Genomic DNA, 1077473 nt, shown 5'->3' with positions numbered 1-1077473 from the left:
GTGCCTCAGAATTTGTCTGTCGACTACTCTTTACTGTGCTTTAAGTTAATTTAAAGGCGCAGGACAAGCGTAGTGGCTCCTTAACCTGGCTGGGAAACACCGTGTATCTGTGTCCAAGAAGGCAGTTTTCCTGAAATGCTACCCGGGAGAACTCCTCTTCTGGTGTGGTTCAGTACCCGCTGAAGTGCAACAGCTTTAAGCCCACTTTATGGAAATGGGAGTCTCCTCCCTTGCTTGTTCCAAGGGCCTTATGGCTAAGGGCAAGCAAAACTCAGGGGCATCTGAACCTCAGGCCTCTGGGCTTGGGCCTGGAAGTAGGATGCCCGCCAAAGGTTTTCATCATTTCATGGAAGGGTCGAAAGAGACCTGAGCAGATCATTGAGTCCGACCCCCTGCCATGGCAGGAAAGATCACTGGGGTCAAATGACCCCAGCAAGGTGTTCATCTAACCTCCTCTTAAAGACCCCCAAGCTAGGAGCCAGCACCACTTCTCTTGGAAGTTGGTTCCAGATCCTAGCTGCCGTGACTGTGAAGTAGCGCCTCCTGATATCTAACCTAAACCTACCCTCTGCCAGCTTGTGACCGTTATTCCTGGTCACTCCTGGCAGTGCTCGGGGGAACAGGGACTCCCCCAATGCCTGGTGGCCCCCTCTGACTAGTTTGTAACAGGCCACTAGATCCCCCCTCAGCCTTCTCTTGTGGAGGTTCAGGTCCCGTAGCCTCTCCTCATAGGGCCTGCCCTGCTGCCCCCTGATCATACGAGTGGCCCTCCTCTGGACCCTCTCCATGCTGTCAACATCCCTCTTGAAGTGCAGCGCCCAGAACTGGATGCAGTACTCCAGCTGCGGCCTGACCAGTGCCACACAGAGGGGGAGGATCACCTCCTTGGACCTGCTCGAGATGCATCTGTGGATGCATGACAAGGTACTGTTGGCCTTCCTGACTGCATCCCCACACTGCCCGCCCATGTTCATCTTGGCATCAATGATGGCTCCAAAATCCTTTTCTGCCCCTGCACTGACGAGAAGGGAGTTCCCCAGCCTGTAGGTATGGTGCTGGTTTTTCCTCTCCAGGTGCATCACCTTGCACTTGTTGGTGTTGAATCCCATCGTATTCTCATCCGCCCATCCCCGTAACCTGTCTAGGTCTGATTGTAGCCTATTCCTCCCTTCTAGCATACCCACATCTTAGTGTCATCAGCAAATTTGAGCAGGGTGCTTTTTACCCCCTCAACCAAGTCACTGATGAAGATGTTGAACAGTGCAGGCCTGAGGACCGAGCCCTGCGGAACCCCACTGCCCCACATTCCTCCAAGTCAAAAATGACCCATACACCACCACTCTCTGGGTGCGGCCCTCCAGCCAGTTGGCGACCTGTCTGACTGTGTGGGTGTTGACACGACAGTCCCCCAGTTTCTTAATGACAGCGGGGTGAGAGACAGTTTCGAAGGCCTTCCAAAAGTCCAGGAAGGGTATGTCCACTGCTACCCCTGCATCTAAGGATTTGGTGCTCTGGTCATAGAAGGCCACCAAGTTGGTCTGACAGGAGCTGCCTCTAATGAACCTGTGTAGGTTGCCCCTAAGCATAATCTCCCCTGCTGGCCCCTCATGGACATGTGCCAGAATAATTCTCTCAAAAAGCTTACCCAGGATTGAGGTAAGACTAACTGGCCTATAGTTTCCCGGGTCCTCCTTCCTCCCCTTTTTGAAGATGGGAACCACATTGGCCCTCTTCCAGTCCTCTGGCACCACACCAGGGCACCACAAGCGCTCATAAAGCTGTGCCAAGGGTCCCGCAATGACTTCAGCTAATTCCCTCAGTACTCTAGGGTGGAGATTGTCCGGACCAGCTGATTTGAATACATCCAGTCCCTCCAGAAGTTTGCTGACTAGTTCCTCACTAACCCTTGGCCTAAGTGCGCCTCCCCTGGGGTCTAAGCGGGGCCCAGAGTGGGGGTGGCTGTTCTGGTCCCTGCTCAGGAAAATGGAGGCAAAGAACTCGTTAAATAGGTTAGTTTTGTCGTCTGGTATGACAACCAAATTTCCTAGCATGTCTTGCAGGGGCCCCACATTAACCTGGAATCTTCTTTTTGCCCTCATCTTCCCCTTCCCCCAATTAGCCTAGTTTAAAGCCTGCTGGAGTAGATCCGCCAACCTAGAAAAAAACACATGCTTGCCGTTAGGGGAAAGGTGGAGCCCATCCCATCTGAACATGTCTCTTGCCATGATGTGTGGGTTGTTGTCGAGGAAGCCAAAGCCCACCTTGAGGTACCATTCCCGAAGCTGCCAGTTGGTCTCTGCGATGCATGTCCACGTTCACTCACTGGTAGAACAGAAGAGAAAACCACCTGTGCACCCACCTCTTTCAACACGCCCCCCAGAGCGTGGTAGTCTGCCATCAGGTGATCAGGGCTTCTCCTGGCTACATCATTAGTACCCACATGGATTAGGACCATGGGGTAGTAATCGGTGGGCTGGATCATGACCTGGATCATTCCCTTCATGTCCTGAATCTTTGTTCTGGGTAGGTAGTAGACCTCACATGTTGAGGGGTCCTGGTGACAGATGGGGCCCTCTGTACCTCTTAGGATGGAGTCGCCTATGACGATCACTCAACACCTTTTCCTCCAGGACTGCTTAGCTCCTCCAGCCTGCTTGGGTTGTGGAGAGTACGGAGTTGCCTCCTCTCTGGTTGCCTCCTCTCCTTCCTTCTCCTCCAGAGTTGCCAGGGCCTCGTACCTGTTCTGTAGCTGGACTGAAGGAAGTGGTACTGTTGTGTTGTGAACAGCTCTGGTTCTGGAGGTGGCCGTCTGCCACTCTGCAGTGGAGGGCACTTCCCGAGGTGCTTCTTCCTTGGTTGTGTGGCCCTGCAGGGAAAGGAAATAGCCGTCAATTTTGTCCTTACATCCCTGATTCCTCTCAGCCTAACCTCCTCCTGGAGCTCCCTCACCTACACCTCCAGGGCCCTAAGGCGGGCAACCCCCGCAGGCCCGGGGGTGGGGGAACGCCAGCCCCCCCATGGGCTCTGTCTGGGTGGAGGCCTTAGACAAGCCCCGGGCCCTAGCAGCACTCTGTGTCGACATGATCGTAGGAGTTGCTGCTTGTTTTGAAAACATCTGAAGATCCATGTGTGGGTGGAGGATGTTTGCTGGTAGAAGGGCCACTTATGGTTCTGGATACTTGCATTTGGCATTAGTTTTGGCTAATTTGGCCATGGATACAAATTAAATTTAAAAAAAAATTACAGCTGGAGAATTTTTAGTCAAATTCTACTTACATATTTTCAGACTTCTAAATATAGCAAGCTGGGGAGCAGAGCCCAAATACATGGGCAGCATGTATTGGTTCTCATTGGTTCTCAACCTTTATGATCTGGCAGCCTTCCCCACCCTAGTCCCCACCCCAGCACTGTCCCTTGGGATCTGTTTCCTCTTTGCGAAAGTGCTGAGTGCCAGGCTGTCCCACACACACTCGTTCCAGCACAAGAAACAGCAGAGTCATTTGTGCAGCTCTTAGCAGAGTTAAGCACCCTGTTCCCTGTGCTAGAAGTGCGCAAAAGCAGAATCTTTTGCATGGGGTTTTGGGGGGCGTTTGGCCAGCCCCCCTTGGTGCTACTCATGTAGTCCAACAGTTGAAAACCACTGGTCTAGTAGCCATGATACTGGGTTGGGACTCCAGAAACTTCTCCTTCTGGTTTTTCCACTGGCCATCAGCAACTCATTTCACCTCTCTTTTTTCCTTCCCGCCCTCCATATGGGTTGTGGCACAGTTATGGGGCTAAACTGCATCTCTGACCCCACCTGTTCTCCCATGCCTCAACCAGTCCACTGTATCTTAGGCTACAGTCCTCATGTGCTAACCAGGATTCACTTTGCGGTCTCCTCAGTGTCTATGAAAACTGAGTAACATAGTGAGCAAACAGCCTTCTCAAAGTCAAATATGATTTATTTAGAACCAAAGCATGTAAAGGACAAGTCTAAAAACAATAAACCAGTCTACGTGCATGCCTTCTCTTAAGGCTTACCCATGTCCAGGTCTGGAAGGACACAACTGCTGCTGACACTCCACAGAATCACTTTCTGGGTCAGTTGGGTCATCGTTGATCTGACCATTGACATCATCTTGCCTGACAATGCAAGACACTGGATTTGAGGGGACTCACGAGATCCCGTCTAGATCTGTATTCCTCTTCTTCACCTGAGAAGTGCTCTTTAATTTCTCTTAGTCCTTTGATCCATTTCCCTGTTCAGCAAGTAGCTGTGTCACTTCAGACGGATCCTGGAAGTTAGTCATCACCTTGTAACTACCCCTTCAGTGCATCTTACTGTTTATTAGGAAGTTTGTTTTCCTTCTTGCTCTTTCAACAGCCCATTCTTAAGTTAGGTAATATATTCATTTCAGAAACTAATAAGCCAACATACTTAGTCCATGCATAGCATTTGATGAAGTAGGCTGTTACCTATGAAAGCTTATACCTTTCTGAATGAGTTAATCTTTAAGGTGCCACCCTGCCCTGCCTTCTGCCATACCTCTACAGTAACTTTGACTCACTGACCAGGTCACTCGTAGTATTATTGAAGTGTATTCTTCATCCATTACAGTATGCTCTTTTGGTCACCAGCTATCTTGTACTAAATGTTTGCAAAGAGTTCAGGAAATGGATTTCCAAATTCAGTTGGTCCTCTAGGTTTTGTTGTTACACAAATTACATCTACTACAGTTACAAAAATGATGGTTCAAAAGCTATTGACTGAGGCAGTTAAACAATAAGAAAATAAACCTACTTATCTTAACAGAAGTTTAATAAAACAGTTGTCTGTGGCCTCTTAGATTGATCATTGAAACAAAAAGTAGCTTAATGAAGTTACATTAAAATAAATTATAATGCAAATTAAAGCTATAATTTCTTCTAAATTCTATGCATGTGCTTCCTTTCTATCTTATCCCATTCCAACTGTAAAAAAGACTTGCCAGAAAATGCAAAAATTATTAGAATTCCTGCACTTGACTCTGAAACTAAGACTTTCCTCTGAAGTTCCCTGGGAAGATTCAACATCCGCGTCAACAAGACTCCCCAAAATACATGACCTTTCTCTCTCTTTAAACCTCTTTTTAGGTTTCATTTAAAATAACTGATTTAACTTACATATCCAGTTTTTATGCTGTACAGCCTCATTCTAGCAAGCCCTGTTTATAACAAATACTGCTTTTAGCAATCCCAACAGAAAGCTTATTTTCACTATTATGATACAGCACATTGACTAACTATAGTATACTCTCTTTGAATGAGCTTTTCTCCTAGTCTCGTGGACGTTTGTTATCATGAGGTTGTTCTAGAGCAACGTTTTAGGTGTATGAACTAGTTTTCACTGTTTCAGCCTTTGTCATTCAAGCAACGGGCAGGATTTTCCTGACATAAAGGATATGTAAAAACCATGCAGTTGCAGCTCGATCCCAAAGATTCATAGATTAGTATTAAATTCCAAAGTATATTCAGAGACAGTAGCCTTCCAAAAGGCCTAAAGGACTATGGAGCTGATGAGTTGTTTTGACAGCATCCTAGCCATTGCCCCATCATTCCCAAACACCTCCAGTCCTTTCCCCAGCATCATACAAATCTTCTGAGTCCTCAGGTGCTGTGCACCATACAAAGTGTGTAGGAGAAAAACTTGAAAGCCAGCGGCAGAAAATGTGGGTTGAAACAGACAAGTTGAGCATGGTAGCTTGTGCCTGAAGCAAGTGAGCTGCTGGTAGTATCTCAATGAGGCTTAAGATGTGAAAACAATACTTTATTTACAGGAACTTCTATGAAGAACCTTACAGTAAAGAATGAAGTTATGCTATTGTCTTTGCAAGGGTCTGGGACTTAACTTTGTGACACAGGATTTGTTTCACCTTGTGCTGCTGCTACTTGTCCTTGGGGCACGCCTGTGCCACATGCTTTCTGGCCCACAGCTGGTTACCCCAGGTGGGATAGGCAAGGCTGGGACTGGCAACTGTGCTGGCCCCAGCAGCCTCCCCTGGGGCTTTGAAGGCCTTGGGGAGCAGCAGTTGTGATGCTCCTGCTGCTCAGAGCCTGGCTGGCTGTGAGCGTGGATCTGACCAGCCACGCTCTGGTTTTGGGTGGCACGCACTGCCTCGACGTGAGCTGCCCCACTTTTGTTTCACATGGGTTTTTTTGACCCCAGGATCTCCCAGGGTCAAAAAATCCACCTTCACTGCTACCTTGCAGTGTGGGGAACACCTGAATGTGTGGTGTGTGGTGCCACAGGTGGGTCTGCGGTGCCACATGCTGCACGTCCATGCTCATCTGGACATGGCCAGAATGCCCAGGAAGTATATGGTATTCCAGGATCAACGTGGATAAGGCAACTTGCACCAGGACTGTCTTGGTTCTACATGTTCTGGACATGCTGTGTTCCCAGGAGGACTTACTCTATGCCATACAGTTGACCATGACTCTACATTTTGCTTTCCAAAAACCAAGTGCATGTTTTACTGAGAGCCTTGTTGTATGGGGAAATGTGGTATGCATTTTGCACCTCTGAACTATAGTTTATTTGATTGTTTTTCATATACTTCAACTAGAAACTATGAGGTAGACTTTTGAAGAGAGAGTTGGCTGATTGCCTTTGAAAAATATAGCCTATATACTCAGTAAGTTACCTACAAAAGGACTTCGAATAAATACTAGTATTTACAATATAAGTTACTAGTAAGTCCTTTCCCCCCATTATTAGACCACTGAAAACTGATGTGCTACAGGTCACCAGAGGATAAAACTTCCTGTGGTGAAGAAAATCAAAAAAGCTGTATTCCTCTGTCAAAACTTATTCTGCCCCAGGGATAGTTTTATGTGCAGCTACTGGCAGAGAAAGTGTTGGTGGATAAAATCTTTTTTTTGTGTGTTTTTTTTCCCACCAGCTCACATACATTTTTCCCCTTGGGGAAGATATGAGAGAGAGAAAAAAAACCCACAAGTAACAGATAGCCACATTAATCTACTTCTTGAAGGCACTCTCACACGCCCTTTTGATGATGACCATAAAAGAACCAAAACAGAATAAAATAGACTATCTAGACTTTCTCCAGGAGCCAAACATCTCCTTTTAGGTACTCCTCCCAAGTATTAAGAAGTCCTGGAGAAGGAATTCACAACCTTACTTTTGCGCCTTTAGTAATGGTAGCCTTTCACTATTCACCAGCCGGCCTTTTCCCTGGACACAAATTATCTAGCATTTAAGTGCTGGAAAGGGTGGGTTGGCAAAGGAAAACCTGAAGGAGGGGGAAGAGTCAAGGGTCTACAGTTAAAAGCTGGGCTGCATGATCTTTGTTTATGATCTTAGTTGTGGTAATGGTAAAAGGCCTATCGCATGCTGTATCACTTTCTCCTTCTGTTAAAATCTGAGCTACTGTGGGTGAGCTGCTTTTCTGTTTGGAAAATTCCTAGATCGTTGTGCTTCAATATAAGAAAGAAACTGCACTGTAAACTCAGAAGTGTTTGCTGCAAGCCAGGGCTCTATCTGGCTCAGTCAGGAACGGCACAAAAGGCAAAGAAAATTATGTCCTTACTTCAGTGATCTTACAAGCTGAGGGTCCAGTCCTGAAGGGTGTTGTGACTGTTGCCTCCCTTTGACTTCAGTGAGAACTGAGAGCGTTCTGCCCCTCAAAGAGTAGTCATCACCTCTGCTGGTTCAGCTGGTCACTTAGATCCTGATCCTATGATGTGCAGATTACAATTTTTTTAAATAAGTGTCTAAGGGTAAGTAACTTAAGTAAGTTTGGTGAAAGAAGTGCATTTGAAGGAGGGCATGGAACACAAGCAGTACATGGAAAATGGAGCTTTTGTGACATCTGTAGTCGGTTTAGGAACAAGTGGAAGCTTTGTTACGTACAAAAAAACATTTGCAATTCACAAGACATGTTTTATTATTTGAAGAAAAAAATTAATACAGAATAAAGCCTAGTAAGGTTTCTGTTAGGAAAACATGTTTTTGTCCACAAAGAAAAGCATGGAAAAGGTTTTCCAGACTTTTTTAAAAGTACATTTATTCATTTCAAGCTCCTACTAGTGTGTGCAAAAAATATGCGTACATTGTTTTTATATTCTTTCCTCTGTCCAAATTCATGAGTAGATTGCCAAAGTAATTTAAGAACATACGCAATGCCATTCTGGGTCAGACCGATGGTCCATTTTGACTAGTATCCTGTCTCCAGCAATGGCAGGAGTGGATGCTTTAGAGGAAGAGCATATGAACAAGGTATATCTAGAGTGGCCATTCACCACCTTTGGAAAACATTTCTAATTATCTGAATTGGTCTAATAAAAGATCGGATTTACCCAAAGAACCCTGTCTGTCTTTGAAAAACATGCTCTTGAGTCTGGCACCTTAGACCACATGGCTGTTTCATTTATTTCCTCTACAGAATTTGTCACTTGCCTGGAAAAGCAGCTGGTTCTGGTCATTCTTTTAATTACTGAAGTTTAGTAAAGATTGTAATGTTCGCCTTCCAGTTTCTTGATAGAATGGTCATAAAGTCTACAGACAAGCTTCACAGACCTGAGTCATCCAAAGTTAGGTTACAAACAGGCAATGCAAACAACATACAGTAGTATCTAGTCTTCAGAAGCTGAGAGAGTCCCAACCTCTGTCCAGGGCAAGGACTCTCTCTTTCTTCATTATATGTATTAATATTGTACTTCTAATTATTATGCCTGACTAGTGCCATCACATGTGACCTATAAACATCTCAAACTTTATGTGTAGTTTGTACAACTGTCATGACCCTGATTTACAAAAACATTCAGAGCTTACAATAGCTTTCCAGAAAGTTAGTTGTTAGTGGGTGAATCTCTCTATTTCTAATACATGAGTAATCTTAAATAGTTTACAAAACCTAGGTTTTTCAGTCTTACATATGGTCCTACCCAGTATAGTTAAGGCAATGCAACTGCTCTTGACCCATTTGAAGAAGGGCAGAGATTGCTTTCTAAAAGCCTTTACATTTAGTTAAAATAGTCATAATTTGAAAATCTGCTCTGTGCTTTCCCCTAAAATAAAGGGCAAGCTTTTAAGCTTACTAGCAAAATGAAAACATGTAGTTCTCCTCATACCCTCAGTTCTCTTTACTGTCTCAGACCTTTGCCAGTTATTAGACTGCAGTCACTAATTACAGGAATTGTTGTGATGGACTTCACAGTTCTCTTTTGTACTTTTCCCACAATACAATGTCGGGTTGCTGGAGAATTTCAGAAATTTTGAGTCACTTTCATTTTTTAAATTTACTGTAGATAAGGCGAGCTTAGATAGCTGAGGTCTGACTTTTGTTCCTGCTGCTCTTTTAACCCAGTCCTAGTCACTAGTGGACACTCGGTATATATTGGTATAATTCCAGTCACAGGAAAGAGAGAAAGCTGGCTTCATATCCAATACCCATGGAGAGTTTAAGGTGGTCAAAAACAGTTTCCAACTCGGTTTGCTAGGTTCAAGTACACCAAATTAAATCCTGAATGATTAAAAGCTCATGGCAACTCCCTATATTTAGGAAGCAAACTAAATATTGAGTATGTCCAGAAGGTAAAGCTGCATTATATGCAAAGCACAGCAGGACATTTCCAAGAGGTTTTGAACATATCTTGTATGTCAGTTTAGCAACTTCTGAGAATTAAGTACCTCCTATGCCTTTGTTTTTAGCTGAATTTTGTGTGATGCCCTGTACCTAGCAGAAGCACTGCATCTTCAGCATACAACACATGTCTGTCAGCATGTTAGAACTGGTTTCAGGAATCATTAAACCTTGTGGCTATGTATAGTTAGTTATGTATAGTTAGTTATACACACCCACAATATGTAATAAATGAAATATATATCTTGGCCTAAAGCTGTATCTATTCCCCGTTTTTTCTTAAAACTTCCCACCATGGCACTGCCCCTGGGTCACCATCACTGCAGGCAGTAAAAGAATATAAATGCTGCTAGTGATATTACTCCAGGGTCATGCTGCGCTGCACAGGAACAATGGTAAAAATGCCAACCTCTTCACTTGCATTCCAACTTCTGCTGCTATGCATGGAGTCACACCAGTGCAGTTGGGGTAATTTTAAGTTAAAGCTCTAAGCAGATGAAGGCAAACTGACAAAGAGCTAGCTAAATTGACAAAGAGCAAGCTCCTTGGTTGTGGCTGTTGCTGTTGCTTTCTGAAGGTGTCTTGGCAGTGGAAGAGGAGAGAGTGGAGCCACTGTTTTTAAAGATCCTGAGGAGCCTCCTCTTATAGCCTCTGAATGCAAAGAAATAAATGATAGGATCAATGCAACAGTTCATGTTCATCATAGCCACTGTGACTTGTAAAGACATCTTGAAAGCTTTCTGCTCCAAGCAGGATGGCTGGTACAAGATCTTCCTGATCATGAACTGAATGATATTTACGTGGTAAGGGCTAAAACAGATCACAACAGCCAGGAGCACCACCACGATAACTGTGACAGCCTTTCGGTGGTGCCCATTCTTGTCGGTCAGAGGGTTTTCTTTGGCTGTTCTGCACAATTTGAGGTTGATCCGCACGTAGCAAACCAATATAATTCCGACAGGCAAGAGGAACCCCACCATGCAAGCTCCCAGGAGGATGATGGGGAGTTTGGGAATCTCTTCAAAGTTGAAGTACTCCATGCAGGTCAGCTTGTCTCCCATCACCTTTGTCATGGGCCGCATGAGCAGTGGCATCGTCTGGATGAATACTAGCAACCAGACCACCCCACAGATATATTTTACACGGCTGACCCTTCTGAACTTGCCCAGACACCGGCTACGGACCACTGCAATGTAGCGGTCCACACTCACGCAGGTCATGAAGTAGATGCCCACGTAGGTGTTCATGTAGAAGATGAAAGCTGTCACCCGGCAAAACACGTCCCCAAAGGGCCAATTGAATTCCAGGAGATAGTAGGCAATTCTTCCTGGCAGTGCAAGTGTGAAGAGGGCATCGGACAGAGCCAGGTTGATCAGGTAGAGGTCAGTAGAGTTGATTTTCTTCTTCCCTCGCTGAAAGGTGACACAAAGGGCAAGGATGTTCCCACAGGAGCCAAAGACCAGCAGGATTATGTAAAAGCATGAAAAAATCACCTTTGCTGTGTAGCGGTGGTGGTGCACGTTGCAGCCGCTGTCACTGCCGTTGGTGAGGTTGGCGAGCAGCAAGGTGGCAGCAGCCATTCCGGGTGTGTGATTCTGCTTGGAAGAAGAAGAGACAGTGACTTACAGCAAGCAAGACCCACAGACAAAGCAACCAGGCTGTGAACCACAGCACTCTCTTAAGCTTAGGAGAGTCTAGTGAAGGCTCGCTTCCCACGAGCCAGGAACAAGGCTGCTGTCATTTAGAAAACTCTGATTTCAGTCACATTCTCAACAAGACTGTGACTCCCTCTCTGTCTCTTAAACCATTTCTTTTTCAGCTAAAGCCAAAGGGGGGTGTAATCTGTAAGAGAGCACCTTTGAGAGCTGTTTGGACAGTCGATGAGCTGTGATGTCACTGGCTGCTGATTGGGGGGAACGTGGGATTTCAAACCAAAAAGTCCATAACCAGAGAGGGGAAGTTTAGAAGAGCAACATCCCTCACCAGACCTGTGTTTTTCTCTGGTTTTGAAAGAAAACCAGGAAAAAAAAGAGAGAACAAAGAGAAAAATGGCCATTTCCAAATATTTACTGGGATAGGTCAGGATGAACCCTCTTGCAACATCTATTTATCCTTGTTTAAAACCCTGTACAACTGAAAAAAAAGAAAAAAATAACATCTCTAAAGGATGTCACCCGTGGCCCATGGCCAGATCCTGAAGCGCTTGCTGGGTCTGCCTGGGCTGCTCCCTCTGGGACAGGTCAGGTTTGGCGCTGGGGTAAGCGGCGGATGCTCTGGCCCTTGTGCGCTCCGGATCCCACTTGCTGCTCCCAGCTCTGCCGGCGGGCGTGGGAGCCCGGGGACCATCTGGCCATGGGGCACCTGCTCTCACCTGCCTCCGCCTGGGGGGATCCCGGGTCCTGCACCGCTCCCAACCCTGATTTGATCCGGGGGAGCCGCTCCTGCCCCAGCCCCAGGCACTGTGCGTCTCCACCCCGGCTCTTCCCCCTGCTCTCAGCAAGGCGCCCGCGAGCTGCCCGGCGCCGCCCCCGCCCCCGCGCCTGCCCCTTGCCCCCGCCTGCGCACGTGCGGCCACGGCGCGCTTACCCGGCGCGGCGGCGGCGGCCGGCACACAGCGCCCCCGCCCCGGCCCCGGCCCGCCACGTGCCTGGCCCCGGCAGGCGAGAAAGCCCCGCGACTGCCCCGGCGGGACTCGCTGGAGCCCCCCGACCTTTCCGCCCGGCTCAGCGCCTGCGGGCGCGGACTGGCCGCCCGGCGCCGCGACGGATCGGGGCTCGGCGGGTGCTAGTCGGGGCAATACGGCCCTTGGGGGTGGGAGAGAGGCAGGGAGGAGCTCGCCCCCCCGCCCCCTCTGCGCTTGCGGCCCCTGCACTCGGCGGCTGGGGGCGGGGGGAGAGTAGGGGGGCCATCACGGGGCGGGGCCGGGTTTCTGCTACTCTTGTCCTCTGTTGATATGAAACCCGACGCCTTTAGTTCTTCAAGAGAAAAATAGAGGACATAAAGCCGTCAGTCGAGGTCAGAGGGCACCCGGACTGGCCTCTGCGATGGCGGCCCTAGAAGAGGGGTCTGGGCCCCAAGAGGGATGTGATTCAGGCGTCCGCAGCCCCACCGTGCCCTGGCAGCCAGCGGCCCCGCCAGCCTCTGCCGCTATGAAGGGGCAGCAGTGAAAAGGAGCGGAGAGGGGGAAGATCACAGTCATAGAAAAGTAGGGCTGGAAGGGGCCACAGGGGGACATCTAGGCCACCCCCTTGCTCAAAGCAGGATCAGCCCCAACCTGGTCATCCCAGCGCCCAGCCACTACTGTCTGCCTGGGTCTTAAAAACCTCCAAGGATGCAGATTGGGAGAGGAGAGGAGGAAGATTTATGCCAGGGACTCTGGTGTGCACCCTGCTTCTCTTCCCCTGCAAAAAATAGTAATAATAAAACTCACCGAAGTGTTAGCACGTTCTCCTCCACAAATGACCACCTGGGGGCTCCTTCAAGGACACTGAAATTCTTGATCTACTTTCCTGGATGTCCACTGACTGGATAAGACCAGCTGTCCCAACCTCCTCCTCCTACTACACAACATGCATGCTCTGTATTCACGTACAGTTGTGACAGTCGTTCATAATTATACCTCCATCACAGCTTTGCCTCCTCCCCTCCCACTCCTCCCCCCTCCCGCCTGTGCTTGGCACCCTCCCTTCTGTTGTGCTGCCAGGCACCCACCCACCCACTGCCCAGGTGCCCAGGTGTGCGGGGACCTACAGCTGGCTCCGTCCGAAGTGTGAGAGCCCCAGGAGCTGCCCTGCCCCACAACAGCTGTGATGGAGGTATTACTATGGACAGTAATTGTTTTTATAGGGTAAAGGATATCTTTGTAACTTTTTTATACAATACATAGAGGAAAATATGTTCGTTTGACTGTGTTTGCTCTGAAGTCCCTTCTAAAACCTGGACATCTTTGCCACCTTTGGGTTTCATTTGAAACACAGCAAAAGTATGCCAGCCTCAGCAACTGTGCCACACACTTTAAAACCAAAATTGTTTTGGGGCACATCCTTAGCTGGCCAGGCTCCATGTAGACCTGCTCCTTACATCCAGGAATGGGTCCTGAACAAGAAGAATGTGTTGAAACCACTACTTATTAACATAATCCTTCAAATTTCATCATTAAAACAAATCTGAAACAAGAATACTGCTGTAGGTAGCATTGTACTACCTTGGGGTAGTATAATTTGTAGGTGAAATCCTGGGTTTTTTTAAGTCACTAGCAAAAGTACCCTGGACGAGGATGGAGCCTAGATTTCATTCTTTGTACATTCATACAATATTACTCAGTAAAAACAGAAGAGCAGGATAGCACCTTAGAGCAGTGATTCTCAACCAGGGTACCACAGGACTGGAGTCCCCTGTGGTTCAAGTCCTGTGGTTCAGTGGTAGACTCCTTGTCTGCCACATAGGAGACTTGGGGTCAATTTGTGGATGCTTATACAAATACAGCCAGGGAAGCACCAAATGTCTGGCCTTTGGACTCTGTCTCAGTGACCTAAAGGAGGGATGGAAGGTCTGGGCAGCCTCCACTCCTCCAAAACTCCTGCCTAGGGATATGTATCAAGGGTCTGGGTGACTGCACATGCATATACAGTGAACTGGAAGTCTTAACAGCTGCCAAACCATAAACTAAATCACAAGACCCTTTAAAAGTGCTGCAGAGTATCAGGCAATGTTAGCTTTGCAAACTCCTACACATGATTCACAAGATAAGAAATTTGAAATAGAAATCCGTGCCATAAACATTCTGGTCTATTGTGTTCTTTGGAACAGAAGAATTACTCTATTATAATTTTTTTCTCAGTCCAAGTATGGGTGAAAACTTAGAGCTGATATTCTGTGAGGAGAACACTGAATTTAAACGGGGGTACCCTGAATCTAAAAAGGTTAAAAATCACTGCCATAGAGACTGAGTCAGAGAGGCAGTAGACAACAGCTTGCTTTGTCAGTTGCTCTAAAATTTGCAGAAGGCTTCCTTCTCCCAAATAACTGGGATTCTATCACTTTTTTTTTTAATTACATCCTTACTGGTATCTGACAGCAGCCTGCATAGAAAGAAAATCAGGCAGAATGCTTTCTGCAAGTCCATTCAGAGCATCTGACAAAGCAAGCTGTGATCTAGGAAAGTTTGTGCATCTCTGAACCAGCTAGTCTCTAAGGGCATCTTACACATGTCCAGGGTGGAGGGGTGCTTTATTGGTCATTAAAGTGCCAGCAGAGTCACATGTATTCATTGTCCTGTGCTTCAAAATGCCAGCAGGGGAATTTTAACTAAAGCTTATTGGATGAGCTTTAGTTAAAGCACTCCCACTGCCATTTTGAAGCATGGGGACACTGATACATGTGATGCATCAAATCTGCAGTAGGAGCAGATGTCCGGCAGGTGTATAAGGTACTACCCTGCCCTGCCTTCTGCCTGATTTCAGAATAACACACTAACTACCTCCCTCCACTCTGCAAAGATACTTTCAAGGCTGTGTAGTATGACCCCTGGACAATAAAAAGCATCTATTTGCTCCTTTGGAGAGCTGGACTGATCTTTATGTTCCTACAGTGCTTCCTACATTTCCCAGGGGCTCTGATCTTTAGGTGCAACCATGTTGCAAGTAATACAAATAACCAGGAATAGTGTTTTGCTCAACTGTCTCCTACACCAAGGTTGGTGCCAGCTTATCTGCATTCTAAGAAGCATAACGAGGGGCTCCTGGGCCGTTCTTAAAGTGTGAAGAAATGGAGGTACAAGCTCTAAGGGTGTTGCCGAATTGCAGAATCTAAGGGTGTTGCCTTGAGAAGTTGCATATCTTTTAAGGAGCAAAAGGGTATGCAGTCTAGAAGGTGGGCTGAAGGAAGACTTGCCCTGGAAGCACCTGGGGAGGTCTTCTGCTGGGGAGAGCATTTTTCACACCTCATTGTAGAGAAAGAAATCTTCACCATACTCAGGTGCTTTTGGCAGGGTGTTGGTGAAATGCCTGGCAAAACGTGGTGCTTCTAGAACAGTGGTTCTCAGCCTTTTTAGACTCAAGGCATCTCACAGAAAAAGCCAACTCTTAGTTTTCACTCATGTTTTGACTACAGAAAAATAAGAGAGCAAATGTTCTGATGCAAAGAATTTAGAAAGATCATAACAGGTCAGAACGTTTTTAACCCTGTGGCTTCCTATTTGAAATCTTTGGGCATATTTTATCAATCATATTTGTACACCTAACAGTGCTAACATTGCATAGCACCCTGCAACACCCTTGAAAGGATCCTAAGGCACCCCAGGGCACGTTGGCACCCTGGTTGAAAAAAAATCACTGTTCTAGACTCTCTCACAGGCCGTCAAAACCTAGAAATCCTGAAGAGTGAAGCTGCTTCTTTTTATAGTCTTATTCATTCTACCCCTTTTTTTCTTTAAGCCCTCCCAGTAAACTAGGAAATCCTAGGCAAAAATTCACAGGAAAGGTTGATAATATTGCATGGTAAAGTCTGAAACTGGGAAAACAGCAAAGGCAAAGGTAACTCTGCCCCTCTGTCTTTGATTATGCAGTGTTTTACATACTATTCCTAAAATGAAAAAATTACAGTTTTTATCTACAAACTTTAACACACAGAGACATCACTCCATGTATGCCAGCTCTGTGAGTCATTTTTATAAAGCTACACAGCAAACGATACTTGACACAAATTAATACAATGAGTTCGGTATAACTGCTTAGAGTAATAATGAAAATTCACTGCAACCCCTTACTCCAGCTTTATAATTAAGATACTACAGCAGTCAAATAACTTAGCATTGTATCTCATGTTAGGAAAGGTCTGCTGCTGGGTGAATAACTGCTGACTAAATTATGAAAACACATAACTTAGTAAGAAGGGAATTTACCCTGTACAATTCTGCCAATAGCTATCTTATTCTTATTGTGATTTATACAGTGCTCTTATGTGCCTGAGGCACCATATGTGACCATAAATAGGCTGCCATCATATAAATGGCATGCATGTCCTAGAAACACTTTGTATTTCAGAAAAAGTCTGAGATGCTATAGCTAAAGACGGGATTATATTGCACAAGTTCTGCAAAGGAAGAAGAACTATGCTTATATATGCAACCCTGTGGCACCTACTGATTATCATGTGCTTACGTGAGCATCTCTAGTGTTCTCTCTACCTAGAATGTTGTATGAAACACACACGGTGCAATTCTGGCTATATTTTAGTCAGTGTTAGTTTTGCCACTGGCTTCAACAGAATCAAGATTTAACCCACACCACACAAACCTTAGTGAAATTGTTAACTAACTGTGATAGAAGTTTTGCTGGAGAAGGTTTGGTTCCATAGGTCAATGGAGGATACCTTAAATTGTTAAGTACTTTGCAGGATTAAACCTTGAATAATGTATGACAGCCGGGTGTACATAACATAGCATCCATTGTGATGCAGTGTAGTAATAATTCATGATAGGCACTTTCTTGATGGGTTAAATCTTCCTATTATAATTCTGTATACAAGTAATAATATTAAATATGTATCTTTTTAAAGTATTGCAAACCTATGAATAGGAATCCTATTCACTTAAACATAATTGTCTATGCTGCTAAGAGTATAGTTGAATCCCACAGACAGTAACTATGAATGCACCTTCGCACTTGCTGCAAATCAGTGAGCATGCTATGGCCTGGAGCACTTCTACTGTGGATGGGTGTGCCTCAATCAAATATCAGATACAAATAAGGTAGCAGAGCTGGAATTGTGGTTTTAGCCTGCATTTGCAAAGTACCTTCCTTTCAGCAGGTACAGGAGCAAAGCTAGTTATTCATCAGTTGCATAAGAGGGGCCCTTTGCCAAGGTGTAGGGTAGGCAACTAAGGTTTCTGGGCTTCAGTTTTTGGAGTCAATCTGCCTAAAAAGTAGAATTAAAAACAAAAAGATAAGCTATTAAAAACCATGCCACCAGTCACTGGGATTAAAGAGGAATAAGACAATATGCCTTCTCTACCTTATTTTTTCAATACAAGTCAAAGGAAGTGGGTTCTTCTTTTGTGCAAAACATGGCTCTGCATGCTAATCAACAGGTGTTATGTTATAATAGCGAAAGCAAGCTCCACCTATTTGCTTCAGCCCAGCCAAAATTCAGAAAGCAAGGAGCCTTTCCCACCACCAATTATATTTGACATATTCAAAAACAGAAACATTCAGACCTGGTACCAGAGGATGCAACTCCATTTTCTAACTTGCGTGATTGCAGTTACCACATCAGAAATCCTGGCTTGTGGTACCGATTTAGATAAAAAGCAAATATGTTTATCAGACTGTGAGAAAATATGGAACCCACTATATACAACTTTCCTACTAATCCAATAGCTGTTTATCTTGAAAAGAACTGTTACCCCTTTATCACCTGAGCAGCTAGCTAAGATTTGAGGGCTTATCAGTTATTTCTGGAAGGAGATAAAATTAAGTTGTACTCGGGTGTTTCTCTGATGCAATAGTGTTTATTGACAAAGAAAGTACAAACCCCTATTTCCTGAATACAGTAGGAGTCAAGCAGCAAGAGGAAGTTTCTTTGATAAACGTTTCAAGCTCCTTTCCAATCAGAAGTTAACCTAAGTGTTCTGTCTAAGCTTTTCCAGTACTTATTATTGCTCTATTTGTCTTTGGCTTTCTACTCCCTCGACGTTTCTGTTTGTCTGGTATTTCTCACTGTGTCTCATTCATACCCATAGACATAAAAGTCCAATTCAATAAATCCCTGAGATCTAAACTGGTTACATAATGAAGTGGAATTCCCCGCCTCCTTGCTATGCCGACATAGCTAACTACTGCTCTGGCTTTTCATGTGGCTTTGTGATGGGCGGAGGTCCCCGTTGTTTCAGCTATCTGTTCCATGAAGGAGCTCAATTGTTTTTAACATGTATCATCAAGAAAAGCTGCTTGTTAAAGCCACCGGTAACAGGGAAGTTTAGCCCAGCCCCACTCGCAGGGGATGGCGCTGTGCCAGCCAAGTGCTGAGCCGGGCTCTGGCCCCATCCCTGTCCCCATCCTCATTCCCTGCAAGTGTCACATCCCCAGCTGAGCACTGAGCCTGGGCCCATCTCCAACCCCATCTCCAGTGCTGCTCGCATGGGTTTGTCGGCAGCAGTTTTTTAAGTGGCATGCTGTATAAATCAGGTTTGATTTTTAATATACCAAAATTGGGCTTCAAAACCCAACTTATACACTGTGAAATACTGTAGGTGGGAATTAGAGATAGAAGTCCACAGGAACAGTTCAAATTGGCCACCACCTTGAATATTCCACATATGCCTATATCTGCTTTGCATCTCCATTTGAAACTACATGGGTCCCTAAGCAGCTAAACTCACATTTGTACACCTATGCAATAGCAAGCTGGGACCCACACTTTGGAGACAGACTCTCACCTAAGCTCCAGAGTGGCTCAAAATGGCTCTCAAAGATGCCAGGCTCCACTTCAGGAGGAGAGAGGGAGCAACCCTGACAACACCCAGCACCCAACCCCTTGCAGGCAGCTTGTACTGGGGCTCGTACCCTAAAAATCCCATGAGGCACCAGGTCATTGCAAGGCAAGCATTAGGTGTATTGACTGTGAAACTGAGACAGAAAGGGCTGCATGAGAGTGGGTTCTGGAGAGACTGGTTAGCTAGATAAGTTAGCTGCATAGAAGTAGGAAGCAAGTTAGAGGAGCAGAGCCTGGAGAGGACTTCAGAGGTGTGTAGGGATGGTGATAGGAATGCTTGGGGTCATCCAACTGGGCATGGTGGCTGGTAGTGCACCTATGCAATGAATGTGAGGCTTATCTGCAAGCCTGCATGGAATTAATGGATGCTTTCACCACCTTGTGGGTTACCTTAATTTGGAAAAGGATAGGAGGAGCATACCTCAACAGAAAAGCCCTTGGTAAAGGCCAAAGAAAAAAGGATAGAGGGAAATAGGAAAGCAGGTTGTGAGGCAGCTGTTATAGAGAGAGATGTGGAAAGTGTTTAGAAAGAGAGGAGAGAATAAAAGATTAACAGAGTTTGAATGCTACAGCAGGTAAGTAAGAGTAATTTTAAAAATGACTGCTTTAGAGCAGGGAAAATTACAGTTGCAATAAGAAGTCAGTAGCAGAAAAGACTTAAGTTTTGTGCAAGAAACTGTGAATGTTTGTAACAGAAGTAAAGCCTAAGAAGTGGGCTGTATTGCAGAGATTGTTGAGGTGTCTGTGCAAAACAAAGAATGAGCGGTGTTGTATGTTTGCTCTGTGTGTGTACTGCAAGGCAGAAAAACTGCTGGAAAGAGATATCTGCAATCTCATTGGTAAAGGGGGTGCGAAATGTGTTGTTGTATTTTTTTAACCTCCCCTCACTCTTCACAAATAGTGTGAATCTTTTAGAGAGAAAAGCGTTAACAACTTAAGGCAAAAAAAGGTAGTCTGGAAACTTGGTAACAACTATTAAGAGTCTTGCTGTAATTAATAGGGTTAATCAAAACAAATAAATGAATGCATTTCCCAAGGTGCAGGCAGAGTTAAATGTGGCAGAATAGACTTATGTGTTTTGAATAAGGAATCAAACTTTCCCCATAAAGGCAGTGTAAATATTTATTAAAGGCTAAAATAGAATTATACCTTATAGTAGATAATTTACGTTAGAAAATGATAGTATTCATGTTTAATATGTATAGTTCCCTCATGTTTGGTCTGTTTTGAGGGCAAACAAGAAAACCTGAACACTGACAATAAACTTCAGAGCTTTAAATGCAGTAACAACTGTTGTAGCTCCCGGTATGGCAAATTACTCTGAAGTTCCAGCAGCTATAGTAGGAAGGGTAAAATGATTTTTAATACTGAATTTTACTAATATAATATTGTAGTATTTCCTTGGCACAAAGGTGCTGGTATAATTTGAAATTGATATCCATGGGAACAATGGATTGTGTTTTGTAAAGGTCCCAATTCCAGTTTCCAAAATGGTGCAATGAACCATTGAAAATAGTAAAATAAATGGAAATAAACCTTGACTTTTAATATATGTGTATGTACACAAGAAAAACACCCCAAGAATTGTAATAATATGTGCATTGTTAGAGTCATAGATAGATTTGTAGATTCATAGGGTCAGAAGGGACCTCAGTGGGCCATCTAGTCTGACCCCCTGCCCTTGGCAGGCAAGAAAAGTCATCAAACCTGGGGTCTCTTCACAATTGCACATCAGCACTGTAAATCTGTAAATATGAATAATATTTTACTGTGAGGAGTTTTCCTTGGCAGGTTTGTGTGGGTTTTTTTTTCTCTCTCTCTCTCTTGCAGAAGCTACCGTGTAAAATTCAACGTAGTAACAAAGGTGACTGAAAGACTACGAGGCCTCATTCCTATCAACAGTGTTTTCTTCACCTAAGCCATGGTTTTATCATCACAGCAAAATTGTTTTGTCTGTCTGTTTTGTGTTGTTTGTCCTGTTGTGTTGTTTCTGTTTGTTTGATTGATTTATTTTAAATTGGAAAAAGTTTAAATGTATATGAATATCATAAAGATGTGATAAAAGTAATTGGTAACACTCTCTCTTTAAAAAAGTAATCTGTCTGTGGATCCCAGACCAGAACACTTCCATCTGGCTGGAGTTATTCTAAACTTTGAAACAAAGAATACCAATTCATATGAAGTTTTTAAGTTGTAAAGTTTACTTGTTTAGCAAAGTGGCATTTAAAAATAAAAGTAATATGTCTGTATTTAGTAAACAACCTGATAAAATGTTGTAAAACTATAAAGGAAATCTAATTTGTATTTAGATACTACTTATAACACCAACATACCAGGATGTGTGTGAAAACTGCATTAACTCATTGTTTTATAAGAAAAGATTGGCAACCCATTTTATGGGAAGTTGATGATCAAATAATGTCTTTATAGCTGGGTAACCTCCCCCTCACAAAAAACCCCCCCAAACCCAACATACTTTGGATTCCAAGTGAATTGGACTGGTACGTATCATTAACCATCTTAGTACAGTGGTATATGAAATATAATTGGAGAAAAAAATCAAAATGGGTACATGTGTTTCACTTAAAGTTATTCAGTGATGTATGAAATTTAATGTATTACATTTATTTAAAAGCCACAGGATGCCAATGACACCAATGGCCTAAAAGACCAGTGGCTGTTAAACACCAATGAAGAAGAACAAGTGTTAATTTGTATTTGTTGTTGTGTTTTTCTATTTTTAATATACTTGTGTGTCATGATACTTTGACTTAGCTTTGCTTATTGCTTTTTTTTTGCTTTGTTAAGATTTATTAGCATATTGTTATGTTTGTATTACTTTTCTTTTGAGCATTTGGATTGTGCAAGCATCTTAAAAGAAAATCATCCCTGGAGATGGAATAATGTAATTAATTTTCATTTCTCTTTAGGAATAATTGAGACTATCTTAAATTATTGATTACCAAAAAAAATTAGCAAATTAGCTATCTTACTAGTACAATATGAAAATACAAATGATGATACACCATTGGTATGATATTTTCACAGGCTGGGCCCCATCTGGAACAGCAATCTTGAATGTTCTGTTATACCCTGTAAATGTATTGCTTATATTGCTTGGAATAATGTTCTTTATAAGGTGTTATATGTGTTGTTAAATGAAATTGTTATATCCAAAACTCCAGACCTGTCAATCAGAAATGAAATACCTGACCTTTCAACAAATATAAAATGTAACCTATTCTTCACTATCATTTGAAGGGTTAAAGGGGGGACGTGTAGCATGAACTGAAGCTGATGTTAACATAGAGTGTAATAGTAGTGAACCGTAACCATGTTAGTCTTGTCCTGTATTCTTTTGCTTAACATAAGTGAATGAACTTTGCATGCCATTTATGTATGAGTGTATGTGAAAGGGTGAATGGTGGGAGAATGGCATAGAGACAGGAAAAGAAGATTTAACTGTGTTTGTAAGCATCTAGATACCAAATGTGTAAGTTACTAGTCAGTAAACTAATTAATAGATGGTGAAGAATCCCTTTGAGGTCTAGGGGACAAAGGAGATAACAAGGAGGAGGAATGCACAGATCCTGCCAGATGGACAGCAAAGACACTCCAAGGCTGAAATACCAACTTTTATGACCAAACCGACCTCAGGCTGAGATAAGCAGAAGATGGATGAAAAACAACTGCAAAAGCAGAAATTGGGTATGGAAAACCCCGAAGTGCAAAACAAAGGATGCCAATCCCCATAAAAGAGGACTCTGGAATATACCAGGTGGGTGAGTGTTTCTCAACTGCTGCTTTCTCTGGAGCACAGATGTGTCTGTTCACTCCGCTCCGGTCTGCTATCTGCATCTTCTCTCAGTAGGCCTGGGCTGGCCACCCAGTACTCCTGTTGAGCACCTGCTGCTGGTTACTATAATATCTGAATGGAATGGCTGGTTTGTGTTTGTATATGTCTGAGTATAATGATGTGTAGGATGATTTGTGTGTGTCTGTATGAGTGGTGTGTCCAAACCTCTATGTCTAATTCATGTAATCAGTAAACATGGCATTTTGCCTTATCCCCCTTTATAGGGTCTTGCTCTTGATTTGATAAATTGGTAATTCAAAGTAACACTTGGAGGAATGGAAACAAGCCAGCTTAAGTTGTTGGGCTTGAGGACTGGAGTCCCAGAGGGGGTTGCATTTAAATTAGGACTGGTTAGGTTGCTGTTTTGTTTGAGTTTCCCCAAAGGACCCAGGGGGTGACTACAGGGGTGGAAGAGACCATGGGTGGAGGGCCTGGGAAGCACTCCCCACTATCAGGGACTGGAAATAGACCTAGGTTGAGAAGGCTGATGCTGTGATAGTGAAACTGGAGCCTAGGAGAGGCTGCAACCAAGTCCAGGGTGAGGTCTGGAAGGTGAGGTCTCAGACAGTGGACCAGGGCTGAAGGCTTGGCTAGAGAAAAAGGGGGCCAAGGCTGGAATGGCTGAAGCCCTGACAGATGTTTGGAGGCCAGAAGGGTGCTGTTTTGAAGAGTAAGTGTTGACACTGGATTTGGACTCAGCACCTATACCTTTGTGCTGGGGGAGCACAACCTTCAGACTGACCACAATACCTGCCAGTCGATAATAGGCAAATTTATTGATACAGAGTAAGAACAACAAAGAAACAATACAAACAGTCAAACAATTCTATATCTACCAGTCTGTCATCAGTCAAAGTATATCTGGTCAGGATGCAGACTCCATTCTGAGGCTCTCTTTCTTGGGTGTCAGCAGTCTGAATGGTGGGATACCGAGGCCCACAGCCCCCCTCCAGTGGGGTGCATGAGATGAGATATGCATTTGGTCCATGGTAGCCTCAAGGACCCTTCCCAGGGGACAGGGATGGGGATAGGGACCCCTCTCAAGGAAGAGAAGGAGAGACAGGGAGGGACGGGACAAAGGGAGCGGAGCCCCTTTGTTAATCTCAAGTCTCTGCTTTTGTATTCTCCTTCCCCTTGATGACTCCTGATGACTTAATTCATGGCTATTTCTGGTTGGTTGTCTCTCTGTGGTCACACGTCTATGTAGCATTCTGGGCCTTCTCCTAATTTGGTCTGTTCCCCCCAAACGAGAACTTAGGCCCCCTTGCTCTCTGAGGCCTTGTTGCTGGTGTCACTTGTCTTGTGTTATGGGACAGTATGGTACATACTTCTTTGATTCCCAGGCTGTTTCCTAGACTATGTGTCTTTGTTGGCCTTGTTGTGCTAGACAACCTGTCTACTTCCAGGGATGTGGGAAGCGGTGTGTGTGTCTCCCAAGCTCTTTAGAAATATATTTAACCCTTGCTGCCCATTATAATGCATATATCTATACCTATAAGCCAATTCCCCAAAAAACAGGCCTTTATATACTGTTATACATAAGTACCCCCAAGGAAGCACAGATCCCCTAGTGTGAGTGTAAACCTAGCAGCAAGAGAGAGCTGGCAGGCAAAGAAACCAGAGGAGCTACTCCCACCCCCAGGGCCTGCTTCTTCAATAAACACAAAAAATCAAAAAGTGGCAGGTAAGAGACTGGAGGTGATGTGGGCCTGGAGACAGCTGGTGGGCAGGTTGGATACCAGGGGTCATGAGGTAGTGGGGGGTGGTAGACCTACAAGGCCTCTTACAGTCCTCACCCTACAGTCCTGGCCCTCCAGTTATCCTGAAACAGGCTGCTACCTTGGTTAGGCAAGACAGAATCCTTTCCTCTGCTATAAAGCTATAATATATAGGTGCTATTAGTTTCTACTGTTGGTAGTAGGACAACATGTCCCCTGCATACCAAATGTCTGCAAACCATTTGATTCTTCTAAGTTACATTGCTATAAGGGGACTTTCCACAAGCAAATTCACAGGATCATAAGAAAGTGGAGCTGGAAGGGATGTTACAAAATTATCTAGTCCAGACCCTTGCTCAAGGCAGGATCTTCCCTGACCAAATCAGTTTATAAAATATTTTCTTGGTATTTATTATACAGCTACTCATCCACAGTCTTGGCTGTCAAGAATTCTTCCTTGAATTCTAGCTTAATTTTTTAGTTTCTGGATGAAGGAATGTTTCCCTAATCACAGTCTCTATTTAAAACTAGTTCAGTTGTGTGATTTGGAATCCCTTATTCCCAAGTCTTTTTAACACTTCTGTTTTAATGACCGTCATGTTTGAACAACTGTGTCTGTGTCAAAGAGTATAACATGCATCCAATAGCCACATGTCCATCACTATTAATGACCCTGACCTAAACAAAAATGATGATGCTGATCCTGGTACTTTCATGCTCTGACCTTTCACCTTGGTGTTCTCTCCCATATCCCAAACTAAGGAGGGGATTTCACTAGGCACATTTACTGTTCTGTGTGGTTCAGTCTTATGTTTATAATAGTCTTTCTGTTTATGGTCACTTTTTCACTGGGTCATTATTTACCTGAGCCATTTCCCTTAACTTTCACAACCTGGCTTCTCAGAAATGTCACTTTTGTCTGTAAGTCATCTCTCAGGTCTTTCAGGGGAAACTGCAGATACTGCCTTTATTCCTTTGGTGAAGTTTTCAGCTGCTGCTTTAGATCTTGTTTTAACACTTTTTCACTGGGTCATTATTTACCTGAGCCATTTCCCTTAACTTTCACAACCTGGCTTCTCAGAAATGTCACTTTTGTCTGTAAGTCATCTCTCAGGTCTTTCAGGGGAAACTGCAGATACTGCCTTTATTCCTTTGGTGAAGTTTTCAGCTGCTGCTTCAGATCTTGTTTTAACACTTTTTGTGAAGTCTTCAGATGGTTCAGACCTTGTTTTAGCTGCTTGTGTCTATCTATGAACATCTCAATTTTATGTTCTGCATGGCTCAACATGAATGTAAGCTCAAATGTCCCTCCTTGGAAACTGTATCTCACTCCTTTCATTGGTGTTACCCTTTTTGACCTGTACACTGAACCAAATTCAAAGTGCAGCAGCTCAGGAGTGTGTCTTTAGGAACTGATGTTGGACTGGAGGATTCTTTGTTTCCATTTCCCTGCATCCTTCTTCCCTACCCAGACACACTGTTCCACTCTGATCAATCCTCTACCTCTGAGTTAGCCAATAGGGCTGCGTGAAGCTTCGGTAGCCGATTCAGTTCACAGGAGATTTGGCCTAATTCAGCAGCTGAATCTCCAAATCCGAATCAAATCAGGAGACCAATTAAAAGGTCTGAATCGATTCGGAAAGATTTGGAGATTTGGAAAGCAGGCTTGCAAGAAACAGAAACTGAAATGAGGGAGAGGAAATGTTAGGGGGAAAGATTCCTCAGATATTGACATCTGTAGCTGGCCAGTGACTGTGATCTTTCTCTGAGTTCCCTTCCAATCACAGTGCTCTGGGGGAGATATGTAGAAACAGCATATAAGGCTGTCTGTGAAGTGGTCTGTGCCTTTTATGAGCTGTGTTTCTTTTGGACCAGCAGCAGTTGAAAGGCTCTGGCTTGCTATCTAGTTTCTTGGTAGCTAGTCTCTCTTCTTCTGTGTTTTCTCTGATAGTGTGTCATCACTGTGCAGGAAAGCACAACATATATTACAGACACACATACGTTGTGCAGCACACCAAACATTATGAAACTTGCTGGAAAGGCAGATGCCAGGTGTGACGGGCTTGCTGGCAGTGACCTGGCCCAGGAGTTTTGAAAGGGTAAAATATGTTTGAACGACTTGGGATTCCCTTTCTGCACCAATCAGACCCCAGAGACTCACCCACCGTGTCCCCTGATTGGCCCCTTGAGTCACCTGGAGGGGGATAAAAGGGGCAGCGTGGGCTGACTCAGGAGAGACCAGCAAGGGACAATAAGGAAGGAGCTTCACAGAGCTGAGCCAGCGGGGTAAGAGCAGTGTCCCAGAAGAACCTGAAAGAGCAGGACCTACAGGCAGCAGTGGGACCCTCAGCAGCACGGCATGCGGCTGGCAGGAGAGGCCCCCCACTGGGCTCCAGGATCCCTTGGGAGAGGCTGCAGCCAGCAGGAGAGGCTCCCCTCCACTCCAGCAAGGATCTGAGCAGCAACCTGAGAGGCTCCCAGCTCTGCTCCTCCAGGAAGGCCAGGTAGCTCAATGTGAGGCTGATGCTCTGGGAAGGTCGAAACCCCTAGCAGCCTATAATAGTGCTACTAGTGGTGGCTGTGTGGCAGTGGTCTTGCCTACTATGTGAAAGATTTGGGTTCAGGTCTCACTAGAGGTGACTTGGGTTGAGTAAGCTAACAAAAAGCAAATCTTTTTGCAGTGGAAAGTGGCCATTGTGCTTTCTCCCCCTCCAGGTACCAAGGCCCTATATTTCCTTGTTATTTGACTTTTTGCCTTTTTTATATTTCACAAACCCATATTGTTTGTTCTGCTGTTTGTGTTTTATATTTTGTTAACCCTGTTTTTTTGTCAATGATTGTAAGTGTCTAACCTTTGTTAAATTCTGCCCCCTTGGGGCATTGTAGTGTCTACTATACCCTCTGATTTATGTGTTCCCAGTATTAAAAGGTATGTGGTTAAGTCCCCATTGGTGGTCTGGCTCTGCTCTATAGGGGGAGGAGAGTCCCTACACTTCCCACAGTGCCTGTGCACCTGCTTTGATCCCTTCAACTGGAGAGGGGGTACCTCTTGGAGTACCGCCCAGGTTATACAGGTCTTCTGGCAAGGGAGGGAGAGGGGGCAGAGGGAGAGCTGCAAGTCCCCCCACCAAACGTAGATGCACCCACCTTCCTGGCAGCAATAGGTATTCTACTGCTAGTGGGAGCAAGGAGGAGGGAGCAGTGTCTGCACCTGCACCACCTCCACTAACACCAGTAATAACCACCAGCACCAGCATGATAGTCTCCACCTCAATTTGAGTTCCCAGCGTGAGCCTTCCAGTGCCAGAGGAGGACCTGGATCTGAAAGCAGAGGAGCTGAGTGTCATAGTCAAGGAAATTCTGGGGAAGGAGGGAGAATCTGAGTTTGTGCTCCACACACCTCAAAGTTCCCCTACAGGCAGGTATCTTATGGAAGGCACTTCGGAGGAGGTTGTGGAGGTGGGTGGCTCAGCTCCTCCTGTTGTTGTGCCTCTGCCTGGTGAGGAGGAAGATAAGGCAGGAGTGGGTAGGTAGTGTAGTGTGGGATCATTCTGAGGTGGCAGATGATCCGAAGTATGCTACCTGCCAGCACTGCCAAAAGCAGATCAACTGGGGTAAGGAGGTGAAACACTTCACCACCAGGGCAATGCTGCTGCATCTCAGGAGGCAACACCCCCTTGCCCTTATTTCTCTTCAGCCTCAGTGCTGGCGATACCCTTCTTAGCCAGGTGATCCCCATAGCGAGGAAACTTGAGAACCAAGTGGAGAAGTCCCAGGGGATCAATGTTCCTGGCTGGGGCAAGTCGCTGTCACCAGAGATGCAGGCACTGGTGAGGCAGCTGAAGGAGGGCATCAGGAAATAGCTGGATCTGTTGCAGTCCAGTATGGTCCACATGCATGTGCGACCCGAGAGTGAAGGGGAGCATGTGCTCTGGCAGCACCAAAACCCTCGATCATTGGATGCAGGCACTGGTCAACAGAGTCGGGGATTCAGAGGGACGTGGAAGAGGGGGAACCATTTTCCCAGCACTACCAGCAGCAGCCAGTCTCCTCTACCACAGCTACTGCCAATGTGGGCCAAGGTCATGACTTCAGTATTGGGGACCAGAGGCACCAGACCACACTATACGGCAGGTAGCACAGAAGCCTTGGTGACTACCTTTCTCACTGAGGATGTGGAGCCCCTGCACAGCAACCCCTTGGCTTATTGGGCAACCTGCAGCCTGGTATGGCAGGATATGGCCACAGTTGCCTGGGAACACCTGCCCTGTCCACTGAACAGTGTTCCAAGCGAGAAGGTGTTCAACATCACTGGTGATGTTGTGACACCCCACCGCACCTCCTTGGATCCTGGTTTGGTTGAGAAGCTAGTGTTCCTGAAGGTGAACCTCCCACTGCTGGGGTTCGCCAAGCTCCATGTGCAGATGAAGTGTGTGCCACCCTCCTCACTTTGCACCTATTTGCTTTTTTTATTTTCATTCAGAACCATTTAATGCTCTGCTCTCAAAGCTGGAGGCAGCAGTTTAGTTTATCACCAGCCAGGAGGGGAAGAACATCTCTCTGCTAAGCTCCCATGCCAGGATGAACTTGAAGGTATGGGCTGGGGCTATGGGGAAGGAGGAGACCCCAGGTCCTGGGCATGACCTAAAACTGCACCCTGCCAGGCTAGGGGGGCCTGGTGGTACTGCTGGTGGTGCAGCAGCCCCAGAAAATGCCAGGACTGCAAACCTCCCTGGTGAAAGGTGGGTTGGGGGTGCCTGATAACCTCCAGCCACCACATGCATGCACAGTCCTGGCTGGGGAAAGCCCAGACCTGTAAGATCTTTGAGAGACCTCAGACTTACTGGTTGCTACAGAGTTGTGAAGGGGAGAACAGCCACACAGCTCAGATCTGACCTGAGGTACCCTTGACTGGTCTGTGTCGGGGCCAGGACCCAAAGGCAGGGTCGAAAGGCCAGGGCCCCACCACGAGGAATGCCTAGAGCAAGAGGCTCAGGATTCTGACTGGCCTTAAGGTGGGGCCAGGGCCTAAGGGGGAGCCAAAGGTCCCAGAGAGGGGACCACATCTGGAAGAGGTGAAGGATGCAATCTGTGAGGCATGGGCTACAGTGTAAGGAAGGTATGGAGCTGTGGAATGGATGTCACCCCCAGACATCAGGGACCTAAATGGGGAGACTCCCGCCTGAGTAAAATCTGAATCAGTTTTCCATCATGGCATGGCAGAAAAAAGAGGGGTGGGCTGTTGCCACAGAAACATGTGGGCAGGCTGAAATCTAACTGGCACCAGAAAGGCCCCCGTTACAGACTACCATCTCTGCTGAATTCATCTGACTCTACCTTAACACACACAAGGCAGACAAGGTTCTTTTGGTCAATCTGATAACTTTTATTAGACCAACTGAATAGTTGGAGAAATATATCTTGGCGGGCACTTGGGTTTAAAAACCCTTTGTCAGGCAGAAAAAGTATCTGCAGTTGCTTTGTGCGCTCTTTTGGATGGAATGAATAGTAAAGAAGCCAGAGGCTGGTAAGCCAGTCGGTGAAAATGTAAATTGAAGTGTCAGGGGGTAAGAGACAGGCTGGGGAGGGAAGGCTGGGGGGTGGGAAGTGGGGTGTAGCAGGTAAAAGTGGAGAGGTACCTGGAGAGTCAGATGTCAGGCAGGTTATAGAGTGTCATTGTAGTAGACACTAGGGTGCCTGCTACTGGCAATAGTGATGCGGGCTTAGCTGTCAGTCAACAGGGCAGCACAGCCGGGGGTTGCTAAGGTGACCGATTGGGTCAGATGACCAGAAGGGGGCAGGGCCTGGCCCTTTATAAGCAGTCAGGCTGAGGCCAGGAGTCAGTTCCATCTGGCAGCCTGAGCAGCAGGAAGCTCTGCTGCCGAGGTGAGGTGAGGTGAGGTGAGGTGAGGTGAGGTGAGGTGAGGTGAGGTGAGGTGAGGTGAGGTGAGGTGAGGAGCCTGACCACCTGAGCATCGGCATTATGATACGGGGTGGAGAGAACCCTGACAGGGAGATGGAGAATGGCCAGGAGGCTTATTTTGAGTTACAGCTGGCTGGCTTATAGCTCTGAGTTTCTGTTGGGTTGTTTGTGTAAAAACTGGAGGACCGGGTGAGGCTGTAGGGGAAGGAGGAGGCCTCAGCGGAGCGCCCCAGTTGCATGGGGGTTCCTGGTGCCCTTGGAGGGCACGGCAATTTGGTGCCAAGGAGGGCACAGCAGGTGGTGCGCTGTAGGGTGGCGCCGTGTTGAGGGGTGTCCCGACCCCAGCCCAGTGGGGTGACATTGGGCAGAGATAGTGGGGTGTCCTGACCCCTGCCCAGTGGGGCAGTATTTGGGAGTAGAGCCCAAGCAGGGCATAGGACCCAGAAGTAGGGTCAGGGGTCAGGCACGGCTACAGGCCCCAGTGAGGGCAGGGGAGCGCGAGAAGCGCGAGTGTAGGCCCCAGTGAGGGCAGGGGGGACGCAAAGCGCGCGAGGTAAGAGCCCGGGGAAGGGCGAGCGCACGAGGTAAGAGCCCGGGGAAGGGCGAGCGCATGGTGAGAAGCCCCAGAGAGGGCGTGTGCATATTGGGAGGCCCTGGAGAGGGCATGTGCATAAGAGCGAGACAACCCAAGAGGGGACACTAAGGCAAGTGTTGACACGAGAACGTCCGGCACACCTGTGAGGCTTGGGGCGTGCTAAAGGGGAGGTTCGAGGCACGCATAGCCCATAAGGCTGGGGTGTACCAGGTCACCCTTTACTGGATAAGGGCCAGTATAAGAGCATCGGGTCCAAGGGGCCAAGTAAGGCAGCCTCCCATTAATCCTATAGGAACAGCAAAGTCGTGGTGGGTGAGATTGAGGGTGCTAAACAGGCAACTTGGCACGGTAGGGGCGCCAGGGGAGATCACGGCCGCTCCTGGTTCCCCGCCCCGTGTCAAAGTGGTGCATTGGCCGGGAAGGCCGGCCGTGCGCGGGCAAGAAACCTGTGTCCCTTAGAGGGAAAACGAACCCAAGGCTAAGATAGATGGACGCTTATAAAAAGAGAGGAGTGCCACCGTTCAGTGGTGGTGCAAAGGGAAGATACCCATTGCTAGGAATTTGGCAACAAAGACTGAGGCCCTGACCTAGGGAAGGTAAGGTCAGGGTGGAAAGGTCTCATAGGGAAATGACGGACGGCCAGGGGCTAGATAACTTTGTTGAGCTGTTAAGGATGGAAGGAATGAAAGAAACGATAGCCCAACTACAGCGCGACCTGGCTCTAGTGGAGGCCCAAAGAAAGAGGGTCGAGGCTAAAGTGGCGACGCTAGAACGACAAGTGTCACCAAGTAAGAAAGAAGGGGGAACAAAGGAAATCAGATGCCTGATCACGGTGGAAGCAGAGAAAACACGAGAGATAGAAAGGTTGTTTGCTCAAGAAATTCAAAAAGGTCAGGAGAGGGAGAAAAAACTACAGGAGATGCAGGCAGAAATGACGGCCTGGATAGTACAGTCTCCTGAGGGTAGTACAATTCCTGTAAAGGAACAGCGGGAGGTGCAACAAAAGTTAGAAGTAGCTAAAACCCTAATAGGGGCCCTCCAGCAAGAAATCTGTAGCCAGGAGGACCAGATAGAGGATTTACAGGAAGATCGAGAGAAGTGGCAGGAGGGATGTTTGGAGGTGGAACAGTTGGCTAGACAGCTGCAGGAAGATCTGGACAAAAACCGTGCCCAAGCAGAGAAAGACAACAAAGTATTAGGGCAGGAGATGGAGAAGATAAAGGCTTTCATGATAAGCCATGAGGCCCTGCGTGAACAACATCAGGCCCTTGAACAGGAGCAAGAGGATAGGAAGAGGAGACAGAAGGGTTAAGGGCTCAAATACAGGGACTGGAGGCCAGAAGAGAACGCCTGGAAGAACAAGTCCAATCGCTCAAATCCCTTTTAAGAGACAGCCAGGCCAAAGAGACTAACCTAGTAGCAAAGAAAGAGCAGCTGCAAACGGAGAGGCAGGCGCTGGAGGAAAAGGTACAGGGACTGCTGGGGATAAATTCCCAGCTGACCCTGGAAGTGCGAGAGTTCAGGGAAGCTGAGGCACTGAAACAGACAACTGTAACGGAGCGTGAGTTGCAGGTCCGGGAGGTCATAGACTTGCTAAAAGAAAAGCTGGAAGCATTAGAACATCAATTAGCCAGAGATGGGAAAGCCATCGAGGCTGAGTTTAATGAGAGAGAGCTGCTCATAAAGGCCTTAAAGCAGGTAGAGTCTCACGTTAAGAAGGCCCGGCCTAAATCAATGCAAGGCCTAATGGGAGAGGGATGGCCTATTGCCGAAAATCATGAAGGTCCTAGAGAGAGGGCTGGGCTAGAACAGCCGGGGAGGGGTCCCAAGGAGGAGAGCTCCAGGAAAGAAAAATGGGAGGCCATAAAGAGAGAGGCCCTGTTAGAGGCTAAGCAATATTGGGACCTAAGATGGGACCAGTGGCGGGAACGCCATGTCCAAGAGATGGATTAGTTAAGGGCCAAGTGAAAGAGCTATCCTTACGACAGAGTAAGGTAGAGGGAATCGTACATGGGTCAGAGCAGCCAGAAATGACCAAATTTATAGAGGCACTTCCCCTCAGAGTGAGACTTCCTGCCCAATGCTAAAGGGAAAGGCAGCGGACATTCCTAGTCCAAAGCTGCAGAAGCCAGAAATGGGCTTTGTAAATAGGGAAATAGTCCAGCCCAAGACAGAAGATAGAGCTGAGGGTCTGGAGAGAAGGAGGAAGAAGCAGTCAGTTAAGAGGAGAACTGAGGCTGAGAAGAGACCTCAGCTATATGTGAATGGCCTGCCCAGGAAAATCAGATGGAGGACACTGAGAAGGATCCTCGAGGCCAGAATAGAAAGGGTGGCCTATGTCGAGATTTATAGGGGACCTGGAGGGAGGTCCACCGGCCAAGGGAGAGTAGCGTTTTGGAGGGAAGAGGATGCCCAGAAGGCGCTAAGGTGCCAGTGGGAGATCTGGGGCAGGATCCAAGACATCCAAGAAGCGGAGAAGACTTCAAGAACCCAACACGTTATTGGGAGGGAAGGACCCAGGGAGGCGGAAAAAGAAAAGCAGCTTCGGAGGGTAGACAGAAGCTTAGCCAGCGGAGAGAGCAATATACCAAGGGTGGCTAATGTGGGGGGACTACCTGTGGCGGGTATATCCCGAAAAATCCCACGTGGTGCGCCTTGGGGAAAAGGCGAGTTGGGGGCGCCTAAAAACCTCCGCCCGCAGTACGTGAGCTGGTGGAAGTCTACTGAAAGACCAAGAGGAGAACCCTCAACAGATGCTACACCTCGGGGAAAAATGAAGAGCGGCCCCGGTGAGTTACGAACTTAAGGGGGGGGAAAGTGTCACAGGGCACTTCCGCACCCCACTCCTAAGGAGGCTTAGACCCGGGAAGGGGACACTAGGGTGCCTGCTACTGGCAATAGTGATGCGGGCTTAGCTATCAGTCAACAGGGCATCACAGCCGGGGGTTGCTAAGGCAACCAATTGGGTCAGATGACCAGAAGGGGGCAGGGCCTGGCCCTTTATAAGCAGTCAGGCTGAGGCCAGGAGTCAGTTCCATCTGGCAGCCTGAGCAGCAGGAAGCTCTGCTGCCGAGCCGAGCCGAGGTGAGCAGCCTGACCACCCGAGCGTCAGCATTATGATACGGGGTGGAGAGAACCCTCACAGGGAGATGGAGAATGGCCAGGGTGGTGCTGAAAGTATGTTATAGCCAGGAGGCTTATTTTGAGTTACAGCTGGCTGGCTTATGGCTTTGAGTTTCTGTTGGGTTGTTTGTGTAAAAACTGGAGGACCGGGTGAGGCTGTAGGGGAAGGATGAGGCCTCAGGGGAGCGCCCCAGTTGCGTGGGGGTTCCTGGTGCCCTTGGAGGGCACGGCAATTTGGTGCCAAGGAGGGCACAGCAGGTGGTGCGCTGTAGGGTGGCGCTGTGTTGAGGGGTGTCCCGACCCCAGCCCAGTGGGGTGACATTGGGCAGAGATAGTGGGGTGTCCTGACCCCTGCCCAGTGGGGCAGTATTTGGGAGTAGAGCCCAAGCAGGGCATAGGACCCAGAAGTAGGGTCAGGGGCCAGGCACTGCTACAGGCCACTCGAGCCCCGAGCGCGAGAAGTGTGAGCATAGGCCCCAGTGAGGGCAGGCGGGGCGCAGAGCGCGCGAGGTAAGAGCCCGGGGAAGGGCGACTGCATGAGGTAAGAGCCTGGGGAAGGGCGAGCGCATGGTGAGAAGCCCCAGAGAGGGCGCATGCATATTGGGAGGCCCCGGAGAGGGCGTGTGCATAAGAACGAAATGACCCAAGAGGGGACACTAAGACAAGTGTTGACACGAGAACGTCCGACACACCTGTGAGGCCTGGGGCGTGCTAAAGGGGAGGTTGGAGGCATGCATAGCCCATAAGGCTGGGGTGCACCAGGTCACCCTTTACTGGATAAGGGCCAGTATAAGAGCATCGGGTCCAAGGGGCCAAGTAAGGCAGCCTCCCATTAATCCTATAGGAACAGCAAAGTCATGGTGGGTGAGACTGAGGGTGCTGAACAGGCAACTTACCACGGTAGGGGCGCCAGGGGAGATCACGGCCGCTCCTGGGGCCCCATCCCGTGACAGTCATAAATCTAATGTCAATACTGAGTCCATGAATTTTTGTATCTAGGAAGTTGATGAAGTGAAGTTCACAGGTTCTTCTGTGAAAAATGTTTTGTATATTCCCTTTGAGGATCAGGACTGAGAGATTGGAGAGCGAGTGGTTTTCTTGTGAGAAATGTGCACCCACTGATAATTGGGTGTTCTTGTCTTTAATAGATTTCTGATGTGCATTTATTCTGGTGCGCTGTTGTTGTTTGGTCTCTCCTATGTATTTTTCATCAGGACATTTGGTGCACTGGATAAGATATATAATGTTTCTGGAGGTGCAGCTGTTCCTATAGGATTAAGATCCAGGAATGGCGATGGTTCTGTTATAGGGTGTAGTAATTGTGGGAGTACTGGAGATACCTTGGCAGGTTTCGCATTTTTTGTCATGGATCCATTCAGTGTGTTTTGAGCTGTAGGAAGTTTGCTTCTGGTGATGAGGTTAGCAAGGTTTGGTGCTTGTCTGAATTTACCTGTGGGAACGTATTATTATTTTCCCTATTTAAACTGATTTTATTTCTTTTCTGAATTTTTTTTTAAAATAAAAACCAAAAATGTGGAACACTAATTATAGACCCGTCTCTCGCCTTTTTATCTGACTTGGATAGTAGTAAGGCTTTACTTGCTAACAGGGAATAGAGGTTCATTAAGAAATGTGATTTTTATTTTTACTTGGTTTACAAAAGGTATAATCAGTAAGAAAATTGTAACTGTCCCTGAATTCTGGATCTAAGCTTGCAAAAAAGTCCTGATCATAGCCTGTAGTCTTCAAAGACTAAATAGTACAGATTCCCCAGGATTTATGCTGTACATGTGTTCCTGGAGAACGGTGCATAAATTGATTAAGTGAACCCACTTTACAATGTAACAAATAGGGATAGATTCCCACCACAGTGAGGGAGGAAGGGAGTGAGGCTGGGACTAGGGAAGGGGTGGGGGGAGGGCTGCTACTCCCAGGGCTGCACAAGGCAGCAAAGCAGAGCGAACAGAGCAGCATTCACCCCAGCCCCAGCTACAGCAGCCCCAGGAGCAGCCAGCACCAGCTGCCTGCAGCTGCTGGGCTGCACCACGCTCTGTCTGTTCCCACTCACCTCTGCTCCTGGGCTGCAGCTGGTATCGGCTGCTCCTGGGGCCGCTGCAGCTGGGGCTGGGGTGAATGCTGTGCCCCGTGTCACCCAGGGTTCCGCTTGTTCGCACTCGCCCCAGCCCATGCTGGAGCGGCCCCGGGAGCAGCCAACATCAGCTGCCTGCACCACGGTACAGGACAGCCTAAGAGCTGGGGTGAGCCCAGGCACAGGGGGACATGGTGCAGCCCAGTGGCTGTAGGCAGCTGGTGCCAGCTGCTCCCAGGGCCGCTGCAGCCAGGGCTGGGATGAGTGGGGCCATGGCCCTTTCCCCTCCCCCCACAGACTTACCTGCTTGCGGGGTGGGGGGACATCTATGCTGATCGCATAAGAGTGAATTTACTTCACATATAACAAATTATGGATTTAAATATGCTCATTGCCTAAAGAGTGAATTCACATATAAAGAACCCACATAAATTGAGGGAAACCTGTATTTGGTTTGTTGGTTTGGTTCAAATTGTTATAATGGGTTATTTCGGGTCATTGCAGATGCCGTTTATGAAGGTCAAATTGGACTTCCCCAAAATTCAGGGGGATTTGGGATAATAGGAACACATCAAATAAGGATGTTTCACAAGAAACAGCCCTACAAAGTATTTTTGTCTCTATCTTATCCTTATTTCTTCCTTTTTTCCTTTCTCTTTTCCTTTCTCTTCTGCTTATCCTTATTTCTTCCTTCCTTTTTCCTGGAAACCTATTAAATGACCAGAACCAGCATCTCAGATCCAGATACCTTAAGTTACAATGCGGAGGAGCAAGGAGCTTCAGATTTCAAAACCTGGATCTGAATTAACCCCTACAAAACTGGAAGAAATATATTTTTTCCAATCTAGTTCAGACATGGCCAAAACACTGGAAGAGCTATAGTATAGAAACCTTGTTTCAGATAATAGAAATCTGTCTCCCCACCTTCCCTGTCAGAATCCCTATAAAAAACTCAGCAGCTTTGTTGAGATTTCTGCTATTTCATGACAGAAAAATCTCACTGAAAAAATTAATGAGACTCTGGTGTCCTGGACATCTAATCTGGATCTAAATCCAAGTTTTGGATATCTATGACTATTTAAAATAAAATTTTACAAGTTCCCTATTCATGAAGTAGCATGGTTAAAGCTTTGTGCATAAAGCAATAGCTGTAAAGACTGTGATCCAGAAATTAAAAGACTGACAAAGACCTAGTGATAGAGTGTTTTTTATCTAAAATCCAAGCTAGCCTTGATCAGTTGGTAATTGAATGTTGGCACAATGCTATCCAAACTGGTCTCTAAGAAGATTTCTCTTATCCATTATCTTGCATACAGGGCTGCAGGAATGACTGGTCCCAGCCCCACCCAGCTGCAAAGTGTTTGGTCATATTGCATGCTGGGAACTGTAGTTCTCATTGTAATGGCAATTGTGGTTGGATTTATGTTATGCAAGTTAGAGGCAGTCTTGTGTTTAGATAAATAAAGGCTGGGCATGCTGATAGTAAAAGTACCAAGGAAATTCACATTATGAAATCACTTCCTCCTTTAAGCATGAAAGCCACTTGTTCCCACATTGCTATAGAACCTCCCGGCTCAGTTTTGATTCTGTAGCAGTAAGATGAAAGTTTTTCAATATCTGATCTGTGTGGTTAAAAACAATGTTTAAGCTCTTCTTAAAAACAATTAATCATATGTCACGTCTGGAAAATTGAGACCCTGTCTGTACTTTTTTTTTTTAACACTGATACTATGTGGCCCATATGTTGCACCCATGAAATTACATTAACAGAAAACTTTGGTACAACACTACAAAGTACCCCAAAGTGCCAGAATTAAACCTTAATTAATTTCCTCTGTATGTATGGGTCTTTAATTATGTTATTATACACTTTTCTTTTGTTGATGACATCACTTCCTCATTGAGTGGTTTGTTTTTTTTCCTTCATTCAACATGTAGTCTTCAGTGGTATTTCACACACATCAGCCAAACACATTGCACCTAGTACAAAATAACACATTTCATTACAGGCATTTCTATGGTGCTCTCTTCATACTATCTGAGCATTTCACAGTCAAAAAATAATTTATCTGCATAGGACTTGTATGAAATTAGGTGAGATGATTCCCAATTTACAGTTGGGAAGTGAGATATAGACAGCCTAAGGTAAGAATGATCAAAAGTGACCTCTAACTTTGGATGCCCCGATGTAGATATCTAGGTCTGAATTTTAAAAGTAATTCATATTTTATAGCCATTATATGTTCAAATAGAACTTGTAATCTGACCCCAGGTGTCTCAGACTGGGTGCATAATATGAGGAACAAATAATTGCTGGACAACTGTGTATATGTTTACATAAGTTATTTGCCCAACATCACACATGGACTCTGTAGCTGCAGGAAGGATAGAAGCCACTTATACTTAATCAGAAGATTTTTTCTCTTTTCTTCTTGTGATCTCCTGGCTTATTTACTGCATACCTCCTGAGTTCTGCAACAAATGAAACTGGGATCTTGCAGACAATGGATTCCTTCCCTACACAATCTTGATTCATGCTCAGAGCATTGCCCTTCCTTTGCAGGAAATAAAGCACAGTTTTGTGGAAAAATGGTATGTGGTTCTTGGAATTAAAGTTTGCTTCATAACACACATGCAAATGAAGATTGTTTGGACAATCTTAATCCTGGCAGTTCCTAATCTATAAGACTGTAATTTGGATGTTGCTTCTTTCTGATATCCTGGTGCCTTTAAAAAAACAAATGGAAAGTTTCACTCCATCACATGGAGCCGTAATGACTTCCAATTTCAGTCATCAACAGGGTTCAGCAGTTTAGATGCATAAACTAGGCTTGTAACCATCGAGCTAACGGAGTAACTGGTAGCAGTATAAAGCTGTTAACCTCTATATGGACCAGATAGCAGAGGGGGGTGAGATGCACTTTGCGGGTGGTTTTCCTAAGTGTTTATTGACAGCAAAGGAATGTAGAAAGTTGAGTATCAGTTCCAGTGTCCATAGTGAAACATACTCTGTTATAAACCATTTTGCCCCTCATTTTTCCATCATGGTTCTTAACCTCTTTCCGGTGCTCTTAACCCCTCATTGTTGCAGCAGTTGTGCTCCCTTTGGTGCTATCTGTCCCCCACACAAGCAAAACCACTTTTTCTCTTGCATGTCTATCAAATTACATAGGACCCAGCTGCTGCTTCTCTCCTCTCTATTCATATCAAATCCCCATTGCCTGACTCTTCCCTTTTCCCTCTGCACCCATATATGTCTGTTGATAAATAGACAGATGTGTGTGTGTCTAAACTAGGGCAAATTTCCTTACTAGTCAAGCCCTAACTGGACATTGCAAATAAAATGGAATCCACCATTTTCAAACTGAATTGCAAAGCAAAACTCCCAATGGGAGAAAAGTTTTTCTAAATACCCAGAAGGATTTCACAGAAGGGAAATGAGGAAGTAAATATGCATCTGTATCTTGTGCTAATGGTTAGCAGGAAAGTACAACTCAGAAATTTCTACTTATCTTAGATTTTTCAATTTTTTATAGTTTACAATTCATCTGTCAAGGGTCATGTTTATATAAACAAGATTTGTTTTAAGACCACAAAAACAAAACCACTTGGTAATGGGGCTTCCTTAGGGCTGGAGTTTTGTTATAGCTGTGATGGTCTAGGACATGTACAAGAGGCAAGGGGATTTCTGTGGTTTTTTCCAACCATACAGTTGGTCTAATAAATGATAGAACAAAAAAACCCCAAACCCCAACTTGCCTCTAGTGCTTATGTCTGACTTGTCTAAGTATGTTTCTATATGATTGAAATATGTTGGCTAACAAACCATAAGCAGGGTGAAATTCATTTCTGGCTACTCGCCCCTGGAGTGGAAAACTGGTGGAAGATTCAGATGAAAGGCTTCAGCAGGCTTGATGGTACCAAAACTCTTTTTAACAGATGCTCAGATTAGTTGTTGACTGTCTTGGGTTCTCTTCCCTACACGCTGGTTTCTTTCAGTCAGAACTTCTCCTCTGGCATTTCCTCCCCATGGCTCTTAAGCCCTCCCTCAGGTCTCAGTGGTCCACACTTCTCAATGGCTCCATCCACTGCATTCAATCCGGGCACCATATTCTACCAAACTCTCCCTGCAAGTCTCCTTCTCTCTTCCCCTACCTCAAAACTTCAAATGAATTCTCCTCCTCCTCCTCCTTTTTCCAGGAATCAGCTGCAGCCAGTCCTATCTCTCTCCTTTAAGCTGCCTCTTTCCCATCCAGCTCTCTTACTTCAAACCACTTCCCATCCCATCCAGTCCTTCCCTCTTTTTTGCTTCTTGCTTTCTCATTACTTTCATTCCACCAGATCATTCTTTCTCTCAAGGCAGCTACTTTGTTGACTTCATTACAGTCTCAACAACCACCTTCCCATTGCATGCATATGGAGACATGCCCCATATGCACACAGTAGCCCTATCACCCCCATCTTCCACTAGCCTAATGACCCTTTTCCTGCCTATAAGTATTTAGTAAAAAAATATTTGTAAACAGAGTGGGGTGGATGGACTGAAAGAGATGCTTCTTCCTCTTATACCAAGGCTGTAAAAAATATAGTGTGTAGTGCATATCTGGCCTGTGGAGCTGCATGATCTGGCCCATGAGTCTCAGACCATTTCCACATGCAGTATGCAGAGCCAATGTGGTCACAGGCTTGACCCAACACCATGACCACTGATTGCAGCACAGAGGGCACAGACAGAAGTTTTAGTTGCCCACTGTAACTCGTGGCACTTGGCAGGAAGTGCCATGAGTTACAGCTATGCCCAGGACCCAACAGACATTTGCTGTTCGGCCCTGAGGTTTGGGAGATGAGCTGCAGTTTAGAGTGGCTGTGTCTTTGCAGCCACTCTCCCCTAGTAACAACCCTCCCCACTCTCAAACCCGACGGTGTTTGCAGAATAGAAGGGGAGGAAGGGAGCGGAGGGAGCTCATTCTGGGGGCTGCCCAGCCTGTGCTGGAGAGTGGGGTAGGTGAATTGGAGCCCCCTAAGGTGGAGGAGCTGCAATCCACCCATCTTACACTCTAGCCCTGGCTGGGCAACTCCCAGAATGAGTTTCTTCTGCTCCATTCCCCCCTCCCTGTTTCAGCCAAGCGCTGCTTCCAGCCATGCTGGCAGTTTTTAATGAAGGCACTCTGCTTTGGAGCACCTTCATCTGTCCCCTTATATAATGAGGGTTCAAACTGTTGCACAATTGGGCATTTTTAAAGTGCTCTGCAACTCTTCGCTTCTGTGAGTGGCTGGCTGTAGATTGCTTTCAATGGCTGATTGCACAACGAACTGTCATGTCTGTCAGTGCCTACAGAGTCATTCTGGAGTGTGAGCTGTGTGCTCAAAGAATTAAAGTACTTGTGAAAAAACGCTGATGTTCTGTACTGTTGAAAGAGCTGAAGAAATCCATGAACCTATTACTAATATAAGGCAGGGTCTAAAAGAGCTAGTGTTGTACCTGAAGAGGATTGGGGTGGCAATGCCCCCTAGAGGCAGAGGCCGGAGCGTTTCCACGTATCAGAGTGGCAGCAATTCCAGTGCTGGAAACCTTACCCAGCACTTACTAATTTGGCTGGCATAGCTGGTAGAGGCTCTGGGTGGGACTTCTTTCCCAACTGACTGTGTGGTTGTAGCCTCCTAGGCTGGTTTGCCAGTGACTATGACTGTGATCTGTTTTGAGTTATATTTGAGGTTTAGTAGTTATTTTTTCCCATATAATATATGTTTGTTATCCCTTTCCATTGTAATAAACCCTGTTTTAATTAACATTTGCTTGGAAGTGGGAAGTTTGTTAACATTAGAACATGAACGCCATGTGCCCCCAGAGGCTGGGGGGCATGGCAAGCTCCTGCAGGCAGTGGCAGCGCTGTTGGCAGCAGGAGCATGGCAGAGGCAAATGGGGACCTGCTGCAGAGCTGTTGGCAGCAGGGGGTGGGGAGAAGGGGACTGAATGCCGACCACAGTAGTCAGCGACCACCCACAGACACTGTTGGTGGCAGCCAGCAGTAATCGTGGACTGCCTGCGAACGCCGCTGGCGGTGTCAGCACCAGGGAGGGGGTGAGCAGTGACTGCCTGCAGGCTTTTCTCAGGGGGTGCACCGCCATGCTTAGGGGCTGCACATGCACCTGTGTGGCCCCCCTATGCGTCACCAATGCATTAGAACACCCAGTTAAAATTTATTTTCCCAAGTTCTGTGTGTGGGCTTGAGCTACATTTTGAAAAGTTCCTGTAACCCCCTAAATTTGAACCTGGCCTTTGTTACTGCTAGCCAGTACCTGGCAGAAAGTTTACAGCTGCTAATTGCCAGTTTCTTCAGTGAAACTACTCATAAAAGTAAGACTTGATCATTTCTACCCATCTATGTACTTACATGGTATCCTCCACCACACTATTCAAACAGATTTATCTATCCTTCAACCTCCCCTGTGAGAGAGGGTAACATTATTTGTTTCACAGATAGGGAGCAGATGTACCAAATGATGTGACTACTGAGGTCAATATCTGGTTTGGTTTATTTCCTTCATAAATGTCAGTTTTATATTGTAATGCCACAGATCTTAACTATTAAAGAGGGACCACTTTAATTAAATCACACTAGGAACTTTTTTTGTAAGTGTATGGTGACCAAACTTTCCTACGGCTTAGTGCTCCATGGAAGCTTTTTCCTTTGGATTCTATTCCTTACAGCAGTTATTCTGAACCTCTTTAGATTGAAGGCATCCCTTGGAAAATTCTAGCCCTTAGTTTTCAATCTTTTTTTTACCCTATGGAAAAATACTAGAGCAATTCTTCTGTTGCAAAGAACTCAGAAAGACCACAATAGGTCAGAATATTTTTAACAAAATAGATTTCTATTTGAAATCTCTGGGTTTATCTTGTGAATCATATTTTCACACCTAACACTGCTAAAATTGTGTGGTGCTCTGTGGCACCTTTAAAAGGATATCAAGGCACCACAGGGTGCTTTGGCACCCTGGTTGAGAATCACTGACGTACAGCTGTACTAATGGAACTTACTTCCAGATTCCCTAAAACCAGGATGTAACTTGCTGAGACTGTAAATAATCTTCACATACAGGCCTATGCCTCCACACTTCTTACTTTGCCTGCATATTCCCTATTCAAAAAAATCCTTATTAGTCACAAGACCATCCTTATTACATAAGTTTTAATATTAGGTGTTTGACTAACAGTTTTCATACTAAAGAATAGAAACTACTATTCAAAGTGTTCATTATTACTGTCTGATCTTTTAAATTTTTCAGCACTATAAAAAGTTGCAATTGTTCTGTATTCACATGTCTTTAGTAAGTTGTGTTAAAATGAGTCATATCTTATCTGATAGAAAATGGGAATACAAAAAATACTTTAAAAGGGCAAGAGGCAAATGATTATGTTTTCATATGTTGAGGGAAATTCAAAAGGCTCAGTAATTTCCCATCTCTCCAATGCATTAGTCATCTGCTTACTTGAAGTGACCTTGAATATCAATCATTTAATCAAAGTTTCACAAAAGATGAGCTGATTATCATGGTTTTACTAGATTAAAAATACATCAAAATGGGTTAACTGTGACTCTAGATCTATCATTCCTAACAATTCTGAATTAAATATCAGCTTCAAAGGGGTAAAATCAGTGTTTATTAAGGAAGTGTGGTTTCATATGCTTAACTATTTAAAATTTGTTGCTTACATAGAGAGGCTAGGTAAAGATTATCATGGTCTCTCTCTGTCTTCTGCTTTGCAATTGAGCATTTGAAGCCTGAATAAAACTAATGTGTAAAACTTACATTCTTGCTAAGTGTGTAGTAATTCCCTTGTGTAATTCCACAAAGAGAGCTAAGAACTCCAGGAGGTGAGTGGGAGTTAGGAGATTAGGAGGAGAGTGGGTAGGTTGTTGTGTTGGGTGATTTTCACTCTGGACTTATCTACATCTCCTAATGTCTACAAGGGACATGGGGATTTATTTTGTTTTGTTGTGGATTCTAGGTTGTTTTGTGAAGAATAAAACCTGCCTAAGAATCAGACAGTGGAGCTGACTTACCTGTTTAAAGAAGCAGGGTAAGAGACCTGCTGTCACTTAGATGGATACCCCGTAACCACGATGGTGTAAAAACAATCACTGCCCCAATGTACTTACAGTCTAAGGGTTTAATTTTCATGTTGTGCTAGCCTTACACTAAGAGATTCTGCTGATTTTTAAGTGGGGTTATTTCTAATTCACAGCACCTCACCAAATAGTAAGAGAGATTTTAGCTAAGGGGGGAAGAGTGTATTTCTTTCTTTCTTTCACCCTTGGAGAATCTGGCTTTTTTGTCCATGTTACATATGAGTAGCCAGAGAAAATACAGTAAAAAAGCCACCACCTTTAGCAATGGCCCTTGTATATTATCTGAATACTTTCAGTCCTGCTCCAGCCAAATGCATATACATATGCTTTACTCTGAGTATGTGAGTAGTCTTATTAAAATTGATGGGACTACTTACCTACCTAAGTAAATCCTTTACTATGTAGAGATACATGTATTTTTCTTTTGTTTAAACTTTTTAGTCAAGTAACTTTTAGAAACAAAATTCCAACACAAAAGGAAAGCACAAGAATGAAGTATTGTATAAGGTTAAAATTCCTGTAACTTTCAATATTTTCCCATGATTTTTTTAACCTATATGCTTATGTTTTAATATCAGTGTTGACAAATCCTCTTCCTCCTTGGTTCTTTCTTTTGTTTTAAATGGGTGGCTTTGCTAATAAGGTTACCCCTCATCACTGCTTTGCTAATATCCCATAGCATTTTCTTATCTATTGTATTTTCCCTTTATCAGTTTGTCTTTTAGATTTTTCTAAAATGCCACACACCATTTTTTTCACAGTTGGGTCATAGAGCAAAGCTGTATTCCATTTTCACGCATGTTATTTGTTTTCTAATTCCCAGTCTCCTAACATCAGATATATACATTGATGAGAGATCAGAACAATGGATCGCACACATAGATGTTGAGATTTATCAAGATGTTGTATATATGGAACATACCAATCCCTGAATATGTATCATGTGGTACAAAATAATGTGTAGTCCATGTTAAGGATTCTTCATTCTCAAAATATGCTTGTGTTCATCTAACAAATCTTTTGCTAAACTTTTGGATTTCTTACTCTAACTCAAGACCATCTTGACCTATCAAGGGCTGGATTCATAACCTCATAAAATCTCTACCAAAGAATCATAGAATCAATGAGTAGGAAGGGACCTAAACATATCATTGAGTCCAACCCCCCGCCATGGCCAGGAAGGAGCACTGGGGGTGGCAGGGGTCCTAAGATCCCAGCCAGGTGCCTATCCAGTTTCCTCTTGAAGATTTCCAGGGAAGGTGAGAGCACCACGTCTCTGGGAAGCCTATTCCAGGCTCTGGCCACCCTTACAGTGAAGTAGTTCTTCCTAATATCTAACCTAAACCTGTCCTCTCTCAGCTTGTGGACATTGTTCCTGGTGACTCCAAAGTGGGGCCCTGGTGAACAGACTTTCCCTGAGTCTCTGCTGCTGGCCCCGATAAGGTTGTAGGCAGCCACAATATCCCCCCTCACTCTCCTTTTGCAGAGACTGAAGAGATTCAGGTCCCTCAGCCTCTTCTCATAGGGCTGGCCTGGCACAAACCCATGTTGGTTACCCCTCAACATCACTTCCCCTGCAGGGCTCTCACAAATGTGGCCCTTGATAATTTTTTCAAAGACCTTCCCCAGGATAGAAGCAAGGCTGACTGGCCTGTAGTTGCCAAGCTCTTCCTTCCTCCCCTTCTTGAAAATAGGGACCACATTGGCCCTTTTCCAGCCCTCAGGGACTTGGCCCAAGCACCAGGAGTCCTCAAACAAGTGTGCCAATGGCTCCGCAATGACACCAGCCAATTCCCTCAGCACCCATGGATGAAGGTCATCCGGGCCCACTGACCTGGACACATCTAAGCCCTCCAGGTAAAAGGTCACTTTCCATTCTCTGAATGTTTTGGGGAAGTATAAGGTAGCTGTTGTGATTAATTTTCTTCTTAGGTGTCCTTTGATCAGAATGTATCTACCTTCTTTCTTTAGCATCCTAGACTATGTTTAGATATTCAAATTGCTGGCCTTTTCCTATTAAACTATCTTGGGGAGCAATGTGGTGATTGTACCTGTTATCTACTGAGTGGTGGGTATATATGTGTGTATGTGGGTGTGTGTGCACTCTCAGGTACTTTTTGCACCTATTTTATAAATGGGTTTCTTGCAAAAGCCCAATACAAGAGCTATCTCTTTTTACTGATTGCAAAGCCTTTTCTCTTTTAATAGAACTATTCAGCTTTTCAGTGTTTATAGAAATAATGCCTATTAGCTCACCTGTTCCTCCACAGTTTACCAGTTTGTATCCTTTTCATATCTGAATAAAAATGCCCTTAAAATCAGCTGAAGCTTTGCCAACATTCTTCTAAACTGTCTGATTTCAGCAGCGATCATAATAAATATGCTAACTGAAACTGTCTTCATGTCTCACAGTATACGTGTATTATTGTATTACATTACTATATTATTGGTCCCATCTCCTTATACATTCTAGCCCTAAAATTAACTTAATTTGCTGAAGTCTTGACCCACCATCTTCCACTGCCCTTATTAGTTACCTAATTTCCCACCCATTTAGATCCTCAAATGATCTTATTTTTAAGGCAAGGATGCAACCAAATGAAGAAAAGCTTGAATTTGAAAGTTTGTCTAACTTTATTTCAGCTATGTAGTTGGTTCAATAAAAGATACCAACCGAAAAAAACCTTACCTCTCACATAATACCTGGATCATCATGGCTACAGCTTTGCTTTAATACTACCTTATTTTTATAGCCTTTTCCTCTTTTTCCTTTCCCAAAAAGTTGAGATTTACCCTAATACTCAAACAGAGAGGGGGTTTAACTTCTCCCCACCTAAATATTGAACTCCTTGCTGGAGGATTCTTGGCTACCACCCCAAGGGGACTGTGGCATTATATTATAACTAGCCAATTGCCTGTCAAGAATGACTGCGTGGGGGAGTGGGCGGGGACAGAGGCCTGTGTCCCTCCCCTCTGCCTCGGGCCGGGGCTGGGGCTGTTCCCCCTCTCCCCAGCCCCCGCCTTGGGCCAGGGGTGGGTTCTGGGCTGCTCCCCACCTCCCCCCTGTTGCTTTGGGCTGGAGTCTGGGCCGTTCCCCACTCCCACTTCAGGCCTGGGCTGTTCCCCACCTTTTGCCACTGCACTGAGCCGAGGACAGGCGCGCTCCCCACCTTTCCTCCACCCTTGCTGCTTCGGGCTGGAGTCTGGGTTGTTCCCCACCCCCTGCCACTTCAGGCCAGGGGCTGGGGCTGGGGGCTGGGGCCTGGGCTGTTCCTCGCCTTCCACCACTGCTGTGGGCTTGGGACTGGCATGCTCCCCACCTTCCCCACCCCCTGCTGCTTTGGGCTGGAGTTGGGTCTGGGGCTGCTCCCCCTGATGCTTTGGGCCAGGGCCATTTCCCCCACCCCCTGTTGCTTCAGGTCAGAGCTGCTCCCCGCATCCCCCCACTGCTTTGGCCGGGGCTCGCAACCGTGATAGCATTCATGGTGGCAGCGGGGCACAGCCACCAGTAAGCCCCCCTCCCCTTTCTGCTCCCCTCCCCCATCTGTTCCTGCCACCTCTCCTCCCTGACTGCTGTTGTTGGCAGGGGGGTGCTGGCCCCTGTCTCCAAGGAGCAGACCTGGGGGGGCAAGGCCAGCATGCTCCAATCCCTGTCTTCCCCCTCTGCCTGCAAGACAGCCAGTCAGAGTGCAAATAAAGCATTATGGACAGACAGACAGACTTAGGCTTTTATAATATTAGAATTCTTCAGATACTGTTAACTGGTGAGAGTTACAGCAAAATGTATTTCAGGCCTACCTCCTCTCAATTTTTTCCCCTGTTACACTATATTTATAATCCTTCTCCACTCCATGCCCTTTGTATTTAACCTTCGAATATGCCTGTACTACCCTATTTCCCTTATTAAGTTTCTAACATTACTATTTTTATCTATTTTCCCCTTGTCATGTCCCCCCCTCCATTTTTTTTCTTTTCCTCTCCCAAACATATATTTCTTATGATAGTTCATGTTTCTAGACCTTCACTTTTTTTGGATGACATGTCAATGTTCTTTTTACAGATTTAGATATGTAGTGGGAAGAGGAAGTGGTTACTTTGATGAAGTCTCAATGATCCTCTGCAGGGCAATTATACAATTTTGTGCTGTGTTTAATACAATAGTTGCGTTACTTGTATGTTTTTGGGGAAGGAAAACTAATTATAAAAGCCAGACTAATTTTGTGAGGAGGTAAAAAAGTATCCCACGTTAGCTAAGATTTGAAGCCATAGAAATGAATTTCCTGGCTCCTTCTTAGACAGTCTTAATGAAATTGGGAAGACCCTTGCCATTAGTGAGTTAGAGGGCTCCAAGATGCTCTGATTAGAAGGGAGATGGAAGTTGCTAGTGAGAAGAACAATAGGCGAGAAAACTGGCTGCGGATTAAAGGCTGAGAAGAAGCCTGTTGCTATTTATTTATTTGATTTATATGCTGTCCTCTCCAAAAGAGGCTCAAGGTAGCTTACAATAAAAAATAGATAAATTATAAATACAGATAAAAATATTACTGTATGTTGGGCCACAGGGCTTCTCTTGATGAAAACCAAGCTACAGGTAGGTATAAGAGAGCCATACAGTAGTAGATCTGGATTGGCATGGAACTGTTCTAACAGTCTGAGAACTGCATCCTCATGATGAGTCTAGGGTGATGCTATATTTCTTAACACCACCAACATGGTAGCAGGGCATTCCTTATAAGATATACATTAGTGAATACAATGGCACATCAACGAGCCTTGTGTGTGCAGACCAGCAGCAGACAAGTGTATTGTATTCTGTAGTAGAGTAACAGCTAGTGAAAACATTTGAAGCACAGGACAGTTCATGCCCTCTATTGAGCAAACTAATCTACTGGCTTTCACATAGTAGTAGTTCCATGGCACCTACCACCCATCTTGGTAAAACTCTGGAAAGTTTAAATAAAAGACTGGTGCACTGAACTCTGTAACAGGAAGTCTTCAAAGCCATGCATTATGCTTTTGCTGAAAGCAGTTTTTTTTATATCAGTTGTCAGTGTCTGTACAAGACAGAGTTGTGCTGGGGCATGCTGCGCTGCCTCTGTGCACACCACTTCCTAACCAGAAGCTGATCTAGGCCAAGTACAGACATTACATTTTTACTGGTATAAGTAATCAGAAATTGGTCTATACCCATAAGAGAATAGAAGTTTGGCACAAATAGGCTCGTTTAAAATTGGTGGAATGTGATCGAAGATTTGCTTGACTCCACCAAAGGATGAATGTGTGTTCTGTTCGCTACCCATCTAAACTATGCCATGTACAGAAAACTACATAACTTAGATACATTCTGCCTCAGGCTTTTTGAGTGTCTGTGCCTAGCCTTAGTGTGGAGCTGTGTGCAGGGTAATGGGCTCTGGTTCTCAGTAGAGATAGGAAGTGGAGGAGCTGTCCCTGATCCTCACTGTAGGGGAGGGAGCAGACCGGTTAGGAGGCATCCTAATCAACTGGGCTCCTTCTGCTCTGTCTTCCTTCTACCCCTCCTGTGAAAATGATGCGGGGAGGGTGGCTGTGTGGTGGGGCAGAGACAGCTTCATCTGCCTCCTAAGCATCTTTGATCGTCTGCTAATACTTTTGTCCTGGGCTTGAACAATAGATACCTAGGACTTGGTTAATTAATCTCTTGTCACATTTTCTTTTACTGATGGAGATGATAACAAATAATAATGGTCACTACTTTTCCTGGTTTTTTTTCTGTATCTTTTGTAAGTTTTGTGTATTAAGATGCCACAAATTCTTCAGTGTAGTTGTTTCAATATATTTATCCTTCCAAATCACTGGGCAGCATATTCCACCAAAATTAATATCCTTTCCTACAGCCACTAGAGGTCAGCATTTAAACAAATTATTGACATTATGCAGCTAATTCCATCCTTTTTGCAGAAGTAAGGCTACTGATACACAAGGAAAATACCTCTTTTTCTTTGGCAATCTCTTATAGTTGAGGATGAGTGTCTTCCATGAATGTCTTGTCTATGCATTCAAAAATGGCTGATGCAACAGAGTCTGTCAATCCTGGATTGGCTTCAACTCAGGGACATGTTTCCATGTGGGTGGGTGGCTCTGGATTCTTGATGTGGTCCACAACACATTGCTTCTGCTGCTCCCACTTTTCTGTCTCCTATTATCATAAAGTTTCAAATTATTGAGAATCTTGCAACAGACTCTTCATCCATTTGGGGCCATCTTGGGCCATAGTCTCCCATGAGTTGATGTCAATGTTGCATTTTTTCAGGTTGGCCTTAAAGATATCCATGAAGTACTTTCTCTGCCCTCCTCTTGAGTATACACCTTCACTGAGCTGGGAGAGTAATGTTTGCTTTGGGAGACTGGAATCAGACATCTGGATGATGTGGCCAACCCAGCGAAGTTGATGTTGAATGATCATTGCCTCAGTGCTCATGGTGTTCACTTGCAAGAGAATGCTGGTGTTGATGCATCTATCTTCTCACTGGATTTGAAAGATCTTCTGCAGTCAGTACTGATGGTACTTCTACAACAGGGTTGGGCAAAATGCGGCCTGCCACGTTATTCTGCTCAGCCCATGAGGCCCATAAAATGTAGAAAATGAATGTTTATCTGTCTCTGGCTGCCTGTTATGCGGCCCTCAATGACTTGCCAGAACTCAGTAAGTGGCCCTCCGCCCAAAATAATTGCCCAGCCCTGTTCTACAACAACTTGAAGCATCTCCTGTATGTTGTCCATGTCTCAACACCATGCAGTAAGGGGGGATCACAACTGCTTGATAAACCATGAGCTTTCCTAAGGTGTCCAAAGACTGTACTTGCACATTTGAGACAATGTTGGATTTCTTTGTTGATGTCAGCCTTCTGCAAGGTATGGGAAACACGCAATAATCTCCAGAGTTTTACCATAAAAATACAGTAACAACAAGAAAGAAATACAGTTTACAATACATAGGATATTGCTAATGTTTACATACAAAACTTTCAGCATGTGAGGATATATTCCCAATTTCTACAAATATTCTGTAAATGGTCTGTTTAAATTAGCGGGGCTACTCAAGGAGTAAGTTATAAATCAACATAAATAAGGAAAGCAGAAACAAGCATGAATATTAGAAGTTCTTCAAAGGCAGGGGCCTTATTTCCTTTCTATTCTTTTGTCACAGACATTAGAATCAGAGTCTTGAAAGGGCTCAACACCAAACATCTCTCATTATTTAGGCACCTAAAGGAACAGGCTAGATTTTCAAAACAGTTAGGTGCCCAGCAGCTCCAAAAGACACCAGTGGCACTAACCAGGGTGGGATTTGCAGAGTGCAGAGTATTTATGAAAATAGGACCACCTTATTCAGCACCTACATGAGAAACAAAATCTTTTGTAAATCTGTCTGTTCCTGTGTGACAAGTAAAATACAAAACAATAAAAGCAATAGAAACACATGCACCTTCCTAAATTTTCTTTGGTCATATTGTTATATTTGTCTTGCCATACTGTCTCCGTTTTGTTTGTTTATTACTCATCTTTGTCTAATATTTAAGCTCTCTTTGAGGAAAGGATCTGGCATATATTGTTCTGTTAAACTGCATCACAAATTTATGATTGTGTAGGTAAGAATGAGTAACTTGGGGAGCACAAGATCCGTTTCAGTTTGAATTTCTGAGTTAATTCAAACGCAGAACTCAAAGCAAAAGTGAGAAGAAGATTGGGACTGACCTCAATGAACTTAAACTTCGGACTTCCTCAAAGCTCTGCTTATTACTAGAACAAAATTATTCATAAGCTATGTAAAGGACGAAGGCTAAATATTGCTCACACTGTAAAATTGGGGCAACCCCGGTAAATTAAGTGATGAAACTAAGAACAGAATGTGCTTTCAAGGGACTTCTTTATATTTTTATTGGTAGAAGAGTAAATAACTTTTAATACCTAAGCCAAATAATCAAACACTCATTTTCTATAGATAATATTCTTCATTGCTCTCTAAGGCTTTCCTGAAATAGAGGAGGAATTTGATGTTTAGGGTTTTTTCCCCTTTTTGCCTGCTTGGTGATCTAGATCTCTCTTTCTCACTCAAACTTCCTTATGAAACTGTAAAACTGAAGATCATATGCAAAAATAGTCTGAGAGGCTGGGGAATACAGATGACCCATAGGAATTTAAGAGTTGTTTTGTCACTGTCAGAAAGAGCTGTGGGAGTATCCAGGGTTCTCAAGAAGCAAGACAGCACCAAGAAGGCCAAAGGCCACTGAGATCTGGGGACAGTGACTGACTCAGTGAGCAGTTGGAGTTCAGAGAAGTCTCTCACAAAGTTCTTTCCTAAGCCTCCATAGGAAGCAGCTACAGAAATTCATGCTCCACTTATATTTCTTTCATTTGACATTGTCTTGACCATGTTCTATAAGTATCTAGAAACACTTCCTGCATAAATTCACAGAAGTATTTGCATATGGACTCACAAGATTTTTAGCTGCATAGCAGTTCACAGTTTTTGTTCATGATAATGTACATGGATACTTTTGCTGAAATCCCATCTTTATTGTCACCGTGGGAACAACCGTTGAATCAGCTACTTCCTGGTAAACAAAACGTTGTCAATGCTTTTAGAAGTGAAAATGCTTTCTAATAATAATTATCAGCATCTCTCAGCCTCTTACATTTGAAAGTGGTGGTGTAGGCTGTAGAGATGAAGAATTACAGTCATAATGACAGCAAGGCCAACGCTTTGAGTCTGCAGCGTGTCTGCGTTACAGGAATATTCAACCATTTCACAGTTGACGTGATCATAAAAATAAAATGTTAGAATTACCAGAAAGATTATTTTTCAGCCAAGGTTCTCAAGACATTTAACTGTCTCTACAAAGTATGGTAGATATTGTTATGCTAATTTAGCATCTGGGGAAATTAAGGCATAGAAATTAAGGCCCAAATGCTATCCCTCTCACATACATTGAGCTAAACTTTATTCTTTAGTTCAGTCCCAATACAGCAGCTATCACTATTGACCAAAGCACTTAAGCACATACTTAAATGTTTGCTAAATCACACTTTCATCCTATCAGTTTCAATTGCTGTCACTCAAGGAGTAGGTGCTGCTTAATGGGAACAACAGTTGCAGAATCTAGTCTTTAGGGACTTGCTCAAAGTCAAGCAGAGTCAGTGGCAGAACTAGTGTCCCTACCTGCCTGCTGTGAATATTAAATCACACTATCTCCCCTTCCATACTTAAAACAAAGTCTCCTACAGGGAATCCATAAGAAGTTCTGAAAATAAATAATGAGTTTGATACGGTTAGAATTAGCAAAAGTCAGTGCAGCTTTATTACATTTAATGTCAATTTTAAATCTGCTTTTCATTGACTACTGAAGGCACATGACTCACCTGATTAAAAGCAGGCTAGAAGAACTAGGAATGAAAAGGCTAAAGAACCTGGGAGACCTACTTCATTATAGTAAAGGTGCTGATCAGAGACTGTAAACACCAGAATAGGAGCTAGGCAGTAAGACATGTTGGAGAATATATGGCACATAAAAATAATATGAGACTTTGAATTGCTGTTGACATAAGACTACTTCTGGCACAAATTGTATACAATCAGGGCTTTTTCACATGAAATGTAATGAAGCCTGTAGAATATTTTTTCAGCTCATATTCATGTAAGTCCAGGGTGTGCATGTAATATAATACCCTTTCAGTTTTGTATCACTTCTAGCTATGACATTGACAAAGAGCTGCAAATTGGAGAAGGCAGCAGCAGTGGGGAAAAGTGCATATTTGTTATTTTCTTTCTTATTTTATTTCCTGTTTTTTTCAAGGCTTTGAATTGAAATACATAAACCCTCATTTGTTGAAGACAAAATATTTTCCAAAAATCTTGAGATTACAAACTAGGGCTGTCAAATTATTAAAAATTTTGATTGCAATTAGGTGTGTGATTAAAAAGATTAGTCGTAACTAATTGCAATTTTAACTACACAGCTTAAAAACTCAAAATTATGTGCAGAAAAACTCAAATTATGCAAAATTATGCAGTTACTTTGTATGGTTGGGGGGTATATGTGGGGTGTGTGTGGGAATTTGTGAAGGTGTGGGGGGCTGTGGGTGTGTGGGGAGTGGGGCTTGGAGCATGATGAGGGCGGTTCCTGCATGCCCTGGCAGGATGTGGGGTACTGTGGGTCAGGAGTGAAGGGCAGCAGCAGGGCTGGGGGTGGCTGTGGCTTGGGAGTGAGGGACAGACACACAGAGACTCACACAACAGCACACACATACAATGGCATACAAACATAACAGCACACATGCAGACATGATTCCACAGGTAAATCTGTGGAAGAGAAGGAGCATGAGGGAAGGAAGGGGTGGGCAGGGGTAGTGCAGATTGAGGCCCCCATGGTAAGGGAGGGAGTAAGGCAGGGGTTGGGGTAGATGAGGGGATGGAGTTGCAGTCCAGGTGTGGGGGGAAGGTGCAGCTCCTGCCACTGCACATACCCCAAGAAGAGGCATGCAGGGTACATGTCCCGAGATTTGTGCACATGGAGGAGGTGAGCTGCATGCTGTGAGCTCGGGGCTCTGTGCCCCACTGTGACTGCCCTGGGAGCTGTGTGATGCCATGCTGTGTCCCACCACCAGGTGGGCAGGGGACGCACAGCACAGCCAGCATGTGGCTCCTGGGCCAAAGGCAGCAGGGTGCAGAGAGCCCCAGCCCACAGTGAACCTCCACTAGATGCACAAATCTGAAGGGCACATGCCTCTCCATCCCACAGCCTGCCCCAGCCCAAAAGCTCCATTCACACCAGCTCTTGCCCCTGCCCCACTCCCTCCCTCACTGTGGGGGCCTCAATCTGCCCCCCTGCCCCTTTCCTCCTCCACAATCCTTCTCCCCCACAGACTTACCTGCTGGGCAATGCTCTACACGCTGCTGGGCTGCATTCCTGGCCAAGTGCAAGCTATGACTGCTCATCTGTATCTGTGTGTGTCCCTCCCCGACTATTTCAACCGCCCAGAGCCCGTACCTGGGCTGCCCTGAGGTCCTCTGTGCTGCCACCATGGCCCTGCTGGGCAGCCCAGAGGCAGTGGTGGTGGTAGTAGAGCAGGGCCTAGGCACAGGCTCCAAAACCATACATGTGATTAATGCATTAGCAAAAATTAACGCGAATGCAGATTAACATGTTAATCACACATGTTAACCACAATTAAATTGACAGCCCTATTACAAACTAGTCATAGAAAATGTATACAATAAGTGCTGTCTGGCAGCCAAAGAGGATTCTTCTTAGAAGCACCATCATCATATAAGAAAAAATATCTTCTGGCAATATGTCCTAAGGAGCATGTTTCCAGCATGAAAAAGCTCTGCCTTGCCTGACCCATGGGACACAATCCAACTGATTTTATACTTTTCAGGAAAGTTCATGGATTATACTTCTCAGCTTCGGACTGGCAACACCAAAAGCAGATGATAAAGCTTTTTTTTTTTCGGGATGACCAATCTCTCTATGGAATCTGTGTTATCAGCCTCCCTCCTCACAACAGCGTTCAGCCATTATGGCTGAAAAGCTATCTTCACATGTGCAAATAGCTTCCATAGTTAGCATTACTGCATCTATAATAACAGTGAATGTGCAAGTCATGGCATTTTTTACTAAGAGTGCATTGAAATAATATGTGAATGTAGCAGGGCACTAAGGTGCTTGCTACTTGAAGAGTAGGAATGGCCACCAGGTGCCGGTTGCCAGGGCAACCAGGAGGAGCTAGGGGCCCTCACCTGGTGAGTCAGCTGAACGAAAGGGGCAAGGCTGACTCCTAGAAAGCACAGGCTGGAGGCGGAGAGAGGGGTCTCGGCTGGCAGCCAAGGAGAACCAGTGGTGCCTGACTAAGCAAGGGGGTAAGGCCTGAACATGAGCAGTAGGTTATGCTAGTGAGGGATGGAGCACCCGCAGAGGGCGACTCAAAGGAGGTGAGCTGAGCGGTTTAGCTTTACGTTATAGCCCAGGGGTTTGTGTTATTGTCTTGTTGTTGTTGTAAAACTGGAGGACTGGGTGAGGCTATAAGGGGATGGAGGAGGCCTCACAGGGGAACCACATCAGTGTGGGAGCCCCAGCCCCAGCCCCAGCCCCAGAGAGAGAGTGGGCAGTGCGAGAAGCCCTGAGAGAGGGGGCAGTGCGAGAAGGCATCTAATAAGACTGAAGAATGTCTGGTACATCTACGAGGCTTGGGGCGTGGTACAGGGGTGGTCGGAGCCACACAGAGCCCATAAGGCTGGGGCACACCTGAACCCCATTCTGGAGTACAGGCCCAGTATAGGACAGGAGAACCATGATCAAGAAGACTAAAGGTAGCCTCCCTATAATTCACATAAGACCAAAGACATGGAGGGCAAGATTGTGAGGTGCAGATAGGCAGCTTGGCACGATATAGAGGGTAACTAAGGGGGAGCATGGTGACCCCGAGTTCCTGTCCTGTCACAGTGAAGTTATCATATATATGGTTTAAAATGTGAAGTTATCACATATACAGTCGTTAACTTACATTCCTTCACAGATGGCAAAATGAACTTTAAAAAAAAAAAAGACAAATGGTTACAATATTACAGTTTTTTTGCCAGAAGCAGTGGAAAAAAATCTGAAATAGAGGCATATAGGACTCCACCCGCAAAAGAAAATATGGCCTGCATTGAGGTTGAAAAGAAAAACAATGAGTTGCCTAAGTCAGAAGTTCACAGACTTTTCAGTCACAGCACCACTCTCTGGAACATGGGGCATGTCCAGTTGAGAGCCACATTTATGCTCAATTTACCTCAGTGGTTCTCAGCCAGGTGCTGCTGCCACCACAGATAGGTAAAATTGCCCCTGGGAGGGCTGTAGCATGCACATGCTATCCTGCCTTTTAGGTGCTCTGATAAACCTAAGCAGGCAGAAGAGCTGACTTACATTACCATGCTCCCCATTGTGAGCCTATATGGTGTTTCCCAGAAACAGACGGGTATGGGGTAGGTAGAACTGTCCAAGGGACCTTTGTTTCCAGGAGGAATGGGGTGGTGGGGGGCAAGACCAGGAAGGACTACAGCACGAGTTGGCTCTTCCGCTTCCTTTAGGATTATCCTGCATATGAGACAGTTTTATCTAGTCACTGCTGTGGTGCCTGCATCATCACAGCACCTCTGAGTGGGGTCTCACAACACCTAGAGATGCCGTGGTACCCCAGCTGAGAATCACTAGTTTAAGGGTTGTAGGTGGAATAAAGGTAAACAAATCACAAATGAGGTAAATATATTAAGTAAAGTTTGATAGTGTGGCCACCAAATTAAATATATATATAAAAATACATTAGTTTTTATTTCAAGAGTTTGGGACTTAATCCTCCAGCCACTGAAGTTAATAGGAGATTTGCTATTCAGTTAGATGGGACCAGAATCAGGTACTTTGTAGACTTGTCTATTTTATCTTTTATATGGAAATATAGCTTTTTTAAAAACATGCAGTTTTCTCTTAAAATATTAAAAAGTAGAGCAAATAATTACTTTAGAGACTATAGGCTAATCTCCAGAGAATTAATACAAAGGCTGCTAAGCTATAGCCGACTCTCACTATTACATTTTTACTAGTACCATATGCCTGTTTTGACCTGCCTGTTTTGTATAGTAAGCTTGTTGGGGTTTTTTTCAAAGCAACATTCAATATATACTTAAAAGGCAAAATCATGAAGCACTGAGGACCAGGTATGTGGTCCATAGTGTGACAGAATCAAAGAAGTTTGAACTGGAAAAGATCTGTGAGTTTGAAGAATTTATCGCCTGCAAATGCAAGATTGTTGTCACCTGTATAGTTTCTTGTTCTTTTTTCAGTGGTTAGTGCTGCTTGCTGCCATGTGAGAGAGCTAAATCAGATTTCCTGTGTTATTCTGAGCATACTTCTCTGAGTCAATAGCAAGAGCACTGGTGGGTATGGAAAGGCAACTTTAACCAAGGGAGGTTTGCTGTGGGGAAGTTTGCTGAAGAAACAGGAGGAAAGCCTTCTGCTGATGAAAGAAGTTTCTCAGACAACGGTCACAGCAGGATCCACGTGCAAAACAATTTCATCACATGAGACTGACTAAATATACATTCAGCGCCATCTAGAGACTAAATTAGCAAATGTTTCATAATAAAATCTACCCCAAAGATTAATCGCCAACAAAAATCTTTGGCTAATGCAGAGTCAGCGTCCCCTCTGGGTACTCATATCCTTCCAAGAGATTGAGTTCAGAGACCCTTAGACCTCTGGAAGCTGGGAAAGGAGAGTAATGATACTTCAGATGGAAACTTCTGAAAACCAGGAAATATGAAGTTAAGCTCAGAGCAATTCTATCCCCCCTGGAACTGGCAATAATCACTGGGAATTACATGCATGAGCTCCAGCTTCATCCACCGCGTTGGATATAGCTGTACTGGAGGGTGTGGTGAAGGGGCTTTGGTGTCCATGATCTTGGGGAGATCTGAGAGGGCCATGCTCCTCTTGTTGAGTCTGACCCTCATATAAGTGACCACAAGAAAGATCCAGGGCAGCTCATTTAAGGGTGGCATAGGTCGTGCCAGGAGAGTTCCATAGGTGGTCCTTGCCATGGGAATTGTCAGCAAGGAGGTGGAGTATCAAAACAGCCTGTGGGTTTAATGATTACTGAGTAAAGACTATTGGTGGATGAAACCCTTTGGAAAAGAGCAAGTGCATTCTAAAATCAGGTGAAAAGCTATAGACCTTAGCAAGCGCAGCATCGTTTCTGCTCACCTAAACACAAGTCTTATAAGTGCCCAGAGAGGACGTTGACTCTGCATTAGCCAAAGATTTTTGTTGTACTACAGTTATAGAGTGCCCTCTTCTCTGGGCAGCATGTGTAAACACAGGATTATGATGTCAAAAAAGGCAGACTTGGCATTGGGGTGGATCCAGGGGCAGCAGTAGTGCAGGTGTGAAGTAATATGCCCAAGGTCCACAAAAAAAATCTGAAAATACATATTTAAAATAAGACTACTTGATTTCATCCATATTTCTAGTAAAAGGCCAGTAAGGTAGGGTCATATTTTCCAAAATAGTTTCTATGCACTCAATTTTGTATATTCAAAATGTTGACTGTGTATATTACGTTGAAATATTGTGTGTGCCAGCACATGTGGGAATTTGATGTACACAGATTACTGCCTGTCTCAGAATGTCTGGTTCAGATTTAGAGACCCTTCTGATGATCTGGCCTTAAGTGAAGAAGTTCCTAGAAAACATTAGGATCAGTTGAAAAAATGACATTAAAAATGTTTTCCCACCCTCTGGAATCAAAACCCATGGAAGAGGTAATATCTTTTATTAGACCAACTAGATATTTGCAAACAAATTATTTTATTTATTTGTAAGCTGCTGACTATGAAAAACTATGAAAGCTTGGACAGTGTCTCTTGCACAAAAATGCAAGACAATGGCTGGGGGTAAGACTGGGTTGTGGTAACAAGACTGCCACAAGAAAATCAAACTTCTTTAATAGCTTGCAACTCATTAGGCATTGAAACAGTGGAGCTTGAGATACTCAATACCAGACCCATGCCATAAAATAATAAAAGTGATGGTTAATATTGTAGGCAGAGACCTTACACATTCATCACATGTGTATCTCCAAGCTAAGAAAGCCAGAGAAAGAGGCTGAGCCAGTGTAACTAAAGAAGGCAAGGAAACTACATGTGCATTTCAATTAAACTAGCAACTAAAAAAGACAAAAGACTAAATATACATTTCAAGCAAAACCTGTAAAAGGTGTATTAAATACAGGAAAAACATCCTGTATGCGACATCCTCACATTTCTCAAAGCAGGCATCCAATGTTTAAAGGTGTTACGAATGTCTCAATCATTCAATGTATGTCTGGAGTTTTGTAAATAGACCATCACCAGTACAAGCTATTGTGAATTTGCCCCATTGATAAACAAATACCCAAAGACAGGTCCGATAAGCAACACCTCTAAGCATCCTGTTTAACCACTGAAGGCCCATCACATGTGATTAAAACTATAACTGCAATGGCTGTGAGAAATACAAGTCTTTACACCTAGACAAACCCAAAAACAGGAGCCAGACAATTTAACAATTGTATTTTGATGGTCACCCTTTTCCTCCCTGTTTTGTTTAGCCTTTAATCAATCAACTATTAGGGAAAAATGCTGTGAAGCTATACAATTAAATGGTATAAAAACTACGCAGATTTGCCAGCAAGGTATGTACAGTCCAGGGAAGATCAAGAAGCCATCCTGCCACCCAGCCCATAAGTGAAGGATCCATGCTGTGAGGCTATATAAGAACTGCTTTCTGCTTGCATTGGGTAAAGATCTCTTTGTAGCTAAGATAATCCAAGGACTGTAATAGCTCACTTACTAAATATTAAGGAAAAGTCTTTTTGTTTTTCTGTCATTTAGTTTTATAATTTGTTGGTAGTTGTTAAAGCAGGCCTTTCTGCTATTCATCAACCGAATCTTGCGTCAATTCCTAGAGTACTAGGTTTAAAAATTCGGTTTGTAAGTGCAATGCAAGCTTTTGGGCATACTCACCCTTTATCAGTTGTAAATGAGAGCAGAGATTGTAAAAGTTCTCTGAGGCAGAAAAAAAAATTCATAGCAATGTAGGTCACTGTAAACATATTATTTTCAAGCCTTTGCTTCACAGTGGCTTCTTGTGGACTAAAAAAGCTAGTTCATACTCTGTATGCTCCTACTTAGAGCGCTCCAGAAGCTTGTCCCATCCACTGTGCACCATGATGTCCCATGACAGCTGTGTTACTTCAGAACAGTGCAACTGTGCAACAATAAAGAAAGAAGGCCTTGTACAGAAAAGACGGAGCTTTCACAGGAGGTGGATCTAGCCACCAGGAGCCAAACTTTTTGGTAGACATGCCACAAATTAGCCCCACACCCTCTCCAAGTACCACTCTCATCGCCTTCCACTGCCTGATCTGCTCCTCTGATTTTTGCCTGTAGCACTATGCTCCATCCTACTCTGCTGCTTTGCTTTCTGCTTCCTGTCCTATCTGCCACTGTGTTGCCTCTTTCCCCTGCTCCCTGCATCTGCATGTGCCACACACACAGGCTGCCAATGCCACTTGTGGTATGCAGGTTGCCCACGCTTGATCTAGACAATGGGATTGACTGCTGCAAGAGAGAAAAACCACCAGGAACAATAGAGCCAGATACAAAACTAGTTGTTGGCATTCAGAACTTGATGCAAAACTAATGGAATTAGCTTTCCCCACTGAGTTCTCTGCTCACACGTACAAACATTACCCCCTGCAAACTGCTTATTCATTCAAGAAAATTCTGTTGAAGAAAATGATACATTTTGTTACTGTTATGTCTAATTTTAAATATTTGTGAGGCCTCTGGGTACTGTAATCATGGAAGATGAAAGCAGAGCCTATACAGAAAAATGTTTTCTTCGTTGCTCTGGATAAGATATCAGTCAATTCTTCCAGTAACTGTTTGCTCTAGATGAGAGATTTGCCTTCCTGTCGCTGTCTAAATATTCACTGCTGTCATGGTTGGCATAGACTGCTACTTCTAACTCTTTTATGGTCTTTAAGATACATTTTACAAAAAACGTGAGTTAGATCCAGGTGGCTGAAAGATTGGGGTGGGGGAGGAGGGGAGGGAGATGTATAGGAAGTAAAACAAAAGCCCCAGACATAGTTCTAGCCAGTCTCTAGGTAAGGAAGGGCTCAAATTTGTGGAAGGGGATCTGGATGACTGCTCCTACTTCTAAAGGAGAAAAGTCATAGTACCACAAGGAGTATGTCAATTGCTTGAAAATGGGGGTGTGGCTTACTGACTGCTTTGCAAACTGTTGTGGCTTAGTCTGTGCTAAGCAGCAGTTATCTTCTGTTTTCTGCAAGCACTTTCGTGGTTTGTTACAACTCAGTTGATAGGTAAGTAAATAGGTAGGGAAGTTAAGAGATGCCCAAAATCATGTAAAATACAGAAGTGGGTAGCTTTAAGGCACTAACTTGTTCTGACAATTTTAAATGTAGACCTGTTTCAGGAAACCAATTTATCCTACAAACACCATGCAAACATCATGGCCTCAGTAAGGGCTGGACTGTGACTACATGCTAAGTAAGAAGCTCTGCATGGCTGTGGTCTCCAAGAACTGGATGCCAAGAATTGACTGTGACCCTGAGGTGTGTCTCTGCTGCTGCATATCCTAGTGTATGCTACTGTATATCCCAGTGAGGGCAGGGCTGAGCACACCCTGTCCACCCAAGTCCCTGACCTGGGACTTTCCCAGTGATGTTGCTCCAGGCTGTGCACCATATAGGGGATGCATACAGGTGCACATGCAGCCCCTGAGCATGGCGGTGCACCCCCTACAAAAAGGCACTGCTGACACTTTAGGCAGTGCCAGTGGCATCTGCAGGCAGTCCACAGTCCCTGCTGGCCGCTGCTGATGCTGGCAGCGGCAGCTACAGGTGGTTGTCATCCCTTGGTCGGCACTCACTACTCCACCCCGCTGCTGCCAACAGCACTGGCAGTGTCTGTGGGAGCTTCCCCACTTACAGTCGCGCCGCTCCCGCTGCCACTGCCATGCTCCTGCCACCGCCATGCTTCCCCAGCCACCGGGGGGGCATGAGTCATTCATGCCCCCACCTCCCAGCTCCACTGTTGTCTCTAGATGTGAGGGGGAAGAAGGCAGGGGAGGGAGATCTTCTGAGGTTATCTCAGCCCCCCTCCACCCCTCCACTCCAGCAGGGCTCCAATCCACCAGCCCCCTCCCACTCTAGCAGGGCTGAAAGAAACAGAGAAGACCTCCTTCTGCTCAGGGTTCAAACTACATATGACTCTTGGAGGGGATCTGTGGTAGTGGCAGCCAGAAGCTGGAAGGAGCCACCGCTGCCTGAGGTGAAGGGCAGGCCAGGAGGGCTCTCGTCTCTTATGGGAGAGCTCTCATCTCTTATGGGGGGGCTCGGCCTCTGACGCCCCCCATAATTTGAGCCCTGCCTCCCCTGCCTTCTCCCTTCTCCCATCCAGAGACAGCAGCTGCAGCCAGAGCAGACAGAAATTAATTAAGTCGCTCCACTTAAAAGGGGCTTCATTTGAACCCTCATACAATGAGGGTTAATTTGTCATACTATCAGAGGGCTCTGCAGCTGTGCACATCTGTTTGGGCATGGCTTTAGAGCAATTTCAAGGGGCTGATCATGTGACAAATGTCATGCACCCTAAGTGATCAGTATAAACTAACAAGGCAGTTACAGATAAAACTACAGCTCCATTGTTAGGTTGTCTCATTGAAACAAAGCATCCCAAGATTCTCCACTTGGCGTCTGAATATAGCTGAGGAAGAAGTAAGGGCAGAGTGGGACCTAAGTACATTCTCTTGTTTTTCTGGTTATATAACAGACTAAGTTCTATTGAAACACGGTTTTATGTGCTAATTTCCTTATAGTAAAACTCTTACTGTATAATGCTCATTGATGTCAAGAAGTGTACACATAAGAGTGGACTGATTTGTGTCTTTACATTACAGGTTTTATAAGTTAAAGAATTACAATGTGCTTGCTTTATTTAAATGGTAAACTTTTTTAATGAGCCTAGAGGGTCCTTTACATAAAAGTAGTGGCTCTCTCTTGGAATCTCTTTTCATGTTTATTAGAAATGTGTTTTACTTTACCACAAAAAAAAACCCAAGGAAACATTCAGCCTTAAAGTCTAATGAAGTAGTTTCTTGTGCAGTCAAAGTTCATAAATTTTTAATGCATTTAATTTATAAATTGAAAACACAGTGCACACCAGATTTTTTAAGATTATTACTCACCACAGGGGCCCAGGAGAGTCTCTTGGATACGTTTCTTGCCTATTTTCTCTGTAGGCATAACTCAGGTCTTCATGATTTTATCATATTCATTCTTATGTTCTGGACAAGATGGAAAAAAACACCTTAAACTCTTAAAACTTAAAGATCTTTGCTTAGTTAGATGTTTCTTTCGTTTCAAATAAAATAGGATTCAATCTTGATCTAGAATTCTAAGAGGGGCCCTTTAATGGCTCGTCCTTTCTGAAGACTCTCATTCTGGTCTTAAATGACATGTTTCTTTCTCAGTAAGGAGCCTGATTCTAATCACTCACCAATATATCCTCATGATCAATTATGTGGAACCGACTTCAAGGGGATAGTAAGGTAAAAATTTGCTACCTTTCCCTTTCTTCCCTTCCCAAAAACTATTATCCACAGCAAGGATGCTTTGTACCAATATTTTCACAGAGTTGAAATGTTGGCCTGTTGACTTCTACAGAGCTACTACTGATTTTCCAGTAACAGGTCAAAATTAGGCCCTGTCGGCAGCAGATTTGATACCTGAATATTATTGGTCAGAATTTTATATAACTGGAGCAAACATGTGATAAAACACAGCAATAAGACCTCAAAAAAGACACTTATGTTACTAAATGACTGACTTCTCAAGTTTATATAGCAAATTATTTTTAAAAAATGACAACTTATCCCTGAAAAAAAGTTCCATTTTCTCCCTCAATTTTTCTTTTAATTAATTTTCATGTATGACTTTAAAAAGAGGGGTAGTGGCACACTGGGGGAATCTGACTCCATAGCTCATGCCTTAGAGGCAGCTTGTTCTAAGAGACTGACTTCACAGCTGGAGCCAGGCACCCAGATACTCAGTCTGCCTCTGTCACTGATTTGCTGTGTGGCCTTGGGCAAGTGTACGACAAAAAATCATGGTGCCTGCCTGCCTGCCTGAAACAATTTTTAGTCACCATATGCAAAGAGCTATCTGGTGTTATCTTTTATTCATGAAATTACTGGTTTAAAAGCAGCCAGTACTAGCAGCAGCAGAATACGGCTGTCAGGGGTATAAACAGGACGTGAGCAGTTGTGGCTTGACACTAGAAGTCAGGAGCAGGCAAGGGTCTGAACTAGAGGCATGAGCCAGAGCATCTGGAAAAAGAAGCTAGGATCCAGACTCAAGTCACAAGCCAGAACTGGGAATCAGAAGCTGGCAGGCAGAAAACAGCATTAAAGGGCAGGGATCTGGCCTGGAGTCATGAACAAGGAGCTAGCAGTTTGGAGGTGGGAACCCAGTCTGGAGCATGGCTAGGTGCAGAGGTGCTACCCAGGAACACATCTAGGCTGTTAAGTAGCCCCCTAAGGTATTGAAAGGGCTGTTGCTTCTATGCAGGTAGCCACCAGGGCCAGCTGGAATTAAGTAGGTTGCTGGCGCTAGGCCCACTCAGGTAGTCAGGGCCAGCTAGGAACTAGTTGGCCTGTCTCCTGGCCCCTACTACATTCTTATCTAGTGACTGCATAGAAGCCTTTGTGGCCTGGTCTTCACTGCACATTAACCTCAGGCTCAACCGTGGTTTCCTCTTTACAGAAGCACATCTGTGCCAGCATTGTTTAATGAGGCAGACACTATACTCTTGAGTTTATTGGACAGAGCACAAGGCAGCTTTTACTGCATATGGCTTCCTCTAAGGTTAACGCAGTGAATGTGTATAGCTATGAGCATCTACACCACTTGTCTTCTCATGGTGGTCCAGTTTCTTGGGCATCCAGCCCTGAGTACTACCTTGCCAACTACCTGTGCTGTGATCCCTGACTGAAGTGGTCTGTCTTGCACTTCAGCAACTGCAGGTGTACCCTGCTTGCAGTTTTGTTCAGGCTTTCCTTTCCTGGTGTCCACAACAGAAGAACAATGGGTGCCCACAAGACTGTTACTGTGCAGCCATTTGACTGTTTGAGCACATCAGTTTTGGTGCACTTCTGGTCAGTAATAAAAGAGCTGGGGAAGAACATGGGATCAGTTGGTCAGGACAGCAGTATAAGGAGAAAATAAAGGGATGCTAGGGACGGGGAGGCTGAGAATAAGGGCAAGAGACCATAATATTATTATGAAGAACATGCTGGGTTCTTAGTCTGTAATCTGAGCTTCAGTGTCAGTTTGAGGGCACCCCAAACATGTGGGTTTTACTAGGGTACCTAGGGAAGCACACAACCCCATCACAGCATGGGCCAATCTATGGAGCCAGGTCTGACAGTATGCAGTCTAGATGTCTTCAGCATTGTGACCCAAATTGCCCTGGGCAGCCAGCAATGAAAGGGATGAAAAAGGTGGAAGAGGCAGAGAGAGCATTTGCTTCTGTCTAAGAGGGGAACTCATCCCATTCAAGGAATGGGGATGAGCTGTTTTCTGCCCTAGCCTGGTGGAGATTTCCTAAAAAAAAGAACTGGAGGCAGAGAGGATTTAGAAACACAGGTTGGTAAGAGGGAGGCTGCCATCTTTAATATTATTATGAGGAATGTGCTGGATTCTCAGCCTGTAATCTGATCTTCAATGTCAGTTTGAGGGCAAATGCAGTGCTATTACTGGTACACTTCTCTCCCATTCCCTGCTTGTTCCCTGCCCCCTTGTTTAATCATGTTGTTCCAACTGGTTGACAAGTGGGAGAAAAAAAAATGCAAACAAGCAGCTTATAGCAGCTGCATGCAGTATCCCTTTGTGTGTATGTTGGCCTATAATCCTGGCTGTGGTTTCAGCCAGGGTGATTGTTGAAAATGGTAGACAAGAGGGAGAAACAATGAAAACCAGAACTCTATAGTGGCTGAATGCAGTAGACTTTTTTAATGAAAAAAGTGTCTTGTGTGATCCAAGTGAAAATATGAATTGCTTCTAAAACTGTGCATAAAGCACTCACTACCATCCCAAGACAGTCTGATTTTTGCCTGTTGTTGGAGATCAACAAAATAGAATTTTTCACTCACCATTTCTTTGAGATCCTTGGGAAAGAAAGAAGCTTTCCTGTGCTGCCTCTGTAACTTGCAAATCCTGCTTAGTAACTTTTCAATTCATCTGCCACAAGACCAAAAAAAGAAGGCAAGGCAAGGCATCACCTTCTCTTTAAGGCAGAGTCACTGGTGCAAATGGACTGCTTTCTCCTCAGTTCCTGGGAAAACTGATTTGCCTCCATTCTGATATTTGACACAGCACAACTTGTAAGGTGACATCAGCTTGGAAAGACTGCAATACTCTATTTCTGCTGTGTGTTCTAGCACTTTGACTTCCCATCAAACCTCCCTCCCCCCTTGATGGTTCTTCCAAATAACAGCTGGAAGGCAGATTTGACTCACCCATTTGGTCTTGGAATAACTGCTTAAAGAAATTCAACAACACACAACAGTGTTGTGGCAGGGTGAAAACGCCCAGGGAATAGCATTGTTTTGAGAGAAATCTTCTATTGTTTACTTGCAACTGAGAATAAAATTGTATGAAATTCAGGTCACTCACAATTTATGTATCCATCCATCATGAACAAATACAACTTTATTTTATTCTCCAAAGGGAGACTCAGCAACTAGAAGACCATACAGTCATGGGCAAGCAAACAAGGTGTAGTGAGTTAAAAGGCATGGTGACTTTACCATGAGCAGCTGACATGGTAGCAACTGGCTGTATACCCACTCCTACCCTGAAGGTGGTGGAAGCTAAACTCTGGAAGCTTAGTTGTTCACACAGGACTAAGCCATCCCAGTTTAGCACCAGCTGTAGTTGTTCCTAGATAAATCCCATTCCCATTAATTTACTACTTTGTTTATTCATGCACTCAGTATCAGTAATAAAGAAGGGATGGATTGATAATGGAGCAAGGAAGACAAGAAACAGAAGACAAAGGGGTTCTAGAGAATCAAATGTAGGAAAAGGGTCTGCTTTCAGTGTCTTGTGGTGATGGTGAGATGAGGTAATGGTGTTTCATGGGAATGTACTCGAGAGAGTAGGTTCATGAGCCATAGAGGTAAATCATGAAGAACGAGGACTCCCCAAAATCACCTCCATATTACTATGTACAACAAAATATGGTGAATAATTCCTGGCAGAACCAGACAACAAGCCATGAACACACCATCAGGAATATAACCTCAACTCTGCATCTGGTCCAAAGTGCTACAAAGAGAACAAGTACACTAATGGGTTTTATAATGCTAACTGCAAGCAACTGCCTCTATCTTTTCTGGCCCCAGAACAGCCTTTGAAACACCTGCCAAAAGTTTCCTGGCAATGGCTGGTGCACAAGCATGGAAAAACCACTGTCTCTAAAAAGAAGCCTGAGTGACTGTCATTAGGGAGAGGAAGATTTATACCTTTAACATGCAACAGCACACTTCCACACTTCCTGTGTTGCTGCCAGGAGCTAAATGTCACAGTCCCAGAGTATTTCATCCCACAATCCTGTAGTGATATAATTGATAATTTAGACACTCCCTTAGAAAACTACAAAAGTTAGGTTAGTAAGCAAGAGACCAGGGGTCTGCAGAGGTTGCCTACTGCTCCCCAATAAAGTTCATCATTTAGTTCTTCTTATGCCTGTGTTTACTGAATCCAGTGATCACTACAACTCCCAAGGGTGAATAAACAAGTTACCCCCTTTGCTCTGTGAATACTAGCATAGAGTAACATAGTGAGTTATGAACCAGCTCAGACATCTGAACTGCTTGCCATGGCCATATACAGAACATGAGCAGATGCGGGAGTGACAGAAGTGTGCTAATGGCAAGAGTGTGGTTCCACAGGAGCTTGAATAAGCATTGTAGTATTGACAAACATGCAGTTTCTTTTCCCATGGTTAGCATGTAGTGTAGACAAAGTCCATGATATATGCTTAGACTCCAGTTATTTGTGAGTAGGTATATAAAATGCTAAGGGTCATCTTAAACAACGGTTTCAACTGAGAGACCATGTTGAACAGTCATGGACACTAACTAACCTCAGCTCCATCTCAGTCTTTCAGGTACATAGTTGGCGATATGTCATGTGACAGTAGGAGGGTAGAGATTTCTATTACTGATCTGTTCACCATAATTTTTACAAAACAAAACTCTATGATATGATATTATTTCTAAATTACAAAATTACCATCATATAGATCCTGAGATCTTCCTTGCTAAAAAGTAAGCTAACAGACCAACAGATCTTGTAATATATTCATAAAGTACAGCTTCTGTCTTCTGCTTTTTTTCCTACCCAATATGTAAACAAAGGCCCTAAAAGATTTATTTTACTTTTCAGCTGGATGTGTCTATATTGAAAGAGTCATGGCCATATTGCTGTATTTTCCAAATTGTTTTCTACAGCATTTTGTAAGATGGTCTCTCTCTCCCTTCTTTTTTTTTAAATAACACACATTAACACACATTAATTTTCCTCCTCCAACTGACATGTCCCTTGCCAACTTCAGAGTCAAATTCTCTGTATGGTCACATACTGCACAATCTCACTGACTTTGCTGGGTTGCAGAAGGTATAAATCAACACACAATTTACTTGTTTATTTTAAAAATTCACAAAGTTTTACAGGATCCCTTTGTTTTGCAATGAATTTTAGTTAAAAAGAATAATCATGGGATAAGAATTTATCTAGCCTCCTAGTTGTATATTATATAAAACCATGACTTTTGAATTCTATAAATTACCATTTGGATTAAGAATTAGAGTAATCCTAACCTCGTTAATGACTAGGGCAAATCAATAAAAGATTTTGCATTCATATAAAGTAATGCCTGGGATAATTTCTCAGAAGAAAAATCAACAGAAAGGCCATCTGCTCCTGATGTCTTTCCACTTCTCAGTTGTCTAATTGCTCTTAATGCAGTATTTTGCTAGGGTCAAAAAAGGGCATCTAGCAAAGAGGTTAAGTAAGTGAGGACAAATTAATCTGATCTAAACAATTTTAATAGCATTGCTTGAGTCCTCATAACCATTCCCTGCAGAAGCCACAGAGAACATCCATAATATTAATACCTCAATTTCTTTAACGCTTCAGTTTCCATGCCTTAAAGATCTAGCTTATAGATTTTTTTATACTGGAACTAAAGATAAAGAGATCTTCTGTACTGATAAGGCTTGCTATTATTCTGCTTGGTTTCTTCCCTTATCTCGGTGAACAAAGACACTAGTGCAAGACTCTCCAAGCCTTTGTTAGTGTAGGTCACATCCACATTAATTGCTTCACAACCCTTCCCAAACTCCTGATTACAGTTACATCTCTGTAGTAGCTACAGCAGTTATTCACACAAAACAATAGTGTGTAATGATGTATGTATTATTAATTACAAGTGGTTTTGCCCTTTTAGAAAAGAAATTACACTGTCTTCATGCCATCTTCCCTCTCCTATCTGTCCTGTTTTCTCTCTCTCTACTCCCTTCCACAGGGTTGTCTGTTTTCTGCTTTACCTCTCTCACATGCATATTGTGTTGTTTGGAAATTACCTGGAGCCAAGGTCTCTGACAGAGCTCTGCTTCATTCAGCAACACTTCTAATTCATCTCTGTTGCTTGATAAGAATTTCTGCTCAGCATAACAGCCAATTCCAACTGGCTCATGCAACAAGCTCTCAAAGAAGATAGTGTTCCCCACACCTTTCTTTTGTTTTGTTTTGTTTTGTTTACTTTTCTTTTCTTTTCACAGCAACAATTAACAAACAGAATTCATAGTATATAAAATTTCAAATACTTCTCTCTCTCATTTCTGCCTTTAGTCCCATTCAAGTGTTGGGTCAGCTGTTCAGATCCTTTCTTCCATTTTTATTTTCTAGTTAAGGGGTGACCAACTTGCTTCACACATGCCACAAGTGGCATGTAGCAGACTGAAGAGGGGACAGATAGCACAGTGGCAGATAGGGCAGGAAGCACAAGGTAGGAAGTAAAAAAGTAAAGCAGCAGATCAGATAGGGAGCACAGGACAGGGAGCAGAAAGCAGAGCAGCCATTTGGGCAGGGGAAGAGGACTGGAATGACACTTGGGGGAGCATGGAATTAATTTGTGGCAACCTGCCAGAAATATTGTCCCCCTCAGACACATCCCAACAAGCGCGCACATGTAGTTTGTACTTCCTCAGATCTATCTGAGGTGCCTCAAACTGCACGTCGTGTACATGCACCCGTTCACAATGCTGCCAATTAGCAGCGTGGCAATTTTTGTTGACATCAGGAGATCCCAGTGTAAAAAAAGACTGGTCTGTGAGGGCAGCTATGCTGGCAGTGGTCTCAACTATACTGTCATCTACCTGCCTTGCCATGTTATTTTTTTCTACATGTATGTTATTTCTGTTCTGCTGAATGTATATTTTTGGTTTTTGAGCTGTAGACCAGAAGCTTTTGTCTCTTTCCAAAGCTGTTTGCAGACTCTATGCTCATCTAGTGCGTATCCCCAAATTAGTGTCATTTATGTGGACTTTAATTTTTATAGCAGGGGTCAGCAACCTCCAGCACACATGCCAGAGCATGGCACATGAAGCCATTTTGTCTGTCACACCACAGCCACCCCGAGCTCTGGGTAGGCTTCTGCTGCCCACCATGGAGCCCAGGCTGCTTGCAGCAGGTGGCAGGGAGGCTGTAAGATGCTGCACTGGGGTCCGTAGAGCCCCTGCCTGGCTCATTGCTGGTGGCAGGTACAAACGTGTCTCAGGGTGGACAGAGGGGAAAAGGCTGGGACTGTCACAACAAGGATCAGGTCCCTTGTGGCTCCCCCACCATCCACTCCTGGCATGCCAACACCTTGCAAATTCAGGTTAGGGGGGAGGGGGTCGGCACTCTGCCCAAAAACGTTGCCAACCCCTATTCTGTAGCATCGACATGTTGTTGTTTCATCTGCTAAAATTCCCTGGGTGCCAAAGACAATCCAAATGCTAGTTTGAAGAAACCATGTCTCCCAAAAGAAGGGCTACATGTGCACAAAGGTTTAGTCTGTTTTTTTCTTCTTTTTTATGGCTGCCAGCCATGTTCTATCAAATGTAAAACAATATTTGGCATCAGGCATCTTAACCAGAATTTCTCCCCTTCAACATAGTTGAAATCATTCCCATTTCACATAGACATACACATCCAGGAGGGGCCAGCAGGAGACTGCATGCTTAGGGGCAACCAACATGGGTTCATCAGTGGAAGGTCCTGTCAGACCAACCTGGTGGCCTTTTACGATCAGATCACCAGATCGTTAGACGCAGGGGTAGCAGTGGATATAATCTTCCTGGACTTCCGGAAGGCTTTTGACACTGTCTCTCACCCTGTTCTCATTAAGAAACTGGGGGGCTGTGGTGTAGACACCCACACAATCAAATGGGTCGCCAACTGGCTGGAGGGCTGCACCCAGAGGGTGGTAGTAGATGGGTCCTTCTCAACCTGGAAGGACGTGGGCAGTGGGGTCCCCCAGGGCTTGGTCCTCGGGCCCGCACTGTTCAACATCTTCATCAGCGATTTGGATGAGGGGGTAAAAAGCACCCTGACACTAAGATGTGGGGGGACGTGGGTACATTGGAAGGATGCAACAGGCTGCAATCAGACCTCGACAGGTTACAAGGGTGGGCGGACGAGAATAGGATGGGTTTCAACACAGACAAGTGCAAAGTGATGCACCTCGAGAGGAACAACCGGCACCATACCTATAGGTTGGGGAACTCCCCTCTTATCAGCACGGAGGCGGAAAGGGATCTGGGGGTCATCATTGACTCCAAGATGAACATGGGCCGGCAGTGTGGAGAGGCAGTCAGGAAGGCCAACCGCACCTTGGCATGCATCCACAGATGCATCTCGAGCAGGTCCAAGGAGGTGATCCTCTCCCTCTATGCGGCACTGGTCAGGCCGCAGCTGGAGTATTGCATCCAATTCTGGGCGCCGCACTTCAAGAGGGATGTCAACAGCATGGAGAGGGTCCAGAGGAGGCCACTCGTATGATCAGGGGACAACAGGGCAGGCCCTATGAGGACAGGCTGCGGGACCTGAACCTGTTCAGCCTCCACAAGAGAAGGCTGAGGGGGATCTTGTGGCCTGTTATAAACTAGTCAGGGGGGATCAGCAGGCATTGGGGAAGTCACTGTTTCCTCGAGCACCGCCAGGAGTGACCAGGAATAACGGTCACAAGCTGGCAGAGGGTAGATTTAGGTTAGATATCAGGAGGTGCTACTTCACAGTCAGGGCGGCTAGGGTCTGGAACCAACTTCCAAGAGAAGTGGTGCAGGCTCCTACCCTGGGGGTGTTTAAGAGGAGGTTAGATGAACATCTTGCTGGGGTCATTTGACCCCAGTATTCTTTCCTGCCATGGCAGGGGGTTGGACTAGATGATCTGCTCAGGTCCCTTCCGACCCTACAAACTATGAAACTATGAGACTATGACATAGATTTCATAGACATAGACATTAGGGCTGGAAGGGACCTTGGATGATCATCGAGTCCAGCCCCCCATCTGAAGGGCAGGAACTCAGCTGGGGTCACAGGATCCCAGCAAGATAAGCATCCAGTTTATTCTCGAACGTGTTCAATGTAGGTGCTTGAACCACCTCTGATGGCAGGCTGTTCCAGACCTTGGGGTCTCGGATAGTAAAGAAGTTCTTCCTTATGTCTAGCCTAAAACGGTCTTGTACTAGTTTATAACCATTTGACCTCATCATCCCTTGGGGCACTCTGGTGAACAAACTTTCCCCCAGATACTGGTGGTCACCCCGATAAACTTATAGGTGGCCATCAGATCACCCCTGAGCCTGCGCTTTTCCAGGCTAAAGAGCCTCATGGCTCTCAGCCTGTTGTTGTAAGGTCTGTTTTCCTGACCTCTGATCATGTGCGTGGCTCTTCTCTGGACTCTCTCAAGCTTCTCCACATCCTTTTTGAATTGTGGAGCCCAAAACTGGATGCAGTACTCCAGCTGCGGCCTCACCAAGGCCAAGTACAAGGGGAGAATGACGTCCTAGGATTTGCTTGAGAAGCATTTATGGATCCAAGCCAGCGTTTTGCTCGCTTTACTAGCCGCAGCATTACATTGAAGTCTCACGTTCATCTTGCGGTAATGATGACCCCCAAGTCTCTTTCTTCCGTAGTGCTAGCCAGCGTAGCACTGCCGAGCCTATAAGGGTGCTGCAGGTTTTGCCTCCCAAGGTGGAGAACCTTGCATTTTTTGGTATTAAACACCAACACATATCTGTCTTGTTCTTTTGATGTATACATACGAGAAGGTTCTATCCCTTTTTCTACAATGATCAGTGAGTGTGCTGTCTGTTGGTTATTATACTTGCTCAATAATTCCTAGAGTATTGAGTATATCATGGTTCTCTTTTAGCCTCTGCTTAGGCTAAGATGACCTTTCCTAAGGCCATGAGTCATGGAATGATTGTGCTGCCTCATCTCTAGTCTGTATTCTACTGAGAGCTTCTATGCCACCTGTGCCAGCCTGTCTGGCCCATGAAGCTATCTTGTCCAGCTTGTAGGGCTCCCCTTGGGCTGCAAAATTTGGTGATGGGGATGCAGTGACAATTTCCTGCTGCCAAAATTCCAGCCCCCAACCCATATAATGGTTACTCCTTTCCCTAGTGAAATTACACATTTTATCATTTCCAGTTCTTGTTTACCCACACATTTAGTTCATAGTTCATAGTCCGTAAATGTTCTGGGACCTAGTAGTGGCAGATATATAGTGAAACACTGTTCACATCTTTTCCATTTGCCCGCCACATGTCTAAATAGTTTCAGCTCCAGTGCAGCTATTAATGGTTCCAGTATCCCAGAGTATTTTCTTTGTGTGTTTTATTGCCTGGTACCTTGTGTTGTTCATAATGGGAGTCAGGAGATAGGCTGAGAGAATTCACTGTGGCTGGTGTATGTGTGAGTCGTTTGAGGCAATTGCCATACCCAAACAGAGTCTGGGAAGTAGACAAGCTGGGAGGTCTGGTGTGGGCTGGGAGGGCCTCCATCCCCCTCTAAACCCCACCCAGAATGAGAGGTGGTTGAGGACTGCCTATTGGAAAGGTAAGATTTTGCATGGGACATCTAACAATGGAGGAGTTATGGGATATTCTACCCCTGAGAGATAAACTAGCTAAATTGGAAGGACTCTCTGTAGGAATTATAAAATGTAACATAATTATGGAATAAGTGAATGTGAGGTTTTATTATATTGCATGCAAGCATGACAATTCTAGGAATCCATGATTCATGAGACAGAGGAGATACATGCACAACCAAGTAAAATGCTAATGTTCTGCTAATGTGGAAGAAAAGATGGAGGCAATAGAAAGGAAATAAGTAGGTCAGGTTGGGTGTGTATGTGTGTCTAGGAATTGGGCTCCAGAAAGTGTAGGAGAAAGCCCACCAGGAAGAAACAAAAAAATATGATGGTTTTGTGTATTGGGAATTACAAGATAAAGTCTGTGTGGAAATTCATGCTAGTTCTGACCAGTTCCTACAGCTCAGAAGGTGATATCATGAGAAATCTAGGAGCTTGAAATAAAGAGACAGAGTTTCTTTGGTAGTGTCAGCTGATCTGCTGGAACCAGCCAGCATGGGGCAGCTAGCATATCCCTCATTAGCTCAGTTTTAAGTATTCTGATCAAATGCTTATAATTGTAATTACTGTGTGAGTGTAGTCATTAATAAATATTGTGACATTGCTATCTAATGTATGGTTGATATTTTGTTATAATACTTAGAAATTTCCTCTTAAAGTAACTGTACAATTGGCTACTGGCCAATTGTACAGGTATTGGCCTTTGGATTTAATAAAGACATTTTAGCCATCCTTGGAGGAGGCGCTGGGCTGTTCCCAGGGACAATGCGGGGTGTCTGGAATGACTAAACCTTAGTCATCTTAAAGTCTGAAGCAATCAAGGATTAGTTAGCGTTTCAAAAACAAGCACGTAGCCAAAAACCAGTTTGAACCAATTAAGGGTCTCTCAAACTGACCTGATATCTTGTTTTCTTTCATAGTGGAAAATTCCCACCTGCGCGCGCATCTTGTCTGCAAACTATAAAATGCCTCTAACAGTTTTATTCGGAGCCTCTGAGTTCGCTCAGGGTGCCCAGAATGCTGAATAAATTTTGAGACAGACAGCGACTCTGTGTCTTTGGGAATAGCTCCACAAGGGGTCACAAACTCCTCAACAATTTTGGCGACCCAGATGGGACCCCTTGTGTGCTGCCCTGGCTGCTCGTCGTCCGGACCAGCCTTCCCAGCCGGCATAGGTGAGTTTGTCACCATTCGGAGGGCTCGGTCCGGGCGTCGGGTAAGTGGGGCCCGCCGTGAGGCGTAGCTGTTCCGAGGAATTTATAGACCAGAGTGCTTGAGTCTTGGGAGGATGGGACAATCGGCTTTAAATGTCCCACCGGGATCTCCTTTAGGGAGGCTTCTCCAGGTTTGGGGAGAAGGGAATCTGCCAGTGCAGTCTGGCATGGGGAGGAAGCGCGCTTGTATTTTGTGTACACAGGAGTGGCCTGTCTTAACTCAACAAGGTGCTCCAGATAAACAGTGGCCGAAATTTGGCTCATTTGGATCGGTCTCGTTTGGCATTCCTTCGAATGGAATTTGTAGCTTTAAAACCTCAACAGATGGATTATTGGTACCTGTGGGCTGAATTGGCTGAAAAAGCCCCAAAACCGGTTCTTTACTCTACCACTCCACCTCCTTATGATCCTCCAATTTCAGTCTCTGTGGAGTCTGAAGATGACCCTGAGCCTCTCTACCCTGCTCTCCCTGTCCCTGGTCAACCCCTGCCCCCTGACGAGAGTGCTGCAGCTCCCGTGGCGTCAGCACCGGCTCCGAGCTCCGGACTCCCTGCCTCTAGAGGCTTTTCTTTGGTCTGGACCCAGAGCCAGGGTCCTGTGGGAGAGGCATTTCCACACAGACAGGGGAAGGAACACCCGAATGCGGTGGTTCAGGCTCCTTTGCGAACCTACCCGGTCCCATTTGTGGATGATGGGGGCAGCTTCCAGGTTCACCCTACTCTAATTCACGTGCCTTTCACCCGAGGGGACCTCCTCATTTTGCAGCAACAAACCCCCCCTTTTCGGGAAAAACCTGATGAAGTAGGACGGACTATTCGGCACATAGGCCATACTTATGACCCTTCTTGGTCAGACATGCAGGAACTCATGGATGCCCTGCTGACCCCAGACAAGCGGGCTAAAGTTTTAGACTGTGCCAGGGCTGTTGCCTCAGCAGCAAACAGAGATCCTTGGCCTTCTAATGAACCTAACTGGGATTACAACACCCCTGGGGGAAGGGCATCCCTGAGGGAAGCCCGGAATGATTTACTAGCAGGCTTTGATGAAGTGAGTAAAAAGCCTGTGAATTGGGGAAAATTCCATGCATGCAAACAGGGACCCAAGGAGCAACCGGATGCCTTCTTTACCTGTTTGTGTGAGGCAGCCAAGACATACGTTCGTCTTGATGTAGATAAACCAGAGCATGTGCCTTCGCTGGTATCAGCCTTTGTAAACCAGAGTGCTCCCGATATTAAGGAGCATTTCTGCAGATATACTCCAGGGTGGGAAGGAAAGAGTATGTTAGAGATAAGAAACATAGCAAGCTATGTGTTCGATGGGAGAAAGGAGAGGGAAAGAAAGAAGGAGAGAAAGGAAGATTTTAAGCTAGTAGCTGCAATGGTTGAGGGAACGATGCACAGAATGTCAGGAAGAGGATGGAACAGGGGAAGGGGCCAGGGAGGGTTTCAACGAAGGGGATTAGGTCAGAGAAACCAGGGTGAGGGGTGGTCCACAGTTCAAAGGGCCAGCGAAGTATGTTACCACTGTAAACAACCTGGACACTTCAAACTAGAGTGTCCCCAGAGGAAGAGGATGAACATCGGAGCCATCTCAGAATGGGGGCCCCCTCCGGACCAGTGATGCAAGGAGCCGGTGTCAAAAACTACTCACAGGAAAGAAGGACTCAATGACCCGACTGACCACCCTCACCCAGTCTGCCCTGCGGTAACTATAAATTGCAATAAGAGCGACCCTGTTGCCTCAATTCAGGTAGGAGAGCAACGATATGATTGTTTAATTGACACCGGTGCTACTATGTCTATGTTATCTACAACTCCTGAGCGTGCAGGTCTTATTGAGGAAGGAACTGAGAATGTGATGGGAGTGGGGGGAGAATTGTTCAAAACTAGCAGAAGTGCCCCTACTCAAGTCCAAGTGGGACCCTTGTTGTGTGAACACTCCTTTTTGTTGTCTGCCCGTGCACCTATGAATTTGTTAGGACGGGACTTACTGTGTAAGCTGAGGGCCACTCTACGCTGTAGTCCAGAGGGAATAACTTTAGAATTACCAACTGACAAACTGCCTTATTTCACCGGGGCATTGGTCTCGGGGGGGGTGGGGAAAGGGAAATTTACCGGTGGAACTACAACGATTGCCAGCCACATTGTGGGGCTGGGAGTCCACCGATGTAGGACTGCTGAAGTCTGCCACTCCCGTTGTTATTCAAACCAAGGGGGGAGTCCCACCTTGCGTGCCTCAGAACCCGCTGAATAAAGAAGCAGAAGAAGGTTTTCAGCCCCTTATAGATGAATACATCAGGAAAGGGATTTTAGTGGAGTGTCAGTCTCCTTGCAATACCCCTGTGTTACCAGTCAGGAAACCTAAATTAGGAAAGGATGGCAAGCCTGTTTATCGTTTTGTACAAGACTTATGTGCTATAAATGATTATGTGATTCCCAGAGCTGCCATAGTTCCTAACCCTGCCACTATTGTTACCTCCATCCCGTGGTGGGCCACTCGATTCACAGTAATTGATTTGTGTGCTGCCTTCTTTTCAATCCCAGTTACAGCCCAGTCTCAATACCTTTTTGCCTTCACTTGGAAGAGAAAACAACATTTAACCTGGACACAACTTCCCCAAGGATACACTGAGAGTCCTACTATCTTCAGCCAAATCCTGACGAGAGACTTACAAGGTATCATACTTACCTCGGATACAGTGCTTGTACAGTATGTAGATGACCTACTACTAGCATCACGGACTCAGGTAAGCTGCCAGACGGATACTTTAAGACAACTAAGGTTTAGTCATTCCAGAGTCTTATCAGGCTGTGTTCGTGAAATGCTGAGTCTTGCTTTGTAGTTGATTTCTACAGTATTATCTATGATCTTGTTAGAAAATTTCTACACATGCACGCGCACTTAGCCCCGCCCCCAGTTCTTTTCTGTCCCTTCGCCTACGGTCTGAACATACAACAAAAAAGTGCGAGTCCTATTTGGCTGTGGCCTGGACATTTAGAGCACTTACACACATGTGGGGAGCCTGTTCCAATGTGCTGGAAATCCAGCAAGTCGAGTTAATTGATATGCTCTGGCAGTCTTGTGTGTCACCTGTATTAGTGGCACAGCGCACCTCTGTGCTGGGCAAGCGGCAGTGATGCGCTTTGAACTAAAACATGTTCTATATGCTTTAGTTCAAAGTGCACTGCCGCCATTTTCTCAGTGCAAGGTGTGCTGCACTGCTATGTGTGACATGTGGGTGCTTTTAATTAGTGCTGCTCGCTAATTAAAAGTGCCCATTGCCACATCGGAAATGCATATAAAAATGCCCTCTGTCCAAGATACACTGTTATGCTGAGACCTAACAGCTATGAAGCAACAAAAAGAGGCCAGGCCTATCATGGCTTGGGCCTCAACTACAACTAGTCCCCAATCACACTGCTTGATTGGGGCATAAACTGCAAAAGGGACAAATAAGGCCCAGGCCTATTTCACTAGGCCTGAATTGGGTGGCAAAAAGCTGGCCAGGTCTATGCTGCACTGAGGCCTGGATAAACAGCAAGAAGTGCCAGGGCTTCACCCTGGCCCAGATTTGCCAGCCAAACAGGGCTGGGGTTCAGCCCCACACAGGTGGGCTGAAATGCAACAGTTATGAAACAGCAAAAAGGGCCCAGGCTTATGGCTGCAGCATGGACATCCAGTCTCAGCTATACCACCATGCTGAGACAATCCCCAACACAGGGGTCAGTAACTGCCAGGACCCTGTTCCTGGTCAATCTGCACTAGGACTTAATACACTCATGGCATCACCCCAAAACTGCCAGCAAGATATGCAGCTGGAGTTCAGCGACAGAGCTATGCTGAACCAAAAAGAAGTTACAACAGCAACTAAAACATGCCAGTCTCTCAGCCCTGGCCCAGGGCGTGCCAGGCTCCAACCTTGGCTAGTTTGCTGCAGGGATTGATACCCCTCCCCCTCCACCCACGGCCTCATCCCACTCAAAACTCAGAAAAGATAAAAGGAGAAAGAAGAGGGAGAGAACATGGTTAGTTCAAAGTGCACTGCTGCTATCCTTTATTCTGGTTTCAGGTAGATAGACATTCTCAGACTTTGCACAATGCTTAGTACTGTACTCTATTCTCTGGTCTGAGCAGTGTATGAAAGTAACTGTAAGGCAGCAATGGGCTAAAAGAGTAGTTCCTTATCTAGTCCTTTCCTCCGAATCTGAAACTTTGAAGTTTTAGAGAAAATGGGATCTAGACAGGAATTATCTGTTTCTGTCACACAAGTATAGCCATTCCTAAAGAACCAACCCCATAGAATATTTTGAGTAATATTTGGATGTGAATACTTCTGAAAATATTCACTTTGGGAAACTATGGTAATAAAAAGGAGCTTCTGCAGGATACATTCTTTAGAGACAAGGACATTATTTTGCCCATACTGGCTGGAAGTTGGAGAGACTATCTTCTCTTAATTATGGCCATGTCTTCAAATCCTAATTTTAACATGAAAAAATACATTGTGATAGGTCATTCATAAGCTTCAGTAGATCTTTGATCCTAGATGTAAGATCCCACCATAGCTGTATGTTCTGGAATAACATTCCTGCCTCACTTTCTTTCTGCTTTTTGAGGCTTTCTCCCCTTCTCAGCTTGTTCTGTGTTTCTTCTGTGCCTCACTTTCCGATGTAGGCTGTCAAGGGGAGAGCAGAGTCAGGCTCCTGCAATGAAACGTTTCACCTGCAGTGCCTGCTGTGAGTGAGATTGGGAAGTACAGCATAAACCAGATCAATTCCACTCACAGCAGGTGCTGCAGGTGAGCCTTTTCCATGAAGCAGAACAATGTTACTAACCCACCAGTTTCCAGCACAAGTTGCTAGCTGGTATCTGCTCCAGCCACAAACCTTTCACTGGTTCCCTGTGAGATACCAGTTGCTCACAACTTCTGCTTTAGAGACATGGATCAACTTAGTAAAAACAAATAATTACTGTTAGCATGTTAGCAATGTGTATAAAGGAGTACCCAAACCTTGGATGTTTATTTGAAGTTTAACCAATCCATTGAACTGAGTTTGCAAGTACAAGACACTCTTCCACAGTTATCATCTTAGCCATGGTCTACACCTCTTAGTCTTTCCAGAGGACTTTGGCTTCTACTAGCAAACCTGTGAGTGCATTCACAGTTCCCCAGTGGCAGCAGAATCTCTTCTTTCTGCTGGTGGAGCAATGTCTGCAATTAAAAGGCAGCTTCTGTCACTAGGGGGAAGCCTATGGAAAGTATATGTAAGTATGCTCATGCTTTTCACCAGCTCCTGTAATAGCCAACACCTTCCAGGGTGTAACATGACCCCTGCTGGCAGGGGTCACGGAGTGGAACCATGTAGATCTGGCAAAAGTTGCTCATGTGGAAAGGTGCTGTGGCATCTGTCTGCTGGCAGAACTTCTACTAGTAGAACAGACCAGCTCTTAACAGAGAGGGGGGACCACAGTGCCTCCTTCTGTCTGTATTAGCTCTGTAGGCCCAAGCCCACATTTAATTTCAATAGGTCTGACACCACTTCATCTAGTCTTCTGGTATTAGTTGTCCAGGTGGCCTTCTCCCTTCCAGTCCCCGCAAGGAGCACTTTCTTTGGTGTCCCAATAGCTTCCATTCTTATAACGTGGCCCAGCCACTATAGTCATTGCGTTTGGATTTCTTGCATCAGGGTTGGATCTCTGTACAATTGATATACCAGGTATGTCAGGTACTGTGTCAGGTACTTAAAACAAGTACAGTAAACATTGAGTTACTACCTGATAGTGTAATTAGGGCAGGGCAAGCACAGCATCAGCCTCAGGCATCACAATTTACAGATTGTGCCAGTAGTATTATGCAATGCTCCACACCCTGACTTTGCCCTCTTTCTCCCCTCTCCCCCACAAGGTACAGTTTAGCAATTGACAGAATTTCTATCCAGGGTGACAAAATTGCCAATTATGCCTTTGTTTCTACATCAACTACACCTTATTCTTGATCTTTGTTAACAGGTGCGTACATTAGTTGGAACTGGGTTGTGGACCGAGGAGAGCACCTGAGCCTAAACGTTTACCCTGATCCAGAAAAATCAAACTAAAAATACAATTTTTGACCCTCTCTAAAAAAGAAATTTTTCATCTCTGTTCTCAGTGCATCTTGGATGTCCGTGCTCTGTTTCAGTGAATCACTCTGGCATACTGGCCTTCCTGAGCTGTTTTTTGAACTCTTGCATCTTCCTTTTTATAAAATGGTCTGATAGATCAAAGCAATCAGGACTCATGGTAGAAGTGATATTTTTTATTAGGCAGCTCAATTTCTGCAAAAAAAATCTTAGATTGCAATAGTTGATCTAATAAAATAGTAATAGTTGGTCTAATAAAAGATACCACCTCTACCACGAGTCCTGATTGCCAATATGACTACAACCTTGATATCTGATAGATAAATGCATTCATAAGAGCCATTGAATTTACAGTGCCAAAGATTGAGGGCCTCTCTCTGTTTAGAAGTAAATAATTCTTGTGTGAACTGTAATCCTAAGCAGAGCCCTTTTCAGATAAGTGAGTGTAATTGCCTGTGTGCATGTGATAGGGTAGGTGGTGTGGAGGAAAGGTATCAAGCGGACATGGTGAAATACTTAGAAAACTGATCACAGTGAATTAACAAAAAGTGAATAGTAGGAGAGTGTATATCTGACTGCAGTTAAAATAAAAAGAAGCAAGTGTTGATATAGATAATTATATGATCATTTTTTCATCAAATTTATTTTAAGAATAAATTCAATGCTTGTCAAGGGTGCTAGACAGACAGACCTGCAGTTGTTTAAGGACCTGAAGAAAACACTTTCTTCTGACTCCAGTTTATAAAGGTTTATTTTAGTCTCCTTCTGCAGTTACTGATGCTAATAAAAATACACCAAAAGACTGATTTACAGACTCTGAGCCAGCCTTAGTCTGTGACGTGAGGAGATTGCAGTACAACAGGCAGCATCATAATCAGCTCCCCATGCTCCTGTTTTCTGCTGGGGATGCTGGGTTTAAACTCAGTCAGAGTCCTATAAACACTTCAAGTAGAAGCTGCTGGAAGGAGTCATTAATACAACACATCTCATGCTTAAAACCTACTCCTCAGGCAAAGCTACTATTTCTTCTTTGCTCTGGACTAACTTGTCTTCTCTCCTCTACAGAGGAACTTTGATCTTATCCACTTCAACTTCCGTCTTTGGCAGGCTTTACAGTGTCCTATGTGCCAAAGGAAAACAGCATAGGTCCAAAAAAGTCCTAACTATACAGCTATGGCAGTATCATTTTTTTAAAACTTTTTTCACATGGATGTAATTCCATAGAAGTCTTGACTCAATAAGGCTTCTATTTGCTTTTCTATTGTTTAATTTATTCTGATGTTTCTGTTCCCTTCTCTACACTTGGTACCATGAGTGACTGGTGCCTCCCAAATCTGGGGGGCACCTGCAGAAGTTGCCAACAGCAGCTGCCCTATCAGGGGGGCCACCAACCCTACCGACAGCATCAGTGTCAGTCATTGGCGGGGGGGCACATGCATCCCTGTGCACCCCCTACCAGTCACCTATGCTTGGTAAGTTAGATGTCAGATTTAATGCATAACTCTAGAGTTCTAGGAAGCAACAAGATATAAAGAGGAAATTCTTGCCACCTGTATTAGTCTTCCCACACCCAAAATAAAGTTACCAAGCTAAATATTAATTTGAAGCCTGTCATAAAATTCCTCCACAATCTACCCACTGAGCAAGAATTCATAAACCAATAAAAATTACATAAAACTAGACAAAAAATGACATTACCATTGAGTAATGTATGCTTCCCAACTCATCTAATTGACGTAACAAATATTTACCTACTGAATAGTTGCATCTACACAAGACGCTTACTGGACAGTAGCCTAATAATACAGCACAGTAGCGTGCTGGTCAACATTGTGCTAATACACTACTGTGCAGTTTATTATTAGGCTACTGTGCTGTAAGCATCATAAAATAACTGTGCACTGGTGCTACTGCACAGTAACTGTAGTTACTGTGCATCCAGTTAGTACTTCATTAAGCAAGTACTAAACTAAATGCACAATAACTACTGCACATTAATGAATGTGTAGACATGCCCAGTGAGTACAAAATATTTTCATGCAAAAGCCTAGGAAGGCTTAAGAAAATGAATTTAGCTTTTCTACTGACATTTTGATTTTATATTTTGTAATACCTGTTTTCCATTTCCTCAAACATTCTGTTATGATCCTTTAGAAAGTGATCCTGTGAGGTGCTAAGCTCCCTCCACCTCCAGATGACATTCTCATGTAGAAAGAGAAACTGGAGATTAATGATTTCAGGCTGTAAGAATTTTTGCTTCAGTTCTCAGTATTTACCTTTCCTTGAAACTTTGATGCAACACTTCACAATTCTTGCAGTCTAAAAAATATTAAACAGTTTTCCATCAAGGCTCAATATCATATAAGCATGGGTGGATCTAGGATTTTGAAAAGGGGGTGCAGATGGTCATATAATACAACACACATTTTTATCCAGTTAAAAAGAAAATAGAAGCTTCACTAATAACTAGTGGCCTCTTACTCAGTTTAAGACCGAAGCAAAAAAAACAAAAGACCTTTATTAGAATGTGCCTAAATTGTATTGTATATAAAAATACAACAGACTAGGCAAAAATAATCCGAAGATGTTGTTTCATTAGTCCTGGAGTCATTATAGATAAATGTACATCCCTTTTTTAAATTCATAAAATAAATCATGCTTTTTCCAGCATCTGGGCAGTGCCACCAAGGTTTCATTTAAAGTGATTTCCACATCTAACCTAATGCTTACCTGAATTAATATTTTCACACCTAAGTTAATGTTTTAGTTAGAGTTAAAGAACAGTCTGCAAGGCTGTGGAAGTTTAGCTACATTACTAGGTGCAACTAACTGACAGCAGCATTGCACAAGTAAGAATAGCTGGAGTAGAACCATCAAGGACCACTTACAAGGAAAGAGGGTTGTTAACACCTGTGGAATGAAGAGTTTAGAAGAAATCAAGCAAATTATGAGTGGTTAAGGCAACCAACTCCCTCACTGCTGCCTGAATAAAAATGCTGCTGCTAGGCAGTTGGCTTTAAACTTTGGATGAACAAGGAATCAAAGGGAGGTGCAAGTGCACCAGTGTACCTGCCTAGATCCACCCCAGTGTATAAAAGAGTAATGTCTGTCTGACGTTCATTAAAGTGAGGCGTACAGAGAAGAAAGCTTTGCATTCTAACAAAGCCAATGGGGTAACAATGTAGCTGCCACTACACCCCTGCACTGTAAAACACTTTCCCTCTTGAGGGTGGCTGGCAGTCAGTTAGGGGTGCGGTAAGAACAAAAGTGCCATACTGGGTCAGACCAATGTATCCTGCCTCAACAGTGGCAGAAGTAGATGCTACACAGGGAGAGCACCAAGTCAGATATTTCTAGAGTGATTTATTCCCTATTCAGTGCCCTCCCTGACATCCACAATTTATTGGGTTAGAGACGCCAGAGGAAACATCTCCAACCATTCTGCTCAGTAGCCATTAACAAATCTATCATCCATGAATTTATCCAGTTTCTTTTTGAAACTGGCTATGTTATCTGCCTCCACCACCCCTTGTGGCAATGAATTCCGTAAGTCAACTACAAGTTGCATAAAAAGGACAAGTGCATGGGGATCTGTACAAGTAAAAGGGCAAAGGTACAAGGGGATCTGTAGGAGCAGATTGTTTGGTACTGCTGCCATTTGCATTTTGCCTGCTGATGTCAGAAAGCTGAGATCAGTGTTGTGTCCCCATCTCCCACAAATTCTGTATGCAGCATAACTGCACTGAGACCAGTGTAAGGGACACTAAATGGAACTGAGAAAGGACTGGTTCCTAAGAGTTTTATCCACAAAACAGACATAACTGCTTAAGTCCCAGTTTTATCTCTCTTTTGAGGTGACCAAGTCCAAAAGTGTGATCCTAAAAATCCCTGGTCAGTTGCTGGCTTCCCAAGAAGGCATGTAGATGCCTTAGGTCTTGTGAGCGAACTACAAAGTTGGCTAAATACAGCCAACACTGAGCATGACATTGTGGGCAAATGTGCTGATGAAAAGCAGTTTGACAGCTGGGATAAAATTAAATTCAAATAGCCATAAAACTCGTTCACTTAGAAATACCTCTCGACGTCATTCAATATTTCATCCTTTCAGCTATTTTTTGTCTTTCCATGTTTCAACTCAAACTTAACCTCCTCACATCACTTTTCCAACATTTTGATGGCACTCTGTTTGGCATCTTCTAAATTGTTTTAAAACTGCATGAGCAATTTTGTTACATTGCAAAGTAAAGTTGTGGCTTTGTCAAAGCACATGTCTATAGACTGTAGGCACTTAGAAACAAAATTTATAGTTTCCAAAATTTTTGTTTGGAACACTACAAGAAATAAAAATCAAAGCTTCATAATATTTTCTTTAAATATGAAGCTTTCTTACGTTTTGCAACCTTGATGCTGAGGAGAATTATTCTGGAAAGCACCTCCATTATATCAAAGTAGCAGAACTACAAAGCAATGAATGATTCATTCTGGACAACTAGCATGTTGAACATACTCTCTTCGAAGTAATGTTACTGAAAGCTCTGAGACAGAAGCTAATTCAGATAATATGGCCCATCACTTTATGCTATGCCCAAAGAAAGCGCAGACTTTCAATCATCTCATAAAAATGTTTTATTTCAGTTTTTCCCTGAACACAGTCATTAAGTAAGGGTCAGACTGTGGGCAGCACAGTATACATATTCTGCCTTTCATTCTCTCACAGATTTTCCTGTCTGAACTCCAGAATAAACTTCACTCATATTTGCAGCGTTGTCATATCCTTGACTTGATATGTCCAACCCTTTCCTTTTGATGAAGTTCACAATTTCCTGTTCAAGACCACACCATTTTGATCAGATATTGTGTGAAATCCCTGAAAAGCCTCATTGATTTTTCACCTCAGTTCCTATATTTATATCATTGGTTTCTACTGCTACTCAATGAAAAATGTGACTTACCTAGTCATTTTTTGCAGCGTCTGGTGTTGCATCCATAACAACAGAGAAAAATGGCGCACTCTTTGATTTGGTCAACAACCTCTCTTCCAATACTTTCCAGGAATAACTCAATGACTTTGTTCTGAATTGTTTACTGAAATACCAAAAAAACCTCTTTGGTATATTAATTAGCTGTTTCAGCCCTCAGTTACATTTAGCCAAGAGTTCAATCCTTGAGAGAAATTTTCCATTGTTAACATAATTTAAAACCTCCCTATGCTCCACTTTATTAAAGTCATATTGATGAGATGCTCAAGTACTTGCCTCCAGAAGTTCTTTGTGTTCTCTTTCTCATGATCTGCATCAAGAGTACTGTGTAGTCTCCACTGCTGAAAGACTACAAAATTATTTAAATGCAAATGTGAAGCTTCATGGCTATCTGTCCTTTCAGTTAAAGGATGCCAGCCTCTAACACCTCTCATCCATGCCGCATTATACTGTACATGGAAGAACTATGGTCAGCAGAGAGCCAACATGCCTCACGGTACTATCCAACTTAGGTGAATAACAAAGCCACGTACAGGGTATGCTTATACCAGCCTTTGTTCCAGTGGCAATACCTTTTGGAAAAACACCACCTAATTTGCTTTTCATCCCATGGAAATGATTCTTTGGGTTTACATAAATCTTGTGAAATTATATATCTTTTCTTCTGACTGCCTACATTTTCCTAACAGGAAATGTCTTAGAAACATGAGCTATATTTCTTCTTGGTACTCTAGAGCTGCGGGCCCCTGCACTCCAGATGAGTGGTGCTGGGCTGATCCACAGGCCAGATGGGGCCCACAGACCCCTTCTGCTTCCCACCCCCTTCTGTGAACTCAGTTATTACTCTTACTGTTGCAGTCATAGCTGAGGTCAAGCTGTTTCCTTCAATTCTGAGACAGGATGTTTGGGTTTACAGAAGGCCTATGCATAGAATCATAGAAAATTAGGGTTAGAAGGGACCTCCGGAGGTCATGTCGTTCAACCCCTTGCTCAAAGCAGGACCATCCCCCAACTAGATCATCCCAGCCAAAGGTTTATCAACTGGGTCTTAAAAATCTCCAAGGATGGAGACTCCACAGCCTCCCTGGGTAGCCTGTTCTAGTGCTTTACTACCCTCCTTGTGAAAAAGTCTGTCCTAATCTCTAATTTAAACTTCCCTTGCTGCAACATCATCTCCATCACCTCACCAGCAAGTTTTGGGTGAGGGGGAGGTCTGGGGAAAGCAGCAGGGCTTACTCTTATGGGGAAGTAATATAACTAGAAGTAATTTCAACAATGCAGGGTGAATCTACATGTGCATTTTACCGTGGAGTCAACTAATTAAGTCCTCAGTAAAGCATCACTATCTACATATGCAGTGCTATTAGGCTGCAGTAAACTAATTAACTATGCTGTAAGACAGTACAGCTCCACACAAATACTATCCTATGGTGGATCAGGACTCGTCGTAGAGTTATCTTTAATTAGATGAACAAGATTTTTGCAAGAAAAGTTCTTTAGAAATATTTTTGCAAAAATCTTGTTCGTCTAATAAAAGATATCATCTATACTGTGAGTCCTGATCTCCTTTTCCTTTAGACCAATACAGCTACAACCTAGATACCTGATCCTATGGTGGAGTTATTTACTCCACTATAGTGCACATGTAGATGGTGACCAGGGTTGTCTGGGGCATGAGGATGCTACAGTGCTGGTGCTGCCTGCTGGCTAGCCTGTCACTGTAGCACCCTCAAGCCCCAGCCAGCTCCTTCGCAGGGTCCAGGGCGGTGCACCCACGGAGTGCCTTTCCAAAACAAGCCAGTATTTATTTGTTAATTTGAATACAGAAAGCAAAGTCCTTGAGTTTGAATGGCCAAGGTAGACTATCACAACAGTAGCAGGCACAGCAGGCCAAAGACTCTTCAGAACCCATATTGACTCTAAACTGTGTCTCTGAGAACCTAAAGCAGTCAGTAAATTTAAAAGCCTCCTTGTGCTTAGTGGCTTTCTTCTCAGCTTTAGGCCTCCCAGTATCTTTTATTGTCTTTGCCAAGGAACTCCTTGGTTTATAGCCTAGCTCTTGAGGGGCTTGAGAGGAGCTCGCTGCCCCCCCTGCCCCCCCCCGCAGTCCAGATCTGACCTACGGTGAGTTTGACACCCCGTACCCTTGAGGCAGCCCCTGGCATTGACCTTTGCTGAATGTCCTCCCACTGTCTAGCCTTCAGGAGGTGCATGTGCACCTCCTGAGATTGGCAGTGCATCCCCTGTGATTGGCCACTGCTGATGCTGCTGGCAGCGCCTGTGGGTGGTCGCTGCTTGCCCCCCACTCCACTGCTGACACTGCCATGGCTGTCTGCAGAAGCTCCCCTCTCACTGCCACCATGCCCCCGCTGCTGCCACCTGCAAGCTGTCACCATGCACCCTAGCCTCCGGGGGCATGTATCATTCATGATGGGGAGGGAATGCTTCTTTCCCAACACCTGAATCATTCAGGAATACAGGGAAGGAGGAGGTCATAGATTCATAGATGCTATGTCTCCTTCTCTTGGAGACCCTCAAGGTAGGGGAGAGCACCACCTCCACTGGAAGCCCGTTCCTGATTCTGGCTACCCTTGCCATGAAGAAGTTCTTTCTGATGTCCAACCTAAATTTACTCTCCATCAGCTTGTGACTGTTGTTTCTGATTATTCCAAGGGGTGCTCTGCTAAACACAGCATCTCTTATTCCCTGCTGCACCGCCCCCGCCTGGACCATACATTTGTATACTGCCACAAGATCTGCTCCCCAGCCTTCTCTTGCAGAGGCTGAAAAGGTCCAGGTCCCTCAGCCTTTCCTCATAAGGCCTTCCCTGCAGGCCTCTAACCATATGAGTGACCCTCCTCTAGACCCTTTCAAGGTTGTCCACATCCTTTTTTTGAATTGCGGTGCCCAGAATTGGATGCAGTACTCTAGCTGTGGCCTGACCAGTGCCTCATAGAGGGGGAGCATCACCTCTCTGGACCTGTTTGTGATGCACCTACTAATGCATGACAAAATGTAGTTAGCTCTGCTAATTACTTCTTCACATTGATGACTCATATTCAGCAACTCAGCAACGACTCCAAGATCTCTTTCTGCCACAGTGCTTCTGAGAAAGTCGTCCCCCAGCCCATAGGTGTGCTGGTGATTCCCTCTCATTAGGTGCAGCACCATGCACTTGTCCTTGTTGAACTGCATCTTATTGTTCTCTGCCCACTTCTCTAACCTGTCCAGGTCCACCTGGATTTGGTTTCTTCCCATCAGTGTATTTGCTTTGCCCTATAGTTTGTGTCATCTGCGAATTTGGACAGAGTGCTTTCCACGCCCTCATCCAGGTTGCTGATGAAGGTATTGAACAGCACCGGCCCAAGGACTGAGCCTTGGGGGATCCCACTGCCCACATCTTTCGACATTGATACTAACCCATCCACCACCACTCTCTGGGTACGACCCTTAAGCCAATTTGCCACACGCATGACTGTGTAGTTGTTTATGGCACAGCCGTTCAATTTGTTTATAAGAATAGGATGGGATACCATGTCAAAGGCCTTCTTAAAGTCCAAGCATCTACTTCACCTCCTGCATCTAAGCTTTTAGTGACCTGGTCATAGAAAGAAACAAGGTTAGTCAGGTAGGATCGACCTGCTATGAACCCATGCTGGTTGCCCTTCAGCATTATATTACCCGCTGGACTTGTACAAATGTGATCCTTGATAATTTTTTCAAGGGTTTTCCAAAAGATGGAAGTGAGACTAACTGGCCTATATTTACCCATATCCTCCTTCCTCCCCTTCTTGAAAATAGGGACCACATTGGCCCTTTTCCAGTCCCCTGGGACTTTACCTGAGCACCATGAGTGCTCAGACATGACAATGGCTCTGCTATGACACTGGCTAATTCTTTCAGGACCCTTGGATGGAACTCATCCGGTCCTGCTGATTTAAACACATCCAGACCCTCCAAGTGTCTCTTTACTAGGTCGGTGCTGCCAGTTGGTGGGCTGGTGTTTCTCCTGCTTCTGTCAGTAATGCATTTTGGAGATTTGTCTACATCTGAGTTCAAGAATACAGAGGTGGTGCTCATGGGTGGTTCAAGGATTTAAAAAAGGGGGTACAGATGCTGTGGTGCAACACTGCATGTAACATAACCCCCATTTTTTTCCTGGGTAAAAGAAAACTAGAAGGTCTACTAATATGCTAAGGGCCTACGGCTGTATTCTTCAGTTTAGGATCAAAGTAAAAATGAATATAACTTTATTGGAATGCACACTAATTTATTACATTGTATATTAAGTTAAAAAAACACAACAAACAAGGCAAAAATAGTCAAAATTCACTGTAGCCATTATAGTTAAATGTACATCTCTTATTCTGATTTGTAAAACAAAACTTACCTTGCTGTCTTGTCAGTGCCTCCAACACTTCACTGTCAAATACTTCCCCACTGAGTTTTTTTAGCTCTCAGAGCCACTCTAATTAAAGTGCTCCCACCCCCAGAACATTTGTAAAAGTGCCCCAAGACTGCAGAACAAGGGATAACTTCATTAATTGAACCTTAAGACCATTAAAAAAGGAAAAGGGGTCATTATCCCTAACATGAGCAGGAATGAAGCACATTATAAGGAACCATGAAATCAACAGACTCCCTTCGCCCTGCCTAAAGAGAAACGTTGCTGTTCCTCCCAAAAGGTGGGTTTTAAAGTTTGGGTAGAACTGGAATTGAAGGTGGGGCAAGAGTGTACTAGTACACCCAAGGTCCTTGTTACATATTAACTGATTAATCCTGCAATAAATTTAGACAGGCCACAAATGCAAAGTAACTGCCATCACACAATTCAACGGTGAATCACACAATAAATTTAGACCAGCCACAGGTGCAAAGTAATTCACATAAAATAAAAATGACTACCTAGTTATAAAAAGAGCCCACCAGCTTACGAAGGGAGCACTTGAAGACATGTCACAACTCTGGCTGGTTTCTATGCAGCTCTGATTGGATGCCCCTGCTACAAATTCAGATTAAAGCTGGAGAGCAAGCAGCCAGGGAGCTGTGACACATTTTCAGACACTCCTTGTGCAGCTGATCAGCTCTTTTTATAACCGGGTACTCATTTTTATTGTGTGATCTTTACTCTGCATGTGGAGCTGGCATACATTTATTGTAGGATTCCCCAGTGAACTGCGCAATGTATGTAACATGTAGCAGGGACCTGAGGGCCTACCTAGTGCAGAGGCACAAACTTCCCTAGGCGACAGCCTACTAGCCACAGCTGCACTCATCTCATGGCCTGTCCCTGCCTCTGCACCAGTATCCCCTAAAGTGCTGCACTCCCTTACCAGTGTGACCTAGCCCAGGTGCTCCCTACATGCCCTGCCCAGTGTTGCCAGGTCTAAAATATGGAATTATTGTATTTGAAGCTCAAAATTATTAAGTTTGCTGAAAAACTATGGTACACTGAAAAAATATGCAAACAAGTTTGGAAATAAGTCTTATTCGTGTTGCTCACTGGAAGTCACTAGTTGAGTGAGTGAGAGAGAACTGGGTCAACGTCAAAGTTGAAGCATTTCATTATTTTGAGGCAAGCAGTCATAGGAAAGTGCTGACAGCAAACCCAAAAGTCAGTTAAGACTCCCTAAGAGTGACTTGGATTTTGCATATACTGCATCAATTAACTGCCTCAAAAGGTATGGTTACCTTTTGAACACTTTGTTGCTATTATCGAACATACTTCCTAGAAGGGTTGAAATTATTATAAAACTAAATAATGATCATATACCTGGCAGCACTGGCCCCAAAGTGTTATTAGGTGACTGCACAATAAGCCTCTCGTGTAGACCTGCCCACTCAGTAGGTAAATATTTGTTACATCCATCAGATGAGTCAGAAAGCATATAGATACTCAACAGTAATGTCACTTTTTGTCTAGTTTTATGTCATTTCCTAGTAGTTTATGAATTCTTGCTCAATAGGTACATTGTGGGGGAATTTTATGACAGATTTCAAATTAATATTTTGCATGTAACCCTTCTACCGGCAGCACAAGGGCCAGGTTAACATTTTGAGGTACCTCATAAATTATACTTGTGGCTCAAGCCCCCACCCATAAATCTGGGAACACTAAATGAATTACAAGGTGTCCCACATAAAAACCCCCAAAAGAAAACCCTCTCCTCACAAGCAGTGGAACAAATAAACAAATTTAATACAGAAAGTAGGGAAAAACACCAAAATGTGAAACACTACTAATTACACAACAGAAGTCTATAGGCTGTTCTGCACTAGGGGAAGCTGCTTGAGAGCACAGATCCTTTGGTGGTGCAAGGGGCCCCTTGGTGCTGCTTGGAGGGATAATGGTGTGGCAATCTTTGCTCCCATGGAGAGGCTGTATATGTGTGGGAAGCGACTGCAGCTCCAAACAGCATACACACAACCCACACTGCTGAACCGAAAACTGCAGGAAAACTGGTTGATTAATGGTTGCAGCTGGCCCCAAACAGGCAGGATTAGAAACACCCAGGTTCCAACCCTGTTTAAGTTGCCAGGCCTGAATCCTGGCCAGCAAACATAAGGAGCCAATACTCTTCCTCCAGGATTAATGCCTTAAAATCTCAAACAAGAAAAGGGGAAGAAAAGGAAGAGAGGAGTTCCGAGACAGTGGGACAATTCTCCCTCTATCCCCCTTTAGTTGAGCTTCCCTTTTCACTATCTGCAACTCACTCTCCCTTGAAAGAGACATTACTCTTCAGCGGGGATCTTGGTTTTCATTGATAAAAAGTCCCCAATTTTCAGATTTAAAAAAGTAACCCCCAAATCTACATTTTTCTGTGATTAAAATGAAGCATCACTAAGACAGATAGATAGCTACATAGATAGATAAAAAAGTGTTTGGATTCTTATCTTGCTGGAATCATTTGACCCCAGCAGACTTCCTGCCTAAAGCAGGGGGGGCTGGACTGGATGATCTTGCGAGGTCCCTTACAACCCCTAATGTCTATGAATCGATATATACTGGTGGCATTTAATTTTAATCACAGAAAAATGCGGATTTTGGGTTACATATTTTAATCCAAAAATTGGGGATTTTTTTTTCCAGAGAAAACCAGGATCCCTGCTCTTCAGCAACTGCTGGTAGCTTCTCCTCCCCACTCCCCCTCTGCCTCAAGCCAGCTTAGCTCCCCTTATATCCCTTGCATGACATCACCCTGGCTGTGTCCAGTCAGCGAGCACCACATTGCAATCTCTCTCCCACCCAATTGGCCTGAAGAATCCTCTGCTTCCCCTGGCCAATGAGGCTAGAGGGTTTTACATATTTACCCCAGATATAGGCCCCACTGGCCATGTGCTGAGTACATAGCCAAAACACAGGGGGCATCTTACCCACATAAAAAAAAACACACACACACAAAAAAACACAGCATACACCCAGCGTGTGTGGGGCTGTTACATGCATACAATGAATTTTTGCAACCAGGAGATCTGACACCATTTTCAACTCTCCTGTGAAATATGAATTTTCATTTCTACAGGGAAAAATTTTACAATCCTTGCACTCTCCTATGCCTGAGGAAGGGCATGTGAGTCTGAAAGCTTGCAAATAAAGAACTTTTGCAACTATCTAGTTGGTTTAATAAAAAAAAATTACCAGGGATCCTAGTTTTCTCTGATAAAAAAATCCCTAATTTTTGGATTAAAAAAAGTAACCCAAAAATAAAGTTTTCCATGATTAAAGTGAAACATCACTATGCATATATCTATATATTAGTGGTGTCTTATTTTAAATCACCAAAAATGTGGATTTGGGGTTATTAGAGATAGATGGCATTTTTGAAAGAGCCACCTGAAGATTTGCTGCAGTACAAAAAGAAAATCCTCACAAATGGGACACCATTAGTTATGACGTATCACCCTTCCCTGGAACCTACATGGAAAATCCTCAAACAATTGCAGCCCGTACCAGAAGATGACCCAGTTCTTAACGAGATCTTTCCAGAACCACCCATCCTAGCCTTTAAACAAGCACTGAACCTCGCCAACCTCATTATCAGAAGCAAAGTTCATATGCCCCAAACCACACCAAATAGATCCAGACCATGCCATGGCAAGAAATGTAAAACCTGCCAGCAGATCTCCACCACCCCCACTACAACAACAGTACCATCAGCATTCCTGGATCTTACAGCTGCACCTCCAGAAACATTATATATCTTATTCAGTGCACCAAATGTCCTGATGGAAAATATGTAGGAGAAACCAAACAACAACTGCACACCAGAATGAATGCACACTGGAAATGTATTAAAGACAAGAACACCCAATTGCAGCAGAGATGGTAGCCTGTAACAGGGGGCCTTCCCAGTGCCAGTTCCATCTCAGCCCACCCACCTGTTTCTGGGCTAATTGCCTACCTCCCTTTCCTGCCACACCTTGATGGAAAACTGATTTAGATGTTACCCAGGCAGGAGGCTGCCTATTTAGGTCCCTGATGTCTAGGGGTGACATCCATTCCACAGCTCCGTACCTTCCCTACACTGCAGCCCATGCCTCACAGATTGCATCCTTCACCTCTTCCAGATGTGGTCCCCTCTCTGGAACCTTTGGCTCTCCCTTAACCCCTGGCCCCACCTTAAGGCCAGTCAGAATCCCGAGCCTCTTGCTCTGGGCATTCCTCGTGGTAGGCCCCTGGCCCTTCAACCCCCCTTCAGGTCCTGGCCCCAACACGGACCAGTCAAGGGTACCTCAGGTCAGATCTGAGCTGCCTGACTGTTCTCCCCTCACAACTCTATTGCAACCAGTAAGCCGCAGGCCTCTCAAAGATGTTATAGGTTTGGGCCAGGACTGTGTGTGCGGTGGCTAGAGGTTTTCAGGCACCCCCAACCTGCCTTTCATCAGGGAGGTTTGTGGTTCTGGCATTTCCTGGGACTGCTGCACCACCAGCAGTCCCACCAGGCCTGTCTACCCTGGCAGGGTGCAGTTTTAGGTCATGCCCAGGACCGGGGGCCTCCTCCTTCCCCACAGCCCCAGCTCATACCTCCAAGTTTGTCCTGGCATGGGAGCTCAGCAGGGATGTTCTTCCCCTCCTGGCTGGTGATAAACTAAACTGCCATATCCAGCTCTGAGAGCAGGGCACTGGAAATCTATCAATGACAAAAATACCCAACGGTCCTGTGTGGGGGGCACACTTCTCACAGGACAGTCAATCCCCCTCCGAGCTCTCAGTTCTAATCCTCAAAGGGAACTTACAAAACACCTTCCGTAGACAAGCCTATGAACTTCACTTCATAAATCTACTGGGTACAAAAAATCACAGATTCAATACAGACATTGGATTTATGACACATTACAACCTGGCTGACATCTGATTAACCAGATACTTGCCACACCTGTGTTCGGGGCGTGAGCCGGGTTGCGGCTGTTGCCCCGGTGGGTTCTATCCCCAATGTTAAGTTGCGAGAGGGAGAGGCGGACTCGCAGCGGTTCCAAAACATTTTCTTTTATTTATTTAGTTGATTTCTTACTTGCGCACCACTGATGTAAATGTGGCTGCGCAGGCAGTTACACTTGGGTCCGTCCTGGTCCGAATAAGGGACGAATTAACAAAAACAAAACTGATGGATCCGATTATTTACACACCACCAGTGTTGAATGTGGCTGCGCGTTCTGTCCTGGCTCGGGAGAGGGACGAACGAACGACAAACACATGATGGATATGAGAAAGCAAAATGATCCATCCCGGTTCGGGTAAGGGACAGATGTAAAACAAAACGAAGGATCTTGGGTCGGGTGAGGGGCGAAAACAACAAAACGATGGACCTCCCGAGAACCAAAACAAACTGATCGGTAAACAGTTGCTCCGGAGACAGGAGAAGCCGTGGGAAGCTGGCCAGGCCTACCCAGTGAGCAGTGGAAGCTCTGGCTTCTGCTCTAGCTGGCTGACGGAGCAATGGATGCTCTGGTGTCTGCACACTCTCTCTCTGGTGTCTGCCCTCGGGTGGAAAACTCCACCCCAGTCTTTATAGGCCAACCTCAAACCCCATTTGGTCAAATTTTCCCGTCAAAATGTTTGTGGGTTTTTTCCCAGCACATGGCCAGGGGCCATGCAGCAAACCAAACAGGGGCTTTCCAAACTGTGAGGAGAGAGAGTGCTTGGCGGCATCTGTTGCTAGGCAAAGCTGGCAGACTCCAGCTGGAGGTGACAACCTGATCTCTTGCACTTTTCTTCCCCCACCCTTCTCCCACCCAACTTTTTTGTCCTTTGTCTTCCTGATTTCCAGCTATTTACCTTTTTCACAGAGAGGCTCTTTTCCACTTTGAAACACCACCACTGTAGACTCTCCCCTTACTCACCTTTGGCTTTCTTTCCCCCTGCTTTTTTCACCCTTCCCTTCCCTGCTTTACCTTTTGTTTTCCTAATTTCTACCTATTTACACTCTCACTGACATCCTGCCACACTTTTAGTTTCTCTCAGTTTTTGGTGTCTCAGACCAGCAGACACTCCCTGTGCCTTTTTTCCAATTACCCAGTTGGTCTAATAAAAGATATCACATCTACCTAAGGAACCGATGTGGGGTTACTTTATTTTAATCCGAAAATTGTGGATTTTTTGTTAAATCAGAGACAACCAGGATATCATCTCCTGAAGTGTTCTGATTACTTCAAATTAATATTTAACTGGGTTGCTTTACTTCAAGTGCGAGAAGAGGAACGCACGCGGCAGCATCGCCTCTTCCCATGTTGGTGGGGGAGGGGGGAAGAAGGGAAACGAGGCTGCAGGGCGCCGCGCCCCCGTTTCTATGGCAACCAGAGGACCCGGGCCACCCCGGAAGTAGATCCATGGCGCGGCGCAGGGGGTGCTGGGAGGTCGGCGCCGGGTGACGTGTCTGAGGCGGAGAGGCCGGAACTAGCGGCCGGAGGAGCCGTGCGGAGAGCGTCCACCGCCGTCACCGGGCCCGCTCCAGCGCAGCCGCCATGTTGCTGCCGCGGGCGCTGCTGACGGCCGTGCTGCTGGCGGCCGCCGCGCCCCGCGCCGAGGCCTTCTACCTGCCGGGCCTGGCGCCCGTCAACTTCTGCGAGAAGAGCAAGGAGACGGCCGACTGCAAGGTGCGCGCCCCTCGCTCGGCCCCGGGCCTGGCGCCGTTCTGGCAACCCGTCTCTGGGCCCCGCGGAGCCCGGCCCAGGGCGTCCCCGCGGGCTGGGGCCAGCTGCTGGAGCACACCACTATTGCCCCTGCTCCGTGCCCGTGTCCGCTGAAACGGCCGGGATGGGTTCAACGGTTAGCCGAAGCGAGGGGGTCGGGCGTGAACAGTTATCGTTTGTGGCGGGGCAGGGAAGCTGCACAGGGGGTGGGTGGGAGGAGTCAGAAGAAGGGGAGGGGCAACTGGGGACCGGGTACAGATGCTTACAACCTCCCTGCTGTCTGCCACAAGCAGTATGGGCTCTGGATGTGGCACGGTTCATTGTTTCTGTAGGGTTGCAGGCCCTGGCAGGAGCAAGATGGAGGTAAGGGGGCTGTGCTGCTGACTCAGCCCCACCTGGGCCAGGTCTGGAGAGGCCCTCCTCTCCCCTGCCCCTGTGGAGCCGTTGAGTCTCCCTCTGGTTTCCTGGAGTCTAAAAAAAGGCTGAGAATGGTTGCCTTCATTCACTAGGAGAGAGAGGGAAACCCCAGGTCTGGGTGTGGCACTCACCCTGTCTTTGATCTTTGGTTCATTCTGCTTGGGTCCCTGCAGGTCTGTTTGCCAGCCAGGTTTTTAACTTTGTGCAGTACATCAGTTATTTTAAATAAGATTTTTTGGTTTAACCCATGCTAGGTTGTTTTTGGATGGGTATGGGCAACGTGGATCACTATTCGATGCTTTGACAGGTAACAGGAGTGCAAATTGTAATGAAATAGGTAGGTGTTTGTACTAGAAAAGACAGAGGAGTCGGAGGAAGTCTAACTGCAGTTGCAGGGTTCTGATGTCTTAGATGTCCCAGGGTTTAAAGTCGTTATTTCATACTTGCTAGATTCTTTACTTTAACATGGTGTACACTGCCAGCCCATGACTCTGCAAGAAATCAAGCAGCAAAAATATGACTTAGAGTCATGTCATTCTGTTGAGCACCTGATTGTTGTTTTTCTTCTTTTATGTACAAAATCTTACTCTGAGGCTAGAAAAAGACATTGTCAAGTGGCTCACCTGTGCCAGGATACATCTCAGGATAGGTATTTCACTTTGTGAGGAGAAACACGTCCCACAAGATCACCAGGGAGGACAAAGTGACAACAGGCGACTTCTTCCTTGCTTCCAGTGGTTCACGCCTTGGCAAACTCTGGGGTTCTTGGAGATTGCTGGGGGTACATCTCTGCAAATGGGCAAAGGCGGGACACTCCCATGCAGTTCTTACAGCTCCTGGACCGCACCAGAGCATATTAAATACTCCAGTGCGGTCCCGGGGTTGAGACTGCCAGTCAGTTGATTGGCAGTCCCAAGTCCCAGGATTGTCCTGCCTTTCTCCAGTTGCAGAGATGGGCCCTCAGCAATCTCTGGGCCAAGTCTCTAGAAGCATGGGGCCTTGGCTTTCCCTGATTTTGGAGACTTGCCCCAGCAATTGCCAGGGGCACATCTCTACAAGTGGAGAAATGTGGGCAGGCACTCTCATGGCCTGAGGGGCCCAATCCTGAGCAGGAATTCCCAGAGCATGCAGGATGACCCCTAAAGCCCCACAAGAACCTGCCTGGAGCAGCTGGAGAATGTGGGTAGCTCTGACTGCCCGTGCTCTCTCACTATAAAGCAAATAGATGTCTGCTGCAATAAACTGGTGCAATTTTACTACCTTTTTCATGGCCACATTTTGGCGTAAGAAAACTTATGGATGTATATTTGCTGTCACTTTGTGCCAGAATAAAAAAAAAAAATGTATGGCAGCACAAAGGTGATGAAAGGCAATGTCTGTTTTCACTTATTTGATCCAAATTCTGCTGTGAGTCATTAGGACAAGGGAGGCAGCCCATCTGTCATGAAAATGTAGTTGATGTAACTCAGATAGAATATAGGAGTAAACTCAGACAGAATGAATAAACAGTCCACAGTTATCATGGAGGATTAATGATGTGATATCCTGCCTCCTGATATCCTGTAAAATATAAACTGTCAATAATTGCCTTTTCATAATACTAAAATCTATTTTTGTATTTTTATTTTTACTGTTATCTATCATCAATAATTAATAATCTATAATACAATTTAATATGTATATGTATAACTGGCAAATATGCTAGGTCCTATAGAAATTTAGCACATCAGAGCTGTGTCATGAAAAGGTGATGAGGAATGCTTTCAGTTGGTACTCCATAAGATGTAATCTTTTAAAGTCAGTTTCAGATAACTATTAATGTAGACACAAAATATACTTGCACATACCTTGGAGTGTAGCAAAAGCGGATGTTTTACTTGCCCTCTCAAAACAAATAACTTTTGCATAGTTGATCTAAATGGACAGCATGCATCCCAGGGATTTGGTCAAAGAGATAATGAAAATTTGTTTAAACCTATGCCACTGTAATGTAGTTTCTTAAACCTGGTATTTTGCTTTTATAACTATCTCAATTTTTATCCAGTCTGTGTTAAGCTGAGGGAACCAAAAAAAAAAGCATTTTTTGTAACCTGGTTGATAAACTCTGCTTTAAATACTCTTATCCAAAGCCAGTCTCTAATCCAAGGATATTTGCATATTCCTCCAACCTCAGGAATATTCTACACTGCAGTTTCTAGCTTAATTTTCTTTAGTTGGTCAGCATTTCCTTTTCTACAGTGATTCTCTTTCATACCCTGTACAGATGAGCTATATTGCATGTTGGTCCCCTCCAGTTTCTACGGCTACGTAGGCATGCCACTAGCCTGCTTCTGGTGGGCCAGTCTGAATTCAGATTCTAATTTGGAACATATTATTAAGGTGTGCTCTAGATCAGTATCTTGACAGGTGGGAACACTTGTAGTTTCTGCTGTTTCCTCCCACCCTTGCTTCTACTGGACTGGTTACTCTCCTCTGATATACTGCACTTAATATTATACCAAGGTGCATTCCAGTTCCTTAACCAGAAGACCCTCCTTTCTCTTCCTGTGTGTCCCTCTATCTTTCTCTATGCCTCTTCCAGTTTCTAAATTAAATGAGGGATGAAGCCTGCAGATTATAGTCTTAATATATTCTCCTATGCTGACTTGTGTTCTGGTGAGGTGCCGGAGGACTGGAAGAGGGCCAATGTGGTCCCTATCTTCAAAAAGGGAAAAAAAGAGGACCCGGGAAATTACAGGCCAGTTAGTCTTACCTCAATCCCGGGTAAGCTCTTTGAAAAAATTATCCTGGCACATATCCAGGAGGGCCTTGCGGGGGAATGCATGCTCAGGGGCAACCAACACGGGTTCATCAGTGGCAGGTCTTGTCAGACCAACCTGGTGGCCTTTTACGATCAGGTCACCAAATCATTAGACGCAGGGGTTGCTGTGGATGTAGTCTTTCTGGACTTCCGGAAGGCTTTCGACACTGTCTCTCACCCTGTCCTCATCAAAAAGCTGGGAGACTGTGGTGTCGATGCCCACACGGTCAAATGGGTAGCCAACTGGTTAGAGGGCCGCACCCAGAGGGTGGTAGTGGATGGGTTCTTCTCGACCTGGAAGGACATGGGCAGTGGGGTTCCGCAGGGCTCGGTCCTCGGGCCCGCACTGTTCAACATCTTCATCAGTGACTTGGATGAGGGGGTAGAAAGCACCCTGTTCAAGTTTGCTGATGACACTAAGATGTGGGGGGATGTGGGCGCACTAGAAGGGTGCAATAGGCTACAAGCTGACCTTGACAGGTTGCAACGGTGGGCGGATGAGAATAGGATGGGGTTTAACACTGATAAGTGCAAGGTGTTGCACATGGGGAGGAAGAACCGGCACCACACTTACAGGTTGGGGAACTCCCCTCTTGCCAGCACGGAGACGGAAAAGGATCTTGGAGTCCTCATTGACTCCACGATGAACATGGGCCGGCAGTGTGGGGAGGCAGTCAAGAAGGCCAACCGTACCCTGTCATGCATCCACAGATGCATCTCGAGCAGGTCCAGGGAGGTGATCCTCCCCCTCTATGCGGCACTGGTCAGGCCGCAGCTGGAGTACTGCGTCCAGTTCTGGGCGCCACACTTCAAGAGGGACGTGGACGATATGGAAAGAGTCCAGAGGAGGGCCACTCGTATGATCAGGGGTCAGCAGGGCAAGCCTTATGAGGAGAGGCTACGGGACCTGAACCTGTTTAGCCTCCACAAGAGAAGGTTAAGGGGGGACCTTGTGGCCTGCTACAAACTGGTCGGGGGGATCAGCAGGTATTGGGGGAGTCCCTGTTCCCCTGTGCGCTGCCAGGAGTGACCAGGAATAACGGTCACAAGCTGGCGGAGGGTAGGTTTAGATTAGATATTAGGAGGCGCTACTTCACAGTCAGGGTGGCTAGGGCCTGGAACCGGCTTCCAGGGAAAGTGGTGCAGGCTCCTAGCCTGGGGATTTTTAAAAGGAAGTTAGATGAGCACCTTGCCGGGGTCATCTGACCCCGGTGCTCTTTCCTGCCAAGGCAGGGGGTCGGACTAGATGATCTTCCTAGGTCCCTTCCGACTCTAGCTACTATGAAACTATGAAACTATGACTTGTTCCCAGCCTGTATGCTGGGGAAGGGTGAGGAAATACATGATAGCAATCATCAGATTAACTTGAGGCCTCAGATCTTTACATTCTCAATATAATGTGTAACCCATGCCTCTTAGAGGGTTGTTATAGTCTGTGTCAGGGGTGAGCAAAATCTGGTCTGCAGGCCAGATCTGGTCTGCCAAGGGAGTCCATCCAGCCCATGGCAGATACCTCAGCCTGGCTCAGCCCAGTGTCACCACTGCTGGAACTACTAGCCCTAGCCCTAGCCCTAGCCCTAGCCCTAGCCCTAGCCCTAGCCCTAGCCCTAGCCCTAGCCCCCTAGCCCTAGCCCTAGCCCTAGCCCTAGCCCTAGCCCTAGCCCTAGCCCTAGCCCTAGCCCTAGCCCTAGCCCTAGCCCTAGCCCTAGCCCTAGCCCTAGCCCTAGCCCTAGCCCTAGCCCTAGCCCTAGCCCTGTTGGCTGGACACCCTGGCCTGTCTGCCCTGCACCCCCTGCTGAGGCACTTGATGGAGTGGGTGGGTAGGCAAAGTCTCCATGGAGACCAGCTCAGGACCCATGTGAGCAGGGCATGCTCAGTCAGTTGGATGGAATGGGACTGTGGGTGGGTGGGTAGTGGTGTCTGGGAACAAGATGGGCAGGGCCATGGCTGGGGACAAAATTGTGGGGTGATGACAGTGCGGGGCAGGGTCACAATCTGCTGCCGGCATGTCCCTGTAATGGGCACCAGTTCTGTAGGCAGGGGTATACTGGGAGCAGATTGTGGCTCAGCCACAGGCCCTGGCCCCATAATGTCACCACCCTGAGATCTCGCCCCAGCTCTGCCTGCCCATTCCACTTCCAGGCACCACTCCCTGCCTGCCCACAGCCCTGTCCATCTGCCTGGCCAAGCGGGCCCTGTCTGCACAGGTCCCGGACCAGTCTTCATGGAGACCCTGGGATTATTAAGTGGTGACAGCATAGGATCAGGCCCTAGGGCAGAAGCACTTAGGGAGTTTTGTTGAGCTGTTATTGAAGGAGCAGGGAGTGCTGATCCAGTCTGTGACAGCTCACCAAAACTTCCTCGGTGACCCTCAGGCCAAAATTATTGCAACCTCCTCCTCCAGTCTATGTGGACTGCCTGTCCTTTTATTCATGGCACCCTCAGGTTCTGTGAGACCCTTTAAAAAGTGCTTCAGACTGCCATGCAATGTTAGGTGGGCAAACACCCCCACATGGTTCGCAAGATAAACCCAGAGGTTTCAAATTGGAATCTATCTTTTCAAAACGTACTGACCTATTGTGATCTTTCTGAGTTAGTTGCAATGGAAGAATTTCTTTCTTCTAATTTTGAAGTCAAGAAATGAATGAAAGCTAAAAGTTGGCATTTTCTGATGGTGCCTTGTGTCTAAAAAGGATGAGAATCATTTCACTGGAGGAAGGATGCAACACATTTTGCCAGCAACTTTCATAGCTATATGTTGACAGCAGGGAAATGTTGAAATTCGGGACTCAAGCATTCAATTCCAGGTTTTATAGCAGAGGTGGGCAAAATGCAGCCCGGGGCCTGGATGCGGCCTGCCAGGCCATTCTATTTGGCCCCTGGGGCCCCTAAAAATTTAGAAAATTAGTATTTATTTGCCCCTGGCTGCTTGTCATGCAGCCCTCAATGGCTTGCCAAAACTCAGTAAGTGGCCCTCCGCCTGAAATAATTGCGTGCCCCTGTTTAAAGGGTTTTGTGAACTGGAGGTCAGAGAATGTTCTGCGTGTCTTCTCTATGACTATATAGTCACTCAACTCCTCACATCATCTTTCCCTGTCCCTCTATTTTACCGTGGCTGTACACCCCTCATAGTTTGGGTGCCCTCAGAGACAACCTTTAGAACACAGGAGAGGACAATTTACTAGAGCATTTGAAGTCTAATCAGTGTATAAGAGATGTATAAAGGATGGAGTATGGTTAGGGCAGACAGAAACCTCAGATAATTCAGTTGCCATATTTTAACTTGTATCATAAACCTGTATAAACCAGTGGATTTTGTTGTTTGTTTGTTTTCTTCTTTCTTTTCCCCTTCCCATTCCCCTGAGGCTTCTTGTCTGGCTAAGCATAGGTGACTTTTCATCAGGATGAAAAATGACAATTTTCTTATCAGTTCCAAGTCCCTTTGCCAAAGTGTTGAAGTGCTAGAGCTTTTCAGTGCAACTTTAGTAACATGGGCAGTTCAATTTAAGTTTAAGCTGCAAATGCTCCACTTAAAATAAACTCTGGTTTTGGAAAACAAAAGCCCAAATGGTTAGGCCTTTTTGGCATTACAGACCTCTGCTGGAAGAGCTATTTTGGCTACAGAGTATGAAAAAGGCACCTAATAATTGCAGAATATTCCATGTGTGGACAATTTTGTCAGAAGAAAGCAGTTGTTGTCAGCAGAGCTTCTGCTGTTTAGGGGAGCTGTTAGAACTTTGAGGGTGGAAAAACTGCTGGTAGAGCTGTATTTATGTCTACTGTAATATATTGCTGCACCTTAAACAGTAGCAGCCCTCATAGTGTATATTAAGGCTGGTATTGGCAAAAACCATGGTTTTATTATAAACAACTGAAAATTGTTGGGCAGTCCTGACTGCAGGCAGCAGTGTCAATCTCCAGCTGTAATCATGCATGTTACTTTGAAAACTTTAGTCAGTGCAAGTTGTGATGCAATCAAAATTTGCTTCCTTTGTATGAAAAATGTGACCTGTGCTAGTGATCTACCAATGACTTAACTAAGTGGCTAAACTGGTGTACATGTTTTGGAGTTCTAGGTTAGAGATACTATTCCTGAGCATGATTCTCTGCTGCTTTGCACTTTATGTAGTTGTACAGGTCCAGAGTAGATACAAAATGCTGTCTGCCTGATACTGTAATATTTGCATCAGTTTTGATCAGATGCAAACTAACCATGCAATGTCGAAGGCAGGGTTTTGTTTTTTAACACTGTTTGTACCCAAATTCATGCCTAATGATATAAACATAGTTAGTTACACTAAATTGTCTCTCTCTTTCAGGCTGAGATAGAGCTGTTTGTCAACAGGCTTGACTCAGTGGAATCTGTTCTTCCCTATGAATATGCTGCGTAAGTATTTTAAACTTGGCTTTATGTGAAACTTCATTAGCTTTTTCTGCAAAAAAGGTGAAGTCTTATTTTCGTATAATACAGTATATAGAAATAAAGTCTAGAAAGCTGGTAGAACTACAGGGTGACTAATTTTGTTCTGGTTTCCACTGTTGACTGTTTTGTAACCTACATTTTCTGGTCTAGAATACCCTTATTCAGAAAAAAATTACTTCCTGGTGTGAATCATCATTTTATTGATCAGAGTACCACTGCTGTGTGAATTGCCCTGTAGCCAGATGAGTGGGAGTAGTTGTAATGAAGTGTGACCTTCACCCCTATTATTTTAATGAAGTGTTAACTTGTCTGTTTTGTAACCAGCTAATACTTGATGGAAAATGTGCATGGTGTACTGTGGCAGTTAGTTTTGAAAGGGAGTTGCATCTCTGTTTTGAAATGGGACAAGTGTGAGGTATTGGGATTTAGCCTAGTAAATTTTAAAGAATTGTTCAAATCTAATGGTAAACAAAGGCATAATACAGTGGATTTTAGTTTGGTTCCCATGATCTGAAACTTCATGCAGTATTTTCAACAAGCAGCCAGTATGTTTTCTTTTCAGAGCAGCAGCTGTAGAACATATCAAGATTGATTTAATCCCTGGCTAAAAAACCTCATGTGTATGCAAAATGGTAATATACTTAGTCAAATAATTAAAATGTTGAAATTTAAGTTTATTTGAGTTTCAAAAATACTTCTTCAATTATTTCTAATCAACAGTTATAGACTTCTATATTTTTTGAGAGTTTGGGGGAGAAATTACGGAAGCTCTGAAAGAAATTCTACAACTTTTTAGTTTAGATTTGAATGGCAGGGATTTGAAGGAGTGAGAAGAAAGTCCTACAGATTACAGTTCAAGCCTTAATAAAATTTGTGTATTCTCTAATTCAGGTTTGATTTTTGCCAAAATCCAGAAGAAAAACGACCATCTGAAAACCTTGGTCAAGTATTGTTTGGAGAGAGGATAGAACCATCGCCTTATAAGGTTGTGCTTTGCTAAAGTATTTTCTGTTAAATGGTTCTTCAGAATATAAAACTTTAAACTAAAAATGACTACTATTCCTGTTGTTAAAGATCTGTAATGGAAATCTGCCACTATTTTGTGTACTTTACAATTTTTAGCTGTTCTGCTTGTTCCTTATACTCCATAATCTGTTTAAAAGCTAGAAGATTATGGTTGCAAAGGGAATCTTGAGAACGTGAGCTAAGTGTAAACTGAAAGAAAATTGTCTTCCTCCATTCGTAGAGAGGTTGAAGCAACAGCTCTGAAAGCTGTAGGTAGTTCTGGCAATTTCCATCAGGCACTGGCGAGTGTCCTGCCCAACTTGGGATTTTCTGACATGCTGCAGAGTTCAGGTTTTATTTCCTCTGTAATTTGACATTTTTGTCTCTTTCTTTCTTGGACTTAACCAGCCCCTGATTCTTGCTTTCCATATTAGGGAAGGTTGTCTATATTACAGCAGGTATACTTTACATTTTTTTTTCCATGATGCCAGAGCTGTAATCCTATTTGTAGCTCGGGAACAGAGAAATGGGAAATGTAAGCTAGGTGTCTGTCCAGAAGATGTGGAATAGCCCTGAAAATGGCTTAAGTGTGCTATAGGCACCGCCCTAGAGGCCAAGAAACGTTTGTGCCAGGAAGTTCCAACCAACACTGACCAGGCAGCTATTAGTAAGGTCCATGGAGCTGGTTCAAATGTACAGTAAGTATATTGTCATTGTTGAATGTAGGTTACAACTGAGGGGTCTCGACCTAGAATTAGTAGTGTCTTGATTTGCTAGAAGCCCCATAATACTAGAGTTAAAGCTGTTCCCTTCTGGAACTCTGAAACATCTAATCATACAATCTTGATTCTAATTACTATAGGATTTGTTTTCTTTAGTATTATCTAAAGAATTTGTCTAGCGTGATTTTGGTATTGAACAAACTGTTGACAGTTTTTAAAACCCTTTTCTCTGAAATCGTGTTTAATTCTCTTAGTTCTTATTTAAAAAAGAAGAGACCTGCAAGACAGTTTGCACAAAGACGTATGACACACAAAAACCAGAGCAAAAACAAAAATTAAACTTCTTGAAGAAAAGTATGCTACTGAATTACCAACACCATTGGTAAGTTAAAGTACTTATATTTTTAACAATTTAGTGTATTTGTATTAATGGCTAATAGGGATGGTACAAATTTAACACTAAGGCCATGTCCATATGTGGTGTGGACATTTGGTTCCCTGGGACAACTAGCAGTGGCGTACCTTTTGCTGCCACTCTTTGTCCCCAGGGAGTGTCTGTGCCACGTGCTGTCTGGTGCATGGCAGGTTACCCCGGGTGGGTTTGGGGAATCAGGGACCAGCACTAGGCTCGCCCCAGCAGCCTTACCTGAGGTCTTGAGGGGGCCCCTTGGGTCTGCTGCAGTGCCAATCCTGCCACATGGAGCCTGGCTGGCAGCTGCAGCATGGCTCTGGCCAGGCAAGCTTCACCTTTGAGTGGTGCACGATGCCACTGCATACACTACTCTGCTTTTTTTCTCCATGGGTTTTTTGACCCCTGGATATCCAAAAGGGTCCCAAAAAGTGGTGTTCCCCTGCAGTGGTCACATACCACACAGCTGCGCTTTTTTGGACACAGCCTAAGAGTGAATACCTATCATACTGTTCTTGCAAAATATTCCATGTTGTGTTATTTTGTTCCTTAAAATTTTGATGCTGACATTCTAATATTATAAAAGCCTTTGTCTGTCCGTAACACTTTATTTGCTCCAAGAACGTTCCAGGCAGGAGGTGGCAGTGGCACAGGGTGCTGGCTGAGGGGGGACAGAGGGGCAAGTGTCCCCTGCCCCCCACCCCCTCTGCTTCTGGGAGGTGGCAGTGTGGTGTGCTGGTGGTGCAATGCTGGCATTGCCCCCCACTGGGACCTTGCTGCCACCGCTGGGCCCTGACAAAAGCCGACAGGGAGGAAGGGGAGTGGGGAGCACAGTGGCAGTACTCTGCCATCAGGCCCTGAGACTGGGAGGGAGGGGAGCCAAGTGCGGAGGAGGTTGTGCATGGCCAGATGTGCAGTGCTCGCAGTGTGGGGTGCTGTGTGGTGGCCGCTTCCTCCCCATCCCCTGCACCTGGGAGGTGGTGGCACCATGGTGTGGGAGGGGTGGACGGGGCTGGAGGCAGAGCGGTGGCAACGTGGGCTGGTGGGCGGTGGTACTCCGCCCCCGCCCGCCCCCAGTTTCCTCTCCCCTCCCGCCATTCTTGACAGGCAATTGGCTAGTTTTTCAGTTAAAGCAATCATATACAGAACAGCTTTGGTAAACCTCATGGTTCTGGCTTTTTCTCTTGTGCTTTTGTGTTAAGACAGCATTTAACATGTGGTCATTTCCTTGAATGTGCAACACTCCAGATATTGCATTCACTCTTGAAAAATCTACTTTCTGTTTTGTCTACCTTTTCTTGATAGTGATTATATGGGCTGGAATTTGTCTGTTTTGGACAAATGGGTTCTAGTCAGAGATTGGGAAAGGCAGGCTGAAATGTAACGTGGAAACTTTAAGCTTAATAATAGGGAATAGTTGCAGCCGGTGAACAGTTCTTTTCACTGCCCAGCCATCGTGTAATCTTCATTTTGAGGGAAGGAGTGGCAAGTATTTGACTTGATCTTTGTAAGCACTCTGCTCCCCTTCCCTACTCCTTACCCTTTATTACAGGTACTTTACTGTCTTGTACTAGTGGCAAGATTCTGGCTCCATTCTAATATAATAAAGGGCTTAGTCTGTGTGTCTGTCTGTATGTCTTGTCTGTCTGTAACACTTTTGGCCAACTGCACTTGTGCAGCGGAGAGGGCAGGCAACGATTTGCTTGTGCAGGCTCCACTTCCTCAGGCAGGGAGAGAGCCGCTGCTGCCTCATTGTGGGGAAGAGGTAGAGGCAAGTGGGGGGTGGGGAAGGAAGGAGGGGGGAGGCAAGGTTGGTCTGACACAGAGTGCAGCCAAAAATATGTATGTGCATGTCCAGATGAAAGATTGTTCAATCAAAAGTTTATTGTCTCTTTAAACATAAGTTAACAGAAACTCATTGGTCATGGAAACTGGTATAATGTTGTTTAATAACTGTTTTCAAGTTTGAATATTATGGAGGTTTTTTTTCCTTGAATCAAATGTTTGTTTCACCAGTATATTAATATAGTATCATGTTAAATTAGTACACATGGCATGGTGGATTTTTTCATTCATCCAGAAGAGATATAGCTCCTCTGAGTTGCGGATGTGGAAGTATCCTTTTAGAATATTGTGTTCTACATTTGTCTTGTATTTAATTTAATCTGCAACTAGACTAGATTCAGCTTTCTGTCACTACAGAATCCAGTGGTGACAAAGCCTTCTGGATTGCTCTCACGTTCCGTGCTCCACTGTAGCCATTACACCTTAAAGATGAGCTGGCACTGTCTATAAATTGGGTATAAATGGATGGTGGTGGACGGAATACATGGGAGACCAGGGTAGACGTGAATGATGCACAGGGAATAAGATTGGTTAGAAGAAATGGGGCTACAAAATCCCTTGGATGAACACAGGTGGTCTAAGAAACACCCTTGAGATTTGAACAGTCACTTAATCAGTTTGGGAATACAGGAATTACTACATAGGATCAGATCTGGTGTTGTTCAGGGGTCTGTGCTTGGTCCGGTGCTTTTCAACATCTTTATCAATGATTTGGATGTGGGGATGAAGAGCTCACTGGCCAAGTTTGTGGGTGACACCAAGTTATGGGAAAGCGTGGTTACACTTGAAAATAGGCTGCAGATACAGGTGGACCTAGATAGGCTGGCAAGTTGGGCGGATCAGAACCAGGTGAAGTTCAGTGTTGAGAAATGTAAAGTGCTCCATTTTGAGACTAACAATCCCCAACATACTTATAGGATTGGTGGCGGCAAACTGACTAGCACCACGACTGAAAGGGACCTAGGGGTAATAATGGACCATAGTATGAACATGAGCCATCAGGGCAAACAGTACTCTGGCATGCATCAACCGGTGCATCTCAAGCAAAACCAGGGAAGTGATTCCACTTTACTCAGCATTGGTGAGACTGCAGCTGGAGTAGTGCATCCAGTTCTGCATCCACTTCAACAATGACGTGGAAAAGCTTAAGAGAGTCCAGAGAAGAGCCTGCCCATATGATCAGAGACTTGTAAGGCAAGTCATACAAGGAAAGCCTGAGGGACTTGAGTCTCTTCAGCCTAAAAAAGAGAAGGCTGGAAGGAGACTTGGTATACTTAATTCCCCTTAACGCTATACCAGGGGAATTACAACTATTCACCAGGACACCCTTGGGGAAAACCAGTAGTAATGGCCACAAACATCTAGAAGACTATTTCAGGCTTAATACTAGGACAAACTTCTTCACAGTTAGGGTGTCTAGACGGTGGAATAAGCTCCCTCCAGAGGTGGTGGGAGCTTATTCCACCTATCTTGGAAATCTTCAAGAGGAGACTGAACTGTCATCTCACTGGGGTCACCTGACCCTAGTTGTCTTTCCTGCCTAGTATGGGGGGCTGGACCCGATGATCTTGCAAGGTTCCTTCCAGCAAGGCCCTGACAATCTACGAATCTGGGGTTCAACTAGACTCATGTCTTGTCCCTAACAGTAGCCAGCACCAGATTCTTTAGAAAAAAAAGGTGTAAAAACATTACCATATGCAGGTAACTTCACAGTGTAAACCAGATTTTAATTTTAGATTAAGGTAAGGGATACTGCCCTTGTATTAGAAATTAGGAAGCTTAATATCTTTTGTGAGATATGTTAACACTTAGCACTTTGAATATTTATGTCTTCCGTGTAAATGTCCTGTAGTTCTTAAATGTTGCTAAAGTGTTGTCTTCAGCTTTCTGGAGCAATATGTTTCATGGTCTAGTTTATGCATTTTTAGTTTTCAATTTACAGTTTTGCTGAGTTTCCCTTTTTCTTGTGTTGAGGTAGAAAAAATCAGGACTGTTTAACTCAAAAATGAAATTGGAATGAAAATGATAAAAAGATAATTGGTCTCAAGAAGGGAGGGCAGAAACTTCTATCTCTGCACACAAAAGCTGATCTGTGGTGCTGATTATCCTCTTCCCTCCTTTGGGCCTGTTCTGGTTCTTCAGTGCTCTTTTTGAGATAGGTCAGCCAGTATTGTATATTTGCATATTTCAGAGAAGGCACACAAAAGCAAAAGGTAACATCCAGGACTTAATATTATGATAGCAACCTTACAAATGGAAGCAAAGGGTAGGAAGTTGCAGTCTCCCTTATAAAGTTTAAATTTATAAGCTCTTACTCAGGTGCAACTGTTGCTATGTCAGCAGCATAGTATAATAATGAATAGGACAAGACTCTTGCTGTTCCTGTTCAGGGACCTGCAGTTATCTTTTAGAACTGTTGAACCCACTCAGTTAACTGCTTTACTGCTCTTGTCTATACCAAGAAACAGCTAAAGCAGGTGGTAGATACATATGTGGAAATAGGACCAACTTGAAACCAGAAATTATGGAGAGTTAGGTTTTATCTCTCCTCTTGCTACATGACAATAGCTGCCGCAGCATGAAATTAATTAGAAGTCATATTCTCAAGCAGGATCCAGGGGATGCAACATAGTAGAAATCCTAGCTGCTTGCATAGAACTGAGTTGGGGAATCCATTGGTCCATAGTTGTGGTGGGGATCCTACCCTCAAGTTTTGTCATCAATTTCTGTTTATCAGGTTATAACTTTTTTCCATCCTAGTCTGTTGTTTAGGGTTACCTTTGTAGCCGGTTTTCCATGCAGCAGTCTGGCACATTGGGTCCTCTCCTTTTCCACTGCTGAAAGCAAGAAATATTCTGCCTTTCACTACATCTCATGGAGCTTGGAGGCAGTGCTGCTCTGCACCATGTTGCAGAAAGGGATAGGAACAGGAACCTGCTGGGTGGGGAGTGTTAAATAGGCAGTTGCAACTATGTATGGTGGTGAAAAAGGACTCTCTCTTACTAACTCAGTCTTTCTCCTCTGGATTTATTGAAGTGTGGTTGGGAAAGCTGGCCTGGCAATGCAGGTATTTTTCTCTAGGGCTACTACATTTAGTCCCTGACTGAATAGGAATAAGTGTGCGCATGTATACCCCAAAGTCCTGATAAGCACCATTTTGTTTCAACTTCTCTTTTGTTTTGAAGCACTGTTCCATTTTGTTTTGTTGAAATTTTTGCTGTTTCGATGTGTTTTAACGTTTCACCTATAGGCTATAATGGGGAATCATGCAAATGCTTATAACTTTGTCATTTCTTGCCTGATTCAGATGAAAATTGCAAGGATGGCAGTCCCTTCTGAGGGCATGAAGCCTGCCGTGTTTCAAGGAGATAGGTGCAGAGTTTTTTGTGAAACTGCACCTCAAACAGTTGAAAGCAGAACTCATACCGCTTACAGGCAGGCAGCGTCCAACCCTCCTGGGACTCAGTGGCAGTGCTGGGAAGGCTCAACCTGCCCTCCCAGCCCTCCTCAACCTGCCGGTTGAGCTCTGTGGGGCTGGTGGAGCTGCTTGGAGTGCAGTCCTGGCTCTCCCCGCCTCCCACTGCTGGGCTGCGATCTGAACAGCTCTGCTAGCCCCACAGAGGTGAGCCTGGTGGCTGGAGGTAGCGGAGAGCCACTGGCCAGGGCTGTGCTCAGGGCCAGGGCTGCACTCCAAGTGGCTTTGCCACTGGCTGTCCCACCACCGAGCTGAGCTTCGTAAGGAAGACCCCAGCACAGCCCCCTCAGCCCGCAGCTCTCCCATTGCATCTGCCTCTAGTGGCCCCCTGGGAAGAGTTGGGGGAAGCAATCAGGGAGTTGGGGAATCCAACCAGGAACTGGGGGAATGTACAGGGACCTGAACCTGAAGCTCTGATCGCTTTCCCCAGTTGTTCCTGGGGGGTGCGGGCCCCCGGACCTAGGTGCTGGGTTTCAGCAGGCTGCTGCTGCAGTTGTAGTGGCGGCCTGCTGAAACCCCACGTGCAGATCGGGGGCCCACATCCCCTCCTGGGAAGAGCTAGGGAAATGATCACAGAGCTGGGGAATCAAACAGGGAGCTAGATGTCAATATCAGAGAACAGTTGTTTTCCCCTCCCTCTCCTTAGTTTCTGTTTAGCTGGAGCAAGCCTAGGTTTGAAACTCAAAACGTTTAGAAAGTTTCGAAAAGTATTGAGTACCCTCGTTTCATTTTTAAGCTGTTCCAAAGCCTTTTGTTTTGTTTCGATTTTGCTGTTTCAAGCTCGAAACACGTCGAAACAGCTTCAAAACAAAACACCTGCCTAAATTTTGCACAGCCCTAATTTGATGGATAAATGCCATTTGGGGACAGGTGAAGTTGTGAGTTAGCCTGTTTCCCTGAATAGTTTTGGCCATAGAAATTAAAGAAAAGGTGTTGAAAGAATGCATTTTTTTGATATTTCCAAAACAAAATGCTTAGATTATTTTAGGCTGTATTCACAATGGTTTCTAGGTTCTATTCAGAAAACTGAGCTGATGGTATGGACCCAATTCAGATTCCCTCTAAATGATTCAGAGAGGGGACCTCTAACTGAGCTCCGACCTCCTGCAATTATAATCACTGGCTTGTTGATGTTCTGGAGCAGGTCTTTCTCAATCTACCTGTGGAAGCCATTGCTCCTTGTTACAAAATGTAGTAGTGGGGCCAGAGGGCATAAATAATAGGCCAATGTCCTTCTTGTTAGAGGTACAAATTTTAGAAGCGAAGTTGTTTTGGTTCCTGCTCCAGTGAATGTTTAGCTACTTATACGAAGTATAAGAGCTTCTTTGGGCAAGACTGAAATCTGCTTCAACTCCTTATAGCAAAGGAATTTTTCAGAGGGGTGAGAGAGATTCCATGTACAAGTTCCTGCTTTTTCAATGGCATGTAAGTCCTGTTGTGGATCTAACCCTTATACCGTCCAGATTGTATTTAAAAGGTTGGCTAGAAATATCTGAAAGTGCAGCTCTGCATTTAAAGTCAAGTGCAGAATTTTTTACCCCAAATGGGTTTCTTTTCTTTAATCTGTTAGTGAATAAAAAAAAAGTAAACTTACAACTCTGAGGTTATGCTCTGTGGTGTGTGATTATACTGTCCTGGTTATGGCAAAACGTGTGTCTGTGTGTATATATAGAGAGAAGGAGTGGATAATGTGAAGTTAGGTTACTTAACTGTATTTTTTTTTTTCTTTCTATGTGTGGATTTGTCAGATATGCTGTGGGGCTACCCTAATTGCTTTCAAAGCAAAGCTTTTGTGTATTAACTTACTAATGCTAACAATGGATCCTATAGATGTGTGGGGAGCAGACTATTAATCAAGTCTGCTGGAGCATGGAAACTGGCACTCCCCAGCAGCCTTCCACGTCTCATGTATCAGCATCCCTGTGCCGAAAAAGTGGTGGCGGAGCACTTTGAACTAAAGCTCACTGTACCTGTTCTGGTTCTAAGTCCCCACTGCCATTTTTCAGCACAGGAACACTGATGCACATGATGTGCTGGAGCCTTTAATTAGCATGGGTTGCAAATTAAAGTGCCTGGTACCATATCCCAGAACACATGAAAATGCTCCTAGTGCCTGAGTAGCTGTGCAGTGGTCAAGCCAGGTTGAAGGATAGGTGCTGTTTTTACTGTATAGAAGTCATCTTGTAAGATAAGCCTGACAGAAAAGCATAGACACCAAAATAGGAAGTTTTGCCTGGCAGAGAGAGCAAGCATATGCAGGGATGAACCTTCAAGCTTAACTGTTTAAAGAAAAAATTTAACTTGTAATGAATTGGGGGGGGGGGAGAGGGAACTATGGGTTTTTTTCTTAAAAATTACATGATATCTGAATCTTAATGTAGGTATACAATATACTTCCTTCCAGGGCCTATTTCAGACTTCCTATTAAACGTAGTAAGAAATCAAATAAATTATGCAGAACTGAAAGGGTATAAAATCTCGTGGGAAGATCACTTAGCAAAATCCGAGCGGTCGCAAAGCTTTCTCTCGTGCGTGGATGACCTCTACTTGACTCAAGAAGTCTATGGGCCAATGAGAGGCAAAGCGCTGCTTGACCTGGTACTGGCTACGGGGGACGACCTAATCGGCAACCTAGTGATCGATGGGAAGCTGGGTGACAGCGACCATGAGCTGATCACCTTCACCATCCGCTGTAAAGCTGGCAAGTCAGTCAGCATCACAGAAGGCCTTGACTTCAGAAAAGCCGACTTTGACAAGCTCAAGAGGCTTGTCGGTCAGGCCCTTAGGGACCATGACCCCAGGGAGTTGGGAGTTCGAGAAGAGTGGTTCCTTCTCAAGGAAGCGATCCTCAATGCACAAGCTAAATCTATTCCAACCCGGAGGAAAGGCAGCAAGAAGGCACAGCAGCCCTCCTGGCTCTCCAGGGACCTAGCGGACCTCCTGCAGCTAAAAAGGAAAGCCTACAAAGGATGGAGGACGGGATTCACCTCCAAGGAGGATTATTCTGCACTGGTCCGGTCCTGCAGGGAGCAAACCAGGAAAGCCAAGGCTGCAACTGAACTCCAACTAGCTTCAGGCATCAAGGACAACAAAAAGTCCTCTTTCAGATGTGCAGGGAGCCAGAGGAAAAGCAAGGGCAACGTTGGACCCCTGCTAAACCAGATGTGGCAACTGACAACTGACGCCCAGGAAAAAGCCAACCTATTAAATAGGTACTTTGCGTCAGTCTTTCATCAGTCCCATGGGACGTCCATGCCTGCTATGGGACAGGGAGATCCGGGTGATGGGGATCCCCTACCCTCCATAAATGCTGACCTCGTGAAGGAACACCTTGAGAAGCTGGATACCTTCAAGTCAGCCGGCCCTGACAATCTGCACCCCAGGGTACTCAAGGAGCTGGCGAGCGTCATAGCCCAGCCCCTGGCACGGATCTTTGAAAACTCCTGGCGCTCTGGTGTAGTGCCCGAAGACTGGAAGAAGGCCAATGTGGTGCCGATCTTCAAGAAAGGGAGGAGAGTGGATCCGGCTAACTACAGGCCCATTAGCCTGACTTCTATCCTGAGGAAGATCTTAGAAAAGTTTATTAAGGAGGCCATCCTTGATGGACTGGCCCAGGCTAACATCCTAAGGGAGAGCCAGCATGGGTTTGTTGCGGGTAGGTCTTGTTTGCCCAATCTCATTTCCTTCTATGACCGGGTGACCTATCACCTGGACAAGGGAGAAGAGATTGATGTCATATATCTTGACTTCAAAAAAGCTTTTGATCTGGTATCCCATGATCACCTCTTGGCCAAACTGGCCAGTTGCGGCCTTGGCTCCACCACGATCCGCTGGCTGGGAAACTGGCTCCGTGGTTGGACCCAGAGGGTTGTAATTGATGGCAGTCACTCATCGTGGTGCCCTGTGACCAGTGGGGTCCCTCAAGGCTCTGTCCTTGGACCCATCCTGTTCAACATCTTCATTAACGATGTGGACATTGGAGTCAGGAGTGGACTGACCAAGTTCGCCGATGACACCAAACTTTGGGGCAAAGCATCCACGCCAGAAGATAGGCGGGTGATCCAGGCTGACCTGGACAGGCTCAGCAAATGGGCAGACAAGAACCTGATGGTGTTTAACACCGAAAAATGCAAGGTTCTCCACCTTGGGAGGAAAAACCTGCAGCATCCTTATAGGCTTGGCAGTGCTACGTTGGATAGCACTACAGAAGAAAGAGACTTGGGGGTCATCATTGACCACAAGACGAACATGAGCCTGCAATGTGATGCTGCGGCTAATAAAGTGACCAAAACGCTGGCTTGCATCCATAGATGCTTCTTGAGCAAATCCCGGGATGTCATTCTCCCCTTGTACTCGGCCTTGGTGAGGCCGCAGCTGGAGTACTGCGTCCAGTTTTGGGCTCCACAATTCAAAAAGGATGTGGAGAAGCTTGAGAGGGTGCAGAGGAGAGCCACGCGCATGATCAGAGGTCAGGAAAACAGATCTTACGATGATAGGCTGAGAGACATGGGACTCTTTAGCCTGGAAAAGCGTAGGCTCGGGGGTGATCTGATGGCCACCTATAAGTTTATCACAGGTGACCACCAGGATCTGGGGGAATGCCTGTTCACCAGAGTGCCCCAAGGGATGACGAGGTCGAACGGTCACAAACTCCTGCAAGACCGTTTCAGGCTGGACATAAGGAAGAATTTCTTTACTGTCCGAGCCCCCAAGGTCTGGAACAGTCTGCCAGCGGAGGTGGTTCAAGCACCTACATTGAACACCTTCAAGAGTAAATTGGATGCTTCTCTTGCTGGGATCCTATGACCCCAGCTGACTTCCTGCCCTTTGGGCAGGGGGCTGGACTCGATGATCTCCCGAGGTCCCTTCCAGCCCTAATGTCTATGAAATCAATATCGTGTGAAATTTTACATAATCCGGACACCTACTTCTAGAACAGTGGCTTTCAACCTGTGGCCCATGGGCCGCATGTGACTCAGTCAGCACACTGCTGAGGCCCATGTGACATCCAGTTTTAAAAAATTAAATAAAATAAAGATTGTCACCTGTGGTCTGTTAGTCATGGATCCAGGTTTCCATTCCCCATGGAAAAAATGTGGATTTGCCCCTTTTTAGGAGAAAACTGTGGGAAATGATGGGTTTCTTCCTGCTTGGGGCTGGGGAGAGGGAGAGGAGGAAGATGGAAGGCAGGAGGTGCTACATGCATGTGCGAACACATGTACATGGCAGCCAGGCAGCATGGAGTGCAGCTCCCTCCAGGCAACTATGTGGGGGTGGGGGCAAACTGAGGCCCCCACAGTGAGGGAGGGAGGGAGGGAATAGAGTAGGGCAGGGCTAAGGCTGGGCGCAGTGCCCATCTAGGTCGGTGTGTAGAGTCCAGGTCTGGGGTGGGATTGTGTGGCTGTGGGGCCCAGCCGGGGTCAGGCTGGCTCCCTGTTGCTGCACACATTCCCAGGGAAGGAGAAATGCGGGGGTGGGGGTGGCAATTGCCACCTCCCACTGACAGCAAGGCTAGAGTGCTGGGAGGGGGGGAGGGGGGTGACACAAAGGCCTGCAGGCCCTGGCCCTGGTCCCATAGCCATAGCAGTTGGGTTCCCCCTCAGCTGTGGGGGAGTTGCTCACATAACACGTAGAGAGCTTCAAGTGTGGCCCACTGTGGCAAATAGGATCTGTTGTAGTGGTTTTTTGATCTCTCAAAATTCTAAATATTACTGTGGCTTAAAATGGTGTAAGCTTTTATTTATATTGAAGCTTTCTCTGTCTCCTGAAATCTAGTGAAATGTTAGTGTTCTTTATGTAGGATTGTTGACAACATGCCTGTAACATGGTGCTATGATGTTGAAGAAGGTCAGAGGTTCTGCAATCCTGGGTTTCCTATTGGTTGTTATATTACAAAAGACGGCCATCAAAAAGACGCCTGTGTCATTAATGTAAGTTTAAAGACTTTTCTGCTTCATTTTCTGCATGAAATCTCTTTCCAGATTTTTCCTTGCTTTCTGATGCTTTGTTCCATGATGGGTTTTCCTTCATCTTCAGACTGGTTCAGGAAATGATGGAAATGTGCTGTGGACTCAACTTAGATGAAGTTAGAACAGATTTACCTGAGAAACTTCAGGCTGCTTTCCACTGTGGGGTGTAGAAGGCTGTGAAGGACTGGAGGGAAGGAGATGCATGCACGTGGCCAAGTCAATGCAACATCCTTCCTTGACCCTGAAAATTTCTCTCTAACTGCTGCATGGCTGGGGCTCTGGAGTTTTTAAATAAGCATGTTTCTCTGAGGAGCAGACTTCCATGCAGTGGCTCTGTTATGTGCCTTTTCAAACCTAGCAAAAGTTGACATAAGCTAATGCTTCTTGAAGGAATTAACTTCCCCTCCACTGAGAGGGCTTATGCATAGTTGTTGGAAACAAGGCATCTTAGTAAGAGTCCTGTGTGACCTGTGTCACTGGAAGTAGCGTGAGAAAAATTCTTTGTGCAGACATTTCTCATTCTGTTAAAATACTGACTTTGGTTCTATTTTTAAGTTGCGGTCGCATGTCACAAACAAACTTATTACTTAAGCAAGCGATGCTTGATATTTTTGCTCAGAGGGTCAGGTGGGCAGTGGCCTGTTAATCCATGGGTGAGATCTGGCTGGTTCTTCTGACCAGTAACCAGTTTAGACTTGGTGGGGCCCCATCCAGCCATGGGGGGACTGGGGGCAATCTGGCCCTTAACCAGCTGTGTGGTGGAAGGGGGCCATAACCCAGCCCCACAGGGATGGGGGAGGAAGCATGGCCTGGCCCGTCAGGGAGAGGGGGTGTGGCTCTGTCCTAATCCAACTGTGCCAGGGGAAGGGGACATGGCAGTGGGTGAAGTGGCACCCACTGTCAAATTTTCCAACCCATGGGGAGCCCTACAGGCTAGATGCCATGGTTCCATGGACTGGATTTGGCCAGTGGGCTGGAAGTTGAACATGCCTGACGTAAACACTATATAGCTATTTGATAAAGTAGTATGTAATCTAACTGTTTTGGTTAAGGTTAGTTTGAAAACAGTGCTCTTAACAGGTTTTTACATTTATTACTCATTTAAAGAGGTAAAGCAAGAAAGTGCTTCTCTGAATAGTCCAGAATATGTATTTTAAAAAAATGTTGAGCTTCCAACCCGGTAGCAGATAGATTTAAAAAGTTAGGACATGCTAATCTTACAGGCTTAACAAAATTTACATTTTAGAATTCTCCTCTCTATGTCTTATTTACTTCTGTGTTCTGTTTTGCAGTCAGAATTTCATGAGAGAGATACCTTCTATATTTTCAATCATGTCGACATTAAAATATTCTACCATATCGTAGAAAATGGAGCAACGGGAGCAAGACTAGTAGCTGCTAAGCTTGAACCAAAAAGGTGAGTATTAAAAATTCAACCTTCTTACAGTATGACCTGTCACTAAACAAAGATTAGCTTCAAGAATTTTACTCCAAACCAGTTGTCACTAATTGGTGGATCTCGATCCACTGATAGATCTCGGAGCTTTTTCAAATCGATCCGAGACTGGGATTGGGTGGCTGAGTACCCAAGTACATGCATCCTAGCCCATCAGGTCAGTCTGTGGGGGAAGGAAGGGGCAGGGGCTAGATCAAGGCCCCCACAGTGAGGGACAGTGCCGTAGAGGCAGGAGCAGTGGTTTTCTCCCTCTGCCTTGATCTTCTCCCCCTTCCCTCCCCACAGACTTACCTGCTGAGTGGCGGGGGGATGGGACAGGTGGTGGCGCATGGTAGATCTTGGGTTGTTTTAAATGCCAAAGGTTTCATAGATTTCATAGACATAAATCATCGAGTCTAGCCCTCTGCCCGAGGGGCAGGAAGTCACGAGGAATCATAGGATCCCATCAAGATAAGCATCCCAGTGTGTCTTGAAGGTATTCAAAGTAGGTGCTTGAACCACCTCTGGAGGCAGTCGATTCCAAACCTTGGGGGGCTTGGACAGTAAAGAAGTTCTTCCTTACGTTCAGCCTGAATCGGTCGCGGCAGAGTTTGTGACCGTTCAATCTTGTCATCCCTTGGGGCGCTCTGGTGAACAGATGTTCCCCCAGATCCTGATGTACTTAGGCAGCCGCCAGTCCCACCTGAGCCTGTGCTTTTCCAGGCTGAAGAGTCCCATTGCTCTCAGCCTCTCATCAAAAGATCTGTTTTTCTGACCTCTGATCATGCACGTGGCTCTTCTTGAATGGTGGAGCCCAAAACTGGACACAGTACTCCAGCTGCGGCCTCACCGAGTACAACAGGAGAATGACATCCCGGGATTTGCTTGAGAAGCATCTATGGGTGCAGGCCAGCGTTTGGCTCTCTTTACTAGCCGCAGCATCACATTGGAGGCTTATGTTCACCTTGTGGTCAATCGTGACCCCCCCCCAAGTCCCTTTCGCCTGTAGTGCTAGCCAGTATAGCACTGCCGAGCCTGTAAGCATGTTGCAGGTTTTTCTTCCCAAGGTGGAGAACCTTGCATTTTTCGGTGTTGAACACCATCACGTTCTCATCCGCCATCTACTTAAAAAGGTTGGAGATCAATGCTCCAAAACATTTCTCTTTAGTTATAAGATGTGTTACAAAAGGCAGAAGTTGAGTTTTCCTGCTGGAAAAAGTGATCTGATTTTAGGATGGTATAAAGCAACAGTTCCTTTTTCTGACAGTGGACTTTTATCTTCAGCTGTAGTACCCAGAAAATACTTGGTGGTATACTTTTCAATTGGCAAATGGGAGGGGGAAGCATCATATCATGTGCTCATTATGATTCCTGTTTATTCATCAGTGTTCAAAGCAAGGGAAATAAATTCACCTTGCTTTTTTATCTTGTCAGTATTAAATATTTTAATAGAGTTAGGCTCCTTTATGCTATTTCAACTGTCCTGCTGTCTAAGAAAACAACACATTTTGTAGGCTTACGATCCATTACCATTAACATCCTTCTTTCTAGTCCCTAAAATGTATTTACCTTGCTTTCCTTTACTCTGTCAGTATAACTGAATTTGCTGAGTTGCAGGTCAGATGTTCTGATCTTAACCACCTAATGGTTTTTAAAGGAAAATATGAATTTTTTCTTGTGTATAATAACTAACTAATCGACTTGTCTTATTTTTTGTTGAGGTTTTTTTAATATTCATCATTTCTTTAGGTTTCACATGATGGAAGAGTATGATGCTTAAAATTTGAGGTATTTTAGGAAAATTTGTCTTTGCTATACATTGTTAGGGAACAGAAATGCTATTTTTGATGTTCATGCCACAGCTTGTAGTCTCTGAAACTTATAAATATTATTATTTTAAAATTGGATGCTTGGAAGAAAAATTCTAAATGAAATTGCTAATTAATTAAATGAGTAAACTTTAACACTGTTGCTAGTCAAATGAACAGCTTTGAATTTTGTGCATGTTTCTTTCCATAGCTATAAGCATACAAATCCAGAAAACCCTGACTGCTCAGGTGTGCCTATGGATATAAATAACCAGGCTAGTGGGGAGATCAAAATTGTTTATACGTACTCTGTTACCTTTCAGGTGAGTGTTTAAGGTTTTTTGTCCTAACCAGTTATTTCCCATCTTCTCTCTGTGTATTTGATTGTTCCTTTCTAAGTGTAGAACTTTACACTTTGTTCTTACTCAGTTTCATCCTATTTATTTCAGACATTCCTCAAGAACAAATCATTTGTTTGTTATTTTAAGTTTTAGAAAATGAATGGCTAATGTTGCTGCAGAATGTTCAATGCAGTATTGTTACTAAGTGTAGCTAAAAATGCAGTCCTCTTTCAAATCAGGTTTTTAGTTGCAGTTTAGGAGATTTAGTTGCACAGCTGTTGTTGCATATTAATGGGGTTTTGTGGCCAAATTACCTACTGGAATTTTAGGGGGCGGAGTGGGGAGAAATCTTTTTCATATCATAGAATCATAGAAGCAATGAGTCGGAAGGGACCTAGACAGATCATCGAGTCTGACCCCCTGCCATGGGCAGGAATGAGCACTGGGGGTGGGAGGGGCCAGCCAGGTGCCTATCCAGTCTCCTCTTGAAGATTTCCAGGGAAGGTGAGAGTACCACCTCTCTGGGAAGCCTATTCCAGGCTCTGGCCATCCTTACCATGATGTAGTTCTTCCTAATATCTAACCTAAATCTATCCTCCCTCAGCTTGTGGCCATTGTCCCTGGTGACTCCAAGGGGGACCCTGGTGAACAGACTTTTCTCCGAGTCCCTGCTGCTGGCCCCTGATAAGGTTGTAGGCAAGACTGAAGAGATACAGGTCCCTCAGCCTCTCCTCATAGGGCTGGCCACAGAGGCCCTCAGCCCTACCAGTGGCCTCCTCTGAACCCTCTCCAGGTTCTCCACGTCCTTCTTGAAGTGCAGCGCCCAGAACTGGACACAGTACTCCAGCTGCGGCCTGACCAGTACTGCATAGAGGGGGAGCAAGACCTGTCTGGACCTGTTAGTGATGCCCCGTTGATGCAGGACAGGGTGCGGTTGGCTCTGCCTATTGCTTCGTCGCATTGGTGACTCATATTCATCCTGGAGTCAATCCTGACCAAGATCCCTCTCTGCTTCTGTGCTGCCAAGAGGGTCAGCCCCTAACCTATAACCACAATGCTGGTTCCTTCTCCCCAGGTGCAGCACCCTGCACTTGTCCTTGTTGAACCGCATCCTGTTCAGATCCGCCCACTTCTCTAACCTGTCCAGGTCTGCCTGGATGCGGTCCCTGCCTACCGGTGTATTCACTTTACCCCACAGCTTGGTGTCATCAGCGAACTTGAACAGGATGCTCTGCACACACTCTTCCAGGTTGCTAACGAAGATGTTGAACAGCACCGGCCCAAGGACTGAGCCCCAGGGGACTCCGCTGCCCACACCTCCCAGGTCAACTTCAACCCATCCACCACCACCCTCTGGGTGCGCCCCTGGAGCCAGTTTGCCACCCATGTGACTGTGCATTCATCAATGCTGTAGTCCCTCAGCTTGCCCACCAGAATTGGGTGAGACACTGCGTCGAAGGCCTTCTGGAAGCCCAAGAAGATGACATCGACTTCCTCCTTCCCATCTAAGCTCTTTGTTACCTGGTCATAGAAAGAGACCGGGTTAGTCAGGCAGGATCGGCCTTGCACGAACCCATGCTGGTTACCCCTCAACATCACTTCCCCTGCAGGGCTCTCACAAATGTGGCCCTTGATAATTTTTTCAAAGACCTTCCCCAGGATAGAAGTGAGGCTGACTGGCCTGTAGTTGCCAGGCTCTTCCTTCCTCCCCTTCTTGAAAATAGGGACCACATTGGCCCTTTTCCAGTCCTCAGGGACTTGGCCCGAGCACCAGGAGTCCTCCAACAGCCGTGTCAATGGCTCCACGATGACACCAGCCAATTCCCTCAGCACCCACAGATGAAGGTCATCCGGGCCCACTGACTTGGACACATCTAAGCCCTCCAGGTAATCCTTAACTAGGTCTGAACTAACAGTCGGGGGACTTGCATCCTTCCCGGGCCTCTCTATGCTGTCACCCGAGAGCACCCCATTGTCAGCAGACAGGAGCATGGAGGCAAAGAACTTGTTGAAGAGTTCTGCCTTCTCTCGTGCGTCCGTGACCAACTGCCCTGCCCTGCCTCTTAGGGGTCCAATGTTACCCCAAGACTGCTTCTTGCTACCTATATACTTGAAGAAGGACTTTTTGTTATCCTTAATCCCAGAAGCTAATCTAAGCTCTAGTGCTGCTTTCACCTTTCTCACCAAATCCCTACAAGCTCAGGTAAGGGAGGTGTCCTTCTTTGTCCCTGCCCCCTGCTTCCACTGCCAGTACGCCTTTTTATTTGCCTTCAGGCCAGCCTGGATCTCCATGCTCAGCCATAAAGTTTTCTTGGACCCTTTTCCCGCCTTCCTGCGCAGAGGAATTGTGTCCTGCTGTGCCCCAAGGATAGCCTCCTTGAGGAAGGACCACCTTTCCTGGACCCCCATACTAGCTACCCCCTGGGCTCTGAGTGCCTCCCTGACTACTGCCCTGAGCACATTGAAGTTGCATAAGGTGTAGGTCCTGTACGCATGTCAGGAACCTTTGTGAGTGGCTAGACCTGGCCGACTGCTCCTCCCAGTTGACGTCAAGGTAATTCATATTGCCCATGACCACAATCTCCTTTGCACACATGGCCTCCCCAGGCTGCCTGAAAAATTCCAGATCCAGCTCTTCCTCCTGATGTGGTGGCCTGTAGTACACCCCTACCACCAGATCCCTCTCCCCCTGCCCTCCTTGAAGTTTGACGCACAGGGTCTCAGTTAAGCCTTCCTCTGGTCCCATTTGGAAGGTAGAACTGGTATACTGTTCCCTAACATAGAGCGCAACCCCCCCACCTGTTTTTCCCCTTCCTGTCTCTTCTAAACAACCTATAGCCCTCTATGTGTACTGCCCAGTCAAATGTTTCATCCCACCGTGTCTCTACTTGTCCAACCAGGTCGAATTTACTACTTGCAAGCACGAGAGCAAACTCCTCCTGCTTGTTCCCCATGCTTCTTGCATTAGTGAAGAGACACCTTAATCCCCCCCGGGAGCCCTGGATACCCCCCCCCACCTGAGAGACATCTGGTCCCTTGGTGCATACCTGAGCTCTTACCTGGGCAGGTCCTACACCTGGTTGAGTTTTTTTTTCTTGCTCCTGTGGATCCCCATCCCCCAATGAACTTAGTTGAAAGCCTGCCAGAGGCTTTAACTTGGAAAAAGAGTAATTTGCCCAACACTAAATCTGTGTTATGCATGTTCATCAAAGAAATGTGAATTGTAGGCATGTTCATGGCAGGCTGCACAATTCTGGGATCAGATGCTAGAACCAGATTGTGTCATTACCACTTGCAAGTGCAGGGGGAGCTCAGGGTCAGGTGTTTATTGGTCCCAGCCTTGGGACAACTAGACCTTCTGTAAATACACCAAATACAAAAATTAAACTATTTCAGGAAATAAATTATTTTTATTTGCTGGATGACCCACTTTCAATGTTTTAAACAATGAATGTTGTTATAAAGAAGATTCTAAAAATGCCTCGTCCAACTGTGTGTTCTGCTGAACTTAGCCCAGTATGAGGTTGTAAAGGATGCTTTCCTTGAAGGTCTAAGAAAATGTATTGGGTAAGGCAGGCAGGATAGAAGTAGTCAGATAGGAATGGCAAATGTGTAAGGTGTCGTCTTTGTTGCGTTTCTTGCATAGGAACCTAGTTTGTCTTCTGGTGAACTGACTGCAAGTGTCATCTTGCCCATCACCATTTTTGGCATCTTGACAAAATACTTTTTAATAAACAATTTTTAAAGCACTCAGTTTTTCCAAATAACTATTTTTAAACCATTGATTGGTCTTGTTAGTTTATTTATTAAAGTAAATCATAAGCGAGAAAATAAGTGGTTAATTTATTATGTCTTTGTTATGAATGGATGATTTTAGTAGTTTATTTTTATATCAAGATGACTTCCAAATGATAATCTCTGAAAAGTAAATTTTCCCTCCCTGTAGAGTTAATGGCTTAAAAATATTAATTTAAAAAATATTCATGTGATATTTATTAATCGTTTTGAACAAACCTTCTGTTTTGTACTAACACACAGTGGGTGTGTCTACATGTACATTAAGCATGCCTAAATTTCATGCGCATTAGGTTACTGCGCATTAAGTGGATTTAGGCAGGCGTCTACATGTTTAGGCATTAAAGTGCATTAACGCTGTGTATCGACTGACTTTAGTGCATCTACATATCCGTTAACATGTCTAAATTTGCTATCTTTCATGCACATTAACAGTGCGCATGTGTAGACATGTGCCCTTAATGCACATTAACTTAGGTGAATGCACATTGAGGCATCGTGTAGATGCGCTTTGTGTTCCTTATTTTAGGGAATGAGGTCATCACTTAGATGGGAAAATTTGTAAGCCAAATTTTCATGCTGCAAAACGGTTGTGGTAATTCAGTAGATAACTCCGAAATATCAAGTTAAATTCTTGAATTGATATCAAGAAAAGCAGTTAAATTAACATACTTGGAATGTTGTGCAGCTGTATGGCATAGTCTCTCAATAGTTGTGAAATGCGAGCCTCCTGTGTGCCTTAAAGATTGTAAATCAAAGGTTTAACAGGTTAACTCCTCTGTGAAAGATGTAGAGTTTACTTGATATAGTTTATTATATTCCAAGTAAAGTAATTCAGTTCTGTATGATCTTCCCAAAAGATGCTTAAGTTGGACATGGTGGTGGTGATCTAGTTGCACATAGAAACTAAAACTTGTTGTTGATAGACGGCTTGTATATTACGTTTTAGATTCTCTTATCCTAATTCTGACTTTTGGTCTTAGAGCATGGTCATTAAGGTCTTTCACTGAAGCCTGTGGGGAATTATTTTATAGGGCTTTTTTGTTTTAAGGTTTGAAATTGTTTTGAACGTAAGTTATTTGATTTAAATAGTTCCAAAACGTTGTATGGAGGTATGAAATGATTGAGTCACTTATTTGTTTCTTATAAAAATCTAACTGCTGAAATTTTAATTTCCAGGAAGAAAAAGGCATAAGATGGGCATCCAGATGGGATTATATTTTGGAATCCATGCCACATACACATATTCAGTGGTTTAGGTGAGGAGACTTTTAGTCCTCAAATACTATAAAGTGGAGAGCGCTTTTTGCTATAGATATTGATTTTTTGAAGCTTTTTTTTTTTTCCCCCCATTCCGCATAGCATCATGAATTCCCTTGTGATTGTCCTTTTCTTATCTGGAATGGTAGCTATGATCATGTTGAGGACACTACATAAAGACATTGCAAGATATAATCAGATGGATTCTACTGTAAGTCTGAAGTTTCTAAAATCACTATTGGAGCTGTTTGTTTAACTTTGAAAAGATGTATGTGTTTGTTGTCAAATGGCATAAACGCGTGTTTTAAAGAATAACCATCATGAACAACTATGAGGTTCTAGTTGATGGTTGTGGGGTTTTTTGTATGTCTTGTATATGTGTGTTGAACCAGCCTTCTGGACTACTTTCCATTCAGTTTAGGAAACCATAGTTGTAGTTGCCAGTGATTTAAATGTGGTCTTGTGAAATGAAGTTAGGCACTTTTTTGCAAGCCTGCAACCAGTTTGAGCTATGTTGCCTTACTGTAACTCCTCACCTCATTTTTATGTACATTCACAGTGGACTTTGTAATTTTCTATTCATTTTTACAGCGTTGAGCCGTTTAAGAGAATCTACAGGTTTCCCTCGATTTATGCAGTACATGCATTCCCGGAGAACCGTGCATAACATGTAACAAATAGGGATAGGTTCCCATGGCAGCAAGGGAGGGAGGAAGTGAGGCTGGGACTAGGGAAGGGGTGGGGGGAATGGTGCCGCTCCCAGGGCTCCACAAGGGAGCAAAACAGAGGGAACAGAGTGGCACTTGGCCCAGCCACTGTGTAAGTGAAGAGAAGAGACACTGGGGTTTGAAGGGTGATTGCAAGCAGCCATCCCATCGCTGATAGTAAAGAGTAACTATCTGCACATAAGTTAGGAGGCTGTTTAAATATGAGCCAGTTCATTTTTTTTAAAGCCCTGGTGGGGGCTAACCAGGATTAAGTATGTTGTGACTTATTTGAGTCAGAGGCATATCAAGGACTCTGATGGACTCTGGCAGATTATATGGGCTATAAGACCACACCCAGTGGAATGGGAGAGGGTATAGGGATTGATGGAGCCCTCATTACTAAGGTGGACATAAGGACCAATTGTGCAAGAAGCTTCATACCCAGGCATTTCTTTTTTTTTTTTCTTTTTCTTTCCTTATCAAGTCGGGGCAGGAAAGTGTGGGTGTGCGGAACATTTCATCAAGAAGGGTCCTGGCAGTCTTCAGCCAGCTGGCCTTAAGAGCATTGACTGCTTTAGTAGAGGGAAAAAAAAGAAAAAAAAGCCTTATCGAGACGGTGATAAACATCTAAGACTAATTTATTACTCTAATTGAGATGAGATGAGATGGACATCAATTACACTTTAGTGTTCCTCGGAAACACTGGGCTGTTCCATGCTCCATCTGTCCTCCCAGTTCCTGGGCTCTGCCTGTTTCCACTCACCCCAGTTTCTGGGCTGTATCATGCTGTGGTGTAGGCATCTGGTGTCAGCTGCTCCCGGAGTCACTGCAGCAGGGGCTGAGGTGAGTGGAGACGAGCAGAACTCCGGGTAGAGCCTGGTGCAGCCGCCGGCCCCAGCCTGCAGTGGTAGCCTGCTGTTGTCCCATATGCAGATCCGGGGGCACAGAGCAGGAAGAGGCACCACCTTGCCCCCTCTCCCTGCCCTGTGCCCACTGATGGTTCCCTCTGCAACTGGCACCAGCTGCTTACGGGGCTGCTGCAGCATGGGCTAGGGGGACTGCAGACAAGCTATGCTGCACCCTATGCTGCCCAGGGTTCTGCTTGTTCCCACTCACCCCAGCCCCTGCTGCAGTGGCCCCAGGAGCAGCTGACACCAGTTGCCTGCACCAGGGCAAGGCGCAGCCCAGGAGCTGCAGGGAGTGGGGACAGACGAAGCACTGTGCAGCCTAGCGATTGCAGGCCACTGGCACTGGCCCCACAGCCCTTTTCCCCACCCCTCACAGATTTACCTGCGTGGGTGGGTGGGGCACCTATGCTGATCGCATAAGAGGAGATTTACCTTGCACAGAATGCATCATGGTCTAAAAATGCTCATTACATAAGAGTGAATTCACATATATAGAACCTGCATAAATCAAGGGAAACCTGTATTAGAAGGCCAAATAATTCAGCAGCTGTATTGACAGAACTGCTAATTTGGTGAAAAAAGAACAAAAACCAAACAACCCTACAAATATTGTACAACCAAAAAAAGATTAAAATTGAAGATTTTTTTTTCTGAAATCCTTATTTATGGTTCATTTACAGATATCCTAAAAAACATTGGAAAAATAGCAACATTTATTTTCTAAATGAATAAAGCACAAAATATATGATGCAGCTCTGAAGACCCATTACAGCAAGACTTAACTTTTGATTTTCTAAATTTTAAATTAAATGCAAAACAAATGTATATTTTTAAAAGTACTGAAACACTTTTTTCAGAGTTTGGAATCTAATTTTACAAGCCATAGTAAACCAGATTGGTGCTATTAGATATTTGTTTTAAGATTATAATCTTTCATCTTTTTTAAAGATCTAATTAGTTCATTAAATTGTCCCATACAGATTTGATATTTCCTATTATGTTAGTGAGGGTGAAAGAATAAAAGACCAGCAGTAATTTGTTTTAAAAATGTGCCTGTATATCACTGATGTCATATAAATTATAAACATTATGAATTTTAAAAAGTGTCTGTGTCTGCATACACAGTTTTAAAACATGATGTTTTAGATTTGGCCATTACCTTAGTTTTGCCTCACTCTGCCCTTGTTTCCATGTCAGCATTGCCTTTGTCCCAATTCCAGGTGTAACTAAAGTTAATTAGTTTTACATGCTTCTGTCAGATCCTGACACTTTTTTATTTTTTGTATTGGTACTGAAAATCTGTCTCAGAAGCTTCTGTATGTATAAATTATCCAAATATTACTCTCTGGAGTGGAATGCATTTGATTTGTGATTGCAGGGTTTTACTGCCTCTTGCACTAGCACTGCAAGTCTAGCGACCCACTGACTATTACAACTTCGAGATCAGGACCAAGCTTCACAAATTTGTCTGTTTTAAAATAGTTACAGCTCTCCATTACTTATAATGGAGCAGTTATAACTACTCAGTTTGCCTTTAGTTGAGATCAGCATCTTTTCATCAGAGTATACCCTGGTGATACTGAGGATACTTTCAGAAAAGATGGTTGCTGCTTTGCTATGTTTGGGAAGCTAATACTGGAAAGAGAGGTATAAAATCATAAGGGTGTGGAGGAACAGTAATGGGGATATATGAACAAAGAGAGGGAGCAATGGATGTGTGTTGGAACTGGAGTATAGAATATGATGTCCCAGCCTGAAGCTTGGCTCCAAGCGATGCAATTGTAAGACTGAGCCTTGGATAGGGGAAAGGGGAGAAAGGATAGAACATCAAGCTGATTATCTATCTGCTCATGTCCCTTCCGACCCTACAAACTATGAAGTGTCCCCTGGTAGCAAGGGAAAGGTAAAAGTAGTTTCTCTTGGATAAACAAAGGAGAGGTCCTGGTTTTTTAATACATTTTGACTCTTAAACCCTAGAAGTTAGATGGCTTTCCTCAAATCTTGTAATAATGGTAGTTGGGAAAACAGTGCAGTTGTCTTAATTTTATGTTTTTTTGTATTGTATGCGACTTGGTATGATCCATGTTTTTTTTTTAATGTTTGTGCATGTCAGTATAGTGGATTACTGGGTTTGCAAATTTGTAATGGTTATTACCAAATTTATTGTTTAAATCTTTGTACATCACATACTGATAACTTGCCTAACTAAACATCTCTTTTTCACAATAGTATCTTTTAAATTAAAATTTAATAGATTAAACTGGGAATATTTCCTTTCTAGGAAGATGCCCAGGAGGAGTTTGGCTGGAAACTGGTTCATGGTGACATATTCAGGCCTCCCAGAAAAGGAATGCTGCTGTCTGTTTTTCTAGGATCTGGCACACAGATCTTAATTATGACATTTGTTACTCTGTGTAAGTGATGGGGGTAGGAGATGTTTTAAAAGAAAAGTCACCTTTACAGCTAATGGCATGAAACTATTACTGTATTTACCTGATTCTTAGATGAGTTTGAATTTAAGATGACCCACCAATAATTAGAGTCTAGACTTATGACATTTATAAATTTGTTGTAATTTTCCATGCCTAGACTCTGATTACTGGGGCATTGTCTTGAATTTTTTCCCCCACACCTCCCCACTGCTATGGGGGGATTTATGGGGGCAGGGGCTTAAATAGCCTGACCCTTGCCCTGTGCTGCCTGTACCTCACACCCCCCTGCTGCCTGCACACTTCACACTTGTTCTCCCCAGTGCTGCCTATGTCCCCCATGCCTGCTTCCATCCTTCTCCCCCCACCCTTGCAGTACCTGTGCTTCTTGGTGCCTGCTTCTGCCACTTGCCCTACCCCCCCATGCCTGTGCCCCTTGATGCCTACCCCTCACCATGGTGCTTGTATCCCCTGGCACCTGTCTCCCAACCAGTACCTGCCCTCCATGCTTCCTCCCATTACCTTCTGGTCACAGTTTCAGTTCTGGCTGAAGCCCCACTCCAGCCTGGGATAGGGAGCATGTGCTGGTTACAGCCCCATCTGGACCACACAATAGCAGCTGCAGTGGCAGCAGCTCTGGCCTTGGAGCCAGCATGTGCTCCATGCTCCCTTCTCCTGGTTGGAGCAGGGGCCCCAGCCAAGCTGTGATGAGAAGATAAAGTGAGGTGGAGAGCAAAGAGCTGAGGTGACCTTGGGGGGAGGAGAGGAGATAGATGCTGCAGGGGGTAGCAACTACAACTCTGACCTCAGGCTTGGTGCTGGAGCTGCAATTGCTACCCTGCACCGTCTCCCCTCCCTCCTGTGTCCCCTTCTTGAATGTGAATCTAAGAAATTGAGGCTCTTTTTTCCTATGTTGGGTTGGGGGGGGAAAAAAACGTGTCTTTGGATTTGAATATATGGGGTAATTGGAAATGAAAGATTTCTATGTAATATTTGAGGCCAGAATTGGAAACACCTTGTTTGTATCTGTGCAGTAGTTCTGTATATTAATCTTTATACATTTTCAGGATAGAAATATAATGATAGGCATAATATAAGTAATTAAGCATCTTGCATCCTGCTTGTAGTTTTCGCTTGCCTCGGATTTCTGTCTCCTGCTAACCGAGGAGCGCTAATGACCTGTGCTGTAGTCCTGTGGGTGTTGCTTGGAACTCCAGCGGGTTATGTTGCTGCCAGATTCTACAAATGTAAGTGAAAATTATTTAAAGTGAAAGGTTTTAAATTCATTAGTCTAGCTTTATCATCACAACAATAATTATTTTTGTTCTGCATGTTCCCTTGGGCAGCATGGATAACAAAGATAACTACAGAAAAGAAACATGGAGCACATACATGGTTAGCTTGTTCTTGGTGAAATAAATCTTGAATAAGAATTTTATGACCTTTTTTCAGAGTTCATATCCTGTTTTGTGTTTTGAGATCTTGTGACTTGCTTTCATTTTTATACACATATACATATTTTTATGGATGGGGAAAAAACAAAGAGCAACATGTTTATACTGAACTGGTGACTTGTAATTCACTGTTTTTTCCTGTACTAAAATATTGCCTTGATTTGCTTAATTTTTCCTTGGCCATGTTGCCATCTACTTGAAATTATGGCAATTTTGATTTTTCTCTTTCCAGTTCATATTTGTAGTCCCCATCAGGGTGTGCTTCTAATGCGGTCAACAGGGAAATAAATGTAATAAGGTCTCTGACTACGGAGGGACTTCACTTTGGTGTTTTAGTACCTCATTACGGTGGTCCCTCCAGCTGGCCGATCCAAAGTCTGCAGGAAGCTAAGTGGCTCTTCTTGTATGCATATGATTGGCGGGGGGGAGGGGTGCAGAGGAGACATACCACTCAAAACAGTTTTTCTTTACCTTTGTTTATTCTAAAATACAAAGTGCTTATGAGTGTAAATGGTTGCATGGAGTATTTGGTGCTCAGTTTTCAGGAGTTGTTTCACTATGGATAGATTAGTCCTTGGAAGGAATTCCACTCCCATATTGCAGGTTAACTCAGAGGTAGTTAAGATTTTAATTTTTCCAAGCCATTCTGGAATTTGGGTTGTATATAGCTGGTTTATTTTTGTCTTGCTGTATTACATGCAGGTTGTGAGGGTTGGTGGTACGTAGAGGGTAAGGCAGGGGAGAAATAATATGCTTATTTATGCAAGTATGTTTGAGTTGCTCCTGCAGTTGTGGTTTGTACAGGTAGAGAGGAAGGGCTGGGATAAAGTTGAAAGCAAAATGAGGAATTGGGTCTCAGACAGGCTGCCTCGGGTAATGCAACAGAAGTCTGAGGGATTATGGCATTAAACCTAATTCCATATCAGTCCAGTAGTAGGCAACTAATAGATCCCCCAATGTGTTCATTGATTCTGAGAGTCGTGCTTGTTAGCCAATATTTGGATAGTTTTACCAAACTGTTGATGAATAGTTGCAATCCACGACAAATAATGCAGCTAATATACTGAACATCATGTAAATATAAGTAATACGTTACAGTATATATAAAAAAAAACCACATACAGAATGAAAAAATACAGCTATATATACTTACAAGGAAGGTTCAACTTCTGCTCTTTCAATGATAAAGTAAAAAAGTTGAAAAGAAAAATATAATGTTGATGATGACTACCAGTTCCTACCAAGATGTCAGTTAAGACACTGTAACAGTAATCATTTTTTACTGCTGAAATAAAGCATATCATGATGACACAGCAGAGGAAACTATCAGTTTATTTGAATTCAGGCAAGATATTTGAGGGCATACTGACTTAAAGTCGTGCCAGATTTATGAAAATTCTAAAGTGTTTTTATAAAAATTTTATTTAGACTTTAGATCAGGAGTCAGCAACCCCTGGCTCATGCGCCAGAGCATGGCATGTGAAACCATTTTGTTCAGCATGCTCCTACTCTGGGCAGGCCCCTGCTACCCACCATGGAGCCTGAGCTAGACGTAGCAGGGCATATGTTCTGCTGTGAGCAGCCTGGGCTCTGGGCAGAACCATGCAGCTTGCTGCAGAGACCGGGCTGCTCACCTCAAGTGGCAAGAAGCCCAGGTCCCATGGTGGGTAGTGTCGTCCTGCCCAGAGACTGTTGCAGCAGAAAGCCACAAGGCTGCAAGCAGCTGTACTGAGGTCTGGAGCCCTGTTCTGGCTTGTTGCCAGCGGCAGCTGCAGACGCACCTTGGGGTGGACAGTGAGGGACGGGTCTGACTTTTGGTGCCCCCAGCATGCCAACATCTTCCAAGTCCAGGCTGCAAGGACTTTCTGGCACTCAGCCCAAAAATGTTGTTAACTCCTGCTTTAGATGTTACTGCTTAAAAATATTAAGACTCAGGAGGAAGGTATTGCTTACTATGCACAACTTTCTGATTATGATAAGTTGCTCCTGATTTTAAAAAAAAAGTTTTACTTTAGCATAGTTCAGTACTTTTCTGACTTTTATACCTATTTTCTAACCATTCCTGCTACCCAACTGAATAAGGGTAAGCCTTGAGTGAATGAGTAAAAGGTTACATTTTCTAAGGTGCGAGTGATTTCCAAATCAAGTTTGCTTTTTAACATAAAGTTCTGAATACACTATGGATAGGGATCTCCATAAATCACGCCTGGACGTGACCCCCACAGCAGCTCCTTTCATGTTTTTCATTTGCCTTACTGGCAGATCGAGGCAGGGGGCTGGGACCTGCTCCATACCTGCAGCTGTTTCCAAACTGTGTGTCTCAATCACCTGATTGGGCCATGGGGCTGGGACCTGCCCTGACCAGGACAGTTTCCAGCCTCCACCCTGCACGCAGGGTGGAGGCTGGGGAGCCTGTTCCTCACTCAGCTCTACAAGCACAGAGCTGGATTGGGAACAGGCTCCCCATCCCCTGCCAGCAGGGAGCTTCCAGCGCTGGCTCTGCATCATGGGGCCAGCACTGGAAGACCCTTATCTTCCAGCCTGAGCTCTGTGGTTGCAGGACCAGTGCTGGGAGATAAAGGTCTGCCTCGATCTACCAGATCTGTGACTGTGGAGCTACGCAGCCCCCACTCCACAATTATCTTGGAGCAGGGAGACAGTCCCTACTTCGGCTCTGGTGAGGGAGCCTGCCCCAGCAGCAGGTAGCTCCCCAGGAGCAGGGAGCAGTCTCCTGCCCCCTGGTGGACAGCTGACGGGGAGCAGATTTGTTCCCAGATAATTGTCTACATGAACACTGCTGTGCTGTTACTAATTGAAAGTAAATTTGCTATTTGCATTTGTAGGTAGCAGATTTACTTGTAATTAACAAGGCTTACTGTGTAGTAAGCATGTGAATGTGTAGATCCCGTTGACTAGCCACAGCTAGACACCTTTCGAATATCAGAGCTAACTTGGGTGGAATGTAGACATACCCCATAGTGTATTTTAGCTTTGTAGGGAGAGGGGAAGAAAAACAGCAACTTTTTTTACCCTCCTTTATTTACTTGGGATTTTCTAAAATGGTAATCTCTCACTTGCCTGCAACTGAAAAAGCTATGTAGCAGAGGAACAACATGATAAAGGAGGTTTGTTTTAGCAAATTTAATTACATAGTGTATTCCTTTGATCTTAATTTTCAAATTTCAAATGATGAATTGATAGCGCAACAAATTGTAGCTCTTGATGTACCGCTAAAATAAGGTATCGTCTCCATTGATTGATCTATGTATTGATACTGCTAAATGTTATTTTTAATGCAGCGTTTGGTGGTGAGAAATGGAAAACAAATGTCCTGTTAACATCATTCCTTTGTCCTGGGTAAGTTAAGGATGTAATACACATTTAAAAAATTGAATTCTATCTCTGTCTTAGTTAATTTTTCTAAAGCTTTAGTTATGCTTGAAAACAATGTTACATTATTTCTTTGTGGCAGAAAATAACTTGAACAGAAGATACATTTGACACAGACAAATTTGCTAATTACATAACATCTTTTAGCTGCTTTGTAAGTTTCGTTTACTCCTGCCACGTGGAAAGGTTGATTAAGTAGTAGCAGTATGACTGTAGTAAGTTTTAGACAGGCACACTTTTTTTCATTTATTCCTATTTTTACTTTCTAGGCTGTTTCTTTGACCACACTGTAGTTGGTCTTGCATGGTGTCATGCTGTACAAGCACTGTGTTAAATTTTTCTACTTAATCACAGCAAGCAGTCTTCCCCTGAAGTGTAGTTAAGACAAGCATATATTTGAAATTGTTTAGCTGTAGCGTCACCTCCTGCTGGAGTTCAGTCCCTCTAGATTAAGGAAGAAAGGCTGGTTTGACCTCTTGGTTTTGTTATATTCTGTGCATCAGAATATATATCTGATTGTAACATCATATTGACACTAAAATATGAACATAGTAATACAGTTTTGATAATGTTAAAATTAATGTTTTTGGGCATCTCTGGGGGTTTTTTTGTTTTTTTCTTTTAAGCATGTTGTATATTTTTCAGAATTGTATTTGCGGATTTCTTCATCATGAACCTAATTCTTTGGGGAGAAGGTTCTTCAGCAGCTATTCCATTTGGTACTTTGGTTGCTATTTTGGCACTTTGGTTTTGCATATCTGTGCCATTGACATTTATTGGCGCCTACTTTGGTTTTAAGAAAAATGTAAGTGATTTATTTGTACATTCTGCACCATACTGTCATATGGTAATATACAAGGCAAAAGTTTTGGCAGGGCTATGAGACAAGATTCAGCTCTAACCATAACTGAATCCCTTAGCATTGCCGTAAGCAACTAATTTAGGATTCTACTCTTTCGTCAAATTCCTTAGGCATTTGTTTAATCAAACAGGTTTTTTTTTAGTTTAATGTTACATGTTAGCATTAGTTACTCTGGTCAGTAGATCTGACTCCTGGGCTGCTTCAGAGCAAACACTGTTTTGGGAACATAGTTGGTCTCATTTGATCTCTCTGATTCCCAGCAAGATTTAGTGCTACGATAAGATATGAGGGAGACTGCTTATCAGTGCCAGACTTTCCTTTCTTATATCTTTTATTCTGAAAAGAAATGTTTCTACTGAGGAAGCAGCTGGGTCTGAGGTGGGACATTTAGCAATTCCCTTGCCTAAATGAGTATTGTTATTGAACCTCCCTCCTGATGAATTTATTTGTAATTAGCAGGGATCCTGGCTATCTCTGTTTTAAAAAAACAAACAAAAATTCTCTGATAAAAATCCAGAATTCTCTAACTAAAACCCCCCAAATCCATATTTTTCTGCGATTTTTTTTAAATGAAACACCACTATATATGTATCAGTTGGATACAGTGTTTTATTGATATCTATAATTTTTTAAGCAAATTGGAAGCCTAGGAGTGCCTTGATCATTATAATAAAATCAATTCTAAATACAGTAAAAGCTCTGCTATCTGGCATCCCCTGGGTATGGGGGTTGCCAGACAACAAAATATGCTGGTAAATTGGGTGGCCCAGGCCGCCGTTTCTCCTGCCGTGTCTGGGGCATCCTGTTGCCCCTCCTGCAGCATCACCACCCCTCCTGCGGGCTCTGCAAGACAGGGAGCCAGGCCTTGTGCCCCCAGGGTGTGGGGGCTTGGCAGCACAGGCTGCTTTGCCCCAGGCCCTGGAGGCTTGGAGAAACTGGAAGTGCCACAGCGGGCACTTTCAGTTTCACTTCATCTTACAAGCTGGCATGCTCAATTAAACGGCATGCCGGCTTGTAAGATTCTGGTTAACAGAAATTTTACTGTACCTATATATTTTCGTGTTCAATTTTGTTTATTTATCATAGAAAATTAGAGCTCTCCCTGCCCCTTCACTCACCAGGACACAGGTTCAACTGCAGCTCTCCCTCCTGCTGCTTTTATGGCACTGAGCAGTCCTGATATGTTAGTGGCCTGCCCCTGCCTGTCTTGTTGCCCCTCACTCCTGACCTGCTACCCCCTGGCCCTGCCAGGGCCCCTCACTCCCAATCCACAGACCTCCCACTCTCCCCAACTGTGCTGGTGCCCTTGACTCCCAACCTGCTGTTCCCAGCCCCCCAGTGTAGGGTCGGAGGTGGGTGTGTGGGCACAGGCATTGGGGTGGGAGGTATGGGAAAGCACATGCCCCGACTCCAGATTTCTGCACCCACAGTGGGGCATGGGGCTGCAACCTGGCTCAACTGGCACCAGGCAGGAGCAGCCTCTGTAGCCCAGTGGGCAGGACCCAATACAAGAGAGAGTGTGAATCACATATTAGATCCTATCACACCTTTACCTACATGAGTAGAGGGGGGCTTAAAGAGGTCAGTTGTTATACTTTTTTGGGTAGCAATCTTTCAGAAAATGGTTTGTGTTTGGCCTGAGGTTGTTGGTAATTTGACTTGGAGAACATAGCCATATGGTAAGTGATATAATGGGCCCAATTACTTACTAAATACACATTTCTGTGGCTTTTGTTCCTAAAAGAGTCAATATTAAAGTAAAAGTGGTGATGTAGTTAATATATTCAGAAATCTCTTATTTTCTTTAAAGGCTATTGAACACCCAGTTCGCACTAATCAAATTCCTCGTCAGATTCCTGAGCAGTCATTCTACACAAAACCATTACCTGGTATTATTATGGGAGGTATTTTGCCTTTTGGGTGCATCTTTATACAACTTTTCTTCATTCTAAATAGCATCTGGTAAGTGAATTGTAAGATTTTTTTTTTTTTTTCCTTTTGAAGAAATTCTTATTTAGAGAGCTTGACTCCACTTTCTGTTGTTTTCTAAAGTATTGTTTCAGTAATAAGAAATGCAAATGTTAGTCATCTTGATATTTTGCATCCTGGAAGGCACACTGTGCTGATTACTGTTGCCCAGCAGTATAGAGAAATGACTGTGTGATATATTTAGCTTACAGATGACCTGCAGTATTCAGACAGTTAGATTTCTCACGCTACTTCTGTGTATTCATGTAGAAGCGCCTCTGAAACTGTCATATACTAGGTATTTGAAAATAGTTACCAAGAAATTAAATGGACGTATGATCTATAAAACAAAATTTGGCATAGTATTACCGCTGAGAAGCAAGGACTTGGTTTTCCTTTCTTTAAATCTTCATAAAGGTATCAAAGAGTAATTTCCTTAACTACTCAACTAACCCACCAAATCCTAAGTGAATTTTGATGTGTACTCAGAATGCGGTAGCTAATTGCTCTGCGGAGAGGAATTTCCCTTTAGCACAATCTTTAAACTGTTGCTGAGCACTGACTGCGTGCTTATATTCAACATAGGTTGACCTACACGCTTTGGTGTTTCTTTCTGTTTTACCACTCTGCATCTTTTGAAGTGTAGGTTGATGGTCCAGACCCATGGAAATCAATTGTGAAGCTGTAATTGATGTCATCAGAGCCAGGATTTTACCTGGGATGTCCAGTCAGTTCTTCTCTCATTAGGCCCCCAAATAATAGAAGGAAGTTCTCAGTTCTGATCTTGTCTGGTTATCATTTTAGAACTGTAAAATTCCATATTTACGGTTTGGAAAGCAAAGGATGAGATGATTTCTACTAACTATCCACATTAATGAAACCAGTGGATAGTGGGAGGGGAAAATTTATTATTTAAACTAAATTAAGAATGAATGTTGTGCTATTTCTTTATATAATTTAATAATGTAACAATATAATATATAAGCAACTATCCTTTGGATTCTATTGCAATATATTTTATATTATTACATTAGAGACCTTTTATGGAGAGAACTATTTTGGAAGAAGATACAATTTATTTTAAAATTTTGTTCTTTGCTTGTTTATAGGTCTCATCAGATGTACTATATGTTTGGCTTCTTATTTCTGGTGTTTATTATTTTGGTCATTACGTGTTCTGAAGCCACAATATTGCTCTGCTATTTCCATCTGTGTGCAGAGGTAAGAGATTCTTTGCTACTTGCAGGTTATATTTTCAGGATGTTTTGACTATATTAAATTTTCATACTTGGAAATTGAGCAGTACAGAATTTAACAGAAGTAGGATAATTAAAGTTTATTAAAATATAATTGGATGACTTCCTATCACTGCTGTCTGGCACAGATTAGTACAGATATTGATATTATGAAAACACATATGCTCTAAAAATACCAGTAAGCTAGAGAGTTGTGTAACTGAAAATGGGCTACCTACTTTCTGAAGAAGTCAGTTGACTAATTTGAAATAATTTACTTTTGTCAGTGTGGGGTTTTTTTGCATGCATTTAGGACCCTTTGTCTTGTGTTACTTGGGATTGAAGGATTTGGGTTCATATCTTGAGCTTCTCATTTGTATTATGAATTGCAGTTTGTTTGTTGGAAATTTTGTCTCTAGCAGGTTAATCTGAAAAACCCAGTAATTTAATAAATTAGCAGTAGAAGTTCCTCTGTTCTGAATTCAGCAAGTTCAATTTTTTATATAATCATGACACATCAATGTGTTTTCCTCCTCTTCTAGGATTATCATTGGCAGTGGCGTTCATTCCTTACTAGTGGCTTCACAGCAGTTTATTTTCTTATATATGCAATCCACTATTTCTTTTCTAAACTACAAATCACAGGAACAGCAAGCACCATTTTGTACTTTGGTTACACCATGATAATGGTTTTGATCTTCTTCCTCTTCACAGGTAATTATACTGTAATCTAAGTTCTTAATATTATTCTTTGTATTTCTAGTTGTTTACAGCAGACACTAGAAAAATCATAAATACAGGTGCATGAATCTGCATGCAAAAATAATAGTAACCCCTTACTTTCCTAATCCTTGAGCTCTTATTTTTTTTTGCTGTTAGTGCAGTACTGTGACCAAAGCGTCATCTCTCTCATCTTATATAACAGAAAGTGGGCTTCATTGAAATGTGCTGGTCAAAAACGGGTTAGAAATTGCTCTTCCCACACTTCCACACTGCTAGATACCTCACATCCTCCTCCCAAAAATCTTAAACGCTAAGTGCTATGCCTCCAGAACCTGTAAGTACTTCTCATGAAGCTGCAGTGTTGGCACCTGAGTAAGAAATAAGAGGTTTTTCAGTGGTTCAGTTCCACGGTTGGAGGGAAAAGCTCAGCATTTCCCTTTAGTGTCTGATACACATCCACTTCTGATGGTTACAAGCTTATAACCTCCAAGGGCTTTATTTGAGGCTTCACAAACTTTAGGTAGCTTGCTCTCAAAGCACTTGATAAAGGTCACACTACAGTTGTGAGTAAAGTCTTTCCAGGTCTACTTGACATAAACAAGTATGAATAGAATTTATTTCAGGGATGTACTTGGTAGAATTTATTTGGCACTTATAAAGAAAATTCCCTTGAGAGGAAAAAACTCAAGTTTGAGAACATTATCCCTTTAAGTGTGTAGGATTTTTTTAATTAAATGTTTTGTGACTATTTTAAACTCAGAGGCATGTGCTGATAAATAGAAGAGACATTCTAGGTCAGTGGTTTTCAAAATTTTCTCATTTGTAGACCCTTTGGGAAATTTTGAATAGAGGTGCGGACACCTTTGAGTTGTAAGTGTGGGTATTCACATACTTTCAATTGATCATAGTCATCTTTCACAGACCCCTCTGACACAGTCTGTAGATCCCCATGGGTCCATAGACCACAGTTTGAAAACTACTGTTCTAGGTCATAGATTTCAGCTGCCTGCTATTGCATACCACTATGTAGTATAATCCCTTTAATAAACTATGAAGCTGTATGCTAAAAGTAGTGGTTGCGATTTGGTGTTCTAGTTTTGAGGGTTATATTTTTTTTTCTCTCTGCCCCTTGAATTGAAAGGTTGTCCTCAAACCTCACTAAATACCTTTACCAATATTTAGGCCTGAGAGTCTGCTCCTCTTCATTCTACCATCCTGGTCGTAACTTGTATTGCATCTTTTCTTCTAATATTCGTTTATGGTCAAGACACTCGGCATCAAACTGTACTTGGGAACTCTGGGCTGTTTTGAAGTAGAAAAGTTGCACTATTGCAAGTAGATAAATTTAAGTAGACAGAATTGAACTAATGCAAGCTCCTAACCTCAGAGCACTTTTTAAAACTCCTTTTAAGCCTTGCTTAGATTAATCAATCTTAGCTATTCCAGTGTAGGTTAAGGCTTTCTTATGCCTTGATGGTATTTCAGTTTTGACCGGAAGCATACCTGTGTTCCTACACTGTTGTCCAGCCAGAGATTTTTCCTTTATTAGGTCTATTCTGATTAGGCAGGACCAGGTATAGTACTTTGGGTTCTGTACAGCCAAATAGGGGCTTTATTTCCCTACATGGAGAAAGAAGCAGATTTAGCATGCTTACCCCCACAGTGACAGCATCTCCACCTTGACCAGCACAGAACTGTCAGCTTCCACTTGCCCTTCTTCTACAGATCAGTCAATATGTCAGTGGTATAATCTCAATGCATAAAGATGTATTGCGTGCACCTTCCTCTTTCTCTGCCCATTCTGCATGGATCACACATGCTAATCAGCATCTGACCATCAGGAATCAGTTGTACAATGTTTTCTGACAAATTTCAGGACCATCTTCAGTAGGGGCTCAGATTATAGATATTTCATGCTTGATCTGTCCCGGCACTTCGTCAGTAGCCCTTTGGACCTGATGCAGATTGACAGAGGTGTGCAGCTTCTACTATGCGATTAAAAGGCTGCTTGTGGAGTTCCTGAACTTAGTTTGTTATTTTATTAGTGTTCAACATGCAGTTAGTTAGATGAAGACACTCTGAAAATAACTTTTTTCCTAGTGTGCAGACTTTCAAAAGACGACATATTTCTGTCTTATCTCCTACATTCCAAGACGAAAATCCATGCTAGAATAGATTTAATGTTGTTTTTAATCATCTGAAAATAGGTGTGCTCTATGGAACTATTAAAACCCTTTTGGGATAAGACTTTTCCTTATAAAAGAGAAGGTTGAGGGGTGTATAGTTCTTCTCGTGACTCTTAAATAGAACATCACACTAGTGATTTACCAAAAACTGGTCCTGAAGGCAAATAGCTTCCTATGTCAAGATGATACAGGAGCTAAAAAGAAAAATTTATAATTGTTGTATCAAAACTATTCTGCTGCTGCTTACTCATCTGTTAAAAATCGTCAGTATCAGGAGCAGTTTTGATGATGCCCTGCTGCTGTGGCATTGTAGCACATGCTTCAGGCACTTGCTTCCATGTTGCATTCCAGGTCATTGATCAAACTCAGCAGGCAGAATACTGGGAGTTACATGACAAATCTTTGTGATTCACAGCTGGGACCACAACTACGTATCATAGTAAATGAGTCAGTTAAACATCAGTAGTTTAGTAAGCATGGAAGAAATTATCATGATATCATTCATGATTCTTCATGGGATTTCATAATGAATGAGTTGTCATAAAACATCATCATGTTTAGTTTCAAATCTTAAATCAAAAAATGATGTCTTAGACTTTACGTAAATTAATGCTTCAATAATATGATAGTAAAATTGGATTGTCTGGAGGGATTTTTGTCATGCTCTAATTTTTTCTAAGGAAAAAGTCATTCCCCTAGTACGTATTCTGGACTGCCTCCAAGTCCTCTCTTTTTGGTTTGGGTTGTCATTTGAGGGAATAATTTTACTATAATTTGAATGTACCTTCATCCATCTAGCTAGTTTTGAGTCTCAGCCTGTATTAAAATTGTAGAATAGAAAACTGTTCTATCCAGCCTTGAAGAAGTGTAATAGATCTGTTTTAATTCAAAAGCCTCTCACAAATAAGGGGAAGCAACCTTTAGTCGTTAAACATCAACTTAAAACGTTCATTCTTTTTATTGTATAATTGAATTGTTTTTCAAAAAAAATGTTAAAGTATATGCTGTGAAAATATTTTACTCAAGTTTGCTCATTTGCAGGTTGGGAAAAATGTAGGAAAGGAAGCCAATTGATAAATTAATTGCTCCAGGGAGGGAAATGCAGCAGTCTTGAAAGACTTGGTCTAGAAAAGTAAGAGAGCAAGAAAATAAGGAGGTAGCACTCATCAATTAAAATACACTTCCACCTGAATAATGATGAACATATTGAAGCACTTTAGAGTTCCATTATTACATAAAATTTGTACATAAGTAGAATGTGGCCTTTACATTTATATTAGTGGGGGATTAGTTATGGACTGAGTGTACCAGGTCATTTTAAAACTTATATTCTGGTCTACAGACTGACTTATCCAGAGACAGAGTTTGACACTTCTGTATTAGGTTCTTGTTTAATTATACTAATGTGCTGCTTTTCCTTTTTTTGTAGGAACAATTGGATTCTTTGCCTGCTTTTGGTTTGTGACCAAAATATACAGTGTGGTGAAAGTTGATTGAAGAAACGTTGTAAAAAGTTAACACAGGAGAGATTTAATTTTAATCAACATAATTTAAAGACCTGTTCTGGTGATGAACTTAAGCTTTATCAGAAGTATTAGCTTTCCTGTTCTTTGAGAAATTATACTGAATGCCACAGGCTCTCCAAAACCCTTTTTTAAACTAAAGCATTTGGTTGTGATTTTAATGGTCTCTTTTCATTCAGATCTTAGTGAAGATCACAGTTAAATATTGTATGCATTTGTAAATATAACTACTGGAATAAAAACTTTAAATTTTAATGACAGATTAGAGGTGGCTGTATTACATAACATAAAGATACTTCTGAATAAAGTGTGATTGTAAATAAGATTTTTCTAGATTGCTAGGTGGGATGAATTATTTTTCTTTGACGGGAATAAGAACTTTTTATGCTAATTTGGAAAGTTGACTCAAGGTATACTGCTTTTAGTTTGGATGTGATTTTTTTTTTTTTTTTTTTTTGGCACTTAGGATGTCCATAAATATTCCAATTTCTGTGACTTAGTTTGAGTGTTCTTGGCCTTTTAAACTATGTGCCTCTAAGTCCTTGAATTTATACATTCATAATCTTAATAAATATTGTAAAAATGTCTTCAGTGGATCATTACATATTATAAATAAGTTCATAATGTTCTGTAAATACAAATATATTGACAAGGGGTGTTTAAAATTATGTAGAGTATTTTATTGAGGTTTACTGTGTTTGTTAATGTATATTGGCACTCCTTTTGATCTGGGAGAAACTCAGTTATCTGTGCTACATGACTGTAATGCTAAAATGTGATTGTGGTGCATGAAGATTAAATCATAACACGTACTACCTAAGCACACTACAGCATTAATCCAGCCCTTAATCCCAGACATCTCTTTCTTTATAAGACTGTTATCATAAAAGCATTTATATGTTGAGAAGATCTTAGTAGGTCAGCATTCATTGCTGACTTTGTTTTTAAGGATCTTAATGATACATACTCTGTAATGCAACCATTGTTTGTTTTACTTAATGTAGGTAAAAATTAAAGACACAGCCACTATTTTGCCTTGTATTAAAAGAAACTAATATCAGTTCCTGGTGACTGAAATTTTAACATGGAATATTATTTTAATAGAAATAATTGAATGTTTATATTTCATTCAGTAATTTAGGTCCGTAATGTTGTTCATTGGTTTGCAAGGGCTATGTTCCCCATCAGTCTGACAAAATTTTATTAAACTTATGCTGCATGTAGTAGTTGTCACTTATAAGTTATTAATAGTTTTTTGTCCAACTTTTCTAATGGTATACTTTTCTAAGAAACCTTAACCTAATGATGCTTGAATATTGAAATCAATAAAAAATATCTTTGGTTAAGGTAACTTGTCATTATTAAAAATCCTCTAACTTCATATGTAAAAGTATTTAAGACAGTCTGTGTATTTATGACATGCTTTGTGTTCAGAACAGTACAAGTTTTGGTAACTCTTCTATTCCCGTTTTATCAGTTAGAGCCTTATTCTTAGATTACTCTGTGTCCCAAACCTTGTATGCAAAGTTTTATCGTTATGATTTTCAACATGGCAAGTACAAAATCTGAACATCTTGGTAACCATATTGCTTGCATTTAATATGCTGCTCACACAAATCAGCATTACTTATTAAAAAGTGTGTGTGTTTGATTTGTCAAATATAATCTTAACTGTAGAGATTATTTTATTTTGGTTTAGAAAACTTTCTTTAGAGGATTCATGTAATTGAAAAAGTTTCAATTTAATTGCAAATTGATATTTGGTAAAATATTTACAATTGCCATATCTTAATGTTATTTAGTATGATATGTATCTAGACTTTGTAGAAGATAAATACGCTCTCTCCTTTTTCACAACAGTATCATTTTTAGATAATAGCAGTTCTTTAAGTAGTTCACTAATTTTGTCCTTGGATGTCCGGTTATATAAATCAGTTCCTGTCATCAGCATCTGTAAGGCACTTGCACCATCCATGAATTAGAAAATAAGGATGTTCATAAAATATATATTTTCAGAATTTTCAGTACTGAAGTTCTAATGGACTGATAAATTCTCCTCCTTCCCATTGCATTATAGATTCAGAAAATGAGCTGTTTCAAGCTTTGTAACATCAGAAGGACTTGACTTATTCCCACTGTTCAGAACAAATTGTTGGTGTAACAGTTTTTTAACTGAGTATCCCAAAGCATGGAGTTAATAGATGCTTTAAAATCATTCTGTAGGCATGTGGGAGTGTTTCTGCATCTCCATAGTGCTTCTGGGAGAGCTTTGGATTAGAATCTGTATAGTTTCCAAAATACTGGCCTCTAGTCCTTGAGCCTAAATTAAGCTGTATAGAAGAATCTCTGGTTGTATCCAGTTGTAGACAACCACTGGGACTATGCACTTGTACAAATAATACCTGACGAAGCCCCCACTGAAATATGGAAGGGCCAGAGGGATACCGGCTGCACATATCCTCTGCTCTGGTATTCAGAGTAGTTGTTGGTTGGAGCTCAATCCTGTTCCTTTATGTATAATATTTAAAAATCTTTGCTTTTGCTTAATTGTAAGATTGCTTCTTGAAATGTAGCCAATTCACGGGTTTCCAAGGAGATTTAACTGAATGGAAAGGTTGAAGGGATAAGAACAAGCTGTTGAGTTTCAGGGAGCAACAAAGCCATGTTGGACAAAAATCAAAATTTCAAATCCATGTCAATGCAGTGACCCATACAAAAATGGATTCTCCAACATTTGAAGTACATTCTTCATTTTCGTTTGCCAGATCTATTCTGTAAGCAGTCTTTGGGCCTGCCTCATTTTCCTGGGTCAGTTGTAAGGATAGTTAAAAATTAGCTCCAAGAGGGAAACCTGATCAATTCTCAACTATGCATAAGCTACTTCATAAAGATCAGGTTAGTTCCAGGCCTTTTTCAGGTGCATATTTTAGTTAGTACATAGCTGCGCATTTTAAGTAGTTGTGTATGAGCAGCCATGTCTAGCTGAGGTTATGTCTAGACTGGAAAGTTTTATCAGCTGGCAGTACTGTGCTGCCAAAGCACTCATATGCTTAAGTGTTTTGTTGGTACTTTCTCATTATGAGCAGCAGTGGCACCTGAGGATGAAGTTCATCATGAGTTGGCATCCCATTAGCTCCTACAACACGTTTTGCTCTAGTACATTGTGGGACATAACAGCAGAGATGAATGCAGCAAAGGCTGAATTAGTAAAAACCTGTTCAATTAAATCTGTAAAGATAAAGGCAGCAGCATCAAAGAGGCGGCAAAAAATGCAATGTGCCCTTCAGTGCAAAGCCCCACAGCTGTGTACAGAGGCTTGTAGTTCTTGCCTTCTAACTGTTGAGTGGTACGTGTCAGTGGTGATACTGTTTGTGCCTATTGTGAGGTAAAACATAGGTCTCAAAAACACTATTTTTCTGTTGGATGAGATGGGTCATTCACTACAGTTTTCTACAGCATCTCCAACTACTGTTTCAGGATCTTTGTTATGTCTGTTTCATCTATTCATGTGCCACCCTCTTCTGCTTCTCCTGTTCCTCTTCATTTCCAGTCTTCAGCCTCTTGCTTAGCCTTGTCTGCATGGTGCTCTTTGAACTTGCCCTTCCTGGAGCATCTCTTGTGTTTCCCTGTTAATGTTGAGCTTACTGTTACTGTTGAGGGAGCACTCGTGAAGTTCACCCCGCTGAGGAGGTTGATTTAAAAACAAGGAGCCTGTTGCATTCTGCACAAAGGGAAGAGGTAGCACAAAAGGAAAAGATTGGAAGTCTTTAAAGTTCTCTGGTATATTTGATAAGGCCAGACTGCTTATGGGGCAGACTGCTAAGAGACAACTCATTCCTGAAGGTGATCAAGGCTGAGGAAAAAGCAATTGCTGTAGGCACATAATATATCACTGCTCTAACCACTTTAACAGCACAGTTGTGCCTGATTAGAAGTACCTGTGTGGTACAGAAGAATCTGTTATAGTGGCTGAAACATGGCAAAGATTTCAAGAAAAGGACCAGGAAGTTCGTGCTGGATCACTTCAAAGACTGACTTTCAGGCCAATGTCGGTACAAGAGCCTCTGTAGGGATTCATTTGCTGGACAAGCAGCTCGGCATTACTAGCTGGAATCAGCATGAACCATGGGACACCACCTCTACACCCCTTGCCTCCTTCCTCCCCCCTCTATCTCAGGAAGGCACATCAACAAAACCCTTGTTCCATGGCTGCAAACCATCTTTTCCAAAAAAAAGAAGCAAAAATAACAACTGCAGCTGCCACCTTTCTTTATTGTGGACCTTGGAACTTCCTTCCCTGGGGTCCCATGAGGAATCCAAATGTGCATAAATGGAAGTGCCTTTTAATAGAAGGGTTACATCAGTAAGCACCACCAGACTTTTTGTTCTGTAGGATCTCCCTGTGACACATCTACTGAAGATCCTCAGCTTGGGCCCCTTCTCATCCCACATGATGCCCCTTTACCTTGATGTCTTACTTCATCTTATAAATGTCCCTGTTCTATTAGTTCCTGCATGGCAAGGCTTACACAGCTTGCTTTCTCTACCAACAATACCTCCTTCCTGCTACAGAAAGGAGCACAGGGTTTCAGGCCCCAGTTCTCTTTGCAGGAAGTAGTAACTGTCTGTAGAAAAAGATACTATTCCAAAAACTAAAGAGGGTGGGTGCAAAAGCTTCTGGCTGGGTTGACCTCAGTTAATAGGGTTCAAAATAATGGCCGGAAAAGTCTGTGAAAGGCATTCTGGTGTTTCTGCTGGAGAATTGCAAATGAAAAGCATAAAGCTTTGGTTACACTGGGGTTTTTTGTCAGTGTCCATATAATGCCTAAGGACTTGTCACTTGAGGAAGTGGTTTTATTCCACTGATGCAGACCTTGAATGTTGCTGGCTTACAGCTACTTCTTTTATGCAGAGCCTGTTGACAGTTTCTGAACTCTGTTGACAAAACTTCTAGCATAGACCAGACCTTTAATTCCATCGGGTTTCTAGTCACTTATGGCTGCTGCTGGCATCCAATGTAACACTGCCTCATTGTGCTTTTTGGTTGCTTTCAGATCTGTCTTTCTCAGGTGCTGCTATTGTCTCCTATTGGATTGGAGGAAGCCTTGTTGCCTCATTTTATGTGGACACTAAGAATGAATCGGGGCATTGATGCTTTGCTTTATTTCTCAAAGGACAGGTTGATGACAAAGGACAGTTTCACTCAAAATGGAGTGCTTCAACGTCCATTGTGCATTTTGGCACCAAGCACTGCCAATACAAATGGCTGCAAAAAATAGCCCCTGTACTTACAGAAGCATCAACACCAGGGTTAACAATCCCATACCTGCTGGACCTGCTGAGGTCCTTTGAATACTAACAAGTTAATTTAAGCGGTTTCACATTTTTATGCACAAGTTTTTCATGTTTGTTTTGAGACGGGCCCTGTCATCTTTTTTTTAAAACCAACCAAGACCCACTCCTGTGATTTATTACTGACTGAATTATTAACAGGATGGTTATGTTACACTTATGCATAGTCCTGACTTTTAGTATTTTGCATTTAATTCTGCATAGCCTAGGTGAATAAAAATATAGTTTATTTTCACATGACAGCAATTTGATATATCTTTTTATCCATTCACCCACCACACAAAGCCCTTACTCTACTTTTCAGTCTGTCTACTATAGAGATAAAAAGTTACTTATTGCTCACTTTTCTTTCAAATCTGATTCATCACAGTTGTGACTATTATTAAATGATGGTAATAGGAAGCAAGCATGGTAGCTAGTGGAGTGTTCTCTGTTCATTCTTCCATGGTGTGCTAGCACTAGTTCAGTCAGCCTTGAAATGCTTCCCTTCATGAGCAATTCTGTACCTTTTACCTCTGTTAAATTTTAATTCTAATGTCATTTTTCATAATTCTATACTACTTTAATTCATAACTGACTACAGCTTTATTATGGTCTTGTTTGTATAACCATCCTGTCCGTTTGCAGAATTATAATGTGTCTGCCTTTAGGGAAAGGAGGACAACTATATATTTGCCTGTACACATAGACAGGAAGCAATTGACTGTGACCTACATATACTGAAGAAAAAATTTGGAAATATGGTAGAAAGTGCGTTTGGCTTTTTGTGTTGCTTTCCTTTGATTTTTGGGACCGATGTACTTTGCAGTTAAGAAAATGGGAAAATAGCATAAATGCACCAACACTTTAAATATTTTGAATTAATGCATTCTTTTAAATGAATAAGCTACCCAGTGTTTACAAAAGCTGTTTCAGATGGCCATGGGTTTTTCATGTTAACGTAGTAAGTCGGGAAATAGGGAGGGAAAACCGACTTTTCAAAGAGTTATGACTCATATTGGATATAGTTGAATGTTGAACTACATAGTAGGATCACAGAATATTAGGGTTGTAAGGAATCTCAAAGGTCATCTAATCCCATTACCTGCAAGATTGGCTATTCCTAGAAACCCATCCCCATAGGTTTTTTGCTACTGACTTTGAAACGTGACACACAATTAGCAGACGTTACCATGAACACCTCAGTGTCCATTCATAGTTTCATAGTACGTAAGGTTGGAAGAGACCTGAGCAGATCATTAAGTCTGACCCCCTGCCATGGCAGGAAAGAGTACTGGGGTCAAATGACCATAGCAAGGTGTTTGTCTAGCCTCCTCTTAAAGACCCCCTCTTCCAGTCCTCTGGTACCACACCAGAGCACCACGAGTGCTTGTAAAGCTGTGCCAGGGGTCCCGCAATGACCTCAGCTAATTCCCTTAGTACTCTAGGGTGGAGATTGTCCAGACCAGCTGATTTGAATACATCCAGTCCCTCCAGAAGTTCCCTAACTAGTTCCTCACTAACCCTTGGCCTAGGTGCGCCTCCCTCCGGGTCTAAGGGGGGGCCTAGAGCAGGGGTGGCTGTTCTGGTCCCTGCTCAGGAAAATGGAGGCAAAGAAATTGTTAAATATGTTAGCTTTGTCATCTGGTGTCACGACCAAATTTCCTAGCATGTCCTGCAGGGGCCGTACATTACCCGGAACCTTCTTTTTGCCCCCTATGTATTTAAAAAAAGACTTCTTGTTGTCCTTGATCTGGGAAGTTAGTCCCAGTTCCATCTCTGCTGTGGCCTTCCTGACGGCCCCTCTGCATCCCCCAGTGACTGCAGTATAATCCTCCCTGGTGATGGGCCCTCCCTTCCATTGGGTGTACATCTCCCTTGTAGCTAGGAGACGCTTCCGGATGCTTTTGGTGAGCTGTGGGGGCTTTTGCGCCCTCCTGCCCCCTTTGATCCATGTTGGGATTACCTCCCTTTGGGCTTGGAGGATTGTCTCCTTAAGGAGCGACCGCTCTTTTTGGACACCTGGCTCCCCTCCCCCGCCGGGACCTCAGTGCTTCTCCACCTATCCTCCTTAGCTCGTTGAAGTCCGCCCTCCTGAAATCTAGGGCTGCTGCCTTGCTGCAGGCCCTTGCCACCTTGTGCTGTATGGTGAATTCCAGCAGGCGATGATTGCTGTCACCCAGGTGATTGAGCACCCGCAGCCCCCTCACCAGGTTGTCGCCAGTGGCCAGCACCAGGTCCAACAAAGCGTCTCCCCTGGTGGGGCTGTGGACCTCCTGGGTTAGATGGAGGTCCTGCATTCTGGCCAAGAACCTACGTGAGCGGTCAGACCTGGCTGACTGCTCTTCCCAGCAGATGTCTGGAAAGTTCAGGTCACCCATGATGACCACATCCTTTGACCTAACTACTTCCATGAGCTGACTTAAGAATTCCTGGTCTAGCTCTTCCCCTTGGTTGGGTGGCCTGTAGTAGACCCCCAGCGTTAAGTCTCTTTCCCCTTGACTGTCTTGTGTTCTAACCCAGAGCACTTCAGAGTGCCCCTCCTCTGATTCTTTGCTAATTGACGAGGATGGGTATTCCTCCTTAATGTAGAGCGCCATGCCCCCATCTTTCCTCCCTGTCCTATCCCTCCTGTACAGCCTATAGCCCTTGATATTCACCGCCCAGTCATGCGTTGGGTCCCATCATGTTTCAGTGAGCCCCACTATGTCTGTGTTGGTGTCAGCTAGTAGGAGGGTAAGTTCCTCTTGCTTGTTTCCCATACTATGAGTGTTTGTGTAGAGGCATTTGAGGCCTCCTGAGGATGTGTACTGGCCCCCTACTTTCAGTTGAAACTTTATAAATTAAATGCAAGTTAGTACCACATTAACTAAATTAGATTTACCTCTACTGCTCCAGATACTCTAAATTAGATGTGTTAGGAATTTAATACATTCAATAATTTTCATTCTAAACCTGCAATGTTATGCTCAGTTACCAACCCAGAAAAAATATTTTTACTGACAATTTGCAAATTTCTTACTGGGAGCATCTACACAAGATGCTGACTGCTCAGCAGCCTGATGCTGCTGTGCTATAGTGTTACATGGCAAAGACTGTGACATGACACTACTGCAAAGTAGTATTAAGCTATTGCACAGTAGTGCCACAAAAAATGGTGTTTGCCGGTGCTATTGCACAGTAACTCAGGTTACTGCACATTTATTTAGTACTTGTTTATACAAGTACTTGTTTTACAAAGTAACTATTGCACAGTAGGGTCTTGTAGATGCAGCCACTGACGACTTTTTTTTTTATTGACATGTTTTACATCAGGGTGCTCAACCCTGTCCTGCAGGCCAGATCTGGCCCCTGGGGGTAGGTCATCCAGCCCACTTGTGTGCACAAGTGGGCTAGATGACCCAGCTGGATGAGTGGTGCAGCGGTTTTCTTTGCTTCTGTGGTACACTTCCTATCCCTTCTTTCCGTTGTTCATTTTTTGATTTCTTTGTATTGCCTGTAAGCATACTATAGTCTTTTGAAATACTCATTGTTTTCTTATAGAAAGGGAAATCACTTGGGTATGAACACTGCAGTTTTGCCCTTTCTTATATTCCATCTAATTTTTCCTTTCATTATCAGCCTCCTGCTGTCCTGCTTTATAGCATACTCTTAGTAATTGTCTAAAACAGCGGTTTCCAAACTGTGACAGATTGTGTACCACCAGATTTAAAACAATACAACCATAAGTACCACCAACAAATTTTTGTCATATAAAGTAATTATAATAAATCTGTTAACGCATACCACTGACAGGCTGTCTGCATACCACTGGTGATACCTGTACCACAGATTGGGAACAGCTGGTCTAAAGCTTTTTCTTCTGCCTTTATAATACTACCTGCAGAATTCACTCTTATCTTTCTCTTTATCCTGGACTTTAGGAAGGCCTTCGACACTGTCTCTCACCCCGTTCTCATTAGGAAACTGGGGGACTGTGGTGTTGACACCCACACAGTCAAATGAGTCGCCAACTGGTTGGAGGGCCACACCCAGAGAGTGGTAGTGGATGGGTCATTTTCAACCGGGAGGGATGTGGGCAGTGGGGTCCCCCAGGGTTCGGTCCTTGGGCCCTCATTGTTCAACATCTTCATCAGCGATTTGGATGAGGGGGTAAAAAGCACACTGTTCAAATTTGCAGACAACACTAAGATGTGGGGGGGAAGTGGGCACACTAGAAGGGAGGAATAGGCTGCCTTTGGACCTAGACAGGTTACAGGGGTGGGCGGATGAGAACAGGATGGGATTCAACACTGACAAGTGCAAGGTGATGCACCTGGGGAGGAAGAACCAGCAGCATACCTACAGGCCAACATGGAGAGGGTCCAGAGCAGGGCCATTCGCATGATCGGGGCAGCAGGGCAGGCCCTACGACGACAGGCTATGGGACCTGAACCTGTTCAGCCTCTACAAGAGAAGGCTGAGGGGGGATCTAGTGGCCTGTTACAAACTAGCCAGAGGGGACCAGCAGGCACTGGGGGAGTCCCTGTTCCCCTGAGCACTGCCAGGAGTGACTAGAAATAATGGTCACAAGCTGGCAGAGAGTAGGTTCAGACTAGACATCAGGAGGCGCTACTTCACTGGCAGGGTGGCTAGGATCTGGAACCAACTTCCAAGAGAAGTGATACTGGCTCCTACCCTGGGGTCTTTAAGACAAGGCTAGACAAACACCTTGCTGGGGTCATTTGACCCCAGTACTTTTTCCTGCCATGGCAGGGGGTCGGATTTGATGATCTGCTCAGGTCCCTTCCGACCCTACCAACTATGAAACTTGCTGTCACCGAAGAGAGAACAGTGGTCTAATCACATTAGCCATGCAATGAGAGGCCAGAAGACTCCCCGGAAAACCCAGAATGATTGAATTACAAAGTATACTTGAAAATCTACAGGTCTCCATCTCTTCTAATGTATGTGCAATGTAGATTTTTTCTTGCATGCCTAAAAGGTATTTTAGTATCGCTTGCTGGTAAAGGCATTTACAAGCTAATTTAAAGCACAGGAGTAGAATTAAGGGTAGCTTGGGGACCTTCAAGTTTCCCAACCTACCACAGCATTGTTAATGTAAAATCAATCCAAATTTCTGTAAATATCCTAAAATTCTAGTGTGATGCACCCTGGCCCCAGGTATGTTCAGGCAAGCCTTTAACACACAATTCTGGGGTTTTCTCACACCTGCAGGTGGGTGCTTTTTAGCTCCAAGCCTCTCTGCTGTCTTCTGCTTGGCCACAGATAGCAGACTGAGATACTCCAAAGGTCACTTCCTTGTCCAATGGAGGCTCAGCCATACCCACCTCAACTAGGTCTTGCCAACTCTAAGAACTGAGCCCTTGCTAGGTTGTATGCTCAGAAATGACAGATTTCCTTCCCTGGCTTGGAAGAGCCCTGCCTGTATGGCTAAATGCTCTGAAAGCAAATTTACCACAAGAGTAAGTTATAAAAATAGCAAAGGGATTTATTGTAAAAATGAGGAAAAAAAATCAGTAACCACACACTGAGATGCAGGCAGAGATAAAAGAATAAACAAATGAAAAAACATGCCACAAGAATAATATGATCTTACCCAGCATTTTAAACATACTTAGCTCAACAGTTTGGAAACTAGCTCCTGCCTCTGAACTTCATGCTGGGTCTTCCTGAAAATTCTCCTGTCAACCTTTCTCACTCAACTCACTGGCTGAGGGCCTGAAGGCATTTCCCTATGCCCAGGAAACTAAAGACAAACAGCTGCTTTCAAGGCAAAGCTTAAGTATGGTTTCTTCCCTGGCCATTTACGTGCATTATTTATTGGAATCTTGGGGAACTTGTACTGTGCATATAACTTTCTTCTTCCCCAAGGGTGACCCACCACACTGAAAGCATTTGTTTGCCAAGCAGAGTCAAAATGTCATATGAGTAAAACAAACAAAAAAACCACATATGACATTCCACAAACATCTCAAAATGTTGTAGGTTCATGATGCCTGGTTTCTATGGTCCTCAGCAAATAGAAATTAATTTGTGACATCTTCATGGCTGACATAGCTCATGTATTTGTGAGCATACAGCTAAAAGAGCACTTTAATTTATTTCAAACAATCTTGCTTTAGTATAGATTCAATGATCTTTTACCCTGTCCTACTCACACACATAGGATCCTTGAAAAGTAGGGTTGGAAGGGACCTCTCGAGATCATTTAGTGCAACTCCCTGCTTTAGGCAGGATCATCCATATATGTAATATATTCATTTATTATAAGTATATATAACTATATTGTATGTAATAACATTCATGCCATATTAATACTTATTATATTGCAATATTCTTGTTTATAGTATTATATTATGCAATATACTATTATATTTTAAAGTTCACAAGTAAGGGAGCTTCCAAGGCAGCCCCACACGCAGTTCTGAAAAGTTTGACAACCTGGATGTGTGGTTGCCAGGCTTTTGATTCCCAATTGCTGCATCCTCATTTTGGAATAGTTCATAATTATCCCAACTCCACTGCTGGTGACACACGGTTTGGTTTAATTTGGTTTGATTTAGTTTTTTTTTTAATTTTATTTCTTTTGATCAAGTAAAGAGGGCTGACAGATTTGCTTTGAATTTTTGCCCCTTCTTTGCAGGGCATTTTTAGGTAGCCCTGTGTTTTTCATTGTTACATTAGTTAATGTACTTTTCATGATGTTTTACCTCTCTGAAGCTTCCATTTACAGGCCATCCTATTGTAATGTTTCTTGGTTTGTGAAAAATAACCTGACTTAATCTCTGGACACTTACACTATTAATAACATGTAAAAAGCCACTAAAGATGTAACCATTATGATAAAGTGATATGGCTGTCCACATTTTGCAATATTCTTACCAAAGAATTCTGTTCTCAGGTAGACCTTATACTTACTTTAGCTTAAGATGTGAAGGAGCCCACCAGAGAAGGAAAGGTAAGAACAAGACTGAAGACGCAGAAAAAAAGACGCCAAGAACAGCCTGTGGGGCTCTTCCTAACCCACCATGTTTGATGACCATTGGAGCATCCTGCCTCAGTGATGGCTTCTCATCCTCCCCGGATTTACTGATAATTCAGTAGCAAGAAATAATGTCTCCTCTTTTTTAGGAGGCTGAAAAAGGAACAAGTGGGCAGGTCATCTTCCTTGCTGGAGGATTGTAAAGAGCACTGGAGATGTGGGTTGTCTTCATGTGCCACCCCTTCCCTGCCCAAATACACTATTCACATCTCCTTACAAGAGCAGCTAGAAGGCGAAGAATTAATGGGTTGCCTAGATCAGATACCATCTGTTTCTCTCTGCAAGCCCTGTCTCTGGAAGATGAAGCAAATGGAGGCAAGCAGAGGATGAATCAGTCTCCATTCTGCCCTTGTCATCAATGAAACATAAACTGAAAGGAGCAGAAGAACTTCCCTACATACCACACTATCATTAATGCTGGAGCAGTGTAACCCCAAGATATGGCACATAGTACCTTTGAATAGAATCCACAAAGGAGAAAGAAAAGACTGTATGCAAGGAGACTCAGCAGTACTGCTGGCCAGGAACGTATTGACAGAATGTTGTTCTCTCAAAAGACAAATACTTAATGGGAATGCATCAGTTTCAATTAAACATTTTGGAGGGAAAGGTTTCTTAGCTGCAGAATGGAATTTTTCCAGCAAGTGAGAGATTGATTTTGAAACCCTAAAGTTTCCCTGGATAAGAAAACTCTTTCCTGCCCAGTTCTAGCCATCAGTGAAATAGTTGTACGTTACTTTCAATTAAAATATGATGTTTGAAGTACTCTTTCAAAATCAAAGACAAATTAAGTGACAAACTGCACCTCCCTGCATACACATGGGAACTAGCAGCCGACACTACTAATGTAGATCCAAGAAGTGCCAATATCACGGCAGTGTTGGGAGAGAAGAATCATGGTCATAGATTCTTAAGTCAAAATAGTGACATAAGCATAAGATCTAGATAACAGGAGCCATGGGAAAAACATTAGGATTGTGCTCTATATAAATTGTAAATTATGAGAAGTGCTGCTTCTGCTCTATTCAGCACTGATGAGGCCTCAATTGGAGTACTGAGTCCAGTTGTGGGCCCCCCACTTCAAGAAGGATGTGGGCAGTTTGGAAAGAGTCCAGTGTAGGACAACAAAATAATTAGGGGCCTAGGGGACCAGATTTATGAAGAAAGGCTGAAAGAACTAGGGTTATTTATGCTGGAGAAGAGAATGAGGGGTTCTTCAAATACCTGAAGGGTGATTATAGAGAGGATGCAGATAGGCTTTTCTCTGTGGCTGTAGGGGCCTACAGTCTCAAGGTGCAGCAGGGAAATTATAGGCTGGAAAGTAGGAGGAACTTTCTGACCATGAGGGTGGTCAGGCATTAGAGTCAGCTACCTAGAAAAGTTGTGGAGTTTCCATGCTGGGAAACTTTCCAAAGTATGTTGGACAGACACCTGGCTTTAGTCAGGCGTGGTCCTGCCTGGGGCAGGGGGCTGGACTACATGACCTTATGAGGTACCTTCTGGCCCTCCTTTCCTAGGATTCTATGGAATAATTACAGGACTTCTGGAACGGACCAAAGCAAGTATCCCATTTGGTACATTGAGAATTAAATCAAATCAAATCAAGATTGAAAAGGTACCTCAGATTTGTGTAGTAGTGCACAAAAAAAAATCTGACTAGACTCTGGCCAATCTTAATATCACTATACAACTGCAGGAACAGTCTTGATGTGCCAGAAAGCTGAAAGTAATGAAGAGAGAGTGAATATTTTTCTATCAGGTTAATCTAGAGGACTGCAGAGAGAAAGGCTGAATTTACAGAAATTAGCTATTCCATAAACTTTGATTTGCTCTGGCAATTCTAAATATATATATTTGGTAGGTCAAGACCACTTTCTACACACCAGGGGAAGCCAAAAGCTCCGGATCTCAGTGTTGGAACAAAATGTAGCAGACCAGGGGTGGCCCACCTGTGGCACATGTGCCATAAGTAGCATGGGCAGACTGGAAAGGGGACAGGCAACACAGCAGCAGACTGGGGAGGGAAGGAAAACAGAGCAGGAAATCAGGCATGGAGCACAGGGCAGGGAACAGAAAGCAGAGCAGCCAATCGGACACAGAAAGAGGATGGGACTGGCCTGCAGGGAATGTGTGGATCTAATTTGTGGAATGCCCGCCAAAAAAGGTTGGTCCCAATTGTAATAAATCAATAACGTGTAGCAAATGATTAGACTTAACTGAAGGCTGACTTAATCATATTCCAATTAAGTGCAGTGGTTATATACTGTAAGAAAAACATTGTGATGACAAACATTTCTATAATGATTTTTTTTTTTTTTGGAATATTGTTAAATAATAGCTTTCAGCAAATAACTACCAGAATTAATATTCAGAAAATTTCTAATATTTAAGCAGATAAAAATATAGTGTGAAGTACAAGGGGGAAATGAAAACTATAAAGTCTAGAATATAGGTTTAAGGTTACATGTTACTGGGGACAAGGAAGATGATGATAAATATTGCCGCAAGAATTAATTCTGTGAGTTCTGGATGGGGAAGGGATGTTGTGGAAAAAGCCACAATGAATATTCTGAGGAGTTAGGTTAAAAACAAAATTGGGAACTATTTCTAGAGGATGGATGCAAAGTGAGAAAGACAAAAGCAGCATGCTGTAAGTCTGGACTCCAGCTTAGACAACATATGGATCTGTGAAACTTGTAAAAAGCTGTGTCACTCTCAAATTGGGCTTGTCAGTAGGGCTGTGTGAAGCTTTGGTTCCTGATTCGATTCAGCAGAGATTCGGCCCACTTCAATCTAATCTCTGAATCAAATCAGAGGACCCTTTAATATCCAAACTGAATTGGAGCCCTCTGACTTGATTTGGAGAGATTTGGAAAGATTTGGCGATTTGGACATAGACACAGCTTTAAATGTTTTTTCTACATACCTCTAGGTACCAGGCAGCCGGTGAATGCTGTGATACTGGGGCGCATGGAGCATCCCACAGGAGCGTGGGGGGCTCCCCAGCACGCTTGGCAGTAGACCCAGAACTGGACCAGAAGCACTCCCTTTCTGCACCAATCAGGGCCCAGAGACTCACCCCCCGTGTCTCCTGATTGGCGCCTTGGGTCACCTGGAGGGGGATAAAAGGGGCAGTGTGGCCTGACTCAGGAGAGACCAGTGAGAGACAACAAGGAGCTTCACAGAGCAAGAGCTGAGCCAGTGGGGCGGGAGCAGTGCCCCGGCAGAGCCTGGAAGAGCAGGACCTACAGGCAGCAGTGTGCAGCTGGAAGGACCCTCAGCAGCGCAGTGTGCAGCTGGAAGGAGAGGCCCCCCACTGGGCTCCAGGATCCCCTACGAGAGGCTGCAGCCAGCAGGAGAGGCTTCCCCCCACTTGCTCCAGGAAGGATCTGAGCAGCGACCTGAGAGGTTCCCAGCTCTGCTTCCAGCTCCTCCAATCAGAGGCCAGGCAGCTTGATGTGAGGCCAGGGCTCTGGGAAGGTCAAGACCCCTAGCAGGCTGGAGCAGTGCTACCAGTGGTGGCTGTGTGGCAGTGGTCCTGCCCACCATGTGGGAAATATGGGTTTAAGTCCTAGCTGAAGTGACTTGGGGTGAATGTGCTAACAAGAAGCCAATCTTTTTGCAGTGGAAAGGGGCCATTGTGTTTCCCCTCCCTTTCTCCCCCTCCAGGTACCAAGGCCCTATATTTCCTTGTCATTTTGCATTTTGTGCCTTTTTATATTTTACCAACCCGTGTTGTTTGTTCTGCTGTTTGTGTTTTATATTTTGTTAACCCTGTTTTTTTGTCAATGATTGTAAGTGTCTAACCTTTGTTGAATCCTGCCCCCTTGGGGCACTGTAGTGTCCACTATACCCTCTGATTTATGCCTGTTATGTTCTCAGTATTGCTCCGTCATTAAAAGGTATGTGGTTAAGTCCCCATTGGTGGTCTGGCTCTGCTCTATAGGGGAAGGAGAGTCCCTACACCTCCCACAGTGCTTGTGCACCTGCTTTGATCCCTTCAACTGGAGAGGGGGTACCTCTTGGAGTACCACCTGGGTTACAGGTATTTGGAGGTTCCTGTACCTATGTATGAGAAGATAATATCATCTCTGTGCCACACGTTCAAACTGACAAGTTATATCCTCACTAGGCATAGCTGAGGATCTTGAGGGCCTGCAAAGAAAATACTGTTTCAAAGAGTAGACCAGTAGGTGACAGAGCCAAAGTCAGTGCCCCAAAACTGCTGTCCTGATGGCTCACAGGGTTAGTTCTTTAGTGATGAGTCAAACACCTTTTCTCAGACAGGGCAGCTTTCTGAGTTGGTACATCCAGACGTTCCACACATGAAAAGAGCTCATACAAGATAAAGTTCATAATGTGTCTGACATGAACATACCCCATAAAATGTTTTGTATAGGATCTCTTCCTCATGCTTATTTCTCCACGTTTATTGTGGGCAATAGCAGCCTTTTCTGTAACCACTTACAAGGAAATATTCTGGGCCCAACAGGCAAGCACAGTGGCCGAAGAAGACACAGTACAGTTTGCATCCTCTTCATGCAGCAATGGCAGTAGGTCTAACAAGTTACAGGATGATGATAGTTATAACCAGCCTTTTGTTAGAACTTTTGTCAAAAGGTTCCATTACTTTACCACCGAGTCTGACAGCTTCTACCTGACAGCCAAGTTTTTTTTACATTTGGTGCCTCCCATTGCCACAGAACTTCCACAAATGCCTTCTCAAGTTTAGGTGAAAAACTACAGCCAATACACTTTGTAGATTTAGTGCTAATGATATCATCTAGAGTTCTCTAACATTTGACAGTCCCCACAGTGACAGAAAGGAGAGAAATATGCAGTGAAGGTTGAAAGCCTACAGGCAAAACCAGAAGCATCCTGCAAGTTAATTTTCAACAAGTTCCCTAAAATGTGGTAAAAGAAAAAGCACTTCCAAAAACATCAATCCTGGAATAATTGATTAGGGCAGCTCTTATGGGCCACAAGGCATATAGGGAAGGAGTCTTAGCTGCCTTCATTTGCAGTAATAGTGCAAATTACTACACCTCCCCCAGATACAGAAAGAAAAATGTTTCAGTGTCTATCCTAAAAATGGATTACCTTGAAAATACTGAATAAACAGAAAATACAACACTGAAAATGCTATGTGGCTTTCTCCCAGAAATAAAAGGAAAAGCTTAATTTTAGTTGTGTAGCAATACGTGTTTCTGAACTTTCTGAACATGGCTTCATTTTTAAACACTTACTCCTAATGTTTCTTCCAGCATGTCTATCATGAAGTCTTTTATTCCACCCACAGTTGTAGATTATAGTAATATTTCTATTACAAACCTCTGTTCTGAAGAATTTATGATCCCATCAATAATAAGGTGCTTCATCAGGAAACATAGACAGCCAAAGACCAAAATTGTTTGGAATTTTTTGTTTTCAGTTTAACTTAACTTTAATTGCTTAGAGCTAAGCCTTTTGCACTTGCGTTAAGCTGCTTTTTTTTTTTACTTTAGAACCAATAATTTGCCTGTTTCCTCCATATCACAATATGTTGTCCACACAGGGCACACAGTGTGAATTAAAAACAAGCAGGCATCTTATCGGGGATAAGACACAATGCCGCATTTATTGGAACATAAAACATGCAACATGAAAAGAACAGTAAGGTTATCTGCTTCACTCATTCCCATACATATTCATTCATTCATACAAAATAAACAAACACACACACAGATAGTTAGTGAGTCCTGCAGAGGTTAAGGTGTTACCAAGTTCTAAAGTTTCTCAGGTCAGTCTGATGGCCAGCCAGACCAACCATGAGGGATGGAGTCAGGTCTTGTTGGACATGCCCAAAACCCATTCCTGCAGGTGGACAGACCCAAAGCCTTTTCTTTGTGTTCATTCTTTATAGCAATACTTGTCCATACATGGCTATGGATTTTGCTGAGTCAGACATGAAGGTCGTCCTCCTTGTTTCGTTGGCAGGCTGTGATTGGTAGGATGTGATCTTCTGGCCTTGTGGTCTGCAATCTTTTTTTTTTTGGGGGGGGGGAGTGTTGTTTGTAGTCTTCAGCCATCAAGGTGAAGGCACGATTTAGTACTTGGTAATCCTTAACTGTTGACATCACTGCAACCTTTAACTGTTAAACCACAGAAGTCTATTTTAACCTGCTGCAATAAGAGTGTTTTCCTTCATGTTGTCACATACATACATCATTCATTCTTTCATTACCTCTTTTCAAACATGCCAGACATACCACAGACCTTACATAAGCATTTTTCTTATAACACATTTAAGTTTTAAAATCATGAGACCAATAGGTCAAATATATTTATGCTAAGCAATAGGAAATTGAAAATAGATGGTTAATTCCAGAACAATAACAACTGATAAAAATATTATGAAAAGCACATCATAACAAGATTAACTTTATCTTAATGGCTAAATAATTCATTATAAAAATAGCAATATAAGCAATTAAAGCAATTATAGCTACTGAAATACAACAAGTAGGGTTTGAAAGAAGTAAAAAAAATGATATTTTAAATTAAGCTGTTTGAATGTACAGCTAAATGGTGGAAAAGAGAAGTAATTTAAAAAGGCATTAGAAAATATTAACATAATGTGGCATATATAATAGAATTTTGGGGATATTTAAACATATGATAATTTTTCACATTGGTTCTACATTGGGGGTTGTGTGTGTGTGTGTGTGTGTGTGTGTGTGTTCAGTAAACGCTATAGCATCAACACCTGGATAAAGAGCATATCAACTGCACTGGCATGACTGCCAGAGTATAGAGTCCTTGGAATGTATTTTGCGGGGCTCTAAGCAATAGATTTTATACAGTTGCAAAAAGTATCCTTATCACACATGTCTAATTTGTTCAGAGTAGTTAGCATATGTGAGATGGCATTTATTAGCAAAATTCCCTGTATGTTCATGCTGATTATTAGCACAAATAAAACTTTGTGCCTGCTAATTAAGTAATTTTACTGAACATATAGCTTAAAAATGTTTAGCCATTAGTGTGTTTTCCAAACTATTCAGGAAATAAAAGTAATTGTAAGTTCATAGTTTCATAGTTTCATAGTAGCTAGAGTCGGAAGGGACCTAGGTAGATCATCTAGTCCGACCCCCTGCCTTAGCAGGAAAGAGCACCGGGGTCAGATGACCCCGGCAAGGTGCTCATCTAACTTCCATTTAAAAATCCCCAGGCTAGGAGCCTGCACCACTTCCCCTGGAAGCTGGTTCCAGGCCCTAGCCGCCCTGACTGTGAAGTAGCGCCTCCTAATATCTAATCTAAACTTACCCTCCGCCAGTTTGTGACCATTATTCCTGGTCACTCCTGGCAGCGCACGGGGGAACAGGGACTCCCCCAATACCTGCTGATCCCCCCTGACCAGTTTGTAGCAGGCCACAAGGTCCCCCCTTAACCTTCTCTTGTGGAGGCTAAACAGGTTCAGGTCCCGTAGCCTCTCCTCATAAGGCCTGCCCTGCTGACCCCTGATCATACGAGTGGCCCTCCTCTGAACTCTTTCCATATTGTCCACGTCCCTCTTGAAGTGTGGCGCCCAGAACTGGACGCAGTACTCCAGCTGCGGCCTGACCAGTGCCGCATAGAGGGGGAGGATCACCTCCCTGGACCTGCTCGAGATGCATCTGTGGATGCATGACAGGGTACGATTGGCCTTCTTGACTGCCTCCCCACACTGCCGGCCCATGTTCATCGTGGAGTCAATGACGACTCCAAGATCCTTTTCCGTCTCCGTGCTGGCAAGAGGGGAGTTCCCCAACCTGTAAGTGTGGTGCCGGTTCTTCCTCCCCATGTGCAACACCTTGCACTTATCAGTGTTAAACCCCATCCTATTCTCATCCGCCCACCGTTGCAACCTGTCAAGGTCAGCTTGTAGCCTATTGCACCCTTCTAGTGCGCCCACATCCCCCCACATCTTAGTGTCATCAGCAAACTTGAACAGGGTGCTTTCTACCCCCTCATCCAAGTCACTGATGAAGATGTTGAACAGTGCGGGCCCGAGGACCGAGCCCTGCGGAACCCCACTGCCCACATCCTTCCAGGTCGAGAAGAACCCATCCACTACCACCCTCTGGGTGCGGCCCTCCAACCAGTTGGCGACCCATTTGACCGTGTGGGCATCGACACCACAGTCTCCCAGCTTTTTGATGAGGACAGGGTGAGAGACAGTGTCGAAAGCCTTCCGGAAGTCCAAAAAGACTACATCCACAGCAACCCCTGCGTCTAATGATTTGGTGACCTGATCGTAAAAGGCCACCAGGTTGGTCTGACAAGACCTGCCACTGATGAACCCATGTTGGTTGCCCCTGAGCATGCATTCCCCCGCAAGGCCCTCCTGGATGTGTGCCAGGATAATTTTTTCAAAGAGCTTACCCGGGATTGAGGTCAGACTAACTGGCCTGTAATTTCCCGGGTCCTCTTTTTTTCCCTTTTTGAAGATAGGGACCACATTGGCCCTCTTCCAGTCCTCCGGCACCTCGCCAGAGCACCACGAGTGCTCATAGAGCCGCGCCAGGGGTCCCGCAATGACCTCGGCCAGTTCCTGTAGAACCCTAGGGTGAAGATCGTCCGGACCAGCGGACTTGAACACGTCCAGCCTCTCCAGAAGTACCCTAACTAACTCCTCGCTAACCCTTGGCCCAGGCGTGTCTCTCTCGGGGCCCGAGGGGGGCCCAGCAGGGAGGTGGCTGAACTGGTCCCTACTTAGGAAGACAGAGGCAAAGAAATCGTTAAATATGTTAGCTTTGTCATCTGGCGTGATGACTAAGTTGCCCATCGTGTCCTGCAGGGGCCCCACATTACCCGGGACCCTCTTTTTACCCCCTATGTATTTGAAGAAGGACTTCTTATTGTCCTTAATCCGGGAAGCTAGTCCTATCTCCAACTCTGCCTTGGCCCTCCTGACTGCCCCCCTACATCCTCGGGCGACTGTAACATAGTCCTTCTTGGTGATGACCCCATCTCTCCATTGGGTATATGCCTCCCTTTTAGCAAGGAGACATTCCCGGATGCTCTTAGTGAGCCATGGGGGTTTATGTGCCCTCCTGCTCCCTTTGACCCTTGTTGGGATTACCTCCCTTTGGGCATGGAGGATCGTCTCCTTAAGGAGCAACCACTCACCTTCGACATCCGATTCCCTTCCCCTCTGGGTCCTCAGCGCTTCCCCAACGATCCTCCTCAGCTTGTTGAAGTCAGCCCTCCTAAAGTCTAGGGCTGTTGCCTTGCTGCAGCCCTTTGCCACCTTACGCTGGATGGTGAATTCCAGCAAGCGATGATCGCTGTCTCCCAGGTGGCCCATCACCCGCAGCCCCCTCACCAGGTCATCACCCGTGGCCAGCACCAGGTCCAACAAGGCGTCTCCCCTGGTGGGACTGTGCACCTCCTGGGTTAGATGGAGGTCCTGCACTCTGGCTAAGAACCGACGTGAGCGATCAGACTTGGCTGACTGCTCCTCCCAGCAGATGTCTGGGAAGTTCAGGTCCCCCATGATGACCACATCCTTAGCCCTCACTGCCTCTGTAAGCTGACCTAAGAATTCCTGGTCGAGCTCTTCTCCCTGGTTGGGAGGTCTATAGTAGACTCCCACCGTTAAGTCTCTCTCCCCTGGACTGCCTTTTACTCTAACCCAGAGCACCTCAGAGTGCCCCCCCTCTACCCCCTTGCTAATTAACGAGGAAGTATATTCCTCCTTGATGTAGAGTGCTACTCCTCCACCTTTCCTTCCTATCCTGTCCTTCCTGTATAGCCTATAGCCCTTGACACTCACCGCCCAGTCATGCGATGAGTCCCACCACGTTTCTGTGATCCCTACTATGTCAGGGCTGGTGACAGCTAGGAGGAGGGCGAGTTCCTCCTGCTTCTTCCCCATACTTCGAGCATTCGTGTAGAGGCATTTGAGGCCTTCAACGGTTGTGCCCACTGACCCCCTAGTCTCAGCAATGCCCCGTCCCCCATCGCTTACCTGTTTCTCCCTTTTGACCATTGGTCTGGGCTCAACATATTCCTATGCACCACCAAAACCTTGTCTACACACACAACTTGTACTGAATTAATCATTTTAGAGACAAAAGTAGCAGGTAGCTAAAATTTGGGGGTTTACAGGTTATTCTAATTAAATAGGTGGTGGTGTCAGGGATCTCTGATGCAACTGGATGGCACCAAGCTGTGGGGGGAGTAGTAGATATGCTGGAGGGTAGGGCTAGGATTCAGAGACACCTGGAGGACTGGACCAAAAGAAAGTTCATGAAGTTCAATAAGGACAAGTGCAAAGCCCTGCACTTAGGGCAGCACAATCCCATGCACTGGTACAGGACTCAGTGGTTAAACACCAGGTCTGCAGAAAAGGACCTGGGGGTTACAGTGGACAATAAACTGAAGATGAGATAACAGTGTGTCCCTTGTTGCAAAGAAGGCTAATGGCATACGGGGCTGCACAGGTAGGAGTGTTGCTGATTGAGGGAAGTGATTATGCCCCTCTATTCGGCACTAGTGAGGCCAAATCTGGAGTCCTGTGTCCAGTTTTGGGTCCCCACTACAGAAAGGATGTACACAAAGTGGACAGAGTCCAGTGGAGAGCAATGAAAATGGTTAGGAGGCTGAGGGATGTGACTTTTGAGGGCACGTGACTTCTGAGGGAGGCTGAGGGAACTGGGCTTATTTAGTCTAGAGAAGAGAAGATTGAGAGGGGATTTAGTGGCATTCTTAAACTACCTGAATGGTGGTTCAAAAGACAATGGAACTAGATTCTTCTCAGTGGTGGCAGACAACAGAACAAGGAGCAGTGATTTCAAGTTGCAGCAAAGGATGTTTATGTTAGATATTAGGAAAAACTATCTCACTGGGAGGGTAGTAAAGTATCGGAACAGGTTACCCAGAGAGGTTTGTGAAATCTCCATCTTTGGGAGTTTTTCAGACCCAGGTAGACAAAGTCTTGTCTGGGATGATATGATTGTGGATGATTCTGCTCTAAGCAAGGGATTGGAGTAGATGACCTCCTGAGCTTTGTTCCAACCCTAATTTTCTATGATTCTATAATTGTTTGTTTATTTATAAGTGTGCACAAAGCCCCACTTCCTGACACAGCAGGAATCAAATGAACAGTTTCCTTGCTCATAATGCCAAGCCTTTTCTACCCTACAGTGCTCCCCCACTAGGTTTAGGGTGCAAACATACATGATACTTAGACCAGGTTCAATGCAGTTTAAACCACAAATATCCAGACATATAAGCCAACTTAGAACATTTTAAACCTTCTAAGCTGTTTCAAGTTGATACCTGGATGATCAGGTATTATTCTGAAATAATTCTCTGTGAAGAGGTTTAGTGTTATGTGTGGACACCAAATTTTCTGTGACTAGTGTGTGGTTAGTCCTCCAGGCATCCCACAATACATTGCTCCTCAGCCCCCCACCCCAACTCCCGCTCACCAACCAGCTGCTCTTGTACACAGCCCAAACTCTATTGCCCCAACCTGGCCTCAGTATCCTTGGCTGTGGGCTCTTTGGTCAGCTCTCTGCTGCTTTTAAATAACTGGTTAGTTTCCTTCAATTGGTGGCAATTAACCAGGGGTCTATGCACCTCAAACTTATTTGGGGTGAGAGATGACTAGGTGTCAGGCAGGGGGCGTGGGCATCTGATTCTGTGTGCTTGGGAGCTCAGGGGGTTTCCTTCCAGTGTTGGCAGTAGTCATTTGGGTAGTGCCTCTCACAGAGCCTCCACCCCGCCAATCAGCCTGGGATTCACCAAACCCTGGTCAAATTCCAGAAATTGAAGTCCATTGACGAGTGGCTTAGGGAAAAGTTCTCTTTAAAAGTCACAAAAGCTCTGGCAGCTTTGGAGCACCCATCTCCCAGGAACCTAGAGGCAGGGATCCAGGAAGCTCTCATTCTACATACACATACCTAGTCACTCCCTATCAGAGTACCACCACACAGATTTCCCACAAATCATTTGATTTGCATCTATACCTGTAATTTTTGGGGGAAACACATACATATTCCTCAGAGCTATCCTAAATGAAGGGCAGCAGTTAAACCTACCCATTCCAGCAACATTTCATCTGACTTGATTAGTCATCATCCCATGTTGCAGGCCTTGTTTGTGCCACAGATTTGTTCCAATTTTAAACTAGATTGCTTTAGAAACTACTTTACTTTAATTGGTGTAATCACTTGGTGTGAGCACTTGTGAACTGAAGAGTACACACACTGAAGGGTTGCATCAGTCTAACCTAACTAATTTTGAAATGGTTTTATTGTGAGTGGGACAATATTTTCCCTGTGGATAAGGTCTGAACTATGGGAAGAGAGCTAATTTCAACAAAAGGCACCATGACAATTTAGCATTTTGTTACAACATCACCAGTGAAACCAAGAAGTAAATGGAAATGGAAAGTGAATGATTTGCTCATCCTGTGGCTATTGTGCTGCTCCTATATAGTACAATCACTTTGATGTAAGTACAGTGTAGTCTGAGGAAACTATCCTATCCCTGTTGAACCTGAGGACTTTAGTCCAAGGTATTTCAGTTTAGACCATCACCAGTCAGAATTTATGATAACCTTGCCTATAGGCAAATTTTCAGAGAATTTCCCAGCATTATAATTCAACAGGATGGTTTAATTGGCAGTAGACAATATGGCAGCACCATAGGTACTGTCATAGGCAGATAATGCATAGGCTGGTAGGGCCCCAGCCCAGAGGCCCCTGCCAATCAGGAACCCAGAGCCCCAGTAAATCTTAATCCACTACTAAGGCACTTCTACCACTGGATCAAAAAATGCTATTGTATACTTATTCTTAAAAAAGAAAAAATATGTTAGCCAACCTTTTACCAAGGTACCATATAACATAAAATCTACTTATCTACAAGGGATTTTGTTTCCTTCCTGTTGGAGACTGCTATTAGAACTGACAATAGATACCTGTGTAAAGTCCTGTTGAAGTCAAAGGTCATCCAAATGATCATTCTTTATTGATCATTTATTTGTGTGGCAGGATAAGGGGATGTTGTGACTAGTTTTCTACTAGTCTATAGCCCCATCTTAATATCCCTCATATTTATGGACATACACACAGTTTTGTAAAAACAAAATCAGTTCACTTGTTATTTCTCACAGTGAAGACATTTATGAAACCTTAGCAAATATCTTGCCTTTCAAATTTAGTATTTTGTTATAAGTGTTCCCAAATAAAATCACTTTATTAAAATGCTGCAAGAGAGAAGCATTTGGATGTTTAATGTTCCTTTACTTTTTAAAAATTTGGGATAGGCTGCTCTTTTAATTGAGTGATGATATTGCATATATTCTCCTTTTCAAACAGGTTGTTTTTTGGTAAAATTTACTTTTTGGCAGGTTCAGTAGTTGATATCCTATTACATTGTGCAAAGAGCCATTTTTTGATTTTCTTTTCCTATTTTTTATTCCTTCAGTATAAAAATAAAATACAAATTTTACCGTCTTTTAGATGGGCACTTCAAACATTCAAAAAATTGGGTAAGGTGTATTAGAGTGTTAGGTATTTTACATTTCACTCGTCTAAGACTTCTTCAAATGTCTTTTTCATTTATCCATATGTCAAAGCAAGTGTTTTACAGCGTGTAATGCTTTGAAGCTAGCAGTGGCTGCACCCAAACTGTTAGTACCAGAGGGCTAAATTAGAAGGCCTTTAAAAAGAGATAAAAAGTAAAAACTAAGTTCTACAAACTCTTCGTTTAGGTTTTTAAACAAATGCAGTATTTTTTAAAAGTCTACAATGAGAAAGCTTTGTGGTAAAAAAAAGTGTTCTTCAAAGATCACAAACCTTATTTCAGAGTTTTTCTTCAAGCTTCCAGGAGCTGATTGCCCAGTTCTTATACAGCTCCAGGAGCTTGAAATGTTTTTCAGAGCTGGTCTCTAGGACTTTCAAAGGTATTCTTTTTAGTCTTACTATCCTTACAGACTTAAGCCTTATTTTTTTTTTAAATACGCAGCTTTTATTTTCTGAATTGCAGTATCAGACAGCTTAACTGGTTGGAAAAATTGTCACAGTTTGCAGGCAGAAGTGGCTTCACAGAATGTCACTCCTTTCTGTATATGGAGCATTGCTTTACTGATAGATTGTGTCACAGTTTCTACAAACTGTGATCTTCTGTCTTACAATTTCAAAAGATTCTGGCAAAACATGTCATTAGATATCCCAGGATTGTAAAGACGTGGAAAGTGGACTTTAGAAGTAATGTAAGAAAAGGGGAATACTTTTGGACTTATGGTCCAAAGAACAGAAATCTCTAGCACAGTGGAATTCAGAGAATAGTTCTTTTTAAAGAAAATACAACACATTTAAACCTCTCTTTCCAGTTCAAAACTATGCCCCTTGTACAGTACAAAATTGAACCATTGTGGAGAATAGTTAAATGTTAAAGCACTGTGGCAGACTTGTAAACAAAACCAAGTGACACAATTATACCTCATATACAAAAGCCAGTCCTCCCCTCCCACCCCCCTTTCAGCTAGTTAACAGCTTCTGGCTGCAGATTTGATCCTGGAAGAGATTTTGAAGATTCCAGATGACCTGTCCAGAAGCCTGATAATCCTCAAATCATCTGCTCTCTTTGCTAATATAGACATGTCACTGAAAAGACTTGTTGACAACCTTCTGTCCACTGTGCTAAATATAATTCTACAAAACTGTGAATATGCTAGTTAGGCTTTAATACATAGTTGAATAGAACATTTCTGACAAATTCAAAAAGACTCGGTAGTGAAAAACTGCATGGAAAAATACTTTATTTTGCAATTTTCTTTGATTTAGATTAAACTGACTCCAATTGTATCATCTCTTATAGAAACAATTTCCTTTTTTTTTTTTGCATTTTTTAAATGTTTGTATTTTTAAAATGGTAGTCATATCCTTTACTTTCCATACAAATTTCTGTACTGTTTTTATTATTTTCATAAATATATTAAAATTATATTAATATATATGCATGAATATTGTAAGAAATACTGAGTTAGTTACTTTGTCTTTTAAGTTTTCACAGATGCTGATTATTATATGTAGAGCCTGATTTGATAGGAAATAATGTGGAAAAGGCTATGATCATAGCACCCTACAAATCATGGTATTATCAGCTTCAACCAATTCCTGCTAGAGTAGGTAAAACAGGTTTTGTATTAAGTAATGAATATTAAGCCCAGCTAGATTGTTTTATTACATATGCAGCATGATCTGGTCCTGACAAGCTGCTTAATCTTCTGTTTGAATAACAGTCAATGGATTAAAGGATCTATACTAACAACAACATTAAAAAACTAAATTAAGTATCTATAGGGTACAGACAGACTTGATACTTAGACCTGTTTCAATTTAATTTAAGAATATGTATATATGGTGTATATGATCCATTGTAGGGCAAAAGAACCACGGTAACATGGTGGTGTCAATGATCTGTAGATTATCTACTGGATTTCAGCACATGCTACAACAAATGAGGCTTTCATGTATTTTCTTATATTTGAAAACACTTATAAAGTATACCAAAAGAGAAGAATCTGGAATAAAAATGGAGAATATAAAAATAGAAACAAACACTTAAACAAAATATGCCATTGAAGACAGCTTAAATTGAATTTTTAAAATTTGTCAATACTACAATATTTATGATGTAAATTACAAAAGACAAGGAATTCCCTCTCTTACCTTCTCCAAATACCAAAGCACCCTCTTTTTTCATTCTTCAGTCTATATTGTCATTACTATAGCTGTAAAATCACAGTTGCTATAACTGTCCAGCTATTCCATAGAGCTAATTCACTGCCAGACCCTTCTTTCCTAAGTCAAAAGAGATCCAGTTCAAACATATCCACTGGCTGCAACTCTTACTATTTCAAGAGCAAGCAGCTCACTCACATAGCAAGATCCCAAACCATATAGTCCTGAAACACCTTAAATTCAATCTAGAAACCAAAAGACAGCCAGTGCAGATCATGGAACAAAAGTGTCATGCTCTGATGTTGTGCAGAACCATTCAACAGGCAGGAAATAGGCCTACATAGTTTGTTTCCGTATAGCAAAAGGTTGACTTAGAGGTGGCAGTGGGAATGGCACTAGGGAAGGTGCTTTTCAAAGTACTCATCGATGATGAGTATGGTAATGAACAATAAGATTTCAAAATTTGCAAATGACATAACAGACTGGAGAGAATTGTGATTAATTCCACAGAAAATGAAGACAGCCAGTTGGGTAGCACAATATCTTTTATTTTCTTCAACTGTTTTTAAACAGTGACTAGTGCTGTACAAACAATTATGGGTGCTCATACCATGCATTAAAAACCACAAGATAAGCATAAATGAAGGACTCCCCATATCCCTATATCTGTGCATTAGCAGCTAAATGGAAGAAGTAGGACTACTGACACAGGATGTGAAACCAGACATCAAAGTGGAGATGGAGACCTTGTAGAAAAATGACTGAAGAGTATGTGCTGTGCAGAAAGACACAAAAAAAGGTAAGGGAGGTAGACTAAAATTGTAATAATTTAACCAAAGAGTGGTTTTATGGGGGAAAAAACAGCATCGGCTCTGGATCCCTGGTAGGATGTGGATATTGTTAGAAATGAGAGTAATATTATTTGTGAATTATTAGAATTTGCCATTCTCAAGGGACTTCATGAAGTTCTCGACCTTGATTTGATTCATTTCCCACATTTTCTGATAATTCTAGATATAGTGTGGCCAGTCATCCAAGATCCACTGGGGAATAGGGACTACCAATGTCGTGCCACCCTTCAGTGCACAGTCATACATTATTTCTTCTGTGAAAGTTTTTTCATATCCACTTTTAAGTCTATGATTTGGGAAAGAGGCAGCAGCTTTGCCCTGCTGTTCCCTCAGCTCTCCTGGCAGGGACTATGGGATCCAGCTTTGAATGTACAGTGTAAGGGGGAGTGTGAGCCTACAGGCACGTGGCTCTTAAGGTGCTGTGTAGCAGGGGAGCCTCCCCCCCTCCCCCCCCAAGCACATTTGAGGCTGGCACCTATGTCCCTATTGGTTTGCCCCACTGTTGAAGAATAGCTGCTTTCTTCTAGCTCCTCAGACTGAGGGTCCCCAGTCTGGGAGGCAGGTGAAGGGCTATGCCTCGCTGCTCCATTTCCCCAGGACAGTTGCCATTCTCCATGCCTAACCCAGACCGATTCTCAAAAATTTCCACGCTAGAAATGACAGTGTCTCCATGTTGTGGGACCTCCCCTGCTACATCATTTAATATAATTCTTTCTTTTATTAGAAGTTCCCAGCAATGGGGCGAGTCACACTTATTGAAAACATCAGTCATCCTGATCTATTAAGATGGTGTGTCATGACGCTCCTTTTTCTTCAAGAGAAGACCGAATGGTGCTTATGCAACTTGCTAGACCACAAATGGTGAAGGCTGCAAGTAGGAGAGGAACAGGGAAAAGTGTATGTCATACCCGTTTCACTTTCCCTTTCAGCACCCGCTCTCTGTCATTATGTGACACAGGATACTGGGCAAGTTGGACTTATGGTCTGACCCAGTAAATGGCAGTTTTTATATTCTTATGGGGGTGCAAAGGAAGTGAAGTTGCAGGGTCTCTTGGTCCAGGAAGAGACCAAGGATGACATGGAGGAGCTTCCTCCTTTATAAAATTATTCTGATAATATTCAGCCTTGAGGATTTCTAATCTTAATGTTCCTACTTCTATTTTTTTAGAAACAGCCTAGCTTTAATCATCACCATCTTTTTCAACAAACATATTTCTCATTCATGGTAGATTGGCTCAAGGCAGTGGGGAAGGAATATCACTATAGTAAAGATCATGAATTGTTAGCAGCCAAAATCTGTGTAAAAGAATAATGGTACAGCTTGATCTTCATAACTGTTGATGACCAAGAGCAGGGCTGTCCAACTGGCAGCCTGTGGGGGGTTAAGTTGTGGCCCCCACAGGCTCCTGCCCAGAAACTCTTCCCACCAGCTTCCAGGCTTCCACTCTTTCAGCTTTCACTGCATGCCCCCATGCCAGGGGGCAGGGCAGTGTGGCTGGCCAGGAGAGCGGAGGCCTGGGACTGCATGATACAATGTGGGTGGGGAGGGAGGTGGTATGCACAGGCACATGAAGCAGTGGTGAGGTGGGGCTCCTACATGCACAGGTGCACAGGTACAGCCAGGGAGGACAGGGGCCTTGGTGTATGCATGACACAGCCCATGGCTTGCCCCAGAGAAGCCACAGGCCATGCAGCCCCTGGACTCTTAGTTTAACAGCCCTGACCAAGATACAGAAATTGGCACATAGATTAGCATTCATGAACTGTGCAAACAATACAATAGGTTTCAAATTTTCCAAACCAAGAGGTATTTCTTAAAGGGCCCACGCCTGCAGATTCTCCACACCCTCATTACCATAAAAGTGAATGGGAGTTGAGGGTGCTTGGACATTTTCAGGGTTGGTGTCAGCTCCTTTCCACTCAGCTCCAAAGGTTATTTTCACTAGAGGATGCTTTAATAGCACTGTAACTCCACATTTTTTCTCCATCTGAAAGAAAAGCAGAAATCTGTCCAACTTGATGTTAACAGTTTCCTATTTTCAGACAGTCAACCAATTGAAGCATCTGTTAGTGTTCATTCAATCAAGACAAATATACATCATTCTTTGATTGTTAAGATGCTCATTTCTTTTTTGGAAATCAAAGTAAATGAATATGAAGAGGACACTGATGTGAAGTAGCCTTGTCATCCTGAGGCGGCAAAAGGCATGTCTTCTTTTTTTAAATAAATGCAAACTGCAAAGTCCAATGAAAAACTGTATTTTTATCTCTGAGTCTTGTTAATAGTTCAGTATTATTTTAGTATTTTTCACTTACTATACTGTTGTGTCTTTTATTTTTTCAAAATACCTGCTTTGGTCCTTAAGGACAATATTCACATCAAAGTTAGCATAGATCTGTTATTCTAATTTCTTCCTTAGTTATGCATTTCAGTTCTGCACAGGAATGGGTGCTCCAAAACTCCTGTTTCCTCTATAACTCCTCCACTCTTCTATCATCAGAGAGGAAAACAGATTAGTGGATCTGTTTTGGAACTCAATAAAAGCTATACCAAAAACATAGTTGAAAAGGGTAATGCACGTATGATGCACAACTATTAATCTTAATCCATTATCCTATTATTTCTCACTTTTCATGAAAACTGCTAAAATATTCTTAAGTATTCATATTATGAAAGGTTCCATTTTCATAACTGAAATTTGTGAAGTTGCAAGACTGATCTCTATGATTCTCATTTCTTACAGCTAATATCACTCATTCAGCTTCAATAACGTAAGCAACATTAGGAGCTTTCGTATAAACAAGATGTTGACTGTAGGCATCATTTTCAGCACAGTTGTTCTTTGTATTCCAGTAGTACCTTCTTATAGTTTCATAGTTTCCTAGTTGATAGGGTCGGAAGGGACCTGAGCAAATCATCAAGTCCGCCCCCCTGGCATGGCAGGAGGTGTATGTCTAGCCTCCTCTTAAAGACCCCCAGGGTAGGAGCCAGCACCGCTCCTCTTAGTAGTTGGTTCCAGATCCTAGCTGCCCTGACAGTGAAGTAGCGCCTCCTGATATCTAGTATGAATTTACCCTCTGCCAGCTTGTGACCGTTATTTCTAGTCACTCCTGGTAGTGCTCGGAACAGGGACTCCCCCAGTGCCTGCTGGTTCCCTCTGACTAGTTTGTAACAGGCCACTAGATCCCTCCTCAGCCTTCGCTTGTGGAGGCTGAACAGGTTCAGGTCCCGTAGCTTCTCCTGGTAGACCCTGCCCTGCTGCCCCCTGATCATACGAGTGACCCTCCTCTGGACCCTCTCCATGTTGTCCACTTCCCTCCTGAAGTGCGGCACCCAGAACTGGACGCAGTACTCCAGCTGCGGCCTAACCAGTGCCGCATAGAGGGGGAGGATCACCTCCTTGGAGCTGCTCGAGATGCATCTGTGGATGCATGACAAGGTGTGGTTAGCCCTCCTGACTGCATCCCCACACTGCCCGCCCATGTTCATTTTGGCATCAATGATGACTCCAAGATCCTTTTCTGCCTCTGTACTGACAAGAAGGGAGTTCCCCAGCCTGTAGGTATGGTGCCGGTTGCTCCTCCCCAGGTGCATCACTTTGCACTTGTCAGTGTTGAATCCCGTCCTGTTCTCATCCGCCCACCCTTGTAACCTGTCTAGGTCCGACTGTAGCCTACTGCTCCCTTCAAGAGTGCCCACATCCCCCCTCACATCTTAGTGTCATCAGCAAATTTGAACAGGGTGCTTTTTACCCCCTTGTCCAAGTCACTGATGAAGATGTTGAACAGTGTGGGCCCGAGGACTGAACCCTGGGGGACCCCACTACCCACATCCCTCTAGGTCGAAAACGACCCATCCACAACCACTCTCTGGGTGCAGCCCCCCAGCCAGTTGGCGATCCATTTGACTGTGTAGGTGTCGAAACCACAGTCCCCCAGTTTTTTAATGAGAACAGGGTGAGAGACAGTGTTGAAGGCCTTCCGAAAGTCCAGAAAGACCAAGTCCACTGCTACCCTTGCATCTAAGGATTTTGTGACCCACCTGAAGTCAAGGGCTCTTTTTCTAGCCCTATACATATATTTTAAGGCCAGATTTCATAGCAGGCTGTATAGTGCCTTTCATCATAAAAACTTAGAGAATGCTACTACATATCACAAATAATAAAAAATCCACAGCCCATAAAAATCAGGATGCCCTCAGAGAGCTAGTGATTTAAACAGACATGATACACCAGTGGAAGAAAGGAAGTACCACATTTTATATATGGAAAAGAATGCAGGCTGATTTTAATTGACTTTCCCAAGTCCCACATCTACTTGCCAAGCTACTGAAAATGCATAGGCAGCTGAAACCTAATCTACAATAGGCCTCCAAATATTGCTAATACTGGTTTAGACAAGGCCTCTGTTAATTAGAGAACAGGGTGCATGCCTACATAGTTAGATCTCAGTGTGACAGGCTTGCTGGTGGCAGCCCAGCTTGCCAGTTTGAGCCAGATGGCTCAGGCTGATTGGTGGGGGCATTCCCCTTCCACACCAACCAGAAGAGAGGCCTGCCCCACCCTGACCAAGGGGCAAGGTGAAAAAAGAGGACCTGAAAGGGAACGAATGCCTCAGGCTTATTCATTGGTCAGTTCCCAATCCAGAGGAAATAAAAGCCCACATGCCAACGAGGGATGATGAAAAGGGCTACAGAAAATCTGGTAGAGCTGACCAGTGGAGCAGAGCAGTTGCCCTTCAGGGGAGAGCCAGGGGTCTCCACAGGAGAGGAGGGGCCCCGGTATTCAGGGGAGATTTTCGTGCCCCTCGAGTCCAGCTAGTAAAGGGGATTAGGGGTGGATAGTGTTGTCCCTTAGGGGTTACCTGTTTTCCCTGTGTATCACTCCTCCATGCATCATGATTACTGTGCATTATTGGTTCTGTATGTAACTGTTAAGGTTTATGTAAACAATTATGGTTGCCTTGGGTCCATATAAATGTGGGGTGGGCTGTAAGTTGCATTTTCACTGTGAATTTATTTAATTTGATATTGTATTATAAGATCCCAGCAAGAAAAGCATCCAAATGTGTTTTGAAGGCGTTCAAAGTGGGTGCTTGAACAGCCTCAGGTGCCAGTCTGCTCCAAACCTTGGGGGCTTGGACAGTGAAGAAGTTCTTTCTTATGTCCAGCCTGAACCGGTCACAGTGACCATTCAATCTTGTCATCCCTTGGGGGGCTCTCGTGAACAGTCATTCCCCCAGATCCTGATGAACACCCTGATAAGCTTATAGGTGGCCACAGATCACCCCCGAGCCTGCGCTTTTCCAGGCTGAGTAGCCCCAGTGCTCTCAGCCTCTCATCATAAGGTCTGTTTTCCTGACCTCTGATCACGCGCGTGGCTCTCCTCTGCACCCTCTCAAGCTTCTCCACATCCTTTTTGAATTGTGGAGCCCAAAACTGGACGCGGTACTCCAGCTGTGGCCTCACCAAGGCTGAGTATAGCGGGAGAATGATGTCCTGGGATCTGCTTGAGAAGCACCTATGGATGCAAGCCAGCGTTTTGCTGGCTTTACTAGCTGCAGCATCACACTGAAGGCTCATGTTCATCTTGTGGTCAACCATGACCCCCAAGTCTCTTTCATCTGTAGTGCTAACCAGTGTAGCACTACCGAGCCTATAAGCATGGTGCAGGTTTTTCCTCCCAAGGTGGAGAACCTTGCATTTTTCGGTGTTGAACACCATCAGGTTCTTGTCCACCCATTTCATGAGTCTGTCCAGATCCGCCTGGATCACCCTCCTATCCTCAGGTGTGGGTGCTTTACCCCAGAGTTTGGTGTCATCGGCAAACTTGGCCAGTCCACTTCTGACATCAATGTCCACATCATTGATGAAGATGTTAAACAGTATAGGCCCTAGGACAGAGCCTTGTGGGACCCTGTGCACTAAGACGATTGGCTCCCGTTGACCACCACCCTCTGGGTCCTACCGTGGAGCCAGTTCCCCAGCCAGTGGATCGTGGTGATGTCAAGGCCACAGTCAGCCAGTTTAACCAAGAGGTGATCGTGGGATACCAGATCAAAGGCTTTTTTAAAATTGAGGTATATGACGTCAATCTCTTCTCCCTTTGTCCAGGTGATAAGTCACCTGGTCATACAAGGAAATGAGATTGGTCAAGCAAGACCTACCCACAACAAACCCATGCTGGGTATCCCTCAGGATATTGCTGTCAGCTAGTCTGTTAAGGATGGCCTCCTTGATAATGTTTTCCAAGACTTTCCCCAGGATCGAGGTCAGGCTGATGGCCCAGTAGTTTGCCGGATCTACTTTCCTCCCTTTCTTAAGGATAGGCACCACATTGGCCCTCTTCCAATCATTGGGCACTTCACCAGAGCGCCAAGATCCGTGCCAGGGGCTGAATTATGATGTTTGCCAGCTCCCTGAGTACCCTTGGGTGTAACCCATCAGGGCCGGCTGACTTGAAGGTATCCAGCCTGTCGAGGTGTTCCTTCACCTGGGGGTGCCGTTGGTGCCATGGAGAGAAGCACCAACCCCTCTTCCCCCCCTGCAGCTCAGGGACTGCTTGACCCACTGGGAGCTTGTCCTCCCCTCCTTACTGCCAGAGACACAGGTAAGAATTGGGCCCAACCCTTGCGTACATGCCATGGGGGTTTACTTCACCCTAAATTAAAGCAGCATTTTTAAAAACCCACTTCAGTTTAGGGAGAATTAAACTGAAGTAAACCCCTGTGGCATGGGCAAATGGCTACTGCGCAGTGGTGTGTCATGGCAAAAACCACGCTAATAGTGAAGTACTATTAGCAGGAATTCCAGTTTTCTCCGAGGAAAAAAAAATCCCGTTTTTGGAATAAAAAAATAACCCAACATTCACATTTTCCCCACATCAAATGAAACATCAATATATAGATCTCTATGTATATACATCGATCCCCCTATGCATTGCTTATGATCTATCTATCTATATATATGGTGTGACACAGGCCTATTAGTCACCCTTAAGAATATGGGGGGGGGGTGCCTATGGTAATTGTGCCTGCCTGTATTAGTGGTGCTTCATTTTAGTGGGGGGAAAAATGTGAATGTTGGGTTATTTTTTTATTCCAAAAATAGGAGATTTTTTTTTCCTCGGAGAAAACTGGAATTCCTGCTAATAGTACTCCACTATTAGCATGGTTTTTGCCATGACACACCACTGCGCTTTTTAATCAAAAAAGAGGGAATTTTATTTATCAGAGAAAACCAGGATCCCTGGTTCTTAGGCTAATGCACAGAAAGAGTCCTTAAATAACCATGCACCAGCGCTCCTGGGCAGTTACTCCAGTGACTGCTTATTCGGTTAGTATTTCATTAAGGAAGTACTAAACCAAGTGTGCAGTATTTAAGGCACATGAATGAATGTGTAGAGCTGCCCTTATAGAGTGTGATTTTTTTTTTTTCTGTTTTTTTGCACCGGTCCTGGAAGCACTGCAATACCAGGTCAATGCATGGAGTGGATGGAGCACGCTCCGGTTCCACCACCCAATACCAAAAAGAATCTGCTCAATATAGACCTCTTACGGAGGACATATCAGAGACAATTACCCTGGGGAGCTCGCCTACGTGGTCACGCTGCTTCCCCTGCCAGGTAAGTATAGAGTGTGATTGATCGGCCAATCGCACCATAAACGCAGGCGAGGGCTGACACGATAAAAAACGGCGGATCCCGCTTGCAAGGCCCTCTGCTTTCAGCCCAGGGGGTTGTTTGGTGTTCTTTTTTTGGGGGGGCAGCGGTGCCATCTTTTGAGCCCAGGGCACGGGTGGGATGAAACCAGAACAGGCCGGGCTGTGCCACGCCGGGCAGTTTCCTCGGGTCGCTCAGCCCACAACCCCACTGGGAAGCAGCTACACCCGGCCCCCGCGTCCGAGCCGGCAGACAACCCCACGCTTCGCCGGCGACCTGGGCCCAGGCCACTTGTGCGACAAGCCCCGCCCCTCCCTCCGGACCAATCCACTCGGCTGGGGGGCGTGGCGTGGCGCTCAGGTTCGGAGCCCCCCGCCTGGGCCAATGGGCGGTGGGGGGTGGTGCCCATGGCGACAATGGCGGCGGCGCAGACGGCGGCGCTCGGGCTTCTGCGGGCCACGTCGGGCCTAGGGGGGCGGAGACTGTGAGTGACGCTAGGAGCGCGGCACGGCACGGCGCGGCGTGGCGCGGGACGGGACGGGACGGGACGGGGCGGGGCGGGCGGGGGGCGCTGAGCTCGCAATGCCCTAAGCCCCGCCCCCCTGGCAGACCCCGGCCCGGGCCGCTGCGCGCGCTGCTGCTGCGCCCGGGTCCGCTCGCGCTGCTGGGCTGCCACTGGTCCCTGGCGGCGGGGGCACGGGGCGCTCTGGGCCCGCTCGCACGTCGCAGCGGGAGGCTGAGCCCTGTGTGGCTACAGCAGCTCCCCTGTGCCGTCCCCGGCCCTCACCGCAGGGCTTTCCCCGGCTTGTCCCTGCAGACCCGGCCATGCCCGAGTGCTGGAAGGAAAGCGGGTGCAGCGGGAGCCTGGCCCGGCACTGCCGTGGAGCTGCGGTGCTCCAAGGCGACCTGCTGCAAAGCCCGCAGGGGGCAGCTGCTGCCAGCTCCTTCTCCAACCAGTTGGAGCCAATTCATTTTTTGTATTTATTTTTTTAAGCCTTTGGAGAGTAGGGAGCCAGGGGGCAAGGTGCCTGTGTGCCGCTGCAGTCAGATGTGGTGCTAGCACACAAGAATACATCATTCTTGAAGTTGTAGGGCTGCGGGCGGTGTGCTGGGTGAGGGCAGCGAACCAGGGTCTGACCCAGGGCATGGGGTGGAACAGAAGAGCTGCCATTGACTGGGTCAGACCAGAGCTCTGTCTTGCCCGGTCTCCTGTGTCACACTGTTGGGCTCAGTGGAGGGCCCCTGGACACTGGCCAGCGTGCTCTGTTCAGTGCCGCCTTCTGATACCCCAGTTCATAACCTATAATCTCACTCCCATTCCTCTTTTCTTTATGGTTCTCCCAAGCAATCAAGTGATGTGTCCTTAGTGGCCTCCCTTAGTAAGGAAGGCTTATAGTTCCCATGATGGGCAATAGCCCATGATCTCATCAAGGCTCATCAGAGAGGCCTGTGTGACCACTGGGCTCATTTGGGGGCCAGTGGGTGCTGTCCATTGTGCTGTGCTCAGTGTGCCCCCTTGGCACGCTTGTTTTGAACCTGTGACCACTCATCCCTGTTTTTTTTTTATTACTTGTCCCACAGAATGTGTTGGCACTTTCTCCTATAGCCTTCCCGCCTCGGGGGGCTAATAAGAGGCTTGGTGGGCCGTGCCCATGTTCTTAAGGATGACTAATAGGCCTGCGTCACATCATTGGACTTACTTGCCAGCCAGTAGGCAGTGTCCGGTGTGCTCTATTCAGTATCTCCCCTTGGCACCCTTGTTATGAGCCTTTGACCAGCACTCCTGTCCCTTTTTCATTGTTATTTGTCCCTAGCATCAGTTGTTACGTTTTCTACAGCCTCGCTGCCTGAGGTAAGCCAATAAGTTGCTTGGTGGGCTTAGGCCCACGTCCCTCAAGGTGACAGATAGGCCTGTGTCACACTGTTGGACTTGTTTGAAGGCCAGTGGGTGCTGTCCAGTGTACTCTGTTTGGTGTCGCCTCTTGGCATCCTGTTTATTACCCATTGACCTCCAGTTTTCATTATTATTTGTTCCAAGTAATCTATAACATGTCACTAGTGGCCTGCAGTACTAAAGTGGGCTTACAGTTTTCCTGGTGAGCTTGTGCCCGTGACTTTCTTTGATGTGTTAAAAGTCCTGCCTCATACCACTGGATGCATTCGAGGGCCAGTGGGCGCTGTCTGATGTGCTCTGCTCGGTGTCCCCCTTGGCACACTAATTATTAACCTTTGACTATCACTCCCATCCCTGTTGTTATCATTTTTCCCAAGCAATCAGTTGGTGTGTTCTCAGTAGCCTCCCTGTTTAAGGAAGGCTAATAGTTAACTAGGTGAGCCTAGACCCACAATCCTATAAGGTAGAGGTTTCCACCCTTTGGGTCACGCTACCGTTTGGGGTTGTGTTGCACAGCACTCAGGTGCCCTGCGCCTGAGAGCAGAAAACAGCTTGGGAGAGACCGCTAGTGGCAAGAAGGGGGAGGCCCAGCTGCCAGTTACCAGGCAGCCAAAGTAACAGGTGCTGGTTGCCAGGACAACTGCTGGGGAGCCAGCTGACAGGAAGGGGCAGGGCCTGGCCATATATAAGCCCAGGCAGGAGGCCAGGAGGGCAGTTCCCTGCTGGTGACCAAAGGGGGAGGAGCTCTGCCAGTGCAGACAGAGTGGAGAACCCTGACTGTGTGAGTATCCCCTGGTTGCTGCTGGGGTTGGAGTGTTTTCTTGGTAGAGATCGAATGTTGTTTGGCAGGACGGTTTAGCTTTTTATGTTATAGCCCAGGGGCCTTGTGTTTTTGTGTTTGCTGTTTTAACCAGAGGACTGGGTGAGGCTGTTAGGGGTTGGAGAAGGCCTCATAGGGGCTCCATGGTAGCATAGGGATCCTGATGCCAGAGAGGGCGCAGCATTTTGGGGTGCGTTGACCCCAGCCCCAGAGCAAAGGGGGCAGTGAGCAGCCCCAGAGAGAGAGGGCCATAAGGAGCAAGATGCCCCAGAGCAAAGGGGCAGCAAGAAGCCCCAGAGAGAGGGCCGTGAGGAGCGAGACGCCCCAGAGCAAGGGGGGCAGTGAGAAGCCCTTGAAAGGGGGCCACGAGGAGTGAGAAGCCCCAGGGTGAGCGGGCAGCAGAGCGCCAGGAAAGCATGGGATGAGACAGGATAGTGGAAGCCTAGGGAAGTCAAAGAGAGGGCCGAATTACAGCAGGGCCCAGGTCAAAACCACGTCAGTACCATCTGCGAGGCTTAGGCTGTGGTGCAAGGGAGGAAAAGGAGCTGCAGATAGTGCCCCCTGGCACCGGGGCAAAAAGGCAATGGGCAGCCTCCTGCTAATTACATCTATTGATTAATCAACTAAGATCAAGGCGTGGCAGGATAGTAGGCAGGTGGTTGGCCCATAACAGGAGGGTGGAGCCACTGATAGAAAGGCTCTAGTAGAAGTACTTCTGTCACAGATTGTAATGATAAAAAAAAAAATAAAAAAATGGGGTTGCAAGATGCTTGACGGTGTCAACCGATTTATGATGAATATGCTTCCTGTTTATAAATATGCAACTCTCGCACATGTATTAGTTCATGCACTACAGGCACTTGTATGTTTCGGGAAGCTAAAATCAGTATGTTGATACTGGCTGGCTGAGGTACGTTTTACACAACAAATCTAGTATCAGTGCTTTTCTCTGAAAAGTTTCTGCTTCAAGTTCTAGCAGTAAAACTAATGACAAGAAAGAGAGAGAGAAACAAAAGGAGTGCACGGCACAAAACCAGAAATTGGTGAATCCTTCCTTGTTAATCTTGTCTGCATCATTTTGTAGTTGCAAACTATTTCGGACATTTAAATGGGTTCACGCAGACCTATTTTTTGCCTTATGGCAGGGCTTCCCAGCCTTGCTGAGGAAAAGGCTGGGAAGCCCTGCTGTAAGGCAAAAAATAGGTCTGTCTCTCACTGTTGGACTTGTTCAAGAGCCATTGGGCACTGTCCAGTGTGCTCTGCTTGGTATCCCCCCTTCATGCACTCGTTTTTAACTTGTAACCTTCACTCACATCCCTGATTTGTCCCTTTGTTGTCCCAAGCAATTACTGATGTGCCCCTTGTGGTCGCACCTCATCCAGGGTGGGGGAGGGGGTGTTATGTCTCTACTTTGGGGCTCTGGACCATGTTTAGCGCATTGAAAGGCCTGTGTCACACCATGGCAGAGTGCATGCCAAAAGGGAGAGTGAACTGGGTGTGACCAGGGTGCTTTTCCACTGTTCCTCTCTCACTTGGAGCCTCCAGCATTTACGTTTAGGAAGTTCTGATTCAGAGGCTGTACCCCTAACTCCCATGCTCAACAGCTACTGCTACCCCTTTCCTCCAACAACTTGTTCAGTCCCTTCTTGAATCCAGCTTCCTCAGCATCTGGTGGCAATGAGTCCCACAGTCTTTTCACGCTGTGTGAAAAAGAAAATACCTGTTTTCTCATGAGCTGCAGGATGCTCCCCTGTTGGGGAAGATCTAAGTTTCATGCAATTTCTTCAGGATTAAAGATTTTAATTAGAGTCCAAGTTGCTGGCTGTTACACTTACAAAGATAACCTTGCAAATGCATGCAAGTGTTTTCATGCAGTGGCTGCCAGTAAAGGCTTTGTTTATGTTCGTAATTTTTCCAGGGAGGGTGCAGGGCGGAAGGGCGATAATGACATTTTGATCAAGTTTCACAGCTACTATTGGGAATGCTCTGAGCCACAGTGAAGTGTCTCACTTGGCTACTGCTTGGGAGAGGTATCACTCTCAAAAGGGGAAATGGAAGAAATGTAAAAATAGAGGTGGGGAAGGAGTGGAATGCAGGACACTACTCCTTGGTACTGGAGGAAGACTGAGGTACAAAGATCTGTGCCATCAACAGACAGGTATGGGAAAAAGTCACACAGTCTGACATTCCTACCTTCTTAAAAACTGCTTGTGGCTTATGTCACGGTCAGAAAAGATGTCCGTCTACTGTTCTACAAGTATTCTTCTGCCGTGAGCTTGTTGACCCCTTGTGAGCTGCAGGATAGTTTTAGTCTTCACATCCATGAAGTCAAGATGGCTAATTAGTTGGAGTTGTGAAGATGACATGCATCCTGCTGTGACTGATCTGAAATCACTTGATGCTTTGATGTAAGTCACCAAGTAGCCTGATGCATTGTACCACCCTACTCCCAGGGGCAGGGGGAGAAAGCAGAAGCTGGAGAAGGGAGCCCAGAGATCCCAGTGGCAGTAGTACCAGAAGCAACTGGGGTAGTGGAGTCCAAATGGGAGCCCAAGGACTGTGAAATGACTGGATGCAGGCTGCCAGTTGGACAGCCCTACTTTACAAAGGCCACGTTAGATGATGGCAGACAACTTTATCTCCTATCTTCAGGTCTTTGCCGACCAGGAGTTTATGTAGTTATGGAAACAATAACAGCAAACCTGGGATAAACACCCAGATAGACAGTGGGTGTTCAAGGTCTCAGAGCAGTAATTACTATGGGTTCTTGTGATCTGCTGGTTTTTTTTCCTAGCTGCCATTATTCCCCTTTCTGGTCACTGTGATATGATTGCCTTGCTGAGAAGATGGGAAATGTGATATTCCTGTTGTTTAACTTTAAAAAAAACCCTTTAAACACACCTTCTTGGGCAGGTGTACAATGAAAACAGTGGGGACTTGACATTGCTATGGTTCTTGTGAGGGTACTACTGCATTTACCTTGTTTGAACAAATATGTATTATTCATATAACCATTTGAAATTATACACAAAGCATGTCCCAAACAAAATCTCCTTTTAACTTCAACATTGCACACTTAAACATAGAAGAATTGTTCTGTTCAACTGTTTGAGAGACCATTACTTTCAAACACATGTGACAACTCTTTGCAAGGTCAGAAATCATGTGTTGGATCAAATACTCTGAGTCAAATAAACACCTATAGGTAAAAAAACCAAAACCCTTTGAAAACCCTGCCATTGGCAAAACTCTGCTTGAGTTTGTCTGTAAAGGACCAAAGCAAGCATAACAGATTTCAGGTAATATGAGGCTTAGTGGATGAAAACTATTAGAGGAGTGTAAATGATTATGTTCATGTTAGATCCTGTTCAGAGACCAAGCATAGTTGGTTTAAAACTACTGCCTTTCAGATGAGAATATTTTATAGTGTTGAAGATGTGCATAACACTTTCATACCATGCTGCCCTTTTATCTTACTGCTGGAAACTGCCTCTTTCCCTTTTTCTCTAGGAATGCAAGTTTTTCGGCTACTTGAAAGCCAATATCAGTGTTGTTTTTCATAGATTGAACACTGGAGGGGGCTAAAGCAATGAGAACTGAAATTATTACAGGAAATTACAGTGTTCCTTTTTGTTTTGCTAGTCAAGAAATAATTTGGTTCTTTGTTGAAACATTTAAATGAACCCAAATAGAATATAAATAGCATATTTTGTTCAGGATTTTTACAGTCATTATTTTGAGAGCGTCAGTGAAGTATTATGAGTGCCTGAACAGACAGGGCATTCCTTTCCTGAACACTTAGTGCAGGATCATGGATTTCATGTTTGACACATTGTAAAAAAGCATGCTGTTTGCTGTTCTGGTCTGGGTTGAATTTTGTTAGAAAGCGTGACTTCCTGTTGACGAAAACCTTTTAAACTGGATAAATAGCTAGAGAGTGTTTATCAGAGTTTCCATATTACATCTGGTTATTTTGAGCCATTTAAAATAATATTATCACCCACCGGAAGTTGTAAAAGCTAGATAGTGGTTTATTTGGAACAAAATAGTTTTAAACAGTTGTGAATTCTGGTAATGCTGCCCTTGATCGGTTCACTGGAAAAACCAAAGTCAAAGCACCAAGGACTCTGAGTCTACTTGAAGATGTGGAGTTAGTTGTTCTTAATATATGTGACAAATCATATCCAAACTAAGTAGAATTTGATACAAATACACATTCCTCGAGCAGTGCCAACTTATTTTTCCTTTGGCAGTCTCTTCCTGTGACTGGCAGCTGAGTGACTCCGCCTCCTGTTTCCCTTCCCAAACATGTCCTTGGGTGTGATGCTGTGGAACAGACTCTACTTGCTTTCTTATTAGTCCGTTTCCATATTCTTTTCCTTTTATTTCCATTTGTCAGATGTAAAATTGCTTCATTCTTATTTTACTAGTTGTTTCTTTTGCCTTTTAAGTCCATCTCCCCTAGTGGATGCCTCTCCTCCTATCCCAAGGTCTTCCCTTTTCCAGCGCCCCATTCAACAGAAGACAGTGATGGGTGAGGAATAAGACCCTCCATACATCAGCGCTAGACTCTCCCTGGGATGCGTGTTCTTTGAAAACATTCCCAAAATTATGCGTTGATAAAGTCCAAACATAGAAATATCTTTCCAGTTCTAGGGGAGTACCTGACTTTCTTGCTTGTTTTGGAGGTAACGCCAATACTTGTTGAAAGTTTACACTCTTTTCTCAAGGTGAGTTATAATCGGGGATTATGGTCACTGACTAAAAAAAATCCCCAATTTTTGGATTAAAAAATGTAACCCAAAATCCACATTTTCCCATGATTAAAATGAAACACCACTTAGTAGTGTGTACACACGCATGCATATGTATATGTGTGTGCACGCGTGTGTGTGTGTGCGCCCGCACGCGTGTGTGTGTGCACCCGCCCGTGCGCACGCATGCATACATACATATATATATATGTGGTGTTTCATTTTAATCACAGGAAAATGTAGATTTTGGGTTGCTTTTTTAAATTTGAAAATAGGGGATTTTTTTATCGGAGAAAACCAGGATCCTTGGTTATAATAGCTCAACAGAATGGGGGTCTTAAGGGAAAGTGCGTGTGTGGTGAGACAGGTAATAAGTGGAAGTGTTGCAGTTTCAGGTAGGCAGACAGTACACATCTCAGAGGAAGAAGTAGTCCAGCAGCCTGAAGACAGTTAGCCCCACTCAAGTGTATACATGGTTTTCCAGGTAGGATGAGTAGGCATTCTCTTCCTCTGTAGCCATGCTTGTGAGTAGTGCTTGGCATCATTTTGGCACTTGCCCTGCTCACTGAAAACTGCACAAGTTGTGATGCCAGAAATGTTTCACCTGTACAGTTTGTGTCCATATTTATCCTGAGTTCCTTTCCACCAGTGAAGTTTAGGATTAAGCTATGCATGACACTGTAGGCTGCTAGATGTATTTTGCAACGCACAAAGCCCCCTCTGGCTCCCATTAATTTCAACAGGAAACAATGGCACACTCCCTTTCTTACAAGGTGCTCAGCAGCTGGTGAAATTGAGCCTGTGTCTGTCCTGTTTCTCTACACTGGTTGCCTGTGAAGTGCTGAGATGATTATTTTTTTTTTTTTTTTTTTTTTTTAAGTCAGCTCTGAGGATTTTGAAGCCATAGGTGGAGAAGCCACGGGCAGGATTTGACCTCTTCTCTAACCCTCATCCTGGCAGGTAGATGCTTCTGGACATTAGCACCTTCTCTAGGTGTTTCATCATCCCACCTTGGACCAGTTCATAATGGAGTTTATCATTCTCTGCCCCCCAAGCTGTGGTGGGGTTTTCTTCTTGTCACTTATTGTGGCTTAGCCTTTCCTACTTATATAAGCAAGGTGTTCCTGGATTTAATTTATAAGGTGTGTGTTTAGTTTTAAGCTTTCACAACACCAGTGTAAGATTCCCTTCCCCACCTCGACCCTTTCTAAATTAAGTCATCTTGTTTGGAGTGTTAACATGTTTTATTCAGCATTTTAACTGTTAATCAGACTAGGTTTGAAGCGCTTGTCCGAGGCCCTGAGTACCTATCCCAAGGGGGTGGTGTCACTTAGTAAAATAATGATTAGAGACATACTCTTCCCACTTCTGTTTGTCAGGCTGTAAAGCACAGGAAGTTTGCAAAGCAATGCAAGAAATGGATGGAGAGGCTAACTTTGTTATCATTGAGCCAAATTTGAATTGGTTCTTTCTTGAATTTTTCCTTCCTCCTCCCCCTTTAATTTACTTTGCTTTTATTTATTACCTTTGAGTTCTCCAGCTCTAACATAGCTGGCATAAGTTTGTGTTGTCTGTTAACCTTGGATAGACTAAGTTCTGGTGATCTCTGCCTTCCCTTCTGCATCCCTGCAGGACTGGATATATCTGGATTAGTGAGCCTCCTTTCTTTTACACTGTTATTTTAATTAAATATAGCTAGAATTGGGAGCTCCACAATACTGAAAAGACAGTGGTGAAACTTTGAAGAATTTAGGATCCAGGATTGATCTCCAAATGTTAATGCACTCATTGCATTTAAACAGTTAATAGATAATTTTATATTGAGCTTTCAGGTGACCTGATTTCCCTTAGTACTGTACATTTAGCTTCATACATCTGCACCTAATTTGTAAAAAGGACTTAATGAGAAACTTCAAACAGTTTAAATGTCAATTACAAAGAAAGCGAGGTTTTAAAGTTCCAGTAATCTGTCCATATTGGTCATCGAAACATGATCCCAGGTGGATGTAATTCAAGACAGATGGCATTCCAGAGGCACAATTACAAAGAGCTTATATATTTTCAGCACTAACAAGCTGTCACGCTATGTTGTAGCTACACTTCCAGTACTGTATAACTACAATTACTGCTTTATCTGGTGTGGACTTGGTACTAAACTTTTAATTCCCACTCCTTAAACTGTCAGTAGGGTTTTTTGGGTAGATAATGGGGGGTGGGAAGAATATTTTGTAAGGATAAGTTAGATTTACTGATTGGGGGGGCGGGGCTCAACCTAGCATATGTTATTCACGTAATAGAAACAAGTATTGGATATTTGTACAACAAATAGCTCATCACAGAATTACTTTAATTTCATTTCAGTAGCAATTAATTTTAGTCATAGTGGTGTCTAGGAAATAGCTATGATGACTTGGTAAAATCTACAACGTCCTGCACATTTTTGTGACATTTCTGTCTGTGACTGTTTTAAATGAGAAACTATGAAATAAAGTTCCCAATGATTTGGCATATAAAAAGAACCAGAATTCAGAAGAATGGAAGCAGCACCGCTGAAGTCAATCAGGAATAACATGGCTAGTATATAAAATTCCAAACATCATTTTACATAGGGGTTTTTTTTTCACATGCTTGCAAATTACTAAATGAACTTACTTGGTACATAGTGTAGAAAAACTATGTCCTTTAGGCCTGCTGAAAGAAACATGATTGTCTGTATAATTTTCTTTGTTCGCATAAGGCTTTTTTTATTTAACTTGACTGCAAGACTTCAAACTGTTAATTCAAATATTATTACATTTGTTTATCTTTAAAGTTGCATAAAGCATTAGGGATGAGATTTAAGATTTTTTCCTGTTAAAATATTTTATTTATTACATGAAAGTTGCACAGACATACACAAACCTGGGAGATCTTTGTAAAGGGGCATTTCTACTGAAGAGCACACCTTTTCTGCTAATTCAGCTACTACTCAATTAAAAATAGAAATGGAGAAGGACGGACATGCTTCTTAGTTGAAATGTCAGAGTTAAGTAGCTGAATTTGCCTTTTAATTTAAACAAATCAACCCATATACTGTTGTAAAATGTTCTTAAATCTTATTTTCATACTCAGAAAAAGATACAAGATACATGGACAGTCTTCTGCCAAGGCTATCTGTACTTGAAATAAAGTATCAATTTGACCTACGCTTAACTAGTTTTCCCTTAAGTTGTGGCAAGTGAATGTTTTCTAGTAATTGTTTTTAGGGAAACAGACAAAACTTATTAGCACTGTATTTGGCATATCATGAATCATTAAAAAAAATAAAAATAAAAGAAGATTTTGTATGCTACAACTGATTTCTGAATATATAAAAATTAATCTGGGCTGCTTAGTTATGATCAGTTTAATATGTAGCATGTCAGTGGCAGAATAAATATATATTAGTGTGAAAAAGTGTCATTATGACTGTAGGAAAAAATTGCTTTTGGAGGCCATTGTTGTTTGGCTAAATTTTGTACATGGCCAACCGCACCTTGGTATGCATCCACAGATGCATGTCGAGCAGGTCCAAGGAGGTGATCCTCCCCCTCTATGCGGCACTGGTCAGGCCGCAGCTGGAGTATTGCGTCCAATTCTGGGCGCCGCACTTCAAGAGGGATGTCGACAGCATGGAGAGGGTCCAGAGGAGGGCCACTCGTATGATCAGGGGACAACAGGGCAGGCCCTATGAGGACAGGCTGCGGGACCTGAACCTGTTCAGCCTCCACAAGAGAAGGCTGAGGGGGGATCTTGTGGCCTGTTATAAACTAGTCAGGGGGGATCAGCAGGCATTGGGGAAGTCACTGTTTCCCCGAGCACCGCCAGGAGTGACCAGGAATAACGGTCACAAGCTGGCAGAGGGTAGATTTAGGTTAGATATCAGGAGGTGTTACTTCACAGTCAGGGCGGCTAGAGTCTGGAACCAACTTCCAAGAGAAGTGGTGCAGGCTCCTACGCTGGGGGTGTTTAAGAGGAGGTTAGATGAACATCTTGCTGGGGTCATTTGACCCCAGTACTCTTTCCTGCCATGGCAGGGGGTTGGACTAGATGATCTGCTCAGGTCCCTTCTGACCCTACAAACTATGAAACTATGAAAAGGAAGGAAAACACTTCTTACCTTATCTTCTAATTTTGTACAAGTAATTTTGCAAACAATGTCTTCTGTCTGTAGTTGATCTTAACATGTCTTGATCTCTATTTTTCCCCTTGGAGTCATCCAAACTCTAACTTACTCCGTGTGATTGGATGGGTAATATGAGTTAAGCTAATTGTTAAAGACTAAATGCAAAAGTTTCTTGCACCTGGAAAATTAGGAGAGCAGAAGCAAAAGACATGTATATATCTTTTCCCTGGTGGTGGTTCACCTGTGAGTTTGAACGGTGGTGGTAATAAAAATTTTGTGGACCTCATTTTATGTGAGATCATTAAGTGACAGGAGAGTTGGAGACTAGCTCCCCTTCATATTTCAGGATACAAAAAAGTGCCATTTATAAGCCTAAAGTGCCTGCAGAAAGGAAAAACAGGCTTGTATACTTAAGAACTAGACTCTAGAAAGTAACCCATTTGCAGTGTTGGCTACAGACTTGGATTATCAAAATTGCAAAAGTGTTTTATGAAGCTTAAAAAAACCCTGGAAAACATCTGCCTATTAAAAGCTGTTGTAATGACTTGTTTTTCATTCTTTTGGCTGGTGTTGCTGTCTCGTCATGAAAAAAGACATGATTGTGAATGATCTTGGTAGAACCGTAAATGGCTGTTGCAGTTCCCAGCTGTTGGAGCCTAGGACTTGTTGTTATTTCCACTATAGCCAACTGTTTCACTTAAATAGGTAATTTAGTTATAAAGCTATACCTTTAGTTGTACCTTTGTGAGAAATGGGGAGGCAGTTGACCTTTCAGGGAATATTTTGCAGTCTTGAAGCTCAGGAATATGTCCATCACATGGCCTTTTTGTACTATAAATGTCCACTTCTTATTTGTTGAAAACTAATACCACCTTATGCACAGCATTTGCTGTTATTTAAGCACAGTTTTTTGTTCTTATTAGTATTGAAAATAGCGTGCAGCAGAGAGAGATGCTATGAAATCAGATTTCTATTTGTACTGATGGTTTTAAATGGGGAACATTATCTATTGAATGAAGTATATTCTAAGTCTCTAATTAAATTTAGAGACTGGCAACCCAGGGAAACTGAAGTACTCAGAACAGGTACAGTTTTCTATACCCTGTTCCATCACAGAAGTTCATCTCAAACCTGGGATTGATCATTTTTAGGAGTAAGAAATTAAATGTTTACCTTGTCATAGAGCATTCTGAGACTGAGTTCTGGTAGTGATTTTTGTAATTTGGTCACTTGGGCTAAGAACTTCAAAAGAAGATACCTAAGATCATGGGTCTAAATCATTATAGGCAACCCCTGCTTTACATGGTTTCGCTTAGCGCTATTTTGCTTATTTAAAATGAATACCTGATTTCACTTAGTGCTGAGCCAATTTCACTATAGTGCTCAGTGAAGCAGCAGTGGCAGCAAAAAATGGTGAGTGGCAGTGAGTGGGCGGGTGGGAATGAGTTCGGGTCACAGGGCCAGGGCCAGCAGGGGCCCAGGGCAGGGCAGCAGGAGTGGGGGTGGGGTGGGGGGGGAGAAGCGGTGGTGGCAAGAAGCAGCAAGTGGGGGGCAGGCATGAGTGCAGGGCCCCTGCCAGAGTGTCAGAGCTGTCAGGAGCCTGGGCTGTGAGCTGGCACATGGGGCTGGAGCAGCCAGCAGGCAGGCACAGGGATGGGGAGATGTGGTGGCGATGGTGAGAAGCTACAGTAAGAAGCAGCAGTAACCAGTTATTTCTATTTATATTAACACCTGTGGGGAAATGGGTTTCGCTGAACGTGGTTCTGCTTAACGTTTGGTTTTCCCGGAATTGATTAAGAGCGTTAAGCGGAGGTTGCCTGTACTTGCTTATTGAAGTAAATGGGCCGCTTTTCATAAATGCAAAGCCCTCATGCGCCCATTAATTTAGGTTGGGCTTATTCACAGGGTGTATGTAGGATTTCTCATTTGAGTGAACTTATTCAAGTGCATGGCCTTACATTTAGATGAAGACAGTAAGCTAGAGTCTTTAGGATTCAAGTTTCACCTGCAGCCTCTTTATGCTAAATTATCTAGGTCGGGGGTAAGCAACCGACTGCCTATGGGCTGGATCTAACCTGTGGATGTGGGGCTTTGACAGTGGTCATTCTACCCATACTGCTATGGGAAGAAGCTGTGGCTGTGGATGGTAGCACCTGCCGAACTGACCCAAGCTTGGGTCACAACATGAAAAGGCTTATGACTCTTGATCTAGGTCAAAGACCTGCATAAGCCTGGATGTCTCATTCAACTATCATGGCTAAGGCAGGGCAGTTTGTGTAGTCAGTGGCATGCAAGGAAGCAGTGTGTCTAGCATCTCATGTAGCTACCTTTGACTCCTTGCCCAAGTCACTAGGTACCTATTTACAGCTAGATCATCTGGCTTTTGGTGGAAGTCTAGAACAGGGCTTGAGTTTATTCCTGTGGTTCTCTGATAAGATGCCTAACCACCTCTGCCCCATGGCCCTTTGATAATCTATGTCAGAGGTGAATTAATTATTGCTTTTTATTTTCATTTTATTTTAATTTTTTTTTTTTTTTTTTTGCCAAATTGAGATTAAGGGTATTTATTTGCAAATTTTCTTCAGCAGTAACTGGTTGTATTTGAATTTAGATACTGAATGATTTTATATTACATGTCTATGGATACAATCCATTGAGCATTTCACAGTATTTAAAAACTCTTGTGATTCAGAAAATATTTTATTACTCTGTTCTGTCTTAGTTTCTCTATTGTCACCTAGATTGACACATTTGAGACCCAATACTTTAGGGCTTAGTGTGACCCATAAGCCTTTGTGGACCTGACTGCTGATTTCAAAACTCTATAGCTACTACAAAAAGACAGTTATGTAGCTGCTTATAGTTAGAGCTCAGTGCTCTGCAGCCTATAGATATGTTGTTAGTTGATTATATTTACATTTTTTTTTTTTATGGTTGAGCACCCTGGCTATTACTTTATAGTTCACACATGGTCTCATTGACTATTCATTATTCTAGATGAGTATCACAATCTGTCTCTGGAGTTTTTTAAACATTATGTAGCAACCTATACCTGCAGAGGTGCAATAAAATCTGTATTTCCCTTGTAAAGTTCATACAATTCCTAGATGGTATTTCATCAATATATTTTAAATGCCTAGACTCTTGTATTTTTTTTACTTTTAGCTTCAAACCCTTGTTAATATTTAATTGTAGCTTTTTACAACTCATTTATCTGGAATTACTTATTTAGGGTGTATTTAAATATTTGTGTTACGTATATTACTTAAATAGTATTTAAAACAGTTGTTGGGTCAGTTCAAAATATTGACTTCACTCTATTGGAAGCATAACATCTCTTTTCTCACTAGCTGCTGTTTTTAGAGGTTGATGGATATGGAAAACACCACTTTTCTTTTTCTTCCCTAGTTAAACTAAGCTACTGAGGAAATCTTCCTACTGCTACATGCTGCAATATGTCAGTAACACCGTTATGTTATAGTCGCATCATTATCTAAAAGGAAAAATTGAGTGTGGGTTGGAAGTCGACAAGTGATGAAAGTAGCCCTGAGGTTGTCAATTAGAAAGCCAAGGCCTGGAACTGATAAGTTAATAGGCAGTTCTCCCTTCACTTCCCCCCACCCCTTTTTTTAAAGTGTGTACGATCTTTATTTCTCAGGATGTAAACAGAAATGTTATGTTGGTCTGTGTCCGAAATGGTTTCCACTAATAGCATACAGTCCTTTCAGATTATTACAATGTTATTAGCAGAAATAGTTAAACACTAGGAAATAAAAACATGTCAAATAGAAGAATCAAAATAAAAACAATCTCACTCTTTTTGTCCTGTTTTGAATTTTTCTTTTTAATATTAGACTGCTGGAACTATTTTTCCAGCCCACTCCTTTGGAGCATGTAATGATGTTCATCTGGGTTACAGAATTTGTTTCCTACTCTGTGTTTTCTTGTAGGGTTGAAAACAGGAAATTTGATTATTATCAGTCCAAAAGAGTTGTGTGTTCCTTTGGAGGGATGACATTTTTCTTTTCTTCATGAAGTGGGTTGTTGTTTGCCAAATGTACTATTTTTGTTGGTTTTAGGATTTTTTTAAAAATCAAGTAAATTGGTTCCATCATTTTATTTACAAGTTAATATTTTGAGGTAAATTGTGCTTTGAAATTTACAGAGAAAATAATAAGCAAATGAAGCCTTTCTCAAGTGGTACATTAAACACAATATATGCAAGACTGCATGCTTCTTTGAAGAAAAAAATATAGTCCAGCTTCAGATTTTGAATATTTACATCCTGTGTGAATGTTCAGTGGTAATTGTACAAGATTTTTGACTGACAGCCTCAAAGCCTGAGATCCTCTTATGTGTCTCTCAAGTACCACAGCGAAAGTGGCAATACAAGATTTTCTGCTTATTTCTGTCTTAACCTAGAACAGTAATTCTAGGTCTGGGTAGGTAATTACATTTCTACATATATTCAGTCCAGGGCCTGTGTTTCATTGACTAGCAACCATCCTTTGAAGGGCAGGGATTTGCAGTCACAAGTGAGGCTATTGGGTGCAATAGGGAGTTCTTTTAAAAACTGACAGCACAGTATGACTCCGGGTTTGAATTTAGATTTGTCATCTGGAGTTCCGTAGCTTGCCATTACTAATTCTGTGAGCATTCACTCTCCTTTTCCACCTAGATACAATTTTAAAAATAAAAATACATCTTAGTTTAAAATAATACACATCAAAAATTGCAGTTCAAATATGCTACTGTCTTAACTTCAATAAGAGCTGTCCACGTGGTACTTTTGCGTGAGATACTTAGAAGTTTTTGCTTCATATACATCGCCAGAAGTCAGAAGTAAGAGTTAATATAAAAGGGAGCTTTAACCTAAAACAATTCTCTGTTCTTCTCGTACCTAACCTTAACTTGCCCCCTGAAGTATCAGTGTTTTATTATAGGGTGTTTATAATAATGAACACCTTTGGAAGAGATCATTCTGGGGCTTGGTCTATGCAATACTGAAATGAGCGGGTGCTGGCCTGTTTCAAGGAGAGCTCTGGGAGAAGTAGTGGTATTTTTCTGGGCCAATCGTTTTGTTCTGTTTAGTTTTCACATCCACCAATTGGCATAATCCGTAAGTTTCCTTTCAGCCAAACCATTCCATGGATTGCGGTACTGTAGAATCTGCATTCCTGGCAGGGTTTGAGATGAGGGTTTCCAAAGTAGCTAGGGATATATAGGGCTATGCGAAACAGCACTGTTCCATTTTGATTTGAGTTTTGATGTTTTGCTAGAACTGTGTTTTGTTTCAAATTTCATTTTGAGTTGAAATGGATGTTCTGTTTTGCTTCGTTGAAACAGTGAGGCTGTTTCAACGTTTTGCCCATTTGCCATAATGGGGAAGCTCAAAACAGCCTCTCTCATGTGGCAGGCAGATTGGGACCCAACCCTGGGAGGGCTGCTGGGGCTGTGCCAATCCTCCCGGGGCTGAGGGCCCCCAGTCTGCCTGCCAGATGAGGGAGGGATGCCAGTGCTGCCGCCAGGGACTTGGGAAGGGAACTGAGCCCGATTGCTCAGTTCCTCTCCCCAGTGCTAGATCAGGCTGGGGAAAGGAAATCATCCCAGCTGGGCTGAGGTTCCCTCCTCAGCATGATGGTTGCACTGGGGTTGGGAACTGAGCCCAGTTGGGATGAGTTCATTTTCCCAGCATGATTGTCGGGCTGGGGAAGGGAACTCAGCCCAGGTGGGCTGAGTCGGCTGGGGAGGGAAACTTGAATGATCCAGCTCAGTTTGCTTCTCCAGCCCAATTGCAGTGCTGGGGAGGGGAACTGAGCCAGGGATCAATTCCCTTCCCCTGCTCTGTGATCAGCTTTTCACACCCCAGTCACAGGAGGTGGGGAGAGTCAGCTCTCAAGCCGCTGGAAGTGCAGCCCTAGTTCTCCCCTGTCTCCCACCACCTGGCTGCTGGCTGCTTCAAAACTTGAAACATTTCAAAAAATTTTGACTAGCTTCATTTTGTTTCAAGGCTGTTTCGAAGCCCTTCATTTCATTTCGATTTCACTGTTTTGAGCTCAAAATGAGTCAAAGCAGTGTTGAAATGAAACGGCTGACAAAATTTCACACACTTGTAGTATACGTGGCTGCAGCAATCATAGCTGCAGATACAGCTGCTGAGGTGCTCCATCTGTTTGCTGTTGCTTTTATTTCAGAGTGGACTGGTTATCTGATCAGCTGCATGGGACTGTTGCTGTGCTGCAGCTGAGTAGAGAAGCAGCACCCTTTTGAAGTAATAGCCATAGCAAACAGCTGAGCAGCTTGTTCTTTTTTGAGTGTATAGGAAGAAGTAGCTCTGCTATGTGTGCATGCTCACTGTCAACAGGAGCAGTCTGTGAAGCCTTTAAATTTGTTTCTTGAATGAAATAGCATGAGCAGGTGATGTCAGGTCAACAAAACACATCTTCCATGAAAATAATTACATCTTTCCAGACTTCTGTTTCTTATTTTCTCTTCCCCACACTTTGCATCTATGTATCTGCTGGCCCAGCAGTGCTGTTGGGCAGGTATATATACACATCTGCCATATGGAGGCAGGTTAGCCAAGCTTTCCTGTTGCCAGTCACTTTGCTGTAAAAAGCAAATATGCCAAAAAATCTGTAGTAAACTGTTCTTGTCAGTTTGTGCAGCAGCACATTGCTTTCACTGTTGGCTCTGGGCATTTATACACATGGTCCAGGAGTTGGGGGGGGGTGGGGAGGGCACTTTAACTAGAGTGGGTCCTAGGTACACTTTTAATTAAAGTGCCTGGAGCATCTCTTGTACCAGTGTCCCTGCACTGAAAAATGGAGGTGGGGGTTCAACAAGCGTTACTTAAAGCACCCCTGCCACCATTTTTAAGTGTGGGGTTGCTTATATACGAGACCCTGGACAGGAGTCTGGTGGAGCATGAAAATACCATGTTCCACAAGACTCAATTAATTGAGCCTGCTCCAACATGCTGTAATTGGAGCATGTCAGAGCAGCCTTGCTGCACATACATAGGTGCCCTAGGTGCCCTTTGTTTTTAACCATCTCTTCTTACTCTTTATAATCTTTTCAACCCCTGTGACTGATTATAGTAGATATACTAATTATTCTAGCTTTAAAAATGAAACAACACCAAAAATACAAACAATCTAACAGAAAATACATTATAATTTAGCATTAGCATTACTATCCAGCTGTACTTGCCCGTTATTGAATGAGGATAACAAAATTCATGCTATATAACATGAAATATGGATCACTTGAATGAAAATGGGGCTCTTTTGCTACTGTAGGCCTCAAAGCTATTTTGAAAAGTTCTCTTCTCAAAAGGTCAAACCTTAAACTTCCTTCCAGACATTCTGATACTAAATGAATGACAGTAAAGGTCTGCCATTTGGGCAAGAAAGGTTTATAAAGCATGTTCACTCCAGAACTTGGCAAAAAAAAATTAAAATGAAGTTTTGAAATTGTCAGGATTTAACAGTATTTTTTCTTTTCAACTATAGAAAACTTTCAACTAGCTCTTTCCTCTGTTTAAAAAAATCTAAAATAAAAATGCAGATTAAAACATTGTAATTTAAAAATTTCTCTTAACTCTATTAATATCTAGTATTAGCAGCAGTCCCTCAATATGAAGATGACAGTCTTCCAGTAAATAGGGTAGTCATTGATGAGTCCATAGATGACTGAGGAGGTCAATATAAGATCTACATGTTGACTACAGATGTGGCAGTAAAGAGTAGATCCTGGTGATGTGGATCCCTTTGTCTCTCATCTATCTACCTTCATAGTGAGGTGAGCTTGCTTCAAAAGACTGATGTCTTTTTGTACATTACAGCACCATTTACTTGAGTCTACCAGGTATTGATGTTAATATTGCATTCCTTGAGCCTGGCTTTCAAAGTGACCTTGATTTCTCTTCTTTTTTCCACCTGTACAGAAGTGACTTGCAGCAAGTTGGGAGTATAGGACCTGTTCTGGGAATCATTTGTTGGGCATCCTTATGACATGTCCTGTTCAACAGAACTAATGCCGTATTAACAAAATTCTCTGAATAAATGTAGGTTAAGGTACATAGTTGCCTAGAAATGTTATTGGAGAGATCATTGGTCCTTCTGGGTTGTATAAAGAATTGCAAAATCTAGTGGTAGAGCTATCTTTAATAAAAGACAACATGCTTTAATGGCAACTGGCCAGTGAGAACTAACCTTTTTTTAGGAACATAACTAAAGAGTAAAAATCCAAAGTAAAGTTGAAATTGATGATTTAAATGAAGATTTTCTGCTTTATGAATTAAATAATGTTTAAAATCTGTGATTTTAGTTATCAGGATTTAAACAGACCTATTTTGATGTTGAACTGTCTTGGCTGTGTCCAAATGCAAGCTTGATACAACGATCCACATGGTCAGCTAGAAACTGTGGAACCAGGAAAATGGAAAATGACTTTTTCAATCCTTTCTATACGTAACATGTAGAGGGCACTCCATAATGAAACAGAATGACCTCTTCATCCACTAGGAAACTCAAGGAAAATTGCTCCAAGTACTGAGAACCTAAGAGACGGAAGATAAGCCTTCCACCCTAGCTATCATTTTTAATTTACTGTTGAGATGCTAACACTTCTCTATGATCTACCCATATTTTCTGCACATTTGTTAAGCTATTTTAACAAGTACTTTCTGCCTCTTCCCACACTGCTCTTTTAAACTTAGGATTGGCTCACCAAAAAACATCCCCAAACCAACATGCAGTCTTCCTTCAGATTTCACGTTATCACTTATCATGTTGTCTTGAAAGCCACCTGACAAAATGGTTGGCTGCTTGTATGTTTTGACTACTATTTACCACCTTCACTAGTATTGTCTCATTGTTTCCTTTTACTCCCCGAGTTGTCCCCATCTGTTATTTCTTGTCTTACATTTTAATTGGTTTCTGAGGGCAAAGCCTGCCTTTTTTATCTGTATTTGTACAGCAACTAGCACAGTGCTGTCCTGACTAGGAGCCAGACCTTAGAGGTGCTGGATGCTGCGGTTAAACAAATAAATAATATTATTTAAGTGACCTGGACTGAGTCAAGATAGTAAGCCTACTTCAGTCCCTCAAGGCCATAATCCAGAGTTCAGTGCCATCAGCAGGTATTGATTTAAGTAAGCTTAGGGAGGACCTCTAGCCAGGTAATTGACTTGAAGGTAAAGGAAAATGAACGCCCATCATGACATTACAAGAACTAGACAGACCCATCTCATAGCTGAAGCAGAACCAGTATTTTAGCCATGTACCCTGTCTTATACACTGGCTCAAGGACCATGCCATCATCAGACCCATCTAGATGAGCCTAACTGATCATATATGGCTCCTACTAACTTCTAGGGCTACGAACAGACATTCAAAAAGCCCAAAATGGACTAATCTGCAAAGATGGAATCAAACCTGTGCAGAGTGAATCAGTTTCTAAGTGGATAGACATTCCCTTTTCCATTCTGGAAATGCAGGCACATGCCTGGAGTGGCTCAAATCAGAAGTCCAGGGGCGCTAGAGCAACCCTCCCTTGCACAGGGAAGCTAAGCTGAGGAGGGGGGAGGGGGAGGGAGGGGAGACATGGCTAGGCCCTGGCAAGCCCACCCCAGTGTCTTCCTGACAGCTGGGAGCAATCCTGGCACATAGGGCTGCCCACCCCAGAGAGGATCTCTTCCCCCTTCTTCTCCCCCACCTCTGTGAGGCTAGGAGGTAGTCCCAGTTTGCTGCTGGGGGGAGCTCTTCTCCTTCCTCCTCCCCTCCACTCCCCCCTGCCACTGTGGAGTGGGGAGGGGGGGCTCTGTGAGACACCTGGCCCCAGAGGGGGACTCTTCCCTCTGTTTCTCTTCTATTGCTGTGGGGTGGGGAGGGGGCTCTGTGGGGTGCTGCCCAGCCCCACAAGGGGACTTTTCCAGGGATCCACTTCCTGTGCCTGCAGCTCCAGCACTTGCAGCAGGAGAAGCCCTGCACTGGAGCCTTCTGCCTCCCTTGCTCCCTGCTGCACAGGTCCCAGCACTCTGTTGGAAGTGCAGGGAACCTCACCCCTTGCTTCTCCATGGAGTCTAGCATGGGATTTCCTGTCTGCAAGTGTGGAGTTGCAGGCACATGGTGCTGAACCCTTGTGATAATGGCAGCCAGCACTGCGCTGGGGGTGAGGAGCACAGCCCTGCGCAGCCTGCCCAGCCACTTCTATCCCTGGGGCTCCATGCCAGGATGCTAAGGGAGTTTGGGTTAACTTAAACCAGGAAGGGGTTTGAGACAGACATCACATAAACTGGTTTGTGCTTGTGGCGGGCCAGTAGAGGGTGCTCCTGCGCGGAGCCACCCATCTCACTGTGCCCAACCATGTTTCAGGCTCCCAGTGCCTCCCTGGGGGTGCCTCACATCTGGCTGATCCCCTTCCTGGAGCACACCTGCTAGCCTGGAGGTAACATCGCCACCACCCAGGGTCTGGTCTGATCCTGGCCCTGTGTCCCCTGGGAGACACAGGCCTAGTAGTCCTTGAGAGTGCTTGACTCACTGCAAGAACTTGGGGTGCTTCCCTCAGTCTAAAGCACAAATAGTAGTCTCCCTTAGTTAGCCAAACCAAGGGGACCCCAAGGCATAATCTAGACCCGTTCCCAATAAGTCTCCCATGCTAGGTGCAAAGGAGAACTTCATTGGTTACAAAGAGTAGATTTGGAATAGGGTGCAGGATAGAGCAGTATCAGGGAAATCCCACAGAGCAAACAGGGTTGCTGGGTAGCCTCTGATCATACATCTGAGTTACTGAAAGATATATTTCTAGTTGGATCTCAGGTAGCTTACTTACTTACAAGCATCATCCAGAGGCAGGTGGAGATTCCCTCTGGAGGCAAGAAGTTCATTGGTCATGTGTTTCAAGGAAGAGCAAGCTTCAGATGGTCCAGCTTTTCTCTGAGTTTCCTTTATGGCTACTGCCCCTCCTCCTGAGCAGTCTTTAACTTATATAGCCCTTATTACCCATTTACCTGGTCCAATGGAGGCCAGCACCTGTTGGCTGTCAGGCAACCAATTTGAAATGCATCACTGGTTGCTGGGTAAACTGGCAGGGTCTTTAGCCCCCTCCCAGTCAGGTTGGCATCGCTTAGAACAATAGGGAGCCCAAGCCCCTCACCGAGGTATGTGATGCCAGTCATGTAGGCAGAGGGAGCAGGTTGTTCCCCTCACTCAGGAATGTATCCAGCTCAGGTTACAACTCATAGTCACATGAAGAGATGGGGAAGAGGAGTGACCATGGTAACAAATTGTCAGGTAGCAAAGTTTTGGAGAGAGACAGGGATGGTATTCTGCCACAGAGCCAAATCAGTTAAGGCTGATACTACATTCAACTATGTTTATCTTAAGCTGGTTTTGGCCATTTTGAAACTGCTTTATGTGCACTGAGTGTCTGTTCTGTTACGTGTAATGTCTGTCCCTAGCCTGGAGGGTATTTTAGTTTAGTCAAAAATCATCTCCAGAGTCAGCATGTATTGAAGACTCTAGAAGATGTTTATATCAAATTGCCCTCTGATTTTTCAACAAACAACTAAACCTCATTGTGTACAGTTTGCAGCTTCACTTGGACATATACATATTCAGCAGCTTTTTGGACTATTTCCACTGACTCCCCATGGCTTTGGATCAGGCCATATCATAGCTTTTCATCGTGTTTCCTCCATCAATTGCAGAACAGTAACCAATAGGCCTTTCTGTCCCTCTTCACATTGAAAATGGTCTTGTAAACCATCATGATGACACCAGCACAAGGCCCTTGTTTGGTCACACCAGTGTCTCTTTCAGTATGTATTTCTTGCCTGTTAAAATTTTAATTCCTATTAGGAGAGTTCATGAACAGGCAGGTTTTCATAAAGGGATCCTGTCTCAAATTCCTGCTTGGTTTGGTCCTCAGGCCTTACCTTAAATCCCTACCAAACTTAGCACTCTCTTCAGACCAAGAAATAAACCCTGCCAGCCTTGTTTCTTTTCTGGTTATTTCTTCACTTGCTATGTCTTACTGTACTCCATATTTCTAGTTGACTTTTTTTAGGGGGTTGTTAGTTTGTAAGCATTGTCTGTACTATTTGTCAGTTGCATAAATGCATATTTGGTGCAATCAGATACTTTGATTGTCCTGTATAATAAGTACACAAGGAGTGCATAGCAAGTGCCTGGTTATCAGTTTGTTGGATACTAGGGCTGTACAAAGCTCCGGTCCCTGATTCAGTTCGGCAAAGATTTGGCCAGATTCAGTGGTGGGATCTCTGAATTTGAATCAAATCAGGAGACCCTTTAATTTCTCTGAATCGAATTGGAATCCTCCAAATTGATTTTGAAAGATTCGGCGATTTGGATATAGACATAGCTTTAAATGTTTTTTTCTACATACCTCAAGGTACCAGGCGTGGCTCATGAATGATGCAATGGTGGAGTGGATGGAGCGTCTCTCACAGGAGCGCGGGGGTCTCCCCAGTGTGCTCGGCAGCAGACCTGAAAGTGGACCAGAAGCACGTCTGGTCCACTTCCAGGTCTGCTGGGAAGCATGCTGGGGGGGCCCTGCACCTCCCCCCGCTCAGTGACTGGTGCCTCCTGGGTCTGGATGGCACCCGGGGTCCCCCCATGGCTGATCAACAAGTCGGGGAATGCAGAGGGGTGCCCCCATGCATTTCTCTGTGGTAGACCCGGAAGTACTTCTGGTTCACTTCTGGGTCCATCACCGAGCATGTGGGGGGGAGGGCACCCCGTGCTCCATCTGCCCCAGCATTGCAGTGTTCATGAGCCACACCTGCTACCTCGAGGTATGTAGAAAAAACATTTAAAGCTGTGTCTATGGCCAAATCGCTGATTGACCGAATCAGCGTCGAATCTTCAGATCTGGCTTTGGCTGAAGCAAATGGGGGACAGTGATCTGAATCAACAACTCAAATCACTATCCCCAACTTGGGCCTAATCTGAATCCAATACAGCCTGTTTCGCACACCCCTATTGGATACTATGGTTTTTTTTCTGTGGGTTCCTCCATCTCCTTTGCCTTCTTGGTGTTAGAGCTGACCAATTTAGGGTGTTGAGCTTTTGGGCCTGGTGCTCTGTCTTAATCAGTAGGTAAGATAGATGACGCTATATAAATAACACCGTAGTGTGAACAAGGGTGTTTAAAGGGCACCATCATGAATTTCCAAGTTTTCCTTTGCCCTGTGTGTATTCTAAAATTTGAATTTTATTAAGTCTTATAGAACTTCCACATTAGACTAACTGTATGGCTGGAGTCTTGGGTCCTTAGATATGTTAAATCTCTCCAGTCCCACTGAAGGAGAAATCCAGACTCTGTCTTCCACTCCTATGCATACAGGCTGAAAAATTAGCATAGCTTAAGGCTTCTTAAGACCAATTTCCAGGATAACTGAGACCATTTTTCCCCTTGCAATGCTTTTCAAAGCTGTCAGCATAAGAAACTTTTCTTATTCTGCATGGAGAAGAAATGTTTTTAAAATAAAGCTTTTTTAAGTGCTTGTAAACGGTGCCAGATTTTAATTACAGTTGGCATTTCTGAGTATACTTCTGGCAATGGCGACCATCTTGCTGCAAAAAGGCATAAATTTTGACACTGGCAATATGGGAGCCCAGCATAAGAGACTGTAAACCACACTCCATTCTGCTTTATTATTCTAGCTTAAGGGAAGATCTTTGATGGTTAATATTTTAAATAGAATGCTCTGTTTTAAATAAAAGGTTGTTCTAATCTCAGATTGGATTTGTATAGTGATTCAGATGGTTGAGATCAGAATATGCAATAGATTTATATCAAACAGCCTTTAAATAAGCATGCTTAAAGTGGGAAAATAGGATGCTTCATTACAAGAAATGAGGTTGGCATCTACCAGGTTTTCCATTAAGTTCCAGGTCACAGACAAATAAAGGAAGTATGTTGGGGGGAGGAGGGAGAACCTTTTTAAAAATAATTAGGGAGATGTCTGTTTTGTTCACCAGATGGAAAATCAGTAGTTGTGGGTGGTCTGTGCTGGATGGGGCATCTCACAATTGGCAGAAGTATGCCTTTAACTTTTGAAGTCCTGGGACAAATTGTGAAAGTAATTGACTGTTCAAAATGCTGCTTTTCTGGATACTTAACAATCCTTTTAAGATCAAGATTTGGTGAGTTTGTCATTTCTTATAGGAATACTTAGGGTGGTGTGTATGTATTAGTCAGGCCTATTTGTTATTTTTGATAGTTGTTTATTAGGGAAGTTTGTCTTACTGTGATTATATGTGCATGCTTCTGTTTTGCTTGCACATATCAGACGTAGTAAGAGCTTTAGAATTCTTCATCAGTGTCTCCTGCTCATGGGGGTTTTGGGGTGTTTCTTTTCTGCAACACTTCATATGTTTGTATTGTCTAGGACATTGTAAGTTTTGACATCATTTTATTTCATTGTTGTTGAGCTGATTTGTTTTTAAAATTTTAACCAAAAAGTTTACCAATATGCCAACATGCCCCAGATGAGAGGACAAAACTGAATTCCCTTATTTAAAAGCAATCAGATTATTTTGAATGTGGAAAAAAAATCAAGACCTTGCACAGAAATAGAAATAGGCAGTGTATAATACTTTTAAAAACACAAATCCAACTTCATATTTAATGTGGTGATTTTAAATGTGAAAAGACCTTAATGTAGTTTGCCAGGGGGCATTGATTGCTGATCTGTTGAGAAGGAGTCTTAGGCCCATTTTATTTAGTCATTAGGTTAATTAGATGCAAAATTAAAATTTAGAGAGAGGGGCTAAAACATGTTTATGCTGATTTAGATCCAGAGCAACAGATTTTATTATTTTAATTGTTTAAACATTTTTGTCCTGTTTGGGATCACCGGTTAAAGTAAAAAAAAAAAAAAAAAAGTACATAATCTATTTGAATAATAACAAATAAGTGCTTTAATGTACAGCTTACTGAATTCCAAATAATTTTCTTGTAACCTATGTTTAGGTATAAATACCTATGTTTATTCCTAGGGTTTAGATAAAGCTTATAATGCCTCTTATAATTTATGTGAAACCGATCCTCTCAAAAATAATGAATGAAAAGACCATTTTAATACAAGTGTGTGGTTTTTGTATATCCAGCTACATAGATGGAACTGCAACTAATTTCCCTGTAATTAAAGCTAGGCATTAGAGGAATTACTTGGTCTGATGCAAATGGACTGTGTGAATTGTGTGTACACAAATTGTGTTTACAAAGTATGAAATGTACTCTGGGTTTGGTTTTGTTTTTTAGCTTTTGTTTTTGTTTTTTTTCTAAACTGCTTCCTAGGAAATACGTTTTTAACACTAGCCTTAAGAACCTGTGCACTGCTTGCACTGTAAAGCAATGCTTTTATTAAAGAGATAATTATAATATAATATGGTTTAATATTGTTAATCAGCCCAGAAGGAGTATCACTGAAGAGTTATGCTGTTATGCAGGATGCCTTTTTAAAGAGAATGCCTTATAGTTAAGGACACATATATAGTGCAATATGCTTTTTGATGGAGCTAAACTTAATGTGAATCTTTAAATCAAATATGTAGTGTCACTTGGGAACAATTACAGTAAAACTAAAGGGGTCCTTCTTTGCTTTCTCCTTCTCCAGGATTCTTTGATGGGAATTTCTTATACAGAAACGCATTGTAACTATATTGGGGTTTTCTTTAAACTGTCAAACTATATTAGTGGATTCTTTAAAGAAATTATAAAAAAATATAAAATATAAACATGTTTGAGGAACAGACTTTAAGTGGGTAAAAAACCCAAACTGGAAAACAAATGGTTCTTCCCAGGCAGCAAACATGCTTGGCTGTTGATATGCTATAATTTTCTGCTTTACTTAGTAAAAACAGCAATTACTTATTTGTTCCATATCCCCCCCCATAGCACAGATGCTACTCAGTCTGTCCATTTTCTGGGCACTGAACAGGGTTTTTTTCTTTCTTTTTTTTAACATAATTTAAGTCAAGTTTTCCACTTGCGCACTGAACTATTAATAGCATCTATTTGACGCTCATGCCATTTTACTACCAGCACAAGACAATGGTGTGTTGGAACTAACCGTGACTGTGAAAATATTGCTTATCAGCCTCTACATTGTACTGTACAAATGTTTGCTTCCAGGTGCAGTTTTCTGAAGAACTGAGCTAATCTTACAAATCAGTACAAGAGTGAATAAAAGCTACTTGGTCACAGTAGTTAAGATAGCAACCTAGTTAACCCACTCTTTAGTATCATGTTTGTCTACAGTCATGGTTTTTGTAAAGTATCTCTATTATTAGTAAAATGTACATACTTTCAAGGCAGTCGGTCTTACAGAAGTCACTGGCAAAACTCCCACTGACTTCAGTAAGTCTAGGATCTTACCCTTGGTTTCAAAACCAGTTCAGGTTTCTAAGGGAAAAAAAAATCACAGAATTTACAAAACTATGTATGTAAAGCAAATATGTAAATAGATAGGACATGACAAATCTGTCATTTCCCAAATAATAAACACCATTATTTTCACCAAATACAAAGAAATGTGCATTTATGCACAACATAACAACCTGAGCTGTGGGTTTTTTGTTTGCAGACTATAATTCCCTATCTAAATACTTTTTTGTAACGGCTGCTGTTGAATAGGAAATTTCCGTTATCATGTTTATTACTGGTAGTAGGATTTTTAATAAGGTGAATAATTGCTATTTCTAATATAATGTAGATTTGTTTTAGTAGGAAAGTGTATTTATTGATTGCATTTAAAGTAAAATGAGACATCATTATGAACATCTGGTATTGGTCGTTAACTCTTGACTTCTTTGCTCTAAAGTTTACAGGATTTTTGTCTCCGATTTGAGGTTACAATATTGGGCCCTAAATTAATATTACAGATAATTCTTCTGTAGAAAACTTGCAACACAAAACTTTCCCTGTAGACAAATTTACATGTAGAGTCATGTGTTACAATTTAATTTGTATGTTGCAGCACAAATTAAAAGCTTCCTAGGAGGAAGGACATCTTTTCTGCAAAGCTTGTAAACTCAAGCTGAATAGCTACAGTTCAATGACTTTGCAAGTACCTCTGGCAAAACTAGTAGAATTAATTATCTCCTGAAGTCTAATGGTTCTGGATTTTTTTTTTTAATTCTTCCTTTATCTTGGTAGAAAAATTAAAATATAAAATCCCAAGTTATGAGTTTAGATGATCAAAAGTCACGAAATGAAGAATGCTAGGTTCCCATTGTAATATTAACTTGGCTACATTCTATTGCATATGGTCTACTGTCACTTTCTTTTACTATTTCCCCCTTTTACAACTGTTTCTGTTTAGGAAGTTTATATGTTCTGCACTCATTAGCCCCCAATTGCTCTTTAAAGATGGAAGGATATATTCTCCATCTTTTTCTGTTTGGCAGGTGTGATGTTGCTTTTATAACCTACCCTTCTCCTCACAAAACAGAGAAAGGGGTAGCAGGAGAAACAGTGAAACTAGGATCATGTAGCAAGCAGAGTTGCCTCCAACAAAGAATAAAATGAAAGCGTGCACTGTCAGAAGAAAGCACTGAGACAGAGGGGCTTTGGCTTGGAAACAGGAGAAAAGATAGAGGAATGAGGGTACATCACAGGCAGCGATCACAGGAGTGAAAGGCAAGCCCAACGAAAGGACTGTGATAATAGCACAAGGGATGGGGTGGTAAAAATTAGCACTCAAAAGTTAAAAGATGCTAAAATTAAGGTTGTCTGTGCAACCATATTTTGCCCTCTGTGTGTATGCTTTATGATACAGTTGCTAATTACATGATCACATCTATCTTTTTGCACAGGACACCCACTTCTTACAGTGTGCTGGATTTCAGTGTTTTATGAATAAGCAGTTCTTCAGTAGTTTGTTTTTCCTCATTGTTCAGTGTGGCCTTATTTATGCATGCTACTCAAACCCTGCTGTGAAGACAAAACTGTTCATTTCCTCAGGAGCTTTTCTAGGGCTGTTGGCACTCTAAATACCATATTTTTTGCATACAACACACTTTTACTCAAAAATCTGCTGCTGGAAATTAGGTACTCAGTATAGGTGAGAAACACAATAAGAGCAGTTTTTGTTGTTTGAGTGAAAGCAAATGTAAAATCTGCACGCAACTTAGGCAGTAGAACAATGAACAGGTTCTTCTCCTTAGCTGGTGTCCCAGAGTTAATTAACATAAGGAAAGATATTTTTCCCTTCACTCTGCCTTTTAAAAACAAGGTATGTATTATATTTCTGTGATATGTTATATACAAGAAAGTAGGACACAAGAATGCTTCACCAAGATAAATTAATTATCCAGAATTCTTGCCTTGAGAAGGGATGGCATTATGGTATTTTATTTTATTTTTATGAATAGGAAGCTGAAGTCAAACAAATTAAAGTAAAAAAAAAATACTTTTTGGGTGTACATTTTGGGAACATCTGCAGAAAGGATACCAGCATAACAGTGCTCAGCATTGGAATGGCTTGCCAGTGCAGCAAAATACACAGCCTTCAGTGAAGCAAATCATCTTCCAATGCAATATATGGCAAGAGTTAGCCAACTAGGATTGGACACAGACAAGGTTAGCTGTGTAAGCCTGAAAAAAGGCAGAAAGTGGGGCGGGAAGACTGACTTGTTGAGATAGTCATGAGATTTCTTAGCCTAGTGTCTTGTCCATTCTCGGCAGACTAGCATCTGACTAATGGACAAACCAGTATCTGTTCATTCCTAGCATGTAATAAAATAGGTTGTTGCCTGTGAAATCTTATGCCTCTCTGAATCAGTCTCTAAGGTGACACCTTGCTTTGCCTTCTGCAGCTGGGGGACTGTGTTTCCCAACAGCCAGTCAATAGGGAATATTTTGCGGAGGGGATTAACTTCAGTCTCAACCTGTCCATGATTTAGATGCCTTGTGGCCTTGGTAGACATTGGTGTGATTTGGTGCCAGACATTCATGGCAAAATACACAATATTTGGGATGGGGTCTAAAATTCCTCAGATCTGAATCATGCTACTGTTCTAGATGCCGGGGCTGCCCAGGACTGGTGCTCACAATCAGGAATGAGAGAGGTGTTCTGAGTGGCCCAGCACTCGAGAGAAAGGCACGGCCCAGGGCGTGCTCAGCAGTGGAATTTTAGGAGGCTTTAAAGTTGGCATTTGGGGATGTAAGGACTTTTGGCACTGTAATAGGCATGCAAGCAGAAACTGATTGTAAGCCTGCCTCAGAGGATTGAGCCAGCTGACATGGATAATTAGCTGGCCCATGGGAGTTGAATGCTCCCAGAGGAGAGCTGAAGGACACTGAGCTAGAGAGAGCAAGCAGAGTGCTCCCGGATGAACCCCAAGGGCTATGCCTGAGTTGCTACTTTCCTGGGAGTCTGGGAAAGGGCCTTGAGTGAAGGTGAGAGACTAAGCTGCTGGAGAAAATGAGAGAGAGGGAAGAGTGTGGGCTACCAGTGGCAAAACTGAGTTCAGGCACTCTTTCTGAGTCTGGGAAAAGACCCTCTGCTATTGAAGTATTTGTTTTGCTGTTTATGTTGATTTCTGCTGGGAGGGAGTTTAGCCTGGGGAAACAGACTGTAAGAAAACACTGAGAGACTGAGCTATCCCTGACCCGCTACAGGCATCTTCAGGGTTAGCCCACTCCTGAGTTACGGGGACTGAGCATCTCAATTTTGGACTTATCGAGCCCCAAATGGGAATTAGGTAGAGCTCAACAACCCAGACTCTAGAATCTGATTTTCTCAGAGTACTTTTCATTCCATGTTACTTTATATTCAGTCACAATAGCAACCACGAATACCTGGGACTTCTGTAAATCAGGCCTTGCATCTCAAGTTGACCACCCAGAAAATGAGGAATACTCACTGATTACCTGTGAGACGTTTCTGTTAAGTGACTGGGTTAACAGCATACAGGAATTCTGTGTCAGTGGCAGGCATAGCTCATTTTTTCCAGAGCAGCTTTCAAAAACCTGAACCATGAAACCCTCCTTTCTAGTTCCCTGGCTCATTCACTGTGCACGGCCACCTTCTGCAACAAATGAAGCTGGAGTTCTACAGACCCCAGGTTCCCTTTACTGGGGTTCCCCTTACTGTGCTGCCGCCCCTGCCCCTGCCCCACGCTGCTTTCCCATGGCTGGTTGCATGTGCAGCTCTGTGGGCTGCTGACAGGCAGTGCGTGATTGGCTGGGCATGAGGCCTGTCAGCAGCCCGCGGAGCCGCACAAGCAACTGAGTGTGGGGAAAACTGGGTGCGGCGGCAGGATGGGGTGGTAGGTTGTGGTTGTGACAGTGCAGGGCGGGACTGTTGGTGGCAGCAGCTGTGTGCGAACCAGCCCCTCCCTGGCTGCCACCATCAGAACAGGTACACTTGTTAAAAAAGGTTGAAAACCCTGTTCTAAGTGGATTGGCATCTCTCTTCTGTTGACTCTGACCCTTTCTGTTCCATCCTCCTACTTGTTCCCATGTCTTTCCCCACATATACTCCTTGTTTCAGTCCTGTTCTGTGCATCTTATCCCAGTCTCCTTGTGTACCAGTCCTAAGGTTCATTTGGATACTCACTGGTGAAGTACCAATATACCACTTTACCACACTCCTCATCTGTCTCCTGCCCTGCCATCCCATGTTCCTTGTCCTATCTCTGCCCTCCCCCTTTCTTGTTCAGCCATCCTCCAATTCCTTTTTTTCCTCATAGGCTTGTAACAGCTCCCCAGCTCCCAGTCTGAACCTCTATTACCCCTAGGTTCATAAGTTGCTTGCCCAGTTGGTCCCAGTCCCAGTTTTTTCCCATCCTCTCCACCCTGTTTCCTTGCTCCAAACAGCTCCTTTCTATCCCCCCTATTCCAACTTTTGTTTGTTCTGCACATGAATTGGATGGCTTCCCTCTCCAGGACATTGCTTCAACAAGAGCACAGGGAGAGACACACTTGCTCCTCCATTTCAGTGTCTAGTCTGACACTATCCAAGAATCACTGGGAGCAGCAGCTAAAAGGGAACTGCGTCTGTGTCCCTTTTGCTGAAGTGAGAGAATGAAGGATGTTCAGAGAGTAGATTTTTAGTAGCATGGATGTAAGAAATCTCTACTGTGTGCTAACTTCAGTTTTGATGAGTTTCTCAAGAATGAAAAATGGCATATCCAGGAAATGAAGCTCACCACTTGCCAAATTTAAGGTCCAAAGCAAGGGAACATTAGAGGATTAAAAAACAGTCTCAAGAATTTTATAACATCTGTAAAATAATGGATTTTCCCCATTCCTGTTCTCAACAATAGCCTACTGTTGGCTGAAATATTGCACACACAAGTCAGTCTGAGGGAGTTAGTTGGCATGGAAAATTCAGTCCACACTGTTAGAGCAGCGAGGCAGTGGAAGAGACGGCCTAGGGAAGTTGTGGAATCTCCATCACTGGAGGTGTTTGAAGAGGTTGGACGTCTACCTATTCACGAGGATGAACACGTAACTATGCCTGTGTTCTACTATGGGTATTTCCCATGCTTCTGGGCGTTGCCACATGAGTCTGGGAGGGAATTTTCTTCATTCCTGGTGCTACATTTTCCTTGCAAACTTTGGATGTTGGCTGCAGCCAAGGCTGGGGATTTTGACTGGGAAGTGCCAATGCTCTTCCTGGGACTTAAACTTGGAGGCTCCTGGCTAGAGGGTCTTGTCCCTCCACTCAGGGTCAGATGGATCACCATATCTGGCTGGATGAGGACTGGCGGCAGTTCTGGGTGGCAGTCACTGTGATCAAGCTCTGCCTCTCTCCCCTCTTACCCCTCCCCCACCCCACCCCCGCATCTAGCCAGCACTTCTGTGGCCACTGCTTTTACCCCTCCCACCCTTCCCCCCAGCTCTCTTCCTGGGAGGTGGTGGGTGGCAGATGGCAGCACTCTGTCCCCACCTGCCTGCATGTATCCCTTAAGGCCTCCCCAAGTACCTGCTGGGACAACCTCTGGCATATAGGATAGTAAATAGTCAAAGTAGTCAAAATTCTTCCCTATGTAAGGTGCTCAGCACAGTGGATTCCCAAGCTCAGCTGAGGGCTGTAGGTTCTAGTATAAAGTAAATAATAGTAACAGTGTTAACAACAATAATAATGTAATAAATAAAATGTGGTGGTATTGTTCCCTTGGACCTGATAAATGCCCTGGGAAATAAAAATGGACCTGAGAATCTACCGTAATCAATGCCCCCATCTTCAGTTTGAAAAAAAAACCAAATTTTAGATATCCTGAAGACTTCTTAGAAGACCAAAATTAAATTCATTCAATCCCTGGGCATAAGTTTTAGTGCTCAATATTTAGCAAAGTAGGTTACTTTCCCGCTCCAGAAGACAGCACACTAGGTCAATAATAATAGGAGAGATGTCACAGGGATGGGAGCAGAGGGTACTTTCTTATATGAGCTGAGTTATCCATGTCAACTCCCAACAAGAGATCAGCATTGAGATTCTTGTGAGATGGTACTGTACTTCAGTAATCTTAATTGTGAGGGAGTGCATGGTAGTTGCAAACAGTAGCCGTGTAAGAAATGGAGTATTTTAATGACTAAATGGAGATGTGACAAGAACTAACATTTAACGACTGGGATTTGTGTTAATGGAGATTTAAAAACTACAACTGCAGGGTGCTGCAGTTGAAATTCCCAAGCCATGAAATAATGAGAAGGGTGGGGGCAACAACTTAATGTATGGGAAAGCTGCAAAATTTCTCTGTCCTAACAGGTATCCTCCTACAACAAAAGGACTATTTAGTAACAATATGAAGGAACATCTTGTTGCAGTTGTGCCCTTTTTATCTTTGTGAATCTTATTTGTCGCGTCTGTGATCAAGATTGAGCTCATAGCAGAGAGCATTAAAACTTGTGTTAAAAATTTAAAAAAATAATTTAATAGAATTGTCCCTCATGCTGTTGAGTTTTGCAAAGGTTTGTCTTTATAAAAACCTAAATTTGGGGCCAGAAAACTGGAGCCAAAATGAAAAATGAGTCCATTCCCACCCACTGATTCACAGATGAATTTTACTTTTAATGGAGTAGATGAACAAAACTGTTTTCCAGCTATATAAAAACAAAATGTGAGAGAGTTGTGGCATGTAAACGGTACCTGGTAAATGCGCCATCTGTGCACTGTAGCAACTCTCAATCTCTCTGTGTTTCCTCTTTCTTGCACTTGATAACTAACATAAAGGGGAGGATAATCTCAGATTGCAAAAAAGCTATGTGTGTGCTGCTGCCAGACGCTCTGTTACTGCTGTTCAGCATGATGTGCCCTATGTGGCATTCCAAAAGACCTTCATGTCCTTTTCCCATTCTCCATAGCTCTCTGCACCCCCACTGATATGGGCCATTTTCCCACTCAGGTAGTATTCCTATGGCAGTGGAAATTGGCTCATTTTAATAAAATGAAGTTTTCCATAATAATCCTTGTAGAGAGCAACTTCATCTAATGTATGGAACTCCCATTTCACTGATACTAGTACTGGTAAAAAGTGGAAAGCAAATTATGAAAAATTTTGAGAAAGTTGAAGCCACTTTTGTCCTTTAGCTTCAAAAAGAAATGATTGTGCCCCCTTCCATGAAAAAAATGTAACACAATTTTTGGCTTCCATGTTTTCTTCTCTCTGCCCTTCTCTACTTTTCCTCTTATGCTTTTTCCCCCATTTTCCCATTGAAAAAAGGGTAAGAGAGAGGGGGGAAAAAAACAGAAACAAGGTTGTATTGGTTGCTTTTCAGGTCCTTTGAAATAACACAACTTCAGAACGTGGAAAATTTTGCAAAAATTTCCAATTTTGAAAAAGTGGCTATTTTATTAGCACACATTTTAATTTGACAATTAAAGTGGTTCTACCATCTTTATGAGCACTTCCTCACATTGCAGTATCTATAAACACCTGTAGACTCTCTTTGTAAAAGATACAGGTTTGTATCCTGTGTTTACATGCATTACACTGTTTTTGTAACTATTACAGCCTATCTAGTTCAGAATTCCTCTGTTGCCATGCTCCACTGCTTCTGTTGGTAGTGAAAACCCCTGCGTCTGAGGCTCTTCAAGAAGATGTCTGTCCCTAACCTAAAGTACAAAGCCATGAGGGGCTATAGTTCAGGCCCATAATGTTCAGTTGTACACAAGGCATCTCTGGGACAGACTTAGCTTGGGGAGAGGGGGTTGGTGAGAATACTGGATACCTGCTATCAAAAAGCTGCAATTGCCATCTGGTCCTAGAGATCATTTTCTTCCACAATTGGAAGAGAAGTATGTCCTTTGGTAGCATTTTTAACTACTGGAGTGTTAATCGGAGCCAAGGTATAGGTCTGATGATAATTGTCCTCTCTGTAGGGACTGTATGAGCCATGTGATTAGTTTCAGGAATCACACTAGCAATGGTTGATTTCCTCCTGGTGGTCCTGCTACAGATGCTGTTCTACCTTCTTGTCGACACAGGCACTTGGGCTGATGAACTGTGCAGTTTGACAGGCAGGGCTTCTCTCCCAGTGTAGCGTGATGCTTGCTCATGCCCTGACTGAGTGGGTGAGAGGGAGGCAGTTGGGCAGTCTCACAGGTGGAAGTCTGGATGAAATCTTGGTCCTATTCAAGACAATGGGGGTTTTGACATTTACTTCAATAGAAACATACTTTCATCCAGTGTGTTTCTTAGTGTTGAGGAATCCAGTTTTTCTACATCAGTAACAGGATTCAGAAATGCCTGCCTACCAATAAAAAAATAAGCAAATAACTTATGATTTCTGCTTTGGTTTTCCTAGATGTGATAAGACACTTGCATTCCATTATGGGGAATGGAAGAGGAGCTGGGGTTGGAACTGCCAGCACTCCTCCTTACTTCCTTGTGTGATATTGCTCCAAGCACCATGTCCCTCTTTCAGTTGGCATATGTATATTATGTCTGGAGAAGTGTGAAATAGGCCATAGTATTACTGTAAACTCCTCCCCCGCTGTGACAGGGCAGAAAGTCAGCCTGTTGTTCCTCATGCTGGTTGTTGCCTTCTAGTTATTATTTCTCCATATCAGCAGGATCCCCCCTCTCATTATTTTTCATATACTTAGATTTAGGATCTTCTTTGGTGGTAAACCGGCAGAAGATAACTCATCCTTAACTAAGCCTTCTACTCCACAGTCTGCAGCATCAACACCCATCCTCTGTGCAACACCTCCACAGCCTTTGTTTGGCTCTCGTGAATTTTTTCCTCTCCCCGTTTGCTCTCTCTCAGTTATACTGGGGAGATCAAGCAGATATTTTTCTGCAGCAGCATTCTGCAAAAACTGCCTGTCTTGTGCATGCAGATGTGACCCTCAGGTAACAGTGCCTCCTTTAGAGACCTCATTACTACCCCCAGCCCCCTTCCTTTGATTAGGGTTGCCAACCCTCCTAGTTTGGCCAGGAGTCTACTGGAATCAGCACTGCTTTCAATAGTCACTGGGAGATCAATCTGGGAGCTTGATATTGCGAATGGTTTGAACAGTACAATTAATGACATTGTCATGTTGGAAAGAAAAATCTCCCACAATAGCTTCAGTCAGAGTTGACAACCCTACCTCTGATAATTGCAATGAGCTATGCTGTTGTTCTAGGTACTGGGACCTTCTCCTTGGGCAAGAAATTGTTCTGGTGCCTTATTCAAACACCAGAGGCCTATTTTTTTATCAGGGTGAGAACCTTGCAAATACAGCAAAATGTGATGATAATACCAAGTAAATTAAGATCTAGTACAGTTTCCTGGCTAGTTAAGGAAGAATTAGGAATGCAGGCTTCATTTAAAGAAATCAAAGCATAACAGCTTGCTGGCATGTATGTAAGAAAGAGAGGATTAAAAAAGCAGTGGCTTAAACATATGTGAATGAGGTCTGACTCCAACATCATAATACAGCCTTAGTGGCTGGACCTAAGTGGAAGTATAGGCTGGCTTTAAGGGAGAGGAGGATGCAAGAAAACTTCCTTCTACTTGTGCCTTAGTGGAGTGGATAGATGCTGTCTGGTGTTTCTGTTCAAGCAGCACTAATGTATATGGCTTGGGACAGACATTAAAAAAGCCAGAGCCAGAACTGATCTGATATTTGCAGGTTAGTCTAACATCTCTAGATTCAACCAATTTGCAAGTGAATAGACATTCACTTTTAACTCAGGAAATGCAAGCATATGCCTGCAGTGACTGAGGCCAGAAGCTGAAGGGCACTAGATTGCTCCTTTGACTGCAGAGAAGCTGTGCTGAGGGCAGCATAGCCAGCTCTGGCAGAAGCCTCAAGTGAGTTGGCCAGGGAGGGGATTTAATTCCCTGCTCCCTATCCCAGCAGCATGGACCCAGGCTGGGGCTCCCTGGTGCTCCCCCCTTGCTGCTGCAGCAGCAAGGGCAGGAGCATGACCGGACACCAGCCAGCATGGCCCTCTTTGGCAGAGGGGTCAGGCAGGGAGTTATTCCCCACTTTGTCCTGAGGGACTGCAGCCAAGGTCTGTCAGCCCCAACCGCTGCTGCTGATTGCTCCTTGTGTGGGGCAAGCAGTGGAATAAGCTCCCTCCCTGATCCCTTTTCCAGATACCGAACTGAGCGGGGGAAATACCCCCTCTCCCTGCACCTCACCTAAGGGACCCATGCCCACCAGTCTCTGGCCATGCCACTGCAACTGTTGCTGGAGCGGCGAGGGAGCAGGGACCGTGACATTAGCAGCAGCCCCTGTCATGGTTTCTCGGGAGCAAAATCCTCTTCCTGGCAGGGGTGGGGCTGCGCTACAGGCAGGACAAGGGTGGAGTGGGGCAGTCAGAGCTGCTGCAGACTGCACAGGGCAAGTGGCAGGAGTGCTAGGGGGACTTGGGAGGATATGGCCACCCCTCTTGAGTTCTGGTGCTGCCACTTGCCCTGCACAATCTGTGGCAACTATGCCTGCCCTGCTCTCACCCCTGCCCACAGCACAACCCCTCTGCTAGGAAGAGGCTTGCATTTCTGGGAAACCATGACAGGGCCCGTCACGATCCCTGCTCCTGCTCTGCTCCAGCAGCAGGGGTTGAGGCATGGCCAGAGGCTGGCTGGCATAGACCAGGGGGCAGCTAGCCCTGGCTGCCACTGCCGATTGCACCCTGCACGGGGCGAGCGGCAGAATAAGCTCCTTCCCTGCCCCCTCCGTCAGACACCAGAGGGAGTGGGGAAATAATGCCCCTCCAGCATCGGGTGGAGGGGGCAGGGAAAGAGCTTATTCCATTGCTCGCCCTGCACAGCATGTGATTAGCAGCAGTGGCGGTTGGGGCTGGCAGACCCTGGCTGTAGTCCCCTGGGAGTGGAGAGGGGGAATAAACCCCCTTCTGCCTTGGGGCTATGCTGACTGGCATCTGGCCAGCATCCTTTTCCCTGCCCTCCCCCCCCCCCCCCCGGCAGCAGCAAGGAGGGAATGCCAGGAGGACCCTGGTTTGGGTCCGTGCTGGTGGGTCAAGGAAAGGAGGGGGAATTAAACCCCCTCCCTGGCCAGTCCACTTGAGGCTACTGCTAGGGCTAGCCATGCCCCAGCTGCTGGAGCAGTGGGTAGAGAAATGCCTGATGGGCTGCTGCGCCCCTGCCTGGCAGACCCTGTTGTGCTCCATGCTGGTGGAACAGGGAAGTGAGGGAGGAGAATAAACCTCTTCCCTGCCCCCTTCACCCTGGGGGAAGTCAGTGTCTGGCCACGCCCCCACCCCTGTCAGCCCCTGCTCTAGCTAGGGAGCAGAGGGGTGGGGCCAGCCCTGCTCTACTGGAGCAGAGAGCACAGCCCAGGCTAGGGCTGAAGGGGATGCTGGGATGCTGGGGGACTCTGGTTTAACTTAAACCAGGAAGGGGTCTGTGACAGAAGTTCCATAAACTGGTTTGAGCTCAATCAGTTTAGTCTGATACTACATTCAACCAGGTTTATCTTAAACTGGTTTCAGCTGGTTTGAAACTGGTTTATGTGCACTGAATTGATGTTTTGTTACACCAGTTTCTGATCACTTAAAATGGTTTATGTGTAACTTCTGTTCCTGGCCTATAACACAGGAATCAGAGGAGCATGGCCCATCTGAGTGGCTCATCTCCAAACTGCCCCTACGCAAGTCAGAGCGAAAGCCATGTGCTGAAAAGAATGGCACAGCAGTTGTAGTCTTTCAAGTTGCCCAGAAGCAAAAGGCATCGCGCCTGAGCTGGGCACAGTGCATCGCAGTGCTTCTAATGGGTAGTGGACTTCTGCATCAGCTCCTGAGGAAGGGCTGTACCTCCAAAGGCTCAGTGAAACCATCTACCTTATTGGCACAGGCAGGAGCGAATGAAGTCTTTGGAAGAGGGAAGGTTGCCAGTAGGAATACTGAAATGTGCTGAAGAAATTGGAGAGGCCAAGAGGGGGGACATTTAAATGGCTCCACAGGTGGATAATTTACAGGAGGATGAACTGGAGAAATAGGCCTCACAAAAGCATGTAAGCTTCTCTGAGAGATCTAAAACTTTACTCCTTGAGAGTTTCTCTGGTAAAATTTGCAGGTGTTTCCAATTCAAAAGGAAAGTTATGGATTCTCAAAAATAAAAAGCATATGTCCTCTAGAAATATTAATAATGATTAATATGATTAAAAATGTCACACACTGTATTGCACTTTGGAAAATGAGGGAAAAACAGATTCAGTGAGCCATATCCTCAGGTATGTAATTCACTGGAGCCAGTAAAGCTACCGAGCTGAGAATAGGTTCCCAGTGTTTTTCTGCAGAAAGCAGTTTAGCTCTAACTTTTTTTGGGGGGGGGGGCGGGGAGTATATTGCCCTCACAATTGAATACGCAAAGGGGCATCATCCAGGTTAGAAACTGGAACCGCTACTGTGTGATTTAAATTGCATGATGAATTTTAGCAAACAAAATGTGCAACTCTAATGAATGCTGAAACCTGCAATAAAATTGTGACAAACAGCCAACTGATCTTGAATATTCTACTCTTGATTTTGACATTTTTATTTTCTTAGTAGATCATATGGCAACTAACTGTTCATGGGAACTCCACTGATTTGGAGAGAGAAATCTGTGACATCCACCATAAAACTGAAAATATTCTATCAGTTTAATATTTTTCTGTAGTTTTGATATCTCAGCATTGTTACTAGTCTAGCATTTATAGGCATTTGTGCATGTGTGGTGGTGTCCTTGAAGCAGCATAAATGATGTCATTTTTTGCTGGCCACTAGATGGCAATCATACATTAAAATTAAAGTGGCATCTAAAACAGTAATGCTGTTGGAAACAGGGTTCTGGTGAATGCTTTGATGCTTTTGATCGCTAATGATAACTCTACACTGATTTTTATAGTTAGTGGCCTTGAGGGAATGAAATTCATAAATAGCAGAATATCATCAAATCTTTTCCCTTTTTTAACTTGGCATATTTTACCTTTAGCCAAAGTAAATATTTACGTGGCAATTTATGCATTTGTAAAGTAGTTGACAGTGGCAAATGGGTATCTTTCTTTTACTATTCTGACATTAGCACAGTGACAATAAAGAAAAAGGGTGGGGTGGGAAGACAAAAGCTGTCTTTTTTTCTTAAAATACATTTGTGTGCTGAATAAAACTACTTTAGGAAAGTGCATCTGAAATACTTGGCTCTTCCTTCACAATCAGCACAACCCATCAAGAGTTTAAACACTACTTCCCAGCTGTCCTCTAGCTGAGCGTATTACTTCAGCCCTAATATCCAAACATAATCCTAGGTTGCACTGTAAGTACAATTACAAAATAAAAATATCTCTGAAATTCATTGCTGGTTTTGTTAAGAAACTCTCTTTTTATTTGTTCAGTATTATTTTTAGGATGTCTCTGGCATAAATGCTGTATGTTTTTTTTTTCTTTAAAGAAGCTCCTTTATTAAATGTGAATAAATTGTCCTTTTATCAAGTTTTTGTATTTTCATGTAACGACCAGTGGAAGAATGAGTACAGAGAATACCTTGTTCCATACCTTCTGAGGAAATGAGAGAGAGCGCGAGAGAGAAAATATAACAGGATACAGACTAGAAACAATGGACAAAATTCTCTGCCAGTATAAAACTGCTATAAAACTCTGTTGTTTAGAGGAACTGAACCAGCAGAGAATTTTGTCCACAATTGTAAATCGGATGATAACTGACACCACTTTCTTTCAGAAGAGCTACATGATATCAAAGGAAATGTATATTTTACATTTGATTTAGTATACAGTTTTGCCAAAAAAAAAATGAGAGAATGTTTCAGCCAGCAGCTCCATAAAGATTAATTTGGTTGTTGTGTGATGCAGTTCGGCTTTTGTTTCTTGGTGAGATGTTCAGAGCATACATGCAAAAGTGATTCATCTCTGTACTTCTTAGCTGAGATAACAGGATTGCAAACCCTACTGTTAAGGTTAACCTGTACAGTGCATAAGGACAACAGATGGAAATTCTGGTTTGGAGCCACTGCAAAAAAATAAAAACATGTTCCAAAGGGAAAAGGATCTTGTATTTCTGTGTTTGAACCTTTGATCTTCATTCACATCTGAAGGGAAGAGTAGACCTTTTGCTGAAGACACATGGCTCTGCATCTGTGAAAACACAGCTGTATATAGCAAAACAAAACTAGTGAAAAATACAATGGTTTTGCTGTGTCAGTTTAGCTACTAATGCTTAAATTCTTTACAAATATTGTTTTTTGATGGATCTTTCAGAAACTCTTGACTTTACACTGTTGTTTACTCAAGTTTTATTCTACAGATTTTGAAGTTCATAGAAATGATGGAGAGACATCTGCTATCTAGCTTTTTAAAGCAAACTTATGAAATAGTTTGGCACATAGTCAACAATACTATTTTCCTAACTGTGTCCTAAAGAAGTTAAATGAAGATCTAAAAACCTATGGAAACAAATGGATAGAGTAGCCCTAAAAAAAGACAGCTTCAACACAAAGGAGTAATATTTAATCTGTGTCTTTGCAAAGTGATTTTTCTGTAATATAAAGTGTTTTTCCTGAAGTATCTCAAGGCATTCTTGTCATACAGGAGTATCTTCACTGTCTCTATTCATGTCTCACTACATCTTAGCATTGTGGCAGAACTGCTCTTTCCGTTTTCCACTGCTTTCTGGTGTATGCAATGAGATGTGACTATAGCAGCAATATCTTTAAACAATTGCACTGGTGCCATGTTCGTCTCATGCAGTTCACAACCGCTCTCATTCAACATCGCCGACCCTTACAATTCTATCCCAAGTCTCGCAATATTTTCCCACTCCCTCCCCCCACAACATCCTCTGTCACTGGCACACTGAGAAGAAAACTTTAAAACATTAACTGTGTATATTCGAAAAAGTAAAAAGAGCCCTCAAATTGTTCCTTTTTTTTTTTTTTTTAAATCTCTTGATTTTTTTTTTTTTAAGCCCAGCCTGTTGAATGTTGGGAGCAATGATTCATCATTTGTTTTTAATTCTTCAGGCTCCTAACTCTGCTCCTTTTCCTAGCCTTAAGACAATTTTTCACAGGTTTTTAGGTGCCTAAAAATGCAGGTGACTCGTAATGGAATTTTCTAAGGAAGGCAAGCAGGTTAGGCATCTGACTCCAATTGTAGTGAAATTACAGGTACCTAGTGTCCTTCAGTATGCACTTCATCATTAGGTGCATACATACCTTTGAAAATCTGACCCTTAGTCTCTCTAATGTCCTCTGTGCTCCTTCAGCTCAGCTGATAGTGGTCTTATCACTGTGTGTCCTTACAGTCTGGCCGTTATTGGTGCGGGAGCTTTCTCTTTTGTAGCTTCTGATATTGTGAAGATTCTTGCATTTCTCCATCCAAGTGACGCTTCATCTATTTTCCAATCTCATTTGAGTAGCTAGGTCTGCTTTCCCTTGCCTCTACTTGTTTTCTCTCTCCTCCTGGATATAATTTAATTCTTTGATTTTTTGTAATGCATTTTGTTTAAGAAATGCTATACAAAAGAGAGATGCATGTGACGATGAAGAAAGAATCGCATTATTCTCATGTATCTGGATACAAGGAGATTGAGGGATTTTGTCATCAGTCTCCCTTTAACCTTTATGCCTCTTACCAGAAGGATAATGGGGTTGATGGGTCTAAAAGAACAGGCTACTGCAATCAGAATATTAAAAAATTAATGATTGGATCTGCCACAGACTTCTTTGAGTAGTATAGTTGTGTTCCCCACTAGTAAAACAGGGACGTTACCCTTCTTTAATGCATTAATCAGTGTTTGCATAGTGCTTTGAAATCTTCATGTGGATGATGTGGGAAGGTGCAGAGCATTATCCTGTTATCCCGGGATGCGCCCCAGAACTCCATAATGCCACAGACCCAGGGTGAGGAATGTGAATTGAGAAAGCAGAAAGCTGTTCAGTAGCTCTTTGCCATAGATTTTTTTTTTCTTTACGGGAAGTAAATTGCGTACCTCCACGGCCATGCATTGCCTCCTAGTTTCCCATAATAATAATAATAATGGTTTCATTAGCAAGTGGAAAAAAGGAGAGGATTTTAAATTAGAAAAAGAAGAAGAATACTGGCAACAGTGAGAGGACAACTTTGTGTCTGCACCAAACAGAAAGTTTCCTCTTTGAAGTGATTGCTTCCCTCCTCACCCCTCCAGGAGGGAAGGGGGAAAAAAAACAATTGTAAAGATCTAAAGCGAGTGAGGAATGCTGAGCTGATGCCTTTCCTCTCCCGCGCTCCCCTCCCCCTTGGCACAGCCAGCTCAGAGTCTTAGGGTTCTGCATGTAGAGGAGCCTGCTGTAATATGGCAGTCTCTCACCATGGCCGGTGGGTGGTGGTATAGACATAAAGACAAGTAAAAGGGAAGAAATAAAGAGTTAGCTGGGGTGAATGTGGGGGTGGGGAAAAAAAACCCCTCAATACAGGCACAGCTGCTTTTAAGAAACAAAACCAACAACTGCATTTTGTTCCTGCAACAGTGGGTGTCACCACAACCTCTGCTTTTAAGGCCTTCAGTACCTTGTAGGAGAGCTGTAAAGTCTATTATTTTTTTCAGGTACAATGAATCAAGATAGTCTTTTGATGTGGCGATTGCCTAATTTTATATCCAGGGGTGAAGATTTGTCCATTTGTACTCTCCTCCATTTTTGCATAATTTTAAAATCTATTTTTGAAATAGACATGAAGTATTTGTGTGTTTAGGTGTTTAAAAAGTAAGAAACAAAGCAAAACAAAAACCGTATCCTTTCCAGTGTGTGCCTGGTGCTCTTAAAAACTTGACACCCATATAACTATTTAAAAAAAAAAAGTGTAATGATTCCTTCCTTAGCTATAGGAAATACTACCTACGCTGGGGATTGCAAAAAATAGCTATATTTATGTATTCAGCTATATATTTGGCTCAATATTGTTATCTCATAACATCATTTAACTGTTTTAATCTTCAATAGAAGTTATTAAATGGCTGTTCAGGTTCTTTCCTATACATGTGTTTGTCTAAATAATTTTACTTTAAGAATTAGTGAAAATATTGATTTCTAAAATTTCTTGCTAGTTCAGACACATTTAATTGCTAGCAGCCTGATTTTTTTTTTTTTTTTTGGTTGCTATTTTTTATTTTAAAAATAACATAGTTTGTACTATCTTCCAAAGTGGTGGGTTATCCCTGTTCCCATACTGTAACTTTGCAATGCATTCACAGCAAATTGCAGCTCTTGAAAGCAATTGAGGGTTTCTTCTAACCTTATTGAAATGCATGGATATGTTAAGTAGGAAAAAGTGTCTTCTGTTTCACTGCATATGCTGAAAAGTGCAGCTTGACTTTTCCTGAGCATTTGTTAGTCACATCCTGTTGCCCATTGTTTTGTTGTCTGTAGCTGTGAGTGCAGTTTATTTAATGTTAAAGGGCCAGCTGTTTTTCCCAATTTTTCCAGTATGATATCAGAAATAATGAGACTTAATAAAAATGACAGTGGAAAATTATCAATTGAAGGATTGTTATGCAATTCATACTTTTTATGAAATACTAAGTGAATGAATAAAAATGTGTACGATAACTCTGCCCTATTAATTTTTAAACATGTAAATATTTTTAAATGTTCCTGAGTGTTTTGCAGTTGGCTTTGTATGATTTTACTGTATTTTATATACTGCATTTTGTGTACAGTACTTGTTTCCCTTTTCTGTAAGCCCTAGAAGGTGGTCATTGGTCATTATAGGATACTTATTTCTTAAAAAAAAAAATCTGAAAGCCACAAGAAAAGCTGTTTATACAACAGACCTATTTCCAAGGTTGGAAAGGAGGAGGTGGTACCTTATTTTCAGATCATGAGTTTCTTAGGGAAAGAGAACAAATAGTCTCCTTGACAGAAAGGTGTGAACTGAATAAATTGAAAAACTATATTGGCTTTCATAGTATTAGAGTTCCAAAATGATTTTATTTAAAAAGGCATCAGAGAACAAATGTATGATGTTGTTATGGCAACTGAAATACTTAGGTTGAAATGTGCATATCTAGAACATAGGATTGTAAGAAGCCAGTAAAATAAGCTCTACATTGCATTTGGGGGGAGGGGGGTAACAAATTGAACAGTCATAACCAAATATTATTTGTCCTGCATCCATCATTCATGATTACTGTAGTAATCTGTATTTTCATATGTCTTATGATGATGAGGCTTTAATGAAACTGACTGTAAGGAGTTAGTGTTGCTGCCATTAAATGTAATTTGGGATTTAAGTTTATTATTTTTTCCCATTGACCTGTTGGAAGAGTAGTGTTTCATTACGTTTTGTATTTATTTATTCTGTTAGAACCTATAACTTAATGTTATATTCCTGGAATCACACATCTTACTGGTCCCTTTTCGGTCTGTTGTATATTCTCCCTGTTGCCTCCCTCAGGAATATCAAGGAGTGAAAATAGCTGAATGCTCTCCTTAAATCTAAGTTTTCACTCTCTATCAAGCTTTTAATTTCATTGAGTGTATGAAGCTATAAAACACGGACTTAATTTCCAGTCTAAAAACTTTGTTAAAAATGTTTATCGCCAACATTCATCGCTCTGTATTGTGACACGCTCAGGAACTAAAGCTTTTGTGCAACATCTGAACTGGATGGATTTGCCAAGTTTCAGGTTTCAGAGGCTTGCAGTACATTTGTAACTTGCTGAGGTTTTGTTCCGGAAAAGTTCATTGATTTGGATATTTTTTAAGTTGTGTTTAATAACAAGGAGATGGAGTGTTAATTTAAGAAATCTTATAGCATTTAGCAGCCTGGAGCAATGAAAAAAGGCAAATGCAACCACATAATTTGAAGTCTCAGAAGTTTGCCATCACTTATTCATAAATTGTGAACTTGATCCTACAGAGTCTTATTAAAGTGGAACTCTGCTTGAAATCAGGGGAAATTATGTCTGAGTAAGTACTACAGAATCACAGCCTGTATTTGGAAAAATTTTAAATAACTTTTTCATTGTTTTTTTTCCTTATTTTTACATGTGTTGTAAATTTGCACATTAATGACTGTGCTTTAGGTTTTCCATGAAATTACTCTGGTAATGAAGTGTTCTTAACAGGAAAAACAAGGGGGAGGAAGGGAAATATAGTTTTTAAATAATACTATATGTTTTTAAAACAAAACCGAGCAAAACTAAACCTCCTTCCAAGTGAGAATTTGTTCTTAATCTGAATTAAATCTTAACAAAAGGTTTCTGAAAAATTAAAGCTTATTTCCCTAATGTTTTGTGTCTAAGTGTTTAGTATTTTACGACCTAAAATTACTTGACATTATTTAATTGGACATGAGGGTGTAATACAGGAATTTCCGTTATGTGATGGATTAATTGTTTTTCTAATACTTTAAAGGCTGAGATCCAAACATTTTTCCATTCTGTTGCAAAATTAACTGCAATAAATCTGTCAGACCCAATTATTCATTTAAAACATTCCACACTGATTAAATCTGCACATTTGTTTTGTGTGTGTGTGAGAGTAAAAGAGTGGAGGGAAGAGGTGTGTTTAGGGAGAATTCCAGGTTTATTTTGTTACTGTTCTTTTTTAACCCCCCCCCACCTAAAACTGCGGTAGATTCAGAAACAAGTAGCTCAGTTTAGCCTGAAAAATATGATTCGTTAAATATAACATGATGAACTAAATGTGTCTTGACCCATGTCTATAAATCTCACAGACTTCCCCACCCACCCACCCTCCCCCCATATTTAAAGATTTAAGGAAACAGAAGGAAACAATATTTAGATGTTCAGTGCTAAGGGAATAGATAGTATTTTATTTCGGGTAGGTCTTTTAATAGTTTGTTGATGTTTTCGAAGGCTCTAAACAAAAGTCAGATGTGTTAACAGTCTTATTAACAATGTTAAAATGGAATTAACAGCTTGTGGATACCTCTAGAGTACAATAGCCTGCCAGCCTGCCCTGCTCCCTTATAAATTGTACCCCGCTGTCTTTCTTTTGTTTCGTGTCCAATCAGCAAACTAAAGTTTTGTTGAGACAGAAGGCAGTTCAAGTGTTTCTGCTCCATCTGAGGGGAGGAGCTAATGTGGAATTTATCATCAAACCAATCAAGGCACAGAGCTAGATAGAAGAATGACCCCCAAATCTGGAAGAAGGGCTTTCTTGACCTGCTTGGCTCCCTGACCTCTGGCTTGCCGTTTTGTCAGTTTAAAAAGCTTTTCCTATGTTGTAGTTTACTTTTATGGTCCTTTCAATGCAATAACAAAAGCTTTTGTTTATTTAAGATGTATTTTAGTTTAGATTTCTATAAATCTTTGTGACTTTCACAACACTGGTGCTTTGTAAAGATTTATCACTGTAATAGAACGGTATCTAATTTTATGTTGAAAGCATTAATGAGAAATTTTGAAACGTATTGTAAGCCAATTAGAAATATTTCTCAATTTCTTTGCCTTTGATAATTAAAACTAACAAAATCCCCTATTATTATTCAGCTCGAGTTTTTTGTATTTAGAATAGAATCTAAGAAATAGACTTTTTTATTTGTGACTTGAATTTACTACATACAATCCTCATTGAACTCCTCAGAAATTGCATTTGCTAAAGAGTTGCTGTTAGGTATAAAACTAGTTGCATAATGAAATCCTAGTTTTTATTTCATGTGACTAGAGTAATGCTGAATAATTTTTTTATAAGAAATGTATTTAAAGGGGAGAAGCATCCCAAGTAAGAAAAAGATTAAATATTTTGCACTAGTGATGGTAATTATACTTTCGTTCCTGTAGCAGGTTTCAGCCAATGATTACAAATTCCTAATTGAGCCCTGTAAAGAAGGTTAAGTATTGTGGTGCCCATTTTGTAGTCACAAAACTGTCTCAGATAGGTCATACTGTGCCCAAGGTTGCCTTCCATGTCAGTGGTAAAGCCTAAAATTAAAAACCAAATGCTTGATTCCCAGTCTTATTTTCTAACTGCTTGATCACATATATTGGGGTAATAATTTGCTAAATTGTACAGCAGATATTTAAGAATGAGTTCAGTAACTGTAGTGCTGTTAGAAACTTTTTCTAGAAAAAAAAATCAGCAAAGTTATACAGAATAAGTATTCTTTAGAATGCTGTAAGTTTTTTTCCTGGAAAATAGAACTTGCGCGGAAGAATGTGAAGTGTGCATGTGTTTAATTTGGGTTGTGGAATACAGTGGGTATACACATTGAGAGACGCAACAGTACAAGTGTACATGCCATTGGTACAGCAGGAATTTATTAAAGTTGACATTAAGACATAAGGAATTTAAAAATGGAATAGTATGCAAAATAGGTCTTCTGTTCTGTCAAATTCCGGGGAGAAGCTAGACGTTATCAAAATGACCATATTGGCTTATACAAGGAAGAGGTTATAAAGTATTAACACTTTTTTTTCTTTTGGCCAATAATTGGTTATCCTTAAGTACGATTTAACAGCTATCTTGTACTTTGAAGAATCAATACATCAGCCCTCAGTGTTTGTAACTCTTGAATGTAGAGCTACAGTAAAATATTTAAATCTAATTTATTTATAAATAGCCCTGAGTTACCTATATGAAGATACATTTGATAATATTTTTCACTTAAATGTAATTTGGTGACTTGGTTACTTAGGTTATTTTCTGTGGCCATATTAGAACAAGTCTGTGGCTATTACACCACAGCAATATCAACATATAATGGCTTCCCTCTGCAGAATCACCTGCTAAACTAAAAACTTCCTGACTAGTCCTATCTTTTCATCATCCCATGGCTTTTGCACATCTGTAGTGTTCATCATCCTGATTTCAGTATAACCATTAGATGGAAAGTTATATGAATTTCAAGATGGGCCAAATAGTATATGTCATGACATTCTGAGAATTCCCACTAGAATTGGATATTTAAAAAAATATTAAGAAACTGCATACTGCCACCACCTCCACCAGGAAGTATGCTAACATGACCTGAGGAGAATGCTAGACTTTACCTATGATTTCCATTTTGGCTGGTGATGATCATTTTGACTCAAAATATTCCAGAATTTAGGTTGTTTTATATTTCTAGGACATATGAGGTGTACATTAAGGCTTTATAAGCAGCACTACCTGAGTCTATATGCTTGGACCCAGAAAAAAAGACTTTGTGCATGGAGGTCTAGTCCAGTATAAGCTCCTTGGCTTTTAAACCAATTCCAAAGAATTGGGCCCTGCTGTCCTAAAACTTTTCTCATGTTTGCATATGCAAATGAAGCCAAGTAATTTTGGTCCCCCATTCCTCACATGTATCCTGTAAACCTTGAAGTGGACGCAAGGGAATATAATCAGCCAAATGTGGTTTATTGAACTTGTTTTAGAATGTGGCTAGAGGGGTGCTCTACTTCTAATTTGCAAAACTTGTAAAGATTATTTACCTAAGTAGTTCGTATCATAAATGCATTTTGTACTCTCAGCCTGAGAAGTATAATGGCCAGCTACCAGTGTGCACAGATTCATCTCATGTTGATCTAAATAAAACTAGAGTCTTTTTTTTCTTTTGCATACTACTGTCTCCATTTTGGAGGTTATAACTAGTGATACAGACAGATAATGTTTACTGTTATACTAAACAACTTCAGTGTCAAGCTTCTTTCTTCTGTCTTGCATATCCAGGCTATATTCATCTGCTCAGCACACCTTATTCTTCAGCTTTTGGGAACATCCACAGGGTTATTATATACATGTATCTGTAATTACTTATTTTTACTTAGTTGTTTCAGACGGTTTGCTTTATTGTGTTTATGTTTTTGGCAGAAGATTACATTTTTACTTTGGAAAATACAAACTTAAAGGAGGAAGCCTGTACAGGCTGTCCAGACCTTTTGGGTTCATCCTGCATAGGTATGCTCATTGAAGTTAAGCTGAGAATGTTCAGCTACACAGACCCAGGGTCTTAAGAGCTGTTCAGTGAATAAGGTAAAGTACAGCTTCTTATTTAAAAAAAACACTGGTACAACAGCTCTCAGGTAGGTTATTTTATGCCAGCTTTATGCAAGATAAAATTCAATATCCAGTTTACATGAAGATGTTCCTTAATGCTGAGTAACTGAAATAATAAGGATCTGTTTTAATACAAGTTTAACTTTATATTATTTATAGGATTTTCTTCAATATTATTTAGCAGAAATACAAAAAAAATTAAGCCTCTCCAAATAATTTAACCTAGTACAGTGTAAAATGTGAAGGTCACGTACGTGCTTTTTTTCTATAACAAAATATATTGTAGCTGGCTCTATTTTAAAATTTACAGAAATTGCGGAGAAAATAATTGACTATATACAATTTTATCTATTGAATGCTGTGCTTAGTAGCTGTGCTTCTGGTCTTGAGAGCTGCATTGTTTTTCGCTTTTCTGTAATATGCATCTAGAGAGTGAATAGCTGTTAACTAAATCACATGTTCATTAATTAGGAAAAATAGTTGTAGTGGGAACCAATAATGGGATTTAAACTTAAGAAAATATCTTGTGTTTATGAGAATTTTGTGTTACATTAATAATATAATAATAGTAATAATTTTATTTTTGTACCCCTTCTTAATGCAAGGTTTTTTATAAACAGCAAGGGCTAAATTTTGTCACCGCCTGTTACATCAAGCTATTTCTACAAGGTACTATGCAGTACCATGCAGAGTACCAGAATCATTATATCCACATTAGCACTGTGCTCTGTTCAGGATAGCACACCACATTTCTCAGCAGGGCTAACTAGCTCACAGGCGGGTCATACTGGTGTGACTACTGCTTCCAGATAATGCAGCTATACTACTTCTTCTACCCAAGCTAGTTTGGGTATCTGTACATAGCATTGCATTGCTCCTTGTAGACATACTCCAAGCCTGTGTGTTGTCTTATTGCTTACAATGAGATTGTAAGAGCTATGAGGTTCTATTCAACATGAATAAATATGGTAAAATAATATACATATGGGCTGTATCCTTCTAAGGAAGCCACCAATAAAACCTGTATCATAATTAATTATATTAATTTAGATAATGCCTAAGAACCAATCAGGAATGGCATACCATCATGCCAGGTATGTGCTAACACAGCCTCATTTGACAGTCTCTGCCTTACTGATTCATTACTAATCAGGTGCTGAGCATCTGCTTCAAGGGGATTTCAGTGGGAGTTGAGCAGGCTTTTCACTTTTCAGGATCAGCCCCCTAACGATACATAGGTTTTATCTCCATTTTATTGATGGGAACACTAAGGCAAACGGCAGTTATGGTTTGCTTAGAGCTGCACAGCAAGTCTGTAGCAGAGCCTGAAAAAGAACCTCGATTTCCTCATCCCCAAATGTGTGTTTTAATAATTTTAATTATATAACATTTCCATTCCTGTAAGCTACCTAATGATGAATAATAATGAAAACGTGGCAAGGTTTCTCTTTATTTTCTTGCCCCTTTCACTTTTATAAGTTTTAAGAGTACAGGAGCTTATATTAAAGTTTTACACACTTCGTGAAGAACAGCTTGGTCTATATACTTTTAACATCTGTTAATTCCATATACAAGGCTGTGTGTAATATTTTTAAGAATAAATTCTTCTCTTGGTGGCCATAAATTGCTCCCAGTAATGTGAGTAAGATTTACATGAGTAAACTGAAAGAATAAATTCCTTCCCAAGCTAAACCACACAAGTTTTAAAAGAAGTTTAGTACAAAGGGGGGACTTTTTTAACTTCAAAATACACTTTCAAAGTTTCATAGTTTCTAGGGTCAGAAGGGACCTGAGCAGATCATCGAGTCCGACCCCCTGCCATGGCAGGAAAGAGTACTGGGGTCAAATTACCCCAGCAAGGTGTACATCCAACCTCCTCTTAAAGACCCCCAATGGTAGGAGCCAGCACCACTTCTCTTGGAAGTTGGTTCCAGATCCTAGCCACCCTGACCGTGAAGTAGCACCTCCTGATATCTAGCCTGAATCTACCTTCTGCCAGCTTGTGACTGTTAGTCCTGGTCACTCCTGGCGGTGCTCGGGGGAACAGGGACCTCCCCAGCGTTGCTGGTCCCCTCTGACAAGTTTGTAACAGGCAACTAGATCCCCCCTCAGCCTTCTCTTGTGGAGGCTGAACTCTCCTCGTAGGGCCTGCCCTGCTGCCCCCGATCATGTGAGTGGCCTTCCTCTGGACCCTTTCCATGTTGTCCACATCCCTCTTGAAATGCGTCACCCAGAACTGGATGCAGTACTCCAACTGCGGCCTGACCAGTGCCGCACAGAGGGGGAATATCACCTTCTTGGATCTGCTTGAGATGCATCTGTGGATGCATGACAAGGTAAGGTTAGCCTTCCTGACAGCATCCCCACACTGCCGGCCCATATTCATCTTGGCATCAGTGATGACTCCAAGATCCTTTTCCGCCTCTGTACTGACGAGAAGAGAATTCCCCAACCTGTAGGTATGGTGCCTGTTGTTCCTCCCCAGGTGCATCACTTTGCACTTGTCGGTGCTGAAACCCATCCTGTTCTCATCTGCCCATCCCTGTAACCTGTCTAGGTCTGATTGCAGCCTAGTCCTCCCTTCTAGCATACCCACATCCCCGCACATCCTAGTGTTTGGGGATGTTTGAACAGGGTGCTTTTTACCCCCTCGTCCCCTCTGCTCTGGCCCTGTGTCCTGCCTGCACCTGGACACAGAGCCCCCTACCCCAGCCCCAGTGTGGCTGGTGAACTCAGATTGGAATGTCCCATGGGAATGGGGCTGTGGTGGGGTTTGCAGCTGTCTGGCAGCAGGGGGTGGGGGGGAGGGTTTGCAGGCAGCTGGGAGCAGTGGGGTTTGCAGCCTTCCCAATACCGGCTTGGAGTGCCTGGCCAGCTGCAACCCCCCCCCCCCCAGCTCCCGTGGGATGCTCCACTGCCCCACCAGTCTGAATTCACCTGGCTGGGGTCTGCCCAGATAGGAGGCCCATGCAGTGGGAATTTTCCTGCACCACTGTCCCTGCCCAGCTGACCTGGCTGGCTAGGTCTGGGGGGGCAGGGTTCAAGCAGCAGGAGCTTCTGCTTTCCCCCCTTTGCCCCTGCTGTGGTGGGGCTGGGGCTGGGTTCTTTGCTGGCTTCCCCACTCCCTGAGGCTGACAGTAGAAGGTTGGGGGCATGTGCTGTGTAGCTGAGCAGAGATGGTCCCTGCTCGGCAAGGCTTGACTGCCCTCAGCAATGTCTGGCCGGCTGGAAGGTGTGCAGGAGCACCCCCTGCCTTCTGGCCGCTGCCACTGCAGGCAAATGCCTGCCTAGTGCCTACCCCATCTGAAGGGCAAACATGAGTTCCGTTCGCTTGCAATCCAATCTGCGCAGTTAGAGAAACCCGCGTAGATTGGATCCATTCTGCCTCAGGCTTTTTCAACATCTGTACTTAGCCAAAGAGTTTTAGGTCTTGAGGCAGAAGACTTGCACAATATTTATAGGTATAAGGAATACCACTGAAGGTAAAGTTAAGGGTGAAAGTAAGCCCTTCCAGGATCAGGTCTTTACTGTGGATTGCTATATTTGAGAAACTATTTTTGCCACTTTACATGAGTTTTATCTGTTGGGACAGTCAGCTGCCCAAAATATTGCCAAATAACATATCTGTACTGCTATTCCTAGAGTTAATTGTTAGGAGAATAAAGCTCCATTTCAGATTCAGTGAGTCAAGTGACTATGCAAACAAGACTTTAAAAGAGCAAAGAGAAGATACTGGTTATTGTCCATACCTATTGTTTGGATGAAAAGATTAGGCAAAGCCAAGTTAGTTTGGGGAAAACCATACAGGATCTTGTACAAACCCTTCTGAAGTCAATACTACTGTTTCTATAGTATTGTTTATATTGATTTCTGTGGACTTAAGATCAGATGAGTACCTGCATTACTCAGACATCTAACTTGAAGGGTGAGTTTTATGAAAGAGCAGAGAAGTCTGGTTATCCTGCATAACAAAAAGTCACCTTGTCACCTAGATCTTGTGATGCACACATTTCTGAGGCAGGACCCCTCCCCACCAAGACATTGGATCTCTTGTTGTCAGCTTGGCACTTGGTTGTGCCGTGAGAGAGAGATTATGAAAAATATAAAGGCTTTGGGTAACTTTCCCAACCTTTTTTGCTAAGCTTAAAAGCTTAGCTAGCTGTATTTCTCTGAGTGATTAGTGTAGTTATGCTTTTATTTTCCTAAATATTTTTTTTCAGGCAAAACAAAACATTAACTATCCTGCATCAAATAAGTTTGACTCCAGACAGTCTGAAAGCTATTAAATAGTTGCAGTTAATTTTCCTTGGCGGGAAACTAGTTGGCTACTGACCTTAAGGGAGGTAGAAACAGGAGGTGCCAGCCTGGACATTTCTACAAATGCGGGGAATTCATAATTTCTCTTTACAAATGGTAGTGAAAGAGGGTCGGTGTGAGCCAGTGATGTATGAGGGGCAGAGGGGGGATTTTACAGCTACAGGGTTAAATTATAAATATATGTTTTTGTCTCCCAGGCTCTTCTAAGGTGTTGTATAGGTCATGTAACCCAATGATTGTATTAAATAAATCCTTTTATATCACTGTATTCTGTGCATCCCTGTCAGAGAGCTATTGCAATAACTGCATATCCATAAGAAAATAATATTGTCTTCAAGATTGGTTTTACATACACATTTTGGACATTTTTGAATCATAAGAACTAAAGGAATAACAACAACAAAAACCTAGAATGCATTTTGAACCATTACCAAATTTAATTTGGAAAAAATGACAAATAGATGTTTAATTTAGGGAAGTTAGGAAAACTCGTAAATGAGGAAGCGGGTTTATTTATTTATTTATTTCATTTTAGATAAAACAGATGGGATTCTCGGATCATGCACCGTTAAGCCTTTCTTTGGAATTCGCGCCACTGTGACCAGAGAGCCCAGATGGCGCTTAAATCTGTCATTTTTTAACAACCCTACTTTTTTGATTTTATACCCAAACACATTGAGCAATTCTGAGCGATTAATTACTGTCCAGATATGTCTGTGCTACCATAACTTACTTGCATGTGCCAAAGATCATTTCTTTTGGAGCAGCTAGCTGGGAGAAGGCTACGCAAGTGAAGAAAGGCTCACTTGTAGATTATCTATGATAGATAGAGGTGCTGCATCAGTGCAGCCTGAGTCTTCAAATATGTAGGCTGCATTCTAGAATGGTGGTGGCTTAGTGAAAAAGGTTCCTTTAAGAACTTGTTAGGAGGTATTTTTTGGTACATCATAATATGTTGAAAGTTGTGGATGAGTGTTCTAGTTTCCTGATTTACAAGTTTAAAATTCATTAGGTCTCCTAATTTCAGAGATTAGATTAAATCCTAGCAAGGGGACAGACAAATTATCTGACAGGTATCGATATGGCCTTTCAGAAATTTTGCTCTGTTTTACATCAGGGTAGCAGTGATGTGTCCAGTATGATAACAGACAGATATTTTACAGCTGAGAAGCTGTTAATTTTTGTCTCCAGGGAGGTTGAGCCTACAATGAAAGAATTTAAATGTCATGGATCCTTAAGATTAGTTTCGGCTTCCTATTTCATTTTTAGTTTAAACTTGTCATTCTCCTGATTTTACAGGAAGCTTTTAACTTATTTTTTAATTCAGAAATCTGACCCCTCCCCCCTCCTGCAAACCACTACTATCTTTACTTGGTAGAAAAGTCCAGGTTCATTACAGCTAAATGCAGTTGTAGCCTTTATCACCTGAGTGTCATTAGATGCGACTTGATGTTGTTTCCTTTTCCTAAACTGTAAATGGACTGGCTGTAGATATGGAATTCCTGCATGCAGCAAAAGCATTTGACTAGGCTAGTTGGAGCTTTCTTTTTGGCATCTGAAATCACTTGGTGTTTCAGGGACTTTTGTCCACTTTGCATAGGAATTGCACTGCTCTTGTCATAAGAGAATGTGCTCTGATCGGCTGTCTAATTCCTTATCATAGCTAAGGGGCACTCAGTTGGAGTGAGCTCTATTGCCCCTGTTTTACACATTCATAACTGAGCTGTTAGCCCCACAAATAAAAACATCCAGTAATGTGAAAGGTATCACTGTATCCTGACTCAGTCAAAGGACATTGAGTTTTACAGATGATATATTATTGTTCCTAAGTGAGGCTGGAATTACCTTGCTGCATATGCTGCAGGAGGCCTAAGGATCTCTGGTGACAAAGTAAATTTGAACCAATCTTTGGTACTTTCTTTTTCACGTGAGGTCTCTAAAGAGGTGTTTGTCCTGGACAGCTTTCAGTGGGCTCAGAGGAAAATTAAATGTTTGGGAATTCTGGTAGCTTGCTGACCTAAGGGATCTATTTTGAGTTAACACTCAATTTGATGAAGCAGTGCATGGTATTTATTTGAATAGACAAGTAGACCTCCCTCTGGTTCTGTCAGGTTGTATTGCCACAGTTGTAATGAACATGCTCTTCAAGATCATTATATCCCTTCCAGATGGTTCTGTGATGGGTTCCATGGATGAAACTCTCTAACAAGTTTTATTTGACAAAGTCTATTTGGAATAAAACATCCCAGATTGGTCAAGATGATTTTGTACTTTTGTAGGGTAGATTTGTCATTGCCTACTTTAAAATTTTACCTTGTAACTCCTGAGGAGGTGTGCAAGGCATTCTATGTATTTCCAAGTAGAAAGTCCCCGTCAAGTTTAAACCAATTAACTTTAGTTCTTTTGTGGATGATTCCTCATCTTTTGATCAGTATGTATGGAATGGGAAAATAAAATCTACATACTGCTGGCAGGCGATTTTGGGCAGAAATTGATAAGGAAATCCATTTATTAAAATGAAATTAAAGGAAAGCTTTGTTTTTAGGATACAAACGGAATTCGAAGACTGAAACAATCGAGATCCAGTAACAAAGGCAAACATTCTAGAACTGTGAGGCCCCTTAGGTTTTACTGTTTTCATAAAATTACATTTTCTGTTGTTTAACCTTAGGGAAAAGCCTGGTAGACATTCCCAGCCACATAAAGGTGTGCTGTTATTTTTTAAAAAATTTGTTTAGCAGCCAAATTGCCCTATCTGTTGTTGTCTCCATTAATTCCTATTCCTTTGTTTTTATGTTGAAAGAGGGCACATGATGTAGGGACAGGCATTCATTCCCCTGATGAATCTGAATGGCTAGTGGGACTCACTAATGGGAGATGATGGGATGCTGCAAATTGGAGAAAGCTGAGAAAAATATTATAGAACTGATTTCCAGGACAAAAAAAATCCCTTTTCTGAAGTATGGAGCCTCAGAAGTGAAGTCACTGTTTTCTAAACTGCAGTCATATGTTGTCCAGCATCATTCGGGAAGCATTGATGGGCAACTTGTTAAATGTAATCCTCCTTTCTCTCAAATCCAGATTTTCTTTCCTGGTTGTAACAGTCTGTAAGGTCTTACTTGTAGTAACTTACAAAGCTCTCACAGTACTTTAAGGTTTGTTTTTTGTTTTATGTTTTAATAAGTTGAGAGACCATTGAGTGGGCTCTGGCTTTTAGGAGAATAGATTTATTGGCTTTTAAGGACAAGGGGTCTGGGTTAGTTACTGTTTCTTTTATCATTCTCTGTAACTAATCTTCACATTTGGCATATAATTTTATGGTTAGGAATTTAATTGCTGAGTTAGAAAAAATATTCTTCCCTTTTCCAGTTTATGCCGTAACATGTAGCAAGAAGAAAGCAAACTTCAGTATTATGTATAGGATTGAATTAATTTTTAGGACCAGAATAGAAACCTGAAAAGAAGAGATTTCCCAGAAAAGCTGATATGACATTACATTAACATTAATATTGCTTTACATTAACATTAACATTAGTGCCATTGGCAAGGTTATAGTAAACAATTGGGTACTTTGGTCTTTTTTAGGCTGCTAATGGTCTTAGTTACAAGTGGCAGTTGGATGCTTTTTTCTTCTTGTGAATAATTTTGTTTAGTAACAACTTTCAAAACATTTAATGACAGTCTTGCACATTTCTGTTTAAATGAGTCATAATGATACTATTGTGGTTTATCACTTCACTATGTCTTTCGATACTTAGAAGTTTGCTTGTTGTACTTTTTCTGGCATATGTTACTTTCTGAACTGCCGTTAAAATCCTTTTGTAATAATGAGCATCATGTCATTTCTTATGTACCTTTTAGGTTCTCCTGAAACTTAACAGTCAGTTTCTAAGACAATGAGGCTACTGTTTTATTTCTCCATTTTTAAATTCACATATGTTATATTCAGATTTGCAGTTTTGAACACTCGTCACATTTTTACTTCGCTATAAACAGCAACATTTCTTATGGTTCATTGGAAAATTATTGTGTAGCTTTTTATTGTTGCTTTCTGTGTGCAACCCTCCTTAGCTGAAAGTTACCCCAGCGATGTTTTAGCATTTCAAAAACTCAAACTGGCCGCTGAGTCAGATTTTTTTGTACTGAGAAAATCCAGGTGTTTGGACTAACTAATTGAAGCTTACAAATAGGTTTAATAATTCACACTTAAACTATGTTAAGCAGTCAAAAAACAAGAAGTCTAAAAAAACAAACCCTATATTCCTGTCTGAACTTCTTAAAACTCTAAATAGCTTGTGATAGGCTTTTTCCTGATTTCCTCCAATATGGAAGACGTTTCTTAATAATGGAAGTCCCAAAGGATAAGTATTTTGCAAGACTAGGCTTCTATTTTTCACTAGTCAAGGCCTGTATCTCCCAACTCCGTTGTTTAATTTTTCTGGGCAAAAACATGAAATAAATTCCTTTATTTCCCCAACTGTATTGTAGGGATAAGATGCAAAGGATGGGTGAGGAAGAAGAGACAACCAATGTTCTGGGTTTTTGCTCTGTTTCCTCTGGGGATAATCCTTTATAACATCCCAAGTGTTTGACTCTTCAGGATGTTGTTGTAATCAGAAGAAAGTAATCTTTTCATGCGTGAGGTGTTTTTTTTAACCTTTCCATAATAAGTTCCCAAGTGCTTTTTGGCCATAGATATTAAAACCTGTGTGTTTGCAATTTCTCTGGCAAACTGCCTTTAGTAGAGAGGATATAGTGTTTTCTTGGTACTTTGCCCAAAGTAATTTTGCAAAAGGCTGTAACTGTATTTAGTACATGTCATTCATTTGAGACAAGTCACTGTAATTGCATTTGATCACCATCAGTTTATGGCTGTTTTATCATGTTTTCATGCTGCATATCTACTCAAACATCATAGCAAAACTTAATGGCTACTGTTTTACCTCTACATAAAATGTTTTATGGCCTGTTTGTGCAGTAGACATCAGGTTTCAATCAACATTGCCCCATAGAGAGAGAAAAAAGTTGGATGAAGAACTATCGAAAAGCCTTAACTACATAAAATTTTATTTTGGGTCAACTTCCCATAAAAGATATTCAATGTATTTTGTGGTTTATTTTTCATGTTAACAATTTAAGAAGGGCTACAATATTTTTGGAAAACTATATGAAGGATGGAAATTAATTCATATAAGATGTTTTATATTTGGGTTTTCCATTGTACAGTATATGCTAGCTTCTTGAACAGCACCTGGATAGTTCCATATGCACATTCCTCAAACTCCTTTAAAAGCTAACTACTGAAATTATAAAATTGGAATCTCTGACCTATACAATGACTTTTAACCGTTACTTTATGTTTTTGGAACTCATTCACAAAAAAGAGCACCATTCATGATACTTAAGTAATGTATTTTGGTATCTGAGCCACCGCTGAAGTTCTCCATTGAAAACTTTAATTAATGAGAACTCTGACATGCTACTGAGAAGATCAGCTTGCATATAAAAAGTGCCATAAAAGAAAATTTAGTTCTAATCTAATTAACACCAATTAAAAGATGTAAAAGAATTTACACCAGTCAGTTGTTAATTATACATCAGTTTGCCTTTCATGTGATAAAACGGGTAAAAATTTGCTTTTTTGTTTTAATATATCAATAATGTAATGATTACTGTAATTTTTCTTGTACATTCAGTACAATGGTAACACTTATTTAGGGTCCATCAGGGTTTTCCTTTGTGCTCAAGATTTTATGCTGAACACAACTTCAGCTTAGTTACTTTCTACTTTCTAGCTCAAGAACTATGTAATTCAATTAATTGTGTGTGCATGTGTAAAGTGTATACATACTATACCACTTTGTTGGTTTAATTTTTCTGCTATGATGCCAAGAAGAGAATTCTGTGGATCTTATGAAAACCCCAAAAAGTATTTTTGGAACTGATGTTTTTTTACAAGTTACTGTGCATTTCCTTAGGTGGTGAGCTGACTGATGCAAAGGTTTGCTTGTCTATAAACTACTTATTTTACGATTTGGATGCAGACAAAAACAGAAAACATTGTACAGTCTGCAGACACGCACCAGTTTATATGCTGGGGTCCCACATCCTGCTGAAGGCTGCTATTTTTACTTCTTGGAAGGCTGTGGCTCTGAAATTAAATTTTCTAATGTAAAAATCCATTTTTCTTTCTTTTAAATTTAGCTGTGGCAGATATAAAGTATAACTGAATTATGCAAGTTTATGAACTGCAGAATGTGTAGCTCTTTTTATTAAAAAAATACATGTATTGCCAGGGTAGCACAACAGTGATTGGACACTTAAGTGTTTTTATCTTATGTTAATAGTTGATCGAGATTCTTGTTAAGTAGTCCTATATACAGATACCATTTTATTCCTGATGCAGTAGCTCTGTATTGGCTTTTCAATGTCAAGAACACTCAATTTGCAGTTTTTCATCATTTTTACCTAAGACTAGGTTTCAGCTGTAAACAAAATGTCTATAATGCAGCTCTTTACTCTGCTGTTTTCCTCAGCTATACCAGTTTGAAATCAACATATCAGAAAGAGACTTTCCATATGGCAATGCCTATGACAACAGCAAATGTGGAATGAGTTGATTTATTTTAGAGCAGTGGTCTCCAACCGTTTCAAGTAGAAGATTTACCTTTGGCATTTTAAAAGCAACCCAAGATCTACAGTGTGCTGCCGCCACCACCCTCCCCCGCCCCCACCCAGCGGGTAAGTCTGTGGAGGGGGAAGAGAGGGGGGCAGCTCAAGGCAAAAAGAGAAAAAATAATTTGGGAGCACACCTCCCCAGCAGGTAAGTCCCACTCAGCCAGGGACCCATTCAACTTACCCCTGCTCCTACCTCTGTGGCACTGTCCCTTACCATAGGGACCTTGATCTACCCCCTGCCCATTCCTTCCCCTGCAGACTGTCCTGCTGGGCTGGGGTGCGCACGTGCATGCACACAGACACTCAGCCCCTCAACCCAGCCTCGGATTGACTCCAAGAAACTCCGAGATTGCAAGAGGCTCTAAGATCTATCGGTGGATCGAGATCTTTTAGTTGGTGACCACTGTTTTAGAGTCATCTTCTTACTGGATCTCAGGAATAGCATTGCTGAACATCTTCCATGCCCAGATATCAGAACATACTAAAGACAGGTGTGTGTCTGAAATCCACCCTCTTTCCCTTTAGGTGCTTCTCTCTCTTTGTGAGAGAGAATCTAAATCATGTGCGTAGGTGTAGGTACCCAAGTCATCACATCATGTACAGGTGAGTGGGGTGATCCTGGTGTCTTTCTTTATGTAATAGTCTAGTATAGGGGTATCAAAAATATGGCCTGAAAGCTGAATCTGGCCCATGGAGTCCTACAAATCCAGCTTCTGGGTCTCAGACCAACATTGCACATCATGGGCAGGATGTGCCAACCCTGGCAGATAAGGGGCTGGTCTAGGGTGTGTATTGCATGCAGCATGTGCACCAGACAGACCCTGTGTGCTGGCTCCAGGGCCAGTCCAGATCAAGCTCATAGAAGTCAGTATGTAGGGCCAATCTGGCATCATATGTAGCACATGACCTGTGTAGGTGCCAGGATGGCACATGCTGCATGTGGTGCATAGGGCTGGGCCAGGTATATGGGGTGCATGCAGCACGGGGCCGATCTGCGGCATGCACTGTTTGCAGCATCTTGTCATACTGGCCCTGCATACTGGCTTTGTAGTCAGTCTGGATTGGGCTTACAGCCTGGCCCCACACACTAGTGTTTAGTTTATGAGTCCTGTACAGCTTTAGACATGAATAGGCCCCTGAACATTCGGTTCAGCTAAGATGGTGGCAGTTCTGGGTATACATAGTAGCAAAACTTTTGGCCTAGGGACAGACATTACACATAAACCGGTTTAAGTGGTTAGAAACTGGTTTAAACCTCTAATAGAACAGATGTTCAGTGCACATAAACCAGTTTGAAAATGGCTAAAACTGGTTTGAGATAAACCAGGTTGAACGTAGTATCAGAATTAACTGATTTGGCTCAAGCCGGTTTCTGCAATATCTGTCCCAGACCCTTTGCTGGTTTAAGATGAACCAAATACCCCCAGCATCCTGGCATGCTCGCTGGGCTGGGTGGAGCCACCCCTGCTCTCTTCCACAACAGGGATGGCCTCTCCCTTTTTACTTCATGGCTGCAGCTCCAGCACAGACTGTGGACTGCTTTCCCCCCCCCCCCCCACTCCCTGCTAAGCAGGAATTCCCCCTTCTCCTCTGCCTTGCTGAAGAGGTGTCTGTGTATTAGTTAGCAGACCACATGCTGGCTAGGTCAGTGATGAATCAACAGGCAGAATCAACAAGTAGCTGGTAATGTCCCTCTGTTGTTTTCTTAATTGGGTGATAAACACTGTTATCAATTCCCTGCTGGGCTAATCAGAGCTCCTACAGGAGCCTGGCCACATCCTCCTTGGCTCCATGCTGTGGAAGGAAGAGAGGGCTGCTCTAGCGCCCCCCGGCTTCTATCCTGAGCCACTGCAGGCATGTGCCTGCATTTGTCCAGTTACAAAACTGATTTAACTTAGCTAGGTTTAGACTATCCTGCAAAGATTTGAATCAATTCAGGCTCAGGCGTTTTGGATGTCTGTCCCTAGCCTCGGTGCCTAAGTAACTTTAGTGGCAAAAACTTAGGCCCCTATAGGTGCCAAAGCAGGTGATTTTTGTGAATCACTCATTTGGTCTCAATCAGGTAGAAGGCAGGGCAGGGTAACACCTTACAGACTAGCTCATTCAGAGAGGCATGGGCTTTCATAAACTGCAGCCTACTTCATGCTATGCATGGATTAAATTACTTACATTTCTCCTATGTTGCACTGTAGGCATCTGTGTCCTGTTTTGGATCTGGCCTTAAGTAACTGCTTTTCCCCTTAACTACAAAGAAAGTACAACCTAAATCTCCTTTGTATTTTTTTTATCCACCCCAGCACTGCTTTTACTCCTTTCTATATTGCAGACCTGTATACTGGAAAGTGTATTGCAAGAACTGAGATTGCACTTCAAATTTTTTTTGGTACAGGCAAAGCTGCAATTTGCTGAGATAAATTGATGTGTTAAGATTTAAAAACTTATTTACTAAGGAGATGAAAGTTATGTCTCTCTGGTAAGATAGTTTGGGGAGAAAGGAGTATTTGCATCACCACTGGCATGCCGGAAATATCAGTGTGTGTTTTGAGCTAAGGTGATATATGTGTGTGAATAGCAAATTCAGATTATTTGTTAACTCTGAGAGAACCAACCATGGGGTATGTGTAGAAGAGCTAGTTACTGCAAGGTAAAAAGGGTGGAGATGGAGCGAACATCAGTTGTTCCATGGTAACTTTATGTGTATGCTGTTATTTTGTAGTCGAGGAAAAGTAAACTGTGTCCTTCAGTGAAAGAGAGTTAAGCTCTCATGGTTAGTTTCCATGTACCTCAGAGTAAGAGCATGGGTATGGCAGCTGTCATGGGGCAGCAGCCTCACAGTAAATTCCCATTTTCTTTTACGTCACAGAAGCTAGTTCATCTTGTCACAAAATTAAAATCACTAAGATTGATTAAGTTATGCACATTTCATTTTATTTTAATGGATTTTCAAGCATGAATGCAGTGTGCCCCCAGAGGCTGGGGGGGTATGGTGAGCTCTTGCAGGTGGTAGCAGCACTGGTGGCGACGGGAGCATGGTGGAGGCAAGTGGGGAGCTCTGCCGCAGGCCTGTCAACGGCAGCGGTGGCAGTTGGCGGCCACTCATAGACACCCGGCACCACTGGCAGTGCAGGCAAGTGGGGAGCCGCCACAGCGCTGTCAGCAGTGGGGGGTAGGGATGGCGAGCACCAACCAGTGGTCAGCAACCAACTGCAGATGCCGTTGGCAGTGTTGGCGGCAGCCTGCGGTGATCGTGGACCACCTGCAGACACTGCTGGCGGTGTCAGCGGTGAGGTGGGGGGTGCCAAGGGGTGGTGAGCAGTGACTGTCCACAGGTGCTGCCTTTTCACAGGGGGCGCACCACCATACTGGGGGTACATGTGCATCCCCTGGGGGTACATGTGTATCCCCAGTTTTTTCAAGTTAGATTGTACATAGAGACAACAAGAACAGAGCGTGCCAGAGGGAAATACCGGTATGATAGTGTTTGCTTTGTATCAAGTATTATGGTAAGGTAAAAAAACACTTTAGTTATAGTACCCTGTTTTCAGTAATTTATAACTCCCAAAATTAGGCAGTACTCTAGCTATAGCAAAAATATATCACATTACTTTTCTATATGTCCTTTCCTTCATGTGCTACCATGGTGTGCTGTTCTTTACTCTTCTGTCTCCTTTTGTGCAAAGCATCACAAAGGTTTTTTATAAAGAAAACAAACCAGGAGCTAGAACATTAAGAGTGCATTATATATTTGACCAATCATTTTATAAAGTCTAATGCAAGCCTTTAATCTGAGATCTTTGGAGAATACTTTAGTTTTTAATATTTCTATGACCTTCTCAGGGGGACTGAAAAATTACTTTGAAGTGTCAAAGTGGTGCATGGAGTTTTAGCTGTGTGATTCCCATTAAAGTCTGTAGGAGCCAGGTAGCTGAAACTCAACACAGCTATGAAAACATACTCCTTGTGTAGTGCTAAGTAGTAAGGTAATTCTGTGACACAGCCATGGTATTTTTAGTGCATTTGTTAGCTTTATATATCCATCCAGGGTTTGCATTTATACTGAAGTTGTACTATTCTGTGAAAATAATAAAGAAATATACCAAAGCATGCATATGGTAATCCAGTAAAAGCTACAGTTTTGATAAGCCAGTTCTTTGTACATGTGTCTGTAGGGAAAGGAAGGAAGAAAGAAAGACTGAAAGAAAAGGAAAAAAATACAGGAATTTGTCACTCCAGAGTGTTTCAGCATAGGTCTTATCAACAGTCCTCTGGTCCTGTATTCTTTAGAGATCCCAGAAAGTACTCAGGCAGACGAACTCTTTGAGCAGAGACAGTATCTTTTATTAGACAAACTAAATAGTTGCAAAAAAGTTGTTCTCTGCAAGCGTCCGGACATAAGCGTCCTTCAGGCCAAAAAAAAAAATTTTAAATGGTCAAAGAAATTTCAAGATGGTTAGAAATCTCTTAGGTATGAAAAAGCCAGTATTGGAAAGCTATTCTGTAGGAATGCAAATTTAGAGGAGTAGCAGGTAACAAAGGCAGGCTGTTTACCTGGAGGTATCAGGTGGCAGGCCGGCTGTGCAGGGCCATAAACTAGATGTTAACATTTTAGTCCAACATGGCTACAGCCTAGAGCCCCAAAATAGAAAGCAGTTGGGCATTATCACCAATGGATACAGACTTTTCTTCAGACTGACAGATTATGAGGCCTAGTTACTGTACAGCATAACAAAACAGGCTAATTCTACCTCTTACAAATGGACCCTGGAAGTAATCTAGAAGGGGAAGCCCAATCTAGTATAAAGAGCATCTTCCCTCTTTCCTTGGTTTTTAATTTGACATGCCTCTAAATTTAGCAAGTAAATCTGTAAAAGCGGTGTTATGGCTGTGACACTTCCCCAAGCATCCTCAAGTTTTCTGTGTCTCCAGGAAGACAAGAGGTTTCCATCTGTTGTTAGTTCATCCCTGTCAGGAGAATGAGATTTTTGGATAGAAAGTTTAGCCCTTCACATTCAGGACCTTTCCCTTGAGAACTTGCTGGATAGACGTCAAGGAAATCTGTCAACACAGCCAGATCTGACTTTTTGTCATTGTCAGTTTTGATTGTCAGCTGCAGGCCTTCACTTTGTGGCAGATTTCCAATCTCTTCCATTTTATGTGAGCTTCTGATAAGAGTCTCTCAACAGAAAATGGGTCTCTTCTAGCAACGGTAACTCTGTAAGCCAAAGACCTTGGGTCCCCATTTTGTCCTCTTCTGAAATTTCAGGACTTAATGTCTTCATTTCGTAAGCAACAAAGTTGCTGGGTTTTTGGGTAGCCGTGTTGGTCTAAGGACATAGGCAGGCAAGGTTCTTTGAGTAGATGTGATATCTTTTATTAGACCAACTGAGTAGTAGAAAGAAACTCTTACAAAGTAACTTATACTGGGTCCTCTTTGCATCTGGTTCTGCCAAGATTACAACTGTGTAGTCATCTGGAATGTGAAATGGAAACTTGCTTCTTCAAGAATCTTATGAATTTTTTATTGAAATGTAGAAAATTTTTGCTTTGAAAATAAAAGAATATGGGAAATTTGGTTTATATAGTGTGATAGGGAAGAGAGAAATCTAGTGTAATTTTTCATCATAGAATACCTTCTGAAATTCTGGAATATCTTTCAGTGAGATTTCACAAAACTGAATAAAAAGAATAAAGCCTAGTTTCACTTTCGCAAGTGACAAACCTTTGCCCTGGTTTTGCATCTGCATATAACTTCAAGATGGTTTAACAGTAGAGATCACCTAGCTGTCAGTAGATGTTGTCCACTGGAACAGGAATCTCATTCTTCAGGCACTAATAATTACAACCCTTAGCTGAAGCTGCTTTGTTTTTTTCCCCCCTGACAATTAGCTATTTTTCCCCTAGCCATAATCTGACAAGAAGAATAAGTATTATGAAGTGCTTTCAATCAAAAGGCTTTACCTATAGTTCTTTTCAGATAAAGTAATGTTTTGTTCAACACTGGATTTTGTCCACCTTAGAGTATCTTTTAGAACAAGGGGACCTGCCTTGTAACCTTTTACCCCAACCCCAATCTGTTCATATCACAATCAAAATAATAAGTGACCTATGAAGTTTTATTTATGTTGGACTAAAATGATGAATCAGGTGTTTTCTGTTCATTGTATAGAAAAGGATTTAAGACTTCTAAATCTACCATTTCACAATAAATTCAAATTGTACTTGACAGGTCTGTCAGTCTACTGACAGGGAGTTAAAGCTTGTTGAAACACAGAGGATTGCTATATCCCATTCAGGAGAAAGAGGTACATATAAGACCATGTTTTTTTATTTACTTTTATTAAACAGTTGGAGAAAATAGATTAACTGTCCTGGACTGGTGCCTTCCTCAGCCATAGAATACTTTAAACTGAAGATTAGAGAGTCACGTGTGAAGGTAGCTCCATAGTTCCAAAAGATGGGCATAATATCCAATGAATGAGAGAGTAAAATTACAGGTGGGTCCAAAGCAAATGCCTCTGTCTGAACATAATGACTTGGATCAATCTTTAATTGATATGCCCCAATTATGTAAACACACATAATCATTATATTATTCACTATTAAGTGAATAGATCTACTAGCTAACTGCTTAGTTCCATCATCTTACTGATGAATGTGCTTTATGCAGTCTTGATAGTTGCCAATGGAAAGCTATCATTTAAAGCTGTTCGAGACTACTGCATGTGTTTTGTATTTGATACATAAAGTAAAATTGCATTCATTTTGACACCCTTTTTAGTGTACTAAAAAGCTTGAATACCGAAAAGCATATCCCGAAAACCCCTTGAATGAACAATACTTATTTCTAGTTAACCAAAAAATAAAATTAATATGAATATTAATTTGAATAACAAATAAATTGCTGGGTGTCTGTATGAGGTTTATAGCATTGAGAAGATTCATTTTCAAGATAGGAATTTTGTTTTTTCTAGTGAGTAGGGAAATGGATTGAAAAATAACCAGTTTTAAACAATATGCTGAGAGAAGTCTGTGGATCAGTCTATTCTGGATGCCCAAGTAGTGTCTCAGTGATAAATCACCAAAAACCCAAATGTTGCACTCGGTTTTCATTAAAGAAATAGGAGAATGAGGTGTTATGTCTTTAATATGGGTGCACAACTGTATGAGTGGAGGAGGACAAATATATAGTGCTGATCTCTAAGAAAAGGAAGAAGGAGGATCTGGGGAACTACAGACCAGTCAACCTGATCTTGATACCTGGAAAAATTGCAGAGCAGGTGCTCAAGGAATCCATTGTGAAGCACCTGAAGGAGAACAAGATGATCAGGAACAGCCAACATGGATTCACCAAAAGCAAGTCATGCCTGACCAACCTGATTACTTCTATAATAAGGTGACAGCCTCTGTGAATGGTAGGGGTGGAGGTCTCATGACAGTCTCATTAAGGTGAATCACTAAGGAAATAAAGGTTAGATGCAAGTACTGTAAGGTGGAAACACAATGGGTTGGATCATTGTGCTCAATGTCTAGTTGGGACAAGGTATCAAGTGGGCTGGACCCCAAGGTATCCCCAGGGGTCTGACCTGGGCTCAGAGTTGTTTAATATCTTAATGATTTGGATGGTGGGATCAAAGGCACGCTTAGCAAATTTACACCAACAAGAAGTTAGGTGGCATTCCAGATAGCCCAGAGAGCAGAGGTAGAATTCAGATTTACATGAATAGGCTGGAAAGATGTTTTGCTATCAATCAGGTGAAATTCAACAAGGATAAGTGCAAAGTCCTGCACTTAGGACAGAATAAGTGCATACATAAATACAGACTGGGGAATGATTGGCTAGGCTGTAGTACTGCAAAGAAGGACTAGCAGGTTACAGTGAACCATAAGCATAATATAAGCCAGAAAAAGCCAACAGCATGCTGGGTTGTATCATCAACAGGAATGTCACTTGCAAATCAAGGAAAATGATTCTACCACTGTTCAGTACTGGTGGGTCTCAGCTGGAGTTCTGTTTTGGGCTGAAACTTCAAGCAGGCTGTGGACATTTTAGAATTGCAGAGTAACAAAAATGATCAGGGGCCTGAGAGATGAGACTTATGAGGAAAGACTGAAAGAACTAATGGTAATTAGCCTGGAGAAGAGGAGACTGAGTGGGGATTTGATAACAGTCTTTACCTGAAGAGCAGTTACAGAGAAGATGGAGATGGCCTTTTCTGGGGACAGGACTAAACAATGGCCTGAAGCTGCAGAAGTGAAAATTTAGGTTGGAAATTAGGAGGAACTTCCTGACTATGAGATTGGTCAAACACTAGACAGGCAACTTAGAGAAACTGTAGAATCTCTATCCTTGGAAGTTTTCAAGAGTAGGTTAGACAGACAATTGGCTGTCTAATCAGGGATGATCCTGCCTTCAGCAGGGGGCTGGACTAAATGACTTTGTGAGCTCCCTTCCAGTCCTCCTGTCATCCTATGAACTTTAGTATTGACTGATGCATATGCATTAGATTTCTTGAGCTTGCTTTGTGCTTTTAAGTACCACTCCCAGTCATATTATGAAATGATTGACCTACATCATATAACACAACCATAGGTCAGGTGTCCCCTGGAAGGTCCAATCTGTGCGTCCCATGCATGTTTATTCTCCCTGCTGGAGAATTCATGATAATTTTGTTCACTGTATAACAATAGAGAACACCTTTCATCACATAGTTAGTCAGTGCTGACATTTGTGTAATAGTTGGCATCATAATAAAAATAAAAATTTGATTAATTTAACAGAAAAGACAATTTAGGGAAATTTCCCATCTTTGGCTTTCTAGAAAGTAGCAAACCACTTGTGAGCAGTAGAATAAATAAGAAAATTATTATATTAGTTTTAATAGACTTTTCAGATTTAAAGACATAATGGATTATGGTTATGCTGTTTTAACTGAAAAATATTTTGAAATGTGTAGAGACTTAATCAAATTTTCATTATGTACCTGGTCAGGGACCAGGCTAAATGTTGTTATTTTAAGCAGTTTGAAAAAAATGCTTATTGAAGACTTGTTAAGTTGCGTGAGAATATGTATTAAATGCTTATCTCTCCTGTGGGTATCTACGTATCAGATACTTGGTTTACTGTGTGAGGTTTAATGCTTTTTTTCTAATTTCTAATGAACTTTACCACCAGACTACTTGATCATGACTAAGCCTATGAACAATGCAAATGGAATTGCCCCCTGATGGTGAGGAATGGGGCCCAGATGGCCCTTAAAAGGTGATAATTAGGAAATATAGCATATCTGAGTAGCTAGAAAGAGAAATTTGTTAAAGACAGTCAATCTGTTTGAAGCAATGGTCTTTCCCTTAATTATATAGATTTTTATTTAGGGTTGCTCTAAAATAAATTTTCCCTGCAAAATGTATTTGTTACTGAAAATTAGAAAACACTGATTGTGCTTCTGTCTGCTTTTAATTGTTTTTTGAAATCCTTTCTTTTTATATTGTTTTTTGAATATGAGTAACAGTCTTGCTATGTGTGTTTAGAGCAGTGTGTTAGGGCATCTTTTCTCTTCTGTTGTATAACTGTACTGAAAGTGAGAAATATTTGTTGCAGGTTTGATGTGCTGTAGAAAATACAGTTTACCAAGATTTTAAAACTTTAGCATCACTTTTGATATGCTTTGGGATTCTGTATAGTGTTAGAAAGATCATACCATGTTTCCTTAGTTTTATAGCCTCTCTGAATTCATAAAGTTCAATTTGTTTTTCTGTTTAACTTGGAGATTATTAAATCAATGCCTTCGAGGAATATCCTTTTCTTTCCATTTTTAAAGAAGATTTTTCTCTTTTGCTTGATGCCAAGCTTTTCAGCTCTGAAGACCGTATTAGTGATGTGGGGTTGGTCTGTGGACAGAGCCCAGTTCATGAGCCTAATCTGGTATGCTAGGTTGGGACCCAATCTAACACGAGGAACTCTAGTGGTGTGTGACCCCAGCCCCACACGGTGGATCATGCCCCAGTTCCATGCACTATATCACGCCCATGGCCCTGACCTCCTTATGCTGAATTGGGCCATAGACTAGATTGTGCCTATGGCAACAGACCTGCATGCAGAGCCATGTCATTTGGTCCGCAGGGAGCAATGGCAGTTTTGATTGCCACCGAGCCCTACCACCAGATTTCTGGACCTAAGCCAGATTCTGGGCCAGATGATCTGGCTCTGTGGACTGAACTAGACTTACGGGTCAGAGCTTAAGTACCACCGGTATAGAACAATGTAACTTATAACTAGGGATCCTGGTTTTCTCTGATTTAAAAAAATCCCCAATTTTTGGATTAGAAAAAGTAACCTCAAATCTACATTTTTCTGTAATCAAAATGAAGAACTACACATATATATCCACATCGTATTGGCTTATAGGTAGAATTAGTGGCAGATACAGTGAAGTTTACTTAAGGGTTTCCATTAGCTCCCTATTTGCATTTACTTATGAAATAGTTTTATGTTCTCACTACATTTGTCCTGCTTATTGTGCAAATTGTTAGGAAGTTACATCCAGACTGCTGCTTTTGAGGGTAAAATTAAAGGGAGGAGTGAAGGAGCTACGGATTAAATCCACTCCTTCCTTGAATTCCATCAACTAACTAATCGGGTGTCCTGACTAAGAGTATAATATGTCTGTATACCATGAACAAAAGTATATGTGTAAACTATTTCAGTTCTGAGCATAGAACCCAAGGTTGAATTGCAATAGCATATTAAAATACTTGCCAGTTTTTTCAACTGAAATTTCTTAAGAGGATTTTTTTCTTTTAGTGAAATATATTAAATGTGCATGATAATTCTGGTCAGAAATGGTCCTCAAAACAGAGGGCTGGATTCATGATTATTTTGGAGATCTCACTAACAGACTATTTTGAAAGGGCATAAATCGGGACAATTCTTCCACAGGGACTTTTTTCCAAACCTTTCATTTTAATCTAGAATCTTCATCTATGAAAATAGCATTAGACTAGATCCATGTATTGCTCTGTAGTCCTAATCTTGTCCATGAGGAATCACAGTGCAATTCCATGGGTAACAGACCATCAGATTGGATTGTACTGCATTTTGATCACCATGATTTTATTTTGCATGTTGTCCTCTCTTGCTATGTCTATGTGGCTACAATTCTGACACTTCTGGTCAGATTCCTAAACATTATTTATATTTGTCATAATGTCAGTTTTTTTAATCTACACATATAACTATATATTATTGAGAAAATAAAAAGTGAGGGTTTTTTTTTTTTGTTTTCTTGGTTTTTTTTTTTTTACAAAGTACACTTTTTTTTTTTCTTAAAAGGAAGAGTAGGAAAAGGAGGACCTGTACAGTTCTTTTGTAAGAGCAGTACAACAGTGAGCAAGCTGCCGGGGGAAGTTGTGAAATATCATTCACTAGAGGTTTTCAAAGAAATGCTGGATAGGCATTTCTTTGGGATAGTTTACAAAATACAAATCCTGCATCTGTGCAGGGAATTGAACTAGATTAGGAGTCAGCAAGTATGGCCTACAGGCCAGATCTAGCCTGTCAAGTAATCAGATCTGGCCTGTGAAGCCCAGTGTCCTCAGTGATTTTGGTAGAGGGGAATGTCTACACTGATTCTGGGGGAAGTCAGCATTGCTGGGAAGAGCAACGGCAGAGGAAGCAGTAGCGGCACGGTTGGCTGGGTCAGCAGTGGTGGCCCACTTTGAGAGCTAGGTCTGTTCACAGATTCATAGATGTTTGGGTCCAAAGGGACCTTAGCAGATCATCGAGCCTGACCCCCTGCCCTGGTTAGGAAAGAGTGCTAGGGTCAGATGACCCCAGCCAGGTCCATGTCTAGCCTCCTTTTAAAGACCCCCCAAGGTAGGGGAGAGAACTACCTCCCTTGGAAGCCCATTCCAGATTCTGGCAACCCTGACTGTAAAGAAGTTCTTCCTGATGTCTAACTTAAATCTGCTCTCCGTCAGTTTGTAGCTGTTGTTCCTAGTTACTCTGAGGGGTACTCTGGTAAACGGAGCATCTCCTATTCCTTGCTGCTTTCCCCATGATGAATTTGTAGGTGGCCACAAGATGCCCTCTCAGCCTCCTCTTGCGGAGGCTGAAGAGATCCAGGGCCCTCAATCTCTCCTCATAGGGCTTTGCCTGCAGACCCCTAACCATACGAGAGCCCCTCCTCTGAACCCTCTCAAGGTTGTCCACATCCCTCTTAAAGTGCAGCGCCCAAAACTGGACACAGTACTCAAACTGTGGCCTGACCGATGCTGCATAAAGGGGAAGTACCACTTCCCTGGACCTGTTTGTTATGCACCTGATAATGCATGATGAAGTGTGATTGGCTTAACTGATTGCTTCGTCACATTGACAACTCATGTTCATCTTGGAGTCAACTATGACTCCGAGATTTCTTTCTGCTTCCGTGCCGCTGAGAAGATCTCCCCCAGCCTATAAGCGTACTGGTGATTCCTTCTCCTTAGGTGCAGCATCTTACATTTGTCCTTATTGAACTGTATCCTAACTGCATCCGCCCACTTTTCCAACCTGTCCAGATCCTCCTGGATTCATTTCCTACCTACTAGTATGTTAACTTTACCCCATAGTTTGGTATCATCTGCAAATTTGGACAGAGTGCTTTCCATGCCCTCATCTAAGTCACTGATGAAGACATTGAACAGTACTGGTCCAAGGACTGAGCCTTGTGGGACTCCACTACCCACATCTTTCCAGGTCAATACCGACCCATCCACCATCACTCTCTGGGTACAACTTCTAAGCCAAATCGCCACCCGCCTGACCATGTAATCATCTACTTCATAACCTCTCAGTTAGTCTGTGAGAATAGAATGAGATACCATATCAAAGGCCTTCTAAAATCCAAGTAAGTAACATCTATCTTGATTCCTGCGTCTAAGCATTTTATGTCCTGGTCATAAAAAGAAACAGGGTTGGTCAGGCAGGATCTACCTGCTATGAATCCATGCTGGTTGCCTTTTAGCATTGCTTTCCTTACTGGACTCCCACAAATGTGATCCTTAATCATTTTTTCAAAGGTTTGCCCAAGGATAGAGGTGAGACTAACCGGTTTATAGTTATTCAGATCCTTCTTCCTCCCCTTTTTGAAAATAAGGACTACATTGGCCCTTTTCCAGTCCTCTGGGACCTGACCTGAGCACTATGAGTGTTCAAACAGTTGTGCCAGTTGCTTAGATATGACACTGGTCAGTACCTTCAGCAACCTTGGATGAAGATCATCCAGGCCTGCTAACTTAAACGCAGCCAGCCCCTCCAAGTGTCTCTTCACTAAGTCAGCACTAGCAGTTGGTGGGCTGGTTTCACTTTTGTGCCTGTCTGTGATCCAATTGGGAGCTTTGTCCTGATCTTAGTTCAGGAATACAGAGGCAAAAAACTCATTGAAGAGCTCAGCCTTGTCCCCCACTATCTGTCACTAATTGCCCTAGTTTGTCCTGTAGGGATCCTCTGTTACCCTGTGCCCTCTTTTTCCTCCCTATATACCTGAAGAAGGGCTTTTTGTTGTCTTTAATTTTTGTTGCCAGCCTAAGTTCCATTTCTGCTTTGGCCTTTCTGACTGCCTCCCTCCAAGTGCGGGCCAAGTAGTTATACTCTGTCTTGGTTGCTGCCCCCTGGTTCCACAGCCTGTATATCTCCTTTTTTGTCCCTAGGCTTTCCTGGATTGCCCTAGTATCATAGTACTTAGGGTTGGAAGGGACCTAAACAGATCACTAGGTCTGACCCCCTGCCCCAGGCAGGAATGGGTACTGGGATCATATCACCCCAGCCAAATATGTCTCCAGCCTCCTCTTGAAGATTCCCAAGGTAGGAGAGAGTACCACCTCACTTGGGAGCCCGTTCCATAGCCTGACTGTAAAAGTAATGTCTCCTGATGTCCAGCCTGAACCTTCTCTCTAACAATTTGTGGCCATTATTCCTAGTAACCCTGGGTGGTTCCCAGGGGAACAGAGCCTCCCCCAGTTCCTGCTGGTCCCCCCTGGTGAGTTTGTAAACAGCCACTAGATCCCCTCTCAGCCTTCTCTTGTGGAGGCTGAATAGATTCAGGCCCTTTAGCCTCTTTTCGCAGGGCCTGCCCTGCTGCCCCTTGACAATGCGAGTGGCTCTCCTCTGGACCCTCTCAATGCTAGCCACATCCCTCTTGAAGTGCAGCGCCCAGAACTGGGAGCAGTACTCCAGCTGCAGCCTGACCAGTGTTGCATAGAGAGGAAGGATCACCTCGCTGGACCTGCTTGTGATGCATCTATAGATGCACAACAAGCTGCGACTAGCCTTACTGACTGCTTCCTCGCATTGGTGGCTCATGTTCATCCTGGAGTCAGCAATGACTCCAATATCCCTTTCTGCCACCGTCTTGACAAGAAGGGTGTTCCCTAGCCTATAAGTGTGTTGCTGGTTCTTTCTACCTAAATACAGTACCCTGCATGTATCTGTGTTGAATTCCATCCTATTCTCACCCACCCACTTCTGTAACCTGTCTAGATCTAGCTGAATTCTGTCCCTCCCCTTCAGCATGCCCACCTCACCCCACAACTCAGTGTCATCAGCGAATTTGGACAGTGTACATTCCACACCCGCATCCAGATTGTTGATAAAGATGTTGAACAGTACAGGCCCCAGGACCGATCCATGGAGGACTCTACTGCCCACATCCCTCCAAAACTGCCCATCACCACTCTCTGCGTGCAACCATCTAGCCAATTTGCCACCCATCTGACCGTGTAGGCGTCAGTGCCACAGTCACCAAGTTTTTTTAAGAGAATGTGGTGGGAAACCATGTCAAAAGCCTTCTTAAAGTCCAGGAACATGTCATATGCCCTGACACCCTTGTCCAGGGACTTTGTGACCTGATCATAAAAAGAAGCCAGTTTAGTTAGGCAGGACATGCCCTCAGTGAACTCATGTTGGTTGCCCCTGAGCATTACCTTCCCTGCTGGGCCCTTGGAAATGTACTCCTGATAATTTTCTCAAAGGTCTTTCCAAGGACTGAGGTAAAACTGACTGACCTATAATTGCCGGGGTCCTCTTTTCTCCCCTTCTTGTAAATGGGGACCACGTTGGCCCTTTTCCAATCCTCTAGTACCTGGCCAGTGCTGTATGAGCACTCGCAGAGCCATGCCAGGGGCTCCGCTATGACCCCCTCCAATTCGCTCAGCACCCTTGGGTGAAGAGCATCTGGACCTACTGATTTCAACACATTCAGCCCCTCCAAAAGTTCACTAAGTCATCCCTGACCCTAGGCATGGTGGTGCCTCCCCTGGGTCCATCTGCAGTTCTAGTGGGGGAGATGTCCCTGTTCAGGAATATGGAGGAAATTTTGGTTTCAGATGCCAATGGCAAAAAGGTCAAAAGGCTAACATAACATATTTCGTTATTATAGTTCCGTATCCAACCCCCCCCAGCATAAATGTAAAACACATGCGCAGTCAATCTCGCATGAAACCTAAGAACACATAGAGTCTGCTCACAGTCATGATTGGCAGTCCTATAATTATTCAAACCTGGCGTGTTGTAATAGGCTACCCAGTAAACTATAACTTTGGAAAGACCTCCACACACGCCCAGGAGACATAGTCAGTGATTTGGCCAGTCGCTGACCTCTCCCCACCTATGGTAAAAGTTTTCGGGTGTATCCATTCTGCCGGCTTGTTCGTCCAAATTTGTCACCTGATTCGCGCGCACACGAACTGTTAACGCAACTCCGTGAAACCTTGGAATTAGAGGGTCATACGGTGACAAAGTGGACTGGTCCCAAATGGGACAAGGGGAAAATGATTAATGTCTTGTTCTGTACTGTGTCTATCTTGCTGCGTGAGGTTGCGAACTTCGACTCGCAGCTGAGTACAGCCAGTAAGAATGCTGAGGAACTGGTGATAAAATGCAGCACTTCACCACCACCCAAAGATGGTGCCGAGCAAAAGCAGAAGTTACAATTAGAAAATGGCGCTGAACAAAAGGGGAAGCCAACGCCCAAAAATGGCGTCGACAACAAACAGCCACACTCTGAAATTGGTGCCGAGCCGAAGAGGAAGCTGTACCCGAGCCTGGAGGAACTGAGGGTGAACCACGAGACGTCATCGAATAAAGCCACACCTACCTCTGGGCAGGGCGATCCTCCTGTCACCGCCTCACTGATGAAGAGCGATCTGACATCACCAGATGTGATGACGCCTACCCCCTGGCGGGGTCGTCCTCCTACTCCGCCTGTCCTAGCAACCTCACCGCCCCCTCCATATCCAGAGGAACCTGATGGTACGCGGTTAATTAAAAGCAGAAGTAAAGCTGATGAAAAGGAACATATAACTTCAGCTCTCCCTGTCAGCGTAGTCAAGTATACTGCAACGGGGGATGGACAACCCCAGGCCACAATAACAGTCCGCACTAGAACTCGAGCAGAAATGAGTGATCTTCACAAGGAAACGGGGATCCAACCTGATGAAACCCCCATTGTTTGGATGGGCCGCCTTGTAATAGAAGCAGCAAACCAACTCATCAATGCAGAGGAAGCTATTCACCTCATTCGAAACACAGCCTGGAGTAAAGGAATAGTTACAGATCCACAATCCATAACAGCAAATGACCAATGGCCACTAGCGTTGCCAGCCTTAGTAGCGGACGCAATTATGAGAAAAATGCACATCTGGCATGATGGTGGTTCCAAACAACCTCATGCTGTCCATTTGATCCATGCTGTGATTGGAGCGTCCTATGCCCAATGGAATACAGTTATGAACCCTTTGAACTTAACAATATTACAGCAAGCTACAGCGTGGCCCCGCTGTTACCTAGAAAACCAAGGCCAAGTTGTTTGCCCCGGACAGTATCCGAACACGTATTAGGTCATCAAGGATGTCGACGGCCTTACAGGGCCCCCGCACCTTTTAGCACATCACAATTGGTTATCTAGGTGCGCTGAGCAAAAAGTTACATGAATTATGTAATATTCTTGATACTGCTGTTTTTATTATCTTTTGTAGGTAAACACCATGAGACCCATTGCGACCCTCATCATATGCTGTGTCGTGTATTCCGTCTCATGTATGCTTCAACACAACTCATTTTTAACGCTGTTGGCTGTTTCTACCACCGAATGCCATAACTTTGAAGAAACCGGAAACTCAATGATAGACTACTGACTATGTTTCCTGAAACTCACAGCACCAACGGACACTGGCATTGTCACCCATCTTGGACGACCATCTTCTAGTTTTAATATATCTCACTATCTTAATCTCTTTCGCTGTAATCTCCCTTCAGCAGATGTTTCGGGATTACCTTTTACTATTAGTGCTTCTGTGTTTATCCCCACGCTTAAATGGCTATATGTCTGTATTGGACCATGTTGTCCTGCCGATTACCATTAACTGTTCTACCCCCATAATAACAATTCTTGAGGCACTCAGCATTACCCTAACTAATAACTCTCTTTCACAAATTGCAGATTGTATATATGTTTTTCAAGTTAATTGAACTGCCAGCCAAAACCATTCCCTAACAGAGCCAAAAATGCAACACAATATACGCATGTTATGTGGTATTCTTCACGCATTATGGCCTCAGTGTCCTACTTATGATCCGCTAAGTCCCAAAGAAAAGAACCATCCTAACTGTCATAAAACTAACAGTTCAACCCCAGTTTGGCTAATAACACTAAATTATCTTGTTTACGCTCAACGCTGTAACGGTGCATGCAAGCGCTTCAGACCTAAACCTTGTCTGTTTCCCAGCCCATGGCCAGGAGTTCTTTATACAGACCTAGCCGTTCCTTGTCTTTGAAGTCACTTCAAAAACTCCATTAACTTTACTAAAATGACCATTAAAGAAGACTCACCCTCTTGTAATTACCCCATACCAAATGGACACTTACCCCCCAGTTGGGTTTGTTAACCTCAAAACCAATGTTACCAGTATATACCCTGTTCTTACCTCTGATGAAACTCTAATGCCTGTAACCTCCTTGTGGAGCCTAAAAGGATTCCAAGTAGGTCAGAAGAAGACCACCACCGCTATTCATAAAAAGTCTAATCTTTCCCGTACAAAGCAAGCCTCCCTCACACACGAACAAGTTGATTACGCCTGGACTCTAATGGATTCTTGGGACAAAGTAGGCATCTACTTTCCCTGGACGTATGGATCAAAAATGACTACATTCAAAATTATCCTTTTAACTGAAACTATTACCAACCTTACCAACCTAGTCACTGAAGGGTTCCAAAATATAGATGAGTCATTCAAAAAAGTTCAAGCAGCAGTGTATTATAATCGATTAGGCTTAGATTATCTTTTACTTGAGCATGGAGGCTTATGTTAAAAATGACTCACATTGTTGCCTTGAATTTACTCCCCAGGATGGAGGTAATTTGACCCAAGTCTTAAATAGTCTTGAAACGCTTTCTGCCCAACTTCGAGAAATGACCACGGAAAAAGATAGTTGGTTAAATGATCTATTTGATTGGTTTGGCTTTGATATCTCCAAATGGTTTTTTCCCATACTTATACTATTTTTAGTGGTTTTATTTTCATATTAATAATATGTATTTTTTCTTGCCTTTTTAACGTAATCAAAAAAACGCATAACCACACTTTCTGCTTTTGTATATACACGCTTGCCAATTGTTTATGAACTTGACGAGAAAGACGACCAATTCTAAACGATGTTACCAAAGTTGCCATCGGCATGGGGGCATGTCAAAGAAAAATCTTTGGTTTCAGATGCTGATGACAAAAAGGTCAAAAGGCTAACATAACATATTTCGTCATTATAGTTCCGTATCCAACCCCCCTGCCTAAATGTAAAACACATACGCAGTCAATCTTGCATGAAACCTAAGAACACACAGCGTCTGTTCACAGTCATGATTGGCAGTCCTATAATTATTCAAACCTGGCGTGTTATAATAGGCTACCCGGTAAACTATAACTTTGGAAAGATTTCCGCCTTCTGCGGAGACCTCCACGCACGCCCAGGAGACATAGTCAGTGATTTGGTTAGTCGCTGACCTCTCCCCACCTACAGTAAAGGTTTTCAGGTGTATCCGTTCTGCCGGCTCGTTCGTTCTTGCCAAGAGCTCACAGAAATCTTCAGATCAAAGTTACGTGTATGCTTTGCTTAAAATCTGCACCATGCAGTTTGTAATCTGTGCAGTGAAAACATCTGCAAGCTGAACTGAACAGCTCAACTTCTCTTTCTACACCGCGCAACCACAACTTCCTCCCTACGCTACAATCTCCTGTAGTGTAAGTAAAAATAAACTTTCTCTATAAACAAGACGCGTTAAACTTCCTGACTCCTCTCGCTTACCCATCTACCTAATTACCTTACCCCACCCGCGTCCAGCCGGTCGTGCTGACCCAGGCTCACAGGTCAAGGGTGCACCGGTCCTCGGGCGCGACATCGATTAGTTCCAAGTTCACTTAATTTGAGTTAGTACATTATACACGCCTATGTTGATAATGTTAGAAGAACATAAACTGTTTCTCACAGTGATAAGAAAGAAACTATGTAAAAGCGAGCTCAAGGCAAGCTTAGAATGCAGAGAAAAGTTCAAATAATAAAGCTGTACAAAAACATAAGCAATGGTTAAATAAGGCTGAATATAAAATAAAATTTTGAATAATACTATAATTCACCACTTAGGTAGATGAAACTAAAGCTAAATGTGACAAGCTACCCTAACAGCAGGCCAGACAAAATCCTGCAATGGGCCAGATGGAGCCCACCAGCCGTATTTTGCCCACCCTTAGGTTAAAGGGCAAGGAAAGATTGCTGAGTTACAGTCTTTCTGCTGCTATTAAAAACAGTTGCATATTAAGGGAACGCTAAAAAAGGAGAGAATGTTAAGAGAGGAACTGGAAGAAAACAATTCCTCCTCTGTGTGTGTGTGTGTGTGTGTGTGTGTGTGTATAATATGTATTTTTTTTTAACTACAGAAGTGTCAATTCAGTCTATAAGCACACCTCTAGTATTCTGGTGCCCATATCCTCTCTTTGTGGTCACCCTTCTAGAAAGCAGCATTACATTATTTTGAAATACCTTTGAAAAGAAATCTTGATTGACTCTTTGCTGTAGATGCAAGTGTTCCTGTGAAAGCTGAAAAATATTGTCTGTTATTCGGTAATGTAATTTTTTTTTCAGTTTAGGCCCCCACTTCCCTGAATCAAAGCTGGAATCATGGAAACAGTTTGGGACAACTAGTCTATACCTTTAAACACTTAGAAATTAGAAATTATTAATATATATTAATTATGGTAAATAGAATTATTCTGGCTTCACATACTAAAAATTAAAATAATGCAGCTTTAGGAGATGTATATACTTGACAATGAGTAGCATTGGCAACGTGTAGGGGGTGCACATAAGTGCACGTGCACCTTTCGAGCGTGGCGGTGCACCCCTGTGAAAAGATGCCAGTCACTGCCACCCCCACCCCCCCACCGACACTACTGGCGGCCTCTGTGGGTGGTAACCAACCACTGGTCAGTGCTTACCACCCCCCACCCACTTGCCTCTGCCACACTCCTGCTCCTGACAGCACTGCTGCCACCTGCGGGAGCTTGCTGTGCCCTCCGCCCCCCCAGCCTCCGGGGGCACGCGGTGTTCATGATGAGTAGCAACAGAAGGGTTAGAACCTACATGTATGGTTGATTCTTCCTCCCTTTCTTAAGAGGAATGACACTGTACTTCTGAGTCACTGTGACTGCATGTAACGTGCCCAGAGCCAACCAGAGCAGGGTGCAGGACCTGAGGCAAATCAGCTCATGTGGGGCCCCACCCTCACCCTGATCCTCTGTGCCCTGGATATGAAGAAGCTGCCATTGGCAGCAGCATCGGCGGTGGGGGGGGGAAGGGGTAGTGAGCAGCTGGCTATGAAGCTGGTGGCGGTGGCGCAGAGTCATCACAGCCACTCAGCGCAGGGCCTGGGGCACTTGCCCTGATTTGCCCCTTGGGACAGCCCTGAACACACCCATTGTGGAACTGACTCTAGATACAGATGTTTTATTCTCTACCTGCCCAAAGCTGGTTGCCTGAAGTACTAAATAGTAGGATATAGCCTTATGAGAAAAATGGCTTTTTTTAGGTATTATTTTGTGACATACTAACATAGCATTGCATATTTAAATTAAACTACTGCTGCCTTAAAAAAAAAAAATTAGTTCAAGTTCCTGATCCTGCACACACTTAAGTATGTATCTGATTTTACTCCTACAGAAATAAATTGAATTACTCGTGCAACTGAGGTTACATATATGTATATGCACTTGCAGCATCAGGGCCAATGTGATGTGTAGTGGATGTCTGTGTATAAGAGACGGCTTGAGTATTCATAGGGTTTGGGGATACTCTCAATTAAAAAAAAAATAGTATGAATGTCTTTCAGACTTGTATTTCCTTTCTTCTGTATGTGTATGTTGTCAGCTTCGGAAGGTTTTGCCTATGTTTCCTGCTTTAAGGGAAGGCTTTGTTGTCATCTTGTTGGCTCTCCAAAGTCTCTAGGGTGCTATATTCTTTTTTGTTCTAACTGTTTTAAATCAAATGAGCAAACCACGTCTGCTGGTTACAATTGAGCCGCTTCCTATATTTTCTGATGAATAAACATTTTGAATTTCTTTCTGTTTTATGTGGAATGTTTTCGTTTCTTCTGTTCCTCTTCAGCAGTTGTTTAAAAAAAAAAGTGATTACTTTTGTTTAGGCTAATAAGAGGCGGAGTTCTTGGTACTCTCTTTCTACTCGTATCCCAACCCATCAAAACCACCCAGAACTGTATTTTATGATTTTACAAGTAATTTAAGGATCAGTTTAGTTTTGCACAGCTTGAAGGACAAGACAGAATTGGTTAGTTACTTTGTTATAGGTTGATGGAATTATTACTGTGCCGGTTCTGTTTATTATGAGTTGGGAGCGATTAAAAGTACCTAACAGCTGCACACTATATGGTGCTGATATTTATATGGGACTTTTATATTCTGTCTGAAACTATAAGCATAAAGGGTTTCTAAAGAATTAATATAAGGCTTTGCTTGTAAACTTCCAAGTTTTATAGTGTGATTTCTTTAGAACAGATTTTTTTTGTTTTAAATGGGTGGATACTACCTAGAAACAATCTCACATGTTTCTGATATATTCCTTGTGTGTTTCTTCAGAAGAAAGAGTTGTTTTCTGAGAAGAAAAAATTAAAAACCCATTTCTCTGACTGTGATAGTGATACCCTGTTTCTATAAATAGGGTTCATTAAAGGCCTATAAGATGGGTGAGTAAACTTGGCACTGTGTGCAGTCAGCCACCTTACTATTACACTGGTAAACTGAGGCAGACGTGAGTATAGGGAATAATGCAAACATCATCCTTGTTCTTTACAAAGGCCCCCACTGGACAGATTATGGAGAAATTTGGCTGATTTCTCTTTTGTTCTTTCCCCAAGAGAACACACACATCTATTTTCTTTATGACATGTCTTAGATCCTCATTTTTCTGTGGTGTGAAAGATGTAAAAAGGAGAGTGCCCATCTAGGCACATGAACTTCAGGGAATTCACATGCATCTTTTACACATGCATCCAGCCCTAGCTGGATAGGGAGAAAAAACCCTTGTTTATACCCTTGATGGGCTACCTCAGCTTTGAATGGACCTTTGACTTTTCTTACCTCTCCTCCACCAGCATAGTAGCTGGCCTGTGACAGTGTATTTTAATTTTGTTTCTGGTTTAAACCAGCAGGAAAATTTTTATACTGCCTCTTCAACTGTATTTACCCAAATCCAAGATAATTTCAGATTTAAGACAACGCCCTAATAACTGAATTCTATGTATGGAAAATTGTAAATATGTTAGTCAGCGGCAGCAGCCCATGCTGGCAGAAGTAACAGTGGCAGCTCCAGGCCTAGGCGGGTTGAGACTGAAGCTGGAACTAAAGGTAAGTGGTGTGTGGGGTAGGGAGAGGGGAGGCATGCTATGCGGTCTCCTCTGCCTTCCCCCCAAGCTGCACACTATGGCTGTTCCCACAAGTGCAATATGCATGAACCACCACACTCTCCCCCGTGCCAGGGCCAGACACAGGCATGGGTGACCTGGGCAGACAGAAAGGGGGCCTGAAAATGGTAATTTAAAGATTATTATTATCATTATCTCTGGTGAAGCGGGGCCTGATACTAAACGTTTGCTTGGGGCCACCAGGAGTCTAGGTACGGTACTGCCCCATGCTCCCCTGGATGCTTGCTCCCTCCTCCAGCACATAAGCCACCTTAGCCTGGGGCAGGTGGCAGCACTACTCCAGTTTTGGCCTCAGGTGTGGACCAGTACACATATATAAGACGAGGCTTTTCTCCCCTGTGTTGATTAGATTTGAATAAACATGGGATTTTCCCTTCTTCCTCAGTCCACTCCCTGCACAATGAGAAAACAGGCATGGAAATGTATGTAGGAGAGGTAGCTCTGAATTAAAATGCTTCCTGGACTAGTTGTAGCATGGGAAAGATTACACTCCAGCCAGTCCTCAAGGCTGCACCTTACAGCAGGGGCGGGCAGTTATTTTGGGTGGAGGGCCACTTACTGAGTTTTGGCAAGCCATCAAGGGCTGCATGACAGGCAGCCAGGGGCAGATAAATATTAATTTTCTAAATTTTTTAGGGGCCCCGCGGGCCAGATAGAATGGCCTGGCGGGCTGTATCCAGCCCACAGGCCGCATTTTGCCCACCCATGCCTTACAGCCATACTTTAGCTCTAAAGCTCAGATATTCAGTAAGTACTACCAACTCCAAGCATTAAAACCATCAGATTTTAGTAGTAGTTGTGGTAGTTATTAGTGGTAATTAGAGAAATTTTTTTTGCCTTCTGGTTTTGAACCATTAGGGTTCATATTTCAACCTTTTTCAGAAGCCATGAAGGCTTGAAAGTTCCTTTTTTTAATGGAAAGATAAGAGGGACCCATGAAATAATCCCATGACTCCTGGAACTGAGGTTTTAAGAAAAAAATCAAATAGTGGGTACTATAATTCTGACAAACTCAAAGATCAAAGGCACTGTGTTAGAAATCTCAAAGCTGAAAGACACAAATGCCCTTATTAGCGTACCAGCCCAAGTACATATCCACTGTTTAATTTGACTTGTTTATAGGAAGAAGTTTCTGTGAAGGCACATGTCTGCAGTAGTGGAGTCTCTTTCTATGTTTTTTTAATCCATGTGGCATTATACAACATACAGCAACGTTTCTACAATATAATTTTTCTTTGCACGTTTGCAAATTAATAGCATTAATAGCAGTTAGCACACATTCAGGAAAGAACAACACTTTTTTTGCCCTATTTGTGACTAAAAGCTTGCTTTTGCTGTTGAAAAAGAAGAAAAGGCTGTGTTTTGTTTTGTTTTTTTAACTTCAGGGTAATTAACACATGTTGACTATCCCCAGGTAGTGAAAAGAAGGCATTTTAGTTTTGTCACAGGCTAAATTGCCTGGGGTTGACCTCAGAGGTATTTCCTCCTAAAGTGCCATGTCTTCACTTCATGTTTTTTACCCAAGGAGAGCCAATGCACATTAGTTAGCCCTGGGTAAAAAAAAAAAAAATGGAGCTTTTCTAACAGGGAAGACAAGTCTTGAGGCCCTAGAGTTCTCTGCTTTTATAATATCTTACAAAAATATAAATGACCAGGCTCTGATTTGTGCAGAAGGTTTAAGGCAGATTATTTTAAGAACCATTGAAACCTGAAGTAGCAGCCTTCTGATCATACTCCTTGTCTGCATTTGACACAGTGCAGTAATGATTTCTAACATCTATTTTAGTTTGGATTTAGAGAGAAAGCGCCAACCTACACTTGAAGTATATTATTACCAAGCTCTGACTTGTGAGCATTGTGTAGGAGGTTTAAATCAGATTATTTTAAGAACTCTACAAGCCTGAAACAGCATTTTTATGATTATAGCTCTTTTTTTATCCTTTACACATAGAGCAGAAGTGAATTCTCACATCTCTTTTAGCTTGGATTTAGAACCAGAGCCAGCCTACACTGAATTGGCTGCTTTTGATGCTACAGTATTGACTGGGGGGAGGGACAGATGGAACAGAAGTCCTAATTGCCCACATTTACAATAGGTTCCCAGCAGCAGCCATCACAAAAGAAATGTTAATGCAGTAAAAGGTAAATGGAAGGAAGCTATACCCAACTTGTGGACAATTCAAAACCCACCTCAATTTATTTTAAACAGCTTCCTGTAGACTGTGAACACCTTACTTGTCATAGAAGATTTTTATTTGTTTTAATATTAGTCATCATCCAGAATGCCGTGTTCTACCATTGAGATTTGGAAAATAAACTGGAAAATGCAGGCAAGCACAAGGGACAGAATATTTTCTATAACCCTTTACCAGCATTCTTGAAGTTAGGTGATGCAAATTATCCATTTCTTGAGCATGTTTGTTGCAGCTGCAAATGGAATGTTATTTTTTTTGTGTGATAAGAGTTGAGAAATATCAGCAAATACAACAGATGGCTGCAGTGTTTCCATGTTTCAGCCATGAAGTGAGGGGGCAAAATGTCATCCACCAAGCATCCATCTATCTATCTAGCAACAGCTTTGTTAACATGTCACATTGTTTTTATGTTTGCCCAGTTTTGTTTTAAATTTCTTTGCACACGTGCCCTTACCTGTATCTCTACCATGTTCCTTTTAAACACAATTCTCATGTTTGATGTTATAATTAGTTAAGTGCACACTGTAAACTGAAAATTGCTTTGCAAGAAGCATGTGCCCCCGTTCCATGCTGTGAGAATCCCCTTCTAATTAAACACGTTTTAAGAGTTCTTCTTTTCCATACATGCACTGCACATCATTACCTTTTATGATAATGGGTACAACTGGGGATTGACATCTCGGCTCTTAGAGTTGCATATAAATAATTTTTACATGGGTTGCAGTAGTGCCTACAAACCCCTGGCCATTGATCATAATTCTGCATGTACAAAAAGAATGAGTGACTGTCCCTCCCCCAAGGGACTTAAGTTAGCAAGTAGTTTAGTACATTTTTTTAAAAATTGGTTTAAAGATGTTAGTGTCTTAAGTCAGTCAGGTTCCTCTGCTATATCAGTGGATATTTAGAATGGCACTTATCCAAGGAGCAAGTAAAACTGTCTTTTAAGATGTAAGCAAATAGTGAATGGCTACCTATTTAGAACATATTTTCTTCTCTTTGTAACTGTTTCTACCAAAATTGCTAATGGTACTTTGTTGGATTGGGCTGTATTGTATATATACAATCCTGAAAACTGCTGCTTTGCTTCATGAAGCCAATGAAGCTACTCACAAAAGTAGTTGTGTGAGTTAAGCTATGCATGTGCGCAGAGGTTTAAAGATTAGACCTTTAATTAGTAAGCAGCATTAGCAATGAACTTTAGTAATGCATTCATATACATTGGTCATGAATTCCAAGTCAGTTCCTTTTAGCATAACGTGAAAAAAAGAAAAAGTCCACCATTGGTGTAACTTAAAATAAAAAGGCAACTCCAGTGTTTGTCTTAATGTGCACAGATGTGGGGCCCCATTGTGGAAAGTGCTGAGTGCCTCCTGCCAGGTGTTGAGGGATTTCTGTACTTGGTTGGAAAAACTTGGTGCATTGGAAGGTTAAGATTTTTAATATGGTTCTGGTAGTTATTATTTGATACAAATTGAATTGTTGCTTGATGCCTTTTATTATCAATAATGCAACAAAACCCAAGCTAAGTATATTTCTGTTTTTAAGGAAGTGACATTGTTTTGCATGAGAAAAACAAATCCTGTAAATTATGATGCATTGTACAGAATTATTCTTTGGAGGGGGTATGTCCATGAATGCTTTATCAATTTTGAAAATACTAAGCAATGAAGCTTGCAGCACTGCCCTCAGGAGCCTGCGCCACAATCTGCCAGACTCCCCTCTCTCTTACCCCCACCAGTATTCAACTGACATTTTCCATTGCCCAGTTTCACCACATCACTAATAGCTAGAGCTGATTAGAACACCCCCCGCCAAAATAGTTTAAAACAATCAATCTTATAGTAATATTCATTCATGAGGTTTTGAAAGGGAGCGTAATTTTAATTTTTCTTCAGCTGTTTTTATTGAAAGCGTTCGGGTTCTCACAGCCACGCAGTGATCAGATCCCCAGCCAGCTAGCACCTGTCTTGCAGTATGAAGCCTGAGCTAGCCGATAGTGTACCTTTGCTTCTCTTTAGAGGAGCTTCTTCCATGTGTTCCAGCAATGAACCATCTTTCCTGGTGCCAGATGGATAGTTCCGGTAACCAACGCGAAGCTGGCAGTACTTCACTCTCTTTGCTCCCCTCCCCCAGCACAGCTTCTGCAGAGAAAGCAGGATTTAGCCTTTAATTATAAAGCCTTGTTTATCACCTCTGCCAGATCATTAACCTGTTTTCTGCTGGCTGACTACAGCATTGCAGCAGTGGCATTTCTCAAAACATATAAAAGATAACCTAATGGCAAATTGTCACTCTTGTAAGAATCGTGTAACTTACATCACATAGAGGAGTGGAATTGGTAATAATGTTATTAAAAGTAAGGTCTAATACTAGTCCTCGTCCCACTTGGCTTCTTAGGGTTTTTTCCAAATTAAAAGTTTTGCATAGAAACTTCTGTTCTTGTGACCCAGTTTAACATTTTAAGTGTCTGGGTAGGCTCTAGATTCAGTGCCTTGAAAATCATGTCACTTATTGGTCCCCTACTAGATAACTGAATGTACAGACCTTGAATTGTTATAAGAAGTCAAAGGTTAAATGATTTGGGAATTAAATGTCATTTAATGAGACAGAAATGAGCCCTCTGATGCTTACAATACTCCTGGGTTTTTCTTTACACGTGCAGGTTTGGTGTTAAGCAATCTTATTAACTGAGGAGGGAGAAACATATTATTTGCTAACTTTTTTATCCTAATTGCAAAATTTATTGTGTGTTGTTTTGTAAGTATTTTAAACTGGTGAGATCAGGAAGGCAATGAAAGTAAAAATTGAACATGTTTTTCTTTTGTAGGTGTTATTTAAAACATTGTATGAGTAGTCAAAAAGATTAATTGTAGCTTGCAGCTAAACAGATGATAAATTTTAAAATTATATTATTACAGTGTGTCAGCATAAAAGCTTTGTGTCCCAAGTGTGTCACCTTTTTATGTTTCTGTTGACAAGGTTCACATTTTATAGCACACCACCAGAAAGTGTTGACACATATTCAGATCACTGATTAAATGTTTTAAAAACGTGCCACTCAGAAACTAACCCTGATGGTCTTTGAAACAGGCATTTTAGGAGTTTGAATTCATTTTCCTTCATCAGGCATGCTGTAGTACCAGTAAGCAATATTAATTAACAAACTTTTTTGTATATTACTATTTTAAATACAGACCTATGGATAAAATATTCTCAGATACATCCTTTTTTGGTATTTCAGTAGGTTTTTTGTAAAAGGTAATTGGTATCTTATAAAACATCCCTCATTAGTCAGCTAGTGAAACTAAAATGCAAGAAAACAAATTATCTTACTGTTCTGGGGTGTTCTGGGGTAGGGTTTTTTGCGGGGGGGGAGTTGTTTTTGTTTTTTGGTTAGCTTCTGTTGTTTGGACTCGTTCGTTCATGGTCATGCCACAAGATGTTGTTATAAAGTATACTGAATTACTACTTCCTTGTAATATAATATGTTAGACCTAAAAGATGTCACTCCATATTAACACTTTGTAGGTATGATTTAAGTATCAATCCTGCAATTTAGTCTGAGTCAAATCCTTGCTCCTGCTCAGAGACCCCTTGAAATCAGTGAGGTTCACATCCAAAAAGGGATTTAAGCATAGTGAAACCATACCTAACTTTTAGGCACCTGGCTGCTGGGGTGGAATCTACAGCCCTGAATTAGGTGCCTAAATCTCGTACAAGAATGGGATTCACCAGAGCCAGCATGCTTGGGGCCATAGGGAATGAAGAGATCACTAATCAAAAACAGAACAGAGCAGCATGCCTGAAGTCATGCTTCTTTCCTAGACATATCTTCTGCCCTGGGTTAGGTGCTGGTATGAGATTGGACTTCACAGTCTGAATCCTAGGTACCTAGGATGCTGATAAATGTGGGGGAAACCCCCCTATACTTTACTGAAAAAGCTGACGTGTTCATTCAGCCTGGCTCTGCAGTGTCTGTATAGATTGGACGCTTTAGCGGAGCTTTTTGGCAGTTTTATCTAAACCTGTTTTAATTGGCCAGTAGATAAAAGCCACCAAATCTATGCAGCCTTTTGGCAAGCTGTGTCTAGCTAACGCAGTGCTTCTTCTGGGCATGTGCTGCACTCAGCACAAAGGCACACTAAGCTTAAAGTAAAGTACCATTTTGGTTTCTTAAAACTCCTTCAGGGTGGGTAGGGCCTCAGACTCAAGTCATGTTCCATTTCCCAGGCTGGTGCTCTCAGGTACATGCAGGTGTTACATTTAGATCAACCTAACTAGGGTTAGCTTAATCTAAATGCCAGTCTGTGGAGACATTTGGGGGTTTATTTGGACCAAAAATTGAGGGCTTAATGTAAATTAGTTCTCCTGAGTAGGTGAACTAACCTAGATTGGAAACAGATTAACCTGATCCAGCAAACATCTACAAATGTTTGGAGCACAGGACTAGGGCTGGGAAAGCCTCCCCACTCACTCCAGCCCCAGGGATGCACTCTTCTAGACTCTCAAACTGCCCCCCCCCCGCACCCCCAATTTAAGCCATCAATCCCCCTACCCCAAGATGGACAACCCCCTCCAATGGGCCCACCAACACTGCACACAGACCAACCAGCCTCCCCTTGATCCACCAAACCGCACCACCAATCGCACTCCTCCCACCCCGTGTTATTTACGCCAGGTTCCCAGCACAACTCCCAGCACTGCTAAACATCTGCACACACTGTTCCCAGTCTATGATCAAGCAGTTTAACGTAAGCTATGTGATTATAGACTATGTGCAGTGTACATATGTAAGTACCCTTAATCATTAGGCTGTTAACTTGAAATCACACTTAATGATGTTTATGGTCAAATGTGGCCATTACTGCTGTGCTTTGTAGTGAACCAAGTAGTGCACGTGTGTGTTAGGCATGACATGAGCACAGCCACTGGATCTCAGATCTCTTTGGGGACTTAAGCATGAATAAACATTGTCTGATTTGTTAATCCCAAACTGGCTTAGAATACATCCATAAGGGTGATCAGGATCAGGGCATAATTTTACATGTAGTATGGAGAGTGGTGACAACTATGGAGGCAGAGATAGAAGACAAAGATGTTCAATAATATTGGTTAGCTTATGCTCCCATCAAAATCTGCATACATTCAATGCTTTATTTAATATAGATAAGAGAGATTTCCTGCTGAAAGCAAATACAAACTAAAGACAAGACAAAACATGAGATAACAGTTCAGTGGCTGGGTCTGTGGTGTGGCCCTTTGAACAAAATACCATATTTACTCCAATATAAGATGACCCTGTTTATAAGGTGACCCCCAATAATTAGATTTTATAAATGGAAAATTGATAAATTTGCTATAATTTTCCAGGTATAGAAAAACCTCCTAATTATTGGAGGTTTGCCTTGAATTTGTTCGCTACAGCAGGGAAAATAAATTTGGGGGGGCATCAGGTAGGCCCCTTGCCTTCTGCCTCCCCACAACAGTTTCTGCCTGCCTCGCCTTCACCCCCACTTACTGTTATATCCCATTCTTCCTGCGCACATGGAAGTGAGGAGCAAATATGACAACAATGACCTTGAAATATGCAAATTACTATAGCTATGTCTATAGTACCCATAGACTTAGTTAATCTAGAATTGATACGTTACCTTTTTGAAACTGCTGCAAGTTTTAGCACAGGTAAACGCACTTTTAAGCACCACTTTTGTACCTTTAAAAATTTTTTTTTCATGTTCCAAGCCAAATCAAGTCCAAATCCATGAGTCAGTTCAGAACCATAAGTGGCCCTACAACTGGCAAACATCCCCCACCAGGGGCTTTAGATATTTCCAAAGTTTTTTGACAGGCATCCTATGTGCAGGCCCAAACCCGGAGGCTTGGGGTTTGGATGCCCCCAAGTTTCACCTGCCCTCAGCCATATGGCCACAGGAACAAGTTGGGGAGAAGCTTCCCATTTCCATAAAATGGGTATTAAGCCCCAACACCTCAGTGGGTACTAAACCACACCAAAGGAACAGTTACCACTGAGAGCATTAAGGAAAACTGTCTTTTTGGACCCTGATACATGGTGTTTCTACTGCTGGGTCACAAGGATAGGTTATCACAAATAAAACCACTTTTATACCTACTTAAATAAACTTTTTTTCTTTTGTACAAATATATGTCTCTCTCTATGTAACGTTATATATATCTATACTCTACTGTTACATCACAAAAGGATTAAACCTTTCCTATTACAGAAACCACACCTGCACAATGGCCCACTGGCCACCCGTACCTGTTACAATATCTGCAAACGCGCGCAACACACACAAAACAACACCGGTCCATTCTGGTCCCTCCAACCAGCCCTTCCTTCGTTTTCACCCTTGCCCCGCTTCCGAGATCACATACTCAGTTCAAGTGGTCTCTCTGTCATTGTCGCTTCAGCTTCCGCTGGAGGACCTCCTGCTGCTGTCACTGTCCTCTATGCCGCCTGCCTGTTCCTCTTCTCTGCTGTTTTCATTACCTTCTTCACTGAGGGGGTGGGGGGAGGGGGGTGTTCTATGGTCCTATGCCATGTGTCTCCTGTGTCTTCTCTGTCCTCTGCTACCAATTTCTGGTAGTAGGTCTGGAGTTTGCTCAGCACCATTTTCATGCAGCCCACTACTTTTACATCTGTTTGTCTGTACAGCAGGAGGTTCCTGGCTTTCTACAAGGCACTCATGATGCAGGATGCAAACTAGTTGAAATGGTAGGACGGGCTCCCCTGGTGTTTGGTGAGGTGCTTGTACAGTGTGGCCTCACTGGTTAGTCAGCTGACACTAGTCTTTTTTTTTTTCTGTTTTTTTGCACGGGTCCTGGAAGCACTGCAATACAGGTCAATGCATGGAGCTGACACTAGTCATGCATTGTATTAGTGTAAAGTCAAAAAGCTTATGACTTAACTATCTACTTCATTAGGATTGACCCTAACAAAGTCAACAGCATTTCAAGCCGTGGTGACTTTACAGCTCAGCACTTAATGGTATGCAGATCAAGTGCAGGGCTACCTGCTCTGGCTCCACGTCATAGAGGGTGGGTGACACTAATAATATGTGACAGGCTAAGAGAGGGAGTGAGAGAGGGATTCTGGATAAACTGTTTGGGATCCCATTTGGTGATGTTTGCCAAACATTTAAAGCTGGTGAAGAAACAGGAATGATTGGAATGGGAGGGAAAGGCACAGCTCGGCTGTGGGAGTGAAGAGGAAGTTGGAATGTATTCAATGTAGTGGCTCACCATGATTGGAAAGAGAGTTGGTTCTGATAGGAACTGCCTTCAGTGGGCTTTATCATGTATCTTATTTAGATGGGTTGAACTAACTTATCCTTGTGGTACCACGTTGCTTATTTGTAATCAACTTCTTAGTTGGTTTCCGTTACTGAGCCCTTGCTGCTTGTTTTTTTGTTTTTGTCAAAAATAAAACAAGGTTTTTTTTCTGCTTAATTTTATCCGTAAAAGTTCAGGTCTTTTCTGTCTTAGAAAACTCTACTGAAATGCTGATGTCAGTAGAGGTAAGAGTAAATATCAAGCAATAAGGGAAGGGATTTTTAATCAAAATATTTTAAACTTTTTGAATGCTTTATTTGTGTATTTTTAAAAAATTTCAAGGTTTCACAGGTGAAGCAAAAAAAAAAAGGCTCAATCTCTTTTAAATACCATGAATACAAATTAATAGTAGTATTTATTTAATAAAAAATCTTTTGCAAGTTTAATTTTTAAGGAAGGATTTGCAGAAGGAAGTACTTTTTCTACTTTTTGAAAGTCAAATCAGTTCTGAGGGAAGTGCCCAATCCCTGCAGCTTTGTGACTGAGACCATGGATATTCAGCTATGATTCTAAATGGTAAGTAGGAGGCAGAATAGAATTGCACTTTCTAAACTAGCCAAGTATATGTATATGTGTGTGTATAATATACATAGCACAAGCTTCATACATATAGCATGTCTCTCTAAATGTTGAGACGGATGAAATAGCTGAGAGTCTTGCCTCCTCAAATTAGATATGGGGTTCTTTTTGTACTGAAGATTTGTGGGTGTTGTAGTGTGATTTCTGATTTGGTGTGTGAGAAGGGCCAGAGAGCACATTTATATGTAATGCTCCGTCACCATAGCAACACAGTGTGGTGCCGTAGCAACAAGCAAAAAGTGTGACACCACAGCTATGTCGCCGTAGCAACGCACTCCCTCATTATAGTGAGCTGCTATGGCGATGTAACAGCTAAAAATAACCATGCGTGGCCAGAACAGCACAGTACAGGGTGTTACTGCTCCATCATTTAGTGCTTCCTTTTGGAAGTACTAAAAGAAACAAATCTACCGTCCCCTCTACCCTGCCTTTTGGAAGTACTAAATGATGGGGCACGGTAACAACGGCACCCTACGGCCATGTGTAGATGTGCCCAATGCAGGTGTTCTTTTGGACAGGTTTTTACCACAAGGTTGCCTGTGATCACTGGAGCCTGGACTCAGTGACCCAGGAGTTCCATTCCAGTGCTGTGTGATCTTGATCTACTTGTTGTTTCCCTTTGTATTACACTACTGCCAGACCCCTTTCTTAGTTATCAGATTGCAAAACAAGCATGTGGTTGTGATGTGCTCCATTAATAATGTATGTACAACACTCCTGTGCAATTTGAGAAGGAAAAGTTGGTCCTCCTTCCCACCCACCTACAGAATGGAATCTACTCTCTACAAGAGTGAGAATTTTCAAGTGCAGTTAAAAGGGGAGTACAGTGCAGTAGAGAGTGAATTTCCTTTCCCCTGTTTCTCCCTTCTCATAAATCTGCCAGGCTTGTATCCTTTCTGCTGGCAGAGCAGAGAAGATGAAATGGCTCTGGGATTTAAAAAGGTTCATCACTCTACTAGAGAAAATAATAAGATACTTGTTAAAAGGAGTAATGCCAGCAGTGTTCCAGAAAACAAAATTGAATGGTCTCAGATGCACTATATTTTAAAATGACTGGAATGGGAAAATATTCCCATGATAGTGTGGGAAGAAAAGTGATTACGTTAGTATTCATGGAATGATTGTTGGACAGCAGATCAAGTAATAACACATTTGTGCAGCCATTTTATTACGTCAGGAATGCTTAAAGACCAGAAGACTTCATGTGAGAATCTGTGCTCCTCCAAAGAAAGATTTACACTGTTGGGTAAAGGTAGTTTGTGACAAGATATAGTTTTCATAGCAATTAGGTCTCCTAGGAGGATAGTTCATATGGCCAGAGACTGACTTGATAGGCAATGTGGAAAACATACAATAAACAAGGACCAAATTTACAACTTCACACACAGATAAGCTGTGACTTATCATATGCAAAGGTGGAACTGTAAAGATTATAGGGTAAAATCCTTGTCATAGTTAAATCAATAGCAAAACTTCCCATTTTATGTGTAGTGTCTGCTCACCCCACCAAGAAAGAAAATTCACATGCATCCTATATTAAGATTAGATAAGGGGCCAGACTCCTTGTTGACATAACCCCATTGACTTCAGTGAATTTATACCACCAGAGTCAGGTAATCATGCAGAAGCATGAAATACTTGATTGTAGCTTATGGGGTGAGACTTTCCAAAAACACTCATCTTTGTCATAACTGTTCTAATTTAAATTAATGGGATGCTTGTTGAAATTAATGAGAGGATATTAACTTCAATAAGAGCAGAGTTAATAAAAGACAGAGTAAAAATCTGGATTTTTGTTACTGACCTCAGTGGGGCCAGAAGTACTTCTGAAAGTCCCTCACCCTTTCTATATGATAAACAGATGATCACAGAATATTTGGAAAGAAGCCTCATATTTGAGGAAGGAACACAAGCAGTGGAAGAATGTAGCTAGCTAATGGGTTCAGTTTGGAGGTTGTAAGCTAAACAAGGAAGCCTTATCTCCTACATGTTTAATAGATGTTCTTTAAAAAATGTTCCCCCAGAGATAACACATGAAAAAATTGTGGTATTACCAGCAGAGAACAGAAATGAAGTCTTCTCTACCTTTCTACTTAATGCTGATAAAACCTCTGCCCAAACTCCCAATCAGCTATTCTTTTCCAGATTTACAGCAGAAAGAACAATGTGAGGTTGTAAAAACAGAATGGCTTTTAGCAACAGTGAGAGCCATCTGCACATACCCCACCAAAGCACAACAGGGACCTTCTCGTAATGACTGATGTGGAGAAGACCTTTCACAAAACAATATGGAAATTCTCATCCAATGTCTTAATTAATCTGGGATTTGGAAACTACCTTCCAGAGTTGGGTGATAGTGGTTTTAAAAAAAAACAATAAAAAAGAAAGAAAATGGGGGGTAGGTGGATAAAGGGGGTAAAAAAAAATCTAAAGTGGCTCCAGGAATAAATGGTATAACATCAGATTTATGTCATCTGAAAAAACAGCATTACCCTTTGTTACGCTATTGTTCTCCCTGTCAGTAGATCCCTTAGTTACAGCCTTTTATAATAACTTGTGTCAAGAGTAATAACAGGGAGAACACAATTGGTCTATTTGAAGATAGTCTGTTTTTATGTATTCTTGAACTAGCATCTACACACACAAAAAATAAGAGGAAAAGAACCAAATAATGACTGCCCTTGCTGGGGTGCTCCCAGCTTGCCCATGGAAGAGGCAGTCATAATTTTGATGCCTATTGTCCTATATTGGAACTAGAGAGTGGTCATCATTGCTTATAGCACTTCAAGTTCCCAGAGAGGGTGCTCCTATGGTCCTACTTCCTGGTAGATCAGCTTGCAGCTTCAGGGCATTGCTGGAGAGCTCAGTATACACCTGAAGAAAAGGTTAATACCGTATTTTTCGGACCATAAGATGCACCACTCCTGGAGCCTCAGTCTCCGCGGCAGCGAGTCCCTCCTTCGGACTCCTACCCCATCTGTTCCGGCTGGCCATTTTTATTGCTGGCTCCCGGCCACCAGCACGGGCACCGGCTTCCGGTGTAAACAAGCGGCGGATGTCCCGCTCGGGCTCCACCGCCTCCGCGGGCAAACTCCGCCTTGTCTCCCCGGGACACGGCATAAACAAGCGGCGGGTGTCCCGCTCGGGCTCCGCCGCCTCTGCGGGCAAGCTCCGCCCCGTCTCCCCGGGACACACACCTTCGGACCATAAGACGCACCCTCGTTTTCCCCCCACTTTTGGGGGGGAAAAAGTGCGTCTTATGGTCCGAAAAATACGGTAACTACCATCCCTCCTGATGACATGGTATTATTCCTACTCCTGACCTCCCAGGCACAGTGCCTCTAGCTGCCTCTGCAGCAATAGCACACCTCCTCCATTTTCACAACCTGGCTCAGGGCTTTGGAAATATTAAAAGCCTCTTAAAAGGAAATTGCGAGGCTGGTTCAAGATTCATATGAACTGTATCTAAATCTACCTGTGAGAGTTAAAACGCTTTTAAACATTACACTTAGTAAACTTCAAGCAGTTTGTTAAAAGAGGGTTAACAAATTAAAAATAACCTCTCCCTTCTAAAGCAGTTAGATTTTTAGTAATCCACATACCTAAGTATATTAGCAAAAAATAATTTAATAGCCATATTAAAAGCTGTCATGTGAGATTTTAAGAACATGGACAGACCTCAGTTTCACATTATATCGGATAAATAAACCTTACCAAAATATACTTTCTGCCAAGGGTTCTGTGTTTGTTTAGACTTGATACTGTTGTATCTAACCCTAAAAATAAGAAGAGTTAGAAAAGGTCTGCAGAGAGTTTCTTTTGAATGGAAGAGACTCATTTAATTTGACAAAGTTTTATCTTCAAAAAGACAGTAGGGGCTTATGGTGCCCATATGGAAATTGTATAGTACAGGTTGCCAAGAAATGTCAGCAGAGGTAACACTTGGCTTACAACATGAAAAAAGTCATGTAGCTAGCCAAGACTTGGATACCCCAGGGCAACCTGTAACTCAAATACTGACCCACCTTCTTAAATCTCAAGGTCACTATAGTTGGGGGAAGGAATTTGGAGGGTCCCATCTGATCTTAATTTTGTGAATTAAGTTTGAAGTGGAATTGAACATCTGACACTCACGCTTGGTGTCGGAGAGAACTGAAAGATTTGGCGAGTAGGTGGTGAGTCATTTGAAGTTCTTTCTTGAAGAACTGAACCAGCAACATGGAATTCAATACAAATGGTGTTTTTATGTTTCTCCTACTTATACATTTGTTAAGAACTGAGTAAATAAAAGTGAATTGAACACAGCAAACCGAGTAAAATAAGGAAAACACCTCTGCTGAAAACTTCTAAAGCTTTATGGTCAAAATTTTGGGTTCTGAAATCCCACAATATAAGTGAAATCAAACTCTTACATTATTATCACATAACATTTCTGTCTGAATTATAATTGCATCAAAAAACAATATTATATTGTACACAGACTTACTCATCAGGATGAAATCTTACCTGTTTTGAGTTTGACATTAACTTCAGTGACCTGAGATTTGAGCTCATATGCACAATATCTGAAGACTATTCATGGTGTTTATGGTTATGTTGAAACCTTCAGTGTTTTGGAAGCAGATATATTGATTCCTTATGTGTGTGCTGGGGAAAATGTCATTCTTGAACTATATAAACTTGTCCTAGTATAAAGAAGTGGAGGGAGTAAAAATAAATGGGAAAAGTTAACTTTACATAAACTTGTGGTTAAAAGGCTGGCACTGTCTTATCACTTAAATAGATTCTCCAGCATGGCAAACGTAGATAAATCTAACACAACTGAAATTTCTGCTTACTTATGCTGGTGGAAACTAAGTCAACATACAAACTCTGCTTTTTACTTGTGGAAAACATCGATCACCTCTAGAAATTATTATGGAAGAGGGGGAACAGCACAGATGTTCATCCCCCTCACCGCTGCTCCTTGTGCCTTCCTAAGACTGGGTGTGAACCTGTCACAGAGGGACTGGAGCAGCAGGGCAAAGTCCCCTGCCCACTTCTCACACTGGGGACTTCAGAGTTGATTCATCTCATCAGTTGGTCATGGGAATTAAAGTCAGACAGCTTTATAAACTAGTATTCACAATATTTTAAAGAAATTGCATTATATATCAAATACAGCATGGACTTTGCTAAAATGGACCAATGGGAACTATATTTTAAGCTAACTAGAGCAGATGCATGGGCCTATCCCTGCCATAAGCACCAATATCTTATGACATTCACTTCTCAAGATGTCTTGATGGCAGTATGCTGTGGATAAGGCCATTTGAAAGCACTATGGTTCACATCCTTTCCCCCCAAAAACAGCCTATTACTGCTGATTCTTGATTTTATGGAGGAGACGCATTCCTTGACACCTCTTCAGGAAATGTATATGATTTTGTTCTTTGCATGTTTTGCAATGAGACTGTTATGATTTATTTTAAAGATAAACAGCTTTGTTAGTTACTTTGTTACTCTGTCTCTTTTAGTTTTTCTGCCAGTCTCTCTTTCTCAGCAGATTGTTGTTCTAGTCTTCACATTCTGTTGGGTTTTTTATTATTTAAATAACATTTTCGCTTAATACGAAGTCTGCTGTATAGGAGAGAAGAAGTGGCATTTTATAGAAAGAAAAAACAGTTGTGGTTAATATAACTAACTAAATAACAATGTCTTCTTAAATTGGTTTTAGATAGGAAGAGATGCAAAAGGGATTCTTCTTTTTGACGTTAGAAATAAGCAAATGGCATTTTTTTTCTTGTTTATAGTAGTAGAAAGCACTGTAGCCATTTATCAGACAAGTATTATTTCTGTATGCAATGACTGACATATGGTTACTCTGATTAACAGAATATGTTCTGCTTTTTTGTATAGACATTAACTACATCTGTCTTGTATTCTTCCATTAGTCTTTTCAAATCTCCTTTTCATGTCTATTTGACCAATTAATCTTCTCACTAAGTTTTTACTGGCTTATTTATTTAATTGTAATTTAGAATGTGTAAGCATTTAAATTATGTCTGTTTGGGAGAGAAATCATTTACTATTAAATTAGTAATCCCCCAAAGCCCTAGGGTCATCATTACCCTTTCCTGTGCATGTCTGTTTTTGACTCCACTTTCACACAGCTGTTAAAAAGTGTTCTAGTTCCAGCCTAGCAAACCATGTTCCTCTTGCCTTCTTGCCCTGTATCCTTCACTAGCCTGATGCTTAAATGCTTCAAGGCCACACTAAAACCTGGTGCTTCCTATGTGGTTTCCTGTACTTTCTGCCATGCAGGTGGGCCAATCTGGTTAGATTTTTTTTTTTATGGAAACATTCCTGAAATGTGGTGCTTAATCATCTACATTCATGCATTAGAATTGTTTTTGATAAAGTTTCACTGTAAATCCACTGTTTGAAAAGACTAGAGCCCAGCTCTTAAACCCATGCTTAAATGTTCAAAAGCCAAGCACCTAATAGCTCTGTCTAAGTGAAGAGCTTAAATACATATTTGTTGTTTGGCAATTGTTTATTGTATGTGCTGGGTGAGAAAGTACAACCAACCGATTAGAAAAATTCTGGTTAAAGCTGTAGCCTGGTGCTTTTCCTGCTGCTGAAGACTTGTAGTTCCAGAAGTGTGTCCTGTCAGAGTAATTTGTTCTTTTTATACCTGAGAGCACGTTTCTGGATTTTTACCAGACCTGTAATTGCTTTCAGCAGAAGGTGGGGAAGAGAGAGAATCTTCATGAAGTTTGCCATGACCTAAAAAGCATAGCACTGCAGGAGCTATGCACAGCTTTTTGGCTAAGTTCAGCAGCTGAAAGGCCTGTAACTCATTTTTTCTCCAGCTCTGACAATGGCTATGGATAAAATTGTCTTTTCTGAAAGTTCCAGGGATCATGCTGAACATTCAGCTGCTAGCATTCTTCTCCTCTTTTCTTCCATCCAAAATGAAGAGAGTATTTTATAACAGTGGAAGAGAGTATTTTATAACAGTGGAATTTTGCCTTTTAAAATGGCAGCCTTTTACTTTGTAGATTTCTTTTTTGGACTGCCACAGAAATATTTCTTGTTTTACAGGATTAGACTTTACAAGACAGTGGAGGGACCATGAGTTCTTGGTGAAAAAAATGCTTGGGAACAATCACAGCACTAAACGCACATCATTTAGCTGTGCATGGAAACTGTACAAGACCTGTATTTCACAGAATATCCTATGAATACAGCCCCAGGTGCTGACTTGGGGTGAGGGGCCAGGGGAATAACAGCCAACATTGCATCTGGCTGGCTGTACTACTGGCACCAGAAGCTGGGTGCTGCTGATGTCTCATGGCTATTGCTGCCTGGGGTACCAGGCTGCCCTGGTACATCTTACCTTGCCTCAGGGCAGCATGAGGTTTCATAGCCTACAGCCTACTTTGTCAGATGTAGCCTATGAAAGCCCATGCCCCCGAACAAGTTAGTCTGTAAGGTGCCACTCTGCCAAGCCTTCAGAGTATCCTGTTGTTGACTGTCTCAAGGTAGTTTGATCATTGGACTCGCCTTAGGAACATGGCAAGGATGGAGTGAATACCCTGGGAGGACAGGGAGGTGTCATAGCTGAGATACTCACTCTCTCTTCAGTATCACCTCAATTCAGGTACAGCCTCCTGAGTGATTTGCAAGTCAGGCAGACAGTCAAGGAATGTGCAGAGTATATCAAAATGGTAATGAGACATACAAAAAACTAGAACTCTTGGTTCCAAAATGAAAGCCGTCTCCCTCTGGGTCCATGAGAGGGCCTTCCATCTGCAGCTGCTTCTGTGCAAAAATGAAGTTTATTTCCTACTTATGGGGACTCTTGTACCATCTGTACTTTTCCCAGGCCCTGATGAAGGGACTTTGATCCCAAAAGCTTGCAGAAAAGAACAGTTTTCTTGCTATTTCCCAGTTGGTCTAATAAAAGGTATCACTTTGGAACCAAGAGTTCTAGTTTTTTGTATGTCTTCTTGTCTCAGACCATCATGGCTGCCAAGTACACATCAAAATGGTAATGCACTGATAGGCCAGAGAAAGGAATAATTTCTAACTCTGTGCATCCATGTACTAGCTTCTAATTAGATGCTTCAATGAAGCATTTATATATAAACAAGTATGTTTTTGGAGAGTTTTTTGGATTTGTGTCCCCTGGCATGTATCCCCTCTGTCAGCTGAATGGACCAGCCACTGGACTGTTAGTGAATAAAAGCTCTTTGTTTTCTGTTTGGTTTGTTTTACTTGCTGATGAACCTACAGCAGTGGGACCTGAAGAAATGTCTTTGTAAGTTGTGTGTTTTTTGGATTGTAGTCATGTTGGTCTAAGGACATAGGCAGGCATAGGAGACACCCTATGTCTGAGGATGGTTGATTGTGCCCGAAAGCTTGCTAAGAACTTTTTTTCACCTGCTCAGTTGCTCTAATACAAGATGTCACATCCACCCAAAAAACCTTGCCAGCCTTGAAAGTTTCTACACCTGTGTTCCTAACTTTTTAGTGTTGAAATTTTAAGACGTTAGAGGCTAAGTGTCAAAAAGACCTTTGTGAATCTGGCCCAAAGTTTTGCAGCTCCTTTCTCCACATCAGTTAGAGAACCTGACTCTTTCTGGCTCAGTGACAATGAGCCAACAGTGTGCTTTTGTTGTGAAGAAGATTAATGGCATACTGCGCTGCATTAGTAGGGGTCTTGTCAGTGGATTGAGGGAAGTGATTCTTCCCCTTTCTTTAGCACTGGTGAGGCCACATCTGGAGCACTGTGTCCAGTTTTGAGCCCCCCACTACAGAAAGGATGTGGACAAATTGGAGAAAGTCCAGCAGAAGTCAGTTAAAATGGTTAGGGGGGTGGGGCAGATGATTTATGAGGAGAGGCTGAGGGACCTGGGTTTATTTAATCTGAAGAAGAGAAGACTGAAGGGGGATTTAATAGCAGCCTTCATCTGCCTAGTTTCAAAGAGGATGGAGCTAAACTTTTCTCAGTGGTGGCAGATGACAACAAAGAGCAATGGTCTCAAGTTGCAGCAAGGAAGATTTAGGTTAGATGCAAGGAAAAGCTTTCTCACCAGGAGGGTAGTAAAGCACCAGACCAGGTTACTCAGAGAGGTTGTGAACTCTCCGTCCTTGGAGGTTTTTAAGACCCATGGACAAAGTCTTGACTGGGATGATCTAGTTGGGGATGGTCCTTCTTTGAACAGGCGGGTTGGACTAAATGACCTCCTGAGGTCCCTTCCAGCCCTAATTTTCTAATGTTCTGTGACTGAAACATTTGTTCATATCCTGATTATTATTGATTTTGTTATCCATAAAGCATTTAAAAGTGTGCTAGCTATCATATGAGCACATGCAAAGTCATATTCTTACACAGAAGAGTTGAAAAGACAGGCAAGGTGGGGAATGGGAGAAGGGGAGCAAAGGTTCCCTGTCATAGATCATGTGATGATATAGGTTTGCTGTGTGACTTGTGGTGATTTTATAAAATAACTGCAGTTATTTTATAAAACAGTAGTTAATGTCTCAAAGAGCTAGGGTGGTGGAACATTTGCAAGAATAAAGAGAGGGGTATATTCCAGGGGGGAAGGAAATAGGGAAGAAATAGGAGGAAAGTTGCAGAGGGATACAATGGGAGGATTGAGGGTAGTAAGGGAGAAGAGCTGGGTGAGTCTTATAGAGGCTATGGGTGTTTAGTGGAGAACAAAATGTACAAAATGTAGCACTGGAGACCCTAGAAGCCCTTGGCTGCCTCTACTACCATCATCCATTTTTGTCTGTTGTGTGACTTCATCCTCCAGTCATCCAAATTGAATTTCTGTAGGTGTGTCACTATATCTTGTAGCCATCTTGGTTTTGATCATCCAGATGGTCTTCTCCCATACAGCACCCTGAGGAGCACATTCTTTGGATTGCTTCCATTCTTTCCCCATGGCTTAGCCAGTATCATGGAGTGGGGAACAAAGGGAAAGAGTTTAAACAAACATTTGAAGGGTTTCACCCTTCCCCTACCCCATGCAGTTTGCATCCCCTGTTAGGTAGTGTAAGTGAAGAAAGGAGAATTTAAAGGAACAAAAATAATGAACATTGATCTTAATGCAAGATAGTTGGCAGAACATGGGAAATGACCTAGCAATAATAATGAGCAGCAAGATAAAAAAACTGCAACAAAGTAGAGCAACTGGAATTCATAGATTCATAGATTCTTAGAGGTTTGGGTTGGAAGGGACCTTAGCAGATCATTGAGTCCAACCCTGTGCCCTGGGCAGGAAAGAGTGATGGGGTCAGATAGCCCCATCCAGGTGCATATCATGCCTCCTCTTAAAGACTCCCAAGGTAGGGGAGAGCTCTACCTCCCTTGGAAGCCCATTCTAGATTCTGGCAACCCTTACCATAAAGAAATTCTTCCTGATGTCTAACTTAAATCTGTTCTCCATCAGTTTGTGCCCGTTGTTCCTAGTTACTCCAAGGGGTGCCCTGGTACATAGAGCATCTCCTATTACTTGCTGTTCCCCGCTGATAAATTTATAGGCAGCCACAAGATCACCTCTCAGCATTCTCTTGCAGAGGGTGTAGAGATCCAGGACTCTCAATCTCTCCTCATAGGGCTTTGCCTGCAGGCCCCTAACCTTACGAGTGGCCCTCCTCTGAAGCCTCTCAAGGTTGTCCACATCCCTCTTGAAGTGTGGTACCCAAAACTGGACACAGTGCTCCAATTGCAGCCTGTCCAATGCTGCATAAAGGGGAAGGGACCTGTTTGTCATGCACCTGCTAATGCATCATAAAGTGTAGTAGTTATGTAGTTATTGCTATGAAAGCCACTGTATCATGAATGTCTTTCTATCAATGTATAATTACTTTTGCTTGCAAGACGTACATTACAACCCTCCCAAACAACAGTTTTTTTTAAAATCTACTGCAGCAGAAACAAACTTTATACAATGGGATAAGGAAGGCCTAAGGAAACCAGTTTGAGCAGGTTTGTCTGCAGAATGTGTTTGGAGCATTGGAAGGTTATTTGTAAGGCTGATTACAGCAGCCAGATTATACCACAGAACTTTGAAATGCTAAAAAACATGGTATTTTCTTATATACACAAGCACCCTTTTTTCTTTTAAAAAAAAAGTGGAAATTGGAGGGTAAGAGCGATTTCTGCTGCTTACCAGGCAAAACTGAAAGGTAATTCTGCACAAGATACAGAAAGAGCAGAACAATTAGCAGATTTGCCTCCCTAGCTGCTCCCATTCAGTTTCTTTCTTCAAAGAAATATTTTTCTTCTTTATTCTGCTTGATCGGGAATAGAGAATAGGGTGGAGTTGCATCTTTATAAGCTAGCTAAATCAGAGACATATAAGTTTTCTTAAGCAGCAGCTTACTTCATCAGCAGGGATGCGGGTTGTGCCTTCACCATGGAAAAATGCAGTAAAACCTGGATTTTCTCATTTTAAGGCCAAAAAAAAAGATTTTCTCCTTTAAAGGAGAAAAATGTGGGAAATGATGGGTCTCCCCTTGCAGGCTGACAGAGTTCCAGCCTTTCAAGGACTAGGAGGAGCAGGAGCAAGGTGATCAGGCAGGGGTCACCATGTGCATATGCACACATACACATGCACATGGCAGCCTGGCAAGCAGATCCTGCAGATATGTCTAGTGGGAGGGACCTGAGACCCCCCACAGTGAGGGCGGGAGGGAGTTGTGGAGGGCTGGAGCTGCTGCCCAGCTGGGACAGTGTGGCGGCTTGGGGCACAGGGCCAGAATGTGTGGCCACAGGGCCTGCGCGGGGAGCAGGACAGAGCCATGGGCAGCTCATCTGGGAAGCCTGGCTCCCTGCTACTGTGCACACTCCTGGGTGGGGAATGGGAAGCAGGTGCCCCCCAGATCTGTGAATAGGGATGGGGTGGGGACAGACTGCCTGCTGTGGGCTCAGTGCAGCAGGGCAGAATGGGGCGGGGAAGCTCGGTGCCACCACCACAAGCCCTGTGCTGCCATAGTGAGGTACCCCCCACTCACCTGGCAGCAGCAGACGTGGCGTTGTGGAGTGTTTCCTTCTCTGCTGCTGGGCGGGTAGGGGGCATCTCATGATGGTGGCACAGGCCTCCCAGCAGCAGCACCAAGGTTCCCCACCTAGCCCTGCTTTGTCCTGCTGAGCCAGGTCTCGCCCACTGAACAACAGAAGGGGAAGGCAGCAGGGTGGGGAACCCCAAGCCTGCAGTGCCCAGCCCGCATCTGTACCCCACCTCACTTCACAGGCTCTGCTCTGGCCATGCCACCCACCCGGGAGGAGGAGCCAGGCTCTGTGTTCTGGCTGCAGCAGCCACTGCCCTCCATGGGCAGCAACTGAGGTTCAGGCACTGCTGTGTAGAGCAGGGGGTCCTTTGCCCTGTAGTCCTGGCAGCTGGGGTTGCCCACCAGTAGGGCTGAGGAGGGTGGGGGGCTGTGGGTGGGTAGTGAGGGGCACCATCAAGGGCGGGGGGCTGTGGTTTGAGAATGAAGGGTAATGGCATGGGTAGGGCACCGGCATATCAGGACTGCTCAGTGCCACAAAGCAGCGGCGGGGGGAGCACAGCCACAGCTGGGCCCACATCTCGGTGAGCGAAGGGGGCAGGGGGAGCTCTGATTTTCCATGATAAAAAATCCAAAATCAAATGCCAAAAATGTATACGTATTTAAAATTTATTGTATTATAGTGATTGAGGCACTGGTAGTCTTCCAAATTGCTTTAAAATTGTAACTATATAAATAAAACGTGTTCAACTGATACATATATAAATAGTGGTGGGTGTTTCATTTTAATCACAGAAAAACATGGATTTGGGTATTTTAATCAGAAAATTTGCAATTTGTATCAGAGAAAACCAGGATCCCTGCATCAGATCTGATTGCGCAACCTCTGCTTCATCCACCTACTGTAAACAATCTGGAAATTGCATAGAACATATAGAGGCCCCAGTTGAAATGCAGAACACATTTATTCTAAGGAGCTCTAACCCAAATACTCTTCAATGTGGTTCAGTTTGGTCTGAGATTGCCTGCTTGGGGCTTTGGTGGGTTTTAGGCACCTAAGTCAGCAAAAAGCATTCTGGTATGATTCTACTCCAGCAGGCAGGAATCATGTTAGGTGCTTGGTGCCAGTAGTTTGCATCTCTGGGATCCCAAGGTATTTCTGTTTTGGCTGGTGTGATTGCCCAGAAGTGCACCGCTGTGAGTACCCAGCTACTCAGGCCTTTTCTCATTCCTCTGCCACTGCTAGCGGTGGGTCTGCCCACTTCTTGTCCCGTTAGAGCTTAGAGCTAAGTGCTCTGGGAAGTGGGGATATGTGGGTTCAGAGTGTGGACAGCGTAGACTCCGGGTTTCTTGCTTCCTGAACAAGCTAACCATAAGGCTGTTAAGTGGAAGGCTTGACTAACTGCCACGTAGTCTCCTGACCCCAGAAGCAAGGCAAGTTATAACAAATAAGTGAATGGAGGTGCTGAAATGTGGGCATTCATACTCACTTCTTTGCTTACTGTTTTGTATCCACTACTTTTAGGCTTTCTGAATTGCACTGGGGGAACATACCCTCTCCTCATCTAAGCTCCATCAAATGGTGTTTTAGTTACAGAATTGCAAGCTTTCTGGATTTTTTTGTATACTTGAGGAACGAGTATGTGTTAAAAAGTAAATGAGAAGGGCAAGAATTTATTGCGGTTATATCTTTTATTGGATCAGCTATGTAGTTGGGATAAGGTTAGACAAGCTTTCGAATGCAGGACATTCTTCATCAGGTCTCTGATCACAGGAAGCCAGGCACAGTTAATCACATAATTACTGCTTTGTTCCAAACACCTTTCGGTTTTAGTGGGGTTTCTTGGTTGGGGAAAACCAAAAGCACCCTTTTCATAGAAAGTCACTTCAGTTTTTGCATTTTCTATAGATGGAGAACAGTTAGATGCTTTCAATATGATGACCTTTGTTTTTTAGATTAAAGAAAACTGTCAAGAACAAAGACAAAGTCTTCAAGAGAAAGTGGAGTTAAATGAAGGACTTGGTCAGTAGCAGCAGTCATTTTTAATTATTTCCTTCATACAGGGAAGGGGAAGCAACTAAAGGCACAATGGAGAAGAAAGGACCTAGAGCTACAAGCACTACACTATTAAATGTGTTTCATTTGGAACACATCATTTGGAATCCTACTTTCAGGCCCTACTTTATGTCAACACACAAGCACTTCTCCAAACTGAAAATGAGTGGATAGGCTTCACTTCAGAACTTGTTAGTGCCACTTCTTGACTGTCCTGGTGGGTTTGCATTGAACAAGCAACCCAAACCAAAATTATTCCTCTGCTCTGTCACCATACCGTGAGGCTGAATGACTGACTTGCCTTTGCATCCTGTGTCTTTTTTCTATGCACCTTTGCAACAGGTGTAGGTTCACTTGCCTATCTTGAAACTTACCGAGGTGTAAAAAGTTGTAGACAATTACAGCAAGTTATTTCCAGTTAAAAATACCTAAACTGAAGAGTAAGAGTGGTGGTGTAGCCATGATGGTCCAGAAATGATGCAAGGTAAGGATCGCCTAGGGTGACCACAATGATGTGGTTGTGATAAAGTTAGGCATTCGAAAACTTGTCTAACTTTATCCCACCTACATAGTTGGTCCAATAAAAGATATCACTCTAAGAAATCCTGATCTGCAGTGTCATAGAGTTTAATGGTAAATTCTCTCGTTTAAAAATGACATGTACTTAAACATCTGGTTCTGTTAGTGTCCTGCCCACTGCTTTACCTTGAGAGCACCAGCAACACAACTAGCAATTACCAGCAGCAGCATCCTGTTAAAGGCAACATTGGATGCATGGAGAATTTACGTTTCTCTGAGAACCTATCTGTAGAGAGTTCACAGTGATAAACTGAAGAGCACTGGACTTCTTTGAGGGGTAAAGAAGTGGGAGGATAATGGAGTCATTTAACTGCCTCACATTGCTTGATGTATGAAGGTGGATTCATGAGTCGTTCCCATAACGTTTTGCTGGTGGTTTAATACACAGCATCATTACCAAGAGAAAAGGCTAAAGAACTCCAAAGGACAGGACACTGGGCTTGGGGGTTTTTTTCTTCTGTTTTTAAGAAAAGCATGTCTTTGATGAGATATAGCTGCAGGCTATCGTTTTACATTTTATGTCAGCTACCTTTTGTCAGAGACTCATTATTGATGCTGTACTCTGTTTTAATTCACACTTCTCTGCTAATCAATTACAGCGTTTATCCATTAATCAGGTATTCTGACAGGGTCAATAACTGCTTTTCAGTTTTGTGGGCTGCTGCATGTTATCAACCAAGTAGCAACAGTCAGTAGATTAGTAGTTTAAAACAGTACTATTTTCACAGGCTGGTGGACATCCGGAGGGGTAAACATTTAATGAGGCTTTTGGAGATTATCCTGTTGTTGGATTCCTTATCAAAAACCTAAACCATTGACAGATCTCTTTCATTGATGTGAATGTGTGTGTGTGTACATGCATGCACATGTATGTGTGGATGTGTCTTCCTGTCCAGCTGCCTGTCTGCCTGTCTGTGTAATCTCTATCCGTGTATATATATCTTGTATAATGTGCCCACTCGACTATATAATTTATAACAGATTTAGTCGTGGTAAATTATCACAGGAATTAAAGGTTTTTCATTTTAGCGAGTGGTGTAGATAACAGAGAGGGCAACATTTAATTGGACAGTTACAGTTTTGGTAGTTAAGTTACTGTCTATAATGATGGTAACAGGTTTCAATTATCTTTTTTATGACAGATGTACCAACATTTAATTGTTTCTCGTCAAGTGTGGAAAGAAAAGACACTTCTGTAGATTTTTCAATTCTTCGACATGTCACTTAGCTGTCTGCACCATTGTTTGAGCTCCTTTCTCTCATCCTTTTTGCAGCAATGAGTTGTGTCATTCCCTCATGATCAGCACTTTTGTTGTCTTTGTTTTTTGCTGTACCTCAGAAGTCCATCTTTTCTTTCATCTCCTTCCCATTCATGCATGAGGGAACAGTTGTGCTCTGTTGTGGGGATGTTCCGCTGGATTTCAAACAGTAGGGTTTCTTTTTATTCTCTTCTAAGTAGTACAATGGGGCTGAATGTCTGTTGCAGAATGCACACACTAATATGCCAGGTTATTTGGTTTCTAAGAAGTCAATAAAAATGCTACATTTAGGCTCAGTACTTGGCTTGCTTTTTTGTTGTTTGCCTTTCAGTCTTCAGTTATAAATCTGTTTGTTTGTTTCTGATTATAAAATATAATCCTCTATATTAAATCCAAGAGTGGAATCAACAAACACTTAGCAAAAAATGTTACTGGCGGTGGAGTATTTTCACACTAGCAGATTTGGCAGTCTGCATCATCCCTGATAAGGAAGTGAAAACTGCTGCCAGATCTAATTAATGGGGATTGTAACACGGAGAGAGAGAAAAAAAATGATATGATCATGAGTTGGTTTTGGCAAAACTTTCTTGGTTTTGGATGCTTAACAAGTCTTTGCATTGAGAAAAGGTAGCTTTAATAGATGAAGTTTTGCAGGATTTTGGAGGGGGTTTTTTTTGCTTGTGTGTACACTTGGTTAATAAACACTCATTCAAAAGCCATCACAACAGCAAAAGGCTAAAGACATAAAAAGCTAAAGATATCTTGAGACACTTTGTTCTCATATTCAGGAACAATCTTCAAAATCCTTCTTAATGAGGTCATAAAAGAAAAAAAATCGAACAAGTGGTACTTGTGTACCTCTCTAGGATGTGTCATTGAGGTCACTTGCCACTAGGTTATCCTATTTAAAAAGGGATTGGGATAGTTCAATCAAGCATTGCATTAAGAGAGGGACTTTGATTAATTCCTTCTCTTCTCTATTGTGCTATAGATAATTTCAGTAAATTTGTGATACTTTCTTCTTAGTCAATGTTGAGGCTTAACGTTCTTGATGCGTCATGCTGAGTATTAGCATTTATTGGGCCTATTTGGCTCTAGTAAAGAGGAGTGTAGACTGCAGACAGCCCTCTAATCTTTGACAAGTGAGGCCATTCTTTCAACATTACTGTTATCTCAGGTTATAGAGAGAAAGTGTTCTGTTACAGGTTTGCTGCGGGAACACATATTGAATATAAAGGAAGGGAAAGAATAAACAGTAAGTAGGTTAATGATTTATTGCAGATTTCTTTTGGAAAACAAGATCTGCTTTTATGTGGAAATCCACAGTCTGAACTTGTTTGGCTTGTGCTGCAATAGGGAAAAAGTAGTGAAATACAGACTGAAGCTGTGCTCCTTAACTTCTGATGTTGTGGGGTAACTGAACTGAAGCAGAGCAACTCCAGATCCAAGTGAGGTTTTATTGTTATTGTTTTTATCACTGTATCTTATTTTATATGTAGTTAACTATGGTTTATAAATTCCTTGTTTTGCTTAATTATAATTTTTTTAAAGTATATTTTTGACAATGTATAAAAAATGATGGATCTAAGAGAGCAAATGAGTGACTTAACAAAATGTATACTTTTATTAGGCATGGTTAAATATGCATTTTTATAATCTGTAGAATATGTCTTTTAAGCATTTAAAATTTATATATTTACCTTGTTCTCTACTTTCCTTTTCTCTTTCCATGCTCATTTTGAAAACGTGTGTAGTAGTTACTCGGGAGACCCAAAGCCTACTGGGTATACACATAGTTAGGCGCTCTTTAAAAAGTGGATTTTTGACTTGATAGACCGTAACGGCTCCCAGGGCGCCACTATGGTCATTGTGTAAATCCTTCTTAGTTTTCGGTTTACTCACTTGATATACCGTAATGGCTCTTAGGGCCGTTATGGTCTATTGTGTTAATCCAGCTGCTGCACATGCGCGTGAAACCTTTGTGCCTAAAAATCCTCAGGAAGTTTTGTTGGGAGAGTAGCGTGTGTACACAGTATTGCTTCCTTTCTGACTGAAAAGCACTAAAGCTTTTCCTTATTTTCTTATGGCAACAGCCAAAAACACTACAACACAGTGAAGACTAATGGGTTGTCAAGCATTAGATTTTAAAAATAGGCCCTTTTGAGTTATAAGCATTCAAAACATCACCCAAGCCCCTACATATAAAGAAAGATGCTAATAACTTTTTTTTAAAGCCACATTTATTTATTTTTTTTTAATTTACACCTAAGATGTTGTATGTCAAGCTTCTGCCCAGAGGGATTTTTTGACAGTCGAGTTACTGACCCTTGAAAACAGGCAGTTGTAAGTGAAAGGATGACACAGTTGTAACTATAGCAACACTATCAGTGTTGCTGTAATTATTAATTTTTTTAAATAGAAAAATTAAGACCTTTCTCTTCTAAAGAAACTTTTATTGAATACTAATAGTACCACTGTATAAAAACATTGTATATTTCATACGTTTCCTGCTCTGTTACAGCAATAATTAAAATACTTGGAAAAAGTATTGAAAAGGGAATGAAAGAACCAAATGTCATTTGCTAGTGTAGATAAAGTTCTTCTATTCAGGTACACAGGAACCCATTTTAATAATTGCTTTGTGCTATATAGGTCAAAATGAAAATTGTGTACATGTAACTTGCAATCAAGTGTGGTGCAATGAAAGACTAATATTTCTAAAGTTTGTCCCTCCAGTTATTTGGAATTAATTCTCCATTATGGAAGAATGGCTCAAGGTAAAGTAAACGCTCTAGCTTTTGCCATAAACAGTTTTATTGTCCTCCACGGAGATATTGCTGTAAATGGCTGGTGGGTGATTCTGTGACGATAAGCACTGTGAGGCACCGAACCTCCTGTGAACATATCTCATGCCCTCTACAAGACCATGAAAACTGGCCTATATGAAAACTATATAAACAATCAACAACCCTGCTGTATTAAACCTTGCTTTTACTAAACAACCCCATAGGCTTGTGGATACTTTGTGATGGTAAGATCCTAAGAAAGTATAGGAGCAGACCTGTTACTTTGCATACCAAAGTTTGTCTGTGGTATGTATCATTTTGGATCAATTGATAGAGTTCACAAGTAGCACATTAGAAAATGAAGCTATTTTTACTGTGGATAATTCCTAGTTTTTTGGAGACTGTTACCAAAAGCATTAGTCCTTTCATCAGTTTAGGATTTTTCAGAAAGTCTTGTGTCCATGGTAAGAAAAAAGAAGGCCATCACCTTTAGTGGGATCATTTGTGGAGCAAGCTGCTTGTCTTGGTCTGGACAGGCTATTAATGCTTTATTGGTTCAGTTTTATTTAAAATTTTTACATGCACTTTCTAGAAGAATAGTGACTGTTGTATATAAATTGGATCCTCCATATTTCAGGTGAGCACATCAGGTATTTATTTAATACAGTCATAAATGACAATAGCTCCCCCATTTTCTTATCTTTTGGAATGCCCAAAACATTGATACTATTATATTTAATTTAGTTCTCTAATTATTTCCACTCAACGGTCAGTTGCTAAGCTTCCCTTAGCCAGTTTTTCAGATAATAGTTTTTGGTTTTGCACAACCATCTGTCCTTCTATTAATTGTACTTTTTCCCTGGTTTCCACCCAACCCAGAATTCTATCAAAACGATTCTCTAGAGCAGTGGAGGCCAAGCTTTTTGGCAGGCATGCCACAAATTACCCCAAACTCTCCCTGAATGTCACTCCAATCCCCTTCTCCTGCCTGATATACTGCTCTGTTTTCTGCTCCCTGCCCTTTGCTCCCTCCCTAATCAGCTGCTCAGCTTTCTGCAGTGTCTGCAACTGTGCGTGCTGACTTGTAGCACACATGGTGCAGGTTGGCAACCCCTGTTTGTAAAGCATTCCAGTTGAAATTTCCTTTACCTCTTTATCTATTGTTCAAAATTGCTATGGCACAAACACCCAGCATCTTTACTGTTACTAGCCACTGAAACACTGTTACTAGCCACTGAAGAGGACTTCCGTGTTAGTGGTTCTGCATCATCAGAGGATATAGGGCAGGGGTAGGCAATTATTTTGGGTGGAGGGCCGCCTACCCAGTTTTGGCAGGCTGTTGAGGGCCACATGGGTAGCCCTGCCCCTTAACAGATGCCCCACCCCCTGGTCACCATCTTGGGACCAATGTCCCAGGGCCAGCACTGGTGGGGCCCAAAGCAGGGCACAGGCTGGCAGGGGTCTGTACAGCCGGGCTGGGCTGCACCAGCAGGGAGAGGGGGGAACTGGCCTGGCTCCATAGAGCTCCTGCCAGCTGGGACCCTGTGCTCCTGCCGCCCTGCTCTGGGCCCCACCCTGGTGTGGGCCCCATGCTCCCACTGATTCCCGCACCCGCTTACACCCAGTGCCCCCCAGCCCTGCAGTACAGGCGGGGGGCAGCACACAGCCCCGACCCCCTGCTTAGCCATGGGGCAAGTGAGGGGCTGCTTTTCCCCACACTCACCACCAGCTTGTAACCTGGCCCTGCCACCAGCCTGGGCTCTGCAGCAGCTCTGGGCTTACCTGTTGGCGGCAGCAGCTGCGGCCCCCCCACTTGCCACGCTGGGCAGTATTGGCTGCTGCTGCCTGCTTGGAGCTTGCACGCTGGGAAGCCCATAGGCAGTGATGGCAAACACTGCCTGGCACGGCAAGTGGAGGGGCCGCAGCTGCTGTCGCCATGCACAGCCCCAGCGGGTGAGACTGGAGCCAGCACAGGGCCCAGGCTGGCAGTGGGGCTGAGTTACAAGGTGGAGCTGAGCATGGCGGGGGAAAAAGTGGCCCCTCCCCCACCCCATGGCTGGCACTTCCTGCTGCAGCCACTGGCAGCCTGCGGGGCTCTCTGGAGCAGGCACAGGCAGCCCCAGGTGGGCTGCAAGTGGCTGCAGCATAGGGCACCGGCCATGGGGTAGGGGAGGGGACACTTTTCCTCCCCCACACTCAGCTTTTCCCCGGGCCACTTTTTTCCCCATGCTCCTTCCCTGCCCAGGGTCTTCCCCTGTCCTCCCCGCCCCCTTACCTGAGGTTCCGGTGCTGTTGGGGCCAGTCTCAGGCCAGAAGCCCCAGCTGGGGCTTCCGGCTTGGGGGGGCAGGGCCCCGCTGGCCCTGCTGTTGTGGGAGCCTGCTGGGCTTCCCCTGGGTCCTACTGCCCTTGGTTCCTCTCGTTTTTAACAGGAGCCAAGAGCAGATAAATATTAATTTTCTAAATGTTTTAGGGACCCCACGGGCTGGATAGAATGGCCTTGTGGGCTGGATTCGGCCCGTCGGCCATATCTTGCCCACCCCGATATAGGGGTACCTTTGGAAGCAACTTAAAAAACAACTATCTTTATTAGCTTTAGGCAGCATTCAGTACTGACAAAATCATGTTAGTGCCTTTATCAGTCAAAAGACTTGATTGTTAGCAGCAAATTAGTATGTAGAGCCCTCTCTAAGGACTGCCACTTTGATGAGGTGGAGAGGCTTGTATGGGCCAATGATTCTAAGAACAACACCATCAGGAGTCTAGTACTCCTGGTAGGATCACTCATGAAGGGAAGCTCAAAGGTGAGGTATCAGATGAAAAGCAGTGCAGCACAACACAAAGACTGATGAGGAGATCCAGTATAGGTTCCAATGTGCCAGCTCTGCCTTCAGAAGCCTGTATGATTGTGTGTTCAAAGATCATGACATCAGGACTCAAACAAAGCTCCTATTATATAATGCTGTGGTAACCCCAACTTTTCTTTATGGCTGTGAGGCTTGGGTGACCTACAGGAACCATATGAAAAGCCTAAAATGCCTTCACCAATGCTGTCTCCAGGAGATCCTTGGCATGAAGTAGGAGGATTGTTGCACAAATGCCAGTGCTAACTCCATTAGTATGGCATTGTTAATTATTCAATATCAGCTGTGATGGACAAGACATTGTGTGGGCATGCCTGATGTATATTTACCCAAACAACTCCCAACTCAGCCAAGGAAAAAGGACATGCAGGGCCCAGAGGAAATGTTTCAAGGACACCCTCAAGGTAAACATTAAGAAGTGTGGCATTGACACCACAAATTGGGAAAAACTAGCCTGGGACAAGGCTACATGGTGACACCTTGTGAGAGAAGGCACATCTTACTTTTGAGGAAAATGGTCTGAAGGCAAAAAACTGACAAAAATGGAAGGAAAGGAAACAAGACTGAAAAATCCACAGTTCAACCCTCCTTTTAACCACCACCTGTGGTGCCAGAGAGTATGCAGCTCTAGGATTGGCATTCTTAGCCATCAACAGACTCACCTACAACCCTTTACGTGACCTGTAAAGGGAGTGATCATCCTTGACTATGAGGGATCACCGCTGCCAACCATGTGGAGCAGTTAGATGTCTTGTGAAATTCAGATGCCAGGGCAGAGCTACAGGATTTCAAAAATGCTCCCTCTTAGGGCATCATCTGCCAAGTTCCTATTTTGTTTTAGTTCACTTACTGGACTATTATTTATTCCATGTGGTTTACCCCTTCTCTGCCTCCCTGGTCATTCATTGTTTTGACCTAAGGTCTGATGGATGCTTTACTAGAACTCATCACATGCCTAATAGTTTACTTGTGCTGAATACCTGCCTGAATCAAGACCATAATCTCTCCTATAATCCCTCCATCTTAATATATGGTTTTCCCATTATTCACCTGTTTGACCTTTGCACTTGCCCTTGCCTATCTCCTTGCCCTCACTTCGGGCTCCTTTCCCTGCATAGATAAGTATACTCTGGTTTGTCCCATACTTACTGTACTTACCTTAGACCTTTCCTATTTCTCCAACCATTTAGTTTCCTGCTTATAATTATTGCATTTCCTCCTTTGACACAGTCCCTGGATCTAATTCAGACTAGTTTCTACCTTTTAGGTATCACAGAAATTGACTCTCAAAAAATCTACATTAACTTTGTCCTCAGGACCTCTTCCCTATCTTTATTTTCTTTGACTTGCTTCCGACTTCGATGGTGTTGAGCCCTCTTTCCCATGTGACATGCTTCTTTTCATTTTGCGTTTCTCAGTAGCATCCTTTCCTGCTTCCCCATCTGCATCTCTGGCCATTCTTTCAGTATGTCTTTTCCTGGTTCCTCCTTTCTCCTGTGGGAGTTCTCCATATCTCTGTCCATATAACCAAGTCTTGCTTTTTCTGTTGCAACATTTTTAAAATGTAGCCCTGCCTCTCAGTCCCAACAAGTATACCATGGATGTTTGTGGCTGCATTATCTCCTGCTTGACCACTACAGCCTTCTCTCATTGGGCCTTTTGAATACCAGCTTTGCTGCATGTGGTCTAAATGCTGCTCACTCTGAATTGCTTCCATTGTGCTGCACAACAGTTTTCAACAACTTGTCCTTGGTCTCCTGTTCTTATCTGGCAGACCTGGTTTCCTGCAGGATATGCTTTCAACTCCATGAGTCACACCAGCGTTCATACTCTTTTCATCTCTGCATCTCACAAATGCCCTGTGCTTTCTTCCACATTGCCCCTTACATTGAATGGCCCTCCAAAAAGCCTCCACTTTCACCTCATTCAAAGCACTCTTAGCAGTCCAGTTCTGCAGAATCATCTACAAGAACACGAAGTGTTTATAAGAGAATAGAATATTAAATAAATGATGTTAAATAGTTTCCTTTTAAAATCTAACCAGTGACTTATTTTAACTAACTGACAGAACAACTTGCAGAGGCAAAAATAAATTTCACTCCTAATGTTTTGAATGTAGCATATATGGGGCAGACGCTAGCAACATTCTTGGAAGAGTCAAGTGAAAACAACTGTTAGCATGGAGAAGACATCTTACAATATAACTGTTAGACAGCTGTGTAGGTCAGGAGCAGAGAATATTGTATCTTAAAGGTACCATCTACACAAATATTTTGTTAAGAGGGAAGAAGCAAGAAAAGCTGACTTCTTAGGACAAGTGGTCTTTTGAGTAATATGGACAATTGGCTCTGTGTGGCAGTGCCCCTTTGGGTGCCTGCCACTTTAAGGGCAGAGTCAGGCATCTGCCAGGTGCCTGATGGCGGCAGCCATTTTGAGAGCCAGGTATATAAAGGCTACAGTTTGCTGCTGCCAGCCCAGGTTGAAACATCCTAAAACTGCACCCTGCTGGGAATGGGTGTCCTGGTGGGGCTTCTGGTGTCCTGGGAGTCCCCAGGAAATGCCAGGCCAATTAGCACACTTATGAAAGGCAGGTCAGGGCACCTTAACCCCTAGCTCCCATAATTCCCACAAATGGCTACGGCCACCTGAGCTTTGGGGAGGTGGAAGACCCCAGGCGAGGAGTGAGGGCCAGGCATGGCTTTGGCCACCTGAGGCCGCAGGGAGGATGACCCCGGAGGCCCCTGGTTGGGGATAGTTGTGTGGCCATGGAGAGAGAGGGCAGTTGCGAAGGCCTAAGAGGGCATGGATGTAGGTGGCCCTGCACAGAGTAGGGTTGAATGGGAGTAGGCCTGGAGGACTGTATGTGAGGGGGGCTGAGTAGGGCTGAACAGGAAGTAAGCCTGAAGTAGTTGATTGTGAAGATGATGAGAAGACCCCAGGGTGGAGCATGGTGTAGAGGCCCCAGAATGGCTATAGTAGGAGCCCCACATGTAGGGAAGAGGCCAATGTATTTTTTCAGATGCCTGAGGCCGCAGTTGAGCCTGAGGCCAAGTAGGAGGGGCTCAGCCTCAGAGTTAGGGACAGGTCCTGACCCTGGTAAGTCCTCCACCACAAAGAGGCCAAGTGTGGGTAAAAAATTACAGAAAGGGAGAGCACAATGACCTGCTGCTCCAGGGAGGGAGAGAGAGTCCCTGTGAGATCCAGGAGCACCAGTTGTGGTGTGAGGGAACATCATTTGGGCTTGTGTCATCCGCGAGGCTTGGGATGCAATACAGGGGTGGTTGGAGCAGCATACAAAGGCCCAGGAGAACAGGGCTGCCAAAGGGCAGCCTCCCACCTAATTAAGACACCAATTAATAAACAATAAGATATGACAGGTGAGAGAGGTGGGCAGTTAGCCCAGAAACAGGTGGAAGGGGCTAGGAAGGCCCACCTGTTATAGGCCCCAACTTGGAAAAACATGAAGAAAATTCAGAAGTACTAAATGGAGAATGGTCCCTTTAAAGAAATGATTAGTGCATGTGTGCAGGCATTTAATTTATCACAATCTAAAGAGATTAGTAATCTAAGTGGAAGGAAAACTTGAACCTGTGCAAGATGAAACAAAATGTCATGGATTTCTATAGCAGGAAAATGTTCTGGTGAAAATTTCCATCTCTAATTTGAATGAACCTCAATGCTATGGTACAATTCTAATCTAGGGTGACCACCTTGTCCAAACTGGAAGGTGGGACACATGCCCACATTGCTCCCTGCCAGTGGTGGCATGGCCAGAGCAAAGCCTAGTGGGTTGGAGGCAGATGTGGGTTTCGCACTGCAGGCTTGAGGCTCTCTACCCTGCTGCCCTTCCCCTGGGAGCCCCGTGCTGGCTGTGCACCCCCTGCCCACCCAGCAGCAGCGGGGAGGTGGGGTGGTGGCATGTAGTTGTATTCCCAGCTGCTGCCAGGTTGGCAGGAGGCGTGTGGCTAACATGAGGCTCCCAGGGGAAGGGCAGCAGGGTAAGGAGGTACACAGTGGACCCACAGTGGTCAGCACGCATCTACCTCCACACAAATCAGGGGGGCACATGCAGAGCTGACCCAAGCAGGGTGCGGGGCCCAGGGCAAATCAGCCCATGCGGGGCCCCACCCTGTTCCAATCCAGACCCCGGACCTGAAGAAGTTGCTGCTGCCAATGGCAGCAGCATCAGCAGCAGTGGGGAGTGGGGGTAGCGAGCGGCTGGGCACAGAGACACTGCTCCACCCAGCTCCGCACTGCTGCTGCTCTGCCCCACCCTATAGGGCCCCCCAAAGTGCAGGGCCTGGGGCAGTCTCCCCAATTTGCCTCTTCAGGGATGGCCCTGGGCACATGCCCCCCATGCTCCCCTCCTTGTGGGGTGCATGTAGTGGTGGGGAGCCACCCCCCCTTGTACCCTCTGGATGAGCTGCCCCCAGGGCTCCATCCCTCTTCCCACCCTGGGGCCACATGCACCACCCTGCCTGGGTAGCATCCCCAGTCCCTGCTCTACTACCCCCCTCACCCTCTCACCATGGGGGCCTTGATCTGCCCCCCCGTGCCTCCTCCCCCCACCCTCCCGTACCCTTATCTGCAAGGAATTGCTCTCCAGGTTACCCAGCTTATCCCCAGCCATGTGCATGTGTGCAGGCATGCATGTGCATGTGGCGCCCCCTGTGTTCCGCTCACAGCACCACCAAGCAGTCCCTTGCAGGCTGGAATGCTGCCCACCTGCAAAGGGAAACATGGATCCCTGCACAATCCTGTGAATCTGGGACAAATGCTGTCTCAAAGTCATGCAGCCTGTGACCAGGACCTGATCTCACTGAAGGACTGTCCCACCCAATTAGGGACAGGTGGTCACCCTGTTCTTACCTGGTGTGAGACTGAGGCTACAAATATGAAAAGCATTTAAAATTCCTTCTGTATTTTATAAGAACATAGCAACTTCTTACACAGAAGACTGCAGGACTGAGTAAAAAATGTGGATCCTAATCCTGTGAAGAGAACCACACGGGTGGATCCCTCTACATACATATTACTCCACTGACTTCTCTGCAGTTCTATACACGCAAGGATCTGCCTGCTTGATTGTCTCTTGTAAAATCAAGGCTTTGCATCCTGCAGTATCCCAGGGATTTGAATTGAGAAAGGCAGGCCTAGGATTCATAGAAAATTTCAGCAGCATCCTTTAAACAGATCATCAGTTGGGTTTCCCATTTGTTCTGGCTTGTTCTGTTTAATTGAGGCCCACATTTTCAACGATACGTGAATATGGACTTCTGCATCCATCTTGCTTGGAGATGCAACTCCCCCTGAGTTATGCAGGCATCCTAAGGGTGTTGCATATGCTTACCTATATTCCATTGTCTCGTAAGTCAGTGATTCTCAGCCAGGTGCCTGAGTACCCTAGGGTACTGTGAGTTTCCTTGATGGGTGTTTTAGGCTGCTGCTCAATAGTAGTGCTATTAGGAGTGCAGACAAATACACATGATTAGAAGGATAAATCCAGAGATTTCAAATAGGAACCCACAGTGCCACAAACAGTCTGATCTGTTGTGGTCTAAGTTCTTGCAATAGAAAAAATGTTCAGTTATTTTTCTATAGTCAAAAAATGAGTGAAAATTAAGAGTTGGTGTTTTCTGAGGGGTGCCTTGAGTTTAACAAAGTTGAGAGCCACTGCTCTAGGTTCTTGCACAGCTCTTATTGCCACAGTGTCAGAGATCCTTCCTGCAGTGCATTAAGTACTTGGACGAGGGGGTGGAAAGCACGCTGTCCAAGTTTGCTGATGACACTAAGATGTGGGGTGAGGTGGACACACTTGAAGGGAGAGAGAGGCTGCAAACAGATTTAGACAGACTACGAAAGTGGGCAGATGAGAATAGGATGGGGTTCAACGTAGATAAATGCAGGGTGCTGCACCTTGGGAGAAGAAATCCACAGCATACATACAGGTTGGGGAGTTCCCTCCTTGAAAGCACAGAGGCAGAACGGGATCTTGGAGTCATTATTAATTCCAAGATGAACATGAGCCGCCAATGCCAGACCGGCCAGCAAAGCCAACCATACCTTGTCATTCATCCAAAGATGCATCTCAAGCCGGTCCAGAGAGGTGATGCTTCCCCTCTATGCGACTTTGGTCAGGCCTCAATCGGTACTAGGCACCGCACTTCAAAAGGGATGTGGCCAGCCTGGAGAGGGTTCAGAGGACAGGGTTCAGCTTGGTGAGAGGGCAGCAGGACAGGCCCTATGAGTAGAAACTGAGGGACCTGGACCTGTTCAGCCTCAGTAGGAGGAGGCTGAGTGGGGACCTGGTGGCTGCCTACAAACTCATCAAGGGAGATCAACAGCAAATAGGTAGATCCCTTTTCTCCCCAGCACCACTTGGGGTGACAAGGAACAATGGTAATAAGCTGATGGAGAATAGGTTTAGGTTAGAGATCAGAAGGCAATATTTTACAGTTAGGGTGGCCAAAATCTGGAACCAACTTCCCAGGGAAGTGGTCCTCGCCCCTACCTTGGGCAAATTCAAGAGGAGGCTGGATGATCACCTGTCTGGGGTCTTGTGAACCCAGCATCATTCCTGCCTGTGGCAGGGGGTTAGATGATCTGTTCAGGTCCCTCCTGAGCCTAGCTACTATGAAACTATGAAGTAACATGACCAGAATCCCTCACATGCTTTTTCTTCTCTCTCCGCAGAGACAGAATTGTTGGTGCAGCAGAGTGGTTTTCTTTTGGGGTTTTTTTTTAATCTAGATATCTGCATGTTTAGAATGGAGAAGACAAGCTAAAGAAGTGTATTTTGCACTTGGAACACAAGGTAGTGAGGGCTCAGAGCTCTACTGGAAGTTCATCCACACTTTTAGGGCACATGCAGACATTTGCAGGACCTGATCTACGATCATGTGGCTCATTTTAAGCCATGTGATCATAGATCAGATCCCCAGTGTGCACATGTTTAGTGGTGCCTGGAGCAGTGCCATGAACATGATCTAAGTAAGTTCGGGCAGAGGAGGGGTGGGCAGGATTGTGGGGGTTTTGGCAGGTCTGTGGTAAGTAGAAGGGGTCTTGGTGGGTCATGGGGTAGGGGTTGTCCATATGGGGGTGGAGGGTTGGAGGGCTAAAAATAACCTAGTAAGGTGAGGGGAGGGAAGCGCAGCCCCAGACCTGGGGCAAGAGTCTCAACTTCCCCAGCCCTGAGGCTGCTCTCTGAACATGTAAACGTGTTTGGTTAATTCCAGCATGGGTTAGCTCAATCTGCACAGTGCACCTCCTTAGGTAAACTAAGTTAGATCAGGCCGGCCATTTCTTGCCTGTTCTAAACTCCCCAAACATATGTACAGTTTGGCACCTAGACTGATCTAACCCTAATTAGGTTGATCTAAGTGTAATGTCTTTACATACCCTTGGAGAAGCTCCAAGAATTCTCTTTCTCAGCACAGACAAGTGTCACCCTTCAGGTAATACGTGTAGATGCACACAGGTACAGGCCAAATAAATTGCATCTGTAAAGGGATTATGCCTCTTTGGTTTTGGAAAACAATCTGATTTCAATACCTCTGCAGCTCTGAATGTGCTCATGTCTTCTGGGGTCTGACTGTGTTGCGGGGCACTCCCGCACCCCGCTCCTAAGGAGATGCCCCAGGAAGAGGAGAGGTGTAACAGGGCACCAGGGTGTCTGCTACTAGCAGGAGGAATAGGGCTGCTGAAGCACCCTGGAGCAACACAGATGGGGGTTGCTAGGGCAACCAGGCAGGTCAGGTGGCCAGGAGGGGGCAGGGCCAGGCCCTTATAAACAGCTAGGCCAAAGCCTAGCTGGCAGTACCCTTCTGGATGCCACAGGAGCAGGAGCTCTGTGGCTGAGCTGAGCGGCCAGAGTCGGGGGTTGCAGCCTTACCTTACTGACCGGCTGCAATGATGCTAGGGACGAGGACACCCTGATAAGAGGTAGGGCTGGAAGCCTGAGAGGGGCCGAGAGTTTGCATTACGAGCGGGTAGGCTCTTTGTTGGTTTTGTTACAGCCGTTCGGGCTTGGCTTGAGTTATAGTTAACCGGAGGACCGGGTGAGGCTGTAGGGGAGCGAGGAGGCCTCAGCGGGGCTCCCCAGCAGTTTGGGGGCTCCGGGTGCCCAGTAGGGGCACAGTGTCAGGGGGGCACAACTGTTTGTGCCGGAGTGGCACGGAGCACGGGGTTGGACCCCGGCCCGTAAGGACGGCACTTTGCCCAGTGGGGCAAAAGACCCAGGAAAGGGTCAAGGGGGCCAGGCACGGCTAAGGCCACCTGAGCCCCAAGCCCGGAGAGGGCGCAGCGCGGTGAGCGCGGTACAGGCCCCAGAGAGGGCGAGGCCCGGAGAGGGCGCGGCGCTGAGAGAACGCGATATACAGGCCCCAGAGAGGGCGAGGGCCCAAGAGAGGGCGCGGCGCTGAGAGAGCGCGATATACAGGCCCCAGAGAGGGCGAGGGCCCAAGAGAGGGCGCGGCGCTGAGAGAGCGCGATATACAGGCCCCAGAAAGGGCGAGGCCCCAAGAGAGGGCGCGGCGCTGAGAGAGCGCGGTATACAGGCCCCAGAGAGGGCGAGGCCCAAGAGAGGGCGCAGCGCCGAGAGCGCGGTACAGGCCCAGAGAGGGCGAGGCCTGGAGAGGGCGCAGAACAGAAACGACCCAGGGAAGGGTCAAGGGGGCCAGGCACGGCTACGGCCACTTGAGCCCCAAACACGGGAGATCCGCAAGCGCGGAGGATGCGGCAGAGACCCCGAGTGGGGCCGCAAGTGCAGAGGGTGCGGCGGAGACCCCGAGAGGGGTGAGAGGAGCTAGGGAGACCCAAGGGCGTCAGTAATAGGCCGGTGGGTGAGAGCCCGGCCCAGGGGCGCCAGGTGGGTGACGAGTCCAGGGTGCCAGAGGGAGAGCACCTGAGGGGCAGGGGACCAGACAACGTCCCCCGGGACAGCTGCGAGGCTTGGGGCATGCTAAAGGGAGGTTTTGGAGGCACGCATTTGCCCATAAGGCTGGGGTGAGAGTACCCCCACTTTGGAGCGGAGGTGATACCATCAAGGTGCCGTTAGGTGTGAGTAGGCAGCCTCCCATTCTGAACCTCAACAACAAAGACGTGGCAGGCGAGTAGAGGGTGCCAGACCACCCTAATTGGCACGGCAAAGGGGCACTCGCGAGCTCACGGCCGCTCACGGGGCCATCCGTGACAGACTGCTAAGGGGAACTTTTTCCCTTTACCATATGCCTTGAGGAAGGGATGATATACAACCCTAGGAATGGACCAGAGAATGAGTTGTGACAAATGAATGTTCGTTCTTTTCCTAGTATGTAGTTGAAGTGTCCAGGAAATATGAAGAACCAAGGGTGTTTTGTGATATCTTTTATTGTGTGGTTGGGAGAGATGATAGACAAGCTTTTGAGCACAGTGTCTTTCTTGAGGTCTGGGAAAGAAGCAGGTCAGAAAGAAACCAGTAAGGGGTGATGCTGCACCTTCTTGCCATACACTTACACGCAGAAAAAGAACACCGAGTTCCTAATATTCCTACCATGACCAAGGATGTAATCTGAGCACAGAAGAGAAAGGGTCATTTCTCTCTCTACTGTGCTGCATAGTAGGAACATCAGTTGAATAAAATAGCTGGTGGCTTTGTTTCTTCTGCTAGGGATGTTATTCAGGCACCTGGCAATGATGTTTAAGACAGTACTATGTTGTGGTTCATCCATGCTTCAGGCCAGATCTTTAGCTGCTATAAACTGAGATTGTTCCACCCATTGTGAGCTGAAGCTTTCTAACCAGTAACTGGTACTGAAAAGTATTTCTGCCTGGTTCACCTTTCTGCCTCAGAATTGCTGTTTTGCTGAGACTTTCTGGGTTAATTATATTGTCTGAGGCATAGGAAGGGACAGAAGTGATCATAATAAAAATAATCAATAATAGAAAATGATTTTATAATAATTTATATGCCTCCAAAATTCCTCATCATTTATTATTTTTGTGGGAATCAGCTTATCAGCAGATTTAATATACACATGCATTTTCTATGTGGATATGACCAACAGAATCTGACTGTAATGTGCTACCTTCCCTTTTTCAACAATCAAAACAGGTGGATTCTAGTTTCAGTGTTAATTGTTTATTATAAATATAACATTTAAAAATCTTTAGACCTCTCTATAGTAGCGTATATATTACTTCGCGTTTTCCCCTCAGATGACACAAGATAAAAGGAAAGCATTTGCTCAACTGAAAGAGCATTGTGCAGAAAAAGATGCACATGTCACAATTTCATTTTTCCAGGAAAGCTGATAGTAATCTAATCTCTGACAACTGTTCAGATGGTGTCAGAGATATTATCTAGGGGTGCACCAATAGAGATTTTGGGGGCTGATACTAATAACCAATTTTTAAGGAGGCATATCGGCTGATACCGATCCAATTTCTGATATAGCTGCGTGCAGCTGGTAACTCTGTTGTGATGGATGGAGAGTGGGGAGGAAAGGGGTGTGAAGGGGCAGATCAAGGCCCCTGTGGTGAGGGAGGGAATGAGGCAGGCGCTGGGACAGGAACTGCCCAGCCGTGGCAGGACACGGAGAGAGATGGAGCCATGGCCACGCCCTACCCCACCCTGGCTGTGCAGCTCCCTACTCCCTCCCTCACTGTGGGAGCCTTGATCTGCCCCCCCCACACGCACTCCTTCCCTTCCTCCAGCCCTTCTACTACAACAGACTTACCAGCTGCACGCAGCTCTCCACGCTGCTGGGCTGTAGTCCTCACCATCTACGTGCTGCGCTGTGGCTGTATGTATACATGGGGCATTTGTTGGCCAAATTGTCAGCTACATCAGGCTGATTTCCAGTACAATCACTTTTCTTTATATCGGTGCTGATCCGATATTGGACCAATGTATCGGTGCACCTCTAATATTAGCTCAACTAAAATGTTATTGGACATGATCAAAACTGAAAACTTCATGGCATTTTCCATCATCAGTTAAATAGATGATGAATGACAATGTGTGATTGGAAGCTGAAACTGTTTCAGATCTCCCACATAATATTTACATAGGTCCTTTTAGCTTTAATTGTGCACTTCTGATGTGTTATGTATCAGTATTAAAACATACTTTTATAGCATTATTTCTCTTTTGTAATAAAGTACAAGTAAAAGGATACCCAAATGAAAAAGGACACAAAACCATGATTTCTCCTTAATTAAGGGGGCAGAGAGACTCCAGGATATGACAGTATTTCCTGCCCCTTTAAAAGTTACGTCTGAGCATGGGATCATAGCAGATGTAGCTTTTAGGGATGTCTTGAAGGAGGACAATGTGGGACTTTTACAGATCATCTCAGGGCATTTTTTCCATTTCTTTGGACTAGCCTAGGGGAAAGCACAAATATGAGGCAGGCATGTTGCTGGGTTTTATGCAGCTGTCCAACAATGGGATACCTCAGACTCAAAACTGACTCATCTAACAGAGAAAGAAAACGGTTGCAAACAAGAAATAGGCCTGGTCCTATATCTTTTTGGAACTGTTGTCTATTATATAACCCAGAACACACACTTAGTAATTATCTACAAAACCATAAAACATAGTTTTTTGGTATCTATCTTTATTTTGTGTAACTAAAAACTGAACAAGTACATTTTCTTTTTCTACTAATATTAGAGTAAGCATTACACAGTGCCAAGAACTTATAGGAAGCCCTTCTAACCTTGTGGCAGTTTGGATGATTTCTTCCTCACTCTCTTTTTGAATAAAGCATTTGCCTTTGTGGTCCATTACCACCTCCTCCTTTTTTCCCCACCCCCTCAGCCATATCCAAAAAATGTGAAACATACAAAGGAAGCAAAGTTGCTTTTAAAGCTTATTCTAAGAAATGAATGTGTTAATTTTATAAATTACTATTATGGTATCGACATTTATCATAAATAGTTCCCTTTTCTGTAAAATGAATTATGAAACTTGTGGTCTAATACAGAAAACCTGCATTTTAACACACTTGAAATATTTGGCAGAAAGAAATTCCAGTAAATGGGGCAATTTGGGAGGTGCACAACTTTGACTCCTGTTAAAATGTATGCAAGTGTCAACTGACTTTGTTGTTAGTTCAGCAACCCACATGCAATTATGTTTGGTACAGCATATATTCATAAGGTAATCTTACCTGTGCAACACAGATAAGAAACTCCCACAGAGCGTGTAATATGAGCAGTTGTACTTATGTACATTGAAACACCAAGAGGGTAGTTTGGGCTTAGCCGAATGAAAAAAATACCTGTTTTTCTAATGGTTAATTTTATTTTTCCTAAAAATATTTTACTGTTTTGCACAAAACCTGTTTCTTCCCCTTCATTATTCTGTCTTTGATTTTAAAAAAAAATCGTATCTGCATGAAGTTTAAATGCAAATTTCTGTATTTTAGAGCTGGTTGTGGCTTCTTTGAAATTAAAACAGCCTGAAATGAGGCCCTGGAGTCTATCTTGTGCCCATTTTGTATGCCTTCTGAAAATGTGAGTGAAAAAAAAGAGAAACAATTACTATTACTACCAAAGTATTTAAAAATACATTTTAAGTATAATTTTCTTTCCTGTTGTTTATACTGACCGCTGCAAGGCTTAATACTGAAATTTGTCGCATTACCACTTTTCCCCCTTTCTGTCACACACATATACCATCTGCTCTTGCGTATGTACATATGCACATCTACAAACAGGATTTTTGTCTTAGAAATTGTGTATCTGGGGAAGTTAAGGTGTAGTAAGCTAAGATGTGAATTTATCATCATCCACTAGCTCTTTGTCACTAATTCCCTGCATGGACTTCACCGGTATGCACCAAGTATGATGTAAAATGGAGTGAACTGTGAAGTGGAGAGACACTTATTCTGCATGTCCACATGTGGAATTACTGTGGACTGTGTACAGATTCATACTGTAACTTACTGCACACCAATTTATATATATGTAGACAGCCCAGGGGGCTGCTCAGGAATAGCTGGCCTAGATTGCCTGTATCTACTTGGTGAAAAGACCCTTGAGCCAGTTGTTTTGAAAAAGGAAAGTGAATTGTCAACTTTCACAATATTATCAATTGTTTCACAATGTTTGATAATTTTCTTAAACCCTCAGCCCCCTATTATTATGTTGTTCTGTGAAAATCTCGGCTTTCATTTTCAGAAAGTAAGTTTCTGGTTCTTGTGGCTACAATAGAAAAATGTGAAAATAAAAAGCCCAGGTGTCCAAACTACAAAAAGCAACCAAAAAGAACCTCCAATGATTTTTTCCCCCAAAGCCGATTACTTTTGAACCCCCCCCTTTTTTTTGGGGGGGGGATGGGGGGAGAGGGAGAGGATTTCATAGACATTTGGGCTGGAAGGGACTCCAGAGTCCAGTCCCCCACCCCAGGGGCAGGAAGTCAGCAGGGATCATAGGATCCCAGCAAGATAAGCATCCAAATGTGTTTTGAAGGCATTCAAAGTGGGTGCTTTGAACTGCCTCAGGTGGCAGTCTGCTCCAAACCTTGGGGGCTCGGACAGTGAAGAAGTTCTTTCTTATGTCCAGCCCGAACCTGTCACAGTGGAGTTTGTGACCATTTGATCGTCTCATCCCTTGGGGGGCTCTGGTGAACAGTCGTTCCCCCAGATCCTGATGAGCACCCCTGATAAGCTTATAGGTGGCCACTAGATCACCCCTGAGCCTGCGCTTTTCCAGGCTGAATAGCCCCATTACTCTCAGCCTCTCATCATAAGGTCTGTTTTCCTGCCCTCTGATCATGCTCATGGCTCTCCTCGGCACCCTCTCAAGCTTCTCCACATCCTTTTTGAATTGCGGAGCCCAAAGCTGGACGCAGTACTCCAGCTGCGGCCTCACCAAGGCTGAGTACAACGGGGGAATGACGTCCTGGGATCTGCCTGAGAAAGGAGGGAAGGGGGAAGGGGCAGGGCTTACTCATGATTTTTTGTATTGCTTGGAGTTGGCAGCGCATTAAGAAAATTGATGCAGAAATGCTTCAGGTAGAGGATGGGGGGATGTGAAATTTAAGGCCCATCACTCTTGGCTTTTAAATGTCGCCTATGAAAGTATGATTAACCCATATAGAAATAAAATAAAGCATTTGGTAGATTTCATTAACTTCTCAAAAATATGTAAGTTAGAGGATAGAGACCACAAACTCTCTGTCTGCCACTACTTTTTATTTTTAATGTGTTAAACTTTAAATAGGAAAGCAGGGATGGTCAAAGCATGAAACTGGGAGTCTGGATTTATTAACTCTACCATGTTGTAAAATGGCCATAATATCTCTCTTACAAGGTTCTTTTGAGGCTAATTAATTTGTAAATTAAGTATGCTGTGGACATGCTTATAATTATTATTGTAATTTACCATGGAAAGACTTCTACAAATTGTTAATGATGAAAAGTGATAGGGGCATAACAAAACTCGTGATTGTATATAATTTTTACATGGTGAATAAAACTTGCATCTGATATTTTGGTCTGATAAACATGCTGGCAATTCACTGCAAGAAGAAATGAACTTCTAGTGCTTTAAGTTAAGGAAGAATTTTTTTATTGCTCATCAAGAATTTAACTGCAACTGGAGCACTTTAAGACAATGTTATACTGTATTTAAGGAACATTATACTACAAATAAGAGTGATATTTCTTTAATTAAAACAGTATGGATATTGCTTAATGAACGCATTTATAAAGCTAATACATGGGGATTAAGGATTCATGTAGTTGCCTTTATTAACTGGTGGAGTTAGTTAAAAAGCTGGTTAAAGAGCAAGTCCATATCAGGCTAGTATTAAATTCTTCTATAGAAATTTCATTGCTCTTATAAATTTGACTGGTTAAAAAAACCCAGATGCTTATTTTGTACTATTCTAAATAATATTACAATATAATTATTATGCATTTGTCCAATTTCTGAAATAAGCTAAGTACCATTTAGAGGACAGGGATATTTGCAAAGCATTTTTGTTCACCATCTGTTTATCTAAGTATTTTTAAAATTCCCATCATCTGAATTAGCAAGTGGGTATGCATTGCTTAGTATAATGATTACTGTTGAACCAATGATATGGAAAGAGAAATACAGTATTTTCGTATCAGTTTATAAACACATTGTGATGCATTTCAGAGATAAACTGTACTTCTCAGAACCCATATTAACTATATTGTTTTTAAAATATATTATTCAGTATCCAGTGTCCTGAAATGTAAGCCAGCCCAGATGTGTTTAACGGAATACAGAAGAAGTCTGTAGTCTAAAATATTTAGAAGAATGGAATCATATTTTTGCTTTTGAGTTTACCCCTCAAAAATATTATAAAATATTCTTCCTTCCTTCTTGGGAGTTTTTTATATATCAATAATGTGCAGACCTTGAAAGGAAAGGCAGACTAGCCTAATTACCTGGAAATTGGACTGTTCCAGAATCCAGAAGTAGCTCCCAATGCTTCAGGCTCTTAAACACGTGGTTCATTTTAAGCATGTGAGTAGTTGTGTGGATACCATTACAGCTATTCATTTGCTCAAGCACATGCTCGAGTGTTTGCAGGATTGATGCTTAAAGTGTGGGAAAAGGACTGCTGTATTGTTTTGCTTTCTGCAGTGAAGAAATACATAGACGTTATTTATTATGCTGTAACTATAACTTGCAGACATTTCTAAGAAGCGCAGAAGAATCATATGGCCAGAGTATGCCTTGACTAATAGTAGAATGGCAGAAGTTGCAAGATGGACTATAACCTATTATTTATGAGTTTCAGTACACAAGATTTCTATAGATTTTTTTTCACTTGAACATAAATTGCAGAGAAATTTGGTAAAAGGAACATGAAGTTCTGTAGGAGAACAAATAGTTAATGTATTTATTTGCTTGTAACTTATCTATATACATGTTCTTTTAATAGTAACTTTTATTTAAATATTTGTTTTATCTAAACATTTTCAACTTCTGAATAATCCCATTTTTGAGTGTATCTTATTTTCACTTGCAATGTAAGTCAAAGTTTTCCCTCTACTTTATGTTATGTGTGCATGACTATCCAAACTGTGTACATTTCAGGGAAAATAGTCACATTATACCAGTGTTATTATTTAACAACCTGAAGTGGCAGTTTATAGATTTAGTTTTTCTCAAAAATATGTGTTTGTTCTTCTTTCTTTTAATTTGTTAGCAGGTCACTCCTAAACGCCTCTGAAGGCTTGGCTGCTTGGAACTCAGATTGTAATCACAGTAATTAGCACTGAATTTTCAAATCTTGATCTCGATCTTGACCCTGCAGCATTTAGCCAACATGTACACAGCTGGATTAGTGGCAGGAATTGAAAGAGCTCAGTTGTGGGGCTGCTCCCTGTAACCTGTTATGGGCATCAGCTCTGAGGAAACAGAGGGGAGCAGCAAGAAAAAGAAAGTGGGGGGGGGGGGGGGAGGCTTAAAACCAAAAAGTGTTACCAGCAGTATTTTCACAAATATTATTACTGTTTTATTGGCAGCATTTTACACATGTAATTCTAAAAATTATGTATATTTATATAAAATGTAGTATTTTATCTGTGGAGAGCATCAGAATATTGGCTGTAGTGAAAAAATATGAATATTTTTCATGTTAAACCAACAGGTTTGTGGGTTTTTGGTAGTGCTTACATAAAGGAAGTACAGCTTCCCAATTCACCCATTTTTCAAAGTCATCCGTTTCTGCATCAATGCCATCCATTATATAGCTGCATCTATTTTTATTATGTATATAAATATTATAAGATAGAACTTAATGCATAATACCGTGTGACCATTTTGTGCGTCTCACTACAAAAAATTCCAAGGTTCCTAGACCTGGGAACCATGTTGTTTTCCTTTTGTTGTATAGATCTGAGCACACTATTGGTCCAACAAATTTTTAAAAAATGATAAATAATAATGATAAATAAGATTATTAATATATGTAATTCATTCTTGAAGAGTATTCTTATTTACTGCCTTAGCACTTATACATATTTTTTCTGAGCTAACATGCGTCATTCTTTTAAACACCTTGATGCATTAGTGAATTTAAATATATTTAAATAAAAACATTTTAATTAAATGTATTAATATTCTTGTCTGACCATAGGAATTAACTGCATTATGTTTTGCTGTAATTTCTTCCAAGACACTATGCACTGAACGAATACATTATATGTTATCCCTTCAGAATAAACAGAGATAAAAAGCATTAACATGTAGAATGCAATTAGTAAAATGTATGTAAACTTTGATATAGATGAACACTTTGATGTTTCTTTAGATTGCATTTGAGAAGAAATTAAATCCATATCTTAGGCAAGTAAATGATATTTTTAGCCCGTATCTTCCTTTAGTTAATGTCTCTCAGCGGACTTTATTTTCTGACAGACAATGTGGAGTTTTTGCATTGCACGTTAGTGATTCTGGTTCAAATAAGTAGCAGCTACTGTCTCAAGGAACCTGAAACTTCAGTAATGATGATAAAGGCAAAAGGAATGTAGGCGGCACAGTTCCAGTCTATAATACTTTAGTGGCCTGACAAAAATTATTCCAGGGTTGCTACAGTATAAGAAAGAGAGAGAATTGTCAAGTATATGTTACATATGTTAAATCTGTCCAAAGCAGGTCACCAATTAACCTTGGATGATAGCAAATATGTACACACAGAGTTTTTGATGCAGGCAGGCTGTTGTCATTAGCAGGTACCATGCCTTGTCACCTTCATTCATTATTTAATCCTCTACAAAACTGACCTGTTTTCTGGTTTTGTTTTGATGTTTTTAATGAGAGGCAATACAAGCTTCTAGTTCTTCTAACGCAAACGAGCAAAAATAGTTTATTAATATATGAAAATTGGTACATATCATTTGAGGGGGTGGGTTTAAGCGAACAAATGTGTTCGTCAATCTAAACTGTGGGGGAGTCTAGAATGATTCTAAACAGCAGGGTCAAACATAGTTGAAAGAACATGACAGGGTAAATAAAAGGTCATTTTTAGGTTTAGGACTGGTGGGAGGAGTAGGTTTGGTTAACTATTTAATCTATGATAGCCTTTTATCATTTTATGGTTTAGGGATCCATTATTTTCAGCCTTTCTCAGTTAGCTTCTGGTTTGTACACAGTCCTTTTTTTTTCTCTCTCTCAGAAAGCTTCTGTTTTCCATTTACATGGACTAAATTGGTTTTACTTTGGTATAAATAGTAACTAAAATGAGACTTCTATACTGAAATGGCTTATATATAATTTGTTTCATTTTCTAGTTTAAATGCTAGAACTGTCTTGTTCTGTACACATTTTTCTGCCTGGCAATTTTTTTTTAAAGGAGCATGGCTTTTCTTTCTCGTTTTCTTTGCCAGTGTATGTTTTGGTTATAGTATAATGTCTAGTAACTGCTTACAGAAGTGTATTTGGAAGTCCTCTTTTCATTTCTCCCCACTACAGTTTTTCCAGCAGGCTACTGCTGCTGTGAGTGACCCCCTCCAACCTGTCCTTTTCAGATCCAAAGCTGTTGCTACAGAGGTTAAATTTCTTAATTCAGTGACTAGTTTGAGCGCTTTTTCTGTCTGCTGCACTGAGTACTCAGCCCTGAGCCTAGGGCAGTATTTTTAACAGGCTTGAAGAACTGTTAACATTTTTAAGGTGAGCATCTTAAAACTTAGTTGAGGCCAGAACCCAGTTCTGATCTTTGTTTAATGTGGTTTTATTAACTGTATAATTCATCTACTTCTAGGGAATTTGTCTTAATTTACATCAGTTAAGGCTCCATTGTTTTGTTAGAATGAAACCATGCATCTTTCAAAGGATTCTTTTACTTATAAGTGATGATTGCTTTTCAAAAGATTTGGAAGCACACAAGCCAGTCCTTTCTATTTTCCCTAGCAAGTAGCTGTTGCTTTATGTTTTGGGGGAAAGTGTATTCTTAGTATTAAAAAAGAGCATCAAGGAAATGACCTCCACTGATTTAGAACAAAGGGAGAAATCACAATGGAAAGCTGTGTGTTTGATATGTTGATAACCCTTAGTTTTGATTTTAGCATAATTGGATCACTCTTAATTGAATTTCCTAGGTAAAAAGTACCTTACCAAAGTTCTGACTCTATTTGAAAGTAGATATCTTGCCTTATCAAAATAACTCTTTTGAAACAAATCATAAATGTACTCTGAATATCCTTACATGAGGATAAATGTGGATTGGAGAGAGCCTATATTCTGAGTTTTTCAATTTATAAAATTATCTTTTGTTTCCAGTTAAAAAGAACTTTAGCATTTTTCATATTAAATTTTTAACAATTGTGAGTAGTTCATTTTTCTGTAAAACTTCAGCCCTTTTCCTTTCCTTTCCTTCTTGATATTTTTATTTCCCTTTTATATGGATACTTGTAGATTTTGTCACTTCAAACGTTAGCTGTTCCTCCTCTTTTCTTTTGCTTTACAATACTCTCTAGGAGAGGTGTTTTCCCCTATCCCCACCCCCCACTTTTTTTTTTTTTTGGTGCATATTCCTCCTCTCTTCTGTGAGATATTGTAGTTGACCAAATTTAAAACACTACAGTATTTAGAATCCCTGCAGTGCCATTTTAAGTATTTGGACCTGGAAAGTGCCCCAAGCAATAACTACCTGAATTGCTTTTAATTACACAATATAGCTGCATCATTTTACTTCAGACTCTTTTTGATTGATGCTGTAAGGCAATTGTAACCATGGATGATGGGATTAAGTGCCTCTTGAAGTGACTTTAGCTTCTTGTGGGAACAAAGGGAAAGAAGAGAACACTTAGTCCCTTTTTGAGTGAACAGCCTTTTTTCACTTGCTATATAAAGAAATACAATTAACAAACATTATCCCCAGAGGTGAATTGAAATGTACATGCAGACAAGAACGGCTCTTGACTGCAATTAGACATATATGATCTGAGGTATTTTGGCCATTCATTAGTGCTAATTGTTTGAGAAACAAGCCCACAGAACAAATGATTAAAATGTTAGTACCATAACTGGGATTATTAGCATGTGTGATAAAATGCATGCTCTGCAGCTGTACCAATAAAACTCATAGGAAAGTCTCTTTGATTTGACAAATACTGAGCTTGGCTCAGTTGCCAGCTTGTTAGTATTTGCATGAGGCCTGCTGATGTTTATAACAAACAACTTATATCTTCTTTTCTTAATTAGAAGGAATTACTATGCAAATGATTGTGCTTTGTAATTTCATATCACTTTCCTTGGACTGGGTCTTTATTTGTGTTGTTTGTCAACTGATTCCTAAAAAAATAAAGTAAAACTAAAAAGAGACCTTTCTCTATTTTGTTCTTCCTAGTTATTTTTATTCTTTTTTTCATTGACATAACAGGAGAGATTGTTAGCTGTGTTAGAAGTCAGGCCAAAAGCAGAGTAGAAATGCACTTGATTAAAAGGTACAAGTTTGATGCTTAGGCTGCCCAGACTGCACGTGGTCTTTGGGTCTTGTTTCACTTCTCTAAACTTGACCTTCATGAACATACAGGCCAAGATCATGTGTCTGTGAGTTCAGAAATGTGCAAAAGTATCACATGAAATGAACTGTTTTGTTTATTGCTTTATTCAGGCCCCTAGCTACATTTTTTCTGGAAAAATTGGCCTGTATATGTTGCAAAGGTTGACAGAACAAGAGGTTTGGCATAACAACATAGCATGTCTGCCGTGTGTTAGAAACAATGTGGTGATGCAGCCCTTCCAAAATGATTTGCCTTGACTAATAAATATTGAAAGGACTGAGATATGGATTCAGGCCTTGATCATACACCAGTTTTTGCATGTTCAGTGTTATGTAATGAGAGTAGTTCTGTTGACTCTGAGATTATGTAAAATGCATAGAATTAAGTATATGGGAGTTTGTGCAAGATCGGGCCCTGAAACTGTAGTATATGCTAGGGAGATTTGGTGTCTTGCATTACTCTCACTAATTTCAGTGACAGCATACAGTTTATATTTGCAAGTGTCATATCTTCCAGTAGTCAGGGTTTTTTTTCTATATTCAGCAAGATTAAATATTTTGAGGGATATTCTATACATAGAATACCTATGAATATTTCTCACTTACCAGCCTTTAAAAAAAATATTGGGTGAACAGAAAGGTACAGTGCTGGATTTGTTAATAACATTTAGATATAATGCCAAGACTTGTCCAGAAATCAATATACTGCAGAACAATGTGATATGAATGAACGTAAGCAAGTTGCAAAGCAAATTAGTAGGTTTTGCCTAATAGCCTCAGGGTGACTGGTGTCTCCTGAGTCTGGGCGGGCACAATTTGTGGGTGAACCTGGGAGAGGGCCAAAAGCCCCATGTCCACTCCTATACTTCTGTGCCGTGGCTTAGAGGCCCCCCATGCCACATGCCACTGGCCCACGTGGCAAAAAAACTGCCCCACCCTGAGCAGTGCCAAGTTGGGGGCCAATCTCAGGGGAGGCATGTGCCCCCCCATGCTCCTCCCTCCACCAGTCGCCTGTGAATAGCCTCATCTTCATATTTATAAATTTAAAAAAAAAACATTAAATTGACAAATTTTCTCTTGCTTTGTGTCCATTTATTTCATTTTAATCTCAGTCATACTTAGTTTTGTATCACTAGAAAAATACTTACACAATCCAAAAGATGCATGTGAAACAGTGTTCTTATTTATGCTATGAGGCTAATAAAAACAGATTTTTTTTGGATATGCAAGTATGTATCCACATAAATGGGACAACATTTGGAAATAGTATACCAATGTATTGACATATGCAGTACTCTAGGCTTTGGTCTTGCCATTGTTTCTCTGAAAGAAATCTCCAGGAAGAGCCTCACTGATGACGGAAGGTCCATTATTAGCATTTCGTTTCTTTAAGCAGCAGAAAAAATGAAAATATGCATGTGCAGAAAAGATGCTATGGGAAAGTAGAAGAATTTTCTTGAGAAGTAAAAGTGGAAACCTATGTGCTATACTTTCACTTGTCATTCTCCTTGATGTATCTAGTGTAGTTATAGTTATCATACCAATACTTGTTACAAATATTGTATTACATTTTTGGCTTACCTTTAATTTTATAGAGAAAATGAGAAAAATAATTTTATGCCTATTGGATGGTCTTTTTTTTTTTTAAACAGAAAACATAGTTATTTTGTTTTTAGCTTTACTTAACTACTTCCAAGACTAGTGACTTGACAAATGGACAGGACAATCTATAATAATGTGAGTTACGAGCAGGGATCTTGGTTTTCTCTGATAACCCCCTCTCCCTCCCCCCAATTTTCAGATGTAAAAAAGTAACCTAAAATCCACATTTGTACATGATTCAAATGAAACACCACTCATAAATATAATTTCATTTTAATTACAGGAAAATGTGGATTTTGGGTAACTTTTTTAATCCTGAATCTGGGGATTTTTTTTTTATCAGAGAAAACCAGGAGCCCTGGTTATGAGAAATGTATACTGAATGAACAGAGTGCTGAAGTTGATGGGCTGAAGGGAAATTCCTAGTGTTCGCTGTTTAAAACTATTCTCAGTCTTCTCAGTTCAAGTGATGGTATTTTGATGGATTAAATCCAGTGCTGCTTTAGAGTCAAATATTCTTTTGGTGGAGACATACTGCTAAACTGCCTACACAAATGCTTAAAGGCATTAGTGGTGGCAATTGACTAGCGATTTCTTTATCTGGTCTAAAGGTCATGGTAGTTTTTTCCTGTTAGATGTTGTGTTACTTCGTGCTGCACTCAGAGAATCAATGCTGAAAAAACTAACCACTGTCTGTTGATAGACAAGAAAACTGACTGGTCAGTTACAGCTAGCAAAGAGTCTTACATAACATGTTTGACAGGGGATACTTCCCAACTTTGTGTGCTCTGGGATTGTAGATTTAGTCTCATCTATCAAATTAGTATGGGTTAGACAGTTACTAATAGACAATCATCAAGAGTGCTTCAAGGGGTACTTGTCTCTGGCATTATAGGTAACTATTAATGGACTGAGTTCTTTGACTTTCTTGTGCCTTTGGGAGGCGCTGGTGGAAGCCATCACAGAAAGAGAATAGAAACTAATCACTTCGTCCCCTTGTATATGTTTACTGAAAAACTGCAGACTTCTTTTACTGACCTCAGTGTCACTCTGAAAAAGACCCTCAATCTTTCTTTAAAATAAACCCGTCTTCTTCTTCTTCCTCTTCCCCCAAAACGTAGTGTATGAGAAAGTGGAATTAAATGGAATTATCTAGCAGCTGTGCTAATTGTCACAGGTTGTGTTTTCTTTCCCACTTTAGCACAACAATATTAGTTGTTTAGGGGAGGAAAAAAAGAGTTGACAAAGGAGTGCGACTCTCAGTTGCACGTCTCCTAGGTACCGAGTGTCAAGATCCCTACTGCATGTTTCTTGAAGCTGCTGCAGTCCTAGATGAAGAAGATTTATTAATAAGGGTAGCACCGGCACTTGTAATAAATAATGCATCATTTTTATTTAACAGGAAAACTGCCCTGTTGATTAGGCCCCATTAAGCTTTACCAGTCATATTACAAACAAGAGAACAGCAGCAGCTTTTTCTGTGCTGCCAAGGTGAGTCCACCGGACAGTTACAGGACTGGCAAGGGACATCTTGGTATGGTTGTCATTTCCAAGGAGGTTCATAGAATTAAAATGACAAAAGAGATTTTTCTTACTCTTTTAAAACATTGAATCTATTATTCATTTTGAAGACACAACCTCTAGGAGAAGAAATCAGTTCTTGACGGGCTGAGTTTTTCAGTGCAGGTCTGACACCTTTCTGCCATTTTTGTGATTTAAATTGACTGGATTCATTTTGGAGTGTTCAGGAAGGGTCAGTGTAGAATTTGAAGCAAACTTGTCAAAGTATGGCAAGTTGGAAGATACTCTATTAATGGAAAAATGAAAAGGTATGTACCAATGACATTTAAGTGTGTTGATTACATCTCCCACATTGAACTTAGAATGGTTTTGCATTATTCAGATATGCTATAAGGTGCTATATCTGCATGGGATAACACATAATAGTGTGGTATGGTAGAATGCTTTTATTTGGATGAGTGAGTTACGGACATCATTCCAAAGCGGTGTCATTAAAAATTTCATATCACACTGTGCCATCATGTGGTTTTAGTTTTTGTTTTATAGGCCACAGTTTTTACAGTGGGATTTCTTATTTCTGTTCACTGAATGGATCAGCTCTCCCTGGAGTGCTGGACACCTCCCCCTCACTTATAATTGCGCTTTCCCTTTTCTCCACAGTTTCCCAATATCCCTGTGACAACTCCTGTAATTGCTCACATGGAGAAATAATACCCTATTTTATTCTGCCCCTCTCAGGTTCATACATCTTGCCTGCCCATCAGTATGGTATGAGAGTCTTCCAGTTGTAAGCAATGAGTCTAGCATCTATCTGTCATTGCATTCTCTTATCCCCTTTCTCCCTGTATTTGTTTGTTGTTTATGTGTACTATGCTACGTAGGCAAGCAAAGTATTTTATCTGCGTTTTAATACAGCTTGGCAGTAAGTAAAATGGTAATAGCTGATACATTTACTTTTTCAGTTAGTCCCAGAGGTAAGCTGAGAGCTGATCATATGCAAAAGACCTATGACCAGAACAAGCCTGGCACACACACATTCCTTCCTCGTTGTTTTATATGAAAGAATGTATTGATTACCTACCTTTGTTGTAAATTATTTCATTTTATAATAAAGGCCTTAATTAACAAAAGAAAATGTAAGCCTAATCATTTTCTCTCCAAGCTCCAAATCCCATTGATGTCTAAATAGGAAGCCACCTGCTTGCTTGGTCCAGTGAGTAAAATGAAGTACAACTGATGTGTTACATCTAATAAGAAAGACTCTATTCTAGGCACATATGATTCAGAAAATACATTTAAAAACAAAATCTGCTTGAAACAGTGCTTAAACAAATACATGCTTGAGAGAGACAAAATGTTTGCTATGGCTAGTAAAGCCCTGCTTGCACAATATTTGTATCATATTTGAACTCTGGATTGGCTAGGATTGTTTTCTGACCTGTACAGACAGGGCTTTTTGGGTGGGGGGAGGGCCTGGGGTTATACATTTATTTGTTTTTTTCTTGTAATAACAGTACTAAACCATGGCATAAACAAAGGTTAGCCAACTATGGCACAAGTGCCACAATTTTACATGAGCAGCCACTGTGCATAGTAGGTGGCAGATAAGGGAGGGGAGAGGCAGCACAGAGAAGGGAGCAGAAAGCAGAGTAGCAGATTGTGTTGAGGAAAGGGATTGGAATGGCAATCGGGGAGAGTGTGGGGCTAACTTGTGGCACACCTGCCAAGATGGTTGATGCTGGTGGTTTCACACTGGTGATAAACAATCAGGTTTAGTCATTCTTCAGCTGCAGCAGTGACAATCCCACCAAATCCTGATCCACAGTAGTCAGGAGTTCTTGTTAAACCAACTGCAGGATGGACAAACTACGTTTGTATTATGTGCTTTGTTTGATTTCAATCTCTAAAACTTGCTGGTGTGACTTTTACTTATTATTGGCAACTGGAATTTACACCTATGTTTAAGATTTGCTAATAGTTTATATTAATCAACTTTTGGCAATTATAATTGTCCCATATTTTAAAATCCGTTCAGGTTACTTTTTCATGTCCTCCTCAGACTGTATTAATTTGGAAAGTTTCAACTAAAATAGATAAGTCACTTCTAGGAGAAGCATTAAAGGGAAAATATTCTGCCCATGATACAAAATTATTACCACCGTTTTACAAGGAAGCTTTGTCACCTGTATGCTTTGAAGCAAGGACTTAAAATTTAGCAGATAGTCAGAAATATACTTCTTGCTGTCCTTGTGAAAATCTGCCATGTTATAAACCTCTGAAGAATCCCAGGTTCACACACCCTCAGTAGAAGTTTGGTGGAAGCTGCTTCTATTATTCTCTGAAAAGTCCATTTTGTGATGGCCCATCCCCAAACAGGTCTCACTCTTGATTACACTGCTTCACCCTAGGGAGTGGAGGTTGAACAGGAATTCTTGTGCAATTCTATTGGGCACTGCAGTGGTGGGCAGAGAAACTGTTTTATTCTTCTCATTTAATTATTTGTACCATGTTGTCTTTCCAGTGCCCCAACAGCTAGTGCCCAATAGAATCGGAAGAAAACGAGGCTCAGCCTCATTGGCTTCAATGTTGAGAGAATGGAGACTGAAAGGGCTGGGCACACAGGCCTCGTGTCAATGCGGAGTTTGTGAAACATACTGGCACTTTCTAGAGGTCCACCCTCACAGAGGCTAACTGACCTATTGGTACAACCAGTAATAACATTTCTTCAAGAGGCAAATGTCCGTGCTTTGGTTTTAAAGATACCAATCCTAGTGATGAGTCCTGCTGACGTCAGTGTCATTCCCCAGGATGCGATTCGTTTGGTTTTTGCTTTCAGTTTGCTTATATAGCAACAGGAATTTGCACACAAATAAGCTTTATCAAACAACATTCAGGTTGCAAAGTCAAGCTCTTAGACATTAGAAAATGCCAGAATTGCAAAGCTGAAGTGACTTGACCAGCTTGCCATCAGAACTCATCAGCAGAGGTAGGGTTATAATTCCATTCTCCCAAACATAATCCATTTAAAATATGAGACCGTTTCTCTCTGGGTGGTTTCCTGCTTCATTCACATTTCAGCTTCCACAACCAGTGGACCTCTGTCCTACAGACAACAGCCTCCTTTATGATACCATTTTGATATATTCCCAATGCGCTCTCCAGCCACTGCACTGATGGAGATGGGTGGAAAAAATAGAACATGATCATTTCATACAAATTGGTGTCTGCATTATGAACAAGAAGACTAAACCAAAACTGAATAGGCAGCTTTTACTCTGGCATTTCCTAAGTTTTAAATACTTGAGTTTGCAAATTGTATTTTTAAAGTTGTAAGAAATTAAGAGCTTGTATCCAAATAGCAATGCTCCTTTTTAAATTAAAATATGTTAATGTGTTTTTTTTTCAAATTATGGTCAGGAGTCTAACTTTGGCAACATCTTTTACAGGAAGAGTGCTTCTCTGGCAGCTGGTGTGCCTAAGCTTGGTTATCACGTCCAGTCTTCTCACAAGTATGTGCCCAGGAGAGCTGTGCTGTATGTACCTGCAGATGATAAAAGAAAGATACAGAAAATCCCATCGCTCAAGGTAGATTGTGCTGTATTGGACTGTGAAGATGGTGTGGCTCTGAACAGAAAGGTAACTAATATATTATTTGTGGAATGCCACATAATCAGTGCTATACAAAACATACTGCACTAGCCCTTGGGTGTTTATATTTCAAAGAGACAAAAGCAACTGGTAAAGTACCATATAACCACTAAAGAGTTTCTTCATGCAGCAATGGTGTATATTTTGAGTGGGTTAGTGGTTACAAACATTGAAAGACTTCTGGCAGGCTTTTGAATACCCCATTTACCTAGACTGAGTAACAATTTTAGATAAACAAATGGACCACAGCTTGTTGAAGGCACACAGAACCAGAATACATCCTTGGCCATGGACGTCTTGAAAATACTTAGAGGTATTTGGTTTTCTGCAAAGCAGGAGCAGGTATCAAATTTAGGTGTGAATAGCTAAAGCATTTTAACACATGTGTAGATGCACCTACGTGCATTAATGCTGTATATGTCGACTGATTTGGGACTACCTTGAGTCCCAAGTTGGTCCGCCCACTGCATTAATGTGCCTTAGCATATGCATGTGTAGACACGTACCTAAATTGCCTTAATGCACATTAGGCAAATGTGCATTAAGTTCAGGCATGCATAAAAACGTGCAGACACGCCCTTTGTGTAGCAAATGTGTATGTATGCGTTTCTGGTAGTGGGGAGAGCAGATTAGAATATTTCTTGGACATGTAGGGGATTGGATAGCTTTTTCAGGTGTTGGCTTTATGGAACAAGTTATGCTATATGTGAAAGAAGAAGGCAGATTTCCTTGCCTGCTTTTCCCATAGTCTCATAGTACATTAAGGCAGAATCCTATTTCTTCAAGTGGACAGCCAAAGTGTAGTTTGACATTGACTCCAAGTTGCTATTGTGAAGGAGCAGGGACAGATTCAGCAGTGGTGTGGCAGTGTGATGGCACCCCCTTTTTACTGCATAGCTCAGCAAGCTCTCGCACCCTTGGCCAATGGGGGAACAGTGGGGATTCAGGCAGGGAACAGGCACAGAAAGCAGCCAAATCCAGCACCCCAGGCAGCTGCTCTTCACAGCTGGAACCTCCTGGGCCTGTGGGGAACCCAAGGGGCTGGGCAGTGAGCAGGCACATGAAGGGAGGGTGGAAGGAGCCCCAGGGCTGCTTCTGCCCTGCTCCAGCCAGGGCTGCCAAGAGTGGCTTTGGAGGGATGCCAGACTAGGCTGGGGATGATTACAAGTGAGTTCCCCAGTCCAGCACCTGCAGGAGAGGGCAGGGAGTAGGCACAGGAATGGGTGACCTGCCCATTGCCACTGCTGCTATCCCTGGCCAAGCCCAGCACCCAACGCAGATGTCTCCAGTGGCCCCAGTCTGAACCGAGGGCAGGAGTGGCCTTGGGGCTTCCCACACCTTGGGTCAGCTGAGGACAGCAGCAGATGGGTTCTTTCTTTCCCACTTCCTGCTCTTGCTCCCTGCCTGACCCTCCCCGGGTTTCTCCCACTGGTTCACAGCTCCAGCCATACCTTGCCCACAACCTCAGCATTGTCTGACCTGTAGCACCAGTTGTATCTGCTGTATCCCCCTTTTCATAGAATCAAGGATTTTCTATATCTTTGATCTGCCTTTGTGTAAGAGCATGCTGTCACCCCATGTGGGCAAGCAAATGGGCAAGGGAAATTAGAGGCTTCTTCTCCAGAGATGCACAGATATCTACCTTTCCTGTAATAATTACACAATAATTACCTGCACAATGGCCAGGTAGTTCCATTAATCTCCAGCTGTGTTTTGGCTGTCATCTGTGGCCCTGGGCCAGATCCAGGCTGTGCATGAGGACTCACACAGTGGCCAATGCAGCATGAGTCCAGGGGTGGCAGAGGGCCAAGCTCACCCATGATGGCCATGCCCAGAGTGGCCAAAGGGCACCAGATTCTGTGGCAAACCATGCCCCCAACTTCTGTTGCTTGCCAGTAGCCCAGTGGGCCAGACTGAGGGTTCTGCAGACCTGACCTGGCCCACAGGCCATGGTTTGACCCAACCTGCACTAGGTGAAACTGAATTCTGCCCTAAGAGTTTCTACCTGTGGGAATGTTACACTGAAGATGGGGAAGACATACTTGAATCTCTTCCAAATGATCTTAAAAGCTTTGATAAGGTCTCATTCTTATTGTCCAGAGTTCCTTCTTCCTAATAGACTTTTCATAATTCTTACAGGAAGTTTAACCTATGAGGTGTCCCAAGCATGTCAGAAAGAATAACATGCTACCGTCTATCATAGTGGCTTTAACAGTTAATTTAAAATCTAGGATTTGAAAAGTGAAAATTGTGTTAGTGAACTTTCCAGCATATATGCACAGTTTATGAGCAATACTTGACAACTAGGGAAATGTCATATAAAAGATAGCTGAAAAAAAGACATGAATAAAAAGAACCCCTGTAACTACTGTAGTAGCAGATTTGTACTGCTTGGGTCATATTTGGGAGGTTATAAATGTAAGATGACAAATGAGACGCAACTCTGTTCAACTGTTATTTTTAGGTGCACATCAAGTAAAACAATGGCAAAAGCATCTATTTGTAGAAGAGAATAATAATGAAATAAAGTTTACTATCAGGATGGCAAAGATAGTGAAAAAATCTCTAAGCTTAAAGCTCTGGCCACTGAAAGTAATGAAAGTTTTGCCAGGGACAACTTTGGAAGCAGAACTTCAACCCATAACAGTTGAAATTGATGGCAAGTTCCATAATAAAAATTTCATAGATTTCATAGACATTAGGGCTGGAAGGGGCCTCTCAAGATCATTGGGTCCAGCCCCCTGCCCAACTGATCCCAGAAAGATAGGCCTCCAAGTGTTTCTTAAAGGAATCCAGAGTAGGTGCCTGCACCACCTCTGTGGGGCGTCTATTCCAGGGAACTTGGACAGTAAAGAAGTTTTTCCTGATGTAACACCTTAATCCAGATAATTTATAAACACATTGAAGAGTACAGGTCCAAGAACAGAGCCATGGGGGACGTCACAGATTACAGTGCACTAAGCTGATTCAGTTAATCAACTTTTGATGGTCTCTCCATCAACTATTGATGGACTCTCTGGGTCTGTCCCTGGAGCCAGTTCCCCAGCCACCAGACTGAAATTGTCTAGGCCTTAATTTCCCAATTTTTCCACAGGGACATCATGGGACACCAGGTCAAAGGCTTTCCTGAAGTCCAAAAATATGATATCCACCTCTTTTCTCCTTTGTCCAGGTAATGCATCACCTGGTCATAGAAAGAAATCAAAGTTTAGTGGAAACATGATCTTGTAGTAAAATGTACAAAGAAATCAGAGTCTCAGTTTCCCTGGATCTTAATCATTTTGAGGCTTAACTTATTAATGTTTATAAAGCAGTCTTAGACCAGACGAAAGAGGCTATTGTAGTATACACTGTCAAATAGTATTTGGTGCCACACTGAAATTCAAACAGTTGGAACAATCTAAAGAAAATTGAGAAAATGCATCATAGTCTTTTCTTTTCTTGAATTGGCTACCAAAATACGGTAAATGCAAGCAACTGTGTACTGATTAAGATATTGTCATACTTAAACCTCTGTGAATTTTTTGCAGCTGCTACAAACATATTATTGTTCTGTTGATATTAAGTAGCCTAGTTGCAGTAGTTAGGTGCAGTTTACCAAGTATCTTGTACCAAGCTTACATGCATTCACTATGTTTTTACTTGCATGGAGGCCAAACAGTAAGTTTGAACCTCACCATATCAGACTTGCTTTATAAGATATGTAGTGTGTGTTCTTGTCTCAATCCATTTTACTTGTTCATTACAGATAGTGAGGGAGGGGAGCTCTCCAAATTCTGAATTAGCGAACTTCAGAATTTACAGCAAATATAGCAGTTACTCATATACCTGTAACAGGTGATTAGTACGTTTAATTTAGTTAAATGCAGCATGTTCTTTTTTTCCTAGAAAGGTCTTTTAATATCTCTTGGAGGCCTCAAATTAAGGGGAAGGCATTTTATTTGCCTTTATCAGTATACCATTCTGGAGTCAGCTGGGATGCATTTCTTCCTGCCATCAAGGCAACTAACAGCAGTCACCAGACTGATAGTGGTATCTGATGCTGCCTATTGGTCCTTCTTTCTATACCATCTATTGCTGACTGTTGTTCTGATTGTACCAGAAATAGTTGCAGCAAGAAGTTCATGAGGAGAAAAATGTCTCAACATTTAATGAAAGACGAGAAAGAAAAGGCTGGAAAACAAAGCAAACAATGTGCTGAGTTCAACACTCATTGTGAGAAGACAGAACCTGACCCTCTGGGAGCATGGCACGTACTTTAGACTTGTCTAACATGCCTATCCTCACCTTGATTGGGCCTATTGTATCAGCTTCAAAAAATTCTGTATGAAAGAAGCTAATACCTTCTTACCCTCACATTTATGAGGAGAAAGTGCCCTAACCATCAGACTAAAAACTAGGACATCCTCCATCACGCCTCTTGAAGCTGAGCCACTAAGGAGAAAGGACTGTTAAGTCATGGGGATAAGAAGAAAAGAAAACAAAAAGGGGGCTGACAGTCAGCCCACTGAGTTGGGCACTTTCCTGGGAAAGAGGGACACTAGATTTGGGGCTTGCTCCCAGTGATTTTTATGCAGTTCATTCAATGATTATTTAATACAAAATTCCAAGACTCCAATCCAGTGACCTTGTTCTTTTATTCTTTTAGGCCTGCACCCCAAAAAATGTTATGCCTCTGGGCCAGGTCAGCATAGCATGAACTCTGCCAAAGAGCATACCTTTTTGCTTATGCTGTGCTATGCTATGCCAGTATCTTTAGGCCCTTAACGAAAGTTTCAAAGCATTTTAATATAAATTAAATACATTTTGGAATAAAAAGCCTTACAAAATAAGATGTAGATGTATTCCATCCTGAAAATGTTGAAATGGAAGGTTCCATGGTATCAAAAATAATCTTTGAATTTTAGTGCAAGGCTGCTCAATGAAAAGAGCATTTAGCTACAGAAACATTTTACGTGAGTAGTTTTTGGCTTAATAGAAAGAAGAAAATAACAGCTTTTGGCAACATCCATGCCATTGTTTCATCTTTCATACAGGATGGAATTTTATCTTTGGATGAAGCATGTGGGATTACTACTACAGATGGAAGTAGCCAGTGCAATAAGAAATATAATCAAAGCTTATATATTTTCACTGGCTCAAAAGGTAAAAGGCCATTGTCTGGAATGGCTTACAGGTGTTCTGACACACAAACTGGTCAAGTAGACCCTACAGAAAAATGTCTTACAGTAAAATATTTATAGAAGGCTCAGTTTGATTCTAGGAAAGTCTACAGCCTCATTTTTGCCTCCAATTATTGCACGAAATCAAGTCACCCAGATACTCTTATGACTTGAAGTTCTGGTGCCAGCACCTCAGTTGAAACTAGACCCATCTTTCCCAGGCTGCAGTTTCTTTACCTTCTAGCTGCTGTAGTAGTTCCATCACAACTCCAGGTCCTGCTAGACCTCTTCAGGAATATATAAAGTGGTGTTTCATTTAAATCATGAATAATGTGGATTTGGGGTTACTTTTTTAACCACAAAATTGGGAGTTTAAATCAGACAAAATCAGGATCCCTGCAGGTAAGTTCCAAAGCCTGAAGAGGAAGTGTTATCTAGCAGGACCTGGAGTTGTGAAGGAATGACTACAACAACTAGAAGGTAAAGAAACTGCAGCCTGGGAAAGATGGGTCTAATTTCACTATATATATAGTGTTGTTTCATTTAAATCAGGAAAAAGTGGATTTGGGGTTACTTGTTTTTAAACCAACCATTGGGAGGGGGGTTTAAATCAGAGAAATCCAAGATTCCTGTTCATCTATCACAGCCAGTGACGGTCTTTGCCTGACAATATATGTCCTTAAATACGTTACTGATCTCAATATGTCTTTCCTATCTGGCTAGTATAAAAGTATCCTTTTCTAGGTTCTCTCTGATCCAAGGTCTCTGCTCCCTGAGGGTCTCCTCTCCTTTAACAAAGCACTTCCTCACCTGCTTTCAAAATAAGGTCTGGGCCATGTACATGGTCCCCCAGAAAGAGCATAATATTGTTAAATAGAATTTCTTTTCTTCATATCTTTTGTGAAAGGTGTAAAAATGCATCCTTATTTCTCTACATTTCCAAGTACACTTTCTGCAAAAGAATAGGTGCAGCCCTTAGTTACTTTTCTAAATTTTAGCTTATATATTTAGATTCTGCCTTGCCAAATTCACAGTTATTTGTTCACTTCCACTCCTAAAACACTTAAAATATAAAGTTGCATTGGTGTTCTTTTCTCATTTCAGAGGTGAAAAAGTAATGTCTATGAGTGCATCTGCATTTGGGGGAAGTGCTGTGTATTCCTTTGACATGAAAAGCCCTCTAAAGAAAAATGAAGTTTTTCTGTTCTTCATGGCTAGGGACAGACATTATACATGAACCAGTTTAAGTGATCAGAAACTGGTTTAAACCTGTAACAGAATAGTGCACATAAATCAATTTCAAAATGGCCAAAACTGGTTTCAAATAATCGTGGCTGAGTGTAGTATCAGACTTAACTGATTTGGCTCAAACTGGTTTATGCAATGTCTGTCCCAGACCTGGGCTGCAGGGAAGGGAGAGGGAAGATTAACCCTTCTCCCTGCCCCATTCCCCCCAACAGGTTCATGCTGGGTACGTTGTCCCACAGGGTTGGGAGGGGGGCTCTGTTCTGTGCTGGGGGGGGACTCTTCCTCCCCTACTCCCTTTTCCTAGGGTGGGGACAGGGACTCTGTGTGGTGCTGGATAGGAACTCTTCCTCCTCCTTCTCCCCTTCCCTCCTGCTGCCATATGGCTAGAAAGGAGGGGAGGGCTCCATGCGATGCTGCCTAGCCCCAGAGTAGGGATGGGCAAGGGGAGGCTCTGTTCCATGCCAGGGGAACTCTTCCCCCTTCCCCTCCCCCAGAGGGGCAGCGGGACTGCAAAGCTCATCTGGGCAGGGTGTGGATGTGGGTGTGAGGTTAGGAGGTGTAGGGACCCCCCACGTACTCCTTCAAGGCATGCGGCCCCATCTGCCTGGCAGCAGCAGCATGCAGGGAAGTCAGAGTGTTCATGTGAGGCTCCAGCCAATACTGCACCAGGGGAGGGAGCGGAGTCTGTCCTATCACCAGGGCTCTGCTCCCCATGCCTGAAGGCCTGTACAGGAGCCTGCTGCCTCCCCTGCTCCCTGCTGTGCAAGTCTCTGCACCCCGCCAGGAGTGGAAGGAGCCCCACCCCCTGCTTCCCCGCAGAGTCCAATGTGGGGCTTCCCCTCTGCGAGTGAGGAGCTGCAGGTGTGTGGCACAGAGCCCTGGGGATAGAAGCGGCCAGGCAGGCTGCGTGGGGCTGTGCTCCTCACTCCCAGCACAGCGCTGGCTGCCTCTATTGTAGGGGCTCCTCTCTGCACATCTGCAGCTCCACACTTGCAGAGGGGAAACCCTCACTGGACTCCACGTGGAAGCAGGGACTCCCTCCACTCCCGACAGAGTGTGGGAACCTGCACAGCAGGGAGCAGGGGAGGTAGCAGGCTCCAGTGCGGGGCTTCCCCTGCTGCAAGTGCTCCCGCACAGCTCTGGCTGGAGCCATGCCTATGCTGGGCATGAGTGCCCTTACCTTTCTGCCTGTTGCTGCTGCCAGGCAGCAGGGGTTGCATGCCATGGAGTGTGTGGCGGTGGGGAAGAGGGAGGAGGGGGAAGAGTTTCCCTCTGGGACCTGGCAGTCCTGTGTGCTGGGATTGCTCCCAGCTGTCAGGGAGCCTCTGGTGCAGGCCTGTCAGGGCCTGGCCATGTTCCCTGCCCTCCCCGCCCCACCTCAGCTTTCCTGTGGAAGGGAGGGCTGCTCTAGTGCCTCTGGGCTTCTGGCTTGAGCTACTGCAGGTATGTGCCTGCATTTCCTGAATAGAAAAGGAATGTCTATCCCCTTGGAAACTGATTCACTCTTTGCTAGTTAGACTAACCTGAAAAGATTGAATCAATTCAGGCTTGGGCTTTGTGAATGTCTCTCCCTAGCCCCTGGCTGTAATCAAGGAGATCTCCTTTAACCAATAACAATTGCTGGCATTCAGTGCTGCATTGTGAAATCAGCTGAGGGTGTTTATACACATGCTTTGGAGCTTCTCATGTATCAGCATCCCCACACTTCAAAATGGCAGCAGTGGCATTTTATCTAAAGCTTATTGAATGAGCTATAGGTAAACCACCTCTGCTGCCATTTTGAAGTGCAGGGACGCTGATACACAAGACATGGGAGGCTGCTGGAACATGGTAATTGCCATGCTCCAGCAGAATTGATGTGCTGGAATTACAGCACATCAGAGCAGTCTCTCTGCTCATGAATAAGCACCCCAAGAGCCTTGTTATATGTTACACTCTGAACTGCATAAATGTTGATCGGTGTCAGTGCTAGCTTGTGGAGCAGTCACAGAAGACTGAAAGGTAAGAATCCCCCACCTCCCATTCTGGGCTTCCCCCTACCCCTGGGCCTCCCTCCTGTCTCTCAAGCATCCCCTTCTTCCCCCAAGCCCTCCCCTTCCCCTGCCCAGAGAGAAGCAACAGTGACAGCAGCTGGGGAGGCAGATTAACTGTTCCCTGCCTGCTCCCCCAGTACAGACATCGTGGGCAGCCACAAATAAGCAAGGAGTGGGAGGGGGATCAACAGTGAACAGAAATCTGAGGTGCTTGCTGGGGAGGGAGGGCCAATGGGCCCGTGTGGGCAGCTTAGAGCAGGGGTGGGCAAAATACATTCTATCGAACCTGAGGGGCCCCTAAAAAATTTAGAAAATTAATATTTACCTGCCCTTAGTTCCTGTCAAAAATGACAGGAACCAAGAGCAGTAGGACCCAAGGGAAGCCCAGCGGGCTCCCACAACAGCAGGGCCTGTCTGGCCCTGCCCTCCCCAGCCAGAAGCCCCAGCTGGGGCTTCTGGCCTGAGACTGCATGACTGCCCCATGCTGGAACTGCAGGTAAGGGGGAAGAGGGGGAAGGGAAGGCCAGGAGAGGACAGGGAAGGAGTCTGGGGAAAAGCTGAGTGCGGCGGGGGGAAGCAGCCCCTCCCCTGCCCGGTGCCCTGTACTGCAGCTGCTTGCAGCCTGCTTGGGGCTGCCTGTGCCTGCTCCAGACAGCCCTGTGTGGGCTGCAAGTGGCTGCAGTGTGGGGCACCGGGCACAGGGTAGTCAAAAGACCTCTTCCCCCACCCCCACTGCCAGCCTGGGCCCCGCGCCAGCTCCAGGCTTGCCTGTCGGGGCTGCGCATGGCGGCAGCAGCTGTGGCCACCCCACTTGCCATGCTGGGCAGTGTTTGCCAGCACCACCTGTGGGCTGTCCAGTGCGCACTCTGGGTGGGTAGCAGCACCCAACACTACCTGGCATGGCAAGCAGAGGGGCCACAGCTGCTGCTGCTGCTGCACTCAGCCCTGATGGGTGAGCCTGGAGCTGGCTCAGGGCCCAAGCTGGCAGCAGGGGCAGGTTACCAGCTGGTGCTAAGCGCAGGGAAAAGCAACCCCTTGCTCACCCCATGGCTGACTTCCCATGCTGCAGCTGCTCACAGCCTGTGTGGAGCTGCCTGTGCATGCTGCAGACAGCCCGGTGTGGGCTGTGAGCAGCTGCAGCAGGGAGTGCCGGGCATGGGGCAGGCAAGAGGCCACTTTTCCCCGCACTCAGCACCAGCTTCTTCCCTGCTGGCGAGCAGGAGGTTGGGGCTGTGCTCTGCCCCCCACCATACCGTGGGGCTGGGGGGCACTGGGAGTGAGTGGGAGGGGAGCCAGCGGGAGTACAGGGCCCACACCGGTGTCCCAGGGCCAGTGCTGGTGGGGCCCAAAGCAGGGTGGCAGGAGCCTGGGGTCCCAGCCAGCAGGGGCTCTATGGAGCCAGGCCAGCTCCCCCGTCTCCTTGCTGGAGCAGCCCAGCCCAGCTCCAAAGACCCCTGCCAGCCTGCAACCTGCTTTTGGCCCTACCAGTGCTGGCCCTGTGACGTTGGGCCCAAGACATTGGGACATTGGTCCCAAGATGGTGACCAGGGGGTTGGGCACCGGTCCAGGGGTGGCACTACCCATGTGGCCCTTGACAGCCTGCCAAAACTGGGTAAGTGGCCTTCCGCCCAAAATAATTGCCCCCACCCCGGGCTACAGTGTAGTATAGTGTAACACGAGCTAAATAACACTAGTCAGAGATAAACCTGCCCTCATGGGTGACTGGTGCCTCCCGATTCTGGGGGGATACCAGATTGCTGATGGGGGGGGGGGGTCCCCCCAGTGGCCAATCACCAAGTCAGCAGTGAAACTGGAAGTGCACTTCCACCGGCACTTCCGGTTTTGCGGCTGGCACTTCCAGGGGCTACACGGCCAATCTCAGGGGGTTCGTGTGCACCCCCTACACATCGCCAATGCCTGCCCTTGAACTGTATAATTTTGAGTTGCCTAATAAGTAAAACTAGTTTCAGGTGTTAATGTGCAGACAGTTCAGGTATGAAGAACTGCAGGAGCAACCAAAAATTACAAGGCCCTGAAGCTCACTGAAGAGCTTGCTAAAGCTCATTCAAATAGAGCTTAAGCATCTCAGTTCCTGTCTTAATGTGGGTAAGGATTAAATTGCTCTACCCCAAACTACAGAGTGCATTTACTCCCCCAGATTGCACTTGGGAAGCATAGGTTGGTAAAGGCAAATGCATAGACTTGCTGTTTCCTTATTCCTACCCAAGTCCTTGCTTATACTGAGGAGTAGCAAGCATGGAGTCACTTCGGTTCTCTCTGCTATCACCACAGTATTTGTCACCACAGCAGTAGTCAAAGGAAGTCCTATACCGTCACTATCCTCAACATGGACACTTAGGCCCTAAATAAATAAATATTATATGTATGTATGTGTGTGTACTCCTAAAGAACTCTTTGATTTTTTTCAAGGTTGGGAACTAAATTAGCAATGAAGTAAAGGTGGATACTTGTGTATGTGTGTATAATATAGATATATCATGTACTATATTATAATTTTGTAGTATCCACCTTTAGTTCATTGTTATGCTGGGACCTTGAAAAAATAAATTAGTTCTTTAGGAATATCTGTTTAAAAAAAAAAGAAAAGAATTAGGCCCAACTATTTTTTAGACTGTTCCTTTATAAATAACACATAGGTAAAAGATGACTCCAGGTTCATTACAGTTAAGAGCAGATCATCTGCATACATGCTGATTTTTATAGTAATTTCATCCCATGAGCATGCCTTCTATATTGCACTCATCATCTGATCATGGGGTTGGAACAAACAGCACACTGAAAAGAGAGCAGCCATGCCTTACAGTTTCTTCCTAATCTGAAGCCATCTGACCTATGGATTCCTTATTACTGATGAAAAGGGGCTTTTGCATATTGAATAATACATTAACTAAATTTGGGGTAGGAGATAAATATATAAAATGGGTCAATGTACTAAGTGAAAAAATATTAGACTACCTTGTTGAAGGCTTTTGCAACATCAGTAGAAAAAGCTGAGTGGGTTTCCACAAATCTTTGGCTACTTTAGTTAAAATCAACAGTTTTCCTATGTCGTAGTGATGTTAATCTGCTTTGAATAAAGCCAATGTGATCAGGATTTAGCTGTGCAGAAGGTATTTCTCTAGGCTCATAGTGAGAGTTTTAGCTAGTATTTTACAGTTACAAATATGAGACACATTGATAACTAGGTTGTTTTATCAGGTCCTTGCTTTATTTATAATAAGCTAGCACTGTAGCTAATTGTATTCCTCCTACGGGGGAAAGCGTGCTGATGAGTATGTAAAGAATGATTAAATGTACACAAGCGCATAGTGGGGTGACTTCTCTTCAAAAGATGCACAATATTAGAATAGGACTGCTGCCTTCCTGGTGTCTTGCCATTATTAAAAGATTTAGTAGTTTGGGAAATTTCTTCAATAGGAATTGAGGAGTCCAGGAGTCTCTGTGGTTTAGTGTAGGGAGCCTGAACTGTACAGAGAAACTCTGCAAGGTTTTTTTTGATCCTTGAAGAGTTCTGATGGATATACATTTTCATAAAAGTTAAAAAGTATTTTAATTCCCTTATTAATCCCTCCATGGTTCTGGACAATCTGCCACTCCTGAGTGGTAATGGTGACAATAAAAGTTTTTTGTTCCTATTGTTTTACTCTCCAAGCCAATCATCTTTCTCATATAAGGATTTAAGGTACCTCAAGTAAGGTCAGAATATTCAGCAATTTTCTTCTTAATGAGCTCAACAAAGCCTGTATCTTATAGTGCAGACACTTTGAATTGCCAGTTATTTCTTTTCCTGCGATTCGTATGTATCCAATTAAGTTTGACTTGGGCATGATCTGATGTAACTGACTCCTGACAGAATTGTGTCAGGTAATTTAGGGAAATATGTCTTGGCTCTATATTAACAAAAAAATCATGCAGGAACATATTAACAGACAGGGGAGAAGTTTTTTAAATGTGTTAATGTTTGCATGGCATTTTAAGCATTCAAAATGCTGTTAAATCCCTTGTGATGCCAGAATCATTACCATATTAAAGAAAGGAGATCAGATTCCAGCAATTACGGTGCTGTATTTTACACTCTTGTCCATAGCTGGGAAGATCGTTTCCTGCATTCTCCTCAGTAGACTCATGTTCCTCACTGAGGAGATTCTACCCAAGTCCAGATGTGGTTTTAGAGTACTCAGAGGTATAATAGATATGATCAATGTTGCTAGACAGCTGCAGAAGTGCCTCAGGCAACACTGAGATCTTTACGTAGCCTTCATTGAGTTGACTAAAGCCTTTGATTCAATCAACGGAGGCCCTATGGAAAATCCTGACAAGATTTGGCTTCCTGCCAGCATCCAGTATTACATGGATAGGAATCTCTTTAACATCAACTGCTTACATTCCAAATCCAAGATAACCAACACCTCCATTACCAATCTTCAATATGCTGATGATTGTGTCATGTGTGCTCATTCAATTAAAGAGCGCCAAGTCACTCTTGATTGCTTCTGGGAAGCATCTGAAATGTTTGAGTTCACTATCAATCTCATGAAAACCAAGATTCTTTACCAGCACCCCCCAAATCAACCAGCTGCTCTTCCATGAAATAGAAGTAGGGGGCAATCCTCGGAGGATGTTGAGCATTTCCCCTGCTGGGTAGCTACCTTTCCTAAAAAGTAAATATAGACAATCATAGAAAATCTCCTCTCAGTCTTCTCTTCTATAGACTAAATAAGCCCAGTTCCCACAGCCTCTCCTTATAAATTATGTGCTCCAGTCCCCTCACCATTTTTACTGCCCACCACTGGACTTTCTCCAATTTGTCTGCGTCCTTTCTGTAGTGGTGGGCCCAAAACTGAACACAGTACTCCAGATGTCGCCTCACCAGTGCTGAATAGAAGGGAATAATCACTTCCCTTGACCTACTGGCGACACACCTACCAATACAGCCCAGTATGCCGTTAGCCTTCTTTGCAACAAGAGCACGCTGCTGTCTCATATTCATCTTATTGTCCACTGTAATCCCAAGGTCCTTTTCTGCAGAGCTGCAGCCCAGCCAGTCAGCCCCCAGCCTGTACTGGTGCATGGGATTGTTCCATCCTAAGTGTAGGACTTTGTAGTTGTCCTTATTGAACCTCATGAGATTCCTTTTGGTCCAATCCTCCAATTTGTCTAGATCACTCTGAAACCTAGCCCTACACTCCAGTGTATCTACTGCTCCCCATCAGCTTAGTGTCATCTGCAAACTGGGTGAGGGTGCACTCTATGCCATCTTCCTGGTTGTTGATGAAGACTTTGAAAACTGGCCCCAGGATCAACCCCTGGGACTCTCGACTTGCTACTGGCTGCCAGCTAGACATTGACCCATTGATTACTACTCTCTGAGCTCAATGCTTCAGCCAGTTTTCTATCCACCTAACAGTCCATTCATCCAGCCCATACTTCCTTAGCTTCACTGCAAGAATGCTGTGGGGAGACCGTATCAAAAGCCTTGCTAAAATCAAGGTATACCACATCTACCTGTCTCCCCACATCCACAGAGCCAGTCACCTCATCATAGGCAATCAGCTTGGTCAGGCATGACTTGCGCCTGGGGAATCCATGCTGACTGTTCCTAATCACCTTTTTCTTCTCCATGTACTTAGAAATAGATTTCTTGAGGATCTTCTCCATGATTTTTCCAGGGACTGAGGTGAGACTGACTGGTCTGTAGTTCACTGGATTCTCCTTTCCCCCTTTTTTTAAATATTTGCACTATGTTTGCCCTTTTCCAATCATCTGGGCCCACTCCTGACCACCATGAACTTTCAAAGATGATAGCCAGTGCATCCCATCTGGCCCCTTGGATAAAATCTGCCAGTGGTACCTTAGGATATCTCTGAAATCGTGTCTTTAGTGATTAGGAGATCAGGACCCAAGTCAAACTTCTCACTTACCAGGATGTTGTCATCTCTATGCTATTGTATGGATGTGAAACTTGGACAGTATAATGGAACATGTGCAATCTTTGGAACATTATTGTAAGTGATGTTTCTGGAAAATTCTCCTTATCAATTGAAAGGACAGAAGAACATCAGTGTTCTGGCTCAAGCAAACACCCAACAGCATTGAAGCCATGTTTATATGACACTAGCCCCATTGGATAGGACATGTCATAAGGATGCCTGACAACTGGCTCCCAAACTAGGTCCTGGACTCCCTGGTCACCACTTTAGAGGTGGGCAAAAGAAGGGATTCAAAGACACCTTGAAAGCCAATCTTAAGAATTGCAATATTAACATCAGTACCTTGGAAATTCAAGTACTGAATCATCCCCAATGGTGCTGTGATATAGGACATGGCATCAATCACTTTGAGCAAATTTGCCTTGCTATGGGGGTGGATAGACAAGAGGGACAAAGAGAAAGAGCTGTGACCCAACATCACCAAAATCTGCTCCTTCCTCCCGGAACTATTTGCCACATCTTCAGTTGAATATGTGGATCTCGGATAGATTTCCTCAATCCTCTGCAAAATCACCGATGACTCCTGTATTTCCTGGAAGACTGTCATCCTCAGATCAAGGGATTGCTGTTAATGCATGCGGGGGTGGTGTATATATGGCAATAATATCCAGAAGCCCCAGTCACAAACCAGGACCCTAATGTAATAGATGCTATGCAAACACTGAATAAAAATGAACTATGCCCCAAGGAGTTAAGTATCTACCCTCCCCACTGTTCCCCTGTGCATGGAGGGAGTATTGGCAACAGAGAGAGGTATGTATGATGTAACAGAGTTAGAACTAGAGTCAAGGCAGGGTTCAATCAGCGTGTAAAGAGTGGGATAAATCACTGAAGCTGGTGAAGCTAGTTTTAGCCCCTGCTGGTCCAAGGATTGGGGAAAATAGAAAAGTGACTTAGATTTACTTTCTCCTGTGCCCCCCCCCCATTTGACTAAATTGAAGATTAAGTCTATAGAGTATACGTACTAGGGCTGTGCGAAGCTTCGGTAGCCGATTCAATTCAGAGGAGGTTTGGCCCAATTTGGCGGCTGAATCTCCGAATCCGAATTGAATTGGGAGACCCATTAAAAGGTCTGAATCAAATCGGAAACTTCTGAATTGATTTGGAAGGCTTGCGGGAGGGCCTCATGCCCGCACAAGGGGCTACCATTCCTGCTGTTTTCATCCTGCTCTGCCTTAACACACACAAGTGACACGAGTTTTGCTTTCAACAGTTTGAGGTGCACTTTCACAGAAACCCTGCACCTATCTCCTTAACATTTGCCAGGGTTCATGCCCTCAGAAGGGGCTACCATCCCTGCTGTTTTCATCCAAATATGTAAAAAAAAATGACAGTTATAGGTATTTTAGTGATTCCCCATTATGGTCTATAGATGAATCTCCAAACCAATGCTGAATCTTTGAATCTGAATGGGATTAATAAAATCAGGACAGTGATTCAAATCACTGAATTGAATCACTGTCCCTCCAAATCGGCCGAATCCAAATCCAAAGCGAATACTTGCTGCCTCACACAGGCCTAATATGCACTGGATCCAGATGTTTAAATATGGAATCATAAAGAAGTTCCATTAAATAGACATACAGGGATGCAAGTAGCATTACGTACAGCAAGAAAATATAAATATATATGTGCAATAGGGCTCTAGGTGAGAGAGCTGAGTTTTCGATGCAAGTATGAATTTAAATGACTGAAAAGATGAAACAATACTATTTCATGCTGGAAATATGGAGACCTATGGGTGGATAGTCATTGTGGCTTTGGGTTCCTTGACCTCTGTGGTTATGGACAGAGGAAGGCAGGATTACAGTATTTATAAGGAAGCAATGTAAACTGGGAACAGGATGTTTATTTTCTGTTCCATTATTGGTAATCTTTCACCTGTTGTTTGTCCCAAGGTTTGAATTGTCAGGAGACGTTCAGTTCAGGTTGATTAACCTTCAGTTGGTGGGAAGCTGTCTGTTGTTTAATAAAAAATGAAGACCATCTTCCTGCTCCCTCCAGTCAACTCATGATTTCCTGGTTGCTCTGATAATCTTGGGCCTAAAACATGTAGTTTTGGGATCACTTCATACAGCTAGATGCATGTTAAATCTAGATTTTAGACTGGAATTAGAGGTTAGGTGATTGGATCTTAACAACTAGCCCACCTCCTGCACTTCAAGGTTGCGGGTTTCCTTCTGGGGTCCGGACTATTTTTGATGGTCTACCTTTAGAGGTTCCAGAGCTGTAATGAAGAATCTTGTTTCACAAACCAGATCATTCAGTGCTTTAATAGGACACTGTCATACTGGCTTTGCCCTCTACCACTGATGAGATTTCCCTTAAATGGCCTCTTCACCAGCTTTGTTTTTACAAGGTGCCCTGATTCATGAATGAAAGGAGAGCAAAGATAACTAGATTGTGGTTGTGGAGCAAAAGGATTGTTTTAACACTCTTGTCCTCCTGCACTGAAACAAAAACATATTTTCTTCCACAGAAGCATTGGCAAACTCTCAGAGAGCAGATCTGTTTCTGATGGTATACAACCTAGTTAAATCCAGACTGTCTCAGCTCCATATCTAATCTGAATCTCCCCTTTTGTAAGGAAATCACTTCAGCTAAATCAAGACAGTCAAAAAGCCTGAACCTGAATCTATCCAGTCTTTGCAAGTTAGTCTAAACTGCAGAGATTAAACTGAAAAACAAGTGACAGACATTCACTTTTGATTTATGAAATGCAGCCACGTGCTTGCAGTGGGTCAGGCCAGAAGCTGGGGGGGGGGGCGCTAGAGCACACCTCCCAGCCTGCCAGCCACTACCAAAAAGAAGGCACTGAAGCTCCAAGGCTTTTCCCCACTCCCTGCTTGAGCAGAGGGACTGTGGCCAGGTTTATCTCTAACCAGTTTCAGCCATTTTGAAACTGCACTTCTGTTTGTTATGGGTTTAAACCAGTTTTTGATCACTTAAACCGGTTTATGTGTAACTTCTTCCCCTAACCATTGTTTAGCAGACAAAATGGATGGATTCATGGATCCAGTTGTGGGTTATCTGCTTTCTGTGGTGTCAGAGCAAGATTGGGCTGGAGGCTGAAGGGGAGAGCAGGAGAAGAGGGTCATTGTCTTTGCTAGAGATCCAGTCAGTGATGTTCAGTGAAGTGCTGAAAGAACTTTGCCTCCAACTTGTGGTTTTAGCTGTATACCCTTCTAGATGGTGCAGTACAGTGGGGAAGGACTAGTTCACTTGCTTGTGAAATTCTCAGAGTCTTAGAGAGAAGCAGACTGCGTATTGTTCTGAATGAAACATTAGTGCAATTTCCATTAAATACCAACTTCCATTACATGAATCTGGTGTAGAATGTAGTACCTCATGTTAAGAGGATCTGGGAATATCTCTGACGCCCATTCTAGGATATGTGTGGGCTCCCCAGTCCTCACCAGGCTGACTTCAAGTTGTTGGTTAGGACTATAAAGTTCCAAATCGTGTGTACCTGGCTGCCTCTCTCCCTGTGCTGTACTGCAACAGCTGTGGTCAGCAGAAGCATTCAACCCAGACCCCTCTCACTATAAGAGAGGCAAGATCTTAGAAATCTGCTGGGAGGGCATTCATTGCAATAGCTCTGGGATTCTGGAAGGTATTCCTCAGTCTGAAATTACCTGAATTTGATTAACTTCTGGACACCCTAGAAATTGTATATTCTGTAGGGTTTATGGGAAGGGGTGAGGGGTGTGCTTGTAGAATGATGGAAAGGAAAGGAGCATTTCTCTAAGCAATCTGGTAGAGAATCTGTTTGATTAATTTAATGTTTCTGCAATGTTTTTGTACCGTTAATTACATGCTAAGGGGCATAGAGCCTGGTTTACCATCTTTTATTACCTTGGCCACAGTAAATAAAAAGGTACAAATGTTTGTTTTCCAAGAAACTATATTAGCTATTAATTAATGATAGGCATATAAAATGTGTACAAATCTGTTCTGTGTTGTTATTAAAAAGTATGTAGTTTTAGCTAACTAATTAACATTTACACAGTGCTTTCAAAATGTAGACTGAACTAAGATTGAACTTTAAATTAAGATTTCTGGGGGATACAGAAACACTGACTGGAGCATGCCCAGGGACCAGTACATAAGAAAGCCCAAAAGTTGGGGATAGCAGGAGAGCCACTCTTGCAAGAGAATCGAGGGTCTCAGTTGGAGGACTCGGATGCCTGTACACTAATGCCAGGAGCATGGGGAACAAGTAAGAGGAGCTAGCTCTGCTACTTTCCAGTGGGCACTACAATCTAGTAGGGATCACAGAGACCTGGTGGGACTCGTCACATGATTGGAACGTGGCTATAGAGGGCTACACCCTGCACAGAAGGGACCAAGTAGAGAAAAAAGGTGGAGGTGTTGCTCTCTATATGAGGGAGCAGTATACCTCCTTGGAGGCTGACGTCATCTCCAAAGAAGAACAGCTCGAAACCCTCTGAGTCAAACTACAGGGGGACGTGGTGAGAGAAACCTAACTGTAGGTGTATACTACAGACCAGCAAACCAAAGGGAGGAGCTTGATCTGGAGTTCTCTTAAGAACTGGCAGAGGCCTCATGTGCATGGGACATAGTCGTTATAAGTGACTTCAATTATCCAAACAGCTCTTGGGAGGAACACTAGGTTAAGTCAGATTGGTCATGTTGCTTCCTGACATGTATTGAAGAGCTCTATCTGACTCAGGAAGTGCACAGGCCAACCAGAGTTAATGCCTTCCTAGACATGGTCTTGGCCAAAGGACAAGGAGATGATACACAGGGTAGCCTGGGTGACAGCAAACACAAAACCATCACATTCACTGTCTGTCACAAGGCAGGCAAATCAGCTAGTAGGGTTGAAATTTTGGACTTCAAAAAGGTGAATTTCAACAGGCTCAGGGCAATAGTAGGGGAAGTGCTACAGCATCTGGGACCAAAGGTAAAAGTAGTGCATGAAGAGTGGTCATTCCTCAAGGACACAATCCTCAACACACAAAAGAAGTCCATTCCCGTACAGAAGAAAGGTAGTAGAAGGGCTGGTAAGCCTTCTTGGCTTAATAGAGATATGGTCCTCTTGAAAAAGAAGAAAGAGGCATACAAACAATGGAAGCTTGGAACAGTCCCCAAGGAGGCCTATACAACAATGGCCCGTACTTGTAAGGAGCAGGTTAGAAAGGCTAAGGCAGCGGCTGAATTTAAACTAGTAACATAAATCAAGGACAATAAGAAGTCATTATTTAGGTATGTAGGAAACAGAAGGAAAACAAATGAAAGTGTGAGGCCATTACTTAACAACTCAGGACACCTGGTTACTGATACTCAGGAGAAAACTGAACTCCTAAATGACTACTTGGCTTCGGTACTTCACCTGACAAAGGGGAAAATCATACTAGATAAGGTTTGGAATGGGTATGGTGGGCATAACCACCTTCCTACTGTTGACGTTGAGCTGGTGCATGATCAGTTAGAAAAGTTAGACATTTATAAGTCAGCAGAACCAGATGAACTTCATCTGAGAGAGCTGAAGGAGCTGGCCGAAGTCATCGTGGGACCTCTGGCAAAACTCTTCCAAAACTTGTGGTGCTCAGGGGAGGTCCCCGACGACTGGAAGAGGGCCAATGTTGTGCCCATCTTCAAGAAGGGGAGGAGAGGACCCAGGCAACTATAGGCCAGTTAGCCTAACTTCTATTCCAGGGAAAATCCTGGAAAAATTAATCGAGGAATCTATATGTGATATGCTTGCAGAAGGTAGGATTCTGAATGACAGCCAGCATGGCTTTGTTGAGGCCACGTCTTGTCTTACCAATCTGATCTCCTTCTACAACCAGGTAACTTGCCACCTGGATAAGAGAAAGGAGGTCAATATTGTATATGTAGACTTCCAGAAGGCCTTTGATCTGGTATCCCATGATGTTCTCCTGAGAAAATTGGAGGATTGCGGGCTTAACTGCAAGACACTTAGGTGGATAGGAAGCTGCTGCAGAGTAGAACCCAGAGAGTTCTAATGAATGGATCCGTGTCATCCTGGCAAGTGACCAGTGGTGCCCCTCAGGGGTCTTTGCTTGGTCTGGTGCTTTTAAACATCTTTATCAATTATTTGGATGTGGGGTTGAAGAGCTCACTGGCCAAGTTTGCGGATGATACCAAGTTATGGGGAAGTGTGGTCACGCTTGAAAACAGACTGCAGATACAGGCAGACCTAGACAGGCAGATGGGTTGGGTGAGTCAGAAGCAGGTGACGTTCACCATTGAGAAGTGTAAAGTGCTCCATCTGGGGACAAACAACATACTTACAGGCTTGGTGGTGCCAAACTGACTATCACCATGACTGAAAGGGACCTAGGGTTAATAATAGACCATAGTATGAACATGAGCTGTTAGTGCAATGCTGTAGCCAGCAGAGCAAACAATATTCTGGCATGCATCAACCGATGCATCTCAAGCAAAACCAGGGAAGTGATTCTTCCACTTTACTCACCATTGGTGAGACCACAGCTGGAGTACTATGTCCAGTTCTGGGCACCACACTTCAACAAGGATTTGGAAAAGCTTGAGAGAGTCCAGAGAAGAGCCACCCGTATGTTCAGAGACTTGCAGGGCAAGCCATACAAGAAAAGGCTGAGGGACTTGGGTCTCTTCAGCCTAAAAAAAGGAAGGCTGAGAGGGAACTTGGTAGCAGCTTACAACTATATCGGGAATACATCAAGGGCTCAATGAACAACTGTTCACTAGGGCACCCTTAGGGAAAACCAGGAGTAATGGCCACAAACTCCTGGAAGACCATTTCAGGCTTAACACTAGGAAAAACTTCTTCACAATTAGGATGTCCAGACTGTGGAATAAACTCCCTCCAGAGGTGGTGTGATCACCTACCCTGGAAATCTTCAAGAGGAGACTGGATGGTCACCTTGCTGGGGTCACCTAACCCCAGTTGTCCTTCCTGCCTAGTGCAGCAGGGCTGGACCCAGTGATCTTGTGAGGTCCCTTCCAGTGCTTTATAATCTATGACTCTAGAGTATTGGATATGTGTATTTGTTTTATCAGGTATAAATCTGTAGTTTAGTGTAGCAGTCTGTAGTATCTGTCCTACAAAAATCATTCCATTTGCTGAAGGTGCTTAAGGCTAACTCTAACACCTCTTGGAAGATAATGGGAGTTTTGCCCATTGTTTCAGTGGGATTTGGGTGAAACCTATTGAAATTTTCATTCTGATTAGTCAGCTGTGTTGGCTTTACCTAACTCAAGTTTACATGTGAAAGGTATGACATTAAAGACTTAATTTAGTCCACTAGACATGGTTTGAAAGCACAATAGGTGTCCACCTAACATGTTTCAGCCTGGTGACTCTATTCTTTGGAAGTGTGTAGCAAAAAATGCAGAGAAGACAGAGTCAGTGTTCTGATGCCAGTAACTGACAGAGATAAGAAAAAAGTCATATTTAGCCACTTGGGAGGCACAAGTTAAAGAAGAAAACTAAAGAGTAAATCTAATAACTTTATTTGGGTATGAACAGTGGAGTCAACCTACTGTTCATCTTCAGTTGATAGAAATTCCCAGTACCTTGTGTAAGCATGGATGTATGAATGCCAACACAATTCTTCACTGAATCAGAAAGTTTTGCTTTGAGTGAGGGAAGTAGAATTAGGCCCTTAAGCACTTCATGCTTCTGTATGGCTAATATAACCCCTCTTCCCTGCTTATACTGCTGTATGTCTGAATGAAAATCTTGAATCCTTCTAAGCCTTTCAGATATCCATGATACTCAATACTCTTGTGTTCTTTCATATCTCCTTTTTTATGAGAAAATATTAAGTGTCATCCTTTTTAACTGTGCGCTCTTGATTCCTCAGACAGTCTCTAACAGCAGAGTTTTCTGCCCTTGAGCCGTAGACAGTCAGTTTACCTTCAGAACTTGACAGCATTGCCAAGGGTTCCTTAATGGCTGTTAGCTCTAATTGCATTTACACTCTGGTGTTGCCCACTTTTAAAAAAAAAATAGTTTCATACTGCCCTCAATGTAATACAACAAGCCATTCCCAGGAGAAAGAGTGGAGCCCCTCAAAAAAAACAAACCAAAAAACCTAAAACATTTTTTTTGGCGAAAATCTAGTTGGTTTAATAAAAAATATCACTTCTACCATGAGTTCTGATTCCTTCAAAAAAAATAACAAACCCAGCATTTTATTACCACCTCCAACTAAGTACACCCCATGATCCTCTTTAACTTAGAAGTAACTTACCTCTGTTCAACAGAAACAACACATTGGTTACTACTGCTTAAAGCTTTGGTTCTTACATAAGCTAAAAAAAATGATCCCAGCTCTGAATCATGAAAAGACTGTATATTAAACAGCACTTTATATAACAAAATATACTCTTATGTTGAACAGGCTGAATTTGCCATGCCCAAAATAACTACAAAATCATGTCAACGTTACTAAAAACTGGAGAGCATCCAGCACTATGAACTCACTAGCATTAAAATACTCAGACTGAACCAAGCAAAATTGTCTGGGTTTTTCTAGTCTGTATTTTAGAACTAAAAGTCACACCAAATGGGGACCAAAACTTTGCAAGCAGAGTAGCAACATGCTTTCTGCTCCACTAGAGCCATGCAGCTCCGTGTGCCCACGCAGAACTCAACAGCCATCCTAGTGCTGGCTGTAGAACCACCAAAGCAGCTGGGATGTGCCCTGATCTCTGCCAGTGGGATAAAAACCAAAATCCCAGTTCCTGCTAATTACAGAGTTGTTTTACCAAACAATATAAAGCATAGGGTTTCCTTCCTGTTTTTAAACTACTTTTATAAGTTAAGACAACTCACATTTGATGATTACAGCATTTTGGCAGCAACTTCAGTGCATGTGGATGAGCACAATTGTTGTTATACCTAGGTGTTATTGAGCTACATAGCGAGAGCGCGATATATATAGTGGATATTCAAATTCATGAATATACTCATTCCCACAATCATATAATAGGTTTTGGTATTACTGGAACCCAGTACTTTCAAGTTGCCAGTATTTTCTTTTGGCCATCAATACTACACAGGAAAATTGTAGTCTAACTGTCTTCCTGTTTATTGATAAACAAAGTGGCCAGCCTAGCAGTAGAGTCTGATTAGCACTTTTCACCCTTTGTGAAAGGATAAACAGAACCCTACTGTCTTCTGTGTGTGACTGCAATTTGCATCTTTAAAGAGTCTTGTTTGCGTTGAGATTCATGTTTCAACTTTTGAATGGCTGACTATACTTTGATATGTCACATATTATTGCATAAGCCTTCTCTTTTACTTCCTTTTATTGCCAATGTATTTCTGTTCCCATCTCCAGAACAATGTACTTACTAGAGAGGTTGTTAGCTGTATTAGTCTGAAGAAAGTCAGGAGGCTGGGTAGAGATGCACTGTATAGACTAACTAAATCAGATGGCTAAGCTCTTCTGAGCCAGAGCTCACTTCATCAGATGCTACTTCATGACCAGTGAATGATATTTACTAGTAAATATCTGTCTAGAATAGGGGGAGGAGAGGGGTACCTCTACTTATTATTGTCCCTTTCTGATCACAATACCAGAACATCACAAATCCTGTTAAATTCGGTAGCTTCAGATAGTTGGAGCATCAGATGCATAGAAAGCTCATTAAGTGACCAGGATGAGGGGAAGTGGTGTAGGAGAACATCAGTGACTAAAAGGGAGGGCTTGGGAGGAAAGGGAAAGCTTGCTTTCTCGGGGTACTGCTACTATTGCTGCTGCTGCTGCATGTAGCAGTGTCAAATCCACTTGACAGCACCAGCCCCAGTGGCTGGGGGGAGCTGACCTTAGGGCCCTGTTTGCATCTTCTCCCCCCTCCTCCCCTGTACATACTGGGTTCAGGGCTGTGCCTGCTCTGACAAGGACTTCTGGGGGAGTGGAGAGAGGAGCATTGTTTCACTTGCTCCATTCATCCCCCACCCTCCAGATATGCTTTGTTGCGTGGTGCAGCACTGTCCCTGCCATGGCAAAGACTTCCTGGAGGGTGATTCTGGCAACCCTAGCCTCATAGTTGATGCCTGGGGCTGCTACTCCGCTCACCGTGCCCTAGTTATGTTGCTATAGAGCATCATTAGGAAAGCAGTCCTTTCCTCATTTTCTCCCCATTACTTTTTATCCAGTGTGGTATATTGGCCAAAAATGCCCATTCTAAGATGCTTGAATGACAACCTTCAGAAAATGTAATTCCAGATATTGTAGCCTATAGATTCAAAATAATGTAACACAAGAGAATTATGTTCTGCAGGTCTGCATTTTTTTTCAGATTAGTCAAATTATCAGACTAAATGTTTACCTTCAGTACCAACTGCTGTCCTTATTAATCATAGGATCACCGTAACAGTTATTTTGGAATGCATGGAATATAAATCATTTTAATTTTCATTTTATGATAAAAAGGGAGACTTAATTCATGTAAACATGGATGAATCTATTTAAATAAACTGTCCACATAATCTTCACAATATGTAAACAACATTTGTTATGCCTTAGAGAGAGCATATTATTGGACTCATGAGACCCCATTTATCTTACTGAACACTTTCCTTTATAACTTCAAAGGGAATTTTATATATTTATAGCAGTAGCAGGGTGTTAAGTGTAGCTAGACAGAAATTATACCTCAGCTATTTAGTTAATGCCAATAGGGATTAAATTAGATTTTATAGCTGTTAGTAGAAGTCTGTTTTGTAGCTAACAAGTGGGATTTTTAAATCCTGGAAAGCATAATCCTATTATAAAACTGGCAGCTGAATTAACATTATCGAGGAAGCAAGTCTTCACGGATTAACATTTTTTGACATTAACAAAGAAAAACTAATGCTACAGGGATATTAGATGCTTTTCCCAAAAGTAGGAAAAAAGGAATGTGAATATAAGACAAGATAAATGGTACAAGTCTGCAGCTGAGAAGCATATAGGAAAAGTGAAGGAAGGATATGGACACAAGAAATGAAATGTGGAAATGTCATTGTACAGTAGTGCCTGTAATACACGTGCAATGGATATGAAAAGGTGCTTCAGTGGCTATTTCATATGTTAACATATGCTTTGATATATGCAATGCGAGTTGAGACTCCTTGTAGGTAACATTCATCACTTATTGGGAACATGCCCATTAAGACCAGGTCCCAAACTTGATAAAGTTCCCATCATTTAGACAGAAGGACAAATATAAAACATTTGTTGGCCTCTGATAAATTTCACGAAGCAATCAGCGATTCATTGGAGTTTAACATTTGAAATATCTTGAAACATTCCACTCATGAATAAAATGGGAAACGCTAGAGATAAACTTCTAGGGTAAGTACCCATACCTGTTTGAAGCAACAGCTCTGATCACAGTCTTAGTAGCAGCACAAACTGTTCAGGAGGATGTATTTAAAGTTACAAAACCAATTTTGGTAGCTTTTCTTAAATTTGTACTTCTCTACAGCATGAGTTGTTATCCATAAATATAGCATAAAGGTCATGACAGGAAAAGTGATAACTTAAAAATTATATTTTAAAGAGAAGTCCAATTCGTAATCACACCACAATTACAGAAAGTGTGAGAACAATTTTTTTCAGAATCTGTCTGATATGATAGCTGAAGTTGTGACACAGTATGATTCTTACTGTAATAATCTCTTTTTCTCTGGCATGTTTCCTTGCAAAATTATTCATTTTTTCCAGATTCAGAATCTAGATGATTATGCCGAACAATGATTAATTACTAGTGATGGGTCAACTTTGGAACATTTTTTCCCAAACATTTTCTCACAACCTCTAAACTTTGTTGACTCAAGCAAAATGAAACCTGGATTTGAGCCACAGTTAACCTGGAATTTTGTTATCCTAAACCAAAACCTAACTGTATTTTTACAGATCTAATACACGACTTAGTTGGCCCCTCTTTAGTCACTATGTGGTGACAAATCATATTGCTTTGCTGTTTAATACTCACTAACACTGAATTCATAAGGACATGTATCATATTACGAGGATTTCATGAATAATACTTATGCAAAGCCTGAATATCTCAGTGTGAACTGGATGTTCCAGCTGATTCAGACTGAGCTGAGTGTTTGTGTGGTTGAAGTGCTGTGCCCAAACCCAGCACCCGGGTGCTTATCATGCAAAACATTACAATATGCTCTTTCAAAACTCACTGTTTAGATTCAGTTTTCAAAGAGCCTCCATTTCATGCATGCCAAAAATTTGCAGTGGCATGAGTGTATGAATTATTACATGTGTGAATCAGTCATTGAAGTCATCAGGGCAACTCATTTGTTTAAAGTTAAGGACATGCTTAAGAGGGTTTTGGGGGGATGGGAGCCCAGGTGCTCAGCTGCACAGTCACCTGTCATTCCAGATCACTGTGCAAGATTTGTATGCAAAACACAGGCCCTTCTTTAAAATAAGGCCAGACATGTCTCATTAGGCTTTTCCATTGGGAGGACATATTCACATATAAAATACAAAAAGAGTGTACAATTTATAAATTACCAAACTCTTTTCTTATAATGCATTGGTATTGAAAGATTTTGGTTAGTATCGTAGAGTAAAATACTGGCTCCATGAGAGTCAGTGGTAAATCTCCATTGAAGCAAATGAACTAGCTTCAATGAAGCAAAGACCCATTCTTTGCATGTTCCATACATCTAACATTAAAAATAAGACTTTTATTTGGAAGCAGTAATAGGTGTCTAAATACCTTTAGGGATCTGACTTGTAGCCTGTTGCTCTTCTCTCAAAAATCTGTGCCACAATTCATCTTATAAATCCACTGATTTTATCTGAGGACATGGGCCACTATAACCAGGGATCCTGGTTTTCTCTGATAAAAAAAAAAAAAAAAATCTCCAATTTCAGGTTTAAAAAAATAACCCCAAATCCACATTTTTCCATGATTAAAATGAAACACCACTAATATATAGATTTTTTCCATGATTTTCATTTTAATTATGGAAAACTGTGGATTTTGGGTTACTTTTTTAAAACTGAAAATTGGGGAGTTGGTTTAAATCAGAGAAAACCAGGATCCCTAGTTATAACTAAAGTAGTTGTACTTTTAGAATTAAAAAAACATCACCCGCCTATGATTTAGAGTAGTTACTATCATATGTAGCTGCTGTTTGGTCTTGCAAGTGTAAGATCTGTCTTAAGGACAGAGGAGGAGGTTGAAAATGATCAGAGTTAACATTGTAAGTGCCAGCTTTGTGTCCAGATGTGCACTTTTCATTATGCTTGCATCAGATGTCTTGTTATGGGGCTATAACAAAAATAAAAACTGCCAAATCCAAACAAGCCATGGCTGTGATGTGGGCTTCATTTTAATCCAATTCTGGCTTCTCGTATTACCAGTGAGGTAGAATGAAATGGGTGGAAACAAAAAAAGAGCCGGAAGTGTAGGAGAACTATGCAGTACTTGACACAATTACAAATAGACCTGACCATACAGGGTGTTTACAGTCATAGGGGGAAAAAATACCCTTTACTTTCAGTTTGGTGCACACCCACACCAAGCACAGTATATGCCTAGAAGAGGAATTACGTCAGTTTGACTTGGCTCACCCAGCGTCTGTATAGCTCGAGCATGTCAGCGGGGCTTTTTGAAACTTTTATCTAACAGCTGATGAAATCCTCCTAGATAAAAGCTAATGCTGAAGCGCTCAAGCTATACAGACACTGGGGAGCTGGGTCAAACTGATGCGATTCCTCTTCCAGTAAAGCGCTGTTTTGTTTTGTTTTGTTTTTTCCACGTCTGCCAGAATCTATAATGCTCATGTTTCCAGTCCATAGGGACTGAAGTTCTGAGTAACCTTTAAACAACATTTGATTCGGCTTAAAAAAAATAAGAATAGATCAAAGCACTCCTTATTTTCAACTGTGTAGCAGTTGAAGCTCTAAGATTCCTCTCCATTTGAAAGCAACTATAAAAATAGCAAACGTTTCCAAGCTAGGTGGTTGTAGCAGCATCAGGTATTGTCTGTACTCCGAGAAATGTGTGTTTTTAACATGCATTAAAACCCTACTGAAGACAATAGCATCTCTGTCAGCATGTTAAAACTACAGAATAGCTGACCCCAAGAACAATCACATGCGTTTTACCTGCAAGAAGGAGTTGCCCATGTACTATTTCTTACCACTCCTTTCGAAATCGAATTCACATACATCTTGTAAATAAATAAATTACCCTTAGAAAAACCTAACTCCGTAGTCATCAGTTGCTAAATAGAAAACTGTAAGACCTAAAATTCTGCAACTGCTCAGCAAAAGAGCAATAGCAACATATGTTGAAGATCAGTTATTGCTATATGATTTGACTATCTGTACGTAAGTAAAATAAAGCATGTGTTGAATAGTTTTTATTTTGTTCTAATGTTCAGCTTCTAAACGTGTGGATGTATCATAATATGATAATGGTGAAATTTTGAAACATCAGTTTTGTAATCAATCAAATATCTGACTTTCACTCAATTCACTTCCAGGAAACAACTTTAGGTTTATGGAATACGTAGAATTAATCATAAAATCTTAGAAATGCATAGCTAAAAGGGACCTCAAGAAATCATTTAGTTGAACCCTGTAAACTGAGTACTGTCAATTATACCTTACCTGAGAGATGCTTACGTCTTACCTTTTTTGAAAACTCTCTAAGGAAGATGATTCTAGCAACTCTGAGTAAATCGCTCCCATGTTTCACTGATACCATATCCTTTTTTTCCCTAACAACCAAGTCATCACTGCTATAAATTTAGCAGATATCATTTTGTCCATCTCCAGTGGACGTGCAAAACAATCCATCACCTAAAATTTCTTTCATAACCCAAAGGTATGAGCCTCCATAAGCCCTCCAAGTCTTGGCCCTGGGCTGCCCCTCTGCAAACAGCACCTCGATGTAGGAGGTATGGCTCTGGTTGCAAAGCAGCCAACTCCCCCCCACCCCAGCGTGGCCTGACCCGCTCCCAGCCTCAAGCCAGGAGGCACGGGAGACGAGAAGCCTCTGACTGATCATCCCAAGTCTGCTTCCAGCCCCCCCGCCTGCAAGGCTGGAAAGTTAGGTAAGGGACCCACAAGGCCAGGGGCCAGGGACTCCCATTGAGGGATAGAGGGCCAGGAATGCAGGGACCTATGTGCTGTGGGGCCAGGCTGGGTTGGCCCTGCACACTGCAGGAGCTGCATGCTATGGGGTTGGGCCCTTCCACATCCACCCCGCAGCCTGTCCCACATTCCACCCGCCATACCCACACCCACACCCCCTGCACTCCCCCACCACACACCCATTCCCCATCTACACTTCCGCCACAAATACCCCCTTATCTGACACACAAATACAAGAATAAAAGTGTATTTTGAGCTATTATGCAATCGACTCTAGATACACAATGCAACGCACATAAATCACGACAAAAATATATTTTAAAATAAAATTACAATAAGTTATAGTAGTTCTTTGATTTTTTTTAGTATATGATTTTTTTTTTTCTAGTTTCAAGATGGCAACCCCCTCCCAAAAGGAGTACTTCTGGGGCAAGGGTAGGGACTTCCAGTGGCAAAGGTCAGGGATTAAGGGGTGGGATTTCCAATCCCAACATGGCAACCAGTAGCAAAGGTCAGAGGTTAGGGTGTGGGACTTCTGATTCCAACATGGTGACCAAGGGGTGGGGCTACCCTTGTGGCCCTTGAGAGCTCACCAAACTTCATTAAGCAGCCCTCCAGCCTCTAACTGCCTGCCTCTCCTCTAGATGTATCAATTCAATGATCTCTCCCTAAAGCACCCACTCCTGCTTTTGTCAGAGACAGGCTGTTGGGCCAAATGACCATGGGTCTGACCCAGTATGGTACTACTTATTTTTTTTCTCTATTTTGGCTAGTGCTTCTAAATGTGAAGACTGGAAGAAAGAAAGAACAGATTTCTTTTTCCTCCTTTTCATCCTTCGGCTTTTGTATTGGTTTATTTTTTCTTAATTTCTTCTGAAGTATTAGATATTGTTCTTGGCTGCAAGATGGATGTTGGTTTAGAGGCTGTGGTGCTCCTGATAGTACTGAGAAGCCTCTTGGGTGCTTGTCTAGTGGATCTTGCTCACAGGCTCAGGATGACGCTGATTTCCAGATTTGGATTTCATCCAGTTGGATTGGCAAGGACTGCTGGAGGGGTTTTTTTTTTCTTTCCTCTGTTGTGGGGTGCTAGGCCGCTTTCTAGGATCATCTCAGCATATTCTGTCCAATAAATTCTTCTTTGGTGAAATCATTGTTTCTTTCTGTGGCACACTGTAGGTTTTGCTTCTTTCTTTTCCATTTGTTTTGTGACTGGAGGGCAAGGGGACGCTCAAGTGGATGTTCTTTATGGATCCTTTTGGACAAACAGTTGCCTGGAAACACAGGGGACTGGAATTGATAGCTTGTGAGTTCCTTTCCATAATATGTTTCTATGAATAATTCAGCCTTTTCTACATCATCTGTTGCTAGCTGCTCCTCCCTGTTCAGTAATGATCCTATATTTCCTTGTGTTCCTCTTACTTTTCATGTATTTATAGAACCTTTTTGTGTTGTCTTTTATGTCCCCTGCTGGTTGTGACTTATTTGGGGGCAGATTCTATTCTATCTATGAAGCATGTAAGTGGGCTTAGGTTCCTAAGCATGATCCTGTTCCACCATGCACAAGTCCTTGAAAAATGGTTAATACAAAAGATGGCTGGGTGGTCCTCCTCTGCGCTGATTTTTTTGTGATTCAGTCATAAGGGTCAGATGACAGTGGATTACAAAAGTAGATTCATTACTGGATTTTCAAGCACTTGAAACAGAATTGTACTTATGCACCTAAGTCCACTTAGACATCCAGTAGGTGGAATAAGATTTGGCCTTTTTAACTAAGACTTTCTGCTTTTATCCTAGCAGGCTTGTGCTGTTCTTTTATAATCATCCTTATTCATATGCCCTTGTTTCTACATTTTGTGCAATTCCTTTCTGACTTTAAGGTTTTTAACACCTGATGCAATCATAATGGTCTCTTACTATACTTCCTGTCTTTCTTTTCCACTGCAATAGGCTGCTGTTGTACATTTAATGTAGTCTCTTTCAGTAACTTTCAGCTCTCCTGAACTCCTTTATCCCCTTCCATTATCATCCCAAGAGAGCCTTCCTACCAGTTCCCTCAGCTTGTTGAAGTCTGTTTTTTTGAAGTCTGTTATCCTTATTCCGCTGTTCTCATTCCTTCCCTTTCTTAAAATAGTGAACTCTCTCATTTCATGATCTTTTTCACCCAAATTACCTTCTGCTATTAGATTCTGAACTAGTTCCTCCCTATTAGTCAGAATCTAAAATAGCAACTTCCTTAGTAGCTTCCTCAATTTTCTAAAACTTAAAACACCTTCCAAAGACTTCCTGGATGGTATATGTCAGCGGTTCCTAAACTGTGGGTTGCGACCCCAAATGGGGTCACAATGTCAGCGGATGGGGTCGTGTCATGGCACTGTCTCCCATGCCAGGTCCCGCCCTCTGGTCTGCAGAGTAGGACAGGGAGCCTGAAGCCTGCAGCAGGCAGCCTGCATCCTCCCTCCCCTACCAGAGGCTCAGCTCTGGCTGTGCCGCCCATGGGGGAGGAGTAGGGCGGCCACCATAGAGGACATTCCAGTTTTCTACTACTGTGTTCTCTGTTGATATGAAACCCAACGCCTTTATGTCCTCCACTGCATAAAGGTGTCCTATTTCTTATCAGTAGAGGACAGAGGACAACCAGACAGTCCTCTATGATGGCCACCCTAGGGAGGAGACAGAGGTAGGGAAGTGAGGAGCTGGCCTCTGCACTCTGGCCTCAGCAGCTGCTGCTTCCTGTAGGTGGCAGCCGGGGCTCAGGAGCTGGTGGGGGGAGCGGGGAGGGGGCTGCAGGCCCTGGCCCCTGCAGATTGGGAGTGAGGGGCACCAGCAGGACCAGGGGACTGTGGGTTGGGAGTGAGGGCCCATGCTGAGAAAATGGAGTCATAAATGGGGACGTGATAAGGAAAAGTTTGGGAAGTACTGGATTCTGTCCTTCCAAATTCTTTTCCTGATAGATATCTCTATAAATAAAGTCCTTCATTATTACTAGGTCCTGTTTTATGGATGCATGTAGGGCAGAGATAAAAAAGATGGATTCTCATTTCACTCTAGCTCTCTTACACAACATTTCTGTGGTTAGAGTACAAGATGTCAGACATGGGTTCTATACCCTTCTCACTGGGAGCCTGTATAGACCAGGGGTGGGCAATTATTTTGGCTGGAGGGCTGCTTAACACGTTTTGGTGAGCTGTTGTAGGCCACAAGGGTAGCCCCACTCCTTGATGGGTGCCTCACCCCCTGGTTGCCATGTTGGGATTGGAAATCCCACCCCTTAATCCCTGACCTTTGCCACTGGAAGTCCCTACCCTTGCCCCAGAAGTACTCCTTTTGGGAGGGGGACTTGCCATCTTGAAACTGGAAAAAAAAATCATATACTAAAAAAATCAAAGATCTGCTATAACTTATTTTAATTTTATTTTAAAATATATTTTTGTCCTGACTGCATAATAGCTCAAAATACACTCTTAATCTTGTATATTGTGTGTGGAAGTTGTGTGTGTGTCTGCAGGGTTGGGGTGTTGGGAGGTGTATGGGATGTGGGTGTGGTGGGGTATGGGTGTGGGGTATCTGGTTGGGGTGTGGGGTATGGGGTTTGGGAAGGCGTGAGTGTGTGTGGAGCTATGGTGGGGGGGTGCGAGTGTGTGTCGGGGTTGTGGGAGGTTGTGGGTGTATTTGCAGGTATGGTTGCGGGGCGGGGTAGGGGGTGTGGGGGGTGGATGTGTGGGGGGGAGGGCGGTCTTCAGAGTCCCTGAAGCTGGATGTGATGGCAGTGAGCAGAGTCAGCGGTAACCAGCCGCAAAGTGCACAGCTCTCCACACTCCCATCCCAGTCCCCAGCCACAGGTGTGGCAATGTGCAGGGCCAGCCCACCCAGCCCCATAACATGCAGATCCTGCCCAAGTCCCTGGCTGCACATGGTGGCAGTGTATGGGGCCAGCCCCACCCAGCCCAATAGTACTCCCACCCAAGTCCCCAGCCACACGTGGTGGCAGAATGCAAGGCCAGCCAGACTCAACCCCATAGTGTGCTGCCCCTGCACTCCTTCCTCAGTCCCGAGCCTCACTTAGTGGCAGGGTGCAGGGCTAGCTGATCCAGCCCCATAGCATGCAGGGCCAAGCCAGACCAACCCCATAGCACATGGCTTCTTGCACTCCCAGCTCCCCCAACAGGAGTCCCTGGCCCCCGGGGCCTCGTGGATTTGAGCCCTACATTACTAATCTGAACTAGGACTACGTCTTTAACCAAAACAATATTGAAGTCATTGGGATGATGCTAGGAAAATACATGTTTATCTTTTTGCTTAATAATATGCAGCCTGCATTAACCTATGTTTCTGTTTTGAACATGGTTTGGATTGCTTGTATGATACGAGGAGAAAAAACATATATTTTATTTACAGCTATTACAGCTGTTTATTCCCAATGTTTTTGGTTCCTCCTTCACCCTTTTCCTAACATTTACCAGGATAACTTTATGCAACTAGATCCTGCAAAGTAGTTTCATCTGAAGCTGGCTTCAGGCTGTTGCCTTCAGTAGAACACAATTAGAAGTGCATAACCCTCAAATTTTATGTTAAAGAACTACTCTGGCAAAGTGTGCCATGCTCTCCTTTTGCATGATATGGAGCCATTGTTGCCTTTGTTACTTCACTGGGGCTGTCCTTACCCCTTGGCCACAAGAAAGACCTTCCTTCTCCTAGGAGTGAATGAATACAGCACAGCTATTCCCTTTTGTAAAAGGAAAAACCATGAAAAGTAGATGCAAGTTAAATTCCTCTAAGTGTTATCCTAAGATTTACCATTGTCTTTCATACATCATGGCCAGTAGTCAGGGAATGATTCATAAAATGCATCTAGGCCTTGCTTGCTTCCAAAAAGAGTTGGAGAATTATTCTTTGAAAAATTTCGTTTGAAAATTAGTCATATTAATTGTTACTGTAGTCTGAAATGCTGATTATATATACATAGATACCAAACAGCTGAGACTGATATGCCTTAAACATCCTACAGTCTAAGGTGATGAAAATTTATACCATTCATTTACTTATGACCTTAATAAGAAATGAAGAGGCCTGAATTATTTCCTTAATTACACAGACCATATATGGAAGTGAATACTTGCATTTTTTTTTGGTCTTTCTATATAAGGCTTAAGGGGAGGGTTGCTGCAGACTGGGAAGAACTGTAGTTGGGATAGATCAGGGCTCTTGGCTACCCTGCTGCTATTGCTGTTGATTAGCTGTTTTCAGTAATTATGCATTTCCATCAGGGGTGCAATGGTTATCACCTCTGGTAATGAGATTACTCCCATTTCATAAGAGTGTAATGTTCTGCTGGTTCCCTTTTGGCACTTTACACATTTCTTTCACTCTCATTCTCAAAGCTTATCAAGGTAGTTCAACATTTTCTCCTTTCTGGAGTTACCGAGCCATACAAACTGACTCCTCATCATTCCTGGCAGTCTGTTGGCAGTCACCAATAAGAACGTCAAGGTAGTATCACAACACCAACAGTGTATAGCTTTCTAAGCAGCAACAGCACCAATGGACTAGTTCTTTTTTCCCATGAACCACTAAATTCCCACAATAAACTATCAGAAAAATTCAAAGAAAGGGATATGCTTCACTTGTGTGGGGAATCTTGGTGATATTGATCATGGAACTATATGTTTCTAGGCTTTTACATCCCCATATCCCACATGAGAAAAAACAGATAACACTTTATCCTTTCACTCCAGTATTGAAAAACTTGAGGTCATGTGCTGAGATTAACAGAGCTTGAGGACACAGCAGAGCACTATTTTCCCCAAGCAATGTTAAAAGTTGTTTTGCCAGCCAAATGATAAGATAGGAAGTTGGATGCTGTTTCAGCATCTTATTTTCACGTAGAATCTCTATTTCCCCTGATGGGTAGTAATCACCTTAGAAATTCCTTAAATAAAAATAATGACATGTCCCTAAACAGGGCAAATAAATCATGGACTGCCTTGAAGAGGATAGCAAAAAGTAATAATGCATGTTATTAGAGTGTAACAGAGAGGAAAGATTATGTGGTGAAACATTATACTGTAAGAAACTGTAAATTCCAGGCATTCCTTTTGGCAGAGCCTATGAAAAAAGGACATACAGAGGCTGTGCACCACTTTTGAAGCAACTTTACAGGTCATAGACCTGGCCTAAGCACAGATCTCTTTTCCAAGCTTTTATTCTTCCAACTCCAACATCAGAGCTCCAGCAGAGTCCTGTAAGCAGTCCAGAAAACCATTCTGATAATGGTCCTCCCTCCTGTCTCTAGGGAGAGATTACTCAAATTCCAGGTCATACATCACTGTGAAAGTACCTGAAGGTCTACTTCATGGGACTCCTTGTCTTCCTATATGTTCTTGAATAGTTATTTCTTTCCATTTAGAATGTGACAGGAAAGGATGCCTTTGTAGACTGCTAGCCATCTATTCCAAGTAAAGGCCAGCATTGCAGTCTCCTAATTGCAGAGATTCCTGCGAGTGTGTTTATTGTCCTGCATGGTGTTCAGGAGAGTAGGCAATTTCACCTTGTATCAAATAACAAGTGGCTGAATGAATCATAGACTCATGGAAAATGAGGATTGGAAGGCACCTCAGGGGGTCATCTAGTCCAACCCACTACTTAAAGCAAGACCATCCCCAACTAGATCATCCTAGCCAAGGCTTTGTCTAGCCATGTCTTAAAAACCTTCAAGGATGGGAAGTCCACAACCTGTCTGGGTAACCTGTTCCTGTGTTTTACTACCCTCCTAGTGAGAAAATTCTTCCTAATATCTAACCTAATCTTCCCTTGCTGCAACTTGAGGCTGTTGCTCCTTGTTCTGTCATCGGTCACTGAGAGCAGTCTAGATTCATCCTCTTTCAAACACCCCATCAGGTAGTTGAAGGTTGTTATTCTATCCCCTCTCAGTCTTCTCTTCTCCAAACTAAATAAGCCTGGTTCTCTCAGCTTCCTCACAGGTCATGTGCCCCAGCCCCCTAATCATTTTTGTTCCTCTCCACTGGACTCTCCAGTTTGTCCACATGTCTTCTGTAGTGGGGGGTCCAAACCTAAACACAAAACTCCAGATGTGGCCTCACCAGTGCTGAATAGAGGGGAATAGTTATTTCCCTTGATCTTCTGGCAACACTTTTACCAATGAAATTCAGTATGCTGTTAGCCTTCTTGACATCAGGGACATACTGTTGACTCATATTTAGTTTATTGTCCTCTGTAATCCTGAGGTCCTTTTCTGCAGAGCTGCTGCTTAGCCAGTCAGCCCCCAGACTGTACTGGTGCATGGAATTGTTCCCTCCTAAGTGCAGGATTTTGCACTTATCCTTACTGAACTTCATCAGATTCCTTTTGGTCCAATCCTCCAATTTGTCTAGGTTACTCTGAATCCTAGCCCTATCCTCCAGTATATCTAATACTCCCTCCAGCTTGGAATCATCTGCAAACTGGGTGAGGGTGCACTTTATGCCGTCTTCCAGGTTGTTGATGAAGATATTGAACAAAAGGAGTCCGAGGACTGACCCCTGGGGCATTCCACTTGATACCAGCTGCCAACTAGACATTGAGCATTGATTACTAGTCTCTGAGCCTGATGTTCCAGCCAGTTTTCTGTCTACCTTAAAGTCCGTTCATCCAGCCTGTACTTCCTTAGCTTGGCTCTGGGAATGTTGAGGGAGACCATATCAAAAGCCATGCTAAAAATCAAGGTATAGCACATTCACTGGTCTCCCTGCATCTACAGAGCCAGTCATCTCATCATAGAAGGCAATCAGGGTGGTCCAGCATGACTTGCCCTTGGTGAATCCTAATCAACTTCTCTTCCAAGTGCTTAGAAATGGATTCTTTGAGGATCTGCTCTATGAGTTTTCCAGAGACTGAGGTAAGGCTGACCAGTTTGTAGTTCCCTGGATCCTCCTTTTTCCCTTTCATAAATATGGGCACTATATTTGCCCTTTTCCAATCATCCAGGACCTCTCCTGATCACCATGAGTTTTCAAAGATGATGGCCAGCAGCTCTACAATCACATCAGACAACTCCCTCAGTGCCCTTGGGTGCATCCCATCTGTCCTCATGGACTTGTATATGTTCAGCTTTTCTAAATAGTACCTAACCTGTTCTTTCACCACTGTTGGCTGCTCACCTCCTCCCCAAACTGTGCTGCCAGGTGCAATAGTCTGGCAGCTGACATTGCCTGTGAAGACTGAGATGAAAAAGGCACTGAGCATTTTCTGCATCCTCTGTCACTAGGTTGCCTTCCCCATTCAATAGTTGACCCATACTTTCTCTGATCTTCCTTTTGTTACTGACATACTTGTAGAAACCCTTCTTTTTCCCCTTCACATTTATTGCTAGCTGCAACTTCAATTGCCCTTTGGCCTCCCTGACTTCATTCATGCATGTCCAAGCAATGCTCTTATACTCCTCCCTAGTTTTGCCCAAGTTTCCACTTCTTATAAGCTTCCTTTCTGTGATTTAGTTTAATGATCTACTAAGCCAAACTGGTCTTCTGCCATACTTGCTAGTCTTCCTGTGCATCAGGATGGTTTATTCCTGTGCTCTCAGTAAGGCTTCTTTAATGTACAGCCATTTCTCGTGGACTCCTATCCCCCTCAGACTGGTTTCCCAAAGGATCCTGCCCATGAGTTCCTTCAGCAAATTGAAGTCTGATTTTCTGAAATCCAGGGTCCTTACTCAGCTGCTCTCCATCCTTCCTTTCCTCAGGATCCTGAACTCAGTCATCTGGTGCTCACTGCTGTCCGAGTTGCTATCTACTAGTACATTCCCCACCAATTCTTCCCTGTCTGTGAGCAGCAGGTCAAGAAGAACATGGCCCCTAGTTGGCTGCTCCAGCACTTGCACCAGGAAGTTGTCCTCAACACGCTCCAAAAACTTCCTGGAGTGCCTGTGCTCTGCTGTATTGCCCTCCCAGCAGATGTCAGAGCGATTGAAATCCCCCATGAGAATAAGGGCCAGTGATCAGGAAACTCCCATTAGTTGTTTGGAAAAAGCTTCATCCACCATTTCCTCCTGGTCTGGTGGAGTATAGCAGACCCCCACCATGGAATCACCCTTGTTGCTGTGTTCTCTGACCCGAATCCAGAGACTTTCAACAGGCCTATCCCCAGTTTCATACTGGAGCTCTGAGCAATCATATGGCTCTTTTACATAATGTGCAAGTCTTCCTCCTCTTCTTCCTTGCATGTCCTTCATTAGGTAGATCCCATCTCTTCCTAGCAGTCCTTCTTGGAACACCATCCCGTGGTCAAAGCAGCCAAAGCCCTGCTGGTGACACCACCTGTGCAGCCAGCCATTGATCTGCAGGATGTTCCCGCTCCTGCCTAGGTCCTTTTCCTTGACTGGAAGGATTGAGGAGAACACCACCTGAGCCCCTGAGCCCTTGCACTCAGAGCTCTGTAGTCACTTTTGATTTGCTTAGGGTCTCCCCTGGCAGTGTCATTGGTGCCCACATGGATAAGCAGCATGGGACAGTAGTCAGAGGGCTGAATGGGTCTCAGTAATCTCTCTGTGACATCTTGGATCTGGGCTTCGGGCAAGCAGCAGACTTCCCGAGACAACAGGTCAAGTTGGCAGATGGATCCCTCCATTCCCTGCAGAGGGGAGTCTCCAAACACTACCACCCATCGCTTCTTCTTGGTGGCTGTGGTCTTGATCCTTCCCACCTTGGGGAGGCCTGACCTGACCTCCTCCACTAGTGTAATGTTCTCCTCACCCTCTGTTGCTAGGGCTCCAAATCTGGTCTCCAGAAGAACTGCTGCAGGTGAAGATGAAGATTTCTGCTTGCTGCCGCAGGTCACAAGCTTCCATCTTCCTGAGAGTCCATGTTCTCTCCCTTCTCTAATGCTGCCACTAGTAGTTCTTCCTCCACAGTCCTGGAGGTCTCCTCCAGCATCAAATCAATGAACTCCTCATGGTGGAGGAGGCTTTGGAGCCTCACCATCTCCTTCTGTAGATCTTTTGCCTGTTCCCAGAGAGACACCACCAGGAGGAACCAGTCACACCGCAGGCACCCCCTGACCTTGCCATCACTGGAAGGAAGCTGCAAGCTGCAGTCCCCATGGTGCCAAACCCAGACCTGGGTGGAAGCCTTGATGATGAGAGGTCCTGCCTGGACAGAAACCTCACAGGTGCAATCAGAGACAATGTCAGTGGCTCTGGCACTGCAACGTCCTCCAGCCATTTCCCTGGGGCTCTTCATCTGTCTCTTCTTTATTACTGCCCTTCTTCTAAGCACACCTTCCCTAGCAAACTTGTCTGAAATCTGGCCTGTCCTTTGTTCCTTGGCCCCAAAGAGTTCCTTTTTCCCTGCTTCCTCACACCAAGCTGAAGTCTCTCCCCTCAAAGAGAGGTGTGGGGGTGAGCAAAGGGACCTTCAAACTGACCAGCAAACTGCCTTCAAACTAAATCTTCTTCATAGCCTGCTGGGCCTGGACTGGCTCTGTCCCCTCATTAGGGCTTCTGTCAGGCATAGGCAGCAATCACTCAACAATCAGCAGTCACACAGCTTTCAATACTCCCAGCTTCTCAGAGCACAGGCACCAAACAAACAAACACTCAGCAAGCCAAAGGCTCTGAATCACTGACCTTCTCTGGGCAGGATCTCAGGCCTGGTGTCTGGCTTCTCTTCCCCTTCCTCTCCCTCCTCTTGCTCCCAGCAAACTGTCTGCAAACTTCTTGTCCTGTTTGCTGCCCTTGCGCTTGAATATTTGTTGCCAATGCAAAGTTTGCTTTATGGCAACTCTGGAACTTCTGGACTTCTTTAGCTGTCTGTGCAACTCTGGTGGCCGCTGTTCTTCCAGTATTTTCTCTGATCCTATAAAAACTGCCCCTAAAGACAGACTAAGGAGAATCCCCAGGTAAATGAAAGAACCAGAATGGTCCGAGATTTTATCAAGGAACGAGAATATGTGCCAGCTCAAATACAAGTGAGAACGGCACAGAAAACTTCTGGTTCTGTAGAGAAGGGTTCTCAGTCAGATAGTACTAATACAACTGGATAATACCTCTGACTTAGTGTATCTTAGGGGAAAGAGATGTATAGTGTCTCCTTTCTTCAGGAATTAGTGTCCCTGCTAAGTTGGACAGAAAACAGTCTGACAGCTGTTGGAGAAAGATGCATACAAAACCAAGTTTGTGCCATCAGTCCAGTGTGGCAGGAAAGCAGCAGCTCAATCTCTTGGTGAAAATTTGGGTTGATGATCTCTCTGTCAAGATATCTTACTGCTGCTTAAGTGAACTGAAGGGCCCATGCCTCTTTCAACAAGCACAGAGACAAAGGAGCAGTTCTTGAAGGAGCCTTCTCCTATAGGGCACCATTATCTTCCTGCATTTGCGTTTATCCTTTCTCACCCATGTTTCTTGTTTTCAGAGTGTTAAAGAGAGACAGGGCAGTGCTAATTCTAATCACTCTCTTTTGACTTTGAAGGGGCCGTTCTTGGAACTCATATACCAGCTGTGAAGTTAAATCAATAAGATTTACATTTCAACACACTAAGCCATGTAGCTTGTCCTTGAGAAGTCAGAAGCTCTGTTCCTGACACTCTCTCTTAAGGGAAGATTTGACTGCAGTCTTTAATCCAGTTTAATCTATCCAATCATGCGTCCATTTTTACTCTAGTCCAGGAGAGTAGTAACATTGAAAATATTGCAAAATTTTGGATATATTTCCAGCATTGTACGAGATCAGTAATCTCAGAGCATGTAAATGCTGTGCAGGCGACACCCTGGAGTTTTAATAGAAAGAGCTTGATATAAGGGATTTATGTTGTATTAGAAGGAAATGTGCTTAGAAAAATTCTCTAGAAACCTGTTACTTCATAAAAGGTAGCAGCTGCTGTAACAAAAAAAAGTCAAGTCTTATTTCCTGGAGAAGTGGGCAATGATAAATCGTATTTAAATAAAAATTGTATTAACATTTAAGAAATTAACTCTTTCAGATCCTAGTACAATTCAGTGATATCTAAACACAGCTGTACAGGACAAGTGCCAATTTTGGCATGAAGGACCTCTGAGAAAATTCCCCATTTGCCAAGACTGTGACATTGCATTCTGCTGGAAATCTATGTGGCTCAGTTTCATGCATACCTAGCAGATTTAGCAGATTGTGAAAATGAATGTTTTCCATTCTCATGGCTGATTTTTGCACGCATCTGTTCACTCATCGAAACCTTAGTTACATGCTGATATAAGAATGAAAGGGTATAATTTTTTCTTTGGAAATTGGAAGAGTTTCATGCACCACAATTTCTGCTTAAAATCCTGCACAGAAATTATGAAACACTTGTCTTACTATTGTCTTAGAAAAATCAAAGTGATAGGGACATGTTTACTTCTCATTCTGCATCCATATCCCATCTTGATGTTGACAGGAATTTTGTGCATCAGTTGAAGGGAGAATATACCCCCTAGAATATAAAATATCTGTTGCCATATGCTATAAACATAAATATTTAAACATAGTATTTGCATGTGACATTAATAATCCTATTCTGGTTATGTCACAATTTTGATATGTTAATTCATGGTGCTTACATTGTATGTCACTTTCAAGCTACTTTAAGAACACAATTGGAAATGTTTGAACGTGTATATGTATGAATATTATATCCTGTTCATATTATAGGAATTAGGCAAGCACAGATATAGCAAATATTTTCTAATTTATAAAAATGATGCTGAGCAACTAGCAAGGCAATGCTGGACATAAGCTGGGTCTTGAAACTAAAACTTGCCTCTGATTGTGACTCTTCAAAATGGTCAGCAGTCATTCCAAATTTTAAAAAAACAGATGCTTGTGACATCGTAACTTATGACACGGTCTCTTACTTACGACGTGATGCTTTGTCTGAGCCTCACTTCATGACACCAAAATTGAAATGCCCCATCCAAAAGGAAAAGAGGAAGCCACAAGGGAAAAAATGACATCAATAATAGTACTGTGCCCCACTGAACTCCTGTAACACTTTGATGCCTATGCATTCAAAGCACCCATTATACCTTAAGACCCTTTATTGCTCTTCAGAGACCGTCATTTCTTTTTCCACAACGTAAAGTTTACTGGTTCTTCATTTTGCTAGGTCACCTTCTGTGCTGACTAGTGGCACAAAAGGAATAAAACTTAAAAAGTGAGTGACAATAGTCATGCTGGGAAAGGGCCAATGAAATGGATTTCTAATTATTACTAATGTATTCAAAGGTAAATTGTTACACTGCAAGTGGGGTGTCAGTAGGGGGCGATGCAAAGTTACACCAGCCCAGCAGGTACTCAGTGATGTGTAATATTTCCTGATGCAACAAAGAATATTTAGATCAAATCTCAGAGGAAAAAAATCCTAACTGGAGGAGCAAGTAGGGTAATAGATCAAGTTGCCCAAGGAAGTTGGAGAATCTCCTTCCTTGGAAATTTTCAAGTAGAGACTAGATAGGGATCTATCTGTAATTCCTTCTGACCCTCTAATTCTGTGATAGAGCAAAGTGCTAGTAGGCATGTTACACAATACTAGCATGTTTTCTTTTTTGTTTTGTAAGTTATCTAGTAATATTAATTAGAATTATTTAACATATGATCACACAGTTGAGTTTGTCCTGGGCAGCCCAGACAGATATCACAGTTGGACTGAGGACCTCCAAGACATGTATGTGAGATCAATTCATAGCATGGCTTCATTTCCTGTGATCCAACAAAAGAGAGGAAAGCAATACAAATGGATCAGCATTCATATTACTCACACAGTCCTTTCAGGGGTCAGGGTGTGAAGCAGGTGAGATAGTTGGTAGTTGGTTTCTGCTCTTGTCTTTTTTCCCACTTTGAGCTCCTAATCACATCCTATACTTTCTACACCATGATATTCTACATATGCATAAGCATTGCCCATTTTAACATTTCCTCACTCCACCAGTTATAGTGCACATGCTTCTTGTAAGGCACTTACTCTAGGTTAGTGGTGCTCAACCTCCAGATGCAGCCTGTGTGGCCAAATCATCCTGCCCATGTGGCTTCCCATGGAAATTTGGCTGCAGGAGAGCCATGGCAGTGTTAATTGCCACTCCCCTGCTGCCAAATTTCCAGACCCATGGGCAGCTCCACAAGCCAGATGACATGACCCTATCTGCTAACTGGTGCTGGTGTGTGGGATCGCTTGGCATTCAGATCCAGTTCTGGGGGCAAGCTGAAGTGCATGGCTGGGCTGGCACATCAGATCACATCTGTGGACTGACCCTATGCACAGACCTACTTACCTGAGAGGCTGGAAGATTGAACAGCACTGCTCTGGACCCATTGTTAACATTTACATTATATTAGTGTTGGCTTGTTGCTATGGAAAGTGCAGTTAAAATGTGTTTGGAATTTTGTAAAAATGAATGCCTTTACTTCCTTCAAAATTTCCCTGGATTATAGAATACATCTCTTCTAACCACTTTTCCTAACCACTTTTTTATTGTCTGAGAGGTAGTTTTATGACTATGAGTTAAATACTGGTTGTCTGCTATTGCTTATTAGGCCCACACCTGTGACTTATTCAAGCTAAACTCTTCATTCATGGGTTTTCAGTCCTGTTTATTCCCTACTTATGCTACATCTGTATCAGTGCTTTGCAAACCTTTAAGACTCAAGGCATCCCTCACTAGATTCAAAGCGTCCCTCAAAAATGCCAGCTCTTATTTTTCACTCAGTTTTGACTACAGAAAACTAATAGAGCAATTCTTCTTTACAAAGAACTCAAAAGGCTACAGCCAGTGAAGAATTTTTTTTAATAGTAGAAATTCCGATTTGAAATCTCTGGATTTATCTTGTAGAAAAATGTTTTACATCTAACAAAGCTAACATTGTGTGGCATCCTTGAAAGGATCTCAGGACATCCCATGGTGCTTTGACCTCCTGGTGGAGAATCACTGAGCTATATCATTTCAATATTCAATTCTAAAATGAAGCTTTTTTCCTCCATATTGAATGGGGGGAAAGAACCTTGTGTTGGAATCAAATAAATATGAAAAGAAAAGAAAAATAAAAACGTACATTTGTATCTGGGGGCCTCCTAACTGGAACAAGCAACACATTGAACAAAGTTGCTTTTGTGACTGTTTGATTTATAGTTGTCAGAAAAGTGGGCAAGAAGAACCCATTGGTCTATGATCAGATTCATTCTGTGTCATATTTTAGAATTTGTGGATGTCCGAATATTGGCAGTTTTGGAAGCAGAGTCAGTCTGTGTCTTTACAGGAGGGCCAGCTTCTGTCTTAGCTCTGGCTCTTTCCCTAATAAGGCCACCCTCTTCTTTGTGCAGGGGAGTTCAAATATTTATTTTAAAATGCTGTGTGATCCCTGACCACAGAGAGCCTTCAAGAGTCTACTAAAGGCAATGGCTGAGATTTTCAGGGGCATTCATTCAGCTATTTCAACCCAGCCATGAAAATCCCAACTAAAGTATCTTCATGTCAGTTTGAAGCACCTAGCAGTAGTGCTAAGCAGCATTGACATAACAAGATCTTGAGTGGAGTGACCCCACCAGAGGTGAAACAGGGAAATTCTGCCCCCTGAGAAGCTTCTGCTGCACAAGACAGCACCAGCTGCTGATGGCAGTAGTGCAGTCAGCCACTGCAGCTATTCCCCACAACCTTCCCTCACTAAAGGGTGGCACCCAGTGCCAGGGGCAGATCCAGTGGGGGTGTAGTGGTTCAATTGCACACCCCCCCTTTTGATTCCTGATCTACCCACAGTTTAAAATGAACTGCCTGGCATTGGCAGCAGCATCTCTATTCAGGGAGCAATAAAGGAGTCACCTGATTTATGGCTCTTATAATCCTATCATTTTATAATCTCACTGATTCCTCCTAAAACAGGAGTGGGCAAAATATGGCCCATGGGATAGATTCATCCCACCAAGCGATTTCTTCCAGCCTGCGGTGGGTCTCTCAGCCCTGGATAGCCCAGGTGTGGGGGGCAGCCTGGGCTATGGCACATGCGGCCGGTTCCGCTGCCCCTGGGCACAGAAGTGCCACCTGGTGCAATCTCCCCTATTTCCATACACAGCTCTCATGAAAACTAGGAGGTGTAGTCCATGGGGCCAGGGAGGGGGGTGGTGTGGCACAGTGGCTGGACTTGTCTTCCTGGCAGCCCCCACCACATCCTCCCAGGGGCAGATACATACCCTGCCACTGTCCACCCTGCACCCACCTCTGGGGGTGCTGAGTGGAGCAGGCAGGTGGGATCTCCATGGAGACCAGCCCAGGACCTACCCTCCCCAGGCAGAGCATGATTGGCTAGGTGGATGGGATGGGGCTGCAGGTGGGTGGGGAGCAGCATCCAGGAGCGGGACAGGTAGCAGGCTTCAGGGCTGGGGTCGCAGGGCAGTGACAGCATGGGGCTGGGGCTGACAACACTTGTCCTTGTGATGGTTGCCAGTTCCCTGCTGAGACATGCAGGGAGCAGATTTTGGCTTTGCCTCAGACCCTGGCTCTGCGCTGGCCCTGTCCTGTAATCCCAGCCCTGGCCCTGGCCCAGCCCGCATGCCAGTCCTGCTTCTGGATACTGCTCCGTGCCCACCCACAGTCCCATCCCATCTGCCCCGCTGAGCATGCCCTGCCTGTGGAGATCTTGGGCTGGTCTCTATGGAGACTCCACCCATGCGCTCTGTCCAGCCTAGGAGAAATTCGAATCTCCCCAGGCTCCCCTGCCCACCCCCACTGTGTAGTGGAAACAATTGTGATAGTGCCAAGGCTGGATCAGCCCCTTTGCCCTCTCCCCCACCACCAGCCCTCAGCAAAACTCCTTATGTGGCCCCTACAGCCCGAACTATTTCCCCTCCTGTTCTAAACTCTTCATTCAATGGTTGTTAATGACCCTCTCTGCTTTTTAATGGTCTTAAAGTTCTCCTAATCAAGCTCTTCTACAATTCTGCTGTTTGTTAGCTGCTCCTGGTAATTTAGCTCCTATTTCACAGTCCTACTAACTGTTTTTAACTCTAGCTAAAACCCTTAACTCAGGTGTGGAAGTAACTTTCAGTGAAGCATTGGTTTCACTGTCAAGATGCTCAAGAAGGCTTGCTTTTGTTTTATAAATCTGAAAGAGATGTACATTTAATTCTAATGATTATAGGACTAAAGAAACAATACCTTTTGAGTATTTTTCCCTTGTTTGTTATGTTTTTAATACACAACGTAAGATATAGAAAATTAAAACACATTCCAATAAAGTTATATGTGGTTTTGCTTTGACCTTAAGGAATAATATAGCCCTAGGCCCCTAGTATATTTGTGAAGATTCTGGTTTCTTTTTGCCTGCATCATATCATCTGTACCCACCTCTTCAAAATCCTAGATCTGCCCATGTACAGGACTGCTGCCCAAGTCCTTCCCCATTTCAGTTAAGCTACTGGTCCCCACCTCCCATGCCAAAAATTTTGAAATGAAAAGCAGCATGCTATCAAGACTGTGAACATCCTCTTTGCCAAAGCATTCTAATAAATCAGGTGGATTTTAACTCCTTGGAGGCTGGCACTAATCATTCCAACTCCTGTACTACTGGTATTAAAATTGGCTTTCTTTTGAAATCAAAGGAAATCTAAACCATAGAAAATTGTATTATTAAAACCTAGCACTCATTACATCCCCGCCTGAAATCATGCTTCATGAGTACTTTCAATGTAACTATTGCAATTGAATTCAATCAAATTAATCACTTACAGTTAGGATATTTCTTACTTTTACAACTGTATATTTGAACATTTAATCAGTGATGCATTTTTATTTCCACTACCTTTTTTCTGTGTCCATTTCTGTGGAGTTGTACATACTTTGTTTTGGCAGGATTTTAAAAAGTGCATATATTTGTCTCACACTTATCTGAAATTCCATGAGTTCTACTTAAATTGTGAGGGTACTACAGAACTTTTGCTAAATTGAAACATCATATTTTTAAGGCAGTATTTTGAATGTGAAGGCATACTGATTTATTTATGCATTCCTTCCGCTCCTCTCCTTTTTACTATCTGAGGTGGAGAGAACTACAAAGTAATTAGAAATGATGATTTTCTTTGGGCAAGTAAAAACTGTTAGTAGTTGGAAAGTTATGTTTTCATCATGAGTTACTTATAAAGCGCACCTCTTTCTGCCAAAATCATAGGCTCCAATTATTAACATTTCTCCAGTCTCTTTCTGTCCATCTCTCTTTCTGTCTCTGCACAAGCCTCTCTCAGAACTGGAGTCATTTCTGGCTGTTTTGTTCATGCACTCTGTCAAAAAATGTTTTCTGCAGCTCTAATTTCATCAATATATGCTTTGACTGGGATTCATTCAGAGTTCTCCATGCTGTGTTTGCAGCAGCTGGACAATTGAAATTTCAGTTAAAAATCAGTAGCTGGTTACAATGTTTGCTTATGCTTTGTGCAAAACTTCTCTTGTGGAACTGCCTATTTTTAACACTTGTGTATACTTGTGTACATTTGATGAACATTTGTGTAGTCCAGTGGTGTTCAGCCTTCCAGTCCTGTAGGCTGGATGAGCAGTATACAGCAGGTCTGCAGGCCAAATCCCACAGCCAGGGTGGTGAGTGGGTCAGTCCACAGGTATGATCCTGACCATACTAGCCTGGCCCTGCATACTGGATGCAATCGTGGAACATGCTGGGAAAATCCAGTACATGAGGCTGTCATCCAGACCACAAGGCTCCCCATGGGTGGTAGCACTATTAATTGCTGCAGCTTCCAGATTGCCAGGTTTCTGGACATGTAGGGAGCCCCATAGACCAGACGACAGGGCCCTGTGAGATGGATTCCACCTATGGGTTGAAGGTCAAGCACCACTGGTATTGTCTGTAAATCTGTTGTATGGAGAGAGCTATAGAATATACAGCATCCCATTTAAAAGTATTTGCATTGGAGAAGGCCCTGATAGATATCCAGATGCGGTTGTTGCTTTTCCATTCTTGGGAGATGTGCCATTTTTGAGAAATAGAGAAATCACCATCATCTTTTACCTTGCTTCAGTAGGAATAGCAAGGATTATTTTTCACTGGGTGCTGCAATATACTGATTTTAAATTATAACAGTTTACAGCAGGGTCATGCTGAATAAATTTAATTGTTTTGTCTATTCATTCCTGTCCATTCCTAAGTAGAGCTAAATTGCTATAACTTTAAGGCTGTTCCATTTATGTGTAAAATTACAGTAGATTAGTTTAGCTTCAGCTATAACAGTATAGGAGGGGACAAAAAAACCCAGTTGTACTACTTCAGCTGATGCATGCTCCTGAGCAATAAATTCCTGCTCCGCTTTTAAAATGGTATATTGTTACAGTTGTCCACAGCCCTAGACAGTTATCTCCTATATTGATACAATTTCTAAAATGCCCATCACCTGGGTTAACAGTCAGAGGTACCACAGTTCAGGGTTCTGTTCTGCGTTTAAGTGGAGTACCATGTACATCTGTTTTCCTTGGCTGTTAATATCAAATTGACAGATGAAATTTAATAGGATCATTTTCTGTCTCACACTAGTGGATTGCTTTTATCTGAACTGGAAAAAGATTAGCATTGTGCATAACCTCTTAGCTTAATAAATGTCAAAACAGCAGGTCAATAATGAGGTCATTCCAGAACCCTAATACCATCTCTGCTGGTCAGAGGTGAGATTAACACTAGATGGACAAGGGTTTGGTTCTAAAATATAGTCATTCGTTCTCAAAATCAGGTTCATTGTGGGAAGATGTGATCACAAATTTTAACCATTTTATATGGTAGCTTAATGGCATATCTGAAATGACCGTGAAGATCTCAGTCCAGTTTCACAAGGAGCAATAGTGTAGAAGGGAAAAAAACATAATTGATACCCCTTGGTCATCTTTTCTGGAATCCCAGAAAGGGGGCCCAGAGTAGTTTGGGTATAGAAACCAACCTCTCTTGCTCCAGGGGTGATACCTTTATCTCACGGCTAAAAGGTACATTTGGGAAAGCTTGCACAAGCTGCACACTTTCTATATATCTTGAATCTGTTAGGGAAGTCTAACATCTTGGAATTTAATTACAAGGTAAAGCCCAACAGAATCAAAATGTTAACAAGCTTTCCATTGGATAGGACTGAACTCTGTTTAACTGCGTTTTTCAGTTGTACCATAGTCTTGAACTGTGGAGAATTATAGCACAGGTCACTCCTGTGTGCTGCATGACCCAGCTGTTGTTTTAACAATGCCAGATTGCTGGTTTGTGATGGAATTCCAAAATGGAGCAGTATTCCTAATGTAGATGAGATTGGAGTAGCTAGGACCTGCCACTAGTATGTTCAGTAGCATTAAACTGGCAAGTCCTAAATAGAGATGGATCAGAAATAGGAACATTTGTCATATTTGTTACAACTTTCCAAATTCCTTATTTTTCTAACAGGTCTAGTCTAAAACCAGTAGTTGACCTACTGGGCTGTATTTTAGTAGCTTGCACTATGAGAAGGTACCTGCTGCTGTTACTGTTTATTATTGCTGTTATCATTCCCAGCATCCTGGCTTTGGTCTTCAAGCCCAGAGGTGCTGGAATTGCAGTGAGGGTGGTCTGAGCTCAAACATTTGTCTTGTCTCTCTAAATAGTAACCTCTCCAGCCAACTGATGGATTCCAAAGGGAGTCCTAGTGAGTCCTTCATGGGCAAAAGTTGGCAGTAACTCAAGGTTGGGACTTATAAAGCTAGGGAAAAAGTACCCTCCTGTGACTTGAGATCCTGTGCCAAGGCCATCATCCTTCCAGCCAAGAAGCATAGGATAGGACTCTCTTGAGAGCTTGTCAGTCCCTTTCATTAGTCAGCCAGAGGGGTTGCTTCTGAATGATACAAGTCACTTCCTTTTCCCAGGGGCTGTGCATGCTGCTTTCACAGTGCTCTCACTCCTTGCCAGCTCGGGGAACAAGAGGCTGGGAATGATCAAACTGGTTTTCTGTGTGACTATGCAGAGAATACTAACATTAGGCCATTTTTATAAATATGATAAATGTGTTTTTTCCCAGCATAAGAGATTTTGCTCTCATCCTTCATCCCTCCCCCTCCTTCCTTTGTCAGAGGTGTGGGTATACAAGGAATTATTAACTTCACCAGTCAAAGCCTGCATGCGGGTTCTGAGGTTTTGTCCATCTCATTATAGTGAATGCATCACCTGATTGACTCAAGTCGTTCTTCAGCTGCCTGGGGAGTGAGACCTACAGGAAGAGTTGCGACCGTAATCCTTTTTCATTGAGGTGCATAGCATTGCTGCTGTGAGAGTAGGCAAGCTAGTGAAAGTATAGTTTAAAAGCACCAATAATATATCTATTTATAGGAACAACTTTTTTAACTAAACTCTTTGTTTGAAACTTTTATGGACAGATTAAATTAAATTACATGAATTTTAAAAAGAACACCAGAAAATTGCAACACACATTTTCTTCACCGAACCTGTATTTTGAAGTATGTAAAAACTTGACAAATAAGGTTATGCAGTAACAAAAGAAAAATAGGGTTGCGCAATTGGTTGAAAGATATGATATTCATAATGAAAAGAGCCCCCCTATTTTGTCTAGTTACTTTTGCAATATATATTTTCTTGCACTCTAAGAAAGCCACTGCACATTGGTAATACTTCCTTGATTATAATATTCCACATTCTTTTAAAATTATGGGCTGTTTTCTAAAGAGTTCTTTAAGTCCTACTGCTTTACCTGACCATCCATTCTGAAAGTCATAGGGAGTAAAATAAATCTTGGATATTTTGCAGAGTGAATCATTTCTGTTATGGACAAGCCCAGCAGTACACTCTATAGCTGAACTGAGATTTTTGTTTTCATAAATACATTTGCTAGATTTAATATCACTGAGAATTCTTTTACCCTTAGAAGAAAACCGCCATATGCATGGGGGTGATTTTGAAATTGGCCTCTTTCCGCCTGCATCACAAGTGTGCAGTGGAAACGTTCTGAAACGGGATAGGATCCAATACTGTAGGGGAATATGTAGGGAAATTGTTTGTGGGAATATGTGGTTTTGTACTTTTCTGGATTTTTATGGATCATCTGAAAAAGAGGGAAAGTCTATTCCACATTAAGGCCCTTTGGTACAAGAAGATCTCTTTTCCCAAAACAGCACTCCCATATCTACTTGTATATATCTTCCATAGCCAATATGCAAATTCCAGGTAAAACCCTTTGCTGTTGAGTATTTAGTCTTTCTACGTGACTTGTTCTGCTGTCCTTTTTCTGTCAGTAGGTCAAAGGTTTTGAGGAGGCTACTCAAAAAATACAGTGGTATTCAGTATAAGTAGGGGTTGCAGATTTAGACTATTAGTGAAGGACCTTTGGGGCCATGATGAATCAATAACATAATGTGCTACTCCTATAGAGGCCAGATATGTTAAACAACACACTTAAGGACTCTATACTTAATTTTTTTCCACATTTTCAAAAATTTGTTTTTTGTTTATAACTTATCCTTTTTGCAGAGATTGAAGATTAGTTTAATTTTTTTCCTAAGGGATATTTCAGTTATTTTAAAAGAATATAAATCATTTTAATTCCATAACTCATAGAAATGAAAGGATGGAAGAAACCTCCAGAGATCATATAGTCCATTAGAGGCAAGATCAATTATATACTAGTTTTACACTTGTATGAGAGCTGATCTGCAGTTTTCTTTGCTGTTTAGGAAAAAAGTAAAAGATTTTACTGTAAATCAAAATTGCTTTGTTCTGTATTAATCTAGTGTGTAATTGTATCTCATGAAATCTACAGTGTTAGAGAGAGTAACTGTATTGCCCAGTACTGTTTAATGAAATAGGAGCTGCAACCTTTTCTCTTGATACAAATCTCTGAAAAGTACACTTGCTAAAACTAGCAAATTATGTTTTCTGAAATAATGAGCAAGGATCCTGGTTTTCTCTGATTAAAAAAAAATCCCCAATTTTCAGATTAAAAAAAGTAACCCAAAATCCACATTTTTCTGTGATCAAAATGAAACACCACTAATATATAGTTATTTAGCATATGTACAGCGCTTCATTTTGATTGTGGAAAAATGTGGATTTTGGGTTACTTTTTTAATTGGAAAGTTGGCATTTTTTTTTATCAGAGAAAACCAGGATCCCCGATACTGAGTAACAAAGGGTTGTAACTCTTCTTACATGCTCTCTTGAGTTGGAAAAAGGAAATAACATTTCAAGTAAAAAAAAATATACATTTTTACTTGTATGATTTCATCTATATAAAACATTGTACACTGTATTGGGTCTCAAAAGTCCTCTTCAGTACATTTCAGCACAGGGATATTATTAGCCTCTTAGATGTCATTCCCATAAAGGATTACTTTATTTATGTTTAAATGGGTCTGTCCAAAGCTTTAGGAACTTGCATATGCAAAAAATAAATAAAGAGATAAAATATAGTAATTAAGACCATTATTCAAAACATGAAATCTTCCTACACACAACCTAGGATTCCCTCATCATCCTGTTTCTCTTATGAGTCAGCCTGTTATTAGATCCTGGAAGCTGGGAGGAAGGTGCCGTGTAATTACTGCTGACTCATAATGGCAAATGGGTACCATAAGCCAGTAAGCACGTCATTGTAGCTGAACCTGATCTCTGAGAGACTCTACAGTGGAGGCCTAGAGGACAGAAAAAATCCATATGGCTCTCTTTGAAATATTTCTTCTTGGCTGTTCTGTGAAGGAAATAACACCTAACCCTCCACTTCATGGCTTTGAGCTAGCTACCAAATCCTATGCACTCTCCAGGATCTGCCTAGATCCTGGGTGGTTTCATAGTAGTTTCATAGACATTAGGGCTGGAAGGGACCTCATAAGACCTCAAGGGGCAGGAAGTCAGCTGGGGCCAAAGGATCCCAGCGAGATAAGGTTAGTGGGAAGCCAGGCCACAGCTTGGATGCCTAGAGCCCTGCCCAGCTTGATTGTGCAGGTTCAGAAGAGTCATGTTGCCAGGACTCCTGCAACCACTGGTGATTACTGAGGTCCCCCTCCATGAAAGAGACTCCCTATAAGGAGACGGTATGGAAGGGATAATATGCCCAGAAGTTGTATTTATTTCACTTTAGGCTTCGCAAGGGTAATGTCCTTTTCTGCCCAGCCTGCTTCATACACACCTGCCCTCATCTGCTACTTTACCTTTTTCCTTCCCTCTAAACCTCTAAGCAGGGGAAATAAGGAACACTGCCACTGAGGTGACCTGTTCCCTCCCTGCCCCCATTTTATTCTCTATATCTGGAGGCTGTAGTATGAGTGTATCTCAGGGGGTACAATTTGGCTGTTCGCTCTTGTTTCTGATTGGAGGGCAGAGCGGTATGACCATATTTTAGAGGGTTCACTGCAGGAACCTCTTTCTGAATAACAGATGTCCTTGCCAGAGCAAGGCTATTCAAGCTTATGTTTTGTTTATGAAAAATGTTTCCTAAATGATTGGATTTTTCTCTCCAATTCTCAGTATTAAAAAATCATATTATTTCTTACATATGACTGTGTAGTTTAAATATAATTAAAGGAAAACTAGTCTTTTTTTCCCCTCCTCTGAAGAGCAACATTAATACATTTTAATACCAAGATGTTCTCAGTGGGGAGCTGGAGTCTACCATTGGCTCTTACTTCAGGCAATACAAACTGAAATCTAAAAGAAAGCTCCCCAGCACAGAGAAGAAGTGAATTTTAGATGCAGAGGGAGAATACAAGGATGTAGACCATATCTGTATCTATAAAGCTGGAGATAAAAGGCTTTCTCCTTTCTATTTTCTCTTTATTTTTTTTTAATAGTGCACTACAATACAAACATTACAACCTGGCTGACTCCTGCAGAGATGCCAGGCACAAGCATCGTGTCCAAAAATTAGCTTTATACATATGCTAAATTAAAGATTGGCAGCGACAGCAGCACAAATCCCATATTGGCAGCAGTTTGCAAATCCCACGTTGGCAGTCTTCTCAACATGAAAGAAGAGAGGAAATACAAAGGGCAAAAAGCCCAAGAGAATCTCTCTATCAAATAGCAACGGGTACAACATCTAAACTATATGGAGGAAAAATCCCCAACTACTTAAAATAGTAAATCTTTACCCAGGTTAGGTACCCAGGTTGTTTACCCAGGGTTCATTCACTGTTTCAGAGAAAGAGGGCGTATCTACACGTGTCGCTATGGCGATGCTACTGCACAGTAATTTAGTAGCTCTTTTTGGAATACTGAATCACGGTGCAGTAACAGTCGGCATGCACCGACTGAGCTGTATGCACAGCGGGCAGTTATTTTTAACAGCTACTTCGCCATAGCTGTGTGGTATACCAGTAGAGCTCATCTCTATGGCGAAGTAGCTGCTGGTCACATGTAGATGCCCGTGGGTGCTATGTTGCTATAGCACGTTGCTACAGTAATGTAGCATCACATGTAGACACTCCCAGAGCCTTCCTCTTGGTTATACTTAGTGAGAACATCTACATAAGAAGTTTACTACTGTGGAGCTCCTTATTAGCTCCTCAGTAAAGTCTCTGTGTCTACACATAAGGCCGTATTAGGTCACGGTAAACTAATAAATGCTGCTGTAGGTTAGTGCTCATAAATACAAGTATTGTCCTGTGGCAGTGTTATTTACTGTGCAGCAATGCACATGTAGATGCTGATGGGCTGGCTGGGGCATGAGATGCTTCAGTGCAGGGGCTGCCTGCCAGCTAGTCCCACACTGGAGCACCCTCATGTCCCAGCCAGCCCTTCTCCAGAACATGGAGCTGGGTTGGAGCATCCCCAGGCTGGCAGGCTGACCCCCCAGGGTCCCTGCCAGCTGGGGCCGCTCTGACCTGGCTCAGCATGCTGTGGTCTCAGGTGCATATGTACAAATGGTGCCTGAGAGCAATAAACTCTGGTGCAATATGCATGGCAGTTTATTGCTTCACATTAATCACACATATAGATGCACCCTGTGACAGTCAAATTTGGCCCTGGAGTGATTGTTGCAACTTCATTGTTTTTGGAGGATTGCACACATTTTCATGTCAGGATGGATCCAATCCTTCAGTTACACCCTGTGAATCAGAAGTGGCTCCACTGAAGTCACTGGAATTACACCACTGTAACACCTGAGTAAGTATAAGAATATCAAGTCCTTGGTGTTAATAACAATATCAAATTCTAGGGGTAGTATAATTCAAGTACTCCTTTTTAATAAAATGTATTGATCTGATTGTCAGTAGCAAACATTTTTCTTGTTGAGGTGACCTGCACCTTTCATACACTAATCTAAAATTCTGGTTTTTTGTACATAATTAGTTTTTCCAAATTATTTCCAACTACTGCTCTTTTCAGTGTGTGTTTTGGAGCAATGAACAGTTTCTCATATGTACATATGAAATTGTGACAACTCTTTCCCCTGCATGCAGCTACTCTGGACTCAGTATTTCGTTCCTTCACAACATGTCTATCTGGATTATTTTAAATTGGATTGCTCCCCACTGGATAAGTCATTGAAGCTTAAAACATAACACACCTGTGAAGTAGTTCATCCATAGATTTTTTTAAAAATTTTTTTTCAATCTACATTTGCCTCTGCCCAGGTTTTAGAACTTTTGCATCCAGTTTGAAAACAAAAGTAGAATAACAAAAAACAGGGATGGAAGGGACCTTGAGAGGTCATCTAGTTCATACCCCTGGCACCAGTCAGGATCAACAATATCTAAACTAACCAGTACCTAACCTACTCTTAGAAAGCTCCAGTGATGACAACTCTGATTGTGTCAATCTTTCCTCACAGGTATTACTTTTTAGACTTCTGATAAAGGTATTTCCCCTCTCATCTCTGGCAGTTAACCAGTACTCAGGACACTGCTGGAGTGTTTTCCAGTTATATGAACCACGTTTTTATTTGATGTCATCTCATTAATTTACAAAGAATGGGCACATCTACAGAAGATGCCTAGCTCAAGATTAGAGCTAATTACTGTGCAGTAGGCATCACTGTCTACACGCGCAGACACAGTGAACAGTAATTTGCTCTAATCCCAAGTAAATTTGCTACCTGTAAATACAAGTATCAAATTTACTTAGGAGTAATTACTGTGCAGTATGGAATGTATATAGATGTACTCCTGGTCAGCTGGGCAGCAGAGGGCATGAGATTGGTCCCTGCCCCTGGAAGCTGCCTGCTGTTGGGGCATGCTCCACTACTGGAGACCAGATGGGGACAATCCCCCCTGTCCCAGCAGCAGAGAGCTCCCAGCCCATGCTCCTTGATTGCAGAGCAGGGCTGAGAGATTCTTATCTCTAAGCCTTGGCTCCGGGACCACAGAGGTGATGCTGGTGTTGCACAAGGGGCCGTTCGAGCTCCTGGAGGCTAAGTTCCAATTTGGTCCCCAGAAGTGAGTCACACCACAAGCCACAGAGATAAAGCCTTTATTGCTTGCAAGCAGGTCGGCCTGGAGTCATGAGACTCAGATCAAAGCCCGACCCTGAGTGCCTATTCTCCATTGCTTATATACTTGATTACAAGGTATTGGGAAAATTCCATTAGCACAATCGCATTTCAAACTAGCATAGTTGCGAAGCTAAGGACTTTCCAACTGCAAATCTGCGGTTTGCATGTTTGCACAACAGAGCGGGAAACAAGCTGCATGTAGATGCTTCCTAAGTTCTCATAAAAGCAAACTGTTTTCAGCCCCCCCCCCCCCCCCCCCCGCTTTTCCCACACTGGGAGATTCTTACAAGGAGATAAGAATCTCCCAGCCTCTGCTCTGAGGTCCTGGAGCCAAGGCTCCACAACAGCAACTGCAGAGTTGGGGCTGGGAGCTCCCTGCTGCCAGGGCAGCGAAACACTGTCCCCACCCGGGTTCTGGTGCCGAGCCTACCCCAACAGCAGGCAGCTCCTGGGGGCAGGGAGCAATGTGCCAGCCTTCACCAGGAGACAGCTGTCTCCTGGCCCTGTGCTCCCTGCCAGCCCCTGAGCTAGCACCCAGGGGGAGCCTAGAACTTCCCCTTGCTGCTGCAGGGGGGCAGTGCAAGATTAGCAGGGATGGGAGCAGACTGCTGCCATGAGCAGCAAATCTGCTCCTGCTTTCTCACACATGTAGATGCCTGCCCAGGGAGTGTTTACTGTAGAATAAATTGCTCTAGAGTAAGCCCACCCTGATCATTTGCACATACAGATGTGCCCAGTATTGTGTAATAAAACAAACAGGAGGATTTTTCCACACTCAGAATTCCATGTTTTTTATATGATAGAAGGTAGTTCTGTGGAGTCAAGTATTTGTGGTCCCAAAGTTTATACCCAAGGGGTATTAAGCTAGCTCTGTAGTGTGGAAGGTTTCTGGTAATCCTATGCCTTAGTCACTAAATGGGGTAAGGAAGGAATTCTTTTCTCTCATGAATGCTACTGGCTTCCAGAGTTTGGCACTTCTGGAATTCTGGCTTCCTCTAAGGCATGGGAATGCTGGCCACAGCTAAGGCCGGGGGTGTTTGAGGAATATGGAATGATGCTCCCGTTGGTATTAAAAAAACAAGAGATTCCTGCCTAGAGGGTCTTGCTTTTACACTAAGGTCATACCATCTCCAAATTTGGGGAAGGAAAAAAATATTTCTCCTAAGTCAGATTGTCATTGTCAGGGAAAGTGAGGCTGGGAAGGGGCTTGCTTTCCTTTGTAGCATGAGATACAGCATTCTTCTTAGGAACATATATTAATTACTTCCCAGTTGTTGCTGTGGCAGTGCCTTTGTCTCCTCTGCTTTTATCTATGACATGTCTTAGGGTGTTCTTAGTATTTTATACTTGTGAGTAAGGGACCACATGGTGGTTTTGAGGATTCCTTTGGTTAAACACTGCCTGCAAAAGCAGGAGGCCCCTTACTGTCTTACATTCCTGTGTCATCACCCTATCCAAAAAAACCCCAAGGTCTTTTGGCTTCCTTTCTACCACTCTGTCTATGCTTTTCTGGCTTCTCCAGCTGTTTATGCTGGCTTTCTGATTTTTTCCCTTCCCAGCATTTGGTGAAATAACCTCTCTCCTCACAAAAGCTTATGCATATCTACCCTGCCTTCAGCCTGACTTCAGACTAACACAGCTAACTAACTCTTTCTGATTCTGACGCACACAAACTGCAACCCACTTAATATGCAACCCCTGAATTTGCAGTAGGTTCCCAATGAAATCCACTTTAGTTTCCCTGAGCTAGTGCTTGTACAGGCCTTCTATATGGCCAGTACTTTAGACAGTGGTTGCTATTTTTTCAGCTGTTTTACTCTATATTGGAAATTAATTGCCTCTTCCATTCAGCTGGAATGAAGGGCAGATAGAGGCTTTACTGCAGCTGACAGGTATGCTAATTGCCAGTGGGTGCATCTATACATTCATTAATGTGCTATAGTTACTGCACATTAAATTTAGTACTTGTATAATCAGATACTAAATCGGGATGCAGTCACTAGTGCCACTGCATAGTAGTGCCAGCACGTGGGTTTTTACACCCGCTTTCTCCAAAACAATGAATGAACCCTTTGGTCTCTGTCTAACTTGGGTGAAGATTTACAATTTTAAGTAGTTGGGAATTTTTCCTCCATATGGTTTAGATGTTGTACCCATTGCTATTTTATAGGGAGATTCTCTTGGGCTTTTTGCCTGTTTTATTTCCTCTCTTCTTTCTTGTTGAGAAGGCTGCCAATCTTTAGCCTAATACTACTGTGCTGTAGTGTATTAGCACAGGTTTTGCCCAGCACGCTACCTCACAGTGTTATTAGGCTACCGCGCAATTACTGTATCATGTAGATGTACCCAGTAAGTCACAGATGTACTTGCTGGGAGTCATCAGCAGGGTCGTCTCTAGGAGGGGCGGACTGGGGCAGCCACCCCAGGTCCCACACTTTGGGAGACCCCGTGGGCAGTGCTGTACAGGCCCTGCTGCAGCTGGTGCTGCTGGCTTTAGCTGCTTACCACCTCCTCCCCTCCGCCCCACCCCCCTGCTGCCAATGTTGCTGCTGGTTTCTGCGAGTAGTCGCCACCTCCACTCCCTGGCCCCACACGGGCTGATATACCCCGGGTCCTGCACACCCCTAGGGACAGCTCTGGTCATCAGCAACTACACCATGACAATAGGCACCTTATCTTACATAGATGCCTAAACTTGAACAAAGACATGGTGTGGGTGGAGTGAAAAGTAGCTTCAAAGTAGCCATTTCATAATTTCCCCTAATACAGGGCTATCACAAAAGGTGATTTACAAGATACAAACATGCAGGAATAGAGAGGTTGGGAATATATTACTCTATTTCCAAAACGTCTTTTATTTTTTCAGTCATGACCAGGGATCCTGGTTTTCTCTGATTAAAAAAAAAAAATCACCAATTTTCAGATCAAAAGTAACCCAAAATTCATGATTTTCCATGATCAAAATGAAACACCACTAATACATAATACATTAATCATGGCAAAATATGGATTTTGGGTTACTTTTTTAATTTGAAAATTGCAGATTTTTTTTAATCAGAGAAAAACCAGGATCCCTGATCATGACTTCCTGATGCAGCACTTGGACATCCTGATACCTTCTCACTTGGTCATACTACATTTTGGATTTACCTGCCATAGTCCATCTGAGGTTTTTCCCTCTTCAGTCTCAGAGCTCTGGCAAACTTCTCTTCACTAATCTCGGTTGTGGGGGGTGAGGGGGAGAGTGCAGAGTTCTTCAGGCTCCCACCCATTGCTTTGCTACTTCATCCCTCATCTGGAAAACTTTCCCCTTTTGCCCAACCTCTTATGCTTTATGGGCAGGAACACCTGCTCCATTAATTCCACAAGTCTGACAAACAATCTCATCAAGTGCCAGTAGCTCCAGGGACTTGGATGCCTGTGGAAGTCACCTCAAGAGGGTAGGCATTCTGTGCTTGGTGGTTTTTTTATTATGTCAGTGTTCAGTTCTCACAGTATTTTCATGATCCTGGAGCATTTTTTTCTTTCTTATGATCTTGTAAAAAATTCCTGCAGCTCCAGGTTTCAAACTGAGCTGGAACTGATGCTGCTGCAGCCCCTAGATACCAGCACTGGCAAATTCAGCTGTAGATGTCTGTCTGCCATTCAGGCTGCCACCAAAAGAGGCTGCTGCAGAAATGTTTTTCCTCCTCTGGGCTTTATTCCTTCATGACATCCAATCTGTAAAGATCAGAGAAAAAGAAGACAGAGGCAGCAGAGCAAATCATACCTACCCGCTTAATTCTCTGTATCGTGCTGCACCAGGGAGGCATGCAGGTGATGTGACTGGCAGGTTGTGAAGAAGAAGAGGCACTGGGCTATATGCTGCCTATGTCACCCAAGGTGATAAATTATTGCTGTTATTCACTAATCACAGTGGCAGGATCACAGCAGGAGTGATTATGGAAGAGCATGTCAAATACAATACAAGCCATTGTTTCTCCAGTCTAGAAAAGCAGGGTCATTTGAGTGGGATCAACCTGAATCTGACTCATTCTCTGTTCCAGAATATGAAGAAGCAGAACTGAAGTCACCCAGAAGTCCTGAAGAGTGTGTATCTTGTATATGCCACCTCCTTACTGTTGGTCCTAATGCTACAGGCTGAAGACAGACAACTGGTTTGTCTCAAGGCTGGGCTTATCCTGGGCTTTCTCCTAGGGAAAATCGGTCATTTGTTTATAGCTGCATAGATCCTCAGCAAAAAAAGAGATTCTCTAGCTTTTTTCCCCGACTTCTGTTTTTGTTCAGCCTTTAAACATTGGATCCCAAAAAGGCATTAGTATATCTCACTGTGTTCCATACCTAAATCTGGTAGAAGACTGTGCCAAGGACAATTTAGGACAAAATTTGATTTTGCATGTTCCATGTCTAAGTCCCAGCCACATTCTGTTCTGCCTCCCAGGTGCCTAAGCAGCACTAGGTGCCACTTCCACAGATTTTTACACCATATTCCACCCTATGTCATTTGATATGCCTGATTGTGCATGCGTAGGAGCAATGCAGAATGGCTAAGTAGCCATCTAATTGTGAATGCACCTGGGAAACCACATCTATTCTGTGTGAGTCTCCAAATATGCAGTTGGAGAAAAACCGCAACTAGAAGGAGATGGGGAAAGAGGAGAAGGACCCTCCCATGTTTTCGCCAAATAGCCTAGTGATTAGAACACGTGTCCAGGAAGCAAGAGACCAATGTACTAGAGCTCCTTGTCTAAGTTGTAATCTTGGTTCTTTGCACCTTTTTCTTTTCTGTTCCCTTTATGCTTAATCAATAGTTTGATATTGTAAATGCCTAACATTGTATTAAGTCATATTTGTTAAGGCCTGGTCTTGGTCAGAATATTTAATTACTGACGTCCCCCAAGCAAACTGTCAACTTCTCTATCGTAGTCTCACCTGAAGCTGACTAAGAGTGACAAGTATAGCTTTTATTCCTTTTTTAATTTGATCCAGTTTAGGATTCTGTAGATCCTCCTCCAACTCAGTCATCATCATCAATAGAATTTTTTATTCATTTCCAATTCAACGGCCAATCTCTGCTCCTAGTTTTACCTACACAAACCTATTGAAGACAGTGAAACTACCTGTGTATAGCTGAGGACAGTATTTGGAGAAGGAGGTTGCATATATATATATGCTCAACTTGATGTGCACAATCTGTTTTAGTATGGAATCTGTTTGCTGGAGATGTCAGTAAAACAAGTCAGAAAGAATATAACTGGCATTTGCTGGGATCTCAGGTTTGAACTGGCAGTCATTAAAAACTTTTTTACTTGTAAATGGAGAAAAATTGAAGTGGAAAATTGATATTGTCAGTCATGACAATAACCATTGAGCCCACAATACAGTTTATCGGTTTCTTTTTAGAGTAACTTTATTCAGAAACTTATTTTTTGTCTTATTTGAAATGTAACCCCTTCAGAGCTCTGGTTATATTTTAAAGTTTGAAATAAATGCATGACTAGTTTTTGACTAATCTGGAGTACTGCATGTAGTCTCCTTCTTTCTCCTAGTCTATCAAAAGCACCAGTTTAATCTGATGTTCACCTTTACCATGAAGATCTGCTGTTTTCTTGGGGTGATACATTTCTGGACTTTCTGATCCTGGATGAAGGCCATCAGCCAGGTGGACAGTTTGGATCAGGATTCAAAGTGCCCTTCTGGGTGTCCAAATGCAACTTAAATGGAGTTGAGGAATCAAAGTTTCAACAAGCAATTCAAAATGGCCTCATGCCAGCAGCCATAAAATGCATTAGGTGCCTGAAATTGATTTGGTGCTTACATTTCAGCTTGCAAAATTCCTGAAGCATCTGCACTAGGGCTTCTGTACATGGTCAGCAGAAATTCAGGTGAAGTGTTTAGGCACAGCATGACAAGTTTCTTTGGGTAAATGTGATATCTTTTATTAGACCAACTAAATAGTTGGAAAAATTGTTCTTTGCAAGATTTCAGGTACAAACACCCTTCTTCAGGCATGATGGTGTTTATGTGCTCTCCTGGATGGAATAGAAGCCAATATGCAAAATGCATGTGTGCACAGCATGGCATCTCACTTGGGCTGAAGCTCCATTGTTATTCTGATTGATTCTGATCCTAAGAATCACCCAAACTACCCAAATTATTCTAGCAGCAGGCAGAGAGGGGAAAAAAACACATCCAACTAAACTCAGAACTGGTGGTGCCCATCTTTTGCCTACTAGATGGAGCATTCATCCAGGAAGTGTTTATACATTTTACAGTAGACAGTTATAGAGTAAAAACAAAACTATACCTCGCAGCAGGAACCAGAATCCAGAAATCTCCTCTCTCACAGGCCTTCTCCTGTTGGCTTGCTGTCTTTCTGGCCCTATGACATTTACGTTCTTGGCTCTTTAGCAGTTCAGCTTCAACAGGAAAGTTGCAATGTTCCTAACCTCACCTGTTCTATACCCTAATGCAGGGGTGGGCAATTATTTTGGGCAGAGGGCTGCTTACCCAGTTTTGGCTGGCTGTCAAGGGCCGCATGGGTAGCACCGCCCCTTGACAGGTGCCCTGCCCCCTGGTCACCGCTTTCCTCTGCACAGGGAAGGAGCCCAGGGAAAAGCTGAGAACGGGGGGCGGGGAAGCGGCCCCTCGCCCACCTCATGTCTGGCACTCCCTGCTGCAGGCACTCACAGCCCACACAGGGCTGTTGGGAGCAGGCACAGGCAGCCCCACATGGGCTGCGAGCAGCTGCAGTGCAGGGCACCAGCCATGGGGTGGGGAAGGGGCCGCTTCCCCCACCCCCACACTCCTTCCCTGCCCAGGATCCCCCCCCCCCCGCCCTTTCCCCCCCACACTTCCCTGCAGTTCTGGCATGGGGCAGCCACTTGCTCCCAGGCAGGAAACCCTGGCTGGGGCTTCTGGCTGGAGAGGGTGGAGCCAGGCGGCCTGCTGTTGTTGAAGCCTGCTGGGCTTCCCCTGAGTCCTACTGCCCTTGGTTCCTGTCATTTTTTACAGGAACCAAGGGCAGAGAAATGTTAATTTTCTACATTTTTTTAGGGACGCTGTGGGCCGGATAGAATGGCCCCGCAGGCCGCATCCAGCCCATGGGCTGTATTTTGCCTACCCCTGCTCTATTGGTTAGGGCCCTCTCCTGGGAAGTGGGAGATGTGGGTTCAAATTTCATGAGTGAGGTGGACCTAGAATCTACCCTCCCACCTTTTAGGTGATAGTTTTAACCACTAGAGAAAAGGTGGGTATTGAAGAAAGAGTACATATTGTAACTCACCAGTCTTTAGAACCCAGTTACAATGCTATCTCAGAAGTGGGATTGGCCGTTGTGAGTTTCAAGTGAATATAAACTGAAACACGTCCTTCATAGGCAGTGCAAGGGGGAGCTAATGGGGCTTAGCCCCCCACAAACATGGGGCAACAGTAGGGATATAAGGCAACCCGGCTGAGGGCTTCTGGTGACTGCAGCAGGGATGGGGAGGGAGTGGGGCTGGGGGAGGGGCAGGTGCTGCACAGCTGGTGGGGTGTGGGACAGAGCCACGAGTGGCTTGTCCAGGGGCGCAGCTCCTGTTGCTATGCTCACCCCGGGAGGTAGGGGGGGCTGTGTACCCCTGGATTTGCACAGGGCAAGGCAAGCTGCTGCTCTGGGGCTGGGGCTGGCGTTGTGCTGGGTTCTTCCTGGGGATGACTCAGAGCGGGGTAGGGCAGGCGCAAGGGTTCCGGGGGCTCTGTCTCCTCTGGCCCAGTGGTGCAGCTGAGTGTGGCTCTGCTCCAGCCCCTGACTTTGGGTCCCCTCGGTTGGTGCGGGGCCAGAGCTGGGACTGGGGCAGGGAGGCAGCTGGGTCCAGTGCTAGGCTGGAGGATGGCAGATTTGTTGGCATGGGGAGTGCCAGCACCAGGCAACAACCCCGGGCATGGGGGAAGGGGCAGCCACACAGGTGCAGTGGGCCCCTGCTCCAGCCTGATTGTGGGCCTGGCTTGGCTCCGTTCCCTCCCAATCCCTGCCTGGTCCCAGCCCCAGGTCCACTCCCTCCCACCCATCACTGTCCTTTCCCCTCCCTCCGCCCCTTTCCCCACAGACTCTTCCGCCTGGGGGAGGTGATCATGCACACTTAGCCCCCCCATTTTTTCTCTCCCTCTGCTTATGACATCCCTGGGCTTTAGCACAGTGGCTCTCAAACTTCTTTGTACCAGAACCCATTTGTAAACGTTGATGGCCAGTCCTGACCTAGTGCTCCTCACTCCTGACCCAGTCCACAGCCCCCCAGTGTGCAGGGCAGAGGGTGGGTGTGGGGGTTTGGGGAGTTGTGAAGCACGGGGAGCCCCAAGCAGCCCCTTGCAGGTTGGAACTGCAAGGGCAAAATCCAGGAATTCCCATGATTTTCTCCTTTAAAGGAGAATCCTTTTTTAAAGTTTGTTGATCCTTTTTTGACCCCTGATATCCAGCCCTGTGTTGCTATGGCAACCCCCCCCCCAATGCTGCTCCACTGCAGCACAGAGAGCATCTGAACTTGCAGTATGTGGCGCCACAGATGTGTCTGTGGTGCCACATACCACACGGCCATGCTCGTCTGGATGCAGGCTATGTGTCCACAAATGAATTGCTCTTAAGTGTCTCCAGAGGCTCTCTATTGGCTGTACAGGGATCCTAGGTGCTTAACTAGGTCATTTTGAAATGCTCTCCTGGGGCAGGCACTCAAAATGTCTGCCACAGTGAAGTGGGGGGGACACTGTGGCCAAGGTAAATTCCTATTTTTACACAAGTGCCCTGAGACCTTTAAAATTATGCTGTGCAAATTGGACTTTACTGCTGGGGTTTATCCAAAGGAGTCCTCTTTCAGATAAATGCTTGAAATGTAATTGATCTCCCCTGGAAGAAAGGTGAGAGTCAGATCTACTGGGATGAGAACCTCGTTAAAGACTCAAGGTCCGCAGGTACATAGAAATCTCAGGTGGAGCATTTGCTCACAAGAACTGCCTATCTTATATGCAACAAGAAGCTGCAGCTGTTCAAACAGATCATGTTTATTTTAGACACCTAAATATAGGTGTATGCATCTTAGCACCAGCAATTAACCTTGAAAATGTCCTTAATTTCCTCTTAGTTGCATGTATTTTTCTTCCTTATTTTTCCTAGTAAAGACTTTTTTTTGAGAAGTTGGTTAGTAGCACAGATATTTCTGACTTGCAGCTGTCTTTGTCTTGCTTCTCATTGTATAACAGAGTCCAGTAGGTATCTGATACTGAGATTCTCATAATAATGTTTGTAAACTGGTAGCTAGTTCTCTGATGAATAAACTTCACCTTTTTAAGACAGATTTAATACTAAGCCTTCTACCTAGTTTTTCAGAAATCATGAGCTTGATTACGTTGATATTTGAACATGTCATTACCGAATATAATGAGTAAAATAATTAACCTGTTATGCAAATCAGAACTGTGCAATCTTCTTAGTTAAAGTAAATATCACAATTCAGCTGCAAATTCAAATAAAATACACATTACATCATTCTAGATGATTAAAGATTAGAGCCTCATTCTCAACTGCCTTGTACTTTGTGTAGTTATTTACCAATGCAAAGTGAGTGAAAACTGCTATGAAATCCAAGTCATAACATTTTATATCCACTTTGCACAAGTATAAGGACAAGATGCAAAGCACTGTAGATCCAAGCATATGTATATTTCCCAAGAGTTTTAGGAAGAGATTCTAATTTCAGATTCATGGCGCACACTTCTCCATACCATTTTATTTTCCTCAAGCAAGGGTATTACTACATTTTATATGGTTTAAAATACACAATTATCAAAATCATGCAAATATGATATAAGGACTTGTATATGAGTATAGGAGTGAAAGACAACCTATGTGATCAACAGGGATCCTGTTTTTTTCTGTTTCAACTTGCAAATTCTCTGATAAAAAATGTGTTGCAGATTCTCTGATTAAAAATCCCAAAATCTGTGATTAAAATGAAACACCATTATATATATAGATATCAAATTAACACAATGTTTTATTGATATATTTACAATTTTAAAGCAATTTGGAAGCCTGCCAGTGCCTCAATGCCTATAGTAAAATACATTCTAAATACCTTTAAATTTGGGTGTTTGATTTTGGGTTTTTTATTATGGAAAAACAGAGCTTTCCCTGCCCCCTTCACTCACCAGGACATGGGTCCAGCTGTGTTGTTCCCCTCCCTGCCCCGCTTTGTGGAGCTGAGTGGCCCTGACATGCTGCTGCCCTGTCCCTGTCATTGCCCCTCACTCCACACCCACAGAGGGGCCCCCAGGTACCAGAGCTATGGGGCCAGGGACCCAGCTCAGCAGCACCCTGCCCCCACAGCAGTGCTGCCCATAGGAGACGGTGGCTGTTGCGGCCCCAGCAGGGAGTGGAGCCCAGCTCCCTGTCCTCCATGGGCGTCACTGCCAGAGCAGAGCCCGTTGGGGCAGGGGCTGCCCACTGCAGGCTCGGGATGGGCAGAATGGGGGCTGGGGTGGGGAGTTCAGTGCAGCTGCCAGCCCTGTGCTGCCATGGCAAGGCACCCCCTGCCTGCTTGGTATCATCAGGGGTGGTGGTTATGCCCCCACTGCTGCCAGGCAGGCAGGGGGCATCTCACTATGGTAACACAGGGTTTGGGCAGTGGCACGAACTTACCTGCCCCGTTCTGCCCTGCTGCAGCAGGTCCCACCTGCTGGGCTGTGGGGCCCCAGGGGGAGGGCAGCAGGGCAGGTAGCCCAAGCCCACAGCAGGCAGCCTGCATCAGCCCTACACATAAACTTGGGGGACATGTGCCCCCCCATGTCCCATACAAGTGCATGCAGCAGTGGGAAGCCAGTCCCCCCCTGACTCCCAGATGAGCTGCCTGTGGCTCTGCCCTGCTCCACACCTGGGCCCTGTAGCCACACATGGCCCCAGGCCCCAAGCCCCACACGCTGCCCCAGCTGAGCAGCAGCCCCAGCCCTGCCCAACTCCCTTCCTCACTATGGGAGCCTCAATCTCCCCCTCCCTGCCCAGACTTACTGTGGGAGCTGCTCTGCAGGCTGCGTGGTGGTCATGTGCATGTGTATGTGTGCAAATGCACATGGTGCCGCCTGCCTGACTGCCTTCCTTCCACTCCCCCCAGCCCCTTGCAGGCTGGAAACCCTCCTTAACCCACATTTTTCTCTTATAAAGGAGAAAATCCAGGCTTTTCTCCTTAAAATGAGAAAATTCAGGTTTTACAGAACAGAAAGCCCAGATCCCTGGTGTTCAATTGCATTGAGAACATTTCTGTGGAGAGTAACTATGAAATTTTAGGCATAACAGAAACTAAATTTACAAGGAACACCCACCCCAGACATAAGTAAGGGAAGTGGTACACAGGTCATTAGATTTTATTATTATTTAGCTTAGTCAGGTGACTCGTATTCAAATTTGTACCTTTGGAAATTCCTCCTTTTATACATGTGATACACCAATTCTTTCCGCTTTTGTTTTAATTAAGTGTGAGAAAAGCATTTCATCCTACTGGTAGTTTCTTTATAGTTATGCTGTGTTTAGGTGTGCATTTAAAACGGGATTGAAGTTCCACTCTCTAGTATTTTAATGATAGTCATTCTTCCTTTGTGGTCTTTTTGACTTTTATTTTGGTCAAATATTTTCTTCCTTGGATCTCTTGAACAAACGTTAACAATCTTTGAAGCAGCAGGACAATGACCTCTGTTGTTCCCCTGATTTACTTGTGGCAGATTAGGGTGCTGTGTCTTGTGGTTGTGTGACAGGGTTAACTGTGTAGCTTTAGTAATAGGTTAGAGATGATGATTTGTATGGGATGGCTTGGATAAGAATGATCCTGCCTCATGCAGGAGGTTGGACTAGGTGACCTCCAGAGTTCGCTTGCAGACCTACTTTTCTATGATTGTATTATTATAATTTTGACAGAAGGAACATTTTCAATTGAACCCATTTAAAAATTTCAGATCATAATGTTTTCCAGACACATCTAGCTAAAGAACCATAGTCCTTAAAAACCACTCATAAGGTAATTCCCAAAGCAGCTTAGACACAGTCTTTTTTTACAGTTTACATATAAAAGAGTTAATTTCCCTTGTTTGTTATAACCTATTTCATCTCTGCACAGAAAAGCTGACAGGTTCAGACAGCCACTTTCACTCTCTGGCACTATTAAACTGCCTGCATGGATGGGCAGGAGGGAATGTGGAGACAGTGAACTAGGGCAGCATATCTCAACCCATGGGTCATGACCCAAAAGTGGGTTGCAAGAATATATTAAAGGGTTGCAAACAAACTTTAAAAATGGATTCTCCTTTAAAGAAGAAAAACATTGGAAACTATGGCTTTTCCCTTGCAGGCTGGCAGACTTCCAGCCTGCAAGGGGCAGCATGGGGCCCCCCATGCCCTAAACCGCCCGGGGTTGTGAATGGGGGGTACTGGGTCTAGACTGTCCATCAACATTTACAAATGGATCCTGGTACAAAAAAGGTTGAGAACCACTGGACTAGAGGATAGTTGAGGACAGTTCTCCAGTGGATCATGCAGCAGAATATTTAAAGCAGGAAAGAGAGAAGATTTGACCAGAAGGGAATTTTGGAATAGGATCAGCAATTTGTTTAAATTATTTTCCTTTTCCATCTTATGTCCCATCCCCCGACTATTGTTTCCTCCTGGGTACGTTAGAGGTTATGGGATGTGTGTATGTGTTTTCTCTGTATTAATCTTGACTAAAGAGAAAGTGTATGTATGGGTTGGGCCTTTATAACAGCCATTACTGGAAGTATTTTGACTCCTTGTCTCCATTAATTATTTTGTTGTTGGATGAAGATGAGGAAAACTATGCCAGACCAAATCACTGTTATGCGATAGTTGATAAGAAGGCTGAGTGTATCAGGCTGATTCTATGTACGACCATTAAATATTAGTAATTCATTTGAAGTGCTTTTTTTCCACCCATTTTATCCTTGCTTTTCCTATGGTCATAATAACTGTTGCTGCAGCCAATGAACCCTGTAAGCATTCTTCTGTTCCAGGTACACCCAGGTGTGCCACAGCAGATTTGAGTAAACATCTTCGGTAAAATCAACATTGCCTTGCAACAGCTCCATTAGTTAAGTTGCACAGTACCAAGATTGCAGTTGTTTTTCAAATCTATTTACACTTTTTGTGGCCAACATAATGAATTCAGAAATGAGAAATCAGCCTGCAAAAACAGTCCAAATTCAAATAAAATCACCCCCACACTAGACTATAACAGTGGCAGATGGACAGAGGAAGAAAGTGTATATAGTCATATTTTTTGCCATTATAGTATAGACCCTTTCAGATTGCAGCAAGCAACTTACCATCTGCAAATCTGAGTCTTTCCTTTTCTGCTGAGGCACTGATTCAAGATTCATGATTTCCTAAGTTTGAGTTAAAGTGTTAAGTGGTTTGTTTTACATTTAAAGGCATATTGTCCAATGTTATTCTTTATGCTGGAGAAAAGCTCCCTGAAAAATTCCATAGAACTGCTACCTTGTCTTCCTTCAAATAAGTCCTTAAGCCTCACTTCTGCTGTGATGAATACAGAACCTGTCAGATGATAATAGTTAGGCAGGTGGCGAGCGAATATTACTGCTTCTCACTGGCTTTATTGCACCTATGTATTGTGCATACAGCTAGTCTGTAAAGCATTTTCCTGATTGTTACCTCCCGCTTGTTTGTTTGGCTCTGGGGAAACTGTTGGGAGAAGGGCTGTCATGTAGTTTATGTATGTACAGTGCTCAGATCACACTGAAGTCGTGACTTGGTGAGATCCTCTAGATGTTACTGTAATGCAAATAATGAATACTACTGATAGCTGGTTAGTCTAATTCATCCTTTTAAAATGGTTAAGAACCTGACTGGCACTTAAATGTGTAATTCAATTCTAAGGGCAGGATCCTTAATTTGTGTAAATTGTTTTATGCTGATTTTATGCCAACCGAGAATAATGCCTGTGTAAAATATAATCACAAACAAAACATTGTGTATATTGAATACTATCACTGTGAATAACTGAATTGCACATGGCATTTTACCATTACAGTATCTAGGACCATGCTGATACCATGTGATCACCTAGTTTCTATTATACCTCTATGGAGAAAAGGTATGGAATATGTGAATCAGTTTGGTGGACAGGGTGTTGTTGCTTATTCTGATATTCATGGCTCTCTCACTCTCTTAATCTTTTTTTTTTTTTTTTGCCTCTCTGCTCAGTAACCTGACACTTGCTTTAGTGGGAAGCTCCTTCATGGGTGGAGGCCTCCCTTGAACTTGCCTGACAAGCATAGAATATAGTACAGATCTGGCAGTTCTGGTTCAGTTCAGCATATTTGTCTAATTTCTGCTGAATCAGGATTAGTCTTTGCAGGTGCTAAAATAAAGGAGATGCTAGGTATGATTCTTTTGTAGACAGTAGACATAAACCTATATAGAAAAGGAAACAGCAACATTTTTGCTCTAGTTCTAGACAGATAACCTAAGGCAATGAAACGTCTACCAGAAGCAAGGAAAAAAACAATTTGCATGGAAATTCATAAGTCACCAATTAGTGTAAATAGAGTCAAGAAGCAAGGCTATGACTTGCCTTTTTGTAAAAGAATCATTTTTGCATCAGACAAGTGGCATAGTAAGCCTTCTACCTGGATCTTGTATATGGGATCCAGATTTCATTTTGAAGCGTGATTTTTACAAACTGTTTAGTGTTCATGTGTCATTACCACTGTTGTGCCAGATTGCACCTGGCATCGATATAAACAAAGCTTTGGCAAGAATTCTTTCCTTTGGGATGGAGACATCTGATTTTCAAGCTGAAAACATGTCAGCGTTGCAAGACACTCCAAATAGCCTGTTTTACCAGTACAGCAAATTAACCCGCCTGGTGTAGTGTTAAATGCTTTACAAACATCGGCTGGAGGCAAGGGGGGACATGGCAAAAAACAAACAAAAACATTTCAATAACTCGTTTGTCTAGAATCAGTGAAAGAAATGCAACTAAAGCAAGAGAAGTATGAGATGCCTGAGAGTCAAGAAGGCAGAAGGTCAAGGTGGAAACCAGACATTTCTTAGTGTTTCCTTGGGTTTCATTTACAGAATTCTTGAGCCAATGTTATCAAAAAGAGAACTGAAAGGTTTTGAATCAAACAACTTATGAGATAGAAAGGAATCTCTCAGCAAAAAGCTTCATATAAGAAATAAATTGCTGTAACCAGCAAGCAGTGGAAATACTCAGTATATCATTGTCTTTAAGAGGAAGGTTTGCTGAAAACAGTTAAATATAACTGGATTCCCTCTAAGACTGCAAGCTTTCTATAAATAAGTAGAATCTAGGCAAAAAGGACATATACTACTAATATAATTATCAACAGTAAATTTGCTGACCTGACATTCTGGCATGCAGAATTTTATAGATTACAACTTCTTTTGGGTAGGTTCTGTCTTTTACTGGAGGTTTGAACAGTACTTGGGAGAATAAATCTTAACCTGCTTGTGGCTTTTTTATACTCTTGCAACATAAATGCTAAGTGATAATAATTATATTTTATTAATTATATATATATGAACAAGCAGGGCTAAATCATCATACATGCTATCTGGAAAAGGCAGACATTTGTCCTTAGAAAAATCTTGCTGTTTGTGAACACATGGGTTGAAGCTATTTTGCTATTGCTGTCTTGCTATTTTATTGTTCTAATATCTATCTCTGCTCCAGTGTGCATTCTACAGGAATGTACATACTGTAAATAGACTAAAATAATTAATTATCATTCCTAGTGCACGTTGTGGCAAAGTTTATGTTCAAGTGAATGATAATTCCAAAGAGAATTATTTTTTTACTTGGAAAAGATGATTGATTCTTGCTTGGACAGACATTAAGGACTTAGCTTCCTTACTGGCAGAACTGATATCTGGTCAACAGGAAATGGAAACTGGCCAAGAAACTGCCAACACAAAATTTGAAGCTGTGAAACCTGGTCAAAAAGAAATAAAGCCAAATAAGCAACAGATGAAAGATGATCTTAAAGCAAAGATCAAATCACTCAGTTGGAAATGAGAATTATATTGGAAGAGGTGACTGGAGAATATGAAGGGACATACAAAGAGTTGTTTATTATTGTTGTTGTTGTTGTTATGTAGACTGTAGTGACAAACATCAGTAATTTGAAAGAATGGACCTTAACATAGTCCAGGAAATAGAAAAGATACAGAAAGTTTTAAGGAGGTTAAAGATATTCTGACAAAGAAATATGGAGAACTTAGGAACTTTGAAAATCATTTGGAACTGAATAACTGAGGTTTGGAGATCACTTTGGAAGTTAACAGCTTGAACAAGGAAGCAGAAAAGAAAGAGACTTCAAGTAAGAAAGAGATTTTGACATTTTGCAACCCTTTTCTGCTACTATTATATGATACCCCGAAACTTCAGAGCAGTTTGCAGGGCTCAGAAATCTATCACCTTGGAATGCAAGATTTCCTAGGACATTTATGTAGCCTAATATAACATTCCATGTCAAAAGAATGGTGGGGAAGAATACTAGGGTAGGGAGTTAGCTGGTAATGTAAGCAGGCTGGTTCTAATGATGTTGCAGATTTTCTATATAGAAAAGAAGTTTGAGTTCTCCAGACTTAGTGAAAACCCTTGGTGATGAGTGCTTTAAGGCCAGCTATCAGGCTGAGTTGGACATAGTCCAGCTGAGAGCAAAGAGAAGGACAGAAGCTCACTTGAGCTCACAGAGAATCTGAACAGATTGATACACATACACATGACAGGAAAGGGAATGCTAATTAAATACAGGAAATACTTGAGAGGTTTGGTGAAAAGTAAGAAGTAGTTTGCAAATTAAAATAACTTATTGGTAGTGCAATAAAAGGCAATCAAGTCAGATGCTGATGCAGGAAGACAGCTTGCCATAAAAAAGAAAGTACATTTAAGCTGGAACAAACTTTCATAGGTGTCTGTTGGCAAATCTTTACTTCTTGGTTGATACCAAGTCAAAATTTGAATTACCTATTATAGACAGGTCTGTTGTGGTTTTCTTAATTCATGCAATTAAATAATAACTGAAGTTTGAGTGTGACACTGAAAATGTGAAGTAGGCAAAACTTGTGAATATGACTTATATTTTAACTTATTTGTTTAGAAATTGATCGAATGAATGCAGTCTTGTAATGTAGAAATGGTTTTACTGATGTAAGGTTTTTATATTACCGTAGTTTATTTGTACACATTTATGAGAATAAAATATACAGTTTTGATTATTTGTAACCATACCAAGGTATTTAACACCTTCATTTTGTAAATTGATATAGCTAATTCAGTCCAAAACCTGGGTGCAATCCAGAGTTAAGATTTATTAACCCAGATTTACTGCAACTGTTAGGCAGTTGTCCAAAACTGAACACCCTAAGTGGTCTCACACTAATGTTGATTTAGGAAAAAGCACCAATCCAAAAACAGAGAGAAATGGTTTAACAGCTGGACCTGTGGAATTTGAATATGAGATACAAGGGAATGATATAGTAAGTAGGGCTGCGCGAAACTTTGGGTGGTGATTTGATTTGGAAGACAGTGGACCGGATTTTGTGGCCGAATCTCCAAATCCAAATGGAATTGGGTGACCAATTTAAAGGTCTGAATAGATTCAAAGCTCTCCGAATCTGTAGTAGGGAGGGAAAGACTGCAGCAAGACCTGGATAGCTTACAGGGGTGGGCTAACAAAAACAGGATGCGCTTCAATACTGACAAGTGCAGGGTGCTGTACTTGGGCAGTAGTAACCAGCAGCACACTTATAAGATGGGAAACTCCCTTCTTGAGAGCACAGAGGCAGAAAGGGATCTTGGAGTCATTATTGACTCCAAGATGAACATGGGTCGACAACGCGAGGTCACGGTTGGCAGGGCTAACCAGACCTTGTTGTGCATCCACAGGTACATCTCTAGCAGGGCCAAGGAGCTGATCCTCCCCCTCACGTGACACTGGTCAGGCCACAGCTGGAGTACTGTGTCCAGTTCTGTGCGCCCCACTTCAGGAGGGATGTGGACAACATTGAGAGGGTCCAAAGGAGGGCCACCTGCATGATCCAGGGCCAACAGGGCAGACCCTACAATGAGAGACTGCAGGACCTGAACCTGTTCAGCATTCACAAGAGAAGGCTGAGGGGGGACCAGGTGACCATCTATAAACTCACTAGGGGAGACCAGAAGGGTTTGGGAGAGACCTTGTTTCCCCTAGCGCCCCCTAGCATAATAAGGAATAATGGCCACAAGTTGTTAGAGAGTAGGTTTAGATTAGACAGGGCAGCTAGGGTCTGGAACCAACTTCCAAGGGAAGTGGTGCTGGCTCCTACCTTGGGGGTCTTTAAGAGGAGGCTTGATGTCTACCTGGCTGGGATCATTTGAGCCCGGTTTTTTTTCTCCTGCCCAGCCAGGGGGTTGGATTTGAAGATCTACAAGGTCCCTTCTGACCCTATTTCTATGATTCTATGATTCTGACAGTCCCCGGTGGCTGCAGCAGGGAGCTGCAGCCAGACTCCAAGGTGCTAAGTACTAGGGGTGGAAGAGGCAGGGAAGACCATGGGGGGACCCCTGTCAGACCCCCAAACCCCCCAGCACCCCCAACCCTTCCCACTCTCCAAGCCCCTCCCATGGTGGCCCCACCCATCCCAGCTCAGTACTTTAACAATAAGCCCAGTGCTGCTGGGTGGAGGGGCCATTCCCGCTGCCCCCTGCTGCCCCATGCTGCATGGGGGGGGCTCTGCCACAAGCTCCCCGACCCACACCCCTGCTCCCCTGACCCCCCCCCATGGGTGCCCCACCTGGGCCAAGTCCAGCCCTTTAAGGAAAAAAAAATGGAAAAAAGCCCTGGGAGTCACCGCTCCTGCAGTGGCCGTCACCGCTCCTGCAGTGGCCTTCGGGATTTGGGGGCTTGTGCAGAGTCCCCCACATGGCGGGGGCCAGCGGGGATCACCCCCCACTGGCAGAAGCAGTGAGTCTGGGGGGGGGGGTTGGGTTTTTTTTTTCTTAAAGGGCTGGAGCTGGCTGGACGGGGCACCCATGGGGGGAGGCTGGGGGATTGAGGGAGGAGGGTCGGGGGACTCGTGCAGAGCCCCCCATGCAGTGTGGGGCAGTGGGGGCAGCAGGGATCACCCCCCGCCCAGCAGCACCCGCTAAGTCGGGGCTTTTTTTTTTAACAAGTGCCAGGAGCTGGGGCAGGTGGGGCAGCCATTGCCGGGCTGGGAGAGTGGGCAGGGGATGGGCCTGGCCTGGCTGATTCAGAGATTTGGAGATTAGGCAGCAGCCAAATCTCTAAATCCGATTCAGCTGAATCAAATTGGGACAGTGATTCAAATCACCGAATCGAATCATTGTCCCCCAAATCGGCCAAATACAAATCTTAAGTGAATACTAGCTTCTTCACACAGGCCTAATAGTAAGTGGGATCTGTCTTGGGTTTGGATTTTTTAATGGCTAACACTGTGTAGAAGGTTCATGGAAGGAGTTGCTTGGATGAGACATAGCTTGCATCAACAACTAACCCATTGTAAGCCATCTAACTTCCAGAGGCCAGAATCATAACTAGCTATATGCTAAAGTTTAATTTTCCAGCAAAGTTAAAACGGGGATTTGCCGAGGCTTGGTTTGAAAATGGGCCTTTGTTGGAATTGTAGGTGCTGATGCTAAGGATAGAACTGAAAGAAGTGAAAATTCTAAGGTTGTTAACAATTGTAGGAAACTGGGAAGAAGTGACTCTAATGGATTCACCGTAGTGTAGGAAAGCCAGAACTGGCCTTTCTTGGGAGTCAGACTTCTAGAATTCACTCAAGGTGTGTTTACACATTTAAGTCTTATCCTTACAGATTATGAATTCAAGGCATATCTTTTTTGCACTCAGCTGCCACATACGGACATTCAGTTTTTCCTGGGAGAGTCATTCCTCTCCCAGGAGAAACCACGACTATACAGATGTTCAAGATTTTTCTCACAGAGCAAAAATGGGTGCTTAAGGAAAAATATAACCTGGGTACAGCTAGGGTTAAATCACTCCCCAAAGAGTTTCTTCTGGAAGAGCAAATGTCTGTATATATTCTAAGAAAAGCTGCACTACAATCCCACAGCTTCCCACAGTACTTTGCTCCTGCCATCCTGCCCCCTGCACCCCCCACCCTAGAAGGCAGTGAGTGCATCTAGATGTGCACCTGACTGCAAGTACTAAATGTAAAGCACTAAATGACTACGCAGTAACCACTGGTACTGTGAAGTCCTGGCGCTACATGGGATATTTCCAACCCTACTGCACAATAGCAACAAGCTTCCAAGGATGGAGATTCCACAACCTCTCTGGGCAACCTGTTCCAGTGTTTTACTATCCTCCTAGTCAGAAAGTCTGTCCTAATATCTAACCTAAACTTCCCCTGCTGCAACTTGAGACAGTTGTTCTTTGTTCTGTCATCTGCCATCACTGAGACCAGCCTAGATCCATCCTCTTTGAAACCCCCCTTCAGGTTGCTGTTAAATTCCCTCTCAGACTTCTCTTTGCCAGATTAAATAACCCTGTACCAGTGCAGGGGATTGTTCTATCCTAAGTGCAAGACATTGCACTTGTCCTTATTGAACCTCATGAGATTTCTTTTGGTCAAATCCTCCAATTTGTTGAGGTCTCTCTGAAGCCCTACCCTCCAGCATATCTACTCCTCCCCTCAGCTTGATGTCATCCACAAACTTGCTGAGGGTGAACCCCATCTTCCAGATTGTTGATGAAGACACTGAACAAAACCAACCCCAGGACTGATCCCTGAGGCATTCTACTTGATACTGGCTGCCAACTAGACATTAAGCCATTGTTTCCTACCCTTTGAACCTGACAATCCAGCCAGTTTTCTATCCACCTTACAGTACATTCATCTGACCTATACTTCCTTTGCTTACTGGCAAGAATGTTGTTGGAGACCATACCAAAAGCCTTGCTAAAGTCAAGGTATATCACATCCACTGCTCTCCCAGCATCCACCAAGCCAGCCATCTCATCATAGAAGGCAGTGAGGTTGGTCAGGCATGACTTGCCCTGGGTGAATCCATGCTGACTATTTCTAATCACCTTCTCCAAGTGCTTAGAAATTGATTTCTTGAGGAGCTGATTTTTCCAGGGGCTGAGGTGAAGCTAACCAGTTTCCAGTTCCCCAGACCCTCCTTCTTTTTCATAAAATGAGCACTATATTTGCTCTTTTCTAATCATCTGGGACCTCTCCTGAGCACCATGACTTTTCAGAGATAATGACCAGTGGATCTGCATTCTCATTAGCCAACTCCCTCAGCACCTCAAGCACATCTCATCCAACCCCATGGACTTGTACACATCCAGCTTTTCTGAATAGTCCTTGTTCTGGTCTTTTACCACTGTAGCTGCTCACCTCCTCCCCAAACTGCGATGCTAGTTATAGTAGTCTGCGGGCTGACCTTGCCTGTGAAGACTGAGGTGAAAAAGGCATTGAGTACTTCAGCCCTGTCTGCATAATCTGTTACTAGGTTGCCTGCCCCATTCAGTAAGGGACCCGCACTTTCCCTGATTTTCCTCTTGTTGCTAACTTACTTACTTACCCTTCTTGTTGGCCTTTATGTTCCTTGTGAGCTGCAACACAAATTGCACTTTGGCCTTCTTTATTTCATCCCTGCATGCCATTGGTGACATGTTGCGGGGGGGCTATGAGGGGTACCTGTCCCCCAGAGTTAGGCACTGACAGTTGAGCACAGGGCTGCAACCTGGCCGGAGCCAGGGTGCAGCAGCAGTGGGGGTGGTAGCAGCTGCATAAGTTCTGCATCAGTGGTGGGGTGTGCGGCTGCAGCCTGGCCAGACGCAATGCCTGGCAGCAGCAGGAGCAGTGATGGTGCCATGGAGTTGTGCTCCCCACTGGCAGCAGCATGAAGTTGCTCCCCTTCCCCCACCCCCTACTGGCAGGACTTATGCATCAGCTATGCTGCATGCCCACCCAATAATCCTCCCTAGTCGTTTGTCCAAATTTCCACTTCAGATAAGCCTCGTTTTTGTGTGTTAGCTCACTGTGAGTTCCCTGCTAAACCAAGCTGGTCTTCTGCCATACTTGCTAATGTTCCTGCCAACAGGGTGGTTCATTCCTGCACCCTAGGTAAGGTTTCTTTCAAGTGCAGCCAGCTGTCCTGGATTCCATTCCCCCTCAGACTGGCCTCTTAGGGGATCCTGCCCAACAGTTCCCTGAGCAAGTCAGAGTCTACTTTCCTGAAAACCAGGGTCCTTACTTTGTTGCTCTCCATCCTTCCTTTCCTCAGGATCCTGAACTCAATCATTGTGGCTAGGGACAGACATTACACATAAACCAGTTTAAGTGATTAGAAACTGGTTTAAACGTGTAACAGAATGGACGTTCAGTTCACATAAATGAGTTTGAAAATGGCTGAAACCAGTTTGAGATAAACCTGGTTGAATGTACTATCAGACTTAACTGATTTAGGTCAAACCGGTTTATGCAATGTTTGTCCCAGACCCCTTCCATGTTTAAGTTAAAGCAGACTCCCCCAGCATCCCAGCATGCTCTCTGGGCAGGGCAGAGCTCTTTGCTTCACAGGAGAGCTGGCCCCTCCCCTCTCCTCCCTGGCTACAGCTCCAGCAGAGACTTTCAGGCACAGCAGAGTGCCCGCCTCTCCCTCCCCCCCCGCACTCACTGCTAAGCAGAGATCCTTTCCTCCTCTCTCCCACAGCACAGACCATAGACAACATATGGTATGCTAGCTAATGCTGTCAAAAGCAGATCAGATAATGTTTGCTTAGGACTTTTTGGAGCTAATCAATAGCTCAGGTGTTAATATCCTTGCATTCCTTCCTTTGGAAAAATCTGTTTAAAAAGATTGAACTAATGAGCAAGGCTTTGTTTTCTGATGGCAGTGGCGGTGCATAGGGGGTGACCGGCCATGCTCGCCGCTTAGGCGATGGGCAGGGGGGGCAGGTGGGAGTGTCGGTGCCTCCTGTAAAAGTGCCAGCTGGGCAGTGGGAGCACTGTGGCACTCCCAAAAGTGGCTGCAGTGATCAGCTGCCTCAGGGTCAGCCATGGGGGCCCCCCTGGTCAGTGAGATCGACCACAGGGGACCCCCCCCAGTCAGTGTGATCAGCTGCAGGGGGACTCCCCCCTGTTAGCGAGATCAGCCACTGACTACTCACTGGGGGGAGTGGGGGACACATGCCCCCCCCGACTAAGGCGGCACCAGTTGCCCATGTCTGATGGGGTGCTAAATGCTGATAACAGAGTTGATAAATGATCTGTTATCAAGGGGGGGGACCCCTCCCTAATCACAGCATCCTTCTGGGGCCTGGCCATGCCCCCCTCAGCTCAGCTCTGTGGAGGGGAAGGGAGGGCTGCTCTAGCACCCCCTGGCTTTTAGCCTGAGCCACTGCAGGCATGTGCCAGCACTTTTTCAGTCCAGAGCGGATGTCTGTATGGTTACAAAGTGATTTAGCCTAGCCATATTAGACTAACCTGCAAAGATTAGGTCAGTTCAGGCTCAGGCTTTTTGAATGTCTGCCCCTAGCCCTCATGGTCACTGCTGACCAAGTTGCTATGAGCTTCTACATTCCCCACCAATTCTTCCCTGTTTGTGAGCAGCAGGTCAAGAAGAGCACAGCCCTAGTTGGCCTTTCCAACACTTGCATCTGGAGTTATCCCCAGTACTCTCCAAAAACGTCTTGGGTTGCCTGCACACTGCTGTATTGCCCTCCCAGCAGATGTCGGGGAGATTGAAGTCTCCCATGAGAACCAGGGCCTGTGATCTGGAAACTTCCCCTGGCTGTTTGAAGAAAGCCTCCTCCTGGTCTGGTGGTCTGTAGTTGACACCTACCACAAACATCACCTTTGTTGCTTTCCCCTTTGACCCTAACCCAGAGCCTTTCAACAGACCTGTCTCCAGTCTCATGCTGAAGCTCTGAGCAATCATAGCTCTTTTACATAAAGAGCAACTCCTCCAGACCTCGTCTTCTTCCCTGCCTGTTCTTCCTGAAAACAGTTTTTACCTATCTATAACAGTACCCCTGCCATGCAAGCCAAGTAAGTCTCTGTTATTCCAGTCACATCGTAGTTCTGTGACTATGCAAGGACTGTCATTTCTTCCTGCTTGTTTCCCAGGCTCTGTGCATTCATGTACCTGAGGCATCTAACTAATTGCCCTGCTTTCTCAGGAAGAATGAGAAGGCCTCCTCTGTTCCCCCATCCTGCTTATTTAAATGAGAAGCAAATTAAATTTTTGAAAAACTCTCAGATAATCAGGATTTCTGACCTACTCATCCACAAAGATATCTGCTTTACTGAACTGAATGCATACAACACACAAGGGAAGGGTTATCTTATCCAACATCAACCTCTGCTGCTACCACTCTCAGGTAGAGCATTGTTCATAGTGCTAGGGAACCACAGAACCATGGAAAAATAGGGTTGGAGGGACCTCAGGAGATCATCTAATCCAACCCTTTCCTTAAGGCAAAACCAAATTTGTCTAAACTATCCCAGGGGCATGTTTCTGTAACCTTTACTTAAAAGCTTCCAGGGACAGAAAGAAGAAGAAGGATTGTGTCACTGGATTGTGTTTAGACTCTAATAGATTGCTGTCCCTTACCATGAATAAGTGAATCATAGGGTTAATCTCATTTTACACAGTAGGAGCTCAGTTAGTCACTACAGGAAAACACAGTATGCCTGCTGCTGCACCCCAGAGAGATATTTTCCCCCAATGCAAGACATTGTTGCTCTTCCTTCAAGAGTTCTATCAAGAAAGGATCCATTTAAATTGTCACTGAACATCTTTGGGGGACCTACCAGCAGGAGTTTACCCAGAAGATGTATCAGACTCTGTATTTGAGATCCACTAGCCAATGGTATATGGAGTTCGTAGTTTCTTTCCATCACCACTGTCCTTCTCTCATTGGACTTTTCTAGCAGTGGAGGTCCAGCATTCTCGATTGTTCTGGCAGAATAGATCCATATGAGAAAAAGCAGTCTCATTTTGAAGGGAGCCACTAACTGTGGTAGAGCTTTCAAGATCAGTTTTTCCCACACTAGTCCACAGAGCACTTTCTTGTGGTCTGTGGATAGATAGATGGTCACATGCTGCTGGCCTGTCCTTATTCCAGGTTTCTAAACTGAAATAACAAAAATCAATGCAAATTATATTAGATAGTTCCCTAATACTACTCTTCCATGCCACAAATTACTGTAGTTGCTGCTTATGTTATGGCACCATGAATGGAAATTGAGGTAAATCACACGATCACAAAAGGGAGATCAGAGAGATCTCATGGTCCATGAGAAAATATCTCGATATTAAAATATTTCCAACCCAATAAAGAAGTTTAATAATCCATGTTCTAGATTATGCAGTACTCTATCTGCTTTTGAACAGTTCTTGTAGGCATTACTGTACGATATTCCTCTACCAGCATCTTATAGCTGGTACTACTGACCTCCTGTTACAGGGATTGACAGTATTTCCCAAATGGACCCAACTTGAATCAAAGTGGTCTAGTGCTAGGACCTCGCCATAGCTGCCACTTTTCCCTGACTGTTTTCTCTTCTGCCCAGCAGTGGGGCAGTGTGGGCAAAGTGCCCAACACTGGTGTGGGCACAGCTCACCACCACTCAATGCCACTGAAGCCCCCAGTCCACAGGCCAAATCCAATGGCTCCATAGGCCATACATTGCCAACCCCTGACCTATTGTTGTTCCCTGAATCCTCTAGGCAAGGACACATGCATTTACAAATTGACACTGTTGAGCATAAACATGTACATTTGAAAATAAACCTCAGGAAATGGGAGCTGTTTCAAAGAGGAGCAATTTCTGTAGTAACATGATGAGTGAGAAAAAAAACATCTGCTGATTAAAAAGAATATAGAGGCAATGCAGAGAGAGCACCAACCCAGTAGTCCTGCAGGGTCTGATTGGTTTCTGGGGTCTTCAGAGGATAGCAATCCCCTCTTGACTCTCAAACCCCAGCAAAGGGGGACACTACTATTTTGGCCATTTGAATCAAGTCAGCCCCAGTAATGGGGAGGGTGGTGAAGGCAGGTCAGAGGTGAATCGGAGCTTTTCAGGGGAACATGGTAGCCAAAGTAAAAGCAAGACATGGGGTTTATCCCCCACTGATTACCCTGGGCTTAGACTCTCATAGCACAGGACAGTCATTTGCCACACAGCTTGAATGGCAATTAACTCGAATTAACACTTTTTCCTTAGGACAACTGGGGCTGTCCTGGTACTTTACAAATACTTCACAGGTACTTAAAGTGGGACAATGGTCTTGTAAGTCTGTAGGATCCCAAAATAAAAGGCTTTATCCTACCTGGGGATATCTTCCCAGCTTCTTCCTGGAATGGGGAGCTTCTCTCCTCCTGCTGCTTCTACACCAAGATAACTTTTCCTCAGACTAAATTAAACAAGGTTTATGGAGCTTTTTGAGATTTACGTGCAAGCTAGTGCTTTCTAAATCAGCATAAGTCTTTTGGCATTCTTTGATTTCTGCTGAAGGAGCTGTGTTATAGTTCAAGGATTACCATGGGAGCATTGGCTTGTTTTGCAACAGATGCTTTTTTACAGTGGCAGTTTCTGAGTTCTTTATTTTCTGCAACTACACTGATACTCATTTTTAACTTTATCATACTTTGCTTTCCTTATTTGGCTTTCCTTATTTATTTATTTTAATCTTGGAACATCTTATTCAAATAACTGATCAGTAAATGTAAAACAAAAATAACTGTAACCATGCTCTCAGCTTGGAAACAATTGATCAGTGCATCTCTTAAAATAGTTTCCCCCGTGCCCATCCCCTGCATATTGATGATGTCAGTTTTTCTCTTGCTAATAAGACTGTAAACTGCATTCAACTGGAGGACCTGGTGGCAATATGGTGGGGCTTTTTTTGACAGGGTAGCTCCTATAAAATACTACCATGTTGCAACCTCAAGAGTAAGGCAAATATAGGCACCTCAGAACCCAAGCCCCACTTTATTATGGGTACTCTCCTTGGTTGGAGAAAGGCTAAGGGACATCACCCTGACAGAAGCATGTTCTCTTTGGGACATTAAGCAGTCCAAAGCAGTTCTTATCTGTTGCACTCTGGCAGAAACAACAGCCATCAATGCACTGATTGCCTGAACTTGGTCTGGCCTTTGGATTCTGCTTCAGTGGTATAAAGGAGGGATGGTAGCTATTGAGCAGCCTCCAGTCCTTCATACTCTTGTCTAGGTATGTGTGTCAAAGGTCTTGTTGTGATGGTCACAGGACTCCGTACAAGCAGATTCATCAGACATCTGACTAGACCTTTTATGTGTACACCATGATCCAGAGGATCGATGATTGCCTACTATTCAGTTTTACTGGAAAGCAGAGGATTATTATACGTTAATTAGCCAACATAAACCAAAAAATACACTTTTAAGTAAGAACAACTGTGATTACAAAAACTATATGGAAGGGCAGACACAAACATTTTCATTTTTAACTTATTGCACATGACACAAAAGCAGCATTTCTTAAACAAAACTAAATAATGAGGACAGATGGTTGAGTTCCTGTGTAACTGTAAAAATGTTGCAGTGTTTCATTATTGATTACATCAGATTGAATATTTTGTTGCATCATTTCATCATGCAGCAGCTCATTCATATTGTCCAAGAGACTAATTAACACTAATGCTTCTAAAGAATTCTCAGTTGTGATGCTAATCTGTCACAAAGAGAAAAACATCCTCAGAAAGCTGGAAAAAAAGTATAGGGACTGCATCTTGCAATCAGCTTAAATAAGTGTTAGCTTGATTTGTTTTAATTGAAAGATTGTTTGCAACTCTTTCAAAAGTGTTTACAAAGTTGGCAGAAAGAAGAATAGCCTTCTACATATGTGGACAAGATTCTTTCTTGTTAGACCTATCGTACATAATACTCTCATTAAAAACTTGTAAATGCTATTGTAACACAGTCCAAGGTTGTAAACCTATATATAAAGCGTGCACACACAAAAAGTACTAGATGACACCTAGGCAGACAAAGTTCTTTGGATAAGTCTGATATCTTTTATTAGACCAACTGAAATAGTGGGAAAAAATCTTCTAGCAAGCTTTTAGATTTAAATAACCTTCATCAGGCTGAGGTTGGTGTGTGCTCTTCTGCAATTGGTGTGCGCTCTTCCTGGATGGAATGAATAATAAAGAAGCCAGAAGCTAGTATGCATGCAAGAAAGGCAGTCAGTGAAGATGTAAATTGAGGAGTCAGTGGGTGAGAGACAGGCTGGGGGAGGAGGGAGAATGAATGTAGCAGGTAAATAGTGGAGAGGTACCTGGGGAGTCAGATGTCAGGCAGGTTGTAATGTGTCAGAAATCCAATGTCTATATTTAGTCCATGATTTTTTGTATCCAGAATGTTGATGAAGTGAAGTTCATAGGCTTGTCTGTGAAAAGTGTTTTGTAAATTCCCTTTGAGGATTAGACCTGAGAGACTGGAGAGAATGTGGTTTTCTTGTGAGTAATATACCCCCACAGGTAGTTGGGTGTTCTTGTCTTTAATAGATTTCCAGTGTGCGTTTATTCTGGTGCGCAGTTGTTGTTTGGGCTCTCCTACGTATTTTCCATCAGGGCATTTGGTGCATTGGATGAGATATATAACATTTCTGGAGGTGCAGCTGTAAGCTCCAGGAATGTTGATGGTTCTGTTCTGGGGTGAAGTAACTGTGGAGGTGGTGGAGGTATGTTGGCAGGTTACCCCGATGACACCTAAGCATTGTTTTTATCATACATAGAGATTTATGTTGTATCTTAAGATGACCTGTGGGCTTTTATAACATGTTGATCACGTATTAACCTCTATCACAGACTATGTTGCTTTGAGTATTTGAGACATAAAACAGTCTGAAAAATATTTCTTTTTAAATCATAAAAATATTGACACTGCTTGCAGCATTTTTCCCATCATCAGATCCACAGTTGCTGTAAAGTTTCAGAAGGCTTGCACAGTTTAGCATCCATAAAGGCTTAATCAGGACTTATAAACCCTTAGGCCTGTGGTGCTGGTGTGGCTTTGTGGAAATAAGATTCTGTTTTTTCTGGTTCTCCCTCTTGTGGCATCTCAAGCTGAGGTACCTCCTGATGGCTATATATGGAAGTTGTCCAATTCCAATGATGTCAGATGAACGCCACTGAGCACCTTCAGGGAATGTGCTTGTGCCTACATTGGGAGAGAAAGCCTTTGTGAGCCCAAATGGCAGCAAGCAACTGCCAATCAGCTATGCAGAACATTAAAGGTTATGGTCCTTAAAAAAAAAAAAAGGTTCTGCGAGGTTATACTGTTGAATTGTTGGACTGTACATTAAACCATTTAAAAAAGGTCATTACTTATGTTTCCTCAACCAAGTATAGTTAACTGCTTTATCTCAATGCACTGTATACCAGTTCACTATACCAGCCATAGTGCTGGTGCAAAACAGAAAATAGGCATCATGAACTATATATGCTGTATTCAGAAATATTCAGCAGATAAATAAATGGTTCTGCCTTGATGCCTTTGAAAAAGAATGTGATTTCTGTTTTACTACCACTTTTGCTATAAACATGAAACTAAATAACCTAATTTTTTATAGAGCTTTCTCGTGTTGAAGGAAATTTGTCACAGAAAAAGAAGTTACAAGTTTTTCCTTTCCAGAAACTAATTTTGCCAGAATATCATTCATTATTATGCATCTGCATTTATACTTTTACCGGCTTGTCTGAAGAAAGACAGAATCCCGATTTGTGTGTCGTGTGATTAAGATTTGCTGATGTCAAGCTCTAGAGACAGTTCACTAGGGAAATAACATTAAAACACAGTTATATGTTCTTATACCATTTCAATGCTATCAAAAATACTTGTGACTATAGTACAAAGTTATTATAGCCATGGGGATGATATATTGTGGTCTACCATTTTAAGAGATCAGATTTTCTGCATTTTCATAGCAAAGGTTACTGTAAAGAGATATTATCATGAATTCTCTCAGAGTGAGTTTAGCATAGTTCTATTATTTATTTACTTAATCTCTTTATACTTTATTATTACATGTATGCCTGTTTCCTGTCTTCACATTAAAATCATATGATCTTGAGGAAAAAATGAGGAGAAAGTCCAGAAAGATGAGGTAAAATAGAGCTGCAACTCACAAAAGACAAGATATATATCTATAGATACATGCCTCTCCCCACACCCAAAAAAGATAATGATCCTCCTACAATTATAATAATAGAAAAAGTTGATTGCAGAATATGTTATCAACTTGAAAAGGACACAGAAAATACAGTTTTGACTCTGTTATTCTAGTTCTAAAGATTCCATTAATCCAAACATTTGGATTTTTTATTTCTTTATTAACACCGTGTCCCAGGTGTTTATGAAGTTCCATGGCATTCCCCCGGTTTTATAACTGGAATTTCTATATGTTGGCATGTAACTTAAAAAAAGGTACTAATTCAGATGTTATGGAACTGTGATAATGCTGTTATTTAAGGCATTTATTTAAATGTGTTTATACTTTGTGGTTTTATAAATAAGCCCAAGGGCCTTCTTCTTAGTTGTCACATTCTTCCTTGAATCTCGTATTCTGTCTGTCTTATCCTATCCGACAGTAGAATTGATACCACTCTAATCCCTGGAAGTTTGGAACTAATGAACTAACTGCTGAGCTGCCGCCACGGAGCTTGGTCCCAAACTATACTGTACTTCACACTCGATTTATTCTCCAGATGGCGAGACTGTGCAGCCCTGCCGCGAGGGACCACCTCTTCCACTGGAGTGTAAAAGTGGACGGATGTTGTTTTCTTTGCAGATTTGATAATTCAGAGCTAGAAACTTGTGAGGATGATTAGTTATTAGCTTTAATGGGTGCCAATTGAACCAACTGCACGCATATTCTCTTCTTTAATTTCAGTGTCTGTGTGCTTTGGTGATGGTTGATTTATCTGCAGTGCTACGTCACTGAAACCTTTTATCTTCTCCATTTGGTAGCAGTACATGGTAACAAAAGTCTTAATATGCCCTATTCAGAGTCATATATTAGGATGAATATAATAATATGCTTATTAGCTACTGTTTCTACATTTAAGTATCCCCAGAATGGATTATCAAGTAAAAGTTGCAAATCTGAATACTGTATTAATATCAGTGTGGAATAGGAACTGTTGGTCATCTTTCTATTCTTCCATTTTATGAAATTCCCAGTCAGCTTTGAACCTAGATATGAACTGGGATACAATAATTCCAAACTACCTCAGAATGGATTAAGTTATTTAATAATAAGGTTTATCTCTTTATTAGTATTCATTCATTGCATTGGTTGGTACCACTCTGACATCAAGCAGAGTATATACTTGATCTAACTGTTCTTTCCCCAATTCTTATTTGATCACGTGTAAGAGAGGATTTGTATGTAAGCAGGCTCATTCTTATTTCAAGTACCTACCTGTATTTATATAAGTGCATCAGGTATCAACATTTTCTCTATTACTAAACAGAGTAGTTAAACTAACTAAAAGTTTAATAATTTTTCTGCGTTATGTAAACGTACTAGTGTCTGTATTTGATTGCACAGTGATACAGAAACAGCTCTCCTTTTTTGATGTGTTCAATGAGGTTTTGAGTATATTTTCATATTTACCCACAAAACACTTGTCTGTGGGCCTGATCTTGCTATTCCAGTGACTTCAGTAGTTGCAGGTTTGTACAGCTGACTGATGTACCTGAAAGCTTCTAGGTAGCTGGTACCTATTATTTTAGTCATAATTAATCTATATAGTTGAATTTTGATTTGGAAATCATAGGGACTGGGTGAATTTAATCAAATAAGAGAATCTTTTCCAGTGCTGGGAAATCTCTCTCTCTCATGCTGAAGCAGACAGAACTATAAAATTTAATGGCTCTATGAAATTGAATCTATTCTCAACCCAACAGATGGCATGGGTGTGTTAACTAACACAGCAACATATTTCTCTATTAAAATATGAAAAAAACCCACATTGGTTGGTTAGTATGAATTCAGTGAAGTTGGTTATTTTTGGGATGTGTACCAGAGAGTTGCACACTTAGTTTATGCAAATTGCTAAAAGCAACAGCCTGTTAATAAATGTTTTGTATGGAAATATACCTAGAAAGACATGATCTGTCTTTTTGGGGGGAAGAGGGTTTACAGCCTCAGGGGAAAAACAGCTCACAAGAATGTTTACTGATCATTATTCTAATCAGAATAAAATAATGAATCAGAATGTAGGTTTTTCAGTGATCTGCCTTCAATTGGAATTGGATGTTTAATTATAGGGATATCTAGTGAGATTATTTTACACATTGATCAGTATGTGCTAAAACTGTGATAATCTGACACTAATTAAAAGCATAAATTGGTTTGGAGAATGTTTTTTCAAACTACCTCTCTGCACTAAATCTAAAAACTTTCAGGCTAATTATTCCTGCTCTGACAAGGAGAATTTAGTGGTTTTTATATTTACCGGTGCTGACACCATATAGTTCAGTTTACAGAAACCAGAAGACAAATGATTTTAGATAGCTGCATGTTGGAGCTTTCTTCCAGCTAAACGTGCTTGTAATAAACTAGCTGTTCGTTGGTTTGTGGATTTCTTAATGGCTGCAATTAGGTTGCATTCAAAGTGGCTATAATACTTTCTTAATGTATTTGTATTTTGTGGTAATTAACACTGAATGTAGTCTTTCTCATAACATGGGAGGGTGTTTATCTGCATGTGTTGCACATTGTCCTTCTCTGCCCAGCTGATGGGCATATGTTGGAGAAGCATGGATGGGAGCACCAAGCTGAAGGCTGTGCAATTCAAGTTTCATTAACTTTCTGCTTCATTATTCTTTCAGTTTAACTGGTTAGAGTCATCACTTGCTTTTGTCTAAACTTACCCTAATTATTGGCAGTCCAAGCCTTGTAAATCAGTACACTGAAGAGCTGTCTTAAACTGGTCTTGGAGACCATATTCTGATCTGACCTGACAACTGTAAGCTACTGTTTCCTCACACTGTTTAACTCAGACCACATTTTGAAACCTCTTCTGTCTCTACTCACAGGCAAAGGTTTGTATCCATCTGGTTTAAATCTACTGTCATGTGTTGTCTCACTGATTAGTATTAGAGTTGGATATTAACTTTGATGATTTTTTTCTGAGTTTGCCTGTACTTCTATTCAAATAGCTGTATATTGTTAAAGCTGTTTTTTAACATTCATGAGTCAGAAGCTTTAAAGTTTTATTAGTACCATAAAAACTCTTCACAAATGAAATGACTTTTGATAAGTGTTCATTTTGACAATGAAATTTGTTAAGGGCTTTTGGCAAGTTGAAGGAATTTTTTTTTTAAACTGAAATTGGCAGGAAATAGTGAGCCCAAGTGCTTTCCTTTTTGCCCCCCTCTTTCTCAAGGCCAATAAAAGTGTTTCATTTCAGTAAAGTATTTAAGTATTCTGAATGCAGAATAAAGATGGAGTCCATGTCTAAACTTTTTGTCCTTCATCATGTTTGTGATGTGTGTGTCAATGGGAAAAAACAGGGTTTTTTCAAGTTTGCTAGTAATGCAGAGTACCTTTTATGACAAGTCAAAGCTTCTAGGAACATCTACAGGTTATTTTGCATTACATAGCATTTATTTTCACCTGGGAGTTTTTACCTAAACTATAAATTTGAACACAGCCAAAATTAATGTAAAAAAAAAAAGTTTTGTATAGAAAGACCAAAGAAATATAGACACAAGCCTGTATTTGCTGACAACCACATACTATTCAGGTATATAAAGGTATGAATATGAATTGGAAGTATTATTTTATGTAGTTTCAAACATTCCATCTTCAGAGGGTGTAGAAAGGATTATACCAGTATAATGGGGGGGTGTAGGCAATTTAAAGTCATTTTAAACATGATCGTTTTCTGCAAGTATTGTTCATCATATAAGAAAATGAATATTTATATGTCAAGTATGAAGACTGATAAAAATAAACTTATGAGGTATTTGCAAGTAGCTTAATAAAAGGCAAAAGTGATGGACATTTTGAAAAAATATATTTTCTATTGTTGGTTCTCATTTTGTTTCTGCAGTGTAACATGTCTGCTCAATGGGCATCTATATCAATACAACATAAGCTATTTTTTAAATATATATATTCTAGAAAGAAGCAAGACAGACAGTTGTGAAAACACTAGAGGAGTTTGAGTTTGGCCAGACTGAAAAGTGCATTAGGATCAATTCGGTGTCCAGTGATCTTGCAGAACAAGATCTGGAGGTGCTTCTACAGTCCAGCATCCTTCCTTCAAGCCTGATGCTGCCAAAGGTTGAAAGTACAGAAGAAATAAGATGGGTGAGTAACATGCCATCATCATAGCTTTGATTGAACTCCTTGGGCCAATGAACTTGAGTTATAAAGAATGTTGCAGTTCTCATGGGGCAGGATTAGATTTTGGTACTAAGAACATAGGGAAGCATTTCATTATTATATGTATGGGTTGGAGTTGGACAAAGAACATACATAAAGCAATGGTAGTTTTTAAAGACGATTACTTTTCTTCCTACTGCTATCAATGGAAAATGAATATTGTTGTTGCAATACATTATCAAAACACAGAAAATGAACAAGAATTTGACCCTTTTCTACCAAACTCTGAACCATCTCTAACATCTTAAAAAGGATCACCTATGTGTGTTTTATATACATGCATTGCAAGCTATAGATGGCAAAAACATGTTAGCAACATATGAAAAAATGGGTAGGGGAAGGAAAAGGTCACTCCTTAGGGCAACTAGAGGAACAAACAGGAAGCTTTTAACTAGTGTTTTTAATTAGCACAGATATTATTTCCTGAGCAGTTCTCTATTTCTTCCTTTTTAATTGCTGACAGGTGTGTTTGTGTTTCATGACTGACTTTTCAGCCAATAAAAACCTGAAATGTAAATGGTTGGCATGTCAAATTACTTAAGAAAACTTTGGAATAGGCCTAATTATGCTATAATCGTTTTAATTGTCAAGAAGAGGTACATTTTATTTAGAGATACCATTATTTCTGCAAAATACCACTAGAGGAATAATGTTTAATTATACCATTCTGTACTTAAAAGTAAAGTAAGCACCTAAAATGTGTGCAAACTGTGATGAAAATGGTTAGATGTATTTATACCTGTTTTAATCTCAGCACCTAACCCTTGATCAAGCCTTTAAGACAATATATGCAAGCAGAATTCAACGACTTTGTTACCATGTTACAGTTCTTTCCTATTTCTTAGCAGCATACTGTCTGTCTCCCTTTTTTCTAATGAAGGTTATGTCCCCTTACATGAACATTTAATTAAATTAACTAGAATATACCTCTCAGGGTTTACAGCCATGTAAGTGTTAGACATAAGTTGTCATTTATGAATATTCATGCTTCCAAAATGGCAGGTCCCTCACTACCACCAAATATGTTTTTACACTGATATAAAATGAAAAGATTCTTTGCCCTCTTTTCTTGTGGCTAACTTTTATTTCTAATGTCATCCTATTAGAAAATAAACCGTTTGCACTAGCTTGTAACTTATTGTCTATATTGTTGTTATGTTGCATTCTGTTAAACCCTTGGATGCAGAGAATGTGTTGGAGTTAATGGCATTGTTTCTATATATACAAATATTTTTATATATATATATACACACACACACACACAATTTTGTTTGAGATTTGTAGTGTAACAGAAGCTGTTTATTTTTTCCCCTCATTTTTATTTATGTGAAGCATAAAACCTGGAGGCTGATGCACAACTAAAAGATGGGCTTACTTGTTTTCTTTTGTGTGAGAATCTCTTGCTTTCCTTTTGTCCCTAGTATGGGTACTTGTTTGACTGGCATGGCTTATTGGACTATAACAAGCGTAACTCTCCCTCCTTTGTCATGGGACAATTCTCCCACAAATCCTGAACAGTGTGCATTCTTCCCAACACACTATTGGGTGTGCACTGGAATTGAAAGAATTGCTGAGGCCTGCTACTTCATCCCCTCCCCAATCTTTGTTTTTTTCCCCCCTCCTTCTTTTTTTCCCCCCTCTCACTGAAATGAACACTTTACCAGGCCGGAAACATTTAATTGTCTCCTTTTGAAAAAATTAATTGAAACTTCTCCACTAGTTACCTTTTGTATTGGTGCTTATAGCAAAATTTTAAAAGGAAAAGGAAGGGCAACAATATTCATTAAACATTTTCTCTCCCCCCTTCAAAACAAAAGATATTAAAATGGAGAAAGTCAACAATGAGACTTTTTAAGTGTTTTGAAATATACAGAGTTCTATCTCCTAAATGTACGTGTAAGAGATATACCCAGTAGCATCCTAAGAACTAAAGGAAATGAAATTATTCTATTCCACTATTTCCAGTGTTCACAGTCTGCATGTGAAAAGTTTACTATTTTCTGTTGCTGTACCTATGATACTGTACACATTTACATTTGCATGGCAGTGAATTTCTAGTTGAATTCTTTTCTCCAGGGTAAAGTTACAGAGGTGATGGTGATGATAATGATGATGATGATGGTGATGATGATGATGATGATGCAAAGAAAATATGGGGAGGGCAGGATGTGATTTATTTTGGCCTAATTGTAAAGTTACTGCAAATTGCTCAAAAGCTTTTTAAAGATCTCACTGATTAGATTTTCCTTTCTTTTTGGGAGGGGCGAGGAGGGAAGCTAAAAGGGGAAATAACACCTCTAATCCAGCTTCTGGTAAATAGGCTGCCAGCTTTTAAAATGAGTTTCCTTTCTATTAGTCAGAATATTATGCTAAGCCTTAAGCATTAGTTTTTTATGTTGCCATAGCAGCCTTATTCCTGCAGGGTTGTGACCTGTGATGATTACAGTACAAAGCTTATAGGGTCTTGAAACCCCCTTTGAAGATGAAAAGTCTTTGATGGTTTATATTTATGCAAATCTCTTAGATATGATTTACCCAACTGAGACTGAATGGAGAGATGATTAAAATTCCCTTTCCTTTGATATCCATTAATGGTTGAATATTCCTTAAATTTAAAATGGATGCATGTGTTATTTTTGTCTTTATTTACTAAAATATTTTTGCCATACCTGTGATATGTTTATCTCCTCACAAATTACTTGATCTAGACGGACATAATAGATTTACAATATAGGTTGTGGGGTTTTTTCTTTTGAAAAGGGAAAAATCTGTGCAGGCGCTTTTGTATGTTTCCAGATGATAGATTTTGGAATTTGGGCTACCCCACTGGCAGCTCAAAGCTAGCTGTGAACTGGTCTCATGGAAAAAATTGGAAAGCTTTGGTCTTCAAAGAATTAAACTTCCTTTTTAAGGCCTTCCTAGGTAAGCTAAAAATTATGAAGAAAAAGACTCCTGAACAAAGGGTAACGGTGCCGTAATGCATAATACGGATGCCACTTAGAAGGCTGCGGAACAGTTACAGTGATGTCAGTGTTAGACCTGAAACAAAACAGGATGTCAGGTATATCAATACTTCATTGTTTTTAAGGGCCTGCTGATTTGCATTTAACTAAGTCAGGGTGATAGGTGTTAAGTAAATATTTTTGCAATTAAACCTTTAAACTTAAAAATATACAGTAACACCACAGTTCAAAATTGTAGGCCTCAAAACAGACCTACTTTAAAGGTTTTATTATTATTATTATTACTACTACTATGGTTCTGGTTTTCTTTGTAATTAAAGCCAGGTAGAAAAAAATTAAAAGGTATGAGTTCAGGCAGTTATTAGTAAATTAATTTTATTCTGATAATTTCTGTTCTGGTTTTAGTTTTCAGACAGATTTTTACATCACTTAAAAGGTCGAACACTTGTAGAACCAATGAATTTAATCCCTTTTGTGGAAACTGCAATGGGGTTACTCAATTTTAAGGTAAGGAACCTTGCTGTAGTTGAGGAGTAAATATTTTAGCATATCTACAACCTGGGTTTTAATTAGACAGTCCATGTCCTTTAAATAAGCAGTTTCTCAAAATGAGAGAGATAAAATTAATAAAAATTATTAATTGCAATTCCCTAAAGAGTTTGAATGTTTTATGTCTCATAGTCTTTATGTGAAGGCCTTCATATGCCAATACCAGACAATACATGCATAACATACAATAAAACTATATGCATTCGTTTTCATTTCAATTTTACATTAAATTTTTATTACAATATGTAGCTATGCTCTGAAATGATCTGGAGTGCGCAAATTAATGTAATAAACTTAACTAATTAGGAACTGGCATAAGTGACTATGTATTTGACTTTTATTTAGAAATAATCTGATCATTTCATTAATCTTCCATGGTCTCTTTTACAATGGATTTTATTTTAAAAATTTCTCCCAAATTTCATGTTACTGATTTGAGGACAAATAACAGCTTTTCATTTCATGTGTATAGATTGTATACATTGTTAAGTGTTGTTAGAAGTGTAACTAAAGTTCTAGATTACATAACATCTGCACAACGTACAATTTTGTTATTTTCAGATTCACTTAAATTGAAATTCTGTTTTTATTCTTCCCTGTGTTTGTTCCAGTCTTAGTACTCCTCTTTATTTCTACATGGGAAAGAATGCATTGATGATGAAATTGAAAATCAAATGCACTCACTGGAAATGCAGTGTTCTCCTAAAACTTCAAGGGAAAAGTTTCCTACCATTCAGAACTTGTTATGAGAGTTTTAGGAACTGCTCAAGAGGCCTTATATGGTCAACATGTTTATTTAGCAAAGCCATTCATTCTGATTAGGCATTTTAAATGTATCTCAGAACATGGTTTGAAGCATGCTAAACAAACATGCTAATTTTTAGTACATAGATTGAGACTCCATTTTAAACATTTATACATTGTTTTCACCTGTGATATTTTGTAGCACAGTGTTTAATGCCACAGTTCTTGGTTTGTCAAGACAGTTACAGTTTATACTTTAAATAATAATTTCTTATGCCAGCACTTGCCACATGTGAATGCTTAGTAGCAATACAGTTTGTAGTTACATCTATCTCTTTGCATGCATTATGTTAGAAATATTAATAATAGTAAAACATTGATATAAAATAGTAATGCTTTTGATATAATTTTATATAATGCCCATAATAACAAAGTGCTGCTTACGTTTGCATTAATGCATTTCAGGACTACTTGCTGCTTTTTTTTTTTTTTTTTTTTGTGCTTCTGGTAGCTTATTTAGTTGTACTGAACAATATTAACATTTTTAAATTCACAATATACATGCTTTGAAACATCCAACTACTATTTGTTTCATAACAGACACTTTCATCTCTGTTTCTGTTTCTTGTACAACATTTATAAATACTAAAGTATAAATTAAAGAAAGCAGGTATGTGTTCATTTATGGGCAGCATTTAACAAGTACTCAATTTACTACTATTGCATGCATTTTTAAAGTGCCAGTTGCCGAAGTGTCCGTGGCAGTCATAAGTTCATTCATATTTGCCCCCTCAAAAAAGGCAAAAATGTAAGATTGTCTGCTGTAACTACAGAGTATTTGTTCGTATACAAACACATTGATATATGTTTTGCTGAGTCATTTTAAAATATTAAATGCAAGAAAGTACTGACAGTAGTTTATTTTTCTGAAGTAATGTTAGCCAAAAGATTTTTTTTAATAGAATAGGACAGTATAATTTGCTCTCTGGGATCCCTGAAATTCTGTAAAAATGAATACTCTGTTCTCATTTGAAGGCAGTGTGTGAAGAAACACTGAGGATAGGACCCCAAGTTGGCCTTCATCTGGATGCAGTAGTCTTTGGAGGAGAGGATTTTCGTGCCAGCATAGGTTCTTACCTGCCTATTTATTATAAATCATAATTTATATCATTTACAGTTCAGATTACTGCTGTTGTTTTACCCAGTGGCTAAAACACTGTAGGGAGATTATTCTGAAGTTACTTTTCCTTTCTCCATTATTTTTATTATTTTATAATGTATTGCTGATATATTGAAATGTTCCTGCTAGAGCTGTGGCTTTATAGTACACTGATCTTTTTCTGTTTTTGTCATACTATAGCAAAAATTAAAAAACTGGTAAATCACTAAGATTATTTTTAAATGTAATATTAATATGAACCAATACTTGTATATACTCTTAAGAAACGCTTTTCAAGTGACATGCTCACGTTTCTGATTTTAGCATAATTTACAATATTATATGCATATCCATTCAATATTTTGACATTATGCACAAGTAGTTTCCTGTTATGTTTTGTGTTAGTATATTTACTGTAAACATGTGCCATGTCAAAACAGCCTTATCACTTCAAGGACCTACATTTAGACAATATTACCATTCTTCCAAAGCCATTTTCAGAATTCCCTTTATAATCTGCTAATTTTCCTTTTGTTGTTCTGATTCGGCTACAAAACTCCTTACAACAACACGCATAGTTCAGAAGTGCCAACGTCTAACCAAAGTATAAATATTCTACTATTAAATTAGCAACAAAGTTTTAAATTATTCTATATGACTTGATGATCCACATCTAGGCAGTGACCCTAAGGAAACGAGAACAGATTATTATTTTTTCACACCAGCATTCATGTGAGAATGTTTTTTATCTGATATACTGCGGGCACATGAAGTCTTGTGAATGCTTTTTGTCCCTCTCAAAAGTCATCTGCCATAATTTTTCAAATTTTCCCATCCAAATACTAAAGCTTGAACATTTGGCTTAGGACATCCGTTGTGACAAGAATCGCAACCAAGGAAAGTGCAATTCTGTTCTCAGTGTGAATTTTTTAACCATTTCATTGTACACAGTATGTCCATTTGTATAATGCTTCTCTTGGTGTAATGCTTTTCAGTACCATTACAATAAACAATAGAAGCACATAATTACTGAAGGTGGGTCCCAGCCCTGCAGTCCTTGCTCAGCCAAAACTCCCATTCATTTCAATACCAAAACCTGTGATTTGAACTAAATCACACCCTACATTTTAGAAGCTAAGATCTGAAGATTTTTTTTTGCCTGGCAGCAGCATATGAATGAATTCTCTACATGATTTTGATAGTGTAACTTTGCATCCTTACGTCTTTCTTTTTCTTTTTAAAAATTTGCTTAAATGAGAATTCAAAGAAACAATTACTTTTATATAGGAAACCTTTCAAATGAGAAGATTATGAAACTAATTTCAGCTTCTTTTCTTTGTATTCATGGTTTTTTTTAGGTGCAACAAGCAGTAAGGAAACTCATGATATTCTATATGCCAGGCAAAAAATAGTCGTCACTGCAAAGGCTTTTGGCCTACAAGCTATAGACCTTGTATACATTGATTTCCAGGATGACGATGGGCTCCGTAGGCAATCCAGAGAAGGTGCCTTAATGGGTTTCACTGGTATGGTTTTGACAATGTCTAAAAAATATGATGCATCTTTATCAATTAGTACATACAAGGGCATTATATAATTTAGCCTACTAAATGCTTTCTCAGAGCACTTCTGCTATAAACTACATCCCCAGTAACTTGTGCTTTTAAAAATGCAGACAGAAAATTCTGACTGCAAAATCAGAGACTGTTTTTATAAAATCAGCCCGTCACAACGACCACTTTTGTAAGAGAAGCTTTGTTATAAGATGTGTACTATGCAATTCTTCCTGCCATCACAATTCAGGTGTGTAGTATTGTGCTCAGTGCTGAACAGTTTGAAATTCTTTTTAATGTTTTTTATTTCTTTTTCATATTTTTAACCAATTATTGCTGAAGATTTGTGGGGGAGAAGTGATTTTTTAAAAAAATCAACATGTTAATTAGGACATGAAAGTTATTTTCTTTGATTTGTTTTCCCATATTCTGACTCCCCTCCCAGTAAGTGCTGGTGACACCTACGGGTGCTGGCAGACAGCAAGACCAGCAGGCTCCTTGCAACAGAGTCCTGTAATACAGACTGTTATTCTATGATTGGTGTATAAGATCACTCAGACACCCTGATGAGACAGTGCATCAACCAAAAAAATTGTGTTGGGTTGTTTTTTTTTGCAATAGAAATCTGCCATTTGACACATACATTACAGAATTCTAGCAAATAAAACCAACAATTTAAATTACATAACTATACATTATCACTCAAGTTAGATTTTAAATAGTTATATATTTGTTAGTTTTTTATTATTGAACATATATGACTTGTGGTTGTGACCTAAGAGGAGGTGACCTTTTTAACATACAGTGGCACAGTGTACATTTAAGCACTTCTATTACCTAAATAAACAAACAAATCGAATAAAACAAAATCGATTTAAGTGTTTTAGACATTGCTTTTAAAAACAATAGTGGATGGATAGTAATTCTGGACTCTCCAAGTTATGCCATGTTGTCTGCTGAACTTTTCTACTTGCAAAATCTGTATGTTGATTCAGAAGCAAAACTGTTAATTGATCACAACTATGGAACACTACTGATGTGTGTATATATAGACATTCAGGCAGGATCCTATTCCTTCAAAAGTCAATAGGAATTTGATAGGGCTCTTGAATTCTAGCACCTACTGGTGGCTAAAACATTTATTCCAACATTTTCTAAATTAGTTACCTGAAGTTCTTGAGCATCAAGATCTCTTGTTGAAATCATCTACAAGTGGTTAGCACTTCCAAAAATTAGGCCACTTTAATTGTTAATGCTTAATACAAGTTTATATGTATTACGATACCTAATTCAGGTCCCTAAGTGAGAAAATACTTGCCATTATCAACCATGAAGGTACTTCAGACTGTGGCAGCCATATATAGGGGGTCATCTGAAAGCAGTATAATAGAGTTTGGGAGAGAGAACTGTGCAGCTGGCACTAAGCAGCTACTGATCATTTTAAAGCTGGAACTTCCTCTGTAAAAAGATTTTTTTTTAAATTAGAATATAGAACCCAAAGAATAGGGCTCAGGTATGTCATGAGTATAGAGATCTACATCTGAGAATTTACGATGCAAAGGTAGGTCAATTCCTCACTCAGCCATGGAGGGTCTTTAGAAGTTTAAAGACCGCCAGGGGGTGCAGCGCTCATTAACATTAACTGTAGCCTCTGCCCTTACTCTTTCCATGGCTTTAATCAACAAATCTCAAAAATTCCATGCCCCAGCATAGAGTCCATTTCCATATGGGATCATATTTAGAGATGGACAAATAACAGGTTTTCTGGGTTGAGGCCAAGCCAAAAAAAAAAGAAAAGACAGGGAAATGATTCAAGCCAATCCAAAACAGAACTTTTTGGGGGGGGGGCTGGCAAAAACAAAAATCAAAACAGGTTTTTTGTGTTCAGTTTCAAATGCTTTGTTTGACTTAAAACAAAATGTTTTGTTTTCATTTTCATATTGTTTAACTCTTTTAGTAATATTTGTGTTTCTTTTTTTAATTTACTTTGGGCTTGTTGTTTTTTCAGTAGGTGTATTTTTAAATTAAAAGAAATAGCCTTTCAAGGCATTAAAAAAATTAAAAACAATTTGTAAGTGTCAAAATAAAGTGTCAGCATTTCAAATTTTCCACCATTTTCTTTTGCCTGAAACTTAGTTTTTAAATGAATTTGCTATTTGCTGAAGTAACTTCTCCTTGTTCTATTCTTAACCAATTACCTTCAGCTAAGCAGAAGCCTGTGCCTCTTCTAGTTGCCTATTACTATGATGATAACATCGTAATGTCTGGTATTAATAAGTAGTTCTGAACCCTGAATTCTTGCACATTTTGTAATGTATAGGATCAAAACTCTTTATTTTTACACATATAAGTAGTGCCCTCAAAGTAAATGGGTGTTAATAAAATAAACTGAGCTAAATCTTTCACAGAGCTCAAGAAATGGTTTTACTTATTAATTAGCAAGGTACATATTTAAAGATGACAAGATTTACTGCATCCTAAACTAATGCAATTCCATAGTATTTTACAAAGCATGTGCACTTAGGCCTGTAGTGAATTTGGGGCCTTAATGTAAAGTTAGCAACATATATTTAATGAAGTTTAACCAGTATCAACATCTCCAAAAATACAGTTACTCAATGGAAAGAGGGTCAGTCCATCTATATGGATATTAGTGTAGACCTTATTGGCGCAGTTCATATGTTTTCTTTTTTTCTTTTTTTTTTTAACTACACCTGGCAGCCTATTCTTTCTGTCATACACATGTGTCTTCATGTATTGTGCATATTTCAAACATATTTACCCAGTGCGGTTTTTGAAAAAAATACATTTACTTTTAAGACAACATATGTTTTACAGTGCCATGACATATGGATTTAAAATCAGTTTGTTGACTATATAAATGGTCATCAGCTTTAGGAATGTTTGTATAAAAAAAAAGAAGTAAAACTTGGAATAAGCTTTAACAGCTGACTTAGTCATTATAACTACTCCAGTACTACACGCTGAGAAGCTAGATATAAATATGAAACACTATAGGTTTTCCTCTTTTTTGTAGTCTTTTGTAGAAGACAAAAATGACACCATCATACAGTTACCTAAAAGACTTGACAGGTATTGATTTAAAGCACGATATATCAAGTAGTACTGTAAAAAGGATTTCATGGTCATAAATTTTAATGTCTACCAATTTTGCACTCTCTCAGTAACTTGTCAATAACAACAGTTCAGTTTAAAATATTTGCTTCATTCCTGCATGGCATTAAAGCCTATGATACAGTTGTTTGGATATATAATACGTAACAAAAGACAAGCTAGTGCCATAAATCAGATGTTAGATTATATTTTCTGTAATCTGTTTGCTAATGTTATAATGGCACAAACTGCAAATTATTACAAGTACCTTTATTAAAACTATTTGTAATCATAGAAATACAGTTGCATTTTAAATATAATTTCTACACACACTTTGATTATTTTCTGATTTTAACTTTAGTTTCTGGCAAAATTGTAAACACATAATACAAATATTTCTCCCTAAAAATTAAACTTTGTATGATTCACTATGTATTTTACAATCTTTAAGATTACTAATTCAATCATTAACTATAAAGTTAAAAAGGAGGAGGTTAATAATTATATTGTGAAGCTTAGCATTTGATTTCATTATAAATGCCTCTAACTGTAGCTAAAATTAAAAATACTAGTGAAATCTGCATTTCATTTCATTTCTAATAAAGAAATACTCATTAAATAATAAAAATATTCAAACAAAAATTTTAAACCACCTTTTCTATTGTGGCATTACTGCAGTATCAGAATCTGAATTTATTGACAGCCTGGTTTTCATAAATAAATTATTGTGTAATAAAAAATAAAATAACACTGAGCTTTCATGGCACATTTTTTAAATATAATAATCCTGAACAATTCTTATTTGCTTATTTCTAAAAATTATACTACGCTAAATAGATCCACAAGAGCATCCTTCAGGTACTATTTCAGTGTATGAAATTATTGCCAATGATTGAAGGTAATTTTTTCTAGTTTTTAAATCATTTAAAAATGAATACATCATTTCTAGGGCAAGGCATAAAATAATTTACTTGTCATTTATTACACCTACATATCTCTTACTTTAAATAAGAATTATTTTAGAAGAATTTTTCTACCTAAGACACTTTGGACCTAATATGGCAAACTTTTACTTACATGTGCCCTGCTCCTCCACTGACATCCACTGGCATGTGTTTCCGTACCCATGCAGAATGCCAGAGGACCAGTGGCCGCAGCAGGGGGACAGGGGTCAGTAGTAACAGATCCTGAAACTGGATTGGGGCCATGAGGAGTGCTTATTCACATAAGTTGCCTGACTTGAGTAGCCCTTACCCATGTGAGAGCTTCCATTCTTCAGTGGGGATGTGGATGTGAGTAAAACATGTGAAGAAGGATGATTTCAGCTGAGTAAAGCGTTTGCAGGATCAGGCATCTATTTTCTACTTGCTCCTGCTGTCTGTAAACGAAAATTAACTTTTCTTGCCTGGACATTTAAGTAAATGGGGATAATATAATAACATTTGTTTCTAATAGCGTTTTAAAATTTAATTTAAAATATTTAGAATACACACATTGCTGTAAGGTATTTATTTTGAAAAACAATAAAAATGTAAAATGTCGCACTTAAAATTGTTAATCAAAATATATTTGAACGTAACTATGTGTAGTAATGAATTAAATCTGAATACCCGACCAAGCAATCAGATGTGAGACATTAGCAAAAATAAAAAGCTATGTTTATTCTTAGTTTATTTATTAATATTTATGCAAGGGAGAATAAAAAAGCTCCTTTGATATTCATTTCATTTAACAAATAACTATGAGAAAAGTAGGATAAACTTACCACCTACTAACTAGCCAGCACAACTAGTACATAAAAAAATTCTGAATAGTGTTAATTGGTAAACAAACCATTGGGCTCTAGAGAATAACACTTGTATAATTAAGAAAAGTTATCAAAAATAATATGTACTTTATTCTTTAAATATAATTTTCATTAAAACTGTACTAATGAGTTGCTGCTACCATTATTTATACACTTACAATTCATATATATATATATATGTATATATTTAGTACTTCAATTGTTATTGACTGGATTTGTCTAAGAAACGCACCTGAAATGACAAAAGAAAAATGAATGGATTGAAATGGGTGGGAAGACTTATGTTCTTTTTTTTTTCTTTTCCAAATGATATTAAATACAACTATTGCTTGGTTATATTTGTTCATATAAAATCCATCAGGTTTTCTGCATGTTGTTCAGTTTAAAAATGTAAAAAAAATCTAGCAAAATAAGTAGTTAAGTAATATAATCTGTAAGGCATTTGAGAGCCTCAAGTGGTTGGAACATTTTGTTTGAACATCTGTTTGTCAGTGAATGATTCTGGTGTTATTAATCTTCCTTGTAGGTAAGCAGGTGATTCACCCTAACCAAATTGCTGTTGTTCAGGAGCAGTTCTCTCCAAGCCCTGAAAAAATAAACTGGGCACAAGAATTGATTTCTGCTTTTGAAGAGCATCAGCATTTAGGAAAGGTAAATATTTTGTAAATATTGTATATAGAAGCCAAACTAAAATGCTTTTTTTTAAATTCAGGAGGAGAGGGAGTGTCTGCCTTTTATAATTAAAAGTACAGAGTAATTGATTATATTACTAAAATATATTTCAAGCTAAAATACTACCAGTATATTTCCTATAAGCGTGGCACTTCACAAATCCATTTACAAATTCCATGACTTTCTTTTTTCTCCCTTCTCTCTTAACTGTAGTCCTTTGAATAAATAGATATTCCGGATTAAGAAATTAAAATGATCTTTATATTATTTCCTAGAATCACAATGATATTGTCGTATGAAAATATTTGCAATCAAAGGGCAGGCAAAACAGAAGGAAAAAAAAAACAGTCTATTTATGATAGTATTATGTATGGAAAGAAAGAAATAGTTTAGAGTCTTCATTTTTTAAAGAATAGCCATAATATCTTTAGTTTTCGGGTCTGATATGCAAACATTGACATACGAGCAAATTTGCTGATGTACGTAACCATTTGAATATCCTAGTTCTTAATCATTAAAAAGCGGGAATGTTTTATATGTATTTGTACCAATTTCTGGACCTGAAATTTGGATGGAGTAGAACACAAATTAACACTAGAATATGATTGTTCCTAATTTAGTGCATCATTGAGTCTCACGTTTCCTGCTCTGTGGGTTTCTGCTATGTAAATATTGCGGTGGTGATGCACAATCTGTCTCCACTTTGTGCCAGTAATACTTAAATTAGGGGTCGCCTGAAGGAAGATTTTATGCTAGTTGCAGCATTGTCAGTTAATTATCTTAAAGGTTATTTGCTATAATCCAGTTTGCCTCTTTTTGAAAGAAAAAAGTTACAACTAAATATGTTTATCTTAGTTACAGCCAAGCTCAATATTGCTGAAAAGCCAAAGAAGTTTTACTGTCCAGAACAGTTAGGTGCATACAAACAGAAATGTTTAAGTGTGCTTATACTAAATTTCAGTGAAAAACAATTAATGAATCTAAACAGACAAGATTTTATGTAGGTTTGCACTTTTCATTAGTAGAATATAAATATTCACAATGAATTTCTTTGCTTTCTTATGTATAGTGATACAATGGAAATTATAACTTCCCAGTTTATAAATGTTTCTAAACCTATAAAGGCTGCATACGAGAAATTCTAAACAATACATTGCAGAATTACAGTTCATTTGTACATTCACCTTAGAGTACGGCTATTACAAGGTATCAGTTATTAGTTTGCCCTTTGCTAAGCAAGGTTACTATAGCCTGTCTATAGTACCTAGATGTTTCTAACATGCCCATCACTATGATACCTGGGTGCTAGCCTGAATGCTTGTTTCAAGGTCACTATCATTACATTATTTTTCTGCATTTCTTTGTTTTGTTCCCTTTATGCGTACTGTAGATATTTAATGATGTAAGTAATGCAGAGAGAGAAAATGCATGCATATTTGCTCACTTTGTTCTGATTCCCACAACCTGGATCTCTTATAAAATGCATTCCTATATTCATCTGTGTGTTTTCAGTGCCAATAGAAATATACAAGTTGGAAAATATTTTCCAAGGAAAATAAAAAGCAGATGCAGGATCAAAATATTAAAATGATAGACGCGGCAGAATGCTGTGTAAGTTTACGACTTGTATGGCAAATCAATATGAACTTAATGTCTTATCCAAGGAGTACACCTGTAATATGAACGGGTGAGAAAGGAGGAATAAACTGTAATTACAAAACTAGTAGCATAAAATATGAAATGTCACATTAGATTTTCTTTCCATTTAAGAGGTCAGCATTCAAGCATTACTTCTCTAGAAGAGTTTTTCAAATGGTGAATTGCAATCAAATAGTTGTATCCACACTTTATAATAAAGTTACTATATTAAATATTTTCTAATTAGATGGTAAGCATGATAACTGTATTTGATATAAATTTAGTAGACACGGATTTATATAGATCTGGGTTTTTTTTCTTAGCCAGTTTTCATGTTATATTTTGTCTATAAATTTTATCAAAAATAGGTAAGCATATTAATTTTTGATCTGCTGTATTTCTTAGCATTAAAATTCTGTTTGACTTTTGTAAGAAAAAAATTAGTAATAGGTTTCTGCCTGTAGAGCAATGTTTTCTGTGGACTCCTTAACTGAGTTGGCTTTACAGTATTATAAATATGTCAGTGAGAAAATCCAGGACAGTCTGATTGCTTAATTTTTCGAAAGCTAAGGTGTCTCTCAGGAATAGTCTCATGTTGTCTGTTCCAGACAGATGTTAAAATTTCAATAATAATTCTTCCCACTGCACTAAATTGTCTATATTGCTTTTAGAAAATGCCAAAAAAATGAAGTAAGCTCCCTGCTTTTCTATTTCTTTTATTAAATTAAAACTTTTTGTGCCACTAGGAGCAAATACTTAGCTCTCATTTGTATTGTTGAGTCTTCTTTGTGTTTTGTTTTGTTATTAATCAAGATTGAGAGCCTGGAAAAAAATAAATGAAAGAGATTTAAGTGGCAAGTTTCTTGCAGATAAAATATTTGTCTTCAGCCTCTGGGATCACAGTTTGTTATTAATTACTTTCAAAGCCTGATGGCTTTAGTCACCAATAGTTTGCATTAAAGTAGGATCAGCTCTCAGAATTTATCACAATTTGATAGATATAGGAGTCGTAGTAATCTTCATTCGAGGAAAGCCTGAACCCTGGCTATTATATTTTGGAGCTTGAAATGCTTTGACATAATAGTCCCTGCATGAGACAACTGAGGTAGAAATTATAGGTGGGCACCAGGGAATTTTAGACACTTCTATAGTGTCCTGAGAGAATTTAAGAGATTTGGGTAGTCCAGATTATTTAGAAATATATAAGAAAAGATCAAATCCAGCAAAAAAAAAAAAAAAATCAAATTTAGGATACTTAATATATGTCGCTGAGGAAATGCACCAGGAGTTTTATATTTCAAAATCTACACTTGTGTCATTCAGTGAGCCAAATTCTGCTCTCTTTCACTGATTTGAATCAAAAGTTCAACTATGCATTAAACGGAGATTCAGTGTTACAAATCCAGATTAATTGCGGACAAAAACTGGCTGGAGAAGTATACAGTATAGGATAGAGGTAATCGTAAAAGCTACAAGTAAGCTGTACTAAAATTCCCCCCCTTCTAATGTAACTAACTGACACTTTGTTATGTTGATTAATTTTCCAATTCACAAATGACTAATACGTGTGACCCATTAGTATATTAAAAACAATGTATGCTATTTGCTGTTAATGTGTAATAAGAAAGTAAAATATTTAAAAGCTATCTAAATTGAGAGTTCTTGTTCAATTTGAGTTGAAAATGCACCATAGTGTAATTTCAGTAATGGTGTCTTTTTTCAGTTCCCCAGGGTTTTTAAATAAGATCCATCAAAATGACAATACATAAAGATAAGAGTAGGTCAATTAGTTGTTTACATTGAATAATAAGTTGTAAATATTTTAAGGGTACCTGACTGGTCAACCAAGGAATAAAGAATTACGCGCTGCGTTACAACATCGCATAAAAAGTAACGGTTATTTAGAGTTAAGTAATTCACAATTCAGAGCTGTAACTTGCTCAAGTACTTCAGGTTCCAAAAGGTAAAATGGAAAAAATGTATGTATTTTTCCATGTATGTATGATGTTCTTAGAAGCCTTTGGCATGCAAATGCTGTATGAAGTCAAATGATTTGACAAAGTATGCAGTAGCTTTTATGGCTGCCTGAAATCCTTTTATTTACACGGTATCTCGTTGGCAAAGGAATTGCTGACAATGGCCCTGTCAAAATAGTCTTTGTTTAAAAAAAGCCTAACCCAGGCTACTGTATCTTGGAAACAAAGTGTATTGTAGGACATGTATTTGGGCCTGATCCAATTGGCACCTGAAGGCAATAAAAATATTTCCACTGAATGTCATAGGATTGGGGCTTACCCAAGAGTTCCCCAGGAACACAATGTAAGCATGCTGTATATCTCTGACACCCAGTTCCACCACCTCTCCAGATAAGGGCTCCTACATTATTAGCCCATGTAGTGAGGTGTGTGTGCACGTCTCAGGTAAGCCTGCACACAGTGGCCCCCAGCCTGTTCCTTGGCTCAGTCAGCCTACAGGCCTGCTCTGATCAACACTGTTTTCTTGAAAGGCTCCAGTCTAGAAGCATTGCTGTTGTGATCTAGAGAACTGAGGAAATGCTCTATGCTGTTCTGGTATTGTTAAGTTGATCTGACAGTAGTCCTCCAGAACCCTTTAATAGTCTTCCAATCCTACCCGTGGCTTTGTAGCTCACTCAAAGGTAAGATATGCCACATTGTCCTGCAGGGCTTGACTAGAAAGCATCAGGGAGCACCTCTCCACCAAGGGCCTGACCAAAGGGCCAAGGACCAAAAGGGTCAGCCAAGGACCAAAAGGGTCAGAGCTCGGCATCTGGCTAGAGGCTGGCAATCCAGCTGGATCATCTCCTAACTAGTGTCAGGAAGCAACCAGATTCAGTCCAGGATAAACCTCAGCCAGAGGCAGACTTTCAAGGACCGGCCAGTTACCTGGACAGCAGCCCAGGGAGATACCAGTAGCATGAGGATGCCTGTGTTCCAAAAGCTAGTGCTAGGCTGCAGCTTTGTCAGGTTTAAGCTCCGGTAATCGGGGCATTTGCTGTCATTTATGTAAATAGCTAATGCATATTCCTCATAGGTTCAGATTAGTGAGTTCAGTGATTTGCATGAAATTTGGTTTGTTTGTTTGGGGGGGTTGGGGAGGGGCAGGTTGGGGGAGGGAGGTTTGCTATGTTCAGCTCCTAACAGGTACAAATTAGGTATCTAAAGTCAATTAACATAGAACATTAGGATTTTTAGGGCATTATTATTTTCTTAAAAATCCTGCCAATGCACCATGGAAGAAATAATAAGAAAAATGCCAGTAATCTAATGTTAAACATATAGTCATTGTTATTAAATAAAATATCATTTGGAGGAGAGAATAAAAAGGTGTTCTGTAGCGCAGGTGGTAGATGTTCTCTGATGGAAAGAAAGATGTAGTGGTAAATTCTGAATCTCATTTATGCAGTGGGAAGAGATATATTAATTCCATTACTCCCAATTAATGTGGATTTCCACCCTGGCCTGACCAATCCTGCAGACAGTTATGTCAGCTCTTGAGGACAAAAGATTCTTCATCTGCTTAGCAGTTTAGACTTGTAGAAGCTTACAAGAAGATCAAGAACTTGTGCAAATTATTTCCTTGCCACCCCCTCCAGCAGGGACTCTGTAGATTCTAATCCTTCTTCCTCATCACTGACATCCTGGAGCTGATACACAAGCAGAGAGGAGAAATAGGATGACTCTATGAAGATTTCTGTAATAATAAGTTGGCTTATGAGTGTGGAGAAGGGGGAAACACAGAAGGAAGCACTCTTGTGCTGAAGGAGACCTTCCCTCTGCTGGTCTCTTTGCTGGAGTGGTAGCACTGTGCAGAAACTAGCCCTTGAAGTAAGTGGCAGGTGACCCCTTTAAGGTCCTGAATTGCATACTAGCACTCCTTCTAGTCATGCACAAGGCCTCTCTAGTGTCATTCTCAGCCTCCAAGCTGTGAGCCTGTGGGCTGCATCATCTAGAGTGGGTGCAATGCAAGCACTATGCAATTTGTGTCTGAGGAAGCTTCCCCCTCTGGATACCCCATTGCAGTGCGTAGTCATGGAGTCAGGCTTAGCTTTTTATAGACATGCTGCAGCACATAATAAGACCAAAGTCTGACCTGCATTAAGCAAACCACAGAAGCAACTCTGTACCTCTCAGGTATGTGCTTTCGAAACATGTACAAATGTAATGGTGCTCATGAGTCCTATTTCCATGTCCAAAATAGGGTCTAAAAAATAATAATAATGTTGAGGCCAGGTGGCCTACCTGGAGATTACTGAGAGAACTGAAAAGAACACTATACAGCCAAAATATTGTGTCAGTTAACTTAAGTGGCAGCAATCCCACTGTCTTTCCATTTCACTCTGTGTTAGCTGGGGTTTTGCTAGAATTAGGAAACCTTTTTTGCTAAAGCTCTGTCAACCGGAAATAATATTTTTGTCAAGATTCTCTGTTTAGTTGTATTCTGAGGGATCTGAGAAAAATACAGCATACAAAAGTAGAAATGTTTCCATTCTGGTCAACTGAATCAGCCCACTCTTATTATTTCCCTTTCTCACTTTGTATATTAATTCTAACTGCCCATTGAATATTAAGTGTCCTCTGTATTAAATGTCTTCTGTATGTCCTGCAGTCATGAATTTCCATCTAGAATTTTGGAGGGTATAGTTAATAACTTTAATTTACATTTAATAAATCTGATAATTCAAACAGAACTGGCCTATTTGGCTTCACTGGAGGGCTGTTCCCAAAACAATAGTGTAGCGAGATAGTGTTGAGGCAGTCTTTCCCTCTCAAGCCTTTGTGTCTGCTCCAAGGGGGAGGCAGGAAAGATGCCCTTCAACCCTAGTTAAGGTAGGTTTCTGGCATCTACCAGCACCACAGGGTCAGCACATCATCTAATCCTTCTCAGGTCTAATGGGGGTGCATTGAACCATTGTAGCAACAATGGAAATGCTTTCAAAATTTCCCTCTGGCAGATGCGATGTAGGGAAGTCTCTTAAGAAGACTGGAGAGACTTTCAGAGGCATGTTTGTCACAGAATTCTCTCCCAGTCTGCCCCTTGGTTCAGGTGGGGAGGGCTTTAGTTAAAGCAGCTCGGAGAATCACTCTAATTAGGGGGGGCAGCAGAAATATATCTCCCAGCTAGAACTCAGGATGATTTCTGCAAAGTGCTCTGAGTTGTAGCGTTACCCCAAACCAAACAGACATTCACTGTTGGCTCTAGGGGGAGGGGAATCTCCCTGGGGACTGGGAGCCTGCAGCCGGGTTCCCACAGTAATGGCCAGGGCTCTCTGCCTATGCTGTCTGTTTTCAGAATGGGAGGGGGAAAGGCAGTAGAGGAAGCTCATTCTTGGGGCTCCCCACATGGTGCTGAAAGGTGGGGTGGATGAAAAGGAGTCCCAATATACCCACCCCACCCTCCACGGGGGCTGAAAAAAACCCAGACTGAACTCCCTCTGCTCCCTTTCTCCCTCCCATTCTGAAAACAGCCACAGACTCCACAGACAGAGTTACAAAAGATGCTACATTTTGAAACTTCTTTCTCTGATACGTCATGCAATGGGGAGGGGGGGGTCAGATTTTCACCCGATTGGCCATTTCTTAAGCTGTCTGCAGCCATGCACTTGTTTGGTCATGGCTATAAACTGCTTTCTTTGGCCAGATCAGGTAAAAAATGTCAAATTGTCTGCACCTAATTGCTACCACATCTCCTGTATCAGCATCCCCATGCTTAAAAACGGTGGTGGGTGCACTTGAACTAAAGCTTGTTTGAGGAGCTTTAGTTCAATCAAGTGCCCCCACCACCATTTTAAAGCACAGGGCTGCTGATATATGAGATGCAGGAGACTGCTGGAGGGTGGCAATTGCCACACTTGAGCAGACTTGATTGATCAAATTTGCACCAGTGCACTGGAATTCCAGCGTGCCAGAGCAGCCTCTGCGCTCATGTAAAAGTGCCCCATGTGACTATCCTGCTGCCAATCTGAGGGTGTCTATACATGTGCTCCAGGGGCGGAGGGGCTCTAATTAAAGAGCCCTCAGCATCACATGCATTCAGTGTCCCATGCTTCAAAATGGTGGTGGGGGCACTTTAAGTAAAGTTTGTTCAACAAGCTTTAGTTAAAGCGCCCCACCACCGTTTTGAAGCTCGAGAAGGTGAATACATGAGATGCTAAGTGTGCCTTAATTAAGGTGGTTACTGAGAGCAGCTCTAATTCAAGTGCTCCCCACCCCAGAAACACACACATGTAAAGATGCCCTTACGCAGTAAATATGACTTCCAATGTCGCCTCTCCAGAAAATAGACCTCAGCTTTCTTCCTCAGGAAAGTCATTCCTTTATCGTCAGGAGACCCCCTTTTGAGCATAAACTTAGTTCTATTCTTGAGGAAAGCTGGTGCCTATTTCCTTTCCTAATATACCTGGAAAAAGCCTTCCTTTGGGAACTTTATTCAGTTTGCTGGGTGTCATAATGAATTGGGGGAAGGAAATGAATAGCAGTTTTATCCCCCCAACTTCTGGTCAAAATATACATAGCTTCAGTGGCAAGCCCATTGGGATGAGGAGCTAATAAAAGTAATCATACAGTGCAAGGCATATTGTCTATAAGGAAAAAAGTGTTTTATGAAAACATCATGGAGATAGAGGAGAAAGGGGGCAGATTAGTCTTATTGTACAGAAGGTTATTATTCTGAGGAAAGCGTATCTTCGTATAGCATTTCAGCATGACAGTATTGTGCATGTATCAGCAAAGTGGCATGAGAAACACAACCTGCTACAGAAGTCTGTTCCTTTTGCTTTTCCAAATGACAGGTACCTGTCTATTACTTCCACTGTGTTGGTTTCAGGTCACCATAACTGTTCACCAGATTATTTCAGGAAAGTGGTCCTGATGGCAGAGGTTTTTCAACAGAGGCACACAATGTCCACTTTAATCCCATTCATAACCAGATTCCGGGCCAAGTGCTTCTTTTTAGATTTCAGATATCCTGCCATGTCACATAACTTTCCTCCTACTGGAAGGCCCTAACAAAGGCTGATGGTCATGGTACCGATTCCCCTGAACTGGCTCAAGTCAGTTCAGCAGATAGATCTGGTGATGGTCTTGTAAGATTCTTTTTGTCCCTTTGCTGATTATCTTACTCAGCAAGATTGAGCAATGCTAAGTTCACAATAAGGACCCATGCAGATGTTGAACGTCTCTAGCATGATGGTCCTGATCATCCTGTGTATATATATAAGTGGGCATGTGTACACATGTGTGCACACACGCACACACACACACGCTCTACATAACACTTCTTTTGCTTTCTTTTGTATGTGTTGTTTCCTGTGATTCAGGGCAACGGGTTGTGTTTGACAAAAGTAGGCCAAAAGCTTAATTTAGATTTACTACTGGTTTTAGCCTACCCCCTTCAATATTCTATGGTGATTGAAGCCTTGAGTTGAGGGCCAAGAGAGATCCAATAGAAGAGGGTTAACAGGGGCATCACATATGGGGACTATAAGCAAGAACACATCTATTGATCTATGGCCAAGGCAACAAATACTGGAAGATACAGTTTCTTAGGAAATCAGTTCCTAAAACACAATTTAGAGTTTTAATGGTTGTAGCCGAATAGGAAGCAGTACAAGCATTGAAGCTTGGGCATAATAGTCTTGCCTTGGTTTAGGAAAGCAGGCTGCTACATTCATAAACCTCCCACTGGGTGCGTCTACACGTGCACCTGACTGTGCGGTTGATACTGTGCAATCTTTTAGTACTTGCTTTAGCAAGTACTAAATGACTGCCCAGTAACCACCATTACTGTACAGTCCCAACAGCTCATTGCTACTGTGCAGTAGTGTCAGTGTCATGGTTTGTGCATGCCGACACTACGTCACCATAGCTCATCACTACAGCAACATAGCATCTCATGTAGATGTGCTCACTGAGTACATTACAGTAATCCAAAGCAGTGCTCACAAAAGCATGGGTGATTATGGCAGGATCAAATGAGATGAAACAAAACTGCTAGCCAATAAAGCCACTAGCTGTTTGAGGTCTTGACGTACCTCTTTATTACACATCTCTTAAAGTGTGAACAAACACCCCAGTCACAACTGCAAGTATTCTGAAACAGTACTCTGGATTTCTATAATTTGCACTTTTCATTCAGGCATCAGTAGCTGCCCAAGGTTGGTACTAGCTATAAGTTGTCTGCATACTTACTGTCTTGCCCAAAATGTTCACTAATTTACCTACTAGTACATGTTGAACATATATTGTATGAGAGGAATTAGGGGAAAGCAATTTTATATCATCTTATAGGATCTGAAAAAAAAAAGAATGGAAGAACTTCTGCCCAGCCTTCTCATACAGCGTGTATTCAAGTCAACAGGGCCTGATTGTGAGGGATATCAAAACACTGCTGACCCACCTAAAAAATTAGAATTAACACTCCTCACTGAAGGAGACCACCAAGTCTTTATAATCCCCATATTGCACCTAGCCTGAAAATTTGATTGACAGAGATAAAGAAAACTAAAGGCTCCAGATTATATCAGCATTGCCCTATACTATCACCTCCGTAACCTTACCAAAAATGCAGTTTAGAGGCTGGAAATGGTTAACAAGATCAAAGTCCTGTATAGCATTTCATGAGGAAGGACTAATGAAGACTTCTTTGACAGAAGATGCACTTTATCATTCTCCTTTCAGCATTATCCCAACCAAAACCAGACCCCTTGCCTTCCTGCTTGATTTTATTTTCCAGAAAGAAAAGAGTTCCAACTCAAAGTTGCTCATCAAATTTTTTCCAAAAGCTCCACAAGAAAAATTGATTGAAACTGAACCAGAGATGTTTGTCTTCTTTAAATATAGAAATACTTTCAACAGAATGGCATTCCATCCTGAACCTATTTGTAGTCTAGATTTACCAAGCTGCTTATCACCCAGAAAAATTTTATAAGATAAAACTGATGTCATGGTAGAGAAGAAAAGCTTCACCTACTGAAAGCCACACTGTAAAACAAAAGCTTTCTATGATGAAATATTGTAATGTAATACACCAAGCTAGGAGAAGTCATAGATACATTGGAGGATAGGGCTAGGATTCAGACACCTTGACAAATTGGAGGATTGGACCCCAAAAAAATCATGAAGTTCAATAAAGACAAGTGTGAAGTCCTCCACTTAGGGCAGAACAATCCCATGTACCAGTACAGGCCGGGTACTGACTGGCTAGACATCAGCTTTGCAGAAAAGCCGCTGGGGGGTTCCAGTGGACAATAAGCTGAATATGAGTCAACAGTGTGACCTTATTGCCAAGAAGGCTAACAGCTTGCTGGGCTGCATTAGTAGGAGTGCTGCCAGCAGATTGAGGGAACTGATTATTCCTCTGTATTTGGTACTGGTGAGGCCACATCTGGAGTACTGTCCAGTTTTGGGTCCCCCACTACAGAAAGGATGTGGACAAATTGGAGACAGTCCAGCAGTGAGCAGCGAAAATGGTTCACGGGCTGGGGCACATGACTTCTGAGGAGAGGCTGAGGGAACTGGGCTTATTTATTTTGGAGAAGAGAAGACTGAGAGAGAATTTAATAGAAGCCTTCAACTCTTCTTCTTCAGCAATCCCTCACAGCTGAGGATGATTGTCTTCCATGACTGTCTTATCTGTGTGTCAGAAGATGGCTAACAAGGTCCGTCTGGGATTGACAGAGTCTATGTAGCCTTCTAGCCTGAAGGGTGGTTCCAAAGAGGAAGGAGCTAGGTTCAAAGAGGATGGATCTAGACTGGTCTCAGTGGTGGCAGCTGACAGAACAAGGAGCAGTGGCCTCAAGTTGCAGCAAGGGAAGTTTAGGTTAAATACTAGGACTAACTGTCTCACAAGGAAAGTAGTAAAGCACTAGAACAGGTTATCCTGAGAAATTATGGAATCTCCATCCTTGGAGGTTTTTAAGACCCAGCTACACAGAGCCTTGCCTGGGATGATGTAGTTGGGGGTGGTCCTGCTTTGAGCAGGGGGTTGGACTCAGTGACCTCCTGAGGTCCCTTCCATAGGTTCCTGACGTCCCTCTTCTGTGATTCTGTAATACACCACAGTGGAGCTCTTTATACCGTACCATACCATACCATACCATACCATACCATTTAGTTCTTTTGTCACAAGTCGAGGAAAGCTATGGGAATGATACATAGACAGAATGCCCAGGAGCCACTGCTGCAGTGATCCAGAACCACAGCTGGTCATGGTATCCCACAGGCTATCAACAGAATAACCCACCAATTGTATGAGAGAGTCAAGGATCATTGTGGGTGATATCTTTTATTGCACCAACCACGTGGTTTGGAACAAGTAAGGCAAGCTTTTGAATACGTGGCATTTTTCATCCGGTGACTTTGCATTCTTTTTTTCATGCAAGCCTTTCCTAATTTTATCATTTGTGTTCTCTGCAGAAAAGCAGTAATTTTTTTCCTGCTTTTTGAAAAATGCCTTTCCAGCTTTGTTGTCTCACTTTGCTGAGAGTTCTCTCCAGATGCAGAGTCATTTTGTAAGACTGTTGGATAGAAAACAGAACACCCTACTGAACACTGCCCACCTGACGTCTACATTACCATAACATCTATAAAATACTTTCGCTATTTTGAGTGAATGTAAGTTGGAAATTCATTGAGCCCACGTGTGGACCAGGGCTGTACACTGTGCTACCCAGTGGCTTGGAGGCTTTGTGTGGAGGTCTAGTGGGCAAGAAAGCTGAGAGCAGCCAAGCAGCCTCACCATTACCCCCTGTCAGAGCTCTGAGCCCTCTCTACATGTTATAGGTATTGCACAATTAACTGGTTAATTATGCAGTTACCATAAGACCAAATACATGTGCAAAGGAGCCATAAAAAGCTCCAACCAGTTATAAACTTAGACCTCAAAATTGTGTACTAACTTGGCAGCTGGTTGCTGTTGAGCTTTAATCTGCATATATAGCAGGGTCTCCCCTATGACTGGGAGCCCCATCATCTCCCTGCTGCAGGGGTGCACCATGGCAGCTTGGAGTCCCATCAGCACCATGCCCAGTGTGAAAACCCTGGGCCTGAGGGATTGCAGCAGCCGTGATCTCTCAGCCTCAGCGGTGTATAAACCCCCCGGTGCTTGGACGATCACAGCAGCGATGATCTCGCAGGCGCTGAGGTGCATGAAACTCCTGGGTCTGAGGGATTGTGGCTGCTACGATCCTCTAAACTCAGGGGTGCATGAAACCCCTAGGCTTGGAGGATCATGGCTGCTGTGATCCACCAGGCTCAGGGGTGTGTAGGGTAACTCCGTGGCTGGGAGCCCCTCAATGTGTGGCATGGCAGGAGGTATGATTATGTGGATCGCATATTAGATCCCATTGGGCCTTTCCCTTCATGTGTTGACGAGGCCTGAGGGATAGCTAGCCATGTTAGCCTGAAGTCACACAGAAGGCAAGGTGGAAGCGTACCTTATTGGCTACCTGAATCAGCAATGCATACGCTTTCATGAGCCACAGCTTATGCTTATGCATCTTTTCTGGTTAGTTTATAATGTGCACCTCCACCTTGCCTTCTGTCATGCTCTGTTATAGAACTAATTGCAGAGGAAACATGAGTCTTTTTCCCAACTGTCAACTAGGAATAAACCCCAACCACTCGCTGGGAAGTGCTGCCTTATGTTTTTTGCCTCTCTGATGTTTCCCAGAGTCTGATTATCACATATAACACATAAATTTGTAACCAATTACATTTCTCCTACTTCAGGTCACCGGACTTCTCAATTACTCTGACTCCTGCAATTAAATACTCTGGAAACTTGCAGAATCCTTTTTTTTGTAATGAGATCATGATGCTTTCATAGGGACAACATTTTACAAGCATTCTTATATGATCTTGGCAAAAAGGGCAGGATTCTTTCATGTTCCTTCTTTCTCTCTTCCCTTCCCTCACCCTGCCCCCTCTCTCCAACTCAAGTATGTTGACAGCTAATTTACTGAAGTATTAGGCACTATCTGCTTTCAACAAATTGTATTAAATATCATTCATGCTTAAAGAATAACATCAAATCTCCAGTAAGTGAGTCTTGAATAATCAGAAAAGCCTGGTAGCTGGCTTCTTGCTTTTCTATGGCTGGGAAGACTGAACAAAAAAGAGATGAAGTAGAAGGAAGACATGGAAGGGAGCAAGTCTCAGCACCTAACAGGATATGGCTCTCAATCAGCCTAGTGCTTGAATGAACAGTTTAGTATGATGTTTTATAATGGGCAAAACAGCAGCACAATACCAGCCTATGCTGACCCAGACACAGGTTTTGATGGTAGGATCAGGAATAGCAAATTAGCTAGTTTGGAATCCTTGGTCAGTCCTATCAGCATCAAGATTCTTGCTCTTTTAGACGCACCCCCTAACAAGCCTTTGGACGGGTCAATAAAACTCCATTTCACAAGTCTCCTCTCTCACTCTCCTGGGTGAGGCAGTGAAATAGGGATGTCAGCAGGTCTACCACATGGTATATATATGTAGCAAATGGGAAGTGATGTATTAGGCACATATTTCATGCAGCAGCAGAATAGCCACAACTGGAACATACCGTTTGCTCAGAAATAAAATACAGGTTTCCCTCACTTTATGCTGTATGTGCATTCCTGGAAAACGGCACATAACTCCAATTCACATAAAGGGAACCCACTTTACAATGTAACAAATAGGGATATGTTCCAAGACCCCAGCTGTACTGACCTCTAAGCCCATTTCTACCACTTTTACAAGACAATTTTGGTACACACCAACAGCACACAATACACACAAGCACAGTGTGGTGGTGACCATAATGGGGATGGCAACTACAGAAACACATGTTGCAGACAATGAGCAATGAGTACAGGAGACTATATTTTGGTGCATGTCACTCTCACAATGCACTGCACAAAACAGCTGACTGCAGGCTTCTACCACACCGATCGCATAAGAATGAATTTACCTTGCATATAATGAATTTTTGGTATAAAAAGGGTCATTGCATAAGAGCAAATTTCCACATACAGAACCCACTTAAAGTGAGGGAAACGTGGAGGTGAAGCCTTACCAGTCTTAACCAGTCCTTTCCACCAGCATCAGGGCTGGTAGACTTAACCAAGGAAAGAGAAGCAATATAGTATATTTCCAGTGGAAAAATGAGCAGGAAAAAGGGAAAAGCAACAGACTGGGACTAAGAGAGAATAGTGAAAACTACAGAAATTGCATATCTAGGATAGAAAAGCTGCAAGGCTTGTGAAAGCAAACAGAGTGTATCTGTTAGCTGCTCAGAAAGAGAAAAAAATATATATATAATATGTTTTCTTCTGAAGGAAGTAATGTCCCTTTTGCATGGGACTAAACAGGAACTGCACCCAGTATTGGCCCTTCCTAGGGCAAGGTTGTGGCTGGCGCTTAAAAAGGTGTGCTAGAGGAAGAAGGAAAGAGCTCTTTATCCTCCTCCCTTTTTGATGTAGAGCTTGGTACAAGGGCCACTGCCATTTGCAGTCATTGCATTCAGAGCTCCTCCATTTAGGAGAAAAAAAATCAAGCCCTCACTTTGGAAAGTTGCACCACATTCATCCATTGAGCTGTGTCAGGAATAAGGGTCTTCTGTTCACTCCCTGGTCAAGGCATTCAGAATGGCCAAGGAATACAGATGTGCATTTTGCATGCTGAGGACCTAATTTTCCTCCCAAATCAGTTTCTCCCTGGGAAGGGAAATAGGACTTGGATTTTTAGGAATGTGTGCACTGAATATGAAACAAGAGTCTGAAATCCCCAGCATGAGTCACTAAATTGCCTGGAGTTCTTGTGGATAGAAATAAATGCTGACTGCAAGACACTGGGTTCCAAGGCTCACCTGTCTGTCGGAAAGGGTGTGATTGTAATCTACAACTGTTGCTACTACAGTAGTCTCTAGTTCCTTCCATCCTATGACTGCCCCCATGCCACACCAGTTGACTATCAGCCCCCTTACTTTGAAGGGTTCTGCTCCTTAGGCCAACAGTTACGTTGGCTTTTCAATTGCTCTCCTGTTGCTGTCAATGCTAAGTTTCAGGTGCTCAGATGTAGACATCATTTAAATAGAGAGCAGGCTCAGCAGAGATACTTCAAGGGTTGCTTGAGCTCTAGGGGATTATCATGGGTTGGGAAAAAAGGAAGGATCCTGTTGCAGAGCTGTGAAAAAGAAGGGGAAATGAAGGGGAGAAAGAGGGAAACTAGTGGATGTTTCTGGGAGATAATGCAGAGAAAAGGATAGGATTCCAGAAACCATTGAAGAGAAGAGCTTATATTCCAGAAGACACCTAAACAAAATCCCCAAACCTTAAAGGTTTGCCTGTCACTCACTCTAAGAAACATTTTGAAAGCTCTGTTATGCTAGAAAGTATAGATTTTTTTTCACAAGAGACTGAGGGAAAACTGATTGACTTATACCGGCTCTATGGAGAGTGAGGAAACAAACAGAATGCAAGCTGTCTCAAGCCCAACCTGACACCAATCATTCTTTCAGTTCATGCTGAAAGTTTGTTTAAGATTAGTTCTCTGATTCAGCAGCTTAACTACAAGAAAACTTAAGTACAGGCTAGAAATGTGAGATTATTAGGACTGCTTGCCAAAAAGAAAATTTAACCCTGGGACTAAATTAATCCCTAGCATAACTCCATTGAAGTAAATGATGTTTATAGAGACTCATATTTTCTTTATATTAACGTGAAGGGGGATGCAAAAAAAGGCAAATTTCACCTGGGGTAATTGGAAAGGAGAATGCAGGGACAAAACCACAATTACTGGTATTTTCTATCTGTTGAAACGTGGGGGTGAAAAGAGCTACCATGAATAGAGTATTTTCAACGGTAGCAAAATTGGTTGCTTTTTTCTGGACTTTAGCTCAATATTGTAAATTAGCAGGAAGCAATTAAACCTCAGAGTGAATCAGCAGAGAAGCCAACTACTATTTAATGTTAAAGCACATATTTCCTCTTAATGTGTAAGTAGAATGCTAATAAATACCAATCAAAGTTACCTACGCATATGGGGAACACTACACCTTAAAACTGTCCTATTTTCATATGTGCACGTGCTGTTTCTTTGTTTTTTCTCTTTAAACTTCCAGCCTATTGTTTTAACAATAACAGATAATAAACAGGAGCACCATATATTAAAATGCTATCTTCTGAAAGAGCATATAGTGTATGTCCACTTACCGCTGTTATGATACATCTGAATTAATCCTTGGAACACACATTGTTCCAAACTATTAATTAGCTGATTTTTACAGCAAAATAGATACATTTGTAAAGTGGATTTTATTTAACAAGAACAAAAAATGTTGTTCATTATTCAAGACCACAGAACTCAGTATTATTTTGAACAATGAGGTAAATAATAAACATGAAGTCTTGAACAATGAGGTAAATAATAAACATGAAGTCTTAAAACCTATGTTTCATTTCTTCCAATGGCTGATAAGTTTAGCAAGTTATGATCATGTCAGCTTTTTAAAAATGCCTTACAGAACAAGTCTAAGCTGCTGCCATATTGTTAAAATAAGATTACTGTGACTATTATTTATTAATGTGACTATTATTATATTATAGAGCTTATAGCAAGCTGAGTGCTTTAACAAGAAGACAAATGTGATACTGTTATCATCTACATATCAGCTTGATTTGAATTATGTCATTGCAGACACCCCTTTCAGTCAACAAGACCTGTTTCGACGATACTGTAGTGATGTACAAGATTTGAAAACCAGAATAAAATAGAATAGAATAGAATATCAGGGCTAATGATTTTAGAAATAGTTTGCATAGCCACATTTCAAACAATAATAAATTATATTACTGACAATATAAGATTAAAATTTTGCTTAGTTATGCTAGAATTTGATTAGTATTTAACTAATACTTAAATCAAGCTAAATGTCAGAGATCACTGAAACAATAGATTCCATAAACATTTTTTTTAAATGGTAGATATATAATTTTACTTGCTGGATTCCTCAGTTTAGTTTCAGTCCTTACTAGATAACTAGAAAACAAAAGTTTGTTTCATTTTTAGTTCCTCTCCCCACATGCATACAACACACAACCAAACAAGAATGTCTTTCCTCACCCTATGCCTTTGTTGCTGTTTCTTAGACAGTCATTGTACTCCCTCTAAAATTAAACCATGATCTTATGTGTATTTCAGTAGAGCTTCAAGTGGGTGCAGCAGTCCACCTGAAAGCACTTGACACAATGGAGAAGTAGGGTCTTCGTTTTCTCAGGGAAGGGACTGCATCCAAATGCCCAACTCACTTTTGGCCACAGTAGATTTTTTTTAAGTAACCACAGTTCTTTATATCTATTTTTAAAATTGTTAAAAGGGCCCATGGTTCTTGTGGGAAGCAGGATTCCTGCAGTATCAGCTTTTGGCTATTTTGCTGCAAAGCATTTTAACTTCAAAATGCTATTTCTTCAACACAAGCTTTAGAGCTTACTGAGGGGTTTGATCAGATGAAAAGTAGAGTAAAGCATCCACAGTGGGGGTGGAGGTGGGCAGGTTTAGGCCTATTGAATGATGCAAGATGCTTTTTTTTTTTTAAATGTGGCTTGCAGCTAATTATCTTTGTATGACCACGTCTCATTAAGGCTCACTAAGCAGGTCAAAAAGCCTAAAAACCTCCACTACCTCTTGAATGTTTACTCTTCTGATACTTCATCCAAACTGGACATCAGTAGTCTGTTTCAGTCTCCAATACTGTAGAATAACTGAATATTGTATGCCATACTTTGTTAGCAGTATTGATTGCGGAACCTTAAAGCAACAATTATTTGCTTTTGCCAATTATGCCACAAATCCTCGTTGTGATCTTGGATTGAACCTACCAATGAAAACGGGAGCCTTTGAAAAGAAGAGTGATGCCAGCAGTTCTGGACTGGCAGCACAGAGCCACCGGAATTGACTACAGCACCATCATAGATGTAACTGAAAGAGATTTTCCAAACAGCCTAGTGTTCAACACATCTGCTTCTATTTTTTATCTATAGAATATAATGCTGCCTCTATGTGGTTGTAATTAGTTTTGTATTCTACTAATGGAAAGTGCTATTACCCATGTGCAAAGTACTGCATCTGCACAAATGTAAAGAATTTGGGCTAGTCTAGTACCACGTGCACATTTAAATAGAAATCAGCTAATATACAGTGCCACTAAACATAGACTAATATTCTTAGCCATTCCAGCCGCTTGCTTTTATGTGATGATTTCAAGCTTATGATAAAGAGATAAGGATGGCCTTATCTTACCATAAGTAGAAGCCTGATCCTGTCCAAGCTTCTATGGCCTTAGGATTTCCATTACAGCTAGTATGGGTTGTTTCCTTTGTCAGTAGAGAGTTTCTGGACTAATCTGCACAGTACTTTGAAGTTCACTGTCCACTACCATGTGGATCATCATTTCCGCCCTGGTCCATTTTTCAGACTGAGGGGCTAATAGACAGGCTCCATCCCAGAGTGTCATGAAAGGTGGGGGTTTTATTCTCATCTTGTGAGCGCTGAACTCTCCTACCCTTTTCTATGTTTTTGTTTTCTTTTTCTTTCATTTTTTTCTAGAATTTGCCTTTTAATGTTTAGTTTGGCTCTTGCCAGAGTGTGCAAGAAGAATTGGTTTGATTCTTGTGGGATGGCATGTTTCTTCTACAGATACAGAGCTATAAAAAACCGCACTCTTTAATATTCAAAGGTTCTTTCAGGAAGTTTATATTCTCTGTTTTCCAGGGCGCCTTTACTTTCCATGGGAGTATGATAGACATGCCATTACTGAAGCAGGCACAGAACATTGTTACGCTTGCCACAGCCATCAAGAAAAAATGATCTGTTAAATGAAGCTCTCCCCATGCGGTCACAGTAGCTATTTTAAAGAATGACTATAATACTTCGGGGGGAAAAAATTAAATATATCAGACTTAAGCAGAAATCCATTTACATTTCACCGATCTGTCCTAATTTTCTCACCAGCCTTTCTAACTACCAAAACGCCACAGGATTTTTATGTAGGGCCGAGCCTGGGTCCCGGTGGCCATGAAGTCAGAGTGTTGTGTGGCATCACCGCCATCCCTGCCAAGGCAGCAGGATGACTTCACCGAAGGAGCAAAGCCACGGCTGGGCTGGGAGGAAATCAGCCTTTTTTAGAAAAAGGAAGTTGGAACAGAAAAACCAGGTCCGATGCTTCTGGCTGCTCCCGTCTTGGAGTCCAGGCTCTTTGCCTGCTTCAAAGAGGTTAAATCGTTGGTAGGAAACAAATTACCCCCGGAATGTACCCGACCATTAAAAACCAATGCCCCACGCCAGGCTCCTGCCTCGTTTGTAAGCGGGGGCGATGCCGGGCCGCGCCTCGGGGGAGCGGGGCGGAGCGGGCCGGGCCGGGCCGGGCCGGGCCGGCGAGAAACTTGTAGCCAGCGGCGCACGCGGCCCGACGGCGGATTTGCATCACATTGGAGATAGCGGCGCGGGTCAGCTGGGCCGCGCGGTTAACGGGCTTAGTGAAGCTGTTGTGAAGAGGTTAACCCGGCTTGTAGGAAGGGTAAATAAACATAACAACCAGGCATTGTTCCCTATTCAGCATGTACTCTTACAGGGGAGGCGAAGGGGTATTGAAGCCGCCGAGGATCAACTTGTGGTTGCCAGAGGACGCCAATGAAGTTGGGGACGCCAACAAGCGGAGATTTTGTTTCTGCTCCTCATTAAATCACGGGCCTTTGTGCGCGGCCCAGGCCTGACGGCTCCTGAGGGGGCTGCAAACCCCGCGCCAACCTCTGCGTGACCCGCCCGGCAGCGGGGAGGGCGCTTCTGGCTGCTGAACTCGGGGCGAGGAGCCCCTCGCCTGGCGCTGCGCCCCGCCTCGCTACGGCCCTCGGGGCGCCCGGCCGGCTCCCCCGGCAGCGCGGGGCAGGCGGCCGGGCCCGGCGCGGGGGCTCGCGCTGCGACCAGGGGCCGGGGCCGGCGGAGGAGCCCGCAGGTGCAGCGCGCGTCCCGGGCAGGCGGACATGGGGTGGTTGTTGCCATTGCCATTATTGTTCTTACTGGAGATGGAAATGGTGCGGGTATTATCATCATCATTATTAAGGAAGGTGGACATGGCATGGTTCTTGTTCATCAGAGCAGCGGTGATGTAACGCTGCGGGTATCCCCCTCGGAGAGGAGCAGTGCTGATTTCGAGTCTGTCGTCATCGCCGCGCTATTGCGTCACCGGCCCGCTTGGACCCTGCGTGGGGCAGAGCCCTGTACCCCCCGCCCCTGCCTGCGGGGAGGTCAAAAGCACCTTCCCAGCTCCGCCGAGGCCCTAAGGGCCGGGCCGGGGCTCTCGTCGGGGGTTCCCGCGGGAGGGGAGGTGGCAGCAGGGCCGTGGCCGCGCGGGGCCGCTCCCTCCTCCTCGCCCCCGCGGGGCCGCAGCACGTCATTTCCTGACAGGTTGGCCCAGAAAGGCGCTGGCTCGGCGCCGGCCGGCTCCGCCGCTGACCCCTCGTTGCCTTCCTAATTCTTTCCCCTGCCCAGAGGACAGCCCCGCTCCCCCGTGATCTGCAGCCGCTGCGATGGGCTCCGTGGGTTTGGGGAAGCCCCCCCACCCCTTCTCCTCGCGCTCCCCGCTCTCGTCCCGGGGCAGCCGAGCAACGGGCGGAAGAAGAGGGGCGCGGCCGGGCGGGCGGGCCGGGGCGGCACCTCGGGGCTGCCTGCACACGCGAGCCCGGCGCAGAGAGACCCTGCGAGGTTTCCACGTGGGGGCTTGGGTGTAATTACCAGCTGAAATGTTAAAGCACTTATGCTTTCTCCCGGCCTCTGCTTAGCGGAGGGAACCCGGGTGGAATGGAAAATAAATGACTTCCAAATAAGTAGGTGAGCGCCTGAATGCTGGGCCATGCGCTTCCTGATTTTTTTTTTTCTTTTCAATTCTAGCAATTATTGCATGGGGGAGGAGGGGGTTGCTGAACCTGCCATGCCAGCCTCACACACGCAGCAGCGGGCGCAGCCTTCCGGAGCTTGGGGTTTATTTGCCTTTGCAAAAGAAAACCCCAGTCCGAGCGGCTTTCCCTTGGGGCAGCCTTGCAGGTGCAGCAAGGGGGTGGGGGCTGTGCTGAGCCCCTTGCACCCACGCTCCAACAGAGGCGGGCACCGCCTGCCCCAAATGGCACCTGCCGCTGGATTTGAAGATGTGGAGGGATCCCGCCTTCCCATAGGGCAGCCTCTGCTCGGGTTTGCCTCTTGCTGCCTCCCCCACACCCCAGTCGATGGCTTTCCCTCTTGGCAAGTTCCCCCCCAGCCCAGTGTCTCATACTCTTGGAGCTGGGCGGGGATGCCCAGGCTGGCATGAACCTTGGCGAGATCAGGATTGGGCAAACTAGGCACATGCCTAGAGCCCTAAGTGAAGAAGAGGCCCAGTTGCGTTTATTTTACTGTAAAATAAGCACAACTGAGCCCCTACTTTACTTAGGGCCCAAGGCATGTGCCTAGTTTGCCCAATCCTGACCTCACCAAGGTTGACATAATTACTGAGTGAAAAAAGTAATATAAATATACAGTATTTAATAGGGGCCCACAAGTTTGTTTGGCTAGGGCCCAGTAATGGGTTAATCCAGCCCTGACCTTGGCAAACTTTTCTGCAAGCCAGTCCCCTGCCCGGCCACCCCCAGCCTGGATGGGACCCCCTGTCTCCTGCCCCATCCCTCCTCCCAAAGTGGCTTTCAAATCCCCTCAGAAATTCAGGCAGGGAAAAAAAACCCTGTCAGAGGCATGTTTTTGAACCCCAAGATAGGCTTTGGTGCCCCCCCGGCATGTTTCAGGCAAGGTGGCAAGGCCAACGTGGGACCACAGCCGGCCAGGGTGGTCCCTGCCCGCACCCCCCACCAGCCTGGGTGCCCCCGGGGAGACGATGGGCCTGCGCCACTGGCGCTGCAGTGCTGCAGCCCCTGCCTGTGTGTCTGTCGGTCTGTCTGCCTGCAATGGTGGCAGATCAAAGGCTGCCCCGTGTCCCCGCGGAGCCCGGGACAATCCCGCTCCTTTGTCTGCTGTTGCTAGGAGCCCAGGGAACTAAGAGCAAGTGGAAGGAGCATGTTAATCAGACTCGTTACAGTGCAACAATAATGTCTCTCTCCCACCGCCCCCTCCCCGGCACCTCAGCGCACCCCCTTTGAGCCCCGCAACCGGGCATCTGCACCCACAAGGCCACCTGCCCAGGGAGTGCCTGCAGCACTCCCACACTCCCTGCCAGGGCTGCCCTGCCCATCCCAGGGCACCTCCCTCCACACCGATGCTGGATGCTCTATGACTGCTCTCCCGAGCACCTTACACAGCCTCACAGCCTCCTGGTGCTGAGACGATGGAGGTTTGCCCCTGGCCTCTCTGTCAGCACTGACTGAGAGTCCGGTTTTGCCCAAATCTGTGCCCCTCTGGCCCGCCTGGCTCAGGGGCCACATGAGCAGCCTGTGTCAGGACACTACAGACAGCTCCAGTGCCACTCATGGCAAACAGATCACAATGGGGGAAAGAGGCAGAACATCAGTTAACATCTACACTGTCCTTATTTAGGCCAGTTGCATTATTTGGCACTGCAGGAAAGGCACAGCCAAGGGCAGCAGTAAAGAAAATTAGTATTGGCTGTGAAGTGTCGTGCAGGCCACACGCTGAAGAGTCGCTTGTGTCCCAGGAGCCACTGGCTGACTATCAGGTGCCTAAAGTTTCTGCCATGGGAACAGGTTTCAGCATGGGCAAGGGAGTGGGGGAACGGGGGCAGTGGGCACCGGTGAGCGGAAATAAAACAGCGTCTGCATGCATTAGGATTTGTGCTGTTTCAGATGAAAACCCAAACCAGAGCTAAAGGCTGCTTGCTGGTAATGATGATATCACTGAGTGTTACTCCAAGAATGTCATGTGTGTCCCCCAGTCCCCAGTGATTCAAGTGCTTTCATTCCCACTGAAACCAGCAATCCTAGTAAATTCAAAGGGGAGTTAGGTGCCTAATGCCTTTAAGGATCCAGGCATTTGAGACTTCCAGGCACTATTGTAATACGTAAGTTGCAAGGTATCAAAGTAACCTTCAGATGTGGGATTCCTGGCCTTTTACTGCTTGCTTGCTTCTCTTTATCTGTGAACCTACAGGGTAGTGGAGTTGGTGCAGCATTGGTAACTGCCATCCATGTATAAAGATAAGGGCACACATAATCATTGTACATACAGACAGAAATCAGATGTGTTCAGTGGCGTATAGGGAAATGTATTTCCTTTCCTCTCTGAAAAGCACCACTACAGTCCTACTTTCCTAGACTGACCACCATTTTTTGTCATGGAGACCTTCAAGACTGAAGAGCTTTGGGTCAGATTCACAAAAGTATTTATTTAAGTGCTAATGCCTAGCTTGGCATCTGACTTACTCTTGAAATCAGTGATAACTTAGGTGCCTTAAAAGGAGGTTCATTTGGGAATCTGGGTCATAGTCCTTAATAAGGAGAAAGCCCTTTGCTTGGTCAAGGAAGACAACACAAAGACAAAGAACAAGCACCAGTGAATGAAAAAATCCCTTCTGACCATGCTCAGCTGACATCATCTAAGATTATTTTTTTATCAGAGCCAAATGAAGCCCTATGCCTTTTGTGACATCATATTGAGGAGCAAGAGTGAGAGAAGCCCAGAGTTGCCACAGGGATAGTTTGCACAAGTCCATGTCTATTGTACAGAAATATGATACTTATATTCACATATTCAGCTTCAACAGCATTAGCAATGGCATAGACTCTAAAGGAAGCCAGGCTCAGGCATAGTCAGCTCCATGTCATAGAACTCTGCATTGAGACTGTCTTAAAGCTGGCATTGGACTAGATGACCTCCTGAGGTCCCTTCCAACCCTAATTTTCTGTGATGCTATAATTATATGATTATTGGCTGCAGGCAATCTCTTTCCTTCTTTATCTTCTTGCCTGCAAAGATACTTAAACCTAAACATGCACACACTCGTCATGCAGCATTAAGATTTGAAATGTAATACAATATCACAGTTGCATTCAAAAGAGATTCAATTCAAAAGTTAAAGTTCGCACACCCAAATTAATGTCATGTTGCTTGAGCAAAGTGTTTGTTTTCTAAATATGTATCAATTATGCATGGACACCCAAACACACCCAGCAATGATAGCGCACACATTTCCCTCAATAGCAAACACATGTCATTCAACTATGCCATGTCCTTAACAGCTTATTACACATTCTGTCATATTACAGGTTGTACCTACATGTGTGAAAAAGTGGGTATGTGAAGAGTATGTGTGTATAAAAGCAGGGAGACCAAGCATAACACAGTGAATATATATGTATTCTTGTGTATGTAGGTGTAAATAAACCATGCATATGGGGGTAGCCTTTCTAAGGAAAGCCCCATTTCACGTAGTGGAGAGGTACAGTACAGGCTTCTTTCATGCTGGCTGAGTTCCTTTCACAGGCATGTGTGTTCAATGAAGTTTGCTGGGCCGTTGTTGAAACATTGCATTTGTGGGTTGAGCATCATAAACTTCTTTTTATTGCTGCCTTGCCTATAAATTACCACACGTTGGGCTAAATTTTACCCTTGAAGGAGAGCACAATTGACAGCAGAGCTTAGGGGAAGTGGGCAGGGGGCTCTGAGCCCCAAGGCTCTCTCCTTGTGTATTGAACCTGAGCAGAGGGAGGCCTCTGGTGCATCCCACGAGGTGATGGGCACTGAAAAACTACCACAAAACAACAGGGATTTTTATGGTGCAGTGTTTATGCAGCTGCTCCTTCCTCACTCCCCTCCCCAAATACATTATTTCATGTAAGAACATTGTATGAAAATAAAAACAGCACGATCTCTCCTTGCATAATGACTCCATGCAGAAATAGTCCAGAAATCATTCCAGGCTTTTCTAAGGTGAATTTATTCATTTGGACTTACAAGATTGTAGTCATATGCAAATGCATAAATTGCATGTCACAGTAAGGGAGCCATGTACCCTTGTTTGTGAGGTTGTGAGGCTAGGTCTGAAATATATTGCATGCACTTTGCCCTCAATCTTGTGGTCTTTGCATTCCCGGAATCCCCACCGGTGTTTAAGCAGCTGATAGAGTTTAATGGGTGCCGGCCTCCTACTTTTCTAGTAAACTGTCTCAGCCTTTTCTCCCTAAGGTGCCTGCAATTCAGTTCATGTGACCAAAAGAGCCTTCCTAGAGCTAAACCATACCCCCTGATGGTAGAAAGAGGAAGAGGAAGTTATTCTGGATGTATTTATGCAAACATCTTAATGCATTCTTGTTGGGGTAAAAGATTCACTCACTAGAATGGATGAAGAACTGACCATGAAGGCCATCACTTTATCACAGGCTCTACAACAGTCTTCATCACACATGACCCTGCAGAGTGTTCACCCCAAAGAGATGTAAGCCATGTAACGTGAGCTGACTGAACATGTGAAAATCGTACCAATCCTGTCACATATTGCCAGCCAGCTTTCTCCCTTCCTTGTGGCTGTCAGAGGCACACCTCTCAAACCAGTCTTCTCCATACAGGATCAAATCCATGGGGAGTTAGAGCCTCTGGACAGTGGTACAAGAAGTGAGTTCGCATATAATGCAGTCCCATGGCTCCCATCTCTAGACAGTCACACTGGAGCCAGTTTTCTGCTCACATCTGCACAGCTGACTGTGACAAAATATAGACCCATAGACTGAGCACAGCTGTGCCAAACAAAGAATAGGTGTGCAGCAGAGAGTCAATGGGAGCTTCCATCAGAGGTTTATAAAAGAATGAAAGATAGGAAGGGAGAGGACAAATGAACAGAGAAGCAAGAAAAGAACAGAGGAAAAAAATAAGTTAAAAGCATAGATTATGTACAATAAAGGCTAAAATACTCCCCCTTCAACAGCTGTCAAAATTCTCCTGTCTGCCATTACAGCCACCACATTATCCAACCCAGTGTGCTGTTCCTCACATTAAAGATGAGGTCCTCCTGTGGGGAGGCCATGGGTTTCTTCCCTCCCACTATATTTTACTATCCAAAAAACTGAAGAATTTATGTATGTTCACTTCATGTTTTCCTATCTCCCTCCACAGCTTTCTCTGTGTGGTTGTACCCTTTGCCTACAGGGAGGGTGTTGCAGAGGATGGAGTGGAACCTTCTAACACCAAGTGTCAAACGTATGTCAGGGCATCTGGGAAAACAGCCTGTCCTTAACTCTACTCTCTACTCTCTTCAGAAATCAGGGTGCTATAGATTGTCCCACGTTTGTGTGCACATCAGTTACCTCCAAGCAGGAAAGAAAAGAAAAGCACCATTCATACTGAAACTAGTGATGTTTCCTCTCATAAGCAGTTCTGCCTGGTGATATCATGTTAAACAGCTGTCCCAAAATACTATAATAAAATCCATCCAAACCAACTATGCTGTGTTTCCACTGTAAAGCACTCAGAGGCTAGAGTGAAAGGGTCTAACACCATTTTGGTCTTGCAAACCACCCTTCTGTGCTTATAAGACTATATAGTTGACTTAAACAAGCTTTGACCCCTTTGACCATAAAAAAATCAGATGATACAGTCACAGAGATTAACTAAGTTAGATATTGATCTCCTGTTGAAAGCTGAAAGTAGATGTCCTCCTGTCCACCATCACGTCCATTTCCACATGCAGCATTCCCACTGGCTCCCATTACACAGGTAATATGCATTCAAAAGGACAGAAAAATACACCCACATTCAAACACCACTTTCTTCTTCTATAGCAATTGTCATGTAAAGGTCTCAAAGGCCTTTACAAGCAGTAAACTAACCCTTAAGCATTCTGTGAAGTATGTATTATTCTTTTCATTTTACAGGTGGAAAAGCATGGAGAGGTTAAGAAACCTGCCCACAATCCCTTAGGAAATCTGTGGCAGAGCCAGCGATATCATCCCTACCCACCTTCCCTGACCCAAGAATAAGCCTCAGCCTCTTGCACTAACCACTAACAAAAATGATCTCTTCTTATCCCTTATAATAAAAATATTGCTACTGGAAAGACAGTGGTCCTAGTATAGGGCTGAATTGCAATGTGTTAAATAATGAATTCCTTCAGGTCAGTTCTATGTATTGAGCAACTGACATTGGCAGATGCAGAAGTAGACCTTACTTAGTGCTAAAGGTGTTCCACCCTGTTCCACACTACTTGAATATCAGTGACCCAGCAATAAATCCATTAGTACCAGCCACAGTGGCTGACTATTGGTAAAACACATTCATCACTGCAATGTGATGCTGCGGCTAATAAAGCGACCAAAACACTGGCTTGCATCCGTAGATGCTTCTCGAGCAAATCCCGGGACGTCATTCTCCCCTTGTACTGAGCCTTGGTGAGGCCGCAGCTGGAGTACTGCATCCAGTTTTGGGCTCCACAATTCAAAAAGGATGTGGAGAAGCTTGAGAGAGTCCAGAGGAGAGCCACACGCATGATCAGAGGTCAGGAAAACAGACCTTATGATGAGAGGCTGAGAGCACTGGGGCTACTCAGCCTGGAAAAGCACAGGCTCAGGGGTGATCTGATGGCCACCTATAAGTTTATCAAGGGTGACCACCAGGATCTGGGGGAACGTTTGTTCACCAGAGCGCCCCAAAGGATGACGAGGTTGAATGGTCACAAACTCCCGCAAGACCGTTTCAGGCTGGCCATAAGGAAGAATTTCTTTACTGTCCGAGCCCCCAAGGTCTGGAACAGTCTGCCATCGGAGGTGGTTCAAGCACCTACATCGAACACCTTCAAGAGTAAATTGGATGCTTATCTTGCTGGGATCCTATGACCCCAGCTGACTTCCTGCCCTTTGGGCAGGGGGTTGGACTCGATGATCTCCCGAGGTCCCTTCCAGCCCTGATGTCTATGAAATCTGTGAAATCTATATTACTGCCCTTGAAGTTCTAAAAAATGCTTAGAATCTATAAAGTGCATTTTAGCTTACATTTTATTGAAAAACAAACTAATTACAGGTAGAAGGAACAAATATTTCTCTCTACTAAAAACAAAATATTGAAATAATCTTGCCAAAGCATTAAACCATATTGACCAGTTTCAGTCTGATTGTATTTAATGGCTGTGTCTACACAAGATGCTGACTGCTCAGTAACTCATTACTACTGTACAGTCAGTCTCACCACAAAGCCGTTTGGGGAAGCTACTGCGCAGTAACTAGTGTTACTAGGCAGTCATTTAGTACTTGTAAATGCAAGTACAAATGACTGCTCAGTAACAACTGCGTAGTTAGTATCTCTGTAGACCAAATCTAGTCACTAATCCTTATTTTTTTTATGTGGCATTTAAATGGTGTTTTTTATGTGCTCTTATCTATTCAGATTGTGTAAAATGTTCAGTCTGCAGAACTGTGAAGTGTTTTGGGGGCATTGCTTGGTGTGAGAGGCATTATCCAAATTAAAATGCATTTTGTCCAGAGCAGTGTCCTGAATGTCCAGGTGGGGAGAAGCATTTTGCACCATTTCCAAACTGTAAATTGTGTTTGAAATTAAGGTGTTTTTTTTAATTAAAATCAGCATTGCTAAGCTTCCTGCTGATGGGCATCATTTTGCTTAAAAGTGACATCTTCTCTATCATTGATGATATGGGGCTCAATAGCGTATATTTTAAACCAATTTCCTAGTGCTATTTAGAAATCACAACTTTACAGTAAGCATGAAAGTCTGGTTCCTGTATTCCCTGAACACTTGAATAGCATAATAGATTTGAGAACTGCAAAGAATGTAGGACGGAAATTCTGAGTTTCAATGAGCAAAGTACTTTTTTACTGATATACCAAGTTATAAACCATATTACCAATTGGCACCAAGTTGATGAAGTCACAAATTATGTCATTTTTCAGCAAGCTGTTAGGCACCAGCAGGATACTCAGAAATCCCAATCTGAGTTTATAGTTTGTGGCGTGCTCACCCAGTGAAGTTAAAGGGAATTTTGAACAAAATGGCTCCACTCATTGGCATTCTGTATGCAAATAATGTATAAACTTTATCCAGAGATGAGCTTTCAGGCACACAGCTAAGGAAAATGGGTACAGCAGCACTCATTTACCTACATGCACACACACACATGTATACACACACACATCTATATATATATCTCTGTATCTCTATATCTATCTTTGAAGTGCTGCTGTGCTGCCAGTGAGTCTTCTTTATCAGCCACTTTTATTACTTCCTGGCCTTTACAATTTTTATTCATAATCCAGTCCTATCAATCTTTGAGTCATTTCACACAGACTTCTGAATGACATCAGAGAGTTTTGCATCAAAAATGGAATTAGGATAGTTCCATTCTGTTCCTCTTTTAAAGTTAGATTTTTGTTATGAGGGTAGAGAGTTCATATAAAATAAAACTAGCATCAAGTTGTCAAAAAAAGGAGGAAGAGATTAGTATCAAGTTTCTATTTAACCATGGGATAAACATTTTTGAGTTCTTGTAAAATAAAACATTAAGAATGTGAAAACAAGTGTTTAATCAATAAAGCAGAACAGCTTGGAAACTATTCTTGTCTGTTTGTTAAACAATATTACAAAAAGAAAAAGAAAACACTGTCTTTACAACATATTAACCCACTAGAGTGGAATATTTCATCGTATTCCTCCTACAGTGTTGGTATACCCAGGAGACAGTGCTAGCTGGCTTTTGGGATAAATAATATGTATTATATGACCTGAGGTTGAGAGGCAAACCAAGAGAAGGAATGAAATTCCAAGCCAAAGGTGACAAGCTCATCATTTTGTGCTTTCGTGCTCTCACAATGGTGTGAGCCAAAAATGGTATGCTAAGCTTCAGCTTTACATTTCCTCACTTTTGTCAGTGTCTGGTGTTAAGGGAAAAATTTTGCTCTGGTAGAAAACTGGATTAATTGTCTGACCAGGTATTTCCCATCTCTAATATCACTAATTATTAATTCTATAGTTGGAGATAGAAACTAAAGCAACCTTCTCCACTGTGGAACTTCCTTAGTTTAGTTACTCATACAGCAGCTATTAGTATTCACCAGTATCTGAGCAATAAACATTTTCACTTAGACGTGATTACAAGATTAGAATTATTGGACCCTAACTGAAACTAGTGTTATGGTAACATAATATAGCATTCCCTTCTGGTAAAGTAGCGTTGGCACCTTTGGAAACTACAGTGACCTAAGGCATCTCTACATCAAAGGCCATTTCTGCAATCTGCGCTTCATTAGCTTTCATAGTTGAAGTTACAGGAGCAGTACTTCCTCAGCCTATAATGGGAAACACTCTACTCCATTTGCTGTTGAAGTGTTAAAAGTTCCTCTTAACATCAGTTACTGTGCTAGGACTTCACTGGCATCCTAGTAAAATAAAACAACTCGGGGAGTGCAATCTGAGTTCAAGCTGAAGAGCTCAGTGATGCAGTCCTTACTCAGGCAAAGCTCCCTTGTTTTGGCCATGGGCACACGAATGGTTAAACAGTGAGAAGCAAAGCTCAAAGAATAAAGCTAGAGCAAATCACATCACAACAGCTGTGCACAGAAAAGCCACAAATGAACATGAACACAGAGCAGGGCTTGCCACAGATTGTGCCAACAGAGGAAGAGTTAGTATCCCAAGGTACTTTGCAGTGCTGCTTCCCAGTGCAATGTGGGATGCCTGCCACAATACGTAGCAGAGCATCTGGAAGAAGGTAACTCGTAGTTTCCACAGTCAAATCTGTGAGTCCTATATAAATATCCCAGGATTCACATGGCAACTTCTTTCCAGTCTTACCCAGTTAGGGCAGCAATAGGATCAAGTATCCTACTTTGATCTTACCTGCTGCATGGCAACCATCAATAGATTGTGATGAACTATCTGGCTTCTCACCACTGAGCCTGTGGTTTGCTGCAAATCCTCAGCTGCCTCAGTGAAGAGCTTAAGAGACAGAACCAGAGAGCTAAGGCAGACAGTTCTGTGTTTGCCTTGTAGTTCCACAATATGCCTTGTGGTTGTGCACTGGGGTTGTTGTGCAGTTCTAGGAACAGGTTAGGCAAGTATGGAATGGGATGGTTTCAATAGGGCTGAACTTGTCTTGAGCAGGGAGTTGAACTAGATGGCCTTGTGAGGTCCCTTCCAGTACTATTTTTCTATCATTCTATGACCTCTGCATAATTTCTGAAATGCAATTTCTAGAGCCTTGTCCTAGTTTTGGAAAACCAGTGTTGGTAAGTTTTCTTCCAGCCTAGCTCCTGGCCATGTTGGGGGAGGTGAAAGCTGATTAATGAATCAATAGGACCAAGCTGCAGCAATTAATGCTTCACAGGGGTGATCTCTTGGAATGAGCCCTAACTTCTGCATTTACTTCACTGCTGAAATGTCTTGACATAGTAAGATGGATCCCCATCTGCATTTTCTGTGTGAACAGGAATATTGCATGTTCCTGGAATCCAGGAATGGTGCTTCCTGAATGGCATTATCACCCTGGGGTACTCAGAGACCCTGAGGACATGGCAGTACCATGCTGGTGCTAACTTCTACAGGTTGTCCCAACCTTGCAGGATATGTTCATGCTCCGTGTCACGAAAAACAATAGAAGTATCACTTGACAAATCTAAAGTGAACTGTGCTTGTTGCTGCTCTCTAGGACAGTGTCTACAATGGTCCAGGCAGGAATGGAAGAAGGCTGTCATCAGCAATCCCTTGATTCGAAGATAATCTCTACCATGGCAGGATTGGGCTCTGGTGTCCCACACCACCCCTGCCTGGGCCCATGGACTGGATGACACAGTTCTGGGGGAGCATTCTTGGCCTATGGACTGGGAGTTTAGCACCCCTGTATCTCCAATTTATTTAATCTCCAAGCAGATATGGTTCACCAAGCTATACTTAGCTGCACTGACTGGTGACTACCCATACTATTGGTATCTTAAGCCATTTAATTTGGTCTTGTGCAAGGAAGGAGTCAAAGAAGAGAAAGGTTGATCAGAAAGGAAAATACTTTTGGATTGAGGCATCTGTCTGGGGCTCAGGAGAGTTAGGGTCAAGTCCTGGCTTTACCATAGTCTTCCTATGTGTCATGGGCAATTCACTTAGCTTTTCTGTGCTTCTGTCTAACTGATTTAAATGATAAGTTTTGAAGCAGGGATTCACTTCTTAGCATAATGTGCTCCAGCCTCAGCTGGGGCTTGTAGACAATACCATGAATAATTGATTGCTGGGGGTAAATTATTGATTAGCACAGGAAAGCCAGCTGATGGCTGCTTGGTGTTGGAAAAACCTCAGAGTTGATTTGGCTGTGGCTTGTTCAGGGAGGGGAGAAGACCTTGGTTCCCTAAAATTGTATATTTGCTGTTTGAAAATGATAAAGCAACACAGTCTGTCCCAGTGAGGCTGGAAGCACAGGTGTAAAGGTTATGCCAGGATTAAAGAGATAAAAAATGCTATTTCTATTCAAATTCCATTATAAGTCTGAAAAAAGAAATAGGAAAGGAAGGGGGGTTGGACTAAATGACTTCTGGAGGTCCCTTCCAGCCCTACTTCTCTATGATTCTATGAACTCGGCTGTGGGATATACATCAGGTTGGCTTTTTCCTTTCCTTTTAATTGTCCTTCTATAGAAAGATTAGAGAAGCAGGTATCTTTATCTCAGGATAATGTGTCAGTGGAGTTTATTTTGGCCTTGGTCATGACCTTTTTATGAGTTATGACTGTTTTTTTGAGCCATGACAGGCTCCTGGCCATGACCTTTTTTGGGGTCAGGTGAAGGAGGCTGATCAGTCAGGATGTATCAGAGGTGGAGTTAAGGGATTACAACATTAATCTCTGAGGATCACCTGCTTCCTTTAGTTTGGATGTTTGAATTTCTGCTTCTGGTCTGAAGAGCCCATTTTAACTCAAAAATTTGAATACAGTCTGGGATCAGATGTGCCCTGGAGATGGGAGCAGGGCTTGGAGGTTTTCCAACTTAAACAGTTGATAAAGCTCAGAAAATTGCTCCAGAACTAAGTTTAGCTAGCTCAAGCTCTTGTTCTAGCTTTAGGAGCTGTTGCAGTCAGTCTTAACCTTCTTGAGTTCAGTCCAGTTTCAGAAGCTCGATTTTAGATTAGGAGTGTGATCCAGATGAGAGAACAGACCTAAGTTTAGAGTTCAGCTAAACTTAACATTCATCAAGCTTTTCAGTTAAAAGCCTTGTGACCATAACAAGGAATGCATCAAAAGGCATTTCATTTATCATGAAGCTGCTTCTGGAATTCTGCAAATTCAACTAGCAAGCTTCCAAAGAAATCTTATACAGCAGTGGTTTTCAACCTGTGTCTGCCGAACCCTGGGAGTCTGCAGACTATGTCTAAAGGGTCTGCAAAAGATGACTATGATCAATCAAAAGTATGTGAATACCCACATCTACAACTCAAAGGGATTCACACCTCACAGATTCACAGAAGTTTAGGATTGGAAGGGACCTCCATTCAAAATTTCCAAAGGGGTCCACACCTCCATTCACATTTTTAGGGGTTCACAAATGGAAAAAAAGGTTGAACACCACTATTATATAGAAAACAAAGAATTTTAATTTTTTAATGGAAACCTGACTCTTTCCAGTCTTTTCTGTCACCACCCTTTTGAGTCTTTGACCCCATAGCTTGTGCCCTATGACAGTAACCTGATAAATGATAATTTACAAGCCTATGGGTGCATCTACATATGCATATGCCTCCAGGACTGCAGCATCTTGAACAGCCCCAGGAGCAAAGCAGCCCCAGTTAGCAGGGAGCCCCAGCGGGGAAATCAGCCTGCCAGCCCAGGGCTGCTCTGACCCAGCTCAATGTGCTGAGGAGAGGCTGGTTGGGGCATGAGCATGCTCCAGTGTGGGAGGCTAGCTGGCAGTCAGCTGCTGCACTGAAGCACCTCTGTGCCCTAGCCAGCTATGTCAGCATCTATATGTGAGGTGCTGTGAAGTAAAAAACTCTGCACCAGCATAACACTTGTATTTACAAATATAACTCTGCTGCGGAGTTTATTAGTTTCCTATGTCCTAATAGGGCTCCATGTGTAGACACCAAGACATTTACTGTGGAGCTAATTAGGTAACTCCACAGTAAATGTCTCATGTAGACATGCCCTATATGTAGTGAATGTTGTTCTGATCAAAACTAAGCACTTATTTTCAAACTCTGGTAAAACTGGTCAATAATAATGTCACATAAGAACAAAAGAATACAAGAACTGCATGCTGGGTCAAACCAAAGGTCCACCTCTGACAATGGTAAGTTAGGGGATGCTTTAGAGAAAGAATATAAGAAAAAGGGTATGTAGAATGATGCATCCCCTGCCAGACCCTCCCATCAGTCGTAGATTTAGGGATGTCCTGACCCTCAAGTTTTATCCCTGACTGCTATGTTTACTATCTCCCGTTAGGTCTACCCCCCCCACAGATTTGTCTAATCTCTTTTTTAACCTGCTTATATTATGAACCTCTGCATCACAATGAATTCCACAAGATAAATATGCCTTGTGTAAAAAAGAGCCCTGCCTTTTTTAAAATTGCTGTCTGATAATACCTTTATCAAATGCTGCTTAGTTCTTCTGATTCTAGTGGATTCTGTGTACATTTGTGTATGTCCAGGATGAAAGTCAAAATAGAAAGGCACTGAAAATGAATCCAATTAGTCTTTTGCTATTTTTTGTTATCATGTAAATATTGTTCTTTAGAGTCCATAAACATGTCTTCCCCCAGGAGTGGCTTTGCAGTGGTATACATTTCATTAGGATGCCAGTCCCAAGAGTTTCAAGGTACTCAGCAGGTGCAATATCATGTTTTTCTAGTCAAATCCAAAGCCCATTTAACTCATTGGAAGTTCTGCATGTGACAGGCTACTAAAGTCTAAGAGGTGTGCAAATACAAAATCATCATCTCTCTCCTATAACAAAGAAATCCCTTCCTCCATGTTGCCAGCAAGATTTGACTGAAGTGAAGGAAAGTGATGCCAAGAATATTTATACTCACCTTTCACTCTGTGAGTAACAGTAAGCCCTGCCAAACCCATCAAATTCGTAGAGTGCCTGGGGTTTACAGACTTCACTCAGCTACCAAAAGCAAAACCACAAGCCCATAAAGTCTTTTCACTAAAAGTTTTTGCTATTAACCCTAAACCAACAAATTAGTCTTTTTAAATAAAGCTCTATTTTAAGTTTAGAGATGCCTCCTCCTCCTCCTCATACCCGCTTTCTGAGTGCTCCCTGTATTACACAAATTGACAGTTGCTCAAATCACAAGCGAGACCTTATAAGGGGGGATAAGGTAAAGTGCCGCATTTATTGATTAAGTGTTTAAGTTTGTCCTGAGTCAGGGTTTCAGGAGAGGCCCAAGGTTTCCACACTGGCTTCAGTCCTATGGTTAGTGCCACAGTGTAATGATGCTGTAGCATGGCTCACCACAATCCCTGTTTTCACCATACTGTGGAGTCTTCTCCATCCCTCTTTTTCAAGATGATGCCATGACTTGTCCCCCTGCTTCTCACAGGTCCCCAACGGTTTCATGGCTTCCTCTCTTGCCTAACTATGCAGCATCAGCTCATACCACCCTTTGTTCTTACCAATTCAGTGACATCAATTATGGAGAAATGGAGGCTCTGTTCAACAGAGGTAACAGTCAGTAGGTCCACAATGGTGCTCAGTTGGTGTAACAGCTACTTTTACACAACCAGTCTCCTACCTTCAAGAACAGGCAGTAAGAATAAGGTTAGGTACAGCTCCTGGAAAAAGTACTAGAACTGCCAAGAGAGTGGTCTGCTACTTTTTCAGTCTCCCTATCCAGAGTCCCTTGCGGCTCATCTCCCTGTAAGGCTTCTACTATTCTCACCTGCGTCATTCTTTTACTATTAAAATAGAAGGTCTCATTTTATTGCTACCACTCTCAGTCCTAGTTCTCATGATTGACTAGTTATACCTATCATCACCACCTGCATGGGACTAATGAAAAACAATATTCCAGCTGATACAAGTCTCCAGTTAGCCATGCCATAGACCCTTCACTTCTTGAGGACACTTGTGAGACAACAATAATATCACTGTCCCCAGGATGGGAGAACAAATACTGAATGAGGGGCCTTTTTAGCCTCTCTCGCGTCTAATGCTTCCAAGAATCCATGCCTTTGAAACTGATTTATTTTGATTGACATTAATACTATTGCAAGGATAAATCATGCCCTGACTCACACACCTGAATTTTCAACTTTATTTTGGGTTCATTCCCACTGGTATGAGACTTTGGCTATCATCTAGATGAAATAACATAGCACTTAATTATATTCAACACAGTAGATGACATATCACCCTAATCCTTTTCTATACCCTTTGTGCTTATTATAATTGAAAGTTACATGCTCAGATATCACATTGATAGAATGACATAAACACCTAGAAAAATAAATAGTTTATTATTTTTTTAAATTTTGACAAGAAGGGATAGTTTCAAGTTTCCATTCATTCAGTCTAGGTGGATGTTTTGGCAATTGTTAAGCATAGATATAGCCAATAAAATCAGAAATAAAGCAAAACATAGCTGAAGAAAATTCTCCTATTACTGTAACTAATAGTATAATCAAGATTAAAGTAGAGCTTTAAAAGAATATGTAATGAAATACAGATTTTAAAACCTATCCATAGAAAGATGCATTGTAAAATGAAATCCTGTTATATTGCATGTCTGTTTTAATTTAGATTACATAACAGGATCATCAGATTCATAACCAAAAGCATGTTTAAGGCCCAATCCTCTAAAGATTTATGCTCATGAGGTTACAAATCTCTTTGCTGGTTGTCCAACAACCTTTGAAACAGCAGAGGACAATGCAGAGGGTCTGGTGCTTACTCTACTGAAAAAATGAATAGCAAATAACTTGCTAGGATGCTATATTTGACTTGCTGTCTGCTGAAATGTGAAAAAGAAAAGCAAAGCTGAGGGAATGGAACCACAATATGACATGTTATCTTGGGATGTAAAACAACTGGCTTCAAAAAACAGACGTCTTCATAGAGACAAATGAAAGGATCACAACAGAAAACAAACAGCTATCAACCAGGTACATGGCCACTCCCTCCATGTGTGGGATCTTCCCAGGAGGTGAAGGAACTGTATGCATTACATTTAAAAAGCCCCCAAAAGCATTGTGCCATATTACAAGTGGCACAATGGTGGCACAAATGGCACAAATAAGAAAGGGTAGAACTAAAATATGTGCTCTGTTGTATGCATGTGTGCGCACATGAATGTGTGAATGTGTGTGAAAGAACATGGATGTAGTGGTGGAAACACCCAGCAGGATAGCGTAAGATAAATTGACCAGCATGGGGCATGGGTTGCTTATCTCATACCTTCTCATTACCTCTTATTTGATGCTTTTCCTGACTTCTCCATACCCCATCAGTTTGTAGACTGCATCAGCTTGCACTTCATCCCCTACACTAGGTCATTCATGTCAAGGAAAAGCCTATGGCAATGCCATTGCCTACCCTCAGTCAAGGTTTCTGAGTTGTGCTGAAGCTTCCACTTTCTCCAAGAAATATACAGGGATTATGGTAGGTAGCAGAAATTATGAAAAATATGTTTTGAACCAGTTCTGTCCTAGGCCTTCAAAACCACATCTTTGCAATTGTGGAGAGATTTTGGCCCCCTACATTTATTACTGGTGGTGATGGACAAGTTGGAAAGCAACCTAGTTTTATTTTCAGATCCGGGGTTAAGTCTGCAGGACTAGCAATTAGGAGAACAGCCTTTTTTTTACTTGCAACCTGAGCAAATATGGTCAGGAGTCATCGAGACACAATAAACGAAGAATTACATGCTGTCAATTTTAATGAGTCACACTTCAGAGTAGATCCAGTCCTAAGGGGACATGGGAGAGTGGTGAAAAACGTTTACATACTTGAGAAAATATTCAGCTTGCCTTAATTTCTAAAAAACAGACTCTAGTTTTCTGTGGCACACAAAAAAATGAAGTGGTTGCCCCCCTACTTGTGGTTATACAGGTAGTACTAATTCCAGAACTGTGCACTTTGATGTTGACAAGCATTGATTATATTGGTGCACACAGAGCTGATGTCTATGCAAGGCAGCCATTTTGGCTTCTACTCCTTTGGAAAGAAATGCTTACCAAATGAAAAGAGAAAACATTGGCAGGGAGAGAACTTTAATTTCCAAGCTTGAATGAAGATACTGCAAGCAATAAAGAGCAAAAATAATGTTCATATGGACTTTCTGGATTTATCTTTTGGGCCTGATCCTATACTTTTGTACATGTTTGGTATTAATTAATTTTTGCAAGAGGCAAAAAATAAAACACAGATAGCATCTCATTCCATGATTGAAAAAGGCCTCTCATAGGAGAAATTAGAAAAGGATGCTCCTTTCAGGCAGACAGTTATGAACATGTCATTTCAATCACCAACACCCAGACCCGGGTTAGTATCAATGTTTAGCACACATACAAAGTTGTTTATAAAATTCTGTATTTCTTCAGCTTGTCCAACAGAACCATTATTACTGAGAAAGAAAAAGGTGAATGGAGAGAGCCCATAGGATGCCTTCATGATATAAAAGCTCATGCCTTAAGCCTAGCTTTAAGTCCCCAGGAACAGACAGACAAAGACAGGCAAGGTGCATGCTGAAGTGCTGGTTCCCTCTATTCTCTGACACATTACAGTAATCAAGATCTGGGCACTTTTCTCATGAGGAGAAAGCCATCAGCAGACCTTACTTATCACTTAAACAGCAGCCTTTCCCATCCCTGAATGGGGGCAGAAGTATTCACACTGGCAATTCTATTTGGTAAACTGACACCAGCATTGGCTGATATTTTTTTTAATTCCTTCCTTTTTCATTTTTTTTTCTCTCTTACCATTTTCCTGAGAAGTGTAAGTGCTCCCTTAGCCCCTGATTGAGTGAAAAATAAGAGAGATTGTTTTGTTTAACACATTCATATAATGATACAGGAAAAGTGCATGGACAAGTGACTGACCCAGACTAAAGGATGATGGAACATACAGCTTATCTCCGAACATTTGGAGATGTAGTTATGGTAGGACTCTGTTTAGACTGGATCTATGTAAGGGCCAGAGCTTTTGGATTCCTCCTAAGGCATCGTTATAACCTGAACTTTTATATGTTGAATCATTCTTGTATTTTTGGCATTCTAAATAAAATCATGTTTTTAAAAATAAAACATTAGATCCTTAATGACCTCTGTCTTTCCTCCCTTCACCAAACAAAGGCCAATCAACACTAGATGGGGACAAGAAGCCCAATATGTAACAGCATTCAGTCTCTATCATCACAGGATTGGAAGGGATGCACCGTAATCCAACTTCTACACAGATACAGGATTCATTGTTCTTAAACCGTCCTAGGGAGAGGCCTACGCAGCCTTGTTTCACAACCCTCCAGTGAAGAAACTCCCACCATGTCCTCCATTGTTCTACTGCCCTTAAGAAGCCTTTCCTGAGCTTTAAACACAGGAATATTGACTGTGATTTGCAAAGAAGCTCATGCCATAGTCATAGCTCTGGACAGAGTTAAACCAATGTGCTGCTGACTGGGATTTATTTCTAGTGTAAATGGACCTTAACATCCACCCTTCACATTTTTGTGCTCCAGCTATAGCATGACAGTTTTATTTCATATGCTCTATTCAGGTAATAGCCTTTCTAATTCATCATACAAATTATTAGCAGATGCTGCAAAGATGGCCTCCAACAAATGACTGGAACCAAAGCACTGAAAAAGGTCTTCTGCTGTTTCAGTTAACCTCCACTACTTTAGGGCAGATTGAGTAGGGCAGATAATACTGCAGCCATACCAGATCAGAGGGGGCAGGTAGGGGCACTCTGTGCAATTAATGTCATTGCTATTGATGCCCAGGAGGCCTAGGACATGTACTCTGCCCCAGTGTGAAGCTATAAGCATGATGATTTCCTCTAGTTTTAAAAACAATTAGACCAGCTTGTAGGGAACCAAGAGGGATCAATAAGCTGTGTGATACCCAGCACAGCACATGGAGAAGACACAGCTCTGCTGATATCCTACCAGCCCCCTTGAAGAGTGAGCCACTGATGCACAGCTGCGTATATACCCATTTAGGATCAGGCTTTAAACAGGGAATGGTAGAGTTGTATGGGCCACTTAATGGTATATGTAAAACAGGTAATTTTAAGTGATGGCCACAACTACACATAAAACTCCAGTAAAGTAGAGCTATCTCTATTTTCCATTACATGAAGACAGAAAGCTTTCAGATTGCATGTGAATAGAAACATGTGAAAATGGATTCCATGCTTGCTATAGCTCCTTGCTATAACTGCAGGAAGGCTGGGGGGGTCCCGACAATAGGCACAACTTGTTGTAGGCACTGTACAAACAGAGTAGAGGCAGTCCCTGCCTTGCAGTACTTCCACTCTAGACAAAAGATAATAGAAGAACCATGTTGCCCAGCTCATAACACAGGAGAGTAAGAGAGCTGGAAATAGAACTCAGGTCTTCTGATGCCAAAGCCTCTACTCTGGCAGCAGATCTTAAAGACTTTCTGAGGCAATTTTTCACATGGTCAAAAATTAGAAAGTTCTTTATCTGAGATATGACTGACAAGGGGCTTTCACAGTCAACAGTACTTTTCTGTTGGTCATTTTCCAATGATGATAGCAGGCTTCAGTAGTATCACTGGTTTTCTTAGACTGGCATTGGATGATGATATACTGTACTGTTCTGTGGGAGGTGTTGTTTTGCTGGACAGTTCCCCAGTGACACCGCACATAGCAGCAGCAGTATAGTAGCTAGAAGAATTGTCTTCTCACTCCATTTGATAGATATTACAAAATATATGGAAGTGGGAATCAGGTTAGTGTCTATGGCCCACTTCTATTTTTTATATACTGTTCGTTATTATATTTGAGCCTCAAGCCTTTGTGCCTTGTTTCAGATGGGAAAAAATTCTCCTTTGTTAGCTCTCTAACAATTCTTCAGTATTAGTATGTTTAAAACCCCCCCCACTCCAAACACAAAACTGTACATTCAAGTGCTATTTAGGAGTTTCCCATTTTTCTCTTCTCTTCATCCCTAGAGCTGCTGGATGCTTTATGAAAGGTGGTGAAAACACCTAAAAGTGCTGTTTTACATTGCCTCCTATGCAGACATGGCTCTGGGATGAGACAGGTGTGCATCCCATGATGTCATGATGCAGCATCCCTAGCAGGATTATTGCTTTATATCAGCAACAGTAATTTTGGAACTTTCAAAAGTATGAATTTTCTGCCAGCTCTGGGGCTCCAAAAACACATTTCAAGACTAATGGGCATAATCCAAAGTGAGCCTACTAGGCAAACAGCAGTAAGCTTGCAAGCATTAGGAAACCTGTTTGCCAGGAGGCCAAATGGTTTGCTGCAGCTCTGGAAAAAGGCTATTTCGTGCTTGAAATCATTAAAGAAAACAAAGGATGACTCCTACATGTCTACACATGAGATCCTGGAATATTATGCTGTTGTATAAAACTTATGCCAACTGAACTGTAATAGCAGCAAAATACTTAGGACTAGAATGTTGTGATCTGGCTGCAATCACAAAATATAGGCACAAACACACATACAATGATGCTTTTAATCTTCAGACAATATTTTGCCAATATTAACCTGGCAATAGAATTCTTATGATGGAAAGAAGCATTTCATATTATCTCCATTTTATAGATGGGGAAAGTGAGGTTGAAGTAATTTCCCAGAAGGGAAATGTGTATTAGAGATGGGATTAGAATTCAGGGCATCCTGCCATACACAGCTCATTAGAAATTGCCTCTCTGAACACATTTCTGAGGGAAAATTTTAAATTTTCTGATGCAGGAAAAAAATATCTTCCAGTTTATGTTTAAGGGAATTATTACCTTAGGAAAGAACTCATTAGAAATCTTTCCATTGCCAAGTTGTGTTGTCTCGAGGGCAGTCTTAGGATTAGCTGGGTTAAAAATTCACACTATTGAGTAAAATTAAATGTTGTCCCAAAGTGGCCCAATGTAAGATCCATATTTTCAAGCAGGAAAAAGACCATTTGTAAATAATAATCAGCAGTAAATGGAAACAGTGGATACACAGCCTATTAAACAGTCACATTCTGCTTGTGGGTGGGAGTAATAACCCTGTCGCCCTGTAAAAAATACACAACCAGTGGTAGTCTTTACCTGCTTTCAGATTTTGCTTTTGTATTGAACTTTCACACCTTCATTTCTGTTTTCAGTCATTTACCTTTTAGGAATTATTCCTGTTCTCACTGAAGTCTAGGCTAGAATTTCCTGTGACTTTAGTAGAAATGTATATAGGCCCTGAATTCTTGGTACAATTTATGATTATCCTTGCCATTTCAAAGACAGGGACAAATTGCCCAGGAAGCGCTCACTAAATCTAGGAAAACAAACAGGTGCATGGGTTAAATTCCTGTGTGATCAGAATTTGAGTGATTCTGTTGAGTGAGAAGCAAGTTACTGTACAGAAAAGTGAAGCTAATGATCCTGAAGTCCTATCTGCTCCTGCCTTTTTCTCTACATCTCTCAAGCTGACTTCATCACTTCCTCTGCACTCCCTTGAGCTTTCCAAAATGAGAAATTGTGCCCTGGACTGGATCTCCTGCTTGGCATAATGGCTCCTCCAAAGTCCTATGCCAGCTGGCTTTCCCCTTTAGGATGGGAAGACACATGTAACTTCTAGCTTTTTAGCTGTCATCTAGAAGCTTTCTGAAAGCACTGCAGAAATTAGATTGTACTTTGGCACACAGGCCTCCTTTTCAAATGTAGGAGATCCATTTATAATCTCTATGCTGAAAGAAAGATGTGGTTTGTGTATTCTTGTAAGCAAGATAACAATACGGTAGCTGAATTTGCTTCTGATTTACTAGTGTTCTGTTTATATTCTGTACCTAATCCAGCTTAGTTATGTGCGATCGTCTTCTGTTACCCTGCTTGCTATTTTAACACTGCCCCAGTTAATAACACCTGCTGGTGAGACAAGGTATCTTGGCAAGGTAAAAGTACGAATTCTCAGGAGTAACTGTCTGAATATATATAAGGTACATATCTAGTCATGATTGCCTCCGCCTTATTGGTCATTTTCAATATTTTATTAACAACAAAAAAAAAGAGTAGAGTCTCTGTAGGTAAGTTTAAGTTTCAAATACAGAGCTCTAAAGCAACCAAATCGCTAAAAGAACAAAATCAGTATTATGCACTACTCTGTTCAAGTCTATTTTAAGGAAACACCGCTCATGCACATGCAATCAACAATCTGGGAGCAAATAAAATGACAAGGAAGGATTCGTGTACCTATGCTCCTATTGCATTTATATACTCATTTTCCGGAGTTTTCTCACTTTCCATATCAAGTCTTACTCCACTGTATTCTGTAAATTGCTGATAGAAAGGTATGCTTCTTATTTTACTCCTATATTCTCAGCACTCTTTTCTCTACCTGTTTTCTCTGCACAGCTTTACGTGTTTGCAGTTTTACTCTCCAAACACCTTAATTAGAACATTATATCCCCAAACAGAAATATTTTCCCCTATTTTTTCCTGCAGGAGATTGTTTTATTCAGAAGCAGGAACAGAAAGGCAGCAGACAAATTATTTTCCAAGTTCCTCCTCTATGTGCAGAGTTTAGACAAATTATAGTTGCAAACATGGAAAGCAAAGCCAGCACCTGCACTGTGAGGGAATGAGTCAATTGCCTCTGTAACAATCCTGGATTTTCAAGCAGCAACTAGCTATGACTTTATTTAGCAGTGTTTTGAACGAGGATTTTGATAAAGTCCCTGGCTCTCTGGAATTGGGTTCCTTCTCAAGCACTCAGGGGCCTGGGGCACAGACTATAAATTTGGGTAAGAGCCAGAATGTTAATTCATCCCTATTCCATGCTGCTGAGTTGTGGTGATCAGCTTTGGTTTGGTGAGTGATAGGCTGACAACTGCAGGCAGTGCCCATGGCTCAGGCATTTCTATGCCTCAATGTCCGCCCTCCCTTCGTTGTTACTGCACACACTGTTGCTGTTGTCCACGAGCCAGGATTCAGCAACACTATGAGAGCTGAGGGGTGGAAGGATGAGAAGGGGACATACTGTGGGCTGGGGTGAGGGGAGCCTGAGACAGTATGCAGGCTGGAGTCACCAGCAGTACAACCTTGTGGGAGGATGTGATAATGCTGAGGGAAAGCTGCTGCTGCTACTAGGCATCAAGGGGGAATGAGGGGCAGTGCCACACACAGCCTATGCAGAGCAGAGCAGGGCAGGGCAGGAAGGTAGGAAAGTCCAGGCCTTCCCCAGGCAAGTTGAGCACTTGAGCAGTGGCCTGAGCCCAGTGGAATGGCAGAGGTTAAACTTACTGCCCTTCCTCAGTGCCCATGTGAGTATGGGGCACCTAGGTGTCTTCTCAGTGCTGCTCCCATGAGGGGCTTGCCCTGGTCCCACTGCTCAGCTGCAGCCTGCACTTGCCAGGCAGGAGAAAATTAGGATTGTTATTAGTAACTAATTGCCGTGCTCTCCTCCCTCGCCATACCACACACCCTGATCACTCCTTGTCCTGAGACTCCAGGGCCCTGGAAGACCTCTGCAGGGGTGGGGTGGGGTGGGGGGCACAGAGCAAACCCCTGAGCTGAAGGGGAGCCGTGCCTGGGCACAGACTACACTGCTTGGTCCTCAGTTTCCTGAAGCACTGGTATTCATCTGCCCACCGAGGCCCTTTGGGAAGCATAAGGGCTGCAGGTGGCCTTGTGGGCATCTTGTATGTGCTGTGGCAGGCCTGTGTGTGCCCAAGCCATGGGCAGGCAAGCTTGCTGCTCACCCACTTTGGAAGTTGGGTCAGATGGAGTTGGGTTGGAGGTTTTTTTTCTCCTTACCCCAGTCAGATAAATGCACATTATAGAGGACGGACTTCGCCAGCAGCTAGGTAACTGTAAGCAAGAGACGGAGGGGTGACTTTGCTTAGGGAACAGCAGAGTGCCAGAGTTAGTGCTACCCAGCAAGACAATTCACATAAAGGTGCATCTGCCCTTAAATAGGCCCCGCACCCCTCACCACTCTGACTGTTGGAGTTTGCTGTGCCCTTCAGGGACTGAAGGGAGAAAGAAAGCATTCAGTTGGGCTAGGGCGAGTATATTGACAAATGCCAGCCAAATAGCCTTTATTCATTTTTGATGTATCCTGGAGAAAAAAATGGCTATGGATTTCACCTCTCTAATGAACATGATCCTGAGGATATTTGGATCATGTCCGACGATTCTGCTATTCCTAATTAAGATACGTGTGTACGGGGGGAGGGGAAGAGGTTTCAAGTTGTGAGCCTAACAATAGACACTGAGGACACTGAAACAGCCGCAACAGACACGGAGGAAACAATGCCTATTTCCACAGAAACATACCCGAAACCCTGCCTAAATAAACCCTCTAGCTACAAATGCTGCTAAATCATCAGCTCTCCAACTGATCCACGTCTCCAAGAACTCGGGACATATGCTTCAAGATTTAGCTATGCCCTGGGAACTTGACGATGTGTGCAGTTTCCGTTTGGAAAGATCCCCCTTCGTTTCTGGGGCTATTTATTAATGGTTGTCCGCCCCGGCTCGTATTAGTGTTGGGGTCGGTCTATGCAGCCTTGAAATGTCGCCTGTGCTCCCCGCGGGGCGGGCTGTGCCCGCGGCGCGGGGGCGGCGGGGCCCTCGGGAAGGTGGGCCCGAGAACCGGCTGCATTTCTCCGACCTCCGCAGGACGCATCTGCCGCCCGGGCGCGGCCAGCTCGAGAGGACACATGCGAGTGGTGACAGTCGATGGGCACAGTCACACCCCGTGCAGCTTGGTCGGGGCTCGGGCGGGGGCACGGTCCGCGGACTGGTCCTGTGCCATGGAAGCACAAAGCCAAGGGCTGTCCCTGGAAAGGAGGCACTATTGGCAATGCTGCTAAAAACACCCGCTCTTTGCTGGCCCACGATCAGCAAACTTGAACTCAAAAGAGTTGGTTTAGTTTCATACTTCCTAAGTGCCGTTAAACAACGCCCCCCCCCCAAAAAAAAAAACTCGCTTTTTTTCTTCTTTTTTTTTTTCCACCTGGGCCTGTCCACAATCCCCGGGCTTTTTGACAGGATTGCAAAGGCGAAGTTTTCTGTCGGGGCGCAGAGTCTGCGTGTGCGTGGGCTCCGAGGCGTTGTGTCGGAGCGGGCAGGAAAGCGGCATTCATGTCCTTTCCCCTGCTCGTTTCCACGTGCTCCCTTGCGCCTGCAGTAACCGGGCGCGGAGACGATAAAGAGGTGCTGGGAGCCGCCTCCTCCCGGGACAGGGGCCAGAGGCAGCCCCGGCGCCGGGAGGCGCGCGGTGGGGTGCGGGGCAGCCGCTGGCCTCACCCGCGCGGGAGGAAAGGCGGCTCGCAAAGGGCAGCGCCACCTCCGCGCCCGCGACTTGCTCCTGCGCCCAGTTCAGAGGCTCCGCCGGAGTTTGCGGCGTGGGGGGTGGGCGTCCAGCACCGCCGGGGCCACCGCGCCCTCGGGTGCCGCTCACAAGGCACGAAAGCCCTCTCAGCCCCCTCCTCACATCGGGCAGCGGCTGGCCCCCGCGCCCCGCGTTTGAAGGAGCCCCTGCTGGCCCGGGCACGGCGCCCCGCAGCAAGCCCTGCGCGCCGGGCCCGGGGCGGCCGGGGAAGGGCAGCGCGGCTGGCTCGGCCCTCCCGCCGCCCGGAGATCCCGGGCACAGCCCGGCGGGGCGATGCTGCCGGCTGCACGCCCGCTAGCAGGTCCTGCGGGCCCGCTGCCTCGGGGCGCCTCACCTGGCTCATTGCTCGGGCTCGGGAGCTGTAGCGCGCGCAGCTCCCAGCCCCGGCCCGGCACACGGCACCTCAAGTGCTGCCCCGCGCTCGTCCCTTCGGGAGCATGGCTCGGCCCGTCCTGCAGTCGCCGGGCGCGGCTTGGACCGGGGCACCGAAATATGCGTTTCTCGCCTTAAAACACCACTGCGGTGCTTTTCTTTCACAGGCTGTCCAGCAACTCGAGTTGCATTGAGCTGCAGTAATCCCCTCCTCTGCTGCAGTTGTGCGCGTCCCTCGTTAATACCGCATTAAAGCAGCCCTAGCTACTGTCTTGCCACAAGAATGTCTGGGCCGGGCAGTCGCTGCCGTCGTGAAAAAAGGAAATTATATTTTAGCCGGGCTTTGAGTCCAGATTTGGTATTGCTGGGGCACTGAACCGAATGCTTTCCAAAAGAAGGGGGCTAAATCAGGGGACTGGGCTTCCTTTTTAGCCTTTCCCTTCCTAAGGTAAAAACAGAACATGACTTTGGGTCTCTTCTGATTTCAGTAACTTAGACTAGACATGAGAAGCGCACGATACAAGCCACATTTTGGCTCCGCTCAAAGCACATTGGGAAGCGGGGGGTGGGTGGGGATAAGACCAATTCTCCATCAAAAAGGAGGTGAAACGACAAAAACACGAGCCTGCACATAAAGCCCAAACCGCGTTTTCCACCCCTGTAAAGTTGGGTACACTGGTTTCAGTGTTTATTATTTTAGAGACAACCTTTTAACCATTACTCCTAAAAATCCTGGCATTTCAATTTGTCTTGGATTTTGATAATCACCTGATTGTGCATTGGGAAATAGTTTTGAAAACCTTCCCCACATTGAAATAGAGTGTAGTCATGCAAGTCTGTATTTGTACTGCTGTTTGTACTCGTGCGTGTGTGTATGTCTGTATATATATGTGTGTGGTGTGCGTGTGTGTTGGAGTGTGTGTATATCTACACACTTATTTCAACGTGCACATATGTATATGTATATGTGCATGTGTGTGTATAATATATACACATATACGTATACGTCGTAAGTCCGTATTTGTACCTATTTAAGGCGCACATATGTGTCTATGCATATATATAAACATATTTGTGTGTGTATGTGCATGTACATACACGTCCTTAATTTAAAGTGCACATATGTCTATGTGCATGTGTGTGCACACTATGTGCACATATATGTATAAGTCGTAAGTCTGTATTTGTACTTATGTTAAGGTGCATGTGTATGTGTGGTGTGTGAGCACCTTAACATAAGTACAAATATAGACTTATAAGACGTATGTATATGTATTTTTTAAACCGTATCAGTTTCCCTAGCAAAGAACACCGGGGCACTCCTGGGTTCCGTTCTAGTTTTCCTTCTCGAGCCGCTTGCTTGTCACCTGTATTTGAGGCCATGGAGTAGGATCTGGTTGGGATGCAGAAGGGAACAGCTTTGGGACATCATGCACTCAGGCGGTCACTTACACATGCCCCTCATGCAAGCAGGACAACGGAGCAGCTAGAGGAAGCGAGTGTCCCTGCATTTCCTCTGCGGTCCTAACGAATATGTTTCCGGGCTGCATATTTATAAAGCGATTAGACACAGGTCTGTCAAGTGTGAAATACAACCCCGTAGATAGCTGAACACCCAGCTCTTCGCCAGACAGGGCTTTAAAAGCCATTAGGTCAGAAATAAAGATAATGAACATTACATCATACGTCAGCGATTAAAAAAAATATATGTCCCCCGCTCGCTGCAATGTTTTGGGAAGGTCAGAGCCTCATTAACCTTGTCGATTTGAAGTAGCTAGGGGCTGGGCTCGGCAGCCCGGGGGGAAAAATGTATGTAAAGTTTAATGGTTTAAATATGGTCCGCACCAGAGGACGAGACCCGGGGATTCCCGAAGTGTCTGCGCCGGAGCTGAGAGAAGTGCCCCCCTGAGACGGCGGACACACGGCTGCGCCGGGGCTTAGCGATGGCTTAGCTGTGCCGGCGCGGCGCGGCCGGCTCTCCTCAGGGGCGCGCATGGCCGCAGGCAGGCGAGGAGCCTCCCCGCGCACGGCCGGCGCAGCCGCCCCCTTGCCGCGGCCGCAGGAAGCTCGGTGAGTTGCTGGAGCAGGGCCCGAGCCGGAGAAACGGCGCTAGGGGCGCAACAACAACCCCGCAACGCCCCCCGCGCACAGGTCCCCCACAAGCCCCCCACCCCATGACCCGCGCAGAGCCCCTCAGCGCCCCTCGCCCCGCACACAGCCCCCTCCCCGCGGCCCCAGCGCCGGGCCGGCCTCCCCCGGGGGGCTGCGGGGAGGGGGCGCGGAGCGGCGTTGCCAGGCCGCTGCTAGGCGAAGGGGGGCGCTGGTAGGCCCCGGGTTGAACCCAGGCCCCCCCCCCCGGCCCGCAGCCCCCGCAGGAGGCGGCCGCGGGGCCGCACGGGCGCAGGGGCCGGCTCATGCCTGCGCCCGGGCCCTCGCTGGCCCGAGCTAGCGGCGCTCCCGGCCCGCGCGCTTGCTCCCCCCGGGCCGGGATGAAGACGTAAAGATCAGAGCGGGCGAGTGACGGGCGGGGGATAGCAGGAGCCGCCCCCCACACACCCCACACACCCGAGTGGGGCCCGGGCTGCGGACGAGCCGAGGAGGATGCGGCCGTTCCGCTCCGCAGTGGATGCGGTGCCCCGGGCCGGGCGGTCCCGCCGGGACACGTCGGGGCCGGGAGCTGCAGTCCCGGCTGCGCCCCGCTCCCGCCCGCGGCCCCAGCCCCGCTCGCCGCGTACTCACTCGCTCGGCCCCGCAGCCCGCGGCCTCGCCAGCGGGCGCCTCCCGCAGCGGCCCGGCTCTAACTAGAGAGGGGGCGGCCTTGCTCTGCTCCGGCGAGGCGGCCCCCCCGCCCCCGCCCCACTCCGCCGAGACACTTAAGCTGGTGTGTGTGTGTGCCAGGTAGGTAGGGCGCGGGGGGTCTTGGCACGACGCCTGGACGGGGACGTGTGCCCAGTCCGACTTGAAGGGTTTGCCGGCTGAAAGGCCGCTCGGCTGCTCGCGGGGGGGGCGGGGGGCACAGACGTGTGTTTAAAAAAAGAGAGGGGGAAAGAAAAAAAGGAAAAGGAAAGAAGCGGCCGCCCGAGCTCCGCTCCCAGCCACGCTCCCCCGGCGGGGCACGAGCAGCGCAGCCCCGGCGGGGCGAAGGCGGCTCCGGGGCCACAGGCAGGTCCTCGAGCGGGGAGGCAGCACCCTGCGGGAGGGCCGATGGGCGGCTCGCCCCCAGACGTGCTCACACCCTGCCCTTCGCCCAGGTGTGTTTGGTTTTTGGATGGTTTTTGCCCGGAGTCGTCGCTTTCCAGCGTGCCCTGCGAGGAAGCTGCTCCTGCTGCCCCTCCATCTCCCCAGCCCTCCGCGCACACCTCCGCCTTCAGCTGGAGGCTGGCTCCTTTTAGAGGAAGCCCCACCTCGGTGCGTGCGCGGGTTTGCGCCGAGCTGGCAGTCCAGTAGCTGCAGGGTTTTAGAGGGCGCCTGGTAGAAACCACAATTTCCCCTCTCGCCCAGTGACCTCATCCCCGCTCACCCAATTTCCTAAACCCTCTGCAAAGCTTGCGGTAGGATCGCTCCTTACGTAAACAGGGGGGCGGGGGGGGGGGACAAACAAAAACACACCGGCTGTCTTTGTCCTCCAGTTATCCCGAATAATGCCCATTTGCTTTCGAGTCTCTGCTACCTCGAGCAACGCTGCCGCCTGCAATTTGCGCTTTGAGAAATACCGACAATCGCTCACAGCTTTCCTGTATAGCAGAAGCTTCGATTTTCTAAACGGGTATTTGAGACATACACTTACAGACACGCACGCACACAAACTGTCCACACACACCTGCAAATCTGTGTGCGCACGTGTATATATGCACACACAATGTGTATTTTTGTACATACCTGCATGTATGAGCCGTGTGTACACGTACTCACACGTGTATAGACGTGCATATATGTACATAGCCAAACTTAGCTTTATATCCTGCGTGCAATCTTTATTTTTGTACACACGTATGTATGAGGCGTGTGTACACGCACTCATACGTGTATAAACATACATGTGTACATAAACGTAGATTGATATGCTACATGCAATATGTATTTTGTACACACATATATGTATTAGCCAATAGCCATACGTACATGCACTCACGTGTATAAAAATGCATATGCACATAAACTTAGATTTATATCCTACGTGCAATATGCATTTTTTGTACACACGTGTATGAATAAGCTGTGTACCTACACTCACAGGAGTATAAGCATACATGTGTACATAAACGTAGATTTATATGTTACATGCAATATGTATTTTGTACCTACATGTACACACACTCGCACGTGTATAAATATACTTGTGTACATGAACAAATTGATTTATATGCTATGTGCAATATATATCTTTGTACACACATTTAAGTATTAGTTGTGTGTGCACTCACACGTGTATAAACATGAATATGTACATAAACTTAGATTTATATCCGACGTGTACGTACATACATGCCCCGATGTAAATCAGAACAGTAACCACAGCTAGATATAAAGTCTGCATTTATATCTCCATCCTTGTGTCAGAAGGGGCACACGGGCTTGCACATGGATAAATCCAGGGCTGGAACATTTAGACCACCGAAGGGCACGGGAAATTCTTTCCTGTTTGTTTTCACATCATTTCGGGAGGGATTTTTTTTTTTTTTTTTTTACGATTAATTTGAAACAAATGAAGCCCGCATGTCCCTTGTTTGCCAAACACGCTCTTGAAAATGTGCAAACACAGCCTTTCACTGCACAGCTCTGCACCCACTCCACCATTTGCTGCTGGTTGAATGCAGCTCAGGACCCAACGCCACCCGAGGCCCCCTCCTCTCCCCTCCTCCCCTTCGCCCCCAGCGCCCTCCCTAATATTCCTATAATACCAGTTGATTACTATATTCACGTTGTCCCTAATGTACGATACGGGTTTCTCTTCAGCTTCAAAATAAGAAGTGACACATGCACCGCTAAACCAACGTGTGAGGAAAGCTTTTGGTTCAGAGGGCTATTGACAAGAATCCTGCAAAGAGACAAAGCTGGAGTCTAGTGGAATCAGAAGCAGCCTTAATTAACACCATCTTAAATAGTCGAACAGGCACTGAAGACAAAGTTGAAGAAAGACTTTAAGGCTGAGTGCCCCTCGACAAGCTCTTTTTTTCTCGTGTCATTCAATATTTAATGCACTGTGCTTGTAATGCTACTACTGGTGCTCCTTTCTCAGCAAGTACATTATTTTTTCACGGTGCCCATAGCCAGGGAAAGCCCTTTAGGCAAAGAAAATCAAAATGTTTGTTGTTTTGGATGACTTATAACTCTTGTTTAACACAAGCACTTTCAAGAAAGTATAACAGGCGCAGCCTCTAAAGCAAACAACGAAAGCCTTGTGACAGCGTCCGACACAAAAAGCACATTGTGTTATGGACTATCCCTTTTCTCTGGTGCTAGATGGGTGCCTGTCTGAGACTGAACACCACGATGCCATTTTACTTTTGAACTATTGTTTTTGAGTTATGCCATGTGGTCAAAAGGAGAGAAGGGAGGTTGTTTCCAAGCTCATAAGACAAACGAGTTGCCTTTCATTGCACTACCCCGGCGCTCCTTTAAAACGAGGTTTAAATGTCACCTCCATGTTTTTAATGGACGCAGGGCTTCAGGGGCGACCCTTCAAAGCGCCTTCGTAATAAACGACCCTTATTAAATATGTCTCTGCCTGGGAAAATCACTTGGCAGGAAAGGGGGCTGGGGGTGGGGAGAGGAGCTGGCCGGGTCCCCGGCCGCATGCAGGGCCGGGCTGGAGGCAGAGGGTCCCATCTCCAGTGTGGGTTTTGCTGAGGCTGGGGACGGGTGTGCGTGCAGGGAGGGGGCTCGGGGGGAGTTGTATTACAACCTCCCTTTCCTCCCCCATCCCCAACCCCACTCCCCCGCACCCTTTGCCTCCTGCCCCAAAAGAAGAAGCTGAGTGAAAGGTTGGGGTGTTTTCCTCCTGACTTCTTTTTGTCCTTAGGAGAGTGGCGTCTGCAAGTCTGAGCTGGAAAGTTACTGATTTGCAGGCTGCATGTTAAGGCAGCCCATGTAAGTAATTTCTACGGGCATCCCAGCAAAGGAGAACAAATCGTTGACAAAGGAGAGCCCTTTCAATTCAGCAGCGTCGTTAGGGCAACCAAAAAGTATTCCTCCTATAATAAGTTCCACTTCAAAGGATTTCTCATTCAACGGTGACTGCCTCGCACTTTTATTAAGTCCGGGCTTTTTCACTTGGAGGAATCATCTGTTTGGTTATTTTTCATCGTGTTTATTTTTCACCATTCACACAGTACTTGTATTAAATAAACAAAGAACAATCGCTCTGCAAATAAAAGTGCTTAGGTGGAAGGAAAAAAGAGGGGAGGGGTGGAGGAGGAAGAAGAAGAGGAGCAAGAAGAAGAAGAACTGGAGCTTTCTCCCCTAGCATTTATTTATTTGTTTGTTTATTTGTTTGTTTATTTCCCTGCGTTGGCAGGGATGGCGAGGGTCCTACAAAGGGACGGGAGAGAGGCCAAAAATATGAGAGGCTCCTGATGAAGTGAAAATTGACTGAACTAACATGGCATGAAACTAAAGGTCAATGCAACTGTATCTTAATAGAGTGTCTCGAATCGAGGTGGACTGTTTTGAATGCAGCCTGCTTTGGCTGTGCTCATTGCCATAGCAATACTAACGCTCCATGTTGATGTACCATAAAAGCAGTAGTTTGAATTTCAAAGAACCTGCCTTTGAACTTCTCCCTGCCTGATTAGGCACTTGCGTTGTGTGTGAATATGTGGCGGTGAGTGTGTGTGTGTGTGCGTGTCGGTATATGATGTGTGTGTGCGTGTCTGTTTAAGGGCTCTGGAGCCAGGGGCAGAGATGGACAGCTAGGAAGAGAGGCTTTAGGAGCTTGTCTGAATGCGTATGGAAAGGATAACAGGACGGGGTCTGACTAAAACTCAAAAGGTGTGGATAGGTGTGTGTCTTTAGCCCGGGAGTACCTGAAATACTTACCTTGAAGGAACAGCCACGGGATTAAGCCTATTTACAACTTCTTGTCTTAATTTCTCGTGGAATACCACATGGAAAGACAACCTTTAAAACAAAGCCATATTCCTCCCAAAGCGTATCGATGTGGCGGCACACACGTACACACGTGCGTCCCTGCGTGCGTGCGTGCGTGCGTGTGTGTGTAAAACCTACCCTCAGTGCCAGGCTCGCCACTGCTCTGTACATGGCTCTCTAAGTCACCCCCTCCTCGAGTGCCTTGAAATGTAATTTCCCACACTTGAGAATGTCCTTAGTATGTTGGCGTTTGGTATCACAGCTTTACCCTTAAAAGATCTGAACGCAAATAAGAATGTGTGGTGAAATGTCTCACAGTTCCTAATACAAAGGTAGATGATTTAAACAGTGTTTGTTAGGAACACGTTTTGCCTAGAAAAGATGAAGTCTTTGATGATGGCCAACTTAGTGTCAATAAGTGGCTTTCTTTGAGACATATTCAGATGGGAACGTCTTGCTTGCCAATTGCCATAGAAATCTTAACACACCATGAAGATTGTCCAAGCGCCAAGCCTTCCGTTCTGGGCTAAATTACTTTGAAGTGGCGCAAGACGTGCACTGGTCAATTTTAACTCTATAGACTGGACAGAGAACACTAGGAGTGGGAGATTGTGCGTTTTAAAGCAGAAAATAAGAAGGGGAAACTTGTTTTATACACTCTATACAAGGTTCTGCTCATTGTCAGATATCTTTTATCTTTTATATTTCCCATGAATGATTCATGTCTTGGTGGCTTTGTGTTGCCCTCCTTTTCACAAGAAACTTCATTAGAGAGCTATAAGTTTTCCCATTGATTGGAGCCCTCATTTATGAGTGTTTTTCTGCTTCGTATGTTGGTTATTGTCATTTTGCTTGAAACAACTCTTTGCAACCTGTTTCACCTTTACTGCATTTAACAAAACTGACTTAAAAAAACACTATAACCTTTTGGTGAAACTGTTATTGACATTTTGACCAGTCATTTTCAAAGATTGGAAAAACACGTTTGAAATTCCTGGGCTAGCTTTATTTACCACCCCCCAAAAAAAAAAGGAGGGGGAGGGGGGCAGAGTAATCTTCAATAATGCTGATCTAACGATATTTTAATTTTATCTAAAATTATTTATAATAGATTTAACTGAGCTTTCATTCTTTGAAGAGACACTCATTAATATATAGATGCATACTTTATATTTTTATAAAGAATATTCTTATACACTTTGTATTTTTATTTATTCAGCTCCTAAAAACTTTTTTCCGTTTAGTGATCTCTTAATATTATGTATAACAAAATGAGATCAATTATATATTCACAAATAATTTGCTGGTACACTTTTAAACTAAAATATCATAATTGAACCATTCCATTGTCTGCATGAGTTTTGTGTCAAAAGAATGATAGAAAGGCTCAGCAAATTACTAAATAAATATTAATATTTTAACTGATTAGAGCTGACGGTGTTTGATTATTATTATTTTGAAGGGAGGAGTACCCACATAGTGTCTTTCTGTCTATTTATCCATCCATCCACCCACCCATCAGTCCATCCATCTATCTTATCTCTGCATGTAAAGATAATAGTATAATAGTAGAATGTCTTATTGTTTCATCATTAGAAGCCAAATCCTGTAATTCCTTTTGCTTTATTCACAGGATTAACCCGGCTGACTTCAATTGGAAACTACTCACGTAAGTAAAGACGACAAAAATGGACGGTAAAAATGGACCTATAAGATCAGCTCGTTCCATATATATGTATATATATACATATATATGGAATGAAAATAAAATCTAAATAACAAGGAAGAAACATTGTTTACGTTGTGGGGGCTGGGAAAAATAGTATCTCTACTGGAAAAAATAATTCTAACGTTTGTCTTACTGTTCTTCACCTTTATCCTATAATTTACCATTATCTATCTATCTATCTATCTATCCTCTACGTGAGTATGTCTGGTTTATACCTGTCTCTCATCTATCAGTAAAGAACATGCAATACATAAGAATAATATTTTTATTTATTTGCTTGATAACCATTTTTGTTTTTATGGTCCAGGTTTACAAAGATGAAGGCTTTCTATTTAGGAAGTATCATGTGTCATAAAATTTATGGGCAAGTGTGTGATCGTATGTGTGGCAAAGTACATAAAAATAGTAATATATCCCTTAATTTCATATTTTAAAAACCCTGTCATGTAGTAATGTATAGTGCAATCTATTGTTGGAAAATTGTATAAATTAAACAGTTCGTTATAAATCAGCAAGAAAAATATTTCTATTAAGATTACATTACATAAATTACCCTTAAAAAGTCCATAATAAAGTAATAATACTTCATTATTTTCTATTTATTAGAATGGGCTTTGAAAATGAATAAAAAACAAATCAAATAAATTTTAAAAAATTATTTTCTATTCAAGTTTTCTTGTTGTTTGTAAGGAATGTCTGTATCTTTATATTCACCATAACAATATGAAGACAACGTTTAAAGGCTTCCAGAGTGACAGCACCATGCACTGTACTATTAATATAATATCTCTATAAACTATATATATCATCACCACCACACTGCACAGAAAACATGCAGGAAGAGTCTGTTTTCACATTACATTGTTCATTCAAGTAAGCTGAAAAATATAATGTTCTTGTTTGTTTTTTCTTTTTTCTTTTTTTACAAACCATGGAATCATAAACAACAATCTATCACCAAAATTAATAATATAATTCTTTGGTGTGTTCTGTACTCTTCCAGAAAAGGATGATGTCCGAAAATAAATTAATTTAACTGTACAAAATAATAGCATTCACATACAAGTTATTAACAATGACAAGACTACATCAACCATTCACAGCACACAAAACAAATTTCTACAAACCCTGGGGGAGGGGAGACTACCGGTTTACGTATTCAGGGTCTCTGAGGATAAATTAGTGCTCTTTAGTTTATTTGTATGATGTTTATGATGGACTCACATTTTGCATGTGAAATGTGTCGTACCAACCGCAAATAAATTGACTAAGAGTTATTGTCGTAGTTCCTTGACCTTTTTCTTTAATAGCTTGACAGCTGTGCCAAAGGTCATGCACTCATCAATTTTTTTGCTCTAACTATGAACCTTTTAAATTTTAATATTTATGACAATTGTTTTCCTCTCTTAATGCAACTGAACACTACACGTGGTCGTTTGGATATTGCATTGGTTGTGGAAAAAATGAATACAAACATGATTTCAGATGTTGAAAAAATAAAGCCATTTAAACCGGGAATACACAATAGTAGAAAAAGAGTTTGAGTATTCTAAAATATCACCATTCAAAAAGTAGACATCACAACAGTGTCACAACTCCTCATTTTGATGGAATAATGGCGCTGAAGTCCGAAGCATTTTGACCTAACAACAGGCTACTACACACATGGTCTAGACATAGCAAGATGCAGGATCTTCTCTTTTAGACAAACTTTACAAAAAGGAGCTGAATTTTGTGTGCTTTAGAAAAAATATCACAGTATCGCAGTTGTCAAATAGCAGCAGTTTTTCTTTTATTTCCCGGTTGTGTTTCAGGACTCCTGATGACAGGACATGTTAAGAGAAATGCTGCATCTTTTCTTTTCTTTTCTTTTTTTCTTTTCTTTTTTTGTTTTGTTTTGTTTAAACCGTTTTCACATCGTGTAAAACTAAGGGATAAGGAAACAAGTCTGGGTATAAAATATCGGATTTGGCTGAAACCCAACGCTTCAGAACAGAAAGGAAAATTATCAGAGATTTGAACCTAAACAGAAGGGGGGGAAAAACCCTTTTTTTGGAGGTGTACCTTGTCCCCGATTGGTCGGAGATTGAGCAGGTGCTGGTTTACAATCAAGAGGCCATTGCGGAATTGGGGCCTACTCCGACTACAAAGAAGCCCCGGGAATGGGATCTAAAGGATTTAAGAGCCACTCCAGGCGTGGCTGAGGGCTCTGTCAGCCTGCACAACGCACGCCCTTCCGCTTCCCCTGTTGCAAGAGACCTATTGCATTGGCAGTGGCAGCGTATCATCTCGATGAACCGACCTGTCCACGGAGCTCCCTTGGCATCTTCCCCATACCTACAAACATGCAACTTGGTTCGCTGAGAGAGTCCAGCTGGGAATTATGATTATTATTCATAATAATATTATTATTTTTTCTTTAAAAAAGGTCCAAGTGTCTTAATTAAATTAGTTACCGCGTACAAACACCATAGGGTTTCATACAGTGAATAAATAGTGCCAGTGAAACCGGATGGCATCTTTATGCCATCCATTTATTTCAGGCCTTGAGTCACTACACTTCAGGAGAGTCGTGCAAGTACTCCCAGGTCAGAAACTTTGCTGTTGCTTCCCCCACCCCTCCCCCCTTTAATGGATAGTTCTTGTATCAGAGTTCCTATAAACCTCTTCATCTTCGGACTCAGAAGAGGACACATTGCTGGAAGGCGTGTGAAGGTTGTTAGGAGCCCCACTGGCCTGACAGACGTACCATTCGTTGAGGTTGGTGACCTGAGGGGAGAGATTGGCAGAGCGTCCCCTGGCTGAGTCCTGGACAGGGGAGAGCGGGGCACCTAGCGGGGTACCTGCAGATTGGTAACCGTGAGATCCGGGAGTCGGAGAAGGTGGCGGGGACTTGCAGTGGATCTTCATGTGCTTCCTCAAGGAGCTGGGGTGCGTGTAAGATTTATCGCAGCCTCTGACTTTGCAATAATACGGTTTGTCACTGGTGTGGACGTGGGAGTGTTTCTTTCTGTCACTGCTATTGGCAAACTTCCTGTCGCAGCCATCGAACTCGCATTTAAAAGGCTTCTCTCCTGCAATGGAAAACAAGAATCATTATCTTCTGGCCGTCTGCATTTACATTCCGGATCAGGACGAGAGGTAATTTGAGCAGCAGCAGCACCACCACCACCACTAAGCGGAACGTTTCACAGCTCCTAGAAAGCGCTGTCTCCATAGAGAAGCGCACTGCAAAGCGTTTCTTTGCTTTTCAGGAAGAGACCCGGGCCGTGGCTGGGAAAAATGATACCTGCCAAGAGTTCGAGCTGCATTCCTGTCACATGCGAAATAGTTTGCGAGCTGTAAAATGTTCATTGCGGTTTGCAAAAAGACAAGAGATCACATCAGAAAGCAGCGATTCTTTCTCTGCAGAAAATCCTCTCGCAGATATCTCTCTCTACACACATACATATCTATGTACACACAGGCACACACACACACACACAAACACACACACATATATATCTACACACACCCACACCCACACACACACACACACTTACACATTCACATACATAGATATACACAGAGATACAACATATATATGCATACAAACACACATACACACGCATATATATACACAGACATAGATATATACACATACACACATACATAATATATATGTATGTACATGTCTCACAGCATAACAAACATAACCGAGGCACTTAATAAACAACGAGAAACATCTGGATTCGCCTACTGATTGGCACTTCTTGCCCTTATTGGCACGCAGCAGTTTATAAATACAGGGAGAATCTTTGGTTTTCGGAAATAAAAACGACACCTGTTTAAACACACGGGCACAAAGCGGAGGATTTCACAGGCAGACGCCGGCTCTAGTCTGAGAATAAAACAGTAGCTTCCTACTCTCATTCACAACCCGCACGTTAGCGAGAAGAACAGCCTGTGTTAGCAAGCCACACTAATAATGAGAGCAGTGGGGCTGCTTTTGCGGTGTCTATTTACCTGAGGTTAATTCGTGTCTAAAAATCTATGGCAAATCATATTTTAATAGCTTCAGCATTGCTTAGCAGTTAAAGTGGTTGTGAATATCCCCCCTCAGCCCTTTGTGCCTAGCGTCCCTTTAAATCCTACCAGGTCTTGTAATACAGCACCCTTTGGTGCCTGTGTATTTGCTACATATTTGCTAGATAGCTGTGCTCCAGACAGTTTTTGCCCCGTAGTTGTTGCATCGGCGACGGGCAAATGCCTAGTACGGAGAGAGAGCGGCTGCGGGGAGAGACGCGCCGGGTCATTTTATTCCGGCTGGAACCACATTGCGAGCAGAGCAACTCTGCTTCAGCCGTCACAGCCCTGCAAAAGGAGGACGGGCACGGACCTCGTCCGCCCCAGCTAGATCATCTCAGCCAAAGCTCTGTCTAGCCGGGTCTTGAAAACCTTTTGCATTTTGCAGAGCAGTAAGGGCGCGGGCGGCGGATCCCCGCAAGCCTTCAGGCGCCTGTGGCAAAGGGGCATTGAAGCCGCTTCCTTCAATCCCGCTTTGCTTCCACGCGGTCACAAATGCCCCGGTCCCACGCGAGCGGCACCGCGGGGACCTGGCCACAGCCTCAGGCAGCTTCTGGCAGCGTGACTCGCCGCGGCGGCCGCTCCGCTCGGATCCCGCGCCCCTCCGAGCCCCGCGCCAAACAAACCCGCGCGCGCTTGTGTGCATGTGTGTGTGTGCATGTGTGACGTGGTGTGTGTGAGTGCGTGTGCGGGAGGGCTGTTTTTAGGAATCCCGGTGAGAAAACGCAGCTCCTGCGTTTGCGGCGGAGCAGCAGCGCCGTCCCGCCCCCCACCCCGCCCCGCCCCGCCCTGCGCCGAGCGGCGCCGCTGCTGAGCCGGAGGAGCTGCCTGGGGCCGGGGCCGGGGTCGGGCAGCGCCTGCTCGCGGCGGCGGCAGGAGCCGGGCGGAGCGTGGAGCGGGCTCCTGGCAGCGCCGCCGAGCCGGGAGCGCGCGCGGGCCGGACGTCACAGAGGGACTATGACGGAGCCCGCACGTCACAGCTTCGCCATGGTGCGCCTCCCCCCGCCCCGCGCCCCCCGCTGCCCGCGCCGGGACTGCGGCCGGCTCTCCTGGGACGGGCTGCTCGTGCCGCCCTGCCCCCGGCTCGGCCGGCAGGGCCCCCCCGGGCAGGGCGAGCCGCAGGGAGGGGCCTCCCCTCCGGGCGGGGCTGCAGGGAGCGCGGGGCCCCAGGCGCCCGCAGCCCGCACAGCCCCGCCGGCCAGAGGGACGTGGCTGCCCGGGCCGTCGTGCGGGGCCTGAGCCCTCCAGCCACCGCCTCCTCCTCCAGGAAACAAGGCGCGCCCCCGGGGACGGGACTTGGCGCAGCCTCCCTGCTCCTGCCAGGCGCGCCTGGGCCCGGGCGGCGCGGACTGCTGCCAAGGGTCCTCCTTCGAGCTGCGGCGGGAAACGTCCTTAAGGCCGCACACACCCCGGTATATAGATACACACACACACACACGCAGACCGGTATATAGGCGCGCGATAAAATGACCCCATACACACGGCCCCGGTATACAGGTATATCACACGCGCGATAGGATGAGTACAAAGACACACAGCCCGGTATATAGATGCCTGCATGCACACACACACACGGTGGGATGAAGCGACAAGCACAGATAGGATGAGCACACCCCCGCCCCCCCAGTATATAGGCGTGTGCACACCCCCACACACACCCCATGACCACACACAGCAGCGCCACCCCGCTCCCCGCGCCGCCCTCGCTGCCCCGCAGCCGACGCCCGCAGCGCGGAGCCCCAGCGCGGCCCCCGCAGTCACACAGCCCCGGCCCGGGGCAGCCCGCGCGGCGGGCCGTGCTGCTCTGCGTGCGGGGGGCGGCGCTGGAGAGGAATCCCGGCCCGTCACACCCCACGAGGGAGCGCGTGTAAGGGGGGGCTCCCTCTCGTCCTCCTCCGGGGCGGGGGGTGGGGGGCCCTCGGCCTCTCCCGCCGGGTGTCCGCTCCCGGGCCCGGGCCGGCAGCCTGCGCGCGTGTGCGTGTGTGTGTGCGCGCGTGTGTGTATGCGTGTGTCCCGCGTGCCGCCGGTTTACTTATTCATGAAGCAGTCACATGTGCGGCCGCGCAGCAGAGCAGCAAGGCGGGGAGGCGGTAGCGGGCCGAGAGGCAGGAAAGCGGCGCCCGGAGGCCGGGGCGCAGGGCAGAGCAGGGGGCACCCACCTGTATGAGTGCGCTTGTGGATCTTGAGGTTCTCGGAGCGGGCGAAGACCTTGCCGCAGCCGGGGAAGGGGCAGGGGAAGGGCTTCTCCCCCGTGTGCACGCGGATGTGGTTGATGAGCTTGTACTTGGCCTTGAAGGGCTTGCCCTCGCGGGGGCACTCCTCCCAGTAGCAGACGTGGCTGCTCTGCTCGGGCCCGCCGACGTGCTCCACCGTGACGTGGTTGACCAGCTCGTGCATGGTGCTGAAGGTCTTGGAGCAGGGCTTCCCGGCGCCCGGCGGCTGCTCGGGCTCCAGCCACTTGCAGATCAGCTCCTGCTTGATGGGCTGCCGCATGTAGCGCAGGAAGGCGCCGGCCGCCGCCGCCGCCGCGGCGCCGGGGTAGTGCGGGGGATGGTGGTGGCCGTGGTGGTGGTGGTGGTGGTGGTGGTGGTGGTGCCCGTGGGCGGCCGCCGCCGCTGCCGCCGCCGCCGCCGCCAGGCTCACGTTTAAGTTGACGGCGCCGTAGCCGTGCAGCGCGGCCGGGGCGTAGTGCTCGGCGCGGGGCCCGCCGTACAGCTCGGCCGCCGCCAGCCCCAGCCGCATCTGCCCGTTGAGCGGGTGCGGGGGCCCGGCCGGGGCGGCCTGGTCCTGCAGCGCCGGCGGGAAGAGCGCGCCGTCGGCGGGGCCGTAGGTGCCGGCGGAGGAGATGAAGACGCCGTGGGGGTGCGGGGCGTGCGGGGCCGGGTGCTGCGGCGAGCCGGCCGCGGAGTGCTGCTCGCCCAGGCCCGCGGGCAGCTGGTCCCGGCGGAGGCCGAAGTCCCGGGCGGAGCCGCTGGTGCCGGAGGAGCTGGAGCCGGCGGCGTAGGCCGGGGGGTAGCCGGGGCCGCTGTGCGCTGCGGGCGAGGCGAAGCCGGCGGCGGTCTGCGCCTCGGGGTGCGGCGGCAGAGGCTGCGAGGGGCTGAGCTTGAGCGCGCCGGCCTGGCCCAAGTGCTCGGGTCCGAAGGGGGTGAGGGCCGCGCCGGGGTCAGAGCCCAAGTCCGCGGGGTGGAGGTGGTGGGGGTGCACGTGCGGGCTCGCCAGCCCCGGGAAGCCTGTCATGCTCTGCTGAGGATGGGGCTGAGCCGCTGCCAAATCCGCTAATCTCAGGGCCGGGGTCCTCTTGCTCAAGGGGGGCTCCATGCCTGCACAGCCAGGCCCATGGAGGCTCGGCGGCGGGGTTTTCCCCCCTCTGCCCGCCTTCCCCAACATGTACGTGTTAAGCGGCTCTTTAACTTCTTTTGTCCTCGCTCCCAACTCCGCCATCCGCTCCCCGCTCTGTCCTCCAGCGATTGGCAGAGCGCTCGACCACATTTGAGCCGCGCAGTGGGGACCAGAGTTTGGAAATGGCACGGGTGGGATTGGAGGCAGCCGGATGATTGGCAGGGGCCCGGCCCGCGCGATTGGCTCCCTTTCAGGCCGGCGGCGCAGCGGGGATCCGCCCTCGCGCTCGCCTCCCCCGGCTCCTCGCCCGAAGTTGCACTTGCACAAAGTTGGCGCGGAGCCCGGCTGCGCCCAGCGCCGCGCCGCCCAACCCGGCCCGGCCGCCCCACCCCACCGCGCCTCCCCGGGCCGCGCCGCGGCCCCCGCCTGCTCCGGCGCCCCGCGCGGGTTTGGGGTCCCTGGCGGGGGGCAGTGTTGCAGGAAGCCGAGCGCCATGAAGCAGGAGAGGGTTGAGTCCCGGGGGACCGCGGAGCTCTGCCCCTTTCTTGGAGAGAAAATGGCACTGCTCGGGCCTGAGGAGAGGGCGGGGGCAGGCCGAGCCTGGGCTTGGAACCCTACAAAAAAAAATGTAAAAGAAAGAAAGAGAAAGGCACGTGGCACAGGTTAGGCACGAGCGTGGGGGAGGCTGCTCCGCTTGGCCTGGGCCAGGCCAACCCCCTGTCCTGGACCTGTCCTGGGGGAAGGAGCTGGGACCCCACCGGTCACTTCCATTTGTCAGCGCCCAGCCACCCCCACGCCCGTGCCTGGGAGGGAAGGCTGGGTCGGCCCTGCAATCTCCACTTGGCGGGGAATAAACCCTGGGCGTAAAACTTCGACATCCTTTTTCCTTTTTTTAAACAAAAATTGCCCGGGAGAGCCCCGCTACCAACGCGTCCTCGTCCACCCTTCAGGGCACTCGGGGTTTGGGCTGATCTCTTGTTCCCCCGCCCTGGGCTGGGGGCCACTAGCGAAGCCTGGCACAGGAAAGCTGTGCAAGCTCCGGGCTGCTGTCGACTTGTGCTTGGGAAACAGGTGCATTGACAGCCCCATAATATCCCTGCAACTTTCCGGTGGGTTGTACCGGGAGAGTGTTCTGTGCCTGGCACGGAAATGTGGCCAGCCTGCCAGGTCCTTGGGAATGGAAGCGAAGTTGTTACATTGTCTCTCTTTAGGTCATTCCCCCCGCCCCCCTTGATCCCTGCCCAAGGCGACGAAGGTCTCCTTGAAGCATGCAAAGGTGGCTCCTCCTGTCTTGGTAGGGAGCTGGCTGCGCGGAAAGTTTAGCTGAATTCTGCTGCAAACCATATTAAAAAAGGAATAAAAGTTACCTTACAAGCGCCGAGGTGTAAAGCCAGGAATCGCGGTTATTTAATGTCCCGGCGCTGGCCTTGGCATAAAGATGCTGTTTGCTCTCTCCAGTGCAGTGGCCCTGCGGAAGCAACGGGCATCGTTTTGATCGTTTACCATAGAAATAACAGAATCGAAAAATACTGCAAGGAAACTTCCAATCTGGCTCTGGGCGCGAGGAAGGAATACTCCTTTCTCACGCAAGCAGAGAGAAGTGAATCGGGGATCCCGTGAGCACTGGCAACAGAGTTCAAAGCATCCCTATCTAACCAGTCCTATTGAGAAAAAAAAAGTGATCGATTACCTAGTGTCTCGGGTCTGTTGTGATTATTTGCTCCCCCACACACCTGTTTTCTGAGAGCGTGCCGTGGCTATTCTGCGATTCTGCTTCAGGGCCAAATCCTGGCCTCCCTGCTCAGGGGGCACAGCCCCAGTGCAGCAAAGCCACGACTCATCGGGAAGAAGCAAGCAGGATCTGACCCGTGATCCCTTCCCAAAGGCAGGGGGATTGGCTTTAAATAGCACCACATCAGACTGGGGTTTTCTCAACACATTGGAGCTTTGTTCCAGCCAGAGACACCTGCACAAATGGGTTTCAGACCTCCTGCAAAAAAAAAAAAAAAGAGGGAAAACAAAACAAAACAAAGAACTAAAAAGGCTTCAGCACCTGCCCGAGCAGGGCTGCGGATTTTAGTCAGGTTATAAGGAAAAGACCAAAAATAAACAACCCCTTGCTTTTAAAAAGGGCTGCTTGATGTTTTTATTGCGCAGTAAAACTTTTTTTTCTCTTCAAAATAGCTTTTGACAAAAAAATTCTAAGCACTGTGTTTTATTGAATTACTGAGATTTAATGGTTTAATGGGTGAATGCGAGGAGGAGAAGCTGTAAACCTGAATAATAGCATCGCAGCTATGCGGTATCTGGTACACGCCTCCTTGTACAACTCTTGTTAAACGCAGCGTGATCTGTATCTGTCATGGATTTAATATGTCTTAATTCAAATATATCTCCCTGATCAATTTCTTTTTATGAGGACTGTAAAATAAAGAAAATATTTTATGGTTAAATAATAGACAGTTAAATGCGGATTGGCAAGAAGGATGCGATCACGTGGAAACGCGGCGGGCTCCGCGGTGGGTAGGGGAACGGCGGGATCTGCCCGGGTCCTTCCAGTTTGGACGATGGCATTTTTTAGAAAGCACTTCGGAATTGAACCCCATTCATTCTCCCCCCTCCAAGCCCCAGGACCATTCGGATGATTTCCTACGAGGCCTAAATACTCCTGAAGGTGCAGTCGGGGTGGTGCATTGTGCCCCTGCGCGCTCGCAATCCCGTAGGCATGCACACATGTGCACACGCACACACGTGAACACGTAGGGATGCACACACGCGCGCCTACTGCGATGAAAACCCATCTGGCCTCTGAGCCCCGGCTTTAGCCCTGAAGCCAAAAATCCTACCGAATGCTCGGGACTCTGCGACCGCTTGGGCCAGCAAAAACTAGGACCAAGCGAGGCGCATGGAGCAGTCGGTGAAAGGCCGTATGAAACGTGCCGAACCTCGAAACATCTGGGCTGTGGGAGGGGATCCGCTTCCAAATACATGAAGATAACGGCCTCCGCGATGGGGCCGGGGTGGCATCTTTTTGTGCCAGCCGTATTATGCAAATGTATGCTAATTACCCCGCGCACCACTTACAGACAATCGTCTGTAATGCGCGCCTTATTGATATTTAGGGGAAAGAGGGCGATATTTTATACCGTGCGCACAGGCTCCGGGGGAACCATTCAGATGAGAGGTAAATTAAAGCTTTCCTCAGCAAGACCTTCAAACCTGTTAGTACACCCTGGCTAGACGAGATTAGCAACACGCACTAATGCAATTAAATTGCGGGGGGGGTGGGGGGCAAACAAGTCAGCACCAGACACCCCCAGCAAGGCTCATCCCCGCCAGCGGTGCCAGGGGAGTGGTGCCAGCCCCAGGGTTTCCATCTCCCCAGCGGCTGAAGCCGAGGCGCAGCGAGCAGGGCACTCCTTGGCTGCATTCACATCTGGGTGCTGTGGGGAAGGGCAGTGCCGCTGGGCCGGGGTCGGGGCCGGGAAGGCGCCTCTGGGCCGCCACGCGTGCCTTGTGCCCACCTTTCTGCTCCTGCCAGGCCGGGCAGCGCGCGGGAGCGGCGGAAACTCTGCCTCCGGCTCTGCGCGCCCCCCTTGACCTCGGGGCTGGGGCACCAGCGGGTGCCAGACTCCTGGAGCAGCCTCGCCAGGGCTGAGCTGGGAGGGCCACCAGTGTCTGCAGCATGGACACCCCACGCCGCCCGGTCTGCGCCAGTGCACTCCAAACTGGCCCGCCTCGAGAGCAGCCCGCGGGGCAGCCCACTCGGAGCGAGTCCCCTGCGCGGGACGGGGCGGGTCCTCGCGTGCCCCAGGCGGGGGCCGGCACTGCCCGGGGCTGCGCGGCGGAGCCCCCCCCCGCCCCCGCAGGCTTTGCTGGGGTAGCACGAGGCAGAGCGGGGCAGGGGCGGCTTTGCCTCGGCCGGCTTTCCAGATGCAGCGTCATGTGTTCTTGCTTGAAGTGCGCGGAGCGCAGGCACCTAAGGGGAAAAAGGGAGAAAAAAAATATCACATCTCATCAAATCAAACCAGTCCATCGGAGTCCCGGGTCCTTGCTCCCCAAGCGGATCCGCAGCAGAGATTTTACACGTGAGGGGATTCCTCTAAGAGATAAACTGTAGCTTTCTGCTGCCTCTTTCCCTCCCCCCCCCATCTGCGAGGGAAGGCGAGAGCCTGTAGGAGGCTGAGGATCTCCCAGCGACTTTCTGCACGAAGCTGCAGCCGGCCAGTCCCGCGACTCAGGGCTGATGGGGAAAACCAGAGCGCGGCGCTCACTGAGGACCCGGGGGAGAGCTCCTTCCTGCCCAGCTTCACTTCTGCTCTGGCCACAAAGTTTCGAAGCAGTCATTCCTAGTGCACTCCCGCTTCATAAACGCCCCTAATAGGTCTCTAGGTGCACGTCCCACTCATTTATTTCCTAATATTGTAAAAATAAAATGAAATCAAATCAAATCAAATAAATTAAAACATAGGCCAATCGTGTTGAGCTGGTTCCCGTGCTGATGAAACGCTGTATTAACAAAAAAAAGGTGTATATTTTTTCTGTCTGTCTGAGCGTCAACATTTGAAGAAGCTGTTGAGATAAATCAAATAGTGACACTTTGACGGCTTTCCTTGTATAAGCAATATGGTTACCATATGGCATTGTTATTTATGAATGACAGCATAAATCGTATTACAAAGTCCATCGCAATAATAGTGCATTTTATTGGAAAGCTGCTCTGTTGGCACTAGGCTTTACGTGGCAACCTCCGTACGGGCAAGGGGCATCGGGAAAAATCACGCTTTTTCCTGACGGAGCTTCAGTGGGGTGGTTTTTATTTTTACAGTTATTAAAAATGTTGCTGCAGGAGGGGAAGTGTGGGGCTAGCGAAGAAGCGTGCAGCGCCGGGCAGCAGCACCATCAGGACTGCTAAGATATTATCCAGAGAGCCGCTTTTACGCGACTGATCCTTCCTTCATTCCTTTAAAAAAAATACACACGCGCCCTACCCTGTTTCACTCAATCACTGGCGAATGCATTTTTATATAGCAACCTTTTATAAGCACAACTGAGAGAACAATAAATTTTAATGGTATGAAAGAAAGGTGCGCCTTTGTAAGCTCCCCCGCCCATTGTGGTGGTTTTTAAAAAATGGCATTTAAAAAGTTACAGCTTTGGCTGAGATTTTCATGATTTCCCTTTTCTTTTACATTACACTCCTGTGAAACTCTGACAAAGAACTTTTGTTCCGAAGTGTGTTTTACAGAGGGAGGCTACAACACAACACATGTGGTCTTCACGGGTCATAGGTCGAACGGCCTAGAAGTGGCTAAGATCGGCAAAATCAAAGGTAACCTGCAACTTAATATCCTGTTGATGATCTTGTTGAATTTATGAGTGTCTGTGATACAGACAACGGGGCAAGTGATTCTGTTAAATTGCTCTGTTCTTTTCAGGTTAAACAGCCAGCATCCTCGCCCTCAGCCCAGCCCGCGCCCCTCTCTTCGCTCCAGAGGGAAACAAAGCTGGAATTTGGCAGAGAAAGCATGCATCGCATCTCCACTTTCAACCCCCCATCCCATTCCTCTCGTCCCAAAGATACATGCATCAAGATATAGTTTGTACACGTACGCATATCAATCCGGCTTCACGCCACCTTTCATTCCCCGCAGAAGGTCCATGGCAGTATTTTGCAATACCATCGGCGCACATTTCCGAGGCGAACAGAAACCTACTGACCAAACAACGATCAGGTGCCGGGTCCCTTCCAATACTCAGCTGTCCTCTGGAAAGCTGATGATCACCACCCCAAGGAGTGGGAGATGGTAAAAGACGAAGACGGTCTACGCAGTGAGAGGAAAAGCTCTGCCTCTCACCCCATCGGGATAAGCAGTCCGTAAGCACGAGAGGAGAGCTGGCTTAAAGAAAATTTCGGAACAACTTACAGGCAGGGAAAAAGCTCCCCAGCGAGGCTGCCGGGGGTGCTGCGGGCCTGGCAGTACTGCAGTGCGTGCACCTTCCAGAGACCTGTTGAAAAACTTATTTCACTAAAACACTTTACCACCGCGTTTGCCCGGCCGCTCTCTTCCTTCTAAAGAATGAGCTTAAGTCTGCATTTCTGGCAATGGCCCTGAAAGCGACTGCAGGGGTTTTTTCCCCTCTCTCTCTCTCGCTCGCTCTCTCGCTCTCTCCCCCTCTCTCTCTCTTTCCCTTTTCACCCTGTGACATGGGGAAAGGGGTTTTGCGGTTTGTAGAGAAATAAAGCACTTCTTAGAGGGGACGGCGACGTGACTTTGAACTTGGATCAGCTCCTCTGTTTCCTGCAGAGAGAGAAGAACTGGAGCCTTAAAGAATAGCAAAGAGCGTCCAGCCTGCGGGCTATCGGGCTGCAATGAACGAATTCCCTCCGAAGTGTCCCAAAGCAGCCTCCCGGAGCCAGCACGCAGAGCAGGGGGATCTGGGAATGGGGGAGAGGAAAGAAAGAAAGAGAGAGAGAGGAAGGAAGGAAGGAGGCAGGCTTTCTTGGAGACGTTAGCATTGTTTTTCCCCCCTCCATGCAATATGCTCAACACCGCATTTTTCTTGGAGGTGTTTGGGGCCTTTCCATTCTCAGAGGCAGGATCTTTCTTCAAACTCTTTGGCCGAGAAGTGGGGCTGAATAAGTAAGTGGCTAATTGTCTGGACGATTATTCAGCTATCTTGGAGGCTGCCGGGGTGGGAGACTGGAAGTGCCAAGCTGCGCTCCCTCTCTACCGCCCCAGCCGTGATTCGGGGGCACCCCTCCAGCCCTCCTTTCGGAGACGGGCTCGAGAAAAGGACAGCCCGTTTGCTCGCTGGCTGTGCCCGCAGGCTGCAGGGTCAGTTCAAGGACAGCGCACGCCCTGAATCTCCAGCCTGGAAAGACAACTTTGGGGAGCAAGCGCTGCTCGCCAGAAAGACAGGATCAAGTCACGGCTGGAGAGAGGAGGAAGAGACTTCAGCTGACGGAGGCGTCCCTCCGCATTCATTTGGCGTTTACCGTCCCCAGCGCTCAGTCCGGACTAGCAGGACTCCCTGTCTTCTGTGCATGAAACCCCGCGCCGGACAAAGAATTACGCACCTCCGATCTGCGTAGATTTCACCTTGTGAACTGGCATTTCATCTTATTGAGAGTGGGGGATCTCCATTTGAACAATCAGATCAGAGAGGGAAAAAAACTGTTGGCAAAATTACCTTTCCTGCACTTATCAATAGACGTCCTAATCCCTGTCTGTCTGTCTAGTAAATACTATAGATCTATGACCCAGTAAATATGTATATGAACACACAACCAAGCAGAGACCGACGCGAAGCCCGTTTGCCAGCCTGTCTCAATTCGGTGCAGGATGCACTGACGTGAGGAGTAAAAGGGATGTCGCGGGGAAAAAAATTTAGTCCGCCCCTTAAAATTATATATACACATACACACACACATATATCCACAGACTCCACTGTATTTTATTTTTCTTCTCTGGTAAGCACGAGCGTAAATGTAGGGGCGAAGACAGGCTGGTCAAGACCACAAATGTTATTTTTTCTATATATATATTATTATTAAGGGGGGGGAAGCCTTGTGTGCTACAGCCTGGCCCCAGACGAGTATTTTTCACCCACTACAGAACAAACCCAAGCAGGGGCCAGACGGGCATTGCCTGGAGGGGGAGGGGACGAGGACTTGCCTGCTCTGCCTGGATGTGTGCGGGTGGGATTGTGTTTATCCCTGCCCCCGAAGGACCCGCGTTTCAAAAAGCAGGACTTGTTGGTTTGTGAAAAAGGGAAAGAAACATTTTAAAAAAAGAAAAGAAAAGAAAAAGAAACAAGCCAATCCTGGCGCCTCTGCTTGCTCTGCTATGCACACCCACATGCAGATTGATTCCTCTACCCTGCACAAGTGGTTCAAAACACCCAGCAGCCGGGGCTATTATTCCTTCTATTCCCCCCAGATGGAGTCGCATCGTTAGCCCGACTTTGTCCGCTTTCCCTGGCTCTCCGGGGCTGGCTCCGGCCGAGGGCGAGGAGGCGAGTCCTCCGATCCCGCCCCCCCCAAAAAAAGATTGTTGGCGTTGGAAGCGCCGGGCTTTGTTTGTTTGCTTCCCGAGGAGGCGGCGAGTGGCCAAGCGCAGCCTGGCTCCGTGTGCCCCCCTGGCTCCAACCCCCCTGCTAAGGACCCCCCCCCCCACAAAATAATAATAATACTAGCCCCAGCCCCCGCCGTGCGTGCTGGAAGCCGAGCCCCAGCCTGGGTCGCGCTGCGCGGCGGCGGCAGCAGCCCCTCTCCGCCTGGCCGTGCGGCAGGGCTGGGGGCGGGGTGGCGATGGGGATGGCGACGGAGCTGGGGGCGGGGAAGCTGGAGCAGCTTCGCGGCCGCCGCCGCCGCCGCTGCTGGCCGGAGCCGGCGCGGGAGGGGGAGGCGGGAAGGAGCCCGGCAGGCGCGAGCCGCGATTAGCCGGGCCGGGGGACGCCTGGATTGATGGGGCCAGCCCGGCCAATGAGCGGGCGCCGGGAGAGTGACCGCGCTGCTGTTAAAGGGGGCGTTTGAAGAGGCGCTGCCAGTCCAGCCGGGGAGTGCGAGCGAGAGGCTGGGCGGAGCGGAGGGGGTGGGGAGCTGAGAAAAATAAAAGCGGCGGCAGCGGCGCCCCGAGATAAACCCCGGAGGAGACAGACAGACGGACTGACGGGCGGGAGGGAGTCGCAGCGCGCCCGCCCCCCGCGCCCCGCCAGCTCCGGAGAGCCCGCATGTGCCGCCCCGATCCCGCCGGAGCCAGCGCGCCCGCCGCCGCCGCCGTCGCCACCGCCGCCGCCGGGCTCTGACCCGCATCCAGCCCCTCGGCCTTCCTCCTCCTCCTCCTCCTCGCCTCCGCCCCTTCCCTCGGCCCGGCCCGGCCAGCCCGTGCCCGGCGGAGCGGAGCGGGCAGCGGGCGCTGCGGGGCTCCCGGGCAGGACGGCCGCGCGTGTGCGCGTGCCCGCGTGCCTCGCGGCACAGGCGGGGCTGCCCCCCTCCTCCTCCTCCTCCTCCCTCCCCCCTCCCTCCCTGCGCTCCTCTCCCCACTCCCCCTGCTCCGCCGCCCGCCCCCGCCTCGCCTGCTTTAATACACTTTGGGTCCCCGCCTGCTCCGGACTCTGCGCTCGCTCGGCGGCGGCTCGGGGCAGCCTTGCTCCCTGGATCTCGCGGCGGCGGCGGCGGCGGCGGCGGCGGCGGGGTGGTGCCCGGGCGGGGGGCGGCCGGCGGACCGCGGCGGCCGGACCATGCTGCTGGACACCGGGCCGCAGTTCCCGGGCCTGGGCGTGGGCACGTTCGCCCGGCACCACCACTCCTCGGCGGCGGCGGAGATGCAGGAGCGGGAGCTGAGCCTGGCGGCGCAGAACAGCTTCGTGGACTCGGCGGCGGCGCACATGGGCGCCTTCAAGCTCAACCCCGGGGCCCACGACCTGTCGCCCGGGCAGAGCTCGGCGTTCAGCTCGCAGGCGCCGGGCTACCCGGCCGCCGCGCTGGGGCCCCACGCCGCGCACGTCGGCTCCTACTCCGGGGCGCCCTTCAACTCCACCCGGGACTTCTTGTTTCGCAGCCGGGGCTTCGGGGACTCGGCGCCGGGCGGCGGGCAGCACGGGCTCTTCGGGGCGCCGGCCGGCAGCCTGCATCACCCGCACACGGACGCTCAGAGCCACCTACTCTTCCCGGGCATCCACGAGCAGCACGGCCCGCACCCCTCGCAAAACGTGCTGAACGGGCAGATGCGGCTGGGCTTGCCCGGGGAGGTCTTCGCGCGCTCGGACCAGTACCGCCAGGTCTCCAGCCCCAGGACTGACCCCTACTCCGCGGCGCAGCTGCACAACCAGTACGGCCCCATGAACATGAACATGGGCATGAACATGGCAGCGCACCACCACCACCACCACCACCCCGGGGCCTTTTTCCGCTACATGCGGCAGCAGTGCATCAAGCAGGAGCTGATCTGCAAGTGGATCGACCCGGAGCAGCTGAGCAGCCCCAAAAAGAGTTGCAACAAAACTTTCAGCACCATGCACGAGCTGGTCACCCACGTCTCGGTGGAGCACGTCGGCGGGCCCGAGCAGAGCAACCACGTCTGCTACTGGGAGGAGTGCCCCCGCGAGGGCAAGCCCTTCAAGGCCAAGTACAAACTGGTCAACCACATCCGCGTGCACACGGGGGAGAAGCCCTTCCCCTGCCCCTTCCCCGGCTGCGGGAAAGTTTTCGCCAGATCCGAGAACCTAAAAATCCACAAAAGGACGCACACAGGTAATGCCGAGCAGGCGGGCTGCACGCCGCGGCCGCAGAGCGCGGGGCCAGCTCGCTCGGGCAATGCGGTGCTCTCGGAGGCAGGGGGACAGGCTCTCGTGTGCCCAGGCTGCCACGCCACCCCCGCCACGCTTGGCCTTGGCGGGCTGGGGGTCGGTATCACCATCCCCATCATCACTACCATCAGCATCGTCAGTTTATTGTCGTTTGCTATTTTTTATCATATATCCACCTCTCTCTCTCTCTCTCTCTCGATCTATATAGATATTGATCGACATAGATTTATATCTATTTAGATCTATATATGTACATCTCACCTCTCTCCTCGCAGGGCTGTTTTATGCACCCCTTTAATCGTGCTGATCAGAAGCGTGGAAGTGTGCCGAGGCTCGAGGCACTCTTCCCCTCTCCCTGTGCCAGGCGAGGCCGGCTGCGTTCATTCATTCATTCATTCCGCTCAAACGCGAGGACGCATGGATGGGGCAGGATGCACTCCCTGCCCGGCTGTCATCGCCTGGTTTGGGGGCGTGTGCGCGCGTGGATGTGGGCTTGATATACATCTCGGAGCAAGCGGCCAACTGTCCCTTCCTGGGAAGGCTGCCCATTCAATTTTAAATGGTGGGAGCCAGGGCAATAACATTTCCTCGTTGGGGAAGAAAAAAAAAGTCTCACTTGAGGTGGTTTCGCCACAGTTTATTATGTACTAGGTGACAGAGGATCTGAGGTTCAGGAACTTGCACACGCACACACACTCGCTCCACTCAGTTGCGCACACACGCAGAAACCAGGTCAGACAGGAGAGAAGGGCAGGACGCGCGTCCTGGTGGCAAATCGCGTGAGCTGAACAGGAACAAAATCAACGCATCCTCCTGCTTCATATATTATTCATTTGCTACTGCTCCCAGCTCGGATGGTGCCAGACTGCTTCATAAAAGGCAGGCAAATATTTTAGCAACTTCCACCCTAAATATTGACTCGGATCCGGAGCACATCTATAGGCCCATTGTTTCCTGAAGTGCTAAGCGGGGATGCGAGGTGCGAGACGAGCTTTAACAAGGTTTAAAATTCAAGGAATGTATTTGCATGAGGTGCCCGCACTCGAGGCATTGTGTCGGAGCGGATGGCCGGCTGGAAGCGAGGATTGAGGTGCTAATGGAGTTGGATGTTCAGCGCTTCCCCTCCGAATGGGGAAGGCTGGAGTTTCTCACCTCCCCGCCGCTGCGAGCGCCTGGAGGGCTGGCACCGGGGAGCTATGCGCAGGGATGAGCCGCGGCTTTTTGCAGGCTCGTTCTTTTCCCTGCGGGCCTAAGCATGTGCGCGCGTGTGTGTGTGTGTGTGTGTGTGTGCGCGCGCGCGCGTGTGTTTACTTCCAAGATGCGCCCTGCAGGCGCCCCGCCCTCCCTGTGCTGCGGGCCCAAGGGTTACAGGTTAGCAGGATGTTGCATCCCGGGAGGTGCGGGCCTCTCCGCAGCCCCCGCAGTCGTCCGCACGCAGGGCGGTGGTGCCAGCTTCTGGGCCCGGCCTGGCGCGGCCCGGGTGTGTTGTGCCAGAGATGGCGCCTCGACAAGCGCCGGGCAGATGCTGCTCCCCCGTGCATGGGGCGGGGGAAGGGACCGGGGGCCTGTTCCCAGGGGCAGGGAGGCCGGGCCGTGGGTAACCCCGCTGTGTCTTGCAGGGGAAAAGCCCTTCCAGTGCGAGTTCGAGGGCTGCGACCGGCGCTTCGCCAACAGCAGCGACCGCAAGAAGCACATGCACGTGCACACCTCGGACAAGCCCTATCTCTGCAAGATGTGCGACAAGTCCTACACGCACCCCAGCTCGCTGCGCAAGCACATGAAGGTAGGGCCCGCCGGGGGGGCTGCGGCCGGCTGCTGCTGTTGCTGCTGCTGCTGTTTTGGGGGGCAGGCCCCGGGCGGCCGCCGCCCCGAGCCCACCGCGCCCCGTCGCCTTTTGCTCCGCAGGTCCACGAGTCGTCCCCGCAAGGCTCCGAGTCGTCCCCGGCCGCCAGCTCGGGCTACGAGTCGTCCACGCCGCCGGGCCTGGTGTCGCCCAGCGCCGAGACGCAGAGCACGGCCAACCTGTCCCCGGCGGCGGCGGCGGCAGCGGCGGCGGCGGCGGCGGCGGCCGTGTCGGCCGTGCACCGGGGCGGCGGCGGGGGCGGCGGCGGGGGCAGCGGCGCGGGCGGCGGCAGCGGCGGCGGCGGAGCCAGCGCCAGCCACAGCGGCCTCTCCTCCAACTTCAACGAATGGTACGTGTAGGGCGGACTGCTCGGCCTCCCCGGGGCCCGGCTGCGGCCCGCTTTGCCTTTCTTTTTAGCCCGCCGCGAGGCTTGCAACCCGCAGAGGTCCTGGAGCCCGGGAGAGAGCCGCCCTCCCGGGCGAAGGGCGACGAACGAGTCTCCCGGGGGCCGACGAGCCGTGTACATAGAGCAGCGCCGGCCTGCTCCCGCGCGGCGGTAAACGAAGTTTTCTTGGATTCTTGGTGTATAGAAGTTGGTCCCGTTTGTAAACTACGGCTTGAGTTCCTCCCTCCCAGCCCGCCCCGAGAGCGAGGGACTGCTTTGCTTTTTCTTTCTTTCCCTCCCTCTTGGTTTTGTTTTTTTGTTTTTTGGTTTTTTAGTTCACCCGTTTTAAAAAAAAAAGACAAAAAGGAAAAAAAAAGTAACGTGGAAGAGAAAAAAAAAACCACCCTGGTTTCTTTTGTAATTGTGCTATTGAATATTGTGTTCTTTTTAAGAGGCAACTTGATTGTAAACTGCATTTAACTCTAGACCGGGGAAAAAAAACCAAACCGTGCCAAAGTCTCCATTCTGTTCCTCCGACACACGCACCACCACCACCACCAACGCTTGTGAATGTATTTTTTCTGTTAGCTGGGTTTACACGTGATGTTTTAGTGCTTTTGCCAGTTCGATTTGTTAGTTCCTGTTCGGAAGATTGTGAGGAAAATAAACGTCGTGCCGTTAGCTTTTTCCGTAATAACACCCTCCCTCCTGTAAATATCTGTTACCATATTTATCCATTTGTAATTAAATTATGGTATTAACTTGCTACAGAGGAAACAGTATTTATAAAGAATGTTTCTTAACTATAAATATGTACAATTGTGAGCATAAACTGTTTCAGATTTTTTATTTGAAGGTCTAAGTGGTTTCATCATTTTCTTGTGATATGTTTTGAGAGTAATGCATACAGAAATATAATAAAACGTGTTGAAACTGCAGCACTGCTTCTTTTTTTATGTTAAAGACTTTCTTGCATCGAGGACCCTGCCTCTAGGGAACTAAATTCCGTTTGGGCAGATTATGAAAAACGGTTTTTTTTTCTGGTTAAAAAAAAATAGCAGAAAACCTTTCAGGTGACATTTCGAAAACCTATATACCATCAGCTGGCCTTAACTTTCCTTTCAAATATCTCGAGTGAAAACAAAATAAAGCTTCATCACATGCTGGTACAAGGACAACATTTCAGAAATGCCTCTGTGGTGACAAAAAAAGCCCTTTTCAAATGTATTATGAAGATGTCCTTCCTTAGAGAGAGATTTAAGTTTATATCTAGGAGACCTTGACTTTTTCTTCCGGACAGCACCCACTACAATTTGTCCTCTGCTTTGCTTACAATTATCTTTATCTGTATGTTGATGTGAATGTGGGTTTTTTGATTTTTGCAGGTGGGAGTATCCAGCCCCGTTTCTGAAAAGTGAGGGATTAGAAATATCCAGCTGGTGCTTTTAAGCTTGGCATTTTAAATGTAAAGTGCATTCTGTCAGACCCTTCAAATATTTTTTTGCACAGGCCCAGACGCCCTCCAAAAGGATAGGATATCAGCTTAATTTTCTCTCAGAGGTTTTTCTTTTTAAAGCCATGCAGAGATTCTTATTATTTTTATGACCGTTGTGATTTTAAAATGAGCTAAAGAAATAATCAAGAAGCAAGCACAAGGCTAAAGTATGACTCCTGGCTTTGCAAGGGGAGATAACAAGAAGAACGGCTGCTCTCCTTTAACTCTGTCTTGCCGCTAGGTTTTGGTGAGGAGCACCCCAGGGCGTGGACTCCCCGAGCCCCGGGGCTTTGCTAAGGAATCAGAAAGCCATTCAAAAAAAAAAAGTGTGTGTAGGGAGGGGGGGCACGCCACCCTCTGCCCTTTTTTTCGTGGGTGGGCAAGATGCAGCTTTCTCTGCACACCGGAGCGATCGTGGCACGGGCTGGAAAGCCCCGAGGTGGCCCCAGCGCGAGGCGCCGAGCAGGGGCCCCTTCTCCAGGCAGCATCCGAGCGCCCTGCGGTGGCTGCGCTGCTTGCAGCAAAGCCGTTCAGAGAGCGCGGGGGCGCTGCCAGCCCCGCAGCTCTCCCCGCCCCGAGCTCCTTGCCCCTTCGGCGGTTAAGTGCCAAGGGCAGTGCCCACGATGCGCGGGGAAGCCGGGGGCTCCCTGCTCTGTGATTTTTTTTGCGGGGGGCGGAGGGAGGTGCAAGGGCGGCTGCGGGGAGGGAGCGGGAAAACCTCTCGGAGGGAACAAAGTTTTGCCGGAGCCCGGAGCTCCCGCAGCCTGCCCTCCGCGCCTCCGCTTGTTTGGTGGCCGCAAGTCCTCCAGTGGCTCTTCAAACCGAGGGCTGCCCCGTGCTAATGGTCCGCGGAACGAGCGCGGCCCTTGGCATCTGCCGCCGCCGCCTGGGGGTGGCTGGGCCGGGGCCGCGGCTCCGACCCAGTCCTTTGTCCGGCTGGAGTAGCGGGATCGTGGCCCTGGGGCGAGGGCGAGGGCGAGCGAGGGAGCGCGGTCCGGCCTCGGCAGCAACCGCGCTGGACGCGCTCGGGAGGCGGCGGCGGCCCAGCTCCAGCTCCAGCTCCCGGCAGACAGGCCCGGCCCTCCGCAGCCCCCGCCACTGCGGCAGGGCGGGATGGGCTCCCGTGCACTGGGGGCTTTTCCCCTCGGCTCCCGCCGGCAACAAGAGAGGCAGCCTCCGGGCCCCGGAGATCCCGCCTCGGGTTTCTCACCCTGCGGCCAGGCGCCTTAGCCGAGCTGCGGATCTCTGCGCTGGCTGGGAGGATGCGAGGGGGTGTTGCACTTTGCTTGGGTTGAGCTGCGGATCCCCTTCCCTGTCCCCCAAGCACACGCTGCCCCCCCGGGCTGCTGGAGCTGCGGCCGGATCGCTCGCAGCCTCGCCTCCCTTGCGGCGCGAGATCCCTGCCGCAGGCCGAGGCCCCAGAACCAACGGAGTGGAAAACAACCCTCCCCGCTCCCCCCGCACCAGCCTCATGGCCCGGGGCCGGGCTCTGCCAGGCGGCAGCGACAGGCCACTCCAAGCGGTGCGGCTCCCCGGGCTGCCCTTCTCCGCAGGGCCCTAGGGAAAGGACGGCCTTGGCCGTGAGACTCTCCCCCCTCCCCCCACCTCGCCAGGCTGGCCATGAACTTGAACTTGGACTTGGCTCGCCTGCCCCGGAGGCAGCCACCGCCTCCCCCACCTTGCCGGCCCCACCGACGGCCGGGGCCCGCGGCACGATCACGGCTGCTCCGGGCCCGGCGGTCGCAGGGGGATTGCCGCCGCGTGGCCCCCGCTGCGTCCCGCGCCGTGCCTTCTCCTTCTGCCCGCTTTCTGCTTCTCGGTCCCCGCTTCTGCCCCTGCCCCCAGCCGCCCCCTCTGTTCCCACCCCGTGTTGCTCTGCAAGCGGCCGGGCTGCCCCCGAGGGCAGAGCCCGGAGGTGCCCAGCAAAGGGGCCCGAGCGGCTGAACCAGACTTGCTGCCCCCTCCCCCCCCAACACCCCGCAGTCTCCCGGCGGGTTGCAGCAGGCAGCACACCCGCTGTCCAGCCCCGTGTGCACGCAATGCAGGAGACCCCCCCGCCCTTCCCCGAGCCCTCGGCCTGTAGCAAATCAGTCACCTTTCATTCCCTAGCTATGGCAGCAGGGCCAGGCGGGGAACAGCAAAGGGGGCTGCGGGGCACCAGGCCCCGGGGGGTGAGCCTGCTTTTCTGAGCCCCCGCCCGGCCGCAGGGCCTGTGGGGCTTCCCCCTGCCCCCCGCCAGCCTCTGCAGCTCACGCCTTGCTTGCACCGGCTCTGAAGACGTGAAGCGCTCCAGCCCCGCCAAGCTGCCCGGGCACGTGTGTCAGGGCCGAGGCGGTGCCCTGCCCTGCGGCCTGGCGCAGGAGGCCGGGCCGAGGCTGGAGGCCCGGGGGCCGCCGCGCTCGCTCCGCACTGGAGCCCCGTCGCCGCCGCCGTCCCGGCAGAGGAAGCGCCGCGCGGCCCGTCCTGGCGAGCCGGCTTCCTCCCGGGGCCCCGCGCCCTGGCCTCCAAGCGCTTCACATGGCTTTTCAACGACGCCCTCGGGAGCAGCTTTGGCCCCGCTGCCCCAGCCCCTCTCCTGGGGGTCACGGGCCAGGGGGTGCTGCCTGCACAACGCGCCCCCGAGCCGCTCGGGCTGTCCCCTCTCTGCCCGCGGGCCCAGCACGCAGAGGGCGAGGTCATCCGTGCATTGCCAGGGGGCGGCGGACAGGACAGTGGGGGGGCTGCGGGTTGGAGCGGGGCTGCTGAGGGCAGGGGCGAGCCCTGAGGGCTCAGGCTGCCCCCGGGGAACCTGCTGCTGCCCCTATCCCTCGCACGGCTCAGTGCCCCGGGCGGGACCCGGCCCGGCCCGGCCGCTCCCGTGGGTGGGCCCCTCTGCGGGGCGGGGCGGGGCGGGGCGCGCCCGGGGGAGGGCAGGGCAGGGCAGGGCAGGCTCCAGGAGAGCCGGCTTCGCACAGCCCTCCCGGCTGCAAGGGCTTCCCCGCGGCCGATCTGCTCCAATAACCTGAGCCGGGATCTTGGCGGAGCTCTCGCAGGAAGGAGGCAGATGGGTCGGGGTCGGGTTGGCTCCCGGTTTAGGGAGCAGTTTGTGGCAGAGAAAAGAGCAATATCCATCCCGAGTTTGGTGTGTGTGTGTGTGTGTTTCAAGCCCTAACTCCGCCGTGAGGAGCCGCAGCCGCCCCCTCCCGTTCCGCCGAGCCGCAGCCCGGAGACGAAGCCTACGTTTTAATGAGCGCGGGGCCGGCGCTGCATTAGGTGGGGCTGGTTATGAAGACGCTCTGCCCTGTTTTGATGAAGACGCTCTGACCTGTAGGGAGGGAGTGAAAGGTCAGCCCCATGCAGTGACCAGATTTCTGCTCTTTCCCGGCACATGCTGCTGCGATATTGATCCGGGGAGAAAGATCAACATGAAAGCTAGATCCTATGTCATGAATACTAATGAACGCGGGGTCCAGATTTTAATTGGTGTTGACTCCCCTCCGTAACATTTATGGCAGACTCGGGGAGGTAAATATTTTTGCCTCCCCCTACCTCCCACCGCCCCTCTCCCGGATGTCTCTTTTCCGTCATCCAGCTCTCTTCTTGCAAATCTCCAGAGCAACTTTCCTGCCCTGGCAGGGGAAGCGTCCTCCCCGCCACAGCACTGTCGGCCCCCGAGCTACTAGGGGATGCTCCCAAACCAGCCCAAAGGTGGGACAAAAATCAGGGCGTCGATGGTGCCCCGTCGCCACACTGGCGAATGACCCACTAGCGTTTCTTCTCTCATTCTGCTTTAAACTTCTTGTTTTCCCTTCCCCCTTAAGTATTTAATTTTCCTCTCGGGCCCCTGGACCAAGGCGCCGAGTTCAAACAGGGGAAGACTTTTTCTTAAGAATCATCCCAGTTTCTTAAGCTACGAGACTGGTTTTTTACCTCCAGCCCTTAATTGCCGCAAACAAATGGCATTACAGCGGAGGAGCAGGCATTTCCCCGCGATCTCCCTTTCTCGTTTTCTGTTTCTGTCTGTGCAGAGCAGAGGGGAAACGCCATGTTTTTTCCCTTAGGGTGTGCAGAAGCACGTCACTGCCAACCAACTTTGGGAAGGTTTGGTCTTGGGGCAGTGGGTAAATGCGCTGTGAAGCAGGTAAGGTGGGGTCTGCACTGCCCGTTCAGGCTGCTGTTCCCTAGCACGCCCAGATGGCATTAGCACGGCACACTCCGTCCCGCGCTCCTACAGCAATTACCTCCCTCACTCTGACATTTAGAAATGTAGGAAAAATTAAACCTCTAATTCCCGTGGTTGCAAAGCAATCTTCAGGCAGGTAACTTCTAAGAGATTGTTCCTGTCTTTCACTTTTCAGTCTTTTTTTTTTTTTTATCCCTGGAGTGATTTATTGTGTAAGTAATTTTAGGGGATACAGTTTACAGCTTGAGTTATTAGAGCGAACACCTCTGGCTGACACCACAACGCCTTTTTTTTTCCTGCCTGCAGCTGTGAGTCACAACCCCATTTTCATACCCAACCGCTGCACATTCCTGTACAATGTAGACTTCCTCCTTGCAAAGATCAAACATGCTACAGCCATCGTGTTTATTTTAAAATACAGGAAAATTAAAACTAAACATAGGCTCACAAGGAAAAAAAAATCCCTAAAAAACAAAAGCGTCATTTATTTCCCTGTCCTCCCCCCCCGACTAAAAAAATTAAATCAAATAAAACAAAACAAAATAACCCCGAAGCCGCATCGCCATCGTCCTCTGAAATGAAACTTTCTCGCGACAGAGTCAAAACAAGTGACTTCCAGGGAAGGACTAAGACGAGGGTGGATCATTTCCAGGGGAGGACTGAGACAGGGGTGGATCGCTTTGCTTTTTAATAATTGTTATCGTATGTGTGTTTTCACGTATACTTGCAAATGTCAGGGAAAGATGCTGTGCCCCTAGTTTCCCAATTGCCCTATTTATTTGATTGCGGTGCTGGGAGCCCAGAACAGATTAAGAAAAAAAAATGCGGGCAGTGTCTTGCTTGGTAGCTGGAGGGAGGGATCCGGGAGCAGAGCGGCTGTCCCGGGGCCTGGGCCACTGCCTCGCCTGGCCGGATCGGGCCCGGGAGGAGCTCCTGCCCCCGCACGGAGCCTCCTGCGGGTCCTCGTCCTTTCCGCGAGGATTGCTGAGTTTCGGTTCCGCAATGAGGGTGAAAAAGTCCTAGCCGCCGGCCTTACTTCTAAATCACTTAAGCCTTGTAATGCGGGGTTTTAAAAGCTTCCTTGCTGACTGGCCAGGCAGACACGGGGAAGCTTTCCTTTTCCCATCTCTTAACATCTACTTTGGGGAAAGGTGAGGAGAGCTTTTAGCTGGCTGCTGTTAGGGGTAATTTACTGTCCGCTTCTCCAACTGCATCGCTTCGACTGGGGAAGGGATTTCCCTCCCTGTCTTTAATAAAAGCCTAAATGTCTCCCCCCTTCCCTCTCCAGTGAGGTGGGATCTCAAGGTTTGGCTTCCCAGTCCCCAGCCCAGCGGCACGAGACGTGGCCAGGCAGGACGGCGGAGATACCCTGTCCCAGCCAGACCAGGGCTGCTCATCAGCAAAAAACCCTTAAAAACCCAAACCAAAAAAAGTCCGGGATCATGCACACTAAACAGTCAATAATCGGGGAAAGAGGAAGTTATCTTGGAAGTAGACAGGGCACTCGGAGAAGGGATTAAAAAAGCGTGCTGGAACTTTGAACAAATTCGCCAGAACTGAATTCAAACCCCGAGCTGCAGCGGTGTTTTTCTGGGCAGCTTTACGAGCTCGTTAACCCGGGCAGTCCCCCTTTCCCTGCATAACCCACTGCGGACACGCCGATCACTCGGAGGCAAAATTAAAATCCGTCGGAGCACCTGTGATCCCATGCGGTGACCTCTGGTTCAAGTGCAAGGCAGTCTCACCCTGTGCAATGAGTCTGCTTTAAAATATAGGCAGTGTGGGAATGCCGCTTTCCAGGCGCTGCCCTAAGTTCCTCAGACAAATCTAAGCCCTGCACAGACGCGCCAGGTAAAGGGTGAGACCAGGGGACAGGTGACTTTTCTTCCTTCCGTTTGCTGGATTTTAGGGATCCACATACGGATATTATGATAAACTGGAGATTCCCACCACCACCACCACACACACACACACTCAGTCTCCTTCCTCCTCCCCCGAAAAGGCTGAAGTTCAAGTTTTCAGATTTTGTATAAAAGTCAAAGACTTGGCAAAAGCAACAAAGAAATCTTTAGCCAGCCAATTCCGCGTGGAGGGATCTGCTCCAGGAGCGGATGAATTGCAGATTTGGATGGACTCGATCATGAGATTTTTCTCCTTCCTTGTCTCAGCCGGACAATCGTGGCAGACCTGGGATGAGATCCTGCGGGGTGCTGGTTGGCCAGGGGCAGCCCCGGCAGGATCGGGCCCCGCAGGACTGAAATGATCCCCGTGCACTATTTACTTTTTGAGGCTTTTTGCTCTGTGTGTGCGTGCGTGAACCAAGTCCAGAGCAAGCGGCAAGAGTGAGCTCCCAGTAGGGACCACAGATCGCGGAGATGGGACGTCTTCTGCAGGGGACATACCTGGCTCCTCCACCACACTGTGAGTCTTCGCTTTCACAGCACCAGAAACGCGCCCTGCGAAACAGCGCTTTGGGGAGAGCCTCGTGCAAAAGCGATTTGGGATCAGTAAACGTAGTGCCAGGGAACAAAACAAAAGCAAACCAAAAAAGCTCTGCAGCTGGGAGGTACGTTAGGGACAGACAGGCAGGTAGGCACATTAGGGAAATGCTATTTCTTTTCCAGATCCCGGAGCTGGGCAGGGGCTATCCCGTGTTTACAATGTAGTTCGCTACACACCAGAAATACTGAGCTGGGCGATTGGACCTGATTTCCTGAGGGTCTCTAGGGATTTTTTTTTAGTGGAGGTTTCCTTGTGGAGTCGGCCAGTTCCTGTGGACTGGGGCTCCTGAAACCGCTGTCCTGGCAGGTGTTTCTGCAACTTCTGCTCTCTCCCCAGCCCAGCGGAGCAGCCAGCCTGGGACGGGTCAAAGGGGGCTGCTGCGGGCTGGGACGGGGCTCGGAGCAGCTCGCGCGGAGCCAGGGGGAATTCGCCTTCCCTGTGCAGCTGGGGCTTGCCTCGAGTGTCTGCTCCGGGGACCTACCCCGGCATTTCCCGAGCGAGCATTTTCAAGTGGCCCCGTGCCTCGGCGCTGCTTTGCCTTCGGGAAGCCGTTGTTGCAGGTGGGATGCAGCAAAACTCAAGGCAGCCGGGCTGGGAGCAGAAGAGCCACGGGGCAAGCAGTTTCCTCCGCAACGAAGCTGCCCCCTCGCCCAGCCCCATGCCTGCGGGCTGCCCGTCGCCCTTGCTTCGGGGTGCCGCCCGCCCGGATCTGGGCACCGCGGGGCACCAGGCGCCTCTGTCGCCACCCTCCTGAGTCTCACACGCAGTGCTTCACTCGAGGGCAAACCAATATTGAGCATGCCCCTGGAGTGCACTCAAAACCCAGGCGGAGGGGCACGGGCTGCCCTCTGGAGAGCCCGCTCCGGCTCAGCCCGGCTCGGCTGCCTCCTGGGTCAACCGGAGCCGAACGAAACACCCGGCGGGGGGGGGGGTCGCCTCGCCCCGGGGAAACGTGCCGCCCGCCTCGCCCGCCCCAGCCAGGAGCACCCTTCGCCCCGGCCCCGGGTCCCCTGTATCATGCCCGCACTGTTGGCCAGCCCTCGCTGCTCCAGCTGAATGTCTGGACATTGTGCCCAGGGCTGTATGGGAAGCAGACAAGGACGTACAATACAAACGCGTTTTGTTAGACCCGATGGATGCTATTTTTCCTTTAATAGGTTTGTAGCAAACTAACACAATCGCCCAATGTATTCCTTTTCAAGGTGCATTGTTTCTACAGGTCTATTAAGAGGGCGTGCAGCTATTTCTCGCTCCCATTGAACAGTCTGTTGCTCAAACACAACAGCCAACAAGCGCCAGCTGCCTCAACAAAAGTAGAAACCTAACCCTTTTATGTAATGTTTTAACAGAAAGGGGGAGCTGTGTTTAATTAAAAACATTGATGATTCACTGAAACAATGGGAACTCGAGTTCAAGTGGTGCTCTATTGATTTAAGATGATTTTACTAGCAATGGGTATAATTCCTTCTTTCTGCTTTCACTCGTGCTAAAGGGCCCCTTCTTTCGGCATTATGTGGGTGAATGGCGAAAGACAGAGGTGGCTATTGCCTTAGAAACGTGCTGAACGCAACTCCGCTCCGCCACAAGGTGTTTCGCTGCTCCGGGCACCCCATCTTTTTTTTTTCTCCCCCCTTTGGCAGCTCCTTCCCCCTAGGAAGGCTTGCAAAGTCGCTGCTCGCAGCAGGTTAAGAAGTGAAGTATGCGTCCTGGCATTTCCACGCCTTTGTTACTGTGTCAGGGCAAGTTGTTGGGAGCCGCCTGAGCGGAATACTAAGGGCGGGCAGCGAGGGGCGCAAAGCCCCTTTGTGCGTCTGTCCGCACTCGGCGCGTCGCAGGGGGCTCCCGCGGTCCCCAGGAAGCGGGGCTGCCCCTCCCAGCCGCCCAGAAAACAGCGACCGCGCTTTTCCTCCCGCCTGGGAACAGGGCAGCAGGGGATGCGCCTCCCCCTCGCTCAAACGAGAGCCCTGCGGGGAGCGCGGCGCAGCCGTGCCGGGGACGGGGGTTTGCTCCGGGCTTCGGCCACCTCCTTCTCTGGGCGGCATGGAAACCCCGGGGGCGCCGGGCTCTGGGGGCGAGCAGCCCCGCGCCCAGCTCCCGCGCTAAGTTTGCCCCGCGGAAGTTGCTCCCACCTCGCCCGGTCCCCGGCCCCGAGGGTGCTGGTCCCCTGGGCGCCCTCTCCCTGCGCTGCCCACGGCTGCCCGGCTGGCTTTGCTCCCCCCGGGGAGGCTGGACCCGCACTGCGCCTTTCGGGCAAGACAAAGCAGCAGCCGGTCGCTGCACCCCCATGCCAGAGGCGCAACCCGTCCCGTCCCTTCCCCGCCAGCCGGAGCCGCTTTTGCCCGCGCAGAGATGCTGGGGCTCCGTGGCCGGGGGCACCCCCGTATCTCTGTCCGGGGTCCCTCTGCTGGGAGAGGGCTGGGCAGCTAGGCTGGCCACAGACCTGGAGCCCCGGGACAAGAGCAAGAGCAAGGGGCCGGCCCTGACCCGCGAGGCGTTTGCACAGAGGGCACCGATAACCCCCCACCTGGTCACCTCTCCCACCCCCCTCCCCTCGCCCATAAACATTCTCTGTGCCTGGCGTTACTGGCTCCTGTTGTCAGGAAAAGGGTTTCTTCCCTCGGAAAACAGCACCAACAAACAGATTTCCCCCACCCGAGTCACTTCATCGCGTGGGGACCCTGGCCCCCTCCTTCCGAAAGGACACGCTGCCAGGACTGGGCGGGAGCGGGGCCGGAGCATCGCCCCGCCCGGCTCGTGCCCAGCTGCAAGGCAGGGTCCCACGTCCCCGCGCGCCCTGGCAATCGCCTCTGTTTGCGGAGGGGACTGCACGGACACGACACCTTGGCTCCCATGCCGCCCTCTTCTCAGGGTCTTCATAACCTGCCCCAGGGTTCAAAGCGGGGAATTTGCACGGCTAAGAAGATTTGAATTGTTTTAAAGAATTACGTTGCAGAAACACCAGGCAGTGCTGACTCCTGGGACTTCTTTTTGCCCTCTGAACCCTGTAACCAACATCCATGAATAAAGAGCTCTTAAAGCGGTGTTTAGAAAGGTGTCCCAGACTCCCAAATCGGGCAGACCCAGGGGACTTGCCATCTCTTCTTACTTCTCACTTGCAGAATAGCCCGAAGGTTTCCAGTCCGGGACCAGGGTCCCGCTGCCAGGCGCTGTGCACAGCCCCGACTCTGCCAGCCCGGACAGGGTCGCCCCTCGCTGTCTGCTGTCTTTGGAAGACATCACTAATGTTTGACAGAGGAGACAGAGCAGTAAAGATGTTCGTTTAAGTTTCCCGCAGAGCTGAGGAGTGTAGGCTGTAACCCTGTTAGTCTAAGGACGTAGGCAGACAAGATTTTTTCCCCCCAACCATTTAAGTTGGTCTGATAAAAGACACCAGATTCACCCCAAGAACCGTGTCTGCCTCAGGGACGCGCGACGAGAGCACGCCCCTGCTCACATCTCCCATTAACGAGTGTCCAAGCACTGTATGTCCACACATGCAGATGTGTGTCGTGTTTGAGCTCCAGTTGCTGTGGGATCAGTGTCTGGGCACAATCCGTATGAAACAGGGTGGTGAAAGAACACCGTCCCAAGCTCCCACAGCGGTTAGGGTGCCGAGACTTTCCTCCAAGCCTGGGGCAGAGCGCGCTCTGTCCTGCGTCTCTGGACAGCGAGCACATTGCCCCTTCTTGCAGCCCCCTGTCCCCGCTGGCCACCAGGAGTGGCCGGAGTCTGGAAAACAAACCAGATGGTTTAGTGGCAGCAGTGCAGTACTCCTGGAGGTCAGCTCCTACTCCTAGCTCAAAACCAACGCAGGGCAACCTGCAGCTAGATCCCAGAAGGTCACTCCGGGGCCGGGGGCACGCAGCCTTTATGCTTACACTAGACAGATGCGGGAAGAGCGAGCAGAAGGAATAAACTATCAGCCTGGGTGTGACAAGAGAGGGGACAGCCACCCCTTCCCTCCACTCCCTCCGAAGAGCCCCTGTTGCTCAGGGGCTGCAGCGGAAGGCGGACAAGGAGGCGAGGGCGTGCGGGAGCCCCCTCCCTTCCCCCCCGCGCTCGCTGCCCCGGCCGCAGCTCCCCCAGGGCCGGGCGCGCGGAGCCTCTCCAGCAGCAGAGAGGGACACCGAGCCAGGCTGCTGCCAGCCTTGCTTGCCTGGCTCACAGTCTGTCCGCCTTCCCGCGGGACCAAGACGGGCAGGATTTGATCTGGGAAAATGTACACCGGCGGGTTTCATAGTCATATCCTGACCCCATTCTGAAATCGCATCACGCCCCGTCCAGTGCTGCCGGGTTGACAAGGCAGAAATCTCGCATCAGAGCCACAGCAGGCTCGCCTTTCATGAAAGCCCTTATCCTCGACTGAAAAAAAGTGAAGACTGTGCACATGGTAAAGGCGTCTCAGCCTTCAGATAGGGCTATGCTGGCTTGAAGAGCAGCTGTTTGATCACTGCGCTCCTTGCCACCTCTCAGGCTCTCATGTCTTAGTCCCGTGCCACTTCAGAAGGACAGCCCTGCCTCCAAGCCAGCCCTTGTACCTGAGGGCTGACAAAACAGTGGAAGGTCCTCAGAGGTTTTATCAAACACGGGTTTCTTTTGAAGGAAAGCGCTTTCTGTATCTCCCCGAAACTGCCTACCTTTTGGCACGTTCACCAAAGGACGTGCATCCTTCAAGGATAATTCCCTCACCTCTGGCAACACGGATCAGCTCTGAACTATCTGATGCACCCCAGCAGATGCTGAATCCCCTGCTGTTGCTCCTCCCTGTAACACACCCTATGTCCTTGCTGTTCTGTCCTCGTGCTTGATAAAACCGCCACTGAAGTTGATGGAAAGACAGACTCCTGTTGACTTGAGCTGGGCAGGATCCAGATGCAACACAACCTCCTTTCCACCCACCTGTGTCAAAGGGAGGTCACCTCCTCCATTTGCAGAACGTGTCTTTTTAACCATTTGAGTCAGAGCCTCGCATTCACTTGAAAAGGAGTAAGCAAATAAATAGTGGTTTCTTTGTCCTAAGGTTTATTTCTAAGGCCCGACTAACATTCAGAAGCCCTTGTACTTTAATTTTTGTTTACACGGTTTTCATTTTTCGAGGCACTGGAAGAACACCCACGCAGGAAACAATCCTCAGCACAGCACAAACATCTCTGCTGAGAGTGTAACAAAGGCTCTGCTGTAGGACTGTGCAGTGGAGCCAACGATACTAGTTACAGTAACAGAAACAGCTCTGCTGAAAGGGTGACTGTCCAGCGCACCCAGCCATACACGTATTATGATATGTATTTAAACTGTTACCTGTGGAAGAAATAAGCAGGTTTAAAGAGTAATGTTCTATGGCACAAAAGGTACAGTGAAGTATAGTATTAACTGGTGATGGAACTGTTATAAGTTAGGGGTGTTCTTTTCTTTTCTTTTCTTATGCAATGCCAATGCTTTCCTCCCAGTGACATTCTGTTATATATTATGGTCAATGAGGATTTTCCAGTATAAAGATGACAGGATCACACCCTAAACAACTGCAAAACTTCTAAAACATTTTGCCTGTGTTCAGCTGAGTTATACATTTGATATGACTTTTATTCTCCTACCAAACACCAGGAAAGTCTCTGTTAAACTAGCATAGCATGTTGTAATGTGATACTTTAACAGCCTCCTCTATATGACAGTTGTAAAAATAGGAGATTTATGGTCCAGCAGAATTCATTTGGATCATAAACCACACAAGATATTGTATGTCAGTCTGCATTAGCTACTGTTACAGCTATGTGTATCATCATAAGATCCCGCCCCATATTTAGGTCAGTTGGAGGCATTGCTAACTTAAATAGTTTTAACTTCTCAGGTTGAATATCTGTGAGATAATGGAGTACATAAGATTGACATATCAGCACAGGTTACCGGCCGGAAATCGATGGGTTTCTTTCAGCAAACTTGCCTAGAGAGGTACCCATAGCTCAAAGGTATTCTTATTCTTAAAGTATATACCCTTAATAGCTTTAAATAATAGTCCTTTAAAATATTCCTTATTCCTTTAATAGGGGTTAAGTAGATTATAAATGATGCATAGATCTTGTACTCCTCCGCAAACAGTATGTTTTATCCTCTGTGACTAGACATTTTGACAAAGAACTCAGGTGATAAATGCATTAGAAATACCTAGAGAGACAAAACAATCCTTGAGGCTATAACAATTAGCTGCTGAAGAGATAATTATGATATCAGGAGGCTACACATGTGGAATGAATATCAGGAATAGCATAACTTTAAACAAAAAAAAAATAATTTAGTTCATTAATAAAGATGAAAAGACAAATACAGAAAATCCCCATATGGCAACAGAGATGTTTCTTCAGAGAATGGTTTTCATTAAATGCCAATAGCCCTGTAAGCATTTATTTTAGAATATTTACTTTTCTAGTTATTATTTGTCAGTGTTGTGACATATGCTTCACTTGACCCATCCTGATTGCTTGCTATTTGTTGCCCGTAGGCACCTCACATTACGTTATTCTACAATCTTCAAAGCCGGACTCCTCATGTATTACATTGTTGTCTCTTGAGCATCGTGGGCAAAAAGGATCCCTATTCTCTGTGTTTCCTTTCACCTCATTCAAAGAGCTGACAAGGCTGTCTAATCCAAGGGCCATGTCCTGTTTCCCTTGAGCAAAGTGGCAAAAGTCTTATGAAAACAAAATCAGACACCAATAAAGAGTTAAGCTCTGGGGTGTAAGCAAATATTCCAAAATATTGATACACCAGTTATTTCAGTAAGACCCCTTTCAAGCTTTTAAATCTAGATTAATAAAACAACAACCAAACATGCTGCTTAGGAGGCAGCATTTCCTGCACAAAATGAGGTATTAACAGGTTCCCCTCAGTCCCTGATTTTAATTGGTTGTGGGAGGTAGTAAGCTGTTTTAGTCTGAAGTAAGGCATAAGGCAGAGTATACACACACCTTCTAAACTAACTAAATACAATATATATATACATATATATATTAGTGCAATCTTTTGTGAAGTCAAGGTCATTTAATCAGTTGGTCGTGACAGTAGGTCAGAATTTGTAGTGAGCATGGATAGCTAGTGAAGGCTTGTAATGTCTGAAAGCTTGTACAACAACTCTCTCAACTATGTAATCACAAAAAAAAAAAAAAAAAATCCTTGCTTCTATCATGTTTCTGGACCATCACGGCTGCAACACTCTAACCTACTATGGATAACAAAAAACATTTTTCTTGGATCTGTCCTAACAAACTATAAATGTTAAGATCAAATTAAACAAACACACTTACAATCTCTTAGACATATTTAATGTACTTTATTTTATAATGTTAGTTAGAAGTGCTTTCTGTTCCCTTTGAGGCAAATCCTAGTTCTCATGGAGTCAATGCAAAAATTCTTGTTGACTTAAACAGACATTGAATTTGGACCACAGACTTTAAAAGTGAGTTCTCAGTATGTGATGGTAGCAAAGTATTGTCTTTACTTAACAACCCTACACTCTCAGACCCATTCTGGTGAGCAGGTGCTCACATGACAAAAAAAGGACCCCCCTCAAAAAACCCACACCAAAAAAGTATTGTTTGATAAGCTGGCTAGCAGTGTCAAGAGAAGAAGCCAGGTATTAACAGAGTGTAGAAACTGACCTGCTTTCTCTCTCCAGGAGGTAGTTCCTCTAGGTCAGGATTAAGGTAAGTAGTAGTGCAGGTTGGTGAATCCTGCAGTGCTGCCAATCCAGAATCTTTCATGGACACTAAATTCACATACACACAATAGCAAATAGAGGAGAATCTATGTTAATTTACAGTTTTCAGACAGAAGACCTACTGCATGTTTCTTATAATAGGACTGTATATCCATTTGGAAGAAAAAATACAGTACACTTGCTTGTAGGTATAAGCATATAGAAATATGGCCAAGATATTAATGTCCTCAAAATGCAAATAAAACCACATGTCCCTCACAATATTTTTAATGGATTTAAAAATGTGGAAGACACCACATGAGCTCCTTTCAGAAAGCACTGCTTTTATTTTTTTAAATGCTTGGCCAGGAGACTGTTGCCACTTTCAAGAACATTAAATTAAGATTAATTATAGAGAATATATATGAAACTGCATAGCCATTACGGGGCTATAAATACCATTGTAGAATAAAGTCTAAAGTGAGATACAGCAGATGTATAGTGAAAATAGTGTACATTTCAGCTATACATTCTGATCAGTGTGTAAGACCGAGTCATTTTTCAAGTTCCTTTGCAACAGTACAGGACATAATAGATATTTTCAAAGAAGGGCAAACGCCCACAGGCACAGCTTCATATTATTCCAGAGATTGTTCTGGCTTGTGTGTAAAGGCCACATAAATTGATTTTTAAACGAAGCTTCAGAGGTGCAAAAGTAAGCAATAACTAAGAAAAAATAGGTTTAATAATGCTTTGTTGTCAATATGAGATCTAGTATGTTACCTACCCCATGGTCAGATCCTAGACTAAATTGGCATAGCTCTATAAGCTGAGGTAGCCCTAAGTGACACTGAGCAAATTCTAGCAACTCTAAGGACCACGGAAGGGCAAGGATAACATTCCAACACCTGTGTCCAAGCTTTTAGTGCTTCTATTAAGTATGGATTTGCCAGAGGTGAAGATCAAGGCTATTATATTTTAGTGTCACCTGAGCATTTTCATTAGTCAGTTTGTATCCATATTACCTTAAGTTGTATTCTCTCTAGTTTCCTCTCAGGAAACGGAGTACTCTGATGGGGATAGCTAAGAAAAGAAAACAGGTGTAAGCAACACCCTTTTATCTGGGTCAGCAATGAATGATGTGCTAGAATGGTTTAAACAGGCCCCTGAGGAAGTTATGTTTTACTGTTATAATTCCATAGTGTTTTTCACAACATTAAGTTTTTACCCTAGTACAGTGGGGGCCAATCTTTTTAGCCAGCATGCCACACATTAACCCTGCACTTTCCCAGAGTGCCAATCTGATCCCCTTCCACTACCCTATCTGATGCTCTGTTTTCTGCTCCCTATTCTGTGGTCTGTGCCTGATCACATCCTCTGCATTCTGCTTCCTGCCTTGTGCTCCTAGCCAGATCTCCTGCTCTGATTTCTGCTTCCTATGCTATCTGCTGGTGTGCTGCCTGTCCCCTCCCTGATCTGCCACATGTCACACACAGAAGCTGCCTATATCATTTGTGTACTCATGCCACAGGTTTACCACCCCTGGGCTAGTATATTGGTCCAATGCCAGCTAGGTTGTTATTTTCTGTCTACCTAAATGTTCCTTGAGGTTTCACATGGAGTAGTTCTTCCTAACTTTCCTTGTCATACAGTATTACAAAACTGCTCGCATCTTTTCCCCACCTAGTTAGGTGAGTGCTTCCTATGTAGCCATGATTAAATAATTCCCCAGGGTTATGAATCCTCCATGACTAGAAAGAAGAACAAGTGCTGCCCCTGAGGCACGGTTCCCACTTCCACTGACCCCTGTGGAAACCACTGTGCTGTGTCCTTACAGAGGGCATTCTGTTTAGGAGGAGGATTATGGGACTGGCCCTACTGTATCCTATATTGCCCAATATGATTTCCTCATGGAAATCCAGGTAACGGAATCATGTGAGTGTTTTAGTCTGGTGGTTCCCAAACCTTTTCATAATGCGGACTGACAAACATATTTAAATTTAATGTACATATTTCAATTTAATTTTTAATGGGCGAGGGTATGGGAGGATCAGGAAAGAAGGGGCTCCGCTGCCTACCCTAGGAGCAAGCAGTGGAGCTGCCTCCCCACTCTCCATCCTGGGCATTTCCCTGCCTGGACCCTGCCCCCCCCCAGCTCCTAGTCACAGGTGGGGCTAGTGGGTCCTGTCTGGCCCAATGTGGGCCCTGGTACCTGCTGCGTGGGCAATGCCTCGCCGGGCATGGCCATGACAGTGGGAGTAAGAGAGGGTGCACAGAGCCGGCTCCCTCCCTCCCAGGGCTGCCCTGCTGCCCAGCTTTAACCCCTCAGGTAACTGCCAGTGGCCCAGCAGCCAACCCTTTGCAGCTCGGTACTGGGCCAAGGCCTGGTTGTCGGGAACCTCTGTTTTAGCCTTCTCACATTTATTGCAGTGAGATCTGTCTGGCTTAACTATTTTAAAGCTGAATATGAAACCCCAAATACAAAAAATGTCAGCCTCAGGGATATCACATAACTGTTTGACACTCCTTATAGGATCTGGAATGCATGAAGTAAAGAGCAGATTACCATGCTCTATTCATTTAGTATTTCAGTTGTCAGAGATATAAACTTGATCCCATAGTCTCCACTTTTCACATGTCTTCAGGAATATGTATGGGAAAATGCAGCCTGATGGAATTTTATTTTAGATGGTAGTACAATACATATGTCAGATTTACAGTCTGGGATACATGTTTAGTATATCTCATCCCCTAGTATATGCATGTCAAAACTTACCAGCATTCACTATAATTAAGGTTGCCAGATATTTTCAACCATTCAAACTCCTTCCTGCTTTCTCATTGCCATAACTTTCTAAAACATCTTTCTTTAGGGTTACATTTTTTTTATTTTTGGCCTCTGCCCAAAGATTTTTTTTGTAAGTTTATATACAACTCCTTCAGCTACTTCTGAACTTAGTTAAGGTGAAAAAAATATAATTCTTCCTATAGTAAAAACCTATCAAAGTTATAATAATAATTTTCTTGAGAAAGAGTTATAGCGAAAATGACTCAAGTTGGAAACTTGAAATATATCATGAAGATGATCCTCAGTGATGGCCACCAGTGCCTTCCAGCCCCAGTGCCTTCTATCCAGACTCAACTTGGCTACATTGTGCACACACTGAAATCAGTGGGATTAAACAAGAGGCAAAAGATGGCAAAATGTTGCCCTTTTCTTTGAAAAACAGTCCTTTGATATAACAAATACATGATAAAAACTGGGTACTAAGTGTAGACATTACTCACTCTTAAGGTGAACATATAGGCTTCTTAAGTGCTCAGTTTCTTACTTTTGCAATTCTTGGTTCAAAAAGAGAGTTTGTATTTTCTATCGAATAAAATAGCCTTGGAGGAAGGAATTTACATGGTCCAAAATTATTAGTTCCAGATTGTTTATTCTTCCTCTTCCATGCCACACATCTTTTTAAATTTATTTTCCTTAAAAAGTATATGAAACTAAAGTCAGAATGCTAGCATGAATGCAACATTAAGGTTGCAAAAGCAAGCATTTTGAAGTCAGGAAACTTTCATAGTTGCTATCACATGATCTTTGTCTTCAAAATATTTAACAAGTTGCTATAGCATTTGGGTCTGGATTCCAGTCATCTCAAAATTCAAAGATTTTCAGATTAAGATTATTTGTTGTACATTATAAAGCTAGGATCAAATACAATTTTAACTTCCAAATCTGGGTGGAAATTTCAGAAAAGGTGGGGCCTGATTCACGCTCACGTCTCATTCTAACTGAAGTCTAAGGAGCTGACCATTCCAGAGAGAAGTCCATATCAAGCTTTTGTTTAGTATTACCAGGCAGTGGGAAGGGGGGGGCTATGATAAACTTGTGCCACACAAACTTCCATGAACCTATTTTTTAAAACTTGTCTAATGAATCCAACTTATTAAATAACAGTCTATGAGCATTTTACTTGAAAAGGCAGAAGGTGGAGATAAAATCCCTTATCAATGACAGTGACCAAAATTACTTTTTACACACAATATTTTAAATTAATTCAAAAAATGAGACTTCAATTAATGAAAAAAGTACTTGGCCCCACATTTTAGAACATCTGAATATAATCCTATTCAACTGATTTTTAAAGGTTCTTTTTCATCTTTTTGATCTGCTCTGGGGTTAGAAAAAGGTAAACAAACACAAAAAAATACTCTTGTAACAAAAAAATACTCATGTAATGTAAAAGCAGTGGAAGAAGGAAACAGCAACCATTCCTACCCAGCTAAGGAACTTGTTATCAGTAATGTTTCACTTAAACAGATTATTTTATAAACAATAAATAAATGAGAATAAAATTTGGGAACTATACAAACAAGTAACTTTTTGCAGTTTCTTTAATGTTAGTATTATCAGCCTCATATTAATTAAAAGTTAGTAAGCCATTTTGTGTTTCCTAATAGTACACAGCAAAGTCCAGTGAGTACAAAATTGAACAGATATATTAAAAACACTATTGTATAATATTTTGATAGCACAGAGAAGAATTTGGGGGGGGGGTTTCCAACCCCCCTTCTTCCCAGTACTGCTGTTGTTTGCAATCATCAGATGCTACTGAATTTTGGAGGGAAATATAGCATTTCACGCTCACTGTACACCATGATGGAATGGCTGTTAGCTGGGCTTCTGGTGGTAACAGTGGGGTGAACAAACCATTGCACTTCTTAATACATGTATGATAACTAGTCCACCCGTATCTGAAAAAATACTATGAATACAATGGAGTCCTAACTCAGTGCTAAGTCAGGGCTTCATTTGAAAAGGCTAGTTTGATGTGCTAAAGCAGTGGTACTCAACCTTTTGTCTCTGCAGATGGGATGAGTGGTGTGGGGCTGGTCCACAAGCCAGGTCCCATGGGCAGGGTTGGTCCTGGGGCTTGATCCTGCGTGGGGTTGGTCCATGGGTGCAATCTGGCATGCCAGCCCAGCCCCGCATGCTGGATCCAGTCACACAGTGACCCTGCCTACCAGCAGAATCCAGTGCTTTGTGTCATCTGGCCCAGGGGGCTTCTCATAGGTCCAGAAATTTGGTGGCATGGCAGTGGTGGCAGCATTAATTGCCATGGCTCTGGAGGTATATGACTGTGGGGTGGGAAAGTTGAGTACTGCTGATACATACCTGAGGAATCAATGTTGGGACTGTGTTGTCTGCCTTAAGTTCTGGAACTTCTTGATTTCTAAAACCTTATACCATAGTTAGATGTTTTTTAGGAAATATAACTATAGTCCAAAACTGTCACATTTCAATGCTGGTGATTAAATATCTAACCAAGAAGGACTGAAGTGATTTGTAGAGGTGCTGCATACATGGGGTCTATCAGTGGGAGTTGGTTGTACTGAGCGCGTATGATTACCAAACTTTACTTGAATGCCTATTTTTAGGTTAAAAAGCATGAAAATGTGAAGTATGTTCCCTCTATATGCAAAATACTGGAAGAGATGTGTTCCCTTCTGTGAAGAACCATGTCCTTGTTTTTTTGTCACCAAGAACAAAAAACATTCATTCAAGAATGGAAAATGAGACTGACACTGACGAGGCTTTTACAAATGTATTCACATACTCACACTGAGGTTTCTTGAGGAAAAGTTGATAAATCTTAGAACATCTTTTCCTAGAAAGAGGTGGCATGAAATGTAACAGTGCAATATTTGCCAGTAGCTTGAAAATCATGTTAAAGGCTCCAAGTGGAGAAACATTATGAAAAGCCTAGTTTGAGACAGAAGATGCTATTTCCTTATTAACTTGTAGTGCAAATATTAGGCATTATGGAACAAAGAACATTGTGGATATTCTACTGAATGTAAGTTATGGACAGACAAACAAATTATTCCACTCTTTTATGGTAACTGTTGTGTGTGTCTGCTCCTATCTGAAGGCTAAACTGGGGTACTTACTCCTGAATGAAGCATATTATTTTATTACATCTGTTTAATTCAGAGACAGACTGCCCAAGGACATATTCCATTTAACAAGGGATAGGAACATATGTACAAAACACTTATTGTAGAACAGCTGATATGCAGTAAATTCCACTCATGCCCCTTTTAATTTGGTATAATTTCTTCATGCATCCATACCTACACATAGGCAGAGATATCACAGAGATTCATGTATGGTAAGACAGGACTGTGAAATAAGATAATAGAAACTAATGGAATAAAACTGGAGAGCTTTTACATTGTTGTACATATAGTACACTCACTGAAGTTAGTTGGAATGATGTAGGTGGGTTAATGGAATTAATCTCTAGCCTTACACTACCTTATATGGAGCCTTCCGGGAAGGAAAAAAAGTCACTAGCAAAAGGATCAGATTTGGACCACATTTCTTTGCGAAAACAACATGCATGGCATAATGCAAACCAAGCTGTTTAAAGTTTACAAGTAACAGCCACCATGAGCAACAATGCTGAAAGCTTCAAAAGGATTAGTATAATCTTAGCAAAGACTATTTGACGCATATGGAAAAAGTATGCAGTAAAGACCTAAAAAGGGAAGTTTCCTGAATGGTTAAGTTTTGGAGCATAATATCCAATGATCCAATCCTACAAGATGCTGAGTCTCTGCTCAACCTCCCTCTACAGGGTCATCAAGGCTTGACCCTATGCGATATCCTATGGGAATGCTGAGCACCTTGTAAACTGAATCCATAAAATGCTCTATACTGGATGTATCTACATGAGATGTTTTACTGCAGGCTTGTCCAACATATGGCCTGTGGGCGCCATGCGGCCCTCCAAACTGTTTTCTGAGGCCCGAGGTGCTGCAATGGGAAACAAAAATAAACACTGTACTTTCATTCTGTGGGGGAGTGTGTGTGATGTGATACCGCTTCCTGTGAGGTCTTTGAATATGGCTTGCCGGCCCACTGGGTGAAAAAAAGTTCATGATCTGGCCCCACATTCAAAAAGATCGGACACCCCGCTTTACTGCATAGTAGACTAATCAACTGCAAAGTGAAGTGTCACTATGTAACTTTGCGCTGAGATACTGCACAGTAAAATAGGCTAATGGGCAGGAAATCTACCACCTGCATTTACTTCCACTAATGCACACTAGTGCACGTGTAGACCCTGACTGAGAGCAAATTTGTTCCCAGCCAGCCAGCCAGACCAGCAGAGGCCAGCCTGCTGCCAGGGGCAGAGCAATGCTGGGAATCACTCCAGCCATGAAGCAGGTATGGCTCTTTAGTAGTCCCTAACTGGCTTTTAGAGCCCTGACTTGACTCCTGGGGCCTTGGCCAGCTGTATGCTGTTGTGGTGGGCACATGCTGGTTGCAGCAGTGATGCAGAGCCCTGGCCTGACCCCCAGGCCTCTGCTGGCTGCTCCCTGGCCCCTGGGCACCATGCCCATGTGCTGTGGGTATGTGCTGGCTCCAGCAGTCCTGCAGGCCATCATGTGTGAGTGGGAGAGGGACTGGAAGGACTGCATTTTCTGGGATAGGCTCCTTGCCCTTGAGGAGAGACACATTGCCCTCCTCAACAGGATGGAGTGACAGTGGAGTTCATGGTCACCCACCACCCACCCACCCCCAGCTCTGGCCCTACCTGCTGCCTGGCAGCCACCTGCAGTCCCCTGCCAAACTCCCCCGAGGACCTGGAGGAGGTATAGTGGTGCTTGTGGCAGCCAGGGCTCCCTGCCCCTACCCCTGAGCAGGGCCCCCAGCAGCTAGGCCACCCACCTGGGCTGCTGCCCACCACTCACTTGCTTACCATGTGGCCTTGAGTTGGAGAGGAGGGGGAGCAGGTTGGACAGCACCTACCTCTGCCCCAGGCAACTGGCTTTGCTGTGGTGTCTGCACCTATGGTGGTGCCACCAGAGGGTGAGGTGCTAGGTGCCTCTCCCCAGGCTCCATGCCATAAGCACCTGCAGCCCATCATTCCCCCCAGTGTTGCACCAACCACACTCTTGTAAATAGTTGCATGGCAAAGAGAATGATTTATTGGTGGTAGGTGTTGCGGTTTGATGCTGTTGTTGGGGAGGGAGGGTGGAAGGAGTGTGTTGTTGGGGAGGGAAGGAGTGTGTTGTGGTGGAGGGAAATAAAGATTGTTGATTGGAAGTTATCCAGAATGCACGTGCTCTTGGGGGTTCATTGTGGGTCTGGAGTTTGTGGGAAGCCACCCAGGCACTCTATTGTGAAGGACGAGATGGTCGGCATGTGCCTTGTGGTGCCCTGTCTGCTGTCACCAGGAGGGAAGGTGAAGAGTGTCCATGGTGCAGTTGTCAAAGGCTACTGGGACATCATTCCTGGCCAGGCTGAGCCTGCCCCTGCTTGAGTTCCCTGCTAGCCAAGCAGCTGCATCTAGAGCCTGCAGCTCCCCTTGACTGCTGCAGGTCAGAGCTGGGCAGGAGCAGACCTGGATCTGCTTAATACTATTAGGAGCAAATCTGCTCCCAACAGGGTGGACATGTAGACATCCTCCCAGAGCTGGCTTATTGCTCAGTTAATTACTGTGCAGTAAGTCTAAATACCATTAATTGTACATGTAGATGCACCCAGTGGAGCATATTAAAGCAGTGCATAAAAAAATGTGCTATTAAGCTAATGCATAGTAGAATAGGCTACTGCACATTGTGCGTCACCTAAAAAGTGTGTGTCTGCAGTACTGCACATTGGGGCACCCTAATGCGTATTAATTTAGTATTCCACTTTGGAGGTACCAAACTGAATGTGCATTACTAAAAGCACATTAATGCCCATGTAGACATGCCCACTGTGTAGCAAACAAAACAGTAGAAGACATACATGTTTTATATGCAGCTAAGATATATGGTAGCCAACTTTCCTTCTGAGCATACTGGGAATTACGGTTAACCATTTGCTGTATTTGTGCAAAGTACAACTTTCAAAGCCTTGTAAGTCAGCCAAATCTCTCACAATTTTCCATGGAACATTCAAAGACATTTTCAGTAAAGGACTATCTTTCTGTAAAATTTATCCTTTCAATCCCCAGCCCTTTTGCCTGTAGAAAATTGAAAAACAGCTTTAATAGTTTGTTTAAAATGAAGGGGAAACAAGTAATTTTCATTCTCTTTAAAGATTGGGAATTGGTTTGCTCAAACTTTCAAATAAAAGAAAAAAAAATCACCCTTGAATCACCCTTGAGCAGAAAGTGGGAGAGAGAGCACCTGGAAAATTTCAGCTGAATAGGTGACACTTTTGGAAAGTTCTGTGTAACTAAAAACAGCGGCAACCTTAACTATAGCTCTAGTATCCCAGATGTAATGAATCATTAGCAAGGTCTTGCAGCACCTAACATAGAGACTTTAATTTAATTACAACTTGTTCATTAAAATACATTTTATTGTTCTTTGGGGAGTACAGTCTAGAAAACCCAAGCACATTATCTCTTAAAGTGTTAAGCAATTGTGAGGAACAGCTGAGAAAATCTACATTAGCAAAGTTATTGTGGGGCATTAATTAAAAATTTCAAGAATAAAAAATAGTTTATATATTTCATATTTGAATACTTATCCACAGGAATATGACAAACACTGAGGACTAAAAGAAAAAAACTGTGGCTGTTTAACAATACTGAGAATTAAGTTCACTGAATATAAACAACATTAATTAAAGAGAATAATAAAAACACCTGGAATTTCATGCCAGATGGAATTATAAAACACAAAAGGAAGTAAAAAACAAAGGAAAGAAAAAGAGAATAGGAATGTTCTCTCTCTAAAACAAATGGTTTAGGTTTACTTGGACATGCAAAAATCTGTGTGAGAAATTTTAGCCATATTTGTACACATAATTATCACCATAACAAGTACACATTAAGCAATTTGAAGTTAACATACAAGAAGACAAGCCTATGTTCAGGGGCAGATCTAGAGGGGATGCAGTGGTGTGGTCACACCCTTTTCAGACCATGCAGCAGGAGCAGAAGTTGCAGAACTTTTAAAAAAATTCCTGAGGCGTGTCTACACGAGAGGTTTACTGTGCAGTAGACTAATTAGCTGCACAGGAAACATCACACATCCACATGTCCCTCTATTAGGCTGGAGTAAACTAATTTAGTCCACAGCAGGTTAGTATTTGTAAATACAAGTACTACCCTGCTGTGGAGTAAAAAACTCCACAGCAGTGCATGTGCAGAAGCTGCCCCAACTGGCTGGGGCATCAGGATGATTCAGTGTGGAAGCTGCCTGCTGGCTAGCTCCCCTTGTGCCCCAGCCTGCTCCCACTGCAGCACAGTGGGAGCAGTCCCAGGATGGCAGGCTGACCCCTCCAGTCCCTCTGCTAGCTGGGGCTGCTCTTAGTCAGCTTAACATGTTGTAATCTTGGGCACACATGTATACCAAAATGGGTAAGAATTACCACCCCACACACACCACTTCCACCTCTGTGTTCAGTGGCATGTTGTCTTCCCTCCGATTTCCCACCTCCCCTGCTCACCACTATCACTGTCACAGGCTGACCAGGGGCAGTGGGGGCTCTGGAGCTGCTCTTACCTTTCTCCAGCTGAGCTGGGGTAAGAATAGCAGTCACAGCAGCAAGAGGGTTTCTCCTCCCCGCCTAGTTTTCCTGGGTGTTTCTGCCAGCCCAGAAGCAGGCTCAGAGAGCGAGAACCTATCTGCCACTGCTGCTGTCCTTAGCAGAGCCCAGCTCCCTGTGCAACCCAAATGGAGTGGGACAGGAGCAACTCTGGAACTCTACCTGCTCTTGGGTCAGCTACGGAAAGCAGCAGTAGTGTATGGGAGGAGGAGGAAAGGGAGGGGAGGTGATGTGCTGCTGAGTACAAAAGGGAAGAAAGGGGGTGATAAGAGACGGGGTGGATTTAGGGATTTAAACAAGTTTTGGCTGCTGCTCCCACAAAGTTCTGACTGTCCCAGTAGGGGAGCAGGAGGAGGCTGGGAGCAGGGGATATAGCCACTGTACAGCCCTGATCACTGCTCTGATAACCACATTTATAAAATCCCATACGTCTGCCTGATTAATGTATGTAATTGTAACTGTTACAGATTGTTTAATCTTCATTGAAACAGATAGGCATAATCACTGCTTTTGGTTACGATAGCTAGGGTTAAAATATGTGAGATTGGGTTAAAATATGTGAGATTGTACCCAAACTATTCAAATGCTCCAAACAAAGTTTGTCAGTTGTTGCCTATGGTGTGTGGCTCTATGCAGTGAGATAAATTACAAGAAAAAGAAAGAAGTACACATACATGGACTAAGCAACATAGGAGACAGAGGGCATGTAACATCTGAAAAAGTGAAGGTGCAGATGTGTACACACACACATAATATCGCACTTCAAAATTACTCCAGAAAAAAGGAATAATTTACAAGTGGTTTATTGTAAAACACTTCATGTTATGTTTGCACCCTCCATCAAAGCGTTGCAGGGAATTGGTTGGTCTTCCTTAATCCCACAATATTTAGCTTCCTCCTTCCATATCTCTGAGGAACCACTCCTGTTACTCTCATCCAGCTCCACTGCCCTGAGGTCATAGGATTTGCCTGGCGCATGTCCTCAGCTATTTATTAGCAGGCACAAAGGCACACTGTATCCTCATTTTGCCTGACACCCACCCTGAGGACTTGGCACTTGCTGTAGCAGCACAGTTTCAAGACTCTAGAACCCTTTTGTCACATGTGTCCTGTGTCATGTATCCTGTACCCAAGATGTTGGTACCAGTCTCTTCTGCTTTGTCTGCAAGGTACTTTATCAACTGGAGGCGGGAAGAGAGAACAGGTCCCTTTCCCATCGGGGGTGACAGGCAGGATGGACAGGCACATAACCCCCTGGTGAGTTGATAAGTCTGGGCTTTCTAAACCTGATTGCTGGAAGATGCAATCAGAGTGGAGCAGGGGGTGGAAGATCCTGGACATGCCCAGTTCATCCTCCCTCTTAGCATACATATTCTGTAACTTTATAAGACAGGATAGTGGGCTAGATGGACTTATGGTCTGACCCTCTGGCAGGACAGGTGGAACAGCACCTCCTTGTGCTTCTTGTGAAGGGATTCTAGGGTAAGGAGACTTTGGGGATCTGTTCCTAGCTGCCTGGCGTGGCCATGTAGCTGATAAGCCTTTCCACAGGCCCCCAGTGGCAGCCGAGTCCCAGAACAAACTGGGATGTGTGTGGGGGTGGATAGACAACTGTCATTGTCTTCTGTGCTTGGCTGTCTGTTTGAGACCTGAAAGTCATGCTGGGATGTCTGCTTTCTAGCCCCTTAGCTGCAGAGCCACTCTGAAGCATTTTAGAAGGGGGTAGGGGGAGGCGCTGTATGTTTGCACTATGCTGAAGTGCTCTAAATTTGAAATACTTCAAATAAGTGCCTGTCCATGCCCAGAGGGCATGTAAGAGTATAATTCTGAGAAAAAACTATAAAGAAAGTTTTGGGGGTGCTGGCTTAAAGAGAGTTGGGGCAATGAGCAAGGAAACTGTCTAGAGCTCCTGAATGCTCTTGTGTCATAAAATGGGACTTTTTATATTCTTTGTAAATACATAAGATTATCTAAGTAATTCTTAACTCAGTCATCACATTTTGTAACTGTAAGACCTCACTTTTTTGGGTAATTTCTTGGGTCAAAATGGGATAGTACAATAAACGAAGAGGCAATGGTAGCTGTGTAACTGTATGCACAATTTTGTGTGTAAACTTACATTTTCCACTCTTAAAAGTGTAGATCCATTAGTCCAAGTTATTTTTAATTTTTCTCAAGGTTTCTTATGTTTTGGCAAACTTTTAGTTTGGCTACAGGTTTTCAGATGCCAAAATCTGATTGATTTTTTTTTTAGGTAAATTATTGTAAACACCAGACGGGTTTTTCTCACAACTTCATTGTGTTATGAAATGACAAATGATGTGGAAACCAAAGCAGATCAAACACAATTACAAACATTGCATTTCTGGTACGAATCCATTTCTTATCACAGGATCTCACTTTTGGACAGATGCCAGAGTATTACTCTGAATTTAATTTTATATTTAACTAAAAGAAGTAAAAGGAAGAAATGTGAAAAAGAGATTGAGATTTTATAGCAGTGTAATAAAACTACAGAAGTAAATAAAATTTATTTTAAATTCCATCTTTTTAGAGTTTACTATTTTTTGATCTTTAGCACATTTAATGTATTGGAAATACTGAAGACTTTTACTTCAAATAACTAAAAGGGTGTTGATGATATGGCTGGACTTTTTTCTTTTAAAAAGCTATTTGTAGCTAGTAATTAAATTAGCCTGGATCAGTTCTACATCCATTAGTAAGAATTTGTACCTCTGGTAAGTTGGTCATAGGTTATAGCACTCAAGTCTCTTAGCTTTTGTAGATTATTCATTTTTCTAAACAATTGTTAAACCATTAGCTGCCTCTACATCTGTATTCTTAAATTTTCTAGAGATTGTATTTGTTGACATTGTCTGTTATCCCTACTGCTAAAGGCCAGGACTGATCTTCCCCTTCTTTCTAATACATAGGTTCATATCATATACACTGTAAAGCCATAGCCTGTTTAAAAGATGTTTATATTAAAGTTTTTCCATATACACAGAAATAGAAAACATGTTTTTAAGTAAAGGAGAACTACACTATACTGCTTCAGTTTTCAGAAACTTAAATAAAATGATTGCCAACATCTTTTTTTCATGTATCTTCTGGAAAATTCAAGGCCAAATATAGTTATGTAAACTGGATAACTGCACCGAAATCAGCTCAGTTTTTCTGTATTTGCACCAACTTAAGGGATACTAGAATTTGCTTCTCTTGGTTTTTAAATACTTTTCTGGGACATAGACCACCTTTCTAAACCCTGCCAGAGTTTTATAGCCAAGTAAAGACTTTTACAAGATTAGGAAGTACTCCCCCGCCCAAATAAATAAATAAATAAAATAAAAATGTTTGCATAAAACTATGCTGGAGCCTTTGCTTTGAGGAGGGTAGCACAGTTTCACTAGCATGGTTCTCACACAGAAAAATCCCTGCCTATATTGGGCAATAAACTATACTACAAATATACTAGCATAACCTATATCTAAGAAAGTTCTTCTTCTTATTATTTAAGACATAGAATAATTAAGAAAAAATATATATATTTACACCTCTCCCCCACAGTCCCAAATGGATGGGACTGTAAACAATCATCTCTCAAAGCACAATGCATCTTAGAAATGCAGGTGCTTTTAATGTAAATATACTGCACAAAAATACACAGCATTCTGAAATTATCAGAAATTAAAGATAAAGATTTTATATAATTTATCCTGAATTGTAATTTGGGCTGTGCTTAGAGATATTCTTGTTAAAGTCACTCAGCTGTTCTGTAATCCACTTTATCTGTTGAAGAAAGATGATAATAATAAATTATATCAATTGGGTTTAGTAAGGATTAATTAGTTAATATTTTACCGTGATAAGTGCTATTTTATTAATAAGTCGTTTGTGATTTATGTTAAAATGTACATGATGAAGAGCAGGATGGATACAGAAATTAGTCCTTAATTCAGTTCAGCTGCAGCTAAGATTCTACTACGTTCTACTATAGGGCACAGCGAAGTATATTTATATGACAAATACTAAGCAGGCATGTTGTTTTAACCCATCATAAATATTGCTGCATTTTATAAGCTCATTTTCTTTAGCCAAGCCAAGTTTTGTTTTACTAGCATGTCACTATGTTGCAGTTCATATATAATTCTCAAAACACAGTCAAAGCATATTTTAAAGGAGTACTTCAGTACTAAAATACAACAGAGCTTCTCTCTCCATATATCTTCTACAATGTTTAGTCTCTTCCCTGAGGTGTTGGACTTCAGACATGTTTTATTAACATTCTAGAGTTGTACCCTTCTGACTAACCAGCCATTAGCTGGCTCACTGATCCTTAACTGCAGATCTCTCTCTCTTATATAGGCTGCATTTCCCTTAGGTTCCAAAATAATTAGTCTCACGGCTATGGATGTGATTTCCGTTTAAAAGAATGTAGAAGAAGCACCTCAATCACTGCTGGTGAGCATCCTTATTCACATTATGTTCCTTTTGGGGTTGGTATTTATAAACTACTGTATTATAATTCTACTTAACAATTAGGCTAATACCAGACATGGTTACATTTGCCCTCCAGCACAATTTTCAGCACAGTAAGCAAGGAGTTACACACACAGAGCTCCCATAGCAACATGTTATTGTTAACAGAAGTTGTATGCATAGCTCTGTGTGCTAAAAATTCACTGAGGACCAATTCAGCTGTTGGATACACAGGTGCAACTCCCATTAAACATCAGTGGAAGTATCTGAGGGCAGAATAATCCTATAAAATATAACAGTCTTTTACAGCAACACTGCCCAAAACACTGCAATATCACTGTTGTAAGCCGTACTGTTACTGTATTGTGCTCCTTTTTTTAAGGGTTGAACTTAAGGTCTTTCTCATTACAGACCATTTGAGTAATACTTCTCGAATAGCAGTGAACTGAAAGCCCATAAATCTGTGGTACTTCTATACCAAGAATATGGCAATACTTTCTAATTCGCTACAACTGCCCTGAATGCACTGCTGTCAGAAAGAGTAGAGCTTTTATATCAGAATACGTACAGGAAACAATCATGCAACTGAATAGTGATGACACTTCTTAGTCTGTCCAGCTAGATTTATTAATCTAAAATATCAATATTAAAAAGAACCAAAAGGAAATGAATTCAAAATATTGACTGAACAGCAAATTAATTAATCTATAATTTTCATAATACATGTAACCAAACCAAACCAAACCAAACCAAATCAAAAGTTACATTTAATATATGGGCATTTAACAAAGTCCAATAGGTCCAGTCAGCCTACTCAGAGTAATTGGATCCCAAAGCTGCACCACTATTTTTAATTTATTATTAGCTCATACATGTTATCCAAAGTCTTTCAACTCATTGGACATATCAAAAGCAGTCCTCTAACAGACTATTTGATTATTGTAACATCAAGATAAAAACAATGCTATTAAAAGGATGTGTTTTCTTATTGTCTCTCAGATTAACATGTTTACTGATGTTACCAGTTTTTGATGACAAATTAGGCAACACTTTTTACACAAGTAGCACCAATTTAAGGATGTCATTCAGCAACATGCTGAGTCTCTCCCGAGAAGTGCTGAGTACCTTCTATTTCCACAGAGTTCTTATGAAGGGGAAGGGGCTATAGTTAGGAAACCTTTCAAAAGATTTGCCTTTAAAGTAAATACCAGCTGTTAGTGGGCAAAGAAGAGACATAATACTTTCTGGAGATTCCCATGTAGTGGTACAGCTCTGACTCAATATGGGGATAATTCATAGAGTCAACCTGTATATTTTACATTTAAAGCTAGATTTCCATGAGTGACATGTATTTTCAGGTGTAATTATGCATGCCCAGATAATCATGGTAATATAGACAGCTATCTTACCTGCAGATACAGCAACTTGCTTAAATGTCTAAATGCTGGTATTTCCACCTGCAAAATAGATTAAGGACCTTTAAAAGTCAGAATCATAATTTCAGTGTCTGTTACTGTGCTATGGGAAGGGAAACATATCAAAACCTAAATAAGATAGACAAATACATGTGTATATGTGTACACACGCATGCGCACATCAGGTAATAATCTAGAAAACAAATATCCGTCTTTCTGTGAATGTTTGTGTACTGTATCTGACACACCTCTGTTTCTTTGTGTGGAGAATATTGGGACAATCTGCATATTAATGTTAAACTATCTTGTTTGATTACTCGTTAAAAATGTCTGTTTCAAACAGTGCCTTTGATCTGCATTCCTGGTAATTAAATTGCTTCCCTTTAAATTTTCATAATTTAAAAAAGCTTTATTAAGACAATTTCTCCAAACTTCAAATATTAGTTTTCAATTCTTCTATGAAGGGAACAAATCATAACTCTGGATATATTCACTTAAACAAAGTCAGCTTATCCAAAACTAGGAAACTGATTTTTCTTGCTCCTCGTATTAACTAAAGGCATGATCTAGCAAAACCTTACTTCTGTAAGTAGAGGTCTTAGGCACACAGTAGTTCCACCTATTTCACTGAAGCTATTTATATGAATAATACAAACTCATACGGGTATGTCTACATGTGCATTAATGCACTTTAGTTAATGTGAATTAAATCTAGTACCATTTCTACAGTAGAAAATATAAGGGGAAAGATCATGCCTACTGGGCACAGCCCATATTAAGTAAATAAAAACTTTATTTCTTTCTTTTGATCTCAAGTAAATATAATTGCATATTTTTATTGTTGCAACATAGGGAACATGTGTCATTTATGAATTCTATGTGCTATTGGGGCCTTTCCAGATATATTTGTATAAAACTACAAACTCCGTTTTTGACCATGGGGCTTATCTGCCTTCTCTGTTGTCTTTTCCTTCCATGGCTGACTGATGTTTCAAGGGGTAGTGACACAGGGATAATAAAAGTGGCTTCTTAAACTTTGAAGGTCCTCTATTCACATGGAAGGTCCTAGGGACAAAGACTTGGCTTTTATCTAGGGCAAATCCATTTTTGAAGTTGGGGATGGAGGTAGCTAAGCAATGGATCACCTTCCATCAGTTGAGAAGGATGAATAGGGGTCACCTCACAAAGGGGACTGGAAGCTACAAAAGAAAGTGGATCTCAATAGTCACTTTTTTGCAGGGAAAGGAAGAGAGAGAGAGAAAGAGAAAGGAAGCAAGAAGGGGCAAACAGACTCCCTGTGAGGAGCCATGAACAAGAGGACAGAAGAGTAGAAGAATCTTGGATTTTTAAGAAGACTAAACTCAGAAAACTTTTAAGAATGGTGAGGAAATTTAAAGCAGAGAAATGTATGTGGATGATTATTTATTATTTTGTTTAGATTGCTCTATTTTTTGTGATAACTAAAGTAAAGAGTGATTGGTTTTGGAACCTATTACAAAATGTATATCTTGTTTCCATCATCACATGCCCCAAAGAGCTGAACTGTAAACACCAAGTTCCCACAAGGCTAGAAAGCTCGGAAAGGATATGATTAGGCAGCACTGAGCCAGGTGGGCCATTTTCATCAAGGAGTAACAGAGATCTTATGCTCAGAAAATGTACCAGAAAGGCCAAAGGCAAAACCAAGTGCTGTAGCTTACTTACATCAATGATCCCAGTGGTGGGATCCAAATGTTGAAACCTTCTGAGATTTGAGCTAGAGAAGTTCTAATCAGACAGATTGACAATCGTATTTTTTAAATATAAATCTCAGCTTTTTTTGTTACTATATATCTGAATATATGTGGTTGTTTTAATTGTGTGGTTGTTAAATATAACTCCACTTTTAAAATCTGTCATACAGAATGAAAATAAAAGATTAAAAGGTCTTTTGTTCAGATGGAAATACAGAAAACAACATTTTGTCGAAGCTGGATTTGATATTCCTCTATTCAAGTGATGAAGAGGCTTTTGTCAAACAGGGCTTTCATCTTAAACATGCAGTACTACATCACAGTGTAATTACCCTAATTTGTATTCCACTGTAGAAACAGGCTTTTTTTTCAGTTTAAACAAATTAAGCAATAATCACTAAGCATACATGACCAGCATTTTTTCAGGTAACCCATTACCAGCTCTAGCTATGGATCTATCTTTATTAACTGGAAATCCCCTTTGTTTTTTTCATTTGTCCTCCAAAGATTATGTTAGCCATATTGTCTAAAAAGGCACTGCAGTTTACAGTTTAGAACAGAGGATTAGAAATCGAGAGATTATTTCCCACTCTTTTACTGACCTTGATCAAGTTACTCTAGGTGAAAATCTTCCCTGATTTAGGCCCCAGTTCAGGAAACCACTTAATCATGTGCTCAACTTTAAGTGTATGCATAATTCCAGCCATATACCACAAGGCAGTTATGCACATGCTAAAGTACATATGTGCAACTGGAACGAAGACAATCCATTTTTGTTTATTGCAGTTAAAGGCTGCTGATAATATATCTCCTGAATATGACAAGGCTATAAACTTATAAGCTATTATCTTATCCCTGTGCAACTCTGGACATTCTTATTTCTCCATGTAAATATTTCAGAGCATGAAATATCTTCTAAATGATGCAAGTTTGGAAGAAATTTCCCCAACATGCAGTGTATTTTATAATCATCCCCTATGCAGGGGCAGATTAATGCATGGACCTGTGGGCCCCTCCCAATTAGAGGTCCCCTGGAGTGCTAGGGGTAGTATGGCCCAGGCTGTCATACTGGCCATGGGCAATCAGGGAAGGCAGCACATGCCTCCTCCCTCCAGCTGGGCCAGGGCCAGGGCCAGGGCCAGGGCCTGGCCAGGAGCTAGAGGCATGTGTGGGGCTCCCTGCAGGTGGCAGCGGCTGCCTGGGGCCATCTGCTGCTCTGTGGGCAGCTGCCAGCACCAGACCCACTGGGACAGGATGGGACAGCCCTGCCTTGCCTATGCTGGCAGAAGGGTGGGTGGGTAGCTGGGGGCAGAGCTCATGTCCCTCCCCCAAACTGGCCCCAGACCATCCCATGGCTCTAGCGGATTGCAGCTTCAGCTGCGTGACACCTGCAGGGGGAGGGGCTGGGGCCTGGGGCCTGGGGTCACCTTCACCTCAGCAGTGCTCGTGCCCCTTGGCTTGTCCCAGACATGCTGAGGAGGTTGGGTGAGCCCAGCCACAGCCCCCTGGCAAGCACAGAGGGAACCTGCCCTTTCCTGGTGGGGGGTCTCCAATTTTCTGTTTGCCCAGAGCCCCAGTAAATCTTAATCTGCCACTGCCCCTATGACATTTCTTGTGCTTCCCTTGAAGCATTTCGTAGTGGCCACTATCAAAGAACGTATACTGCATTTTTACCAGTACAATAATTCTGGTGAAATGTGTGGTGTGTAAATTAGACATAGTATCAAAAGCAGGCCTGATACTTCAGGGCCTGTTTTCAGCAAAAGAACTATGCTTGAATGTTTTCCTGAAATAAGCCCTCCTCCAGAAAGTAAGCGCTCATCTATGCAGAAGAGTTACTGTGGGCTCCCCAGTTCATACAAAATTGTGGCCACATAGTGTAACCCTTTAAATTAAATTGGGAAATCTTATCACTGTTTCATTCCTGTACAACTTCCTTTAGGATCAAGTGACATCAGAGGAATATTCATGTATGGGCTTCCTTTTTCTTTGCATTAGTGTTTTGTCCATCAGCTGTGTTCTCACATGAAGTAACTATCAAGATCTGTACCTTGGGTGGCAGTGGTGGCTGGGCCAGTTGTGGCAGGGGCTGGGCCAGCTGTGGAAGTGGCTGCTATTTTTATGCCCTCTTTTGGTGGACACTGATGGCTGGGGCCCTGTCTCTCACCCCTCATTATGCTATTGCCTACAGTACTGCATGCTCTCCTCTAGTCAGACTATTTACCTATATTGCACCTCCTGCACCATGGCATGAGAACCAGCTGCCCCTTCTTTGTTTAAGTGCTGAAATATGTCCAGGTTCTTTCACTCTGTGCTCAGACTTTCCAGGGATTAACACTGTGGTAGCTCATCTGTGTATTGTTCTGAGTTATACTTCCGCTCAGCCTTTGAACATACCTTCTTGCTGTATCTGTCTCTGTGACTGGACCTGTGTTAAGAAACTAGACCTTTTACACTGTAGGACAATGACAAGGTGCAAGAAGCTAACACTACTATAAGCAGGAGGTATACCAGGCCATAGTCAAAGAGAGGGCAGTCTGAGGCTGCTCGCATGGTGGCATGCAGTACTTCATGAACACAAAAGCCTGAGAGTGAGCCTACAATCAGTGAAGAACATGCCACCTGTCAGGCATTTGGGTGAGCTATCTCTCTACATGAGGGATTGGGCAATGTCTTGGCAGGGAATACCTGGATAATGGCAGATATGAGGGAAGAACTGTGAAGATAGTGGAGCAGAGCAGTCCTCAGATGAGGATGTGCCTGGCAGCCAGGAACTGTTCATATTGCAGATGTTCAGCTGGGTACCTGTAACAGGGGCTCCATTCTAAGTATGAGAGAGAAGGAAAAGAACCCTTTAAAAGAATGAGAACAGTCTGAAGCCCCATCTCCTTGAGAGATATAAGGGAAAGACCTCATCAGGAAAGGGCAAGAGGGCTTTGAGAGTAGAATTACTAACAGAGAAGGCCAAACCACAGGCATAGACTTTAAGCAGAAGTGAAGAAACCTGATTAAGGCCCCAGTGGATCAGAAGGGTAGTCAGTACTGGAAGGTGCTTATCTGAATGAGGAAAGGAAGGTTTTGGGACCATGGGCAGAGTATAGGAGACCTTGAATTATGAGACATCATAGGTGTTAGCTGTGAAAGGTGCCACATGAGATGAGCAATGCTTCTGTAATGGGGCCCCTACCTTGATACTGAAAAGGAGAGAGAGCCAGGGAGCAACCACCTGGGTCTAGGTTACTGGAGCGACTAGTAGGAGCAAAGAGCCCTTTAAGAAAAGTGGCTGTTCATCCCAGGTGTAGAAAATGCAATCAGGGCAGGGATTGCCAGGCCTGGGACAGAAGTGATGGGTCAGGTAATCTGATGGGGGGAGGGAAGGGGAGGGTGTACAGGCTTCTTATGACCACAACGGGCCTGACCTGGGAGGTCAAAGGAGCCCCAGACTGGGAAGGCTCAAAGGAAGCTCCAGTAGTACCAGGCATCAAAGCTAAGTCATTTTGGTCATGTGTATTTGTTACTGTGGTGATGATGCAACCCACAGGCTGGCGGGAAGGATTTTTTTTTAGAAACTGTTTTGGCTTAGGCCTGGGTTTGTGTTTAAATACCAGTGGACTGGAAGTGGCTCTGAGAGGCTTGGAGGCAGTAGGCAGCACCAGGGGGGTGCACTGCTACTATTAGTGGAGGACCAGGCTGCAACAAAGGATCCAAGCCTGTAACAAAACAAACTGTAGGCACAGGCCCAGACCATAAGGGGGAAGAGGTAGGCTGACCACCCATCCCTAATTGGACAGGATAGTCCTGAAATGGTATTTGTCCTGGATTCGCAATATTTTGCAGGGATCTGGATTTTCTTTTCACTGTGGGAAACAGCACACTTACCCTTGCAGACTGGCAGCATTCCAGCCTGCAAGGGGCTGGTTGGGGCTGCCTGGAACAGGATGCATGGGGCATTATGTTCATGTGCACACCTGTACACATGCGTGTGTGTCGCCGCCGGGACGTGACTAGCTGTTCTCAGGCCGCTCTTCCCTGGGTGACTGGTGTTGTCCCTTGCCGGCATTCCCGCCTTTGGCCAAGTGGATGTTCTCTACCCGACTCCCTGACCCCGTTCCTGCCTGCCACGACTTGATGTTACCAGTGTTTGGGGTCGGTCGTCATGCGTGCCCGTGGCCCAGGGTTCCCCCGGCGGTCACTCTCAGGGCTCTGCCACCCCTACACCCCGGCCTCCTTACGGTGATGCTAAGCTGTTGGTCATCTTGCTCTTGGATTATTACCCCAAAATGGAGTGCCAGCTTCCCTCCCTGTAACATGAGACTATGCCTACTACAGGTCTAGTGCCCTCTGGTCTCCCCTAGAACTCGGGGAAAAGACAAACCTAACACGAAACACAAAAAAGGCTCAACACAAACTGGGTGTACCGCCCCTTTAATTGCCCCCCCACGCCTTACTGTAGCCCCGTCTGCTTCGTGCCTAGGCATTCAATCTTTGCCCATTCCCCAGCACCTCACAGTCCAGGGGCAGCATATCCTCCGGAGGCACCTCTCTCTGGGCTTCCCCATAGGCTGTCCTCCTCAGGCTGCCTTCATCGGGGATATCCTCTGTGGTGACACAGGGGCGATCCTGGATCTCCCTACCTGTCATGCCAGCAAAATTGCTCCCGCGGTGTCCTTGACTCTTCTCACCCCCGTCCAGGGTGTTTCTTCCCTCGTGTTCGGGTGCTCCTGCCTGTCCAAGGGGTGAAGGCGTTGGAAGTAGTGTCTCCTCCTTCTCCCCCCGTCTCGCAGTGTGTGCCGCCATTTTTATTTGTGCCAGCTGGCACTCCATGCTTGTGTCGCCGGTTGGCCGCAGCTGGATAAACAAGCGGCTGATGAGCCGTGCGGGTTTTGCCTCCCGTCCTCCGTTCTCCGTCTCAGGAGGTACAGGTAAGTATCTTTGCGTCCTGGGACAGTGTGGTTGGCAAGACAGCTAGGAAGCATGGAGAGCAGCTCCCTGCAGGTAAGTCTATGGGGGGGGGAGGTACATTGAGGCCCCCATGATGAGGGAGGGAGTGGGGCTGGGGCTGGGGGTGCTGCCTAGGCAGGGCAGCACATGGGACTGCAGCGTGGAGCAGGATAGAGCCATGGGGGGATCGCTGGGGGGGTTGGCGGCTCCCTGCTGTTGTATGCACCCCCAGAGGGTATGGAGGTGCATACAGCATACCCCTCCCAGATTTGTGCACAGGGCAGGGGCAGATGTGGGCTGCCAGCTGTAGCCTCAGTGCTCCCTACCCTGCTGCCCTGGTGCTGGGAGCCCTGTAGTGGCTATACTACAATGGCAAGGCCCTCCTGGAAGCAGTGGGGATGGTGGCGGTGTGAACTTGTGCCTCCCATGCTGCTGCCAGGCAGGCAGGGGGTGCGCAGGGCTCCCAGGGGAAATGCAGCAGGGTGTGTAACACCTTTTTGAAAAGGTGGTTACCCCACACAGAGGACAAGAGAGGGTGTGAAGCCTGAAGGGTGTGTGTGAAACCAAAGACTGAAGGTACAAGCCCAGAGCCAGAGAGGGCAAGCCTGGAGCTGGGTGGAGCCAGGAGCCTAGGGTCTATGGTAGTGGATCTCGGGCTGAGGGGCCCAGTTAGAGCAAGATGGCTAAGGCCAGAGGGCTGAAGCCCAAAGGTTTAAGGCCTGAGATGTTCTGAGGCCACACCCTTGAGATAGAGACTGTGGTGTGCATCAGGGTGGCCAGTCATACTGAAAGAGAATCTAGGCAGAAAAGGTGCCCTGAGCCCACTTAGCTTGAAGGGCAGCTTCCTTGTTCAACTAACATTGAGACATGGCAAGTGAGATAGCAGGGTAGACCCCTCAGATGGGGAGGATCCACTGGGCAGATGGTACCCTCAGGGTCTGATTAGTTACAGCTTCTTTGCCCAGGTGTTTGTACACTGATAGAACATCAAGGTGCAGCAGGTGAGTGAAGTGGAGAACTGGGAATGAGAGGGGGACCTGCTTGGGATGGAGACCCTGAAGCCTGCAGTCTGTCTGGAGAAGGAGGCAGTGGTGGGTGGTCACAAGATCAATATGTCCTAACCTGGAGACTCATTCTACCTAGTCCCTTTGCAAACAAGACCAAACTGCTAGCCATCCTTGGAAACTAAGGGGAGAAGCTTAAGCATGCAGGCCTTTTTATTAGCTGTTAGTACTGCCACTTGTTTTTATTACCAGTACTGGGTACACCTTCATAGAGAGATGTGAGACAATATACCTTCTGAACTTTGCTCCCTCTCTCTCCATGCTGCAGCCTGCCTCTGTGCATCCAAGGTGTAGACTGCAGGTGGTGATCACTGAAAATGCACATCTTTTCCCTAGTATTCTCTTTCTGCTCTTCTGGTTGAACCAGTCTCCTCATCCCTGCATGGCATGCATTGGCTGGAACTCCACTTCCAACTCTTCTCCTGCTAAAAACATTTCCCTGGCAAATTCAAAAAGCAATTAAAAGTATTTTTTTAACTGTGGCTTATTGAAATTTTAGGAAGCATTGTGCTAGGAAACTGGTGCAGTGCTGTTTGGATTTGTGAGCCTAGAAAAAGTCTTGTACAGTTTTTCATTAGCTCTGTAAACATTTTTGTATCAAATTGATTCCAGTTTCTCAGTTATCTTTTGGCAGAAATATACCTTACAAAAGGATTAAGAACCATTAAAAGCCATTACCTATCCCACAAGCAGATAACAAATTCCAAATTACAAGCCTTGAATGCTAACACTGTAGACACCATCACTATAGTGATATTTCATAGACATTGATTTCATAGACATTAAGGCTGGAAGGGACCTCAGAAGATCATCTAGTCCAGCCCTCCACCTGAAGGGCAGGAAGTCAGCTGTAGTCATAGGTTCCCAGCAAGATAAGCATCCCATTTACTCTTGAAGGCGTTCAATGTAGGTGCTTGAACCACGTATGATGGCAGGCTTTCCAGACCCTGGGGGCTTGGACAGTAAACAAATTCTTCCTTATGTCCAGCCTGAAATGGTCTTGCAGTAGTTTATAACTGTTCGACCTCATCATCCCTTGGGGCACTAACTATCCCCCAGATACTGGTGGTCACCCTGATAAACTTATAGATGGCCATCAGATCACCCCCTGAGCCTACGCTTTTCCAGGCTAAAGAGCCTCATAGATCTCAGCCGGTCGTTGCAAGGTCTGTTGTCCTGACCTCTGACCATGTGCGTGTCTTTCTTCTGGACTCTCTCAAGCTTCTCCACATCCTTTTTGAATTGTGGGGCCCAAAACTGAACACAGTACTCCAGCTGTGGCCTCACCAAGGCCAAGTACAAGAGGAGAATGATGTCCTGGTATTTGCTTGAGAAGCATTTGTGGATGCAAGCCAGCGTTTTAGTTGCTTTACTAGCCACAGCATTGCATTGAAGGCTCATGTTCATCTTGTGGTCAACGATGACCCCCAAGTGTCTTTCTTCTGTAGTACTACCCAGTGTAGCACTGCTGAGCCTATAAGGATGCTGCAGGTTTTTCCTCCCAAGGTGAAGAACCTTGCATTTTTCAGTGTTAAACACCATCAGGTTCTCGTCTGCCCATTTGCTGAGCTTGTCCAGGTCAGCCTGGATCACCCTCCTGTCTTCTGGTATGGATGCTTTGCCCCAGAGTTTGGTGTCATCGGCAAACTTGGCCAGTCCGCTTCTGACTCCAATGTCCACATCATTAATGAAGATGTTGAAGAGTATGGGTCCAAGGACAGAGCCTTGGAGGACCCCACTGGCCACAGGGCACCATGATGATTGACTTCTATCTATTACCACCTTCTGGGTTCGACCACAGAGCCAATTTCCCAGCCAGCGGATCGTGGTGGACCCAAGGCCACAGTTGGCCAGTTTCGCCAAGAGGTGATCATGGGATACCAGATCAAAGGCTTTTTTGAAGTCAAGATATATGACATAAATCTCTTCTCCCTTGTCCAGGTGATAGGTCACCTGCTTGTAGAAGGAAATAAGATTGGTCAAGCAAGACCTACCCACAACAAACCCATGCTGGCTATCCTTCAGGATGTTGGCGTCGGCCAGTCCATTAAGGACTCTTTAACATACTTTTCTAAGACCTTCTCCAAGATAGAAGTCAGGCTGATGGGCCTACAGTTTGCCAGATCCACTTTCCTCCCTCTCTTGAAGATAGGTACCACGTTGGCCTTCTTCCAGTCTTTGGGCACTACATGAGAGCGCCAGGAGGTCTCAAAGATCCATGCCAGAGGCTGGGCTATGATGCTTACCAGCTCCTTGAGTACCCTGGGGTGTAGATTGTCAGAGCCGGCTGACTTGAAGGTATCCAGCCTCTCAAGGTGTTCCTTTACGAGGTCAGCATTGATGGAGGGCAGGGGATCTCCCTCACCTGAACCTCCCTGTTCCATAGTGGGCATGGGCATCCCATGGGACTGATGAAAGACCGACGCAAAGTACCCATTTAATAGGTTGGCTTTTTCCTGGGTGTCAGTTGTCAGTTGCCCCATCTGGTTCAGCAGGGGTCCAATGTTGCCCTTGCTTTTCCTCCGGCTCCCCACATATCTGAAAAAGGACTTTTTATTGTCCTTGGTGCTCAAAGCTATTTGGAGTTCAGTTGCAGCCTTGGCTTTCCTGGTTCCCTGGAGGACTGGACCAGTTCAGAATATTCCTTCTTGGAGGTGAATCCCATCTTCCATCCTTTGTAGGCCTTTCTTTTTAGCCTCAGGAGGTCTGCTAGATCTCTGGAGAGCCAGGGGGGCTGCTGTTTCCTCTTGCTGCCTTTCTTCCGGGATGGAATAGAATAGCTTGTGCATTGAGGATCACTCTGTTGAGGAGCAACCACTCTTCCTGGACTCCTCTCCCCCTGGGGTTGTGATCCCTTAGGGCCTCACTGACAAGGCTCCTGAGCTTGTCAAAGTCAGCTTTCCCAAAGTCAAGGACTTCAGTGTTGATTGCTTTGATGGGCAAGGGTACTCAACTTCTGGTCTGGAAGGCAAATGTGGCCCATGGGGCCATGGGATCTGGCCTGTGGGCCTCCCCACAGGCTGAAAAATGTGGCACTGGGGGAACAGTGGCAGTATTGTCACCTCTCCCCACTACCAAAATCCCAAGGTGTTCACACAGATGCATAAAGTTCTGCAGAACCCCAATATTTTTAATTAATGGGAAGCACAGTTAAAATTCATAGCAATATAAAGATATTACAACAAAACATTATTGTTCGTACTTTATCTGATTACAGGCTCTTGGAAGAATACTCATAAGCAGCATTCTTTAGCTAGGACAGTACAAATATCAACACACGATGCACTTTCCTCAGAGAATGTGCACAAATCCTCCCAGAGAACATGCTCCTGGTGGTTGTCATTTAGGAGTGGATGTCCTATGGACAGTTCAAACTGTCTTGCAAGTCTCTCTGCCCTTGGTGGATATTACATCCTTGTTCTTAAAGGTGTAGTGCAGAAGGAAGCAGACAGTTAAAAACCTAGACAGGTATTGCTCAGATGCTTCTAATCTTCCACCAAACACGTAATGTCTAGCGTTTAATCTTCCAAAGACATACTCTGCTGTCATCCTGTAGCTGTTTATGTAATAGTTAAAGGGTATGTCTAGACATGCAGTTAATGTAAAGCAGTAAGCTTCAATGCTTAGTGCACTGGAGTTTATTGCTCTGCGCCTTTTGAATGCGTGCCTGGGACCACAGCACGTTAAGCCAGGTCAGAGCAACCCTAGAGGTCAGCCCGCCAGCCTGGAGCTGTTCCTGCCTGGCTCAATGTAGCACAGAGGGGCTGGCTGGGGTATGAGGGTGCTCCAGTGTGGGGCTAGCTGGCAGGTGTAGACAGCTGCATCAGTGTCTACACATGCAATCATAGGCAGTGGAAGACCAGGGCAAACAGGGCTTAGTCCCTCCAAATGTGGGGCAGGCGTGGCAGTAGGTATGGCTGTAGGGCAGCCTGGGCATGGACTCTGGACAGCTGCAGTGGTGGGGAGGGGTGTGCAAAGACATACAGCCAGAGCCTGTAGCAGCTCAGCAGCAGGCACAGCACTGCCCAGCACAGCCACAGGGAAGTGGTGTGAGGGGGCAGGTGGAGGTCCCCACAGTGTGGGAGGGAGTGGGGCAGGGGCAGGGACTGTTGTGAATGGGGTCCTGGGGCCAAGGCAGGTCATGGGCATGTGCCCCCCAGATCTGTGCATGGGGTGGAGATGGGATGTCACTGCAGGCTGGACTCTGTGCCCTGCACATGGCAGGGACATGGTGTTGCACTGCTCTGGAGCAGCGGCAGCATGGCACAGAGCCCAGCCTGCAGTGGCAGCCTGCCTCCACCCTGCATACAGATCCACGGGGTACGTGCCTCCCGAGCCTCCGCTGGGGTGTGCGCAGTGGTGGGAGCCCCCCCATGCCCCTACATAAGCCACCTGGGCTCTAAGCATCCCACAACCTGCCCTGGCTCTGGGGCCCCATTCATGCTAGCCCCTGCCCCTGCCCCTATTCATTAACTGTGGGGGTCTCCATCTGCCCCCTCATGCCACTTCCCCATGACAGACTTACTTGCTGGGGGGGTGCATGTATGCATACTCAGCCCCTGCAAATAATATCTTCTTCCTCTGCCTACACATGCAATGCTGTGGAGTAAAAAATCTGCAGCAGACTAGTACTTGTAAATACAAGCACTATCCTGCTGTGGAGTTAATTAGTTCACTCCTCCCTAATAGCACTGCAAGTATAGATGCAAGACATTTGCTGAAGAGTAAATTAGTTTACTCTGCAGTAAGTGTCTCAAATAGACATGCCTAAACACTTTTTTTCTGGGGTCTAAATGGACAGCGGTCATGAAGGATAAGTGGAGAGACACTCATACCATTAGTCTAAATGCTGCTTGCCTTACCAAATGGATTTTTTTTGACTAGTGAGAACAGACAAGAGTTCCTGAACATCATGAATTTTTTTAAAGACAAATCTACAGTGATTTTACTGAACCCATGGGCCTTGATCAGCCAGGCCTTGGAGAAGTGTTCATTTCTATTTACGAACTCTGAGGCTTTGTAGGGAACAAAGGAGGAAAGATGTCACTGCTCATGTGGCAAGGGGCCAAAGATCAGGTGCTTAAGTCTTATAGGATTGGTCTTCTAGAGAAACCAACACTGAACTAAACAGCTTGATCATTATTAGCATGACATGAGAGGAAGAGAAAAGCAGATGTTAAAATGGGATTAAGACTCAAGAAATTTTACTAGATTTGGAATTATATTTAGTGATATGCTACTCTAAAGATAGGTGAATATAAATGCTAAATCAGGGTCAAATTTGGTGCCCAAATATTGGTGTAAGCAATACATCCATACTCAGATTCACAATTGTGTTCCAGCTACTTTACATCTCTTATGTGGTGCCATAAAGCTGGTTTATCCAGCAAATAAATGGCACATACTGATGTTTAGCATTGCCTGAGAAACTCAAAGCATAGTGGAGGGTAGTGGTAAATCAAGGCTCTAACGATTGGAAACACAATGTAGGTCGTTTTGAACTGGAAAAAAAGTATAAGTTAGTATTCAGTGCATATGGAAAAACCAAATAAAGCAAATAATAAAAAGACTCAATGTAATTTCTACCAATTTTGTATTTATTGGGATTAAATGTAGCCTTGTTATGGAAGGGTGAAACTCTATCTGAAATAAATGCAACCCACTTAAAACTAGGCTTGAATTTGGACTCTGCTGGTATTAGAAAGAGTGTGACCCTTGTGAAAGTTAACTTACGTTACCTTTCACCTTATTGTGGGTAGTTTGTAAGACAGTTATCGTATGTTTTGCTATGGAAAGTACATTAATTTTCAACATGCGCTGAATGGCAGAGTGGCACAAGCATTAGTTTTACTTTAAGTCTCTTCCTGGGCAATATTTATCTGTTATGTAATGTACAGTATTCTATGTTGCCACTGAACTGGATTCAGAGAATTCAGTAATTTAGGAACTGAACATCTTCATACTGTAGGTTGCAGTCAGATAAATCTGCCACTTATAGCAAGATTAGGGGACAAAGGGATTTAGTTATTTTCCCACCTAAATTTAGGTGCCCGGCTTTAGAAGTGGAATTCACAGTCTGAAGTTTCCTGTACAGTACTTAAGTTCCCTACACTTTAGATAGAGGGACTTACAGAGCTGGGAAGGGGATTTACAATACAGAGCATGCTGACCAGAGTGGGAGGGAGGACCTAAGCCAGAAAATGGAAAATGCTGAAGAGAAGTTTTACCTGGCTATCTAGCCTTTCCCAGACAAATCTAACCTCTACTCAGCCTTGAGTAAGGTATATATGTGGGCCTGGGATTCACAACCCAAAGTCTATGCCTAGATTTACACATTCAGATAAGCCTTTTTAAAGCGATTGACTTACTCTCTTTTAAAGCCCAGTTAGAAGAGGGGGTCACCTTTTATGTAATAGCCTCATGGTCAAAGGAATTGACTAGGAAATTAGAGACCAGGGTTATAAGCCTGTCTCAGCCTGAGTGGATTGAAACCCACACATGCTTCCTTGTAGAGTGCCCTAACCACCACGGTAGAAGGTCGGATAGCCTGTGGGTGGACACCCTGCACCTCTTTTGTCAAAGCTGAGCTATTTCATTGAAAGGAATATAAGATTGTATGTGTGGTAACAGTAATAAGCAAGTGGGTTTATGACTCATGGAGGGCAACATCCACTGGAGGAAAGAGTCCTTAGCTCTTGACCTTATTTCTAGTGCCATTTAATTATTTTTCCAATTATTCTTTAATGTGAATGAAACACCAGCGTTGGAATCAGGGATCAGTCCCTTTCTTGCTAGGCTATAAAACCATGCTCCTTCTTGCTTACATGCATTCTCTCTCTTCCCCCACCCCCACCGCCCTATGCATCTTGCATTTCTTTCTATACAGTGAGTCAGTTTCAGCAGGAGAGGTGAATGCCATTAGATCTGGCTAGGTCCTAGTTTAGTTGTAAGAGTGCTTTCTGGCAGTGAGAGATGCGGGTTTAAAACCCTTCAAGCTGAGGAGAATCTAGAACTTTCCCATTTCCCAAAAGCAAGGTGTGTGGTTTTTTTTTGGTTGGTAATATCTTTTACTGGACTAACTGCATAGTTGGGTCAGATGTTAGACATGCTTTGGGGCACAGAGTGCCCTTCCTCTAGTTTAAAAAACTAAACTGCTACTGTGTTTTTAATGAAAGTGTCCATGAATACTGAATTAAATGCTGTCAGTGTGCATTAGGCATGGTCTGAGTATGCCTATCAAATCATCCCTCAGGGCACTTTAGTGCAGGGACAACTCTTGTGAATCCTGAATGGATTTTGGCTGAAGATGGGTACTGAGGCATTTAGGGATGTCCAGTAGCTGAAGCAGAGATACTTAAGTAGGCTTTCTGGTGAAAACTTAGGTGCCTAAGAGGCTTAAGAGGTTTAGGCACCTAAGGGAGCTAGGTAGTATTTATGTGACTTGTTCTATTAAACATAGGTGCATAAATTCCACTTACGTCCTATCTTGGGCACCTAAATTTTTGTGGGTCTCGCCACAGTATCTGTTCCCATTCTAGAACTGTTGTGGATAACTGAAAGACAGATGTACATAAATATTGACTTCACTGAATGGAAGACTGAATTTCTGTCTCTTGCAGAGCATTGAATAGAATGCTAATAGGAAGGAACACTGTTTGCAGAATATGTAACACACACTTCAAAGGTTTCTTCTAGCACCAAGTCTTTTTAGTCACTGATGTTTTGTACATTATAGCTTTTACATGCTACACCACATTCTGTTTCACCTGTTAGCTAGACAGGAATATTACAATACCTTGTAATAGTTTCCCCTGTAGGTTGCAATTTAATATGAAACCATGGTATAGTAGCTTATGTTATTCTGCTAAATTTGGAATGAGAGAACAAAAGGTATTTAATAATTACAATTTTTCTTGTTTGTAATGTCTAGTGCTATAGTTCCTTTGACATATATTGGATATACTGAGGGAATGATATGGCTTCAGTGTCTTACAAACGTGCTTTATTTTATGTACATGAATTCCCCCACTACTGGAATGGGCGATATTTTCCTGAGTTGATTTACCCATGGGCTTAACTGCTTGCAGAATTGGTACCATGCATTTTACAAACAATTTGATGTCCCTTAATATAAATTGATGTCATTTTCTCATTTTTTTTGTGTGGCTGCTGTAGTAATGGATATTTTTAGTAGACTTGCCCCCCCCCTTGTAATTTTGATCGAGTATAATTAAATTAAGGATAGAAGCTGTGTAGAATTCTGTTATGCTTTAGTATGTTCCCAGTCTCTTCTTGTGCAAAGGATTTATGCCCTTGCTGCAGAGGAAAACTGACTTGCCTTAGTTACCAACTGTATCAAGCTCTTTCCCCACCCAGCTGGCTGTAGAGTTTTTCTTTGCAGCCATGTCTGTATGTAATCTTAGCCAGTTTCCCTTTGCAGCTGTGGGGTGCCTCCTTTGATGTTGCACTGTAGGTGGCTGCCTATGCCTAAACCACTGCCTCCAAACAAAACCCCTTTTGCTGAGGAAAGAAAACACCAGGCAATACTATGTGACTGTTTGCTTTATATGCTGAAGAGGAACTGACGTCAGTGATTCAAAATTTTATTAGATAATTTAATAACATTATACTGTGGTATCTGTCTATGTATATCTAATCTAATCCCTGCAGCTAGAGACATCTACTCTACACCTCTCTTCTGCTGTTTAGTCTTATTTGTAAATTGCAGGTCTTTCCAAGGAAAGAGGGGTGGCTGCTTGGAGGGGATTTATAGTGAATTCTTTATTATTCCTAACCCTGATGGATTAAATATATTATGATGCCAATTTAGGCTGTAAGGATGTTATCAGTTTATTTACATGCGCATAGCTTGGTCAGGCATTTTTAATCAATCTAAAGCATAGAATGAGGACAAGGTAATGCCACTTGTATTGTTGCTGGCCAGCTAGATGATGAGTGGGACCTTCAGAAGTCAGCAGGGATGAAGTTGTTATTCCATTGTCCAGCGTTATGTGCCCTCTGTCATTCTTGCTCTCTCTCTTTCTGCTTGCACCCCAATAAACATATTGGCAACAGAATCCAGAAAAGTTCAAAATCCCAAGTAGGTGCCACAAGGCATTCAATCACCTAAGTCAGAAATGAAAATACCCTCCTGTGAGAGGCAAAGATTTCTTAGGGTGATCTCTTTTATTGGACCAACTACTTAGTTGGGATAGTGAGGTTTTTAGGTCTTTTGAGTAAGAACTGAAGATGAATGTCTTAAAATTAGGCAAACTTTCAAATATATTGATGCCAGGATGAACATGGGCTGGCAGTGTGGGGATGCAGTCAGGAAAGCCAACTGCACCTTGTCATGCATCCACAGATGCATCTCCAGCAGGTCCAAGGAGGTGATCCTCCCCCACTTTGCGACACTGGTCAGGCTGGAGTTGGAGTACTGTGTCCAGTTCTGGGCTCCGCACTTCAAGAGGGATGTGGACAACATGGAGAGGGTCCAGAGGAGGGCCACTCGCATGATCAGGGGGCAGCAGGGCAGGCCCTACAAGGAGAGGCTACAGGACCTGAACCTGTTCAGCCTCCACAAAAGAAGGCTGAGTGGGGATCTAGTGGCCTGTTACAGACTAGTCAGAGGGGACCAGCAGGCATTGGGGGAGTCCCTGTTCCCCCGAACACTGCCAGGAGTGACCAGGAATAACAGTCACAAGCAGGCAGAGGGTAGATTTAGGCTAGATTTCAGGAGGCGCTACTTCACGGTCAGGGTGGCTAGGATCTGGAACCAACTTCCAAGAGAAGTGGTGCTGGCTCCTACCCTGGGGGTCTTTAAGAGGAGGCTAGATGAACACCTTGCTGGGGTCATTTGACCCCAGTACTCTTTCCTGCCATGGCAGGGGGTCGGACTTGATGATCTGCTCAGGTCCCTTCCGACCCTAGAAACTATGAAACTATATCCCCATGACATAGTTGGTCCAATAAAAGAGATCAGGCTAAGAAATCCTTGCCTTTTGTATAATTTCTGGACTAGCACGCCTACACCATCACTCTTAGCATTTCCTCCTGGGAATTTTCAAAGCTCTTGTTTGTTTGGCTTGGTTTGTTTGTTGAATATGCCAAAGCAATCTGTGGAAAAAGGGCACAGGTTGTTGGGCCCCAAAAGAAGCTTCAGCAGGGATGCTCTAGGAATAAACTTTGCATTTGTAGCCAGGGCTTGAAATGTAGATGCAAGGCTCAGCCTGAAAACACAGGTTAAAGAAGCTGAAGCACTCCTGCCCCTTCCCTGGCTGTTCTGTAATCCCTGTTCTTGAAAAATATATACTTCCTCAGGGAATGAGGTCTAAATTGGTTCCTTATTCCCCATGATCCCAGCTTCATGTCAGTTCTTTCTTCAGGGTGATGTACTTGACACATGGTATCACTTTACATTTTTATTAGTAAATATACATATCAGATGAAACTCAAACTCTAGCTTGTGTAATTCATTGCTAGCAACCTTCAGTGCTATGAAGATTAGCTCTAAAAAAAGACCCAGGAACTGGGAATAAGGAACCAATGTCTAGGAGGGGAGAAGCGAGAGCCAGTGGGCTGGGGCGTGGCAGCAGCAGCCACACAGGGATAACAAGAAAGCCTCAGATCACTTGTCCCTTGGGGTCAAGGTGCCTTTCTTCAGCAGGGCTGTTGGTTGTAGCTGTGTTGGTCTAAGAACATAGGCAGACAGGTTCTTTGGTCTTTTATTAGACCAACTAAACCAGTGCCATAGCAACAAAATTTGGCACCTGGGGCAAAGCCCACAGCGGCAGCCCACCCTCACCCCACACACAGATCTGGGGGGCACCCTCCCCATGGTTGCCTGGGAATGCACACAGCAGTGGGAGCTACCTGTCCCCATGCACCCCCAAACAAGCTGCGCATGTGCCCGTCCTGTGCTCCGCCCTGGTTGGACAGCACCTGTTGCTGCCCCTTTGCTTTGGTGCCTGAGATGGTCACCCCGCTTCCCCTCCCTTGCTATGGCACTGAACTAAATGGTTGGAAAAATTGTTCTTTGCAAGCTTTTGGGCACAAACACCTTTTAACCAATACAGGCCTCATTCCCTGAGCTCAGATGAGGTAAGGCTGAGATTATGGGGAATGAGGAATTTATTGAGGAACACATTAGGAAGGGACCTCATAAGATCATTGAGTCCCAAGAGGCAGGAAGTCAGCTAGGGTCAAAGGATCCCAGTATCCAAATGGTTCTTGTAAGTGTTCAGAGTAGGTGCTTGCAGCACTTCTGGGGGGGAGTCTATTCCAGGCCTCGGGTGCTCAGACAGTAAAGATTTTCTTGTGTCCAGCCTAGAATGGTCTTGGAGGAGTTTGTGATTGTTGGACCTCGTCATCCCTTGGGGCGCTCTGGTGAACAGGCGTTCCCCCAGATCCTGATGCACACCCCTTATATACTTATAGGCTGCCACTGAGTCACCCCTGAGCCTGTGTTTTCCAGGCTGACAAGCCTCATAGCTTGCAGTCTTTCCTCATAAAGCCTGTTTCTCTTGCCCTCTGATCATGCGTGTGGCTCTCCTCTGGACTCTGTCGAGCTTTTCCACATCCTTCCTGAATTGTGGAGCCCCAAATTGGATGCGGTACTCCAGCTGCGGCCTCACCAAGGCCTAGTACAGTGGGAGGGTGACATCCTGGGTCATTTCCTGAGAGAGTATATTTTTGCAGGAGCAGGGATTGCAGAATAGCCAGGGAAGGGGTGCTTCACCTTTTTTAATCTGTGTTGTCAGGCGGAGACATTAAAAGTCCTGGCTGCAAGTGCAGCGCCTTGGTTCCTGGGGATTCTGCGGGTGATGTGTGCGCTGTCCGGGTGGGAACAGAAGCCAGGTCAGCAGATGCCTGACGCGGCAGAGGAAGGTGGCAGGCACTGCGGGGTGGGGGTCCGCAATCAGCGCCGGCGACCCCGACCACCCCCCGCACAGGCGCGTCTGGCGCCGGGGCCGGATGGGGGCGCCCCTCACCCCGCCCCGCCCGTTGGGGCCGCGTTCCATGTGGGGGAGGGACGCCCCGCCGAGTGCAGCCAACGGCCGAGATCGCGCTCCGAACCCGCGGCCAAGTACGCAACCGCCGCGCCGGGCGGAGCGGAGCGGAGGGGGAGGGTGGTCGGCGCGGCCGCGGATTGGCTGCGCGCGCGGTGCAGCGGCCGGGGTGAAAGGGCGGCCGGGCTGGCGATGGCGGCTGCGCGGCTGTGTAGAGCGGCGGCGGGCGGCTGGCAGGAGCCGGGGCGTCGCGGGACCCTGCGGCAGCTGCTGCTGCTGTCGCCTGCGCGGGAGGTGAGAGGGGCCCTCGCCGGGCCGCCTCGGGCGCCCCCCCAGCCAGTCCCCCCCTCCCCTGCTGCGCGCGGCTGGAGTGGGTGACGGGGCTGGGGTCCGCGGGCGGTGCTGATTGGTCCCCGGCCTCTGACGTATTGGAACGTCGGGGCCCCTGCAGCCGCGGGGTGCCCCCCGCTCCCGGGCCGCGCTTCCCCCCCGCGCTCACACCCCTAGGCCGTGCTGTGATGAGACTGTTTGCTTTCTAAGTTGATGTCAGAACCTCAGAATCTTATTAGATCATTTAATAACACGATACCGTGGTGTATATCTAGGTATATCTAAGCTATGTCATTTAATCCCTGCAGCTAGTGAAAAATACTCCACACCTCTCTTCTGCTTTTGGTCTGATTTGTGAATTGCAGGTCTTCCCGAGGAAGGAGGTTTAAAGAATTTGGGGTGGTGGCTTGGCAGGGATTTCTAGTGACTTCTGTCTTGTTAAATGGGTTTGTTTGTAATACTAATGGAGTCGATGTACAGTAACGGATTCATATTATAATACCAATTTTAGGCAGGAAGAATGCGATCAGTTTATGTAGGTCTGCATAGGTTGGTTGGGCATTTTTTTTTTTTTTTTAACGAATCGGGGCCTGGGGGTGCCTTGCTGTCTGCTCAGGGGTGCCACGGGGTGTTGATGCTGGGAGGCAGGCAGCCACAGGGCACTGGACTGGCACTGAGGTTTCCTGTATGAATCCATCATCTTCAGCCAAAAGTTCTGCCCCTTGTTGTTGCAGCCATGGTCTTCCTGAGTTCTTTGCAAAAAAAAAGCGGGGCTGCCTTGTTTTTCGGTAGCCAAAAAATGAGTGGAGGCCAGGGGCTAGCCATTTCTCAAGGGTGGCTGGAATATGTGGTGGGGGGGAGAAGGGGAAAGCTTGAGAACCGCCTTTTGACTGAATGCCACAGGACTGTGGACATCTCGGAAAGGCTGTCTGAAGCTGAAGAATGCCTGCTGTTTTATGAGGAGCTGCTGATGTGTGTCGTCGCAGAGGGTGAAAATGGGCAGCGCCAGACATTGCGTTTGCACCACCATGAATGGTTTTATGGCTGTGCAAATGGCTTATAATGGATGTCCCTACCCTTTCTCACACCGCATCAGTGATCTGGGCTTAAGGTCATGTTAAATAGCGCTGCTTTATTGTGGTGGGCATGTATTTGCTTTAGTGTGAGCATCTGGTAGCTCCCCATGCTCTTCAGCTGCCCCAGGCAGGTGTACTGGGGGCTAGAGGGGCCTGGGCCTGCACATCCCAAGAATTCCTGCTCAAGATCCATCCCCTCTAGCCCTGGAGCCCACCTGCCCTGGGTAATCTCAAGTTGCCTCTCTAAGCAGGGGAAGTCAAGGTTTTCCACTAGTGGAGACCTGCCCTGCTCCAGGGCAGCATCTCCAAAAGCTGGGAAAACTTACATGGTTCCAAGAGTGAAGGCGTAGAACCTGGGGAGTCCCTCGTGCCCCATGCCTCTGGGTGGCCTCTTGCCTCTACACTGGGACCCGAATGGCCCATGTCTCTGTGCCGGAACCTGTGCTCCACATACAGGCATGAGATGCCAGGATTTCCCTGGATCTCATACCGTTCCATGCTGGGACCCATGTTGACATGTACTTCATATGGCCAAGGGTAGCATGTGATCTGCAGAATTTCCAGTCCCTCCACACCAGGTTCTGCCCTGACCCATGTCTCTGCATGAAGTGTGGGTGCCAGTGTGGAGGCATGGGGTGCCAGTAATTAACTGGGACCTGCACTAACTTGTGCCTCTGTGTGGGGCATGGGTCAGCATGGAATCCGAATCTTAGGTGTGCAGGGCATTGAGAACATGGGGAAATTCCCAGGCAAGATGAACACATTGCCTATTTTGGGACAATGAGTGAGATGTGCTTTTTCACCCAGTAAAGTGAATTGCCTGTAGCAGGACATGTCCTGCCACAGTTTGATTGCTTAATCTGGCAATGTCTTTTTACCCTAGGGCAACCAGGCTTTGTAAACTATTCCACCTCCTTTTCCCTTCCTCCCTCTTGGGTTCCTTACTTGTTGACAATATAGTGGTAACCTTGTTTGCCACAAATATGTAGAAGTTCTGCCCATGCGTATTTTTAATGGAATTTTCAGCAGTAATTATTTAGTATTTTTTTTTGTTAAAGAATCACTTAAACACTTTATTTGTGCACAGAAACAAATGTTCATCACAAGTAAGTTATACTTTATGGGGCAAATTTTAACCTTTGCAAGTTTTGACAATATACAAAATTGAAAATGGCTGTTATGGCTTGAATTGTATCTGTGTTTCTTTGTACAGGGGGAGAAGAGGGTCTCTTTCAAATGGAGATATTTTTTAATGCACTATCAAGTCTATGTTTTAGGTAAGGGGTTGCCAGCCTATAGCCTGTGGCCCAGATCTGGCCCCCAAAGAAGTATGATCTGGTACAGGGAATTGGTGGTGTGGAGCTGCACTATGCTGTCCGTCTCCTCTGCAGCATTCCTCTCCACTGCAGAGCCTGGTGCTCTGCTGTGTCTTCCTTTCCCTCACTGCAAAGGGGTCAGGAATTTACAGTGAGTGCAGGCAGCTAGTTGCTTCAGCCTGCAGCCAGGGCTGGGTCTGAGGCTCTGGCCTTCAACTAGGAGAAAGCTGCCCACCTTTTGCTGTAGGTAAATGTAAATCTGAGCAAGTGCTTATTCAGAGGTGAGTTTATGAAAGGGAAAATAAGTTACTTGTCTTTCTTTCCTTTAGACTCTTTTGCATTTTAAGCCAGAGGTTGGCAATGTTTTGGCAGACGTGCAAAAACACCCCAACCTCGACCCATGCCTCTACTTGGCATGCCAGAGGCAAATGGTGGAGGAGCCATGAGGGGCCCAATCCCCATTGCTGGTGGTGAGTGCACATGTCTCTGGGCAGATGGTGAGGGCGGGACTGGGGTTGTGCTACCCCAGCCCCTTCCCTGTCATGTGCCCTGAGGTGTGCATGCAGCAGCTGCCACCACAGAGCTGGTGCTGGGGCTCTGGATCCCAGCACAGCTGTATACAGCCTACCTGCTGCAGCTGCCCATAGCCCAGACTGGCTATGGCAAGCAGCCGGGCAGCTGCAAACAGCTGCACCGGGCTCTAGAGCCCCGGCTAGGCTCCATGGCAGCACTGGCTATGCCTTGGGGCACATGGCTGGGAAGGGGCCTGGGGAAGTGCAACCCTGGCCCCACCTCTGCTGTCCACCCTGAGGATTGGATGCAGCTGTTGCCTCCCCGGAGCTAGACTGGATCCTGGTAAAGCTGTTTGGAGCCTCCCCGTTGCCTGCCATAGCCAGCCTGGGCTCTTGGCAGCTGTAGCAGGTGGTGGGTAGGCTATAAACAATTGTGCTGGGATCTTGAACCCTGACAGCAGCTCTGTGGTGATGGTGGCTGCACATGTGCTTTGGGGTGCATGGTGGAGGAGGGGCCAAGGTTGCACTGCTTCAGGCTCCTTCATGGCTGCATGCCCCAAGGTGCATGTGCTTCTGCTGCTTCCATGGAGCCTGACTGGTGCTCCAGCACCTGTGCACCAGTTGCAGCTTCCTGGCTACCTGCTACAGCTGGCCCTGGCTCTGGGCAGCTGCTGCCTGTCACAGAGATCAGGCTGCTTGCAGCAGGGCTTGCAGCCTGCCCACTGCCTGCTGTGAGCAGCCCGGGCTCCACAGTGGGCGGCAGCTGTCCGGAGCCCAAGTCAGCTGTAGTGCTGGACAAAATGGCCTTGTGTGCCATGCTCTGGCACGCGTGCCGGGGGTTGCTGATCCCTGCTATAAACTGTAATATCAGGTATCTTTTTTACAGAGGTAACAACATCCATTAGAATAGGGTAGAATGGCAGATGCCTGTTACTCTCTTGTATAGTGATGCTGATCTTTCAGAAATGATAACTTTTGGATATCGGTTTCTTGATTGATTGATTTATATCCTCTCCTACCCAAAAAAGACTCGGGGCAGCTTTATAGTAACAATTGCTATTTGCCATCTTAAATTAATATCTTTTTTTCGCATGCAACATGTACCCTTCCCACCCCCATGGGGAGAGGGAGGACATATGTTAGAAGGGGAAACTATTTTTTTTTTTTTTTTTTGCTGGAAAAGAAACACCCTTGAAGACATGCAGCTGCCAAGATGGGGGCCACTTATGTCTGCTCAGCAAACTGAAGAAGTGGAGTCTTGTGTTAACCGTCTCAAAGTCATAGCTGTAGCCTAAGCACTGTAGCTTGTGCTCAAGCACTGTGTGAGTTGTTGGTATTATCTTGATGAAGCTTGTGATGTGGAAACGATACCTTTATATACAGGAATGTATGTAAACTACTTACAGTAAAGAAGTAACAACTTTGTTACTGACTTCTGCAAGGCTCTGAGGTCTAACCTTGTGTGATGTAGAGGGTCCTGGAGGTGTGGCACTGCAGGAGAGAATTGCCCCACAAAGAAGTTCCTGATGCCACACTTCCTGGACACTCTGTTTCCATGGGGATTTACTTTGTCACATAGTTGGCCAGGACTTTGGAAAAAAATCTTTGGGAGGAAAAAAGGCATGTGGTTTTTTATTTGGAGGTGTGTTGTGTATGAGAAAATATGGTAATTAAAAGATCCTTCCAAACACTATCCCAGGACTAAACACTGCTTGCTTAAAGCCTGTCCAGATAAGAAGCTCTTGCTGTGCTTCTGAATGATATCCAGGCTTGGGCTTTGGTGAGTCTCAATGGAGAGGGGATTCCAGAGCTGTGGAGTGACTACCAAGAGTGACTTTTCATGTATTTTTCGTGAATGAACTTGATACATAGATGGAAGTTGCAGAAGGTTGCACTTAAGTGATCTTGGTGATTGTAGTGTATGTGACTCGTGACTCTGCCTGCAGTCATGGGTTAGTGACTTTGACTTTGTGGGAAACAATTTCTTTTCTTTCATTTGCACTTCTGTAAGGAAGTGATTGATAAGAAAGAATAAAAAACAGAAATTGTAGGAGCAGCCTCTGGTAACAAGACTTGGATCACCTAAAGGCATTAATGTTTGCTCCCCAGGCTTTCAAATTCTTGGTTTAAGTGGGGAAAGAAAAACACCCCCCTCAAACAAAACCTCAAAAGACTTGTCAACTACTATACAGCTATTCATGGTTTGTGAGTTATGTAAAAACTACAGTATGTGTAAAACTATTTGTAGATAATCCTTGTAACTAGAGGATGGAATTGATGATTTAAATGTAGCTCCTCTGGTATTGCTGTATCTTGAAAAGGCTGTGTGTGAGAGAAAAGGTAGGTCAGTTAGATCTAGGGTTCTCATTAACTTGGAGAATGTTAGAGACCCTGAGTACTTTCTTTCTAGAGCTCTGAAGTGTAGAGTAACTAATAATATTAGACTAATTAAGATGATATGAGGAAAAATACATTTGGGTATCAGTGTAATTAGCCATAGTTAAGGCTACAGTGTGAAAGACTACTATGCCTGTTCTTCCTGAAACTTGTTTTCATATTTACCTGAATCCAAGATGACCCCGAATTTTAAGACAACTACCCAATAATTAGATTCTAAACATGGACAGTTTATAAACTTACTAAATTTTTCCATGTCTGGAATCTAATTATTGGAGGATCTTCTTAAATTTATCCCCACCACCACTTCCTTTCCTTTTTCTTGTCCCCGGGACAAGGTATTTAACAGGATTTGCAGATTAATTGGAATCTGACCAGGCTGTTCTGTGAATGCTTCTGCGGCCTCACACTTGCAACCTCTGTGCTGTCAACTGTGCACCTTAATGACTGCGCCTCTCCAACCTCCTTCTTCCCTGCCTCCCCCCCCCCCCCCCCCCCGCAATGTGGAAGGCAGTGTTTTAGGGGGCAAATGGTGGGGGAGATGGAAGGAGGGCATGAAGTGCAGGTGGTGGCAGGCACTGGGGGGATGTGGTGGGGAGGCAGTAATGGGCAGGCGGTATACTTTAAAGAAACCATACTGAGAGTGCAGGAGTAAATCATCCCAGTGTTCAGGAAGATTAATGAGTATGGCAGAAGACCAGCTTGGCTTAGCTTACTGAAGGGTTCCCTGCTAAACTGCAGAAAGGAAGCTTATAAGAAGTGGAAACTTGGACAGACAACTAGGGAGGAGCTTGGACATGCAGGGATGAAGCCAGGAAGGCCAAAGCACAATTGGAGTTGCAGCTAGCAAGGGATGTGAAGCATAAACAAGAAGGGTTTCTACAAGTATGTCAGTAAGAACAGGAAGATCAGAGAAAGTGTGTGGCCCATACTGAATGGGGGAGGCAAGCTAGTGAGAGAGGATGCAGAAAAGGCTGAAGTACTCAATACCTTTTTCACTTGAGTCTTCACAGGCAAGATCAGCTCCCAGACTATTGCACCTGGCAGCACAGTTTTTAGGGAGGAAGTAAGCAGCCAAGTGTGGCAAAAGAACACGTTGGGAACTATTTAGAAAAGCTGGATGTACAGAAATCCATGGGCCTGGACAGGATGCACCTGAGGGTGCCGAGGGAGTTGTACTTCAGTGATATCAGAGTTACTGGCCATCATTTTTGAAAAATTAAGATGATTGGAAGATGATTGTAAAAGGGCAGATCCTGTAGTGCCCATATTTAAGAAGGGGAAAAAGAAGGATCCAGGGAATTACAGACCAGTCAGCCTCACCTCAGTCCCTGGAAAAGTCATGAAGCAGGTCATAAAGGAATGCATTTTTAAGTACTTGGAGGAGGTGGAGGAGAAGGTAATTAGGATCAGTTTGCATGGATTCACCAAGGGCAAGTCATGCCTGACCAACCTGATTGCCTTCTGTATTGAGATGACTGGCTCTCTGGATGCAAGGAGACCAGTGGATGTGATATACCTTGACTTCAACAAGGCTTTTGTTACAGTCTCCCACAACATTCTTGCAGGCAAGCTAAGGGTATACGGGCTGGATGAATGGACTGTAAGGTGGATAGAAAACTGGCTGTGTAATATGGCTTGGAGGTAAGTAATCAATGACTCGGTCTAGCTGGCAGGTCGTATCAAGTGGAGCACCCCAGGGGTTGGTCCTGGGCTGGTTTGTTCAGTATCTTCATTAACAATCTGGAAGATGGCATAGAGTGCACCCTCAGCAAGTTTGCAGATGACATCAAGCTGGGGAGTGTAGCAGATACACTGGAGGGTAGGGTTAGGATTCAGAGAAACCTAATGAATTTGAAGGATTGGACCAAAAAAAACCCTCATGAGGTTCAGTAAGGACAAATGCAAAGTCCTGCACATAAGAAGGAACAACCCCATGCATGAGTACAGTCTGGGGGCTGACTGGCTGGGCAGCAGCTCTGTAGAAAAGGACCTGGGGGTTCCAATGGACAATAAACTACATTTGAGCCAAGAGTGTGCTCTTGTTGCCAAGAAGGCTAACAACATACTGGGTTGCGTTGGTAGGTGTGTTGCCAGTAGGTCAAGGGAAGTTACTATTCCCCTCCACATCTGGAGTTTTGTGTTCAGTTTTGAGCCCCCCACTACAGAAATGATGTGTACAAATTGGAGAGAGTCCAGTGGAGGGCAACAAAAATGGTTAGGGTGGGCTGGAGCACATGACTTATAAGGAGAGGCTGAGGGAAATGGACTTATTTAGTCTAAAGAAGACAAGACTGAGTGGGGGATCTAATAGCAGGCTTCAACTGCCTGAAGGGGGGTTCCAGAGAGGATGGAGTTTAGACTGTTCTCAGTGGTGGAAGATGATGCAACAAGGAGCAACTGTCTCAAGTTGCAGCAAGGGAAGCTTAGGTTAGACATTAGGAAAAACTTTCGTACTAGGAGGATAGTAAAACACTAGAACAGGTTATCCAGAGGTTGTAATGTAGACTCTTCATCCTTAGAGGTTTTTAAGACCTGCCTAGACAAAGCCTTGGTTGGGTTGATCTAGTTGGGAAAGTTCCTGCTTTGAGCAGGGAGTTGGACTAGATAACTTCCTGAGGTCCTTCCAACCATAATTCTTTATGATTCTATAGTGTGGAGGTAGGACAGATCCTTCTGGTGCCAGAGCAAGGGTAAATGGGGAGTGCAGGGAGGGGTGAAGCAAGGGAGAGGCTAGGTGTGCAGGGGCTGATCGGGGTGGGGGGGAGGTAGGGGCAGGTAAGGAGAGGTGGCAAGGGGGTACCCAAGAGCTGCGGTACCAGCTTGAAGCCAGAGCCACAGCAACTGTCTGCCCCTCCCCACATAACCTGTGCCACATCATGCTTGATTCCAGAACCAAGGGCTTCCCCTACCATGTTAAACAGGGGGGAAAAAACCTTGTCTTGGAATGGAATAAATATAAAATAAGATATATCATTTCAAGGTAGTTAGCACTCTTATGAATTTCTATCAGAAGATAATTGTTTTGTTAAGTCTCCAAGCATTTTGTAAATATGGATGATATAGAAATGCCCTAATTGAAGTGAACATATTGCTGTAGGCTCACGTTTATTACTGACTTTCATTGTATAAGTGCATGTGGTGCAGTAAAAAATCCTCTTGTTTTAGAAATTTCTGTTTGATTTGTATTCTTTTCCTGATACCTTTTTTAGAGTGAGATTATATTTGTATAGCTACATCAAACTCAGTTCAGTTGCTGTCTAGCTAACTCTCGGTGTAAGTTTTTTTTTATTTACTTCAAACTGTACAAACATTAACTAATGTCCTATTTTAGAGAGAAATGACTGGCAGACAGTTCACTGTCAGACTCTTAAAGAAGTGTAACTTTTCTTTCTTATATAAGTATAAAAAAAAAAAAAAGGAAGATCTTTTTTTAAAATGATTGGAATGTTTTAGCCTCCACTTCTGTTTCAAACCTAATAGTGACTTTATCATGTTGCTTCAGAAAGTTGGGTGCAGATGACTATGTAGTTTTGTACTAACATTGCAAGATGTTGCATCTTTTTCCTGGCCATAGTCCCCATTTTCTCCCAGCCTCTAGAACACTGGTTCTCAAACTTTTTGTAGCAGAACCCATTTGTGAACATTAATGGCCAGTGCCGCTGACTCCCAGCCCACTGCCCTTCACCCCCAACCCCCCAGTGTGTGGGAAATGGGGGGGCCCCAAGCAGCCCCTTGCAGCCTGGGCTTCTGGCAACTTGTAAGGCAGGGATGGGCAATTATTTTTGGGGGAGGGCCGCTTACTGAGTTCTGGCAAGCTGTCAAGGGCTGCATGGGTTGCCCTGCCCCTTGACAGGTGTATGCCCTCTGGTTGTCATCTTGAGACTGAAAGTCCCTCCCTCTGAACCCCTCCCTTTGCCATGGGAAGCCCCTCCTGTTGCCCCCAGAAATACTCCTTTCAGCAAGAGGTTTTGTCATCTCAGAACCAGAAAAACACCAAATTATAGTCTAAAAATCAAACATCATTAATTTGATTAAAAAAATACTTTTGTCCTGATTTACATGCGTTTTGTGTAGTGTACATAGACGTGATCACACAATAGCTTAAAATGAAGTCTTACTCTTGTATGCTGGGGGGCATAAAGGAGTGGGTATAGGTTTGTGGGGGCCTGTGGATATGTGGGGGAGGGTGTGGGTATATGTGTAGTGGGGTGGGTGGGTGTAGAGGGAGGGAATATGTGGGGTGTGGGTGGTTATGGGGTTTGTGAGGGGAAGGGTGGCTGGGGTGTATGAGTGTGGGGGTCTGCGTGTATGGCAGTGCGAGGGGGGTATGGGTGCATGTGTATTGTAGGGGTACTTGTGGGACACCCTACGAATACACACATGCTGTCATGGGCATCTGATGCTACCTTAGTCGGGGGAGGCATGCGCACCCCTGCGACCAGTCCCACTGACTAGAAGGGGGTCCCCCCACAGGCGATCCTGTGCTCTGGGGGGGACACCCCCCCGTGGGCGATCCTGTGACAGCTGATTGCTGCGTTCGCTGCAGCTGCTTTTGGGAGTGGCTGTGGCTGCTTCTGGGAGCAGCTGCAGTGAGCACAGTGATCAGCCGGCACTTGAAGGTGGGCACCAGCATTCCTGCCTGCCCCCCCGCCCATTGCCTAAGCAGTAAGTGCGGCTGTCGGGGGGTGCACGTGCACCCCCTACACATCACCACTGCACTGTGTGCTTTGCTCACTATATGTACACACTGCTTTGCTCACTACACACACACACGCGCACTGTGTGTTTTGCTCACTACAGATACTCTCTCCTTCCTTCCCTCATTGCTCTCTCTCTCTGTCTCCCCCTCCCTCATTGCACAGACATGCACACAACCTCCCCTTCCTCTCCCAGCCCCGGGGTACCAGTGCACCCCTATTCCCATGGTCCAGTGATGCAGCCAGGGGCCATGTGGTGCTGGAGCAGCCCAGTGCAGGGCAGGGCCAGCCTGGCCTTTTTCTTGACTTCTGTCAGCTTCCCCTGGGTCCTACTGTCCCTGGTTCATGTCATTTTTGACAGGGAACCTGGAGCAGATAAATATTAATCTTCTGAACTTTGTAGGTGTCCCACAGGCCAGATAGAATGGCCCTGCAGGCCTTATTTTGCCCACCCCTGTTGTAAGGGAAAAGCCACAGTTTCCCTTGGTTTTTTTTCCTTTAGAGGAGAATCCATTTTTAAAGTTTGTCGATCCATTTTCTTAAAGTTTATTCACGACCTTTCCATGCGTTCTTGCAACCCACAGGTTGAGAAACGCTGCTTTAGAACACTCTCACTAATTCAAACTTGAACAGATATCCTAGTATGAGTCTGTTTAAAATCCTTTGCATATTAGAGTTGATAATGCGTTTCCCCATCTTACATTACAGACTTACATGCACTACATACAGCATTTGAGTATTGTTCACAAACAAGTAGAAAATATCAGTGGAAACAACTTATTTCATGTTGATGCCTAGTACAGTGACAACCTGTAAATAGAAACAGATTAGAATGTGGGTATGGCTGCACATGTGCCCCTCTGTGCAGTTGGTAATGCGCAGTCTGTAAGTACTTACTTTAGCAAAAGCAAGTACTAGCTGACTGCTCAGTCCTGATGGCACACAGGTTGTTTCCAACCCTAATGCATAGTAGCAATGAACTACTGTACACTAACTGGTTGCTACTGCGCAGTAGCAGTGGGGTCACACGTAGTGCTCACCAACGATACATCACTGTAGCTCATTGCTACGATGACGTAGCGTCTTGTGTAGACACACCATCTGTGTGTCATTTAGTCTTAGAGGTCCTTGTTTTACTGTAAACCAACCTTTTGGTTTTGTGTACTGCTGGTATATTAAATTTGTTGTTTTTCACTGAAAATAGCAACCTTTTTACAGTCATGGTAAAAACTGTATAAAGCTTTTTCTTTCATTTGAAGAGTTTTATAGTGGACTAAACCCCAGGGAGTTAGGAAGAACCATATGAAGTAATCCTTAGTAAAGGCTTTCATTTTGTATGTTGGTTGCCTTCTTTCAGTTTGCTGTACTTTAAAAATAAAAGCCTGATACTTTGGTATATTAACTAGCTGAATGATTTCAGAGTTAAGAATTGGAAGTGGTGCTTTGTAAAGAAATAGTTTATACCAGGCAGCACATTAGTTGCACTTCACTTCCCCAACTTCCATATAGACTAGGTGCTTTAGTGGGGCTTTTTTGGTCCTTTTATCTAATAGCTGATTGAACTGGCTTTAGCTGAAAGTGCCAAAACCCCCCACTGAAGCGCTGAATCTATACAGACACTGCTACGCTAGGTCAGAGTAACACATTGCTTCTTCCAGTAAAGCATGTTTGTTTGTGCCATGTCTTTCAGTGCCAGAGTGGCCTACTTTACCTCTCTGGAGAGTCTTTCAAAGATTAGGCCAGTGTTTCTTAACCTTTTTAGGCTCTACACCTCTCATTAGACCCCTTGGGAAATGCCAGCTCTTAATTCTTCTGCTCGAGAACTTGGAAAGGCCACAAGTCCAGAAAGTTCTTAACTCTGTGGTTCTTATTTGAAATCCCTGAGTTTATCTTGTGAATAATGTTTGCACACCAAACAGGACTGATATTTTGTGGCATCCTTCAGCACCCTTGAAAGGATCTCAGGTGCCCTAGGGTGCTGTGGCACCCTGATTTGAGAATCACTGGAGTATGGCATAGGCTAGAATAACGGGGAACATTTGCATCCTGGAGAAGCTGTTCCATTGATTGGAAAATAATTCAATTTTCACAAGGTTAGAGACAGCAAAACAGCGAGATTCCCACCTCCACCTCTCCAACCACCAAAATAAAACAAAACCAAACAAAAACCAAAACAACACAAAAACATGTTGTTCCTTGTATATGTTGAATTTGGCATAACTATGCTTGACATTTTTAGGTGTGATTATTGAGGGTGTGTCTTGTTTACGGTTGGTGCTGCTGGGCTTGGCCTCTGACTGTTCTGTGTGCTGCAGGTTAGGTTTGTGTGCCTAGAAGGAAAATTTGAGTACTGAGGGATTTGGACATGTGTGGGCCTATGCCACAGTTGAACAGCAGTTTTGGAGCTTCTGTAATTAAGTTCTTTTTTGGGGTTTGTTTTTCTAATGGACCTAGCCTTATGTCCTTGTCAATTTTATTACAAAATCTTCTCTCTTTTTTTTTTTAGTAAACTTTTTTCTGTCCAACATATGAGTAGAAGCAGACCTATAAGCAGTATTTTCTTGAATGTACTTGCTTTCTTGAAGCAAATTGACTTTTGATGAGGTGTTACTGTGTTTTTACTGGACTAGGTCACTACTGTATGCTGTGCTAATACAAACATACATGAAATCATCTGGCCACAGCTAGGCACTACAGAACTGGGCATCAACCTGTAAGTGGAATAAGCTAAGTGCTGTTTGTTATGTCAGGTATAGTCTGATAAGATCAGAACAGAGCATGCCCTACTCAAGTATGCATTCTTTAATGAGTCATCTTAGGCTGTGCAGAAATTTATATTTCCACATTTTTAAGATGGTATCATTCTCAAGCATCCTAAGATGCAATTTTTTGAGAGAGCAAAGGCTTCAAAGTATCTTCATATTTGCATTGCTGAAATCTATTCTTGACAATACAGGCATTTAAGTAAATGAAACTAGTTGGAGAGAAGCCTAATTTATGAGAGAAGATGCATTTGTTCTTTTCCTAATACTGCTCTTATGATTAAACACTCGGAAATAATCTAAAACAACGCTCTTCCCCTTCCCCATCCCTTTTAATGAGGAAAAAAAATGATAAAAAGTGATCTTGTAAGTTGGGGCAATGTACACCGTGGTTGCCATTGATGGACTTGAAACATCAGTTTAAAAAAATGTAATAACTTCCTGTGCTTGTAAAACAAAACAAGCCCCCCCTTCCCCTAAATCCCTGTAAAAACTTTCAGACTGCTGAATGAACACAGTGTTTTGTCTTAAGATCGTTCAGTGCAGTTTGAGGGTCTGTATCTTTTTTAAAGCTCTTGCTTGGGTATCTAAAGTGTCTTATCCTGCTTAGCCCTCTGATTCTCTGAAGATGATTTCAGTAGTTATTGTGGGTAAAATGAAAACTGCTTTTTTGAATATCACTATACTAGATGGGACTGGGGGTTTTGTATAGCCTAGTTAGCTACAAGGAACAAGTAGGCCAGAGAGAAATCGAAGCCTGCTGTGGAATTCTTATATTTTGAATTTACCGTCTCTTTCAATTTTGGGTAACTTCTGCTATTCATGTCTGAATACATGTTCCCAGACATTTTTCTCTGTAACACTTTGTGCTCTTATAGACATGTGGGGAGCCTGCTCTGACGCAGCAGAAATCCATTGCAATGGAGCAGACTTGATTAATTAAGTCTGCTGGAGCATGGAAATTCATGTGCTCCAGCAGCCTTCCATGTCATGTATCAGGGTGAGGGACTAGATGTATTTAAATCAGCTGATCCTGACTATCTCCACCCCAGAGTGCTGGGGGAATTAGCAGAGGTTATTGTGGGACCTCTGGCACAGCTTTACGAGCACTCATGGTGCTCTGGCATGGTGCCAGAGGACTGGAAACGGCCAATGCGGTTCCCTTTTTCAAAAAAGGGAGGAAGGAGAACCCAGGAAACTATAGGTCAGTTAGTCTTACCTCGATCCTGGGTAAGCTTTTTGAGACAATTATTCTGGCACATGTCCATGAGGGGCCAGCAGGGGAGATTATACTTGGGAGGCAACCAACACGGGATCATTAGAGGCAGGTCCTGTCAGACCAACCTGGTGGCCTTCTACGACCAGGTCACAAAATGCTTAGCAGGGGTAGCAATGGACGTAGTGTTTCTGGACATTAGGAAGGCCTTCGACACTGTTTGTCACCCGATTCTAATTAAAAAAAAAAAACTAGGCGACTGTGATGTTGACACCCACACAGTCAAATGGGTCACTTACTGGCTGGGGGGGCCACACCCAGAGAGTGGTGGTGGACGGGTCTTACTTGACCTGGAGGGATGTGGGCAGGGGGTTCCGTAGGGCTCGGTCCTCGGGCCTGCACTGTTCAACATCTTCATCAGCAACTTGGACGAGGGGATAAAAAGTACCCTGTTCAAAGTCACAGACGACACCAAGATGTTGGGGGGGAAGTGGGCATGCTAGAAGGGAGGAATAGGCTGCAATGGGACCTAGACAGGTTACAGAGGTGGGCGGATAAGAACTGGATGGGTTTCAACACTGACAAGTGCAAGGTGATGCACTTGGGGAGGAAGAACCAGCACCATACCTACAGGCTGGGGAATTCCCTTCTCATCAGTACAGAGGCAGAAAAGGCTCTTGGAGTCATTATTGATGCCAAAATGACCATTGGCCGACAGTGTGGGGACATGGTCAGGAAGGTCAACCGTACCTTGTCATGCATCCTCAGATGTATCTCGAGCAGGTCCAAGGAGGTGATCCTTCCCTTCTATGGGACACTGGTCAGGCCGGAGTTGGAGTACTGCATCCAGTTCTGGGCTCCGCACTTCAAGAGGGATGTGGACAACATGGAGAGGGTCCAGAGGAGGGCCACTCGCATGATCAGGGGGCAGCAGGGCAGGCCCTATGAGGAGAGGCTATGGGACCTGAACCTGTTCAGCCTCCACAAGAGAAGGCTGAGGGGGGATCTAGTGGCCTGTTAAAAACTAGCCAGAGGGGATCAGCAGGCATTGGGGGAGTCCCTGTTCCTCCGAGCACTACCAGGAGTGACAAGAAATAACGGTCACAAGCTGGCAGAGGGTAGATTCAGACTAGATATCAGGAGGCGCTACTTCACTGTCGGGGTGGCTAGGGTCTGGAACCAACTTCCAAGAGAAGTGGTGCTGGCTCCTACCCTGGGGGTCTTTAAGAGGAGGCTAGATGTACACCTTGCTGGGGTTGTTTGACCCCCGTACTCTTTCCTGCCCATGGTAGGTGGTCAGACTTGATGATCTGCTCAGGTCCCTTCCGACCCTACCAACTATGAAATGTCCTCACACTGAAAAAATGTTCAATGAGCTTTAGTACAAAGTGTCCTGCTGTCATTTTTTCAGCATGGAGATGCTGATACATGTGATGCATGGGTGCTTTTAATTAGCACAGCTTGCTGATTAAAGTGCCCAGTGCTGCATCCCAAAGCACATGTAAAAATGCCCCTTATGTACTTTTCTCTGGAGTAAACAGCCCCATCTCTCTTTCAGTTTTTTCCTCTGCCCTAGAGGCTCTTCCATATGACTATTTTTTTCTTATTTATTTCTGAACCCTCTTTTCTTTTGCTCTGTTCTGAGGTAGTGGGTGACCCGACCTAAACATAGTCTATCATGTGCTTTCACCTTTTATAATAAAATTGTAGGTAATTGGAAAATGTTAATACTAGAGGAGCACTGATGTATCGGTCCATACTGGATTGGCACCCATAAAAGGAAAATTGACATTATCGATAGTTTATTTATTTAGTTTAGTTTGGTATAGCCCATAATGTCACCAATTAAATGCCGTGTGTGTGCTCAGCCACAGCATGCATGTGCCCAGGAATGTACCCCATCAGCTTGGAGAACAGCATCTCATGGGGGAGGTGTAAGGGGAATGCTTCCTCCTCCTCCAGATTTGTGCATGGGGTGAGGGCCTGCTGCGGGCTCAGGGCAAGAGGCTGTGCCAGCCTCTACCTGGTGGCTGGTTGGGCTGGGACTGCATTCAGGGTGGGGGTGGGCAGCAGCAGTCCTGAGAGCTGGGCTATGGGGTGAGCTATAGCCACCCCAAAATTCACCAGTCCCCCCTTCCCAGTTCTGCTGCCCACCCCAAGCGCAGCCCTAGCTCAGTTCCTCTGCCAGGAAAAGGCCAGCACAGACCTTGCCCGAGCCTGCAGCAGGCAGCCCGCCCTTGCCTTGTGCACAAATCTGGGGGGCACATGCCCCTCATGCCTCCCTTGGGGGTGTGTGCAGCAGTGGGGAGCTTCGTCCTCTCCCTGCCCCCCTGCACTCCCCAGATGAGCTGCCCATGGCTCTGTCTCTTGCCCTGCATTGCCCCGGCTGGGCAGCTGCAGCCCCATTGCTTCCTTCACTCTGGGGGCATTGATTTGTTCCCCCCATGCCTCTTCTCCTGCACAGACTTACTGGCCATATGCTGCTTTCCAAGCTGCTGGGCTGCATATTGGCTGTCGGACTGGTGTTGGCTGATATGGCTAGTTAATAATTGGGCATTGGTATTGGCCAAAAAGATCTTTGGTGCACCCCTAGTTAATACTAACAGCTTGATAGTTTTGGCTGTTACGTAGTCAGCTAATAGCCTTCATGAGATAACCACAGTGATGACCATGTACTTTCTGGCTTGAAGTATCTAAGTAAATGAAGCTTTTTAATTTGGTGTGGATTTTTTTCTTTTGTTAATATTGAGTTGTAACTTTCTATTTTGTTGCTAAGTGTTGTATCTTGGAGAGTAGCTCTTGGGGAGAGTTTCTAAACTGAGACTGTCAGTTTAGTGGTTAATTTTTGGCCTGCAGAGCCTCACTTGGACACCACTCCCAATTTGCTTTTGCTGCTCCTTGGATCTCTGGGTTCCTTCCTCCATCTTTTGCTTCCTTCCCCCTCCCCTGGGAGTGGGGTAGTGCAACCCAGGGAGACCCCTAGTTACTCAGAAGTTGGGAAGTACCTATGTTATGTTAGTATTTGTTAACGCCTGCTCTTGCTCCCCCTTCCCCAAGGCTACAGTCATGAGGTAAAGTTTTTTACCTTGCAGGTTTGGAGGGTGGAAAAGGAGAAACCTTTATTAAGAAATGAGGCGTGGGGTGGGGGGAAAGAACACTAAGCTGATCATGTAAATATCTGTAATTGAATACATTATATACTTTCTTTCAGTGTGGTGTACTTCATTCAAGATGGTGCCTTATAACTTCCCGTTCATTATGTTCAGCTATATATGATCCAAATGAGAAGGTAAGTTGTAAAATCTTCTGATATATTGTAACATTTAAGTAAGGCTTTCCAGTGTCTCTTCAGTGTCAAAGCTTAAACAAAAAAAACAAGTCCTTTTCAGGATATTTGTGCAATAACCAGAATTGTTGCAGCTTGTTCATGTCATGTAGTGCCAAAAAACTTTAGGTACCTATTTTGAGGTACACTTAAAGTTAGGGTGAACAAAAGGCAGTAGAAAGAACTCTGCATTAGCAGTTTGACCTAATTAACATTAAAAAAAAATCTAATCTCTTACCTTCTCAAGTAGGAAGAAGAACTTTTTTTAGAGCTTGTCTGTCTGACTATTCAAAAATGCAGCTGGTTCAATAAAAGGTACACAAAATTCTTGCTTTTCACATAATTTCTGGACCATCAGAGCTACAACATCATTCTAACACTTCTATGAGATCTTAAAGTGACTTAATATCTGGTGAATTTAAATATTTATTACAAGCCTTGAAGCGGTTTCTTAATTGAGACCTCTTTCCTTCCCCTTGTTCTTTTCATAGAGCTACACTAGCAAAGTCCATGAAATGAGGTGCTTAGTTTCCATTCACACGCTAGTTGTTGATCACATAACCACATGTAAGGGAGATAGGGGCTCAAACTTTATGTGCGCCTTTGTAGATTATTATTAATGATGCTCAGATATAATATTAAACTAATTAGCTAAGAAGTTCTTAAATGACAGGGCTAAAGAGAAATATTACATATTGGTTAAAAGGATTATGTAACTTTTCTTTCTGGACACAAATAATGAGTTTCAGCATCTGGAACAAGAATCCAATATTTTCCTATTAGTGTATTGATTGCAGAATAAAATAAGTCAAATATTTTTCTAACATTTTGATACTTGATGCGAGTCTTATCTTGCACTATGAAGCACTTTATTCTTATTCAACTACATATTCAGGCTGGGGGTTAAGTTTATTCATAATGTGGAGGACTCCACAATATGAAAACTTCAGAACAGAAGGTTACACTTCTGAAACTGCCTAAAGATTGTGTCCTGAAAGCCTTAGTTTGGATTTTGGATCAGATCCCTAAACACACAAAGCAAATCACAACCAAAAATAAAGTGCTGGATGTTTTCACTCATAATTGACATTAGCACAACTTGTATCTGTTTAGCACCTCTAAAACTCAGTTCATATAAAGGATGTCTGGGGATGATTTTAGAATCATTTAGGTCCTGTGTATTCATGGTTATGTACACATACTTGTGTACGATACATAATTGGCCTTCCTTCACCTTGAACTATACATATGGCTCATAATGTGTAACTCAGCTTGGCAGGATTTGAGATGAGAAACATAAACCCAATGTACACTTATCTTGCCTAACTTTGCTGCTTTAAACCCAAGACTCCATTAATGTCCTTTCACTGAGTCATTCCTCAAGGTACTCTATGCAAATGGATTTTTTCCCTCTGGATTTTTGTTGGCTGTGATTCCTGTGGTGGTAACTCTGGAATAACCATAGATATCCTGAAGTCCTACAAAGAAATTGAAAATCTGGTGCAGCTAGTTGACCTGGCTATTACTAGATATACCCGAACTCTTGTTCTTACTGACTGCTGACCACTTTGCACATTCTCAGTGATGATGGATTTGCATTGAATGCTCAGCATCTAGGCTGAATATTTTTTTTTATTTGGAGAAGGGTGGTGAGATGGGGTTCACTGTTTTGGTAATACTATCTAGATTTCATAGAAGTCATAGACATTAGGGCTGGAAGGGACCTCAGAAGATCATAGAGTCCAGCCCCCCATCTGAAGGGCAGGAAGTCAGCTGGGGTCATAGGATCCCAGCAAGATAAGCATCCAATTTACTCTTAAAGGTGTTCAATATAGGTGCTTGAACCACCTCCAATGGCAGGCTATTCCAGACCTTGGGGGCTCGGACAGTAAAGAAGTCTAGGGAGCGATGGTAGTGCAGTTTGTGCCCTTTACAGGCATGCTTGCCACTGGGAGAAAAGAAAGTTAAAATCTTTTGTTTGAGGCTTGGAAAGGGTATTTAAAGTTGGCTTATATGTAAATTGTTGAACTGCCTATGTTGGATAGGGACTTGTGTGGGTGTCTCTTGGGTTTGGTTGATATAATTATGCTAGTAAAAACACTAATGAATGTGGAGCCATCAGTACAGCTTATTTTAGCATGTGAATTTAAAATAAGCCACATCACATAAGCAGTTAGAGTTAACCAACGCTGACATAGGTTGAGTGACAAACTTCTAAATGTAGACAAAGTCTAAGAGTCCGAAGCCTGGTAGTAAAGCAAAAGACTCCAACTCAGAGTTGAAGAGATTTATACAGGAGACTTGATCATAGTTTCATAGCTCATATGAACTGATTGAGTCCTCCTTTCAGTCTGAATAATGAAGATGAGACTGTAATGAGTTCAGGGACTATTTAAGTAGCAGAATAGTTTTTGAAAGTTCTGTACACAACATAGGCATGTCAATAAAATAAATGTTGACTTGGTTGTGTCTCAGAATCCATATTTCTGTCTTTCCTTTCAGACCTTTGAGAAACTCCTCATTGCCAACAGAGGAGAGATTGCTTGCAGGGTAAGTATTTAAGTTTCCCCCCTCCACTACCACTACCTCCATTTTTATCTGTGGTCTTTATCTGAAGCCTTTATTTTAAATGTAACTGTTTGTCTTTTATTAGGTCATCAAAACATGCAAGAAGATGGGCATTAAAACAGTTGCTGTGCATAGTGATGTTGATTCCAGTGCTGTAAGTACTGCTAATTTGGAAAGATATATATTTTTAAATTCAGAAATCCCAGCTATCTGAATCCAACTGCCAGGCAACCTTGTTTATCACGATAAGCATGCTAGTAACTATGGAATATAGGTATATCCCCTCTCTGAGACAACTATGTAGTTCAGTAGTGTGTGTGTTCATGAGTTTTCACTAGGCTGTCCAAACTATAATTGGTTGCTGCTAGGTTCCTGGACACAGTTAATGACTCAAATCTTAACTAGAAAGGGCAGAGAGGCTGGGGAAAAGGGGATTAGTTTTGTATACAGGTAAGACTCATCAAAAGCCTGTAGGCTAAAATAGAAGGAAGCCAAGGAGTGGAGCACCTCCTGATGAGGATTTAAGCATCCTGGAGAAGACCAGGATTAGGGGCTTCTAGCACAAATATTAAGAGGAGCAATAGGAAGTAAAGAATTTTTTTTTCCTAATGCATATGCAAAATATTACATGCTACCAATGATGATGAAAATTTTATCACAAAGGAAAGAAGAAGAAAATGGATAGCCATTATTTAATTCTGACATCAGCATTTAATTCTGGCTATGTTTTATGGGGAAGAGGGATGCGGGAAACAGTTTAAAGTGAATTTTTTTTTTAATAGTGAAAAAGAAAGGCAAAATGCAACTATATAAAATTACATACTCAGTAATTTGGAGCAGGAGCTGAAAGCTGTTTAGCACAACCTGCATCTTTAAATGGAAGTTGCAGATTAGGTGGATGTGGAGAATAGTCTGCTGTTCCACTACATGTGTTCATCTTGCTGAAGTTGTGATGTACCCTGAATCGGGCCTAGAGGCCAGGGACTAGGGAATGGGAATAAATTCTGTAGGTGTGTTGTGGTGGTGAACGGAGGTCAGTGGTTTAGTCCAATTTACAAGTATTAGTTCACTCTGAAAGAGTAAAAAAAAAAAAACCCAAGAAAAGATCAAGTTAATTTCACCCACCATTTTTTGGGGTGGGACACGGGAAGAATAAGATACTTTCAACCAATATTTTTATTTATATAAAGGGTATAGAATTAGTTATATACACACCAAGGTGATGGAAGTATTAGAGAATGTGCCCAAAATATGAAGCAACTGAGAAAAAAGAAATCCTGCCTTTAACATTCTTTCCTCTTCAAACAAAAAAAACCTAAATGGAATTCTAATAGCAACAAAGACAAGATAGTAATGAGTAGCCAGGGAGTAATGTTGCTTATAAGGATTTGAATATATACAGAAGAGTAGGTCATGATGCACACTTCAGGGTCTTAAAATGCTTGGCTGATGCTTTAACCACAAAGTTCTTTTGGTTAAGGCCAGGAAATAAGGTTCTTTGAGCTATTTGAATGCAAAGTAGATATCTCTAAAGTCTTAACAGGTTAAATGAATCTTCTTCACAGCAGGATAGCTACTCTCTGGGGAAAAAAGCAGTGGGTTTTGCCAGAAGTTTTAATTGAACAAATTTTTGGGGGTAGAGAGCAACCAGATGTTTCAGATGAGGGCAACCTCAATTTTTTTCTCAAATGACTGAAAATAGACTTGGGATGAAAGTACCACCTCAATTGTAATGATAACACAACTGGAAAAAATGTTGCAAGGAAAAGCTAAGGAACTATTGCAGTACCTACATAATCCGCTAAAGGTTTATGATAAATGAAGAACAGGCTGACACTAATTGGATCTGAACAAAAGAAGGCATACAATAAAGTAGTGAATGAAATCCAAATTTAATTTGGCATTTTTTAACGCAGCAGAGACTCTATAACCATAGAACATAATGAACGGTAAATGACTAGAAAAATCCTATGGGAAAGTAATATAACTTCTTTGAGCTCTGGAGTAAAAGATGACTAATCACACCTTAATGCAGTGATTCAGTTTTTTGTCTGTGAAAATCAAGATATTCCAGGTATTGTCTGTTTCTATATCAAAGTATTTTAAAACACAAACATCTTTCATGTTAACTTTTTTTCCATGTGAATTTAGTGTTTACAGTTACTGCCCATTAGAACATACTTTCCCTTGAGCAAAAATAAAACTGAGAGTGCCCATGCTGCTGTGGCTTTAGAATTTACAGGTGGTTTTTATTAGTATAAAACTATTAAATGATATTCACATACCTCTACATTGCAAGATTGTCTTCTGTGAAAGTGGTGGGTGGTAGGGCTGTGCGAAACGGCTGTGTTTCGATTGGTTTTGAATTTGGCTCTTTCAGAGGAGGGTGATTCATTTAGGTGTTTTGGATCACTGTCCTGTTTCATTTCAGCTGAATCTCCTCTGAATCTGTTTTGAACGGGCTGCAAGGGAAGCTTCGCACAGCCCTACCCATCAAGGCAGGGCTTAGGTGCAGGGACGTGGAGCACAGGATGGGGTCATGAGTGGCTTGTCTGGGGGAAGGCCGCTGCCCTCCATGCAGGCAAGGAGACCCCTGCGTGGATCTCTGATCCCTGTTATACTGGGGTCGCGGGCCAGGGAAGCAGCACAGAGCAGTGAGCAAGACTGCTGGTCCCTGCCATGCGACTTGGCTCCGCAGGGAGCAGAAATCTGTGCTGGGGTCTCCTTACTGTTGCTGCCCACCCTGTGGTGCCCCAGCGATGTGGGGCTCTGTGGGGTAGGCAGCTGTGGCAGGGAGACCCCTGGCGTGGATCTCTGCTCCCTGCAGAGCTGAGTTGTGTGACAGGGCAGCAACATACAGCTATTTCCCTGCAAGCCCAGCTCCGAAACTTTGAAGTTTTCCAAAACCTTTCTGAAATGTTTCAGATGCCTCAGGTTTTTTTAGAGATGTTTCTGATTCTTTCATTTTGATTTTGGATTTGGTGTTTTGAGTGCCAAAGCAGCCTAAAACACCTCCAAAATGAAATGGTTGCTGAAATTTCCCACAGCCCTAGAGGGCAGCAGGAGAAACTGTGTCCTGAAAAGTGTTGCTGACTTCTGTGAGTGTCTTCTCAAAAATAATTTTAACTTTTTTTCAAATTTTCAAGCAGAAACTTTTTTTGAAGTCTATGTAATATAACAAGATATAGATCCCTTGGATCCTTTGTTTGTATGCATGCAAACAAATTTTGTATTGAGAGATGCACTGGGATAGTTTTTCCTACAATTTAAAATAATTCTTTGAAATCCTTGGTTCCTATTGTCTTTAAAACTGATTAGGAAAAAAAGTTTAATGTAGTGGAATCTAGAATTATTTATCAATTGCCCACTATTTTGTAAACAAACAAAGTGTACCAAAGCTAGATATTCAGTGGTTTACTGTTGAGATGTCCATTTACTACCAGCTCTCTGCATTGCTCTCTATACAAATATTGTCTTTGGACATGTAAAAAAAAAAATCCAACACCTCCTAATGTAAAACCTGTCTATTCTAAAATGCATACAGTTTTTTCATATTGAATTGTTACAAAGCAAATGATCTTGTTGTCACAAACTTATTCCAATACTTATCCAAGAAGACAGAATTCTAGAGTTTTGGGTTTGGATACAACAGTGAAGTATGGGACTGAGCTAGGTTTCTGTATATTAAAAAAAAAAAAAAAAAAAACAACAACAACAACAAACCAAACCAACAGGAACAACACAACAACAAATAAACAAACAGACTTTAGTGCTAGAGTTGCAGGGATTGACTCTTGGAGTGGAATCTGGTGCCATGAGGAAAGTGCCTAGGCACCTATACTTAGGGTAACCATACATCCTGGTTTGGCTGGGACACTTCCAGATTCCCAGGCCATTCCTGGCTGATTGGTCAAAATTCCTAGGCCAGAGTTTGGCAGAGAGGTGGAGTGCCATGGTGCACCAGGCAAATGGACAAGTAGGCACTGCTGCTGCTGTGCAGGAGCCAAGGTGTGCCATGTGTGCGTGGCATGGTGCCTGCTCCAGTCTGCCCGCCTTGTTCCTGCACAGCAGCAGCAGTGCCTGTCCGGCCTCCTGCATGGTGCACCATGCCACTCTGCCTCCCCATGAGACTCCAGCCTGGGACTTTTGACTAGTAGTCTGGGACTGGGCTGCAGAATCTGCGAGTGTCCTGGCCAGACCCGGATGTATAGTCGCCCTACCTATACTGTGCATGTGAAGCTGGATCCCTGCTTGGGGAAAAACGAAGGCACTTCAGATGGGTCCCAAGACAGCAGCATGTCAAGCAAGGAGTTGCCTGTAGCTAATATTTTAAACCAAGCAGCTTTTTGAAACAGCAGTTCTGGTTTAATAATTACAGTGGTCCATTCCTCAGAGGTATCTTGTATCACCTAATGCTTTGCATTGCCCTTGCTGAAATCATTTTAGTACAGTTCTACAAAATCTAAACCAACATCAAGCAGAAGAATCTTAATTAGCTTGATTCATTAATGGCTCCTGACCTTTCAGGTGGGTTTAAAAAAAATGACTACCCACTTGACACTATATTAAGCTTGCATATGTTACTCTGTATGAAGAGGTGAACTCCTGTAGTCTATTGCTTGTGCAGAAAATGATTATTCGTTGCCTAAAACTGACTTAGTGTGTACGTTGTAACACTTTGTCACTGAATGGAAGTGGAGTGAACAGCAAGATGTCAATGAAACATGACTTGTTGAGTTACTTACTGGAAAAATGTTGAATGCATTGGGGTATTCCTTATCTGGAAGTAGTGCTAACATTGGTAGTGTTCAAGGTTTTGCTACTTCTCCTGCTTTATTTATCCCATGGATAAATATTCAGGAACAAACAGCATACCTGGATATTAACAAATATACAGGTTTTCTCATATAATGTTTAGCCTCATCTTTCATAACATTCGTGACATTATTCAAGTTAGAAAGTTTATCCAACTGCTTACTGTAAGATGTTTCATTGGCATGTGTTTTCTGAAAGAGTAGGATTTGGTGCTCATGTTCAAGAAATTAGTATTTGACTTTGTATGGGGAGCTTAGATGCAATATTATGTATTTTTCTATGCTCTGTGGTGGTTTTATGGTGCAGAGTAGGAGTTGGCAGTGTTTTCCAGCTGTGGGTAGGAATGGCTTTTCTTGGGTCCTAGCACTGGCCTGCTTTGGACCTGGCTGCTGCTGCCCTTTTTCCTTGCTGCTGCTTCTCTCTGCCACCTGGTAGGTGAAGCTCATTGTTGCTCGGCTGTGCATGGTGTAGTGTAGGCAATGTCCCTGCTTCCAGTTACCACTAAAGCCCCAAACTCTGCTGACTGGATCTGGCCCACTGGCTGTAGGTTGCAGACTCCTGGTATAGCAAAGTGACCACACAGAACTAGGATAAGACACCAAAATTGCTTTTGCTTGTGACATTTTGGAAAATGCTGTGTTTACTCAAATCTAAGACAACCCTGTATTTATGCCAGCCTGCCCCAATAGTTGTATTCTATATATGGAAAATTTTATAAATTTGTTATAATTTTCCAGGTATAGACTTTAACTATTGGATGATTGTCTTAAAGAATAAGTAGTTTTCAAACTTTCAAACATGCATGTTATTGAGAATGTGCTGGGAAAGAATACTCAGAGTTACCTTAAGAGACATCAGTTATACATATTCTGCTATGGTTAAACAGGGCTATATAAATGCTACCTTCTGCTATCAAAGCTCTTGTTTCTTGATTGTTTTCAAGTAAATATTTACATTTAGTCAAAAATAATTCACCAGCTCTTTCACTAAGAAAATGGTTAATAACTGGCAATGGTTAGGACTGAATGCTTTTTAGCAGGGTTAGTTTTTTTTTTTTTTTTAATTTTTCAGAGAAGATTTGGAAAAATGACAGATCTGTTCAGTGGCATACTATTATCCTTTTCCTTCCCATTCTCCCTCTTTCAAATGGACATTTATCCTGTTCATTTTTGCTGAACTGTGTCGTCTTCCTTCCCCTGTCCCAGGAGCAGAAAGGGAAAGACAATAGCTGGGGGGAGAAGAGCAGGGGGTGGGGAGGCAGGCAAAGGAGGGATGAGACGGGGGGCAGGCTGCAGATTTGTTTTTGTTTTTGTTTTTTTTTCCTCCCCCTATGCACTATGCTTTGGCCCTTTGGGTTGCTCAGACTCTAACATTAAATTATGTTATAGCCTCAATATCATCAAGGATCCAGGTTTTCTGTTTCCCATGGAAAAAATGGAGAAAACCATGGATTTCCCATTTTTATCAGAGAAAACATGGATTTGCCCTTTTAGCAGAGAAGCCCATGGATTTCCCCCTTTTGCAAAGACCCCTGTAACCTGGTAGAGCTCCAGTCTGCAAGAGCTGATTGCAAACACAGCAGGAAACCCCCAGCCCTGCCCAGAGGGGGAGAGGGATGGGAAAAGGGCAGGGCCTGAGACTCCCGGTAAGCCACAGCTCAGCTCAGGCTCACTCTTTGCTCCTGGAGCTTGTGTGGTAGGTGCAGATTGCAGTGGGCTGAGGGCCAACTCAAGCAGGGCTGGACGGGGGGTGCGGGCCCGAGAACTGGCCCTACCCAAGCCCATGGCAAGGGGTAAGCCAGGTCGTGCTCCTCCTGCTGCAGTAGCCACTGCCTTCTGTTGGGGGCAGGGAGATGCAGACCTGGGTCCCTGGTCCAATAGCCCTGACACCTGGGGCCCCCTCCAGCAGGGCACAGGGGGTTCAGTGTGGTGGGGAGGGGTCTTTAATTTTAAAATCACAGGTTTTGGGGTTCATCAGAGAATTTGCAATTTTTTATCACGGAAAACCAGGATCCCTGGTTATCATAGTAAAATCAAGGATTTGCTAAAAGCAATATACAAGAGCAATCTCATACGCAGGGTTCCTGGTTTTCTCCAATTTAAGACAGAAACCACCAAACCAGTATTCAGTTAAAAGAATAACCCCAAATCCCACTCTTTGGTGACAAAGGCAGTGAGCTGCTGGGAAGAGATGGCTTCCACCTCTCTCCGCTGGGGAGAAGGCTCTTCTCAAGACTGGCTAACCTGCTCCACTGGGTTTTAAACGAAGTGCGCTGGGGGACAAGGGGACTACCGCCATGGCTGGCCCACTGTGCAACCCTTGCAAAGCCAGCAGGCCAAGGCACTTAAAGGAGCCCACCCCTACCCCAGCCCTGGTACAATCTGTGGGCAAGGCAAGAGCCCCCAAGGGGACACTTGCCTGCCTGTAAACAAATGCCAGGAGCTTGGGGAATAAGCAGGAGGAGCTCATCCTCCTGCTTAATGCAAATAATTATGATGTCATAGGGATAACAGAAACCTGGTGGGACTCCACCTCATGACTGGCCCACAGATATAGACGGCTATACCCTGTACAGGAGAGATCAAATAGATAAAAGGGGTAGGGGTGTAGCTCTCCATGTTAAGGAAAGCTACACATCCCTGCAAGCTGATATTGGCAACCAGGGTAGATAACTGGAGACCCTCTGGGTTAAAATCCATGGGGAACACGGCACAGGGGACACAACGGTGGGAGTCTACTACAAACCTCCCACCCAAAATCCTGAGCTTGACCAGGACTTCGCCTGGGAACTGGCTGAGGCCACATGCTCCAGGACCATGGATGTCATGGGTGAATTCAGCTATCCAGACATCTCGTGGGAGGATCACTCAGCAAAATCCGAGTGGTCGCAAAGCTTCCTATCATGTGTGGATGACCCCTATCTGACTCAAGAAGTCTACGGGCCAATGAGAGAGAAAGCGCTGCTCGACCTGGTACTGGCAACTGGGGATGACCCTAATCGGCAACGTAGTGATCGATGGGAAGCTGGGTGACAGTGACCACAAGCTGATCACCTTTACCATCCATTGTAAAGCTGGCAAGTCAGTCAGCAACACGGAAGTCCTTGACTTTGGGAAAGCCGACTTTGACAAGCTCAGGAGGCTTGTCAGTGAGGCCCTAAGGGATCACGACCCCAGGGAGAGGGGAGTTCAAGAGGAGTGGTTGCTCCTCAAGAGAGCGATCCTCAGTGTACAAGCTAATTCTGTTCCATCTCGGAGGAAAGGCAGCAAGAGGGCACAGCAGCCCCCCTGGCTCTCCAGGGATCTATCAGACCTCCTAAGGCTAAAAAGAAAGGGCTACAAAGGATGGAGGATGAGATTCACCTCCAAGGAGGATTATTCTGCACTGGTCCGGTCCTGCAGGGAGCAAACCTGGAAAGTCAAGGCTGCAACTGCACTCCAACTAGCTTTGAGTATCAAGGATAAAAAGTCCTTTTTCAGATATGTGGGGAGCCGGAGGAAAAGCAAGGGCAACATTGGACCGCTGCTAAACCCGATGGGGCAACTGATGTCCAGGAAAAAGCCAACCTATTTAATGGGTACTTTATGTCAGTCTTTCATCATTCACATGTGATGCCCATGCCCACCGTGGGACAGGGAGGTCCAGGTGAGGAAGATCCCCTGCCCTCCATCAATGCTGACCTTGTGAAGGAACATTTTGAGAGGCTGGATACCTTCAAGTCAGCCGGCCCTGACAATCTACACCCCAGGGTACTCAAGGAGCTGGCAAGCATTATAGCCCAGACCCTGGCAGAGATTTTTATGAACTCCTGGAACTCTGGTGTAGTTCCCAAAGACTGGAAAAACGCCAATGTGGTGCCTATCTTCAAGAAAAGGAGGAGAGTGCATCTGGCAAACTATAGGCCCATCAGCCTGACCTCTATCCCGGGGAATGTCTTAGAAAAGTTTATTGAAGAGGCCATCTTTAATGCACTGGCTGATGCCAACATCCTGAGGGATAGCCAGCATGGGTTTGTTGCAGGTGGGTCTTGCTTGACCAATCTCATTTACTTCTATGAGCAGGTGATGTATCACCTGGACAAGGGAGAAGAGATTTGATGTCATATATCTTGACTTCAAAAAAGCCTTCGATCTGGTATCCCATGATCACGTCTTGGCAAAAGTGGCCAATTGTGGCCTTGGGTCTATCATGATCCGCTGGCTTGGAAATTGGCTCTGTGGTCGAACCCAGAAGGTGGTAATAGAAGGAAGTAAATCATCATGGACATTGGAGTCAGAAGTGAACTGGCCAAGTTCACCAATGACACCTAACTTTAGGGCAAAGCATCTACACCTGAAGGCAGGAGGGTGATCCAGGCTGACCTGGGCAGGCTTAGCAAATGGGCGGACGAGAACCTGGTGGTGTTTAACACTGAAAAATGCAAGGTTCTCCACCTTGGGAAGAAAAACCTGCAGCATCTTTATAGGCTCAGCAGTGCTACGGTGGCTAGCGCGATGGAAGAAAAACTTGGGGGCCATCATTGACCACAAGATGAACATGAGCCTTCAATGCGATGCTGCGGCTAGTAAAGTGAGCGAAACGCTGGCTTACATCTATAGATGCAAATCCCAAGATGTCATTCTCCCTTTGTACTCAGCCTTGGTGAGGCCGCAGCTGGAGTACTGCATCCAGTTTTGGGCCCCACAATTCAAAAAGGATGTAGAGAAGCTTGAGAGAGTCCAGAGAAGAGCCATGCGCATGATTGGAGGTCAGGAAAACAGACCTTATGATGACAGGCTGAGAGCTATGGGGCTCTTTAGCCTGGAAAAGTGCAGGCTCAGAGGTGAACTGATGGCCACCAAAAGTTTTTATCAGAGGTGGCCACCAGTTTCTGGGGGAACGTTTGTTCACCAGAGCACCCCAAGGGATAATGAGGTCGAACCATTATAAACTACTACAAGACCGTTTTAAGCGGGACGTAAGGAAGAATTTCTTTACTGTCCGAGCCCCCAAGATCTGGAATAGCCTGCCGTCAGAGGTGGTTCAAGCACCTACATTGAACACCTTCAAGAGAAGTTTGGATGCTTATCTTGCTGGGCTCCTATGACCCCAGCTGACTTCCTGTTTCTTGGGCAGGGGGCTGGACTCCTTGATCTTCCGTGATCCCTTCCAACCCCAATGTCTATGAAATCTATGAAAATCCACATTTTTCCATGATTTAAATGAAACACTACAATAGGCAGACGGGTAGATATAGTGGCGTTTCATTTAAAACATGGAAAATGTGGATTTGGGGTTACTTTTTTTTTTTTCGTTTTAAATCGAAAACTGAGAGGGTTCTTTATATTAGAGAAAACCAGAATCCTTGCTCATAAGACAAAGAAGTGGATAGGGAGACATTTCAAAGTTTAATTTTAATGTGGTTTTATTTTCTTTTAAAAGAAAAGGAGGGCAAAGATCACCCTTTATGAAGCCCGAGGAATCTGTTTGTACATAGGGAGAATTCTGAGAAGCAGAATTTACAATCATATTAGGTACCATAAACGTTTACTGTTTAGTTCTCCAAGTACCTATTGTGATCCCTACTTTATTTATGGCCTTCAGTTACTAGACCCACATGAAAAGGAATGCTTCATTCCTTCCATATCTTTATATATTCCAGGCAGCCATGGACCCATTCCCAGGGCACATATGGGATGACTAAACAGACATCCTGACATAGCTACCCTAGCAGGGCTGTCACTGCCCCAACTCCCAGACTGGCTCCCAGCTATATCTGAACAGACAGAACTATATAAATATATTTATATATACACATCTCTAGATATAGATATAAATACATCAGTAAAAAAAATTGTGATTTTTATTTACAATTTTAAAGCAATTGGAAGCCTATTAGTGCCTCAATCATTATAATAAATAAATTCTAAATACCTATACATTTTGGCATTTGATTTTTGGGTTTGTTTTTTATCATGGAAAATCAAAGCTTCCTTGCCACCTTTTGCATACCAGGACATGGATTCAGCTGTGGCTGTCCTTCTCACTACTTTACGGCACTGAGCAGCCCTGATATGCCAATGCCCTGCCCTTGCCTATGCTGCTGCCCCTCCCTCTCAAGCCACAACCCGCCCCTGCCCTTCAGCCCTGCCAACACCCTCACTCCTTACCCACAGCCCCCTGGCCCTGTTGGTGGTCTTCTTTCCCTAACCACAACTCCCCAGTCCCTGGGCCATGCTGGTACCTCCTGATTTCAGTCATTCTCCCCCCACTACCTCCAAGCAGCTCCTTGCAGGTTGGAAGGCTGCCAGCCTGCAAGGGAAAACTTTGTTTCCTGCAGTTTTCTCCTTTAAAAGGAGAAAATCTGCATTTTTCCGCAGCAAATGGAAAACTGGATCCTTGGTAACTGCCACCCTCTCATTATTTCCAGTTTTAAGAGTTATACATGCCAAGCAAATCTGAACAAAGAAAGTTTTTCTCTGTATTGAACTTGAGCCCTATGACTCGGTGAAGAATGACTGAGGATCTGAAAGGATCCTTTAGTATAAAAAGGAGGCTACTTTTTGTAGTTATGATTAAAGTGACTCAAGAAAAAAAAAAAGACATTCAATTTCTGGGACTGTAGCTACATTGCTACAACCACTGAAAGATGACACATTCTGTAACTTCACTGTGGCATTCAGCCCTGGACTATAGATTCATTTGAAATGTGTTCATTTGGCTGGTTGTACTTTATCATGTATATTAACAGCTTGCTGTCTCTCTCTCAATTGTAATTGTATTAAGTTTTTTTTGTTTGCTTGTTTTCTTGTTGCTTTTGGAGGGGGAAGGGGGTATCTGCAAGACATTTTTGAAGGAGAAAGTGGGAGTTTATCATTATTTTTTTTAAATGTTAATTCATTCAAGGTCATTTCTCATTCCCTATCAGTATACAGAACAGCTAGACAACAATAAATATTGGGTAAATACTGGGTTACAGCTAGAATAGATGGATGGATTAACATTAGCAACAGAAAGTCCCCAATGTTCAATTAACAAACATTACAACATATGGGCATCCTAATCCCAGCAGATACACATTTCTGTACGAGCATATCATTGATATCATCTGAACAGGGGTAGTCCTCCATTAACACACACGCATGCACACGTGTGCATGCAGAAGGGCTTTAAGTCCCAATATAATCTCTTACTAAAAGTTCAAATAACCTCCATTTACCACAAGCTCCCAGAGCCGTCAGTTTACATAGTGAACTACAAAGGCCTAAAGTTTTCCTCCAATATTTACCAAATAGATATTTTACATATAAATGGATACATACTCAAATACATAGTAGGGCAGGACTCTCAATGACTAATAGGCAGGGATCCTGGTTCTCCAATTAAAACAAAAAAATCCCCAATCTTCGGATATTAAAAAAAAAAAAAAAAAAAAAAAAAGTAACCCAAAATCCACATTTTTCTGTGAATTAAAATGACGTTTCATTTTAATTCACAGAAAAATGTGGATTTTGGTTACTTCTTTATATCCAAAAATTGAGATTTTTATTTATTTATTTTTTAAATCGGAGAAAACCAGGATCCCTACTAATAGGTAACGTTTTTGCCCAGAGCCACATGGGTATGTTATATAGCAGAGGTGGGCAATTATTTAGGCCCCTGGAGCCACATAGGGAGCTGTGATGAGTTGTCAAGGGCCAGGTTAGCACCCCCCTGCCCCTCACCCCAACCACCACTACTACCACAACAACTCACCAAAAGTCCCTATGTGGGACGGGGCTATGGGCAGGTGAGGAGCAGTGTTCAGAAGTGAGATGGATGAACAAGGCCAGGATCACAGGACAAGGTTGTAAGGTATCCTCTACCCTGTGGCGGGGCATGGGAGGGAGGCTGCCCAGCCACAAGATCCCAGGAGCCAGCCAGGAGGAAGGGAAGCAGTGGGGGAGGGAGCATGTGCAACAGAGCTCGCTCAAGCAGTGTGGTTTACAGCTGCCCCCATGGCGCTCCACATAGGTCCAAGCTTTGGCTGCCCCCTCCCTGGGCAGCCCATGCTGTATTCCAGCCTATGCACTACTGGCCCTGGCCCAGCCCTAGCCCACACACACACCTGGTGAGACTGCTCCCTCAGCTTCAGCCGCACAGGTACTGCTCTACTCCCCTCACCCTCCAGCAGCAGCTCCTCCTCCTGCTGAACCACGCCAGGCTGGGATGAGCTTCTGCCAAGCTGTTCCTGCCACAGTGCATGGAGCTCCAGCTCCAGCTCGCAAGGCTCTGGCTCCAGCTCATGGCTGCCTTCCGCACACCAGGTGGATGGAAGGCAGCTGAAAGCTGGAGCCAGAGCCCCAAGTTCTGGGGCAGGAGCTGCGCAAATGAAGCTTCCTCCTGGCCCAGAACAGCACAGCAGGAAGAAGAGACAGCACTGGAGGCAAGGGGAGCAGAGCAGTACCTGAACAGCTGCAGCCGCACTGGGAGCTGCCCCACCAGGGACAGGCTGGGCCTTGGGCATGGGCTGGAGCATGATATAGGCTGCCCCAGCTGGGGTTTAACATTGTGTGGAGTGTTACAGAGTCAGCCATGTGCCAGATCCTGTCAATTGGTAGGTGCCCCCCACAGCCCAGTCCAGTCATTTGGCAGACTGGATCTGGCCCATGCACCATATTTTGGCCACCCCTGTTCTTTAGGATACCTGTGGCACCTCTTGCCTCGTAGAGGCTTATTTCCTCAGAGACTTCAAAGACTATGTCACTTTTAACATTATACCAATTTTTCACTCGGGAGCAGCTGTCTACTTATAGCACACAAAATTGGTTTGGAATAACAACTTTTAATAGATTAACAACATATTTTTACCAAAGAAGGTAGTTTGGCATTTGCCTTAAACCTGCATACACTTTTAGCACTACCTTTTGGCCTTGAAACAGGCATGGGCAAGCTGGGCTTGTTTACCATGGATTGTAACTTTGATATATATCTTTTAATCATAGTTTTTAGCAATGTAAGACTGTGGCAAAGTGTGGGAAAAGGAATATCCACATACCAGCTGTTTCACAAGTCTCCAGCCACAGAAATATTTGGGACTAAGTGCCAAATGTGGAAACCATTTATAGATGAAAAGTTAAGATTGCTAACTTTATGCTTCTAGTGCTGACACATTCCATCACAGGCAAGAAATCAGATACAAAGAGAAGCTGTGAGCCCAGCCTGTCAATAAGAGAAGGACTGAAAGATTAGCCATAATAGGCTGAGGAGAGAAACAGTGAGAACATACAGAGGTGCCAGTAGACAGGGCTACAAAAACAGTTCATTGAGCTTGTACTCATGACATGAGGTGAGCCACCAAGAATCATCTGATAACAGGACCTGTTATGCCAGATATCAATGGGCTGCATGCCAACATGTGACACTAATAATCTGTGTGATGGTGAGTTTGATATGTATGGACCTGATAGAGCTTCCTCAGCTGTCACTTCCTTCTACATCCTCATATGAGCAATTATCAAATATTAACATCATGAGAGAATCCAGGTCCCAGTCCCACACTGTGCTGACTACTGTGCCGATACAGGTGCAGGCACAATCTCTAAATTGTAAATATTACACAAGTGGGCAGGAACTTGCTGCAGGTCAACTGTTCCATGGTAATTGTATGTGCCTATGCTGATTCTGAGGTTAGTTTTGTCTCCCAACATAAGCACTATGTGCACACTTTTTCACGGGGTAGGGGAGAAAGCAGACATCACACTAGATCCAGGTCTTGAAAAGGTGTTCCTCAGGGAATACTACAGAGTACCATTACCTGTCAGTTCAAGAAGGGAATTTATGTAGTAAGGATGGGAAAGAGGAGATATACCCCCATAATAAAAACCTCCCAAATCCGCTGGTTGCAGCCTCATGCCTTGCCAACAACATGCATCAATAGCTTAATACACGTGTGGCTGTCCCCTTGAGCCATTTGTAATGGTTTGGAGAGGTACCACCTTCAGCAAGTAGGGATTTACTTCATTAGCATTACTACAGCCCATATTTGCCTGCTACTCAGAGATGGCAGGACAAGCTACTTGAAAACCATACCTGTGACTCCAATCTATTAAATTTTTGGTACAACTGTTCTCATTCATTTCTTTGTACAAGATAGTATAATTAGACCACAGATAGCTCTAGGGCAGTTTACCTTAGAAATATACTTGCAAACAATAACCTGGTTTCTCTTACAGTAATCAGTCATGGGTAGGTATGTGGGTAACTATCTTCCTAAAGTAAAATTTTAATTTGTACCCTAATATTGTCATGAGATACTGCGCAAAAAAAATGAGTACTTAGCAGAAGTAAACTACTGCTGCTCTGTCCTAGTGGAGCGCACACTGTATAATAATGGCCAAAGTCTCCCCCTTACAAAAATGAAGTAGATTAAAATGAGAACAATCTTGTAATTATAGAAGGTTTTTGATAGAAAAGAATAGTAAGATAACGTATTACATGGGAAGTCAAGAATGAAGGTTAAGTTTCCTAGACAACAGGAAAGGAGAAGGGACTATAGCAATAAAACATTAATTCTACTTCCTGTATGTCACACAAAAGAAAAGAGGGGTAGAGGCAAAACTGTACAAATGTCTAATTGGAAAAAATGAAGTGCTGGTGGGGGGTGTGCCTGAGGAAAAATCGGTAGCCGAACAAGCAAATGAAAAGGAAGCATCATGACGAAGGGCTCCTTTTTTTAAAATTTTATTTACATACATCTAGGAATAAGGTAGGACATAACCATACAAAGGACCAAGAAACAGGTAACGTCTTAAATATATGCTAACTGAACAGCTAGCTAATGAGCCCACCTAGATAAGTCTTTCCAAGTGGGGACAAATACCGTATTTCTTTGAATCTAAGACAAGGTTTTATCTCTTAATCAGCATGTGGGAAAGAGTTCCACCTCTTGGATTCCTAGTATCTTGACAGTTCCAGGCTGTGGATCAGCTCTGACTTTGCCCCCAGGATGATTTCATAGATTTCATAGATATTAGGGTTGGAAGGACCACGGAAGATCATCGAATCCAGCTCTCCACCCGAAGGGCAGGAAGTCAGCTGGGGTCATAGGATCCCAGCAAGATAAGCATCCAATTTACTCTTGAAGGTGTTCAATGTAGGTGGTTGAACCATGTCCGATGGCAGGCTATTCCAGACCTTGGGGGCTTGGACAGTAAAGACATTCTTCCTTATGTCCAGCCTAAAATGGTCTTGTAGTAGTTTATAACCGTTCGACCTCGTCATCCCTTGGGGCACTCTGGTGAACAAACATTCTCCCAAATACTGGTGGTCACCCCTGATAAACTTATAGGTGGCCATCAGATCACCCCTGAGCCTGCAGTTTTCCAGGCTAAAGAGCCCCATAGCTCTCAGCAGCCTGTCATCGTAAGGTCTGTGTTCCTGACCTCTGATTATGTGCGTGGCTCTTCTCTGGACTCTCTCAAGCTTCTCCACATCCTTTTTGAATTGTGGGGCCCAAAACTGGATGCAGTACTCCAGCTGCGGCCTCACCAAGGCTGAGTACAAGGGGAGAATGACGTCCCGGGATTTGTTTGAGAAGCATCTATGGATGCAAGCCAGCGTTTTGGTTGCTTTACTAGCCGCAGCATTGCATTGCAGGCTTGTGTTCATATTGCGGTCAGTGATGACCCCCAAGTCTCTTTCTTCTGCAGTGCTAGCTAGCATAGGACTGCTGAGCCTATAAGGATGCTGCAGGTTTTTCCTCTCAAGGTGGAGAACCTTGCATTTTTCAGTGTTAAACACCATCAGGTTCTCGTCTGCCCATTTGCTGAGCCTGTCCAGGTCAGCCTAGATCACCCGCCTATCTTCTGGTGTGGATGCTGTGCCCCAAAGTTTGGTGTCATCGGCAAACTTGGCCAGTCCGCTTCTGACTCCAATGTCGACATCATTAATGAAGATGTTGAACAATATGCGTCCAAGGACAGAGCCTTGGGGGACCCCGCTGGTCACAGGACACAATGATGATTGACTTCCATCTATTAGTACTCTCTGGGTCCGACCACAGAGCTAATTTCCAAGCCAGCGGATTGTGGTGGACCAAAGGCCGTAGTTGGCCAGTTTCACCAAGAGGTGATAATGGGATACCAGATCAAAGGTGTTTTTGAAGTCAAGATATGACATCAATTTCTTCTCCCTTGTTCAGGTGATACATCACCTGCTCATAGAAGTAAATGAGATTGGTCAAGCAAGACCTACCCGCAACAAGCCTGTGCTGGCTACCCCTCTAGGATGTTGGAGTTGGCCAGTCCATTAAGGATGGCCTCTTCAATGAACTTTTCTAAGATCTTCCCTGGGATAGTGGTCAGGCTGATGGGCCTATAGTTAGCTGGATCCACTTTCCTCCCTTCCTTGAAGATAGGCACTACATTGGCCTTTTTCCAGTCTTTGGGCACTATACCAGAGCGCCAGAAATTCACAAAAATCTGTGCCAGGGTCTGGGCTATGATGCTAGCCAGCTCCTTGAGTACCCTGGGGTGTAGATTGTCAGGGCTGGCTGACCTGAAGGTATCCAGCCTCTCAAAATGTTCCCTCACAAGGTCAGCATTGATGGAGGGCAGGGGATCTCCCTCACCTGGACCTCCCTGTCCTGTGGTGGGCATGGGCGTCCCATGGGACTGATGAAAGACTGACGTAAAGTACCCATTTAATAAGTTGGCTTTTTCCTGGGCATCAGTTGTCAGTTGCCCCATCTGGTTCAGCATGGTTCTAGTGTTGCCCTTGTTTTTCCTTCGGCTTCCCACATGTCTGAAAAAGGACTTTTTATTGTCCTTGATGCTCGAAGCTAGTTGGAGTTCAGTTGCAGCGTTGGCTTTCCAGGTTTGCTCCCTGCAGGACCGGACCAGTGCAGAATTATCCTCCTTGGAGGTGAATCCCGTCCTCCATCCTTTGTAGGCCTTTCTTTTTAGCCAAAGGAGGTCTGCTAAATCCCTGGAGAGCCAGGGGAGCTGCTGTGCCCTCTTGCTGCCTTTCCTCCGAGATGGAATAGAATTACCTTGTGCATTGAAGATCGCTGTCTTGAGGAGCAACCACTCTTCTTGAACTCCCCTCTCCCTGGGGTCATGATCCCTTAGGGCTTCACTGACAAGTCTCCTGAACTTGTCAAAGTCAGCTTTCCCAAAGTCAAGGACTTCCATGTTGGTGACTGACTTGCTAGCTTTACAACGGATGTTGAAGGTGATCAGCTTGTGGTCACTGTCACCCAGCTTCCCATCGATCACTACGTTGCTGATTAGGTCATCCCCAGTTGCCAGTACCACGTGGAACGGTGCTTTACCTCTGGTTGGGCTGTAGACTTCTTGAGTCAGGTAGAGGTCATCCACACATGATAGGAAGCTTTGCGACCACTCGGATTTTGCTGAGTGATCCTCCCACGAGATGTCTGGGTAGTTGAATTCACCCATGACATCCATGGTCCTGGAGCAAGTGGCCTCAGCCAGTTCCCAGGCGAAGTCCTGATCAAGCTCAGGACTTTGGGTGGGAGATTTGTAGTAGACTCCCATTGTTGTGTCCCCTGTGCCGTGTTCCCCATGGATTTTAACCCAGAGGGTCTCCAGTTGTCTACCCTGGTTGCCAATATTAGCTTGCAGGGACGTGTAGCTTTCCGTAACATGGAGAGGTACACCCCTACCCCTTTTATCTATTTGATCTCTCCTGTACAGGTTATAGCCGTCTATATCCGTGGTCCAGTCATGGGTGGAGTCCCACCAGGTCTCTGTTATCCCTATGACATCATAACTATTTGCATTAAGCAGGAGGATGAGCTCCTCCTGCTTATTCCCCAAGCTCCTGGCATTAGTGTACAGGCAGGCAAGTGTCCCCTTGGGGGCTCTTGCCTTGCCCACAGATTGTACCAGGGCTGGGGTAGGGGTGGGCTCCTTTAAGTGCCTTGGCCTGCTGGCTTTGCAAGGGTTGCACAGTGGGCCAGCCATGGCGGTAGTCCTCTTGTCCCCCAGCGCACTTCGTTTAAAACCCAGTGGAGCAGGTTAGCCAGTCTTGAGAAGAGCCTTCTCCCCAGCGGAGAGAGGTGGAAGCCATCTCTTCCCAGCAGCTCACTGCCTTTGTCACCAAAGAGTGGGACTTGGGGTTATTCTTTTAACTGAATACTGGTTTGGTGGTTTCTGTCTTAAATTGGAGAAAACCAGGAACCCTGCGTATGAGATTGCTCTTGTATATTGCTTTTAGCAAATCCTTGATTTTACTATGATAACCAGGGATCCTGGTTTTCCGTGATAAAAAATTGCAAATTCTCTGATGAACCCCAAAACCTGTGATTTTAAAATTAAAGCCCCCCCCACCACACTGAACCCCCTGTGCCCTGCTGGAGGGGGCCCCAGGTGTCAGGGCTATTGGACCAGGGACCCAGGTCTGCATCTCCCTGCTCCCAACAGAAGGCAGTGGCTACTGCAGCAGGAGGAGCATGAGCTGTCTTACCCCTTGCTGCGGGCTTGGGTGGGGCCAGTTCTCGGTGCCGCCCCCTCCAGCCCTGCTTGAGTTGGCCCTCAGCCCACTGCAATCTGCACTTACCACACAAGCTCCAGGAGCAAAGAGTGAGCCTGAGCTGAGCTGTGGCTTACCGGGAGTCTCAGGCCCTGCCCTTTTCCCATCCCTCTCCCCCTCTGGGCAGGGCTGGGGGTTTCCTGCTGTGTTTGCAATCAGCTCTTGCAGACTGGAGCTCTACCAGGTTACAGGGGTCTTTGCAAAAGGGGGAAATCCATGGGCTTCTCTGCTAAAAGGGCAAATCCATGTTTTCTCTGATAAAAATGGGAAATCCATGGTTTTCTCCATTTTTTCCATGGGAAATGGAAAGCCTGGATCCTTGATGATATTGAGGCTATAACATCACTTAAAGTTAGAGTCTGAGCAACCCAAAGGGCCAAAGCATAGTGCATAGGGTGTCAGTTTTTTTTGTTTTTTATCATACTGTAATTTCAGATAACTGGAGTTAGCTTGATTGAGCTATACCTGGGTGTCTTCAGTCCAGTGGTGGGCAAAGTGGAGCCCACGGCAAGGAGGGGTGGGGCTGTGACAGTGCAGGGCCGGGGTTTCCATGGATACTGGCCCAAGCAGTTTTAGCAGGGTACATGGCTAGGAAGGGAGCTGCTCTGGGGTTGGGACCGGGATTTTGTGCTGGTGACAGCATGGGCTGGTGCTTTAATTTACTGGAAATGAGTATTTGTTACCAACATAAAATAAATGGGGATACTTCGGAAAGACATCGATTACATATAACAGTTGAGTTTTGTATTTGCTTTTGTTCTTTTTTGGTGAAGAATAGGATTACTACTCATGAAGACTGTCACTAATTACATTCTTGCTTTTTGTAAATATTGTTTTTTATGTGATGTATTCCATGAGATTTGTTACTTTATTATAAAATCAGAGACTAACTTCTAAATGTACAGTATTTTTAACACTTTTTATTTTGCAAACATCATTTATCAAGGGTCACTTTAAATTAAAAAGCTATTGAAATCTTAATTCTGTATGAATATATTATACGATTATGGCTGCAGTAGTTCATTTGAAGGTGCTTGATTTGATTTCTTTTACTCTGTTTCCCACATTAAGGAAAGTGGTTTGTTATTGAACTTCAGACATGTTTTTTTGCTTTAAGTTTAGATTAAAAAAGAGGAAAAGTTTTTCATGTTATATCATGAAATTCTTTATAGCACATAAGTCCCAAAATTAAATTTATTTTTATTTATGAAAGGAGTTGAATTTTTAAAGATTTAATTGCTTCAAAACTTAGCAAATACCTTACAGAAAAAACTAAAAACTATGTAAGTATTATTTTTTTGATATTGTATTTCCTGAAAAACATATTTGCCTTGAATGTTATATTAATAAATCTTAAATTGTACAAGGTCTCTGTGCATTCTGAATAGGAGTACCTGCTATTTTGTGTACATGAAGCATAATTAAAAAGACGGAGAATATTTTGGGGATTTTTCATTGCAGTAGAACTGTGAGGTTCTTCATTGTATAATAACCAGATTTGGTATTAACATTCAGATTTTGATTTTTTCCCATAATGTACTTGCTTTAAGAAACCTGCATTTCACTTCCAGTTCTTAAACGTTCTTGAGGACTGTTAAATTCTAATATTAATCCTGAAATTTGGTTAAGCAAAGTCACAGCAAAAGAAAATAAGGTTTCATTTAAGTGGCAGATCTCAAGAGGCGCAAGCAGTTGGATCAGTAAGTATTGTGAACTTCTCTGTCAAAGTGGCACCACCTACGCTAGGTTGTAAACATTTTCACAATTTAATTTTATTATATTTACACTTGGGGAGAGAACTTAGTAGCTGTAGTAACTTAACAGTAACTTAATAGAGATTTATGTCTTTGTGTCTTTGTCTAGAAGTATAGACTGGTTGCTGATCACATATACCGGTAAAACTGTAATGTCTGTATCTGGCCTAACTGTTATGGCTGAAGTTATAGAAAAAGGCAGCACGTGTGGCTAAGCTAGGAATAATACAAATGCAGCCAAACTACTTCAGCTTTAACACTGGATGAAACTGTTAAAGTTGGAGCAGTTTTGCTGCATTTGCATAACAGCTTGTCCATGCATAACAGTTAGAATGTAACAGGTGCTGCCTCTTTAAAATGGCTCTAATGTGTGTCCATACCCTGTATGTTCCTGTAGCTATAGAAATGGGCTAACCGGGCATATTTACATGTGCTCCAGGTGTCGGCGGGGGGTGGCACTGTAATTAAAGCGCCGCAGCGTCTTGTGCATCAGCATTCCCACGCTTAAAAATGGTGGCAGGGATGCTTGAACTATATAGCTCATTCGATGAGCTTTAGTTCAAGTGTCCCCCACTGCCATTTTTAAGCATGGGGATGCTGATACATGACATGAATGACGCTGCTGGAGCATGGTAATTAGAGCCCCAGATGCTGACCCAGCTGGGCAGCCAGCCAGCCCTTCCCAACTCCCTTCCTACCTCCCTCACTATGGGGGCTTCAATCCCCACCCCCTGCTGCCAGATCTATCTGTGAGGAGCTGCTCTCTAGGCTGCCTCGTGGCCATGTGCCTGTGTGTTCTGGCGTTTCCTTTTAATCATGGAAAAATGTGGTTTTTGGGTTACTTTTTTTTTTAATTCGAAAATTGGGGATTTTTTAAATTGGAGAAAACCAAGATCCTTGTTCATTATACAGACAAGCATACATGCCTCTATTCTCTGCACCAATACCTTCCCACCAAAAGAAACTTAGCTGTTGGTCTTTATACAGAAGAAATAACCATGCCTTTTTTGAAAGCTCACAGACTTTGATAATAAGCTCTTAAAAATAACAAATGGTACTTTATGGATCTAATGAATAGGACTTCTGTTTTGTTTTTAACCAAAAGGAAAGGTAACTAACTCAGTTATACTAACTGTTTTTTGTCATCTTTGAAACTCTGTCATTTTGAAACCTGGTTGTTGGAATGACTCTTGCTGGGTTCTGGGTTCTTTTGTACCCGTTAAATTTTCACTTTGTTTCTTTTTATTGTTCCTGAAGACGCAACAATTTAGCAAAGTGTGGTTTTGGGTTTTTTTTTTCTTTTCTTTTTTTTGGTCTTCTTTCATAGTCCTGTAGCCCTGGGAAGGGCAAGCATTGAATTCACAGACTAGTGAGGATGTCCTTAATGATGCCCTTATCTGGAGACGAGAGTCCAATTTTTGCCTTCTGATTTTCTGAAATTATTTTTGTTTCCGCTTAAACTTTCCAAGCTGAGGAAAGAGAGGTTCATTTAGTATATCTATCTGGTCTCAATGACTAGTCTGGCTCATAATACAAAGTTTGGACAAAACTCAATGATTTGAAGTCTTACTGAAGAAAAAAATGCAAGTTTATTCTGAAATCCAGTTTCAAGTATTGTGTAATACAATGGCACTAAAACTGTTTAATTCCATACTTTAATGGTACCTCTGATGCTGTTTAACTTTTGCTGTATCACTTGTGTGAAAACAGTGCAACTCAGACTTGCTCAGTATTGTAGAACAAGGATAACCAACCTGTGTTACATGTGCCACAAGTGACACAGGCAGCCTCTCTGTGTGGCATGTAGCAGATCAGGGAGGGTACAGGTGGTAAAGCTTCAGATTGGTCAGGAAGAAGAAAGTAAAGCAGCAAATCAGGTAGGGAGCACAGGGCTGGGAGCAGAAAACAGAGCAGCAAATCAGGCAGGGAATGGGGAGTGGCACCCAAGCAGGGTGTGGGGCTGGTTTGTGGCACATCCGTCAAAAACGTTGACCCCCCCCCCCCAGCTGTTTTAGAGTATATCGTTTGGGGTTCTCCTTGAGACACATTAGCTAAAGAAGAGTTTGCAACTTGCGGGCTGTTCTGTGCAACACCATAGGAGAATGTGTGAATAACAGATACAGGCTTGTATGAAGCCCTACTCCCATTTCAGGGAAAGTCTAGAACCATGTGTGTGGCACCAGGTCCAGACTCTGTGCCAGATAGTCTCTGTATGCTGCATGCGGTGTGTGTGCTTTTTTTCTCTTTTTTAAAATCTTTCTTGTTTCTTCCCATTGGCATTGTATTGTTTAAAACTCACCTCCACAATGATGTCTTATTCCTTCCTACTCTGACCCATTTCACTCATTAAAATTGTCGTCTTACTTTCTTACGTTTTGTCATACAATTCAACATGAGGTGTACCACTCTCTGGAGATTCACAGATTGTGAAAATCGCATTACTACAGTTAGTCCTATTTAAACCATGAGATGTCATTTTTATTTTCAGTTTTCCAGCCTTACATTAAACTTTTACAACAACTTCATATACCACTTTGTACAAATGGACCTTTGGCTGCATAGCCCTCATTTACCTGATAAGCCTTTACCTCTGTGGCAAATCTGATGCACTAAGCTCTTTCATCTTTCTATATGCTTTCCTTACTCTTATTGGTTCACTTTACTGGATTTCAAGCCCAAGTGCAGGTGAGCTTATAGTTGACATAAGTCAACATGTGGGACAGGAGTGTAAATTGGTGACAGTTATAGACCTGGAGTAAAGTAGTGTTCCTCCTGTGCTGAGTTCTTCCATGAAAAATGCTGGAACTGCTAGCCACAGTTGTTATCTACCTGGAAATTAGCCATTTTCTTAAGGATGAAAGATCATGATGTGGGGAGGGTGAACAACTGATTTGTGGTAGCTGATGGGCCAGAAGTTTCTGGACAGGTACTGACTTATGAAATAGGGAACATTGTTATGATCTCATTTACTAATAAGTTGGGATCTACCTAAATCGTGCTGAAAGTGCGCTGTGCAGTGGCTCCTTTAATTTTGCTTTTTTTGCTTTGTGCCCCCTTTCTGCTGTTTGGCCAAGGGATCTGGCTGCCCCACTGCTCACTCTCGATTGTCTGCGATGCAAAAAACATGGTTTTAAATATGCTGTGGTTTTTGCCTCCTGTTGCTGGTTGGCTGAGGGGCCCTGGTGACCCTGTCACTTGCTGCTCATTGGCTGGGAGGCAAAAACTGCAGCATATTTAAAACCACAGTGTTTGCCTCCTGGCTGATCCTAAACAAACAGTGAGTGGCGGCCTTGCTGGAGTCCCTTGGCCAATCAGTCAGGGTTGGCAGGGTGGCGAGGGGGAGGCAATAAAAAGAGCAAGATTAAAGGAGTTGCTGTACAGTTCACTTCTGGTGCAGTCTAGGTAGATCTCTGCTAATAAGGAAGTGTACGTGCCAGACTCTTGGCTACTTGCATGGATTCTTTGAAAATTATTCAACTGCCATGATGAAAACTGGGCAGCAACACTGAAGTAGGGTTTGTCTACTCTTCTACCTTGGGGAATTTACACGCTTCCTCTGCCTGCAATCTTCAAAGCTAGTATTGTAGCTGCCTTTCAGAATTTGAGTATTTTTATATTGTTTTAATGTTAACTTTGAAAGTTTAAAATAAGTTAAGTATTATTAATTTTAATTGAAAATAAATGAGACTTTAAAAAGTAAGTTTGGGTCTTGGTTCCTGTTTAACATCATAAAAATGAATTGTACCTCTTTTAGGCATGTCATTTTTTTCTTTCTATGTATGTACACATGTTAAAATGTATAGCTATATGACACTTACCATGTTAAAACAAAAAGCCAACAAAATTCATGAACATCTCTGCTGATAGCTGCATCTTACCCAGGTGGCCTGTTGTTTGAAATATGACTCCTGGTGTGTATTGTACTCTTAGCCTTAGGATTCAATAATGAGATTGAGTGGTATCTTGCATGAGCACTCCTGGATGATTGACAGTTAGGTGATGTGAATCATCATTTATCAAGATATTATCGTGCCTACCCTTGATAATTTCTCCCTGCTGTCTAGGGAGGTGGTGAGGACAAAGATGACTTTGTGATGTCAAAGTAATTAGTGTTTGTTGGTTTCCAGCTGAACAAACTGGAAGCTAATGATCAGGTAAATGAAGATAGAGTGCATTAGTGCAGATAGAGGTGCAAGGGCCTTAGGGAAGAACTTATCAAAATTTCATGCGGGTTATTTGAATGTCTCATGTCCCCTAAATGTTTATTTTATTAATTTACTTGCAAGCAGTATGTAAAGTTCTAAAGCAAGGATACTTCACACAATATACTTTATTTTTATGGCATTTGTTCATCTTCTGCTTTTTGGGTAAAAGTAGCATTTAAAGAAGTCTTACTGTCCTCATAAAGTCTGTGTACTGATGTATGTCCAACATATGTGATTTCTGGTAAAATGGCATTAAAAGAATCGTATTTATTGGTTGTGATGGATGTTTGTATGAAAAAATACTGAAGATCATCTGCAACTCCTGCTTTTCTTTTCTTCCCCCCCTCCACCTCTCATTCAGTCATTTCTAATTTTAAATATTTTGCATTGCTTGAACCTTGCATCTGCATAAATATCGTAAAATGTCCCAGTGTCTATTGTAGCCTGCATCTGCAGTGTCACAGCAGGTACTTCATAAGGATAGTGGTTTGCTAGTGCAATTTAAATGAAATGGGATATATGATTAATTCATTATTGGAATATTTTTATAAGCTAAAATGTTCATTGTGTATGTACACCTATCATAATGTTTCGCATGATACTGGTGTTACAAAACCAGCTGAATGTAATTTCTTAGATCTTTTAATTCATTTTGTGGTGGCTACAGTGTGATAGACTTAACATGGAGGGAGGAATTAATCACATGTAATGTGCGATTAGATAACACTTCAATCAGTTAATTACAATTAGCTATATCTATCTTACATAAAGTATAATCTGTCTTTAGTGGTTGCTTTAAAATTATTAAACTGTCTTAAAATTTATTCATACTCATTTATCACCAGGTAGGTATTAATAATATGCCAGCTCTTAAATTTCTTCATGAATAATGAAAATTATCTATGGTGGACTGTATAATAAGACTCGAACAGCATTTAAATAATTGTAAGCATAGATTCACAATTTTCTCACCAAGGTTTTATTACTTGGAGCACACTGCAAAATCGTAGCATGGACTAGAATTTAAATTTATAGCTTTTCCTGTGTGTTTGTATTTTACTTTCTTGAGTCCCTGTTCTCCCCTTCTTTGGTGAAAATGGGTAGGCTAGATTCCCTGGAAGGAATTTGTCCACATTAATATGGCTCATCAGAGACATTATATTTAATTGGAGAGCCTGCGGTATAGTAGCAGGAGGCTGAAGGGAATTATTTAGCATTAGCAATGGCTCGTCTGGGAGTTGTGCACTAATCAAGGAGCTTGTGTGTTAACTGTGGGGATGATGGGAATTATGACGATTATGACATGTTAGCACATGTCTGTATGAGAACTGGACAGGCAATGAGTTAATCAAGAAGTATATTAAGTGGCTCCCATGCTGGTTCATTATTACTCTGTATAGTGTCTGTCAGGTTGTGTATTTTTAAAAAAATGGACAAAATCAAATTGATGTTTCTGCAAGTAAAAGTAGTTACCATTTTTAACAAAGAAGTCTTTTCTTCTTGCTTTTGAAGCCTGAATATTCTGTACATGCAGTGCTAAGGGAATGTAAGTGAATTTTGGGGTTCTAAAGGCTTCCTTTAGAAAGGTGTCACTTCAGTCTTCATTTATTTTGGTATTTCTGTTCAAATACATTATCCAAATCTTTGCTTTCCCGGGATACAAAACATGTTTTCTGCTATTAAAAGGTTTAATTAGAAAATGATATTTGTTTTTCCCCACTTCTTTTTAAAAATAGAAAGCAGTTCATACGTTTCAGCAAACTATTAATATTGAACACCCGGTAGCTTCAGACAAATGGAAACGTTAATCTTTTCCACCATCAAAATGCTTCAGACCTTGCAAAAAATTTCCCCTTAGCTATAGTGGGTGGTCTGTTTATATGCCAGGTAGACCCATCCTGTGCCCAGCATGGGCAGAGGCATCCATTTCATATCTGTCGTGAAACTATCAGTTAGAAATGCTAGAAATATACATGTTTCTAGGAAATGGAACTAATAAACCGAGTTCATTTTAAAAATAAATTGAAATGCTGCACAAATCCACAAGCAGACTGGATTATATCTATAGGCAAACTTATCTTAAAGTTACTGTACAGATGAGCACACACAATTTTTTTTTTATTATTGTAAGCACTGCCAAATTTAATAAAACTTTCTACCAGACTGTGACCTTCATGTATTAACTTAATTAAAGCAGTATCATGGATAGTACTCAAAGTGTTAACCTGTAGGTGGCAGTTATTGAAATCCATTATCTATGGAGTCAGTATTAGTGGTCAGCAGCATCAGAAGTAAAACTGCAAGTAAGACACTCCCTTGGGTGCTGTGAGCTCAGCAGGTTAAACTGTCAAAGCTTCTTAAAGGACTGATAGTTAAACCCCCTGGAGTTATAGGTAAACCAATCATTTGCCGTCAGCAGGGAATATGACTTTATTTAGCAGGGAGAGAAAAATTAAATGCTAACAGGAAAGGGGATTTAGTCAGAAGCCTCCTATATGCAATATTGTGTTGTGTGTGTACACTGTGTACCTTGGCAAGACTCTCTTAGAATTCAATGTTTCTTTTTTTTTTAAACAGGAAATGAGTTAATTAAAGCAAAAATGTATAAAGCAAAGAGATTGAATAAGCTGCATAGTTAAATCAGATATGAAATTTGGACGTTTATGCCCACTGTAAATGTCTTTCCCTTTCTTCCCTCCCCCTTAAAAAAAAAAAAAAAAAAAAAAAAAGTGGAATAATTGTCAATATCTAAAAATACTTATTTACATGAAACTGTCATAAATGTGCTGACTTTTTTGTGTTTCAAGTTAAATGAGAAGAATTATGCATTTAAATTTAAATGGGAAGAATTTTTGTGATGTCCTTTTATTGGACCAACAGTATAGTTGGGAGAGTTATTGGAAAAGCTTTGGGGCATCAAATACCCTTCCTCAGGTCTATATGAAATTAAATAAATGGATACTGTATCACACTGTTCCTATTTTTATTACATTAAATATATTCTTCTTATTAAATACAAACCATACATGAGGATTCTAATACGGGTAGTTGTATTACTGAAACCTTTGTATTTTCCAGAATTGTTTTTCATTCTGTCCTATAGTAATACAGTTGCTTCATTTTCCTGAAGTTTTCTTCTTTCCTCTTCCTTTGCAGAAGAAAGGAAAAAGTTATTTTCTCACCCTACATTCGTTGTAGTATTAAAAGGGCCTCTGTGAAGCTGTGAGAATAAAACTTTTCACTAATATGTATGAAGTGGGGCTTAGCTCATAGTTTTGTTGTAACTGTTTATTAAGAATTATTTTAAGCTCTAAAAATCTCATCAGTTACCTACTGAAAACAGTCCGACTAAAGTTGTGCGTGTATGTATATGGGCTGTTTTGGTACTGTTTAAGAGATTTATTTTTTGTGATGCTAAATGAGTATTTTCATTTTTTAATCTTAGCCATATAACCTCTCATTTGGGTTATAGAGAAAAAAATGATTAATTTTGAGTTCTGTATCAATGAGGTGCTTAATCACTACTTCAAACCACTTCTAGTTTGATGTGATGTTTCTGAAGATAGTGTAGCCACACCAGAATAAGTCTAGTGCAGTGCAATGGCTTTGACCTAAGTCTGCCAAAGGGAACATTTATTTTGTGGAAGGTGTCAAAAAGTTCTGAGCCAGTACAAAAGGGTGGAAACTGGGGTTTGTAACAAACTGTCCATTGACTGATAACTCTCTTCTTCACTCCAGTTGCTTTTGTGGGCTTTTTATCATGATTAGAGATTCAAAGATTTAGAGATGATGTAATTGCCATAAAACCTTTTTTGTGTGTGTGTGTTGGGGGAGGGGTTGAAAGATGAGAAGGTTTCTTGTAAGGCACCGTTGGTAATGCAGAAAGGGTTGATATCATGGTATATCTGGTCTCTTCTTGTGTGGTTTAGTGTCCATGCTAAACTTGCCTGAAGCCTGTGCCAGTAATTCAAGGGCCAGGATTTGGAGAGCAGAACAGGGCCAGGGATCCTTTTGCTCTCCCACCTTTGTGTACATCATAGGATCATGCACAATCTGGCCTAACATCTGAAGTTATGATAATGACCAACTATTAATCTTTACAACTAGTTCACTAGCATCCTATTCTAAAGCAATTGCATGCATCTCTAGTACCCACTTTAAAGCTCATTTATTTTAAAGTCTTCAGAGACATGACCAGGTATGTTCAGCAGCATAGCATGGCATGTAAATTTAACTTTATGGATAAAATGGAGGACAATACAATGAGGTAATTAGCATTGTTAAGGTACTGTAATGTGTAATTAGAAAAACAACAACATGCAAAATGCTGTTGTCTCAGCCTTTTGGATTGGTTAAGGCTGTATTAGAGCTTTTACACAGGCTTGTATTTAGTGATGTGGTTGGCTTCTTAAATAATGCCTGTTTTCAGGTGTAACACCTGTATTAGTCCACAACCATGATGTTAGTGGGCTTGGCTGGAACATGTTTGTCATCTTGTAGCTTCATTCTGACGTTATTTAGCAGCAGGGATGGGACCCTGTAGCTGCTCATGTAATGGTATATGGTCCTTTCTTCTCCTTCCTGTCTAGTAGGATATTCCAGAATATATTTTGTTGGGTAAAACTGTTGCCAGAGTGGGGAGAAAGGGAGGTCAGTGTGGTGAAGTATTTCCTGCTCTGGGAACTCAGATGTCCCACCTGCTGCTGCAGCAACAGCTGCTACAGCTGTGTGGTGTCCTTGCACTAGGATGCTGCTGTAGTGGCAGAAAGCTACTGTTGCTGTGGCAAAAACTCCCTGTGGGTTTGCTATTCCAGTGCTCTCTCTAACTTGGCACTCAAAGGCTGGTGCCCACTTGCCCACTGCTAGTTAAGTTACTGTATATTTGCTCTATAATACTGTACGTTTCACTACTAGGCTACAGTAGCCTTTAAGAAGCTCTGTACAACAGCCATCCTAGCTAAGTAGGACTTCTCAGGGTATATGAAGGCAAGCATGATCAGGCTGTCACAGATGCATATGCACAAACAGCCTTGGCACATGATAGCTTTATCACCAAAAAATTGCACCCTAAATTGCTGTATGGACGTAACAGTATTTGTTGCAATAGGTTCAAATGAGTGCTACAAACAAAATCATATTCTGTATGACACTTTTCATATACATGGGGCCTGGCTCTCACTTTCCTTATAGTTAGGACCAGCTGTTCTTAATTTACACTTTTGTCCAAAGAGATCCTCTAGTAAAAGCAGCCCATATGTACTATATTTTGTTCACTTAATGGCACGATGTGCAATTTATGAAAGTGTGCACTTTAAAATTAACTTTATTTTAAAAGGTTACTTTAAAGTAAATAATAGCATCATGGGATTCTTGATTTATTGTATTCCAGTGACTTCCAGAGCAAATTTGCTGAGTTTAACTTCTAAAAAGATGGTTTTTCTAATTGCCAGATTTGCAGACTTTTTTTTCGATCTGGAAGTCGAGCTGTTTTTTTTTCCTGGTTTGTGTATCAACACAAAAAAATCTAGATTCTGCAAGTTAAAAATCTATCTTCCATTTACTATGTACAATACCAGCTTCTTCAAACGGAGCCCCTAATTGAGTTAATATTTTTGATATTTCATGAGCCAGAAAGAATTAGGTCTAGTTTCTTGAAACTGTGTTGGTTCAGCTGAGCTAAGAAAAATGGAGTGTATCCAAAACTTGCCACTAATATAATGATATTAAAACACACTTGGAGCAATTTTTTTCTTAATGAGAAGGTGTTATTTTTACAGTAACTTGTCAGAGAAGAACCATTACAAGCAACAAATGCTATATTTCTGGGAAAACTGTGTAGTGATAGTCACAATATATAGAAACATTGGTGGTGTCACAGATAAGAGTATAGTTTTTAAGAATGAAAATGTACTGAAATAAGAAAGATTTTTTGTGAAGTTGATTAAACAAATCCAAAATTTCTATGGTTTACTGTAGCATAATGGATTTCAAATAAAACACATTTGTTTGTACAAACATAATTTTGGATGAGAATCTGTAAACATGGGACCAATCTGCTTGCTATTTGAATTTCAGGTACTACTTTAAAAGCATTAGATATTTTTGTTCAGTCTTAAGTGTGCCAGTTGCTGTATAGCTATAGAAAATGTCCAAGTCCATGTCCCCATGTATTTGTAAGCAAGTTGGCAGGGCTGGATGGGATGCACCCTAGAATAATGAAGAAATTGGCTGAGGTTATTTCAGAGCCATTAGCTATTTCCTTTGAGAACTTGTGGAGGTTTGGATGAGGTCCTGGATAATTGGAAATGGGAAAATACAATGCCCATCTTTAAGAAAAGGAAGGAGGATTCAGGGTATTGCATACCAGTCACCCTGACCTTGGTACTTGGAAAAATCATGGAGCAAGTCTTCAAGGAATCAATTTTGAAACACCTAGAAGAGAACAAGATGATGAGGACCATAACAACATGGATTCACCAAGATCAAGTCATGCCTGACCAACCCGATTTCCTTCAATAATAAGGTGACATAGGCTTGGGGGAGAGCAGTGGGTGTGATGGACCTTGATATGAGCAAGGCTTTTGACACAGTCTTTAACAACATTCCCATTAACAAGCTTAAGAGAATACAGACCAGGTGAAAGTACTGTAGGGTAGATATGTAACTGGTTGGATCTTCATACTCAGTGCAGAGTCATTTATGACTGGAGGAGGTATCAAGTGGCGTTTCCCCATGAGTCTGTCCTGAGTTTGGTTCAACATCTTCATTAAATGATTTGGATGATGGGACTGAGTGCACACTTGCTGAATTTTTGTTTTACACCAGGGTGGGTTGAGTTACAGGGCTAAGATCCATAATCATATGAATGAACTGTAAAAATGGCCTGCAATCAATCTGCAAAGTCCTGTACATAAGCAGACAAGGTGCTTTGGGTAAATCTGATATCTTTTATTGGACCAGATCAGATGGTTGGAAAAATTCTTCTTTGCAAGCTTTTGGGTATAAGTACCTTTTGTCAGGCTGAGGAAGCATCTGCAGTTGGTGTGTGTGCGCCTTCTGGATGGAATGAATGGTAAAGAAGTCAGGGGCTGGTGTACATGCAAGAAAGCCATGTCTGGCTATGTCCTTAGACCCAACATAGCTTCAGCCTATACCCCTGTAATTCCCGTATATGGGACGGAATAATTGCTTGCACAAATATAGGCTGGGGGCTGAGAGACTAGGCTGCAGTACTGCAGAGAAGGATCAGGGGTTTACAGTGGACCATAGCCATAAGAGCCAACAATATTCTCTGGTTGGAAAAAACAGGTGTAACAGGTTGTCCTTCCCAGTGATATTTTTTTGCTTACTATCCGCAGCCTATGCGGGGCGCCCTTGAAGTCCCTTAATGCGTCTCTTATCCCAGTTTTACTCTCCTGCCATGTCTTGATGGAAATATTATACAGTTTGTTCTCATAAGCCAGAGACTGCCTATTGTATTTCTATGTTGGGGTTCTCGGCCACCACAGGCCTTGCCCCCTGTCTTTCTCTAGCTAGGCCTACCAGTCTAAACCCACCAGATAGGGTTCAACTCCAAGGCTCCAGCTTCTTGATCGTGCGGCTTGTGGCCCTCCTTTTTGCCTCTATTATGGAGCTCAGGCTCTCTGGCCCAAAGGCCTGTCCACTGGCCTCACAGCCAGGGGGCTGCAAGTTCAAGGCTGGGCAGTGGTCCTGAACCCTTACTGGCCCAGCCCAAGAGCACTCAACTGCATGCTCTGGTACATCAGGCCTCCTTGGCCTTTTATGACTGCGCCCAAGGGACTGGTGAGGCCTCTTCCACCCCTACATCCTTATCCACAAGCCACCAGTGGGTCAATCAACCAAAAAAAAATAAAATTAAAAACGCACACACACGCAGTCAGTTTGTGGGTTCTAACCACAAAAAAAAAAAAAAGAAATTAACGCAAGAATGTCAGCTTACATTTTCTTTGTGGCTTGGTGCTTCTGTTTTCCCCACTGCCTGTGATGCTTCTCCCAGTGGCACTGCTGCTGCTTTTCTGAGGATCAGCAGCAGTTCCCTTCTCACAGCAGTTGGACCGGCAGCCAAGCCTCTCTGTCGAGCTCCCATGTGCAAACTCTCTTTCCCCTTTGGCTGCTGCCTCTTACTGTCACCAAGCCCAGGGTTTTTATAGTTCTGGCCTGCCCCCTTCTGGTCACCTGATTAGCTGGCCAAGCTCAGCTTTTAACCCCTACCCTGCCGGCAGGCTGTGCCTGGAAAGCTCTGGTCTTAAAGGGACTGACTAGTCTTCTAGTAACAGGGCTAGGGTTCCCTATTACAACAGGCCAACAGCGTACGAGGCTGTATCAACAAGAGTATCATTTGCAAATCAAGGAAACCTGCAAGAGGAAAGGCCATTCTTGAATTAGGACTATGTAGGATTTGGTGCAAAGGGAAAGTGTTCCTGAGCTGCTTTGCAGTAATGGCCACAATATAATTGGATTTGGCATTCACATAGGAAGGGAGATGAGAAGAAAAGCAAATCTATCTCTGTAGGCTTAAACTTTAAATAGGGAGACTATACCACAACGTGAAAGCTAGTTAGAAGTTAAAAGGGGCCCTTAAAGAGGCAATGAACTTACAAGAAGCATAGGAACTGCTTAAGAAGAGCATACTGATGTCCAAAACAATTTATACTGCAAACAAAAAAAAATGGAAAGGGGACCAAAAGAAAACCAAAATGTTCTAATGGAGTTGCAGAGGAAATAAATGGAAAAGAGTCTAGTTTTAAAAGATGGAAGACCTACCCTAACAAGGAAAATAATAATAAAGCACAAACACTCATTAAAAAACTAGGGGACTGTGGCATTGATACCTACACAGTCTCAAATGGGTCACTAACTGGCTAGAGGGCTGCACCAAGAGAGTGGTGGTGGATAGGTCGTTTTTGACCTGGAGGGATGTGGGCAGTGGGGTTCCGCAGGGCTCAGTCCTCGGGCCTGCGCTGTTCAACATCTTCATCAGCGACTTGGACGAGGGGGTAAAAAGCACCCTGTTCATATTTGCAGGCGACACTAAGATGTGGGGGGAAGTGGGCATGCCAGAAGGGAGGAATAGGTTGCAATTGGACCTAGACAGGTTACAGGGGTGAGCAGATGAGAACAGGATGGGTTTCAACACTGACAAGTACAAGGTACTGCACCTGAGGGGGAAGAACCAGCAGCATACCTACAGGCTGGGGAACTCCCTTCTCGTCAGTACAGAGGCAGAAAAGGATCTTGGAGTCATTATTGATACCAAAATGAACATGGGCCAACAGTATCTTGTCATGCATCCACAGATGCATCTCAAGCAGGCCAAGGAGGTGATCCTCCTCCTCTATGTGACACCGGTCAGGCCAGAGTTGGAGTACTGCATCCAGTTCTAGGCGCCGCACTTCAGGAGGGAAGAGGGTCCAGAGGAGGGCCACTCGCATGATCAGGCTGAGGGGTGATCTAGTGGCCATTTACAAACTAGTCAGAGGGGACCAGCAGGCACTGAGGGAGTCCCTCTTCCTTTGAGCACTACCAGGAATGACAAGAAATAACGGTCACAAGCTGGCAGAGGGTAGATTCAGACTAGTCATCAGGAGGCGTTAGTTCACTGTCAGGGCGGCTAGGATCTGAAACCAACTTCCAAACAAAGCGGTGCTGGCTCCTACCCTGGTGATCTTAAGAGGAGGCTAGATGAACACCTTGCTGGGGTTGCTTGACCCCAGTACTCTTTCCTGCCCATGGTAGGGGGTCGGACTTGATCTGCTCAGGTCCCTTCTGACCCTATCAACTATGAAACTATGAAACACTGGCAAATCAAGTCATAGAATATTAGGATTGAAAGGGACTTCAGGAGGTCACCTAGTCCAACCCCTTGCTCAAAGCAGGACCATCCCTGGCTAGATCACTCCAGTCCAGGCTTTGTCTAGCCGGGCCTTAAGAACCTTCAGGAATGGAGATTACTCAACCTGCTTGGGTAACCTGTGCCAATGCTTTACTTTCCAAGTGATAAAATTCTTCCTAATATCTAACCTAAACTTGTGATTTAGTTTACAAGTCCCTTGTGCAACTTGAGACCGTTGCTCCTTGTTCTGTCATCTGCTACCACTGAAAACAGTCCTTTTCTACAGGGTTGCTGCCTAGCCAGTCAGTCCTCAGCTTGTACTGATACATGGGATTCTTTCATCTTAAGTGCAGTGCTTTGCACTTGTCCTTTTTGAACCTCATGAGATCTTTTGGCCCAGTCCTCCAATTTGTCAAGGTCACTCTGAATCCTAGCCCTACCCTTCAGCATATCTACTGCTTCCCCACAGCTTGGTGTCATCTGCAGACTTGCTGAGGGTGTATACTATGCCATCTTCCAGGTCGTTGATGAAGATATTGAACAAAACTGCCCCAGGACCAACCTCTAGGGCACTTGATACCGGCTCACAACTAGACATTGTGCCATTTATTTCTACCCTCGGAACCTGATGCTTCAGCCAATTTTCTGTCCGTCGAATAGTCCATTTATTGAGCCCGTACTTCAGTAGCCTGCCTGTGACAATGTCATGGGAGATCATATCAAAAGCCTTGCTAACATCAAAGTACACCACATCCACTGGTCTCCCCGTCATAGAAGGCTATCAGGTTGGTCAGGCATGACTTGCCCTTGGTGAATCCATGCTGACTGTTCCTAATCACCTTCTTCTCCAAGTACTTGGAGATTAGATTCATTGCGAATCTCTCCACGACATTTCCAGTGACTGAGGTGATGCTGACTGGTCTGTAATTCCCTGGATCCTCCTTTTTCCCTTTTGTAAATACGGGCACTGTTTGCCCTTTTCCAATTATCTGGGACCTCTCCCAATTGCTATAAATTCTCGAAGATGATGGTCAGTGGTTCTACAATGATGTCAGCCAACTCCCTCAGCACCCTCGGGTGCATTCTGTCCTGCCCTATACACTTGTATATGTCCAGTTTTCTTAATAGTTCCTAACCTGTTCTTTCTCCACTCTACTCGCCTCCTCCCCAAACTGTGCTTCCAGGTGCAATAGTCTGGGAGCTGACTTTGCCTGTGAAGACTGAGATGAACAAGGCATTGAGTACTTCAGTCTTTTCTGCATCCTCTGTCACTAGGTTGCCTCTCCCATTCAGTACGGGACACACACTTTCTCTGATTTTCCTCTTGTTACTGACATGGAGAAATCCTTCTTGTTACCCTTCATGTCCCTTGTTAGCTGCAACTCCAATTTTGCTGTGTCCTTCCTGACTTCATCCCTGCATGCCAAAGCAATACTCTTATCTTCCACCCTAGTTGTTTGTCCAAGTTTCCACTTCTTATAAGCTTCCTTTTTGTGATTTAGTTTACTGAAGAGTTCCCTGCTAAGCCAAGCTGGGCTTCTGCCATACTTGCTAGTATTCCTGCACATCTGGATGGTTTGTTCCTGTACTCTGAGTAAGGCTTCTTTTAAAGTATAGCCAACTCTCCTGGACTGCTTGCCTCCTCAGACTGTCTTCCCACAGGATCCCGCCCATGAGTTTCCTGAGTGAGTTGAAGTGTGCTTTTCTCAAGTCCAGGGTCCTTACTCTGATGCTCTCATTCCTTTCCCCAGCATCCTAAACTCAAGGAAATGTAAAACTGTAATAAGACTAACTAAGAAGGAATTTGAGGGGAAACTCACTAGCTATGTAAAAGGTAACAATAAACATTTCTTTAAGTATACTAGAGGCTGACGATCTGGCAAGGAGTCAGTTGGGCATTTATAAGTAAGTTTGTAGAGTGTAAAAAGAGTGCTAAAGGCTGCCAGGGTCATCAGTGAGAAACTAAATGCATTTTTTTGCGTTTGTCTTCATTGTGGAAGATGTTAGGGAGATCTGTTTACTAGATTTAGTCCTCTCTAGGGACAGTAGAGCTGTCTTCTCTAGGGACTCCTTTCTAGGGTTTTTTAGGGACCTAAATTCAGGTTTTGGTAGATGAGGTAATAGAGGAAATCAATAAACTAAATACTAGCAAATCATAAGGAACCAATGGCATTCACCCTAGGAGGATCTCTAAATGAGCTCAGATTAGAAATTGCTGAACTTCTAATTGTAGCATACAAACTAGCAGTAAAAACAGCCGTGGTATCAGAGGACTGGAGGATTGCTGATGTGATTCTTATATTTAAAAATGGTTTTAGAGGGGACCCAGAAATGTACATGTTGGTGATTCTAACTTATGTTCCTGGAAAACTGGTAGAAATAAATAAATAATGATAGTTCAGCCCATGAATGAATGTGACTTGCGGGGGAGGAATCAACATGGTTCTGTCAAAGGGAAAATATGTCCTACCAACCTACTATATTTTTTTTGAGGGTGTCAGTAAGTAGAGGGATCAAAAAGTAGGGAGAGTCAGTTGACAGTACATCTGGACTTCTAGAAAGCCTTTGACATGGCTCCCTATCAGAAGTTCTGTAGCAGAATGGGCCCAGCAGTATGGGCTGCCACAGACCACCTTAATCCTGCCTGCACTCCTGGTCCTCTGTATAACCCCCCCTATTTATCTTTCCTGCCACACCTTGATGTTTGTTATTGATTTGAAGGCTTCCTTAGAGTCCTCAAGTGGTTCTCACTGGCCTATGCCAACCTAACATCTGAGTCTCTGGGTCCTTGGCTTTCTAACCCCACACTACTCCATTCTCAACGGGCGTTTCTCTCTAACCCAGAAGACCTACTAGTACCCAGCTACTGGTAGGACCACCTATGGCCCAAATGGCCTTTATTTAAGCCTTAGCCTTAGGTGGCTTCCTGCTTCCCCCATAGCTACCCTCATGCATTGCAGATGTCACTCGGTCAATTTTTGCCTTCTTGTATAGGCTTTGGCCTTCTTAGTCTTAGTCTACAGGTTACGCTGGCTGTTGACTGGTGGCCTGGGTCCACTGTCTGTGGCCTGGCCTTCCAGTCTCAGCCTCTTGTTGGCACCTGGCCACTTCTGTTGCCCCCTCTGGGCTCTGGCTCTCGGCCTCAAGCCCACCTCTGTTACTCCTGGCCTCAGGCTGCCTCTGTTGCTCCTCTGGGTTTGGGAAACCCTCTTGGCCTCAGGCTGCCTCCGTCTTCTCCTCTGGGCTCAGACCTCTTTGCCTCGGTTTGCCTGTGCCTTGTAGCCAGGAAGGGGTCAATTTAGCATGCACCTCAGGTACTCCTGTGGCTTCCTTTCCTGCCCTGTCAGCCATACTCTATGCGATAAACATCCAGCCAGTTAGGAAATAGTGTAGAGAACTCTGTCACAGAGCAGTGTGTGTTGTGTTACAGTATAAATGCATAACAGGGTTAGAAGTATATTTTACAGGTGCTGGCTGCCTTTGCCCCATGGGCAGAACTGGGAGCCCCTTTCTGTCTGATCAGCATTTAGTCATCTTTCCCATCAGTGCATCTGTTGTGAAGACTTAAAGCTTTAACATTTTAATTTTCTTCATTTATTAAATGCCACAAGCATTGGCGGTATTTGCTATCACTGTCTCCTTTCCTGCTTGTTCCTTTCCTTCCTACTTAACTGTTACAGTGCCCTCCCTGCTCCCCTTTACCTCTCTGCTTAAGATGTCAAAATCTCAGTGGTTAAAAAGCTCAAAGGCATTGCAGGGCGAGCACGTTTATAGTAGTGTCAGGTACAGAAAGAAAAAATATCACTAGAAGAGGTACATTGGTTTCAGAGATTTCATTAATGCACACAGCTTTTAGCATTGAGGTCAATGACCTAAATCAAGCTATACTGACATTTCAGATGGGAGAGAGATTCCAAGACATTTATGTTTAGAACTACTTCTTTTAATTTTGCTTTATATGTTATGTTGAGCTTAAATATCACAAAAGAAAAGTTAAGGCAAAAATAGTGTTCTGTTTAGGCATGCATGTTGCAGGGTAAAGCAGCTGTTTCAGGGCTTTCCACATTTTATATCCCTTTTATTCCTTTCTTTTCTATTTCTGTACCAGTGGAAGGTATCTGGTAAATAAAAATGCTTAATATTTTCCTAGTTGGCCATTATCTTAAACTAGATTTTACAGGGAACCATTAGAGTCTAATGGTTGAAGAAATAAAACAAAAAAGTCTTATTTTATTAAAAGGAACCTCTGAGTGGGCAGAGAAAATGGGAGTATCATTCCAAAATTAGCATTGATAGTAGGACAATAAGTATTAGCACCTGAACTTTGTGGTCCAAGCAAAGGCAGGAGGTATCAGCAGGATAAATTTCTTCTTGCTAATAATTTAAATCAGGGATGTCAAACATATGGCTTGTGGGCTGGGTCTGGGCTATTGAGCTGCTCTGTGGTCAGCCCAAAGTGGGAGCATGTTACAGCAGGGATTACCATAGAGAGTGGTGAGGTCAAAACTGGGTATCAGTTCAGGTCCAAATACCGGACCTGAGATTGTGACAAAATCTGGGTCAAGGCAGGTTGTAGGTCATACCAGGAAGTCCAAATTAGGGACAGAAGCACTTGGGAATAGGTGGGACAGGATCAGGGCAATCTAGGAAAGAAACAGACAGTCATGGTAGTGGGAGCAGAGAAAAGCAGGTGCTGGGCAGGGAGCCAGGTAGGATTAAAGTATGGGTTTAGGCTGGGCGTGGTGCAGGTAGGAACTAGGTAGAGGTAAGGTACAGGTCCGGGCTAGGCATGGGTGCAAGCAGGAATGCAGGGATGGATCAAGATGAGAGTTGGGCTCGGCCAGATTTAGATGGGATCTAGATAGGAGCAGGCAGGTAGTCAGGGTTCTGGGTAGGCCAAGAAATGTAGCAGGAGGTCTCTTGCTGAGATGGAATTCTGTTGCATGGCCTGAGTTTATGGAGGTCTTCCTGAAGGCCGTGGGTATGACTCAGCCAGCACCCAGATTACCTCCAGCTATGGCCTGGAGCTGGATGGGTCCCAGTTGGGGATCACCAACCAACCAAAAAAAATCCTGTAGTATTTAGTATTAGTATTTCAACTCTGGTTCCATATGATGCTGCTGCTTTATCAAAACTAGAATACTTTTTCAAAATTTAACTTTGACCATCACAGAAGTTCATAGTATTAAATTTATGTGGGTTAATTCTGAAAAAGAAAAATTCTGATTTTATGTGTGTGTGTGTGTGTGTGTGTGTTTGTATATATGTATGGGTATATAATTATTCCCCATGTAGAGACCATGTCAGTCTCTCAGCAGGTGATAACCAGGGTGGATTTTAGCTACATAAAAATATCTTTTCGTAGTCCCGGCCACCATCCAAAACTCGCAAGCCTATTCATGGTTTTTTCAACACCAAACTGCCCTTGGTTGTGTACTAACTTCAGTCAGTTCTAACTGACTTACATATATTATTCTACCCTGGTTGTCACCTGCTGAGAGACTGACATGATCTCTACACGGGGAACTGAAAGGAAGCAGGAGGGAATATATTCTAGGAACTCTTACATTTGCCACAGTGGAGGACTCAGGAGACAATGTTGTGGCATACTTTCAAAATGTTGATATGGAGAGCATGATGCAGAGGCAGACAGTTGTGATGGACCACATTTGTTAAAGGCCAAGCATTAGGTCACTGTCTATCAACTTCCTACTATCTTGCAGTAGGACCAACTTTTCTTTCAACCCAGTTTACAACATTCATTCTCTCCAGGAGATGGAGAAGAGCCCCTTCAAGTGCATCACTTAAGAGTACTCACAAAATGCCTTTAAGGCCATATTTTAGTTGAACTGATCTTATGTTTGCCTCACATTCTTGTTTAGTTATTTTTATTCAATGAGCAACGTGTTACCTGAATGTTTTGTTAACTCAGTAAATTCATTATAGTCCAACTTGGCTGAAAAAAAACATCTCTCCTTCCTTTCCTCTCTCCCTCCTTAATGCTATAAGTTTTTAATAAAATAAAAGAGAAATATGGTTCCTTAATGGCAGGACACATTACCTGCAGCGAATCTGAACCCATTCCTTTGGTCACTTGGAGCATTCTGCAGAGGCATCCTCTCTAGTTGTGCATGGTGTTTAGAAAGTCTGTCTCTACTTGCTTCCACTAATCCTCCTTCACTCTCAGCTCATGTGCTGAATACACCAGGTGGTTATGACATTAGGCACATTATGAAGAGAAACATCCAGATTTTTTTTTTAATGAGGAACAGGTACCTTTCCTTCAGATGTCTAAAAGAATTACATTGTAATTCTTTACCTGCTCAGAGTAAAGTTGTGCTGTTCTCTTGTAATAGGCTTTATGAGCCAGGGAGTTAAGGTAAGAGGGGTCTCCCAGCTAGAGTGGTAGGAAGAATCACAACCCTTTCCTGACCTTGGTATGGGGTAGTGATTCTCAACCAGGTGCCTTAAAATGCTTTTAAGTGTGTTGCAGGGTGCCATGGAGTGTTAGCACTGTTAGATATACTAACACAATTTTCAAGATAAACCCAGAAATTTCAAATAAGAATTCATAGTGTTGAAAGGATTCTGATCTGTTGTGGTCTTTTTGAGTTCTTTTCAACAGATAAAGTGGTCTGTTAATTTTTTCTGTAGTCAGAAAAGAGTGAAAACTTAAGAGGTAGTATTTTCCACATGGTGCCTCAAGACTACTGAGGGTTGCCTTAAGTCTGAAAAGTTTGAGAACCACTAGTTTGGGGATACTAGTTAAGTTACTGTTAAGTATAGTGTACATTACTTATGTGCTGGGCTTGCCGGCAGCAACCCGACTGGCCAGCTCAAAAGGGACTCTGAACAATTGGTGGGGCATTCCCACCAATTGGGTAATAGCTGGGGAGAAACTTGCCCTGCCTTTGCCTGGGGTGAGGCAAAGAGCATGGACCTGGGTGAGGACTACACCCCCCCTCTCCCTGATTGGCCCACTTGCAATCCAGGGGCGGAGCCTCGGGGGGGGATAAAAGAGCAGTGTGCAGCTGCATCGAGGGACAGTGAAGCAGGCAAGTGAAAAAGACCTGGCATAGCTGGCCAGTAGGGCAGAGCTGTTGCCCTGAAGAGCCCCATGTTCTCCAGCTCTGCTGCAAGGGAACGTGGCAAATGGTGCACGAACGGTACACGCTGTGTCCGGGAGTGGACCAGGACTCTGGGAGCCACTCGAGGTGGCTTGGGTGTACAACCCCTGGCACGAGACCAAGAACTCGGTGCAAAGATGGTGGATGCCAGGTCCGGGGAGCAGACTGTGACCTTGGGAGCTGCTCAACCCGCTGGCATGAGGCTATGTAGTAGTGCACAGGCCAGTGCACAGCAGGTTTGAGAAGGATCGGGTCCTGGGAGCTGCTCATGGTGGCTCAGGTTCCCCAACCCCTGGTATGAGGCCAGGCCGTTGATGCGCAGGCAGCACACAGAGGGCCTGGGAGTGGACCAAGACCCCAGTGCTGCACAAAGTGGCTTGGGTCTCCAACCCCTGGCATAAGGTAGAGCCACCATTGCACGGAGCGGTGCACAGGGCCCTGAGCAGGCTGGCGGCTAGGAGAGCCCAAGATAGCTGAGGGCCCGCCTCTGCTGAGGGAGGAGATGCCTCACCTGGGGAGACGAGAACAGGCTTACTGGGCCTTGGAGTAGTGAGTTGCCAGGGAAGGGGATTCCCACAGGGGAGGAGGGTTCTCCCCCATGTCAGTTAAGGGTTATCCAGCGTGGGATTGTGGAGGGCATAAAAGGCACTAGGGATCTTCTCCCTCTTCTTATCTTTCGGGTCTTATTGCTCTAGGGTAACATGGGTTATTCTTCTGGTTTCTGTCTTTGTACCCAACCCCTGCACGTCATATTTTGTGAACCGTGTGTCTTTTATATTTTGTTAACTTAAGCATCATGCTTTGTAGATTAGTATTTTATTAGAGCGTAAGATTACATGATTGTTTAAGGAGGCTCCTGCCTTGACCTTTGTGATCCTACACCTACGTGTATATATATAGTAGGCCTGTGTGAAGCAGCAAGTATTCGATTCAGCGGATTTGATTTGAATCACTGTCCCAATTCAGTTAGGCTGAATTGGATCCAAAGATTTGGTGCTGCTTTGGAGATTCGGCCATAAACTAAATAGCCAGCAGTCCTTGATGCTGGACACAGCTGCCTCCAGCTTGTAAGTCTGTTGTGGTGGGCAGAGGGAGGAGGAAAGGGATGGGGGGAGGGGGCAGATCTATGCCCCCACAGTGAGGGAGGGATTGGGGTTGGGGCTTTGAAGGTAGCATTTATATATACAAATACCATGAATCAAAGTGCTTGCACAAGTAGGTCCTGGCAAAGTTTCTCTAAAGTTATTTGCATAACTTTATTTTTGGGCCAACAACTTAGATGTTATATCTGTTAAAATAGGCTTTCAGTGAGGTCTGTTCATGCTGACTGTTTATATGCACACAAACAAATTTTATTTAGGTTTTTGAAATGCTGAATAAAAATAAATTTGGAAATTGTGTGATATGCTAGTTGGCTTTAACAGTTCTGCTGTGCCCTCAGTTTAAAAATTCTGCCATTATTTTACGTTAGGGTTAAATATCAGCACACAATTATGGCATTTATCTTGGTGGGTAAGGACTTCAAAGGCAATACAATGCTGCACAATTACTATGTGCACAGATTGATTTTATTATCTGTGTTTGTGTGTGTACTTCAGAGATGCCATTAGAAGCTTCATGCTATTTTTGGAAACGCATGAAAGATGCAAAGTAGTAAATTCAAACCTCTTTTGCATTCAATTGATTTTTCTTTCTTTTTTTTTAATTCAAGACTTTTCCATCTGCAGGCTTAGTGTAGGGCTGTGGTTTTTTTGTTTCTTTATTTGTTTATTTTTGAGGAACCTTACAAAGGCTTTACTTGTTAGCCTCATTTTATGGACTGAGTTAATTGTAGTTTGTCTTGCTGAGCTGTATTATGCAGTTTGGGTCAGTTGAATGAATCCACTTACATGAACGGATGTTGTTCCAATGCATAATATTGATTTGAGCTAAAAAAGAGTATGACTTGTTTGATTAGATTTCTTTGTCTAAGCAACCCTCAAGGTCCTATCTGGCATCAAAACAAGTGTTCTCCTGATTGATTTTTCATTACTTCTCAGATCTGGCAAAGATTGTATGTAAATATAAAATACACTAGTGATGTACAGAATCCTGAATATGGACAGGAGTGGGGAAAAATGTGTCCTGAGGCAGTATTAAATTCTGTGTATGAAGACCTGCAGATACAAAGGGTGACCTAGTCTGAAAAATTGGGGCACTTGGGAATCCCAGACATTTATCTCCTGATGGATGTGTGTATGTGCATACATGCACGTGTGCACAGGCGTCTGCATTTTTAATTAGGAATTTATACATGAATAACTGACATCTGTCACAAATTGTGTATAAAAACTATGTAGCTGCACTTTGTATTAAAGTGCATGTTTTTCCCCTTATCTTTTTTCACAAGAGTTTTCACTTTTGAAATGAATAGATGGGAATTATTCTAAGGAAAACGACTGTAATTTTTTGTGTCATATCACACAAATTAATATAGTCTGTATGTAGGCCTTTATAATCAATGAATAGTTACAGCCTTAAGTGTCTGATGTAAATTACCAGGGAGATGATTTTTAAAAAATATTTTTCTTCTTTCTAGATTATATGAAATGAGTCATTTGGAATGTATAAATGACTTACTTAATGGTGACTAGGACTACTTTTTTTTCCTGCAAGGTTAAAATGGACCTGTAACCTGTCCCAATTCTAAAAGGTAGAAAATAACCAGACAATTCAATGGGATTATTGATTAAGTTTGTATTTGGTATGATCTAGCTGGACATGAGAACACAGTGACACCAAATACAGTAACACTAATTGTTTAACTGTATATGATACTAATCCTCTAGCTATGACAGCATTAGATGCTATATGCCAGATATTTCAACATGGATTTTTTACCTAATTTACCACCATCTATTCAGTGTCACTTTGTTCTGTTCTGGCTAACACAGGTTTTTTACCTTTCTGGAAAAGTTTATTAATTTATCTGGCAACTTTCCTGATTGAAAAGAGAATTTTTTCACAGGTTGTGCTGCTTATAGGTCAGCTGTTTACCTCGCATCTTGGTCAGAAGTTGGATGGGACTCCTAAATTTATTAAAAGTAGGAACTCTTCTTCCTGAGAACATTTTCATTTTGAACAGTATTTATAGCACTTTCAATCTGATAGTATTGCCTTTTTGATGGCTGTGCATTTTATTAAATGATACAGTGGATCTTTTAATTTCAGTGGCTTGTCCAGGTTCTAAGCATCCTATGATTTCACTTGACTGTTAGTGCAAGTTCTTACCAGGAAAGACAAGATATGTCCAATATTGGTTACTCCAGAGGATGTGGCCAGAATTCCATAGGTCAGTAAGGGGCCATGACATGCTTCCAGCATCCACATTTTTTCTAGTAGCAGAAACTTTGAGTTAGCTAGAAGTTTAAAATATAAGTTTTAAATCCTTTTTTATCCAAGTCTATACAGTAAAATACCTTAATTTAATTGATTAAGGGGCACATGTCTGTTTTAGCCCCCCCCCCCAACACACACATATATAGAAAAGCTCTTGTTTCTAGAGACTTAAGATTTTTGTTTGGGAAAAATATTGTTGAATGTGGGAGAATTTCCATTTCTAGTCTCAGAAGTATAAACCTGAAATTGTGAGGGCTAAACAAATGGACAAGTAGAGTATATGCATAGACAAGAAATAAAATATTCAGTATGTGCACAGGGTGTCTATGGATCCATGCTCCATCTCTGCTGTTTGTTATCTTATCCTTAAGCTTAGCAACACTATGTACTTGAACAAAGTGCATTGCTATGTTTTTCTGTTAGTGTGATATATGCTGAACTATGCCTCAGAATCTATATGATATAGCCAAAAACAGCTTGACATGGCACAGTCTGGGTGATTTGCAGTTATTTAAATAGAATATAGCATCCCTTTTCTTATGCCATGGGATGTGCTATGTGCCCCTCAAGTTTTGCATAAGGTGTTTTTGTTTAGTTGCACACCTCATTCAGAAAATATTAGAATACTTATTTAAGCATATTTTAACTATTTCTTTGCTTGGACTGGTAATTAAATAAAGAATATGACCCAGGATGCATTGTGGTTGATGCAGGGTTAAGGAGGAAATAATGATGTGGACAGATACTATCTATTGATTGATTTACAAATTCCCAAGAGTATCAGAAACTAATCTGATGCATCAGTTGCTAGATTTTACCTTTAATTTCTGAGTCGTCTCTAATGTGTGAAGTTGTTTATTAGTGGGTCTGTTAGCTGTGTTTTTTAAAGAAAATTGTATTTCTTATTCCAGGCACTACATTAAATTTCTAGTCTTTATGAAATTTATGCCCATTTTTACAGAAGTTAACAGCTTGCATGTGCATGTGAGACATCACCAAGGCATGTTTGTAATTTTCATGTATTTATTCACTGGCATCTTGGAACCCTGTAACTATTTAAAATAAATACTTTTGAAAACAAGTAGTCTAACATGGCTAAAGTACACAGCAGAAGCAGTCTAAGCACATCATATTTATTTATTTATTTATTCATTTGATTTATATGCTGCCCTTCCCAATAAATGCTTAGGGTGGCTTACAGTAAAAGACAAAAATATAGGAACAGAGAAAAATATTAAATAAGAAGATTGAATAAAATAAACTTCTACCCCAACGTCCGCAACAGTCAAAAGCTTTCCATCCCAACCTTTCCTGCACCCCTGCCTCTGACAAAGGAAAACATCTCTCCCCTGCCCAACCTAATCTTGCATCCCAAACTCCATTCAGTATCTCCATAAAAGAAAAGAATAATTTATGCCCCCTGTATTTCCTTCCTTCCCTATCCACTCCCGCTCCAGATCCCCTCCCTCACACCCAGGGGAGTTCCCTCTTCGTCTTTACTATCCCTTCCAGTCTTTGTTGTAGCTCAGGGTCAGACCTGAGATCAGAACTAAGGTTCTGATGTTTTGACAGTTATCAGAATCTGAAGAATTTCAGTATTTTAAGACCCACTTTTTCCATTTAAAGGCCAAGGGAAAAAATCCCTTTTGCAAAGTTTGGCTTAGAATAAGATATGGATGAGTTTCAAACTGCTTAGCTTTGGACATTTTTTTTAAACTGGAAAATTAATGGAACTGGAATTTCAGAGATCATGGAAAATTGTTGTGCTTTCAGAGAGGGAGACTTACTGGATTTTTAAAAAAAATTCTAGAAAACCTGTTGTGTGTGCTATGTAATATAGCAAAGGCAGCTTGAGGAATTTCTGGCATCTTACTACTTGCTTTTTTGTAGAAACTCAAAGGGTGCTTCTGCAATGATAGGTGAAAATGATGGTATTGTAATAGGAAAAATATTGGGGTAACTAACATTGTATTTCTCTGTAATGTTGTATAAATTACGTCATATGTTTGTGGTATAGTACATGAGAATACTCTTTGTAACCCCTACAGTGAGCTACATAATAGGTAAAATACAGTGTGGCAGGGTATGGATACAGCGGAGACCCTTAAGAATCTGATCTTTAAACTGTCTGACATGGGTCAGAAAATAGTTTGGGCATAGACAGATGTACCAGTTGCACTGCTATCAAAGAAAACCAAACACAGCTGTTACAATGCAGCTGTCATGTTTGCATGATTCTGTAGTGGTACAGAAGCAAAACTACTTGGACTTGAATTTAGGATTAGGGTCAAAGTTAGGACAGTTTAGCTGACTTTTATTGACCCAGCAGCTCCTCTTCCCCTTTTAAAGCAGTAAACTATGTTTGTCCATGCCCTCTGTTTGCAAAAGTTGAACAGGGATTAGTAACCACTGACACTGCTACTGAAGTCAGAAACCCCTGGCATTCTTGCCAGAGAGAGCATGATAAGCAGTCTGATTTGGCCTCTCAAAGTGAAACTGATAAAGATGCTGTTGGTTTTGCTTTCTGGCTGTGGAATAGAGTAGAGGCAGAACTGTGAACAAGGAATTGGGAAGATGCCAGCAATCAGGGAAGATGTGGACAAGGAGAATAGGAGTAACCAGAAAGCAGAAGATGTACACGTGATTAGAAGGTAAAATACCATTCTGCAGAAATGTCGTGTGCATGTTAAACTGTGGTAGTATGAGAGTGATGTTATAGCCATGTTGGCCCAGAAATTATGCAAGAGGCAAGCATTTCTTAGGGTGATATCTTTTCTTGGGCCAGCTGTGTAGTTTGGATCAAGATAGACAAGCTTTCAAATGCAAGCCAGTAGTTAAGGTTTTACTGTACAGGTAGATGTTGGCAGAATATGTGAAATTTAAATGTAGAGGTTCCAGGAAATGATGTGCATTCCTGGAATTTAGAACAATGTGCCTAATATTAAGCATCTGAATAGTTTCATTGGCTACAGTGGGACTGTTTAACGTACTTAAAGATGGGTAGAAGATTAAATAACTTCCTGATTCTAGGCATTACTAATGACTTAATTTTCAAACGTTTAAGTATAGCAAGAATGGGATACAAAACTCAAAAGTTTTGCACCTCTCTTGTAGTAGAGAATTATGCTTCTGCAGTTGATATTTTGATCATATTCACTTGAATATTTGCTTATAGAGTAAAATATGCATTTAAAATGCTTTTCACTTTCTTGCTTCTGTTTTCTCATTTCATATATTTTTGTATATACATTTTTCTACTTCCCTTTTTCCTTGAATAATTTGGTAGTACATGCAGGTTACATTAAAAACCAGTTGTACGTGTTAATACGAGGTTTAACATCCCTCATACTCTCCTTTATAGTATAAAACATCTTATTAAAGAGCAAGGCAGAGAAATTATCTAATTGAAAGTAGTGTAAACTATGCATTTTCATGTAGTTTAATGGTCATTTGTTTATTGTAATTAAAAAAAATCACAATAACTTTTTCTCACACTTATCAATCTGGAAGTTAGTGAAAGTTTTTTTTCAATTAGAGATGAAAATAGAAAGAAACAGACTTTCAAGTAGGTTACGTTTGAATTAATTATATTGATAAGTTTATATAGATACTGAATTTTTAAGTGTTGTTTTTAATCTATTATTCTCTCGGCAAATTGCAATTAAATGAGAAAAGTTTTTATCAAAATTCATGTTGTTTTAAAATAGTAAATGTGGTTAAAAATTGCATTGGTCCTCACAAACCACAGCAAAGATTCCCCTCATTACATTTTTTTTAACTTCCTTCTGAGTGTGATGTAGTGAATACATTTTAAATGCCCTCAAAATTGGTATTTTAATTTTTTTCTTATTAATATGTTGGAAAACTTTCTTGGACTTTTGTATAGTTATACATTGACTTTAAAAATGCTGAGATTTGAAAAATATGCACATGTGAATAAGGATACAATAGATCAAGAATCAAACATGAGCCTGCTTAAATAATTCTCAAGATTTTCTGGTTCACGTGTAGTGATATTGAACTCTTTAGTCACAGGCTTTAATTTGTGCATGGTGCTGACCTGATGCTGTGCAGGGACACTCACTGCATCCCTTCATTCAATTCACTCTAATTATCCCCAACTTCCTGGGGAGCCTGCTTAGAACTGGCCATGAATGTTTGTTATTAAGTATTAAGATATTAAACTACATGTAACAAAGTAGTTTTGAGCTGTGAATTTACATATAGATGATCAATATAAGAAATTGAAATTATATTTGTCATGAATTTATTTAATTAATTAAAAAATATATATTGATATAATAAAACGTCTTGACAATGACTTGCGCTTGGAGTAAATTAAATAAGATTTAATGTCACTGAGTTTTGGTACAGCAATTGTTTGCAATTTCAACACACCTTTTAGAAGTGGATGTGGTGTGTAAATTATCTTTGAAACAATCAGATTTGTGTGCATATTTCAGGGTGATGGTAATTATTTTTGCTGGGAGCATCTGTTAATGCAGGATTTTGCCTCTTCAGGTTCATGTGAAAATGGCGGATGAAGCTGTCTGTGTTGGCCCAGCTCCCACCAGCAAAAGCTACCTCAACATGGATGCCATCATGGAAGTCATTAAGAAAACCAGGGCCCAAGCTGTGAGTCTGAATGAGTCTATCTGCTGCAGCTGTTTCATATATAGAAAGCAGAAAAGCCAGAGTTTGTATTTAAAAAAAAAAAAGAGTGATTGAATATGCTATTCCAGTTAGTTCATGTCACATGAGTTAAATGTGTCCGAAATCGCTACTGGAAATCAAAGGCTTTGTAGCATCTGGCAGTGCTGGTCGCTGATCCTGCAGGTGGCTGCTGGATTCAGCTTTCACACCAGGGAGCAGCTTCAGTTCATTTCCAAATTTGCTGGGGGAAAAAAATCCCAATTAGTTTTGAGCACTAACCCTTTCTGTGCCATAACAGCTTTTTTTTAATGTTTTGATAAAGTGCGTCTAAAAAAGACTTTTGTTGAAATTCAATTTTAATCATTTTTTAAAATTATACACACACAATTACACTTGCAAAGAGGGAAATGGTGCATCCAGTAATTATTTTTGTTGTTTCATAATGCTGACAAAATGCACATTAGTGTACATGGGTAGATATGGGCTATTCCTGCCTTCTTCCTGCCTCTAAATGGATGAGATTCAAAGTTGAACAGGAATCATATAGAAACAAATGTGTAACTGACTGTAATAATACTTTTTGCCATGGTACCAGTGAAATAGATATATTATCTGGAGCTACTGTATACAAAAACATTTTTAAATAAAATGTGATGGATGGAGTCAGGCAACACCAGTAATTACCATGGAATGTCTTAATCGGTATTATCACTTCTTTTGAAATAAATGCTTTAATGTGGTGCTTGCAGGGGCAAAAAGGGCCCTGAATTTACAAACAAATAAGACAGATGTTTACACTATTTGTGAAGAGAGGCAATGGAGATAAAAACAGTGTATTCTTTAGTCATTAATCTATTAGAATATTTTTTTTTTGGTAGAGAATTTATATGAATAGAAAACAGTGAAGTGAAACTGTTCCCTACACCGTGTTTTGTAATTACAATGTGTTTATGAAAGGGTGGCTGACAGCACACTGTGTGCCTGCTTTTGATCCCAAGACACATGACTTATTCCCTAGGGGTGGTGGAGCATGTTCTTCCATTGGGAATCCCTAAAGGTTAGCAGTGGTAGAACTTCCTCTAATATAAGCATTAGGACAATTATTAATAGCTAATACTTGGGAAAGGTTTTTTTTGGTGTTGAGAGCTTCTGGGGTCTTTAACACAGGGCTAGAAAAAACATGAATGAGGGTAAATATATGAGGGCATTTCAGAAAGTAACAGGAATTTCAGAATAGAACCATTTTATGTGCAATGAGTAGAAAGCTACACAGCAGCGGGGATCACTGGTGGGGGTATTGTTGACCACACCTGTTGTACACACAACTTTTCTAGAGAAGTAAATGATCACTGCACACAAAACTATTTTATTTCAAAATCGCTGTTACTTTCTGAAACACCCTTGTAGAAATCTGTCAAATCAGAGAAATGGAAACATGACAAAGACTATCTTTTCCTTTTCTAAAGGCATCAGTACATTTTATCAATCATAGATAAAAAGTGCTGCTTCAAGAAAGCTGAAGAAGACCTGAAGAAAAATGCATTGCATTGCAACCATGCAGTTGGTCCAATAAAAGATATCACTTATAAAAATCCTTTCCTCAGGAAAGGTCATTTCAGTCCATTACATGTCAGTAGATGTGATTTGGGATTGCCAAATCAGTGAATTTAAGTGGTGGTCGAACAGTTAAACTCTTGAGCTAATTTAAATAATTGGCACATAGATCACTGCCTTAAATTATGACTGCATATTTAGTTTCCAGTTTTTAGATTTTAATTTAAAAGCTTTATTTTACTTTTAAAGGTCCACCCAGGATATGGATTTCTTTCAGAAAACAAAGAATTTGCTAGGCGTCTGGTAAGTTGTTTTTTGTTGTGGCAAATTTCTTTTAGCTTTTAAACTTCAGCACGACATGGGAAAATGTATTGAGAGAGCACCTTTTCTGAAAACCTCTGTCATCCTATATAGATGACTGAAAATGTTGTTGCTTCATATCTCTTCTAAGTTGCATGTATTCCAAAGGAACAAAATGGATGGCATATGATTTGAAGTTGCAGAATCAAAATCCCGATTTATGTGGCATGTAGAAGACACTTCTGTAATAGAGGAATATGGCTTTTAGAGGGAGACAAAAGTGGCTTAATTGACTGCTGTATTTTATTTTTATTTGGTGAAATATATGAAGCACAAATGTATTAAAAAAGATATCCCCACTTAAAGTTTGAATTTATAAAAATACTTAAGCATGTGAATGTATTATTGTAGCTCATCTTTTTATATGACAAAGCTGACTAAAATTTATTTAAATAGTTTAGTAAATTTATTTTAATGGTTGAACCAAGCTCTTAGTTCTACAGATACTTAGGAATGTGAATAGTCCTCGCAAAGTTATTGTGTGTGTGTGTGTGTGTGTGTGTGTGTAAGGGCTTTTATCTTGGACCTAGAATGAAGGAAATTCACTTGCACCCATTTAAGACGATGGTAATCTCCTACTGTTTTTAGTGATGTAGAATTTAGCACTTATTTGAGAAATGGATTGGAGTCAAACTTTTAGGGGGAAATTTGTGCTGCATCCACTGAACTTTGTTACCAAATGAAAAATGGCAAAACATAAGGCAAAGCTCTTTTATGTTTAGGTAGCAAAGGAACATTTTTTTAGCATTTCAAAATCAGTATTTGAGTGCCCTTTTATTCAGATTTGAACAGTAGTATAACTTGGGGAGGTTGAGTTGAAGTAGTACTCTGAATACTGATTCAGAGAGGGCACCAGAATGGCATCCCCAGGCAGCCTGTGATTGGGTGGCTTATGCTGGGGCAGCTGTAGTCAAATCCATTGCCACAATTGCAGCAGGCCCTGAATGTGCTTGGGCCGAAGGTGCTGCCCAGCATGGCAGAGTTTTAGTTCATACTCCTGAGTCTGAAGCACTGGTATAAGGCACATACAGAAATGGAGAAGAGTTGTGATTTCTCAGATCACACTGCTAATGGATCTGAGAAAATGGATCTTGGTTCTCATAGCTTTGCCTGATTTGTAGTCCTTTTGTTCAGGATATCAGCTGTGGCATGGTGCTTTGCCTGCTGATCTGTTTACTGTTGTAAGATGCCATCTCTTTAGCTAAGAAAATATTATTTATATACAGAATACAGGACTTGTAAGTTTAGCTGCCATGTTAGAAAAGCATACAGGCAAATACCATATTTACTTGATTCTAATATTTTCACCTGTTTATCACAGGGAAACTAAAGCCTCATCTTTAGAACTGAGTATCAGACCACCCCAGCTGGGAGCTGTGGCAAGTGGCTGTGCAGAGAGCCTCACCAGGCCAGGGATGTCATCATTGGTGCTCAGTTTTCTGCTCCCAGCATGTACTCTCTGCACAGCTCTCTAGCCCCTCCTCGCTCACTTCCTTCCTTACCCCAGTTTACCTCGCTGGTAAGGAACCAGGCAGAGAAGGTGGCTCTGTGCACTGTTGCTGCAATCCTCAGCTGAAGTCCCTGCACAGCTGCGCTTGATAGGTCCTATCTGGAGCAGTCTGACTCCTAGCTGATGCAGGCATTGAAGGAACTCCAGAGCCATTCCTGACCTGTGCTGCAAGGAGCAGCTGTGGCAGAGCGTAGATTCCTCGTTCCAGCCTGCTCCCAACTGGTGGGGGAGATGAGGGGAAGTGTGGGGACAGGGAAGGAAGGAACCCTTGTGCTGCTGAGCTTGGCTACCTGCAGAGCTGCTTTCTGCACTCTGGGACAGGAGTGAGTCAAGGGTGGCTCTGGAGTTCCCCCCTGTACCCGGATCAGCCAGGGGCAGCAGCAGAATAGTGGGGGATAAGTGGTGGGGGAAGCTAAGGGGTAAGGGTCAGGCTGCCTGTTCCCCAAGCTGCCTACCTCACTGCTATTCCCCGCTTCACCCCTTCCCTCTGCAGGTCTCCCCTGCTACTGCTTTCCCCACTTCTAAACCCCCTACCTCTGCTTTCCCTACCACTTGTCCCTTGCAGTGCAGGGGACAAATTTAAGATGCCCCTCCAATAATTAGATTCTGGATATGAAAAATGTTAATAAATCTATAATTATCCATATCTAGAATCTAATTATGGATGGAGGGTCACCTTAAGTTCTAAGTAGTCTTGGATTCAGGTAAATATGATAAAACAAGATCCCAAATTTTGTATGCTGTTCATTCCATCCTGCAAGCTACAGAGCCTTTTCCTCCTTCTTCAGTTGGGCACTTGTCATCTATCAGGTTTGACTACTAAATCTGTGAAACTCTTTTAATTTCCAAGTAGCTATCTGTTTTGCTTGTTCATACTGCATAAAGGATGTGCATGTAGGTCAGAGCTCAGAATGTCTCTTAGTAGATAGGATTCCTCTTGGTTTTAATTTTAAGTGAATGGTATACCCACTTGACTACTCCAGCAAAGGCTAGCTGGTTTTAGTTGGCACTTTTCATAAAAAGGCAACAGAAGCGCTTGCTCATGATGAATAACTGTTACATTATGTTTTGTTGCCACTCTCTGAAATCTAGTCATTATGCCAAACTGGACATATTTTCTAGTAATGTGGTAGTTACTTTTTCATGTAGATAATAGTTTTAATGGCAAGATGGATGACTTTTGGCAGTATGAAGTAGAATAAATGAAAGAACACTTTCCCCCATTTATAGATATTCATAAATATCCCTAAAACAGCATACAGTATCTAGAAACATTCAGATCTGGTTGATTTCAAAACCTGCTAACATTTTTTTTAATTTGCTTTACAAGTTCTGCTCACACCATTACCGCACAAAGCCTTAATATGATTTATAATAATTTGGCTTATAAATTATGTAAACTACATGTTACTCTTAAACCCTAATCTTGTTCGCATTGAAATCATTGGTTGTAAAAATAAAGCCAGTGAGAAGTTTTCAGTGGAATGAGGTAGCCCAATTAATCTATTTAGGATGGAAATTGATGTGTAATTAACACATTTAAATCTAACTCGTTGTCTTTATACCCTTTCCTAAATGTTTATGTAGTAGCATAGATTTTCATTTTTGTTCTCATAGATTGTTCGTGCGCTTAGTGATAAAACACAATTTTATTTCCTGACACATGGGTATACTTCAGAAACCAGATCTCACAGATCCAGAAAGATAAAAGGAAAATTGGCCAGGGAAAAGCAGCAGCTCTAGGCTGGGGTGGGTCATGGCTGCAGGACCTGGAGTGGGAGCAGAATATAAGGGGGAAGGGGAGGCATTCGCAGACACAGCAGGCTGGGGATTGGGGGACAGGCTGCAGAAGGGCTTGTCCCACTCCACAGTCTTCCCTATGCTCCTACTGACCACGTGTCCCTTCCCCTGCCAAACTAGTGATTCCAGCCTGGGACCAAAGCCAAGTTGAGTCGGTGCCTGCCCCAGGACAGTACTCAAATCCAAGACTCGGCTTAATTTTTTCCATGCTGATATTTTTGCATCTTGGATTTGAGTAGTAACATTCAGTAGTCTTAAATGTCCTGATCAAATGCGTTTTTGTGCAAATTATTTTCCAGTTCTTTACCTTAAGTTCTTGTGTTTCTTGGTAGCAAAGAAACCAAGTGGGGGGCATCAGTATGATGATTTTAAATAAATCCTCTTCAGTTAAAGTGGAAATGTTTTCTGCATCTGAATATCAGGGGCATTGGTGGAAAGGATCCCATCAAAACCTGATGAGCATGGTCACCTCTCTAGGTTTTCCATTCTATTTTCCTCTGATAACTGTTGAAGGTATCTTTTCTTTATCAAAGTGAGGCTTTGTTGTAGATTCCATATTGTCTTTCACAGATGTTAGAAGGCATAATTTTTTGATTCCTTATGATCTTTTAATATTAAGGGAAAATCAGCATGAACACTGAAATTTGAGGTTTGGTATATCTTTTAAATATATAACTGAGTAAATCGATAAGATTTCTGTTGTCATACAAGTGTGTCTATTTTTTTAGAATCTTGTTTTACATTCTAATGTTACTTTGAAGATTTGCGTTTTCCATTCTATAACTCTTTAAACATCTTAGAATGATCTGTTAACTGAGGCTGTTTAATTCATTGCACAAATAGATCATCATTTGTATATGAAATTATAAGCATAAACTACAAGTGATCAACTTGAGTGTTATTGAGAGAGTAATTGAATAACAATTTGGACTGACAGAAATCTAAGGATACAGCTATGACATTTCTTTTCCCAATAAGTCCTCATATAAGTTTCCAAATAAGTCCCCAGAACCAGATGGCATCTACCTGAGAGGTCTGAAGGACGTCAAAAGTGAAATTGCAGAACTGTTGACAATGGTATGTAACCTGTCATTACAAATTGCCTCTGTGCCAAAGGACTGGCAGATTGCCAACATAATACCTACCTTCAAAAAGGGCTCCAGAGGCAGACCATCCCTAGGGGTGCGCAGGGGCCTGGGGCATATTGGCCTGTGTGGAGGGCAAGCAGCTGGAGCCAGTGGAGCAGGGGCGGGGGGGGCAAGTGGGAGGAGGGACGGCAAGTGGCTGGAGCCGGCAGTGCTCAGCAGTGGCATGTGGCAGCTGTGGCGGGGCCTATGCGGCACTGACCGCAGGGCTCAGGGCAGTTGCCTTGATTTCCCACCCTCTCCAGAGGGCCTGTCCAGAGGTGGTCCTCAGAGCTATAGACCAGTAAGTCTTTATTTTATCCTTGGCTAGTTGGTAGAATCTATAGTAAAGAATATAGTAAAGAATCAGCAGTCACATGGACAAATGTGATCTGCTGGGGAAGAGCCAATGTGATTTTTAAGGCAGGTGAATCCTGCCTCACAAATCTGCTGGAATTCTTTGATGTTGCTTATAGGTGTGTGGACAAGGGGGATCCAGCTGACAGTATATTTGGTCTTTGGAAAAACTTTTGACAAGGTCCTTTATCAAAGGTTTTTAAAAAACTGCATTGCCATGGGATTGAAGGGAAGCTTCTTTTGTGAACTGAGAACTGGTTAAAAGATGGGAAGCAAAGGGTAGGACCAGATGGTCATTTTTCAGGGTGGAGGGAAGTTAAAAGTGGGGTCCCGCATGGATCTGTGCTGGGCCCAATTTTAGTCATCATTTTCAATCGCTTGAAAAAGGGAGTGTAGAGTGAAATCTCTAAGTTTGGATAAGATACCAAATTATTCTGGGTAGTCAAGTCTCAAACTGATGGAGAAGGGCTGTGGGCAGATTGTGCCACTCTGAGTCGGTAAAAAAAAGGGAAGGTGAATTTCAGTGTTGACAAGTGCAAGGTAATGCACCTAAGGAAAAATAACCTCAACTACATGTACACAGTACCAGATTCTGAACTAGTTGTTACAACTCAAGAAAGAGACCTTGGAATCATTGTAGATAATTCTCTGAAAACATCAGCTCATTGTGCAGCAGTGACCGAAAAAAACAGTAAAATCTTTCGAGAACCACTCATCCTAGACTTTAGATTGGTGAAGTTTGGTGCTTGTTTAATCACCACAAGCAATCTTTCTGTGGCCTAAAACACTGAATGGATCCAGACCGTGCCAGGACAAGAAATGGAAAACCTGCCAACGTATCTCCACCACTCCCAAAATAACTGTACCCCGTAACAGAAACATCACCATTCCTGGATCTTATACCTGCACTTCCAGAAATATGATAAATCTCCTCCGGTGTTCTAAATGCCATGATGGAAAATATGTAGGAGAAACCAAGCAACAATGAATGAACGCAAACCAAAAATCTATCAAAGACAGAAATACCCAGTGACCTGTGGTGCATATTTCTCACAAGATAAGCAACCTCTGTCCAATCTCTCATTTCTAATTCTTCAGGGGAGTTTACAGGACACCTTTCACAGATGAGCCTACGAACTTCACTTCATCAGTCTACTAGATACAGAAAATCATGGACTAAATATAGACATTGAATTTGACACATTATAACCTGCCTAACATCTGATACCCCAGGTAACCTCTCTACAATTTACCAGCAGCATTCCATCACCAGATCACCATTCCCCTTCCCTCCCCCCCTTGCCCATTGTCTCTCACCCTCTCTAACCCTTACTGCCAGGCATATGCCTTTTCAGTGACCTGCATTTTTGCATATTGACTTCCACCCCATTCAGGAGACCACAAAACAAGTGCTGACACTGCTCCCTCTGCCTGAAGAATGGTTTTGTACCCAAAAGCTTGCAAAGAAGGATATTCCCAATTATTTTACTTGATCTAATAAGAGATATCAGATTCACCCAAAGAACCTTGTCTTTGTATATCCTTAGACCAACACAGCTACAACCAACACCCCTGAATAAAATTTTGGGCTTCATCATGCCAGTATACAAATCCTGAATGTGTGCAGCTCTGCTCCCCATATCTCAAAATGATGCAGTAGAACTAGAAAAGGTACAGAGAAGGGCAACCAAAATGATTGGGTACATGGAGCAGTTTCCGAATCAGGAGAGACTAAGAAGTCTTCAGTTTGGAAGGGAGAAGGTGAGGGGATATGATAAAGGTCTATAAAATTATGAAGAGTATGAACTAAGTGAACAATGAACTGTTGTTCACCAAGTCCAAGAATATTAAAATTAGGGGACACCTACTGAAATTAGTAGGACACAGGTCTAAAACTTAGAAGAGACAGTATTACTATATTTACTCAGATACAAGACGAGCTCACCTCCCCCTCCCCAATTGGCATGGGGGGAAAGCCCCTTATAATCACATACAAGGAAATCTCACTAAATGCATTATCTATTATTTAGCAGCCAACACTGAGCATGACTATAAAACACATAGCCCATATTGGCCAACCATGCTAATGGGAGCCTACCACAAGGATAAGTTCGTGCAGCCCATCTAAACAACACATATGGTTAGGGACTTGTTTAAATCAAAGTGAGACTAAGGGTTTTTCATGGCCTGCCTGTGCACAGAGCTGATTTTGTGGGCATTTTGCGGCTGTTCTGCCTCTTGGTGTTGATTGGTGGAGAGACCCTGGGGGAGGAGGGAGGGATGAGGCGGCGGCTGCCATCATGACTGCTGCCTGCTCTTTGTGCTGCTCTGCTCCTCAACGCTGATTGGTGGAGAGACCCCATGGGGGAAGGAGGGACAAGGGGGCAGCTGCCATCTTGTCTCTTGCCCTTTATGCTTCTCTGACAGCTGATGCCTTCCCCTCATGACAGTGAGGATCATTGGTTCCCACTGGAGAGCCAGCATTTGATTTTTATTAATTTTTTTTTTCATGATTTTTGTGGACAGTCACAGAATTTATAGTTTCTGCAAAACCATACATTAAATAAGTCCCTACATATGGGAGTGACCATTAAGCACAGTGTCCCCTCACTGCCAAATCTTTTTAAAGTCACGGTGAGCTACTACATTGCATACATTTTGACTTCTTATTCACTTCTACAGCTCAGTTGCAACTTTCTATCCCATTTCCAATGATTGAATAGAATGGTTGGAGATGTTTCTTCTGGCATGTCTAAATCAATAGTTGTGGATACCAGGGATACCAGGGATGGTATCTATTGAATTAGGGGGTAGATTGCTTTAGATCGGGGTGGGCAGAGTCTGGCCCATGGACCAGATTTGGCCCATACCAGACTACATTTCCCAGCAGCCCTTGTCCATGTCACTGCAGGCAGTTTCAATGGAGACCCCAGGAGGGGCAAGGCCATGACAGCTCAGGGTTGGAGTTTCAATGGAGATCAGCCCTAGCAACTCTGGAAGGGTGTGGAGCTAGGCAGGGAGCTGCTCTGGGGCTGGGATCTTGTGGCAGTGATAGCGTGGTCCAGAGCCAAGGAAGAGCCACGATCTGCTGCCTGTACTCCCTGGGCAGGGGTGCCCAGGCAACAGATCGTGGCTCTGCCCTGGCTCCAGACCACACTGTCACCACTGCAAAATCCCAGCCCCAACCCTGGAGCAGCTCTCTGCTCAGCTGTGCATCCTGCCATCCTGCCAGCACTTCTCTGAGCTGTCATGACCTGCCCTTCCTGGGGTCTCCATGGAAACTCCATGGAAACCGGCCACTGGGAAACAGAGTCTGGCTTCCAGCCAGATCCACCATTACTCCCGTCCCTGCTTTAGATATAACTTATTCAGTGGTCTCCCTCTAAAGCATCCCACTAAAGATTGAGGATCACTCAGCAAAATCTGAGCAGTCACAAAGCTTCCTATCGTGTGTGGATGATCTCTACCTGACTCAGGAAGTCTATGGGCCAATGAGAGGTAAAGCGCTGCTCGACCTGGTACTGGCTACAGGGGACGACCTAATCAGCGACCTAGTGATTGATAGGAAGCTGGGTGACCGCAACCACGAGCTGATCACCTTCACCATCCGTCCTAAAGCTGGCAAGTCAGTCTGCAACACTGAAGCCCTTGACTTCAGGAAAGCTGACTTTGACAAGCTCAGGAGGCTTGTCAGTGAGGCCCTAAGGGACCATGACCCCAGGGGGAGGGGAGTCCGGGAAGAGTGGTTCCTCCTCAAGAGAGCGATCCTCAATGCACAAGCTAATTCTGTTCCATCTTGGAGGAAAGGCAGCAAGAGGGCACAGCAGCCCCCCTGGCTTTGTGGACATTGAGGTCAGAATTGGACTGAATTGGGCACAGCATCCACACCAGAGGACAGGAGGGTGATCCAGGCTGACCTGGACAGGCTCAGCAAATGGGCAGACGAGAACCTGATGGTGTTTAACACTGAGAAATGCAAGGTTCTCCACCTTGGGAGGAAAAACCTGCAGTATCCTTATAGACTTGGTAGTGCTACGCTGGCTAGTACTATGGAAGAAAGAGACTTGGGGGTCATCATTGACCACAAGATGAGCATGAGCCTGCAATGCGATGCTGCGGCTAGTAAAGTGAACAAAACGCTGGCTTGCATCCGTAGATGCTTCTCAAGCAAATCCTGTGATGTTATTCTCCCCTTGTACTCGGCCTTGGTGAGGCCGCAGCTGGAGTACTGCATCCAGTTTTGGGCCCCACAATTCAAAAAGGATGTAGAGAAGCTTGAGAGAGTCCAGAGAAAAGCCATGCACATGATCAGAGGTCAGGACAACAGACCTTACGATGACAGGCTGAGAGCTATGGAGCTCTTTAGCCTGGAAAAGTGCAGGCTTAGGGGTGATCTGATAGCCACCTATAAGTTTATCAGGGGTGACCATCAGTATCTGGGGGAACGTTTGTTCACCAGAGTGCCCCAAGGAATGACGAGGTCGAACGGTCATAAACTACTACAAGACCGTTTCAGGCTGGACATAAGGAAGAATGTCTTTACTGTCTGAGCCCCCAAGGTCTGGAATAGCCTGCCATCGGACATGGTCCAAGCACCTACATTGAACACCTTCAAGGGCAAATTGGATGCTTATCTTGCTGGGATCCTATGATCCCAGCTGACTTCCTGCCCTTCGGGTGAAGGGCTGGACTCGATGATCTTCAGTGGTCCTTCCAACCCTAATGTCTATGAAATCTATCAAATCTACTCCAGCAGCTGTCAGAGACAGAATACTGTTCTAGATGGATTGATTATCTGACCTACCGTGGGACTTCTTATGTTCTTACAATTTTGTGCATGTCATATGGAATAACATCATCTATATGTGACCCATATATTCAGGTTAGATTCCTTAACATATAATTCATCCCCTCATGCAAATGTATTATGAAACTGTCTTTAACACCTGCATACTTTCCACAAGGACCTTGTGGCATTCAGCATGCAGAGTGGTGTATGCAATCTTAAATCTGGCATTTCCTTAATTTTCTGGCCCTGACTTTGCAACTTAAATAACACTATTTTAACAGAATATTTTTTTAAGGAGAGGGAAGGTACATTGCAATAATAAACCTGATTGAATAGCTTGGTTCCATTTTGGGATCGGATACAGATCTTTTCTCAGGGATTTTGTTGGGTTTTATTGAGCCTTTTTTTTGTTAACATTTCTGCGGCTTTCTTGCAAGTACTGTACAGTATATCAGGGAGGAAAGAATGAAACTTGTTTTTGTTTTTTAACTTTAATGGCTAGATTCAAATTCTTGAAAGAATTGTTAAAATGAAATCCCTCTTACAAAAAAGAAATCAATATGTTAGCTAAAATGTAAACTAACTGGCAAACAAGCTGTGTATGGAAGTACCCAATCATATGACCATGACCTATTGAAGGTCTTTTGGCTTTTGTTTTAGCTGATGCATACCAGTTTGCTGTCCTGTACAATGGGAATCTTTGGCCTGAACCTGCAACAAACTGTATGGAGCCTACTCCATATGCAGAACCAACTCCAACCCCATTTGATACCATTTAAAGTCTTAGTGATGGAGCTCTCCTTGTATATGAGGCACTGTAAGCAGGTTGCTGAGCCTCCTGTCTTCTGCAAGTGGGTTTACCTCTAGAGGAGATCCTCAGCCAGTCCTCCCAAGCAAAACACAGTTCTTTAAATAAAGAAAGAAAGAGAATGAAACAAAGAAAACCAAATCCTTCTGCCCTGTTCTTCAGATGAGAAGGAGAGCCCCCTTTGCTTGGGCTCTGGCACAGCAGCCTGGCTCTCTGCAGCATGTTGTTTTGCTTACAGCTTGCTTCCTCTTCTGCTCTGCTTACTCTTCTGGGAGTTTTTAAAGCTCCCAGCAGGATACTCCCTGATTATCTAAACACCCTGCAGGTGGGCTTTCTCAACAGGGTTGTTCCTTTTTAAATGGGCAGACCACTGTTACAAAAACTATACCTCCCAAGAGTACAGCCTGCAACCCCACTCTTCTTTATCTAGTCCCCTGTGAGAAAAAGTCCATGTTAGTATGTGTAGCTCCTGGTCAATGGCAGGTGTCAAAGGAATAGGTTTGTAGTGCCAGGGTACAACACATCAGCTTGGGGTTGGCTGCTTGTATTGCATGTCCCCATATTTAAAGAATTGTAGAAAAGTAGGGCTGGAAGGGACCTCTGGAGATCATCTAGTCCAGCCTTCTGCCTGAGGCAGGATCATCCCTGTTGACAGCATCCCAAGTAAATCCTTGTCTAACCTATTATTAAAATTACACTATCAACCCTGTTACACAGTTACAAGCCACAGCATCCTAACCTGCCCCAGGTAAAGCAGGAGTACAATGGTGGCCAGTGTCCTGCTGTTGCAAGTGTTGTTAAAATAAACTCACAGGATCCAAGGAAGAGGGCCATGTTCTGTGCTACACAGGAAGGTAACCCCACACCAACAGTCCATGCTAATCTGACCATAAAGTAAAACTTCTTCCGGTTCCCAAATGTGTCAGTTGGTCTGACCCAGAGTGGAGGGGACAAGATCCTTTAACTAGGAACCCCCAGTTATAGTTCCAGCAGGAGTATTGGCACACTCTAGTAAAAATCCCTATGCCAATATCCATTATTTCTGAAGAAGGGAATCCCCCCTTCCATGCATGTAGCAAGAGGAGGAGAAAAAAAAATCCTTCCTTGTCCCATGCAGCAACCAGCAAATCTCAGAAACATGGGAAATACCCATAGTAGAGCATAGGCATAGCTATGCCTAGTTCATCCCTGACCAGTGCCTCTAAGGGCATCAAAAAAACCACCAGCTGGATTGTCATCTCCTTCCCCCTTGCACCCTGAGCCATGTATCATAGTGTTTAGGGTCAGAAGGGACCTAAACAGATCATCAGGTCTGACCCCTTGCTTCGGGCAGGAACAGGTGCCAGGGTCATATCACCCCAGCAAAATATGTGTTCAGCCTCCTTTTGAAGACCCCCAAGGTAGGAGAAAGTACCACTTCACTTGGAAGCCCATTCCAAAGCCTGGCAGCTTTGTCTGTAAAGTAATGTCTCCTGATGTCCAGTGTGAACCTTCTCTCTAACAATTTGTGGCCATTATTCTTAGTAACCCTGGGTTGTGCAAGGGGAAACAGAGCCTCCCCCAATTACCGCTGGTCCCCCCGGTGACTTTGTAAATGGCCACTAGATCCCTTCTCAGCCTTCTTTTTGTGGAGGCTGAATAGGGTCAGGCTCTTTAGCTTCTCTTTGTAGGGCCTGCTCCACTGCCCCTTGATCATGCAAGTGGCCCTCCTCTGGACCCTCTCAATGCTAGTCGCATCCCTCTTGAAGTGCAGTGCCCAGAACTGGACGCAGTACTCCAACTGCAGCCTGACCAATGCCGCATAGAGGGCATCCCTGGACTGGCTTGTGATGCATCTGTAGATGTACAACAAGGTGCGGTTAGCCTTACTGACCACTTCCTCGCATTGGCAGCTCATGTTCATCCTGGAGTCAACAACGACTCCAAGATCCCTTTCTGCCACCAGGTTGACAAGAAGGGTGTTCCCCAGCCTATAGGTGTGTTGCTGGTTTCTTCTCCCTAGATGCAGCACCTTGTACTTGTCTGCATTGAATTCCATCCTATTCTTATCTGCCCACCTCTGTAATTTGTCTAGATCTAGCTGGATTCTGTCCCTCCCCTCCAGCGTGCCCACCTCGCCATACAACTTGGTGTCATCAGTGAATTTGGACAGCGTGCATTCCGCGTCCACATCCAGATCGCTGATAAAGTTGTTGAACAGTTCAGGCCCCAGGACCGAGCCCTGGGGGACTCCACTGCCCACATCCCTCCAGGTTGAAAATGACTCATCCACCACCACTCTCTGGGTGCGACCATCTAGTCAATTTGCTACTCATCTGACTGTGTAGGCATCAATGTCGCAGTCACCAAGTTTTTTTACGAGAAAGTGGTGGGAAACCATGTCAAAGGCCTTCTTAAAGTCCAGGAAGATGACATCCACCCCGACACCATTGTCCAGGGACTTTGTGACCTGATCATAAAAAGAATCTAGGCTAGTTAGGCAGGACCTGCCCTCAGTTGAACCCACTTTTAATACGCATTACAGGTTCCAATGCATTGAGCACTGACATCCACCCAAAATTTTTTGTATCAAGAGTTTGTGCATGTTGTGAATTTCTCCATTCATAGACTTACAAGTGTGCTCAGAGGCAGTGCTATTTGAAAGAGTCATGGTCTGGAGGAAGTCTCGCAGAATCGTAGTGTGCCGTTTGCTGCCACTTATGTGCATGAGCAGTGGACAAACTATCTCTCACAGGGTTATTGTAAAGTATTCTGACAGTAATAAAGCCTGTTTATCAAACAGATCTTTAGTGAGCTAATTTTTTCCATGTTGTTGCATAGTTTCCATGTACATCAACTCTCTTGACTGTAAGATTCACTTCATTGATGTCACTTTACCACAGCCAAAGAAACCTCCCACTGTGTGACTCTAGTGAATCTGTAAACGCCAAGAGCAGCAGATGCTGCATCACACTCTGGAAATAATGAATGGCAGTAGGAGTATGATGGTATGTCTCCTGTTTTTTCTTGCACATGTGTATATCTTGCTCATTCATGTGACTGATGTAGGAAGCAACAACCCATACATCAGTATCTTTGAAATAAAAAATGACGGTGCAGGAATTATCTATCCATTTGAGCTGCATGGAAGAATGCCCTTGTGTCCGCCTCACATGGAGATTTCAATACAAAACACGCATCATGTTTTCTGGATTTTAAATCATAGCAGATGAGATTCATTGTGAAGTACAGGTTAGCATGGTGGAAGAAAGAATGCCATTCATTCTAAAGAAAATGTTGTAGTCTCATTTTGTTAGAATGCTTTGACAGAAACGAGCACCAGGATGCTCCAGTAGGCATTTGCTGGTCAGAAACAGGGTAGGCATTAGGAACAAACCAGACTGACTTTGACTGACAGTGCTGCTGCTTATGCTGTTTTGTACTAGACATCAACAGTTCTCCACCATAAACATAATTAATTAAGTGAAATGCCACTGCTTGTGGGCATTGACCAGTGACACACTTGAAGAGACTGAGGGCATATTCAGACTGTTTTTTGCTCAGTGGGACTTTATTCCATATCATTCCAATATCTATTAATTAATGATAATGTGATGGTGGTGAGATCGACTGGAGGTTCATCAATGTTACAAACTTTGATTTGACAGGTTTGTGGAATGTCTCATCTGCTGTGAAGAGCAAAACACTCACAGAAGTAATTTTGTATTGCATAATTTCTTCTAAAGTTATGGTAGTCTCTTTTCTGCTGGTTAGAAGGTCAATTATTTGTTTCATTGTAGTATGGGCAACCTTTTTCCTACACTCTTGCTTGCTCTTGGTTGCAGTTTTTGTTGTAAAGGTCTTGCTTTTTCCTTGTGGTGATAGTGTCATGTATTGACTGAGTTTCATAAGAAAGTCTCTCCAGAACGTTTTCCACAATCACATTACCTGCATCATGGGCTTTGTGGAGACTCTTCTGTTGCTGGCTTACCAGAGCAAAGGTAGTGAAGAGTTCGTCCATTCAGATCTCCAATCTGTCTTCACCAATTCAGCAACCTTGCAGTCTGTCTACAGTCTTGATAGACCAAGTTCTGGAAATGAATCACCTGTTTTAGTTGTTCCCTTCACTGCATGATAACTGGTCTACTATGTTGATTGCAACCTTGGATAAATTCTTGGTAAAGCTAATCCAGCCCCCACTTCTTCTGTTCTTGGATTCTTTGTTCATGGTCATTTCAGTGACTTGATCTGGAGGCAGGTTGCTGTAAGTTTTTCCAGTAAATGAAAATGAAAACATTGCAGCCATGTGCACCTTTTTGTCTTCTCTGTGTTGTTATTTGCCAGTACTATAAGGACAGGTATCTGAGAGAGTTGACGCTTCCTTAAGTTGCTAACAGTGGAAGCATTCTATGATAAGTCGATAAGTACTCTTTTGAAATTTGTTCTGCCCCTCAGAGAATGGTGATATTGAAAGAGGATTTCAACCTCAGTGCTATAAGACAGAAAATACTTGGCCATATCTGATTTACAACTAAGCACTTCTTCAAACATTGAATGTAGCAATTCCTGAAAAGCAGTTGTACTGATGAATTCCTCATGTACATTTTCTGAAGTGATATCTACCAACTGTTTCAAGCTATCAATCGCTTGAGGAATCTTCTGGAGGTATCTGTGGATTAACGTATTCATTAAACCTTCTGTTACTAGTTTGTGGAGGCACATTCCTCTGTTGTAAAGTTCATAAAATGCCCTATGTGAACTACCTGCAGCTGCAACCCATGAAGCAACAGCTAATTCTTCAAGACCCCTACCTGCATGTCTCTTTCCTAGAGCATTGAGATAAGACATTTCTGTGTGAAACCCACCAAGTACTCTCTTTCACATTAGGCCATCTCTTATCTCAGGGGTGAACAAAATGTGGCCTGCTAGGCCATTCTATCTAGCCTGCAGGGCCCCTAAAAATTTTGAAAATTAATAGTTATCTGCACCTGGCTGCCTGTCATGCCACCCTCAATGGCTTGCCACAACTCAGTAAGCGGCCCAAAATAATTGCCTGCCCCTGTACTTACATTCTCAAAGGGCCTCTTCAGTATATCTATAGACTGCTTGATTTGCAACCAACTGAATCACTGGCATCTTTTTCAGGTCAGCAAATTTTTGGCACCAGTCCATCACATCTATAAAAACTTCTTTGCTCGGAGACTGAGTAACATTTAACATTGTATGTTTTCCACTTCACAACATTGCTTTCAAGAGAGTAATGATATCTATGCTGGGATCCTTCCACATGGTTGAATCATTTGCAGAAGTTCATGGGAGGTTAACTGGTGCACCAGTATTCCCTCAAAAATAACTTCCAATCTTTGTGGTTGCAGTTGAGCATGTAATATACCACTCTCATAATTTTTGGTAATAACTGGGTAGACTAGACTTTCCAAACTTCAGGTTTTGGTATAACCCAGGTTGTGTATCTGAAATAGTTTGTTATTGGTGAAATGAAATCAGTGTGTCATATTTACGTTTGTATAATGGCTTGTTTCGGAACCTGTTCACTTATCTTCATTGAAATGATCGTTATCCATGACAACAGGACAAGGCCGACCTGCAGCAATTTCACTTGGATACAACTGACCATGCTGAATTGATTGTGGTGTATCCACTGAAAGTTTTGAACTATGCTCAGAATTGTTCCGTTCCTGCAGTGCCCATGCTGAAAATTCATTAAGAACATCATAATAAGAAATGTTGAGTTTCATTTTCTTCAGGATTTGGATGAGTTTCTTATTACCTATCATGTTGTGAATATATGTATATGGATAATGTGACTTGCATTGGCTGTCACTTCCCTGCGAGTAGATGCCACAATCCTTCATACAGAAAATATACAGCTGGCTGCCGTCATTTTGCAACCAGTATGTAGCATTCTTAGAATCAGCAGAAAATTAGGGTTGGAAGGGGCTGCAGGAGGTCATCTAGTCCAACCCCCTGCTCAAAGTAGGGCCATCCCCAACTAGGACATCCTAGCCAAACTTTGTCTAGCCAGGTTTTGAAAACTTCCAAGGGTGGAGATTATTTCACCTCTCTGGGTAACCTATTCCAGTGTCTTACTACTCTCCTAGTAAGAAAATTCTAGGAGGGTAGTAATGTATATCCACGCTGCCACTTTCAGTATTCTACCATCGCTGTTACAGTAAGTAACCAAGGCTTGCAAACAGTTCCTTTTTTTTCTCATCTTGAATGTATTGGACTGCACCTATGAAAGTTTCCTAAGCATAGTCTGTTTCAATTTGGTGAAATTTTATAGATAACCTGGTGTGTATGGAGTCCCTGCTCTTCCCTTCCAAGAGTTCCTTACAGATTGCACACAAAGAAACTAATGAGGAACACCTTGACCACTTCTTACTTGTGATTCAGTGGTTCACCAGTAACTTCACTATCAGTCTCTTTTGCAACACTTAACAGATTGTGTGCCTCTTGTTCACACTTCAGGGCTGTCCCTAGGGGGGCGAACTGGGGTGACCACCCTGGGCCTTGTGCTTTGGGTGGCCCCACAGAGCCAAGTGGAATGGCCATGGGGATTCGGCAGTGTTGCCGCCGCCAGCTTTGCATCCAGCCGCTTGGCACCTCCCCCACACCTCCTACTGCTGAATCTTCCATTGGATTCTTCGTGTCTAGGGCGTGCAGGGGCGGGGCCCCTCACAGACTGGTTTGCCCTGGGCCTCGCACCCTGCTTGGGTCATCTCTGTGTAATGCCTACAACATTTAACTCACAGTTTATATGCACTTTCTTTGGCTTATCATTAACCCACATTCACTTTTTAAAGAGTATCAAAACTTGTGCCTAAATTCTTCTAGTCTCAAGCTTTTTCATAGTTTCTAGGGTCGGAAGGGACCTGAGCAGATCATCTAGTCCGACCCCCTGCCATGGCAGGAAAGAATACTGGGGTCAAACGACCCCAGCAAGATGTGCAAGTTTATTCCATGTATCCTGGGAAAGTTGCTGGGAAGGGTTTTTTTTTACTGTTGAAGTTTTTTTGCATAGGACACATTGTTATTAAAGGCTTTTTCTTGGTTGATTCTGGTGCTGCAACAAAAGTGCTGGCTTTTTGGTTTGTTGGGAAGTTCTAGCCCCTGTTTTATCATCCATTGTTCTTAATTCATAGATTCATAGATGTTAGGGTCGGAAGGGATCTCAATAGATTGAGTCCGACCCCCTGCATAGGCAGGAAAGTGTGCTGGGTTCAGATGACCCCAGCCAGATGCCTATTTAACCTCCTCTTGAAGACCCCCAGGGTAGGGGAGAGCACCAGCTCCCTTGGATGCCTATTCCAGACCTTGGCCACTCTAACTGTAAAGAAGTTCTTCCTAATGTCCAGTCTAAATCTGCTGTCTGCTAGCTTATGGCCATTATTTCTTGTAACCCCGAGGGGTGCCCTGGTGAGTAGGGCCTCACCAATTCCCTTCTGTGCCCCCCATGATGAATTTTTAGGCAGCCACAAGGTCACCTCTCAGCCTTCTCTTGCGGAGGCTGAAGAGGTCCAGGTCTCTCCTTACCTACAAGCCCTTAACCATATGATTGGCCCTTCTCTGGACCCTCTCCAGGTTTTTCACATCCCTCTTAAGTGCGATGCCCAAAACTGGATGCAGTATTGCAACTGCAGTCTGACCAGCGCCCAATTGAGGGGAAGTATCATCTCCTTGGTTCTGTTTGTCATGCATCTGCTGATCCATGATAAAGTGCAGTTAGCTTTGCTGATGACTTCATCACACTGATGACTCGTATTCATCTGGAGTCCACTAGGACTCCAAGATCCCTTTCCGCTTCCATGCTGCCGAGCCGGTTATTTCCTAGGCGGTAGGTGTGCTGGACATTTTTCCTCCCTAGGTGCAGCACTTTGCATTTCTCCTTGTTAAATTGCATTCTGTTGTTTTCTGCCTATTTGTCCAACCTGTCCAAGTCTGCCTGTAGTTGTTCCCTGCCCTCTGGTGTGTCCACTTCTCCCCACAGTTTTGTATCATCCACAAACTTTGACAGAGTACACTTCACTCCCTTGTCCAAGTCACTGATGAAGACATTGAAGAGTATCGGTCCAAGGACAAAGCCCTGCGGGACCCCATTGCCCATATCCTTCCGGGTCAATACTGACCCGCCCACCACCACTCTCTGGGTATGACCCTCTTGCCAATTTGCCACCCACCAGACTGTGTAATCATCCAAGTCACAGTCTCTTAATTTGTTCACCAGTATGGGGTGGGATACTGTATCGAAGGCCTTCCTGAAGCCTAAGTAAACGATATCTTCCCCTACTCCTGCGTCCAGGTGTTTTGTAACCTGGTCATAAAAGAGACTAGATTAGTCAGGCATGATCTGTCTGCTGCGAACCCATGCTGGTTTCCCCTCAGCATAATTTTTCCTGCTGGGCTGTCACATATATGAGCCTTAATAACCTTTTCAAAGACTTTACCAAGGATGGAGGTGAGACTGACTGGGCTGTAGTTGCTTGGATCCTCCTTCCTTCCCTTCTTGAAAATAGGGACCACATTGGCCCTTTTCCAGTCCTCCAGGACCTGGCCTGTGTGCCACGAGTGCTCAAATATTCTTGCCAATGGCTGTGCAATGATGACAGCCAGTGCTTTCAGTACCCTTGGAAGGAGCTCATCTGGGCCTGCCGACTTAAACGCATCCAGTCCTTCCAAGTGACTCTGCACTATCTCAGGGTCAATGCTTGGTGGTCTAGCACCCTGCTGTTGTCTATGAACCCATTGTGAGACTTATCTTGCCCCTTGTTTAGGAACTCTGAGACAAAGAACTCATTAAGGAGTTCAGCCTTGTCCCCCCGTCTGTCACCAATTGCTTTTGCCCATTCAGTAGTGGTCCTATACTGCCCTGGGCCTTCCTTTTACTCCCTATATATCTGAAAAACAATTTTTTGTTATCCTTAACTTGGGATGCCATCCTCAGCTCCATGGTAGCCTTGGCCTTTCTAACTGCCTCCCTACAACTGCAAGCTGAGGAGGCATACTCCTCTTTAGTAATTTCTCCGTTTCCTCTGCTTATATGCCCCCCTTTTTGCCCTTAGGCTGCTCTGGATTTCTCTGGTTAGCCAAGGAAGCCTCTTGGCCCCTTTTCCCCTGCATTGGGATCGTCTCCCTCTGCCCAAAGGATTGCTTCCTTAAGGCACAGCCACACTTCCTGGGCTCCCATCTTGCAAATCTCTTACCCTGCAGTGCATCATTGACTAAACGCCTGAGCTCGCTGAAGTTAGCCTTCCTAAAATCCAGAACTTCCACCCTACTAGTTACCTTTCCCACTCTACACCTTATGATGAATTCTATTATTTGGTGGTCACTGTTCCCCAGGTGACCACTGATCTGTAGGTCCCCTACCATGTCATCCCCCATTGCCAGTACCAGGTCCAGTAAGGCATTCCCCCTAGTGGGACCATGTACCTCTTGCGTCAGGTGGAGGTCCGGCACACAGGATAGGAACCTGCGTGAATGGTGGGAATTTACTATCTGCGTCTCCCAGCAGATGTCAGGGTAGTTTAGGTCCCCCATGACTACTGCTTCTCTAGTCTTTATGGTCTCCGAGAGCTGCCTCACGAGTCCCAAATTTAGTTCTTCCCCTTGGTGTGGGGGTCTGTATCACACCCCTACCACCAAATCCCTTTCCCCTTGACTTCCATGTATCCTAACCCACAATCCTTCTACTTTCTCCTCCTCCATTTCCATTTTGATAAGGGTCAATGTATAACGGTCCTTGACATAAAGCGCACCCCTTCCCCTCTCCTCCCTACTCTATCCTTTCTGTACAGCTTATAGTCCTCAACATGTACCGCCCAGTCGTGAGTAGAGTCCCACCAGGTTTCCATTAACCCCACTAAGTCGTAAGTGTTTTCTGCAAGCAGGAGTGCTAATTCATCCTGCTTGTTCCCCATGCTCCTAGCATTAGTGTATAGGCACTTTAGCCCTGTGACTGGCGCCTTTGTTGTCCCCTGGCTTTGATGCTCAATGGGCCTCTTATTGCTTACCTGTTCTGTACTTCTGGATGTCCCATGTTCCTGATGTTCTCCTTCTTCTGCCTCCCTGTCCCCTGTCTGAGCTAGTTTAAAGCCCGATGTAGGGGATCAGCCAACCTGTTGGAAAAAAGACTTTTACCTTCTCTGAGGAGTGAATTCCATCATGTCCCAGGAAGTCCCTTGCCAGGAAGTGTGGGTCGTGGTCCAGGAAGCCAAATCCAGCATGATGGCACCAACTCCTGAGCTGCAGGTTGACCTCTCTGAAGCAGGCGCTGTGATGCTTACTGTGACCTCTGACTGGGAGGATGGACAAGAAGACCACCTGCACCCCCATCTCCCTAAGCCTGGCCCCCAGAGCCCTGTAGTCACCCATGACATGGTCAGGACTACTCCTGACTGCATCATTGTTCCCACATGGATGAGGACCATGGGATAGTAGTCCAAGGGCCAGATCAGGTCAGGAATCCTCGTCGTGACATCCCAGATCTTGGCCGCTGGCAGGCAACATACGTCATGTGCCATGGGTTCTGGGCAGTAGATGTTTCCCTCTGCTTCTCTCAGTAGGGAGTCGCCCACTACTTTGACACTTCTCCTCTTCCTCTGGTAGCTTGTCTGGCCCTCAGCTTGCTCGAGGGTGGATTGGGGCTCCTCCCATGCTGTCTCCTCCACTGCACTTTCCTCCAGTGCAGCTGGGGCTTCATATCTGTTCCCCAACTGCTCCAGTGGATCCATTTCTGCGGTGAGTGGCCTGGCCCTGGAGGTGACTGTTGTCCATCCTTCCATACTAGCTTTGGGGCTTCTGCAGTCTGCTCCTCTGCCTGGTGTCTGGCTTTGCAGAGAAACAAAGTACCCATCAATCTCCTCCTCAAATGCCCTGATCCCCCCCTCAACCTGCTCACCTCTGCCTGGAGTACTGCCACCTGCCCCTCCAGTGCCTCAACCCTGGCACATGTGGGACAGGCGGGGGGACCCCTGGCTCTGTTAGCGCGCAGCTCAGGAGCGTAGCTCCCAGCCAGTTCAGCTAAGAGGCTCTGGAGGGCTTCCCCTCCAGATCCTCTTCAGCTGCGCTGGCTCCTGCTTCTGCCCCACTTACCTTTTTCGCTGTTACTGCTGCCTCTGCTGCCCGGTAAGTCAGTTGGGTACACGTGTGCTGTTAGCACATATGTACCCCCTCCGACTCAAGCCCCGATTGCCGGGGGCCTGTGCAAATCAAGGCATTTAAGAGCCGTGGTTTGAAATTCCCACTCCGGCCCTGCAGCTAATTGAGCCGTTCTGGGCCAGCTCAGCCAATCACGCTGCTCCAGGGTTCCCCGGAAGAGCCCTCTGGCTGCCCCGCCGCCCCACTCCCTGGGTTATTAATAATTCTTTGACTTATTTTCGTTTACTAAAAAAGAAGAATAAAAAGTTAATGTATAAGTAATAACAACCAAAGGATAGGATTACGAAAACATTAAGAGCAGATACCATTATATGCTATATGTCATGCCTTAAAAAGTGGTCCGTAATGTTGTCATTTTGAATTTAAAGGGTTAGAGCTGCAAAACAGTGGACCATTCATTACTCATCAAAAGACAAAGGAAGTTTGTATGTTATTGCAATATCTATTTCTTCATTTAGAAAATCAAAATCTGCCTCATAGGTACTGAGATATTGGTATTTATACATCTTGTTGGTCATCGTTGCCATTTTAAGATCATAGAATCAGTGAGTTGGAAGGGACCTAGACAGATCATCTAGTGCGACCCCCTGCCATGGGCAGGAAGGAGCACTGGGAGTAGCGGGGGTCGTAAGACCCCAGCCAGGTGCCTATCTAGTCTCCTCTTGAAGATTTCCAGGGAAGGTGAGAGCACCACCTCTCTGGGAAGCCTATTCCAGGCTCTGGCCACCCTGACAGTGAAGTAGTTCTTTCTAATATCTAACCTAAACCTATCCTCCCTCAGCTTGTGGCCATTGTTCCTGATGACTCCAAGGGGGGCCCTAATGAACAGACTTTCCCCGAGTCCCCGCTCCTGGCCCCTGATAAAGTTGTAGGCAGCCACAATATCCCCCCTCAGTCTCCTCTTGCGGAGACTGAAGAGATTCAGGTCCCTCAGCCTCTCCTTGGCTGGCCATGGAGGCCCTCAACCATATGAGTGGCCCACCTCTGGACCCTCTCCAGGTTCTCCATGTCCTTCTTGAAGTGTGGTGCCCAGAACTGGACACTGTACTCGAGCTGTGGCCTGACCAACGCCGCATAGAGGGGGAGCAAGACCTCTTTGGACCTGTTAGTGATGCCCCTGTTGATGCATGACAGGGTGCGGTTGGCTTTGCCTGTTGGTTTGTCACTTTGGCGACTCATATTCATCCTGGAGTCAGTCCTGACTGCAAGATCCCTCTGCCTCTGTGCTGCTGAAAGGATCAGCCCCTAACCTATAACCATAATGCTGATTCCTTCTCCCCAGGTGCAGCACTCTGCACTTGTCCTTGTTGAACCGCAACCTGTTCAGATCCGCCCACTTCTCTAACCTATCCGGGTCTACCTGGATGCAGTCCCTGCCTGCCGGTGTATTCACTTTACCCCACAGCTTGGTGTCATCAGTGAACTTGAACAGGGTGCTCTCCACACCCTCGTCCAGGTTGCTAATGAAGATGTTGAACAGCACTGGCCCTAGGACCGAGCCCTGGGGGACTCCACTGCCCACACCCTCCCAGGTTGACACCGACCCGTCCACCACCACCCCCTGGGTGTGCCCCTGGAGCCAGTTTGCCACCCATGTGACTGTGCATTCGTCAGTGCTGCAGTCCCTCAGCTTGCCCACCAGAATTGGGTGGGACACTGTGTTGAGGGCCTTCTGGAAGTCCAAGAAGATGACATCGACTTCCTCCTTCCCATCTAAGCTCTTTGTTACCTGGTCATAGGAAGAGACCAGGTTAGTCAGGCAGGATCGGCCTTGCACGAACCCAGGCTGTTACCCCTCAACATCACTTGCCCTGCAGGGCTCTCACAAATGTGGCCCTTGATAATTTTTTCAAAGACCTTCCCCAGGATAGAAGTGAGGCTGACTGGCCTGTATTTGCCAGGCTCTTCCTTACATCCCTTCTTGAAAATAGGGACCACATTGGCTCAACACCAAAATTAGAAAAGTGATCCCCAGGCTAAATTTCTTCCTTAACAACTCAAGTGTGAATTTACAAAATAAAAAAAAAAGGTCCCTCTCAAAAAGTGCACCGGCTTTGTATACATGACTGGACTACTAGGAGGCACCTCTCACACTACAAACTCTCCCCCTAGAGACAGGCAGCAGTCCCTGCAAAGCCAAACCAGAACTTGAATGAAAACCTTGGTGGTCAGTGGCCATTCCTAGACAGAGCCTACACAGGTACAGGTTAGGTGCTGCTTCTGCTGCTACATGCTGGAAAAACTTCCGTGTTTATGCTTCAACTCTTTCCACTCACCAAGCTAACAGTGAAGGAAGGGTAAGAAAGAAAGTATCCAGGGAACCTCCTCAGTGGACTCCCCACTTGAATTCCTGGTCACACTCCCCTGTTTGCTGGTCCTGTGCCTCTGGCTCCTGGACTTTCTTGCACGTCGTTCATGAGACCTGTCAGGCATGTGGCATAAAGTCTCAAAATGTCCACCAGTAGGTTCTTGGGATATGAGAGCAGCTGGGCCTGGTGGTGGCTTTCACTTGGGAGGTGGGGCCTGGCTGGGCCTGTGCAGCTCCATAAGGGGACACCAGTTGGCCAAGGCAGGATGCTGGGTTCGGGGAGGCTTTTGGCTCTAGGCTTGGCCTCACAGTGCGAATGGGGCGGACCTGCCCCTGCTGCAAGGGCTTGGCCACTGAAGTTCCTGGGAACAGCTGCCCCAGCCTGCCTGAGCCCTGGCTTTGCCCACCCACAGCTCCCCTCAAGGGGCCGGGGCTGGGCAGGTGCTGCATAGGGCCACTGTGCTGTGGGCTCCCAACCAGCTCAGCTCTGAGCACCACCTGCAGCAGCTATTCCCAGAGCCCAGGGAGTCCCTGCTATGGCTGGGGGGTGAGGGGGAGCTTCGCCCTGCTTGCACTGTGCCTGGCATGCACAGACAGAGCCAGGATCTCCCTGAGCCCGGGGTCCTGCCCTGGCCAGGAGGCATTCCCCTGTGGGCAGGGTGGCTGCGCCTCATCCCGGTGGTGCCGGACCCCATCTCCAGTACTGCTGAGCACCCCCGCTGTGGCCCGAGTCTTCTCGCCCGGCTGATGACCATAACTGATAAAACAACGTTTTATGATTACTAAATGTTTTGATGTTGTTTTAATGCATAGTCTGTTACCTAGAGAAAAGCTTGTGCACAGATCAATGAGAGGAGGCAAAGAGCCTGCAAGGGGAATTTCTGGATGTGTTTACAACCCAACCCTGGAGGATTGCCCTGGTTAATCATTGGCTTGTCCTGAAACCAGTTAGCTAGGTATCTTAAAAGATATTTCTAACATTGTATTTTTAAAGTGTTTTAAAAAAATACTTAGGCAGACAAGGTTTTTTGGGTGAATCTGATATCTTTTGTTAGACCAACTTAAATAGTTGGAAAAAAAATGTTTTAGCAAGCTTTCAGGTTTAAAAACCCTTTGTGCCTGACTAAGGGTTTTTAAACCTGAAAGCTTGCTAAAAATTTTTTTTGCCAACTATTTAAGTTGGTCTAATAAAAGAGATCAGATTCACCTAAAGAACCTTGTCTGCCTATGTCTTTAGACCAACACGGCTACAACATACACTCCTTAAAAATACTTGTAATAGTGCTCCTTTAAAGCATGTTCATTTAGTATTGTACTCTGCCATGCACATTTTGCTCCCCATTTCTGCCAGGTACAGGGAGTAAAGGTGAGTTTCTGTCGATGAATAAGGCCAACATGGATACAAACAACAACCTTCAATGAATAATTTACTTAAAAAATGTTCTTGTATGAAGCAGTTAATAGAAAAAACAACGTTATCTTTTTATCTGAAGGATATTTATTGGTCTTTTAGAATATTGGCAGATATTAATGCAATATAGGGGTGCAATGCCTTAAAGACTGGTTAATCATTCTTGATTTCTAAATGGTGCCAGATACATGTTTGTACTATATTTTTAGATGCTCATTTTACTGTGAATAAATTGGGTACTCAGTTACTTAAGTAGCACTTGCAAATACTTATTTGTATGTGAAAATAGATCTATCTTCAGATCTTTTGAGTGCATTTTTATAGATGCTTCAGAAAACTTTATTGACAAGTGGTATTATCATAGGGACTGGTAGGACTTGTGAGGAAAATCCATGCTTTTCTCTCCCGTGTGTTTATTTTGAGTGATATGATTCCGTGTTGTATACTGCATATGCTTCTTATTGACCTAGTACATACATAATGCAAGCATGACAAAACCGAAGTCTATTTCATTAATCTTTTCTTTAAAAAAATAAACCTTTGTGCTTTTCTTATGTGTTAAACTACAATATTCTTTTACAATGTGGTGTCAGCCCATTTCTTTGATGTGTGAATCTTACTAAAACCTCCTGATTTTAAAAAAAAGTAATAATTTAGCATTATGGGATTATTTTTCACTACATATATATAGTGGGGATGTATGACTTTTTAAATGATTTAGCCCTATGTATGTGATTACAGATTATGATAGTCCAGATAGGCAAATTAGCTTTGTTTAATATGAGTCATCTAATTTTTCCCATGAGATGCCTTTCAACAGCACTTCTGGCACATTTAATGAGGTGTGTAGTACCACAGATGAGTGGATTTGTGGAATTCTTATTTGTAAAATTCATTATTTTTTGACATGCTGTGTCACCACAATAGGTTTTATTTCTAGCTTCAGAAATTTTGTTTTCCCTCTGCTTTAGCCATGTTTGGTTGCTAGAAAAATGTTCTGGGTTTTTTAGTAATTACTTTGAAAATGAATATCCCTTGTAATCTTTTATTTGGCATAAAAGTAGATGACTGGCAAGCAAATTGTCAGGAAAATTCTCTTATTTAATACTGGTGTAATACTAATACTGTTCACATTATATGGTTGTCTTTTCAGCTGTTGATTGGGATGGCTCAAACAGGTTGCCTTGTTTGATATAAGATCCCCATCTGTCCATTCTTGATCTAATCTTGTTAATTTATATTATGCTGTCATAATTGATACAACTTTTGCAGAGTAAATTTGAAACTATGATTCTGGATTTCTCCTGCTCTAAGTGAAGTCAGTGGCAAAATTCCTATTTAATTTAATGGAATTCAGCTGGTCCTGACACCTATAGTAGAAAATATATTTGAATTTATATACCATTAAAGTAGATAGTATGTCTTTGAAATTAGAGATCCATGTTCCCCCTGGGTTAATTCATTATACATAAAGGCAGATTGTTGAATTTTAAATTGAAATTCAAAAACCATGTCTCCTCATTTACAGACATTCTGTTTTGGTTGCTTGTCTAGGGTCTACACAGTGACCAATGGATGGGTCTTCTGCATTATAACTTTTAGAATACCACATGCAGTTAAAGTGCTTGTAAGGCTTAGGCATACTTCTTAAACTGTGCTAATGGGCAGAGGTAATTAAGTGATTACTGTGGCTTAATTATGGTCTTCATCCCCAAAATTACAAAGTTATTTTAGGAATAACATTGAGGCATGAGTGTATGTTACCTGTTAATTTAGTAAATGGAAAGTAATATTTTTGTATGTCTGCAACTCCTATCCCATTGTATGATATTATTTCTGGACTCTTACTTTTTCCTTTCCTATACATGCTTAAGTTGTTTTCTAAACTTTCACCACCAAGTACTGACAAACAAAGCTCAATAAAAATGTTATATGTACTTTCTAAATATAATTGTATAAGTAAACAGTTTTGGGAAGAGGTGGGCCCTGTCGGCTTTACAGATTTCTGCTGACGCAGCTATGTTAGTAAAGCAGGGGTGGGCAAAATCCAGCCTGCGAGCTGAATCTGGCCCACCAGGCTATTCTATCCAGCCCGTGGAGCCCCTAAAAAATTTAGTAAATTAATATTTATTTGCCCCAGCTCCCTGTCAAAGCTGGCCGGAGCCAGGGGCAATAGGACGGAGAGGGAGCCCTCAGCAGGCTGCAGGCTTGAGCAACCCCACCCTGCCCCAGCCAGTTCCCTGCTTTCCTGCCTCCACCCTGCTCCAGCACCAGGTGGCTGTGGCTCCTGGCTGCATCCCCAGACTGCGGAGCATGGGACTGCACTAGTAAAGTGTGTATATATGTGCGTGCATGTCGGCAGAGTGTGTGTGTGTGTCTCTGCAGGCACGGGGCAGAGAGAGAGAGAGAGTGTGAGTGAGTGTCTGTGTCTGTGTCTGCAGGCACAGGGGCAGTGTATGTGCAGGCACAGTAGTCGCCCTACCCCCCATACCCCACATACCATACACCCACAGCCCCAAACCTATACCTACCCCCACAATATTCAAGAATAAGACTTAATTTTAAGCTATTGTGCAGTCATTTCTGTGTAGACTACACAAGCGCAAGTAAATCAGGACAAAAATTTTAAAAAATCAAATTAATGAATGTTGTAGATGATCACTTTTTAGAATATAATTTGGTATTTTTCTGGTTCTGAGATGGCAAAATCCCTTGCTGAAAGGAGTACTTCCAGGGGCAAGAGGAGGGACTTCTGGTGGCAAGGGTTAGGGGGTGGGACTTCTGGTCACAAGATGGCAACCAGGGGATAGGGTACCTGTCAAGGGCTGGGGCTATCCATGTGGCCCTTGACAGCTTGTCAAAACTCAGTAAGTGGCCCTCTACACAAAATACTTACCTGCCTCTGTAGTAAAGGGTATGAAGAGGTATTTGCCTTGATTGATGCAGAGATATAAACAAGCAGTTTTGTACCTCCAGCTGGTAAGTCTGATGTGGTGGAAGGGGGAGACAAGGGGCATTGTGGGAGGGCAGATCAAGGCCCCTGTGGTGAGGGAGGGCTGGGGCAGGGGCAAGTGCTGCCTGGCTGGGGCAGGGCGGGCACAGCACAGAGCCACAGCTCATCTGGGGGGGTGGTTTCCATTGCTGTGTGCTGCTCATCTGGGAGCTACTTGTCCAGTGCTTGCCTGTTTGCATGGCAGCTCTCGCCACTGCTTCTGCTGCTCACCTAGGAGTGTCTGGGTGGGGGAGGGAGGGCATGTGCCCCCAGGTCTGCATGGGGTGGGATGGGCTGGGGCTGCATCATGGGGGAGTGAAGCAGAGGCAGCAGTGGTAGCATCCAATCTTGCATCTCCTTTAATTTGATGCTGAGGGCAAGTTCCCCACTGACTTATCCTTGCTATGCTACCAGACAAATGTAGCTGGTCCTTGAGTGGAGACACAGGTATGGAGCAAAAATTGTTCCTTTCCTCATTATGCTTTTTTTGTTTTCAATTGAAGCTGTAGGATTAGAAATTTCAATAAAAAGTTCAGGTTTCCTGATATTGCTGTGTCCATAGTATGAGTGCATTCTGGTATAGTGAAGACATATAAAAAACTAAAACTCTTGGTTCCAATATGATACCTTTTATCAGACCAACTAGGAAATAGCAAGAAAATTGTCCTTTTCTGCAAGCTTTGGGTAGACATGACTTTCGAATGGTTTCAGCATACTGTTTCTGGTTAAACAGTCAAAAAGAGCTGTTGTTGTTTTAACAAAAAACAAAACAAAAAACCCACATTTTTAAAGAGCCATTGTTACCACTGCAGGCATCTGTGGACACTTGACAAACTTAATTAATTTTGTATGTCTCCAGGTCAAGAATTGCCAGAAGGGGAGTGCCTAACATAAAGCTCTTGGGTATTTAGCCCCCTTAATAAATGTTGCATAATGTTCAGTAGGGGTACACCGATACATTGGTCCAGTATTGGATCGGCACTGATATAAAGAAAATTTACTATGTTAAAAATTGGCCATATCAGGCTGATAATTTGGCTAATAGATGGCCCGTGCATATGTGCAGCTGCAGTGCAGCACAGGTAGCAAGGAGTACAGCACAGCAGCATAGAGAGCTGCCTCCAGCTGGTATGTCCAGTGTGGTGGAAGGGGGGAGGGCAGAGGGAAGGGGTGTGGGGTGTGTAGATCAAGGCCCCTGTAGTAGGGATGGGGTGGGGCTGGAGCAGGGGCTAGGGCAAGCGCTGCCCAGCCGGGGTAGGGCAGGTACGGGATGGAACTGCGGCTGATCTGGGGGGCACAGGGATGAGAGGAGGACACTCCTGTCACTGCTCCTGCCACTCACCTGGGAAGGCATGGCGGGGAGTGTGCCCCTGGATCTGCATGGCATGGAGCTGTGCCAAGCTCTTCCCGGTGGGGCTGTGTTGGGAAGGGGCTACAACGAATTTGTGGCTGCAGCCCTGCCCTGCCAGGAAGAGCTTGGTGCAGCCCCTGCCCCAGCTCACCCCGCCCTATGCAGATCCAGGGGCACGCCCCCCCATGCACTCCCAGGCAAGCAGCAGGAGCAGTGGCGGGAGCTGCCACACAAGTGGCTCCTGGATGAGTGGTGCCCAGCAATGGGAACCACCCCCCCCAGATGAGCTGCGGCTCTGTGCTGCACCCTCCCCGCCTGAGCTGGGCAGCGCTTGCCCCAGCCCCACCCCTCCCTCATGGTGGGGGCCTTGATTTGCACACCCCACTCCCCTTCTCTCACCCTTCCCCTTCCACCACACCAGACTTTTACCAGTTGGAGGCAGCTCTCCATGCTGACAGGCTGGTATCAGAAATTGGGTCGGTATTGGCTGATATGCTTCCTTAAAAATTGGCTATTGGTATCAGCTGCAAAATCTCTATTGTTGTATGCCTAATGTTCAAAAATGCTTGAGAGCCCGTGAACTCTCCTTGACAGTAATGAGGTATGAGGATGCTTAGGTCCATCTCAGAGTGGGAATGAATCTTGCCTATTTTCAACACAATGCTTTGATCCTTAGCTACAGAACTCTTTCCAACTTGAGGCCTGCCAGAGCCTGAGCCTGGCCATCTTTTTGGAAGTGGTGTAAAAATATTTTATTTGGACAGACTTTTAGCTGGTGGGGGTTAAGCTTTGGGTATTCTTTGGGGAACTGTCTCAATATTGTTTTATTATTTTATCTATTTGTATGACTTTGTTATTGTAAGCATTCCTGAGTTATTTTGGGGAGGGCAGCATAGAAATCAAATCAAGTATAAATAAACATCTTTACATAAAGAAATACAAGGATGTGTTTTTGTACTGTAATTTATTTTTCAGCTGTTTTTTCCTGGAAAAAATGAGCTTGTGCATGTAAATTTTTGTTTCTCTTTTGAAATAAGATCATTAGACTAAAGTAGATACTCTACTTTGGTTTGGTGAAATCCTGTAGTGGCTTCTGATATTAAACTGTCTATTCTGTGCTGTGATTCTGAGGCCAGGAGTTAGCTTATTGACATTATCTGGAAATGTAGGCTTAGAAGTGAGCTACTAAATCACTGGGTAGGAGTTTAAAAGCTCCTGCCCAGGGTTGGGGCTGTAGCTGCAGCTGCTGTCTGTCCCACACTCCATCCCTGCACTCTGCCATTCTATTTCTAAAACCCCTCTTTCTCTCCCTGCCCTTATCTTTGCTCCGGGCTGGCAGGCTCTGTCCGTGCAGCAGTCTAGGCACTGTGCATGCTCCAAACCTGGTCCTATAGCAGCAGGACCCCATGTCTGCTGTGGGGACTGGGCTGGGTCTCCCAGGCTAGAATGGGGTCAGGGTCTGCTGATGTGGAGCAAGGATAAGAGGGAGAGGGGGGAGATGAGGCTGGGTGGGGAGAGGGGAAGGGGATCTGAGGAGTGGCAGGAAGGGGGAAGAGGTGGTAGAGGGGCAGGCAAAAGCAAGGTAAGCTGCTTGACTTTCCTCATGCCATCTGCCTCCCTACTGCCTGACCCCACTGCAGCAGTTGGAGGGATACATTAAAGGGCAACCCTCTAATAATTACATTTTGTGCATGAAAAATTATAACACGTTTAGAAATGTTTGCATGTATAGAATCTATTTATTGGGAGGTCATCTTAAATTCAGGGTCATCTTAGATTCAAGTGAATATGGTAATAGTTGATGCTGAGGTGTAGACCCAGATGTGGAAATGTCAAATGTCAGTGGCTCTGATATATCTTTAATCTTATACTTAGAATTACTTCAGGGCCAGTAAAGTCTTTCTGTTGTATGTCGTTTTTTTATGGTAGCATATAAAGTAGATGCTGCTTTCTGCCTTGGTCCCAAAGTGTCCTGCAGTACAAATGGTTATTAACGTTCTAGCTAGCTGATAAATAGACCAGAAAGGCAATCTTAATTTCAGATCAAATGTGTGTAATATGTACTTTGTGAAAAAATTGTACAAACATGTATATGTAATTGTTATAATCTGTTTTGTCAGTATTTGTCTTTGAAGGCTGCAGAGCAGTAACCAATGGCTAAAGATCAAAGCTTAATATCTACTTGTAGTTGCAGAGTTGTGCTTTGTAGACCATTTTCAAGACCTCATTCTTAGCTGTTCTGGGGATTTCAAATACTTCAAATGCCTTCATATAAGTATACAGGAATTTCCTTTTCATTTTTCTGATTCCACCATAAGTTGGAGATCCATTTAGCTTCTGCAGCATATGCTTATTCAGCTTTTATATTTCAAAATAAATGTATAGTATTGATAAATGCCCAAGAGATGCAATATGACTTAATAATCCATTTCTGAATGAGAAGTGTGAAAATTTTTTGGAGGTTTTGTACCTTGGAATTGAAAATATATGTTGTTAGTATTTGGGAGAAAATTGGTTAAAATACTTGACAGATAAGTTCTTTTACTGAAAAAAATTCTTTGCATAGAATAAAAGTTTCAACCATGGGTTTGTAAAGTTAGGCACCTAAATAAGTGATCCAAATTTTGGTATCCATGAAACATTCATATCTTTGAAAATGAGTTCATGGTGAATTTAAGCATTTATATTCCAAATTCAAAAATTATGTTTGTCTGTGTGGGCATTGTATTTATAAGATATGCCTATCGTAAACATTTTAGAAATATTTACAATTAAAAGTTACTACATTAACCAAGCCGAATCGTTAAATAACATCCTTCCCTTCCCAAGCAAAAAACCTAACAAAACAGAACCTTTCTTCACTGAATCTCCCCACCGTCTTCTCCCAGAACACACAATTAACAATTGCTGCTCGTAATTTTGAGTGCCTGTGTTATTAAAGCCTTTGAAAATGAGGGATTTGATGCAGGTTTTGACAGGCCCTTAACTATATACTATCAGGCTCCATGATGATAAAAAGCAAAAGGTGTTTCTCTCCAGACCCCCTCCCACTTACCCAAGAGATTTCACTCTTATGAGACTAATATGGAGGGGAAATTTTGCGGATTTCCCACTCTGGTGATGAGAGCCTGTGTGTGTGAATTGCCACAGGAAAGTCGGTCTTTAAGTTGATTTCCTGTGTTGTTAAATATTTGCTGACAGCAGATTGTGTTGTATACAGTAATCTTAAATCTGATGCTATTTTTTAAAAACTTGCCAGCTATGCTTTTGAAATACTCTTCTCTTGGTTAAACCTTCTAAAAGATAGCCAGATTGCCTAGGAGGTTAGTGTCATTGTGTCTGCATTTCTGATTAGATGAATGTGTGAAATGCCTTGTAATTTTTGTTGCTTTTAGGTCAGAGTTGTAGGTTGCAAGAGGCTGCTGGGTAGCAGCTCTCTTACTGTTCTGCAGATAGGTCCTTTAATTGGCGTTGAACTGTGGCTTTCAGGAAACACAGGGTTAAGTGAAAAGGTTGCAGTAGTCTAGTGAGCATTTTTCCTTTAATGTGCTCATTAGCAGTGGCAAGTCCAGGTTTTAGCACATGTCAGTAATTTACATTTCATTGCTGAGTGGCTGCCCTTGTTCAAGAATTGTTTCTAAGCCTGATGAATATACTTGTATTGGGAATAAACAGAGTAGAAGAATTGAAAGCCAAATACCCTGCCAGGCTTTTCAGTAGGTTCTGAAGTTTCCAGTGGATCACTGATTAGTAATGCATGGAGCAGTAGGAAAATGCAAAGATAAGGCCTACAAAAGTTACCGCAGGTAGGTTAACCCATTAAATCCCCTTTTTGTAGCTACCTTTACATTCATCTTCTCCAGATGCCTCTTTGTTAGTAGGTCTTCTCTAAATGTGCAATGTATCAGACACAGGAGGTGAACCAGGTAGTGTCAGACAGGTTCTTTGCCCCTTTTGAACTATTGAGGAAGGTCTAAAGAAACAAAGAATCTGATAGGTTTTACAGCTCCCTGGTATCAGATTATTGTGAAAGGATCCATGTGATTGTTCAGGACTCGTTTCTTTCCCTTTGGCTGCTTTGAAACCAGCATTTTTTAACCTTTCTTAAAAGGCTTGCATTAGATCACACAATGAAAAGAGAATACGTGTTCTGGGATACAGCAGAAGTATGGTTGGCAGGCAAGATATGGGACACACACAAAAAAAAGATTAAAAAAAAGCTGTTTGCTGTTCAGAGGAATTGAAGGTGATGTTTGCATGTATCAGTGTTTGTTTTGTTTATAAAACCAGTCTTACTATAAGATTAGATAAAAATATTTCTGAGGGATTGATAGTTTTACGTTTTAAAAGTCACTTGACTAGTTAAAGAACACTAATTTAAAAGATGTATGCTTATGAACGATACTTTCTTTTGTAGCAAGTCTTGCATAGTTTTTGTCCAGAAGAATGTGATAGACATTTTTAAATTCATGTTGTTATAGATGTGGCCATGTATAAAATTGCAAACACCAGTTGTTTTTATTCTAATGTGCTAATGTTGAGGAATGTATCAAGAAATTAGTGAACATTGAAAGATTTGCCGAAGAGTTTTTTGTGCCAGTGTGCATGACTATTTGCTCTCAAGAGTCCTGGGGGTATAGTCTATGATTTAGGGTTTTTTTCAAATGTATATTAAAGATATTTAGTGTAACATTTGGAGACTGAGACTATATTTGATGTTTAGAGCAAAGGAAATGGAACAAAAATTTTTAAAATACTTGTATGACTAGAACCTGCCAATTTATTTTGTTGGCTTATTTTATAACGTTACATGAATGTTTGCCAAAATCAATAATGCGAAAATGTTTATAGTGGAATGCTTTTATGTCCTCAAAAACCTTTGTTATCCACATGAAAGATTTGTAAAATAATTGCATATATTTGTGGACCATTTATAATAATAAAACATTTGTAATATTAGATAATTTAGTAGGATGCCAAAGTGGTATCATGTGATACAGGTAACCAGTCATATGGCATGAGCAGAACAACTAATAGATTATTAGCAACAGGCTAAAATATCTTTGTACACACTAACTCTGGAAGGTAATAAAAATTGTGAAGAGGAAAATACTAAATTAAGGAGCAATTCTATCATATTAAATTATCTTCAGACGTAAATTAATAAGTTATTTGGTTTCGTTTATAAGAATTTTTTTAATATTCCGTTTTTGTAACTTTAAAAGCAAACTGTTTGCCAAAAGCTTGGAAAATAATTAAGGACTGTTATATTTGCAAGAAACAAGAAGTTTAATAGGTAACAGTGTAATAAGTCAAATTTTGTCTTAGTTGATCTTGTTTTATATTTTGTAGTACTGTGTACAAAAATTACAGTTTATAGAATGACTAAATTACGTTTTAAGTCCAAGCATTGTTTTGTTACATTCTGTGATCACCTGTTTTGTGTGCATGAAAGCTTTACCAAAAATGGTTAATAAAATACTACAGTAGATTTAACAAATGTGAGATTAGGCAGGCACGAGATTTACTCCCCTGTTGTGCACAAAGAAAAGAAAAAGAAAAACTAAAGCCAGGATTCAGATTCTTTATTTTGTCTTCTAAATGGGGCCTCAGTTCAGCAAAACACTTAAGCATGTGTGTAGTCCAATCAGCTTCAGTGTACCTAATACAGGGGAGAGTGTACATGTCCATGTGTTTCCCAGTCCTGAGTGGTATCTCTGGAAGGTGCTGTACTATATGTATATAAAATATGGCATATCCCCTCATATTGCAATGAGTCTGCTGTGCTAATGCATATTATAGAATTGTACCAGGGCTTTATAATATACATTCTTGCATTCATTTTCCTTAACCTAAAAAAGAAAATGGCACTTTAAAATTTATAGTTTATAGTAAAGAAGAGATGAGTGTTCCCTCTACCAAAGGAAAAGAACAAAGGCAGAGTTGTAGTTGTTCCTTACGTTTAAATACATTTTGCAATGCTGATATTTTTAAACACAAGAAATTGCATTGATGCATCTATTCATACATTAGCAAAAGCGACGTCAGTTTTAGGTTTTGGTATTTTTTATTTCTATATTGGCTAAGGTGTAGTAAGACATTAGTTATCAAACTTAACATATTAAACAGGTCAAATGACAGTAAGTGCTACTGTGAACAGTTGTGCAGATGGAGAGGTGTTAAAAACTTGATTAGTTGACTGGAGTTCCTCTCTCCATTTTCTATAGCATGATGTGATCTGGTGGGATAAGTGGCAGTTTGCTTGTCAGACTAGTAGTCACCTGTGAATTTATTAGTCTTATGCCATTTCCCATTGCACCAAACAGTATCTTTGTTTAACTAATTTTAGTATTACTTGGATCTTTGAAACAGGATCAGGTCTCAAATAAGAGAGGAGAAAAACCTCTTAATTGTAAAGAATTATCTATTCACTCTTAACAAAGGTTTAATTTGATTTTTATATTCTGTAATGGAAGGAGAATGTAAAAGTGAACAATCAAGGCAGTTTGTTAGTTTCACTTCTTTCTTTATTGATGGTACTGGTAGTTGGTCTTTCAGCAAAGTTAGTTGTACTTGCTGTCTATACTGAAATAAGCAAACTAAGTCATTCATAGAAGGTCAGTTGATTAAAAAAACCAGCACTATTGCCATATGTAGACCTTCAAGTATTGCTTTCTGTATTCCTAAATTAAGTCTTTTTTTTTTTTTGCTTCCCTCCCATGGGAAAGACAGTGAGTATGGATAGTTCTTGAATGCATCCAGTATTTCAAAAGTTCCTCTGAGGAGCCAGTGGAATATATTAGTGTTTCCGAAATATTCTATGATTTTATTTGCCAGCATTTATTTTAGTACCTTCACAGAAAGATTAGGTATTGCTCAGAGGTTGGTGCATACTAGAAATGTTTCAAATGCATAAAATGGTGTCTATTTATTCAAGAACTCTGTTCTCTTAACAATGTAAACATATTCTCATTGCAGCCATGCTAGTTACTAGTAACTGTTTTTTTTTTTCTTCTCTCTCTGCAGTGGGGCTACCCAGATTGTATGTATCTGTATGTGTGTGCATTAATGCATGCCCACAGTCTTTGTTGTACCTAGGAAAAATATCCCTCCTAATGTACAAATTGTCTAGGTAGATATTCAGTCAGAAGGATGTTGTTACATCATATCTTGTTGGCATCAGCCTTGCCCAAAGTGTTCACATTAGTTCACAGCGCTGGGCACGGGAGAGCGAGTTTGTTCCATACTTGCATTTCTTGTGTGGCAATACCAGCAAAACTTTGTGCCAGTCATTTATGTTTAATGAGGCTGTATTACATTATTTCATGATTTGGTGCTGGGTCTAAAATCCAAAACAGCTCCATTAAAAGAACATTATTAAAAGTCAGGTATTCAAAAGGTAGGAAATATCATGTAACCTAATTTGGTGCTCTTGTCCTTATGCCATATTATACAGTATTTAAGTGCATTATCACATGCAGTTCTTTCTATGGAAGTCCTCATTCACTGCCTCAGCATTTATTTTTATCCTTTGCATTCAATATGTTGCTCCAGATCTAATTTAATGCACAGTATTCAAAATCCTGCACAAAATACAGAAATTTTAATTTCCTCCTCCTGAAGGATATGGTGCTTATCACCACTGTGACTGAGCACTTCACAAGTGTTAATGAACCACTTTTTCCTATGCTGCTTGGTTCCTTTCCACTTTCCAGTTTCTTAGCTCCTTCTTGCCACTTCATATACCCCCATCCTCCCATCTCTGTTCATCACTTTTCTGAATTGCCATGTAAATGGCAATTCATTTCTCTTTCACTTCTATCCTGCTTAGATGCCAGCAGTAGGAGGTCAGAGAGCACTAGAAAGACCATATCCTTACTCAGAGTTATCACAGTAGTGCTTCAGCTGATAGAGGGAATAATATTCAAAGAAAGTTCTGCTTGGCATGTGCATACTTGGACTGGAGCATATTCAGTACAGATTGACTTTTTGGAAAATTTTAAGCTCCCAAACTTTTAAGAATTCTAATGAGCATGGGCAAATTGAGGTTTTCAGCATTTATAATTTGGCAAAACATGGTATTTTTGTGAGGACAGGAAAATATCCCTGACGAGTGTGAGCCCCATGCCAAGTTTAGTATTTTTGCTCCATGTCAGGAGGCACCACAGCTTATCAATGAAATGGCTATAAATCATTTTCTTAATATGGCAGAAATTTATTTACCTCTAATACTATTCTTCAAAATTCTGAACCATTCTATGTGAAACTTAAAAATTAATCTAAAATGGATGCCTGGAAGGGAAGACTTAGGCACAGATGATTTGAAGTTTGACAGACTTATAAGTAACTTAAAACAACCTTTTATAAGGGGCAGTGTGTGGCATCTCTAACCAGTGGCACGACCTATTGTCACTCCACCTATACGCACCAGGTTCTTTGAAAACTGAAAAGATGCTTGTGGCAAACTTAAGTTTTGTTTTTAGCAACAGAGTTTTTCTATTATATTTCAATTGTTAATTTTTTATGGTGGATTATGTAATGGATCATATTTGTACATTTTTTTGCATAGCATTATTTTTTCAGCAGTATTTTGTTACTTTAGCCAAACCATACAAAACACTTTTATAGTCATTTCAATGCTTGATAACTTCAGGGTTCATTGCCCCTGTACATTTTTCAAATTATTAGCTTCTTAATGCATACGGCTTTAATTTACCCCCTACTGACTACCTTAAATGGGTTTTCAAGAATTTTTAAAGTGGACTACTATAGTTGTGCTTCAGTGCTGGCCCTGATTGCTGACATAGAATTTCTTAAGTAGTCCCCACAATTAAAAGGATGGGAGGTTCAAACAGTTCCTATGGTAAAAGCTAAAGATTCTCTTGAAAATAGATTTGTATTTGGTTTCCTAGAGTGTTTTGTGCTGTTTATTTCTGATTATTTGCCTGTTGCTTTTAATGATGCTTTTTCCTCCAAAATGTTACTTTAAAAAGTTAACTAGAATTTTTATTCTAATACTAAGTATTTTAAAAGTTAAAAGTTCTGTACATTTTTAATATTTTGTTGTTAAAAGACATTTATATCCTGAACATTAACTTGTCAGAAGTGCATAATGCCAGGCATAGTCCAAGTGATAAAAATGACTTGTCTTGCATCAATAGAAGCAATTTTATTACATATTAGTTTAACAATTTTAAACATGAATCAGAACAATACTTTTGTTCTAGTTGCTAGAAAATTACAAAATGACTGTTTTTTGAATGGCAAATTTTAATTTTCTATCAAAGTACAGTGCAGCATTTGTAGGGGGCAAAATGTCATCTGCAGTATGTTCTCTCATGTGACTGAATTATGTTTTGGACCAACTTCAGCTATTTTTACTTCCATGTTTATATTGCAAGAAGTTGGTTTATGTCTGATTTTTCAAGTCCCCCTCCACACTCCTAAGAACTTCATTGTTAGTATATTTTGTTGCAAGGAAAAACATTTTAAAACATTTTAACGTTTTTGTTCTTTTTTCTTTTTTTAATTGCTGATTGCTTCTTCATCACAAGTGAAAACAAATATGTTGCACATTATTTCTGATAAATATTTGAAATAAGCCATTTCCTTTGGAGAAAATGAATATAGCATTCTATCATTTTCTTTATTACTTAGTAGTGCAGTGATGTTCAGTGAAGTCTTCTCCCAAAATTTATTTAATGTAATTTAACCATCCAGAGATTAGGACTGCAAGTCCAGACTGAATAAAAGAGGAACGAAAATAGGGAGAAGCATATTGTTTACTAGCTTTGGTATCTGATACAAATCATTTTAATTTCATCAATAATTATTTGGTATTTAGCACTGTACCAGGATAGTCTATCCTTTTAAGATGGAACAGTCAGCCCTGTTGAGAGAGTCCAGCTGTTGAGAGAGCCAGGGCATTTGTATAGTCAAGGAATATCTGACAGAAAAGGGCCTGGGAGTTACAGGAGACAATAAGCTGGATATGAGTCAACAGCGTGCCCTTGTTGCCAAGAAGGCTGATGGCATGCTGGGCTACATCAGTTGGAGTGCTGCCAGCAAATCAAAGGAAGTGATTCATCCCCTCTATTTTGCACTGGTGAGGCCACATCTGGAGTATTGTGTCCAGATTTGGGGCCCCCCTCTGCAGAAAGGATGTGGACAAGCTGGAGAAAGTCCAGCAGAGGGCACTGAAAATGGTTAGGGGATGGGGCATATGACTTATGAGGAGAGGCTGAAGGAACTGGGCTTATTCAGTCTGCAGAAGAGGAGACTGAGAGAATCACTGGAACAGGGTCCCCAGAGAGATGGTGGAATCTCCATCCTTGGAAGTTTTTAAGACCCGGCTGGACAAAGCTTTGGTTGGAATCTGTTTGGGGCTGGTCCTGCTTTGAGCAGGGGGTTGGACTGGTGACCTTCTGAGGTCCTTTCCCATCCTAATTTTTTGTAATTCTATGATTCTGTCTTTTAAAAAAACTCCCAGGAGAATAAGCAAGGGAGGTGGGAGCAGCAGGTTGCTACAAGATGCCAGGCTACTCTGCTGGGACCAGACCCACGAGAAATCCCCTCCCACAGCCTGAGCCAGAGCAGAAGTGTTTGTTACATTTGCTTGTTTGCTTGCTTGTCTTGCTTAAAGACTGTACTTTATTTGGGAGGAGTGGCTAAAGAGCTCCTCAGGGAGTAAAATCCACCTGCAGATATAGCTAGGCAGCCTGCTTACAGTGACCCATCCAGTGCAGAAACTGTGCCACAGATAAGAACTGGTCTCTTCCTGAATGAGAGATTAATGAAAATACTAATCATCCATAGTTTGGTTGTTTAATTAGTGCATCTCTTGTTTAGTAGCTACAAAAATGCAGTATATTTACAATGAATGCACTGGAGAAATAATGAAACAAAAACTTTTAGCCTTCCCAGATGATTGCATCTATTAGTTTATTCTTCCCTGGTATAAGGTTGATGTACCTTGGTTCCCATCAAATTAATTTCTGTTAGTTTATAATGTGTCATTCGTACTTATATACCCCAGAACACACAAGAGAATAATGCAAATTTGATAACTGTAAATGCTAGCTAGGGATTGGATTAAGGGTGGTGTGATAAATGGTGCTGTGCAGACCTCCCTATTTGGACAGGCATTTAGCAATAAGCCTATGATGGGATATTGTTTTGAGAGTTTTTTATTTATATTTTATTTTATGATCCTACTTTCCTTTTATAAGTTATTTTGTTCTGTTACTGTAAGTTACCCTCAGCCTTTGTTGGGATGAGCATAATATAAGTAATCTAATAAATAAATAAGATACTTCTGTAATTCCAGTGTAGAGGGGAACTTCTGTTAAAATGTTACCAAAATATGCAGCCAAACTCCACCACACATGTTCCTCTGTGCGCGCACGCGTGCAGGTGTGCACGTGCACTAGAACCATGGTAGTTTGTCTGTTTTAAACTTGCATTCCTACAAGTAAGGAGAGAGATGGAACTGGGCTTTCTCAGTACTTGTTATAGTATGTCTGGAGACTCAGGAATGACTTGAACAGTATTTCAAAAATTGCATTCACAACCAAATGGGCCAGAGGCTTTTTCTTTTTCTTTGTAAGAACATGTTAATTATACAAGAAATGTTAGTTGGGGGCTCGGGGTGGGAGGATGCAAACAGGGGAAATGCCTCTTTTAAAGGGCAAAATAACAGACTTTCCCCTTTAAAGGAGAAAAACACAGGAAACTGTCAGTTTTCCTTTGCAGGCTGGTTGAATTATAGTATGCAAGGTGCTGCCTGGAGCTGTGGGGAGTGGGAGGGCAGTTGGAGGCAGAGGGCACCATGTGCACATGTACACACATATGCACATGGCAGCTAGACAGAAGTGGAGAGCAACTCCTGCAGCTCCCTACAGGTAAGTCTGTGGTGGGCGGGGAGAGAACAGGCACAAGCCATGCGTTGGGCGAGAGAGAACAGGCACAGGCCACGTGGTGGAAGGGCATGTGCCCTCTGAGATTTCTGTTCCTGACAATAGGGCTCAAGGCTGCAGCCAGGCTGGACCAGCTCTGGGCAGGAGCTGCCTCCATGGCCATGGGGTTTTAATAAGAGAACTTGTGATTTTTATCAAGGAATTTGCATTTTTAAAACAGAACACCGGGACCTTAGTGATTACAAAGTAGTTGAATCTTACTTCTTACATCAGTGTGGGGACCTAGGATGATAGTTTGCTGTTTTGAGGGTGGTCCAGAAGTGGGTTTGAATTAGATTTTTAAGAATGAAGGAGAGTCATTGAAGTGAAGGGTGGCTTGTACTGTCTTGTAGATAGGTGATATATTGGCATTAATACAAAATTAAGTTTGTGGGTGTCCTGTTCCTACGTGAGTGTTTCATTCATATGACTATACTGAGGGTGATAAAGAACTCAAGCCGAGTATTGCTTTTTGAGTCTTATATTTTTAAAAAAAAAAACACCTTGTGAGAGAGATCCATGCTAAGGCACTAGTATTATAATTTCTTCCGTAGTGTACCCCTCCCCAAATAAGGAACTTGCCTTCTTCTGGTAAGACAGAAAGGGTTAAAAAAGATTTTTCCAGTTATAATTAAAATTTGACTGTAACACCTGTGGCTGTGACAGGGTTAAATTTAGGTCTGATCTTGAAGACTGAACTCTGCCCTCTTTTCCCTGTACCCCACTGAAGCTGGCAGAAGGAAAAGTCTGGCAGCCATCTTACAAGAGCATCTCTGTGGTTGCTTCTATTCTAGTAAAGAAAAATCAGCTTCCTCACTTAAGGCATATGCCCCAATTTTGGGGTTCTGATTTTTAGGGAAAATGGACATGTGTCATATGTGTGGGATAGGCAAGGAGATATGGTATTTGTATTCTAGCAAGAGCCAGCAAAATTGTAGCTTCATTAGTAGAACAAGAGCTCAAGAGTGGGTTTTTTTTCTATCACTAGATCATAAATGTCTGCTCAAAGCAGGTCTTAAGACAAAACTCTTTGAGCCTGTTAGGCATATTGCTGCTACTGGGGCAGCTGCACTTCTGTTGGTGGTTGCTAGCATACTGCTTATACTTTTTGCAGTAAAGGTACAGCCTTATTTGCATGCAGGTCTAGTTCCTTCTTCAAATTACTGTTACACAAAAATATGTTTGAAGAGCCTTGTTTGTGTATGGTTTGTATACACATGGTCCAAATCCTATTTTTCTAGGCTAAGTACAAACAGTCAGAATGTCTGAGGCTGAATTGAGTCAATCTTTGCAGGTTAGTCTAAATTGCATAGGTTGAACCAAGAAGCAAGCGAACAGACATTCACTTTTGATCCCAGAAATGCAGCCACATGCATGCGGTGGCTCAGGCCTGAAGCTGCGGGTGCTAGAGCATGTTTCTCAGCCTGCTAGCCACTGCCAAAGGGAGGGGAGGAAAGCTGGAAGAGAAGCTCTTGGAGGCTTTTCCCTCCCTTCCCTGTTTGAGCGGAGAGAGGGGGGCATGCCTGGCCTCAGCCGGCCCCACAGAGTATTGTGGGGGCATAAATCCACATCCTGACCTGTACTAACCCCAGCTGGGATCTGCCTAGGCAGGGGGTAGGTGGCTGGGAGGGGAGCAGCCCCTGCCAGTCTTTCTGCTGCTCCCCACTTGTGTTGTGGGTGGGGAAGCAGGGGGTGTGGCCAGGTTCCCAGGCTGAGGTGCAGGGTGGGGAGGAGAGTTTAAGCCCCCTGCCTGGCCCTCATAGGACCCCAGCCAGGGTCTGCTTGTGGGGGAGAAGAGGGGAGGCAGCCCCTGCCAGGGGGCTCCTCTCTGCTTGAGGTAGCAGCAAAGAAAAGCCTGGCAGGGGCTGCTTCATGCCTACCAGGAAGACCCTGGGGTCCTGTGTGGGCCAGCGAAGAGTTTTAAACCCCTTTCTGCCCGCCCCCCCGCCTCAGTATGCCTGGCTACATCCCCACTCTGCTTGAGTGGGGAAAATTCTGGCAGGGCTGCTTCACCACCACCAGCCAGACCCTGGCTGGAGTCCTGCGCAAATCAGGGCAGGGGTTTAAATCCCTTCTCCCTCCCTCTGCCTCATTTTGCCATCTCCAGGCCATGCCTTCAGTGGAGAATAGGGAAAACCCTGGTGGGGGTTGATTTTTCCCTTAGCCAGGCAGATCTCAGCTGGGGTCCGGGCCCAGTTTCCTACCCCTGTTAGGCCCCTGCAAACCCCTTCTTGCCCAGCTGGAGCAGTGATAGTTCTCTGGCTAGGGAGCAGAGGGGCAGGGCCAACCCTGTTCTGCTCCACTGGAGCAGACAGCACAGCCCAGGGCTGTAAAGCATCCTGGGATGCTGGGGGACTGCGAGGCAAGGTTTTTTGAGTAGATGTGATATCTTTTATTAGACCAGCTGAGTAGCTAGAAAAAGTTCTTGGCAAGCTTTCAGGCATAGTTAACTTTCTTCAGGCAAGAAATGAGAGAAGCTAAAAGTGTGGCAGGATGTCAGTGAGAATGTAAATAGGTAGAAATTAGGAAGACAAAAGGTGAAAGCAGAGAGGAACTTCACTTAATAAATCTACTGGATACAAAAAATCATGGACTCAATATAGACATGTTGTATGACACATTATAACCTGCCTGACATCTGATTCACCAGGTACCTGCCTGACCTGACCTCTTACATTCTTCTTTTCTGCTCATTTTTCTCTGCTCCCCTCCCCTACTTTTTTGCCCTTTGTCTCCCTGATTTCCTGTTTCCTTCTTCATTGAGAACCTCTTTCTTACCTTGTCTTATTACCACTTCAGCTTCCCTTTGCCCCTCCTTCTTCCCCTACTTTCTTTCCCCTCCCTCTCCATACTTTACCTTTTTGTTTTTCCTTTTTTAACCTATTTATATTTTCACTACGTCCTCTTACACTTTGAGCTTCTCTCATTCCTGTTTTTCTGATCTCCAACTATTTCCTTGTTCACTTACAGCCTCTTTTCTACCTTTTATTCTATTACTGTAATGTCTCCCTTTAGATTTTTTTTCTCTGCTTTCATCCCTCTCATCTTAACTTGAACCAGAAAGGGGTCTGTGACAGATGTTCCATAACCTAGTCTGACCTAAATCAATTCAGTCTGATACTACATCTAACCAGGTTTATCTTAAACCAGTTTTGGACATTTTGAAAGTGGTTTAACTATACTGAGCTTCTGTTGTGTTATGGATTTGACCAGTTTCTGATCACTTAAACTGGTTTATATGTAACTTCTGTTCCTAGTGCCAATGTGCTTAAGTGCAATCCTGTTCTACCATACTTAAACCCCTGAAAAGCTATTAATATAGGAGAGTGGATTAATGCAAAAGGCAAGTGGATCTTCTTCCTCCTTCACCTTGCTGTTTTATGTGATTTGGACTTTAGGGGAATGCTACAAGTATTTCACCTGTTAGGTTTCAGGAATTTAAAGCCACTAAATGCAACCCTGTTGCAACTTGGTCATTTGAACACCACCTGATAGTTGGAACAGGATTTGGGCCATATGTGTGTATCCCCTCTGAATTTATATATATTGATAGCATAAATTCTGAACAGGAGAGCAATCCTCAATTTAATTGGATTCATCTATGCTGAGATGAAAATTAAACCAGTGTTTTCCTATTTTTTTTATTATGGTAGCACCTAGAGGTCCTGAATAGATCATTGTCAAAATAACTGAAACAGAAGCAGTCCTTGTCCCAGAGCACTCAGTGTGATTATGAAAAGATAATAGGGGGATAAACAGACAAATGGGTATAAGATAGATGCGAGTAAGATATCTGTGAAGACATATACATTTACCTAAATTGGTCAAACTCACCTTATGCTCTGGGCCAGACCCTGACCGTGGGGTTCCTTGCAGACCAGATCCAGCCCAGAGTATGTGGTGGTGGCATCACAACTTTGGCTCTTGTATGGGGCACAGGGTGTAGCTCCAACTCCTGCTTATGTCCTGTGTTGGAACTGAAGCTCTACCTTCAGCACAGGGCTTGCAGTGGTGGCAGCTTCAGCTCCAGCATTGTAGGAGGAGCTGGGGCTCTGGTAGTGGTGACAGGTGAAGTGGCTGTATCAGCCCTCATTCACTCACTCTCCTGCTGTCAATCACTATGTCCACTGGGTCTGACTTAAGTAACCTTATGGTTCCCTGCCTGGAAGGGTATAGTAGCCCTGCCTGGAAGCAGTATGCTGGCTCAGCTGGAGCCCTTCCATGCACAAGGGTAGGAGCGAGGTGCTCAGGCTGGGTAGGGTATAGTTAATTGGTGGGTGCTTGCAGGCTGGATGAAATTGCCTGGCAGGCTGGATGCAGCCTGAGGGCCGTATTTTGCCACCCCTGCAATAAACTGTTGGCTAAATCTGGATGTTCTCCTCTTCATTCCACTCCCCGCTTCCTGATTTACATTTTTGGGGAATGAAATGGAGTTACATGCCTACTTGGATAGAACAGAATTGCCACAGAGCATATGTGACTATGATGGAGTGTTCCCAAGCACTCAAATTTAGCCATGCAAATGAAATAGGATCTAAAATCTGCATAAGTGCCCAAATGCTTTAATGTATCTACACTTAGACATATAAGTAGCACTTAGAGACCTTTAGGTAAAAAAGGATTTGGGCTTGTCTGTTTCCTTTGTTTTGACAGCAGGCAGTGCAGGATACAGTCAATGAAATTGCACGTCAGTGTCAATAACTGTTGATTTTTATTTATATAGTTTTAAGACATTGAGGACTCAGTAAGGAACAGGGCTTCATTGTGCTAGGCATTGTGCACACACATAATGAAAGATAATTCCAGTTCTTTCTTTCCTCCCAATTTTATTTAGCATATGAAGAAAAAACACTAGGTAATTTAGGAGTTAAGACTTTGTAGCTGGGCCAAAGGAATATAACAGGACATAGGACATTTCTCATTCTTTACTTTTTCTCATAAGAACCTCTAGGGATTACTTGTATTACTTGTATTGTCTTCCTTGTTACTAGAAGACTGTCATCCTTATGTTAAGGGACTGCCACTGTCAACAACTTGTACGCACCTTTTACTCTTATAAAAGCAATTCGGTAACATAAATAATTTTAAAAAGTAAATATTGAATGTAGCTTCTTTCAAATAGATGATGGATGAATGCATGTTGCAGATACCAAGGATGTGAATTACAGATGCCATAACAATAGATATTTGGGTCCTAATCCTGAACTCCTTAAAGTCATAGAGTTCATTTGAGGGCTATGGACAAAGATAACTTTTAACTATTTTAAAAAGGGAGGGAGAACTGCTATCAGGATGCTCATCAGCTGTTACAATGTAACTGTTATGTCCCCAAGTTTTTGTAGTGATGAAAGTTAGCTGTAACCTTTGTCCCCAGTGAAAGGCAGTTAATACTGGACTACTTTTGCTACATTTTATTTTTTGTTATAGGATCTTGGAGACATATGTTCTAACAGCTTATATTGTTATCTTTTGATACTGATAAAATTTGATAGGGATACTGTCAATTAAGTCTGTCTGTAGTAAGTAAGTCTGGATTGTAGGATTAAACTTTTTTAGTATCCTTATATAGAGAATTTCCCTTCCCCAAAGGCAGGGTACTGAAATTCCTATTAAGCTTACTTGTATCTAGAACTAATAGGATATATGTTCCAAACATAAATTAATAGATTCCTTATTTTAACATTTCTTTTCTATATTTGAAAGTTCTTTGGAGCCAGCATTTCTTTTTTGTAAGTTCTTCCAAAATATCCCACGTTTGGGTTTTTTTTAAAAAAAAAATAAATGTAGCAACCCTAATGCATAAACAGTTCTTTGAAAAATGTTGATATTTTCTTGAACTGGCTCTTTCTGCTTAGTTGAGAGTGCTGCTTCTTTGCCAGTTTGTATTTGATTTTCATTTTTGTTTTTAATTCTTTTTGGCTTTTTATTTCCCTAGAGGGGTCTGATAAGCTTTATACACAAAAAGAGAAGTGAGTGCACAATCCTTAACCTTGTTTTGTTATTTTGCACATTGCATATTAATTTAAAAAATGTGCAGTAGATGGAATTAAAAAATGAATATACTTTTTAGCTGCTTAGAACTCAGAGTAGAGTAAAATGACTCAGCTGTATTTTAGCATTATGGGCAGAGATAATATTGATAGAAATATTTATTGTTATATAACACGGCCTGTTATTAATGCTTATTTTTATGAATACTTATACATTTCCCAAATTCTAATGCTTTAAGCTCACTTCTTTTCATTTTTCTCTTTGTTTTAATGGAACATGGTTCTGTCATTCCAAAGAAGAAAGGTAAGAGAAAAGAAGTAGTTTTGCTGGTGCTAAAATATATTCTACGGACAACTTTAAAGAACTCTAGAACCTCCATGGTTTGATCTGGAGATAAATCAAAAGCAGTGTTAATTTTGCTGAGCTTTTTCTTAAGCCTCTGTGTTCAGTTTGGCTTGTCTGCAACAACAATCTCTTAAAATACTCACTGAGCATGCACAATCTCTCCCCAGAGAGCTCTACATGCCAGTTGTACTTTGCATGTTACCAGTCCTCTTCAGGGATTTTTTGTGGGAGATGCAGTTAGATCTCCAAATTGCAGGGAAGTAGCTGCAGCAGCTCTCTCACCCCATTCAAAAGTGATCAACAGTTAAAAGGTGGAAGTGCCCATTGTTGGGAGTGAGGAGGAGATAGCAGATGTATCTACACAATGGAAGCAGTTTGTCCTGGCAAGGTTGCCCAAAACTATGCTTTGTTCTTCTTTTCTTACTCATATGAGCCAAGCCTAGAAATGCAGCTGCATGGCTACTCTGTGGGGTGTCCCTCCATGGCTGCTCTCAAGACCTCTGTATCTAGTGTGTTTGGGAGGATCCACTGAGCATGACCCCACTGTGGTTTGGCTGCCATGTTGCCATGCATGGCATGCTCAAGGAGGAGTGGGTGGGCAGGGCAGCTCTGAGACACCGCAGTTGGATGTGCCACTGTTGTATATTCTTAGCTAGTCCCAGATCTTCTGCTTTGGTTGGTGTTAATTGTATGTTTTTCAGAGTCCTTGAAGTGAATAATAGACAATAAGCACAGGCTCCTTCTGATGGGGAATAAGAATAGAGCTGTGGTCTCTGTTGCCAGCCAGCCTCCTTGACTTAGCCATGTAAGTTTTCAGAATGAATGTGATGAATCTGTGTGCAGTTTTCTGCTGTCTATAACTTAGACCAGGGGTTGGCAACCCCTGGCACATGTGCTGAGGCCATTTTGCTCGGCACACTACGGCCAGCCCCGGCTCTGGGTAGCTACTGCCAGCGACAGAGCCCGGTCTGCTCCCAGCAGGGCTTGTAGCATCCCAGCTGCCTGCTGGGAGCAGCCCGGGCTCCCGGCTGGCAGCAGCTCTCCAGAGCTGGGGCCAGCTGCAGCCAGGAGGCTGCAAACAGTTGCGTCGGGCTCCAGTGCCTCAGATCCCTCCCCCACTGCCTGCTCCAAGGCTTGCATGCATGTGCTGGTACAGAGCTGATGCCTGGGCTCCCGATCCTGGCACAGCTATTTGCAGCCTTCTGGTTGCAGCCGGCCTTGGGTCTGGGTAGCTGCTGCCAGCTGTGAGCCCAGGCTTCTCCCAGCAGGCAGCTGGAATGCTGCAAGCCCTGCAGCTACCCAGAGCTGGGGTAGCTGCTGACAGCCACAGAGCCCGTGATTGGGGGTACGGGCTTTCGGTGGGGGGGCAGCAGCTTTGGGTCAGGGGAAGGGGACACAGGCAGGGCATCCTGCCATGTATCCCCTGCCCTCATTTTGTTTTTCTGGCATGCCGGCAGTCCAGCACCTTCCAAGGTAGGCATTGTGGTGTTTTTTGGCACTCCGGCCAAAAATGTTGCCTACCCCTGACTTAGACCATGCTCCTTTCCAGAAGACGGAATAGTAGTACCTAATGCTCTCTGGTATTTAGTTGTGTAAGCTAGGAGTCCTTTGCAGGCTGTAGACCAGATTGACTCAGGTCAAGTCAGAGAGGAGCTTGATATGTGGAGGACAGGCACTAGGACCGAACTCCACTGGGAAGGGACGTGCTGCCACTGCTTTTCCCTGGGACAGCAGGGGAAGTGACTGCTCCTGAAGCCTCCTGTCACTGTGGAGAAAAGTGCTGACTGGCTGTAGGGGACAAGCTGAGGTCAAACTGGAGTTCATTTGCCAAGCTGGAGGGGTTACCAGAAGTGGATGTCAGGAAGCAAGCCAAGGGCAAACTGCGATTCCAAAGTGCAGGGATTGGGTACATAGCTAGGGATACTGGAGCCGACACCAGGAAGGTTACATAGACAAGATCTACTTGTAGACTGAAGACAGCTTGTTGCTTAGAAGGGTTCAGGTGCTGCAAGAGTGCGTTAAAAGTCGCCCTAGAACCAGTCATCACTCATCAGGCTGAGGTTCAACTGGCCTTGCTTAGGACATTGAGTGTTGATGACCTGGTTACAGAGGCCCTTACACTGTGGGATGAAGCTTGACCCCCTCCCCCCAATATAAGCTGTTGCCACAGTGAATTCCACTGAATATTTCATAATCAAAGACGGCAACCCCCCCTCCCAAAAGGAGTACTTCTGGGGGCATGGGAGGGACTTCCGGTGGCAAAGGTCAGGGGTTAGGTGTGGGACTTCCAGTCCCAAGATGGTGACCAGAGGGCAGGGCACCTGTCGTAGGGTGGGCCTACCTTTATGGCCTTTGACAGCTTGCCAAAACTCATTAAGTGGCCCTCCCGCTGAAGTAATTGCCCACCCCTGGTCTGTCACAAGGGTGTCAAACATAATGTTACTTATGTGAACACAGTGATTGGCAGCAGGAGAGGGAGCGAGGGCTGATGCATGCAGATAGACAGATAGGTAGAGTCTGTCTGTCGGTCTCTAATACATTTTAATAAGTAAGAAATGATTGTATAAAGTGCATCTTTGTGATATTGCAATCTTTGTTTCCTGAAGCCTAGATGACTGTTATCCAACTGTGAAAACTGTATAAATACATGCATAATTAACAGGATTCACTGTTAGTTACTCTGTATTTAAAGTTGCTTAGTTTTTCATTTTAATTAGGGATTCAATTTTTAATATAATTTATCTCCCCAGATTTTACTGTACTTAATTCATCAGTAAAGGTTGAATTTTCTGGACTCGTTAAGTAATTATTAGCCTAACAGTAGAATTAGAAATGAGACCTTTTTAAGAATTTGTTTTTTCTCATGAGTCTCATTTTAGTATCACTGTACATAAAAGAATCTGTCTACTTTCCACAATATCTTAGTGCACTTATACCTAAGGTGACCATACGGGACAATGTGAAATCCAGCACAGAGTTGTCCCATCTCTTCCCCTCCACCCCCACAAGTCAGCTGCCTGAATAGTAATAACAGAGCTGCTAAGGGATTCAATAGCCCGTTAATGACCCATTGTTCTTTACTTCACAGGTGTTAACAATCATCTCCCCTTTTTAATGGTTGTGATCATTCCACTAATCAAGCTAACCAATTTTAGGGCAATTTTGCTGTCTGCTAGGGCTTCCTATTTCACAGCTTGTGCCACTCTGCCCCCCTGCTGGACCGTGCCTGGGACACTTGTTTTAATTTTCACTGGCCGTCTGGGCCCAGCTTCCAAAATCCAGGAATGTTCTGGTCAAACTATGGTCACCCTACTTATACCTACTGCCTAAGAAATTTGTGAGCATAGTTTAGTCTGCTTGCCAGGTGTGTTTTGGTTTTTTTTTAAATCAAAATGTAGGAAGTGGTTTTCTGGTATTTTACAAACCTGGCAACATGTGGAGCAGAGACCAGCAAAAGAAGGTTTCTATCCAGAGAATCTTTAAAAAAAAAAAAAAAAAAAAGATTCCCCTTGTCCCCTTTTTAAATTGGATACCATGTTCAGATGAAGGCTGAGACCACAAATCATCAAATACTTAAGCATGTACTTAACGTGAAGTGTCTGAGTAGTTTAACACAGAGGGTCTCAAACTATGGGTCGTGAAGCCCTGGGTGGTCGTGAGCAACTTAAAAGTGGGTTGCAAACTTCTCTTCCCTCCCTAGAAACAGTGGTGCGTGGGTGTGGCTGTGCGCCGCGTGTGGCTTCCCCACATCCGAGTCTAGCTAGTCGATGGGTGAGGGGTGGGCCTGGGTATGGGGAAGCAGTGTGCAGTGCGCAGCGGCAATACAGAGTGCTGGATGGTGGTGGTGGACCCGCCATCCACACCACTTCTTCTAGGGAGGGAAGAGAAGTTTGTGACCCACTTTTAAGTTGTTGCTGCTGTGGGATCTCTGTATCAACAAGTTTGAGAACCCCTGTTCTAATGGACTTTGGTAGGACTGTTGGTGTACTCAAAAGATTTGCAGGGTCAAGGACTTTATTATATCTTTTTGTCCCCCTAATTGTCCATGGTGAACAGCAAGTCATGTTGTCCTCTGGAAAATTGCTTTGTTTTTTTCCAAAGGCACAGAAGACAAGAGTGTGCCGAATAGGCAGATAGAAACAGCAAGATACTTTGTGGTGTGTACCTTGTTGTGGAAGGGTGGCAGGAATGGAGGTTATGGAGCAGTCAGACTTATAGTAGTGGTGGAAACATGCTTGAGAATGGAAGAGTAGAGGGTATGTATTAGTGGTAAAGTATGTGGGTAGAGGACTATCACATTTTTCTATTGTTTGGTTTAGCTTTTCACAGCATTGCCAACCCCACCTTGTCAAAATTCATGAGATGAACTCTTAAATCAAGAGATTTGACTTGTAAATCATGAGATGCCATTTTTGGGGGGTGTGTGTGTGGGGGTGTTATTTGTGAAGGTGTGGGGGGGCTGTGGGTGTATATGTGGGGTTTGAAGCCCAGGGAGGGGGGTTCCCGCATACCCTGGCAGGATGTTGGGGTACTGTGGGTCAGGAGTGAGGGGCAGCAGCAGAGTTGGAGGGGCTGTGGCTTGGGAGTGAGGGGCAGACGCACAGAGACAGATACACAGATAGCACCCAGCAGGTAAGTGGAGGGGAAGGGGCAGATCGAAGAGGGGGGCGCAGATCGAGGCCCCCATGATGAGAGAGGGAGTGGGCAGGAGCAGGAGCTGGAGTGAATGGGGCTTGGAGGCCAGGGCAGATCATCCAGAGGTGCAGGGTTGGGGGGATGTCGCTCCCTGTAGCTGCACGCACCCCAGGAGAGGCATGCGGGCATGTGCTCCCTTCAGAGCAGAGGTGGGCTGCCTCCTGTGGGCTTGAGGCTCTGCACCCTGCTGCGTTTGACCCTGGAGCTCAGCCATGCAACAACATTGCTGCCCGCCAGGAAGGCAGGAGATGTGGGGTGTGCTGCATGCATGGCACGTCCCCTGCCCACCTGGTGGCAGGAAGTACACTGGCGTTGCGTGGCCGAGCTCCTGGAGCAGAGGCAGCAGGGCACAGAACCCTGAGCCTGCAGTGTGCAGCCTGCCTCTGGCCCACCCAGGGCACATGCCCCCATGCCTCCCCTGGGAGTGCGTGCAGCTGTGGGGAGCTGTAGTCCCTCCTCCCCCTCCCTGCCTCTGGATGACCTACCCCAACCTGGGGTCCCATTCACCTCAGCCTCTGCTCCTGCCCCACTCCCTCCTTCACCATGGGGGCCTCGATCTGCACCTCCTGCCTCTTCCCTCTACCCGCATCACTTCCCCCACAGACTTACCAGCTGAGAAAATCCAGAGATCTGAGGGTTTGATTGGGAGATCTTGAGTTGGAATTATTTTGACTTAGAAATCGTGAGTCTCGTAATGTTTTTGTGACAGTTGACATTACTACTTTCACATGCATGTTTTTCTGGTTAAATGTTGCAGGTTTCGTGTGTGGGGCTGGGACTGGGGCTGTAGGCTAGATGAATGGGGTCTGGGGCTGCAAGCTGGATGGGTCAGCTCTGAGAGCCAGACCTGCCCCACGGTCCATATTTTGAACTCCACTGCTCTAAAGTGAGTTTTACAGCTCATTTTGAAATGATGACAGTACATTTCACAGCACTGCACACTAATTCCTTTCTTTCATTTAAGGAGAACTGTCTCAAGTCTGGCACTGTTGTTTGAAGTATAGTATGAAATGTATTGTTCCAAACTTGGCAATAGAAATTTTGTTCTCCCATTTTATTGCATACTCTCTTCAGTACTTTTTGTAATGCATGACTTCCATAATAATGGTCTTAAATACTTATCATTAACATTGACACAGCCTATTGCCAGCCAAGGAATAAAATCTATGCTTCGTATGAGAGCTGCATTTGTGAAATACATGGCATTCATAATTATGCATAGTTTTTAATTTTTGTTATTTTAAGAAAAGGGCCAGGTCGTCTTGCTATACTCATGCTAAAATATGAGAGTTTCATGAGTAAGGTGAACAAGACTTGGTGTAAAAATCTTACAGATGAGATCTTGCATCTAAAGACAGTGAAATCACAATAAGAACACTCCTGTTAAGTAAAAGTTGATTGCAGATGTCTGACACCTCCCTCCAACCCCCACGATACCTTTTGTAAACTATACCAGATAAGTTAAATACAGGAGAGAGCAAATGGAGGGAGTATCATATCACTGTCAATCACACTGATAGTGGGAAGAACAATAACAACAGAATTAAAATAAAAATCCTTTCTTATAATTTGTTTTTACTGTAAAGGCATTTCAGTTTGTCACTCACTTAAAAGCAGTGTTTGCTTTTTCTTAGTGAGCAGACATTAAGAGCTATTTCTTCTCTTAATTTTCTTCTTAATATTTTTCTCCAAACATTTTTGTTTACGAGTTTGAAATATATTTTGCTAGTAGTAAATAAATTAGGGTAAAGCCATTTATTGAAAAGACTGTTTATCCAACCACACATAATTACACATATTTATAGGATCTAAAACTGGGGTCGGCATCATTTTTGGTGAGAGTGCCAAAAACGCCTGCAACCTCAACTGGTAAGATGCTGGCATGCCAGGGTAGACAGTGAGGGAGCTGCAAGGGGCCTGATCTTTGTTGTGGCAGTGCAGCCCCAGCCCCTTCCCCACTGACCACCCTGGTGTGTACATGCCAAGCAAAATGCCTTCACAGCTCTGGCACCCGTGCCAGCAGTTGCCTACCCCGATCTAGACTACTCTATCTCCCATTTAAATTCTCTCTGCTTATAAAAGATGCATTTAATATTTCTGGATTGTCTGACACTACCTTATGTGATGTGTCGGGCCCTTCTGGATTTATAATGGAAGTGGGCTGAGCTGCAGCTCCTTTAATTTTTCAGGTTCCCCCATGCACTCCCCTGCTACTGGTTGGTGGAGGGGCCCCACTTGCAGCTTACTCCTGATTGCCATTTTTACTTCCCTGCCAGTTTTAAGCTTGGCACCATTTTTGTCTCACCACCAGTCAGAAGCAATTAGTTGGGCTGTCAGGGCCCCTTGACCCGTCAGCAACAGGGAGATGAAAATGGCGCCAAGTTTAAAACCGCAGTTTTTGCTTCCCGACCAATTGGAAGAATGCTGGAATTGGGGCCCCTCCACCAATCAGGGGTGGGAGGGGGGCACATGGGGGAACCTGCAAGATTAAAGGAGCTGCAGCACAGCCAACTTCCACCCTAGTGGAAACTGGTAGGGCCCTAGTGATGTGTATTTGTGTCTATATTACATCTCTTATAGTTCCTTGCCTTTGTATACAGCTTTTATCCTTGAAAGATTTCAAAACGTTTCAATCTTAAACTGATAGCTACTGCATTTACTTGATTCCAAGATGAGGTCCATCTGCCCTGCCTGTTTAACATGGGAGGAAAAGCCCCTCATCTTGGAATCGGGTATGAGGCAGTGGATGGGCAGGCAGTTGCTGTGGCCAGAACCCTGGGTTGGGGCTGGACCCTGCACCCCCCGCCAATCCCCCTGCAGTCTCCATCTCCCCCTCTGCCCCTTTTCTCACTATGCCCCCACATGCAACCTCTGCCCCAGATCTCTCTTACTTTCCCTCTTGCCCTTGCTCCAGCACTGGCAGGCCCTGTCTCTGCTCCAACCTGGAGCATGGAGCCTGGCCCTGTAGCAGCATTGCTGGCCCCATGCACCTGCTATGGGGCTGGGCTTGGGGCTTTATTCTGTGCCCCAGGTTACAATGTGCCTGGAGCAAAGGTGGGAAAGAGGAAGGGGTTTTGGGGGAGGACAAAGGCCATTGGGGGAACAGAAGTGGGAGAAGATGGGGGAAAGGGGACGAGGAGTGGTAAGGGTGGAGTGCAAGGCTGGGGGTGGCAGGCATAAATAAGTGGAAGGGACAGGGCAAGCTGCTTGCCTCCCCCATTGCTTGTTCCCTTACTGCCTCCCCCACTGGCTGATTCTCATCTTCTGCTAGGGGTCCCTACTATTGCTTTGCCTGCTGCAGTGAGGGAGATGAATTTAAGGTGATCCTCCAATACGTAGATTCTATACACGGATAATTATAACAAATGTATACATTTTCCATGTATACAATCTAATTATTGTGCAGTTCTCTTGCATTTGTGTAAATATGGTATTAGGATGATATCACGTCCCGCTGAAGTACAATCACCTTAATGATTAATGTAGCTGCTGCTTAATAGAATATAGCCACTTTTTACCCTTCACATCAGAACAAGAAATAAGAGAGGAATACTGTATCCAATCAAACAATCCAGGGAGTTTAGGTAAGGACACTATGGTGGTAATTGGTCAGGACAATGAGTTAACATGGTTATTCTATGAAAAATGCCATTGGAAATGTAATGGGTTGTTGATTGGAGCTGTATTGGTCTAAGGGCATAGGCAAGCAAGGTTCTTTGGGTAGATGTGATATCTTTTATTAGACTAACTAAATGGTTGGAAAAAAAGTCCTTTCAGGCCTGACGAAGGGTGTTTGTGCCTAAAAGCTTGCAAAGACTTTTTTCCAACTATTTAGTTGGTCTAATAAAAGATATCACATCTACCCAAAGAACCTTGCCTGCCATTGGCAATTTAATGACCACCTCAGTTTTATGTCATTTGAAAAATGTCACCTCCCAACATTTCACTACCCAGAAGAACCATGCTGTGATGCCAGCTAATTACTGATTTGTTGGGAGCATGTCACTAACTGAATTGCTTAAGAACTAAGTTTTACAACAGTTTCATTGTGTGACTTTGGACAAATCATTTGTACTCTTATCTGACTCAGTTTCCCAGTATTTAACATGGTTATAGTGATGTTTACCCAATTCTACAAACACAGTGACATATCTGGAAAAAATTACTATTTATGTATACAATATATGTAAAATGAATTAAAAAAAATACCTGGAGGCATTCTCACTAAATTCAGGTTAATTTATAGGATTCTTACAAAAATGTACTTTAAGCCAAAAAAATCTGTGATCACAGAAATAATGTCTTGATAATCTACAATATTAATTTTTCATTGTCTGGTTTTAAACTCAGAATGCGTTCCTATTATTGCTAGTCATTTAAGTTAAGTACAGGCATCAGCTTTTGGAGGACTAAGAACTGTTCCAGACTGATTAGGGGGGAAATGTGCAAATAAACACAAGAATGTAATTTTTTTTACTTACCCGTGCACTGAAAAAATAATAATATGGTTGTAGGAAATTCAGATATATCTCATAAAGATACATTTTTCTCACATTTTTAATTCTATTATAAAATTAAAGTTTATAAATTATTTTAGTTTTAGAATTTGCCCTCAGTATTAATCATCCTTTTTGTAGCTTATAAAATGTTGTAAAATACTTTAAAGTGAGCACAAGTCCTTGGTAATATGACATACTCCTTTGGGCGAAGGAATATACCCCCCCGCCCCTTCTATACTCTTTCAGTGCCTGTTTTTCATTTAGTGAAATGTGAATTTTGTATTAAACATCTTTTTGAGCATTCTGTGCCAAGTGAAGTTATTACTTCCAGACTGACAGCTAAACAGCTTGGAAAATAAAGCATGGCTAACTCCTTCTGCTTTACACCTCCAGGTACTGCTTCTTCTGAAAATGATACACGATTATTATGTTAGGTGAATCCTAAAACTCTTTGTGTTGACAAGGAACATCTCATGGAATAAATTGTACCTTGTTTTTTGTATTCTGAAGACAGTGAGTTCTTCAATAATCTTTTGCAACTAAAAGGCAGTCAGATACACTCTTTAATTGATGGGAATAGAGCTGTTGTGTATGTAGCACATCAGGTGAGAGATTGCTTTTTCTAACCTTGCTGACAGTTTCAGAGGATTTTATATTACACTTGCATGTTGTCAACATTAACCCCCCCCCCCCAACAAAAAGTTATATGAATGATGAGATAAATGCTTCTGTTGCTTTAGGCAAAATCCTGTACCACAGATGGTCTTGTAGTGAAGGGGGCTGATGGAACTTTTTTGTTTTGCATTAAAAATTAAAATGTTCTTTACAAGGCTGGAAGATTGGGAAGACTAATATTACACTTGCTAGTGTTTGCCATTTCCTTTGTGCATACCTGATTTCTTCTTTTTATCTCCATGTAATCAGCAGCTATATCCATTTCCAGGATCTAATTGAACTTAATGAAGAAAGAGGTTGGGCCGTTAAGCCTTTGCATTCTCTGCTCTTTGTGCTGCTCATGGTGCTAAAAAGAGATGAGTTAACATAAACCTGAGTAGGCTGTTTAACCTTCTTTCTCTTCTGGAAATGTAGATGCAATAACATTTGCAGCTGAAAAGGCGCATTCTCAGTTTCTAAGGATGCAAATGAAGCATTTTGTCTTTTCTGTCGCCTGGAGGTGTTATGCAAGAAAACAGAAAGAGGTTTCTAGGATTAGTTCCACAGATTTCTTTTATCATGTAAAAACTAAGGCTGGTTTCAATGCCAGGGAACTGAAGAAAAGCAATATGGAAACCATCCAAGGAAAATTCTTACGTTTCATTTGTTTTTATCTACATTTTCTGGGTGTTCATTACTTTATGAAAAGTTAAATATTTAGTCCTGTTATGGGGCATAGTTTTTGCGTCAGAGTTCTTGCTTTGCATAGTTAATAATAAGGAAGGGTTGTGTAGGTAGAAGTGCAGAGGATCATTGGTTGTGTACACCTTATGTACTGTACACTTGCATGTTTTCTGATTACTGAAATGGTTCATTACTGCATTTGGACTCAGATGTGGAATAGTAGTAGTAGTAGTAATAAAATGTTCGCTTGGCTCACTCTTAAGCTTTAATTTGATATTGTATAGTTATTAAATGTGATTTGGATTTTATGATGAGGTCCAAAGTAAAACTTTGAAGATGTAGTGCTCCCAAAAATATTGCATATTTCACACCAAGACTGTTGCCAAAGCTTCTTCAGTTTCGCTTTTTTACTATTGACCTTTTTCTTTCACTAATATTAAAATGCTCCATCTTATATTTCTACAATTTTAAAATGAAATAATACCTTCTTTTATCTAGAAGTGTACAGCACATACTGTGAAATTCCTGTGTCATTGTTAAGAAATGTGGAAAATTAGTTCATACCACATAAGGTGTGTATGCACTGTATAATTGCATGATTTCAGAATATATGCTGTTTTAAGGAAGGCACATTACTGTAGATTAAAGTTATTGGTGTACCGTTTTCTAACTATGGTAATAGTAGAAAGAAGGTGACTTGGAACTTAGGAAGCTTTAATTTGTTTTTACCAGTGTTTCTATTGCAATAGTTGTGCCTGAGGTGATGCTACTGTCTTCATGTATTATAGCTGTTCCTTGACCCTTATTCAAGAGGTTACATACCTTTCTTTTGAGAGACGGGCAGGAATAAAGATAGTAGAGCTAGAGTCCTAGGGTCATGTCTCGTGTTACACTTTGTATGTGGTAAGGGCATTTAAAACACAAGCAAACTGCACATCCAAATAGTAAAACATGCATGAAGTGTGCTCATACTGTAGCAAACTTTTGATTTTTTTTTTTTGCTTGAGGAGCATCTCCAGGTTATTTTAAGCAATGTGTGATCAGCTATTGTCAGACTGCTCCACCGAATTAATACAAGCAATTTGCAGTTCTCTGGCATCCCATCCCAGAATGCATCATGCCCAGCCCACCTTCCCCCCGCTTCTCCCTCCTGCCACACATGCACACATACTCTCCTGGTCCACTGAACTGTCTGTCCATCTGTCAGAACTCTACTGCCGGGGGAGGAGGAGAAGGAGGAGTCTTACGGTACAGGTCTTACGGTGACACCCCCACCTACCATTGGTGTTATGACCCTGGCCCACATGGTATGTCCTTGAGCACTCATTGACACCTGCAAGGTTTGCCAAGGCCTACCACTTTGCTTGAGCTCTCCAGTGCAAACAGTGATCATCACTTAGCTGATCTAGACTGGACCAGACCAGAGAATACCCTCCTCAGAACACAGCAAATGGGCCTTGAATTTGAGTCATGGCAAGGTGCTGGACCCCATTATGAGGAGAGAACAGTTGCCACAACAGGCAAGCGTATAAAGATAGCTGACAACATCAGGTGATTTCAAAGTGCATTGCAACCCACATGGTGACTTGGGGATACTAGCTGGATTGGATGCATATCTGCACTAAACTCAAGTGCACGATGTTGTCATATGTTCAGGGCAGGGAAGCCAACAAGGTCTTTGGTGTTGCAAGGAACATTGGCCCCCTACTGCCAGGAGCCATCCAGGATCCTTAAGGAGGACCAGACTGTCACTCCCTGCTGTGCTGCACATACACAGGCCCAGTGTGAAAGTGATGATGACAGTGCAAGTAGTGATGGAGTTGCCTCTCTGCTGCTACCAAAATAGCCACGAAGGAGCATAAGGATGCTTGCTTCTTGGACTTGTTCCCCAGTCAGGCCCTGTCTACACTCATTGTGACCCAGACTCAGGATGCATAAGGGGACAACTCGGATAAGACCCACTTCAAGCAGAGAGAAATGGATAGTGCTGCACCAGCCCCTATCTCCCAGTAAGTTTCAGCAACTTTGGGTGAAAGAGTGACAGGTGGAATGTTTGAGAGTCTGGAGTTATGGAGAGGCTCATGGTTTGGGAGTGACTTGGGACTCTGGGCTGTCTGATGGGGTACCTCTGTGCTGTGGATGTGGTGAAAGTCTCTGAGAAGGGGCTATGTGTGGAAGTGGCAGTGGGTGCAAATTGCCCCTCACTCCTGAGATTTACCAGAGGGGAGGGGGCATTGTATTTTGTACAATGCTGAGGAGGTTACACACCCAGGGTACCTCTCATGCTTGGTGGCACACCTGTGCTTGGGTCATGGCAATTGTGCCTGGGTCAGTTTCCCCTGCTACAGCTTGATAGGCCAGTTGAGGTGATTGCTGGCCTAGTTAAGGGTTATTTAATATGTGAGAAGTACTGACTAGGAACCTGATTCATGTTCCCTAACCCCAGACTGCCCTGTCTAGCAGTGGTAGCTCTCAGCCTTCTCTTCCCCCCACCCTCTGGGGACATCCCATGCACACTAGGGTGCATCAGTGGGTTTCAGGGGGCCACCTCTCTCTAGTCCACAATTATCTGTTACTATTGCTTGAATATCACATACCAGTGCCTAGGGGTGGTCTCAGCAGAGCTCCCTTCCGCATTCTGGGGTTGAACCCTTGGAACAGCTATTTCATAGATTTCATAGACATTAGGGCTGGAAGGGACCTCAGGAGATCATCGAGTCCAGCCCCCTGCCCAAAGGGCAGGAAGTCAGCTGGGGTCATAGGATCCCAGCAAGATAAGCTTCCAGTTTACTCTTGAAGGTGTTTAATGTAGGTGCTTGAACCACCTCCGCTGGCAGACTGTTCCAGACCTTGGGAGCTTGGACAGTAAAGAAATTCTTCCTTATGTCCAGCCTGAAATGGTCTTGCAGGAGTTTATGACCATTTGACCTCGTCATCCCTTGGGGCACTCTGGTGAACAAATGTTCCCCAGATCCTGGTGGTCACCCCTGATAAACTTACAGGTGACCATCAGATCACCCCTGAGCCTATGCTTTTCCAGGCTAAAGAGTCCCATGGCCCTCAACCTGTCATCGTAAGATCTGTTTTCCTGACCTCTGATCATGCGCGTGGCTCTCCTCTGGACTCTCTCAAGCTTCTCCACATCCTTTTTGAATTGTGGAGCCCAAAACTGGACGCAGTACTCCAGCTGAGGCCTCACCAAGGCCGAGTACAAGGGGAGAATGACGTCCTGGGATTTGCTTGAGAAGCATCTATGGATGCAAGCCAGCATTTTGGTCGCTTTCCTAGCTGCAGCATCGCATTGGAGGCTCATATTCATCTTGTGGTCAATGATGACCCCCAAGTCTCTTTCTTCTGTAGTGCTTTCCAATGTAGCACTGCCGAGCCTATAAAGATGCTGCAGGTTTTTCCTCCCAAGGTGGAGAACCTTGCATTTTTTGGTGTTAAACACCATCAGGTTCATCATGGGTCTGCCCATTTGCTGAGCTTGTCCAGGTCAGCCTGGATCACCCGCCTATCTTCTGGCGTGGATGCTTTGCCCCAAAGTTTGGTGTCATCGGCGAACTTGGCCAGTCCGCTTCTGACTCCAATGTCCACATCATTAATGAAAATGTTGAACAGTATGGGTCCCAGGACAGAGCCTTGAGGGAACCCACTGGTCACAGGGCACCACAATGAGTGACTGCCATCAATTACAACCTTCTGGGTCCGACCACGGAGCCAGTTTCCCAGCCAGCGGATCGTGGTGGAGCCAAGGCCACAAGTGGCCAGTTTGGCCAAGAGGTGATCGTGGGATACCAGATCAAAAGCTTTTTTGAAGTCAAGATATATGACATCAATCTCTTCTCCCTCATCCAGGTGATAGGTCACCTGGTCATAGAAGGGAATGAGATTGGTCAAACGAGACCTACCCGCAACAAACCCGTGCTGGCTATCCCTTAGAATGTTAGCCTGGGCAAGTCCCTCAAGGATGGCCTCCTTAATAAACTTTTCTAACATCTTCCCCAGGATAGAAGTCAGGCTAATGGGCCTGTAGTTAGCTGGATCCACTCTCCTCCCTTTCTTGAAGATCGGCACCACATTGGCCTTCTTCCAGTCTTCGGGCACTACACCAGAGCGCCAGGAATTTTCAAAGATCCGTGCCAGGGGATGGGCTATGATGCTCGCCAGCTCCTTGAGTACCCTGGGGTGCAGGTTGTCAGGGCCGGCTGACTTGAAGGTATCCAGCTTCTCAAGGTGTTTCTTCATGAGGTCAGCATTTATGGAGGGTAGGGGATCCCCATCACCCGGATCTCCCTGTCCCATAGCAGGCATGGGCGTCCCATGGGACTGATGAAAGACTGATGCAAAGTACCTATTTAATAGGTTGGCTTTTTCCTGGGCATCAGTTGTCAGTTGCCCCATCTGGTTTAGCAGGGGTCCAACATTGCCCTTGCTTTTCCTCCGGCTCCCCACATATCTGAAAAAGGACTTTTTGTTGTCCTTGATGCTTGAAGCTAGTTGGAGTTCAGTTGCAGCCTTGGCTTTCCTGATTTGCTCCCTGCAGGACTGGACCAGCACAGAATAATCCTCCTTGGAGGTGAATCCCGTCCTCCGTCCTTTGTAGGCTTTCCTTTTTAGCCGCAGGAGGTCCGCTAGGTCCCTGGAGAGCCAGGAGGGCTGCTGTGCCTTCTTGCTGCCTTTCCTCTGTGTTGGAATAGATTTAGCTTGTGCACTGAGGATCGCTTCCTTGAGAAGCAACCACTCTTCTTGAACTCCCATCTCCCTGGGGTCATGGTCCCTGAGGGCCTGACCGACAAGCCTCTTGAGCTTGTCAAAGTCGGCTTTTCTGAAGTCAAGGACTTCTGTGTTGCTGACTGACTTGCCAGCTTTACGGCGGATGGTGAAGGTGATCAGCTCGTGGTCGCTGTCACCCAGCTTCCCATCGATCACTAGGTCGCCGATTAGGTCGTCCCCCGTAGCCAGTACCAGGTCGAGCAGCGCTTTGCCTCTCGTTGGCCCATAGACTTCTTGAGTCAGGTAGAGGTCATCCACACACGAGAGAAAGCTTTGCGACCGCTCGGATTTTGCTGAGTGATCTTCCCACGAGATGTCCGGGTAATTGACGTCACCCATGACAACCCAGGTCCTGGAGCAAGCGGCCTCAGTCAGTTCCTGGGCGAACTCCTGGTCAAGCTCGGGACTTTGAGTGGGAGGTCTGTAGTAGATTTCCACTGTTGTGTCCCTTGTGCCGTATTCCCCACGAATTTTTACCCAGAGGGTCTCTAGCTGTCCATGCTGGTCGCCAATATCAGCTTGCAGGGACATGTAGCTTTCCTTCACATAGAGAGCTACACCCCCACCCCTTTTGTCAACACGATCCCTCCTGTACAGGGTATAGCCCTCTATACCCGTGGTCCAGTCATGGGTGGAGTCCCACCAGGTCTCCGTTATCCCAATGATGTCATAATTCTTTGCACTGAGCAGGAGGACGAGCTCCTCCTGCTTGTTACCCAGGCTCCTGGCATTAGTGTACAGGCAGGCAAGTGTGCCCTTGGGGGCTCTTGCCTTGTGCACAGATTTTGCCAGGGCTGGGGCAGGGGTGGTCTCCCTTAAGTGCCTTGGTCTGCTGGCTTTGCAAGGGTCGCTCATCGGGCCAGCAGTGGCAGTAGTCCCCCCATCCCCCAGCGGGCTTAGTTTAAAGCCCGGTGGAGCAGGTCAGCCAGCCTGGCTGAGAAGAGCCTCCTCCCCAGGGGAGAGAGGTGGAGGCCGTCTCTTCCCAGCAGCTCGCTGCCTCTCTCTCCAAAGAGCGGGCTGTGGTCATGAAAGCCAAAGCCTTCCCGATGACAACAGCTCCGCAGTCTTTGGTTGACTACGTGGATCCTCCTCTCCCTCCTCAGCCTATAGCCCGAGACTGGGAGGATTGACGAAAACACCACCTGAGCTCCTAGACCCCTAAGCCCCGCTCCCAACTCCCTGTAGCGTCTCATGACCTGGCTGGGGGTGCTCCGAGCCGTGTTATTGGTGCCCACGTGAATAAGGAGCATGGGGTAGTGGTTTGTGAGCCGAAGGAGCTGTGGGATCCTCTCCGCAATGTCTCGGATGTGGGCCCCAGACTTCCCGGGCTAAGGTGTTGGGGCGGCAGATTGCCCCCTCAGTCCCCCGCAGGATGGAGTCTCCCACAACAAACACCTTTCGCTTTGACTTGGGTTGAGTGGGGGCAGTAGCTGCGGTTGAGCCTGGGTTGCCTGCGGGAGCTGGCAACTGCGTGGGCTCTGCTGGGGCTGCAAGAGGTGCGAACCTGTTGCTAAGCTCCGGCGAGGGAGGGGTCCTGGTCCATGCCCCTGACTGGGCAGAGCGGGAGGTCCCAGAGTCCTCCTTAGTCCTGGAGGGAGACGGTGCTCTACCCTGCGGCTCCCGGGGGGAAGGGCCTGGCAGTAGGGGTCTATCTCCTGCTCGCAGTCCTTGATGGCACGCAGTCTCTGGACTGTGGCCTGGAGCTCCTCCAGCTGGCGCGCCAGAGACCCCAGTAGGGAGCAGACCCCTCAAGGGGAGGTGGCCATGCTCCCGGGCCCCACAGCCTGAAAAAGGGACAGGCAGCCCCCGCAGCCAAGAGCCAGGGGCTCCGTGTGCGTGGAGCCCGGAACCATGGGCTCCGTCTGGGTGGCCGTCTCTGAGGTGCCCGATGGCGGGGCTGCAGACCTGAGGGGACCCTTGGGGTGCGGCGCGTGCCCTTGCGTGTCATGCCTCTGGTAGGCTGGCTATGGCTGGGGCTGACTACTCTGGGGGGGTCGCAGGCAGGGTCTTGTGCCCTCCCGTGCCCTCTCCCACGCGAACTCCGCTCTAACTCGAGCGCCTGTTTACGCAGCCTGTTCGTGCGGCTCCGGTCGCGTGGCTCCCTGGGGGGCTGGGCCTGGCACCAGGCAGCGGCCTCCTCCCAGGGAGCGAGGAGTTAACCCCTTCCCACCACGAGCCCGCTTACCTCCGGCTGTGCTGGGGGTCGGCAGGGGGCTCTGTGGCTGCTGAGGGGGTGTCTGGGGGGCTTCAGGGGAGCGGGGGCGCAGCGGGCTTCACCCGCGCGTCTCTCACCACTCCAGAGCCTAACTGAGCTTTGGGGCAACGAGGTACAAAAACATGCAGTTAGTGGCTTATATTCAGATGTGTCTGAGGGGGTGAAGCCCCGAAGAGAAAGGGAGGTGGAGACTAAGTAGGGTTACCATATTTCCAGGTCCAAAAAAGAGGACACCTGTGGAAGGGGAAGGAGGAATGGGGAGGGTGTGGGGCGGGGGGAATATGGTGGTAGGGACCCTGCCTCTGCCCATTCTGTTGCCCCTCACTGACAAGCTATAGTCCCCACCCCTGCTGCTACCCCTCACTACTGACCTACTGACCCCACCCCTGCCAGTGCACCTCACTTCCAAAAAGCAGTACCCTGCCCCCCCCCCGCACTGGTGCCCCTCAGTCCTGACCCATAGCCCCCTGGTGCTGCCAGTGCCCCGCACATGCAACCCACAGTCACGCCCCCATGTCCCTCAATCCTGATCTGCGGGCCTTGCCCCACTCCCTGCCGGTGCCCCTCACTTAAGACCTTCTGTGCTTCCTGCTGTCTTGGATTGTCCTCCTCGTCCTGTTCCCACCAGTGAAGCAAAGGAAAATCATGAACTGAGCTCCTGGTCATGCATGTGCTGTGCTAGATATTCTGGGAACTGTAGTTCTACCTAGTGGTGGCCATATTGAAAATGGACTGGGGGACTAAATCCTGGACTTTTTGCTTGCATTTAAAAAACCCACCCAGATGCAGCACAAGGGGCCAAAAATGAGGCCATGTCTGGGAAAACCCAGACATAAGGTAATCTTAAATGTAGCCCTATTCTACCGGGAGATTATGGAGTGAGGGAACAATTCATTTTTCAGGTCCTTGGATGGTGGTTGCCTCCTTCACAGGGGTATGGGCACAGATGGGTGGCAGTTAAACCTTTTGTGATTCCAGGTTTCCGTCAGAGCTTGGGGTCATGGCAACCACAGGTTCAGAGCATTTAGACAGGGCGCAGGATGGGGCATTGTTTTTCATGGGAGAGTTTGCAGGGGAAGGGTGATTCTAGTTTAGGGTGTGATTGATTGCTGCTTTCACTGCGAGGAGGTCTGGCAGAGTTATAAAGCTGTAATGCAGGCATAGGGAGTTTTCCAAACCTCATGCATGTTCCATGGAATTCCCAGCCTCAGCAGAGAGCTGTCATGACGAGTGATTCCCTTCCATGACTCTAGGGCATGTGCTGGCATGAGAATTTGCGGAAGCAGCATGGCATATCCTTCAGGATTGCCACCTGTGAGCTCAAATAACTCCACCGTGCACCGGCGGATCACCCTTGGGAGGGAGAGATCGGCTAGGGAACTGGTGTCCTGAATCGGGCATGAGCAAGTTATCTGGGGGAAAAGGTCAGGGTAGGGAGGAGAGAGGTTCATCTTTTGGAACCTTTGGGGAGTGAAGGGAAGGACAGTAGGTAGTTGGGGGTAGGTGACTGAGAGGGTACTGACCACAATGAAGCTTTGCTCTCATCTTGCTGTCCTATGAAAATGACCAGGCAGGGCAAGATATTTCCCAATATACTATCTTAGAAATTTGCAAAATTTCAAGGGCTGTTCTTCTGTCATTTCCTTGTTGTCAATGCAGCTGTAAGCGACACATATTGTCAGTTTTAGAAATAGTCTTGTGGTCATTTCTCTTTCTTCACTCCTCAGAATTTATATGGATGTTAAGAGAGCTTGGGAGGCTTCAGTGCTGATGCTGTCCTGAGTTCAGGGAGGGGTACTCCCACTTGGAAGATGTCTCATAGCTGAAAATGTGGGCAGGACCACTGAAAGCAAATATTAGAGGACCTTGCTGAGTTGTGTGTGTCAGGCTACCACCACTGAGACCTGGCTGACTGACTGTCTACAAATCCCAGCGGGACTGGTCAGCATAGCTGCTAAGAACAATTCAGCAGATTTTTGTGACACGGGATTGCCAGTCCCTGGAGTTGGTACAGAGACTTGGGAAGGAATCATGCAAATTCTTCTTAGACAGGGTGCCTACTGTTGCAGAGTATGTGTGCTATGACAATGAGGCAAAAGGCTCCTGAGGCTCCCCCACATGACCAGAGGCAATGACACCAGCACAGACTACCATGGAGACTGGCTGCCTCCTGCCTGTCCTCCCCTACCCAGCGCTGGTGAACAACTGCCACCTGATTGTCATTGGGAGTATGGGGAAGCTGGCTAGGTGTGCTGTATGCATGCCTCCCTGGATGGCAAGAGCCTTGCACTTGCTTGATGCCAAGCAGGGAGTAGAGATCTTCATGGCAGCTCTGCTTAATGCCATGGTGGGGTGGCACTTTTCCCTTCCCTGGGTTGACAGGAAATGCCACCACCCTCTTAGCACCTGAAAAATGTATTGAACTTCAGTGATAACTAAGATGGGAGCATGGTCCCTGGTGCTATTTCCTCCCAGCCAGTTTGCCAGAAGCGTGGAGTTGGATCACGCAGGGAAATGCAGATATTGATGTCTTTGGAGTCATCTGGCTGAGGCTGGGTGGGGCATGCTTCCATGTCACAGCATTCCCAGGGATCCTCCTAGCTAGCAGGGAGACCTGTAGACAAGGGACGTGGGAAGGGACAGGCAAAATATGGCCTGCGAGCCAGATGCAGCCCACTAGGCCATTCTATCTGGCCTGCAGAACTCCTAAAAAATTTAGAAAGTATTTATCTGCTCCTGGCTGCCTGTCAAAGACAACAAGAGCCAGTAGGACCCAGGGGGAGCTGGCAGCAGAAGGCAGGAGCCCAGCCCTGCCTACCCCCAGTCATTTCCCTGCCTTCCTTCCTCTGCCCTGCTCCAGCACCATGTAGTTTCTGGCTGCCGGACCAGGGAGCATGGGACCCTGCCTGTACGGGGGTGGGTGAGTGCATGCTCAGACAGGGGCAGAGTGTGTGTGTGTGTGTGTGCGCATGCGTGTGTGTGGCGCCGGGGTGTGTATAGGCAGGAGTGCAGGGGGGTATAGGTGGAGCAGGGTGTGGGTGTGTGGGCAGCAGTGGGGTGTGTGTGTGTGGGCAGGGGCAGTGTGTGTGTGTGTGTGTGTGTGTGTGTGAGAGAGTGTGGGCAGGGGCAGTGTGTGTGTGGGCAGGGGCAGTGTGTGTGTGTGTGTGTGTATGAGGGCAGGGGCAGTGTGTGTGGGCGGGGGCGGGATGGGGTGTATGTGTGTGGGCGGGGGCAATGCATGTATGTGGGGGGGCAGGGGCGGTGTGTGTATGTGGGGGGTGTAGGCTGAGGCGGTGTGTGGGGGTGTGTGGGCAGGGGCGGGGTATGTGGGAGGAGCAGGGATGGGGGGTGTGGGGGCAGGTATGTTCATAGGGGTAGGGTGTGTGTGTGTGTGTAGGCAGGGGAAGTGTGTGTTAGTAAAGTGAGCTTAGTGGTCCACAAACTAGCATCTCACCAGAGCCAGGACCCCACTCTGCTGAAGTGTGGAGTGCCTGTGGATTAGGGCAGCCATGGCAAGAATTTGGTCAGTTCTGCTGCCCTCCCCCCTCTCATCGCCAGGAAGCCATTGGAGATCTGATCCCAGCTGGGACAGTTTGTCAAGGAGGGATTGCAGATCCCATGCCGGGCCAAATAGGGATTAGAATTCTCATCCACAGCAAGGTGATTAACCAATTCGTATGTTCCTCTGTGCTCAGCTGTTTTCAGTTACTGTCAGAAATATGCAAAAAAGTTGCTTCAGCAAAGCATGCTGGGATGACTGCTCACCAGCCTTTTAGTGGCAGAGCACGAGCTGTGCTTGTTAGAGAGTGTAGTAAACATTATTGTGGGACTGCACAGAACATTGTCTACCTTGAATACCACACAACAGTCCATAAAGATAACAAGTAGTAAGTGTCCCATGTGGCAAACGCCTGTTGTGTTTTGGGCCCATCTACACTGGGTCAGTACAGGTGCCTGGAAACAAATATAAGTTCCAGTCACACTAACTGAATTTTAGAACAATTTGGGTTATTTAGTTATTTTAAAAATAAATATTTTAAGTTATTTTTAAGAAACTGGTTTAAATTTAAATACAGTGTTAGTTAATGTGGTTTCTCTACACTGTTCCCAGACAGTGGCAGGAGGGAAGTGGCAAAGAGGGCATCTAAAGTTCTGCTTTAAGTTTCACTTAAATGTTTAGTGAAACTTAAAGCAGAACTTTAGATGTCTTATTTTCATTTTGGTTTCAGGAGGCTTGTGTTTGTCAAGTTGACAGAAATGGACAAAGTAGTCCATAAACTACGTTAAGTATGCAGTGTTTGTGTAATTTTATTAATATTATAAGACGGAATTTCATTAGTTTTATTGATTAATTTCCAGCTGAACACCTTTTTCTTTGTTGTGTTTCAGCTTGCCCTTACTATGCATGTGTTAAACTAATGTTTGGAGGGAAGAGCAAGCTTACATTTGTACAATATTCAAGAAGTATGCTTTTACTCCTCTTATGATGCCTCTACACAAGAAAATGCAGTAACTGTGTTAGTTCATACTTTAGTAAAATGTAAAGCACTTATATAAACATTGCAGTTGGTTGAATTCCAATAAAATCAAATACTCTACACAAAATTGCAGTGGTATAAAGACTTTGAGATTCTTAAATGGGTATCTAATAGTGGTTGATAGTTTTTCCCATGCCAGTAGTTATAAAAAAGTGTTGGTGCTTCTGTAAACTCAGTTTTATGAGCAACATGAAGCATATTTTTAAACCTGTTTTTTTATGATTTGAAATAGGTTTATTTCCCAACTTTTTTTTTTAAACAAGCCCTTTTTATGTGTTTAAGTTTTTTTTCTACATGTATGTTTGTATGAGAGAGTCTGGAAATAACTTGCAGAATTAAGCTGTACACATAATTTGATCAAGGCACCAAAGATTCTAGAAATAACGGCAAAATTGGTCAAATTCACAGGATTGTAGAAATGATAGCAAAATAACAAGTTATTTTCTGTTTCAAACAAGCAGTAATCCATGAGGCCAATTAATCTTCTCTTGGAATTCTGCTTCCAAAAATGATGAGTTACATAATATGTGAATAGATTTTTTTTAAACACACCCACAGGTAACATGCCAGGTCTTGTGTGTGGGGTCCAGGATGCATGCTGCATAAGGCACCTATTCTGGCTGGTCTGGGACCTGAACTGCATATGGCACTTGTCCTGGTCAGTCTGGGGTGCACGCCACATATAGCACCTGCCCCAGCTAGTCTGGGATCTATGTTGCACATGGCACTGGCTCTGTGACCTGTGCTGTATGTGGTACCCTACGCCAGTTGTTCTGGGGCAGGTGCCACTTGCAGGGTGGATCCAAGACTTGTCAGTGTGGATGCTGTGTGGAGCAAGTGCCACGTGCACTTTATATATAGTATGGAGGGGGAAGGGACAGGTCTGTGGGTCCGGTCTGGCCCATGGGGCCAGCTAAATGTCATACATCTGGCCAGTGGACAGGCCCTGTACCACTTGCTTATCTGGCCTGCAGGGCAAGGTGTTTGACACCTCTCACCTAGACAGTCATGTATAAAGGATTTATTCATCCACTAAATTTCTGCAGATTTGCTGACAACTAAGCTAAAACTAGGATTGTATTACTGTAATGATCATTTCTTAATATGGTATCCTAGACCTTTTGGAAGGAGTACAGCACCATTATTTTTGATCTGGTAGAAGACCAGTCTCTAGGAGTTATGTAGCATTTCTCATACTTGTGTCTTTAGTCTATCAGAAATATGAAACTAACAGAAAACTGCCAGCCTGATGAAAACTTTGCAGAAAAATTGTGTCAGTGACAGTGTTGACTTGGTGAGGAGCTGTTTGGTCAGTCAGCCAGTCATGGTCTGCCTGAGCTTAGAAGGACTATCAGGCTGTGGTGATTAACGCATACCAGCTCCTGTAACTGAGGATGCACAAATGAGTGGTAACATTTTTGCCCTCCCTACCTCTAGCTCCCCAGTCAGAATGACTAGATGTTCATTTACAGTTGGTTTATGTGGGGGCAGTCTTTGGCCTGAGTTTAAAGTAATTGCATTTGAACTCTCACTTCTGGAGCCATAATGAGATACCTCACCCACTCTGCCACCAATCCCCTGTAGCCTATTAATAATTGTAATTGTAACTTTGTATGTTTTAACTATTTTCTTGTATATACAAAGGGTTTGTCCTGTTTTCATTCTGCAGGTTGTTCTGTTTCCTATCTTGTTTGTGCTGCAGCTGAGGCCAGATTCAGTTCTCATTGTTCAGCACAAATAGTTGAAAGCTGTTTATTAAGGAATCCAGGATGAGGTTTGGAGAATTCTCCTGCTGATCAGGGAGCTGAAACTCTTAGTAAGCCTCAGGGCTGAACTGTTTTGTCAGACTATGAGAGCAGGTGGATTTGCATATCTGTGGATACTGTGCCCCAAATTGCCAGACTTTATTATCTTAGAGAGAGAGTTACCTGTGTTAGTCTGAAGTTAAGACAGAAGGCAGGGTAGGCTGGCACCTTATAGACCATCTCATTCAGAGAGGCATGAGCTTTTGTATTCTGCAGTCTAGTAAGAGGTAGTAAGCAAGCGGGCTGCGTAGTTTATGGAAGTGTAGGCCTTTCTGGATCAGTTAATCTTTAAACTGATGCACTGTACTGCCTTCATTGTTATTTTAGGTGCTGAGCAGACATTCATTTTTACTGGTGGAAATTCTGTGAGAAATATCCACCAGTAGAAATCTTCCTAGGAGAGGCAGCATACAGGTGTTCAGCCTGCAACTAACGCCTCTCCCCTGGTTTCCCTTAATAATGCAAATGAGGTTGTTAATCCCAATTAAGGATCCATCTGAAAGGGGTGGAACCTCAGCCTTCACTAACTGTAATCCTGCGGCCCAGCTCTAGTTAGTGAAATATAATTAACTAGCAGTAAACAACAGACACTATATAAAGGGGTAACAGTAACTATATTATCTAAACAGCAACAATGTAAACAACAACCAGCCAACAAACCCCATTATCAATAACATATCAATAGCAATATCCAATATCAACAATAATATAAGCCAAAGCAATGCAATGCTATCCCAGAGAGAGCACTAGAGAACATGTATAGCTTCTCATAGGTTTGCTGCCAGTGATTGCTATAGCAGCACTTCTTGCACAGACTCACTTGGAGTCACAGCATCAATAACTAGGCACTCTTCAGGTGATCACCAGGCACACTGCAAGCACTGAATCAACACTGCAGAGGTATCGGTCCTTTGGACCCTCACCCTGCATGCATATTCACATGGGCGACTGGTGCCCTCTGAGTTTGGGGGGACTACCAGCAGGGCATGACCGGGGTGGGGAGCCTCAGCAGCCAGTTGCCGAGCACACAGGCAGCATGGCAGTGGCAGCGCAAGTGCCAGCACTTCCACTTACGGCACGGAGGTGGCAGAAGTGCTGGCACTTCTGTCACTGACGTGCTGCTGGCAGAATCAGTTTTAGGGAGGACACAAGCACTCCTACCTGTCAGAGCGCTTGCTGTCAGGGGGTGCCCCCCTGTGCCCCACTACATGTTGCCTATGCATACCCACAAGTGAGAAGAGTTTGGCCTCCCAGGCCCTTATGCTCCTGTGAGGTTACAATCTCTCCTGCCACTCTGCCACTCTCTCACCAGCCTTAAGAGGTGCAGTCACATGCTGGGCCATGCTGGCCTTTGGCCTCCCAGGCCCCTCAGCCACAGCATTCCAGACATGCACTTGCCAGCACCCACATGTAAGGAACCCATTCATTCTGCAACAGACCAAGATCCCTCACTCTGGTCTCTTTTGTAACTTTCAATCACACCACCTCTGTCAGTCATATTTTGGACCATTCATCCTCATAGATTCATTCATCCAAATACCAATCACATCATTGCTTACCTCCAAGAAGGTGACAGTTACCAACTTGGCTTTTAGCATCAAAACGTTAAATAACATGGAACGTACTGGGCATGATCAGACTTCACAACTAGGTCATTACTTCACCCATAGGTGAGAAGTTCATCTTCTCTGCAAACTTCTGATCCTTGAACTCACAGAACTTGTGCGGCACTATGTTGACTACTTAACTTCTACTTAAAACTACTAACAGACCACAGGATGCACCACCTTGTGGCCTACACCCTGCCTTCCCCAGACTGGGCTGATCCCAGTCTGGGAAGGGCATGGAAGGCAGCAGCTGCTCCTTCTCCCAGTCCCAAGGAGCAGGCAGGGAGAATGATTTCCCATACCTTCCCCAGACTGGGGTCTGGGGAACAGGTGGGGAGCAGCCTGCTCTACTGCTTCTAGTGTTTGGGAGCAGAGCAAAGGGAGCACTGGATCAAAGCCAGGTGGTACCTGGTGTTGGGAAGAGGCAAGGAGCATTGGTGACTGCTTTGGGAAGGCGAGAAGCAGGCAATGCCATCCCCACTCATTCACCAGACTGAGGACTATGACAGTGGTGGCAGTTTAAAAGCCAGGGGGACTGGGAACATGCTTGAGGATACTCTCTCCAAGCTGGGGCTGCGGCCAGTGCATGCTGCACGTAGTACTTGGGATCAGGTCCAGTGTGTTGGGCTCATTGAAGACCCACAGGTGACACTCTGTGCTGGGTGATAGGGCTTTGCAGGCTGAATCCAGCCCACAGCCATATCTTTGACATCCCTGCTTTACACTGTAGGATTGCCAGTAGGCCATTAATTTTGCCATATCAGAATGAGCATTTCTACATGTTATTGTGAGATCAGTCAGATGTTTTATACTGATGCTGCAGCACAGTGTGTAGTTATAGATACTATGACAGTAGCTACAGTAAAGCATCATAAATAATTATATTGTCTTATTGGGCTTATATGTATATATTATATATATGAAATTAACTTTAATGTACAGATTCTAAACTCAAAAATGCTATTAGTGTTAAGTGGCAGCTGTAGGAATGTTGGTGTCCAATAAGTTAGTTGTCTTTTAGTTGTGTGGGAAACTATTAAGAGACACTGAAGAACGTAAGATCATGGGAGGACAACCCTGTGCACTGCCTACTTTTTTTCTAGTTACTCTTAACATTTTTTAATCACCTTACAATTTTTTGGAGTTTAATTTCATTGTTCTAGTTCTAATTTTTGAATGCGGAAGATATGACAGCTCCTTCAAACACGTGCACGTACAGTTTCAGTTACAGAAAAATTGAAATAATAATGTCCATCACATGCACTTATAGTGGAATTGTCCTTGACCCTGAATAAAGTCTGTTAGTAGAAGATGTTAAAAGACTGTTATGAGATGTACTTTGTCATTTAAACTCAAATCTGTTGGCTAGCATAGGGAAATAGGGAGAAATTCTAAGACATGTTTTACGCCCATTAAAATAATTCTTGTAATGCCCTATATTCATGTGAATATGGAAAACGTAAGAGTTGCCATGTTTGAAAGATGCATGCAAAATTTATATTTTACATGTTGCTATATTTTTTGCCAGTTTTTTTTTTTAAATCTAGTCTTCAAAGTCTTTAAATTTGTCAAATGACTGACTTGACTTCCATTTTTGAAGTTTCATAAGCTTTAGTTTAAATAATGCATAATGAAATCCTGAACTGTATTACATTTTAACAAACATATGTTTGTAAGCCACTTGTGGCTGTTTCAGTCATGAGTTAACTGGCCTCCCCTCACTCAAGGGACACTTTTAATTTTCAAGCTGAAAAACTTTGACTTTCAGCTGCTTTTCTTTGGCCCGGCTTTGATTTATACAAATGCAAATGATACAGTTCTGAATCTGGGGGTGTACATGTTTCACATGGTCATACACATTTTTAAAGTACTGGCTCCAGTGCCGTTCTGTTTGTGATGTTGGTACATAACTACAATATTTTCCAAATTAAATTCCAGTAAGTAATTTTCATGATTTTTTTTCTTTTGTGGAGGTATAGCTAAAGCCATCTTAAGAGTTCTTTACCTAAACTTAAATCTTTATTGTTTCCACAGGAATTGGATGGTATCACCTTCATTGGACCTGACACGCATGCTATTCAAGCTATGGGAGACAAGATTGAAAGCAAATTGTTAGCCAAGAATGCAAAGGTCAACACAATCCCTGGTTTTGATGGGGTAGTCAAGGTGAGAAACTGTTTGTTTACTCTGCAATCAAATTGCTTAAATAAAAGTAATATAATTACAAATTCAGTGTTAGTGAAAAATGTGATAGAAAAGTGTCATGCGCTGGCTTTTATTGGTTAGAAAGCTGTCGATAGGGGTGGAAAAGCCATTAGAATAATGGAGTAAATTATCAGATATTAAACAGTATACTAAGGGCCATAGACAAAAAGGGTAGCATCTCAAAGCACTGTTACCTTTTTTAATAAGAAAGATAATATATTGTACGTTATATGTGTTGCCATGTAAGGTGGGTGAATGAGGATAATACATCAGGTATGGGTTTATGTGTGCATGCATATATATGCCTTCATGCATGAATTTTTCCTTATTTTTTTCACATTCAATAACTATACTAACATTATTGTGAAAAAGTATTGCTAAAGATTATACAACAAGTATGTATGTCTAGCAGTTGTTTCATAGTGATGATGAAGTTTGATAAAACGTATCTATATTGCATACTTTCCATACTGATTCTGTTATAGACTTGTACGTATTGTAAGACTGATTCTGTAAAAAGAAGCGTGTGTGGGCGGCAGGGGATTCTTGTATTATGGAGTGTGTTTCTTCCTTTTAGGAGGAGTTCTTTAGGTTACAGTAGTTTGCTGAAACATTTTTGTTATGTTTCTTTGCACCTCATACAGTCTAGATACAGAATCTTGCTTTTAGTTTTCCTTCGAAGTTTTGATTGCACTGTTGGTTATCCTTCCTCAATTTTTTCTAATCTGTCTTTATCTCCCTTCCTCCCCCAGCTCCTGCCATTCTGTATGTGTCTGTTTATAGGCTGGAATTTATAGGGGTTTTTTTTTGGTTGGGGTTTTTCAAATTTTTTTTTTTTTAATAAGCTGCTCCATTTGGGATGAAATTTCTAATGCTTAGTCTTTAACTTCGAATTGATTTTTTTTTTTGGAAAAATTAATGAGAAGTCATTTCAAATAATTTTTGAGTTATGAAATAAAAGGGGAAAACATTTTCCGTTGAAAAAGAATTCGAAGAATTTTTAACTTAGCTTCAGAAAAAAACTGCTGATGTTTGAATCTTGGTTCTTGGCATTGATCAAAGCTGACTTGTATGATGAAACGTGTTTTTGAAGATGATTTTGAATTATTTTCTTGATGGAATTTTGACCATGCTTTAATGGTCAGTATATATCAGGGGAAATAATATTTAGTATTGTGTCATCTAACCAAGATTAAATCATGCTAACGTTTCTTGCAGCAAGAAACCTCAGCGTAATTTAATCTTGGTAAGGAATGAGTAAGAGTGAAAAATTAATAGAAGAGAGGGAAGAAAAGAAACAAAGTGGAGAAATGACAAAGAAGCGGAGTCAGCCTTTTTATTTTATCCTATTCTGTCTTTTCCTAGAGCAGGAGAGGCTAGTATGACTTTGAAAGTACTTGTGCTACCACAAGTGCCATGAGGCATGTCTCTACAAATCCATTCATTCCTATGGCCATGCCTCTTGTGGCTTGGCCTGGGAAGGATGTAGATAATGACAGCAAGTTTGGATGCTCTGTCACCACATTTTTACCTCCACTAGGCAAAAACTGTTGATGCTGCTAATGATGCAAGTGCCTGGTGTCTGTGGTGTCTGAAGGACTTTTGTATTAAGAGATACATATTTGTCAAAGCATTTTACAATTAAGAGTATGCTGCTTTCGATCAAAGCTTTACAAATCCTCTTTCTATACTGTTCTGTGTAGCGCTGGGATTAATGGGAACCCTGATGTCTTCCAGCAGTAACAATTGGACTGCATCTCAGACCTCTTCTAAGCTAATTGTGCCACTGAACCATGTATAGAAGCTTCTCTAAAAACACTTAGTAACAGTTAAGTTGGGCCTCAGCTGATCTCTATTATTCCTGGTGCCCTGTCTCTGTTCTGCAGTTCTAGGAATTGGAGCCTGCAGATGGTGTATGTTCTGCTTAACTGATATCAAATGAGTAGGCCATGTTGAATTAAACAGCCATCAAAGTTTTTATTTTTCACATAAAATCACCTAATGTTACAGGAATATCTAACATTCAAATTTTGCATAAGCCTTTAATAATAATAACCATTTCATGGGTTGTTTGTTTATGGTTAGTCTAGTTAAAAATATCCACAAAATTGGATAAATGTTTAATAAATATTTAATACCACAACCAGTAAAACTAATAGAGAAGATTACCTAACTACAGGTACTTAAGTGGGTTGCCATCCTTCTTGAGTTATCTCATAAGGGTCAAGATGCCCAAAATAGAAATGAAAACTATTAGCAATGTGGATGATAGCCACTTGCACTTGACCTTTACATCAAAACGTGAATAGCCCTACATCCCAGCCTTCAGCATCTAGATGATCAGCACTTAACTTGGATGAAATCCTGTCCTCCTCCAAAACTCACCCCCCCCCCAAATTAAATAGGATTAGAGAACTGCAAAAATCAGAATAACGTTTAAAAATAAAGGGCACTAATGGGGTTACTATTTTGAATTGCTGGGAAGAAAGAGGAAGATTATTTCACTTTAAATATTGTGAACCTTATAAAAGGTTGTAGTTTTATAAGACTATTTAATAAAATAGTTATTTTTTCCTTAATGCTTTATTAAAATAATTTCCCAGAGTTATATTTTTCTAATCTCTGCTTATTTTAGGAAAGTAAGAGCATAGCTAATTTGATTTTATAGGAAATAGTAGGAATAGTCAATGGAGCCTTGGAAAAAAAGATTAAGTTATTTCAGAATACTCTAACCCCCTCATGTTTTCTTTGTCTGTATTCCAGATATGAATTTATGTGTTTTTGCAGCACAGTGTACATGATTCTGAGTTTCTTTTCCTCATAGGAAGTGTATATACTATGTCTGTCATACCTACCTAGCATTCAAGTCTAAAAATAACTGCCTTAAATTTTTATTGGAATTCAGACCCTTGCCACATATTTATGCACTCTGTAAATTAAAAGCTCAATATTAAAGTTACTGTTTCAGAGAAAGAGATCAAAAGCCAGTTGCCAGAGAGCTGAGTATGCCAGTTGTTTATACATTTTTCCAAACTGTTCCTCTCTCCTTTTCTTCTTAGAGTGGTTTTAATTCCAATAAACAGTATCTGCTATTTCCAAAGCAGACCTTGTGAGCTAGAGCACTTGAATATGCAATTGAATTTTTCTTGTTGCAGAATTGTTTGAATATGTTAAAATTGCCGAAGTGTGTGGTGTTCAAATAGTATAAATAAGCAATATCCTTGTAGGACACTTTGTTTTGAATAATCTGTTTTTCTTGCTGTTTTTTAGGGTAGAAAGGTATGAGTACTCATTGTATCATGCTGTTTATTCTTTAAAGTTGTTGTTTGTGTGTATAAAACAATTATGACTAAAAAGTTCTTTTAAATGATCTGTAGCTTTTGTTCCAATGAACTTGCAATGTATCAGCTAGCTACTTGTTTGCAGGTAACTAAGTGAAAAAAATTACCCTATTTGCTCCCTGCCCCCCTTCTGTTAATTCTGTTTTGCAAATATATGACGGAATTTGCAAGAGAAAAGAAATGTAAAAGTTTCTTTCTTGACTATAATCGTAGCTCTTCATCAGTCATCACTCTTCCTGCATTTTGTTCAAGAGGCTCTAATTGTCTGCATTTGGCAGGTTTAACACTTCCTGACAGAGAGGCTATTAAGGGGAAGTATTCTCGCATAACTGTCACAGGCAGGAACAAAGAACCTTCAAACTCAATGTGTGGAAACCACTAACATTCTTAAATGACCCTTTTCATGCATTTTTATCCCTTTAAGCTAAAATTTGGAGGGTGCAGGGTCATGGAAAGCAGCAAGGTGTAATAAAACAGTAAACCTTGATTATTTTTTTCCTTTTTTTGGGGGTAGATTTATCTCTGACTTAAAAACAATTGTTATTTGGAAAATCTCATTAACAGATGTGACTGCTTAGAATAAAAAGACTTAAAACTGATGTTGCTTTCAGGACTGCTTTGAACTTAACAAGCACCGATTTGTGGAGCAGACTAGCTAATGAAAGGAAATTAAATTTTCTGACAACTTCCCCTGCCAGCCTCCTTATTCTTCATGGGGCTGTTACTAGGTACTGAAGACTTTTAAAGAGGATTTTGTTTTATTATTGGACATAAATGAACCAGGTACGAACATTTCTTACGTATTTTTTTAAAAAAGTTCTGACCTGGGTGCTTTTAAAATGAATTGCCTTGAAAGCTTTAAAAATATCAGGTTTCATTTTAATGTTCATAAGTCAGCCCCCATAGCTTCAGACACACTTAGCAGCTGGTGGTGGTTTCCAGACATTACTGCCTTCTATACAAATCTTTTAATGTATGTTACAGAATAATATAAATATTAGCAAATTTGGATGGAATTCTCAGACTTAACCCATGCCACTATTATTTAACCTTTTTTCTTTTTACAGTTGCATAATAGAAATATATTGTTCTGGGTGAAAGGAAGTAGAATTAACTACTGCATAAGAGTGAGTTTTGGTTGTTTGGTAAAAAGTGAACAAGAGTTGAAAGACCTTTGGTTTTTTTCTTCTGAACTTCCTAGATCATTTTTTTTCTCTCATTACATTTGCTGCTCAGTGATTCTAATGATATGAGTCAGCTGACACAATAGGTGGTGACCACAGAAGAATTTTGCTAATTAATAGCTATACACTGACATCTAAACGTTAGATGTAGTTAAAGAAAACTGTTGTCTGAATCTGCCCATTTCAGACAACAGTTAAAATATTTAAATAGATGCATTAAAGTTCCTGTCCATCTTATAACCTGAAACTCCAACACTGGAAATGTGTGTTTTGCTTGAGTAAAGACTGGCAGATTTAGTCCTTGAAGAAATTTTGTAAGACCTTTTCTGAATCTGAATCTTACCCAAACAATAGAGAATCAACTCCCCCTGCTGACAGTATTTAGGAAAACAAGACACACACGTACCTAAGAAGACAGAACAAGCTGATAGTGGACAAGCTTTAATGATCTGATTTATGATCCAGGATCTGTTGTAAACTTCAACATTTTAGCATTAAATTCCTGCAACTGCAGAAAATCATTTTGTGATCTTGATAGTGCTTCCTGTCAGCTGATTCCTTGTTGCTTTGAGTTTCTTGGTATAATAATGATGAGGTAGAATTTACATTCCACTTATGGTATTAATTTTACATTCCTGTGACTGAAAAGGGTCAGAAGGTTGTAAAATCAAACATTAAATGAATCAGAGGAGACAGTAGTGCAATATATGACTGCCCTAAGGACATAGTGCAATGGCTGATGGGATTAACGTTAGGTCTCATTTCCTGCTTTTACAGGATGCAGATGAAGCTGTCAGAATTGCAAGGGAAATTGGTAAGTTCTTAAATTAGCTATGGTGGGATTTGTGTGCCTCTCAGCAGACATGGTTGACTAAATTGAATGTGTAATAAGTAATCCCTATAGAACAAATAATGTTTTAATAGTTTTTAAGTTTCCCATTGCCTATAGGGTTGGAAGAATCTAAGCATTAGTGCCTTGTATCTTAAATCATCACAACTTTAGCATTGCAAACTGGGCTTTAGAGAGTGAATACAGCCCTAAATTGCAGACAGGATACAAGATGCTGTAATCACCGGCGAGTTAAAGAAGGAATTATTTCAAAGTATTCATGAAATTGGATATGGTGTTCTTTTTGCAGAGGTGTTAGGCACGGTACATTTCTTTTTATATGGAAGCTGACAGAATGATGCTTATGCTCTTCATTCTTCTTCATTATTTGGACCACACTTGACATGAATATAATCTAACCACCATTTTTTCTGCTGTTCTACGCTTCTTAAAATGAAATAACCATTCTGCTTCTAAACACTTAATGAAACGGGGGGGAAAAAAGAAAACAAAAAATCTAGCCGGGACTCCTTTTTGCTAAGATCTGTTGTGATCTGTAGTTAATACTCTTGGTTCTAACTAGGAAAACTTTGTATTCGGGAAGATTCTTAAGTGAATGATTAATGTTGAGCATGTGCATAAGTCTTTTTCTGAATCAGAAACTTTTAAGAGGGCAGTAGCCTGGAGAGGCTTTCCAGTCACTGTGGGTGCCTGTAGATGTGTGGTAAGACTGATCCGACGCTCTATAATTACAGCGTTTCAGAGCAGACTCAGTCAAGTCTGCTGGAGTGTGTTAGTTAGTGTGCCTCCAGCAGTCTCCTTGTCTTGTGTATCGGTGTCCCTGTACTTGAAAATGGGGGCGGAAGCACTTTAACTAAAGCTTATTTAGTTAAAGTGCCCCACCACCACTTTGAAGCATGGGGATACTGATACATGAGATGCTGCTCGTGCTTTAATTAGAGAGGCTGTTGGAGCTGCACTAATTAAAGTGTCCCCCTGACCCTCGGGGCACATGTAAAAATGTCCTGTGGTTATAGAAACTTAAAGACTAGTTAGCACTTAAAGGTTTCCCCCCGCCAGCATGATTCCTATTCTGGAAGTCCTGTTATACTATAAAATATTTCTTGTGATGTTTCACCGTACATAAATTTTGAAACTGAGTTCATTTACAATACTGCAACTCAACTTCTTATATCAGTGCAGTCACACGGAATGATTGTACCAGTGCAGCTATATAGCAAAGGGTAACTTTTCCCAAAAACTCTGGTGTGGAAGGGTTAAAACGTTGAGTTCATCATTTCTTTTGTGTCGTTGTGTGACCTGGTGATGGCTGTTCAAATGACAGCCAATGAGTAGAAATGGAGGAAAAACAAGATTACCTGTCAAGTTAGATATGAAGTAGGGCAAGCTGTTAAGTAAAATTGCTGTATTTTTATTGTGCACCTTTTAGGACTTGTAAAAAAACCTATCAAACACAGTGTTCTCCATTTCATTGGTATATTTCACCTTGCAGCTTTGTTTGTATGGAGTCTATTACTACTGATCTTCAAGGTTGCCTGGAAATATTTTTTCTAAACTGGTTGTTTTGAGTGACACAGTAACAAGGGACAGAGGGGTTTCTGACAAGTCTTTTTAAAACTTAGTCATGGTCATTTTACATTTTAGATTGTCTGATGTACTGCTGATGAGTTCCTTTCTCTGATCTGGTGACCTTAGTATGATGTTCAGTTTATTGACCTTGGGTGTTGGAGCCAGTTGTAGGGAGCTGTGCAACATACTTTTCCTTTCTCCGTATCAGTGATTCTCAACAAGGGTGCTACAGCACTGTTGGGTGCCCAGAGATTCTTTCAAGGGTACCAGGCGTTATTAACACTGTTAGTTGTGCAAACATGATTCACAGAATAAATCCAGAAATTTCAAATAGGAACCCATAGGATTAAAAACATTTTGACTTGTGGGCCAATAAATGAGTGGGGAAAAAGTAAAAATCTAGTATTTTCTAAGGGGTGTCTTGAATCTAATGAGGGGTGTCTAGAGCATTAAATGGTTGAGAACTACTGCTTTATATAGCAACCTTAAAAAAATGAACTTCTAAAAAAAAAATCTGCAGAACCTTGCTGAATGCTGAAAGAAAATGATCACTTCTGACCTTTTCCCCCTACTACTGTAAATAGCTCAACTCTGTGGAGGTTTCTGACATGATACGTAGTTATCAGCACTGTTCAAAGTAGGGTACATCACGTCAGACAGCGAGCATGGTGATCTGTGATTTCAGGGGAACTAAAATGAGAGAGTGGAATAAAATTGAAATCTTATACATGTATAATGTACCTTTATCCCTTTGCGTTTGACACACATTCAGAATATTTGCAAGAAACCTTTTACTACGTTCATTCAAGCAAGCTTACTTTCCCAGGAGTGCCTTTTGAAATGCTCACCTTAAAACGAACAACCTTTCCCTTCCCACAAACACAGATGTTCCGATGATGTCAGTTTGAATGCATATGTCAGTGTTTAAAGCAGCATAATATTCTAAACAAATAACATCCCCTGCTGATTCCACCTTTCCTCATTTGCCTGGTATGATCTGAATGACTATCCAGCATCAGTACCGTCTCTGGAAGGTGCAGCCCCATGTGGCACTGCCTATAACTGTTCAGGACAAGGCTATCATTACAAATAAAATGGATTAACTTAAAGGAAATGAAAGCCCATTCATAAGGGAGTTGAATTTGTTTCTTTTTTTTTGATTGGTGTGGTGTATTCTTTTGGCTCCATTCACTGATACTTCAAGTCTTGCCTCAGAGAAAATAGGACGTGTTCTAGGTTTTCTTTAATGTTGTTTGTATGTTCTCCCTTTAATGTTGTTTCTGTGTTCATGCTTGCGCTCTCTCTCTCTCTCTCTCTGTATGGACACACATAAGTTAGATTTTTCCAAATGCAGTTTAAATTAGTAGTGTAAAGATTTACATGCCTATTAAACCAGTGTAAAACTAGCCAAGGCATTTCAGTACTGTACTTGGATGAATTGAGTGCTATTTTATTCTGTTGCATATTTGTAACATCTCACATTATATATGCGTTCTAAGTATAACATGACATGGGCCTGTCTGATCAGTCTTTTAGGTATCCCACAATGCAATGGTCTATACCTCTTCTTGCTTGCAAGCAGTTATTCTGTGACTTAGGCTGAACTCTACTGCTCTGGTCACATGCACCCTTGTACTCCTGCTTACAGCTAATCTCGAAGACGCACCATCTATTTCATATCACAGTACCTGGTGTTGAGTTTGGGTCATCACTGCTGCCAGTGTACCACTGATTACAAAGGCATGCACCCATTCCTTGCAGTGCTATCTGGTGAGCAGCTGGAGCCATCAGTGGCAGCAATGCATTGCTGGTCACGAAGACACACTCATTTTCATGGCATACTACCTGATGGTGCATTTGAGGCCAGCACTTGTTTGAGGGACATCCATTTGGACCTGCCAGTATATCTACTCCATCCTCATCAGACATGTTTACCAGGTAAACCAGTAAGTGGAGCCAGAAAGAGGTGCTATTTGCTTTTTGGCCTGATGGGGGAAACCAGTGGGTACTCTAGAAAAGCTACTATAACCATGCCATCTACAAGTATGCAGCTGTGGAGATAGGAGGATGAAGACACCACAGAGGCTAGCAGCAATGCAGTTTCAAGAATGAGATCCTCAAGTTAACTTACAAAAGGCCGTAAGATGTTAATCATGCTTCTGGTGCCTGCTGGGTGACTACCATGTATTATTAGGAGCCTTCAAAGATCCTACAGGGGATGTCTCTATAGAGTTTATTTCATGGTGAACTGGTAAAGGGAGAGGAAGGAGAGGACAGTTTAGGAACCTGAGAAGCCTAGGAGGGCACTTTTCTGGGTAAATAAATGGAGCCCTATATCCCTCTCACAAAAGATATAGATGATGATAACAAGACTAACATCATGTGGGCTGACTCTGTTCCCTTAGTGCCATGCCAGGCTTTTCACCCCAAAGTCTTGGCCCCTTGTGGTACCCAGTTTGTAGCCCCCATCACTTTGCAAGGCATATGGATGCTGACGATTTGATAAAGTTTCACCCTGTATTCCTTGGGCTCAGAGTCAAAGTGACTGGGGACTCCAACATAAAGGTTGCTGGTTGTGGGTGAACAGGGATGCATTGGCAGTTGCTTTAGCAGCCAGAAAATTGTCTCTCTTCTCTGTGCTTAGCAGTTCTTGGCCACCTTTGGAAACTGAATCCCTACAGGACATGCTGAGATGTGTGCTTTCTTCAGCCTCTTATCTATGGCACAGTAGCACTTCAGGCTGATGCTCAGCCTGCAACCAGTTGGTTGTTCACGCCCAAGAAGCACTACATTTAAAAAAAAATTTCTAGACTGGTTACATATGAGCTTTCATTTGTTACATTTATCTTCTCACTCTGCCTCGCATTTTCTCTCTCTCTACTTGCATATATGAACTTTTCTTTTTGTATAGTTCTCTCTTTGATACCAAGAAGTGTTTGATTTCACCGGTACCTGTCCCTTACCATTTCTATTTTTTTTAACACTTCTGTATTGGGTGGCCATTCTTCCTCTCTGCCCCTTTTTTGGCTTTGTTGTTGCAGTCTCTTTCCTTGTTTCTTCTCTTGTTGTTCTTGTTGTTCGCTGAAGAGTTCTGTTCTTTGTGAAGCCTGTAGAGAAAAAAAGTAGATGGAAACTATACTTCTATCAGGTTTTAGTCTATTTATAGCACTAGTGCATGTTAAGTGTTGTTCTAAATAAATATAGAAAAGAGAATTGAATTTTGCTGGATGGACACAGTTTATGGTTGTGTCAAAGTGGGGCTCCCTGCCTAGCCACAGTGCTAGGTTCCCCACTTGCCTTTGGGCATGCCACCCACCTGACTCGCCTGCCATGCCTTGTTCTTAATTAATTACAATGTTAATTAAGGCGGGAGGCTGCCCATTCATGCCCCATTGCCAGGGGGCGCTATCTGCGGCTCTGTACCTCCCCTACACTGCAGCCTGTGCTTCGCAGATGGCATCCACAGATGTTAATCTCACCAGCCCCACACTGGGCCCCAGAATCCTCCAATTCAGATCCCTCTAACATCCCTTAATTCCAGCGGCATACCCCGCCTTCATATGGGCTGCCTAGCTCCCTGGAACTTTCCCCTCTCGGGCATGGTCCCCCTGGGACCTTTGGCCACACAGGCCCTGGCCTCACCTCCAAGGCCAGTCAGGACCCCAGGCCCTCAGCTCTAGGTGTCCCTCGCAGTGGGCCCCTGACCCTTTTGACCGTTCTGGTCCCGGCCCCAGCACTGACCAGTCGAAGGTACTCTACATCAGGCCTCTGAGCCTTCAGCTCCACTCTTGTTCCTGGATCCGCCTTCCGGCCCTACTAGGGGTTAACCTCTACCTGGTTGTGGGAGATGAGGTAAGTCACACCACGTCTGGTGTTCCAGGGTCTCATGTGGACTCTCACTCCGCACCTGGAGCAGCAGGTCATTGTGCTCTATCTATATAAACATACTGGGCTCTCAGCCCTCTGATTTTCCTCCCTTTCACCGGGGTTCCTCATCTCTGCCCCCTCACTGGGGCTTCACACAGCCCCCTCACTTGGAGCTACTCATTTCTGCACCCTTCACTTGGGGATCCACACCGCCCCGTCATTTGGGGCCACAGGGCTTCCCTCTCTGGTGGGTTCAGGTGGCTGCAGCCATGCCTGGCCCCACTCTCACTACCAAAGGTCTCTCAGGGTCTTGCACCCCCCAGAGCTCAGGTGGCCACACCTGTGCCTGGCCCCAACTACCTCTGATGTTACCAGACCCACCCAAAGGTGAGGGCTGGGGCTAAGGTGCCCCTTCTTGTCTTTCACCTGGCTGATCACTGGCCTGGCATTTCCTGGGGGCTCCCGCGCCACTGAGAGTCCTACCAGGCCACCCACTCCCGGCAGGATGCAGTTTTAGGTCATGCCCAGGAGCCTCCAAACCATCCCCCACAGATCTTACCCTTACCTCCAGGATGATGCATGAAACCTTGCAGCCAGACGATGTTGCTGCCTGCTCTGCTAGCAGCAAAATTCTCTGTTTATATAGGCAGCCTGGAATCTAAAGTGGTTGCTGCAGTCAGGCACCTGCTGGCTGCTTGGCTTAGGTCTTAAAGTGACAGGCACCAACAGTGCCCTGCCGCACACCTTCCCCCTTAAAATCATACCTGGGGGAGGTTTCCCCTGCTGCTCCTTCAAAGCAGGCTCCCCTCAGAGCCTGTGAGACCGCTGTAGTGGTGAGTACCCCAAAGGTGTTCCGCTGCACACCTCCCGCCTTAAAATGAGATCTGGGGGAGAATCGCTTGGCTGCCTTCCCTGCTGGGCTCTGCCCCAGCCTACTGCAACCCCTACCAAGTGGCGAGCACTCCAGAAGTGCTCTGCCACAATGATTCTGACCTGCAACTTTATAAATCTAATGAGACAATACCTAAAGGCCAAGGAGGCATGCTGGCACTGGTAAAAACAGAAGTAAGAGCAACAGAACCCTCACAATTCCTTGTTAATTTCTCTTGGCACTGGAATACAGAGCATACTAACTGTCTAAACTAAAGAAGCCAACTTACTGATAACAATATTATTTATGCAGGATGAAAAGTCTGAAAGGTACCTTTCAAATTAGGCAAATACAGTTGTACTATTCCAAGGTCCATTCAGATATGTAATCCCATGCATTCTATACATACACAGAGAAAACCACCTCTTCTTGTACTGAGAGTTGGGTATACTCCTGAATCCGGTGCTATTCATGGGGAGGTACCTGCTTTATCAGAATTGAAAACCAAATGAAGAAATCATGCTGAGGAGGGAAAGGTTGTTAATTATTGCTGCTGGCATGCATCATCGCAAATAATATTAGCTTTACATTAGAGTTTAACTTGTATATCATTCCGTAATGTAATTCAACCAATTTTCAGTTGATGTGAAATACTGGAACCAGTACTTAAGAAGTGCAGGTATAAAGTTCCTGAATATCTCAAAAAATAGTTAGGACAAGGCTGATAAATACCTTCTAGCATCAATATTTTGCACCCCTAGATTTACAAAGCTGTTTTGACCATGCTAAGGATATCTTATGTTAGGATTAACAGGTTTTTCATGTTTGGCACATGGCAAAAATGCACTGTTGTACTTCATCTCTGTCTGTCAACTAGGGCTAATATCACAATGATAGTTTCTGTGTCCTAACTGGGCCACCTAAATACAAGTTCCCTGATTTTTTTTTCTGAGGTGTTATAGACATGTAATTCCTGTTAAAGTCAAAGGAAGCTAAAGGTTTAAGCCCTCTGAAAAATACAGCTATGTATAAATAGAAAAACCAGTCTCCCTAATCCACTTACATGTAGGAAACTAATTTTAATATTTTTGGAAAGTTTGTCTTTAAATTTTATTGTAAAAAGGTTTTTCTCTCATTAATGCCTTTTAGGTTCACTCCAAACATTACTAATGTAGTTTCAGAGTCCGTATGTCTAAAGAGTTGTTTGCCTATCCATAAAAAAATGGAAGTCAATTTTTGTCCAAAATTCACAAACATTTTTCTTGATGTTATAAGAGAATCATAGAAAACAAGAGTTGGAAGGGAACTCAGGTCATCTATTTCACCTCCCTGCTCAAGCAGGACCATCTCCAACTAGATCATTCCAGCCAGGGCTTTGTCAAGCCAGGCCTTAAAAACATCCAAAGATGGGGATTCCACCACCTCTCTAGGTAACCTGTTCCAGTGCTTCACCACCCTCCTAGTGAGAGTTTTTCCTTATATCCAACCTAAACCTCCCTTGCTACAACGTGAAACTATTGTTCCTTCTTCTCTAATCTGTCACCACTGAGAACAGTTTAGCTCCATCCTGTTTGGAATCACCCTTCAGGTAGTTAAAGGCTTCTATCAAATCTGATCTCAGTCTTCTCTGCTGCAGATTAAATAAGCCCAGTTCCCTTAGCCTCTCTTCATAAATCATGTGCCCCAGCTCTCTAACCATTTTCATTGCCCTCTGCTGGAGGCTCTTCAATTTGTCCACATCCTTTTTGGAGAGGAGGCATCAAATCTGGACAGAGTGCTCCAGATGTGGCCGTACCAGTGCAAAGGGGAAGAATTACTTCCTTTGATCTGCTGGCAGTGCTCCTATTGATGCAGCCCAGCATGCTGTTAGCCCTTCTTGGCAACAAAGGCACACTGTTGACTCATATCCAGCTTATTGTCTGCTATAACCCCCAGGTCCTTTTCTGCAGACCTATTGCTTAGCCACTTGGTCCCAAGACTGTAGCAGTGAGTGTATGTCTTTTGTCCTAAGTGCAGGACTTTCCACTTGTCCTTGTGGAACCTCATGAGGTTTCTTCTGGTCCAGTCCTCCAATTTGTCTTTTTTACTCTGAATCCTAGCCCTACTCTCTAGCATATCTAGTACACCCTCCAGCTTGGTGTCACCCGCAAACTTGATTTTTCCAGGCACTGAGGTGAGGCTGATTGGTCTGCAGTTCTCTGGATTCTCCTTCTTCCCTTTCTTAAAGATGGACATTATGTTTGCCCTTTTCCAGTTGTCCAGGACCTCCCCAAATCATCACAAGTCTGCAGTCACATCAGCCAACTCCCTCAGCATCCTCAGATGCATCCCATCCAGCCTCATGGATTTGTACACATCCAGGTTTTCTAAATAGTCCCTAACCTGTATTTTCACCACTGAGGGCTGCTCACCTCCCCAAACTGTGTTGCCGAGTGAACTAGACCAGGAATTCTTAAGTCAGCTCATGAAGGTAGTTAGGTCAAAGGATGTGGTCATCATGGGTGACCTGAACTTTCCAGACATCTGCTGGGAGGAGCAGTCAGCCAAAATGCAGGACCTCCATCTAACGCTGGAGGTGCACAGCCCCACCAGGGGAGACGCCCTGTTGGACCTGGTGCTGGCCATGGGCAACGACCTGGCGAGGGGACTGCGGGTACTCGACCACCTGGGTGACAGTGATCATCACCTGCTGCCATTTGCCATCCAGCGCAAAGTGGCAAAGGCCTGCAGCAAGGCAGAAGCCCTAGATTTCAGGAGGGTGGACTTCAGTAAGCTAGGGAGAATAGTCGGGGAGGCACTGAGGTCCCCGAGGGGAGGGGAGGAGGGTCAGGTGTGCAAGAAGAGTGGTCTCTCCTTAAGGAGATGATCCTCCAAGCCCAAAGGGAGGTAATCCCAATACGGATCAAAGGGGGCAGGAAAGTGCAAAAGCCCCCATGGCTTACCAAAAGCATCGCTGGAACAATGTCTCCTCACTAAAAGGGAGGCATACACCCAATGGAAGGGAGGGGCCATCACCAGGGAGGACTATATTGCGGTTGCTTGGAGTTGTAGGGGGGTGGTCAGGAAGGCCAAGGCAGAGATGGAACTGGGACTAGCTACCGGGATCAAGGACAACAAGAAGTCCTTTTTTAAATCCATAGGGGGCTAAAAGAAGGTACCGGGTAACGTGGGGCCCCAGCAAGACACGCTAGGAAATCTGGTTTTCACATCAGACGACAAAGCTAACCTATTTAACAATTTCTTAGCCTCCATTTTCCTGAGCAGGAACCAAATCAGCCCCCTGACTGGGACCCCCTCAGGCCCCAAAGGAGGTGCACCTAGGCCAAGGGTCAGTGAGGATCTAGTCAAGGAACTTGTGGAGGGACTGGACGTATTTAAATCAGCTGGTCTGGATGATCTCTACCCCAGAGTGCTGAGAGAATTAGCTGAGGGGGAGTCGCTGTTCCCCCGAGCACTGCCAGGAGTGACCAGGAATAACGGTCACAAGCTGGCAGAGGGTAGATTTAGGTTAGATATCAGGAGGCACTACTTCACGGTCAGGGCAGCTAGGATCTGGAACCAGCTTCCAAGAGAAGTGGTGCAGGCTCCTACCCTGGGGGTTTTTAAGAGGAGGTTAGATGAACACCTTGCTGAGGTTGTACTCTTTCCTGCCATGGCAGGGTGTCGGACTAGATGATCTACTCAGGTCCCTTCCGACCCTAGAAACTATGAGGGCATTGTGGGACCCCTGCATGGCTTTGCGAGCATTCGTGGTGCTTTGGTGTGGTGCCAGGGGAGTGGAAGAGGGCCAGTGTGGTTCCCATCTTCAAAAAAAGGAGGACCCAGGAAACTATAGGCCAGTTAGTCTTACCTCGACCCTGGGTAAGCTTTTTGAGACAATTATCCTGGTGCATGTCCATGAGCGGCCAGCAGGGGAGATTATGCTTAGGGGCAACCAACATGGGTTCATTAGAGGCAGGTCCTGTCAGACCAACCTGGTGGCCTTCTACGACCAGGTCACAAAATGCTTAGATGCAGGGGTAGCAATGGACATAGTATTTCTGGACATTAGATTTCATAGACATCAGGGCTGGAAGGGACCTCGGGAGATCATCAAGTCCAGCCCCCTGCCCAAAGGGCAGGAAGTCAGCTGGGGTCATAGGATCCCAGCAAGATAAGCATCCAATTTACTCTTGAAGGTGTTCAATGTAGGTGCTTGAACCACCTCCGCTGGCAGACTGTTCCAGACCTTGGGGGCTTGGACAGTAAAGAAATTCTTCCTTAGGTCCAGCCTGAGACGGTCTTACAGGAGTTTGTGACCGTTCGACCTAGTTACCCCTTGGGGCGCTCTGGTGAACAAACGTTCCCCCAGATCCTGGTGGTTATCCCTGATAAACTTATAGGTGGCCATCAGATCACCCCTGAGCCTACGCTTTTCCAGGCTAAAGAGTCCCATGTCTCTCAGCCTATCATCGTAAGATCTGTTTTCCTGACCTCTGATCATGTGCGTGGCTCTCCTCTGGACTCTCTCAAGCTTTTCCACATCCTTTTTGAATTGTGGAGCCCAAAACTGGACGCAGTACTCCAGCTGCGGCCTCACCAAGGCCGAGTACAAGGGGAGAATGATGTCCCGGGATTTGCTTGAGAAGCATCTATGGATGCAAGCCAGCGTTTTGGTCACTTTATTAGCCGCAGCATCATGTCAAGAGCCTGGAGAGGTATCCCCAACGATGCCTCTGGAAAATCCTTCAGGTCAAATGGGATGATCACTTCACAAATACCAGCATCCTTGCTGAAGCCAATGTTACCAGCACTGAGTCGGTGATCCTGAAGCACCAACTTTGCTGGACTGGACACTGTGAGGATGCCTGACTCTTGACTCCCAAAACAAGTGCTCTATTCCCAGCTTAGTAATGGCTGAAATTTCACGGTCGCCAGAGGAAATGCTACAAGTACACATTGAAATCAATCCTCAAGAAAACAGATGCTAACATCAAGAGCTGGGAGGAGCTGGCTGCCAACCAACTCCAATGGTGCCACAACCTCAACCAAGCATCAAACCATTTTAAGGTAAAGCGTCTTGCCCTTGAAGCAGAGAGGAGAGAGCAGAAGAAGGAAAAGGAGAAGAATCCAAACTTGTAGCCTACACTGCTCTGCAGAAAGCCTACAGAGTCTGTGGCTCAAGGATTGGATTCCTAAATCACCTAAAGACCCATCAATGAGCAATGGTAGAGACCACCCTCAAATTGAGGGACTGATGATGATGGGTGTGTGTGTGGGTATAGGAAGGCCTTCGACACTGTCTGTTACCCGATTCTCATTAAGAAACTGGGGGACTGTGTTGTCAACACCTACACAGTCAAATGGGTCACCAACTGGCTGGAGGACCACATCCAGAGAGTGGTAGTGGATGGGTGATACCCCCCCCCCCCCATGCAACACTGGTCAGGCCACAGTTGGAGTACTGCGTCCAGTTTTGGCATTCACTATCCAGCACTTGTGAAGGCTGAACAGGTTCAGGTCCCGCAGTCTCTCATTGTAGGGTCTGCCCTGTTGTCCCTGGATCATGTGGGTGGTCCTCCTCTGGACCCTCTCAATGTTGTCCACATCCCTCCTGAAATGGGGCGCATAGAAATGGACACAGTACTCCAGCTGTGGCTTGACCAGTGTTGCATAGAGGGGGAGGATCAGTTCCTTGTCCCTGCTAGAGATGCACCTGTGGATGCATGACAAGATGCGGTTAGCCCTGCCAACCGTGATCTCGCATTGTTGGCCCATGTTCATCTTGGAGTCAGTAATGACTCCTAAGATCCCTTTTTGCCTCTGTGCTCTCAGGAAGGGAGTTTCCTATCTTATAAGTGAGCTGCTGGTTATTACTGCCCAGGTGCAGCACCCTGCACTTGTCAGTATTGAAACGCATCCTGTTTTTGTTAGCCCACCCCTGCAACCTATCCAGGTCTTGCTGCAGTCTTTCCCTCCCTGCTAGCATGCTCGCCTCACCCTAAATTTTGGTATCATCAGTGAATTTAAACAGGTTGCTTTTTACCCTGTTGTCCAAATCGCTGATAAAGAGATTGAACAGCGCAGGCCCAAGGACTGAGCCCTGGGGGACTCCACGGCCCACTTCTCCCCAGGTTGAATATGACCCATCCACCACCACCCTCTGAGTACGACCCTTGAGCCAATCTGCAATCCATCTGACTGTGTAGGCATCAGTGCCACAGTCGCTTAGTTTTTTAATACGGATGGGGTGGGAGATCGTGTCAAAGGCCTTGCTGAAGTCCAGAAAGACTACATCCATAGCGACACCTGCATCCAGTGCTTTTGTGACCTGATCATAAAAGGCAATCAGGTTGGTCTGACATGACCTGCCCCTAATGAAACCGTGCTGGTTGCCCTTGAGCATCATCCCTGAAGCCGACCCATCGCAGATGTGCTCCTTGATGATCTTCTCAAAGAGTTTCCCCAGGAGTGAGGTAAGACTGACGGGCCTATAGTTGCCCGGGTGCTCCCTCCTCCCTTTTTTAAAGATGGGGACCACATTGGCTATCTTCCAATCATCTGGCACCTGGTCTGAGCACCATGAGCGCTCGTAAAGCCATGCCAAAGGCCCTGCAATAACTCCTGCTAGCTCCCTCAACACCCTGGGGTGGAGAGCATCTGGACCCGCTGATTTGAACACGTCCAGCCCCTCCAGAAGCTCTCTAACCCGGTCCTCCCCAACCTGAGGTGTGGAGGCCTTCCCCTCGAGTCCGTCTTACATCACGGTGGGGAAGTCCTGGTCCCTGCCCAAGAAAATGGAGGTGAAGAATTGGTTAAAGAGGTCTGCTTTCTCCTCTGGCGCAACCACCAGGTTGCCCAGAGAATCTTGCAGGGGCCCCACATTTCCCGGTGCTTTCTTCATCCTCCCTGTATATTTGAAAAAGGACTTTTTATTAGCTTTGATTTTGGATGCTAGTCTTAGCTCTATGTCCGCCTTAGCTTTCCTGACAGCCCCCCTACAGGCCCGAGCAGAGGAGGTATACTCCTCTTAGGAGATAGCACCCCTCTTCCACCAGTTGTACTCCGCCTTTTTGGCAATCAGGCATTCCCGGACACCCTTGGTGAGCCAGGGGGGCTTTTGGGCACTCCTGCCCCCCTTGCTTCTTGTTGGGATGGTCACCCCTTGGGCCCTGAGTATCGTCTCCTTAAGGAACGACCACTCATCTTGGTCACTGAGTTTCCCTGCTCTCGAGAACCCCAGCACCTCTCCCACTAATCTCAACTCATTGAAGTTGGCCCTCTTGAAGTCTAGGGCTACTGCCTTGCTGCAGGCCCTTGACACCCTGTGCTGGATGGTGAATTCCAGCAAGCGATGATCGCTATCACCCAGGTGGTCAAGAACCTGGAGGCCCCTTACCAGGTTGTCACCTGTGGCCAGGACCAGGTCCAACAGGGCATTTCCTCTGGTGGGACTGTGCACCTCCTGAATTAAGTGGAGGTCCTGTATCTCGGCCAGGAACCTCCTGGAACAGTCCGACCTGGCTGACTGTTCCTCCCAGCAGATGTCCGGGTAATTTAAATCACCCATGACAACTACATCCTTTGCCTTAAGTGCCTCTGCAAGCTGGCCCAAAAATTCCCGGTCCAGTTCCTCCCCTTGGTTGGGGGGTCTGTAGTCGACCCCCACCATTAGATCCCTCTCCCCATGGCCCTATTGTATCTTGACCCAGAGCACTTCAGCTAGCCCCTCCTCTGACCCCATTCTGCTGACAGAGGATGCGTAATGCTCCTTGACATAGAGCGCCACACCCCCACCTTTCCTTCCTTTTCTGTCCTGCCTGTAAAGCCTATAGCCCCTAATACTAGCTGCCCATTTGTGGAATGAATCCCACCATGTTTCTGTAAGCCCTGTTATGTCTGGGTCTGAACTGGCTATTCTGAGGGTGAGTTCCTCCTGTTCATTCCCCATACTGCGAGCATTGGTATATAGGCATTTAAGGCCTTGCCTAGCTGCATATGCCACCCCCTGATTTGGGAGACTGTCTGGACCCCTGTTTCTTACCTGGGCACTCCTTGCATTTGTCACCTGTCTTGCTCGGGTGGCATCTCCTCGTCTTCCTGCGGCCCCCTCCCCTTGCGAGGCTAGTTTAAAGCTCGCCGTATGAGATCAGCCAACTTGGAAGAGAAGACATGCTTGCCTTTAGGAGAGAGGTGAAGCCCATCCCACCCCAGCAAGTCCCCTGCCCGAAAGCATGGGTCATTATCTAGGAACCCAAGGCCTGCCTGGCAGCACCAACTGTGTAAGCGCCGGTTGACCTCACCAATGCAGGTCCCATGTTGCCATCCCTGCCTACTCACTGGAAAAAGAGATGAGAATACCACCTGTGCCCCCATCTTCTTAAGCTTGTCCCCTAGAGCCTTGAAATCCTTCATAATGTGGTCAGGGTTGCCCCTGGCTGTGTCATTCGTCTCCACGTGGATAACATCCTTTCAGTAGGCTTTTGATTACTATTAACTGTGGTAATCCTGGATGTTCTAGATGGTTATCTAATCACTGTTTGAAGATATTGGCCTCCTCTACATTCAGAGGCAAGGAGTTCCACAGTCTAATTGCACATCATGTGGGAAAGTATTTTCTCTTATTAGTTTTGAATTTAACTTTTGTACAGTGTTCCCTGATCTTGTTTTATGAAGTAGGGAAAATTACCTTCTCTGTATGATTATTTGATGTGCTCTTTATCATTTCTCCCCATGGACACTGTCATGCAGACAAGGCCAAAATAATTCTTGAACCAGACTCAAACACTAGTATTAAGTTACCTTACTCTGTAATAAATTATTATTCAGTATGGGAAGAGTGGTCAGATTTCTGCCCCTCCTTTGGTTTCAGTTCCTGATCAGCTTAGAGGAAACAGTTTTGTTACATTCTGTTGGAAAGATTATAGCAAGTTCAGCATATAATGATTATCCATATTTAATTATGTTTATTCACCTGCTTAATGTGCATGCAGCATAGATCTTTTGAGATGTCCCTAGGTATTTAAAGTTTACCTCAATTACCTATTGACACTTTTCACAAATTGCAGATGAGCATCTACTGTCTATTGCTGCTGATAAAGTATATATCTTTTAATTTTACCAGAGTAAATATTTATTTTAACAGTAGGAGAGTAACAGAGCTTGTTTGTTCAGGAAAGCTATTTTGGAGGTCAAATAAATCCATTTATGTAACATTTTCTTTGCTATTTGGGAACTGTTCATACAATATTTTTGCTTTAAATGAAATGGGGAAGGCAGCATTTTCATGGCATCAAAAATCTGATAGCCTAGTTGTACCATACAAAATAATCTCTCCAAATCATCAGCTTTCTAATAAACCAGTTATTGTCTACTGCATTATTGGACATGTGGTCAGTTGTCATGTTCATATTACCAACTGATCAAAGTTTGAACTTCTGTCTAATTCTTCCCTGCTGTTAGGCTACCCTGTCATGATCAAGGCCTCAGCAGGTGGTGGCGGGAAAGGCATGAGAATCGCTTGGGATGATGAAGAGACCAGGTGAGATACTCTCCAAAAAATAGCCTTGATGAATGCTACAGTTATCAAAGTCCCATTAAACTACTGAGAACTGAGAGTCAAACAGATATTAAATGTTACATGGAGAAATAGGATAATATTTTCTTTTATTTCTATAAAAAATAAAGAACAACCTCATACTTGCACAGTCATTGCAGTCAGTTTATTGCTGGGATATTTAAAAGGTTTTAAAATTATTTCTCTAATGTGACATGATGTAAATTTGTGCTGTAAAAATTTTTTTTATTGCAGGTCTTTTAGTATATGATGCATGCTGGTCCATGTTTTAACTAAAATAAACAGCTGGGCTTCAATCCTACCAACACAAACACACAATTACCGTATTTTTGTGCATGTAACACTCCTTCCCCATAGAACACACACCTTGTTTTTGGAAGGCAGAATGCAGAAAACTATTTAGATTACTGTGTGACATAGAATAAGTCCTCCTGGAAAGATAGTAGTCAGAAAGCATGGCACCAAGAAATTCCTGGTGCCAGTTGCCTCACGCAGACTGTCTCCTGGGATGCCACATTTTCTGAACATTGTTTTCAGGAGAATTCTGTCACACAAGGTTAGGCCCTGGACTTTTGCAAGGATGGTAGTAGAAAAACTGTTAGTTCTTTACTATAAGTTGTTCTTTTTATAATTTCCTATTAATAAAGTGTTGATTCCATATCAGAGGCCTCATCACGACAGTACTAGCAGCTCACTGCTTCGGGCAGATGTTATGGTGCTCAGCTGATAGCTATTGCTATGAGTGGGGTAAAACAGGACTCTGCCATCTTGGCGGCTGCATGACATGCATGGTGTCTCCAGGTGCGCTTCTTTTCTAGCAAAGAAAACAGTTTCTTCACTTAAAACACACGTGTCAGTTCTGGGGGGCTGAGTTTTAGGAAAAGGTATGTGTTGTGTGTGAGAAAATATGATATTTCTATTAAATTCAACATCACTGATTTTACTTGTGTGTGGAAAAACATCAAATGAGTACTTCCAGTGCCATGGCAGCAATGAGTTACATAATTTGTTTTAAAATATTAATTTCCAATCAGCTGGGGGGAGTGTGCATGCATGTGTCTGAAGCCCTTGCCAGATATACAGATAAAGTTGCAATGGGATCTGATGTGCTATCCACACAATTCACACACAAGCAGGGCAGGAACTATGATTGTGCGATTGCATGTCAGATCCTATGATACCTTATTGCTAGTGCCTTGTACCACCAAGTAGCGAGCTCCCATGGCTGGGAGCCTCCGCAGCAGATTATTAAATAGATTTGTACTGAATTAGCCACACTACTGGCTGTTCACAGAACAAAGAATGTAAATCCATTCTGTAAGCCTTACAATACAGTTTAATAAAGGTAATGGTTTGGGTCAGCTGATGGAGAACCCAGCTGGAGGAGGTGTACTATGCACTCTCATGGCTGGCGGCCTGGTTCAGCTGCAGGCTCCCTGCCTTGGAGGTGTATCGTCTGCCCATGGCTGGGAATCCAGATCACATATGCAGTTAATGGCATGATAGGAACTAGCCACAAAGTTATTACACATTTTTTGTGGAATAACTTTGTTGCTTATTTCTTGTTTTATCATGCTGTTAGTTGGTTGAATGTGTGGCTGTGTCATAACTTCGGATGTGATTACCTGGTTAATCATCTCCAGGGATCCCAGTTTTCTCTGATTTAAAAAAAAAAAACCCCAATTTTTGGTTTAAAAAAAAAAGTAACCCCAAATCCATATTTTTTCATGATTTAAATGAAACACCACTAATATACAGATATGTATAAAGTGGTGTTTCATTTTAATTATGGAAAAAATTTGGATTTGGAGTTACTTTTTTAACTGAATGTTGGGGATTTTTTTTAATTGGAGAAAACCAGGATCCCTGGTCATTTCTTAAGTGTAATGTTGCCCTTGCCACATTCAGAATAATGTGGCAAGGGCCTTACATGACTGATTAGTTGCATGGGGAAAAACATCAAGAGAGTATTTGCCGTGTCAGGGCAGTAATGAATTACATGATTTGTAGAGGTGTGCAAAGCTTCAGTTGCTGATTTGATTTGGGGAAGATTTGACCCAATTCAGAGGCTGAATCGCTTAAACCGAATCGAATCAGGAGACTAAAAAGAAACCTCTGAATCAATTCGGAGCCTCCGAATAGATTTGGAAAAAGATTCGGAGATTCAGAAGGCAGTCTTTCAGGGGAACAGAAACCGAGAAGAGGGAGGGGGAGCAGGGAGAGAAAGACTGACATCTGTAGTTGGCCAGTGACTCTGATCTTTCCCTGAGTCCCCTTCCAATCACATTGATCTGGGGAAGGGACAGCATATAAGTCTCTGTCTGCAGCCTTTCTGACCTTCCTGTGAGCTGTTTCTGCCTGAGCAAAAGAGGGGTGGGCAACTAGCCCAGAAACAGGTGAGTGGGCAGAGATCTAACCAGCACTGGGAAGGCCCCCTGCTACAGGCTACCATCTTTGCTGTTTTCATCCAAATCTGCCAACAAATGACAAAGTTATAGGTTTATTATACTCTATGGCAAATCACCAAATCTCACTGAATCCTCTTTATCAAATCTCGCTGAAACTTTATCATACTCTATGGTGAATCACCAAATCTCGCTGAATGTTCCGAAGCTGATTCAGCTGAATCGATTCGGAACAGTGATCCGAATCTCCAAACTGAACCATTGTTCTCTGAATTGGCCAAATCTGAATTTAATACTTCCCTATTCGCACTGGCCTAATGATTTTTGTTAATGTCACAGTCAGTTAGTGTATGTGTATATGAGAGAGAGCGAGCACATGCAACACAGAGATGATTTATTCAGTGCAAAAGTATTTATTTATTTTTTTTAAAGAAAAAGTCATCTTCTGACCCCCTGAACTCTTCTCAACACTTTCTAGATGATTTAAGATGTTTCAGAATGCATTTTTCTGTGACATCAATCAGGAGTCCAGTTGCAATTCATTGCATTAGCAGCATCACAGAATGATTTATTCTGATGTCTTCAGTGAACTGTTAGATAATTTTGTGTCACAAAAAAGTTTAGGTACATTTTTTTAGGTACCAAGTTTAGGTACATTTTTGTTTAAGTTCATTGTTTTCCATGTTAGGACAGCCAGCATACATGTTAAATTAATTCAGGTTTAGTTTGTTAGTTTAATGAATCACACCTAAGATTTTATGGAAATATTTTAGTGTGCAAACTATTAAAGAATTACACCAGAAGACACCAAAAAAATGCAAGGTTCTCCACCTTGGGAAGAAAAACCTGCCGCATCCTTATAGACTTGGCAGTGCTATGCTGGCTAGCGCTATGGAAGAAGGAGACTTGGGGATCATCATTGACCACAAGATGAACATGAGCCAGCGGTGCAATGCTCAGGCTACTAAAGCAACCAAAACTCTGGCTTACATCCATAGATGCTTCCCAAGCAAATCCCAGGACGTCATTCTCCCCTTGTACTCGGCCTTGGTGAGGCCGCAGCTGGAGTACTGCGTCCAGTTTTGGGTTCCACAATTCAAAAAGGATGTGGAGAAGCTTGAGAGAGTTCAGAGAAGAGCCACGCACATGATCAGAGGTCAGGACAACAGATCTTATGACGACAGGCTGAGAGCTATGGGGCTCTTTAGCCTGGAAAAGCGCAGGCTCAGGGATGATCTGATAACCACCTATAAGTTTATCAGGGTGACCACCAGCATCTGGGGAACGTTTGTTCACCAGAGCACCCCGATGGATGACGAGGTGGAACGGTCATAAACTACTACAAGACCGTTTCAGGCTGGACATAAGGAAGAATGTCTTTACTGTCCACACCCCCAAGGTCTGGAATAGCCTGCCATCGGAGGTGGTTCAAGTACCTACATTGAACAGCTTCAAGAGTAAATTGGATGCTTATCTTGCTGGGATCCTATGACCCCAGCTAACTTCCTGCCCTTTGGGTGGGGGGCTGGACTCGATCTCCCAAGGTCCATTCCAGCCGTAATGTCTATGAAATCTATGAAATAAATCGCAATTTTATGGAAATTGCAAAATTTGGCAATGCTCACAAAAATCCAGATGTTTTGGCTTCACCTCTCAAAATAAAATTGGCCGCTTCAGAAGAAAAATGACCTGGGAACAACCAGGGTTAAATCAGCCCAGAACAGTTTCTCCTGGGAGAGCAAATGTCTGCTGTTGTACTAAATCAGCTAAACTGTTGATTTGGTTCAGCAATCATAAAAAGGTAATTTATTTAAAAATGAAAACTAATATGGAATGATGCTTTCTAAATTGTTTAAAAGAAAAGGCAAGTTTTGTGATTGTGAGAGGGCCTCTCTTGCTGATGTTAACAGAGTCTAGTCTGGGATATTCTAGTTTATTTTAATGATGAAGTTGTAATAGTACCAAAAATTAGTAATATTTGCCTCATTTATGAAATATGCCCTTTTTAGATAGTGTTACATTTCCCTTGTCTTTGCAAAGTTTCCTTACATTAAAGAAAGTGTAGATCAAAAACACCTAGTTGCTGAGGGGAAAAAAGTATAATTTACAGAAAAACTGCATTTGCATTATTGATCTAATTAAGAAAATATTCATGCACAAAATTTGCAACTAGGAAGCTGTGAAGGTGAACTTTACTTAAGTTGGCTAAGTGTTTTGCACGGTCACAGAGAGGTAAATTGAGATTAAGAATTGGGGGAAAATTTTATATTAGGAAGATTTGAGAATTAGAAATATGAAGAGGGAGATTTCAGTTTATTTTGTAGTGAACATTAATTAATTATAAATGACAACTAGATTATGAAAATTTTTTTTTGTAGTTTGCTTGCCTTGCCTAAGAAATAGGGTAAAATACAGTAAAAGCTGTGTTATCCGGCACTTTATTAACTGGCATGCTGGTCGACTTCGACTTCAGGCCATGGCCTGGGACAAAGCAGTCTATGTGGGGCCTCCCTCCCTGTCCCCGGCACACTGACACCAGGGAGTGGAAGTCTGGTGCACTGGATGTGGCGGGAGGGGTGGTGACCCTACCAAGCAAAGACGCCTCTCCAGTAACAGGCCTATTTGGTTATTCAGCACCCGCCATTCCCCATGGCTGCCGGATAACAGAGCTTTTGCTCTATTTTCATTTGATTTTCTTGTTCATATAAACATCGCTGGCATACATTGGCTGGAGGGGCATGTGCTTCTATGGCTGGGAGCCAGTGTCATCTGGGAGCTCCCAGGCTCAAGTTCACATGCTCCCTCCTCCCCCTTAGCTGGAATCTCTGATCAGGTGATGGGGCTCCCAGCCACAGGGGTCCTTTGGCCATGTGTTCAGTCAGTGGTGTGATAGGAAGTTATTTCATGTATTTTGTGGATTAACTTTGTAGCTTATTCCTCTTTTATCATGCCATTAATTGATTGAACATGTGGCTAGGTGACCACTTTAAGACATAAAGAACCAGTTAATTATGCCTTATGTGTAAGTGGGGCCTTTTATAGCAGTGAAAAAAGGACTATAACAAACAGTATTATTGGGAGCTTTCTTTTATTCAGTCCCTGCATCCTGTAATTTTTTAAATTCTGTCCAAAAACATGAAATTGCATCTAATTAATAGGGACCTCCTCAAATCGTGATTTCATGGAAATTGTGAAATTGGGCAATGTTCACAAAATCCGTGGACAAAAAAACTTATTAAAAATAAAATGCTGGGTCCCGAGTGGGAGTGGGAGTCTTCATGGCCACTGCAGCCCAGCAGTGTGGCTGCTGGATGGAAAGGGGTAAAGGGGAAATGAGATGCTGACATAAAGGGGACCGGGCAAGATGGCTGTCACCCCTACCCCTGATTGGCTGAGAGTGCTGCTTGCTGTGTGGACCTGTCCCTCCGCCAATCAGTGGTGAGGGGGAGGGACCACATGATGCACAGCCCTCATGGCCAACCAGTGGTGGGTGGTAAGGGCACCAGGGGTCCTTGGCCAATCAAAAACATGGGGGACTTCTGCCACAGTAAGCCTATGAATGTGACAGCTGGCCCCATGATCTGCCCATGAAACTGACTGCTTGCCTCCTCAATTTGGGTAGATGCTTACTAATTAAGGATCAATCAGTGCCTTGAAATAAGGCATAATCATAAATTATATTGGATATTAGTTATTTGGAAAAAAAATACTAGAAATGAATAGAGAAAATTAACAATATTTATGAAATTCCATTTTTGTAAGGGGAAAAATAAACGCGGCTATTTTTGTTTTTATAATTTGATTACTCTGGTAGAAATTATAGAAATACGAAGCTAGTGATTTATATAGTATACATACCATGACTATCATGAAAAATTATGTAAGTATTTAAAATAAATTTGCTAGCAGGCTGAAATAGCGACATCATTTTTGGTGTCTGTTTCATTGTAATATAGATTTTTAAAAACATTTTCATAGATTTAATAGACATCAGGGCTGGAAGGGACCTCGGGAGATCATCGAGTCCAGCCCCCTGCCCAAAGGGCAGGAAGTCAGCTGGGGTCATAGGATCCCAGCAAGATAAGCATCCAATTTACTCTTGAAGGTTTTCGATGTGTAGGTGCTTGGCAGACTGTTCCAGACCTTGGGGGCTCGGACAGTAAAGAAATTCTTCCTTATGTCCAGCCTGAAACGGTCTTGCAGGAGTTTGCGACCGTTCGACCTAGTCATCCCTTGGGGCGCTCTGGTGAACAAACGTTCCCCCAGATGCTGGTGGTCACCCCTTATAAACTTATAGGTGGCCATCAGATCACCCCTGAGCCTACGCTTTTCCAGGCTAAAGAGTCCCATGTCTCTCAGCCTATCATCGTAAGATCTGTTTTCCTGACCTCTGATCATGTGCGTGGCTCTCTTCTGGACTCTCTCAAGCTTCTCCACATCCTTTTTGAATTGTGGAGCCCAAAACTGGACACAGTACTCCAGCTGTGGCCTCACCAAGGCCAAGTACAAGGGGAGAATGACGTCCCGGGATTTGCTTGAGAAGCATCTATGGATGCAAGCCAGCGTTTTGGTCACTTTATTAGCCGCAGCATCGCATTTTAATATTCATTAGAAATTTATTAGAGCACTGTATTAAGTAGTCACCATTTTAGAAATATTCCATTGTATTAATGGTTACCAGGCTTTATTTTTAACTAGACCTCCTTTTAAGATTTTGGATTAGGTTTTCAAAGAACACAGAATTGGACAGAAAATCTCTTTGTAGTGTCTGTACAATGTCAGGGCTATTGTTTTATTTTTTTTCTCATTAATTGGCATGTAGTTTAGATTTTATTATTGAAGATTATAATGTCACATTTGTCTCCAGTCCCTTAGCTTACTAGAGTAATAGTAGTGAGGCTTAGCTCTGTACTGGAGGCATACGGGGGTCCTGTATCATTCCGTTACAAGTTAGCCGACAGTGAATTGGAGGATTCCCATGTGCATTTATTTAAAGTTATATTTCTTGGCAATTTTTGTAGGTGGAAAGGGCACACTGAAGCATCTTCTTCACGGCCTAGGACATAGTTCTGTCAGCAATGGAGATTTGCAAAGGCAACCTCCAGGTTCTGCCATCTCAAACCAACCTCTGCTCTGATGTGGTTCTGAGACCATACCTCCCAATGCTTTGCTGTATCACTGGTTTAGGACAGAATCAAAGAAAAGGAATGATTAAAATATAAATGCTGTCTGGTGTGCTCCATTTTTTTTCTTTAAACGGCTTTCATCCAAACTCTAGCTTAGTTTATGTGCATGTGATCTGAAAATGTCTTTTAGTCGCTTTTTAAAATGAGTGAAATTCATTTATTATCATATTATCACACCATGGGTGCAAACACAAATACAACTGTGTCAGTAAGATCAGAATACTTAATTGAGAAAATCACATATTTTTAGGTTTTACAGATGTATAGATTAGGTAATTAGACATATTGATTTTTTTTTTTAACAAGCATTGCAGTCTGGATTTTTTAATTAGCACATGCTTCAGTGAAGGAAAAATATAGTAGTCAATCAATTGTGTATAACGTTTTCTGATAGAATGTTTACCAAAAGAAACAAAACCTTTGATTTAAGAGTTAAAGTAACTCTAAACTTGTTCTAATACCTGCAGGTATATCAGTTCATGTGTGTATGTATCTGTGTTTTTTTTTTCCCCCTAAGTTGGGTCAGTGGTGGTATATAACTCTTTATGGAGAATGGATACACCCTACAGCTAAAGTCCACCCTTCTCTTGAATAAGTTATTTAATGTATTAACTTAAACAAATAAAAAGGCTGGCTGAAGGAAACCACCAAATGCACATTAAACAAATTCACATCTACTTAAATTACAAAGCAAACTTTAGCTAAATCCAGAAATCTAAGAGAAGGATATTAAATATCCTCATTTTTGTGCACAATGCAAGGCCAGATTCATTTATCCCAAACTCAGAAAAAATGCTGTGTAGGTTTTGTTCAGGGCATTGGTGTGGAGGACACAAGATTTCCAAGTAGCCTTAACTGGGAGAGGAACTGAGGGTATACTAAAGCATAGTCCTTCCACGACTGCTCTTCCAGATTCCACTATACCAGGAGTTGCTGCCATGTCACACCCCTGCATTTGGTAGAACTACCACATTTCCATAGGTAACAATACTGTGGTTCTATCTAAACCTTCCCCCTTTACTGATCTATTTGGGGCTAGTGGAGAACCATTTTCTGCCAGGTGAAGGGATTGTAGAAAGCTTCATGCTGCCTGTTAGGACCTCTGCATCATAGGCAATCTTCCCTGTGCAAATTTGATTTAAACTTAGGTGCCACTTCCTGGCTACATTTGCACCAGTCCTTAGCATCCCCAGTTGAGGTGTTCCTAAATACTCCTTGAGCATTTTTTTCCTAAATGGAAGCAGAATAGCCTTGGCTGTGTGAGTGTTGGCACATTGTCATTCAGCTGTGTTAATTTGCCTGCTGAAGGCACTCCACACAGACAGCTACCCCTGCTTCCTATTGAAGCTGTTTGCCCAGAGCAGTGCTGTGTGCTTAAAGGTGCTGTCATTAGGGCTAAGTTCAGATAGTCAGAAAGCTCAAGGTTGAATCAATTCAATCTTTGCAGTTTAGTCTAACCTATTGAGATTTGTAGTGTAGATTGAACTGATAAGCAAGTGAACAGACATTCACTTCTGTTTCTCAAAATGCAGCCACATGCCTGCAGTGGCTTAGCCCAGAAGCCAGGGGGGTGCACACTTCCCTGCTCAGCTGGAGCAGACAGCTTGGGTCAAGGCTAGCCTGCTACCCTGAGGTTTATGTGCACTGAACTTCTGTTGTCACAGATTTGAACCAGTTTCTGATCATGTATACTGGTTTATGTGTAATTTCTGTCTATAACCTAGACGTGGTAAGTTTCCCATACAGACATAAGTTATGACCCACAGTGGTAAATGTTCCATCAGTGAAAGCAAAGCCAGTGTTTATGGTGTCTGATTAACCAAACAAATGAAATTCAAATGGTTGTTTATGAAAGAGTAAATGGAGGCAAGAGGGAAAATCTGATAAAGGAATGTGCATGGTAGGGCCCAGCTCTCATGTAGATTGGCAGGGGAGGAATGAATATAAGAGCAAAGGGTGTAGTTGTATATATTGAGAAACACAATGCTATGCTGGAAGCTGTTGTATGTATGTATGTATGTATGTATGTATGTACGTAGCTGTTGAGTTTACCAGGTACAGAGGAAAGCACCTGAAATTGGTCCTTTAATCTACTTTATATATAACTAACCTTGGCCGTTATTGAGATACTATGAATCACAACAATTAGTGGTGGGCTTTACTGTTGCCAAACGTAATGTTCTGTAACTGTTATTTTTTAAATTTATTGGATTATTTTAACTGAATAATAATGTAAATAATCATTATTCAAAATTGTCTAATTGTCTGAAAAATTCTGAAATATATTAAATGCATCTGGAGTTCCCTTTATTGATTCTTTTACTTTTCAGCTGTCTTTTCAAGAAAAAACACAAAAGTAAAATCTGTTTGTTACAGGAATTAATTCATGCTTTGTGAAAATACCATTTATGCTGAGACACAAAAATGCTTACACTGCTAGTATAATGCAAGTGAATAGCAAAACTCCCAGTGATTCAGGTCCTAGCAGACTTAATTTTCTTTTTTGCCAACCTATTTTTTCTTTGTTTCTTTTTTCAAGGGAAGGTTTTAGGTTTTCTTCTCAAGAAGCAGCTTCAAGTTTTGGTGATGATAGACTGTTGATAGAAAAGTTCATTGATAACCCTCGCCACATAGAAATCCAGGTTTGTTCCGTTTTTGTGGGTAAGACCTGAAATGATTGAACCTTTTGGGATTCCAGTGTGACTAAAGATGCATTATAACTATAAGCATGTTCATATTTGTTATGACTGTAAGGATGTTAGGGATATCAAACTCTGTTTTGTTTCTAAGGTGCCTGACAGACATATTTATTGGATGGTTTAAGATGTTAATCACATGATGAGCTGTAACATGCCACATGTTCTACCTAGATGCTCTTTGTGGCTGGTTTGGATGGTGCTTTAATGTGATAATGTGGCATATTAAAACCTGATCCATGACTGACAAGAGGGGCTTTAGATTTGCTGGTATCGAAGGAGCCCATCAGCCTCTCTTACCCTCCTCCCCCCACCTCCTACAGGAGGACATTTAAAGCAAGATCAGACAGCCCTAGTGCTGGGCTGAACAGTTGGTTTTAATTTTCCATTGCAGGGGGGAGCTCTGGTGACGTTTAAAGCTGGGTTCAGCATTGGCAAGTTTAAAGCTGGCTGTGACCCATCCCTGACTTTGGGCTTCATGGTGTAGCTTTAAAGGTCCTGGATCTTGAATATCTGGTATGGCACATAACACAGTTTTTGGGATCTGGATAAAATTCCACAGATCCCATTGTGTGTTTAAATTAATATCTGCCAGGGGACTCAGAGACTGTGGCTTGGATTTTAGTTGTTTTCTCAAGCAACATGTTAGAATAGATTCTGGTGGATGCCCCAGGTAATAGATAGATGGCCCTTGTGATAGGCAGCCTGTTGGTGGGTGGTAAGAAATCTGTGGGAATCTATTCTAAATCTGAAATTGGAGAGTTCAGATCCTGGAGGGAGTTTGTGTCTAAGGTGGCTGTGATACGTGCTATTCAACTACATCTTTTTAGCTGCCTCCTCTGGCAATATTACAATAGTATATCCCTCATACCATAATCTTCCACCTGGCTGAGTGAAAATTTGCTTAAAAGAGGGGCATAAGCCTGGCTCTTCTTCTGAACCTTAAAAACCTGTTTGCCTCTAATTTTTCTCCTTCGTTTTCCTGTTCACATCACACTGTTGGAGCATTTTTCATGCTAAGGTGGGTTAGACCAGACTTCTTTCAGAGCTCAGTTAACCTTTCCTTGTTTGGCTAGAGAGGGGTTGCTTGCTTCCTTTAGATACATTAGGAAGAAACCAACATAGAAAAACTAAATGAGGGTCTTGTTTGTGTTGTAATGTCTGAGGTGTATAATTAAACAATGTGCTTATCTTCACTTTGGGATCAGTGGCATCATTTAAGATATGAATTATGTGTAGGCTCATTACTCACAGTGTACAGAAGTTTCATTTTAGTTGGGTAGCTAAGTTGTTAAAGAAGATTAGTTCTGATCTTGGGCCAGTTCCCCAGCTGGTATAAATTGGAATAGCTCTCTTGAAGCAAATGGAGCTACTTTGATGAATGCTATGAGTATTATAAGCAGTTCCTTACAAAGTTGAATACAAGTTTTATTCATGTGAGAGTTACAAATCTTCTTAAAGCACTTCACTGAATCTGAAACTTTAAAACAAAATCTGTGATTTAGGTGTATAACCACAAACAAGGAATTATGTTTTAACTAAGAGAAAACAATTCTAGTATTCAAATAAAAAATAAAACAAAAAAATCCCCTGTCTCGCTGTCGTCCAGATTAACAGTATTATGACTTTTTCCAAAACAGTTTCCTTTGGCACTTACACAAGAACAAAAAAATATATATTAAAAAAGTTTTGGATGATTAAGAACAGAGCTTTTAGGACTGGAGGCCTAGTCACAACTATATTGGCACTTTTATGATGCTTGAATATTGTACTAAAAAGTATAGTTTTAAGTATATTAAAGAATGTTATTGGCCTTCACTGTGTATACTTCCCAGTCCTTGATTTATATTATGTTAGTAGTATCAGATATGTATGTAGAATGAATTAAAACTAAAAAGATAAGGTACAGATCTTACACAGTTTGAGAAACTTCTACATTTATTTACATTTTCATATTAAAGTTCTTTTTAAAAAACAATGACCTTTATATTTTCTTCAGGGAATTTCTTTACATTTTAATGTAGTCTTATGTATTTATTTTTATAAACGAAAGTAAAGTGATTGTTCTCACAGGGTTTGTTTGTATTGCAACAAATTTGATATGGGAACAGAAACATATCCATGTAAAATAGCGCCCTAGAACGTTCCTCTAACTATGTACAGGGGAAGTGTAGGTATCGCATCATGCCTCTTTTTGGATTAATTTATAAAATGTTCCTGGAATTAAATCATTTGTATGTGGATTTATTATTTCAGCTTACAAAATACTGGGCACAGAATACATGGTTTACACAATCAAATCAGAGTTTTGTGCACAACCCAAACCAAAATTGAATAAGTTTCTGTTAGGTTGCTTAATACTCTAAGCAAAAGAATATAAAGATGTTTCACTATTACTAATTTTTACTTGAGACTTTTCATGTTAGAATTTTGAAAAATCAAAGTTCCAACCCTCCAAGGGCCCAAGCAGGTGCTTTTAGACCTAGGAAATCATTTACTTGACATTCTTTTCCAATGTGTTGTATCACCAGACATCCTATAAACCAAAATAAAACTACTGATGCCAAACAACATCTGTTTCACAAAGAAAAAGGTTTTGTTAGAGAGGCTTGCCTTTTTAATATTTTGAGTATATTTTTTCATGTCATACTTGAAGGAATTAACTGGGTATAAGTAACCCTGACTTAATCTTTTCTGACAAGAAATCTATAATGAGCATGTCAATTTCCTTAACAGAAGTTTCACTTACTTTTCCAGTCCAAAATACAAATTCTTTATAATTTGTCACATGATTTTTTTAGGGAGAGATTGAGATACTCTGACAGCAGCTCAATACTTAATATAAAAAACCAAAAGATCCTGCTGATTATGTGGAGTGCTTGGTAAGAGAACAATATTCAGCCCCCTTGACACAGCTGAATATGTCCAGTCACATGCATGATGTGATGTGACCTGATTATGATCTTCTTTTCATTTAAAACTTCTCCCTAACCACAGATTCACTGTAGTATCAGGGAAATGGGCAAAGAATAAATTTGCTAGGGCAGGGGGCGGTGGCAACAGCTTATCTGCTGAATCCGGTCCACAGAGCTGGGGGTTTTGGTGGCATTTTGGCTGTGGGAAGCTTTGCCTGCACCTAGGCTGGAGCCAAACACTGAGGAGATGACCTGAGGCGAGACTACAAAGAGCTGTGCCCATCCTGCAGCTGGGGGACAGGGAGAAGTAGTGATGGGGAAAAGCCACTGGTGCTGTTGTGGCAGTGGCTTCATTGGAACACCAGCCTGCCTGATACCTGAGTTGGGTTGTTCCAGCCCAGGGCTCTGAAAAGTTGTCCATCATTTTGCTAGGGGTGAACGTTAAACCTTAACTTTTGACTGGCTGGGGATAGTGTGTACTAAACCAGTAAGTTTCAGTCTATATCTTAATTCACCACAGAGGTCAAACAACTAGGAATTTATACCTTAGTTTTCAAAAGTAACCAGTCATTTTGACCGTCTTTTTTGTGGTGCTCAGCTTGATGGACTTGAAAGTGGCTTGATTTTTCCTAAAGTGCTGTTATCAGGCCTCTGAAAATATGGTCCTTTTAATATGTCTCTAAGTGAACACTTTTTTTTGAAACTGTAAACCACTGTTTCTTCTCTTTGATATCATATACCATCTCTTCTGTTTCCAAAATGATTAAAAAAAGGAAAAAAATAGTAAAACTTCAGCTATTAGGTATCTTGCTAGGTTTTTAAAGATTAAAAAACTATAAAAGAGTCTAGTTGAAGGTAAATGCTCTTTATGTAGTAATGTTTCATTCTAGATTCAGATCCTACAGATTCTCATGCGTGTTGCTTTATTTTAAACATGTGAGAAGTCCCATTGGTATTGGTGGGATTCTTCAGATGCTTAAAATTAGGCACATACATGAATATTGGAAAGATCAGGATCTTAAAATAAGCTGTTTCTTAACAGAGTAATAGTGACTGTCAGATTTTATATGTTATAAAAAAAAAAATACCCCTATACTCCCAATTTACATGCATCTTCTTTCCCCCAAATGAACAAAAAGCACCCAAAGATTTTAACTATTCATCCTTATTTTTCACCCTTTTTTTGCTTATAGAAGCAATTTAAGGCTCGATTCTGCTCCCAGTGGAATAGATGTAAAACTTTTGCATGCAAACATATTTAGTCAGTTTCATTATGTCCATAAAACCCAGAAACTACCACCACAAGTGGGAAACAAGGCAGTTTTAAGAAGACTGAAAATAGAATAAGAAATTCAGTTGATATTTTTGAGAACCCAATCCTAGAATGCTCTCCGTGTCAATAGGACTTAGTTTCATAGTTTCAAAGTTCAAAGCACATGCACAACTTTAAATGTGTGTGTAAGTGCTTTCCTAAATAGGTATCCAGGTTGTAGCCATATTGGCCCAGTGGAAAAAGCAATCAGGACTCATAGTAGAGATGATATCTTTTATTATACCAACAAGATTTTTGCAAAAAAAAAAATCTTTAATTGCAAGCTTTCAGGCGCAAACACCCTTCATCAGGCATTGGAGAAAAGATGGTAAAAGTTCTCCTGGGGACAAATGAATTTCTACCTAGGAGAACTTCTACCATCTTTTCTCCAATGCCTGATGAAGGGAGTTTGTACCCAAAAGCTTGCAATTAAAGAAATCTTTCGAAATAGGGATTGACTGAATTAAATGTTTCAGTTTTTTAGTGAATTAGAGCCAATCCATCTTTATTTTTATCTTATTAAAGTACTTTTATCTTTTAAACATTGGCAGTATCACTTTTAAGGACAATGTGCTTCCATAAATAGAACAATTACACAAATATTAAACAAACACCATTTATTTTAATACTTGATAATTTTATTTGTAACACAGGTAATGATTAATCTTGTTTTTGTTGCATGTATTTTGATCTTCTAAAGGTATATTAAAGATATATACACAGTTTAAACTTCATGTTCTAAACCAGTGTGGGACACTGACTTTGATTTATTTTCAAACTATTTAATGTATAAACAATTTGGGACCAAATGCCAAATATTTGTTAATTTAACAGTAAGTTTCAAACAGAACTTTTTTTTAACATTCTCTCACAGCTCCAAGACTCTAGTTACTTAAAAATGTAAGTAAGGAGTTTCCTGTGTCTACCTATAAAACAATCACTTTGTAAAACATAAGAAAAGGCTAAAACAATTAACAGGAAAAAAGAGTCCAAATAGACTTTATGGCTTGCATTGATTTGGGAATCTTGTTCTCCCAGAATATCTGACATGAAGGACGTGAGTTTAAAGTAAGGGTAAACTGAGTGTCTAATTGTAAAAGTATTTGGCCAAATACCAAATACTGTCACCGGAAATTGTATTTGGCTAAATCCAAAAAAAAGGGGAACAAAGCACAATAAATGATATTTTATTATTTAGTGTAAAAGGGAGTCTGCAAATTCAAATGCTAGTAAGAAACAAATCTTGCAGTCTTACAAAAAAGACTATATTCTTTAGTAATAGTTTGATAAATAACTTCCTTTTATTACCACTGAGGAAAAAATGCTATAGGTAGAACATGTATTTTTTAATTAAAGAGGGGTGTTTTGATTCATCCTGCTAGAAATGAAAGATCATTATTCCTTTGGTAAATACATTCCGAAAACAATTACTTTTTTCAGTTTTGTTCATCTTCTGGATAGAATTAAAAGGCTAGCTTTGGATGTTCCTTGCTTACACTATTAAGCCTGATAGTTAAGAGCTGTGTCTTGAATGCATTAAATGTTCATATCTGCAGTTGTGGATAAAAGCACAATGGCAGTTATAAGATACAGACTGCAAATGTGAGAGGTATTATAAACAACTTCCTTAGAGGTTGCATGTGTTTCAAAACTGGGTAGAAGAAAGGGAAGAATGTAGTGATTTTGCTATAAGAAGAACATACAGTTGAAAACGATGAAAATGTTTTGTTTTTCCTCATGGAAAGTTTTGATATATGGGTGGGAACAACCCTCTATCTCTTCTTTGTTATCATTTTCCATTAGCAATTTCTGCTTTATTTTTTGTCAAATGAAAAGTTGAAATTCCACTGTGACCCCACACTTTTCAGGAAAAAAAAAAGTTTGTTTCAATCAAAACAGTTTCTACCAAAAAAGCTCCAGTGGATTATTTTTGGCCAGCCTTGATGAGAGGGTCTGAGATGGTCACAAAAGGAAAGAAAAAGCAGTACCCACTGATTTTAGAAGAGAGATCCCACCAAAGCAAAAATACTCTGCTCTTTGAGTCCTGTATAATAATGTAAACAATTTTAATGCCAACTCTATTCTTCTGTTAAAGAAGTCTTGGGAATTTCTAGAGTTCAGGTGCTGCTGTCCTGAACTGGATAAGCTGTGAGTAGGTGTGAGAACTCTCACTGGAGTTCCTGGAAGTTGCTGAGTATCCTGATTCTTATCCATTATCACAGTTTAGCCTGTGATGAACTTTTTGCACATAAACAGTCTTACTGAAGTCAAAACTCAGAGAGTTTTGTTTCATCTACCTGGATTATTCCCACTTTTCTTTATAATTATTTTGTTGGCATATGAGCAAAGTGCACTCAGAGCTGTACTTATTTTGTGGTGCTGAAAAGCACAAAAAATAATAAAACTTCTTATCACTGAATATGGTGTACCAATTGTATTTAAACCGAGTACGGTGATTCTATTTTTATCTAGACATTTTTCATTGGAGTACTTCATTTTTAAAGGATAAGACATTGGAATTGGCATAGACAAAAGAGGTTATATGGAGAGACTCATAAGATGAGGAAGCAGATATTGTAATGAGAATGACCTAAGGATAGGAAGCAGCATGAAAGAAGGTATGAAGCTGGATGTGGGAGGAGAAGACTGGGGAAACATTTAGACAAGTATGGGCATTTAAGAACAAAGGACTCAAGGGAACCTCCTGATCACCATGTCCAGTTCCCTTCTGTCTTGGGCAGTCCCATCGTACAACTCCTTTCATGAACTCATCAAACTGTGTCTTCAAAGTAGGTAGGTTGGTTGTCCCTAATACTCCTATTGCAGAATGTCAATGGCCAGATGTTTGCACTTGTTTGTTAATAACACCATTTTTTTTTTCTAGGTTTTGGGAGATAAGCATGGCAATGCTTTGTGGCTGAATGAGAGAGAGTGTTCCATTCAAAGAAGAAATCAAAAGGTCGTGGAAGAGGCACCAAGGCAAGTAAATATCTTTCATCATATATTTTGGTGAGGATATTAGAAAGCTTCTAGTTTTGCATATCGTACATATGTGAACAACTTTCCATTAAGAACAACGTAAAATAAATAAAAGAGTACATTTAAGTTTGATTGTCTTTGGGGATTTGATCACTTTTGTTTTTCCATTGTAGGGTTGTTTTATGCATCCAGGTCTTGTCTCCTGGGAGGATAGAGCTAGGCAGTGAATTAAAACTCCTATTTAAATTAGAATCAAGGGTAAGGGAAAGTTGAGGATTTGATAAGTCTGTGTTAAAATTTCCTTTTCTTACAGTACCTATTGTTGGTGATGTGGTAGAAAAATAAGTTTTCTTTTCCATTGATTGTTTTTTCCTGTGTCTCAAATGATCTAAATTGCACCATTGGACTAGTAATGAGGTAGGTAGTAGGTTGGAAGGAAGAGGTTATTTTTAGGCCTTTCTTGACAATAACTTTTAAAATTTTCAACTGTGTGGAAGGATTTCTATTTACTGACAACAAGCACATAGAAACAAGGGATACTTCCATTATGGGTGGACAAAGGATCATATTTACAGTGGTTAGGCCTATTTCCCAAATCAGTATCAGTTATTAAACCTATTATCCAGACCCAGACTTAAGTACACTGAATCTTAAGAGACCAACTAATGAATAGGTATTTTTGAAAGGAGCAGTTACTGCACAATAAAATAAACAATACTGTAAGTGAAGGGTACATAAATCAGCTACATAATAAAAGACAGACCAAATCCAAGAGTTAAAATTGTTCAGGTTTATGAAGTGCCCAGTACCTCTTGGTCACCACCTGTGGGCTGCCACCAAGGGCAGAAGCAGTTCCTGTAGGGGGAGGTTCTAGCTCTCCCATGTGGAGATGTTTCCATCAATAGTGTCTCTACTGGGCTTCTGTCTCCGTTTCCACAGCCCTGTTTAAGTTCCCGTAATCCACTTATGATATAATACTTGAGATTATTTTAATTGAATGATTTTTTGTTCCATATCAAGAAAACTGATGATCAGGCCATTTTAATTTAAATTCATAATCTTGTAGAAAATATATAATATGGATACTGATAGTATTTTAAACACAGCTGATTCATTTAATATACAGGTACATGCTGTTTTCTTCTTTGTTGTAGGTTTCTACCATTGAGTTCAGAAGCTAAAGGAAATCTTAAAGATTTATGCTTGCTGTTCCTAAAAATATTTGATGGTGTTATGTTAGCTAATTGGAGAACAGATTCTACTGTCCTTGCTTGTGTGAAGTAGGACCTTGTATAATACGTGTCCAATATATCCTTAACATCACTGATTACACCTGGAGCTGAGGCATATCTGCATTTTGCAGCAATTATTCTAAAAGCAGTATATACTACTTTCCAGTGTTTGCTTCAGAAAATTTATATGGTTGAAAAACTTGGGTGGTATAAATTCAAACTGCTTTTAAATATCCATTGCTTATTACTGTTTGCCAAAATGCAGTTATGTTTAGTGTTTAATGTATAGTTGCTTATTAGTGCAGAAGAACATAGCTTGAACATTTAGGGCATATATAAATGCCCTAACATTTGGCATGCATTTGGACAGAATGCAAGTTATCAGAGTTAAAATTTGATTTTTAGAAGGTTAATGCTGGTTATAGTTAGAAGTGGTGCTTATAACTCGAGGGTCGAAGGTATTTTAGGAAACGTTTTGGCACCGGGTAATAAATGGGCAGCCCTCTGCCTATGAACAACTTTTTGTTCCAACAAAGGCATGGCAGGAGAGCCAGGTGGGCAGACTGCCCTAGACAAGTGGGTGGGCCAACAATTGGGCAGAACTTGAGATGGCTCCCTGCCACACCAGGAAGCTGATTTTATAAATTTAAGTAACCTGTACTTGAAATTTGAAAAATAGTGGGGCTATTGTAATTTTCGTATTACATGGTATCATCCAATAGGAGGTGAAATCCAGTACTGTGGGTGAATTTCTAATTATATTTTATTCTAAGTTGAGGGTCCAGAGGAGGGCCACTCGTATTGTTGAGGGCCTCCCTGGCCAGCCTTTTGAGGAAAGGCTGAGGGACCTGAATCTCTTCAGTCTCCGCAAGAGGAGACTGAGGGGGGATTTTGTGGCTGCCTACAACCTTATCAGGGGCCACCAACAGGGTCTCAGGGAAAGTCTGTTCACCAGGGCCCCCCTTGGAGTCACTAGGAACAATGGCCACAAGCTGAGGGAGGATGGGTTTAAGTTAGATATTAGGAAAAACTACTTCACTGTAAGGGTGGTCAGAGCCTGGAGTAGGCTTCCCAGAGAGGTGGTGCTCTCACCTTCCCTGGAAATCTTCAAGAGGAGACTAGATAGGCACCTGGCTGGGGTCTTATGACCCCTGCCACTCCCAGTGCTCCTTCCTGCCCATGACGGGGTTGGACTTGATCTGTCTAGGTCCCTTCCGACTCATTGATTCTATGATTCTATGAGGAGTAAATATATATTTAAAAAATGGAAAAGTGTTATTTACTTGGAAAAAATATTCAGCGTTTGTGAACTGGGTCGAAGGTATTTTAGGAAATGTTTTGTTTCAAAATGGTACTAATAAAGAGAAGATGAGTAAAGTTGGCAAGCTAGTTAACTGACCATCTGTTATTTGACCATAGTTAAATATTGTCAAATATTCCATGAAGCCAAGAATACCTTTATGTAGATGGCAGCCTACCTTTCCTATTGGATTATGGTGTCATCTGTTAGCAAGTGCAGGGCTTCTTGCTTGCCAGGCTTGTGCAAATCAGAGCTACCTGCACACATTCCATTTAGGAACATTTAAAAACTGATATTTGTCTTTTTTAGTTATTGATACAGTTTTATATCTGTATGTATTTTATTTCTGTTTAATTGCCTTTTTTAACTGCATGGGCTGTCCCTGAGGTTCCGGGATAAAAGCTAAGGACAAGGTTGCCAACTGTCCATAAATTTATGGACAGTAGGTAAAAATGCCTGCCTGTAAAATCCATAAAATACATGAATTGTCAGTAAAAGCTCTAAGCTGCTGGAGCTGATTAAAGCTGCATGGTTGGAAAGCAGCTGGATGCAGTGGTGAAGTACACACATAGCATAGTAGCATTACTTGGTGTCCAAGTGAGAATGCAGCACTACAGGGAGCTCTTAGGGCTTCAGACCCCATCCCTCCCAACCATGTGCTGCTACTGTTGCATCTTGTTCACTGCCTATAACACTGCTGATCTGTAGGGGGGAGGGGGAGGATCTGTGCTGGGACAGGGGGAGCAGGGCTTGCTGAGTAAATAAGGCCGGGGTGTGGGCAGCATGGTGCAGAGTGCAGTTGAGGGTGTCACGGTATGGGGGTAAGTATGGGCCCCTGGTGAGGCAGTGTGGTGTAAAATCATTACTACAGTCAAACAGGTTGCGAACCCAAGGATTTACTGCAAACTTTTTACTTGATAGCCACATTTTTTTTAAAAATGTTTTTTTTACTATGATCACTGTTAAACTGCTAAATTTGAAGCCAGTTTTTCTAAATGGGGCCTACCAGCGGGGTAGGATCTGGCAAAAGTGTTCCATTTACATTATGTAAAACATATATCAGTATAAATATGTCTGTAAAAATTTGGTTGCCAGTAAAAAGCTTGCAGATTGTCAGTAAAAATGTTTTTCTTGGTTTGGCAACCCTAGTGAACGAGAAGAAAACAAACTGTTTTGTATTGAATATCATTCCTGTACCTAATGTTATTAGTTATGAGAATTCATTACATTTTTTTGGAATTGAATTTCATTGTTTCACAATAATAGTTAACTAACTTGTTTTATTATTTTAAATCTAACCTATTGACAAATAAATTCTCTCTTTACCATTCTAATAAATTGTTGCTTAATATAATTGACCATTATTTAACAATATTTGTCTGGTCATTTCACCAGTATTTTTTTTACTGGTCAAAAACCCATCCTTAAGTGGGAGGTAACATAGTGCCCATGAAGACATCTCTCAGGCTGTACAAACAGTAGAAAAAGTCCGTTGTATTGTCTTTGATCAGGTTTGCAGTAGCTTCAAGAAAGTCTTCTGACTGAAATGTCACGTCTGATCTCTTTTTCTCCTCTTGATGCTTTTATCATGGAAAACCCTTTTATTTTGCAGCTTTTGCTGCCAGAGGAACTGTTTGGTTGGGAGTGTAACAGGTATATGAGGTGGGGAGGGAGTTGAAGTCAGGTTTAAAATGTTGTTTTCAGGTGGTGTGTAATTAGGTTGGGGAAGGGGTTGTACAGGGAGCAATAGGGAAGGAAATGGTGAGTGGTTTAAGGGGAAGAGAATGTATATGAAAGGTAAAGAAGCAGAAAGGAGTAGGTAAACCTCAGTTAACCTAGTTGATTGCAGAGATTATATAGTCATTTTAGAGTATAAAGCTTAACCACATGGCAGAGATCAAGTTTAACAGTATGACACTTCTTTTCTATTCTTCAGCTACGGCAGGGGGTGAATAGAGAGACCTTAGATATACATTAGCAAACATAGGAAGACATCACTGTAGTCGAAGGGTAGTAGCTGTCTTTTTGTCTGTATGAGAAATAATAATGCTTGTTTTTGAAATAGAGACCAAGGCTATCATTCAGTATTGGAAATCAGCTGGTCTGTAATTGCTCAAAACGTGGTTGTGTAACAGGTGATATAAATTGATGTTCCTTGATTAAATTACAACTTTTTCCTCTGCATTCTCTTACTGCAGGGCTGTCCAACTGGCAGCCCATGTACCACATGCAGCATTCAAAGGGTTAAGAGTTCCTGTTCAACTGCCACTTCTCCCATTGCTCTTTTGGTGGCAGTGGCTGGGATCTCTGGGCTCCACCTTTCTTGTTCGTCTTCTGGTTCCTGTCCCCAGTTGTGGTGCAGCTATGGGGGGCCCAGGCTGCCTGTGTTGAGGGTGGGGAGCTGGGCTATGGCCTTCATGTGTGGTGGGGAGCTGGGTTGTGCATGTGGTGGGGGGAGCTGGGCAATGCATGCAGGGAGGTTGAAGCTGGCCTGTGTGCACATGGAGAGAGAGCTTGTCTGCATGTGGAGGGAGCTGGTGTGGGGGCTGAGTTGCCCATGTGGCAGGGCAGCAGCCCCTGGAGGATGTGTTCCCCAGGTCTGTGGCCTGTGCTGCATGTGGTCCCCAGCTGCTCAGAAGTTGGAAAGCCTTGTCTTACTGAATCAGAGTAACAAGCCCATCATTTTACATTACAATGCCAATGTGAGAAGTTCCTGCTTTTCCCATTCCTTTTGATCTTAGTGATCTCTTCAGATGTGTGAGACCAGAGACTGGCATGGAATCCATTGACACCTTTCCTGAATCAGACTTCATTTTTTTCCCCCAGAGTGTCTACAGGCCAATTAGGGCTGTCTTATGCACTACTGCCATCTGTCTCCAGGCTTACTGAGGGAGCCTAGACAGCACATTGAGAAGTGTATACAAGGGCCCCCTGTCTGTGCAGTGTCAGCACTGCAAGCTCTGTGCTGCTTAAGGGATCAGCATTTGAATGTCTATCTAGGGCCTCCAAATAAGTTTTTCTACCAGGAAAACAAACCTGGGAAGATTCTTCCACATGTATAGGTAAGCTAAGTTGAAATACAGATGCAATAAGTACTTTTGCTTAGTGTAACTGTGTTTCTAATAGGAAACAGTTTGACATATATAAGGTTTTTTTTTCATTATAAATCCGTGTTCCAGGTCTAGAATCTCTTAGTAAAAAACTTTCTCTAACTCTGATAAAAGCCAAAAGTTTCCCTACCACTCAGGAACTACCTGTATAGGTTAATCTAATTCTGAACATGTATCCTAGTGAGAAGGAACCATCAGTATGTATATTTTTCTTGAGTTTGTAGTTTACTGGCCAATTGAAAGTCATGCATTTTGTCTTTGGGGGTGAGGAAGCTTGGTGATTGGGAGCAGTCACTGCAGTGGTTCCTAAGGGAATAGCAGAGTTGCACACTGGGGCAGAGGAACACCACCGAATGGTAGCCATACTGTGTGAAATGGACTGAATCACAATCAGAAAAATGCAACTACTGGGTAAATTTGTGATGGGAAATTTGGAGGTTTAATCTGCAAACTGTTAGTGTTTTTGATTATTGGGTTCAGTCTTATGAATGCCCTAGTTTTCTTTCATAACAATCTTACCTATGTAAGAAACCCAAATTAAAACAAAAACAAACCACAGGTCAGATTATCTCATTTGGACCTTATGAACTTTCCTAGTTTATCATTACTTGCCTTACAGAGCACATTGCTCTATAACAGCTACATCATATTTTAAACAGATGCAGAAAACAAGGCAACCACAAGCTTAGGGTGATGTATTTTTTCCTTGATCTAGGCTCAACCAGGGGGCTATGGCACTCTGGGGTGCCACCAGATCCTTTAAAGGGTTCCATGAGGTTTGAGGAGATGATCAGAAAAGGTCAGTCTCAGGCGTGTCCCTGTGTGGCTGATCTTCTACCCCAGCTGCCCAGCCCCTCTACAAGGAAGCAAGCACTGTAATATATACATTAGTTTTTAAAACTGGGTGCCACTCAATTCACAAAAGTTATGGAGGGGCACCTCATCGAAAAAGGTGGAGAATAACTGATCTAGGCATTCATTTTTCCATAGTATGGTTGTTGTCTACAAACTTCAGCATTGCCCAGAATTTTTTTGATGATGGATTTTATTAATTAAATGTGCCTTTAAATTAATCATTAAATATTTTAGGTCATATTTTATGGATTTTAATGTTGTACAGATGTGCATTGTTTTCTTTTATATCTTTAAAACATTTTAGATCACAGTAGCAGTGATTACCAAGACTTCTGCATGCTGCACTTAAGCCTTATTTCTTAAAAGGAACCTAGAATGAAATAAGGTTCATCTAGGGTTAGAATAATGGAATCATAGGAAAGTAGGGCTGGAGGGGACCACTGAAAGTCATCTAGTACGAACCCCTGCTGGAGGTAGGATTATCTCTGTTCAAACCATCCCATACAAATCCTTGTCTAACCTATTAGTAAAAGTACACAATCAACCCTGTTACACAACTACAAGGAATAGCACCCTAACCTGCCATAGGTAAAGCAGGGAGACACTGATGACTGGTGTCTTGTTGCTGCAAGGATTGTTAAAGTGCATCAGTGACATCTAAGGAAGGGAGCTCAGAGGAAAGTCCTTTGCTGTAGAGGAAGGTCTATACCAAGCTGACTACTGGGTAAAATTCCTTCTTAATCCCAAATGTGATGACCCATCTGAGTCTGACCAGAGAGACAAGACCTAAGCAGGAACCTCCAGCATTCAGGCTCAGCAGCAGCACTGGTGCACCCCAGTCAAAACCCCCAACCTTGGCTGCAGCCAGTGTCCAATGCTTCTGAAGTAGTTCTGGTGTACTCTTGTTTATTCACTGATACAACTATTATATGGCAGTATTGACTGGATTGTGTGGTATCATCATCTTTTTTGCTTTATAGGTTACTTAAGCAAAGGATAAAACTGTTCAATTACGTTTTTCAACTAAAGAAAGGTACTGTTTTTGCACTTGCAGCACTTTTCTGGATCCTGAAACTCGAAGAGCAATGGGAGAACAAGCAGTAGCTCTTGCCAAAGCAGTAAAATATTCCTCTGCTGGAACAGTAGAATTCCTTGTGGATTCCAAGAAGAATTTTTACTTCTTGGAAATGAACACTAGACTTCAGGTAAGAAAAACAACTGTTCAGATTTAGAAGAGTGTTATTTGAAAAAACAAAACGTAAACCTCCCTCTAAAGTAATGGCCTGGTTCTGAAAAGACTTGCACACAGGAGTAACTTTACATGTTGGAATAGTCCCTGCCGAAGTTAATAGGTCTAATCACCTGAGTTAGCCTATGTACACAGTTTTTGCAGGAATGAGCTTTTTCACAGTACTCAGAAGTGAGCTTTCAATGCTTTGCTCTTTGTTACACTTGACCTAAAGACCTTGCAAAAGGTCACAGTTAAGTGCCACTTCACAGTAAGTGACTAGCCACTGTGCTTTGATATTTTTCCCTCTTGGCCACTGAAATTTCCTCTTATTTTTCATGCTTTGGTGACAGTTTGTTAAATTGCACTAGTAGGGTGATTAAACTACACATACATGCCAGAAATAGTAACACTGGAAATTTGAATACTGTTTCAAGTCACGGAGAAAAAAAGCTAGTGAACAACAAGGCATAACTTTGGATTGGAAATGATTGTATAGTAGCTGAACTATTCAAGATGTTATAGCTTTACATTAAAAAAAAAAACTCAATCCAACCTTTCATTGGTCAGGTTTCCCCTCTAGCTGTGATAACACAACAGAATGGTAATCCAAGTTGGGTATCATTTTCAAAGATATGAAAAAACATAACTTGTCACATCTCACAAGTTGTTTTTTCATATCTTTGTAAATGATTGAATTTTATCATGATATGAATTTTATCACAATCTTTGTATTAGTTAAATAATTTAAAAAAGTAGCTTTCCCTTCTTTCCCTTATGTCATATAATGATATCAAGGGGTCAGGGCTTTGCAGTTCATTTTCTGTATCTTAGAGGGACCAAAATGTTAAGTGACAGATATAATAACCATTAATTCATTTTCAGCTGCTTTTTACTTGGGGCCAAATTCTGACTGCTGCTTGTGCAGGTCTGCAGTGATGGTGAAAGGAACTCCCCATTCTTCCATTTTTTTTTTAAATTTTTTTGCTTGACCTTCATAAAGTCTGGGGAGACGTGTAGTTTCTATGCTCAATTCTCTGCTCCCTTAGGAGGAAGAGAAGTACAGAGAAGTTTGGATCACAACCCCTTTTTCCCTCCCTTCAGTGGGTGACTTCATCCAATAAAATTGCTTCCCTTATTCCTGTATCAAGGTATGGGGTAAGCTCTGTTAGGGTTTTACCTTTCCAGTGTCCTTACTATAGGCTTTGAATTCCAGTCACAGTTTCTCCTATATCTGATTTAGTAAAAAAAAAGATAAAAAATAATGGCTAAACCATTTAACATTTGTCTGTTAAAATGTTAGTAAACTTCCTGTTGCCTCAGTATACATTCTTTATATTTATACACAATTTCTGCAGTCTCATAATTTTTCAGACATTTCAGGTAAAGCTTCTGATGGGTTGCTATAATTTTGTTTGTCCTAAGAAAATCTATAAAATGATCTATATCTGATTCCAGCAGTTGGTGACATGCCTAAATTCCCTCCTTTGCTACATTAGTGGATCCCAAATAAGTGTTTGGGTAAATGTGATCAGCCCAACACCTCTGAGATCAATTCTCCCCTAATTTTTTTTAAACATTGTCTCTGTCTGCAGTTTTCAGTAATATGCAGTGGTAAAACCTGTCCAGTTCCTCCTCATCAAAGTTATTCAGTTGTACAACAAGCCACATGTGCAGTAAGAAAACTTATACAATGGAAGAAATACCATCTTTAGAAATGTCAAATACTTCTCATCAAATATTGTTTAAGCAGTTTGAGAGGTCCTCTCTAATAGTAGCCTCACTCCTTCCAACTCTTAGGAAATTTACTAACCTTAAATTATAATACTTATGTACATTCTTTAATTCCTCTATCCATCTTCACTGTGTATTGCCTCTAATTAGCATTTCAGTTTGAAGCTGGAGAGTAGTAATTTTCTTTGCTTTTTCTCTAAGCTTTTCCAATTGATCTGTCACTATTCCTAACTCTCAAACTTTAGTTTCTGTTCCACTAACAGATATGTAACTAGCATCTAGTTTTTACTCCCTTCTATTAAGAGCCAAACATAGACACTCTAATGAAGCTTCTCCAGATTTAACTTTAGATCCAGAGAGCCTCCAGATGTCTTTATATGTGTATTCACTCTAAGTGATATATGCTTCAGGATCCTGCTCCTTTATCTTGTATGTACTGGCGAAGGCTTCCAAGTGGCTCTGCTCTTTCTGTGAACTTGTGTAGAGTTTCATGTGGTTGTAGATTACCAATAGGAAGTGCTTTTGGGGACTGGGCACACATCAGATGCATCATCTTGCCTTTTAGAATCATCCAAATGCATCATTACTAAAAGGATGTGCAGTTTCCTCTTCATTTCATACAGTAATTGTGAACTTGGGAATCATATCAGAACACATTTACCTCAGAATCAGTCCTAGCCTTCAGTGAACCTCGCACAAGCTAACAATTTTATACCTGATCCTGATGCCATTCTGACTGCCTCTGCTCCCCATTCATTCTCTTTTTTTCATGCTGAGAAACCTGAAGTCTGCCTAGTGGAATTTACCCCAGTCATATTGTTTGCTGCTTGTAACTTTTTTTGTTACCTTTTGTATCTTCAGAAAGATTTCCTTTTACCTTGCAAATCATAAACCAGCAGAAAAAGTTAAAGGATGCTCACTACTGTGCTAACTGCTGCAAATACAGTATGAAGTTATTAAGTCAAATGCGGGTGAATTAAGTCTATGATTTCTATTATATTGTACAAGATTTTGTTGTTATAAATATTTTGCTCTCCCTTCTTCAAAGATTCAGGGAAAGTGATTTATTCTATGCTCTCAGTAAAGTTTTCTTTCCATCTAACTTTTCTACCAGCTTTCATAAGACTGCTTAGTAGCAGAACAGTTTGAAAGGAGCTGAGATCAGCTAATTGTGTTACCAAATAAGTAATTTTTGCTACCAGTCAAAAAAACCTGTACAGGCTTAGATGCTTGCCATACCGTCTATGAGAGCTTCCTGTGTGTTTTCATTTAATGCGCATTTGGAATAGTTTTCAGGCAGTTACCACTGTTAGAATTGTTGAGGCAGACCAGATGTCACATATTTGATCCTTTATAGCCACTTGAGGAGTCAGTTGGTTTGTGTTGCCTAGTTGTCATCGCCATAATAAAAGGTAGTCATAAACAAAAGTAGCTTAGAACCTGCTTTGAAATAAATGAAAAGCAAAATCTTACAGATCAATAACCTTCCTAGCTTGAGAGCCATATCAAAACCCGCTTATCCTGGCAGTGTATTCATAATGATTGCTTTCTTGCTTTATGAACATTTCAGCTGGTATGTTTCTTTTTGGCTTTAGATGCAGAGATAGTAAAGTTTGCAAATAAAGAATGCCTGTAATATAAAGGTGTGCAGTATAAGTGAGATTCTTTTAAATGCCAATCAGTCGAGGAGGGCAAATATAGGTATCAAAATGCTTTACAAGTAATTGTTTGTAGAATTTCAGATTTAGAAGCATAACTTTGATTTATCATAACTATATAATGGGAGTATTCATTGTATAATGAGCAGGGATCCTGTTTTTTCTCCGATTTAAAAAACTATCTTGAAATCCACATTTTTCCGTGATCAAAATGAAACACCACTGTATATATATGGCTGGCATTTCATTTTAATCATGGAAAAATGTGGATTTTGGGATACTTTTTTAAATCCAAAAATTGGGGATTTTTTTATCAGAGAAAACCAGGATTCCTGATAATGAGTTATTTCAAACAAATGTATATGTTTAATTGGGGAATTTGGTACAAGCTGCATGGAGTCTACCAAATCTGTTTGTTGTCTGAATTAATTTGTATAAACTGGACTCAGATTTATATATATTTCATAGCTCATGAAAAGTGCTTGTCATGATCTCTTGCAACATTTCTCATTAATATTTTTATAACATCCACTTTTGATTTTATATTCAGGAAAAAAGAGGAGATTATAGATCATTAGTGTAGCAGGTTTTTAGAAGGTTCATTTGCTGGAAGAAAATTACATGCCTGTCTGTGTTTCTGTTTTCATAGATTTCATAGACATTAAGGCTGGAAGGGACCTCGGAAGATCATCTAGTCCAGCCCCCCGCCCAAAGGGCAGGAAGTCAGCTGGGGTCAAAGGATCCCAGCAAGATAAGCATCCAATTTGCCCTTGAAGGTGTTCAATGTAGGTGCTTGAACAACCTCTGATGGCAGGCTGTTCCAGACCCTGGGGGCTTGGACAGTAAAGAAATTCTTCCTTGTGTCCAGCCTGAAATGATCTTGCAGTAGTTTATAACCGTTTGACCTTGTCATCCGTTGGGGCGCTCTGGTGAACAAACATTCCCCCAGATGCTGGTGGTCACCCCGATAAACTTATAGGTGGCCATCAGATCACCCCTGAGCCTGCGCTTTTCCAAGCTAAAGAGCCCCGTGGCTCTCAGTCTGTCATTGTAAGGTCTGTTGTCCTGACCTCTGATCATGCACGTGGCTCTTCTATGGACTCTCTCAAGCTTTTTCACATCCTTTTTGAATTGTGGAGCCCAAAACTGGACGCAGTACTCCAGCTGCAGCCTCACCAAGGCCGAGTACAAGGGGAGAATGACGTCCCGGGATTTGCTTGAGAAGCATCTATGGATGCAAGCCAGCATTTTGCTTGCTTTACTAGCCGCAGCCTCGCATTGCAGGCTCATGTTCATCTTGTGGTCAATGATGACCCCCAAGTCTCTTTCTTCTGTAGTGCTAGCCAGCACAACACTGCCGAGCCTATAAGAATGCTGCAGGTTTTTCTTCCCAAGGTGGAGAACCTTGCATTTTTCGGTGTTAAACACCATCAGGTTCTCGTCCGCCCATTTGCCGAGCCTCTCCATGTGAGCCTGGATCACCCTCCTGTCTTCTGGTGTGGATGCTTTCCCCAAAAGTTTGGTGTCATCAGCAAACTTGGCCAGTCCGCTTCTGACTCCAGTGTCCACATCATTAAAGAAGATGTTGAACAATATGGGTCCAAAGACAGAGCCTTGGGGGACCCCACTGGTCACAGGACACCATGATGAGTGACTTCCATCAATTGCTACCCTCTAGGTCTGACCACGGAGCCAATTTTCTAGCCAGCGGATTGTGGTGGACCCAAGGCCACAATTGGCCAGTTTCGCCAAGAGGTGATCATGGGATACCAGATTGAGGGCTTTTTTGAAGTCAAGGTATATGACATTAATCTCTTCGCCCTTGTCCAGGTGATAGGTCACCTGCTCGTAGAAGGAAATGAGATTGGTCAAGCAAGACCTACCTGCAACAAACCCGTGCTGGCTATCCCTTAGTATGTTGTCATTAAGGACAGCCTCTTTAATAAACTTTTCTAAGATCTTCCCCAGGATAGAAGTCAGGCTGATGGGCCTACAGTTAGGCAGATCCACTTTCCTCTCTTTCTTGAAGATAGGCACCACATTGGCCTTCTTCCAGTCTTCGGGCAGTATACCAGAGTGCCATGAGTTTTCAAAGACCTGTGCCAGAGGCTGGGCTATGATGCTCACCAGCTCCTTGAGTACCCTGGGGTGTAGATTTTCAGGGCCGGCTGACTTGAAGGTATTCAGCTTCTCAAGGTGTTCCTTCATGAGGTCAGCATTAACGGAGGGCAGGGGATCACCTGGACCTCCCTGTCCTATAGCTGGCATGGGTGTCCCATGGGACTGATGATAGACCGACGCAAAGTACCCATTTAATAGGTTGGCTTTTTCCTGGGCATCAGTTGTCAGTTGCCCCATCTGGTTCAGCAGGGGTCCAATGTTGCCCTTGCTTTTCCTCCGGCTCCCCACATACCTGAAAAAGGACATTTTATTGTCCTTAATGCTCAAAGCTAGTTGGAGTTCAGTTGCAGCTTTGGCTTTCCTGTTTTTCTCCCTGCAGGACTGGACCAGTGCAGAATAATCCTTCTTGGAGGTGACTCCCATCCTCCATCCTTTGTAGGCCTTTCTTTTTAGCCTCAGGAGGTCTGCTAGATCCCTGGAGAGCCAAGGGGGCTGCTGTGCCCTCTTGCTGCCTTTCCTCCGAGATGGAATAGACTTAGCTTGTGCATTGAGGATCAGTCCCTTGAGGAGCAACCACTCTTCTTGAACTCCCATCTTCCTGGGGTCATGGTGCGTTAGGGCCTCACTGACAAGCCTCCTGAGCTTGTCAGAGTCGGGTTTCCTGAAGTCAAGGACTTCGATGTTGCTGACCGACTTGCCAGTTTTACAGTGGATGGTGAAGGTGATCAGCTTATGGTCGCTGTCACCCAGCTTCCCATTGATCACTAGGTCACTGAGTAGGTTATCCCCGATAGCCAGTACCAGGTCATGCAGCACTTCGCCTCTTGTTGGCCCATAGACTTCTTGAGTCAGGTAGAGATTATCCATGCATGAGAGAAAGCTTTGTGACCGCTCAGATTTTGCCGAGTGATCTTCCCATGAGATGTCTAGGTAATTGAAGTTACCCTTGACAACTATGGTCCTGGAGCATGCGGCCTCAGCCAGTTCCCGGGCGAACTCCTGGTCAAGCTCAGGACTTTGGTTTGGAGGTCTGTAGTAGACTCCCACCGTTGTGTCCCCTGTGCCATGTTCTCCAGGCATTTTAACTCAGAGGGTCTCCAGTTGTCCACCCTGGTCGCCAACAGCAGCTTGCAGGGACGCGTAGCTTTCCTTAACATAGAGAGCTACACCCCCGCCCCTTTTATCTACGTGATCCCTCCTGTACAGCGTATAGCCATCTATACCCATGGTCCAGTCATGGGTGGAGTCCCACCAGGTCTCCGTTATCCCTATGACATCATCATTATTTGCATTGAACAGGAGGACAAGCTTCTTCTGCTTATTCCCCAAGCTCCTGGCATTTGTGTACAGGCAGGCAAGTGTCCCCTTGGGGGCTCTTGCCTTGCCTACAGATTGTACCAGGGTTGGGGCAGGGGTGGGCTCTTTTAAGTGCCTTGGCCCACTGAATTTCCAAGGGTTGCTCAGCAGGCCAGCAGTGGCAGTAGTCCGCCCCCCCCCCCCCCCATCCCCCAACGGGCTTAGTTTAAAGCCCAGTGGAGCAGGTCAGCCAGTCTGGCTGAGACGAGCCTCCTCCCCAGGGGGGAGAGGTGGAGGCCATCTCTTCCCAGCAGCTTGCTGCCTCTCTTGCCAAAAAGCGGGCTGTGGCCATGGAAGCCAAAGCCTTCCCGATGATGCCAGTGCCGCGGTCTTTGGTTGACTACGTGGATCCTCCTCTCCCTGCTCAGCCCATACCCCGAGACTGGGAGGATCGATGAGAACACCACCTGTACCCCCAGACCCCCCCCAAATCCCTGTAGCACCTGACCCAGCTGGAGTACTCGGAGCCGTGTCATTGGTGCCCACATGAATAAGGAGCATAGGATAGTGGTCTGTGGGCTGGAGGAACTTGGGGATCTTCTCCACAATGTCCCGGATGTGGGCCCCTGGGAAGCAGCAGACTTCCTGGGCTAAGGGGTCAGGGCGGCAGATGTCTCTTCAGTCCCCCTCAGGATGGAGTCTCCCATAACAAAGACCTTAGGTTCTGCTAGGGTTTCCACATTTATTATAATGTGTTCTTTAACCGCTATATGTGTCAGCATATGTTTTAAAATTTAAAAGAGAATGTAATGTACAAACCCTGGGATTATTGTGCACTAAGCATCTGTAACATGTTTAAAACATTGACCAGCAGCAAAATTCTTGTTCATTCTCTTTAAAGACTCCTTACTAGTATGAACAACTTCTGAAAAATGTTACGTTGTAGAAATATGGTCATGCTTGCTACCAGCAACAATAAGTGCAAAACATAATGGCGGCAATTTTCAGGGTGGATTTGATTTAAATAAGATAGATTTAATCTTGATTTAAATCACTGGTCAAGAAGCCTCACTTTAATCATTGTTTTCTACAGAAAGTGCATTCTTGTTGTAAGATATCCTTTATTAATTTAATATTGAAACTGCACTTTTAGAGAATGTTAAGGGCTTGACTGTGTGCATACAAACTTGCAGAGGGACAATATGGCTGATGGGTGGGTAATCAGGTCTTTTATCTCTCATCTCCATATACAGCTGTTAACAAGGTTATTCTCTCTGGAGACAACAAACTCTCCCTATGCCTGAAGAAGGACGTTTGTACCTGAAAGCTTGCAAAAAACAATTTTTCCAACTATTTACTTGGTCTAATAAAAGATATCACATCTGCCCAAAAAACCTTATCTACCTATGATCTCTGGAGACACAAATCCACAGTTTGAGAACTGAAACTAAGCATCACAGAGATGCTTAATGGGCTTTTAGACTGAACACTGAGTCCCTTTGGGTAAAATAGTTTTCTTTAATCTTTACTGATCTATAGAGGAGGCTCTGGGAACCCCATAAGATTGGGCCCCTAATATAGTCTATGGCCTGTTGTGACCTATTTATAAAACCTTTTTCAAAAAGGTTACATGAATATATTGTCTTGAAGTTATAAATCCATGATGATATCTTTGAATTTTAACATATCTTTAATTAAAACTATCTTTATATTAAAAAAGCTTTGTTGAAATCAAGGTATACCACATCCACTGGTCTACCTGCATCCACAGAGCTAGTCATGCCATCATAGAAGGCGGTTGGGATGGTCAGGCATGACTTGTCCTTGGTGAATCCATGCTGACTGTTTTTAATCATCATCATCATCTCCTCCAAGTGTTTTGAAATGGATTACTTGAGAATGTGGACCGTGATTTTTCCAGGGATTGAGGTGAGGCTAACTGGTCTGTAGTTCCCTGGATCCAGTTTTTTCCCTTTCTTAAATATGGGCACTATGTTTACCCTCTTCCAATCATCTGGGACCTATCCTGATTGCCATGAGTTTTCAAAGATGATAGCCATCAGCCATCTCCATCAGCAACCTCAGGTGCATCCCATCTGGCCCCATGGACTTATATGTGTCCAGCTTTTCTAAATAGTCCCTAACCTGTTTTTTTTTTTTTGCTACTGTTGGCTGCTCACCTCCTCCTCAAACTGTGCTGCTAGGTGCACTATTGTTGGAGGTGATCTGGCCTGTGAAGACTGAGGTGAAAAGGGCATTGAACAATTTAGCCTTTTCTACATCCTCTGTCCAAAGTTTGCCTCCCTCATTCAGTAAGGACCCGCACTTTCCCTGATCCTGTTCTTGTTACTAACATACTTGTAGAAACCCTTCTTGTTTACCCTTCATGTCCCTTGATAGCTACAACTCCAATTGCACTTTGGCCTTCCTGTCTTCATCCTTGTGTGCCCAAGAAAGGCTTTTATACTCCTCCCTAGTTATTTGTCCAAGTTCCCACTTCTTATAAGCTTCCTTTTTTGTGATTTAGTTTACTGAAGAGTCTCCTGATAAGCCAAGCTGGTCTTCTGCCACACTTGCTAGTTTTCTGCACATTGGGATGGTTTGTTTCTGCACTCTCAGCAAGGCTTCTTTAAAGTATAGCCAGCTGTCCTGGACTTCTCTCCCCATCAGACTGTCTTCCCTGGGAATACTTCCGATGAGTTTTCTGAGCAAGTCAAAGTCTGCTTCTCTGAAGTCCAGGATCCTTACTCTGCTACTCTCCATCCTGCTTTTCCTCAAGATCCTAAACTCAGTCTCGTGATTACTGCTGTCCAAGTTGCCATCTACTAGTACATACCCACCAATTCATCCCCGTTTGTGAGCAGCAGGTCAAGAAGAGCATGGCCCCTAGTTGGCCACTCCAGCACTTGCACCAGGAATTTGTCCCCAACGCTGTACAAAAACTTCCTGGATTGCCTGCACACTGCCCAGCAAATGTCAGGGTGATTGAAGTCCCCCATGAGAACCAGGGCTTGTGATCAGGAAACTTTGCTAGCTGTTTGAAGAAAGCCTCATCTACCATTTCTTCCTTGTCTGCTAGTCTATAGCAGACACCCACTATAACATCACCCTTGTTGCACTCACCTCTGACCTTAACTCAGAGACTTTCAGCAGGCCTATCTCCAGTATCATACTGGAGGTCTAAGCAATCATGACTATTCTGCATAAAGTGCAACTCCTTCTCCTCTTCTCCCCTGCCTGTCTTTCCTGAACAGTTTGTTACCTATCCATGATAGTGCTCCAGTCATGTGAGCTATCCCACCAAGTCTCTGTTATTCTAATCATGTCATAGTTCTGTGACTGTGCAAGGACTTGCAAATCTTCTTGCTTGTTTCCCAGGCTCTGTGCATTCATGTATAGGGACCTAAGGTAACTTGTTGCTTGCCCTGATTTCTCGGGAGGTATGAGAATACTTCCCCTGTTGCCTCTCTCCTGCTTGCTCTTCCTCTGGGTCTCCTGCTTCCCCACTTACCTCAGGGCTTTGGTCTCCATAACCTGACAAACCTAGTTTAAAGCCCTCCTCACTAGGTTAGTGAGCCTGTCTGCAAAGATGCTGTTCCCTCTCTTCATCAGGTGGATCCCATCACTTCTAGCAATCCATCTCCTTGGAACAACATCCCATTGTTGAAGAAGCCAAACCCTGCTGGTGCCACCACCTATGCAGACAGGTATTGATCTTCAAGATGTACGTATTCCTGCCCAGGCCCTTTCCCTTGACTGGAGGGATCAAAGAGAACACGACCTGAGCCCCAGACCCCTTTACCCTTGCACCCAGAGCCCTGTAGTATCATTGGTGTGCACATGGATGAGCAGTGTGGGGTAGTAGTCAGATAGCCAGATGAGTCTCGGTAATTCCTCCATGACATCTGGGATCTAGGCTCCAGGCATGCAGCAGGCTCCAGGAAGTCTCCCAAGACAACAGGTTAGGTTGGCAAATGGTTCCCTGCAGAATGGAGTCTCCAACCACCACCACCCGTTGTTTCATCTTGGTTGTGGTTGTCATGATCCTTCCCATTTTGGTGAAGTCTGGCCTAGTCTCTTTCACCAATGGAATGTGCTCCTCCCTCTCTGTTGCTAGGGCTGCATATCTGTTCTCCAGGCAAACTTCTGCAGGTGGAGGTAAAGATTTCTGCTTGCTGCCAGTGGTCACAAGCTTCCAACTTCCACTCTCCTAGAAATCCATGTGTTCTCTCTTCTCTAGCGCTGCCTCTGGCAGTTCTTTCTCCACAGTCTTGGTGGTTTCCTCCAGTACTGAATTGATGAATTCCTTGTGGCAGAGGATGCTTCAGAGCCTCACCATCTTCTCTTGTAGATCTCTTGCCTGTTCCCTGAGAGACACCACCAGGAGGCACTGCTTACAGTGTAAGCACCCCCTAACCTGGCTGTCATCAGAAGAAAGCTGCAAGCCTCCAGTGCCAAACCTGAACATGGGTGGAAGCCTCGATGGTGAGAGGTTCTTCCTGGACAGAAACCTCACAGGTGCAAGAAGAGGAAGTGGCAGTGGCTCTGGCATTGCAGTGTCCTCCACCCATTTCCTGGGTCTCTTAATCTGCCTTGTCTTGCTTACTGTCCTTCTTCCAAGCACATCTTCTGTAGTGAACTAGTCTGGAAGCTGGCCTGTTCATTGACCCCAAAATGTTCCTTTTTTTCTATTTCCCCTCACCAGGCTGAAAGACTTTCCTCCTCAAAAGGTTGGGGGGAAGCAAAATAACTTGTGCACTGACCTGTGAACTGCCTGCAAACTGATTACCCTGTTTGCTGGCTCCTTGGTCACCCAGGGAGTCTCCTTTTATACCTGCTGGTCCTGGACTGACTCCACCTCCTCATTAGAGCTTCTGTCAGGCCCAGGCAACAATCATTTGGCAATTATTAAGTCAGCAATACTCCCAGCTTCTCAGAGCACACACCCCAAGCACACACAGCCCACCAAACAAACACTCAGGAAATCCAAGGCACAGGCAACTCTGGATCACTTACCTTCCCTGGGCAGGAGCTGGTGCCTGGCTTTTTTCCCCTTTCCTCCTCTTGCTCCCAACAAACTGCCTGTAAACTGCTTACCCTATTTGCAGCCCCTCTTTGCTGACCTCCTTGCTACATTATAGTTTTTATTTATAAAACGAGGAACCCATCTGAAGACTTCAGCTGCTCTAAATTGCCATAGCTTCATTGAAGTCATTTATAGTAGGAGAAGATCACAGATTCACAGAAGTTTAGGGCTGGAAGGGACCTTGAGAGATCATCGGGTTCAGGCCCCCCCTGCTCTGGGTGGGAAAGACTGCTGGGGTTAAACAAAGGTATGTGTCCAGTCTCCTTTTGAAGATCTCCAGGATAGGTGCTTGCACCATCCCTGCTGGGAGTCTATTCCAGAGTCTATTCATGGTCACATGAACCATGAAGAAGTTTTTCCTTGTATCCAGTTTGAAACCTTCTTCTAGGAGTTTATGACCATTGCACATGGTTTTCCCCTGGGGTGCTTTGGTGAATTGTTGTTCACCCATCCCCTGATACTCTCCCCTGATATATTTATAAGCTGCCACCAAATCCCCCAAAGTCTTCTCTTTTCTAGGCTGACCAGTCCTTTCCTCGTATGGCTTGCTCTTCAGGCCTCTAATCATACAAGTGGCTCTTCTTTGAACTCTCTCAAGTTTCTCCACAGCCTTCTTGAAGTGTGGGATCAAGACCTGGACACAATACTCCAGCTCCAGCCTCACCAATGCCGCACAGAGCAGGAGAATAACTTCCTTAGTTTTGCTTGAGTTGCATTGGTTGATGTATGCCAGTGTATTGTTTGCTCTGCTAACCGTGTATCACACTGGTGGCTCATGTTCATTTTATGATCAATTATGACCCTCAGGTCCTTTTTGGGTGTGCTGCTAGCTAGCATAGCACCATTGAGCTTGTAAGTTTGTTGCAGATTTTTTCCTCCTCTGATGCAGCACTTTACATTTCTCAGTGTTGAACAGCATCTGGTTCTGGTCCGCCCATCTAAATAATTCGTCTAGGTCTGCCTGGATTGTCAGCCTACCCCGATGCATGGCCGCACTTCCCCACAGCTTGGTGTCATTGGTGAACTTTGCCAGTATGCTTTTCACCTCCTCATCCAGATTATTGATGAAGATGTGGAAAAGCACTGGTTCCGGTACTGAACCGTGGGGGACCCCGCTGGGTACCTTCCACCAGGCTGACACAGATCTGGCTATTGGTACTCTCTGGGTCTGATCCCACATCCAGTTTCCCACTCATCCAACTGTGGAATTGTTGAGCCCATAGTCCCCTAGTTTTACCTTGAGAGCCTTTTGGGACACCAAGTAAAAGGCTTTCATAAAGTCCAAATAAATGATGACATCTCCTTTATCCAGGTGGTGAGTAACTTGGTTGTAGAAGGAGATGAGGTTAGTCAGATATGACCTACCCATGATACCATGCTGGTTGTTGTTCAGACTGTTGCCTTCTTCTAGCTTATCACACGTGGACTCCATGAGGAATTTTGGGGGGATTTTTCCTGGGATTGAGGTCAGGCTGATTGGCCTGTAGTTCCCTGGGCCCTCTCTCCTCCCCTTCTTGAAGAAGGGCGCAGCATTGGCCCTCTTCCGGTCATGTGGGACCTCTCCTGAGTGCCACGAATTCTCAAAGAGATTTGCTAGCGGTCATGCGATGACTTTGGCTAGTTCATTCAGCGCTCTCAGATGAAGTCCATCTGGTCCCACTGACTTATAGATATCCAGCCTCTCTAGCTGTTCTTTCACCAGCTCTACATTGACTGTTGGTAGGTGATCATCCCTACTGTGAATATTCTGTGTCATATTTGCATTCGGCGGACTATCACTCTTAGACTGGTGGAATACAGATGTGAAATACTCATTCAGGAGTTCAGTTTTCTACTTGGTGTCAGTGATCAGATGTCCAGATGCACTGAGCAGTGGTGCCACGTTTTCACTGATTTTCATCCTGTTACCTATGTGACTGAATTCAAATGATAGTAATAGATCCATAAATTCAAATGATCTGTGATTCAGTGATCCATTGAATTCAGATAATAGTAATAGAGGCTCTAATCCTAAATTCCCCTGACAAATACTAAAATAAAATCTAAAAGAAACAGCAACCTTTATCTTATGATAATACTGTGTAGCCTGGCAATACAAAGAATTGCCTGCATTCTCATTTACTGTGTACATCACACCAAATAATATGTTCTTATTCAGATACTTCCTGAAAGACTGTTTTTTGCCATGTGTCATGAAGGCCCAGATTTGTTCTTCTGTGAATCATGGAAGCATGTTCTAAAAGAAAACTCTTTCACTGGAGGTGCTTCATTAGTTACCTGCCCTTTTAATACTGAGGGGAGGTCTAGCTTAAGTGTCTTGGATTATCTCAGCTCTGGCAATGAAGTTATGACCATGCATAGCTATTTTCAGTATGTGGCCTAGCTCATCAGCCGCTGTAGATAGACATAGTTCTATTGAACCCATGTTGATTTAAACCATCTGATGAGCTGATCCTCACACTACTGCCCTTTAACTTAATAAGGCATTTTGAGATACATTTTGTATGAAAGGTGCCATGCGTTTTTCAGAAAAAAGCTGCATTTCAAGAAGTGTAACTAATGCTATAGATAAGACCAAGTCTCAAGAGCAAGTGCATAAAAATAGCATGAACAGTCAGGACACTTACATACATAACTCCGAAATAGAAGGCATAAGTTACTGAAAGAAAAGCACCAGTAGATTTGGTAATTATTAGTCCACAATCTGTTCTGTAAGATTGTGTTTTTGGCTAGTGAAAATATGTTATGGTATCAAGGAGACTCTACAGGGTAAGGGGTAAATCATATGATTTTTTTAAAACTGCCTTACGTCTAAAGTTTGATTGTAAAGGCACATATGACATGGTAGGAAGGAGGGCACATGCTATTTTTCTTAGCCCACTGAAATTCAGGCTTTTGTGGCTGCTGGTGTTCTGTTCAAACACTTCATTTAACTTGCTTGGAACTTCATATATTTGAACACACAGCATGGGTGTGGTGTACTAGAGAATGTTTACTGATGGGGCAAGCATCTTCTTAGAAAAAGGAAAAAGTTCATGCCCTGAAATTATGCCATTATGGGTAAGGGGAGCTACCATTAGTATTCCAGCTCTTCACTGGAATTGTTCATAAAAGTTACTGATTGTTTCTGACTGCTGTCTAGGTTCTGTTTAATTGGGTCCTAAGGGGATTGAGGTAGGTGCAGTTTGGGAGCCAGAGCAGTTGACCAGAAACTAATTTTGCCATGAGAATCCATGGTCTGCTGCTTGTTGGTTTGTAATTTTGGCCAGGACACTTTATCTCTTTGTATCTGCTTTCCCATCTGCAAACTGGCACTGTGTTGCCCCCACCTTTTCTCCCCATAGGAGTTGTGAAGTATGTCAGTGCACTTGTTGTCTCTGAGGGACAGATTGCTGTGATTCCTCCTCTTCAGCTACCTGAAAACTACTTTTCCTTTATTGCCACTGGTGGGTACAATATGCAACCTTTTGTGGAGAGAGACATAAAAATAGAAAGACTCGGTAACAACCTCAGACATCTATAAGTCCTGGAATTGGGAAATAAGTGAAACTTCTTAAGCAGATACATTTCATACTTCACTAGGTGCAAGTGAGAGCTTATTTCTCACTGTGAATAGCTTGTGGTGAAATGTGCTGTATTGACACATAAGTAAATGCAGTGTCTTGGGTGGATATATATGTTGAATGTTCATTGTTGACAAATATATTTTCTTGTCCTGCTGGTAATGAGGTCATTTGCCTCGTTATACCTATCACCTGGAGATTATTGAGGCCATATCTTATTTTACTGTTTGTGTTAAGGGCAGAGATGATGTGGTAAATAATATTTATGTGAGAGTGGGAAAATTCACACCAGTACCTCTTGCCTCATTGACTGAAGTTGCACTGGAGATATCCAAGTGTGGCCTTGGGCTAAAACAGCTGATCACTGTGAAATGTGATATAACTCCTTTCATGAGTTTATTTAAATAAGCTTTATTACAAAAAAAAAATAAAGCTTTGATTTAGCAGCCTTAATATGAGGAGGAAGTGAGGAGAGAAAGGAGTAAAATTGGTAGGGAAAAATTTAAAAAGAAGGTAAGCATATTACAAGCAGGAAATCAGAATAGAATTTTGAAAAGGGGAGGGTAAAAGTTAAATAATTTAAGGGACAAAAACAAAAAAGAGAAAATATTACATTAAAGGAGAAATTCTCTTTAAAAACAAGCTACCAAACAATAAAAACTCTTCAGTAATAATTGACAAAACAGTTGTCATTTAGTGAATAACCATACACCTGTATGAGGCTCTTCCAATACTAGGAAAAAAAAAGATATATTAGCTTTCTATTTGGTGGCCAGTTGCATAGTGTGGATCTCTCCCCAACGAAGATAGGAGACTTAAGTTCAGATACTGCAGTGGATCCTTGCAGCCTCTCAGAATTTGCAGGGTCAGGGTCATAATTTTTGTTGGACAGAATAGAGTAGTTCCATTTTATTTATAATGTACTTTTGCATTGTGTGCTTCACAATCTGAATACTGCTTTTTTTTCCCAATAAACAGAAATGCCAAATACTGAAACAAAAGGTTTTGTTAAATATTTTAAACTGAGACATTTAATTAACTTAAAATGTAGAAGATGCATCTCAATTTCCCATCTTGCCTTAGTGATTATATTTTGGAGATCTTACAGAGAGGCTTTTAATTTGATAAAAGAATATTTCATGATAAATTACTAATAACATAAAGTATCTAAATAATGCCCAGTATGTATGTATGTATAATGAGAGCTTGCTTGCCATATTGTGTTAAGAAATACCATTTTCTGTACAAACACAAAGGGAGTATTTTGAAACAACATACGATAATATTGACCAAGTCAAAGATCTTTATTGAAGGGTAGACTGAATAAATGTTTGTGAGTCTTAAGAACCAATCAACAAAAATATTTTTTCTTTCCAGAAACATTCCATCCTATTTTGATCATCAACATTAAAGCAGAAATTCACAATGAAGCTAGTGTATCTGGAATGCCAATTGTAATCCAAGAAAAATAATGATATAGTTAAGTAGCAAAAATCCCTTTGTATAAAGGAAATGTCAGATTTTAATTATTTTTGAGTATTATAATTCTAAATGTGTTCAAAAGTGGAAGGTATGTTTTTAATATTAAAATTTTTAACGGAGGAAACAAATGTTGTTACCCAAATAATTGAGACACGGTAACTAACTTTTTAAATAAAATCAAGTTTTAATAGAAATTGAATTGCTTCAATTTAACACTGCAGGGTAGATACTGAATTGTTTCATAGATTCTCCAAATACTGTTATTAAGTTTGACATACTGGAGAGTATCATATGTTAGGTAAAATCAAGATTGAATCCCAAAGGTACATCCTTAAACTGCATAATCAGATTCCCATTTCAATGTCACACTTATCCTTCAAAGAATAGGTGCTTATTTCAGTGATGATTTGTCATTAAAATTATGTCAAAACGTCTTAAAATGTTGTTGAAACTATAAACAAACTCACAGCACACACAGGGCTAATTATGGATGCCATCTGTTTATTTTTACAAAGCTATTTTTTTAAAGACCACTACATCTTCTCATTCTGATAAGACATAAGATTATTATAATGACTAAATGTTTTCATTCAATTAGTGTACTTGAAGTAAGGAAGACAACTGGTTTGTTCACTGACCTTTTCCTGTGTCATAAAATTTATGTAATATGACATCTTATGATAGAGAAACCATTGGGAAGTGGATTTCTTAAGATATTTGACTCCTACAACAAAACCATTTTATAATAAGAATGACAGTTCTGTCATCATTTTTTGCCTGAGAAGTTTTAACATCCTCAATGTGTGTACTACATGGTAATAAATTGTGTATCTTGTGTTGTGTGCATCTGGTAGGGACATAACCAGTCTTATGTTGCTTTTATTTCACAACTTGCTTCAAAATAACTAAAGTTAAAGTTTGCTGTAAAAACCAACAAGCCTCTTTAGTACATGTCTGCATATTGTATGTGGGTCTGTGTGTGTGCTTGTGCACAAATACATGCTTTAGTGTGAACAATGGGTATTCCCATGACAGCATCATCCAAAGCCGTTAGCTGCAATTTGCTGAGAGAGCAGAGTGACTCTACTGGTCCAGCCCAGCTATTGTGCATGCTAAGCATTACACAGATAAGTCTGGAGGGAAAAAAAACTGAAGGATCCATCTGCTCATTTCTGCTACACTGCGCTGATGTAAGATTACGCTAATCTGGTTACTTGTCAGGACAGGTTAGTGAAAGCAGGCGAATGGGTGAGATTTAGGGTAGACTAGTTCTATGGAAAATCATAAGCTGCTCCTGTACATGCCATGTTAAGTGTAGCAGAATAGGTTGATCATCAGCTACTTTGAAGATTTCAGTTAAAATGTGATATATTGGTAGGTTAAAAATATGAGTCCTCTTAAAAAAAACCCAAAACAACCCCCCTTAAAAAAAATATTGTAAACAAACAAAAACTAACACATTTTGCAACAACTTAAATGTTGTTAAAAGAAAAAACCTTTTCTATGTTCTCTACAGTTTTGCTTTTACGTCTTGTATTTCGTTATCATGTTTTGCTAATTTATTTAGCAAGGTGGTTATTGTTGTGCATGGGTACAGTCTTCTCTTCTCTTGTATCACGGGAAAAAACCTTAAAGTTGACAATTATTCTCTGCCCCATTTTGGCTTGTATTATTTTCATTTGTCTGTTACTTGTTTATGGTGTTTTTTGGTTGTTTTTGTTACCTACTGATTGACAGTTCTTGACCTTGCAGGTTGAACATCCCGTCACAGAATGCATTACTGGGCTGGACCTAGTCCAAGAAATGATCCGTGTTGCTAAGGGTTACCCTCTCAGGCACAAACAAGCTGATATTCCCATCAATGGCTGGGCAGTTGAATGTCGAGTTTATGCTGAGGTAAAATCAGTGGTAACGGATGGAAGACTGGGTGGTTGTTTATAGAACACGTAATACTCAGGTGTAGATGGACACCAAGGTGAGATCAAGGTTTATAACCTGAGCCTGATTGATTGTATGTAATACAGTGGAAAGAAGAGTCGTGCAGAATTTTTATTTCATATTTTAAAAGGCGAGATAAACCCCAAATTATTTCCGTATACATTTTTAGAGGAAACTAGGTCTCTTGTAGTAAGACATACAAATCGCTGTAATTTCAAAGGAAGTTTACTCTGATTTCTTAGTCACATATGAAGTTTTGGCTGTATTTTGCTTACTGTTAGACTATTAACTAGTATATCGTTTTTGCTTACTTCTATATTTTACTTGTTTCTTTTTAGCATAAAAAGATATTTGGCTAAAATATTGTAAGCCCCCAAACTTTTTATGGTACTAATCCATTTGATACTTGGTGAAGAGTTCATGAAGAAAGCTAGGTCTTTTCCAGCTACATTTGTTTCATAGGATGAACTTTGAAAGTGAATCCAGAATTTATAAGCGGTTGTTTACATTTGTGTTATGACTCCCTATAATAGCAATAAATATTCTCAAGCATGGCTAAGCCATGGTATCTAAACACAGAATCTGTTTTGTCACAAGTATGTTGTCCATTTGCTACAGAATTCAATACCTTGGTAAGTCTGCAGTGATATTGTATTATAGAGAGATTTGGAAAGAAACGAAAGTAATTTGACTTTCACAGGGCATTGGGTACTTGTGAGAGCTGCCCTTTATATCTTTAAAGATCTACTTCCTGCCCTCCTAATTCTGCTCCTATTTCTCTGTATCCCCTCTCAAACCAAAAAAACGAGTAATGAGGATAGAGAATGAAGATTCAGTATTTTTTTATATCTTAATGAAATAGTTTGAGTATTTATGAGGTAGGACTACTTTTTTCCTGATTTAATATCTGTACTACAGGATATGAAATTTAAAAGGAAAATTTCCAGTTTGTTGTTGGAAAAAAGAAAAGCATAGCTTAAAATAAGGGATTTTGAAAATAAAATAAATCAATCTTAAGCAGAAATGGTAAAAGCTATTTATTTTGCAACTATTTAATATTTTTCTGTGCGTTTATCTCTCCTTGTGTGCCCATCTCTGTAAATTAATTTTTTCTTATGTTTGAACTTTATTTAAGGATCCCTATAAATCTTTTGGCCTGCCGTCTATTGGTAAACTGTCGCAGTACCGAGAACCATTGGATGTGCCCAATGTAAGTAATAGGGTCTGAGTTTTCATACATACACAGCACTATGGAGCCCATATCCTTTGTTGGGAGTTTTAGCTGCTTGGCAACTTTCAAAATTGGGCTCCTAGCTCTTATTTTTTGTTGATATCACTTTTAAGGAGCTCATGCTATTCATTTCTGCTCATTTATATTAAGGTACAAAAAATACAGTGCTAAATTTGATATGAACATTTTATCCCAAATACGCATAAAACTAAACTACAAAATGTTGTTCTGTTGAAGTATTCTTGGATTTTCTCTCTTGAAGTGTAATCCTTTCAAACAAGGCTTAGATTTAAATATCCTGTAGAGCAAATAGAATAATCAAATGTTGAATGAACTCTTTAACTGCAAAGAACTGTAGACTATACTGGAGAAGACAGAGAAACTCTACTACTTGTTCTGCTTCATGGCCTTTAAAGAGCAAATGCTATTTGCTACAGTTGAAGAAAAGTGATTATTATACATTGCACTGTGTAGTCTAACTATGCAGAATGGCTGTTTAACAAACAGTTTTGTGCTGCATGAAAAGAACAAGGACATCGCCCTTCTGTATAATCAAGGTAGTCAACGTAATAAGTGCATATATATATGACACTGTGTCGGCTAGTGGAATGACAAGGCTGTACCATCTGTGAATATGATTTATTCTGATTACTTGCATGGAAAATAGTGCAGGATTACAGGAGGAATCCTAAATTTGGTGATGTTATTGGATATATGATTTATTTCACTTCTTAAATTGTTTTTGCTCATATGCTTTCTAAAGGGACCTGACCCTTTCTGGTTGCCAAGGCTTCATGCTGTGTTCAAAGCCTGAAAGCAGAAAAAAATGTAAAGGCTTAACAGGCATTATGTGACATTAAGTAGAAGATAAGAAAAATGAGTATCATAGGATGTATCCAAACTTTTTTAATGAAACAAGGACTGTATTAAATAAGAATTTATAATGATTACTCTAGTGGTTGTTAGAAGTTTTCACCATGTTGTAATAGCTAACAGGATGTCAAACATTTTGCCCTTGCAAGTTTTTGCAATTTGCAATTTTCCAAACGTGAGACCTGTTGAAAGTACAAGTGATAATGGACAAACTCTACCCCCTACAGTCTTTGTCCCACCAAATCTTTCTTCAATTAATGCTACAGCAGGAGTTTTATGTAATAACATTTGCGCTTGTGAGCCATCCATACAAAGAAAAAACAATTAAAATGCCTTAAATGTTCTGCTTACTGCTGTTATTTGCTTGTGTGAATGTTGCATGTCAGCTAAATGGACCACGGAATAGATAAAGTGATTGGGTGCAAGAGAGTGCACACTAAGCTTTGTCTATCATTATTGCTGGGAGCAATCAAATTGATGCCAGCAGGACAGTAGACGCGTTGACAGCTGTAATTATGTATCTCCATGGTGATCACTTTTGGCCTGTCATGGAGGCCCACGAGTCCCCTCCCTTGCAAGCATTTAATCAGATTGGGCTGTCACTTGTCAGGTAGACAGGGCGGGCTGGGAGTTGTGCTTAGGGGGAGAGGTGAATTGAAAATGAAGGGTGGGAGATGCCTGATAGCTTCACGTGGCCCATCATAGTACTGAAGAAAGAAATTTTAATTATGCTGGAGGCTTCAGAGCAATGGTTTGAGGAGCTCATACAGAGTGGCTGTGCTGTTTTCTTTCTGTTTACTCCTATTGTCTTATTAAAATTAGAACAGCTATTTTCATTAGAAAACCATATTTTGGCTGTTTCTTCTTTTATAAGAACAGATAATCTTCAATATCCAAAATTTATTTGCCTTCTGACAGTGCAGCTGATTTAAGAGCAAAAATTGATTTTACTGAAAAAATTGAATATTTCATTGAAGCTGTTGGTCTCTTTTCATTTCTTTAATAAACACTTGTTTTCAGAATTTAATAAGTTGTCTGTAAAAATTGGCCCCGAGCTGAAATTTGGCATAATAGTCTCAGCCTAGGAATAGAGCTTTCCAAATAAGAGTTAAATTGGTTTGTCTATTTTTGTTTTCAGGTTAGAGGAGGTAAGTTTTTCAGTGACATAAATGTGTTTGGGGATGAGAACTTAAGGAGATTAAAAAAACAGGGGCCATGGACGCACCAACGTTTATTTTATGGTGTACACTAAAAATTAATCTATCGGCTTTAATATATTTTTAAAAATTTGCATCTGTTAGTTTAGAATGTGATTATTAGTGTATATGTAGGCTTAAAAATGATAATGATGCTAAAAAGAGGTAGTTGTAAAAAAGCAAGTATCAAGACAGCAAGTATACAAATTTATGCACCTGGCATAGACCTGAAGAGTCAGCACCATTCTTGGCTAATAGGATCAACAATCAATTCTCTTATGCTCCCTAAGATTGGTCCCTTAAGCCTTGATACTGTTTAAAACAAACAACTCCCCTCCCCACAAACCTCCCCCTCCCCCCCCAAAAAATGTGCTTGATCAGAGGCCTATGTTCATAAAGCAGTGGGAGCTCATGGACCTGCAGCTTATTGTAGGATTGGAAATAATAGGTTTTTTTCAGAGCACCTAACACCGTAGCATAATAATGCACAATGGCACCAGAGCACAGCACTATTATAGCTGTTTTGGTTTATAACACCATTGATTTGGGGGCTAGTAAAAGATCTTGAACTGTAGATTCTGTTCAGTTTTTGTTTTTTGTTTGGACAAGGAAACATATTAAGTAAAAGAATGCGGATGCTCTATTATCTGTCAATCTTAAATGTATTACAGGAAAAATCTGAATTAAGCTTATTCTTTTATCCAATTTTCACTAAGTTTGGTTACCCTTTATTTGGTAAGTTAGCCACTGTTATTGTACTTCTGAAAAACCTACGTGCAACAAGGATAACTGAAATTGTAAATATATTTCTTTTCTCAAGTAGGTTTGTTGTTTTCATTTAATTTGCCTGCTTTTGTTTTATGAAGGTTACATTTTGGAAGGAATAGTAACTTTTATTATTTATAATGGGACCTCAGATAATTTGCATAATTTTATGAAATTATACAGTAATTTTTAAAGAACTTACTATTTTTGCACTTAGTGTTCTTTCAGTATACTGCCCTTTTAAATGTAGTATAGAATATGTGTATACATATTGTGTCTATACACATGGCATGTGTATTGATCGTACCTAATTTTATATGTGTGTGTGTGTGTGTGTGTGTGTGTGTGTGTGTATACACACACCTTCATTTATACTCTAACACCACATGGCATTTATCTATCACTTGTCATTTCCAAAACACCATAGAGATATCAAGTAATTAATACTTACAGTAGTCTTGTGAGATAGATAGATATATGTAATTAATACTTATAGCTAGATATCTATCTATCTATCTCACAAGACTACTGTAAGTATTAATTACTTGATATCTCTATGGTGTTTTGGAAATGACAAGTGATAGATAAATGCCATGTGGTGTTAGAGTATAAATGAAGGTGTATACATTTCTATTGTTTACGTGTCTATATATACTGTACAGACAAGCAATGTACCATGTACAACAAATGTGTACTGTAAGAGGAACTTAATTCTCTCTTATCTGAATGTGTGACTGTATTCACTTAGCTATATAGATATCTATATATAGATATAGATCTATCTGTGCGTGTGCGTGTGTGTGTGTGTGTTAAAGGAAGCTCCAAGCATGGGAATCAGGAAGTAATTTGCTTGTTTCTGTGTTACCTTGCTTTGCCTAAATTACTTTCTCATCTGTAAAATGGGGATAATAATGTCCTTCCTCCCTCAGAGTTGTGCTAAGAGGCCTAATTCATTGCATCTGAAACACCTTGAGGTTTGTTGTAATAAATGTTCTATAGAATTGCAGCGGCAAATGTTTTAGACATACAGGAATGTTTATATAATTAGAATATTTAAAAGTATATTATATTATGTAATAAAACCCTGCCAGAATGAAGTTTGCATTGAAGAAACAGAATAAACCTATTTAGAGTATCTTTTATGTCATTTGGATAATAAAGTCATCATCATGCCCTCATGTGGATTCTGTAGACAAGAGGTTCTACATATGGTCCCTTGATAATTGCCTAAATTAAAATATTAAAGGCCTAACAGACGTTGTGTTGACCTTTTTCTGCCTTGCTGCAGACAGATGAGCTGCAGTTTATTAGAAAGGTTGCTTCCCACAGGTGAAGATTTAAGTGAGTTTCTAGGCTGCTTCTCTCCCACCTTTTTTACAATGTAGCATATCAAAGTCCTACTGTTCCAATAGTTTTGATCAGATTCCTGTATCCTGAAGATGTGGGATGCATTTATCACTCTTGAATTACTTGGATTAGGGTTTTTTTTAAATGCTTCAAATTCCAAGGCTCAACAGCAACAATTTAATAAATATTTATTTCCCAGAAATTGCTCATTTTAAAAGTTTTAGATGGCTAACCTCAATGCCACACTGATGAAATCAAACTGAGAGATGAAAACACGAATCAGCAATATAGTAACTTGTTGGTTGGTTAACAGCAATCAGTTTCTTCAAAAGAATTTTTTGAACTTGTGCTGGTTTTTTCCATGGAATTTGCAGAATCAGATCTTTAATTGGGACAGTGTCCTTACAAAGCAAAGCCATGGAAAAAGCTGTGTAAACATTAAAACCTCATGGGAAAAGCAGCAACAGAAAAAAATGTTTTACAGTGGAGAGGGTGAGGCAGAAATGGAAAGTGTTACTGACATGAAAGCCACAAGACCAGTATTCCTATAGAGCTGATAAGCAGAGTTCCAAAGTTCCTGCAACTTAGTTATGTCCCCCCTGGAACCCTCAAAAGGGTGAGAAGGGGCTACAAGGAATGTGATTGCACACAGAAAGGATGTGATTACAAGGGGTATCTTTCATGCCAGGTGGCAGTTGGAGGACTAATTACAACTGTATTTTATTACAATGATCAAGTCAGAGTTGGAAGTATTAGGAGTTCAAATTTAGAGTTGTATAACATGATATAAATTACTAAGTTTAAGTTTGCATTTGTATTTTCTTTGAAGGAGTACAAAAACATTTGACATACAAGAGAGATGGTGTTTCAGCTTTCTGTGAAAAAGAATGTTGTAATTTATCTTGTGAGATTTGTCATGTTTAAAAGTGCCAGATATATTTTCTGTCTGAGGCCAAAATACAGAATGTGGTGTTCTTCAGTGTAAAATTGTTAAATTATTTTTGTGCTTTTTTTGAAGGTACGTGTTGACAGCGGCATACAGCAAGGAAGTGATATTAGCATTTATTATGATCCTATGATCTCAAAAGTAAGTTGATTGTTTTTATTATGTTCAAAAAATATAAAATACTTATTTTAGATGTACCTTTTTAAATGAAACAATTTTTTATGTTTCATGATGAGCCAGTATTTCAAAGCTGCTGGAAATGATATGCCTAGAGGGAACATGAAAGAGTTTAGAAGCGGGTGGGTGAAAGAGGAAACTTAATACATCAGATCTAAATAGAAATTCATTTACCCTTTGACATGTTTTCCATGATTATTCTTTCTATGTTTTCTGATTACCAAAAGCATTTTAGTTTAAACAAGGGCCTGCAGTCTTAGACTTACGTGTTTTTAGTAGTTTTTTCTGTTGCGTCTTCTGATGAACTTTCAGGTCTGTAATCCCCAACAAAATATCTGTGTTAATTAGGAGTTAAGGTTGAGAGTACCTATAATTTATTTAGTGGTATTAGGAAATTATATTTAGTGTGTTGGACAGTAAAAACTTCTGGAGAAACCAAACATTTGTAAGGATGGAAATTAATTATGGGATGGAAGTCAACTTATGGGAGAACCAAACATTTATAAAGATGAAAATTACAGCCAGAGTTCTTGTTACTTACTTGAACATGTGTTTCTCTAAAAAGAACAGAAATCTGGGTCTAGGTACTTCTGAGCTGGACAAGAAAGACAAACAACCCCCCCAAGACAAACAAACAAACCCCCCTTGTCGTCTCCTCTGAATCCAAGAGGTCTTTTCCTGGTATTATTTTGGGGAGGAGTTGAAAGGAAAGGCATAGTAATAGGTGTGATTTCTGTAAGTGAAAAACCTGTATGTGAGACTGGTGATTTTTTTCCCCTCAAGAAATCTATCCAAATAAGTAGGGAGGAAAAGAAAAACAATCTAATTCTTGTAGTTAACTTAAATGCTTTTGTTTTTAGCTAGTTACTTATGGCTCTAATAGAGCTGAAGCATTGCAAAGAATGGAAGAGGCGCTGGACAATTACGTAATTCGAGGTAACTAGAGAAATTTGGGTTCCTAGTGTGATGGCTAAAGGTGTTTTTTTTGGGTTTTGTTTTTATTTTTGATCCCAGCTCTCCTGAGGGCTGGACAGTGGAGTGCCAGGAGTGGTAGAGAAAAGAGCTGGAACTGCAGCACAGATTGTCTAAGGGTGTGCACACATGAACAAATTATACAGTTAATGAGGAGAGGAACACCTTACCTTAAATCATATAATCTACACCGTTTCATAGGCAGGCTTGCCAAGGCTTGGACAGGCTTGCAAGGTGGGCAGAACTCAACTTGATATTGTTCAATGTGGAGAAATGTAAAGTGCTCCATCTGGAGAGAAATAATCCACAACACACTTGTAGTCTTGGTGGTGCAATGCTTGCCAGCACCACAGCTGAACAAGGTCTGGGCATTGTGATAGACAACAAAATAAACATGAGCCACCAATGTGATGCTGCATCTGCCAGAGCTAATCAAACACTGGCATGCATCTACTGAGGAATCTCGAGCAGGGCTAAGGGTGTCATCTTCCCACTCTGCTCAGCCTTGGTGAGACTGCAGCTGGAGTACTGCGTCCAGTTCTGGGCACGGCACTTCAGGAAGGATGTGGGAAAGCTCAAGAGAGTCCAAAAGAGGGCCATGTGCATGATTAGAGGTCTTGAGACCAGGTCATGTGGGGAGAGGCTGAAAGACTTGAGACTGTTCAGCCTGGAGAAGAGAAGACTCAAAGGGGACTTGATGGTAGCTTATAAGTAAATTAGGGGTGTACATCAGGGCTTGGAGGAGCATCTGTTCACCAAGGCCTTCCAGGGGAGGACAAGAAATAATGGGTACAAACTGATTGAAGATTGCTTCAGGCTAGACATAAGACAAACTTCTTTACAAGTTGAGTGCTGAGCATTTAGAAGAGGCTCCCCCCGGAGGTGGTACAATCATTGACCCTGGCAATCTTCAAAAATCATCTTGATACCCATCTTGCTGTGCTCATCAGATCCCAGGAGTATTTCCTGCTGAAGTACAAGGGGGCTGGACCTGATGATCTGTAAGGTCCCTTCCAGCCCCCTAACAACTATGAAATTATGTCTGGTTTGTTGTCTGGTAAGAGAAAGCTAAACTTGGGCAGTTTACCCTTGAATGAAACAGTTTCCTAAATGACTGTGTTACAAATGATTATCTAATATTTTATGCATACAATACAGTCCTAGTAAGGGTTGAGGGGAGAAGCCCAGCATTCATTCTTCCTAGCATCATACTATCTTTACAGGCTACAGAGCAATGCTCTTGCCTGCTTGCTTCCTCACCTGGCTTCAAGGCTCTTGCATTCCATTCTGCCCAGTGGCCCAGCTTTTTCAAAACGTAGGCTGGAGAATGCTGTCTCCTAGTCTATTTTGTAGTGTGCTGGTTAAGGCTTCTTTGCATCAGGTGGGCATACATCATACCATTTTTACTTGATTCTAAGACCAGGTTCCCCCTGTTTAACATGGGGAGGAACCCCCGTCTTATAATTGAGTGGCAGGGGGCAGGAAGCTGCTGAGGCTTGGGCTCTAGCTTTGATCTGGCGTTGGGGTTGTAGCTGCAGCTGCTACCTGTTCCCCCTTTCCCCCTCCAAACCCCACTGCCTCTGTACCCCACCATCTCCCCACTGCAGCCTCTTCTCCCCATATCCCCCTATGCAGTGTTGCCAGCCTTGACCATTTTCAAGGGGCCTAGGGCAAGGTGCAGAATTATGGCTTAGTAGAAGGCCCCAAGCCTGTTTCTGACTGACTCTAATGTGAACCTTTGTAGATGTGACAACTACTTTGGTCAACAAAGTAAAGGAAGCCATCCACATGTCTAACTAAACCAGTAATGATACACAGTTAAACAAAGCACAAGGCCTGGGAAGCTACATTATCAGGGAAGACCATACATTAAATAATACAAATACTGTATCATAACTTTATCTTAAAATATTAATAGCACTAATAAATAATAGTGTTAATGATGTAGCTGAAAGTATTAGATGTTACTTTGCTATAACAGATGTTAAGATGCTTAGATAATTTGTAAAAACAAAATGGCATTGTCAGAGAAGACCATAAAATAATGTAAAGAAGAAACAGGATAGTGTTGAACAGCATTCTATGATGGTAAAGGAAAAGAGAGAAAAAACTCTCCCTTTTTATTTTCCTAAGGATATAAATCCCAACTAACTGACATCTTCCAAGTCCACAAGAGATCTGGTTCAGTCCAGTTCCAAAAGTTTGAGTGAAACAAAGAAATGTAAATAAACCCAATCAGAGATCATTTATTAGAATATTAGAATCAGCCATCTATAAATATGGAGTATAGGTTGGGGGGAATATTGGAGAACTCAGCAAATTCAAAGAAGACCTGCTGCCAACCTGTGTGCCACTCTTCTCTCACCTCCTGAGTCTCCCCAGCCAGTGTTGGTGAGAATCTATGTTGTGATGTCACAGGTAGTCAGATGTTTGTTTTTGTGCTTTAAAGTGCAAACAAATAAAAAGGTCAGGCTGTAGATCTTTTCTATCTCTTTTATCAGTAGTCAACCTACAAGGTTACCTGTAACCTAGGTAAGATCAGCCCATGGGCGACTGGTGCCTCCTGACTTTGGAGGGGCAACAGGAGGGCACGACTGTGGGGGAGTCCCCCAGCAGTCAGCCAGTGGTGGAGCCAAATTTGGGGGGGCACGAGCACTCTCTGTGCCCCCCTACCAGCTGGAGTGCTTGCTGTTGGGGGCGGGCACCAGTGCTCTCAGGTGGGGCACATATCTCCCCATGCCCCCCTATATATCAGCCTCTGCTCCCTGCCTACCCCTCTCCCCCTCCCCTGTACCGTTGCTCAGCACCAACAGGCTCCATGCAAGCTGCAGCCTCAGGTATTGAGCACACCCTCAGCCCTGCCTGAAGCAGCAGTGCGCAGCCTGCGGGGCTACAGGGGCTGGGCTGGGGCTGTGCTCTGTGCCCCAGGCTAGAATGGGGATGGGGCCTGCCAGCATGGAGCAGAAGCTGGGGGAAAGCAGGGGCAGAGGCTGTGGGAAGCAGGGACCCAAGCCTGTTGGGGAGCAGATAGGGGCAGAAGTAGGGGAGGGGCAGGCACAAGCAGGGGGCAAACTGCTTGACTTCCCTGTACCACCTGCTTCCCTACTGCCTGCCTCCCCTCCTCCCCCCATTCCTGCAGCAGTGGGAGGAATGAATTAAAGACTATCCTCCAATAATTAGATTCTGCACATGGAAATACATTTTTAAATAAATAAATTCAGGGTCATCTTTGATTAAATATAGTAATTGATACTATTTTATACAAAAGGTGGGTTTCAGCAGCAGTAATGGTTATTGGTATTTATTGGGTGTTGTGCTGAGTTCAGTGGTGTTACCATGATTTAGGGTTGCTTTTAATAGGTCAATTCATCTGCAGACTTTAAATGTAGGCACTTCCCCAGCAGCAATCTGAACTGCAGCAGAGTTTACATATAAGTTAGTTACATGCTCCAAGTAGATCATTTCTGAGCATGTGCAGAGGTCAGAGGTCCAAGTCTAGATGTTTTAAGAGAGGCATTGAATAAACTAAGGTGTTTAATGTGGTTTGTGGCCACTCACTAGGGCCAAATGAATATGAATTTTTCTTAGTTTTCTTGCAATAATTGCCAGTTAACTCAGAAATGTAGATACAGACAAGGAGTTTTTGTAATCTCTATGTTCTCCACCTGCATTAGTTAATAGAACATTTTTATTATTCATGATATCATAGTCTCTTCTAACTTTCTGCACAATTTTTTTTAGGAAGGAAAATTTCTGTATATTTCTGTAAACTCATCAAAATAAAGTCAAAATTAAGAGAGACAGCAACCATTTTTTTTTGCAGGAGTAAGGAAATATAAACCAAAATTAAACAAACTGTCTATTATGCCAATTTGGAGAAGTAATCGATTTTACAGCATTGAATTAACTAGCTCTCAAGGACACTCATTTTATTTTACAAATATTTGGGAGTTCTGTTTTTATTCTATTTTGGAGAGACCAGAGGTTCTTACCCTTTTTAGATGCCACACACCCCTCTAGAACTTTTGTGAATTGAGCATCTCCCCATTTCAAAAAACAGCTTTATTACCTTCTTGCTCAGGGTTTGGGTGAGGGAATGGGGGGAGGAACATCTGTGTATGCTTATCCTTTTGCACAGGAGCTGGTCAGTGTGTGGGGGAGGGAGGAAGACCAGCTGGGCAGAGATGTGCCTGCACTTACCTCCTTGCTCCCCATGCCACCTTTCAAAGGGTCTCGTGACAGTCAGGTTGTGAATCATTGGGTTTGACAGGGATATATTTGGTAGCCTTGTTGGTTTGAGACAAAAAGAAATGCAAAACTCTAGGACTCTTGGTTCAGAGATGATACTTCTTATTAGACCAACTAATAAATCACAAAAAAGTTATCTTTTTCTGCAAACTTTCAGGCATACATGCCCTTTCTCAGGCTCAGGGAAAATTAAAGATGGTAAAAAGTTTATTTTCTACCTATAGGGACTTTTTCCCCCTCTGAGCCTGAGGAAGAGTGTGTGTTCTCTGAAAGCTTGCAGAAAAAGATAATTTTTTTGTGATTTCTTAGTTGGTCTAATGAAAGAGATCATCTCTGAACCAGGAGTTCTAGAGTTTTGCATTTGGGTTAGACAGTGCATTCATATGCACACACTCTGAATGCAAATCTTGGGACTCTTGAAGTTGGTAGGAAAAGTTTTGGATGTGGAACCAAAAATTTGGCCAAATATAGCACATTATTTGTTAATGCTTTCATACTGTGTTTAGCAAATTGTTAAAAATACAGCAACACAGATCTTAGGCTTTCATTTTAGATGGTGTAAGCAGTTTCAATAGCATTGGATTTATATCAGTGTAATGATGCATCCTGGCACAGATAACATAAGAGATCATAAAACATCCCTTCAGGTCAGTTTTTAACGTAAATCAATAAAACATAGCAGTGTCACGGTGGTGGACTTCAAAACTAAGGGTTAAGCAGGAACTGCCACAATTTTTGGCATTAGATTCTTTTATTTGCTTGGTGCACAATCTGAAATAAAAGATATGATATAAAATAAATGGTTTTGTACATTGGTGAAAACTGTAATGTATATGTGGTCCAGGGGTGGGGGGCATTTTAATTAGAGCAGCTCCTGGGAGCCACTGTAATTAAAACAACTGCAGTATCTTGTGTATTTAGCATCCCACATTTCAAAATGGTGACAGGCATGTTTTAACTAAAGCGTGTTCAATGAGTTTTAATTAAAGTGCTCCCGCCACCATTTTGAAATGTGGGATGCTTAATACACTAGATGCTACAGCATGCTGGAGCATTCTGATTAGAACACATCAGAGCACATGTATAGGCACCCTTAGGTTTTAGTTTACTTTCAGTAATATTTAAATACAAACATGTTGTATTTTAGTTTTGTTTTAACATGTACATGCATAACCCAACAAAAGCCAGGAAATTTAAATTTCCCTCTTATACTGTGGAAATGGTCATAACTAAACTCTTAGTTCAATTGTTGTTGGCAATCCCTCAGAGTCGAGGATGACGTCCATCAGGCTTGATGGCTCCTCAGGTGACGGAGGAGCCTGATTCTGGATACACACATTCTTCGGCAATGGGGGCATGTTGTGTGGGGGAGTGGGATTTAGTGCCCCGGGTTGGTCTCCTTCTTCTTGCTCTGCCACTGCCATTCCACCTCAGTATTGAGTCATTGGGCCTCTGTGACCGCTGAGTTTCCAGCACCCTTTCACGTGCGGCTTTAGCCCGAGTGATGGGGGATGTATGTATCACCAGCTCTCGTGATTGGCAGAGTAGCTGTTCCCTCCAGGATTCGTCTTCCCCTGTCTCACCTGCCACGACTTTGAATGTTCCCAGTGGGGGATTTGATTGTCCTGCGTCCCTCTGCGGCCCATGGTGGGCTCTGTGGCAGGCCAGTAGGGGGCGCTCCTGCATTGAGCCGCACACCTCCCTGCGCCCCACCACCTTCCAGACTCCAAATGCCTCCCTAGGGGCGCCTTATGCTCGGCCGACCCCCTCTCCTGGAGCACATTCGCTAGTCTGGGGGTAACGTCGCCGCCACCACCCCGAGAAGGGACTGACTTGGCCCTGTGTCCTCGGGGAAACACAGGCCTAATAGTCCGACGGGTACTCGACCCGGTACAGGCACTTGGGGCACTTCCCCAAGTCAAGGGGGCAAAAAGTAAAGTCTCCCCTAGCCCGCAGACCTAAGGGGTCTCTTAGGCGTAATTTAGACCCACCCCTCAATAAGTCTCCCACACCAGTCAAAAAGGAGAACTTTATTGATTACAGGGGGTAGGGTAAACTAGGGTACAGGCTTGAGTAATTTCTTAGAAATCCTAAAGAGCAAACAGTGTGGCTGAAGTAGCCTTTTGATTACGCATCTGTGTTACTGCCAGCTAAATATCTAATCTGATTGAGTAGCTTACTCACAAGCATCTTCCAGAGTTCTCCAGTTTCCCCTCTGGAGTCTTAGGGTGAGAGAGAGAGCTAGGTCCCGATGGCAAGGCTTCTCTGTCTCCCCTGCTTTGCTGCTGCTTCACATCATGGCCGAAGAGAGAAGAGCGAGCCTCCTCCCCCTCCAAACCTATATAGCCCCTGTGACCTCATTCACCTGGTCCAGTGAAGGTCAACCCCGGTTGGCTGTCAGCCAACCAATTTGAAATACATCACCTGTTACCAGGCAGATTCCAGCTCCCCAGGTAGAAACCCCCCACCCAGGTAATTGATGCAAGTCAGGTAGGCAGAGGGAGCAGGTTTCCCCCCTCCCTCAGGAATGCAGCCAGTTCAAGTTACCTAAAGAGACTGGCCAGGGTGTGGTCCCCTCCGTGCTGACCCACCCTAATCAAATGGTTGCAGCTCAGAGATTTTAGTCACAGTGTCACAGGGCGGAGATTTTGGGGAGAAACAAGGTGGCTTTTTGCCACAGGCTCGACGATCACTTCCGGGGCTCCACCATCCTTACACCCCAGCCTCATGCCACCTTGATGGATCCAGCCGTATTCCTGGCCACGTCCCCTCACTTTTATGATTTATGGTGCCTTTTGGGTTTCTTCTCTGGCAAACTGTTCTTGAAGCCTTCTTGGCTTACTCCCTTTTGTAGGCCTTCTGAGAATGGAGGTCCTGATCACAGAACCTGTCCTTTACCCTGACGACTGTAGGCCCTCAGATTCAAACATCACCTGACGGCCTATGGGCTATACTCTCCAGCCCTCTCTCAACCCCATCACTCAGGGAAAACAAAAGAAATGCACATAATGAAAACGCTAAACACTGCCTCTGTCGCCTCACTGGGAATTAGGAAAGTTCCCTTCCTTGCTTCCTTACGATAGAGGCCACGGGACCCTAGCTCCCCTATAACATAGCTAGGGGAAACCTCCCCCTTTCTGGCACACTCCTAGTCTATACCCATGCAGGTTCTGTACTTTGCCTTCCCGGCTTCTAACATGTGCTTAGGCCACCTCACTTCTCTCCCTCTGGCGGTGTCCCCAGGTGTTCTGCCATTCCCTCACGCAGGGTTGGTCACCTTGTTACAGGTGCTGGAGGTGCCCTGCTTGTCCGGTGCCATCCCTGGGCTCTTGCTGGGCTTTTTCTGCTGGGGTCTCCTCCTCCTCCTCTCAATTGTGCCCAATACCCTCACTTGCTAGGCTGAAGGTTCTGGCACGCCTTTCTCTCTGGGCTTTGCTGTTGTTGTCGTAGCTTGCAGGAACAGTCTTCAGCCTGCTTCCCCCACTGGTGGCTGGTCTGCTGCTGCTGTTGAGCTTAGGGCCAGGAGTCTCTTCTGACTCCTCACCCAGTCCTCCCTCCTTCCTGGCGGCTTCCCGGCAGGGACCCTGAGGGCACACGCTGCTCCCATCTGTTCCCCCTCTGCCTCTTTTTCTGCCGTCTGCCATTTTTATTTTCGCCGGCCAGTGATCGCTGGTGACGTCACCGGCTGGTCCCAGCTGAATAAAGACATGGTTGATGAGCCACGCGGGCTTCTCTTCTCCCCGCTGTGCTGCGGCTCCTGTTGCAGGTAAGTGGTGTTTTCTTTTTCTTTAGTTTTCCCATTTATCCCCTCTCTCTCCCATTCTATCCCATGACAGCCTTGAAGTGGTGCATGACTTGGTGGACCAGGTTGTGCCACACCGAATAGTCAGCAGCTTGTTCCTCCTAGCTCTTGGTGTCAATACTTCCATGCTTGAGGGCAACCTTGAGTGTGTCTTTGTACCATTTTCTTTGGCCACTCTTTGAGCATTGGCCAATGGAGAGCTGGGAAAAGAGAATCTGATGAAGGAGGTGGTTCTCGGATATCCTGACACAGTGGCCCGTCCATCAGAGTTGCTTTCTCAAGAGTAAGGCTTTGATGCTGGTGGATGCAGCTTCATGGAGGATGCTTGTGCTGGTCTGGCAGTCTTCCCATTTGATCCCCAGGATTTGATGCAAGTACCACTGACAAAAGCTCTTGAGGGTCTTAATGTGGCGTTGGTAGGCAGTCCAGGTTTCACTGCAGTAGAGAAGGGTGGTCAGCATGGCAGTCTTGTAAACCTGGACCTTCGTTGACTTCCAAAGGTCTCTGTTTTCAAAGACATGTCGCAGCTTGAAGAAGGCAGTACTGGCACAGTTGACCCAGTGCTGGACTTCTTCACTGGTGATAGCCCATTGTTAGAGATGGCTGCCAAGATACAGAAAGTGTACTCCAGAGCCTCCCCATCTACATAGATGGCGTGAGGGATGTTCAGCTGGCCTGGAGGGAGGGTTGGTGGAAAACCTTTGTCTTGGCGACATTCAAGGACAAGCCGAGTCTTTTATACGAAGCGTTGAAGAGCTCTAAGGTTGCTTGCACATCCTTTGCAGAGTGAGCCATCACACAGCAATCATCCCCAATCTGAAGGTCGTGGATGTCCTTGGTGGTGAGTTTAATTTTTGCCCAGCAGCGCCCAAAATTGAAAAGCTTCCCATCCAGTCAATACTGGATACTGATGCCAGATGGTAGATCATCTCTGATAAGGTGGATGATGATGGTCAGGTAGATGGTGAACAGGGTCAGGGCAATTGCACAACCTTATTTCACCCCAGTCTGGATGCAGAAGGTTTGTTTCAAATCTTCCACTCAGGACAGTGGCAGTCATATTATCATGCAGAAGCCTTAGCATGTTGGCATACTTCAGCAGGCAGCCTAGGCATTGGAGGATGGTCCACAGAGCTTCACAATTTAAGGAATCGAATGCCTTGGTCAGGTCAGTGAAGCTCAGGAACAGTTCTTGATTTTGATCCCGACATTTTTCTTGGATCTACCTGGCAATGAAAACCATGTCGGCAGTGCCCTGGGATGGTCAGAAGCTGCACTGGGTTTCTGGAAGGATCTCTTCCTCAACAGGATGAAGGTGGTTTAGGAGAATGCGGGCCAGGATCTTACCTGCAATGGACAGGAGGACTGTTCCTACAGTCAGATTTGTCCCCCTTCTTTTAGATGGTCATGATGGTCGCATTGTTGAGAATCCTGGGGATGTCCTCTTTATCCCAAAGGCAGAGGATAAGCTGGTGGAGTTGGGATGTGAGCCAGAAGCCGCAAGCATGGTAGACTTCTGCAGGTATAACATCTGGCCCGCAGGCTTTGTTGGTTTTTATCTGTTGGATGGGCCTGCTTCAGCTCTCCGATTGTTGGTGGATTGCTAAGGGAATCCATCACAGGGTGTTGTGGGACAGTTTGGAGGGTCTCTATCCTCTGATACAGTGGACTCCTGGTTAAGGAGGAGTTCAAAATGCTCCTTCCAGTGCAGATGGATGGCATCATCATCCTTGAGGAGCTGGGAGCCATCCTGTGATCAGACAGGGTTTTGTCCAATGGTGTGGGATCTGTAGGTTGTCTTGGTAGCCTTGCACGATATGCTGGTCGGTGTAGCCCTGGATCACATGCGTCTTCTCCACCTACCAGTAGTTCTTCATGTCACAGATGCGTCGCTGGACCTCAGCCTTTAGCTGGTGGTACACTGCTGTCTTTTGCTGAGTTCATGGATGGCTCTGCCAGCCGACGAAGGCTCCATGCTTCCGTTTGAGGAGATTGCAGATCTGAGCATCATTTGTGTTGAAATAGTGTTGGTTCAACGCAAACCCAATAGTTCGGCTACGTGAACCCAATAGTGGGTGCAGGCATCTTGGACAGCAAACGAGTTGCTCCCAGTGTGCCTGGATGAAGATGTCATCAGCAGTAGGGACTTGCTGCAGTGCACTATACAACTGGGCCTGGAACTCCTCCCACTGTCCAGGGTCCTTCAGAGCTGTGATGTTCAGCCATCTCCAGGCGGCCTTCTGGGTCTTCTGGTGTCTTGGCGCCAGGTGGATGTTCATCACTGAGTACACAAGTCAGTGGTCTGTCCAGCAGTCTTCAGATCCCTTCATGGCCCTTGTGACAAGCACATCCCTCAGGTCTCTACCTCGGACAATGTTGTAGTTCAAGAGGTGCCAGTCCCGTGACCTTGGATGTCTCCACGTGGTCTTGAGCTGGTCTTTCTGGTGGAAGACGGTGTTTGTCATGTCAGGCCGTGTTGGGAACATTTGGTCAGGAGCGGGATACCATTGGCATTGGCCTTCCCTACACCATTCTTGCTTATGGTTCTGCTCCAGATTTCGTGGTCATGTCCAACCTGGGCATTGAAGTCACCCAGGAGAGTGACCTTGTCATCCGTGTGGATGGAGGCGTTGTCAAGATCAGAGTAGAACCTTTCCTTGACTTCCTCATCAGAATCTAAAGTAGGAGTGTATGCACTGATGACAGTGACACATTGGTTTTGACTGAGGTGCAGGCATAGGATTATTAGCCTTTCATTGACACCTGAAGGGAGTTCAGGGTGCATATCAGCGATCTTGTTCCTGATGGCAAAACTGACTCCATGGATATGGGGGTTGTAGTCTGGTTTCCCTTTCCAGAAGAAAGTGTACCCTCTGTTGACCTCCCTCAGCTGTCCCTCCCTGGTGAACCGGGTTTCGCTGAGAGAAGCTATGTCGATGTTGTACCTCGCTAGCTCCTGAGCCACGATAATATTCATCTTTCCGGGCTATTGCTCTTTGGGTTGTTGATGAGCATTCTCGCATTCCAGGATTTCATGTTTAGTTTTTTCTTATTTCGACTGCAGGAATGGTGATCCTGTTGGGTGCGGTTTCCCAGCCAGGAGAGATGGGACAGCCAATTTTTGGGGCACCTTTTCTAGCCCCCTCACCATCAGGGTGAGCAGAAGATATCTTAAAAAGGACTGCTCGGTCGTGGATGCAGCTGCTGAAGGAGACCCCTGTCCCGACACAGGTGCCTGACCACCATTGTGCATCCACTGCCTGTGTGCAGATTCTTGGCTGGGGGCCTCCAGGTATCACAGCCCTGCCCTCGTCACCAATCCTCCATTGCCACAGGGCTTTTGGACCTGGTGGAAGTCTGCACATGGCTTGTTTAGCATAGGGACTCCAGTGCGCAGTCAGGTCCACATAGTCTTAGCAGTTGGTGGCTGGGTTCAGTGGCATGGCGAACCATGATAATTGGGGCCGCTTCTCCATTGCAGCCTTCTTCCGCCTTCACAGCCATTGGGGCCATAGCCTTCCTCTGTCTGCTCCGCTGTTGAGGACTTCTTGGATCATTCTTTGTCTGGAACCTCCCCCTTGACCTTGCTGCTATCAGGAGTGTGAGCTCCAGATGGCATTGCTCTCGGGGTCATTGGAACACACAAGCCTTTCCACCATGACAAGGTGACGATCCTTGGAGAGGGCTCAGTTCAAGTATCAGGCAACATTAGACGCTGTCCATACATTTGTGACGCCATAAATTAGGGATCAGATCTACTAAGTTAGCGCTGGACATTTTAGTTAAGTGTTCTTGAGCTCAAGGTTAGAGCTCATTAAGAGGATTATTCAGATCCCAAGAGAATGAGACATGGCAAAAGCAAAACTAAGAGAAATACCATGGTTATGTTTATCAGCGGAATATATTAGAAAGAAAAAAATGGTAATGACCAATGAACTACACTCAGCAGAAGGCTTCTTTCAAATCCTTTCCCCCTTTTGTTGCTTATGCCTCTGTGTTTTCAAAATAGGGAGGTATGCATGCCATAACACAGTGAAGCTTTTGTTATCCTTTAATAGAAGCAAAAACAGTTTAAAGTTTGGGATGTCATTTGATGTCATTTGAACTAGATGTTCATCACCAGTATATTCAGAAGCCGTTCAATATTGCACAGTCTGATTGTGTGCAAGTCTATAGCTTCCATTGCACAGGGCTGAAGTAATGAACAACCCCAATCCTTTGAGGAAAGAAAAACCAAAAAAATTGTATTACATCAGAACTTGAGGTATTTAAATGAATAACTAATTCAAAACCGTCTCTTATGGAAGTTTTCAATATTGAAGGGTTCACCCTAGTATTGTGTTTGTCTTTTTTGTCTCATCTCTGATTTGGGAGAAGAGACACATTACAGTGGAACAATTTTTTTCTCCCGAAAAACTCGTTTTCCTCAGTTCCATTGTATGGAAAATCCTAGTTTCCCTTTGTGGCAATTCTACTGATGTAGGAGCTCCATTGGAATGGCAGCTTTCTAGATAAACTTTTCCTCTGTTAGAAATATTTCCTTCTCCTTTTTCATCTCATTCCTTTCTCTGAAGAAAGTCGCCAGTAACTCTGGAGCCGCCTTCACTCTCTCCACTGTCCTGTCCTGTCCCTGCCCCCTCCCCCCCACAAAACACAATAAGGACACCTAAAGCTTTCAGATCTACGTGTGAAAAACAATAAAAAGTGAGTTGGTATTATTAAATGCAAGAAATGTGATAATATAATGATTTTCTCTAATAAAATCCACTACCATAAAATTTAACTGGTCTTTTCATGGGCGAATTAATTAGTGCCTATACATGTGTAGTGAGGCTGCTCTTGGAGCAGACTTGATTAATTGAGTCTGTTTGGGGGCATGGCAATTACCATGCTCTAGCAGAGTCCAGCATCCTCATGTATTAGCATCCCCAACTGGAAAAGTGGCGGCGAGAATGCTTTAATTAAAGCACATTCAACAAGCTTTATTTAAAGTGTCCCCACCACCATTTTTCACTGTGAGGACACTGATACGCATAATGATCCATGGGGACTCAGAGCCACCCTAACTAAAGCACCGCCTCCCTTCCCCCCACTCCCTGATTACATGTATAAATGTCCAATATTCCTGTACTTTTTACACTAGTAGGCATACATTCTTTCTCAGATACATGGGAAAATAAGTACCTGTTTATTTTAAAAATTATTATGTAGACATTTTGAAAAATGTAAACGTAAATCTCAGCTGGATGTATGTTTAGGAGAGAGGGGAGAGAGCTGAAGAAGGGCACTGCGTGCCTGAAAACTAGTCTGGCATCTCTCCCAACTATATAGCTGGTCCAATAAAAATATCACCACAAATGTAAAAGGTGAAGTCCTGACATTGTTCAGGACCGTTATGGCTACAGCATCACTATAACACTACCATCACCAAAAAACCCTTACCAGTTGTATATTTCCTGGATCATCATAGCTACAACAACACTACAGCTCTGCCTCATCTGGCTGGTAAGCATATGGCAGGTATCAGACAGTTTTTATTTAATAAAGACGTAGCACAGAAGTGAATGCTGTTCTAAAGATACAGCCTTCAGAATTCTATAAAAATTTTATAAGGGTTAAAATAATCCAGGAATGAATAAATATTAGGTGCTGGGCTTTATATTGAGCTCAGTGCAGCTGGGGCCAGCCTGCTGTTAGGCATACTTTGCAAAACCTCACAGATAAAGGGCTGAGATGGATGTCAAGCACCTCTCCAGTCTCACATGAATCACAATGGAATTTAGGTAGGAGGTATAGCGTCTTTTTCTGGATTGTTTTTGAACATGGGTGCAGGTGAAAACCAAAATGCTTAGGGTTATTTTCCTGCCAAAATGGAAAATGAGAATTATGCCTATTTCACTTATGGAGCATGGTCTTATAGCTAAAGTTATGAGATGGTATCTAGCCAGCTGGCATTAAGATGACCTGTGTTGGTAGAAATGTCTCACATGTAGACATGACTTGCACTTTAAAATTGAAAATTCCTGACTTAGTTTGATTCTGTAGTCTTACTGTTACACTAAAACAGTGCTGTTGCATTCATTTTTTACATTAAAAAATTGATACCGATTCATGTCTATAATCTTGCTATGATGAAAAAAGTGAAAAAGGTGGCATACTGAAAGCAAAAAAAACCAAACAGGAAAGTAAAAGAAAAAATGTTAGCAAGAAAGTAATCAGCACAAATATTAACCTAGATGGCACTGGTTTTAACTTTGTATGGGCGCCTATGATAAAATCTGCATGTAGATTTCATCTTAATCTTTGGTAGCTAGTGGTGTATACTTGAAAACCAACACAGATTTTGGAACAGTTTTTCACAGTGGGAAGTCTCTGCTCAGGATTTATATAAGACTGAGTGTTCGTGGATATTAAACTGTCTGTTATCTCTAGAGAGAGTGACACCTGATGGGATAATTTGAAGAAGGTTATTTATGCTGCAATAATTTGAACCACATTGATACTCATAGAATAACAGTTTCCAGCCCTGTTGGTCCTTTAATGTAGAGGGGCTAAAAGAATCTAAAAGAATGTGAAGAGGAAGCCTACCAACTGTTCAGTACATTAAAAAGTAAATAATTTAATTTGATTTCCCCCCCTTAAAACAGCTTGTATACATTCTTTGTTAAACATATCATTTTGTTCCAGTAGATTAAACCAGTCAAAAAAAATCTATGCCTAGCCTGAAGTGGCTGAGACACACCAGTTTCTGTAGCCATCAACACACAAGGGAGTAAGGTGGCCAACTGAAATGCTCAGGTAGTGATTCTTAGGTAAGTCAAGCAAGAGTAAACCTTGGCACAAGTCTGGAGTGAGGTAGAACTCTCACCATAGAGTCATAATGATATATGTTAACTGCTTTGCCATCATATAAGTCCTCAGTAAGTTGCAGATTACTGCCACCATCTTGTGATAGCTAGTATCTTATTAGAAATTAATTTAATGCTATGTATGTTGAATACTTGATTCTCTGCTCAAGTTTCCACAGAATCCCACCAAATAATGTATTTTATGCTCCTTCTTTATAAAAACCAACCTGCTTAGAACTTTGTATGTTTTGCATTCATATTTTGTGCCTTAACTTTATTTATCTTTACTACAGGTGCCCTGATACATTGGTCTGATATCAGATCAACACTGATATAAAGAAAATTGAGTATATCAGACATTGGCTTTTTTTTTTTTTGCCTGATGTGGCCGATCAATGCCCCGTGCATGTGTCCAACTGCAGCACTGCATGTAGGCGGTGTGGGGCACAGCCTAGCAGCTTGGAGAGCTGCATCTAGCAGGTAAGTCTGGTGTGGTAGAAGGAGAGTGGGGAGGGAAGGCACGTAGGGTGGGAGAGATCAAGGCCCCCACAATGAGGGAGGGAGTGGGGCAGGGGTTGGGACAGGCGCTGCCCAGGCAGGGCAGGGTAAGGCGTAGGGCAGAGCTGCAGCTCATCTGGGGGTGTGGGGATGGGGGACAGCTCCCACTGCTGCACACACCCTGGGAGGGCATGGGGGGTGTGTGTTTCAGGAACTCCGTGGGATGGGGTGGGCTGCTGCTGCAGGCTGGATCCAGGGCTGCACTGAGCTCTTCCAGGAGGGCAGGGGCTGGGCTGTGCTTGGGGCTGCTGGGGGTTATGGGGGGGCTGTGGTGAATTTTGGGGTGGCTGCAGCCCTTCCCCCCCGTACTCTTCTTCCAGTGCCATCGCCACCTGCCCATAGCGCAGCCTGCCCCAGTTCCCCTGCCAGGAAGAGCCCAGCACAGCCCCGCCTCTGACCCATAGCATCAACCTGCCCCATCCTGCGCAGATCTGGGGGCACATGTCCTCCATGCTTTCCCAGGGTGCACTCAGCAGCCAGAGCTGCTCCCTGCACCCCTTGGATGAGTCGAGGCTCTGTCCCATGCCCTGCCCCACCCTGGCTGGGCAACACCTGCCTCTGCTCCAGCCCCACTCCTTCCCTCACCACATGGGCCTTGATTTGCCCCTTCCATGCCCCCTCCCCTTCCACCACAACGGACTTACCAGCTGGATGCAGCTCTCTATGCTGCCAGGCTGTGTATTGGAAATTGGATCAGCATCAGCTGATATGCCTCCTTAAAAATTGACTATCGGTATTGGCCTCAAAAATCTCTATTGGTACACCCCTACTCTTTACGTGATTACCCTTTTCAGCATTACATAGTGTTTTAGCTGATCTTCTGTAGCTAAAGTTAGTGGGAGGCACACACAATTCACCAAAGTTTTTGAACATATGCATCTAAATATCCCAGCGCTGCATTGTTTTCCAACAAAAAAGTTCACTTGCTTATTTGGGGATATGAATAGGGTGAGGTGCCTGGCAGTGGAATATGGCTCAGAGACTGCTAATGGAATCTGGAGTGTTTTTGTCATCCCCATCTTACCAAGTCTGAGTAGGCAGAGGTTGGTAAGGACTTTTAGTTTTGATGGCTACCTAGTGACCGGTGTCAAATTATTGATCTTACATTGTTTCCTGGTGGACAGTTGCCCACTAGGAACAAAAGCCAACTTCAGTGTCATTCTCGGTAGTCTCAGTAGCCAGGGACAGAAATGACAGAATGACTGGGCTACATTGTCCCACTATAGGTAAACTCTCCAGATCAGGTTTGAGGCCAATTGATGGTGAGGAAGCTGACTCTGCCACTTGTGTACCTGTTTTGTGAATAGAGAGAGTACCTTATTTTCCAAGTTTTGTCAGTTTAGCACTTCTGTGAGCATTACATTTTAGTTCAGTGGGAGGGGGACAGATTCAAAGCAGACCTCCAATAATTAGATTCTATAGCTGGAAAATTATAATAATTTTATAAATTTTCCATATATAATCTAATTATTGGGGAGTCATCCTGTATTCAAGTAAATATGGCACGTACACTTAAGTGTGCATTACTTTGAACCTCTTGGATGTAGTGCTAATATGGCTTGGCACCTTTTCTTTTGAACCACTTGGATTTAGGTTTTTAGAAACTGTAACAGAGACTTTATATTACAGTCTCTTTATGTAGGGGCCCTCTTTACCTCTGTTCAGGCCAGGCCTGAGTATATGTTCTATACTTTGTCAATAAAGTAGGTGGAGAAATTTGAGACAACCTATTTTTTTCTTGATTGCTTAAGGCTTCTTTCTTTTGCATCTTAATCCTATTTTAACTTGAAGGGAAACTGCTTTTAAAACATTTTTTAAAAGCAAGTTTTATTTGCTTTCATTGAAATGTTGCAACCTTTCAGCCAAGTGAGCTACAAGGAATAATGCCTGACATGCTTTGTGGGAAAAATGTTGGGGAAAAAAATAAATTGTGATATTTGTAACAGTATTATATCTGTGAAGTGCCACTCAGCTTACAGTGTTATTGGAGTTTGTATGGGAGATGACAAGTACCTTATACTGAAATAAGAAATCCTAGAATCTGTTAGCTGAGCAGAGACTATAAATGGGGTTCAGTGAACTAATGGTCAAATCAATCACATAGAATACAGGTTGTGTTCTATTTTTGTCCAATTTTTAGACTGTTACTTTTAGAAGCAGATGATAGGTCTCTGTTCTTCTCTGAGCTCAGATTAGTTCTCAATAGACTTAACTGAGCACAGTCTAAATGAAGAATGGGTTCTAATATCAACTTGTTTTTTATCCACTGGTCATTCTTTTCAATAGACTGATTAAATCTTGCTTTGAACTCGTAGATTTGTCTCTACTTAGCACAATTTTATTATTAGTAATGTTGAAATATTTGGAATGTTAGATTAAAAACAGTAGTTGGGTTTAGAGGTGGTCATTCCCCAGGAGGCATCAAATATTTCATTGTTAGTAGTTTATCTTTACAGACTCTTTCTGTTTTGCAGACCATTTGGATTTTGAACAGAATGCCTCTTTAGTCTATGAATTTTAAAAGATTTAAGGGAGCTTACATTTGGTACGATTTTCTCCCTCCATGCTAATGAGCCTTTAGCTTGTTTTGTGATTTTTAGAAACCTTGAAAGAAGTATTTAAAACTTAGCATAATGTTTTGGAAAATGTTATGGGTATTTCTATTTAGAATCCATGAATCCATGAACTGTGTTTGAAATTTGATTATGGAATTAAAATGGTATTTTCTGCATAGAGAAGTGAGATGAATAGGGATCTACCCAACTAGAGGAGGTGGCCAGACAATTTCATAGGCAGGTCGCAGGGCTGATTGCCATTTTCATTGACTGATTGTAGCGGGCCCCCCCATGCCTATGGCCAAGGGACCCAGGCAGTTCTGCCCCTTCCTGCACATTGCGAGAAGGTCCAAACCTGTGGCTTAATTGCTTAATAATATTTCTCTTAAGGCTTGCGCGGGCTTAATCAGAGGATTCGGACCAGAGAAGCCATTAATTGACACTTTATTAAGCAATCTAAGCCTTTAATTAAACTCCAAGATGAAATAGCATATGAAATTAAAGCTGTACACAATGTGAATTGTAACTTAATACCATCACTCACTTTATTAAAGGACATTGTAAAAAGGAGTTTACTCAATGCTAACCTTGAAACAGGCAATTCGTGCTATTAAGTGCTAGCATGCTGCATCCAGTAGAAGTAGCTGCAGGCATTTTTTGTCTCTGTGGGGTGAACACTTGTCCATACACTGAGATGGCACACTCAGCATCCTCTGAGTCTGTTGGAATGGTAAGGTAGTGTCTTGCCAGAGTGTAGAGATGTGGAAACTGGTCACAGACAGAGTCCCAAAACACAGGCATAGGCATCTGGCACTCTTCGGCACTTTACGTAAGCAGCACATTCGTTGTCATGCTCTTTCTGCCACCCATTGGTTGATTTCAGTAGTTGAGGGTCACAACTCACCAGGCACCTGGTTAGGGTCCAAAATGTGAACAAAGCTAAGGAAGGAGGCAGCCAGTTGTCTGAACTGCAGTGGCAATGGTGGGTCATACCTGTAGTACTGGTTTAGCTTCACAGCTATTACCTGGAACAGATCCCTTCTCCAGTGGTTTTTATGAGGACAGCTTAACAGTTCTTGTGATGCCCTGTGTTCAGCCCAGTTTATCAAATCCATCATCTTGTTGTGTGTATAGTGGATCACAGCCTGCAGGTCTTTAAACCACATTAGAAGTTCCATCAACTGGGTGGCATTTTCAGCCACAAATACCACTTGATCTTGAATGTTGTCCTGTCTTAAGAGATCATGAAGCTTAAGCATGCATGTGTGCTGGGTGTTAATTTCAGCTTCTCACTCATGAACTGCTGGTAGTACTGCATATGCTTAGCATGATAACAGACCACGTTGAACCATGAATTCCACTCTGGTGGCAGTGACACAGTGGCATGTGAGTGCTCACTTTGACTGGCAACGGACTCCTTGTACCAGACTTTACTGCCTAGACAGTGCTTGAAGTATTTTTTGATAGAGGATACTAGGCTACCCACATTGAGGAACTTTGTGTACCAGAGGTCACTTACTAAAGACAGAATATGTGCACTGCAGGTGACATGAACTGTGGGCAGCATTCCTCGGAGAGCATCAGAGAAAGCCTTGCACATGTGCATAGTGTTATCAGACAAGAAGGCTGAGATCCTGTTAAAATCTATGCCATATTTGACAATTGTCTTTGCTATGGCCTGAGACATGGTAGAAAAACTGACGTGAGGTTCTGTTTGAAACACAGGCAGGTCCTGGTCTGTTCAGCTCCCAGACACAAATAAAATGTGCAGTAGGTAGTTATCTTGAGGGTCTATGGCTTCATCACCCACAATAGAGGATTCATACTCTGCCAATGCTGACTTTCTGGACTGTACATGTGAAGCAATCACTGCAGAGAGATAGTCTTGGCAGAGCTTGTTTGCACGTAGAAAACTGCCAGCATTGGTATGTTTTTGTTTGGGTAGTCTCTTAACTTACGGTAAGCAAGTTTCTCCAGCAAGATGTTGTCTGCTACAAAAACCTCCACAAGGAAAAATCCCACCTCTTACCTTGCCAGACTGTTTTCCATGGTCCTCTTAAAGAGCAAGAATATGGTCTGTTGTTTCTTGCTCTGACCTTCAGCTTCTGCAGAAGCCTTTCACTTCATGTGTGCCTCAGACTCAAAGTCTATTTATGCAAGTTTTCCTTGACACATCCAGAGTCACATTGCAGGTGGTACAGAAGAGTCTGGCTCCATCAGTGCACAGGATCCCTGTGGGATAGTTCTTTGCATGGTCCACAGCTGAAATATATTTGGCTGTCTTGGAGAATTTCTTCTCAGTGCTCATGCTTAATCCTTCTCAGGCTGCAACATGCCTGTGGCCTCTTTAAAAGTGGGTGCCAAAACCCTCTCATTTCCCTGACTAGCCCCAGACTGGCTCATGTACTGAGCATATGTCACAGGCTCAGCCTCTGATTTGCTCCCTCTCTCCCTTCTTTTGCCACCCATATTCAGGATTGCAGGACTCCCTGCCCTTTTCTCCATTTGCTGGTAAGTTTTGTTTGTTTGTTTGTTTTATCATTATTAATTTTTTTAATGCAGTGAGCCTGTCAAAATTGTGGAGCCTGACATTTTTCCTGGAGCCCACTTTATTTTGCATTTTCTATGAAAAACACAAAATTGCAGTTTTGGTAGGTCCCTAGAGATGAATGATGACTTCACTATCTAGCCAGGGGCCTGTCTCGGCTGATAATTTCTACAAATACATGCGAGGGCTTTTTCTGAACTGTGCTACATTCTCATGTAACTCTCCTTTTTTTTTTTTTTTGTTCAAGTGAAGCAGTAATGTGCAATCAGCTATTCTGTTGAGGCTCTATCAGTGTTCTCCTGAAGTCCTGCTTACTATAGAGGGAGTTGTGTGGCAGGGTAATCTGGGGTGGGAAAGAAAGAGTAGGTAAAGCCTGTGGAGAGAGCAGGGAGCATGTGGAAGGATGTGACAAGAAACTAAAAGTGGGAAAGACTTAAGAGTAGAGAGAAAACTAAGGGTACCAGTAGGGAACAGGAGAACAGAAAAATCAAATCCACTAGAAGAGGTGGACAAAGGAGTCAAGGGAAGGAAGGAGAATGCAATCAAAAGAACAGATACAAAAATAGAGAGAACCCAGAGATAACTATGATGAATGTGTTGAAAGGAGGGAGAAATGCCTTATGTATGTGACATGGTACATAGGACGGTGACTAGGTAGAACAGCAGGAAGAGAGACAACTCTGTCTCAGTTTTCAAATCTGAAAAAAGGAACTGATAATGTCAGTCTCCACAGTAAAATGTTCTTGAGATTTGTGGATGAAAAGTGCTATAAAGCAGTTTGGTATTATTGTGGAGCAAAGGGCTAGGTGGGAGCAGGACATGGCCTTCCCTAGAAGGAGATACCTTTTCATTTTCTTTTTTAACATCTATTCACAAGTAAACCAATACTGTTGGGTAAAATGTTTTCACAGTATTCATGTTACTTAAATACAAATAACTATGCATTGCATGTTAATGAATAACTGTATGTTGATTATATATTAACAAGGAAGGCCAACCATACCTTGTCATGCATCCACAGATGCATCTCAGGCAGGTCCAAGGAGGTGATACTTCCCCTTTATGTGACACTGGTCAGGCCGCAGCTGGAGTACTGGGTCCAGTTCTGGGCACTGCACTTCAAGAGGGATGTGGACAACATGGAGAGGGTCCAGAGGAGGGCCACTCGCATGATCAGGGGGCAGCAGGGCAGGCCCTATGAGGAGAGGCTATGGGACCTGAACCTGTTCAGCCTCCACAAGAGAAGACTGAGGGGAGATCTAGTCGTCTGTTACAAACTAGTCAGTGGGGACCAGCAGGCAGTGGGGGAGTCCCTGTTCCCCTGAGTGCTACCAGGAGTGACCAGAAATAACGGTCACAAGCTGGCAGAGGGTGAATTCAGACTAGACATCAGGAGGTGCTACTTCACTGTCGGGGCAGCTAGGATCTGGAACCAACTTCCAAGTGAAGTGATGCTGACTCCTACCCTGGGGGTCTTTAAGACAAGGCTAGATAGACACCTTGCTGGGGTCTTTTGACTCCAGTACTCTTTCCTGCCATGGCAGGGGGTCGGACTTGATGCTCTGCTCAGGTCCCTTCTGACCCTACAAACTATGAAACTATGAATTTATATTAATGTAATTTTAGACGGGCTATACTTTGAGATCGTATGTAAATTTCGCATGTTCCATATGTCGTATCTGAACAACATGTAAACATGTTAAGTGCATGTTTTGGTATGGTGACTGGTAAACTTATCTTTTGTTAAAATTCCATGCTACCACTGCTTAAGCTGGCTGTAGCTCTCAGAGATAGTGTTGTCTGAATTGTTTTAAAATTAGAAACTGCCTTGAATTCCTGCCCCTGCATACTAAAAAGCATTTGAAGAACATGTACACTAATGCCAGGAGCCTGGGCAACAAGCAGGAGCTCATCCTCCTGCTCAGTGCAAAGAATTATGACGTCATTGGGATAACGGAGACCTGGTGGGACTCCACCCATGACTGGACCACGGGTATAGAGGGCTATATCCTGTACAGGAGGGATCGTGTTGACAAATGGGGCGGGGGTGTAGCTCTCTATGTGAAGGAAAGCTACATGTCCCTGCAAGCTGATGTTGGCAACCAGCATGGACAGCTAGAGACCCTCTGGGTAAAAATTCGTGGGGAATATGGCACAGGGGACACAATGGTGGGGAGTCTACTACAGATCTCCCACTCAAAGTCCTGAGCTTGACCAGGAGTTTGCCTGGGAACTGACTGAGGCCGCTTGCTCCAGGACCTTGGTTGTCATGGGTGACTTCAATTACCCGGACATCTCGTGGGAAGATCACTCAGAAAATCCGAGTGGTTGAAAGCTTTCTCTCGTGTGTGGATGACCTCTATCTGACTCAAGAAGTCTATGGGCCAACGAGAGGCAAAGTGCTGCTCGACCTGGTGCTGGCTACGGGGGATGACCTAATCGGCGACCTAGTGATCGATGGGAAGCTGGGTGACAGCGACCACAAGCTGATCACCTTCACCATCCGCCATAAAGCTGGCAAATCAGTCAGCAACACAGAAGTCCTTGACTTCAGAAAAGCCGACTTTGACAAGCTCAAGAGGCTTGTCGGTCAGGCCCTCAGGGACCATGACCCCAGGGAGATGGGAGTTTAAGAAGAGTGATTGCTTCTCAAGGAAGCGATCCTCAATGCACAAGCTAAATCTATTCCAACACGGAGGAAAGGCAGCAAGAAGGCACAGCAGCCCTCCTGGCTCTCCAGGGACCTAGCGGACCTCCTGTGGCTAAAAAGGAAAGCCTACAAAGGATGGAGGACAGGATTCACCTCCAAGGAGGATTATTCTGCACTGGTCCGGTCCTGCAGGGAGCAAACCAGGAAAGCCAAGGCTGCAACTGAACTCCAACTAGCTTCAAGCATCAAGGACAACAAAAAGTCCTTTTTCAGATATGTGGGGAGCCGGAGGAAAAGCAAGGGCAATGTTGGACTCCTGCTAAACGAGATGGGGCAACTGACAACTGACGCCCAGGAAAAAGCCAACCTATTAAATAGGTACTTTGCGTCAGTCTTTCATCAGTCACATGGGATGCCCATGCCTGCTATGGAACAGGGAAATCTGGGTGAGGGGGATCCCCTACCCTCCATCAATGCTGACCTCGTGAAGGAACACCTAGAGAAGCTGGATACCTTCAAGTCAGCCGGCCCTGACAATCTGCACCCCAGGGTACTCAAGGAGCTGGCGAGCATCATAGCCCAGCCCCTGGCACGGATCTTTGAAAACTCCTGGCGCTCTGGTGTAGTGCCTGAAGACTGGAAGAAGGCCAATGTGGTGCCGATCTTCAAGAAAGGGAGGATAGTGGATCTGGCTAACTACAGGCCCATTACCCTGACTTCTATCCTGGGGAAGATCTTAGAAAAGTTTATTAAGGAGGCCATCCTTGATGGACTGGCCCAGGCTAACATCCTAAGGGATAGCCAGCATGGGTTTGTTGCAGGTAGGTCTTGTTTGACCAATCTCATTTCCTTCTAGGACCAGGTGACCTATCACCTGGACAAGGGAGAAGAGATTGATGTCATATATCTTGACTTCAAAAAAGCCTTTGATCTGGTATCCCACGATCACCTCTTGGCCAAACTGGCTGGTTGTGGCCTTGGCTCCACCACAATCCGCTGGCTGGGAAACTGGCTCCGTGGTCGGACCCAGAGGGTTGTAATCAATGGCAGTCACTCATCGTGGTGCCCTGTGACCAGTGGGGTCCCTCAAGGCTCTGTCCTGGGACCCATCCTGTTCAACATCTTCATTAACGATGTGGACATTGGAGTCAGGAGTGGACTGGCCAAGTTCGCGGATGATACCAAACTTTGGGGCAAAGCATCCACGCCAGAAGATAGGCGGGTGATCCAGGCTGACCTGGACAAGCTCAGCAAATGGGCAGACGAGAACCTGATGGTGTTTAACACCGAAAAATGCAAGGTTCTTCACCTTGGGAGGAAAAACCTGCAGCATCCTTATAGTCTCGGCAGTGCTACGTTGGATAGCACTACAGAAGAAAGAGACTTGGGGGTCATCATTGACCACAAGATGAACATGAACCTGCAATGCGATGCTGTGGCTGGGAAAGCGACCAAAACGCTGGCTTGCATCCATAGATGCTTCTCAAACAAATCCCGGGATGTCATTCTCCCCTTGTACTCGGCCTTGGTGAGGCCGCAGCTGGAGTACTGCGTCCAGTTTTGGGCTCCACACTTCAAAAAGGATGTGGAGAAGCTTGAGAGAGTTTAGAGAAGAGCCACGTGCATGATCAGAGGTCAGGAAAACAGATCTTAGGTGATAGGCTGAGAGCCATGGGACTCTTTAGCCTGGAAAAGCGTAGGCTCAGGGGTGATCTGATGGCCACCTATAAATTTATCAGGGGTGACCACCAGGATCTGGGGGAACGTTTGTTCACCAGTGCGCCCCAAGGGATGACGAGGTCGAACGGTCACAAACTCCTGCAAGACCGTTTCAGGCTGGACATAAGGAAGAATTTCTTTACTGTCCGAGCCCCCAAGGTCTGGAACAGTCTGCCAGCGGAGGTGGTTCAAGCACCTACACTGAACACCTTCCAGAGTAAATTGGATGCTTATCTTGCTGGGATCCTATGACCCCAGCTGACTTCCTGCCCTTTGGGCAGGGGGCTGGACTCGATGATCTCCCGAGGTCCCTTCCAGCCCTGATGTCTATGAAATCTATGAAATCTACGTATATGTGCTACGACTTCCCCATCTCTACACTGTAGCAATGGAAGGAAGAGCCAGACTTGTTGCTCTAAGGCACAGGGTGTTCTCAACCATTTTGAATTCAAGGCATTGCGTGTTAGATTTGAGGCACCCCTTGGAAAATGCTATCTCTTAGTTATCACTCAGTTTTTGACTACTGAAAAATAATAGAGCAGTTCTTCTGTTGCAAAACACTCAAAAAAGTCACAACAGGTCAGGATGTTTTAACACTATGGATTCCTACTTGAAATCTCTGGGTTCATTTTGTGAATCGTGTGCACACCTAACAGTTCTAGGTGTTGCATAGTATGCCAAGACATCTTGCATAGCATGCCAGGTCACCCTTGAAGGATTTCAAGGCACCCCGGGATGAGAATTACTGCTCTAATGCTTAGGAGGAAGCCTTGCCATCTGTAGGAAGCACTGAATTCCCTACTTACTCCCAAGAGATGCAGTTGGTTCCACAGATAGAGCTTGAAAGTAGGGATAGAAAATTACTAAAATATCAGCTGTTTGTCATTGCCAAGAAGATAGAAGGCAGTAGCCTTCACTAGTGCTGGCTACAAGTTGAGGCACCTAAGGATTTCTAGTTTCTTTTATTTTCTTGTCCTTGGATGAGGTTAGAGGACAGCATGAGCTGCAGAGGACTGTGACAGCATTATGGTATGCAGTTTAAAAGGGGTTGTGAGTGGGTACGGTAAAGAACAGAAACAGATGACAGAAGCACAGAAAATTCAAAGAATAGAAAGCCTTTGGAAGAGGGAAAGAAGGAAGGTGATGGGAGAAAGAGGAGAACAACCTGTTGCAGGAGAGATGAAAGGATAAAAAAATCAGAACTGTACCAGTGGGAACAGTGTAGGAATAGCAGTATACTGCATTGCACTAATGGGAACACAAATATTGTTTTTTCTCAGCATGCCTCTTTATTCTTAGTTGTTTGTTTTACATGGGCAAGAATAAAAGAATGATGAAAGACGGGGTGGCCGATGAGAGGGAGAGAGAGGTAGGGCCATTCTTTTTCCTTCTTTTGTAGTTGACATATCTTCATCTTCTACTCTCAATTACTTTTCAACTTTGAATGTTTGCAAATGTTAGTTAGCCAATGCCAGAAATGAAGAGATTAATAATATTAAGGGTGAAATACAGACAGTCAAAAAGCCTGAGGCTGAATTGATTCAGTCTTTCCAGGTTAAACTGCACAGAATAAATTGGAACAGACATTTACCTTTGATTCAGGAAATGCAGCCACATGCCTGCAGTGGCTCAAACCAGAAGCCAGGGGTGCTAGAGTACAGCTCTGTAGCCTTGTGTTCACTTCCTCTTCCTGTTGCCCCTGAGGTCTCTGGGATTTGCAGTCCACAGTTACAGTAGCAGGACTCTGCAGGGTTGTTCATTGTTTCGTTTTCCTGCTTCCAGGTGCCTCTGGGTTTTGTAGCCCACCGTTGCAGCCAGCAGTAATTTTGAATGGGGGGAAGGGGTGTTCAGCCCCACCCCTTGGTCCCAGACCCCAGCTGGGGTTTGCCTTGAGGGAGGCAGCCTCCTCCCCCTTGTAGACTGGACTGCATCCCCAACCGCACAACCACATTGTCAGCCAGCCCTCACTGCTCCAGCTAGGGAGCAAAGAGGTGGGGCCAACCCTGGTCTCTGGAGCAGACAGCCCAGCCCAGGCCAGGGCTGAAAAACGTGCTGAGGGATTTTGATTTAACTTGAACCAGGAAAGGGTCTGGGACAGAAGTTTCATAAACTGGTTTGACCCAAATCAATTAAGTCTGATACTACATTCAATCAGGTTTATCTTAAACCAGTTTCAGCCATTGCGAAGCTGGTTTATGTGTACTGAGCTTCTGTTCTGTTACAGGTTTAAACCAGTTTCTGATCACTTAAACCAGTTTATGTGCAACTTCTGTCCCTAGCCAAGAGGTTCAGATGTACACTTACTAAAACATTTGGTTTTAAGTTGAAATAATGTTTTCTTATGTTACCATATATTTATTCTCTTTTCTATGTGCTAATGTATTAAGGGGGTGAGCACAAAATGTGATACTTATAGACTTTGTATTTTTGTTGCTATATTTTGTGCAACCCCTGCTGGGATCAGTGGAGTAGTGCTCCTAAGTGAAGATTTTATGTGGATCCTTGTGCACCCATGATGCATTTAAAAAAAATGATTTTTTCCTTTTCCTTTGCTGCTGGTATGGGAACTCTTTCAATTTTGCATAGATAACTCATTCTAAAGTGTGTGGAATCTACATATGAGCTTCCAGTGACAGAATTGGGCACTAGGCTATTATATTCTCAATATCTGTTTTGGGAGATGGTGTTTTCAACAACTATGAAGTCTTGGGAGTTACTGTAGTTTTATGTTGGGTGTGACTGAACAGAATTTGGCATATTATAGCTAAATCTTTAAATGATGATATTATCAGGAATAGTAACTCAGTGCTGAATTCAGTGCTTCAATTTTTTTTCCTCATGGTGAAATGAAATGGATTACATACTAAACTTCATTACATGTAAAGTACCGTACTAGAGAATTTGTTCAAAATAGCAATGCTAAATTATTTTCTGTCAATTTAAATCTTGAATAAAAATGAATGTAGGTTTTAACAATCAATAACTATGCAAATAACATTCTTTCCATTCCACTTAACACAATTAAAATTCTCAGCAAGTTAAATATATTGAATTGTTTATCTGTGGAGAGGCATGTAGGACTCCAATTAAGTTTACATGGATAAATGCAGATTTGTGTTTGTGAATGTCAAGCTGACAGAAGCTTACTACTGCAAAAGGGCTAATCAACACTGAATATGTTTAGTGTCAGTAAATATTTATAGTGAAAATCTTGCTTGCAGAACGCTAAGGCACAAACCCAATTTTTTTCCTGATTTTTAGTGATTGAGTACTGTGATTTGTATATCACCCTATCTGTAGACCTTCTGTAAATTTTTATTTTATATAAAATTAAATATTAGCTTGATCTTCCTGGTGTTTTGAAGAAGGAGAAATATGAGCTACACTGCAGTTTTTTAATCGGTTGTAAAAAAAAAAACTGTGATGAAGTTAGCAATATTTTTTTATTTGGGGTTGTGAATGGAATCCGTAGAGCCTGAAATAGGACCAAGCACAATGCAGACAAGTAGGCTGTATGAAAACTGCATGATGGAATCAGCGGTGGATATTGGATCTTCTTTTCTCATGCAGGGGCCTCCTCAAAACAGAGATTACTAATCAAACTGTGCTGAATGCTGTTGTAGTTACGCAATGTGCACAAATGTTCAGTGGGGAGTAGGTTCAATAGGTTCAGACCACAAAATTAATTGGACCCAAGTGATACGTTTTCTTAGCTCATTGTAAGTTAAAAGCTAGAATTTCTGACTTTTTATGAGTCTTTTCTTGAAGAGAATTGTATTAAAATTGAAATCTTTGTTGAATAAATACCTCAGTGTCCATTGTAAGGCAGAACTTTAGTTTTCATTAATATTGTGTGGATAATCTGATGGGGAAAAAAGGAATAAGAAATAGGAAGAAATGATCTATTTTACACTTATTCCACTAATGTATTTTATGATTCAGAGGGAGGAACAACGTTGAAATTGCAGTTCTTGCTTGTACTAGCAATTGTTAACAGTGTGAAAGAGGTAGAAATTTAAAAAGGTGTTTATGAAGGATACAAAATGACACCTCATTTAGTGACTTTTTCTCTCATAATCTTTTTTTTGGATTATAAAATATGATGATTTTGTCCTGGGTTGATTGCAAAGCTAGTTAAAAACAATAACAATCCCCCCACCCCACAAAACCATACTGAAGCCCAGATATAATATAGTTCAGCTTACATTCTAACTTTGCCTGAAATAAGTAATGCCTGTTGGCCTCTGTTTGATCCTATGAGAGTGTGGGGCTAATGTCTGGCCAGTGTTTTGGAAGCAGCAGGTAGTCAGGAGCAAGCTGCTCGAGGGGTCCACATTTCTGTAGCCTGGCAGTTATTCACACACAGATGGGGACCTTATGAACTTTGGCAGAGGTCATGCTAAATTGCAAATCTAAAACTTCTAGACTTCTGAGGCTTAGGGTGACATATTATTATTTTTTTACGTGTGCAATTAGAACGTTGTTGAAGTTATAAACTCAGTTTTAGTAGATGATCAGCCATGCATTCACTGTTTAAACAAGTTATCTTGGGGACAGATGAAGGCAATCTTGCATAATACTTTAAATTGAAACTACTCCATATTAAAACATTGATTTACATACGTAGATCACACTTGTTAGATTGCTGCCCAAACACCTCAGTTTGTCTACTTCTATTGAGCTTATAAAAGGATTTTAAAATCTGAAAGCACTGCAGAAGCCTCTGATTTTCGAGATGCACGTAGTTTGGAACAAATTAAGATATTCATAATCATTTTTGATTTCAAGTCGTTTGGGGTAATCAATTGAGATACCAAGATCTATGTCATCTGTCATCAGCCATCATCTCACCAGGGATCTTATAGCAGCTTTGGAAAGAAAAAACATGAGATGATCTGGTTTCACATTGTAATGTATTACATTACACATTCAGTCAAAGCCAGAGAACATTGAAGAGCTACTTCTTTGTATTCTAATTACAATCCTGAAGCTGCATTTAAAAAGATGAAAATCTGTCATACTTTAACTTATTGTATTTTCTATTCAAATGGGAAAATTGGTGGGGGGAGCAGGGAAATTGATACATTTAGACTTGGATCCCTGCTCTGTAATAGCTAGGATACTGATCATACTTGTCTGCAAGTCACTTTCTTTTAGCTTTCATATTGTTCTTTTGTTTTTTATTAAATTTGTTCAGTGGAGATAGGTGAAACCAAATGAATGTTTTATGAATGTAAATATCCAAGGAGCTTAGATGTTTTAGTCAATAGGTGGTATAGAGGCTGATCTTTTAATCAAATGGTCAGTGTGTCGTTACTGAACTAGTTGAGTTCACTGTGCTGGTTAATGGCTCATGAACTATTTTATAAAGCTACAGCAACATGACGTCAAAGTCTGATTCCATGTGTTGAAAGTGGTTTCAGTATTGACCACACAGAGAGCCAGAAAATTCACACCAGCAGCAGGCTGTAAGAGGAAAAGGGTTTTAAAGCTGTTTGAACTGGGTCATGCATAAGATAACAAGAATGTTAATCATTCTTCTAAACAGGAGAAATACAAAGGGAAAAGAACTAGTACACTTAAAAAGACTCCCTCATATGTACTGTACTGTTGGTTTTCTTGTGGCTATATCTCCATTTCAGAAAGAAAATATAAATAGTTAGATTTACAGTTGCAGTTTGACTATATAAGCTAATAGAATGCAGGTGATACAGCAAGTTCTTATTTTCATTATTTAAAATTATGTTTATGAGTAAGATCAATTAAGCAACTTCTTCTATGAAATACCTTAGTTTAATGTGGTGCGTTGTTCTCTAGCCATTCCTATATTGTGCTGGCGGTACCTCTTCAAATCTCTTGTTAAAGTTTTCTCCAAATTGAAGAATTGAGGTGTATATCTCTGATGGAAGTAAGCTCCTTACCAGACGCTCTTAAATTATCCTTTTTGGAGATAATATATCTGTGATACCCAAAAGATGATTTTAAAAAAAAATCTTTGTACCGAGTCGCAGCTGTATTCAAGTTCAGAGAGGAAGGCATTATATTCTTCGCTACCTCAATTCCCCTTTCTTTTTCTGTGTGTTCCTTCATTATACCCAACCTTGCAGTCAAACTGCAGAGACTGAACACTGTCATACTGTTTATGTAAATCAATGGTTACCTAATTATAACGCTTTTAATTATAAACATGTCTGGCCAGTGTTGTTTAGTCCAAGTTTGCTCAGAGGTATTGCCTCCATCATAAGTTATGGTTATGAGAAGTCATTTTGATTTAAATGCAGAAAAACAAATTAATTAGATCGCTTACTGTATTCACTTGATTCTAACATGAGGTCTCCCTCATTTAACATACAGGAAAACCCCTTTGTTTTAGAAATAAGTGAGGGGGGAGGTGGCTGCTGTGGCTTGGGCTTCAGCTCCTACTCGGGGTTGGGGCCATAGCTATAGCTGCTGCTTGCCCCTGCAACCTCTGTGCTCTGCCTTCTTTCCCCGTCTCCCCACCACACAGCTTCTGCTCTCAGACCTGCCTCTCTACCTCCCCTCCCTCCCCCCTTGCTTTTGCTACTTGCTGGCAGCTCTGTCCATGCTGCAGCTGAGGCACTAAGCATGGCCCCATATCAGGCAGCCTGCATGGCTACTACATGAGCTGGGCTCGGGCAATGCTCACTGCCCCAGGCTACACAGGGAATGGAGTCTGTGGATGCAGAGGAAAGGTAAGGGGGAAGAATTGGGAAGCGGAGGCTACGGGAGGGAGGGAGCTGCAGAGGGAAGGCAGGTAGCAGAGGCAGGGGGAGGAGCAACAGTGGGAGCCGATATGGAGAGGGAAGGGGTCTTGAGGCTGCAAGCGGGCTGGCAGGGAGAAGAGGTGGCCAGGGCCTATCTGAACTTCTCACATTACTTGCCCCACCCCCCCGCTGCCTTCCCTCCTTGCAGCGGTGGGGGGATGAATTAAAGACTCCAATAATTAGATTCTATACCTGGAAAATTATAACAAATTTATGAATGTCCAAAGAGAGTGGCAGGTGTGCAAGAAGAGTGGTTGCTCCTTAAGGAGACGGTCCTCGAGCCCAAAGGGAGGTAATCCCAACACAGATCAAAGGGAGCAGGAGGGCATGAAAGCCCCCATGGCTCAACAAAAGCATCCGGGAATGTATTCTAGCTAAAAGGGAGGCGTACACCCAATGGAAGGGAGGGGCCATCACCAGGGAGGATTATATTGCAGTTGCTCAGGGATGCAGGGGGGCAGTCAGGAAGGCCAAGGCGGAGATGGAACTGGGACTAGCTTCCCCGATCAAGGACAACAAGAAGTCCTTTTTTAAATACATAGGGGGCAAAAAGAAGGTACCAGGTAACATAAGGCCCCTGCAAGACACGCTAGGAAATGTGGTCGTCACACCATACAACAAAGCTAACCTATTTAATGACTTCTTTGCCTACATTTTCCTGAGCAGGGACCAGATCAGCCCCACCACCGGCCCCCCCTCAGGCCCCAGGGGAGACTCACCGAGGCCAAGGGTCAGTGAGGATCTAGTCAGGGAACTTCTGGAGGGACTGGATGTGTTCAAATCAGCTGGTCCGGATGATCTCCACCCCAGAGTGTTCAGGGAATTAGCTGAGGTCATTGTGGGACCCCTGGCACAGCTTTACGAGCACTCATGGTGCCTGAGGACTGGAAGAGGGCCAATGTGTTTCCCATCTTCAAAAAAGGGAGGAAGAAGGACCCGGGAAACTGTAGGCCAGTTAGTCTTACCTTGATCCTGGGTAAGCTTTTTGAGAGAATTATTCTGGTGCATGTCGACGGGGGGCCAGCAGGAGAGATTATGCTTGGAGGCAACCAACACGGGTTCATTAGAGGCAGGTCGTGTCAGACCAGCCTGGTGGCCTTCTACAACCAGGTCACCAAAAACTTAGATGCAGGGGTAGCGGTGGACGTAGTCTTCCTGGACTTTCGGAAGGCCTTCGACACTGTCTGTCACCCCGTTCTCATTAAGAAACTGGGGGACTGTGGTGTTGACACCTACACAGTCAAATGGGTTGCCTAATGGCTGGAGGGCCTCACCCAGAGAGTGGTAGTGGATGGTTCATTTTCGACCTGGAGGGATGTGGGCAGTGGGGTTCCCCAGTGCTCGGTTCTCCGGGCTGCATTGTTCAACATTTCATAGATTTCAGAGACATTAGGGCTGGAAGGGACCTCGGGAAGATCATCTAGTCCAGCCCCCTGCCCAAAGGGCAGGAAATCAGCTGGGGTCATAGGATCCCAGCAAGATAAGCATCCAATTTACTCTTGAAGGTGTTCAGTGTAGGTGCTTGAACCACCTCCGCTGGCAGACTGTTCCAGACCTTGGGGGCTCGGACAGTAAAGAAATTCTTCCTTATGGCCAGCCTGAAACGGTCTTGCAGGAGTTTGTGACCGTTCGACCTCGTCATCCCTTGGGGCGCTCTGGTGAACAGACGTTCCCCCAGATGCTGGTGGTCACCCCTGATAAACTTATAGGTGGCCATCAGATCACCCCTGAGCCTGTGCTTTTCCAGGCTAAAGAGTCCCATGGCTCTCAGCCTGTCATCGTAAGATCTGTTTTCCTGACCTCTGATCATGCGCGTGGCTCTCCTCTGGACTCTCTCAAGCTTCTCCACATCCTTTTTGAATTGTGGAGCCCAAAACTGGACGCAGTACTCCAGCTGCGGCCTCACCAAGGCCGAGTACAAGGGGAGAATGACGTCCTGGGATTTGCTCGAGAAGCACCTATGGATGCACGCCAGCATTTTGGTCGCTTTACTAGCCGCAGCATTGCATTGCAGGCTCATGTTCATCTTGTGGTCAATGATGACCCCCAAGTCTCTTTCTTCTGTAGTGCTAACCAACGTAGCACTGCCGAGCCTATAAGGGTGCTGCAGGTTTTTCCTCCCAAGGTGGAGAACCTTGCATTTTTCGGTGTTAAACACCATCAGGTTCTCGTCTGCCCATTTGCTGAGCTTGTCCAGGTCAGCCTTGATCACCCGCCTATCTTCTGGCGTGGATGCTTTGCCCCAAAGTTTGGTGTCATCCGTGAACTTGGCCAGTCCACTCCTGACTTCAATGTCCACATCGTTAATGAAGATGTTGAACAGGATGGGTCCCAGGACAGAGCCTTGAGGGACCCCACTGGTCACAGGGCACCACGATGAGTGTCTGCCATCAATCACAACCCTCTGGGTCCGACCATGAAGCCAATTTCCCAGCCAGCGGATCGTGGTGGCCCCAAGGCCACAATCGGCCAGTTTGGCGAAGAGGTGATCATGGGATACCAGATCAAAAGCTTTTTTGAAGTCAAGATATATGACATCAATCTTATCTTCCTTGTCCAGGTGATAGGTCACCTGGTCCTAGAAGGAAATGAGATTGGTCAAACAAGGCCTACCTGCAACAAACCCGTGCTGGCTATCCCTTAGAATGTTAGCCTGGGCCAGTCCCTCAAGGATGGCCTCCTTAATAAACTTTTCTAAGGTCTTCCCCAGGATAGAAGTCAGGGTAATGGGCCTGTAGTTAGCCGGATCCACTCTCCTCCCTTTCTTGAAGATTGGCACCACATTGGCCTTCTTCCAGTCTTCGGGCACTACACCAGCGCGCCAGGAGTTTTCAAAGATCCGTGCCAGGGGCTGGGCTATGGTGCTCGCCAGCTCCTTGAGTACTCTGGGGTGCAGATTGTCAGGGCCGGCTGACGTGAAGGTATCCAGCTTCTCTAGGTGTTCCTTCACGAGGTCAGCATTGATGGAGGGTAGGGGATCCCCCTCACCCAGATTTCCCTGTTCCATAGCAGGCATGGGCATCCCATGTGACTGATGAAAGACTGACGCAAAGTACCTATTTAATAGGTTGGCTTTTTCCTGGGCGTCAGTTGTCAGTTGCCCCATCTCGTTTAGCAGGAGTCCAACATTGCCCTTGCTTTTCCTCCGGCTCCCCACATATCTGAAAAAGGACTTTTTGTTGTCCTTGATGCTTGAAGCTAGTTGGAGTTCAGTTGCAGCCTTGGCTTTCCTGGTTTGCTCCCTGCAGGACCAGACCAGTGCGGAGTAATCCTCCTTGGAGGTGAATCCCATCCTCCATCCTTTGTAGACTTTCCTTTTTAGCTGCAGGAGGTCCGCTAGGTCTCTGGAGAGCCAGGAGGGCTGCTGTGCCTTCTTGCTGCCTTTCCTCCATGTTGGAATAGATTTAGCTTGTGCACTGAGGATTGCTTCCTTGAGAAGCAGCCACTCTTCTTAAACTCCCATCTCCCTGGGGTCATGGTCCCTGAGGGCCTGACCGACTAGCCTCTTGAGCTTGTCAAAGTCGGCTTTTCTGAAGTCAAGGACTTCTGTGTTGCTGACTGATTTGCCAGCTTTATGGCAGATGGTGAAGGTGATCAGCTCGTGGTCGCTGTCACCCAACTTCCCATCGATCACTAGGTCGCCGATTAGGTCGTCCCCCGTAGCCAGCACCAGGTCGAGCAGCACTTTGCCTCTCGTTGGCCCATAGACTTCTTGAGTCAGGTAGAGGTCATGCACGCACGAGAGAAAGCTTTGCGCCCGCTCATATTTAGCTGAGTGATCTTCCCACGAGATGTCCGGGTAATTGAAGTCACCCATGACAACCAAGGTCCTGGAGCAAGCGGCCTCAGTCAGTTCCCGGGCGAACTCCTGGTCAAGCTCAGGACTTTGAGTGGGAGGTCTGTAGTAGACTCCCACCGTTGTGTCCCCTGTGCCGAATTCCCCACGAATTTTTATCCAGAGGGTTTCTAGCTGTCCATGCCGGTCGCCAACATCAGCTTGCAGGGACATGTAGCTTTCCTTCACATAGAGAGCTACACCCCCACCCCTTTTGTCAACACGATCCCTCCTGTACAGGGTATAGCCCTCTATACCTGTGGTCCAGGTCTCTGTTATCCCAATGACATCATATTTCTTTGCACTGAGCAGGAGGACGAGCTCGTCCTGCTTGTTGCCCAGGCTCCTGGCATTAGTGTACAGGCAGGCAAGTGTGCCCTTGGGGGCTCTTGCCTTGCCCACAGATTGTGCCAGGGCTGGGGCAGGGATGGGCTCCCTTAAGTGCCCCCTGAAGTGCCTTGGTCTGCTGGCTTTGCAAGGGCTGTTCAGCGGGCCAGCAGGGGCATTAGTCCCCCCATCCCCCAGCGGGCTTAGTTTAAAGCCCGGTGGAGCAGGTCAGCCAGCCTGGCTGAGAAGAGCCTCCGCCCCAGGGGAGAGAGGTGGAGGCCATCTCTTCCCAGCAGCTCGCTGCCTCTCTTTCCAAAGAGCGGGCTGTGTTCATGGAAGCCAAAGCCTTCCCGATAACAGCAGCGCCGCAGTCTTTGGTTCACCGTGTGGATCCTCCTCTCCCTCCTCAGCCCATAGCCCGAGACTGGGAGGATCGAGGAAAACACCACCTGAGCTCCCAGACCTCTAAGCCCCACTCCCAACTCCCTGTAGCACCTCATGACCTGGCTGGGGGTGCTCCGAGCCGTGTCGTTGGTGCCCACATGAATAAGGAGCATGGGGTAGTGGTCTGTGGGCCGGAGGAGCTGCGGGATCCTCTCCACAATGCCTCGGATGCGGGTCCCCAGGAAGCAGCAGACTTCCCGGGCTAAGGGGTCGGGGTGGCAGATTGCCCCCTCAGTCCCCCGCAGGATGGAGTCTCCCACAACAAACACCTTACGCTTTGTCTTGGGGAGAGCGGGGTCAGTCGCTGCGGTCGAGCCTGGGTTGCTTGCAGGAGCTGGCAACTGCGTGGGCTCTGCTGGGGCTGCAAGAGGTGCGAACCTGTTGCTAAGCTCCGGCGGGGCAGGGGCCTTTGTGCAGTGGGCCTTGAGGCCATTGACCACCTTGGTCCATGCCCCTGACTAGGCAGAGCGGGAGGTCCCAGAGTCCTCCTTAGTCGTGGAGGGAGACGGAGCTCTCCCCTGTGGCTCCCGGGGGAGAAGGGCCTGGCAGTTGGAGTCTATCTCCTGCTCACAGTCCCTGATGGCACGCAGTCTCTGGACTGTGGCCTGGAGCTCCTCCAGCTGGCGCGCCAGAGACCCCAGTAGGGAGCAGACCCCGCAAGGGGAGGTGGCCATGCTCCTGGGCCCCAGAGCCTGAAAAAGGGACAGGCAGCCCCCGCAGCCAAGAGCCAGGGGCTCCGTGTGCGTGGAGCCCGGAGCCATGGGCTCCGTCTGGGTGGCCATCTCTGAGGTGCCCAGTGGAGGGGCTGTAGAGCCTGAGGGGACCCTCGGGGTGCGGCGCGTGCCCATGCGTGTCATGCCTCTGGTAGGCTGGCTACGGCTAGGCCTGGGTATGGCTGGGGGGGGGTCGCAGGCAGGGTCTCATGCCCTCCCATGCTCTCCCCTGCGCGAACTCTGCGCTAACTCGAGCACCTGTTTACACAGCCTGTTCGCGCGGCTCCGGTCGTGGGGTTCCCTGGGGGGCTGGGCCAAGTAGGGGCCTGGGCAGGGGCTTGACCCGGCCCGGCACCAGGCAGCGGCCTCCTCCCAGCAAGCGAGGAGTTAACCCCTTCCCACCACGAGCCCGCTCACCTCTGGCTGTGCTGGGGATCGGCAGGGGGCTCGGCGACTTTATTGCATCTTGTTAATTGCATGTGTAGATGCACCCTCTAAGATAGAGGATTGAGGAAAGACGAATGTGGCAAACTCCTGCCAAGCAGTTGATTAGTTCTTCATCAGTGACTTGGATGAGGGGGTAAAAAGCACCCTGTTCAAATTTGCTGATGACACTAAGATGTGGGGGGATGTGGGCTCACTAGAAGGAAGGAATAGGCTACAATTGGACCTAGACAGGTTACAGGGGTGGGCGGGCGAGAATAGGATGGGATTCATCACTGACAAGTGCAAGTTGATGCACCTGGGGAGGAAGAACCAGCACCATTCCTACAGGCTGGGGAACTCCCTTCTCATCAGTGCAGAGGCAGAAAAGAACCTTGGAGTCATTATTGATTCCAAGATGAACATGGGCCGGCAGTGTGGGGATGTGGTCAGAAAGGCCAACCACACCTTGTCATGCAGCCACGGATACATCTCAAGCAGGTTCAGGGAGGAGATACTTCCCCTCTATGTGGTACTGGTCAGTCCGGAGTTGGAGTACTGTGTGCAGTTCTGGGCGTTGCTCTTCAAGAGGGATGTGGACAACGTGGAGTGGGTCCCGAGGAGGGCCACTCGTATGATCAGGGGGCAGCAGGGCAGGCCCTATGAGGAGAGGCTACGGGACCTGAACCTGTTCAGCCTCCACAAGAGAAGGCTGAGAGGGGATCTAGTGGCTTGTTACAAACTAGTCAGTGGGGACCAGCAGGCATTGGGGGAGTCCCTGTTTCCCCAAACACTACCAGGAGTGACTAGAAATAATGGTCACAAGCTGGCAGAGGGTAAATTCAGATTAGACATCAGGAGGCGCTACTTCACTGTCAGGGTGGCTTGGATCTGGAACCAACTTCCAAGTGAAGTGGTGCTGGCTCCTACCCTGGGGGTCTTTAAGACAAGGCTTGACAATCACCTTGCTGGGGTTGTTTGGCTCTAGTACTCTTTCCTGCCATGGCAGGGGGTCGGACTTGATGATCTGCTCAGGTCCCTTCCGACCCTACTAACTATGAAACTATGAATTTTCCATGGGGTTGTCTTAGATTTAAATAAATATAGTAGCTCTTCCTTCCTTTTCTTGGTGGTTGATTCCTTTGGTTTCATGGGGATTTACAGCATGATGGTAGGGCTTTCAGCTATACTTAACCTATGAAGTCCCATTTAGCAGTCCTTTATGTGGAGAATTCTTTTTCTTGCAGCTCACACCCAGTCTGGGTGGCATATCAACCACCCAGTTTACAGCTTTGCCATTGTGTGCCGTTCTGCTATATAGCTATACTTTATGGGTCATACCAGTGCCACGCACCAATGCCACATAATGCAAAATATAAATATTAAAACTTGATTAGAGATTTGGCCAGAGTTGTGTAAAAGCGTATGAAATATAAACATAAGTTTACATTTTTTTTGTTAAGCTCGATCATTTTTTTTAATGAATTACAATTGATGACATGATATAGAGACACATATGACTTTTTTTCTTTTTAATTACTATAATTATACAACCTTCACAAGAATGTATTTCAAGTGGATGGAGATTTAATTAGAAAATGACATATGAGTATATCATGAGTGGACTAGGAACTTCACGTAAGTTGTCTCTCTAGGTCTATGGACACTCAAATTTGTTGACTGGAATTTAGAGGGAGGTGGGCGGGTGTGTGTGTGTGGGTTTTGGGGCTGTAGGGCTGCTTATTTCATTTTGTTTTATGGCTTTCCCAGTGTTGTTTGGGAATGACATTCATCTGATTTGACTTGTTTTATTTTTAGGTGTGACTCATAATATTGCTTTGCTGCGAGAAGTGATAATCCATCCACGCTTTGTTCAGGGTGATATCAGCACTAAGTTTCTTCCAGACGTCTATCCTGATGGCTTTAAAGGTTTGTCCTCCCTTGAAATATTTTTTTTAATTTTGGAAGATGATTTTCATGACTAATTTCTTTTCTTCTGGGGTGAGTTGTTCTCTAATCAGTCTTTCATATTTTAGATTATGTATTTATTTGCAGACTGTTTGAAGTTTTTAATGACAGGTCGTTGAATTGAAATAGTTGCTTTCTTTGAACTTCAAGAAGACTAAAATCCTACACTTCTAGCTACAAATGGACTCTAAAGGGGATGAAGATGGAGGAGTCTCTGTGGCTGTAGGGGAAAGGACTAGGAGCAATGGCTTCAAACTAGCAGAGGAAATTTAGGAAGGTTGCAGGTTAGGAAGAACTTTCTCACTATGAGAGTGTTATGTACTGGAATAAACTACCTAGAGAAGTGTGGTATCTCCATCCCTGTAAGTTCTCATGGGCACGTTAGACAATTGGCTGGGATCACTTAGTCACTGTTTTGGAGCTGGGGGATGGACTAGATGACCCGATGAGGTCCCTTCCAGTCCTGTTTTCCTATGATCTTATTTTTATGGTTGTTTTGGATGTTAGGTATGATGAATAAGCTAAATGATAAAAAAAAAACCATATACAAAAGATAAAAGCCATTATATGAAGTTCACACAGTGACCAATGTAGTGAAAGAGATTAAAATAAGAATCAGTGAGTGCATCTACATGAGATGTTTACTGCAGTAATTAGCTCTGCAGTAAAATATCAGTGTCTATACATGCAACCCTATTAAACTGCAAGAGACTAATTAACTCTGCTGCAGGTTAGTTCTTGTACATACAAATACTATCCTGTGGTAGCATTTTTTAGTGCACAGCAATGCACATGTAGATGCTGACAGGGATGGCTGGGGCACAAGGGGCTTCAGTGCAGGGGCTGCCTGCCAGCCAACCCTGCACTGGAGCACCCTTGTGCCCCAGCCATCTCCTCTGCAGCACCTTGAGCCAGGTCAGATCAGCCTGGGCTGGCAGGCTGACTCCCGGGGCCTGCTGCCAGCTGGGGCTGCTCTGACCCAATTCAATGGACTGTGGTCATGGGTGCCCATGAAGATGTCGTGTCCGGGAGCAATACATTAAAAACTGGTGGATTCTCCATCTTCTAACTCTGGTTTAGGACTAGAAGTCTTTCTGTAAGATATGCAGTAGTTAAACACTAATTATCAGGTTTTATGCAGAGATTCTTTGGTGAATTTCTATGGTGTGTGATACGCAGGAGCTCAGGCTATAGATGATATAGTGATGATGCCTTGTAGCCTTGACATCTGTGAAATTATCAGATCTTTTTATGAGGAGGTAATGAAACCTCACAACTTTATTGCATCTTGTTAATTGCATGTGTAGATGCACCCTCTAAGATAGAGGATTGAGGAAAGACGAATGTGGCAAACTTCTGCCAAGCAGTTGATTAGTTCTGGAAGATTAGAAAACCAGAGTGGCCAATAAATGTGGGAGTTCCCCAGGTGTATGGTGGGGCAGCACCTCATTTGAAAAATGGCTCTTTTAAGCTCTGTAAATATAAATGACCAGTAACACATTTAAAACTAAAAGTGTTTAGCAGTTAGCAGGATTTGGAACCAAAGGGGGTTTATACGTGTGCTGTGGGAGCGGGAGAGGGGGGAAAGTGCTTTAATTAGAGTGGTTCTGAGAGCCACTCTAAATTAAAGTACCTGGAGTGTCTCGTGTATCAGTGTCCCTGTGCTGAAAAATGGCAGTGAGGGTGTTTTAACTACAGCTCATTTGATGAGTTTTAGTTAGAGTGCCCCTGCCACCATTTCTCAGAGGAAGGATGCTGATATACAGGAGATGCTGGAGTCTGCTGGAGTGTGGTAATTACTATGCTCTAGAAGACTCAATTAATCGAGTCTGCTCAGCATGTTGGAGCAGCCTTACTGCTTGTGTATAGGCACCCTAAGGGACCAGTAAAATTTGTTATGGAGTAATATAGCAATTGACATCAACTGTAAATACAGGTGGCAGCAATTTATTGCTATGGAAAAAGGCAACTGCAAGCCTGGGATGAACTGGGAAGGATGTTTCCAGATGGAATGCAGTTCTGATCATGTGTGTTGGAAGAAAGATGAACTCCCATTGGGACAGGTGCAGAGAAGGGTAGGCACCATGTGTAGCACTGTACTACATAAGGAAGTACTGTACAGAGACAGAGAACACTAGCTTTGTGTGCACTAGATCGAGGACTGAAGGTAGAATAGATGTGATAATTTGGTGCTGGGCAAATAAGCTATCTTGAGTCTTATATACCTACCTAGAGGAGGTTGGCTTGTTTTAGCCTAGCAGAATGAAGAGTGAAAAAGGATTGTAAATCCCAGGCTGTGAAAGGGACTAGGGAAGATAAAAGCCAATGTTTTTACAAGAACAGATGGACACATCTCAAAGAAAGGAGATACTGAATTTTATTTGTTTGTATTTTTGTGTGTATTTTAACATATTATGTATTGTATATATTTAAGACTACATATATTAGCTTAACTGCTTTTTTTCATTTAAAATTCTGAAGAAAAATGCCTGTTTATGGCTAAATTATTTGACCCCCCCACACACACTTCCCACACATAAATGGCTAATTCTGTTATAGTACCACAATCTGAAGTAAAAAATATATTACTGTATTAGCAAATTTTTAAGAATAGGAAGATTTTGCTCCAGACACCGATCAAAAGAGACATTGTGATAGTTCACAATAGAAGCTAATGAAAGATACAGATGAGATGATTAGACTTTGTTCCCACAGTATAAAAGGCTGTGTGCTCCCCCCACCATCAAACAAGCGCATATTAACTTTTTTAGAGGTAAATGAAATGTAGGTAGCATTATAACAAGGATTGCATCATTCAGGTCAAGAATACTTAGGCCCTGTTTCCAGTGCGCCCCACAGAAACTTTCAGCCCTAGAAGAATTTTTTAGGTTGCTTCTGTTGAATTCTCCTCTATGTGGCACTCATCAATTTGTAGTTGCTGGATGTAAGGTCAGGCCTGGTTTTAGTTATGCTTCTGTATTTTAAGAAGGAGTAGCATAGCTCAATTGTTAATTTTTCCTTTTATGTGAAGTCTCCAAATTTTATGTAACAGTCATTTGCGACCTATTCAAAAAATAAGACAGCCAAGGGCCAGGACAGAATTCCTGGTTGTCTCCCACTTGTGGGCAGTGATGCCTGTGCCAAAGCCTGTTGACATCAATGAGAGCCTCTTTAAGGATTAAGTGGGTTTTGGATTGGGCCCTTGCATCTTGAAAGTGAATGATGAATCTGTTGATTCAGGGAATGGTTGTTTATGCATCTGTAAAAATAGTTCTGTTAATACATAAGCATCTCTGATGGGAACTGTTGAAGACCACAGTGGCTTGTGGGTAGCAGCACAGGAAATGTTGCAAAAGTAAATTATGATTGGATTGTTCTGCCTAAGTTCTCCTCCTTCTTTATTAAATTTTTATATATGATCCTGGGTAAAATTCTGCTGGAAGTATTTAACTTTTTTTTTTAATGTTATACAAACTTAGGGTTAGAACTGCAGCTTTAAAAATTTCTTTGCCAGAGTGGCCTGTTGAATTATGCAGCTACATTAGATTTGGAAAATATCTGGGAGTGTTGCATTCTTAGAACATCTCTGAAACAATAATAAATATTTTTTTAAGATTAAGATGGTGGGTGGCTTTCTGGGCTAAATCCAGCATGTGCATCCAATCCAGTGTGCTGTGGCCAGAGCCTTAGCCCCTGTGATGTATTGGGCCTCCAGCTCCAGCCTTGGCCACATGTGCACTGGATAGGGTGTTGCTGTCCCAGCCCCAGGCCTGTATGTGCTAAATTAGGTGCGCTGTCTTAACCCTAGCTCCAATCAGGCCCCATTGCTCCAGACCTATCACTGGATTGGGCCTACTGCCCCGGTCCTATGAATGCCAGATAGGCATTTGGCCCACTGCTCCAGCCAAGGCCCTTGCCCTGTGTGTACTGGATTGGGCCTCTTGCCCCCCAGCCCTGACCTTGCATGTGCTAGATTGGGGCTGTCACCCCAGCCCCTGACGTGCCATGGATCTGGACCGTGGTGCTTGGAAATTAGGAGATGGGGGAATGCTGGTGGCATGAATTATCACTTCTCACCACCTTTCAAATTTCCAGAGCCTTGGGGACCCCTACAGGCTGAATCACATGGCTCTGCATGCCAGATCTGCCATGTGGGCCAAGGGCTGAGCACGCCTGCTAAAATGCTGTTCGACTAATACATTTTAACAAGACAAAGTTTCTACATGTAATTTATCAAAAAAAAGTCAAAGGACAGATTGTTAAAGGCAAGGTGTCTAAAGATGCAAATAGGTACCTGGGATCTTGTGGAACTGTCCCTGGAAGCCTAACTTAACTCCCTTTGATTTCCATGCCTGGATGCTTTTGAAAGGCATGCTGAGCACTCTTCAAAATTTTGGGGTCTTTAAAAATCTGGCCTTTATTTATTCACAAATTTTGAGGGCGGAAGTGATTATCTATCGCCCAACTGGCTGCATAAAACATGATAAGACTCCCCTAAATTAATACTTGTTGAACTGGGGTATTTTATTTTATTTTTCAAAAACAAATCTGTTGTTGATGTAAAAAATTAGTGAGCAAGTGCAGAACAATCATAGGCAGCCAAACTGATTTGAGCTCTTTGCATCACCTTTGAAGACACATTTTTCAGTCTTTGTATTTTTCCTGTAACTGTTCTCTGAAATATCTTCAGTTTATCAATATCCTCCTTGAATTGTGGCATCACAGCTGGACGCAGTATGCCAGTGACAGTTCCATGTGTTCTAAATAGACAGGTAATATAAAGTCTTACTCAGTGTTCCCATTTTTAAGTATTTGACTAGACCTTTTGGTCACAGGGTTGGTGTGAACTCATCTTCAGATGGTTAACTTCCCTGGCCCATAAATCATCTTTGGAGATGATGTTTCCCAGGATAATCCCTGGTCCTGTAAGATTGGCCTATATGCTTTTATTTCTCAGTGCATATCTTTACATTTAGCTTAATTGAAATGTATATTGTTTTGTTATGCTCAATTTTACTGAGTGAACCAGATCACTCCACATCAGGGATAACGCCAAGGACCGAACCCTTGGGATTTCGCTTGAAAATGATGTATTGTTATTTACAGCTACATGGTGAGACTTGTTAGCCAGTGTTTAAGCCAGTGTTTCTCTGTCAAAATGTCATGGAGGACCACATCAAGTGGTTTAAATGGTACATTACATCAGCAGCATTACCTTTAGCAACCAAGCTTTTGACATGACCTTTATTTCTTAAATTCAGGTTGACTGACATTAATTGTTATTCTCCTTTAATTCTTTGTTAAGCGAGTCCAGTATTATTTTGCCTGAGACTGCCATCAAGTTGGCAATCCTAAAATTCTGTGGTCATATCACTTTGCCATGGTAGATGTTAACTTTTTCCAGTGTTTTCTGGTATTCCAAAACTTGAAAATCAGCCTCGCGATTGATCGGCATGTTTTGGTTTTTTGTTCGGTTGGGGGGGTGGGGCGGGGGGGAGGGAAGAAGGGTTTGGCCAGCTCTTTTAAGAAGCACTTCAATATCATTTCAACATTATTGACCATTTTATCTTTTCCATTAGGACTCCTTTTATTCCCAATACATTTAAAAGATCCTCCTCTTTACTGTTCTTAATTGTATTAGCAATTGATCTCTCCTTGTCTCCCTTTTTTTTCTAATCAATTTTATGCAATTTCTACCTTTTAATTTTATATTATTAAATGTTATCACGTTTCTCTGTTTTGCATTTTATTGCTGATTCTCTTTTCTAAACCAGACCAGTGAATCTATGAAGTTAAAGCCACAGGTTTCTATTAGAAATAGAGCACTGATGTTTAACAGTGAGATACGATTAACCTTTGGAACCGGTGGACTTCCAATTCTGGCTCAGGACTAGAAGTCTTTCTGTAAGATATGCAGTAGTTGAACATGAACGATCAGGCTCCATGCACAGATATTTTGGTGAATTTCTATGGTCTGTGGTACACAGGAGCTCAAACTATGCCTTATAGCCTTGACATCAGTGAAATTGTCTGATATTTATTATGAGGTAATGAAACCTCAGAACTTTATTCTCAAATAAAACAAAATTTAGAAAATGCAGATAAAATTAGAAAAAAGTCCTTAAAATTGCCAATTTTTAGAAAAAGACAAAAGGAACTCCATACAACGAAAGGTACCAAGGCACTCTAGACTCATTAGCCTAACTACTTTTTTATGGGTTGTTACCCAACATCCTCTTTTTGTGCAGTAATTGAGTATGGTTGTGTTTTCACATGAAGGCCAGCCTAGATTTATCCCTTTAAAGAAATTGGTTGAAAGGAATAGGAGTAGACTCTTATAGCTGTTGATAGAATTTGTTGTACTTTGAGTTGATAGTGTGTCTAAAGAACACAGTGGTGGATGCACTGGAAATGTGTATTGTAAGCTTTCTTTTTTAGGAAGAGAGCACGATCATATTTTCTTTAAAGAAATAAAACTGCATGAAATGTCAGCTTAGAAGACCCATTTAAATTGCTGCTATTCATAGGTGCTTTCATCTTCTCTATATAGATACCAGACAAATAAAATGCCTAACATGAAATTGAGATCAAACAGGCTAAAATTAAACTGCTAGTCAGTTAGTGGGGTCAATATTTTAACATTGACAATGAAGATGGAATTGAGTGAGGCACTACACTGGATCCAGAAGATTTGATCTGAGTTCTTGACTCTGCCACAGATTTCCTTGATCACCTGGGCAAGTACATCATCACTGTGTGCCTCAGTTTCCCCTTGCTAAGAGATAATGGTGCTCCCTTTCTATTATTCTCTGTCTTGTCCATATTGAATTTACACTGTTTAAAACTGGCACTATCTTTTACTATATATTTGTACAGTGTCTTTCACCATGAAACCCTGAGCTCGGTACTATTATAATATAAACAACAAATAATTTTAATTAAAAAGTACTGTATGTACTCGAATATAAGAGGCCACTGATTATGAGATGGTTAATCTGCCTCCCCCCCCCCATAATTAGATTCTATATATGGAACATTTATAAATTTGATATAATTTTCCACGTATAGAATCTAATTATTGGAGGGTTGTCTTGAATTTCCCCCCCTCTGGCAGGAAAAATACATCTTGGGGTCAAGCAACCTGCTTGCCCTCTGTCCCCGCAACTTCTTTTCCCTGCAGCTCCTTCATCCGCTTCCCTACTGTCAGATCCCGCTGTCCAGAGGCAGCGCTAGGGTGGAGTCTGGGGAGGCCTATAGCCACCCCAAAATTCAACATAGCCCCTCCGTAGCCACCCCTATCCAAGGCCTCTGCTTTCACACCAGGCTGCTGCTGCTTGCCCCACTCCTGCTGCAGAGGTGTGGTGTTCCTGGCCTGGCCTGTGGGGTCTGTATTCAGAAGATGTATAGGAAACCCCCTTCCCCCAATTTTCTGTCTAGTCCACCACAGCCCCTCCACCAGGAAGCGGATGGCCCTGCTGCTGTCCCTGAACACATGGAAGTGAAGGACAAATTTGAAAAGACTGACCTTGAAATAGATGCATATAGTACCAATAGATTTAAGTCACTCAGAATTGACACATTGTACCTTCTTTGAAACTGCTGCAAGTTTTAGCACAGGTACTCCATAAACGCATTTTTAACTAGCACGTTGGCACCTACTTGTATATAGAACAAACTATGCATAATATTAGTCCAAAGCTAAAAGGCTCATAATTTACCATTTATTTCATTGGGCTGGGCCCTAGCAGAGTTGGTATCGTTTCAAGCCATGCTCAGCAGTACTCAGCGTATATGTGTACTTCAGTTACATCCCACAAAGGATCAATGTGCTAATCAGCCCCTACTCATGATTGGAACCAGATATACTTACCATGAATCCTAAGATTCTCCAAAAATGTGTATGCAGATGAGGCACAGGGCAACTTAGTTTGGCTTCACCTCATGAAGGGGCCAGACTAATCATATGCGACAGGCTGAGAGAAGGACTGACAGAGGCAGTTTAAGTGAACTGTTTGGGGGCCTGTTTGGTAATGTTTGCAAGATATTTAAGGCTGGTGAACAAAAAGAAAGGATTGGAAATGGGAAAGAAAGGCACAGCTCTGCTGTGGGAATGAAGAGGAAGTTGAAATTGTATTAAATGCTCACCATGGCCTGAAAAAAGGTCAGTACTGTGAAGGAATGCACTCAGTGGGCACAACCATATGGCTTATTCAACTACATTAATTTGTCCTTATGGTACAGTCACACCCCCGCTGGGCCCCCCTCAGGCCCCAGGGGAGGCACACCTAGGCCAAGGGTTAGTGAGGAACTAGTTAGGGAACTTCTGGAGGGACTGGATGTATTCAAGTCAGCTGGTCCAGACAATCTCCACGCTAGAGCACTAAGGGAATTAGCTGAGGTCATTGTGGGACCCCTGGTGCGGCTTTATGAGCACTCGTGGTGCTCTGGAGTGGCACCAGAGGACTGGAAGAGAGCCAACATGGTTCCCATCTTCAAAAAGGGGAAGGAGGAGGACCCAGGAAACTATAGGCCAGTTAGTCTTACCACAATCCTGGGTAAGCTTTTTGAGAAAATTATTCTGGCACATATCCATGAGGGGTCAACAGGGGAGATCATGCTTTGGGGCAGCCAACACAGGTTCATTGGTGGCAGGTCCTGTCAGACCAACCTGGTGGCCTTCTATGATCAGATTACCAAATCATTAGATGCAGGGGTAGCAGTGGACGTAGTCTTCCTGGACTTTCAGAAGGCCTTCGACACTGTCTCTCATACTGTTCTCATTAAGAAACTGGGGGACTGTGGTGTCGACACTCACACAGTCAAATGGGTTGCCAACTGGCTGGAGGGCCGCACCCAGAGATTGGTAGTGGATAGTTCATTTTCAACTTGGAGGGATGTGGGCAGTGGGGTTCCGCAGGGCTCATTCCTCGGGCCCACGCTGTTCGACATCTTCATCAGTGACTTGGACGAGGGGGTAAAAAGCACCCTGTTCAAATTTGCTGATGACACTAAGATGTGGGGGGATGTGGGCATGCTAGAAGGGAGGAGTAGGCTACAATCGGACCTAGACAGGTTACAGGGTGGGCGGATGAGAACAGGATGGGATCCAACACCGACAAGTGCAAGGTGATGCAGCTGGGGAGGAAAAACCGGCACCATGCCTACAGGTTGGAGAACTCCCTTCTCGTCAGTACAGAGGCGGAAAAGGATCTTGGAGTCATCATTGACTCCAAAATGAATGTGGGCCGGCAGTGTGGGGATGCGGTCAGGAAGGCCAACCGCACCTTGCAATGCATCCACAGATGCATCTCAGGCAGGTCCAAGGAGGTGATACTCTCTCTCTATGTGGCACTGGTCAGGCCGCAGCTGGAGTACTGCGTCCAGTTTTGGGCGCCGCACTTCAAGAGGGATGTGGACAACATGGAGAGGGTCCAGAGGAGGGTCACTCGCATGATCAGGGGGCAGCAGGGCAGGCCTTATGAGGAGAGGCTATGGGACCTGAACCTATTCAGCCTCCAAGAGAGAAGGCTGAGGGGGGGATCTAGCGGCCTGTTACAAACTAGTCAGGGGAGACCAGCAGGCATTGGAAGAGTCCCTGTTTCCCCAAGCACTACCAGGAGTGACCAGGAATAACAGTCACAAGCTGTCAGTGGGTAGATTTAGGCTAGATATCAGGAGGCACTACTTCACGGTCAGGGTGGCTAGGGTCTGGAACCAACTTCCAAGAGAAGTGGTGCTGGCTCCTACCCTGGGGGTCTTTAAGAGGAGGCTAGATGTACACCTTGCTGGGGTCATTTGACCCCAGTACTCTTTCCTGCCATGGCAGGGGGTTGGACTAGGTGATCTACTCAGGTTCCTTCCGACCCTAGAAACTGAAACTATGGTAAGTTCCCATCAGCATGTTTACCCAACGTGGGCCATGCACTTTATATTCATGCTCAGTGTTAGCTGCATTTAATTAACACCATAGCTGGTTTCCATTACTAAGCACACACTGCTTTTAGCAACAGTTCAGAGATAGACACTGTATTCAATGTGGTTTTCTTGTATGTGAATATGAGACAAAGGGCCTTTCCCCCTCTGTTGATTAAGGGGGAAAAAAAGCTTGTCTTGTATTCGAGTAAATACAGTCATGTTGTTTGCATGTGTTTTAATTATGTGCATAAGACCATGTAGGGAGATATGGATTACACTAAAAATTGCATTGGAAAACTAATGGCAAAAGAAACTGTTCCTTAGACATACCTAGTGTGTCTAAAGCTAGAAGCAGACTGCTGTGATTCACAGCTGATTCACTTCACTGGGCAGTATACATGTCACTCTTTGTCCCACCTTTGGTAGTGCAGGACAAGCAGCAATGTGATCTCACTTCCTTTGCAGTCCCAGGCCCACACTGTGGGTACAGGGAAGCAGGGAAAAGTGCTTTCATGCTCAGCCAACTGCATGGTGAGTCTGGAGCAGTGGAGGAATGCTGGATGCTCCCTCGCCCAGCATGAGTCCAGGGCTGCGGAAAATGCCAGGTGTTCTCACACCCAGCCAGGCCTGCAGGGCTGGTGGAACAGAGAAACACTTTCCCCTGCTGCCCCAGATTAAGGGTGCGGGTGTGGAGCGATGGGGAAAGCTGGCTCAGCAGCATGAGTGTGGAGCAGTGGGGAAAGCGTTTTCCTGCTGCCCCGAACCTGAACTGTGGATTTAGTGCAGGGGGGAAAGTGGCATGTTCTTCACCCAGCCTGCCCATAGAGCAGGGAGAGTGCAACATGGTAATAGACATCTGAGCCAATAGTGGCAGAGTCTACTACTACCTTTTTTTGCACCACTGGTTTTTCTGTCATGGCTTAACAAAGGGTATCCACACCGATTTGCTGTCCATTTGTGTGTTGCCGTGTGGGGTCAGTCCAACACTCAGGATCTCAATATTGCATTGTTAGACAGGAGGGTATGACACAATTGCACATACAGGTGCATACACACATGCACACAACCAGCTCAGGCACATACACATCCAAACCAGCCTAGGTACATGCATACTTATCACCAATTCAAGCACATACACTATACAACCCAAAAGTTGGACACAGATCACTAATTCATATATCATGCACACAATAACATATATATACACACACGCACATCAGTTCACACACATACAACCCACCTACACTTACACACAGGGAAGTTCCTAACTTGGATGGTACAGTGTGTATATGTATGCTTGGGGTACCTGGGATACGTGGGGGAAGGTTCAGGTGAGAGAGAGAGAGAGTTAAAGTGTAGGGAGTGAAGGTTGCCAGCACTGGGATTAGAACCAGTGGACTACAGAGAAGCTGGCTGAGGAACTGAGGCTTGGGTTTGCTTAAGGTAGACTGGGGCTGGAAACTGAAGCAGACAGCTGAGATATTGTGGGGGGGGGGGGGACGGGCAGATAAGTGGTGGCAAGGAGGAGACAGCTAGGAAAGAAACTGAGGCAGAAACCTGGTTGCTCAGTGGAAAAGGAAAAGGCAGTGGGGATAAGAGTGGCAAAGAAATAGGGGGTTTGGAGGCAGAGAGGAGCTCAGGACAGGTGTTGGAGGTGGCAGTGAGCCAGAAGCAGAAGAGGGAGAAATGAGACAGAAGTTAGAGGGGCAAGGAGCAGAGATTGGAGTAGGGCCAAACCATAATAAGGTAACACCCAACTTAGCGGTCCAAATAACAGTTTTATTAAACAGACACACTACACAGCCCCATGAAGTTATTGGTTCTCTCTCTCTCTCTCTCACACACACTCATGCACTCACTCACTCACTCACAATGGCAGCAGGAGAAAGAGACTCAATGGAAGGGTTGGAGTCCAGGTGGGGAAGAGAAGCAGAGTCAAAATCCTTGGTTGAAGAGGGGGTGGGGGTTGATAGCTACCTATCCAGGCTGGAAAGGGGTCCTTGTTCAGTAGGTGCTGTCCAGAGGGGGGTCACCGGGAGGGCCTCTGGGTATCCGCCAGAGGTGGTGTGGCATGGTGCTGGTCGAGATGGAGAGGGCGTCCCAAGGAATTATTCTTCACTACCCCTTTTATGAGGCAGACTACCTCTGATCTCCTATGGGGAGGGCCTGTCCAGGCAAGGTTAGTCCTGTTCCAGAGGGGCTCCAGGTGTTCTTACTGAGCATGTGCAGCCTTGGCACAATGGTGGGTTGCCTCATCTTTTGTTTCTTGAATGCTTTATTTTCACGTTGGTCCAGGTATTGGTGTTGATGGTTCAGTCATTCAGAGGGAGCTATTTTTAAACCTACTGCCATTGTCTCTCAAGCACCCTAATTCATCCCTATTAATTCAGTAACCAAGGTACATAGGAGAGGTAGGTGTGAGCCATAGGTTACACAAGGGGGCTTGGGGACAGGATGGAGACTTGACAAACAAAATGGAAACTTGACATGACTTATGCTAACTTACATGTGTAGGGCTAAATCATATAGTACCAGTAAAACAGTAATATAGAACAGTAAAAATCAATATAAACATAATAATTATACAATATAAAAAAGGAGACAAAAGAAAACAAATACAACTTGCTGTATAAAATAAAATGCTGAAGCTTATCCTGTGTCTTAGCTCACTTATACTTATCTATAGGGAATAGAGAGGGAGAGAACAAAGCCAGAAATGGTTGGGGAAGGGGAGGGAATGCATTTAAAAAAAAACAAACAAAAAAACCCCCTGGAGGTTTTGCTACATATGCCACATTAAAAAACTTTAAGGAGACACACGAGATATTGAGCTTTGTCTCCCCAAAGCAAGTATTTAACTTTTGTTTATTTGTAAAACATAAAATAATCTAAATAAGAGCTGATTTCAGTCTCAGGATTCTATGTTGTATATTAAAAACTTAAGATAATATTTTTTAATTATGAGAAATATCTTGACAGCTTTTCTATTAACCTGTGATGCCCACTTTAAATTAAATCTTTGACTAGAGTATCTGACAGTTGTGATAGCTATTCTTAAATCTGTCTGTTGCCCTGATCTAAATTAATTTTCATCAACAAAAATGCTTGCTTTGTTAATTTCAGGTTATTTAAAAAGTGATCTTGTGCTAATCTAAAATTTGTCAGGCATTCTGAAACTGGGAAGTGTGTTTCTTCTTCTCTCTTCCTATTATAATTTGGAATCTAGACCAGAGATATCAAACATTGGGCTTATGTGTTGGATCCAGGCCACACAGCTGTTCTTTCTGGCCTGCTGGGCTGCTGGAGGGTCATCAGAAGTTGGGGAGCCTGGCCTGCTCTGAAATTTGGGGCCCTTTAGCCCCACCAGCTACAGCTGTCGGTGACAAACTTGGTTCACTGCCACTTCACCCAGAGCCCTGCCCCCACACCACCCACTGTGGCAGCTGGAGCCCTCCCACAGCTGCCAGAAGCCTGTCATACCTGCTGCTGCCTCTGAACCCCTAGCCACTTTCAAACCTGCCACTGCCAAGACTGCCACTGCACACTGTCGTGGGCTCAGTCTGGCTCATGAAGAGCCCCAGTCCACATCTGGCCTGGAGCCCCAGGTGAGTATGATGCCCTTGGTCTAGACCAGGGGTGGCCAACCTGTGGTTCCAAAGCCACATGCGGCTCTCCAGAAGTTAATATGCATCTCCTTGAATCTTTACATGAGCACATGGTGACCAGTTTATTTGGAGGCTGGTTACCGTGTGCTTGTGCAAAGATTCAAGGAGACGCATATTAAATTCTGAAGAGCTGCATGTAGCTTGAGAGCCACAGGTTGGCTACCCTTCAGTCTCATTAGCAGGGAACCTGGGATCCTCGTTTTCTGTTTTTCCGTGGAAAAACATCACAAAAAGTGATTTTCTCCTTAAAAGGAGAAAAACATGGGAAAATACAGGTTTCCCCTTACAGGCTGGCAGAGTTCCAGCCTGCAAGAGGCTGCTTGGGGGGGTGGGATGGAGGGGGTGCCATGTGCATGTGTGCACATGGCCAGCAATACAGTTAGGTAGTAGTGGAGAGCAGCTCCCTCAGCTGCCTGCAAGTAAATCTATGGTGAAGTGACATGGGTGACACATGGGGGAGGCATAGGCGATGAGGGAGGGAAAGGGGAGGAGCAGATTGAGGCAGCCACAGAAAGGGAGGGAATAGGGCAGGGCTGGGCTTGGGAGAACTGCCCAGCCAACGTAAGAATATGCAGCTGTGAAGCCCAGCTTGAGGGAGTAGGATGGAGGCATGGGTGACTCATCTGCTGACCGGTGGGGGAGCTGACTCTACCACAGCACGCATTTACAGGGAGAGGGGTATGTGGGGGGAACATGTCATGGCAGAGGGAGCACCCACTGGCTGTGGCCACATGGCTTGGGGAAGCAGTCCTGGGGTGTGGTGCATGACCATGTGGCATAGCATGGGGAGCAGCCATGGTGGGAGGGGCATGCCATGTGGGCACATGGTGTCATGGGAGGGGTATGCCACATGGGCATGTGGGGGGTGCCCACAGGCTGTGCCTGCAGGGTGTGTGGGGAGCTGGCATGGGGATGCATGCACAGTGCTCGCCAGCTGCAGCACATGGCTGCGGGGTGGGGCACGCCCTCCATGCCCACTCCCTGTGTGGCACCCTGTGGCTGTGCCCTCCCCCACCCCCGCAGGGAGTGACTGCCAGTTATGGGTGCGGGGGACATGGCACACAGCCACAGGGTGCTGCACAAGGAGTGGTGTGGGGGGGGGTGCCGTGGCCATGTGCTGCAGAGGCTCCTGTACCCCCCACCCCCCGTGCCGGCTCCCCATGCAGAAACCTGTGGCTGTGGTCATGCCCCCCCATGCCACACCCCCCCCAATGCCCAGCACGTCCTGTGGCTGCAGCTGGCAGTCACTCCCAGTGGGGGGATTAGGGGATGGCTGCAGAGTTCCATGAGGGAAGCAGGCACGGGGGCCACACCCTGCCTTGCGGTCACGTGCTGCAGCCTGTGGGTGCTGCCTGCATGCCCCCATGCCAGCTTCCCACATGCCTGCACACCACAACCTCTCCCTACCACGCCCTGCGCTCCTCGTAGCCACAGCAAGCAGATGCTCCCTTTGCAGGGGGTGTGGCTTGCGGCTGCGTGGTGCTGTATGGGGATCAGGTGTGGGGAGCGTGCTGCACCCCATGGCCCTGTGCTGCAGCCTTTGGGCACTGCCCACAGATGCTGTACTGGTTCCCTGTCATGCCCACCCACACGGGGGTGGGGAGTGCAGCGTACAGTCGCACGGTGGGGAATGGCACGCAGCCACAGGGTGCTGTGCGGGCAGTGGGCATGCCCCATTGTGCAGCCACATGCTGCAGCTGGAGGGTTCTGCCTGCGTAGCCCACGCCAGCTCCCTGCACAGCACCACCCCTGCACCATGTGCCATGCCTCAACATGGCCATGCACCATGCCCCTTCATGGGGCCTTACACCACAGCCTCCCCTGTCCATTGCCTTCCCTTACCCCGGCATGGCAGAGCACACCCTGGCTACCTCCACCCATGTGTCTGTCAGTAAGTTTCCAAGTGGCGCATGCTCAGTTGGCTTGGAACCTTATGGACAGACAGACACAGTGGGAAGTGCTATGGCTTTTATTATATTAGAATTTAGAATTTATTTTATTGTAATGATTGAGGCACTGGTAGGCTTCCAAATTGCTTTAAAATTGTAAGTATATCAATAAAACATTGTGTTCAACTGATACCTCTATATACACTGGTTTCCCTCGCTTTATGTTGCACATGCGTTCCTGGAAAAGGGTACGTAACTCAAATTCACATAAAGGGAACACACTTGACAATGTAACCAATAGGGATATATTCTAAGACCTCAACTGCACTGACTCCCTGACCCATTTCTACTTTTTTTACAAGATGATTTTGGTACTCACCAACACCAGGCAGTACATACAAGCACAGGACACTATCATAATGGGGATGGTAACTACAGAAACACATCGCAGATGAGCGAGGAGTACAGATCCACACAGGAGACTATATTTTGGTGCATGTCACTCTTACAATACACTGCACAAAGCAGCTGACTGTTGGCTTCCACCACACCGATCGCGTAAGCATGAATTTACCTCGCATTTAATGAATTTTTGGTATAAAAAGGGTCATCTCATAAGAATATATTTGCACATACAGAGCCCACATAAGGCAAGGGAAGCCTGTAGTGGTGTTTCATTTTAATCATGGAAAAATGCAGATTTTGGGGGGTTTTATCAGAAAAGTTTGGGGTTTTATCAGAGAACTTGGGATTTTTAAACAGAGAAAACCAAGATCCCTGCTCATGAGGCTTTGGTGATGGCATGATGCTATTGGGAAGTACTTATGTGTCTCATAGCTTCTGAACTTTTTCAGTCTTTAATGCATTTAAAGATCTGGTGAGGGAAGGATTTTGGGGGTTCCTAAAATGGTTTTAAAGACAAAAAGACTTAAATGAATCCTGGGAATTGTTTTTAGCACCTAAAGGTGAGGAATACTGCAGTCCTGGATACTGTTTATGATGAGTGGGGAGGACAGGTGTGACTGACTGCAATAGAGCTTCTAATCCCTTTCCTAGCCATTAGGATCACTCTTCTCTCAATTTTGCTAGGTCATGCAGACTTCTTTTTCATGCTCCAGATGTTCTGGTTTTTTTGCTTTTGTCATCCTGATGTAGTTTAGAAGGTTATTTTTATAGAGGCTCTGGCTTCTATCTTTGTCAGTAGGCACTTGCAGGTGTAAAAAACAAAGAAACCTGGCACTTAACTTTTAACTCAGCGTGTTCCCGTGCCGAGCCTCACATATGCTGAGAAGAGGCACTGCGTTATTTCTACCTGGCTCTGCATTGTCTGTAAAGATTGGGTGCTTTAGTTGGATTTTTTTGGCACTTTTATCTGATAGCTGATTGAATCTGCTTTGGCTATGAGTACCAAAAAGGCCAGCTGAAGCACCCGATCCTTATAGATGCTGCAGAGCTGGGTTGAAATCACAGGTGCTTCTTCTGGTGAAACTCAGTTGTTGTTGTTGTTTGTTTGTTTGCTTTTTAACATCTGCAAGCAGCTTCATGGGTGCTGAGCACCTGGGTTTTTTGTTTTTGATGGGTGCTTAAGCCTGGGAGCACCCATGGAGTCAGCACCTATGGTTTTTTTGCTCTTTCAGCAGCCTCCTAATGCTTCAGAGTGACAAGGTAGTCTTTTCTTTCCAGCACAGCATCAGTTTCAGCAGGTCCCTAGGACCTGCTTTGCTCCTCCCATCTGTAATCCAGCTAGCTCAGAACTCCTTGCACAGGGACGATATTGGTTCATGCTTCATTATCATAAGAGAAGAACACATCTTAGATGCACCTTTTGACATCAGATTGGAGCCCTTCACAAAATTAATGTTCCCCATAATGTAGCAGGCTTACCTTTCAGAGCTTGCATTGAGTCCCAGGCTTGAGATTCTGTTGTTCCAATTGGTGAAGCCCATCCACCAATGAGAAGGCAGCTAGAGAAATGAAGTCGCATGCCTTTCCTGAGGGGAGGGAGAGAGGAGCTCCCCGGGACCTGATTGAAGACTGCAAACTATCAGGTCTGGAAGACTTCAGGGGCGGAGCCCTGGAGAGTATAAAAGGAGCTGCATGCCCAGCATGAGAGAGATGCATCGGGGATGGAGAAGACAGAAGAGCAGGGCTTAGAAATACTGAGGAGAGCTGCTCAACAGGGCAAAGGAGTAGCCCAGGAAGAGTCCCTGAAGACTTCTATCTGCGGGGAGCTGCAGATGGCTCCAGTGGTTAGGCTCTCAATGCATAGCATGGTACGCAGCGTCTGGACCCTGGGAGCTGTGTGAGGTGGCTTGGGTCTGCAACCTTTGGCATGTGGCCAGAGACATGGCGTACAGGCTGGTTTACGGAGCAGGATCTTTGGAGCCGTTTGGGCGACTCAGGTCCCCAACCTCCACATGAGGCCAGGAGTTCGGTGCAGAGGCACTGCACGGAGGGTGAGAGACCTTGGGAGTCGCTTGAGGTCACTCGGGTTTACAGCTGTTGGCATGGGGCAGCAGCTCAGTGCAGACGATGCTGCATGGAAGGTCTGGGAGCAGACCAAGCCCTGTTGCTGCACAAGGCTTTCCAGGCCTCCAAACCCTAGCACAAGTTGAAGCTCCCACTACACACAGTGGCCCTAAGCAGAGCTGGTAGCAGCAGAGTCAGGCAGCAGGAATGCCCAGCAGGGAATAGAGCTTGACCTAGAGAATGGGAGGCAACCCTCCAGGACTGTGGAGTAGTAAGTTATCCTGGAGAGAAGGTCCCCACAGGGTAGGGACCCCTAAGGTTGTGAAGGGGCACCACGTAGGCTGCTCCTGAGTGATAGCGGGGGAGGAGGAGAGGGGCTTAGGAGTCTTTGTGATCTCCCTCTCCTTTCCTTTCCCCCCACTTCCTTAGTGGTACCTTGGGAGTGGGGCCCCTGCCCTGGGGGGCACCCAGGTAGACTAAGGATTGCTGGTTATAGTTGTAGACTGTGCCTTATAGTTTATGTAAATAAGTTGATGTAATAATTTGTATATTAATAGTTATAAGGTTGCCCGATCAATATCCTTTGTTCTGGGTTGTTCTGTCGTTCTTCTTTATTTTTTAAAAATAATTGGGTGCGTGTGTATACGTATATGTGTATGTGTGTGTGTGTGTCCGTCCTTACCCTTTAATGGTTTTGTTGTAATAATAAATTTGTATATAGTTAAGTAATTGATTGACTGGGCCTGACTCTGTAGGGGACAGAGGTATCAGCTGGGCTGTTATGTCCCTCCACAGCACACTGTCCTGCCAATAATTCCCTCAGTTGGAGAGGGAAGTACAAACCTGTGTACACCCGAGCTACAATAACGTCCTGCTTTGTAATGCAACCAAGTCAATGTCTAAATGGCCACAACCCCAAGTTCAAAAATTTTTTAAAAAAAGATGTGAAGGTAACATAGATTCATAGATTCCTAGGGGCTGGAAGGGACCTCGCAGATCATCGGGTGCAGCCCTTCTGCTCACATATTAATCTGACATACTACATATTAATCTGAACTCAAATGATACTTTGTCCCTTACATCTCATTACTTTTATATTTCATTTTAATTTTTGTTCATGTAAACAAAAAGCATATGCCATGCAATTATTAGATACTAAACTGGGGTCGTGGCTTGGTTTTTTATTTAAACATTTTTCTAGGACAAGATGCAAATAAGATTGCTATGGGAAAATGACCTTTTATGTAATTTAATTTGACGTTGGTTATGTAAAGTAATTGCATGAACCTTTTTGACTCAGCTTGGGGGATGCTGGGATAATATTGGTTTAAGCAGTCATAACATGAAGGAAATTAGAGAGAAATACTTCTTCTCTGTCTTCCTCCCAAAGCAGAATCTGCCTTTTAATTGTAATAGATATATACAGTTTAGTTTTAAATAACCTAAGCAAAAGAACTTCTGTCACTTTTGTTATGTAAAAATAAAAAGACTTTGTTTTGTTGTTCTTTCTGTTGTTTTGCTATTCTGTGTCAGCAGCCTGGATAGTCAGTACAATGACCCCATAAATGCAAAAGCACAAGAAAAATCTTTAAAGTTTTGCTAGGAGAAAGTGGAAGAAAGGTGTTATTGTCATCATGATTTCATAGAAAAAAGGGCTTGTCAGAATTTATTTATTTACTTTACAAGATTACAGGTTTGTTTGATATTGGCAGGCAGACTATCCCTATAATTCTTGTGCTCAGCCTTTTTCCCCAGCAGGGTAGATGCACCATGCCAAATCTGTCCATGGGCTGGATCTGGCTGGTGATCCTCATCTGGCACCTGTGACAGGTGCAGTGGGCACCATCTGGCTGTACAGAGGCAGATGTGGGGCAGCCTATGCCTTGGCTGCACGGGGAGAAAAGGAGCATGGCCCAGCCCAAACCCATCCCTGCAGGGGAAGAGGACATGGCTTGGCCCCATGGGGTGGGGGGGAAGGGCATAGTTTGCCCCTTATCCAGATGTGTGGCCAGGCGGCATAGCTCAGCCTTGCAGGAGGAAGGGAGCACAGCTTGGCTGCAACCATCTGTGTGAGGCTTGGGGGTTTGGTAATTTGGCCAAGGCAAAGGTGGTCATAATAATGTCCACTGTTCCCCTGCTGCCAAATTTTCTGATCCATGAGGAGCCCCCTGGGCCAGATACGATAGCTCTGTGGGCCTCATTTGACCTGTGGGCAGGCAGTTGAGCATCTCTGGCCTATTGCATAAGATGGTCTATCTATGTTGATATAGTATATTTGGATTTCTCCAAGACATTTTAGCTGGTAACACATTACATTTTGATTACAACACTTTCTTTATATGGAATTAATAGGGCAGAAAATAGGTGGATTAAAAACTGACTCAGAGGCATCTTGCTGACAGGTGGTTGGTAAAGGGTGATGACTAGAAAATGATATTTAGAGGTTTGCTTTTGGGAATTGGTTTGTAGATAAAATATATATGCGTTAGCACAATAGTCCAGGGTGGCAGCCAGGGTTAATTGATTTCTAAAGGCTTGGTCACACAGTCGCACAGTTCTCACAGCCTAAGGCAGACAGGGTGTCTAACACAGGAAGGCCAACAGATATACACGTAGCTTGGGAAACTGTGGGCATATTCCAAACTGTTCAATAACGAGATAAGGTGGCCCCACCCCACAAGGCCCAAGAGTTGGGGCCTGGGAGTTCTGGTTCTGGGGCAGCAGACCAAATTAGGAGAAGACCCAGAAAGCCCAAATTAGGATGTGTACATGTAATGGGGGGCTTGTGAAACAAAGGAATATGCCAACAGGAGAGAATGTGGACAGCATGACGACCACAGACAGTCCAATCAGCAATAGCCATGGATGACAAGTCATCAGGAGGGAAAAAGAATACAAAAGCAGAAACTTTAGCGCAACAAAGGGTCTCTGAGAAGGGTCCCCAAGAGAGGAACCCGAGGCCACATGGACAGAGGGGTCGCTGAGAGGGGAACCGGAGGCACCATGGACAGAGGGCATACCACCACCCTGTCTCATCCACCCTATGGGGCGGGAGGAAAGGGGGAGCGGAGGCTCAGCCTCCAACCTCCAGGCTGCTGACATCTGACATCTTAAGAGTGAAGCTCACGTCCTGGCCAGATGGATCTTGACTCTGATGACAGACCTAGGATTAGTAGCTGTAGAATTGTTTGTATTATTCTTTTCTGTTATTACTGTGTATCAATAAATTTGCCTATTATTGAATGTAAAGGTTGTAGTTAATCTGGGGGTTTGGGTCTACCCCGTAACAAGGTATCTGGCTCATAAATCCAGTGCCAAGAAAGGGGAGATATGAAGAAAGAAGCTATATCTAGCCTTTGGGGTCATTTCTTGCTCCAGCATTTTTCAGTCATTTTATCAACCATCTAGAATCCTAGGCCAGGAATAGGCAAGCCCCGGCCTGAGTGCCAGAGTGTGGCACACAGAAGCATTTTGCTTGGCATACATACCTCAGGGCAGATGGTGGTGAAGGACTTGGGATTGTGCTGCCACAACAAGGATCAGGCCCTTTGTGGCTCCTCAGCTGTTTGCCCCTGACACACTAACATCTTACAAGTTGAGGTTGCAGGTGTTTTTGGCAGTGTGCCTGCAAACATTACTGACCCCTGCTCTAGGTGATGATGATATTAAAAATTCTGGGTAGTAAAGTTAATGATACAAACATTTATTGGATAGTAACACTGTTGAGGCACATTACTGTTACAGTGATCTAAATCACTGGTTAAATGATCGAAGTTCAGGCAATGCATTGCAATGTGGCCAAATGCAAGTAGGACAGCTGAAAACAAAGAAAGCAGGCCATGCTTATAGAAAAAGAGGCTCTGTGGAAAAGTATGGACCTCTAAAATGACTGGACCAGGTGATTATCAGGGATCCTGGTTTTCTCTGATTAAAAAAAAAATTCCCAATTTCTGGGCTAAAAAAGTAACCCAAAATCCACATCCACATTCATGTGAATCCACATTTTTCCATGATTAAAGTGAAACGTCACTACTATATACAGTAAAATCCCCATTACGGGATCGACCACCACCACTCATCGCCCTGTGCCTTAGCTGCTCTGCGTGCAGCCACCGCAAACCCTCCCCCCGCACTGCCGCTTCACCACATGTGCTGGATAATAGATTTTACTCTGTGTGTGTGTGTGTGTGTGTGTGTGTACACACTATAGATATAGTAATGGCATTTCATTTTAATCACAGAAAAATCTGGATTTAAATGAAATGCCACTACTAACTATCTGTCTTGATAGATAGATAGATAGTGGTGTTATATATAGTAGTGACATTTCATTTTAATCATGGAAATATGTGGATATTGGGTTACTTTTTTTAACCCCAAAATTGGGGATTTTTTTATCAGAGAAAACCGGGATCCCTGCTGATTATAAATAATCATCTTACCATGACTTATCAGTGAAGGGTTATAACAAGTTTATGTGATCCTCAGATGTGAAAGAAAGGGAATATGAAGTGAAAAAAAATGGATATGATCCTTGCTTCTATACATATGGTTGATGAGACCAGATTTAGAATATGTCCATACCTAAAGAAGATGTAGCTATCTTGGGGGGAGTTCTGAGTAGACTCATAAAAATAATTCAGAGGCTGAAAAACTCATCTTCTGATGAGAAGCATAAGGAGTTCAGTCTGTTCATCTTGCTGAAGAGAGGGTGGAGGTGACTTAATTACTAGCTTAGATACTTGCACATGAAGAGATATCTGATAATGGGGATGAGGGGGAAGACAGTTATGCAGACAAGTTGAAGTTAAATAACTCAACCTTGAAATAAGATGCAGTGTCCTAGTAGAAAGGGTATGTGAAATCTGGAATAGCTTCTTAAGGAAAATGGTGGACTCACTATTGCCTGGAGTCTTTAAAATGAGATCAAATTTCTTTCTAAAAGACATACTTTAATCCAGGTTCATATGCAGAATATGTGACTGGCTGATCATAATGGTCTCTTCAAGCCTTGTAGTCTTTGAACCAAGCCCTTGCCAGGCTTGTCCCTGAGGCCAGACACTGGCTTGGGGAACACCTTAGCAAAGTGGGGTCAGGGGAGTGAGGATTAAAATCTGGGTAGGCATGGGACCCCAGTCAGGGTCTGCCCAGCTTTTCCCCCTGCTCTTGCTTGGGTGGCTTGGGGCCTGGCCAAAGCCAGCTGGCATGGCCCTGCTATCCATCCTGTGCTGGGGCTGCAGGGCTGAGCTGAGCTGGCCTGTGGGTGCTGCTGAAGGCAGAGACATAGGGGGAGCCCAGGCTGGGACCACAGGAGCTGCATGGCCAGATTGTTCCCAGCTCCCGATGCCTGAGCCAGGTAGGGCTGTCATGGAGCCCCAGAAAGCTGGGAAGGGCTCTGCTGGGCCAGCCTGTTCCCGACTTCAACCTGCACTCCCTTCTGTATCCTGAATCCCTGGCATGTGGTTAGGCTGGGCCAATGTTTCTCTGTGTTCCCATGAGCCACTTTGGGCCACATGGGTGCAGTTGGCATGGCTCCTGCCTGACCCAGCTGCATAGTGGAAACTGCCATCCCAGCCACTCCAGCTGTGTGCAGCCTCAAGCGGCAGGTAGGAATACAGTGCAGCACTACGGTAGCAGCGCCTGTACCCCTACCAGGCCCTGCCCTGGCTCAGCAGGGCCTGGATAACCCACAGATCCTGTCCCTTTTCCTTCTGTGCCCCTTTCCCTGCCAGTGGGGAGAACTTTACCTGAGCTTCAACTGTCTGGTCTGTGAATGGTGCAGGGTCGTAGCTGCACACGGACAACCTACAACCTACAACAACTTCAAATTTCTTGGTTTTTCAGTAGTTAACATCTCAAGCTTTGGCATTTGTATAAAGCGTTTTTTCTTATGTAATAAAATAATCACTGACCATTGCTAGTAAGCAGCCTACAATAGATTTTCATAAGTGTATACCTCCAAAGCTGCACTAAGGGCATTCTCAGTAAGCTGGCACATTTGTAGTAGCTATATACAGACAGCTAGCTTTGGTAAATTGTTAATAGTTTCCTTCCATTATCTTTCAGATTTACCCATTCACAGTGGGCACCACAGCCATCCCTGGGTTATAGTTTACTGAAATTGTCACAGCCAATGCAAACAGTTACAAACAAGGGAAGTTAGAACACACCCTCCCCAACTATCACCCTGTTCCCCCCTTGGGTTTTTTTATAATGAAAAGGTGTACGTAACTCTTGTTCTCTTGTTAACCTGTTTCAAGTTGCTGACTTTTGTTCACTGTTTGGAGTTTGATTTTTATTGAAGATTGAAGGAGAAAATAGTTTTTGCAGTGCAGAGAAGTGCGAAAGCAGTTATTGATTTCACTTGTGATGAAGGTCGTGCAATAAAACCTCCAAATTGGGATCTTTATAGTTTTCCTTGTCCTTGTATGAGTTGATGCTGTTTATATTTGTGGGAGCATGTAGACATACATAGACTTGGTCACACCAACATGTTATAGGCTTTTTTTTAGTGGGGGGAGGGAGGGGTGTGTGACAGAGTTTAATGTACGTTTTCCTGTATGTAAGGGACTTTTCTTGTTATTGGTGGAGGCATGGAAACAAATATTTAAATGTGCATACTATCTAATTTAAAGAAACCTGATAATAGAATGTATACTGTTGGGTTGTAGATATCTGACAGCTCACTTAATCTGAAGCCTAAGAGCCAAACTAGTTTGCTCATGAAGCTGCTTAGAGTCTCATATGCATACCCAATATACATAGAAGTTCTGAACTGCTGATTTTCATTTTGCCATCAGTTTTTCCATTGTTGGCAAGAGAAAGATCAAGATTATTTTCTGAGTCAGCTTTCAGAAGTTGCATCGTGTGTGTATTTGATAAATTTCCATTTTAAGGCAGATGAAGCAATAATAAACATTGAGCAAAGGAAGTTAGAGTAATCTGTTAGCAGAATATGTTAATAATGACTAAATTAAAATAAATTGATAAAGATCTTTTGGCTTTTGTGAATCTTTGTTATTTTTAAATTTACATTATTTTACTTGTGACAGCTACCCCATTGTACCATGTAAGGGCACTCATCATTACCCTACTATAATGCCGTTGCTGCTCTGTGGCTTCCAGGTGATACCATTCACTTTTTTTCTTTTTGCAGAATATGCCAATTGTAATCATTACAAAGCTTCAAGGATGCTCTCCTTGAACTGGGTCTTATGCAGAGGTCATCCGTATTTTGAAATTCTGGTGCTGTACTATTTATAATAAGCTTTGATGCTTTTGAGAACTTCTGTTAAAGATTTCCCCATGGATAACACTAAATCAACTTACAGGTAGTAGCAGTGGTGGACACTGGCATTCAGCAGTAGTGATCACAGGTGAAACATGAATAAAAGTTTGAGAGTTCTTTGACCAAGTACACCAATCATTTTGTGGTCCCATGATGTTATTTGCTGTCCTTCTGTACAGCTCTCCAGTAACCCCTCTAGCTGATGACTGCTAAGATAGGCAGCAATGTAGAGCCTCTGTTTACATGCTTCTCCTTGATGGAGTGCAGTAGGGTTGCTTGCTATTCTAGGATACTAAGGTCTACTCCCTAGTCCATTTATTAGGCACCTAGATTTAGACACCAAAGGACGATCCTATTCTGTTCTGCTCAAGTCCATGAAAAGACGTTAACACAAAAGTTGGGTGGGTTCTTGTCCACCTGGCTCCTTTGTGTGACTTAGTCTTAAGGTTGAATAGCACATTACAAAAATATATGGGATAACTCCTCCCTCTTCCCCTCCCACTCCTCTTCCCCCTGACCTCCCCAGGCCTATAGCAGAGTGGAAAGGGATTGCACTTAGATGCTTAAATGGAATAGGATTTGGCCTTAAATGCTGACATTGAACTCATCTTGCAAATCTTTAGTCACATGAGAAATTGTCAGTGCTAGAAATGTACATACCAAAGTAATTGATACCATTTCACAGGAGGGTTTGAAGGATTAAGCTCTTTATTTTGACTTATTTCATATTACTGCAAAGTCTCTTTGTTTACTGGTCCTTATGTAAGTAGGATGTAATCCAAATGAAATGATGTAATGTTCTTTTTTATTTAATTGGAGTTGATAGTAATCTTCAGAGATTCAGAATGCATTTACTGATGAGGAATTTAGTGGGGACCATTTTTATTGTAATTAAAACAAGGCGTTTATTTTGACCTAGCACTATATATTGTCATTCCTGTCTGCTACCTCTACTAGTTATCTTTTTTCTTTCTAACCTTCCAACTAAAGCTTTTATTTCTTCATTATTTCCTATCAACTACTACTTTCTAGTCTCTGCCTCCCAAACACTTTTCTTGCCCTGTATTCCTACCTTCTGAGCAGTATAATGTCTGTGCTAAAAATTCTCTTACCTGTTGTTTTCACTGTTGTCTCTGCTATGAAACCCCCAAACTCTGCTACCCCATATATTTTAACTTCTTGTTGCTGCTTTTAAAAGAAAGCATAATTCTTCATTTTCTTACTGTAATCACTCTTGCCTCATTTCAGATCATCTTCCCCTTTTTGACATTTCAGCCTTATACACCCATTCACCAGATTCTTTCATGAATGTCTTTGTCGTCTTTCCTGCTTTCTGCTGAGCTGTTTCTGAAGTCATTTATAGAGCCTGTATCTCTCCTATTTTAAGCCCCACTTGAAAACTCATTTTTGCCACACTACCTGTGAGGAAGCTAGTTGACTTCTATTTTTTGGACCAAGACCTTGACTTCTCTATTTATGTTGTACCTCTTCTGCCTACTTTAATTTGTCTTTCTGCCTTTATGTTGTAAGACATGCTTTGGGGAGTGGAGTTCATACCACTACTTTGTTTAGAAAATGTTCAGCATAGCCTGGATATGAGTAACAAATTAATATGGCCTGACAGACACTCCTGGTAATTGGGCTGACAGTTCTCAGTCTTTTCGGCAAGATAGACTGGTGTATTTATCACTCACAGAGTGGAGAAAATGTAGTCTTGAGAAGGTAAAGTATTGAAAAGAATGCAGCATATTTTGAGTAAGTTCTAATGTACAGATGGATTCTTTACCAGCATGAGCCACAATATGTCAACCAGTGACATTTTATTAATGAAAACAAGATGCTGTGGCATCATTTTTTTTTCTTTCACTTGTCAGATTGTTTTAACAGAGATACCAGTGTTAACACTAGGGCTGATCTGTATGAAAACATACTATTTAAACCCTGAAACTGTGAGCGTCTGCCATGCTGTTTTTTAATTTAGGATAAAAAATATTTAGAATATGACTATAGAGCTTTATAGTTTGTTTTGCATATGTGTTTAGTGTGGAGGGAATAAATTGGCTCATGGCGTTTAACCATTTTTAAAACCTGTTTTTTAAAACTAGGACACAAATTGACAGATCTTGAAAAAAGGGAACTACTAGCAACAGCAGCATCTTTGTATGTGGCTGAACAACAGAGATCACAGCAATTTTTAGGGACTCCAAGGTAAGTTCATTTTGAGGAGTTCAAATATGAAGTTGTTAATGACGTCTTTCCATGCACAAGAGGGGCACTGGTGAGAAACTGCATGGTTTTTTAATATAGTCTGTTTTTTCTAAATTCAAATGAGCTTTAGCTTGCATTCCCTTATTCATATAAGTCATATATGATTATTTTTGTCCTACATATTAACAAACTAATAGGCACAAAAACATGTTACAAGCCAGAATTGTAATTAATGCACATCAGGAGTTTCATTAATGCAGAATGTTGCTACATTAGTAACTAACCACAAATTGAGCATCACAAATTTCCCATGTGCCTGTTTGAAGCTATCTCAGCACTTTGGGATAATATGAACATTCAGCTGCAAAATAGATCTTTAGAAAAATTGTAGATTCATGAGTAATTTATTACGTTAATGAAGGGACTTAATAGTTTGGAGTCCAATTCTGTAAATGTTTGTAAAATCAGCACCTTAATTTTTAAGTGTGGAGTCTAGTGCTAGGATGCAGTAGGAATTTGGTTGCTTTCCCATTCTTTCAGATAGCAGCTGTTGGTAACATACTTTAACATTGGCCATGCACTTGAGCATAACTAGTGCCAAAAGACTAATTCATTTCTTTGGCTTTCTGGTAGACAGTGAGTTTTATTTCTATGCTGCTCTTAGCTTTTATTGGTGTTTGGCCTGAGATTTTAAACTGCAGCCCTGCTCAGTAAATCGCAGCTCCTTGGTGGCTTCTGTTCAGTCTTATATAGTATGACACTGATATAATTTAATTAATTATAAAACCTGTGTTAGGGAAGTTAACATTAGTAAGAGTTTTATGCAATTCATGAAAACTTCAACTGAATTCTTTCTTTTCTTTAGCATAGTTGCTCTTCTGTGTTGTGTTTTGTTTTGATGAGTATCCTAGATAGTAACTTTTTTGTTCTAAGCCAGAATGCAGGGTAGACATTATTATTCAAATTCCGTAACAGTGGTTTGACAGAATATTCTGTTACCGTTTTTACAGTGGTCAGGAATAAATCAGATGGTGGTTTCTAGAAGTCTTTATTTTTATTTGTATTCACAATGATAACTAGTACCATATGTTTTTTTCAAAAAAGAAAAAAAGAAAAAGAAGACAGTAAGGCTTTGCAATATATGGTGCACACAGAGCAAAATCACAACTTGTCTTTTGCACCCAGGGAAGAGTAAAGTGATGTAAAGCACCCCTTTATTGCCTCAGTGAATTGCACATATTATAGCCCCCTCAAAATCACTGCTCCCAAACCGTTAGGGATGGATGATAAGCGTGAATGAGGAAGATAGAGCAGAACTTTGTACTGACCAGCACAGACAGCTAAATGATCAGTTGCTGATATAGCCAGGTAACAGATTATTTCACTCGTTAAACAAGAAGGGGAATTATGAGACACATCATGGCTCTCAATGTCTGATTTTGTTCTCTGACCTGATTTTGGATCAATGCAGCTGTGATGTCTTTTTAGAAGGCCAGATTAACATCTGACATCCTTAAAACCATAGCTTGATAGGTGGAGATGATGAATTGCCAGTGTGAGGAGAGGTGAGGCTTCTTTTCTTGGTAGGGCTGTGGACCGTGTCTACACCATGTTGGACTGTGTTAAGGAATGCTGCCAGGAAAACATGGCTGGCTTGCTCACTTCTGTGCACAATTCATGCTGAACAGATGTTACCTTCTATTGCTGCTAAAGTAGCCATGGGTGTGAACCAGGAAGTGGCTGTGTCATATTTCAGCAAGGATGGGTAGTACTCCCTTGCATTATTGCACATGGTGTAGACATGACTAGGGTTTGGTGCTTTCAGCTTAGTCTTCAAGTATTGGTGCTTTCTGCCTGTGTCCAGCAAACACAGAGTCAGAACCAACTCCTTGGAGGTTCTCTCTATAGTTTTCACAAAGTGGTAGTTTAGAAGCTAGTATTTATGTTCTGTTGAACAGTTCCCATGTCAAATGTCCATGTGTGTTTTGAAGCTTATCCCCTTGGTAACAATAGTAAGACTGCCTGCTGAGAACAGGCAGGAACCAAATGAATAAAAGAGTTTGCTGATATGTATCTACTAAATTAAAAATAAATAAATAAATAAATACAACTGCCAGTGACTTTTCAGTCATGAAGCCCTTTCAGAAAATGTCTGTGGGGGAAATACTGACTACACTTACTCTTTTTAATGCTTGTGCCGTATTATTCTGTTGATTTGTTGATTTCTAAATAGATCTGAAGTCTAGTCAACTTCAGTAGACTATATGTTGAAGCTCCTAGCCTGACATTGTTAGATATTTCTTGCCTCACTGTTTTTGTCAGTAACCACAATACTTTGCTCTGTAATTTATCTCTAACAACTTTATTTACAAACCATGTTTTTCTGTTTTCACTTCAAATCTGCTGTAAAATGTGTCCATATTGGTTTAACTGATTTGTTTTTTCTGAGGTAGAAAAAAAGATTTTGTGATCACAAAAAGGAAAACACTAGACCAGTTCTTATGTGCATAAAGGAACTGCTAAAAATAACTTCAGTGTTTGCTTTACCCATCTTAGACAATGAAGCCAGGAAGAGCTCTGTGGGGTTACTTTGGCATAGCCTCCTGCGTTAGGTGGTGTGGGATGTTGAACTATCTTGGGGCGCGCTGGGATGTACAAATGCTGCAGCCTATTAAGTGGTACACCATAATATTCTTTCTTGTTTATACAATCTCTGTTGCCTTTGAAAGTGCTCAGTATCCCACATGAATAATTAGGGAGTAGAGCTGTGGGGACAGAGAGTGCACATTGCTTCTTTTGGGAGAACCATTGCAAACTGCTGGGCACTTGGAAATAAGGGGAAGAGTAGAGTAGGGACCCATGGTATCTGCAACGAAGAACAACATTGTCTTTTTCATGGCTTTGGACAAGGAAAGTAGTTCATTTAGGGAGAAATGGACATCTGGCCTAGGTACAGACAGTACACTTAATGTGCTTTAAAGCTGTAACAGAACAAATATTCACAGCACTTAAAGCACCTTAAAAATGGTGGATCCCACTCTAAGTTAACCCTTGATGCATGTAGTATTAGACTAAAGAGCTGTAGATTAGAGCGCTTTTTTGAATATCTGCAGCACATCCATCATGCTTCAATGTAGGTCATATTCTGTCACCATCCCAGAGGCCCCTTGCTGGGCAGCTTGCTAGCCTCAGCAGTTGCTTGTCTCTGTCTCCTCCCTGTGAAGCCAGGCAGGGTGATAGGGAAATGGCCTCTCTGCTATGCAGATCCCCTCCCCCACCCAAGTTTGTGGGTCTTGGTGACAGCTCTGCCAGGTCCACACAGCAGGAGGGTGCCCTCGACTCTCCTCCTCAGCCTCTTGATACCTGCAGCCAGGAGCTGCAGCATGGGGCTGCCTGGCTCAGCTTTTCATCGTGCTGGGAACTGGGGGCAGAGGGGAAGAAACTGCCCAGCCCCCACTGAGACTCTAGCCAGCAAGCTGTGAGGGGGCCCTTGTGGTGGAGAGGCTCTCTTTTCCCCATAAGCAGCACTAGAAAATATTATTTGGCGGGGCTGGGCAGTGTGGAGTGCACCCACCTCACCCCGCTCCTCCCCCTCAGGGCTGTTCTGGTGCTGGTGCTGTGTGCATGGCGGCGGAGGAGCATGTGGCGGGGGTGCACTGTGGCAGCAGTGGCACTGGAGCCACTGTAATCAGCCCAGTTTGGGGTGGCTAAGCCCTGTTAGACCTGGCCGTAAACATTTGCTTCTGCCTCTGCCAGCCTTTTGAATGAAAACCTAGATTCTGCAGTCAAACCCAAATCCCATGCTTGATTGTATGTATCACTAACTACAGGGTGCTGGCCAGCATCCACTGTGCTGTCCAGTGAGTTATTGTACTGTTAAGATCAAACCTGCAGTTTACTGAGCAGTTCTCAAATGGGCTGTATGCTTGCTAGGGGTTCTTTGAGCAGTCTCTGGGTTGACGGACTGAACACCCCAGTACACACCTTCATTATGTTAAAAAGAATAGCTCCTGTAAATGAGATTGTAATGTAGGTAAGTTTCCTCTGGCTGTATGAACACAGTAATGGATTCCCGTAACCAGTCCCTTTGGATCAACATACCAGCCACTAATAAGAATGACTCATCAATTCTTATAGCAGTAGATGTACAGGTATTTGTATTTTCTGCAGTATGTGTTTTCTGTATTTTCCTTATTTTAGACCTTTGATTGAATTTTCTTTAGCTCGCTTTCTTGGGAAACTGAAACAGTTTAGAGTTGTTAAAAGCTAATTAACTAATGACGTATTTGGCACCGTGAAGGTCAGCCAGTTTTGTGACTATTTCACTGTGATATTCAGATAATAGGAGCACATATTTTGTATAGGAAACAGTTATGAAGGATTAATGATTGTTTCATTGTTCAGCTTTCACTTATTTTACATAGAACTTTCCTTGCATATATGAACTTTGCAGTAAGGTAGTTTATTGTGAAAGTGGTGCCACCCACAGCTGCTAAACTGATTTACAGCATCTAGTAAAATCCTGAGGTCTCCTAGACAGAATTTGATCTTATTTCAAGTGAAAACATATTTTGGCTGAAGTGAATCCAGCTTATTTTATGCCTTTTTGATGTTACTGAGCCTCTGAGACCAAAACTGATGTTGTATAGTGGAATCTTCGCGTTTTGGCTTCAGTCTTGTTTTCATTAGTGGCTTGGGAGGGGAATAGGAGAGTGACTCTCCAGGTGTGGCTACATCATGCTATCTCCTGGGTCTACTAATGTAATGTTTATACTTCTAAACCCAATTGCCTGCAGCACTTCCTATGTGTTGCTTGTGTTGGCCACTAAGCATATTTTCCTAATTTTTGTATGGGTTTTACCCTTTCATCATTTATGACTTGGAAAAAAAAGTGAGGCTACATGCCCATATTACCTGATACTGCATGTTAAAAGAATAGTAATGTATTTAAAATATTTTTACATGGTTGGCAAACAACCTAAATGTTTTCCTTGGCCACCTGGTTACAGCAGAAGACTTGAGATGGGAAGATCTGGGTTATATTCCTAGCTCTTCCTTGTACTATCTGGAGCCAGTCAAGTCACCAAATTATGCTTAATTTTACCCATCTGTAAAATGCGCTTAAGACTCCAAGCTGCTAGGGCTATTGTGAAGATTCATGTGTGTTGAGTGTCTTCCGACAGTCTTGACAGAAGGCACCGTAGGAGTGTAAACTATTGTTAAAAGTAAAAGAACATTTTCATATAACTAAGTATAGTGTTAGTTTTATTATGTATTAGAAATAATTGTCTCTAAATGAATGAAGTTTTCTGTTATTGAATACAACATTCAGACAATAAAAACATCCATTCTTATCTGTAGAACTTGATTTAACTGTTGGTCAAATGCCTACCAATCAGTTGACCAAGTTCCTGGAAAAATTGACTAATATTGTCTTTAGTGAATGCTGACCCGTCCAAAGCCAGGGTTCTGGACTCAGAGTGCAATTGATGAACTGGGAGCACTGTGGTAGTTGTACATTTTGTTTTTATTTTGTAGATGTATCTAGATTTTTTATTTATGACTTTGGATGTAAATGCTAAATGAAACGCTGGTAAAAGTTGTCAGCTATGCCAGTCGGTAAGCTGAGGAAGTAGGAAGTTGCATATATGAGGCATATGTAATTTAGAGCAAGCATATAACTGCCCAGAAGTTGGTGGAAGAAAGCAACTTTTAGATATGCTTGCTATCACCCAGTATACCCACTGTGCTGGTGAGTCTTGGAGGGAGTGCGTAACCCCAGTTGTCTGTCAGTCAAGGATTCCCTTACACTAGGAGACTGCTTAGCTGCCCTGCTAAAGAAGCCTCCTGACCTGTAAGTCCCACTTGGCTGCGTCCACATGAGCAGGGACATTTGTTTTCCCAGGAACAAGAAGCAGCAGCTGCTAGTTGCTAATGTGCACCTTGTACTGCTGCTAGAGGTCCCCGGGAAACACCTGAGCCATGCGTCCTCTGGCATGGCAGGTTATCTCAGTTTGGGTAAGGAAGGCTGGGACTAGTACTGGGCTGGCCCCAGCAGCCTTACCTGGGATCCTGGGGGCCTTCTGGGGCTGCAGCAGTAGTGATCCTGCTGCTTAGAGCCTGGCTGGCAGCTGGAGTGTGGCTCTGGCTGGCCTGGATCTCGTTTTGGGCACTGTGCACTGCCCCTGTGTGCACCGCTCTGCTTTTTTTTGTGTGGATTTTTTTGACCCCAGGATGTTCTGGGGTCAACCTCCCCCTTCCCCCATGCTATTGCCTTGCAGTGCAGAGAACAGCTGAATGTGCGGTATATAGTGCCACAGACATGTCCATGCTTAGCTGGACACGGCCCTCGAGCTCAACAAAGAGACCAAATAGGAGCTAACCTTTAACGCGTTACTTTTGAAAAAACACAATATGTTGACAGAAGAAATAGATTTCAGGTTACTAGACTACTCTAAACTAGTTACTTAACATGGATAGAGGCTTCTCATTTGCAGCACATCCTCACTTATAAGTAAACTGTATCAATTATGTAACACCATTTTCCCCTTGAACTACAGGAGTAACTTGAGCAGTTATTGTAAGCACAGATAAATGTTTATACTGTACATTAATCTACAGATACCCCCCTAGTGTAATATAAAGGTAAAACACTTTATTTTCATTTGCTAAGGATGATTGAATACAACTCACTTGTGGCTTTCCTTTGTTCCGCCTCTTTCGAGTTATGCAGTCATCCTTAACGTATGAAAATAAGACTGTCTCATTCTCAGTGTTCTGATCTCCTTGTCAACAACTCATGCATTCCATTCATGATGTATTATGATGCTACCAAAACCTCTATGTATTTACATAATCCTTGCAGCTTCAGACCATTCTTCCATTATTTCTTTTTTTTCCCTTGTGGACTACTGAGCTAGTAAGATATTTTTCTCCCACTCTCTCTGTAATATACTTGGAGATACTTATCACAGCTTTCCTCTTTTGTCTCTTTGGACAATATTTGTCGAGTTGTTTTTGACTTCTAATAATTGCTTCTCAAGCTTCTTGTCCTTTTTCTTCCTCTTTCTTAACCAAAGCTAAACCAATAGACTTATGTAATCGTCTTGTCATCTTAATATGTGGTGATATGTTGTCCTTCTCCATGTTTGCTGTTCAGTTAGTTATTAAAGAAAGATTGTGTGTATGTATACATATGGACATGTGGTTAGATACAAATCTACTATTTTTATAAGTGTTGAAACCTAACTACAGTTCAGTCAAAATAGAAGTAAAATATCTTAAAGTGGGTATCATGGCATAGCTTTTTATGAAAAGTAAACACTGTGAGACAGCTTCTTGATGGGAGATTGAGCTGGTAGGAGGAATGGTATTGTACAATGCAAGGGAAGGAAAGTACCTCCATAGTTTATATGAAGGCATATTCCCAAAGCATGATGGTGCATGACAGTGATGGCCAAAGTTTTTGACAGGCATGCCGCAAGTTAAGTCTTACCTCTCCTTGGCCACGTCCAGACTAGTGCGGCTGTGCAGTATGTGGCGTCGCAGACACCGTATCGAACATTCAGCTGTTCTCTGTGCTGCAAGAAAGCAGCATGAGGGTAGGGGTTGGGGTTGACCCTTGGATATCAAAAAAACCTGCTCAAAAAAAGGTGGAGCGGGGTACATAGGGGCAGCATGTGTTGCTTGAAACTGGAGCCTGGCTGGTTGGAGCCATGCTTTGGCTGCTGGCCAGGCTTTGAGGCAGGATCACTGGTGCTGCTGCAGCCCTAGGAGACCCCCAGGACCTCAGGTAAGGCTGCTGGGGCACAGGTGTTCCCTGGGGACAACTAATGGCGGCACAAGGTGTCCCACTGCTAGTTGTCCCCAAGGAACCAAAGTCCATGATCGTATGGATGTGGTCTTGGAGTGTTGCTCTGTTCCTTGCCCCCCCAGAGGCATAGCTGATAGCTTGTGCCCCGGGATGGCAGTAGGGGAGCAGGAGTCTCCAGATGTGCAGAGCACAGCTGCAGTCAGGGTGCTGCTGAGAAAAGAGTTGTCACCATCAAAAGCCTGGTTAACCCTTCCTTGAGCTGCAACCATTGCAGCTTTATATGGTGAGTAAGGATCCTAAGCAGCTGCAGGGCTGGTGAACTCTGAGAATCATAGAAAACTAGGGTTGAAGGGGATCTCAGGAGGTCATCTAGTCTAGCCCCATGCTCAAAGCAGGACCATCCCAGGATACATCATTCCAGCCAAGACTTTGTCTAGCTGGGTCTTAAAAATCTCCAAGGATGGAGATTCCACAGCCTCTCTTGGGTAACCTGTTCCAGTGTTTTACTGCCCTCCTAGTGAGAATTTTTCCTAATACCCAACCTAAACTTCCCTTGCTGCAAATCTTAATCTGGCTCTTGGCAGTGACACCTCCTCTTGCAGAAGCTTCCTGTCACCTTTCCACTCTCTGCAGCTGGAGGCTTGAACCTCCCTGCCTCCATTCCTCTGAGTGCCTGGGCTCAAATGTTCCACACAGTGGCTGCCTGCAGCATATGGGCTGCAGGCTGGCTACCTGTTTGTTTGCTTTGCATCTCTTGGGCTACAAATTACAAAGAAAACTAAAAACATTTTTGCAAGCATTTTAAAGAGGTGTTGAAAGAAACTGCTCCATACTAGTCATGTGCGGGGGTGTTTGGCCTGTGAGTCTCAAGGCCAGGGCGTTCCATGTGCCTTATCAGCTGTGATAGCTTTATTATTTTGTGACCACAGCTGTAACAGGTTTCTTTATCCTGTGAGAGCCTCAGCTGAGGTACCTTTTGAGGCTGCACCTAAAGATACTTTCAATTTGCCATGTGCCCAGCAACAGCTTCAGGGCTCCATGGAACAAGAAGTAGTGTCCTGCCCTTTTGACAGGGTGCCTTTAGAGCTATATACTCTGTACCAGCTGGTGCCTCCGTGGCCAGGGATGGGTCATGCACTGGCATGGCTTCATGAGGTGGCATTTTCAGAGCCCATGACATTAATAGGGGGCTTGCACCCTTGGGCAATTGTATGCCAGAGGCTGTCTGAGAGGTTACTGGGGTCTCCCAGAGCACTCTGCTCCCCCTTCACTTTGCAGCCGCTACAGTGGTAACTCTCTTAATGAGGTCACCCCCAGTTGCACTTTGAGGCCAGCTGGGTGGCACCCTCAGGGTGTGGGTGATTCCATGGGCTGCGCTAAAGGAATGAGGTGTCCCCAAAGGCTGGCTTGGGAGCAGTGCCACCCCATGGCATCATAATGCCATGACAGAATTTTCATTCTGGGCTCTCTAGACTCAGAACTTGCTACAGGCGTGCAGGTGTCAGGCTGGAGTGGGCCTGGGCAAAGGTATAACTAACAAGTTTTGTGTCCTGATCAGAAGCCCTCTGCATTCTGCATTGTGTGCACAGAGCTGATGAGTGCTTGAAGAGAGGAGAGATGCAAAGAGGGTTATCAGTTTTACCTGTACTAAGGAGGCAAAGACCCAAGTTTCTGTGTCCTGCACTGAGTAGCTAGATGGTGGGAACTATTCTCTCCCTACACCCATGCACTGGAGCTGTTTTCACCCTCCTTCCCTCTGTCTGGGCTGTGTGGACTGTTCTCCCTCCCCACTCCCTCCAGTGGGGCACTGGGGCCGGTTTTCCCCATCTCTACTCCCTGGCTGGGTGCTGTTCCTCCCCCTCCTCCCTACAGGGCTGTTCTCTTCCTTTCTCTGGCTGGGCACAGGATTCTTCTCCCTTCTTCCCCTCTCATACCAGCCCAGTGCTGCAGGGCTGTTTCTGCCCAGCCCCACCAGCTGGCTGACTTTGGCATGGAGCAGCTGAGCAGAGCACAGGGGGCAGTATTGCTTCTGCTGGTCTCCCAGCTAGGGCAGGGCAGACCTGGTGAGCTGCAGTGAGTCCCTTCAACCTCAGACCCTGGCTTGACCCTCCCCTCTTCACTTGCAGCCCTGCCCCCAGCACTCATGTGCTACATCCAGTGGCTGCAAATGCTATTTGTAGGACATATTGGCCACCATATTGTAGCACATATTTTAGCACATATACCCCATTTTGGCCACCCCTGGTCTATGACATTTTTACTGTAGTGTCATTGGTTGCTGGCCCACCTTAATCCTGTGCTTGTCCTACTACTTTGGCTCTTCCACCAGTCACAGCCCAGATCTCTCACAGTCCAGATCTTCTCTCTCATACCCTTTTTTTTTCTTTCCACAGTACCTGTAGCTCCTTTAGTTTCTCTTGTCCTTTATCTGTTTCTCTCTGTGAGGTCAACAATCATTTCTGCTAACCCAATTCAACACTTCCTTAAATAGCTTCCTGCAATATAAAGTGTGTGAGCAAAATAAATATAAAGACATGGAAAAGCAAGATCTGTGCTAATCATCATCCTGATCATTTTACATATAGGTTTTGTCCAATTCTGTTTTGGTTCTGTAGTGCTCACAACTGCAAATACTTTTGCTTAACTTTATTCATGTAAGAAATCTTATTGATCTCTCTGCTGGTTAATCACATCCATGAAGATAAGCACAAACATAAGAATTCTTATGATCACGCCTTAAATTGTAAGCTGTTTGGGGCATAGACTGTGGTCTTCCTGTGTGCTTACATCATGCCTCACATATTTTATATTACAGTAACACTAGAAATATTAGTAACAAGACAAAATGCTATGAAAATGGGAAAGAGAAAGTGTTCTGTGAAATGCACTCTGTGGAATTCTGTGTACTTCTACACGTGTGTGTGCTGATATTTTTCCATTTGTTTAGCATACTTATTTCATCTGTGGTTCACAAAAATTGTAGTTAGGTGTAAAACATTGACTAAGAGAATAGATCGCATATTTATACATTTATTACTGAGCATTTCAGTTTTTTAAGCATTTCACTTGCCTTTGAGTCTGCTGCAGGAGTGGGATGGGACACAGAATAGCCTCATTATTGTAGGAGTATTTCTCTGTTCCCTGCAATGATTCCAAAAGCTCTTGCACACTTCATCAGTATTATTGTAATTCTTTGGCTGCAGGACATTTGGCAGCTGTTGCACCCCACTGGCAAATCCTATTCATACTTCTCTTCCATTCACCATTGCCATTGGAGAATTGATTTCTCTCTCCTCTGCTCTAACCTTTCCCAATTCATTTTGGATTGTTCAATGTGAAACATTTTAATTTCATATCATACAGCCATTCAGCTCACAATCCTTTTTAACCTGTCACCAGGGTAACAGCATAGCATGCTTTCTTTAGGCAATCAAGTTTTTATTTCACATGCTTAATGTTGCATTAAATGTTTGCATTTTGTTTAACCCCCTTAAATACTTTGAACTGCAGATATATTTTGTAGGGTAATGAAGTCTCTGATTTCAGTGTCAAATCTTCATAAAAAATTGCCTTATTTAAAATACAGTGTCAGAAGATGAATCCAGTAATGAGATGGTTATTAGTAAAATCCCAAATGGTTGAACAGGACAAGCATCTGAAGAATAAGAACACAAATTTTCCACTGGAAAATGCTTTCAGATGCTTATATTGTAATCGCTAGACCTGCACATTAGAATTACATTTACCTGTAAGTGCTCCTAATTATATTAATGCATAAGAAATATGAACATTGCAATAACATCACTCTATGGTTTGAAAAATGACTGGCTGTACCTGTCAGCTTGAAAGTTATGTACCTGGTATTGTGTATAAAATTATACTCTGAATTGCAGGTGATTTCAGTAAAGGAAAATTAGAGTTAAATATGATGATGGAGCTGTCTAAAGAAACATAGAATAAAAACCTTGATACTCTCCCCAGAACATCACAACACTACAAATGTATATTGCCTCTGTGGTTTTCATGGATAATACAACATGTGAATAAAAGGAATTGAATAGCAAAATATATACATCTAAAGAATAAATAAATACATAAAATATCTCATAAATCATTGAAAAGTATACTAAAACAAAAATCATGTTATGATCATATATTAAAAGGCTTTTGTTTACTTACATGTGACCCTATCACTGAAATCCAGTTTGTTTAGCTTATATGAATAAAGCCAGTAGTTCCCTCCCTACTCCCAGCCCACTTTCCCCTCCCTTGTCTGGTATATTAACAACTTTTTATTTCAGCTATAATCAGTACTTTCCAAGTGACCACAATATTGTAGTCTGCTGCTTTGATAATTTTGAACTTTAGAATTACTGTTGAAAGCCATTTTGTTTGTCAGATTCTGTTCTCACTTGCATGTAATTATAGAGCAACTCCACGTGATTTAAATTCCTTTATTATGAATTTACATCCACTAAAATTAGAACACTGACTATTTTAATATTTTGTAGTAGTAATATTATGGGAAAATTCCTTATCTTTCTAATTCTCATACATATTTGAGTTTTTATTTGATCTAGCATCTCTGTCTTGATGAGGCAGAGTTCAGACTTACTATGGCTTAGACCCATATAGTTTGGCTTTGTGAAAATTGTTTTTAACAGCATTTAAATGTTGTTAATTTCCAAAATCTCTTTACAGTTTCCATTTTTTTCCAAGTAACTGTTTAAACTACCAAATAATAGTACCTGCCAAAATGTGGTTTGGCAGGGTTTATAACTGAATTTTGCCAAAAGGAGTGAAACATATGGTAGCAGTTAATTTATTGGTTCTTTTAACCTCAAGGGAACTTTTATAGAGAACATATTACCTTTTATTCTAACATATTTTAAATAGAGGAGCTATTGGCTTGACATTTGATATGCCAATATAGAAGCTGACCCTCAATACCTTTACATTCAATTCAGACTTGCTTAAGGCTAAGAGTAAGAGTGCAAATGTACAAGATTGAACTAGGACATTTTTTTTAAAAGTGTCAGATCATCTCTGCTTAACTTTAATATGTATGTGTAATTGAAAATGTTAAAGAAACATTTTCCAGATGGGAATGAATTCCCTCTGTTTTCAGGGAGTTCTTAAAATCCTTTCCTCACTTGTGGGGCATGATGATTTCAGGTATGTGCATTAGAGGAGGATAATCCCCAGGAGGAAGCTTGATAATTGCTTCTATTTCTGATAAGTAGTGTTGCAGTAAGGTGGATTTTTCCTATCTTCAGGAAGATTGTGTATAAGAAAATGCTTCATTAAATTATGCCTATAGTAAGTATCTTTACTTGAACACCCCCTCCCTGCAATAACTGATTAATAGTATTTGTTAAATATAAGCTCCTTTGTTTCCCAGTAATGTATATTTTCTCTGTCACTACTGGCATGGTTAATCTAAGTGATAAAATGCAATGACTCAAAACCTCAAATAGCTAACTGGTTATTTAAAGCAGACTAAACCTTAAACCAGACTTCAGTTTTTAATTTTTTTTTTATTGAGAGAAGAAAGATCTAAATTTCCTTTTGTAATCTTTTTGCAGTTTTGAGACTGAAAATGATAGTTCCTTCTTTGATTATTAATTATCTTAATTATATTTCATATTGTTCAATGATTTACTTCTCTGCATATGTAGATGTAGTGTTTATAACTTATTTTACATTAAATACGTTGTTAACAAAGTGTCTAGTCTCAGAGAGAGCAAGGCAAGATCTTGGCTCTGTTGGACTTAGGTGATTTCTCACTGACTTAAGAAGGAGCTGGGATGGGCTTTGTTTCTTGTTCTGTTTGTACAAATGCCTAATGAAATGGGCCAAGGTTTATCTGTGACCAAGGCACCTACATGCTACAGTAATGCAAATAATTCATAATAGTAATCTATTTGTTTTGGCAATATTTATTCATCTATTAGTCAAAAATGTGTATGATATGGGGATACTATTTCCTTTTATAAACTAAAACTCCAACTGACATTCAAAAACCATGGTGTAAAGTCATGGTCACATTGATATCAGGTGAGCTAAGGTGAAGGGAGGTTTCTGAGAGAATATCAGCAAGTATGGGAAAGGAAATATTGGGCATAATGAGACCCTGCCTGTAGTGATGCAGTGCTTAATAAAGCAAGGGAGTAGGAGGAGAGGGTTGCTTCTTAAGTGTGAGGATTCTTTTTGCCCAGCTCCCTGAGCCTCAAAACCTCTTTCCTTAATGTATCTCCTTCCCCTGATGCCTGCACATCTGCAAGAGTACCAGCCTGGGTTTTGAAAAAAATAGTTCTTTTTTACATTCACTTCTGCTTCTTTGTCAGCTACTCAGAGTTTCCATCTGACTTTCCAAGAAGGTACTACCTGGAACTGTACAAACTCAGGGCCAACGTTCTTAAGTCACATGACTGTGAAATCAGTTTGGTCATATCTGCTGTTGGTTCTAAATTTTCTCCCATTACTTCTGAAAATAGTTTGATTTCTGTTTCTTTCATTTTGCAGAATACCTGTGTTGTCTTACATTTTCTAATCCAGTGTTCTTTTATCAGAATAAGGCATACCTTATTTTATGAAGTTTCCACTGGGTGCTTTTTAGTTGCATAGAATCACAGAATGGTAAAGTTGGAAGGAACCTCAGAAAATCATTTAGTCCATATTGGCCAACCTGTTACATGGGTGCTGCAAGTGGTATAGGTAGCCTCTCTTTGTGGCATGTAGTAGATTGGGGAGGTGACAGATAGCAGAGTGGCACGTAAGGTAGGGAGCAAAAAGCAGCACTTCAGATCTTGGAGCATGGGCAGGAAACAGAAGGCAGAGCAGCAACTTGATCAGGGAGCACAGGGCAGGGGCAGAAAGCTGTTTAGGAGGGTAAGTAAGAGAAAGGGATCAGAGTGGCACTCGGGGAGGGTGCAGGGCTAATTTGTTGCACGCCTGCCAAAAATGTTGGCCCCCACTGATCTAGTTGAATCCCCTGCTCAAGGCAGAAGCATCCCTGACTAATTATCCTGGTCAAGTGTTTTACATTTACTTTTAAAAATTTAGGAGGATTTTCCTCTTCTGTGTCACTGTGTATGTGTGGGAGGATCAGCAGGATTGGGAATGAAGTGTCATAGAAAATAGGAATGGCTTTACTTGTTTAAAAAGAAAAATAAGCAGCATTATTTCTAAGATGACACAAAATGTTTAGATTTTTCCGTTTGTTCATTTCAGTTAATAATTAGGCGGGGTAAGAAATCGTGCTATAGAAACAACATGTGATTTATTTAACTGATGCTTGTATTCAAGGGGTAACTTTAAATTGATTTGTAGATTATTGATCATTAATTCTGATTATTCTGCTATTATGACAAATCTAGAATTAATTTTTTTGAAGAATGATTGTATACAGAAAGGGGAGACAGCTGAAGATAAATAGAACTTTTTTTTATAATATCAATTTAAAAGCACCTATTGAAATTAAAAATAAGTGTCTGTGCTTTCAAACTGGTAATCCTATATACAAATGTATGTGCAAAATATCAGGTTTTTGAAAATTTCAAGAAAAAGTTTTTACAGTTTCTCCTTGATAAATGTAGCTGTTGTTTTTTGATAGAATGTAAGGTATGTGTTTTCCTTTATTCCTTCTAAATTCTCCTGCTTCTTCAGAAGATGATCTCTCTAACCATTGTCATGGGCAAATTAGTCCTCTCTTTGACTCTAGAAAACTCCTGTGTAGTGGAACCACAGTTGTCTCACTGTGATGCAGGGCTTGGTTGGAGCAGGGACCATCCTACATGCCAGCCCCACATGGCTGGAGAAATGCATGGAATGAGGAGGTCCGGCTCTTGATCAAGATTTTTTTTTGACTTTACTAGAAGACAACATAGATATGCACTTTATAGACCACTTATTCTTAACCAGGGTGCTGTGGCATCCTCAGGTTCCTTGAGGTCCTTCCAAGGGTGCTGTGGGGTGCTACACAGTGTTACCACTGTTAGATGCGGAAACATGATTCACATGAGGAACCCAGAGATTTCAAATAGGAATCCATATTGTCAAAAACATTTTGACCTGCTGTGTTTTTTTCTGAGTTCTTTGCAACAAAAAAATGGTCATCGTATTTTTCTGTAGTGAAAAAACAAGTGAAAGCTAAGAGTTTGCATTTTCTGAGGGTATCTTGGGTCCTACCAGGGGAGCCTTGAATCTAAAATGGTTGAGAACCACTGTTACAGACCAGCTAAATCAGAATTGTATAGCATAAGCTTTCGCAAGCAAAGGGCTTACTTTATCAAATGCCATGAAGGGACTGCAGGAAGCAGAGCTTCTAAATAGAAAGCAGTGATTAGAATATAAAGGATAGGGAAGAGGGGGAGGAAGGAGGTCAGGCACTGCTGAGAGGCAAGCGGGGTAGGAGAGAGAAGAAAGCAGTTAACCCTTTGAGGGACATAGAAGTTATAAAATCTAATCCAGGTAATGGGATGAGAATTTGTAGTTTTAGTTCTGACTGTACGTTGTTTTTAAAGTTTGTTGTCTAAAAAGCCACTCTGAGGTCAGTGATGGAATGTCTAGGAAGTTTAAAGTGTACTGCCACAGGCTTGTATGTCTTTCTGAAATTGATGTCAGATCAGTATTCATTTAGTCTTGCATATAGGAATCTGTCCGATGTAGACAGCAGAGGGGCACTGTAAGCAGGTGATGGCATATATTGACTTTTCTTGTGTTTATGTGAGGAAGGAGTCAGAAGAAAGATTCCTGTCTCTGTATATGTGCTTCTGGTTTAGTTAGTGTGGATATGATCCAAAAAAATTAGAAGCAAGCAAAAGCTTGTTTTACCAATGTTGAGAAAAAAGTGTGGATTATTATAAGTAACATCTTCTCCTGATTGTGGTTTTACTCCTTGCAGATATTAATCACAGTGTGACTAATCTGTTCCTGTTTGCTCTGCTAAAAAAAATTAAATACCAAACAGAAACCCCCTTATAAGATGAAAACAAAATCCTTTTATTTTGTAATGTGTGTGATGAAATCACATTATGTCACAGTGATGTAGAATTGGCTTCTTTTTAATAATGACTTGGCTTGTTAAGTAAGTCTGTATCTCTCTAAGGACCAGATCCAAATTTTGCTGAACTGTGTGCAAGTCATTGCAGTCATTACTTACACTCTGAATAAGTCTTTTCAAGTAGATCAGATGTGGGCATGGGATGCTTATCATGACCATGCATTATGCAAGTTTATATTGTTAAATATAGTTACATTTTCTGTACTATTTTTTGCTTTGTATATTTGGCTTTTGCAGGCTCTCTTTTTAATTTCATAAAACTTTAACAAAAGTAAAGAAAGAAAAATAGTTCAGACTCTTTCCAATCTTAAATTTATCCTGCAGTAATCTGATAGATTCCAATGCTTTGCTCTATTTCTTATCAGTTAGATAAATCACGTTTATTTACAGACTAAGGGAAAGAAAAAATGCCACTCTGGGCACATCCAGATAAGCACGCACATGCAGTATGCAGTGCCAAAGACCTGTTTGCAGTGCTGCAAACAGCATTCACCTCACATGTAGGCATTCGCTATGCTGCTGATTTGCAGTGCAGTGGGTTTTTTGACACTGGGAGAATCTGGTGTCAAAAAAAACTGTGCCTGAAAAAAGCAGGGTGGTGCACGTGATGGCAGCATGCGTCACCTGAAACGAGCTGAGCTGGCCAGGGCCATGCTCTGGCTGCAGGCCAGGCTTTGTGCTGCAGATCACTGCTGCTGGAGCCTCCAGGAGACCACCAGAACCCCAGATAAGGCTGCTGGGGCCAGTCCAGGTGCTGGCCCCAACCTCCCTTACCCCACTTAAGGCAACTTGCTGTGTGCACAAGTATGTACTGCTGTTATTTGTCCCTGGGGAAACACACCTGCACTTATCTAGATGCACCCACTGTATCTAAAACTGGCAAGAGTACTTCTAATTGAACACCCCCTTTAAACTTTTCTATGCCTGGCACACACTTTAGAGATTTTTTGTGCTATGTTTAGCACCAATTGCTATGTGTAGAGTACAGGAGCATATTTTTGAAAATGTAGTCTTTATCCAAAACAGTCATCAGTGCAAATCAAACATATGCATAGTGTATTTCTCGCTCATACAAGTGTGCCATATACAACAGCAAATCATTTCACAAGGCAGAAGGTACTTGTTCAATGTGAAATGATTTGCTTGAGTTTGCCCTTGCCCTTGTATCTATAGCTGAGAATATGCAACTAAAATATGAAAGAGTATGTTTGGTCTGAGATAGTTAAGTTCTTCACGTAATTTTTCTGATTCAAACAGCTCACGCACAAATAGGAAATTCAAGTTAAACTATGCTTTATACTGGCAAGTAACTATTTAGATCCCAATCCTTCAGTTATGTCCATTGGCTTGGGTGCACATAAAATCCTATATAAGTCAGTTTTATGTTCTGGAGAAAGATGCCCAATAAAAATGAAAAAAATATTTGAAATAGTGTCTTTCATAGTTGTGGTACTTCAAAAGATTTCAGAAAAAGTAGAAATTAGGTAGTTGTAGTTTTATGCTTACTGTTCTAGCTTATGGTTATATTTATCTTTTCCTAGAAGGCTGTTCTGTTTCACAAACTAAGCAGATTTGGACTGTACTTGGATGTCAGGCTTCCAGAAAAGTTAATTATTGGAAATATGGTATTGACCCATTGCCTCAAAATGATGGTGGGAGAGACTATTGATGCTGCAGGTGCCATTTTTCAGATTAACTTTAAAACAATGATCCTGATTGCTTTTAGATATTGTATTTCTTATGACCATTCCTTGTTCCTGCTCCTAATACTGTTTATAGTTTTTACATTAAACAGTCATTGGGAGGAAAACAGCAGAAAAACTGAGGGGAAACTGGAACCCAGGACTTAGTACCCTAACCACTGGCCACAGAGTAGACTTGCTCTCTATCGCCTTTTTCTGGCTTATTAGTTTTGCATTTTTGACTGCATAATGCCGTAGCTTCAACAGGAAGGGTAGTTTGTTCCCATTCCAGCCTTGCCCATAGTCTGGTATGGAGCACATTCGTCTGGAGGGTAGAAGATGTGGGTTTGAATCCCCTTAGGATGAAGAGAACCAAAATCTCCTAGTTCTTGAAGAATTGCACTAATGACTGTTAGCTAAAAGGTGGGCAAGTCCTTTGAATGAAAGTAGACATGGCAGCTGTGTTTTGTGCTGAACTCAATACTGCTGACATGTGTTTGGTGTGTCTGGAGCATGCTTATAGGTCCTTCATAGAACTTAGGCACCTGTGTCCTTAGTTTCTGCAGAGTCAGGCTTAGGGAAAGTGGCATCCCGACTTGTATTTTGGTATCATTTCTTCCCTCCCCTCCCTCCATCAGAGGCAGGCAAGCAGGGGTGCAGGGCACAGTCTGGTGGGGAGGCAGAGCAGCTTGGTGTGCCAGGCAGGCATTGCTGCTTCTGCTCACACATGCCTGGCCCTGCTCCTCCTGAGCAGTGGCTGGAGGCAGGGGGTGGGTTGGGTACTGCTCTTCCTGCCTGGTGTAGGGATTAGCTGGGGTAGGGCAGGGGGAGAGCGTGGCTGTAAGCATAAGTTGAATGTTTGTTTGTGTGTGTGCATGCATGTGTGGTGTGTTTGTGTGTGCCTGTGGGACCCTGGGCAAACTTGTATTTTGGCACCCTTTGGTGTTGTCCTGAGCAGTAGCTGGAGGCGGGGGGTGTGGGCTGGGCTGAGCACTGCTCCTCCTGCCTGGGATACAGATCAGCCAGGGTTGGGGGTAGAGCACAGCTCTAACTGTGGGTTGCTTAGACACGCGCATGCGCGTGTATGTGTGTAGCCCCCATTGAACCCTGGGTGGTCATCCATGTTGCTCACCCCAGGGACTGGCTCGGAGTTTCTGTATCTCATTGTAGTTTAGGCAGAGGTTATGGACTTGTTACACAGACTGAGGCAGTTCTAGACATGAAAGCAGAAATTCCTAGGGACATTGTAAGTTCAGACAGTCCCTAGGTAACAGTTTTTCTGAATAGTTTTGAACCTAGATAGACTTTAGATGCATCTTTTCAGTCTGGCCCAGTGCGCTTAACTTTCCAGACCCGTCTTTGAAAACTTTGGCCTACCATTAGTTCTACTGAGGTTATAGTTCTGAAGAAAGACCATTGATCATTACAATAATTTCCATCTAGTCTGCTGCTTCTCTGAAGGAGGGATTTCACTTTGCTCCCAAGAGCTATAATATTTAATCTATATGTCTCTGTGTACTACTGTAGTTAGTCTTGTGCTGGGGTGGCAAAGTCACCCCCTGGCGACTGCCTGAACCCTGCTTTGTTTGCTCCCTCTAGCCTCTCAAGGTCCCAACAACCCTGTTGTCTCACTTGCTACACATTGATCTTATGATTGGACAGAGAGGCTACCCCTAGCAGGCAAGGGAGTTTTGGCCCACTTTACTCTGACTTGGTCCCTCCACCTGAGGTCCACTGTCTCAGGACTGTAGGGTCCTGGGCCCCAGCTCCAGCTCAGCTGTCTCAGGCTCTGGGCCCCTTAGCCCCTTGTTTTGCCCTCGCAGGCTCTGGGCTTGCGCCCCCAGTCTTCACTGTCCAACACTACAGTCCTTCCACTAGCAGCAGCACTAGATCCTTTGAAGGTTTCTAGGACCTGGGGTGTCCTTGGCATCCTTCTCAGTGGCTGCCTCTGCTCCTACATCCACAATCCAGTCCTCCAGTATTTAAACACAAATGAAAAGATATGAGCCTGCCCAGCTTGGGTTAACACCAGACTACCATGCAAGGCCCCAAAATACTTTTTTTGACTGCCTGATAGTGCAGGGGCTTGGAGTCCTTTGTTCTTGTCCAGTTAAGTCCTGCTCCTCCCTGGAGCTCTGCTTCCTGTAGCCTGCTGGACCAGACTGTCCCACTTGCTTCAGGTCCTGGGTTTATGTCTCTCTCCAGGTTACCTGACTCACTACTTCTGCCCCAGGCCTGTCAATCATTAGCTGCACTTGGGGCAGGTGGCCATTTTTTTCAAGGGCCTTCTGCCACTTTGTCCAAGAGTCTGGAGCCAGACAGCTGATCCTTGCCTCCCTCTCTCCTTTAGTTATGGGGTTATGGGATAGGCACCCCATTACATATACCTTGACTGGGTATAAGCTGGAGTCACAATCTCATGGACTCCTGATCAAGAAGAGAGTTACCAGGCAGAAGCAGAGTAACAAAAATAATGGAATGCTGAGATTGTGATTATAAGCTGAGAGAGGTTTTACAGCAGCTGGTGGCAATGAATAGACATTCATTTCTATTGGTGGGAATTTTATGAGAGATTTCCACTGATAGAAATCTTTTTCAGAGATGCAGCATATCAATGGTCAGTTTGCAGCTGCCCCCTGTCCCCTGCTCTCCCCACCTTCCCTGGATTAAGGTGATCCCAATCTGGGACGGGTGTGGGAAGCAGTGTGTGCTCCACTCCTTCCAGTCCCCAGGAAGAGTGAGACAATGGGGAAAGACCCCCCCCATACCTTCCCCAGAATTAGAGGTCTGGGAAATGGGCGGGGAGCAGCATCCACTGATCTACTTCACTGTGTTCTTTTATCAAGAGAACTTCATGTATAATCTGTAAAATGGTGGTTCTCAAGGGACCCCTTGAAAAATCCTAGCAGCTAGCTTTCACTCATTTCTTGACTATAGAAAAATAGTAGAGCAGTTCTTCTGTTGCAAAGAACTTAGAAAGACAACAACAGGTCAGGATGTTTTTGACTGTATGGATTTCTGTTTGAGACCTCTGGATTTATCTTGTGAATCATGTAGATGTTTGCACATCAAATATGCTAATATTGGACAGCACCCTGTGGGGTCCTTAAAAGGATCTCACAGCCTACAGGGTGCCATGGCAATCTGTTTGAGAATCAGTGTTGTAAAACCCAGTTCAAAATGGCGTGGAGACAGAGTTTCAATATGGGGAAAAAACTTAAACCAGAAGAGTGAAAAATACCTCTAGCCTTTACAACACAAGAAAAAAATGGATGTTATTATCTTAAGATAAATTAGGCCAATTGGCATTGTCTATTCCACCAATTTCTGGCTCAAGTCAAAATTAATCCCTCACCTTGTATACATGAGCATTATACAATTTACCCCTACTGTTTTTCCCCAAAAAACATTTAAAAACTCATAAAAGGTAGCTGGAAAAGGTATAACATCCAATAAGTATGTAATGTTATGCAGTTCTGGTAAAACTAAAAAACATTAATTCCAAAATATGGCTAAAAAACTCACCATTTTGATGGTTGGTATGGTATTGTTTTTCTTTTCATTCTATTAACTTCCATATCTTTAGGAAAATAAATCAATATTAATGACTGATATGGTAAATACATCTTACGTGAATAATAGCTGTTTTCACAGATAGACTCCCATTAGATCTTAGTTAGTGAGATATGAAAATAAGTGTAGATTACTCTGAAAATAAATTCCTTCTCTACTTAATTGTGAAAACATTTAATTCTGGGTTGTGCATTTCATCCATGACAACCTCACAAATGCCGATGATTAGACAAAAAATAGGATCTTTTATCCAGCTTAAGGTGTTTGCTAACCCTAAGAAACAGAACACTGAAAATAAGCCCTAATGAGTAAGAGAACAATCTCTCTCTCTCACACACACTTTAAAATACATTTATTTATATTAAGACTTCACTGGGTGTATCTATGTGTGTCTTAATGCACAGTAGACTATTTTACTGTGTGATAGTGTCACTTAAAAAAATCTGACATTATGCTAACACACAGTAAAATAGTTAATACTGCACAGTAAGATAGTTAATACTGCACATTACATGTCACCAAAAAAGCAGTGAAATGTGCTTAGTGTAGCCTAATACTCATTAATTTAGTACCTCACATTGGAGATACTAAATTTAATGTGCAATAGAAAAGGCATTAAATTTCCTTATAAGTCCTCTCCTCTCCTCTTAAGTCATGTGCCCCAGCCCCCGAACCATTTTTGTTGGCCTCTGTTGGACTTTCTCCAATTTCTCCACATCCTTTCTGTAGTTGGGAGCCCAAAACTGAACAGAGTACTCCAGATGTGGACTCACCAGGGCTGAATAGAGGGGAGTAATTACTTCCCTTGATCTGCTGGGAACACTCCTACAAATGCAGCCCAGTATGCTGCTAGCCTTCTTCACAACACTGTTGGCTCAAATTCAGCTTATTGTCCACTGTAACCCCCAGGTCCTTTTCTGCAGAGCTGCTGCTTAGCTAGTTGGTCTCCAGCCTGCACTGGTATATGGGATTGTTCTGTTGCAAATGCAGGACTTTGCACTTACAAAAAACTAGAACTCTTGGATCCAAAATGATCTCAACAAAATGATCCAAACAAAACCAGCCCCAGGACCAGCCCCTGGGGCACTCCATTTGATATACTACTCTTTGAGCCTGATGATCTGGCTTTCTATCCACTTTACAGTCCATGCTTCCTTAGCTTGCTTGTGAGAATGGTGTGGGAGACCATATCAGGGGTGACCACCAGTTTCTGGGGGAACATTTGTTCACCAGAGTGCCCCAAGGGATGGCGAGGTCGAATGATTATAAACTACTGCAAGACTGTTTCAGGCTGGACATAAGGAAGAAATTCTTTACTGTCCGAGCCCCCAAGGTCTGGAACAGCTTGCCATTGGAGGTGGTTCAAGCACCTACATTGAACACCTTCAAGAGTAAATTGGATGCTTATCTTGCTGGGATCCTATGACCCCAGCTGACTTCCTGCCCTTTGGGTGGGGGAGCTGGACTCAAGGATCTTTTGGGGTCCCTTCCAGCCCTAATGTCTATTAAATCTATGAAAAGCCTTACTAAAGTCAAGGTATATCATGTGCATCACTCTCCCCTGCATCCACAGAACCAGTCATGTTGTCATAGAAGGCAATCAGGATGATAGGGCATGACTTGCCCTTGCTGAATCCATGCTGACTGTTCCTAATCACTTTCTTCTCCTCCAAGTGCTTAGAAATTTATTCCTTGAGAACCTGCTCCATGATTTTTCCAAAGACTGAGGTTTTTCCAGGGACTAAGGCTGACTTGTCTGTAGTTCTTTGGATTCTCACAGATTCACAGAACCTGCTCTGGGCAGGAAAGACTCACTGGCCTCACTATTGTTTCCTTAGCAGTGTCCCTGTCTAAAGCAGGCTCTACTGAGAGCCTGAGGTACAAGTCAACAAGCCAAGCAATAGAAAAGTAGAGGGGGTTATGTCTGAAATTTGTCTTCTCCAGATATTAGGTAGCCAACTCTGGGCTGTAGGTAGTGCTTCTTGCTCAAGTTCCCAAGCCTAGAATCCTCCTCCTGAGAGTCAGCACGTGCAAGAAGTCAAAGAATTGAGGAGCAGGAAGAGTGGTTGACGGTCTCCTTCCTTACCTTGAAGAGATTCAGACTCCACATCTCCTACCTTTCAGAAGAGTGTCTTACCCACCAGACTATAGGCAAGACTGGATTTAAAGCATCTCGTGTTGACATTGTGCAGCTGTATAGCAAGGAACACAAGATTCATGGGATCAAAGAACAGCAAGCAAGAGTAAGCATGAGAGGCAAGAGGTGAGGGGGAGGTAGAATTTTGGCTTCCAGCCCTTCCTCCAAAGCCTGTTTCGGCATCTTAAATGAAAAAGCCATTGGAAAAAAATATATAAAAGTCCTGTGATGACGGGCAATAACCCAGAATGTTTCCCCTTCTTCTGAATCAGTTCTCTAACTACTGGACTGCAGAACTGTACCTCATATTGTGCTGTTTCATTCTAGCCCCATGAATTTTGCATTCTTTCTTGAACCAGTTGCATAGGATGGAGGGCTGACATTCTTTTTGGAGGTTGAAAATGTGGGTTTGAACCTTCTTACACTGAGGACAGCATTGAACTTGGGAATCCCATGTGTGAATTCTCTCACTGCTGAGTTGTATAACAGGGTGGATGAGGCAAGTATCATCACCATGGTTTTAAAAATAAAGCAATCACAATTGCCTTTTATGAGGGTCTAAATCTTGTCAGCATATGTTAGACGTCTTCAAAGCATACCTAACAGATCAGGAGCCTACACCTTAGGGGGCATAGGCAAAAGAATATCTTTTTCCTGGATTCCAAGTGGGTCTTTGTGAGAGGAAGGAGCCAGGCTTCTCACACTAGATCAGTTCTGGGCATGTGCAGAAACAGAAATCAAAGCATCTAGAGAATTGTAGCATGAAAGAGGGAGACAGCTTGTGAGATTAGGTATGGAAGTAGCAGCAGAACAGAGGCTTTTTAATATAATAATTTTGGACTGAAGCCTAAAGTCTGCAAATTTACGGCCTAAATTCTGCCCAAGTCTTGCTTTTGGCACCTGCGTGAGGTCCTATGTCATTGTAGTGACATAGCATTGGCAAATACAAACTGTGATGCTGCTGCTACTGCGCAGTAGGGTTGGAAACAACCCATGCGGCACTGGGACTGTGCAGTACCAGCAGTAACAACTGTGCAGTCAGGCACACGTGTAGACATACCCACAGTGTCTTACTGGATCAAAGACTACCTTTAGCCATTCTCCATTTAAGCCTGGAACCAAAATCCATTGAGGTACTGGATTTTCAATCCTTATACTGATACAGATCTAGAAAAACTGTTAAAGTTAGTTGAGGTATTCCAAATGTACAGTAGAATGAGTGGAAAGTAGAAATTTAATTTAGTATCTTGAATCATTGTTTCATATTCATGACATCACTGTCAGTAGTACTTAATCATTGTAATAATTGTTATTCAAATATGTCCCTTTTAACTTTTGCTGGCAAACCCTGTTGCATGTCTGTAAATGTGTATATTTGTTATTGATATAAATTCAATACAAAAGAAAATGTAATAGAAAATCCCTTTGCCAGAAACAGTGAGCACTTCTTTCAAGGTTTCTTTGATATGCTGGCATGCTATTGGTTAAGATGGGTTTTTATTTTTTGCTAAATACTCAGTATTATAACATAGTTTAATGATGGCGTACTTTAGTACTCTGGGTAAGATAACTAAATATACACACAAACTCACACTTACGTATAGCATAGAGAAAGAATGTGTTTTTAGGGTTGTGCAATGTACAGTGCAGGCATAATATATGATAGACTTATGTGCGAATATATAAGATATTTGAAGTGATTCAATAATGTATTTCTGGAATCTTAGGCTCCTTACACATAATTTTAAGTTCTTAAAATAATCTTGTGAAAGTGCTGCTTTTATCTTTTCTGTGCAGTGATGAACTTTTATGTTGGAGAGTGTTGAAAGTACCCAGATAGTAAAGCTTAGATTTTTGTTTTGTTTGGCAGTACACTTCTGTTTAGAATTCCTTTAATCTATCTATTCCATGCTTTTATATTCATCTTGATAGCTGAAGGTTTTGTGAAGGATTTTTCTTTATATATGAACTTATTAAACTAATAATGCTCAAAAGTCTGAGGTTTTTCTATTCTTTTCTTTTCCTTTTTTCTTTTTCTTTCTTTTTTCTTTTCTTTTTTTACTTTGCAAGATGGACTCTTGAATGAGCTGTTAAATTTCTATTTGCCTGTCTTGAGACTTTTTGGAAAATAAAAAATAATTTATATGGTAGATCTAAAGTTACATTAAAATTGCTTATGCCCTGTCCCAGGCATTTTAAGTGGGCCATCTGTCTAAACATCTCTCTCTTTTTTTCTGATCATTTCCTCGACTTATTCATGAGCCATGGGAGGGCTCCTTTGTAGTCTCCATGTAGCTGGTTCAGTCTACCCCCACTGAATACATCTATGTGCTTGCATAACATATCTTTTCACAGTGCTGAAAATTCTCTGAACTTGGTTCAGATGAATGGCCCACTTTCTGAAGGTCTTTTTTTTCCCTCTGCAAAGATTTGTATGCAGAAACTGACCTCAGTGGCTACAGAATCCAGCACATTATTCTTGATCATTTTACAGGCCACCTGCTGTGAAAGTTATGATGAAGGATTTCTTAATGATTCTTTGACCATTAACATTGTTTTAAGTCAATATTTCACTTTTATTTAACTGCTGAATAGGTAATTGCACAATTGAAAAACAGCTTTACTATGTGTCACATAATGTGGTTTTGAAATGCTTATAATCCTTGATAATTGGAGAATTTGTTATGATAGTTTGGGCATTTTGTATTTACCTAAAGGATTATATAGCAAAAATATAAAAAGTAAAGAGTATTTGCGAGACTTTTTTAGAACAGTACAGTTCACATTTTGAATTGTATGCAAAGAAATCTATACTCAATTTTGTGACCCTTTAGAAGCTGGTGACATTTATGATAGCCCATTACATCATCATCAGCAATCAAGAGAGAGGAATTTATTTGCCATGAACTACAGAAAATTGTAGTTTTATTGAGTTCCTCCTTTCTGATTGGTTGGTGACAATCAAAGTGGACAGACCTGGGGCAGAACTATTACTTGATTTACTTTTGTGAATATCTGCTTTCCCTGGCTGTTTGTTTTGACTAGAATAGATACTGGTTTTAACTAATATCTTGTTTTCCAGGCACACAGTAAGTGTGTGTCGATCTAAAATTTTATCAGTTGACAGGTTTCACACTGAAAACATAGCAAAGCAAACAAGTAGTATAATTGTTGCTGTTATGTATAATATAGAGTAAAACTTTTTTCTGTGGGGACTGGCTGGAGAGGCCCCATACTGTATTATATGAGCTTATATAATGGACAAGAATATTTATTAAATTTAGGCTAATGTCAGGAATCTACAAGATATAAATCAAATTATGGATACGTTTGTCCATTATACTTTTTAAAATAATATTTAGCTAGAAAAATATGAATAGAACTGATTTTGGGAATTGGTGTCAATTTAATTCATCCCCTTAGTTGTAATGATTATTTATTTAGCTGCTGTAGTTCTTAGAGATTCAAAATATGAAGGCTCAAAATTACCTTACTTGAATAATTGCATGGTTGAAGGAGACATACCTATTCAAACTGCCTCTGATCCTCTCTACTGTTGCTTCTCATTTCCTCTCCTCTGCATCCTCCTGAAATACCCATCTCCAGGGAGAACAGTGCTAGCTCCTCCCCCCATACTTCAACCTGGCTTTCACCGGCACTTGCCTACTCTTGGCATAGATGTTTCCATCTGCTTCCAGTAACCTCAGTCCAAAGCCAATCACTTTTTTCTGGTATTTTAGTTGTCAGAAAGGACTGAGTAATTTGCTTGAACCCTGTCAAAGGAACTTTGTATAGATTTTGAGTTAGGGATGGAAAAAAGGTTGAGCCCTACAACTTGTAAATGCTGCTGTATGCATTTTTATAAACTAAAACGCAAAATGCAAGAAAGTTTAACTCTCGTGGTACAAATGTGTCAGATTTCAGCACAGAATAGTTTGACAGTGTTATAAACTGTAGGAAGTGTTCCTCAAGAATAGAAATACCTTGTATACCTTAACTATCAGCAATGCTGTATGTGCTGTATAAAATATGTAAAAACTCAAGTCCATATTAGTAATTTCCATATTACAAGTTACAGAGGCATGTAATAAATGCAGTTAGAATCAAAGAATCAATGAGTGGGAAGGGACCTAGACAGATCATCGAGTCTGACCCCCTGCCATGGGCAGGAAGGAGCACTGGGGGTGGGTGGGGTCATAAGACCCCAGCCAGGTGCCTATCCAGTCTCCTCTTGAAAGTTGATTGCCCAGTTTCCGTGAACCTTTAAGGTTCAGAATAGTCCCTCCCATTCCTGTCATTAGTAGCCTAGGAAAAGCAATTCATGACGATCATGGTAGAACATCTATGTTGGAACTGGACCATCCTTGCACATTCTGTTTTCTGAGTAGATCTGAAATTAGCCTGTTGAAAAAAACCCATGTCCTGAGTTGTCTAGCAATGAAGATAATTTTTCAGAGGTGTTACAGCTAGCTATGCATACCAGTGAATGCCCAAAGACCTGTAGTTCTTAATCAAAAAGGGGCCCCAAAATTTGGGTCAGAAGGTGGGGAAGAGAGACTTGCCCAGGGTAGAGAGAATACTGTACTTGAATATAAGGTAAGGTTTTTTCTCCCCATTCAACATGGTGGGGGGGGGAGAGTGGGGAAGGAGCTTTCTTCGATTTGAGGCAGTAGTGGGGCAGGTAGCTGCTATGGGTCTGGCTCCAGGGGTTGTGGCTGGAACTGCAGCTGTGGCCTGTCCCCCTGCTGCCTCTGCCCCCTGCCTGGGGACATGGAATGTCTTTGTGCTCCAGCTGCAGCCGCAGCCTGGCCCAGTAACGATAGTGGCACAAGTTTGGGCCAAGCCCTGGAGCTGAGGCTAGAGCTGCCACATCACTGCCACTGACTGCTACAGGGCTGGGCAAGGGCCAGAGCATGTATGCTCTGTGTCCCAGAATGGAGTGGGGACAGAATCTGCTGGACCCAGGGCAAGGGTAAGAAGCTGGGGGAGGGGAAAGAGGCTGAAGTGGGGGGAGATGGGAAGAAGGGAGACCTGAGGCTGTGGTGGGGGAGCAGGCATAGGCAGGGTCAGGCATGGATAGGCAAGTGGTGAAAGGGACAGAGGGTAGGGGACAAGGTGTGGAGAGGAAGGGATCAAGCTGGTTGACCCCCCCCACCACCTGCCTCCCTCCCACAGCCTCCCTCTACTTTCTGCCCCTCCGCCACTGTTTTTCCTGCTTCAGCAATGTGGAGGATAAATTTAATATGATCCTTCAATAATTACATTCTGTACATGGAAAATTATAATAATTTATACATTTTCCTTGTGCGGTATCTAATTAGGGGTGTGGGTCATCTTAAATTCAGGGTTGTCTTGGATTTGGGTGAATATGGACATTTTTTTCCTTATACTACCTGAATCCCAGATATCATCCAAAAATCCTTTTTATTGTGACTTTCTATTTTCAGTGCAGTTCACAAACTTCATTAACTTCCCTTTTGAGACCAAGCGGCTGTCCTTAGGTTGGACATTATGGGCATATGCATAGAAAGAAATTATCCTAGTTGGAGGACATGGCAGGTTTATCTGTGTGATGCAAGACTTCACCATGTTGAGATATGCCAGCACACAACTCTGCACTCTAGCTCCTGAACTGGAATCTGTCTAACAGTTTTAGTGCCATGTTGCCTGTGGATAAATAAAACTTACTTTTTTCAAATTCTGGTTCATGAGCTAAAACATGCAGAAGTTACATGGAGCATCTCAGCATGGCGGTACCGTACACTATATAGACATGTCCCATAGCACTAAATGACTCATTTGAAATAAATTAAATTAATTAAAAAAAAAGTTTAGGCTTCACATGGGCTAATTTCAAAGTCCCTCTTAGTAAATACAACTGCAGCTTACTGTTCCAAAGTGAAAGGCGTCTGATTAGATGATCTGGAAAAACCACTCTGCAGTGGAATCCTGCACTTTCAGGAACCAGGAAAATTGCAACAGGCATTTCTTATATAAAAGATGTCTATGAACTGCCTTCCTGTCCAGCAATGTAGTAGAAAGAGGAACCATGGTTGTATTTATGGCAGCTTGAAGTCCAGGCAAAGCACTGATATATAGGCATGCTTTTCAGGAGGTTTATATTCTGTTTGGGGATGCTCTTGACAAAGCTCAGCAAGACAGAAAAGAATAAAAATAATCTCTGCCAGACAGCAAGACTCTCTTCTTTGATGGCTGTCACATTTGTGAGCTAGTTTCCAATCAAATTTAATATGAGCAGGACCAAGCCAACAGCTTGATTAAGAATCTGATACTAACAATGAAACCAATCTTCTGTTGCATGTGAGATGAAGACTTCACATCTTTTACAATAGGTAGGGAAATGTCACTGCCAACTGTTGTCAGTCTTGTAGAATTTGGCTTGACCCAAACAAAAACCTATTTAAATTCCAGGAAATGCAGGGAGATCATTACATTGTTATCCACCTGTTAACTATCTATGAAATTTCTGTTTCAGTTCTTCAGTATGTCCCAAAATATTTGAATGATCATAGCTGTGGTTGTCTAAATAATTGTCTAAATAGCTGTGGTTGTCTAAAGAATTGTGTGATATATAGGGACTTCAAGATGGAAACCGCGAGAAATTTGCCCCCATGAACCAGGGTTATTTCCTCACATTGGTTTTTTTGGCATTTATTTATACTTCCTAGAATCCTGAGCTTAGAGTGGGAAGAAATCACGTTTAATAAGTTTATTTGCAGGTTCTGTGGATATTGCTTTATGTAAGAGGAAACTGGGAAGTTGGGATTGGCCATACTTGAAATGAGATGGTTATGAGACCAAGGTCAACATTTTAAGAAATGACTAGCAATTCTGCTGCTTCTTGCAGTTTCTTACTTTGACATATCTTTAAGAGGCTGAATTTCCAGGAAGTGCTGGGCAACCTGTTCCCTGAGAATTCACATCCCTTTAGTTTGTTTTAAGTTGAGCAACCAAAATAACTAATCTCTTTTGAAACTTTTGGACAAGTTCTAGCAGTGGAAAAACTCCTGTTGGAAGGGTCCAAGGAGCCAGGCCATTTAGGGTGAAAGAAGTGCTCACAATAGTTCTCAATGTAGCTGTCAAATGATTAAGTAATTTGATTGCAATTAGTTGTGTGATTAAAAAAAAATTAGTTGCATTTAATTGCAATTTTAATCACACAGCTAAACACTCGAAATTATGCACAGGAAAATTCAAAGGTATGCAAAATTATGCAAGTACTTTGTATGGTTGGGGGGTGGGTGTGGGGAAGAATTTGTGCAGATGTGGGGGCTGTGTGTGGGGAGGCACTTGGAGCCTGGGGAAGGGGGTTCCCACATACCCTGGCAGGATGTGTGTGCTGTGGATCAGGATTGAGGGGCAGCGGCAGGGTTGACTGGGGCTGTGGCTTCGGAGTGAGGGGCAGACAGACTGGGACTGTGGCTTCGGAGTGAGGGGCAGCAGGTAAGTCTGTGGAGGGGGAGGTGTGTGGGAGAGGGAAGGGGCAGGGGGGGCAGATTGAGGCCCCCATGGTAAGGGAGGGAGTGGGGCAGGGGCTGAGGTGAATGGGGCCCTGGGGCTGGGGTGTGTTGTGGGACAGAGCTGCAGGTCATCCAGGGGTGCAGAAGGGGGCTGCTCTCATTGCTGCGTGTACCCCTGGGGGGGCACGTGCCCCCCAGATTTGTGTGGGATAGAGACAGGCTGCTGCTGCATACTGGGCTCTGCACCCTCCTGCCTTTGCCTCAGGAACCATGCAGTGCTGTGTTGTGCCTCCCACTGCTGGCACAGCCAGCTCCTGGCTCCCAATGCAAAGGCAGCTGGGCCCAGAGCCTGCCTCCACCCCATGCACAAATCTGGGGGGTTATGTGCCCCTTGTGCCTCCTCTGGGATGCGCACAGTGGTGGGAACAATCCCCCCCCGCCACCCTCATCCCTGGATGAGCCATGGCTCTGTCCCATGTCCTGCCCCATTCACCGCAGCCCCTGCCTCTGCATCTGCCCCATTCCCTCCCTCACTGTGGGGGCCTTGATCTGCCCCTCACCACCCTTTCCCTCCCCCATACCCATTCCCTTTCACAGACTTACCTGCTGGGCATTGCTCCACACACTGCCGGGCTGCATTCTTGGCAGCCTGCAGGCTGCAGCTATGTGTCTGTTCATGCCCCTCTGGCCCCCCACAGCCACCTGGACCTGGTGCCTGGGCTGCCCTGCAGTTCTCTGTGCTGCCACTGGTGCCCATGGGGTGGCTTGGAGGCAGCAGTGGAGCCTGGACATGGGCTCCAAAACCATGTGTGTAATTAATGTGTTAAGAAAATTAGCGTGAACAATGATGAATATGTTAATCATGCATGTTAATCATGATTTGACAGCCCTCATTCTCAGCTGTTTCCATGCTATGTCTCCTGTGACAATGGAGGATAAAAATTAGGACCTCCTCCCTCATCTAAATATAAAGAAGGGGATGATGGCCATAAATCCTTTAAATATGTTTGTGACAGGGTGCACGAAGCACCCTGCCATGAGCAGAACCAGGAAGAATTAGGAGAGGGAAACTTACCTTGGGGAACCAGAAGAACTGCGGCAAGCCCTGATGTGATCTGGATGAACGGAAATGCTGGCTGGGGCCACAGCATATCAAAGGCTGCCACGACAGATCCAGACACCAGAAATCAAACATGGAGAAAAGAGACTGGTGTGGGAAAAGAACAAAGAGAAAGAAAGAAGTACCATGCCTGCAAGTAAAAAAGGAACAGCTGGGTCGGACAGGCAGCCAGTAGGGAACTGCCATGTGGGACCCAGCTGAAGGGAGGGAGATTTAAAGGATGCTGAGGGAGCACCTGGAGGAGGACAGAAAAAGAAAGGGAGCAGAAGGAAGGAGAGAGAGCAAGCAAGCGAAGAAGAGCCGGTAGAAGACCCAAGGGTAAGCTCTGACCTTGCTACTTACTAGACGAGGTCCAGGAGGGAGCAAGAGTCAGTGAAGAAGTCCAAGCAACCAGTGAGTCTAAATTCGTGGAGTGAAGGGAAGCACACTGGGGACCTAGAAGAAGAGGAAAGCGAAGGGGACTTTTACTCTCCCAGAGGAGAGAGAAGAGGGAGAGGACCCCAGCCACAAGAGGGTGATAAGGGGGAACCAGAGCAAGAGGTAGCTGTCTTGGGACCTGTGCAGGGAAGAATGGGGCAAGCAGCCACTTAGACCTGGACTGTAGATGCAATCCTTCAGGTCAAGATAATAATGAACCTTAGTGGCAGTCAACATTGACCAGAACATCAGGTGTGGTGAGGGCAGGGTATGGGAATGGTGGAGCCCTGTGAAGAGCCACAGAAATTCTGAGTCTCTAACCATTCTCTGTTGCCTCCCAGTAGTGGCTAGGCATTATCTCCCATAATACTGAAGGCATGGCGGGCGATTTATTAGAACAAGCCACTACTGTTCCAGCTGGGAGGTGACATGACTCTAGGTGGTGCTGGAGGAGCTCTTGCAATGTTCATGACTTGCTAGTGCTCTAACAGAAACATTGGTAAAAGTAAAACAATTACTTCACTGTTTCTCTTCCTTGAAGTTTTCTATTAGATTGGTATCAAAATGAATATGGCTTCACAGGTTGTGCAATGTGAAAAATGTTTTAGTACATTTTTTTTAAAACTCTGTAGCATTCCTAAGATAGCTTTCCTTTAAAATATTAGACATAATTGAAATAAATAATAGTTCAGTGTGTATTCAGATCATGAATAAGAAGCCTCACAGCCTTCAAGGAGAAAATTTAGCATCTAAAATGTGGTGCTTTATGGATTTTTACAGGTAGCTCATGCCATGTGCAAAAGGTGGCATGGGAGACCAAGAGCGTACACCAAGAGTCCCTAGGATGTATCTGTAAATGTATTATCAGTTAATTTATTTATATTATAATTGTACCTTGAAGCTTCAATGAGATTGGGAACCTATTGTGCTTTCCCATGCTTAGATAAATCATCAGAGATAGCCTCTTTCCCCAAAAGTTTACAATGTAAAAGATGCCAGAAGGTTATATAACAAGCTGCCAGCCAGAATAAGGGCAGGAAATTTGAAATATAATATATATGAAGACTTGCAAGTTACAAATAAGTAGAATTTAAAACAAAAATGCTGAAAGTCATTTCTTGCTTTTCTGTTGAGTTCCATGGCTACCTCTCTGACATCAGCTCGGTAACACAAAGTTCCTGGTGTAAGGGTCAGCAGTGTTTCTGGGCAGAGTACCAAAAAACCTTGCAACCTCAACTTCTAAGATGTCAATGTGTCAGGGGTGAATAGCAGCGGAGCCATGAGGGACCTGATCCTTGTTGTGGCAGTGCAGCCTTGGCCCTTTTCCCACTGTCTGCCCAGAGTCCCATGTGCACAAACCTCTAGCAATGAGCTGAGCTGGGCCTCCACGGACCCTGGTGCATCTGCTTGCAGCCACTGCACCACCTGTTGTGAACAACCCAGGCTCCATGGCCAGCCCAGAGCCTGGGTCGGCTGTGGTGTGCCAAATAAAATGACTTCACATGCCAGATCCTGGCACGTGTGCTGGGAGTTATGTGGTCTAGTGCCCTGTGTTAAGATTTGGTGAGGTCATAGACTATTGCAGTGGAAGGTCAGAATCTTGTATGTGGGTCACAGCTTATAAACGGCTTCAGTTTATTCTGTCTGTGGAGGGGTTCACTAATGGCAGCAGTTCTCCAACAGGGGGTTGCCAGGAGTTTGAAGATAAACATAGGTTCTAGTGAAGAGCTAAAGTACAGACTCCAGCTCCCCACCCACTGCAGTGTAGACTGTTCCCTGTAGTTGCTACTCCTCCTTCCTGGCCCCTCTTCAAGAAGGTAAGCACTATAATAAGTTAGTTTTTGCAATGGATTGCCACTCCATTCAGAAAAGATGCGGAAGTGTGCCTCAAGTCTAAAAAGTTTGAGAGCTGCTGGTATGAGGTGTATTGGTTCTAAGAGTAATTAATACATACTTATTTTCCTAGATCTTCCCTGTCTAATCTGGCCTTTAACTTATTATTGTTGAGAAAAATGAAGATGATGGTGAATTATTTTAGGTGCACATGCTCCTCCTCTTCCTCCTTGTACCTCTTCCTTCAGTTAAGTATCTGAGTGCAGGGGCCTGGACTCCTAATACTTCTTCAGTGGAAGTTTTACTCAAGGTGTCAAGGCAAAGCGAGCAAAAAAAAAAAAAAAAAATCTCAGAAGCAAACTTCCCTAAAAAGTGCTGTGTTCATTTAATCTGACAAAAAGAATATTATCTCTGCTGGTTTTCTCAAACATGCCTAGAGCAGGGGACTGTACCCAATGATCTTCTGAGGTCCCTTCCAGCCTTACAATCTATGAATTTATGAATCTGTTCTTTGACTGTGTCTGTAGGCCTAATGGTATTTTAGATCCTTCATGGGCACCCTGTAGAGATAAGCAATGCAACTAAAACTAGGGGAAACTTGAATTTGGTAAAATATTTTTTCTTTGTTTTTCTTGCTTTAGAATTTCTATTGATAAATCAAATGCAAGTAGCTGGGAGCTGTTTGTACATCTGGGAGATGCAACTCACTCTGCTACAGTTTCAAAGACTGGTTCAACATTCTCTGTAAGTTTTGCTCAATTTCTAGAAAATAGTTGGAGTTATTATTGATTTTTTTTAAATACAGATTTCTTATTTGTTTATAGTTCTATTACATAATTTGATATTCCTTTCATCTTCTGCAAAAGGCCTAACTGTATTTTAGGTCTTCTTATGTTAATTAAGTGGTACATTTTCAATAAATACATATGAGATTTAGTCGCATTTTAATGTCTATAGAATATATTTTATTTCACTTTCTTAAATTTTGTTTTCTAATTACCAAAGTTTCTTTAATGATTTATTTGGAAGTTACTCATTAGGATGTATTTGTAAATGTTTGAAAGCAAGAAATGAAATTACAATTTAGGATATTGTTAAGAAATCAAAGAAGCCAACCAGAAAACATGTATAAAATTATTGGCAGGAATTACTATAACAAGCTATCATAAAAACGGGGGGGGTGTTAAAAACTGCTAGTATTTCATGATGTGTCTGGAGCTTCATAAGTTTCAGGTGCACAAAATACATGAAGTTCTTACAAGATTTGCAAAGTAAATCCAAATCTTGCTTGTGATATGAGCATTAAAGAGTGAAAATCAAGAGCATTGTATCGTGTAATTATGGTGGATCAGTGGTTGATGTGGGGAAATGAAATTAAGTGAATATAAAAGCTGTATAGCTTGAATTGCTGTGATGGAAAGATGTCAGGGAAACATTTTTGTTAGTCTATAGTGCTGATTTCAAGGCTTCTTGAGAATTTTGAAAAATGGGAAGATTTATAAGAATCGCTGATTCAGTTCATCAGAGATTTGGCCTGATTCGGCAGCCATATCTCCAAATTCAGATTGAATCAGGAGACCTTTTAATCTCTCCAAATTGAATCAGAACCCTCCAAATCGATTCAGAGAGATTCGGAGACATTTGATGATTCGGACATAGACACAGCTTTAAATGTTTTTTCTACATGCCTCAAGATAGTAGGTTGCTCGTGAATGCTGAGATGGTGGGGCAGATGGAGTGTCCCCAGTGTGCTTGGCAGGGGACCCAAAAGTGGACCAGAAGCACTTCTGTTCCACTTCTGGTCCACTGCTGAATACGCAGGGGGTCTCCCCTGTGCTCCTGTGGGATGCTCCATCCGCCCCACCATCTCAGCATTCACGAGCCATGCCTGGTTCTTTGAAATATGTAGAAAAAACACTTAGAACTGTGTCTATGGCTGAATTGCTGATTCTTCAAATCAGCATCAAATTTTCAGATTCAGATTTGGATGAATCGAATTGGGACAGTGATCTGTATTGAATCACTGTCCCCCGATCTGGGCTGAATCCGTATCGAATATGGCCCATTTCACACACCCCTAGTACCTACGCAAGACAGACTTGGGCCAACAGAGTGGCCAATGCCACCTTCTTTCATTTTGCAAAATCTCCTTGCAATATTTTTATGTGAGCAAGGAAGTTGCTTTAAATAGAGGTCGTTGGTACTCCCAGTTAATACACTTCACTTTTATAAAAAATGTAGTAACATCTTTAGCAATTTTAATCATCAGTCTTACTTATTTCACTGTTGTCTAGCTGTGTCATTCACTCTGCATGTGGAACAGTGAGAAAGTTTTAATGCTCTGTCTACACCCAAACTTTCACTGGATTAATTAAGAAACAATTTTCACCTCATTTAATAAGATGCTGCAAATCTGTGTAAAGACACTCATTTAGTTTGGGTTAGTTTGGGTTTGTACTGGTTTAACTAAACTGGTTTAGAATCTGCTGTTAGTCCAACTGGGAAAAGTTTGTCAGGCAAGCTAAGCATGCATTTAAGGCAAGAATTATGGTTCTGCACCCATTGGCTCTGTAGATAACTTTGAATTTGCAAAATTGTGTAGTATTAACTTCTAGAAATGCCCTGTTAATCAAAATTGATACAAAATAAATAACAGGAATTGCAGAGATTGGACCATGAAAAAATAAAACAATAAAAACCTTGATACTTAAATTATTAAATAAGGCTGAACTGCATTTGGGCATAATCTGTTGCTCCACAGTGAACTCGGCAGCAGCAGTTGGGTTAAGTTTGCCATAGAGCAGGGGTTGTCAACCAGGGGTATGCATACCCCTGGAGGTACTTAGAGGGCACCACCTGCCTGGCTGGATGCGGGGGAGTGGGGGAAGCTCACATGTGGCAGCTGCTGTTACTCCATGTTTGGTCGCGCGCCACCCCTCCCCTCCCCGCTCTGTGTCCAGCCACCGGGCTACACTGCTTTGCATCTGGCTGCTGAGGGTACACTGATCCAAAAAGGTTGAAAATTCCCTGCCATAGGGTATATGAAGTCTTTGGTTTTACCTATTTTTCTGCAAGAGCTTCTTCATTGTAATCAAATGGCATAGACTTTGATTTAAGCAGGATCACTTAAACAGAAACTTATTTTGGGTACTTATTCTCATGAGTTTTAATTAATGTTTTATCATGTCACAGACCAAGTATCTGCTTCTGCTTTCTCTCAGTAGGGAGTGGGCAATAAAAAAAAAGCACTTTTCTTCTTGTGTACCAACTGGGAGAAGCTAGACAGCCCTTGAGGGTTTTTCCAGGCGTCTTGCTTGTTGTTCAAGGCAGCACACTGCTGTTTCCCCCCTTGGGTTATGAGGCAGGTGCCATGCTGGGCATACTCTAACAGTGTCACAAGTGGCTCTGTAATCAAAATGAATGTAGGAGGGGAGAGAGACAGAGACAATATAACTACAGCCTGTGTATTATAAAGATTTGACCAAAATCATTGGGAACCGGGAACTTTCTGTGTTCTGGTTTGAGGCTTGCTGGTAACATACTGTGTATATTGGATAAGATTTTTTATTTCTTTGTGCCTCCATCAACCTGACTGGAAAATTTCTTGAAATGAGTGCATTTTACTGATGATCAGAGGCTACTTGTCATTTAACTTTTCTGGGTTTAAATATATTATAAAATAAAATACAGCCTTTTACCATAAAGCAAAAAAGGTTATTAAACCTACCAGGACTATGCTAAAGTCCTGGTTATTTACCAGGACTATGCTAAAGTCAGTTTTGCTCATTGTCTTTATTAGATGATTGAAAAAAATGAAGAGAATTTGTTTTCTAGAGAATTATTTTTTGTTAATATTTGTCTGGCTTTTGTTCTTTTCTTTATCTGCTTGGTTATTTTGGGGCCATGATGCAATACAATAAAAACATTCCAGTCAAAACCTTCTGATATATTATTATTAAGTGCAATGAAAAAAGTCCTCTTAAAATTTCAAATTTGCAAAATCAAAGAGCTGGGAGAGGAGGTCTAGTTCTTGACAAGTCATTGTAATGTAATATGGAAAATAATGGGAATATTCTAAGGTCATTGTACTGACATTCCAGTAAGATTTTTCATGTCCTAGATCAGGGTAAGCAACTATTTTCCAGCTGTGGGCTGGAATGACCCACCAAGTCGGGAAGAGTGCCTGCAACCAATGCTTGTCCCTGCAGTAGCAAGGAGATAGCTCCTGCAGCCAGTGAAGCCCCACGTCCCTAGTTTGGATCCAGTGGTTCTGTAGGCTGCATGTAGCTCATGGGACATATCTTGCTAGCTTCTGTAATAGATGAAGAAGCAAGTGTGAGCCATGCATTTTGGACTTCAACATTTACTATTTAGTTGGCATGACTAAAGATTCTGACTTTGTGTATTGTGTCCCTTCATGGGCTGTGACAATGGCAGCTGATTCTGTGTGTAGTTTGGGAATCCAGTGGGGGGGTCTCACCTGCAGATTCCCTGTCAGAAGTTTAATGTCTGCTGCAGCTGCAACTGCAGTGCTGACATTCTGATTCTTCCAATGACTGGTGCTTTCTTTTTCCTGACTCTTCTGGTTTCAGCTCTTTCCCATGGTGTAATCTACTGCTACTGCCTGAGGAGTATGAGGAACCAGCAACTCCAGAACTCATACTCCTACTGTTAGTAAATGGATCGTTTTTCTAACACTTTTTGGTCCATGGTTCATCTTTGTAGTTTTCTCTTTACTATTTTCACCAGAGTCACAAAAAATATTGTGATGCGTCAAGTAGTGCATCCAAAAATAATAGTTATTGCTCTTGCTTTTCCAATTAATTGAGGTTTTAAACTTGTTTGCTTGTCTTACTGACAACACCATGCCATGCCTAGTTCTTAATGCAACCTGATGAAAAAGTGAGATGTACAACTTTCCAAAACATAGCAGCTCAAAGGCCTGTATGATTATTTCCGATGTCAAAAAAAGTTCAAATTCAAAGCAAATGTATTTACCCAAATCTAGCATGATGTTGAATTTAAAATGACCCTCCCCTAATACTATACATGGAAAATATATACATTCATTATAATCTTTCATATATAGAATTAAATAATCGGAGGATCATTTTAAATATCATCCCCACTACTGCTGCAGAAGGTGAGGGGGGCAGCAGTGGGTTAGGCAATGTGGGGACAGACTGAGTGAAGCAGTGGGAAGGGCATGTGGTAAGGCAGGTAGTGGGGGCCAGTAATGGGGCAGGCAGTGGGGGAGGCATGAAATTTGTCCCCTGCCTCCTGTCCCCCTCACTTGTCCCTCCGTGCACCTACTCCCTACAGCCTCAGGCCCCTACCCCACTTCCCCCACCTTGCCTTCCCTTCTTCACACTGCTTCTGCCCCCTGCAGCCTGGGGTCCCTGCCCCCCTTACCCACATTGCATCCCCCCCCAACAAGTCTCTGCCACTTGCACTTCCATCTACCCTACCGACCAGCAGGCTCTGTCAGCCTAGGGCACTGAGCTCAGCTTCAACTCAGCCATATAGCAGCAGCACAGAGCTAGCACTGCTGCTACAGTGCTGGCCATGTTCCATGTTCCAGGCTGCAGTGAGGATGTACCCTGCTGGTAATGAAGCAAAGGTAAGGCAGAGTAAAGTCAGGGAAGTTAGGAGGGGAGGGGGAAGCAACACAGTGGGGATGCTGCGTGCAGCGGGGGCCCAAGGCTAGAGCAAAGGAGCAGCAGGGGGCAGGTAGCAGCTGTGGCTCCAGCCCTGGCTTGGGATCAGGGCTGGAGCTGGAGCTTGAGCCATAGCAGCTGCCTGCCCCCTTGCCTTGTACTTGATTCTGACATGAGGGGCTTTTCCTCCAGTGTTAAATGGGATGAAAAACCATCATATTTTAATTGAGTAAATATAGTATTTGCTTCTCTTGGAAACAAAAGGATCTGAAAAACATGGATTCTGGAAAACTAAAACACTCCCTCGTTATCCTTACAAATCGTTACAGATTGTCACCTCACAAATCTCATAAAGGCTTTCACCCAACAAGGACACTCCTCCAGAGAGCTAGATCGCACTTTTGAAAGAACCACCTGGATATGATATGAAGAATTGCTGCAATACAAAAAGAAAATTCCCACACAATGCATAGCATTAGTTATGACATACCATCCTTTCCTGGAACCTATACTGAAAATCCTCAGACAATTGCAGCCCATAATAGAAGAAGACCCAATTCTTAATGATATCTTTCCAGAACCACCCATCCTAGCCTAAACAAGCTCACTAACTTCATCACCAGAAGCAAACTTCCTATGACCCAAACCACACCAAATGGATCCAGATTGTGCCAGGACAAGAAATATAAAACCTGCCAACATATCTCCACCAGTCCCACAATAACTATACCCCACAACAGAACTATTACTATTCCTGGATCTTACACCTGCACCTCCAGAAACGTTATATATCTCATCCAGTGCACCAAATGCCCTGATGGAAAATATGTAGGAGAGACCAAACAACTCTGTACCAGAATGAACACACACTGAAAATTCACCGAAGACAAAAATATCCAATTACCTGTGGGGGCACACTTCTCACAAGACAATCACTCACTCTCCAATCTCTCAGTTCTAATCCTGAAAGAGAATTTACAAACCACCTTTTGTAGATAAGCCTACAAACTTCATTTCATTAATCTACTGGATAGAAATAATCATGGGCTTAATATAGACTTTGGATTAATGACATATTACAACTTGCCCGACATCTGATAGCCCAGATAGCCTGCCTCCAGCTGACCACTTGCATTCCTTTACGCATTTCCCTCCCTTCCTCCCCACCCCTCCTATCGCTACTCATTGTCTTCCAAGCTTCTCATTTGCATTTTCAGAGACCTGCTTGCTGTAAATTAGCTTATTTTCTACCTTGGATAACACACAACACCATCAGAATCTCCCTATGCCTGAGGAAGGGTTTTTGTGCCTGAAAGCTTGCAAAAAATTTTTTCCAACTATTTAGTTGGTCTAATAAAAGATATTGCGTCTACCCAAAGAACCTTGCCTGCTCATTATCCTCATGCACTCCAATACCTAAAATATGTTTAATATCACTGAGATTGGTTGAGGCAGCTCTTATGACTGGAATGTCAACATGGAGGTTTACATTCTGTTTTGGAAGGGCAAGGTTGAGAGAAAAGGTGGTGGTGTTGCCTTGTATGTCTGAAACACATATGCTTGTTTCTTGGTTCAGGAGAAGACAGCAAAGCAGAGTGCATTTGGGTGAAGATGAAAGGTGAAAGATGTGGCATTGATATAATGGTGGGGATTTATTATAGGTCACCTAATAAGGAAGAGGAGGTGAATAAAGCACATTTCAAGCAGGTGACAAATCACTCCAAAAGCTATGGGATGGTACTGATGGGGGACTTCAATTTTCCAGACATCTGCTGAAAGAACAATGAAGCCAAACATAAAATGTCCAACTGGGTCTTAGCTTGTGTGGAAGACAAGTTTTTCTAGAAAGTGGAAGATACAACTAAGGGGTCCTCTATCTTGCATCTTGTCCTGACAATCAGGGGAGAAGTGGTAGAGCTTGTGAATGTGATGAGTAACTTGGGAGGAAGTGATCATGATACAGAATTCCAGATCCTGAGATGGGGAAAGCATGAGGTCAGCAAAATTAGAATGCTAGATTTCAAAAAGGCAGATTTTACTTGACTCAGGGAGCTAATAGGCATGGTGTCATGGGAGGACAGATTGAAGGATCAAGGCTCTGAGGAGGGCTAAAACCTTCTAAAGGGCACAGCATTGAAAGCCCAACAATAACTACCAAAACAATGGAAGCACAAGAATGGCAAGAGACCAATGTAGCTGCACAAGGAGCATCTAAAATGCCTCAAATGCAAAAGGAAAGCATACTGGCAATGGAAGAATGGGCAGGTCACCAAGGAAGAATACTAGGAAACATCCAGAACCTGCCAGGCAAAATCAGGAAGGCAAAGATAAAGAATGTGTTGCACCTGGCAAGGGAGGTTAAGGACAATAAGAAGGGGTTCTATAAGTATGTTGGTCAGAAAAGAAGGACCAAGAAAGCTGTGAGTCCTCTGTTAACAAATCAGGGGGAACACCTAACTAAAGATACAAAGAATGTGCAGCTACTCAACAGCTTCTTTGCCTCAGTTTTCACAAAAAATTAAGCTGAAGCCGGACACCTAACAAGGATTATCTGGATAGGGAAGGGGGCACACTGAGGGAGGAGATGGCAAAAGAGATGATCATAGAGCTTTTGTTGGGTCTGAATGAATTCAAGTCATCAAGGTAGGATGCACTTCATCCTAGGATCCCGAAAGAACTGGTAGAGGAGATCTTGGAGCCCTTGGCAATGATCTTCATGAAGTCATGGTAGACACGCCAGGTACCGGAAGACTGGAAAAGGGCCAGTGTAGTGCCCCTCTTTAAAAAAGGCAAAAAGGAGGACTTGGAGAACTAAAGGTTGGTTAGCCTTGCCTCAATACCTGGGAAGTTACTGGAGCATATTCTAAGGAAGACCATTTGCAAACATCTGGAGGAGGAAAGGCTGATTTCAGGGAGCCAGCATGAATATATGAAAAACAAATTGTGTCAAACAAACCTGATCTCATAGATTCATAGATGTAGCGTTGGAAGGGACCTTGTAGATCTTCTAGTCTGACCTCCTGCCCTGGGTAGGAGAGAAAACTGGGCTCAAATGACACCAGCCAGGTAAATGTCGAGCCTTCTCTTGTAGACCCCCAGGGTAGGAGCCATCACCACTTCCCTTGGAAGTTGGTTCCAAATCCTAGCCGCCCTGACTGTGAAGTAGTGCCTTCTAATGTCTAGTCTAAACCTAATCTCTAGCAACTTATGGCCATTATTCCTTGTTACTCTGGGAGGCGCTCGGGGGAACAAGATCTCTCCCAAACCCCGCTGGTCCCCCCTAGTAAGTTTATAGATGACCACCAGGTCCCCCCTCAGCCTTCTCTTGTGAAGGCTGAACAAGTTAAGGTCCTGTAGCCTCTCCTCATAGGGTCTGCCCTGCTGTCCCCGGATCATGCGAGTGGCCCTCCTTTGGACCCTCTCAGTGCTGTCCACATACTTCCTGAAGTGTGGCGCCCAGAACTGGATGCAGTACTCCAGCTGTAGCCTGACCAGTGTTGCACAGAGGGGGAAGATCACCTCCTTAGCCTTGCTTGTGGTGCATCTGTGGCTGCAGGACAAGGTACGGTTAGCCCTACTGACCATGTTCTCGCATTGTCAGTCCACGTTCACCTTGGAGTCAATAATGACTCCAAGATCTCATTCTGCCACTGTGCTTTTGAGAAGGGAGTTCCCCAGCCTATAGGTATGCTGCTGGTTCCTACTGCCCAAGTGCAGCACCCTGCACTTGTCAGTATTGAAGCCCATCTATTTTCATTTGTCCACCCCTGTAACCTGTCCAGGTCCTGCTGTAATCTGTCCTTCCCTTTTAACGTGCCCACCTCACCCCAAATCTTGGTGTCATCTGCAAGTTTAAATGCTGCTCTTCACCCCGTTGTCCAAGTTTTTAATAAAGAAATTGAACAGTGTGGGCCCAAGGACTGAGCCCTGGGGGACCCCACTGCCCACTTCCTTCTAGGTTGAAAATGACCTGTCCACCACCACTCTCTGAGTACGACCCCTCACCAATTTGCAGTCCATCTGACTGTGTAGGCATCAGTGCCACAGTCACCTAGCTTTTTAATGAGAATGGGATGGGAAGCATCAAAGGCCTTCCTTAAGTCCAGAAAGACTACATCCACCACAACACCTGCGTTAAATGATTTTGTGACCTGATCGTAGAAGGCAATCAGTTGGTCTGACAGGACTTGACCCTAATGAAACCTTGCTGATTGCCCTTGAGCATCAACCCCGCTGCTTGCCCATCACAGATGTGCTCCTTGATAATCTTCTTAAAGAGCTTCCCCAGGATTGAAGTATGACTAACTACAGCCTATAGTTGCCTGGGTCTTCCCTCTTCTCTTCTTTAAAGATGTGGACCACATTGGCCCTCTTCCAGTTGTCTGGCACCTGGCCAGAGCACCACAAGTGCTCGTAAAGCTATGCCAGGGGCCCCGCGATAACCCCTGCCAATTCCAACACCCTGGGGTGGAGAGCATCTGGATCTGCTGATTTTAAGTTGTCCAACCCCTCCAGAAGTTCTCTAATCTGGTCTTCCCTGACCCTAGGCTTGGTGCAGTTTCTCCCGAGTCCATCCTGAATCTCGGTAGGGGAGTCCCGGTCCCTGCATGAGACAATAGAGGCAAAGAAATTGTTAAAGAGGTCTGCTTTCTCCTCTGGTGCAACCACCAGATTGCCATGCATATTCTGCAGGGGCCCCACATTACCCAGTCTTCAGGGGCCTTCTTCATTCTCCCTATATATTTAAAAAAGGAATTTTTGTAATCCTTGATCCTAGCCCTAGTTCCGTATCTGCCTTAGCTTTCCTAACAGCCCCCCTACAGACCTGAGCGGTGGAGGTATACTCCTCTTTGGTGATAGCCTGTCCCTTGCACTGGGTGTACACCTCCTTTTTGGCAGTCAGGCATTTGCGAATGCCCTTGGTGAGGCAGGGGGGCTTTTGGGCACTCTTGCCCCCTTTGCTTCTTGTTGGGATTGTCACCCCTTGGGCTCTGAGTATTGTCTCCTTAAGGAATGACTACGCATTCTGGGCACCCAGTTCCCCTACTCTCCAGGACCCTAGTGCCTCTCCCACTAATCTCTTCAGCTTATTGAAGTTGGCCCTCTTAAAGTCTAAGGCTACTGCCTTGCTCCCTTAACGCCCTGCTTTGACAAAGTGACTCCTTGGGTGGATGAAGGGAATACTGTGGTACAGTGTATTTGCACTTCAGAAAGACTTTTGACAAGGTCCCTCATGATCTTCTCATAAACAAATTGGAGAAATGTGGATTAGATAAAACTACTATAATGTGGATAGCTAACTAGCTCCATTGCAAGCAAGGAGTCAATAATTATGGCTCCTTGTCAGAATGGCAGGAGGTTTCAAGTAGCGTCCCACAGGGTTCTATCCCGGGCTCAGTATTGTTCAACATCTTTATTAACGATTTGGATGCTGGCATAGAAAGCTTCTTGACCAAGTTTGCAGATGAAATGGAACTGGGAAGGATTGTAAATGTGTTGGAGGATGGGAGCACAATTCAGAAAGATCTCAACAGATTGGAAAGTTGGACAAGAGCTGACAGCATGAAGTTCATTGTGGATAGATGCAGGGTATTACACCTCAGGAGGAATAATAGCAAGCATAAGTCTATAATGGGTGACACCTGGCTGGGAGGTAGCACTATGGAAAAGGACTTGGGAGTCTTGGTCGATGACAGACTCAGTTTGAGTCTGCTATGTGAAGGAGGCCCACAAAAGGCAAATGCAGTTTTGGCATGCATCAATAGACGCATTAGGTACAAGATGAGAAATGACAGTGCCTCTCTACTTGGCACTAGTTAGGCCTTATCTTGAGTACTCTGTGCAGTTCTGGGCTCCACATTTTACAAAGGATTTGGAGAAGTTAGAGAGGGTCCAGAGGTGGGCAACAAACATGATCAAGGGCTTGGAAGGCAAATCATATGAGGAGAGGCTGAAGCAGCTAGGCATGTTCAGCTTGTGGAAAAGGTACTTAAGAGAGGACATGATATCAGTCTTCAAATACTTGATGGGCTGCTATAAAGAAGAGGGAAAGCACCTTTTTTCTCTTGCTGCAGAGAAGAGGACACAGACCAATAGCCTGAAGTTGCAGGAAAGTAAGTTTAGATTGGATATCCAGAAAAACTTACTCACTGCTAGGACAGTGGGTGCCTAGGGAAACTGTGGATTCTCCATCACTGGAGGTGTTCAAAAAGAGGTTGGACAGCCACAGGCCAAGGATGATCTAGGTTTAGGAATGTCTGGGTTCTACCATGGTTATTTCCAATGCTTCTGGGCTTGTTGGTTGTCCCTGCCCCCTTTCTGCTACATGTCAGAATGCTTTTAAGCCTTCCCAGAGGCATTGAGTTTTTGCTACAGCTAAGGCTAGGAACTTTGAGTGGAGGATGCCAGTGTTCCTAATAAGACCATAATCAGAGGTTCCTGGGTAGAGGGTCTTGCCCCTCCACTCAGGGTCAGATAGATTGCTGTATTTGGAGTCAGGAAGGCATTTTACCCCATAGTCAGATTGGTATAGACTGTGGGTTTTTTTGTCTTTCTCTGTAGTGGGGGTGGAGTCCTCTACCCAGGGTCTCTTGAGCATATACTGACAACTCATTTTATAGAAGTAGGATGTTAGCTGCTGTGGTTCGTGGGCTTTACCTGTGGCAGGTTAGGGTTTTAGGTCTGTGTTATGTCAGAGTTGATGGTAGTTTTACGTAGAGTTTAGATTATGGGTGGATTAGGAATGTTCCTGCCTCAGGCAGGGTGTTGGAGTAGTTGACTTCTGGAGGTCCCTTCTAGCCCTACTTCTTTATGATTCTGTGATTCTATAATCTTTTGGCATTTATAGAATGTTTCTACAGTTGGACTACCATCTCTGACAATACCGTATTTACTTGAATATAAGATGAGGGTTCCCAGCCAGTTAGCATGGGGGGAAAGATTCGTCATCTTGTATGTGTATACAAGGAAACCTCATTAAATACATTGTCTGTCATTAAACTGCAGCATGTGCTCAGTAATGAAAACTAGGTATGAAGTTGATTAAATGCAATCAACACAGAGCATTACTATAAAATATGTAGCCTATACTGGGCAAACATACTAATGCAAACCTACCACAAAGATAGGTTAGTGCAGCCCACCTGAATAAGAAACACTGTAGTGCCCATTACTCTCTGGCCCCTTCAGCACTGACCCTAAAGTCATCTGCATGTACATTTTTGGGGAGCCCAGGTCTTGTGATAAGAATACCCATTTCCAGTCATAAGTGGAGGAGCACATGGATCCTTTTGTGGGGATATATCTGGAGTACACACACAACCTGAGCAGTGCTGAACTATGTAGTCACCATAGCTTGGCATGCTGTTGACTCTGCTGGGGCCTAGCCCAATGAACTCCATGGTAAATCATGAGCGTTTTGGCTTTGGACTAATATCATGCATATTTTGTACTATATGCAAATAGTTATAAAAGTGCTGCTTAAAAGCATATTTATGGACCTGTGCTAAAACTTGCAGCAGTTTTTAAAAAAAGGTAACATTCATTAGTTTGGGATTAACTAAGTCTATGGATACTCATGGTAATTTGTCTATCTTTAAATCACTGCAGGTATGTTTATTTCAAAGTCAGTGTTTTCAAATTTGCTTCTTTCTTTCTTGTGTTTTGACCATAAGGGCAGCAGAAGGAGCTACGGAGAGAAGTAGTTGGGATGGTAGAGGGCAAGGAGGCCAGCTGGCCCCTCCCCCTCCATATTTATTTTCCTTGCTGTAGCAGTGGGAGGGGAAAAATTCAAGCCTTCAATAAGCCTCCTTATCACCTCCAATAATTAGTTTCTATACCTAATAATAACAAATATTTTATAACAAATATAACAAATATTTTCCATATATATATAAAATCTAATTATTGGGGAGTTATCTTATATTTAGGGTCATCTTACACCAAAAAACTCATAACTTAAGTCATGACAAGCACCAGTCTTCATACTTTTTCACTTAATTGCTTTATCCTTTGTACTGACTGCCAGAAGCATCTGACTGACTACTTGTCATACCTATACTTTGATATTTGAAAGAGAAAACATTATATTCCAGACCTTGGTTTTCCTATCAGTCATAATTGTTTTCTTATCAATCAAGAAATGATTCAGATATCAAGATTAGAAATTTTAAGATAATTCTTTGAGACCATGGAGGAAGCTAGGTATGAAATGTGCAACATTCAAAAACCTTATATCGTAACTTAACAGAAATGACATTTATGTTGTTATTTTTAAGAAAAGAAGTCTGGTCTCCCTACATAAAGCCTGAGTACTTGATGGAGCCTGAAGCGGCTGAACAAATTAAATTAATTCTGAACCTGATTTAGGGTACGTGCAGACTTTACATTTAGAACGACCTAACTAGGATTAAGTCAATCTAGGTACTGAACTGTACGTATGTTGGGGAGTTTAGATTGGGCAAAAAATGGCCGGCCCAATCTAACTTAGTTCACCTAAAAAGGTGCACTGTGTAGATTGGGTTAATTCATGACCAGTCTAACCACATGTGTGTACACGTTCAGAGGGCGGCCCTGGGGCTTGGAAAGCCAAACTGATCACCCCAACCTTGGGACTGTTTTTTTCCTACCAACCGCTCCACCCAGCTGATGGATCTACCATTGCCTCTGCATTACTTTCATTTTGGTCTTCCACTGCAAACTATGCAAAGCCACTGTGAAGGCCATTTGTTATGAAGTGGGAAATAGGAATGATCATACTCAGCTATTTTGCTAATGGACCTATTAGTGCTACAGAGCTCTTTTAAGTGATGGTAAGAGTCCAAGCCTCTTCACCATGCATGAATTTTGGAGTGAAAATCTTCATCTCAGAGAGCTTTGTTCAGTGAATTAATACACTTTAAAGTTATAATAAAAAGTAATAGCAGAAGGACAGAGAAATTAAGAGGTATAAACAAGGGAGAATATAAATACAATGGCCCAAGATCTTATAAGGTTCAATTTGTTGAATTCACTGCTCTATAATTTTCCTGTCACAAAGGAAAGGGTTTGGTGATGAACAAAAGAGTGAAAGATAAATAATTACATGATTGTAGTGCTTTCTTATACTGCAGTAACCCTCCCTCTTTACTTAAATATTCTTTAGTTTTATTTCCCCTGTTATAAATGTCTCCCTGTTGAACTAGAAAACTGGAGTGTAAATTTGATTAGAATCTTTCTGATGGTGAAGATGTTGGGGGAAAGTTGGTTCTCTTTGATTTTTGGGTACACTTCTCTCTTTCCGCAAAAATAGAGAATGAATTCAACAACTTGAATTATGGACATCAGCAGAAAACAATTACCATTTAGAAAGCACATTGCTTTTAGATTTTTGTTACTATTATTTTACAGTGGCCTAAGTGTGCCAAATGCTTCAGAGAATAGATTAGAATATATGGTTCTGCCCAATAGAGTTTGCAATCAATGTTTCCTGTTGCTTAAAGTTCAGTGCTCAGCATGTTGCTTGAGATTTTTATGTTATTGCAACAAAGCAGTTGCAACTCTGCTGTTTGGTGTAATCTGTAGTTTTGAAATATTTTGGTGCAGTAGTTTTATGTAGAATTTGTGCCTGATTCTCTGTTTGCATTTTGTGAATCCTCTGCCTTCAAATTGCATTTGAGAGCTGGTTTGCAGTTTTTCTCTGCACTTAGTTACATTTTTTCTCTTTATCATGTCTGAACATTTAGTCCTTTCCTTTACAGCTCTTCATTGTTGTGGCAGAATACATACCTTACTAGACCACTCAATTTCACCTTTTCCTCCTACTGGTTGACAAAGAATTTCCAGATGTTTTCAGTTACAGAGTAGCTTCTCATGGCTGAATTTCTGCTCAATGAAAGTTGTAAAAGAAAGTGGCATAAACAAGGTGAAATAGTTTGGGAGTTGCTATCAGGCAAATGGAAATTTGATCTGTTCTCAGTGGAGATTGATGTATATCAAAATATGAAATAAGATAGTTAAACCAGCCCAGATTACTTTTTCAGATCACTGTTAAAATGGGCTTCCTTCTTTGTATAATGTTGGATCATTTCCTAAATGTTATTAGAAAAAATGGCAAATTTGACATAAAATTTGATCTTTTGAAAGTGCATGCAACTTGTTCAGCAGAATAAAAGGTATGTTACTGAATACTTTAGAGAAGTGATTTTGGGAGGAAAGGTTTACATTTTCCTTGCGTTGCACTTGCAAAAGAGCCAGCTAGATGACTAGCTAGGTAGATGGTTGCATTTGCAAGTGTATTCATGTTTTCAAGAGCAAGGCTATTTCTCTGCACTTGAGCAAGAGCACAAGGATAAATGGGATGGTCTGGAGAACTGAAAACATGTTTATTATTTAAATCAGAAGCATTACACTCATCTGGCCTCATGGGCCAGCTGGGGGTGGTGCAGGGCTGGTCCGATCGAGGGCCGGAAGAATGATAAGTACCTGACCCCACCATTATCTGAAAGTATCTTATGCTGTTAACTTGCAGTCATTAGGTAGTTAACTGTGTGCTTGAATTTAGCTGATGTATTTAAGTGTAACCAATTATGATTACATTTCACATAAAAATGTAAAATGTAATACAAATTAATTAAAGCAGTCTAATGCTGTGCTAATTTGCTGTAAATCCAATTACAGGATGTTTAATTGATTTTGAAATTATTTTGAAAATGTTTGCTTTGCTGTTTAAAATTTCCTTCTGAAAAGAAAATACTTGAAAAGACAGTCACCAAAAATCAAAACAAGTATTATTAAAGTATGTAAAATATTTATTATGAAATTAACACAGAGCACAATATAAGCTAATGTAAATCATACACAAGCCTACATAATGCATATTAAACCTATTAAACACAGGTATACATAGTAAGGTATTTAAGTAATCATTTTAGTTTAGTCTGTTTTTATCTTGTGGCCCATGCAAATATATAACAAGTTTCCCAGAACTATTTTTTATAAAAATCAATTAGATAATTTAAGATAATAAAAAGAAAAATATGGAAACAATGTTTTCATTGGAAAGCCTGTGTCTTACATATGCTTTAGTCATGTAGTAATAAACAATAAATTGGGAACAATGGCATAATCTTAGGGGAAACTACTATATACGAAGAGCAAAAAGATTAAAGGGCATTTTGAGGAAAAAATGCTAATGACTCAAGACAGTGAGTCTCAGCATTTTTAAACTCAAGATATACCCGTAGTTAGACTTGAGGTACCTCTTGGGAAATGTCAGCTCTTACTTATTCCTCATTTTTTCACTACAGAAAAATAATAGAGCAGTTCTTCCATTACAAAGAAATCAGAAAGACCACAACAGCTTAGAATGTTTTTAACACTGTGGATTCCTATTTGAAATCTCTGGGTTTAGTTTGCACATCTAAAAGTGCTAGCATTGCACGGCACCCTGTAACACCCTTGAAAGGATCTCAAAGTACCCTGGAACCTTGGTTGAGGATCACTTACTGCAGATAAGTAATGTAAGTTCTCAGCATAAGTAAAAGAGGCTTTTGCCTGTCATTACTTTTCTTTCTTTATTTTTGTTTTTGATTACAGAGTCCTTCGTTAGTTTGAATGAAGGGAAACAACACATATGAGGGCACAAGTAGAAGGGGAAAGGTATGTTACCCAAGGGAAAATTTAGTTACAAGTAGAAAAACTTTCTCTGCATTTTACAAACTGTTGATATTTTATTTGAACGAAAGTGCACCAGAGTGCTTAGTCACAGTGGGTGCACAATTGTATGAACAAAACTCCCTTTTAACAATTTCTGTAGATGCTTAAATTGTTCTTATAAAAGCATTTCTAGTTACTAATGTATGTAGTTACGTCTTGCTGTGCACTTAAAATACTTTGTACCCCAAAGTGCTGTCCTGCCACAGTTAGTTTCATACTTCCCTTGGCACTAGGTATCAGTTTGTGTCTTGAGTGCTGAAGGCTGCAGTTGCTAATCTTAATTTATATGAGAGTAGTCCAGCAATATATTTAAAATAAAAGAAAATGGGTAATGAAAATATATACTGTGGAATAGCTTCTTATGGTGAAGAAGTTGATGAACAGGGTTCTCTTTTCCACCTACCTAATGCTTGTAGGTTGAAGGAGATTTTGTGCTTTAAAATATCTATCTGCTTTATTTAATGTACTCAAAATGGCAAAGTGCTGTGATTTTTGCCTCCTTGAATTGTATGTATCCTGATTATATCTTTAGTTCCTTTTTCTCTTCTGTGTACAAGATAACTTTTCTTTTCACCCTTTCATAAAGCATACTGTCTAGTATCAAATGCATTGCTTTCATATGCAGACAAGGTTTTTTTGGGTAGATGTACTATTTTTTATTAGCCCAAATAATATTTGGAAAAAATGTTCTTTGCAAGCTTTTGGGCACAGACACTCTTCTTCAAGCATAGGGCAGGTGTGATAACTTTTATTAAACCAGCTAAGTAGTTGGAGCTTGCTGGTGTTTTATGTGCTCTTCTAGATAGAATAGCAAAATGCAGGTCTGTGGAAATGCAAAATGCGTGGTAGTGAGGATCAGAGGGAATGGGAGACAATAGGTGTGAGAAAGGTAGGTGGCGGGAGGGGAAAGGTACCCCTTAATTTCCCCAGTAACACTCTTGTTACATATTGCATCCAAAATTATGCACTGTAGTTCAGCTTGGCAGGACAGTAGTCCTATAGTTATAGTAGCACAGTGTCTTAGTTACAGGTTTACAGTATAGAGTAATCCTCCCTATAACTGTTAAAGTGATCTTTTGCTTTATACCTTTTTATGACAATTTCTTTGACTTTTCCCCCTACACCCAAAGTAGAGCCATGATGGCATGGCTTAGGGAAGTGGTTCTCAAACCTGATGATCCTTGACTATAGTTCACAAAGCCGGTAGAAAGTGACCTATGAATTATATCATCCTTTGCACCCTTCATTTTACACGGGTTCTTACGAAATGTTGAGGGTTGACAGTAGTCCATTGGTTCAAAAGAGCTGGGGATCACTCTCTTAATGGGGAAAAAGAGACTTAAAGAAGATGGAATCCTGGGTTCAATGTAGTCATTTTAAGCAGGTATGATCCACTTTGATCTTCCACCTTTTTGTTTGTATGGGGAGACATTTTGAAAGGCTGGCTAATTTTTCCTTCACTTTTCTTCTTATACATGATGAGTCTGTCTCCTTTACATACTGACAGAGCGTTCTAATATGTTTTGCCAATACTTTTGAGCCGTATTGCATCTTTTAAAATTTTTCTTCCTTCTGGTCACTGATCTATAGTATCAATTAAACTGAGCATATACTGATCTTGGTGCAGTTTTCTGCTCTGTATTTGGTTGCTAAATGAACTTTGAATTTTAACATTATATCAGAATTAAATATTTAATTTTATCAGAAGAGTCTTAGAAATTCACTTTCATCAGATCTCATTGTCACCCTAATATAATTAAGACGTTTTAAACATTTGCATTTAATCAGTCTCCTCTCACTCAGCCTGTGGTTTGTCTTCAAGCCATGGCTTCTGGGTTTTTCTTAATAGGAAAATACAAAATATGAAATATAGATGTCAAATTAATCCTTTCCTTTCCTGAAGCAGCAACTCTTGTACTAGTAAAACATCTGAAATTCATGGCCCTTATTCCAGCATATTAAGGAATTTTTTTTTATATAAAATATATGAATTTATGTTGTGTATATTACATGCTATATTCTGAATTTCCATGTGCTGTTTTACTTCTTACATTCTTGATCAACTTAGGTTTTTTAATAGCATACTAATTTGTAAGAATGGTAGAAGCCATACACTTTTACTATGTAAAGGATGGTGTTTGTTCATGCCAATTTATATCCATTTCCTCCACTTGTTAAATACACAGTAATTTGTACATGGATAAAAAATCCATTATTATCAATGATAAAACAAAATGTAGAATATATGTGATGATTTTAGTACTGGATTTTGATCTCCATTTTAGTCTAAGTTGTAGTAGTGTGTTCTGTAGTTCTAATGTAACCTCCCCCCTTCTCAGGGATCTGTAACTCTGTTATACTACTTACTGTGAGTTCAGGTTTGGTTCACAAGCTCTCAGACTGTGAGCAATTTAAGAAACAAAAACAAGAAAAAGCACTTAAAGCTTTAGGACAGAATCAACTTTTTAAATGGAATTTTTGAAGCCAAATAGCCTGTATGGTAAATTAATATCTCTTCGTTTTTTCAATGGTCAGTTTCTGAGTTGTTAACTAATGAATATTGGGAGCTGCTTATATGCAGAGTTATCTCTGTTTTCCAACTATTTAAGTTGGTTTAATAAAAGAGATCAGATTCACCCAAAGAATCTTGTCTGCCTATGTCCTTAGACCAACACAGCTACAACCTACACCCCTGAGTTATCTCTGTGGCTTTTTATGGTGAGCGTCTATGATGTGATATGACTACAGATACTGGTAAGCATATTTTGTGCATTTCTCAGCCCACCAATGGGCAGGAATTCAAGGATTAAAAGTAGATACAAATGAAGTACCTATAACAATGTAAAATAACATACTCTTTTCTTCAAAAATCTTGTCTTTTTGTAGAACGGTATTGACTGTGCCTTTATCCTTTTCCTTTCCCTGAACAGTCCCTTATCAGATGTCAACTTCTTGGGGCAAGGGCACTGTCTCTTTCATTTATATGCCATGTTGAACTGTGGAACTATGGTCTTATTTTGGTATTTTAATATGATTTGAAATAATCCTGAGTGAATATTTTTCACATTCTTTTGTTTTCTGTTTTATCATCAACTTCAGATTTATGCCATAAAAAGAAAAACCCAACGTGTACCAAAATCACAAACCTACCAGCCAACTTTATAGAATAAGGAGGAAAAAAAATGTTGTGAGCTCCTCCTGCTGGTTCTGCAGCAGCAGTAGTTACACAGGAAAGCATGTTAACGTAATGTTAAGAGTCTGGTTTATTACCACAAAGCAGACGTTAACTCTACAGGTCCTGGACGGTGCTTCGTCTTTAATTTTGTTGTCTTCGTATATTTCAATGCATTTTATATACAGCCTTGTGCTCTGCTCTGGGATCTCTGACTCCTGGGCATGGTGTGGGGAAGCACAGTCTATGTCAAGCTTGAGTAGCTTTCTCAGCTCCAGATTTCTTTGCTGTTTTGCATGTAAGGCCAACATTAACATTACTTTAATGTAGCTTTTATAGTTTATAAAAATAATGCGGTTGTAGTGGATAGATATGCGTCAGCTGTGACTAAATGTTTTGATGTAGTCTTCTTAAAAGACAGACTAGAGCTTTCCTTTGAAATATGTGAAGCAGTTTTAGACACAGCTTCTCAGATGGATCTAATTAGTCTTTCATAGGGACTGGATGTCCGTTTGTTGCAGCTGAATTCTCATTTCATTCACCCATAACTAGAAACACCTCGCTTCAAAAGTGTTTCTTCAAAGAAAGAAGGGTTTAGGGTTCCATGTTTTACTGCTTTTTGATGTTGGTTTCCCTTTAACTGAGAAGACCTTATGTTTATACAACTGTTATTATTAAGAAAACATAGCTTTGTTCATGAGAGTTCATTCTGTATCAATGTTGACTATTGGTAGAAGTCAGAGATCTGTGGAATAGATCTTGCCTTACTAGACTAGTGGGACAGCTGTGTCTGGCTATTAAGCTCATTGTAGAAATATTTGAATGGAGGCAGAATGTTCTAGTAAAACAGGAAGCCCATGCTGTAGCAGCATGAAAATAAAGCTTTAAGGGATGCCACTTATGGGACTCACCGATAAATAGCAATCATTTATAGGTGCCAAAAAGGGCATTTTCCATATGGCTATGTTTACCTTTACTGCATTATATCAAGTCAGAACGAACAATGCTGCAAACACTGTGGATAGTCAAATGTCAAACTAATCTATCTATAAATATTTAATAAATGGTAGTTAGATGCCATGATGGTTGATACCTATGAAAAAGGGTCAGAGTCTAGGCCTATATCAACCCTTTCTGGTAGCTTTATGCCAAAGGTATAACCAGCTACTTATGCATTTCCATAAAGGAAGGACAGTCGCCACATGGCATAAAGCTGATTATGTTGGCTTGTACCCCGCTTTCTCAATGGAGCCTGCTTAGAGAGACTGCTGATTTGGATGTCCCTCAGTCATCAGAATGGCCATCTGGGGAGTTGTTGAAAAACTTAAAGCAAACCTAAGGCTGCTCTGAAATGTAATATAGGGTCACACTGGCAGTTGCTAGCTAACTCACTCAGGCGCATGGGCCACAAAAGCATTATGACACTTTTATCTTCTCTCCATCACCCGGTTTTGCTGGAGCTCTCATCCAGAATTGTCTGACATTTTCAGGATGGTTGTCATTTAAAAAGTTACTACTTGTCAACAGTTACCATATGCAGTCATTTGAGAAACCATATTTATTTTGTAACAAAAGTACAGGACCCCTTAAAGAGCATCCTGTGTTAACTGATGGGAAGAGTGCACTTTTTAAATGGTTACTATAATGACACTTGTTTTCATGGCATGCATATTTTTATTTAAAATGTACAAATATGGCAACTCTTCCAGTGTGTCCAAGGGTAACTAACTGTTTTGTCTGAAAGAGTGAAGGAAGTAGGTTTAAAATAAAACTTGAATGGATAAAATGCTTCTGCCTGTCCCCACTTTTCCTGTAGTAAATCAAGGTGAATCTAGCTCAAGTGATTGCATCTGTGGCACCATGGTATGACAGCATCTCTCTCAAACAAGAGTACAAAATCAGTGTTCTAGAGCAGTAGTTGTAAGAGTGATGTTATAGCCATGGTAGTCCAGAAATCGTGAGAGGCAAGGATTTCTTAAGGTGTCATCTTTTATTGGACCAACTATGTGTATAAAGTTAGACAAGCTTTCAAATGCAAGACATTCTTCATCAGGTCTCTGATCACAGGAAGCCAGGCACAGCGTAGTAAAAAGAGCAGTTATTCTACAGCAATGACATTCTAGAATAGTTGCACTGCAGAGTTGTTAAGTTGTTTCTAAAAAACCATAATGCTTCCATAGTTGGGTGAATAGCAATAGGAGGTGCTTGAACATAGGAGTAAGTGCATAAAGAAGTGGTTTTTATGGAAAAGTTTGAAGGAGGAGAACAAATTTGTTAGGAAAGGAGGAAAGAAATATTTCTAAAATATTAAAACTTAGATGGATCTCTGTATGTAGTACACATAGAGGTAAAAACAATGATTAAAGAATGTCAGGGTTCTGGAGAAAGCATACATATCTCAAAGACAATCACAAAGTCTTACATAGTCATCAGAAAGCTGACCTGGAATTCCAGCTCCATAATTCTATATTTAACTATATGTTGTTCTGTGTAATAGCATGCCCCTTCTGCCAGTAACAAGGACTGGGTTCAAATTTAAGTGTTTTACACCAGCTTCTCAAATTTAGCTTGAGCCCTCACTCAGAAACCTGGGAAAATAATTTTAACTGAGTTTTCTAATGTGAACAAACTTCACCAATTGCAGGCAAATGTTCAAATAAAACAGGATTTGTTGCAAGGGAAAATATACTTTAAGGATTGAACTATTACTCAAAACAAATCACAGACACGGCCACTGGCAAGCCAATCTGTGGAGCTACCGTGTTTCCCCGAAAATAAGACATACCCATAAAATAAGCCGTAGCAGGATTTCTACGTATTTGCGCAATATAAGCCATACCCCGAAAATAAGACATAGTGATAGGCGTGGCTAAGCGTACCGGCGCGAAGCGGTAAATAAGACGGGCAGCCCTTCTCATTTGCCCCATCGTGACAGCTGCTATCTCGGAGGTGACCGGAGAGGGAGAAATAGAAAGTGAAAGTAAAAGTCTCCTCAGTGAAGTGAGGAGCAGGAAGTTCTGCTTTAGGTATTGTGTGTCCTCAGGGGGAAGAATAAAGCTGTGGCTGCTGTTTTACTCAGCACTGTGGGTCTCTCTCAGTGTCTTATTTTCGGGGAAACACGGTATACTTAATAAAAATAAGACATCCCCTGAAAATAAGCCATAGTGTGTCTTCTTGAGGAAAAATAAATATAAGACAAATATTTTCGGGGAAACACGGTACCACCTAACCATGTCAGTTGGGAAGGGAAGGCTCTACCAGCTATTTTAGCGAAAATAGCCAGTGCTTGGTAGGAAGGCCCATCCCAGGGGCCCTGTTGTTTCTCACTGCCAGGATCTGCCATTTTGCTCTGGGGGCTCAACCACCTGTGCCAGTTGAAGTTGCACGTGCTGTGTTGGGAAACTTGCATTGGAGCTGCTGTCATTGATGCTGGGCACTGTTGTTCTAGCCACTAAAGTGCAGCTAGGGTGCAGTGCTAGGGAGCGCTCCTCTGGGTGCTACTCCCAGGGATTGCACTGCTCTCTGCATTGCTGGGGGTCTGTGCTGCATTGTTGCTGCCCTCTTCTGATCCCGTTCGGGTTGTTCTAGAGCCCCAGGTCTTTTAAACTCTACCGTATGTTAGTAGTAGGTTCAGGGACTTAATCCCTAGACAGTCCTGTACCCAAAAGTTACTTCAAGGAGTTGTTTGAAACCATCTAGGGAATGCTTCATGTCTAGAATCTTTCCACTTCTTTCTTTTTGATTTCAATGAAGTTGAGGGCCACCCCACTATATAGCTCTCCACAGTTTGCAGTGAGGACTGACCTTTTAGTGACCTTTGTATGATTCTGCATTGATAACATTAATGTGCCTACAACACCACAAAACTGGAAGGGAGGCCTGGTGAACACAATCTGATCCACCTGTCCTTTGTAATTGCACATTTGTTAGGCAAAAGGAAGAGAGATTACAATTGCACATTTTAACCTCAAACAGTCCACAGTGAAAACAAATGCGAGTAGCCCCTCAAATCTCCATGCGTATGCAGATGAAGAATACATGATGTTCCCATTATGAAACATAAGCATTGTCAAACATGCAGAACATAAGGGTTACAATAGTATATACACAAACCTGTACTAAAAGAATGCTATCAAGCACTTAAAAGTTATGAAATATCAGGTTAAAGGTATCTCTACAATCCTATATTTCAGGGGTTGCTATCCCCTGATATGCATGCATGTGTGGCACATGAAGACATTTTGCTTTGCATGCCAGCCCTTGGGGTAAATGGTGGGGGAGTCATGAGGGGCCAAGTCCTTTTCTGTGAACACCTCAGGCTCCATGGCCATCCACCACTGGCACACCAACATCTTACAAGCAGGCATTGCATTTTCTTGTTTCCCCAAAACATTGCCAACCCCTGCCATATTTGACCCTTCTGTGTCCATGCATTAAGAAGCAATTTTTTAATTGCATGAGCACATGCTATTTTTTTTTCCATGGAACCCCTTACTCACTATATATACAGGGTTAGCTTGCTCTAGAGGGTAATAGAGTTGTGTAGTGAAGGAGATTATTATTTTTTGGACTTTTTTTTACAGAACTTAGCATGTGTATAGCAAATGAGGCAGGAAAAGATGGGGACAGAAAGGATGATTTCATGATTAAGGCAGTTGACTGCTGTTGTGGAGAGCATATCCCCACTACTTCTCCAGAGTTTCACTCTACATTAGGCAGATCACTTAAACTAAACTTTTTACCAGTAGCAAGTAATTTTGCATTTATCATATTCTAGGTGTGTCCAATTTGTAGGAATGCTGAGCAGTCATAGCTGTAACAGAGGTCAGTAGGAGCCATGTTTTTAACATATCAAGTTATATCATTTTAAGTATAGTGAAAATATCCAATCCTGGGTGTCTCAGATTTTCACTAATAATTAGAGACTATTTTTTGCATTAACCATTCTCCGCCTCAGTTTTTCATTTTTAAAATGGGGATAGTTAACAAATTAGTATTTGACAGGCTCACATCTTTTATAGGTGAGTGCCAGTGGTGACGCATAAGGGGTACACAAGGGTGCACGTGCACCCTCTGAGAGCACTGATGCACCCCCTGACCAGCTGCACTTGCCAACTAGGTGATGAGCGGGGGGGGGCAGGCAGCAGTGCTGGTGCCCCCCTGGAAGCACCAGCTGGGGAGTGGAGAGCTGTGGCACTCCCAGAAGTGGCTGCAGCCACTTTGGGAAGCAGCCACAGCAATCGGCCATCTTGTGGTTGACTGCAGGGGGACCTACCCCCTGGTCGCTGGGGGGCGTTGCTCCCCCAACTAAGGCGGCACCAGTCGCCCATAGTGAGTACTGTAGTGAAGATCATCTGGAAATGAATGTGCCTATTTTTGAAGCAGGTTTTAGACAGTATGCAGTAAATAGGGTGTGGGACTATGAACTGTTGAATACTTGTAAGCATCTCAGCATTGATATCCCCCATGATGATTGGCAGCCTTGAACCCTTTGATCCTTCTTAAATGTCTACCACTAGGTTTCACAGATATTTGCCAATAACAGAAGAACAGTGAGGCTCAGGAAGCTTGGAAGTCTGAATGGGTGTGTGTTCTACTGAACAAGGATTCTGCTGCCCATCAACTCCAACCTGTCTGTTCCAGTCCTATTCTTCTCACGTAGCAGGGCCAGTCTCTGCTTCTCAGCCTTTTTAGTTCAGAGCAACCACTTGAAATCTGGGAGAGGTGACCTTTGTCAGGGATGTACATTTTAAGATATTCAGGAAAATTTGTCCAAATTTAGCCAAGTTGCAAGCTTTTCAAAACAAAGCAGCACAACAAAACAAAGCACCCCCTTTGTTTGTACATTGACAGTGAAGACTTACTGGTACATCACATCTGCATTTTTTAAATCTTCTGTCCGTGCTGGGGTTGAGCAAGACTTTCTCTCTAGTGATAGTTCTGGACTTTGTCAGCCATAGTCAGGTCCAGGAATCAGAACTGGAGAGCAGGGAGTCTTTCTTTCCATACTCCTCAGTGCTTACTTCTGCTGGGCATACAGTCATGGAGGCTGCAGTTACTTGCCCTTCAGTGCTGAGGAGACAACAGCTAGGCAAAGACAGGACCTGGGGGGAAAGCAAAGGAAAGGAAACTGAGACAAGGAACCAGGGATGGGGGAGACTGGGACAGAAAGCTGGTAAGATGCAGAGCCTGACTGCACAAGACGACTGGTACTAAAAGACAAGGAGCAAATGGTGGAAAGTGGACTTGGAAGTATGGATTGAGTGGGGAATGAAAAACAATGGGAAGTTAGTTGTATGACTATAGCTGGTTGGGGATGAAGAAAGCAGTTAAAAGGCGGGAGAAGAAATGAGTGACATCTGATCAGGTGTGGTGTGGTGTAAGAAAGGAAAATGGCTGGGAAAAGGCCTGCAAGGGCCTGTATTTGGCATTTACTTGGAACACCTAGCCTTGTTTGGTATCTCCTTAACTGTTCCCTTTTATCTGCTTCCTTCATTTCTGTAATAATTCTGTGTTTTCACAAAGTGACCTCTTTTTCACTGTCAGAGCAGTGCTATTGCTTCATGCCACTATCCTGTCCACCAAGTCCAGTACCTGTCATGTTTTATTTGCCTCCCTGGAGAGTGTTATACCAGTCTGAGAAATACACATTTAATGCTGTCATGGTGTAGATCCAGGGCGGGTAATTATTTTGAGTGGAATTTTGGTGAGCTGTCGAGGGCCGCAAGGGTAGCCCTGCCCTTTGACAACGGCCTTGCTGCCTGGTGGCCATCTTGGGACTGGAAGTCCTACCCCCTAATTCCTGACCTTTTCCCCCAGAAGTACTGCTTTTGAGAACAGGTTTGCCATCTTGGAACCAGAAAAAAAAGACAAATTATATATTAAAAATCAAACATTGACTATAACATATTTTGATTTTATTTTAAAAATATTTTTGTCCTGATTTGTGTGTTTGTGTAGTGTACATAGAGGTGATTGCATAATAGTTTAAAATGAGGTCTTACTCTTGTATATTGTGGGGGAGGGATGGGGGGCATAGGTGGGTGGGTTTGTTGGGGGCTGTGTGTGTGTGTAAGGGATGTGGGGGTTTGTGTGGATGTTGGTGGGTGGGTATGGGGGTATGTGAGGGGTGGGATTGTGAGGCTGTATGGGTGGGTATGGGGTTTGTGGGGGGCTGTGGGATATATGGAGGGGGAGGGTGGCTGGGAGGGTATTCGGTGTGTATGTGTGGAGGGTGCACCTCGCAGTGAGTGGGGCTATCTCCAGAGGCAACGGTGTGTGTTTGGAGGGATGTGGGGTTTGTGGAGGGTGTGTGTGGGTTTGGTGTTTGTAGGGTGTGTGATTGTGTGTGGGAAGGGTACAGTTGTTGGGTTTGCTGGGGAGAATTTGTGAGTAGGATGGGGTGTGCATGCGAGCCCCTGTGCGCACCCCTCTGAGCTGGTCAGCACCTCCCCACTGCCACCAACAGAGTGCAGCTCCAGCACATCCCATTATGGACTCGCCCACACTGAAGTGGATTAGCTGGACCCAGGGCACAGTCTCAACCCGGCCTGCTCTGCACCACCAGGCTGTGGTGCATCCTGCCACCCCCTGGGCATGCAGCAGAGCTGGGATGGCTCTGCAGCTGGACTGCCTTCCTAGGCAGCCAGGTTTTCAGAAATAATTCAGAATTTTTTAAAGATCTGTCACTGATTGTTCTTATAAGAGAGATGGACAGCATCATTTCCAATGGTCTTTTTTTTTCTCTTCAAAATCTAGTTCTTTTCTAATTTTTTGGTGATTATTTCTAACAAGAATACTAATCCAAAAAATAACTTAATGAACAATATTGAAAAACCCTCCTGATTATGAATATTGAACAATAGCATTTTTCTGAGTTTTCTTACATTAGACAAATTAATAATAACCCTGAATATTGAGACTTGAAAAAGGCCAGGACTGGAACTGGAACTCAGCATCCAGGTTTCCAGGATGCCTAACTTGAGTATCAGCTTTAAGGAAATCTGAATCCAAACTTTGCTAATTGGGAACCTAGCCTGAATGCTGCTTACCATGTTAGGTTTCCCCTCCCCCTCCATCGCTGAGATTATGCTTTGTAAAGATTTTATTACTTTTGTAGAAAAAATAATTACCATGGGAGAAGAAAGCTATCCGTTGTCCTTTCACTTTTAGCTTTCCCTTCCAGTTGGGGTGCCAGACTTGATGCCTGCTTCTCCAACAAATATTTCCATGCTTTCTTCCATGCTGTCCTTTGTACATGGGATTATGACTTCCCATAAAGCCACTACTCTTCTGTAGGTCTTTTATCCTCTCTTCCTTCTCACCAGAAGTATAGCTGAATTGTGGGTGACAAAGACTTAGTAATGAAATAAATAAATCTATGAACTTCCTTTCCTCATGTTCCTTTGATTTGCAGCTCTTTTTAAGAATTTTTTTATCTGAGTCAACCTTGATGGAAAATTTAGACTTGAGTTTTAATTTAAAAAAAGCTTTAGATTGTTTTTCTGAAAGTATAGCTAAGTAAGACAGTATTCAGCATTTACCTCATAATTATATTACATGACTTTGTATATATGTGTTTAGTATATTTGTGTGTACTATTGTATGACTTGATACTGCAGCCTTACGTGAATAGCTTTTAATCCACACGATAGTCACATTGGCTTCAATTATTGTAGGGTTTGAATGAATGAGAAGGCTTATATGGGTAAGTACTCCTTGCATAAATAAAGCTTTCAGAATTGGGTCAGTTTTTATTGTGTGATATCCATCACCGACTGACCAGTTTGTGGAGCTCTGTATCTTGTTTTAAATGCCAAGTTATTTGAATTAACACTGGTATTCTAGGAACCATTTGATTGGAAAGAAGTGTTGGATACGAGCCTGTAATATAGACTCATTATTCTTGTATGGCTTTAAGCAAATATCTGTCTGTCTATGTAAGAACACACAAACGTATGCTCTGTGTGTTTATGTGTAGAGAGAGAAATGAAGGGGATATATTTATATAGTCTTTGAATAAAATTACATCGGTTAAGTAGTTATTTTATATGGCTAAAATCTGACTCTGTTATGACAGACTGCATTTTTATAAGCATCTTACTACCTCAAGTTCACGATAATTTTATATTAATACATCTGGTCCATGGTGATGCACGTATTTGCTCTTAAGTATGAGCCTGATAGTGCCTGATAGTGTAGCTTAATGCCAGCCTTAATATTTTTAAATGTGGCTTCAGTCAGTGGAAATCATAATTTCTTACTATTTTTTTCTATCATCCATTCTCTAGTGGGCTCCGCTTGGGCTTTATGAGAAAATATCTGCTCTATAAACAAACTCTCAGGCTTAGATAACCTTGGGCTCCATGCAATAGGAATTTTGCCTCACTTATCTGCTGCCCTTTAACAAATATGTACACCACATCGTTTGCACAGCCAGCTGTGGAGAAGCATAAGGACTATGTAGACATGATTTCCCCCATGTTAAAATTCAAAATATAAATTAAAAAAACAACAAAAGGAATCTTAATTTTACTAGCAGGCTTCCAGAACCAAGGAATCCTTTTGTAGTAGTTTGAATGGATCTTAATTTTAGAAGTAATTTTGCAACTGGAACTAGAATATAAAGCATTTTTTATCATTGGTGGGATATTGTTTTATTTGTTTATACGTTTGACAGGTAATTTTAAGGTTTCTGATCTTTCTGTGTTGTACTCAGATAGGGGGACTGGCTTTTAGTTTTTTAAGATACAGATTGACAGTTTATATAATGTCCAACATAATGTAACAAACCTATGAAGGAATTTGGAGGGTTCTTTAATTTGAGTAATTTCTACATTAGATTTCATAGACATTAGGGCTGGAAGGGACCTCGGAAGATCGAGTCCAGCCCCACACCCGAAGGGCAGGAAGTAAGGTCTGTTTTCCTGATCTGTGATCATGTGTGTGGCTCTTCTCTGGACTCTCTCAAGCTTTTCCACATCGTTTTTAAATTGTGGAGCCCAAAACTGGATGCAGTACTCCAGCTGTGACCTCACCAAGGCCGAGTTAGTTATTATAGTCTCACTTACCAAGATCATTAGTTAAGTACAGACATTGGGGAGATTAAATCAAAATGGTCACCCAATTTAAACATAGCCTGTCCCGGTAGTCACCTTACACTTACAGACCCAGTCTCAGTAACCAGCAATCAGTCTAAACCTGTAATTGTACAGAAGTTCCATGCACACAAACTGGTCTAAAAATTGCAGAACCCAGTTTAAGATGAACCTGGATCTGTATAGTATCAGACTTATTTGATTTAGGTCAAGCTGGTCCACTTCCCCTGTGCAGCCCTGGGGCTGGGAAAACCCAGCCACTGCCCCAGACCCAAAGCTGCCGTTTCCCCTTCTCCACCCTCCCGACCTGTACTGGGCTGTTTTTTAAACCCTCTCCCCTGCCCCACCCACCATCCCTCCGTAGTGGCATTAGGGAAGGGTAAACCAGGCGATTGCCTGGGGCCCCAAAATTTTGAACCTAGAATGAACCTAGAAAATACCTCAGTATTTAAAAACTCTTTTTTTGTATTATCAATATTGTATTAAGATATTTTCATGGCAGTTTCATGGATAGGGCAAAGTGAAATTGAAATAGAAAATGTTCAACTTGCTTACAGGTTATCAAAATTAAGTCTCTAAGGGGCCCCAAATGACTTTCTTGCCCAGGGCCCAAACAACCCTAAGGCCACCACTGCCCCCAACCCAGCTAGCCCACTCAACCCCATCCTACGAGTCACTCTGGTTGCAGCCACTTTTATCAGTGTTTGCTGCTTCCAGAGCTGAGCAAGTAAGTCCTGGAATGGGGAGGCATGGGGGGAGGTATAGGTTTACTGTGGGGGACAGGGATCTACCCTGCCAGACACTCCTGGACCCCAGCAAAAGCAAAACCCCATGGGGGTTGTAGCTGCCCACCCACCTCACCTGTGGGTTCTGCCTGCCCCCACACCCCACCCACTGGTCATGCCTGACCCCCCCCCCCCATCTCACCTGCAGGTCTTGCCTGCTCCACCCGCAGATTGTGCCTGCCTTGCCTAGCCTGGCGGACCTGTGATCCCCTCCAACCTGTTGAACTCCCAGGCCCCTGCTATCCCTCCCACCCTGACTTACCTGATATTGGACAGCCATTTTGAACCAATTTAACTTTCCCCTAACACACATGAATGTCTGTACTTAGCCATTGTGATTTTCTTGAAAAGCATTTTAGGGAAATAATTCCTTTTTATAATCAGATGAAAAAGTATGTATATATGTTATTAAAAACATTGGAATACTTGGGTTTAAGTACACCCTTGGCAACCTCTCTTCACTATGGTGATTTTCCACTTCCACAGGAAATAATGCAAAGGCCTGTCCCATAAGAAAAGCCCATCAGAAGTTTGTCTGCATAAGTAGTAGCAGCAATTCCAGACTTTAATATTTTTCTGAAGAGCATTTAAAAAAAAATCTACAGATAATCTTGTAAAATCTGGGTAATTGTATAAGTGTATGCCCTTGGACCCCATATATTATACTTATCCCACAATCCGTAAGCCCTATAACGTGTGGAAGAGAAGAAACTCAAACAAAATATTTGGAATTGGTCACACACACAAGCAATAATTTTCCATCTTCAGTATCAAAGATGAGCTCTCTCCTAAAATACAGGAAAAACATCAAAATGATAGCAAGAACAGCTTGTGTGGAAACCATATTAGGCTGTCTAATGTCAGAGTCAGTACTCCTCATCATCTAGGTTACATGATAGTAAAGAACTTGTTGTGCATGGTGTGAACAGTGTATATTCAGCACCTCAAAAATATTTACCACATGGACATAGTTTGACTCCAAGGAGCGAGGAGAGATTGGTTCTGTCCGGGTTGGGATATGTTTAATAATATAAAAAAAGGTTTTCTTCTAATCTTCTTAACAAGTTTAGTGGAATTCTCTTTGTCATGTCCTGCTGGAACCGTAAAGAATATATGAAACAGCCACCAGTTTTTGGTGTTGGGCATCTTACCAGGAGGCAGTCTTGCACAGGGGGCATAGTTTGTGCTGGATCATAAAGGGAACATTACTTGATTTGACTTAAAGGGCTTATATCCTCTTTTAGATTTGACACAAGATTCTCCCCTCATTGAGCAGGAAGACTTTCCAGCCTCCTGAATTTGAGGCTTTCAATACTTCTACCTCCTCTGCTTGTAAGAAGAAACTTTTAGGCCAGTGTTTCCCAAACTTTTCCAGCCCGAGACACACTTACATTAGTAAATTTTTTCTGTAGCACACCAGTTAAGGCATTCCCCATCCTCATGCCTATTGTAGCTCATTGTAGTTCATTGCCATGGCAAAATTCCACGGCATACCTGTTCATTTTTGACAGCACACTTTTGTGCCATGGCACACTGGCTGGGAAACAGTTTTAGGCATGCATCTCAGTTGTACTTCCTCCAAAGTGTTTCTGACTATGTGGCTGAATAGTGAGCTGAACTGAGTAAAACACAAGTTTCTTTCAATTTTTAGCTTTTGCCATGGTATGACTCCATGTGTAAAATCTGTGATAGTTTTAAACAGTGGTTTATTTAAACAGAGACAGCCAGCCCTCTAACCATGGAATGCATGATGGTAGCTAAAATAATAGAGATCAGGTAAGGCATAACACCCTTTGGTTTACTTTTTAAATCAGTCAGATCAAGACAGGCCGGCATTATTTAATCTAAATTAAATTCTTGAAACTTCTGTTACCATCCAGTTTCCGACTTCTTCATTCAGTCTCACTCTGTTGCCTAAAATTTACATTTCTTTCCACATACCAATGGGTTAAGATGAATTTTGAAATGATAAGCTTTAGTAACAGAGCAACCAAAAATCTAGTAAAGGCATATGGCGATTCTTCAAAGTTATTGTGTCTTCATTCCTTAAAAGAAGTCGCATTTTAATTTGGTCTTCTTTTGTCTGTACTCTGAGAAGAAGAAAAACAGCAGAAATGTGATGAGAGATATAATATTAAACTATTTATTTTGTGATTTTTCTGGTATTGAGTGCTGTTTCAGAAGAACTACTGCATTTTTAAAGATATGCCCTCCTCTGTTTTGTATCTTCAGGCTGAGAAGTGTAAAAGGCATCAAATGTTTCTCCAGTGAGTCAGCTGAAATTCTCACTCAGAAGTCACCACTGCCAAAGGCTCCATCTTAGAAGTGTCAAAACTCAGTCTGCCAGAAAAATGTTCACCACATGGACAGAAACATTTTCTGTTTCCTACTATATGCTAAGCTACGATATGATCAAATATCCAAATTTTCAATAAAACCCAATAAATGTAGTGTTCGGGGAACAGACAGAACAAGGAGCAACCGTCTCAAGTTACAACGTGAGAAGTTTAAAGTAGATATTAGGAAGAGCTTTCTCATGGGGAGGGTAGTAAAGCACTGGAACAGGTTACCCAGAGGGGTGGCAGAATTGCCATCCTTGGAGGTTTTCAAGGCCTGGCTAGATAAGGCTTTGACTGGGATGATCTAGTTGGGGATATTCCTGCTTTGGGCAGGTGGTTGGACTAGACAGCCTTCTGAGTTCCCTTCCAGCCCTAATTTTCTGTGATTCTCTGAACTGATAGCTCCTTTGGCGGAAGGGTTCTTCAGGCTTAAATGACCCTAAAATTCCTTCACGTTGAAAAATTGCATTGCCCAGTTTCTCGTAATGCTGAACACTGCCATTCATTCCCCAGTTATATACTGCTCCTTACACCATTTGTATGTCTGAATTGGGTTAGATTGGGTTAAAAATAGCTGCCTAAGATAAATTTGGATGGGGGAGATTGGGGGGCTAGTGGGGTTTGCAGTACAGGTTGGGGGGCAAGTGGGGTCTGGGGGGGGAGATCTGTTTAAGTGTAAGAGCAGCACCTGGGCAAACTAAGTTAGATTGGGTGGCCATTTCTAATACTATCTGACCTCCCCCTCACCTTCCTGAATGTCTGTACCTAGCCTCACATTACTTACAACAAGGAAGCTCCTCAAATGAGGGCTGTTTCACCTACTTGAGAAAGGTAGGTAGACACATTTGATATGTATATTGAAAAAGTAGGTGTGTATCTTTATTTTGCCAATCAACAGATGTTATAGTGGAAACCTTCACGGCTTCCTCGATTTGAGATTTTTTTAGATAGGTATTTTTAAACTACTGCTATATAAAAAGTAAAAGCTCTTTGCTATTGACAGTAGGAATTGACAGTAGACACAAATGACTTCTGTTCCTTCCTGTGAAAATAGAAAAATGTGCTTACCTAACTCAATCTGTTTTCAGAGTATATGTGTGTAACTTTTGTTTTGAAAACAAAATCTGGTTGAGTGATTTAAATTAGTTTATTGATTTTTTTTTTTTTTTTTTTTAACATTGAGCAGAGGAAAATATTTTTAATAGTCTTCTAAGAGATGGCTCTTATTTCAGTATAGTTATAAAAATGCACTATACAGTTTTAGCTTGTTTGGTGTTAGTTACAGCTTTTTTAGCACCCTTTCTGGTTGATTCTTCCTACACATGAGACCTTTTAGCCTGCAAACAGATAAGGTTGGGTGTGCCCCTCAGTTGCTGAGGAAATGGAAAATCTCAGCACTGTGGAGTGGTGAACATGTTTGCTTTGAAAGCAGATGCAATTAGGTAAGCACAGTTTTTTTTTCTGTACAGAGGAGAACAAAAGCTGTTTGGGTCTCTTGTCATCTCCTAATCTCTATAGTGAAGGGGGTTCCCTCCCCACTTCTTCACTTCTTTTTCTTTTAGTTGTATTTAAACTATAAAACTTACTAAACCCAGAAGTTCCAAATGTTTCCACTATAACACCCACTGATTGGCAAGACACCATATCCATACTTACTTTATCAATATTTGCAAAGCCAGCTTCTCTTCCTTCAGTTCCTTCATAAAAATATTTTCTATCATGATGTCTGCAAAAAAACTCAACACTGATTAGGCAGCAGATGTGCTGTGATTGCTGCTTGTTATACGGTAACCCATATCCTCTCATTATATATTTTGCTTATCTTTTGCTTGTCTGTTTGCAGTTGTTATTTGACCTCCATCTTTTAGATTTAAAGCTTTTTTTAGGACATGGACTGTGTCTTGTGTATGTATTTGTTCATTGTCCAACCACTATTGGGCTTTTCCTCCAGGCACTACTATAATACAAATAATGAATAACCAATAATCCTCACACCCCATATCTAATCACGTGAAAGGCTGTAGATGGCCCAGTTTTGACCATTTAAATTCCCTAATAGCTGAGAATTCTCCTCTGGCTACCAGTTTAGCAGGTCTGGGTATTTGACACCTGGACACCCATCTTATGCTTAAGTTTTTAGGTGGGCAGGTCCAATAATCATGCTCAGACCATGAGTAACACATGCTGACAGCATTAGGACTAACATACTGACAGCTGCAGTGAATTCCATTAAAAACATGGAGGGAGAAGCAACTAGCAGTGCTGCTGCCCACTTTAGAAACACAGTGGTTATAGCAGACACCCAGGAACTGGGAACTGTGAGTTGAGTACATTCTTTAGCAGGAGAGTGTTCACATCCACATCTCTTACCTTCCATTTCCCTGCCAATCATAGGCTAACCAGGGGTGGGGGCACTCTATGCTGCTCTGATAAAGCCGTGCCACTTTGCAGGGACAAAGGTGCAGTTACAGTACTGGATGGAGAGGAAGCACAAGAGGAAATTGTCTAGTTGTATGTCTGGTTCAGTAATGATGTCTCTTTCTTGAGATTGCGGAGATAATAGCTTTGGTCCATGCTCCCGAATTGTTTTTGCATTTTATCCAATAACTATTTAATGCAAAATCCAAAAGTAGTCCTGTGAGCATAGACCACAGCCTTGAAACTACCCTCTCCCAGGTGAGTCTCTCATTACTAGCCTAGAGAGTCATGCTTCCTTCCTCTTGTGCTCTCTGAAGTCCTATGCATATACAATCCTTTGCTGTACAGTGCCTCAGCTTCATCAGGAGGGTGTAGAAATACCTCCATCCAGACCAACATATAGCCTGGTGAGCAGGGACCTTTTCTGGGAATAGAAGTTGGTCTTCCATTTCTAAAATGCTTGATTTGATGCAGGGAGAGGCCTGTGAAGAAAAACTGGGATATACCCCTCTCTTCAACATTTCTTACTAGGTAAAATAGGTGGCTCTCCACTCAGCCTGTTGAGTTTTGTGGATATCTTTGGCCCCAAAATCTCCACAATCAATGACGTGGTAAATTCAGGTGCCTAACCCAGGATTCTAGTGTGGGAGCTGTGCTGCTGTGTCCCATTGTGAAACTAAATCTAGTTTCTGTGTTAACTTTGGACATTCTTATACTTGGTTACACCACAGTCTATTACTGTATACAGTGAAAGACAACCAAGGTCTTTTAAAATTATTTGATGTATTGGTAATTGTTCTGTAATCAGCCTAGTTATTTATGGAGGTTTATAATAAATTAAAGATGTTGAAACCACTGTTATATTAAAGCATATATTTCTCATGTTTGCGGTGAAAGTATTGTGTGTAGTACTTCATTTATGCAGATTATTTTTGAAAACTAGATTTTTTAAATTTCCACTTTTGAAAATCAAGTGAATGATAAAAGTATCTCTATAATGCATAAAGACATATTTAGTTACACTTCAGATTTTCTTGTTTTGCACTTATTTTAGAAAGCACTGCTAAAATTAGTAATCTCTTTCAAACTAGTGGAAACTTTTTTATTGTGTAAACAACAGTGGTTGTAGAACACATGCATAAATTAAAGCAGTCAGTATATTTTTGAGACCTTGTCAAAGTTTTGTACAGTACCAAACTAACAATATCTGGAGTTGCATGACTGTATTTTTTAACCTGATGATTTGTACAAGTAACTTTCTGCTGACATAATCCTCATGGTCTGTATATTATCTGGAAAGGCAAACAGCTATTGGATATTACTTATGCTTGTGAGTTGACAATGCATATGCTATAGATTTTTAAATGTTTGATATAACTTGGATTGTAGACTTACAGTAAGTAAAACTGTCATTTCCAAGGTTGTTGACTTTGGAGATTTGTTTTACTCTTGTTCAAGATCGATACTAAAGATTGATTCAATTGTGTTGTGTAGGGTTTATTTATTTCTTTAGGCAAAAACCACTGCTATTTAAAATAATTGGTTTACTTAATGTTGTTAGTTTAAGATACATAACATAAAACCTCTGGCCTCTTTTTCTTTTATGTTTGCTTGTTCAAGATGTATATGTTTTGTTAAAATTGTGTGAAATAAATATTGAATGCTTTAAAATAGTGATAAGTCATAATATTAAAATTAGCTAAACTTAAAAAAGGCCTTTTAAACTATTCTTTCTGGAACTTCTGAACAGGTTTTAACCTATTCGAGTAGACACAAATACCAGGTTTTGTAACTGTTAGATTTTATCAGCAAGGATCAGACTTTCTGATCCTACCAATATCATCCTTCCTGCAAGGACATAAATAATGTAGTCAAGTTTATTTCTATGGACATTTATTACAGTTTCCAGACAAGTTTTATGTTTTTTATTTAGCAGCAGTGAAAGTTACAATTATTCTATTAACTGAACTTGCCAGTAAGTGTTACTATGGCAAAGAACAGTTTTCTAGGTTGTTAAGAATAAATGTTTGTTTTTCCTGGTAATTGTTTGCTTGTGCTCCTTTAATTATATTTTAAAGATGAATATTTACCTAGTGAGTGGAACATTTTTTTTTTAAACTTTAGTGGAATCATTTTTTTGAATCCAAGATTCAGACAGAGACAACCAGTCTTGTGATGATTGTATAATGTTATTCATTGTACAAAACTAATAGGTGTGGGGTAGTGAATCAATAAAATATCACCCTGCACATTAGATCCAACATTACAGCTGCAAATTCTTCATCAGGAAGAATCTATAGGGGGAAAAAGGAAACAAAAAGCTAGATCAAAAGCAATGTGGGGAATTAATGTGGAGAAGATGAAAGGGAAAGAGACGAACAATAGAGTAGATGTAAGTGGAGGATTAAGTAAAGCACAAGCAATCATTTTTTATGGGACAGATGAAAAGAAATTGAGAATAATTGTTACAGAGGTGCAAGTAGTGGCATCAACTTGAAAATGACACGTCTTTAATGGCCCTATGAAAGCCAGCTTGTCCACAATTTGCAGTATCATTCATTTCCTAGGGGTAGCTCCTTAATAGCTCTCACAGTAAAGTATACCATCTTTACTGTGGTGCTCAAGCTTATCAAATCCTTCCAGAGAGTAAAATATCAAGAATGCCCCATTGATCATTATTTAGTTAGTGGTAACTGTTTTATTTTAATTTTTTTGAGCTAGTAAAAATCATTGTAGTTCCATCAACTTGTAGCCCTCTATACTTGCAAAGTTTAAGTTTAGCTAGTGTGTTTTCAAGTGTTTTAACAAAATAATATACTCATATTGCTGGAATTCACAGTGATTAGTATTTATTTTACTTCATGGAAAGTATTGCAATACAGAATACACCTGAGCCAAATTAATTTCTTTAAAAACAAAATGTTATGGTTAGGGACAGGTTGAGCCTTTGCTCCCAAGCCCTAGGGAAGGTCTGGTAGTAGGTCACAACATCCTAGGAACAGTCGCCAGAAGGAACCGTGACTCTTGGATGGAATTTTTCTTTCCCCAGTTCCAATTTGTGTTCCTTGGGAAAATGACTTATTGCAGCCCCTCACAGGATGTAGCACATTTTCTGCTCCTGGTATTATCAGTGCTTAGGATTTGCCCACATTCCTGTAGGGGAGAGCAGCAGGTGCATGGAACCTGTCCTCCTCTTGAACCTGGGAAAAACATGTAGGATGGATCAAGAGAGGAGGGATCATACTGGCCTGCATTTTAAGTCATGCCTTTTGCATCCATCCTTCCTCTTTCAGAGCTGTCTGTTCCACTGTCAGTGCGATTAGTATCCCAGTGTCCAGCACCATGTGGATATTGGAATTAGCTGTGGACATAGCCAGCTGGTTCCTGCTGGGGATCAGGGCCTCCACCTGGGTCCACAGGTTACACTGCTGCATCAGCACATCAGTTGCAGTCCCAGGCAGTTGCCCCAATGCCCAGCAGGAGCCACAGTTGATGCTGGCATGCACCCAGTGCTGCTTCCAGCATGCAGCAGGAGCTGGTGTAAGCTGGGGATGGGGCTGGGATGTGCCTGCCTACCCAACACAACACAGCAGCTGGAGCTGCTAGCTCCCCACAGGCCAGATCCTATGACTTTGCAGCTGCCAACCTGCAGGCAAGGTGCAATCAGTTGGTGGGTCAGATCCAGCTTGCAGGACATATTTTGCCCACCCCAGGTCTATATGGTTACCGGTAGATGCTGCGCAGTGCAATCTGAGATTCAGTTCTGGGGAAGTAATCATGGTATTTTAGGTATTTCAAGTATTTCTGAGTATAGTGCCTCTACTTCATGATATTTTTGTCATTATTACCATCTTAATTGAAAGGAAATTAGAGCGGATTACTTAAAAGATCCACCCTCCCCCCCTCCCCATCACTAAAGGTGAAGATCGTTTTTTCTTGTATAGGATGTCACTGTAGGAAAAATAGTTTATTTTTGTCTACACAGGGTTCCTACCAGTGGAGGTGATGTGGAGTCATTACACAAACAAGAGCAAGATGCATTCAGGAGTAAATAAACCCCTTGTTTGGCAATGAATTCTGAAGGAGATAACACCTTCATGGGAGAGAAGCCAGTGGATCTGCTGTTACAAAGATCCTTTAGCCTTTTGACTTCTCTTGGGTCTAAGGTAGCTGCTTCTCTTTGTGGAGTGACTGGCATCTGTGTCTGCTAGGTTGGATAGTTTCTCTATAAGTGGCTAAAATCCAGCCACTATGCTTGGGGTAGGCTTGGGACATTTATGCTTTATTTGGCTGAAAGCAGAAAGAAATATAAGCATCTCTATGGACAGAGCTTTAAATTTAACAATATAAATGTTCATAGTTAAAGTTTCAGTGAAGGAAATATTTACCTTGTGGTTTCTATCAAGAATTTGAAACTATTGATAATGATAGACTGAAATGAATTTCTGTTATTTCCCTAAGTTTTAAATAAGAACTAGTATGTTAGCTGCTTGAGTATAAATAGTAAGACACCCCATGGGATGTTTTGATACTGGGCTAAGGTAGCTCTCTAAAAAATCATTCTTTAGAAAACAAACATCTTGTTTTGCTATGATGAAAACACACTTGGGAACAAAAGATGAGTTTGTATTAAATAAGCGTATATATAATTCTTCTGGTGTTTGGCAGTTCACCAGGATAGGTGAACTGAGATTTGAGGTGTCAAGATGCACTGTTTTTATTGAGATTTTGGTGACCAAGATGCAGAGTGCATTTATGTTTTGTGAATATCCTGAAGTTGGACTTTGGCAGTTTTGCTGCTGAATTGATGCCTCCAGAATTCCTCATTGTTGCAGCAAATAAGTCTTTCTGACTTCATGTATAATGTTTTGCATGTTTTATTTAGTGTACTGTAAGACTCATTCCATCCTTGTCGACAGCTATTAAAAGGATATGTATCATTGATTTGTGAAAAAGTTTTGAATATTTATAGGTGATTAAAATAAAGAGGTTGTTTAGCAGGTGCTGACTGCATTTTGTAGTTACAGTATCATAGTGATATCATGAGGTTTGCATGTGGAGGAAATTTGTTTAACGCTAGAGGATGTCGGTAATCTGTTTCTACTGCCAAACTGTTTCAGGGTGTGCACTTTACTTTTTCCCCTACATTTACGTAGATCGGAAAACTGAATGTTCCAAACAACTAATGGAAATGTTTCCATATCAGCTCTTATGGACCAAAAATGCAATTGCATTTGTTCAGCTTAATATATAAAAAGAGCTAGAATTAATTAATGTGGGAAAGATTTTCTTGTAAAGTAATATTGTTGACTTGCTTTTAGCTGCTTAGCTTGGCAAATTTGAATTTAACCTTGGTTAAGAAAAAAAGTTGCAATTCCACTAGCACCTTATTAAACTTGACTAGTTAGGGCCTTGATATAACACAGAATGTATACAGCATTTATTTGCCATAAGAAATTTCTGTTTCTATTAATGAATGCTTGATCATTACTTTACCGATGTAATCAATGTAACTGTTAAGGAGTAAGACAAATAGCAATGAGTGTAAAAAGTCTGATATTCACGTGGCTATATAATTTTGAGTCACCATTTCCTATGGTGGAACAGCCAATCAGTGGCACATGGCAGGTTGAGGAGGGAGCAGAAAACTAAGCAGCAGATTAGGCAGGGAGCATGGGACAGAGAATAAATAGTAGAAACAACAGATTGGCCAGGGAGCAGAAAGCAGAGCGGTGGGTTGGATGGGGGATTGGAGTGAAACTTGAGGAAGGTGCAGTCCTTGCATTCAGGCACACTTTTCAGAAAGATTGGCTCCCATTGTCCTATGGTATCCATCTTGTTTAAGACTGTAGTCATTTCCAAAATTTTCTTAGCCCCATTGGTTTTGGGAAGGTGACTCTCTTAAATCTCTCCTGACCATCCTTCCATCCTGTTGTTGCTTCATCCTTTCCTCCTGCCCTTAAACATTGCATGTGCAGCTGCGTTCTTTTAATCTTTGACATTCTTCTTCCTTTCCCTGTGATTATTTTAAAGGCTCTCTTAAGCTGTTTCTACAAGGAAAAGATGGTATTTTTACTTAGAGGATTTTCATGCAGTCATTGTTTTTAAAAAGTTATGTTGATTCATTTGGTGAAAAATGTATTACTGTCATGATCTAGGCTAATGGTGCCTAGGGTAAATTATACAGCCCAGAATATTTTTTTTTGGTAAGGCATACTGTCCACAAGTGTTGCCATTGGTTTTGTATGTTCTGCTTTCCCATTTTGGTGATCTTTGCAGGTCTTGAGGTAAAATCCCTGCTTCAGTTTTAGGCTTAATAAGTTAAATGTTAACCAGTTTATAAGAAGCCAGAAAAATGGACTTCTGGTAATGCTTCACTTCATCTAGTCTCCTCTACTCATGTATTTTCAAAGTAAAAATGTTTAGGTTGCTTTTTGCATCTGAAAATAAATTAGACAAGGACTCCTGCAGCCACTGTGTGTGCTAACTGGTGTGACATATAACTAGCACAGCTGGCAATAGTACATTTTTTCCCCAGAATATGTAGTACAGATACATTCCCTTGTGTTTTTTTTTATAGGATGGACATATCTTGAGTCTGCAGTGGGCAAAGACAAAGTAGGATCGAGTTGAGAGAACCTGCTTTAACTAGGGCTAGCCTCCCCATCTTAGCCAGAAAGGTGGTATCAGGGTTTGTAAACTTAAAGTTTTAGTGTTTTTGAGTTTTAAATAACTGCAGACCCATCTGTTTAAGGGGCTGTTGCTGCTCTATGTCCTGGCATGACAAGTGAGACCAACAGAATTAGAGATATTGAATGAAATCAGTGCCGAGGATAACTATCTTTTGTCAATCCAAAATGTCAGATCCACAGTATTTTTCTTTTTCCCTTTTCCTTATTATTTACTAATTTAAAGAGAAATAGCTTTGCTGCATTCAGTTGAATGGGGAAGATAATTGAAATCCTTGGCACACGATGTCCAGTATGACCAGGTACCCTGTGCATCTAACCCACAAAGATATACAACTTTCAAGTATAAGCAACAACACTTTCTTTCTCATTACCTGTTTTGAAGCCTGCTGACTTTTTTGGATCTGGGCACCAAGTTGTAAATGATGTGTGAAATAAAACATTTCTGCCCAATTGGCAAGATGTGGCAACTGCTGTTGTAGTGTTCTGCTGCTCGCTATAAGATGCATTGTATATAGGCCAGACACAGATACCCACCAATGCATGATTCTCAGCTTTTGTAGATTCTAATGATTCCCTGCCGCCCCCAAGCCTCCACAGAAGTCTCTGTGTGTCTGTTAAAATTGTCCTGCTTTTCTTTTGTTGTTTTAAATTTTATTTCTGTCTTAGCCTCTCTCCTAGCAGCAGCCAAGCAGTTACTAGATGTCCAAAGCTGACTTCCTCTGTAATTAAAGCATCAAAAATTTGAAACTTAGGCGTTGCCTACTGCCACGTAGCAACTCAGTGGCAGAACCAGGCTAGGAATTCAGGAGCTCTTGGCTCTTAGCCAGAGATCTAACGGTAAAGCATGTTATTATTAAAAATGATTTGTTTTTGCCTGTCCATCCTTTCTGATTATGAAATTTATCGCAGAGTTTTAGTGAAGATGCCTGTTAAATTCATGATTAATGCAGTTCTCTTTCAAAATCTTATTATTATCTAAACTGTAAGTACTTCTTTAAGATGAGAGTAAATAAATACATACATGTTATTTAATGGGGGAGAGGGATGTTTGTTTTTTGTTTTACAATAAGGCCATTATATTTTGGTATAATTTTGCAGAGTCAAGTCTGAAAGGTCTTGGGACCAATTGTATGCCTCTAAAGTGAAAAAATTGAAACTTTGCATCTGGAAAGCAGGCAAAGATTAGACTTGTGTAGTGCTTGCAGTAAATAAGTGTGAATTGTGACTTGTAATATTCTCAAATGGCAGCATCCACCAGTTGTAGGAACTGAACCAAATGTTTTGTGTTTACCTTACAAGCCCAATTTGCATTTCATTTTGGGTCAGAATTGTTGCTGCATCACACGTCTGCAGAGAAGAGAGGACTTCAAGGATTTGTTCTGCTGGTTTGTGTTTAGTCCTGCATTATATCTGGTGCAGGAAACACAGAGGTACCTTAGGTTTTGCTAAAAACTGTATTACCTGCACCTTTGGCAGGTCTCTGCATGCACATTTAGGTGGCAATTGTTTAAGAACTAGCTTTACACCCAGCGTGCACTCATCCTAAAACAGACTTTAGCAGGATAGTGTCCTATTTGTGCTGCCAGTGATGGGGCAAACAGAACAGAGAGGATGCTGATCTGCCTGTCTTTTCCTGTTCTCCCATGATCTTGGAAGAATGTGAGCCATACTCCCCCAGCTATGGGCAGACTGGTGGACTGAAGCCACGAGGATTGTTACAAAACCGCTACCTGACAAACTTTAATAAATTCTTAGCAACTGATTTCTTTACCTGCTGTAATTTTTTTAAGTGCCTACATTATTGTGGCTTTTTGACATAAGTGCATGCAGTCAGCTTACAAATATAATCTGTCTTCTCAGTAATGACTCCACAGGAAAAATTGAAGCAGCCAGACAACAAAGGCATTTGCCTGAGTAGAGTGCTTTTGGAGTATATATATTCTCTCCAGTTTTTCTAAGGGGACTGTTGCTCCGGTAAACACCAGGGACAGGTACAGACATTACACTTTTACTGGTATAAGTGCTTGGAAACCAGTCTAAACTTGTAACAGTACAGAAGTTTGGTGCACATAGGCTGGTTTTAAAATGGTAGAAGCTGGTTTAAGATAGACCTGGATTGATGTGCACTCAGACTTCATCAGTTTAGGTTAAATCAGGGAATTGAACTTCTGTACCAAGTTCCCTATTGATTCACTGTATGCTGGCATCTCAGATGCCTTAACCCCCCCCCCCCCCCCCCACTAGCCTCCCCTCACATCGAAGCCCCTGTGCTCGGCTGCGTTGGGTGAGTGCCCAGCTGGCCCTGCCGTTGGCTCTCACAGAACCGAGTCAGCACAATGGCTGATGGTGACGGGGCAGAGGGGGAAGGGATGCTCAGCTGTACACTGCAGCCTAGTTGGGCTTACTGGGGCTGTGCCTGCTTGTGGGGGGCATGTGGGTCCCTGGGTTGGGTGTGCAGGAGCCCACCCAGGACCCACATACCCCCTGCGAGAGGGCATAGCCCCAGGGAGCACGACCATGCTGCAGGGGACGGTGAGCATGGGTGACTCCACTGCCTGGCTGCGGGTGCCATGCCTGTGGATGACTCTGATTGAGGGGTGGGGGGATGAAGGGAGGCATGCTTCTCCATGCCCAGCAGCCAGTCATGGGTGGCCTGGCTGCTCAGCTGTCTCTAGCAGCCCAGGGAGCCTGAACCTACTGGCTTTGGCCAGTTCAGGCAGCCCGTGTGCCCACACACCTAAGGGTGAGCATGCATTCTGTTCATCCCCAAGTTAACCCATATATACTGCTTACAGAAACCTGCATAAATTTGATCAATTCTGCCTCAGGCTTTTTGAATGTCTGTACTTAGCCCAAAAGTAGTGTCTTGTTGATCTGAGGTGTTAAAAACCATTCCTTTTCTTTTTGTTTTGTTCCAATTCCACTGCTACTGAGCTGATGAGCTAATCCTCATTATAGTCTTATTCTCATGAGCCTCTGGATTGGTGTGCTGCTCTTTCCAGTGTGAGAGATCCCAAAACATCCTCTGGTGATTTGCATGCATCTGTTACCGTACAGAAAAGAAATCTAATATGGAACTGTGTGTGTGTGCTTGGATGAGGGGAGGGAGCTATTCTTGCAGTTATGTGCTGCCTATTCTATAAATGTTCTAAATACTTTGAAAATTTGAAAGGAGTGATGGTACCTCATACAACGTAGAAACATGCATTTGAAGTAAAAGCCCAGCAATTCAAGTCTTCTGGTCTTATTCATAGCAGGTAAAAGGCTGCCTCGATGACACTTAGAGCAAATGAATTTCTCTCCTGCAGTCATGCACAGAATGTATTGCTTGATCTACTTGGGTACAAAAGGGCAAGATCTATAAATAGTTAACTGAGCTTTCTTAAGGGCAGGTGATGTATAGACAGAAACTCTCTCTTGGGGGCTTTTTTTAAAAGTAGGCACAAATATGAACAAAAGTAAGTTTGTAAAAAAAGGGCCTTTACTGAAATTGTAACCTTACTTATTTTGGTTTCCTTTTGAAAGTACATGGACAACCACATCAAAGGTGTATGAAGCTGACTTTAGATTCATTTGGAGGAAAAAGGAAAAAAAAAAAGCCATTTTCTGAGACACCAATGCGAATATATTTTGTCAACAGTAAGCAGACATAATGCCCCTTAACACTGATGAGTTAATTTGTACGAAAGATGTTCTTATCTCACAAGCTTTTACTGCTTTTGCTTTTATTTGACAGTGATTAGTTACTGGGTTAAAGTAAGTTCTTCTCCTTTAGGCTAAGTACAGATAGTCAAAAAGCCCAAGGCTGAATCGATTCAGTCTTTGCAGGTTAGTCTAAGCTGCACAGAATAAATTCAAACAGAAGTGAACAGACATCTACCTTTGATTCAGGAAATACAGCCACATGCCTGCAGTGGTTGAGGCCTGAAGTCAGGAAGTGCTAGAGCAGGCTGTGTGTTCACATCTTCTTCCTGCTGCCCCTGAGGTCTCTGGGATTTGCAGTCCAGAAATGCAGCAGCAGGACTCTGCAGGGTTGTTCATCACTTCCTCTTCCTGCTTCCAGGTGCCTCTGAGATTTGTAGACCACAGTTGCAGCCAGCAGTAAGCGAGGGAAGGAGTGTTTAACCTTCTTCCCTGGTCCCAGCCCCCAGCCCGGGTTTGCCTAGGTGGGCATTTCCCCCCCTTCCCCCTGTAGACTGGGCTGCATCCCCAGCCGGGCTTTCCACCCCCACCCCCCATCAGCCAGCCCTCACTGCTGCTGCTAGGGAGCAGAGGGGTGGGGTCAGCCCTGCTGTCTGGAGCAAACAGCCCAGCCCAGGGCTGGAAAGCATGCAGGGATGCTGAGGGACTGTGATTTAACTTGAACCAGGAAGGGGTCTGGGACAGACATTTCATAAACTGGTTTGACTCAAATCCGTTGAGTCTGATACTACATTCAACCAGGTTTATCTTAAACAGTTTTCAGCCATCTTGAAACTGGTTTATGTGCACTGGATGTCTGTTCTGTTACAGGTCTAAACCAGTTTCTGATTACTTAAACTGGTTTATGTGTAACTTCTGTCCCTAGCCTTAGTGGCATTCTCAGTTTGTCCTTGCCCTGTTTATTCTTTTATGCACTTTTTCTGCAGTTAGTCTTACAGAACTTAATTACTGCTGTTTGCATTGAGTGATGCTCAGTACTTAGTCTTTGTTTAGCTGGATGTTGTCTTCTGCCAGCAGTTTATCTACCAAAATTCAGTTTGCTTATATGTATTCTCAGAGTGGACCATACTAAGAATACTGCAGAAATACTGTAGAGAGGCTTCTGATATTTGTGGTCTTCCAATTTTAAAGGTTTTCTAAAATGGAAAGGCTGTTCTTTAAAAATGTGCTTGTGTGGGTGACAGCAGCAGTGCACATGTGTCTTAAGGATGGGAGGTTAGATGTTTGGATTTGTAGGCCACATGTGCCATATGCTTTTTCAGGCTGCCTCAAGAGGACGTGTCAGGGGTAAAATGGCCAAGCTGTCCCTGAGGTTCTTTTTACCACATTTTTCTTTGGCAGCAAGATAGAACATTGCAAATATTCAACTGACTGCACTTCTTTGAGCTTCTAATAAGTTATTTTTGTGAATACATCTCTTGATTATTCATTTAGGTTGATTCTTTTAATTGCGTGGTCAAAAAAAAGTGGCAAAAGTACCCTCTTACAATAAAGTAAGGCCTGCCTTACTTTAAATCATCTGCCATGATAAACTGGAACCCTTCAGGGTTTTACCCTTGCCTGACGTGAGATGGACTCATCTGTTGTCAACAGGTATAACTGATGCCTTTTCTGTTGGATAGTCGCATCATCTCTGATAAGTGAACAGTTTGCAGATCATTCTCATTGGAGCCTTCCTGTCAAGCAATGCATGGCTCAGACTTCACCTACGTAAGCTGTCAAAGTACATCACCTCAGATCCAAAGGAGACTGTTGTTTCCAGGGAACCTGTTGGTTCCTCCTAAGTGAGCGCCTCTCCAAGCAGACATCACATTCTGGGCAGCAAGAAGAAAATAGACAAGAAAACCCACTGATATGATCAGTGACTACCTTGGTATCAGTAAGAAATAGAAGGGAATACCCCTTCAGATTCAGGATGGTAGTATTTGCCTCCACCATTCCTTCTCTGCAGGCCCAAGAATGGTTCCTGGTTCTTGATCTGTAGGTTGTGCGCTCACACACAGCCATCCACTCAGCCCATACGAAATATCAGGGAATAACAGTGCGGTGAATTCATTACCAGTACAAGGTTACCAATCACCACTACTCTCTGTGACACTGATGAGAGTATTCAGAAAATGCTCCAGGATGATAGCAGCGTCCCTGAAGTGGTATGCCATTTGAACCTGCTTGGTCACGACTGATGAGAGCCACACAGACCCCCCCCACACACTCACACCTTCACAAATCCTGCTGCAAACCTCACCCCCTCCACCTGCCCACATAGCCCCCACACAATCGCATCCTTTCACAATCCCACCCTCCACATCCTCCCACAAACCCCATACACCCATACCTCTGCACCTTCACAAATCCCCACACCCCTCTATACCCCCTCATAAATGCTCCACAAACCCCACACCCGTCCACAAACCCTACACACATACCCACACCTCCCACCACCTTCACAAATACTTCCCTACACACATCTCCCAACCATACAAAGTACCTGCATATATTTTTAAAGAAGGTTCAAATAGTGTTATATTTGATTTAATTTGTAAAATAATAATAATATTAATTTTGCATAATTTTGATTTTTTTTTTGGTGCATAATTCCCTGGGGTGTCTCTTGCCTTTCAGGCTTCTAATCCTTTTTGGTTCACTCTGCTGGACTCTTTTCAGTCCATCTACATCTATCTTGAAGTCTGAGGCCGCAAACTGGACACACTACTCCAGGTGAGGCCTCACCAGTGATGAATAGAGTGGAAAAATCATTTCCCTTGATTTGTAAGTGACACTCCTGTTAATATAACCAAGTATGCTGTTGGATTGTTTTACAAGAAGAGATCACTGTTGGGTCATATTCATTTTATAATCCTCTGTCACCCCCAGGTCTTCTCTCCAGTACTGCAGCCTAGCCAATCATTTCCCAGTCTGTGTTTGTGCATGCAATTATTGAGTCCCAAGTGCAAGACTGCAGTTCTTTTGCTGAATTACATCTAACTGATTTTTGAACAGTTTCTCCCATTTATCCAGATAATTCGGGATCCCAGCCTTGCATAGTGTCTGCAGTCCCACCCGACTTGATGTCATCCACTTATTTGCTAAACACGCACTTGATCCCATCATCCAAATAATTAATGCACTGGAACTCCTGAAGCTCATGGAGCCTCCTATTCTGCCCATCTCAAGCCTTCTCAATACAAGGCCATTGCGCCTGGTGACGGAGCAGCCACAACAGGGAAAACCCACATGACTTTCATTTGCTCTGTGCATCTCCCTAAGCCATAATCAGTATGCAGAGATCCCGTCTAAAATTCATTCCTAAAGTGCTTTTAGAATTTCATCTGAACCATGCATCAGCCCACTCGTCTTCTTCCCAAGCTATCCTTGGTGGAAGAAGGAAACAAAATTGCATATACTAGATGTATCCAGGACTCTGTTTTAATCTCTTACAAGCACCAAGCCATTCAGACTGTTTCTTTCTGATTATAACATGGCATTCAAAATGTCAAGTTGTCTTCTCACCAAGAATCTCAAAATGGATTAGCAGCCGAGTGGTGACCTCTGCTCCTGATTTGAAGCCTCACTCCACCACAGTTTAAGTGACTTATTCATCCTGTTGCAGACATATACAGATATAAAAGTTCTGGAAAGCACTGACCTGGAGTACTCTGCTGACTTTTATCAAGTACTGTGCCTTGGACTTATTTGCTAGGTCAGGGATCAAGTTCAGGACAGCAACATAGTAATCACAGTTCAGCTGTTGCAGGTGAAACTCCTCATCCCTGCTATCTGAATGGGATACTACTTATAGTATGATTCACCCTACTAATGTCTGCTCAAAGAAGAGTTGTTTACTTTTAGGTAGCTGTGATTTGTAGTTGGTATGGATTACATGACTAGCTCTTCCTTCTTATATTCTGAGTCCTCTGCACCAAGGTCTTCAAATTCTGAGATGACTGGGGAGAGACCATAGTTAACCCATTCTTACGTCCTGCCCCAGTGGCTGCTAATCAGGAAATTTTATTCTTGCACACATGACAAATGCACACCTTGAATGGGATCCAATATAGAATCAAAAAATCATAGAAAATTAGGGTTGGGAGGGACCTCAGGAGGTCATCTAGATCAACCCTCTGCTCAAACAAGGACCACCCCCAAGTGCATCATTCAAGCCAAGGCTTTGTTCCTAATGAGGCCTCGTTTTAAAAACCTCCAAGGATGGAGATTCTGGGTAACCTGTTCCAGTGTTTTACTACCCTCTGGGTGAGAAAATTCTTCCTAATATCTCACCTAAACTTCCCTTGCTGCAACTTCACACCATCACTCCTTGTTCTGTCATTTGCCACCACTGAGAATACTCTAGCTCCATCCTCTTTTGAACCTCCCTTTAGGTAGTTGAAGGCTGCTATTAAATCCCCTGTCTCCTCTTCTCTAGACTAAATAAGCCCAGTTCCCTCAGCCTTTCCTCAGAAGTCATGCACCCAGTCCCCTAACCATTTCCACTGCACTCTGCTGAATTCTCTCCAATTTGTCCACATCTTTTCTGTAGAGGGGTACCCAAAACTGAACACAGTGCTCCAGATGTGGCCTCACCAGTGCTGAATAGAGGGGAATAATCACTTCCCTTAACCTGCTGGCAACGCTCCTACTAGTGCAACCCAGTATACGGTTAGCCTTCTTGGCAGCAAAGGTACTCTGCTGGCTCATATTCAGCTTCTTGTCCACTGTAACCCTGAGGTCCTTTTCTGCAGACTTGCTGCCCAGCCAGTCAGCCCCCAGCCTGTACTCATGCGTGGGCCTGTTCTGTCCCAAGTGGAGGACTTTGCACTTGTCCTTGTTGAACCTCATGAGATTCCTTTTGGCCCAGTCCTCCAATTCTAGCCCTACCCTCCAGAATATACACTCCTCCCAGCTTGGTGTCATTTGCAGATTTGTTGAGGGGTCACTCTGTGCCATCTTCCAGATCATTGATGAAGACATTGAACAAAACTAGCCCCAGAACTAACCCCTGGGGCAATCCACTTGATACCAGCTGCCAACTAGACATCCAGCCATTGATTACTATCCTCTGAGCTTGAGGCCAGTTTTCTATCCATCTTATAGTTCATTCATCCAGCCTGTACTTCCTTGCTTGCTTGCCTGCGAGAATGTTGTCAGAGATTGTGTCAAAAGTCTTGCTTAAATCAAGCCACATCCACTGGTCTCCCCACATCCACAAAGCCAGTCATCTCAAAGGCAATCAGGTTGGTCAGGCATGATTTGCCCTTGGTGAATCCATGTTGACTGTTCCTAATCACCTTCTTCATCCAGTGTTTTGAAATGGATTCCTTGAGGATCTGCTCCATGTTTGTTCTAGGGACTGAGGTGAGGCTAACTGGTCTGTAGTTCCCTGGATTCTCTCTTTTCCCTTTCTTAAATATGGGCACTATGTTTGCCCTTTTCCAATCAACTGGGACCTCTCCTGATTGCTATGAGTTTTCAAAGATGATGGCTAGTGGCTCTGCAATCTCATGATACCTTTATAAAATTGTTTGGCAGCTGTTTAGTAAAAAACTGCACATTTTAGTTTCATAGTTTCATAGTTGGTAAGGTCGGAAGGGACATAATCAGATTATCAAGTCTGCTCCCTGCCATTTAGCTCCTTGTTTGGTCAAACATGCCTACTTGAATGGAGAACACATGATAAAGACAATGTATTGTTTGCTTTTTCTCCTATTTCATGCTACCTGCAATAAAAGCTGCAGCATTTATTGAGTTCTACTTCTCTATTTGTTCAAGCCAGATCTAGGGCCCTTGACTTGCATTATTGTCACACTCATTTTTGGTTCTGCCAGAATTAAGACAGTTAACTTAACATGGAATTGCTGATGGCTATATCTATATGAACTCTTGGGAAGGCTCAAAGACTGGTAGCTTACTGCTGTAACATGGTCTTACCTCATTAGGAACCAGCAGTAAATTTGTTTGCTAAGTGGAGACAGGCTCATACCCTAAGATCAGGTTTTAGTCATCAGTTCTGCTTTCTACAAGGCTGTCTATGTATTGGTACAGCCCTAAAGCACAGACTTAATTATTTGCTAGCCAGTATTCCAATTCTGTTCTGGTAACTGTTTTTCACTGACAAAGGTTGCAAGATGGTTTTGGGTGCTTGGGAAACGCAACCAATTGTTTCTAAGTGTTGGGCTTAAATTATATCATCAGAGAAGAACTGGCTTTTCAATTAGCTGCCATTCCAAAATGCAATTGCCAGTCAAACATGCATGTACTGTTCTAAGCAGAGATAATATTTGCCAGTGTAGCTGTATTGACCTTGGGCCAGATCCACTGATATGCTCCAGCTGCTTCACACTGCTCTGGCAATGCAAAGCAGCTGTAAAATCTGTTTTAACTTAAGAAAGGTTTATGGCTCTTTTGCCTAACTGGAGCAGTGCAAAGCACCTGAAACATGCCTACTGATCTAGCCTGTTGGTAAACCATTATAAATGGCTTGTTTTATTCATAGTGTTCACACGCAGCTTTATTTTTAGACAAAACCTGTTTAGCAATTGAGTAGAGATCATTCCCACTAAAGATAGCCTTTACATTCCAAAACATATGTCTGAAGTCAGAGTTTTCTCAGTTAAAGCTTTTCGAAGCTAAAATGAAGCTCTATGTGATAGTTTTGCTGTTTGTTTATAATGAGCTTGTTAAGATGCAGTACAGTTTCTGTTATCTGAGCCAATTGCCAAGTAAATTAAATCATATTGTTATTAATTTTGTGTGTGTGTGGTGCTTTTGGTATGCCTTTGCCTATTTATTTAAAAAAGGATGCATCTTTTATTCTGAATACAGGTTTGCTATAGTGGTATTTATCCAGGTTAGTGAGAAATATTAAACATTTGAGCTGTTGGTTAACTTAAAATTATTGATTGAAAATATTTTAGGCATTTTAGGAGCATAAGCAGATGCAAGGTAACAAACAAAATCCCAGTGAAATCATATTTTACCCGTCTTTGTTCTTCCATGGGTACCTTGTTGGTGCTCAAAGCACTCTACAGACACTAATTAATAATACTATAATTATATATAGTCATTCTTTTGCTATATATATATTTTTTAATCTCACTAATACTCCTTATGGCATGGTACAGTCTGCAGAAGCTTGTGGTGATATTTAACAGAAATTGGAATAAATGGAAGGGGGGCACAATCAGGATTCAATTTCTTACCATCTTTCAGAACCCAAATTGTTTGTCCTTTGTGTAGAAATATTCCCTTATAAAGAGACAGATGATGGCAGTTTTTCTGAGTGCATTTCTGCATAACCATAGTGGAATGTAAGCATGAAATTACAGTCCCCTGATTAGTGGTAGTTTGAGAAAAAACATGACAGAACTTGCAAAGTTTGACTGGACTTTGAGATTCAACATCAAAGAATTAATTACTGCCTCATGTTAATTAAGATAACAATGCAAAACCCCTCATTAGAAGCCTAGGAAAAGTTCTTCCTTGGTCCTTGGAGAGAATATTATATGCAAGCCCTGTTGTGTGGGTTGCAAAGTGTCACTGAAATTTATATGCATTACTTGTCTAATTGCAGTAAATGTAGCATGTCCAGATAGGTTTAAAAGTTGGATGACTGTTTGTTACTTGCTGGAAATCACTTGAAACCTTGCTACTCAGAGGCAGCTGTTCACGGGTCCTTCACCTCTCCCCAGAGATGGCTAGAAGACTCTTTTGTTGGACCCTGTCTTTTATGGCAGAAGCAGTAAACATGACAGGTTGTTTGGGAGCCATCTGTTTTAAAATGGTTGCTGCTTTGTATGCAGCAATGAACTTGAGATCAGTTTTCTGTCCGTCTTCACGGTAACAGTCTTGTTTTGTGTCACAACAGGTGGAAGTTGATGGGACGAAACTAAACGTGACCAGTGAATGGAACCTGGCTTCACCCTTATTGCCTGTCACTGTTGATGGCACTCCGAGGACTATGCAGGTAAATTCAATGTGGCATTATTTGTAGAACTGAGATACTAGTTCTTTGTAGATCTAAATTCATCATCCGTTTCTCTGAATTTCAAGCTTCCTGTGCAATAGGAAAATATTAAGTAGTAGCAATAACATACTGTACTCCCTCTGTGTTTAATATGTTTAAAGCTTCATTGAAAGACATCATTTTGGAATGCTCTTCCTGCTAGAGATAGGCCATGAATTGGATCAGATTGTAAAATAACCCCTGTGATAGCACTGGAAAACAAGAAACTGTATTGACACTTCTGTATATTAACTCTTTTAAAATTCATCTTAAGATAATAATTTGTACTTCTTTATTAAACAGCCACCTTGTCTATGAGGCCAGGATGTTGGTTAACCATAGCAATAGTGGAAAGCAAAAGAAAATTCTGGAACTCTAAAATTACTTTTCAAATGTTGTAAAACTAGAAATAATTCTGCCTTTTAAAAAGTTACTATTTTTTCTGTATTTTTACATATTTTCTATTCATGACAGTGAATATTCTTAGCTATTATATTTTTCAGGTGACTGAATTTATAGTATTGTAAGTTTGTGCATCCAAAAAATGTGACATCTTCCAGGGATGACAATAGCAGGAGCATTGGGCAGATGAACATTATACCACTTTTGAGAAGTGAGGAAACAAAAAGTGCATCATCTTAAAACAAATTTCAGTTACCTAAGTCTAGCTTCACTTGCTGTGGGATTATATAGACAGACAACACAGTTACAATGTATCAAATGATGGGCACTCAAAAGTTCCACTTAGAAGAGGATCGGAGTAGACGCATGAAATAGTTGTAATGGATTCAGTTTAACTGTGGTAAGACTTCCTCCTTTTAAAAGAAGCATAATATTTCATCTGTCCACATCCAGGAATGAAATTCCCACTGTATCCCCAAGCAAATATGTTCAAACAGGAGTTGTAATATATCTAAGGGGTTTTTTTAGGGATTCTTTATGAATGTCTTGCAGCATTGTGTGGTTAGATATTATCTTGAGCTCTTAGTTTATGCAAATAAATTATTTATTGAAAGAAAATATTTAATTTTAGTACCCGCTTACTTTATTAAGGTATTTTGTAAAGAACATACTTGCTACTATTCAGGAAAAAGAAATTTATGTGTACAAGAACCAAAGAGATGTTTAGAAGAAACCCAACGTATTTAGCATGCTTGTTTTCAAATGAGTGTTATCACAAACTATGGGAAGTTACAGATGAATGTATTGCAGCAGTTTGACTAATACAGATGACTCATCTTTGAATTTACAGCTGCATTTAATTCCAAATTAATGGAATTATAGATTGCCACAGCTGCACGTTATACCTAGAAGGCCAAATCAGCAGTTGGGGTCCTTGGACTTTCGAACATAACTGAATCATGCAAAGCGCTGCCCAGGTTACAATAGTAACTTGACAATGAATAGGTTTGAGTGTGTCATATAATAAAAAGTAGAGTAAAGTTGGTTTCAGGACAAAAATAATAATCTGTAAACCTTTCTTTTGTGGAAAAAAAACCTGTAGCCTGGCAAGCTGTTAATATTATGATTGTGCATGTGTCTGCATGTGTGTAAAATTGTACTTGGCTCGATATCGGCTTTTGGGAGTCTAAATTGTTGTGTTGTTTTTTTCCCCCCCTTTTGGTTATGTATTGCAGTAGAGTTGTTCTTCAAGGACCAATTTAGAGTAGTGCATTCTTGTAGGTCAATTTGTCTCCAAAAGCAATTGACCCCTGAGTCTTCAAGTACCTTCCTTCCACAAGTTTAAGCCCTAGAGCCATTTAAGCAGCTGATGTGGATGAATCAAATAATTCCAGCTGTGCTTTATTAATTTTCAGCCACTCTAATTTCTCCTCATTGTTGATTTTATTCTTCCAAATCTGTTCACCCAAATATATTCCTTATGAATGTGACATTTCTTTGAAGGTTTGATTTATGCATGTTCAGCTCTCTCCTGCAAGGTGCTGATATTCTGGCCCCAATCCAGGAAAGCACTTGAGCTTATAAGCAGTAAAGAAGGGAATACATTTCAAATGTTTTGTTTTAAAATGTATTTATGTAAATTATAGTCTAGATATTCAAATTGTTGCATATCTGTCACACATTTAAAAATAAGTAATTAGGCATGCAAGTCTATTTTCAATTTTCTGCCAAAAGATCTAGGATCAAAATGTGTGCCAGCTCTGCTAAAGTTAAGGTTGAGGAACCCTTTCTGTTTAAAGGTCAGCTTTTCCAAGTATTCTGAAATCTGCCGGCTTTCTTTGGTGGTTGTAAAATTTGCTGTGTACGAGTATGTGACCATATTTATGGTCAATTTATCAAGGAATTCCTGAGAGAGAGCCCCTGGGAAAAGACAGTGGCATTTCCTAAAATTCACAATTTCCACAAGTGTTTTTTTGAACACACTTGGTGTTCGCACCATGGTTGTGATTTTCCCCAACAGTCTACAGTTGCTCAGCAGTTATTTCAGTTAGTGCTGGCATCTACAGCTCCTTGGGGAAAACAATATTGAACATTTCAGTAAAGAATGAGTTGTATGGTTAGTTAACATGTGCTAAACACTCGTGGGCCCAAAAATGTAACTGTGCCTGTGCAGAAAGACTAACAAGGGTTCATTAAGGGCATTGATAACATCTTGATTTAAAGAAATTAGAGGAGAGTGACAGAGATGATGAAGTGGTTAAAATGCAAGCTATGTGAGCAAAGGTTGAAGGGACTAGGTATGTTTAATTTGGAAAAAAGGAGATTGGTAGAGGATATGACAACTGTTTCTAAAATATTTGAAAGGCTGCCTTAAAGAAGATGGAGAAAAATGGTTCTCCCATGCCATGGTGGGCAGGACATTAGCGTAAAGTACAATAAAGCATATTTAAATCAAATCAAACTAAAAAACCCCTCGTAATTATAAAAGCAGTTGGACAATGGAAGAAGCCATCTAGGTAAGCTGCGGCCTCTCCCTCATCGGAGAAGAGACTAGGTAGGCATCTGTCTGGATGGGTTTACAAGCAGTTAAGTTTTATGTCTGTGCATGGGGTTGGAGTAGACAACATGAAGGGGTCCTGTTCGATCCTATAAGTTTTTTTTGAAAGCCAGTTTCTCCATGTGATATAGGTGACTCAAGGGGACATGCTATGGCCATGAAACCTGAGTCACATTCAGTCAGTATGACACTGATGCTTATGTTTGTTAAAAATATGAGAATGAATGAATGATAGACATGTTGTTATAGCCTGCCTTTTGTGGGAACTGTAATTTGAACATAATGGATAATTTGGGGTAATGTTTTTGAAAAAATAAATCCCATGTGCTAATACTTGCTAGGAGTAGATTGAGGGGAATAGTGGTGGGGGGAATATGAAAACAGAGGATTGGGGAGCAAGAGAGGATGCCTTGGGGAAGAGTTGGGAATGAATTGTCAGGACTCAGATCTGAGGAAAGGGATGAGAGGGGGTATAGAGGTGAAATACTGGTAGGAGGCAAGAAGTGTGGCGGGAGGAGGTTGTATGATCACGTGTCCCTGTCCCCTGTAATGTGGGAGCCCAGAGCCTGGGGTCCTGCTGCTCTGGAGGAAATCTGAAACCTTCTCCCTATCCAGACTGTTAGGGCCGGGGAGGACTCTGTTTACAGGAGAAGGGTCTTGGTCTCCCTTTTTGTCTGCTCCATCTGAGCTTAGATCTAGGGGGAGAGGGAAGGGGCCTGGTCCTGCTTCTTCATGGGATTCTGAGTCCCTCTCCTTGTCCAGCCATCTGGGCTAGGATCTGACCCACTCTTCTTACTCTCCCAAGATGTTCAGGATTTGGGAAGGGACCATAAAGGTAAAACAACTTTAATCTCATGAAAATAAAAAAAATTCAGAGTCAGTTGTGTATAGCTATGCAACCTTAACTGTGGCCTGACATCCTAACTCTGAGTGATGTCCAGTGCACCCACTAAACTTTAATTTATGCATCATTCAGCTCATAGACCATTCTCATATCCTGTCTGGCTTTAGACAGTCTTGGGGTTAATAACCTTGTGCATTGTTACTGAAATGTTCACTGATTGTAGAAGCAAGGCATACTGACTCTCCCTAATCCATACACACTGCTTTCCTTTTTCTTGCATGTGGTGACAGCTAAAGGGGTAGGCATTTGCTCCCTCAAATCTTGTCATATCCCATTTACAACTCTGTCAAGCTGTTCAAAGTAATTCCTCCATAATTCAAGACCGCTGTACCTGACAGAATGAGTATAGCTGCATTGATGCAAATAAACTTCAGTGGTTGTTTTCAGCTCCAGAAAATCAGAGTTAAGATTAAATTGGTGGTACCTGACACTAGGGCTAGGTACAGACATTCAGGAAGCCCAAGGTAGAATCCATCTAAGTTTTATAGTTTTCTGTAAGCAGCGTAATTTAGATCAGTAGCAAACAGAACACACATTTACCCTTTGGTTGGCGGGTGAGGAGAGGCAAATCTTAGACTTGGTTCCACCATTTTTAAATCGGTCTCTGTGTGCCAAACTTCTGTTCTTTAACAGGTATAGACTGGTTTCTGATCACTTATACTGGTAAAAGTGTAATGTCTACTCCTGGCCTAGGTGTGCTGCCTTTTATTTGATTGAGTTTTCAGAGGATTCTACTGGACAACCTTAACTCTGCACTAGCAGGGATTTTTGTTACTTAATAAATAACCCCTGAATCCTGTAAGGTTCAAGTTGGGGGCTTTATATGCTTAAAGTTAATCATATACTTTAAGTGTTCTGCTGAGTAGGGATCAGAGTTGCTAGTAAAATCTCAAAAATCTACAATCTGCAGAGAAAGAGACAGATCGGAATTTGGGTTTGTTTTGTTTTTGGTTGGTTTTGTTTTGTTTTGTTTTGTTTTTTGGGGTTTTTTTTAACTTTTTAAACCTCTACTGTACAAATATTAAAAACAAATGGTGAAAGTGCAAAGGTATATGGCCCTCTCAGGCTGAGCATGAAATGCTTGTTAACAACAAAAAACACCATGTCACCAAGAGACTGAAATCACCTCACCCATGCCCCTCTGCACATGCAGGTAAGGGCGAGATAAGAGCCAATGTGTGGTTGTGGGATTATGTATTAGATCCCATCACACCTTATTGCTGGTGCAGGGGGAGCCTGGTCTGATGTGAAGCAAGCTCATGCATATGGGAGCCCCCTCCACTGAGGGGATCCTAGCCACGGGGGAGCCCCATGTACCCCTGGGCCCTCGGGGATGGTAGCAGCCGCAGTCCCGAGGACCCAGGGGTTTCACATATCTCTTAGTCCTAGGGATTGCAGCTGCTGTGATACCCTGGGTCCGATTGTTTCATGTACCCCTAAGCCATAGGGACAGTAGTAGCCATGATCATCAGGGCCTAGGGGTTTCACACTTCCCCGAGCCCTAGGGATGATGGCAGCTGTGATTGCCAGGGCCCAGGGGGTTTATGCACCACAGAACCCTAGGAATGGTGGTGGCCATGATTTCCAGGGCCTGGGGGTTTTCATGCTGGGCATGAAACCCCTGTGGCTGGGAGCTCTGTTAGCTGATGAGTCTCTCAACTGCAGGGGAGACCCTGCTACATGTGCAAATTAAAGCTCTACAACAACCAGGTATAAAGTTAGTACACATTTTTGAGGGCTGACTTTATAGCTGGTTGGAACGTTTTATCATGTGATAAAATACTTTGCATATGTAGCTGGCCTTAAGGTAATTGCGCAATTTAATCTAATTTACATATTTAAATGCAATTATACATGGGGGGAGATCTGAGGATCAGATCAGGTTGGGGCACTACAGCCGTGGACACCAGGGTACCCTGCAGGGGAGGAAGCTACACAGGCAGTGACCCAGAGGGATCCAGCTGGGGCTGCCTGGGGAGAAGGGGCTCCACTACCTTCCCTAGGAGCAAGCAGTGGAGCAAGCCGCTTCCCTGCCCTCTACACTGAGCATTTCCCCACCCACATCCCCCCAACTTCCAGCCACAGGTGGTGCTGAGGGGATCCTGCCTGGCCCAGTGCGGGCCCTGGTACCTGCTGCTCAGGCAACACCTTGCTGGCCATAGCCATGGTGGTAGAACGGGGTGCATAGAACTGATTCATATTTTGTTGCAAAGTGAAGTGTCAAAATTCAAATGTGGCACGTGCACCAAATGTGCTCCAAACATTCACCATCAAATGCTCACCCTTCCAATGTGCAGGAGAACTAGCAAGTATGGCAGAAGATGAGCTTGGCTTAGCAGGGAACTCTTCATTAAACTAAATCACGAAAAGGAAGCTTATAAGAAGTGGAAACTTGGACAAATAAATAAGAAGAAGTTATAAGACCATTGCTCAGGCATGCAGGGATGAAGTCAGAAAGGCCAAATCGCAATTAGAGTTGCATCTAGCAAGGGACATGAAAAGTAACAAGAAGGGTTTCTACCAGTATGTCTGTAGCAAGAGGAGAATCAAGGAAAATGTGGGTCCCTTACTGAATGGGGGAGGCAATCTTGTGACAGATGATGCAGAAAAGGCTGATGTACTCAGTGCCTTCTTTGCCTCGGTCTTCACAGGTAAGGTCAGCTCCTAGACTGCTGCACCAGGCAGCACACTTTCAGGGAGGAGGTGAGCAGCCAACAATGGCAAAAGAACAGGTTAGGGACTACTGAGAAAAGCTGGACGTATACTGTGCCCCATGCAGCAGTTGCCACTGGAAGTCACCAGTTTCTCTTGGTGATGGGTAGCTTGTACAGTGTATGCCAGGCCTGGTGGGTTTGCTTTGTTGTTGCTACTGGTAGGCACCACCTCCTAGTCATGTCAGGGTAGGTAGTGAGGACATGGGAATGACATACTTTGACTATCCATGTGTGTAGGGCCTTGCAGACAGCATCTTAAGACAAATCCCACCACTTTTCTTGTTGGGCATGGGGAGGGATAGGAGAGTGCCAGGCTCACCACTCATTGCTGTCCACAGCTGGAGAAACAGGCAGTAATAGAGGGGATCTGTCTAGTAAGCTGCCATTGGGGAGGGCATGTCATGGGCAAAGGTGGTCTTCTAGGGAGGCAAGTTCATCCATGGGGAGGACAGCTTTTTCTTCAGCCACTAGGTGTGAAGCAAAACAGACAGAATGCTGGCCTAGTCGGTCAGCCATGGCTTTGGCCAAGAGCCAGTCAGACTGAGCTGAGTCAAAGAGCTGAGTCAGCTTGAAGGTGTGTGACCAGACGAAGGTGGCAATGAGGCTTTGAGAGGCAAGGCTCAGTGCCCACTGCTGGAAGGCCAAGTTATAGACCAGGCACTTCTGCAGCAGCTCTTGAAATTGCAGGTTCCTGCCCTATGGTTTCAGCTGAAGATATACCTGTCAGGGCTGGGCGATGCTGCGTTAGAAGGGCAGCAGGGTGATCTAGCTGAGGTGATTGGGGTCCAGTAGAAAAAGTGTTGAGGTCCCTGACCTGACACAGGAAACCAAAGGCCAACCATTTCCACGAGAGGTGTTCTCCACCAAAGCATAGTAAGTGAAGGGCTTACAGCTACTCTACTCATCAGGCCCATTAGACCCTGACCTCCCTTGATGGTGGGTGAGTACAGGAAGCCTGCTGGAGCCAATGGTGCTTGGTCCAGAAGTCAACAAGGAGCTTCCAGAGTGTTTCAAGCAGAATCATTGGCAGGTCCAGGATGGCACATCTGTGCCACAGAATAGCAGCTACTAGGCTGTTGATGACCAGGACCTGGTTGTACTAGGAGAGGTTTGGGCAGACACCAGTGCCACTGCTGTAGTCATGCCTCAGCCTCCTCACTGAGGCCTTCCTTGTTCTTGGCTAGATAAGCTGGCAGGCTTAGGAAAATGCCCAAGCATTTGAAGCCATTGTGACCTCTAGGCTTTCAGGTAGGTCTTGGGGCTGAGAGCCGGCCCAGGTACCCAGCAGAAATGTGTCACTTTTGGCACAGTTGATAGAGGCTGAGGACATGCTAGTAGGCCCACTGACACTTGATCAGGGACTGGACATCACCCTCACTGTTCACAAAACAGTCATGTCATCGTCAGAATTTTTTTTGCCATATGGGCATTCAGTTTGCTACTTTCAGAGATTGGGAGTCACTCTCTTTTTGCATTTTGTTCTGCGAACCTTAGCCATCAAAACAGTTAGAGTGCAACTGCCACTAGTGAGAACTATTTTCAGCCAAGTACAAGAGATCCCTGAAATTTCTCTTTAAAAAAAACAAACAAAGAATCCTTTAACATATCATTTGGTGTTGCATACATATGCAGGGTTGCATTTCAGGCTTTTATGAAAACCCCCTCAATCTCTGTTTATTGCATTCCATTGCCTGAGTTATCCCTCATTATTTCTCCATCTTCCATTTCACAAATAAGAGTAGCAGCTCATTGTTTCTTCCTTATCTGTTGCAGTTGTGAAATGATACACTCATAGAGTTGGATGAAATCCGAAGGATTATCTGATCTATCTAGTGATGGTTTTGCTTTTCCTAAACTGGCTCAGAGAGATATCTATCCAAGTCTTTCTTTGAAAATCTTTCAGGAAGGAGATTTCAAAACCTCCCTCAGCATCTTATCCTAGCTGTGAAGGCTGATTTTATGGCAGAATAAAGAACCTTTTCTTGCTTTCTCCATGAGAGGCCAAGAGGTTGCTCCTCCTTAATCACGCTGTCTGTAAAGCGCTTTCCCTCCACTTGTTTCTGCACATCCTAATGGTGGTGCAAGCCAAAGGGTTACTCTATCTGTGAGGAGTCCCTCTGAGATCTATGGAAAAAGATACCTGACATGATTGTTTCTAGCCTGTGGATATTCACTGTGCAAAAGAAGGAGTCTGGAACAGGGGTGGGCAAATTGTGGCCCATGGGGCAGATCCGGCCCACCAGCTGATTGGATCTGGCCTGTGGGTGGGCACTTGCCAATTGATTGGATCCGGCCCAGAGAAGCCGCTGGAGGCAAGGGAAGCTGAGCACTTGGGCAGCTGCGGCAACACCTCCACCAGATGGAGCTCATCCCCCTGTGGAGTGCCACAGAGGCAACCATGGGCTAGACTTGGGGAGAGGGGGTGAGCTCAGCTGCATGTGTCCCTTACCTCTGCTCCTTTCCCCCACCTTTGGCTGGCCCTTGGGACTTAGCATGCAGGCAGCCCTTTCCCCCACACCACCTAGGGGAGTTCTGCTGCACGTGCCCCCTGCTCCTTTCACTCCTCCCATCCCCAGCTGGCTCTTGGGACCTAGCACGTGGTTAGCCCTCCACACAGCCCCCCCCCCAATAGTATTCAGGAGTAAGACTTTATTTTGAGCTATTATACAGTCTCCTCTATGTGTACTACTCAAACCATAAATCAGGACAAAAATGTTTTTTCAAGTAAAATTAAAATGTTATAGTGCAGAGATCAGCAACCTTCAGCACGCGTGCTAGAGCATGGCATGGGAGGCCGTTTTCCTTGGCACATCACAGGCTGTTTGGGCTTTGGGCAGCAGCCACCAGCCACAGAGCCCAGGCTACTCACAGCAGACAGCAGGGATGCTGCAAGTAGCCCAGGCTCTGTGGCAGCCAGCAGCTCCCCAGAGCCTGGGCCAGCTGCAAGTGGGAGGCTACAAACAGCTGCACTGTGCTCCCTAGCCCCAGCACTGGCTCTGTGACTGTGGTGGCTGCGTGCAGGGCTCCAGCTGACAGTTGGGAAGGGGCCTGAAGGTAGTGCAAGCCTGATCTGGCCCCACCCCTGCTGTCCACCTGGGAGAACACATGGAGCTGCTGCTGCCACAGAGCCAGTGCTGGGTGCTGCAGAATCCAGCACAGCTGTTTGCAACCTGCCTGCCACCTGCTGTAGCTGCCCAGAGCCTGGGCTGGCTGTGGCAGGCAGCCAGGAAGCTGCAAACTGCTGCACTGGTTTCCCCAACCCAGCTTCATGGTGAGGGCAGTTGCACGTGCACCTTAGGATAGATAGCAAGAAAGAAGCCAGGGTTGTACACCCAAAGGTATACACGCAGCCACGACCATGGAGTTGGTACCAGAGCCTGGCACAGTTGTTTGCAACCTCCTGGCTGCCTGCCACAGCTGGCCCAGGCTTTGGGCAGGATGCAAACAGCTGTGCTAGACTTCACAGCCCCAGCACCAGGTCCATGGCAGCGGCAGGTGCATGCGCGCCTTGCAGCGCGCAGTATGGAAGGGGCTGGGGCAGCACAACCCTGGCCTCTCCCCCACTGTCTGCCTAGAGGCACATGTGCAACTGCTGCCAGCAATAAGGATCGGGGCCCTCACTGCTCCCCCACCACTGACACGCCAAGCCAAGGCATGGGTGGAGGTTGGGGTGTTTTTGGCTCTCCAGTCAAAAACACTTCCACCCTGTTATAGTGAATTTTTTATTTTTAGTCTATGAAATCATGTACTATGTTATTATCTATATTTGTTAAAATGATAGCTTCTGAAAAATTTTGTGTAGGCAGCCCTTGACATCTCACCAAAACTCAATAAGTGGCCCACCAGCCAAAATAATTGCCCACCTCTGACTTAGTGGACTGATACATTGATTGAGCTTTTAAATTTCCTTTCCATCACCTTCTTGCAGCAACAGAGATTTCCCTAGAGACAGCGTCACAAGGCAGTTATTTGTCTTTCTAAACTCTTGAATCTCAGGAAAGTAGACCACCTTTGATGAACAGAGACTCTACAGAAGTAAGTCCAAAATTCTCTCGGCCCATCTACCACATAGCAGAGCTGTTTGACATCCTTTCAAAAGTGCCACCATTGAGACCTACCACAGGAAAAAGAATGGATAGGGGAAAGAGACAACTCTAAAGGTGAGGGAAAATCTCTCATCAGAACTAGAATTTGGGTCCTCACTTTTTTTCCTATTTCTTCCTAATGACCTTTTGAAGAGGGAAAGCCTTGGCAAAGGAAAAATGTTCAGTCAGTAAACTTTGAAACTCCACAGCATCTTAGAACATCGATGCTCTTATACTCCATAAAATTGATGCTGTGATGACATCCATACAGGTTACATGGTGACAGTTTCTGTCAAGTGGCATTTCTTTTCCAAAGACCTCACTAACAGAGGAGGGAAAGAAATTGAATCCACCATTAGAAGGAATTACTAATTCTTTATCAGGATGTTTTTAGAGATTGTATGTAAATAGTTCACTGCATATCAGATAGGTGCAGTTGCATAGATCTGAATTATATGCTTCAGTTCATTAGATAATTCATCCAACTGAGCTTGTGAAAGACTGTGCAATAAAATTGATAATTCTAGCATGAAGGTCTTGTTGCTTGCCAGTGGATGATCTGAGAAGGGGCTGAAACTTTTTTTGTTTCTATGAGTTGAGGAGACAGGGAAAGAGAAGCCATTTAATAGATTATATTAAACAAATAGTGGCTTATTCTTTATGGTAATCACTATTGCAACAACCATTAAGAGTGGGGATATGATCACATTTTGCCGTTATGTCTCTGCTGACATTGGTCAAGTAGTTTACTAGAACTACCATTATTTCTTTTTATAAAAATTGGTTCTGAATATGGGCATGTGGTCAGAAGGAAAGAAAAATGTGCAATTCTTTGATACAGAGCCTTAAATGGCCTCATGTCATAGGTCTTCAGCTATCAGGTTATGTTAAACAGTGGCAGAGAAGTCCCCAGGGGTCATGACTGATCTGATGATTGGCTAGCAGTAAGTTTAAAAATACTCTGCTTAATGGTTAACTCAACATCCATGTTCATAGTATAAAAGGAGAAGGGAATGGATTAAACTCAAGGGAATTCAAATTATCAAATGTCAGAAGCTTACAGAACAGTACTGCCTTAATAATTACCATCTCAACCAAGAAGCAATCACCCTTCACCCACAGTATGTTATGAAGAAGTATAGCTATTCTTCTAATCCTGGAAGGAAACAAGTTGGTAACTGCTGCACCTGCCCAGATCTTTTGGAATTTGTTGTCCACCTTTATAATGAGAGAGGCTTTCTGTTGTAAAGCTCCCTCTGTTTCATTTTAGTTTAATCTGATGAGCCTGATTACACTAAGCTATCCAGAGTTAATTTAAAAACACAATATCACAACACCATTGATCCTAATGATTGTAAATATCTGGTGTCAAAGCTGATCAGGAGAATGTGCATATTTAAACTAGAAGCATGTATAATTTCAAAATGCTAGGGAGTTATTTAATGGACATCAAAATTGTTCATGAGCTTTCCTCCTTGGCATCTTCATCCACAGAAGTTAGGAGAAGCATTCTCTTGAAAAGAGAGTAGCAGTACAGATACCATGAGTAAAGAAAATTCAGTGTACCAATATGGGGAAACAAGGAAAGAAGAGAGGGCCATGTTAGTTTTTATCATGAAATCTAGGACTCAGTGGATATACATTGTCTGCACTGTGTTTCATCACAAAATACAAGGCACTTCAGCATATTGAAATTCCTGTAAGTTTTTTAAATCTTGTAAATCCATTAAACCTTTTGTGATTTAGCATAATACAGAGAGAACCTACTTAAACAGGCCACAAAGAGGGCTAAACCTTAGCAGCAAAGCCTGCAAAACAGCTTAACATCTGGGTAGAACCACTGGACTGGAGTAATTGTTTCGGAATTACTTTTACCTCTATTGTAGAATTCCTAGGGCACGCCTTAACTATCTTTTCTGTGTTTTGTGGGCCATGGTTTATAATGGAGAGAATTATACTGGTATTGTAAAGCATATAGAGATTCTCAGATGGAAGATGCTGTAGATGAGAGCAGTAAAACAATAGCACTAGTAATAAACATTTATTAAAAAGGGCCAACAACAGCATACTGGGCTGTATTAATAGGGGCATCTCTTGCAAATCACGGAAAGTGATTCTGTCACTGTTCAGCAGTTGGGAGACCTCCTCTGGAGTATTGTGTCCAGTGCTGGGTCCCTCACTTCAAGAAGGACACGGACAAATTAGAAAGAGTCCAGCACGGAGTGACAGGAATGATTAGATGTCTGGGAAACATGGTTTATGAGGAAAGCCTGAAACAACTGAGATTATTTAGTCTGGATAAGAGAAGACCAAGGGGAAGTTTGATACCAGTCTTCAAATACCTAAAGGATGGTTATATGGAAGATTATGATAGACTGTTCTCTGTGGCTGGGGGCAACAGGGTAAGGAACAATGTTCTCAAATTGCAGCAGGGGAAATTTAGGTTGGATATTGGGAAGAACTTTCTGACTATGAGGAGGGTTAAGCAGGGGAACAGGCGCCCCCAAAGTGGAGGTGGAGTGGTTCTCTTCATCCTTGGAAGTTTTTAAGAGCAGGTTAGATAAACAACACATGATTTGGATGATTTAGTCAGGGATGTTGCTGCCTTGAGCAAGGGGTTGGATTTGGTGACTTTCTATAAAGGGATAATGAAAAGAGGTAACAAACCACAGATAAAAAGAAATATAAAGATTATCTTATTCCCTATTTTTGTTTGTGTGAGAACAGAGATTACTGTTGCACCTACTATAATTGAACTTGCACATTTTAAGAGCAGTCCTATGTCTGAAAGTAGCAAGACCTTAACCATTTACAAAAGAACAGGTGTTGTTTCTGTTCAGCAACAGAATACCATACTTTCCCACATAACACATGTACCTTTCCCCCCTAAAATAAGCCCTCTAACATTGGGGTGCATATGTTAAGCAGGGAAGCTGATTGTTCTTTGCTGGAATAGAGGCAGGATAGAACAGAGCAAGCAAACACTGTGGGCATTTATACACGTACCTTTGCCTGCTCTGACACATCAGAAATCCAGCATGTTGGAGCAGACTCAATTAATCGAGTCTGTGGAGCATGTGAGCTGGCACGCCACTGTGTCACATGCATTTATATAAATGGAGAAATGCATGTCAGTGCCCAGAAAATGGCAGCGGCACACTTTCCTTAGATTTCTTAAACATTAGGACTGGAAGGGACCTCAGAAGATCATCAAGTCCAGCCCCCTGCCCCGGGGGCAGGAAGTCAGCTAGGGTCACAGTCTAGTATTAAACCACTCACAGCTGCTGGTGAGGCAACAGCTTTTGGCTGCAGAGTCACTTAGCTGGCTGAGGGTGAGTGAGCTGCTGCATGCAGTCTGTAGTATATCGATGAGTCTTGTGATGTCAAGCATATAGCCTGCAGGCTGGATGCAGCCAGCAGATGCATTGCATCCATCCACTGTAGTCCGGTGGGCTACCAGCAGTGTTCTGCTTCACACCTCTGCACAGCTGCAGCCCCTGACCAGCCAGGGCTCCATGCTGCTACACACCCCTGGCTCCTTGCAGACGCATACCACAAACTCCATATTGTATGAATGCAGCCCCATGTTGCTGCATGCTTTCAGACCAACCAAGACCCACACTGCCATCTAAATGTAGTCCCATGGATCTGGCCTGGGAGAAGCTTGTGTAATCTGGATCTAGCCTAGGGGAAGTTTGACAACCCTGATTTACAGGAACTTCTATAAAGAACTATTTACAGTAAAAGAGCAAGAGTCTTGCTACTGCCCTTGCAAGGGTTTGGGGCGTAGCCTTGTTTCTGTCTTGCCACAGCAGGAAGTTCCTGCTGCCTCACTCAGACTGTGTCTTGGGATGCCACAATCCATGGACACTCTGAGCACTGATAGAAGTGATATTTGTCATGTGATTGGCCCCTTGAAAGTGCTCTACAGTGCCCTGACAGAAGTGCACACCCGCAGAGCGCTTTAAAAGTGCCCGATCCCATGACAAATTAATCCTCATTCAATGAGGATTCAGATGAAAGCATTCCAAACCAGAGAGCCCTTACTAACTTCTGTTTGTCCCTGTGCATGCAGCCTAGCCCTGCTCCTGGTGCTGATATTAGGATGGGAGGGGGGCGAAGGCAGGGAAGGGAGCTCTGTTCTGGGATTTCCACAGCCTGTGCTGGGGTGGATTGGAGCTCCATTTCCCCTGATCCCCTGCCAGCATAGGCTGGGTAAACCCCAGAATGGAGCTCCTTCCCCTGTCTTCTCCCTTCTCCCATCCTGATGACAGTACCAGAGCTGAGGGGAGGGGAGGTTAGGGGAGAAAGACTGCAAACACTCAGTTGCTCTTCTCTGGATAGACTCCAAAGTGGACTTTGATTTTCAACTCCCTCAGACCAAACAGTGATTGTCTGTTGGGTCGGGGGAGATCACTGTAACTCATGGAGCTTTGTGGGACGCACCATGAGTTACAGTGGGGAGCTGCATGTTTGTCAGTGCCTTCTACATCACACAGTCATTTGTGACCCTGAAAAAATCTTTTTCTTTTACGTTTTGCCTTCCAAAAACAAGGTTGTGTTTTATTTGGGCACATGTTATGCAAGAAAACATGGCATAAAGAGAATATGCTTTGTATAGTCCATGAAAGGGGATTTATATATTTTGCTACAGTGTAAGGCCAAGGTTCTATTAGGGCTGACTATGAGGAAGAAAATTATATTTTCCCAATGTCCTATTTAGTATAGTCTTTGCAGTATTTCAGCATGTTAAAATGTTTTGTGTGCTGCAAGTTCTGTTTGTCTGTCCATAAGCAGGATGACTTTTCCCTGTTGGTATTTAGGAAATTCGGCATCCCTATATATGAAGAAAACCAGACAGAGGCATCATTGATTTTAACACTCAGTTTTAAACTGTTGGTAGTGGGGGGTAGAATAGCACACAACATCTAGCTGAGTTTCCATCTGTGGTGTAATGCACTTACAGTTAAATAGTACCACCACCAGTGGAAGTGCAAGTAGTAGTTTGAGGCAGAATTGCTGTGGTTCTGCTGGGTGGAGATGGGAAGAGGAAAAATTAAATGGGCTTCACGGAGCCTTCCTTCCTTATGTGTTGCAACATTTTTCTCCAGCTTCCTTAACATATAAGAGAACTTAGGGATATGACTGGTTAACCTGCAGTTATTCATCTCCATGGTCTATACCCAAACCAATAGAAGAAATTATAAGGCATCAACTTTTGGAAGCTGTACAAGTAGTCAGCCAGTTCTCTATGATTCCAAGAGGAGGTTTTATTCCCATGACGCTTCATGGAGTTTTCTCTTTGAAGCCATTACTTAAGCTTTGCACACAGTTTGGGTGTCTTCCCATTGTCAGAACACGGAAAGGCTGTTTATGGTTCTTTTGAAAAGAGATTAGAATATGTAGAATATTGCTGAGCAAAGACTCTGGAAGGTCACAGAGAAACTGATGTTGATCCAAAGCAAAGCTGATCTTCAAATTTTCAGAGAAATTTATAGATGAAGGAAAGAGAGATCAAGTATCCATCAAGACTGGGTGCTTCCTCACACGTTATCATTGCATCTAGGAGATTCCCCAAGGTTCATGGGGATCTTGGGAGGGAGGTCTTCTGGGTATGCAGTACACCCATGGCCTTATCTATGTTGAAGGAGGAGAGGGAAGAAAACCATGACGGAGGAAATATGGGGAAATTTTGCAAGGTAAATTACTATTTTTCCACTCTGTAATTGGAGAAAGAATTCACATGTAAGTAAGGTTCTAGACCTTATTTTCCATGGTTAAATTTTAAAAAATGTTCATTAATTTGGAGTGAATCGATGTTTGGGTTTCCAGCTTGCCATTCTCAAAAACCAGTTTTCAAGATTCAGCTGCACTTGCAGCCACAAGCACAGCTGAAGCCAGCAAAAACTACATGTGCTTCATCGTTTCTGGAAATCTGCTCCACTTTAGAACTTGAAACATAGGTTCACCCAATGTTAGTGAACAAATCGTTTTGAAAAATGTACCTGTTGCTTTTATACGGGCTCTAATAATACTGTAATTATTCTATTTTAGCTTTTTTTTAATGTGTCATATTCTGCATAGTTTTGCCTTGGTGCCATAGGTTGCCTAAAACTTCCTGGAATGTCTGCATGACAATAATGATATATTTGTATTCAAATAGGATCATTTTTAATATTACAAGATATAATATTTCAGTTTAGGTTTAAAATACTACTTTCCATGTTAGGAAACATGGCACACTATTTGTTCATTTGTTAACAAAGAAGACCAACTACTTGCTTTTGGTCTGTTTTAGTTTCTTTGTTAGGTATCATTTCTTCTCTCCTCCTGCTCACAGCAGGTAGTCTGCAAACGCAGAAGTATCTAAACACTTTTGTAAAATATCTCAGGATCTTGTTAGGTTCGAATAATTTCTCTATCTGTTTAGTCTCTTTCTTTCCCTGATATTTTATATTCCTTCCTCTCTCCGTTTATAGCTTGTTATCATTTTTATCTGAAGGTACTCATCCATTGCAGGCTCTAGTACTAAGCTGATTGTAACCCTACTGCATCTTATGTTGAATAGGTCATTGATATCCAACTAAGTGGAAATAATTTTCTATGGCAAAGCAGAACAATTTGGAGTAGTGTCACATGAACCTCTTGTAATTTAGTGGGAAACACCAGATTAAATTGATTATTTGTGAAATAATTGCAGTATTGCATATATTCAAGGTCATAAGAAAAATCAAAGACATCTGCATGCAGTTGCATGTACCTCTCTATGTACATTTATGCATAGTTATATATACATTATTTAATTACACAGATTATGTCCTGTATGCACATACTGTTTGTATGCATGTAACTATATACACACAGAATACAGTGTACACAAAACAGTAAATATATATTATATGCAAAATTAATTGTACTGTATATAAATTTGATATCGTCTGTGTTTTTCATAGATTTTTAAAGTAATTTTATATTTAACTAATTTTAAGTTAGCTGTCTACTCTCGGAGTTTCTAAGGACACTACTATCATTTTTAATGGTATTTGGTTAATTAGCTTAGAATCTCAACATATAGTAAATGAATCAACCAAATAAAAGTCAGTTATTTTTAAAACAATATAATTCATTCATACGATATAATTTTACTGTTTTGTGAGGGAAAATATAGTTTTGTTTAGTCTTTGAAAATGGTCGATATGTGCTTTGTACTGAGTATTTTTCTGTGTCTGACTCCTGAGTAAATGTTTTGCAAGTTATTTTTAAAATGTTTTTCTCTGTTGCACTTAATTAGCTGTTCTTTCTTGTTTCGTGTCTTTTATTACTTTCCTTTTATCACATGTAATATGAAACCCTCTATTACAATGTATAGTATATGTAAATATATATGTTAGCAAGAATAAGTAGAGACTTGCAGACTGGTGTATTTTTTTAAAAAGGTGGAAAATAAAAGAGTAATTGTTAACCATCTCCTTTCATTTTTGTGAAAACATCAATTACATTTACAAATCTCAGAAGCCAAGCCCACCAGTGGAACAAAAATAACTTCTTTCAATATGCTTCAAAAATCTAATCACATTCAACAACTGAAATTTATTTACAACTGTAATTTGAAACATTAACGATGATAATATGCTGACTCCTTTTGTAAGACGGTGCTCAGAAGCCTAGCTGTTTTCCTTTTGGTCATGCTAACTAATATATGTTTTATGATTTGGAGAAACTGTCCACTATTTTTTTAGTCTGCCTAGGAAGAACATTCCTTTTTCCCCATTCTGTATTTTTTATTCTTCTTTGCCTCTCTCCTCCCCTACCCCCACATACTTGTCTTTCTCATTGCCTTAATTTAAGGGACAGATTTTAGTGCTTACAGTGTAGTCTTGATACCTTTGAAGACTGAATGTAGTGTTAAATATTGGATACAGTATAAGCAGTTGCAGTGGAGACTTACCACACACTATGATTCCAGTGTCCTTCAACAATGTCAGGCTAGGGAAGAGGGTATTTACATTCTTATCTTATCTTGCTACTGTGCCATGGTAGGCAACTTTTGGACACAAATAGAAATTGATTTTAGCTTGTAGATTCTAGTCCAAAGGCCACTGAACTTATTTTCTGTGCGAGTAGATAGTTTCTGAGTTAACTAGAGTTTGACTACTTTGAACTATGGTGAAGTACTTGCTTTCTTTTAATCTAACTTTGCAAATCCCAAAGCATATAAACAGACCTTACACACGAGTAGTCCTCGTTTAAATCAAAGGGACTACTCAAATGAGTACAACTTGAAAAATTTGGTCATGAGCTATGAAAGCACACAGATTCATCTCAGGTACCTGGCTAGGCTTTGAAAGAATTTAAAAGAATAGAGACAGAATTGCTGCTGTTCTTTTAAAAATTATATTCTTATCTGTAATGAGTGTGATGGGGAAATTAGCCAAAAAATGGAAATGTTATCAGTATATGAAATGATCTCTAATAGCCCTTGCAAGGGGACAAAAGGGTAGTACAATAAGTGACAGCACTCTAATGAGGCTGCAGGGCATTCCAGGAAAAAAAAGGAATTAAGTCCTTTAATTCTTTTTCAGCTTGCCGTTTTCTGACAGCTTATCAAGTGGTCAGTACTTGTTTGTTTTGGCATACAGTTCATTCATTGTAGGCAGCCGGCACTTTGTTCTTCTTTGCAGTTTCCAAAACTTGATTGTGTTTATTCTAGACTGTGGGAAAAGTGTATATTCCTGTTTCCTTTAAATTTCATACAAAACCTGACGTTTACTTTTATAATTTCCCATATTTTCCATTCCATTAATCATTATTGTTGAAATATGTCAGGTCTTGGCACATCCTCCTTTGTTTTCATACGATTGTACAGATTGCAGTGTCAGTATATGACCTGTTAGTTGAAAAATAAGCATGTATAGGCTCTGGTACCTAATAGTACATTGAAATGTAGCTGCAGAATATATCACATTAAGCCAAAAAGGGAAGGGATTCAACTTGCTGCTACTGAAATGGTTTACAATGATTTCTTATTCTTATGTAGCAGGGTGGGGGGAGCATTTTGTTACTTCATAGTTATTACCTTCTAAAATGTAGAAGTCCTGAATGTCACTTACAAATATTTTATATCAATCCTTGTAAAATATTGTATATACTTCACATGAAATGGCATATCCTACATGTATTTATCTCTCTTAAAATATAAAGATTATTTGTTTGTTTATATAAAAAAGCTCTTAAAATTAAGTCTAGGCATACAGTCAGTGGATAGCTATGAAAGAAGGGTAAAGTAGGATGAGTCAGTAGCGGTACAATTTCTGTTTAAGCTGAAAGTAGTTACTGCGGACTTTTCTCATATTATAAACGAGAGATAGGTGGACGTATTTCCTTAGTAATTGTGAAATTACCTTAAGTGAAAGGGTTACTGTTCATGGAAATGTTTTAAAAGTATATTGTAAAATATAATTGCTGTCTAACATATCTCTGTGCCACATATATTTTACATATGCAGTAAACTTTTTGCACTGAAGGAGGAAGAGACTCCCAAGAAGCAATAATGCTTTGTATCTTTCCCAAATTGAGATGACGGATAATATGAATTTTGTACAGACATTACAGTTAGTTTGGGGGGTTAGATCAGGTTGAAAATATCCCCCTAATCTAACTCAGTAATGAGCTAGTGCTGGCAGCTTGATTTAAGGTAAGGTAGTGTAGGAGGAGGGGTGCGTGGGATGGGGGTCTTTAGGGGGATTGGAGGACTAGTGGGGTACACAAAGGGGTTGCGGGAGTCAGGGGGGGTATTAGGATCTGCAGGGGGGTATTGGGGGAATTGGAGGACTAGCAGGATCTTGGGGGTGGAGGGGACTGGCTGGATTTTGGGGGCTGGTGTAATCAGAGAGACTCTCTAATCTCACCAAATCCTCCAGCTTCCCCTCCTCCTCTCTCCAGTGTCACAGAACTGCCTCAATCCTGCAAACCACTTCCAGGGCCAATTTTACTGGTGTTAACCAGTCCTGGGAACACAACTGAAGTAAGTTAAGAAGGGAGAGGGTTGGGCAGATTCAGGGGGCTGGCAGCTTTGTGGCAGGGGCCTTAGCAGGACTGGGGGGAATGGTGGTATGTGGAGGGGATTAGCAGCATCAGGGGCTCTTTCCCCCACAAGCAGTGGCTATTTTTAGCCCCTTGACACCTCCCCCCTGCAGTCCCAGATGAATAAGCCCCCTGACAAAACCAACCTCCTGAACCTGCCCACACCTTCCCCAGCAACTTATTTCCATCAGTTCGTGGCTCTAGTGAATACCAGTAAAGCCAACACTAGGAGTAGTTTGCAGGATTTTGGGAGGCTGGCAGGCTCAAGGGGGATGGCTGGTCCTCAAGTGGTTCATCTGGGGTTGGGGGAGACTGGTTCATCTGAGGTTGGGGGAGGTGCTAGCAAGCAAAAAATAGACAATTGTGGGGGTAGGGGAGGGAGGACACAAAAAAAAGTTCAGCCCTGGGGTTACACTCTGAAAGTGTACAGAAGTTCACTTAGATCAATCTACCTATACCCGATCTAACTGAGTGCATCTTTGAGATATAGTTAAATAAAATCGGTTGGTCCTTTTTGACTGATCTAACCTTCCTGGCACTTCTTTACAGTTTTCCCCTTTAGATTGACCTAACTAGGGATATAATCATAGATCTGTATGTGGGTCAACTAAGTTAGACCAGGTGGCCATATTTAACATGATCTAACCACCCCTAACTTCCCTGAATGTCTGTACATACCCATACCCACAATGTACAACCAATAATATTCTTCCTTTCACGCTGCGTGCTGTTTTGATGACAATACAGTATTCCATGAACGATTAGAGACTTGTGCCAGTAGTCTGAATTCTAGTAGATAACTAATGTTATGTAAAATTATTCTTTTTTCAAAGGAGACTCATTGAATATTTGTATTGACAGTGCTCTGTCTGAGAGAGGGAAATGGGAGTGGTATGTTTACTGTTTAAAGAGAGCTAAGATAATGCCAGAATACATGTAATGAAAATGTATAGATGGTAGAGCTAGAAAAGAGTCATAAAATCTATCTCCCTGAAAATACAAGGTTATTCTCTGTTGTCAAGGATAAAATTTGTTTTCATTAATCTTAAAAATAAATTTGAGGAGAATAGAATATGAATAGAGTCTAAATAGAAATTGAGATAGTCTGTTAAGGTAACCACAATTTGAGTTTAAATATGTATCGTACAGTTTTTCATTGTATAAAACTCTTATTTAAGAGTTTCATTGTTCTTTCTGCTTACAGAAAGAACCTAAAGCTCATGTAGGTTATTTTCTGCAGACATTACAAGAAGAAAATAGGAGTGCTTCAACAAACTGAGAAGTTCCTAATTAGTTTTTACATCTGTCTCTTTCAGTGCCTTTCTCGAGATGCAGCAGGAAACATAAGCATTCAGTTTCTAGGCACAGTGGTGAGTATTCAAGAACTACTTTAATGCAGTGGGTCTACACTGTAATGTAATGCAGCGGGAAAATTGGCAGTCGATACTGACCACACATGAGCCTGAGCTTGTGGGTTTTTTTACTACATTAAAACATTTCATGTATTTAAAACAGGTGAGAGACAACTCTCCAAAGCTATCCTCTGATGACTACTGCACAGTGTTTACATTCCACATTTCACCTGATTTCAGCCTGTAACTTTTGGCTCCTAGAAGGTTTGGTATAAATCAAAGATTTACACTGGTAAAGAGATTCTTGGTATAGAGCCTGTTGGAACGCATCCAGGCTTTATACAGACATTACAGCTAGAAGTTTGGGGGTTTAAGTTGTGCTAAACCCCCTGGTCTAACTCAATAATTAGGTATTGGAAGCCTAATTTAAGATAAATTGGGGTAGAGGGAGGGGTGGGCAGGATGGGGGCGCTTAGCAGAGGGGCTTGGGCAGATGGAGGCATACTGGGGTCTGTTAGGGGGTTGGAAGAGTTTGGGTGGGAGTTGGTGGGATCAGAGAGACTGTGATCCCACTAAACTCCCTTGGATTCCCCTAACCCCTCCCAATGTTGTTGAACCATCCCTGATCCTGCAATCTACTCCTGGGGCTGGTTTTACCAGCATTTGCCAGTCCTGGGGCCCTGACTGAAATAAATTAGGGGGCGAGGGAATGACTTTGTGGAAGGAGGTTTGGCGGGTTCTGCTGAGTGGAAAGGGTTGGTGGAATCAGGGAGGCTCTCTGCTCTGTCCAGAGTCTATTTTTAGCCCCCAACCCACCCCCATCCCCACTTGATCCTGCCTGACCCTCTCCACGCACCTTAACTTACTTAAATTGACTTCTAGCACCAGCAAATGCTAGTAAAACCAGCACCACGAGTGGCTTCAGGGATTGGCGGGGAGGGACCGTCCATCCAGGGGTGGGGTGAGTGGCTGAGGGGTTGGGAGAGGTGTAGGAAAAGCATAGCCCTTGGACTGGAGCCAGCGTTTGGGCTTGCCCAGCCCTGAGATTGCAGTCAGAATGTGTACAGAAGTTTGGTTAGATGAGTCTGCCCACACCCAATCTAATTTAGCGTACCTCCAAAGTACAGTTTAATGAGATTGGGTGGCCATATTCAATGCAATAAAACCTTCCTAAATGTCTGTATTGTGCCCTCAGTGTTCAATCTGTTTCTTCCTTCTGGGTTTTGTCCCCTACACATGACTGCTCTGATGTTATTTATTATCCCTCCTAGAGTCCAGGGCCAAACTCTTTCATTCTGTACCCTCAAATTTTCAAGACACTGCAGTAGCCATCATCCCAGCTAAAGAGGACTAGGTGAGAATAGCTTTCTATATCCAACACCAGCTGTGAAGAACTGCAAGTTATGTCCAGGCAGCTTTCTCAGTTCTTTTAGCTTCGTAGGGAGTTAGATTTGGAATCACATCTATGTTGTCTTTTGCATGGCAGGCCTAGGCAATCAGGTCTTTCACCTGTTTCCTCATCATAGGTTCCCATGTGTAAGATGATGCTGAAGTTTTCTATTAAGTGGTAGGTGTGTGTGTGCACACACATATACATGGTTCTCTGGGGTGCTGCAACATGCCTGCTGGCCCAGGTGTGAAGAGGTAAATACTCACCTCCCCCATGAGGCACCCTGCATCTAACTCAGCCTGTGGCTGCTTTTCTGGGAACTGCTGCTGCTCTTCCCTGGCCCCAGTGCTCGCCTTCCCCATTCTTGGCACAAACACACACTATGCTGCAAGCAGGTTGGTGGGCAGACGCACGAATGGAGCTGCGCTTTGCAGCCCAACTCATCCCTTACACTGTTCTCACATAAGAGCTGACCAGAGGGGCTGTGGGGTTGGGCAGTAGTGTATAAGACCCTGTAGGAGCAGCCTTAGCAGCAGAGGCTGCCCTTGGTCCCTGAGGTGTAGACCAGGGGACAGAAGGGTGCAGACAGTGGAAAGAATAGGGCATGAAAGGGTCAGATCCACCCCCCCCCCCGTCCTTATCTAGCACTAGCGGGATCAGTGGTTGTCAATTTTTTAGCTTCAAGGACTCTCCCGTATCTTTTCTGAATGTTGATGTGGCTCAATGATTTTCAACTGCAGTGCCACAAAATTCAAAAAAGTTATAGAGGTGGCCCTTGAGGTTAAAATGCTGAGAACTACGGATTTATATAAATCCGGAGCATCTTAATTCTGTCAGTCAGATGGTTAGAGTGCTTCGATAAAAGTTTTCCAAGTTTGTGACCGAACATGAGGGAATTTCTAAATAAAACTGAAAATCATCTAAAAGCCACCAACCTCCCCAGTACTGTTCAGTTAATTAAATAGAAAAAAATGATAAAGGCATGGAAATCAGAAAGCATCCTTGCATCCTATATTTTTGCCCAAGTTATTTGTAAAAAAAGGTTTCTTTTATTTCCACATTGTATTTAATTAAATATGCTTTATTTTTACTTATCTGTGATTACTTTGCAGTTGTCTGTGAGGATGTCTTGAAAAGTTAAACTGCCACTAACATTGAATGTCCGTGCATTATGCCATTATTTGTGTCTTAGTGTCAGGCACTTAATGATTATTAATAATTATTAAACAACAGTGCTTAGCTATATATAGATATAAAATAACACATGCAGGCAGACTATATATATATCCCTTTCCCCCATCCCTGTGTCAGTATCTTTTGTTTAGACTGCAAGCCCTTTGGTCTAGAAACAGCATCTTCCTGTCTGTTTGAATAGCACCTAGTGCAGTGTGTATGTAGGAGGGGGCTATTTCTCAATGGGGCTTTTGACCACTGTCATCTATGTCAAATAACTCTAAAATCATAGAAGTGCACCTGATCCATTTGTAGAACTTCTTTTTGGGCTCTCCATTATTCATGTATTACTGCCTGTCACAGACAGGCAGAAGGGCAGTCAGTGTAATTACAAGGTTGCCAGTGGGATTTTTTTCCCTTAAAACTAAGTGGTGGAAAAGAATATTTAATGATATGATCTTCAAATTTCTCAGTATTCTGATTCCACATGCTATCTATTGCTCTAACAAGTAGTTTGTACAAATGTATTTAATTTTTCTATCTTCAGTAGAAAATATTAAGAATAGATTTGCACATCCTCAGTTTTCACGTGGAGAAAAAATTCAGACTGAGTTTCAGTGTGATGTTACTTAGCGCACACACTGTGGACCGTTTTATTAGCACAAGTTTTTAGAGCATCTGATTGGTAGCATCCAGCTTGTCATGAGGGCATCAGCTTAGATAAAATGGTTCACTTGATTTCTTGACATTAGACAGTAAAAGCAGTTCTGCTGCTGGTTTTTGATAAGACATGAGACTCAGCTTCACTGAGCCAGCTGACAGACACTGAGGAGAAACCAAATAGTGCTTCTTTATTAGAAACCACATTGGTATCCTGTGTAACTAGTTGAAGAACAGGGGAGAGCATGTTCCAGCAGTCATACTTGACAATTAAAAATTAGCTAGGAGATTGTGGCTCACTAAGAGACTCCATCCTATCATAGCAGCTGATATCCTGGCCTTTTATTTGTATGCTATCAGCTGGACTTCATCACTGTGCTACACTTTTAGCATTTAGAAAATTCTAGTACTAGGATGTTACAATGCATCTCCTTGGTGACACAAGCTACTGTGAGTGCCTCAGACCTGTCCTCTGTGCCCTAACCAGAGGATTTTAATTAAGTCCAAGGACTCTATATTCAAGTGCTACATGGCCAGAAACCATGGTATCTAAATGATCTCCTAAAGCTCTCTAGGATGAAGCCTGTTGTCAATCTCTATGCTCTGTTTGCTCTATTGAGCTATCTAAAAATGGGTAACAGTTTGCCTGGGAGACAGAAATTTCTTGGTGACCAGTACTAAGGCCTTCCCCCAAGATGTAAGGATGGTATCCTTGTTTTCTCTGATTAAAAAAAAAAAAATCCCCAATTTTTGGATTAAAAACAGTAACCCAGAATCCACATTTTCTGTGATTAAAATGAAATACCACTATATGCATATACATACATACATACATGTGTGTGTGCGTGTGTGTAAAATATGGATTTTAGGTTACTTTTTTAATCCAAAAATTGGGAATTTTTTTGAATTGGAGAAAACCAGGGTCATCACAAACCTTACCATCTTCCACTCAAAGTGCAGAGCACATTTCTTTGACTTCATCTTTTTTAGCATAAATTCAGAAGAATGTGAATGCTAATTTAAAAAAAAAGAAAAAGCAAAACCCCTTACCAAAACAAAACACAAGTGCACATAGTGGTACATACTTGTTGCTTTGGGTAGAGGATGAAAACAGATGTTCTTCACATTGCTTAATACACTGCAGGAAGATTTAGAAATGCATTTAGAAACGTTGAATAAGAACTGTATAGGATACAATTGAATGTTTGAGTTCCAATGGCCAAAAGTTTACGTATGTGAAGAGCATGCCCTTTTTAACAGCAGCTTCTAGCACTTTTGGATTTGCTGCAGGAGCAAATATTTAGCCTTTCTCTCCCTGGCTCTGACCTGCTGGGCACACCTTTTCAGATACAAGCATATCTAAACATTCCTCTTTGCATTATGGTCCAGTTACTCCAGTTTCCTACCCACTGCAAACAACTTTGGAAAACTGCCATCTTTTAGTGTGGCTGCCCTCCTAACATATTTACTGTTCTACAAAAGCAGTATCATTCACTGATAACAAGATTGTTAAACAGGGCTTGGGAGATAAATGACCAATCTTTGTTACAGCTTGATGACTCAGTAAGCTCTGAGGGTTGGGTGGAATTATACATAGACTTAATAAACTCTGGTGGAATTCCTACATTTTAGAACACACAAGACAGATTCACTAAATTGTCACATCCTGTTTTATCTGATTTATTGTATATTTGCAATTTTGTGGCCCTACCGTAAATCTGTCAATTTCTTGCAGATTCATGTCCGTTTATTCACAGCTTTACTTCTCAGTTCTGTTTTTTTTTGGTGATGCATTTACTGTAGTCTGTGTTCTCTTCTTCCTAAGCAAATCCCCACCTTTCCTGCACTATTACTGGTGCTCACAGATTTGTTTGGAATTTTTCAGTTGTATGTGTGTGTGATCTCATCGATTTCCAAATCTGTTTCCATTCTCTTTCATGTCTTCCTCCCTTCTTGCGCAGTCTGATTAGGGAAGTTTCCATTGTTCGAGACGCGAACTCAAATCACAGTTAAAAATGTTTAACAACCCGCTTTTTCACTTTTGCCAAAACATTCCAATTTTGAGCAGTTTTTCCTGAATGTTTTTCAATATATAGCACTTCTGAGACTTAAGATGTGAAAGCTTGCATAGATTTTCAAAAACAACTTTGAAACCTGCGAAGATTATGGAAACTATATGTAATGGAGTGTGTAGAAACTATTTGTAACAAGGAAGTAAATCATATCACATCCATTTTTATTTTGCAAGTTAAACTTGGCTTTAGTTTCCCAGTTTTTTTTATTGCTTCTTTTCACAAAATACCTTTTTCACTGGTTTGGCATCTAGATCCTGAAGATCATTGAGGAGCATTGAAAATCTGAGGGGAATTTTTCTGAGGTCTCTGTGTGGTGAAGGCTGTACCTGCTGAGTGGAGAAGCAGTAGTGGAACTAGGTCAGGGTGACCAGGGCAGCTGCCTCAGGTGCCAACTTGGGGGGAAAAAGGAAAATGGAAAAAAAAAACCCACTGCCTCTGCCAGTGACTGGGCAGCAGCAGCAAACTCCTGCTGCCTCTATGTGTTGCAGCAGCCCCAGACACCCAGCAGCATTGTTTCACCTCTATGAAGGACACTTACGAAAAAAAAAATTAAAAGGGACTACTATAGTCAAAATCCTTATCTAGTCTCCTAAATAAAATGTCTAATTTGCAGAAGTGTGAAAATGATATAACATCTATTGGTTTCAGTTTCATGAAATGTCTGGCTGGCCAATATTTTTAGAAATCGGGCCACTTAACTAGCTGTCTAAATAAATATTTGGGAATTTAACTTTAGGATAATTTTTGTTCACTTCTTAAATGAAAGCTTGAAATTTTCAGTGATGTCAGTAATGAGTAGGAAGGAACTCCATCTAATGTCCATAATATCTTTGCTTCCTGCTGCAGTATGTCAATATTTGCATATATTAAATTATACCCGTTGTCTCTCTCAAGAGGACTTTTTTAAATCAAGAGGACTTTCAAACTCCTCCTGTATTTTGCACAACTGGACTCCCTCTTATTTAGCTTGTTCATTTCGTTCTTCAGGAAAGACAAGGGTTGCAATTAATTGCTGTTTTAAGAGTAGGTTAACAGGTTACCAAAGTATAGTTCAAATATTTATCCGTGATGGATAAAAATTTACCAGTAATGGGGATCTGAAAGAGAGTGTTTGTGTCATTTAATTTTTGAAAATAATTGGTATTGTTGTATTTTGCCATATTAAGAATATTACATCATAGTAAAGATGGAGCCTTTCTTTTCTGAGGAAGATGTCTGCTGCCAAAAAATAAACATATGTGTAGCCTGCATTTTTTTAAACAGCTTTTTGATGGCTGCAGCTTTGGCATATACCCAAGAATTGTTTAGGAGGTATTCATTTATATGGCTTTGAAGCTTAACCAGGGATCTTAATGAAACAAGGGCACGGTGAAGTTAGTAAAGCTAATTTAAGTCTCAGAATGTACATTTTAAATTAAGTTTTTATTGATAATAAATATACTTTGTTTCTCATTAGTCTTCAAAGCTTCAGTGATAATATCAGTAAAATAAACATGCTTTACAAAGATTTAACATTAAGAATGCTATTAATATGACCCTTGGTACACCAGCACAATTAGATTTCAAAGTGAGCATTTAGGATGTAACAGCGATTAATGACAACCATCGAAAACAATTTTGAACTCCATCAGTTTAACTCAGGAGGGTAAACTTAATATGATAATTTATCTAGTTGAATTGTATCAGCTTAGCAGGAAAGTATGCAAATGTGTGACCCTTACCTAGCATCTAAATGGATGCTGTGCTGATAGATTTATCAGTTCCATTAAAGAACTTTAGGGAACTTTGGAATTTCAGCAATTGTTCCCTTGGAGGCTGAAAACCAAACCTGATCTCATACTGGGACCATTCTGGTCTGCATATTTCCATAATTTGCCTTTGCTACTAATATGACAGCAAGACGCAAATAACTGTTTCTAATAATATCAAATGGAGTTGTGGAGGACAGCATTTTAATGTAGTAAAAGACCTCCCCGTGGGGTTGTTATTGCCACTATAGAACAGCAGTTACACAGTTGCAACAATAGTCTCTTAATTGATTCGTTTAATTAGCAAGAGATGAAGCTTGTGCTGCATCTTGTCATCTGTTATCATGGGGGCTGCTACAGAAAGAATCTTTGCATTTGTCACGGTTTACATATAGGTTTAAGTACAGTAAATGAAAAATTCGAAATGCACTTCAATTGCCGAGGTAAACTTAGTAAGAATGTTTTCTGTTTGTGGTTTTAAGGCTTTCTCTTATGATTTTTAATCTGGATGATTCTGTTTTATGAACTGTTTAGATCTTTGGAGTTGAGTTTGTAGCAAAGCAGTATTGTATTAGGAGGGAGATTCTTAATCCAGATAGGTTTGAAATGCCAAACCTATTTAAATCTAAGACTTGTAGGAATAATGGATTATTTTCAGGCATAAAGTGAGTGACAGTTCACTTGAATTAGTCTAGAAGAAATAAAGTGAGGTATGGGAAAGTGGCCATCTGCCTTGACTGCTTTTTAGTGGTATTTTTTTCTCATTGTGGACAAGAATGAATTACATAACCACACATGGTCCAGTAGGTAACGTGAGAGAAGAGACAGCATTTTTTTTTTTGTGGTTGATTTTCCCCGGGGTAGATTTTGAATAGGTACAGAGTGTTTGCTTCAGAAAAATTAAATACATTTTTTATGACTGCAAATAAGTGTATTTTAGCTTTAGTTAGGTTTTGTTTTCCCATGTGCTTAGCCTTGTCTCTTGTTCAAGGTTATTCTTCCTATACAAAGGGAAACATTTCTAAGAACAATGCAAGCTTCATTAAGAAAATGAAGGTTACCCTGGCATATTTCCATTGTCATAATACAGCCCTCAAATAGAGGATCTCTTATAAATCTAAAATAAATCAGAATCGGAAACAAAATGCTTCTGTGTACTCAGGATATTTAAGTTCCTATCTCTGCTTCTGTTTTTAAAATACATTTACATGAGGACACTGTGGTGCAAGGAGATGCCTTCTAATCAGGAGGCATTTTGGTGCTGTAACTACAGAGGCAGTGTACTTTTAGAAGAGCTATCTTTTGAGACAATTTAAATGAAGATCCAGTCCTCTTATGATCATTAAAGATCCCATGGCAATTTGCACAAGGCATATAGCACTTCCTAGTCTGAGTGTCTTGGCCAAATTCCACTTTTTGTAATTACCTTCTGTCTACATAAATTCCCATTGCAGTATCAGCTGTATTTGGGGTTATTCACTTCCTGTCCTAAACAGTTGTGATGCTGCTGCTGCTATGCACTGTTAACAGATGCTGCAGCTGCACTTCAGGTGTGGGCAGTGTGATTCCAGTATATTTCTTTAATGATTTTTTATATTTTCATTGACGTAACATCTGGATGCATGACATAAATGAATAACAAGCCAGACACTAGATTAAACTAGTCACAACAGATAGCACAAATAACTTAATCTCTGGACTTCTTTTCTCCATTGTAATCAAACAAAATTTTTAGTGAAAAATCTTGACCTTGAACTGCATATTCTAAAGCTCGGTAGACTTGAGTTTTTGGGGACCACTAGAGGGAGTGAGGTAGATGATCACAAACGCACAAAAGATACTACTTCCAAACCTCATAAAGGCATTTCAAGAATCTGTGAACTTTTTTGTCTTTTATCTTTAAGTCCTGGACTGTTGTCTTAACTAGTATTTTCCTCATTATTGACATCTCATTTTATTTGCTTATTTTAAACACCTTTCTGACATGCTTATCTCTGAAGCTAAATTTGCAGTGCTCTTTTGCTCACACAGTCTTCTATGTGCCAGTCAGCCTCATTTTTTTTTCTTTTTCTCTTTTTTTCCTTTTAAAAACACACTTTCCCACAAAGATTTTCTCTGACTGTCCCTTCAAACTGTCACCATTGATCTGAGCTTGCCCCATCACCTGATGATTTATGTACTTACTGTTTCATTTGGTCCAATACCCTACTGGGGAGAGACTGAAGAAAGGAGCAGGATGAGAGCAGAGAGAAAAAATTCAATAAGATGAGAGGATGAAAAATGAAGTATCCAGGGTGGAGCAAAGGTAATGAATGAAAAGAAATGAGGGCAGACAAATAGGCAGGAACTACACTGTGCTTGACACCAAAGTCAAGGACAAGGAACATAAATTTGATGCAGAAGGTGAAAGAAAGAACAAAATTGAGATGGTCTGAGTGGCAGGTAATGTAGTTTTCTGGATTAGAATTCACAAAAAATGTAAGAGTAGCAAGCTGAGAGCCCAGAGAGAAGGAGTTTGTAATAGTCAGAGAAATGATCAGCATGTGGGAAAGGAAAGAGACAGGTTTTTGGAAGTGTGTTGCAGGGTAAACTTGGCAGAATGTAATGACAGTGTACATGTGAAGGGGAAGGAGCGAGCACTAAGGTTCTCAGATAGATAAATGGGCTAGATACTGAAATTGGCAGTGTCCTCTTGTGATAGGAGATTGAATGCAGGTGAGTGAACCTGTTGTCTCTAAGTTCTCTCTATCTCAACAAAAATGTTTATCAAGGAATGTAATAAAAGTTACTTAGCATAGATGGGAAGGTATGAATTGATCCAGCCTATGTTTTATTTGATCTTTTTTGTTCTTGGAAAGCCCTAATGAAGATGACTTCTCTTGCCTGCAGATTGCATAATTAAAGAATATTCTGGTTCTGGGCTTTGTAGAAATAAGCATATTCTTTCACAATGATTTTTCCCACTTCAGTGTTCTTAAGTACGTGGCAATGGGAGCACATTTCCAGGTACAACAGTACATAACCGCTGAATGGTGATTATACTGACTCTCAGTTTGTTTTCTAATAGCACGAAAAGGGAAAATTCTGCTTCCTAACAGAAATTAAAACTCTTTCCTGTACTTCTGTTGCATTTTTTCCCATGCCCACTGTACAGTTTCTCAGTTGCTCTTGGACTCTGATATCAACCTCCTTGGTACATATTTTTCTAGAATTTTTATGCTAAGTATATGCAGTGGAGTTGTGCTCCTTTTCAATAGCTTTTAAACCTTCTCTAGTCATACGCTGAACAATTTTGCTGTTTCTGAAACTAACGTTCTAGTTGCATTGTAGTTAGCTTGCAATAATATATATTCTAAACTACTTTTACATGGCTGTAAGAGGCCTCTTATGAATCTTCTGTTTACCAGAAAAGCAGCCAATCCACTCTGCAGCAAGTAAACACTGGCACAAAGAGATAATTCATTGCTTTAGTTCATTCATCCCATTTAATATTTATAGCCGTTGCCCCTTACACATGAAGAGTGACAGGGGAGGTGAAGGGCAGAGCTGTTGTAGTGGGTCCTATAGAGCAGAGGAAGTATCATACTTGTGTGACCATCTCCAAAGCGCCCGTCCTTTGTTTTGGAAAGATGCCATCCTGGCTGTATGCACAGGAAGTATTAGCATAGCAAATTATGTTATGAGCAACAGAACCACAACAAGGTCCTTCCTGCATCTGATGATAATTGTTTGTTTTGGGAGGAGGGAAAAAAGAGGGAGGTCAGGGCAATGTGGATGGAAGGAAAAGGTCTGCACTATTGTATTAACAGCAAAAACAAACGGCCTAGTTCCAGAGTGTTTCAGTGCTCTTGGGTTTGATGGGATATTGCAATGCTGAATGGAGCACAGTGGGATTGCAAAGTCCTGATGCACCAGGCTGCCATTCTCACCTCCTCCAAATTCCTTCTAATGGATTATTTCACCTGCAAGAGATGGCACCAGCACATTGGCTCTCACAAACTCAAGAGGACTGTTTGTTTCTTAAAATATCTAAGTTAACATCCTGTTACATGTGCTTTTTGTTTTCTCTAGATTAGTCTTTTAGTTAAGATCTTTGTAAATACCAATCATATTGTTATTGGCACTTAAAAGTAATGGATAATATGAGGATTCTGGTAATGCCTTTTTGCCCCCTTAATAGCAGGAAGAATATCAACAAGCAGTGTGATGAAATGCTGTCTCTATGCCAAAGACTGATCTGTATCCAGACTGACAAGGATCAAAGAAACAAGACCTGTTTTTCCAACAACTTTCTTCTACATTTTACCACATTAAATCACAATATAATTGGCAAGATTATCTGCCTCAGATACCTTATGAAGCAGAGGTAGCACTGATGCTTTCTGAAAACCAAGAGATGGCCTGGCTTCTCTCCTGAACAGTCGTTGCACTCTCCATCATCAGAAGTTTACTCATCCAAAGCTACTGAGTGAATTCATGGTAGAGACATGGTTTAGAACTAGGAAGTTTCTTGGGTCCTTGTTCAGCAGACTGCCTCAAATGTAGCAAATCTAAATGTTAATTTGATTATATCTTGGAAACTTGGAAAGGCCAGATCATAGTCTTAGATGTTTATTTACTATGTAAAAACATAGGAATTCACATTGTGACAGAGGTGTCTATGGAGACAGTATTGAACTGTCTCATATTCACATATTCATAATTCATACACTAATATTCATAAGAAGAATATTAGTGTAAATGTTTTTCACTTTGTGCTAGTATTGAGGTACGTAGGTAGGGATTATGTAAACAGGCAATAGCAACTTTTACAAGTATTCATATGAGTGCAGTGAAAATGTCCTGAGTGAGGAAAGATCAGAAGCTCAAGAGGTACTGGAGACTAGTTAGAATTGCACACATGCAGCAGAATGTAACTGCAAGATATTGTAAGGTATTTAAAGATTGAGAGATCTGACAGGTTGATGCCTCTTAACATGTCAAAATCCAGCTGGAAGGTGGTGATGAAAGCTGTAGAAAAGGTTAAGAAGAGATTAACACCAGAGATGAGTGGGATTCTCAACATAATCTACCATTAGTGCTCCTAAGAAATAAAGGTCTTACTAGAAACATCTGTAGGGTGCTCAAAGAACTGTGAAGCTATCAGAAACAGTTTCAGGCAAATGGAAATTGTATCCCAAATAGAAGGCAGTTTTTCTTTAGTGAACAGAGTCATGTTCTTGCTGTATATTAAAATGGAAAATACTACTTTCAGTGGTCATCTGTTAGATCACTACTTTTCTTCTGGGAAATGATAGACAAATTGCTGCAGGAAGAAAAGCTGCATGAATGCTGGATCTTTCTAAAAACATGAAGCAGTAACATGGGAACTGATTGAGAGGGTAAGCAGAAAAAAAGGAATATCTGGATATTATAATTTGATCCTTTTTCGGTTGTTGGAGGTTCAGTAGTTTTGTTCCTTGCTCTTGGTTCTGAAATTCTTATAATCTGGATATTGGCTCCTTTTTCATTTCAGCAAGAGATTCGCTACTTTTTTGCAGTATAGCAGACAGTAAGTTCAGTGTTTGGAAAATACTTTATTTACTTTAGATTTTTCCTGATTTCCACCCTAATTTTGGAGAATTCAATGGGAGGTATAAGGAATCAATCATCAGTGATTTCCCTAGAATTCAGGAACAAGTTTTCACAAAACACTACTGGATAATTTGATAGCATCAGCCAATTTACCAAGAATTTCTTCAGCAGTGTCACAGATCATGTCTCTTTTTAAAGGATGCTCTGCCTTGGGGCTCCCCAAGAAGAAGCCTTATTCAGGCTCTCACTCCTGAACCCAGTCCTGATGTGGTTTCTTGAGAGGCAAGCCTCTGGCTTTGAGACCCTGGCTCTTCTCTAAAAGGTTTCTCAGGGAGATTCTCAGAGAGATCTGTTGCACCCCCAGTCTCTAAGAGGGGGGTGTGTTTCCCTCTTCAAATTGGTCAGAATGCCAGTGTCCCAAACAGCACAATAGACTGTTCAGTGCCAAACATTTTTAATTGTGCCACTGTTGTTCTCTCTGTCCTTCCTCAGACTCTGCTCCTGGGACTATTCCTTTCTCTCTACTGTGTCTTCCTTGGGACTACTCTTTCTCCCCCTCAGCTCTCTCAGAGCCTCACTGTTTCTCCTTAGCCAGAGTCAGCCACTCCTGCAGCAGAACTGTACAAAACTATAGCATTAACTATAGAATCAGCATTGGATAAAATCTGCCAGTGCTACCTTTGCAACTCTCTGAAACTGTCTTTGATGATCATGACGTCAGGACCCAAACCAAACTTCTCATCTACCAGGCTGTTGCCACCCCTGCTCTGTTATATAGGTATGAAATATGGATGATGCATCAGAAATACTTGAATGCTTTGGAATGTTACCATCAGCAATATCTTCAGAAAATTCTCTTTATTGATTGAATGAATGGCACTTTTTCTGGCTCAAGCAAACACCACCAGCATTGAAGCCCTGTTTATACAGCACCAGCTTTGTTGGACAGGATGCATCAAAGGGTGCCTGTCAACTGGATCCCAAAACAGGTCTTCCCAACTCACCTACAGTCACCACTCTAGAGGTGGACAGAAGAGATTCGAGGAAACCTTGAAGCCAATCTGAAGAAAAGCAATATTAACATCAGTACCTGGGAAACTCAAGTTCTGAATCATCCCCAATGGTAATGTAACGTATGTCAAGGCATTTAGCTTTTTGAGCAAACTTGCCTCGCTGTGGAGGCAGATAGACACGAGACAAGGGGAAAGAGCTGTGACCTGACATCACCAGGATCTGCTCCTTCCTTCCAGAACTATTAACCTCATCTGCAGTCAAACATGGAAATCTCAGATTGGCCTCCTTAGTCATCTGTGGACTTGCTGATGATTTTCCTATTGACTGGAAGAAGCTGTGGTCCTTGTATGGACTAACAGTAACGATTAACCTGGGGACAACTGTCTCCCGAACAAAGTTGCCTTTGGGGTTCACTATGTGGCATGCGTGGATATTCTCCTAAATTAGATTTGGTCCTGTTGGTGTTTAGTCTTTATTTGTAGCTAGAATGAAGCTGGATTAAATTTTGTCATTTTTTATATCTGTACGTATTACAGTATTTGATATAAATGTATTTTTGATTTCTTTACATTATAGCCCAGACTGTTTTGTGAGGTAGAGATTAACGTCAGTGGCTCTCACCTGTTCACACTTTGAGAAACACTGAGAATTGGCATTTGACTCGAGTTGATTATTGGCTCCCTTGAATTTATATTTTAAAAGAAGTTTGACACCTGACTAACCAAACTATTGGGGGGAGAGACAGTGAAATGGATTAGCAAATCTGCATGTTTGGATGTCTGCACATCCTTCTGATGTGAATTGGATCAGGAAAATCATGTAGTGTGTTAAACATGTACCTGTGAGGGGCAGGAAGTTACTGACATAGTGTGAAATCCTTTAGAACCCGATGGGTATGTATGTGAATAGGCAGAAGGGCAGCTGTAGTTAAGCCTGCACTGGGAGCATGGCTTTGCCTCTAGCCTTTCTGGGTTCCCTTAGCCTAAGTTGAACTGGAAAGCAAGCTGACAGGAGAACATTTAGGAACCCCTGACAGAGAGGTCAGAGGCTGGGTCTGCTTTTTAACCTGCTTAACTTGGCTAGGGACTGCATCCGTGGATTTAAGATACAGGGTAAGGACAAGCTACTGTCCTGATACTTTCTTTTGTTTGTTTACTCCTATATATTTCTGTCTGTGTCTTAGCATATGCTTACTAATTTCTTAAGCTTTTCTTGTTCTTTATGATAAATCCTTTTTGTTACCTTTTCTCAAACCACTTGTTGTCAGTGATACTTGTTTCTTATGTAGCTGAAAGGAGGATCCATTTTTTCTGAGCACATGGCTAGACACAGGTGTGATCATCTTGCTGGCAAAATCCCCTCTGCTGGCAAGGCCTGACTGAGACTGGTAGGACTGAGGTGCACCTCCAGTATTTCTCAGTGGTCAAGCAGCTGACAGCAAAGAGGGATTTGGGACTGAAGGGCACTCGAAGGTGTGGAAACACACTAGGAGTGTGTGCATCAAGGGCACACCCAGGCTGCATCTGAGGTGAGGGTGCATCACAATAACATTCACCTAATTAAATGAAACAGACAGTTATGGGGAACCAGTTAGAGAACAGTCTCTTTGGTTTGCTGTCAGGCCTTGACTCCCATCTGCCCTTGGGGTGAAAAGGCATATAGCTGTTCTGCTCATGAAACTATTTATGGGAACTATTTACAGCAAAGTAAGCTCACGCTGAGCCCCTAAAATGTTCCCCACAGGAACTGCAGGCAATAACTCAGCCCACTTAACCTTTTTTGTCACAATCAGTTATTAAAATTATAGCAGTGCACCGAAGAGTGCTTTAGTTAAATTTCTGTAAGGCACCTGTTGTACTCTAGGAAACTCTCCAAATATCTAACTGTTTTTAAGACAGTTTTTAAAACCACTTGGAGCTTTCAGGTGAAACCTCAAAGTTTCAGCTTTGGTTTGCCTGGGTAGTATGGCCATCCATGGTAGTTGTCTCCTACTTTGCTTTGTTGAATTAGTTTGTGGATGTTATTGCCCTGGAGTACTGGTATGGCTTGGCTAGCTGGACTAACAGGCAATAGGGCAGTTGACTCGGATGGAAGAAAAGTAAAATGATCTCCCACCGGTTTTGCTATCCTAGCATGCTACTGTGTGTATAGAAGGAGTTGATAACAGCACCAGCTTCCTGGTATAGGGGAGAAGTAGAGAGGTTCTTTGTGTACTTTTCTCTAGGAGAAATTAAGGTGAACAGATTATAAATTTCTGATTTGGAATTCTGACTGGATGCTATAATTACTACTTACGCTCAAATGCTTGACAATATCACATGCACAGGACTGAGAAAAGCCTTCAACAGGGCTTGGCCACCCATGGCCAACAGAGCCATTGAATCTGGCCTTTGGACCCCTGGGACTTTAGCAGTGTGGGGGGACTTTGCCTGTGCTGCATCACAGCTAGGCAGTGGGGAACTTCATCCCCTGGGCAGCATGGACAAGTGGCAGTGACAGTGGCATCAGCAGCATCTGGGTCTTAATGCTAGCCCATCTCAGACCCAAGCCAGGTTATTCCAGACCACCACTGGAAAAAAGTTGAACTTTAAAAATGGATCATATTTTACATATATTTAAAAAATATAGATGTTTCTTTTTCTTCACCGTATGTTAACACTGTACATACTAATAAACAGGAAGCTGGGTTTTCCGTTTGTTGCTGAAAAATGTAGATTTTCTCCTTTAAAAGGAGAAAAACATGGGAAACAGTGGGTTTCCCCTTGCAGGCTGGCAGAGTTCTAGCTTGCAAGGGGCTGCTTGGGCTAGGGGAACAGAAGGAGGGCGATCAGGCAGGGGGCACCGTGTGCATGTGCACATGGCAGCCAGGCAGCATGGAGGGCAACTCCTGCAGCTCCCAATGGTGGAGGGCAGGGGGGCATAGAAGACACTTGAGGGGGCACCGGTGATGTATTAGAGGGGCATGGGGGCCATGTGCCCTTTCCAGATTTGTGCAGCCAAAGCAGGTATGGGGCTGCAGCCTGACCAGACTGGCATGGGCAGGAGCCGCATCCATGGCCCAGTGAGCAGAACCTAGTGTGGGAGGGCAGAGTCAGGTAGCAAGACACTACTGCTGTTACCACCACCGGGTCCCCTGTGGCAGCCATCCTGCCAGCAGCACGAGTAGTAATGGATGGGGGGCGGGGGGCCTATGCCACCCTCACCTCCCACCACGAGTCATATGCATGCTGGGCTGCAGCTCTACCCACCCACCATGGCCCAGCTGCCAATGCCACTCCCCTCAGACTGTGGCTGTATCCCAATGGTGGCAGGCAGTGTGGGTGGCCTGAAGGAAGTGTCAGCAGGAGGTGAGCCATGGTGGTGGGGTAGAGTCATGGCCCAGTGCATGACTGGCTGGTGGCAGGAGAAGGTGAGACCAGTGCATCCCCCACTGCCTGCTAGTCCTTGCGCTGCTGCTGATGCAGGGTCCCAGTGGTGGCAGCAGCAGCAAGCCTCGCTGCCCAGCTGTGCTTTTTCATACCAGGTCCCACCTGCTGAGCTGTGAAGGTGGTTCCTGCCTCTGCCGATCCAGCCAGGCAGCAGCCCCATGCCTGCTGGGGGTACATGCCCCCACCCCACACACCTCTTCTCTACCCCACACATTGGTGGGCTGGGGCCTAGGGTGGAAGTCCATGGGTCAGGAGCAAGGGGAACCAGCAGGGCTAGCGCTTGAGGGGCTGTGGGTTGGGAGTGAGGGGCACAAGCAGGGCCAGGGGCCTGTTTTTTATTTAAACTATGGGCCTGTTTTTTATTTAAACTATTTACTGGGTTGGGACTGGCAATCAATGTTTTCAAATGGGTTCTGGTACAAAAAAGTTTGAGAACCACTGATATAAGAGGATTGATATCCAGGAGTGACTACATATTTTTAAAGAAAGTAGCAAGGAATCTTTATCTTGAGGCACTCGAGTCCGTAGTTTGCTATACATTAGAGCAGCCAAATGGCATATGTCAATTATTTATTTACATGTAAAGAGCCATAATATTCAGTTATCTGTGGCCTCTTGCCCTCTGATGATGACTAGCAGAATATTCCCATGTGCAGAATGAAATTTTCTGTTGGGGTAGCCATCTCCTATGCCTGCTGCAACCAAAACTCCCAGTCTGAGGCAAGGGAGGGAGCTTAGAAGAATGGAGTGTGGTGAGGCTGGGTTGCATTATATCCATTTTTTATTAGTGTAAATTTTCCTGGGAGTCTTGAAATGAGCCCCCAAAACTCCATACACCCCTCTACCGCACAGCCTAGAAACACCTACAGAGTAAATTACTTTTATTTAGCGTGCGGGTTTCCTTGTATAGTCAGAACTGATTTTAAAATACTTTGGCTTAATACTGTTTTCACTCCCCAGCCCCATCCTTTTATGTTTCAAGGCTCCATTAGTGTCCATAACAGTGAAGGAGTAACACAGATGGTAAACATTTTTACCACAGAACACCAACAGTGAACACCGTACCACTGATTTAGTAGTCTGTGTAGTGTGCTTGCTCAGCTGTACATAATCATTCTCATTTCCTTCCCTTGGGTTTCTGGCCAGCTTTGGGAAACTTCGCCAGTATATTTAGCGAGATTGCAATGGCATCACTTAGCTATTGCTCTGTTCCCACATATGCTGTGCTTTGGAGCTAGAGGCTCCATGCTAGAGTTTACTAGCATTAAATGCCTTCATGTGGTATTCTGTGACTGCTGAAAACAAAGTTCCAGTACTCTTACTATATTGGATTTTAAAACTTTTTTGGGTAGGGACTTTGTCTACTTTTGCATTTCTATAGCAAGTACAGTTATTGGGCCTTTGTGTGCTTTCGTAATGTAAAGAATGGTAATGATCCTTGGGAACTATGGTTAGCCTCCCTTTCTGAGTGTTGTGGCCAGATGCCATAGAGGAATCAAGGGAGCATATTTATTATAGCTCGGAGTGGTATTTTTAAAGTTTGTTTTCTTTCTGAGAGTGTTAATATAATTGTTCACACTGTGATTAGGGGGTTATCACTCTATTTCAAATAAATGTACAACTTAGATAAAATTGTTATGTTTATTGTGGTACTTTACAAGGCTTAATAGATGTGTGATTTCTATTTTGATACATTTAATTTTGTTTTCAAAAACAAAGTGTAAGCTGTATTTTTAAGGTAGATTATCTTCCTGATCTGAGTATAAAAGATCATCTTTGAAAAAAATCATATTAGTATTTTATATGTTTAACATTTCATTTTAGGTCAGATTTCTTGTAAGCAACCACAGCTACCATCTTGGCCCGTTAATGGGGTTTGTTTGCTATACTAGTCTTTTTGCCTAGGTTCTTGGTTATAGACAAAAAGGCTGCATCCAGATGAGCACGGACATTTGGTTCCCCAAGCACAACTAGCAGTGGCATACCTTGTGCTGCTGCTACTTGTCCCTGGAGAAAGCCTGTGCCACGCATGCTCTGGCACATAACAGGTTACCCTGGGTAGGTTAGGGGAGGCTGGCCCCAGTAGCCTTACCTGGGGTCCTGGGGACCTCAAGGGGCTACAGCACCAGCGATCCTGTGGCTCAGAGCTTGGTCGGCAGTGCGGCTTTGGTCAGCCAGGCTCTGGTTTTGAGTGGCACATGCTGCCCCTGTGTGCACTGCTTTGCAATTCCTTTGCACAGGTGTTTTTGACCCCTGGATATACCCTCCTTCTCCCCCTGCCCCGCCTGCCCTTCCCCCTGGTGCTGCTTCCTTTTGGCACAGAGAACAGCTGAACATGCGGTATGTGGTGGCACAGATGTGTCTGGACATGGCTAAGGGCTCTCCAACAGTTTTTTTTATTTTCAAATGAAGACGGTCAAAACTGTCTGAATTTCTAGGCAAGATCATGCTGGAGTAACATTTCAGTTTCTGAAAGGACTCTCTAAAACAGAATAACTAAAAACTCTAGCTAAGTTTTTTGAACAATTTAAGCTTAAAGAAGAAACAGCAAAACAAATACGTTTTAATTCTTGTTCTTTTTATATTTACATTGGCGATGGTGTCTTCCTCAGATAAAGCATTTTGATATTAAGCAGTTCCTCTAATTTTACTGGGCTCTGTTTCTTTTTATGGCAACACACACTGTGCAGGAAGGTCATTATACAGAGAAAAAAAAGCTGTCAGCATAAAAGAGAAAGTTAACATAGCACATGTTGTCTTTGTTTATGGGGTTCCTGGAATGTGTCGAGAATCGAGCCAATTGATGGCTTAAACTGTTCTTTATAATATGCTGGATGACTTCTTCATGGGTTCCTCCAGTAAGACGTACTTTATTTTTCAAGCGCAGATTGTAAAAATATCAATAAAAGTATCTAGCATGTTTCCTTTATGTGTTACTGGCATATAAAGAAAAGCGAAACTGGTTCTAAAGACCACCTACTTATGTTCTTGCATTTTGAAGGATCTGACTGACATTACATTTAATTTATTCCAATTCTGTGTTGTGAAAATATTGAGACAAATATTAAAACACTTGTACAGGTGCAAATCCAGTTACATAGTGAATACAAGTCAGTATTACTTGTTGGACATTCATCACAGTATCTGGTGCAAATCTCTTTTCCTAGTGGGCATGTGTCCACTTAACAAATTTGAGGGAATTGGTTGGTCTTCATGTTTGTAGTTTAAGAAGAGAGGCCAAAGATTATATTTGTATGGAAACTTACCTTTCATTTCTAGACAACTTCCTTCTAAAACAGATTTCAGACAAAAATTGCACAGTGCCTACCTGAGTAGTTGATATGGATGGGTTTTCATTTTTTGTAGTTTATTATATAGAAATTATAACTCCAACTTGTCTAATCTGAAAACTTCCACACAGTTTCTGTCTGAAGTAAGAAAAATGCTGTCAAGCATGTGAAGCTAATTGAAGGTTAACTATTCTTAAGAAGTCCTTCTTAATCTACATGGAAATGAATGTGGGTCCTTAATTTCTTGGTCATAGAGGGTAAATTCAGTTGGTAGGGGACATTAGGAAGTGGTGAAAGGAAAGGAAAAGTAACTGCCCAGGAAAAACTAGCCCAAGGAATGAACACATTTCTTAAGAATCCATTTTGGAGCAGAGATAGCATGCTGACTTATAGGGTCAGAGAAGCAAAGAGCAATGTTGTTACTGTAACTTTAAGGATTCTGCTACATGTTCAAATTAAAGCAGGATAGAAACCAGCTATAGAGTTGCTACACATTTTCAGGCACTAACTTTATAACTGGTTTGCTTTTTTATGGTTGAATAGTCATTTTTATTGTGTGATAATTACTTTGCACGTGTCTAGTCTAAATTTATTGCACGATTAACCAGTTAACTGTGTGATAATTACTTTGCACGTGTGGCCAGTCTTACTTTGCACATGTGGCTTGTCTAAATTTATTGTGTGATTAACCAGTTAACTGCGTAATATATGTAACGTATAGCAAGGGACTAAGAGAGGTAATGTGTATTGTACTGTGACTATGTTTAATGCATCAGCTCACAGAAGTTTTCTGATTGGGGAAAAGGGGTGTTTGATGAGCTAATCTGTTTTCTGTATGTGTTTTACATAATACCAATGAATAGTACAGGCCTAATTTGATCAAGAAAACAAAAGCAGATGAGGCAGGTAAAACCAGTCTGAGCCTAGTTCATAGTTGTTATGTCTGTGGAGAGATTGTGGTATCTGTTCACAAGAAATGCAATTGGGATATCTGTGGGTACACTGTGGGCACATACTGTGAAATGACCTAGAAGTAGCAGTTATTATCACAGCTACCTGCATTTACATGGATTAATTGGGTTACTTAAAGCATGTGTGCATCTGCATTGTGAAATAACACAAGGATTTGTTTTTCTTGTTTTCAGTCTGTGTTGTTAAGTTAGATTTCTTTAAATGCTAAACTGGTACTTGTTTGAAATGTGGTAGCATCAGAGATAGATGGGTATGGACACCTTGGCCAAGTACAGACAATCAGAAAACCTGAGTGTAAGTCAGTTTAGTCTTGGCAGGTTAGTCTAAGCTGCATAGATTGAACTGAGAAGGAAGTGAACAGACATTTATTTTTGATTCCGGAAATGCAGCCACGTGCCTGCAGTGGCCCAGTCCAAAAGCCAAGGAGCAATAGAGCATGCCTCCCTGTGTGGGCTGGAACAGAGAGCTTGAGCTAAAACAGCTTGGGCCAAGGCTAGTCCATCCTGGGATGCTGGGGGGGACTGTGAGTTAACTTGAGTCTGTAAGGGATCTGGGACAGAAGTTCAATAAACCAGTTTAACCTAAACCAATTAAGTCTGATACTACATCCATCCAGGCTTATATTAACCAGTTCTGGTCATTTTGAAAGCAGTTTATGCTCACAGAACTTCTGTTACAGATTTGAACCAGTTTCTAGTCACTTATACCAGTGTATGTGTAATTTCTGTCCCTAGTCCTTATGTACAAACTTTGCTGTATTATGAATATTACCTTATTCCTTCGGGGATTAACATTTTGAGACAATATTTCTAAGGAATGGAAATTACACTAGAGTTCAGCAAAGCTGAACTTATCTTTGTCCAATTATTGATATCTATTGTGCATTTTTCATATTTAAAGAAGGCTATTATAATTTATTTGTTTATCAGTGGTTTATTATATGTCCAACTATTTTTGCTTTATACTAAATACAAAAGGCTTGCAGTGCCAAGCACCAAGTATATGGGCATCCTGTGCCAGCAGTGGAATTTTCAGAACAAGAAAACACAGTGTTGAAGGCATCGTATTTATTTTTCAGTGATTATCAAACGTATAATTTTGGATTCAAAACTGTGAAATATAAAAATGCTTCTATAGCATTTGGACTTGGCTTAAGAAAAGGAAAGACAAGGGTCAGAATTTTCAAGGGATTTAGTCACTTAACTCCCCTTGAAATTAATGTGAATTAGGACCTAAATACCTTTAAAAATCTGGCCCAAACCCATGGTTTTTTTTCAGCTGAAGTTTTGTTCTGAACATTTTAGACATTTACACCAGCCCTTTGGTTCAACCCGAGGAACAGGAGAGGAATTTCCTGTGCTGGTCAGCAAACGTGCTGTTTAGCATTTGAATCTAACCCCAAGAGCAGGACTGGGTAGCATTGCTCTGGGACTAACTCCACATAAGCACAGCTGCTAACAGGAATCCGTGTTTAATTACTAATGTGACATTTAACTCTGTATTAAACTACAGATAAGTTCTGAACTAAGAAGTGTGTCAAACAGTGCCTTTTTTTAACCTATGTTAGTGTGAGATAAGATGGATCCTTGACAACACTGTGGTTATTAAGCAAGATTTATCATAGACTCATATTTTCATTGTATGGCTAACAACATTGAGTTGTCTTTTTAGAGAGGGAGAGGCATAGTTGAGGAAAATCAGCTTGGAAAAAGAGCTAAAAAGTGTCATATTTTTTCCATCAAATTATAAAACTGCACTGTGATAGTTGAAAGCACATAATGAATAGGAAGTTAGCACTAATCTATTTGGCTCTGTCTGAACGCTCATATGTCTATTTATCTCAGTGGGAGATTTTAATATTCTTCTGATGTTATTTTATATTTTGCTGACTTTCAGGTTGAGATATTGGCATTTAAAATCAAGTTGACTGGCTGAATACAAAATCAGGCTTTATGAGAATTAATAAAATCATGCTCTTATCAGTTTTGAAGATGGTAATGGATGAGGTAAACATCACTTTAAAATGATTTAATGAGCTAGTTTTACTTTTATTTCACAATTTTTCTTTCCTTTATATTTGAAGCCAGCTTGCCAAAATTGTTAGGCTGGGCTGGGTTCTGCCTACTTTACTCATAGTTAGTAACACCTTACTCAGAGAGTAGTCACTTGTTGTGAAGAGTAACACAAATATGAATGCAACTTCGTTCCATGAACTAGTTTATTAAATAGCTGCTTATATTAACTTTTATTAAATGTAAATTACTTTGACTGCATCCCTAATTAACATTTTTATTTTTCATTGACTGTCTGCCCCTGCTCCTCCAGGGATCCACAGTACTGTTAAACATTCTATGGCTTTGTGATTGGTTTGGTAACTCTGGAGATCCAGACATTAATCTGCTGGATTGTTCATGGTCTGGGATGCTATGATTTTGGGTCATGATGCCATTAGGTGGATCTGTACTTTGCTCTATTGTGGAGTGGCATATATTTGACCCTCCCTCCTTTCCTGGCATTATTTCCTGGAGAGAATGAAAACACTAGCTGATAGTGTGTTCTTGAATTTGTCACTGGACTCTTGGCATATATTACTGTATTTTGAGATATGTGACATCAACACATGAATGAATATGCTCTTAAAATTGGTCCATAAACAAAACTGATCAGTTGGTATTGATACCAAAAGCACTTACTTTTCAGGACATCAGAGAACTGCGCGGATGCTGGCTTACAGGATTCAGGAAGCTATTTTGCTTGCATTTAAGTTGGAATTAAATGAAGACCCATAGGTTTAGGTTTAGTACATTTTGTGGTTTGGAAATAGATAGAGAATTCTGGGAAACAAGTGTAAAACAGAAGCAATAGCTGATATGGAGTATTGTCAATAAATGTATTTATGTCAGTGTAAATACCAGGTCTGTTTATATACATAAGCTCATAAAAAAATGTAGCCAGGAAAATATGTTGCATGAGCTAATTAAACTATGACTTTTTAGAGTGCCAAAAAAGATTAAGTATGTTAAATCAATAGAGATAGAAAAAGAATTAAAATTCAGTGCTGTGAATGTTGAACAAAACCAGAATTGAAATAAGTCAGTATTACTCTCTTTTTGTGTACCTTCACTACTGTGAAGTACAAAAATGTGATTTTGTGTTGCATAATGAAAATATTTTATATAGAAAGAATAACGGTGGGAAAAGGAAGGAAACAGCTATACAATGCTTAAGCTCAGACCCAGTCATCTTTACTCATGCTGAGTAGTTTCTAATTTCAGAAACTGGTCTAGGCATGTACATATGTTTAAATGATCTGGGAGAGATTTCCTAGATTTGTTTTCCTGGTAGAAAATCTTGCCCGGAGACCCCTGAACAGACATTTGAATCCTGAACCCATGAGAAGCACAGAGCTTGCAGTGCTGACACTGCACAGCCAGGGGGAGCCCTGTGCATACATCTCCACATGCTCTCCAGGCTCCCTCAGCCTGCTTGGAGACAGAAGGTAGCAGTGCACAGGGCAGCCCTGATTGCATAACCCAGACAGCTCATGGTCAGCCTGTGTCTCCCTGCAGCACAGTGGGGGTTTTGAAAGAGGGAGTGATTTACTCTCTGTTTGGCTGTAACAGTCCAGTCCAGTCTGAGCAACACACAGCTCTCTGGGATTGGGACAGGGGTGAGCACTCTGGGATACTGAAGGAATGTACTGTGGTTTCTTTCAAAAGAGAATGTATACAGACATTTGCTTTCCCAGTAAAAACTCTCCTGGGAGCAGTTTAACCCTGGCTGATCCTGAGTTTTCTTCCCAGAGTGGCCATTTTTGCTCTGGGAGAAAAATCCTGAACTTCTGTATACTCAGGATTTGTACTGGGAGAGCAGCAACTCTTCTAGTAAAAATTAAATGTTTGTACATGACTCTAGTTGAAGATACAAACCTAGGAAATGTGAGAATTCCACACGTGAAGTCAGAATCTGGACCTTAATTAAGAAAATGCAGTAGATGCATCTGTATTTCTGTGCCCAGATTAAAAGAAGTACTGAACCCATGAAAATCAATGGAAATTGCAGGTTCTTAGCTCTTTTCAGAGTAAGGCCACTGATGTTTCTCTATCTCTAACTTGAGTAACAGAGACCTATAAACCTTTTTTGTGGATTTGTCTGTAGCTCACCAGTGACATCTTTGCTATGCAGGCATGCATGTTGGGCCCAATGGGAGTCTCAGTTTACTTGTTATGATTCTTTCCCAGTCTTTGGACAGAGATTTCTCAGGCTCAAATGGGGTTTAGTGATTGTTTCAGAGAAGTTCTCTTTTACTATACATAAGTGCCAGGTTTTGAAAGATGTATACATTGGGTGGTGTAGATATACATTTGGCTGGGGTGGGTGCACAAATATCTCATGTATTGTATATTTATATGTAGTTGTGATCAGTATGCTCAAAAGTTGATATTTGCATTTGTAAATACTCAGTGAATGTATGCACTTCAGGTATTCCATGCATTCTGTAAATTGGATGTGCACATTATTTATACTACCCAACCCAAGCACTTATATATGAAAATCCTTTTCTAAATCCCTACTGATTATGGTGATGTTGTTCAGAAAGATGACTTCATATAACAGAGGAAAAGAGAGAGAGAAATGTTTTATCAAGAGAACAAAGAACATGCATACTAGTCAACTAAAGGGTAGGTATAGGACTTTACTTTTTTTAATTAAAAAGTGAAAAATGAAGTCTCATAGTTAGAATTCTTGCTCCTGTTTAAAATGATCTCATGGCATCATTACTTATTAATTAATGCTATTTTTTCCATGCAAGAAGAACTTATTTATTGTATTTATATAACAGTGCCTGACAAACAGCATGGCTGCTTATGGCACAGTGATATTGAAATAGCTGAACCATAAATATTTTTAATGTTCCCTCTGCTGATGGATAGATTATTCCTATTGCTGAAGGTAATGGCTCACCCGAGTAGTTTAGCAGAAAAATCTGAGTGTCAGTTTCGCAAGTGAAAAAATCCTAAAGGAAAAGGAAGCAATTCATTCACAATGGGGCATGGTGCAGAGAAGGATAACCTGCCTTCAAAGATTTTTGTCTCAAGTATTATAATGTTTAATAAATAGTTTACTTCAAAGGCCTTGGCTGCAAAAAATAAAAAATAAGCAGCTTTCCTGCTATTCTTGTTCACTGATTCAGTGTTACTATAAGTAGCTCATATCCTGTCCTCTGCTGGTCTCAGGTGGCTAGCTTTTGTTTGTGAGGCTGTCTTCAGCTAAAAGAGCTGTGCTGCTAGTTTAAATTATTAGCCAGTTGACAGTATATCTTGAAAATCAATTGAACTTCTTGTGAAGCCTTGGGTTTTTTACTTCTGATAAGGCTGTAAGGCAGATTCTAAAGACAAAGGATCAGACCACCTAAAAATAGAAACATACCAAGAAAAGAGTTTGAAGCCCCCACAGAAATTTCTCTACTATACGTTTCCCAGACACTAAATATTGTGTTCATTACAAATATTCTATTAATTAAAAAGAAGCTTGAAGCCCAAAGAAGCTTCTTACATCAGGGCTTCTGAGTCTGTAGGCCCCATATAATTGTTCTTACAATTCTCTGGTTCTGGACAGATGAGCAAAGCAGTAACAGTTCTCATCTTTCTTTCCCTTTGATTTCCAGGCTTTTAAAGTAAATCTCAGGGCAATAGCCAGAGAGCAGTGCTTTTCTGTTCCCTTCCCCGTCCATCACCACCTGTTCCCTTCTTTGAAACACAATTTGGAGATTAAAACAAAATGAATAAAAAACACCCGATTTCTAAAACAGGGATCTTTTATGGAACTAGACCTACTGCTGAGATCCTTTCTTCTACTTGTTTCTGCTTTCCTCATTGGCTGGCAGATCTGGCAAACAGTAATCAAAATTGAAAAGGTGCTCCATCTGTGAGCATAGGGGCCACAGAAAGGAATCTCTTCCAGAATCCTGCATCCATGGTCTGCTACGGAAAAAGATTCTGCATATGGATCCTTGGTGAAGGATACCGGTACACTGAACATAAGCAGTGCCATCCTATCTCAGACCAATGGTCCATCTCAGTAGCCTGTTTCTGATGGTAGCAGTAGTAGATGCTTTAGAGGGACAGCATACGAACAGGGCATACCTAGAGTGATCTATCACTTGGCATCCACCATTCATTTATATGATGCCAGTTTACAATGGCAGAAAGGGAGCTATTTTCTTAAGGACTTCACCAAAAAAGTGAAAAAAGACTTCAGATATTTGTCAGGGGTCCACAGAGCTGGGGGGCTGGACCTGATGATCGCACTAGGTCCTTTCCAGCCCTAAACTTCTGTGAAACTGTGAATCTGTGAGCCTCAGTATGTCCAATATGTGCTTTAGGTGCAAGCACCTACTCTGGATACCTTTAAGAAATACTTGGATGCTTATCTTGCTGGGGTGATCTGATCCCAGCTGACTTCCTGCCCTTTTGGTGGGGGGCTGAACCTGATGATCTTGTGAGGTCCCTTCTAGCCCAAGACTAGGGACAGATATTATACTTAAACTGGTTTAAGTGATCAGAAACTGGTTTAAACCTGTAACGGAACAGATGTTCAGTGCACATAAATCAGTTTGAAAATGGCTGAAACTGGTTTGAGATAAACCTTGTTGTTGAATGTAGTATCAGAATTAACTGATTTGGCTCAAACCGGCTTATGCCATGTCATCCAAGACACTTTCCTGGTTTAAGATAAATCAGAGTCCCCCAGCATCCCAGCACACTCTCTGGCTGCGCAGGGCTCTGCACAGCAGGGCTGGCCCTGCTGTGCATCTGCCTGACTTCTGCTCCCCCTGCACACTCTGTGCTAAGCAGGCATTCCCCCATCCCTCACAACCACCTCAGCATTAGCTAGCAGACCACAGATAGGGGTGACACTGTTATCAGCCTCGCACTCCCAGCTTGCTTGCCTATCAGTTTGCTGCAGAGAGTATACACAAGCAGGGAGGGAGATTGAAAAGTTCTGTATCAGGAACAGATGCATGCACTTCACCCCCCTTCCCTTTGCCTCAGTGCTAGCTGGGGGCTGGCAACACTCCTGCCCCTTGAACAGCCAGCCGGTAAAAGCCTGGGACTGCAGGCAGGCTTTGGGTTTACACCCCTCCCTAATTGGAGTCCCCTGCTGGGAACTGGCCACAGCCACCTCGGTTCAGCTCTGCAAGAGGAGGGAGGGCTGCTCTAGCACCCCTCTCCCCCCCCCCAGCTTCCAGCCTGAGCCACTGCAGGCATGTGCCTGAATTTCCTCAGTCCAGAGGGATTGCCTGTATGGTTGGAAAGCAGTTCAGCCAAGCCAGGTTAGACTAACCTGCAAAGGTTGAATCAATTCAGGCTCAGGCTTTTTGAATGTCTATCTCTAGCTCTGATATCTTTGAAATCTATGAAATCAGGATCATGATGTGTGATAACCTGAAAAGATTTAACCCCCAGAATGGCAATCATATTTGTAGTCAATGGATCCATGGATTCCATGACAATGAACTGTACCAGCCATGAGAGCAAATTTAGTGTCTATGCACCATCTCTAATTTGAACCCAGGCAAGTGGCTAACTCTTAAAATAAATTCTTTGCAGTTCAAAGCCTTCCAAAAGAGGGAGAAGCTTAAGAATGTGATGATTAACAACATGAACAAGCTGGAAGGTAATTGCTGTGTTTTGCCTTAAGGCAGTCCTGGAGGGCTATCGGGGTCGCAGCACTAGTCGGATTCCTGCCAGACTGCCCTGGCTTCCTCCAAATTCCTGGAATATTCAACCATGAGGGCCTCTTACATCGGGGCTCCTGAGGGTGTAATTGAATATACCCTGTGATGGACTTCCCAAGGGTGGAATTCTTGTGCAGCCTCTCTGCCCACATGATCCAGAGAGTTTAAGCCCCTTTATGCTGATTTAGTCCTTTACCTGGTATAAAGGGACTTGAGCAGAGGCAACAAATCCCACCTGAAGCACTTACTTCCTGGTCCACAAAGGAATGTAAATTCTCAGAGAAAGAGAAAGAGTTCAGGAAATTGACCAATGCCCTTTTTTTAGTCCAAGATAGCTCAGACGCAGTCCTGCTGTTTCCTTTGATCTCTAGAAATACATCTTCCTTGTATCTGAGGATCAGTTGGTACACATTGCTGGATAAACGTCTTCTAGAAAAAATCAGAATCTGCTCAACGCATTATACTCCAGTACCTGATGCAGAGAGGGACTCAGCTACCACAGAGAAAATCTGTGAAGGTCCCACTTGCTCATCCATCAAGAGCTTTATAAAACACTTGGCTTACATGCTCAACCTTTAGTTCTCTTCAGAAGGTTCCTTTGGGAAGAAACTGCTTTGAGCAGTTGTCCTAAAATAGTATACCTTTTGTCATTTGGAGGGGATCATGTTCTTTCCTTGCTAACATCTCCCAAATGCAATGCGTCAGATAAACCTAATTCCAGAATAGAAATGATTACCATAAATAACTCACCACTATGATTCAAAGATTCATGAATCTATCCTTATCGCAATTGAGATGTAAGGAAGTGATGTTATCTCCAGAAGGCAGACAAAAGCACAGATGGATTAAAGGTCAGATCCAGATTATTTTGTAGACACTGAAAGAGGATTAAGCAGAATTTAGGTGCCTAAATCCCATTGAGCAAACCTGATTGTAACTCTGCTCCAGAAGCCGCAGAAGATCGGTAGGCACCTGCATTTATTAGTGCCTCCATTTTAATCAAAGAAGTTCTGTGGCCACCTGGGCTTCTGAACATACTTAGAAGGATCCATGCTAAGCAGTGGGGCATCCAGCCTGTGCCTACACTCTGCAATCCATATGAAAATTTAGGAGACATCTAAATTCTGCTTAGGTGATTAAAGGAGCCTTATATAGTAGGCATATGGAGTGCAGATAACTCACACTCACAGCTTGTGTTCAGTACAAATACTGTACCCACAGTCATGGTGACTTGACAGTACACAAGTAGTGCTGGTGCTGCATGCCTTCTGCTGCCAGTGTTATTTTTATTTTTTATCAAACACTGTAAGTGTGCAAATAGCCTTGGAAACAGGTACAGGAATCCAGGAATTCCTACCTCCCACCTTCCCTCCCTCCCAGGGGCAGAGTGTCTTCAACACCTGGGCTTCCAGCACTCTTTCTTGCTTGTTCTGTCTCTGAGTCCTTGAACCTTGCATTCTTGGCCACCCAGTGGCCCAGCTTCAACAGGGAGGGTAAAGAGTACCCCTGCGTGGCACTCTTCTGGAAAGTGGGAGGTTTGGGCATGAACTTTCTCAGGTAAAGGAGGGCTGTCCCATGTCTCCAACTTCCTTGGCACGGGCTCTTACCACTAGGCAACAATATAAATGGTAAATACTTCCATAACTACATGTCACCTTGCAAAGACAGGTTAGGGAATTTAGATCTCAAATTCATGGAAGTCCTTGGTGTCCAGCCAAAGGAAGGTGTTTCATCTCTGCAGAGGTGCAGGTGTTAATAAACCTCATAATACAAATCATTTCCTGCTGCGTCCTCTAAGTGCCTTTATATGTTTGAGTTGTCTTTTGGAGAGACTCGCCTCTCTTAATTCTCAGTACCTAACTGAATTGCTTTTTAGATGTGCCCAGGTCTCTCCATGGACTGTATAGGGATGCCTATCCTGTGGCAAGGCTCCTAGTTTTTAGATATTATGACTCCGAAATCTGATCTTGTCCTAAGTGATTTTGGAATAGAACCCAAAGCCTTAATCATAAAACTTCTCTCATCTCCTTGGATTGACTTTATCACTATTGCTGAATGTAAATCTTAGCTGGCAGGACAGGATATATAGTTGTTTATGGTGTTTCAAGAGTAAGTGGATCATTGTTACTGATTGTCTTAGCAGAAGGAACATAACCTTTTGTTAAAGTATTTGAAGCTTCTCTTTTGACTAAAAGACATACAAAAAACTAGAACTCTTGGTTCCAAAATGATCTTTTATTAGACCAACTGGGAAATCGCTAGAAAATCGTCCTTTTCTGCAAGCTTTCGGGATCAAAGTCCCGTCGTCAGGCTCTGGGAAAAGTGTAGCTGGTACAAGATGGTAAAAAGTCCCCATAGGTAGGAAATAAACTTCATTTTTGCACAGAGGGAGCTGAAGATGAAAGGCTGTTTCTCTGGGTCTTTGTGAACTGTGCTGAGTAGCTCTTTTGACTAATACTCTCTTTTAATTCTCTTTTCTCTAATACTATGATGAAAGGTAAACTTTTTTTTCCCTATTCTTAACTTCTCACAGAAAACTTGGAAACTTAGGAAAACGTGCCATCTTAAACACAGCAAAAAAAGATACCTCCTATGAAAGTTTCTTGGTTTTAGATTATACAAGATTAAGTCATTAGTTGGTTAGCTGACTTTGGGTGGTGGCCCTCATTGAGTAATTGGAGACTGATGTGATGCAAGTGATACACAAGCTTAGATTGATTTTCTTCATGTGACTTAATTGATTTAGATATGAAATACTTTTGTGGAAATATAGTTATTCAACTATGTAGTAGTTCAAATGAAATAATCAGATATAAAGTGTATCAGGTGTGGTTGGAATGAAAAAAATATTAAATTAAGATAAGGAAATATTCCTCTGTGGTAGCAGTTGAGTTGCTAGTGTCACCTTAAAGTACCCTGTCACCCCATTGGTAAATTCCAGGTTTTGTGGACTCCAGCAGTTATAGTGGCTTTCTGAACTGAACATATGTTAGTACTGATTTCAGTTTGTCATGCAATCAGAATGCAAGCTTCTCTTCCACTTATTCTGTCAGCATTTCAGATGTATTTTTAAAGTATTACGCTCGCTATAATTGTTTTCAGATTTTTAAATTACTTTAAGTACAGTTTTCATGTTATTTCTTGGAATAATGATGACCAAACCAAGCCCCCAAAAAAGGAGAGAGAGAGAAAAAAGAGAACTGCTTTAATGAAAGCGCCCACAGTGTCACTTGTATTCTGTGCCCTGCACTTCAAAATGGCGGTGGGAGTGCTTGAACTAAAGCTTATTTGATGAGCTTTAGTTCAAGTGCCCCCACTATCATTTTGAAGCGTGGGAGTGCTGAACAGACATGACATGGAAGCTGTTGAAGTGAGTTAATTAACACATTCCAGCTCCGACATGTGCCAGTTTAGCGTGCTAATTAGCATGCATTGGAACAGATGTCTGGCACGTGTATAGGTACCTGAAAAGTCTAATAGACCCTGAAATTGTGTAATGGCAGATTTAATTTTTTTTGTAGTAGTAATAATTGGCATTTAAGAGGTTAAAACATATGCTGGCGAGGGTATGTGAGCAACTGGTAGATTTGGAAAGGGGTATGCATTTGGGAACCACTTCTTTACAGTAAATGGGTGTGTCTGCACATGTTTTACTGCACAGCAGACTAATACTGCACTAATCACCATCTACACATGAGAGGCAGTTAGGGCACAGTAGACTCATTTACTGTGCTGCCGGATAATCCCATCAGATGCAAGTGGTTTCTGGCAGTAAAATACTGTACTTAAATGCATGTGTAGATGGTTAGATCAGGATTAGTATGCTCCAACTCAATTTCAGTCACATTAATTGAAGATGTATATGCACCTAATATGAATTGCAGCTCTCTGGTATAACTTGGTTTTACTATGAAAAGGATACTTTTCATAGTAAAACAGTTCTAAAATCTCTGAGAAGCTGTGCTGGAGAAAGGCATTTCAGCAATATATACTTCTCTAGGTTTTCTGTAAAATAAAACTAGGCTTGCTCAGTGTAAGAGTCAATGAACTTGCTGGAAAGAAGGATCAGTACTTCAATAGCTAGGAAAATGATTGCTGCAGGGAATGTCCAAGATGCAAGGTGACATTCATTACATGTAGCTTCAGAGAACAGCATACTAAACTAGGTAAAGGCTTCTGTGGAAAAACAGACTGCCCTAAAGATATTGCTGTAGGCTTATCGTAATTTGGGGGAAATTTTTCAGAGGCACTAAGGACAGCCAGGTGCCTGAATCCCACTCAACATCAATGGGAATTAGACATACAAGTCCTGTAGTAACTTGGAAAATCTGCCCTAAGCTTTTCTTTCTTTCTTTCTTTTAATTTTAACTTTATAAACATCCAAAATGAAATTATTTAGATAACAGATGGAACCTGTCTCCCTTATGCAGTTAATGGCAAAATGATGTCAATAATGCTGGTGTGTTTTGTTTTTTGGGCGTTTTTTTGAGTGCACATAATTTAAAAAATACTGCTTTTTCAGATCAACTGATTACACTGTTCTTTTGGGTTTTATAAAAAGAAACCTGGAGATTTTAGTGAGTATCATTACAAATTACCATCATTTATATTGTGAATAAATTTGTGGTTTGTAGTAGATATTTCCTACACATGTTTATTTTTTTTTTAGAAAATGAGAGTTTAAACTACCATATTTCATGGTTTATCAGTAAAATTTTGAAGCCCAATTTTTAACTCTTAAAATTCAACCTCAGCTTATACACTGCATTACCATCCCCTGCAAACCTTGCCAGGCTCGGCGCTTTACTGGAGCGGCTGGGCTCAGCACTTGGCTGGCACAGCCCAGGCAGCACCACTCCCAGAGGATGGGGCTCGCTAGCTGAGCAGAGAGCCTGGCCTGTCTGCTGTGAGTGGTGCTGCCAAGAGCTGACCTCAGCCCCATCCGTTGTGAGCGGCGCTGGGCTCAGCACTTGGCTGGTGTGGCCAGGCTTGGTGCTTGGCAACGCCACTTGCAGGGGATGGTGGTGCGCCAGCCAAGTGCCAAGCTGGGCACCGCTCGCAAGGGCCAGGGCCAGGGCCATGATCAGTGCTCACCTGGTATGGCCCCATCCCTTGCAAGTGGGGCTGCCTGCGCTACGCCGGCTGAGCCCAGCCCCGTCTGCTGTGAGCGGCGCTGCCAAGCACTGAGCCTGGCACCACTTGCAAGGGATGGGGCTGGGCTTGGCACTTGGAAGTGCTGCTCGCAGCAGACAGGGCCAGACATGGTGCTTGGCTGGTGCAGCCCATCCCCTGCAAACACCGCTGGGCTCAGCAAGACTGATATTGCAATTAAGGCTTCATCAGAAAAGTGTTGTTTGGATTTGGACCAGTTCTTAATTTTTCAGATGATGACTATACATTAGATGGTCTTATCTATGCAGTATGAACAGTGTATTAGGATGTGTTATATAAAATCTAGAAGAAGAATTCATATATTTTGAGCAAAACTCACGTCAGTTACAATTCACTTGTATACCAGAAAACAAACGTCTCTGAGTATTGATTGTGTTCATTTACCACAGTAAAGTGCATTCATTGATAACTACCTGCTGATATTGTATCAGTCTTATGTGAAGCATAGGACATTATTGTCAGGTAGGGTAAATCATATTGATTCCATTTAAAAATGAATAGAGCATAGGAGAAATTAATTTTGTTCTGTGAAGTTATTTAATTATGCTCTATTGGGAATTTAAACACTGAAGGTCATGTAATAATATGATATTATGAGGTAAGGTGCAGCTACAAACATTAGCAAGGTTACCACTTTAATAAGGGCAGTAAACATTTTTTTTTAAAGAAAAAAGTATAACGGAGAATAGGCTGTCTTAATCTAGTGTCCCAATTGTTTCATAAATCCATTACACACATTCATGGCTGACTTCACCAATCCAGATGCTCGTTTATACTTAGTGTTACCTTTTTATGGACAAACTTTGAGGTTTCAGCTTTTTCTACTTCTAAAGAAAACTTTAACCTACAAAATAAGCAGAGAAGCAGAAATAGAATAAGAAGGCAAAGCTACGTCTGTTGTTTGATTATCTGCCAAACTTTGGCCATGAGTTGTCACACCAGTCTGATTTTATAGCAGCAGTTCTCAACTTGGGTGCTGAAAGGTCCCATCAGGGGAGTCACTGCAAAGGCCAAATAAAGCTGCCCCACTTGTAGCTGGTCTGTGCTGTAGCCTTTCCTGGATCACAGCCCCCATTCTCCTCCCAGAAATACAGATGCGTGGGACAAGTCCCTCTGCTCTGCATGCCTCTCCTGGGAAATACCGTGCCAGGTAGGACAGGGAAGGGCTGCAGCATGAGCTAGCTCTGTCTTTAGGGTTAGCAGAGAAGCATAATAGAGGAGGAGTTGGCGCACGTGCAGCTGTCCTTCCTGGCCTGGGTGTGCATGAGATGCAGTGGCACCCATTTGAGAACCACTGAGGGAAGCTGAGGCAGCACCAACAGTGGTTCTCATCTGGGGGGAACGCCACATACTTACAAAAGTTGTGGAGGGCCCTGACTGAAAAGGTTGAGCACCATTGTCCTGTGGGCACCCTTATTACAGGTGTAAGCCACATGGACACTTTCATCACAGTTATTATCTTAAGAATACATTGAATTACTTTCTAGTCCTAGAGTAACTGGTCAGCATGTTAGAGAGTGGATAACATTCATTGGACTGGATAGCATGTATTTAAGAGTTTTCAAAGAACTGGCTGTTTGAATCATTGATGTTGACAATTAACAAATATTAATGTTGGGTGAATACTGTATTGATTCCAAGATGAGGGTTTTTCCCCCATTTAACACGGGGAGGGGGAAATCCCCTCATCTTGGAACTGAGTTTGAGGCAGCAGGGGGTCAAGCAGGTGTCACCTCTACCACCCCTGCAGCCTCAGGCCCCCAGCTCCACTTACCCTCATCTGTCCCCCTCTCCCCTGGCAGCTTACCCTTGTTCAGGCACAGGTAGACTCTGTCCCCATTGCAGCCTGGCGTGCAGTGCCCAGCCCTAAAGCAGTGATGCTGGCTTCGCGCCATTGCTACAGGGCTGGGCTGGGGCTGTGCATAATGCCCCAGGCTGGAGCAGGGACGGAGCCGGCTGTTGCTAGAGCAAAGATAAACAGCTGGAGGTGGGGGGCAGGGAGAAGGGCCAGTTGGGGACCCAAGATTGCGGGGGAGAGGGGGAGAGACAGGTGGGGGCAGAAGCTGCAGGGAGAGGCAGGCACAATGTGGGGCAGGGACGTGGCAGGGAGTAAGCTGCCTGGCTCTTACACCGCCTCCCTGCCAACCCCTGCCCCCACTGCCTCTCACACTGCCTGCTCCCTACCACCTGTCCCCAGCTGCCTCCCCTACTACCTGCCCCTTACCATTGCTTTCCCCACTTTAACATAGCACTTTAGCTAACTCTGATAGATCTTAAAAGGTAATTATACAGGAGGGAATTATTATCCAGTAGCAGTGTTGCTACTGATTTTCCCTAGAGATTTGTTCTCATCTCACAGCTATTAAATATCTTTATTTTTTTTATCAGTGATCTGAAAGAAAATATAAAATCATTTCTGTTAACATTTGCAGTTGACAACTGCTGACATGGGAAATCATGAAGATAGGTAAACCCTACAAAGTGATCAGGATCATTAGGTAAGCTGGTGTTAACTGGACTTGTGTCCATGGTCATACACCTGAGATCAAATACAGGTCATACTTGCAGCATGGTGGATCAGGTTTGCACAGGAATGTCACACAAAATTACTAGGGAATCTTGGTGAATAACAAACTGAACATAAGCTCTCAGGGAAATTTAGTGACTAACTTCATTCTTTGATGTATAAGCAGGGGAAATATATAGTAGAAATAGAAAGGTATTTTCTTCTCGGTATAAGTGAGGGCAACTAAATGGCGTCCAATTGTCCTCCATCAAAAAAATGCACACAAAATGGAAAGGGCTCAGGAAAAAAATGTCAAGAATGATTCATAGGCTGGAAAATTTGCCTATGGTGAGAAATTGAGCTTCTTTAATTTGTTCAAGAGATGGTATGCCAGAGTGCATGTATGTATGTCCATAGATATACCACAGGAGCTATTCTTTTTCCTGCCTCAGTGCAGGGACTTGGACTGGGTCATCTCTTGAAGTCCTTTCCAGCCCCACATTTGCTGTGATACTAAAATGATTTCTAATGGTTGTATTTCAGCAAACAGAATTATTAAAGATTTAGTGGTTGGAAGCTGTAACTGGACAAATTCAGATCACAATAATAAATAAATCACAATTTTTTAAGTGATAGTAATTAACCATAGAGACAACCTACCTAGGGATGTGGAGGATTCTTTCTGACAGGAAGATTTTATATCAAGTCTTGACATTTTTCTACAAGATCAATCAGAAAGCTCTCTATCAATCAGAAAGTATAGGTTTGCTGGAATCATTTGGCTACATACTGTGACCAGATCATAAAATCTACAAATTGGGCTACTTTCTAAAATTCCAGTCTGTTTCATTATTCTTTAAATTCTACCATACAGCTTGCATGCTAGAGCTTTTGTAAGCCACTGCTGATGGCTCTTTTTAAGCCAATTTTACTTCGTGAACCAAGTTCCAGTTACCTTAAATTCAGGTAAAACTTCTTAATTTCTATAATACCCATCCATTACATTTACTCTGAAATTTATAAACAAACAGTTCAATATCATCCTTACATTTTTGAGTGATTTGCACAGTCAGTTATCCATAGATTTGAGATAGATTTGACAAACCTTCTAAAGCAGCAGAATAGCGTAAAATATATATTTTGTTTAATGCTGAATGTGGACTTAGTTGAGTGTGGATAATTAGTGTGGGGAATATTATGAAAGAAAAGAATTAACAATAAATTGCTGTAAAATGTAATACAAATGACTTCCTTACTGTCACTTCCCCTACCTGTTGGACCATCTCAAACTATCTGTTGTTAAAAATTTATATCTGTAAGCAACCTTTTGTTGATGCTTACTGGAAAATTGGAATATTCCGATAATAAAATTTCAATAGTAGTACTAGTAATGTAGTACAGTTATATTGCAATTATAAGGATTTGTGCAATTATAAGGATTTGTTAACAAAATTTGTGTTAACTATAATTCACTAGTTTGTTGAAAATATATGAAAAAAAGAGGAAGTAAATAAGCATGCACTGGAACATCAGTATCATTCAATGCTAAAGTCCCTCTCTTCAGGGCAGTGGTTTTCAAGCTATGGTATATGGATCACCAGGTTCTTACAGAAATGTTTCCTGGTGGTTCAACAAAATTTATCTAATAAAACTAAACAAAACAGTGAGCAAGGAAGGTGGGGTTATGAGAAGAACTTTCTGCTGTCTGCTCTGCTCATAGAATAAAAAATTAAAGAATCATTGTTTTAGGTAAGGAGACCCAGGTTCTCTAACAGTGTAATTGTTGTACCCACCATTCACTTCAGTAGTTTCAGCCATTTTCATCAGAGTACTATTTAGCTTTATAACCCAGTAAAATCATTTTTAGGGCCTAACCTATTGAGCACCTGGCAACATAGGAGAGCAGGTCTGCAGTAGCAGGGATATTTGGTTCAGTCAGCTGGACTGTTTTTGGAAATCTGTGGGAGTGGACTATACAAGCGTACATTTATATAAGATCATTGAAAATATTCACGTAGCAATACATTACTGAAATATCATGGCATTGTAAAAGTAATCATTAAAAGTATATTTGTGTGGACCAAGAAAAAATCATTCATTGAAGAGAGAACAAGGGTCCAAGATGCAGTTTGTCAGTACGTAAGCACATATCTTTGAGTTTAAGCTTCATTATGTATAGAGGAAACTTTCTTTACTTTTTCCCCTTTGTGTTGTGATCATCTGAAACACTTCCATGTGATCTTGTGTAAATTACTATGTGAAAATTCAAGAGTTCACAGAAGCAGTAGTTATATTCAGTTACCTAGTGCTCTTAATTCCTTTATTCACAAAAACAGCCTAACTAAAAAAAAAAAAAAAAAAAAGAATAATGACTCCCTTCAAACAACAGCTGCAAAATATTGCCCGGAGGACAGAGGCTAACTCAATTGTGAAATAATGGCCAAAGCTCACACTCTTAATAACTTTCTTATTTTTAACTCCTTGACAAAACTCCATAATTTAATGTGAAATGCTTGGCAGAAAGAGAGTTTAGAGGCTGGCTCAGCAGGGTGGTAAGAATCGAAAAGCCCCTTGTACAAGCATATCTACATTTGAAACTTTTTCTAATCTTCCAAAAATGTAAATAGTTAGAAGTCAAGCAATTTCTAATGTAAAGTACATTCAGCCACATTTTACATTACATCAGGAAGTCTAGGGGGTTATAGAGATGTGCTCTAACAAGAGCAGGTAGTACACTGAGAGGTACAAGGGGAGATATTCAGAGATACAAAGAATATTTGGAAGGATAATACCAGGTATCCATCTTTTGGCTAAGCTATAAGACCAGGATGCTGCTCTCCTTTTCTTAAATATCCCATAATGCTCCTAGTTCTTAAACCTTGAGTTCTAGTCAGATTTGCATTTGAATGATTACATCCCATCAGCCAGTTTGCTGCTGCTGCTTCCCTCACGTGTCCTGACTAAATGGGGTTGCAGATCCTGGCTCTCCACTGGGTTTGGTCATATGTATCTTCTTCTTCCAACTCCTTCTCTCTCATATCCTTCTCCACCATATCTCTCCATCTAGTCTCTGGTCATCCTCTTCCACTTCTCCCTGGTAGTGCCATTCTTTTTCCCATGTATTCTTCTGTATTCCTTCGAGCACACCTATACCATGCCAGTCTCTCTTGTACTTTCTTAGATGTCTCCACTACCTTCACCAATCCTCTGATGTAAGTATTCCTCACTTCATCCATCTTTGTCATTCCACACATCCATCGGAGCATTCTCATCTGTGTCATCATGTTCAGTCTCCTTTCTTGAGTTTTCTTCAGGGGTCATGTCTTCAGTCTGTACAATAGTGGTGGATGCCCATCTCTGCCCGTAGTGTAATTGGATATGGTAATCTTCATCACATGCCCTAAATCCATTGGATAACGTTAATGTCCACATGCAAATGACTTCTATGACCCGACTCTTTTCTGGCTGCATTTTAGTGGTGGGTTAAGACAGCTTTGTCTTATAGATGAGTGAATGAGTATTCTACAGTCATTAGTCTCTCTCTCTCTCTCTCTCTTTTGCCATAGCAAACATTAGAAATATAGTACTAATTTTGTAAATAATGGTCTTGATTCAGTGCAGCACTTCAGAGTGTTCTTACTTCAAAGCATTGCACGAGTCCTATTGAACAAGGGGCAGACTTGAGAGTGATTCTCTTTCTTTAATGGTGTTTTTAACCTTGTATTTTTTATTTTATATTCTGTTTTTTCTTTTCTTTCTCCCCCATTTTGTATATTTTTGTTGTGTATTTTATCTAGCATGTGTTTAATGTAATATAGTCCCTAAAGTGACTAGCTTGTGGACTAGGCTGCAGAAACATGTGCTCTTTTTTCCTAACTGTTTTAGTTGGTCTAATAAAAGATATCAGATCTACCCAAAGAACCTTGTCTCTCTAACTCAGGAATCTTGAAATCTTAACTGTACTGTAGTACAGGGTAGCATGGAGAAGTATAGAGGGCTTACTCTACCCAGAATACCTTATGGTTTGGTGGTTAGAGGACTCTCCTGGGAGGAGGAGGAAATGGGCCGGCAGTGTGGGGATGCAGTCAGGAAGGCCAACTGTACCTTGTCATGCACCCACAGATGCATCTTGAGCAGGTCCAAGGAGGTGATCCTCCCCCTCTATGAGACACTGGTCAGGCCGCAGCTGGAGTACTGCGTCCAGTTCTGGGCGCCGCACTTCAAGAGGGGTGTGGACAACATGGAGAGGGTCCAGAGGAGGGCCACTCACATGATCGGGGGCAGCAGGGAAGGCCTTATGAGGAGAGGCTACGGGCCCTGAACCTGTTCAGCCTCCACAAGAGAAGGCTGAGGGGGGATCTAGTGGCCTGTTACAAACTAGGCTGCAACTGAACTCCAACTAGCTTCAAGCATCAAGGACAACAAAAAGTCCTTTTTCAGATATGTGGGGAGCCGGAAGAAAAGCAAGGGCAACATTGGACCCCTGCTAAACCAGATGGGGCAACTGACAACTGACGCCCAGGAAAAAGCCAACCTATTAAATAGGTACTTTGCATCAGTCTTTCATCAGTCCCACGGGATGCCCATGCCTGCTATGGGACAGGGAGATCCGGGTGATGGGGATCCCCTACCCTCCATAAATGCTGACCTCGTGAAGGAACACCTTGAGAAGCTGGATACCTTCAAGTCAGCCGGCCCTGACAATCTGCACCCCAGGGTACTCAAGGAGCTGGCAAGCGTCATAGCCCAGCCCCTGGCACGGGTCTTTGAAAACTCCTGGCGCTCTGGTGTAGTGCCCGAAGACTGGAAGAAGGCCAATGTGGTGCTGATCTTCAAGAAAGGGAGGAGAGTGGATCCAGCTAACTACAGGCCCATTAGCCTGACTTCTATCCTGGGGAAGATCTTAGAAAAGTTTATTAAGGAGGCCATCCTTGATGGACTGGCCCAGGCTAACATCCTAAGGGATAGCCAGCACGGGTTTGTTGTGGGTAGGTCTTGTTTGACCAATCTCGTTTCCTTCTATGACCAGGTGACCTATCACCTGGACGAGGGAGAAGAGATTGATGTCATGTATCTTGACTTCAAAAAAGCTTTTGATCTGGTATCCCATGATCACCTCTTGGCCCAACTGGCCAGTTGTGGCCTTGGCTCCACCATGATCCGCTGGCTGGGAAACTGGCTCCGTGGTCAGTCCCAGAGGGTTGTAATTGATGGCAGTCACTCATCGTGGTGCCCTGTTACCAGTGGGGTCCTTCAAGGCTCTGTCCTTGGACCCATACTGTTCAACATCTTCATTAATGATGTGGACATTGGAGTCAGGAGTGGACTGGCCAAGTTCGCCGATGACACCAAACTTTGGGGCAAAGCATCCACGCCAGAAGATAGGCGGGTGATCCAGGCTGACCTGGACAAGCTCAGCAAATGGGCAGATGAGAACCTGATGGTGTTTAACACCGAAAAATGCAAGGTTCTCCACCTTGGGAGGAAAAACCTGCAGCATCCTTATAGGCTCGGCAGCGCTACGTTGGATAGCACTACAGAAGAAAGAGATTTGGGGGTCATCATTGACCACAAGATGAACGTGAGCCTGGAATGCGATGCTGCGGCTAATAAAGCAACCAAAATGCTGGCGTGCATCCATAGATGCTTCTCGAGCAAATCCCGGGACGTCATTCTCCCCTTGTACTCGGCCTTGGTGAGGCCGCAGCTGGAGTACTGCGTCCGGTTTTGGGCTCCGCAATTCAAAAAGGATGTGGAGAAGCTTGAGAGAGTCCAGAGGAGAGCCACGCGCATGATCAGAGGTCAGGAAAACAGATGTTACGATGATAGGCTGAGAGACATATGGGACTCTTTAGCCTGGAAAAGCGTAGGCTCAGGGGTGATCTGATAGCCACCTATAAGTTTATTAGGGGTGACCACCAGGATCTGGGGGAACGTTTGTTCACCAGAGCGCCCCAAGTGGTGGCTAGGTCGAATAGTCACAAACTCCTGCAAGACCATTTCAGGCTGGACATAAGGAAGAATTTCTTTACTGTCCGAGCCCCCAAGGTCTGGAACAGCCTGCCATCAGAGGTGTTTCAAGTACCTACATTGAACACCTTCAAGAGTAAATTGGATGCTTATCTTGCTGGGATCCTATGACCCCAGCTGACTTCCTGCCCTTTGGGCAGGGGGCTGGACTCGATGATCTCCCGAGGTCCCTTCCAGCCCTGATGCCTGTGAAATCTATGAAACTAGTCAGGGGAGATCAGCAGGCACTGGGGAAGTCCCTGTTCCCCCAAGCACTACCAGGAGCGACCAGGAATAATGGTCACAAGCTGGCAGAGGGTAGATTTAGGCTAGATATCAGGAGGCACTACTTCACAGTCAGGGCAGGTAGGATCTGGAACCAACTTCCAAGAGAAGTGGTGCTGGCTCCTACCCTGGGGGTCTTTAAGAGGAGGTTAGATGAACACCTTGCTGGGGTCGTTTGACCCCAGTACTCTTTCCTGCCATGGTAGGGGGTTGGACTAGATGATCTACTCAGGTCCCTTCCAACCCTAGAAACTATGAAACTATGGTTTTAAATAGGGCTGTGCGAAGCTTCGGTAGCAGATTCTATTTGGAGGTGATGCAGTCCGATTCGGGGGCCGCATCTCCGAATCCAAATCAAAGCAGGAGACCAATTAAAAGCTCCAAATCAATTCAAAGTATCCAAACTGATTTGGAAAAGCTTCGGAAAAGATTTGGCTGCTTCGGAGATTTGGCTGTAGACTAAACAGGCAACTGATACAGCTGCCTCCAGCTAGTAAATATGTTGGGGGAGGGAAGGGGAATGGGGGAGGGAGGGATTGGGACTGGGACAAGCTACCCAACTAGGGAGGGGGATGGGTGGTGGGGTGGAGCATGGGATGCAGGCATGGCAGCACTGAGAGTGGGGTCTCTGCCCTGCTCCTGCTTGCCCGGCAGTGGGGGCGGGGAGGGAGCAGGATGCGGGTACAGCTTGCTCTGGGCGGATAGGGGCAAGCAGCAGCAGGGCACAGCCACTGCTCCCAGCACTGCCATGCCCACATCCCATGATCACTGTGCCAGCTGGCAAGCTGCAGCAGGGTAGAAACCCCACTTCCATTGGCAATGTGGGCTGCACCTGTGCAATGCAACAGCTGCCAGGTGCAGCTGCTGCACAGGTGCCAGGCAGGGGGGGGATCCCCACTGCCCTGCACTGTGTGGTGGGGACTCTGCCACAAGCCCTCAGAGGTCTTGATTCCCACTGCTGCAGCCAGTGAGTGCAGGGCTTTTTAAGTGCCAGGACTAGGCTGGGCTAGGTGAGGGTCGGGGCCTGGCCATGGGGGCTTCTCCCATGGCTCCCCCTGCCCAGCAAGAGACAGGCACAGCTGGAGGAGCTGTGGGAGAACCTGCAGCCACCCGGCTGTGCCTGCCTCTCCCTGTCCAATCTGAATCACTGAATCTCTCTGAATCAGTGCTGAAACTTCTGAAGCTGATTCAGCCGAATCGATTGGGACAGTAATCCAAATCTCTGAATCGAATCACTATTCTCCAAATTGGCCGAATCCTAATTGAATACTTCCCTATTTGCACAGGCCTAGTTTTAAACCCCCTTAGACAAAGGAGGGAATTGAACATAAGACTCACATTTCCTCTTACCACTAAGCCACTGTATTAAAAGTGAGTGCCAACTTTACCAATTGGATCAGTCTGCTTAGAGGGTGTGGGTGCTCCTTTGCCTCATTTCTACATCCTGACTGGACTTAGCCAGGAGATGGTTGCTGAGCTGCTCATTCCGAACATTGGAGAAGCAAAACTTGAGACACCTAGTTAACAAGGACAGATCCAGCGTGGGTGCAGTGGTGCAGTTGCACCTCCCTTTAATTCCTGATCTACCCAAAGTTTAAAACCAATTGCCTGGCAGCAGAATTTCTATTCAGGCAGCTGGGAGGGAGTCAATTGACTTCATGGCTTATTGTAATCTATGCAATTCCTTCTCAACTCTTCATACCACAGGTGTTTAAAGGTCATCTCTCCCGTCTAAAGGTCTTGATATTCCACTAATCGAGATATCCTTTCTTCTACAATTCTGCTGTCTGTTAGCTGCTCCTGGCAATCTATCTTCAATTTCACCATTCTGCAGACTGTTTTTAACTCTAGCTTGGAACATTAACTCAGGTGTGGAAATGTTAATTCAGGTGAAAATTTACTCAGCTGTGTAAATAACTTTTCAGTGAAGCACTAGATAAACCACCAAGGTGTTCAGGAAGGCTAGATTTTGTTTTATAAATCTGAAAAGTAATATTCATTTTATTCTAAAGACTACAGGACTGATGAAACAACATATTTGATTATTTTTGCCTAGTTTGTTGTGGTTATTTTTAATACACAATACATTATATGGCAAATGAATGCACATTCCAATTAAGTTGTGTTTATTTTTGCTTTGGTGTTAAACTGAATAATATAGCTCTAGGCTCCTAGCATATTAGTAATGCCTCTAGTTTCTTTTTAATTGGAGAAAATGTATTCTGTTATATTTGATGATGTACCACACCATCTGTACCCCTCTTTTCAAAATCCTAGATCTGCCCATGCCTAGTAAGCTTTAAAGTTGAACAGAAAGGCCCGTCCATTGGTTAAGTAGCAATATGGGAATATTTTTTGAGTTTTTTATTGCAGTTTTGGATTCAGGCACCTCAGTTCTACCTATGACCTTTATTGTATCTAGCCCCAGCACATTAGCAGAAGTTCTGAAGTGCTGCTAGTAATCCTAGATGCAACAGCATGCCATTCTCTGCTAAGAGAATCAGAATGTGCAGCAATGGGTGCTTCTACACGTGCAATTCATGTGAATGAATAAACTCTGGTGCATTTCATGCCAGAGTTTATTGCTCCCAGGTGGACAATTTGCACATGCACTAGAACCGCATTACGCTGAGCCAGGGTGGAGCAGCCCCACCTGACAGGGGGCCCTGGGAGTCAGCCTTCCAGCCCAGGGCTGCTCTGACCTGATTCAGCATGCTGCGGAGGGGCTGGCTGGAGCACAAGGGTGCATCAGTTTGCGGGCTAGCCAGCAGGCAGCCCCGACACTGAAGTACCCTTGTATCCCAGCCAGCCCTGTAAGTGTCTATACACATATGTTGTAGTTCACTAAATAACACCGTTGTAGGATAGTACTTGTGTTCACAAGTATTATCCTACAGTAGCATTTATTAATTTACTGCACCTTAATAGGGCCTCACATATAGACAGCGAGGCTACTGCAGATTAGGCAACTCCACAGTTAACGTCTTGTATAGATGTGCCCAGTGAGTGCAGATTGCTCATACAGGTCTCCATTCCAGAGCCTGAGATGCTCATAAGAAATGTAACACTTGGATGGTCAAGACTTAGTAGTTGTAGATGTTGCTGAGGCTATCAGTATTTCTTAGCGCATACAGGATTTAAGATGAACCATTCATACAAGAACACTAATTTTATATTAATCTGTTATAAGGTTAATGGAATAGTTTTATGCAGGAACATAATGGCTCATCTGGCCCCAAGTCTGTTCTGTTAACTTTGTGGTACCTGATACAAAGTTATTTAAATTAATTTCCTTGATCGAAGAGTGAAATAGTGAACTAGGGCATTTTTGTCTTGTATTAATTTAGTAGTTTTCACTTGATCAGCTCCAATGCCATGATAGCTGCTGGGAAAAAAGTAATTGTAAGGGGCTAATCTATAAAATAATATTTTCCAGTCTGTTTTGTCTTGTTAATACTTGATATGGCATCTTACTGCTGCTGGAGAAAGAGCATGAAGTATTTGGAGCATCTTGAGTGAATTCTTGTCCCTTTGGAAGTCACTGGCACTTTTGCCATTGACCGAGATGGGACCAGGATTTCAATCCTTTTCTCTAACATGAGTAATATGGGAATCCTAAATCCACTGTCCGTCTGTGTAAGTGTTAAGGATGGGAAGGTGGTTTAGCCAGGAAATGGGGTGTGAGTAGGTGGTCATCACAGAGCTTATGTAGAGCATTGTCTTGGCTAGTTTTAGTTCACATAGGATCAAATTGTCCTTCCACTCTGTTTCACATTGTGAATGGCTGCGCTCTCTGCAAATGCACCCCTTTGCAAAAATCCTACAACTCAGCTGTACCTGCCAAGCTCTAACTACCTTTGTTTTCTCCCTAAACCCCAGAATTCAGTTCAGTTTCACCAACAGGTTCATTGACTGATCTAAATCTTGGTTTTGTGATGGTGCCCTGGTTTCTGGTTGTAACATAATTTCACCCCTACTTGTTTTACGTATTATTTGTCTTACGGTGTCATTTAGGAACTCCAGTCCTGGGTCCCATTGTGCTAGATACTGCATAAAAGCATAAGATTGAGCATTTTACCATAGTTGTTTTCAGTTGTATTTTTTAAACGTTGATGTACCAGTTGCCACTGTGGTGAACTGATGTCACGTCACCTAGGTTAACGGATAGGGTACATTTACAGTCAGGATTTTACTAGGAATTTCTAAATTCTCTTACTCTCTATTTGAGATCAAAACACTTAGAAAATATATTTTGCTATTATTTATAAAGTTTGACTTAGATTGAGGTTCCAAATGTGAAAGGCCAGTACACATTAATGATCCAAATCACCAAACCCCTTATAGGTTAGAAACAACCATGGGTAAACCCATATTCTTTGCTGCCTTTCCTTTTGCCAGGTATGTCATAAATACCTCAGCCCTCTCCCTCTGCATCTCTCTCTAGCTTGCAGTTTTATCATTATATTTTCCGAACACCCTTGAGATACCTTAATGTCAAAAATTTCATCCTAGACACTAAATTAAGGTGTCTGCAAGTGGCAAAGTGAATCAGACAATCACTTATCAACCAGTTCAACAGTCAGAAAACTTTTTAAATGGTTAAACTTTTCAAAATAGTTTAAACTTTTAAAATCATGTAGTGTACTGTATTCTTCCCTCTATATCAAATAAAGTTAATCAAAATGACGCAATATTTATCCCTCTATAATTGCTCCACCTTGTTACATGCCTGATCAGTAAAGAAAAATATTATGAGTTGTCAGACATCTCCATTGTCCTCAGGGAGCAGGATTCAAACCGTTATTTTTATAATTTTAAGATAAATTATGTGGAAGAGAGGGGAGTTTGGCAAAGATTAGAAAAACTGTGTGTGTTAATCCAGCCTGCCTATTTGTTGACAATGAGCCTAATCTCATGTGAATTAATGGACATATTGTCATTAACACCCACAGGAACAGGGATTGGGTCCATTGTGTGTGCTTTTTAAACACCATTTGCCTTTTCTGTAAGGTGATACAACTCTACAGATTTTTCAAGTGAGGGGTATGTCATAACCCAAATTATATAGTGCTTTTTAAAGAAGTACGTTCTTACTGATTTACTAAATGGGTTGTAAATTTGTAATTAAATATAGCAGCTCAAGCTGAAAAATAGGAAGTAACCTGCTCCCTTAACAGGTGTTGGCATTGTTATATAATTGAGAACAAGGCTTTTGAAGTTCTATATATTATTTTTCCCTTTTCTTCAAGTTACTTGTCACAGTCATAATTTGCCACCCTGGCCTCTGGTCAGACTAAAATGCACATGTTCTCTTTGTGAGCCTTGAACAGTTAATTGTCAATGGAATTGCTTTTATGGCTGTGAAAGTGTCACTTATTCTAACAAATTACCTTAGCAGCTTACACACTTACTTGTTAGATAACTTGCAGTCACCTCTGGGCTGTGTGCAGTTCGCTGCCACCTCCATTATTTAGTCACCTGCATAAGTCTTCTCTTACACACAGAGTTGAAGAGCAGTCACTACAATGAAACCAAACTTTCTCCCTTTGAAAGGTGTTAAAGACCAACTCTAACTGGTATCATTGCCGTTAGCGGCAGCTACTTTCTAATTGCATAGATAGCGGAGGGAGACAGTCTGGCTACCTGGGTGGTATTGTATTTTTATCTTCAATATACTGTTCCTTTCTTGGCATTATATTGATGATATATTTCCAATCTCAGGGAAAACAGAACTGATATTAAAATTAAATGCTGCTAAGAGAAGGTTTGGAGTACATCTTCATATTTTTGTTTTGCCTTCTATCACGGCAGCTTCTTCCTGCGAAGTGTGTCCTTGGTGGCAGACATCTGTTGTTTGTTCTGCACTGCATACAGTCATGGTGCTGGTGTGAACTGGAGAACTGCAGATGGTTGAAGAAAAATGTGAAATTTTCTTATTAAACAGAAACACTTTGGTGGAAGTGTTCTCATTTTTCACCCAGCTGTACTGATAACCCAACCAATCTACAAGATGAGAAAGGATGAGAAATAAATGACTTTTGTCACTTAAATGTCACTAAGGTGAAATAAACAAGGCATGTTATTCCACATTTAAAGTACTTGTAAAAAATCAAATTAAACCTTTTTTATAGATTAATTAGGCTGGCAGAGACCTCAGAGGTCATGTAGTCCAATCCCCAACATGTAACACTGTAGTGCATGGTGAGGTTAGGTTGAAGTGCTCTTCCTGCTTGCAGCAGAATTAACCTATACTTTATCCTGCCCCAGAGTGCACCTCTGGATTTTTAGACTCAGGCACATCTTGATCCTGTGAACACATGTGTGCATGCTTAACTTTACATGTATGCATTCCCACTTGCTACAGTAGGTATTTTCACCCAAGTAAAGTTAACACTGTAAGTGTCTGCAAGGTTGGGGGCTGGTGCAGGAAACACGATTAATTGTATTTGCCCTGAAGGGGTCTTTTAACTCCCTTTTCAAACTGACCCTATAAGAGAGCCATCCTCTTTCCCAAAAGAAATTTATGGTGCATTGAGAGCAAGAAAAAAGCCGCTAATAAAGTAAATGTACTACTTACATGGGACAGAATGTGGTATGTCAGGAATTCCATTTCTAATCACACAACAGCTCACTTGATCATGTTCCATGAGATAGTTATCATTGGATTTTTAGTTAAATAACAGATAGAAAAAATAAATGTTCTCAGCACAAGTGTGCCCATAAATGTAGGCATAAGAGTGATGAAAGTGATGCATTATGTCACTGTAACATATTGACGTTATCAATTATGTGTTATTAAACAGCTTAGCTAACAGAATGATTTACTTTGTGTTTAATTGCCTTTTTCAATTAAAGGTAGCAAATGCTAGAGAACTGGGGCACAACCGTAGAAACCATATATTTTCTCCTGTTAACACCAGCATTGCTGACATGCAAGTGATGGTAGTGTTGGCGTTTGGCTGCAGGCTGTAATGGGCTAGTTTAAATGGTCTAAAAAAAGTGATTAATGATTAGGAACAGGGCTGTTGCGCAGCTTCACAGCTCTTTTCCTCAGTGCATTTCCATTTATGTCAACTAGCTGCACATTTGGGAGGTGTTATTTCAAAGTAGTCAACAGGTTTTTTTTATGCTGCCATTTGTTTCCATTTCTTAGGTCCCTTTGGTTGTCTAGATATAGCCAATGTTTCTTTATAGTTGTAAGCTTTGCTGATAAAAGAGGATTATTCACGCACTTTATTAGTCTAGTGACCAAACCTTAAACTATTGAATTGGAGTGTCACTTTAGACACGGGGGAATGCCTTTTCTGATATTGCATTATACTGTACTATAGTACTTAGCTGCTGTAGCACATCTAAAACATTTTCTATGCTACGGAGACTATGCATGTATCAGTATGTGTATATTGTGTGTGTGAATGTGTGTGTTGCTTTGAGAAACAGACTAGTAAAGTTTTTTCCTGCAGCAGCTTTAAAAACATAACCCTCCCCCCCCCACCCAAAAAAAAAAACAAACAAACAAAACCTCATCCAAATCCTCACTAGCAAATAACGGGCAATAAATCAGTTGTTTCAAAAAAGGAAAAGATGTGGGGTGTCAGTGTCTTACTGTGTTTAATGAGTTGTAAGGCATTAGAATATTGCAGCTAGACATAAAATGCTGCCTTTACCTTTGTAGGCAAAGTGGATTTGAACCTTGTGGTGTAGTGGGTTAGAGTTAGATTTGAACGCTTGTGTACAAGCGGTTGATATTGTTTGAGTAGCAACTGAAAGCTTCTGTCTCTGTGTACAGCTTAAAGGTAACCCCCAATATTGGCTGTATGGTGGATTGCTACTGAAAATTGGCATTTATCCATGTTTATCACGTGGTCCTTGAACTACCAACCTATCTCCCTACATTTAGAATAGGAAGATGGCTGATTAGTTGGATATTGCCTGGTATCTGTTGGCATATATTTGTATTTCACTCATGACCACAATGTAAATTGAATCCTCGGTTGTATACACGTTCTATTATGCTTTTTAACAGTAAGCTTCTTAGGGCAAAAATCTGTCTCTGTGCATTGGTCTGGAAGTTGGGGTGCTTAAAGGGGAGTAGCGCCATCTCCAGCACCTAAGATGTCTTGCCCTGTAATAGTAAGATAACAGACTGTGAGGTAGACAGACACATCTGCTTAGCAGACTTTGATGTTGCTCTTAAAGAAGCATATATACCACAGACAGGAGGATTGCTGATTGAGAGCCTAAATGTGCCACCTACGTGGCCAGTCCTTTTGGGTTAGGATGTGTTGGATGTGTAGTAGCCCTCCCCTTTTGAAGTGCTATTTTTGCCATTGAGAGATTCCATTCTGTTGGTTGCACAACTTGTGGGAAGAGTCTCCCAAGGTTTCCTCCTAGATCTCTGTATGCTAATATATACCAGTACACTGCTGCTGTTGCTACTACTACAGCTTATGTCATACAGAGCCACTGTCCTTGTTGCCTAAGTATGGGCTTTAACTAATCAGCAGCAACTTCAATTTTATTTTATGTTATTTTATTTTGTGCAGTAGAAGGGTTTGTATTTCTGTTCTCCAGATGGTGCAGAAAAGCATATGCTTTAGATAGTTTGCAAGTGTTACTTATTAACTCAGGCCCCAAGAACCCAGTGCTGGGACCCTTGTTGAGGCATGCTCCCTCCCTTCCCCCTCCTCCTTTATTTTCCTTTTAGAGGCATGTGTTGAGCTTCCTTGCACACATTCATTATTTAGTTTCCTGTTTAGCTGAAATACTTTGTTTAAGATTCTGCTCTTAAATCCTGATGTAAAAATGATTTTTTCCCCCCTCTGCACATCAGTACAGCACTGTTTTTTCCCCTGGAGTTTAAGAAAGGCTGCTTATGGGCAGGTTTCAAAGGAACCACATCTCCATATGGTTTTACTCGATAATCCTTTATCCACCATCTTCAGCTCTCATTCCTTTGCTTTCTTGCCTGTGGCTACGTTTCTATCTCTGCATCAATTAGCACAGTGATTTATACAACAAGCAAGCAGTTTAGAGGTAATGGTACACAATTAACATCTCATTCCACCATAAAGGGTATGCTAAATACCCCAGTCACTGCTTTCTCTGCCTGGAATTGAAATAAGTGTTTGTCCTAATTCATATGCTATCTGATGTGAAGTGGGCCTGCTTTGTACTGCACTACACCATTAATCTAATTATAGATAGCTGCAAATGAAGTGCTGTCTGAGCACAGAGACTGAAGAAAATAGCGCTTTTGTCATTTAGCATGACTCTGTGAAGCAAGATCGCACTTTACATGGCAGTATGGCAAAATGGAAATCTGAATAATATTGCTGCCTGTTGCATCTCTTCTAATTACAACAGCATTGTAAACACAACTGGGCGCTGATATAAATAGAGCTGTAGATATGCTGTCATGTGGGTTGTAGGAGAAAATCCTCAGTGTGCTGTTGTATTAAATGATGCATCCTGATTGACAGCTACCTTGAGACTGCGCTGATGGAGTTGTCAAAGCATTATGCTAACAGGCTGCTCCAGTGACTGCAGATGTACAAAGCTCTGCGGCTCACACAGCTTTCTAGCTGCTATCTGTTCATTTCACCTTGTTCGTCTGGGTTGTAACTCCAAGAGAAGGACATCTACAAGCTTTAATTCTGTATGTTTTTTATTCTGACTGCTCAGCCTTAGCCTAAAGTGGAGGGAATGTATTTTGCATGGCTTTAGTCCTTGTTAGTTTTTTTCTAAAGTGTTAATTATGTATCACACAATGAATTGAAAGTGGGAAATGTGGTTGAATTACAATTCTAATTAAATTTTTGCTTCTGGAGTACATGCTATACGATGGTGATTTTGTCCTCCTTTTTCTCCCCCCCTTCCCTGTTGCTGTGGTTAAAGACTCATGATTTTTGTGGCTATTCATTTTTCACCAAGTCATTTTGTAGCATGTTGAGTGTTTGCTCCTGCACTTGCCTAGGGCTGCTGTTGTTTATGTGGAGATCTTAATGTTAGTCCTCACTGCCACACTGTGGAAATAAATCAGCTCCAGAACAGAGAACTCAGTCCCTGTGTTTCAAGAAATATTTTAAGTTTCTTTGTTGAGTGAGAAGTCCTCATCTCAAAAAGAAGATGATGATGGCAACCTGGAAGTAGTATGGAATGAATATGAGTTTTCCAGTTTAAATATCATCATGAAAATATAAACAAGGTTATGATCACTACTTTGAAATGGACAGAGAATTAGTGAAAAAGACAGTGTGCTGATAGCAGTTCAACAAAGAAGCATTGCTTGCTACTGAGTCACATAAATACCGAACAACTATTACTAATGGGGCTGTGATGACCAAACTTCAATTGACATCAGTTAAGTGACTTGAAACTGAGAAGGAGACAAATTAGAAATGTTAAAGGAAAATTACATCGCTGCAGTTAATATATTTTATTAATTCAGAAACTGTAAGTTTATTGACAGTGCTTACAATGCATAGCAGACAGTTTTTTTGGTGGATCCTGAGCGACATAGGATTTTTAGCATGTATTCCTACCATAGGAATGGCAGAGGCTTTGAAAACATAGCTAAACCTAATGTAAATCATACTATACATCCACATCTGGTCAGCAATCCACACAGCTCCATAACTTACATGTGTATATTGATATGTTAGACCGCTGTATGAAGGCTCCAGTGGAGTTTGAATATTGACAGCTCCCAAAGACATGAGTTTAAGGTATGTAGGGAAGATCATATTTAATAAACAATGCAAAAAATAACAGGATGCAGCTTGAGCACCATGCTTAGGGCATATTATATTTTATCATACCTGGCAAGATACCTGTACAGTCAACAGATCTTCTCTTTAAGTGAAGAGGATTAATTTATGTCTCAGCCATCTTTTAACCCCAGTTGGTTGCCTATTTTTCTCTTTTATTTGCTGTATACCCTGCCCAGGAGATTTTCACAATGTTGTTCTGTTTTGTTTAATTTTATTTCCTATGTATTGTCTTGTCTTTGCCATTTTCTCTTTTTTTATCTTCTTTTCCCTTCACATCTGCTATTATTACACCCTCTTCTCTTGTCACAGAGATTTAGTTTTGAGAAGTGGTTTTGCATTATATACAGTTGTAATATTCATTTACTGAGAGACCTAGGATAGTGTACTGTTACTCTAAGCAGGCTATTAACTGACATCCCCTTTCCCTATCATTATTTTTGCCCACTGATTGTGGACACACAACAGTCCCGTGAAAAAGAAACACCTGTTTTCTACCTCACCAGATGCTGCATGGCTCCATTCAGGTACTTCTTTATTACCTTTACTTTGGCTAGCAGAATTACACTCTGAAATCCTGCAGAGTTGAGCTCTGACCAGTGACAACTACTGATGAGCTCAAATCTTATCAGTGGCAGAGTTCTTTGCTGCTAAAGTTCACCCACAATCTATTTATGACTCCAGCAGATGTTTCTTCTGTTTTAGGCCAATGGAAACCTTATGGTCTCTGCTTGTAATGCTAACTTCTGTGACCTTCCCCACTTTATATTCCTGATTTCTCCTCCCCTTCTTCTCCCCGCCTTCCCCAATTCCTAACACTTTCCATAAGTAAGATCTGAGAACTCCAGATTTCAGGGTTGTCTGAGGTCTAGAAAGCAGAGGTGCAGTAATAGTAATTACATGATGAGGGCACCTTGTATAGTCTCAACTTCTTTCTGTTTTAGAAGCATTGTTAACTACTTTAATTTTTCCAAAGGCCTTTGCTGTTCTTACCAAACTACACTTAGTGTTTGCATTTAGGTCAGCTACTTGCTGCCACCCCCACTGTAACACTGTTTCTGGGAGCTAAAAAATAGCTTTACAAAAGAATGCTATGTGGGTATTTAGTCAGTCCAGTCAACAGTATAAATACATCAAAGATAATCTTAAAGAAGGAACCTTCTTTCTACTTCTTTGTCTTTTTATATGCCAAAAGGTCATTAGTGAACCAACTGTGCCAAAAAAGCCTTTCCTAAAAAGTTTACTGTTGTTATTTTTTACTTTTTGATTACAATAACTCGTTTATCCCCCCAAAAGACTAAAGAACAATAAACAAATACAAAAGGGAAAAGAACAGCTCATCAATAACAAAGACCTACATTTGAAAGCTTTCAGTTTACTGACTCTTACATCTCATTCCAAGCAAAGCAGGCATCCTGCAGAGAAAGGAATCTAAAAGATATGAAATTTATAAAGATAGTAAAAACAGAGTGTTTGGTAGGGATATCATAACTTGATATGGAGACCCGAACTTTAAAGGACAACATACTGGCAATACTTTTTTCCCCAGCTGCAAGTTATGCTATAAACGAGGAATTAGTTTAAGTACTTGAACCTCGCTGATGTGTCAGAAACTGGACAATTCCATTCCTTCCTAGAAATCCAATTGTATTATTCTGGATTTGAAGTTTAAATTTAGAGATTGGGCAGTGTAGGAAGGTAGGCCCATACATAGCTTAGAAAACTAAATAGAAGGTAGGCATAACCTTTTAAAACCTTATCCAAGTAATTTCTTGTACCATACGGTAGTACCAGTCCAGAAAGCTAACTTTGTTTTCTTCCAAGAGCTAGAATTTTTTTTATTATTTTCAAACTATGAGTACAAAGACGACACTAACCATGGATACTGAAACTGTGCAATTTGGTATAATTATATTCCCCCCCATAGATTTAATGAAGGACTTTTAAGTACAATTTATCTTTGATAAATAGTCCCTCTGCACAGAATGTTTATTAGATTGACAGCAGAATGCACTCTGCAAGCTTTTTTTCCTTGCCACTTATGACTCAGACGAATTTTAATAGGAGCAAAAAGCTTTTATTTGCACAGTAATTTCACTTAAGGATCATATCCTTCAGAAACTGGCAGACACTTGTATGTCTTGATTGCAAAACATACACTCAAGAGTAAAGAAACATGCATAAGATGTTATTATTTGGCCTGTCACATTGTCGCAATTCTACTTGCAGCTTATGTTATCAAATCTCCTCTAGGCACAATCCCCTCTTCCTTTACGCACACGCGCAGGCGTGGATACGCACACTCACATACACAATTTTATTTTTAAAAAAAGAGATGGCAAGAAGCATACTGCATTAAATGTAGTCATTTGGGCCGAGAGGTAAATGGCTAACCTTACTTTGTTTTTGAAAATGTGAACTCACCATGCTACTAATGACTGTAGGAGGCTTTGAGTTAATGCAGCTTTTGCATATAAAATGGTACTGGCTCATGTATGCTGCTACATCAGTTATACCCCAGAAAAATATTTTGGTTTGAGTCCTGAAAGTTCTTGGGTGATGGCTATAGTTTTACTGGATACTATTTTATTATATTTAGGGATCTTATTTTGCTGAAGTAAATTGTACTCATCTTTCATAAATTTCACATAGTTCAGAGCCAAATGGTTACACTGTTCACTGCACGTTTCAAGTACCCAGGCAATATTCATGTAGGTTGATAACCCACTGTTGCATTGTTTAGTTTTATCTAAAGAAATCCGCTTTTTAAAGCTTGCACTGTCGTACTTCGTTACCTTTCAGTTGTATTTTCTAAATATCCTGCCTTACCCTTGGCGAAAGCAAAAGTTGGACTTCCGTTACCCACGCTGTAAGGAAATCTCTGTTGTTTTTCATGAAAATGAAAAGTAAGGAGATTCCCTCTAATAAAAAAAAAAAGGATTAATTATTTCAATAGAAAACATATTGTTGAAAATAAGCTGTTTTGTCTGTAGCTCATCAAAATGCAGATTAGAATTTTAAAAGCAGTTCACTCTAAAACACTTATTATTGAAAGCTTTGTTTAAATAATTGATGAAGTGCAATTCTGTTCTTTAACTCTAAATTTATGTGAACGATTAAGTAGTTTCACACAGAGACCTGCTGCCATCTACTGGATTTCTATCTATAGTTTCATGTGCACTGAGACAGAAAAACTCTCATAATGTCAATGAATGATCTGTCAAAGTGTACAAACTTTTTTTAAAGAATTAAAATAGAGGGGGGAGAATAGATGTACCAGTACATATGTTTACAAAAAGTTCATTTAAAAGGATGTTATGAGGTAGTTCAGGCTCCTCGTTTTTCATGGGAAGAAGGGAGGAGTTGAAGATATTTTTAAAAAACATAATAGATATAATTTCTGTTTTTTATGACAAAAATAGTTAAATATATTTCAATTTATTTAGACATTTCCCTGAACTGTCTGCAGCCTAAACATTGCAACATTCTATGTGTAAATGGGAACATAGAAGAAAAATGGCTTGATTGGTTTTCGGTGCAAAAGCTGAATGATGTGGAAAACGCAAATCCTGAATAAATAATAGTAAAATTAAGTTTAAAATTGCTTCATTGTTAATAATCTGAAAAAGTTTTGGTGATACGGGGCCAATTCTGATTGCATCTAGTTATAATGATGTGTATGTGGAAAGTAAGTACTCCAGGATCACTTGGAATAGTATTTGGTAGGCTACAGGGGTATAAAACAAACTGAAAAACTTTTATTCTTGAACCTGAAATTTGAACTTGATTTTTAATTTGATACTGTCCTTTTAGTTACTTGGTATTGCCACTTTGGATTTGCTTGTATATTTCTTTTCTTTTTATACCCAGGTAATGTAATTTTTGACAGCCATTCTAAACTTAGTATAGTTTAGACAACTCTGTGTAGTAGCATGGTATACAATCCAAAACCATGTCTGTAGTTGTCAAAAATAATGTATGATATTCTTTTAAATAAATAATATCAAAGTGTTCATCAGAGTTGCAGGGTTAAGTGGTCTAAAACATTTCTCCTACTGTTCTTTCCTTAAGTACAAGTTAAGAATACTGACCCAGCTTGCTGCTGAGTTGAGTAAGTACATGCCAGAGAAAGTGGAGGAGGACACCACTAGCATTTTGAGATCACCGATGCCTGGAGCAGTGGTGGCTGTTTCTGTCAAGCCTGGTGACATGGTAAGAAATGCAGTCTGTCTGTATATAGTTTTTATGATGTGTTCCACACGCAATTTTTCCCTTTTGTATAAAAGAAAGTGTGAGTCAGTCGTCTTTACCACGCTTTCTTTTGAACATTGCCTCCAGAATAGAGTATCATTAAGTTATGGTCATTATTATATTGTTTGTGTCTGTTTTCTCTGTTGAAGCTCTGTTCTTGGAAAATACGTTTCAAATTACATTGGGGCTGGGGGGAACTTCACACTTGCATAAGAACCAAAACTCATCTCAAGAGAGTGTTGTTCTTTGGTAAGTTCCCTGCAAGAAGAAGCTTTTGGTTGTAGTAGAAATGTTGCTTGATATTCTGCCATGAAGCAGATAAGAAGTTCATAAACACAACCTTAATACTAAGAGGAAATAAGGTAGATGTGAATGGCTAGAGAAAGATTATTTGCTTAAAAATAAAAAAGCAGAGTTGTCATTTTGTTTCATAGCAAGATTATGTGATTTAAACATCTCTTGAGGGCAGTGGTATAACCAAGGCTGAGTGACTGGAAGAGCTGCCCTGGCCACTGACCTAGCAGCCAAGGAGAAGTGGGGCAGGGAGGGGAACTGGTGCTGCCACAGCCACACAGGCTGCTTACAGATGTGGAAAAAAAACCCTGTGCTTTACTTCCAGCGCAGCGCACCTCTGCACGAAGTGCAGTGCATGCCCAGAAGAGGCATTGCAGTAGTTTGACCTGGCTCACCCAACATCTGTATAGATTGGGCACTTCAGGTGGGCTTTTTGGTGTTTTTTTGGTGCTTTTATTTAATAACTGAGTGAATGAACTATTAAATAAAATCTATTAGGGGTGCTGGGTGAAACTAATGTGCTTCCTCTTCCAGTAAAGTGCTGTTTTGGGGTTTTTTTCAAGTTTATCTGTGGCCACAATCGCGCTGATGGCCAGAGATGACCATAAAAGTGCATGGGACCTGGGGCAAATCAGCCTGTCGGGGGGCCCATGCACGGCAGCGGGGGGTGGGGAGCAAGTGGCTGGACATGAAGCTGACCTGGCTCTGCAGGGATCCCCCAAAACATGGGGCCTGAGGCAGCACCTCCCTGTCCCCTCCTGATGGCATAGGCACCAGAAGTTGCCACAGCCTCTGTGTGTGGCAGCTGCCCCAAGCACTCGGCTTCCTCATTGTGTTGCTATTGGAAGGGAAATTCCATGTTGTGCAAAAAACAAGCTCATGGGGCTTCCCTTACCCTGTTATGGCAAAGAATAAAATCTAAGGGGGGGAGGAGGAAGGGCAGGACCACATTACCATTATCCTTGTTGCATCACAGCACTAAAACTGAAAATGTGTTACATTGAAGTGGCTTTCATCAGTACTCAGTGGACATGTCTGCACGTACACCATTACTGCACAGTAACTTATGCTGTTGCGCAGTAACTGAGAATTACTGTGCAGTATAGTCATGCGTCTACATGTGTGTGCCAGTACTGTGCAGTAACTATGGTGACTTACTCCAACTTGGGAGTAAATTTCCTACCTACATCATGCAGATTTGCTCCCGAGTTGGCATAAGTTGCCATAGTTACTGTCCTTGCATGATGCAGGTAGCAAATTTACTCCCAAGTAGTTACTAGACAGTAAAGCATGTGTAGACGCCTTGTTGTACAGTAACCGTGTTTGTGTGGATTGACTTGAGAGTAACTTTACTCCCAAATCGGTGCGCACACAGCATTAGTGTGCTGTAATGCCTACATGTGTAGACACCGGTCTAAAAACTGCTTACTGTGCAGTAAGTTACTGCACAGTAAATGCATGTGTAGACATGCCCAGTGTGGTGAGAACTCCGAGTACAGCACCAGCTATTGCTACTTTTAAGGGCAAAATGTCTGAATCTGATTGTACCTACACCCTGGAATTGTACTGACATAGGAAACTTTAGAATGATACCTGCATTGCTTAATTCTCAAATACTGTTATTTTGAGACATTGCTGAAATAGTAAGTCGTAGTCTCTGAATTTATACTCCAGTATTTAAGCCTATTTTTCAGAGAGGGGCAGAGAAAAAATTGAATAAAAACATTAGCATTTCTCCTCCAAATAGAAGTGTGTTCTAAAGGCAATGGGCTGTGCCAGTGAAACTCTGCAGAGTGGTTGGTCTGTTTACACATTTCCACAATACTTCCTCTGTTGCAGGAAGCTTACTCTGTTCATGGAAGTAAAAGCTACAGATCTATGGATGTAAATACCTGGGACCTTGTCCCCACATGTTTATGTTCAAAATTAGTTATACAAGGAAACCAACCTAATTCTGGTTCAGCAACACTGCAAGAAAAACTCTATTGTGTCATGCAGCAAAAGAATGAATGTTTTCTGGCTAGTAAATGCTGCTTCTGGCAAAAATAGCATTTGAGCCATTTTATTTATGTTCGCACTTTAAAACATTGCTGTAATTACTTAAAATTGAGCCCCACTCAGCCTGAACTCTCTAATGCTAGCATAAGCCCCAAGTGGTAGTAATGTAATGCTTGGGAGGAGCCCCATTGCTTCACATGCTTGTGTAAGGTTAATCATGACTGGGGTGTCTGTGGGACCAGGACCTGGAACACTGAGATACTCGTTTGTGAGCTATCTGAAAAGTTACTGATGTCGTGTTTGCTCACAGAAGGACAACATTAATGAACAGGTAACAAAACAGCTTCCAAAGATCTACATGAATCTGGTTAGAAAAACTGCCTTACAACATATTCGACTTGTCTTAGGGAGTATGAAACATACTGCTTCTCCACAGGTAACCAAGAGTTGCAAAGTGAATGAGGTACTGAGAAAGCATTTACTTTTTTGGAGAAAAACAATGTTTTCAAGGCAATGACTGGGTCATTTTTTCCCTAGCATTTACACTTTTGATTGATTGTGTTAATGGAAGGGTTAAAAAAAATCAATTGTGCTAAATGTTTTTAAATATTTTTTTTGCACTTGATTTGAATATGTTGTGGTCTTAAAGGAATAAAAACATGAGGGAGTGAGGCCAGGGCCAGGGGATTACAAATAAATAAATAAATCTCCAGGTACAAATCCACAAGTGGTGTAATGCAGTAGAGTATGAAGTGATGGGGGAAGGGAATTTTTTTCTGCTCCTCTCCTGCAGCTTTTTGCTGGAGGCAGTGAATGGCAAAATGTTTGAACAGCATAATCTATATTATGCTGACTGGAGCTTTGTCAGTGCTTGTTTTATGGCTTTTAATTACGAAAAACACATTTGTGTTGTTGAAAAGGGCTTACCTTAATGTCTTCCTATGCGGGACTAGTTTAAAAAACTTTTAAAATAAAAGGGAATGAAGAGTCGGTAGCATGAGCTGTCTGCACTTAATAAGTGGAGTGGTGTAGTATGGTTCAGATTGCATATCTTGGTTGTCCGTCAGAATTCAGTTTGCTCACTATAGCTGTCCAAGGGAGGATGGATAAGGAACTGTAGCTCTCTGATGAATAGAGACCCTATCGTCCCATTGCTTGAGTATAATCTTATTTCTTTAGTCAGCTTGAAAAACAAGGCATTTAAGTAGTTTTTTACATTGCCAACTGCAGTTACCAGTTAAAACTGTAATGGTGTGTGGAAACAAGGCACACGCCTTCAGGTATTATGCTCCTATGAATACACTGCACTGGGATTAGCTCTTTCAATATATATTTTTTTCTATCTGTGAATGATGCTAAATACTGTTGGAAGCTAACATAATAAATTCTCTATAGTAATACTTTGCTCACAGAGAGAGCTTTTCAGAGACTAATAGTGTTGAGAACTAGACCACATTAGCTGTACTTCAGAGGTAACTTTGCAATAAGAAAGAAACTTCTCGTGAGGGGGCACATCATCTTTGTTTGAGTGGCTGCATTAACAAATTGTGTCTGTTGTCAGCCATTTAGTTATGGGCCATTGTGCTTGGCCAGGTAAAGCATATGGTGTTTGCTAGTTGCTCTCTGTGTGTTCTTAGCCAAATGAGAAGCTAACTACAGTCTCTGCATTCATTTTCCTCACACTTTGTCCTTGTTTTTCGATCAAGTGTAATGTGCTCTCTTGGCTGCTGTTTATAGAAAAGCTCAGAGCTGCTGAAGCCTGATAGAAGGCTGTGTGAGGGTGCTCTGGCGAGCCGGATAAGCAGTTTGCAATTCACTTCTGCCAGAAAAGTAGTGGACATGCAAGAAATTAATTTTCTGTTGGCTACATGTCAGGCCTCAGCTTTTCAACACCACAATAGGGAAGCCTCACTAAGAGGAGCAGAACTTCTACCACCACTGCTGTTCTTCGTTTTATAGTTGCACTGCACTTTCCTTACTATTTTTGCCACGTTATTGAAGGGATGTCACTTAATTGTTGCTGGGAAGGGTTGGCTTTAACTCATCTCATCAAAGTAATATGAACAACACAATTAGCTTGAATTTGAATACTGTCTGAATGTGAAAGAGGGCACCTGATTTGGAAAAAAAAGACTAAATTTAGCTGCAATTTTCAAATTGTATATCCTATAATATTACTGTCTGTTTGTAGTAAACCACATGTATTCCAGTGTTCTTTAAATGCAGTTGTTGTAGATATTATGATGAAGCTATGGTTAAGAGGTCCTCGGAGTAGTCCAGATTCAGGACATGATCGATGTTAAGGGAAGGGGAAGTTGAAGCACACAGTGAGAATCAGTATCGTGGGACAGATCCTGCACCCCCGTGCTGCTTCAGAGGCAGCACAAATGAATCCCAAGCACTGATTGCATGCAATGCCATCTTAATAAACTACAATCAAAATGCTGCTGTCATGATTTTATCATGTATCAAGCACTAAAATACCCCCCTGCTTTGAAGTCATTCTGACTGTACAATCATTCTGCATTAATCACAGAGAACAACATAAATGCAGGTCCTACTCACCATTTGTGTGTCTCCTATCCCATTTTGACCTTTCTGTGTATAGAACATTATTGATTGAAACCCACAGAATATGGGAGGCAAAAGATACTAATGGTTCCATAGGCAAGGCTTAAGTTGTCAACTTATGGTTAAAAACATCTGCCAGGGTGTTCCCTAGATGGGCTCTTCGTAACTATTCTGAGATGTTCATGGCAACAGCATAGATTATCAAGTTCTCTATGGACCCACAATATTATTAATATTTTTACTTCTTCAGTTTTGCATGTGTCTGATATGCAAATTAATAAGTACTTTTTTCAATACATTCAGAACCATCATAATTAGAGAATGTTATCACAGATCAAACTGTTTTCTTTTAAATAGCACTTTTACTTCACGATTATGCTCTGACTTTCAGAGGGAAGCCATAGTTTATAAATGCTAAATCTTTCTCCAGTCTAGGAGAGGCCTGTCCCTTGAGATTGCACAACACAGGCTTTTCCTATCAGAATATTAATATATGATGGGATTCAGCAAACTAATGACTTGGCTAATTTCAGAATTAAGATCAAATCCTGTGATTGTTTACAACAGTTGAAGTGAGAGGCATTGGGTAAGTTATTTTTTGCAGACTCCTTAATGCTGTTAGGCTAGAACTAGATGGAGAATTTTTCATTTTCTATTGAATTAAAATCTTCTTCTAGTTAAATTGTTGTAGGCATATCTTTTAAAATTCTGCCCTTCCCACTTTTTTTATTGTAACAGTGTAACTTTCAAAAGCACAGAAAAGGTTCTGATTGGATTGTCAACGTGTCTAGTCGGCTGTAACTTGAAAATATTCACAAGTGAAAAACAAAACCTGCCCAATTCTGAGTCCTCCACACAGTTTGTAAAATAAGAGATTTTTTTAATGTTACCTGTTGCTTTTCACCAGTTTACTTGTAGTTTCAAACTCCATTTGCCAGTCTGTCCCCAAAATCTAATAAGGGAGGTGTTTCTCTTTGTTATTTTCTGTCCATAATAATTATTAGACCAGCTGGGATATATGAAGCATGGAGAAAATAATCACAAGAGAAAGAAGAAGAAACAGGATTAGTTAGTTAAATTCTGACTTTGCAAATATATTTGTTATAGAGATTAATGAGGTGATTTAATAGATAAAAAATAGTCCCCAAACCACACACATTATCTGCTGCAAGTGGAGTGAATGAACAAAGGTTTTCCCCTATTTAAAAGTGTTGTTTTTCCTTGTTCTTTTTGGATTTTCTATATTTATGCTCTGATGGGTGCTTTATTTTTCTGTAAGATAGAGGTTGCAGACTTGTTTGAACATGAAGGGGAATCTCATTTATCCTTTATGATTCAGCATATAACAGTGTAGCTTATTTGAGTTTTAGCAGTAAACAGAAGATAAAATTAGTTTCATAATCTCAGAAAACAAAATACCCCAATAAGACAAGCACTCAGACATTTCCACCATTCTCACTCCACAAGTCTGAAAGCAATATTTATGTTCACCGGCTTTATATAGTAGTATATATTAAGTATGTAACCTTTTGAACTACCATTTTGTTCTGGTTACATTTATGTTATAGTATAACACTATAGTCTTCTGTAGAGATAACTTTGATTTAATAAATTTTATTTATATTTCTCTGTGTAAATACATAGATGTAGATTTGTGTCAGAGCGGGGTTTAAGAAAGGGGAAGTTTGATTGTAACAGTAAGAAACAAGTGGTAATTAATAATAGAATTTCTTAGTAGTGAGGAATGGATGATGTCATTTAAAAATGTGGATTTATTGTTATTTTGTTTCCAAATGGCGCACAATGTTCTGCAGATTCATAAGGGTTTTCAGTGATCACTGATAAATCAAAATACTCCTAAAACAGAACCTGTCCTTCGGTTTAGTCTCTTAAATCCATGTATGTGTGTAACCTAATTCCTGCCAGAAAACTGTGCTGCACATCAGCTTCCTCAGAGGTTTGCTCTTGATCATTTCAGAAATTCCCCACTAGTGGTCTGGATAAATGGGGGTGCAGAGACCAGTGCTATTGTTAGTAGAGGGACATCAAGTGGCCTTGGGTTAATCAGAGGTCAGGAAATCTGGGAAGTGCTATACCTACATTTATTCTTTAAAGTAGAATGGCTTTAAAAGTTTAATAAGCATCTGTCAAGTGCTGTTAATTGCCGATAATGATATTTTCAGCTGTATAGCTACTATTTCAAATTAATTTGGAAGAAGGGGAAACCCCCACCAATGATTTTACTCAGATTTTGACGATGTAAAGGAATTTCTATGGCTGCTCATCCAATTCCTCCTGATTTGTTTTCTAGGTTGGTGCTGGCTGCCACAATGCCAACAAGTCATAGAGAGAGAGCATCAAGGAAGGGCAGTGAAACCAAAGTGGATTAATTCAAATAAAAACATAGATTAAGAAAAGTAACATGGAGTATTATTTTCCAACCCCCTTTGCCTACCTTAGTACCTAAAATGAACACAGGTCTCTCATGTTTGTAACGGTTTTGAAAAAGTATATGCAATACTTTTATGACCTCAAGATACCTTGGCTGTTGATTTAATACTGCAGTCTCCCATTGTCCCTCCCTGCGATACATAAATGTGTGAGGGTGAAAGGGTCAAAATAATGGAAACTTCGAGGGATGTTTATCAGCTTCTGTCTCAGGCTCAGAATAGAAGCATCATTAACATCAGAATCTAACTGCGCTTTTAACCAAATCAGAGACTCTTACTGCTTGGGGCTGTGCCTGCGCTTTTCTGCAGATCTACAGGCTTTAAAAATGCATTGCATTGGGAGCACCTGTATTCTAAAGATAATGGCCTTAAAAATGTAATTCAAGGATTTTCACTTTTGTAGACGAATCAGCAGGGTTGATATTGATCCATCTTTTTAGGGAGCAACAGTGCACCAGAAGGTGATACTGTAGAGGGCCTTGTAAGCCCTTGGAGCCTTCTGTCTAATTTGGCAGAAAAACACAGAATGTAGGACAACAAAAGAATGATCCTCTTCCATAAGAAATCTTCCTGCCACCCACCCCCTCTTCCAAAAAAAAAAAAAAAAGGCTTTAATTTTTTCAGCTCCACAATGATTTGATGCTCACTCTTGCATTGAAACCGTTGCTGTCAGAACAGGCAGGAAACAGTTTTCTTTTAATTGCTGAAATCATTCGGAAGTGCTTCATGCACTGCTTCTATACAGCAGATGCTGTGCATTAATTGGCCTGTGTAGGACTGACCCAGGGTTCCTTGCAGCGGGCCCAATTTTATGCAGAGGGTTTAAATAGCTTATTTATTATTTTGTATAACCTGGCGTACATTATGTGCACTTGCACGTGGGGTATTTCATGGTCTGCAGTTTCTAATGTCATGTGGGTTTCAAAACCTGTGTTTCTCTGGTAATGTACTAGCAGCAGGTAAGCTCTAAATACCATCCATCAGGAGCTAATTTTTTATCCAGATACTCCAATGACTGATGAACCTGTCTTTTGTATGAATGTTTAGCACAGTAGAAAGCCATATGCCACTGGCACTGGTTCCTATGCATTCTTTACAGTTGCTAGAGAGTAGATTAAAAAAAAATCTCCAGCATTTTTATCCCTTTAGTCTTTTTTTAAATTTATTTATTTAGCAGTTAGTTTCTAAAATAGCTCTATTTTTTTAAACAACAACAGGGGATTTAGGTCTCTTAAAGGCAATCTTACCACTACTCTTGTTTCCTTTATCAGGAATATTACTGCTCGGCCTTAATAGGGAACCTTGTTTTGTTACTCCCCGTCTGTTCAAAACAGACCTTAGCCCATTAGAAGGTCCTCCCTTGTGTGGGAAGACCACAGCTGTTACTGTAAATCTCATCCAGTAACTGTATCACCCCCATTTTGTGGCTCTGAAGGATGAAATTGAGAAATGTGAAGGATGACTGCACAGTATTCCATCTCCAATTTTAGGCCTTTGCACATCATTTTCATGCTTTTATTCCAAATCAAACAACATTAGCAAGCAACACCACCCTCTGCTAAATGTCTAGTATATCAGACAGCTTCTACAGTCTTTAGCTTTTTGTTTTTCTGTTTTCTTTCTCCTTTTTCTTTGTTTTTGTTTGGTTTTTTTTTAAATTCAACTCTTCTCCCAAACTTTTTGCTGTCCTTGAGGTTACTGACAGCACGAAACCCAAAAGGTAGATGAATGCAGCGTATTCTGTTACATTTCCACAGGGGAAGCAAGGGCTCAGCTTAGTTCACAAAACACAACTTAAAAAGGTTTCTGTTTCTTTAAATCTTTGTGAAAGAAGTGGATCTAACTTCTTATGAAGGATATTGGGGGCTTTAATCAGAAATAAGAAGTGGTTTAAATCATTAGCACAACAAAGCAAACTATAAGCTTGAAGATAAAAGTCTCTGGGGAAAGAGTCCTCTGAAAATAAATGGGACTTGATAGATTTCCATATCATTTATAACTTCCCTTAATTACACTTGGAAGACTTGCCAGTAAAACTGGAAAATTGGCAGCCTATATCCATTATAGTAATTTTGCCGACCATGGCAAGCAGCTGGCTTTACTGGATTTTATTTCCCATCACTCACAATTAATCATCAGCTGGAGATGTCTGAAACTCTTCAAAATGTAGCAATACTGTGTGACATTCAGGCCTCCTTAAAATGCTGAAATCTGCTGAGTAAATGGGCTGAGTTTTCCTTCAAGCTAACTCATTTTGGTGCGAGGCAGGCTGCTGCTTAATGAGTGCCACTTTGATAATCGGATGCGAATGTGAACCTTGACCCTATGTCAAAGGAGAGGACGCAGTAAGCTGGATGAAAGATACAGGATTCAGATCTACAAACTTTACACCAATTAGACAAAGAGTGGAGAAATACATCAGTGCTGATTGGGTTTATCGAAAAGACTTGTGGGGCTTGTGACCATTTTGTAAGCCTAACATAGAAGACATCCTGTCACAATCATTAAGTCTTTATCAAATGATTCACAAAAGTCTTAGAGTTCACTATACTCATAAAGATCTTGTAGTGGTAATGTCCTCAGATACTAGTTGTCTTATTGTATTTTAAAGTCTTCTCTGAGAATACAATTATCTTTAATGCTCCTTCTCTGGTATAATGGAAATAGTTTGGTGTTGTTTCTTTTTCAAATCCCACTTCCATTTCTCATCCTCAGTTATCGGTCAGAAACGCATTGAAGACAGTTCCATATATTGTATGTAATAGTTTCTTTTAAATTCAGATTAAGTTATGCAATCAGTGTTATTTACCATTCCTAAATTTCATGTCTAAATTGTTAGAAACAGTTGGCTATTAGGTGCCCTTCACTTCAGTTCTCTCCGTCTTGGATGTTTGATAAAATTACAAAACTGAACTAAAAACATAAATTATTAAAATATCTGCTGTTGCAGTAAAAATGCATTTTACAAGTACATTTTTTCGTGTCCATGTTAACATTAACCCAAGTAGTATAAAAGTAGATCTCTGTATAGCATAAAACTTTTTTTAAAAAGGACATTGTTTTGTTTCTTTTTACCAAAAAGCACAAGTTAGTTTCCTGGGCTCAGATCAATCAAAGTTGGTTTTTTATTTGTTTTTATGTATTTGTTTTGACTGATCTTGGTCATCACTGTAAATTTAAAATGTAACAATAATTGCAAATCAGAACTGAATTTCATAGTTTTAACATGCAGTGGAAGAAATCTAACCATATGAAAAGAGTACAGTATTTTGGAAAGCCCATGTTTATCTTTAAATAAGGGAGCGAGGAAAAAGCTATACACATCGCTAAGATTTTAATTTACAGCCTAATGATACAGACAGGCTAAAGGATACATGCAATTATGTAATGAAAGAAATTGGACAAAGCCCAAAAGAGAGAGGGAGAAAATAGAGAGGTACAAGTGCCTAATTTTAGGATTTGTTGCTTTGCAACACAATGAAAGGAGCTATAAAGGTTTAACGTAAGGACAATGATTAAACTTCTGTGCTTAAGTGACATTTTTGCCAAAGTAATTTTAAACAAATTGCTCATTATCAAAAGGGCTGTCACAGCATTTTAACATGGGGACCTACTGAAAATGCTGTCTTCCTTCTAAATTAACAAGAGTACAGGATGTTGACTCTTACTTTGTCTGTGTGTTTTTTCCCCTATAAAAGACCAACTCTTTATAGTCATCCTGTAAACACAAAACAGAAGCTGGGAGGTTCCAAATACAGGTTTTCACACTTATCCGTCACACTAGTATTTAATGCTGTTCATAGTACAGTACACCCAAGATGCATAGACACAACTCTATTTAGCACTTAAAGAATAATTACATTTTCAAAGCTCTGTGCAGCAACATCTAAAAGATTAGCTTGCATACTAGCTGATCAGTGGATCTATTTTAGAGACAGGAACTTCAGTTTGGGCTAAATTTTCTGACAATGTGTACATCTGAAATTAGACACCCAACTCCATAATTAGGGCTTGAGCCTGAGAACTGCCTGTAGCCTGTGCTAGGGTATAGTCTACTGCCTCCCAAAACAGATGTAATGTATTTTGGCTTATTCCCAGTACTACATTTAAAAAAACTGCATTACATCCATATTGTGAGGAGCTGTGTACAGACCTGTAAACCTCATTGCAATGGCCGTGACCCCCTGAGGAGGTAGTGTTGCCATGCCCTAAATTCCTAGATTTTCAGAGGTCTAAACTAGCCTGAGCTCCCGATAACTGGTAAGGTAGGTATCTAATCAGAAGAACCCAGAATTGAAACTCATGACCAAAGTGATTGGCCCCTGATAGTGCACTGACTCAGTAGGAGACCTGGGATTGAATTTCCCAGCTCTTATGAGTTTCTGAAGCCCAGTCTTCTTTTACATGGCCCTGAACCTTTCTGAGGGGTCATTATGGGAACTGTTGTAGCGCTTTTGTAGCTTTGAGTTTCAACCATAGCTGAACTGGGTTTGGTTTTGATTTCTCTTGTTTATATTCCCATGAAAAACTTTTCAGATTCTTAGTTTAATTTAGGTTTGGATTTTTTTTTAAACCAAACCGTATACATTAATAGCTTCCAAACCCATGACTGCACTCGTAACCTCAGAGATGTACGAAGAGTTCAGAGCAGATGGAAGAAAAGCGTAACAGTGGGAGGGGAGGGGAAAATAAAGATGAGAAGCAGGAAGGAGAGTGACTTACTGGAAAAAGGGTTAAAGACAGAGCAGCAGGTGTGGAGGAAGAGAGACAAAAGACAGGTGGAGATAAAATAGAGGGGAAATAACTCATAACAAAGAGCAAGTGTGTGATGCTATACATAGAATCTCAGGCTGTTAATGATGTCAACTTGTTGCCTGAATCTCAAGATGGAATTGCAGTGTTTCTAGTGTTGGTTGTTTCTTAAAATTTCAACATAGCGTTTCTCTAGCAAACGTGATACAACTTGCTCCAAAACTTCCAGATTGCTGTTGACAGTCTGTTGGGGGATATTGCAGACACTTCTTTTTTGTCTACTACTGACTTTCTTCTCTCTGCCTTGCTCAGAAGCTTGACTGCTTCTGCATGGTAGAGTTTGATGCTTGGCAGCCATTGTTTAAAAATACACAATTAATTCCAGCTTAAAACAGCATTTGGGACACGCGCATACTGCTAGCGTGTATCTTCCTAAGAGAAGTCTTGTTAAAACAAGAAAATATATCCATATTCAGGATCTCTTCACTCTGTGTCCTCATCCATCTCTGATGGACAGGACCCTCCCAAACTGTTCAAACCTTTGTTCTAGATATCTCCCAGGTAGTGATACACTGAGAGAAGATGCCTGCGTAACATTGCATACAGCTTCCTTCACAAGGAGGTTATTCCTAAATTTGACATCCTGGTGAATCACGTGCTTTACATAGTTGCATAGATTTCATAGACATTAGGGGCTGGAAGGGACCTGTATGAAAAATCCCAACAAAAACAGCCTTCAAACTAAACAGCTTTAAACACCTGAACAGTTCAAGAAAGGAAGACACAGCTCAAAGACACTGAGCAGTCTAAGCTATGAGGCTGTCCATGAAGATCACCCAGAGATCTCAGGAAAAGTACATCCTTTGTAGGCAGTAAACAAAGCTACCAGTGAGTTACTACTAGAGCTCCGGGTGGAGCTCCACTTCCATCCAGACCATAAATCCATGGGCTGACATCTCTGAATGATCATCACTTGCATCCAAGAGTCCTCTTGTAGTCCTTGGGCTTGTGCCAGGGATGAGTTTTTGGACCACACTGGTTTTTCCTCATAAATAGGTAAGCTGCTGAAGGAGCGTAAAACCTCAGGCGGCTTGTTTCCATTGTGCAGCATAGTCAAAGGCACCGAAAAGAGAATTTAACTCCTAGCCACAGCCAGCCCAGCAGCAGAGCAGCACAGTGGGTTGCTCATGACCTCAGGCTTGCATATGCCTGTTAGCAGAGTGCAAACAAGCAGAAAGAGGAAACTTGAGTGTTTCTCTTTAAGGGCCATCAGCTGTGGTGAAAATTACCATTTTGCCCCTGTGGTCCCTCCCCTGTGGCTAAAGCTTGGTGTTTCCCTGTAAGCATGCTCAGTTAAGTCCGTCTGAAGTCATCAGCCACCATATATATACTGACATGTGCAAAGGTGTGACTTTTTGCTCAGCACTAGTCTGCTGGGTATTGTCAAAGCCTCTGGTCCATGCTCCACAGGACTAATGCCAAGAAACTTTTGGCTTCTGAATCAGGATTAGTGTCCCTGGGCTCTGAGCCAGGGAAGCACAGCAGAGGCTCCACCGCCAAATCCACACAAATTAAATTTTGGTCTAGCCTTTATTGATGTCATACTATGACGGCTGTAGACTGTGAGTGTAGAAAGTTCAAGTTGTGAATGCGGGATGTGAGGGGGGAGGATCACTTTGAGGGTGTTTCTGTGTTTTACTTCTCTGTTCTAATTTTGATTAGCCAGCGGCAACCCAGAGCACATCATCATATTGTGCTGTGGACTTGTGTGTGACGAGTTGAGTTTAGCTGTTCTGCAAAAAACATTTTAGTCTTTGATAAACTGTGCCTATGGAACAAATAGGTGTTTTGTGCAGAAAGATGCTGTAAGTTTAGAGCATTTTAAAATCTTTCCTTATTTTGTACTGCTTAAATTTTACCAGGTCTCAGAAGGTCAAGAGATTTGTGTGATCGAAGCTATGAAAATGCAGAACAGTCTGATTGCTGCTAAAACTGGCAAGGTATGTTTCTTCATGTCATTTTAACCTGTGTCCAACTTGTCAAATTGGAGTTTACTGACCGAGGAGGGGAGCTGTGACTGTTATAGTATTAGAAGTACAATTGTTCTTCACTCGAGCTCTTTTGAGATGAAGTGCCTTTAATTTTTAATGTTTATTTAGATCTGCATTGGACTCAGATGACACAGCATGAACTGGTTTTACAGGCTGCAAGAAGTAATGTAAATTAGTTCTTCAAAATGATTTGTTTTTCTAAGCTAGAGCAGTTTGGGAAGTTGGATTGAAAGCATGAAGGTGCTGCAGCCACTTCTCCAAATTCCATACTTTAAGGGAATTGTAATAGATCTGTTTGCAAGTTAATTCATTAAATGCAAATAATGAACAAGGCACAGAGAGTATTTCTGCAGTGTCGATGAAGAAGGTTAACATTACAAGCAAATGTATCTGTGAGATTTGGTTGAGGCACGAGGCTGTTACACACAAAGGGCTAAATCTGCAGAAGTACTTCCCCTGCAAAGCCATGTGTCACAGCTTTTAGGTGCCTGCCTCTTGGACTGGAATCCCCACAGCCTGAGTTAGGTACAGTGAACTCCTCACTGAGAGCATGGGGCAATTATGTAACAGGCAGCCTGCTGAGCAGGGAGGGCCCATGAGAAAGGCTCATGGCAGGGCTGTATCTCACCGCTTTTGAGGACTTAAGCACCTAATTCTGGACTGCAGAGAAGCTCCTGTGTCACACCAGGATTCACAGCCCCAAACTCTAAGCTAGACAGAAGCATCTAATTTGTCCTTTTCCAGTGAAGAGCAGAAAGAGGCTCAGGCTCTTTGAGCAGAAAGAAATGCCCTTCTATTGCACAGGAGCTCGGTTGGCCCAGGGAACAGGAGAGCCGGACTGCTGTACAAAACAGAATTCCCGGTGCATTGGAACAAGGAGAGAGGGAGTAGGACTTTCTAGTCCGGTGATGAGGTCACTTGCCTGGGAGACGGATGGACCTGGGTGTCCAGCACTGCTCCAAGGGCTGATTTATGCACTTCATGTAAAACGGTCTCTGGATGAAATAATGGGATAGTCAGTCCCTGGATAGGGATTGGACCCAAGCTTCCCCTTCTCCAGCGAGTCCTGATGCAGAATCAGAATCCACTAAAGAAATTACAGGTGGAGGAAGCAGCACGTACTCTTTCACATCCTTTCTCCTTTCCTGCTTTTACACTGTGGAGTCTTTACTGTTAGCCTTTGAGAAGAGTTCTTGCGCTACAAGGCCTTGCCTGTCATTTTTCCTTATGCTTTTGCTTACTTGTCAGAATTTAGATTTGATTTTTGCCAATTTCCTTTATCCCCTTAATAGTTGCTTGTTGTTCACCCTAGTTTCCCATAGTCACAGCTTGCTGTTTAAACCCAGATTTTCTTGTTCTTAGTTTAAACTTTCCTTTCCCACCAGTTTACACTGCAACCCAGTAATTTGTCTTTCAGCTTTCTCCATGCGCATCTGGTGACAGACATCATCTGTCCCTCTGCAGATGCCCTTTCCCTCTGCATCAGGGTAAAATTTGGCCTGGCCAGTGTCCCTCTCAAACCCTTAAATTAGGACTTAAATCGTGCACTGGCATGAGTTGGGCCTGTTGTCTACCACAGAGTATTATTTTGCTTTTCCAAAGGTCTCCCTTTTTTAACAAGATACAATCCTTTAGAAAAACTAAAACAAGTTGGGAACGTATAGAGATTCATTTACCAAGTCTGTTTATTAAGGGCCTTTGATAAATATAAATCATTACGTTATGAGAAAAATGCTGTGGTCACCCATTCCAAAATTCAAAGTTATGATTCCTACTGTGAATGCAACCCAATGCTAAGGCAGTGGTGAAGTACTTGATATTCTTGGCACTGGACTAGTTGTGGGGTTTTTTCTTTTGAATCTACTTCATGTCCTTCGGTTTCATTTGTCTTCGCATGGAAGATTTTCCATTTCCCTTTTTTCTGTCAGGACTTTCAACACCCAAACCCCACTTTTATAGTCTTAGCTGCTAAAACAATTCACTAGGGCTTATCTGTTTTTTAATTTGTGCCTGTTACAGGAGATTGTAAAATGAGTAAAGGAAGGAGGATTTCACTGGACTTATATTGGCTCCAGACTGAACATTTATGGGGTAACGGTACATGTGTCAGAACTAGAATTTTGCCACAATGACCTCCAGAAACTTTCAAGTAGCACGGGGCAGCGGGAGAGGGGGGCAGGAGAGGAGATTCAATGTTCTTCAATTTCTGCTGAAACTTAGGTTTGTGTAAAAGAAGAGAAGGGGTTTTTTGGAAGATTTTTGAGTTCAGACTATAAGTAAAGTGTGTTTTCTGTGCCAAAATTTTGGGGACTTCTATTTAATAAAAGATTAAACAGAAGCCTGGCAGGAGGGGGAAAATATTTGGAAATAAACATCTGTTTTGAAAGTCCAACAATGTGCTTGAATACAGAGGACTTTCATGTGTTTTTTTGTTTTTGACAGTGTCTCCAGTGCAATCCAGGGGTGTACTGCAGTTTGGGTAAACATAGCAAAGCTAACTTGGCTCCTCCTCAATCTAGCTGAGGAAGCATGGTGTCTTCTGCAGGCTGCAAAACTGACCTAGGTCCTTAGGTAATTACTTTAGGCAGCTGAGGTTCAGGTTGCTGTGGTCGTTCTTCCACCAGTACCCATGCTAACTGGTTTAGAGACTGCTTATGTAAATCTACATGAAACGCGCACACAATTTTGGGATTGCAGTGCATGTACCTGCAAAGAAATGGAGCTCCAAACATAATTATCTGGAATACCCCCTATAGCAATGAAGCACCATATATGCTGTCTAGTCTCATATATATTAGGTATGTGGAGCTGGTAGAAAGCAAAAAAAATAATTCAGAAAACCATGACTGAATGTGGGATTCCTCTGGAGTTGCAGTTATTTGACAATTAAGGTTCTTTGAGCGTTTTTTAATTCTGTTATATTTTTACTTACGACTCTTCAGGAAGGGATAACAAACAGTCTGCGATGTGCTGAATTCTTGGCATCTCTCCACAGCAGGGTCAAAGCTGTGGCACTACTAGCTTTTGCAGAAACCACCACCTTATGTCTGTATTTCCTGGTTTTCTAATGTTTGTTCATTTCCTTGATTTCAACTCGGAACATTTCAGAAGCAGTACCTGGAAGGCGTTAACTTCATTTCCTAGTTTCTCCATCATTTTAATTTGAGCCTTTAAATTCCGATACTTGCATATTGAGAGAAAGGAACAAAGGCTATAGGACTCTGTTATGATACCACCTTAATGAAGCGTTCTCTGTCTTGAATGAACAGTTTGTGCATGCGTATACTAATGCAGCAGCGACTTGGCAGAAAAAACCGTGCACAGGGGAGATAAAGTGCAATGTTCGTTTTAATAGTCTTGTATTTCAGTGAAAAATACAAACTGAGTATGTTGAAAAGTCAAGCTGCTCCAGTGTTACAGGCTGGGAATTTGGTAGGACCTGAGCAAACAGTTAAAGAACCAAAACCCAAACGTCTTGTGCTGTAACTCCTGTAAGTGCACTCGGACACTGAGGCCCAAATCCTCCCAGGTCTTGAACGTTTATCAACAGCAGGAGTGGGGTGCCTGCATACCTTTAGAGGAAGAGGTCTCCCAAGCTATTCTGTATTACAAATTCAGTAACTCACCATTAACTCTGCATGTCCTGTACAGTCTGGCATATCCATTAACATATGTTGTGTGAACTAAAGCTGAATCATGTTTTCTGGGAAGATTTAAAATCATTTCCATCTCTTAACTGCAGGTGAAAATTGTGCACTGTAAGGCTGGTGAGACCGTTGGGGAAGGAGATCTGCTGGTGGAACTGGAATGAAACACATTTATTTCACATCTTCATCCAGGTCAATGAACTCTTTATGTCTATCTATCAGAAATATAAAACGAAGGCAATATTATGTGGAAATCTGAAAGACAGATGTTTCCAGGCAGCAGATTTCATAGTTATATTTATTGCATAAATGTAAGATGACCCATGCAGCTATCAAAACTGACAACAGATCTCAGATTTTTACTTCTATACATAGGTACTTGTACATAAGATTTGTAACTGTCTCTGATTTTCAATATCCAATAAATTTCAATTAAAAAAAAATCAGTATTTCTTCTTTAAAATGCTTAAGCCTCTTTGAGTGTTTAAGTAAATAACTTCAGCCATGTTAGTTCATATGGGCATGAACCCACTTTCATGAAGTAATGAGTAAAAGTGAAAAAATCCCCAAAGAAAAAACTGAGCAATTTTGCGATTACTGAGTGTCACAGGCATTAAACAGTTCTTGCAAAGGACTTTATTTCTATTCAGATTTATTATATTCATTAGCACTTTGAAGTTACTGCACAGAATATACTTAGAACACTACAACGTTTTCTTTTGCTGGTGGCAGACTTTTTCCACAATCTGATGCGCAGACCTCCAGGAATTGTATTCCTTTCCAAAGTCCTTCTCTCATTTTCCTTTCCACTCTTTGCTTGATGTAGGCTGTTCTGGAAATAGTTGGCCCAGCTTTTGAACCATCCCAAGATGATGCTTGAGGCAGGTTCTTCCTCCCTGTAAGTGTATAGGCTTCCAAGCACTCATGGGAGAGGAAGATCTAACTCCAGCCTACTACATTTAGTAGACTATCAATTGCTACTATGCTACAAAAAGAACTGGGACAATTCGTGATTTAGCACTATCTACAGTTGCCTTATAGTGGTAGGAAACTAAAAATACAATAAGAGAAGCCAGATATGACCTGGAAAGGAGCACACATGGAGGGAATATAGAGTGATAGTCCTTCCTGCTATAAGATGATCTATTGATACTCATCTCATTGACCAAACAAGAACATCTGCAATGAAGAGCAAAATGCAAGACCTTTCCTAATTGGTAAGCATGGATTTCTGTATTTTTCTAGTTTCCTCCCACTACCTCAGAACACCAGACCAGCTGGTGGTGACTGGATTCAGTGCATTTTGTGCAAAACATCTTCAGTTTTTAAAAAAGCAGCTTGAGAGAGAAGCTTATTTACTCCAGGTTTGTGAATTTTGCAATTACCCAAAAGTAAGCTGACCAGAGAGGGCTAGGTGGGGGTGGGGAACATATATGAATGCTACCTTTTTCCTTTTATGCTATCTGTGGTAGTTCACCATTACTAGAAGGACTTCATCTACTTATGGGGGTACGCTCAGCATCTTACCTATTAGGGATAAAATGTAACACTTCCAAAAGCATCCATATGACTTAGGCACATCTCAGTGACTTTTATTTTCAAATTCAAATGATGTATATACACTCAAGTGTGAAAGTGTGAGCCTTTGCTAGTAGGCAATTAATTTGGTAGAGGGTAATATAACGCTTCTTGAGCTGCTTCTACTGCTGATAATTAACGAATGCCTGCAGAATAACATTACCTTGCAACTGTGTGCTTAATAGATAATTATTATCCCTGTTTCACAAATGGGGAAACTGAGGCTGAAAGTCTGTGTCCATTAAGGACACTCAGACTAGTGTACTGACTGCCTTTACAATGGTGCAAATGTCCTTAATGTATGCAGAGGGAGAGAAATTAAAAGCACCATTCTACCAGCTTTACCCATCTCCCTGCCCGCAGAGAAGAGTAGCACAATGAAAGGCTTGCTGATTTGCCCAAAGCGCAGAAAGGAATTAGTCAGGTTAGGACTCAAGCATGCTTAACTTCCTGTTCTGTATCTCACCACTTTACCCTGTCAGGAATCAATATATTTTAATTCAATATTCAATAGTGTTTCCATTCCACTGTCCTAGTTTTGGAGCAGGCTGTGGCAATCTCTCAGTTTGCTTAATGTGTAAGTGGACCTAGGTCAGAGTCTACAGATTGCCCTTCATTAAAAAAAACAACACATATTTTAGCCTGATAACACTGAAGAAAATCTACATGCGACTCAGTGTACTCTTGTGTTAGGCAGTCTGAAAAAGACTGATTATATTTTACCGGGGAATTTCAAGTGCCCCGTATCATTTCCTCTTGAATGATCCTGCAATAGTAACTTTACTAATTAAAAGTTCAAGAATTTAATAAGAACATATTATGTCCTATATCAGTTTGCAAATCTCCCATTGTCATCAGTTGGATATGTGCTGTGGAGCAAGGGGAGGACGTAGTCCTGACATGGTACTGCCCACTGCAAGAAGCCTCATTAAAAATGTAATTACATTCTTTCCACAGGAAAAATATTATACATTTAACTTCCCTAATGTCACAAGTTTGGATATTAAATGTAACATTTCATTTATTAATGTTATACCCAAAGAACATACAGGACAGAGCAGGTAGCATTAAGTAATAAAAGGGAAGTATTTTTCCAAATTGTGCAAAAAGGGGGAAGGGGAAAAAAGGATTAAATCTCTGCCTTAAACTAATGTTGCCCCAGATCTAAACACCTAACTCACCATGTCCTTAGGGGGGTTTAAATTATATGACTGAAAAAATGTTTTCCCCTTAAGTAAGACAGCTTAGTTTGCACACACATGCAATTTTTGCATGAAAGATTTCTTCAAGACTTAGGTAACGTCTTACTGATATATAAGCGCTGTTACGAACTCTTATAGCTGTTATAGTGTGTTGGGCAGTCAAAACCAGTGTTTTAAGAGTCCCTACACACAGATTTACCCAGTGGACCGTAATGGCACCAGAAGTGCTAGTCTGGTCTACTGGGACCAAATAAAAACATGAGTTTAAATTTAACTCTTTGATATTCCTGAGATTTCATTCAGTGATGTCTTAGACTTCACAACAATTCTTATTATCAAGTTAACCAGTTATGTTTAAACAGATAAAATCCAAAATAGTTTATTTTACAATGCAGAGCAACAGGCATTCTTTTCTATTCTCAGACTGCTCTTAATTTTCTTTACCATGGTTCCTGTATCAGTCTAAATTCTTTCATGCAGCACTTAACATAGATGCAGTACACATTTGCTGTCCTGTGCAGTAAAATAAATACCAATACAAAAGCCAATATTTAAAGCTGAGTCATTTTCACAGAGTGCTCTTTTTAGCTGTATTTCATCATCTTGTTTTCCCAGGCTTGCAAAACTGTCGTGAAAATGCACCGAATCTGGTAAAAAAAAAATAAGTTCATTTATCTGCCCTTTTATTCTGATAATTATACTGTGCAGAAACCAAAGGTATATCCTTCACCACTTGAAAACCCCTCAGTTACTTTCCTTGGGTGAGAGGGCAAATAGAATTTAGTAAGGCTAGGTGTTGGTTTCTGGCCTTGTCCTAACCTTAGACTCAATAAAGTTTGTGGTTGAAAGTTTACAGATGTCTTGTGTTTCAATCCATGGTATTATAGCTTTACTTTAGAGGCTTCTGATCAACATAGGCTTAATGCATGTTCTTCAGGTACGTTGTTATCTTCCATCTTTAATCTCTGCTTTCACGGAGCACATAACAAAGGCCATGTTTCCCAAGGGAATCATAATTGTCATAGTATGGGAGATTTAGCCACTCTGGCTGGAAGGTAGTTGTGCTATACACAAAGCATTCCATAATGCTGTTAACAGCTGGTCTCTCTTCAGGTGCACTGCTTTTACCTTTCCACTCTACTACTGCAATTCTCACTGGAGTACGCTGATACATGTCTGGGCAGCCTTCAAATTCATCAAGGAATTGCAGCATCTGGTCATCAACAGTATAAATCTCTCCAGCAACATGGTGGCCTGTTCCTGGCATGTTCAGCAAATAAGGAATGTTATATTTTCCTGCAATCACCAAAGGGTATTTCTCCACGGTACGGCCCCTGCCTTGGAATTTTGCTATGCCATGGGTACTGTTTATCATGCGCTGGTAGTTAGGCTGGCCTTTTTTAAGGGTACCATACACGAAAACGTGGGCCATTCTACCTACAAAAGGAACTGAGAAGGACAAAAATAAGTATTACTAAGAAAACTGCTTTGTAAAATATTTTTAGTTGAAAACGTAGCATATTCTAGAAGTACATGCACACAGGTAACTTGGGTAATGGACTACAGTAATTACGTTTCTGAACCTTAGTGAAACTAGATTGCTTCTTGATTCCCCCAGTTACAGGAGTCTTGCTCCAGTTGTGGGACAATACTTGGTGATAAACCAAGATGATTATTTTTGTCACTGGTATACAGTTTTTATGTCCTTTACCAAAACCAGTGAGGATTCTTTACTTAACTAGCTAACTTACATGTACTGTGTGGTGGCAGTAACATTTCTAAATTACACCTGTATGGCTAGAAAACAGAGGATTGAAGACAGGAATCTTTAAGATTGCATTTGATACATTCAGTCTAGTGATCTCAGAGGACTGGAGTCCTAGCTGCCTGGGTGTTTTCTTCCCTAATAAAAGAAAATGTGTCATTAAGTTCATCCCTCCCCATAGCAGAGACCCTTTTGCTAGAGTAATATTCCATACTCAAGCAACTGTATCTCTGCTCTTACAGATTTCAGTATGGGAGCTTGCATGTCCAGTTGTTTCGTGGAATAATGTAGCATTAGTCATTTGATAACAAAATTAAAGTGGTTGAACACAAGATTGTGCTATGTTGCATGACAACATTTAGCAGAGAGAGCGAGCTAGGAAGGCTTATTTTTCCATAGAATGCTACAAGCTGGGTCACAACATGAAACTGGAAATGAAGCAAGAGCAAAGCTGTGGCAATGTTTGTAGGAACCGTGATCTAAATACAGACAGTCTGGGCATTCACCAAGACAAGGGATGAACTCTGGCATTAGCAGAAGAGAGGATGAATAATGCCCCTGACACGAGAGGACTGTACAAATGTGTGCTACCAGCTTTTGAAGGGAAAGGCAATGTCTTAAAGAGAGGCAGAGTAAGACTGCAGTGGGAAAAGCCTAGTGTAGTGTGGGGTTGTTTCATGCAATGTACTGAAGAATTTTCTGTAACAGCTTCATGAGTCAGCATCTGTGAATTCAAACACTGCAAATAATCTAAATAATACCAGATTTGCCTGGGATGCTTGGAAAAATTAGATCTGAAATGAAACCAGTGGTATTTTAAAAGTTATAGTTAAAAGTGCAGGGACTCGGGCATTCAGACAGCAAGGTTCTCCCTTGTGTTTGTAACAATCAGATGACAAACAATATACCGAGTAGAAAACACCAGAGGTGGTGGTTCTCACAAGTGCATTGACAACAGGGCCACTCTTTCCTGCCTGAACAGTAAATTATGATTTGCACACATATCAGTTGAAAGAAAATCTGTACATTTCAGCATTCACAAGGTGGCAAGAGGCAGGTACAGGACACACAGTTCAAGCCCTCCTCAGATGCCAAATCTGACCTCCTGCTGTGATTTGCATTTCATAGGTATTGCAAATTTTGACAGTCCAGGCCATAAAAATATTTTGTTCAGTCTTGGCTTAATTTTGCACATACCCTTCAAAGGAAAAAGGGGTTGCTATAGTGAAAGATATGAAAAACTCTAGATTCACTGTTCCTTGGCTATCTTTCAGAGTATCTCCTCCTTCCTCCCTCGTTGTTGTTGTGTAACAAAAGCAGTTTTAGACTGTTTGATGCTTTTCCAAATTTTTCCATCAGTCACTAAGCTGCTCAGAGGCTGTCTCGGTTTCACCCGACACAGCAGTTTGGCAGCTAATTGCCAGACAGAACATCAGAGGAGAGCTTGGGACTCTTTTTGAAAGAGCCTTGATAAACAATATTCAAATAGTATGAAACCCTTTAAAAACAATGTAGAATCAAGGATTATCATGTTTTCCACTATTTGTTCTTGTTTTCGTGAGCTACCAAATATGGCAGATGGGTTAGAGTTAGATTAATCACAGGGTCACATTACTGGTCAACAGGAGTGTCATTTAAAATGTCCAATGTCCCTTCTGACTACTGCCATGGTAATTTTTTCTCAGTGAAGGAAACAACTCATTTCCATAAAAGAATATTCTTTACCAACCACAAAAAAGCAACCTACTTTAAACAGCTTTCATGTGGACAAAAAAAAGACCACCAGGATTCACTCAGTGTTTTATCAGATATAGTTCAGTGTAATTTCCCCTTCCTGACATAAAATGAGGTTCTGGATAAAGCTCATTCCCTTACAATAAAAGGAACATTAATATTCGGTTGCTCTGACTCCCTTTTATAAGAAAAATCATTACCTTTCAGATTGTGTTTTGAATAACAAACACAGATCCTTCAGGAAGAAACTTGTCCCAGTGGGGATTGAGAAAGGATCAGAGTTAAGCACTGAAACATGCAATTAATTCCCATTAGGGGATTAGGGCACTCGTGTTCACTTTGAATCAGAAAAATGAATTGTGAATTAAATTGTTCACAACCAAGAGGTTACTTGTCAGAGTTAATAAGTTAAAAAATAAAAGGCAAAAACTAAAATGCACAGAAAAACTCAAAAGCAAGTACTCCCATCAGAAAAAGATATGCTTCACTTCCATTAAACAAAAGACTTCCCCTACTGTACAGCAGAAGATACTCTTTGAAAAAGTTTGGAAGGGGGAGCATTAAGTATTATTGAAATGAGACATATTTGCACCCAATCTTTGTCTACCAAAGCAAGTTTAGCATTTAATATCATATCACTGAAATCTATTTAGGACCAATCTATGTACAGTGCTTCCAGTGAAGATTCAGCGTTGTTTAACACTTCCATAACAGCTTTCTGGTTGAAGTTTTAGTTTTTGACATGTTTGTTTAAAGGAGAGCATTCACTGAACAACATCAGTAAAAATAATCAGCTAGGAATATGACACGTTAGTAACTGTTCCTGCATGTAACAGTATCTAAATGCAACATTCAGAGTAACACCTCAATCTCCCCTGCCTCCAAAATTGTGACTTAAAAATAAAATGAGAGACTGCCTACCCTGCATATTTCCAGCTGCAGTTTAACAGGCCAATTCACTTTAGTATAATCATTAATCCAAGACAAACTGATTTGGACTTTTGTTAAAAAATTAACCACAGCCCAAATAGAGCATTGGGAGAAATAAAAGTGCAAAATGGAGATCTTTGCTGAATGTCATTTCCTATAAGAATAAATTAGACAATTCTGTGTATAACAAACAGCAAATCCATTCCCCCATCCTGTTTGCTGCACATTACATTACAAAAGCAGAACCACAAATGATAAGCATCATTTCTTGTATCTATATTTTGTCTGCTTTAAATACATTTCAGCCACCTTGTGGCAAGACAGTAAAGAGCAAGGATTTAAATTTTAGGATTTTCATACAAAGGATTTTAAACAAACTACTAAAAATAGCTCTAGAATGCAGCCAGAGATTGAATATTCAACAGTGAAAAACAAAATGTTGCCCCTTCTCAGGTAATCCACTTTGACATTTCATACCTTTACTAAGCTACCTTGGAGAAAAATCAGACCTTATAATGTACGCTAGCTTCCCAGACAAAACAAGCCCATTCAAAAGGTTCTTTCATGAAATATTCATAGTACAGTCATTAAAATTTAATGACATGGGAAAATGTGAGTGAAATCTGTATGTCATCTCTTCAAACTATTTCTTTTAACTATGAGTGACAGCCTGTCAAACTGTTGATGCAACCTATCACTTGTCATTTTGGTAAGCTAGGTTTAAAGACTGGAAGGTAAAATAACTGGGTTTTAGGATCATGAAATCAGAACCTGTTATTGGGTTAGACTAAAAGCCAGCTGTAAACAATACTAGGAGGAAAAAAACAGAGTTGGTGCTGAACATTAGTAGTAACAAGGTTTAAATACTGTATTCACTTATAAGCTGGTCTAATGACAGAGTCTTTGCTTAGTGCTTTATTTTTTTCCCCTACTACATAACTATTCAAATACTATGTGAAAGTGAAGGCCAGGAGACCTATTGCTAAAGGCTGGCTTAGTCAACCTGTAATTGCAGATTAGACTAAACTGTCACAATTAGGCTCTTTGTTCCAAGGTTTTCTCTAAAACAAGACCACTGCCTCATTTCCCCCCAACAACAGTAGATCCTATAATAAACATCCTCTCTGCAATGTTTCAGACAATTATTGGATCCTACTAGCGGCTTTGGGGGGGGGGGGAAACGGGGGAGCATGCTATTGTGGTGGCTCCAGGGATGTTAGTGATCATGGTAAGACTGGCTTGGATTTTATTATGTTGAAATATTTTCTTGCAACTTTGAAAAGTATCCATTTCTCTCCCTTTATACAGTAACATTATTTTCCCTTGAGAAAAATTCTTAGTGTTGGCTCAGTGACCAGATATAGTTACACATTAATTCTTCAGAAGTTTCTTAAAACTGTAGGAAACAGGTGAAAAAACAAAATGCCTTGAACTTTAAACTTGAGCTCAGTCTGTTTGAATGAAGTGAGTTTTAAGGTCACTCTTCACTCAATGCTAACTTTCAAGAAGGACCAACATGCCAGAAAGGACTCATGGGACTGCATCCTGTTGGTTCTTTGATGCTTTCATTTTGTTACTTGCTATTTTCTTTATAGCACAGACAAGGGCTTCCTGCTTGGGCCGACCCCTTTCCAACCTCACTGAATACCTCGGAAAAGTTTATGGCAAAACACCTTTCTTACATTAACCACAGAGGCACCAGTGAAATGATGGCTGCTTTGAAATCAAGAGGTTATGGTCTCCTCTCAGCAGTTGTTCACTCAGAAACTATGAAGTGCTGGTTTGTGAAAACAAACAACAGTATTATAGTAACCACTGCCATGTTGGACACTACTGGGTAGTACCTGTAATAAATGCTGCACTAACCTACTTCATAGCCTGCTTTCCCCTCAAGCTTTAGTTTATATCACAAAAGGAACAAACTACACCGTTTTTATCTTAAAGAGGTTTACAACAGTTCATTACAACTTAAAACAACCCCTGACAGATGGGAATCAAAATGCTATAAAAGATTTCTAATACTAATTAGCATTGTTGCAATAATCTCAGACTTTTTACCAGGTACAGGGCTGGTAAACATAGCATGTTGGAAAACTGAGTTATAACACTTTTCCTCCCAAATCCCCCAAAGGTTATTTATTTATTTTTAAATTAACAACATATGATGAGCAAATATGCAGACAGCTCAATTAGTCTCAGGTAAGATTACCACCCAAAAGAAATGTGAACCAGATACATAAATAGGCAAGAATAACTAGCCCAGGCTCAAATCTCAACAACAGAGCATCAGGTTTGTGTTTTATATGCAGATACATCCGAGTACTGTTACCTTCAGAAGAAAAACATAATCCCTGCTACAGTGAGTTTAAATGCCAAATCAGCATTAAATAAAAGTGTCACAGAAAGCTTTGGACAGAGCACCCAATCCAGTACAGACATAGGCGCTACTGTGAACTAGAAGCACTCTGCAGATTTGCATGCAACAGAGTGCACCGCACACCCCACAGTGCTTCAAAGCGCCCACATCCTGCACAGTCCAAATACAGGCCGTTTTAAACCTGAAGCAGAGTTTTTCCAGCCAGGTCAGCACATTCATTTACATACCAATACCCAGAATGTTTTCAGTTTTCACTGATTTCATACTAACAGTAGCATCCGACCCGTCTGAACAAAGCAAGTAGTATATTTGCATGGGAACGTATATTTCTACATCACAAAAAAGGAGGGAAGAGGAAAACAAAGGAGAAAAATAAGGGAGTGCGGCCTATGCAACATCAGAAGAGGATGTGACAACCTCCTTGCAGCGCTTTGTTAAAAATAAAAAAATAAAGGAGTGAGGACTAGGTCACAGCTCAGCAACTCTCCTTGGAAGAAGCTCCATTCCTCCGTCTCCAAGAAGCTGAAATAACCCTCACAGAATGCGACTTAGTCTGGAAGGAGGAGTTTTAACAGCATTCCTGTAAGATTCAACAATAGCTGTCTGCACCCACCAGCAGACACTTGCTTTGGAGGCCTTTTATGCTTTTGTTCTTGCCAGCATAAAAGATGAACAAAGCATTTGGCTGCCTGAGAGACTTTGGTCTGTCCAGGTAAAATTTAACAACTCTGCAAGTGACCAGGTAGTGTTACCTTAACTCCTTGGTATGGGGCTGATGGGGACAGATGGTAATGTGATGCCCTGATTTCATAGCTAGAAATGACTTTAAGAAAGGAATTCCAGCCACGTTCTTTCCTGGCAGAATCACGGTATGAGTTGTGGGAACCGTTTCTTGACTGACAAGTTATTTAACTCACTGATACATCTTGTACATATGACTGCCATAAGAGAGGCTATTTTAAATGACAGGAGAAACAAAGATGCAGTAGGCAGAGATTCAAAAAGAGCCACTTCGTTAATTGTATTAGAAATAAATTCAGCTTCCAGCTGGTGATGGTACTTTAAGAGGCTAACGCAGGATAATCACTGCTTTTATCAATCTAGCAATATAGGCAGCACGACGCCAAACTCGCTTTTCTAAAAGAAAAAGTATTGGCAATCTTGACAACCTGATTTTGCACCAAGATTATGTTAACCTCTCCAGAAACTGAAGCTACTCCAGATACAGTACTAGGCTAAATGTGATGTCCTGTCTGCCCAGAATTAGCTGCTCAGAGTAGCCAAATTGATCAAGGTTTATTTCTTAAATTCTGAGCCACCAAATAAAACTTTCCCAGATCCTGATAGAACAACCGCTGTAGAAGATGGAGTAATCTCTCTTTCAGAAAGGAGAATCAAGATTTACAGAACTAGGAGAAGTGAAATGGAGGAAGAGCACATGATAAAATGAGTACAGCTACGAACAAAGCATTTCAAATTTATCTATTTTTCATGAGATTCCCTTTCCCCTGCCCAATGTTAAGACTACAGGAGACCCATTGTTTTGTTGCAGGCTGATGCATATCAGCCTATTTGGGAAGTCTCCAAGAAAAATTGACTGTAGCACCAAAAACCAATTGCCCGGTTTCTGCAATCTTGGAGTGGTCCTGGGACCCAGCAAGGCAACTTGGGGAGTGCAGCTTGTCCAATATATGGACACTAGCTCCATAAGCTACATTCTTTTTGCTCAAAAATGGGATAGTAATGTTTTCAGTTCTCGACTGAAAGCTCAGGTCTACCATGTTGAACACGTAAGTGACTACAGTGCATTTGTCATTGTGCAACTGGAAGAAAAAAGCTGCGGAGAAAGGAATTAAGCAATCCAAAGTGGGGGGGGGGGAGGGAAGAGAGGCATGTTTTATGAGGGATATGCTTTTGTCCATCTGAAGAGATACTGTGACATTATTTAGATTTGCCTCAGAACTGTCTCATTAGGTAGCGGTGTTGAAAGGCATGGCCCCATGACATGTGGAGGGCCAGCAAATTTAGAAACATAAGCATAATTTAAATACATACATTATTTAATTTAAATGAAGTTAAAAATAAGAGTGAAGCAGTACGTTTGCTGCTTAAGTTTTGAAGAAAGTCAAACTACTATACTACTGAAAGCCATTAACTAACCAAATGATATGGAACAAGTAAAATGCTGAAATGCTGCCAGCCACAGTGTCTTCTGCAGGTACAAAGAAACTGTTTTTGTCATTTCATCTTTATAAATTAGCTCAGTTGTTGGGGCAGCAGAAAAGGTGATGGGGAGAGAGAGAAGCATTTTCCTTCTCCCATTCTCCTTCATGCAAGACCTTTAGGAAAAACCAGACCCTCTTCTGCAGGACTGAGACTAGAAATTCATACTGATATGGGACTGTTTTATCCCCATTTCCTCCACTCCCAGTTCAGGTAGCCCCCTTATATCTCTACTTTCCAAGTTTCCCTGTTCCTTCATGATTAAACAGCAAGGTGTTTGTACACCACTTCCTTACGTGCCCTTAGGACAAGGTATTTAGCAGAACTTGCAGATTTGTTGGGATCTGACAAGGCCATGCCATAAGCACATCTGCTAATGGCCTCAAACTTGTGACCTCTGAGCTGTTGACCCTATAGCTTAGCACCCAGCCCACCACTCCAGCCCTCCCTACACCAGTAAAGAACAGACATGGGTAGGAGGGGAGGGAGTGAAGGGCAAGGCCTAAGGGCTAAGAATGTAGCCTAGATCTCAGGAAAAGGGGTTAGTTTTGGCCTTGTTGAAAATTGCTGTAATCATAGTATACTTGTACATGAGACGTGGAGATGAAGTGGAGATTTGGGAGATTCTTTGAATATGCGGTTGCCTGTGAACACATGGGACTAGACTTGACCCACGAGGATCCTTCTTACTGTACACGTCACTACATCAGACCTCTTAAAATTACAGGACTGCTTACCTCTTCCAATGGTCACCATCTTTGCCAGCAACTCAGCCACATTTATACACTAGGAGGACCAATTTGGGTTGATCAAAGTCCACACATTAACTTTTCCCTCTGTTCCAAGACATAATCAGTGGATACTGATTAGGATACAAAAAAGCTGCCACTTTGACTTAAATTATGTAAGCGCTCCATGACATCCATGTCAAAATCATTTCACAAAGGAAAACAGAACTGTCAAGAATCTGGAAGCGAAATAGAAGAACGTTTTACAACCCCATTATTAATTAGGAAAAAAAATGTAAACAGTACATATTGTTTGGAATGATCTTTTTAGTAGATGACAGAATTTAAAATATATACATTAATTTCATTTTTAAAAAAAATTTAAATATACACATTTTTTTTAAATGGGCCATCTAACCCAAAAGGTCAGTGAAGAATTGAATTTTCACCTCTAAAATTGTACCTTGAACTTGGGTATACTTAAGCAAAGAAATTTCTCAGAACTTTCCCAACCTCAAAGTTTACATTTTAATGTTCATTTTAAATACCATTTGCTTCACATTTGACAGCAATTATCTAGGGATACTTATGAGACTTAATTAATCATACACAGCACCTTTAGGCAAACATTCACTTAATGGTGCTAATAAACTGGGGAAAAAAGAAACAAAATAGTACAAAGTAACTAGTGAGCTACAGAACTAAATTCAGCTGCAAACAGAGAAAGAGGAAACTAAGATGCAAAGTAGAGCGATGAAAAAAAAAAAAAAGACGTTATAAAGAGAAAAAGCAGTTGCTGTGAAAAGACAGATGAACCAGAATCACTTCTGATTCTCCGCACTTTAACATTTGTTTTGAATTACATTACAGAAACTTTAAAGAAACAGTGAGTCATTTCACAATTCAATATTTTCGTCAGTATCACTGTCAATTATCAAAGCATGTTTCTGAATACAGAATACATTTTTTACTTTCAACACCTGGTGTCACCAGAACAACACAGTATATATATAAAAGCTCTGCACTTGTGTAAGCCTTGATTTTAAGGCAGCTAATGCTTCCAAAAAATTGATCCATAGAAAATTAAGAGAAGTCATGCATAAACATGGACAAACATTTCAGTAGCTAACAGTCACACAATTGCCCTTGATAGGTCATTTGCTGATGAAAGCCTTCAAATGCCTTAGTTAAGTTCCTAATATTATTAAGAAAGGCCTACAGCAAAGGGACAAAATTCATCAAAACCCATTTTAATCAGTGTTAATTCTGTTTTTATTGAAGGTTAAAAAAATAAATAAATAAAAAAGCTGTCCTGTGACTCCAGCTAGAGCATAATTTGAAACCAGAAGCAAAAAATGGAATTAGACAGTCAAATTGAAAATTGTGATAAAAAAGAGCCTAACCCTGAAGGTGCCTGAACTTATTGTGTGCCTCCATTTTTTACCTGAAAGCTCCCGAGACACCTGCAGTTCCACTGTTTCCACATGTCCAGAACTCCTCGGGTCCAAGGAGCTAGATGTCTAGCTCCCTGCTCAGCCCTGTTTGGATCTGGAAATGAGGTGGAACAGCACATTAAGTACTCTGAGAGGCCCAGCCCACTAGATATTCTTAAAGGATTCAATACAAAGCACAACAGCCACAGCTACTTTTATTCAAAATATGGCCAGAGGAAGAGGAGTTACCATGACCACTATCTTACAAGATATAAAATACTCACTTAGGAAGCATGAGATCTAGGCTTCTATGCCTTTCTCCACCCAAATGGTTATAAATCTGCATCTTCCCTGATCACTAGGCCACAAGAACAATTTAGGTGGGGGGTGCTCTCCAGCTCCCCCTGCTGATGCTGGGCTAGTGGGTAGAAAAAAATGTAACATTTGTGGCGTCAGAAGAACAAGCAGCAAGACAGCCTGCCTCCATAGGCTAGTAGGTTGGCTCCTCAACTGAGAAAAGGAAGGAGATTCCCTAGGTTCTGGTCCCTGTTTTGAATGTTGTTTGGCATTTTACATTATAAAATATAATGGTATAAAAAGCAAAAATAAACCAAAATCTAGGGGCAAATGACTTCTTCATTCTTAACTCAAAGGATGAAGAGGTAAGCTAGAGTCAGGTTCCTTTTTGTTTGCTTTTCTTCTGACCCAATGATTCTTACATGCTTGGTTGTGCAATGGCCCAATTTCAAGATGAGGGTTGGAGTGTGACTCTACCTAGCTAAGCAGCTTGGGCATGCTTCTGTGCAGTGGCAAACCTGAACACAAAAGCCTAAGTTTCCCACTTTCTGGGTAACAACTCTAAGTAAATTAAATATATATGTAAAAGATGGGCAGCAATACAGCTACCACCACCTTTTGTAAAAAGAGTGAGCCCAATTAGTTGTTTCAAAGAAAATTTGTAGGGACCTAACCAGAGAACATGGGTTCTCAGCTCCGGATCTCAAGTGGATGAAGATATCTCCTTGGCAATCTCCACATGTCTACACAGCAGAGATGGGGGCCAGGGGGTGATGAGTTCAGACTCACAACCTATAGTTGGCGTCTCTTTCCAAATAGCTCTAGATGGCTCCCAGTTCAGCCTGCAGTTTTTTGAATCATCTTCTGAGGGACCTAGCTCTCCTTATGTACTGCATGTGGAGCTTAAGTGCCTAGTTTGGGGGTTTGGATTTCATTTGGGCAGTCAGATACCCAAAATTTAGACAATTCAGTACGTGCCATTATTTTATGCCGCAGTGCATGCCTGTCTGTGTGCTTCACATAAGAACACACTGTCTCGCTACCCTGCTCCACGGCTGGCTGGGGTGCAGTGTACCTCAGCACAGGGGCTCCACGTGCCTCTGTACATGGGCTCTGCAGCAGAGCCCCCACACTGAGGCATGTGGAGGCGGGAGCGAGCAGCCAGCCCGCAGCTGCCTGTTCCCCAGTCTTGAGGCACCCTGCACCCCAGCCAGCTGGGAAGGAGCTGGCTGCGGTGCAGGGTGCCTCAACATGGGGGCTCCACCGTGTGTGGAGAAGGGGAGCCCTGGACTGCCATACCACAAACTGCATGCGCCTACACAACTGGATCCAGCCCTAAAGTCTTTATTTTAAATCTGGCCCTTGGCCCAGAGTGATCAATCCTTGTTAAAAACTCATGCTATTTATGACCTTTCCACTTAAATATATGGATATATGAGTCAGGTCACATGCAAGAGCAGATGGAATCATAGAAAATTAGGGTTGGAAAGGACCTCAGGAGGTCATCCAGTCCAACCTCCTGCTCAAAGCAGGACCAGCCCCAATTAGATCATCCCACCCAAAGGTTTTCCTGTCTGGGTCTTGAAAACCTCCTAGGATGGAGATTCCACCGCCTCGCTGGATAACCTGTTCCAGTGTTTTACTGCCTTCCTTGTGAGAAAATTCTTCCTAATAGTTAACCTAAATTTCCCTGTCTGCAACTTGAGACCATTGCTCCTTGTTGTGTCATCTGCCACCACTGAGCAGTCTAGCTCCTTCCACTTTCGAACCCCTCTTCAGGTAGTTGAAGGCTGCTATTAATTCCCCTCTCCGTCTCTTCTTCTCTAGACTAAATAAGCCCAATTCCCCAAGTCTTTCCTCATAAGTCAGGTCTTCCAGCCCCCTCTCTTGCTGCCTCTGCTGCACTCTCAAATTTGTCCACATGCTTTCTGTAGTGGGGGCCCAAAACTGAACACAGTACTCCAGATGTGGCCTCACCAGTGCTGAATAGAGGGGAATAATCACTTTCCTTGCCTACTGGCAACATTCCAACCAATGCAGCCAAGGATGCCATTAGCCTTCTTGGCAACAAGGGCATATTGCTGGCTTATATTCAGCTTATGGCCCACTAACCCCCAGGTCTTTCTCTGCAGATCTGCTGCCCAGCCAGTCAGCCCCCAGCCTGTACTGGTGCATGGGACTCTTCTGCCCTAAGTGCAGGACTTTGCACTTGTCCTTGATGAACCTCGTGAGATTCCTTTTGATCTGACCCTACAATTTGTCAAGGTCACTCTGAATACTAGCCCTACCCTCCAGTGTATCTACACACTCTATGCCTTTTTGGATCAGTGTACCCCCAGTGGCTGGACACAGAGCAGTGTACCCCTGGTGGGGGGAATGGGAAAGGATGGGTGGTACGCAGCTAAATGTGGAGTGGCAGCAGCTGCTGTGTGTGAGCTTCCCCCGCCCCCTGCATCTGGGTGGGCAGGCGGTGCTTCATCCCCATCCACCCACACATACCCCCTCGGGCCTTTTCAAGTACCCTTAGGGATGTGCGTACCTCCAGTTGACAACCTCTGCTCTATGCCATCTTCCAGGTTGTTGATGAAGACATTGAATAAAACCAGCCCCCGGTCTGACCCCTGGGGCACTCCACTTGATACTGGCTGCCAACTAGACATTGAGCCATTGATTACTACTCTGAGCCCAATGCTCCAGCCATTTTTCTATCTACCTTACAGTCCATCCATCTAGCTTGCTTGGGAGAATGTTATGGGAGACCATATCAAAAGCCTTGCTAAAAAAAAAAATCACATCCACTGGTCTCCCCACATCCACAGAGCCAGTCATTTCATCCTGGAAGGCAACAGGTTGATCAAACATGACTTGTTCCTGGTGAATCTATGCTGACTGTTCCTATTCACCTTTTTCTCCCCCCAAGTGCTTAGAAATGAATTTCTTCAGGATCTGATCATGATTTCCAGGGACTGAGGTGAGGCTGACTGATCTGTGGTTCCCTAGATCCTCCTTTTTCCCTTTCTTAAATATGGGCACTATGTTTGCCCTTTTTTGAATCATCTGGGAGCTCTCCTGATTGCCATGAGTTTTCAAAGATTGCCAATGGCTCTGCAATCACATCAGCCAACTCCCTGCGCACCCTCGGGTGCATCCCATCTGGCCCCATGGACTTGTACACGTCCAGCTTTTCTAAATAGTCCCCAACCTGTTTCACCACTGAGGGCTGCTCACCTCCTCCTCAAACTGTGCTGCTTGATTCAGTAGTCTGGGTGCTGACCTTGCCTGTGAGGACTGAGGCAAAAAAGGCATGGAGTACACTACAGCCTTTTCTGCATCCTCTGTCACAAGGCTGCCTTGCCCATTCAGCAAGGGACCCACACTTTCCCTGATATTCCTCCTGCTACTGACCTGAATGTGTACAACTTGTAGAACTACTAACATACTTGTAGAAGTGGGCAAATATGGTGGGCAAGGGGGAGGGAAACTGGTGACTGCGCTAACCCCTTCTCAACATTCCTCTGGCAAGGAGTGCAGTCCTGAGATACAATGAAACACAACCAGGGCTCTCCGATCTACTGCTCAAGGGATCTACCCCACAGACAAACTTGCTGCCTCTCCCAAATTAAATCCCTGATCTGCCCAAATCATGACAGTTGTATTATGGATATAGATACAGAAATATTTTTTCTGGAAATTCTATATATACCCAAAATAGTAATTCTATAGATTCTGTAGAGAAATTGTTTTTTTTTTTTTTTAAACATCAACCTTCCTGAAGCACTTTCTCTAAAGCAAACTGGCAACCCTGTGGAAATAATGAAGAAAAGCAGACCTGGTAACCCTCTATTTCATTAACTAAAAGGTTGAAGCAAGTAAACACATGTACTTTTTATATTATTTTAATGGGTACAAGAGGTTAAAATCTTTCCTGGCTTTCACTACTTGCTTTAAAGCCCAAATTGAAGTTTGGCAGGCAATTACAACATAAAATGGTACAATCAGTTTGAGTTTCCAGAAAACACAAAAGACTTTTTCTTTTTTTACAAATAGCTTTAGAAAGGGAGCACACAGCCTTAACTTCTAAAAGACATTTCATAAAGATATTTACTGTATTTAAATATAGACAGAATTCTTAAGACATTATAGAAAAGCAAGTCCACGCTTGTTTAATGGGCTCCAACTGATATTTTTCTTTCTTTTAAAATAAAATATTATGCAAGAAAATCAAAAGACTACTGTTAAAATCATTGTTGAGGTACCTTTCAACTAACTGTTCATAACAATTAAAAGGTCAAACTGACATTGAAATGTATTTCTGCACTGCTTCCCTTCCTCTCCCCCCATTTTATACAAACCTTGATTTGTTATTGTAGATTTATTCTTGAATACTACCACTTTCAGCATTTTACTACTATCATGTATTAGGTTTGGAGCATGAGGAAAGAGAAAAAAGGGAGGACAGTGAATCCACAATTATAAAAACTTTTTGCAAACAGATTTTTTTAAAGAAGTCCAATGCACAAAGATTTTAAGAACAAAAGGTCATTTAATGTAACATCACTGAAAAAGTTACTTCCGGGGCAAAAATAAACACAGCTTCTTAATATTTGGAGGGGTTCCCAATACTCATGCAAAGCAGTCAATCTCAAATCTTCCAGCGTTGGGCAATTTCTTGTTGATAGAAGACCAGAATTAGAACCCCTGGAAGAACCACAAGCATGCAACACCAACCTGATGGATGGTAAAAGTGGAGAAAAGCTAAAGGATTCATGCTATCATGGACAGCAGAAAGATCCAGGAGGCCAAGCTCAGACAGAATTGGTCCTGAATCTAAATTAATGAAGTTTTTGTCTCTCAACTGCCCAAGTTAAACAGATGTTAACAAAAACAAATAAGTTTTAAAGAGCCTGCATAACACTGTTTGCTAACTCAGGTTTTACCTCCACCATGCATTTAAATGTGCTTGCTCTTCAGTCATCTACAGACTTCCAGAAAAACAGGGTAGATAAGGCCTAACATAAACAAACACAGAAGTAGTCAGTGTATGTATGTGTATTTTGTTCTGTTTTTGCTTTGTAACTAAAGCTTTCAGGCACAAACTTGTTATTTTCCTTTCTGGATTGCTTTTTAAAACAGTTTTGATACTGGGTGGCCAAAAATGAAAGGGATGAGGCCCACTTCAGATGACCCTCAAAACAAAAATCTGTCTGCTGTTGGTAGAGTTGGAGAGAACTGTACAGCTTGAGTGGAAGAAAATCAAAGGGTAAAATCCTGGCCCCAGTGAAGTCACCAGTTTTCCAGTTGCCCACAATGGGGCTAGGTTATCACTCAAGAGATCTGCCTGGATTGAGGAGAGGACAGAAGAATGACAGGATACCGGTGCTCTTACAGAGCCTGTCCTCACCGAACAGGAGATGAGAAAATAATGTGCTACCCCACAAGAAAAAGGTCCACAAACAAATGTACAATTGTTCATTATAACTCTATTGCTATTTTCAAAGGAGAAGAACAGAGCCACTCAAGTCCAGTTCTTCTTTCTTCCAGGATTCACAAGACAGTTCACAAGAGATGCACAGTTTATCAAAAGGTAACTATAAATCTAAAATAATCAGCATGGATACTTCATCTTTATCCAACACCAGGAGTAGCTCATCAACTAATCAAACAAGCGCAATCTCTATACTACACAAGGGTCTATTGTTTATTTGTATCAATCTACCTAGGCACTTTTCTTTACAAATCTGTTATTCTTTTATCCTAGTGCTTCATTTCTTGCAAGTTGTTCATTGACCTTTCCTGCATATTTTCTGACTCATCATCCCCATTCCACCCTCCTCCCCCAATCCTCTTAACATTATCCTCCCATATACAATTTTATCAATGTCCCAGTTTTTCTTATATGCCCCAAAGCATAATAAATATGCTGTATAGAAAATCTGTGAATAGGTACTTATGTCACCATGATGTGATTATGATGGTTGAACCATTTCAAAATGCATGGTTTTGATTTTAACTGACTTTAACTTACCGGAATGCACTATTGAAAGTTATAAACAAAATACAAATGAAAATGTGTTTTTACAGCCAATATAAATTTTACTCCACTAATAGCAACTAGTAAACCTGACTGCATTGGGGTGGGACAGGAATCTGCAGCTTAGAGGAAATCTGCACTGATACAGATTTTTTCCAATCTGTTTATATGGTAACATTATTTTTCAAGACTCACAGATCATTTAGGCCTTAATCCTATAAGACACAGATACATGTGTGCTTTTCCTCACATATGTTGCCTATGAAAGCTTAAAGCATTTCTGAACAAGTTGGTATGTAAGGTGCCACCCACCCTGCACTGTCCTGACTCACATATGTAGGGCCACTGAAATCAATGGAACTGCTCAGGGTAGGGAAGCTACACATATGTTTGAGTGCAAGCAGGATTAGGGCCACAGTATCTAGCACATGGAATAATGTGGGTTAACTGTCTTTCCAGGAAACCTTTGTTAAGTGAATGATTATGTTGTAGCAGCTCAGACAATATGCCTACACAAACTGCATCAGCAGCAGCTCTACCCACAACCCAGAAATAATTAGAAGTTGGAATCCACAAACAGCTGCCCAAGTAAATACTAAACTCTGCACATGCTGCTCATACTGCTGTGCTTTTGCAGATAACACAGGAACAAAATTACTGGGAACTTTACTCCTAATAAGAGATAAAATAATTCAGCTTAAGAATGTCTGCTTTGGAGTTGCTGAAAATGTTTATAAATATTTATTTGCATTTTGCAGGGTCATGCTAATATATTGATTTGAACATATCTATTGAGAAGCACCTATATCTAAACTAAATTCCTACTAATAATATATTTTTTTCAGAGAAGTAGCAAAGGAAAAGGAAAATTAGAACAACCAAAAATAAACAGATTTATTTCTGATCTGCATGTGATCAACCACAGAACAAAGTTATTACCTGAGATTAAACCCATGATTATGGACCAGCCAGAGATGATATCTAAAAATCAGCTGTGTATGGCAGACTTTTGTTTTAGGCTGAAGATTTGCGCAGTAGCTAAATGTTAAAAAATAAACTACAGGAATAATAAAATTAGTATTACAAAATTGGAATAACCATTTAGTGGCCAGATTAACTTTATTTCCTTAATTCACAATTCATACTCAGTATTTTATGGTGATAACATGCCTACTCTGATGGCACATAAGTTATAGATCTAATGGGATTTTCATGCCAAACAAAACTGAAGCTCTGAACACCATGCATAAACCACACAGATTACATCCTGAAAGATATGCGATTAAATCATTGTTTTAAAAAGAAATTTAGTTTAGAGAGATAATAGATTCCGTTTCATAGCAATAATCGGAAAAAGAACTGCTAGGCACAGATGCATTTAAGCATAACAAGTTAATGTATTAATAATAAGATATATATTATATCTTGATATAATAACTGAAAATATTGTAATTTATTACTTAAAGATACATGCAGTTAAAGATCAAATACCAATTAGCATCAAAGAGATAGATTAGATAAGCAGATGGAATCAGCTAGATTTTGTTACCTAAACTTCCCTATGGTCCTATAGAACAAATCAGATGGCAAATATATATAAGAAGAGGGGGGAGGGATAAATAAGAGTCCCATACTAAGAAAGATACTATACGGTACCTTATCCGTTCTGGAAAACAATGGAGCACTTTTTGTGTTGAGTAGACAGTGTAAAGCTTTGCACACTACTGGGGTTTATAGAAATAATCATACAGCTAAGAACTCTATCACTTAAATGTTATTTTCCTCTGGGCTCAAAGTCTCTCAAGTTTCACTCCTATAAAAACACTGCTTCCAAATAGACAAAGTTCACAAAGATACAGAGTTGTGATACTTTCCACATGTGAAATAAGCTTCAGAAAGCTTTAAGAACATCATGTCAGAGACTGGCCTAATATTCTGAAAAGTTCTATTAAGCTCTGTCACAGCAAGTACTGTAACCTTGGAGAAGGTAACTGATTTGATGTGTGAAACTTGTATGTGTATCATAAATCTCCTGCTGTGATTTATTCCCCACGTTATCTTTGGCCAAGCCAAAATTAAACCGGGATGATATACCATAAGTTGTGTTGAACCATTCTCTCTCAATCATGTAACTTCAGCTTCATTTACACTTTTCTATTGTCCAGGATTACTCCTGTACAACCTCATCTACATTTAAATTTAGCTTTCTTTCTCTTCCTCCCTTAAACTTTGAATATATTCCAGACAATCTAACCACACCACACAGACAACAAGAATTAAAGCAACACCGAGGAAGCAATTCTGAGCAAGAGTAGCTTTAAAAAAAATATTGTTTAAGTACATGTTTACACAGTTCATATATCTGCTGTACTCTGCCCCCTTAAAGTGAACTTACTGTGCGATACCACAGCATAGATCAGCAGGGAGTGAGCCTTTTATGTAGGCAAATTAACCCCACAACCTCCCAAGGCACATTCAAATGAGTGTGGCCATTCGGTACGTGGCGCTGCAAACCTGTCTACAGCATCACATACCACACATTCAAACATTTCCCATGGTGCTACTCTGCAGCGCTTGGGGGGGGGGGGGGGGGGGGCGCGAGGTTTGACCCATGGCAACCCCAGGTCAAAAAAACTCACATGGAAAAAAGAGAGCAGTGCACGTGGCTGCAGTGTGTACCACCCAAAACTGGATCTGGCTTCTGGCCAGGCTCCAAGTTGCAGGAGCACCACCGCTGCAGCTCCCCAACCCCCAGGTAAGGCTGCTGGGGCCAACAGAGTTGCTGGCCCCCGCCTCCCCTACCTCACCTGGGGTAATATGTCACGTGCCAAAGGATGTATGGCACGGGTGTTCCCCACAGACAAGTAGCAATGGTACAAGGTGTGCCGTGCCGCTGCTTTTTGTGCCCAGGGAACCAAACATCTGCGTTCATTTGGACAAGGCCCCTGAGTGCAACTCCAACCCCTCTCCCTTACCCAATCTGCTGTTCAGCTTTGTTGACTGCCCTGTGTCCCTTGATCAAGCTGCTGCTCTTCTTTCTGCTTCCGACCCTATGCTCCAGGCCTAATATAATGCTTTGCTTTCTGCTTCCTGCCCTATGTGCCACTGTGTTGTCTGTGCCCTCCCCAATCTGCCATGAGCCATGTGTGGCACCTGTGCCACAGGTTGGCCACCCCAGCATAGGCTTTCAGATTCCTAAACTAATTACTTTATGTTGCCTCATCTGCTTCTTTTCAAAAGGACACCAGCAATGCAAGTCAATAACAGACAATAACACTTCTAATTTCTAACTTCCTTTTTCTCCTGAATCTATTTTGTCTGAGGCTCAACAGTTCTCACCCATGCCAAGAATCATAGCTTCAATATAATAACTTCAAATTGCCTTTCTTTCTGATCTTTTGTAGCAGTGGTCACTGCCTCCTCAGATTTGACTTTGCTTTACCTTGTATAATACTCCTTTTTTCTTCTAACATTTCCTAGAACACTTAAACACCTCAGCTTTTTTGAGTGAGCTCATCCCGGCCTCTCATCTGAGAACCTATATCTTTGTTCCAACTTGTTGCAGCTTACAATTCTGTCCTTCCTTTACCTCCCACTGATTCTTCCCCTCTCACAAATTTCATACACAAATTGGCAGTCTTAACTCAAGTCCTACTGCCAGCATAAATCTGAGCTCATCCATGGAAACATCCAGTAATAGAATCATAGAAAATTAGGGTTGAGAGGAACCGCAGGAGGTCATCTAGTCCAATCCCCGCTCAAAGCAGAACCATCCCCAACTAGATCATTCCAGTCAGGTCTTTGTTGAGCTGAGCTTTAAAAATCTCCAAGGATGGAGACTCCACCACCTCTCTAGGTAACCCATTCCAGTGCTCTACTACCCTCCTCATGAAAAAGTTTTTTGTAATAGCCAATCTAAACTTCCCTTGCTGCAACTTGAGACGGTTGCTCCCTGTTCTGTCATCTGCCACCACTGAGAACAGTCCAGCTCCATCCTCTTTTGAACCAACCTTCAGGTAGTTAAAGGCTGCTATTAAATTCCCCCTAAATCTTCTCTTCTGCAAACTAAATAAGCCCAGTTCTCTCAGCTTCTCATAAGTTGTCTGCCCCAGCCCCCTAACCATTTTCGATGAGTCGAACCATATCTCATCAATTTTTGTTAGGACACTTAATTTACTCATTTGTTCTTTTCCCCAGCCTCTACAGAGCTCTTCCTACACGGTCTTCCACTGATCAATATAAAGAGTTTTTTGTTTTTCAGTTGGAAGACTTGAAGTTGGCTCATTACAGAGTAACTTCAGCCACTCTTGCTGCTCTGATGGGGAAGATCCAGCTAGAACAGGGTGCTGGGTTATTCACCTCAGCCTCTAATTTTGAGCAGATGGCTCCATGCTCTCTAGAGTACAGGAAAAGGAAACAAAAATCCTGATGTCAGAAAGATTCAGGCTTCTGGCTGTGTGAAAGCAAGAAGAGAAGACCAAGAGAAGCATCATGGGAGCAGAGGGAAGACTGCATATAAGGTGTTCTAAGAACAGGGTCTGGAAAGATGAGGGAGAGAAAGGGACCCATAGCTGGCACAGTCTCAGCAGTAGCTGCTGGACTACCTCTAAGGCAGTGATTCTCAACCAGGATGTCACAACACCCTGGGGGGGTTGTGAGATCCTTTTAAGAGTGGTGTATAATATTAGCACTGCTAGATTTGCAAACACCCACATGTAACACAAGATAAAACCAGAGATTTCAAATAAGAAATCAATATGTCAACAAAAACTGGACCTGTTGTGATCTTTCTGAGTTCTTTAGAAAAATAATAGAGCAATTCTTCTGTTTCATATTCAATAAAAAGGTGTCTTGGATATGAAAAAGGTTGTGAACCAAAGCTCTAAATTAGAAACCACCAGATTAATTACTTTCCTAGCAATATTTAAAGTAACTGAGCCTACAGAATTTTTTTTCCTATTATTTCTGGCAGGCTCGGTGAAGTCATCCTTTCGAACATCATCAAAATCTGTGTTAATGGGATGCCCATGGGCTGGAGTCTGCTAATGCAGTTCCTCTGAGTATGGACAGTAGAGAAAACTACCAGACATTTGAGAAAACTAAAGTGCCAAACTACTCAGACAGGCAACTTGTAGTGGAGCTGGCTACAATATACACCACTGTTCCTGGCTCAAATACTGATACTTTATACATTGCTGGACCTACCTGTACACACACTCTCCTCACCATTTTTCCTCTTCACTCAAATAGCCCCCAATTTTATCTTGTCTGTTAATAAGAACAGTTCATTATGGAATTACCCTTCATAGCACAACTATCATCAACCACTCTATCTTTGATGGATCTTTTCTGTGTCACTCAAAAGCTACTACTGTCACCATTTTTCCAAGATAAAAAAAACACCAGACCCTTATTCCTCACTTGCTACTTACATTCTCACCTTCAATTTCATTTTTCTCAGCAATGTTTTGGAGAAAATTGACTCTTATTCCTCTCTATTTTCTGCCTAGCTTTCAACACTTTCACTGTATTTAGGCAGCTCTTCTTCAGACTGGCAATAACCTAACCTCTTACCTTTGATTCTCACATAAATTCGCACATTTTGGAGCCCGAGTTGAGAAATAGGTACTTCCTGAAATCTGAAGCAAAGACAGTTGCTTTAGATACATGAGCACTGCCAGTGAAAGTTAGCATCTAGGTTATAGGAATGTAAATATAATTAAAAAAAATTAGCCATTTAACCTCCTCCTATTATATCAGTTAAATGGTTAACCAATAGCTTATATTTTCTTTAGACACCTGACACAGGAACGGCCCAGGCTTCAGCCCCTTATAGACTTCACCATGCACCAAGTACTGTGCAGGCCCCTGGTCGCTAACAGAAACCCATGGGTAGGCATGGCAGGCATGGCTGACCCACTAGGGGGCATCGCCCAGCTCCACAGTCACAGCTTCCTCTCACTCCCACTGGCTGGGGCTGCAGACCTCTCTTGTGTCCGAATCCCATTGCCATGGTGGTTGGAGGAAGGCAGGGGTAGAGAGGGAGGTGCTGGGCTTCCCACAGGGGTCAGACAGGGCCTTCCTGCCACAGTAGCAAGACTCATGGCCCCATGGTGGGTCTGCCCACCCCCAGCACTGGGTCAATGAGCAGGGCTATGGGCAGGGCAACGGGCTCCCCATGCCTCCCACTGTGCTTGTGCTGCTGCAGCTCAGACATGGAATGCTCTTCCTCCCCAGCTCACCCCAGGAGGAAGTGGGGGTCCAGTCCCAGTGAGGCAGCCTCTGCTTGGTACAATGCCTCCTTACCCTTTATGCCTGCGGCGCTGGGGTCACCTTGGGCCTGGTCAAACTGAGGCGGAGCTGAGCGCATGGCTAGCTGAGCCCAAGGAAGCACTATGGTAGCTGGAGCAGGCAGTGTCAGATTTGAGGGGGTCGCTGCTGGCTTTTCGTAAAGTGAGGACAGCCCCAGGGCATTCCTGACACGCTACTAATGCAGCCATAATGCTCCCCCTGGGAATGACTTGGGTTCATGCTCACTGCACAAGGGATCAGTGGCGACCCCAGGGTAAGGTGCAGTGGGACCTTCCATGTCCAGGCCGCAGCAGCTGAGGTGGGGCAGGAAGTTTAGGTAGCTTGCTGCTGTGGTAGCTTAAAAGTATGCCTATGTAATAAAGGTGCTTGCCAAAGGCTCTATGAAGATTTAACCAAGTGTTTTTCTGCATTTGTTTAGATATTAAGCTATAAGTTATTGCTAAAAGCCAAATTATAGTTTAAGATGTAGTGAGGCCTTGTATAAAGTAAGGCCTAGTAAATTTAGCAAAGCCCTTAAGTAGTAAGGCCCTGTGGCATAGTTAAAATTACCTTATCTGTACTGCTATTGGTCAGTCTAAGAACAGTTGAAGTAAAAGGAATCTAAGTGGTCGTACATTATCAGTGTCCTTCAGAAGCTATAAATTAGCTGGAATATTTGGAAACCATTCAGAAGAAAGCTGCAGCTCTGTGAAAAGAATTAGTTAGCTGTTGCCTGGATCAATAGGCCCATGGACCTCAAGGAGCCCAAGAACTGCATTCCAGGGTTCTTCCCAGTACCCCTCAGACAGTGTCGTTTGGGAACGCCTGACCTCACTAAACTCTGTGAAAAGAGAAGCTTGCTGTCCCCATCAGGCAGAGGGATGCCGATAGGTTGCCAATGCAAATTGCTTTTGTCTGTCATTGTTTGTCTTGTTTCTAAGCGTAGCTGTGTTTTTCTTAAGTCAATAAATCTTTCTTACCTTTCTACCCCCGACCACACTCTCAATCCAAACCCTCCGCAGGTGGCTGAGACAGCTGCCTTGCCTGAACCCTGGTGCTGCAGGGGGGCCAGGCAAACTCACCATGAGGTTGGAAGTCTTGCTGCTGTGGCAGGAAGGCCCCACCTGACCCCTGTGGGGAGCATAGCACTTCCCTCCCACCCTTCCTCCCTCCTTCTCCATGGCAACAGGCTCTGGGCATAGGAGGTTTCCAGCCCTAGCCCCAGTCCCAGAGGGCTCCACAGCTGCGCAGTGGCCCCTAGTGGCTCAACTATGATGTCACTGGGATAAAGGAGACCTGGTGGGACTCCATCCATGACTAGACCACGGGTATAGAGGGCTATAACCTGTACAGGAGGGATCGTGTTGACAAAAGGGGTGGGGGTGTAGCTCTCTATGTGAAGGAAAGCTACATGTCCCTGCAAGCTGATGTTGGCAAACGGCATGGACAGCTAGAGACCCTCTGGGTAAAAATTCGTGGGAAAAACGGCACAGGGGACACAACAGTGGGAGTCTACTACAGACCTCCCACTCAAAGTCCCGAGCTTGACCAGGAGTTCGCCCAGGAACTGACTGAGGCCGCTTGCTCCAGGACCTTGGTTGTCATGGGTGACTTCAATTACCCGGACATCTCGTGGGAAGATCACTCAGCAAAATCCAAGCGGTCGCAAAGCTCTCTCTCGTGCGTGGATGACCTCTACCTGACTCAAGAAGTCTATGGGCCAACGAGAGGCAAAGCGCTGCTCGACCTGGTACTGGCTACGGGGGACGACCTAATCGGCGACCTAGTGATCGATGGGAAGCTGGGTGACAGCGACCACGAGCTGATCACCTTCACCATCCGCCGTAAAGCTGGCAAGTCAGTCAGCAACACAGAAGTCCTTGACTTCAGAAAAGCCGACTTTGACAAGCTCAAGAGGCTAGTAGGTCAGGCCCTCAGGGACCATGACCCCAGGGAGATGGGAGTTCAAGAAGAGTGGTTGCTTCTTAAGGAAGCGATCCTCAATGCACAAGCTAAATCTATTCCAACACGGAGGAAAGGCAGCAAGAAGGCACAGCAGCCCCCCTGGCTCTCCAGGGACCTAGCGGACCTCCTACAGCTAAAAAGGAAAGCCTACAAAGGATGGAGGACGGGATTCACCTCCAAGGAGGATTATTCTGCGCTGGTCCAGTCCTGCAGGGAGCAAACGAGGAAAGTCAAGGCTGCAACTGAACTCCAACTAGCTTCAAGCATCAAGGACAACAAAAAGTCCTTTTTCAGATATGTGGGGAGCCGGAGGAAAAGCAAGGACAATGTTGGACCCCTGCTAAACCAGATGGGCCAACTTACAACTGACGCCCAGGAAAAAGCCAACCTATTAAATAGGTACTTTGCGTCAGTCTTTCATCAGTCCCATGGGACGCCCATGCCTGCTATGGGACAGGGAGATCTGGGTGATGGGGATCCCCTCCCCTCCATAAATGCTGACCTTGTGAAGGAACACCTTGAGAAGCTGGATACCTTCAAGTCAGCCGGCCCTGACAATCTGCACCCCAGGGTACTCAAGGAGCTGGGAAGTGTCATAGCCCAGCCCCTGGCACGGATCTTTGAAAACTCCTGGCGCTCTGGTGTAGTGCCCGAAGACTGGAAGAAGGCCAATGTGGTGCCGATCTTCAAGAAAGGGAGGAGAGTGGATCCAGCTAACTACAGGCCCATTAGCCTAACTTCTATCCTGGGGAAGATCTTAGAAAAGTTTATTAAGGAGGCCATCCTTGATGGACTGGCCCAGGCTAATGTTCTAACGGATAGCCAGCACGGGTTTGTTGCGGGTAGGTCTTGTTTGACCACTCTCATTTCCTTCTATGACCAGGTGACCTATCACCTGGACAAGGGAGAAGAGATTGATGTCATATATCTTGACTTCAAAAAAGCCTTTGATCTGGTATCCCACGATCACCTCTTGGCCAAACTGCCCAGTTGTGGCCTTGGCTCCACCATGATCCACTGGCTGGGAAACTGGCTCCGTGGTTGGACCCAGAGGGTTGTAATCGATGGCAGTCACTCATCGTGGTGCCCTGTGACCAGTGGGGTCCCTCAAGGCTCTGTCCTGGGACCCATCCTGTTCAACATCTTCATTAATGGACATTGGAGTCAGGAGTGGACTGGGGCAAAGCATCCACGCCAGAAGATAGGCAGGTGATCCAGGCTGACCTGGACAAGCTCCGCAAATGGGCAGACGAGAACCTGATGGTGTTTAACACCGAAAAATGCAAGGTTCTTCACCTTGGGAGGAAAAACCTGCAGCATCCTTATAGGCTTGGCAGTGCTACGTTGGATAGCAGTACAGAAGAAAGAGACTTGGGGGTCATCATTGACCACAAGATGAACATGAGCCTCCAATGCGATGCTGCGGCTAGTAAAGCGACCAAAACGCTGGATTGCATCCATAGATGCTTCTCAAGCAAATCCCGGGACGTCATTCTCCCCTTGTACTCAGCCTTGGTGAGGCTGCAGCTGGAGTACTGCGTCCGGTTTTGGGCTCCACAACTCAAAAAGGATGTGGAGAAGCTTGAGAGAGTCCAGAGGAGAGCCACGCGCATGATCAGAGGTCAGGAAAACAGATCTTACGATGACAGGCTGAGAGCCATGGGACTCTTTAGCCTGGAAAAGCGTAGGCTCAGGGGTGATCTGATGGCCAGGTATAAGTTTATCGGGGTGAGCACCAGGATCTGGGGGAACGTTTGTTCACCAGAGCACCCCAAGGGATGACGAGGTCAAATGGTCACAAACTCCTGCAAGACCGTTTCAGGCTGGACATAAGGAAGAATTTCTTTACTGTCCGAGCCCCCAAGGTCTGGAACAGTCTGCCAGCGGAGGTGGTTCAAGCACCTACATTGAACACTTTCAAGAATAAACTGGATGCTTATCTTGCTGGGATCCTATGACCCCAGCTGACTTCCTGCCCTTTGGGCAGGGGGCTGGACTCGATCTCCTGAGGTCCCTTCCTGCCCTAATGTCTATGAAATTTATGAAAGCTGTGTTGGCCACCTCCCAAACATGGCTCTCCACCAGTGGCCTGTGCTCACATAGTGCCAGGAGCACAGTGAAGACATAAGGGGTTGAGGCCGTTTCTGCTGGAGGTCACTAAACAGTAAACGGTGAGCAGCAAATAGAATTATAATCATTATGTAACCATTTACATCCCTACTAGGTTATGACCAAAAAGTACTGTGTCAGAGACTCAAACAAATGGGACTGTTTATAAGACTGCTTAATATGCAATTCAATAGAAAGAAAGCTCAGGTCCATTAAAAAATAGCAACATCCTAAATTTAGTTATGCTCAGAAGGGTCTCTACTTGTGGTACCTCATTTAGACAAAAAAGTGTGTGGTCGGTGGATTTAAATTGTTCATTTAAAGCTTGATCTTCTCAAGTGCTTGGCTCCCACAGTTCTACCTTAATGCTGCCTAATGCATAAGTTGGGTCAAGTACCACCTATAGTTGAGCCTCCATAAAAAAAAATCTCTGTTAAGCTCAACATTCTCAAATCCTATTAAAAAAAACTAGCTTTGAATCTAAATTTTAGAACTCAGGGATTTCTTCTTTAAAAGAAAAAAAGAAAATGAAAAAAAAGAGACCTTAAATGGCCACAGTAAGAAAAGAAAATCAGCACGGAGGCTACATAAGCATACCTTAACCCATGAGGATAAGTTGTACATGACCTTTGGGGGGGGAAAAAAGGGAAAGCATGAAACTAAGAAAGAGAGTGGAGAAATAACAAGACATGAGTGTTAAAATCAAGTCAAAAAGGTATCCTCCAGAAAATAAAAGTCTAAGCTAAATCATGCAAATGGAAAGGAGAATAAACTATGGCAGTAAACTATAAGATGAAAGAATGCCATAGTGGAATTTAAGTGAAAATACCTAAAACAATAAATTCTTTAAAATGTACAGCCTATGAGAGTATGTACCAACATTTCTCAGAAAGAATTATCAACATTCAAAAGGCATGCTGAAGGTTGAGCTATATACACATGAACAACTAACTTAGGTGAACAGTAAAATATATACACCTAGGATATGCATAATTCCTAAACAATGCAGAAAAATTCATACTGAATTAAATCAGCTTTAAAGTTCTTATCCACTGTTTCATATCACAGTAAGGTCAACACTGAAGTCTACAGTCCTTGAGCATTCTTTTAATCCACAATTTGTAGGCAAGGTGCCTAAAGTTGGGCACTTAATAAACAATCTGATTTGCAAAGGGTCTCAAGACTAACTGGATATGCTGGTTTCTAAACAGGTATCAAAATAGGCACTGAGCAAGTATCCAAAATTTAAAAACTTAGCCTCTATTTTCACTAATTATAAAATGATAGACACAGAATCATAGAAAGTTAAAGTTGAAAGGGACTGCAGGAGGTCACGTAGTCCAACCCCCTGCTCAAAGCAAGACCATCTCCAAATAGATCATCCCAGCCAAGGGAACTGTCTAGCCCGTTCTTAAAAACCTCCAAGGATGAAGATTCAATTTGAGACCATTGCTCCTCGTTCTGTCATGTGGCACCACAAAGAACAGTGTAGCTCCATCCTCTTTGGAACCACCCTTCAGGTAGTTGAGGGCTGCTGTTAAATCCCCCCCGCATTTTTCTCTGCTGCAGACTAAATAAGCTTTGTGAACTCTTCAATTTGTTCACATCCTTCCTGTAGTTGGGAGCCCAAAACTAGACATAATACTTCAGATGTGGCCTCAGCAGTGCTGAACAGAGGGGAACAATCACTTCCTTTGATCTGCTGGCGACACTCCTACCAATGCAGCCCAGTATGCTATTAGCTTTCTTGGCAACAGGAGACACTGTTGGCTCATACTCAGCATATTGGAACCTCAGGTGCTTTCTGCAGAGCTGCTGCCTAACCAGTCAGCCCCCAGCCTGTATTGGTGCATGGGCCTGTTCTGTCCCAAGTGCAGGACTTTGCATTTGTCCTTACTGAACCTCATGAGGTTTCCTTTGGCCCAATCCTCCAATTTGTCTAGGTCTCTCTGAATCCCAACCCTACCCTCTAGCATATTTACTACAGCTTTCAGCTTGGTGTCATCTACAGACCTGCTCATGATGCACTCTATGCCATCTTCCACGTTATTGATGAAGATATTAAACAAAAATGGCCTTAAGGTCAACCTGTGGGACACTCCACTGGATACCAGCTGCCAAGCAGGTATCTGAGCCTAATGATCTGGCCAGTTTTATATTCACCTTACAATCTGTTCATCCAACTCATACTTCCTTATCTTGCCTGCAAGAATGTTGTGGGAGACCATACACCTAGTCTCCCAGCATCCACAGAGCCAGTCATCTCATCATAGAAGGCAATCAGGCTGGTCAAGCATGACCTGTTCTTGGTGAATCCACACTGACTGTTCCTAATCACCTTCTCCTCCTAGTGATTAGAAATGGATTCCTTGAGGACCTGCTCACTGAGGTGAGGCTGACCAGTCTATAGTTCCCTGGATCCTCATTTTTCCCTTTCTTAAACAGGGGCAGTATATTTGCCCTCTTTCAATTGTCCAAGACCTCTCCCAGTTGCCATGAGGTTTCAAAGATGATAGCCAATGGCTCTGCAATCACACTGGCCATGTGTGCATATCTGCAATCACATTTCCCAATGCCCTCAGCACCCTCAGGTACATCCCATTCAGGCCCTTGGACTTGTACACATCTAGCTTTTCTAAACAGTCTCCAACCTATACTTCCACCACTGTTGGCTGCTCACCTCCTCCCCAAATTGTCGTCAAGTGCAATAGTCTAGAAGCTGACCTTGCCTGTGAAGACTGAGGTGAAAAAGGCATCGAGTACTTTGATGACATCATCATTTGGACTGAATACCTGCAATCTCCGACTGAGTTCCATCAGCAATTCAACAATCATCACCCCTCCATCAGACTGTCTCTTGAATACTCCAGCACCAACATCTCCTTTTTAGATACGATGATCACTGTCCAGCAGTGGCAACGTGTAGGGCGTGGATGGGGGTGCATGTGCACCCCCTCCCGGCTGGCTGCATTCACCGGTTCAGTGATGAGTGTGTGTGGGGGGGGGGGGGGCAGGCAGGAGTGCTGGTGCTACCCCTGTAAGGTGACACCAGTCACCCACGCTATCCAGAATAGTAAAATACAGACCACGATATACAAGAAACCCACAAACCAACATACATATCTGCACAGAATCAGCAATCACTTTAAACACACCAAGAAAGCTGTAATATACAGCCAAGCCCTCAAGTATCACAGAATTTGCACCGAGAACACCCATGATTGCCACCTCACAAATATCATAAAAGGCTTTCACTCAACAAGGACACTCCTCCAGAGAGACAGATCATACTTTTGAACGAGCCACCCAGATACCACATGAGGAACTGCTGCAGTACAGAAGGAAAACCCCCATGAATTGCACACCACTGGTTATGATACATCACCCCTCCCTGGAACCTATAAGGAAAATCCTCAAACAACTGCAATCCATACTAGAAAAAGCCCCGGTTCTTAAAGAGATCTTCCCAGAACCACCCACCCTAGACTTCAAACAAGCACCGAACCTCGCCAACCTCATCACCAGAAGCAAATTTCTTATAGCCCAAAACACACCAAATGGATCCAGACTATGCCATGACAAGAAATATCAAACCAACCAGCATATCTCCACCACCCCCACAACTGCTACAACCCACAACAGAACCATCAGCATGGTTATCTGAGTTGGCCTAATAAAAGTAGGGGTGCACCAATAGATATTTTTGGGGATGATACTGGTAGCTGATTTTTAAGGAGGCCTGTTGGCTGACACCGATCCGATTTCTGATACGTAGCCCGACAGCTTGAAGAGCAGTGTCTTGCTGGTAAGTCTTTGTGGTAGAAGGGGAGGGAGAAGAAATGGCGATGGGGGGGGAGGGAGTGGGGCTGAGGCTCTGCCCAGCTGGGGCAAGGCACAATACGGAGCTGCTGCTCGTCTGGAAGGGTGGAAGGAGTGGGGGCGGCTCCCGCCACTGTGCACACCCTGGGAAAGCATGGGGGGAACATGCCTGTGGACCTGCATGGGGAGAAGGCAGGCTGCCACTGCGGCAGTGCTGGGTTTCTCCGGCAGGGGGGCTGGAACCAGGCTGCGGTCAGGGTGAGTGGCAGCTTCGCTGGGAGGGGGACTATGTGAGGAGGCTGCAACCCCCCCCCAATTCACCGTAGCCCCCCAACACCCACTCCCAGCACTGTCACTGCCCACCCCAAGCACAGCCCTGGCCCCAGCCCATACAAGCAGCCTGCTCTGCCCCACCCTGTGGAGATCCAGGGGCACATGCCCCCCATGCCCTCCTGGGGTGCATGCTCCCCAGACAAGCTGCAGCTCTATCCCATGTCCTGGCCCACCCCAGCTGGGCAGCGCCTGCCTGAGTCCCAGCCCCACTCCCTTCCTCATTGCAGGGACCTCAATCTGTCTTCCCCACACCTCTTCCCTCCCTGCTACCCTTCCACCACAACAGATGAACCAGCTGGATGCAGCTCTCCAAGCTGCTGTGCTGCGACTGTGCACATGCACAGGGCATTTATTAGCCACATTAGGCAAAAAATAATGCCGATTTCCAATACAGTCAATGTCCTTTATATCGGTGCCGATCCGATATCAGACAGATGTATCAGTGCACATCTAAGAACCTTGTCAGCCTCTACTGCACTGTTTCTTACTAGGTTGCCTCCCCCACAATGTCCTTGATCCTCCTCTTGTTACTGACATACTCGTAGAAACTCTTCATGTCCCTTGCTAGCTGTGACTCCAATTACTTTGGCCTGCTTGATTTAATCTCTGGATGCTGAAGCAATACTCTTAAAACATTGTAAGTCAAGGACTGCCTGTATGAGTTATAACGTTTTGCACTTACAACGTTTATAAATTGATACCCTGTTTCAACTTTATGACGTCAATTTTGACTTTACAACACTTAATCCAATGTGATGCCATGCCAGCAAACAAGTTAACCATGTTGCTTATCTCCCTGGAGAACATCTGTCCAAACTTGCTTGGACACTTTCTTTAAAAAAGCAGACAAGAATCCTGCAAAGACTCCAGACAAGAACCTTTCAAAAAGTCCAACCAAGAGCCCTTCAAAAAGTCCAGCAAAGTCACCTCAGAGAAGTGCTTCCAAATCAATGATTGCTATTCACAATATAAATACATTAATGTAGCTATATTACTTATCTATAGTTGGCTGAATACAAAATTCTGGGGTATTTTTCATAAAAATAGGGTATCAGGCCTTGGTTCACGAACCAACCCCCCATTTATAACATTGTTTCTTATGAGAAAATTGGTTCCGAGTTACAACGTTTCAACTTAAGAAATGTTTTTCAGGAACCAATTGTGTCGTAAGTCTGAGGACTACCTGTACTCCTCCCTAGTTGTTTGTCCAAGTTTCCACTTCTTATAAGCTTCCTCTTTGCGATTTAGCTTTGATCTGCTGGTGACACTCCTACCAATGCAGCCTAGTACACCATTAGCTTTCTTGGCAACAAGGGCACACTTTTGGCTCCTATTCAGTGTATTGTCCACTGGAACCCCAGGTCCTTTCTGCAGAGCTGCTGCCCAGCCAGTCAGCCTCCAGTCTGTACTGGTGTTCCCTGGTAAGTCAAGCTGGTCTTCTGCCATACTTGCTAGTCTTTTTGCACATTGGGGTGGCTTGCTCCTGCACTCTCAGTAAGCACATGGGAGTTACTTGCTTTTCCCGAAGGCCTGAAGGAAGCTGGATACTCAAGAGCTGATGCTAGCTCATGAGTTGACGTTACAGCATGAAGCCTGTCAACTTCTCTTCATCTCACTGGTTCAAATCCAAAACAATCAGAACAATAAAATTATTACTGCATGACAACAGTGTTATAACATGAATTAGTAATTTCAGCTTCATTCAGTAGGGATGCTAGACTGAAGCACGTTTTTAAACCTAGATACATTTGTCCATTACCAAACTGAGACATATTGGCAGAGCAATGTTGGAACAGTTTTGATAGTTCATATGTACAAGGATACAGATTTGATGAGACTGCAGCTGGTTTGTGCAGCCACATGTTATGTAATCCCATGAGATCAAAAAAGCAGCTTTGGAGAAACGTGACCAAAAGCGGGTGGTATACAGTAAAATCGCAATTTTTACCCAGGGTCCTATGGTACCCCAAAGTCCCACGAGATCCTTTCAAGAATACCATGGGCTGCCACTCACTGTTAGCACTATTGAGTATGCAACTATCTACATACGATTCACAAGATAAACCTAGACATTTCAAACGGGAATGCATAGTGTCAAAAGTATTTGGACCAATTGCGCTCTCAGTTCTTTGCAATGGCAGAGTTACTCTATTATTTTTCCATACTTAAGGAATAAGTGAAAGTTAAGACCTGACATTTTCTCTAGGGTGCTTCGAGTCTAAAAAGGTTGAGAATCACTGCAACAGAATCATCCCAAAGCCAGTGAGTAATGCAGTATGTTAACACAAAGCCTACACGATAAGAGACATTACCACTTGGAGTTTTTAGTATTTGACATAAAAAAGTACCTATTGTAGAGACCTACGTAAACCGTGGCAAGACAAAAGGATTTTTGTGGGCCACTCGTGGCATGCAAAGCCAATTTTGTGGTCTTTTTGCAGTAGGCCCTCCCCACCACTTGCCACTGACAGCTTAAGAGGCTCTGGCAGCCCTACCTTTCACTGTTGATGGGCCACAAGGCAAATACTGCAGCATTTAAATAGCAAAATCCATTGAAATATCAAATACATTACTGCATTATAAAAAAACCTAAGTATTAAATTTAAATTGAAATACGTTATGAATATAAATTTACACACAATATGAATTTCAACTAATATCATCATAATTTATTATTAGCATTCTATAAAAAGTTGAGTACTACTAAATGATGTTGATCTTCATAGAAACGATTCATGTTGGTTGTTAAACACTAGCATCCACTGACAGTTGCAGTTGGTTGGAATGGCAAGGCACCATTTTGCCAAGTTGTAGAGATGTGGAAACTAATTAGAAATAGACTCTTAAAACAGTCAGTCAAAGGCATCTGGCACTCTGACAAAGTTCATGTAAGCAGTATGTTCCTTGTCATGATCCTTCTGCCATCCAGGGATTGATTTCAATAGTTGAAGGTCAAAACGCAGAAAAGGCACCCGATTTGGGTCAAAAATGCAAACAGAACTAAAAATAGGGAGCCAGCCAGTTATTTAAACTGTGGTGGTAGTTACTAGTCATCCTTGTAATACTGGATTCAACTTTGCAACTATTGCCTAGACCAGTTCTCATCTCCACTGGTTTTCACAATGACAGTTTGAAATTTGTAGTGATGCCTCCTCGTCTGACCCAACTTATCACACCCATCAGCTTGTTGTGTGCTTAGTAGATTAAAGCCTGCCAACTTTCAAATCTTGTTCGAAGCTCCTTTTTAAAATGGATCACATTTTCAGCCACAAACTTAGCTTGATCTTCAACATTTTGTAAACTATGGCTAGTTTAAACATACACTGTACTGGGTGTTATTTCAAGCTCCTCGCACACAAATTGCTGGTAGTATTCATATTTTCTGAGGGGTAACAAACTGCATTAGACCATGAATTCTACCTTGTAAGCACTGGCTCTGGTGGAAGTGACACAGTCACATACAGATCCCCAATTTGATTGGTGACAGACTCCTTATATCAAAGCTTATGGCCCGGGCAATGTTTAAATGCTTTTTAAAAAAAAAAGGAAACCAGGCTATCCACATCAGGAAAAACGTGTAGGCCAGATATTACCTGACATGTCCAACACAATTCATGTCACCTGTTCATCATTCCATGGAGCACATCAGAGAAAGCTTTGCACATATACGGTGCACTATCAGACAGAAATGCTGAGGTATTATTAAATCTAAGCCATAGTGTATGTACAAGCGCTTTTACTATAGCTCATGCCATGGTAGAAAAGTTAACAAATGCAAGGCAAATGGGCTCTGTTTGAAAAACAGGCAGGTCACAGTCTGTCCAGCTTCCAGGTAGAAATAAAATGTGCAGAATATAGTTACTTTGGGCATCTGTTGCTTTGTCTGCTACAACTGAGAGTGATTCATATTCTACCAGTGCATATCTTGTAGACTGAATATGCAAACACAATTACGCCTGGTAGATAATCTTGGTGAAGGTGGTTCACATGTGGGAAACCACCAGCATTTGACACATGTTTGTTCAAGTAGCCCCTTAGCTTAGGGTTATCAATTTTCTCCAGAAGAATGTTGGCAGCCATGAGTGTCTCCACTAGCACAAATGTAGCCTCTTGTCAAACTATTTTATGGGGCTCTTTTAAAGACTGAGGACATAGTTGCTCGTTTCTTGCTCTGACCTTCAGCCTCTGCAGCAGCCTTTCCCTTTATACGCTATTTGGATTCTAAAATGCCAATCAGTGCTATTTATCCTAAACACATCTGCATTGCATGATGAACAAAACAATGTAGCGCACCTGCATGCAAAGTTCCTACAGGAAACTGCTTTACATGATCCTGAGCTGAAATGTATTTAGCCTTCTTGAATTTCTTTTCACTCATGATTTTCAAACTGCAGCATTAAAAGATGACACTGAAACCCTTCTGCTTTGAAGACCAGCGCCTTCACTTAATTTAATGTCACTAGCTCAGCCTCTCAGTAGCCATCTCTGAAACCATGTGCTCTATGGCTAAAGGGATTACCCTGCTTTTTGAATACTAGTAAGCTTTTTGGGGGTGACAGAGGGGCCTTCCCACAAAAATCTCAGGAATTGCTATTTTTTATGGTGAATATGGAAGCTGCTGGTAGTTGCAGTTACTGTGAAAATTGAGAAACCATGTTTTAAATAGGTCCCTATTTGTAAGTGTCTGGGTTTACTTTTGTGCATCAAATGTAGGTGTTTGCACACCTGACAATGCTAATATTGTGCAGCATCCTTAAAGTGATCTTATGGCACCCTGCACAGAACCACTACTGTATGCTTATAAGCTTGTTCTTGCAGCAAGTGCACACTGTTGACGTATAAGCAGTTTGCAGTAGACTATAACCCCCAGGTCCTTTTTCACAGCATTAAAGCCTAACACCATTCCACTAGTTTTGGTGAAGCCACCAAAGAGTTATAATAGCAAGCCTATAAAAACAGCTCTCTGTCAAAAACTAATATGAAGTACATGAACAGTCTAGCAATAGTGAGAAAGTCTTCAAGTACACTGAAAATTTTCACCAACAGAAAGAGGCCTTGACAAGCACCGAATAAAGTCCTTGGCCCGCTACATGTCCCCTGGCCAAGTCAAAGTTGGACAGCCCTTCTCCAAAGTAAAATCATTCAATGCCTGCGATGTCAAGAAGGCATTTTGGTCATCTAGCCACCTGGATGATGCATTATCCAGCCACCTGTGAGTTTTTGATAGGTCCTGTTAAGAACAAATGCATCAGTCTAGCTGTTTCAGTGCAAATTGAACAAGAGATGAGAGGAATTCCCAGGCACCAGGTAAAACAGATTCCTATTTCTGGAGAAGAGATTAAGGAAAAGACAGTCCAAACCCATAACAGCAATCTCCAACAACTCCTGAGAGCAGAAAATAGCTGGAACGCAGGCAGACACGCTCAAGATCAAGAGAACTGCGCACTCCCACCTCTTGGTTTCTGAGGGATTCTCACCAGACTCAGATGGGGGGCACTTCTACACCTAAGGTGTAGACATACAGATAAGGTGAGGTAAGGCTTGTTTGCAAGAACTAAAAACATTCGGCAGGGCTTAGAAATAAATGAGGCAGGAACAGACAGCAAGCCAGCAGAGGAAAGAAGAGGTGGAACAAGGAAAGCACTAGTAAAAAAAATGGAGAGAGATTAGCAGGAGCAAGAAAATGACAAGGCACCAGGCATCCCTCAGCACTGCCTGAAGAGAAACCTGTACCACTACCTCTCCCAAGCACTTGGTTTTAATAAGTGGAGAGGGAGCCCCGCGCCCCACGTATTTAAATTTACGGCTGCCAGCCCCTCATTGGTTGACACGTGGCACGTGATGTCGCAACCCGCGAGACATCACACACGTGGCCGGCTCCAGACTAATCGCCGGCGCACAAAAGCGCTTCTCTTGCCGCTCTCCCGCCAAGATGAGCCGTTAACGGCTCCGACCCCGCCCTGTCGGCTCTCACCAGCCAGCCTGGCCGCCTCGGAAACTTACCCCGCCTGCCCAGCCGCGGTTGCCAGCTGCCCACTACTTCCGGGGGTGGGGTTGTGCCAAGCCTGGGCACCACCCCTTTGGCTCCCGAGAGCGCGGGGCGGGGCCGCGCAGCCGCAGCGAGTTGATGACGTTCAGCCGCGCACGCCCAGGGGGCTGGGCTCGCGGGGTGGGGTCTTCCTAGCGGAACTCTCAAGTGTCCCGGGAGCTGGTGAGACTGTGCATGCGCGAGAGGCGGGGATCAGGAACTTCCCGGAGCAAAAGGTGGGTGGGGCCGCCGTCCGTCGGCAGTGACGTAGCGAGTTCCATTCAGGAAGCCAGGTGCGGGCGGGGTTGCCCAGGCCGGAGGAGGGGCGGGCCGGGCCGCGGTGCCCTCAGGCCCGCCCCCATCAGCAGTCTTCTCCCGTCTGAATTCGCAGGAAGCGGGGACTGCCCGACTGCTCAGTGCCTGCGACCCCCGGCGGAGCGTGCCAGTGCCTGGGTGCTAGGCAGGAGAGGCTGTGGGCTAGAGGCGTGCCTTACCCCACGGGGGGGATGCACCTGTAGAGTCCTAGAAAGTGAGGGCTGGAATGGGCCCCAGAAGGTCACCTCAGCCCATCCTCTGCTCAAAGCAGGACCAGCCCCAACCAGATAATCCCAGCCCAGGGGTCTTCAAATCCTCCAAGAATGGAGACTCCACAACGACCCTGGGTAGCCTGGGTCAGCGCTTTACTACCCTCGAGTGAGAGTTTTTCCCAATAGCTAATCTAAACATCCCTTGCTGCAACTTGAGAGCGGTGAGTATTTATACACTTCTGGGAGGTGTGGCACCCAGAGCATCTCATGTATTTGCATCCCCACACTGAAACATGGCAGTGGGGGCATTTTAACTAAGCCATGTCAAACAGGAAAGTGCCCCCACCACCATTTTTCAGTCAAGGGACACTGACACATAGGACACTGGAGTCTGCAGGAACCAGTAATTACCATGTTCCAGCAGACTTGATTAATTGTTCCCTGTTTGTCATCTGTCACCGCTAAGAACAGTCCAGCTCCATCCTCTCTGGCACCACCCTTCAGGTAGTTTAAGGCTGCTGCTATTAAATCCCCCCTCAGTTTTCTGTAGACTAAAGAATCCCAGTTTCCTCAGCTCCTCTTTGTAAATCATGTGCCCTATCCCCTAACCAATGTTTTGGCCCTCTGCTAAACTTGAATTTGTCCACATCCTTTCTGTAGTGGGGGGACCCAAATCTGGACTTGGTACTCTAGATATGGCCTCACCAATGCCGAGAGGAGGGGAATAATCACCAAGGATCCTGGTTTTCTCCTATTTAAAGAAAATCCCCAATTTAAAAAAGTAAATATACATGTGTATGTGCATGTGTGTATATATATTTCATTTTAAGCATGGAAAAAATGTGTTGGGGTTACTTTCTTTTAACCAAAAATTAGGGCTTTTTTTTTTTAATCGGAGAAAACCAGGATCCCAGATAATCACTTCTCTCAACCTGCTGGCAAGATTCCAGGATGCTATTAGCCTTCTTGGCAGATAGTCTATACATTATTTAGTCTAACTAAGAAACACACATGCTTTCTCTGTATATGTCTTATTTAGTTTATTAAGGTGCTTATCTACCCTGCCTTTTGATTTAACAAAGAATTAACTATAGTTAATTCAATTGCAGGAAGGGGCCCTAGGTGGGAATAGAACCTTTCAGGCTTTAAGAAGGGTGCAAAGAAGTTGAAGAGGGTCCAGAGGCAGACAACAAAAATGAGAAAGGAGGTTGATGGCAAGTTGTGCAAAGAAACACTGAGCGAATAAGGCATATTTAGCTCAAAAAAAAGGAGACTAAGGTGCACCATTATAGTAATTTTCAAAAATCTGAAAGGCTGCCATAAAGAAGAGGGAGAACCCCTGGCTCTGTCTTGATAGAGAGGACAGGGTATGAAGCAATGGCTTTAAATTTCAGCAAAATGGGTTTAGAGGAGATCTCACTGTCAAAACAGTCAGTCAGTGTGCGCTTAACTGCCAAGCCATGCAATAGCATCCTCAGTGGCCATGTGCAGTTCCTGTAGAACAGGAAGGCAGTAGAATAGACTGCCCTACTGGAATTTTTCAGGGGGATAATGAGGATTTGGGCAGAGATGATTTAGGAGTGGTACTCTTGCATTCATGCATGGGATTGGACCACCTGACCCATGAAGTCCCTTCCAACCCTATGACTCTGTGATACTGGTTCAATTTATTTATATAAATAACTTTTAACTAAACAACCTGCCAGCATCACACAGGTCTCAGTTTCATAGTTGCTAGGGTCAGGAGGGACACCTCAATAGATTATCGAGTCTGACCCTCTGCCTTGGGCAGGAAAGAGTGCTGGGGTCATATGATCCCAGCCAGATACTTTTTCAGTCTCCTCTTAAAGACCCCAAAGGTAGGGGAGAGCACCACCTCCCTTGGAAGCCAATTCCAGATTTTGGCAACCCTTACCATAAAGAAGTTCTTCCTGATGTCCAACCTAAATTTGCTTTCCGTGAGTTTGTGGCCATTATT

At 43.2% G+C, this 1077473-nt stretch overlaps 7 protein-coding genes and 2 pseudogenes across 23 annotated transcripts; 4 read left to right on the top strand and 5 right to left on the bottom strand.

The window, feature by feature from the left end:
- Window positions 1–7914: 7914 nt before the first annotated feature.
- Window positions 7915–13191, bottom strand: LOC149874796 (G protein-coupled receptor 183-like). Of its 3 annotated transcripts, none has more exons than XM_090022937.1 (2): window positions 13057–13191; window positions 7915–11221 (listed from the first exon to the last, which is right to left on the bottom strand). In XM_090022937.1, exon 2 carries the CDS (start codon window positions 11204–11206, stop codon window positions 10148–10150), a length of 1059 nt encoding a protein of 352 aa, XP_089879063.1. In that variant the 5' UTR covers window positions 11207–11221; window positions 13057–13191; the 3' UTR covers window positions 7915–10147. The 3 variants fall into 3 exon arrangements, with proteins under 3 accessions (XP_089879063.1, XP_089879053.1, XP_089879074.1); XM_090022927.1 differs by lacking the exon at window positions 13057–13191 and adding an exon at window positions 12213–12498; XM_090022948.1 differs by lacking the exon at window positions 13057–13191 and adding an exon at window positions 11998–12099.
- An 85374-nt stretch (window positions 13192–98565) lies between these two features.
- Window positions 98566–147161, top strand: TM9SF2 (transmembrane 9 superfamily member 2). Its single transcript, XM_090022912.1, has 17 exons — window positions 98566–98813; window positions 106386–106453; window positions 107381–107474; window positions 108471–108598; window positions 119746–119875; window positions 121207–121331; window positions 123369–123480; window positions 128473–128552; window positions 128656–128764; window positions 132450–132582; window positions 133725–133844; window positions 137351–137408; window positions 138087–138246; window positions 140114–140265; window positions 141381–141492; window positions 142049–142220; window positions 145845–147161. The coding sequence occupies exons 1-17, from the start codon at window positions 98682–98684 to the stop codon at window positions 145910–145912; spliced, it is 1953 nt and encodes a 650-aa protein (XP_089879038.1). The 5' UTR covers window positions 98566–98681; the 3' UTR covers window positions 145913–147161.
- Window positions 147162–182324: 35163 nt separating this feature from the next.
- Window positions 182325–182453, bottom strand: LOC149874794 (U2 spliceosomal RNA; annotated as a pseudogene).
- A 469-nt stretch (window positions 182454–182922) lies between these two features.
- CLYBL (citramalyl-CoA lyase) lies at window positions 182923–450544 on the top strand. Of its 5 annotated transcripts, none has more exons than XM_090022874.1 (8): window positions 182923–183029; window positions 326307–326496; window positions 417733–417921; window positions 421365–421466; window positions 423288–423381; window positions 424770–424916; window positions 430412–430536; window positions 449958–450544. In XM_090022874.1, the coding sequence occupies exons 1-8, from the start codon at window positions 182953–182955 to the stop codon at window positions 450051–450053; spliced, it is 1020 nt and encodes a 339-aa protein (XP_089879000.1). In that variant the 5' UTR covers window positions 182923–182952; the 3' UTR covers window positions 450054–450544. The 5 variants fall into 5 exon arrangements, with proteins under 5 accessions (XP_089879000.1, XP_089878991.1, XP_089879018.1 ...); XM_090022865.1 differs by having other exon boundaries at window positions 424770–424937; XM_090022892.1 differs by lacking the exon at window positions 182923–183029 and adding an exon at window positions 208181–208331 and having other exon boundaries at window positions 424770–424937.
- Window positions 450545–487158: 36614 nt separating this feature from the next.
- On the bottom strand, window positions 487159–502374 carry ZIC5 (Zic family zinc finger 5). 5 transcript variants are annotated; one of them, XM_090022816.1, is made up of 5 exons: window positions 499882–502374; window positions 496002–498247; window positions 495636–495736; window positions 493089–494882; window positions 487159–489938 (listed from the first exon to the last, which is right to left on the bottom strand). In XM_090022816.1, the coding sequence occupies exons 4-5, from the start codon at window positions 494761–494763 to the stop codon at window positions 489493–489495; spliced, it is 2121 nt and encodes a 706-aa protein (XP_089878942.1). In that variant the 5' UTR covers window positions 494764–494882; window positions 495636–495736; window positions 496002–498247; window positions 499882–502374; the 3' UTR covers window positions 487159–489492. The 5 variants fall into 5 exon arrangements, with proteins under 5 accessions (XP_089878942.1, XP_089878968.1, XP_089878948.1 ...); XM_090022842.1 differs by having other exon boundaries at window positions 500196–502374; XM_090022822.1 differs by lacking the exon at window positions 499882–502374 and having other exon boundaries at window positions 496002–496258; window positions 497793–498589.
- A 990-nt stretch (window positions 502375–503364) lies between these two features.
- On the top strand, window positions 503365–507748 carry ZIC2 (Zic family zinc finger 2). Its single transcript, XM_090022801.1, has 3 exons — window positions 503365–504526; window positions 506202–506365; window positions 506488–507748. Exons 1-3 carry the CDS (start codon window positions 503515–503517, stop codon window positions 506782–506784), a joined length of 1473 nt encoding a protein of 490 aa, XP_089878927.1. The 5' UTR covers window positions 503365–503514; the 3' UTR covers window positions 506785–507748.
- A 51235-nt stretch (window positions 507749–558983) lies between these two features.
- PCCA (propionyl-CoA carboxylase subunit alpha) lies at window positions 558984–1034566 on the top strand. Of its 3 annotated transcripts, XM_090022723.1 has the most exons (24): window positions 558984–559139; window positions 576366–576443; window positions 578982–579029; window positions 579133–579201; window positions 629215–629328; window positions 631150–631203; window positions 706665–706796; window positions 712138–712174; window positions 727959–728037; window positions 738204–738306; window positions 745472–745566; window positions 753118–753268; window positions 771984–772127; window positions 773305–773379; window positions 778600–778668; window positions 779565–779640; window positions 818950–819060; window positions 846431–846533; window positions 882295–882397; window positions 936071–936169; window positions 958270–958323; window positions 1016183–1016323; window positions 1030350–1030427; window positions 1034221–1034566. In XM_090022723.1, exons 1-24 carry the CDS (start codon window positions 559038–559040, stop codon window positions 1034287–1034289), a joined length of 2184 nt encoding a protein of 727 aa, XP_089878849.1. In that variant the 5' UTR covers window positions 558984–559037; the 3' UTR covers window positions 1034290–1034566. The 3 variants fall into 3 exon arrangements, with proteins under 3 accessions (XP_089878849.1, XP_089878858.1, XP_089878867.1); XM_090022732.1 differs by lacking the exons at window positions 936071–936169; window positions 958270–958323; window positions 1016183–1016323; window positions 1030350–1030427; window positions 1034221–1034566 and adding an exon at window positions 915291–915991; XM_090022741.1 differs by lacking the exons at window positions 558984–559139; window positions 576366–576443; window positions 578982–579029; ... (1 more) ...; window positions 629215–629328; window positions 631150–631203 and adding an exon at window positions 664527–664673 and having other exon boundaries at window positions 1034221–1034559.
- LOC149874790 (uncharacterized) lies at window positions 798270–810694 on the bottom strand (annotated as a pseudogene).
- Window positions 1034567–1034753: 187 nt separating the features above from the next.
- On the bottom strand, window positions 1034754–1075064 carry GGACT (gamma-glutamylamine cyclotransferase). Of its 5 annotated transcripts, XM_090022778.1 has the most exons (4): window positions 1074944–1074972; window positions 1048107–1048210; window positions 1046672–1046770; window positions 1034754–1038354 (listed from the first exon to the last, which is right to left on the bottom strand). In XM_090022778.1, exons 3-4 carry the CDS (start codon window positions 1046688–1046690, stop codon window positions 1037864–1037866), a joined length of 510 nt encoding a protein of 169 aa, XP_089878904.1. In that variant the 5' UTR covers window positions 1046691–1046770; window positions 1048107–1048210; window positions 1074944–1074972; the 3' UTR covers window positions 1034754–1037863. The 5 variants fall into 5 exon arrangements, with proteins under 5 accessions (XP_089878904.1, XP_089878879.1, XP_089878887.1 ...); XM_090022753.1 differs by lacking the exon at window positions 1048107–1048210 and having other exon boundaries at window positions 1074944–1075040; XM_090022761.1 differs by lacking the exon at window positions 1048107–1048210 and having other exon boundaries at window positions 1046672–1046901; window positions 1074944–1075016.
- Between the last annotated feature and the right edge of the window lie 2409 nt (window positions 1075065–1077473).

Source organism: Crocodylus siamensis, chromosome 1 (genome assembly GCF_052110815.1).
Source record: "Crocodylus siamensis isolate JL-2025a chromosome 1, ASM5211081v1, whole genome shotgun sequence".
Lineage (NCBI taxonomy): Eukaryota > Metazoa > Chordata > Crocodylia > Crocodylidae > Crocodylus > Crocodylus siamensis.
The sequence above is the reverse complement of the archived record's forward strand: the minus strand, read 5'-3'. Positions and strand labels throughout refer to the sequence as shown.

What these genes read in the sequence shown, in the direction of transcription:
- LOC149874796 (XM_090022937.1), bottom strand. Translation starts at nt 11,206, where the DNA reads ATGGCTGCTGCCACCTTGCTGCTCGCCAACCTCACCAACGGCAGTGAC.
- TM9SF2 (XM_090022912.1), top strand. Translation starts at nt 98,682, where the DNA reads ATGTTGCTGCCGCGGGCGCTGCTGACGGCCGTGCTGCTGGCGGCCGCC. An exon ending in ATAATCAGATGGATTCTACT is followed by an intron (nt 128,765 to 132,449) that starts GTAAGTCTGAAG and finishes TTTCCTTTCTAG; the next exon opens with GAAGATGCCCAGGAGGAGTT. An exon ending in TGCTGCCAGATTCTACAAAT is followed by an intron (nt 133,845 to 137,350) that starts GTAAGTGAAAAT and finishes TTTTTAATGCAG; the next exon opens with CGTTTGGTGGTGAGAAATGG.
- CLYBL (XM_090022865.1), top strand. Translation starts at nt 182,953, where the DNA reads ATGGCGACAATGGCGGCGGCGCAGACGGCGGCGCTCGGGCTTCTGCGG. An exon ending in GTACAGAAGAAATAAGATGG is followed by an intron (nt 417,922 to 421,364) that starts GTGAGTAACATG and finishes TTCTGGTTTTAG; the next exon opens with TTTTCAGACAGATTTTTACA. An exon ending in TGCCTTAATGGGTTTCACTG is followed by an intron (nt 424,938 to 430,411) that starts GTATGGTTTTGA and finishes TCTTCCTTGTAG; the next exon opens with GTAAGCAGGTGATTCACCCT.
- ZIC5 (XM_090022816.1), bottom strand. Translation starts at nt 494,763, where the DNA reads ATGGCGCTCGGCTTCCTGCAACACTGCCCCCCGCCAGGGACCCCAAAC. An exon ending in CCACAAGCGCACTCATACAG is followed by an intron (nt 489,939 to 493,088) that starts GTGGGTGCCCCC and finishes TTTCCATTGCAG; the next exon opens with GAGAGAAGCCTTTTAAATGC.
- ZIC2 (XM_090022801.1), top strand. Translation starts at nt 503,515, where the DNA reads ATGCTGCTGGACACCGGGCCGCAGTTCCCGGGCCTGGGCGTGGGCACG. An exon ending in CCACAAAAGGACGCACACAG is followed by an intron (nt 504,527 to 506,201) that starts GTAATGCCGAGC and finishes TGTGTCTTGCAG; the next exon opens with GGGAAAAGCCCTTCCAGTGC. An exon ending in CGCTGCGCAAGCACATGAAG is followed by an intron (nt 506,366 to 506,487) that starts GTAGGGCCCGCC and finishes TTTGCTCCGCAG; the next exon opens with GTCCACGAGTCGTCCCCGCA.
- PCCA (XM_090022723.1), top strand. Translation starts at nt 559,038, where the DNA reads ATGGCGGCTGCGCGGCTGTGTAGAGCGGCGGCGGGCGGCTGGCAGGAG. An exon ending in TATATGATCCAAATGAGAAG is followed by an intron (nt 576,444 to 578,981) that starts GTAAGTTGTAAA and finishes CTTTCCTTTCAG; the next exon opens with ACCTTTGAGAAACTCCTCAT. An exon ending in GCACTCCGAGGACTATGCAG is followed by an intron (nt 936,170 to 958,269) that starts GTAAATTCAATG and finishes TGTCTCTTTCAG; the next exon opens with TGCCTTTCTCGAGATGCAGC.